Source organism: Pararge aegeria, chromosome 24 (assembly GCF_905163445.1).
Source record: "Pararge aegeria chromosome 24, ilParAegt1.1, whole genome shotgun sequence".
Lineage (NCBI taxonomy): Eukaryota > Metazoa > Arthropoda > Insecta > Lepidoptera > Nymphalidae > Pararge > Pararge aegeria.
The window spans coordinates 6,261,040-7,414,472 of record NC_053203.1 but is presented as its reverse complement, the minus strand read 5'-3'; the positions used below and the strand labels follow the sequence as shown (position 1 = coordinate 7,414,472).

At 35.6% G+C, this 1,153,433-nt stretch overlaps 24 protein-coding genes and 1 non-coding gene across 48 annotated transcripts; 11 read left to right on the top strand and 14 right to left on the bottom strand.

The window, feature by feature from the left end:
• The first annotated feature begins 156,939 nt into the window (after window positions 1-156,939).
• Window positions 156,940-159,082, top strand: LOC120634543 (tubulin beta chain). Its single transcript, XM_039905233.1, has 2 exons — window positions 156,940-157,090; window positions 157,757-159,082. Exons 1-2 carry the CDS (start codon window positions 157,034-157,036, stop codon window positions 159,041-159,043), a joined length of 1,344 nt encoding a protein of 447 aa, XP_039761167.1. The 5' UTR covers window positions 156,940-157,033; the 3' UTR covers window positions 159,044-159,082.
• A 5,715-nt stretch (window positions 159,083-164,797) lies between these two features.
• LOC120634501 lies at window positions 164,798-234,961 on the top strand. The gene is given in 15 exon segments (XM_039905159.1): window positions 164,798-164,918; window positions 183,635-183,805; window positions 188,119-188,263; window positions 192,750-192,877; window positions 210,380-210,637; window positions 214,767-215,004; window positions 215,886-216,026; window positions 229,259-229,464; window positions 230,526-230,704; window positions 231,341-231,625; window positions 231,988-232,195; window positions 232,682-232,827; window positions 233,468-233,590; window positions 234,086-234,785; window positions 234,788-234,961. Coding segments are annotated over 15 exon segments (3,096 nt in total). The 5' UTR covers window positions 164,798-164,815; the 3' UTR covers window positions 234,853-234,961.
• An 8,799-nt stretch (window positions 234,962-243,760) lies between these two features.
• LOC120634538 (protein lethal(2)essential for life-like) lies at window positions 243,761-244,601 on the bottom strand. The gene has a single exon (XM_039905227.1). It carries the CDS (start codon window positions 244,474-244,476, stop codon window positions 243,928-243,930), a length of 549 nt encoding a protein of 182 aa, XP_039761161.1. The 5' UTR covers window positions 244,477-244,601; the 3' UTR covers window positions 243,761-243,927.
• A 3,842-nt stretch (window positions 244,602-248,443) lies between these two features.
• Window positions 248,444-249,233, top strand: LOC120634539 (protein lethal(2)essential for life-like). The gene has a single exon (XM_039905229.1). The coding sequence runs from the start codon at window positions 248,585-248,587 to the stop codon at window positions 249,122-249,124; it is 540 nt and encodes a 179-aa protein (XP_039761163.1). The 5' UTR covers window positions 248,444-248,584; the 3' UTR covers window positions 249,125-249,233.
• A 2,600-nt stretch (window positions 249,234-251,833) lies between these two features.
• Window positions 251,834-252,558, top strand: LOC120634541 (protein lethal(2)essential for life-like). The gene has a single exon (XM_039905231.1). It carries the CDS (start codon window positions 251,984-251,986, stop codon window positions 252,494-252,496), a length of 513 nt encoding a protein of 170 aa, XP_039761165.1. The 5' UTR covers window positions 251,834-251,983; the 3' UTR covers window positions 252,497-252,558.
• Window positions 252,559-253,847: 1,289 nt separating this feature from the next.
• Window positions 253,848-255,443, bottom strand: LOC120634643 (facilitated trehalose transporter Tret1-like). The gene is made up of 2 exons (XM_039905374.1): window positions 255,428-255,443; window positions 253,848-255,043 (listed from the first exon to the last, which is right to left on the bottom strand). The coding sequence occupies exons 1-2, from the start codon at window positions 255,441-255,443 to the stop codon at window positions 253,848-253,850; spliced, it is 1,212 nt and encodes a 403-aa protein (XP_039761308.1).
• Window positions 255,444-256,062: 619 nt separating this feature from the next.
• Window positions 256,063-264,633, bottom strand: LOC120634642 (facilitated trehalose transporter Tret1-like). Its single transcript, XM_039905373.1, has 3 exons — window positions 264,586-264,633; window positions 259,976-260,108; window positions 256,063-257,255 (listed from the first exon to the last, which is right to left on the bottom strand). Exons 1-3 carry the CDS (start codon window positions 264,631-264,633, stop codon window positions 256,063-256,065), a joined length of 1,374 nt encoding a protein of 457 aa, XP_039761307.1.
• A 1,299-nt stretch (window positions 264,634-265,932) lies between these two features.
• On the bottom strand, window positions 265,933-266,638 carry LOC120634540 (protein lethal(2)essential for life-like). The gene has a single exon (XM_039905230.1). It carries the CDS (start codon window positions 266,499-266,501, stop codon window positions 265,965-265,967), a length of 537 nt encoding a protein of 178 aa, XP_039761164.1. The 5' UTR covers window positions 266,502-266,638; the 3' UTR covers window positions 265,933-265,964.
• Window positions 266,639-268,258: 1,620 nt separating this feature from the next.
• On the top strand, window positions 268,259-343,227 carry LOC120634665 (plastin-2). Its single transcript, XM_039905404.1, has 15 exons — window positions 268,259-268,586; window positions 319,789-319,875; window positions 320,843-320,986; window positions 326,512-326,593; window positions 327,257-327,410; window positions 327,948-328,111; window positions 328,422-328,531; window positions 329,340-329,534; window positions 330,103-330,316; window positions 330,752-330,882; window positions 331,612-331,759; window positions 332,835-332,986; window positions 333,963-334,064; window positions 334,904-335,073; window positions 342,511-343,227. Exons 1-15 carry the CDS (start codon window positions 268,524-268,526, stop codon window positions 342,845-342,847), a joined length of 2,253 nt encoding a protein of 750 aa, XP_039761338.1. The 5' UTR covers window positions 268,259-268,523; the 3' UTR covers window positions 342,848-343,227.
• A 3,778-nt stretch (window positions 343,228-347,005) lies between these two features.
• Window positions 347,006-413,486, bottom strand: LOC120634667 (transmembrane and coiled-coil domains protein 2). Of its 10 annotated transcripts, none has more exons than XM_039905405.1 (19): window positions 413,320-413,486; window positions 386,330-386,452; window positions 385,219-385,396; window positions 384,765-384,871; window positions 384,155-384,285; window positions 382,458-382,544; window positions 381,134-381,160; window positions 377,637-377,756; window positions 376,430-376,590; window positions 375,055-375,125; window positions 373,919-374,052; window positions 370,191-370,205; window positions 362,378-362,534; window positions 358,787-358,931; window positions 358,213-358,323; window positions 356,515-356,622; window positions 355,546-355,748; window positions 354,336-354,470; window positions 347,006-351,042 (listed from the first exon to the last, which is right to left on the bottom strand). In XM_039905405.1, the coding sequence occupies exons 3-19, from the start codon at window positions 385,360-385,362 to the stop codon at window positions 351,015-351,017; spliced, it is 1,884 nt and encodes a 627-aa protein (XP_039761339.1). In that variant the 5' UTR covers window positions 385,363-385,396; window positions 386,330-386,452; window positions 413,320-413,486; the 3' UTR covers window positions 347,006-351,014. The 10 variants fall into 10 exon arrangements, with proteins under 10 accessions (XP_039761339.1, XP_039761342.1, XP_039761340.1 ...); XM_039905408.1 differs by having other exon boundaries at window positions 358,787-358,913; XM_039905406.1 differs by having other exon boundaries at window positions 386,358-386,452.
• A 1,091-nt stretch (window positions 413,487-414,577) lies between these two features.
• On the top strand, window positions 414,578-628,900 carry LOC120634432 (dual specificity tyrosine-phosphorylation-regulated kinase 2). The gene is made up of 6 exons (XM_039904988.1): window positions 414,578-415,642; window positions 613,750-613,906; window positions 615,407-615,592; window positions 624,451-624,553; window positions 625,815-626,043; window positions 628,860-628,900. Exons 1-5 carry the CDS (start codon window positions 414,863-414,865, stop codon window positions 626,041-626,043), a joined length of 1,455 nt encoding a protein of 484 aa, XP_039760922.1. The 5' UTR covers window positions 414,578-414,862; the 3' UTR covers window positions 628,860-628,900.
• On the bottom strand, window positions 563,407-574,333 carry LOC120634433. Its single transcript, XM_039904989.1, has 2 exons — window positions 574,056-574,333; window positions 563,407-564,887 (listed from the first exon to the last, which is right to left on the bottom strand). The coding sequence occupies exons 1-2, from the start codon at window positions 574,122-574,124 to the stop codon at window positions 564,351-564,353; spliced, it is 606 nt and encodes a 201-aa protein (XP_039760923.1). The 5' UTR covers window positions 574,125-574,333; the 3' UTR covers window positions 563,407-564,350.
• Window positions 628,901-629,591: 691 nt separating the features above from the next.
• On the top strand, window positions 629,592-640,376 carry LOC120634641 (the record flags this gene model as incomplete). The annotated part of the gene is made up of 2 exons (XM_039905372.1): window positions 629,592-629,704; window positions 632,187-640,376. Coding segments are annotated over 2 exons (1,572 nt in total), but the record flags the coding sequence as incomplete, so codon positions are not given.
• A 4,853-nt stretch (window positions 640,377-645,229) lies between these two features.
• Window positions 645,230-758,294, top strand: LOC120634567 (probable cation-transporting ATPase 13A3). Of its 2 annotated transcripts, XM_039905268.1 has the most exons (20): window positions 645,230-645,280; window positions 723,409-723,464; window positions 733,861-734,028; window positions 736,065-736,135; window positions 736,692-736,801; window positions 738,584-738,746; window positions 739,451-739,655; window positions 740,785-740,971; window positions 741,905-742,040; window positions 742,853-743,018; window positions 744,726-744,926; window positions 745,907-746,107; window positions 747,051-747,176; window positions 749,186-749,339; window positions 749,573-749,694; window positions 749,849-749,966; window positions 751,339-751,472; window positions 751,820-751,975; window positions 752,918-753,044; window positions 754,216-758,294. In XM_039905268.1, the coding sequence occupies exons 2-20, from the start codon at window positions 723,417-723,419 to the stop codon at window positions 755,190-755,192; spliced, it is 3,570 nt and encodes a 1,189-aa protein (XP_039761202.1). In that variant the 5' UTR covers window positions 645,230-645,280; window positions 723,409-723,416; the 3' UTR covers window positions 755,193-758,294. The 2 variants fall into 2 exon arrangements, with proteins under 2 accessions (XP_039761202.1, XP_039761201.1); XM_039905267.1 differs by lacking the exons at window positions 645,230-645,280; window positions 723,409-723,464 and adding an exon at window positions 723,613-724,417.
• On the bottom strand, window positions 712,241-714,296 carry LOC120634568. Its single transcript, XM_039905269.1, has 2 exons — window positions 714,066-714,296; window positions 712,241-713,186 (listed from the first exon to the last, which is right to left on the bottom strand). The coding sequence occupies exons 1-2, from the start codon at window positions 714,254-714,256 to the stop codon at window positions 712,679-712,681; spliced, it is 699 nt and encodes a 232-aa protein (XP_039761203.1). The 5' UTR covers window positions 714,257-714,296; the 3' UTR covers window positions 712,241-712,678.
• On the bottom strand, window positions 717,148-723,235 carry LOC120634569 (DNA-directed RNA polymerases I, II, and III subunit RPABC5). Of its 2 annotated transcripts, XM_039905270.1 has the most exons (4): window positions 723,110-723,235; window positions 722,839-722,964; window positions 722,073-722,181; window positions 717,148-717,596 (listed from the first exon to the last, which is right to left on the bottom strand). In XM_039905270.1, exons 3-4 carry the CDS (start codon window positions 722,165-722,167, stop codon window positions 717,488-717,490), a joined length of 204 nt encoding a protein of 67 aa, XP_039761204.1. In that variant the 5' UTR covers window positions 722,168-722,181; window positions 722,839-722,964; window positions 723,110-723,235; the 3' UTR covers window positions 717,148-717,487. The 2 variants fall into 2 exon arrangements, with proteins under 2 accessions (XP_039761204.1, XP_039761205.1); XM_039905271.1 differs by lacking the exon at window positions 722,839-722,964.
• A 928-nt stretch (window positions 758,295-759,222) lies between the features above and the next one.
• LOC120634575 (ankyrin-3-like) lies at window positions 759,223-965,157 on the bottom strand. 6 transcript variants are annotated; one of them, XM_039905277.1, is made up of 35 exons: window positions 964,914-965,157; window positions 888,104-888,211; window positions 882,016-882,118; window positions 880,847-881,040; window positions 879,369-879,524; window positions 876,953-877,154; window positions 875,530-875,654; window positions 874,465-874,611; window positions 873,337-873,466; window positions 872,552-872,751; window positions 872,110-872,263; window positions 871,268-871,501; window positions 858,413-858,511; window positions 856,670-856,798; window positions 855,813-856,011; window positions 855,033-855,126; window positions 854,407-854,515; window positions 793,576-793,656; window positions 793,148-793,319; window positions 792,138-792,257; window positions 786,559-786,666; window positions 785,230-785,359; window positions 784,138-784,326; window positions 783,189-783,392; window positions 781,832-781,986; window positions 780,390-780,452; window positions 779,797-779,923; window positions 778,540-778,668; window positions 777,589-777,681; window positions 776,570-776,687; window positions 775,392-775,498; window positions 774,050-774,122; window positions 769,372-772,758; window positions 769,131-769,206; window positions 759,223-762,048 (listed from the first exon to the last, which is right to left on the bottom strand). In XM_039905277.1, exons 1-35 carry the CDS (start codon window positions 965,007-965,009, stop codon window positions 762,018-762,020), a joined length of 7,842 nt encoding a protein of 2,613 aa, XP_039761211.1. In that variant the 5' UTR covers window positions 965,010-965,157; the 3' UTR covers window positions 759,223-762,017. The 6 variants fall into 6 exon arrangements, with proteins under 6 accessions (XP_039761211.1, XP_039761213.1, XP_039761214.1 ...); XM_039905279.1 differs by lacking the exon at window positions 964,914-965,157 and adding an exon at window positions 892,461-892,526; XM_039905278.1 differs by lacking the exon at window positions 759,223-762,048 and adding an exon at window positions 767,783-768,219.
• A 696-nt stretch (window positions 965,158-965,853) lies between these two features.
• Trnad-guc lies at window positions 965,854-965,925 on the bottom strand. Its single transcript has one exon. It is a non-coding gene; the product is annotated as a tRNA-Asp (tRNA).
• Window positions 965,926-970,403: 4,478 nt separating this feature from the next.
• Window positions 970,404-988,883, top strand: LOC120634580 (pyrroline-5-carboxylate reductase-like). 2 transcript variants are annotated; one of them, XM_039905298.1, is made up of 7 exons: window positions 970,404-970,675; window positions 981,629-981,712; window positions 983,720-983,790; window positions 985,276-985,458; window positions 985,953-986,165; window positions 987,707-987,908; window positions 988,741-988,883. In XM_039905298.1, exons 1-7 carry the CDS (start codon window positions 970,666-970,668, stop codon window positions 988,815-988,817), a joined length of 840 nt encoding a protein of 279 aa, XP_039761232.1. In that variant the 5' UTR covers window positions 970,404-970,665; the 3' UTR covers window positions 988,818-988,883. The 2 variants fall into 2 exon arrangements, with proteins under 2 accessions (XP_039761232.1, XP_039761233.1); XM_039905299.1 differs by lacking the exon at window positions 970,404-970,675 and adding an exon at window positions 978,825-978,904.
• A 1,858-nt stretch (window positions 988,884-990,741) lies between these two features.
• Window positions 990,742-1,029,344, top strand: LOC120634570 (dual specificity protein phosphatase CDC14A-like). The gene is made up of 8 exons (XM_039905272.1): window positions 990,742-991,355; window positions 995,191-995,375; window positions 1,018,234-1,018,493; window positions 1,019,286-1,019,492; window positions 1,022,438-1,022,756; window positions 1,024,373-1,024,511; window positions 1,025,461-1,025,650; window positions 1,027,833-1,029,344. The coding sequence occupies exons 2-8, from the start codon at window positions 995,330-995,332 to the stop codon at window positions 1,028,805-1,028,807; spliced, it is 2,136 nt and encodes a 711-aa protein (XP_039761206.1). The 5' UTR covers window positions 990,742-991,355; window positions 995,191-995,329; the 3' UTR covers window positions 1,028,808-1,029,344.
• Window positions 1,029,345-1,039,391: 10,047 nt separating this feature from the next.
• LOC120634679 lies at window positions 1,039,392-1,083,508 on the bottom strand. Its single transcript, XM_039905443.1, has 30 exons — window positions 1,083,483-1,083,508; window positions 1,078,251-1,078,457; window positions 1,077,288-1,077,443; window positions 1,074,904-1,075,128; window positions 1,074,208-1,074,302; window positions 1,073,594-1,073,768; window positions 1,071,851-1,072,009; window positions 1,070,625-1,070,822; window positions 1,069,766-1,069,903; window positions 1,067,869-1,068,016; window positions 1,050,167-1,050,344; window positions 1,049,696-1,049,774; window positions 1,049,100-1,049,234; window positions 1,048,664-1,048,841; window positions 1,048,011-1,048,175; window positions 1,047,544-1,047,753; window positions 1,047,010-1,047,159; window positions 1,046,611-1,046,716; window positions 1,046,082-1,046,143; window positions 1,045,885-1,046,013; window positions 1,045,154-1,045,310; window positions 1,044,210-1,044,586; window positions 1,043,529-1,043,861; window positions 1,043,084-1,043,191; window positions 1,042,844-1,042,966; window positions 1,042,043-1,042,225; window positions 1,041,745-1,041,893; window positions 1,041,017-1,041,231; window positions 1,040,124-1,040,275; window positions 1,039,392-1,039,525 (listed from the first exon to the last, which is right to left on the bottom strand). Exons 2-30 carry the CDS (start codon window positions 1,078,440-1,078,442, stop codon window positions 1,039,392-1,039,394), a joined length of 4,809 nt encoding a protein of 1,602 aa, XP_039761377.1. The 5' UTR covers window positions 1,078,443-1,078,457; window positions 1,083,483-1,083,508.
• Window positions 1,083,509-1,090,043: 6,535 nt separating this feature from the next.
• Window positions 1,090,044-1,090,869, bottom strand: LOC120634489 (protein lethal(2)essential for life-like). Its single transcript, XM_039905132.1, has one exon. It carries the CDS (start codon window positions 1,090,647-1,090,649, stop codon window positions 1,090,233-1,090,235), a length of 417 nt encoding a protein of 138 aa, XP_039761066.1. The 5' UTR covers window positions 1,090,650-1,090,869; the 3' UTR covers window positions 1,090,044-1,090,232.
• Window positions 1,090,870-1,091,326: 457 nt separating this feature from the next.
• On the top strand, window positions 1,091,327-1,093,905 carry LOC120634663 (carbonyl reductase [NADPH] 3-like). Of its 2 annotated transcripts, XM_039905400.1 has the most exons (4): window positions 1,091,327-1,091,404; window positions 1,091,480-1,091,741; window positions 1,091,942-1,092,650; window positions 1,093,395-1,093,905. In XM_039905400.1, exons 3-4 carry the CDS (start codon window positions 1,092,014-1,092,016, stop codon window positions 1,093,601-1,093,603), a joined length of 846 nt encoding a protein of 281 aa, XP_039761334.1. In that variant the 5' UTR covers window positions 1,091,327-1,091,404; window positions 1,091,480-1,091,741; window positions 1,091,942-1,092,013; the 3' UTR covers window positions 1,093,604-1,093,905. The 2 variants fall into 2 exon arrangements, with proteins under 2 accessions (XP_039761334.1, XP_039761335.1); XM_039905401.1 differs by lacking the exon at window positions 1,091,480-1,091,741.
• A 2,481-nt stretch (window positions 1,093,906-1,096,386) lies between these two features.
• On the bottom strand, window positions 1,096,387-1,121,722 carry LOC120634468 (GATA zinc finger domain-containing protein 11). The gene is made up of 17 exons (XM_039905079.1): window positions 1,121,470-1,121,722; window positions 1,118,122-1,118,223; window positions 1,116,180-1,116,254; window positions 1,114,202-1,114,315; window positions 1,112,878-1,113,027; window positions 1,112,081-1,112,167; window positions 1,110,804-1,110,993; window positions 1,108,358-1,108,486; window positions 1,106,994-1,107,035; window positions 1,106,838-1,106,907; window positions 1,106,023-1,106,180; window positions 1,104,591-1,105,364; window positions 1,103,287-1,103,774; window positions 1,102,687-1,102,856; window positions 1,101,601-1,101,747; window positions 1,101,079-1,101,182; window positions 1,096,387-1,097,157 (listed from the first exon to the last, which is right to left on the bottom strand). The coding sequence occupies exons 2-17, from the start codon at window positions 1,118,152-1,118,154 to the stop codon at window positions 1,096,874-1,096,876; spliced, it is 3,015 nt and encodes a 1,004-aa protein (XP_039761013.1). The 5' UTR covers window positions 1,118,155-1,118,223; window positions 1,121,470-1,121,722; the 3' UTR covers window positions 1,096,387-1,096,873.
• Window positions 1,121,723-1,122,914: 1,192 nt separating this feature from the next.
• LOC120634434 (collagen alpha-1(I) chain-like) lies at window positions 1,122,915-1,152,652 on the bottom strand. Of its 6 annotated transcripts, none has more exons than XM_039904995.1 (20): window positions 1,152,435-1,152,652; window positions 1,149,065-1,149,160; window positions 1,148,464-1,148,643; window positions 1,146,378-1,146,508; window positions 1,145,517-1,145,681; window positions 1,143,841-1,143,966; window positions 1,143,130-1,143,516; window positions 1,142,517-1,142,634; window positions 1,140,509-1,141,134; window positions 1,139,847-1,139,952; window positions 1,137,765-1,137,895; window positions 1,137,160-1,137,316; window positions 1,136,378-1,136,476; window positions 1,135,717-1,135,833; window positions 1,134,301-1,134,459; window positions 1,132,518-1,132,632; window positions 1,131,858-1,131,994; window positions 1,130,410-1,130,612; window positions 1,129,297-1,129,630; window positions 1,122,915-1,128,180 (listed from the first exon to the last, which is right to left on the bottom strand). In XM_039904995.1, the coding sequence occupies exons 2-20, from the start codon at window positions 1,149,132-1,149,134 to the stop codon at window positions 1,127,408-1,127,410; spliced, it is 4,134 nt and encodes a 1,377-aa protein (XP_039760929.1). In that variant the 5' UTR covers window positions 1,149,135-1,149,160; window positions 1,152,435-1,152,652; the 3' UTR covers window positions 1,122,915-1,127,407. The 6 variants fall into 6 exon arrangements, with proteins under 6 accessions (XP_039760929.1, XP_039760930.1, XP_039760928.1 ...); XM_039904996.1 differs by having other exon boundaries at window positions 1,143,841-1,143,963; XM_039904994.1 differs by lacking the exon at window positions 1,152,435-1,152,652 and adding an exon at window positions 1,152,034-1,152,417 and having other exon boundaries at window positions 1,127,408-1,128,180.
• Between the last annotated feature and the right edge of the window lie 781 nt (window positions 1,152,653-1,153,433).

Below are 1,153,433 nucleotides of genomic sequence, written 5' to 3'. Positions count from 1 at the left end.
GAACAATTTTAGTATTTTTTCTGCGGGTTGCGTTCAAAACGACGACGAAAAAAAAGATTCCTTAGAACCTCTAACCCGTGAGTAAGTTGTGATATTGTTCACTCGAAAGTGGTTTATATTGATGATGATATTAAATATAAATGTTTTGAGAAAACAAAAAGATTTTATAGAAACTGTTACCCTTTAGTTAAGTGAAGTTCCATTCTCGCAGTTTCACTTAATGAAAATACCACTAAAGTAGAGTGTATTTTTAGACAAATGTTTACACTTCCCCATACGAAAATATGATAATGAGTGAATACGAATTACACCTTTATTACGTTCATCTCGCGGCGTAATTACCATCTCGTACACGTGGCCTAGATCCATTACAAGTGTTGCTAGGGCAAGGTTAGACTTGTGTTTTAGCTGGGAGAAAAATTCACATAGTTGTACGTACGTATTACGTATATTTGAGCAAGTGAATATTTAACGTATAGTCCATTTTTACAAACAAATTCGAGCTGCCCACTATATGGCTCGAGTCTCCTCTCATAAGAAGGGTTCGGGTTGCAGTCCACCACGCTCGTCAAGTGCGGATTGGTGGAATTCACATGCCTTTGAGAACAATATGAACTACTCTCCGGCATGCTGGTTTTCACACGATGTTTTAGCAAGTGATATTTCACAAAAGTCAGAGGTCGAACTCGGCCCATGATAGTAAAGCCGTAGCCCTGACTACTAGGCTATAGCTTTTTTCTTATCTACCGGTACTTTTTAAATATTATTTACGTTTTACGTCAGCATTATAATCCTTCAATTACGACAGGAAATTCTGATCTCAGGTGTTTTGTTTGAACAAAAAAACATTGTTTATTATGTTTGTTTAAATTTAATTATTCATTTATGATAAATAAGACGATTGAAAAATATGGCGTTTGACACCTCATACAGCACGGAGTATATATTCGAAATCTATGGTTGGAATAGCTTTTTCGCCTATGCGTTAGTCTAAGAACAATTATTTTAAGGGTCACCATTAAATTCTTGCTTATGGCTTTTCGGTGTGCCACATAGGCAAGAAAACATGGAGTATGACTGTTTTATAACACTACGGTAAGTGATGATGCAGTCTACGATCGTAGCGGGCTAACCTGTTAGGTAGTTATATTTAACCCATAGTCCTAATAAATTCCTACACGACATCATAACGGAATGCTAAATCGCACGGCACGTCTTTGCCGGTAGGGTGGTAACTGGCCTCGGCCGAAGCCTCCCAACAGACCAGACCAGAGAAAATTGGGAAATAATAAATTCTCAAATATACCCAGGTTTTTAGTTTGAGGAATCGAACCCGGAGATTGGATTCCTCCCACTTAAAACCACAGCGCTCACCACCGAGGAGGTCAACAATAAATAAATAATTAATATTAAACTACGCCGGTAAAACAGGCTACGTACGTTTATCTTAACAGGGTGAATGATTACCTAAAATGTAGATATTTAGCTGGATATAGGTACGTGGATTTTGGGCGGCGGAATATTTAGCCAACATATTTAGCTGGAAATACCTGTATATTAGCCGAGTCTTGCATTATGCAATTTTCATGCGCGAATGCTTCCAACTTCAGGCCGACAAATTATTAAGATCATGCAATGGATTTTAGATTTCAAAACCAGCAGGGCGATTACGTATCTCACAACAGCCTTGCGACGGGCGTAAATTTCGCGATCTTTACTGTCAAACGTCACTTTTGCATATAATTGAAATACTAAAGTGACGTCCATAAAAATATGACAAAATTTAAAAAGAAAATCGACTGAAGCAATATTAATATTAGAAGCAAAAATAAACTCGTTGTGCAGTTTACTAGGCTACACAAAATTGCTATTTCATTCAAGGGAAATTGTATATTATTTTATAACAAATTACCAAATAACATCTTTGATAAGTCTCTCAATAAGTTCAAAGTTTATATAAAACGTAAACTTACAGAAAAATCGTATTATAATATTAGGGATTACTTAAACGATAAAAAAGCTTGGGTGTGAATTGCTCTAGTTTCATATCTTAATATAAATAAACTGTGAGAAGGTGATAACAAAAAGAAATTTACCCGGCTAAGTTTGTTGTGGGCTCTTCTTAGACCAGGGCGCGTTTGGAACCCTCGTAGCTTTAGGTTTAAGTTGGCGAACGAAGTTATCACAGTCCTCTTAAAATTATATAAACATATATGTATGAACGCTTTATAAGTGCCTGTGATAGGCCTACATGAATAAAGAAATTTTGAATTTGAATTTGAATTGGTTTGACGGCAAGGATCGCAAGATTTACGCCTGACGCGTTCTTGGTGGCTAAGCGAGGTAAACACTTGCATCGGCCATTTGAGATAATTAAACTGATACTGAAATAATTAGTCACTAAATTTTATAGCGTGAATTTTAGGTTGGGTAATAATAAAACGCATTTTTTAAGAAAATTCAAAACATTTGCATGTGAAGTTTATTTATACTCGTATTTAACTAGAGTATATAGGTACCATTTTGTTGGAAAACTTTTTGCCATCTTGTAGGTAGGGACATAATCCCATTGCTATAGAAATTTCAGCTTAACCTGCCCAAAAAACCTTGAAGAGACCGAAACAGGTGGAAATCTGAAGGTGCAAGGTCTGAACTATACGGCGGAAGCATTAACAGCTCCCAGCCAAACTATCTTAATTTTTGCTAAGTGGCTAAAGATGTGTGAGGTCTAGGGTTATCATGATGAAAAACCACACCCCTTCTGTTGATTAATTTTGGCCGCTTTCTCTCAACTTCTTGCTTTAATCTCAATAGTTGTTCGCAGTAGAGAATCGATGTTTCTGCCTGGTGGTAACAGCTCATAATGAATAATACGCTTCCAATCCCACCACACACACAGCAGCATCTTGTTGCGAGTTAACCCGGGTTTCGCCACAGTCTGTGAAGCCTGACCGGCCATTGACAACAACCTTTTTCGCACGTTCTTGTCGTGCATGATCCACTTCTCATCACCAGTAGTATCAGCTTCTTCAAAAATGGTTCGTTTTCATTACGTCGTAATAAATAATTCCAAAAAAAACAGTAACTGGAAGATTTCTCTACATTTAATATATTTTGAAAATTTTGACCGGGGGATGCTTTATAATCGATGCTGTGTCCAACACAGATTTTTATTTAATTTTTGTCAAAAAATTCAAAAAAAAATTCAAAATTCATTTATTTCAAGTAGGCCTAATACAAGCACTTTTGAAACGTCAAGTCTGTCCGTGTGTAGTGACTCTACCACCGGTTCGGAAGGCAGATTCTACCGAGAAGAAGCCGGCAAGAAACTCAGCAGTTGCTCTTTTCCAACATCAAAAATTTACATTTTATATTTTAACATACATTTTTCTATCTTGTGAGAGATGAAAGCGGAGCCGGATGCTTCCAAGCAACCTTGTCATTAAGAAACTCATCAATTGTATAATAACCTCGCTGTAATAAATGTGTTTTAACACATTCTTTAAACTTATGCATTGGTAGGTCCAAAATTACCTTAGGAATCATATTATAAAAGCGTATACTCAATCCCACAAATGACTTCTGCACCTTTCGCAGACGATATGCAGATGTCACTAATTTATGACCATTTCTTGTAAGTCGACTGCGTCTGCTGTCTGTCTGTATGTCTGTGTGTCTGTCTGTCTGTCTGTCCGGGCATCACATTATATACTTATTTATTTACTTATTTGCATTATTTACTCACGTACATTATTTACTTACGTATATTATTAACTTATATACATTATTTGCAATATTTACTTATTATTGCTGCCGCTAAGCAGCATTGTCCCGATGTTGTGTTCCGGTGTAAAGGGCAGATAAAATTCGCATACATACATAGAATCTACCTTTCAAACCGGTGGTAGAGTCATTACAAACGGACTGACTTGACGTTTCGAAACTGTATTGAAATAAATGAATTTTGAAGAAAAAACGGATCAAGAAGCTTTTTTAAGCACTTGTCAAAAAATCAACTGTCAAAAATCTATGATCAACAGACAATATGATAAAACTTCTTTTTGCATCACAGGTAAAAAAAGGCGGTCACAAAGCTGTCATTTTCCGATCAATATAAAAGGCAGAAATGTCGAATGGATCGATCGCGTGCACTGAACTCCATGTGAACACGGCCTTGCTTCACCCCCTTGCAAGCTAGATTAGTCTTAACATGAAAACCTTGGGCAATTATTGCTGTTATTATAAAACTACTAAAAGCGGCTATAGACTAGTGATTGAGACTTCATTCTCTCTTTCGGGGGAACGAATACTACCTCCTCTAACTATCGGAGCTATGCGCGTTTTGAGCAATTAAATATCACTTACTTTAACGGTGATGGAAAACTCTGGATTGGCGTGGTGGACTACGGCCTTAACTCTTCTCATTCTAAGAAGTGTCTGTTTTGGTCGTGACAGGGCTTCAAGACTATGTTAGGGCATGGATGCAAGTAAAATAAATAAATAATTTAATTTTCTATTGGTAAAGAAATTGTTAAAATCGTTCCAGTACTTTCAGCCTAGGTATTTGGTTAAAACAAGCAAACAATAAATTTGACCTCTTTATAAAATACTAGATGTGCCCTGCGGCTTCGCTCGCGTAATTTTGGGAGGCAGCGTACTGCTACATAGTCTACACCTATAGTCATATATGAGATTTCAGTTTTTTTTTTCTTAAGTATTTTTTTTTTTCCATGAAAACTATACTTTATTATTTCTAATACCTTCAAGAATATGTATAAAAAGTTTCATGAAGATCGGTTCAGTAGTTTTCGCGTGAAAGCGTAACAAACAAACTTACATTCACATTTATAATATTAGTAGGGATAGGGAAGTAAAGGTAACGAGACTTATATTAGGTACTAGCTGTTTGTTGCCCGCGTCTTCGTCTGCGTTTGATTATGTTTTTTGATGTGGCATTCAATTTAATTGTAATTCTAAAAAAAATTAAAGTATTCAGTATCGCTAAGCCTTAAATGAGGGGTTTGCTGGTGTCCGCTGAGGAGTTCTGCCCTCTATCTCCAACTACATTCATCAGATCTACAAAAAGTGTGGCCAAAATTAAACACATATTATAACCTCCTACAAAAATAATTATTTAAATCGGTAAAAATTTGTCGGAGTTATGGTGTAAAATTGTCAAGCACTTCCATCCCCTCTCCCAAAGGAACCGAGCTTAATGTCGGGATAAAAAGAATTCTATATTACTTCTAATACTTCCAAAAATATGTGTGCAAAGTTTCATGAGGATCGGTTAAGTAGTTTTTGCGTGAAAGCGTAACAAACAAACTTACATTGACATTTATAATATTAGTAGGGATATCGCTTATACCGAAATGTCATTCAATGCATTTTAGTTGTAAAGTAGTGCTTCATACAAGCGCTATACAAGTCCTGTGTAAAACCTGCCCTAGCGTTTTAATATGGTAGAACGGTTAAATCTCTTTTGGAATTTGGCTTTTCGCGAATTTGTATTGATTATACCTCTACATTCCGAGTCCGGGCAATCCGGGTAGTCCTTTATAGGCAAAACTGTGATTATATTTTTAAAATTGGTACATATTACTTTGAACTATTTTTTTAAGTCCTTGAAATTCTTTCGGATTATATTTAATAGGGTCGGATAAAACTGGTCGCTTTCTGGACACGGGTATAAGTAACTGCGGGAAAATTTAATCTAGCAGAAATCAATATATGTTACGTGAACTTCGTCCCAGGGTACAACTAGAGTACATAATACAGTTTATTAAAAACGAATAAAGCATTACATAAAATAATATTTTCAAGACTAACGTGCGAAACGATTAATCAATTGCAAGTCTAAGAACATTAATTTTCACTCAACTAAATAGCTTTCTCTAGTTTGAAAGTAAAATATTTAAAAGAAAAGTACTAAGTAGAGAGCTCTGAATAATTCATCAGCTAAAATGTTTTTAAGATTTCAGTAGTACGTAAAACATTATACGGGAATCTATTTAGAGTTTGAGGACCTCTTAGACACAGCTGTAAAGTTTATAGTTAATATAGGCCGGTCCCGCGTATGCATTGATTTTTTTTATCACGTTACGCGTATGCAACACAATATAGTTCCACGTATGCAAGACATGCGGCTAATTATGGTATGCGTATAACGTGTTCATGAAAATCTAAATATTACTTTATACGCTTTACAGGTACGTTATTATTTACTGTCTGAGACAACTGAACCGAGACGCTAAGTGATTTAAAGTAATCCACTGACATATTTTTCTGAAAGAAATCAAATACAGCCCTAACATCACATGCGAAATTAAAATCAAGTAACTCCTGTCACTTTATTAGGTACGCGTCATAGGTAAATAAGCAATTCATTTAAAGGAAATTTTATACAATTTTACAATAAATTACCGGTTGATATCTTGGGGATGTCACTAAAGAAGTTCAAAGTTTGTATTAAGCGAAAGCTTATAGAAAAGTCCTATTATAGTATAAAGGATTACGTAAACGATAAAAAAGCTTGGGTGTAAACAATTGCTCTAACCAGGTTGCTTCTTAAATATTTTCTAATGACAATGTGAGATGGTGATAACAAAAAGAACACCCGGCTAAGTTTGTTGTGGGCTTCTTCTTAGACCAGGGCGCGATCGGAACCCTCGTAGCTTTAGTTTTAAGTTTACGATTGTAGTTATCGCCATCACTACTCACTGCTATGTACACATTTTGTATATAATAACGCATCAAAAGTGCCATCTATGTGCCTATTTGAATAAAGAAATATTTGACTTTGACTTTGACTTTGGTACGGTCGGTCTTTTATCTTCAATGGGGTTGTCATAAGTAATCACTTCGATTTTATATTTTTACAGGGTTTCCGTACAAAATAAACTTATGCACCCTTCAACAGTATATCGTATATGCAAATTATTATTATAGTTTCAAGTATGCAACACTTTCGAAACTACCATATGCCAATTGCAATTAACTAAAGTTATAAAAGCAACGTATGCAACAGATTATGAACGTACATGCAATATAATATAGTTCCACGTATGCAACATAATATAGTCCCACATATGCAAAACATGTAAATAATTATAGTTTCACGTATGCAACATAAAATAATGCTACATATGCAATACATGAAGCTGAATGTGGTTTCACGTAAGTTACTTATAAAACACAATATGAACATACGTATGCACCATATGCAACGCTAACTTTATCACGTATGCCACATAATATAGTCCCAAGCATTCAAGACATGCAAGTTATTAGAGTTTTACTTGAGCAACTAAAGCAACACATTTAGACCTACGTATACTAATGTAGCACATTATGACGCCTAAATATGCAATTGTTTTATCATGTATGCAACACAAAAAGCATTTGAAAATTTAGCCAAATGCCAGTCATATTGAATATTTTACAAAAATAACCATAACTTCTAAATGCATGAAAATATTTTGTTCATGCATTTAGAAGTTATGGTGGACTAAAAAAAATCGGATACATACTGATGATATATAGAGAGACATAGATGTATATCCTAAATATATAATGTATACAATGTTAATTAGTAATGGGGACTGTGTGGCTTATTTTATTTTCTCAGTTTTCTGTACTTTTGTGTGTTGAACAACAAAATAATTGTGTTCATGAATTTTGAATTTAAATTTAGAAGGCGCTCGCTTTTCTACCTTTTAAGAAGTAAGAACTTGTATGGAGTAATTAGCTAAAACTAACAAGATTAGCCTTACGAGAGAAGATGACATAGTTACCAGTTCAACGCAGCAAAACTTACAAACATAAGTTTATTAATTAAAACTTAAACATTTTATGAATAAGGGTGGGGTCTAGAATATTCTAGAACAGTACTCAGGTCACGTACACTAACATAATGTAATCTAAGTTGAACTGCGAGTTGTAACATGTTATCGACTTGAAGCGCTCTTGCTAGCTTTCGGAATACAAGTTTTGATCTGCTAGTTTTGATGTTAAAGATCAATAATCTTTACTGTTTTAATATAGTTGCAAAAAGTCTACCAAGGCTACATTTAATCCCTTTTCAGATATGGCATAATTATATGAAATTATTTAACAAAATTATCGTAGTATTTGGTAACAAAGTAAACTATCAGAATACTGTGTAACGCCTATTTTTCAACACTTTTTTATTGGTTCCAAACCTCTATTCAAATCCACAAAAAAATACTACAAATCGAAACGCAATTTTTTACAAATTAAAAAATATTTGGTTCAATTTTGACAGCCGGTTGGCGCAGTGTGCAGCGACCCTGCTTTCTGAGTCCAAGACCGTGCGTTCGATTCCCACAACTGAAAAGTGTTTGTGTGATGAGCATGGATGTTTTTCAGTGTCTGGGTGTTTATCTGTATATTAAAAGTATTTATGTGTATTATATTCATAAAAAAATATTCATCAGTCATCTTAGTACCCATAACACAAGCTTCGCTTACTTTGGGGCTAGATGGCGATGTGTGTATTGTCGTAGTATGTTTATTTATTTATTATTTAATAACTCTTGGATGATAAATTATTGTTTGACTAGCGGACCCCAGCGCCATCTATCGGGCTAATTTGTGAATCTAAACTATCCAGGGTGCCACCCAAACGTATTCCAAAAAATTCATTCAAATCGGTTCAGCCGTCTAGGAGGAGTTGAGTGACATACATACGCACACAAAAAATATATATATAAAGATATATATTTGATAAAAGAACGCAATATATAGACACACTTATTTATGCTTTTACTAGCTCCTTACCGCAACTTCGTCTGCGTGGACTTCAGAATTGGGTTTAAAGCATCGCCTGTTATCAATTTTTAATGCTACCACGGGAACTATTTGAGAGATCGGTATAGAAAGTACATGTCTGAGCTTGGAAATAATTTCATAATTTAATAATTTTTTGGTAGCCATGTTCTTCTTTATGTAAAAGGCTACATGCATGCCAAATTTCATCCAAATCCGTTCAGCCGTTTTTGCGTCATTGAGTAACAAACATTCACACTTTCACATTTATAATATTTATATAATATGTAATAGGATATAATAAGATTAGCATGCTGCTTTTTGTAAATTTTTTATAATTGGACGTCGTTAACGACCAAAATGTTACGCAATATATAATTAAGGTCTGTATCAGCAAACACTTTATTGATTGATGAAAAAAAAACTGTATTCTAATCTGCCGCATAAATAATTTTTAAATTATAACTCAGGAAAGATTCTATAAAAATCATCCCTCTGTCATCAAGAGTTGACCTTGAAATGTTTCGGATATTCCTAAAGCAGATTAGATAAAAAAGGATTCTGGGACGACTTGTCTACCTTCGTTTCCCTGTCAAGATTCGGAAATGAAAAATAGAAATACTGGTATGCAAAAATAGAGGGACATATTGCTTTGTTTCACGTAGACAAAGAATGATTGTGCACTGTGTTCGATATAACTGTGCCAACTCTCGGTTCCTAGTATTAGATTTAGCTACGTGTTTCGATTGACCTACGTTTACTTATTATATTGCGTGAAAGTTTAGTACGATTAGTTTCGAATCGTAAGAGCGCCATCTATTTACAAAACTGGGAAACATATTATCACTAGATAGCGATCTAAACTATTTTCTAAAGTAAACTAAATTGCAGCAGTTAAGCCTCGTTCACACTATGTCAGTAGTTTAGTCTAGTAGCAAGTAATTTAGTAGCTAAACGTGTCTGCACATCACAAATTTAGTCTAGTAGGTTAGGTTAGGTTAGTGTTAGTTTAGTAAGTGGTTTAGTTGAGTTTATCCATTTGAGTCTATTTTTTTTCGGGTGAGTGCCCTTTACACAATTTAGTCAGTTTTCAGCAACTAATGAATTCGAATAAATCGACAATCGTTGAAACAGTGGCGAGGACGAGTTGTTTGCGGGGTGCTAATCACTCGATAAAGATAGGATAAATTGGATTTACTCGACTAAAAAATTTAGTAACGTACTCGACAAATTTTTGGACTAAACTGATACTCGTAGTGTGAACTAGGCATAATAGCCTAATGTTTAGGGCTTCGGCTTTACTCATGGGAGGGCCGAGTTCATTCCCCGGCACGCACCACCAACTTTTCGTAGTTCCGTGCATTTTAAGCAACATCCATCACTACCTTAGCGATAGAGAAGAAACATCGTGAAACTAGCATGAGAGTTTTCCTGACAGTTTTCCATAATGTTCTCCGGTTTGATGATCTTAGGATATACCGAAATACTCGTAGCTCAACTAGTTTATAGTACCTAAGCTGAAGTGGTAATGTCCGGGGCACTTGGAATACCTTTGGAAAACGACGAAATAATAACAGAAATTAAAAAAAAAAAAATTAGGTCAGTACGACCTAAAATAGTCTCTGAAACTCAGCCTATAAAGCCTTTGACGTAATAATAGCAAATTTAAGTGCGGACCTAGAATAGTCTCTCAGAGTCTGTGTCGCAGGAATAGAGGAGGGATAAAAATACTACCTTCTACGAATATTTTGGTGTATATTTTCTCGGATACAAATCGGCTGTAGTGCACAAGCTCCCAGAAGTTTCCAGTGAATGTCAGCATTCGTTACAATTGGAAATAGCCTCAAACTTTCGTGTTATTGACGTGATTTCTTTATTATATTCAGTATCTTTATTTAGAAATATTGTATTGTTTACTGCAATAAGGTTCACTTTTCTTTGATAGGGTTCTTTCGACAAAAATGCGGGTTTCATCTATAACGATTTATTTGCGACTGACTAAAATTACATGCACAATTTAATAAGTGTTATAGATACTAAATTAAATTGATACCTCTTAACTTATTACATAGATACACCAGTGATAATAATAGACAGGTAGTTCTAGACAACTACTTATTAACAAATTTTATAGCCGTAAGAATTCAAGAGAATTTCAGCTTCACTTTCAGGGGTGGCTAGGACGATCTTACTTTTTGGGGTGATGCGCGTTCTAAGCAATTAATTAACATTTGTTTTAACATTGTGAAACCAGCATGAGAGTCTCCATAATGTTTCCAAGGACGTGTGAATTCTACCATTAATCTACTGGACTAGGGACTACGGCCTAAACTCTTTGCATTCTGTGAAGAGACCCATACTCTGTAATGGGATAGTATTGGGTTGATAAGACTAGCTGAAACTGGTCAAGCTTTGCTATAGCTTATATTGATATAGATTCCCACTCCCATTGGACCTTAGGCATAAAAAAACATTTTATAAATATGGAATGCCTTATCCCATATTGATATTTGTGGTCGGCTTTTCTAACCATATTTCGGAAATATATTCAATTTTCTGTCGTCGATATGTCACTTTCTGCTGTAAGACATTGCTGTGTTTTGGTCTAAGGTTGTTATTACAGGCACATGAGGTTTAACAAGTGCACCTGAGTTTGGTCCTTCAATTTCTTCTTCTTTGTGGTACACTATTGCCAGAGTCGTGGACATCACGGTGGGACATTGTTTGTGGCAGTTGTTACACGCCTCACAATCATTCGCCACTTCTCCTATTTTCCCGACAATTATTCTGATACAAAAATTATAAAGTTTTTTTTTTCCGTCGGGTGAAATTGTGACGGGATTTTTTTCTCTTCTGATCTGTCCTTTATCAGTATTTTTATAGTATGTTTTGTTTAAATAATAAAGCTTGGAGTTCGAAGCTTGACCTTCAACGCTGCAATGACATTGGTGATCTTTAACCTTTCTCATCATTTGTGGCTTAACGCGCTCTCCAAGGCAAGTGGACAGCACCAATTTTCTTAAGTTCAGTCTGGTATGAACAACAATTTTTGGTCCAGCCCGGGAATCGAGCCCAGGAACCCGTTAGCCATAGTTAGATGCTCACTACTAGACTTGTAGTATAGTATACATAGTATTGCTTAAGTTATCCCCGAATTATAGTTAGTTAGTTAACTAGTCGGAAGATAAACAAACTACGCAGTCATACTAAGTAAACTGTTTATTAAATCAAAACAACGTTTCCTTATTTGGTGAACAAACATAGTTCAGTTCATTGATTTGAATATTGTATTGTTTGTTTGAGTTAGAAAGATTATGGTGTTTAAGTAGTTGGAAAATATAAACTAGTTTGTACAGATTTTTTTTACCAAACATTTGACCTTCTTCTTTCTTTCTGAAAATTCATAGCAATTAAATTAATCAATTATTTGACCATTCTGAAAGTCATGTGAGTTTCAGCATGCGGAGAATACTAATTTTAGTAGTTTGTGTAATAAAAAAAAGTATTTTTTTCCAATTCCATTATATTCTCTTAGTCGCCTCGTACGACACCCGCGAGAAGAGGATGAGTGGTGGCAACCGTATTCTAATCTGCCGCCACCACACTGCATGGTGTAATTTATATCCATGCAAAATTCCATCGAGGTCCGGTTCATCTATTCATCAGTTCCCTGGTATATGTTAAAGATGGTATAAACATTAACTTAAACTCTTTGTAACCTATAAAAGTTAATAACAGAGGCTATGCCATTAGCTTTCCAATTTTGTCGGGAAAGTCATAACCTTGTACAAAAAATGGAGCAAAATAAGTGTTAACACTTATACGCTCCCGGAGAGGGCTAACCCTCTCGGGCGACTGATAATAGCAAAGTAATTTGTCAGGGCCTCAATATACCGTATTTGTTGCGTGCCCCGCGGCCGTTACCGTATGGTCCAATCCATTCTGCCCCTGACTTTCGCTACCGATACGGACAACTTTGATATAGGTCCGACTCCATCAATGTAAATGGATTTTTTTTCAATTCGCAACGGTTTTTGCACTCAACTTCATTTGGATGGGGTTCTATTTTTCAACTGCCAAAAAAAGAGGTGCCATGTTTTTAATGCTCATGTATTTATGTACGTGAGTTTCTTTACACCTAAACTTTTGAATACCAGAAAAAGAAGTGAGAGTGCAAGATATAACGTACCTCAAAATCTTCTGACATTTACAATTCCGTTGTTGATTTTAAATGTGTAGTTGTAAAAATAACGAAAAAAGTTATACTTATCGTTTATATTGCTATCATCTTTCATTTACTAAATATGGTAAGTATATTTAATATCATCTAACCATCATTACCGACCCATCACGAGTCTCCTCTCAGACTGAGAAGGGTTGCTCCACCATCCACCACGCTGGACAAGTGCAAATTGTTAGACTTTACACGACTTTGAGAAAATTATAAAAAGTCTCCTCACGATGTTTTCCTTAACTGTTATAGCAAGTGATATTAATTGCATAAATTAAAAACGCACATAACTCCGATAAGTAAGAAATCGGTCACTCCGTAAGGAAAGCCGACTCCTTACACACAAGGCTATAAACTTATATCGATTTCGATGAAGGGGCTGACTGAGGTTAAATTAAGAATTTTATTAAAATATTTATACATCTTTTTTTTATACTAGCTGTTGCCCGCGACTTCGCCTGCGTTTGATTTTGTTTTTTGATGTGGCATTGACATTCATTTGGCATTCAAGTATTCAGTATCGCTAAGCCTTTAATGAGGGGTTTGCTGGTGTCCGCTGAGGAGTTCTGCCCTCTATCTCAAACCATATTCATCAGATCTACGCAAAGTGTGGCCAAAATTAAACACATATTATAACCTCCTACAAAAATAATTATTTAAATCGGTAAAAATTTGTCGGAGTTATGGTGTAAAATCGTCAAACACTTTCAATCCCTCTCCTAAAGGAACCGAGCTTAATGTCGGGATAAAAAGTATCCTTTATTACTTCTAACACTTCCAAGAATATGTGTACAAAATTTCATGGGGATTAGTTAAGTAGTTTTTGCGTGAAAGCGTAACAAACAAACTTACATTGACATTTATAATATTAGTAGGGATAGGGATAGGGATAGGGATTGAAATTAGAATCTTATTAAAAGTAAGCCTCCTGCTTCTTTATTTTGTTTTATAAATACGGATCATAATGACCAGGTGTCCGTGTGATTATTTTCACGTCATTGGCGCCGGGTTAATTTAAACACAAATAAACACCGGACTGGACTTGGTTGTATAACTACGGGTAGGTTTGTACAAAGCAAAGCTACAAAGCCGCCCGCGGCCAAGTTAAACCAAATGTGGTTAGATTTAAACAGCTAAAGTTTTATAAATTCATGCTCAAAGTTTGTTCAGAACATGTTGAAACATGTTCAACATGAAATGCACTGTTCCGTTCTGAGTGATACGGGATTCGTGCTGACGACTTGTTCAGGCACTCCTACCTTTAAAACCATAATAATGGGTGCGAAATCTGCCAGGTCGCAACTTAAAAACTTAGCCGTTGAACTTTAGTTTTTTTTAGTCACAGTCAAAACTTACTTTATACAAATCCCTATTATTTACTCCCTTAGTATTACAAATCTGCAAGTGTGTTTTTTGCTTTGTTTTACAATCACGCAGCAACGGAGTAACAAATCGTCGCAAACAATGTTGTAGCTAAAGCTAGTTTAGAACTAGGACTTTTCTGCTAGTAGGTATAGCGCTTGGATTCCCGATAGGTTCCGTTTGGAAAACTATAGTTTCTAAACTGACTGAGGTTCTTTCAAGTACTTTGTAATAGGTACCTATACGTCGTCAAAAAATAACATCTTTATACAAAATTAGCGTTTGCGTTGACACAGCGTTAAACGTATGTTATAATAATATCATCCCGTGTGGTGGCGGCAGATCAAATTAAAGGTTGTTACCGGGGTGTCCACTCAAGATAGAGCATAGCATAGCATTTAGTCGACTCATGGACGTAAACTCTCGGGTGATCAGTTTACGACTATGAGTCGACGGATCTTAAACTATAATATTCACCGCAGTGATACGAATACCCAGTGCAAACCACGCGATCGGGACCATAATTTTAATACGAACATATATAATATTGTAGTTATCGCCTGCACTAAACCTTAAAAGGCTAAGGTATGTAAAGGCCAAGGTTTATTAAAATTAGGTTTTTTTGGTAACAAAATGGTCATGTTTTCATTAAAGAGTCATATTATATGCCCAATAATGACGATTGTAATCACCTTTTAACCGTCTTAAACTATGACAAAAGTCTGGCTTGACGTTGAAATGAATACAAATCCTTTTATGTAATAAATTAGTATCTTTCTGCTATACAGCTATTACGGCGTAGTGTCAAGCAATCGAATAGCCCATAGCTTGATATAGCCCAGGCTAAATCACTCTTCACTAGTGATAAAATTATTTCTAAACTTAAACGTCCGAAATATAATTTTAGGTCTTGGACAAAATTGTATGTTGGTAAGTAAGAAAAGAAGAAAATAAAGTAGTCTTTATTGCACGATAAGAAACACATACAATAACGACATAAAATGACACATTTAACGTAATTTCTACAATTGACAGATCATAATATTCTTTTCTTTAGATCATATTTTATCGCATGCAAAATCTAGCAGAAACACTGCACGCTCATTGATTATAGTTATAGTAATTTGGTAATAACAGAACTTAAATAATTAAATTTTTCACGTCAAAATTGGCACATTTAGGAAAATAATTATGGCAAAATGTTAAAAGTTTTTGTTTTAATTTAAGTTTGTTGTATAATTTTTGCTTTATACTTAATTCCTAAGCAATTGTGGTTAATGTTATCGTTTATGTATAACTAAGTTGCGGAAAATTCATTGGCTTATGTGATGTATAAACAAGGCATTACTTTTATGTTCAATAGTACTGTTTCCCTTGAAAAGATAATAATATATAAATACAATTGTCCTTGAAACCAGAACGTAAAGAAAAGGCGTAAAAGATTAAAACAAAAACCTTACTTAAAACTTTTTTTTAATAAAACTCTTCCGACAAACGTAAATTAGACGAGTTTCTTGGGAATAAAATAAGTATGTTGTAATTTAAGTTTGTTGTATAATTTTTGCTTTATACTTAATTCCTAAGCAATTATGGTTAATGTTATCGTTTATGTATAACTAAGTTGAGGAAACTTCATTAGTTTATGTGATATATAAATACGGCATTACTCTTATGTGTACTGTTCGTTGTTTCCCTTAAAAAGCGAATAAATAAAATTGTCCTTAAAACCAGAACGTAAAGCAAAAGGCGTACAAGATTAACACAAAAAAACTTACTTAAAGATTTTTTTTAATAAAACTCTTCCGACAAACGTAAATTAGACGAGTTTTTGGGGATAAAATAAATACATAAGTTATTTTTGGAAAATTTAACAGCCATTAATTTTAAAGTAGAAATCGATTTGACGCGTTAACGGTAGTTGTCTTATTGACGATCAAACGAAAAATTTTACTATAATCTTCGATGTAAAGTTTGTGGGTAATATTGATTATTAATATCGGGTTTTAGAGGAAACTGTTTACTAAACTTAAAATATAGTCTCATACCTCTTATATCTTCGTTTTTTAGATAACTCGTAAAAAGTAGAGAACTAACTATACGTAAAAGAATCTTCCTCGGGTAATGTCACGAGCTACGAATAGAACAAGGTTTAGGATTTTCCTTGTGTTACGTTACGGTCTTATAGCGTAAGAGAAAATATATGAGCTAATTAACGGGTCGAATGACTCAGAATTTTATTTTATTGTAGCAGCCTTATAAAGGTGTGCTATGTAGTCATATCTGTAGGATGGCAACATTATGCGTGCTTACAAACAAGAGTGGTATCGCATCATATTCAAATAACGTCGGCGCAGTGGATTCCAACGGCTAGCTTTTAATCGTAATGCGATACCTTTATTGCGATGCTTCCTATGGGAATAATTACAAGACCTAGTTTAGGGAGCTTGTGCCATATAATATTATAATAACGTTACTTTTAGACTAATAAATTCATATTAGTGCTAACGGTTTTTTTTCTCTGCAACCTGCTGCGTCCCTAAATATGTACAGTGTTTTTATTTTTATCTGTAATTAATGCATTACATTATTGTATTTGTTTTGTAACATAGTAGTAGTTGCACTAAGGGCAAGAATAAAGAGTTAATAGTAAGTCATCTAAATAAAAGAGACCATAAAATTATACTTATAGAGTAAGTAATTAATAATTTAAGCATCATAGCATAGCAACCCCGACGTAACGGTATCTGGTTTCAGAGAAAAAGGTTATTATTTCTCTTTATGCCAGTTGCTATTTCATATACAAGTCGGAGTGTTGTTTCAGAATATAGAGGTTTCCGCTTCATATTTGTTGTTTTTCTTATAAGCAACGACTACGATGCGAAAATGTCGTTATTTGTACAGGCAAAGAGGACAAATTTTTACGATTGGCAAAACATGCAACTTTTTACAAAATAATAAAAAAAAATTCAAAAAAAAAAAAAAATTCAAAATTCATTTATTTCAAGTAGGCCTAATAGAAGCACTTTTGAAACGTCAAGTCTGTCCGTGTGTAGTGACTCTACCACCAGTTCGGAAGGCAGATTCTACCGAGAAGAAGCCGGCAAGAAACTCAGCAGTTGCTCTTTTCCAACATCAAAAATTTACATTTTATATTTCAACATTCATTTTTCTATCTTGTGAGAGATGAAAGCGGAGCCGGATGCTTCCAAGCAACCTTGTCATTAAGAAACTCATCAATTGTATAATAACCTCGCTGTAATAAATGTGTTTTAACACATTCTTTAAACTTATGGATTGGTAGGTCCAAAATTACCTTAGGAATCATATTATAAAAGCGTATACTCAATCCCACAAATGACTTCTGCACCTTTCGCAGACGATATGCAGATGTCACTAATTTATGACCATTTCTTGTAAGTCGACTGTTTATATCCACTTTTTGTTTATAAAGACTAATATGTTGTCTTACAAATACTATATTGTTATAAATGTATTGTGAGGCTACCGTAAGTATACCAATTTCTTTAAATTTTTCACTGAGGGATTCACGTGATTTAAGTTTATATATTGACCGTACAGCTCTTTTCTGCAATATGAATATAGTTTCAATATCAGCAGCTTTGCCCCATAATAAGATCCCGTAAGACATCACACTATGAAAGTACGCGAAGTAAACAAGTCTTGCTGTTTCTACGTCAGTAATCTGTCTAATTTTCCTGACGGCGTAGGCAGCCGAGCTTAGTTTACCTGCTAGTGTACCTATATGGGTACCCCACTGAAGCTTACAATCCAAGGTCATGCCCAGAAAAACTGTGGAATCTTCCATTTTTAGTGATTCTCCATTTATTATTATATTTTTATTAACTTTCTTTACATTTGGTAAAATAAATTCCACACACTTAGTTTTTTTTTGCATTTAAAAGTAAATTATTGACAGTAAACCAGTGCGACACATGCGACATAGCACGGCTTACATCGTCAGAGTTGTCTCTACCTCTATCAGTTTTAAAAATTAGAGATGTATCATCAGCAAACAGTACAATGTCACAGGTTTCACTGACATGGTGTGGTAGATCATTTATATACACCAAAAATAGAAAGGGACCCAAGATTGAACCCTGTGGGACACCCATTGACGTAGCCGACCCCTGCGACTTAATGTCTTTTATGCAAACCCTTTGGGTTCTGTCACTGAGATAATACTATTTTATAGCGTTGCTGCTGCAGTCGGACACTGTCCTAATATTTAAAGAGGTCCGATCAAGGGCAGTAGTTCTCAGTTAGGAGGGCCTTCGCAGCAACCGCTAAGCTTCTTGAAGTTTAGACTTACTTTGACTTTTAACGGTGCTTTGAGCATCGAGTTATTACTTCTCACCAACCGTAGAACTGGGATGGTATAAAAGATTCTGTGCGAGCATATCAATTACAATTATTCAAAAAAACTACTAGACCTATTTTATTCGATTTTTACATTTGATAGTTATCTCTTTATAGTTGGTTCTCAGATTTTGGTTGAGAATAATCGAGTTGTACAGTCGAAGGTCTTTGCAATATAATAGAGGTTTACGCTGCATTTATGTAGTGCAACCAATCGAAGTAGGTACCTACTTTCTTGAGGCAAAGCTTTAAAACAATTACCAACAAAAATTGCTTATAACCATTTTTATTTATTTAACATCTAGTTAAGTAAACTCTTTTTATCATCTTCATTAACAGAACCCCCAAGATTTGATTTGTGGTAGATATATGTAATAATGGGAAGCAACCAAATATTATAGAGTCTACGCCGGTGACTAAGGGATACTTCTGTAATGCTAGTCGTAAGTTAAATAAATAAATAAACTACGACAATACACATATCGCCATCTAAGCCCAAAGTAAGCGTTGCTTGTGCTATGGGTACAAAGATGACTGATGAATATTTTTGTGAATTATATACACTAAAAAAATACATATAAAAACACCCAGCCACTGAAAAACATTCATGCTCATCACACAAACATTTTCCAGTAGTGGGAATCGAACCCTTGGGCTCAGAAAGCAGAGTCGCTGCAAACTGCGCCAATAGGCCGTCAAAGTTCATAGTAATATAAAAATTTAATCTTATAGCGTTACTGTCTGACACTTTCCTAACATATACAGAGGGGTTTGATCAAGGGCATTAGTTCTCAGTTGAGGATCTTTCGCAGGTCTCGCTAAGCCCCTTGAAGTTTTGGCTTTTTCTGACTTTTAATATTGCTTTTAAGCAATTTGTTTTTATAGGTAAAAACGCCTTTTACATCGATACAGGCTATCGATGGCTTAAGGCTATATGCCTAGGGCGTAATTTGTGTGTATGACTATTATATTTTTCTCATAACTTATAAGCTAACTTTATACTACAGTTTTTTTACATCCTATTAGTTAAAACACTTTTTATGTCCTTCATAATTGAAGTATTGATGTGGTACACCATCTATTGAAACTAATTTCCCAGTGGCAATGACAATTTTTTTTTTCGATTTAGCAGCCGTTTCTACCTATTCCTTTAGATGAACAAAACAACAAAAAAAAAAAACAAATCGGACCATTGTTCAGTTTTGCAAGGCACGACACGACAAATTATTTTTATATGTACAGATAGACAAAATTGATATACATATTTAAGAAACAGTATAAGTGGAAAAATAATTATTCTCTTTATATCGATTATATCATAATTACACTTCTTTCTATAGAAATCTGATATAGTTTCTGCTAGTATATTTCAGCAGCTCTGCTAGGGTGTTTCGAGAGTTGCAACGTTAAATAAATATAAATCAATGAAGAAGAAGAAGAAGATACACTTTATTGCACGTATAACATACAGGAAAAGAAACAGTAAGGAGTATACAGTACACAATGTAGACATGTAAAGGCGGCCTTATTGCTGCAAGCAATCTCTTACAGGCAACCTTTGTAGATAGGACTTACAGCAAGAGAACGGGATAGTGCCAAAAGTGTTGTTAGATATACATAAATACCAAAATGTAAAGATACAAATACATATATAATTTAAATAAATATACGTAATATATATAAATATATAACAAACATAATATATATAAGTAGATTTTAACACACAGTTAAAAAAAAAAAAAGAATATAAAGAATCTACTTCAAATTTCATCACTCAAAGAGAGGTAGCAGTCCTTCAGACGACTCTTAAATATCGCAAGGGAACTACTTCCACGGATTTCAGCAGGCAGATTGTTCCAGAGCATAATTGCTTGCAATGAATATACTTTCGCATTAAAATATTTCCACGACCTCCCTTGCGAAACGGTGAGCGCTGTTAAATAATTAAGTAATTTAAATAGGAGGTCCCAGCCTCGATTACCGGCAGGGGCAATGTGGGAATTTATTATTACTGAAATTTCTCTGATCTGGTCTTGTGGAAGCTTTAGCCGTGGCTGGTTACCACTCTACAGACAACGTAGAAACCGATTAGGGGTATGACTATCATACTCCCTAACAGGTTAGCCCGCTTCCATCTTAGACTGCATCATCACTTACCACCAGGTGAGATTGTAGTCAAGGGCTAACTTATAGTGGAATCATCATCAAATGAAAATATATAAAATAAATAAATAAAATAAATATACTACGACAATACACACATCGCCATCTAGCCCAAAAGTAAGCGTAGCTTGTGTTATGGGTACTGAGATAGCTGATGAATATTTTTTTATGAATATAATACACATAAATACTTATAATATACAGATAAACACCCAGACACTGGTAAACATTCGTGTTCATCACACCAACATTTTCCAGTTGTGGGAATCGAACCCACGGCCTTGACTCAGAAAGCAGGGTCACTGCCCACTGCGCCACTCGGCCGTCAATATATATATATATATTAAATATAGTAGGAAATAATAGGGATATGTCTTCCACTGTCACTGACTGACTAAATATTTAATGGGGATCTTTTATATGAAACCTTATGGAATACTAAATCAGGGGACACAAGGCAGTAGTTAAAAGCATTTAGTCCACGGTTACTATTAAAATTTAACGTTAATAGTGCTACGGTTTTAACTGCTGTTCTGTCTCGGGAGAGGAAAAGGGTAGGATTAATCCGTACTATATGTTGTATAGTCTGTTTGTTTATTTGTCACCTATGCATGCTCCAACCAATCATATCGAATTTAGCACAGAGATTCAGCTTCCAGGAGATAAATATGGAATATTTTGTTTCAGAAAATCAAAGAATTTCTGAAATGACCCCTACTGGCCGGAGTTCCTTCTCCATTTCTCAAAGGCACGTTTGTACCGCCAATCCTTATTTGGCCAGTGTGGTGGACTACAGTTTGATCCCTTTTCATCCTAATTGGAGAGTCGAGCCGAAAACCGGTAATGTGCCGGTAAAGGATGCTGATGACACAAATTTCCGCTTCCTAAGTTTTGTGTGTAAAGACAAATAGGTACTGATTTTGCGAATCATTATATCAAACGGTAGACGTCCACATCCACGTCCACGATGGACGTATATCCTTGTTCTTTGCAGGGTGATCATCATTCCACGGTTTTGTTACGCTCGTGTCCAGTTCTCCGGGCTCGCTGCGACGCGCGTCTCGTTGAGCCATGTCGGTTACTCGGGTTCTTGACGGCCGATTGGCGCAGTTTGCACGATGTTGCTTTCTGAGTCCAAGGCCGTGGGTTCGATTCCCACTACTGGAAAATGTTCGTGTGATGAGCATGACTTTTTTTTAGTGTCTGGGTGTTTATATGTGTATTCTAAGTATTTATGTATATTATTTGTAAAAAATATGCATCAGTCATCTTGGTACCCATAACACAAGCTACGCTTAAATTGGGGCTAGATGGCGATGTGTGTATTGTCGTAGTATATTTATTTATTAGAATATTTCTTCATGATCTCCTCATTTCTCATTTGATACACACTCCGAGCATATCCCTCTCCTTCGTCTGCTCTGTTGCTCTGAGCCTTCTTATTAGGCCTATAGTAACTATGTTTCGAATTTACTATAGGTACACTAAAACTGAAAAACGTAAATAATTGAGATGTCTCTCAATAAGTTCAAAGTTTACATAAAACGTAAGCTTACAGAAAAATCCTATTATAACGTTAAGGATTACTTGAACGATAAAAAAGCTTGGGTGTGAATTGCACTAACTTTATAGCTTAATATAAATTTATTTTGAGATGGTAATAACAAAAAAAAATTACCCTGCTAAGTTTGTTGTGGGCTCTTCGCGTTTGGAACCCTCGTAGCTTTAGCTTTTTTTAGTTGGCGATCGAAGTTATCACCATCCCCTTCCAATTATGTAAACATATTATATGTATAAACGCTTCATGTCCTGTGATAGGCCTACATGAATAAAGAAATTTTGAATTTGAATTTAATAAAAGAAGTCTATCAACAAACTGTGATGATATTATCAAGGCTGTTGGGGCTACCTGGATAAGGCTGGCGAGAGAGATCAATAGATGGAAAAGGATGAAGGATGCCTATGCCCAAAAATGGGCATTCTAATTGACTTAAAATACCTAATATTGAATTTAAATACCTAACATTGACATACAACGATTTTATAAATGCCAAACTAAGCAAACAAAACAAAAATCGATTTTATACAAGGTTGTAAACTTTTGACATACACACACACTGACTGAAAACTGTTATGTATAAACTCGAATACGAATGTTTTATTGTTTGAAATAAAGGCTTTATTATTATTACTAACAAACTTCGGAATTAGGACTGCCGTCATAAAATTAAAGATCTCAAAGAAGACTCATTCAAACTCGATTAGGAGCGGGATTGTAAAATAAAAGCGGCCATTTCGCGCAACTTCCAACAGCGATTTGTTACCATTTAGCCCCCAACTCGGGTAATCTCTGTAAATACTCCGTCCGTCGTACTTATCTGATAGATCTCGGTTGAAGGGTTAATTCGGCGCTGTGAATTGGAATCAATAAAGACAAAATCAAATATTTCTATATACCTACAAATATGCCCGGCCCATACGTAGTACTTTTATAATTTAGTATATTTATTATATTTTTCTTATTTGTGCGATTTTGTTTATGTATTTGTATTTAGCTATTTGAATGTAGGTTTATAATAAATTTACATCTCTGCTCTGCTCTCCCTCATCTTGTCCTAATCCAAAGGTTGCCTGGCAGAGATCGCTACTACGCGATAAGGCCGCCTTTTGTAAATTCAAATTCAAATCTTTATTTGCGTGATTGCAGGTTAACAAATTTGATCTTATACTAAAACATAATAAGTTACGTGCTACAATCTGCCATTCTATGGCATGCAAATTATAATAACACCTTAATTATAAAATTATTTTTCCAATTTATACAAAATGTCAGAATATTAAGATATCAAAAATTATGAAATTAAATTACAATGTCAACTTAAAATTAATTAATGTAAAGTAAACCAAAATATAAATCTAGAAATACAATAATTTAAGCCTTTGATTTTAGATATTCGTCTACTGAATAAAATTGATGAAGCATAAGCCATTCAATAATTTTAATCTTAAATTTAGGCAGATTTAGGTATTCTACTTCTGTCTTTGTATTTCTATTGGTTTTTTTTTCCTAACTTCATAGTGGTGTACTATTTGTACACCACTATGAAGAGTGAAATAATAATAATAATAATAATACTTTTGATGCATACAATGCATACATAAATAAAAAAATTGACACACATCGCCATCTAGCCCCAAATTAAGCGTACCTTGTGTTAAGGGTACTAAGATGACTGACGAGTATTTTAATGAATAATATACATAAATACTAATAATATTCATATAAACACCCAGACACTGAAAAACATTCATGTTCATCTCACAAATGTTTTTCACTTGTGGGAATCGAACCCACGGCCTTGGATTCAGAAAGCAGGGTCGCTGCCCACTTTGCGAATCAGCCGTCAAATTGTACTGAGATGATGCCGATACCTACACTTCGAGTAAATATCACTGTAAATTGGTAATTAATAAATTTAAAACAACCGAAATACTCAGACTAGTTAAAAAGATGGTCCTTTTTATTTTATCCCATAATTATACAAAATAACTAAGAAAAATGTTAGCCCACTAACATCTTAGGCGATGTCATAAGTTACCACCGGTTAAGATTGCAGTCAAGGTCATAATTACTAGTAGTAGAATAAAAAAAAATTATAGTATAAAATAACAAAAGTAGGTAGCTTTGACAGTATAAACCTAAAGGCCAATATAATCCTATAGTATTATTAAATTCCAGCAAAGAGACCTCTCCAGAAAATAGCCAAGCTCAAAACAAACTAATAAATCAAAACTGGGACAAATAGAGTCCAATCGAAGTCATTAACCTGTCAACAAAGGACATCTTGGGTCCTTTTTCTCTCTCCCACATATGAATGCCTCGTTACCAGACTAGTAAAGGACACTCCAGTAAAAGGCTCTATTGAATCGCCTTTCCCCACTTCAAGGCGACCTATTGTGTGATTTTAAACTTAGTTTCCAAGTTATATGGTTGTTTTTCGTCTGTACCAAATTCAGGTACTCCTTTACATTGTGGTTTAGTAGAACTTTGTTAACAATGGAGATACTAGACGTTAAGGTCGCTGTAGTTTAATAATATGTTTCTAAACTCTTCTTTAAAATTTGTCTTCAGAGAAATCCAGAGAGAAAAGCTTTAGTTGAAAATACAATGGAAGATGATCTTGTTATTTGACTTCTAGTCGAATATTTGTATAGAAATTATTTTCTAAGCCAGGCGGGCGTAAGTAATAGTCTAACAAATAGGTCTACAATAAAAATTAAACCGTTTTCTTTGTGGACGTATTTTATCTGTGATTTTTATTGTTAAGTTTACTTTTTCACAATTAATTTGGTCAAAAAGTTCATTTAAATTATAATGATTAATGGTTCTCCTCGATGAATGTAATAATGTCTGCAGACTCGAAATTTTATGAAAATCGTGTGACAAGTAAAGTACGGGACGTAAAAAAACGTATAGTCTACTACATTCCTCAATAAATCAGATACTTACCAATATTATAAGATGTGAAGTACGCATTTGGTTTAATATACGAGTATCTATCAATATTTGTATCTACTTTATTTTATATAAAAATTAATTGTTTAAGAAATTAAGTTAAATGAGTATATATTTAACTAGCTTTTAACCGCGGCTTCGCGCATTTTAAGTTAAATTTTTGAGTTGGTCAATTAAACTAAAAAGGTTAAAAAAAATGTCTTGCTGCTAAAAGAAAAATATAAACGTAAATTACTTAAAAAATCTGAAACTTTTATAGAAATTTTCATCCCCTATTTGATGCCCTTGGAGTTGGAATATTTAAAATTTGTGAAACGCGTATTACTTTTTTTTTTAATCGAAAACTTAAAATTAATGTTTCATGGATGTAACTTGAAAAATAATTTAATAAATGAAGGATTTTATACAAACTTTCATCCCCTATTTACCCTCTTAGGATTGGTATTTAAGAATCCTTTCTTAGCGGATGCCTACGTTGTAATAACAATCTGTGTGCAAAATTTCACCCTGATCCGTCAAGTGGTTAGAGCTGTGCGTTGTTAGATCAGTCAGTCAACTTTTGCCTTTTATATAAAGAAATCGTGAAAAAAAAACAAGTAAAAGACGAAAAAAACACCACCATAAGAAAATCTACGACTATATCGAAGACGGATAAAAATAAACGTATTTACAGAATCTAGATATAACGTAGAAATGAATAATGGCGTCGTCGTGTTTACCGCTTATGCAATGAATGCAAATTTTCTTTACAAGGAAACCAGTTCAGTTTATAGAATTATAATTATAGTTCTGGTGTATTAATAACTTTATGAATAAACCTTTTTTTACACGCATTTATTTTAGTAGCTCATATTTCATTTGCATGCGCATGAGCCTAAACCTACATTTTACATTCATCAACAGGCTATTAACGTCCCACTGTTGGGCACAGGCTTCGCTTTATAGCAAAGACCCACCACGTTGCTCCAATTTTAATTGGTGGGCTTTAACAACTATTACCAAAATTAAGTGGCTAACAGCTTTAGAAAAATACTCACCGGATACTTATCGGTCAGTTAATTTTTTTATATCAAATTAAGTTTACATGACGCTTTGTCAATGATATGTGCACTTGTAATTGACGTGCATATCAGTCCATGATTTTGTGTGTGTGCTATGTTTAAAAACGTGTAATGTGCATGTGTTTAGTGCTCTTAATAAATAAATAAATAACCTTTACTTTGCCACTTTTAACTCACGAAACAGATTTCGATAAAATTTGGCAAGAAGATAAGATATTCATTAGTCATTACACCGAATCTATCTATAGCACTCAAATCAGGACAGATTTTCCCCTTTTACCCCACTGCCCCAGAAAATGCAGAGTACCTACTGCTTTTTGGGATAGAACTCGTCCGGGGAAGTACTATCGCCATGCTTATTTTTGCCGCTCAGCAGCATTGTGGCGATGCTGTGTTTCGGTCTGAAGGTTTAACACCTACATCTGAAATTGATGGACACAGGACGGCATGTTGCAGGACTTGCTCTATGCATGGCCTGTGCAAGTGTTGGGGACATCTCTAGCAGAGTTCCCGCCTTCGCGGCGCTTTGAGTGCGATGTGGTCGGCCCGTTACGCCTATTAAACGACTATAAATACTGCGTCACTAGCCGCAGCCGAAATGCCTCTCCCAACTGGAGGATTTGCCCATAATCAACCACGCTGGGCAGGCGGGTTCGCGATCGCAGCACGCTACACAGAGGACACTGCTACCCGCTCTCCGTTGTATTCTCCTCTTAGTTGCCTCGTCACACACCCGCGGGAAGAAGAGGGGTGGGTGACGAGTACGAGACGAGACGAGTGGGTAACAACTGTATTCTGATCTGCCGTCACCATACAGCATACTAATGATATATCATTCATGTATTTTTATTTATAATCGAAGGGAGAATGGTATTTATTTTCAATAAATAAAACAGCAAAATCTAGAAATACGCCATGACAGGACATAATTTTGTACCGTTCTTGAAGTGCTGTTGAACTTCGAATATCTTTAGGTTAAATCAATTACCTTTTATGTGTTTTCAAACCATCATCATTGCCGAGTTTTTTGTTATCAATACCAAATGCAACAATCTTTGCTATAGCTCTAATTTGCGTTGAGCCGCCATGACACCTAGCGAGCTTTTCCGCGGGAAATATATAACGTATTCCAGTTCAAGAAGTCACTGCAGAAACAGTCGCTTAAGCACTGTATAAAAACTGGATCGTAAGATTCGGCTTGCTTCTAAGATTGACAAGCGACCAGGGAAGAAATTTCGAATCAGCCTTATTCAACGTATTGATGAAGAAATGGGGAATGGGGAATATCAAAGATTAATAATAATAATAAGGTATGGTCTTACTTACCATTAAATGATAGAAATAATAATAATATCTTTATTTTATCAAAATAAACGTATACATTTCATGAGTGTGAAGCCCTGTCTCTTGCGGTAGTTAAAACTGTGTTACAGGAGACAGTGTCTTCCCTATATCTATGGTCTTATTAACAAACGTTTGACAATTTTACAGGGAAAATTATATAAAGGAAAGAAAAGAAATAAATTAATGAAAAAAAAAAAAATAAAGAGAATTATGTAAATTTTTGAGGCGGGTGCTTAGGTAGGTACATTTGATTTGTTTGTGGGTGTGCGCGTGTTTGTATGCGTGCGTGTGTGCGTGTTTATATGCGTGTTATTATAGATTACTTTAATACAATTTACGCACAACGATAGAAGAAATGAAACTGCAGCTGTAGTAACAAAATACTTTATTAAAGCACGCTACACTCTGTTTATAGACGATTGTTTTCAACTTACCATTAGGTGCTTCATGTGCTTGGTCCGACAATTATAACCATAAAATAAATCGGTAATGTTTTTGTAGACGGAGTTTTACGACTATTGAAAAGCCTTTTCCTCCTGGAAATAGTGCTTTAATTTGTAAAACCGTAAAAAGATATCGCCAGTCTGGCATAAGGTAGGTGATCTTGATCAAGGTTGTCACAATTTGTTTAATATATTCCTTTTTACACGACTTTTGGGCAGTCATAAGGAGTGTTAATTCTCGGTATTGTGTATGTGTGTGAGTTTATTTACCATAAATTCTATATGCCGAAACATTTATATGAAAGAGGTAACGTTAGAATTTTGAAGTTTTCGTAGAGTTAACGTAGGCTGTAAATAAAAAAAATATATAATAAATCGCCATTTTTAAGGCTGAAAATTCGTGTCGTTCACGGCAGTGGTGTTTTATTCATTTATTGAAATAATAAATAAATAAATAAATATACTACGACATAACACACATCGCCATCAAGCCCCAAAGTAAGCGTAGCTTGTGTTATGGGTACTACGATGAGTGATGAATATTTTTATGAATAATATACATAAAATACTTATAATATACAGATAAACACCCAGACACTAAAAAAAAAAAAAATTCATGTTCATCACACAAACATTTTCCAGTCGTGGGAATCGAACCCACGGCCTTTGACTCAGAAAGCAGGGTCGCTGCAAACTGCGCCAATGGGCCGTCTTAAAATATTAACGTACTTTTGATATAATCCTCATTATTTTTACCCTATTAATGTCCCACTATTGGGCACAGATATCCTTTGCCATAAGAGCAAATATAGAAACTAGAGACTTGAGAATCATATTTTTTTTTTATGTGTGAGAGTCCACGCCGCTTCAATAAAGATTGGTTTTAAGAGTGTCTACAATCTGTTACGTCATCACCATTAGCCTAAATAATGCAATACTCTTGGATACTCCTTCTCTTATAGGATAGAGATATGTACAGAGCAGAACTACCGTGTTGCTTTAGACTGGCGTGCTTAACCATTTTTTTTTGTATGGAAGCGTTACTTTGTGAAAGTCCATGATATACCACGAATACCTAGCTTAATTAGCTATAATCTGCAAACAAAACTCATTAATCACATGGTAATGATAATATCCGAGACCTGTGGCTTAACGTGCTCTCCGAGGTGCGGAGGAAATGGAGGGAGTATTTGCTTTAAAACCTTAAAAGAAAAAGAACAGTCCTGTGTCCAGCAGTAGTACGTAAATAAACAGTGGATGATATTGGCGAGTCTCAGGAAAGAATTATCGATCGTTGACAGCCCTAATATTTTACCTCTGTCTCGCATTACGTATACAAGCCATCGGACAAAGGTTGTAATATTTTTATGGGTTATACAAAGCAGATATGGGTTAAATAGACATTAAAGAGTCGTATGCCTTAGATTGCTTTTGGTTAGGGTGAAACCTACTGTAAAGAATACGCTTTTAAAGTTTTATTAATAAACTAGCTGACCCGCGCAACTTCGTCTGCATCAAATCGGTTATTATCGGATTTAATATATTTTAGCATTTCTAAACCCAGACAGACAGACAGACAAAAATTCAATAAAAATCTGTTTTGGACTCAGTGTCGATTATAAAGCATCCCCCGGTCAAAATTTTCAAAATATATTAAATGTACAGAAACCTTCCAGTTACAGTTTTATTATAAGTATAAATTTGGCATAGCGTTGGAGTAGTTTTGCAATGTTTTTCGCTTCATAACAGAGGCTAGACTGCGATTTTTGTCAATAACATATAAATCTTAAAACACTGATCGCCGAACGACGGCTTCCAGCGCCAGTGGCCCCTCCACTACGCATATGCCCATGCGCTGGGAGTCATATATTTCTGTTTGTTTACAACTGGGTACACTATTTGTTGAAGAGGGTAAGAGGCAATTTAGTTTATAAATTGCAATGAATGTTGGATAGAAGCAGGCGTTACTTTGCGGAAATCCATGATGTATTATGAAAATTAAGCTTAATTTGCAATGAATAATTATTACTTGACAATAATTCATTGTAAAGAATAATGGTGTGGAGAAGAAGGATTGAAGAAATTATAAATTACACCATACAGATTCTCCTGCTTTTCGCGGAGTATAGCAAATTAAGCTTAATTTTCATAATATGCAATGAATTTGCCGACTGTTACAAATGTTTTGCTACAATTCGAGTACTCGGAGTCACGTTCGAGCGGACAAGATGACACACACACACACACACAATCTCTTGTGTCTTGTTATTGAGATTTATGTGAACACGACCACGATTTATATCGATTTATATGGCATTGCGGCAATACGGTTTTGAAAGCATCTATAGTCATCTCTCTTGACGGCCGATTGGCACAGTTTGCAACGATCCTGCTTTCTTAATCCAAGGCCGTGGGTTCGATTCCCACTACTGAAAAATGTTTGTTTGATAAGCATTAATGTTTTTCAATGTCTACTATTCAGAAAAATTTTCATCAGTAACCAAAAAACAAGCTTTGGTTACTTTGGGGCTGGATAGCGATGTGTTGTATTGTCGCAGTATATTATTTATTTATTAATATCATTCTGATTATTTTGACGTTCAATCATTAAATCTATAACAACCCACTGTTGGACTAAAGGCCGTTGGAGCAGTCGGTTTTGATTTATGCAACGTTTATTAATAAAAGCGTGGGCTCTTATGGAACAAGTAACATGTAAAAAAATAGGAAACCAGTAGACGTGAATAGTTAGGCTAAAACAAGTAGCAAATAAAAACACCTACGAATTTTCTGTAACGCTACGTATATAAAGTTGGAAGGACAAGTAATTATGTGCTACTCGTAGGTCGTAGGTGTGATCGATAACCTTTGCCGGCGCCGGTCTGCCGGCAAATATATACGTGGGTAATTATACGTAGTTAAACTATTAATAAACCAGTAAGATAATAAAAAAGTGCTACATATTTCAATTATTTTTTTATTTGACGGCCGAGTGGCCAGCGTCCCTGCTTTCTGAGTCCAAGGCCGTGGGTTCGATTCCCACAACTGGAAAATGTTTGTGCGATGAACATGAATGTTTTTCAGTGTCTGGGTGTTTATCTGTATATTATAAGTACTAGCCGTTTCCAGCCCGCTTCGCTGGGCGAATTGAAAAAGGAAATAAATTACATTTTATGTTTCATTTTTATTTATTTTTTTCATATTTTTATTATTCTCCTTTTTTTTTATTTTTGTATGAACATAAATAGGCCCCGCGGATAGAACTGTAAGCATCGTTATTGTTTAGACTTACTCAAATTCCAAATTCCATCGATTTAGCCTGTATCTTTCATCCAGGTGATTTTTCTCACTAATATTCATTGTAACTTTCAATGTGCAATCATTATAACATTTCCGTGCCTTTCTTCCAAAAATTAATAATAATTGACATGAAGAAAAAAATTTGAAATGAGCATTGAAAGTTTAAGTTAAAGTCATTGCAAGTCTCATATGTGAAGTTGAAATCTGTCTAGGTTCAAGTGCGACGAATTTTCTGCTAACTAAAATTTTCTCCGTGACATCAATTTTTTATAGAAAATTAATTGTGCATGTTTTTTATGAATTCTATTGGAATAAGTAATTAAATTTCTTTTCCACATCTCATGTGCTTGGAAATGCATTCATTTTAATCTGTTACATTTCCGCGATCCCGCAATAAAAGAATCCCCACCAAATTTGGAGTCTGTAGAAGTTACAGGTTAGAAATAAAAATTTTAGATTTTAACACCCACCCCCGCAATTCCTGTCGGAAGTAGACTTTATTGAAATCCATTTTGAGATGTTCTTTATGTGAATAATAAAAGATTCCTACCATATTTAGAATTTTTAGAAGCTATATTTCGAAATTGAATTTTTTTATTGTTAACACCCACCCCCGCGAACCTCATTGTAAAATCCGTTCGAAGATCATTTTTATATTACATATAGAACACTCTCACTAAATTTGGAGTCTATAGGAGCTATAGCTTGGAAATTGAAAATTTTCATTGTTAACGTCCCCGCAATCTTCTTTGGGGTGGGATATCGTAAAATTTGTTCATAAATCATTTTTACATCACTTATAGAAAATTCCTACAAAATTTGGAGCTTGTAGGAGCTTTAGCTGGAAAATTAAAAATATTAATTGTTAATACCCACCCCCGCAACCCCCTGTGGGGTGAGCTATCGTAAAATTCGTTCATAGCCTATTTCTACACCTCTTACAGAAGATTCCTACCAAATTTGAAGTCTATAGGAGCTATAGTTTAAAAACGGGAATTGTTCATTGTTAACGGCCCCGCAATCCCCTTTGGGGAATGAATTTCTTAAAATCTATTCATAGCTGACCTCTACATAGCAAAAGTAATATTCCTACCAAGTTTCACGTTTCTAAGTCTTATGGTTCCCGAGATTTCGTGGTGAGTGACTATATAGATGGGAATTCTTAGATTATCATCGAAATTTTTAACTTTTTATCGGGCTTTTTTAAAATTTTCTTACATACAAAACTTTCTCCTGACAATTCTGAAGATAAAAAAAAAGCCCAATTGGTCCAGCCGTTCTCCACTACCGTGAGTAGATTCTTAGCTGAATGTAAGTAACCATAATCCGTTTAATACACTCTGTTGAAATCCATGAAAACAAAAGAATCAAGAGAAAATGCTTATCTTTTGTTTTTATTAGTGGGATAAATGTTCATAAAAGTAAAACAGCAATAAAAAAATGAAGGAATGTTGGAATTCAAAAAATAGATAGCCATAAACCGTCTAGGAAAAATTTCGCATCGAATGGTGGTAGTTTCATGTCGATACGATCAGTGGTTTAGGCGTGATTGAGCCTCAAACGAAGACCATTTTCATTACATATATATAGAAGAAGATTATGTGTATTATATTCATAAAAAAATATTCATAAGCTATATATCTCAGCACCCATAACACAAGCTACGCTTACTTTGGGGCTAGATGGCGTTGTGTGTATTGTCGTAGTATATTTATTTATAATTTATTTATCACAGGATATATGAAGCCTTCATACATATAGAATGTCTCCATTATTGTGTTGCGGCTTCACCGAGAACTTACCACCCGGAAGTCCTTTTCAAGGGGGTAGACGTCTGTCTTGTGACAGTCATTCGTGGCCGAATATCCTGCGGCAGATCCGATGAGACTCAGAGCCGTCCTCTGTCAACTGCTCCGTCACCTTATCCTGAGCCGCCACATCCCGGAAAAAAAGGGCTATTGTTACTAGAAATTGGAATTACGACAAAATCTTCACTTACAGATTCAAAACACACTGAGTTTAAAGAACGAATCGTTTCTTTATTAGAAAACTAGATGTTGCCCGCGTTTTTCGTTTATTAAGGTTTCTAACAGATCCCGACGCGGTTGCTTCCCTGGACTTAAAAGTCTTAAACTCCCCGTCCCTTCAACTAGCTCTTTGCTAAAAATCAAGGTGATCGGTTGCTTAGTTACGGCGTAAAGTAAGAACAAACAAACACACTTCCGCATTCATAATATTAGTAAGGATTCACTTTATTCGCATTCAAAGCACCATACATCTTCGCAACAGAAGTTGTTCCGCCATATCAAGAGAACATCGGAACTCGTATTGAGTGCTCAGTAGATTTTCGATATCGCGGCGCCTTGGGCAATAATTTAACAAAGTTCGCCAACTCCTCGGTGTGAGTTTTTTTTAACCATTATCAAGATACGGGCATACGTCCAACTTTGCGTATCTTGTATTATGTTAATACAGATATGTATTGACTCCATCTTGAAATAAGAGTACTTTAGCTTGCTCTTTAGCCAACTTTCAAGAGGAGGAAGATTATCGATGAGCACTTTATTGTGCTACTTCCTATCGTAGTTAAATATAACCCTCGTAGCTTTAGTATTAAGTTTACGACATTGAATTAAGATCATACGGAATTCTCATTCAGCCATTTTTGTATGCAGTGCATTGTGTCCGAAAACAGTGAAAACGCCCCGCGCACGTCTTACTTTACACCCGCGAAATGTTCCTAGCTCACAAACTTGTTCTCATTTTCACATTTTATGGACGCTTAGAACATTAGAGGTAAAATAATTACTGTCAACAGCTACTATATAAGGGTATTAAGTGACTAACCGATTGTTCGAGAAACCATTCTAAAGTGGAGTGGTTTTTGATGCTTCAATGTTAGTCGTTTACACGATTTCTGTATGTTCTTAATTCTGTGGTGTACGAATATGATTATCGCCACAATCTCTCTACCATGTAACCATTTTTCATGTAATTTACGCATCAAAAGTACATTTCTAGGGGACTACGAGAGTATTTTTTGACTTGTGACTTTGACTTTGACTTCAATCCGAATAATTTATTACACGACTGATAAAAAGTATTGAAATATTTAGATATGCTATCAAATTCAAATTCAAATTCAAAATTTCTTAATTAATGTATGTCTATCACAGGCACAGGTTCAGGTCTATCTAAATGCTCCAAGTATTTAAGAACTTCCCCCCAAAAAAGATATATTATTTTTTTCTATATTAGTGTTGGTTAACCGATTTACAGATAAAGATTAATAAAGAATAATTTTAACAAAAAAGCCGAATTCGATACAAATATTATATCAACTACAATGTATATATTTTAGGGTACGAATCAAGCTTTTTATGTTATGCTACACAATGTATGCAAGTAGCTTCCAGTTGCGAAACAATAAGACAACAACTATTGTTAACTTTGATAGAAAATGTGGGTGAACTCCAATAAGTATACTGAATACATCCGCGTAACCCTTTTGAGAGTATAGGCGTGATGTCACATTGTGTGATTGCGTAAACAATGCATATTTATGCGTTAGCTGCAATCATTGGTTGATTTGCTGTCATTTTTTTAAACAGTTCCGTCACCCCCGAAGCTCATCATCAGATGAATTTGAAATGGAAATGGGACAATTTCTGAATAAGCATATTTCAAACAAAAAAATAATCTTGCAAGTCTATATATAGCGTTTTCAATATACTACGACAATACTCACATCGCCATCTAGCACCAAAGTAATCGTAGCTGTGTTATGGGCACTAAGATGAATGATGAATATTCTTATGATTAACGTACATGAATATTTATAAAATACAGATAAACGATAATACATAAAAATACCCGAATGATAACTCCCTTTATTTTGGAGCTGTTTAAAAAAATATAAAAGTTACCTGTAACGCAAATTTGAAGTACGTTTTTCTTAGTCAATTATCAACATTGATTGGTTAAAATAAATAATGATATATATAGAAACGCTACGAACCTCGAACTGCAGCACGAACCTCGAACTTAATTTATGTTTTAAGTAATTAAAATATCACTTTCTTCGATGGCGAAGGTGAGAAAACCTACAAGCCTGGCTTTCTCCATAATGTTGGAAGACATGTGGAGTCCACCAATCTACACTGGGCCAGCGTGGTGGACTACGGACTAAGGCGTTTTCATAGTGGGACCCATGCCCATCATGTGGGATATCCATGCTCTGCATGATGATGATGATGATAATATATGTGAACTTTACTGAGTCATCATTATCAATCTACTACAGAGCTCCGGTTTCATCTTAGAATGAAAATGATTTAAATGAAAAATATGAAATTCTACTTACAATGAACACGACAATGCTTAGAACGCATTAAAAAACAATACTTGTATATTGAAATCAAATCCGGTCATATCACGATCTTAACAACAAATAATAATGCTATTTCGAAAGGACATACTTTATTTGCCCGGTAGCTGGTCCAAAATACCCCAGTACTTGGTCCGGCAAACATTCGCAATCATTATGTTGTCTCAACGGGCGGAGCTCACGCGAGTCATTCGGAATTGTAAAAAAAACGTAGACTCAAGGTCGTTACATGACTGAACTCGCATGACGTATGGGGCGTGGTGCTTTTAATGTCCAAAGCGAGAGAGTAGTAAACCAATTGTGGTCCGCGCGACAAGCAACTAGCGTTTTTGGTAATACCTTTTCTTAGTCTGAGAAAGTATCTTTTTGTTTTAGTAGTAGTAGCTTTTGTTTATTTCCACCACCAAGCAATATTATCTGCTTGAGCCGACCAGTATTACTATAAAAACAAAAATAAACCTACATTTGGGTGCACCACTGCACCGAACTTGATGAAGTTAGGCTTTCAAATATATCTTGGATCTCAGAGATTTACATATGATATTGTGTACTTATAAAACTGTACACTAAATCACGCTGGAGTTGAGAAGAGATGATGATAGTGAAATAAATCAATCAATAAACTCTTATGGTGCACCACTGACCACACAAAGTTAACGGAATACAACACAATACAGCGAATACACTTTTGTAGCCCTATTGCAACTCATGGTGTAAAAAAGTTATTTGGCAAAAAATAACGCAATAAATAAATATTTCACGCTTTAAAAAAGAAAGTTTCACGATTTTTAGTTGGTAGGTTTGTAATTATATCAAATTTTTTCACTTATACTATGCCATAATATTTGCTCTTAGACCTGCTCTATCAAATAAGCTTGCAAATTGTGCCTCTTTTACGCAAACTAAGCTTCATTCGCACCTAGTTTAAAACTTGTTCGTTACATCTAGGATATTCAATTATCAATACTTTAATATTTGCTCGCTATCGCTTATACCTTGCACTGTGTCCCAATATCGCCTCGTTTGTCTGATCCTACCAAGTTAGCCAGCAGATAGCCCCTTTGGTCCCTTAACTCACTTTAATTTGTTCACAGTTTACAGCTCGTTTGTTAAATTTATTGTAACCAGCTAACACGGTTTTAAGACACTTAAAAATTGACCCACCCTCGCTTTTTCCTTGTTATTTTCCCTAACATCATCTCGTTGATCTGTTTCTATCAAATTATCTAGCAGACAGCCTCTCTGGCACACTAACTGAGCTTAATTTTTTACCAGTTTATAGCTCCGTCGGTAATTTTTTTTGTACCTTTTAAGATGGTTTTATAGATATATACACTTAGAAATAAACTGGTTGTCGCTTATACCTTGCTGTTTGCTCTGATACCCTCTCGTTGATCTATCAAATTAGCCAGCTGATAGTCGCTCTGATCAGCTATCTGAACTTAATTTGTTAATAGTTTACAGCTTGTTTGCTAAATGTGTTGAAACTAGTTCAAACTGTTACAATTCACTCAGAAATCGACTCGCTATCGCCTATGCCTTGGCCATAATATCCGCTCGTTTATCGGTTCCTATCAAATTCCAGAGGGGCAATGTTCTGCTTGCACATTGCCCCTCTGGCCCGCCAGCTGAGATTAATTTGTTTACGGTTTACAGCTCGTTCATTAAATTGCTGTAACTAGTTACAACTATTTCAATAGACTTCCTATCGCTCATGCCTTGCTCCTTGCTCTAGTACCCGCTCGTTGATCTATCAAATTAGCCGGCAGATAGCCCCTGGTCCGCTAACTAAACTTAATTTGTTTATAGTTTACAGCTCATTCGCTAAATTTATTTATTTATTTATTAAGGACACTAACAATATACATATTTACCATATACAGTAATAAACTTGTACAAAATTCTACACATTCCCTTATATGTACATCGATAACAAGTGACCATGACATTCACAAAAATTAATAATAATGACATGTCAACAGCGGAAATAATCTTAAAGATAGGAAGGAATAGGTGTTCTGTAAATTTCGTGTAGTTCAAACGTTTTCAATGCGCTCAGAAGTAGACTCGCTATCGCTTATGCCTTGTTCTTTGCTCTAATATCCGCTCGTTTGTCTGTTCCTATCAAATTAGCCAGCAGATTGCCCCTCTGGCCCGCTAACTGGGCTTAATGCGCTCGCAGTTTATAGCTCGTTCGTTAAATTTGTTTTACACGGTGCTTTTTTGCTTTTTCGGAAGGACACTTGCCGATAACCACCTAAGGGGTTGCTACGGCGTCACCGGGGGAGTGGGGCGAGCGCGAAAGCTCGCCATGAGAAGAGCCCCAGGGCTCGACGACATCGGGGGGAGTATGGGAGACGTCGACCCGAGGGTGCCTCCTGCGAGGACTCGGACCTCGGCTCGGTTCGACGTTAATCTGACTGTTGGTGGACTTTTGGACTAATCATTGTTTAGTCCGAACGCCCCCGTGACCGTGGTAAGGATCCACGTCCGGATGACGTCAGAAATCGGGGCCCTCGTCTTCGCCGGCGAAGACGCTGTGAATGTTGCGTGTGTGTGTGTTGTTGGGACACGTTGTCGGTAGTTATTTTGTCGTCAGGGTCGTCAAGGACATGCTTCGGACGTCGCCGCTTTGGTTCGACGTCGGGGACGGGGGTATAAGTGGACGCCTCGACCACTAGGGGGTTGGGGTGTCGGACTGCATTTTCAAAGTAGGTCTTTGATAATGTTTTCATGTACTGGGCTATGGTGGGAAGATCGAGGTCTCGGTGGAGATCTACGTTGCGCATGTACCACGGACTGTCCGTGGTCATACGCATAAATTTGTTCTGCAGGACTTGAAAGCTCCTGTAGGAGCTGTGAGGGCGATGGGCGAATACGACGCTGGCGTATGTCATAATGGGACGTATGCACGTTTTATACAAGGTTACCTTGTGACGGAGGGATAATTTGCTTTTGCGGCAAATCATCGGATAGAGACGACCCATCACATACGCAGCCTTGTTGCGGGCCTTGCGAATGTGTGCGGTGAAGCTCATTCTATGATCGAACGTTACTCCCAGGTATTTGGCCTTGTCTTGCCAGGGTATGGGACGCCCGTAGAGGGTGACCTCTGCGGGGTTTACCGTGAAGCGGCCTCTCGGTTTGCCCGTGAAGAGCACCGCTGCGCTCTTCTCGGGGTTAACCTCGATCCTCCAGAGGCGGAACCACTTGCCCAGCAGGTGGAGCGCCTTTTGGAGTCGACTTGCAATGTTGCTCTTTTTGGGATCGGTCGCAAAGAGAGCGGTATCGTCGGCGAATTGGGCCAGTTTGACCGTCGCCGGTAGGTCGCGGGGAATGTCGCTCGTGAAGAGCGCGTATAGAAGTGGGGAGAGCGCGGAGCCCTGAGGGACTCCCGCTCGTATGGGTCTAGGGGAAGAGAGCGTACCGTCTAGACGATAGCGAAATGTGCGATCGGTGAGATACGCTCGCAGCAAACGAACGAGACTAGCTGGCACGCCCAGATGGTGCAGCTTGTACAACAAGCCGGCGTGCCAGACCCTGTCGAAGGCCTTGGCAATGTCTAAGAACACGGCCCCAGTGGGGCTCATGTGTCTGTATCGATTGAATCCTGCCAGTATGTGCTCCGTGAGGCGGTGCGCTTGGTGGACGCAAGAGTGCTTGGCTCGAAAGCCGAATTGCTCGTCGTTAAGGAGGTTTTTCTCCTCTACGACTGCCTTCAGTCTGTGTAATATTACCCTCTCATACACCTTTGCTAAGGTGTTGAGGAGGCTTATAGGGCGATAACTGGAGGGAAGGTCGCGGGGTTTTCCCGACTTGTGGATACCTATGACTGTTGCTTCCTTCCACTGGTTGGGGAAGTAGCAGTTTGCCAAGAATACATTAAAAATTACCACAAGTAGGTTGATAATTTGTCCTGGGAGTAACTTTAGGGTTTTATTGGTAATGCCGTCGGGGCCTGGGGCTTTCTTAGAGTGGAAACCCTTGATAATAGTATGAACTTCATCGCAGGTCGTCGGGGCGAGAGGTTCACCATCGGGAGGGGTCGAGAGGATTGTTGCGAGTTCGCTTTCGACTCGCAAGACGTGGGGCCTATCAATGGATACGGTGCTCGGAGAGCATTGGGATTCGAGGCAGTCAGCCATGCATTCAGCCTTATCGATATCTTCAAAGGCGGGCGGAAGGTCGGGGCGTGCTAACGGTGGGAGGGCGGGAGCGCGGGTCATTTTGAGAGCCTTCGCCAGTTTGTAGAACGCACTACGCGATGGCGAGAGCTCCCCCAAGAACCTGTCCCATTGTCCGTGTCGGAGTGCGGTAATGATAGACACTACCTTCCTCTGGGCTCTCCAGAGTTCTAACCGATTCTGTCGTGTCGGATATTTGTCATGCTCCCTATGGGCCCTATTCTTGTTTGTGATTAGCTCTCGCGCGTCCTCCGTGAGTACCATGCGGTAAAATCCGCACGGCATCTCGCGGGAGCATTCGCTCGTAGCGTCACAAACGTGGTTGGTCAGGTGCAGTGAGGCTGCCTGGGCTTGCTCTAATGTCTCTACGACGTCAGGAATTTTAGAGAGGTGCACAGAGTCCTTCGCTTCGAGTAGCCCGGAGAGCTTCTTGAAGTCGATGACTTTACGGGTCGGGAGGATCGCGGGGCCTACGGGGCCTAGCTGTAGTTTGACAGGTCTGTGATCCGAATATAGCTCGGATAGCACTTCCACAGAGTTCACCTGAAGGGTGATATTCTTGAGGAGCGCTATGTCGAGTATGTCCGGTCGGTCGATCGAACTATCCGACATCGGGAAGCGAGTCGGCGAGTCTGGGGCAACTACGATAAAGTTGAGGTCGGGTCGTCTGACAAGTATGTTAAGTTGTCGTCCGTGCGCGTTAGTGGAGCGGGACCAGTCGGTGTGCTTAGCGTTGAAGTCGCCAGCCAAAATGACAGAGTCACCTAAGGAGAGGAGAGCGAGTAAGTCACTCTCTAAAAAGGTTTTGTTCGGTGAGAGATAAACGGATGCTAGTATGATCGACGGATGGCCGGTCATACCCACCTGACATACGGAGGCTTCCATGTTGGTAAGCTGTGGAGGATCGAGAGGAGTGCAGTGAAGAGCCCTTCTGTAATAGATCGCGGTACCACCCAACCGGTTGGTGGTCCGATCATTTCTAATTAAGTTATAATTTCCAACTTTGGGATCGCTTCTACTAGGTTTTAAGAAGGTCTCTTGCACTAGGAAGATATCGATTTGTTGTGCACATATAAATTCACGGATTTGATGCATTTGATCGATAATGCCGTTTGCATTAAAGAAGCTGACTGTCAGGGAGTGTGGTTTTACCCTACCTTTATATGTACTACCCATTAACGGATTGCTTTTTGGATAGTCCCGATGGTTGTTAGGAGGCTAGAGTGCTCACGCATAGCCTGGTTGAGGGAGACCTTTGCCTTTGCAAAGAATACTTTTACCTCGTTCATGTCAACCGCAGACACGAGGTACTGGATGAAGTCCAGGGGGTCCATATCCGGAGATAGGTGCATGGGCGAGGGCGCTGAGGCCGGGTGGGCCGCTGCCGGTGCGGTGGCCTGAGGGGCTACCGGCACCGGTGCGGGGGCGGGGGCGGAGGCGCTAGGCGCTCCGTTAAGGGGCTTGGCCCATGCGCTGGTAGCGGGTACCGGCGCTGGGACGAAGCGTTGGGCGGGCTGTGCTGCGGGTCTCCGAGCCGGCGGCGGACCCCTGCGCCGTGTAAACTGCGGCGCCTTTGGGCATCCGCGATAATTCGCGGGGTGCCCTTGGGTGTAGCAGAGTACACAGCTCGGTGGTTCGTCGACGGTCGGGTCCCGTCGGGAGCAATCGGCGGTGCCGTGGTCGCCCAGGCACTTGACGCACCTAGGGCGGGCGAAACAATGTTTTACACGGATTGCAATAGGTATCATTAATAGCGAGCCGTCCGGTTTAATAGTTTGGTTAAGTTACTTAAATGATTTGAAGCCTGCAGGTGCTGAACCTTAATTAGAGCCGGAGATACATCGCGCGTGCTTTCGTGAATGATAAGTTAATTTATATTTGGTATAGCTTTACGAGTCGCATACACGTTTACGAGTCGATTTTATATGTTACTAAAAGGAACTATCGCTCTTATATTTGTAAGCTCATTGGTCGCATACGTTGATTTAATATGTCGATAACTACTGTAGCCTTAGTACAAGAAATACTCACCCGCATCGAGGAGTCGTTTTAGAGTACTTGAATACGAGAACATCGGGAGTGAAATGGATCTTATCTCTATTAAATTAAAGCTCGAATTTGCCTGCAATTCTTTAGCGTGAGATTTTCACAGAACGTTTGCAAAATAAAAATCAGAGGCACAGGATTTGCGACTCTAAAAAAGTGTTGTTAAGTCTAATTTACTTTGACGATCAATTTGATATGCGCGAATGACTCCTCGATTGCGAGCGAGCAAATTTTGTACTAAAGCATAATCGCATTCGCATCGGTCGCATTGCTGAAGTGGAAATAGATAACTTCAAAAAAACCGGCCGAGTTGGACTCACACACGAGTAAGTGACATTATCATATAAGTATGTTGTATGGGAGCTCACTAAAATATTTACTTTATTCTGTTTTTATAGTATTTGTTGTTGTAGTGGCAACAGAAATACTTACATCATCTTTGGGCTTGGTGACAAATAGACAGACAGACAAATAGACTAACGGACAGCGGGGTCTTAGTAATACATATAATCCGTTTTACCCTTGGGGTACGAAACCCTGCTGAACCCTGACCCTGAACCCCGATGTACGCTGGGGTCTTCAAGTATTGGAACAGCGACTAATTTATAACTGTTGTATATTTAAGCCTTAGAAACAGTTAAATATTGCTGAGAGATACCCTCTGTAAATCGTACAAATATAAAAGGCTGCCAAAGGCGAAAAGTTATGTACCTTCAACACATTAATGTCCGTATTTTATTTTGCACCCTATTGTGTTATGACTTGGATGTCGTGTTAGATCTGAAAAAGGTTTTAGAAACTTTCGGCGTAGTGTAAACCCTCTCGTACTTAAGGAAATCTACAAAGGTGTTCTACAAAAACATAGCACTCTAAAACCCCCTGTGGATATGAAAACGGGTATATCATTAAGAAAACACGTCCCACCACCCTTCGGGTGTCTAGTCCCGTATTACACTGGTAATAAGTCAAAGTTCGCAAAATTTATGACCTCGTAAAGTGTTCACCCCCTTTGACCCCTTACTTCAGAGCCACGTATAAAAGGTTTTCCAAATTAATATTTGCATACGCCACTTTATTTACGTATTCCGTTTTGTATTCCAAACAGTGTTGTAAAAGACTCGAGTCCATGCGTCTTAATTATCTACGCGTATCAAGGCCGTCACTTGGAAGTTATTAATTTTATGGGGTTCGAGCTTTAAACCAGAGGTAATAAGTAAGAAATAGTTGTTATTGTTCTACAAAACCAAATGTAAAAGGTTTTTTAATTTACATGGTTTTAATATTTGATTTTTGTATATACTCATAACAAAAGCACATTCAAAGCATACAAAAAAATTACTGTAGTGCATTTCTTGCAACATCTTCATATTAGCTTTGAGCCCCTAATATCATAAATCATTGATAAAGAAGAAGAATGCTAAGAGTCACTCAGCGAGCATTGGAAACAGCATGTCAGGAGTATCTCTACGTGATTAAATCAGAAATGAGGCGATCCGTAGCGGTAGAAGAACTAAAGTTACCGACATAGCGCAAAGAGTCGCGAAGCTAAAGTGGCAATGGGCACATATTTTGGAGAAACGATGGATGTTGGGGTTCCAAGATGTTGAATTGGCAACCCCGCACCGTTAAACGTAGCGTTGGTCAACCCCCAACCCGGTGGACAGACTTCATCAAGCGAGTCGCGGGGAGCCGCTGGATACAAGCGGCCCAGAATCGTGGAGTTTAGAACACCCTACAAAAGACCTATGCCCAGCAGTCGACGTCAATCGGTTGATTTGAAGATGATGATGATTGGTAAAGAAATTGTCTCTCTCTTATATTAAGCTACTAAATTTGAAGGAGTAAAAAGAACTGGAAGAAAAACGACTGGAGCTTAAAATTCCACTATGGAAATTATAGTGCCACAAAAGCCACGCGTTATTAAACCACCTTATCAATATTAATCAAAGCCCGAAGTATCTTCGAGCGCGATCCTTTAGTGACAGCACCCAATTTACTGAGTCACCGAATGGAATTTATTATCTCGAATGCAGGCCGCCATTATCTCCCCTGAAATTAAATGCACGCTCAAAGGGCTAGCCCTAAGTAATTATAATCCCGGCGAGAGGTTTTTATGCCAACCTAGCTTATACACGTAACTTGGGTCATCATTTTTGACCTATATACGAGAGAGGGTCTCAGAGTTCACCCATCACGCTATACCAGTGTGAGTGTGTGGGCTTTAAAGTTTATTATAATTTGCTGGTGATAACAACCAACGAAACGTGCTCTCCGAAGCACGGACGGGCTGTGACTGAAATACACAATTTCGAACAACAATACATATTTTTGGAGGAAAAATTTTCAAAAAAGAGTAACCCCAGATTATGGAGCTATGGTCTCAAACTTGAATATCAGCAGGCATCGTCTAATCCTTCCAAGCACTTTATCAGCAATAGAGTTATACAAATGTGGAATACCTTGCCTGAAGATGTAGTGACTGCAGAATCACTGAATCAGTTTTAGAATAGACTGGATAAACATCAAAATGACAAAGAGCGCAAGAAATGATATAGACGCATCAGCGAAAGCTGCTTAGTCTATTATATAATAATAAAAATAATATTGAGTTTTTATAATCGGTCACGAAAAGCCTGAGTACGTAATCTGCCTGTAAGTAGAATGTAACTAAAAATTTAAAAGTCGGTTATCAAAATAAATACCTATTCATATATTTTTAACTGCTGCATTCATCATATCAACCAATTACCTGCCCAATATATGGTCTCCTCCCACAATGAGAAGGGCCGTAGTCAAACACGTTGGCCCAGAGCGGATCATTATTGAGAACTCTCAGGCAAGCACGATTCCTCACGATTTCCTTCACGTTAAAGTGATATTTAGATTGCTTAAAACGCACATAACTCAGAAAAGATAGAAGTGCGTAATGGAATTCAAACTCGGGGATCTCGAAGTATTAACCTGTCGGCAAATGCTTGAATTGATACCGCCACCGCAACGCTGCGCTGACACCCCATGCAAGATGCTTTTTACACACCACACTTTTAACATTAATTTATTTTAAAAAAAAAAACCTTTTAAAAACCATTAGACGAATTTACTAGGTTACTGTTGAACGACGAAAAATAAATCACCGCGTATATACCTATCTACTTACAACTTCTATCCCCAAAATCGAGGATAATAATTTCGTACCGCAGCAAGTATTTTAATATTTAAAAAGATGAAAGTTGATCCTAATAAGACGGCAATGACTTACATAATTTCTTAACAAGGTTGTTATTTAAATGAGTAAAATAATATTCTTTTGTTTGTGATCATAATCAAGTAAAATGTAAAGATCTTATTTCGTGCTTATAAATTGTATAGCACCATAGTAGGATACAGTTCCTATAATGCCTGCTTTTACAAAAAGAAAAAAAATATGGCAGAAAGTTTTAAAGTTTGTTTGGAAATTAACAACAGTTTTATAAGAATTTTGTCAATAGATAATTTGTTGTTGTACCTATTGTATTTTCCGACAAATAAATTCTCAGAAGTTGAAGTCTGAAGTGAGGAGTCAGGCTCCCGTAGCTCGGAGAGCATGTTAAGTCATCACTCCTGGGACCTAAGTTTGCGATTACAAATGTCTCTTGACCAATGCCTAATGATAAAGTACTAATTTAAAAAATCCCTATCCCTATCCCTATTAATATTATAAATGTCAATGTTAGTTTGTTTGTTACGCTTTCACGCAAAAACTACTTAGCCGATCCTCATAAAACTTTGCACATATATTTTTGGAAGTGTTAAAAGTGATATAGGATACTTTTTATCCAAACATTAAGCTCGGTTCCTTTGGGAGAGGGGATGAGTGCTTGACGATTTTACACCATAACTCCGACAAATTATAACCGATTTAAATAATTATTTTTGTACTATATAATATGTGTTTAATTTTGCCCAAACTGTGGTTGGAGATAGAGGACAGAAATCCTCAGCGGACAGCAGCAAACCCCTCATTTAAGGCTTAGCTATACTGAATACTTTTTTTTTTTTGATTTACAACTAAATTTAATGCCACATCAAAAAACAAAATCAAACGCAGACGAAGTCGCGGGCATCAGCTAGTAACAAAATAAGAAGGATTCTCTGACGAGCGCCTGTCACTTTATCCCAACTCCGCGGCCGACCGTCACGCGACATGCAACACACAGTCGAAAAAGTCGGACACATTGTAATAAAAGTTTCACTTTAATATTTCTGTATTAAAACTAATTAAATTTATAATAAATTAATTGTACGTACAACACAAGGCAAGCGTGACACAAGATTTTACCAATCTCTTTGTGTATTAGTAGTTTTTATTGCGATAAATAATTGTAATTCATTATTCATTCATTTTATTTATTTTATTTAAACAACTTTATTGCATAATAAAGGAAACACTTACATTAACACAAATCAATTTAACAAAGAGTCATTGTAGATACATTATGTGGTTCAAGAAATACTCAAACGTATTTAAAAAAAAACGGTACAGACTGCTGGCTCAGTACTGCTCTTCACAAAAGTTACACCAAGCTGCACCGTATTGTACTATCAAGCCATAAATCGCTCATAAATAATAAAGAAAACTTAAATCAATGGAGCGACAAAAACCAGCCAAAAAATCAAACACGCTTGTGATAAAGTCGAAATAAAATGTATAAGTTTATATAATATGTGTATACGTGTACACAAATCACTAAACTGGCGCAAACGTCATGAGCATGTCGAGGTCATTGGTGAACCATATGTTTTTCCCATACCAAAAATCGCTAGACGCGCCTAATGTAGTTTTCACTTGAAAAATGCCTCTACTTTTAGTGGGGCACCGAGGAGGTATAACATGTAGTATGTTTAGGATGTTGGCATCGTCGCAGAAGGCGAAGTGCATTGTCCTAGAGCACGGCATGTTTCTTGTAGGCATGTGTAAGGAAAGAAGAAAATAATATCGATAAAACAACACGCGAGTTATAACAATTTAACTATTCAATTCAACAGAATGAGTGTCTTCTTCGTTAACGCATTTAGTTATTTACGATACAAAGTAAGTGTGCACTTTAAGTAAGTTATTAAGGATGATTATATGATTTAATTTCATGAAAGCTTACATTGTTTGTGACGTAGATAAAGCGTAGAAAAAGCTTAGTTAGCACGTATACCATACACCGCAAACAAGATACATTCTATTTTTCTTTATATTTATTTAAATTATTTTAACAATGTAAGAATTTTTGGTGGCGATTCCGTCGTAAATAAATTTCTAATTGAATATTTCTGATTATAGTGCCGCTATTTTTCACGGAAAACAATTTGATAACATAGCACTGCTTTTAAACTTGTAATTTTATTTTAGTTTACTTTACAGATTTGTGTCTGATTAGAATCTTCAATAGTGACTTAGTCACAAAAACCATACTAATGTTATAAATACAAAAGTGTTTGTTTGTGTGTTTGTTTTTCCTCAGTGAATGGCTCAATCTTACATCCTAAATATGTCCATTACAATACTTTTATCCTAAATCTATAAGTTACCTTCTAAAAAATAAATAAATGTAAAACAGGAGTCGATAAAATGATAACATCGACACTAGAACAACACTACGCGTCTTGGAGAGGACTCAAGAGGGGTCGCGGCCTACGTACGTTTCATTTGTCTCTTGCCTGAATTGGCTCGGTCCTTCTTGCTTAATATCTAGCCTACGTGTATGCATGGAATAAGATTTTTACGATAGCTTGGTTATATTTTTGTTTTACTTAGATTCATATACAGTACTGCACACGAAATATATGTAAATGAAATTGAAATATATGTTGGTAATATCAAATAACGGCATACATGGAAATATGCATAATGCACATCACGCTTCAACCATAAAGGTCGTGAGTTACTACTACTATTTTTTTTTAAATTTTCCTACAAGTTAGCCATTGTGTGTAATTTCATCTAAGTGATAATGTAGTATAAGATGGTTATGCTTCAAATTCCCTAATTGCCCCCGCCGCAAATCGAACGTGGGACCTCCTGCTTAAAACCATATTGCTCACCGCTGCGTCACGGAGATAGTCAAACTTCTAAGTATGTTGTTGCTAAATATATATATGTTGTATATATGTATGGAATATATATTATATTTTATCTTATCTTTGTCTTTAATATGTTATTCAAATTAAAATTCATTTATTTCAAGTAGGCCTACTTTATAAGCACTTTTGAAACGTCAAGTATGTATGTTTGTAGTGACTCTACCACCGGTTCGGAAAGCAGATTCTACCGAGAAGAGCCGGCAAGAAACTCAGTAGTTGCTCTTTTCCAACATCAACATTTACAATCATTTTGCTATCTTGCGGGAGATGAGAGCGAGGCTGGCTGCTTCCAATCTACCTTGTCATTGAGGAATTCATCAAATGTATAGTAAACTCGCTGTACTAGATGCGTTTTTACACATTTTTTAAATTTATGCATTGGTAGGTCAAGAATTTCCTTAGGAATCATGCTGTAATGATTCCTAAGGAAATTCTTGTATGTTATGTTGTACTATGGTATATTTTTATTTTATGTTAATTTAGTTTAAAATTCTAATAATTCACTAATGTTGGTTGTACCACCTACTAATTTCGTATAGCATTTTCTTGTATACCTTTGGTTGCCTGGAAGAGATCGCTATCAAGGTCGCCAAGTTGTACGTTCTAACTTATTGTGCTGTTGTTTTTGTATCTCTGTAAATTTTCTCTGTGGTGTACAATAAAAGTGTATTCATTCAATCATTCATATATTAAACATAGAACACACGATTTAAAACTGAGTCCAACTCGGATTGGTACCGTTTGGGAAACTTAAAGATAAGTATATTTCTCTTACCTTCAAAATTCCCCCTTGGTTTTTTTTCATACCACTACAAGTTAGACCTTGACTGCAATCTCACCTGTTGGTAACTAATGATGCAGATGGTAACAGGCTAACCTGTTAGGTGTATGAAATTGATATTCATCTCAGCTAATCTACCTACATGAATATATAGAATTGGTATAGGTATATATTAATTATTATCACTATCTATATATTTTATTGTAAGTTTGTTATATGTACATATTATATTTGTATATATAGGTTTATGCATGTTTATTTGCAACACAGTACAGTTAAATGCACCACCTACCTCTCTTCTTGAGCTGTTTTTAGCGCCTTTGGTTGCCTGGAAGAGATCGCTATGTAGCGATAAGGCCGCCAAATTGTATACCTTTTGTTAAATTTTTACTGTTAATTTGTTATGTTTATGTGGTGTACAATAAAAGTGTATTCATTCATTCATTCATTCATTCAATTGGGTTCAATAGTTTCAAAAAAGTCAAACAGTAGGTAGTCGTGAGATTAATTTGAAGTTTTGAATGGTAATGAGAATTGAATGCTCCTTAAATGGTATTGGTTTATACTTTTAATATCTGTTTCCAAGCGTATGTGAATTTATATCAGTCTGGGCCATAGCGGAGCGTCGCGCGTCGCCGGTACCAGCTAGTTTTATATAAGTATTTAACACTAATTTTGTCGTTGAAAATTTTCTTTGTACCTTATAAGATTTTCAAAGGCCTACAACGAGGCCTTTCAGACATAAATTGTGCATTATATAAAAAACTCTTTGTATTTCTCCGGCTCAAAGCTGCTAACGAGGCAAATTTTTTCTGACCTCCCCGCTCTATTGACATAGCGAAATGAATGCTACGCTAGGGTTGGCATCACTGAGTTTTTTATTATTTACAATTAGACTTTAGATAGCATTTAATGCTCACCTTATTAACGTCCCACTCTTGTCCTTTGACCTCTTCTTGCATGGGAGAAGGGTTCAGAGCTTAGACGCTTATTTTTAATTAAATTCCAGTATTCATTTTATTTAAAATGGACATTTCATTAAAAACAAATGTAAGTATGCATTTATTCATTTGCATGTTATACGCAGAAGAAAAACAAAATGCACTAGTGAGAAAAATAATCGTTTTCCGCAAGGTCCGCACAAAAACATGGAAAAGTTTACTTATCCAGCAAATGTGTTTGCACACAGTAAGAAATTTACGATATCAACAAAAAAACAGAAATATATGGAAGAAAAAAACTGCACCGTTCTTCCAGTAATAAGTATAAAGTGATAAAACAAATAACAGATATAATATACGAATTTATCTTTTAACATACTCTAAATTCTTTAACTTTCTTCATTTTGCAAGATACTTAATTAGTCTTATCAACATGTTACGTAGGCATACCCACGGGATAGTCATAGTATGCCTGCTAACCAAGAAGCGGCCGTATCGCATCATGTTCAAATTACGTCGGCGCAGCAAATTCCGGAGGCTAGCTTTGAATCGTGATGCGATACCTTTTTTACCACACTTCCTATGTGAATTAATTGTAAGACCTAGGGTAGGTAGCTCGTGCCACAAATCGGCCGAGCATAGTTAATAAGTTTAGCTTTAATATTATAATAAATATTAATGTAGTTCTTAGACTAATAAAGTTATGTTAGTCTTAACATCTTTTTATTCTGCACCCTGCTGCTACTATAAATATAAGTGACATTTAAATAATTATATGGTTAGTGATCGAAGAAAAAACATTGAAAAATCTCTCAAAAATAAATATGCTCCGACAATATGTACGTGTAGACATGCACGTTTACCTCTTTTCCCGAAATTCTGTTAAAAGCGGCCAAACAAAATCACCAACACAGAATTTATATCAGAGTTTCCTTTTTCGCTCAAATACTGGCAACTGATTTATTTGGTGCCTTTGTTATTGCTTCCAATAAACGGGCCCTTTGCCCCGTCCTTTTTATCACAACACATTTTTGTAGTACACACTTACTTAAAATCTTCTTTGTCCTTGCATTGACGGCCGACTGGCGCAGTGGGCAGCGACACTGCTTTCTGAGTCCATGGCCGTGGGTTCGATTCCCACAACTGGAACATGTTTCTGTGATGAACATGATTGTTTTTCAGTGTCTGGGTGTTTATCTGTATATTATTTATGTATATTATTCATAAATATATTCATCAGTCATCTTAGTTCCCATAACACAAGCTACGCTTACTTTGGGGCTAGATGGCGATGTGTGTAATGTCGTAGTATATTTATTTATTTATATTTATTTATTTATTTATTTCCACGGTATTTGTCTACATGTCTCATAAAAATGCCGATAAACTGGATTTAGTGACATATTCATTATCAATATCATCAATTCAACCGATTGACGTCCACTGCTGGACATACGTCTTTTGTAGGGAGTTTCACAATCCACGATCCTGGGCCGCTTGCCTCCAGCGGCTCCCAGCGACTAGCCCGATGTTGTCTGTCCACCTCGTTGCGGGCCGACCTACGGTCCAGTGCTCCGGCAATTGCCACTTCAGCATCTTAACTTGCTGAGCTATGTCGGTAACTTTAGTTCTTCTACGGATCTCCACATTTCTGATTTGATCACGTAGCTCCTAACATAGCTCTTTCCATCGCCTGCTGAGTAATTCTGAGCCTTGTCATGAGGCCCATAGTAATCGACCATGTTTCAGATCCGTAAGTCGCCACCGGCAACACGTGTTATATTCTTATCGATGTAATAAATCTGGTGGTGGTATCGATGTTTTCAGTAATTTGTAACTAAACTTAATCTCCTAAAATAGCAAAATAATATTGACAGATTCCAAATCAACGACTCAAGTAAAAAGAAAAAGTTCACATCAAACTACGCGGCCTTGAAATAGTGAAACAACTTTACCAAACAGGTAAATATGTATTGATATGTACTCTACATGTTTTACTAAAATTTGTTGAACAGTGGCGAAATAAAATCACCTACTAGAATATATATCAGAGTTACTTTTTTACTCGAACAACTGGCAACTGATTTATTTGGTGCTTTTTTATTGCTTCCAATAAACAGACTCTTTGCCTCTTCCTTTGTATCTCACAACATTTTTGTACTCATCATAAATTCTTCTTTGTCTTTTCTCTTCCACGGAGATGTGTATATGTATCGTCTACGTGTTGCGATGCAATGAAGATGGCAGGCAAAAAAACCTTAACGAAGAACTAAGTGCCTTTGAAATTTTAAGACAAACATACTCGCAGGTTATAAGGTTAATCCGATGCTTTCATGGTTTTTAAACCACACCAAAACAACTTATATTTTTTACAATATCTATGGTTGAACAGGTAATTTATTTCGCATTATATCAAGAAAATTCTGCAAATCGCAGACTTTCTCGTTCCCCGGAATATTACTGTTCCTACATTGCCGATTGGAGCAGTGGGTAGCGATTCCCACGAAAGAAAAATGTGTGTGTGATGAACATTAATGGTTTCAGTGTCTCAGCGTTTTTTTATAATTATTATATGTATGACGGCGCGTCAAAGTTTAGAGTGAATACGGCCTGTCAAAGTCACTCTAGCGGAGCGTCGCGTTTATGGTAGCGGGGAAAAGGATCGCCATCTTGGTTTTCTCGATAGGCGGGAAGAACCAGCGCGTCGTTTTTGCGACGAATCGCTGTTTGTTTACTTAAACAAATTACTTTATGATAGTTTTTATTGAAATACTGATAATAAGTAATATAGATTGGAATAAAAATTATTGTGATATAATTTATACTAGAGGAATATAATAATTTTGTGTTTGTACTGACTTGTGTTGTTATTTTAAAAGAAGAGTTGTTAATTTAGTTCAGAAATGAGTTCAGAAGAAGGCCCTTCTGCGCTTTTATGTATATTATTGAAAAAAATAACAATAACACAAGCTACTGTCACTTTGGGGCTAGATGGCGATGTATGCATGTCACAATTTATTTATTATTTTTTTTAAATTTGGTAACACAAGTGGCCATTGATTTAATATTCTTATATTCTTTAAAATATTCTCGTAAAAGTTGTGACAGCCCTACGGTAACAGTCCAAGCGGTCACGAGGTTACGTCGTTATATTTCACTCTTAAATCTATTATTATATTAGTCAGCCTTGATTTCTACCTACTTACACTTTATTGTACTTTCCAACCAGAATGGAAGTTAATAATAAGAGTTAAAACACCATTTGTGCTGTGTTATAGCTTCAGAAGAATTTATTCATTTCACCGATAAATCTAGTTATATTTAACTCAATGTTTATTTTATTTTATTTTAATAATTAGGTTTACTTACAAACACTTACACTAATACAATCGTTTTTAAAACTTTAACTATTCTATTTAAGTTCTATTTAATAATGTTTTCTTAAAAGTAAATACAGCTCTCTCTCAGTCACTCAGGACTATATACTGAATTAATTAATTCCAGGATATTATTTAGATGGCAATGGCAAAGGGCATTGGAAACCCGCAACTAAGTTGACAGTCGATATCAAACGAGAAATAAATCAATAGGCCGATGGACAGCACTCGAAATCCATAGTATGAAATGATGATGGTATTTTATTGTAGGGTGATAGGGTTTTTTTTTATTCCACTACAAGTTATAAATAATAAATAAATACATCCATCCATAAATCTATCCTCACAAACTTTCGCATTTATAATATTAGTAAGCATGCGTACTATACGCATGCATTCGATCGTTCTCCTATATGCCTTGCTACTTGCTGTTATTTGTGAAGAGTCCGTACGTCCTTTATCTCCGACAATATTTATCAGATCTTCATTAAAGACAGAAAGACAGACAGACAGATAGACAGACAAACATTCAATAAAAATCTGTTTTAGATTCAATATCGACTACAAAGCATCCCCCGGTCAAAATGTTCAAAATTTATTAAATGTACAGACATCTTCCAGTTACAGTTTTATTATAATTATAGATTAATACGTGTCAGAATATTTTTTATCTCGCGAAAATAAATTAATCTTACAGGAAAACGGAAATTCGTCGCGAATAATGTAAAACTGAGTCGTAAGTACTGAGTCGTAAGTACTGAGTCGTAAGTACTGAGTCGTTATTTTACTTTTTAAGTAGTTACGTATGCTTATATATTACCACCAACATAACTTGTGGTAGTTTACCAAACAAACACCGTGAACAATCACTTAATGCCCGAGGTAAGGTCAGACTAAGAATGACCTGCAAACATAGGCTAGACCACACAAGACGACGGCGAGAGGGCAAATATGCTTTCTTTGAATAGACCAGTTACTCGCACATTTTGTAATTAAAATATAAAGTTTATTGTCTTGGAGATTTTCATTATCAATGTATAATTCAGATCAGATCAAAAGGCTAGCCAGATAAGAAAAAGAAACATAAGCAGTTAGAAAATGTCAGAGATACCGCAAACTGACGGCCGACTGGCGCGGTGGGCAGAACCCTGCTCTCTGATTCCAAGGCTGTGGGTTCGATTCCCACAAATGGAAAATGTTTGTGTGATAAAATGAATGATTCTCAGTATCTGGGTGTTTATCTGTACGTTATAAGTATTAATTTTTATTATTTATGAAAATATTCATCAATTGTCTTAGTACCCATAACATTGGGGTTCGATGGCGATGTTTATAGTCATAAGTAAATTATATGATTTTTTTTAATTAATAAGTTGGAAGCGGAAATTTACTATTTACTACGTTGCAACTAGCTTAGCTAGCATACTACGAAGCAAAGGTCAGACTACGAAAAACCTTCAAGTTAGTTAACCTAACCTAAACCAAACCAGACTACGGCAAGAGAGCAAATATGGTGTGTTTGAATGGTCTAGTTGCTAGTGACTAGTCCATTCAAACACAGCATAGTTTGTACTAAACCTAGCCTGTTAGGAGTCTGGCAGCTATATTAAATTCATACTCCTAATCGGTTTCTACGCAGTATCGTATCGCTAAATGCTTGGCAACACGTCTTTGTCAATCCACTAGCCACGGACAAAGCGTCCCACCAGGCTAGACTAGAGGGGCTCCGAACCCGGACCTCTTGATAGACTGCACACCACTGCGCTAGGGAAGTTGATAAACTTGTCATTGTTAAGTTTGTTAAGGCATTATTGAAGTAAAGTAACTAAACAAAGCACAGAAACCACTGTTCACTTAGTAGTGACCACGATTCTTGCTTAACTGGTCCCCCGAGAAATTAGTTGAATTTCAGAAAGCTTTATGGATTACGTGATTTACGACCGGACCGGGATAGACCTGACTCATTATTCAGTTACCCCTTTCAGATTTTGATAGGCGCGCCGATAAACGGAAATATTTACAGGCGCTAAACGATTATATATTTATTTTGTGGTGGAACAAAATCTGTTTTGTAAACTCTCATAAATTTTAATCTTTTGTGGTTTGTCTATATACAAAGCATATCTCTAGCGAATATAGTCTAGTGATATCTCTAGTGGCAATTCGTACTAGAGTACGTCTGTAGTAAAAACGTCGTATATCGAACTATTTACTTAAATCTTTGCATGAGATAAGAATCCTTTTGCGAACACATGTGTCTACACTGTACGTGTGTATGTACATGTGTTCAAATGTATCTGATAGCTCGGCTCTGCAACTACCGAATTGTTGTGTTTCGTTCAGTGTACAGGTGAAAATAAATAAAAATACTCCCTCCCCGTGACGTCGTGCTAAATATTTGAGCACCACAGTGGAAAAAAGAACAGTTTATCAATGAATATTTTATGGACCCTTTATTCTGTACTGCACTGAAAACTCAACTAGTAAACACACGAGAGTTGCGTTTTGTGATATCAACTTTTGATTCAATTTTTAATCATATTCTTTACCTCTACCATAAAACATCAGTGAGACCCTTTATTGCATATTACAATTTAGCCTATTTACTTGACTAATGAGTTACTTATTTTTACTTAACATCTACTTATAAATAATATCAACAAAGATATAGTCTAAGATTTAGCGTTAACTTTGTTCACGTGAGCTTATTGCTAATTACTTAGTTGTATTTAATGCACTGATCGACAGTGCATTTTATTAGCTCAAAGGGTTTTTTCCTTTTAAGCCATCTCACTAAATGTTTGTTATGATATCTGATATCACGGTCCTTAAAGTACCAAATTATGGTATTTTGCTTGCTGTGTACGGGATATTATCACTTTCATAACCATCCTCTTAAACTATAGTCCATTGCTGGATACAGGCCTCCTGACACATTGAAGAAAGGGATTTGATTTAGATCTTCGATGCTACTCTATTGCAGGTGGGCGGACTGTTTTATTATATGTTAGTTTTCTTTTCAAGAACACGAATGCCTATGTATTTCCGTAGATATCGTAAAGGTGCCTGAGAATTTCTCCATCGTAAAAACCAATCTCTTAAAATTTTTGGCCCAACCCAAGAAAAAACCCGTTTATGATTTGAAAAATTTGTCAAATATACAACTACTAGATACCTCATGTTCAGATAACTTTTTAGTCTATCCTTAAAAAGGTTGAAAAACCTGTATGGTAAAGTAGATTATCTTTCATTCTTTATAGCTTTTTATCAGACGCCCTACCTACTGTTTGTAAAACGAGTAATTGACCTGCTGCAAGAGCATACTGACTTGTCTACACTGTGGCACCCAGCGCTGATATATAGAGAGGGGTGACAGTAACGGTTATCTCCGCCTGTTTTTCCATTTTACGTTAATTCGGCAGTTTGTCCAAAAAATATGGACAAATTTCGCATACGAAAAGTCTAACGAGAATTGCTATCGATAAAAGTAATAGCCCCGTTTACCGATATCAATAGAATCAAGTTAACAGCTTTTAGAAAAATATAGGTTTTCTGAATCTAGGTTTACGATGAATTATAGACTTTTCATTTGTAATTATAACTTTGTTGTAATAAATAGGTTTCCCTACAAAGCCATCTGATGCTTTCGTTGCTTCATATTTATAGATTTTGTTTGATTAACTCAGTTCATTGTAAAAATTAGTTTATTACATGGTTTTCAAGTTTCAGTTAAAGATGTCTGATCAGCCATGACTAGACGCTACTACATTTCGTAAGAATCCTTCGCTAGTTCAATAGCGAGAGTCTCATAATATCATCATCTCACTAGCTGACCCGTGCAACTTCGTTGCACCAAATCGGTTATTACCGTAAAACACGAATAAAATGACATTTTCTAAAAAACAATCGTAGCTAGATCGATTTATCGCCGCCGAAACCCCCTGTATACTAAATTTCATGAAAATCGTTGGAGCCGATTCCCAGATTCCAATTATATACTTATATACAAGAATTGCTCGTTTAAAGATATAAGATATCTGCATTATATTCCACATCCATGCTTCATACTTATGTTATAAATGCGAAAGTGTTTGTTCGTTTGTTTGTCCTCACTTTACGCCCTAGCTGAGCGACCAATCAAATCGATTTTCGGCATAGAGTTACGGTTTTCATTTATTACGGTTTTTTCCGTAAATTTCCTGGGTTAGTTACTCTCCGTCTTTTCAACTTTGCCACAAAGCAAGTTGATTGGCTGTGTTTTTAGAGCGTGAAGAAGGACAGAAGAACAAACAAACATAAGCACACATATTCATATATAATATTAGTAACGATTGAATAACAGAACTACTCGTTCACATGTAGCGCTGATTTATGCATAGGAAAAGACTTAACGGAATGGAATTAACGGTCATAATCGCCTTTTTACGTTGATTCGGCGACGTTTATCCAAAAAATATGGACAATTTTTTAGGCGAAATGCCGAACGAGAATTGCTATCGATAAAAGCTATAAGGCCGTTTACGGATAACAATGGAGGCAAGTTAACAGCTATTAGAAAAAACAAAGGTATAATGAATCTGTTGCTAGCATTTTTTTTTTTTTTTGTAATTAGGAAGGGAGAATTCTCATAGACATCCCTATGGATAGTGTCGGACTTCTACCGACTAAAAACCCCTTCTGCCTTCTACACGTTAGTGAACCTGCCTTTTGGCCTACCACTAACGTCGTTGTCGTTTTACCTTCCCTCTCTTTCGTCACTAGCCTGATATTTATTAAAACAAAGTAGAAGAAGAAGAAGAAGAAGAAGGAGAAGAAGAAGTATATATTTCACATACAAATAGAAAGCCAGCTTAACAAAAAAACTATGACACACATTTGCACAAAGGCGGCCTTATTGCTTGAAGCGACCTCCTCCAGACAACCTTTGGTTAAAGAAACATATAACATAAAACGGGATAGTGCAATACCCAAATTGTGCTAATTATATACATTACATACTAATACTACATATATATATAGTTAAAACATATTTATTTATATGTATATAAATATCTGTTCAGTATTCAAACCATAGTTATCCAATTTTTGCAACTGGTAATATTGAGTTCACTCCTGCTTACTATGGTTCCGTTCCCGCGATCGCTGATTGGCCAAATGCCCGGTGGCACAAGGCACCACCAGCGCTCCTAGTGGTCGGATAACGTATAGACTATCGCCATTATTGTTCGAAACAACGTTCGTTCGTAACGACATCAAAAATCAAAACCCATTACAAAAGAATTGCTCTAGGCGTAGTTCAAGTCCTTTTCTTCATATATATATATCAATATATAAACTGAAATGCATAGTACTATTTAAACATACACATAAAATTACATAGATATTTTACTACATACTAGGGAGGAAATAGTTTTTTAACCGCGATTTAAAGATATTTAATGATTATATACTAGAAGTGGTGAAAGTATATACTAGAAGTAGTCCTAACCCACTGGGTAGGACTTCGTACACAAATCGAAATTCAGTGTGGAAGGAGACCAATGCCTTGTAGCGGGTTGATATCGTGATTATGATGGGAGTTACTCCTTGTATAACTGTTTCCATCGCCCGCTGACTCTGAGCCTTCTTAAGATGATCAAGCGACCGCGTTTCAGAGCCCTAAGTGATTATCGGTAACACGCAACATTCGGAAACTGATTTTAAGGAGCGATTCTAGACAAAAGGATGTCACGAACTTTTCCCTAGCGCTGCCCATCCTAACACAAATCAACTGTTGACCTCTTTTTCAAAATATGACTAAACTAACTCTGCATAGTGTGCTCTGAATGTATATAATTATTAATTGACAGCCAAGTGGCGCAGTGGGCAGCGACCCTGCTTTCTGAGTCCAAGGCCAATGTTAGTGTGATGAACATAAATGTTTTTCAGTGTCTGGGTGTTTATCTGTATATTATAAGTATTTATGTATATTATTCATAAAAATATTCAACAGTCATCTTAGTACCCATAACGCAAGCTACGCTTACTTTGGGGCTAGATGGCGATGTGTGCAGTGTCGTAGTATATTTATTTATTATTTTTCTTTTTTTTTAATAATTAACAATGCTTAAAAATAAATTAAAAAACAGTTTTAAAAATTAATAAAAAATAAAAAAATTAAAATTTATATATATATTATTATTCATCATCATCATCATCATCTCAACCAATTGACGTCCACTGCTGGACATAGGTCTTTTGTAGGGAGTTCCACAATGCACGGTCCTGGGCCGCTTGCCTCCAACGGCTCCCAGCTACTCGCCTGATGTCATCTGTCCACCTCGTTTGGGGCCGACCTACGCTGCGTTTACCGGTGCGGGGTCGCCATTCCAGCACCTTAAGACCCCAACGTCCATCGGTTCTCCGAGCTATGTGCCCCGCCCATTGCCACTTCAGCTTCGCAACTCGCTGAGCTATGTCGGTAACTCTAGTTCTTCTACGGATCTCCTCATTTCTGATTTGATCACGTAGAGATACTCCTAACATAGCTCTCTCCATCGCCCGCTGAGTGACTCTGAGCCTTCTTATGAGGCCCATAGTTAGCGACCATGTCTCTGATCCGTAAGTCATCACTGGCAACACGCACTGTTCGAAGACTTTAGTCTTCAGGCACTGGGGGATTTTGGACGAGAAGATGTCACGAAGTTTCCCGAACGCTGCCCATCCGAGTTGGATTCGGCGGTTTACCTCTTTCTCGAAATTGGACCTACCTAACTGGATTGTGTGTCCTAGGTATATATACTCGTCTACAATTTCGAGTGCAGAGTTCCCATAAATTATTGGGTGGAGCGGAACATGAGCGTTAGACATAATTTTCGTCTTGCTCATGTTCATACGAAGGCCCACCTGTTGAGAAACTCTGCTGAGGTCATTGAGCATCGCATTAAGGTCTTCCAGAGTCTCTGCCATTATGACTACATCGTCGGCAAACCGAAGTTGAGTGATGTACTCGCCGTTAATGTTGATGCCAAGCCCGATCCAATCCAGAAGCTTAAAAACGTCCTCCAACGCAGCGGTAAACAGCTTCGGGGAGATAACATCTCCCTGTCGCACTCCTCGCTGCAGTTGGATCGGTTTCGTAGTCTGGTCCTGTATAGCAACTATTATTATTATTATTATTATATATTTTTTATTATTATTATTATTATTTATTATTTAACTTGTCGTTTCAAAAGTTCTTATAATGTAGGCCTACTTGAAATAAATGAATTTTGATTTTTTTTTTTTTTACTTACATAGTAGTTTCACTCAGTCAAAGAGTGAGAGAGATATTATGTGCTTATCCATGTATTTTTTCTGGGAGGCTGCTCTGATCAAAACAGCCACCAAACAAAGGAGTACTAGAAACGGTTTTCTCATTTTAGTCGCCTGACGTAATCGATCGCGTCCAGGAAAATGTTGGACGACGAAAAATCTACAGTAAAATCTACGTTTCGTGTCGAAACGTGTTGTGAATGTAATCGGCTAGGCTTTTCAGATAAGTCTGTCGCTACCTCAAAATGAGAAAATTGCTGAGTAAATTACTCGTTTTTATACGTTTTCTTAGAATAACAAACAAAAGATTCCATAACATTTCATGTTTTTCTATATGTTTGCTTTCTATAATTTTATCGGGATATGTGTTAAAGTATCAGTGCCCTACTCATTGACATATTATCAATACAGTATTTTTGAATTTGAATTTATAAGGCTTTATACAAGAAACGGTGATAGCCCAATGGGTAGAACTTTGACTTCGCTTTGGGGGAAGCGAGTTCGAATCCCGGCACGCACCTGTAACTTTTCTAAGTTATGTGCGTTTTAAGGAATTAAAATATCACTTGCTTCGACGGTAAAGGAAAACATCGTGAGGAAACCTACTTACCTGGGAGTTCTCCATAATGTTCTCAAATGTTTGTGAAGTCCAACAATCCGCTTGGTAATGCCAGTCAGTCCGCCAAGCGTGTTTGTTTGTCCTTCCTTTAGCATTGCTCTCTGAGGCTTTAGGCTTTTTGAAGACCTCCCTGGCACAACGGTAAGCGCTGTGAATTTAAGTAGAAGGTCCCGGGCTCTACAGGGCCGATTTGGGAATTTATAGTTTCTGAATTTTCTCTGATCTGGTCTGGTGGGAGGCTTTGGCAATGGCTAGTTGCCACCCTACCGACAAAGACTTGCCGCTAAGCGATTAAGTGTTCTAGTGCAATGTCGCGTAGAAACAATTTAGGGGTATGACTACCATACTCCATAACAGGTTAGCCTGCTACCATCTTAGACTGCATCATCACTTACCAGAGATTGCAGTCAAGGGCTAAATTGCACTGGAATAAGGCCCTAAATAAGCAACCAGTCAACTTGAAATTTGGCATAGAGTTAGTTGAAAGGACAGAGAGTAACACAAACTACTTTTCATCTAAGGACAACAAACCGTTCCCACGGAATTAAAATAAATAATAATAAACGTAGACGAAAAAAGCGGGCAACAGCTAGTGGTTTATAAAAAACCCAATCAAGAATTGAATCCAGGGTTTAAGGTTTAGACCTAGGGTCGTAATAGTCGGAGTTAGATTCCTGATTCTTTTCACCCGAGTGAAAGGAATTTGCACTCTAGTAAGCCTTTTCATATAAATAAAGATACGTGATCTAATTATATAGCGCGACGTAATCGATTGGGTTCAGAGAAATGTGAGGCGACGAGCAATCCGCAGTTAAATCGCCAACCCATATCGACACGTGCCGAGAATGTATGAGGGTAGGCCGCTTGTATACATCGCTCGACTCGGCATCGTGTTGATGTACCGTAGTAAAGCCGCAGTGTAAATAATGACACTCGTAGATTTACAGCAATTTAACAACACAGTACATTAGTGTAACTGATATGTGTTACGCTGTGACAGTTGAATAATAAATAAATATACTAGCGTAGCTTGTGTTATGGGTACTAAGATAGCTGATGAATGTTTTAATGATTATAGCACACATAAATACGTACAATATACAGATAAAAACCCAGACACTAAAAAGATTCACGTTCATCACACAAACATTATTCCAGTTGTGGGAATAGAACCCACGGCCTTGGACGCAGAAAGCAGGGTCGCTGCCCAGTGTATCAACCGGCTGTCAATTAAAGTGTGCAAAGCTACACCTCCACCCAGAGCCGTCGTAATTTATGACGTTACTAGAGAGACTCAATCCAATTGGACACGATTAGTATACGCACGTAAATTTGTAAAGCCACAGTGCTAATAATGAAACAAGTAAGTCCACAGTAATTCAATAGCGCCCTGCGATCAACAAGCTGATATATGTTACACTGTGACAATTATAGTGTGACAGATTCGTAGAACTACGCTAGAGCCACAAGATATGGACTGCATTCATGACATCAGCAGGAAGAGCCAATCCGATTGAACACGATAATGACGTTTGGCCTTAATAAAGCCATGAAAATATTAAGTCACCGGTAACTTAACAGTGAAATTATTTGGCTGATATATTTTTGGCATAAATGGAAAAATTCTTCTCCTTTATAAGACAAACAAAAAATATAGGGCAGGCAGTGCTTTCGTGCTTGTATGAAGTGCACGCCACTGGCTACACTGTTACTATAGCAGTATGGCAGAGCTACGTGCGCTCTCTAGTTGTTCACATTCTTAAATGCAAATAAAGAAAGAGATAACTTTTTGGTATAAAACAATACTACAAAGTCATACTACCATCGCTTAAAACAAAATTTACTAAAAATGCAAGTCCATCCTGAATCCTGCATCCTGTATACACATAAGATACTTTGTAGCTCGGAAAAGCACGTTTCTGAATATTAAAATAAATTGTTACTTCACAATAGGTTACCGGTAATCCAAAAATGATTATAGAAATTGCTTAATTTGAAGACGGGGCAAATTAAAGAAATAAATGCGGACCCCCCAAGTAATCCGACACCCCATTTGAACATAAATGTAATCGCGAATCGCAGTGGAGGCTATTTCGAGAATTTATAATTTTTGGATTTTCTCTGGTCCAGTCTGGTGAGAGGTTTCGGCCGCGGCTGTCTACCAATCAACCGGAACGGACGTTTTGCTAAATATCCGTTCCGGCATTTTAGCGCCACGTAGAAACCGAAGTGAGTGCCCAATCCGAAACAGGTTAGAAATTTTAATTAATAAAAAAGTCATTAAATTTTTGAAGATATATGCACCAGTCTAAGTTCAATGCTCAAGTAACGTGTTAAGTATCTGAAAGTTAATCGCCCCAGATAGAAACTTGTATAAGCTCTGCGGCTTGTTTAGGCTGATAGCTGCATCTAGGTTAAACGCTGTTTGTGTAACTAGTTTTCATAACAAGAAGTTAAGTATAAGAATAGTAGAACGGTGAAGTAATAATTATCCAAGTAGGTTCTGCATACATACGGACCGTTTTTTTTATTATTACAATACAAGTTATTATATGTATATATTTAAGTAATGAAATATGTATTTTATGAGTATATGCACCACCTAACTTTTTTCTGTAACTGTTTTATATCTTCGCCATTCGTTGCCTGGAAGAAATCGCTATAAGGTATCGCTATAGTAGCGATAAGGCCGCCAAATTGTAAACGTTGTTTTGTTATACTTTTCTTTTTGTTCTATGAACATGTGTTTTTGTGGTGTGCAATAAAAGTATATTCATTCATTCATTCATTCATTCTAATATTCATTCAAGTTCACCATTGACTTTAATCTCACCAGCATGGCTAGCATGGGCAGGAGACAATTATCTCCCCGGTAAAAGGATAAAAATGTATCTTCTCCCACAGCTTTATAAACTCTCAGAGCACTGGCGCACAAGTGGAAATTGTATCCAAATGTCAGTTATCTTAAATCCATTCCCCTAATCTACGACATCGTACCGTAACGCAGAATCGCTCGGCAGCACGTCTTTGTTGGTAGGGCGGCCAGCGGTAACCATCGAAAATCAAAATTCATTTATTTCAAGTAGGCTTACTATAAGCACTTTTGAAACGTCAAGTCTGTCTATTTGTAGTTACTCTACCACAGTGGCGTGCACTATATACATGCACGAAAGCACGGCATACCCTAAAATGTTTGTTTGACTCATAAATGCGAATGATTTTTCCATTTTATGGCACCTTCCTTCTTTATGCATACCCTGGTCAAAAACCACGCCACTGCTCTACCACCGGTTCGGAAAGCAGATTCTATCGAGAAGAAGCCGGCAAGAAACTCAGCTGTTTCTCTTTTTCAACATCAACTGTTAACATTTTACATTTTTCATTTGAACATACATTTTTCTATCTTGTGAGAGATGAAAGCGGAGCCGGATGCTTCCAAGCAACCTTGTCAATAAGAAATTCATCAATTGTATATTGACCACGCCGTAAAAGAGCCTTATAAATAGAGGCATATAATACTTTTTAAACCGATAATAAAACGGTTCCTGAACGGGAGAGATAAGACACGGACAAAGTTGCGAGCAACAGGTACTGTTTTATAAGTGAAAGGCAAAGTAAAATATTTTTTATTCAATTAGGTCTTGTGGCCTTATCGCTACATAGCGATTTCTTCCACGCAACCAAAGGCGTAAAAGGAAAAAAATATAATAATAATAAAAAAGAGCTAGGTGGTGCAACAAATAAGATATAAACATTACACAAATTTACAAATATAATATATATATATATATATATATATATATATATATATATATATATATATATATATATATATACATAATATTATATTTGTATCTTATTTGTATTTATATGTGATGTGTAGATATAAATAAATAATAAATAAATAAATATACTACGACAATACACACAGCGCCATCAAGCCCCAAAGTAAGCGTAGTTTGAGTATGGGTACAACGATGACTGATGAATATTTTTATGAATATAATACACATAAATACTTATAATATACAGATACTGAAAAACATTCATGCTCATCACACAAACATTTTCCAGTCGTGGGAATCGAACCCACGGCCTTTGACTCAGAAAGCAGGGTCGCTGCAAACTGCGCCGATGGGCCGTCAATATATATACATCACATTTAAATACAAATACAAAATGCAAATAAAATATAAACAAACATTAAATAACGCATAATTAATATTATCTACTAAAAATATCCAAGTTATAAAAGTCGCAAGCAATGTATTGTTCTTAGAATCGTGCCGCCCTTAAACGGTTTCATAGCCCTAAAAATCCTGTAATAAAAACGCAAGGACGCGGGTGACTCTCCTACTAATTTCAAGAGGGTTTTTCCCTTTCACATAGCTATAGAAATGGCATACTGGATGGGACAATAAAACTTTACACATTTGACAGATAGGATATAATTACTTAATGTATAATAAATAATGGTTTGACCGTTATTTCATGGTAACTTTCCACAGTCATAATCATCATCCTCATCAAAAGTCCACTGATATAGGCTTATAGACAATACAGTTGCCAGCACCCATCTTCCTGCGGTTGTCGTACGAGGTGACTTAGGGAATTTAACTTTCCAACAACTTTCTTTAATTTTATAATTTTTAGTAGTGTTTTTACATACACTTGGAGGAACAATCAATTTTATAAACACTACAGTCGCTATAAGATGTAATAAGGCATATACTAATTTCGGCATCGAGGGTAGGAGAGCCGTAGCTTAATTGGAAAAAGCGCTCAGGCCACGATTGCCAGAGAGTCGTAGGTTCAAACCCTGTCGGTTCCAAAAAAAAAAAATTTATATGCTTTTTAAATTTATAAAAGTTTCTTTAAATTTCCACAGTGGCTAAATTTGGTGTCAACTGGGATACAGAATAGCCAGAACAGACCAGAAGCTGTCCCACCACATAAGATGTTTCACATAAAAATGTTGCCACATAGCTCAACTACGCTCAAGTTACATCCAGTGGCTTTAACTACGAAGCGTGGCTTTCATTCTAATGCCACTCATGCCCTGTCGCCTTTTCATTCCTCTTCCCTTATTAGAGACGTCATATTGCCTAGCTTTTATTTTTTAGTCCGCAGTCACGTTTAGGCTTATAGGGGAAATGGGTTTATTGAGAAGGGCTTTGTTACGCTCTGGGGGTTGACTTCATGTTGGGCATTAAACTCAGGTCTTGAAGAGGGGTTGCCCGATAGTGGACAATTATAAGCTAAAATAATTATCAATTTTAATGATTAGACTCTACATTTTGGTTCATAAGATTTTGATAAAAAAACACACAAAACTTATAAGATTTCTCCAAGAAAATAAGTTCTACAGTTTTAAGTGCCGTGTTGCGATTCTGTTTTTTTTCACTAAGCATAACCGCAGAATTCAGGGTTTTGGTTTAAGATTTCCTCATCGAGGTCGACATATTTATGCTATTTGTTACATACGCTTTATGAGGGGAAAAAAACCATAGGGAAATTCTAGTTATAGAGAGGTTCTAGACATCCTAATATTAAGTGTCAAAAATGGAACCTATATTGTGTTAGCGATTTGGACTGCCGCTTACGAAGTCCAGGGTTAAATTTACTATTTTTTATGTATTGGTCGTTTTGAACTGCATCGATAACAACCCAATAGCGGCCCACTACTGGACGCGAGTCTCAGTATGAAAGAGTTAGAGAAAAGGAAGGCTAAAGGGATTAGTCCATAGTCCACCACGCTGGCCAAGTGCGGATAGTTGGACTTCACATGCATTTTGAGGACAATATACTCACAGGTATGCAGGTTTCCTCAGGATGTTTTCCTGCACCATTAAAATAAGTCATATTCAATTTCTTAAACCGCACATTACTCGGAAAAGGTACAGGTGCGTGTCGGGATTTGAACCCGTCACTAACCACTCCGCTATAACCGCTTCCGAAAGTGCACCTAAACTGAATGGTAACCTGGTAGGTTACCATTTTACTGGTATTTATTTATTCTGAATTTAGTTACAGACTAAATGAAGAGCGAATAAAGAGAAAAAAAATACCAAAAGTTATACCTTTTTTTTAGTTTGAAAAACAAAATCCGTCTATTGGCATTTCCACAGACATTGCGCGTGACTTAATTACGTCGTGTGACGTAATCGATTCACTTCAGAATAATCGAGAAATCCCCAGTTAAATCGATGTCTCGTCGAAACGTGCTGTGAATGTAATCGGGTAGGCTGCACAGACAAATCGCTCGTATAAACTTAATGCTGTCCTAAACTGAGAAATTGCTGAAGTGTAACCCGTTTCCTTTGATCATTTTGCTGACAACATGTTAGGACATTTTTATATTCGACTAGTTTTGGCCCGTACAATTTTTTTTGCCGGAAATGATTTTAAAATGTGCCATTTTGGCTTAGTGCTTAAATCTGATTGACTATGAATATAAAATAAAAGTTTTGTGCAATGTAATTTATAAAATTGGGAATGTACTACATTTAATTTTAATCAGCATCGTCATCATCATCATAGTCCACCACGCTGGCCCATTTCGGATTGGTGGACTCCACACACCTTTGAGAAGATTATGTAGAACTCTCAGGCATGCAGGTTTCCTCACGATGTTTTCCTTCACCGTTGAAGCAAGTGCTATTCTAATTACTGAAAACGCACATAACTTAGCGTGCTGGGATTCGAACTCGGCTCCCCGAAAGTGAAGTCGAGCTCCTACTACTGAGCTATCACCGCTTAAATTAAATTTGAATGCATTGATTTAATATGTTACTACCAGTACAATGGTAAAACACGAAATTTATAATTGAGTATATTTAATTGTACTAATTTCATCCCAGTTCGTTAAATTGTACTCAATTGTATTTATAGGGACACAAATAGTAGGATCAAAAGAACCGCCTTCAAATGAAATATTTTATTCTATTCTATAAATTACCAGATCCTGAATTTAATACCGCAATCTGGCTAAAAGATATTATATCTTAAGTTTTAATAGTATTATCACGAACAAGTGACAAAAATCAACAAATTCCGCCAACCCATATCGGAGGTATAAATTATGCAGCGTTATTTAGAAATAGAGTTCCGTGGAACTAAGAAACATGAAGACCAATTTTTGATGCGCTTAAATTTAAAAATAACACAATAAGCATACGAACTTTCATCCCCTATTTAAGACGGTGGATTACTAGCTAGTATGCTTATAGGGTACTAAAGTTCAACCCTTATTAGCACTCGCCCAGGTTATTCAAGATTATTATTTTTAAATTATATAATTTTAAAATTTTTATTAGTGTTTTTACCAATAGTTACAATGGATCGAAAAGTAACCCCTGTATACTCCACTGTAGATTCAATGGAAGCATAATTCAATTAAATCATCGCACATGTCCCCCAACACGAAGTTTGGCACAAGCATGGTGGTCCCAAAGGATGAAATTTGTCCTGGACGGAGCCGGAACACCGGTGTTGACTCACGAACAAAACTTGTAAGATTTCCCCGCGTGAAAACTTTGCGGAATTATAACTTAGTATTAGATGAAAGTGATAGGTGTAAGCTAGTTTGTAAGTTTACATCAGATTGTCATCATGTTTTTGTTGATCATGTTTTTTGCGTTGTGAGATGTTGTTGTGATCTTCATTGTGAGTGTTGACGACCTCGTGAGCGCAACGGTGAGTGTTGTGAATTTAAGTAGGAGGTCCTGGGTTCTATCCCCAGCAGGGGCAAGGGCAATTTGGTAATTTATAATTACTGAATTTTCTCTGGTCTGGTGTGGAAGGCTTTGACCGTGGCCACCCTGCCGATAAAGACGGGCCGCTAAGCGATTTAGTGTTCCTGATGTTTTCCTTTACCATTGAAGCAAGTGATATTTTAATTGCTTAAAACTCACAAAACTTGGAGACTGGGATTCGAACTCGGCCCCCCGAATTGAAGTCGAATTCGTACCCTCAGGGCTTCGTAAGTTGTATAGGTTGCCTGAAAATAATTTTATGTTACACAGATACCTTACTCTTATCATCGCTTGTCTCGCTCTCAACTGGTAGTAGTAATAAATAACGTCCCAAATTAAAGCAGCGGTCATTCAGCATTTTAATAAAATCGTAGCCAAATTTCATATAGCAATAAAATCTCGGGCAGTTTACGTCATAGTATTTATTTCAAGTAGGCCTAATATAAGCACATTTGAAACGTCAAGTCTGTCTGTGTGTAGTGACCCTACCACCGGTTCGGGAGAAGAAGCCGGCAAGAAACTCAGCAGTTGCTCTTTTCCAATATCAACAATTTACATTTTACATTTTAAAATTCATTTTTCTATCTCGTGAGAGATGAAAGCGGAGCCGGAGCTCCCAAGCAACCTTGTCATTAAGGAATTCATCAATTGTATAATATCCTAGCTGTAATAAATGTAAACACATTATTTAAACTTATGCATTTGTAGGTCCAAAATTACCTTATTATAAAAGCAAGCATATACTTAGTGGCGTGCACTGGGTTACCAGGGTATGCATACACCAGTAAAATTGCATAAAACGGCACAAATTCTCCTTCTATACGAGTTATATCAATGCAAAGATTTTGTGCATTTATGGAGTGCACGCCACTGCGTATACTCAATCCCGCAAATGTCTTCTGCACCTTTCGCAGATGATACGACGAAACACGCTACCAAAAAGTCACAACGAGTTAAATTTGTCCCCATTCAAGCTTCATTTCCATAAAAAGTACTTCAATCCATTATTAACTCAATACGATTTATAGTTGAATTCACTCGGCTAAGTTACTTTCAGTCGGCTAGGTTGGTTTCACTTGGCTAAGTTTGTTTCAGTCGGCTAGGTTTGTTTCACTCGGCTAAGTTTGTTGTGGGTTTCTTTGGACGCGTTTAGAACCAGCGTAACTAAAGAATGTGGTAAACAACATCACGTCAACACAACAATATACGTATTTTTTATTTAAGGTCACAATCGAAAGCTGTAGCTGTAGCTGTTTTAGGGAAGAAATGGGAGAATAGGAAAACCAAAACACCACACACCCGTAATTACACCGGCAACCTAGCCCTTCAGACCGGAATACAGCATTGCAACAATTTTTGTATAATAATAATTGACAGACAATGCAGATGGCCCACCTGATGGTAAGTGGAAACCGTCGCTGAAAAACAGAGCAACATTCCGCACGGCATGCAAGCAGCGCGTCCTGCAACATGCTCGCTTGGGGCGATTTTAGGGCGGAGGTGTCAAACCTCATGTGCCTGTAATTACATCGGCAACCATACCATTAAGAACTAAACATGGCTGCTTCGCGGCAGAAATTAGCATACTGTTAGTACTTCCCCGGATGACCTCTGCCACAAAAAACTCTACTACGCTTTACTAAGGTTTAAGAGCAATGACCCACAACATTCATCCAATGTAGGTGGATTTGAACGATGATTTTCACATATTAGTGATTATATGGACAGCGACAATTCGATCTGGTAGAGAATTTCTTAACAGAAAACCTCGAACCTAACAACTTTTGTCTCGACCCAGATATCGAACCCAGAACCTCGTAATCTGCCGTCAATAATGTGATCATGCAAACAACTACTAAACTAGCTACATGAAATTCAAGATTCAAGATTAAGAGTCACTCAAATTCTAAGCTTTATTTGCATGCATAAACTAGCTATTCTATAGCACGCAAATTATTTATATTAATTATTTTTTTTTAATTACCAATATTTCGGCGTAGCGGTGAGCACTGTGTTTTTAAGTTGGAGGTCCCAAATTCGATTATACAAATGACACCTAAAACGTTTTCCCCATTTAAAGCGCCAAATGTGGCATGCGAGTGTCTTTGGAACTAATAATATGTGTTTTTAAATATAGATTTTAGTTTCTTGGACACTCGTTTAACAGCTTCACAACTAACAGCGCCAAAATGGTGCCAATCTATTGGAGAGTAAGAGTTAGGAAGTACACAGAGAATCCGCTGTCCATTGGCAAATCATTAAAATACACCGATACAACGAAATATTACTTAACTTACTTTAGAGGTACATTGTTTACTGTCTCCGGGAATGATCTGTGTAACCGAAACGCATATAGTTTTGAGTAAGCCTCTACCGTAATTTTTCCTGAAAGAAATCAGATACAGCCCTAACATCACATGCAAAATTATAATCATGTGACTCCTGTCTTTTACAAGTTACCCGTCACGTAGCGTAGGTACTATGCGCGTGTCGGTCTTTTATCTTCAATAGGGTTGTCAAAAGTAAACACTCAGAATGTTTCGAATTAGTTTGTATGGTGAAATAAATATGTTTCTTTTGATTTAATATTTTTACAGTGTGGCTCCTTATGAAATATACTTATGCACCCTGCAACAGTATTTCGTAATTCTAATAAGGTGGTGGCCGGGAGACACTCGACATCTTCAAGTCTACGATTTACTGACTGTTAAATCGTAACTAAACAGAAAATGCGGTTTGCGGCGTAACTTTTGGCACCTTTTCATACAAGAACAGTTATGTCATCACAAAATATGTTGTAACAAGTGTGTTATGTTCAGTGCCCTAGCGAAAATAATGCACATGACTCGAATCCAATGCATCCAAATACTGTAGACTTTATTTTTATTTACAGTATTGAGTAGGAGCATTAATAAAACCGAATAAAATGTCTGATAAGCACTAATTCAAAATTCAAATTCAAATTCAAAATTCATTTATTTCAAGTAGGCCTAATATAAGCACTTTTGAAACGTCAAGTCTGTCTGTTTGTAGTGACTCTACCACCGGTTCGGAAGGCAGATTCTACCGAGAAGAAGCCGGCAAGAAACTCAGCAGTTGCTCTTTTCCAACATCAACAATTTACATTTTACATTTCAACATTCATTTTTCTATCTTGTGAGAGTTTTCAGCTCTAAAAAATGTAATGTTTAAAAGTTTACTGTTTAATAGTTATAAAATTATACCGAAGTAATTTTAAAAGTATTCTTCACTCACCAATGCATATGTTTGTGTAAAACACATTTATTACGGTGAGGTTCCAAAACATTTAATTAATTTCCAGCCAGATCGGAGAAAATTCACAAATCATAGATGGCCAAATTGCGCCCTACTGGGATCACCCTGGGATCTCACACTTAAAAGAGCACAGCGCTCACCACTGAACCAGGGAGGTCGTCAAAACATCACCGAAAATTGGTAGTCACTACAAACGACGAAGACAGACTTGACGTTTCAAAAGCGCTTATATAAGGCATACTTGAAATTTGAATTCTGAATTTTTAAAATAAACACGTTCACACAGAATTGATGATTTAATTAATTAATTTTATTGAAAATGCGATGCGTGCGTTTCTCGCGCTTCTTGCATAATGTGCGGGCAACTTTACATTGGAAATTATCTAGTCATTTCTACAGGTGACCTATTTACTGAAACCAGTAATTGACACCTTTGATGTCCTAATAACCCAAATATTATGAGAGCCATACATAAAAGTCGTTTGCATTTATCCGTAAATACGTTTCACTATGGTTAATATCACTTACTTACTATTTATTTTAATAAAAAAAATATATACATTTTTATCACACCGTATAATATCGAGCTTTATGGCTAACTAGTCTTCTCTTGTCTGGTCTGGTGGGAGGCAACGGCCGTGGCTAGCGACAAAGACGTGCCACTAAGCGATTTAGCGTTCCGGTACGATGTCGCGTAGAAACCATGTTGGTTTCGATTTTTTTTAATTTATTAAAACGGTTCATTTTTGCGGGATACAAACACCTATGGCTGAATCTAAAATGTTTTTGTAATTAAAATGTTTATCACCAAAAACGCAAACTCGATTAAAAATGTCTCCAATGTCGATAAAACTGTTAAGCCCCATCCATGCATAGCCAAAAAAGTTTAGTGATTAAAAGATACCTACATATAAGATTTGCGATTCCTATGTGCTTTTTCTGAACAAAGACTAGCCTATATCTGTCTCCATGACGCTGTTCAAACATAGTTAACAAACAAGCATATCAGTTCTTGTTTTCCCCTTTTAATAAGTCGGTTGAAAACAGTTTACGTATCTACTGCTGCGTCTCTTGCGTAAATGTGCAGTAAATCTAACATGGAAAATTAGCCACATGTCCACAGGTGACCTATTTACTAAAATCACTACTCATTTAGACCTGTGAAATTCTAATGACCCGAATATTATTAGTTCTGTCACTATATTTGGAACCCTCGTAGCTTTAGTTTTAAGTTTACGAATGTGGTGATCGCCATCATCTCACTACCGTGTAATTCTTATGTACGCATCAAAAGAGCCACCTATGTGCCTACTTGAATAAAGATATTTTTGACTTTGACTTTGACTTTGACTTTAATTATATTTTAAACGATAGATGTGACTTCCATCATCATCAAAAGTCACAATTGAATTAAGAGTCAAAATCGTACTCTTAGTTTACGCGTTTGGGTTAACCAAAAAAATTACTGCCATTTTTTTATCAAGTGTAGCGGTCACGTCCTAAAATATGTGCCAAGTGTGGATGTATTAAGTAACGTTAAGTGTTGAGTTTTGTTCATCTAATCGGAAATTATTTTTTTAATTGGTTTAGACGTAACAAGATAAATTTAAAGTATAATAATAAATATAATTTATTTTTTTCATAAAATTATGAATTTAATTTTATTTTACGGTGGAAATTCGATAAAAAAGTTTAACACCTCGCCCGATGAATGCCTATTATTTGTATTTATTAACCCGGAGTAATAGTTATAAGTATAACAAGAAGAACTTTAATCTGTTTTGGGTTATCTATCAATATTAAAGCTTCACTTTTAAAATTTTCATAAAATATGAAATGTACAGGAATCGTGCAGTCATAGTTTTATAAAAAGTATGTATAAGTATATATTAAAGATATTTTATTAAATCTCTTATAATAATAAGTTTTTCCACCTTTTTTCTTGTTAATCTTTATTCCTCAATCTGAAATATCTTAGAACCCTTAAAAGAGGAAAGCAAATACCTATATAGTCAAATTTCATCAATTTAATTGAAATGAAGAACTTTTCACGTCTTCTAAAATGAAATTATTGACGCCCCTCTAGTGGAAAATTGAAAATCTGTGGACACTTAAAACCGCTTTCGGGCTAATTTGATTATTTAATCGGTAAACCCAATTAAGAGGGCACCTCTATAAGAAATCATGGTTTGTCGAAACTTACAGTGACAACGCTCTTTTCGAAATATTCTTATGTGCCTGCCCCCAGCCAAGATTCTGTACCGCATTGTCCTTTTCACCTTTTTACTCTCTGCGTACAGGTCTCTTCTCTGGAAGGAATTTGGATCTAAGAAATGTTCGTGTTCGTCGAAATTACTGGTTGAACTTTAGTAACTTACAAATTAATAAACAAACATCAAAACTTTAGCATTGATTATATTAGTTTAGATTAGTAAGTTTGATTAATTTAACGCCGTATTGAAAACGGTGGAAATTACATTGATGCTAAAAAGAGAGTTCAAATGTGCATTCTGCTTGCAACCAATCACAGGGCTGATAGATCAAACGGGCGCGTCCTGTGATTGGTTGTACACAGCTCTACACAGAGTCAATCATCCGGTACGTTTTACTTGACTGCCCCAAAAGGGATACATAGAAAAAGCATTTATTGCACACAATTATAACAAAAAAAAGGAAGAACTATGGTGCTTCCTTTTTACTGATTATATACGGAGTATACTGATTTTAAGGTTCGTGCCAATTACTTGTAATGTGTAAATTTTGAATTTTTTGAATTTTTACGAGTATGGCAGCTGTTTTTTTATAATGGTTGTAATAACGACAGCGCATTAAACTTGTCTGGCCTTTTGGGCGGCGTGGTGAGTTTATTTACATTTTTTTTATACATCTATGCTTTGAAATTTAATGTGCACTACATGTGGACAGACTTTTGCAAAATGTGACCCATATGAGTAAATGGATTGTACAAAATCTTATCCACTGTACACGAATAAATGAAATTTTCTTTACCGAAATTAAATGACAAAGTTAGCTTTAATGCACATGCGTTTTGTTAGTTATTTACTAAAAATTTGGGAGCCTATTGGCTAGTTACCGCTCAACTGGCGGAGCTTAGCTTCATCATGTGTCTGGTGAGATAGAAGTCTAGCGCCATATAAAAAAAGTCCTCCTAAAATGTATCCTTGAATATTTTATTTTGGCGGTAGCCTCTTAAGCAGTTGCTAAAATAATTGTCTCTAATAGACATTTTCGACGATTTAGTTATTAAATAATTTATTTGAAAGGGTTTAATGAATTGAGTATTGTATAAAGAAAATGAAGTTATTTCGTTTTAAAGAGTTCATTCAATTTTAACTAGTTATTGCCCGTGAATTGGCTCACGTTACGTTAAATTTTCATAAGAACTTCAAACCCCTATTTTTTCTCCTCAGGAGATGTATTTGTTGAGGAGATGACGTGTGTAATGTGTATGTCAAATTTCAGCTCAATGTGACCTATAGTTTGGGCTGTGTTAATAGGTTAGGTAGTTAATCAATCAGCAGGCAGACAGTCAGTCAGCCAGACAGTCAGTCAGTCAGCTAATCAGTGAGTCAGTAAAAAGGTTAGTTAACTTTTCCCTTTATATATAACTAGTTGTACCTTGCCACGCTTCGCTGTGGCACATTTTTATGGAATGGTTGAGAAATGGGACACAAAACAAAGAATACATTACATATGTCAGCGAGTGTTTTTCTCGCTTTCGCTTCGCTTTTCGGCAGATGGCGCGGTCACTGGTGCATCGATCGTAAAAAAAATCTGAAGTTTCGCGGTCGCGGATATGTGACTGATGCAAAAAACAGATAAAAACAATCCTTGATGCGGATTATATATCATGCTTAAATTTCAGCTCGATCGGTGCAGAGATTTAAGAGTTTTTGAAGCGTACACAAACCAAGATAACATTTATATAATTATATAGCGGTCTCGGTCTCTTCCACTAATCTACAGAATATACCTCAACGTACCTCGTCGACTCGAAATTCTTCCACTAATCTACAGAATATAACGTACCGTCTGCTATTTGGTGTAACTTGTCATTTGGTTTCTAGGGCTCGTGGCTTACGGTTATATACCCTATATACCTCCTCGGAAATTGGGTTGCTAAATGCAAAAGATTTAATTCAGAAGGAATAAAAATTGTTCCGAAATATGTGACGTCACGCCATCATCGTTTTTCACCAGGGTATTTCTCCGTTTATCATGAATGAATCATATTAAAATTTAAAGGTAGGCAGTGGGATTTGGATGTATGAACTGTAAGCTCTCTCGGACATCTTTAACATAACGGAGGTCGTGTGACGTAGTTGTAACGGCCCCTTAGAGACCAAATTTCAGGATCTTTCCAGACACACATTTTTCCTGAGACACCAAAATTACAAATCCTTTTAAGTTATGCATGCGCCACTGAAAACTAGAATAAGGTGAGCCGAGGGAAATCTTAATATTAGCCCTCATACCGCATTAAGAGTTTTATTAAGCTTAGGATACGTACAAACTGTAAGCCACGTCGGAAGAAATAGCAGGATTTATATAACAATCTATTAAATAATGTGGCCAAAGTAAGCGCAGCTTGTGTTATGGGTACTACATCATAGTACCCATAACATGATGAATATTTTTATGTATAATATTATTCACAATTTAGAGTATACATATAAACACCCAGACACTGAAAAACATTCATGCTCTTCACTCAAACATTTTCCAGTTGTGGGAATCGAACCCACGGCCTTGAACTCGCTGGGTAGCTGCAAACTGCGCCAATCGACCGTCCAAAATTTTAATTGAATTTAAACGATTAAATGACTGATTTAAGTAATTATAATATCACTTGCTTCAACGGTGAAGGAAAACATCGTGAGGAAATCTGCATGTCTGAGCGTTCTCCATAATGCTCAAAGACTTGTGAAGTCCACCAATTCCCACTGAGCCAGCGTTACTAGGGGTTAAACCCTTCGCATTGTGACAGGAGACCCGTGCCCTGTAGTGGGCCGGTAATGGGTTATATGGCGATTATGAAAAATCAAGATGTCTGACGTGCAGAGAAGATTCATAAATTATAACTTCTCATATAGGATCGGTATCAAACATGGGATCTCTGCGCTAGGGAGGTCGTCACGTTTCCTAATCTGGAATATAGCTATAGATAGCTTAGCTTCTACGAAACAAAAACTCCTGCGGAAGTTAAATATTTCTAAATACTAATAATGACAATCTTATTACTAATACAGCTGAAAAGTTCATTCGTTTGTATACTTAAACGCGGTGATACTAAGAACTACTGGTCCGATTTGACAACCAAACGAATTATGAAGAATGTTTTAAAATCAGGGGTACTTTTAGTTGAGAGCTTCCGCTGCGCGCGTTGCTAGAAGGTTAAAGTTTCGATAAAATCATGTCTGACAAAGTAGTTCCCCATTAAAATTTCTAAAATAAATTCCGCGACAGCATATATCTATCTTTTAAGGTCAACATATACGAAGATGAAGTCGCGAGGGACCGCTAGTCGTTGAATAAATCTATAAATCCCAACCTTTAACAGTTCGACGTGAACCTAACAACAAGATGTGAAAACTTTGCAAATATACTTCAAATGACATCTGGGAATGCTAATGAAAATAGAAAAACTTTGTCCTCAAGCCTTATACAGGTTTAAACTAAGCAAATTCGTGTTGGATTGCTTTATTCGCAATAAAGCAGAGAAGTTCAGTTTCGTTGGATTATTTACGTCTGCGAATTTAATAATTTACGCCAGCTTTTTAGCTCCGGACTTTTTATTACCTATTTGAGAAGTTGTTCATCATTTGGGAAGAGAGAGGTTTGATTGCGCAATGCTATCGCAATCGCATGGTCGCAGGTAGTCAGTATAATATTATTATGGGATAAAACATACATTAAAAATAAACGTGTGTGTACTTATGTACACGCGTTAAAAGTCACACTTCTTTGGAGTAACAAGTTTCGCCTTATTCTAACGTTTGTTGAAAAAAACGCACTTACAATAGATTTAGTATTTAATGCATTGAAAGTTTTATTACAAAGCATTATCTAGTTATCTCATTATCGTACAACTAATTTAACTTACATTCAAATTTGAGATTTTGGAATGAGCCCGCAGACTTTGATAATTGAAAGTGTAGGTACACTGTCTAAACTTTTTTGAAAAACTAAAATTTTGAATATAGCTAACTTCAGGGTGTCTGTTTTTCGTGACGAACAACCAAGTTTCACTCAACATTAAAGTTTGAAATTTTTGTACAATTGAATCAATTTAATCACCGGAATGAGCCCACAGATTTTGACAATTGAATGTGTAGACTGTCAAACCTTTTAACTAACTTCAGGGTGTCGGTTTTTCGTGACGGTGTGCGCGCGCATTGTAAAAATTTACTCTCATAATTTTTCACTAACGCCAAAAGAAGTATAACTTCAAAAAGTCAGTGGGGTGACTAGATAAGAATACAGTTGTCTTATCTTATGTCGTATGAGAAAACTAAGGGAATAAATATAATGGAACGGGCAGCAGCGTCCACAGTCTATAGCTACCATCTGCTGCGATCACCAACTTGTCTGCCCAGCGTGGTGATACGTGCAAGCCCTCCGTTGGGATACCGCTTTAGTCCAACAGTGGACTGAAATAGACTATTGAGTTATTATTCGGTAAACTATTTTCAGAAGTGATAATATAGAAGTGATATAATCTCCATTTAAAATAAGGCTTTTAAGCATCAACCTGATTTTACCCTGACCTCTTTTCACTGTAAAGGTTTACTACGAGCAGGTATGACTATTTCAAGGGCTTTGACCTCAGCGACCTTAAAATAAATGACATTAAGCCTAGTTATTGAAATGATGAGCTTTAACAAATCGACAAGTCTATAAAAAAAATTGCAGTTGGAACTACTTACTGCCTTTGATTTTTCAGCAAAGTATACAATTTTTGTACAAGTCATCATAGGTATAATAATGGAAAACAGGGAGGCTTTTTCCATTATATTACCATGGTTATATTACCGTAGAAAAAAAATGGGCGGTGACAACTCTAACTGAACTCACAAAGGTTGTCTGTGGTGCATTTGTTCCATTGAAAATGTTTATTAGGTCGGTTAATAAAATATACTTTATAATGTATGTAGGTAGATGCATCAGAATCTACGCTAGTGAAGTCGTAAGTTATAAAAATAAAATAAAAAATAAAATAAAACAGAACATTCATCTACCGACACCAAAATTCAAAATTTAAAATTCATTTATTTCATTTATAGGCACATTCGAAACGTCAGGTACGTATGTTTGTAGTGACTCTACCACCGGTTCGAAAAGCAGATTCTATCGAGAAGAGCCGGCAAGAAAATCAGTAGTTGCTCTTTTCCAACATCAACATTTACAATCATTTTGCTATCTTGCGGGAAATGAGAGCGAAGCTGGAAGCTTCCAATCTACGGTAGATTGGAAGCAGCCAGCTTCGCTCATCATTATTGAGGAATTCATCAAATGTATGGTAACCTCGCTGTATTATATGTGTTTTTACACATTTGTTAAATGTATGTATTGGTAGGTCAAGAATTACATTAGGACCACCACGGCAAACCTCTTTATAATTATTGTTGTTGCAGCTGTTCGGCTTCGTACGCGGTTGTTTGGTTTTTCACGAATCCTGTGAAAACCGTACCTTTTTCGGGAATAAAAAGCATCTTTTGTAGGGTATAATCTATCTCCATTCCAAAATTCAGTCGAATTGGTTCTGTAGTTTTTGCGTGAAAGAGTAACAAACATCCATTTCCATCCATCCATTCATAGGATTTTAGTGTTGTTTTTTTAATGCTTCGATATTTCAGAATATTTAAATCTTATTTTGTGTAACTTATATTTACAATGCTTGGCGATTGTATGAATAAAAAAATAAATGTGTATGATACTGACATATTTTGATGATTATCCCTCCATATGAATGGCAGATTTACACTAACGTTTATGTGATATTAGTTTTCAAGAAATTTTACAAAGGTCGATTTTACTGTGAAGACGTGCATAGGCAACAAAGGTGGCTAGTTACCACCCTACCGACAAAGAATTTAGAGTTTTACTAACAACTGAGGGATTTAGCGTTCCGGTACGATGTCGTGTTAGAAACTGATTAGGGGTATGGGTTTAATACATAACCCCTAACAGGTTAGCCCGTTACCATCTTAGACTGCATCAGCACTTACCAGCAGGTGCAATTGCAGTCAAGGACTAACTTGAAGTGGAATAAAAAGCAATTTATTTAAAATCTGTCGGGAACATTACATCCCTATCCCTACTAATATTATAAATGTCAATGTAAGTTTGTTTGTTACGCTTTCACGCAAAAACCACTTAACCGATCCTCATGAAACTTTGTACACATATTCTTGGAAGTGTTAGAAGTAATATAGGATACTTTTTATCCCATCATTAAGCTGGGTTCCTTTGGGAGAGGGGATGGAAGTGCTTGACAATTTTACACCATAACTCCGACAAATAATAACCGATTTAAATAATATTTTTTGTACTTTAGAGGTTATAATATGTGTTTAATTTTGCGCAAACTGTGGTTGGAGATAAAGAACAGAACTCCTCTACGAACTGCAGCAAACTCCTTTTTTTAAGGCTTAGCGATACTGAATACTTAATTTTTTTTTGAACTGCAGCTAAATTTAATGCCGCATGAAAAAACAAAATCAAACGCAGACGAAGTCGCGGGCACAGCTAGTATAGGTATAAATTAAATAGGCAAAATTATATACTTCGTCCACCTTCAGGGTGTTGGCTACGGATATATGTGCTAAATATCATCAAGATCGATAAAAAGGTTTAATCAAACATACATTAGACAAATAAACTAACATAAACGAATTCACATTCATAATATTAGTATGGACTAGCGGACGCGCGCGACTTCGTCCGCGAACTACTTCAAAAAATAGTCGTATGTTGTCGCGGACTGTTTTATAGAACTTTAAAGAAACAACAATTCTGACAATTCCGATATACTTACTTACATACTATACATACTTCCGTCGTTTTGCGTAACGTTTACCGTTCACGCATCGCACGGATCAGAATCTCTTAAAAATGATACTTTTTGCAGTTTTTGCAAAATTTCTCATTAATGATAGCAGCGTTGTTATATAGCCATAATTGTTACTACAAATCGATAAAAAACAAAACGAAACAGCATTTTCTGAGATAAGCGCGTTCAACCAAACAAAATTTAAAAGCTTTCTAATATTTCAACTATGCCTATCCAAAAAACCACGTCCATCTAAAACTCCGTTGCGCCGATTTTGAAAGACAAATGCGGAAAAAATAGTGATGCTATCCTGTAGAAGCTGTTTGCTTTTCCCGGATGAAAAGAAGCCTATGAGCTATTCCAGACTATATTGTAGGTATCACTGCCAGATCGGTTCATTCGTTGTGGCGGAAAGCGTAACAAATATCCATACATACATCCAACCATCCATTCATCTATCCTCGCAAACTTTCGCTTTTATAATATTAGGAGGATGGTAAGCATGCATTCGATCGTTGTCCCATATGTTTTGCGACTTGCTGTTTTCTGTGAAGAATTATGTCCTTGATCTCCGACAATATTCATCAGGTCTTCATTAAAATTAGACAATACTTGCTTGGTAGTATACTGTCAAATAAAAAAAGAATTAATAAAATCGGTGCAAATTTAACGGAGATATGAAGTAATATTGATAAAAAAAAATCATCCCATTTTGCGTAGGAAACTTATTATTTTTCGGGATAGAAAGTATCCAATATGTTGACCCGGGATATCAGCTACCACTGTACCAAATTTTATTTCAATCCGTTCAGTAGTTTTCACGTGATGCCCGGACAGACAGACAGACAGACAAAAGAAAATAAAAATTTGTTTTAAATTCAGTATCTATTATAAAGCATCCCCCGGTCAAAATTTTTAAAATATATTAAATATACAAAAATCTTCCAGTTACAGTTTTATTATAAATATAGATATAATAGATAACCTACATTTGTTAAGGTCGCAGTTGTGAAACTCGTAAGGTCCCCCGCTCCAGAGGTCAAAGTCCTCAAAAATTTGTAAGTCGTAGTAAGCTACGAAGTGAACGTAGCAACTACACTTCTCGTTACTGGGTCAGGTTAAAAGCAAGACCTGATTCTAAAATGTATTTAAATTTCAACTGGAATTTATTATTTTTAACTGAATTCAAGCAAGGAGGTTCTATGTTCGAATCTACGTATTTTTTTGTCTTTTCACCGATCTCTCCGTCAATTTTAGGGAGTGGTTTAGTAAATTCATCTACTAGTCGAAAGGGATGTTATATTAAGGAGAATATATGTATATAAGAATAATATGTATATATATACATACATATGTATACATTTGCATATAACGTATGCATTCGGAGCAGCGCCAAACCGGTCGCTCGTTCCTACTGAGCGACGCGATATTATTATTATTAATTTTTATTTGTACACCACATGGAGAATTTTACAAGAAAAAAAAACATAAAAATAGAAGTATAATAAAAAAGGCTATCGCTTGGTTGCGATAGCTCGCAGTACAGAATTACCTTCACTGGATTAATAAGTGTGATACCTGCTGTTTACTTTATTGTTTTTTTAAAGGTTGTGTATTATTTCAACTTATTAGATATTAGACAAACGAACTCATGTGAGTTTCAAGATGAGAAGAATAGTAATTTTATTGTTTTTTTATTTATTTATACTCTTTATAAGTACACATAAAAATAAAGAAGAAGAATAAAAAAATAAGTACAACATTTTTGTAGTTTGTGTAGTAAATAAATATATTTATATATACATATTGTGTCCTCTACATTCCAAATGCATTTTTATTTGCTTCTGACCTTGTCTTCCATCATCGCCAGCTTTATTGCCGCGAGCATAGATTGCTTAGGAACCAGAAAACCATAATAGAATTGCAAAGTATTGCATGGGTTACCGGGGGCACGGGGATGGCCACCAAAACAACACAATTATAAGTATATTGTTCCATGACGTGAGACAGAGAAGACAGAGAATCCTGGAGCAGTCTTTCTGCGCCAGGATTCTCTGTCGAGAAGAGCCGACCCCAAATTATGGGATAAGCCTAGGGCAAAGAAGACTGTTGTGTATCTCCGGTGGCCATCCGTGGTCTCCATCATCAGTTTCACTTGACCAAATGGTGCTTTTCGATAGCAAATTCTCAAGTTACTTTTACGAAAATCTCCAATCGCTATAGGTGTCCCTACAATATTTAAAAAGTTACCTCGATTAGTACAGGATCCTTTCAATAAATTGACCTGATGGAAGTGGGACTACATGGGAAGTATACCTTTATAAACAAAATTATATTTTTTTAAATCGGTTTATAAGTGATAGAGTTCTGAAATAACAAACAATAAATTTATAACCACTCCTTTTTGAAAGTCGATTAAAAATGTTTTTTTTTTAGTGAATTGAATTGATGTCCACCAAACCGCACTGGGCCAGCGTGGTGGACTACGCCGTGACCCCTTCTCATTGTTGGAGGAGACCCGTGCTCCGTAGTGGGCCTGGTGACCTGATTGTAATGAAAATAATTCAATAAATAATACTTAATTAATAAAACACCGATAAAAATTTTTTTATACGATTAATATTTTTGTTTATAACACCGAAAATCCCAAATTAAATGAAGTTTTCGTATTAAACCGAGATATATTATAAACTAAGTATTTTAATTAATATTATGATTAAAATGTTACGCCCAATCTGGGCATTCATTTGCTACATTGTACCTATAATGTTTAATATGGAAATTACTTTGTAAATTGGTATTAAAATTTGGTGTAGACTCGTGAAATTCAATTGTTTTCATTGTCACCAAGTCAGTATCTGATGTGGAACATTCGATGGAAATAAAATGTATGTGTTCGATGTAATGTCATATGGATCGAACAGCCTGGTCTTTGAAGTCTCTTAATTAAAATCTATTAATGATCCCAGTGTTTTGGTTAGGTTAGGTTTCAATCTTCCCGGGACGAGTTACAAGTGTTGTGCAAGGGTGGCACCTGTGCATTCCTAGAAGATCCCGGAGCCTCCCAAAATGTACTGAGTCTGGTTACCGAGTTTTAGTGGGTAGAAATCCCACATAACCCAAATCCAAAGGTTAGGTTTGAAGACACTAGTGGAAGGTCTGCCACGACCGCCGAAGCGTTCCCGTAGCCCTGCCACCAGGCGACCGAGGCGCCGTGGGGTTTTAGCCGGTACGAGTCCGAGATAACCACTGTGCCTCCCCGTGGTGCGATGGTATCCATGAGGATTTCCCCACGAAAAAAAAAGGTATAAAGACACTTATGCTAGTTGTCAATAAACCTAGGCATCGTATTAATCGAATGCCTATTGATTTAGGCAATGTTTATAGGAAAAAAGCGTTTCACTAACTCTTAGGTGTAACTATTTGGACGAAGGCGTTACTTTACGGAAATCCATGATATATTATGGAATTAAGCTTAATTTGCTATACTCCGAGAAAGGCAGGCGAATCTGTATGGTGTAATTTATAATTTCTTCAATCCTTATCAACACCAAACAGATCTTCGGCAATGTACCCTCTACGCTCGTTTCACCGAAACCGGAGCATTTTAGTAGACGTAGACGGTTTTAGAGCATAGACCCACCACGCTGCTACAATGCGGGTTGGTAGGCTTTACTATTGTCACAAATTAGTAATAATAACCGGGACCGACGGCATAACGTACTCTCTGAGGCACGGAAATTGACACCACCAATTTTCTGACTCCGTGCTGGTAAGTACTAGAAATTCTTAAACAGAAAAATTACAGCACTAAACAATTTTTGGCCAATCCCGGGAATTTCGAATCCCGGGATTCGAACACCTATAAACTCAATATATATAAACGCATTGGTATCGCATGATATTGTTGTCACCCACGTGAACACCAGCGCGGCGTGCGCGTGGATTTCCTTAGGCAGAAATAGCAGAAAATATTTATTTTTTACCAATACTTAAACTCTTCAATACGGGGCGACACATAGAATATTATCAATAATATTGGCGTGTGTATGGGCAGCCTTAGACATGCCGGTTTTAAAATATATTAGGTACGTTATATATTTTAACTCAATGGTAGACGATATAAAATGATTATAACAAACTTTGCAATGCCTTTCCTCCACAAGATATGTTTCCGAAGGAGTCCCTATTACCATAAATAAACCGGAGAAAACATGGAGCAGACACATGTTTATCCTATCATCCACATTTGTGTGCAATAACTTAAGCGCAAAACTAATACATGCCAATCTTACCCTTAACCTGTAGGGATAAACACTAAAATCGCTTTCAAAATTTTCATATGTCGTCTGAAAACCGCGCGATGTTTTCAAAGTAAACAAAATTTAACCTAATTTCGTGTACTTAAGATTCCAAATCGCATGTACATACGCTTGTCACGGGCATGCTATATCTACATCAAAGCGTGGCGTACGGTGATCCATCCGGATGCGGAAAATATTGTCATTCCATTTTACTCCTTAGGTATAGGTGATAAGAGCTATTTGTATTCCAATTCGTTGGTTCTAGATTCGGTGTACATACGTATCAGGTAGTCCCGCGGATAAATATCTCAAGAGCCAGGCTGCGCGGTACGTGCTTACCTAGCTTCACTGCAGACGTAGGGAACCGTCCACAGGGAGCGTTTTGAAAATAGAACGCTGGGTGTTCTCAGTATGAATATTTCTTTTTTTTTTAAATTTTTAATTTTACAAGCAACCTGTTGTTTCAATATTTTTTGTTATGTCGCATATTTAATTTAAATGGAGGTCTGGTCATAACTCTACACAACCTTAATATAATTCCGTATTGGCGTAATATTTGTGAGAATTAAAAGTCAGAGTTTCTTACGGCTTAAATTACCTTCTCTAAATTCGTTATGAGTTCTTGGATCAATACTTACTTTCAGTCATTAAAAGCTGGAAAGTAAGACACGAAAGTCGATTTAATGGCTTGCAGTTGCTTTCTCGCATGCTAAGTTTTTCGTTTAATACTTAAGTTAATTTAAAAATCAGATTTTTTTATTTTTTTTTTTAAGAGGCAAGCTATTGAAGGATATATTTAAAGGATGAAATCTAGATAGACGGAAATTCCGCTGGCATAGAGATTAGGCCATCGCTGCGCAAGCGCAACTTTAACCTAATAAACTATAAACTAAATGAACTATGACACTATATTAGCATCCTAATTTCTAGGCACTTTGCCGCCACATAATGTATAAGGCGAATGAATATTATGTAAAAAGTATAATAATATTAACTAATTCCAGCAATTCAAATGTTACTTTTTACTTAGTTTAGTAATTTCTGTCAGTGTCAAACACACAGTTTATAGCTCCCCAAAATTATTCCTTGACGTTCGGTTGGCCTGCTTTAACGAGCATGGACTGGCTAACTGAAAACATAGGACACAACCGTAAATGCCAAAGACGAGTGCGGCATTTGCGATGCCAATAAAGCAGCTAAATTTGTGTTAAGATCGTAAAAATATCGCATAAACTTTATAGAGGGTAACCACGGCTTAACAATGTACGCATACGGCAGTCCACAGAGCGCATGCCCGGACCTCACTCATTCCGGACTATTTGTTTTGTCGTTACACTATCAAAAACCTTTGGATTGCTCGCAAAGAAACATCTATCCGATAATTGCAGTGCATCCGGACGGATCCGTATCCGCCTGTATCTATTGTTGGTATAATAGAGACGCGCGCTCGCGTTTGACGTGAATCAATCAACTATCTGTCAAGTGTTCGCGCCAATAGTTGACGTTTGACCGCGTGTTCTACATTCAAAAGTGTTCGCGGCTCAAGACTCGAGTGCGCTCAATTCACAATATATTTGGTGATTTATTCCAACGAAGTGTGGGAATATTTTATTGAGCATAGATTTCCACTTGATTTATCTGCAATACGGTACGGTGCGCATTCATCCGCATGGTAAATCCTCAACACGCTATTGGGCGGTTTACATTGTCATATCTATCTGAATACGAACTGACTGGTGAGAATTGCTGTGATTCATATAACGAACTATATTCCCGTGGTGTTCGAAATACGAAGTCCCATTGATTAATCCGTCAAACCCCGTGAAAGGTTCTTTTCACGTCAAGATGAATATCACTTCAACGACGGATGGTAAGTATGAAAATTAATTCCTAAGCCCCTGCATTGTAAAAGAACCTAATTGCTTGAATTCCATGGATTGCTGCGGATTTTATCGCGCATTCAAAACTAACCTTTCAGTGTTACACGCAAGAATCAAATTTCACTATCCGAAATCTCTGTTTGCGGTATTGAACTTGTAACGTTAAGATAGTTACATTTAAGGTTCACTTTTGAATAGTTAGCGCATACTTGTTTAAATGTATGAAACGTTTTAGTGTCAGAAATGAATGTAGCGTGTCTTGAACATGTCTTTTCATGTTTTTAAGTTGAAAATTTCTTTTGTCAGGCGTAAGTTTCCCGTGTCTTCTTCGTTTATTTTAGGGAATAAGTTCTCTTTATATTTTCTTCTATTTATAACTTCCTTATGATAAAACTTATGAAATCGTATATCGTTATCGTAGTATAATACTAATTTGTTATGTAAGGATGATACGAACCGATATTATGCGTCATAGAAACCATTTAGAGTTAAATTAGGCTGGTATTTACAGTGGCGTGCATAGAGGGTATGCACAGGGTATGCAGACGATATTAAATAAAGAAAATCTCCGGTAAGAGTTATAAAAAACTCGAGTATAGGCATTGTAAGAGTTATAAAATGCCTTAACCTTAAGTATTTATAACTAGTACTCGAGATTTTCTTCATTTTATATCATCTGCATGCCCTCTATGCACGCCACTGGGTATTTATTCGCCATATTTATAACAAATTTACATACCATAAGTATTACCATAGCCTTAAACTAAATTTTTACATAAACTTAACTCCTCCTACGAGAGAAAGATACGACAAAAACTTGCCGCTAAGCGATTTAGTGTTCCGGTGCGATTTCGCGTAGGAACCGATTAGGGGTATAACTACGATAGTCTCTAACAGGTTAGCCCGCTACCATTTTTGGCGACTGCATCATCACTTTCAAGTATTATCATTGAGAACATCTCCATATAGGTCTGTCCATAGCTGTAAAGTGGATCAGTCCTTTTTTAAGTGTCCATGTTTCAGCGTTATAGAGGGAACAGGAAGGCCACACTGGTTAAAAATCTTCGTTGTCAGGCAACGATGACAAATGTTAAGTATATACATGTAATAATAGGAAGATGAACCAAATTTTATCTCACACTAAGTAGCTGTCGACCGCGACCTCGCCGTAAAAACCTTATATTTACCCGGGTCAAAATATAACCTATAGCCGTCTGCAGGGTGTAATTTGCAAAATTTCACCAATAAAAGTGTAGTATGCACAGATAACAAATGCCTTTTTTTAAACCTTGCGGGTACTCTTTATCAGCAGCTTTTCCAGGATTAATATTATCTATGTCTATCTCCAGAATGCATGCTTCATGTGTTAGGCACACAGATAAGAAAAGAAAAAAAACATCGCAGATAAGAAAAGTCTCCTAGTAATAGTCGCGAAGTGGTCTGTATGCAATTCGACGGACGATTGGCGCAGAATCTGTGTGTTTATTTGTATTTATGTATATTATTCATAAAAATATTCATCAGTACCCGTAACACAAGCTACGCTTACTTTGGGGCTAGAGGCGATGTGTTTTGTCGTAATGTGTTTATAATTATTTTTTTACTTCTGAGATTGCAATTGAGATTAAATTTTCCCACCTGTGTCAAGAACGTTATGCATAAAGCAATCAAGCAAGCTATTGATTGCAGTCCGGACCTCCAGGGAAATTTTGAAAGATTATTCAAATAGTTTTTTGTGGTTATAATTATCTACTTGGGTGTATTCCAAATTTTCAGTTCATGTTAAGTTTAGGCATTGCTGCGTTGGAGTTCGATTCCCGGTTCTGTCTTAAAAAAATTCTTATGGAAATTCTGATATTGCATTTTCTGAAAAAAAACACGTATGAAAATAATTGTTGTTTATTAATTATTTCTAAATATGCCAAAATGACGAAATTTATTAATTTTTCAGCTCTATCATAAAAGCTCTACTACTACTCGAAATAAGTAGTAGTTTCTTTATCTGTATCTAAAATACTTTAGTAATAAAATATTTAAAATATAACGATAGTACACCCGTCGCCATCTGGCCCCAAAGTAAGCGTAGCTTGTAATAATTTTATTTTTATTTCATTTTATTTTATTTCTTGCAATCAGTAGCTACGTAGGTATACAAAGGTGACTTAGTGTCCTGAAACTCCACTGAGTTTGTATGGACACTGCACAATCCTGTTATGTTAAACAAAATTATGAAATTTAAGCGGGTAGTTGAATAAATACACTGCCTGCAAGTCGAGATACCGCACCATATAATGCAGACAAGCGGCGCAAAGGCATGTAAAGGTTTTTCCCAGAATATTCTTCCAAATTCTAAAAATACTTTTTGAAAACATTCTTTATATTTTTTTGCGGTAATCGACTCCGTAATAGATAAAAGCAAACTATTTATAAGTCTTGGTACTAGATAGTTGGTCGATCTTTTTCCATAAAAGTTATTTGCTCTCTTGACATTAAAAAAATATAAACACAAATGCTAATAATATACAAATAAACACCCCAACACCAAAAAAACATTCATGTTTGTCACACAAACATTTTTCCAGTTGTGGGAATAGAACCCTCAACCTTCGACAAAGAAAGCATAGTCGCTGCCCACTGCGCCACTTTGCCGTCTCACTTTAGATATAGATGGAACGATGTATCATTCCAAATAACTAATCTTTTGCCCGAGCATGCGAGCGGAGTTCGACGGTCTGCGCGAACTCTTAATAATTCACATGGATTCATGTTTCCATATCGTTATATCGTAAATACAAAAGCTATTGCTACCATGCATGCGTGACAAACGTAATATCTAACGTAAAGTAACATGGTTTAACGTAACGTAGCATAGTATAGACCGTGCGCTGAAATAGATAAAAATATCATTGACTTGTTGTTGCCCACGAAATTGTTCTCATGTAACTTTTGAAATGCAAAGCAGTGATTAGGAGATTGGCTTCACTTTTGGGCGACCTAGTTTGAGTTCCAACACGTACCTCTAACTTTTCTGAGTAATAATAATAATAATAAATAGCCCCCTAAACAACCACACGTCCTGATTCAAATTCAAAAATTCAAATTCATTTATTTCAAGTAGGCCTACTTTATAAGCACTTTCGTCAAGTATGCATGTTTGTGTGACTCTACTACTGCCGGCAAGAAACTCAGTAGTTGCTCTTTTCCAACCATTGACCATTTAGTCTCGTGGAGGGCGGACACACGATGATTAACTGGCGTGGCTAACGTGGCTCTGGAAATCCATTTAATATGGAGACGCGAACAAAAATAATAATAATAAATAATAAATGCTTTTAATTCAGGTCAAATACCCATATGACAAAATGACAAAAATTAAAACAAAAATACAAAGAATACTGTGAAAATAATACAAAAAAAAAAAAAATTAAAAACAATAGTAAAATTTAAAATTTAAATAAATATCCAACTACAATTACAAATTTCAAAAACTAAAAAATTAAATAATTAAAACTAAAAAAAAAAGTTTATTTACGATTCGCACTGCGTTATTGTTTCAACCAATGGCGGAAGAAGGCGAAATCCAACTGCTCGTACATTGCCCGGAGAATCTGATTATTTGAGCGACGTAATCGTTCCCAAAAGGAAGCTATTCTTATTAATGCTAAGATGCTATTCTAAGTAATGTGCGTTCTAAGCAATTTAAATATCACTTGCTTCAACGGTGAAAGAAAACATCGTGAGGAAACCTGTAAGCCTGAGAGTTCTCCTAAATATTCTCAAAGGCGTGTGGAGTCCACCAATCCGCAGAGGGCCAGTGTGGTGGACTACCGCCTAAGACCTTCTCATTGTGAGAGGAGACCTGGGCCCCGTAGTGGGCCGGTAATGGGTTGATATTATAATGATGATGATCATAACAATAGTGAAAGAACGAAAAATCTACTAGTAATCTAATACTAAGTATTAGTCACCTGAATCCGCCGAAATCACGACGCACCAATATGCACTGCGGTTGAACAGTGCGCGCCGAATCTTTGTCCCCGGACCTCGGTCCCCGAGCACGATCACCCGCTCGGAGGAAGATCTTCCTATTGTTACGGTCGAGCGTATCACCATAGCTCCCGTACACAAGTATTAGTTACAGGTAGGCTCAGATTTCGTATCAAGTTTCTTGACTGCTTTTTTTGACGGCCGAGTGGCGCATGGGCAGCGTCCCTGGTTTCTGAGTCCAAGGCCGTGGGTTCGATTCCCACAACTGGAGAGTGTTTGTGTGATGAACATGAATGTTTTTCAGTGTCGTGGTGTTTATCTGTATATTATTATAAAAAATATTCATCAGCTATCTCAGTACCCATAACACAAGCTACGCTTACTTTGGGGCTAGATGGCGATGTGTGTATTGTCGTAGTATATTTATTTATTTATTTGTAGTAGCCAACTCCTTGCGGCATAAACTGGCGCTGCATCATTTGAGTCAACGAACGAACAAGGTCTTAACAATGACTCTGAAGATATATTGTAACTTGATTGTTGACACACAGCGGTTATGAACACGGGCCCTCCAAGAGGGAAGCCGAGCTGTAAACCACTAGGTTGCCGACGTTTTCATATTAAAGCTAAGGCTTACATATTAATGTCGTGAGAAGTCAGGGCGTTTCGGCTAGTGGGTACTAAATATTAAATAGCCTCGCTACACTCCAAGCGCCATAGATTAAGAGCTCACATAAAGAGAAATAATATTACCCACAATTCTAAAAAGGAAGAACCTCTTGTTTAGATGCTGACCCGTTTCCTGGGCGTAAATATTTGATTCCCTTTTGCCCCCTGTTTACTTCTTACGTCATAAGGGTGCCATAGAGTAGGTAAGTAATATGATAAGACGAACCGTTTCTCACCTGTACTTATGACTATTTTTTCAGTTAAGTGCTGAGTACAACTGACATGAAGTCGAAAGAATTTAAACTATTAATAAAATCCACTGATAAAATCTATTTATTTTTGCACATCTAGAAGAGATATGTTTCTTCACCATATTTTACGAACATCAAAACCGATTTAGAGGAGGGATTATATGAAAGTTGTTGAAATTGTCAAAAGTATACAAACTGTGCATAGATGCTTTAAGAGTATGGAATAGGTAACTATCTCAATAAACAACATCATAAAATTCGATAAAGCTATATTTTCTGGGCGCGGTACTAATGACGAAGCGTTTTCGTTATACCATTTAATCTCACTTCTCAAGTTCTGACATATTAAATCGTAACTTTATTATCTTAGAATCGACATTTATTATTGTCATACTTGTTCTACGAGGATTATTTTTATTTCCAGCCTTCTCACCATATTTTCTATCGAAAGTTAATTAGGAGGTTCGAGGCCTCAAAATTAACATGTTTAAGAAGTACTATCTCTGCCTGGACCTACTTGAATAAAGATATTTTTGACTTTGACTTTTGACTTTGCGAAATGTGTGCGAATGAAATAGCAAGGCATTGGCCGCTTTTTATAAATCTAATCTCTAATCGTGCGGATGATATGCGTTTTTTTACCATCTTATGCACCGAATTATTTATGTTGAGAACGTGATTTCTTATGTACCAGGAGTGCAGAAGTAGATAGTATGAATCAGTGACATATTTTGATGCAATATGGTCATGGGAATAATGAAGTATTTGTTAAGATGAATAAACAGCCAAACTCTTTTTGTAGTTAATGCGGCATCGTCACTTAAAAGAGACTTACTTACTCACTTATGTTAGATTGCTTACAACCGGCTAATTTGTCACTGCGTAAAAAATCCAGTAAGGTATTCCAGATCTTAGCGTGAAAAGCAAGGAAGTAAAACGCTTTCCAAAAGACAATAGTTTTTTAAGATCGTAGAAGAAGAAAAAGAGGAAAGACTTTATTGCACGTATAACATAAAAAGAAAAGAAACATTATGAAAATAAAGCTTATTTTGATATATTCTGCGAAAGGCAGGAGAATCTGTATGGCGTTATTTATAATTTCTTTAAGCTTTTTGGTTTTGTGTGGAGTTAACTCCACACAAAACCAATCTTCTGCAATGTACTCTCTATGCACGTTTCGCTCCGAAACCGGACCATCCTCACGAGATGTGGGCTGTACGATGAACGCGTAAAAGTAACGCCTGTTCTATCCAATATTTGGAAAATAATTGGTTAGAAGTTTACAGTAAAACACAATGTAGACATGCAAAGGCGACCTAATTAATGCAGGAGAATGGGATAGTGCCAAGATTGTATATATATAAATACCAAAATTTATAGTTAAAATAAATATACGCAATATATAATATATATAAATAAATGCACAAGTATATTTAAATACATAATTTACAAACAATAATAAAACAACAATGCCATCACTCAAAGAGAGGTAGCAGTCCTTCAGACAACTCTTAAATATAGGAAGGGAATTACTTCTCCGGATTTCAGCAGGCAGATTGTTCCAGAGCATAATAGCCTTAAAGGTGAAAGAATACCGTAATGATTATTGTAATTCCATTTAAATACAGTCCTTTTTTGTATGTCTTATGGTGTTTTTGTATTTTATGTATTGTTTGAAGGGCCGATGCAAATAAATAAATAGGCTATCACCCTACAGATCCTTACGATGCTACCGGATAAGATGGTATAAACTAAAAGATACAAAGGAATAAAACCGGTATGACTTTGAAAGATACAAGGAAAACAGCTAAAGTCATAAAGATCTACATCAGCAAACATCTCAGAATAAACAGTGTGTGCGCGTTTATAATTTTCCGCAAACTTTGCCCTTTCGGAGAGCCATAAAATATTCACTTTCCTGGAGATTGTCAACTTTGCAATTAGGTGGAATGTTTTAATACGTGCCCTGCTCCCCTTTCCCCCCTCTTTCCTCAGGCGGAAGCCCTGATATACCCTCCAATCTACTTAAGTCATAGATTAAACGATAAGAAGCGCCCTTTTTTCGTCAAACTTTCTCCATATATCATAAGAAATTGCCTGCATTAATTGGATATTGAAAAAATCTTACAGACTTCGAGTTTTAATTAGATAATGAATATAAATCGGTTTTAGGGCTAACTATTATGTTGTAAAGTGTAAAAGGACACGGTTTATAACTATGTGTTCGGACTGTAAATACGGTGTGTTTGTATGTGCGTCTGTATATTGCGTGTATTAGTAAGTGTGATTTGACTATTTGAAATATGTATGTAATTAAAAATAGCATTACATATTTTATTACCAGATTCTTAAGATTATATCATATAATTATAGAATAGTGTAAACTATAATCCTCTCTCTATCGCGGATCGCGGGAACCGCTACTTATAAATCTTAGGTATTAATCGAATCGTTACCCGTCTGCTAAATTAATTAGCTAATCTATGGCTTAGTTTGAAGATAACTCAGTTTTGATGCCGCCTACGTAATTATTAAACCCGGAGCCAGAGTAACGCGGTTAATATACTTATCACAGATTATATTAACAAAATCTATTGTAACAGACAGGTGCCTATCATTCCGTAGTTTATTATCTGGTACTCAGTTTAATATAAGATAAATAGCGACCCATTCAAGAAAGTTCTCGAATTTTATCTGAGGATATTCAAAAGCCCTACTAGCCACGACTTTCTTCACTTTCTTCTGTATTATTTACGTAGTTTACGGCGTTTATACCATGTTTATTGATTAAAGGTATGGGTATCCTCTCTTTGGGTGAGGAGATCTAACGGTTTTCTTTAATTGAAATTAAAAACTATTACTAAAATGGTTGTCAAATTTAGTCTTAAGCCGGAAAAAAAGGGTTCCTTCGTAATTTACAAACAAACATATATTGATTTTTTACCCATGTAGCTTAACGACTAAGCCAATCTGAACAAAATGTTTTTCTTCAAGTGCTTTATAAGTGAAGAACCCGAGTTCGATCCCTGACAGTGGCAATTTCGGAATTAATATTTTTTTTCTCTCTAGTCTGGTCTGGTTGAAGGCTTTGGCTGTTGCTGGTTACCACATTATCACCAAGGTCGTACCGCTAAGCAATTTAGCTACGATAAACCGATAAGGGGTTACATACAGGTTTAATATAACTGCCAAACCCCCTAACAAGATAGCACGCTACCGTTTTAGATTGTATCATAATTTACCAGGTTTGCAGTCTGAATGGAATAAAAAATGTAACGATAAAAAAGCTTGTATCCTGAAAACGGACACTAAAATAATAAATTAAATTAAAAATAAAATACTACGACAATACACACATCGCCATCTAGCCCTCAGGTAAGCGTAGCTTGTGTTCTGTGTCCTGAGATAACTGATGAATATTTGCATGAATAAAATACATAAATAATTATAATATTCAGATAAAGAACAAATAGAGAAAAACATTAAGGTCGTAACACAAACATTTTCCAGTTATGGGAATTACATCAAAAAACCCACAGCCTTGGAGTCAGAAAGCAGGGTCGCTGCCCACTGAGCCAACCGGCTGACATTAGATACTTACTTATATTAGATACTTTCATCCTGGAAAAACCAAGTCTTCTAAATTTACAAAAACATTTGTTACCTTATTGGATAGAAGCAGGCGTTACTTTGCGGAAATCCATGATATATTATCAAAATTAAGCTTAATTTGCTATACTCCGCGAAAAGCAGGAGAATCTGTGTGGTGTAATTAAAAATTTCTTCAATCCTTATACTCCACACTAAACAGATCTTCGGCAATATACCCTCTACGCACGTTTCGCTTTGAAACCGGAGCATCCGCAGGAGATGTTGACTTTACGATGGACTTAACATTTATTCATTGTAAAGTCGTACGTAGAGGGTATGTTGCCGAAGATATGTTTGGTGTGGAGTATAAGGATTGAAGAAATTATTAATTACACCACACAGATTCTCCTGCTTTTCGCGGAGTTTAGCAAATTAAGCTTAATTTTGATAATATATCATGGATTTCCGCAAAGTAACGCCTGCTTCTATCCAATAAGGTAACAAATGTTTTTGTAAATTTAGAAGACTTGGTTTTTCCAGGATGAAATATGTAATATAAGTAAGTATGTAATGTCAGCCGATTGGCTTAGTGGACAGCGACCCTGCTTTCTGACTCCAAGGCTGTGGGTTTTTTTTATTTAATTCCCACAACTGGAAAATGTTTGTGTTACGACCTTAATGTTTTTCTCAATATTTTAATTATTTATGTATATTATTCATGCAAATATTCATCAGTTATCTAGTAAGTAGTCTATCTTTATTCCGCTACCAATTATTACTTTATTCTTTTCTGACATTTTTTTAAATCATAATTACTAATTTGAAATAATTTGATAACAATTATGTAAAATTAATTTTGTGATGTCTTTTATTGTCTTATTCTTAGGTCTAATTTAAGGTAGAAGTCTCCCCAGCTGCGTAGGCCTCCCCCAAGTTTTTCCAAAGATCCCGATCCATACAATTTTCTGCGTAAAACGGAACGGACGTAGAATAGGTACTTTTTATTCCGGGAAATTACCTAGGACTCCTACGGGATTCGCTTCTCTATATTTAACTAGCGGACACCCGCAACATCATCTGCGTATAGAATTTCTAATATCCCCCGAGATTAAGAAGTTTTCAGATTGCAAGGTACATACAGCTAAAAGCCAAAATACCTAATTTTATGAATATAGGACTTTTAACCTGTTAAACCCATTGAAAATAGATGTCCTTTTTTCAACTAAAATACGACACATGGAATATAATCATATATTTATTTATTTATTACTATGTATATTACGAGTGCACATATCATTGACAAAGCGTCATGTTAACTTAATTTGACAAAAAATTTAACTCACCGGTAAGTTCGGTGAGTTTTTTTTTTCTAAAAGCTGTGTGTGTGTTTTTCCATCCTCACTTGGCCAGCGTGATAGATTACGGCCTAAATCCTTCTTATCCTAAGAGGATACCCGTGCCCTGTAGTGGGCTGATAATGAGTTGATGATGAATTATATTTCGAACCCATCTACGAAACTAATTGGCTAATCACTGCCTAAATTTTAAGTAAACTCAATTTTGTTACCACCTCATAATTATTTAAACCGAAACCCGAATTATGCTGTTAATTAGATATGGGTAGATAACGCTACAGAAACTGTTAGATAAATTTATTGATTAAACCTAAAACTTTAATAGTGTTAATTAAACCTTGACGGATTGAAGACACCTAACGTTTACGCTTCGGAAATTCAATACGTTGTTACATTAATTTGTTAAAGTGGGTAAATAATTAAAAATAACTTGATATGGGCCAAAAGTTTTAATAAATGGATTAGCATTTTAGCAAACGTGTGATAAACGACTAAGACACCGGGAGGTCTCTTTGCATCGTTTGAGTCCATACAGGACTGGAGTGTCTCGATAATGCAGTCGTATTTATATCGAAATACCCACTAACTCAATGTCATATGGACATTGGTTGTTAATGAAATACAATTTTAATTGTTTCTTAAAAACTATTTATTAATTTAATAATAATTATTAGCGTATTTCTGAAAATACCTAATCAATTTAGTAAAATATCTGGCCCATATGAATTTATAGTTATCAAAAGATAGCAAAGTGATAAAGTTAAGAATTATTTAAATTAAACAATCTTTAGATTTTTTCTGTTTTGTGAGAGATGAGAGCGGAGTGGCCTGCTTCCAAGCAGCCGTGTCGTTAAGGAATTCAGCAACTATTCTTTTCACATTACTAACTTGTGACAAGTCGTTATAGCCCAAAAACCCACATTGGAGCAGCGTGGTGGGCCTATGCTCTGAAACCGTGTCTCCTATGAAAGAGGAGGCCTGATGTTGAGATGGATGGATCTTGACGACCTCCCTTGTCTGCCCAAGTACTTGGTTCGATCCCCGACTTATACCCACTTTATAAAATTAGTGTAACACGTGCTAATAATTTTGTATTTAGTTAATGAATAGTTTTCAAGAAATAATTTATATTATATTTATATAGATGTTGTCCTCGTTCTTCGTCCGCGTATATGTAGGTGCTATAAAAATATAGTAGCTTATGTTATTCTCCATCCTTTCAACTAACTCTATGTCAAAAATCAAGTTGATCGGTTACTTAGTTAGAGCGTAAATGATGCATAAGCAAACAAACATAATTAACCAACGAGCAATGACATTGTGTCGGTGGGTATTATTATATAAATAAGGGTGCATTTTCAATACACTTCAGTGTTGTATTGAGACTCAGACTTGGGAAAGATGGTGTCTCAGCACGACTTCTCATTACGGGAGGAGATCTGGTAAATGACAATAGGTTAATACAAATAACCTAAAAGTACGAACTTCTGGCCGATGTGAAACATTGAAACTGTTTTATACAAGTTATATGCATGAAATTACGACAGAAATCAGGTATAGCGTACTGATAGAAGCATTACAAATTTGTTCCATAAAATAATGACTTTTTACTAATTATTTATTAAAAACAAATTAAAATTTCAGAATTTACATATATTCCATCATAGGCGATGCATCGCCACGCCAAAAATCAAGTTCACCCTCGCCCATAGATTTTTCACACTGTAGATTTTCACCAATTCGTGGTTGAGAACTTATATTCGAAGGTTGACAGTATATCTTGTATATTTTTATCAAATGTCTCCAGAGATCAAAATTAAAGATCATATCCCGCAAACAATATATTTGAAATTCGAATCTCACCATTGTTCAATTGCGGTATCCTGAAATTGTGTGATCTGTGAACGGTTTAACCTTGTTCTGAACATACAGAACTACTTCCTAACACTTTTACGATATTTGAACTCACTCCGATATCCTTTTATGGCTACGCGTCCTCTAACCCTCGGGATCAGACATCTCCACTATCAAATCAGCCCGCCCACATAACATTTCGCTTTTGATTGAACGAGTCTTTGATATTGAATTATTTGCTAGTAGTAGAGTTGTGATAGAACTCGTCCGGGGAAGTACTTGCCATGCTTATTTCTGCCGCTAAGCAGCAATGCTGAGTTATAACAGGCATATGAGGCTTAAACACCTACGCCTCAAATTGATGGACACAGGCAATTGTACAGTGAATTTTTTTTTTTTATTTGGAAAACAAACAGCTATAAATAAATTGTTACAATGGATAAACTTAATTATAGATCTTACACAAGCCAATAAAGTTTTCACTATTAATTAAAATTATCATAATGATACGGGAGTTTTGTTTAATTATATATAAGTAACTTATACTAAGTAAAACAAGTTACAATAAGTTAATAAAGCAAAAAAGATTACTCATTTTAAAAAATTTAAATTTTGCACTGCTGGTAGATTGTACAATAAGGCGGTAGTTTTTTTTATTCTACTGCTACTACTTTTATTTTATTCTACCAGTTAGCCCTTGACTGCAATCTCACCTGGTGGTAAACTTTAATGCTGGAGGTGGTAGCATGGTAAGAGTAAGGCAGTCATATTACAGCCATATCCTTTAATCGGTAACGCCGCGGCATCGTGCCGTAACGCTATATCCCTTAGCGGTTTATCTTTGCTGGTAGGATGGTAACTAGCCACTGCCGTATGTTCACACCAGCGTAGACAAGAATAAATAAGATCAATTCAATGATCAATTTCCCACACGTCTCTGCCAGGAATCGAACCTGGCACCTCTTCCGTGTGCGACCACAGCGCTCAACATGAGGAGTGTATTTTTAAATTATCAACAAGTAGTTGCCACTATCGCATATAAACAGCATGTACGTGTCGTAAAGGCGCAAATACACTAAATGTCGATGGATGAAGTTATCACATAGCAACAGGTGAACCATCACTGGAACTGCACTTTAAAAGTATTAAACCAGCTTAAGCTGAATATAGTTCATTTTGTTTATACGGTTTTTGTTAAGATCTCAACTTTGTAAAGAGCTATTTGTTATAAAACACTCTCTTTCTCTCTCCTCACCTCTTTTTTTCCTAATTCTATGGTTACCTGCCAGAGATCACTACTAAGCGATAAGGCCGCCTTGTATTCTGCTTCCATTTTTATGTTTCTTTTTTTCTTGTATAATTCTTTTACTTCATGTGGTGCACAAATAAAGAGTGATAATAATAAAAATAAAACTATTTGTAATCAACAAGATAAAGGTATATATATAGCAGCAGAAATAATAGATTTATTGTAGACTAAAAATTCTTCTAAGAATAATATCGTCATCAATAGCCTATAACAGTCCTCTGCTGAACTAAAGGCCTGCCAAGTGACAATAGGAGGTTTTCGCGGCTTCGTACCTGGTTTTTTGGTTTGTGTTAATTAAGGATATAATCTATCTCCATTCCAAAATTCAGTCGAATTGGCTCTGTAGCCATCCATCCATCCATCCATCCACCCATCTATTCATCCATCCATCCATCCATCAATCTATTCATCCATCCATCCATGCATACATACTTTCGCATTAATAATATTACTAGGAATTAGGATGTACTTACTAACATATAATATTGTTCTTTTGTTTTCAGGTAAGCTTAATGATGCTTGCTACACACTTAAAATTACTATTCGTAAGTATGTAACCTAAGTAGCAATACCTTCCAACTAGATTAAGCCTGTGATTTCGTCCAAATGAATCTGTAGCCCGGAATAAAACGTCTACGCAACTTGCCGGGTCGGTATAATTTTAGTGTTCCGTACCCGAAAGGTGTCAAAGGGGCCTGATTGTCGGCTGTATCTAATGAAACGTAGTAGGGAAAGAGTTAAAATTTTCACTGAATGTTAACTTCTGTTACCGCTATAACAACCAATAATAAAAATGATAAATTTTGATCTCTCTCTATTGATCGCAGCGTAGCTTTACTCAATTGATGGATTATCCAAAGAAAAAATTATTTTACAGCTGGTATAGGTACAGTACATGCAAATAGTGTGTATACGCGGGATTACAGCCGCGGGCACTTCTCATTAGGAATAATATCTAAACAGATACTTTCAACGCAACATAAGAATGAAATTAATCTAGTTTTTGCTGTGGAGCAATGAGCAAGAAAAATTAATTTGGTTACCACGCCATCATTTTCGTTCGAAAAACTTCGTGGAAATTTTTTGCCCTGGAGTCTTTAAAATTTTTAAATAAAATTTGATATTATCACATAATTAATTCAGCAAAATTATAAAATACAAAAGATTTCTTGTTAACAAAATATTGAATTCTTAGACTAGCTACGGCCAGTTACTTCGTTAGCGTTTTTTTTACATCGTACTGGACCATCACGATGGCCCGGTGCAGGTTGGCAGGTTTCCTCACAATGTTTTCCTTTACCGTTGAAGTGCGTTTTGTGCGTTTTAAGAAATTAATCTAATTTCTTAAAACGCACAAAACGTAGAAAGTAAGTAAGTAAGTAAGTAAGTGTGTGATGGGAAGCCCTAACCACTGGCTATCACCGACGCTTCGTATTGTGTTTACAACCGTGCATATATATATATATACGTATTGTGTGCGTGTGTATGTCACTGAACGCCTCCTAAACGGCTGGACCGATTTGAATGTTTTTTTTGGTATGCGTTTTGGTGGCACCCTGGATTGTTTAGATTCACAAATCAGCCCGACAGATGGCGCTGGGGTTCGCTAGTATATTATATATATGTAGATAGGAACACATATAATCAATATATGTATAAACAACGTGTAAATGAAAACCGCAATAATACTAAAGATGCTTTAGATTTAGATTATCTACTGTCTCTGAGACTTATATGTGTAACCGAAACGGTAATAGTTTTTGAGTAAACCATTGCCATAGTTTTAACTGAACTGGAGAAATCAGATACAGCCCTAATATCACATGCAAAAGAAAAATCAAGTGACGCTTGTCACTTTATTAGGAACGCGTCGCCTAGCGTAGATACTATGCATGTGTCGGTCTTTTATCTTCAATAGGGTTGTCATTAATAAAAACTTAATTTTTTTTTAATTCTATTAAACGGAGATATAAATATGCTTTTTTTGATTTAATTTGTAATTCCTTATGAAGTATACTTATGCACCTTTTAACAGTATTTTGTAATTCCGTCACACGTTGTATTATCATAACCCAATAACAGCCCACTATAGCGGCATCGGTATCCTCTTCGAATGTATCAAAGACATCCAATATGCATATTTTAATGAACAAAAAGTTTTCACTCTCGCCACTGTGTGTAGAGAATTATGACCCTGAACATATTGAAACCTTGTACCATATCTAGAAGCAGCATGACATTGCCTGACACAACACAGTATTACTGTTTACAAAATACATAAATAAATATGTTTTTCTTTTCCAATCCAACTCCCTTGACATTGGAGGAAGGTCACCCATTATGTACGGCTGAAAGCGCTGAAAAACGACCTGTGACATTTATAGCGGCCTTTCAGTTTCACTGCATTCGTGAATAGTGCAGAATTCATAATTATCTTACCGTATTTCTATTAGTCTACCATTTATGTATAGAAAAATTAATGATGTTTTTTCGTGTCATTTATTTTCTTTTTTATTTTGGAAATGAAGAAACTTCTAAACCTAACCTAAAAAGTAGGATACAAAAGGCAGCCTTATCGCTTAGTGCCGATCCCTTCCAGGCAACCTTAGAATTAGGAAAACCGAAAGAAAATCAAATGATGGGGTGTATTGTTACTACATAAATCCTTTTTTTTATGGTCGATTGGCGCACTGGCCAGCGACCCTGCTTTCTGAGTCAAAGGCCGTGGGTTCAATTCCCACAACTGTTAAATGCTTGTGTGATAAACGTAAATGGTTTTCAGTGTCTGGGTGTTTATATGTATATTATAAGTATTTAAGTATAATTTTCACAATCATATACATCATTTATCTTAGTACCCATAACACAAAATACGCTTACTTTGGGGTTTGGACACTGACCTCTATTATACTATAATATTAGAGGTCAGTGATTTAAGTATTACTACACACTAAAACTTAACATGATAATGAATGTGTGAGTGAAATAACAAAATAACTCATATGTGACCACCTTCCTGGCTCAGCGGTGATAGCTTTGGTTTTAAGCTGGAGGTACGAGGTTCGACTTCCGGCAGGGGCATTTGGGTAATTCATTATTTCCGAATTTTCTCTGGTCTGGGCTGGTAGGAGGCTTTGGCCGTGGTTAGTTACCAGTTACACTATACGCTTTTATTTTAAGCTCCTAAATTGCACCCGCCGAGTATCAAACCCAGCATCACCCACATAAAAGACCACGGCGCTCTCCACTGCTCCATAAGGGTACGTCTTCAAGCATCCGTCTTTTTATTTCAATAACCAGGTTCTAAACTTTAATATCTTTCCCCCTCTGATACGCCACTTTGTGGAAACGTTTCCGTAGCCTAGCTCTGACCTCGCTCACTTGGTAAACCGTCCTTAAAAGGCAGTAGTATTAGAAGAGCTTTTGGCGGCATAGCCCATCCGGGGGAATTCTATCACCATGCTTATTCCAGCCGTCAAGATAGCTGTGTTCCGGTTTGAAGGGAATAGTTTCCGGTGTAATTACAAGCATATGAGGCTTACAGCGGTGATGATCTAGTGGGACTACACTTCGATGGGCCGAGTTCTTTTTTATTTTTTAAACTTCGATTATTTCCGAGCGTCTAAGTTCCTTCGACGTGGTGATCGGAGCCCTTTTTCATCAAATTCTACTTTTTGTAAAATTAATAATTAAAAATCATTTTTTTTTTCAATATTACAATAATTTAATAAATATTTGTTTATATTAATAAATTTTGTTATCCAATTGTATTCTTGATTTTTATTTTTCCTATCTCACTGCGTTTCGCAGTTTAGTTTGATGCTAGAGAGTAACAGAAGGCGCTTAATTTTTAGGCAAGTAAATTGTCGTGTTCTTATAATATGATAAATACTATGCATCTTTATGATGGCCGAGTTCGAATCCCAGCACGACACCTCTAACTTTTCTAAGTTATGTGCGTTTTAGGAATTAAAATATCACTTGCTTTATGGGTGAAGGAAAACATCGTGAGACCTGCAAACCTGAGTCTCCTCCATTATATTATCAAAAGCGTGTGGATTCCACCAATCCGAACTGTGCCAGCGTGGTGGACTTCGGCCTTAACCCTTCTCATTCTGAGAGGATACTCGGGCCCTGTAGTGGGCCCTGTAATGGGTTGATTATGAAGAGGCTTAACACCTACGCCTCATGGATACACAGGGCGGAGCTTTGTAGGACATGTTTCTTTCGAGCCAATCCCGCTCGGAGAAGACAGCGCCGGAGAGCTGGTGCTGACCACGCTCGATCACCTGCTCAATAGTCCCAGAAGGGACATCAAGGTCTACCTTCGACCCTGGGAAGACAGCCGCTTTCTTAATACTAAAGCAAAGCAACTTCACAGCGACGTATCTACATGAGGTCGGGAATCATTCTTCCCGGAACGAGCTACTAGCGGTGTGCAAGGGAGGCACCGGTGCGTTCCTTGGAGATCCCGGAGCCTCCCAATATGTGCTGAGGCTGGCTACCGAGGAGGTTTTAGTGGGTAGAAATCACCACGTAACCCGAATTCTCCTGCAGAGAATCGTTTATCTTTTAGGAAGATTTCCCCCCCGTCAACAAAAAAAAGAAAAAAAGGACATGTTTCTTGCATGCCCTGTGAACTGTTGCTTGTTTTTATTGTCGATGGTTTTCGACTTGCCAAGTGGTCTATCTGCTTGGTTCAACAATTATTGTTATAAAAAAAAAGACACGGCATCAGTGCAGTGGTAAATTTTATGTTTTAAAGGTGGGCGTGATCACTGTTACGCAGTTTCATATTTTAACAGTGACCATCGTTTCATTCATTTAGCGGTTAAGTTATTTAATTGTTCACAAATAAATATAATAAATTAAAAAATAAAATTAAGCGCTATCAAGCACTATTATTTTCCGTGACACCAAAAATATATTGTACATAGTCATGTTTGGTTTATTACCTTTAATCTAAATTATATTATGGTTTGATGGCTGGAAGCACGCTAACCCGACCGTATGAACGTAAACTAATTGGTCTATAAAGTGATTTCGCCTCATATATCGCCGATAAATGAATCCAAGAGCTATGACCCGTGCACCCACCGACTTCACCGACCAGTGGGTGCTGAGGGAAATCCAGTTAACGTTGAAAAAGAATTTAAAAATACATCGTACTATCTGTTAAATTTTTTTCATAATCCGCGTATACCAGGCAAATTTGCACGGTGCAATTTATTAGGTACTTCTTTATACTCTACAAAGTTCATCATACTCGTAAGAAAGCCTGTTTGAAAATGTGTGGTGTTGAGTATAAAGAAGTTGCACTGTGCGGATGTATCTGGTGGGGGCCGATTCCAGAAAATTAGGCTTTGTGTATGTCATGGTATTGAATACTTTTTGTTAAATTTTTACTTATAATTTTACTATATGTTTATGTGTGTACAATAAAAGTGTATTCATTCATTCATTCATGGTATCCAGTAATTAAAACATGTACAGTGCTGATTTGTCTGGTATTCAGGGCTATTAGCAAACAAAGAAAACTTGTTCTTCCTTAATTTGAAATGATAAAATAAATATACTGAAATTGATGCGTAAAAACAATTACGGGTACAATAATTATTGGTCTCTCATAGAAAGGCGCCCTTTCTTTGCAAATTCAAGTAGGAGAGAGACAGATGTCGAACGCGGAGGCCGACTGTGCCTCTTTGTCGCTCGTTCCGCGCTCTCGCTTGCACTTCAAGCCTTGAATGGAACGCCTCAGAGCGAGGTAACGCCGCATAAGTCGGCTCCATCGAATTATAAGACGTTGTCACGTCAAAAAATAATGCTTTAAATGTAATCTATTCCTATAAATAATTAAACTTTAGAAACTTCATAGGTTTTTGTATTCTCTGATTTATGGTTGAAACTCTTATCATACTACGATTTACAATGCTTATTTCTCTGTGTCGGCCCATAAGGAGTACAAAAGATAACAACAAGAAGAAATTTAATTATCTGCAACCGTACACGCGATCGAATACTTATATTTTATGAAAGAATCTGATACAATGCATTTAAACGGAGTAAAAAATACCATTTACGTGGTATAGCTAGAGTCCAAATCATGATACTTTGTTTTGTGTACCTAAATATTAATATTTTTTTATATGATAATTGCGTACGTGTTGCCAGTAATGTTTTTTTTTCTTACAGAAGGTTATTACTCATAAATAAGGTATTGGTGTCCTAAAACTCCATTGAGTATTTATGGAAATTGCACATTCCTCTAATGTTTAACAATTTTTTTTATTACTTACGGCTCTGAAACGTGTCTTCCTATCTAAACGTGTAACCTATCAGCGTGGATGGTACTTTTTTTGAAAACGTTATTTGTGTGATATTTGAAAGTAAACCTTATACGGCTTAAAATTGAACTTAGCAAAACTGTTTGTTAACTGAAAATGAAAATTGCAGAGAAATACTTACAGAACGTAAGTGTGAAAATAATGAAGAAAAGATTATCGCCATAAGATAGCGTTAGTAAAATCCGCTTATGGTGAAAAATGGCGCGAATCCGTGTCGCAGTGAACCATTTGTTACGCTGGAATTTAAATTCCTTCTTGAGGTAACCGAAACGTTTTAAATGAGATATTTATGAGGAGATTGAGAGCTGGAATGTTTTATTCTTGACTAGCTTGTCTGCGGCTTTGCCCGCGTAAACTATATTTATTTATTTATTACTAGCCCACACCCGCGACTTCGTTCGCGTGGATTAAGGTGTTTTATTCCCGCGGGAACTATCTTATTTCCCGGGATAAAAGGTAGCCTATGTTCTTTTCCATGTCTACATGCATGCCAAATTTCATACAAATTCGTTCAGCAGTTTTTGCTTGATTGCGTAACAAACATTTCACATTTATAATATTAGTAGGATAATGTACCATAAACTGTGAATGTGATGATATGATAGATGAAGTGTACAAAGGAAAGCTGGTTTATATAAGAGATCTCTTCCAGCTACCCCAAAATGTGAGTAAGATGATTTTGAAATTTATGTTACTTCTACAATAAATCCTAGAAATCCTTTTGTTTTCCGAGTTTGCATTTTGGCTATCTTCAAGATGCAAGCCTGTGAGTTAGTAAACTTAATTAACAAAGATCGCTTCAGCGGGTATGTAATGCTTTATCATTATCACCACGTTACGGGCCTACTACAGAGCACGGGTCTCGTCTCAGTCTCAGAAGGAGCAGGGCTTAAGCCGTAGTTCTCCACGATGGATAAATGCGGCTTTCAAAATATTATGGAGAATATTGGATAGAAGCAGGCGTTACTTTGCGGAAATCCATGATATATTATCAAAATTAAGCTTAATTTGCTATACTCCGCGATAATTTGAAAATTTGAATAATTGTTAAGACTTAACAATTATTCATTGTAAAGTCAACATCTCCTTATGATGCTCCGGTTTCGGAGCGAAACGTGCGTAGAGGGTATATTGCCGAAGATCTGTTTGGTGTGGGGTATAAGGATTGAAGAAATTATAAATTACACCACACAGATTCTCCTGCTTTTCGCGGAGTATAGCAAATTAAGCTTAATTTTGATAATTATGGAGAATTCTCAGGCATGCAGGTTTCCTCACCATGTTTTCCATAAACGTTACAGCCTAATATATGAATAGCTTAAATTAAAATGCTCATAACTCCGAAAAGTTTAAGGTGATGTGCAAAGAAAACGGAATAAGCGATTAAAATCATACGTTTACGACTTTTATTCAAAATCCGTATGCAAAATACATGATTATCGCCATAAGATAGGGTTAGCAAAATCCGCTTACGTTGAAAAACGGTGCGAAACCCTGTCTCTATAAGCCTTGAAAGGAAGGATTTTAAATTCTTTATAAGACAACTGAAATATTAAAATGAGACTTTTTAACAAAATACTGAACCTTTCAGACAATCTCATCATCAGTGGCGTGCACTTCATATATGCATAAAAGCAGTGGTTACCCTAATATTGATATATATATATATATATAACTCTTGTAGGAGGATTTTGCCTTTTATGCAATTTTCTTACTGTATGTACACCCTGGTAAGAAACCCGATGCACGCCACTGCTTGTCAGTTGGGAAGGTTTTCGTTTAGATTTTTTCGATGATCGATATATATATATATATATTGTTTTATAACTTATATATAACGGATAAGTTGAAGAACTACAGTTACTGTCATTGCTTAACGAGTCGCGAAGCTAAAGTAGCATTGGAAAGGGCAGATGGCACAATGAACCAACGGCATCTGGGTTACAGCTCACAAGGTACTGGAATGGCGAACTGGCACTGGCAAACGCTGAGGTAGATAGACAGCATTTTTTTTTTATTTTACTATAAGTTAGCCAGTTAGTTAAAGTAAGTGATGATGAAGTCTAAGCTGGTAGCGGGCTAACCTGTTCGGTAGTCATACACCTAATCTGTTTTTACGCGAACCGGAACACTAAATGGCTTAGCGGCACGTCATTGTCGGTAGGGTAGTAACTAGATTATTTTCATTAAGATCTATACTATCAAGCATGTATTGTCTTATTTTAATAAATATTGTGAGAGACAAAGGACAAAACTCTTCACAAATAATAGCAAGTCGCAATGCATAAGGGACAACGATCGAATGCATGCGTACCGTCCTACTAATATTATAAATGAGTAAGTTTCTGAGCATGGATGTATGGATGGATGGATGTATGTATGTATCTATCTACTAAAATAAAGACAACTTACTAACTTAACATGTAACATAATAGTAGGTACATTGCTAGGCCACGATGATTGTGATGTTAGCATCAGATATTCTAGCTTCTCGATTGACGCATACGCGGACGAAGTTGCGAGGGTCCGCTAGTCAAAAGATGTAGCTGTTACTTGCCAACGAGAAAAAAGAAACTAGACCGCTCCTCGTAGCAAATTTTTCAACAAAACGGTTCCCGATCCCCGAACGATAAATCAGGATATCTACAAAATATCGACTTAATGTCCGCGGGACCTGAGTGTCAGTCCGGAGCATGCTAATAAGCCTGGTAAGGACACCTTCAGACAGGCAATTTGTCATGGCCGACAAGTTAACGGGAAATATAGGGTGAGTTTATGAGACGGGCAACTTTTGAATTAACATCTGGCTTTTTGGTTATAGCATGTGCCCTAAGATTTCAGCAGTGGCGTACATAGAGGGTATGCATAGGGTTTCCAGATGATACAAAATGAAGAATATCTCCTATCCGAGTTAAAGAAAACTTAAGGATAGACATTGTAAGAGTTATTAAAAACCTACCCTTAAGTATTTATGACTCGTACTGGAGATTTTCTTTATTTGGTATCATCTGCATAGCGTGTGCATACCCTCCATGCACGCTACTGGATTTCAGCACTCCGAAGTCTTTTAACGTTACGTAACGAAGTCTCTCATGGGAGAGGCGGTTTTAGAAGCATAAAACCACCACACTGCTCCGATGCGGGTTGGTGGGCTTAAACTACTATAACCATTGTGATGATAGATCTTATGTTCTAAAGTCTTATAGTTACTTTACCAGTTTATCTTTCTATAATCGTTGATTTAATATGTTACCGTAACGCTCACTGCAAGTACTACTTTACAATTAATTATTTTTTAAATTATTCATTGTAAAGTCAACATCTTCTGAGGATGCTCCGGTTTCGGAGCGAAATGTGCGTAGAGGGTACATTGCCGAAGATCTGTTTGGTGAGTAAAAGGATTGAAGAAATTATAAATCACGCCATTCAAATTCTCCTGCTTTTCGCGGAGTATAACAAATTAAGCTTAATTTTCATAACATATCATGGATTTCCGCAAAATAACGCCTGCTTCTATCAAATAGTACTACTTTCCATTTTGAATAGAAAAAATAAAATTAACGTACATTTTCAAGAGGTGGTAATTTCATCGTAATTTAATTGCAAGAAATTTCAAACTCATTTTCGAAATTGAACAAAAGCTTTTAAAAAATTTCAATTCATTATATACGGCACCACTACTACGCGTTCCAACACTATTATTTATTATTTATGTACCATAAATTGTGATTGTAAACATAAGATACATGAAGTGTACCAAGGAAAGCTTATCTCTATAAGAGATCTCTTCCAGCTACCCCAGGATGTGAGTAAGATGATTTAATTGTGGTATAGGTCAAATAAACACTATATCACAAATACGGATGTGTGTCCAATTTCATTATCGTCAACCTATTACCTGCCCACAACAGATTACAGGTCTCCTTTCAAAATTTAATAATAATAATAATAATAATAATACTACAACAATGCACACATCGCCATTTAGCCTCAAAGTAAGCGTAGCTTGTGTAATGGGTGCTAAGATGACTAATGAATAATTTTTTTATGTAAAACATATGATGGCGAAGTTTGTACTGTCGTAGTTTATTTAAAATAAAAACTGGCTTTGTAGATTGAAAGACTTTGAACATTGTAGACTTTTGACAAGAATTGATTAAGAAAAGAATTTATTAGATAAAAGAAAAATCAAAATAAACAAAACCTATCTCTCCCAGAAATTTCTGGTGAGAGGATTTATAGGTACGCGGACAAAGATACTGGAGACTGCTACCGATTTTACAAATGTAGGACTAAATTTAGGACCTCGATCGCAATTTAATTAAACCTCGAACTCAACTCGAAAGTGAACAGTAGGTATAAAAGACGGTTCAACAGTAGGGCCTTCCTCGCCTAGCAGGGCCCAAGCAGGAACTGTTATTTATTGAAAGTCATGAATACAAAACAGAATCGACTTTTTACTTTTCTTTTTGTTTTATTGTTTGTTTGTTTATGCTCTTCGTCGTGAGAAAGTTATTGAATATATAGATGTTGTTTCGCAGCTGTTTCTTTTCATGTTCTGGCATTAGTCAATTGTGTTTTCGATTTTCTTTCTTCGAAATAATTTTGAATGAATAATACCAATTCACTTCCTTGTTTCTACTTTAAGTTGCTCTCTGGAGATTGGAAGTACTTTATAAAGTATACGTTTGTTACGGGTTTACGTAAAATAACACACTGAGACACTTTATATATAAAACATTTAATTACAGAGACATTACAAGTTAACTACAGCTAATTACTGCAAGCTAAAACTAATTCTACGTTATGCCTATATACTAAAAGCCTAATTAGTTTGGACGCCAGGAGAGTTTTTTGATGAAGGATCGGAACTCTGCCAAAAACCAGTGGACCTCGGCTAGCTGATCTCAGGGCTTTAGTAATTTTATAGTGCCAGGGTTAAAAAGGGCATTTCTTCAGGCTACGACAATAGAAAGAATATTTTAAGCACAAAACTATGCAAAGCTAGGCAAATAGTTTAATCTACAAAACAATTTGTGCAGCTTACCCCTTTTTGGAACACAAATCTCACTCACTTAATTATCGACCGCACATTGCAAATCGATTATAAGATTTCTTGATAAAATCAAAATAGCTCAAACAACGTAATTATATCCACCAAATATCGTTCTGTCCCATTAGACAGCTGACCGCTAAATGGCCGTGACCGCACATCGTCTCCGCGATATGTGAAAACAAATTATAAAACATAAAAAGTAGAAAAAGTACAACTTTTTCAAGACTAGGATTCGAACTCGGATGCGGCGTCATACGTCTGGCCACTCGACCACTGCGCTGTCGGCTATCGCAACGACCGGCGTGAAAATAAGAAACCAGTACTACTAAGCTAATACCTACATAATATTCCCCCAACACAGAGAAGAAAGAAAATATATCCCATAAGTAAGTATATATTTTATTTCTTCTCCGGACTGTCACGCCAAAATGTCTTCAAATCTTTGGCATGCCAGATACCAATAGATTTCCCATAAACGTTGTTCAAGTGAAAAACATTATCCGATAGTTTTTTAGTTATGATGGCTCTTTCAAATTTCGGTGCTAATTTAGCCATAAATTTTGTTCCAGCTTTAGACAAATATTTCGTCCTTTTCCAAACTACATCTCCTTCTTTAAAATTTGCTACTTGACGTTTCTCGTTATAGAACTTTTGACTTTTGTCATGGGCCATTTTAAGCCTTAGTTCTACTTCTTTATACAGTTCGGGTCGTTTCTTTAGGTTCAATAGATATTCGTCAGGATCAACAAGAACTTGTTCGTCATAAGCCAAATATTGTGTGCAACCAGATTTATTGGAAATTTTGAGTGGAAATGATGCTTCACGGCCAAGAAATAAAAATGATGGCGTGTATTCCGTAGTCTCATGAACTGCTGTTCGAATGGCATGGGCGAATTCCTGTAGATGTTTATCCCATTCATTATGTTTTTTAGAACTAATATAAGCAGCTATCATAGTACCAATAACTCTGTTGACACGCTCGGTAGGATTACTCTGTGGATGATAGTGAGGGGTGTACCAAATTTGAGTGTCATATTTATTCGCAAGATCCTTAAATAAATTTGATTCAAATTGTTTTCCGTTATCACAAATGATAGCTGAAGCACGACCGAATAACAAAAACTGATTTTCTAAAATTTCACAAATTTTATCAGCTTTCCCCGTTCTCAGGGGGAATAACAGTGTAAATTTACTAAACAAACAGGTAATTACCAAAAGCATTGTGTTACAGTTTTTACTTTTTGGAAATGGTCCCATTAAATCCAAAGAAATCACCTGCCATGGGCCAGTAACTTTTCTAGGTTGCCCCATGTGACCAAAGGGTAATTTTTGTGACACTTTAACCTTCGCGCATGTTTCACATTTACCTATGTATTGCTTGACTGCCCTTAGCATGTCTGGCCAGAAGTAATATTGTTTTATCCTATATAACGTTTTCCGTACTCCCAAATGACCTGACTTGATATCATCATGACAGTATTTTAAAACATCAGCTTGCAAGGACTTTGGGATGACTACTTTCCATTCGTTTGTTTTATCAGGATATTGTTTCAACAAAATTTTCTTGTATAGTATACCATCTCTTATCTGCCAGTCATGACTACTATTTTGTCCACTTTGAATTTTTGCTATTTTACTCGTATACCACTCATCTTTATGGCTATCTAAAATCTGTAAATTAATTTCCTCTATACCTACAAGTGTATTAATAGACCTAGATAAAGCATCTGGGATTACTACATTACTCCTACCTGGTCGATGAATTATGTCAAAATTAAATTGTTGCAACTTCATGGCCCAGCGTCCCAATCTACCGTGTGGATCCTTCATGCTATGTAATGTTTTGAGAGCACTATGATCTGTGATAACAGTGAAATGTGTACCCTCTATATAAGGTCTAAATTTTTCTATAGCATGCAGTATGCTCAAAAGTTCCCGTTCCGAAGTTGAGTACAACTGTTCACGATTATTTAATTTTCTGCTTAGGTAAGCTATAGGTTGGTCAACATTTTTTATTTTTTGGCATAAAACAGCACCAATACCCTTACCTGAAGCATCACACTGTATAATAAAAGGCTTTGAAAAATCTGGGCAAGACATGACTGGTGTTGAAGTGAGTAACGTTTTAAGATTTAAAAATGCCTTTTCTGTCTCTTCTGTCCAGATGAACTTTTTAGTTCTTTTACCCTTTGTCAAGTCATGAAGTGGCGCTGCTATTAAAGAAAAATTTTTGACAAATCTTCGATACCAACTAGCAATTCCTATAAATCTTTTCAATTCCGTAATGTTCTTGGGTCTTGGAAAGTTCATAATTGCCGAAACTTTTTCAGGATCTGTGCGCAACCCCTCTTTGTCCACAATGTATCCCAAGAAACGTAAGCTAGATCTTGCAAATTTGCATTTATCAACGTTGATTGTTAGACCAGCATCCTTCAGTACATTCATTACACGTCTTAAAATTTGTAAATGTTCTTCAAAAGTCTCTGAGCAAACTATAATATCATCAAGGTAAGTCCACACTTTCCCTTCTAGTACATGGAATAAAATATCCATTAATCTCTGTTGAGTTTGAGACGCATTTACTAGACCAAATGGCATGACTTTAAAGTGAAACAGACCCCTGCCCGGTACTGCAAAAGCAGTTTTTTCCTTACTGGCTTCCTCAAGCTCTATTTGCCAAAAAGCTGATTTCAAATCAATGGTACTGAGGAACCTAGCATTGCGCAGATTGTCTAAGATGGCAGAGACTCTAGGCAGTGGATACGTGTCTCGCTTAGTGACTTTATTTAGCTGTCTACTATCAAGGCAAAGTCTATTACTGCCATTAGCTTTTTTTACCATCACGATAGGAGAACACCAGGGACTATGAGATGGTTCAACAACATCTTTTTCTAACATTTCATCTAACTCCTGCTCTATTTCTTTCTTTTTGACTGGTGAAAAATTGTACTGCTTTTGATAAATTGGTTTACTATTTCCTGTGTCTATATCATGCTTTATAATTTTAGTTCTACCCAAACCAGAACCTATACATTTTCTTATTTCATCAATAATGACTGTAAGTTTTAATTGTTCTTCCTTAGTAAGTTCCTCTTGACTTATTAAAGATGCATTTTTATCCTCAATGTAACTAACTACTGGTATGTCCTTTAACTCTTCCCCTTTAAACTTAAATGAAATACCGAACAAATCAAAAAAATCTTTACCTAATATTAATTTTTGTGACAAGTTAGGCATGAGGAGCACAGAGACGTAGTGAAACTGGTCATTGAATACCACTGGAATATCAAACCCCTCAGTTATGCAATGGCTAGCACCATCTGCAGTAGCGATGTGCATAGTATTCATTTTCTGCGTTTTCACTCCAAGACGCTTTATTGTTTCTGCAAATTCCTGATTTACTACTGTACAAGTTGCACCAGAATCCAATAACCCATTAAAAAATGAATTTAAAATATTTATTCGTATATATGGCCTACTGTCATTTTCCTTTTTAAATGTTAAGTGAGATACCACTCCCTTAGACATGAATGCACCTATGAAGAGCAACCAGTCCTGCCATTCTTTACTTTTATTATTTAGGGATGGGCTTAGTTGGCAGGTTTCGAGCCCTCCCCATTGGCGTTTCCCTTACAGGTACAATCTTTTAAAGTTATACCAAAACGGCCACAACGATAGCAAAATAGTCGCTGTTTTGGTAAAAAACATGATCGGAACAAATGACCAGTTTCACGACAATTCCAGCACCTCATATTTAAAGTGGGTTTGCTACTTGTATTTTTCATTTCATTTACGTCTTTTGTGTCAGATGCACTTTCTGGATCGGGCTTGTATGCTAAGTCCGGCTCAAGTGAGTTAACTATAGCCTTTGGTTGCTGGAAATTGTCACAATTTACCTTAGTTCTTTCGATTATACGCATAACATTAACGAGATCCGGAATAGACGTAAAATTATCCCTACATATAGCCCTTTGATAGTATGGTTGTAGATTTTTTACTATAATCATTAACTTCTCAAGTTCTGAAATTTTATTAGGTAGCCTGTTGAACATGTTTTGCATGACCGCGATGAAAATAAGCACGGGCTCATTTTTACCTTGTGTTCTAGCTTTTGCTTCAGTTAATAGCTCTTCTTGGTAATAGGGTGACTGGAAGGTTCTTTTTAATAATAAAACTAATTCATTCCAATTGCTAATAAACTCCTTATTTGCTCGGTACCAAATTAAAGCGTTTCCTTTAAAAAAATCGATAGCATGTCGCCATAGATCCTCAACGGTTGCATTTCGAGCATCTTTTAGTTCCTCTACCCTTTCTATGAAGGCGTTAACGCTAAACTTGTTATCACCATAAAAGTGCACACCCCACTGACTAATTGGCACTAATTTATGCTTACGACCAGATGTAACTTCCTCAAGAGTGGTTGAATTTAAAAAATTTGGTGGCTTTAAATTATGGAAGGTTGCCAAATCAAAATCATCTTGTGCGAAACTGACCTTTCTTTCTCCTAAATTACGTTTAACTACCTGGACCTGTTCTGTGTTTCCATTTTGCCTTGTTTTGGTAGTATCAGCTATATTATCATCTATTATATTTAATATTTTCTTGCTATCTTCGCCTATGAATTTATGTAAAGCTTCTCTCATTTCTGTAGTTATATCCTCATTGTCCTCTATTTCATCTTTACCTTCTAAATCTTTTAATAATATGACCGCATTATCAAGAAGAACATTTTTCTTATCTTTCTCCACTTCATCCAATGGTGAAATAAATTTTAATCTATTTACCACGTGAAATAAACGTGAAACTAAACGCTTATAAAGTTGTTTGTCTGGTTTCTCATTTAATTCGGACACGTAACGCCTAATATTGCCTATTTTCTCAGCACAAACATCTAACTCTGCACTTGGAGTGGTGATAGATGGGGGCGGTTTGACCTCATAAGATACTTCCATTAAGCTTTCAGCTTCCAACATTCTTTTAAGGATTTTTTTTAAAGCAGAGACTAAACCCGGCTGCGTGTAACATCGACAAGCGAGTTCGAATTCTACTTCATCTTTCAACAAGAATTGTGGATCCATGGTGGAGTTGAACCAAATATTACAAAAAAAATAAAAAGAAAATTACAGAAATATTGCTGTGGCAACGAGTCCACACTATTCTAACTTAATACCTAAGTTTACGTGCTATACAAAAAAAACCGTAACTAAACAAGTAAAATTAAGCGGTAACCAGCACTACTTTAACTATTTTAACGTACAGCTAAATTTAATTTTTTAGATAACATAGATAAAATAGTAGGTACCTAAGTATAAACTAATATATAAAATGATCTAATAAAAAAAATAAGAATAAAGTTAAATAACAATCTAAAGTTTGCCCTTTACCCCTATAACTATGATTAGCACTTAGGAAAAACACAGTACTTTACGAGTAGGTACGCAGGTATTTACATAACAAGCAAGTAAAATCTTAGTTAACTAATCTTACTTATCAATAAGTAAAATCAGACTTTAAACCAATATTGGCGTAATGTCATAACTTAACTTCACTTATAGGTATCATAAAGCTGCGAATTTAAATGATATAACATCAGAATAATTCCCATCCGATATCTATTGTATAGGTATTGGGTGCGTAATATTGCCGCGCAAGGCAAAACATCGAGTATGCGCGGGTAGGCTACTCAACGCGACGCGCAACACGGGAACTAAACTGTTGCTAAGCCTGTCTTTAAATTTATCTAAAGGTTATGAGTGCTCAGTTTAATTTTATAAACCCTTTAGTTTTAACGTTGGGCGCTATTTGTTACGGGTTTACGTAAAATAACACACTGAGACACTTTATATATAAAACATTTAATTACAGAGACATTACAAGTTAACTACAGCTAATTACTGCAAGCTAAAACTAATTCTACGTTATGCCTATATACTAAAAGCCTAATTAGTTTGGACGCCAGGAGAGTTTTTTGATGAAGGATCGGAACTCTGCCAAAAACCAGTGGACCTCGGCTAGCTGATCTCAGGGCTTTAGTAATTTTATAGTGCCAGGGTTAAAAAGGGCATTTCTTCAGGCTACGACAATAGAAAGAATATTTTAAGCACAAAACTATGCAAAGCTAGGCAAATAGTTTAATCTACAAAACAATTTGTGCAGCTTACCCCTTTTTGGAACACAAATCTCACTCACTTAATTATCGACCGCACATTGCAAATCGATTATAAGATTTCTTGATAAAATCAAAATAGCTCAAACAACGTAATTATATCCACCAAATATCGTTCTGTCCCATTAGACAGCTGACCGCTAAATGGCCGTGACCGCACATCGTCTCCGCGATATGTGAAAACAAATTATAAAACATAAAAAGTAGAAAAAGTACAACTTTTTCAAGACTAGGATTCGAACTCGGATGCGGCGTCATACGTCTGGCCACTCGACCACTGCGCTGTCGGCTATCGCAACGACCGGCGTGAAAATAAGAAACCAGTACTACTAAGCTAATACCTACATAATACGTTGATATTTTCTTTACCTGCTTTCATTTTATTTCACGTCATCATCGTCATTATCAACCCATTTCTGGCCCACTGCAGCACGGCTAGCAGGAGACAATTATATCCCCGGGGGAAGGATATAAATGTATCTTCTCCCACAGCTTCATCAACTCTCAGAGCACTGGCGCACAAGTGGAAATAATATCCAAATAATAGATGAATAATAATAAACGCGAGTTAATGTCTCCTGCTCCATGTTCCCGTGCTAAATAGCAAGTGGACACGTTAATTATATCCCCTGTCAGGGGATATAATTTTTGTCTCCTGCCTATGCTAGCCCTGCTTGGCAGGGTACGTTTTAGTCCACCACGCTGACCAAGTACAAGGCTGTAGACTACACACGCCTTTGAGGACATAATGGAGATCTCTCAGGATTGCAGGTTTCCTCACGATATTTTCCTTTACGCTTAAAGCATGTTTAATTACATACAATAAAAACGCACCTAACTCGTAAAATAGAGGTCCGTGCAACTCGATCTATCGAAAGGGAGGCCGACAGCCTGACCACTTTGGCTGACCGCTTTAGCTTGTATTATATTATATCATATTTGACGACCTCCCTGGTGCAATGGTAAGCTGTGAATTAAAGCAGGAGGTGCCGAGTTCGATTCCCAGCAGAGCCAATTTGGGAATTTATCATTTCGAAATTTTTTCTGGTCTGGTCTTCCAGAAAACTGGTGGGAGGCTTTGGTCGTGGTTACCACCCTACTGAAAAAGACGTGCCGCTAAGCGATTTAGTGTTCCGGTGCGATATAGCGTAGGGGTATGACTACCATACTCCCTAGCAGGTTAGCCCGCTACCATCTGTCCTTACGTGGTTAAAACAACGCCAAACTCCTTCAAGATTACTATTAGATAAGATTAGATAGACTCGGGAATCTCATTCAATATTTTCTGGTGACAACAGAAGTCGAACATGTTAACTATCCCTTTATGGAGCACTGGGTCATACACCAAGTGCATCAAGTACAAATGCTCAAGAGAGTGCTTACCTTAATTAGGAGACATATTATATATAATACATAGACATAGAATATTTTTAGGTTTGGCCTGAAATTTTAATTTATAAAATAGTTAACAAGATAATAGTTACAAGCTTTGGAATTTTATCCGAAATAAACGTTACTATTATTATTATTAAACATTGATAAACTTAGAGATAATATTTTTGGTTTAAATCTTGCACACTCTGTGACGTAAAAAAATTACGTCATATTTTTTCTTTGGGGGTTAATAAAGATTTTTACGACAAAGAAAATTATAGACTAGGCTGTGGTCGAAACCAGTATAATTCACAACTAACTACCCGTAAAGTGGGCTTACCCGGTCAATTCTGGATTAAAATAATAAATTGTTAAATAGTTGTGCAACGCAATCGCAATCATGGTGTCTTTAATTTTATCGTCTACTAGCCCAACCCTGCCACGTATAGTTATAGCTCAGTCTGATAATCAACTTTGGCGGTAACTTAAAGATTAAAAAAATAACGTAAACTTATAATGTAAACATTCAATCCATCGATGACCTATTCATTATTTTTTTAGATGTAGATTAAATCGCAGAACTTTGACTGACTATAGATAGTTATTTAAGATAAAACAACATTCGGGTAGTCTTTGTGGCTGTGAGTGCTCAAAGCGCTAGAAGAAGTTTACACTACTTTAACAGACACTGAAATCTTAAAAACACACGTCCCGTTTTAGAATCACAACTATAAAAACGTTTAAATTAAGCTATTCCAATATCATTTCGTTTAACGGTGAATAAAAACCTCGTGAGGAAATCTGAATACCTGAGAGTTCTCAAAGGCGTGGGAAGTCTAAATATCGGCTAAAGGCCATGGTGGGTTACGGCTTGCTCTTCAAAAAAACCCGTGCCCTGTAGTGGACCGGAAATGGGTTGATAATGAATGATAAGGATGATAATGATGGTGACCTATAATAAATAAATAAATATACTACGACAGTGTACACATCGCCATCTAGCCCCAAAGTAGGCGTAGCTTGTGTTATGGGTACTAAGATAGCTGATGAATATTTTTATGAATATAATACACATAAATGCTTATAATATACAGATAAACACCCAGACACTGAAAAACATTGACGTTCATCACACAAACATTTTTAAGTTCAGGGGATCGAACCCACGACCTTCGACTCAGAAAGCAGGGTCGCTGGTCACTGCGCCAGCAGGCCGTCAGGAGAACGTAACTACCTACCTATAGAAGTTGAATGACGAATAAGCAAGTCAGATACGCGAACTGAGTAGACTCAGTACTAGGATTGGTAATTTCTTCAAACACCTTAATCATCATCATATCAACCCCTACCGGCTCACTACAAGGCACGGGTCTCCACCCACAATAAGAAGGGTTTGGGTCCACCACGCTGGCCCAGTGGACTTGAATGGAGTGGAATGGTGGACTTACACGCCTTTGAAAACATTATGGAGAACTCTCAAGCATGAAGTCATCACAATGTTTTCCTTCACCGTTGAAGCCAGTGATATTTTAATTACTTAAAACACACAACTAAGAAAACTAAGAGGTGTTTGCAGGTATACCATAATCACTGCTGTCAAACGTCACTTTTGTTTATTTATTGAATGGAAAAGTGACGTTTGACAGCAGTTAGTTCAAGATATACGCCTGTCGCAAGCCTGTCGCGAGATACGTAATCACCCTGCCGGTTGGATCAAACAATAATTGACACCTGCATTTTGGGGCATTCTGTAAATTCATTTCATATCAAATTTTAAAATTATTAATCTAACTGAAGATCTTATTGTCCTTTACTTTCATAACATACGACCTTTCTACAGCCCTCAAAACCCCGTTTCACCTGTTTAGGGTTACCTTTCTCAACAAACGCCTTGTCCTACAAGAACACACACACGCCTGGAAAACCTACTTTATTATTTAATAAATGTTAAAACATTACGTTTTAACACTGCGAATGTGTAGTGCAATTAACCATTTCATCATGGTTAGGTGTGGTGGCTATAGGATAGATTGAGGATAAATAGCGTATTTGGATAATTAATTTTACACGTACATGCAGAGTACAGACGCATAGTAATCGCTTAATTTTAATAATAGTTACATTTGTAAGTACACGTACGTTAGTCATCATCAACATCATTACATCAGCCCGTTACCGGCCCACTACAGAGCACGGGACATCCCACAATGAGAATGGTTTAGGCTGTATTCCACCACGCTGGCCCAGTGCGGATTGGTGGACTGCACACCCTTTGAAATTCAAATTCATTACTTATCTATGTAATTGAGTATTATGTAAGTTTATAATAGCATAAATATATATCATATTTATCTATTATAGTATATAAATTTATTTCGGTATTTGTGTAGTTAATATGTAAATGTAGTATGTATGTTCACGTAAGTTTATTTATTTTTTATTTTTTTGTAGCATACTTTATGCACCATCAACTTTCCACTTTTTTATCGGCTTCGTACGCTCAGGTTGCCTTTAATTTCACTTTTAGTGATAAGGTCGCCTTTGCACCCTAGCACTAAGTACTGTTACTGATTTCCTTATATTTTTCCTATTGTGTTGTGTTGTGTTGCAATAAAGTTTTTCTATTCTATTCTATTCATTTATTTCCAGTAAGCTTACTTTATAAGCACTTTTGAAACGTCAAATATGTATGTTTGTAGTGACTCTTCCACCGGTTCGGAAAGCAGATTCTACCGAGAAGAGCCGGCAAGAAACTCAGTAGTTGCTGTTTTCCAACATCAACATTTACAATCATTTTCCTATTTTGAGATGAGAGCAAGGCTGGCTGCTTCCTACCTTGTCATTGAGGAATTCATCAAATGTTTAGTAACCTCGCTGTACTAGATGCGTTTTTACACATTTTTTAAATGTATGTAAATGAGAACATTATGTAGGACTCTCAGGCATGCAGGATTCCTCGTGATATTTTCCTTCACCGTTGAAGCAAGTGATATTTTAATTACTTAAAACGCACATAACTTAGAAAAGTTAGAAGTGCGTGATGGGATTCGAACTCGGCCCCCCGCAAGTGAAGTCGAGCTCCTACCCAACGCGCTATCTCCGCTTTACTTACATTAGTTAGGCTTTATTATATATATATTTCGGGCGGTGATAGCCCAGTGGGTAGGATTTCGACTTTGCTTGCTGTGGGCTGAGTAATTTAAATAACACTTGCTTCAACTATGAAGATAAACATCGTGAGGAAACCTGCATGCCTGAGAGTTCTCCATAGTGTTCTCAAGAGTGTGTGGAGCCCACCAATCCGCACTGGGCCAGCTTGAACGGCTTAAGGCAGTAGTCCTGACCGTGACCTGTAAAGGGCCGCTAATGGATTGATATAATGTTGATGATATAAATTTCTATAAAATTTCACCAAGATAAGTTAATCGGTCAAGCCATGCATGGATAAAAAAAAAATTATTAAAATAACTGGGATAACTTTTACAAACAACTTTTCCGTGATAAACATAAACACAAGTCCATCTCTGTCCATCAATGTGTGCCAAATAACATACAAACTGGTTCAACGGTTGAGACGCATTCGTCTCATATGTTTACATATGTAGAAACACCCTTTTGTATCTATTATATTAGTATTCCAGGATGAAAGGTAATTTTATCGAAATGTCTGTTTGTTCATTCGCTCTTTTGTTACTTATGTTCTGCTTAACGTCTAAATCGATTTTGAAGAAATTAAGCGAAGCGTAGAATAAAGAGTTCTTGTCTTGAATCCAGTCGGGGACAGTTTCTACGGAAATAAGCATTAATAATATCGAATTGTACGTATACAATAATACTAAAAAATACAAGTACCAAAATCCTCAAAAATACAAGGATTTTTCTTCACCAAACTTATATCCCAGTCTTCGTTTTTCCCGTCCCCTCAACTATTGCCAACTGATTTATTTCCTACCTTTCTTATTGGCTCCAATAAACAGACCCGTTTCGTTCTTTTATCGGGACATTTTTGTACCGTGCCAATGTACCTACAGTTCCATTTTTCTCAGCGTTCTTTTGGAGTTGGATTTTTGATCTTTATTTATTCATAGTGATAATTGACGTCTCAAGCAGATGGACCAGTTAATGATAAGTGGTAAACTATGACCTACAAACAGACATAACTTTGCAGAGCATGCAAGTAACACATCCTACAAATTGCAGCCACTATCTTCAGACACAGCGATGCTACTGAAAAAAACCAAAAGTACTTCCCCGGATGAGCTATGTCATAAAAAGCCTTGTACTACTATAATTTTCATTAAGTTTATTATTTACTAGCTGCGACTTAATTTGCGTAGAAATTTTACCAGAAGCCTCTATGCCCTTTTTCAGAAAACAATCCACAGGCAAATACGTCAACGTGTTTATCAAAGTAAAGAAAGAAAAATAGTCTTTATCGTCATACATTTGTGTCACAAATTTGTTTGAAATAAAAATGTGTGACAAAGGTGCTGGCTCTGTATAGCTTCATACTAAAAATAGCTGCACTGGTTTTTAGCCAGTCCCCTTATCTTCGTCGCCGAATCCTCAAAAGTAAAAGTCAATGTCAAATATTTTTATTCAAATAGGCACATAGATGGCACTTATGATGCGTACATTACAAATAAAATATGTACATAGTAGTGAGATCTATTCTCTGTCTATTTGTTTTTTACATATGATCAACTCAACCACTGTTAAAATCATATATATAGCCTAAACTTTTCCCAGTAGTAAGTTACTATTTACAACGGGTACATACCACGATAATATTTTTGGATTTGTCGATATTTCGACCCAGTTGCATGGATCGTGGTCACGACGGGACTGCGTAGGTACGACATGTCAAGTTGGATGTCACGGGCACAATTTGACTACCCGCTTTCGTGTTCTTTTTGTCGGTACACGATCCATGCAACTGGGTCGAAACTAATTCGAACTATATTTAAGAAATGTTGATTAACCACAAAAAATAAGTTTAAAATCTTTGATATTTGTAAAACAAATAAATAAAAAAATGTACTACGACAATACACACATCGCCATCTAGCCCCAGAGTAAGCAAAGCTTGTGTTATGGGGTGCTAAGATAGCTGATAAATATATTTATGAATATAATACACATAAATACTTATTATATACAGATGAACATCCCAAACACTGAAAAACATCCATGTTTATCACACAAAAACTTTCCAATTGTGGGAATCGAACCCACAACCTTGGACTCCGAAAGCAGGGTCGCTGCCCACTGCGCCAACCGGATGTATAAAGAAAATATTTTCTTTAAGTGGGTACTATAGAACTTTTTTCCATTTTCATACCAGTAGCAAAGCCTTGAGATGTTGTTTAAAAACGGATATCTTTTTATGTGATAGCAGCTCTTAGTTTTTCTCAAAGGCGAAAGCAAAGCGTTGCAGTTTTCCGCGATAAACTTATTAACTTCTTAACGCTGTTTTAAAATATAATCTTCTATACGAACTGTTGCACTTAAATCTTTGTTTATTCATGTTTTTATTTGACTAACGTCTACGTGAATTTGTTTTCCATGGAATAAATGAAACCTCTATTTTACCTCCTTTTTATTACGCTATAAGTTAGCTCTTAACTGCAATCTCACCTGTTGGTACATTTACCAGTAATGCTTATAACAAACTATATATTAATAGATAACAAACCTATAAAATTTGTATGGGATTGTGAATTTATTTATTTTGTACCGTTAGTAAGACTAACTTGCATCTTTGCAAATAATAAAAGCATTGCGTTGCGTTTGAGCATTTTTTTTTAGTATTTTCTTTTTCTCTTTAATAATTTTATGCAATACTAGCGTACCCAGACCGCTTCGGCGGGCTAGATTTTGCTTTGTTTTATTTAAACAATAAACTTACATCATTAAATGTTTAATTTAAGTCTCATAATATATTAAATTATTTATTTCTCTCCGTATTCATTCTCTTCTATTCTCTTCTCGAGCGGGTGAAGATCATTATCTACACCCATGTACACCCAACAATAGAATATCATCATAGTAAATAAAAGCTGTATTTGACAGTTCAAAAATAGGAGTGCTCCGATCGTCACCAAACTTGTTGTTTTTAAGGTTAGCAAGACAGACCAAAATTAAGATACCTATTGGACTTTCCCGTAGTAGCTTGACTTGAGTGAAACCATTGGTCTTGGTTAGTAACATTTATATGCGGTAGTTATTGTTAAAGACCGCCATCTTGCATTGGTACAGCGTGATGAATAAATTTTCTAATTCCCACTTTTATTAAAGAAAATCCCACGAAAATCTTAGTTTGTAATCTTTAGATAATAGCAACAGTAACTGAAATAAGCAAATCAGCCTGTAGACGCCTTATATAGTTTGAAACAGTGCGACGGTCAGTCGTTAAAAGCGGTCATATAAACGTACTAACGTTTCGCACATTGTTTTAGTTAATTAAAAGCCTTTGTGAAGCCTCTTCACGTTTGCGCGGTAACTTGGAGTTTATGACGTGTTAGCCAAATTTGAGCAGGTTGTAAAATGGCTACACCGGAAAACAATCTATTTATCATTATCATACCAACCCATTATTGGCTCATTACAGGGCACGGATCTCCTCCAACAATGAGATGGGTGTAGGCCGTAGTCCACAACGGTGGCCCAGTACGGATTAGTGGACTTCACACGCCTTTGAGAACATTATGAGAAATCTAACTCATCATTTCAAACGATGTTTTTCCTTCAATGTGATATTTTAATCGCTTAAAATGGACATAACTCAGAAGAGTTAGAGGGCGTGCTGGGATTCGAACTCGGCCCCGGAAATTGAAGCCGAGGTTCAAATAGGTTATTACCTATTTTTTTGCAGAGGATCGATTAGAGCCTCTTTGGAATTCTTTAGAATTTTTTATTTAATATAACTGCCATACCCCTAACAGGTTAGCCTGTCACCATCTTAGACTGCATCATCACTTACCAGCCTATTGCTTTGTACGCTCAAGTTCCCATTCCAACCTTTTTGGTGGACACAGTGCATCAGTAACTTGTAGTGGAATAAAAAAAAACTAATGATTTATCAGGCAATAATTCATTTAATATCTAAATAAATGTAAGTTATTTCATCAAAAAGAAAAAGGAGTATAGCAGTTACAATAAACCCATACCCGGTTAAAAACCCAATCGGCTTCTAGGCTACATCGTACCGGAACGCTAAATCGCTCGATGGCACTTGTTAGTCGGTAGGGAACAGTCCAGAGATAATTCAGAAATTATCAATCCCCAAATAGCGTTTGCCCGAGATAGAACCCGAAACATCCCACTTAAAGACGTTAGTGTTCAGCGCGCCTGTGAAGTCTACGAATGAATTTACCGTGATAAAAAAAACAAACATTTTAGAACATTGAAGTCTCTATTCATGTGGACTCAGCACAACTACTAATTACATTCACCCAAAAAAGGCCCATTAAAGTTGTCCCTAACCACTTCACTTTGCCCGACACAAAGTAGGGTGTCACCTAATCACATCGTAAAAAGCGCCCTCATAAAACGTACTAAAGGTTCACACATCGACGCAAGTAATGAAACGACCGTCTCAGCACTTCAGTCCAGCCCTTTCGTAGACTCAGTTATGTGGCTTTATGAGGCCTCTATGCGTAACTGACTCGTAGCTCGTAAGACCAGTGGTTTGCATGTTCGAATACGGATCATGAGGCCTTTTGTGACGTAAATTGTAAGGTAGTGGGTTTTCTCTGGGCACTGAGAGTTTCTTTACAGAGAGTCTCTCTGCCTGGAGTTAGGAAATTGTGCTTATCAAGTGCATTTTGAATTTTTGAATATTTTCGATTTTATAGTTATAATGGACGGATAAAACTTACGGCCCACATGATGGAAAACTAACGCCTATTATTCTTAGAGCTAGCGACGTTTTTAAGGGAAAATTTCAGGTAGGCCAGGTTTTATATATGCTCTCTCTCATTCTACCGGACGTTAAACGAGCTCTGTGGCTGGCGGTTGCATTCATCAGTGAGCATCGTACATGATTTAAAATATAATTTTTTCAAATAAGTTTAAGGTATTTTTTTTATAATTTTAATAACCTAAAATAATTCCAGCCATACATTCCAGCCATTGAAAAATAATATTTTTTTTAATTCGAAGTTACTTTTTAAAGCAAAGTCTGGCACAGTTTAACCAACAATAAAAGTGTCTGACAATAATAGATCCATTATGAAAATTAAACTTAATTTTTATATATTATGGATTTCCGTAAAGTCAAAGTAACGCCTGCTTCTATCCAATAATAATAGATCCATATTGCAAAAATTTCTATTCAAATAATGAAAAAGAAACCTTACAATTGTTTGAAAAATTGATATTTCAACTGTACCGGTGCGATACGCACTGATGAACGCAACCATTAAGATCCGTCAGCCGGATAGCCCGTATAACGTCCAGGAGATTGAGAGCCAAAGCACATCTGAAAACTGATCTACCAGAAATTCTTGTTTTCCCGACGTTGCTAGTTCTCGTACTACTCGTATATACATAGAGCGACTCAACAAGGCATGTCTGAAAAATTTTACACTGTTAACTAATACTTGTTGGAGTTATAAAATTCAAATTCAAAAATTCTTAATTCACTGTATATGCTTTTGAAATTGCTTTTACCGTTTAGGAAGACATCGTTAGAAAGCGTGTGAAGTCAACTTATCCGTACTAGGCCAGTTTGATGGACCACTACCTAAGCCGCGAGACCCGAGCCCTGTATTCGACTGGTAATAGGTTTACTATGAGGAATTATTTCCAACTTGCCACTTATATAAGAGCTAGCTATAAAGATGGTCTTCCGAAGTACACAATGCATACTGTCTCCAAGTTGTGGGGCAACCCCCCCGGTTTAAACTTTCAGATTTGTCTCCGTCCGGGGATGAAAAGATGTCGCTAACGCGAATAGTTCCACTCGAATCGTGCTTCAAAGTTTTTATTGCTTTTGTGAAACCTCCTTTTGCTATGCTTGTTTATTAGTTTTTTAATACAGTTTGTGATAAGTAAACATAGAGTAGTGACAGATTAGTTTTGACTACCCTGTCGAATAGGTGTGATTCCTAGCGCTAGTCAATTTATTTCCTACTGAGTTTCTTGCTGGATACTCTTATTCTTATTCTGGTAGTAGAGTCACTACAATCAGACATATTAGACGTTTCAAAAGTACTTTAAGATGAATCCTACTTGAATGTATTCAAAATTCAATATTCAAGTAGGCCTTGTTTAGGATCATTTTTAAAACTTCAAGTCAGTCTTTTTGTAGTGAGTCTACCACCGGTTCGGAAGGCAGATTCTACCGAGATGAGCCGGCAAGGAACTCAGCAGATAGCTCGTTTTCAACATCATTTTACCGTTTAGAATGAGAGATGACAGCGGAGCGGCCCGCTGTCAAGCAGCCTTGTCGTTAACATATTTGTAGCGGTCTCCTCATTACCAAACTGGATGGCTCCACAAAGATCCTGCATCGCGCTAACGAAATGTTCACAAAAATTTACCATACATCCAAAAATACATCAATCATATACTAACCACGATTTATTAGGTGTGTTTTAACACATTGTTTAAACTTATGCATTGGTAGGTCCAAAATTAACTTAGGAATCACATCCTAAGAGAATATACAGCTCGAATTTTAATTTTGACGTAGAACATAGTTTTGAAGGAACATAGCGATTGTTCCAGTTTTATTTTAATAACTTGTAACAGCGTGTGATTCCACTGATAACAAAGCCGCCGGCCAGTGGATTGCCTGCGTATCCTTTAGGCCACTTTAGTTTCACAGCTCGCTAAGCTATAAAGGTAGTAAGTGCAACCGTAATTTAAAATGTTACCTAACAATAAACTATTCTGCTATTATCTATAGCTTGGAATAAATCCAACTGGACAGTGGCTTAGGCAATAAGTTAAATCCAGCCTAGGTTGCCTCACTGGGTCTCGGCCAATCGCGATTACTTGAACTACCCATAATGGCTGCATGTATACCTATAGCTTGTAGGAATGGGTGTGAGCTTAATGGTAGAGTACCATGTACCATGTACAGTACCTAAGCTTCCTTTTCAGTGGCCCGTCGAACCGAGAAAGTTATAACTGTCAAAGTCTTCACTTCTTTTGACAGTTCTTTAAAGGATTCTTTAGAAGGATGAGCACTGTGGTCTTATAAGAGGAGGTCCCGGGTTCTATACTATTTGAGAAGTTATGATTTCCGAATTTTCTCTGGTGTGGTCTGGTAGGACGGGCAGGGCTTTGACCGTGGCTAGTTACCACCCTATGTACGGCAAATATGTACCACTTAGCGATTAGGCATTCCGGTACGATGCAGCGTAAAACTGGAAGCTGAATAAAAAAATAAAAAGTGGTATTAGTAGTTAGGACTTCGGCTTCTTTAAAGCTCGAGCTCGGCTCTAGCTTTTTTAAAGTTATGTTCGTTTGTAATATCACTTTCTATAACGGTGAAGGAAAATATCGTGAGGAAACATGCATGAGAGTTCTCCATTATGCTCTTAAAGGCATATAAGTCCACCAATTTGCGGCAATTATAACGGCCGATTGGCGCAGTTTGCAGCGACCCTGCTTTCTAAGTCGAAGGCCGTGGATTCGATTCCCACAACTGGAAAATGTTTGTGTGATGAGAATGAATGTTTTTCAGTGTCTGGGTGTTTTTATATTATATTCTAAGTATATTATGCATAAAAATATTCATCAGTCATCTTAGTACCCATAACACAAGCTACGCTTACTTTGGGGCTAGGCGGCGATGTGTGTATTGTCGTAGTATATTTATTTATTTATTTAATTTATATAAAAAAAAAAACAAAAATTGCATTCGGACGGCGTGGTGGTAAACGGCCTAAACCCTTCTCATCCTGGGACGAGACCCATGATCTGTAGTTGGCTGATAATAGGTTGTTAATGGTGAATATGATAAGAGGATTAAAAAAGAACATAACTTTTTGGAGTCAACATGTTTTGAAAATTTTATCGTCATTATTGTTATTCTTCTTTTCTGCATTATAAAACACCATTTTAATGACCACCAGTGGGCAACAAAGATGGGTATCTATATGGTTACAAATACAAATGAAACACCGTATAAATAACATAAAAATAAATAATAAAATAATTTTATTTCAGGTCGGGGACCCATATACAAAATTGGAAGGTTAACTAAACTAAAATATAAAAGACACTCAGATTTTAAAAAAAAAAAAAAAAAAACAGTAATTTACTAAAATCTACAATTAAAATTAGAATAAATTAAATTACTATACATTAACACTACTATAAACTATAGGGTGAAAAGTTTATGATCCGCGGATGCTATGAACGCGAACAGTCATATAATTAAGAATAAACTTTGCCCAAGGTTTATACAGCAAGGCGTATTCAAACATTAGTAAGTACGAAGTTCGTTACAAAGTTGTTATAATTGTAGTAATTAACTCCATGTCATTCTCACCGCTATTACATTATTGATAAAGAACAATTTGGTCTGCTCTTACGTCATTAGGAAAGTTAAAGCGGTAGGATAAAGTTTGGCAAGGTATTATGCCTTGCCAGTTGATGTTACGGACTTCATTCGGGTATGATTTACGTAGATTCTACTAATTAATTCTTCAATTTTAGGACTACGAAAGTGTTCTACTGGTACGCGAACTAAGATTTTGCGTTGTAAGGAATACACTTTTGCATTACGAGCGTCTTAGTTTTAATTTAATTTTATAATTAACTAGCGGACCCCAGCGCCATCTGTCGGGCTGATTTGTAAATCTAAACCATCCAGGGTGCCACCCCAAAGGAAAACCAAAAAATTATTCAAATCGGTCCAGCTGTTTAGGTGAAGGTCAGTGACATCCGCACACGAGAAATATATTTATAAGATTTGTATTTCTTAGAATTCTATATCCTAAGCGCTGAGCTCAAATACCGGCACGATAATTTTTAATCGACCGATCATAATCAAAGCCTATACCAGTTCACTGTTGGACTAAAGTCCTCTCCTGAGGGGACGGTTTGCCCATAGTCACCACGCTGTTTAGACGGATTGATGATCGCAGTAGGTAATAGAAGCACAGAGGACGCTGCTGGCCGTTCTCCGTTTTGTTCCCTTAATCGCCTCGTACGACACCCGCGGGAAGAGCAGGGTTGGTAACAACTGTCATCAGTGGTGTACGCACAACCAGCAACGTGCTTTCGAGTGGAAACTGCCCAGAGAGAAGAAGAAGAAATGTTATCTGATCTGCCGTCACCGAACCGCATCTCATTAGATGCTGTGCGGGGACGGCAGATGGCATTTCTTCTTCATCATATATATCTATTCATCTAATTTTTGTGCGTTTCAGCAATGAAATATCACTTGATTTTACGGTGATGGAAAACATCGTGAGGAAACCTGCATGCCTGTTAGTTTTCCGTAATATTCTCTAAGGAGTGTGAAGTCCACCAATCCGCAACTGTCCAGCGTAGCGACTACGGCCTGAAGTCTTTAGGCTCATCATCATCATCATCATCAGATGAATTAGTATTCTGGTTTAACTTGTTTATGCCTAGGAATTTAATCTCAGCTGATGGTTACTGATGAAGTAGTCTACAATGGCAGCGAACGAAACTATAACTTCATTTTTCCATAAAGGGTTGTCTTGAGCGGATCGCGTAAAGCGATAAGACCGCCTTTGCACCTTTTATGTATTTTTTTGTTTTTTTTTTAATTTCTTGTTTTCTCTTTTAATTTGTGCAATAAATACTTTATCTATCTATATAATCCTTATGGGCATAGTGCTTGAACGCTAAATCGCCTAACAAAGTAATGCGGTGTAAGTTGTTGTTATACGCGGTAGAGGAGCGCTTGATTAATAATGTGAGTTTAACATAACTATATTCCGCTAGTGACATACACACGAACAAGTGGACCAAATTTTATTCAAGAAAGCATAGAGTTTGCTTCGCTCTGTTAGATAACAAAGAGCAGAGAAGAGTAGGGAAAAGCGTACATAATCGATTAAAACTCGCTAAACATAATAGGTATAAAAAATCTCCCTAAGCGTCAATTTCGTAGAACCGTTGTGGCATCTACGATAAAACGTAGCTGTTTTATACACCTCTACGGTTCGATCGTAGCATTTATCTATGTTAGTGTGATCAAGAACAATAAACCTATCTCTACAAATATTAGGAGGAAAGGAAGTAGAAATGGAAAGTGGATTTTTTGTTTTCTTTGTTTGTACCTAATAGGCTCCGAACAACACAAAAATACACAACTTTAAAATATCAGTAGAACTACAGAAACGCAGACGAACTCTCGGGCAACAGCTAGTTTTGTATATTTATTTTTGACGACCGATTGACGCAGTTTGCAGCGACCCTGCTTTCTGAGTCCAAGGCCGTGGGTTCGATTCCGATTTATCTATATTATTCATAAAAATATTCATCAGTCATCTTAGTACCCATAACACAAGCTATGCTTACTTTGGGGCTAGGTGGCGATGTCTGTATTGTCGTAGTATATTTATTTATATATTTATTTATTTATTTTTATACTTAGCGGCAAGTTCGATAACGACTGTGCTAGGGACTATGTAAGCCTTCGCCGAGTTGATGATGAAGGTTATAATACTGATGATCATCATGTCAACCCATTACCAGCTTTCTCCTCCCACAATAAGAAGGAGTTAAGGCCGTAGTCCACAACGCTGGCCCAGTGCGGATTGGTTGACTCCACACACCCTTTAGAACAATTTTGGAGAACTCTCAGGCATGCGAGTTTCCTTACGATGTTCTCCTTCGCCGTGATATTTTAAGAAGCAGGAGATATTTTTATTGCTTTAAAGCTACATGACTTAGAAAAGTTGGAGGTGCGTGCTGGGATTCGAACTCGGCCCCTATCTGCTGGGCTGACAGTGATGATGACCCTGTTATTACCCTTCGGGATCAACAAACCGTTCATTGTCCGAAAATCGTTTATTACTTTAATTGGGCTCGGAAATTTAGTAATTACAGCTATAAAGTTTTTAGGGTACAAGACTAATTATATTTTTTTGAATCCATTTTATAGGGTTTCGTTACAATCACATCATGGTAACTAAAAAGTAATATTTATTTATCCGTTGAAGGTAATATAAGATCTAGCTTTAACTTAGTTAAAACAATGTATTAAAACACATTCAATTAATCTCAGTTACTTCACCATTGATGAATTCCTTAACGACAGGGCTGCTTGGATGCATGCTTCTCCGCTTTCATCTCTCACAAGATAGAAAAATCGAAAGGTTGTTGATCTTTAAGTCCCGTCTTGGTAGAATTTTCCTTCGGTCGGTGGTAGAGTCACTAAAACAGACTTGACGTTACAAAAGTGCTTATAAACTAGGCCTTTTTGACATAAATAAATTTTAGATTTTAATTATCGAAATTTCATTTATTTTAAGTTGGCCTTATAATCTTTTGAAATGTCCAGTATGTCTGTTTGTCACTAAAACAGACTGACTTGACGTTTCAAGTACTTATAAACTAGGCCTTCTTGACATAAATAACTTTTAGATTTTAACTATCGAAAGTTCATTTATTTTAAATTGGCCTTATAATCTTTTGAAATGTCAAGTATGTCTGATTGTAGTCAACGCAGATTCGGAAGGGAGGTAGAGTCAAATTTACTAACTAGTACCACAACTAGTTAAAATTTATAATAGTTGTCATCATCATCATAATATCAACCCATTGCAGGCCCAGTTTAGGTCACGGGACTCCTTTTGCAATGAGTAGGGATTAGGCTGTAGTCCATCTAGCTGGCCAAGTGCGGATTGGTGGAAGTTATTGAGAACATTATGGAGAACTCTCAGGCATGCAGGTTGACGGCCGATTGGTGCAGTGGGTAGAGACCCTGCTTTCTGAGTCCAAGGCCGTGGGTTCGATTCCCACAACTGGACAATATTTGTGTGATGAACATAAATGTTTTTCAGTGTCTGGGTGTTTATCTATATATTATAAGTATTTATGTATATTATTCATAAAAAATATGCATCAGTTATCTTAGTACCCATAACACAAGCTACGCTTACTTTGGGACTAGATGGCGATGTGTGTATTGTCGTAGTATATTTATTTATTTATTATTTATTCTTTACGACGTTTTTCCTCACCATAGAAGCAAGTGATATTTAATTGTATAACACTCGTATTTTATAAATTTAAAATGCATATAAAAAAATTCGGAACCGACAGGATTTGAACCTGCGACTCTCTGGCAATCGCGGCCTTAGCGCTTTCTCCAGTTAAGCTACGGCTCTCCTACCGTCGATACCGAAATTAGTATATGCCTTTTAAATCAGTCTTATAGCGACTGTAAATCCTGTCAATTCCTACAAGTGTAGGTAAAAACACTAATAAAAATAATAAAATTATATAACACTCGTAGCTATAGAAAATACTTATTAAACTTTATTGCAAGTGAAAATGAGATTTCTTATTATAAAATCAAAAGGGCGTCTAAGTTTTACAGTGGGACTATATCGAGTGAATTATCATGTATAGTTTTTATAATTTTTGGCTCGAGAGTCGCGGGCTTAAATGCAGATAAAAAATTTGATGTTTGAAGTGTATGAAGTGAGGTAACACTATAATAAAAATTATAGAATGGCTTCATGGTTTTTTTTTTCTTTCTTTCTCCAACCAAGCTACGGTTCTCCTACCGTCAATGCTGAAATTAGTATATGCCTTTCATAGCATTCTATCTGCATTTTAAATTTATAAAAATTGGTAATTCCATCAAGTGTAGGTAAAACCACAAATAAAAATTATAAAAATTGCGACTTTTTTGTTTTTTCTAAGATTAATTTTAATATGCATACGATTGATTTAATATTTTTTTTTACATAATCCGATAAAGCTATCGGACACTCCAAGCAACTTAGATAGGTCACGCTTCGAGTCTAGCCAAGTGTTTCATGTTTCTGATTCACGTTTAAAATGTTACATATCTTTTCATCGTTTCTCAATACTCTTACTCTTATAATGGGACTGGCTGAAAACCAGTGCTGCGCGTTTTAGTTTGCAGCTATACTGAGCCAGCTCCTTTGTCACACATTTTTTTTAAATTTTTATACTTTAACAATTATTTTATTTCACAAATGTAACATTTTAAACAAATGTGTGACAATAAATACGATTTCTCTTTCTTTCTTTTTCTTTTTACTCATCATCATCAGCCTATTAAATTCCGCTGTGTCCCGTGAGAGAACTACTTAAGGAGTGTGGATTCCAATTCTAGTTGGTAGGATTTCATGATTAGTAATGTGCTCTCCCAAGGCACGAGGCTAGACTCCAAATTACAATTTACAGAGAAGTCCTACAAATTCTTTGCCCGACCCGGGAAACGAACCCAAGACCTTGTAATCCGTGTTTAAACATGCTCACCAACATACTATAGAGGCTTCACTTTTCAGTAATAAAGAGTTCATGGTACGTTAAATTTGATTGTGCCACGCACGAAGTCAATGCACGACTGAACTACCCTCGCTATCAATATTTTTGTACAAAAGGTGTTTTCCGGATATTTATCAAAAGTCATTAGCTTCACCTTATTTTACTGAACGAACATAATCAACGTTTATTTTGTTAACGTTTCCACTTGTCTTTTATATTATTATGTTTGACGGCCGATTGGCGCAGTGGGCAGCGACCCTGCTTACTGATTCCAAGGCCGTGGGTTCGATTCCCACAACTGGAAAATGTTAGTGTGATGAACATAAAAACGTTTTCAGTGACTGGGTGTTTATCTATATATTATGAGTATTTATGTATATTATTCATAAAAAATAATAAAAAAATAGTATCCATAACACAAGCTACGCTTACTTTGGAACTAGATGACGATGTGTGTATTGTCATAGTGTATCTATTTATTTATTATCTATTTATTATATTATTATACTAACTAGCTTCGCATCGCGGTGAATAAATCGCTGGAGTGCTTCAGGATGTGAAGGACGATATTTGGTGTAAAAAAGCGAATGTTCCTGTCCCACGAATGTCCCATCCCCCTTGTAAGTTTGATATTTTTCCAGAACCAAAAATAGCCTATGTTACTTTCTGTCCTTCCAACTAACTCTGTGCCAAAAATCAAATCAAATGGTTGTTGGAACGAGAAAGAAGGTCAAACAAACAATCAAACACATCTTTACATTTATTATATAACTAGCTGTGGCCCCCTCTTCGTTTTATCTGTACAGCTAGACTGTACAGATATATCGCACAGTTAAAACTAAATATGTTTAACGCACTTAAGATAGACTAGACTAACTTGGATATGGCAATTATATTACACCAATTAAAACTTACCCCTAATCGGTTGCTAATAAGAAACTGATATACCTTTATTTAGGTATAAAGCATACACACACACAACCTATATGTAACCTTTTAGCTTTATTATAGGTATTAGAACCTATAATAAAGCTAAAAGGTATTTTTTTATCTTTTGTTTGAAGTTCGTGAATTTGAACGTAGCGATTGCTTTACATTCAGTACAACAAAAAGTATGAAATCCAGAAATACGCTAAACGAAAATTAAGTTATCAGAGGGCGCGCGATGCGACGCTGTAGGTCGGACAACGATGTGTAGTATAGAAAATAAATGTTTGTATTAAAAATTTACTTGTCAGAAGTTGAAGAATACGAAATTGCAACCGCTAGAAATGAAATCTGGAAATTAACATAAATGCTTAGCGTTCTACGCTGATGTAAGCGTGTAATGCTATTTAAGCAAGAATAACGACCAACTATTCAGTCAAACGTTAACGCCAGTGCGTGTAGTTGACATAACTTATAAGCTATATTAACAATAACACATCTTGTGTAAGCCTTCGGGTACGGGCCCCGAAGCTAGCAATTCAGTCGACGCTACTCGCTACTTCCTGTGCTGTGTGTATGAGAAAAATCTTCCAAAGTGACTCTAAAAGCCTTGTTATTAAACGTGGCATAACGTCGGAATAGTTGGAAACGGTTTTGTCACACTCCAACAGACAACAAAAGTCAAATGACAGTGGTGAAAAAAAAAATATTTCCGCCGTTATGCCTTGTATAGATTTCTTCCCGCACTGCGTACAGGCAGATGCTCAGGGACATTAAGATTGAACCAAAAGGTGGCTATTATTCCCTCAATAAAAAAAAATCCCAAGAAGGATTTGATGTCAAGCAGATGGTCTCAAATTCAAAACAACAAGTCGTTTTTGACTACGTGGATTAATGAAAGTTATATCATAAAAAAATTTAAACAAAACAATAAGTATGGCTTCAAGTTTGCAGAAGACATGCTTTAACGGTCACACATTACTTGAATAAGAGACAGAAGAAGAAGAAGAAGCAGAAGAAGATATTTAAAAAACAAGAGTCGAAACTTACACGGAAGCATATTTTTCAAGAAGTAATTTTGCAATTTCATTTGAATGATGTCCCTCAAGCTTACGTGAAATGTTTATTTGTCTACGTGTCTTGTCAGATGCAACAAAAACCGATGTACATGAGGCTAACAAAAATAGTAACGATAAGGTCAAGCTAATAGAAGGAGAGCTTTTTGTGCTACAGCTCGTCCAAATAATGAATGCCGCCATGCTTATCTGTGCAGCAAATCAGCATTCCGGTCTGACGAGCATGGTTGCTGGTATACTTACAGCGTTATGAGGCTTAACAATTAACCTTGATGAACACATGTAAGCACTTCACATGACACAGGGACACAGGGAACAGGTGTCTTTGCCGTTATATAAATATTTATATATATAAATATTTATATATATAAATATATATAGGCAATTATTACTAAGGGTCCGTAAATTTTTACGATAAAATAAATAATAAATAAATAAATATACTACGACAATACAAACATCGCCATCTAGTCCCAAAGTGAGCATAGCTTGTATATACACATAAATACACATAAATACTTATAATATACTAATAGATAAACGCATAGACACTGAAAAACAATCATGTTCATCAAACTAACATTTTCCAGATGTGGGAATCGATCCCACAACCTAGGAAAGCAGGGTCGCTGCCCACTGCGCCGGTCGGCTGTCAAACAAAAATAGGTCAACATTCTCCAGTGATATCTTAAACGCTTCCGCTTATATAACACGCTCCACCTCGCTTATCAACATTCGCTTGTTCCATAGCCTAAACTAAAGACCCGATCACGGAATCGTGCGTGACTTGACCTTTTTGTTTTTGACTTACAAAGAAAAATAACGCATTACCGTATTTACCCGTATTAACAGGGAGCTAGAGGCGGTTATTGTTTACAATGCCCACTTAAGCCGCAATGCGACGCTATTACGGCCCTTTGACAGAAAGCTTAATGGGCTAGTCGAAATAATAAGGAAACGGTCTTATCTAGATTTTGCTTATAAAATAATATAAAAATTTGTCATGGTGTAATAAGAGCTATTTGAGTACACTACTCTTAATTCAATCGCCGTTTATATGGAAAGATTTTATTACACGTTATGTGGCAAAATACAAGCGACGTGTAGTGTCGTAGGCGATATGACAGTGGTTAAGTTACCACTCTATGTAAAAAGATACGCCACCAAACGATTCGTTTAATATACTTTCTGTATATCATAGTCTGTATACTGAGTACTAGTAGTCATATTAATATAATAACACAAGCTACTTTTACTTTGGGGCTAGACGGAGATGTATGTATGTCGTATGTATTTCATTTCAAATTCAAAATTTCTTTATTCATGTAAGCCTATCACAGGCACTGATGAAGCGTTCATACGTATATGTTTACACTATTGTAAGGGATGGTGATAACTTCGTTCGTCAACTTAAACCTAAATCTACGGGGGTTCCAAACGCGCCCTGGTCTAATAGCCCACAACAAACTTAGCCGGGTATTTTTTTTGTTATCACCATCTCACAGTAAATATATATTAATCTATGAAGTTAGAGCAGTTCACACCCAAGTTTTTTTATCGTTTAAGTAATCGAATCGTGTATTTATATTTATTATCATCATCATCAGCCATTGTGCGTGTGGCCACTGCTGGACATAGGCCTCTTTCAAGCAGCACCTACTTTTCCTATTTTCGGCTTTCCTCATCCAGTCGATGCCTGCCACTTTTCGGAGGTCGTCGCTCCATCTAGTAGGGGGGCGTCCGACACTCCGTTTACCGACACGCGGTCTCCACTCGAGAACCTTTCGACTCCAACGTCCATCGGTCCTCCGACAAACGTGACCAGCCCACTGCCACTTTAGTACGCTAACACGAAAGGCTATGTCAGTTACTTTAGTTCTTTGGCGAATCACTTCGTTACGGATCTTATCCCTCAAAGAAATACCAATCATAGCTCTTTCCATGGCATTCTGAGCGACTTGAAGTTTGTGAATTAGCCTCGCTGTCAGTGTCCACGTTTCGACACCGTAAGTCATGACCGGCAGGACGCACTGATCGAAAACTTTTGTCTTCAGGCATTGCGGTATGGGTGACGAGAAGACTCGAGAAGATATTTATTATATATTATTATTAACGAAATTTACTCTCACTCCCGTGTGCAAGATTAATATCTAGTGAGCCAGAACAACATTTATATACTTACTTAGACACATATTATTATTAAACACATATTATTATTATTATTACTAATATTATTTATTTACGGTTCAGCAAACACGCATACCCAATACCGAAAATTTAAAGCAAAATCCGGAAAACAAACCTGTGATACGATTTTGGGCATGCTGCAGTAGACCAAAAGACACAAATTCATACACAAATCTGCTAAACAAAATTATAATAGAAAATAAACTTCTCATCGTACGTAAGTTAGTTTATTTGACGCACTCGATTCTAAATAATTTATGCATTGAAACGTATCTCTATTATAAACTAGTAATTTCGTATTGAGTTTTGAACTGCATTAAACTTTGCTGATTTAATTCCTACGTGAAACTATCGATTTTTATTTTTTTTAAAGACGAGCGCTTGACAGTTATCACGTTTGTTAGTAAGCGATGATGCAACCTATCGTGGAGTGCGCTTGCCTAGAAGTTGCCTATTCACTCTTGATTTGTAGGCGCTTCGCACGCGTCAGCGGTATATCGACCACGTAGTGCTGCAGATCCTTACGGTGCTTCGCGGTTCGATGGTAAAAAGGCGAGGGGGGAAATAGATCATACAGTTCTTGAGCACACTCTCCGAAATATATCCTATACAATACCGAAAAGCAGGCAACCTTGCGACGATGTTCCAAACTAAGAAGTTTTTTATAGGCTAGGTCACCTATGAGCCTTCTAGCACGGCGATCCACTGAATCCAAGGCGTCAATCTAATACTTCATAGATCCATCCCATAAATGGAAACAGTACTCCATGCACGATCAAACTTGAGCTAATATTTATATATAATAAATAAATAGGTATTCTAAGCTTTAAAAATCGATAGTTTTCGTAATTTATTTGGCATTTTCATGCGCGAGGAGATTTCGCTACTAAGTTTTCATGTGATCATTTTCTGTTAAGTAACCTTAAGTATCTAATAGGAGACTTTTATGATAATAACCATTCGTAGATTCCCTACCCACGATATAAAATAGGTCTCTTTCGCCGTCGTCAATAGCCTATAACAGTCCACTGCTCTCTTTCTCTCTTCTTTAATAGTTTTGAGTGACAGTGTGAGATGGTGATAACAAAATAAAAATAACCAGCTAAATTTGTTGTGGGATTCGTCTTAGACCAGGGCGCGTTTGGAACCCTTGTAGCTTTAGTTTTAAGTTGACGAATTTAGTTATCGCCGTCAACTCACTTCTATGTTATATTTTGCATGTAATGAACGCATCAAAAGTGCCATATACGTTAATATGCCATAATGCCTATTTGGATAAAGAAATATTTGACTTTGACATTTTATTATTATTAAACTCTTTATTTGTATACCACAACATTAACATATTTAAAATATAACAAAAAAAGAAACATCGAAAGAAGTAGTAATACAAAAGGCGGCCTTATCGCTTAATAGCGATCTCTGCCAGGCAACCTTAGAATTAGGAAAAAAAAAGAAGAGGAGAATAGACTGCTGGTGGTACAAATATTAAAATACATACATGCAAATAACTACATGCTAATACATAAACTAGTGTGCACAAATAGATAAAAAGTAAATAATATAATAAATAAATAAATATAAAAATAAAGTAATATATATAATAACAACACTTACATAATTAAATACTTTAACATACAATAAATGAGTAAGTATAAACATACTATTAAAAGTCGTTAACAATATAATGGGCCTTAACTGCTCTTTTAAATATCGCCAGTGATTTGGATCGTCGTATGCTCAATGGAAGCGCATTCCACAATTCCACAGCTCGTACTCTAAACGAACGCTTATAAAATTTTGTCCTATGATAAGGCATACACAGCGTCAGGCACACGGCACGATCTTAAACCAGATTGCTCACCAAGAAAAGTGAACTTCTCTTTTAAATACGAGGGAGTATATAGATGAAATAACACACAGTACAGAAGAGAAAGTACATGCATATCCCGGCGACTTGGATCCGGCGACGAGGAAGCCACTTGAGTTTTCACTTTCACTTTCTATATCACGGGTCTCCTCCCACAATGAGAAAAGGATAAGGCCGTAGTCCACCACGCTGGCCCAGTGCGGATTTGTGGACTCCATACACCTTTGACAACATTATGGAGAACTCCCAGGCATGCAGGTTAGGAGTTAAACAATTAAGGTTAAAACGCACATAACTTAGAAAAGTGGGAACTCGGGCCCCCGAAAGTTAAGTTGAAGTCATCGAATATAAATGTTTTATATTTACTGGTTAAAATAACGCTGAATAATAGCGTTATTTTGAATTTCGATTTCGATGTATTTATGCTGTCGGAAAATCGGATATTTACTCAAACAGAACATAATACTTTTTGCGGTAAAAGGCTTTTACGGTCATTTAGTTCATATCCGTGTATGAAAAGTGCATTTTTTATCCAAAAAAGTTATTATTTCATGTTCTATTTTGTCGTTTGTAACGCACTCCATCAGCGGGCTCCATTTAGATGTACAAGAGGGTTAAAAGTAGGTTTACTAGCAGTCACTTTTGAAACATCAACTATGTCTGATTGTAGTGACTCTACAACCGATTAGGAAGTAAGGTTCTACGAAAATGAAATCGGCACTGGGGGCTACTGAGTCATTCCGTAGAATCGCTAGGTCCGTAGGTACCAACAAAGACGTGCCGTTGGTACCATTTGTACCAACAAAGTACTTGGTTGGTCCTTAATTGGTCAAATATCACTCGCTTCAACGGTGAAGGAAAACCTGCATGCCTGGGAGTTCTCCATAATGTTGCCAAAGGTGTGTGGAGTACAGCCTTAACCTTTTCTCATTGTGGTTGGTACAAAGACGTGCCGCTATGTGATTTAGTGATCCGGTGCGATGTCGCGTAAAAACCGATTAGTGGTATGACTACCATACTCCCTACTGGCAGCCCGCTACCATATTAAACTGCATCATCACTTACGACAAATGAAGCTTAATTCTCATCGTACAAATAAATTATATTATATATAATAAGAATTAAATAATTATAATAAGTTTTGTCAGTTATACGCCATAACTCTGGTCGGTTTCAGCGCGACACTAACTGAACGCTAAATCGCTTTGTTGGCTCGTATTTCCTGGTAGGGTTGTAACTAGATATGGCCTTAGAGCCTCCCATAACCCAGAAAAACTTCTGAGATGATAAATTTCCAAATTGCCCTGCCGGAGATTGAACTTAGGATTTCCCACTTATATCGCTCACCACTACTCAACCTCATAACCAATTTTTTTCGTTGAGAATTAAAAATGGTAAAAGCAAATCTTTGTCATAAATATAAAATAGGTGTGCTGAATGCATGACTTGCTATTAATTCTCAATCAACAGTCAATCAACGTCCAGTAGCGATCGATGGGCACATGCCGATGTTCATAGCCTTTTTTTAACAGCATTTTCATTCAAATTTTACCGTAAAAAGTAAATATCCTTCATTTATATCATTTGTATCGGTCATCGGAATATATCGGTGCAATTTATTATCGACATTATTTACAAAAATTGAGAATACCTTTGGCTCTTTTTCGGCTTTTATATGTACGAAATATTGGAGATTGTCATATGCTAGTTCGATTTTAGTGAAAGCCATGTATGTGACATCGAAGACAATAAAATGTTCTTGACCGTTTGAGATACCTCTGCCCGATAATTAACATTTATTTAAAAAGTAAAACTTATCTATTACTTGTAAGCTTTAGATTAAATAAATATTCTAAAAAATCGATAGTTTAACTTGCATTTTCATGCGCAATCGATTTCGCTGCAAAATTTTCGGTAATTGACACGTATTTAGAAAGTTAGACTTATCTATAACTTTTATTCGTTAGAAATTTTTCAATGAAATCGATTATTAGTGATACGATTTTTCTACTTAGTGAGATCCATAGGTTTTTTTCTTTTTTTAATAACACATACATTGCCATCTAGCCCCAAAGTAAGCGTAGAAGAAGAAGAAGAAGAAATACTTTATTGCACACAAACATCGAAATATACATAAAATATAGAATAAGCAACAAAACAAGAATTGTAGGCATGCAAAGGCGGCCTAGCTTGTGTTATGGGTACTTAGATGACTGATGAATATACATAAATACTTATAATATACATAAAAACACCCAGACACTGAAACACATTCATGCTCATCACACGAACATTTTCGTATAGTGGGAATCGAACCTACGGCCTTGGACTCAGAAAGCAGGCTCGCTGCACACTTCGCCAATCGGCCGTCAGATTATAACTTAATATCACCAATCGTATTCATGCGCTCCATAAAAAATGCGTAAACAAAAATACGCCTTAATTACGAAAATATATGATAGGGCCGCTATTATCTTGTCTCATATTCCACTTAATTGGAAGAAATAATACACTGTTAACTTCAAAGCATGCGGTTTTATACGAAGGCTATTTACTTAATTATCATTGTGCTGGACATCGGAAAATCGTCTGCTGTTGTTTCTGTTTTTATTAATCACGCCCGCCGGAACCATTGTTGATCTCGGTAAAAGTTAACGTATCCTTTATCCCTTCTCAGTATGCAACAAATATCATTGCAATATTTCCTCAAAATCAGTTCTGGGGTTTAGTCGTAAAACATCACGGACACATGTTGGCAAGATATTTTTAAAATGTGTTGTCGATGTACAAAAAAAGAATAAAATATATATAAATACAGTTGTGTCCCAACGCAGTCTTATTGCAAAAGCAATCTCTTCAGACAATCCTTAGTGAAACTAATTGAAAACATGAAAGCAAGACAGTGCAAACAATAAAAAAAACGCAAAAAAAATGTATTCAATATTAATTTAAATAAATAAATATTATAAAACGTAAAAAAACACATACATGCTCATATACATCCAGACACATACACCCGCACAAACACACATACCTATTGTACTGGTTATGTCATCATCATCTTACCAACCGATTGACGTTCACAGCTGGACATAGGTCTTTTGTAGGGAATTCACGTACCACGGTCTCGTGCCGCTTGGGATCCAGCGGCTCCCTTTTTTTTCGTAGGTATGTGTGTTTTTTTTGTCGTGGTGGAAAAGCTTTATGGCTACCTCTGTCCTTTTGGGCAGGACAGAGGTTATGTGGGACTCGTTTACCCGAACTAAAAACCACCACGGCATGTCCCTCTCGTTGGCTTTATTGGACGTCCGGAGAACCCGTTGTACCCAGACGTCTACCAACAACCCCAACTGATTGCCAGGGCTACTACATTAAGGAGGAGGGCATCAGGACAGCTGGATCCCCCTCAGACAGTAGGGAGACTCATATAGGGACGGGTAGCTAGATCCAGCGGCTCCCTGCGTTTCGCTTGATGCCATTCTTCCACCTCATCTTTCGACCTACGCTGCGTTTACAAGTGCGGGGCCGCCATTCCACTCCCTTAGGACCCCAACGTCTATCAGTTCTCCAGGCTTTGTGCCCCGCCCATTGCTGTTTCAGCTTTGCGACTCGATAGTCATGCGTTTACCGGTGCGAGGTCGCCATTCCATCACCTTGGGACTCTAGCGACCATCGGTTTTTCGACCTACGTGCTTCGCCCATTTGCCAGTTTAGTTTCGCCACTCGTTGAGCTATGGTCCTTCTATCTTCTATAACTATATCCTAATTCCTGATTTAATCACGTAGAGATACATACACTTTCTTATGAGTCATGTATCTTATGTTCTCTTATGAGTTATGTAAAAATGTATCATGCTATTTTTTTTTTGATTTTTCCATTTCGGTGCCCATGTATGTGGGTAGAAACTGACCCTCGCGACACGGGATATCTTAGTTTAGTATTTCATGGTAATTAAGGTAAAACAGTACTTTTGATCACATAAAAATGATTATCATATTATCATACCTAATCGTGATAAGGCGTTGATAAACATTGTTCATGTATACATCTCAGAGTACGTAACATTATCCCCAAAGCTACACAAACCCTACACCGCTGCATTATGTACACAATTGTGATGAACGACTTCCGAGGATTTGTCAAACATGTATGAATTGTATGATGTATGCAGTGTACGTACGTGGGGTTTGGAACTGGAGATTTGTACGAAGTGCTGCATGTTTTTGAAGTTTGCAATTTGTGTTTATTTGTATAACAAAATTTTACTTTAAACATACTTGTAAGTTTGGCCTCGTTCGTGTAGTGGTTAGCATGTGCAGCGATGGATCAAGTCCTGTGTTCGATTCCCGGGTCGCTACAGGGTTTGTTTAGTTGTCGTTTGATTCATAACGGCTGATCACAGATCTCTACTCGAATACGGAAAATTTAAAAGCCCCCGTTTGTCAGCACTCATTACAGTACTTATAATACACAGTAATTGTAATTTTTATATAAATAAAATACTGCCTCGTAAATGCAGGTAAATAACTTGAACTATTGATTATCTATGTAGAGTGGAAAAAATATATAACGTTATTCTTGACAATATATCTGCTTAAAATCAAAATTTAAAATTTAAACTTCTAGACTTTCAACATAGTGTACAGTATTCTACTAGTCAAGCACTTTCATTTGATACCAATACTGAGGGAGATGCGAAAAAATATGTAACCCGCCATTATGGACTGATTTTCACCAAATATAGCTAAGAACAATCGCGACTTATATCAAAATCGGTTTATCCGTTCGGGAAATACGAGGCCCCAGCCCCAGACCCAAACACATACAAACACGCACACACACTAACACACAGCAATAATAGTTTCGAGATTTCATATAACAGTCGTCCAGCGAAGCGTGAGATCTTAATTCTTTTTTCAAACGTACAATAAGTCTGAAGTAAATTTGCATCAAGTCAACTCTATCTAATCCGCAGACACATCTCAGCTCAGTCCGATCTAAAGGTAAGGTCACATTCAACAAAAGAATTACGTTCTCACTATTTACATTGAAAAGAGTTCTCTTAAAAGTGAACATATATGTATACCTACCTTACGAATATTCTTTATAATATTTAACAAGTTAAGGTAATTCACCTTCTCAGTTCTCGTACCTATGTGTATAACTTGTATTCGGGTGAATATAGCTGTTATACTTTTATAGATCAATATTGGCAATATTTTAAAATGAGGATTTCGAGATCAGTAGTTTATCTGACAAATTTACAAGCGAGAAGACCGCCTTTGCATGATTTCTTAAGGATAAACTTCTTTTTTGTTCTTTTTCTGTTTAATATTTTGTGCGTGCAATTTTTTTTATACACAAATAAGTGAAGAAAGAAGTACAGGTGTCTAAATGGCGTCTAACGTTCCATTTTTAAAATCGTTTGAAAATGGAACACAAGCTATGATGTAAACCTACCCTAAACGGTTTCCATCTATTTACATAGCAAATCGACATTCGGGCCGGGCCAGATGATTGTTCTCTGTTTGCTGGAACTTCGGGGTTCACTGGATTTGCCTGATTTGTTGGACGAGGTGTGGGAAAGGGTGCGAAGGGTGTTTCACGTTAACTTCATCTTTTTCTCCTTAGATAGCCACAAGGTGAGAAGTATAACGTACTGGCCAGGAGTCAATTTTTATTTATTTATAATTGACACGTGATAAATTATCAATTACCAGCAAATAGAGGTATACAACGGGTTCCCCGGGCGTCTTACAAAGCCAACAAGAGGGGCATACCGTGGTGGTTTTTCGTTTGGGTATACCCCCTTGAGAGGGGAAGTTCCACATAACCTCAGTCCTGCCCAAGGTTCGGAGGTAGCAATTAAGCTTTTCCACCACGCCAAAAAAAGGGTTAACATCTAGAAGAACAAAAAGAGAAATAAAATCAAAAATTACTCTTAGACTCACAAAATCTACACTAGCGCGAGCAGTTCCGCCGGGCAACGCTAGTTAGGTAAATAAACTTTAAACTGTAGTATGTTTGGCGACAGATGTTCCCCAAAATACACACCATACAAGAATACAATGTCGTATATAATCAACAAACTGTATATTCCTAACACAAAACATCCAGAGTTCTGTCGACAAATACCAGGGTTTTGTCACTGTTGAAAGCACATTGATTGAAGCCTTTGGAACATTGAATAAATTAAATTGGGCTGCAGCTCAATCAAATCAAAATATAGTAGCTACCCTATCCTAACCTACTTTCATACTTGTCCGTTATATGTTTAACTTCACGATCAAGAGATCCTGGAATCGATTTCACGGGTCAAACAAAGGTTTCCCGTTGTTAAAAATATCAGTAACAACCTTGAGTTAGGAAATTTGGTGGTGTCCATCTGCCATTAAAGCCCACCGACCTGTACTGGAGCAGCGTGGTGGGTCTAAGCTCCTCTCATATAAGAGAGGAGTAGTGACACTATCGAGGCACGGGATCGTGGGAACTAACGTATAGGAATCAGTGAATACGTAATAGTGCCTACTACTTGAAAGAAACGAAGTAGTTACTCTACGTATAATTCCGCCTATTAACGTCCACTGCTGGGCACAGGTCTTCTCTCTCACAGGGCAGAATGTTTTACAGCATAAACCCACCGTTACACCAATGCAGGTTGGTGGGCTTCAGCGCCAATTGCCTAACTCCGGGCTGATAATAGTACTAAGAGTTCTGTAACATAAAAACCCAATACTTACAAGTTTTGGCCCGATCGAACCGCGATTCGAAGAATGGTACTAAGAATTCCCAATAACTTACAAGTTTTAGCAGAAAACCCAATAACGTTATGTTAAGTTAAGTTAAGTTTTGGCCCGATCCGGGATCCGAACCTTAGACCTCGTGATCTGTACTTAAACTCTAAACACGCTAACAAATAGATTAACGAGGCAGTTGGTCTTCACGTACGTCGGATATAATGTGCTGAAAATGGTTCAAATTCAAATTCAAAAATTCTTATTAATTACACATTTTGTTTCCTATCTAAGATATATATAATATACTAGCTGTTGCCCGCGACTTCGTCTGCGTTTGATTTTGTTTTTAAAGTATTCAGTATCGCTAAGCCTTAAATGAGTATAGTAGTATATATATATAACATGTGACTGTCAATTAATTATAGACAAAAAATTTGCAATAAAATAAAATTGCGACTATTATTAGAGATCTAAGCTACCCTATCTCGTAAGTCGGACCAGACTGCTCACGGTGTGCCAATTTAATTTAAAATCAGTTCAGTAGTTTAGGAGTCCATCGCGGACAAACATCGTGACAGGAGATTTATATATATTAAGATATATATAATGTGTTATATCTCATTCTCTCGCCGGCTGAATCCTATACATTTACGAGTATGTGTTTGTGTCTCTATGGACTTATTTTTTCATTTTATCGAGTTTGAATCATAACGATTGTAAAGAAGTTTCACTTCAGAAAACCCGTGGAAACCATTGGCTTCCTTGGGATTCCCTGGAAAAAGCAGTATATGTTATTCTACGTCCTTTCAACTAACTCTATGCAAAATCATGTGGATCGGTTCCTAAGTTGAGGTGTGAAGTATAAACAAACAAGCAAACACACTATCTCATTTATAATATTAATTAAGTATTATTTTACTTCATTGGCTAATTAGTATTTTAATTATTTTTTTACAGTAATTGTAAAAAACATTTATCGCAAGTGCCAACCCTATTACTTGTTTTACGATAATGAATTCACGGTGCATTCGACAGTGACGCGACCCTGCGGTCTGCGGTCACTGAAAATATACAAAAGAGCGCTAAAGCCTTCACTTGCACTCGTTAGAAAATGAGATCCATTTATTTCCTCATTATTATAATGAATTGTCCAGAAATACAATTGAATCAGCGATTCTTTATATTTATTTATATTCCACTATAAGTAAGACCTTGACTGCAATCTGCATAAAAAAAATTTGGTGGTAAGTTATGATGCAGTTTGATATAGTAACGGGCCAACCTGTTAGGAGTGCGGCAGTATTTTAAACCCCTAATCGTTTTCTACGCGACATCGTACCGGAACGCTAAATCGCTAAGCGGCACGACTTTGTCGATGGGGTGGTAACTAGCTATGGTCGAAGCCACTAGGAATTCTAAAATTTCCCACGCCGGGAATCTAGCCCGGGTCCTCCGACGCAAACCGCTGCGCCAGCGAGGTCATCAATTAAAGAATTAAAGATTTTTTTCTGTTTTAACATAATGGGATTGGATTTCAGAACGTTGCTCTATGCACTCATCCATCAATTCGAATTCATTTTTTTGAAGTAGGCCAACGTTATAAGCACTTTTGAAATTGACGTAAGTACGTTTTTAGTGACTCTACCACCGGTTCAAAAGGCACATACTACAGACAAGAAACTGACAAGAAACACTCCAACTGTCAACAATATAACTTTTATTATTTTTATTAGTGTTTTTACATACACTTGGAGGAATTATCAATTTTATAAATTTAAAATGCATATATAAAATTTCGGAACCGACGGGATTTGAACCTGCGACTCTCTGGCAATCGCGGCCTGAGCGCTTTATCTAATTAAGCTACGGCTCTCCTACCGTCGATGCCGAAATTAGTATATGCCTTTCATATCAGTCTTATAACGACTGTAGCGCCATCTAATAGGAAACGTTGCAGTTTCGATCTACTTTTTTAAAAAGGTCCACATACTGAAAGCTGAGCAGTATGCTTCCAAGAAGCCTTGTGGTTGAAATTATGACAACATCTTCATCAATAGCCTAAAACGGTCCACTGATGGACTTAAGGCCTCTCCCAAAGACAGGATTTGCCCATAATCACCTTTATAGTCCCTGAAGTGGAGGGGTGGTATATTATGTGGTATATATAATATATAACTGTATTCTGATCTGCCGTTTCTGATCATTACACCGCGGATTATGATTTAATACGCAAGAACTAAAACCTTAGTAAGGCTAAGCTACACATATTTACTATCTACAAAGAACTACACAATGATGAGTATTTCACGAGTTGCGATTCGATAACTGTAATATAAAATAAAAATACAATAAATACACTACGACAATAAACAAATCGCCATCTAGCACCAAAGTAAGCGTAGCTTGTGTTATGGGTACTACGATGACTGATGAATATTTTTATGAATAATATACATAAATACTTAGAATATAAATATAAAAACCCAGACACTAAAAAACATTCATGCTCATCACACAAACATTTTCCAGTAGTGGGTATCGAACCCACGGCCTTAGGCTCAGAAAGCAGGGTCGCTGCAAACTGCGCCAATCGGCCGTCTATATAGTTAAGCAATTTATGCTCGTCACAACATAAGAGCCGATGGTAAAGTATCGGGAAAACTCCTTAACAATTAACATCAAACGTAGCTGATGAGATTTTTTTTTACAAAAATCCTAATAGCTCACAGTTCTTGGACCGCCCTGAAATTAATCCCAGGACCCCGCGATCCGTAGTTGAACATGCTAAACACTGGACCAACGAGGTAATTTTAGCATTGGAAACTTTAAAACATCCTGTAAACTGCAATTACGGTGGATAAATGAACCAAGCTTTCATTCCAAACTTGCGTAGATATCACATCTGCTGGCATTACACGCCAAGTTAACATTAGGGAAACTAAATGTAAGTTGGAGTTCTATCAGATAAACGGTAATCACAGTTATCAATCATAATAATAACATTTCGAGGTTATTTTTAACCATTCGTTATGACATAGGTTAAATGTTAACATTAATAAAATTTATGGTCCCGTATAACGTCTGACTGAATCCATACTTACCTCGTAAGGTTTCATATTTTACACCTAAAAATTACGATCGAAGATCGCTTTTTATTTTTCCTTTTTTGATTTTAAATTAGTTATATTAATAAACCCCTATTTATAAAAGAATCGTCAATCATATGTTCTAAATTCTGTAGGTTTTACACACTTATTCAAAAAATTTAAAAATATTTGTTTTACAGTATTATACTAGAGCTATTGTCCGAGTTCTTCATCCCTCTTTTACAGATCCCGTGGGAACCGTTTATTTTCGGAAAATAAAACGTTCCATTTGTTACAGTACCAACTTTTCAACATATTCTTCGCCAAAAAGAAAATCGATCGGTTGCTTGTTTAGGGCGTAAAGTACATACAAATAAGCACACTTTCGAATATATGTTAGTATGGATTTCTGTATGACTGGCCATTTAGACAGCGCACGCGGATCAAACAGATCGCGAACGTTGTTTCTTCTTTCTTTGTTTGCAAATACTATTATTTCAGTTTGAAATCTTATTACTACTGAAATAAAATGTAGCCTACATCTGCAAAATAATAGTTACCTAATAGTGTAAAAATTATTAAAATCGTTGAGTTATTTCAGAGTTTATCAGTTACACATAAATAAACAAACTCTCTCTTTAAAATATTTGTATAGAAGTAGAAATAAACCGGGTCGGTTTCTGTTTTCAAATTATATTTATTTCCATACAAATTTTAGAAGTAGATGGATTAAACATACGAAATCATGAGCTTAACTTTGTTAATCTAAAGAATTATGTAGAGTTGTTGCAACCGAAAAAGAGTTCATAATTCGTTTTTTTTTTTAGCATAGTAACAAAAATATTAACGTTTGATACTGCAACGTAACTGTTGCTTACCGATGCCTGAAACATGCAGTTCTGGAGCTAAATCTCTCGGCCGTCCAAGAAAGCGGTTAAACATGAACGCAAATCTGAGAGCCAATAGACTCAAAAAATTGGACGCTCAAGATGAAGCCAAGTAGGATACCGTTGAGGCGTAGAAGAATCTACCTGCGAACATCTTAGACTGCATCATTACTTCCACCGCGTGAGACTACAATCAAGGGCGATCTTGTAGACGAATAAAAAAAAAATTTAATAACTCCATATCATTCCCCAATTACTCGAATGGGTAAATTTCACGACTTCAAAGTCAACGGGGCTCTTGCAAAGATAAGTCACCTGATGTGTAAATGATATTCTAAACAAACATCCAACCCTTTACACATAAAACTATGTGCATCTATCTCATATCACGGTCCCACCATTCCGCCCCAAGGTTGGGGTCGAATACGTTAAGCGACAAGCTTAGGATAAGATAAGATTTTTTTTGCCAACTTATAAAGAACTAGCGTACCCAGCATTTCGCTTTATTTTATTTAAACAATCTTACATAATATATTAAATCATTTATTTCTCTCCGTATTCATTCTCTTCTATTCTCTTCTCCAGCGGGTGAAGATCATTCATGTACACCCGACAATATCAACCATAGTAAATAACAGCTGTATTTGTCAATTCAAAAATAGGAGTGTCGTCACCGAACTTTACAGGACTACTAGCCAGGTCAATCCGGAGATTCCCTGAAAGTTTCATTGAAATCGGTCCAGCCGTTTCGGAGCCTATACGGAACATACCCACACACATTCTCTTTTATATATATAGATTATCTCCGGTTTATGTTGTTTCAGTTGTTGTTTTATATATTCCACTACAAGTTAGCCGTTGACTGCAATCTCACTTGGAATTAAGTTATGATGGTAGCGGGCTAACCTGTTAAGGAATATGGTAGTCTACCTCTAATCGGTTTATAAACGCGACATCGGACCGGACCACTAAATCGCTAAGCGGCACGTCTTTGTCAGTAGGGTGGTAACTAGACACGGCAAAAGCCTCCCACCAGACCAGACCAGAGACAAAAGGTCACAGAAAACATCAACTGTCAAAATCTCACAAAATATTAACATTTATCAGTATAATTTCCCTAAATAAATAAGTAATTGAATAATACTCTTCGAGGCCTTTTTTCCCTATCCCTTCTAGTTCTTGACCCAATGGTCTGCTATTTTGGCGTAATCTTAAAACATTGCGTATGTCGCCTCTCGAATGGGAGTAAAAGGGTCTAGTTGCTATTTTGGGTAAAGCATAATGAATTACACGAGACAGACCCTTTTGCTTTTATCTGTGGAACTTCTAATGAACTTTACAAGCTGGTTTAGCCGAATTTCAACGTTCAAATGGTAAATTTATTTCAATATGCTAATTTAAGTTTGATAAACTCCCGATAAACCATATGTAATATGTTTAGTATCTGTTTAGATTTATATTCCTAAAGGGGTTCTGGTTTTTGATTAAAGCTGAAACTTTGTACTCCACACGTAGACTAAATATGGCAAACTACAATAATTTAGCTTGGGTAGACTGATATTTCTTTGAGACATATTTATCGCCGAAGGTACTTTTACGATGTACTTTATTTTCCTTTATTTTAAAAATATTAATTCGTGACGTCCGTCCGTCCGTCCGTCCGTCTGTCTGTCTGTCTGTCTGTCTGCCTGTCTGTCTGTCTGTCTATCTGTCTGTCTGTCTGTTTGTCTGTCTGTTTTCTGACAAGGTTTTTTAAGATATTAAAACCGATGAAATGCAGACGAACTTGCGCGGGTCACCTAGTATTGAGTGATATGTCACAAGGAGCTCTTCTTCTTCTTCAACAAGCACGAAACGTTTTTTATCAACATTTCTGATACGTGCCGGTAAGATGTCGAACGCCCTCCCGGCAACTGTGTTTCCTGCCACGTATAATTTGAGTATCTTCAAGGCTAGAGTGAATTGACTATCGTTAATAAAAAAAAATATATATATAATAATATGTAAGTAGCCCGTTACACGGTGCGGTATAAGCAATTATTCTCACCAGAGTATGTTATATACTTTGAAATTTTGAGAGAATATTCTTTTAACACCCTAGGGTGTACTAAGAAAGGATTGTTTAAAATTCCATTCCCGAACGGGTTAAAGTTTATATAAAAGTCATTCATTTTTCAAATTATCTCATAAAACTTGGTAATTGGGCTTAAAATAAGAAACACGTGGTTCACAGTTTTTGCCCATCCCATATGGGTGAAATAAGGAAGTACAGTTTATATGAAAGAAAGAAGTTGATTTTTGAAGGGAAAAACCAAGTTATATTTATGAAAAATTTTGACTTTTATTTACTTTTAGTTTTGCACTTTAGTTTTTGACGGCCGAATGTCGCAGTGGGCATTGACCCTGCTTTCTAGGTCAAAGGCAGTGGGTTCACAACTCCATGTTTTTCAGTGTCTGGGTGTTTCTCTGGACATTATAGGTATCTATGTATAATATTCATAAAATTATTTATCGGTTATCTTAGTACCCATAACACAAGCTACGCTTACTTTGGGAATAGGTAACGATGTGTGTATTGTCGTGGTATAATTTTGTTTATTTATTTATTTAGCCCTTGCCTGTAGCGCAACGTTTTTTAATCTCAAATGTTACAGAAATTATAAGCAGACTGTACGAGGCTTAGTAAGTTACAAAATCGTATCAAATTTAGACTACTACCACTTAAAAAATAAGCCACACAGAAACACATACACAGTATTTTGTTTATTCCTCTACAAGATATCCCTTGACTGCAATCTCATCTGGTAGTAAGTGATGATGCAGTCTAAGATGGAAGCGGGCTAACCTGTTAGGGAGTATGATAGTCATACGTCTAATCGGTTTCAACGCGATATCGCACCGGAACACTAAATCGCTTAGCGGCACGTCTTTGTCGGTAGGCTGGTATCTAGCCACGGCCAAAGCCCAGACCAGACCAGAGAAAATTCAGAAATTATAAATTACCATATTTCCCCTGCTGGGAATCAAGCCCGGGACTTCCTACTTAAATTCACGAAGCTCACCGTTGCGCCATTAGGTTACATAATTAGGTTACAACCTAACCTTTATTTGGTTAGTTTTTCGCGTATGTGGGCGAAAGCATTCCCGTGGCCCAGCCGCCTGACGACTGCTTAGAAACACCGTGGAGTTTTAGCCGGTGCGAGTTTGACATAACCTCCGTACCTTTCCATGGTGCTGTGGTATCCGGGAGGATATCGAAACAAAAAATTTTTGGTTAGGTCAGTTTAGACACTTTCCTGTTCCAATATGTTTAGTGGGAGGCTTCCGCCGTGGCTTCTTACTACCCTGTTACCAGGTGTACGCTTAATATTCAAATAGTAAATAGCCATACTTCCTAACAGGTTGCCTGTTACCATATAACACTGCATCATGAAATTACTACCAGGTGAAATTGCTGATCACTTGTAGTGGAATAAAAAAATAATAGCTTTGTATAGCGAAAATACAGTTAGAGTAATTAATAACACATGACAAACGAATGCCGAATGAAACCTATCAAATTAATTAACTAATGTATTTCTCTTCACCTTTTAGCTGAGAGTTAATTAACGTGAATACCTCTTATTTCCTATTACGTAAGGTTCAAATTTACATAAAACTCAAATCAGAAGTTAGATTCCTACAAGAACCAGAGTCACCGACGTAACTCAACGAGTTGCTGAAGTGTTAAGGTGAGGGGCACATATCGGTACAGTTCACTCTTATTTCATTTTTACTCTACAGTTAATTTTTATTTCCTACTAGTATAGATAACGTAAGAGTCGCTTTACGACTTATAAAAACTTAAAAATATAATAACTATGGCACAGGTGGTATGAGAACCATAGCTTAAAACATACAAGCCAAGTTTGCCGGAGAGCCCTCCAGCCGATTTGAAAATGTTATATGTATTTTAAATTAATTTATTCAATGTAAACACACCGTAAGTGCTCGTAAAAAGTGTAAATAAGAAGAAGGTTTGATTATTGTAAAATAATATAAAAACTCAAACGTATATGTGTACTTTCAAAAAAATGTTTTCGAAATAAAAGAAAAATATTATAATAATAATTGGAACGTGCTATGAAAAATCGCATTTGTTTTAAGTCCATCTGTCTAGTTGGTCGTGGAAATATTCCGTTCGGTAAAAAGTGTTTATTTAAGGAAATAATATTAATAAAAGATACCTAAGTAAGATGAGAGAAATTGTTCATATACAAGCTGGACAGTGCGGAAATCAAATCGGTGCAAAGGTAAGATATCGATGGAAATCCTTAGATTTGAAGAGACCATTAGAGACTTCACCTTTTTTCCACTATCGAATGGCAAGGCGTCGCTCCGGTTCAAGAATTGAGACAGCACAATAGTTTACTTAGATGGATAGACAAACTTTCTTAGAAACTTCGTGTCCACAACGGATCTTAAATGTCTTTCGTGTTTCCTTTTTCCTATAGACATCTGCTAAGAAAGTATTCCTGTTTAAGTTGCATTATTTTTAATATCAGGTGCGATAAAATCTGTTACTTTCCATACAAAATATTTCATGCTGACATTAAATTATTTTTCAAAGCATTTTGTGTGGCAAATCGTTTATTGGACAGATGAAAGAGATCACGTAATTTTTGAAGAATAAGATAATGGGACATCGTAACTGATCTTATCCTATAAATAATTTACGGAATCAATAGCATTCAATAAACGAAGTCAATAAATATTCATGTTTGATAAAAATGTTACTGCTACAATTTCAACTATTGACCTTGGTGGAACAATAATATTATATTACTAGTTCTAGGTATACAGGTGTAGTGTATAGGTGGTTACTAGTATTTTACAACAGGAAACTACCTTAACAGAGAAAACTAAACCAGCAGGTGTTCTTGTGTAGCAATGCAGTAACATAAATCTTTCATTTCCAGTTCTGGGAGGTCATATCGGACGAGCATGGCATCGATCCAACTGGCACATACCACGGTGACTCCGACCTTCAGTTAGAGCGTATAAACGTGTATTACAACGAAGCTACTGGAGGTAAATATGTACCGAGAGCCATTCTGGTGGATCTTGAACCCGGTACTATGGACTCGGTCCGATCAGGACCATTTGGCCAAATTTTCCGCCCAGACAACTTTGTCTTCGGCCAATCAGGTGCTGGTAATAATTGGGCCAAAGGACATTATACTGAAGGAGCAGAACTTGTTGACTCTGTTCTTGATGTTGTGAGAAAAGAAGCGGAAGGGTGTGATTGTCTTCAAGGCTTTCAGCTAACGCATTCACTTGGTGGAGGTACTGGAGCAGGCTTAGGGACACTTTTGATTTCCAAGATTAGAGAAGAGTATCCTGATCGAATCATGAACACATTTAGCGTTGTCCCTTCGCCTAAAGTATCTGATACAGTGGTCGAGCCATATAATGCTACACTCTCTGTGCACCAACTTGTAGAAAACACTGACGAATCTTACTGCATTGACAATGAAGCTTTATACGATATTTGCTTCCGAACACTGAAACTGACCACACCGACGTACGGAGATCTGAACCATCTGGTGTCGGCGACAATGTCTGGCGTTACCACCTGTCTGAGATTCCCTGGACAATTGAATGCTGATTTGCGAAAACTTGCAGTGAATATGGTGCCATTCCCTCGTCTTCACTTTTTCATTCCTGGCTTTGCTCCATTAACTTCTCGTGGCAGTCAGCAGTACCGAGCTTTGACAGTACCAGAATTAACACAGCAGATGTTCGACGCCAAGAACATGATGGCGGCTTGCGATCCTCGTCACGGTCGCTACTTGACCGTAGCTGCAGTTTTCCGAGGTCGTATGTCAATGAAAGAAGTGGACGAGCAAATGATGAATATACAGAATAAAAACTCTTCCTATTTCGTCGAATGGATTCCCAATAATGTGAAAACTGCTGTGTGCGATATTCCACCTCGCGGTTTGAAGATGTCTGCTACATTCATTGGAAATTCTACCGCTATTCAAGAGTTGTTCAAGCGAATTTCGGAGCAATTTACGGCTATGTTCAGACGCAAGGCGTTCTTGCATTGGTATACCGGCGAAGGGATGGATGAAATGGAATTTACTGAAGCCGAAAGCAACATGAACGATTTAGTATCGGAGTATCAGCAATATCAGGAGGCCACGGCAGAGGAAGAAGGTGAATTTGACGAAGAGGAAGAGGGTGGTGACGAAGGAGACTAGACTTGCTTTTTGTTAAGAATTTCGTTATTATATTGTGTATTTTAATTTTGTTTTATTACAGTATATATTTTATTTTTATCATAGTTTTAATCCAATAGAAAACCTAATAATAAATATTTGATGTCCTGACAATTTTAAGTCTAATTTCACAATCTTATTTTCAAAAATAAATAGGGTTACCTCCTATAGGTATTGTTAGGAAAAATTGGCTTCTAACCATACTGTCCCTAAGGACATTTTGGTTTTACAAGATTTCTCGTGGAAACGTAAAACTTGTTGGTAAAACGTAGGCACTGCGATATCAGCACTTCAATACTTGGAGCCAAATGGCGGTGTTTTGGATGTAGTCCACCAAACAGTATATAATTCCGCCCAAAGCGTAGTACATAACGTACCAATGGTCCTATCTCGAGTTGCTTCCTCGACGAGGAATGATAATTCCTTCTAGTTCCACCAGTGGCACGAGAATGAATTCTCATTCCTCGAAGTACTACTGAATGCTGATGCTCTGCTTTATTTCCATTAGATTGTTTTTCTTCTAGCATCATAGCACCTGATTATTCCAGCTGTTGCTCGACTTCGGCCGGTCATTAACCCACATAAACTTTCATCTCATATTTTGTCTTTAAATAATTTGTAAGAATTCCATTTACTTCTTCGATTTGCTCCGATTTGGAACCAGCCCGGGGTCGGGCAAAAATATATTTGGTAGGTATTGTATTTTTTTTTTCTGTAATTTGTTACCCGTACTACGTGTAACTTCTAAACCTTTGGCATGTTGTAGTGTCAGTGAATAAATAGCAGGGATATAAAAATCACACCATGGGTTTAATAAAACCTTTTTACTATCCAGGTGTGAGACCCTTTAATTAATGAATTAATGAAATGATAATAAATCCATTTCCATCCATCTATTCGATTAACCCAGCATAAATATTCATTGAACGCGATAATTTCTGTAACTTTAAATACACGAGCTCTGCACAAAATACCAAAAACTAAATTGGTAACTCCACTAAAAGCAAATTAATGTAGCGTGGAGTTGAAACAGGCTGTATAAGTATAATTGAAGCCGACGCCGTTGAAAATATCTTCGCATTCAAAATAGCCGAGATTCGTATCGATCCGGCAATGAATGCACGGTTCGGCTTTTGAATATTCTACTACGTTTGATTTATAAACCTACGTTACGAAACGACTGTCTTACTACAACTGAAATATTAACCGAGCAATGCGAGGTCACTTATCTTTCTGTCTGTCTGTCACAAATATTTTGTAAATGTATTGACCAAAATCTAAAAAGATATTTCATAACTCTAGTCAAGTTTCTACCATAGTAACATATTAAACCAATGTTCCTATCCACAAGTCTACGAAAATTGCTTACTACTTTCACACACTCACTCACAAATATTTTGTAAATGTATGGCCCAAATCCTAAAAAGATATTTCATATGAACCTCGTGAACCATCTTACAATCAATTTTTAAGCTACTAGCTGTTAGCCATATTCATCACATCAACCCATTACCGGTCCACTACAGAGCACGGGCCTTCTCTTACAATAAGAAGGGATTAAGGCCGTATTCCACCAAACTGGCTCAATGCGGATTGGTGGAGTCCACACACCTTGGAGAACATTATGTAGAACTCTCAGGTATGCAGGTTCCCTCACGACGTTTTCCTTCACCATTGAAGCAAGTGATATTTTAATTACTTAAAACGCACGCAATCTAGAAACGATTCGAGCTCGGCCATCCGAAAGTGAAGTCGAGCTCCTACCCAATGCCCTATCACCGTTTCCTGTAAATATACGAATGGAACACAGAAATGCTGCTTGACGGCAGAAATAAGCACGGCAGTAGTACTTCTCGTATGGGCTCTGCCACAAAAAGCTCTACTGCTACTAAATATCCGCAGGTATTTGTCGTGTAGCAATTTTTTTTCTTTGCACACAGTCGCAATCTTGCTGGCAGCACCCTTCAGGACATACCGTCTTCAGAAATCTCAAAGCTCCTTATTATTATTAAATTATTAAAACTCTTTATTTGTATACCACAACATTAACATATTTAAAATATAACAAAAACAGAAACATATCGAAAGAAGTAGTAATACAAAATGCGGCCTTATCGCTTAATAGCGATCTCTGCCAGGCAACCTTAGAATTAGGAAAAAAAAAGAATAAGGAGAATAGACTGCTGGTGGTACTAATAATAAAATACATACATGCGAATAACTACATGCTAATACATAAACTAGTGTACACAAAAAGATAAAAAGTAAATAATATAATTAATAAATAAATATAAAAACAACACTTACATATTTAAATACTATAACATACAATAAATGAGTAAGTATATACATACTATTAATAGTCGTTAACAATATAATGGGCCTTAACTGCTCTTTTAAATATCGCCAGTGATCCTTAATTAAATAAAAGGCTTTAATAGGCTGATAATGATCCAGAAGATGAAAGCCTCAGCTAGTTTCTCTATTATTTTTATTATTATATTCAAATTTCTTGTTATTTCAAGCTTGTTGCTGGTTTTTGCAACAGTTACGGGCGTTAGCCCTAATGCAGCGAGTGGTGCATATTTAGGTTGAAACCTCATTTTCCTCCACCTGCAAGAACTTCCTAACTGCATGTGTTTAAAATGGCAGCTTTGTAATTATTTACTTATAGAACGTGTAAATGAAGACCGAAATAATACTTCAGAGGCTTTAGAGGTACATTATTGACTGACTCTGAGACTTATCCTATTTTACCGTCATAAGTAAACACTTATGTTAACTTAGAATGTTCGAATTACTTTGTATGGAAAATAGATATGCTTCGTTTGATTTAATATTTTTACAGGGTGATTCCTTATGAAATGATCTTATGCACCCTATTTTAACATTTATACTTAAGCCTTATCCTAACTTATATTTTTAAAGTATGTCTGTTTGTTTTTTTGTCCTTCCTACACGCCTTAACTGAGCATTCTATCAACTTTATTTTTGTCATAGAGTTTAGTAGAAAAGACGAAGAATGTCATAGGTTACTTATTATACCGTAAACATAAACGGTTACTACGGAATTTGTAATAACCGTAATAAACGTTTACGAATAACGCGGGCCCCGTTTTTGTTTCTGGTATAATATGAAGCCTGGGGTCACTCGCCGTCATTTGAACCTCGTTAACCATTTTACGTCCATCAATCCGCACTGGGCCAGCGTGGTGGACTACGGCCTTAAACCCTTCTCATTGTGGGAGGTGACCCATGTAGTGGGTCGGTAATGGGTCGATGTGATGATGATAATCTTACAATCAATTTATAAACTACTAGCTGCTAGCTTTAACTTTTAGAATTAGCTCAAATATGTTAAGTAAGATGGTTCTGTGTTGTATGATCGATATTTGATAAGGATCCTTTACTGGGTCATAGGCCTCAGCTGGTTTATAATATACAGAATGTACTTTAAACTGATCAGACTGACAGCGGTATTTCAAATTCCATATTTCCTCCAACGAGCAAACAGAAAACGGTTATTTGGAGTAAATATATAGCCAGTGCACACTAGCGACTATATAATTTCAACCAATATCGAAATCTGTTTGCAAATCCGGTATCGTCGACATTCGGGTGCTCCATATACCCTTTGGTAGAGAATAGAGTTATGATAATTAGATAGATTATTGCTTGCTCAGTCCATCACTATAAAAAAAAATTAAACAAAAGATAGGCTCTACCCGTAGTGACATGTAGGCTCAACTATTATAACAGCGATCGATTTCACGCAGAACGCAGCAATCGATTGCAAAGATTATCTGCTACAAAACCTTTTTTTTTTACATCAAAAAAATTACGTAACCGTCCTTTTGGAAGTCGATCGCACATTCAGTAGTATCAGTACAAAAGGGCCGCGGGCGACGCGTTCATGAATAATGAAATAGCGCGCTTGTTTACAGATCAATTTGATTTATTAGGATAATGTTTTTGAACCGTTTATATTAATTATTTTAATTTCGGACGAACGTGCGTGGGGTTCACATTTATAATTTCACGAATATGTATACCTAATACCTCATTTTGTATGGAAACGTTTTGTATTGTTTCCGCTATTTTTGTGTTACATTATTTATTGTTATTGATTTCTAGTGATTTATTTGTAAATGCTATTTGATCAAATTCTTGAATTACGAGTGGTTGTTATTTGAGTAAATCCATTATCTTTTATTAAAACGTTTATTTTTTTGTTACATTATTTATTAATATTGATTTCTAGTGATCTATTTGTAACCGTTATATAATCAATTTGTATTCTTGAATTAGATTTCGACACTACGGGCTAACCTTTGCCACTGAACATTATGCCGTTTATTAAACTTTAGCCCGCCAACCTGAATTGGAGCAGCTTGGCAGCGTGAAGCGCACAAGGCTTGTGTAAATAAACTTACTTACTTTAATGCTTAAGATTTTAAAACCCATTGACGTTGCATTTATTAAATTAACACGTTTATCAAACCTGATGATTTTTTGAACGCCGATCTATGAAAAAATAATGTTTTGTATAGAATTGCTAGCTCTTTATCTGCTTTCCACTGCATGCGGTTCTTGGGTTTTAAATAGTTACCGTGACGAGCAAGTTATTTGGTAGTATGACACATAGAGTGATGATAGCCTAGTAGTTAATACTTTGGCCTCCCTTTCGGTTGGCAAGTTTTTTTTTAACTACAAGTTAGCCCTTGACTGAAATCTCATCTGCAGTCTTAGATGCGGGCTAGACTGTTAGTGAATATGGCTGTTATATTAAAGCCAAAATCCTAATGGGTTTCTACGCGACTACGTAGGGTGGTAACTAGACGCGGCCGATGCTTCCCTCCAGAAGTTCTATCCCTGGCACACGTGTGTAACTTTTTGGATTTTAGTGCGTTTTAAATTAAAGCAAATAAATATTACATGCTTCAATGGTGAAGCAAAACATCGTGAGGCACTAGATAACTGAGAGGTCTTTACAATGTTCTCAAAGGTAAAGGTTCTGGAAGAGATAGCTTTAGGGATAAGATCGCCTATGCACGCAACATTTTCTAGTGTTAGTTTCTTCTGTGTATGTATTTACAATATAAAGCTGTGATAGCCCAGTGGGTAGGACTTCGACTTCACGTTCGGGGGTGGCGAGTTCGAATCCCAGCACGCACCTCTAGCTTTTCTAAATTATTTGCGTTTTAAGCAAAATATAACTTGCTTCAACGGTTTAGGAAACCATCGTGAAGAAACCTGAATAACTGAGAGTTTTCCACAATGTTCTTAAAGGTGTGTGAAGTCCACCAATCCGCACCGGGCCAGCGTGGTGGCCTAAGGCCTTAACCCCTTCTTACTGTGGGAGGAGACCCGTGCTGTGTAGTAGGCTGATAATGGATTGATATGATGATGTACTTACTATGTATAATATTATAATGTATATGTGTGTATAACAAAGTTAAACAAAGACAAGCAAACAAAAGGTTGTAAAGTGTAATGATCCGCACTTGGCAAGCGTAGTAGATAGTCTAGGGTTATTCAAGGGGCGGATAAACAAATTCCTTAAGAGCCGGCAACTGCTCGGCACTTGCTCGTTTGCCTATTAATATAAAAAAAAAAAAAGATAACCGTCTCTTGTCCTTCTGAGAGAAGACTCGTGCCCTGTAGTGAGCCTAATCGGTTAATGAAGATTACACATAGCGATTAAAAATATTAAACTGACTCTCCTTTTTTTCAGGACCGGGTATAAAAGGAACGATGGCCATCCTGAATTGCCTGCTCGCGAGGCAGCTTTGCTTCGAAGACGCTTCCTGTTCCGCCATCTTGGAAATCATACCGCGCGTCTGTGGATCCGAACTTGGTAAGCTTTTCTATAGGAGACTTTCTACATTAACAATTTTTGTCTTTTTAGATGAATTAATAAATGAGTACACTTTAATTGTGTACCAAAGAAAAAGTAGTTATAGAGTTGTTGGACGGCCGATCTACACAGTGGGCAGCGACCCACCCTGCTATCTGAGTCCTAGGCCGTGGGTTCGATTCCCGCAACTGTAAAATGTTTGTGTGATGAACATTAGTGTGTTTTAGTATCCGGGTGTTTATCTATATATTATAAGGATTGACTGTATATAATACTTTATGATTTATATAAAAATATTCATCAGTCATCTTAGTTCCTATAGCACAAGCTACGCTTACTTTGGGGCTAGACTGCGATGTGTGTATATTTGTGTCGTAGTATTTATAACTACTTAGCTGTTGATAGAGTTATTCGTCCACGTTAATTACGGTGCTTTACGAAACCCGTAGGAACCGTTTGTATTCGTGGAAAAGAGAGTAGCCTATGTTACTCTCCGACTTTTCAACTAACTCTATGCCAAAAATCACGTTGATAGGTTGCTTAGAGCGTTAATGAACGACAAACAAAGACACGTTCATAATTATAATATTATAGGAAATAAGGATTAAGGATTAGGGATTAATTTATTTAGAGTAATAAACACAATAGAGCCAGATGATAGAGAGAAAGCGAGCAGCGAGCAGGGCAGCGAAAGGAGCAGGCGCACGAAACGTTTTTTATCCACGTTTCTGATACGTGCCGCTAAGATCTGGAACGCCCTCCCGGCAACTGTGTTTCCTGCCACGTATAATTTGAGTACCTTAAAGGCTAGAGTGAATAGACTTTTTCTAGGCAAGCGTGCTCCAACCTAGACCTCATCATTGCTAACGGGCATGATTGTCGTCAAACGCTGGCCTATCGTTAATAAAAAAAAAGGTTGTTTTGTATATATTGAGGTGACGCTTGCTACGCCAGACTGGTGATCTGTCCCATATAGGGACCATTCCACTCTATTTCCCATAAAGCGAGTAGGTTGGACACCCTGATGTGTACTGATCTGATACATCTTCAGTACCTGAGAAACTGTCATAAAATTCTTGTTTCATCATTTAAACAAACGTTATATTTTAGGATTTACTTTAATTTTCAATTCACACGATCACATGTTTTTCTATTGACAATTACTCGTGAATTGATCCAAGATAAGACATCATAGATGTCTACTAACTTTATGAACGCAAAAGTTTGGATGGATGGATTTTACTCAATCGCGCCAGCACATAGGCTTTACATCCCCGAAAAAAATTACTGAAAATGAAATCTAATCTAGGTAAGATTAGATTTCATTTTCAAAGAGCAAGAGTTTGACATGTTTTTTTGCACAGTGGCAGTTCAGGAAGCAGATAATAACGTAGCCCTCTGGGCTGGACTTTGACTGCATTTCCGGGGGTCGTGTTCGAATCCCAGCACGAACCTCTCACTTTTCTAAGTGTATTTCAAGCTATTAAAAATAGGCATATATATCCAAATTTCCACGCGAACAAAGTCGCCGGCAATAACTAGTTAAATCTTAATTCCTACCAACACATACATATAAACAATTTATTAAAACACATTTAATAAATCGTGGTTGCTATAAGTACGATTGGTGAATTTTCTTTACGACAAGGCTGCTTGCAGGCCGCTCAGCTCTCATCTCTCATAAGATAGAAATTTTTTATGATTGTAAACTGTAAAATAATGGGGGAAAAGAGCAAACTGCTGAGTTTATTGCGGGCTCTTCTCAGTAGAGCCTGCCTTTCGAACCGGTGGTAAAGTCCCTACAAACAGACTGACTTGACGTTTTAAAAGTGCTTATGAACTAAGCCTACTTGAAATAGGGGATTTTTGAATTTTGAATAGTTTGAGTATCCCATATCGAAACTTAGTTTGTTTTGTTTTTAAATTATCTTTATTAATTAAATAATTGTATTACAATTCATATCCTAGTGACTAGCCTAGGTTAAACAAATAAATAATATATTACTTACAGTTTAGCAGGTTACAACGCCTTTTTAAAACTTTACTGCATATAAACTAAACATTTTTAAACTCGAAACTTAGTGAAAACATCGCAGTTGGAACCTGGTTCCAAAATTTGGACGAACGTGGATTTTTTTTCAGTCAAGTTTAAGCTCTCGCTAGACCAGAAGTTTCTTGATATCACTCATGTTTTAATTCATCACATATCCCAACACAGTTTCTCACATAATAGATCAAGTGGTAATCTCTTAATCTCGTCCCGACATGTACATGGCTTGTACCTACATGCAACTTGGCCAATTGCCTAACCGAACAGAATAATTGACTTGTGTATGCTTATGTCTGCACAGATATAGGATGACACTTTCTGATATCAGCTTCTACTCGTGATATGCTAATCTGAGCCAGGTTAATTTATTTATTTATATCCTTACAGCTAGCCAAATCGTATACTAAGTCAGTTAAAAATGTACATTGCAAAAAACTGGTTGTCTGTAAAGTCGGCTTACTGACGATAGTTGAACGTGACAACGTCGTAAGCAAATAGTGATGGAATGGTTGCATTTTTCAAAAGAAAATTTTAATTGTATTTGTTTGATAGATATTATCGTTGCTATAAACAATTGACACCACATTCACTTTTCACTGCACTTTATCCGTACCAAAAACATGTAAATGTATTATTGTATAGGAGCTGTCCACGCGGACGCATCGCTCACTCAAGTAGGAGAGAGACAGATGTCGAACACGGAGGCCGACTGTGCCTCTTTGTCGCTCGTTCCACGCGTTCACTTGCACTTCAAGCCTTGGAACGTTGGAACGCCTCAGAGCGAGGTAACGCCGCATGCGTCATGTTTTTTCGTGCGTGCAGCCGGCATCATCGAATTATAAGACGTTGTCACGTCAAAAATATTATTTATCGTATTACTTAATTTAACTGAATATAATTTATGAACTTAGCTAAACTTATATCAAATATGTCATTTTGTTAATGCAACCAGATTATTAAGCTGAGGTATTATTATAAGTTTAAGGTACTGTTTCCGACACACTATTTAAAACAATGAAGCATAATCAGTTAACTTTAAGAATATTGAAACATAAATATTAAAACATGGAATACGCACTTTATGTATTTTATGTTTTCCTTGACATTTAATTTATATCATCATTAATATTATCAACCCACTATCAACACGGGTCTCCTTTCGTAATAATAAAAAAAAAAAGAAAAAGCAGACTGACCAAGTGCGGCAGTGTTTCTTCACACGCCCTTCAGATCATTATGGAGAAAGCTTAGCACGTTAAAACACGTGATATTTAGCTTAACTCCGAAAAGTCAGAGGTACGTGTCGGGATCGAACTTGGTCACACTGCAAAGCAGGCCGAAACTAACCACTAGGCTATCAGCATTTTTATTATTGAATAAATATAATTTTCTCACAAAACGAAAGTTATTTCTATGTGCAACGTATGAAGTTATAACTTTTTCAGAGAAGTTTATACAATAGCTTGTTATTTTTAATAATGTAGCTCGTACACTTGATATTATACTCGAAAGCTTGTATTGACATGCTCACGAAATAATTACTTAACTTCACTTCAATGTGTTACTCTTAATATAAGATTTTCTCGCAACCATCGTGTTGTTTTGGAGTATTAAAAATGAGAGATCGGAGTGAAATAAATAAATATACTACGACAATACACGCATCTATCCCCAAAGTAAGCGTAGATTGTGTTAGAGGTACTAAGATGACTGATGAATATTTTTATGCATAATAAACATAAATAGTTATAACTTACAGATAAACATCCAGACTGAATAACATTCATGTTCATCACACAAACATTTTTTAGTTGTGGGACTCGTAAACCATAGTCTTGGACTCAGACAGCAGGGTCGTTGACCTATATGCCAATAGGCTGTCAAAAAAAAACTATTACCGATAGCAAACATTGCAATGATGCTTCTAATTTTGGTGGCTTTTATCAACGTAGTTTCCAACGGCCTGAGTCTTCTTACTGCTCTGCGAGAAGACCCGTGCCCTGTAATGCGCCGATAATGGCTTCATAACGATGCTCATCATCCGCAGCCTATTAACGTCCCATTGCTTGGGGAGACGGTTTGAGAGCATAGACCCACCACGCTGCTCTAATGCGGGTTGATGGGCTTTAACGAAATTTATCACAATAAGTGATAATAACCGGGACCGACGTCTTTACGTACTCTCCGAGGCAAGGGGGCTGACATCGCCAACTTCTCAACGCTGTGCTGGCACCGAAAAATATTTAATAGGAAATACACAATACCTTATTTAATTTGGCCCGACCCGGGATTCGAACTCAGGACCTCGCGATCAGTCCAGATAGTGATGATAATGAGGAATATTTTGCATAGGTAATTTTCTTTTCATTCTTCTCATAAGAAGGCTCATTCTGTAGGCAATGGATAGAGCTTTCTCAGATCATCTCTACGTGATAAAACCAGTATGAAGAGATCTGTAGGAGAACCACAGTTATCGTCATAGCTGAACAAGTTGTAAAGCTAAATTGGCAATAGGTGATGGACGTATTACGGATGACCGATAAACCCGTCGCGTTTCCAAGGTGCTAGAGTAGCAACCCGTACTGAAATGAGCACTTTTGGTAGTACCCTCAGTAGTTTGACATGGTCACTAACTATGGGCCTTATAAGAAGACTCTCAAAATATAGCTATGCTCGGAGTATCTCTACGTAATTTAATTAGTAATGAGGAGATCCGTAGAAGAACCAGAGTTACTGTTGTAGCTGAACAAGTTGCGAAGCTAAAGTGGCAACGGCACGGAGTGTGAGAGTGATCCCCCACTAGGTCGACATACAACATCAAGCGAGGCAAGACCATGGTGTGTGAAAGTGCTTAAAGATATATGTCCAAAATATATAACCGGACCGGTTCACTGCTGGATATATATATATATATTGTCTGTGTTGAAATGATAATATTATTTTTATTTTATTTCTTGAACTTAAATATTAATTACTTAAATATTAACTACTGAGTTCCTTGCCGGCTCTTTTCGGTAGGATCTGCTTTACAAACCGGTGGTAGAGTCACTACAAACAGACATACTTGACGATTCAAAAGTGCTTATAAAGTAGGCCTACTTGAAATAAATGAATTTGAATTTTATTAAAAATAAAAATTAGTCAGTATCGTATTAAATGGATAACAATCCGTAACCCATTTTTAGCACGGCGTAAAACCATAATAAACACTTTGCTAACATATGCAAAATATTTAGTTCCACTACTCAATATCATAATTCATTATTTCTAATGGTTTTCCAAATAGAAGACTTAAATGTATAGCACATTGCACTCGTATTTAAACAATATTGATGCGGTAAAGTATTACAGATAAAACTTGTAAATATTCACGGCTCCCTACTAATATTGTTAATGTCAATGTAAGTTTGTTTGTTATGCTTTCACGCAAAAACTACTTAACCGATCCTCATGAAACTTTGTACACATAATTTTGGAAGTAATATAGGATACTTTTTATCCTGACATTAAACTCGGTTCCTTTGGGAGAGGGGATGAAAGTCTTTGAAGATTTTACACCTTAACTCCGACAAATTATAACCGATTATATAATTATTTTTGTACTATAGAGGTTATAATATGTATTTAATTTTGCCCAAACTGTGGTTGGAGATAGAGGACAGAACTCCTCAGCGGACAGCAGCAAACGCCTCATTTAAGGCTTAGCGTTACTGAATACTTTAATTTCTTTTAGAACTACAACTAAATTTAATGCCACATAAAAAAACAAAATCAAACGCAGACGAAGTCGCGGGCAACAGCTAGTAGAATATAATAGTAAATGTTTTATTGTTGAAATGAATACTTATCCTTTAAATAAAAAAGGTTATTATCTGCTCAATCTTTGAAAATGTTGAAAAGTGTGAAAATATCAAACAAAATAAAAATTCACAAAGAAATTCTACCTAAGTCGTTGTTGCGTACAGAATAGCAAGTAACTATCCACCAACGAACATGATAAATAGAATTCAACGCCTTCCAAGAAAAAGAGCGTAGAATATAGAAACTAAAGAATAGTGTACGAATATGTTATCACAAGTGTAGCACTAGTAACAAAAGGCTTTACAACAATAGGTGGCCGATATCACAGGTGCCATGGCAATTTTGAACGCTATCACAAAGCAATACAGCTTAGAATAAAGTAATACACAACTACAACAATACGGTAGAAGGAGGTCAGGGGAGCAATAAGTTTATTCAATGAAACTCGAAATCAAATATCGATTTTACTCTTTATTTTTGGAACGTTACAAAACTCTTGAGAGGTTTTCTTACTTGGCGTAGCTAAAGGCTACGGGCGCAATGTTCAGTAGGAACTGTTACAAAAAGATTATTTTTTTTATTCCACTACAAGTTAGCCCTTGACTCAAATCTTACCTGCTGGTTAGGAATGATGCAGTCTAAGATGGTAACGGGCTAATCTTTAAGGGAAATAAATAATAAATAAATATACTACGACAATACACACATCGCCATCTAGCCCCAAAGTTAGCGTAGCTTGTGTTATGGGTACTGAGATAGCTAATGAATATTTTTTTATGAATATATTACACATAAATACTTAGAATATATAGATAAACACCAAGACACGGGAAAACATTTATGTTCATCACACAAACATTTTCCAGTTGTGGAACCCACGACCTTGGACTCTGAAAGCAGGGTCGCTGCCCACTGCGCCACTCGGCCTTCGAAATGCCAGTTATATTGAACTCATACCCCTAATCGACGTCATACCGGAACGCTGAATAGAGTAGCGGCACGTCTTCGTCGGTAGGGTGGTAACTAGGCACGGCCGAAACATAGCCATACCATATCAGAGAAAATTCAAAAAATATTTATTCCACCTTTGTAGTATTTCATATATTAATTAAAATTTTCAAAGATAAAGCAGATAATAAGATGTTTTTAATTTAATGCATACTTGAACAAGAAATATTTAGAATTATATTCTATCCATGAATATTTATTTACAAGTTTTATCGGCAATATTTTACTGTGTCAATATTGTTTAAATATGTGTGCAATGTGCAACACATTTTAATCTTCTCTCTGGAAAAATATCAGATAATTTCTGTCTTGTATTTTGAGTATTAGAAATAAATATTTTCCATATGTTATGATAGTGTTATGTATATTTATCCAAACCCCTGCCAGGGATCGAACCTAGGACCTCCCATAATCCATGCCATAAAATAGAGCAATTCTACTTTTCCCGATCTTAACGCTTCCTCGCCCTTTACGACCCTGATGATCAGATAACTGACAATGCCACCTCTTAACATGTAGAATGAAACAACCAACAACCTCAAGAAAGCGTCTTTGCCAGCGAAGTCATGTTAGACCTAACCTAAGCCTCGGTGGAAGAATTCTTATTTTACGAGCCTTTTTGGTTCAAATTTGTAACGCAGCCATAATAGTTATAGGCAACATTTCTACTAATTGTCTAGTGTTTTACTCATGACAGATATTGTCATTGTTTTCAAATGTGACTCTGACTACAAATTAAAACGCTTGCTATTTTCGAGTACCCTCAAAAATTTTAGTTTTTCAAAAATGTATCGTTTGATTTGTGGACAAGTTACCATACTAAAGGATTTTACTAGAGGGTCACTGCAATAAAAGAATCTAAGAGTAAAGATGTGATAGCAGCGTCATAGTAGGTGTATTTGGAACTCTTATCGATTGTATTTTGTCCGGTGGGAGGCTTCGGCCATGGCTAGTTACCACCCTACCGACAAAGACGTGCCGCAAAGCGATTTAGCGTTTCGGTACGATGTTGAGGAGATAGTACCGATTGGGAGTATGGGTTTAATATAACTGCCATACTCCCTAACAGGTAAAAAAATCAAGAGAGAAAATCCTATTATAATATTAAGGATTTATTAAACGATAAAAAAAGCTTGGGTGTGAATTGCTCTAGCTTAATAGCTTAATATAAATTTACTGTTAGATGGTGAAAACGAAAAAAAAAATACCCGGCTAAGTTTGTTGTGGGCTCTTCTTAGACCAGGGTGCGTTTAGATCCCTCGTAGCTTTAGGTTTAATTTGGCGAACGATGTTATCACCATCCCCTTACAATTATGTAAATATATATGTATGAACGCTTCATAAGTGATAGGCCTACGCCCTACGTGAATAAAGAAATTTTTAATTTGAATTTGAATTGTGACGAATCAAAAGTGACTTCTATAGAATGAATAAAGAATTGATTTGATCATAGCACCAAACTGATTTACAACTTTATCAAAGCAAAATCGGTGTAGATAGGTAAGTAATAAACGACAATACCCATTATAACATTCCTACTTCGTAAAAAAGGTTGTACTACGCATTCTTTGCGGGATAAATCTGGCTTGAGGGCTCTTTAGCGGGACCACAGCGTCAAGTGCCCTCAGACTCGCCCCAAAACCCTCCGAGTAGTAAAGATTGCGAGATAAAATGAGGGCGCCAGAACAGAAAACTTGATTTGGTTTGGATAATACTGTGTGCGGAACAAATAATAATAGGCAATCTTAGCTCGGGCATTTGGATTTCATCAGCCTATTAAGCCCCTCTTATAGGCACAACTGACGACCTCACTGACGCAACGGTGAGCGCTGTGAATTTAAGTTGGAAGTCCTGGGTCTTTGGGAATTTATAATTTGAGCTAACCTGTTCGGGAGTACGGTATCCCCAACCGAGGTAACCGAGTACCGGAATACTAAATCGCTTAGCGGCACGCCACGGCCAAAGCCTCCCTCCAGACCAGACCAGAATCGGAATCACAAATTCCAAATTGTCCTTGTCAGAGATCAAACCCGGATCTCCCATTTATTAGATTACAGCGATCACCGCTGCACCAGAATGGACGCAAATTTCCTTACTATCACCACTTCAGTTCTTATTTTATTAACTAAGTTAAATTAATTTATACCTATTATCCATGACGGCCGATTGGCGCAGTGGACAACGACCCTACTTTCTGAGTCCAAGGCCGTGGGTTCAATTCCCACGACTGGAAAATGTGGGATGAATATGAATGATTTTCAGTGTCCGGGTGTTTATATGTATATTATAAGTATTTATGCGTTTTATTCATAAAATTATTCATCAGTCATCTTAGTACCCATAACACAAGCTACGCTAACTTTGGGGCTGGATGGCGATGTATGTATTGTTGTAGTATATTTATTAATTTATTTCATCCCTTAAACCCCGTCGATGTATGATGATCAGTTATAAATCGTCTAATTACAGTGCCCCGCCTTGACAATGACAAGTCGTTTGAAACGTGGCTAATTGAGACGGATGCTGAGGACAAAATCGTTGTTCCCACAAGCGAAGATCCGTTACAGATGAAAAATGAGATTGAGCGTCCTTTACTAATTGTTTATGGGGAAAGCGGGCGCGTAACTTTCACTATTTTCCAAAAATTTAAATCTCTTGTTTTCTCTTGAAGCTCTATATAGTACTTAAGAATGCAACATTTTTGACTACGATTCGCGAGTCGGGCCAAAAGTAGCTAAGTAAGTATTTGGTAGCCTGACTTCTGCGAAGACGTCATTCCTCAGAAGGAAGCCGCGGTGCGGATGCGTGAAGATGCTCCAGATGGTCTGGCGTAACCGAGTTGCAAGAAGAAAGCGGCAATTTGCCGCTCGCCAGCTTCTCTACCATCTACTGCGATCACCAATCATTGCTCAGCGTGGTGATTATGGACATACCCTTCCGTTGAGAAGCCTATAGTCCAGCAGTGGTGGACTGTGATAGGCTAGCTTGGTTTGTCAATTATAACTTCAAAAAAATTGTGAGCCGTCACGGGACGCCTGGCAGATGTGAAACATCGAAATTATTCTGTACAAGTAATAGGCACAAAAGTACAGATTATGACAGGAACTAATATGACATGATAAAATAAAAAAAACGTGTGAGCCGTCACGGGATGCCTGGCAGATGTGAAACATTGAAATTGTTTTCTGTAAGTTATTGCAGATATTGCATAACGAAAAGATAAAGCAATACAAATTTGTTCCACAAATTAAAAAAAAAAATACAACCAAATGGATAACTACTCCTTACTGTAAGTCGGTTAATAATGCCTGTTTTATCACAAAATTCAAATTTAAAAATGAATTTTAATTTTGTGATAAAACAGGCATTACATACGACATACAAAAATTCAATCCTATATACGGCCTGTATCGCCACGCTAAAACTCAGTTTACGAATTTTCTCCAAAAAATGATGACTGTTTATTTAATATACATTTATTTTCTTGTATATCAAAATGTTTTAATTCAAAAACTTCTTTTAAATGGTGACAACTCAAGTATTTTCATCAGCGTGAAGCTTTGGATTCGGTGGATGGTCGCGCCAGGAGAATTATAGGCGACAATTCGTTAACGCAGGCGAAACTTCATAGTCTCCAGCACCGACGCAATGTTGCCTGTTTATCGGTTTTTTACCGTATATACTTCGGTGAGTGTGCTCAGGAACTTCACAATCTTGTTCCCCCTTCCCCGTTCTACCACAGAACAGCGAGACACCGAGAGCGGTGGCATCCTTATGTGGTTGATATCCCATCAACACGCAATGGGCCTATTCAAGGGTTATTTTTATATTATTTTTGTTTCACATAAAAAATAATATAAAAATAACCCTTGAGACGCCTTTGTAATATAATTACTCAAAGTCCTTTACAATACCATATTGTCAAAAGAGTGACAGCGACAAAATCGTTGCCATTCGCCCCTAAAACGACAAAGAAGAAAAAGTAGATGCCATTTTTCAAATACCCTTTCAAGACTCAGTATCACATATCAAACACCACATTAATGCCCGAGTGAAGAGGCCTGTCACCCGCGCACAATAGTAAAGAGTCTGACAAGGGACCGCCATTTTGTCATGGGTAATGCTCTCAAAAATTTGAACATTAATACAAGGAGTTTGCTGAAGAATCACCACTTTTATTATTTTTGCTTCACCACTTATATTTTTAAAAACGCTTTCGCATCAGTATCCCGTGCATTATTCCAAAATCGATCACCTGTCATCATGGCAGAGATAGCCTAGTGGTTTAGGGGTGTCCGAGATGATCCCCGGCACGCACCTCTAACTTTTCGGAGTTATGTGCGTTTCATACAATTAAATAAATATACTACGACAGTATACACATCGCCATCTAGCACCAAAGTAAGCATAGCTTGTTTTATGGAACTAAGATGACCGATGAATATTTTTATGAATAACGTACATGTAAGCAAATCTGCCTTTGTATGTACATTTGGTTAAACATAATTATGTATAATCTGTGGTCGGTATAAGTTGGGGTAGGAATTCAAAATGGCAGGAACCCTGTATCACTACTTCACCACTTATATTTTTAAAAACGCTTTCGCATCAGTATCCAGTGCATTATTCCAAAATCGATGACCTGTTATCATAACAGAGATAGCCTAGTGGTTTAGGGGTGCCCGAGTTAATCCCAGGCACGCACCTCTAACTTTTCGGAGCTATGTGCGTTTCATACAATTAAATAAATATACTACGACAGTATACACATCGCCATCTAGCCCCAAACTAAGCATAGCTTGTGTTATGGAACTAAGATGACTGATGAATATTTTTATGAATAATATACGTGTTAGCAAATCTGCCTTTGTATGTACATTTGGTTAAAGATAAAAAGGTATCTTTTTTCAGACTGGTCAAAATTATGTATAATCTGTGGTCGGTATAAGATGGGGTAGGAATTCAAAATGGCAGGAACCCAGATCGAAAAAGAAAGGTCATATAAAATGGCGGGAATAATAGACGTACGGAGGAGTACGGACAGAAGTGTCAATGGAAGATTGAAGAAGTTATCTCTTTGCAGTTAATTAAAAGTGTGCTATAAGTTTAGATAGATTGATGTTTGAGTTTATTTTGTGCTATGTTGTAATTAGAGATACTAAAACGATTAAACGTTGTAAGATTTGAATATGGGGTTTATTTTATACATAAACACTTATAATAATCAGATAAACACCCGGACAATGAAAAACCATTCATGTCTATCACACAAACATTTTCCAATCGAACCCACGGCCTTGGACGTAGAAATCAGGGTCTCTGCCCACTGCGCCAATCGGCTGTCACTTGATTAAACATTGAAGAAATACATCGTAAGGAAACTGCATGCCTGAGAGTTCTACGTAAAGTTCTCTACGGCGTCTGAAGTGTTCCAATCCATAGTTGTGGACTATGGCCTCAAACAATCTCATTCTGAGCGGAGATCCATGCCTTAGTGACCCGGTAATACGAGTAGGTCCATAATGTTGATATGTACCAAACTTCATGAATACCAGTTTAGTTATTGCGTTTTAGATCTATACCAGAGGACAGGACTATACATTTTGCTGGGATATAAAGCAGCCTTTTTCTGCGCTCTTACTCCCGCATAGTTTTCAATAGGGTGTAAGTACTTATGTACACGCGTTAGAAGTTATACTTCTTTGGCGTAATTTTTATCTTTGAAACGCCACTAACAATAGAAAAAAGGTATTAAATACGTTGAAAGTTTTTTCATAACACATAATCTAGTTATCTCACTATCGGAAAACCAAGTTTCACTCAACATTAAAATTTTGAGATTTTTGTACAATTGCATCATTACAATAAACGAAAAGTCCTTTCGGTCGATGCAGGTAAAAATAACTTCCATAATATTGCATTAGCATTTGGCTTTTACTTCGTTACCGCAGTGAAAAGTAATTAGCTTAATAAAGCGTACACGCGAGTAAAATAGTTTATCGCTCCTCTGGGAAGGGAAATGTAAGCCATTGCACAAATACACATCGAAATAGCATGTATTTTGGATATTTTCACGTCTGTTTGCAGTTGGCCAGCTCATTTTAAGGGTTACGTTCCAAAATGATCAAAGGCAACTCACAATCCAACACAGAACCTTATTGTATCACAAGGAAAGTTTTCTTTTCTACCCGACTACAGCAGGGCTAGAACAGGCAGGAGACAACAAATTATATCCCCCGATTATATCTCCTGACAGGGGATATAATTAACGTGTCCACCTACTAAAGCACGGGAACATGGAATAGGAGAAGTTTACCCCCGTTTATTATTACACATATATTATTTGGACATTATTTCCACTAATGCGCCAATGCTCTGAAAGTTGCTAAAGCCGTGGGAGAACATCTTCCCAGTTTCCCTGGGGATATAAGTGTCCCCTGCCCATGCTAGCCGTGAAGGAGGGTACAAAACTTTCAAGTTCTGTGAAGCCAATATAAGCCAATTTTAATCATTTGGGTGTTGTTGGCTTCCTCTCACCAACTCGTGGCTATGTAATAAATTCAATATGACAGTCCAAAATATAGAAGTAGGGACACCAATGTTCAGCTCAATCATTGCACCTCTTCCAGGAGATGGGTATAAGACACGTTTAGGCTCCCTTGGGAGAAAGGAATTGAAAGCAAAAACCTTCCAAGATTTTCCTGGTACGGGATTGGACATTTCAAATAACCAATCTCCAGTCTCTCCCAAAACAGCCAGGCCGGGAATTAGATTCCTGACCTTTGTGATCCATAGTCAATCATACTAACCTCTAGCCACAGATTTTTATTTTTAATCATAGCCTCGTTATCTTATAGTTCTTTCTTCGTAGTCGTGCACTCTTGATAGAGTGGAAGGGACTGCCGTGATGAAATACATGGCTTTAGGCTTCATTATATGGCATGGATGGCATGGAGCCCCCGCGAGGCTTCTCAACTTTTCATTCGACTACAGTTGCCTGGGTCAACGTATCTGTCCATCGTGTAGGTGACCGCCCTTGTCCTTTTTCCTTTAACCTGACCTTGCACCACCAATCGTTTAATCGACCTCACGTTCCTTAAGATGTGGCCAAATAACTTCAATATTCGTAACTGCACCGTCGACAAGTCTTTCCTTTTCATAGTTTATTTTAAAATGGGATTGTTTTTGCTGAATGCAGTCCAAAGGATCTTTATAGGCGTCTCCAGAACCACATCTCTAAGGCATCGTTTTTAAATGGTCTTATGACCAGCAGTGGCGTGCATAGAGGGATCCAGTACGAGTTATAAAATCGAAAGGGTAGGATTTTTATAACTCTTACAATGCCTATCCTTAAGTCTTTTATAACTCGTAGTGCAGATTTTTTAACTCGTTTAATTCGGTCACCAGTATGAGTTATAAAATAGCAGTGGCGTGCGTACCCTGTTTGCACGCCACTGATGACCAGGTCTCCGCATGAATAAAAATATTGGATCGACAAGGCACCTCATGAGTCGAACCTTAGAGGTTTTGGTACTGCTCGTATCATTCCATATCCTATTCAGTGTCCCCATCGCAGATCATCTTATTGCACAAGTTACTTTTAACATCGATTCACTGACTCGCTCGTCAGAAGTAATATATTTTCAATTAACTTCTTCCTTATACCTACTGAGTACCGAAGTTCTTCCAACTTTTTCACATTTATATTTTAGGTGAGAATTTTCCTTTTCTCTTTTCAAATATTTATTAGCTTTCTTACTTAGTCTCAGAATCAATGAAAAAGATAGACTGGATATGGGCTGCAAAAACGGTGTGTAGAATAATTTGGCGATGACTAAAGTTCGAACAAAATATCGAGGAAATGAGCCTAAACTGCAAAACGTTCGCCGCTGTATTAAATAAGTCACATCAATAACGATATATTGTTTTGTCGATACATCGATAAGTTTTCACATTCTTGTTCCTCTGACAAGATTCTACCTCAAAACGAGACGCCGTGAATTGTGGCATCCTTTTAGCGATATCTAATCAATAAGTGCGAAGCTTTTTTCATCCATGTTTCCGATGAACGAGTGGAACCCTTTTCGTCATCGGTGTTCCTGTCACCTTAAACTAGTACTTTGAAAGCCAAAGTGAATAGGAATTTACTAGACAAGCCAAACTTTTCATCTGGCATGATTATCTTCAAGCGTAAGCGTAAAAATGGTATCCGATTTGAAGTACCAAATATAATTTTTTATTGTTTATTGTTTAATATTTATTAATTGCTTTTATGTACATACATAAGAGTTTACATGACGCCCCGCCGGTACATTGCAATAAACTTATCGAAATTATTACAATTTCGTTACTGAACCTAAATTATTAGCATCAAATTGAATAATTATTATTCATCAACTTTAAATATAAAAATCATTTCAATTTACAATTAAATTAATAGGTTAATTAATCAATAAGAAGCATTAACTTTAAAAAAGATTAAAAAAAAAAATATATTTACAAAATAAAGATTTTAAACTAAAGTTTTATTGGTTAATCAACATTTTCATAAAAATTTCAACGGGTACCATGATGATAATATGGGATTTGTCGATATTCCCGCCGATTATTCCCATGATCCATGCAACTGGGTCGAAATATAGACTAGTTTAAAATTTCAATGGGTACGCCGAATATTAACTTTAAAGATTATTAGATTAGAAGGTTTCGTGGAGCCTTTTTCTTTAGTCCACGATTTAAGCTAGAAACGCTATTAATAATGCAATAAAAACAATCATAGTATCTACAAACTTGATAAAGGCCTACGCAGAAACAATTTTAGCGGCGTATACTCTAAAAACAATTTGAAACTAAATTTCTTCGGTCTAAAATTTACAGCTGCTATATTAGCCATTATTGTTCTAACCCAGACTTTATGTCCACGAATTTGACTTCGCAAATGAGGTTGAAACTGATTAATATATTGAATATTGAAATAAAGGACTTTTAAAGTCTTTATTTGTATACCAGAATATAAACATTAAATATATAGAAAAAAATAAAGAAAGAATTAGAATATAAGAGCTGGCCTTATCGCTTAATAGTAATCTCTGCCAGGCAACTTTTGAATCAGGAAAAAAAAGACATACTAATACAAAAACTAGTGTACACCAATAAGACTTTGCTTAGTGCCCATTCAAGAGTCGCCCAGTCTTAAAAAAACTATTTGTTACCTATTCAATAAATAGGTGTATATAACCTTTATATTTGGAGTTCGACTCCCAGCAGGCATCTCCAGCTTTCTAAGTTATGTACGTTTTGAGTATTCATATTTTGGAAAACATCGTAAGGATTCCTGCATGTCTGAGAGTTCTCCATAATGTTCTCAAAGGTGTGTGAGGACCACGTGCTTGGTTGTCTACGGCCTTAACCCCTTCTCATTGTGGGAGGAGACCCGTGCCCTGTAGAGGGCCGGTAATAAGTTGATATGATGATGATGATGATGATGATAATGGTTTGGGTTACTAGATGGCAGCTTTCCAAAGTGGCTAGCTAAATTTGGTGTCAACTAAGATAAGAAATAGCCCTGCAGCACGGGTTTACTAAGCTAGTTTAAATACGCAAAAGTATGACGAAGGTTTCCGCCTAAACATATTAAGACAATCTATACAAAATAAGGAACCAACTAAAATCGAATGACTCGTAACAAAACTTCTTTAGACAATGCTACCTGTTCTCATCTAGATTAGGTCCTAATAAAGATACCTCTATCCCGCCTTACACGAGATAATCTGAAGCATTAGTACAGTTTTTGTCATTAGGGACTCGGAATGTCCGAATTACTATTACTTTTTCCCCTCCTTCCGATAGCGAAGCCTTCCGTATTAGAAGGGACATTGGTAATGACTTACTTGATTAAATTAATGTAACATCTTTAGCAGTATCAACTGACTTCTCAGTACTAAACAGATTACAAATCCCTGATCTGGGGGAGGAAAGCTGATGTTCATTGTTTTAAATATAGGACTGAAATCTCACTTTCTCGTAACCTCGTCGTTGACGACCTCCATGGCGCAACGGTGGGCGCTTGAAATTAAGTAGGAGTCCCGGATTAGCTTTCTGGCCATTTGGAAATTAATTTCTGAATTTTCTCTCGTCTCGTCTGGTGGGATGCTTTGACCGTGGCTAGTTAAGCACCCTAACGACAAAGACGTGACGCTAAGCGATTTATTGTTCCGGTGCGATGTTGCATAGACACTGATTTGGGGTATGGCTACTATAATCCCGAAAAGGTTAGCCCGCTACGATCTTAGACTGCATCGTTTCTTACCACCAGGTGCAGATTGAAGTAAAGGGCAAACTTGTAGTAAATAAAAAAATATTATAACAAACTATAAAGTGATGTTGCAGTGTAAGATGGTAGGTAGCTGACTAGCCCGTTAGAGTTATTTATGGTATATTATACAACACCTCTAATCGATACATACGTATCGTACCGGAACGTTGAATGACTTGTCAGCACGTCTTTATCGGTAACCTGTCCTGGCTGAATCATTCCCCCAGACCAGACCTAAAATAAGCTGAAATTAAGACGCGCGGGTGCGTGTCAGCCAATGTTCCAGCCAAGTAAAGCAGCTACCTTCTTATTATCAAACCTCCCCTATCAGAACCCTATTTCCAACGTATTGAACTTGGCTTGTATATCAAATCGCAATATAAGATAAGTATGGTAGTAGGTACATAACATACAGATTAAAAAAAACAACAATTATTCACTGTAAAGTCAACATCTCCTGAGGATGCTCCGGTTTCGGAGCGAAACGTGCGTAGAGCCATTGCCGAGGATCTGTATGGTGTAGAGTATACGGATTGTAGTAATTATAAATTACACGATACAGATTCTCCTGCTGTTCGCGGAGTATAGCAAGTTAAGCTTAATTTCCATAATACAGATTTAATATTTAATGCTGCATGAGCCTTTTATTTTCCCGGGATAAAATGTGTCTTATTGCTATCTCCAGGAGCTATCATAGTATTAAGGATTACGTGTATGATAAAAAAGCTTGGGTATGAATTGCTCTGACTTCATAGCTCAACATTAACTCGACTGTGAGATGGTGATAACAAAAAAAACCTGGCTAAGTTTGTTGTAGGCTCTTCTTAGACCAGAGCGCATTTGGAACCCTCCTAGCTTTAGTTTTAAGTTAACGAATGCAGTTATCACATTAGTGTAACATGTTAAATGTATGAACGCTTCATAAGTACCTGTGATAAGGTCTAAATTAATAAAACATTTTTGAATGTTTGGATGCAAACTATTTGAACAAAATTTTACGAAGATAAGTTTAGCGGCTAAGCCACGAATAGGTAAAGTGCAACTCTTTTAATTCCATTGGTAGCTTTTACCAGCAGCTTTTCCAGGATTCCCTGTCCATCTCCAGTCTGCAAGTTACATGTATGCCAAATTTGATAAAGTTGGATTCAACGGTTAATCGGAACATGGGTAGCAAAAAAACAGACATACACAATTTTGATATAATAAAATAAATAAATAATAAATAAATATACTACGACAATACACACATCGCCATCTAGCTCAAAGTAAGCGTAGCTTGTGTTATGGGTACTAAGATGACTGATGAATATTTTAATGAATAATATACATAAATACTTATAATATACAGATAAACAACCAGACACTGAAAAACGTTCATGTTCATCACACAAACATTATCCAGTTGTGGGAATCGAACCCACGACCTTGGACTCAGATAGCAGGGTCGCTGCCCACTGCGCCACTCGGCCATCAATATATATAGATATATTTTAGTAAGGATTGGTTATCTCGCTTGTTATAAGTCCTGTTTATTTGTTCCAGTGGCTTGCTCAACAGTGACCGTGACCAAATGCCAGGCAGCCCTTCGTACTCTGCAAGCATTCCCGTTCTTTAAACCGACCTGCCTCTGCCGGGAACCGAACGTTGACCCCGAATGCAACTCGTTCCGCGACTTTCTGTTCGATCATCCCTGCGTGTTCGTCATGAAGAAGGGTAAGATATTATTTTAAAAAACTTGTTATATATATCTTTCTTTATTCTGTGGCTAATTTTTAAGACTCTTACACGATTATTTATGAATCGTTTTAAATATTAAAAAGATTTCAAACACGCCTATCTTAGTATGGAAACCGTATCCGTACAGCGAACAGCAACGTAACAAAGAGTTTATACAGAAATAGAAAAAATATCCACCCCAAAATAACATGGAGTGAAATCGAGTATCCATTTGTCTAAATGAATTGCACTGAGATTTATTTAAATCTTTGATTGCTGATACATTTTTAACTGCAGTAGTAAGAGGTTAAAGGTGTATCTTTATAGACATTTAATCTAATAAAGTATCCACTCACCGTCAAAGCGCGCAAGACTTTAAACATATAATATAGTTTTAATGGCAAGGAAATTTTATAACCAGCATTGGGACAATAATTTGACTGATGACGACGACGAAGATTAAGCCGCGAATGTGAAATCTATAATATAAAAGCCACCAAAACATTTGTGGTAACAAATTTATCCGATCAATGGGTTTACATTTCTATGAATTAAAGCAAGTACATATATTAGAATAACAGTAACGTATACCATAAAGCCAAGACAGAATAATCTAGAAGATTTTGCATTTCAATCGCGAAGTAAGCCTCAAAATGGCTATGGATTAGCATAATTGATATTAACATGTCTATCTCTGCCTTGCTCAGCGAAGCACGTTATCTAATGGTCGTAACATCTTAATTAAATTCAAATATATATTTCTGTTTGTTAAACTACAACTTTGATGGGTTGGGTGGCTAACGGGTTAGAAATTAACTTACTTACCAAGATTCATCATCAACTATTCCTCACCGCTATTCATTAAACTGTTTGGATCTTTTGATTTCTAAATTACTTATTATACTCAGACTAACTCTTGCCCTGAGGGGTTTTTATCATCTTTCGAAACCCGTAATTTGGAGTTCAAATAATTACAGGTTAAAAGGAATCGTGATTTTGAAATCACAATCAAAGATTTTCCTTATCTTCTTCAGAATCTTGCCTTCAAGAATATCTCCAATTAGTTTTCCTTATAAAAAGCATTCAATCATTAAATCATGATACATTAAAAAGCGGGTAAATAATCGTACAAGTCGAATTAAGAATCTCTTTTTTAGATATAGGCTGTTAAGCAAATAGCACCAAAAGTAGTCCATTCAAATTCAAAACCTCTAATCCAAAGTAAGGAAAAAATGGCTGAAAAAGATTTGTAGAGCCGGTAATACAAATCTGTTGCATAACCGTGGTTTTCTATTTGGCATAGGTCCAGAAATAAAGAACCACCTGAGAGGCCGTGAAGTTTATAAAATTAGAAACGGTATCGATTTTGCTCGCCCTACATCGGGTCTGAAGTTATACCCAATTACTATTACTGGTTAAATCTGTTAGTAAGTATACATTATGCTGCAGTAGTTTAGTCGTAAAATTGTGATTAGGATTTTTTTGCGCTAAACCACATTGTACAACGTGTAACTGAATTACTAATTACTGTTGATCGGTGCATAATGAATCACTCTGTAAAAATATTGAATAAATAAATATGCTTCTTGCATATTAATTTTTCATACAAAGTAATTCAATATATTCTAAGCAACCATATTGAAGATAAAAGACCGAAACGCGCATAGTACCTACGCTAGGCGCACTTGATTTTTATATTGCATGGTATGTTAGGGCCCTATCTAATTTCTATCAGTAAAATGTTCTGTTACACAGATAAGTCTCAGAGACAGTACCTAAATAACATACCTGTAATACATGTGAAGTTATATTTCGGTTTTCATTTACACGTTGTAGATATATGAATAATATGAATTTATGAATAGATATCTCACAGAATGAGTAGGGACGGTGGATTGGTAGACTTCACAGCCCTTTGAGAATTATGGAGAAATCCCAGGCGTGCAGGTTTTCTGACGATGCCTCCAATAGCATAATTTAAAACGCTACGCATAACTTTTAAAAGTTAGAGATTCATGCCAGGTGTCGAACTCAGTCACCCCGAAAGGATTTCCGAAGCCTTTGTAGGCCCTCACCGCTATTCTAAATAATAATAAAAAAATAAAAAAAAATAGTTTATTTCGGTAAGAAACAAAGTGGCATCAATATATCGCTGAAGCTTTCTTTTAAGAGTAGTATTACTACCCCTGTGTCAGAAGACTCCGCTCTTCCATTACAATTAAAATAAACTTAACAAAATACATTAAAATGAAGGTAGGTAAACAAACAAAACAAGAGATACAATGATATACAAAAGGACAGACATGTTATAAAGAAATTTAAATGATAATAAAAAAATAACAACCTATAATATACAAAATAAGTATGCGTGTTTCTGTGTATGTTTGTGTGTGTGTGTGTGTATATGTATGTGTATGTATTCTGACATTTTTGTAAAGAAATATATTTTGAATTTGAATTTTTGAAAAACCTTTGCCTATAAACCGGTATCCAACAACCTGAGGCGTAGGTGTTAAGACTCATATACCTGTAATCACACCAGCAAACACGCCCTTCAGACCAGCTCAAAGCAATGCTGCTTTGAGCTGGTCTGAAGGGCCATCAAAAACCACTCCACTTTAGTAGTGTTTCCCGACCAGGCGGTTCTTTTACCTCTAATGTTTGCCATAAAATGGGGGAAATGGGAAAAGCTTGACAGCTAGCAGCATTGCTAGCTGTCAAGCTTTTCCCACTGACTGACAAATTCCACTTGCATGTGCAAGTGGAATTTGTCAGTCAGTATATTGCTTGTACGAGTAACTTGTATGATTAGCTTGCACCAGTAACATTTTCAATATCGTTAATCGCGCGAGTGAAATTACCAAAATTTTCGGTACACACTTAACATGCAATCTTACCATGCAAAAATCTAGTGGGTATTAAACTCATCAATATTGTTAAGAAAACTCTTAATTTTTTACATTATCCACAGGTTTATCAAGCGATAATTGCTTGTAGTTATATAATGTATCAGAGCAGCTTATTGTACCTCCTAAAGACTATGCTAATTTAACTTCAACGGTATTGTTAGCTAATCGATGATATAATAATGGATCTGTAAACGTTATAGCAAGAAACTCTTGCAAGACTTACGCAAATGAGCTTGCAAGTGAGAACGCTCCAGATTGCATGCGATCTTCAAGATCGCCTGCGATTTATTTATTTATTTATACTCTTTATTTGTACACCACTCAGAAAAATTAGACAAAAAACAGAACAAACACATTAAGAATGAAGCAGGATACAAAAGGCGGCCTTATCGCTAAGTAGCGATCTCTGCCAGGCAATCTTAGGATTAGGAAAACTAAAAAGAAAACAAATAGGTGGGGTACACTATTTAGTACATACATACGAATATCTACATACTAATACATAAACCAGACTACACAAATACAATAATACTATTGATAAATATAAAAAATAAATATACTAATACTATTTAAGTATTTATGGTATATTAAGATATGTATTATGTGGTTTAGATTTAGTTAGGTGGACACAGGTATAATCCGTCGCTTGCAACGGATTGCTAACTCCAATCGATTTCCTAGTGTATGGATTTCAGTAGCAGCATTGCTAGCTGTCAAGCTTTTCCCATTTCCCCCATTTTATGGCAAACATTAGAGGTAAAAGAACCGCCTGTTCGGGAAACACTACTAAAGTGGAGTGGTTTTTGATGCTTCAATATTATGTTCTTAATTCTGTGGCCTCTAGCTTATCGTGATAGATATCACTCGCTTCAACGGTGAAGAATAACAACGTGAGGAAACCTGAATGGATAAGAATTCTCTACAATGTTCGCAAAAGTTGACTACGGCTTAAACCCTTCTAATTCTAAGATAGAAATATTAAAAATAATAATTATCTTTCCACGACCACTATAAATTCTTACTACAACATACAACTAAATATAAAAAAAAGATATAAATAAATAAATATAAATAAAACACAATAATTAAAGCGAGCCAGTGGATAGGACCCAGCACGCACCTCTTACTTTTCTTAGTTATGTGCATTTAGAAATTAAAATATCACCTGCTTCAGCGTTGAAGGGAAACCTTTTGAGGAAACCTGCATGCCTGAGAGTTCTCTATAATATTATCATAGGTGCGTGGAGTCAACCAATCCGCACTGGGCCAGCGTGGTGGACTACGGCCTCCTCCTTCCCCCCGCCCCCCCCCCCCCCCCCCCCATTATAGGAGGAGACCGGTGCCCTGTCGTGGGCCGGTAATTGGTTGATATGATGATGACGATGTACTCTTTATTTACAGAAAAGGACCCGTACCCAGTTGAGACCCTGCCAACCTGCACGTATGCCCTCAGCGTTTGCCACAACGAGAAAGCCTGCTCGGTGCTATTCGAACGCTTCAAGAACTCTTGCAAGGCACGCGAAGGCGAATGCCGTATGGAAGACAGGTACTGAAAATCACATCCCCACCAACCCGCAATGGAGCAGCGTGGTGGGTTTATGCTCGAACCCGTAATTAGTCTAGCGGTTGGTGTATTAAAATACGGACTAAGTCGTGCCAAGAATTGTAAAATATTTGGTTTTCTGTTCAAAAACATTCTTAGAACCAGCTTAGAGTTAGGAAATTTTCGGTGTCCACCCTAGTGCTTGGAGATCTCGTGCAAAGCACGCGAAGGCGAATGCCGAATAGAAGACAGGTACTGAAATTCAAATCCCCAAACTCGCAATCAAGCAGCTTGGTGGGTTTATGCTCCACAACCCTCCCATCCATTAAATAGGAGGTATGTGGATAGCAGTGGAATATTAGATAGCCTGATGATTATAACCCTGGAGTTAGGAAAAGGAGGTTTCCATCCCAGTACCTTACTCAAAGAGCACGCTCAGCCTCAGTATCGGCCCGGAATATTTTACGAGTATATAATGGTATGAGTATGGGTGATAAAATATTCGGTGTTCTTTTATGTTTTAGTATATTTACTGTATAATGCATCTGCAGTTTTTTCTTAGTATGCCTTTGGTTGCCTTTAGTTGCCTTTAGTACGCCTTATATATCTTCCAGGCAACTAATTTTGGTTGCCCGGAAGGTAAAACTATGTCGTCCTCTCTGGCGCAGCGGTGATCACTGTGGTTTTAAGTGGATGTCCACCATCTACAGAAAAGACCACAGCGTTCTCTGTGCCAAAGAGGTCATAAACTTAACATAGCTTTTAACGTGTATTTTTTCAAACGTTTCCATGACAAACGAGCCAGTTACTTTATTACAGTTAACTGAAATAAGCACGAGTTAAAATCGTCCGATGCATTAATAAATATGAAACTGGGTGACCTAAAAGTACACAATGGACATCCATTAGGAGATTACATTGGGGATTTCGCACATTGGCCGCCAGGCTTGGTGCCCGAACAATAATATGGTTATAAAGCGTTGATTATAAAGCGGTTTCACAGTACCTATTAAATAATTAACTAGGATAGTGTAATAAAGTGAGAAATTTAAAGAAGAAGTTGTAAAAGAAACACTTTATTACGTGCAATACAGGAAAAGAAACAGTAAGGAGTATACAGTACACAATGTAGACATGCAAAGTCGGCCTTATTGCTGCAAGCAATCTCTTGCAGGCAACCTTTTTAGATAGGACTTACAGCAAAAGAAATATCAACACTCCAGGCACTATCCCGTGCCTGGAGTGTTGATATTTAAACATGAAAACCAAAATGTATAGATACAAATACATACTTAGATAATTTAAATAAATATACATAATATATGAATATAAATTTACATTTTATATATAAATATATGTAATATACGTAATATATATAAGTAGATGAAAATAACCCAGTATAAAACTAAGAACTGGTTTAGCTATCTGGTTTCGTTGTGGATGTTTTTTTCTTTAAATTTCATTACTGGTTTAATTTACATAATTTTAATTCAGAAAATAAATATATAATAAAATCAAAATCCATCAAGTGTTAGGTAAGTGTTTAAAATTTTTGAAGAAACATTTTGAGTATTTGCAGTGTTTTTTCCGAAATATTAAATGAACAAAATGCCAACGAGCACTTTTCCAAATTCGAACAGAATTTTCAAGTTGGGACAAATTGCTCCCAAATGTTTTCCGATTCGATTCGACTGTAAACTTTTACCTTTTGAGGGAAAAATAATAGTTTGGTTTGTTCAACTGTTATTTAGTTTTTTCAGCTTGACAAAGCAAAAGTTTCGCTGTAAATTTGTACGATAACTTTGTATTGTATTGAACAATAAGCTTAGTCTGTAGCAACTTTAAAAGAGAAAGCTTCTTACAATAGACACCTATTGTATGGATATTTTTGAACTTAAATTTTCGGTTAATGTATATAGATATAGGTATTCAGATTATCATCTCTACCTCAGGCATCCACGGCTTATTTATTTATTGTTTAATATATTAAGTCCACTTTCAACCATTCAGCATAAGATCCAAGCACTCGATGATACAATACTGGTGTCTTGCAAGATACAATTTTTTTACTAGCCTATAGCAGTCCACTTATGGATTAAAGGCCTCTCTCAAAGGGAAGGTTTGCCTATAATCACCAGGCTGGGCCGTAGGGTTTATTTGACATTTATCTTTAAAAATCCCTATCCCTATCTCTAATCCCTACTAATATCATAAATGTCAATGTAAGTTTGTTTGTTATGCTTTCACGCAAAAACTTCTGAACCGATCCTCATGAAACTTTGTACACATATTCTTAGAAGTGTAAGAAGTAATATAGGATACTTTTTATCCCGACATTAAGCGGTTCCTTTGGGAGAGGGGATGAGTGTTTGACGATTTTACACCATAACTCCGACAAATTATAACCGATTTAAATAATTATTTTTGTACTATAGAGGTTATAATATGTGTTTTATTTTGCCCTGACTGTGGTTGGAGATAGAGGACAGAACTCCTCAGCGGACAGCAGCAAACCCCTCATTTAAGGCTTAGCGATACTGAATACTTTAGTTTTTTTTAGATCTACTACAAATTTAATGCCACATCAAAATCAAAATCAAACGCAGACGAAGTCGCGGGCAACAGCTAGTATATAATATAAGGTTTTTGACCAGGATAGACATTAAGCAGAAAGATGACATAAAACAGGAAACCTTTCTACTTTATGAGTTCTATACAGGTTTAGGTAGGCACTTCTTTTGTGTGTGTATGAAGCGCACGCTGGTGGTATTGGCTCGACGTGTAAGGATGTTATATGTATTGACTGATGATATCTATATATTTGTATTTATTTATCTTCACTGTTGTATTTATATATTTATTGAAGTAATTAAATATTTTTCTACTAGTATGTGTCTATATGCTACGCTATTGGCTGCGTGGAAGATATTGCTATGTAGCAATAAAGCCAGCAAATTGTATACGCTGTTTTATGTACTGTTTGTGTTCTACAATAAAAGTATATTCATAATGTTTTGATTTCACTCCTATTGACGGAGAAAGCTGATGGCTCACCTTAAAACAATCGTCTATACACAAGCAATACTTCGCAGAGCAACCAAGAAACACAGACCGCAACGTGCCACCCTGTATACATCAACCAGTTCATCGGTAATTCTTTCATCTTTAAGGCAATTATGCTCTGGAACAATCTGCCTGCTGAAGTCCGTGGAAGTAATTCCCTTCCGATATTTAAGAGTCGTCTGAAGGACTACTACCTCTCTTTGGGTGTTGGCAGTTGAAGTTGTTGCTTTATTACTGTCTGTAAATTATGTATTAAAATCTACTTTTATATAATATTATGTATATTATATATATTTATATATCTTCTTCTCAGTCGGTTCGCTCTTGTCAGAGCGGTCGTGGTCGTCACTTAAGGGTTGTGGCGCGCTTGACTATTCGTCGCCACTCCTCTCTGGCAACTGCCTTTAGCACACTCATGTATTTATATATATTATATATATTTTATACTTATATATTACGTATATTTATTTAAATTATCTATGTATTAGTATCTATACATTTTAGTATTTATGTAAATATTACAACACTCTTGGCACTATCCCGTTCTCTTGCTGTAAGTCCTGTCTACAAAGGTTGCCTGTAAGAGATTGCTTGCAGCTATAAGGCTGCCTTTGCATGTATACATTGTTTACTGTTTCATTAATGTTTCTTTTCCTATGTGTATGTTTACGTGCAATAAAGTGTTTCTTCTTCTTCAATCTGATGCCTAGATTTTAAGCGTCAAGCACATTTAATGAGACCGGTAGCCTTTATATTTTTTTCTTTCTCATTATATTTTCTCTGTGGGAGAATTTGGGTTATGTGGGATTTCTACCCACTAAAACCCCCTCGGTAGCCAGCCTCAGTACATAATGGGAGGCTCCGGGATCTCTTAGGAACGCACCGGTGCCTCCCTTGCACAACGCTTATAGCTCGTCCCGGGAAGATTTACGATTCCCGATTTCCTGTAGGTACGTCACTTTGTAGAGGTGATGGTGTCAGACCGTTCTCGACCCTGATGTTTCTTCGTCTGGAACTATTGAGCAGGTGAACGAGCGTTGTTAGCACCAGCTCTCGGGCGCTGTCTTCTCCGAGCAGGATTGGCTCGCTCTCGATCTCGCTCAGCAGCCTCCTTCTTGGTGACATTTTTGTGTCGCCTCACAACCAATCCGACACAGGTACTCCCCGAAACAACCATGCCCGGTGAGTACCTGAGTCAGTCTAAAGGTTACATTTCCACTTTTCCTTGACAACCAGACCTCGAAGTTTGGTATGGCACCAACAGCGCGAGACCGGCAGCCTAGCCTTTCAGAGCGAAACACAGCATTGCAACAATGCTGCTTGGCCGCAGAAATAAGCATGGCGTTATCATTTCCCCGGATGAGCTCTGTTACATAAAGCTCTACAACTAACTGAAGGATGTCAATCTCGTGCCTGTTTGTTCCAGGGAATCTTGCCGCGAAGCCTGGGCCGGACTCCGCCTGTCCCCACTCTTCGGCTGTATCTGCCCCAACACACACATGAAGAAACGCTGCGACCGTATCTTCGCCGTAGTCAACCACAACCCCTGTGTCGGTAAGTGCTACCTACCGCTACATGTGCTAAGGGTTTTGAGCGAGAAACTGTTTTTATTTCACCACTATCCCTACTAATATTATAAATGTCAATGTAAGTTTGTTTGTTATGCTTTAACGCAAAAACTACGAAACCGATCTCCATGAAACTTTTTATACATATTCTAGGAGGTATTTATTAGAAATAATATAGTATAATTTTCATTAAAAAAAAAATTACCTAAGATTAAAAAATGTTTGTGAAAAAATCTCAAAATCTCATATATAACTAAGTACGCTGCCTCCCAAAATTACGCGGGCGAAGCCGCGTGGCACATCTAGTATTATATTTACATACGAGTACGTGAGTAGCAGCATTTCGATTAATTTTATTGTTTACTAGCTCTCACGGCGTACTTCGTACCGCGGATCTTTTTTTTTTGATGAATGTTATATTTAAATATTTATTATCCTATTCCGAACTAACAGAAATCCAAAAAATCAAATATCATAAAAATTGGTCCAGCCGTTCTTGAGTTATAAATGGTGTAACTAACACAACTTTCATTTATATATATAAATTAGAACTTCGAATACAAACATAAGTAGGTACCAGGCGTTTTTTTGTATTACTCGTTTATGAAAAGTAAAACATTAATTAATTAAATACAAGGATATAAATGTATAGATGCATTCCTGCAAAAACATGTTTTTATAATTCGAGACAAAAAAAAAACAGCGCCATCTGTATGAGTATTCACGAACTATTACGGACCAATAATATTGTTCAATTAAATAAATAAGGCGTACTTCAACTGACACCAACTTTTAAATCTCAGAACGTAAAAACACTCCATAAGTAATCTGACGTTATGCCACGATTATTAATAAGATTCAGTAGGTTAGTTCCCTGGATGTTTTATACCGACAGGTGCAAATATTAATTATTGCAAGTTCAAAAACAGAATTTACAGAACCTATGCTGACTTTCTTGGCGCAATGGTCAGCGCTGTGGTCTTATAAGTGAGAAGACCCAGGTTCGATGTCCGGTAGGGGTTATTTGGGAATTTATAAGTTCCGAATTTTTTCTGGTCTGGTCAGATGGAAGGCTTTGGCCCACAATCGTTCCGGTACGCTGCCGCATAGAAACCGAAACAAACAAGGTCAACCGATGTGTTAATGGATTATGGTTTGATTACAACTGCCATACCCTAACATGTTAGCCCGCTATCTTAGACTGCATCATCAGTATCATAAATAGACCAGCGGATATATTTTTGTGTCTATAGAATTCTTTTCACGTCCACTCCAATATAAAGTCAGTGGCAAAGTAGGTAATATCGCATCCAATAAAGCAAGTTGATTCAATATAGAGGAAAGTTTGATTCATGGTGAGAAATCCCGCTGAGACCGTATATTAATTAATAAGGCTGCCGATATCGGATAATTAACTATATGTACCTACAATTAGGTACTTTATTACAGAAACTAGGTTTGTTTTCAACTTTAATTGCTCACCGCTTAATTCCTATTTATTTATCAATATCATTTCCCTGGCTGATTTGATTTGATTGGATCATCATCCTGAACCAATTAATAACTGCTGGGCATTGGCCTCCGCTCTCATCTAGAGTATCCACCACGCTAGTTCTTTGTGGGTTGGTGGGCTTTAACAATTATTATCAAATCCCATAATCCCAGATTTGGATCATACAGCAAACATCATACATATTTATAGGATCGGTGATCGCAGTAGATGGTAGGACTAGAACAGAAGACGCTGCTGCCCGTTTTCAGTTATATTCACTTGATCGATCGTTGGTGACATCTGTATTCTGCTCTGCCCTCACCGTACGGCATGGTTTATTAATGCCGAGAACTGAGATTTTTTATCATCATTTTTATATTTTAACTAGCTCTTGCCCGCGGCTTCGCTTACGTTAAGTTAAAATTTTGTTTTGGTAAATTTTAACTACAAGAGTTTAAAAAAATGTCTTGCCGCTAATAGAAATAGATGAACGCAAATTACATAAAAAAATCAGAAACTTTCATATAAATTTTCATCCCTTATTTGAAGCCTTTGGCAATTTTTAAAATATGTGAAACGAGATTTTTTTTTTTTAAACGTAAACCTAAAATCAAAGTTTCATGAAATTACCTTGAAAAATAAATGAAGGATTTTATACAAATTTTCATCCCCCATTTAGGTCCGATATTTTATATTTTCCGTCACCGTTAGCACCGCAAGTTCGATTCTTATTGCTTAAATAAAAAAATACTTAACATAGCTGCGAAAAGTTAGAGATTACGGGGATAGAATTCGCTTCCCGGTTAGGCTGTAGCCGCAAACACTAGGCTATGAAGGCTTGTTATTTGCGTTATATACATCGTTCAAATCACTAGAACAGATTGTCAAGGGGCAATCATTTCAAAATCACAGAGAACCACTTCAGTTTTATTTATTTGTACAGATCAAAGACATTATGAATGCACTCAACCTTACCATCGCTGAGAAAAAGCTGAGAATTTAATTAGCTCTTATGACTTTATGAATCATATATAAAAAGTAGTAACCTACTTTGTTTTATATAGTTTTAGTATATTTGTAAATATTTCTTTCCATTCATATTTTTTTTTACTTTACTTCCTAAAGTTTTTGGCCACACCCTCACTCGTTTTTCTCTCACGTCCTAAGGTAGACTGGTAAAAAAATTACTAAGGATTAAGTCCGCGTTTTGTGAACCGTTTATTTTCGGTTGTGCAATGAAGTTAATTCAAATTATATTATAGCCATACATATAACTATTTGCTCGTAATTTCATCCGCATTTTTTGTCGAATTTATAAAAATCCCTTAAGTACTGTGATTTAAAAAATTACGAGTGTATAAAGTATTCTATGTCGAGAAATTATTTTTAAAATTGGTTTATAACTGGTGTAGTAAACTTCTATTATTTTGAATATTGCTTCGAGTTAGAGTAGATCGGATAGATTAAAGTGGCTTACGATGTTCAACGATAATAAAATGCCACGGACACACAAACACACATACACACACACACACACAAAACACGTCAAGCTTATAACAGTCCGTTGTTTTTGCGTCGGGGGTTAAAAAAACAATTAAATGAAAAAGTTAGTTATATTGCCCCAGATTAATTCGCTAACTACGACACTAATATGATAAAACAGATTTTACGTGCTGCAAAAAGTATCTGACTTTTCCGCTGACCACAAATTTAATATTTCATTTAACGTGACCGCTTTTCCAGTAAACTTTTGACCACAAATTTTATGTTTTCCTTAGGGTTGCCACTCATGCAAAAAAATATTGATTAGATTTTCCTAAAAAATATTTAATAGTAGGTATAGCCGATTATGTATACGTTAAAAAAATCGTGAGTATATGATTTTAAATAGTTTTAATTAGACACAATGCTTTTTTTTGGTTAGGTCTTGATTGCAATCTCACCTGGTGGTAAGTGATGATGCAGTCTAAGATGTTAGCGGGCTTACCTGTCAGGGAGTACGCCAATAATCGAGTACTACGTGACATCGCACCGGAACACTAAATCGGTAACTAGCCACGGACAAAGCCTCCCACCAGACCAACAATATAAATTACCAAATTGGCCCTGCCGGAAATCAAACCCGGGACCTCCTATTTAATTCACAACCAGTCATCGTTGCGCCAGGGAGGTTGTCAAGAAATGAAATGGTGATAACAAAAACAACATTGGACTAAGTTTATAGTGGCATAGACGAGAGTGTGTTTAGAATCGTCGTACAGTTTATTGTAAAGAAATAAATTTTGATTGTTTTAGTACAATTCAAGTCTTTATTTTACTTGAATAAAGTTAAAAATATATTTCTAAGCAATGAAACAAAAAAAAACTTTTAATTCCTACCAAAAATGGCCGTAACCCATAATTTCGCCTGCATGTCCTACCTCCATATCGAAGTATCGAGCCAATTAAAATATGTAAGGTGGCGTGACCTAAGTAAATTTTTCTTCAGTAACATGTAACTTAGCATGCTCACAGCTGTTCGGTGTTAAATACCTTTAAGTGGATAAATGCGGTCATAACATTTAATTGCATATGAGTGCGTGCAATAAGTTTTAACCAAGTTCTGGACACTAGTACAAATACGTACCATACCTAGTACTTTTTTATTTTCTAATGCTACATCATTCAAGTATTTCTTGACGGCTGAGTGGCGCAGTGGGCAGCGACCCTGCTGAGCCCAAGTTCGTGGGTTCGATTCCCACAACTGGAAAATGTTTGATATTGAACATAATTTATTTCAGTGTCTGGGTGTTTATCTGTATATTATAAGTATTTATGTGTAAATAATAATATTCATCAGCTATCTTAGTACCCATAACACAAGCTACGCTTACTTTGGGGCTAGGTGACAATGTGTGTATTGTCGTAGTATATTTGTTTATTCATTTATTATTAATTCTCCTTTCTTATATTAGAGATTAGTTATTAGAGACTCTTAAATTGAATAGTAACTTTACATCGGCTTATGTCTTCGTCAGCTATTTCGAACGTTCAAAATTCAAAATTCATTTATTTCAAGTAGGCCTACTTTATAAGCACTTTTGATACGGAGAGTGTCTATTTGTAGTGACTCTTCTTGTAGGTCACGAAGTCTCACAATTCGAATTAAGACCGTAGTGAATAAATCAGCTGAGCATATAATTAAATTAAATAAATAAATACGACAATACACACATCGCCATGTAGCCCCAAAGAAACCGCAGCTTTTGTTAAGGGTACTAAGATGACTGTAGATGGCTGATACCTATCAGCCAGGTAGACAACCTATTTATTGATACAATATATATCGACGTTTTTTATCCCTATGTGACGTGGTGACCGTCTCACATAACCGCAATCCTTTCTTAAATAAAATACGAGTACAAAATAATTGAATAAACTTGCGACTTTATTACTAAAGATCCAATATCCAACCCTAAGAAAGTAGAGAGGTCCTAATCCGCTACGTTCGATATGATGCCGAACCCAATAACATCTTAATGCTGCAAATCCATTTAAGCTTACCTACTTCTTATTTTAACTTTTGCTTTATGAACCTTCTTTAGTTAAGATAATAGATTAATAGTTTGACGAACTCCATGGCGCGGTGGTCATCGTTTTGGTCTTATAAGAGGCAGGTTGCAGGTTCAATCCCCGGAAAGGTCAATTTGCGGAATCTATAATTTCAGAATTTTCTCCTCTGTTCTGGGAGGCTGCTGCCGTGGTTGTTACAAACCTAGATTAAGGGTTCCAGTAAGATGCCGCGGCCGGGTACGGGTTAAATAAAACTGGCATACCCATAAAAGAAAGAAAGAAAAATCGTATTTATTGTCACACATTTGTGTAAAATGTTACATTTGTGATAACAAAGTCGCTAACATAACAGGTTAAACCGTTACAATCTAAGACGGAACCATCACTTAATACCAGGTGAGATTGCAGTCAAGTGTTAAATAAATTGAGATTGCTAACAAATCTTAGTTCGATCATGTAAAATTTATTGTTGGGAAAATCTCATAAGTATAAAAAAAAACACTGAATCAAATAAGATGTTATAATAACAAAAAAATCTATTATCTTCTTAGATTAGTTATTAGAGACTCTTAAATTGAATAGTAACTTTACATCGGCTTATGTCTTCGTCAGCTATTTCGAACGTTCAAAAATTCAAAATTCATTTATTTCAAGTAGGCCTACTTTATAAGCACTTTTGATACGGAGAGTGTCTATTTGTAGTGACTCTTCTTGTAGGTCACGAAGTCTCACAATTCGAATTAAGACCGTAGTGAATAAATCAGCTGAGCATATAATTAAATTAAATAAATAAATACGACATACACACATCGCCATGTAGCCCCAAAGAAACCGCAGCTTTTGTTAAGGGTACTAAGATGACTCATGAAAATTTTTAAGAATTATACACATAAATACTCATAATATATAGATAAACACCCAGACACTGAAAAACATTAATTTTCATCATGCAATCATTTTGCATTCAGAAAGCAGGATCGCTGCCCATATTGCCAATCGGCCTTTAATTAGAATACAAGAAAACAACAATAAATTCGTCTAGAATTCGAATTCTTAATATACACAATCAAAAAGACGATTTTCTAAAAATAGATTAATCAACCCTAAGAAAGAGAAGACCTTATCTGCCTCTATCGAGATGAGCCTGACCGCAATAAGACCGTAATTCTCGAAATCTATCTCTAACCTTTCTTCTCATCCCTTGTCATGTTTTCTCCTATTGCGTTATGAACTGCCTTCTAAGAAGAGCAATAAATTACTCTTCAGATACTGTATTAGCTGAATAATTGAAGTAGAAAATATCATGACAGTATCTATAAAAAGAAAAAATTTAATTTGAAAAAAAACCGTGTGTGTTCTTATGTACACGTGTTAGAACTTATACTTCTTTGGCGTAACAAGATAAAAATCTTTTCAAATTTTTTTATTCTATGTTTGTAGAAAAAAACCACAAACAATAGAAAAAAGGTATTTAATACATTGAAAGTTTTATTATAACGCATTATCTACTTATTTTAAGTTTATTTAAATATCACAAAAAAATTGACAAAGTAAACGTAATTAAATTTGGAACACTAATAGAATCGTTATCGGATAACAAAGTTTCACTCAACATTACAATTTTTGTACAATTGAATCAATTAAATCACCGGAATGAGCCCGTAGACTTTAACAATTGAAAGTGTACTGTGTACACTGTCAAACCTTACAGCTAACTTCAGGGTGTAGATTTTTGTGACGGTGTGCGCGCGCATCGCAGAAATTTACCCTCATCATTTTTCCCTAACGCGCCAAAAGAAGTATAACTTCAATAACTGAATAAAAGGTCGACTTTGTAACAATAGATCCATCAACCCGAATAAAATTGAGAAGACCTTCTCCGCCTCGTTTTATCAACCCGAATAAAGTTGAGAAGACCTTCTCCGCCTCGTTCGAAATGAGCCTGACCCCAATAATACCGTAATGGTCTAAATCTATCCGAAATCTTCCTTCTCATCCCTTGCCATGTTTTCTCTCATTGTGTTATGAACTGACCTCTAAAATAAAGCAATAATTTACACTACAAATACTGAATTAGCTAAATAACTAAGTCTAAAATAAATAAATATACTACGACAATACGCACATCGCCATCTAGTCCCCAAAGTACGCGTAACTTGTGTTATGGATACTAGGATAACTAATGAATAATTTTATGAATAACTAGCTGTACCCTGCCACGCTTCGCTGTTGCACATTGTTATTGAATAAATAAATAAATAAATAGATAATCCTTGAAAATAAATCAATTCTTGATGCGTATTAAATATCATGCTAAAATTTCAGCCTGATTGGTGCAGAACTTTTTGAGTTTTCGAAGCGTACACAAACCAACATAACATTTTTATATATATAGATATACATTAATACTTATAATATACATATAAACACCCAGACACTGAAAAACATTCATGGCCATCACAAAAACATTTTCCATTCGTGGGAATCGACCCCACCTTGGACGTTGGCCTTGGACTCAGAAAGCAGGCTCGCTGCTCACTATGCCATTCGGCTGTCAAGTTGAGAGTTGAAAATATCATTACAATATAAAAATAAATAATTGATTTTAAAAATAAGCAAGCGAAAAAGCGACTTTGTAACAATAGATCCATCAACCCTAAGAAAGTTGAGAAGGCCTAATCCGCCTCGTTCGAGATGAGCCTGACCCCAATAAGACCGTAATGCTGTAAATCTATCCTAAGCCTTCCTACTTATCCCTTGCCTTATTTTTACCCTTTGCGTTATGAACTGACTACAAAAATAAAGTAATAATTTACTCAACTTTGTTAGGGTTGATTTTACCCGTGACTTTGCACGCTTGTAACTTGTGTCCAGCTGATTTTCACTGATGTGGATTGGCAGCATTATGGCTTTTAGTTCTGTTTATAGATCGTATGCCCGTTATCAATTAATCTAAGAATCGCTTTAATCGGATGCCTAGTGATTTAGTTGATTCTTAGTAAAAAAACGTTTCACGAATTCTTATGTGATGTCTAACAATGTTAGGCGCTGTCTAAGTTACGACACCGATTCGGAGGATCTTGACAGGAACTTGACATTTGAAAAAATAAAAAATAGTTTTTTTTTTAATAACCTTAAATCCATGACCACGAAAAACTCAAATTATGATAATACAATACAAATACAACACCTTGTGGCAAGAACCATAGACCATAGTTAGGTTATACGAGTTACCTAGTTAAAATCTAAAATCAAAATACTAACAAATGCTTTTATTTTAGGCCAAATACCCATATTACAAAAATTAAAACAAAGATACTGTAACTACTTATAAAATTGCCTTTAAATAAAAATTTATAAATAATATCTATCAAATAAAAATGGCAATTGAATAAGAAATAGAAAAAAGGTATTGTTTGAATTATTGAAAGTTAACCGTCAAACCTTTTTTTTTGAACTAAAATGTTGACTATAGCTAACTTCATGGTGTCGGTGTTTTGAGGCGGTGTGCGCGCGCATCGTAAAAATTTACTCTTACCGTTTTTCCCTAATTCGCCAAAAGAATATAACTTCAAAAACTTCCTTTGACGTCTCTTTCTTTTTTCTTGACGCAATTAATAAACTGCTCAAAACTTAGTTCTGTTGTCGGTGAATATTACATTCAGGAAATAAAAAAACAAAATCCAAATAGAATTTTATCTCAACTTCACGTTAGGTGTTGCGTCGAGTGTCACCTAGGTGCCTAGGCTGCCTCTTTACGCCTCTTTTTAGGTTAAGTGTCGTCGACATAAACTTTGACTTGAGTATAAGATTTGATGTAGCCTGTACATGTAGATACTATGTTATACGAGACTTCTCAATAAGTAGGAACGGTTTAGCAAGTTAAATGTATCCAGCCCTGGGGCAAGCCATGGTACCTGACGAAGACATTTTGACGACCTTCCTGGCATAATCTTATACTGATATATAAAGCTGAAGAGTTTGTCTGAAGAATTTGTTGTTTGTTAACTAAAACGCGATGATCTCAGAAACTACTGGTCCGATTTGTTCACAAAGTTGTCTCTCTTCAAGACGATGTCGCGAGGCAATTTGGAAATTAAAAATTTCTGAATTTTTTCTGGTCTGGTCTGATGGGAGGAATTAGCCGGCTAAGCGATTACCTTTGGTATTATGTCATGTAGGAACCGATGAGGGCTTATAATGCCATGCCCCTAACAGGTTAACCCGCTACCATCTTCATATAAGATGGTAGCGGGTGAGATTACAGTTACGGGCTAACGTGTAGAGGAATAAAAAAAACCGATACAGGAAGTTTATTAAGCGCTCTAAGTAAGTCATCAAGTATTTGAAAAAAGAAAACTTTATTTTTTACCGCTTTTGTTTTTCTTTCTCTCTTATCTTTCTCTTTATTTGTGACAAAACATAACATGTAATAATATTACATTTAATTAAATATTCATTCAGATTGTTTGTTTAACAAACGCGTTCACAAATAAATGGTACGACTCTAGAATAATGTTAAATTTCAATTAATTCGAACGTGCTCAATTGAATGAAAATTAAATTGAAAGATTTCATTACCTTCATCCATACATAATACATACCCATTAGTCTAATGGTTAACAGTTCAACGACGTATCGTAAAGGGTTCAATTCCTAATGAAATATAAAATATACGAGAAAAAGAGTTGAGACGGAATGCTCGGTAGACATGAATCTTTAAAGTTAATAGTTGGCTTAATAAAACATATGGAGTAAAAATACATAAAAAATTCTTTCGTAAATAATAAATTATCATCTACATTTTTATTATCATTTTAATAATACTTATAATTAAAATATAAATACTTACAAAGTATTTAATATGCGGTGGTGTAGACCGTCTACAAGCCATTTTCCGTGTCGACAAACGGGTCGATTTTATTAATAAGTTCTTAGTAATTGCTTAGTAGTTGCTTTTAGTAATTATTTCACATCAAATACGTGTTTAAAAAGGTCTTGTAATACGCATGGACCGAAAGTTAAGTAATCCTTTATTAATCATTCAAATAGAAAAAGTAAGAACGATACTTGCGAATCTGAGCTTAACGAGAAAGATAAATGTTTGAGTTTGTGTTAAAGTATGTAAAATTTTGTTTCCAGTTAAAGACTGCCAAGCCCCAACGCTAAAACCAAAATCCGTTATATTTCGTACATCATATTACAAATTCCAACTCAAATATTTAAAAAGCGCACAGTCCCGTAACCCTGTGCAAATGAGCTTTACAACCGCTCAAGTTCAACAAATAACAAATTGTTTTATGTGTAACCTATTTATGAAATAGTGGAGTCGAATGTTTGTGTTATCAACTCTTTAGTTTATCGGTAGTAAAAATGGATTACTAAACAAAAGAACGTCCACATCCATATAAGTTCGTGATCGGTTCCACTGATAGACTAGTGGTTCACCCTCAACTAAAACTTCGCGCTGTAAAAACAAAGTTCTGAGCCGAAAACCTAAATACGAATTTTAGTAAATATAAAAGAATTTCATTCCATATTTCACGAGTTTGGGAGCAGTATTTGCAATAGCTGTGAAAAACTTGTCTTTTCTATTTTTTAATTAGAAGCCCAAATATCAAATATCATACATATGATATGTATGCAATCGAATAATAATTTAAAAGTCAAGAGTCGATACAGCAAAGAAACAAAAGGAATCTATTCACTTTCCTTGCCCTTTGTGGTGAGGGTACTTTCTACTATAGAAGGAAAAACCTTTTTGAAGATTTCTTTTTCGCCTTTGACACACAGTTACTTCGTCTTTTCTTACCGTGATTATGTTGATAGGATTTTCGAAGGGCAATTTCGCTAACAACTTTTTGAAAATTCAGCGAATTGTATTTCTTTTATTTCATTAGTGGGTAATATAAATAAACAAGCCCGCCGACCCAGACTTTGCGCGGTTTGATTGACCACTCTCGTTATTACAACGACGATATTTATTAAATAACCAAGTATAACTTTTTTTTTAAATATGCTAATTTACTGCGTGATACATAATGATGTAGTTCACAATAGGTTTACACAAAGAAACTGCTATTTAAGCTATAACACTTGAAAACATTGTACATTTGGTACAAAAAGCTCATAGAAAATTCAACAATAGCCCTAGTTGTAAACACATCTAGTCTACACTACATTAGTTTTAACAAAGCCATACAGAACATTGGCCATACAATGAGTCCGGTTCAGGGCCGCTTTGGAAACGTGGGAAAGCGCACAACTGTTCAAATTGCTCCTAACTTACCAGCGAAAAATATTCCCGCTTGAAAAATACCCATTAAACTCTACCTTCGCTCGCCTTTTTGAATTTTCAATTAAGATTGGAGCCAAATATCGGCCTTCATTTACTACGAAGTAAGACTTATTTCTGATATCCAATTGAAGTTTTATTTTAGATGGAGGTACCCTTTATGTAACTAAATGAGACGGAGTTAAGTAGTTAAAGAAAAAAAAATGGGACGGACTCATGAAATGACGATGATCTTTAAAACAAAAGTGTGTGCGTGTAACCTTTACACGCACACACTTTTAAAACTTTTATTATCATTTATTGATGAAAGAGTAAAATGTTCCTGGGACTCCGCCATTTCATTTAATATTCACTATTTCATTTATATTCTATTTAAAATTAATTAATATCAGTTTCACATTTTATAAATGTTTTCATTTGTTAAATAGAATAATTGAGACTTGAGAGTAGAAAACTGAAGGTTAGATCAGCACATGTCAATAAAACCTTGAATATTATAGAATGTCGCAATCGTCAGAAAATGTATAAATAATTTATTTATTACAAAAGAAATAAATAAACAAGTATAATTAGGGATATTCAAAAAAGTTTGCCATTTAAAATATTTTTTTTGAAACTGTTGAGTTTTTATTCACTTTGCTATTCACAATTGATCCGTCTGAAAATATTGGAAACAAATAATCGTAATTGATTATGATATTTGCCACTCGCTAGCTTATAAGTGAAGAAGCGTGGAATATATGTCATAAACTTACGACAAATCCAAATTTTTATTTTTAAATAGCGGAAACTACACAGACGTTACTTCCGTCAGAGGTAAAATCTGAGTTACTCCGTCGCGCCTAAAGAAGTTTTACTTAAAAAATACAGATAACATATTTTTACTATCTGAAAATTTACATATTAGTACTCATCATTTGTGAGACATAGAAAGTTAAAGGCATTAACTTGAAAACAGGATAAAACAAAGAATTAAGATACAAAAGGCGGCCTTAACACTTAGTGGCGTTCACTACAGCCTTAGGATAAGGAAAACTGGAGGTAGCGTTGCTACGTTATGGAACAAAACAGCTTGAGTATGGTACTTTCAAACTGCGATAGTTAATATATTTAAATAATATCGGTCTCAGTCGTATTTAGTATAACCGAAAGCTGGCGTTTTATATAAAGTTCTTCTAAATAATTAAAAATATTTACTTTTCACGTCACTACGAGTACAACGCAAGTTTTTGGTTGTTAGGATTAGAAATATAAAATTTTATACAATAAAATATGGAGAAACAGCTCTTTCTGTTACTTAAATGTTGAAATTAGGTTTACTGCAGTGGTGATATTTAAAAACTCTAATAATATATTATATGTGTTTCATTCCTTTGTTACTATGTAATAAACTGTTCAGTTTCTCGCTCAAAATCTTAATTTATTAATTTATTGGATATTATTTAGCTTTAAGTGTTTACGCTTAGGTACATATAACTTGATGTGACACCTTAAAAATGTTAGAATCGTCCAATATCTATTATTATGAATATTGTACCTATAATTGTGCCTTGTGGGACACCATATATACAAACACCTAGATCTAGTGTTTTCATTATTTTACTTAACATTAAAACCTACAGTGATTGATAACAAATAACACAAAATATCCTGCTACCATGTCAACTAACGTTATTGATGAAAAAACAAAATGTTCAACACCTCACTGATAAAACGCTTTGAAGAGTACTAGACTCAGTACAAAATAGCCGTCAACGTGTTCAATTAGTTATGTTCCGTATCTTTTATTTTTCATGTTCCTTTCGTATACGTGCCTTTTATTATTTCAACACAAATTAGATGCCTAGGCCTTAGGATTGAATTAGATCACAGATTAACTACACAAGGCTGTAATCCTTTATGTTTCACGGACACTGAGCTTTTTTTTAGTGTACTCCTGACCTCACACACCGTACATATGCCCGCAGTTACCTCAACTCTTGGCTTCACACCTTCGGCCTTCGGTGAATGGTCTGCGACTGCTACTAATAGAGCATAGTCAGCGGCGTACATTACCCTAATTCTTACGTTCTACTTCGTCTTTGAAGGAATACTCTTAAGGGACGTTTGCATCGACTGTGTCACTATCTAATCGACAACCACTGTAAGCGTAAGACAACGTTTAATATTTTGACTCCTGTATTTCTGTGACATACACGTCAAAACAAATTTGAGATTTTGTTTAGTCTACTTTGACTACTGCATTATTTTATTCTTTATATCATTTTCTAACCTGATTACGATTTATGTTGCATTGTTTGTCGATTGTTACATTAGCATGACCTAAAACATTAGCGGCTGTATTGTGAAACTTGAGATTATACTGCGATGTGATCATCGCAATTTTTGTTATTAGCTGAATTTATGGTACCCTCGTATTTCTTAGTCCAGTTTCGTTTGAAGAGTCATTTGCTAAAGCGTGTAAAACAACAGTTCTGCAGAAGAACTTTATGAACATTTATTTGTTTACTGTACTCTAGTTGAAGCGCAGCTACAGACCTTCGATTAGCATAATCTAGATGTGCTGATAACTATTTGTGAAGATCTCATCTATTGTTGTTAGTCTAAAAGAAATGAAATATCTTATTTTTAAAAATAATGCACCTACACACCTGTTGGATGTAAGTAGGTGTTACTTCGCCAAAAATCATGTTATACGATGAATAGTTTTCCTATATGGGCCTCAAACAGTTTGTAATTTTTTTTTTAATTTACGCCTTAATGGGACTTCTATAGACTTATTTGAAGTATCTATCTGATGTTCACTTCTAGACTTATCCAATTGTCAAAAATAAACTTATCAAAGCAAACTAAGATTGTACGTATAAAAAACTGGACACCTTTTGTGTTTGATCTTCAAGAATGGTATGGTACAAATCTAGTATATTATACTAGATTTGTACCATACCTATATATAGCTCGAATATTATAACCAATCGTGGATGAGCGGAGATAACAGTCAAATAGGAACGGTTCGATTATACCATGGATTTTAATCGAAAAGTACAGTATGGGTCGGATGTAGTAGGTATATTATTGATTTGATATTAAAGCCAATAGGAGACGAGTGTTTGAGATAACAGCCAATGGGAACGGTTGCGATCGTAGCATGGGTTAGATTGAAAAGTTTGGCAATAGCAGTACAGATGAGTCCATTAAGTGTGTTCCGAATTCGCGGCTCGGCACGGGGGCGGCAGTTGTTGGTAACGTGGTTGTGGGGCAGCGGCGGCGTGGGGCGAATGTCCGCCAGCGGTCCGCGCGCTGTTCGAGCCCCGCAGACCCGCGGCACGGGCGCCCCCCCTCACCCGGTACGCCGCGCCCGACGGTACGATCCTGCTGCTCACCGAGAACGGGACTCGGCTGATGACCCGTGCGGCCGCCGCCAGCCTGCTCCGCGCCGCCCTCCTCTCCCCGCGCCCCCCTCGGCCCCGTCCTGGTGAGCCGCCCCCGCACCTCTCTATGTGTCTATCGGATTCCGTCGCCTCTAGCACTGCACGCTTCGCTATGCTTCGTAAGGTAGGAGCGTTATTCTAAACAGCGGCACACACGGATACCACCGTTTTCCCTATCGCCCAAAATAATTAATCTAATCCAAAAACTTCAGATCGAAGATAAAATTTATTTGTGTTATCCCTTTCTTCATCTTTCCTATTGATAAGGATGGCTCTACTAAACTTCATTCTCTGATCTAAAGATTTTAGATTGCATAGATTACTAATATTAGATAAGTATGCCGACATACATCCGAATTTAATAATCAATATAATCCAACATCTTCAGATTTTAGATTGAATTCGTTAGAGCTATCCGTATCTATAGTGAAGAGTATAGAAAGCTCTTCTCTAGAATGAGAAGGACTAAGGCCCTCCGCGAAGAAAGTTTGGCTTGCCCGCTGGCGAAGTGAAAAACTCTCAGGCTTTGTTTTATCGTTAAAACAATTTAGGTATATTTAATTACTTACAACGCACATAACTCTGAAAAGATAGAAGAATTCGCCGAATTCGATGGATTATTAATTTCGGACTATAAATTATAACATTTTCGCGTTCGAGGACGATTGGTTTTCGAGTATCGAAGCATTGTAAGGCCAAAGTAAAATAGACCTTATCTGAATACAATTTAATTAATTTCTCTACTAAAATATGAAAATATTGTACACTCCATTTTTTCTAACTTGTCTTATAATGAAAACAATCTTTTCATAACATTTAGGGCAAAGCATGTTTGAATAATATAAAAAACAAGTGTTTTAAAATATAAAAAAACAAATTAAATGAAAGGAGAAACATTCCTATAGTGTGTGTTTATTATTTTCTTAACTATTTAAGTAGAAACGTTTAAATAACGAAAAGGCTACGACGCCTGGACTACGGCCTTTACCCCTTCTCAACGTGAGAGAAGACCCGAGCCTGTAGAGGGCACGAGAGGGAGAGTAATGGGTTGATATTATGAACGAAAAGATTGTGCGCATTATAAGACAGGTAAGGAAAAATAGACTTTAGACGTGAACATGTAACATTTAGTCATAATGTAACACAGTGTTACATAGCCGTCAAATTAAATATCTCCATGCGAGCAATGCTATGAGAACATTGTAAGACTTTAATTTGTACGGCATGTATTCCCGCAACGCGGCCCGTGTGATATACCTATACACCTCAAAAGTTTGCGAACTGCGTTAGCATAAAACTATACTATTATAAATGTGAAAGTGGCGGAAAGTTTGAAAGTGGAGTGGAGTGGATGTTTGTTACTCAATCACGCCAAAACAGCTGAACAGATTTGCATGAAATTTGGCATTTATGTAGCCTTTGACATGGAAAAGGCTACCTTTTATCCCGGGAAATACGAGAGTTCCCGCGGGAGTAAATATCTTATTTCACGCGAACGAAGTCGCGGGTATCAGCTAGTCTGAACTAAAATTTAAAACAAACATATTTCAAGCAGGCTTTATGAGCACTTTTGAAACAACAAATCTGTATGTAGTGACTCTATCGGTTCAGAATGCAGACTCTATTGCAGCAGTTGTTCTTTACCAAAGAGAAGCAACCTTGTCATTAAGAAAATCATTAAGTGTTATTAACTACTTCGCTCAAAAATTACTTTCGGATTCAATTTATAAAACAATGTACTCAATCCTACAAATGACTTCTGCACCTTATACAGAAAATATGCAGACTAATTAATATCCATTAACAATATCAATTTTGATGTACACAACATAACAAGCATGTGTTTGAATAAGTTAGTTACTTTTATCAGAGATGAAATATATGCTTCAAAGTAAAGGTAGATAAGTTTCTGTTTTACTCTGATAATACAGTGTTTCGATACGACTCAACGGTGAAAATCATAAACTCATAAACAATAAACAGCTTCTTCGCAACCAGTACAATGAGAGATTTAAAAAAGACAGACGCTCCGTAACAATACAAAGGATAAGTACTAAGTCCTTAAATATATAGGTTTTCACTACATTTTTTGTATGTTGTGAGAACACAACGTTAAGTATTTTATTATATTTTAAAGTAGGTTATAAACGAAGGTTATCCTTTAGATAGATGCATCTGTATTAAACCTTCATAATTAGGTATGAGTACAAGTAATAATATGCTCCTACTTTATGCCCGCATGCTTTTAATTCTGCTATGTATTTTCCTTTATTCCTTAAATTAAACCACTCTAGATTTTCAATGGAGGGATTTAAGCCAATTAGGCCGGCTAAAGCCCGCTTTGAAAGTCTAAAATGGATTTCCACTTAATACGAGCATGATTGCATGTTTTCTTTCTGCATCTTCTATTTCTACGATCTCTATGGTTACTGCGCGGCATAGACTTGGCTTTGACGATAGTTCAGCAAAGTTGCCTAACGGGAAGACTTTGCAAATAATATTACCAGAGACCAAACTCAATTTCGATACGCAAATTTTACTTTTGCCCGTTGTATGTCGTGATTTTGTCGATATCGTTGTTTTTTTGTCGTTTTAAACTTAGTAGGGTTTTTGATTATTGTTGTACCGAGCCGGCCTTGCGCGACCGCCTGTATCAGACCTTCGCGGTTTGGTCCGGCAGTCGCTTCCCACAGCTAAGAGATACGGATGCCATTCCAGTAAAGCTGATGTCGGATGGACGCACGGCGAATCGGAACGCCACTGGGGTGTCATCATGGATTGGCGGTATGTCGATAACGCAGGACGGCAACCTTATCGCCCCGGACAAAATAATGACGCACGTACACCGATACGCGAGTCCGCACTACAAACCCCACGGGCATCACTATCATCGCTGGAATCACGAACCGGGGGGGAGTGAAGACCCGTTATATGCGACCAAGACCGTCTACGGCCCCGGATACATTGATGAGAAACGTACGTATCACAAGTTTAATAATGTTTAGTGACAAAAAAAATAGAACAGAAGGTACTTTATGACCCAATTTTTAAAATAAGAACATTAGTTTTACAAAGTGTATTTATTTAAAATCACATAGGTACACTTTCAACAGACAATTTAACCATAGATATCGTATTCGACACTACAGCTTCAAAATTGTACATTACTAGAAGCTCCCTTTAACAAAGTCATCGGAACCCTGTGGTTTCATTTTCATAGCACTTCCCGAGAGCCCGAATCTCATTTCACCCCTTTGTTTTAACCATTTCAACCCCAGTAAAACACTAGTAGACGTTTCACAACTGGATTTAGTCTAGTAGATATTAAAGCCCAGAGGGGCTATATTAACTGAGAAATGAGTAAAGCTTTGCGTAGTGAAACACTTAGAGAGGTTAATTTAGAGCTTTAGAAACATCTCGAAATCTGCTTCCCTCTCCCTCCTCCGACGTAAGGTAAAAGAATTAGTTCCAAAGAAGCGATTTACGGAAGACGCTTAAACACATAAATCTTCGCGAAGCTTTGCAATTTGCGCTAAAAATTCAAACATTCATCCGCCATGGTTTATTTTGTGTTCCAACGACGGATTTTGTGCGATTAATATTATATTCGATAGGATCTGGCGTTCGTTACGGAAGTCCATGGTACATAATGAAAACTAAAGTTTAATTCCTTGTTATCCGCAATACCTTACAAATCTGTGTGTATTCCATACAAACCATTATGTAAGACGATCAAACAACAAATCGCTTTTATGCAACCAGACAAAATAATCTCTATCTGAGCATATTTACGAAATGTTGCATCCGGAACACAGGAATAGTTTAGTATGCGTGCCTTTCATGTTTGGTGCAATAGCATGTGCTATTGTCACATATGGTACCACACAGATTTGTATGGTTTCACCACACAGGTTTGTATGGTTTTAAGATTTCATTGGTTAATTATTGTGGTTTCATTCCAAACGGTAAGTTAACTCCCACCACCATGAAGTATAAACAGTATTTATTCGTATACTTAAATTGAAATGGCCGTTATTTAAACACATAAAAATACCTATACCATATTTATCACTAGCATGATATATTTCTAATATTGCTTGGTAATGGAAAATCGTGTTCATCATTCCTCATGTATCACTCATCGGTAAACCTTTGAGTTCTTTGAAAACACCAACAAATTTTTCCTCAGGTATGATTATCATATTTAAGTACTACTACGTATGTCATTGTTTTCACGATGTAATTTATACTTTACTTCTTAAGCATGAGTATATAAGAGTATTTACCCCCACACTACTATATATTTATTTTTTTTATATATCTAAATCTGTGTTTTATTTCAATACTATATTTTTTTATTTATTTTTTTCTTATTTTATGGAAGTTTTCAACTTTAAATTGATTATAATAAATTTTATTGAGAGCAATATTTTTTATCATACACGTTTTTTTATGTATCACAATTGAACACTGACGTTAAGTTTTGTTACTACGTAGGTATATTAAAATGTTATTTTTAAGTATTTAAAACAGGATTTTATAAGGTATATTGAATTATTAAAGGGTAGGCAATAGTTCAAATAGCTAAGGTGAAATTCAAGAATATCCATTTCTTTATTAGGAACTTTAACATCTTAAACAAAAATCAAATTATTCCGCATCGTTTATTCTAATGTACCTATGTTAAGAGGCAATCCTTTGAAGTAGGTACGAATTTGTCTAATATATAATGTTTTAAGCAATTTCATAGTCATCAAATTGCCGTCCAAACTTATATTAGACGTTGGCAGAAGGCTTTGCGACGCCATGCGTGTTGAGTCAAATCGAATTATAGGTTTTTCTGTGTCCAGGTAAACCTTAGCAATTTTTTCGAGTGTATGTTATGTTATGTGTAAGTTACGTGGTGTCGCGTGCCCGGAGTAAAGCATATTGCATAGAAAAAGCTTCGTTATAGTCGGTCTAAGTTGTACTTAACACGGTATCTCGTGAGAATATATTTTATTTATTTACCTGAATAATTGATACTGAAATGTTGATCAACCTTTTAGCGTTGGGGCTTTCTACTATATTACCTAAAACCCTCACGCGATTAAAGGATGGCCTCAGAAAAGGCATGATGGTCGGCAGGCGCATACAACAATCTTTCATGAAAAAAGAGCAATTTCGATACTCTCACGCTAGTTTGAGACTAAAGCCCGGAAAGTGCAGCAAAATTACCACCTAAGCTATTTTTGTGCCAAGTTGAAACTTGATCGATCTAAAAATGTTGACAGTAGCTGTAGTACAAGATTTGCTCACTCGCAATCGAGAAGTCGTTTTCGAGTATTGGATACTTGAACATCGGAGTGGAATGGATCTTATATGCATTAATTTATAGCTCAAATTTGCCCACAATTCTGTAGCTTAAGACTTTTGATAGAACGTTTGTAAAACAAAAAACAGAAGAACAGCGTATACAACTCTAAACATTAAGTCCACATAACTTTGACGATACAGAGTTTAATACTCGAAAACAACTCGTCGATTGCGAGCGAGAAAATCTTGTACTAAGGCTACAGTAGTCACCGTTAAATTAAGTTACGTAATACAGTTGGAACTCAAGAACATTTTCGTTTCGTGATTTTGTTCTAAGAAATAATGTTTTGAACTGAAAACTGATTTAAACTTCGAAATAATTTAAGTACTTTTAAATGAACACTTTGAATATTCCACTAGCCTTTCAGCCATTACGAAATTAATACCTTATCGAAAAACTTTTTTTTAATAGTTGTTTATTTTACTGGTATAAGTGCAGTTTAAAACTTTTTTAGGGTCCAAGTAGGCGACTCAGTGTCCAATGACTACTATTTTATGTTAACACTGTATACTGCAATACCACAAAAAGGGATAAAAGAACAGATACAAAATTAAACTCAATAGACGTAGGTACAAAAAGGTGGTCTTATCGCTGTAGCGATCTCTTCCAGACAACCTTAAGACTATGGAGATATTTCAAGCGCGGACAACGGTAGGCCGTGCATAGTTTTTATAAACTTACGCTATTATTATCTAGGAAATATAATTCTAACGATAACTCAATCAAAATATGAATGTTAAAGAGAGTAAAAACCCGATAAAGAGAGTAAAAATGCGATGCCAAATAAAGAGGCTCGATGGCAGTATGAATAAATTGAATACGGCCCTTAGTACGGACATATTAAAGTGCATATACAAATATATAACGCATTAAATGTCGCATGTATAAACAAAATGTGATATACCTTTTATCAGTTTTAAGAAAATAATAATTAACGTATAGACTGTAACTGCAGAGCTCAACTGAAAATGTTCTTTTTACGTGTAACCTACTATGAATTTCAATTACAATCTTTAAATTACCTAGGTTTAGGTAACTAGTTAGAAAGATATTTTTAGAAAAAAAAATAACTTACGTAGCAAGAAATTTAAATGTTATGATATTTGACTATCATTACATTTAAATGTAACCTACCTACTATAAGTTTATAATTTTAACGTTAGAACACAGTACACCAAAGTTAAAGGTGCAAACAATGTCTACGAGGTATCTGATAACTATCACAGTCAGTGAGGCAAGTTGTGTAACTGTCATAACCTGACACGCACGGGAATTTTCTTCGGAGTTTCCACCCAACCGTCTGGTCGAGTAAGGTGGCGCGAAGAAAACGACTTGGGCCCCAGACAAAATTCCCGTGAATTACAGCGCTATTTAAAATTTTTTGTAACCGTTTAACTGATCCACTTGAAAAAACAATTTCTAATAACACATTTCAAAAGGCAAGGCCAAACTGCAGCGTCATTAGCAGCGTTAAGTTTGCGTCCTACATTCCATCTACATATAAGACGCGTTTGAGCAAAACTGTTGTGATTGGTCGCAAACTTGAATGCCGCTATAAGGACCTGCGTGACCTTCGCTTAAGTATCCAATAAAATATTTTATTTAGGATTATACATGCTGCAATCATGGAAATTTTGGAATATGATTTGATTTTAATTTACTACACTATTGTAATTTACATCAAATTAAAGTCAACAAACAGCCACAAACATAGAACATATTTAACACAAAAAACCCACAAACCAACAGAAAGGATTGCCAAGGAAAACGGTAAAGCAGGTGACGACAAGGTGGCGCTTCAGTCCACGTGCCACACGGCGCTCGACACCTGCATCAAGGACAAGGAGTGCGTGACGTCACTGACGCCCGTGCTGCAGAAGTGTCACTCAACCGACTGCGACCGCGAGGGATGTATGGCGGCATTGCGAGGTTTTTATAGGAAGCCCGGCGTGCCGTGGAACACTGAGATCGCCTTCTGTCTTTGCAAGTAAGTTAAACTCAAGGATCATTTAACAGGCGTGAACAATCTAAAATTTCATATGTAAATTGTAAATCTGATGAAAGGAATCGACGTCGTTTGTATCGTTCGCTTATATTACTAATTGAATTAAATTAATTTGGATTTGAGTGCGGGCGAGGAAAAGAACCTTCTTATTGGCTTCAATAGTGAGGCGAAGGCAACATCGATGCGTCCACTCCCCACCACTCCCCAATCATAAAACTCATGCTCATATGCACGCTTCCTGATTGGTCGCAAAGTTGAACGCCACCCAAGACGCAGATTGGACGCCGCGATTTGTTCTTACCTTAAGGGGCCTACATAGGATCCGTACACGATTTTGTATAGCGTGATGTCGGCATTTACCGCGATATCAAAGGCAAAGAACTATATACTGCCTTAATTAATTTTACATACTAAGATAAGATTTTTTTATATATATAATTGCGATTTCCCGTCTCTCATTGCCTTATTCCAATAGTTAAGGTAGCCTGGAAGAGATTACTGTTAGTGATAAGGCCGCCTTTTGCATATGATTTATGTTAATGTAAGTGTTCCTGTTTGTGTTTCCTTTATTATGCAATAAAGTTGTTTAAATAAAATAAGGCCTACCCACTGGAGAATGTGATTTAAAGCTAAGACCACAATGATCCAATGTGGAACAGTTATTCTCACGTAAACGCTACGGTAATATGTGTGGGAGATATCCGGTTCGATCCCTGGATGTAATCATCCCATTTGGATATGAGTTTTCATATACCGGTAAGCCACTTCTTAACACCAGGTGAAGTTGCAGTCAAGAGACAGTGGAATAAAAATAAAGATTACAGACTCGGTAGTCAAAAACTTTAACGAATCTATGTTAACAGGAAAACGGACAACAAAGAAGATTCATGCATGAACGCACAAGAGAGGCTGCATCCGGCCTGCGCCCAGCGACCCCCTGTCGGTTCACCCCTCCCCGCCTGCCACACCCTGGCGCACGCCTGCCGAGAAGAGCCTGAATGCAGGTAAGTTCACTAGAGTATATTTGTGGTCTTACATGCAAGGACTTCTTCTTTTAATGTCCCCATTAAAATATACTCCCACACCCGTGCTCAGGATACAGAAAAAAAGCAAAATCGTAACACACATTTTGTGAATCATTATAATATAAAATACTAGAGGTTCCTCGCGACTTCGTCCGCGTATAAGTCAATCTTAAAATAAAGACATATGCTGTCACGGATTTTTTTGATGTGAAACATATATAGGCGGAGGGTAAACCTGATATATGATTGAATTTTTATGAATTTTAATTTTGTAATAAACAGTTATTATTAACCAACTTACAGAAAGGAGAGGTTATAAATAAATAAATAATGTATATACTAAAACGACGCACACATCGCCATCTAGCCCCAAAGTAAGCGTAGTTTGTGGTATGGGTACTCAGATGACTGATGAATATTTTTATGAATAATATACATAAATACTTATTATATACATACAAAAACCAAGACACTGAAAAACATTCATGCTCATCACACAAACATTTTCCAATTGGAATCGAACCCACGGCCTTGGACTCAGAAAGCAGGGTTGCTGCAAACTACGCCAATCGGCTGTCAAATATATACACAAATATTTACACACATATTTGAAAAATTAGAACATTTTGTCCAATGATTTGAACAATCAGTATTCTATTTTTTTTTATCAGTATTCTATAATTTTTTTTTTTTTGTTGTCCCGTGTCACCTGGTACAAGGTGCCAACTGAAAATCAGCGCTATATGCACCCACTGGCGCATGCAGCACAATGCTGAGCTGGCACCTTTTTTCTAGGTTGTGCCACACATAACATATGTGGTGTCGTGAATATTGTTATGTGTGGCGCAATGTAAAAAACTAAAATTTTTCTTTCTATAAAATACTAGAGGTCCATCGCGACGTCAACCTTAAAAGATAGACATATGCTGGCGGGGACTTTTTTTTAGAACTTTTAAAGGGGAACAACTTAATTATACATGATTTAATCGAAACTTTAACCGTAACAGCGGAAGCTCTCAAAACTAAAAAAAATCCCTATTTTGAAACATTCTTCATAGGTGCTTTGCTCCTATTCGTCTTAGCGTAATTATATATAGCCTTCTTCGATAAATGGGTTATTAGACACTGATTTTTTTTTTTAAATTGGACCAGTAGTTCCTGAGATTGCGTTCAAATAAACAAACAAACAAACTCTTCAGCTTTATATAATAGTATAAGATATATTATGAAAATTAAGAATATAAAAATAAATATTTGTTGCGTTAACTAACAATTAACTAACAATAAGTTACTTAACAATTAATTCATTGTAAAGTCAACATCTCCTGAGGATGCTCCGGTTTCGGAGCGAAACGTGCGTAGAGGGTACATTGCCGAGGATCTGTTTGGTGTGGAGTATACGTATTGAAGAAATTATAAATTGCACCATACAGATTCTCAGTGGCGTGCACAGGGTGTTTTGACCAGGGTATGCATAAAGAAGGAAGATGGCATGAAATGGAAAAAATCTTCTTGTTTATGAGCCATACAAAAATTCTAGGGTAGGCAGTGCTTTTCAAAGTCAAAGTCAAAGTCAAAAATATCTTTATCCAAGTAGGCCCACAGGTGGCACTTTTGATGCGTACATAAGAACACGGTAGTGAGATGATGGCGATGGCGATTGCGATTTTGTGGTTGTATGAAGTGAACGCCACTGCAGATTCTCACTGGAGCATAGCAAATTAAGCTTAATTTTCATAATATATTATGGATTTGCGCAAAGTAACGCCTGCTAGTATCCAATATTTACTATAAGATATATTTAGCATTTATGCGTTATGTGCGTTTTTAATTTAAGCAATTAAAATATTTTGTTTGCTTGGTGTGACGGCGAAGGAAGGTTGATACCAAATAATAATCCTAGGGAGGATTCTAGGATATTCCTAAATTAAAAACTTGGTTTTGGTTCATCAGCTTGTTGTCATTTTTTGTAGGCCGGAGGTGTTCCTCCTGTCTCTATGTTCCTTTTTGCATAGAGACAGCTATACCAGACAAAGACATGGGCTATTTGTCATGCCGGAAAAACAAGTCCCGGTGGTATAGACTACGGGGCTAGTTTGAGTAAATACAAGCTGAGATAAAACAATATTAAGGGCCAAATACCACCCTCCATTTTTTTTTATTACTACAAGTTAGCCCTTGTCTGCAATCTGGTAGCGGGCTAACCTATAAGCGGGAACTCTAATATATATACTAATTATTGTGTTCGTTTTTTAAATGTTATTATTTTTTTTTAATTTATTAGCTTTTAGTCATAAAAATGACGCGATGGGTGACGTGACGTGTTACTGGAAGTTGGAACAGACTGAGCGCTGAGCATTGTTGCCAAAACCCTTCATAAGGCCGAGTTTGCGGACATTTGCCATATTGTAATATAAACTACAGGCACGGGTCTCCCCCAAAAATGAAAAGGGGTTAAGGCCGTAGTAGACACAGTCCACGCAGTGCAGATTGGCGGACTCCACACACCTTTGAGTACATTTTGGAGATCTTTTAGGTATGCAGGTTTCCTGTCGATGTTTTCCTTGACCGTTAAAGAAAGTGATATTTTAATTGCTTAAAACGCACATAACTTGGAAACGTTAGAGGTGTGTGTTGGGATTCGAACTCGCCCCCGAAAGTGAAGTCGAAGTCCTACCCACTGAGCTATCACTGCTTCTGCATTATTATTATTTTTTATTATTATATCGGTGCGGAACGCTCAATCGCTTGAAGGCACTCTTTGGGGTTAGGGTGACAATCGATCAATCTCATGCCAGACCAGAGAAGATTCGAAAATTGGAAATACCCCATCCAGGATCGAAGCCGAGACCGATTACATATAAGACCATAGCAATATCCGCTTCGTCTTGTAGGTTGTCAAGGCCAGTTTGAGCAAATACCGGTTGAGAGAAAACAGTAAAAGCAAAATATCTAGATTTTATTTTGTATACCCTTGTTGTTATTGATAAAGGATAAAGCTTGAGTTAGTAAATTGAAAGATTGCTCACTCGCTTTACTCCATCAATGGATTGGATTACGATGGTTCAACAAACAATGTTCAGAATGCGTGCTATACTACGATGTATTGGAAAAATAAAACTTAACTTTTTATTTACTTCACACACGTAAAATATTTTTTTTTATTCTTCTTTTCTAAGTTATGTGCGTTTTTAAGCAATTAAAATATCACTTGCTTCAACTGTGATGGAAAACATCATGAGGAAACCTGCATGCCTGTGAGTTCTCCATAATGTTCTCCAAGGTGTAAGAAGTCCACCAATCCGCAATGGGTGGTGGTCAAACCCAAAAAATTATAATAGAATCCCGGAACATGCAAAAGCAAAATAGCAGCAAAAAAGCAAATATTCTTATAAAATAACTTGCCCAAGAAAGCTTATTATAATAGCAGATTATAAACCAAGTTTCGTACCTTTGAATTTTACAGTCGAGGCGGTATTAGGTGCATGAGCTAATAACGAATGCGCTAAGAAAGCAGAGAGTCTGATAAGTAATGTACCAAACGCCGCTCATACAACGATTTACATCACACTTGCGAGGTTTAAACAGGATAAACTAAAATACGTTCTCAGAAAATAACTGACCATTTTTAGCGGTTTTTCCACCGTATGAAAGTTACCTTGGCCGCTCTCTAGACTTTGGTCGAATTTACTCGCGATACTAATCGCGAATGAATAATCTATTTCCAACAGAATTTAGTTTCATAGGCCGCACGGCCTATGAAACTTTCATGCGCCTAATATCGCCTCGGCTGTAAAATGCAATGCTACCAAACTGGATGCATAAACTACCATTATTTTGGTAGTTTATACATCCAGTTTGGTTTGGTTTACCTTCCAATTATAAGACCACAGCACTCGCCACTTCACCAGGGTGATCGTTAAACTTGCAATCATATCTCTAAATGTAATTTGTATTAAAATTTTTGACAATTTTCTAGCACTTTTTAAAATTGACTTGTATACCTGAAATAGCTTTATAGGAACAAAGCACACACTCAACCTAATTCAAATTCAAAATGTCTTTATTCATGTAGGCCTATCATAGGCACTTGTGAAGCGTTCATACATAAATGTTTACATAATTGTAAGGGGATGGTGATAACTTCGTTCGCCAACTTAAACCTAAAGCTACGAGGGTTCCAAACGCGCCCTGGTCTAAGAAGAGCCCACACCAAACTTAGCCGGAAAGATTAGCCTATTGACCCATGTTAAAAGGCTGGTGGGCTCACCACGCTGCTCCAATGCGGGTTTGTGGGCTTTAACGAAAATTTCCACAAGCTAGCTAAACCAGGATCGACAGTTTTATCACTGAGGTAGGGAAACTTAAGAAAATAAAATAAATATAAATTCCATTCTTTACTTGAAAAGTTACTTTACAATTAAATTAACTATGCTGTGGTTCAATTACGAAATAGGTTGTTAAATAAATTAAACGGGAATGCAAATATGAAACACACACACGCGGAATATTTTGCTTTCGTCGCCACGTGTTTTCGGAAAGTTAATTTAGCCCATGGCTATATTTATTCTGTAACCAACAACGAATCTAGCTCCGTTGTGATACGAACGCAATTTGAATAACGTTCATTTAAATATTTCCCTTATTATGTACCGTGTTCAAATAATTATTATTATTACAAATATAATTAATGACATTTACATTATATTACATCGTAAATTGACTTCGCGTTCGTAAAAATTATGTGTAAGCCCGATGGGTGTCTAGCTTTAGATTTAGCTAATGCCTTAAAATCTATATATAATAAGTTACCTCCTCGGTTTTTATTTTTCGGAGTAAAAGGTCGTTCCATTTTTAAATTACACGTCAGATATGACTTTACTTTGTAATTTTATACGGATTTTCATACAACTGTTTTTGTGTTTTTAACCAGTAAAACAATATATATATATATATACAATAATATATAACAATATATCTTGAAGGAGGTTGTCAAAATAATGTTTGAAAAAAGTGTCAGAAGTTCAAATTCAGAAGTTATATAGATAAGGTATAGCCCCTCAATCCCCCGTTGACCCCTCAGGTGGTTATCGGCAAGTGTCCACCCGAAAATCGAATCGAAATCGAATTTATATTTGCCTAAACCCAAAATTAGAAGACTAAAAATTGTAGTAATAAAAGTTCTTTAATCCATATACCCGATATTACCAATTGGGTGCCAATTATATTAATAGTTCTCTTTATTTTATTTATTTATTTATTGTGTACACTACCAATATACATATATATCATATTACAGCTAATAGACCTGATATAGTGCTAGTCGATCGATCAGTGCGCCGTGCAATAATTGTTGACATTACTATTCCACATGACGATAATCTGGTGAAAGCTGAAAAGGAAAAAGTATCTAAATACCTGCTCACGGGATTACCGCCAAGTGGAATGTTGAGTCGACAGTTATTGTTCCGATAGTCGTTTCAGTCAATGGTCTTCTCGCGAAAAGCTACGACCAACATCTTAAGAAGCTTTCGCTTGGTTCTTGGATCAAGGGTCGTATACAGAAGGCAGTAGTCCTTGAAACGGCGCGTATTGTGAGGAGGTTCCTCACTCTGGAGCCCTGACCGCCGGTTGCTTGGGCATCCAAAAGCCCCGCAAGCGAAGGGTGGATTTTTTTTTTCTCTTATAAATTGTTAATAGTGTTTTTTTTGTTTTTGTAATCATTGTTAAGAATTTAAAAAAAAATGAAAATCAATAAATGATAGAATAGTATATTAAATATATATAATATATACCATACACAGTAAAAAACTTGTTCTATATTTTACACATTCACTTATATGAATATCGATAACAAGTGACCATGGAATTAACAAAAAAAAAATAGAAATGTAAACACTCTTGATTTATTGTAAACCATTGGTGCAAAATACGTGTTAAATTAATTTAAAAATGGGTCGAACCATAAAACTAAGCTAAAATCTTGCGATTTTGTGTTTTGTCTTGCGATACTGTGATTATGCTTTTGAAACTCTTCCTGATAAACGATTTTACGCCTATAAGATGGGCAGTATCCTTCAAGCTTCCATTGTGTTGAAATAACAGTTCCACTATCCCGCTAAAGGCCATATTGGCAGGTCATTGCAAACGGTTTTCCATCGACCGCACTTGCATAATTGATTCCTGGACCTACGTAACGTATCTCGTTAGCGTCCATTCACACAGGGTGGCGGCTGGACGCGACGTGACGGAACGAGTGAATGTATCAAGACTACATGTTGCCCGCAGATTCACCTACTTGTTTGTATCCTCAGCACGGCTAGCATGGGCAGGAGACAATTATATCCCCGGGCTTAGGATATAAATTTATCTTCTCCCAGAGCTTTATCAACTCTCAGAGCACTGGCGCACAAGTGGAAATAATATCCATATAACATACGTGTATTAATAAACGGGGGTAAACTTTTCATGTTTCAGTGATTTAACAGGTGGGCACCTTCATTGTATCCCTCGTGGGGATATAATCGGGGGATATAATTTTTATCTCCCGCCCATGCTAGCCCTGCAGGAGATGTTGACTTTACAATGAATAAGTAACATAATTTACTTACATACATTATATACTTACGTACATTATATACTTATGTATATTATTTACTTAAGTACATTATTTACAAATAAATAAAATAGAGTATCACTTTGTCCATTAGGAGATTTCTGCTGTATACACTTTTATATATGAAATAAATAAATTATTATTATTATTATTATTTATTATTTACTAAAGTGCATTATTTACTTCAGTACATTATTTACTTATTTACATTATATGCTTAAATATATTATATACTTAAGTACATAATTTACTTATATACATTATTTACTTGAGTACATTATTTACTTACGTACATTATTTACTTAAGTACATTACTTACTTACGTACATTATTTACTTAAGTACATTATTTACTTAAGTAAATTATATACTTAAATACATTATATACTTAAAAACATTATATACCGAAATACATTATATACTTACTTACATTATATACTTAAGTACATTATCTACTTAAGTACATCATTTACTTAAGTACATCATTTACTTAAGTACATTATTTACTTAAGTACATAATTTACTTATTTACATTATTTACTTAAATACATTATTTACTTAAGTACATTACTTACTTACGTACATTATTTACTTAAGTACATTATTTACTTAAGTAAATTATATACTTAAATACATTATATACTCAAGTACATTATTTACTTAAGTACATAATATGCTTAAATACATTATTTATTTAAGTACATTTCTTACTTATTTACATTATAAACTTAAATATATTATATTCTTCTTTATATTATATATTTACTTACATGTACATGTACTTAAGTACATTATTCAATTAAATACATAATTTACTCATTTAGATTATATCTTTAAATACATTATTTACTTGTGTACATTATATACTTAAATATATTATGTACTTAAATACATTATTTACTTGTGTACATTATATACTTAAATACATTATTTACTTATTACCACTATTTTATAAGGATGAATTATTTACTTAAGTACATTATTTACTTAAATACATCATTTACTTAAGTACATTATTTACTTAAGTACATTATTTAATTAAGTACATTATATACTTAAATACATTATTTACTTAAGTACATTATATACGTAAATACATTATATACTTAAATACATTATATACTTAAGTACATTATTTACATAAGTAAATTATATACTTAAGTACATTATTTACTTAAGTACATTATATGCTTAAATATATTATTTACTTATTTACTAAAGTGCATTATTTACTTAAGTACATTATTTAATTAAATATATTACTTACTTATGTACATTATATACTTAAATACATAATATACTTAAATATATTATATACTTAAATATATTATATACTTAACTGCATTATTTACTTAAGTACATTATGAGCAGGGTGCGATTGGCGGTACCAAAGCATAATGCAAGGTCGCATATTATGAATAAGCTAACGTTCAGACCTAGAATCGCTACATCATATCTGGGCAGATCCGCTTCATTGTGTAGAATAGTTGTTACCTACAACAAATTGGTTGGAAGTGCTGGCTTGGATATTTATCGTCACTCCGCCTCGTGTTCAAAAATGAAGTCAAAAAACTTTTAAAAGTACGGCAAGATTGTTATTCATTTATTTATTTTTCAATTTATTTTTTTCTTTGTTATGTAAGTACCTATTTTAGGTATATTTTTTTTTTTTCTCTTTTTCATTTTAAATTTCTTTTGTTTAGCGGATAAATATCACAAAACTTGGTGGTAAACAAAGAGTCTTTTGTGTTATGCTTGCTGAGTTAGCATTTAAATGGGGTGTACAGCATTATAAAACAATTGTTAAATGTGTTCTTATATTAAGATAGCTTAGGTTAGGTTGGCTTTCTAATAAATAATTAATATATTCATATATAAATAATATCAGAAAATTTATTACTTTTTTAATAAATAAACATATTACAAAAGTTATAAATAAACAAGTATATTTAGAGATTTTCAAAAATCTTTGCAAATTTTTTTTTTTTAAACTGTTGAATTTTTATTCACTTTGCTATTCACAATTGATCCGTTTGAAAATATTGGAAATAAATAATCCTTATTGATTACCATATTTGCCTCTAGCTGGCGTATAAGTCACGAAGCGTGGAGTATATGACATATCCTTACGACCAATCCAAATTATAATTTTTGAATAGCGGAAACTACACAGACGTCTGACGTAAGCGTTACTTCGCCAGAAAAAAAACTGAATTTCTCCCTAGTAATTCGTTTAAAGGAAATTGCATACAATTCTACAATAAACTACCAATTGACATCTTGGAGATGTCTCTTAAAAAGTTCAAAGTTTGTATTAAACGTAAGCTTATAGAAAAGTCCTATTATAGTATAAAGGACTACGTTATCGATAAAAAAGCTTGGGTGTAAATTATTGCTCTAACCAGGTTGCTCTTCTAATAATTTTAAATTACATTGTGAGATGGTGATAACAAAAAACACCCGGCTAAGTTTGTTGTGGGCTTCTTCTTAGACCAGGACGCGTTTGGAACCCTCGTAGCTTTAGTTCTAAGTTTACGAATGTGGTTATCGCCATCATCTCACTACAGTGTAATTCTTATGTACGCATCAAAACTGCGACCTATGGGCTTACTTGAGTAAAGATATTTTTGACTTTGACTTTGACTTTGAAAAGAAGTTTTACTTCAAAAAAAAGGTTTCCTCACGATATTTTCGGTAAAACATCGCCAGTAAACCTGTATGCCTGAGAGTTCTCTGTAATGTTCTAAAAGGCATGACAATTCTACCGACTCCCACTTGGTTGCCTGGTGGAATACGGGTTAAACCCTTCAAATTCCGAGAGGATACTCGTGACGACATGTCAAAAGCCCAGTTCAGATACTCGGCTCTTAATGGGTCGATGATGAATACGTGAGTAACATAAATATATTTTTATTACACTACAAGTTAGCTCTTAACTGCACTGTCACCTAGTAAGTGATGATGCAGTCTAATATGGTAGCGGGCTAACCTGTTAGGGAGTATGCCAGTTATATTTAAACCATACCCCTAATCAGTTTCTACGCGACATCTTACCGGAACGCTATCCTTAGCGGCACGTGTTTGTCGGTAGGGTGGTAACTAGCCACGGCCGTAGCCTCCTACCCAGTGGCGTGCACTTCATACATGGACAAAATCACTGCTTGCCCAAATTATTTTATATAGCTCGCATTGTAGGGGATTTTTTTTATTTTATGCCTTGTGTTTATGCATACCCTGGCCAAAGACCCTGTGCACGCCACTGCTCCTACCGGACAAATATAATTTTAAATAAATAAATAACTAAATATACTACGACAATACACACACCGCCATCTAGTCCCAAAGTAAGCGTAGCTTGTGATATGGGTACTAAGATAACTGATGAATATTTTTATGTATAATATAAATACTTATAATATACATATAAACACCCAGACACTGAGAAACATTCATGTTCTTCACACAAACATTTTCCATTTGTGGGAATCGAACCCACGGCCTTGGACTCAGAAAGCAGTGTCGTTGCCCACTGCGCCAATCGGCCGTCGAATTACCTTAGTGCCACCTTAAATGTACGAATGAATGAATGTATGAATGAATGAATGAATGAATGCACGAATAAATGAATGAGTTAATTAATTAATATTAATAAATACATTTTTATTGTATACCACATAATCAAACAGAATTTTTATTTGCAATTTAAAGCAAACAACGCTTAATCTTATAATGGATTGCAAATTGCAGCAGCAGTTCCGATGTGCCGCCATATAGTCAGGTCGTTCCAAACAATTTGCCGTCGACCACACTTGCATAATTGAATCCCGGGTGTATAGCTCTTATGTATGACCACACACTATGTATAATGTAGACTAGATACTCGATAACCACAAACAGTTAAAGCTCTATTAAAGCTGTTCATTGGCTCTATTAATGCTGTTCAATGGCTGTACAATACTGCAAACGTCATACCAACTAAATAGCATTTAAACAAATATTATCGCAGAATAGCATAGAGCAAGGTTCATGGTCATAAGAATTTCTTTATATTAAAGACTTTTTTGTAAGGATTAATATTTTTTTATTTACGACGTATATTATTGTTATGTGATTTATTTTAAAATTAACATATGGGTCCGCATGGCTTTTTATAGATCTAGCCCAATATTTTTACACAGCGTGTAAATGAAAACCAAAATAATTCTTTACACGCTTTAGAGCTACACTACTTGGTCGCTGTTTTTGAGACTTATCTGTGAAACCACTGCCATAGTTTCACTGAAAAAAATCAGATACAGCCCAATCATAACATGTGAAATTAAAATCAAATGATTCCGTCACTATAATAGGTACGCGTCGCGTAGCGTAGGTCCTAAGCGCGTGTCGGTCTTTTATTTTCAATAGCATTGGATAAGTCAACTTTTTCTTCTTCTTCTTCTTTAATACTTGGAATGTTTTGAATAAGTTTGCATGGAAAAATAAATATGCTTCTTTTGATCTATTATTTTTACAAAATGATTCCTTTTGAAAGATACTTATGCATCCTTCAACAGTATTTCGTAATTTGGTTACACGTTATAGAATAAACGCAAGACTGTAAATTTACTCAGCGCACGCGGATAAAGCTGGTAGCATTTTTCTCCTGAATATCCATTTTTTCAGGCCGAAATTATATTTTACTGATATTTAATATGTCTGTGTTACTTCTGGATAAAAAACTTTAAATATGTAAAAATAATATTCTCTACAGCCTTCCTCGATATGTGCTGTCCAACACTAGAGAGATCATCCCGTTTAAGTTGACAAACAAACTCTTCAGCTTCATATATTAGTAAAAGACTTTCATTATTAAGTGCATTTAATATATCATCTGTTGCTAAAAGCAAACTCCGTATAATCTTATAATGGATTGCAAATTGCAGCAGCAGTTCCGATGTGCCGCCATATTGGCAGGTTACAAACAATTTCCTGTCGAGCACAGTTGCATAATTGATTCCCAGGCGTACAGCTCTTGGCTATAACCACTAATTTAGTCGACGTTGTACCAACCTAGCTCGAAGAACAAAATGCTTTATTAAAGCTATACAATTTCTTTAAAAGCACTTCATAGTGTCATAATTAATTTAATTTATTAATTAAAAAATAGCATCTAAGAAACTATAATATTGATATAGACTCCTAATTTTTTAATATAGGCGAATAGCCTAGAGGGCAAGCCTGCAGTTTCCCTCTCGGAGTTATGAATGAATAAACTTTTATTACACACCACAGACAAAAGAAAAATCATAAAATTTAAATAAATATAATCTATACATATAATAAAACTGTAACTGGAAGATTTCTGTACATTTAATATATTTTGAAAATTTTTACCGGGGGATGCTAATAGACACTAAGTCCAAAACAGATTTTTATTTAATTTTTTTCTGTCTGTCTGTCTGTCCGGGCATCACGTGAAAACTACTGAACGGATTTAAATAAAATTTGGTATAGTGGTAGCTGATATACCGGGTCAATTCATTTTATGCAATTTTCCTGCTGTATGCAGCATACCCTGGTAAGAAACCCAATGCATGCCACTGTTGCTAAGCCGTCTTTAGTCATGAGTTTGTTCAGGTGACTTCGCCCAAACTGTTTATTCTCGCCGGAGCGATATTCGGCAATTATTTCAAAACCATTCCGCTATTCGACAACTAAAATTCCCGTAGAGCCCTTTAATTAATTTTCATTAAAAGATGCTTGGAAATTTGGCCAAAGTGACGGCCAAAATGTTAATTCAGATAAAAGTGAGAATTTTCTTCATCCAAAATCCCCGTTAGGTAACGTTTGACACGACCCCGAGGGACAAAATGGCCGAATTTTGGCGAATTTTCGCCGACACAACTAACTGACAGGCGTCCAATCAATTAACGGGTCACCGGAATGAGACTTTCTGCACCCGTTGTTTAGGCTTTTCGTATAGTTTGTACTTATGGCACGGTTTTTTTTTATAATAATTAGTTTTTATTTGAACGGCTGATTGGCGCAGTGGGCTTAAATACACTGAGCGATTAAACGTTCCGGGTACGATGTCGCGTAGAAACCGATTAGAAAGAAAGAAAAGAAAGAAAATACATTCATTTATGTTAAGTGTTACAAACAGTACATCTTATAAAAATACAGTAACAACATAGGAGCAATGTCTGTGTCTAACACCAGACAGAAAGGGTGTACAGCTCAGCATTTGCCATGCATTTTAGGTACGATGAGTGATGATACGGCAAATTAAATAGATAAATAAAAATAATGAAATAAATAAATAAAGTGAAGCATGGGTTATTCCCATTAAAGTAATAAAAGTGATAAAACCAGCAAAATAATGATTATATTAAAAAATAATAAAAAATCAGAAATACTGTTAATTACATATTGCAATTCGTGTTAATATAGTATAAAATAATATACTATATTAACACTGATTGGAGGCATGAGCTTAATATAAATGCCATACCCCTAACAGGTTAGCCCGTTACCCTCTTAGAATGCATCATCACTGCAAATAATGGACTAACTTGTAGTGGAATATAAAAAAAAAAGTTTTATTCAAACCGTTCCAGAATCCGTCTGGAGAACTACGAGCAGTGGTGCGCTGTTGACGCAGTCACCCAAGGCTGTGCTGGGTCCCCTGCCTCATGCCGCGCTGCTGTGGTGGCTGTACTGGGCACCCAGCTAAGAGCTGCCTGCGCTTGTAGGGGCACAGATTTCGCTCAGCTGTACGATTGCCTCGGCTGGCAGAGGCTTTTGTGGCTTAACCCTTGCGTTGGTGAGTTATTTCAAATTCAAATTCAAATTCAAATTCATTCAAATTCATGATATAAGTAGGCCTACTTTATAAGCACTTTTGAAACGTCAAGTATGTTTGTTTGTAGTGACTACCACCACCGGTTCGGAAAGAGACCGAGAAGTTCTACCGAGAAGAGCCGGCAAGAAACTCAGTAGTTGCTCTTTTCCAACATCAACATTTACAATCATTTTGCTATCTTGCGGGACATGAGAGCGAGGCTGGCTGCTTCCAATCTATCTTGTCATTTATTTATTTATTTCATACAGTTTGCTATTATGTAGGTACATGAGAACCTGTCAGGGCATTGCAGACATGATTATTTACTTTTCTTTATTCATGGTTACAGCATTCCAAATTTTGAGGAAATACTTCCAAAAATGAGTAACCCAAAATTAAGAGGCTATGGTCTCAAACTCGTATTTCAGCAAGTATCGTCTAATCCTTTCAAGTACTTTATCAGCAATAGAGTTATACAAATGTGGAATGACTTGCCTGAAGATTTAGTGACTGCTATATCACTGAAACAGTTTAAGAATAGACTGGACGAACATTAAAGTGAAATAAACATCAAAAATACGAAGAGCACAAGAAATGACATAGACGCATCAGCAAAAGCTGTTTAGTTTTATATAGTAATAATAATGGTTACACTAAAAGATTATAATATTAAATAATTACGTGTTATACAAAATAGAATTATTTGAGATAGGTATGTCAAAAGTTTTTATTAATCGTCAGATTGTAAGTATTTAATTTTAATATAACGATTTTGATTTTATGATTTGAACCCATTTTATGATTTTTATGATTTAGCCATCTTGAAATACATAACAGATCTTCGTAGAGCACGTTTTTATGGTGTTGGCAGCATCATTTTTTTTGATGTGCAACATATAGTGGCACGCCTTGGCAGTAAAATCTGCACACGACCTCGCAAACTAAACTATGTGTTTGAAGGTGGTCCTATTGCTTAAGCATCTCATATACACCTCTAAAAGATGAGGTTTACCAGAACACTAAAATATTTGTTTTATTTTCAGTGGAATCCCAAAGTGACTACCACGTGAAAACCTACGGCTCCTTGCTCATGACTACTCCTTTCGACAACGGTATCCGGTATATCACTGTCGCGCCAGAACCGCCCATACATCACCGCACCACCACCCATCACCACCGTCACACCACTCAACATGGCACTTCCCAAGTTGATGTCATGCAGGTAAACAAAAGTTTTATGTTTATATCTAAAACTACATCGAGGGGATACTCTAGGTCCTGCACTATTCATAATCTATACAGACAGTAACACTATAATTATCAAAGCCGAAAATATAAATACCAAAGTTAAATATAAATAGCACAACATTAATACCGAAGTTTTCATAGTTGAAATTTACACCACAAGTTATCTTTTCCCATTTTTATATTCAAATGAATATGTGCTTCACGAACATTCCAAGATTCCCTGACTATGAGCCTCTAGAGAAAACACCGAGTCACTCAACGAGCGCTGTAGAGTACTATTCTCAGAATGTTTCTTCGTAATCCAATCCGAAATAGGGAGTCGAAGGGGGTCGTTGGACAAAAACTGCAAAAGATCGCAAAATGTGGACCTTTGTCCAGCGTTGGAAGCCTATTTCTATTGAATTGATGATCCGTCTACAGAAAATTATTTAAGTTACTACCTATTCTACAGTTATCGATAGCAAAATTCGAGGACGCCGTTTTCTATACACCAGCAGTACAGGCTGTACTACTGCTGTACATTTGGAAACTATAACATTAGTATAAGGGACTCCATATACTACTGTTATAGTTTCCAAATATCAATATTTCAAAAATCGGTCTTTTAAAGGAAAACCGCGAAGAGCTAAGCCCAATTACGACAATGTCAGAACAAACGGTTGGACCGAATGAAATCGCGCAAATATCAGAGCCTGTGATTGAAACGAGCACTGAAACAACAACTGTAGCGACAACGACCACTTCGACAACAACCAGCACAACAACAACGACGACGACGACCACGACAACAACACCGAGGCCGACAACAACTATGGAACCAGCAAAGTATTGTATCGTGAAGAAGCCGGAGAGTGATGACCAGGCGCAGTACATCAAAATGGGAGAAACGAGACGTGTGAGTTTGTATCGCTATTTGCTATCAAATAGCCTTTCTTCTTCCTCTAATTCTATAATTCATTTAATTTTACATTTAAATATACAATTGGCAAAACCATGCCTAAATCTAAAACTATCGGACAAATTCTTTTTTGGTATCTAATAAAAGCTATTTGTCGATCAACAGTATTTTGTGGATTATTTTGATGTGATAGTGATAGTAAACTTCGTGAATTGAAAGCCACGAGGCCACTGCGTGAATTTTTTAATCGCTGTGAGACCCTAAATATCTTATTAGTTGAATAATGTACACGATATTGAAGGTTTCTTAAATTTTTAATTCACATATTAAAAATAACTTGTCTCGTATCTTTCCCACAGCTTTACCGTTCGGCTGAATTAGCCGAGTGCACTGACCTGTGTGTATGTGAAGTGTCATTGCAAGTGTCGTGCAAGGTGGCCTGTGTTCCCCGTGCTCCTTGCTCGTCTCGACTCGCACACTACTCGCACGCGGCGCCGGCCTACCAAGCCTACCGCGGGCGTTGCTACTGCTATTCTGGCTCCTTCATCTGCATGAGGCCTAATCCTGGTAAATAAATCTTAGGCTATAAAACTTCTGATATAATGACTAGCAGACAACTTTTTTGAATCGGCGATAGCGCAGTGTGTGGGAGCTCGACTTCACTTTCGGGGAGCGGAGTTCGAACTCCAGCACGCACCGCTAACTTTTCTAAGTTATAACTGAGAAAAGTTAGCGGTGCGTGCTAGCGTTTTAAGTTATTAAAATATCACTTGCTTCAACGGTGACGGAAGAGATCGAGTGGAAACCTGCATACCTGAGAGTTCGATAATGTTCTCAGGTGTAGAGTCCACCGATGCGCACCGATGCTGCTGATTCTTCACGCAAAAAAAAGCCAGTCTGTGTCACCAGACGAGGGATTAAGCCGCAGTGTTATGTCCCATGTATCACTACGGCAAACGGAACAAATCTGACGCTCTCTATTAAAGACAAATGAACTATCATCCAATAAGAAAACTAAGAAAAAGGTCGCTTAAATATTACCTTTTTTTTCAGGAGAATACAAGCTTCCGGAGGGCGTTTATCTATTGCTCGGCTTCAGCGCTGTAGACGAGGCACTTCTCAGACCTCACACGGGATTGGGCGCAGAAGATGCGGTCCGACTACTACAGCAGTACTTGCACGTCGTCCATCATGGAGAAGTATGGAAAACCCCTTTTCAGATTATAGCTTTTTGTGACAGTGTGTGTGTGAGTGTGTGTGTGTGTGTGTGTGTGTAACGCGATCGCGATGACGCACTTTGAAGACGTGATCTTTGCATTTTCCACAAAGTGTTACTCTGTTTGCAAGTGTTACAAATTGAACCAAACTGTTAGTCCTACATTCTCTTAACACAACATCGGATTGATTTATTTCGTAAGGAACAAGTACAGTAATTATTGCCCTATCACTGAACTGGAAGCGTGTCGCAATTATATAGCTTTGTGCGGTTCACTAATCCAACACGTCATCTGACATTTGCTTCTGTTTTATATTATTTGTACGTGCATACAAACGTAAATCAGATCCATCAATTTATCTGGTTAATTCTGTGTTAAAAAAAACTTACGTTACCTATATTTTAAACATTTCGACATTGTAGTAACATTGAAGCCATAATACCTAGTGGGTAAGGCTTCGGCTTTTCGTTCGGGAGACCGAATTAGAACGAGGTGAAGTCCACCAATCTGCACTTGGCCAGCATGGTGGACTACGGCGACGAGCCTTTTCATGCTGAGTCCCGTGCCCTATAGTAGGCCGTTAAAGGGTGCATGATGATTAACATTGGCCATTACGTTCCAGATGAATTGCACCCTAACTCTCTTCAATATCAGCAATGAAAATGTCATCATATCAGCAAGCGTTCCTCCAAAGGAACAAGAAGCGCTTAAGGAGGCAGGGGAAGCGTTGCTGGATAAAGAAAAGGTGAACCTCATTAAAAATACAGTTAGATAATTAACGCTTTCATAAAAATAATAAATAAAAATTGGTGTAACAATATCACTCATTCAAAATTAATTTATCCCAAGGAGACTAACGATAGGAAGGAGATAACTTTTGTTTGATAGGCACATGAAATCTGCCTATTAGTAGTAAATCTAGTTCGGAAAGCAGATTCTAGATCTCGGGAAAGACTCGGCAAGAAACTTTGCAGTTGCTCTTTTTCAACATCAATATTATACAGTTTTCTAAATTCATTATTCTATATTAGTAGAGATCATAGCATAGCTGGCGGCTTCCAAGTAACCTTGTAAAAAATAAATTCATCAATTGTAACGCAATCCTATTTGTTCCGTTTAACAGACGTAATAAAGATGTCAATAATTTGTGTTAATTTCTTGTAAGTTGTGTTTTTATATTTCGTTTTTGTGTTGAAGAGACTAATAATTTACCATACAAATTCTTTCTATTTCTTTTCAGGAGGCATGTATCGATGTTCTCAAGGTTGTGAAGAGCCGAATCAACTCACAACATGAAGATATTTCTTCCCATCTCCTTCTGTCTATATTTAAAATTGCTGAAGTAGACGTCGTATATCCTACACCGCCCAGTTCCGCCATCACTTCTAACAGACCCGACATCAAATTGTATATTATAATCTCCCTTATTACCCTTATCTATTATTTCAAAGAATTTACCTCTTTGTTTCTAGTGACCGCCTCTTTTAATATAACTATCGTCAATTTTATATCGAATTTATCCGATATCGATAGATATAACGTGGAACCTAAATTATCTTCAAATTGGTTAGAGATTGTTTTTTTCAAAAAGAGATTTATTGTAAATGTTTTTCTATCTATTTTAAAATGTTACGAAGAATTTATTGAATATTATAATGTAGTTGTTGTAAATTATATTGATAATTCGCACAATGCACTCGCTTTAGGTAACGCACAAACAACACATATCACAGAAGACATAGACATAAGTAAATTAGGTATAAATAAATTTAAGGAAACGAAACATATCATAAAAGCTGTGAGTATTACAATATATACTAATTTAAAAGAACTTGTTGCTAATGCAATTATACCTAAATATTTTTCTAGAGATGTGTATTACGAAATTGGATGTACTATTATTAATTCGGAGAAGCTTTATGGTGAATTCTGTTTTGAAAAATCGCGTCCTCTTCTTATGGGATCGTTAAATCCGTTAGCTTAGGACTGACTCTAGTAGTAGTATGAAGACTGAGATGATAACTAAACATATCATAGTTAAGTGTATTTCGTTTTATTTCCGACTTAGAACTGGTGCTTGTAGGTCGATCTTAAAGGCTGGGTTTTGTAAATAAGTGTATTACGCCTTTTCCACTCTTAGTATTATTTTCGTATTCTGTTAACTCTATAGACAGATCTTCTAGTTTCTTTTCCTTTATACCTATTTTCATCGACATCTTCTTAATCTTTTTTCACTTGATAGCTTTTGCCATTTATTGGTACTTTCACCTTTGGTGTAATTATTGATTCTAATTAATGATACAATTGTTTATATGTGCAGAAATTTTTTGTGCTGTCTGTAACGATAATGTCGGATCTCATATTTAGGAGTAGTCTGTTGTAGAAAATGCGCCTTTCTGTTAGATAAGTGTAACTAGAGATTATAATCATCGATGTGAGTGCACGTTTAGGTCACACGGACGGGCAAAATTGTTAGCAAACGTTTAAAAGTTACTTATATAATGTTCAAAACGCTGATGCAATAATAAAGTAAAATACAATAGCGCTATACAACCAAATAAGTTATGCACTTTACCGATATGATAAGAATAGAATGTCTTTTTGTTAAACTGTAATGCATCATGATATTTTTAATTACCGTTCCATTCAATCTGCAGCTGTAGATTTTTAAAAGGTTTTCAACCATTCTACTACAAATGCACAGACAGCGGCGGATGTACACTCGTCACATTTTGAATCACGATGATCAGTCGCCACTGTATATTCTAACCAAAATTTTATGAAAGCTGACATATCCGAATAGCTTTCAGTTTAACAACTATATCGGTTTCTTCCAATATGGTTTTAACAAAGATTTGCTGAATTTTGTCCGTCACATTAGCTACATAAGTAGGCAACATTTAGACAAAATGTATATCAGGTACATTACTTTGGTAATGCGTTGTTGGTAAAAAGAGAAGCTTTAATTTGAAGTAGACATAGATTCTTGTGTTCTAAAGAGTTTTAACAATGTTAGTGACGTCTTTAGAAGAAGTGTACAGTAACTAAAAACTAAATAACTATTTGATGTACAAACTCTTATAGATTATATTGCTGGCTAACTGACTAAACTATTCGCAGTCTTAATTCAGTTTTCCTTCTTTACTCTACTATTTGTTTCTTCTACTCTAGCCTTGACTGAAGTTATTTAATCGTTACTGATCTTATTAATAAAAATTGCTTATTCGGAGCAAACACCGAGGTTATACTTGGAATTTTTAAAACCTTCAGTAACCAAGCTTTGTTTAAAAATATGTTATTTATAACCATGGAAATACAATCCTTGCGTTGCTGTTAATTTTACTCTTTGAGCAGATTCGAATTACCTACCGCCTTACTGTGTTTATGATTACTGAATTGACTTATTACCGACATAAAACTTGCAATAAAGTATGGAGGGTAGAGGTAAGGAGAGTCATCTTATATGGGAGAAAAGTTGAAAAAGTGTCCAGTTGTATGCGCTAAATAACAGTTCAAAAATCCTCCACAATGGCGCTGGTATGGTATGAATGTAGCAATCATAGATTTTTTTTTTTTTTTTCGGATTGTGTGTAACTGATTAACCCTAATGATTTTAACAGCGTAACGCGGGCTTGTTGGCGAGCCTCGGAATGGGGCTCTGCCAGGAAGAGTTTGAACCCTAGGGCTCGAAGAAGCGAAGGGATCGTCGGCCTGAGGGCGCCTCATGTGAGGCCGAACCTCGGCTCAGGCGACGATTGGAGTGAAAGGGTTACGGACGGTGATTAATCCGCACGCTTCCGAGAACGTGGTGCGAGCCCACGTCCGGTTGACGTTAGAAGTCGGGGACCTCGTCTTCGCCGGCGAAGACGCTGTGCATAGGTTGATTGTGTGTTCTGATAGGGAGCATTGTCAGTAGTAATCTGATCGTCAGGGTCGTGAAGGATATGTTTAGGCCTCCTCTTGTTGAGAGTGGCGCTAAGGTTGGGTGAGTAAAAAGAAGCCGCAACTATGAGAGGGTTGGGATGTCGGATAGACTTCTCAAAGTAGATTTTCACATGATACATGATGTAGATGACATGATGGGGCGGACACAGGTTTTATAGAGTGTCACTTTATGACGAAGTGACAACTTGCTACGTCTGTTTAACATGGGGTAGAGTCTACCGAGAACGAAGGCAGCCTTGTTACGGGCTGCGTTAATGCGATCTGCGAAGTTAAAGCGACTGTCAAAAGTTACACCCAAGTACTTGGCTGTCTTTTGCCACGGTATAGGACGGTTGAATAAGTTAAGGTCCCTTTTGTCCCTGAGGTCAGGGCGGGCTCGTCCAGTGAAAAGCACTGCTGTGCTTTTATCCGGATTCACCTCTATCATCCATTGGCGAAACCAAGCGCCTAAGCGCTCGATGGCCTTTTGGAGGCGGGATATGATGCGAGGTATGGTTCGGTATGTTGTATAGAGGGCGGTGTCATCCGCAAATTGGGCTAGCTCTACGTAGGGGCTCTTTGGTATGTCGCTAGTGTAAAGCGCGTATAGGAGGGGTGATAGAACAGAGCCCTGAGGGACTCCGGCTCGTATGGGTCTGGTAGATGACAGAGTGCCATCTATCCGGTAACGGAAGGTGCGATCGCTCAGATAGTCTCTTAGCAGTTGCAAGATTCTATCTGGGATGCCCTGGTCGTGAAGCTTATATATTAAGCCCGCATGCCAAACCTTGTCGAAAGCTTTGGCTACGTCGAAGAACACTGCTCCTGTGAGCAGCGGGTATCTTTTTTCAAAGAGACCTCTGGATATGTGCTCCGTCAGGCGGTGCACTTGGTGGATGCTTGAGTGTTTGGCTCGAAAGCCGAATTGCTCGTCGTTGAGAAATTTTTTTGCTTCTACGATGGCTTTGAGTCGGGCCAGCAATCGTAGATGAATTGAAGTATGCCGAGTTACAAAATTTAATGTCATTATCGACTAAAGTAGTTAATTATTGAGAATTTCAACAACTTACGTTGTACAAAATATTGTGGTAAATATAACCTTACTTCCTTGTTTATTTTTCAAGCCTACTCTAACAATATTTGTAATTGGCGCTTCTTTTAAGAGTTACCTTGATGCAAATGTGGCGCCATCCTAATTTAATACATTTTGACGACACTTTTTCATATACACAGATGATCCTCCTTACCTCTACCCTCCATACAATAAAGTTAATCTCACTCTAGTCTATGTTTAATAATATGTGTTTTTTCGTATATAGCATTTTAACCACTTATTTATTTATTTATACAGTTACAATTACATCGCAATGTCACATATATTATAATATAAAAATGGAACCCTGTGAGGCCCCTGTAACTATGGAGAGGCGGACTTAGTCATTAATTTTATAATAAGCTTTCTCTAGTCAAGTAATTTTTTCAATAATTTTCCAAATATGTTTGTATGTTCTTTTTCTTTAACTATTTCCGGGATTTTATTATAAATGTTTGTGCACTTGACACCTTAACTTTATTAGATAAAATTAAAAAGGGCTACATACAACCAGCAATCCTTAATTCCTTAATAATATTATAAATGCGATAGTGTGTTTGTTTAATTGTCCTTCTTTTACGCCCTAACTAAGCATAGATAGTCCTGAACTTACACATTCGGGCGCACTGAGGTGATATGGGTGACATCTATTGTAAACAGTGGGTAGATATCAAGATGATCATTTGTAATTTTTATTACAAAGGTTGTGCTTTACACATACGCTGATCGGCATAAATCGGTGCTGATTGACGTTATGATTTATTAATGTGTAGATGAATGTTCGAGACAAGGCTGCTTTTCGTGTGAGCCCAAATGACTAAACCCTGAAGATTTTTTAGATTCGTTGTACACTAAATTAATCCGAATCTTTCTTTCCGAATGATGATCTTTATTTTAAGAAATTGCATCCCTTGTGTTATAAAAATCTCACTGTTAACTCGATCTTGCAAAATTGATCTAACGATACATATCAATAAAGCTCAATTTTATATTTATATTTCTAGCGTTAGATGTTGCAAAGCAAAGTGTCGTAACTTAGAAAATAGAAAAAAATGGTACTTAGATACTTATATTAAAAATAGATAAAATGTTTCTAAATTTAAATGTTCTTATTTCGTTTTAGATGTTAATTGATTCCTTGTTATTTCATATGAGAATTCTTGATATTATAATATATGGATTTTATTTATTCTAATATTATTTTCCAAGCAGAGGTATTTTTAAATTAAACATACCTATTAATCAAAATGCACGCCTCATGCCTTCCATGTAAATAGAAAAAATATATAGATAAAAAATATTTACGGATACAAAAATCTGAAATATTTAATTTAAATAAACTTAAAAAAAATTGCTAATTATTTACACAAAGCACTGCACTCTACATAAATCAATTTAGATATTTATAGTAACAAATATTGAAACATACAAACAATTCTTCACAGTGAAATAATAAGCTATGTTATATTATTATATATTATATATTTGTATGTTAATATAAGCACGTAAAAATTTGACAACGATTTATACATACAGTACATTAATTTAACCCTCAAGACTTTAAAAGGAAGCTTAAATGAAGAACTCATAAAAAATTCTGCCTTTATGTGTTTTAATATAGTAAATATGCACAAAACTACTAATTATTATGACGTCAATTTGCATACTTGTACTCATAGACACATCTTTTGCTGGAAATACCATTTCAATAAGAGCTGAACTTATAATTTATTGTATGAGAAGAAATTATAAAAGGTATTTTGGGCGTAATAATTACGACTTACTATTTTTACATGCAATATGTGCATGTAACTTCAAATGCAATTGACGTCATCCATGCAGGTCAAAAGCTACGTAGAAACATGACGATAAATTATCATGACACATTCAATATGACATATATATAACAGACAAAAATAAGTCAAGAAAAACAAAAAGGGCATAAAATTCCGTATATTTTTTTCGTTAATACATTTGAACATTTATTATATTTAAAAAATAACTGTTTTTACGTGGCATAATTTAAATGTTAACAAAAATTATTTAAAAAAAATTAAATGTTGATAATTGATACGCTTTATGATTTTAAAACGCTTCACGTAATGTATGTCTGTTAATAATTAAATAATTAAAATGAATTTTATTAAACTATTTGTGGTTTTGACTACCATGGTAAATTGTGTAGATATAATTTTAATAAAATATTATTTAGGAATTTAACCTACTCTCAGATAATAATGCTGGCAAAATATATGTATTTTATTCATTTGTTTTGGTATAATTTACCTAATGTTAGTAATTAACACATATCAAAAATGAATTTAAACAAGAATATATTATAGTTATGATGTTTTATATTATTCGTATTAATACTATTCGTATAATGCCTATTTTTATGTTACAAATAGGCATTTTTGTATTTATATTTTTATTATTTTACCTGTCGCTATAAACTTGTGTGTGAGCTCACTACGCTATTAAATAATTAATAAATTACCTATAGAAGAAAATTATATATTTCATAGCTCCACACTATCGTTCAGTAGTTATTCGTAAAGACACTGCTGACCTAAGCTATAAAATATGTAAGATATAGCGCTTTATAGAAATATTGTGCTAGTGCAATTGTACACTTTCTAAACTTACCTTAGCATGCTATTTTACTAAAATATTGTGAATGGATGACATTCATTACCTAGACTTGTCATTGTAGACTTAGCGTTATACAGGCTTTTGCAGTGTACGCTTAAACGTTACAAACAATCTCAAGACACCGCCATGCCAGTTTTGACAAGATACTTGTTATAATTGGTCGCAAATAGGACGCAAAGCAAGCCAATTCTGACGCGAGGTAAATGCACTGGTTTAACCATACCTTAAATCTTATTTAGAAAGTGTAAGATCACATTAGCACCACCTTATATTTCTTGTTTTATTAGAATTGTACGATCTGTCCATTACAGACGAAATAGAAATAAAAACCATTGCAAATACGGAGTGCATTAGTGATTCCTTATTTTTTCCTAACTTTTTCAGTATTTATCTAATTGATGTTGACCCAGATCATATACGTTTTGTATTTCTTAATAATCATAGAATTTATGTAATCTAGTGCAACAATGTGACAAAATTTAAAAGCAATAAGTTAAGAACATTCAAATATTTAAGATTTTAAGCAAAATATCATTTAACTGGATAAAAATATTTTTATTAAATTGATGGACAAATTATTTTCAAAGCCCAATAGTTAAATAACAATTAATTGTTAGTTTCTTTCTATTTCATAATAATACGGCAGATCGAACTTTTCATATTGTAGTATTAGTTCATACTGATGTAAAGTTACGTGTAGTTTCAATGTATAGCAATCATAATACATTTTACTTATTGTAGAAAAATTTAATATCGGCTTGGAAAAGTGATCTACACGTCTAAATATATCTGCGTTGAAAAATTATATCTATAGCATCAAAAAATGTGTAACCACGAAAGATTTTTTGTGACGTCGTCAAAGTCAAAAGCCTACGAACTGTCATGGATGTTATGACGTCGTGAATTTCAATAAAGTGAAAATATGTCAGAACGCACTGTTATAGAAAATGTCAGAACTCTAGACTGACGAGGTACAGACAAACAAATCTTTCTAGTTCCGAAACCTACATGATAAAATCGGTGCCTCCGACAACAATAATACTTTGTAACCAGCTGAAATTATCGAATAACATTATTTTTGAGTTAGGTCACTTTTTAATGGCTGACTTCGAAGCATCTAATTGATAGTGCGGCTTAAAACCTTCTCCACAAAACCAGTAAATCTCGACCAAGTAAATTGGTGATACCGAGGTTTCTTAGGGGCTATTTTGATTTAACAAAATCGAAAATCTAACCAGGAAGACTGTGCGTTTAAAGCTGAGAATGCGTTGAAGATTCAAATGTACTGTAAAATATATTAAATTGAGACATCTAAAACTACCCACATATATATTACATGAACGAGCTCCATAAGCGACCTTCCAGCGTACCGTTTAAGAAATTTGCTAATTTAAATATGGAACGCATTTCTTTTACAAACTGTGATGGGCACTTGATTAGTAAGATTACTTATGCTGAGGCCTAACTTCTGCTCTTCTGCTAGGATATTCGTCGACTTACTTTCTTTGAAGCTTTTGTGTTCCAACTTCCAGTCTGGAATACGTTATTACATTTTAACTTTGTTTATGACCATTTGGATGTCAATTGGATCTTCGTGAATACATTATACAAATTAAATGTTTGAAAAACGAAATAGTGATCGAATTTGGCAAGAAAACGTTAACCCTTTATAACGCATAAGAATACAACAGTTATTACCTACGCATGAGATCATGACCGTGAGGGATGGTGCCAAGAATGATGGCTGCGTTTCAGCTCTGAACAGCCGGGGTGATCCTTGCACAAAATGAGCCAGCCAGCCTTTCTGTCAAAAGATGAGGCGATCAACCGCGGTATAATTTCTTGTATAAATTTTCTGAAATTAACAATAAAAAAATTCACATCAAGTCAAGTATCAAGTCACTTTACCGGGAAGTTTAGTATACCTAAGACTTTCACTGTTATATTGCCATAACAAAAAAAAATGCTACCATTTTTGTTTTAGCAAATTCGTAATGGTAGAAATAACCCCTTACGAATTGTTGAGAATTAAATTCCGACGGAGGCATCGGTTAGTAAAAACTCTCTGTTTTTATATTTTAGGGAAAAAGGCGTGTAGATTATAAAAATTCGAAGCCGACATTGAAGAAAAGGAAAAATGTGAACACAGCACTGTAGTGATATGCAATAACTGAGCTTCTAAAGTAAAACTGTTTTATACACATTATTACATACGAGTACGTAAAATCATAATATTATTATATTGTATTATTTACCCACCTACAAGGTTCTGTAATTTTGTTGTAGCTAATAAAATGTTTTGTATATAAAAAAAAATGGTTGTGTTATTTAATGTACAGACAGCAACATAGATAGGTTTGTAGGGTACGTTAGGGGTTGAAGGGGCAAACCTCCCTGCAGGGCTAGCTCAGGCAGGAGACAAAAATTATATCCCCCGACTATATCCCCTGACAGGGGATATAATTAACGTTAAAGCACCTGCTAAAGCACGGGAACTCGGAATAGGAGAAGTTTACCCCTGTTTATTAATACACATATTATTGGATATTATTTCCACTTGTGCGCCAGTGCTCCAAGATTTGATACACCTGTGGGAGAAGATACATTTACATCCTGTCCGGGGAAACTACTGTCTCCTGCTGAGCAATCTGATTGAATGAGCATTGGTCTTATAAGTGTGAGGTCCCGGGTTCTAACAGGCAGATTGGAAGATATATAGGCAATTATTGAGGCAATTTGGAAATGTAAAAATTCTGAATTTTCTCTGGTCTGGTCTTATGGGTCAAGCCGTTACGAACTTACTGACAAAGTGACTCCAAGCGATTTAACGTTACGATGCCGCATATAAACCGAACTTACTGTTGTACTGTTGTTGTTGTCTGACGTGGGCCACCATAAAATACCTAGTAGGTAAGCAAGCTAAATGCAGTTATATTATAAACCGATGAAGTTTCTACGCGACATCCTACTTGCCTTTTTTCTGTAGGATGGTAGCCACGGCCGAAGCCTTCCAGTCACACCAGACTATACCAGAGAAAATTCAGAAATTTTAAATACCCGAATAGCCCCCTTGCCGGGATCGGACCCGGGACCTTTTACTTAAGGACACAGCGGTCTCCACTACGCCAGGGAGACAATCTCGTACTGTGGGTCAGTACTCAGTTTAAAACAGTAACCCACTAGGTAGTAGTTGCAACTTTGCACCACTGCAACTTCAAGTCTTTAACGTAAAAAAAAAACAACAGCTTAAGTATGAATTAATAACCTTTATTAAACATATAACTTTAAATTACAATACTTAAAGTTGCATAACGTAACATAAACATGAAAGTTACACAGTATCACAAAAAAAAAATCAGTCTCAAAATGGCACTGCCAAATCTTTGGATATTTAAAACTTAAAAGTTCACTGTTTATTGAGGATTCCCATTGGTACCTTCTTGTTGATCTTTAATTTCCTTCCGCACCGGCCCAGTCTGCGCGATAGGAACTTGTCTCTCGCCTTTAACAGATTCTGGAACGTTCCGTGGCGCGGTGATCGTCAGTACTCCATCTGAAGAGAGCTTCGATTCAACCGTTTCGGGCAAAGTGCCCTCCGGCAGTGCGTACCTCCTCACAAACTGGCGGGAAATAAGACCGTGCTTGTCTTGCTTTTCTTCGTGTTTCCCCTCCACCACAACGTATCCGTCGACGGTTTTAACGTTGATATCCTCTGGTGCGAAATGCTGGACGTCGAGGTTGACTTGAAATTTTTTTGCATCAGTCTTAATGCTCGACCCTAGATCTCTGGCTGCCGCTTGAACGTGACGCCATGGGCGGTAGTATTCCGCGTTAAGCATAGGTCCAGCAGCAACAGCGGTTAAAAGATCATCAGGTGTTAACCCCAGGCCGAAATGCTGGTCCCTGAGTCGGCGGGGACGTACAAAAGGTAGCTCTTCGAACATAAACGGAATGAGAGACATATTGAATTCTTGAGGTGACTCTTCTCAGTGATTTTGTCACGTAGTAAATACAAGTAGGGTTTGCTAGTAGCAGCGTATCACACCAATATTATAGTTAACGACTCGAAATTCAATTCAGAACTGACGCTGCCTTACATTGCGTTCGTTTTATATGGTTAGCTCAGCGCCATCTAGTAGCAAGTAGAAAATTCCAGAGCGTATTGAGCCGACATGGCCAGGGGTTCTCAAGTATTAGTTCGCATTGAAAAATAATATTTGTTATGATCGTTTAAATTTTTTTTTTAACTTCAGATAAAAGCTAAAAAGTAATAAGGAATCTTAAAATCAATATTAAAGTTAAGTAGTTAAGTAATATATTGATTGTAGGGTATAAATTGAGACCATAAGCATCTACTGTGGCATTAGAATTGTTTGTGGTGCACTAAAGTGTTAACAGTAGTCAATGGTGTCACGATCACCACTGACTGGATTTTTCAAACGGCAGTAATAATAATAATAATAATAATTGTTTAATTCAGGTAAAACCCATCTCAATATACACGTAAAAAAGTAGCATAGTATTTTAAAAGATCTAAAAAATAATAAATGAAATGAAAAACATTAAAAGAAAAATACAAATAAAATATAATAAATTACCCCAAAAGAGGGTTCGTACCCGTATAACCTACTATTTACGGTTTCCGTCGCGATGCACGGCAAGCCAGCTCTTTACAATAGGATTCTCCGGGTACTCGTAGCATACACCAAGGATTCCGTTCTTGGAATTGCGTATACGGAACCAGAAGGCTGCAACTCGAGATCTAATAAGCGCGAAATAGTCTGGTATTCTGGCATCGGCAAACATGTTCGACGCACTTCAGAATTTAGGCAGTTTCATCAGAATTCGGTATGCGTTATTATACTGTACTCTGATACTGCTACGTGCATTTTTATTGTAGTTAAACCAAAGCTGACACGTATAGAGGCATTGACAGTAAGCCCTAAACAGTGTCAGCTTCGCCTCTTCACTACACTTTGCAAAACGGCGTGCGAGCATGTTACACCGAACAGCCAGAGCCCTACGTTCACGTTCAATGTCGAGGTTGTCACATAAATCTTCAGTGAGAATATGCCCCAAGTACCTGAATCTATCTACCTTTTCTATAGGAATTCCATCCAAGAAAACCAACGGGATATTCTCCGGACCTTTACCTGCACGAAAAACCATCATCTGTGTCTTTTTACCACTGTTTTCATGAGGTTTCTTGGCAGATATTCTGAGTTTACACAAATAGTAAATAATTCTGCCAACACACAAAAAATTGTATCACCTGCGTACAGAATGTGCTCCACACTCAGTCCGTCGTGTCCAGAGGCTTTAGCCATTTTCATTTTGATGACCACATTGGCCACATATCAGTATACATATTCAATAGTTTCCGTGTATCCGAAAGTCTTAATTATTTTGACGTTCTGAGTGTACCATGATAGCCTATAGGTACATGCTGCGTGCAGATGTGACTTATTTTTTCTTTATTCACTTAGATAACTTAACTTTTCCTCACAGTAAAGGTTATTAGACTTTCTTTTTTAAAATTTTCCACTTATTGCTGTGTTTATAAGATTTATTGGACTTGGATCGTAAGATTCAGACTATTGAAGTTGTTGAAATTTGCTATTCAATACGTGGAGTCGCATTTTTTTGGTGTCCCGTTTTTATTTCTCTCGCTTTTTATCTGATCCTTAAACACCTAAACGATTGTAAACACATGCAGTGGACCTCCAGTAATGTGGCTCCTGTCTAATACGGCGCCCCTGTCAACTTCAAAAGTACTACAATCTTCTGCAAAACTTTTCATCATCGTCATCTATACTATCTTTATTACTTTATTGCAGTGCAAAGGAAAGATAAACGAACACATTTTGATTTGAAAATAAAGCTTAAATAATGTAACTAAATATTAAGCTTTTTATGTTAGCCATCAATGCAGAAGCTGTTGGAATGGTAATGCATATTGAACGTAAAATTGAATTGAACTTTCATTTGATTATTTCTGCATAAAATTTAAACCTTTGTTTTTATAATTCCACATTTTTTTATTGTGCCTTATTAGTTTCCCTGTATTGCTTGTCCCTTCAGGCGTAAGCAGTTAACACTTGTGAGCCTTCCTATGATTGCTTAATTTTTTATTCGTTACGTAACGTAGCAACAGAAGAATATAGGTTATTCAGTATAAGTATTATTTTAACAAAATTATAAAATGTTCAAATTACAAAGCTACGCGTTAGTTGAGAACCCCTGCAAGGACAAAGTCATCGACCCGTCGCGTCGCGTCGGTTCTAGAATTTCGTATCGCTGTCGCACACAGCTGACTGCGCGCGTTTTTCTCGAGCTTTCGCCTTGGGGTAGGTCAGTATACATAATGAAGGTTATATTTGTACATACTCGAGTTTTATGATTGGAACCATTTAGTTTTTATAAGTATCAGAAAACTAGAATACATTAGGTAAATATTTTATAAACACTATAGTGTGTTTATCTAGACCTATTTCTATTAGCCCACTATGGTAGGTGTACCGACAACAAAATAAACGTTAAACTATGGCCATATTATCACTTACCAGTTTGCTCTTTTGACTGTTTAACTGTCATTGCAATGTGTCGTAATTAAATAGGTACAACTACTAAATTACGAACTCGTAAGCAGGTACCTACGTACCTACTTTAATTGATGTGGCTTAGTATTTAAGTACATACCTAGGTAGGTTAGAAATCCTTAAAAAGAAAGAAAATAAAATCTTTACTCTCACAATTTGTTGTAAAAAGAAAAGATTTGCAGATATGCATATGTACATTCACAGAATTAAGAAAATACAGAAACCGTGTACAGGCTGTTAGTTAAATCACTCCATTTACCAGGTGACATTAATTATTTTACTACTTTCTTCGTTTACTAGGTATATATAATAATTGAGTAACATTACGCGGATGTGAAGTGTGACGTGCGCGGGACGTTTACACTGTTTTTGGAGAGTTTAAGCACGCAATAATAGCTGATTCAGGGTTCTGTATGTTTTTAATTTTGTGGGTACAGTGATAAGCGCTCTCTCATAAGCGAAGGTCCCAGGTCCTATCTCCTGAAGGAGTAACCAAATTCTGGTCTGGTCTGGTAGAATACTTGGGCCGTGGCTTTCGCAGTTCTTTTACAATGCCGCGTATAACTACCTATATAGATTTCACTTAAGACTAGGTACTTTTTATTTACATGTATTTTAGTTTTTATGTTGGTACCTACGTAGGTAATATTTTATTAAAATATCTGTAACCATATTAAATAAATTAATAAGGAAATAAATAATAAAAACACCTATTGTAATTTGTAAGGAGTTGCAGGTCCAACAGGTAAGTTTAAGTAGGAACCACCTAGGTACCTCTGTTTCTAGAAGCAAAAATATTGTATTGTGGTTCCTTCATCTACCTATCTGTCCGAAGGAGTTTTTAAGTGTAAACAATAATAGGTAGGTACCTCGTACCTAGTTCGTTTATAGACATATTCGACGGCCATCGGCCATAACATGCTACCAATAAATTATTAATAATGCTAATTAGACTTTTTTATAAGTCTCGTTATTTATAGGTAGGTACCTACCTAGCTATAACACAAAAAGCTAGGCCGGTATGCTACATTAATACGAGTATATTTTTCATACATTGACATACCTACAAATAAACTGCAGAAAGATCTCGAGTAATCGTAAAACAGTTGCATTTATAGATAAAAACAACAAAGCCGGTAAATAATGCCATTGTATATCAGTATACAAATAACATCAGATAACGCCGGCCGGCAAAATTCGGGAACTTTCTTATTGATTATTATGTTGCTAAGCGACACGGCGCGCATGCGCTCTCTAAACTTTTCGAGAAACTTCTACTGCCTACTCCTCAATAGATGGCGCGACGGGTATAAAAAGGCTAGCGGCTGTGCGCGAGTCATGTATTTGAATTGAAACAAACGAAGCGTTCACTTGCGAAGCGACAAGAGTCCCAGTTTAAAAACTATTGAACTTAAGACTAAAAAGTTAGTTTTCGTGCTTTATTCTGAATATCTGTGAATTAACGGAGAATATGTCTCTTCTGCCATACGTCTTCCGTTCCAACTGGCCGGGTTACCGATCGAATCCACTGCTATATCAAGATTTTGGACTACCCATGACTCCAAACGACATGTTGACCGTTGCGACCGTACCTATGCTCCCCAAAAACTATTTCAAACCGTGGCAACAGCTGGCCAGAGCTGCACGCGAACTTGAATCCAATATCAAGACGGATGAAGACAAAATCCAAGTCAATTTGGACGTCCAACATTTTGCTCCCGAGGAAATCAGTGTGAAGACAGCCGATGGATATATAATCGTTGAAGGAAAGCATGAAGAGAAAAAGGACGACCACGGGTACATTTCTAGGCAATTTGTGAGGAGATATGCTCTGCCTGAGAACTGCGATCCGGATACGGTTGAATCTAAGCTTTCTTCGGACGGTGTGCTAACAGTGACTGCTCCAAGAAAACCATCTGCTCTGAAGAATGAAAGAAAAGTCCCCATCCAGCAAACTGGTCCCGTGCAAAAAGAAATCAAGGATAACAATGATGTTGAAGACCAGAAATAAATTCCTTATAATTTTAAGAAGCCTCACTGCTATACAACTGTCAGACTGATTTTTATTTTATTTTATTAGTATTAAACTGGTATTAAATAAATTTTTATTTAAGTATTTAGCTAGTAAATAGTTTTATTTTTTAGCATTTAGTCTGCCTGTGCAATTTTTTTTACATTTTCATAGAAAATCGAAACTTTATTTTATTAAAATTGTTTATGGCTTTTCAGAATATAAATGTGGCTTAACATCGCAATAGTCTATCATCATCATCATCATCATTACCGGCCCTCTACAGCGCACGGTTCTCATTTCAAAAAAGGCCGTAGTTGGCAAAGTGTGGATTATTGGATAGAAGCAGGCGTTACTTTGCGGAAATCCATGATATATTATCAAAATTTAGCTTAATTTGCTATACTCTGCGAAAAGCAGGAGAATCTGTGTGGTGTAATTTATAATTTCTTCAATCGTTATACTCCACACCAAACAGATCTTCGGCAATATACCCTCTACGCACGTTTCGCTCCGAAACCGGAGCCTCCTCAGGAGATGTTGACCTTACAATGAATAATTGTTCTTAAATCTATATTTTTAATATATCAAGTGGGACACGGAAGCATGTTAATGCCGTCGATCTCTTTTATTATTACTAACCGTATAATAATACTGGAGGTATTATTACCTCCGATATTACCGGTAAACCCACATAGGAGGGGCGTGGTGACTCTAATTTCTAGTCCACAAGTCCTATCAAGCATGTACCAACTGCCCAGCAGTGAAATAGAAAAATTATATATAACAATAGTTATTCCTAAGCAATTGTGGTTAATGATATCGTATTATATGTATAACCAAGTTGTGGAAACTTCATCGGTTTATGTGATACAAAAATACGGCATTACTTTTATGTGTAATAATACTGTTTGTTTCCCTTGAATAGCTAATAAATAAAATAAAATAAATAAATATTTCAACTACGAGATGCTTGTATACTCATTGGGCCACGGTTTCAAAATCTGGTTGAAACCTTTTCTTTATTCAGACATCCAGATGAGCTCGTTTCGATTGTCTTAATAATTTATCTTGAACCATAGAGGTTCTCAACCTCCTCAACCTCTATGCTAAATCTAAAAAAAATGATTCTGCTAAATCGAGTAAGACAACAAATATAACATAACCGTAATATACATCATACTAAATTGTATCTGTTTGCCAACTTCCTTGCGCATTTTAAATAATATATTTAATAATAATATCCTACACAATACATCCCTACTAGCGAATCACCTCAACTCGCCCGCCTGCCTTGTGGTTGGCCTCAAGAAATTGGCTCCAAAATGCATGCATGCATTTTTGATCGGATTGTTATCTCATGAATTTCGTATTCTTTCACCAATATACTTTCATCCCACATTTAACTCTAAATGAGTGTTTCATAAAACACTCATTTACCCGAGATAAAAACGAGCCTATGTCACTCTCCGGCCTTTGCTAAAATTCAAATCAGTTCGATGCCCTCTTGCTGCGTGTAAGAAGAACTACCAAATCTTGCATCTAGACTCTAAAAAAGGTTCAATATCCTTTTTATACATATGACAAGTTCAGCATGACATTCAAGGCAATTTAATATCGACGCTGCTCTTACATTTGTCATTTGCATTTTATTTACATAACAACAGCGATCGAAAACAAAACTATAATTTATAATGAAAATTAGAAACATAAAGTTTTAATAACACCTGATAATGATACTTAGTCCTTTACTTAATATAAGTCTCCGGCCAAAACTGTATTCCTGGATAAAACAATCTAGGAACATTAGACCAATAATAAAGCTTGGTAAAGAAAAGTTCCAGCTATGTTTAGATGTACATCAGTTTACAAAAGATGAGTTAAGAGTTAAGGCGCGTTCGGAATACGTAATCATAGAAGGAAAACAAGAAAGGAATACCAAGAAGGGGTGTTTTGTTAGGCAATTTGTAAGAAAATTTAGACTCCCAGATGGATGCAGTGCTGAAAAGATTGAGTCAAAGTTATCTCCCGACGGATATTTAACTATAACGGCACATAGAAACACTTGCAAACAGAGCTGGCCTTGCGAAACTATGATACCCATTTCCTACTCCTCTAAAAAGGCCGAATCAGATGAAACTACATGCTCCATAGAAGACAAACCTTCAAATCCACCATCTGATAAGTAATGGCTTTAACTATTTTACGCATTTAATTATCATTCGTATTCCAAGAAAAAATTACAGTGTCATGCAGAAAATAAATACTTGCTAATGATTTGTGCCGTTTTTGCTGTTATGAAAATAAGACATTATATTTTATACTCAAAAATAAAAACCAACAATAATTTCATATTTAATACTTTGAGTTTGATGTGGTGTTTTAAAATTTTTGGGGACAAGATGGTTACAAAGAAAATAAGGTTAGATAAGTCAAAGCCGTATATTAAGTAATCAAAGCCTTATTTAGTAATCAAAGCCTTATTACAGTTACAAAAATATCAAGGTTGCCTAACGATACAAGCAGCTGTCTATTTTAAGCGTGATGGCAAAATATAAACACGCCAATGAACTGTATGCTAATTTGTAATTATCTAACTATTTTTCCAAGTTTCATTATACGAAATCTATTTTTAGACGACCTATGTGCCCAGTTTAGAGAATGATAAACACACGAAATGATTCATTATTATGTATGGTAGATTTGGTCTGCAGCGAGAATTTTCTCGATTGCACGCACGTAAACGTAGAGCGTCAACGTCACATCAGTGCGCGGTCTATATAAATAGGACTGTGCAACGAAGCTGTTTCAAACTAAAACTAGGAGCGTTGAGCATTCGTTTCGTAATTTTCGCCGAAAATGTCGCTTGCACCTTACTTCTTCGACTACGACCTCCCAAGATGGCCGCGTCGGCTCCTTGACCAGAACTTCGGCCTGGCTTTAACACCAGAAGACCTCCTCACTGCAACCGCCAGCCCGGTCGTACCGAGATACAGATTTTTCTGGCCGAAAGACGCGGGCTCCTCAATCAAACTCGAGAAAGATAAATGGCAGATAAGCGTTGACGTTCAGCATTTTGCACCTGACGAGATAACTGTGAAGACAGCAGCTGGTTTTATAGTTGTGGAAGGAAAGCACGAAGAGAAGCAGGATGATCATGGATTTGTATCCAGGCATTTTGTGAGGAAGTTTAAAATCCCGGATGATACGAATGCTGATGCTATAGAATCAAGGCTTTCATCTGATGGTGTACTCACCGTATTGGCGCCAAGAAAAGAGGATACTCTTAAAGGTGAAAGGAATGTTCCTATAACCCACACGGGTCCGATCAGGAAGGAAGTTCCGGAAGATACTCTGCCAGAGAAGAAGTAATAAGTGCGGTAAAGTTTGTGATTGTGTTTTATTTATTTAAAATTATTATAATATAACTGATCCAAGACTGTGATTTGTTTTTCTAAATTTTTTGATTAAAAAATTATATTTTATAGCAAGGTGTTTTCTTTCAAATAAAAGTGTAGGATTTAGTGAGGTAAAAGTGAATATAGGTATTGGAAATATGGAGAGGAGACATGTTTACTGACAAAAGCTTTGGAAAGTATTGTCGATATTCTCTTTATTTATTTTCAAATTTTTTTCTATAAGTACTTAAGTCTATCTTAACAATTATACAACCCTAAAATAACTTTATAAGATGACCTTCGTGGCGCAGTAGTATGCGCTGTAGATTTATGAGTGGAGGCCCCGGGTTCGAGCCCCAGCAGGTGCAATTTGGGAACTTATAACTTCTCAATGTTCTCTGGGTTGGCTTTGGCGGTACTCTCAAGTCGTGCCGCTAGATTTACACAACATAGCTCATTATCATCTTAGATCGCATCATCACTTACCATCAGCTGGAAATGTAGTTATGTGCTAACTTGTATATAAAAAAAAAGTAGCCCGCGTTTTCGATTGCTTCTCCTGCGGCATCTGAACGCAAGCTCCGTAGACTTAGATCAGCTTAGAAATCTTTGTTGGATTCATTTGATTCTGTACTGAATTTTTTTATTTGTTTTTTTTTTTTCATTTGGAGGTAAGCGTTGATAGCCTTATGGGTATCGGTTTTCCTTTCGTGGGGGTTGAGTGCGATCCCTGATCTCTACTTTTGGAGCTATGCGCGTTTTTAATTGTGAAGGCAAACATCGTGAGGAAACATGCATGTCTGAGAGTTTTCCATAGTGCTCTCAAAGTTTATCAATCTGCACATGGCCAGCTTGGTGGACTACGGCCTAAAACCTTCTCATTCTGCGAGGAGACCCGTGCCCTGTGGTGGGCCGGTGATGGGTTGATAATGATCATTATGGTGATAAAACTAGGTACAAATGAAGTCAGTCAGTTACCTGCTCAGTGCGGAGTAAACAAGTTCTTATGCGTAAGCATAGAATATTATTCCTTACGAAAAAAAGTTACATTTTTCTTTTGCTTTTAATAAAAATTGATAATTATCAAGACCATATTTATTACATCATGTTATTCGGACAGAATAAATTCATATTATATATTTGGAGCTCGATCGCGGTTTTTGCGCAGGATATCAATGACCTCGAGTGGTGAGTTTACGTCTATGAGTACCCGGATCTTAAACTATAATATTATGACATTACATTGCGATATTTACTTACTCACTTAACATGGGTAAATATGTGGGGAACAGCTTTGTAAATAATTAATCAAAAAATAATATTGCTTACAAAGCAGTTGATAAAGTTGTATTACTTTTAGTGTAACTATCTTCTATATCCTGCAATGTACGACCATTCGTTTCAGGCAATACAAAACACAATATAATAGCATTAATTAATGTTATCAAACCATACGTGGCATACATCGCCGCTTCTCCATATGTCGCCATAAACCCTGGAGAGATTTTAATACAAACAAACAACACAAAGTACGACATAGCCGCACCAATTCCTGATCCTAATCCCCTTAAATTAGCAGAAAATAATTCGGGAACAAACGACCATGCTAAAGTTATTGCACATCCACCAAATGATATAAATAAAACTGTTATAGATATAGACAACCATACGTACCCAATGCGTTCTAAATGCAATAAGTAACCGACTAAAATAAATAAGGCTAAAGCACAGCCAAAATTGACGACAATGAAGAAAATCTTGCGCGGTATAAATTTGTTACAAGCAAAAATGAAGAATATGATTACGAATCTTAAACCATCAATGCCGAGCATAAATGTGAAAGGATCGATATTACCCTTAAATGTATCCTCAATCATTTCTAATGCGTAAAAACTGTAAACATTCACTCCGGTAAACTGAATTAAAGAAAATAGAAAAACAGTCAACAGTGGCTTCATAAATGATATGCTCATGATGTCATTATAAAAGTATCGGTTAGATTTTTCATTCTGTCGAAGTAAAACCAACTGCAACTCCTTTTGAGAGTCAATGCCGTCACCTCTAAACCATTTAAAAGCTTGGATACCTTCATCGATCTTCCCTTTCGATATAAGCCAGAGAGGGCTCTCTCTCAAGATTAACAATAATAAGATACTGATAAAAATTATTGACGCATAAATGTAGCTACATAGTCTCCATGAAACATATCCACCCAGAAGATGGCTGATAAATATCCCAACACAAAGCATTGTAGATGGACCTAGAAGTGTGAAACTTCTGTATTTTGGATCTGTTATTTCTCCAATGTATACCAAAGATACTGGTCTATTGGAGCCAACAGATAATCCCGCTACAAATCTTCCAAGAAGCATATACGTGTTGTTTGTAGCGAATGCTATAATAATCCAGCTTATTAAGGATATCACAGCGACCACTATATGTCCGGTTTTTCTTCCCACAATGTCGATGAGATAGCCCGCACCAAGACATCCAAACACCATCGATAGCGGTGCAATTGAAGCTGAAAAACAAATATTAACTACAGTTAACATTACATTTGTTTATTTCTTTGCGAATTTGGGTTAGTTATGTCTAAAATATTATGGTTAGCACTTTACCAAATTCTACTTAACAGCATGCAAATCATATTTGTATAATAGTAAAAATTATGTAAAATTAATGTCCTTATCTATGAGATAGTCATTAATTGCATATAACTTTTATTCATTAAGAATTCCTTCAATTTCCGCTTAAGCATAGGAAATTCGAGCGTTTCAATTATGTGTTTAGGTAAATGATTATATAAAACTATTACATTATTAGTCGATCAACAAGTTACGAACTAATTTCATTCTTAATAACTATTATAAATTACAATAGCACTACATCACAATGGAATTGGTACCTTTTCTATTGTGCATTCTCTAAATTACACAAAATTTACAGGTCTGAAAATAATGCTATCCTTTATAAAATCATTGCTGTAAAAAGATAACACTTTTTGTAGACTGATTATTTTAGAATAGCTTAGAATTGGCACAACAGTTAGCTGAAGTAAATAAGCTATTTGCTAAATGATCTATGGGCAAAACAGGGAGTTGATGATTCCTGAAGAATTAAATTAAGAGTTATTTGATTCATCAGCAATCAACAATCCGCTTGACAACAGATACATAGATAGTCAATTTTAACTAAGCTGCATAAAAAGTATCAAATTGTAAGTGAAAAGTCGAGTAATTTTAAAAATCATCAATAGAAACTGAAGAAATTAAAATTGATATTTTTATTGAAATTATTAACTAGTCATTGATGAGATGAGAACATTCCTATACTGTAACTAAATTGATAAATTTTTGATTTCCATAAAGATTTCCATGAGGATCAGGGTGAGGATTTGGAAATAAGGAGGCCTTAAATTACAATACAATAGTTTATTCAAATTAGCTTTTTTAATCATTAATGGACATTAAATTACTAAATTCCGTTAAGAAAAATTTCTTACCTTGAATACAAAATAAAATTGAAGGTTATGAGTAATAATTATGAATTTGATACAGTATTATTACTTTTCTTATAACTATCTTCAATGTCCTGCAAAGTACGACCACTCGTTTCAGGTAATACAAAACACAATATTATCGTATTAATTAATGTAATAATACCATACGCAGCATACATAGCCGCTTCTCCATATGCTACCATAATCCCGGGAGAGATTTTAACACAAACAAACAATACAAAGTACGACATAGATGCACCAATCCCAGATCCCAAGCCTCTTAAATTCGCTGAAAACAATTCAGGTACAAATGACCATGCTAATGCAACTACACATCCACCAAATGATATAAATAAAACTGTGATAGATATAGATAGCCATACGCACTCGTAGGTTTCTAAATTTAACAAGTAACCTACTAAAATAAACAAGGAAATAGCGCAGCCAAAATTAACGACAATGAAGAATATCTTACGCGAAATAAATTTGTTACAAGTGAAAATGAAAAATATGATTCCGAATCTTAAACCATCAATGCCGAGCATAAATGAAAAAGGATCAATGGTGCCCTTAAATGTAGCCTTAATCAGTTGTAACGCGTAAAAACTATAAACATTCACCCCGTTAAACTGTACAAAAGACAATAAGAAAACAATTAACAGTGGCTTAACAAATGATATGGTCATAAAATCTTTATAAAAGTGTTGGCTAGATTTTTCAAATTGCCGCAGTAATACCAACTGCAACTCCTTGTGCGACTCCATACCTTCGCCCCTAAACCATTTGAAGGCTTGAACTCCTTCATCAACCCTCCCTTTTGATATTAACCATAGAGGGCTTTCTTGCAAAAATAACAACAATATAACACACGATAAATTTACTGCAGCATAAATATAGCAACAGTGTCTCCATGGAACATATCCACCGAGAAGATGGCTGAGCAATATCCCTAAACCAAGCATTATAGACGGCCCTATAAGTGTGAAACTTCTGTATTTTGGATCTGAAATTTCCCCTATGTATACTAAAGATACTGGTCTATTGGAGCCAACAGATAAACCAGCTACAGATCTTCCCAGTAGCATATACGTGTTGTTTGTTGCGAACGCTATAATAAGCCAACTCATTAGAGATATAACTGCTAATACCATATGTCCGGTTTTTCTTCCTACACTGTCGATAAGATAACCCGCACCCAGACATCCGAACACCATAGATAGAGGGGTTATTGATGCTGAAAAAACAAACATTCGTTTTAGTTACTGTATTAATTTGAAAGCGTTAATAAAAAACTTATTTTTAACATCTACAGTCGTTTAACTGGTTAAGTTCGTATGTATTATATGAGGATAATAATGTCTTGAGGCCTTACTACCATCGCTTAATTCGTATTATTTTAAAATTGTTGACGTTTGGTTGAAGAATTACAAAATAATATCTGGGTTTGCTGAGTTTCAAGCGATTATATAACCTGACCATGGATTACTATTTTAATATTAATCAAGTATTAATAAGTAAAACATCGTGAGGAAACCTGCATGCCTGAGATAGACATAAAGTTCTGAAACGCGTATGAAGTCCACCAATCCGGACTTGGCCAGCGTGGTGGGCTACGGCCTAAACCCTTCTCATTGCAGGAGGAGACCTGTGCCCTGTAGTTGATATAATGATGATGATAACTAAGTAACAAAGCTAAATCGACTGCCGACTGCCGCAGTGGGCAGCGACCCTGCTTTCTAATTCTTAGTCTTAGGCCGTGGGTTCGATTCCCACAACTGGAAAATGTTTGTGTGATGAACATGATTGTTCTTCAGTGTCTGGGTGTTTATCTGTATATAAGTATTGATGTTAATTATATTCATAAAAATATTCAACAGCTATTTTAGTTAACACAAGCTACGCTTACTTTGGAGCTAGATGGCGAGGTGTGTATTGTCGTAGTATATACATATATATATCTATATATATAAAAATGTTATGTTGGTTTGTGTACGCTTCAAAAACTCAAAAAGTTCTGCACCGATCGAGCTGAAATTTTAGCATGATATATAATCCGCATCAAGGATTGTTTTTATCTATTTTTTGCATCAGTCACATATCCGCGCCCGCGAAACGACGTTTTGATTGATCACCTTGATTGAAACCTCACCATTGTTAACATGATAGGCCCAACACCGAAGGTGTAGGTATAGTCTGATAGTATAGCAGATGGCCCCGGCCCCCCGTAATGAAAAGAATCAGCCTATAACAGAGCAACACTAAGCAGGGCATGCCAGGAAAACGCCCTACAAACTGGTGCCCTGGTGAAATAAACATAGCAGTAGCACTTCCCCGGACAATCTCTGTCGCAAAAGTTCTTTTTTTTTTTTTAATAGACGAGCGCTTGACTGCAATCACACCGGATGGTAAACGATGATGCAGCCTTAGGTGGAGAGCGCTTGCCTATTCACTCTTGATTTGAAGGTGCTCAGGAAAGTGGAAGCTGGAATGGCATTCCAGATCCTAGCGGTACGGATCAGAAACGAAGATGCGAAGCGCTTCGTACGCGTAAGCGGTATATCGACCACGTACCTACTACTTATTATAAATTAACTAATTAACTATCTGTCTGCGTTCTTCGTCTGCATTTCGTTATATTAACCCATTACCGGTACAATAGTACAATAGTACAATACGACAGGCGTATTACGTATCTCGCGACAGGCTTGCAACCGGCGTAAATCTTGCAATCACTGCTGTCAAACGTCACTTTTGTTTATTTATTGTATGGAAAAGTGACGTTTGACAGCAGTGTTTGCAAGATTTACGCCAGTCGCAAGATACATAATAACCCTGCGGGTCCTCTCCTACAATGAAAAAGGGTTAGGGCCATAGTCCACCACGCTGGCGCAGTGCGGATTGGTGGACTCCACACACCTTTGAGAAAATTATGGAGAACTCTCAGGCATACAGGTTTTCCTCACGATGTTTTCCTTCGCCGTTGAAGCAAGTGATATTTTTAATTGCTTAAAAACGCACATAACTTAGGAGTTAGAGGTTCGTGCTAGGATTCAAACTCGTCCACCCGAAAGGGAAGTTAACCTTCCCACGGCTATCTTCGTTTACGCCAGCTCTGCGTTTGTTACGGTTTTTACAAATCCCGTGGGAACCCGTTTTTTCCTGACTTAAAAGTAACGTAGTCGTATGGTTCCTTAGTTAGAGCCATTAAATAAAGAACCTACAGAATCCTCACTCAGCCATTATTGTATGCAATGCATTGTGTTCAATAACAGTGAAAACGCACCGCGCACGTCTCACTGTTCACCTGCGAATTGTTGCTAGCTCACGGTTTTTTTCCCATTTCCCCATTTTATGGCGAACGCTTGGAACATTAGAGGTAAAATAATTACTATCAACTTAATAGTTGACTCGAATACAAATTAAATACTATCGAATAACTGTTATCATAACATTACTTTATATTATATTCATCCTTGCAGTGGCGTGCACAGGGTTTTTGACCAGTGTATGCATAAAGAAGGAAGGTGCCATAAAATTGGAAAAATCCTTCGCATTTATGAGTTATACAAACATTTTAGGGTATGCAGTGCTTTTGTGCATGTATGAAGTGCACGCCACTGCATCCTTGTATATTTTTTCTTGGGGAAAGGGCCTGGTTGCTTGAGACAACAAACAGCCCATAAGTAACATTATATTGTACTCATATCAGTTATGTAAAGAAATAAATAAATCATTTATTCATTCGTAACTACCATATGAAGTGACTAAACGTTTGTTAGAGAAACCATTCTAAAGTGGAGTGGTTTTTGATGCTTCAATATTAGTCGTGTACACGGTTTCTGTATGCTCTTAATTCTGTGGTTACAGCGTAAAGCAACGAAAAACAAACACACTTTCGCCTTCATAATATTAGTATGGTGCAAACTACGTAAATAAATAAATTGAATCTCTTACCGATCCAAGAAGCCATATTGGCATCGTAAGGGAATTGCTCATCCTTTTCCAGCTCCGGTAGGAGGACTGCACTGAACCCGAATGCAAATCCCGCTGTCAGTGTCAACCATCCAGATGTCGCTGTTGCGAAGAACTGGAATTTTATAAGACAGAAATGCGCGTCAATTTTTTTGTGAAACATATATTGGCTTAAAGAGTTGAATCGACGAATTATGCGTCACGGAAAATGGTGGTGACGGCAGATAAGAATACCTCTGCTTGTGTGTCGTGCGACGCGACTAAGGCTGCCAGTCCACCGGAGCGGAGCGTGGCAGCGAAGCCGAGAAACGGAGAAATATTAGCAAATAGGATTGCACAAAATCTCCGCTTTTCTTAAGTGGACAGGTTCTTGCTAGCTAGTTTAAAAATTCATACAAAACCGGTAAGCGGAGCGGGTACTTGCTGCCGAGCTCCGCATATTGAAAAACAGAGCAACTCCGCTCCGTATTACTTTCTCTTTTCGCTCCGCAGCCTCGCTCCGCTCCGGCGCGGCGCGGTGGACAGACTCAGAACGCAACTCCGCTCTACTACTATCTGGGGTCTCAAAACCGTCTGCCAAGCGTACGGATAGTGGGAAACCCTCCTGTTGGGAGAGGCCTTTAGTCCAACAGTAGTCTGTTATATTGGTGCTTAAATCCTGTACTCCTTTTGATTTGGACCTTTTTGACAAAGAATATGTTTTCTAGAATTCACGTCTTGATTCAATCGGAGGATCTAAAGAGTTTTTAGTGTAGTGGATTTTGGGAGTTTGAACTATGTACTTTTTTATAACAAATGATTCCCTGCGAGATTGTTCTAAATTTAAACAGTACATGCGATATAGTACAAATAATTCCGTAACGCAACCTTTATGAAAGTTAAACGGCTTGTTCTTTAAAATCATACTATTATATTCCTATTTTTTATATTCGAAGAGATTAATATTTAATTCCAATAAATAAAACTGTCAAATCTAACGATCCGCCATGACAGTTCAAATGACGAATTCAAAATTATGACATCACGTCTATATAAAACTATTTTTGCACTTCTTAAACTACGAAAATCACTGCGTATATCAAGTATTTCGTGATTTCAAACTATCAGTTGCTAAGTTTTTTGCTTTCAGTACAAAAAACAATAATCTTTGGCTATGGAGCAAGGACTCTAATTTGCGGAGCGGTCATGACAACCGGCGAGCGTTTTCGCGGGAAATAATTCATTTAATTAAATAGATTTTGCAATTTATATCAACAAATCCTTTAATTTTTGATAAAATATGATATATTTTGGACATAGTAGACTCTTCCGAATAACAAAGGGCAGTTTTCATAATTAGTCATCATGTATAATAGACATAAAATTTTATAATCTACAATTTAGTTTATTATTACCCACTAGGTATCATAATAAAATTATCGTACTCTTTATTTATGTCTCACGATATTTATTTTTTAATTCACACAAACTGCCAATTAGTGAAACGATGGAACAATTTATGTATTGAATATTGATGTTAGGACTTTGTAACTACTGTAATTAGTAATTACACTTTTGGCATTATTATCGATACGGGCTTAAACAACCTGTTTCCAATAATTTATAAAGGATTGACAAGGCATGCACCTTTTTTTCATTGATCCAATATTTATAGTAACATATTATGAAATCAATGGATATTTCATTAGTATTAACCATTCAAATGAGTTACATATCTTTCGTCTATTGTTATAATATTATAAGGTAGATATTATTGAAGTGAAAATTTGAAACTCTATGAAACGAAAGTTCGTTATATAGAACTATTAAAATTGTGAGTATGAACTATGAGATAAAATACATTACACATTTTGTTTTACCATTAATCTGAATAAAAGGTATGTAATATAATATTTTACATAAAAATATTAAATAGCTTTTATGATTGGTAAACAATAATATACATAATTGCTCATAATATACAGATAAACAGTCAGACACTGAAAAACATTCACCACACTAACATTTTCCAGTTGTGGGAATCGAACCCATAGCCTTGGACTCAAAAAGCAGGGTCGCTGCAAACTGGGCCAATCGGCCGTCAAACTCTGTCCATCCAAGATCCATCCATCCATCCAAATCATCCAATCTATCTCAATCTTTTGTAGAATCTCAGATTTTTTCTAGAATCTGCCGAGTTTAAGATTGTTTAAAACGATTATCGTCGTCGATATAGAATTTTGTGCCTAGAAGTTCTAGGTAGGCTAGGAACCAGTTGGATAGTCAGGAGTTAAGAGGTTGGATGGCGTTGTCCACAACACACGTGGTCACGATCATCATCAGCGACTTATTTTAAAATTTACTAGCATTCCCTCGCGATTTATGTTGTCGCGGACTGTTTTTAAGAATTTTAAAAGGGAAAAATTCTGTCAGACTTACTAAATACTTCCGTCGTTTTGGCGTAACGTTTACCGTTTAAGCGTCACGCGCATCGTAATCTATCAAAAAGGATTTTTTTCAGTTTTTGCAACATTTCTCAGTTACGATCGTGGCGTGGTCGTGGTAGCTATTGGTAATAGCGTAATGTTATATAGCCTCAAGCCGAAAGATCCAAGACAAAATAAACCAATTCGAACCGGCAGTTCCTGAGATTAGCGCGTTCAACCAAACTAACTCAAATGCTTTATAATGTTATAGCTGACCCGAGCCCACTCCATTGGGCGTTGAAACATTTTTACTCTTGATGAAATTATAAATGTGGTTCGGTTTGTACAGAGTTCTTTATTTCCAGACTTCCAAAAGGAGGGTTATATTTTTACTACATATACATGCAAATTTGGCTATATTACCAGGTTTCAAATGAGGGAATGAAATGATTATGATTGCATAAATAATTTTAATTTTTATTGACCCAAAGAACAATGGCAAACTCCAAAACAAATTGATGTAGATTTTTTATTCTTGCTTTTGTCTACGAATGAAAAACTTTTTACTTTTAAATAGTCAGAAAAAAAATATTGCGTTTTGGTTTTAAACGTAGTGTTTGTATCCTCTTTGGTTTCAAAGGTTTTTAATACGAACCAATGAGTAGATATCGAATAAATTGTCAAAAATACACTGTTAAGGTAGGTACTATAAATTAAATAAAAAAAATTGAATGAATTTTTAGACTTAATAGTAATAAAAATAAATTTTATTTCAACAACAACAATTGCATTCATATAATAAACTTGTACCAGGAGGTCTTGTTCTTCTAACAAAATGTGTACATAATTTGTTTCTGTTTTTTTTAATCCGTCTATATTTAATCCATCATAAATTAATTATATGCGGACTTCGTAAATATAATTAATATTAAAGACAAAAGTTCATAATATTTTCATGTATGATCTCATAAGCCATGCATATGTTTAAACCTCATATAAACTCATTGGCATTCTTATTAAAAACATCTACAAATCGCGGTTTTATTTACTTAAAAAGATGTTTGTGGTTCACTTGATGTTTACATACTCTTTGGTTTTATTTTATTATAAAAAAAAATATTACACGGTCCTAGGAGTTCTAACGCGATATAAGTAAACATAGATTATTTATAAATATAATGACATGTTAAACATAAAAAAAAACGCTCTCATAGAATTAATATCACTTAAAAGGTTACAACATCGCAGCGGTTCCGTACCTATCTTGTATTATCTCTACATTCTTTAAGCTGTCCTGCAGTTATATGCAGCAAAAGGGAAAAGTCTTTTGTTTTAAATACTCAAGATGTTATATTTACTTATTTTGATAAGAATTGATAATTTTTGATACTATGATCAATAAACATGATACAAAGGTTTAATATATTTTTTAAATATAAAAACTACTTTTTATTACTTAAATATAAAAGTTATAGATATGCCTTTTCGTGGCTGCCTTTTTTGTGTAAGCATTAACAGGCTCCATAACTTTTCTTTAGAATTCAATAATATATCTCTCATCTTTTAAATCAGTGTTTGTAATAAACAATTTCATTTGACCATTTTTTTTCCAGACTTCCATTGCAAATTTGACTACCACGATTCACGAAGGCACTCACCAATAATTTTGCTTTATATTGGTGAAAGAATTTAACGGCATAGTATCGATCCTAAAATTACACAGCAAACTCACAAAACTCACAAACTTTTGCTTTTTGAAATTTGAAAGTAACAGAGCGTTAATCTCATCAACCCCCATGGAAGCTCTAAATCCTTCCTCCATGGAAGTTCTAAACTAAATTACTTAAAGAAGATAATACACCGAGGATGTCAATAAATAGCGATAACAATCAGTGGCTTTAAAAGCTTTAAATTTTGAATTAGACTAACTAAAAATCGAATCCTTTCATATGGTAAAATAATAGACACTGGAAAATCACTAACTGCTTCCCGATCGAGTATTTTCCCAACAAGTTGCGAACCGTTCGTCTTAATACAAAACACTAATTTGACAGTGATAGTTTATACCTAGGTACCTAAGATTTTCTCAATTGTTATTTTTAATTTTGTATAGAAATGAAACCTACCGGTTAACACAAACGGTCATAAAGAAGTAAGAAAAGCCCACAAAGGCTGATCGTCTATTACCTGTTTAAAAATACATGGCACTTCAAACTGTCCAAATACACATTTCATTTTTAACAATATATTTTGCACATTTAACAACGACGTGGTTTCCACCCTGCATGCGTATCCAACAATAACTAAATAACCATACTGATGGTATGGGTAATAAATTCTCGTTCTAAAACTCGAATTTTTATCACAACATTAAGGCATGCGAAATACATTAAATACAAAATAATCGAGGCGTGAAAAACATTGTTTTGTCACAGTGTAAAGTACCTATCTAACTTTGGTCGGTACCAAATTTAAAAGAGTAGGTATTTGCACAGTTGTTGAATGAATATTAATATTATATTACTATAAATATATAGTATATTTTGTTTTGCAAGAGGACATGCTTTGTATCCCGTACATTATCTTATATCTTTAAACGAGCAATTCTTGTATATACCTAGGTATATATAATTGGAATCTCGGAATCGGCTCCAACGATTTTAGTATACAGGGGGTTTCGGGGGCCATAAATTGCTGCAACGAATTTGCACGGGTCAGCTAGTATTATTTATTTGAAGCTTTTTCGGTAAAAGTTTCAATGAAAAACGGATTTAATCTTAATGAAGCCGCTGGCGTTTTAATTAAAGGTAGGTAGGTATATTTAGGATTACAATTTTTGCTCGACGAATCTGTAGCGTTAAAAAATAAATATGATTAAAACTAATCTTTTAATTGATACCGCGGTGAGTTATTATTCCCATATCCTGTTTTAATGTATCGAACTGAAAACCGTGGATGAAGATAATATGAAAAAATATTATTCCAGATAGGTATTTAGGAAACATAACAAGCATCAGCATTTAAATGTACAACAGAATCGTGGCACTATAAGCCAATTCTGGTTTACACAAGTCAGTCTTTGAACAAATTTACAGGTCTTGTATAGGTATGTATACTTAATGAGTAATTATCTAGTGCCGTCCTTAAGGGCCGTTTACACCCAGTAGGTATACAACGTAATAACTTAGTGCTAGTGCAGTAGATAATTATTAGGTAATAGGTACACTAAATAAAAATATTAAAAAACTAACTTCACTGCACACATTGTGCATTGGTGGCGATTCTGTTGTGCCTACACAAATACAACACTAAATTGACAGTTCAATAAAATCTAGAACATACCTAGGGAAAAGGAGTTACGACGGTGGCACTAAGTTACATTTCAATTTAGTTATGATTTGTGTAAGTACTACAGAAATTATACTATGAATTAAAAAAAAATCAAACTATTTAATTAGCACGAAGTCTTTATTATGAATAAAGAAATAAAACTATCAGTCTTAAAAACAAAATCACTGGAATGAAAATAAAAAATAACACGCTGGTTGACTGAATTAAAATAACCTTTAAGCTTTATCGCCGTTCGATTGATCGGTGACCTCCTTACGCACGGGACCAGTCTGAGCTATGGGTACCTTCCTCTCACCCTGCACTGCTAGTGGAACCTGCCTAGGTGCCGTCACCGTCAACACCCCATCCGAAGACAGTCTTGATTCCACAGTTTCCGGCGTGCAACCTTCCGGCAACGCGTACCTTCTAGTAAATTGACGGGAGATATAACCATGTTTGTCCTGCTTTTCTTCATGTTTACCCTCAACCACGATGTATCCGTCGACGGTTTTCACATTGATATCCTCAGGGGCAAAGTGCTGCACGTCAAGATTAACTTGGAACATGTCCTTGTCGTTTTTGATGCTTGAACCGAGGTCTCTCGAAGCGGCAGCAAGGTGTCTCCATGGTCTGTAGTAGTCTCGGCTGACGACGGGTCCGCCAGCGATGGCGCTTAGCAAATCGTCTGGGGTTAAGCCAAGCCCGAAATGTTGGTCCAGCAAACGGCGGGGGCGCTCTACTTCGTAGTCAATGAAGAACGGTAGAAGAGACATTTTTCTTGATAGCTTCTCAATTTACGACGTATAACAATAGATATAGTACTTAATTCTTTGAGAATTACGGTGAAATGGACGCTTGCGAAATGCAATGTTTCACTCACAGTCGCTTGTTTTCAACTGACGGCGAGTAGCGCAAACTCCGCGTATTTAAACCGGCCAGTGTTTCCAGACAGGGGTAGAATGTTCGAGATGTCAGGGGTTCCCAGCTACGGGTCGCTTTAGTTTATTTCGATAACGTGAATTTGTTATTGCATTTTGTTTCAACGAATTTGAAAGAATTTTTCTTATTGTTAGTTATAACTTTGGATTTTTATTGATTTGAATGAAGTTATTTGTGGAACAATGAACTACCTATAATTCAAAGAAATGAGACGTAAAAGGTACTGTAAATTAAATTGCTCAGATTTTCTTTACAAATGACGGCGTGGTTAGAAATATCCGTGTTTGTAATGTATTCTAAACTAAGGACTTTTATCCAATAATATCGACAATATAAAACTCTAAAGAAAAAAAATAGAACAAAAAAATATGTCACTAAAATTTATTGCTGTTATATTTTAAAATTTTATGTTTTTTATAGTACATAGCAGTTGCCTGTGATTGCAACCGTTTAATCATCATCATCATAATCATCCAACAAATTTGTCCAAAGTCGTCGTGAAGTACCAGGTTTCCAAGATAAAAGCTGTCAAGTTGATTCTGTTCATTTGAATTAAGTTTAGTAGGAATATATAAATAAAATAAATAAATAAATAAATATTTTATGGGACGAAGAGATCCGAAGATTAACTATTAATTATTATGACGTATTAGATAAAATTTAATTATAGTCATTATGACTACTATGACTTTAGTCAGCTTCGTTCGTTTCTAGCAATACAATCCTATAAAACATAGTTTGTTTTTCCATTACAAGTATGACTAGCTACAATGTTGTAAGTAGGTACCTACATTAAATATTTAAAGTAAGGTGTAAGTAAGGTGCTTGTGTAATGGGTACAAAGATGACTGAAGAATATTTTTATGCAAAATGTAAATACTCATAATATAAAGATAAACACCCAGGCACTGAAAAACAATCATGTTCATGACACAAACATCATTCAGTTGTCCCACGGCCTCGAATTCAGAACGCAAGGTCGCTACCCACTCCGCCAGTCAGCCGTCCATTGTAATTACTTAATTGATCCTTTTCAAAGCGAATTGAATTTGAATTATCCTTCCTGTCAATTAGCCGTCTATATTATCCATATTCATATTCTTGTATATGCATATCCGCGCACTCAAGCAGTTATCACTGTTACAAATATTGATGCGGACCACTGATTTGAGAATCCCTGACATGTCTGTTAATACTGAAATTTCGAGATAAATCTAGAAAAGAATAGCGTCATCTGTTGGTGAGTAGCATATAAAATGTTTGAATAGTTTATTCCTTTTAATATAGATGGCGCTAAGTATGGTTTTGTTGAGCGCCATCTAGTAAAAAGTAAGTGTTAACCAGAATATTGCCAGTAGTTAATCTACAGACTGACATCTGTCAGTTACCAGTAAAAATAATAAAATGATTGTAAAATAACACAAAAATTAAATAGAACTTACATTTTAAACTACTTATTATATATATAATATATTATTATTTTACTATTTTATCGTTTTCATAAATTCATTAATATTTATCTCTTGTTTTAATAAATATTGTAGTCTGTGGAAGCTACTTAAGTTCTCAAGGTAGCTGTTCATTGGTCGTCGACTCCAGTCGACTTGTCGGCAAGTTTTCGATCGTAGTTCATACTTCATAGTTCTAGTTAAAGCGTTAACGCCAAGCAATAAAGACTTGAGATTGTGATAATTTCCGTGCGTTTCTGAATAAAGTTGCTAGGTGTGCAGTGATTTTTTATTCCATTTTTAAATAAACATATTAGTGTAAGCAAGAAGTGTTACGCTGTCTTTTACACCTGCATTACTTTTTGTAGATGTTGTGAATTTTGTTTTTGTGATAAAACTTGTGCGACAATGGCAGACAATTCAAAATTGACCGATGAGGAGTTAGTAGACATCAGGGAACAGTTTTCTCAGGTATGTAATACATAAATTTCTTGCCGGCATGGACGAAAGTCAATACGCAAGTTTCTGTATGGAATGTGCCGGAGCCCACATGCTGAGTTTCGCATTAATAAGAAATAATTATGTACCTATGCCGTTAAAGGAGTGCGAGTTTACTAAAGCCCAGCCTTGAGACTGCGTGTGGTCATATTTTAATATTAAGTTATTCACAATATATCGCTAAGCTGATATAGAGCGTTTAAATTATGAATTCAATTCTATTTTAAAATAATATCGTTTGTATAGTCCTACTTAAAACCTCACTTAAATATTCAATCAAGATTTCAAACTTACTGCTTCAAAACTATTTGTTATTATTGCTTTTAGTTTAAATAGATAAACAGAAAACATATATTTCTTTTTTTTTTTATAAATGATCATTCCAATAATCACAGTCATTTTGCATCTAGCAAAGTTAACAGATATTAATATGTTTTGTATGCAATTATTTATGTTTATATTTCTTAATGATAAGGTATCAGATATTTCTGCTTTCATCTCACACTAGATAGAAAACTGAATGTTAACTTGTAAAATGTATGTTTTGGAAATGGGCCACTGCTGAGTTTCTTGCCAGTTTCTTTTCAGTAGAATCCGCCATTGGTACCATAAGTAGTCACTACAAACAGAGAAACTGGACTTTTTCAAAGTTTTTAAGAAGCAGGCATACATGAAATACTTGAATTCTGATTTTTTTAATAGGACTCAGTTCAAAATATAAAATCATTATATATCATCAATATAATTCAGGAAGTTCCAAATTGCTAAATCTTGTGTAAGCATCTCAACGTTAGGATGTTTGTCATATCAGCACAGCTACCATCTTAGACTGTATCATCACTTACCCCCAGATGAGATTTCAGTCAAGGGCTAACTTGTAGAGGAATGAAAAAAAAACACATACCTATATTGCACCAACGCACACATCGCCATCTAGCCCCAAAGTAAGATGACTGATGAATATTTTTATAAATAATATACATAAATACTTAGAATATACTATAAACACCCAGACACTGAAAAATATTCATGCTCATCACACAAACATTTTCCAGTTGTGGAAATCGAATTCACAGCCTTTGACTCAGAAAGCAGGATCGCTGCAAACAGCGCCAATCGGCTGTCAAAAGTCTAACTGTTCACTTATGGGCATGGTAACCAAAAAGCTGGTGCTATTGCCCCTTTGAATTGCTAGACTTAGCCATTGGAATAAATAAGCGGTAGCTCTTGGGTCACAAAGACATCAAGACCAATTTCAAACCAATATCTTACCAAATATTTAATTTCAATTATCGCTGTAACATTTTATCTTATCTATAATCTCCCATTTATCTACATTACAGTTGTACCATAATAATTGGTACACATACTTTTATATATGAGATCATACTTAATTTAGTAGTAATATAGTTGATGGATTAATATTAAAATTGTTATTCAGTTAGGTACATACAAAATTTGATGACAATGATATTGCAAAATGTTTGAATTCTTATTTTATATTTGATTATGAATAATAATAATGTTTAATTCAGATAAGAATCCATAGCTACAACAATAACAATTATCTTATTTACTATATTCTAAACTAAAATTTGCCAAACCTATAAATAATAAAAAATTAGGAATCTCCTCCTGTGTGTACCAACCCAGTGCTCCATAAAGGGATTTTCCCATTTATTTTTTTACATTAAGAGTTATTTAATTACACACCGTTGCCGCTGTCTCCGCAGTCTGAGGAGCGTGGTTGCCTTTGTGCTTAAAAAAGATGTATCGCCTAAACGCTATTCCTTGTGGCCACATAGTTTCATCCATAAACACTGATAACTTACTATTAGGGATATCAAATTTATAAGCTTCATATTGTTTTGCCTGTTTCATTCTTATCTTAGATAATTGAACACTTACATTCTTCTCTCTTTTCTGTCTTTTCAAAGATATATTTCGAAATATCCTCTGTTGTTTAATGTATCAGCTTTATTCTCTATAAATTATCATCTTCATCATGAACCTATTTTCAGCACACTACAGGGCATAGGTCTCATCCCAGAATGAGTAAGGTTTAGGCTGTTGGAGCAGCATTTCAAATTGCTGCCTATTCTAGAACCAAAAGGATACTTTAAGAGGCCAGGGGCCCAAAGCGTTTATGTAAAACTGTTGAACAAACATGACTCAATAGTCAATCGTGACCAGAGTATAGTCTGCTCACTTAGAAACTTCCAACTATGTAAACAAACCTGTTTTATCTATTTACAATCTCGGATAAACGCAGTAAGCACTAAACGCCTTTAGGCTACAAAAAAAATCGTCTGTTGCACAGGTTTTGCTTATACTAATAAATTGAAATTAATAAAATTTTAAATTCATTTCTTTCAACTAGGCCTTCTTGATAAGCACTTTTGAAAATCAAGTATAGTCTGTCACTTTTTAGAAATTGTACCAACTATTCCCAAAGAGGGCCAGAGGTCCACCAGAAACTCTCAATAAGTTCAAAGTTTTTATAAAACGGAAACTTATAGATAAATCCTGTTATAATTAATAATATTAAGGATTACTTAAACGATAAAAAAGCTTGGGTGTGAATTGCTCTAGCTTCATATCTTAATATAAATTTACTGGAAGATGGTGGTAACAAAAAAAATTTACCCGGCTAAGTTTGTTGTGGGCTCTTCTTAGATCAGGGCGCGTTTGGAACCCTCATAGCTTTAGATTTAAGTTGGCGAACGAAGTTATCACCATCCCCTTACTATTATGGAAACAAATATTTATGAACGCTTCATAAGTGCCTGTGATAGGCCTGTGACACGACAAGTCAAATTCAAATTCAAAATTTCTTTATTCATAAAGAAATTTTTCGTAATTTTCGTAGTAAAAAATAAAACTTATTGCTTGGGAAACTCTGTACCATAACATAGGTTTGAATGGCAGATTCTACCGAGCTGGCAAGAAATGTTAGATGGAGATAAATGTAGAAATCTTATTTAAAGAACTGTAAATCTAATTTGAACGCGACTTTTCAACTTAATATTATAGTTGAAAGCATTTAAACGCGTCGCCTCAGCATTCACAACATGTGCCTCTTTGGGTCCAAGTCTTTTAAAATTGGTCACCATTTTTATGACTGTGAAATGGTTATACGCTTATTAAGGTTATCTAATTCTAACGCAATGTGAGGTTTTCTTTGCAAATGTATAGATTAGCGTTTACTGATTATTTTAGGTCGCGTTTTAGTTTGCAACGTTGCCAAATCAGATCCTTTCATGTCACGCTCTTCAGAAGTAAATAGAGGAATAGAAATCATAAAAATGTATTACTTTCTTGCCTTACGATTTCAAATTAATAAATTTAAAATATCACAGTTAAGGAACTGAGGAAATAATGCTAATGAAGGCTGAGAGTTCTCCATTTCGTTCTCAAAGCTGTGTGAAGTCTACCTATCCGCACTTGGTTTGGCCTGAACCTTGTCAGGAGACGAGTGCAATATAGGCCGGCAATCGGTTGATCAAGATGATGCCTTACGCGATTCGACTTCACGACGACGGTGACGTGATAACAAACAGACAAACTAGAAATTCTAAAATGTTTTATTTGTTTTTAAATTTGGGCGGCCGTTTAATTTGAGTGGGTTATTTCTAAACCACTGGCCCTTCACCATATATTCTGTATGCGTCATACGTTATCCATTACCCAAGAGAATTTCGCGTTACCCAGCGTTACCACACAAATGCTTTGTATTCGAACCTCGTACCCGTCTTGCCTTGACACGGTGTCGTACAGGAACGCGACGCTTCAGTCACAAAATCGATACTTTAAAAAACGATGCGGCGATTATTTAATGTCGAAACAGACATCTAGTTATGTAATTCAAATCTAAACATTCTTCAAACGAGGTTAGATTGTAGTCAAGAGCTAACTTGTAGTACCGAAAAACTTATTACTGACTTAACGCCTATTTTAAGTAAGCATCGGCAGAACACGCCAGCAATACCACAATAATAGAAATTACTTGATAGCCTTTGTTAGTGGACTAGGAGTGAACCGTCAGTTTTCCTGAGTTAGAAAGTATCAAAGTAAGTTAGGTAGAAGGACCTATAGCATGCCAAATTTCATCAATGTCGGTGCAGCGGTTGAGCCGAAAATGAGTTACAAACAAATATACACTTTGGCTTGTATATGTGAATAGTATGAATAAGTTTTTTTTTATAAAAACAATTTCGTTTTCCAATTTGGAGCTGATTTTATGAAAAGGTCCAGACAGAAATTCGAGATAAGCAAAAAGTAGGACTGCAATCTAACTTTATGTCAACGCTCTATGCTGTCTGGCTTTTATTGATTGGTTCAATGTACTTGCGGCTAGGATAGGTGCATGTGTGAAGTAACAAATCAATCTGTGGCCGTCTGGAGCGGACATCGCCGAAAGCAATTTGCCATAGGCAAACATTTCTACATTTTATCGCGTAGTTAGGTACTTACCGTCATGTTGCTTTTCAAGACGTGAAAAAATGCAGTGTAAACTGTAAAAAATATACATAAACATGGCCTGAATTCTTGGTACTGCTGGCACGCACTTAGCGTTGTTTATGTTAACTATACGCAGCTTCACTCTAATTTATTTGTACCAGCAATTATTTTGTTGTAGTTTGTATGAGTTATATTTTCAAATCCTAAAAACCTCTGGTTACTTCGTCTTTCTTCGAACTGCACGGGTAGCGTAGGGAGGAGACAATTATATACCCGAGGAAAGGATAAAAATGTATCTTCTCCCACAGCTTTATCAAATCTCAGAGCAATGGAGCACAAGTCGAAATAATATCCAAAATATATTTGCGTGTATAAACGGAGGTAAACTTCTCGTATTACATGTTCCCGGGTTTAGTTAGGGGATATAATTGAAAATTTAATGTACGAGTAGGTTCACAAAAATATATCTACATTTAAGAGAAAATGTGACGGCAATGGTTTGAACATTAGAAGCAAAAATAAACTTGCAGTGCAATATAATAGACTACATAAAATAAGTAATTCATTTAAAGGAAATTGTATACTATTTTACAATAAATTACCAGTTGATATCTTGGAGATGTCTCTGAAAAAGTTCAAAGTATGTATTAAACGTAAGCTTATAGAAAAGTCCTATTAAGGACTACGTTAACGATAAAAATGCTTGGGTGTAGATTATTGCTCTAACCAGGTTGCTTCTTTAATAGTTTTTAAATGACAATGTGAGATGGTGATAACGAAAAAAAAATATCAACCCGCTAAGTTTGTTGTGGGCTTCTTCTTAGACCTTAGACGTTTGGAACCCTCGTAGCTTTAGTTTTAACTTGACGTATTTATTTATTATATTGCCATCAACTCACTCCTATGTCATATTTTACATGTAATGTACGCATCAAAAGGGCCATCTAGTTGCCTTTTTGAATAAAGAAATATTTGACTTTGAATTTTTATCTCCTCCTTTTTATATTTTTATGATAATCAGGTTTACTTATTTATTACACTAACATTATAAATTAACAGAGAGAGTGGTTACTACTTCGATCTCACTTTCGGGACGAGAAGGTATTGTCATTTCTCGTCTTACAACAGAATCCGGATGATGCTCTCAATAAGTTCAAAGTTTATATAAAACATAAGCTTATAGAAAAATTCTATTATAATATTGAGGATTACATGTATGATAAAAAAGCTTGGGTATGAATTGCCCTGACTTTATAGCTCACCAATAACTAGACTGTAAGATGGTGATAACAAAAAAAAACCTGGCAAATTTTACTGTTTTGGAACCCTTCTAGCTGCATTTGTCAGCATCACTAACATCAGTGTAACATGTCAAATGTATGAACGCTTCATAACTGCCTGTGATAAGTTCTATATGAATAAAACATTTTTGAATTTGAATTTGAATTTGTTCTACTTAACTTCCCTTTACATATAATATTTTACTAAATAAAACCTTTTGGGTTTGTATCAACAAAGAATGCGGTCACCAGAGTTCAATACGACTCTTCGTGGTTAAAGCTTTTCCGGTATGTGACTCACAGAGTTAAAGGGAACGGGTAAGATCGTTTACAATGATTTTACGATGTCGAACAACTCACGGAAGTGAACTGATACAGGAATATTTAAGCCTATACCCATTGGCGTGCGCAGTAATTTGAACCAGGTTAAGCATAAGGCATTAAAGTGGCATAAAATGTCAAAGTTCTCTGTTGCCAGTTATATGAAAATTTAGGGTAGGCAGTGCTTTTGTGCTTGGATGAAGTGCCCGCCACTGCCTATACCCACAATTACCCAAAAAAAAATCTTACATTTCACCCAACAAACTCCGTATAACTTTTTATTATTATATATGTTCCAGAATAGTGAAAACAAAGACTAATATGAGGAATGCAAAGGACAGTGGTAAAAGTCCGAAAACATACTTATGATGACTGAATTTGTAATCAGCGCCTTCTTAAAATAGCTCAAGTTTTAAATTATTTAAAAAACAATACTAAATGTGTTATTTGTCGTTGAAGCCCACAAACGCTCATTAAAGCAGCCTTGAAGGTTTAAACTCTGAACCCCTTTCTCATTAGAGACGAGGCCTGAACCTACTGAAGACCCTTTAATGAACATAGCTTAGCAGCATAATGTGGATTGTTTCTTTATCTTTACATAGTATGAAACAAAGTCACTACCGCTGTTCGTACGCTTATATCTTTTAAACTACGCAACAGATTTTAATGCAGCTTTTAGCAATACATAGTGAATCATGAGGAAGGTTTATGTGTAGTATACATGCATATAGAAGTGGCCGGGGGCGAGTTCGAATCCCGACACGCACCTCTTACTTTTTTTTTAAAAATTAAATAAATAAATAAATATACACACATCGCCGAAAGTAAGCGTAGCTTGTGTTATGGGAACTAAGATAGCTGATGAATATTTTTATGAAGATAATACACATAAATACTTATAATATACAGATAAACACCCAGACACTGAAAAACTTTCATGTTCATCACACAAGCATTTTCCAGTTGTGGGATTCGAAACCACGGCCTTGGACTCAGAAAGCAGGGTCGCTGCCCACTGCGCCAATCGGCTGTCACTTTCTAAGTTATGTGCGTTTTTTTAAGCAATTAAAATATCACTTGCTTCAACGGTGAAGAAAAACATCGAGAGGAAATCATGCATAGCTCCATAATGTTCTCAAAAGTGTGTGAAGTCCACCAATCCGCACTGGGCCACCGTGGTTGACAACGGCCTTAACCCCGTATCATCAGTGGCGTGCACAGGGTTTTTAACCAGGGTATGCATAAAGAAGGAAAATGGCATAAAATTGAAAAATCCTTCCCCTTTATGAGTAATACAAAATTTTTAGGGTATGCAGTGCTTTTGTGCATTTACGAAGTGCACGCCACTGCGTATCATTGTGTGAGGAAACCCGTGTGGACCGGTAATGGGTTGGTATGATGTTGATGATACAATGCATATTACGGATTTGTAATGTGATGTTTCAACAAACTAATTTTTGTGCACTAACATTGCAAACGTCGATTTAATTACGGAATATATATATTATTATATACTACGAAATTGTATTTTTAATCACGCCAAACTGTCCCACAATAGGATATACATTGCAACCGTGCGAAGCCAGGGCGGGTCGCTAGTCGTATATAAATCGTTCTCATAATCTTTAAATCTCAAAAAAAATGAAAAATATTTTTATTCGAGTTGCGTCGCTAATGGAATCGAATTAGTCTCGAACGTTATCGTCGTTATATATCTCAAAGTATCTCTATCTGTCGCGCGATGTGCATCGACCTTGGCGGCTCGCAAGGAATGCGCCCGAACAAGCCTTTGTCCTACCTTATGACGCAACTCCGTGGCTTAGGGCCTACTATATGAGGTAGTGAGTATTACTACCTCATACTCGATCACATTATTCTAATAAGTTGATTCGAGCGGAAAATGGGAGTCCAAACATAATTGCTTTAGCACTCCAGCACGGCTAGGATATACCTCATACTCACTCACATTATTGTACTAAAAAGTTGATTCCAGCAGTAGATAAGATCATCATCACCATCACCATCACCATCACGTCAACCAATCGACGTCCTCTGCTGGACATAGGTCTTTTGTAGGGAGGTCAACAAAACACGGTCCTGCGCCGCTTGCCTCCAGCGGCTCCCAGCGACTCGCCTAATGTCATTTGTTCACCTCGTTGGGGGCCGACCTACGCTGAGCTTACCGGTGCGGGGTCCCCATTCCAGCGCCTTAAGACCTCAACGTCCATCGGTTCTCCGAGCTATATGCCCTGCCCATTGCCACTTCAGCTTCGCGACTAGCTGAGCTATGTCGGTAAATCTAGTTCTTCTACGGATCTCCTCATTTCTGAGTAGGATACCAAACATTGCTTTAGCACTCCAGCATGGTTAGGACATACCTCATACTCACTCCGATTATTCTAATAATAAGTTGATTCCAGCGGTAGATAGGATGCCAAACATTGCTTTAGCACTCTAGCACGGCTAGGAAACATGGGAGAGCATGGGTAGGAGACATTTTTCTCCCCAGCACGGCTAACATGGGCAGGAGACAATTATCTCCCCGGGGAAAGGATAAAAATGTATCTTGCCCCACAGCTCTCAGAGTACTGGCGTACAAGTGGAAATAATATCCAAATAATGTATGTGTAGTAATAAACGGTGGTAAACCGTACTCCCGTGCTTTAGCAGTTGGACAAGTTAATTATATGCCTTTTCAGGGGAAACAATCGGGGGATATAATTTTTGTCTCCTGCCCGTGCTAGCCCTGCTGGGAAAGAACACAATTATATCTTCTCTCACAGCTTTATCAAATCTCCAGGCGCACAGGTGAACATAATCCTTTATATCCTTTATATATATATATATATTATAAATCCTATAGTGTGTTTATTTGTCCTTCCTTTATGCCCTTACTAAACAACCAATCGACTTGAATTTGCATAGAATTAGTTGAAACAACGCAGACGCAACGTAACATAGGCTATTATACATACCAGGAAAGCAAACAGTTCCCAGGGGACATGTAAAAAACTGTAAGAAACGTGGGCGAAGGACGAGGGCCACAGCTAGTATACAAATAATAAAAGGGGGATAGACTTCTCCTATTCCCTGTTTCCATGCTTTTGTAGCTTGACATGTTAATTTCATCCCCTGTCAGGGGATATAATTTTTGTCTCCTCCCTATCTATGCTAGCCTTGCTGCGCTCGATTGGATCACTGGACTGACTGACTATTGAACTTGATATAAAATTATTTTTGATTGGGAAAATAATTGTGAAACTAATGTCATTGGTAGTTATGTTAGCGTATATGCATTTGAGATGCGATAAATTACTGAAATGATTGCCAATCAAAATGAAACATCGATGTATGAATAACATTGGTCTTTATGAGTGATAAGGAATTATGTCTTCTATCAGATTCTATAGTAGCAAGCGTTACTTTGCGGAATTCTATGATGTACTTTGAAAATCAAGCTTCATTTGCAATAAGAAAAGCATTTTTCTTAACTTCAACATCTCCTGAGGATGCTCCGGTATCGGAGCGTTCGTAGAGAGCACAATGTCGAAGTTCTGTTTGGTGTGGAGTATAAAGATTGTAAAAATTATAAATTACAACGTAAAAATTCTCCTGCTTTTCGCAGAGTAGGTTACATAGCAAATTAAGCTTGGTTTTTGATCACGAGAGACTAGAAGAAAATATTTAAATTTTTTTTCTGTTACTATTTAACTAATAAAATAAATTTTGTCTGAGTAGCAGAAATGGCACCATAGAACACTGTGGACGATTTGAACAACAGCCTAGTGGAAACTGTCCAAAAAGTCGGGTCCAAGTTCTAAAAGACCCACCGTAGAAACAAAGCCAATAGGTTCTCAACCAATACATTGCTCAGCTTATGACTGAGATGAGAGTACAGTCTACAGCAGAGGCGTCCGCTTACCGGCGCGGCGGATTAATAGGCAGATATCTAAATCGTAGTTGCACACTTCATGCCTTCGGGGCACGTAGTCGATGGTCCCGATTATTATCACTAACATGGGATAATAAAAAATATTAAAGCCCGCATTAAACTCGGTATAAAACGTTAAAAAACGGTAGTTTTTTGTGAGAGAACTGAAAGACGAGGAGACAGGTCTATGCTCTACACTGGGATATTAATAAAGGTAAAAAATGTATGACAAATTGTTTGTAATAATTTGCAAGCAAAGCTTTAACGTTGTTATTGTACCTAATGCGCGTGGAACATATTTCACGTACCGAACACGTCCGAAGTTAAATGAATCCAAACAACCGTTACGGGTAATGAAATAAGATGAGCCGCAGAGCGAATCGCGTCACGACTGTAGCCTTAGTGCAAGATTAAGTTTTTGCGTATCAAAACTCTGTATCGTCAATTTAAAATTGACCTAATGTTACTTGCTTTAGAGTCGCAAATCCTTCTGATTTTTGTTTTACACAGGTTGTCAATAACACAGAGCTTCAAAAAATTTAGGCAAATTTGAGATTTAACTAAGTGATAATAAAATCCATTTTACTCCGAAGTTTCAATATTTTCATACTCGAAAACGACTCTTCGATTGCGAGCGATCGAATCTTGCACTAAGGCTACTGTTGAATTATCATGCACCTAGCTAGATGCACGTGGCTTCGCTTGCACCTTGCACGTGAATCCGTCAGTTAGTTATTAATCTACCATCAGTTCGCTAAGTTTCAAGGCTGACTATATTTTTCCTAACGACGGTAGTTTTGTCTCAATCGATCTATTGTTAAATTATGTGTAATCCCCTTCATTATCATCCCATGATCGAACCAATACAGAGCACGAAGTTACTCTCAGAATGAGAAGGGTTTGTCCGTACCTAGTCTACCACCACCACGTATCTCTAATCTTACACATTGCACGCAACGGGAGCTCTAAAAAGATTTTTTTCCCCGTTTAGGTATCATTTTTCATTGTTGATCCGCTCCTATTGGTCGTAGCGTGATGTTATAAGTATTTCCTGAGATTAGCGCGTTCAATCTAACAAACTCTTTAGCTTCATAATGTTAATATCATCATATCGACCCATTACCGGTCCACTACATGGCACGGGTCTCCTCCCACAACGAGAAGGGTTTAAGGCCGTAGTGCACCAAGCAGGCCCACTGCTTATTGGTGGACTCCACACACCTTTGAGATCATTACAGAGAACTCTAAGGCATGCAGGTTTCCTCGCGATGTTTTCCTTCACCGCTGAAACTAGTGCGCAAAAACGCACATATCTTAGAAAAGTTAGTGGTTCGTGCTACGATTCGACCTCGGCCCCCCGAAAGTGAAGTCGTAGTCCTAACCACTGGGCTATCACTGTTCCAATACAATGTTAGTATAGGTGAACAAAATCACAAGAAAAATCAAGTATGTCTCCTCTTAGTGTGTAGTAGAGTGTAGTGTGAAGTAGTGGAGAAATCGTGAAATAGCAAAAATGTATATGCAATGAAAAAAATACAACATATAAATGAAACGGTAGTAGCGAATGGATTGGTAACTCGATATGTCACGAACACGCTTGACCTCTTCTCGGTACGGTTTTGAATGGCAATGACCGCGAATGTATCCGAGTCTAACGTTACAGCGCACTCCGCAATATACTTAAAAGCAATTCAAGTATTTTGGATCATCATCATTATAGACCCATAAACGGCCCAATGCAGCGCACGGGCATCCTCTCAGAATGGAAAGGGTTTAGGCCGTAGTCCACCACGCTGGCCAAGTGCGCATTGGTGGACTTCTCACGCCTTTGAGAACGATTTTTCTTCAAGATGTTTTCCTTCACCGTTGATGCGGGTGAATGAATGATTGAATGAATACACTTGTATTGTACACCACAGAGAAAATTTACAGAGATACAAATACAACAGCACAATAAGGTAGAACACAGGTAGGTGTGGTAGCACAGTAAGGTAAGGGTGATATTTTAATTAAAAAAAAAATAACATATGCTTTAACGGTGAAGGAAAACAACAAATTCCCAAGGCTGGTTTATAAGAACATTATTTTTACATAAAATATCATAGGTGATTCCTTCAGGTCTAAAAATGCAACCAATCGAATTATCCACCGCGGTTAAAACCGCAGGGCACAGCTAGTGATTAAGTAATGTATGCCTTTGTATTTCGCCATGCTCGTTTTTAGGGTCAACGTATTCTGAATATTGTAAATCAAAAGCAATTTATTTATCGTATAACCGCTAACTACCAACTTAGTTACCACAAACTTTCACAAATCCCAAGACAATATTGAGATGCGGTTAAGAAAGTAATGACAATAATGATTTATCTGAAATGCTTAACTTTTTGTTGATGTAATGTATGCACTCTATACAAGCTATAAAAACTTGGAAATATCAACTTATTCTTATTATGTATTGGATGGATACTCATTAAATCCAGAAAAGCTAAGCGAAACTGGATGAAATTCAGCATCATCATATATAATGCTGGTCTAAAGGCTTTTCTCAACGCGATGCGAGGGTTTGCCCATAATCACCAGGCTTAGCTGACATCTGTTGCCCTTTCTCCATTATATTCCTTTATACGCCTCGGACGACACCCGATGGAAGAGAAGGTAGGTAGGAAGGTGACAATTGTATTCTGATCTGCCGTCACTACATGGCACATAAAAATTCCGCATAGAGATATCAGTTATTTTGACGGCCGATTGGCGCAGTGGGCAACGACCCTGCTTTCTGAGTCCAAGGCCGTAGGTTCGATTCCCGTAACTGGAAAATGTTTGTGATGAATGTTTTTCAGTGTCTGGGTGTTCATATGTATATTATAAGTATTTATGTATATTGTTCATAAAAATATTTATCAGTCATCTTAGTACCCAAGCTACGCTTAATTTGGGACTAGATGGCGATGTGTGTATTGTCGTAGTATATTTATAGTCTGGAAAGCACGTAGCCTACGTTTTATCCCGGAAAACTGTACGGTTCCCGTGGGAGAGTTGTTTTTGTTTACACAGAGCATGTTAATGGTAGTTCAGCTCAGGGAATAATATTGGCCATATATGTCAAAATTTCCACGCCAACGTTGTCGTGGTGGGCAACAACTAATATTTGATAAGTCAAAAAAAGTATTGGAAATCGACGTTTTCTATGCATCACCCAAGTAGTTTTTTGAAGCAACTGTTGTTTGAAATACCAGGAAAGTATAAATCGACGAAGATGTTACATACAGAAGTAAGGTCCGTATTAAATTCGTCGTACATCGATGACTCAGCAGCCGTGCTCTGATTTCTCTAACGACGCTCAATTGGTGACGACAGTGATTAAGCTCATGCATATTCTTAGAACAATTGTTCGATACTGGCGATCCTGCTCTCCTAGTAGTTTCATCGCAATTCATCATCCTTCCTTCCATCCTTTCGAGGGAATCCCCCCTAATCGGTAACTAATCTAAGAGTTGCTAGAACGCGTCGTGTGTAAAAACAACCGTTTGGCAACTTGTTGGAAAAGTTCTTAATAACTCAGTGGATATGCAGAGATCCGTAGTAGAGCTAGAGTCACCGATAACTCAAAGAGCTAAGACACAGTAAATATATCAAAGCAGTATGGAAACTACGTTCGAAACTCACACAAATGCACGCACCGACGAGGCCCCAAACTAAAATCCTGCGACAATAGCTACCGCTTTAATATATTTATTGTGGCTAAGTGGCGATTAGTAGGAAAAATAGATCGGGAGACCAAAGGAAGTCTGGGTCCCGATTCTAAGGTGGTAATCCGCACTGAAAATCATACCTTTGGTAGAGACCTCAACATAGCGGTTCCTGACTTCAAGCAAGTTGAAAGGATTTGCTGAACACAACCACCATTGTGCTTAGAACCAGCAGTGGACGTTTATCGGTTGGGAATATGATATTATAGAAAATGTTTGTTTACCAGAACAAAACATACAGACTTACATACGGAGTAACTGACGTATTTACGTATGCAGTCGGTTTAGTTTTTAATGGAACATATATTTGAGGGTTACCAGACATATTTTTTTTATGTATGGTACGGAACCAATCATGCGCGTGGCCGACTCGCACTTGGCCGGTTTTATTTTTTTATGTGTAATCCAACCTTTACAGACATGTATACTTTCTACATCATTGTGCTCTAACGGTCCACCAGAAATACGTCATTGATAACTGTGCAACATAATGATAAGATTATCTACGTACTGGCCAATATCGATGGTTTATGAACCTTTTTTATTACAAAACAAATTTGACAATAAATAATTATAATTGACGCCGACACTACCATTTCTTGGTATCATGATTATTATCGCTTAGATAAGATATTTACGATAGCCTTAATGATACGACGTGAATATTTCGGGTCAAAAAATGCAATATCATCTTTATATATTACGACTCCCGCATAGTTTTTACTATGGTACGTTCTTAAAATTGGATGTGTACTTTTTTTAGAACACTGATCCGAGATTTCTGGATTCACTCTTTTTATGTTCTAAAAAGAGAAAAATAAGTTATCATTTTAACTCATCATAACAATTAAGGTACGGCACCTAGATAACTGATATTAGCCATCGTGTTTTCCTACCGTTAAAGCAAGTGATAAATAATAAATTGTTTAAAACGCACATAACTTAGAAAAGTTATAGATGCGTGCCGGGATTCGAACTCGGCCCACCCGAAAGTGATGCCAAGAATCTTAATCACTGGACTATCACCGCTTAAGATATATACATACATATATCTACTAATGCGAAGCCGGGTGGGCCGCAAGTAACTCACAATATAGTTCAAAATATTTTGTAGCTTACTTTGCATAATCAGACCACAATGGGTGAGTCACATGCAGCCTTTCTAACAAGTTTGTAAATAGCACGCGTTGCCCCACAGTCCATTCTGACCGGTTGGCTGTCCAATTGGAACAGAGATTACAGACGAAAGGGTTGAAAACTGGCTAAAATCAATAGTTCGTCATGCAAAAGGGTGGTATCCCCTTTTAATTAAATGGACGTCAAACTCCACAGATAGGAGTTAGTTTTTTGTTAAAAATAGTTTTTGCTACCTATTTTCGAACTGTACAATTTTATTTAGTGAGAAATTTGCTTGAACAGCCTCGTAGTGGTTAGCATGTTAAAGTACGGATCACGAGGTCCCGGGTTCGAATCTCGGGTCTGGCCAATAATTGTTAAGTATTGTGTATTTTCTGTTTAAGAATTTTTAGTACGAGCCCGGAGTTAGGCAATTGGCTTGATATTCAATTGGTATCATCTACTGGCAGTGGCGTGCTCTTCGTATATGCACAAAAGCACTGCCTACTCTAAAATTAATGTATAACTCGAATAGGAGGAGGATTTATGGCATTTGTTGCAATCATTCCACTGCATGCATACCCTGGTAAGAAACCCAGTGCACGCCACTGTCTCCTGGGCTACGGAGAGCACGTTAAGCCGTCGGTCCTGGTTATTATAACTGACTTTGTAATTATAGTCGTTAAAGCCCATCCACCCGCATTTGAGCGGCGTGGTGTGGCTATCCTCCATCTAGCTAAACCATCTTTCCTGTGTGAGGCATGTGCCAAGCAGTGGGACATTAACATGCTCCGGATGATGATAATGATTCCTTGAAATAGTAACATAGCTTTGTCAATCATAAACATGTTAAAATTATAAGCACACAGTCAAAGTATTTTGTATAAAGAAAGGTTCTTCTTCTTCTTCTTAGTCGTTTCAGTCTTGACAGACTGGTCGTGGTCGTCATCTCGGTGTTGTGGCTCGCTTGACAATACTTCGCCACTCTTCTCTAACGGTTGCCTTTCTTGCGCATTCATGTAGAGGAGCCTCGATTGTAGCCTTCACTTGGTCCGTCCATCTCATCGAGTTCAAAATCTCAAAGAAAGGTTAATGAATAGCAAACCGCTGGAAGCAAGATGTTTGTTAATCAATTGACCGGCCGTAGATCAAGTACCGTAGAATTTATGCTTCTAACGAATAGCTGTTATTAATGCCGAGCAGATGAGCGTGTCCCGACAAAGGCATACCTTCATAAACTTCAAGCCAAGCTCCAACAGTTTTTACTTGTCTAGACTGCATAATTGAACGTCTCATCCCATGGATATCAAAGGAGTATTTTAACCAGATAATTATTAAATCCTTTTAATCGCCATGAGCTTAAAAGTACCAGGCGCGCATAACTCTAAAGGCGGTGTATGCACTATCACAAAGAAGGTCTGTCCTGAGCATACACATTAGTATCGTTTGTTCGGTACGCTTTACGGACTGTGCTTGGTGAGTCATCACTGAGCATTCGCCGAAAGGTGAGTCTTTAATACGCGTTGACATACGGTTTAAATAACATCTTCATAGCGTTTCTTGTTATGAAGATGTTATTTATACTGTGTTTATGTTTATGTTATAAAATCTGTGACCTCTAGAAATGAAAGGCGTATGCTCGTTAAGGGGTGACAAATTGACTTTAACATGACAAACAAAGTAGACACAAAAGACAAAGACGTGTGCGCAGTTAATCGTTTGGTTATTTCAAAGCATGGAGGCGAATTCAATATGAATCATAGCGAAACAATGGTCTGAACTTCCTAATTTGTACACAGTAGTATTTGTGGAGATATCAATGAATAATCAATCATGATTTCTCTCAAAAACATGCCATTGAAACAAAACTTCCTGATGCAATGAGAGAATAATATATAAACTATTTTTAAATTAAAAAAAAACGACTTCAACATACGCCAATAAACTAAAAAGCATAAAAATTTGCTTTGGGTAACATTATTGTTGATCTTTTAATAACAGCTCGACCGATTTCGATAAAATTTAAATGGGACCACCTTGAAATTATGCCCTTTAAAACAAAAAAAGAAGATTTTTTCAAATCGGTTAGGCGTCTCCAATAATCGAGTAACATACGTAAAAAAAAAAAAGATTGCGACGAATTGAGAACCGCCCCCTTTTTGAAGTCTGTTAAAAAACAAATTCACTAACTCACTTTGATATCACTCACTTATTGTAACGAAGTTTTTATATATTCTTATATAGTTTGGAAGTATGTATATAGATAAAATAAAATATTCATTCAATTCAAACAGGTGTTTATTACTAAGTGTTTATTTGTTAGTAAGTACGTCATTCGTACGAATTATATAAACAACGTGCTCATGAAACAACATAAAAGTACCTTAACCGAAAGTATCAAATATACAATCGATTTAATCGGTTTTTGGCTTTGCGTATTATGTGGTCTAGAAAGGGGAGTGAAGCATTGGCTGTTGAACACATGGCAGGATCATAGAATAGGCAAAATATTATACCAACATTCCCTACTTTATGATTTGCACCTGGGCATCTTTACGGGCACACTCGTCATCATCATCATCACATCAACCCACTACCGGCTCACTACCGAGCACGGGTCTCCTCAAACAATGAGAAGGGGTTAAGCTACGGCCTTAACCCCTTCTCATTGTTGGACTCCACACACCTTATGAACAGAGAACACCTTGAGAACATTATGTAGAACTCTCAGGCATGCAGGTTACAGATGTTTTCCTTCACCGTTGAAGCCAGTGATATCTTAATTACCTAAAACGCACATAACTTATAAAAGTTAGAGGTGCGAGCTTGGATTCGAACTCGGCACCTGAAGTCGAGCTCCTGCCCAATGCGCTATCACCGCTTCGCGCCTAATCTTCACGGGCACCGTAGTTTATATGAAATATTCTTTCTAAATTTTAAAACCAGCTCTCTTTAGCTGTCTTCCTGCCATAGAGTTATTACTACGCCATATTTCTCAAAAGTTCTGGCAACTTTTGAAACGTTCTTCTGATACTGCAAATGTTCTTAGCTGTAGAAGCTCGCATTTTTATTTATATAAAACGATATTGTATAGCAGCATTTCTACTATAGGTATTTATGTCAGTATTATTTGCGTATCTCACAGGTTTGCTTTGTCAATAGCTGATTCAACTGTACGTACATTGTACACGTGTGACATTTTACGAGTGAATTTTGTTTCTAGTTTAACAATATATTTAAACTAAGTCAGTGTCTAAATATAATAATATAGTGTCTATTTAATGCTAAATATAAAAAGTTAAGATCTCTAATAGGATTTAGGAACACTGCTAGTAGGATTGTACTACCAGCAAAGTCCAGTCGGTTTGAAAAAAAAATCGCTCAGGGAAAAGGTTTAACAAAATCGAAGTGAGATAATATAGTAGTAGTGTAGAAACTTTGATATCCACTAAACCACATGTATTGGGATTATCTATTATCTACATTTGAAACATTGACTTCAAATTTCGCTGTCAACATTCTTAACATAAAATCTTAAAAACTGGTTTTAAAAAGCAAGAATTCAAATTATAAGAACAGAGGGCAGAAATGTTCCTGAACTAGAACTCAGCACCAGCTCAAACCTCATTTCCTTCTCAAACTTGTTAACTTCTCACCCTTATACGGTTCTACGGTTCATAGCTATAGTTAAGTTTTTATTTCACTACAACTACCCTTGACTGCAATCTCACCTGCTTGTAAGTGATGATGCAGTCGAAGATGTATCTATCAGGGGTATCGCAGTTTTATTAAAACGCTAAGCTTTTTCTACGTGACGTTCCGGAACGCTTTATCGCTAAGCTGCACGTTTATGTTGGTAGAGTCGTAATTAGGCCAAGCCGAAGCCTCCCACAAATAAAAATTATAAATTTGTGATGATCAAACCCAGGTCCTTCACCTTCAAACCTAAGCTCTCGCTGCTGCGCTATGGAGGTCGTCAAAATAGTAAGTATTGAATTCCGCACCATTGCCTTGGTATACCCATTGGATCAGTATGGAAACATTGCACGTGCTCGGGCTTCGCTCCACAAATAGCTAGCTGGCAGTACTCGGCCCGTACATACGTGTTTGTTTATTACCACTCCGTAACCGGCGGTTCCGTTAATTGCTTTTCGGGCTAATTCTAAGTTGATCTGTGATCAGTGGGTGCCTTTCGAAAGTTGTTTTAAGTTCATTATGTTTTTTAATAATCTATTTTTAAAATTTCACGCTCCTCATCTTTGATGCTTTCCTGGTATCTAGAAAGTGTCTTTCTTTGTCTATTAGTTTTATAATATTTTATTCTATACTAGCTAGATAGATATATCTGCGGACCGCAGATATATCTATCTAGCTAGAATAAGTCTATACCTACACGTAATTTCTTTTAAAAAAATACGTTTGTACTAACAATTCACCATGGGTAACACGTAGCATAGAAGAAATAACGATTTTGTGTTAAAATACGAATATTCCTGTAAAACAAACTTGGGAAATTGATGTTTTTAAAGGGCCAAAAGTATTCCCAAAATCAATCAAGGTTACTTTAGGTAGGGCGTGATCGAAGGACAAAAAAACAAAAGAACACACGTTGGCGTTTATATACACAGTTGCTTTTTTGGATTAGATGACTCTTTTGTCACATAGAAAATAATTAAAATCTTATATCTTTAAACGAGCAATTCTTGTATATAAATGGAATCTCAAAATCGGTTCCAACGATTTTCAAAATTTAGCATACAGGGAGTTTCGGGGGCCATAAATCGATCTAGCTAGGATTCATTTTTAGAAAATGTCATTTCGTGTTTTCCGGTAAAAACCGACGAAGCAGACGAAGTTGCACGGGTCAGCTAGTTTTCATAATGTAAGAAGATTCGCAATTGTGTAAGAATAAAAATCAATTATGCTAACATCTTTAGTAAGCATCAGCGTCTACCTCAGTTTATTAATGTTTTACTGCGCAGCAGTACACCTTCTTTTTCCATTGGAGACATTTCTTTGTTTCTATATTAAATATGTGTTATTTTGTATATTATAAGTAATTGTGTATATTATTCTTAAAATATTCATCAGTCATCTTAGTACCCATAACACAAGCTACGCTTACTTTGGGGCTAGATGGCGATGTGTGTATTGCCGTAGTATATTGATTTATTATGTGTCGTATGGAAAAGGTGACGGTTGTTTTTAAAGCCTTCAGTTGTTCCTATGCGGTTTGCGAGCTTACTTATGAATGTAAACTGTTTCTCAAATATCTACTTCGTTTGTTTGACAGTTTTTAATTTTTTGCTTTCGTCTCGAATATGTACAGTTAGTTACTAAAAGTTTAGTAAGACCTCTCAATTCGTTGAAGTTCTCATGACTTTCATTATACCGTTATTAATTTTTCTTTATGCTTACACTCCAATTATTGCTTTATTTTTTGTTAAATTTACTTACCTCGAGTCATGTTTACTTCAAAGTTACATACTTTCACTATGAATGTTAATCAATTGTTCGTTTTTTTTTTCGGAAAGATTTTCTTGCAATTCAATTGGGACAGCGTAACAAACAAGATCATATCTTAGATATCCAATCATGAAAGATAATAGCAGTAAAATAATAATTAATTGATTGTATTCACGTTCAAATCTTCAATCTTGATATATAACTAAACGGGACGTCGCTTTTCTCAACACACTGTATTAATTAACTTCGCGTGTATTTATCTCATTAATTAATATAAGCGTTACCATTGTTTACATGCAAGGTCAAACAACCAAGCAATAACACCCTCTAACTTCAAGGCAATAGAGACTAGAGTCGATGCAAATTCTCATTTATTTGTGCCAGATGAAAACGAAAAGAAAATAACTCGTGAGGATGTCAAAACTAAATGATGTACAGAATATATGTGTTGTCAATTGTAACATCGACTCTGATAATTAACGTGACTTTGAGGAATGATAAAGAGAAATTATAATAACTAAAGTGGCAGCTGGTTCAAGTATAAAAGTACCAACGTTAACGATGATAAATAATAATTGGTTCTTGATACATACATATTTACATAAGGGTATTACCAAATAATTGTTACCTAGCTTTCGTCCGCGTAACCGGTGAGCCGTTTATATTTTAATTGGTTGCCGTCCATGATATGATGATTATCTTATTTTATTAAAATTATTGTTTTTTAAATTTAGTGATCGTAATAGGTAGAAGTAGGTATATTTAAACAAAAGTATAGAAGTAGAAGTCTTTATTGCACATACAAATAGAAAGCCAGGGTTACCAAAAAAAAACTATAAGGGCGGCCTTATAGCTTGAAGCTATCTCCTCCAGACAACCTTTGGTTGAAGAAACATTTCATAAAACTCCCTGATAATTCCCCGAAGAAAAATGTTGTCGTAAGGAAGTCTCAACTTTATATCGCTGTTACTCGCAGCTCAGGTGAAAATACTCTACTTACTCACATGGTTGATGATCAATAAGTAATTTCTTGACGGGCAAAAACCCAATGTAATTTTTTTCAATCGATTCGGGAATCAAAACCTGACGTGAAACGAACATCTTTACAATTGATCAGTTCCTGTTTAGCCTACCTCATCATTCATCAGCATCATCATCATCATCATCATCATCATCAATCATTATCAACCCATTAACGGTCCCCTACAGGCCACGGCTCTCAGAATGAGAAGGGTTTAGTCCACTACGCTGGCCAATTGGTGGACTTCACACGTCATGGAGAACTCTCAGGCATGCAGGTTTCCTCACGATGTTTCCCTTCACAGTTAAAACAAGTGACAGGGTAATTGCTTAAAAATAAAAACGCTCATAACTTCTAACTTCTTCTAACTCAGAAAGTGTAGATGTGCGTGCGGGGGATCAAACTTCGGTCTTCGGTCTTTCGGTCCCACCGAAAGGGAGTCGAAACCCCAATCACTAGGCTAACACCGCTTTTTAGCTACCCGTCCCTATATGAGTTACCCTGCTGTCTGAGGGGGGGTCAAGCTGTCCTGATGCCCTCCTCCTTAGCGTAGTAGCCCTGGCAATCAGTTGGGGTTGTTCGTAGACGTCTGGGAAGTATACAACGGGTTGCCCGGACGTCCAATAAAGCCAACGAGAGGGACATGCTGTGGTGGTTTTTAGTTCGGGTAAATGAGTCCCACATAACCTCTGTCCTGCCCAAAAGGACAGAGGTAGCCATAAAGCTTTTCCACCACGAGAAAAAAAAAAAAAAAGGCTCACACCGCTTTTAGGCTACCGCTTAACTAAAATAAATAACAGTAATATACAACGTTAATTACCATTTCAATTACGATACTTGAAATCCTTATTGTTATTGTTCAGTACTCCCTCTTTTATACAACTCATAAAGGACTGTATGAGACAGTTCAAGTGGACGCGGTTCCCATAGAAATAATCAAAGGGGCACATTGATTAAGTGTCTAACTCTCTTTTGTAAGTCGGTGGCCAAAGAGCACACGAGACATGGAATTAGCATAACTAGATCAAAAATATAAAATAAAAAAACTTAGAAATTGCTGCGGAAGATAAGTACGAACCTTCTATAAATTTTAGAGAGGAACTACACACCTTGGCAATCTCCGTTTAGTCTAAGTCAGGCATAATTCAGTCTTCAACTCCAGAAAGATACGCGATTAAAAAAAACTAACAAAAAACAGTACCTATTCCATGAATTTTTAAATCAAACTCGGAAGGAAGAAATACTCGAAGTTCGCTCCAGATGAAGGTGTATTTGAATAAAATTAAAACAATTGCATAAAATGTGATGTTCAGTTGTTTTCTAAATTTGAAAATATTTCTTTTTAAATTAAATGACGTCTAAACCAGCCAGCAACCTTGTATGATCCTGATGTGAAACCTTTTCTTAGTGTTCCGCTAAATATGCCGGTGTGTATATTTTGTCGTACATTCGTTTGGTTTGGTAATTGTTATGTGTCAACACGAATGCGAATGTTTTACAGTTGGAAATAAAGGCTTTATTATTATTATTATTACATTAGTTTGGTGTTACTTTTTACGCATCCCATGCATCGGGAGCTCTCAAAGGTACTAATTTTTCGCGTCTGCACCGCTCCTATTGATTGTAGCGTGAGGTTTTTTTTATTGTAATTGATCAAAAAGGCAATAGGCTGGTAAAGACTTGGCTTTTTCGATAAATGGACTATCTAACACAAAAAGATGTATCCAATTCGTACCAGTAGTTCCTGAGATAAACGCGTTCAACCAAACTAATAATAAACTAACTCTTTTATCATTGTCATCATCATCATATCAACCCATTACCGGTCCACTACAGGGCCCGGCTAAGTTTCTTGTGGGCTTTTCGCGCGTTTGGAACCCTCGTAGCTCTAGGTTTAAGTTGATGAACGATGTTATCACCATCCCCTTACAATTATGTAAACATATATGTTTGAACGCTCATAACTGCCTGTGATAGGCCTACATGAATAAAGAAATTTTGAATTTCAATTTGAATTTGGGGTCGGGTCTCCCACAATGAGAAGGGGTTAAGGCCGCTGGCCCAGTGTGGTGGACTTCACACACCTTATGGAGAACTCAGGCATGCAGGTTTCCACTCGACGTTTTCCTTCACCGTCTTTCCTTCAACTAACTTTCTCCACTAACATATCTCCATCGGTGTTAGAATGGTTTCGGAGTTACCTCAATGGTCGTCAACAGCGCATTCGGATTGAAGAGTCCTCATCGTCCTGGTGTGATGTTGCGGCTGGGGTACCTCAGGGTGGCGTGTTGTCTCCTCTACTCTTTGCTATTTTCATTAACTCAATTACTCATCGTATTTCTTCTCTCTATCACATGTATGCAGATGATATTCAAATATATCGTCACTCTACCCTTGGAAATCTTGGTCCTACTGTTTCTGCAGTTAATAGTAATTTATCTAACATTTCTGAGTGGAGCAGGCAGTATGGACTTAAGGTTAACCCTGTAAAATCTCAGGCTATCATTATTGGCAGCCCGGGATTGGGTGTTAGAGTTGATTGGCAGAATCTCCCTCCTGTTGTATACAACGGTGTCACTATTCCCTACTGTGATACTGTTAAAGATCTAGGCTTACATCTTGATAAACAACTATCATGGTCTGTGCATGTCAACGTATTGAGTAGGAGGATGTTTGCGACTATTAGGTCATTGCGTCGCCTGCGTTCTGTTCTTCCAATTCCGACCAAAGTTATGTTGGCACATTCTCTTATTCTCTCTATTCTTGATTATGCGGACGCAAGCTATCTTAACCTCACCGAGGACCAACTGAACAAACTTGAGCGACTTCAAAATCTCGCTATTCGGTTCATATTTGGCTTACGCAAATATGATCATGTATCTGAATTTAGACTAAAGCTTAAGTGGCTCCCTATTCGTCGTCGCCGGGATCTGCATGTTCTGTCGCTTCTGTACTGTGTGTTATTTAACCCTAAAACTCCCTCTTACCTAAAGGAGAAATTTAATTTTCTTGGAGTGCAGTCAGATATGCGTTCTTGTCGTACGCTGACTTTGAGCATGCCGTTTCATAAAACTAAGTTTTATAAGCATTCATTCATTGTTCAAGCTACTGAACTGTGGAATGCACTCCCAATAAGCATACGACAGTCAAGGTCACTAGACATATTCAAAAATGCTGTTAAAGCCCATTATCTTGACAATAAAGACGACAGTGATTAACTCTTACTCATATTTAAGTATGTTTTAGTATATATTAGTTTATTATTTTTTTATATTTATTATTATTAATATTTTATGTGTGTAATCTTGATAAGTATTAGTGTGTAATTGTTCGTAAGTATGTATATAATAATAATACACCCCACCAATCGGTTTCCCTTGGTTTTCCTAATCCTAAGGTTGCCTGGAAGAGATCGCTACTAAGCGATAAGGCCGCCCTTTGTATCCTACTTTTTAAGTTTATTTTTGTTGTGTGCATTGTTTTTTTTTTTACTATTTGTAGTTTACAAATAAAGTGTATAAATAAATAAATAAAAAATAACTTTTTAGCTATAAAATATTAGTTTAGATTTGTAACATAAATAAAATGATTGAATATAATCTTTGATTGATAAACTTGTTATATGTCCTTTTGTTAGTTTGTTACTCGCGACCAGATCAAAAGCACTTAGGCTTTGCATGATGACGTCATGTGTTAAAGTCGTCCTTACTTGATATCTAGATAGTTGTCTGTTAAGTATATTCAACTGCCACCATTTAATTTGCATTTCAATGCCCTAACATATTTCCTAGCAAATCCGTTGCAACCGTCAGATTCCACATTAATTTAAATACCGTGCGAACTTTCCATGCGCCGGCGCACATTCGCCATACATAGCTGGTGTAGGGTTACCAGGTATAAGGTAGAAACAGGTTCCAACATATTCTTTGATTGTTCAAGAACGAGGCTGATTTAATGTTATCAAAATAAATATTATAAAAAACGCTGTAAAGTTCACGCTGGCCAAGTGCGGATTGGTAGACTTCACGCAACTTTGAGAACAAACACTATGGGGAACTCGCAGGCATGCAGGTTTTCCTTCACCGAGAAAGTAAATTATTATGGGCGTTTTTAAGTACGAGTAATAATAATTTTGTTACTTAAAAACGCCCATAACTCTCATAAAAATTAGTGGTGATGGCCGGGAATCGTACCCACGAAAGAAAGGCCGAAGCCCTAGCCACTAGGCTATTACTACTTACCTGAATGATAAAATGAATTAATTAATTAAATGATATGTACCTACACCACAAAAATATATAATATACTAGCTGTTGCCCGCGACTTCTTCCGCTTTTGTTTTTCGAAAGACATGTGCCTCATAAATGTGGCAGCACTTTATGTATTTAGGATAGCTAAGCCTGGTGTAAAATCGTCAAATACCTTCGTCCCCTCTCCCAAGAGAACTGAGCTTAATTTCGGGGATAAAAAGCATCCTATATTACTTCGAATACCTTCAGGAATATGTGTAAAAAGTTTCGTGATGATCGGTCTACTAGTTTTTGCATGAAAGCGTAACAAACAAACTTACATTCACATTTATAATATTAGTAGGGATTAGTAGGCATTACAGAAAATAAGAATACATAAAGTAAGTTAGACAGAGAGTGCAAATTGGTGGCCATATCGCTACATAGTAAAAGTACCTTTTAGACTTTTTGTAACAGAGCTTGTCCAGGAAAGTAATACCGCCATTTTTCTTTCTGCCGCAAAGCAGCATTGTTGTAATGCTGTGTTCCGGTCTGAAGGACAAAACTTCGCAAAGCATGCAGGACGTATTCCTTGCATGCTTTGCGAAGTTTCGTCCTAGTTATAGGCGATGGTGGGCGATCTGCTTGGTCAGTCCTTTATTACTACGAAAATAGTTTATTTAATAATACATTAGCTACATATCTGGTAACCCTGTATACATGCAGTTTGTAGTTACGGTGTACCGCTCACTTCCCATGCTCTGTTTCTCAGCACCGCGTTATTGTACGTTAATCATCGTGACCTGACCTTTGATGGATGTATCATGTATGGAAGTCTAGTTCTGCAATCTATAATTTAGTAATAAATCGAAATTTCTACGACCTCTTGACCTGGCGCTGCGGTCAAGCTTTTAAGTTTGCTTTGCTTTGCTTTGCTGCTTTTAAGTTATGCTAGAGAACTTAATGCGTCTAGTAAGGTTTGTCTGGATAAGATCTCTTCAAGCGATAAGACCGCCTTTGCGTATTTTTCTCTTAGTATTATATTTTATTATATTTTTTTGCAATATTAAGAGTTTATCTTAACTTAAGCTCAGCCTAAATTAAGACCTCACGTTGTTATATTTTTTTTAATGTGCATTATATTTTTATTACAACGAGCCTAAGTTGCCTATAGCGCCCTTTATCGACTCAAGCGTGTAAGCATTCACATGGAAAAAACTTTTACGAGGAATAAAATATATGTAAAGGAAAAATATATTGGTCCATAAAAAATTTACTTCTATTAGCTTGTACGAGTCCCCTTCAAATATTTTTACTACTTTTGATATCATTTTCGACATTTGAGTTACACATGTTTGTGAATTTAATATTACTCTGTTATTAAAAAAGGTAGAATGTTCTGTCAGAGGCACAGATAGAGAAACGAGCGTTGTAATTTGAATGCATGATTTGTTATAATTTCACATGTAATCTTTTCTTCGCACTAATCGATAAGGCCGCTTTTGTACATTCATTCTGATATGTCATGTACCTATTAAAAGTACCCATATGGATATATAAATAAATAAATAAATAAATATACTACGACAATTCACGCATCGTCATCTAGTCCCAAAGTAAGCGTAGCTTGTATTATGGGTACTAAGATGACTGAATATTTTTATGAATAATATACAGATAAACACACCACCAACAATTATAAATTACACCATTCAGATTTTCCTGTTATACGCGGAGTATAGCAGTTTAAGCTTCATTTTTCATAATATATCTTGGAATTCCCCAAAGTAAAGCCTATTATTGTTTTATATTATTTTTATTTATAATAACTTACAAGCAAGGCCATTAATTAATTTGAATATTGCTGGCATAATATACCTATCAAAAGATTATACACTTTTAACGAAATAATAAAAGTATAGTTAACGCGACCTCGAAAGTTAAAAGACCTTCGAAACAATGCCCAATTTAAGACATCTCACTAATATATCGCCACTTACGAGAAAATAATTTACATATAACAAGATACAATATTTACGATACATGCCCATTGTAGCCCGTCCTGTCGAGAGTCGAGGATCTGAAGGCTGTGAGATAATTATCTTTTAAGTGCTTCGCGAGGTGACACAATGCGCTGATAATACGCGCAGATATGAGAAAACACCTGTGGCGTGTTCCTCATTAACATCATTATAATTTCAGTTAATTAACACAATGTACTCGTTGGTCTATTCGTTTGGATGTTCAATATGGCTCAAGGTTTGGTATAAGGTTTTTTTCTGTATATCCAGTACCAGCCTGGAGACTGGAAATGTTTAGCAGCACGGCTAGCATGTTCTCCCACAGCTTTATCAACACTCCGAGCACTGTGCGCGGAAATAATATTCAAATAATATATATGTGTAACAATAAACGGGGGTAAACTTCTTCTATTCCATGTACCCGTGATTTATTAGGTGGCCACGTTAATATATCCCCTGTGATGATATAGGGGGTATAATTTTTATCTCCCGCCCGGTTATAATGGTCATCAACAGCCTATTACAGTCCAATGCTGGACTAAAGGCTCCCAACTTGAGGATTTGCCTATAATCACCACGCTGGGCAGGCGGGTTGTTGATGGCAGTATATGGTTGAGTAGCATAGAGCACGCTGCTGCCCGCTCTGCGTTATATTCCTTAGTCGCCTCGTACGACACCCGCGGGAAGATGACAACTGTACTACTGATATGTCGTCACCACACGCCGCTAAGACTCGTCATTACAGTTGTTAAAGCCCACCAACCCGCATTGGAGCAGTGTGGTGGGTCTATGCTCTCCGTAAACTACCGCTAACACGTGATAGTAACTTTTAAAAATCCGCCAATCCGTATTGGAGCAGGCGTGTGTAATCCCTCTTTACTTGATAAAGGTTATTTAAATACTTTTTATTCTGGTGCCTATATATAAATTATTAGAACTCAATCTCAACTCAATCGTGTTTATGTGTCAAACTATACTTTTCTCTCTCCTGTTTAATTTATAGTATTTTTACGTTAGAGATGACCAGTGGCGTGCACAGAGTTACGAGTATTTACCAGGGTATGCATACAGCAAAAAGATTGCATCAAATTGTAAAAATACTCCCCCTATACGAGTTATATATCAATTTTAGGGTAGGCAGTGCTTTTGTGCATGTACGAAGTGCACGCCACTTGAGATGACCTGAAAATAGAGTAAAAAATTCTTTAGAGAATATTATTTGCTCTTATTAAGTTTAGGTCGGAGTTAAAACTTCTTTACTTCTTCCGTAGTACTTTTTGCGTCGAGCTTCGTCTTGCAAACAATAATAAAAACAAACTCCAGTTAGAAATGTATTTAATTAACCCCTTTTATACTACCGCCGGCGGTTCAGTGCAAAGGGTATTTATCTCCGCATCTATTATGAGCGATCTCATTAGAGCATCATAAGTCATGACTTATAAAGTTATCACGCAATACCAATTCTCGACGCTTCTTGGAAACTTCGCAGTTAGTAGCTCGTTCAGACATATAGGCGTTCAGACAGCTCATCACACTATATGTGCCATTAGAGATAATTTTATTTGACACGTAGAAAGTCTTTATTAACATCGTGTCCCAAAAATTGGTCTTGACGTCTGGTGACCCAAGAGCTGGCAATTCAAAGGGGTAATAGCGCCAGCATTTTGGGTACCATGCCCATAAGTGACTTGTTGACGGCTTATATTTTTTGTAAATATTAAGGTTAATTTTATTTTTGTCAAAATATTTTTCAGAGAGGCAGGATTTTAACACGTGATAGATTCGATTAAAAAATTCTTTATTCATGTTGGCGTTATGAAGCGTTCATACATGATATATGTTTACATAATTGTGAGGTGATGGTGATAACTAAGTTACGTTCGTCAACTTGAACCTAAAGCTATAAGGGGAATGGAATAGAATAGAATTACTTTATTTGCTAGAATGTGGTACATGTTTTGGTGTTACAATAATTATTTGTGACTCCTAAACACTCAATCAGTTTAATAGTATTCAAAAATTCAAATGGATACAAACTACTTGATAATGATAAAAAAAAGTAGTAAGGAAAAGAAAATAATTATCACAATTAATTAATATACGTGCATGTCAAATTATAAAGTTAAGTAAAAAATATTTTAATGTCATAATATTGTACAAACCTTTAGTCCAAACTTTCAATGACAGTAACTTTATAAATTTTTGGTACACTTTAATTAATAGTTAATTGCAAAAAGTGATAAATATATCATAAAAAGTTTTTCAATCAGCCAGCGCTTTGATTTTATCTTAAAAGTTTGGAGAGATACGTCCCTATTCACTCGTCACAAGTTCCTGGTGCAGTGGAGAGCGCGGTCTTATAAGTGGGAGGTTTCGGGTTCTATCTCCTGCGGGAAAAATCTGTGGATTCATATATATGTATATGTCTCTGGTCTGGTATGATGTAAGGCTTTGGCCGTGGCTAGCCAGTAACAGTAGTTTTTTGTGACAGCTCGTCCGGAGAAATAATATAATGCTTATTTCTGCCGCTAAGCAGCACTGAACCTCAGGTTTATGGACACAGGGCGGCACTGTGTTTCTTGCATTAGTGTTGCCCTGTATATAGGCGATGGTTTTTCACACATTGCTTACTAGCCCTACCCAGAAGTTTTTTTGCCCGAAAACATTGCATTGCAAATGTACGTATTGTCCTTTTTTGGCATGTAATTACCCTCATCCTACAAAACGAAACAGTTCGTTTTCTATTTCCTCGCAGTTACACAATGTTGAATTTGAAGGATGAGAATCTGAGGATGGCCGTTATTACAATGTGTGGGCCTCTGTTGTTGTTGCACATACGTCCGTCCGTACTTACATAACCGTATAAACCAAACCATAGGTAGGTGCTTGTAACACTCCGACGTCAAAGGTACCCACTCAAAGGCAATCTCTCGCAGCAATAGGTTGATTCGAAACTTCCGCGAATCGTTCGTTTGCGTCGCAGAAAGCTCGTGCAGTTATCATTTACTAGCGCCGCGCCCCGGCTTCGCACGGCTGCAATGTAGAGACTAAAACGAAGCAGTTGGGAGTAATAAATAATAAATAATATTCGAGTTCATTTTCAATCGCTTCAACGGTGAAGGAAAACTTCATGAGGAAACCGGCATGCCTGAAAGTTCTCGAAAATGTTCTCAAAGGTATGTGGAGTCCACCAATGGCACTGGGCCAGCGTGGTGGACTACGGCCTTAACCCCGTCTCATTGTGGCAGGAACCCTGTGCCCTGTAGTGGGTTGATATGATGATGATGATGATGATGATGATGATGATAATGTTGATGGTGAATAATAATACTTTTTCCATGTCAATCTTAGTAAAAGTGTCTTATTATTGAGATTTCTATGGCGCTTCCGTAGTACATTAATTAAGTCTGTCATGTAAGGTAATACAAAACAGTGAGTGAGTATTTGCTTTTCTCTGCTATCATATGTATGTTTACTACATATAAACCTTGCTCTTGAATCTCTCTATCTATTGCTGAAAACTGCATTGAAATCCATTGCAAAGTTTAAAAGATTTTAGCGTATTAACAACCGGTGCAGCATTAATTTATACTATGGAACTTGTGCAAATAGTACGTAAGTAGGTGCTTGTAACACTCTTTCGTTAAGGGTACCCATTCACAGGGAATTAGTTGCAGCGATCATTGCACACAGACCACAGCGGTAGATCGCTTAAAAACTTTCGATCACATAAATGCTGATTGCATTTATGTGATCAAAAGTTTTTAAGCGATCTACCGCTTTGGTCTGTAAGCGTCGCTACAATTGATCTTTCCATAATGCTCATGCAATTAGACTACCCCACTCAATAAAGTTCTAACACACGAATTGTAACCTATTTTCACTAGTGAGAAAGCCAATGGGACGACTGTATGGTACTGCCCGGTGTACCGGCGTCAGTAAACCGATGACGTAGTGGTAAAGTCGAAAGGATGTGAATAATATTAGAGGCCATCACGTCAGTGCGTGATCCACTTACAGGCGTCCGGTGTCACAGGTACCCAATGTCCGGTTGTGTGGTTAACCTACGACCTACATCTGGCGACTCGTTCACTAGAGATTGTGCTTGAGAAATTTACGTTACGGGCTGTATATACATATAGGTACCGCCCGCGCTAACAGTTACCTATTAGTAGTTGTAGCAATGCAGACAGTTTGGGTGGATAGTATAACAATATTATAGTGCGGCAAACTCATCCGCAACCAAATGTAAACACAAAAAATTACAGGTCGTTTGCCTAGTGGAGGGGTATAAAAATTGAAATGTTGTTTACCCCTGAAATTTTAAATCTGAAATGTTAACGACCTGTAATTTGTTTGTTTACATTTGGTCCGCGAAATAATTGTCCGCGGATACTCGAAAACGTCTCCTCGATTCATCATCAACATCATCATCGTCATATCAACCAATTACCGGCCCACTACTGGGAACGGGTGTCCCCCACAGTGAGAAGGGTTTAGGCCATGGTCCACCACGCTGGCCAAGTGCAGATTGGTGGACTTCCCACGCCTTTTAGAACATTACCCTATTTATAAAGATCGTTATGTTCTTGACCGACGAATGCAGGTTATGTTATATAATATAACTTAGAAAAGTTAGAGGTACATCCTAAGATTTAAACTCGGCCCTCCGATATGTAAGTCGAAGCACTAGGCTTTCACCGCTTCTCTCCTCGATTGCGTGCGAGCAAATCTTGTGCTAAAGGTACTGGACACTGGTCCATATGCGTATATCTTACTCATAAACCGCGTCTGTGATTAACTTATACTTTAATGCTGTTATAAGGTTTCCTTGTCACTTTGGGCCCCTTCCGTGATATTGTATCTGGTGAGTCATGGTGTAGCTACAAAGTTTCATGAAGCTAACGTTATGGAATTAATTTAAATTGGTTATGTCTCATATAATATGACCACTTCCATTATAACCGGTCTTTGTGAATAAATAAATAAATTGTATCTTTGTTTCAATCAAATACGTCACGGTTTGGGTATTGGGCATTTGGGCTAATATGTTGGTATTTTTTATCTTTCAGAATTTAAAATCCAATCCTAATTTGGGTAAATTATCTAACCCCGCATTCATGAATGAATGAATACACTTTTATTGTACAACAAAGAAAAGAAGTAGTTACAGATAAATACATATCAAGAGAGTACAATTTGGTGGCCTTATCGCTACATAGCGATATTTATTAATATTTATGTTTACTCAAAAACTATTAGCGTTTCGGTTTCACAGATATGTCTCGAGGGACAATGAATAATGTACCTCTAAAGCTGTCACGTTGTATAAATAAGTAGTAATAAAATTTTTGGTTTGAGTGACTGTTATATCGGTCGTTTATTTATTCCCTCTATTATTCTACATTCCACAATCTATTTAATCAAGTGTGTAACTAAGACAGCATAAACAACTTAGTAAATACCTATTTGTATGTAATTTACAATTAGTTTTACACATTTATTTCTCCATTCATTCACAAAGTTGTTTTTTTGTGACATAAAATATCTCCGTTAATACTGTATCAAAATTAGTGTTTGATACTCGAATGCCAAAAAATAAAATGACATTTGTAAAAAAGAAACATTTAGTCACCTCATGGTAGGTCTGTAATAGAAGTAAGCTCTTATCTGCAACCTATATCAGAGTACGATATATCTTAATATATATAAATCTCCAGTCACGATGTTTGTCCGCGATGGACTCCTAAACTACTTAACCGATTTTAAATTAAATTGGCACACCGTGAGCAGTCTGGTCCAACTTAAGAGATAGGATAGCTTAGATCTTTAATTATAGTCGCAATTTTATTTTATTGCAAATTATTTGTCTATAATTAATTGGCAGTCACATGTTGGTTAAGTTACATACTACTATACTCATTTAAGGCTTAGCGATACTGAATACTTTAAAAACAAAATCAAACGCAGACGAAGTCGCGGGCAACAGCTAGTTATAAATAAATTAAATAAATATACTACGACAATACGTAACGTAAGCGTAGCTTGTGTTATGGGTACTAAGATGACTGATGACATTTTTTTTTTATGAATAATATACATAAATAATTATAAATACATATAAACACCCAGACACTAAAAAAAAATCCTGTTCATAACACAAACATTTTCCAGTTGTGGGAATCGAACCCACGGCCTTGGACTCAGAAAGCAGGGTCGCTGCCCACTGCGCCGGCCGTCAAATTATAAAAGCATTGTTCAGTCAATTATATCTAATTCAAATTAATAAAGCTAAAATATACTTAATTAGTTGGTAACTTAGTTACAGTTGCGTGCCGGGGAATGAACTCGGTCCCCCGCATGGGAAGCCGAATCCTCAGCACTTGGCTATCACCTCTTTCAAACCTATTTAGTAACTAGTTGTAATTATTCATGCACTTGTGGTTATTTTATGAAAAAGTTATTATTCATTCTACTTAGTAAAACTAGCGGTTCTTTTAATGGGATGACTAAAAATCTTTATTTACGTCAATTGCGACGTTTTAATATGGACAATTAAACAATAGGTTTATTCTAAGATTTCTAATTAATCTACGTAGGTTTCAGTATAATTTATTTGTATGCCATTAAGTTGTTAAATCAAGTAATACGTTTGAAAAACGTAAATGAAAAACGTTTGATGTAAAAAAAAAAGTATTTTAGTTGTAGTCATTTATATATGTATGTTTCTAACAGGTACGCCCCGCCGCGCCCCACCTTATCGTTTTCTTTTTAGTTTCCCTAATCCTAAGGTTGCCTGGCAGAGATAGCGGTGAGGCCGCCTTTTGTATCCTACTACGTACTTCAAGTTCCTGTTCTTTTTTGATTTTCTAAAAAGTTGTGTGGAGTACAAATAAAGAGTGTAAATAAATAAAAAATAAATATATTCTTGCCAATATGTTGCACACAAATCCCTGAACTCAATTCATGTATTGAAATAATAATAACCTTTTGCGGGTTATAGTGTTAAAAAGGCCAGCGCTACTATTAAAACTATAAGTTTTGTTTAGATATCTGTGTACTTACGGACACTCAACATAAACTCTTTTTTTAATTTATATAACTTAATTGTCTTATGTATCGGATATGTATTAAATCAAAGCCGTCAACATCGACTGGGTCAACAATCCTCTAATCGAATCAACGGCGCGGGGTAGGTCCTTGACCTCAAGGTACGGTGACTATGTAATTTCAAAATAAGAGACTGAAACTGTTGTCATATTTTTTTCTTACCAAGTCCACTTTTACACGTACAATGCACAGTTAAATACTCCTAGTTTTTTGAGCCAGTAATCTTTTACACGTGCAAGTCATAGTTAAATACTCGGTAGTTTTCTTGAACTAGTAATCCCAAAGAAGTAAATGAGATTTGTTTTCGTTATCCCACTACAAGGTAGCCTTTGAATGTAATCTCACTTATTGTTATGTGATGATGCAGTCTTTAATCATGTTTTCAGCGGACTCGACTCAGACTCAGTTCCCAGATCAGTAATTTTTATATGAATGCAGTTTGGAAGTGGTAGAACGGTTTGGTTTCGTACTACGAAGGATCGGAATGATAAAGCCCAAATTCGGGCCTGTGAAGTCAATCAACCGTTGCTCACCAGCGCATTGGCTGGGAGGCTTCGATCGTGGCTACACTCTAAGCAACGGCGATAATATAAATAAAACAAAAACACAAAATTTTCTATATGTAAGTGTGTTTTTATTATTTTCTTCATCACTTCAACCGATTGACGTTCACTGCTGGACCGGAGAGCTTATTGAGCTGAGCTATGTCGCCGGTAACAGTTCTTTTACGGATCTCCTCATTTCTGGTTTGATCACGTAGTTAAACACCCAACATAGCTCCCTCCTTCGCCCGCTGAGTGACTCTGAGAATCTCTAAGACTCTTTTGAGGCTCGTAGTTAGCGACCACATTTCAGACCCATAGGTCATCACTGGCAAAACACGCACTGTTCAAGACTTAGGTCTTCAGGCACTGAGGGATTATTTTCTTAACATATAAAAACAAACTTTACACTAAAAAGTAACAAAAAGATTGTTGTATTATTAGACAAGTAATAAAAAACTTACTTTGTTACAAGCGTACCGACAAATACGTACCGCCATGCGATTTAGGGATCCGGTATGTTGGCGCATAGAAACCGATTAGCGGTATGGGTTTAATATAACTGCCGAGTCACACATTTTCTTTTTCGTTTTTATTCATTATAAATTGAATGATCCACATTAGACAACCATTAGGCCTCTCCGCTCTGCGCCAGTCAGCAATGTTATTTAATTTCATAACGTTAGGACAATATCCGGAATAAACGAGACAAATGGTAAATCTACCAACGTGTATATGACACTTCGCGTACGTAAACTTTGTACACATTATATTGTATGCTACTAAATAGGAACGCTAAAATTAGCAAGCAACTACATAATAATATTATATTTGCATTGACATGACTAAAAATAACGCATATTTTGCAGTTCAGTTTAGCTCGTGTTACAAAAATTAAACGTTTTGTTTTAAAAGCACGACATGCCAGTAAAGACACGTAATATAAGTAACGATGGGGAATATATGCTTTTCATATAATCGATTTTATTGTTCACCGATAATGATAACTATAAACAAGGGTTTATAAATCCGTCTCGTCTAAGAGCGAGGAGGGTGGGAACATTTAATCATAAATGCCAGTCTAGTCACCCCTCTTTCTTATCGACCTAACGTTGTTTAACTGATGCAATCGGCTTACCAACTATAATATTGTAATAAATTATGCCTAAATTATGTTAGGCAACTATGCCTTTTGGATTTATTAAAATTTATTTATTGATTTAATTTTTTCCTTCATTTTGTTCCTTGTCAGGGGATACCCCTGCCAAATCACAGTAACAGGAAATAGGAAAAGTTTACCTTCGTTTATTATAACTCGTTTATTATTTCAACTTATGCGCCAATGCTCGGAGAGTTGATTGTCTGTCACTGTCTTCTTTTTTTAGGGTGTTTGGCAATCATTAGGGCTATCTATCTCAACCTTGGAGACCGCTGCTCGATTTTGTGCTTTTTCTAAACCATTTTTATAGGTTTTGGAGCCATGATATTGTTCTGCGCCCAAGAACTCGTCTGCCTCCCTTACCTTGTATAGTAAATGGTTGCGCCAAGTTATAATTAAGTCTTAAATAATAATTTAAAATTTAATTGGTGTTCCTATTCTCCCATTTCCAACCTAAAACAGCACTGAACGATTCTTCGCAAAGATACTGGCGCCCTCATACGCCTCAAAAACACTAGAACGCAGAGCTGTACGCACTTAAATTAACGGAAGCAAACGATTAAGACATTTGCGGATGACTTGCTTTCCGATTGCGAAAAGTAACGGGCAATACGAGTTTACTGGCTGCCTGAAAATAGACTATAAAATATCATAATATACCTTAGAAGTTTCAGTGAGATCCTTTTAAGCATAATTCTTCATTTATTTGTGTGCCAAAACTATAACATAAGTTGGTGTGTTCGAGAAAAGAGGACTTTGTGAGGAATATTTGGATCAACGGACGGCGTGCTCCTACCGGATACCCATGAAAATAAGGTCAAGTAAGTGCTGTCTTCCTTGTGCTCTGATTCCTTTGCACCTTTCTTTTGTACACCAATTTACCGCAAAAAATTGGTTGTCTGTAAAGTCGGCTTACTGACGATATTAGTTGAACGTGACAACGTAGTAAGAAAATACTGATGGAATGGTTGCATTTTTCAAAAGAAAATTTTAATTTTATTTGTTTGATAGATATTATCGTTGCTATAAACAATTGACACCACATTCACTTTTCACTGCACTTCATCCTTGCCGAAAACATGTAAATTGTATAGAAGCTGTCCACGCGGACGCATCGCTCACTCAAGTACGAGAGAGATAGATGTCGAACGCCGAGGCCGACTGTGCCTCTTTGTTGCTCGTTCCGCGCTCCCGCTTGCACTTCAAGCCTTGAATGGAACGCCTCAGAGCGAGGTAACGCCGCATACGTCATGTTTTTTCGTGCGTGCAGCCGGCTCCATCGAATTATAAGACGTTGTCACGTCAAAAATACAGTCCACTCATTCGAAATAAAAATCTTAAATAACTTAATATACGAGTAACTTGGCGCACACAGTAAGTAAAAGAAGTTCATAATTTTTGGTGTTCCGCAAAACATGTGCACAATGCTCTTATTTTCTTTTACGCCACGCTTATGTCTTTTGCTAAGCATCATTGTTGTAATGCTGTGTTCCGGTCTTAAGGACGGTCTAACTACAGGCACACTTAACACCTACGTCTCAAATTGATGGATACGGGGCGGCATGTTGCAGAACGTGGTCCTGGCATGCTTTTGTCATGCTTTCCACTAACCATCAGGTGGGCCTGGTCGGTCAATTATTAATGTATATAAAAAAAACAGTAATGATACACTTTGCAGCTATATTAAGAAATGGTAAATTTTATTTTATGACTGTAGTCTTGTACTGTATGATATGACCACTGTCTTATCATTGTATGATCGCAATGGTCTATGAAAGTGCGATTACAAGACAATTTTATGTCGATTTCGTGGTTATCAAGAAACCAAAAATGGAAGTAACTTGCCCGTATCGTATAAACCACATAATGCCAGTGTTATGTAAACACTTTTTTGCCCCGGGTGAGTCATTTGTTAACAATGACTCAGTCACTACGTCCAGCATGATAATATCGTAATAATGTGGTACTGTTGTAAATAGACATAATATATCACTAGCGGCTCCCCTCGACTTCTTTCGCATAAAACTCTACGTTAGTGTTTGTGAAAAGAAAATAGCGTTAGAAACTAATACAAAAAAAGAGCGTCGTCGCCGGTGATACGGGCACATGAGGCTTAACACCTTTGACGGCCGATTGGCGCAGTGGGTAGCGACCCTGCTTTCAGAGTCCAAGGCCGTGGGTTCGATTCCCACAACTGGACAATATTTGTGTGATGAACATGAATGTTTTTCAGTGTCTGGGTGTTTATCTATATATTATAAATATTTATGTATATTATTCATAAAAAATATTCATCAGTTATCTTAGTACCCATAACACAAGCTACGCTTACTTTGGGACTAGATGGCGATATGTGTATTGTCGTAGTATATTTATTTATTTTTATTTATTTATTTTCTCTTTCTAGGATATGTTCCTTACTTGCCCTGCTAAGTGTTGCTCTGTATAAAGAAAGAGCTTGTTTTACTATAAAAAGTACTCTTAATCTCTGTGGTAATACAGTAATCCAAAACGGATAAATAATTTGTCATATATAGCATAGCACACTTATTGAATTTGATATTACAACTTTTATGACACATGTACATGTACATAATATGGAAAGAACGCGGCTGTATGTCGCCGGTGCAGCATAATATATTTTTATTTCCATTTTAGGTTTCATTACTGATTATTCATCAATATTATCAATGCGAGAGTGCGGTCTGTACGTTTGTTACCAATGTTGGAGTTCTCCAATCTGCAAGTCCACACATCCGCACTGGGCTAGCGTGGTGGACTTAAACCCTTAAACCCTTTTCATCGTGGGAGGAGACCTGTGCTCTATCATCACATCAACCGATAGACGTCCACTGCTGGACATAGGTCTTTTGTAGGGAGTTCCAAGTTCCACGATTCTGAGCCGCTTGGATCCAACGGCTACCTGCGACGCGCTTAATGTCGTCTGTCCACCTCGTTGGGGGTCGAACAACGCTGCGCTTACCAGTACGGGGCTGCCATTCCAGCACCTTGGGACCCCAACGTCCATCCTTTCTCCGAACTATGTGCCCGGCCCATTGCCACTTAAGCTTCGCGACTCGTTGAGCTATGTCGGTAACTTTGGTTCTTCTACGAATCTCCACATTTCTGATTCGATCGCGTAGAGATACTCCGAGCATAGCTCTCTCCATCGCCCGCTGAGTGACTCTAAGCCTTCTTATGAGGCCCATAGTTAACGACCATGTTTCAGAGCCATAGGTCATCACTGGCAACACGCACTGTTCGAAGACTTTCGTCTTCAGGCACTGAGGGATTTCTGACGAAAAGATGGCACGGAGTTTCCCGAACGCTGCCCATCCGAGTTGGATTCGGCGGTTCACCTCCTTCTCGAAATTGGACCTACCTAACTGGATCGTGTGTCCTAGGTATACGTATTCGTCAACAATTTCGAGTGCAGTGTTCTCAACGATTACTGGTTGAAGCGGAACATGAGCATTAGACATAATCTTCGTCTTGCTCATGTTCATTCGTAGGCCAACCTGTTGAGAAGCTCTGCTGAGGCCATCGAGCATCGTATTTAGGTCTCCCAGAGTCTCTGCCATTATGACTACATCGTCGGCAAACCGAAGTTGAGTGATGTACTCGCCGTTAATGTTGATGCCAAGTCCGTTCCATTCCAGAAGCTTAAAGACGTCCTCCAACGCAGCGGTAAATAGTTTCGGGGAGATAACATCTCCCTGTCGCACGCCTCGCTGCAATTGGATTGGTCTCGTAGTCTGATCCTGTATACGAACTGACATAGTGGCGTTTTTGTACAAACACTGCAACACTTGGATATACCGGTAGTCAATTCGGCATCTCTGCAGTGACCTAAACACAGCCCAAGTTTCCACCGAATCAAAGGCTTTTTCATAGTCCACAAACGCTAAGCAAAGTGGCCGGTTATACTCTTCAGTCTTCTGTATAACCTGCCGCAGCGTATGAATGTGGTCTATGGTACTAAAGCCCTTACGGAAACCGGCTTGTTCGGGAGGCTGGAAGTCATCAAACCTACGAGCGAGACGATTCGTAATGACTCTCGAAAACAGCTTGTAGATATGACTCAGCAGCGAGATGGGTCTGTAATTCTTCAACAAGGTATTATCACCTTTTTTGAAGAACAGAACCACCACACTCCTGTGCCATGCCTCTGGCGTTGTGCCTTGGTGAATAACGGAATCAAACAATCGCTGAAGGACTTTCAGTATCGGTTTTCCACCTGCCTTCAGGAGTTCTGCCGTTATTCCGTCATCACCCGGCGCCTTTCCATTTTTAAGCTGCTTGAGAGCCACACTAATCTCGTATAGGCTGACGTCTGGGATATCTTCGGTATAATGTCGAGTTAATTTGGCTCTAGGATCCTTAGCCAAATCTTCAACAGGCGTCTGTACTGTGGTGTACAACTGTCCATAAAAGTTCTCAACCTCACCCAAGATCTCAGGTTTGGAAGAGACAAGACTACCATTATTGGTCTTCAGTCGCATCAACTGGCTCTGACCGATAGACAGATCTCTAGCGAACACTTTAGAGCCTCTGTTTTGCTCGATGGCATTTTTAATACGCTCTGTATTGAAGTGCCGCATATCACGAGTCTGTGATTTAGAGATCTGCCTATTAATCCGCCGGTAAGCGGACGCGTCTGCTATAGACTGTAGTCTCATCTCTTGCCTCTCCGTCATAAGCTTGAGTGTATTGGTTGAGAACCTATTGGCCTTGTTTCTACGGTGGGCCTTGTAGAATTTGGACCCGACTGTTTGGACAGTTTCCACCAGCCTGTTGTTCAAATCGTCCACAGTGTCGCAATCTGCTAGGCAACCGAACCGGTTCTGTAGTTCTAGTTGAAAGCTCTCGGGGTTTTGAATATGGGCACGAGTAGGCCGGAGTGTAGACTTCACCAGTCTGACTCTTTCAAGTTGAACGTTTATACTCAATGTGCCTCTTACCATACGGTGATCACTTCCGGTTTTAACCCTGTTGATCACAGAGACATCATTGAATACATGCCAATGTGCTCTATAGTGGGCCGGTAATGGGTTGATATAATTAATGTTCGACTCATACATTGCACGGATCTTTATGAAATTTAGCACGTTGTTAGCTTGAATCCTGGAGACGGACATGAGATACTTTGTATCTCAGAAACGCACCAGGGTAGCTTTCCAGGGGGATTTAAAAAAAAACAAAATTTTATTCAGACACCGCGTCAGAGCTAATCGCTATCCTAAACCAGCTTACCTGGCTCTATAAAGCTCAGAGGAGAGGTAAAGGAAAAGTTGGAACCATCGTAGTCGTACACGCATCAACATCGAACCACGTTGCTTTCTTTGCGGAAAAAGTGACTGGAAAATATCCCGCACGGAACGTGCAATGATAGACCTGATGATTATGATGATGAAAGAATGGCTTATTTAGTCCATTTATATTTTTTTTTTCTAAACCTTAGCTTTATTCTCAAAGGGAATATAGATTCCTAAAATAATAAACGCAGTGCTCATGTCAGCAAAACTTTATGGTAGATCATGTTTATGTATACAACGAATAATAATACCTTGCGGTTAATTGAACCTAAAGTAGGTCATCCATAAATATTGACTAAATATGACAAAACAGCGCTCTCAAAACGAATGGGTTAGTAGATATATTGCAAACAAATCCCACAACCTTTGAGGGTAATACTTTTAATAATGTGATTCATGATGACGATGCGTGTTTCCCATTCTGAAATAAGGTTTACCCCCTTAGTATGTACATGAATATGTGAATAAAGAGGTCCTGGTTTCGATATCCGTTAAGCTTAAGCATGCTAATCCCTAGACCAACGAGGCATTTGACAGTTCAACCATCGAAAACATACAATTTATGACATGCCCCTGTGCTACCCTTCAAATAAAAGGGCTCCGAAGACATATTAATAAAAAAAAAACATCATAAAAACGCCCACACATCAAATTCATTGCTATAAGCTTCGCGGTATAAAAAAAACGACTGTTCAAGTTCTCCACAAGGTGATCCGTGTGTTTATCATAAAACAATGGATGTGATCAAAAATTACGATTGAATCGGATATCTCAAAGTATGACTAATGTAGAGGTAAATAAATTTTAAAATGTCAGTGTTTATCATTTATCATACTACTAGCGGTCCCCCGTGACTTGGCCCAGTTAAGAGTCCACCTTAAAAGATAGGACTTTTTTTGAACTTTTAAAGAGCAAAAATTCCGTTATACATTATTTTGGTGTAATTTTACCCGTAGCGGTAATAGCCCAGTGGGTAGTAATCCGACTTCACTTTCGGATGGCGAGTTCGAATCCCAGCACGCACGCAAAAGTTAGAACTTTTCTAAGTAATGTGAGTTTTAAGCAATTATAATATCACTTGATTTAACGGTTTAGGAAAACATCGTGAGGAAACCTCCCATACCTGAGAGTTCTCTATAATGTTCTCAAAGGTGTGTGAAGTCCACCAATCCGCACTCGGCCAGCGTGGTGGCCGTAACACCTGATTGTAGGAGGACAGCCGTGCCCTGTAGTGGGGTGATAATGGGTTTGTATGATGATGATGACAATTACGCATCATACGCATCGGAAGCTGTAGCAAGAGGCCTTGATTACATTCTGATAAAGGCTTTTTACGACAAACGAGGCATTCGATAGTTTAGCCATCAAAAACCTAGTTTATGTTTTATCCCCTTAAAGCAAAAGGACTCCGAAGGCTTATTAAAAAAACTCTTTACTAAAAACTCCCAGACGTCAAATTAAATTGCTACGAGTACCTCTTAGCTACGGAGCATAAAAGTAACAACTCTTTAAGTTCTTCCCAGGGTGATCCGTGTGTCTATCATAAAACAATGGAAACAAGAAGAAAAGCAGAATACAAAAATCACTAGTACCTAAAACTACTAACTAGGTACCTAGTCATGAAAAGAGGATTTTTGTATGTCACAAGTGGCTTGCGACAAACGTAAATATTGCAATCTTTGCCATCAAACGTCACTTTTGTAAAAAAAAAAAAAAGTGACGTCTGACAGCAACGATTGCAAGATTTGCGCCTCTCGCCTGTCGAATACGTAATTACCCTGCCGGTCACTTTTCCTTTTGGATTTTGTATGGAACTGTACATTATCTGATACGATGGTGATCCGAATTTGTGTAAAGTTTGCTTGGTGCCAGATATAATATTAATGACGTAGTTTTGATAATGAAAGTAATACCTACTCGGTTACAGGAAATGTTGATATCCGGACAAAGCCGTGTTATCATTTCGCGGAGTTATATTTTAAGCTGATAGCTGGAATCGAATGAATGAGGCAGAGTTTTGTATCATATATTATAGAGAACGATCCCAGGGCTCGCAATTGTAACTTATTTTCTTACAGACAAAATATGAGGAATAGAGTATAGATATAATATTTCCAATATTATGTATTCTCCGTGTTAATGAAGCGGTGATAGCCTTTGGACTGATTTTTGAGGGATCGATTTCCATCACGCATCTCTATCTTTCAGAGTTATGTGCGTTTTAATGTATCCAATTAATGTTCATAATGTACTAATTCATAATGTTCTCAAAGGCGTGCAAAGTCCACCAATACGCACTTGGCCAGCGTGATGGAATACGACCTAACCCCTTCTCATTTTGATATAGCACCCGTGCTGATGATGATGAATGATGATAAATCATTTATTTACCGACATTCTAATTGGGGTGTTAAATCTTTTGCAAATATCTAGTTCCAGGAATTATTGTGTACAAACAAACAAATATACAATCGAAAATCGTTTGTTTATTTGAAATTTTATGATAAACTTGTGTTCTTAAAATAAGTCGCTAGACTTAGTTTAGTAAGATAGTGGCTTTGACCTTTAAAAGTAAATGCTTGTAAACATTAACGTCCGGCCATTTTAATGGGTCACCGCTCTTCTCAATTAAGCTGATGTAGCGCGGAGGTTATCAGTTATATAGGTACAGAACGAATTGCGGTCGATTATTTTGTTTGGCCATACATCATTAATATGGAATTAATATTCTTAATCTATATTTTTTTCCTTTTATGTGTAAATGTAGATTAAATAAATTGAAATAATTATTTCTTATTGACATGAATAACCTACTTTTCAATGTAAACGTATTTCTAGACTCAATCATAGCAAATATGTCGTGGATTAAATCTTGGATACATTATTGACCTCGTGATTCATGCCAGACCGCATCATCACTTATAATAATCCATTATTTATTTACACCAACGTACGTTATTTTTAAAAATAAACAAAAAGTCATTTCGCATATATAACTGTTTCTTTGCCCAGCACAGAAGTCAGAACTCAGAAATAGCGTGGTCAGAAAACACTTTCTCCACGGGACAATATTTTTATCTTATTCACTCTCCAAACATAGGCTCACGGGTGCAAATAATATCCAAATAATAAACGGTGTAATAAAATAAATAAATAAAATAAATAAATAAATATACTACGACAATACACACATCGCAATCTAGCCCCAAAGTAAGCGCAGCTTGTGTTATGGGTACTAAGATAACTGATGAATATTTTTATAAATAATATACATAAAATACTTATAATATACAGATAAACACCCAGACACTGAAAAACTTTCATGTTCATCACACAAACACTTTCCAGTCGTGGGAATCGAACCCACGGCCTTTGACTCAGAAAGCAGGGCCGCTGCAAACTGCGCCAATGGGCCGTCAACAAAAATAAAAAAATAGGGATATTTTTCCTTTCGCTGATGGCGTGCTCTTTTGGACAGGTAAATTTTATCCTTTGTCAGTTGCTATGATTGGTGGAGTGGGCTCATGGCTGCTGTCCATACTATAAGCGCTGGTCTTACATTCCCTAGTTTTCCATTCCGCCGGCTTTTACGTCTTGTTTGTCTCAATCCTGCTCGACCTAAGTCTACCATTCACTCTATAAATCATTCTTATTCTATTATTAATCTCATTGCACTTCAACCTAATGTGAGTCTGAGCCTTCTCTAGACTTCATACGCCGGAGAGAGAGAGAGACATTATAGAGAACTTTCAGGCATATCTCTTTAGAGGTGCGAGCCGGGGAAAGAACTAGGTCCCCCCCGAAAGGTACACCTACCTTAACTACAAGGCTATCGACGATCTCATCCAGTGTGGCAAGTTAAATTAAAAAAAAAAAAACTTATGATAGAACGGTAACATTAAATGTTTTTTTCTAAATTCCTATCCGATGTTGCACCCATTATGCAACATTTCATGGTAATTATAACAAATGTTTCAATTATGTGTGTTTAGCTAGATACATATGGATGACCTTGTTACCACATTTCGGCGCTAACGGACCGTGGCCATGTTAAAAAAAAATTCATTTCAGTGTTTCACTTTCGTATACGTTTGTTTCGTTCATGTTTCGGCTCATTAATACAGAGCGGTAACTTAGTTTAACCAGACTACAGTGCGACCGGGCTTAAGTTGAGTTCACACAAAGAAGACCAGTAACGCCAGTTTATATATGCCAGTAACGCCAGGCCAGTCAGTGGGTGGTTTAAGAAAAGAAGTGGTTTTTGTTTCACAACAAAAAACAAGTTTTCGACCGCTACGAATCCCTTAAAATCTTGTATCAAAATTATTAATGCAAATCCATTACATATTAAAGGCTATTTATGATATCTACTGACGGGTCTCACAGTAGGCACTTTCAACGAAATGAGCAGTTCTTACAAACTTCATACAACCTTCCGTTTTGCAAGAAAGGCACATAAAAAAAATCTATAAACTCTTAATTTTTTATGAGATCATCATAAAAACTTAAGTGTTTGAAATACTTATTACCGGCAAAACTTATTATATAAGGTGTATAATAAGTTTTGCCGGTAATGGGTTGATATGATGATATATCAACCACCACGCTGGCCCGGTGCGGATTGGTGGAGTCCACATACCTTTGAGAACATTATGTAAAACTCTCAGACATGGAGATTTCATCACGATGTTTTCCTTCACCATTGAAGCAAGTAATATTTAATTACTTAAAACGCATTTAACTTAAAAAAGTCAGAGGTGCGTGCTGGGTTTCGAACTCGGCCCCCCGAAAGTGAAATCGAGCTCCTACCCACTGCGCTATCACCGCTTCCAGCTTTATGAGATAGGTATATTTATTTTTCCTAAATTGAATTTTAATTTATTCCTAATTTAAAAATAACGTTTACGTTAATGACACTTAAAATCGTTGCTCGACAGCTATTATAATATACGTTCAAGAATTTGTAAACATGTTAATAACTTCTAGAATTTACGATTACTACTAATGATTTATGGTTTACTAAATAGCGGTATCACACTTATATCATCGGTGATTTATTTGATTACGGTCAAAACAATGTTAGATAAATAAGTCATTGTCCACGCCACAGTAGGACAATCGATGGTTTATGTCACGAATGTTTGTTTAAATTCAACTGCAATTCTCTTTATTCGGAAGGTTTATAACTGATCACCACCAGTACGGCTACCACAGACAAAAAGTATATTCTCCGTTGATATCCTCTGGGATAAAATTAACGTGTCTACCTGACAAAGCACGGTAATAGGGAATAGAAGAAGTTTACTCCCGTTTCTTTCGTTTGGATCCAGCGGTGATAGCCCATTCGTTAGGACTTTAGCTTCACTTCAGGGGGGCCGAGTTCGAATTCCAATTTGAACCTCTTAGTTTTTTTAAGTTACGTGTGGTATAAGTAATTAATAAATCGCTATGTAGCGATAAGGCCACCAAATTGTATTCTCTTGCTATGTTTTTATATTTCTGTAATTACTTTTTTTCTTTGGTGTACAATAAAAGTGTATTCATTCATTCACTTGCTTCAATGGGTCAGGAAACCTGCATGCTTGAGAGCTCTCCATAATGTTCTCAAAGGTGTGTGGAGTCCACCAATCCGCACTGGGCCAGCGTGGTGTACTTTGGCTTAAACCCTTCTCATTGTAGGAGGGGACTTGTGCCCTGTAGTTGAACTTGTGGCAGTGATCACTTGTGAGAGTTGATAAAGTTGTGGGAAAAGATACATTTAACGTAAAGATACTTTTCCCCGGGTAGAAAAATGTCTTCTGACCATTTCAGCCATGGGGAAAATTACATAATTCAATTTTACTTTGTATGTATTAACTAGTTGATTCTGATCGGATAGATTTGATTCTTGCTTTTAAGTGCAATTTGACAATTGACTTTCATTGCTTCAAGTAAAACTTTTGACAATAATTAACAGAACTTCAAGGAAACTATTTTATAGAAGTAAATACTTTAAAATGGACCTAATGCGCGCATACAAATCTCTAACTATACGCTAGGTACACAACCGTGACCATATATAGTAATCCTGTTAACCTTAAAGGAAGGCTTACCCGTTGCCAAAATAAAGTGCATTGAAATACTTCATTACCATGTAACCTTCAAGTGATCTTGATCTGCCGGCATCGGATATAAACAAGGTTTTAATATAAAATTGTATGTTTTATTTATCTCACTGCAATATGATTAAACTGCATGTGTTTAAATCTCGTGCCATTATTTATATAGGCTTAATCGTGGAAAAAATTGACGATTTGTTATTTTTCAGGTAGAGTTCAGGTAGCTACAAAATGAAAATAAAATATTTACAATAGCTTTGTAAATATTATCTTGATAACTATTTTACGTGATTTTGTTTTATTGTAAATTTTTCAACCTATTAAGTTGAAAGGTCGGAGAGTAATATAGGCTACTTTTTATCACTGGAAAACAAACAGTTTCTACAGGATCCTATTATAGTATTAAGGACTACTACGTCAACGATAAAAACGGGGTGTAAATTATTGCTCTAAATGACTATGTGAGATGGTGATAACAAAAAAAAACAACCGGCTAAGTTTGTTGTGGGGTTCTTCTTAGACCAGGGCGCGTTTGGAACCCTCGTAGCTTTAGTTTTAACTTCACAAATTTAGTAATCGCCATCAACTCACTTCTATGTCATATTTTACATGTAATGAACGCATCAAAAGTGCCATCTATGTGCCTATTTGAATAAAGATATATTTTAAATATTTACTTTGACTTAAACCCGTAATAAACGCGGGCAAGAACAGCCAGTAAAAAATAATTTACACTTTTTATTTCCGAACGTTAAGGTACAAATGTGCATAAAACATTCATAATATCGATTTCCTTTATTCCTCGCGTTACGTAGGCATCCACAATACATTATTTATGACCTGCATCGTATGAAAAACAATTTATCGTTACATGCTTGTTTACCTGTTAAAGCGAGTGGAACGAATCGTGCCCTATATTATGTAAAAACCTCATTTCATAGTTCTAACTCTTTAAATCCATTTTTACCGAGTTCGAACCACTTCACGCAACTATAACTTTTGGAAGTTATGTGCGTTTCAAGCAATCGAATATAACTTGCTTTGAAGGTGAAGGAAAACATCGTGAAAACTCTTCATCTTCTTAAAGGCATGTGAAGTCCACTAATGTACACTTGGTGATGGCGGTGGCCTAACTCCTAAGCCATTCTCATTCTGGGAGCAGACCCGTGCCCTGTAGAGGGCCGAGGTAATAGGTTAATCGTGATTGTGTCCAAATATATTGGTACACGTTGAACCAGAGTTTGGACCAATTAGTTGGTCCATAGTTCTTAAATACCAAAGTGTAACCCAATTACGAAATACTGTTTATGGTTGTATAAGTATATACTAGCGGAACCGCGCGACTTTGTCCGCGAATGAGTCGACTTAAAAAAAAAATGTCGTATGTAAATGATTCCGAGATTCCAAGATTCCAATATAAATAAATCCTAGCTAGATCGATTTATCGCCCCCGAAACCCCTGAAAACTAAATTTCATGAAAACCGCTGTTGTTTATATACAAGAATTGCTCATTTAATGATTTAAGATTGTAAGGAATCACCTGCAAAAATATTAAATCCAAAGAAGCATATTTATTTTCCGATACAAACTAATTCAAAACATTTTAAGTGTTTAATTATGCTATCCCTTTTGAAGATACACAGACATAGTACCTGCGCTACGCGACGCGTACCTTTATAAAAGATTAAATAAGTGACAAGAGTCACTTGATTTTAATTCTCCATGTGATATTCCGGCTACATCTAATTTTCAGTAAATACTATGGCAGTGGTTTACTCAAAAATTATTAGCGTTTCGGTTTTACTTTAAATCTCAGTCACAGAAAATATAGTGCCTCTAAAACCTGTGAACTTGGAATATTTCGGTTTTCATTTACACGTTCTATAAAAACGAACAGAGTGAGTGGAATAAAAAATTGCATTCGCTGTCATTCCATATCATGGACACTTTATCACATAGCGATTTGTTATATTATAAGTGTTAAGTTACCGAAAGAAAATAAGCGACCGCGCACCGCCAGTAAATAATAACTTTGTTTTTTTTCTAAGAAATTCTATTTTTATGCAAAGGGGAAAAAATACTTCGTTAAGTTCAAAGCTAGAAGATTAACATGAAAGAAAATTCAAAGAAAAGAAAGGCGTTTCTTTTGTCATGTTAACCCAGTTTTTCTTTTTATCTTCCACTTTTGTTTTATTGCTTTGTTACTGGTTTAGACAGCATAAAACAATTTTCTATTACTAACTGAATCAATATGTTCAATTGTATATAATGTAAGCAGTAGTAGATATTATTTAAGTTATCATTGACTGAGTACACGGAATTGTCATACCTCAAGACATCCAAAGAACCTTTTAAATCAATTACCTACTCAAGATAATATATAGAAAAATCCTATCATATTACCTACATAAACGATAAAAAAGCTTGGGTATGAAATGTTCTAACTTCGTACCTAATTAATTAATTGATTGTGAGATGGTGATAAAAAATACCCACCTAAGTTTATTGTGGGCTCTTACTTTTTTGTGTACTCTTCGTCCGTTGGAAAGCTCTGTAAAGCGGAAGGTACCTCCGTACGAAAGGCCATTGCTTTCGTAAAACAACTGCAGACCAGCCCATCGTAGGTACCCAACCTAAGGGCCCTTTTTCCAGCCCTGCGGATTTATACCAGCGTGCGGATCTAGTCAGCATGGGGGCCGCCCGTGCCCTATCATTTCATATACCTTTTTCTATCACGGGCTGCACTTATGCGGGACGCAGATCCGTACGCGGGATTGCAGGCGCGCTATCAAACTCACGCGGACGCAGATCCGCACTCGGGCCGAAAACAGCATGACAGGATCCCTTATACAAATTAATCTAATTAAACAAAAAAAAACATACACTTCTCCGCTTGTGAGGCTTTTGAATGCCCAACCGGCGCGGCGGTTAGGGCTCCAGAGTAAGGAACCTCCTCACACTACGCGCCGTTTCAAGTAACTTCTGTATCCGACCCTTGATCCAACAACCAAGCGAAAACTTCTTAACATGTTGGTCGAAGCTTTTCGCGAGAAGTCCATTGACTGATACGACTATCGGAACAATAACGGTCGACTCAACATAGCGGTAATCTCGTTAGCAAGGTCCAAGTTTTTAGATACTTTAATGAGTAAAACAAATTATATATATCTAAAACAAACTGCACGAATCGATGGAATCTGGCCTTATTAGTTGTGAAACAAGGCAACGTGCAACATTTTCAGATTTAAAGTGTCAAATAAGTGATTCCTAACTATGTCATTACGAGCACATTCCATCAGAAAATGATGCACATAATGGCCTAAGAATTGCTAACTTTATATTTATCTTGTTACAGCTGGATACAAGCGGCAACGGGTTCATTGATTTGAAGGAGCTCAAAGACGCACTCGACGGCGTTGGCTACAAAATTCCACAATGGAAGGTGAGGGAAAATCAGATTATTAGTTGCAATGCTCTTGATATAAGTATCTTTATGTCACGTGGCTCGTTAGCATGTTGGATTATGGTTCCCAAGATTCGATTCGATTTTGTCTTTTTAGAAAATTGGATTTTTCTGGAAAGACAAAATTCTCGCTAGCAACTTAAGTTAGGAAATTTACGATTTAGGGAAGGCACTACAGAGAGCATCGTTATCAACAAATCGTCATCATATTAGAATGGATTAAGGCAGAAGTCTATCTGGCTAGCCCAAAATGTATTTTATTGTACACAATACACAAAGCAATCATATACACAATTTAAGGAAAGTAAACGGTAAACGTACAATATGCAGCCTTTTCGCCCCACACACCTTTGGGAACGTTATGTAGAACTCTGGGGCATGCAGGTTTCTTCATGACGTTTTCCTTCATCGTTCAAGCAAGCGATATTTAAATTGCTTAAAACGTACATAACTTGAGTCGCTCTCTAAGTACTGAGGATCATGGACTTTTATTATTATTTTTCCTTTATTTATATATTTATAATGAGAATGCTATAAGTAGAAGTAAACATGGTGATAGTACTTCCCCGGACAGCTCGTCCAGGGGTCACAAAAAACTCTTTTACTGCTAAACACTTTAGTACCCTTTAGGTTTAACATATCGCCATTCCCCTAACAGGTTAGCCCGCTACGACTGCATCATCATTAACAACCGAGTGAGATAGAAGCAGAAGTAAACATGGTGAATGTACTTCCCCGGAAAGCTCGTCCAGGGGTCACAAAAAACTCTTTTAATGCTAAACACTTTACTTTACCCTTTAGGTTTAACATATCGCCATTCCCCTAACAGTTTAGCCCGCTACGACTGCATCAACATTAACAATCGAGTGAGATTTTTAATCAAGTAGCTTGAAGTGAAATGAAGAAAAAAAGTGAAATGAAGAAAAAATATCTTTTGTTTCTTCAGGTGCGGTGCATGATCGACGAATACAACGACAACGGCAGGAAGGCAGGGCGGGGAGTCAATGGCAGCATGAATGGAGACACGAGAAAGAACGGCATCTCCTTAACAGAGTTTGAGGAGCTTTGCGCAAATCTTAAAGCACAACAGGTTAGTGTTCTTAATCGCGATGTTTCATGGATTGGAATGACAATTCAGAAATCTAAGACTGGTACATTTATTACCACGTATGCTTCGCTTAACAGTTTCTAGACGTCAGAATAGTTACGTAAAAAATCCTAACGTAAAGTCCGTGAATATCATCTTTGCGCAAATCTAGAATATTTGTACCCAAAGAATGCGATACACTATTCTAACTTTGACGGATTGCTAGAAACGAGGTGTGACGAGGTATGGACAAAATTACACAAAAATAAGGACTAGGTACACCTAAAAAATACAGTTATTTTTATAGCTAAACTGAATTGATATACTAATTATATTTAAAACCCCGATTTTTACACTACACTTGAAAACTCTAAACGTCTCTAAACCTTCATATATATATATATATATATATATATCCATTTACTGACTCCAGTTAATATTGCTTACCCAGCGCAATCTACTTATTTTTGGTGCTGTTTTAAAAACAAAAACAAACGCGGACAAAGTCTCGAGCAACAGCTAGTAAAATATAAAATCAGGGCCGACAATTAGACAAGTAAGTCGTAATCCCATTTATTTCAATTGTAACATACGTAGTACGTAATGTAATCTCTTTAACGTATTACCATTCGTCGGTAGCAATAACCGAAGCTCGTCAAGTCAAGAAAATGTTTGTCTGTGCTTATAATTATAACTGCAGACGGGCGATTTACGTGGGAATGCGAGGTTTATGTTATACTAGCTGCCTCGCCGCGGCTTCGCACGGGTAAAATTATAAAAAAAAATGTGAAGCTACTGCAATGTAAATTTATTTTTCGACGACTTAGTTTCTTAATATTATTTTTTTTCAATAGGTTTAAGTTTATTAGATACTAGCTGTTGACCTACTATAGTCGGAAAAATGTAATAGGCCCGTTTTGACATTTGTAAAAGACCATAGAATGTAACTTGGAACGAAACTGAAAGAAACAAAAAAATAAAAATCAATTACATACAGTGTTTTAAAAAATACGTAAATTTTTTTGGGACGTTAAATAATATGAAAGAATATATCGCGAGTATTCTTTTTGCGCTTACTTCATAGTAGCATGCAATTTATAATTGTTGCGAAACGTTCCGAAAACAGTTACGTTCTCAGTCTTTTTTTTTTTTTATACTAGAGCTGTAACCATTTTTTTACTGAATATCGAAATTAAATATTGTGTAGTTATCTTTACTGCAAAGAATGTGCTTGGTTCTTAAAATTGGTTCTAAATAATGAGTCTGAGATGATGTATCTGACCAAGCGGCACATGACTGAAGCGTCCCCGCGCGCACTGCGCAGTTTTTCGTTCCTCATCTTGTAAAGTTGACTGTGCGCTCGTTTAAGTTTGATATATATTGTTTACTATTACGTTAACTATGGCTCTTCTATTTTGGACATTAATTTAAACATAGTGATTTGACTCGATTTTTGTGTTTGTCGTTATATAGTACTAACTCTGTTTCAACATGTTGAAAAGTGGACGTATAATCAACAGCCAGTCACGCGTATTGGTTGTGAAGTTAAAGGAATACTTTGAACGAACGAACACTTTACAATACATAATAATATCAGTCAAGTACTGATACAAACTTGAATTGATTTATCGTGAGTATCGAGTACAGAGTCTCATGGTTACATAACTAGTTACGTCGCGATGACAAATGTCAAAACGGGCCTATTACATTTTTACGACTATAGCTGTTTATTTTTTTTATTTTTTACAAATCCCGTGGGAACCGTTAGTTTTCATGGGATAAAGTAGGCTATGTTATTCTCCGTACTTTTTAAACAATAATCTATATACAAAGTCAAGTTAATTAGGTAGGGCATGGAGGAAAAACAAGTAAACAAATATACTAGTAAATGAATAAATAAATAAATAAATATACTACGACAATACACACATCGCCATCTAGCCCCAAAGTAAGCGTAGCTTGTGTTATGGGTACTAAGATGACTGATGCATATTTTTTATTAATAATATACATAAATACTTATAATATACATATAAACACCCAGACACTGAAAAACATTCATGCTCATCACACAAACATTTTCCAGTTGTGGGAATCGAACCCACGGCCTTGGACACAGAAAGCAGGGTCGCTGCAAACTGCGCCAATCGGCCGTCAAGAATGAATGAATATAATTTAATTGCACACCACACAAAATGTACATAAAAAAGAAAAGTATAACAAAGCACCGTTTACAATATTGCGGCCTCATCGCTTAATAGCGATATATCTTTATATATATACTAGCTGTTGCCCGCGACTTCGTCTGCGTTTGATTTTGTTTTTAAAGTATTCAGTATCGCTAAGCCTTAAATGAGTATAGTAGTATGTAACTTAACCAACATGTGACTGTCAATTAATTATAGACAAATAATTTGCAATAAAATAAAATTGCGACTATAATTAAAGATCTAAGCTATCCTATCTCTTAAGTTGGACCAGACTGCTCACGGTGTGCCAATTTAATTCAAAATCGGTTAAGTAGTTTAGGAGTCTATCGCGGACAAACATCGTGACAGGAGATTTATGTATATTAAGATTAAGATATTTCTTGAGTGCGTGTGTATGTCACTGAACTCCTCCTACACGGCTGAAACGATTTGAATGAATTTTTCGGTATGCGTTTGGGTGGCACCCTGGACGGTTTAGATTCACAAATCCGCCCGACAGATGGCGCTGTGGTCAGCTAGTAATATATAAACCATCTGCAAAAAACTAGCTATTGTACATACCCCATAAACAATCTGTGAACAATTATCTAAACGAATGGTGAGAACGGCATCAAAATCCGTAGCGTGCTTTAATAGGAGTTAACGGATAAACAGACAGGCACAGAAAGCGATTTTGTTGTATACTATGTAAAAATGTGAGATGTGAATTAAAGCAAACTTTTTAATATGTTTGTGCCACCAGTATTAAACCAAAGGAATTCACAAATTTCTATCAACATAATTCGACAAATAACCTACTTTTATACCCTGATTTAGGGTACAATTTTGAAAATTTATATCACCATCATCCCATTACCGGCACATGTCGAGAAGGGGTGAGGGGATGAGAAGGGGTTAAGGCCGTATTCCACCAAATTGGCCCAGTTTTTGGCATATTTGTGGACTCCACACACCTTTGCAAACATTATGTAGATCTCTCAGTCATGCACGTTTCCTAACGATGTTTTCCTTCACCGTTAAAGCAATTGATATTTAAAACTACTACTACTTAAAACGCACATTACTTAGAAAAGTGAGGTGTGTGCTGGGATTCGAACTCGCCCCTCCGAAAGTGAAGTCCTACCCACTGCGCTATCACCGCTTTAAAAGTTATACACTTATAGCTTTTCTCAAGAATTGGGTAGTTCTAGAGATTATCGTGTTCAAACAAACAAACAAAGACACGAACACTTAAGTTTTATTATGAGTTTAGATCGGAGCTAACAAAGGCGGTGAATGAAGCGGTTAAGCGTGTTAATCGATTACTGAGTTAATATGAACCAAACTAAAAGGCTTTCCAATCAAAGGCCCATAACAAGTCTAATAGGGTCTATTTAAGACGCGTTAAAGGGACATTACTATTAATTCTCCATGATGCGTGACCCTATTCAACAATTTATTGTCTTTATTGACTTGCATAGCTTTGTTTATTGGTCGTTAAAGATGATTTTTTTTGTTTATGATATACTGTATTTTTCTTTCATTCCACTACAATTCATAATGCAGTTTAAGATGGTAGCTGGCTTACAAATGTTAACAACTACAGGCCGAGAGCTTTCTCGTATTTCTTATTTAAACCTGTATAGGTTGTGATTCAAATGATGTATATGTCTTTCACCTTAAGCTTGGAGTAGCATAGTGGCTTGCACAAAAAATATTGTTTTTTTATTAGATACCTCGTTATATTTGGACGATATTTATTATACCAGAACAACGATAAATCTGGAGTTCTAATTCGATGGGAATCGAGTAAGAATATCTAGTTTTAGATAGGTATTTTATAACCGATATTTTTTAATATAGATACTTTTTAGCACTTCGTTCCTACTTTATCACAATTTAGGCTACAGTCTGGGTATGCGCCCTAGAATGTAGCCTAAACTATGAAATCCCCATCCAATCCACCTCTTAAGTCATCGTCGTGTGGGGGAAAAGTAACCACAAAACTTTCATATTTATAATATGAAAGTAAGATCCGACAGCTTTTATGTGAATTATTAGCTTGCAATGGCAATTTCGGGAAACTACGACAGATTTTGAACGAAAATGACATATTTTCGTTCAAAATCCCTGAAAACCAGTCTTTGAACAGTGCGTGTTGCCAGTGATGACCTATGGTTCCGAAACATGGTCGCTCACTATGGGCCTCATTAGAAGGCTCAGAGTCACTCAGCGGGCGATGGAGAGAGCTTTGCTCGGAGTATCTCTACGTGATCAAATCTGAATTGAGGAGATCCATAGAAGAACCAGAGTTACAGACATTGCTCGAGTCGCGAATCTGAAGTGGCAATGGGGAGGGCACATAGCTCGGAGAAAGGATGGACGCTGGGTTCCCAAGGTGCTGGAATGGCAGCCCCGCACAGTAAGCGCAGCGTTGGTCGAACCCCAACGAATTGGACAGACGACATTAAGCGCGTCGCAGGTAGCCGCTGGACCCAAGCGGTACTAAACCGTGGAATTTCGAACTCCTTACAAAAGACCTATGTCCAGCAGTGGACGTCTATCGTTTGATATGATGATGACAATGGCAATTTGGAAAGGCAAATTGTTTGCATGAATGTGCATTTTAAACCGGTTTTTTAGATTTATTATAGCCTGCTCTTTAAACTTAATCATTTTAGCACAATACTTTTTATAATGGTCGTTTCATCTGTGCTCGAAGCTTGAGATGATAAATCGTGACTAGAGTTCAAAGGGTTAAACGCTTGCTGGGAATTAAAAGTAATGACCGTTTAATGCGTCTTAAATGGGAGCCTTATTAAGTAATAAATTGTACTATAATTCAACTTGCTTTTTTATATTGTTTATTGTAATGAATAAAAATAAACTTTAGTCCAATTCTGTAGATTGAAAATATCCTTAAAAGTGTGCTTAAAGTAACAAAAATTAAAAGTTTGCAAGCGAAGTCAATCTGTATTTTCATTTATTTTTTTATAGCAATTAATGAGGGGCCCGTACCATCGCCTCTACACAGAGCAAGCGTTCGCAGGGCATGTAAGGTCGTCAAAACACGTCCTACAAAGTGCCGCCCTGGGTCAATGAACTGTAATTACACCAGCAACCACGCCATTCAGACCCGGAGCATAGGAACTGTCGGAAATAAGCATGGCGGTAGCCAGTACTCCGGACTGTCACAAATAGCTCTACTACCAAGTCATATTAACTGCTACATTCTCTAATCTAGAGAATTTTTAGCATGCCTGCAAGTTTTCTGTATTAACTAGTTAAATGGAGAAAACCTGGCGGAACATGTTTTAATGAATATAATTTTAATTCCAGGTCTCAAGCACATTTAAACAAGCTGTCAGTAAAAAGGAGAATCTTGAACATTTGGGTGGTATGAGCGAGGCGTCTAGCGATGGCAAGTTTGATAAGTTCTATTCATAAAAGTCTTTACTTCTCATTTTCTTAAACTCCTTATTCTAAATTCAGAAGTGGGATATTTTTTCGTTTATGTATTGGAGCTTTGGACTTTTTAAATCTGTTTTTTTAACAGGTGTCTACGTTACCCAAACGGTTAACATCGATCTATAAGGTCCAAGTGTCAATTATACACTAGTGAGAAATTCGTTACATGGAAATTACTTTTTATTAGATTTATGTTTAAAATTTTCTTACTTGCACTAGAGGTATCTTTAAAAGATAAACGATACTACAGTGCTTAAATCCCGTCCGATCTAAAATTTTTAATTCACCATAAGATTTCCTAATAGCACTTTAAACTATTATTTATTATTAAACAACGTGCAACCGAATTATGAAAAACTATTGCAGGTTGCATAAGTATATTTCATAAGGAATCATCCTGTAATAATAATAAATAAAAAGAAACATATTTATTTTTCCGTACAAACTAACTCAAAACATTCTAAGTGACTTCTTTCAGTTAAAACTATGGCAGTGACTCAAAAACTATTAGGTTCAGTTTTACAGATAAGTCTCAGAGACAAACATAATGTACCTCTAAACCCTGTGAAGTAATATTTCGAGTTTCATTTACATGTTTACCAATTTTTTGTTACAGGCACAACTCATTCAGTGCGCCTGGAGGAACAGATGGCCTTCTCGGGCTGGATCAACAGTAATCTGGAGCACGATCCAGATTTAAAGCACCTGTTGCCCATAGACCCAGAAGGCAAACAGCTGTATGAGAAACTTAAAGACGGACTTATTTTGTGGTAAGTTGTGCAAGCAAGCTGAGAGTCACTCTATGTGACCAAACTGGTAGGAAATCCGTAGAGGAACCAGAATCCCTGATACAGTTTCACGAGATGCAATGCCAAATTGGAAATGAGCGTTGTACATTACAGAGAAGGTGCTGGAATAGTGACCCCTGCACCAGTAAATGCAAAAAGAACCCGAACTAGATGGACAGACAACATCACGGCCGACTGGCGCAGTGGGCAGCGACCCTGCTTTCTGAGTCCAAGGCCGTGGGTTCGATTCCCACAGCTGGAAAATGTTTGTGTGATGAAGTGTTTTTCAGTGGCTGGGTGTTTATCTGTATATTATAAGTATTTATGTCCATTATTCATAAAAATTATTCATGGGTCATCTTAGTACCCATAACAAAAGCTACGTATACTTTGGGGCTAGATGGCGATGTTTGTATTGTCATAGTAAAACCTACTATGACAATACAAACATCGCCATTTATTTTTATTTATTTATTAAATCTAATAATTAGGTAATGTTATATATGTTTCTCCTTCCAGCAAAGTCATAAACCACTCCTGCCCGGACACGATAGACGAGCGTGCGATCAACAAAAAGAACCTTACGCTGTATACCAAACATGAGAACCTCACGCTAGCATTGGTGTCCTCACAGGCGATCGGTTGCAACATCGTCAACATAGACGCACATGATTTGGCTAAAGGTAAATAATAATAAGGGTAATCAACAGTCATTGTTTCGATAGTCTATTGTCTTCTCGCGAAAAGCTTCGACGAATATCTCAAGGAGCTTTCGTTCTTGGTTGTTGGATCAAAAGTCGTAAACAGAAGGCAGTAGTTCTTGAAACGGCACGTATTGTGAGGAGGTTCCTCACTCTGGAGCCCTGACCGCCGGTTGCTTGGGTACTCAAAAGCCCTGCAAGCGAAAGAGGGTTTTTTTTATAAATTTTTAATAGTGTTTTTTTGTTTTTCTTTTGTATCACCGTTAATTTATTTATTTTTTTCTACTTATAGGCAAACCTCACTTGGTGCTGGGACTTCTCTGGCAGATTATCCGTATCGGTCTCTTCAACCAGATCACCCTAGAACACTGTCCAGGACTCACAGAGCTGCTTAACGATCAGGTGAGAAACATCTTTACCAGCCGGAAATTCTAATCACTTAATATTGGACATAGTAACCAGATTAAAATACATAGACAAAGTAATTATTCTCTTATTTTCAATATGCAAGAGTTTTTTTTTTTATATAAAACTTTGGTTGGATGTAATATTTTTAGTCACATGGTTGTGAAAAAATTCAAGAAATATTTCAAAACTACAAACTAATTATGCCTTTTTCATCAATTACCTATAACAGTCCACTGATGGACTAAAGGCCAGTGGCGTGCACTTTATACATGCAAAAAGCTCTACTCTAAAATTTGCGTCTAACTAATAAATGCGAAGGATTTTTCAATTTCATGGCATCTGCCTTCTTTATGCATACCCTGGTCACAAACCCTTTGCACGCCACTGCTAAAGGCCTCACAACCAACAGGGAGATTTGCCCATAATCTTAGTGCATGGTAGTAGTAGTAGTACAGAGAATGCTGCTGCCTGAAGGAGTGGTGACAACTGTATTCTGATATACCACGGACAACCATTATTTGGTTTCCCTTTTTTACTATACTTCGCCTGTATAGCTAAATATTAATTCCACTGTGAGATGGTGATAACAAAAAAAAACTCGGCTAAGATTGTGGTGGGCTCCTCTCAGACCAGGACGCGTTTGGAATCCTCCTAGCTTTAGTTTTAAGTGAACGAATGTGTTTATCACCATCACCTAACAATACTGGTAATGTATTTGTATGAACGCTTAATAAGTGTCTGTGATAGGTCTGCATGAAAAAAATATTTTAGAATTTTGAATGTTCGTAATTTGCTTTTTCAGGAGAGAATCGAAGATCTATTGGCTTTGTCACCCGAGGCGATCCTGCTCCGCTGGGTCAATCATCAACTGCAGAGCGCGGGAGTTACCCGCCGCTGCACGAACTTCCAGCAAGACGTGTCGGACTCAGAGATCTACTCGTACCTGCTTAAGCAGATCGCACCTGACGATGCGGGCGTTACTCTTGACGCGTTACGGGTAAGGCAATAAAACTATATGCGAGCAGGTACGTTCTAAACCTGCGAACTGTTTATGAGTTATGCAATCCTGGTACCGCTAAGGGTCGAACCAAATTCTATGGTGTCAAAACCTACATGGTTGTATGGTAAGTGGTATTACGTCATCTACTCGTGTTTGACGTCATATCGTCGTATGACGTCATCAATACGAATATTGTTTGACGTCATATCGTCGTGTCGTACCTGTTTAGGCAGCATCACTATATAATCCATAAGTCTGCTACGACACGAAACATGCAAAATGTCTATGAGATATATTCTGATACTAACTCAGGTCGCAACTCTTAGTAAATTTTAGAGAAATTTTGCATTATTGTCGAGGCCGGAAATGCAGGCAATAGTTGGATGAGGAGAGTTTGCAGTCTGAAACGAAGGCGAGCACTTTAGTTATAGAGTCACAAAAACAAACCTTGCAGTAAAAAAAAAACGTAAAATATAATAGGAACGCTGATTTCCATACAACAGCATTTTGGCGATACATTTAATAATAAAAAAAATATTTGACAACATTTCATAAAATATAACAGGAGACCGACCTCATCCGCCGTGCCGAAGTTATGCTCCAACAAGCTGCCAAGCTCAGGTGTCGTGCTTTCGTCACTCCAGCTGATGTCGTCGGTGGAGTCTACAAACTCAACTTGGCCTTCGTTGCCAACCTCTTTAACCAACACCCTGGCTTGCAAAGAGCTGATACCGGCGATGATACCTATCACCAGTTGGACGAAACCCGGGAGGAAAAGAGTAAGTTCTAATTATCTTTATGAGAATATAAATTCATATAGTTAGCAATAAATACAAGAACGTAGGAGTCGACATAGATAAACTTGGTCTTCGCTGCCAATCGATAATAAAAGCACTGTTTATGACAATTTCCATTAGTTTATTGGACATGGCAGGAAAAGAGCCACAGGATCACAGTTCGTCTTGTATCAATCTCAGTGTTTTATTTAGTTTGGTCAAGACCAAATAAACAAAGTTAATCCGGAGCTAGTCACAATATTATTTAATGTATTGAGAGGAATTGACCAAGTTTAACTTGGCCTTCATTGTCAATCCTTTCAAAGGTTAAATAAACATTGTGACTAGATCCGGTTTATTCGGTCTTAGTATGTAAAAGTAAAATTTGTCGTACTATGTAAAAGCTTGGCGTATAATGCTACCAATATTTTTTACCAGCATACCGCAACTGGATGAACTCTATGGGTGTTGCGCCTCACGTCAACTGGCTGTACTCTGATCTTACGGACGGACTCGTCATCTTCCAGCTATATGATATCATCAAACCAGGCATCGTCAACTGGAAGAAGGTAGTTATTTAATGCTATTATCAGATCATCTACGATTTCGGCGTCTCTTTCCGATCAAGGCTTAACTGCCATCGCTTAGAGCAATATTATTTTTATAACTAAAGATTTTAAACTAAGCTATTCGTGGTTAATCAACATTTCTTAAAAATAGCTCGTCGTGACCACGATCCATGCAACTGAGTCAAAATATACAAATTCCAGAATATTATCGTGGTATGTAGCCAGCCGTTGAACATTTTTTAAAGAAATGCTATTTTAATAAGTAGTAATATATTACATAGTTATCAAAAACTTGGCATCGAGGTTGCAAGAAGATGCAAGCAGTAAGGTGAACTCATAACGTAGCTTACGTCTGCCTAGAATATCTAAGAATATAATCTTCTTCTTCTTCTTCTGCTTGCGGCTCAGGTTCGTCTGGTACCTGGTGTCACGTCGACCGGCTACGATCTATTATGACGCCGCTGTCTAGATCTCCCAGCAAGCGTTGGTCGCCTTCAGGAAAAGCAGCACTTTCCTTGCTGGAAGAAGTTTAGCATCCTCTGGTTGCAAAGAATATAATATATACAAAAACTATCTGTGACCAAGTGAATGCTGTGAACACTATGATCAAAATCAAAAGACTGAGATAAGGAATGTTTGCACCATTTTTAGTCACTACGCAGTAGTACTGATCGTGACCTTGAATGTGGTAGCCCCCATTTTCGGCTAGTAATATAATTTTTGTGTCAGGTACACCGTCAATTCTCAAAGCTGCGCAAATTCATGGAACGCCTCGAGAACTGCAACTACGCTGTGGAACTTGGCAGACAACTTGGCTTCTCACTTGTGGGCATCGCTGGGGCGGATATCAATGAAGGAAACGCCACGCTGACATTAGGTAAGCGGCGTTGCGAATAAAAATGCAAACGCTGACTGGCTTGACCGTAACGATAGGAACGATGTTTACTGTTATTAATATACTAATAATATATTATACTACGACAATAGACACATCGCCATCTAGTCCCAAAGTAAGCGTAGCTTGGGTTATGGGTACTAAGATAACTGATGAATAATTTTTATGAATAATATACATAAATACTTATAATATATAGATAAACACCCAGACACTGAAAAACATTAATGTTCAGCACACAAATATTGTCCAGTTGTGGGAATCGAACCCACGGCCTTGGACTCAGAAAGCAGGGTCGCTGCCCACTGCGCCAAACGGCCGTCAATCAATGTATTTATGATATGGTTTAGTATATACGTATTAGTTTATTATTTTTTTTATATTTATTATATTATATATTATTTTATTGGTGTAATCTAGTTCATGTATTAGTATTGAGTTATAAGTATGTATTTTTTATTTAATTATGCACAATCTGCAGTCTGTTATCCTTTTGTTTTCCTTCCTTCTACACGAGTTTTATAGCAATTTTAGGGTAGGCAGTGCTTTTGTGCATGTATGAAGTGCGCGCCACTGATGTCGCTCCTTCTTTACACTGTAAGGTTTTCCAGTAATGTTAATAGATGTCCTTCCTTCTTTAACCTGGTCGGTAAAAAAAAAACAACAGTACCAGGCCCGCGAAGTCGGCGGTGTCTTGGAGAGCTAATATCATACATGTCGAGCCTGTACCGCCTTAGTGTGACCGGCAACACACAAAAAGGTTAATTTAAATCATTTTAAACAGACAGGAGACAAAAATTATATCCCCCGATTTTATCCCCTGACAAGGTATATAATTAATGTGCCGTCGTGCTAAAGCATCGGAGCATAGAATAGTAGACTCGTAGTCAACTCCCTTTTATTATAACACATATATTATTTGGATATTATTTCCACTTGTGTGTCAATGCTCTGTGGATAAAGCTGTGGGAGATGATAAATTTTTATCCTTTCCCCGGGGATATAATTGTCTCCTGCCGATCAATGCAGATGTTTCATTAAATTTGTTGTATTCCAGCTCTAATATGGCAGTTGATGCGCGCATACACGTTGTCAGTGCTGACGCGCCTAGCCAACACCGGCAATCCGATAATCGAGAAAGAGATCGTGCAATGGGTCAACAACAAACTCCAGTCAGCCGGCAAGACATCCTCTATCAAGAGCTTCCAGGTACCTATCACTCTTGTGCCATTTAGCTGCTGGAAACCTCTAGGGCTATGGAAAAATCCTAACCAACGAAACAATATATTAAAACACATTTAAGAAATCGTGGGTACTACACGATTGATGAATTCCTTAACGACAAGGCTGCTTGGAAGCAGGCCACTTCGCTCTCATCTCTCACAAAACAGAAAAATTCTAAAGATTGTTAAACTTTAAAATGATGTTGGAAAAGAGCAATCTGCTGAGTTTCTTGCCGGCTCTTCTCAGTGGAATCTGCCTTCCGAACCGGTGGTAGAGTCTCTACAAACAGATCTGGGAACCAAGGTGTTCGTGTAGGTTTATCCTGTGACTATCCGACACTCATCATCGACATCCCATTACCGGCCCAATACAGGGCTCGTGTCTCTGAGAACGACTTAGGCCGTAGTCCACGACGCTGGCCAAGTGCGTATTGGTAGACTTCTCACACCTTTTGAGAACGTCTTAGAGAACTCTATGGCATGCTGATACGTTTGCGATTTTTTCCTTCACCGTTAACGCATGTGATATTTTAATTGCTAAAATTAAGAACGCGCATAACTCCGAAAAGTTAGAGGAGCGTGCCGGGGTTCGAACTCGGTTCCTCAGAAAGGGAGCCGAGGCTCTAACCACAAGGCTATAAACTCTCCATGGAAAATGAGATATTGAAACTCCTACTAAAAACCAGCAGTAGACGTCCATTTAACCATTTGTTATGAGGCTTTTAAGTTTAGCAAATGTATCAAACTAATTCCTGCCGGCGAAAATTAGCAGCGTTTAATCGCTCCATGTGGCCGGCTTTACAGTAATGAAAATACGCAAAATTGACGTCATATGCATTTCTTCCGTAAATTATATGCACTGTTTTTTGCTTGTTTTATGCACTTTAGTCAATACATAAAATTTGTTTTAAGTTGTTTTTTTTTACATATTCTATAATTCGATGTTTTGAAAATAATTTCAGGATGAAGTTTTGGCAGACGGCAAAGTAGTACTTGATCTGATCGACTCCATCAAGCCCGGCGCCATCAACTACGATCTCGTTTTGCCTGGTGGCAACCAAGAGGTCAGTTATGTAGCTATATATACCTTCTTGCTGCTTTACAAATCAGCTTGGTTTTGATAATTTCAATTTAACCAAAATAATAATTTTAACCAAAATTATTAAAACGTTTGGCACTTCGCTAGAGGGTGACTCGTAATCTGATAAATAGGTACCTCAACTTTGTTTTCTAAGTTCCTAAAATATTAACATTGGTAATGTAAGTTTCTATTTCAAATTCAAATTCAAAATTTCTTTATTCATGTAGGCACTTATGAAGCTTTCTGTTTAAATTTTATTATTATAAATTTACATATCTTTTAATAATGCTTGTATAAAATTGTGTTATCGTACATACTAACCAGTGCATGCTGTGACTACCTATAAGTGAAATTATGTGTCATTTGTAACCTAAGGCTAGCTTTATTCATAACATAATAATACATGTAATTTTGTTGGTAGTCCTAATAAAAATAAATAAAATAAATAAATAATAATTGAGCTCGTAAGACATATTATAATTACATTGTAAAATATAATGTAATAGAAAAAGACCACTATTCTTTTAGTACATTTTTTCTCAGAAAGAAAAAATGTTCTTTCGTAAGAAAAAATGTACTGAAATAATATTTATAGTGTAAATATTATAAATAATATTTCAGTAATTCTAACATGTATGATAATTTTCAAAAATTTCTCAAGTGAGTAAAAAAGAAGAGGTAAAAAACAATTTTGAATGATACATGTTTTTTTAGTGCACTTATTATTTTTTATAATATTAATTACTTTAAGATTGTTTACATAATAAGACAAGTTAGAAAAATTAACTATTAGAAGTACTTAATAATATATTGATTCCACAGGAGAACCTAGCAAACGCGAAATACGCGGTATCAATGGCCCGACGTTGCGGCGCGAGGGTTTATGCCCTTCCCGAAGACATCACTGAGAGGAAGCCAAAGATGATCATGACCGTGTTCGCGTGCCTCATGGCCCTCGACTACATCCCTACTATGGACGCACCCACACACCCGTAAGACAAAACTAACCTCGATATATAACACACCCCTACTTTCTTATCCCGTAAGCTAATCGCACATTACTAGCTCTCTCTATTTAAGCCTTGGTCATACGGAGCTAATTAAAGCTGCGAATATTAGCAGTTATAAGACGCCAAATGAAGGCTAACTTAGACAAATCACCACGCGAAGTTCTAAGACAACTTAGCCCTGTTTCTATCTATAGAATTAAAATATTAACATTTTGTCACGTAAATTTTAACACTTCTTCATAAAAGAGCTGAACATTCTTTGGACACAAATTTTGGTTGGAGAGTGGATAATAACGTGTTATAACGTGATAGAAAATCACTTGATTCGGTTATCTAATTCTTCATATTACACCATTTTCTACTTCGTATTCATTTTATTGTAAAAACAAAGAATTATTATTAACAAAACATATGGCAAACAGCTGTAATAATTAAATAATACCCTCGTAACTTTGACGACATCACCAGTCGATGTAAGGCGGACACGCCCTTGCCATTGCTACTCATAGAGAGGCTAAGCAAGTGCACTGTTTCTCTAAGCTAATTTCTGCCGGCGGAAATAAGCAGCGTTTATTCGCTTCGTGTGGCCGAGGCTTTATGGTAATGGAAATGCGTGCTGATGACGCCAACTTCATTTAAAAGCCGAAATTGAATTTCGAATTCGCTGTGACTCGCTTTGAGAGCGATCGGCATTAAAAATATCGCTGCGCTTAAAAAATCTCTTTTATCTATAACCATCTCTAAAAAAGAAACAATATCTAATAAAATTTAGAAAAATCGATTTTAGTTTGGAGAAAATCGATTTTAAACATCATTTATAAGGAAATTATGTTTATTTACTCATACCAAACATGCATATTTTAAATGTATCCTTTGATATTTAAAAAAAAAACAATAAAAGCGCGGCGGTATCAGTATCAATATATTGATTTGAGCTTATTTTGTGATTGTGGAAGCCATAATGATTATATAACTATGATTTATATATTATTATATACCTACTATATACATAATTATTTATAAGAATAATAGATAACAGAACACATTGCCTAAAATCTTAATTATTATATTTTGTACTTTATATTATTGTACAAAATATTTATATTAATTGTTATTTTGTAGAAATTTGTGTTTGCTCTCGTAAATTATCTCTACGGGAGACGTATTTACCTTGGAATTAAAATCTACAACTTAAGTATTGTTTTGAAATATATTTTTTTTATAATTGAAATTAAGCAAGTAAGCTTCCCAAAAACATAGAGCGGCTTGCTTTTAGTTAATTAAGTTAACACTTTAGAAACAAATTGTGTTTCTAAAGTGTTCCTAGTTTCCGAGATCAAACACACTCCTAATTTTATGTATAATTAAAAAGCTACTTTTGAGAGGCCAATAAAAAAAGACAGACAGATTTTAAACCCACCTAACATTTTTTTTAATTAATACTTATAAAAAGGTTTTAAATTAAATGGCCTAAAGTTTTACTTTTTTTTTTAAATTACAGACTGTCCGTACATTCCGTAAAATCGAGTACCTTTTTATACATATAAAATATATTACTATGTGAACGGGTGTTGGTCACAGTATGACAAACTAGCGTGTCACCCGAAAGGCTTTTAACTCACTTGCGTCATTAGGCATACAATGCTAAATTAAGCTTATACACACGGATATTTAGACTAAGATATATTTGCACGCTTATACCGCTATAATACTGGGGTTTGACCTTGATTTGCATTTCACATTGACCATATTTTTCAATGTGGCCAGTGTTGCTTGCAATTTTTGAAATGGTAACAATGACGAATTTTTGTGACGTGAATCCATTTTTGTTCAAGAACTAAAGTTAGACGACACAAAACGAGATAAATTTTCGTTCGTTACGATTTCTTAGCGAAGAAGATCCCCAGTATCGTACAAAAAATATATGTGTGCATATCTTACCATTTTGCACACCAAAATAATCTTACTGCATTTTTTATACTGTGTAAATAATTAATCATATTATCCTTTCGGCTGATATACTGGCTTCTCTTATACTGTGGTCCGGTGATGGAATTGTTCTTGTATTGTGATGTCCCGATGTGAACATAAAATATATGTCGCTAGCCGGGTGGGAATACTAGTTAAGATTGTAATAAATAATTGTGTACGTAACACGTTAGTTTTAAGGATAACTTATTTAAGTGCTGAAAAACACACGCGACAATATGAATACGTCGCGACAGTCGCGTTTGTATTTTAGCCCTTTCAAGTGAGGATGAGACCTGCATGCATAATTGTATGCTACTGCATATCTGAACATGGCAAAATACCAGATTCGAAAACTAGGTTTTAAAAAACTTGGTAGCTCTCAGAATTCGGTCTAGGGCGTACAGTGCCGTAATATTGTGGATTATTGAGTATTTCAATAGCCGTCAAAACTCCACTGCTGGACTAAAGGCCATTTGCCCATAATCAATTTGGGCAAGGTAGTAGTAGCAGAGAGGACTCTGCTACCCGTACTCCGTCATATTCCCTTTGTCGCATCGTACGACACCCGAGAGAAAAGGAGAGGTTGTGTCAAAATTGTAGTTATTAGGTACTTTATCCAAATTAGTACCCCCTCCCCCCACCAAGGTACTGGATCGTAGGTACCGAAGGTATTTACGATACCAGGTCTTACATACCTGTTACAGGTAACCAAACGTCTCATCCCTACTAACAAGCCTGAATATTGGTAACGTAATAATAAATTAATCCAGGCTTATTTAGTACTTATCGAGATAGTATTAAAAAAGTGTCAATGTTTTTTATAAATTTTTACAACGAATCAAATAAATAATCGCTCGGTAAGCCAATTGGAATGTTTGTGGATGTTGTTCTGAATAGCTTTTATGAGGCTATCCATTTAATTACGTTACACGTGTCACAGTGTTTAGGAAGTTTAACTCTCTCCAAGTAAAATAACATTACCTTGAAACTGAAAAAAAAGAAAAATATTTCCTAACAAACTACTGATTCTATGTTATCTGAAACAAGATTTTTTTTATTAAATTCATGCTTATTTGTATAATAACACTAACCTTTCAAACAGGCCCTGTTTTGAGAAGAAACCCAAAGAAAACTCAGCAGGGTTTTCATTTGATCTCATGGCCTTGATGAAATTTTGCATAAAGTAATCTTGCATCCTGGAGATATTTTTTCAATCCGGGAAAGCTAGGTATTTCTGCCAAACCCCGAAGTAGACGCAAGCAATAACTTGTCTTTGTTGATAAACGTTCTTTTCAAAAAGTATATAAAAATATAGTTTTAACTCCCTTTTTCTTAACCTGTGACATAATGGATAGTCTTCTATTGTTATAGTGCGTTAGGTAAGATTTGGTACTTAAATAAAAATGATTGCGAATATTAAATCATGAGAAATGATTTTAAACACAGCTATACAAAATCTCATGAACTTTATTATTGCCTTCGATAGTATTCTATCGCTGAACAAGCTATGATTAAAAAAATGCAGCGTTTCATACTTTTATATAGAAGGAATAGTTCCATTTATTGGTGCTTATTTCAGTTGTATTCAAATCTCAACATAATTGACTTTTAAAATTGATGTCAATTTCCTCCATATAGTATGTATATTTCTGACTAAATTTGACCTAATATTTTTGAATATTAAAAATGACAAAACTAGAAATTGGCGTTGAACAGTTAGTCCCGGTATTTTCATGAATTATTATTTAGTTAACTAAAAGTTTATGTACGTTAAGCTGAGCTCAGCCCGCGAAGTCTCATTGAAGCAGCGTGGTGGGTCTAAGCTTTTCGTCCTTCTCTCCTATGAGAGCGGATGCCTATGGTCAATTGAGGTTGTTCAGGGCGTATAAGAGCAATAGAATAATTTTCATAGACGTAAAGCCTTATTTAGTCTTTGAGTTAAGCGTATTATAGACAATACAACTGCAAGATTTTCAGTTTCACTAAAAATTCAAATTAAAACACACTACAAATGAAACAAAGTTTTTCCTATATGAAGTTGTGTTTTGAATTACATACATGCAATCTCTCAATTGAGTTAAGAGATTTGTTTACAACGGAGCATCTATATAAATCACGCGCGTGTCATTTAAAATAGTGAAATCGTCTCATTAAAATATATTTAATATATCCCACATTCCTCGAATATTTCATTCCAAATCAGCATTTATGAACTTGGGGTTGTCTATGCCATTTATATAGTGATGCGTGAAATTAATTTTTTGACGTAATTTATGGCATTGACGTCATAAAATGCGGCTAAGTGTGCATTCAAATTTATATAGCATAGCAAAAAGAACCCCGATTATGGTGAAAGAAATTTCCGTAGAAAAGTTACGAATTGTATATTTCTTATGATAAGTTAATATTCTTTGGTCTTTTATCGTTATTGATATTATGTGACATTCCCGTGGGATACAACGATTTTTTTCTAAATATACTTAAAGTAATATTTTAATTTTAAATGTAAATTTTTATTTTGTTAAAACATTTTATGTTGTTTAGTACGTCTATATTTTTTTATCGATTTTAGATTTATTTTTTAACATATAAATAAATTAATGAACGCTAATACAGTCCTAACCTTCATAACATAGCGTAAGATATACGAATCAAAGTAATAGTATGATTTATATTATCCCTATACTATACATACACTATATAGCGATATGCTAGCCGTCATTTATGTTTATAATAATTATGTAAGCATATAAATAAATAAATCGGAATTGAAACTTATTTTTCATTTTATATTTAAACCTGTACGTAAATTTATAGTTCATTCACGTTAAAAAATAACTGTTCTTATAAAATAACTGTTGCTGATGGCCTAAACACGCCCGACCAATCAGGAAGCCAGAAATATTTAAATAACGTTTAAAGTTACGTTTACAAGTTTACAGTAACCAGTGAGTTTGAAAGCGCGTCAAACGAAAATGCTGTCGTCGCGCGATTTATTTCAGCTGTTTTTCGCGGTCTTTAATAAAAAAAAAATTGAGACAGCACAACACTTGCATTGCTATTCTGGGAAAATTCTGTTAATATATCTTTAACCTGTAGTTGTATTAATGTCTTTTTATTTTCTTAACGCGAGTGGACTGTTTTTTTTTGTTTTTGAAGCAATGAACTAAAGCGTACACTGGCAAGAACAGATAAACTAACTAACGTTATAGAAGCTACTGACAGTGACGTGCATAGAGGGTATGCACAGGGTATGCAAATGATATAAAATGAAGAAAGTCTCCAGTGAGAGTTATACAAATCTTAAGGATAGGCGTTGTAAGAGTAATAAAAAGCCTACCCCTAAGTATTTATAGCTCGTACTGGAGATTTACTTCATTTTATATCATCTGCATACACTGTGCATACCCTCTATGCACGCCTGGCTACTGACCTCTATTTATAACATTGGACTGGCTGTCCATGTATGACAGCTGAAATGTACCCATTTGAAGTGTCAATTATTGGATAGAAACAGGCGTTACTTTGCGGAAATCCATGATATATTATGAAAATAAAGCTTAATTTGCTATAGTCCGCGAGAAGCACGAGAATCTGTATGGTGTAATTTATGATTTCTTCAATCCTTATACTCCACACCAAACAGATCATTGGCAATGTACCCTCTACGCGCGATATTCTTAACAATTATTCATGCCGGCCGATTGGCGCAGTGGGCAGCGACCCTGCTTTCTGAATCCAAGGCCGTGGGTTCGATTCCCACAACTGGAAAATGTTTGTGTGATGAACATGAATGTTTTTCAGTGTCTGGGTGTATATATGTATATTATAATTATTTTATGTATATTACCTATTCATAAAAATATTCATCAGTCATCTTAGTACCCATAACACAAGCTACGCTTACTTTTGGGCTAGATGGCGATGTGTGTATTGTCGTAGTATATTCTACTAGACAACTCATATAACCTTACTTGTCTATAATTCATGTAAAGTAAACATCTGATGATGCTCCGGGACTATAGCAAATTAAGCTTAATTTATAAAAATATGAAGTGCCAAATGTGAAATGCGAGTGTCACTGAAACTAATAGGGTTCTGATTTATTCGAATTTTAGTACCTTGTACAGTGAGACAAAAAAAAGTCCAGTCCAGTCTCAAATTGTGGTTCAGAGTGAGTTAATATAGTGAAAATAACAATCAAACCACAATTTTTGACGATAAAATTGACAAAATTTACGTAACGCATCCTTCTCAAAACACATTTTCTTTTCAGCTGAGTTATTGCACACTGTATGTTTTATGTGGCATTTGGGTGCTTTTTTCATCGATTCTATACTACGTGTTTTATTCTACGAATGCCTATGTATAGTCCATGTTTTTCTTACTTGTCTTGTGAAGCAATGGTTTTATAAATTTTTAGTGGAAAAGATATTTTTATTATAATAAAACATACACAAATACCAAAAAAAAATTTTTTTTTGGTTAATAACTAGTTTTTTCTACTTTTAAAAAGTCACGCTATAAAGTAAAACCATTCTGCTCTACACAAATCTCTAAAACTAAAACAGGTCATAAAGTAGGTATTGCTGTCCGTTTCACATTGTATCCCGTGAAAAAAGGATAGCAGTATTTTTAAACTAGTCAACTTAGTTTAGTGTTAATTTGTGTGTAACAGAATTGACGCCAATTAAGACAGGTTAGAAAAATATGTAGCTTAAATACTTCGATGCTTTTTTCATACGTGTTCCAAAGTGTTTCTTGTGTCTGGTGTCAGAATGCTTTTTATTGGTTGAAGGAAAAACAGTTAAGGTATGTTTATATACATCAATTACTTTGAATTTATTAAGTACATATCATATTATTGTGAATAAGTGTTTAGGTAACACCCATTTATGAGATGTAAAATATGGTATTATATTTTACATCACACGTGCTCGTAACGTGGACCTCCTAATCCAAGATATTATACACGCGTGTTTTATTTAATTACCTATTACCATTTGTACTTGTATTTGTACTCACTGCAAGTTACATTATGTATGAAGAAGGACCATTTTAATTTAACTGGGATTATATTTTTGATACCGGTATCTTTATGAGTATATATAAAGATACCGGTATCAAAAATAATAGAGCTAAGAAACTTTCATACAATGAAAACATAGTAAAAATGGTCAATAATTTTCTGAGAACGTATCTGAAAGTTTAGCGTGTTTCATTCCTCGAAGTGTAATGAAAAGCGTCTTATGAAACTTGAATGCTTTGTTTTTCATAAGGTTTATTTTCAATTTACCACACTTGTTTCATAATGTACTATAAAATCAAAATCCTTAGTAAATAATAATAAAATGATATAGGAGGCCTTTGCTCACCAGTGAGACATTATCTTATAAAAGTAATGATTACCATAGTTTTTGTGATGTTTACATATACCTTACTTACCAGGTTGGACAGCACAGCAGTTCAAGTGGTAGAGAACAGCGATTACGACGCACCTATCACTGTGGATGGTATTATGCAACAGCACGAATTCGAATCCCCTGTATTCGAGCAAGATAATTTAGCACAGGGTGAACTAGATTCGGTATACGTTCAAAGTGAATTGCACTCGCCCGTATTCGTAAACGACAATTACGTATTCGGAGTGAACGAGCCCACTGACGAGAATACTGATCCTAATATGGTATCGGAACCCATTATTTTAGAAAAACCTGCGTTGCCTCCGAAACCCGAAAATTTGACGCCCGTGCGTTCTAACTCCATAACTGCTACGGAAAAATAGAGTTTTTTTTTTTAAATTTCAATGACAATCAGTAATTTTTATGAATTTATCAGATAAATATTTATTTTATTGTAAATAGGTATAATACAATAATTATATGTAATTTGAAGGGGATTAAGCAGGCGAATACTGAAAAGCATTGGTATTTTTATTACAAAGTTATTAATTTTTTATTTTTTTACGTCCTCCAACCGATTTGAAAATCATGGTAGCACCGATGAGAAAACCATGGTAGCTAAGTGACATAATTCAATATAAATTTGGAAATTGTGTATACATGTACACAAGCTGCTATGCTACGCTTCGTTAGTCTTGCGTCACATTACGGCCAAGAGGTTATTGGTTGCCTGGCAGAGATTGCTACTAAGCGATAAGGCCGCCTTTTGTATGCTGCTTCTATGTCTTTTTTAAATAACTTTTAGTATGAAAATAAAGAGTATAAATAAATAAATGGTTGGTTATGCGAATTTTTTAAGTTTTTCTCAATAAAAATGGCTCATCGTGACTAAAGAATATACTTAATCTCTTTTTATATAATTTATAAATAGTTACTTTTTTAGTCGTACAACAATGACCTAGTTAATCTGTATTATGTCTACTTTTCATTGGTAAAAAAGTAACAAAATTAAATTAATAGTTTGGTGTATAAGATATATCCAATATCGAGTGTCAGCGGCACGGTGCAACAGCAGTATCAATTCAATCAATTGCTGCCGTTAACTGCAGCAGAAAGAATATTTGAATAGGTACTAGAATGCCCAAGGTTACAACTGGGAATAACTCGCAAATTGGAAGATACTTGAAGGTATGTTATAGCATAAGCTATGATAAAACAGTTGTCAGTGGCAACATTTACGTTTGTATACTCCTAGTATACTCATTGTGATTAAGACATGTAAGGAGTCTGTGGAAGAGAGTACATGTAACCTGCTTGGACGTAGAACTTGTGATGTGAACTTAACACTAAAGTGAATATTTATTTATTTATTTATTTAATATAAAATTATTATGGGTTTAATTAATAAAGTACTACAATGACAATAATGTAGCGTCTTCTACCCGCCGTCAGATGCCCGCGAGAGTTTACCACTTCAAGATACCATGATTATAATTTCGACTATTTATTTCAGTATTCGACCATTAGTCATTATTAACCTATGGGATTTTATTTTTGTATGAATTTATTTTTTTGTATATTGTGTTCACATTAAACGTGTTTACCAAACAACTCTTAGTTTTCTTTATCTGTTACAGATTGTAAGTATCTAAGGATCGGGGGCCTTTAGTTACTATAAGAGACATTGCGGTATCTCACCCATTGGATTCTTTAAAAGTATACAACGCATAACAGAATTACGAAATAATATAAACGGATACATAAGTATATTTCATAAGGAATCAACCTGTATAATATTAAATCAAAAGAAACATATTTATTCTTCCATACAAGCGAATTCAAAACATCCTAAGTGTTTACTTATAACAACCATATTGAAGATAAAAGACCGACACGCGTATTGTACCTTCGCTACGCGTCACGTACCGAATAAAGTGACGGGAATCACATTATTTTAATTTACTCGTAGCATGTGATGTTAGGGCTGCACCTAATTTCTTTCAGTAAAAACTATAGCAGTGGTTTACTCAAAAACTATAAGGTTTTCGGTTTCACACATAAGTCTCAGAGACAGGACATAATGTACCTCTGAAGCCTGGGAAGTATTATTTCGGTTTTCATTTGCACGTTGTATAAATATTATGTCCGGCCAAAATAGGTCACGCGTAGGTAATGTAACTCAAGATTAAATAGAGATGAGACTAGTCGTTATCACCAACACCTGATAAACCAAAACTATGTCTAAAGATCGGTACGTTTACCTGCCAATCCACGTTTGAATAGAGTTGTAGTCGGTGCGGATACATCTGAAAGTAATCCATGGCCGCATCCAAAGCTCAATTCGCCGCGGGCTCTACCTTCTATCATATTAACCCTGCAGGCCATTTTATCCCGTGATTATTTCCTCGGACAAGGCATAAAATTTACTAATCCACCTCCAGAAACACGGCAACAAGGAAAATTTACCCCCGTTTGAGATATTTAGGGTCAGTGAGCAGTATTTTAATTTATATAATTTTTTCTATCACACTTGCTCGTAACGTCCTTTTTTACATCGCAACACGTTGACTGCTGCCTAACATTAACAAATACGGTACACGAGTGCGGCAGGATTACACGCTAGGCGTGTTTTCAGCACTGTTGAAGCGTATTCGAAACAGGCGCTACGAGCATGCGGCCCCACGCCTGGCGTGTTTAAACTTATCGCGACAGCTATGCGGCCTTTACGCAACAGGTGTGTTATTACATCACTCGTATTTGCTCATTTATTTATTGAACAACATGAAAACCCAACACTTGTCGCATTTGAATAGCAATTTGTATTTTTTTGTTGGATAAAATAGAATAAAACTTTAATGTAGTCAACACAGATTTCCTTTTTTTTTAAAATAATCATTTTCTAAAGAGCTTTAAATATAGTGGCTTTACATCTGGTAGGTACACTATTTTACTATATTCAAAATCGCGGCAACGTCAACCTGTGTGTAACTTGTGAATGTCATTTACGAATCATGATAAATAAATAAGTAAAAAAACAGTATTAAATACCTACTTACATACGAATGCTATAAATAAAATAATATGCATTTTAAATATAATAATCCTTCCAGTAAATATACAGAACCATTGTTAAATTTACTTTTAAATTCGAAACAATAGTAACTCATTCCTGAGTAGTTTATTGGTACCGCTGGCCGCACCGATAACGTTTATTTAAGACGATAAGAAAAAATAAGGATGCGGATGCATCGTTTTGTAATTCTGTCGGTATAATGGAATGCAAACCGATATTTATAAAATAAATTATTGACGATACCGATACCAATGAAAATAGTGCAGGCGAACTCAGGCGTACAAATATTAAAAAATATACAAATAGACGTCAAACTTATGTTGCGGATTCCTTTATTGCAGAAAAACATTGTAGAGTATGCTAAAATATAGGACGACGATCCTATATCGATATCAATATCTATTTCGCGTCCCTATAAAATATTTTAAAACAATGCAATTATCTAGGTGGGTATTATTTAGTGATCGATGGTATTATACTATTGTTGCAAATATTTGGTCGAAAACATGTTTTTTATATGAACTTGTTAGTTATACGTGTGTTGGTCGATTCTCTCGATGGCATGGGAATTATTAAGAAAAACACTCATGTATAATGATTAGATAACTCACAAAACAACGAATTTTAAGTAGGTATACTGTCTAATATATAATAAAACTTAATTGCGTTAACGTCTAACTAATATTTAATAAAACGTACTTGCGGTAACGTATAACACACTTGTTGCGTAAAGGCCGCTCTAACAGTATATTTAAACAACACAGCGTTTGTGTTTGCCGCACTCACAGAACGCCGGAAAAACACGCCCAGCGTGTTCGGCCGCATCCTTGTAGGTACATTTATTTTAACACGCCTAGCGTGTTCGAGACGCACACGCGTTACGTAGTTTTCAAACACAAACGTTGTGTTTTCAGCAGCCAACGTGTTAAGGATCATAATCCAAGATGCACGTGTTTTTAACTTAACTCGTTTTATATATTTTACCCAATTAAGTTAAGTTTGTACATCAACTGTGCATTATCTAGGTGAATTATTTTTCAAAGCGGTGAGGGCCCAGTGGTTAGGCCTTCGGCTATATCGGTATTCAAGTTCTAATCCCAGCAAGCACCTTTAACTTTTCCAAGTTGTGTGCGTGTTAAGCAATTCAAATATCACTTGTTCAACGGTGAAGGGAAACATCGTGAGGAAACCGGCCTGCCTGAGAGCTGTCCACAATGTTATCAAAGGTGTGTAGAGTCCATCAACCCGCACTGGGCCAGCGTTGTTAACTACGGCCTTAACGCCTTCCCATAGTGGGAGGCGAACCATGCCTTTCATGATGAATCACTTTTATCATCCATGTAATACAGGATTTTTATAGCAAATAAAAGTCAGTTTTGAATAAAATTGTGATGATTTAATTCAATCCATAGCCGGCAACAGAAAATGTAATATAGTAGGTACACATCATACACTACACAGTACATACATACACTTATAGTGTAGAGCTCCAAAGAAATATCAATATTTCGTTAGCTTTAAAATACTTTTTTGATCTTTTTGCTATGTTGGGTGAGTCGTAAGTTTGCGAACGTTAAATAAAGGCCCTACTAACCGAACTCCTATTGTATATTGAAAACAAATTATTATCTCTATAATAATTAGTTATGATCGGCAAATAAAACCAACCATTGCTAAAGCTGAGTAGTTCAAAAAATTCAAAATTCAAAATTCATTTCAAAATTGTGGTATCAGTATGAGAAATGTCGTACTTACTAAATCATAAGCTCTTCAAGATCTTAACGATTACAGTATGAACATTTGATTTACCTTCTCTTAAGATATTAATCACACGTGTTTTTAACTTAACTCGAGTTTTATTATCTTATTAAGCTAAGTTTGCACATCAACTGTGCACTGTATCTAGGTGAATTATTATTATTTTCAAAGCGGTGATTCTTATTGGAGGAGAGTAATGTGAAAACTCCGCGCAACATAGCAAAAATCCGTTAAACAGTACTATAGATAAAACATTTTAAAAGTAAAATATATTGTGATATGCTTACTCAAAATAAAATAGAAATCGCCGATTCGTCTACATCCTACACAGAACACCCAGTTCAGGCGTTAAAATCTTTTAGTATTGAAATACCCATGACGATTGCCTTCTGTGTGTATTCTCATAGGATTAGCGTTTAATTTATTAAGGCATTTAAGCTGAGCGATGGCACGGCGGCTGAAATACTCAAGGTCATACCATTATAAGCTTTTGGAATGCCGCAATGTTGCCGCTCAGTCTAATGCAACTAATTTGAATACACATTTATATAAAAAAAAATACAATGACGAAATAATTACAGCACTTAGTAAAAAAAAAAATATTTACACAATATACAGATCACATAACACAATTTTAGAAAGATAATTTTGTACATCATACCATCGTGGAGGGTAGAATGTCTAGAATAATTTAAGATGCGTCCGAATAACTATTCGACCAGTGAGAAATTTGGAATGTTTACATTACATCAATATTATTAGAAAATGATTTCACCTAAATAAACTTGGTAGTTTCAAAATTCGTAGCGGAAGTAACTGTTTTAACACAAAAATATGTTTCCAGGAGAAAATTTTATATTTTGACTTTGTTTAAAAAAAGCAGTTATCTATTAACTTCTATAGAGGACATGTTTTTATTCGAAGCTATCTTGTGCTCGTTATTGTGTCGCGTGAAATTTAAATAAAAACTTTTTCTAGGATAAAAAGGGCGTACGTCATTCTCCGCGCTTGATCCATAAAACACGTTGATCCGTCGCTGCGTGAAAGAACGTCATACCAAAAAAAGCAAGGGCACATTAGCAATATAAAATTAAATTAAATCTTATTTATAAATTTATATTTGAACCAATAAATAAAGTTAAGTGAAAAACAGTTACCGCCGTTATATTTAAACAGCTTTTAACGTCACTAGAATTTTTTCCTGACTAATTTATATAACATCAATATAAAAAAGAAGTTTTAATGAATATAAAAACATAATGGCCTCATCCAAAAAGGATTACTCACAAATCAATTTGTATTAGTTATTTGGTTGTTTCCGGTGAGCTGTAGTTTGATATCAGGGGAACGTTAACGTATGGTGGCCACGGATCTCAACTTACGGTGAGCTCAGGTAGCCGTGTTAATTGGCAGTTCTTATTGTGACACACAAAAAAAAACTATTATTCTGACACCCCTTCATCAAACTAAACTTAAGTTTAAGTTTTTAAGCCAACAATGAAATGAAAAAAATATATGAAAAAATAAGATTTGCGACGCTTCTATTCTACGTTTATTAACAGAGGTGAGTATTTTAATATTGTTTTGTTCCCGAAGCCAAAATATCAAAACACTCATTTTTCCTATAAAATAATATATCAATCGAATTTTAATAAATAAAATATTTTAACAATATTCTAGATTGCATTCGTACATAAATTTCACTATGGACACCTAATAAAAAAATAAAGTCCGAACTACTGTAATGTTACCCTAGAAAGAGTTTGGACGTTACGAAATCTGTTTTCGGTTTGGTAAGTTTCGATACCATAACGCCACTGTAAAATGGAATTAAATCCTCTACAAGTAACAAACGTTTGCGACTGTAATAAAAAAAGTATAAAATAGGAACAAAAATAATGAGTTCTATTATATGCCTACGTTCCATTATTTAAAATAACTAAAACCATTTGAAGATGACCAATTAATTCGTAGCTCGCAATCCACTCTGAGATGCTGCCACTGTTCCAGTATTGGCTAAAGTACGTAATTTGAATTACAATAACCAATTGCAAGCCAATAACAACAATTGCGTTAGTCGCTATGTGCTAACCGAACCACGGATTTAAGATATGACGTTATAAAAAGTATTAAAAATTTACATAAGGGATCCAGCCCTATCTAATGAATTCATTAACATTATCAAAAGTTTAGCAGGTTTTTAATCGCGTTTGCGATTACCGAAACTCAGAAACGATGAAGTAAAATTGATCGAATGTTTCTCTTATTTCTGTGCAAATTATTTTCATTTTAGAAATGTTGACACTGACATTGACAGGCTAATTGTTTCGATATTCCAAAACGATAACGATTACAAGTGAGCAAAACTCATGCTAAGGTTGGTTTTGAAAAGCACATTCAAATTGGAAAGCAATATTTCCCATTTTATTATTTATTGAAATCTAAACGCAAAATAGAAGTATAAATTGAAATGTCACATATAAACAAACTGCGATCCATATATATATTTTGACGTAAATTTTGACACGTCTTCATATATGGAGTGCCAATTCTTGCATTTCCAAGTTAAGAGTGTAAGAATGAATGATAGAATCTGGATTCTAGTACAAATGAGGTTTTAAGCAGTCTTACCCGGACATAAAAAAATGGTACGTAGACATTTAAAGTTGCCATAGACTCAATCCCTTGCAAGCAACAATTTGAATCACCAGCGTGTTTCAACAAAATAATATGTCGTGACAAAACAATTTTCGAAAAATTATACTTGAGTGGATACAGCTTACATTGTGTCAGCATTTAGAATTACAGAAAAAAGCGGGGTTAAAAAATGTTTCCAGACAAAAGGAGATTTTTTTAAAGTAATTTACACAATATTTGTTTATATAATTTTATGACAATTTCAGGTAAAACCTACACTTTAAATAAATTTTTTTGAAATACAAATCGGTTCGGTTCGGATCGGTTTCATCTTCAACGGAGATGTTATGTTAGGGGTAAGTGTGTCGTGAAATTATTAAAAAAAAAAACTTTTAAATTGAAAACCAATGCAGGACTGCTCAAACCTTTACATCGTATTGAATATTAACTGTTTAGCAAGATAAATAAGTATAATTAAAAATTAAACTCATAAAAAATTAAAATAATATTCTTAATTCCTTTTACCCTTAATAAACATACAGTTACATATAATCACAGCATAATATTCCTCTTACATACAACTTTGAGAATAGGAGATCTACAATTTAAATTAAATAGTCCCAAATTTATCTAAAAAAACATACCATCTCATGCCTGAAATTAATAATATCTTCTAAGTAATCCAAGATTCCGGATTCAAGGAAGCAAATATAATGCAGAAATTGGATAAATTATTCCACATGTTAAAAATACTTTTACATATTTTTTTAATAATATCTTAGACAGGTGACGAAAACAAATATTTAAGTGACCGGCTTTCTGTAACTATCTGAGATAGATTCTGGATATTTTTATCGTTATTAACTGCTGGCGTAAATTATTATTGCTATATATTGTCTACTTGTCTAGGTTTTACACTTATTTATCTTGTCATGACATTTATTGCTTTCTCAAAGACGCCAAACATATTTATTAATACCTTAACAACTGAGGCGGTTTCAGTCTTCGACTGAATAAAATTAAGAAAAAACGTCAGGGCAAAATTGAAATATCACTGTTTCCACCAAAACGCCCATTAGTAATCAACCACACAATGACTTGCATTCATACCTGAATTAAGGAAAAAAAAAAATGAAAATTAAAACAAAATATCAAATTGAAATAAAAGAAGGAACCTTTTATAAAAATAAATATATATTATACTGAGAAATACAATAAATTACAACAGTCCATAAATTATAAAATAATACTATGTTTTCATTCAAATAAAAATTATGTCACAGCTAGAATCCAACCGTCTCAAAGAAGCAAGATTAAATCCAGCGAGGTAACTTTGGTACTTGTTATATTGAATTATTTTTTCACTTTACTTGTACACCGTAAAAAGTTAAGTACACTGACAGGAAAACAAGAAACTAAAAAATGTTTTTTGATATAAATATCCAATCGCTTAGTAGCAATCTCTGCCAATCAACCTTCATATTATTTAAGGCATTTGTGACAAACGATTTTGTGAATATAATTATTATTAAAATCACGCAACTTGAAAATTGAAGATTTTCCTTTGCGATATTTGTAGGCTATTTAATATAACACACAAATAATTTAAAAAAAACCCACATATAATTAGTGTACGTCTGATTTCAAGTCGTTTTTTTTTATTATTTCCAAATCCAATCACTATGTTAATGAATAAAACTTTAAATCATGAACTTTAATAGTAAACCGCAGATACGTGAACGTAACGTACAGAACTATGCTTAGGATCCACTCGTGCGCACAATAAGTCAAGCACTACTAGTCTTTTTGTTGTTTATTTACCCGACTGCCGCAATTCTCAATGCCCATTTAGTATTATACAATGCTTTATTATTTTTATTTCATCCAACGATTGTTTTTTTTTTATTGTTTATAAAAATTCGTCTTTAAGAACTTAGTAGCATAGTAATGATTCGAAAATTTCAGTACCACAATATTATTTCAAAAACGCAAATTTTTTTTTTTTATTCTATTACTCATCAATCATAAAAACATATCAGTTATTTTGAAGAACCAATAAAATCTTTTTGAGCTACTCCAGTTTTGTAATACTTAGCAAATTCACAAATCAGTAGGGTTTTAGCCGTGACATTATTTATGTATAAGTTGATCGTTCAAAATGAGTTGCAGTACCCTTATATAAATACAATTATTTTAATACATATAATATCATGTTATATGATCCAGCTATCCCACTGATATGATTCATGTTGGCTATACAATACAATACATACATTGTACTACTGTACATAACAAAGCGTGTTATTACAAATATAAATAATACATAGATTTTGTTAATATATAATAAATAAAATTACTTATGCTATTTTTTTTTTATTATTTTAATATGAAGGCTGGATAGTCAAAGAATTGACAAGTTTGAATCTGACATGCTTAAATTGATAAATTGATAAGAACTAATCCTTGAAAAAATTTACTGAGCCTATTTTGATAAGTATCTTTGCATAAAATTTACTAGATTTAAAGATTTGTAGGGGGCGTGGGAATAACTTTTTCACAGTAGTTTTTGTTACCTATCGAGGTGGTAGAGAGGCGTGGTTGGTTTTTCACCTATGAAAGTTAACAAAATGGGAAGCCATCCTCCGTTATTTTTTTTTGACCTAGCAACTTAAGTTATGTGCGCTTACCATATAAAAAACCAGCTGCAACACCAAAAGATTTATAATTAAAGACATATTTTTATCAAAAACATAAATTTTTCATATCACACTCAAAAATTGTATAAATTCTTTGTCTACCAACCCGACAATTATTGCAATAAGACACCATATATTGTTAGTATTAAGGTACACATTTGATTGATTATCCTAGTAGTGGTAAGTTAGGGTGAAAATGAACATTGAGCAGAAGTGGTATTACTTTATAAAAAACTAATGTTAGTTATATTTTTTTTGAACAATTTGTTTGTTTGTTAATCCAAGATTAAAAGCAATTTAATTTTAAACTAGGAGCACGGAAAAAGGTAGACGGAGTACATGATGATAATTTAGATTGATAAACCTTTTGAAAATTCTAATATTACATATAGTTTTAGTACATCTTAATACAAAAATATGCAATATGATTTTTTTAGTGTAACCTATGTTAAGAAACATGGCGGCTTTTAAAGTAACTTCCGTTTATGTCCAATGGTTAAAATTTTATTTTAACCTTAAAAAACGTAAATTCTCTTCTCATCACATAATTTCTAATTAAAAAAAATTAGAAGTTTGTTCACTAAAATTAGAAAATTAATCTGTAGACAAGTGAGGATTTTCGTGAGGTTCTATACATTATTAGACAAGTTTTTATTTTTTATTATGTCTAATATGATTGCAGATGTTGCGGCTGACAATCATTCTAGTCTAGTTTTAGTTTTGGTAAAGGAGACTGTCTCCGTTATCTTTAGTTGTAATATCCGCCATATAGGAAGCAAGATTGACGTAATATAGTCAATTAATGAAGACAAAGCTAATGATAGAGTCGGGTTTTGGGTTAAAAAATACGAGTATAAAATTATTTGAAGTAATATGCTACGTCTACCTTATTCCAACATCATCGTTGGTAGTCCCATACTGCGTTACTAACATTTTTGAGTAATTACTGAAACACCTAGATATTAATTTGTCTTGTTTCTGTTGATTTTGTGCAACCAATACCTAACCAAAATAATCTAGTTTTTTTATTCCAACGAATTACTATTAATATTGTAAGTTTAAGGTGATACAATGGTCCCAAACTTTAGTTTAGATTAGAAATCGGTTTTCTGATCCTCTTTTTTTTTATTCAACTACAAATTATCTGCAACCTCACCTTTTGGTAACTGATGAAGCAGTCCAAGTATCGTGCTATCATTTTAGGGGTATTGCAATAATAAGGCTTATCGCAGCTAATCAGTTTTGACACGACAACGTGCCGGAACGCTAAATCTGTATGGTGGTAACTAGGCTAATAGCCTTCCAGATATAAGCACGAGTAGTAGGACATTTACATTTTTAGGGGTTTACACCCACCCTGGGTGTACACCCCTAAAAATGTTTTGTTATTACTAAGCCTCAATGTCCGTCTGTCTGACCGTGATTCCGTCAAAACTATGTTAAATAATTCTTGAGCACGGTCTCGAAAATATAAATTATAGAATTACCTAATATATTAGGGGACACTATAACTTAGCTAGATCAAAAAGTTTGGTCACAAAATATTTTCTAGAATAATCTGTGTTAGTAAACAGTGTGGGTCTCACAACGAATATGTCTCCCTTATAAGATTTTGTATCAGTCCATAATCCAATCCACCCATTATAATAACACAGGATAGAATATAATTATTAATTATTATAATATATTGGTGGCGTTGTGCATTACCTCTCGTGGTGTTTGTCGAGGAGGTACTCTTTGAGGCGTCGCAGCAGGTGTTCGGACAATTGGGTCACTTCGGGCCACTGCTTCAGGACCATGACGGCGACCATAAGAGCTAAACTCGTTGTCAGTACTCGGACTCTGGATGAGGAATCATTTATTTATTCATGTGTAATCTGCGACTTTAAGAGCGACCGCACAAAGGTGCCCGGGCGTTATACCGTTTATACACCCTATAACTTTTATCCTAGGGTGTATACTCGGAAAGTGTATTTCACCCTGGATCTACATCCACGTAATTCCATTCCGATTCTTATTCACACACCATGGCCAAAATATACAATCAAAACATGAAATGTATCAATCGATAAAACAACCCACCACGCTGGCTCACTGTGGATTGGTGGACTCCCCACACCTTTGAGAACATTATGGAGAACTCTCAGGCGCGCCCGTTTCCTCACGATATGTTTTACCGTTGAAGCAAGTTATATTTTAATTGCGTAAAACGTGCGTGACGGTCTTCGACCTCGCCCCCCGAAAGTGAAGATGAAGTTCTACTCACTGGGGCTATCACCGCTTTTAAAGCTTATAGGGTTTAATTATTTCCATTCGAGTGTTTTTTTTTTCAAGGAATATCAACGGACAGACATCAACCCATTGCCGGCCCAGTAACGGACACGGGTCTCAGAATGAGAAGGGCTCAGGGCGTAGCCAAGTGCGTAGTAGGAGACTTCACACGCCGTTGAGAATATAATAGATTGCTTTTAGGCATACAGGTTTCCTCACGATGTTTTCCTTTCACCGTTTAAAGGAAGGAATGAAGGTTTAAAGGGCGGAATATTTAAATTCATCAACATCATCGTATCAACCGTTACCGGCCATTTACAGGGCATGGCAGGGTGTCGTAAATCTTGCAATCACTGCTGTCAGTTTTCCGTACATAAAATAAACAAAAGATACGTAACAACCCAGCGGGTCTCCTGCCATAATGGGAAGGCGTTAAGGCCGTAATTCACCACGCTGGCCCAGTGCGTATTGGTGGACTATATATGATAAAAAGTTCAGTTTTTTATTTTTATTTAAATGCTTAAATGAAAACGCAGATAGCTCCGAAAAGTCAGTGGTGCGTGAACTCTGTCTCCACGAAAGCAAAGCCGTATCCGTATCCACTAGGCTATCACCGCATCACTGATCTACAAGGTACATTACTAACCTAGTGCGTAGAAAAGGCATGGCGACTCCAGCGACCGTGGCTACGAGCAGCAAGGCTAACTGCAGTAACGTGATGGCCACGTTGAGGAGTTTAACCAGTAACAACCGTGGGGGGAGAGCCGCCGCCCCTCCCGTGTCTCCGCCCGCGCCCCCCGCTCCCCCTCCACCACCACCACCCGCCATCCATTGCTCTAATTTGCTAATCTGTAAGTTTATTCACACACTAGTTATATATAACCCGCCGGAACCAAGGTTTAAATAAATAAATATACTACGACAATACACACATCGCCACCTAGCCCCAAAGTAAGCTTAGCTTGTGTTATGGGTGCTAAGATGACTGACAGTGGTGTGCATCGAGGGTATACAGACGATTTAAAATGAAGAAAATCTCCAGTACGAATGGTAAATACTTAAGGATAGGCTTTTTATAACTCTTACAATGCTTATCCTTAAGTTTTTTATAACTCGTATTGGAGATTTTCTCAATTTTATATCATCTGCATGCATATACAGAAGGTTCTGTGCACGCCACTGATGACTGATGATTATTTTTATGAGTAATATACATAAATACTTAGAATATACATATAAACACCCAGACACTGAAAAATATTCGCGCTCATCACACAAACATTTTCCAGTACTGGGAATCGAACCCACGGCCTTGGACTCAGAAAGCAGGGTCGCTGCCCACTGCGCCACTCGGCCGTCAGAGCATATGACATTTTTCTTTTTGTCATAGTAATTATTGAAAGAGCCCTGTTGGTATCTCATGGTAAGTTGAAAGTTATCGCCTTTAATTAGAGCGGCAACCACGCCCTTCAGGCCGGAACACAGCAGAAATTGCTGGCGGCAGAAATAAGCATAGCTGTATTACTTCCCCGGACGAGCTGTGTCACAAAAAGCACTAACATACACGTAATGTTATTTATTCCCATTACAAACAAAATAACAGACATCAACTCACTTTAGTTTGACATAAATCTAACGCCTCATGTATGTCTCGTATTCGCTCTTCACTTTGATATTGTACTTTTTCTTCAACATCCGTTAGTGCTTGTTTTAAATTTTCTACCTGTGGACAAATTAATATGTTTTAAATTATTTATATTTACATTTGGTGGCCGATTGGCGCAGTTTGCAGCGACCCTGCTTTCAGAGCCCAAGGCCGTGGGTTCGATTCCCACTACTGGAAAATGTATGTGTGATGAGCATGAATGTTTGTCAGTGTCTGTATGTATATTATTCATAAAAATATTCAGCAGTCATCTTAGTACCCATAACACAAGCTACGCTTTCTTTGGGGCTAGATAGCGATGTGTGTATTGCACGCCTCATAAGCGAAGCGTTGAGGTTGTGCTCTACTCTCGACATTTCAAAAAAAGCAGTTTTCTCGAAACTTTTATTGATTTTTTGTTATTTATATTGCACTTACAGGTTAATTTGAGTACACTAATATCAAGTCAAATAATTTGTCAGGCACATAAAATACATTTCAATAACAATTTTTTTGTTTAACATAGTAAATAATAACATTAAACATAATCTTTTCTGGACGTCCGTGTATGGACGGGTGTATGTGGCATCAAAATTGGTCGAAAAAATGATCATATCGGAATAATTTTTTTTTAATTATCTAAAGTAACACACGGCATAATTTCTTAGTTAATATGAGCGTTCAATTCACTGTCGTTAAATTTCCATGTAATTATTCTAGCTAACATTAATTGTAACTTTCAATGTGCAATCATTATTACATTCCCGTGTCTTGTTTACAAAAAATGAATAATAATTAATATGAATAAAAAAAAATTGTAATGAGCATTGAAAGTTTCAGTTAAAAAAATTCAATTTTATTGTGAAAAAAATGAGATTATGAGGCGTGCACTTTTGGATTTTCCAAATTTTCGTAGTATATTCATTTATTTTATAATTAGCGCTGTGGTTGAAGAGGGAGGTTCCAGGTTCGATTTAAGGCAGGGGAAATTTATGTGAAATTATATTATTTATAATTTCTGAATTTTCTCCGTTCTGGTCTTGTGGAAGGCTTTGGCCATGACTCGTTACCACAAACTTGCGATTGATTGCACAAGAATTCCATTTAGAAACTCGTATCAAACTCTGTGCTTGCCATTGTATGGGGCCAGTGGTGTGCTACCTGCACCATGTTTTTTTTGCCACGTCAGACAGGTAGATGGCGATAAGAAATCCCTGATAGAGATCTCATAAAGATATAAGTGTTTTATAGTCCAAATCTCTTCTTGTTTAATATTATGTCAGTTCTTTTAGTACTTAATAATATATATATTTATATATATATATATATATATATATATATATATATATACTACGAAAATATACACATCGCCATCCAGCCCCAAAGTAAGCGTAGCTTGGGTACTAAGATGACTGATGAATATTTTTGTGAATAACTTATAATATTCAGATAAACAGGCAGACACTGAAAAATACTCATGTTCATCACACAAACATTATCCAGTTGTGGGAATCGAACCCATGGCCTTTGAATCAGAAAGCAGGGTCGCTACCCACTGCACCAATCGACCGCAGAAAATTATAAATATAATTTTTTAAGGATAGGGAGTGTTTGTGCGCACGTATGAAGTGCACACCACTGGATGGTATGTCCGCAATCATTACTGACCTCGTTTTGATGCAGTTCAGTGAGATCATTAATTTGTTCCTCCAGCCGCTCCGTCTTGAAGCGCTCCTCTTGTAACGCCGCCGACAAAAACGACACCTCCTGTGATAGGTTCTGAAATCACAATCATTTCGTTTCATATTATACTATTTCATAGAAAGATGCTAAACAAACGAAAAAAAAAATTACTTTCGGTCAACATACAGGATACGGATTATCATTAGGTGTATTATTTACAATTTATCTTTACTAATATTATAAAGAAGAAATCATTTATTATAATCCCAGCAAAAAATCTGCTATCTTTCTTTTCGTAAATACTGAAATACGACGAGAGGTTTCTGATTTAGTATACTAGGGTTATATTCGTCTAGTAAAGTATTCTAGTCTAATAAAAGGTGTATGTATGTATGTTTTTACACCAAAATGTATGCAAAGAAATAATTATAATAGACTATAGTGTGTTCATAAAAGCGGTTATCTTATCTTGTATTACGAGTAGAAACTGACATCAGAAGTGGGATCCTAATATCTGACCTGACATATCTGTACATCAGTACTAATCAAGGTATCCTACCTTGAGCGTATCCATTTTCTCGGCTAACCGTTCGTAGTCTTCCCGTCGCTCGCGCAATTCGTTCAGGATCGGTTTAATGCTGAACGTCGCCTCCGACATGTTGTTGGAACCCGACTGTGTTGGGTACCTGTTGCATAGTAAAAATCTTCTCTTTTATGTTAAATTATGTCTGCAATCACAACTTTAAATACAACTTTCAATATTTTTATGAACTTTAAAATGCATATGTAATTTCAGAACCGACAAGATTTGAATCTGCGACTTTCTGGCAATCGCGGCCTGAGCCAGCAGTGGGTGTGTCAGCTTTTAATATATGTACGCTATAAGTTTTGGTTGCCCTACAATAATTTCGGTAGCCGTAAAACAATTGATTAATAATTATGATACATCTAGAAACAGTTTTTTTTTTTAATGTTGATTTATTTTGTGTTGGTCTCGACGGGGAGTGTCAGTGGGAGTGGGCAGTGGCAGTACTAGTGGCTGTGGCAGTGGGAGCTTGGAGTGGCTGTGGGTGTGGCAGCGGGAGTGGGGCGTAACTGTGGGTGTGTTAACGGGGAGTGGCTGTGGGAGCTGGGAGTAGCTGTGAGTATGGCAGAGAGAGTGGGAGTGTGAGTGGGTAGTGGTTGTGGGTGTGGTAGTGGGCGCGGAAGTGGGGGTACTCTGTCCCTTAATGACATCGTCACCTATGATAGATAGATCTTAGTTCGTCAATTAAACTCGTCTACCTATGTTGGAGCATCTTGCTCTTGATAAACTTTTACTGGTAGCCATGATGATATAGTTAGAAGAGAGCTTAGAAAGTGAGAACGGTGACTAGATATAGTGGGTTGATATTAGAAGTTAGTTAATGGATTGGGTAGGTTAATTATCGATTCATCATAAACTATTACTTCTAGCCATGATGATATAATTAGAAACAAGATTGGATAGTGGGAACAGTGACTAGATATAGTGGGTTGATGTTAGAAGATAGACAATAGTATTAGTTGGATAGGTTGGGTAGGTTATTTTTCGATGCGTCATAAACTTTTATTGGTAGGCATGATTATTTAGTTAGAAGAAAGATTAGAAAGTGGGAACGGTGACTAGATATAGTGGGTTGATATTAGAAGATAGACAGTAGTATAAGTTGGATAGGTTGGGTAGGTTTATTATCGACTCGTTATAAACTTGTACTGGTAGCCATGATGATATAGTTAGAAACAAGATTGGATAGTGGAAACGGTGACTAGATATAATGGGTTGATATTAGAAGTTAGTTGATGGATTGGATAGGTTGGGTAGATTAATTATCGATGCGTCATAAACTTTTATTGGTAGCCATGATTATATAGTTAGAAGAAAAATTAGAAAGTGGGAACGGTGGGTAGGTTTATTATCGACTCGTTATAAACTTGTACTGGTAGCCATGATGATATAGTTAGAAACAAGATTGGATAGTGGGAACGGTGACTAGATATAGTGGGTTGATATTAGAAGTTAGTTAATGGGTTGGATAGGTTGGGTAGGTTAATTATCAATGCGTCATAAACTTTTATTGGTAGCCATGATTATATATTTGAAGAAAGATTAGAAAGTGGGAACGGTGACTAGATATAGTGGGTTGATATTAGAAGTTAGTTAATGGGTTGGATAGGTTGGGTAGGTTAATTATCGATTCGTCATAAACTTTTATTGGTAGCCATGATGATATAGTTAGTAACAAGATTGGATAGTGGGAACGGTGACTAGATATAGTGGGTTGATATTAAAAAGTGGGTTGGATAGATTATTATATATATGAAGTTTTCTGGTTACATGGTACCTTTGAACGCCGTGCTCTTTATTCCTCGCTCCTTTGAAAGAGGAGGCCTGTGGGCTGTGGGGCATTAATAAAGCTGATGGTGATGAAAGGAATTCATAAAAACTGCTACATTAAAAGGGATAGTATGGACATAATGCACAACTATTATGCAATGTTTATGTAATAAATGGTATGCATATAAGTTATGATAATAAATATTTGAGCTACCAAAAAAGAGCGGGTTTTTTTTACGATAAGTTTATGGCTTACTTAGGAGATCACTTATTAAACCAAGAACTAAATCTACCTATATAATTGACTATATAAATGGAGGCTATTTATTTATTAAAAAAGCCAGTTTTTTTTTTTGAATGAATTTAAATGTTACAATGTTCTAAATGACTAGTCTAAGTCATACAGTTCTAAATTAAATCTACCTTGTCAATTAAAGATTTGAGGGGCTATCGAACATTATTTCAATCATTTCTTGCTCTACAAATTTGACAGACTTGATTATATAAACATAAAATGGTTCTATTTTGTGATCTACAACAACACTATAGATGACGTCATAAAAGGTCAACATTTTTTACCTTACAGCTCGAGCGTGTGTGTGGTCTTAATAATTTCGAGCGAACTACGAACTTACGCGTACAATGAAACAGAGCAACAGAGGTTATAGCCATTAAACGTGTCGATTCGAATCGTGAGATATTACAGCCAGGTTTTGGAAACCGGATAAAAATTTAAACCCGGTTTCGTTTATCTACCGGTTCCTACATCTTTAACCGGTTAAACAAACGAAAACGAATTCGATCCCCGGGTGGTACAATTTGGGAAATAGTATTTTCTAAATATAATCTTCTGCGGTTTGCTCTGATGGGAGACATCCGCCGTGGAGAGTTACCGACAAAGACGTGCCACCGAGCGATGGAGCTTACGACACGATGCCGTGTAGAAACCATAGGGATGTGGGTATAAAATAATTGCCATTTTAGCCAGCCACCATTTTAAACGTCATCATGACTTAGCATCAAGGATGATCGCAGTCAAGGGCTAACTTGTATTTTAACCTTTAACACAGGGGTCCCCAACCTTATAAAGCCCGCGGCGCACTTACAAGCAAAGAAATTTGACATAGCTAGTTAATAGGTACTTTAATTTCGAAAGCGGGGAATTCCAGTGCTTTTATTCTCTCAACGCATAACGTATCAGTTTAGCATTTGCGGCAATGAAATAACCTTACTTTACGAATATACTTACTACCTATTTGTCAACTGCATGACCCAGGGGTCGTTCCCTAGCAGGGATAATTTTGATTTAAAATTTCAGAATTTTCTCTGGTCTAGTCACAAAGACATGCCTCTTAGCGGTTAAGCGTTCCGGTACGCTGATGCGTCCGGTAATATGCGAGCGGGCTTTCCTATTACGGGTAAGGAAGATATATTAAACCTATACCCCTAATGGTTTCTAACGCGGCATCGTGCCGGAATAGAAAAGGCAAAAAATAAAATATCCTCATTTTGAAACTAATAGAACCGTAATAAAAAATAAGTTTTAACAAAGTAACCGAAATAATAAGTTTTAACAAACAAACAAATAAATAAAAATAAAACTACCCGCAACATTGGGATGGCTGGTGGGGAGCTTGCTGATCTCCACGCAATTTATTATTTATTATTATCTACTTTCTTCGCCGCCCAGGTTGGGAAGCCCTGCTCTAATAGGTCTCTACCTACAAGAATGTAAGAAAGGGTATTTTTTCCGGTTTTCAAACCCTGCTTTGCTATATGCCAATTTGTACTTACGGCGCTCCTTCACTCGTCACTGATGAAGAAGGCGAAGCGTCGGGTGAGTATTTGTGCGCGGGCGAAGCGGCGCTGGTGGCTGCGCGGGGAAGCGTGGAGCCCCGGCCTCCGCCCTCGCCTGCTTCCGAAGCACGAGAGCCTTCCGACGACGCGTTCGCTGCACGTTGTAGCAACACTCAATACACATAAACCAACTGTAGGTACGTAACTATTTAATAAGACTTTCCGTTGACATATTCAATACTGCTTTGGGCCTCAAAAGCACTAACTTTGCATACCTATTGAATTGTATGTACATTGTACAATGTAGTGACATTAATGCAACAATGCTGTGCATAACTATTAAATAACTCTTTCGTTGAAAAAACAGTACATTTCATAGCATAAACTGGTCCATAATATTTTAGGATCAATCCTAATGAATGGTATGTAACTATTTTATAAGACTTTCCAGTGAACAGTAACACTTTTGCACCAAATTTGACCTTAAACGCTTAGTGCGTCTACTTGCTTAATTATTTAATAACTGTTTCAGAAAAAAAAAAAAAAAAAAAACAGTAATTCATTTCATAGCTCAGGTCCATAAAATTTTTAACTACTAATAAACAACGTCTAAGTTCTGCTGATTAATAAGTTTTTTTTTAAAAGGTCTCGTTTTTAATTAAAGAGCCAAACTATAGCTTTGCATAAATTATAAAAAATTTCAACTAACAATCATGAAGAAAATCGATACCTTAATACTATTAATTCCTTCATGCACATTTTTCTTTCATCTTTTTTTTTAGGCAATAATGCGCATTGTATTGCCATGCATTTATAGAGCAAAACCTGTTCTAACTTTATTTGAAATTTCTATTAAAATTAAATTAAAATGCAATGATTGAGGATTTAACTAGAATTTAAGAGTTTTCTACGTTAAATTTCTTGTCGATGATAAAAAAAACCTTTAAATATGGCTAAGATTTATGCGTGAAATATCAACTCTTTTTAATTTAATAATAGGTAACAGGAGATACGTCTGTATTACACCGGAAGTAAAACCTTCTTTGAATACAGTCAGGCAAAAATAGACAAGCTTCGTTACAGACGTTTTTTTACAAAAACACCTTAAATAAAGATATTAAATCTTATATTCATGATTTGCATGCCAAGATGGGATAAGTGGCCTTGCATAAAAAGCTTCGGTGACTCACCTACTGGCTCCTTAGCGAACAATTTTAATGTGCAAAAGACAATTGCAAGCTAAATTAAAAATATGCACATACAGCATTAGAAAATCTTAAACATCGTGCGATAGAATTCAAATAAGATAACAAACTATACAATCAACTCTTTACTTTATAAATATGTAAATAAATAACACAAATATAGGCATTTATAGTCGGTGTCACGTAAAAAGAGCACTGATGGTCTCAAGTCAAAAGTCTCGATTTATATTATTATCTATTCTAAAATTACAACCTAGTTACTTAATGGATCTTACAGTCGCTGAAATCTCCGTTAAGTAGTACAGTTCAGTACGGGCAAGTAGATCAGTACTTCAGTTGTAAATTGCTTGAAATCATATAACCAAAACTAGAAATAATATGTGCCGCAAGACTTCAATGAACTAAAGAGGGTCAAAGCTTTTCTCGTGTAATAAATAAATTATAATGAAATCGACGTGACAAATATATCAGTAATACGAATACAAACCACCCAAAGCGATAGTCAGCGCGCTTTTTACGTGATACAACTATCTTTAAAAAAAAAAAGTATGTACAGTAGATAAAGGAAATAATAAGAACTAGCATTTTATTTACCTCTCAACTCCGCGTGTTGTGGGGCTGGCGTGCAAGAATGAGACGGATGATAAGCATACACGTTAGATTGCGAGACATGTGAATGAATATTAGAACTTAATGCTACAAATAACTATCCAACACACGACCCGACACCACGTGGTGACACGACGCGTGTAAATTGCATATTTTACAACACTCACCGCCACGCAACTACGCACTACGCCAGCAAGGAACAGACAATTTTATGTCCAGAAAACATTGGATTAGGGGGCTCTGTGTTGTACATAGGGCATACAAAACACAAGGATTTTATTGGAGTCAGGACATGAAACCGGATTTGTTATCTTACCACTCATTAACCAAAGAGATCAAGCACGAGCGGTTAATCAACTCAGTAAACCAACAAAAATAAAAACGCTCATTAATTTTTTTTTTTTAAATATTAATCGGTTAAAACAAATCCATTATTATCAACTTTATTCTCATAACTAACTACCATTACGAAAAATAAAACTGTTTGCAAGCCCTGCTTTGAGTTAACAAGCGTTGCATCACGTAAGCTGGAATGGGGTGTTGCTAACGTGTTTCCGCCAAATAGCTAAACGTACACTGGCTAAAACTAAATAAATTAGCAACACATTTCTGAGAATATGCCGGTGAACGTCTAGCACAAAACTTCGTCGATATAGCAAAAATGAATATGTAAATATGAAAATGAAGTACCAATTTGCAGAAGTTGTAAAGAATTTTACTAGAAGTATGACTACAGATTATTGTATAAGAAAGTTATAAATCATATATATAGTCTTAATAAAGTAAAAAGTATTTTAGCCCTAGGAATAATATAGATAATTGTTTTCGCAGGATAAAAGAAAAAAAACCGAAACAAACGCGAATCTCCGTCCGTCAGCATCCTCAATCTATTAATGTCCCACTACTGGGTACAGGTCTTCGCTCGTATTATATTGAGGGGGATTAGAGCATTGACACACCACGCTCTTCCAACGCGGGTTGGTGGGCTTTGGCGGTAACAAAATGTTGGCCATAATTATCGGAACAGACGCAACGGCGTTAAGTAACGGTACTCTCGGGGGCACGGAATTGGGCAACGCTTATTTCCAAACTCTGGAAATTCCTTAAGAGAAAACTACCTAGCAAACCACTTAAAGGCCCGACCAGGATTCGAATCCAGGACTTCGTGATCCATTGCTAAACACGATAATTTATTTTTTGTCTTTAAAGTTACTCGAGTCAGCAATCAAAATAAAAAAAAAATAAGTCATCATCATCATATAAACACATTACCGGCCTAATACAGTACGTACTAACTCAATGTATTTATGTCTTTGTTTTGTTCCTTTGCGTTTTGTTGCAATAAAGTTATTCTATCTATCTATCCATCTATCTAAGCACCGAGGTTTTCTCGTATCATATAACAATATGAATTATGTTTAATGCGATGACGCAACGTCCACGTAGATGCAGAACAATGCACCTTTAGAAAACGATGAACACTTGCTTGACAAGGCTGAATGCGACACGTTAAACTAACCTGCATACACGTAATGTACAATTACTTTGTAACTGATTGTTTAAGTATAGGCTAAGCATATTTAAGCGTATTATGCAAGATTCTATTGTTTCTTTGTTTTTTGTTGGTAACAAAATTATTCTATCTATCTGTTATGTCTATCTTGATCTGTATGTCTCTGCGATACATGCAGGACAACCCACCCATGTATTGCAAAGTGACGAATTTAAGAAAAGATCTTTTCATCTCTCATGCTCTCAAGGTCGTAATTTAAGTTATGTGTTGGCGGACTAAAACTCAATTATTGGCCTTTGGCTATTAGAGAGGCAAAATCTATCCAAATCTTTAGAAAACTGGTGATAGATCACTTTTTGTCTCAATCAACTAATGTCCCGGGATTGTTCACTGCTCCCTTTCTTCTCTTTTTTTTAATTTTTTATTATTTTTATTTGAGGATAATTATTTATTTTATATATTTTGTTTTATATTTAATCTATTATATTATTTTTAAGTAAATATCATTTTTATATATAATTGTAGTTACTTATTAATTTATTTGTCTTTACAAATATTGTTTATTATATATTATATGTATATATTTAAGTATTAAAATATTTATTTTACAGGTATATGTATATATGCACCACCTATTTTCTGTACCTGTTTTTTATCTTCGCCCTTGGTTGCCTGGAAGAAATCGCTATGAAGCGATAAGGCCGCTAAATCGTATACGTTATTTTGTTATACTTTTCTTTTTTTTTCTATGTACTTTTTGTGGTGTGCAATAAAAGTATATTCATTCATTCATTCAATTGTATGCACTTGTGCATAATGTAAATAGTTATATTTCTGGCCCTGGGTTCTTGCACCTTTTGGTAAGAATTTATTTTTCCGATGCAGGTATATAAACACGTGCCACGTGGTGACGGCAGATCATAATCGTACGACGCGACTAAGGGAATATAACGGAGAGCGAGCATCAAGGACCTGTGTGCTACTACTACTATCTCCTGCGATCACCAACCCGCCAGCCCAGCGTGGTGGCCCATTATGGGCATTTACTCCAGTTAGGAGAGCCCAGCAGTGGACTGTGATAGGCTGGTGATGATGATGAAGATGATATGCACACTACGTTGTTAGGTACATTTTTTTTTCCTAGTTTATTAAATATAGACGTATTATTAATGGTTAAAAGTACATTTAAAAAAAAAAAAAAAAATTATCTAAATTTTTCTTATTCTTTAAAATATTTGTTTTATAAGTATAACATAAAATAAATTTATTAAAAACTATATAAAATCTAAAAATTCTTCGAAACCACCGCAGCAAGGCACAGTTAATTAAAACATTTTCGTCAATATTCATTTATTCCTTGTATTGTAAATGTAAACTCCTTGTATTTGAAAATTTGAATGAAAATATTACACCAACTGTAATAATATAATCATCACTTGACTCGTGCTCTATTCATGTAGTCAAGTGTGTTCAAGGGAATAAGTAGAAATTACGAAACTAATACGTATGTATATATATATTTTTTAAATCTATTCTATTTTTTATTTTGTTTTATGGTATATTTAGTCTTTTTTAGAAATCATTTTCAAGTTTATTTCTTCGCAATCGAAATAAAAGTCGGTGCAAAATTCGGACATAAAACCCATTTTTTCGTTCATTTAAATATTAACTTCTGATCTGACCCGGGAATCGAAACTTAGACCTCGAAAAAATCCTCGAAATCGAAGTGATAAGCTTACTGTGTTACAACAGTCGAAGGGGTCGAACCCGGGAGCATCCATTTATGGTTTTCCACAGCGCTAACCATTGCGCCAGGGAGACAATTGATAAGAAATTCTCAGTATAAGTCCGGAGTTAGGAAATTGATTTTGTCTACCACCGTGCCCTGCAGAACACGCTAAGTTACCCGTTTTTCATTGACTACTAAAAAACTATCCCTCGTTCCCTCAATAATTTCTCAATCGTTTGAAGTCCTATTTGATTAAGTAGCACCAATAAAGTATGATACACTACAGATGAGCCTAATAAATTTAATTAAGAAAAAAAAAGAATCAGTTACATACATTTCCGTCGGCATTTCCTGCACTTTTTAAAGAACATAATAGCGCATATTTAATTCCCACGCTAACATTTTATAATCTCTCGCACCACACGCAACTACGACACATATCTGTAAACATTAAAGACTACAATTGCTTGCATGTATGCTTTAAGTTAATAAAACAATGTAGCCTCTTTGGAGGACTCGATACAACTAAGTCGTAAGTAGGTGTGTTCGAGGCTTGTCTATGATCTTGACATCGGGTCTTTTATCTTTGGACTATCTACACTACAGAACTGCGAGATAACCTTGAAATTTTTGTTGCGTGATTATAACACAAAATAGTGTATTTATTTACCGAAAAACTACGTTGATTTACTGGCTAGAAAAACAAGGAGTATCGTACTTGGACCAATGTTGAGATTTTGTCGAGATTCACACATATCTTTTGCACGCTATATAGGCATACGAAATACAAAATTTAATTGGGTGTGGTGGCAAGTTGCCAATTTATACCCTGCTTTATGAGGCGAACGAAGTAAATGAAAGATATTTATTTAATTTATAGGCTCTGTGATAATATTTGGAGATGCGGAAGTATCTCGATAGCATCACTGCATAAGTAATATTTTTTTAAAGTTACTTTTTATTTTCGACTAAGGGTCACGAAGTCCTGAGTTGATTACCGTGTCAGGCCTTCTTAATACTTAGGTTAAGAAATTATCAGTTACCATCAGAGTATCAGAGTGTGGAAACAACAATCTGTGTAAATAATAATTAGAAAACGTATAAAGTTCAATGAAAAATAAGGGTCACCGGATACTGAGCAACCAACCGCGAGAGCATGCTCGAGTTCTTACGGATAAAGTGATTAGAACTATTTACTTTCTTTTGAAATGAGTGTTGGTACTTTAAAAATTACTTTTAGTTTTGATTTATTGTTTTTAATAATAATCACTACACATACACGTTATATTTAATGTTAGTATGTTATAAAAATACATCATACTATGAATCAATGATTTAATTTAAATCATCTTTAAACTATTTTAATCAATTAACTTAAAGTATGAAAAATACGTAGGTATAAAAATAATAAGTTTTCAAATTTAATAAACTGCACAATTATACTATAAGCTTAAATTTATCTAATTAAATTAAAATTCAACGGAATCTCTACCAAAGACTAGTGGGTAAAAAGATAGTGAGCAGGATCTTATGAAGATCTTCGAAAAAAAAATGTAGAATTATTAAATTATTTGTAATTATTTTTGATTTTTATTTTATTAACGTCTTTAGAACGCACCACTAATGTCAGATTATAGGATGTGGTGAATGACAACTGACAATAGAACTTGCAATATAATTCTAGTTTGTCGATTTTTTCTATTACTTATACAAAATATTTTATTAACGCAAATGCAATTTGAAGAGGATAAGGAAGATATTTATATTCGTGGGAAATCTACACCAGCATGCGAGCGGCGAAAAACATTTGGTCTGCGCTGACCCTACAGAACGAGAGCCAACGAGACAAGATAAAGAATGTAACGTGCGAAAAAAGACAAAGATATTTTGAGATTTCAATAATTACGTCGTGGAGTTTATCGTATGGTGACGGAATAGTTGTTGCCGTCCTTTTTCTTCCCACGGGAGTGAGAGGAAGTGACTAAGGGAATAGAACAGGTAGCAGCATCCTCTGTGCTACTATTACCGTCTACAGCCATCACCAACCCGTCCGCCCAGCGTGGTGGTTATGGGCAAACCCTGCCGTTGGGTGGGGCCTTTAGTGCAGTAGTGGAATTTTACAGGCTTTTGATGTTTCCCTCTGAGGATATGCCAGTATTATCAGATACTGGCATATCATAGTGTGTGTGCATTTTGTGTTTGTGTGTGTGTGTTCGTAAATATGGCGTTGAGTATTATTTCCCACTCCTGCACTATTCCATTGAACGGTGCATAGAAAAAGGACGTAAGAAGTTGCATAAATATACGTATATATTACATGTTACACCACAGAGGTACTATCTGAGTGTGTGAGTAAGAGACATACTAATTGTAGTAGTGTGTAGTTTGGAGTATTATGAGGATGTGTCGGTGTCTGGCAAGTGTGTGTGCATAATTTGTTTGTGTGTTCGTATAGGTGGCGTTTAGTATTGTTTCCCACTCCTGCGGAATAGTCGAAGGGCGGACGGTGCGTAGTATAAGGGGGTAAGAAGGTGCATATATATATACATTACATGTCCCACCACAGAGATATACCTGGTTTAGTTAAACTTACAGTTCTCCGGGTACAGAGATGCTCACTCTGCTTCACTGGTCGCAATCAATGACAAACTTATATGTTCTTTATTAAGTCTCGTTGGCCTTACATTATTAAGTTAAGATGGAAGTGACAGATGGTAGAGTTAGGCACATAATGATTCTACGCGACATACTTACAGGGACCCGTGTTTTCTGCGAGACAAAACACGAATATTAACACATGTCACACTTCAATACGATAAATGGTAACTAGCTGCATCTGATCATATGAAAATGACATATGGTCGTGTCAAAACCTACATCATACAGGGTGCTATTTTAACAGCGATAAAAATAGAATGATAGAGGTTTAAATTAACTTTTATTTTAATAAGTTTAAGAAAAAAAAACTATCTACAAACTGCACACGAAGATTTTTTTTTAAGAAGATCTTTGTATGCTCTTTTATTTTATTTTCTTAAAATTCTTTTATTGCAACTGGCTTTACCTAGGAAACGGTTGTAAGTAATAAATGTTTAAAAAAAGCTCATTATCAAAATAAAAAGGATGCGCTAATATAACAACGCGACGTCAAAAGATCCATCTCCTCGCCTAATCTAATTACAAACACAAATCGGTACTACAATAACACCCTATATAATTTTTATAATAAACTTTCAATAGAAATAAAAAACTCCCCATAAGAGTTGATGCAACCAACATAAGCCCGAATTTATATTGCTATCCCTCATTCGCTGTTTTCCACTTTCGGATAATGTACACAAGTCTATTCACTAACGAGATAAATCAATCCAAGTGACATTGCGATCGTCGCACGTTGGCTGAATTTATTATGAAAGTCTACGTCTAACGCCGACGAAAACGATTTTAAACATGAACGAAATATAATAAGTGTAATTACTTTACGTATACAGGCAATTGAATTGAGCAATCACCACGAAGTTTATTTATTTATTTATTAGGTTTACTTACAAACACTTACACTAATACAACCGTTTTTTAAATTTTAACTATTCTATTTAAGTGTAACACACATACATAGCACAATTTTGTTGTTGCACTATGAATGGCTAAAATATTTTAGTTTTTGAGATTTAAAATAGCGGGTACTGGGAGCAAGAGTAATATAATTTTTGCCAATGAAATGCGATGATCTCAATATAACGTAGATTGATTTTCAGACTTGTTACGAATGATAGGATAAACATATCAGCTTAAGCCCGAAAGCATATACCCAAAGCTTCAGGGCGACTGCAATAAAATATATTAAAGTAAGACAAAACGAACATATAAAGCTTAATTTCCCTTTAAATGTTTCACACAGATATATATAACAGAAGACCTAGTTTACGTTATTATTGTCTTAATTTTATCTGCGACACCAGAATATCATGGGAGGAGGTCGATCTTACCATCCCCGGTATGTGGTTCTGAATGAAGATTCCCACACGAAAAAGGGAGGCAATCCGCGATGACATTAATAACGTACACTACTATTTTTGACGTTAAGTTATGAAGTGTCAAATTATACGTCACCATTTCTTTGCGATTAAAATGCCTTATGCCCGTTTTCACCAAACCTAGAATCCCCTTACACGGATGCCAAGTAATTTACACTAGAGTTTTACGAACTCTTATGTCATATGACGTTAGTAAACCGAATCGGCTCATCGTTCAGTCAGGGGACTCGTAAACTGACATTTTTTTTTTTTTTTATAATCTTATTTTCTTACGATACATGAAAAATATGACAATACTAACACAAAACCACACCTTGTGTTTAGAAAATCGAATGGTGAAAGGTAAATTATGCCTAGGAATCTTCTATGATCAGCTGTTACTTACTTAGGCATTGCATTGTTCGTCGTTAGTGAAAACGGGCATTAGAGAATCAGGCTTGAACCGAACATTTCGCTGATAAGGCTTCGATGCAACCCAGATCACTTTAATGCGAGAAGACCAAGGACCAGCGTAAATTGGCGCTGTAGCGGGGTTTACATTAATGTTTAAAGATGGACCAAATGCCGATTTGTTAGCCAAATGCCGATTACAATATCAATTGAAAGTTAACTTTCATTGCTTCTACATAAGACTGAAATTGGTATAACTTAGGATTACACACGTAAAAGGGTACATACAGACCGGCGAGTTGAGCAATATTGTTCGTTGGAGCGCTTGAGTACGTGCATCCCGCATGTACTCAAGCGGCAGAGACGTCACGGTGCCGCTCGACTGCTATTGCCGTTGCGAAAATGCTGCTCATGTTACATTAAACGCCTAGATGTTGTGTAAATGTGATGGTGTAAATATGGAATATACAGACCGGCGAGGTGTGCAATGTTTTTCTTTGAAGTGCAATAAGAGATGCGATGTAACGCTGCTCGAATAGGTACTGCCCATTATTCCTAAATCGTTCCTGTTAAGATTTAATAGGAATGGCAATGGATAGGATATACAGACCGTCGAGGTGTGCGATGTTGTCCGTTTAATCGCAATCAGAGATGCGATAACGTCACGCTATCGAGTTGGTATTGCTGTGGCGAATGATGTCGCAAGATTTTTAAAAAGTTCCCATTAGGTTGTGACAGTATGAATTGTGTATGCCAATCTATAGCTGATACAGACTGGGAAGTTGTGTGATGTTGTTCGTTGAAGCTCAATAAGAGATGCGGTAACGTCACGATGCCGCTGGGTGCCTTTGTTGAGAATGGCGCCACTCATCTTTCATACAACGTCCCTTTAAAGTGTTAATAGTATGAGTTGTGTATGACAATGTTTGTAGATACAGACCGGTAAGTTGTGCGATGTTGTTCGTTAAAGCCCAATAAGAGATGCGATAACTTTACGATGCCGTTAGATGCTGTTGTTGAGAATGGCGCCACTCATGTTTCATACAACGTCCCTTTAAAGTGTTAATAGTATGAGTTGTGTATGACAATGTTTGTAGATACAGACCGGTAAGTTGTGCGATGTTGTTCGTTAAAGCCCAATAAGAGATGCGATAACTTTACGATGCCGTTAGATGCTGTTGTTGAGAATGGCGCCACTCATGTTTCATACAACGTCCCTTTAAAGTGTTAATAGTATGAGTTGTGTATGACAATGTTTGTAGATACAGACCGGTAAGTTGTGCGATGTTGTTCGTTAAAGCCCAATAAGAGATGCGATAACTTCACGATGCCGTTAGATGCTGTTGTTGAGAATGGCGCCACTCATGTTTCATACAACGTCCCTTTAAAGTGTTAATAGTATGAGTTGTGTATGACAATGTTTGTAGATACAGACCGGTAAGTTGTGCGATGTTGTTCGTTAAAGCCCAATAAGAGATGCGATAACTTCACGATGCCGTTAGATGCTGTTGTTGAGAATGGCGCCACTCATGTTTCATACAACGTCCCTTTAAAGTGTTAATAGTATGAGTTGTGTATGACAATGTTTGTAGATACAGACCGGTAAGTTGTGCGATGTTGTTCGTTAAAGCCCAATAAGAGATGCGATAACTTCACGATGCCGTTAGATGCTGTTGTTGAGAATGGCGCCACTCATGTTTCATACAACGTCCCTTTAATGTTTTAATAGTATGTGTTGTGTATGGATGCCATGTTGTACGTTAAAGCGGAATAAAAGATGCGATTCATTCTGCCGCTCTAGCCGGTACTGCTGATGTGAGCTGACTTTGAATAAGAAGTCAACTGGAATGTGTTTAAATTAAGGGTAGACGTACGCAACATACAAACCGGGGATTTACGCGATTTTGGTCTTTGGAGAGCGGGGAAAAATTTACAAATTCTCAGCACCGACGTGACGCTGCCGCTGGAATGTTACTAATGATGCCGCTCATATTACGTTGCTATAAGGTTATAAAGGTGTGATTGATGAATATCTGTCAGATAGCAGATACAGACCGGCGAGTTGTGCGATGTTGTCTGCGGACCCGAAGCGGTTTGACCGCGAAAAGAGATGCGCGAACTCGCGCGGCGCAGACATCACGCTTCCGCCGAGACCGGTAATGCCGTCGCGAATGTTGCCACCAACGTTCCTGAGAAATAAGTTAGTTAAAAAATGAAAATTCAAGGCACGCCTGGCCGACGTGTCACATCGAAATTATTTTGTATAAGTTATACGCATTAAAGAACAGATTACAACAGGAGTCAGATATGGCATACTGAAAAGATAAAGCATTACAATCAGTGGCGTGCATAGAGGGTATGCACAGGGTATGGAGATGATATAAAATGTACAAAATCTCCAGTACGAGTAATAAAAAATCTAAGGATAGGCATTGTGAGAGTTGTAAAAAGCCTACCCTTAAGTATTTATAACTCGTACTGGAGATTTTCTACATTTTATATCATCTGTTTACCCTGTGCATACCTTCTATGCACGCCACTAGTGAATTATTGCTGTCAGACATATTTTATTGCACGACTCATGATGCGAAGCATCAGAAAGTGCTTTACGATCGAAACATTTTTGTTAAAAATATTTTTATAAGCAAAACACAGGTTAACCGTACATGTTTGGTATCCGTACTACTACGTATGGACTACTTGTAATATATGTAGCGTGGTGATGCGTCGCCACGGCCTGTATCGCCACGCCAAAGCAATAGGTTCATGGCAACTAAAATAGGAAATAAACAATTTTGATTCGAAGTTAAATATCTCATCGATACCACATCAGTTTTACTTTTATAGCTCGTTGTCTCGTAACGGTGTCGCGAGTCCAGAGATTTTATCTCATCTAAAAATGCGTAGCGAGCTAAAAGAAGAATTGACGAAAAAAAAATTTAAGCATTTCAAAGCTAGCTACAAAGACGCCATTGGGGCATGTCTCTTGGAACACAATCGAGACAATCTGATATCGGATGCTCACCTGAACGAGAAGAGAGGTCGGTTAAGCAAAACACCCCTTCATGGCGAAAATACTACTGTATGCACGCTTGAATAAAAGTTAACAAACGTGACGTCAGTTACGAGGTGTATTTGTGTGAAGTTGACAAACCATGGAGATTGGTCAGAGTGACTATTATGACACTTACTTTAAACCTTGTCCCATGTCCCGCAAAACTTCTCTAGGTTGTCTATGCGACTGTCCACTCGTGCCATGTTGCTAAAAGAACAAGAAAAAAGTTTAGCTATCGTTATATAAATATACTAATAGTAAAATTGTCTCTGTTTGTTTGTGACTTATTTTCGTCTCAACCGCTACAACGATCTTTACGAAATCCAGCACAAAAGATAATCGGTTTTAAACGATAGTAATGCTTTACTTTAGGCCGCCCTGAAGTCCCACCTAACTTCGGAGTGGCCAAAAGGTATACAGAATGCTCTTTGAACGCCCTGAACAACGATCAAGTTAAACCAATCAAGTTCAACGATCAAGTTGAACGCCCTGAACAACGATAAAGTTCAAGACTATATATTTTTTTAAGTTTAATTTTTTGAGGCACTTATTCCATGGCGCCTTATTTGTAAGTTACAATGGAAGTCTTTTTTTTCATTTTGGCTGAATAAATGATATTTTATTTATTATTGATGTAAAACTTCTTTATAGACGAATGGGAGAAATTATAAAGCAATTCTGTTACGCGCCATCTTGTAACGTTTTCTTATTACGCGCCGTCTTCATTTCTTTCTAATACATTCAACACGTGGGTGTGATTTTTTTTTCATGAAAACTAGCAATTATTATTAATACGGCTGTTAATGTTAATCTAGTAAACATCAATAATTTGTAATAACGAAATTTAAAAAAATATTTTGTCATAAAGAAGTTTCACTTTTTACGTGTATACACTGAATACAATTCAACTTTTCTAGAATATGTAAGTTATTAAAAATATCACTTGCTTCGACGGTGATGGAAAACATCGTGAGGAACATGCCTAGGAAAGTTCTACATAATGTTTCAAAGGTATGTGGAGTCCACCAATCCGCAGCGTGGTGGACTACCGCCTTAATCCCTTCTCATTGTCTTATCCATTAATAAATACGAATAAGCGGTTTAAATTATTGATATAATCTACAAATTCAAAACAAGTCAATGTCCAGATTCTCCAACCATGTGACGGTCCGAGCAGGGATATTAAAAAGATAATTGGGCAATCCCTGGTATGAAAAGATGGGGTAGAGCTGGATAATGTGCTCCATCGTCTGATGGCACATTCTCCCAAGGCACATGTAGCAGATGGTTTCCAACCACAATAATGCAAAAGATAGTTGCAGCGCTCATGCCCTGTTCTTAGCCGGTTTAGTCGAGACCCCAGGTTACGAGGCAGATGGAAACCCTTGGGTTTCATTGTGGGATTGAAGAGATCTGTTGTCGGTCCCCGGGTAGCTTTCCATTCTTCTCTCCATACATAATAAAAACCTAGTTAAAACTATAGTAACGAACGACTATATCCTCATTCATACCTCCCAGCTCTTGATACGTTTGTTATAACCATCGAGCTTCTTCTGTAACTGCACGATACATAGCGCGCTCTTCTGATTCTTCTTCTCGAACACCGCCTTGATACGTTGCAGCTGTTGTTTGTCCGCGTTCGCAGCCAGCTTCAGGTATTCATTCACGTTGTCTGGGAACAAAGTAATAAATATATAAAACTAGCTGTTGCCCGCGACTTCGTCTGCGTTTGATTTTGTTTTTAAAGTATTCAGTATTGCTAAGCCTTAAATGAGTATAGTAGTATATATATAACATGTGACAGTCAATTAATTATAGACAAATAATTTGCAATAAAATAAAATTGCGACTATAATTAAAGATTTAAGCTATCCTATCTCTTAAGTTGGACCAGACTGCTCACGGTGTGCCAATTTAATTCAAAATCTGTTAAGTAGTTTAGGAGTCTATCGCGGACAAACATCGTGACAGGAGATTTATATATATTAAGATAAATGAATATACTACGACAATACACACATCGCCATCTAGCCCCAAAGTAGGCGTAACTTGTGTTAAGGGTACTGCGACTAAATCGGGCTAAACTAAGGACAAAGTCAAAGTCAAATTCAAATATTTCTTTATTCAAATAGGCGCATTCTAAGTGTTTACTTACGACAATCCTGTTGAAGATAAAAGACCGACACGTGCATAGTACCTACGCTACGCGACGCGTGCCTAATAAAGTGAGGGTAGTCACTTGATTTTAATTTTGCATGTGATGTTAGGGCTGTGTCTTATTTCTTTCAGTAAAAAATATTAGCGTTTTGGTATCACAGATGAGTCTCAGAGACAGCACAAAATGTACTTCTAAAGCATGTGAAGTAACATTTCGGTTTTCATTTACACGTTGTATATGCATTAATGTACATACTATATATGTATATATATTTATTCTATTCATTACTGCATCACTACAGCGGCCAGCAAAAAAGAGAAAAGAAAGTCCATCAATGCCTAGTACTAGCCAAGGGTCGTAAAGTACTTTTCTCAAATAATGTGCTACAGATACATGTTTACTATGCAATTTATTGGGCCGCTAAACCACGACAGATACGCATTTTCATACAACTTTTGCCGGCCGCTGCTAGCGTCTATTTGGCTAGTACTATCTCGACGAAGGTTATTAAAATAATGCTCAAATTTCCAAGTATGGTTGTGCAAAAAAAATATTCATACCGTCACGTATAGTCTGTTCCAAGCGGATGAGTTCCTTGGTGCGCTCGATCTTACTGTTGAGGTGAGCTATGGCGGCCTGCGCCTTAGCTGACGTCACATTCCCGCTGCCATCTCCATCATCTGAAATTATCATTATACTGGTTAATCATAGCATAACAACAGTCAACCTAGGCGGCCTTATAGGCTTCTGGAATGAGTTTGGATGCGCGTGATAGCGAGAACAAACGAAAAGCTTATGGAAAACGGCCCAGAGGAGAGCAGACGATCGCAATGAACTCATATCCTCAAATTATCATCATTACTTCAACAGATTGACTTGCGATCTTTTCTCTATTTCAAAATCTGCGGTCCTAGGCTTCCAGCGACCGCTGCGTTTATCGGTGGGGGGTCGCCATTCCAGCACCTAGAGACCACAAAGTGCGTAGGGTCTTCTTGCTGTGTCCTCCCCATTCCCACTTCAGGTTTGGGCCTCGTTGAGCTAAGTTCTTAAAGACATAAGTCTCAAAAACTTGTCTTCAGACACACTGAGCGATGTTAGTGATAAGAAAGATCTAAGCCACTCAGCGGAAATGCAGAGAGCTATACAACTAGATAACATCAGAACAGTGGAAAGTAGAAGAGCCGACATAGCTCAATAAGTTGCGAGGAAAGAATAGACGGGGCACATTACTCGCAGAACCGAAGGTCTTCAAGGTCACTGTTAAAACCCCAAGAGTTTGTACACCCCCAAGTATAGATGAAATGACAAAGTAAAACGGGATGCAGATGCGGGATGTACGCAAGCGGCACATGCCATTGAAGAAACTTGCAACATAATATAGGCATGTTGGAACCAACATAATATCAGTTTCGATTTTTTATGTCAAGAAGAAGAAGTGCATCGGTTCGGAATGATGATGATATAGACAAGAGCGGAAAATACTGACTATACATGGTCTAAATAATTTGTTGTTAAAATGCTAAATAATTTTATTTATTATTTATTTATTGAACTCTTTATTTGTACACGACTATGAAGTTAGGAAAATTAAAAAAAAAATCAATAGAAATACAAAGACAGAAGTAGAATACAAAAGGCGGCCTTATCGCTTAGTAGCGATCTCTGCCAGGCAACCTTTGGATTAAGACAAGATGAGCGGGAGCGGACATGAGGTGTAAAATTATTATAAACCTACATTCAAATAGCTAAATACAAATACATAAACAAAATTGCACAAATAAGAAAAATATAATAAATAAATATAAAATAATAAACTAATAATAAAGAAGTAACACATCCCAGGAAACACAAACCTTTTAATGTTCATAACCTTGATTCATATAGACAAAAGAAAAAAGTGTGTGTCAGCTCCGACGCACGACTGGAGTTTACTCCTTAAGTACGATTGTCGAAACATAAGCAAAGAGAGTTTATTTAACTGAATAAAGATTAATACCATATGAAAGGGTAAATTAAAAATCCTGTGCAATTTATTCACACACAGCGGAAGTGTAACTTCTTAAAAGTAGCCTACGGGAGATTGAGGTGGATGTAGAGTATCAGAACTAATTAGATAAATGTAATGTTTATTATTTAGTTTCCATGGTAACAAGAATAGGAAAAAAAACTCACTCTGTCCCATAAATTTATGTGTTTGTTTCTTTATCTAGATATTATTCGGTTTCCCTGGTAACTTAAATGGGAAAAATAAGTTAATTAAACGAAAGCTACGTTGCATGTTTGCGCATCACGGTTGCCGGGCATGCAACGTCGCAAAGCGAAAACGTAACGAAGTCATTCATTAGTAGATTTTACTCCTCACATTTTTCTCATACCGGGCGCCTTATATATGAACATCGATTCTTAACGAGTAAACTCGAAAAAGTATATTCATTCAAACATAAATGTAATGATGTTATATTAATGAACCTCATGGGAATTTTGGGATTTATTATTTTCGGATAAATTCTAACTCATCGGGTTAATATTATTGAGTTTTTTTCTGGCAGTTTTAGTCGTGTGACATAGTTGATTATTAGAAACAGTCACGAAAGGTTAAACATTGTCAAATGTGCGATAAGATATAATAAATGCTTACCTAAATATATGTTCTTAATTTTACGTGCGGACATTGACTGTTTCTGTTAGTAAATGTGTTTCCTAACCACGTGAATACAACACATTCATATCAATGATAACAACATGTGGAGTGGGTTGGGAGGAAAAAAATTAAAATTAGTACAATTATATACGTGTTTAGGTATTGTATTCTATATTCTTTAATAATCTAACCAAGGTTATTTTGAATGGTGTACTAGGAAACCAGCATGTCTGAAAGTTTTCCATGGTGTTCTTTATGGCGGGTCAAGTCTACCAATCCGCGATTGGCCAGCATGGTGGACTTCAACCTTAACCCATCTCATTCTGAGGGGAGATATTTATTTATATTTTATATTTGCCCACAACATCGCTTACAATTGTATGCAAAAAATATATTTAGCAAAAAGCATGTGGACAAATAGGGTTCCGCCTCAGCACGAAGCCGCAGCGAGCTGCGGCGCTGGTTTTCAGAGGGGGAGAGGGAGATAGAGGAGGGAGATAGAGGAGGTGATCGGTTAATAATTATGATGATGGTGATGACGACGAATAGATCACCGCCACTAAAACTGTTACCAATACTCAGTTTAGAGTAATGATTTTAGTGTATTTTGTAGTAGTGACCCCATTTTACCTTCACCCGATTGTAAACACAGCTGATGTTATGGTCACTGCGTATATTTCATGACGCTCTGTACAGTTATTTCTCTAAAAGTTTGGAACTCAGGAAAACGTCGTGCGACTTTTATTTTTTATTACCATTATTTTCCAGATAGCCTTGAATGAATGATCGAATTAATGAATACACTTTTATTGTACACCACAGATAATAAGAATACATAGAATAAGTAAGATAGAAGGATAGTCTTGCATATTAAAAACATGAATTCCCATCCTAAAGCCCATGTCATGCACGAATGATTATCAAAGGAGAATGCCGGATGTAGTATGGGATTTGGTTTCACATAGTACTTATAAGGTGCCTTCTTGGAATTTATCTTATTTTGAAAGGTTTAATAATTACAATACATTACCAAAAACATTAAAACTCTAGTTCGCCGGATTTCAGAGTTACCTACATGCAAATGAAGTTCTTGAACTAAGATTATTTTTGACACATGCGATTATTGTACCTACCTATTGATGGTACTGTTCACAATATATTAGAACCAATAATGTATTTCATTAATAGATTTTTTTAACCGTCGAAGTTAAGGCTAGGTATTTGAGAGGTTTTTTTTTTTTAAATAAAAACTTAATTTTTGATACTAGTTTAAATGAGGCACCAAACGAAACCGTGTTCAGGCATTCTCCTTTAGCATAGTTAAAGTTAATATGGAGAAGAAGTGCAGAAAGCAAATTTACATGTGATAAAATGTAATTGGTAAAATTTTGACTACTTGGTTTATTGTTACTGTACCTTGATTATTATAGTCCCCATCCTGACCTGGAAAAAAACGAAAATACATCAAGCGTAGAAACTTTTCTACAAAAATAAATCAAAGTCAGTGGCGTGCACATGGTTTGCAACCAAGTTACGTATTAAGCAGGCAGACAATATAAAATAACAATAGGAAGTGTCTAACCAGCCACCTACGTGTAAGCTAGGAAATGATATCGCAATATATTAAATTCGTAGTCATCTCAATAATCCCGGGCCTTATTACTGAACTTGACATAACGTCGTTATAATTAAACAGTGCATTATCACGTGTTCGTGACCATTTTTTTTTATAAATATAACGACTGTAACCACCTCATACGATGCCACTTTTCTTTTAAATATAAATAAATAAATCTACTAGAACAATACACACATCGGTATCTAGCCCCAAAGTAAGCGTAGCTTGTGCTATTGGTACTAAGATGACTGATGAATATTTTTGTGAATAATAAACATAAATACTTATAATATACATATAAACACCCAGACCCTGAAAAACATTCATGTTCATCACACAAACATTTTCCAGTTGTGGGAATCGAACCCACGGCCTTGGACCCAGAAAGCAGGGTCGCTGCCCACTGCGCCAATCGGCCGTCAATATATAAGTGACGGACCAAGTAGATGGCCCACCTGATGGTAAGTGAAATGTCATCGTTTATAAACAGAGCAACACCCAAAGCATGCAAAGAACATGCCTTACAAAGCACCGTCCAGTTTCTATAAACCTGAGGCGCGATGTTAAGTCTTAGATGCCTTTAATTACACCGGAAATCACGCCTTTCAGACCGGTACGCAGGAATGCTGCTTAGCGGCAGTAATTTCTCCTACGACCAGGGTATGCATAACGTAGGTACATGGCATAAAATGGAAAAAATCCCCTCCAATACGAGTTATATAAAACAATTTGGGTATGCAGTGCTTTTGTGCATACATGAAGTGCACGCCCCTGCCTACGACTGCCTATAAAGGTCACTTTGAGTGATAAGGCTACCCTTGCACCCTTAAAACTAATTATAACATCTGTTTTCTTACTGTTATTGTTCCATTACATATTTTCTGAACAATAATAGTCGTCCGGTGACTGGCAAGACAGTTTCTTATAAAAATATTCCTCCGTTTCTTATAAAATTTAGGGTAGGCGGTGTTTTAAGCATGTATGAGGTGCACACCACTGTTTTTTTTTAAATAATCTATCTTAAAATAAGATCCCATCATTCTGCGTCCCATTTCATCTACACTCTAACTACTCAATCAAGCGCGGTCTATCCAGACCAATGATAACAAACTTATTTTATACCTCTATATCTCGGCGAGTCGTACTCGTCGAAGGAGAGTGTGTACGACACCTTAGGTCTGACCACGGCGTTCGCGTATTCACTCGGAGCTAGAATTTTTGACAGGCTATTTTTTGTAGAGGGTACTCTTTAGGCGCGAGTCCGAGCAAAAATGTTTTATTTACAACTTTTTCGACATTGTATACACGAAATTTTCAAATTTAAAAACATATTACTTCAATTAAATGAATAATGTGAAAAAATATGTGGTATCTATATGCTTCATAATAATGAATAAACTTTGAAACAAAAGTCCGTAAAGATCATGCTAACCACTAGACTAGCATTTCCAACTACGGATCATAAGGTCCTGGGATCGAATCCCGGGTCAGGCCAAAAATTGTTAGGTATTGCGGTTTAAAGAATTTTCCAGTACCAACCCGCGTTGTCAACTCCTGCGCCTGAGCACGTTAAGCCGTCCCGGTTATTATCACTTACTTGCTATAATAATCGTTAAATCCCACCAACCCGCATTGGAGCAGTACTGTGACGTTAATGGGCTGCTACATACCGAAATATATAGCAGCTTTCATTAACCGTTACTACAACGTGTAAATGAAAACCGAAATAATACTAAACAGGCTTTAGAGGTACATTATGTACTTTCTTGAGAGAGACTTATGAATTAGTTTCTGATTATACACTACCATAGTTTTTACTGAAAAGGTACTATGCGCGTGTCGGGATCTTGATCTTCAATAGGGTTGTCAAAACGCTTAGAATGTTTTGAACTAGTTTGTATGGAAAAATAAATATGCTTCTTTCGATTTAATATTTTTACACAGCGATTGCTTGTGTGATATACTTATGCACCCTTCAATATTATTCCGTAATTCTGTTACACGTTGTATAAGTCTTTATAACTTCTATTCTGTAACAGATGCGCGCGAGTGATGAAATTACCCGCAGTTACCCGCTCATTAACCTGTTCTTTAAATGTCAAATACTTAAATAGATCAAACTTGCTCATAATAGAAATTCACGATATATAATGATTCGGTTGAAATGATTCTGATAGAGATGTTAGTACGGTAACTTATTTGAAACTTCTTTCATAGAGCGAGAGCGAGAGATCAATTGTTTGCGAGCGAGACAAACCGAACAAAACTCTAGCAGTAAGACTCAAATGATAACTACTAATATTATAAACGTGAAACTTATAAGGTTTAATAGATATTAATAGATCTATGAATGTATGGATGTACGAATGTTCATCACGCAAAAACTTCTTAATGGATTTGACTGAAATTTGTCTGATTGGATATAGATTATGGCCTAGATTGACACATAAGCTACTTTTTACCCCGAAAAATCAATGGTACCCGAGAGGTATGTGAAAAACTTAATTTCACGCCGAGGAGCTAGAACTGTAGACTTTAGTATTTTTCTTAAATGTATATAGACGAGCGGTTGACTGCAATCACACCTGATGGTAAGTGATGATGCAGGCACTGTTGTAAATGGAAGCTGGAAGGGCATTTTCCAGATCCTTGCGTTATAATTCATTTAGTGTTGAGTCTACAGTTATATAACATTTATACTAACTGCGCTCCGCGATGAACAATTGTGTACACGTAATTGCAATATAAAAAGAACCATAACTTTTTCACTGTGGGTAACACCGCGGGACGCAGTTAGTAGTGGAACTCAAGATGTATACCTCTGTAAGCCGGAGAACCGTATTCGTCAGTGGAGAGTGCGTATGATACGTTAGGACTGACTACAGCGTACGCGTAGTCGCTCGGACTTAGAATGTTGGACATGCTCTTCTTTTGTGGCGAGTCCTCCAAACTGAAAGTAATGGATCTATTGAGAGGTCAGTTTCGATCAATAATACATTTAAGTTTGACGGCCAATTGGCGCAGTGGGCAGCGACCCTGCTGAGTCCAAGGCAAGGCAAGGTTCGATTCCCAAGAGTAGGAAATGTTGGTTCCATCCGTTCGTAACTGAACATTCCCAACCAGTTACGAACATGGAATTTTTTTCATCCGTCGATAACCAGCTACGAACAGAATTAATTTGTGATAACATGAATGTTTTTCTGTGTCTGTTTTCAATAAAATTCTAGCCTGAAATTATGGCATTTCTAAACCAAGCCAGAATAAAAAACGTTCGCCATCTGATTTACCTGAGACCGCTTTCTAAATGTCCAGTCTTAAAGAAATAGGAAAAAACTAATTGATGATTTAACAGTATTAGTTTCAAATATAGGAACATTTCAATGATTTTTTTTAAGAATCCCATTGACAGAGACATTACAAATAACTTACTCTCTAGAGCTGTTAACAGTTGTGTTCCCGGAAAGCGGGCTGTTGCCCAGATCTCTGGAATGCGACTTGACGTGGTGGGCGCGGGACTCCGCATGGCGCGATGACTCCTGGAAAATAAACCATATACAAAGTGTAAATGAAAACCGAAATATTACTTAACATGCTTAAGAGGTACATTATTTACTGTCTCTAAGACTTATCTGTGAAACCGAAACGCTGATAGTTTTTGAGTAAACTACTGCCATAGTTTTGACTAAAAGAAATTAGAAACAGCTCTGACATCACATGCAATATTAAAATCCAGTGACTTCTGACACTTTATTACGTAAGCTTCGCCTAGCGAAGGTACTATGCGCATGTCTTTTATCTTTAATAGTATAGTAGTATACCTAAGTCTTCGAACAGTGCGTGTTGCTTACGATCCATAATAGTTTCTTTAAAACAATTTACTTACATGGTGAGCAGTAGATGGTGACTGGACCCTCGATCTGATGACGTCATCAGTCACCACCGCCGGGTCTCGCAAGTCCACGGCAGATGGTGACTGACTTCTACTCGATCCCTTGCTATGCCCATGCCCTATTTGCAAGGTATCCATTTCGGACTAAACGTATCGAACTTCCAATGGAAACCTGTAAAAAAAAAATCATATTGAGAAATATTTTTATCGTGTAGGAAAACCTTTAGTACAAAGTTTGCAAGCTCGTTATGGTCCAGGCATTTTCGAGTATCGTATCGAGTAAAACGACAAAGTAAAATGAAATTAACATAAAAAACGCATTTTTTTTACTAACGTTTCGATTAGGGACTATGTACGGATATAGATTTATGGACGAATTTGAGATTTAAAATAATGCAGATTATTTCTATTTTACTTTGAAATGACGCAAAAAAGGGACCCCGATTCCCGGCGTCGCGTCGGTACTAATCTTATACTGACCGTTATAATACAAATTTGTGATTAACATATGTCTGTGTTTTAGATGTAAGCTCAAGAAGGCGGATGTAGTTACGGTATGGTTTAAGATCTTTATTTCTCAGATTCGCTTGGAATTACAAAAATTCGCTTCGTAGAGAAAACATTGAACTTAAAAACTATATCTCATGAAATAAATTTATTTCACTTTCGCTATCGCTGGTAGAAATCGTCATGAAGCGATAAGGCCGCCAAATTGTATACGTTGTTTTGTTATACTTTTCTTTTTTTTCTATGTACTTTTTGTGGTGTGCAATAAAAGTATATTCATTCATTCATTCATGAAACACCAACGCTGGTTCTATAGTATATAGGAAATAACCCTGCATTCATACCAGGCTTCATTCAGGGTTTTAGAATTACCAATCTGTACCTACTATGTATTTTAGTTTATTTTTAGGATTTTAAGCTTTTAGCCCCATGTTATTGAAACTTTCAAGCGTTTCGATACTCGAAATCGACTCTTAGATAACGCGCGTACTAATCTCGTACTGAGGTACAGGCGTTATCGCGTACCGTATCAGAGCGGCGCGGCGTGTCGGGATGTAGATATAGATAAATCCGGACCTGGTTTTAACTATAGACTTACATGGACTTAACACAATGCGATTATTCACCTCGCGATCACAGACATAGGAACTAGTTAAAAGCTCTCACTGCTTCTTCGTTGTAAGGCGGGGTGTTCTGATTTGTGCCCCCATTCCTCCGAGTTCTGAAAATAAGGAAACAACTGTTTATTAAAGAATAGCTTTTTGTGGCGGAGCTCGTCCGGGGAAGTACTGCCGCGATGTTCATTTCAGCCGCCAAGCAGCATTGTTCCAATGCTGTGTTTCGGTCTGAAGGGCCGATTGGCGCAGTGGGCAGCGACCCTGCTTTCTGAGTCCAAGGCCGTGGGTTCGAATCCCACAACTGGAAAATGTTTGTGTGATGAACATGAATGTTTTTCAGTGGCTGGGTGTATATCTATATATTATAAGTATTAATGTGTATTATACTCATAAAAAATATTCATCAGCTATCTTAGTACCCATAACACAAGCTACGCTTACTTTGGGGCTACATGGCGATATGTGTATTGTCGTAGTATATTTATTTTATATTATTTATTATTTGCCTAGTTACACCCTTTCGGGCTAACCTTGTATGGAATAGCTAGTTACAAGATTTAGTTATAAAGTCGTGGCTTCCTCATTAGTCATTATTATTATTGTTTATCAATGTATTGTATAATAAAATAATAATACTCGTAGGTATATACTACAGAAACACTGACCGTTGCGTTGATAAGGCTCGATTACACAATCGAATTAATTAGCTATTAAAGTTATCGCAATATTATTTCCACAGGTTTAAATGCCAAAAATTAACAACGAAATCTGCTTTGAATTTTACAATACTGCATATATATAGCTATGCTCCACACAAATTGGACTGCAATCATCATAAAGCTATTAATTATTAACATACTATGTTATGGTATTGCTGCGCAAATCGTTCGCCTGTCATTAGGCAATCAAGCCGCGTATGTAATGCATACTAAAATATGTACTGCATGGCTATTCTGAAATCTGAATGCCAGCTCGATATCGAAGCTCACTCAAGTGAGAAAGATCACTTCGAAAGCGATCTTTATATGATATTCTCTAAACACCTGGCACGTACTTGCGAAGTGAAGTGAGTTTCGAATTCGAAGCTCGAACAAATATAGATGGCCTTAGTTGTAATAAACGAATCGGTAAAATATTATATCCTTATTTTACAAAATCATTTTCCTATTAATTCTATGATTTACTGTTTTATTAGTTTGAAATGTAGGCTATATAAAATAAATCAGAATTTTTGATGATTAAAATACTGAAATAACATTTATATAGGCTGTATGACATAATATATTTGCCTTAAATTAAAAAATGTACAAGTTACAGTTAATGTGAATTCGAGATTGAAGTTTTTTTAGGAAATAAACAAACAAATTTTAAATAAACGAAGTAACTAAAGCGGTGTTAGCCCAGTGGGAGCTCGACTTCACTTTAGCGGGCCGAGTTCGAATCCCAGCACGCACCTCTAACGTATATTTATAATTTTTTAACACTGACTTACTTTAGCATAAGGAAAGATCGTCGCATCCCTCTCGTGCTAAAGTAGAGTTTTTAGCGAAAAACCCAATCATGGTAAAAGGTTTCTGAAAAGTGCCTAGTGCCATAGCCGCAGCCCGAAGATCCTGGGAGACACTGGCAATGCAACTTAATAAATAGCCTGGGAGGCTGTGTGAAGACGTGGAAGCAGTGGGCAAAGGTTTTTATCATATTTTACATATTATGCTAATAATATTAATAAATGTTTATGCTTTGCTTAAGCTTTGCGTTTTATTTGAAGAACCTCAAATTTTATTAAGTTCAATGTTTCAATTACACTTTTAATACTACTTCAACTGATTCGACCACTGCATGTATACAACGGGAAGCCGAAGGCTGCGACATAAAGAATTAATATTCTTCCCACATATCCTTTGACCACTTTCACTGGCAAAGAAAGAGAGGGCACGTAATAACTGTTTAGGTAGGTACCTACCTAATTTAAAATTACATTTATCAGAAAGTACGAAAGGTTAGGTAATAAAAAAAAAACTAATTACTTACCTTTACTTTGGCTAATGCGCTTCGGTGTCGCCGAGGTGCTATATGTATTCATCAACTCTTTCAACAACCGGTAATTAAAAACAAAGACTCTGTGCATATGAAAATTACGTATCTCATTTGCTTGGCGTTGACTTTCAATACAATCTAATGAGTACGCTTTTTCTTATAAATAATTGAATATGAATAAACGAGCCATGGTTTTAATAATAGCTATAACTAACTAAAATGTAACAAAAATAACTAATTTTTAATTAAATGTAATATAAAATACGCTTTAAATATTTTAATTCACTAGAGAACTCTATTGCTCTTGATTAACTTTTTGTTTGACAACTTGACACGAGTTTCGACGATCGAGGATTAATGTCAAATTAGCCCAAACATGCAGTTTATCTTCCCGCCACATCCGACAGTGCGGCGCCACCTTTACTATCGAGTTTTAGAGAATACGAATTTGCAAACTCATCGCGAATTTAGCTGTCGAGTTACAAAAACGTCCTTCCAGAATAGCCCTACAGGTCGTTTAACTTTCCCAATGTCAAACGCCCTATAACGTGCGTGGCCGAGAAGATTTAGAATTGATTTCTTTACGTATGTGCGGAAAGAAAACTGGTACGTGACTGTTATGCCTACTGATTTTTCTTGCTTGGCAATAGACGTTGTAATGCATGCATTATTTATTTATCGCCTATTTTTCCTGAACCATTTAAAAGATAAACAAACCGTTCAAACAGTGATACTATCAGTTTGTTTATGTACGTTGGTTACCTTCAGTACGTCACTAAATTAGCGACTAAAGGTATTTTTGCCTTTAGTTATCGATCACTATTAGTGAAGTAAAGGCAACACCTTAAGTTACTCCGATCAATAGCCTAAATCAGCCCACTATTCGAAAAAGAGAAAAAGAGCAACTACTGAGTTTCTTGCCGGTTCTCCTCTGTAGAATCTGCTTTCTGAACCGGTGGTAGAGTCACTACAAACGGACATTCTTGACGTTTCAAAAGTGCTTATACCCAGGCCTACTTGAAATAAATGAATTTTGAATTGAATTTTATTCAATTTAACTTCTTTCCCAAAGAAACGGTTTGCTCACTGCACAGACCAAAAAAAAACAAATGTTTCTGTAAAGATAGAAAATAGATACAGAAACATAAATTAATATATATACGAAAATAGGGATTCCACGAATGCGATAGTATCGAGACCATCAACCGAACTGTCGTGTTACATAAATTGGAATGGTAATACTAAGAATTGAATTCAATGAAGGATAGAACACAACACCCGTCCTCGTAAGCATTACTTAGAAGCAGTTCGTCCAACATAGACAATGTAAGTTCCTCTAATCAGTTCTGCAATCGCAACCTTAGTCAGAGTCCGTCGATTTCGAGTATCGAAACCTTTGATGTCAGCTATCAGAAAGTCTCTTAACTTCCGAAAAAATACAAAAGTAACGGAATATCTTATTTTAGGTAAGTACGAGGTGTTTGTATGTTACCGTTCTTGATGATACTTGGTACATAATACATATATATAGCTTGCATGCAGTGGCGTGCATTAGGTCTCTTACTAAGGTATGCATACAGCAGGAAAATTGCATAAAATGGCAAAAATCCTCCTATACGAGCTATATATCAATTTTAGGGTAGGCAGTGCTTCTGCGCACGTATGCAGTGCATGCCACTACTTGCATGTGGTTTGATGACGGCAGATCAGAATACAGTTGTCGCTACCCCTCCTCTCCCCACGCATGTCGTAAGAGGCGACAAAGGGCATTATTAGTATCTTATGAGTGTAATCTGGATAAGTATTAGTGTGTAAATCTTCGTAAGGATGTATATAATAATAATACACCCCACCAATGGGTTTCCCTTGGTTTTCCTAATCCTAAGGTTGCCTGAAAGAGATCACCACTAAGCGTTAAGGCCGCCCTTTGTATCCTACTTTTTAAGTTTTTTCTTGTTGTGTCCATTGTTTTTTTTTTTTTAGTACAAATACTTTATTTGTATACCACAAATGGAAACTTTAGTACAATACTTTGTATAAATTAAAAAAAATAAAGGGAGTATAACGAAGAACGGGCAGCAGCGCCCTCTGTACTACTACGATGAACAACCAGTTTGCCCAGCGTGGTAATTATTGGCAAACCTTACGAAAAAAGCCCATCAGTGGAGTATTTATAAGCAATATATTAATAGCTTTTCCTTATATTAATAGCTATAGCTTAGCGGATCCCTTTACTGTATTACCTATGAATGGAATTACAGACCAGCCAACATTGCCAAATTTGGCACAGAGATAGCGCCACCTCAACATGGAGACAGACATAGGACACTTTTTAGCCCGCGAAATTAAACTGTTCCCGCGCGTTGGTCAAAAAACCAGGAAAACGCGCACGAAGACGGGGGCATATTTTCAATATCCCTACTAAATTAAATTAATATTAAATCCTTATTAAATTGATATTATAAATGTGAATGTAAGTTTGTTAGGTACGCTTTCACGCAAAGACTACTGAACCGATCATCATAAAACTTTGGAAACATATTCTTGGAGGTAATAGAAGTAATATAGGATACTTTTTATTCCGAAATTCCTTTGGGAGAGGTGATGAAAAAGTTTGACGATTTTACACAAGGACTATATAAAAATGATAGAAATGTTCTTCGTTAACCTTTAGCATATAAATCAACTAACAATACGATTTCGATTCGTCCTATAACGATTACTATTTTTTGTAAGTGATAGGAGGAGCTAAGACTGGTCAGGAAGTTCTTTTGAGATATTGTTTTGCGAATGGTTTCTTTTTTTTTTATAAGAATACACAACTTAAAAATTTCAGTACAACTTCACCTAAATTTAATGTCCATGTGTCTCAAAAAACAAAAGAAGACAAAGTCGCGGGCAACAACTAGTATTAAATAAGTCTTAGTAGAATTAGATAGACTTGCGCTTGACTACTATAATGCCTGGTTTAAAGCAATAATGCGGTCTAACTTGAGGCACGTTTGCCTAGAAAATGCCTATTCACTCTTGCCTTGAAGGCATTCAAGTTGTATGAATCAGGAAACACCGAAGCCGGAAGAGCGTTCCAAGCTTAAGCGGTACGTATCAGAAACGTAGACGAAAAGCGCAAAAGTCACAGATTAATTATATGTGATGTATTCAGAATATAAAGAAAAGTCGAATACTTTTTGCCTTATAGTTTTATAATGGTTGGCACACCTAGTACATAAATAAAACTATATGATAACTATATGATACTGTATGATCGTATGAGCGCAGATTTCACACTAAGGGTGCTTGAAGGCATTCAAGTTGTATGAATCAGGAAACACCGAAGCCAGAAACGTAGACGAAAAGTGCTAAGTCACAGATTAATAACATGCGATGTATCAAAAGTATAAAAAAGTAGAATACTTTTTGCCTTCGATTTTTTAAAGGTATGGCACACCTTGTACATAAATAAAACTATATGATCGTATAAGCGCAGATTTTACACTAAGGATGCTTAGATTTTTTTAAGGGATGGCACACCTAGTACATACATAAATAAAACTATATGATCGTATGAGCGCAGATTTCATACTAATGGTGTTTATCCATTATTTAACACGTTTGAAATATGAGCGTTCAGATGTACTATGGAACTTATTAGTAGTGTAACTATGTATACAGTTGTAAATGGATGTAAATGGGAAAATTACTAATTAGGTTGCTCTTGTTCGTGCGTGCGAACTTATTACAACATTTTTCGGATTCCATACAGATTCTAGGTTGATAACCAAATACGGAATAAAGAAGCTATAAAAGTCGATAGTACTATCGGTGACAAAATAGCGTTTACCGATATGAATTATCGCTTAGATCCCATTCGCCAAGATGAATAAAACTTAATAAAAGACAATTTTCTATTATTTTACACTGCTATTCTATAAACTTATGAATTACCTACGAGTTTTTACGAAAGCTATGCTCTTTTTGCACTGCATTTATATTTCTGCGAAATATATAATTCGTCTGCGAAAGGTACAGTAGTCATTTGTGGGATTGAGTATATGCTTTTATAACATGATTCCTAAAGTTATTTTGGACCTACCATTGCAAAAGTTTAAAGAATGTGTTAAAACACATTTATTACAGCGAGGTTACTATACAATTGATGAATTTCTTAATGACAAGGTTGCTTGGAAGCATCCTGCTCCGCTTTCATCTCTCACAAGATAGAAAAATGAATTTTAAAATGTAAAATGTAAATTGTTGATATTGAAAAAGAGCAACTGCTGAGTTTCTTGCCGGCTTCTTCTCGGTAGAATCTGCCTTCCGAACCGGTGGTAGAGTCACTACACACAGACAGACTTGACGTTTCAAAAGTGCTTATATTAGGTCTACTTGAAATAAATGTATTTTGAGTTTAAAATAACATGGGTGCAATGGGTAGGTTCAGTTTTTTTTCTTTTTCTTTGAAAAAAGTTTGAGTTCGAACTCAAAGTAGGTACTATACGGATATTAAACATAATATTATATACCGCGAAAACATGACGACCTCGTTGGCGCAGTGGTGGGCACTGTGAACCCACTTTGTTAATAGCAAAGGTCCCGGGTTCAACCCCAGCAAGAGCAATTTGGGAACTTATAATTTCTGAATTATTGTCTGGTCTGGTTGGCGTACCGCCAAGCGATTCAGCGTTGCGGTACGATGCCGCGTAGAAACCGAACCGACCCATACCCTTAGGTTTAATAGGCATCATTACTTACTACCATGTGAGAATGCAGTCAAAGGCAAAATTTAAGTGAAATACTTATCATATTATAAATGTGAAAGTGTGGACGTTTGTTACTCAATCACGCAAAAACGGCTGATCGGATTTGGATGAAATTTGTCATGCATGTAGCCTCTGAAAGGGAAAATAACATAGGCTACCTTTTATACCGATCTTTTAAGTAGTTCCTAAAGGAACCTTGACAATTGTTTACGAAAAATTTGGTATGCATGTCCCCTATGTCATTAAAAGGACATGTGCTACCTTTACCGTACTCTTAAATAGTTCCCGTGGTAAAATTAAAAATTGTTAACGAGCTCAACGTTAGACCCAATTCTGAAGTCCACGCACACGAAGTCGCGGGCAGAAGCTAGTTATACATATAAGATACCGTTATATAAGCCTACTCTGACAAAAGTAGAGAAGCTTATAATTCAGAATATCGATTAACGCTGACAAAACATCCACTTACCCTAGCTGTTACAAGATGTAAATGGCAATGAATAGATTAGTAGTTTCCCCGGATGACTAGAAATCTAGTGCGCATAATACGCGCCGTAGGGTAATAAATTCTGCAGTTGACACACCCACCTTACCTTCACAGTAAGAAAGTTCTAGAAACGATTTAGTTCAACTTAGTCTAGATAGTCGACAGGCATTGGAAATAACAATAATTTCTAGGTTGTAATGGGAAAACTGTATTCCACCGCTATTCCACACAATATAACCCGACCCACCGCGTCGCTCCACCCGCCTTGAGATAGTAGCGTGGTACTTTAAAGCCTATAACCTTCCTTAAGAGGAAAATGAAATTCCTTCTTCCTTCTATGAAAATAAAATAAGCTCTCTTAAATCGGTTCCCAAGTATAGCGCGTTCTGACAAATAAACTCTAATTGCCAATTTAATCCCGCTAGAGGTAGAATTTTCAATAATCCATAAACATATAATTCACTGTTTTATTTGTCTTTTCATGAATATAACGTAAAAATAGGTAACCTTTCATTTTAATTTTCATTAACTGAAAGAAATTACGCTTAGGTTTCCTTTAAAATATCACTTTAAGTCATAAGGCCGCCTTTGCAACTTAACACTATGTTCTTATGTCTCTGTTTTTCTTTGTATTGTTTCTTTGAGTTTTGTTGCAATAAAGTTATAATTTATTACTCTATCTATATATTTATTCACAGAATTAAAAGCATACAAAACCCTTATTCAACCATTGTTGAATGCAGTGCATTGTGTCCAAAAAAAGGGAAAACGCCCCGCGTGTTGCCCGCAAAAACATATATTGGATAGAAGCAGGCGTTACTACTATGCGGAAATCCATAATATATTATGTAAATTAAGCTTTATTTGCTAATAATTGTTAAGTAACAATTATTTATTGTAAAGTCAACATCTCCTAAGGATGCTCCGGTTTCGGAGCGAAACGTGCGTAGAGGGTACATTGCCGAGGTTCTGTTTGGTGTGGGGTATACGGATTGAAGAAATTGGAAATTACAACAGTCTGCTGCTGTTCGCGGATTATAGAGAATTAAGCTTAATTTTATTAAAAAAAATCATACCATTTTATGGTAAACCTTTTAGAACATTAGAGGTAAAATAATGACTGTCAACTGTTAAATGGTATGAAGTGGCTAACCGCCTGTTCGAGAAACACTACTAAAGTGGAGTGGTTTTTGATGCTTGAATATCAGACGTGTGCCCTGTTTCTGAAAGTTCTTAATTCTGTATACATAAGTGCCGGAGATAGCTCGATCCTCCGATAGGGAGACGACTGAATCACTAACCACTGACTAGCACCGCTTCATATCCCTACTAATCCCTACTTAACGTATAATATTATAAATGTGAATGTAAGTTTGTTTGTTACGCTTTCACGCAAAAACTACTTAACCATTCCTCATGCAACTTTGTACACATATTTTTGGAAGTGTTAGAAGTAATATTGGGTACCTTTTATCCCGACATTAAGCTCGGTTCCTTTGGGAGAGGGGATTAGTGTTTGACGATTTTACACCATAACTCCGACAAATTATAACCGATTTTAATAATTATTTTTGTACTAAAGAGGTTATAATATGTGTTTAATTTTGCCCAAACTGTGGTTGGAGATAGAGGACAGAACTCCCAGGGGGCAGCAGCAAACCCCTCATTTAATGCTTAGCGGTACTACATACTTAAACTTTTCTTAGATCTACTACTTAATTGAATGCCACATCATGAAACATAATCAAACGCATACGAAATCGCGGGCAACAGCTAGTATTTATATATATTCTTCCTTCGGTGAATTCAAAAGAGTGGAGTTTTTTTTGAAAAAGAGCTTTGCTTGCACCTCGAGACAATGCGAGAGTACAGAGAGTTAAATTCTATATTACATTGTCACAATATTTGCGTATTGCGTTACGTATGCGCTTTGGCATATGACCAAGTTGTAGTAAACGAGATAGCTGGGGAGCTGGTGGGATTTTTTTTTAGATCGTTCATTCCGTCGTTTCCTACAGGCGCCAACTTCAAATTGTTTATAAATGTATAACTATTTTTATAATATTTATTGAGGGACTAATATGCCTGTAATTACACCGAAAACCACGCCCTTCAGACCGGAACATAGTAATGCGGTGATAGCCTAGTGGAAGCGGTGATCACCTATGATAGCGGCTTCGGTGTTTTTAATTTAATAACTTGCTTAACGGCGAAGGGAAACGACGTGAGGAAACCTGCATGCCTGAGAGTTCTTTAAAACGTTCTCAAAGGCATGTGAAGTCTTCCAGCCCGCACTTGGACAGCGTTGTAGACTACGGTCTACCATCTCATTCTGAGAGCAGACCCGTGCGCAGAGTATTTGGTTTATAATGATATTGAGACATCTATGGAGTTAAGCGGCGTGAGGAAACCTACATGCCTGAGAGTTCTCTATCACGATCTCAAAGGCATGTGAAGTCTTCCAGTCCGCAAGAGTTGTAGACAACGGTCGACCGCCTCATTCTGAGAGGATCCCCGTACCACCTAGTGGGCCAAAATTGGGTTTATAATAATGAGACATTTGTGGAGTTAAACGACAAGCTTAGTGATTAAAATTTTTCCTCGAACACTATCAGAAGTTTTACAAGTTTTTTCTCATGGCAAGAATCAACAACAATGGATTTCGCCACCTCGTTTCCTTGACCATGAGCTCCAATACCATTACATTTTACTCCGGGCAACGATGAGAGGATGAACTAATCATGACCCAATACAGCCACTGACTCCCTATATTTGAGACGCATATAGTTTCCTGCACTATGTGATAACGTTGGATTGACGTATAACATATCTCACAACTATTGCTTTGCTTACTGCACGATAATATTTGTGTGTTATAAATTTGCTGCTTGGCGGCAGAAATAAGCATGGCGCCAGTACTTCCCCGGCTGAGCTCTCTACTACTAACATTAAGTAATATTCTGTGAACATACCCACAAATACGCACGTAGACACACATACGCACGCACGCACGCACGCACGCAAGCACGCACGAACATACAAATATGTGCATTTTCACATGCTGCGACAAATACATTTTTATCACACAAATACATTATTATATCATTTGATTGTTTCTGATCTATTAGACTTAATAGTTTTCTTTGTTTCTTTACGTCTTGTTCACACTTTTATGTTATTAACTCTTTTACATATTTATTAATTCAAATTACCTAATTATTTTTATGTTAAATCCGAGACCGTACTATTACAAAATGTTATGTTTTTGTAATCTTTGTGGCCTTAGATTTCAGTGAAACTATTTATAAATATATATTTTATTGTAACGCTGTTGATTAAGAATCAATAAATAAATAAATAAATGTATCTAGGCGTAGCTTAAGATGCTCAACATAGATCAACTTTACCCGGCTAAGTTTGTTGTGGGAACTTCTAAGACCATGGCGCGTTTGAAAACCTCGTAGCTTTAGGTTTAAGTTGGCGAACGAAGTTATCACCATCCCTTTACAATATATGTATGAACGCTTCATAACTGTGATAGGCATACATGAATAAAGCAATTTGAATTTGAATCAGATTATTATTGTATCCATCTCCACATCGAAAAAAGGTGTGTCATGGATAACTTTAAAAAGGGCAATTGTGAAATTTGATAAAAGATCTCTTCACGGACATAAGTTGCCATGTCAAAGGTCACTTAGCTCTCGACCTAAGGGCTAGGGTGCGGAGGTGCTTATCACACCGTACATTTCGTCCCTTTTACCTTTTTAACTTACACTTGAGTAGATACATACATGCCGCCAACTTGGCCTGAGTTTTAGTTGGAACGTAAAAATATACTAATTTCGATACTGCGAAGTTTTAAATATCATCATTTCAATAATCCACAGATGCGGTGATAGCCCAGTGAGTAGAAGCTAGACTTCACTTTCGAGGGGGCCGAGTTCGAACCCCAGCACGTACCCCTAACTTTTGTAAGTTTTGTGCGTTTTAAGTAATTAAAATATCACTTGCTTCAACGGTGAAGGTAAACATCGTGAGGAAAAATGCATGGCTGTGATTTCTCGATAATGTTCTCAAAGAGGTGTGGAGTCCACCAATCGGCACTGGGCCAGTAAAATTGCTTGCAGCAATTTGGCCGCCTTTGCATGTCTACATTGTTTACTGTTTCTTTTCCTGTATGTTATACGTGCAATAAAGTGTTTCTTCCTCTTCTTCAATCAAGTTCATACATTGCAAGTTGCACCGAGATGCCCCAACCCATTGTACCATGTAAAGATTTAATTGGTATCCACAGGAAATTATTATCAACGGGCAATGACTCATTCCCTGCAGCCGTCTGAACGATGCATTAACTCATATCATTCATTCGCCGAGTGTCAAAGTTTAATCATTCATCTTTTTAATGATCACAAGTACACCGTTGTTATTTCATATCGAGGATTGCAATATATACGTTGTTTATACTGTTATGTAACGTGTATATGTCGTAAGTTACACAACATGTAATTATTATAATTATTATTGTTCTTTTAATTAGTATATTTTCTTATTTTCGTTGGCTTAGTACAGATATATTTATTTCATTTATTTTTATTATTTATGTACCAAAAACCCTATAAAAGATCTCTTCCTACCACCCTAAAGTGGTTTTAAAAATTGAGGTTTTAAGTACCCCGATTTATTGAAACGTTAAAGTAAGGTTACTATAAAAGTGAGATATTATTCTAATTACAGGTTTTTATTTCATTTTAAGGCGCACGGTTTTTCACTTATCATTAAGAAAAGACAACCATATGAACAATTTTCTTCAAAGTCTACTGGTCTCTACAGGACACGGGTCAACACCCACAATGAGAAGGGGTTGAGGTCGGAGTCCACCACGCTAGCCCAGTGCTGATTGGTGGACTCCACACACCTTTGAGAACATTATCGAGAACTTGCAGGCATGCAACCCTTACGATTTTTCTTTACCGTTATAGAAAGTGATATTATAATTACTTAGAACGCACATAACTTTAGAAAGATGAAAGTAAGTGCTGGGATTCGAACACGGCCCCCCCAAAGAGAGGTCGAGCTCCTACCCACTGGGCTATCAGCGCTTTAAACTGTACAGTTGACAAACAACTAGTACTAGGACTTCATAGCCGTATTAATAAATAATTCGTTACCTCTAGTCTAATACCGACATTACATCGTTCTATTTTTACCTCCATACAGATATCTGTGATAAACATACCAATATTTTATTTAAAGAGAATATAACAATGTAGCACTTATGCGAGAACTGCTAGAGTATATTTTCCTTTAAACGGTACCACTTAGTGTTCTCACATCAGATATAGTATTATAGCACGTATGTTACTACACATTACGTATTATTTTCCTTCTATCGGTTAACAATCGTTTAGAGGTTGTTATACGGTTCACGGCAGAAGGTTGGGGTCAGAATGGCAACAGACAATGTGGGTCATACCCAAAGAGATTTAGTTTAACGGTAAAGCGGCTATTGCTCGATTGGCAAACTTACGCGCTATCAATTAATTGTTAAACCGAAAAATTCTGAAACACTTATTTTTAAGTTGAGCGATCATCAATGTCTTATTCGACTAAGTGGCTGCGTAAACTGCTAACACAAAGACAATGTTGAATAATCGATCGTCTGTAGAGACGCCAGAATTACACTGGAAAAGCTGTGATAGCCTGTATCCTTTATGTTGGAACAGACTTCTATGTTCGGCACGCTTTCCTAAATTTCCGGAGTTAAGTGCGTTTTAAGCATTGCTTTAAAGGTACAGGAAAATCATGACGAAATCCGCATGCCCGAGAGTTCTTTATCTCTTCTCAAAGGCGTGTAATGACTACTAATCCGTACTTTAAACGTTTGATATTAGACAAAACATCGTCATTTTCCTCAGGCTATTGATGTACCACTGCTTGACAGAGGCCTCATAGGAGAGAGGCATTAATGGCCCGTCAAGGCGCTCCGAGCGGTTTGACCAGCTGTAATGATTCATATCGTGTAAACTCGTTATTTAAAATTGAACCTGTATTTTTAAGTGGCGTGCAATAAAAGTGTATCCATTCATTAATTAGAGAAAATAATCAGGGCAGACGCCTTTACATGCCACGATTATGGCATATTATATTGGATTAACTAGTCATTAAACATATATTTATTTAAGTATTGATATATTAATTTTATGAGTATATGTGCACCACCAAACAATGTTCTGTATTTGTTTTCTTCGCCATTGGTTGCCTGGAAGAAATCGCTGTGAAGCGATAAGGCCGCCAAATTGTATACATTGTTTTGTTATACTTTTCTGTTTTTTACGTACTTTTTGTAGTGTGCAATAAGAGTATATTCATTCAGTCAAACCCAGGACCTCGTTATACGTTGTCAACAAGCTAACTTAAAGGCCACAGAGGCCCTTACAATAAAATACAGCCAGTTAAAAAAAGGTTAGACAGCACGCGTGATCGAAATACGAGATAAACTATTCTGTATACAATAGTAGCTCTACTTTCAGATTCATCTCTATGGTCGGACCCAAATATTCATTCTCGTGGGAAATTGTTTTGTAATGCCTATAAGCCCTTACGGAGGGACATAATCAGTTTCATTACAATGAATTGTATCCTTGTATTTTCGCATTAAATCTATGTGATTTCCTAAGCGCTTGAATCTAAGTCTGGACGACCTCGCTGGCGAAGCGGTGAGCGCAGTTGTTTTAAATTGTAGTCCCGGGTTCAATTCCCGTCAGGAGCAATTTGGGAATTTATAATTTCAGAATATTCTCAGTTCTGGTCTAGTGGAAGGCTTCTGCTGTGGCTCGTTACCACCGTACCGAAAAAATACGTGCCGCTAAGCGATTAAGTGTTCCGGTACGATGTCGCGTAGAAATAATAGGTTAGCCCGCTGACATCTTAGACACCATCATCACTTGCCACCAGGAGAGATTGCAGTCAAGGGCTTACTTGTGTGGAATCATCAACATTATCATATCAACCCATTAACGACCCACTACAGAGCACGGGTATCCTCCCACAATGAGAAAGGGATAAGGCCGTTTTCCACCACGCAGGCCCAGTGCGCATTGGTGGACTCCGCACACCATTAAGAACATTATGTAGTTCTCTCAGACATGCAGGTTTCTTCACGATGTTTCCCTTCACCGCTGAAGCAAGTGACATTTTAATTATTTAAAACGCATATAACTTAGAAAAGTTAGAGTGCGTGCTGGGATTCGAACTCGGCCTCCCGAAAGTAAAGTCGAACTCCTACCCAATGCGCTATCACCACTTCTTGCAGTTGAATAAAAAAAATTAACACACAAACAAACTCGCTACAAACATACAGACTTGACGTTTTCAACTGCTAAATTTTAATTTAGACGTACTTTTTGATTTCTTGACCTTTCTCCGTAGCTCGTAGGTACAACTATATCTCCCTTCATTTTTCAAAGTCGGTTTAGAGACTTAACTTTAACAGATGCCCCCCCATTACAGCGTTAACGACATCGCAAGCGCCAGAAGCTGTTCAACGGAAATATATATGAAGTTATGCCTTGAGTACGAATGGCAATAAAGATTTGGCACGAGTATTATAATGACATTTTGCGAAATTTCATATTCATAGCTGCGCTTTCAGTTCGTGTGGACAAAACATTGTGTATATGTTAAATATTTCTTTTTGTGGGGAATCTTGCATAAGGAAGTCCTTAATGAGTTTTTTACAGGTTACCCGAGTTGATTGCTAGTGGTTAACCATTTTTTTTTTTATTTATTTATTCAGAATATTGGTAAGGGTACAGAATTGACACAACAAACATGGTGCCGCGATAACTGTTGCAGTAGTATAAACTTTGTCGCAACGATTAACGCCCACCTCCAACAATAAATGTATATCTATATATATAAAAGAGAAAGTGTGTGGGTATGTTCCGTATAGGCTCCGGGAATAACTTTCAGGGAATCTCCGGATTGACCTGGCGAGTAATCCTGTAAAGTTTGGTGACGATCGGAGCACTCCTATTTTTGAACTGTCAAACTGTCAAATACAGCTTTTATTTACTATGATGATATTCTACTGTTGGGTGTACATGGTGTAGATAATGATCTTCACCCGCTTGACAAGAGAATAAGAAATAAATGATTTAATATATTATGAAACTGAAATAAAAAAAATTAATGATGTAAGTTTATTGTTTTAATTAAAATAAAGCAAAATCTAGCCCGGCGAAGCGGGCTGGGTACGCTAGTTACCAATTAAACAAAAGTAGTCGAAACAGAGTAAGACCTCGCAGGGCTTGCAAGGATAACGTCCTGCGAAGTGCCGTCGTGTGTCCATCGGTGTAGGTGTGAAGCCTCATGTGCCTGTAATAACACCGGCAACCACTCCGCTCAGACCGGCACAATAATGCTGCTCGGATGCAGTGACGAGCATGAGCTGTCGCTCACGGGATATCCTGTCGGATATCCCGTGCGAACTCTGAGAGACTGTGTGCTCGTCAATCTTTTCTTTTTCGGATGGACACTCGCCGATTACCACCTGAGGGGTTGCTACGGCGTCACCGGGGGAGCGAGGCGAGCGCGAGAGCTCGCCATGAGAAGAGCCCCAGGGCTCGACGACATCAGGGGAAGGTGGGAGACGTCGACCCGAGGATGCCTCCTCTTCCTTGGCTCGGTTCGACGTAAATTTGACTGTCCCTGCTCGTCAATGCCCAACCCTTATCTTATATAGTGGTTCACTTTCTATTATAGACAAGGAGAAAATGCCAGATTTTCAGATACAAGGCCTTTAGGAATTCACTAGGATGTGCAGTGGCGTGCATTGAGGGTAAGCACAGGGTATGCACTGAGTGAGCAGATGATATACATTTAATATATATAAGATATAGGATTAAAAAACGTCGCTTTAAGTGTTACATTCAGTACTGTTGAGTAAAACTTAGAATCTCATGATTACCAGAAAAAAAATCGCAGACGAATAATCCAGACTTCCATACTTACTGATATTATTAAAGTGTTTTTGTTTGTTTGTCCTATCTTAACGCCCTAACTAACCAATCGACCAGATTTTTGGAATAGAGTTAGTTGAAAACACCAAGAGTAACATAGTTTACTTGTTATCCCAAGTGGTTCCCACGGGATATGTAAAATACCGTTTTAATCGCGGACGTCTTAAAAAGGCTGGCAACAGGTAGTATAACTATATACCTATCGCGAATTGCTAGTTAATTATACGACATTAAGTAAATTTTTTCTTCAAAAAATATTCAAATCAGGTTAACATCGACACCGTGTCTAAAGTAGTTGACGCAGTGTTACATGTAGTTGTGACACAGAAATTTAATCGTTCGTAACTAAGGATATGAGTTTACACCTGATCGCATGACACATTGTTATGATTTATTTAAACAAACTACTCTACTTTGACCCTCTTTAGTAATAAACGACACATATTAGTGGGCGGTATCTATAGCCTAGTCTCCCTTTCGGGGACTAAGTTTGAACTCCGGCACGCAGATATAACTTTTCGGAGTTATGTGCATTTTAAAACGCTTTTAAAAATCACTTGCTAAAACGGTGAAGGAAAACATGTGAACGGAAACTGCATGCTTGAGAATGCCTCCATAATGTTAACATAGGCGTGCGAAATCAACCATGCCAAACATGGCCAGCGCGGTACCCCTTCTGATTCTGAGAGACGAAAAAGATCGCTATATATATACACATATATATGTGACCTTTTTTTGGAAAACCAATGGTAACAGCTATCGAAGTGAGATAGATCATAAATATGAATGAATACACTTTTATTGTACACGACATAGAAAAATTATAAATAAAAATTTAACAAAAAGTATACAATTTGGCGGCTCTATCGCTACATAGCGATCTCTAAATAATGAAATATAATTATTAAATGTATACCAAAACATATATTAAATATATATCAATCTTACAACGAATAATTTACTAAGAATTTACTTTTCGGCAGGCAATCGCCATCCAATTGGCCATATTCACACACTTATGTCTTTCTCTGGATAGACGTATCAAATGCCCACTGGCTATACTTATAAATATGGAACTTTTATAAGGCTATAACCCAATTAGTTAATAGATAAGACCCGGTTCGGCTAGACAGGAGTGACGAAATAGATTAGTGATTAGAATTGAAGACGATGAGGACGCGGGTATATGGTAAAGTTAGCTATATATCAATACTCTTTAGAGAAATATCTGTAAAAATAAAAAAGTGACAACAATGTCTCGCTGTTTTAGCTGTAAATTCAATACACTGAATTTTTATCTAACGAACGTTCCGCTAGCAGCAGTGTCTGAAATGGTGTTGACGAATTTAAACTTTAGACAATGTTGTTATACTCTGTCTGTACCGTTGTCAAAAATTAATTTGGGCGTATAAATCTCAAAACATAATTAGGCAAAATTACACGCTCTTTTCAATAGTTTATAGATGTTTTTTTTTTAATTTTGGTGATGAATTATATTCGTTAACTTTAAGCCAAAGCTGTGAAGGTTCCAAACGCACCCGCCTCGGACAAAGAAGCTCAATATAGCAGAGTATTTTGCCACCATCATTAATATATATCCTATAACAGTCTGCTGGACTAAACATCTCTGCGACGGAAGTGTTTGTTTTTTTTTATATTCCTCTACAAGTTTGACCTTGACTGCAATCTCATCTGGTGGTAAGTGATGATGCAGTTTAAGCTGGTAGCGGGCTAACCTGTTAGGGAGTATAGTAGTTATACCCCTAATCGGTTTGTACGCGACATCGCACCGAAACACTTAATCGCTTAGCGGTTCGCCTTTGTCGGTAGGGTGGTAATTAGGCACGGCCAAAGCCTCCTACCATAATCACCACGCTGCTGGACAGACGGGTTGGTGAACGCAGTAGATGATAGAAGTAGCATAGAGGACGATGCTGTCTGATATCCGTTCCATTCGCTTAGCCGCGTCACCCGCGGAAAGATTGTCAGTCAATGTACCAATATTTGAAGTTGTGTTTAACAACCTTAATTTGATCGTTTAAAGTTAAATGATTTAAGCTACGATAAGAGAAGTAGGAAGTATTAATTTTTGTAAAGGGAACGATGGGGCTGATATTCTTATTGTTAAGAAAAGTCCCGAATAAATGAATGACCACCTAAGAACGCTAGCAACATTAGTCACCTTACACATTGCAATTTTGCGCACTAAATCTTGCGCAGTCACACAAATTAATAGGTCTGCTATTGCGTTATTCAACCGCCCCAGGTGGTTTATTCACTTGGATATTGAACGAACAAAGAATGAACTGTAAACCGGAACAGTAATAGTCTGTTCGTTTAGAAATTTCCTAATTACTGCGCCTGTCATCATGAAAGATGGAAGGGAACGTATGCAGATTTTGCGGAGATGGACTTTGTGAACTTTCGTCATACATGGCTATCATTAGCACGACTTTTACATATTATCCTACAGTTTTAAACGCCGCACGGTACTTAATGCCAAACGGGTTTAAATGACTCCTTTCCACTGACTTGCTTTGGTTTAATCGGGGTATAAAATTTTTGTTTTCTGTTTTTGCTGTGCTAATTGTAAAGGACACTGGAAAGGCATCAGTGTGTTCTTATTCCTGACTTCCGGGAGTAATACATGATGAAAATGGATTGTAGTTCTCAATATGTGACGAAGATGGATTTTTGTAGTTCCCCATATGCCAGGAAGACTGAAGTTACCAATATGTGGAGGAGATAGATTTTCTATTTTCCAATGCGTGATTAAGATGGATTTTTATTATTCTCAGCGTGTTATGCATTATTGAAGTTCGAATTCCGAATACCTAGGAGATTTCTGAGAACGCGGGTATCTTGAGATTTTCCCATTGAATTGACATTACTTTACTCTCTCACTCGCACTCAGTGCGTTATGCACAAAGTGAATCGTTCCCGGAACTTCCCAATACGCACTGATGGTGGCGCAGATAGAGTTTCGTGTAAGAATCCCACGTAACGCTCTCTCCCGAGGAAGTCGTGTAAAACCAAGACATTTCCCTTGTTAAAAGTACTGGGCAATTAAGGCCAATTGCCCGGTACTTTCTTGCGTTGTGTCTGTTAATATTTACTAAAGCTTACGACTATAAGTTCACGCGACACTTAGGGCGTTATCATCACATCAACCCTTGACCGGCCCACTACATGCCACGCACAACATAGTGCGGTATGCGCAAAGTGAGTAACCTTCATCATCACCAGCCTATTATCCAGTGTTGGACTAAAGGCCTCTCCCAACTGGAGGATATGCCCATAATCACCAAGCTGGGCTGGCGGACTGGTGATCGCAGTAGTTGGTAGTAGTAGAATAGAGGAAGCTGCTGCCCGCTCTCCGTTATATTCTCATAGTCGCCTCGTACGACACCCGCGGGAAGTCGATAATTCTGGTCTGCCATCACCACACGGCAATAGAGTAACCTTACCTTTAAATGATCTACCGTACCATGTCAGTTGAACATGCGACATTGTATTGTTTGCAGATTATACATCTCTAATTTTTAAGACTGATAGGAGTAAAGATAACTCTGACGAAGTAAACCGTGTTATGTCGCATGTGTCGCACTGGTTTACAGTTAACAACTTACTTTTAAATGCAAAAAAAACAAAGTGTGTCGAATTTATCTTACCAAATGTAAAGAAAATTGATAAAAATATAATGATAAATGGTGAATCACTAAAAATAGAGACTTCCACAGTTTTTCTGGGCGTGACCTTGGATAATAAGCTACAGTGGGGTGCCCATATAGATTCACTAGCGGGTAAACTAAGCTCGGCTGCCTACGCAGTCAGAAAAATTAGACAGATTACTGACGTTGAAATAGCTAGGCTAGTTTATTTTGCGTACTTTCATAGTGTTATGTCCTATGGAATCTTGTTATGGGGTAAAGCAGCTGATATCGAAACTATATTTATATTGCAGAAAAGAGCTGTACGGTCAATATATAAACTTAAATCACGCGAATCCCTCCGTGAGAAGTTTAAAGAAATAGGCATACTTACTGTAGCTTCACAATATATTTATAACAATATAGTATTTGTAAGACAACATATTAGTCTTTATACACAAAAAGTGGACATAAACAGTCGACTTACAAGAAATGGTCATAAATTAGTGTCATCTGCATATCGTCTGCGTAAGGTACAGGGATCATTTGTGGGATTGAGTATACGCTTTTATAATATGATTCCTAAGGTGATTTTGGACCTGCCAATGCACAAGTTTAAAGAATTTGTTAAAACACATTTATTAGAGCGAGGTTACTATACAATTGATGAATTTTTTAATGACAAGGTTGCTTGGAAGCATCCGGCTCCGCTTTCAGCTCTCACAAGATAGAAAAATGAATGTTAAAATACAAAATGTAAATTGTTGATGTTGGAAAAGAGCAACTGCTGAGTTTCTTGCCGGCTTCTTCTCGGTAGAATCTGCCTTCCGAACCGGTGGTAGAATCACTACAAACAGACAGACTTGACGTTTCAAAAGTGCTTATATTAGGCCTACTTGAAATAAATGAATTTTGAATTACATTGTGTCTATTTGTAATTTTTTTTCTTGTAATTTTCAGAAGGCACAAATTGCAGGGACAGTAAGTTCACGCACTACTTAATGCGTCACTTACATTGTGCCCGTGGTTATTAGTTGCACTGTTAACATAATTGCGTTCTTCCTGCGAACGCGAGTTCCGGAGTAAACACGATTATAATTTAGACAGTTGTAATTTAGATTTATCTCGCTAGCGAATGTAGAACATGTCCGCTTAATGCTATTTTGGATCTATTATAAAGCGTTACTGCATTAGTTATGAATGAATGAATGAATATACTTTTATTGAACACAACACAGAAAAAAAATGCAAAAAAGATTAGCAAACTCTTCCGGGCTAAAGGCATATTAAGAAAAAGCTGTAGATGCATATATAGGTGGTACATTAAATAAATATACTAAAAATAAATATTTACATACATATTTATTAATAATATTATTATATATTACAACTATTAGTGATCCGCCTTAGCACTTTAGCACTAACTACTATTACTGTTCTCTTTGTGTCTTTTCTTTCAGTGCTTTATTGCAATAAAGTTTTTTTCTATTCTACATAGATATAATTCTTCAAATGTGGAAAAGCCGTGATAGCTAAGGCTTCGGTCTCCCTTTGCGGGGACCGGGTTCGATCCCGACAAGCAACCTTAAATGGAGTTTCCGGAGTTACATTTAATTAAAGCAATTAAAATATAACTTTCTTTAACGGGTCTCTTCTTCCCACAATGAGGGTTCAGGCCGTGATCCATGGAGAACTCTCACGCATGCATTTCCTCACGATGTTAAAATCGCACATAACTTAGAAAAATTAGGGGTGCGTGCTGGGATTCGAACTCTGCTCTTCAAAAGGTATTTCGGGCTTCTACCCACTGTGCTTTCACCGCTTCCTTATTGTATTAGTAAAGGTATATATTTATAGATTGTTTTGTTTGTAAATTCATTTTTGATAAGTATAATTATTTGTTGGCAGCAAGAACGTCTTAAGCGCCACGAATACGCACATTGATTACGTGATTATACGAGAAAAACCTGCTATTGCCCTTTGTATTATAACTAGCTAAGGAAAAATATATTATGTGCCTAAAAGGAATAGAAATCCATTGATTGCACGATATTAGTTCTAAAGTATCTCGTTTGATATAATTTAAAGTAATTAATTCACTTTCAAATATTTCATGAGGTGGCACTTTTGATGCGTACATTACACAAAAAATGTTTACATGGTAGAGAGAACTTAAAACTGAAGCGACGAAAGATCCGAATGCGCAAAGATCTAAGGTCTAAGAGGCCATCCCCACACTGCTAATCCAAACTATTTAAAAAGCAACCAGATCATACATATTACATACTATGTTCATCAAATTAAAAAATGCATCGATGAATTACGATCCATTGCCGAAAGACGTAACAAAGTCACGCTGTATAAACTTTAAAAAAAATCTACCATTTCTTTCCGTTTAAAATCCTGAACGAATTTTTATTGAATAGTAGCGATTGTTTGGTGAGCAAGGAAGTCAACTAGTACTTCTTGGTCTAGGTGTAAATACAAATTTGGTGCAAGCGGTTGTAAAATTCAAGGCTAACTTAAGTTCCACTTCTCAAGAGCTAAAGCTAATTATAGAAAATCGATACTGTGTATGGATACAGCAGATAAATGGATTTTGTAACATTTGAAATAATTCTATGTAGTTTCAATAGCTAGTTATACTGGTAGTTCAATTGAGTGTATTCGAACGCAATATACATATATGCTTATAAGACTGTCTCGCTGGTTTAGTGGTGAGGTTTTTAGTCTGTAGAACTCGAGGTTTTGGGTTTGATCCCCGGGTCGGGGCAATGAAGAGTTTTGGGTTTTTCTATCAAAAATGTTATTACCAGCCCGGAGTTTGGTAATTCATTCGCGTGCCTTGAGGAGCACGTTTAGCTGTCGGTCCTGATCTCTCTCCGGTCATGCCGGAGCTGCCGGCCCATCTGACTATGAGAGTGAAGGAATAAAACTCCTGCGGACACCTTTTGTTTTCTCAGACTATAAAGTATAGCAAAATTACCATTTCCAATCATATCAAATAGCTTGCAAAGCGAAAAAACGGAATTGAACGCTGTGATGAGGGCTTATGTAATCTTACCAGAATAAATAATAACGTCTCTATGTAGTATAGTTTTTTTAAAAACAGCCAATAACTCTTTACTTAGATGAGCGCTTCGCTTTTTGAATGTTGTCGAATAATAATTATAATTATTTCACCAGATCTTTACGTTTGCTTCCAAGGCACGAAAAAAAAAAGAACAGAACCATGTCTCTAAGAAGAAGTTTCTCGAAAATTGGCAATAAATGTTTTCAATCAAACTTAGTCGGGTAAGAGGTTAGCTTTTTAAGGGATTAATTATTTTACCAAATAACTATTTGAATGCATTTTCTTACGAGATCGCCGAAACTGACTCGGAATGCCGGTTTTGATTTAATTATTAAAGCTTTTAGAACATAACATATTTAAGAAACCTTTTCCCTTGAAATCGTGAAACTGGGGAGTGGCTATGGCATAAGTCCAATGGGGAAGTTTCCGAAGTGAGACCATTAAGTTTTCAGTTCTCATGCCAAGAGACATAAAACATCTGGTACAAAGAGTTAACTTAGTTAATAATTTAATCCCCTGCATATATGAATGCGCAAAGTACCTATAGTTTGAGTGGATCTATGTTTATTTTTAGAATACAACATTGTAAGTATATTGGATTAGAGTAGAAATGAAACGCGGATAAGTTCTACTTAATCATTTTCATTTGGTGATAAATAAAGAATGATTATTAAAATGTGGAGTACACCACCAAACCGCATTGGAGCAGCATGGTCTGTGCTTAAAATCTCTTCAATGAGCGATGAGGGATTTCACATTAAAAAAATTACAACTATACTGTCCTAAATAAACAGTGACCTTTTTTCGCTGTAGAATACTGAACCAGGTAATGTCCCAGATAAACTGTCAAAATAATACCATAAATTGGTAAAAAATTATAAAAAAAAACTATTAAGATAAACAAATCAATAGATTAATGTCAGATAGTTAAAATTATTAAATCAATGTTTGGTGTATAAGAAGCATTGTCTGCACAGCGCGGTGCGGATGCATCAACTCAATAAAAGCGGTCGTTTATGGCAGCAGAAAATTTTGACTATGCCCTTCAAATCTCTAAATGCAGAAATTAATTTTATAATTTTTTATGAGTGGTGAAGTAAATTTTAATTAGTTAGATCGGATAGATTAAAGGGGGCTGTTATATATTCAACGATAAAAAAAAAACTGTTTATAATATATCAAATAAAACAACCAGACTGCTCATCCAGAAATACCATAGACAAATAACTCATGTCATAAAAATTCCAGGTTGATTGACTCATACATTATCAAGCACGGCATAACTTCAATAAACTGATAATTTCTATCTTATCTAATTTCCCAATACCAATACAATTCCCACTATTTTAGTGGTAGGCCTTATCTATAATATTATGATACAACCAGCTTTCGCCCGGCGACGTCAGTCATGTTCGTTTTGATTTTTTTTTACTCCTGTGTGAACTTTCATTTTTCATGTTCCTCATCACGATGCTACACATACAATGGTGTGCACTTCGTACACGAAAGCACTGCCTACTTTACAATTTGGATATAACTTGTATAGGTAGGAGGAGGATTTTGCTATTTATGCAATCGTCCGGTTTATGCCTTTGCTGGTCAAAGTTATCATGAATGGTTTCTGAAATTTAAGCTGTCAAAGTTGAACTAATAGCGCCATCGATGAATAACTTAAACTAAAATTAAACATACAAATTAGCTTTTTACTTAAGTCCACATATACCTAAAAAAGCAGTACACCTTAAATATAGGTGGTAGGGCAAAAAAACTGTACCTAAAGAATCACATAAATACTGCGAAATCACCTGACTTAGATGGTTTATATCCTATTGTCTTCCAGACTTTGGTTGGTTTATTCATGAATTAGATCATTAGTTAATCAAACAGCTTATACATCAGGAACCTGGTGACGTACAACATTCTATCCCTTAATACTTATTATCGGTAATTGTAGCTGATTAATACAGGATTTATGTGTTGACTCTATTTTATTAAAAAAAAAAAAAAATTCCATTGTAATTTCTTTAAGCCCCTTTCAAAGTATTGCTTTATAATGTATTATCATCACCATCATTATCTCTTTAGCCAAATTCTAGAAATATTAATATTCTGTCCTAGGCAAAGGCCTCCGCTGTTATAGGAGAGAGGTATTATGAATTAAGGTTAATTGCACTGTATCGTTGATAGCAGGGTTTGGACTCAAAGTTCACTTTAGGGGGGCCTAGTTCAAATCCCAACATGCACCTCTAACTTTTGAAGTTATGTTGCTTTTTAAACCATTAAAATAAAATTTTCTTTAACAATGCAGAAAAACTAGCTGGAAACATACAGTACACACAACAGGAAACATAAACAATATTAACACACAAACAACACATTGAATTAGTTATAAAGTGACACTTTATAAGATGGCATGGCAAGCTCAGTAGGGAAGAGTTTGTTGTATAATGAGGAAAGAAACAAAGTGAAAATACCCCAGTGACAAAGATAAAACCTCACTTTGTTAAGCTTAGATTTTGTACACCCGAAGAAGTTTCTACTAGAAATGTCTATAAACTTAGAATGAAGATGTTCATAATCACTTTACTATAGTTTATACAGTGCATATAAAACTGGTTTTGCTTATATAACCTTAAGATTATCCCTTGGATGACTAATAACAATACAATTTCAGTTTTTATGTACTCTCCAGCACTACTGGGTGACTCAGCAGTGGATTATAAACAAAGGAGATGTTTTTTTAACATAATAATGTATGTGCTATGATAATTACTTGAATTTTTAGACATTTTAATTGGCATTAAGTTTGTTGTCTATCTATCTACCTTCTGGTTCTTTTTTGGAAGCTATTTTGTGTATTGTTCCACACTGCACTGAAAATGTCACATTTTAATTTTGATATTGTACTTGGTTTTTATTGAAAGTCTTTGTGCTGATTTTGATGATGATCGACAATTTTGATATCTTAATAATAATTAATATTGAAAATACTTTGTGTTTCAATTTTTCTATAGCTTATTTAAACCTAACAAGCACTAGGTTAAATGCATTGTGTTGGTTTGGAACTATTAATACTGTTAATAGTTCCAAACCAACACAAGTAATCAGCAATGCAGGTTGGCGGGTAGCTGTTAATATCATGTGAAAGAGATATTAACCAGCACATATGGCTAAACATATTCTATAAGAAGTTGGGTGGACACCAACAATTTCCAGGCTCTGTGCTAAACAGAAAACCAATACTGCACAGTTCTTTCTCCAACCCCCAGAATCAAAACAAGGTCTTTGTCATTCCTAGTGGGGCATACTAACCAATACACCAAAAAGGCGGTAGATTGTTTTATGCTTAATTATAATTGTATAAACTCATTGTACCGTTTTTCTTACACAAATTATATAAAATTCATTTAACTACCGGGTAACATGTATCTGTTTCAAAATGTAGTACTATAATTGTCATGTTCAGGAATATCGCTTCAAGAGGGAATAAAGAAATGCAGTGTTACTGAAAACCTGATGCTATATGCACAACAATAATATTTTCACTAGCACTACAATACCTACTGGCTAGAGTCCAAACATTATAAACTTATAAGCATGTGCATATAAGTTACATGGTGACAAAATATAACTGCATATTATATCGATGCCTAATTACCTTGAGTATTTCACGTTTTTACGCTCTTATATTTGAACTTTAGACGGGTTTAATCAATATTATAAGCAGATATGGACAAAAAAAATATTTCGAACCGAAAATAATTGTACATTTACGAATTCATGTTTATGATTATAAATTACGTGAGACATGTAGTTTTAACGTAAATCTTAGTTAAATAAATACGTATACCGGAAATACAAAGATTCGATTCCTTCGCATCAAAGTAGTTAGGCATGACAAAAAGAAATCACTGCAATACAATAATTATAAGTAAACTTACATGTTCTTATCACCAAAAATTATCTTTATAACTTTTCAATACACTGGTTGGTTACACAATAGTCTCTGTACATGTTTTTTCGCGAAAATAAATTATTATAGTTACGATTCTAAAATGACAGAAAACAAGGGAGTGAAAAAAGACGTCTACATTGGATGGATGATGCACTATTCTTTACCGAAGTACAATGACTACTCAACAGATGGCGACACCATCCAAATAAACCATAAACAATGAACATCCTGGCGTGAGACCTAAATTAATAGATAAAAAATATTATTAAAAGTAACATTATTCTGTTCTTGTAAATAACTATCAAGGTGTGTGCTTTCTTCAAACATACTTCATTAGGTAATTTGACTAAAATTTTGTTGTTAACATATTAAATCACTATGGAATGTAAAAATAATTCTAAAGTATGTAAGATTTGAATAAGTACTGCTCTTTTAACAATTTTTCATTACAGTCGAAGTCTAAAAGTAGTTCAATAATTTTAACTATGTTTCTTCCTGGAAAAGGCGCATGACATTTTAATTCTGTGTCATCTAGAAATTAATTTACAACAAAATAAATGGAATAGGTATTAAAGATAATTTTGAAAAATTTTATTTTAAAATTTGATGTGATAGATGATGAACTTCGTCATCTTACTATTAACCAAATGGCCGTAGTTGGTATTTAAACATATTGAGAACCTAGGAAAGAGATACCTTTCTTAGGTCCTATAACGAGCTGATCTTTTCTACTATTAAGTGTAACTAATATTTATATTGAATAAAATAAGGAAGTTATGTCATGTAGGATATTCTTTTTCAAACTATTCCAAATAATAGAGCCTAGCTTAAATTTTTTTCAATTTGAAGTTTTTTACGAGTAACATCTTCATAAGATATTAATAAATTCAATTAAGTTTAAAACAATTTCAATTATACTTTTTTCTAGTACTAAGTTTCCTAGGTATTGGAATAGAAAATAAAAAGAAAAGATAAATTAAAATAGTTTATTTGTATTTATTAATTATCTTAAATAGCGTTCTTTAGATACAATAATAGTATAAAATATAGCTTGGCAACACCGTCTTTTTTATTTTTAGGTCTATCAAAATGACTTACAAAATTTTTAAGGCGCCCTCTGGGAATCGACGTGGAAACCGCTGAAATGTATTTCCCTCTCCTTCGCACTCGCATACTTTTGCCAGCCGAACGGTTCAATGACTCTGGCGACCAGTTTCTATTTAGTCTCTGGTTCTGTCGTCGGGTCGACCCGCAAGGAAGGGTTCTTTGTTTGCGTTTCACGTTCGCGTCGCACGGTATCATCTGTGACGGTTCCATCGTATCGTGTCCGAGACGGAATGTGTCTTAAGTGGAAGCGTGCTTGTTTGTCCCGCTCCACGTGAAATGTCGCGCAGCGCCCTGAGGTGGAGTGCAGCGGTGCGAGTGCAGTGAGGTGAGGTTCAGTGCGGTGCAGTGTGTAGGGTGTGTACGGAGCGTGGGTCGGCACGGCCACGGCGAGCGAAGCGCGCGGCGCTGGCGGCCGCCCGGCCATGACCGGCGACATGCCCCTGGGGAGCGCGCACGCGTTCGGACGCGCGCTGCTGCGGGATGCCCTGCCGCCGCTGGAGCCCGGGGCGCCCGCGCCGCCGGCCGCCGCACAGCCGCCGGACAAGCGCCCGCCGGCGGCCGCCGCCGCCAGCCCCGAGCAGGTCATGAAGCTCTATATGAACAAGCTCACTCCCTACGAACACCGCGAGATCTTCGACTATCCGCAGGTGTACTTCATCGGCGCCAACGCCAAGAAGCGCCCGGGGCTGGTGGGCTTCCCCAACAACTGCGAGTACGACAACGACCAGGGCTCGTATATCCATATCCCTCACGACCACATCGCGTACCGGTACGAGGTTCTCAAAGTGATCGGCAAGGGCAGTTTTGGCCAGGTGGTAAAGGCTTACGACCATAAGAAGCGCGAGAACGTGGCGCTTAAAATGGTGCGCAATGAAAAGCGCTTCCACCGCCAGGCGCAAGAAGAGATCCGCATCCTGGAGCACCTACGTGAGCAGGACAAGGATAACTCTATGAACGTCATCCACATGTTCGACTCGTTCACGTTCCGCAGCCATACGTGCATCACGTTCGAGCTGCTGTCCATCAACCTGTACGAGCTCATCAAGAAGAACAAGTTCCAGGGGTTCTCGCTGCAGCTGGTGCGCAAGTTCTCGCACAGTTTGCTGCAGTGCCTGCACGCGCTCAACAAGAACCGCATCATCCACTGTGACATGAAGCCAGAGAACGTGCTGCTCAAACAGCAGGGACGCTCCGGCATTAAGGTCAGTCCACTACTTGTGTAATACAAGCGCCTATAGTCTATAATTCCAGTAACCTTACCCTGTTGCTCGGCTAGCATAGGCAGGAGAAATTTTTCTACCCTAGCATAGGGTCCAGGGGAAAGGATAAGATTTTATCTTGTCCAACAGCTTTAAAACTCTCCGTGCATTTGTACGCAGTTGGTAATAATATAACGTGGAATAATAAATAATATCTCCTGCGTAAGCTAGTCAGAAATGGTATCCCCCGATTAATTCCATTCACAAGGGATACAATTTCCTTGTTCAGCTCCTAAAGCCAGGGCATTGGAAAAGTTTACTCCCGCTTTATATTACACGTTTATAATTTCCACCCATGCTCGGAGAGTGGATATAACTCATTGGATAGAAGCAGGCGTTACTTTGCGGAAATCCATAATAGGTATATTATGAAAATTAAGCTTAATTTGCTATACTCCGCGAACTACTTACACTATACTTTTTTCATGGATATAACTCCTTTCCCCGTGGAGAAAAGTCTTGCCTTTGGCTCTTAAATGAATAACTAGCACGTATATCTGCTAGTACTAAATTAAAAAATACGCAGGCTTTGCGGAGATCCATAATACCCTAAGCCTCACTAAAAAGGAAGATGATAACATAATAATGTGCCAAAAACAAATAGGTATGCTTTAATATAACTAGGCCTACATTACGGGCTCTTTCAAACTTAAGTTTGCCAGCCGCTAATTAAATAAGTACCTAAGCGGCGCCACTTTGCGGAAGTCCATAAATACATTGATAATACACAATGAGCTTCACAGCCTTATTCAAACGTAGACAAGTATGTGCTTAGTAAAGATTGGTAATGTTTTGTTTTAAATGTTTTTAAAACGTTTCAGTCTTATCTGCCACTAATTCGTAATGTAAGACACTAAGTAGAGACGAAAACATTAAAATTCTTACTTAGGTATATTGTAGATTTGAAAGTGTGTTCGTTTGTTTGTTTGTACTTTCTTTGCGCCCTAACTAAGCAACTTATCAACTTAATTAATATTCAGCTAGAGTTAGTTGAGAGGACGTTGAGTACCAAAAGCTACTTTTTATCCCAGAAAAAAAGACTGTGTTATCAAACAGTAATAAACGCGGACGAAAAACGCGGGCAACAGCTAGTCTTAAATAAAGAACTTCTCCCCGAGGTAATTACATATTTTTTTTAATACGGCGGTTCGCATTTCATGAATATTAATTAACACATATCTTGGCGACTGTGTTAATTATTTATATGAAATATTTGACTAATAGCACCTGTATATAGGTGGGCGTACGGAATGTTGTCAATTGTATTAAGTTTAGGGATATTATATTGAGAATATATATATATTACTAGATGTAGGCGACACCAGTCATTTTGAGATTTTTTTCACAATTTTTTAATTTTTTTTTTTTTCAATGAAAACTATGTACTATATTATTTCTAGTACCTCCAAGATTATGTTTACAAAGTTTCATGAGGATCGGTTCTGTAGTTTTCGTGAGAAAGCGTAACAAACAAACTTACATTCACATATAAATGTGTTAGTAGGGATATACATACTTATGATATTCATAATCATCGTCATCATCAACCCATTACCGGGCCCTCTACAGGGCACGGACCTTGTCCACAACTGGCCAAATGCGGATTGGTAGATTTCACATTATGGAGAACTCTCAAGCATGTTTTACAGGTTTTTACTCGCGATGTTTTTGCTTCACCGTTGAAGCAAGTGATAATTGAATGCTTAAAATGCACATAACTCCGAAATGTTAGAGTTGCGTGCGTAAAACTGAGCACTTATTTTATATTAAAATATATATAAAAAAAAACCATCGATAAATTTAACTAAAACTTATTGCACTATATGAAATTCTATTAAATGTTTTTTTTTTCTACTCGACTTAATTCTAGCGGATTTTATACCTGATATTTTACATCGATATAACTAATATCACACAATAATAGGTACCTAATTCAGTTATTAGGTTCTCGAATAGCCCAAACACCTGTTTCGTTTACGAGATCGGCAGTGTCGGACAAAATCGATAGCACCGTTTGTTGTGAACAGCTGCCGGGCTTATCGATATCAGCTGGCCACACCCGTCCACTCACTCTCCCGCACAAGCCTGTCTCCGTCCACGTATCTTACTTGGTCAGTTAGATTTACAAGTTTTAATTCAATATAGGCGTAATATTACCCAACTAAGTGCATTCATTATTACGATATAAAAAAAAACAATATGTTTTCTTTTACGAATATTATATAATTATTTATACAGGAAACCTCATATTCGATTCCATACGTATCAAGTTTTAAAGCCCACCAACCCAAATGAAAGCAGTGCGGTAGGTATGTGCTCCAAAACCACCTTACCTATTAGAGGGGCACAGGGCCCAGTTGTGGGACGCTAATAGGCTAATGGAAAAAACGATTGTACTACTATTGTATATATATTAAAACCAGTAACATCTCGGCAACGTTAAATACAAATAGTTACACACATACGCACAAACGCGGTTCTTGTTGCGTGTGCGTACAGTAATGATAAACGTTATCTGAACGGGTTATAAAGACACTGCGACGTGCCAGCCACGCATCTAGTTCTATTTTAGAGCTTCCCGATTACGTTTTAGTAACACACGCCTTGTTGTTAAAGCTGAGAGCGCACTGTGGTTTCAAAATTCAAGTAGTTGCTTCAGTTGTTTAATTTTGTCTTTGTTCATAATAATGGTTTAATTTGTTCGTTTTTGTTTACGCAAATAAAATATTAATTATTTTAACGGGGAAGGAAAACATCGCGAGGAAACCTGCATGCCGAAGAGTTCTCCATATCATTACCAAAGGCGTTTGAAGTCTACCAATTTGCACTAGGCTAAAGTGATGGCCTAACCCTCATTCCGAGGGTAGTCCCGTGCCCTGTAAAATTAGTTTTTGATGATTATAATGAATTCATTCTAATGAAATATATTAGATATTACACTTTGACCATTGCATGGGTTGATTAATGAAACAATAATGGTTGATTTCATGTTAAAATAAATATTTTGTAATAATTAATAGATTCATTTATATGAAATGGAATCAATACTTCATCTAAATATTAATCTGTGGGTCCGATTCCCGCAACTGGAAAATGTTTGTGCGATTGTCATGGATGTTTTTCAGTGTCTGAGTGTTCTGTGAATCTCAAATTTTATATATTTATTGTACATATATTATTCATAAAAATATTCATCTCATCGTCTGATGTGTCTATTCTCGTAGTGTATTTATTAATTTATTAAATCAATTAATAAAACAACACACACTACCATGTATTTGACATATGTATATAAACGCAAAATCTAGTATTTTTTAATTTTTTTTTTTGGATTATAATTTGCTTTGACAAATTGACAGTGCAGCCTTAGCGAAATCGAATCGTCGATTAAACAAGTATAGTCCTTGAGAATAGAATCTTAATAATGTTAATTAAATAACTAAAACCTTAAATTAGGGTTGAATTTAGATTAATAAGCCAACCAGTAGTTTATTTAAATAAGCCTGCGGAGGAATAATTTTGTTCCATGAAAAATAAAAGCAATGGGCGTTCGGTTTAATACAGTTATTTACGTCAGAACTCGGAACGCATCCGTGCGGTTTCGAAACTCGAATCTAAACCGTTGGGAGATTAAAAAAGAGTCAATGTCAGTGGTTGGTTGCAGGCAGACAAAAAGGTAAAAATAATACAATTTGCGCGAACCTTCCACCATTCACTATGCAACCGAAGTTTGACCTACAAGTCGATGATTTAGTTAACATAGCGACTGAAGTGATTTGTGTAACAGTAGCTGCAGCCCGCGACTTCGTCCGCGTTTGTTGCAATATTTTTTTTGTTTTCCCCGACTCAAAATATACTATGTCCGGTCTCGAGGGTGAGAAATTTTATAAAGATCGAAAGAGAATCTAATTTAGTTAGACCTATGTTTTCGATTATATTCGAGTGGTCATTATATATAAAGTTGTTACACCTATCTTTTTACTTATTTTAAATTGTTAGCATACATTTTTCAGAAATCTTATCACAGTGGACTTTTTAAATTATATAATTTGATTATCTGAGAGTACCTCCCAAATGTCAGTGCGTTGACAAAAATACCACTGCATAACTATTCCGACGTTATGCCACGATTAGTAAACTGGTCCTTGAGTGATTTCACAGTATTATTAGTTAATACTTAAGAATAAATTCAAACACAGCGTAATGTTCACAAATTTCGCAGCCACTTGCAACGCATAACCCTGACACGAAAATGCAGTTATAACAATATTAACCTAAAATCGATGAAATTGTTATAAAATAACACGTTTACCCAATTTGACTGAAATTTAAACAACTGCGCGTAATATTTGAACAGGTGAGACCTACTTCGATGGCACCTACCCAACAGATATACCAGATAAGATTAGGGTTGGCGCCTGGTGTACGTTTTTGATAAGAGTTATTGGTACTTTTAACCGACTATGGGAGGATAATTTGCTTATAAGTGTATGAATTTATATTTAGATGTCCAAACTTTTTTGGTATCAAGAAATAGGCCTAGTCGGTGGCCACATTAAACTCAAACGCCCTTGATTCTATTCCACGGTCACAATTGGCGGTGTTTCAGAGCCACCGTGTAATCAAGACCACTACGATGGCCACCGACTAAGCCTATTTGTTAGACATAACATCTTTGTTATTCACCAGGATTCACAACATTTTATAGTTTTAGCTTACTTGTTTCAGCTTAACAAAGCTTAGTTATAGATTTTTATATAAATTGAGGATGTTATATGTTATATATTTATATCGGTATTTATGTTATATATTTTATTTGTATTTATATGTAAAATATTTATATATATATATATATATTTTATTTATATATTTGTATAATTTTAAATCTTATTTATTGCACCACCTACCTCTTTTCTAGGTTTTTTGCTTTTACGCCATTGGTTGCCTGGAAGGAATCGCTATGTAGCGATAAGGCCACCAAATTGTACTCTCTTGATATGTATTTATATCTCTGTAACTACTTTTTTTTTTCTTTGGTGTACAATAAAAGTGTATTCATTCATTCATAGGTTTATACGTGACGCCATTATAAATTAATCAATCTCTTTAAGGTTATTATTGCACTTTATTGTGCATTACTGTATCGTTGCCCTAGCGGAATTGGCATTTTCAACAACGGATCTCAGGTTGGTGGCAATTTTATCAAAATCGGTTGAGTAGTTTGCGTTTTAGGTCAATAATAACTAGAAAAAATATGCCAAACCTCGTATTTTATTATTTGTATAGATGAATAGCATTACTTAATTACAATTTAGTCGGTTTCATATACTGTCAAAATTTGTTTTTAAATAATAATTAGTTATCTTTTTTTTTCTGGTATGAATATAGACTGATTTAGTGTGCTTTTCTTGTGTTGTTAGGTTATAGATTTTACTATAAATCTATGATAGATCTAGCCACGGCTCATGCGAAACACGTAGCGGTAATTTCTTCTACAACCGGTCTCGCAACACGTTTGATAGTTTGTTATTTAGTATAATTTTAAAAACTAGAAAATTAAGTATAAAATAATTTTGTCTAGTATTTAAAAATATTTGCACTGTTATATATTCCCGTCACCACTTGTATTATGTTTGCATTCTGCAGTTATGAGTTGAAGGAGTAAAAGAAAATTAAAATTGAAAAAAGGGAAAAAATTAAGATATTTTTGAAATCTACTATGGCGAAGTGTACTAAGTAGTTTTAGAGTCTTTTATGGGAATAAGGCTTGTTTTCACTAAATCTAGGCATCGCCTAAATAGAATGTCGAATAATAGAATTTATGCGATGTCTATAGAAAAAACGTTTCACCAACTAAAAGCGATAATTGGTGATTGATGTATGTCTAGAAATCTCCTTAGGTTACGTGTTACTTTTTTAGGCATTGCCTTGTTCTTCGTTAGTGAAAACGGGCAATAATATCTTTTAACCTAAACCTACATGTACAACATTTCATCCAAATCCGTTCAGCCGTTTCTGTTACAAATATCAGCATATATTCAAAAAGTTTAACACTTTTGAGTTTGATACAGTTCTATACAATAATAAATTACAAACGTGAGTAGGTATTGATAACATTGATAGCGCAGATAAGCGGATTAAATGTGTTCTAAATGATAAAGTCTACTTATGTCATTCTGTCATTTCATTATATACAGTAAAATTCAAGTGTCTGTTTGTTGTGTCAAATTAACGGCTGATTAATACTCAATCACACATTGAATTTAGTAGTGCTATCTTAGTCCAAATCTGCGATGAAATGAAAATAAAAAAATATTAATTTTTTTTCTCAATTTCATTAAAAAAAAAATAACAAAGGATAGCAATACTTAACTTAATCTGCTGTTTTAAAATATTGGATAACATCATAATTATCTTCGTTATTATTTTTAACTTCGTTCGTTACAAAGACACACTTAATTTAATTTAACAACTAAAAACCCTCGAATACAAAGTCTACTTTCTAGATACTTGTTGGCTCAGGTTCAACGGTTTTAATAACTTCCTACTTTTTGTCATCTCATCTGTCCACCTATCAGCCAGCAGGGGGTGTGCAAAGTTGTTGGGAAGAAATACATTTGAATGATTTTTGTTTACAACTTTAACTACCTTCACAGATCATAGCACCGTGAAGGTTTTACGTAGAAACCAAGGTTAAAAATCCCTTAAAACTTTTTGTTACATACGGTTAATACCTTTTTATGTCCGTACAATAGCCTTAGTACAAGATTTGCTCACTGGCAATCGGGTAGTCGTTTTCGAATATCGCAATACTTGAACATCCGATTAAAATGGATCTAAATTAGATCCAATTGCATTAAAGCTCAAATTTGCCTACAATTCTTCAGCTCGGGCTTTTGTCACAACGTTTGTATAACAAAAACGGAGATACCGGATTTGCGATATGTAACATTTTTTTAAACTACTTAGATAAGGTCCATTTTACTTTTACGATACGTTTGTAATGCGAAAACTCGTTGATAGCGAGCGAGCAAATCTTGCACTAAGGCTAGTCTTTTGTGCGGGAGTTGATCTGGAGTTCGGCGTACTGCAGTTTTTTCAACTTTTCTCCGAAATGTGCGTCCAATTTTCGAGCGCAGGATAGTTTTTTACAAACGCTTCGCGAATTCGCCCCGCGCGCTCTGCAGTTTCGCTTTGCCGAAAACTATTACCAGATTCCGCTTCACATTCCGCCTTGACGTTTCTCGTCACGTCTATAACGTGAACTAATCCTTCCAATTTGGCAAATGACAAAGCAAACTGCAAATGCAAGCGTAGCCTGAATAAATTTTTTGGGTCGCAAACTATTCGGTGAAAATACCAGAACCTGAGGTCTGTCTCGTCGCTTTTTTGTCTCCGAAACATGACAATGCTAAATATTAACAATTTTTGTTTTTTTTTTTTAGTTTAGCTCTTTTTTTTTGGTCTAGGAGTATGAACCATGAAGTATGAATCTTGCCAAACTATAAAGGAAACCAAGGTTTTTTACGAGATGCACCGAAGGCTTCCCAGAATATTTATCCACTAGCCGGGGCCATATTAATAAACTTCGCATAACGTCGGAATAACTGTGCAGTGTTTTTCGCTCTGCAATTTTTAGTCCGTCCTGACTGCTGAAGTGCATATCTGTTCAGACGTTATGTCCCGATCATTAATTTAAAGCCCACCGTTTGTAAGAAGAAAGTGACTTTCCGTTGAATTACTTTCGCTCGGTAGGTAATAAAAATGAGATTTTCAATTATAAAGTTACGTTTAATGTACCTCTTAAATTTTAAATGTTCTAAATTACTTTGGCATCTCATTCTTGTTTTGCCGCTTTATTATGATTGTTTACATAGCTGTAAAACCAGAGTAAATAAATAGATAAAGAAATGTATACTACGATACATACTCGTAGTTCCATAGCCTCAAAGTAAGTGTAGCTTGTGTTATGGTTACTAAAATGACTGATAAATATTCTTATGATTAATATACATAATATACAGACAAACACCCAGACACTGAAAAACATCCGTAATCAACACAAAAACATTTTCCAGCTGTGGAAATCGAACCCACGACCTTGGACTCAGAAAGCAGGGTCTCTGCCCACTGCGCCAATCGGCCGTCAAAGTGTTAGTCAGAGTTGGTAATATTTTGTCATCATACTCGGCGTAATAAACGGCACTGCCAAAAGTCCACTTTCTTGGGTGTGAAGGATTTCAAGCTTATCCCATCAGCATTGGATCAGCATAATGGAGTATGCTGACCCAATGCTGGTGCGAGACTATGTTAATAAGACTAATTTCTATCAAGTTTTGCCCAAGTAAGGAATAAAACCCAAGAGCTCGTGATACGTATTCTGACATTCTAACCACTAGACCACATAGGCAGCCACTGAGGAGGGGTAGTATCTACTTTAAATATATTATATGAAACGAGTAAGTATCTGTTTCATTAAAATTGGATACGATGCCTTTGTCTCTATGGGTGGCTGGATTTGAATTGAATAAATTTTCAATAGTTAATTATTTATGTCTATTCTATAGAACAATGACCTTAATAAAGGTTTTCTTGTCCAAAGTATAAATTAATATTATCAACGTAGCATAACTAGAGTTTCTATGGAAGGAAGCAAAAAGCGTATGGTAGAAATTAAGTCGTCGATCGCATCCAATGAGATGTTACTCTTAGAGCCGGCACTGTCTTAGAGATTACAGTTAATATGTTTCAACTCCAATGACAAATATGTCCAAATTTTTGGAATGAATCCCGAGTTCAATGATAATGAAGAATAATGTTTACAAGGCAACTACTCTCGCGGAGAGTATTACGACTTAAACAACCATTTTCCTAAATTGAGTATAACTGATACTAAGTGGCGTGCACTGGCTTCCTTACCAAGGTATGCATACAGCAGGAAAATTGCATAGAATGGCGAAAATCCTCCTCCTATACGACCTATATATAAATTATAGTGTAGGCCGTGCTTTTGTGCATGTATGAAATGCACGCCACTGCTGATACTTTATTGTAGTAGAAAAGCTTTTTCTAACAGCGTTCTTCTGAGGAAGTACTATCGCCATGTTTATTACGGACGCTAAGAATCATTGCTGTGTTCTGGTCTGAAGGGCGATGGCTCCTAGTGTTATTGCAGGCACACAAGGCTAAGCACCCACGCCTTAGGTTGATGGACACTACCCGGCATTTTGTAGGACATGTTTATTGCATGCTCTGCGAAGTGATGCGCTGTTTATACGCGATGATTTCATATTCACCATCGGGGGGCCAATCTGCTTTGTCAGTCAATTATGCCAACTTTTTAAGAGCGGTGTCTAGTATTTCCGTTCAAATGACCTTGTATATTGTGCCATTCTATTTGTCATAACATCTCGGTGATCGCAATGGAGTATTCGGCACAAATTTATAGTTGCAAATATTTGCTCTCGGGTTCCGCGCGCCCGCAATGAAATTAAGCGTTCGGACGCAAATTGATGTGTCAATAAAATGCTGACGCGGAATTCCAAATTATAGTAGTAGGTGTGTTGTTTGCTCAATATTATTAGTCTAAATATCTATTAATCTATATTTCTATACTAATAAAACTAGTATTGCTTGTTTACTTGTAATGAATAAACATTGGAACGACTGAACGGATTAAAATAATCCTTTGACTATTAGCAAACTATATTATCCAGACGTAGCGTAGCGTTGAATTTAAGTAAGGATATGATTTCAGCCTGAAATAATGGTAGGTATTTGTTAGCTAAGATCAGTAGGAGCCCTTGCGAGCAGTGGCGTGCACTTCATACATTCACAAAACCACTGCCTACGCTAAAATTTATATATATATAACTCTTATAGGAGGAGAATTTTATGCAATTTTCGTGCCGTACCCTGGTAAAAAAAACCCAGTGTACGCCACTGCTTACGAGGCTAACGGTTATTTGCGCGATAATTGATTTATTATATATTTATTTAAAGATCGGTTAGTTACTTTAATATTAAATACATGCACGTTAATTCATATTGGAACAGCGTGGAGGGAGTTAGCACTCAATCTCTATTGCAGGAGAAGATGATGTATGTTTTAATTATGAAAATAAGGCTTAATTTGCTATACTTAATTTATAATATCTGCAATCTTTATACTCCACAATGAACAGTTCTTCGGCAACGTACTTTCTACGCACGTTGCACGTAGAAGTTGACTTTACAATAAATTTTTGTTGTAAAGTCATAATTTAAAGATGTAAGAATGCTCCAATGTCGGAGCGAAACGTGCGTAGAGAGTACATTGCCCAAGATCTGTTTGGTGAGGAGTATAAAGATAGAAGAAATTACACTATATGGGTTCTCATGCTTTTCGCGGAGTAAAGCAAATTCAAGTTAGTTTTTATATAAATCATGGGATTTCTATAAAAATGCCTAATGCCTTAAATCTTATGTTAGGTATATTCCCCATTAAGATCGAGGTACGAAAATCTATAAACTTTTAACATCTTCATAAAATAGTTATAAACGAAAGAAAAAGTTGTAGCTAAACTTGTAAACATATGTTTATTCGAAATATTGTTCCAAGCTAAGACATGACATTCTTAATTTCGTACAAACTGACCTGCTAACACAAAAAAAAATGTTTTCAAAGATGGCCGCAGGAAAAGTTGCCCGTACACCTGTACAAAGCCAGGTAGCGTTTATAAATAAACCTAAAAACAGGTTCTATTCCGTACAGAGAGGAAGGGATGCTCTCCCTATTCGAGATTTAACCGAAAATAAACTCTATTTCTTCCTCTATGAATCTCCAAATAGGTTGGAATGATTTTGCATTGTTACAGCGAAAATAATTGCAATGCACGTTCAAGAATAACTGGTTTTCGCTTTTGTTCAGTCTAATAGACTAATGGCTAATATTTATAGCTTTTGTGATACATTTTTCCCTAGGCCGTAGTACTTGAATCCCAATTATCGTTATCAGCCTAGGGCACCTGTCCGTTCTCATAGGAAAGTGGAATTTACGAGAAGATTTAAGTGTCATTTCGCATGGAAACCGATAAGGGGTATCGATTTAATTTAACTGCTATACCCCTTAAAGGTAAACTCGCTAACATCTTTGGCGCCGTCATGGCTTACCACAAGCTGTGATTGCAGTCAAGGGTTATCTAGTAGTAGAAAAATAAAAATTGAGCAGTTGTGAATAAACTATACCACCCACTTCTTCTTCTTCTGGGCCTTGTACCGTACTTAGTTGGCCGGGACCTTCCGTTGTACGTGACGGACACCACCCCAAGGCAATTCACCCACACAGGCAAGGGGTTGGATTGAAAAAATAAAGAAAAGTTCAATGTTTTCAACACTACGTTGCGTGTCTGCATTTAGTCAGGTCGTTAATCTAAAAACGGAAATTTCTTTGGTTCAATACAAGTTTAGATATTATTATGATTTGTTCAATAACTTCAGGTCATAACCTTTTGACCCTTTTTGTTTCCACGTTTCTCAAAAGCATTTACAACTTTTTATTTTTTCTGACTAGCTATGCTCGCTTCGCCTGTATGTATCGTGTAATGTAACCGTAACTTTAATGATAGAAAATCGTAAGAAAGTACAATATAACTCAGGTAATAAAAGAATACATTTATATATGGCGGAAGACATCGCGTCGTGCTGTCTTATTCGCACAACCGTGTACATTTTCACTTACTATTTAACTAAATTGATAAACGGTTTACTAAATCCCGTAGGAATGGTTTACATTCTCAGGAAAAAAGTTCTATCTGTCCATAGGATGCACAAGGATTGCAAAATAATATTGAAGGATGAAGGAGAAATCTCCCTGTAAAAAAATTGATTGCCTGTAAAGTCGGTATACGGGCGAAAGTTTTACGTGACAACGACTTTGAGTGGTAAAATAATTTTAATGTGAATATTCATTCGTATAGTAGGAAGAAGGATGAAATAATAGTAACATTTTAAAACATTTATTTATACAAAGAATTATATTTAAAACATTAATTTATACAAAGAATCTCGCACTGAATTTCATATTAACAAAATTTTATTTTTACCTTTACACATACATACGTATTTATATACAAATATACATACAATGACTTGCAATACATTTGCGTACAATGAAACAGCGTTTACTACAAAGGGACGCGTGCCTTTCACTTTTTATGTCTGTCTCTCTCGCTCTTAGGCGGGCTAACCATGCCCGAGTGGAAGGGACGCGTGCCTCTCACTCGCTCTCATTGTGAGCGCATAACGTGAGCGGAGCGTAACGCAGTTTCTTGAAGTGTCACCCGGCAAACCAATTTATAAGACGTTGTCACGTCAAAATATAAAATCAAGAGAAGCATATTTATGTTTCCATACAAACAAATTCAAATTATTGTAAAGTAAAGCTGTGGAAGGAGATAAACATTTTGTCATTTCCTTGTATGCATTTCCAGATGAAATGCATGTATATCCTTACTCCGCAGGGGATAATAACTTATAAAAACTCTTTATTAGAATAACGGATCATATTTGCGGGTGTACTTAGGCCTACGTTCAATCATTTAAACTAATGGCCGTTTATTGGTATATAAGCCTGACATTTATGAGCACTTTATTAATTTCTATCTTGATGGCCATTGCTGAGCTAAATTAAAGTGTAAGTTATAAAAACTGGTGTCACACTAAAGAGCAACGTGTACAAAGCTAAACATTTAAACATACACTAAGCCCATCCGTCCTTAGTCGTTGGGCGGAGAGTATGATTTCTCTTACTACATTTTACGTGGAGTCACCCACTTATGGGAAATGATCCAAAGCCCTTTATAAAATTGATTCCCTTACTCTCTTTATTTAAATTGTTTAGTTTATCTGTAGTGGGTTCTTGTGCTATATCGTTTGATAGCATTTCTTTATCGGAAATGTGGTAATAAGCCAAGACCGTAAACTCCCAATAGACGAGACCAGAGTAAATTCAGTAATTCTATGTTCCCAAGGAGCCCCTACCGCGGATTGAACTCGGTTCTTTCCACTTAATACTAAGACCACAGCGTAACCACTGCGCTACAAATGTCATCAAACTAAGGACATCGTCTTATGCAAATACAGATTCCACCTGAACGTAGATAAAACCTATTGCGTAGATGTAAATCACTTGTGTATGCCATCTTGTTATTATGACCTAATTGTCACATTGATACCGCTTATCATTTTTTTAAAATTCATACTACGTAATTCTGTCTGCGTAGGTTAATACTATATCTAAACACTAGCTGGTGACAGCGATTTCGGCCGTTTTATTTTTTGTTTTTAATACATCCCGTAGGTAATATTGAGTGCTTTAATCATATAGTACCTATATAATTTTTGGGGGGTACCAGAGAACATAAAACGAGTCGATTTTGTTTCGGTTTTTTAAATCTTTTCGAAATGACCTAACTCGCGTATTAGACGATGCGCAAATAGAAACTTTTTGAAGAGAAGCTTCTTTTTATTCACTTGTCTTGGTCATGACCTGTGATTACTTTATACAATCAATACCAGAAGAAGGTAATATTGGTGTTAGTGTAAAGAGAAAGCTACTGACAGATGCTTCCTCTTTACAAGGATTAGCCGGATACAGCGACAGCAGCTATCTGCGAAGTCCTGACAAAATCGATCTAGCCGTTTAGGAGATTAGTCTGAGCAAACAAATAAATAGACAAAATTTAAAAATAGGTTTTTGTTGTTGTATTTTTTATATTATACTTTCATATGCAATAAATAAAAAAATGTTCTTTTGACATTGAAAACCGACTCTTCAATTTAATTTATACAAAAACAGACTTTAACAGAAACAGACGTATGAATACTGCGCTAACACCTTAATTACAACATTAATACCATCGGTACTGATATCACGGTCTGATCTTTCGACCCGTAGCCGAAATCCGCGTCGAGATAGCTTGACATTCGCAGTCCTTGTCAGATAAATTGGGTCATACGGTCGCGACGGCTCCTATCGATTTTACCATCTTACGCAAATTGTGCCTGCGTTGCAAGGCATAGGCGTACAGCTAGTCTACACTTACATTATAAATGCAAAAGTGTGTTTGTGCGTTTGTTAAATATGTTCGGCTTAACCAACCTCGGCGATATATCTTAAATCCTGGAGACGGATTATGTTATATACTTATAAAATACAGTTTATTACGTAATACTTGTAAAATACAGTATTGTGCGAACGTTGTAAAGAAATTACGAAACACGTCTCACAAACTGCCACCCTGTGTCCATTGACCTGAGACGGTGGTGTTAAGCCTCATGTGCCTATGATTACATCTCATCTAATCTTGAAGGGTTGCAGATAGTTATTTGGTTGCATTCAACCATCTGCAACCCTTCAAGACCGGAACAACCATGAACAAACTACCATGGCGGCAGTGGCGTGCATAGGGGGTTATGCACAGGGTATGCAGATGATACAAAACTAAGGAAATCTCCAGTACCAGTTATAAATACTCAGGGGTAAGCTTTTTGTAACTCTTACAATGCCTATCTTTAAGTTTTTTATAACTCGTACTGGAGATTTTCTTCAATTTATATAATCTGCATACCCTGTGCACACCCTCCATGCACGCCACTGCATGACGATAGTAATTCCCCGAACAAGCTGTCACAAACAGCTCTACTCCAATTATCATACTTATGTTACCCACTACTTAGTTCTTTGTAGAAAAGAATAGCGCTATTTTTGGACTTGACAGCTACGTATAGAAATTTGTGTTCATCAACAATGGCACCAACGTAAATTTGGGTCTACACAAGAAACAGCTTTATTTAAATGTGCTTATAGAAGAAAAACGCTTATCGCTTATCGCTTTTACCATAAATACACCAATGCTTTGTGGCAACGTAAACTGCTTTCAAACGATGACGTGGCGCACGTGCGTTTAGCGACAGCAAAAGTTACGGCTATTATGTTAAAATTGTAAATCAAATCTATAAACAGATGTTTGTTAGTAAATCGCCGATAAAGTAACTGGCTTTTGTAAAGCAGCAAGCTATGACTTGTACTAGTGTTAACTTAGGCGGATCGAATTGCGTTGTACTTTTAAATCCGGGTGTACTTATTAAATGTTTCGGCAGAATAAAGTTGACTGAGCGAAGCGAGGTCATAGTTAACTTTGGTGAAACTAATATTAGCTATCTATTGACCATAACAAAGAATTAACTAGTTATAGCTTGCAAATTTGTTCGCGTGTTTTGTTGGTTCTTTAAAGAGCCGGTATAAAAAGGTTACTATTTGCATGTTTCATTGAATGTAAGTTAAGTACATTTTTACGTGCACATAACATACTTTGGACAATAGCTCTCTCCCAACAGGTGACGTACGGAGATGCACATCCAAACATTCCAAATTCCGGGTTGTTATGAAATATTTGAACAGAACAAACCCAATTTCTATATAAATTTTACGAAACTAGTAAGCACAGTAAAGAAGGGTGACGCCTTTGATGTCGTGCTGAATGCCGACATTGTCTAGACCGGTAATATTGCTCTGTCTAGACCGATTCGTCGGTCCTGTATCCTCGCTCCGGGATAATAGAGGTGATCTAAATTCACACGTGGCGATTACGTACGTAATAAGGTCACAGAGTGAGCCGCTATCGAGCAACAATGTCTAACAGCCGGGGTAATTAGCCTAACGAGCTTCGAAATAGACTCGCTAAGGTATGCTAATGAAGGGTTAGGTAACGTGAAACACTAATAGATACAAAATCTGTGGTGTGATCTTAAATATCTTAACAGACTCTATCTATATGCAGCTTTGATATGTTTTGTCTGGTGGTGCCGAAGTGCCGCCAAGCAATTTAGCGTTCCGTTACAATGTTGCGTAGAACGGCTCATCGCTGTCGGTAGGGGCCTGTGGTCAGTTAAATATAACTACCGTACCTCTAACATATTAGCCCGTTAGCATGTTAGACTTCATCTTCACTAACTACCAGGTGCGATTGCTATCATGGAAACTTACTTTTATTGGAAAACATAAGCCTTAGCAACTATTCTAATAGTAAAATGTTTCCGTCCCAGCCAGAGACCAGTCTCACTCTTAGGCAAAGTACTTTAACTGATCTTTTCGCAAATTCATACCTACTTTGTGCGAAACGATAAAGACAAAGAAGATATCTTAAGATACAGAACGCTTTATTATCATCAGATGCCATCTGCAAATTGATGTTTGAACGTTTGTTGTTGAAAACTGTACTGTTGTGTGCAATCTTCTTGATTTCCGAGTATGTTTATCCGGTCCTCTCTTATTATCATCAAACTGTATCTTTCGCAGTCTTCCATGTGTTCTTTTTCTCGTAATTTTGCCTTCTAGGATCGATCTCGAAACAGGCATCTACTATTTAAAAAATTCTTACATGTGACCAAATAATATTACTCTTTTATTTCGTATTTTTAAGACGAAAGAACTATTTAGTCGTTGTCGGGTGTTAGGCAGTGGCGTGTATAGAGGGTATGCACAGGGTATGAAGATGATATAAGATGAAGAAAATCTCCAATACGAGTTATAAAAAACTTAAGAATAGCCATTGTAAGAGTTAAAAAAAGCCTACCCTTAAGTATTTATAACTCGCACTGGAGATTTTCTTCATTTTATATTATCTGCATACCCTGTGCATACCCTCTGTGCACGCTACTGGCGTTAGGTAGGTTCATTAATCCCTTTTCAGAATAACAGTTTGCTTACTTTGATGCTTCTAGTATGAAACTGGTTGATAGCACCCTAATTTACCGCTTTGGGTGTTCTTAATTGAGATATATATAAGTATCATATTTTACACGATGCCAAGGTTCCCAGACCCTTGCTTATAATCCTTGTTGATAATTACTTTTGCTTACGCTGAATAATGTGATACAAATCATAAAGCCACTTGGGATTAAAAGCTTGATCGGACTACGCTATTATTTTTGTCATGTAGCGATAAATTAGTCACATAACGTGTCAACACCAAAAATTTAGGCCATTATATTAATAATTTACTAAGTCCAGTTGATCCAAATTTTCGACGTTTTCCTTCACCGTTAAAGCAAGAGATTTTAAATTCTTCAAATTAAAACGCACATTACTCCGTAAATTTACAGGTGGATCAAACTCGGACACCCAGAAAGGGAGGCCATAGCTCTAACCACTAGCCTATCACCGCCCCAAAGCAGTGCAATACAACATTGTTCAATTTTCACGTCTACAATTGGTCGGTTTCAAGTTCTGCAGTACTCTTCACGATATTACAAATATTAATAACATATAAGTTACTACAACAAAATATACAACATGTTTTATTAACATCATAATATCTCTATTAATAAATTTGGTTCATAACATGTTTTAGCTTAAGCTACATCACAGACACACGCTTAGTACTTCATCTGCATGTAGCTATAGATTCAAGTGATATCGTACTGGTCTGGTGAGACTAAAAATAACTTAGAAATTGTCTCCGTAGATATTTTTATCTAGAACACCGAAGGCTTTGTTGCAGTGAAAAAAGTACGAAAGCAAGTTCAGGTTAAATTTGCAACTAGCTCCATCTAGTTGGGGAGACTGTAAAGTGGACTTGACATAAGTCCCCGCGGGCTTACTAGTTTTTAGCCTGTGATTTCCGACTTTGCGATCTCTTTTTTTCCAAGTTAAGTACTTCTTTTAGTGCGACGGTTCCTTTACAAACTAAAAGTGGAGACTACCCAGCAAAGTTTTTGATTAAGAGAGTTTCTGCTTTTGTCATGTTTTACGAGTGTAGTAACGTTAATGCAGAACAAAGCATTAACGTTTTACTTTAAAGTGTATGATTCTAACTTGCTGTGTCCCGCTGTGTTGTTTGTTACAAATGAATTTTCGCGCATCGTCTAATTATTTTTTTTACCATCATAGACTAGCGCTTGACCTCAATCTCTCATGATAGATGTGGCCTTAGATGGGACACGCTTGCCTAGAAGATGCCTAATCACTTTTGTTTTAAAGATACCCAGGTTTTAAGAATTAGGAAACAAATAACTCGGAAGGGGTGTTCCGTCTATCTATATAACGCAATCTATATGCTAAATTGCATCAGTAATGGCTCACTACATTGTTTTTTATAAAGAAATACGGGTAGGTAAATAGCCCGATTATAATATGAGATTGCCGATATTGGGTCCCGTCGTGACTATGTCAGCATCATCACCATAATATCCACCAATTGTCTTCCACTACTGGACGTAGGTCTCTTGTAGGGAGTTCTAAAATCCGCGATCCTGGGCGGCTATTTCCAGCGGCTCCCAGCAACTCTCTTGATGTCAGCTTGTTGGAGGTCGACCACGCCAGCTCCTTGGGACACAAACTTCCACCTATCAATTCAATGATATATTATATGTATATACCCATACAACATATTGTCCATTTCCATAAAATAAAAATGTTGATTGACAAGTTTTCAGTAAAAAAAGAGGCTGAAATTTCTTTTTGTTTTACTACAAGTAAGTAGCTAAGGGCTACCTTGTCTGAAATCTCACCTGGTGGTAAGTGATGATGCAGTAGAAGTGGTTACGGGCTTTTCTATTAGGGATTATGGCTCTAATCAGTTCCCACGCGTCATATGTCGTACCGGAACGATAAATTACTTTGCGGCACGTCTTTGTCAGTTGGTTCGATACTAGCCGCGGCCAAACCTCTCCTTCGAAATTATAAATTCAAAAATTCCCCTGCCGGTAATAAAAACCGGGAATCCAACTTAAACCATAGCTCACCGCTGCCCAGAAGTAAATAATACAGCTCAACTATTACGACGTTACGCCATGTTAATAATAAAGCCCTCGAAGCTTTAGTTTATCGCATCCTCTTCGTATAACCTTGAATACCAAATAGTTTTATTACCTTTGTTACTTGATGTCTATTATATCTTCTATTTATCGTACACGACCTATGCTGTGTGGAATATTCATTGTACTCAATGAAAATGTAAGACATTGTAATACCTTATGTTAATCACATCATACATTTTCATGATGATAATTACCTACTAATATTAGGTACAAGCGGCGATAGCTGAGTGGTTAGGACTTCGTCTTCCCTTTCGGCGGGATCGAGTTCTATCCCCAGCACGCAACTCATACTTTTCGGAGTTCGTTTTAAGCTTCTGTTATTTCATTTTGATTTGATTTAATTTAATTTATTGATTATATAAAATAAATATTCTACGACAATTGAATACACACGTCGCTTTCCAGCCCCAAAGTAAGCGTAGCTTGTGTTATGGGTACTAAGATGACGTTTAAATATTTTTATGAATAATATATACATAAATACTTATAATCTATATATATACAAGAGAAAGTGTATAGGCTCCGAAACGGCTGGACCGATTTCAATGAAACTTTCAGGGAATCTCCGGATTGACCTGGCGAGTAATCCTGTAAAGTTTAGTGACACATTGTGATTCTAACACAAAAGTACACACACGTTTTTTTATTCTCTGATCTATAAAATACATCTATGCAAAAACTCACGAATAAAACGTTGCTGCTTGGAAGAGGGTCAAACTTCAAAATCAAATAGGTACACTTTTGCATAAATAATATTAGCCGGGATTTCATATTTCGTTAATTATTAAAATTGGAATGAAGTATTTTTTTTTAATTCGTTTAAATTTTTCATTTCATATTTGTAATGATTGTGCGTACGCAATACAAATTGAATTTTGAACAAATTGAATTCCGTTCACATTAAATTCTCAGAACCGAAATGTATTTCGTTTAACTTAATTTACTTTATGTAATCACATTATTTTATTTATAAAGTTTGATAATTAATTTATTATTTGGTTTTAAGCCTTTAACTAGTTTAGTTAAGGTTTATTATACGCTGTTTACAGTGTTTTGATGTTTGAAACCGACGCTATGGTTTGTAAATCACTGTGTTTTATTTCTCAGGGCTGTTTTTATGTAGTTGAGAAATATATATTTTTAAGATCCCGCTGTCCGAAGGAGGTAAATAGGTAAAAAAGTACGTGATTGTGAGATCGAACGTATTTATACAATTAATCAACAAAATTAATGTTTAATATGCCATTTTGAAGATAATTATTGTACCTCTAGTGACTAAAAGTAAAAATTATACTGTTGTTACAATTAACAGGTCAAGCGTTTACCCTAACTGATAAAAAAAAAAAAGTGTGTTTGTATGTCCGTCCTTTTTAATCGACTTTATTATTGGTATTTTAGTATATATAGAGTTAGTATATAGTGATATAAGCATAGGCTACTTTTCATCCCGGTAAAACAAAAGGTTCCTACGGGGTTTTTAAAAAACCGTAGTAAACGCGGACAACAGCAAATTTTCAAATATATATTTTTTTTTATAAAGACTATGAGCTCTCGATTCAGCGTTTCGGTACGATGTCGCGTAAAAACCGAACCTTTTGGGTTTGATATAATATCTGTTATAACCCTAACATGTTAGCCCGTTACCATCCTAGACTGCGACATCACTTAACAACAGGCGAGATTCAAGGGCTAACTCGAAGTGGAATAAAAAAAGAAACGAAAAGATGACCTTTCAATAGATGAGTGTATTACAAATTACAATACGGATTACAGTTTTTAAGGACTTGATACTTAACCTTTGAAACTTTGAACAGCTTCTTGAACTTTATGAACCTTGCAGATTAACCTTCCTTTGAGCCAGTATATTTGCGTTATATTCTTTATACTATCGTTAAGTATTTATCTACTTAACGTAACGCACCTGACAGGTTTTAATAATTGACCAACATAAAAGTAGGAGGTTCACAATTCGAATGTATTATTCTTTTGTTTGTAAGACACTCGATATCGCCCTTAGTTGAGAACTTGGTGATTTTAATTATTTTTCCCTTTATGAGTAGGTGACCTGATACGGGAAAATCTTAAACTATGATATTCTCATAAACTATTCGAGGTATAAGCTTAAGACTATATACTTATTTCCGCAGAACCTGGTCTGTCGGGTATTCTATGTGTCCTCCAGGATGTATTCAAAATTTTGTCCATCTGCCATGCCACCATGCCATCAAAATTTCATGCCATCTGAATTGAAAATTTTGTCCTAATCTGTTTTGCTTAAAAAAAAATTCTATGGTGCAATGGTTGAGTAAAATAAATTTATCAAACAAACGAATACACTTTTGCGGTTATAATAATAGAAATTGATTTTTTTCATTGTTCATTATATTCCTTAAAAAGTTAGTCATTATAATACATTTAAATGTATTTGTAAAGATATTGTACAGTTACTGTAATCTGATCTGCCGTCACGGGAAGAGAAGGGGCGGTGAAAACAACACCCATCCTCTTTCCGCGGGTTTCTTACGAAGTGACTAAGGTAATATAACGGAAAAAGTGCAGCAGCGTCCTCCATTCTACTACTACCATATACTATGGGCAAACCCCCCAGTAGGGTACCCTTTAGTCCAGCAGTGGACTGTTATATAGGCTATTGAGTTGAATTGAGTTATGTATCAAACGGTGACGCCGTTATGAATAACCTTAAGGGATGTCATATACAGTAGCTTTCAAATGATATTCTTATTGAACTGCAGCGTTATTTTAATGACAAGCCAAGTTCTTGGCCAGCGCTTACATTGAAGGTATCTTAAGGAAGGTAACGCACACTCGGACGTGATAGTAATACTTAAAACAAAGGGTCCATACGCACTAGCGATATGTGAGCGGTTTTATAGCGGCGACTCGTGTTGACACTCCGCTTTGAATAATGGTACAAATTTCACTACCAGCGGAATCTACAAAACGCATCTTTCCGACAAACGCCAGAGCGCTTGGCTAAATAAGCAACGGTAACAAAGCCAAGCATTTAAATAAAAGTTTTTAGCCAAGCATTTAATTCCTTATAATTTCATTAATTTATGTAATTTAAAACTACCAAAACTAATATATCGAATGTGAAATTGTGTTTGTTTTTTCTAAGTTATGTTCGGCTCAACTACTGCGCTATATGGTGAAATTTGGCGGCTAACGAATAAAAATGCTAACTTTTTTCAAAAAAACTTCGGTCACCTATGCACCTATGCAGGCTTTACAGCGAAACATCCTGGTAAAATTTTGAGCATCATCAGCAATGAGTCCTGAAGACGGTAAAAAAAACCGTAACCGTGGGATTTTTGAAATTTAAAACTTAAAACTGTAACATAGTGTTTCGCTACTCGAAATCTCAAAAAAAAAATCTAAACAAGGGGTGCTAATGTCGCTGCGTTCAATCCCGCGAACCGCTAGCGTGTAAAGGCCCTTACGGTAAAGGTCTTTGTACCTACTGTCGGTCGATAATGGATGAATATTTTTAATGCGGGATTATGAAAACAAATTTGGCTTTTCGGAGTTCCTTAGCTTTGTGAGCCAATGATCTGTCGGTGGCGGTTGTAAATTGGAATACAAACGGTACAACAACCTTTTGTAGGGTTGTCAATTATACGAATACTTTTAAACGAACGAGTATATATATATATATCTTAATATTTATAAATCTTCTGTCACGATCTTTGTCCGCGATGGACTCTAAACTACTGAACCGATTTTAAATTAAATTGGCACACCGTGAGCAGTCTGGTCCAACTTAAGAGATAGGATAGCTTAGATCTTTAAGTAAAGTCGCAATTTTATTTTATTGCAAATTTTTTGTCTATAATTAATTGACAGTCACATGTTATATATATATATACTACTGTACTCATTTAAGGCTTAGCGATACTGAATACTTTAAAAACAAAATCAAACGTAGACGAAGTCGCGGGCAACAGCTAGTATATATATATATATATATATATAATCTGAATCTCGGAAACGCCTTTAACGATTTTTATGAAATTTAGTATTGAATGAATGAATGAATGAATGAATGAATGAATGAATGAATACACTTTTATTGTACACCACATAAACATAACAAATTAACAGTAAAAATTTAACAAAAGGTATACAATTTGGCGGCCTTATCGCTACATAGCGATCTCTTCCAGGCAACCAAAGGCGACAAATATAATATGTACATATAACAAACTTACAATAAAATATATAGATAGTGATAATAATTAATATAAACCTATATAATTAATATCAATAATAAATAAATATATACAATATTGTCAAACCACAAATAAAACAGAAGGGAATAGGCAAGTTAAAGATCCGCAGATGCAGACAGAAAATGATCTTTGACAAGTTTTTTAAAAATGGTAATAGACTGTGCCTCTCGGATTTCAAGAGGCAAGGCATTCCAAAGCTTAACAGCCTGAACAGTGAAAGATCGGTGGAACAAAGATGAATTATGTGAAGGCACCCTTAAGATCAATTTCCTTGCAGTACGGAGAACTTCACCAGGGCGACCAACGAATTCAAATTTTTCCTTTAAATAAGGTGGAGAAGAAGGAAAAAACAACACACAGTAGAGAATAGAAAGAATGTGCAAATTCCGGCGAAGTCGAATAGGTAACCACTTGAGACGAGAGCGAAATTGTGATACATGGTCATATTTACGTAACCCAAATATGAACCGAATGCTAATGTTTTGAAGTCTCTCAAGTTTATTTAACTGATCGTCAGTTAGGTTAACAAAGCTTGCGTCAGCGTAATCCAGAATAGGAAGAAGGAGAGTCTGTGCTAACATAATCTTGGTAGGAATCGGAAGGAAAAATTGAAGGCGACGCAAAGAACCAAGAGATGCAAAAGTTTTCCTGCTGACTTCCTTTAAGTGATTAGTCCAACTTAGAGTGGAATCCATAGTTACACCCAGATTTCTAACGCTGTCAGAGTACGGAACTATGAAGCTATTGAATTCTATGGGCGGCAAGGAAAACCAGTCAACTCTTGAGATTAGGTTCCGACTACCGATAATAATCACCTGAGATTTTTTAGGATTTACAGTGAGGCCATAGGATCTACTCCATTCCAGGATAACACTTAAATCTTTATTCATCCTTGAAACGGCTGTCGGAAGATTCTCAAGAGATGTTTGAGTATAAATTTGAACATCATCCGCATACATGTGATAGAGAGAAGAGAGTTTTTGAGTAATAGAATTAATGAAAACAGAAAAGAGTAATGGTGACAACACGCCCCCTTGAGGCACGCCGGCAGAGATATCACACCAAGATGAATAAGTCTCTTCAACGCGAATACGCTGCCGACGTCCCTGAAGGTAACTACGAAACCAGTCAATCACAGATGGAGATATGTTAAGAGAACGTAAAATAGCCAACAGTACATCGAAATCTACAGTGTTAAAAGCATTGCTAAAATCCAGCAAGGTCAACACAGTTAGTTGTTTATTATCCATGCCCCAACGAATGTCGTCAGTAACTTTCATCAGAGCAGTAGCCGTACTATGACCGGAACGGAAACCAGATTGGAGAGGATTAAGTAAGCACTGCCTATTAAGGAAAAGGTTTAGTTGTTGGTAAGTAAGTTTTTCAAGGACTTTAGAAAGAAACGGTAAGATAGAGATAGGACGGAAATCGCAGAACTTAGTAGGATTAGCCTTTTTAGGGAGAGGAACAACATGCGCACTCTTCCAAGCTTCAGGAAACTTGCAAGAAGAGATGGACTCATTTAAAATGTGAGTGATAATAGGCGAAATAATACTTATGAGAGGAATAATCATATTACGGCTAACGTCGTCGCTACCAACTGCATTCGAAGAGACTGACAATATGCTCTTCTTAACATCACATTCAGAGAATTGACTAAAAGTGAACGGAGGATAAGCGGGAGTTGGAGTTACGGAAAGAGAATGAAGAGTATTAGCTTTATCTGAACTATTAAAAGAGTTAAGAGGAGATGAGAAATATTGATTCAAATGTTCAATATCAACACTAGAAGGGGATGAATTATGGGATGATTTACCAACTCCAACAGTTTCAAGAAATTTCCAGACCCGGGATGAGTCGCCGTCCTCGACTGAAGTATGAATATGGCGTCGTTGTGCATCTCTACACAATGTATTGCAGCGATTCCTGATTTTAATATACTTTCTCTGGTTTTCATCAGATTGCTTTGCCTTGAGTCTGGACTTTGCAACGTTTTTCTTTAATATAAGACTTTTCAGGTCGTCAGTTAGCCAGGGAGCAGGCAAATGTTTTAGCTTTACTATCTTTATGGGTGCATGAGTATCATAAAGTTGAGTTAAAAAAGAGTTAAAAACAGCAACCTTATCTTCAATGCATGGTGCATTTTCAACCACTGACCAGTCTATTTTGCAAGCATCATCACACAATCGATCGATATCCATTCCACCAAAATTACGCCGCAGAAGTGTTTTAGGTTTAATTTTAGGAGGACGTAGTTTATATGAAAGAAAAATCAAGTCATGATAAGAAAAAGCATCGGCAGAACACTGGCCATACTTTGAAATAAGATCCGGAGACGAGACTATTATTAAGTCAAGAAGAGAAGGAGAACAGTTCGGAAGTTTGTGAGTAGCTGATAAAGGAAGAATATGCATATTACTAGATTCGATAATGGAGACAAATTTTCTAGCTCGACTATCGCCTTTAAGCAGACAAGTATTAAAATCGCCCATTATAATAGTCTGGCTATAATTCGGCACAAATGATTCAAGTAAAGCTTCGAAAGAAGAGAAATAATTTATTAAGAGAGAAGGGCTATAGAAAACCCCTAACAGGGTTTTAGTCTTGGCTAATGATATTTCTACCAGAAGATGCTCAGCAGAATCAATAGGCGGCGGCTGGCATGACGAACTAATAATTTTAAAAGGAATATAAGATCTAAGATAGATCGCCACACCACCACCACCCTTGCTCATGCGATCATTGCGAATCAGATGAAACCCAGGCAATGAATATGACGTCGAAGGCAAACAGGGTTTCAACCAGGACTCCGAAATTAAAACGGCATGAATATTTTGGGACTCAATTGACGCAAGCAAATCAAGATAATGAGCCGGAATGCTTTGGGCATTAATGTGAATAACATTAAAGTTTTTCACACAGTCAGAGAAATGGGAATTTAGAGTGACATTGAGTGGAAATGAGGCTGCTGTAGCACTGTGGAAACTTGAACCACTTAGTGACTCATCAACGGAGGACAATGACAGAAATAGATCACTATCTGCATTAGTATCTGAGGATGACATATAAATAAGAGATAAATACCTTGTAAAAATAAGAATAATAACAATAATATATATATACTAAATTATATAATACAATAATAAATATAAACTTACCTATATATATACTTATATAAATAGTAAAAAAACAAAAAAAAAAAAAAAAAAAAGTACCAAAATATAAAATATGCAAAATGTACCCAAACATCAAACCACCAGCTTCTTTAAAAAATAACAAATAAAAGAACTGAGACACAAAAGTAAAATAATTGTTTACAACAAGATATAACCAAATTTTTACATTCCTTGCTAAAAAAAAAAAAAAAAAAAACAAGGCTCAAAATATATTACGAAGCTTAAGCAATACTATGAGAATGCAAACACGACGCACACACACACTTTGACTACAATATCCAACGGAGCGCTCGTATGTATCGTAGGAGCGCTCGTATATGCTAGGTCGATTACAAAGAGGACAGAAACACAACGCTAAAAATAGAAATATAATAATAATAAAATAAAAATAAATAAATAAATAAAAGCAAAGAGCGCTGTCTTTGGATTTATTTATTTTTGCATTCTCAATAACTTTTACAGATTTACAAAAACCAAACAATTTAAATTCCAATTGACAGAACACATAACATAGTCAATAAAGTAAGTGACGCGTCAGATACCAATTGTCATTTGTCTGTCAGATAAATCCGACAGAACTAAATTAAATAACCTTACTGAAAAACTACCTGCTTAAGTATTAGCAAGCGCAAGTACTGTATACAAATAGAAATATAAAGCTGTTATAAACATATATGAAGACGGCGAAATAACAAACTAAGTGCGACACAAGTGAAATTAACAGAAAACTTTAACAGAGTTATTTCCTAATAGGCTTTCGGGCTCTAACTGTTACATGGGGCTTCGGGGTTGCTGCGGAGGTCGGCATAGGCAGAGTTGGCCCCGTTGCCGCAGTAGACGCCGTCACAGAGGTTCCAGCTGCACCGCCAACGGGGGCAGGAATAGCGCTTACCTCAGCCACGGATACCAACCGGTGCCGGGTTCCGTCCGCACCAAGCACCACAACACAGCCGTCCCTTGTCCAACACCGAGTCACCCCAAATCGCTTCCTAGCCTCAACAAATGCCTCATGTCGACCTTTAGTCAAAAACTCAGACAGAGTAATACCACTGCCTTTAAGACTGGTTTTGGCAAACCACACTTTATCCCGTAGGCCATGGTCCTTAAACTTCACAAGTATTGCCCGAGGCTTGTCACTAACAGGGCGACCCAATCGATGACACCGGCTTATGGAACTCCCAGTAGCATCAGGCATATCAAGCCGCTCAGACAGTAATTGGACAATCCTCTGCGCTGGATCCTCATTGCGGACTTCAGGCATCCCATGTACAAGAAGCATTTTACGCCTGGACCTAACCTCCATTGCTTCCTGCTGTCTACAGAGTAGTTGGAGTTGAAGCTGTAGATTTTCCAAAGCTGTCATTACAAATGACCGGAACACACTAAACTGCGAATTAATATTGGAGGAAGGACTTGCCGCGGGGATAGATGTCCTGACTTCCCTCTGGAACTCATCCATCCTTGCAGTGAAAGTTACAGCTAGCTCCTCCACTGACTTCTTCAGTAATTCCATGGTTTAATTGTGCAATTTAAAGTAGGTTTATGTGTAGTCAGTGACAGAAAGGCAATGATGTGGCAAAAGTTTAAATTGAGAAGAGTGTTATAAAACAATTACTGGAGTCAATGCTGGTGGTTCTTAAGTTCTTACAGGTACATTTGTAATAGTATATTTAAGATTTTTACTATTATTAAACAAATAAAACAAGAGCTAGGTTTTAATATGTCACAACACTTATGCGCCTACCCACCAAAAAAAGTATATTAGTATTAGTATTATTAGTATTAGGGGGCGATAAATCGATATAGCCATTAAAACGTCTTATTATCCGTGTTTTGAGGCAGTGAAAAACTTTAAACTCTTTATAAAACAAACAATAAGACCCCGGTTCGAAACCAGATAATTATTATTTCTCTTTTTTTTGCTCGGTATTTTTTTATTTAATTATTATTTAACAATATCAATACTTTTTACTTAAATTAATAAATATTATATGGGTTCGTGTGCCCCACGGTTTGAAGTGATATTTTTTCAAATAAATAAATACATAAGGAGACTCAGCTTAATTATATTATTATTGTAAAAGCCAGTAAAAAAATTACTGATACTATGTATAGTACATTATTGATTGCTGTTATTGGTATCTGAGGTGGTATCTTGGTCGAGCACCTTACGAGCGTAACCAATGTTTTGCGCTGTTTAAGTTCCAACAACTGAAAAAAACTGTTCGCTTTTGACAACCCTAATCATTCCGTATCTCATTGCATGATTCGATCGATCCCAATGACCCAATTTACGCAAGTTACCCATTCTACGAGTAAGTAGGTAGGTATATACGCACTGATGCCATCCATAATGGAAACTGAAGTAGCAAGTAGAGTAAATGTCCACGTGTTCCAACCTATATCCGTTACTAGACCGTCAACGCTTTTCCTATGTATCATCATCATCGTCATCAGCTCATTGAACGTTCCAATGTCAGCTCCACATGTGTTGTATAAGACAAATAACGTGTTAAATTATAAGTACGTACTTAGGCAGTTGCAATACATTCCTAAGTATTCATAGTTTTATTTTAATGGAATCTTTGTTTTGGGTTCTGTAAGGTATTTTTTACATATAAAACTGTCCGTCTCAAATAATACTGCTTTGAGCGATAGTAGTTAATCTCTACTGGTATTTTTGTTAAGGGATATTGACATACATGTTCCTTTGGTGTAATAAAGTATATCTGCTTCCTTTATTTCTTGACCATTGGCATACGCCCTCTACCATCTTATACTGCATCGTCAAAGTCAGGGGCTAACCTGCAGTGAAATAAAACGTACAAAGAAAAATCGCTGCAGTAAACTCTTTAGACCTCGCTAAGATAGGTTAATAATTTAAGGTATAAGATACTCTTGGATTCGTTCTAATCTCCTGAGTGCTATTGGGCATACGAATTTGTTTGAAAACCGTATAGCCTATTTATTTTGGTAGGTACGGTTTCCAGTTTACTCAATTTCGACGAGGTAAATCGATAGAGTAAACTACATGCCAATGATGCTTCCAATCTGTACACATTCCGTGTAAGGAAATGCTATTAGGAGGTTCTGAATACTATTAATTAATTAATTTCGTATGCGTTTGTTTTATATTTTTAACAGACTTTGAAAAAAGGAGGAGGCTATCAATTCCGTTTTTTTTATCCTTGTTACCTCAGTAGGTACTTGTCATTTATAAACCGATTTGAAAAAATCTTTTGTATGAGAGGGTGTACTTCCTATGTGGTCCCATTTTCATCTTTTTAAATATCTTGAGCATTTGCTTTCGAAAAGCACCATTTAGTCCAGACAAACGGATGATGAAGACGGATGGCTACCGGAACAACACATTAATATTAGATTATGGCATACAAACAGTAGCGTGCACAGGGTTTTTGACCAGGGTATGCATAAAGAAGGAAGATGCCATAAAATTGAAAAATCCTTCGTAGTTATGAGGTCATACCAAAATTTTAGGGTAGGCAGAGCTTTTGTGCATGTTTAACTTTAAATTCGGTGAATGGTCGCTTTTGTTGCAAGTTAACGACTTCAGTTATCACCATTACTTCATCATTGAAAATTTGTTATGTAACGTGAAACGGACCGCAGCGTCCTTTGTGCTACTACTACCATCTGCGATCACCAATCCGTGTGGCCGGCATGGTGATTGTGGGCAAACCACTCTTGCCTTTTGCCCAGCAGTGGACTTTTATTGGCTATTGATAAATGAAATATACTGGTAACTATTAGGTTACAAGTGTAAGTAGAACTACTATTAAATAATAATATTATCTAATAACCACCAACGCAAACTAATGCATTAGTGCTTGTGATTTCTTGTTATCACAGCATATAAACTTTATCTTGCGCGATAACCTATTTTCCCTTGCGAATTTCGAAATCGGCGCAGTGTCCAAATATTTGTACCGAGTTACAAGTTACTGATTCAACAAATATTCCTGATAAGAATTTTGATAAAATTGATAATCCATTATCTTTGAAGTTTGGAAAGCAAAGAATCTGAAATGGTTCACAGAAGTCTACGTGAATATTACAGAATGAAAAACTATAATGTGCATCTGTTAGTTAACTAACTACCAACCATTACCGACCCGCTACTTCATCAGCGTTATGTGCGTTTTAATTAATTAAAATATCACTCGCTTCAACGGTGAAGGAAAACCTGTATGCCTGAGAGTTCTCAATAAAGTTCTCAAAGGCGTTTGGAGTCCACCAATCCGCACTGGACCAGCGTGGTGGCCTTAACCCCTTCTCATTGTGGGAGGAGACCCGTGCCCTGTAGTGATACGGTACTGGGTTGATATGATGATGATAATGATGACATGGTATATCAGGAAGGCATTGTAAATACGAAATTGTGAAGTTACTTTTCGGCTTGACGTAAATTACAGCTGAAAATAGTAAGGGGTACGAATAGGTATCCGTATACCTATCACATTGTACTCAAGTCACTAACTAACACGCGATGATACCTCGCACCGCAATCTGGACTCTATTTCACTGGCGCACAGTTCATATTGCCTTAAGTGAATGTGTCTTTCATGACGGAGAATAGGAGAGAATTTGTTAAACGCCATCGATATAGTTTTCACTGAAAATCCAGGTCGGGTTAACGTTATATTTTACTAACCTAACCTACTTTTGTTACCTATTGTCTTCCGCAGAGAGAATAGAACTGAGGTATAAATTATACTCATTTATATAATTCAAAAGTGGCATTGCTAAAGCTTATGTTTGAAGACTCTGTACAGATTAGAAAATAGCTGGTTGAACTGGCAGCGTCATCCTATGACACAACTTCCTAACAAAAGAATTTTAGGTGCTGAGTGCTTCTAAATGAGCTTGACAAAACTTAAACTATTATTAATATATGTAAGAGTTTCCTTACAAAAAATAACTGACATTCTTGACTGGTTTTATGTTGTGTTAAACGATTCAGCAAAATTATTTGGGTGATCTCTATCGAAAATTTGAAGTTAAAACATTTTTGTTAATTAATAATATTTTGGGATAAAATAAATAATTGCTTTATATATAAGTAGACATTGCTGAGTATTTTGATTGTTTTTAATATTTTTTAAACGCCTAGAATCCATCCAAAATTACAAAAAATAATTGCAAACTAAAAATAAGCAAATTGCTTTTAATTTCAACACTGCAAGTGTTGTTGCAGTCTAAGATGGTAACGAACTAACCTGAGGTTATGACAGTTACCGGAACGTTAAATCGCTTAGCGATTCGCCTTTGTCGGCAGGGTGGTAACTAGCCACGGCCGAAACCAGAGAAAATTCTCTAATTATAAATTCCCAAAAAGCCCCTGCCCGGGACTCGCAACTTAAAACCACAACGCTCCTCGCTGTGCAAAGGAGGTTGTCATGATCTTAAAATATTGGCATTCCTTAACAGTAACCTATTAAATAACGTACTCCGATTATATCAATAATGATGAGACCAAAAGTCAATTCAAGTATTCGTCTCATTTGTACTGAGATGACTTCAACATTGTGACAGCTCAATTTAGCAATTTAGATATGAAGATCTGTGTCAATCAGTGCGAGTATTTAGGACATACATGCCCGCTGCATTTTCAGCCCACGCCACTGACTATTGCTATTGTTATCAGTTGTGTATAGTCAGCCAGTCAAACTATCGCGTTTAGTGTACTCAATGGCGCGTATTATTGTTCGCCTGTCTGTAAAGCTTCGTTTACACTGTATGATATGAACATCAAGCTCAGTGGTTTGCGATTGGATGCAGCTAAACGAAAATGATGCATTGAGGTTTGAGCCATTTAGGGCGTCAGAAATAAATGTGTTGTTTTGTTCATCTTTAAATAAGTAAATAAATATACTACGACAATACACACATCGCCATCTAGCCCCAACGTAAGCGTAGCTTGTGTTATAGGTACCAAGATGACTGACGAATATTTTCATGAATAATATACATAAATCCGCACTAGACCAGCGTGGTGGACTAGGGCCATAACTTCTCTCATTGTGGGAGGAGACCCGTGCCCTGTAGTGGAACGATAATGCGTTGATATGATGATGATAATGACTACATGGTATATCAGGAAAACATTGTAAATAAATATACTACGACAATACACACATCGCCATCTAGCCCGACCGTAAGCGTAGCTTGTGTTATAGGTACCAAGATGACTGACGAATATTTTCATGAATAATATACATAAATACTTATAATATACAAATAAACACTCAGCACTGAAAAACATTCATGTTCATCACACAAACATTTTCCATCGAACCCACAGCCTTGACTCAGAAAGCATACTCAGAAAAGCTTTAATTTAAGGAATAATAAAATATCACTTGCTTTAAATGTGAAGGAAATCTGAAAGAGCCTGAAGGTATGCCAGATAGTTCCCAAAATAATGTTTTCAAACGTGTGTGAAGTTTAGGGTGTGTGGTCTAAGGCCTAATGCCTAAACCATTCTCATCCTAAGAGGAGACACGTGCCTTGCAGTGGTCCTGTACTTAATGGTTTGATGATGATCATGTGGTTTGATAATGATGATTCGTAACGTCGCATTAGTTGCGCACCATCCCAATGTTAGAGTATGAACAAAGCAGAACCATTCCGACTTTAAGTCAATCAAAACTACGTCAATGAACACCAAGTCTTTTCCCTGAGTCTGACCTTTTTTCACAGCATGTGCACAAAGCCAAGGCTTAAATAAACTGCGTTTGCGATTTGCACACATAATACGCGCGCCTACAAATCAACGCATGTAAATGCAGCTTTAGATTTCGCTGTGTACTCTGTGCAAATAAATACACGTTGGCGTATTTTTTTCTTATTTTAAATTTAGAACGGCCTCCCACGAGTTCCCGAAAGTGGGTTAATGCCAAACCCACACGACCTGTGCCCCTCGGTTTGACTGACATGTCTGTTTGTCCTTTTATCATCTTTTGTGCGGGACCTTTTTAAACACTGGCTTAAGCTGTGGGTGCAGAATTAAATAATATGAGTTGATAGATAATGCTCTGCAGTTAATTATGTTTCTGGCAGTGGAAGGTCTCTGTGAGACCTTTATCTTGGGAATATGATGTTATATTATGATTTAATATAACACTAGGTAAATAAATAAATAAATAAATATACTACGACAATACACACATCGCCATCTAGCCCCAAAGTAAGCGTAGCTTGTGTTATGGGTACTAAGATGACTGATGAATATTTTTATGAATAGGACACATAAATACTTATAAAATACATATAAACACCCAGACACTGAAAAACATTCATGATCATCACACAAACATTTTCCAGTCGTGGGAATCGAACCCACGCCCTTGGACTCAGAAAGCAGGGTCGCTGCCCACTGCGCCAATCGGCCGTCAATCGGCTAGGTTGCACTTTGCATACAAAAAAACTGTATATCAAGGAAGTTTTGTATATCAAGGAAGCCTTCTAAGTAACAAGCTTTACTTAGCTTATACTAAAAGTTAAAGTAATTGATTTTAACTTTAAAGGTTTAATTTTCGCTTACTTCCAGTTCCACTTACTGGCACAATTTTGAAAATAACGTTTATTTTATTTAGGTAGATACATACTTTATTGGCGGTAAACGTTTAGTAACCATTCGAGATTCAGTTTCACGCCAATCTAATTTTATTTAAGATAGGTAAACCAATCTATAACATGTGTACTATGTGTTGCCTGCGGCTTCGTCTGGGTTTTTTGTTTTTCATAAATCTCGCGGAAACCCTACATTATTCTGAGATAGAAAAATTGCTTATGTGTCTAGGGTAATAATCTTTCCACATTCCAAATCTCACTCAAATTAGTTCAGGAGTTTATGCGTAAGAGATTAAAAAACATCCATCCATCCATCTTATCCCAAACAAACTTTCGCATTAATAATATACTAGGATAGGATAGGATACGATTTGCGGTAAGCATTTTAACATACGTTTGTGTAAGAACATTATTTATACATCAGACGCCTTGAAAGTATTTTCGTTCAATGCGTTTAGAAAATGAAAGAGCATGCAACGTTGATTCAAAGCGTTCCACAAAAGTGTGTGCGCTGTGCACACCTTAATGTCACTCAGGCCGCTGAAAAGGTCCCCCGAGACTTGTTTTTCTGCCTTTTATCGCGTACCTTAACCTTCCGTAGAGGTGTGCATTACGGTACGGTATTGCAACCGATACGTTTCGTCTCGTTTGCTTTGTAGGTCAGTCTTCATTGCTACGTCACCAATGTCAGTATTATTGAAATCGTTTGACTTTTTTTTTTTTTTTTTAAAAAGCAGGTTTGCGCTGTCATTACACCTGTTGGTAAATGATGCGGCAATAAATCGAGCGCGCTTGCTTAGGATATGCCTATTTGCTCTTAATTTGTTTACCTAAACTCATATTATAGCTATCGGGGAAGACGAAAGCCGACCTTCTGAAAACCTCCCTGGTGCAACGGTGCGCGCTGCGGTTTTATATATGGGGTCCCTGGTTCGATTCCAGCAGTGGCAGAGGTGTGGTCTAGATGAAGGCTTAGGCCGTGGCCGGTGCGATGTCGCACAGATCTTCCGAACCGGTGGTAGAGTCACTAAATACAGACTGACCTGAAGTTTCAAAAATGCTTATTTGGGTTTAATATAACCGCCATACCCTCCAACCGGTTGGTACGTTACCATCTTTGAATGCATCGTCACTTAACACTAGATGAGATTGCCGTCAGCGGTTAACTTGTTGAGAAAAAAAAAACACGGCTTTCTAGATATTTCCGGCTCGAATAAGAAACGACTTGTACATTTATTATAAGGAAATAAACGTACGTTGATATTAAATTTTTAACAAGAATATCTCGACGTGATAGGTTAATCGTCATAAATTGATTAAAAAGGACAGCGAATCAATGAACGAATGAGTACCAACGTAAATAAAACTACACTCGCCAAATCCTCTTAACCCCATTACGATGACCCCATCGTAAAAGTATTAACCCGTGATTAATGCTCGGTTTAGTTGTTCACGACTGGCTTTAATCCATAGATACGTGGGTGCATTAGGAATAGTGGTCAAAGAGCTAGTGGATTCAAGGATTGAATGTTCCTTCAACTACGTTAACTGAAACTTATATAAATCAAAACTTGGTGACGATTGTTAGCAAATTGGGGGTGTCCAAACCCGTGCCTCATGGGCCGTTATGCTTTTGGTCATGGTTAATATCACTAGACGTTAAGCGATTCTGGGTTAGATTAGGGGTATGGGTTTAATATAACTGCCATTCCCGTAACAGGTTAAACCGTTACCCTTTTAGACTGCATCATCACTGACCAGCAGGTGTGATTGCACTCAAGGTCTAAGTTTAAGTGGTATGAAAAAAAATGGAAGAGCTACGTACTATGCTACAAACTATGTGGTTTATCCCTTGTTTTATAATCTCAAAACTTCCTTAAACCTACCCCGACAATAGATATATGTTCTGCAACCTTAAAGTCGCATATCTTCCTCTCAACTATTAGTTAGTTTAGAGTTACAGTGTAACACAAACGTTCAGCTTCAAAATGTAGAAATGAAAAAAGCTAACGAATTGTTTAGGACCTAAGGTAGTTCAAAACGTTAACACAGAGATCATTATAATATAAATTAGAATGAAGATGTTACTGACCTTAGCATATAGCTGTCAATCAAATCCGAATGCTGCAGGTATCCTGCCGAAGTTAAGTGAAACGCGCAAACTTACGGTCATCAAATTCTTTAAACTTACTTTTCTGAGGAAAGTGATTTGCAAACCGTGAAGCTATCCGTCCAAATTGAGCACAAACTAAGTCGCAAAAAATTATCTCATCTAGCAAGTAGTTCGCAAACGTAAGGAGTCCGAAACGACATTAACTTTACGATAAGTTTTTGAGATTAATTTTAAACGTGGCAACTGAAATAAACAAAAGTACTGATATATAATTTACTAGCGGATCCCAGCGCCATCTGTCGGACTGATTTGTGAATCTAAACCATCCAGGGTGCCACCCAAACCCATACCGAAAAATTCATTCAAATCGGTCCAGCCATCTAGGAGGAGTTCAGTGACATACTCACGCACACAAGAAAAACATATATAAAGATTATCTCTGAATTGTCCATCTGCTCTCCGACTATGATATGTAGTGTACCTATCATAATTATAAAGAACGTATGAACGAAAAGCCGTTAATTGGCCTGATCTCGTTCGCTCGCTTTTTTTTGGATCGTGTAACGCGATTGTGAACGGCTCTATCGATTGATTTTAACGTGGACTTAATGGCGGATTTAAATGAACTTACATTTTTTATCGGTCCGACATCTTAAATCAAAAATTCGAAGTTCTATAGGTATATGTGTGTGGGTATTCTTTGATGTTGATAATGAGACCGATTACTCTTAGGTAGGGTACCGCGAACGTTTAAAATTTTTTTTTTCTTTTTATAATCAAAAGGAATGATTCTCCAGTTACAACCATGCAATTTATGATTTCCTAGTTTCTGTGTGCACGACAGAATCGAGTTTAAGCATTAAAACATATCCTTATAGCAGTCCAATGTGAATGTTATTTTTAGTGATTAACATCCGAACATAATATTATAAATGAGAAAGTGTGTTTGCTTGTTTGTCGTACCTTAAAGTCTTAACCAAGCAACCAATCCACATGATTTTCGGACGGAGAGTAACATGTACTGTTTATCCTAGGTAAAACAGGAGAAAAGCTAGTTGGCTATATTGTATTTCAATAAAATAATATTTCAGCCGGAAATAATAAAAATTGTAAATCAAGCCAGAAGGAAAAATGTATCAGAGCTGATTTATCCGCGCTGACAAAATGGTAGATTGTTATTAAATAATTAGTTCAAATACTATATACTAGTCTACAAATATTTGATAGAATTATATGTTTGAAAATGTTGTATTTTTTTTTATTAAGTTCTTTATCTGAAGGTCTAATTTTATTATTAGTAATTCGAGTAACATGTAGCACGAATGTCTGTATTATAACGTGCATTAGACAATCGAAGGTTGCAATGGTAATAATCATTACGATAACCTTGGCGTACTTATTGTTAACACAGACAGTCTGGCGAACGATGGGCGTATTCGGAAATAGGCGAAATGCATTAGTCAAGAAACCGTAATGATGGGTGGAAGGATAATTTAAAATTGGCAGTGTTTTATATATACTTGTATACGCGTACTTTAATTATATAGTTGACTAGCGACTCGTCCAGGCTCCGATCTGTTATATATTATTTTTTTCGGGGACTTATCTAGTCTACTAACAAAAGAACTTAAGAAGACTTTATTATATTATAAGACTAGCGGAACCGGCAGTAGTCGTCTTGCCCGGTAAAGCAGCGCCACCTACCGGGCCAAATTTTATTTTCAATTCATCCAGGAGCCTATTGAAATACACACACAAAATTTCATCAAAATCGGTCCAGCTGCGTAAGATGAATTGGGTGACAAGCATACAGAATATTGTAGTCGTTTTGAGTATTTTTCAGACCGTTTAAACCGTTCTCGAGTTTTAGAGAGACTAACGAAAAGCATTTTATTTTTATATATTTGCCATGGTGATAACCGCATCAAAATCTGTTGCGTGAAGGGGATAGCGGATAAACAGACAGACGTGGAAAGCTACTTTGTTTTACATTACATACATAAAATACTTTAAATTTACAACTTATCTGTTGCATTCCTAACATATTCTGGATGCATTTATTTATTCTGCTAAACACTGTTACTCATAATATGTAATTTGAATAAATTGTTCACTACTTAAACGGACCGTAAACAGACCTCTGGTAGTTCTACAGGTATGTTTACTTGACGCAGCCTATACCTTCTACTAATAACATCTTTTGGGACCTAGATCATCAGTAGCCTGAGTATAAGACTTGCTCGCTCGCAATCGAGGCGTCGTGCCATACTCTGCATCGTCAAAGTCAAATGGACCTAATGTCTCTCGTCTAAGAGTCGCATATCCTGTATTTCTTATTCATGTTTTACGAACGTTCCATCAGAAGCCCGACCTAACGAATTGTAGGCAAATTTTAGCCATAATTCAATCCTTTTAAGATCCATTTTACTCCAATTTTCAAGTATTTCCATACTGAAAAACGAATCCTCGATTGCGAGCAAATTATTCTTTGTTCTAAAGCTACTGATCCCGCAGCTGTGTTTGTGCGTCTAATATTAAAATTGCATTCAAGGCTCAATAATTGAAAACCGCAATTATAATGGCCCTAGCCGACTCCATCCGTTCAGTCACGAAGGCACGACTCTAGCGAGACCTAGCTACGTAATTGCTTATAGTTAGGTGAGATCGCAAAAAAATACTGATTCGAACTAACATTTTGAATTTAATATTATTCAACTTAGGATAGAATTGCTTCATTGGTTAGTATTTGCGAATACGGCACGCGAAATTCTAGGTTCGATTGCAGTATTGAGCCAAATTTTAACCGAATACTGGCTTATAAAATCAAAATAAACCTTCTCGCATAAAATAGTTACGATAATTTTTTTTAAATGCATTACAAGCGAGCTTAGAGGGTGAGAGTGCATATGATACAGAATGATAAAAAATCTCCAGTACGATACATAAAATACTTAAGAATAGGCATTGCAAGAGTAAAAAGCCTACCCTTAAGTTTTAACTCGTACTGGATTAATATAACTCATTTTATATGATCTGCATGCCCTCTATGCACGAACCGGGGACCTCCCGCAAAAATCCACAGCGCTCACCAGCCATGAAGGTCGTACAAAACACTGATGTACTTAATGTTAACTTTAACCGAGATAAAAGCCGAAAGCAGTGATAGCCTAGAGAGGTCAGGACTTGACTTTGCCTTTCGGAGGACCGAATTCGATCCCAGGCCACTCGCTTTAAATAACATTTTCTGAGTAACGTGCATTTTTAATTATAGCAATTTAATATCACTTGCTGTAACGGTGATATCAGAAAGCTACATGCGTGAGAGCTATCTTCTCAAAGGCGTGTGAAGGCTACGGACTGTCACATGGCCAGCGAGGTGGACTACGAAATTAATATTTGGTTTTAACCGCAAATCGAATCCAGGACCTTGTAATCCGTAGTCGGTCAAGCTAATCACTAGACAAACCAGCCTCACTTAAATTAAAATCACTGATGCATTATTCCCATTGAAGTAGTCAAGTGTGTTCTTCCAATTGATTGTTGGGTCTGTCGCTTTGAATCAGTCTATACTCATTCTAGTGTCATTAATTTATACAGTGGCCAAGCGATTTTAGCTCGTAATGCCTATTATTAAGAGTGATAATAAAGCACGCCCTTGCATCTTGTTCATTTGTATGACCGCAATAGGACGTTAGGAAACTAAAGCTTCCCTTCCACAAAGGATGAGCGAGGCTCGAGTAGTAAGCTATACTTTAGAGCAATTTTAAGTTGTGATCAAAATAGTCCTTAATAAAGGAATGATCCGTCTTTATTCCTAGCTTTTTTGGTCAGCTTATTTGTGACTACTTTCGAATCTGAGATGTCAATTTTAAGATTGATTTCGACATGTTCTCCACCAAAACTACGCTATGAAAATGAAGAAATCGGCTTAAGATTTGTTCTGTTATTTCGCTACATTGATTAAGTTTAGTTTATCAATATTTAAACTTAATTTGTTTAAAATGTTAGAAATGTTAAACAAATCTGTGTGGTGTATTTAATTTCAGTTCTTATTACAATACCCTTCAAAAAAAATACTCTCTACGTAAGTTTTTATTATTTATCTATTTTTAAATAACTACGCTATGAAATTTAAGAAATCGCCTTAAGATTTGTTCAGTTCTTTCTCTACATTGATTAAGTTTAGTTTATGAATATTTTAACTTAATTTGTTAAAATCAAATGTTACACTAATCTGCGTGGTGTATTACTTTCTGTTCTTATTACAATATCCTTCAAGAAAATATTCTCTACATAAGTTATTATTATTTATTTATTTTTAAATAAACCATTAAAAATAGAAAATTTTTAGTTATTACATTCCGCAAAGTTCGTTCTATAAGTTCTATCCAAAAAAAAATGCTTGTCTGAACTCCTTTCCATCAAGCACTACGCAAGAATGAACTAGGAAAATAAAGTAAACCAATTTAGTAGGTTTTCGTTTAGTTCTTTTCACATCGCTTCACATACTGGTGGAAAAACAGTCTAAAATTTTTAAATATGCTAAATGAAGGGAATTTATATGACGTGTTAAGCTGTAACGGTATAATTAATTATATATGATGACTTTTAAGAACTGAACCTCACTCGTGAGCTTGTATTAAAAAAATATTTTAAATGGTCCTATATACCTGGATGGACATCCAGAACGATACGTTTATCCATTGTGAAGTTCGGAACCATTTAAAATCACTTTACTTATTTAAAACCTATTTTATTGTATGTTGGATTTTAAGATAAGGAGCGTAAAAGTGTTTGGCATAAAAAATAATATTGCAATAATTACACAAATCGGTCCCAAACTCTTGGAAACATTAGTGTACAATACGCAGATAAACATAGAATTGAGAATCTCCACATCCTTTTTTTTAGTTGGTATTTAAAATACATCTTTCACATAGACATCGTCAGAGCTGGGTCTAGTGTTCAAATGTAAATGTCCTTTCCGTCCATTGTTTCGTCCGGTTCAAAGACAATCGCCGGAATTGTTCACGATTGATTAAACTATCGCTTTTGTTTGGACAATTTATATGTTTGCTACGTTTTGTACGTTTTTTATGGAAATCTAATGTCTATCCATCTTATATGTACCCGAGCAGATAGATTTGATGATTGACTGAATAATTTAACTACGATTAACTTAAATGGCTGAGAAAACAATAAAGATGACTTGACTAACACGTCGATGGTAATGGTCAATAGTAAACAACTTTAATTTCTACTTTGATTTTAGAGCTCGATGGGGCGTAAACGCAAGAATCTGCTTGATTCTTTAAAGTGAGACCTATTTAAACCTTTTATTCCAGTGAGTATTTTTGTTGCTGTTTTTTTTTTGCGAATTATGAGACAGGCTTCTTGGACATCGAATATATCACCTTGAATCGAATATTTTTCGAGGTGAAGTTTAAAAACGGTGTTTCCTTAGGTTTATAATGGTTCTTGGTTTGGACTTCGTTAGTATTATCCAACTTTAATTCCTGATTCTGGACTCAGTTCTTAGGATTTATAGAAGAAAACTTTTTTTATTATTCTTCCGATAGAAAAAATCATCCGAAAATTATTTGAACGTTGACATAGGCGCTTGACTCTGTACACAAGGGTTCGTATTTTAATAAAACCTGTTTGTGGATGTGATAGGAAAATAAATGTGACAATTTTATATGGCTGCATCGGTCTTTATACATCGGTATGTTAAGATGGAAGTTAGGTGTAACCAGAATGGATATTATTACATTTAAAAGTAGTATCAGTGACAGATAAGATGATAAAAAAGGAGCTTATACGTATAGTAGGGAATGTAATGCGGTGGAAATGTATATATGTCAAAGTAAAAGTATATTCGGAAGGCCAATTAAACAGATATGGGATTGATTGAAATAGGTGTAGATAGTGAGCTGACGTGAGAAATAAATCAGTGAGTGGAAGAAAAAGTTATATTGTTTGACCCAGAAAGTATGGTCATAATAAATAACCAAAAATATGTTCTTTAGACCTGTTATCTTCATTGACACGTGCGTCATATTATCGGAAACGGATATCATGTCTCTCTATACTCGAAGCCGTATCAATCATGGACATGATCGATTGTTTGTTTACCGAGTAATGCTGGTGCGTGTCCGAACATAGAGACCTTTTGTGTATGAGTCTTGTACATATTTTATATTAATCGTTTTCATGTTGGAAGAGGTGTGTCCATAATATTTTTTAGCTATCCCACTTCTGAAAATCGACGTGTCTTTATGAGTCATCAATTTTATTCGCTATAATTGCCGTTTATCTTGAATATGTAATGAACATAGCTTTTTAAAAACTGGCAATTGCAGAAGTTTTGTCTCTTTATGGAAAAATTATAAACGTTATGCTTTAACCAGGTCCGAACCCGGGAGTTGGGTGAAACAAATTTACGCTTCCCTTCATCAAGGTAGGTCATTAATAAATAAAATCAGACAGGTGACAATTTTGTCGACGTTTGATCTTTCGTGTGCACAAGTTTTATAAATTTTTCGATACGTATCAATAAAAAATAAAATACTCACCGATTTCCAAATTTCTCTACATTGCCAAAGTGTCTTGAACGTACAGTGAAAAAGTTAACTAGTTTGTGATTGATTTTGGTCCATCATTAGTCCGTTCCGCTTCGCATGCTATTTCGGTTAACGTCGTTGGTTCCAACGTTTGCTCCAATTTGGGACTTGCTTCCAATAGCTTTTCTTGTGTGACACTAAAATGTGCCAATTTGAGCCAAGATTTGATAATGTCGTACGTAGGTTTTGTCCGCTCTCCGTCAGTGATAAATTGAGTTTTTATAGACTGGTTTAGTTAGTAAATGCAATGGTAAAAAACCCCTATTGTATTTTAAACCGATTTCAAATAAACGAACAGGTTCTCAATTCTAGCCACACCTGTAGGCTTGTTCTATAATTAATATAAAAGAAAACAAGTGTGATAAAAAAAGAAAAATAAACATAGGTTTTTTATGTTCATCATCATCACATCAACCCATTACCGGGCCACAAAGAGATGAGGGGTTAAGGCCGTAGTCTATCACGCTGGCCCTGCGCGGATTAGTGGATTCCACACACCTTTGAGAACAATATGAAGGACTCTCGGGCATGCAGGTTTTCTCACGATGTTTACCTTCACCGCTGAAGCAAGATATATTTTAATTACTTAAAACGCACATAACTTAGAAAAGTAAGAGGTGCGTGCTGGGATTCGAAATCGGCCGCCCGAAAGTGAAGTCGAGCTCCTGCCCAATGCACTATCACTACCGATTTTTTGTTATGTTAGTGTGTTTTTTTTTATTTTCGTAACAATTTAAAATCAAATGTACACAAAAAGTAACGAAAAGATTGTTCACATTATAAGAAAGGCAAGAAAAAAATGACTATACCTTTACTTCCTGTATTGGTTTGACCAATTTGAAACAATTTCGCTTAGCTATATGTGAAAGTATTTCTATTGCACTGACTACACATTCTGCTCGTGGAGCTGAGATTATCTAAATAGAATCTAAGACACGCTCTAAGGGAATCTTCATTATTCCATGCTTTATTAATATGCGTGGGAGCTCTGAATGGGGATTCATAATAAAGAATTATCTAACATCTACGCACATCGTTTTAAAAATAAACTACCTACATGTAGTATGTAATATCGTTACGAACTTCTTCATTTTTATTATTTCCTGGTATAATAGTATTCCAATGTTTGCTGACTTTTTGCAAAAAAATTGTTTTAGGTTAAAGTAGTTAGTTAGTGTTTTGACATTTTTAAAGTATTTTTAAATGACTAATATTATAAATAATACGCGAATCAGTAAATGTTTTATTAACTTTTTTTTTTATACCTTCATTGTAATTAAGGTGTTATATTCCACTGTTTGTTATTCCAATTTGCAAGTTATCTGAAGTTTAAGAATAAAATATTGCTTTTTATAATATAAAGTATTTTTAATTATTAAATGTTTTTTTTTCTCACCTTAAGGTAAGCAAAAAAACACTAACACTCGCAATAAAAATTTCAATAAAAAGTTTCAGTTCAGGTGCAACGTTCTGTTACAGAAATTAGTAACCACACTGTGAAGGAGACTTTTACCCAGCCGTGGGACAGTTTTAGCAAAAGTTAACTGTTTGGTAAAGTGTTGAATTGATTGTTTATTTTCTTTGTTACAGGTAATTTAAATTAAACAACTCTAACAGTGAAACCTTGGTGGAAATTAAAGGGAAATGAAGCGAAACGAAAAAACAAGGTAAAAAATAATTAATGTAGAAAGTTTACCGAATTTGTGTTGAAATACTTCTCGTTCTTTAGATTGATTCAGTTGAAGAATTTCGTTTTATAAATCAAACAGTAAGTGACTTTGAACTTAGTCTGCGTTGTTTAAAGAGCTTCGCCTTTTCGTACTTTAATTAAACATTGATTCATTTAGCTACTGTAAATAACCTTTGATCTTAGGGACCTGAGTAATTTTTAGTGTCATCTTGTAGTTCTTCGCGGTAGAGGATTGATTGAAAGTTAGTGTGTGTTTCGCCCTAAATGGTAATGTAAAAAGTACGTTTTGTTTAAGTTAATATATAAAATTTTGGGATAAAATGAGAAAATGCATAGGAATATGCTTTTTATTTAAATGCCGCGATCGTCTAGTGGTGTGGATGTTCAAAAACATGTCACGAGATACTAGGTTCCAAACCCGGATCGGGCCAAAAAATGTAAGGTATTCTGTATTTTCTGTTAAAGAATTTGCAGTATTACTCTGGAGTTGGCGTTGTTAACTTCCGTCCCTCATAGAGTACTTTGAGGCGTCGCTCCCGGTTATTATCACATGTAATAATATAGTTAAAACTCACCAATCCGTACTGCAGCAGCGTGGTGGGTCTAAGCTGTTAAACCGTCTCACCTATGAGAGACTAGCGGGCTAACCTATGAGGGGTAGTCATAATCACCTAATCGGGTTTTTACGCGTAATCGCACCGGAACACTAAATCGCTTAGCGGCACGTCTTTGTCGGTAGGGTGGTAACTAGCTAAAAACCTCCCACCAGACCGGAGAAAATTCTGTAAAGTTATAAATTCACAAATTGCCCCTTCAGAGAACCGAATCCGGGACCTCCTACTTAAAATCACAGCGATCACCGTTGCGCCAGGGAGGACGTCGAATAGTACTGCATAAATGATATGCAACGTTTATTAATGGTGTCATTAAGGTATACCGGTTTGGTTGCTTAATGCCAGCTCATTTTTCGCCCTAACAAAGCAAGATCAAGGCCGCATGCCTGCAGTGCACTTTAGCACAGACGAGGGCATAATCATCTAGGTTCCATCTCATCTCCACTCGAGCGTCTAAAGTCTAGACTGACGCGTCTACATTCTTCACTCTGCACTTTAAATGTTGCCGATTTTATCTCTTATCTCCGCAGTCTCATGTACGAGACATACCTAACTTCATTAGGTACCTACCTACTTTGCGAATAGTTATCAAAAAAAATATTATTTTGAAGAGTGGTTAATTTTATCATCATCAATATCTTCAGGGCTATTTTAGGGCTAAATTTCTCACTGCCATAAAATAATATTCTAATAGAAGACATGTTGAATCATTTTCTTTATTAATGTACCTATTAATGTCTCGCGAGCCAGCAAATCCCTTCCCATGAGAGAGAGGGAGTTTTATTGACCCACCACGTTGCTCCAATGGGTTTGCGTGCTTTATTGAATATTATTACATGTAAGTGATAATAACTGGGTCTGACGACGGCTTTTCTAGAGAATCCCGTATTAACATTTCTATAACTAACGTAATATCTATAACTTTGCCGGTTGGCGCAGTAGGCACCGACCCTGCTTTCTGCGTCCAAGGCCGTGGGTTCGATTCCCACAACTTGAAAATGATATTGTCGTTAATATATAATTTATTATTTATTTCATTCTAAGCTGTTCATTGCGGTTCACCCGCAGTATTTAAACGTCATAACGTAATGTTATATTAACTAACCATCATCAACGACTTGTAGTCATATTTTTTTTCTTAATTTTGCTACAAATTAGCCATGGAATGCCATAACAATTAATTATATTAATATTATAGCATTCGCTATAAAGACTGATATAAATACATTAAAACTAATTTCGGCATCGGCAGATAGAGAGTCGTAGCTTAGTGGTCAAAGCGCCCAGGCCGCGATGGCCAGAGAGTCGCAGGTTCAAATTCTGTCGGTTCCGAAATTTATGAAATGCATTTTAAATGTATAAAACTTGATAGTAAGTAATGCTGTAGTCTAAGATAATAACGGGCTTATCTTTTACTGTAACTGAGGCAATGGTAAAACCCATAAATAGTTTCTACGCGGCATCATACTGAAACACTGAATGGCTTGGATGCACGTCCCCGTCGCGACGGTAGGTGGGTAGGTGGGTTTTAGCCATGGCTCAAGCCTCTCACCAGACAAAAATGATGATGATGAAGTAAGTTAATACCAACTTTCATTAACTGCTTAATATCGCACTCAATGCCCCAATAATATGCCCTGGAAAAATCACGCGTCACCCCAATGTCGATAACAGATGCTATCCTCTTTGGTAGCAGCACAGTTTTTTAGCACACTTCATTTGTGTCGTAACCGCAGCCGGCCCAGTGCCTTTGCGCAACCGTGGCATGACATTTTGACGGACAGAAATAGTAGAACGGCCTAATTCTACGCCCCTTGAATAAACCGTGTACTGTAATTTACTATTAGATAGGTTGCGCTAACTGTTTATAGTGCACTAAAATATAATTGAAATATAATTAAAATATCACTCGCTTTAACCCTCGAGGAAACATGAAAGCCTGAGAGTTCTCCATAATGGTCTCAAAGGTGTGTGAAGTCTACCAATCCGCAATAGAGCAGGAAGGTGGACTACGGCCTGAACCTTCTTATTCCGAGAGGAGACATGTCTCCTTTAGTGGGCCGGTAATGTAAACCTAGGCCCTGATTATATTCTTCCTACATCGCAACACTTTAATTTCAGACGTTCAAATGTAGGTCATTCATAAAGAAGTGCTAAAATTCAATCATTCAATTTAGAAATGGGTAGTTACTTTATCAATGAATTATGTTGATTTTGCGGATGGACGGTTATTAATAACCACAGCGCGGCTAGCATGGGTAAGAGATATATCATCTCCCCGGGAAAAGAATAAAAAATTTAATCGTCTCCCAAAGCTGTAACAACTCTCAGAGCACTGGCGCACAAGTGGAAATAATATCCAAGTAATATACTCGTATGTGTAATAAAAAATGGGAAAAAACTTCTCCTATTCCAGGTTCCCGTGCTTTAGTAGGTGGACACGTTAACTATATCCCTTGTCAGGGGAAATATTTTTTGCCTTCTGCCTGTACTAGCCCTGGAGGAGAGGCTACCCTAAAGATTTTAACGTCCATTGATGATCAGACTAATTCAGTCTGCCATCTGAAGATTTTGGCGTAAATTTTACTTAAGCAAACTCTAAAACTTAACTTCGCTCTATCGTGCCATGCTAGTTTTGCTATATTGTAAGTCCCTTGTATAAAATTAATTAAGTTTTAGTAAACACCGTATCTTAGGAGAGCTATCAACGTAAAACGGAATATTAATATACTCGTAATTCATATGTGCTAGTGAAATGTTTATGCTTGTAAACAAATACCGCATATCTCCAAGGTCGCTTCGGTTCACTATCCTCCTTAATAACGTACAATTGACCCTAATGTATGTTTAATATAATAGCGTATATGTATGTTATCGTACATGCTAATAAAAGTGTCATTATCTTTCTGCGTTTAGCTGTTGCTCGGGACTTCGTCCGCGTTTGGTTTTGTTTTTAAAGTATATTGTAAGTTGTGTATTCTTGTAAAAATATTCGGGTGTAGTTTTTGAAAAGAACTCGTGCAATTGACTGTATCTCTAAAAATAACTGTTCTGTTTTAGGTTTAGTCCATAATTTTTTTAAACTCGCGATAACATCGACATTAAATGTCCGATTGGTATGAATCAAAGAGTATTTTACTGCTATATTTAAATAAATACCCTTGATGGTAAAATGGGCCAGTAATGGGTTTATAATAATGAGTACAGAATTCGCAACTCTAAATCAAGTTTAACTAGGTCCATTTTATTTTGACGAAAACATTTTCGTACTTCATAAACAGTTATACTCTGGGTACAGTCAGACAGATATCTTAATAGTATAATTCTCAACCGTCTGTATGCAATTGCACATTCAAGTCGGTTTTGTATTTTTTACAAATCCCATTATTTTTAAAAGGTTTCCAGGCTCTATCTTCTTTGCTGTTATTAAACATGAAAGTTTTTCTTTTCAAAGAACTCTTATATTATGTGCAATTTATCCTGCGAGGTCGATGTAGACTGAATGACTCGTTCATTTGTTTTAAGGACAACGTACACTTATACATATCAAAAGGGGTCTTTTTTAATACTATTTATGAAATGGATTTTGTGTTTAGTAAAGATTGACTGGTAATAAAGTAATAAAAGGTACGAATTGGCAGCACGCACTAATTTGAGCGAATTGACAACCCGGTACTTGATTTGTCCGTCTGATCAAAGGGGGGTTTTTAAATACTTTTAATGAAAATCAAGGTAGCTATCAAGTGTGTCTGTGGAAACATTATTGAGAGCTTCATCTATAGAGTTAAAAGACTTTGGAGGGATGTTTGTGATACTCATAATCACGCTCGGCTTAATAGTGTCGCACTGCTGGCCATAGGGATATTCTATCATAGTCATTATCAACGATAATAGCTATTACGAAAGAACTCTAGTTCTAGCAGAAGAAGAAGTGAGTCAGTACTAAAGTGACCCACTTCAGAGCACGGGTCTCTCTCAGAATGAGACTGGTTTAGACCGTAGTCCACCACTCTGGCTAAGTGCGGATTCGTAGACTTAACATTATGGAGAACTCTCAAACATGCAAGTTTTTTGACGATGTTTTCCTTCAACGTTAAAAAGCAAGTGATGAGGTGCGTGCCGGGCATCGAACTGGGTCCCCAAGAAAGAGCGCCGAAGTTCTAACAGCTACGCTATCACCGCTCTTTTCCCTTTGTAGTTGGCATCACCAATTTTATGACTCCGGCCTAAATGTATTATGCAACGTGCACTTGCATATTTACACCGCCTACCAAAAAAACTAGAGTTCGAATTTTAAAAAGGATTTCTCCATTTCAGAAGTAGGTATGCCTGTACAATATGCCCATCCAGGTCTGCCTTTGCTCGCATCTACGATTCAAAATAGGCGATGTGATCTGACCTGCTTTCATCTCTAATGAGGCTTCAATCTGAGCTTATTTTTAACACAGACTGTGACATTTTCCACTTGCCATTTTTTTTCCACTTTGCACATTGGTTTCGCTTTCTGGGGTGACCTTACTTATAAAAACGAGAAAAGTTTCTCTCGTTTAAAAAATGAGCATAAGCGTACAGAAATGAAGGCTTTGAGGAAAACCATTTATTTTAAGTAGACCAAACTTTTGAACTAATCTGTCTGCTGTATATTGTCGGTTTGGAGCGCTGACTCTACCAATAAACTGAGAGAAACTCAGCAGTCGCTCTTTTCCGAAATTAACTTTTTTCAATTCGACGATCATTTTGGCGACCTCATCCAATGCTGTGGTCTTTCAAGTGGGCGGTCGCGGGTTTGTTCTAACTTCTATAATCTATAATTTCTTTTTTTTTCTGGTCTGGTGTGGGTTCTTAGACCGTGGCTAGTTACCAGTCTACCGACAACGGACTATTTAGCCTTCCGGTATTGCTTATACCTAAGTGCCATACTCTTTAGCCTGCTGCTACCTTAGATAAAACGCTCCATTGTAAACTTGTATTGTTTTAGAAAATCGGCTTGCGGTCTTGTGAAAGTTTACTTACGGACTATGAAAATAAAATACTTACCGCAAGATTTCTAGTGTCTTTACTAGAATGAAATTACTCGATTACACGTCGACTGTTGAAAGTAGGGGTTTCCATTAAGACGTTTTAAGGGGGTAAGAATTGACAGGCCTGCGTATGAGCAAAGAAGATGCAAATCGCTTTGACATAAGCCGCCAGCCCGCAATGATGATGACGATGATGATCCTGGATGATGATGGACTCGCATATAAAATAAGCGTGATATGTCTCAAGCTTTGTATTTTCTGATGTATAGATAAATATATAGATAAAATTCTATATTGCACTTAAAAAAATAACGTTGAGGACACGTAGTTAATAGTTACAAGACTAGACCAAAGAAAAATGTGAAATTAATATTGCCAAAGTTCCCTTGCCATGGGATCGAACAAGGATCCCCCATTTACAACATCACAGCGCTTACTACTGCGCCAGGGTGGTCGTTAAAGGAAGGAAAGGACGGTTTCGGCTAGACACACTTACACTGCACTGATGAGAATTTCGTTCGAAAGACCCGAACGTGCATTAAAAAGGTCCGCTTGAGAAATATCAGTAGAAGCGAATCCAAATGTCGGTAGTCAACACAAATAAAGTCACAATGACTGGCTATTTGTTATTTGAACAAGTTCTTTCGCAAATCCTTGACAGTGTTAAGAAGTCCGTTGTCTACGATTAGAAGTGGTACGTATATCTACAATACACGTATAAGAGCTATCTTGATTGCCTTAGGTTGAACGACCTATTGATACGGATTATGGAGTGTATGCCAAAAAAGTTTGTAGTTAATAATAGCGTATCTCTATGATCAAAGAGTTTCGTATTCGACCTTAAAAGTTCAAATTGTGATGTGACCTCAGTCTGGTCGTGTACTGTATTCAACGTTTCAGTGAGGTGTGGGTGTACGTATTTAGGGCCACAAGACATTCATGGACATATTAAGAAATAATTAATTAGTTTTAGACTTAACCAAGTTGTGTAACTTTGATATTTAAATAACTTTATTTATGGTCAATGGGAAATAAATACAGTTATGGATATCATTGTCAATGTTACTAATTTGCCATTGTTAGCAACGGGGACCGAAGGCACGTGCGCCACGAGGCATGAGAGTATAGAAAAAAAAACAGTTTCCGGGACCGATTTCGAGAGAGATTTTCAAACTACGCGGGAGATGTTATAGTTCACAAGTGTGTCCGCAAACTCAGGTGCACGATGGGAGAGCAGATCCGACAAGACTTAGAAGAGATCAGCCCTACTACAAGATTTGCTCCCACGCAATCGAGGAGTCGTTTTCGATTGTTCTGGAATACTTGTACATCAGATTAAAATATACCATATTGTTTTTAATTTAAAGCTCCAAATTGCCTAAAAACAGAACATGTTAACTGAACATAAGAGTACCTAGGAATCGAGCCCAGAACCTCGTGATCTGCAGTCGAACATATATACCACTGCACAAAAGAGGCCGTCATAATATTCAAACATACAAGTTATATTATTGAACAAAATCATTTTATAACAGATACTTTCATTATGCATGAATCATTAATTTTTTTGCAATATATACCTACCAGCCTGTTATTTATTACATAGTTACATCATTTTATACAAGCAGGTAATCACTGCAGAAACGAGTATATGCATACTTTAATCGATCGTGGATCTATGGAAAATTTACCATGAAATTGTAAATTTCTAATGTAGGTTGTAAATTATCCGAAGGTTGGTACGGCGTTGGTGTATAGCTTACAAAATGCCGAATCAATTAATTTATAGATAACTTTATAACTATACTTATATAGAAGTGGCAGGCACATCAGATAAGCACAAAAGTATTGCATACCCTAAAATGTTTATATGTAACTCGTACAGGAGGGTTTTTTACCGTTACTTTGAGGGTCTAACTCGTACGCACAATTTGTTATACCGGGATAAAAATCCCCTGGCCCATATACTGTATCGGTCCAAAAATCTGGTCAATCTGTGGATCCGTTACTGTGTGAATGAAGTTCAACGGAAACTAATATAATTGGGTAGGGTTTGACATTTTTTTACTATTCAATTGACAAATGTATATATATATATAGATGAGTATAGAACTCGAACATATAATCTATTATTTACACATTGAAGTTTTATATATAGGTATACCCTTAATATAGATTACAAATAATTGTGATGATGATTACAAAAAAATAAATCACAACACAATCTAAGCTTCTTTCTTTCTTTGGCCTAAATAGCAACAGCATTTTCTAAAAAAAGAAACCTTTTCTTTTCTCGCCCATAGAGTCACGGTGGAAGGTCAGCCTCATAAATATGGAAACACCGGAGCAAAAACAGAAACGTAAAAATTTATTGACTGATAACTTAGTAATCGCTCCGACACGCTGAACTTATACATGCAAAATTGTTTTTACAATGTCATAAAATCTAATCTGCTATAATTATACCTAACCCTGTGATAAGGCACCGAGTTCGATCCCCGACACGCAGGTCTTACTTTTACGGTAAAGGATTACATCGTGAAGATACTAGCATGCCTGAGAGTTCTCCATATTGTTCTCGAAGTCGTGTCAAGTCTACCAAAACGCACTTGGCCAGCGTGGTGGACTACCACGCCCTAAACCCTTCTTATTTGAGTAGTGGACGTGCAATGCCTGGTAGAAAGTCGCGGAAGATATCTAGTGTCGCTAGTTAAGTACAATGTACAAAAAGTATACGAACCATGCCTTGGATCGTGATCAGTGGCGTGCATAGAGGGTATGCGCAGGGTATGCAGATGATAATAAATGAAGAAAATCTCTGGTATGTACGAGTTATAAAAACTTAAGGGTCGGCATAACTCGTACTATAGTTTTTTTCATTTTATATAATCTATCCGCTTAGTGCATATCCTGTGCATACCAGTGGCGTGCATAGAGGGTATGCACAAGGTATGCAGATGATATAAAATGAAGTAAATCTCCCGTATGAGTTATAAATACTGAAGGGTAGATTTTTAAAACTCTTACAAAGCCTCTTCTCAAGTTTTTTTATAACTCGTACTAGAGACTTTCTTCATTTTATATCATCTGCATACCTTGTGCATACCCTCTATGCACGCCACTGGTGCATACCCATGTAATTTACCCACGCATGCGCGCCACCGATCGTGATTATTTAATCAACACATCCTAAGAACAAGGTGCTACAGTCATTATCGTAAAGCAAAACTATTTCCGTTAGTTACTGCCTACCGACAACAAATGATTATTTAAAACTCTTTCATAATCAAAGTGTGTAAAGTGTTTATAATAAATCAGCGTTGAATAAAACAATTGTGTGCTCATTGAATAATTGTTTTCGTGTCGGCAGCTGCACGCCGCGCCGGGCCGGTAGACCGATTTATGTGCATTGTCTTGTTGCTATGTTCATTACTCTTATAGTTAGGTACTAAAAATATGCTTATCAAAGAGTTTTTAATGCCCGTTTTAACTAACGACGAACAAGGCAATGCCTAAGTACCTAAGTAACGTCCATTCAAAGGATATTTATTCCTAGGCATACATTTAACTTTCACCAATCGATTTTCACTGGGCAACTCATATAACCTAACTTGTCTATGATTCTTGCCAGAAGGTGTTGTATTTTGTGTTTGTATTGTCATATTTATCAATTTTCGTATAAATTGAAGGTAATTAAAAAAAAAAAAAGATTATTTTTTTCATCTTTTACGAGTTACGGCACCTGAAGTCGTTTGTCATCTTTTAAGAGTTCGTGGAACGGTTTTTTTTTCTAGGCATCACCTAAATAATTAGGAATCCGATTTAAGCGTTTCCTCCGTGGGACTTTGACAGGGTGAGGGTGGTGTAGTGGCAACAAAAAGTGGGTTAATTTTTTTTTAAGCCGGTGCTCCAAAGCCTCCAATTGAGAACATACAGGAAGTATTAATTTTTGAAACCTGTTTCTGACGACTCTCGAGCTTTGACGACATTGCTACTGAACTTGTCTGTTGGTACTCGTACTAACTCGACTTACACGTAGGTACGTGTGTTTTTATCAGACAACCACATATTTCTCAAGCGTATAATATATCCATCCTATATCCTACGCAGCATTCCATGTCTGTTTGGTTGTCCGTGTGTCAGAGACGCAACGTATGTCATTATCACCTTCCACCATTGAAAGCAATACGTATGTAGGTGCCTTCAGTAGATCTATTTCAAAAAAGAAATAGTTGGAACAAAGATTTTGATAGTCTATTTTCTCTTTATTCCTTGAAGGAAGAGGTATATATAGTTAAAGAGCTAGCTGAAATAATAACGTAAATAAAATTTGGAAAATTTAAAAATCAAAAGAAACTTTTGTCACCTAATAAACGTCCACTGGTAGACATACATCTTTATAATTTCCACGCTCCAACTCTTGTGTCGCTTCTACCTAAAAACCATAAAAGTGTGAAAGTAAAAAAAAAAAGTATAACGTATCCAACTACAGCCAATTTTATTATGAAGGTGGCATAACGTCGGAATAGTTATGCAGTGCGTTCTCACACTTCAATTGATAGCACCTTAATGTCCGAGCGTAAAACACTGAAAAAAATTCCATCGTTTTCCTCGTTTCTTAATAAGGTTCAATCGAAATAGTTTATACATTAGATCCGCCAGCACCAATTCAAACAAACTACATTATCAATTTCGACACAATTCCATCATTACGGTGCAATATTGTACCAACTTTCAAAATTGAACAAAACGCATCCGGTTTGCGCAAACATAGGTGCCACTCGTATGTCGCGAGATGATCCGCGCATTGTGGTATAGAAAGTGGGCGGGGTTAGCCTTTCATTTTTTTTTACCTTTCGATCTTTAATTCGATAACGATGGACGTGATGGATTTCTTTTATACTTTGTCGTTATCCGCTAAGTAAAGGTTACAAATTACCTTCCACAAACAACATTGACATTGGTGACATTTGAGATTGTATGAAGGTCGGCATAGTTTTAAAAAAATACTTCTTGAGGACGCGTTTCCAAAATTGATAGTTAACAATTATCAAAACGCACTTCTACTTTTTATTATCTGTTCCCACTTACACACCCATACAGTTCAGGTGCATTCAAATTTAAAAAATCAACCTTCTTTGATACTTTATAATATTATTTTTACGTCTCAATCTTATTTTATATTTGGTGTTTTATTTTTGTGTCTTGGAAGTTGCAATATCGATAAAATGTTTTTGGACAAGGATTTGATGCTGACAAGAATCATTTATTTGTCGTTATTTTTAATTGTATTTTATTTGGTTTAATTTAGCCAGGAAACGAAACCAAAAACGCCCATATTTAAACGAATTTGCAAAAGCGTCCTTAAGGTTCTTCTTTTAATTATGCTCACTACAAAAAGGGATACAAATGATACGCGTTCGAAGTTGCAAGCCCCATAAAAAATATATAACAACTGTCGCCGTGAAAAATAATAACAGTCACAATTTCAGTGCTAAGATTTGAGATAAAATAATATATAATTTTGTTTTCAATACCAATATTAGCTTAAGTTAAAAGAACACTCAAGTCTAGACTTCCAGGTCAGACGTATTGAAAGCATCTCGAACGAATGCAATCAGCTTTCCCTGAGATGAAATCATATTCCACGGTGCGGCGTGAAAAGTAGACGATATAGTGCCACAACTCGGAACTATATTCACACTTCTGTATAATGAAATAAGGTTTTAAATTGAGTAACAGGATTAAATTTGCTACGCGACGGTGAGTGCTCAAAACTCAAATGTGAGCTGTGATTTGCGATGTTCCGTTTTAAGAGTGCTAGGCAATTGTGTCTGCATTCAGTTTTTATTGTCTCTATAGATGACTAGCTGTGCCCCGCAGTCTCCATTATATTTGTCTATTATATATACCTAATGCCTGCATAAACTTGACGTTTCTCGTAATAAACATGTAATTTTAATGACCTACTTACATCTTTCGAAAACGATCCTTACGAATAAAGGAAATAAAATAGCGAAAACAACTTTATCGCGAAACCCCGCACGGAATTCAGAACATTCTCAGGAAATATTAAAGTGAAATTTTATGGCTTTGTTTTTATTGCCCGTGTGGGCCTTAATGTTATGATATATTTACCCAAAAGCGAACTGTAGCTGTAGGTATGATTGTCAGATATTTAATTAAATTTGAAAAGTATTTTTACATATGTGATTGTTAATAAATTCAGAGGTGGTGTGTGAAGTGGTCAGAGTCACGTGTTTTTTGGCCATTTACCGATTATTTATTTCAATAATTTGAGTTTCCCTTGTGGCCGCATGAGGTAGATAGTTCTAATAGATATACAAACAAATTAAGCCCGACTTTAATATAACAACTGTTATCCAAAATCTTTAGAAGGCATATTGAATTTAGTAGTGAAACAAGAAATATGTATTTGCACAAAAATAAAGGTTCAATAGGCGGCCTTATCGCTGAAAGTGATCTCTAACAGGTATTCTGCCAGAGAAAAATCTATTAAGAAGTAAAGTGTACAAATTAAGTATTTATAGCTGCAATCCTTTTCTTACCCTTGACTATAGATAACGATACCTTTACTAAATTTAATCTGATTTTGCATTAACTTCGGGTGTAAGAACACACTGTGAAATTTACTTAAAAACTCCACTGTCACAGTAATACCAGAAAGAAATTCGTTAAACTTCAAAAAAAAAAAAGACTAATATTATGGATAGGTGTTTAGAAGGATCATCTAAGATTGTAACACAAGTGCCATGTCAGTTATCAGTCAAAACTAAAGACGCGTGATGTAAAACACAATATTATTTAAAAGATAGCCGTTTGTGCAATCTTATCATACGTCTGCCCTTACTAAGGGTAAACAATTTACTACGTATGTCTCTATTATCATTTTAATTTAACTAGCTGTATTGCTCCATTATCCTTCACCGCAGTGTTAGGTGTCATGTCATACAGCGGGTAGAATCTTCCTCAATAACATTCATCACACGAAAAAATATTTTCAAGATTAGATCCTAAGGATAGTGCGTTAGTATTACCGGCCCACTACAGGGCACGGGTCTCATCCCAAAATGAGAAGGGGTTATTTCCACCACGCTAAACCAGTGCGCATTGGTGGACTCCACACACCTTTGAGGACATTATGGAGAACTCTCAGACATGCAGATTTCCTCTTGATAGTTTCGTTCACCGATAAAGCAAGTAATATATTAATCGCCTAAATTAAAAACGCACATAACTCTGAAATGTTAGAGGTGCGTGCCGGGCATCGTACTCGGTCCTCCCGAGAGGGAGGCCGAAGCCTTACCCACTAGGCTATCACCGCAATTCTGCATAATGCCATATAATTACTAAACATTTCCATATTGAACATATGTCTATCGTTATTACTGTGAATTTCACAAAGTTCCGACAGCACGGCGGATTTGATAACTGCGGGTTTCATAGATAAGTCACGTGCATACAGCTCGGCGCGCACGAGTCGATTGCAACACCAAAATGTTAATCATGTTACATGAGTCATGCAGAAGGTTTGAAACGTTTTAAATGACCAAAAGACTTGGTCTAACCTGAACTTACCTTTGTGCTGTTTTCTTTCGTGGAGTCAGCATTTCCTTAAGACGTTCCGGTGTCGAAATGAATCGTGTCCGAATGTTTCAGAAAATCAATGCCTGTTGCACTGCATAACCTGGAAGGGACGTTGCACAACAAATGTTGCATTGATTTATTTAGCTCTTCTCTCTCGAGAATTCCACAAATTACCTGCTTTTATCCTAGATGTAATAATGAAAAGAGCATTGTCGTTTTCAAATTATTGTTCAGTGACGTAAGATTTTGTTTGGATTTTGGATTGGCCTCAACTATGAACTGATTGTGAAGTCTCTCTTCTCAATCCGGAATAAAATGTATGGCCTTGCCCGAGTTCTTGAAATGTAGACCAGAAATATAACACGACTTTGGTTTGTGTAGTAAAGGAGAATGCCGGATGTAATATGGGATTTGGTTTCACAAAGTACTTATAAGGTGCCTTCTTGGTATTTGTCTCATTTTGAAGGGTTTAATAATAACAATACATTACAAAAAACATTAAAACTCTAGTTCGCCGGATTTCATAGTTACATGCAAATGAAGTTCGTGCATTAAGGTTATTTTTGACACATGCGATTATTGTACCTACCTATTGATGGTACTGTTCACAAAATATTAGAACCACTAATTTATTTCATCAAAAGATTTTTAACCGTCGAAGTTAGGCTTAGGATTTGAGAGGTTTTTTAAAAAAATAAAAACCTTAATTTTTGATGCCAATTTAAATGAGGCACCAAACGAAACCGTGTTCCGGCATTCTCCTTTGGTATTTACCAATCCTTCAGAGTTCCGCCCCGTTCAGAATTCCAGACACTTGGCGAGTTAAAATATAAGAATGTCATATAAAAAGTGGCACATTTTTTAAGTAACACGAAGGATCAAGCGGTGGGCACACCTGATGGCAAGAAATGAACGCCTTTAAACAGAGCAATACTACGCGGATCACTTCCTACAAAGTGCCGATCTGTGTCTTACTAACCTAACGTAGGGTCTAAGCCGCACATGCCTGTAATTACACCGGCAAAAACGCCCATAAAACCGTAACGCATCATCATCATCAGTACCTAATGCTATTTAGCGGCAGAAATAAGCTTTAATACATCCCCGGACGAGTTTTACCAAGAAATCTCTATTACTACAAAAAAACTGAAACCTGGGCCAGATATGTAACATGATTTTATTGTTTGGTGTGTGTGTGTGTGTTATACAAGTCAGTGTTACCTACTCCTTCCGGCATAGGTGTCAGCCACTTGGCGGGGACCTCGCTTCTAATCTTTCACCTTGGGAGTTTTTATTAGTTAATAACAGTCGGTTACGCCTTTACTTTTCAGTGTCACTTTTATCTATTAAACGTTCCGTGAAACATCTCACGCTCTATGCATATTATACTTTATTAAATTTTTGTTGCCCGCGTTATTCGTTCGCTTTCCTAATAGTTTTTTGAAGATCCCGTGGGAACCACGGTTGGTTGTTTTCCTGGGATCCTGGGAAAAAGTATCCTATTTTACTATGCGTCCTTTTAACTAACTCTAAGTCGCGGCCATCTGAGATTTTAATTGTCATAGTGTTTTTATTCTACTAATCAGGCCGTTTTATTAAATATCCATAATGATTGAGTTTTTAAAAAAATATGTTATTCCTCGTTTTATGGCGGCGGCTATCTTGGATCGATTTTCATAAAACATAGCTAAGAACACTCACCTTTCAAATAAAAAAAATCAAAAACACAAAAACACGCACACACACACACATACACACACATGTATACAAAAACACACACACATGCATACAAACACACACTACACCCATCAAACACGGGAAATTTATAGCTCCCCGTCGTAAATACCTACAGATTTGCAGAAAACTTACTCATACTAGTAATCGAGTTTCTCACAGGGTATTAAATGACAGTTATATCTCGGAATCATAAGTGAAGTGCATTGCGGAAATGCATTTTAAATAACTCGTTCGAGTGAGTCAGTTATTATTGAAGTCAGTTATCATTATGGAAATTGATTATATTTATTTTTCTGCTTGTAGTTAACCGCAACTTCGTCATTACTGAATATCTGTTTCACCGTTTCCTGCGATTTAGATTAACATAGAAAACTCCCAAGAAGTAGCGTAATTAGGCACTCTGGTATAATATGTTCAGCTCCAAGCAAACAAACGGACTGATAAATAAATTAAGAAATGAGTTTGAATAAACCAATCAATAGGCAAAGACTTTAAATCATTTCTAGCGTTAATGCCATCGTCAGCAGTATTTTAGCATCATATGCCATCGTTCTAATAGCCTAATGGGAGATATTTACACGTATATAGAAATGCCAGACGGACTGACACCACAATAAATATATTTATTTGTATTTGTAGATTAAGTTTAATGCGTCCGTTGCTTTGTGCGTAGGTAATTGATGTTAATGCCGCATTGGATGTTAATGCCGCATTGGATATTTATGGCATTACGTTGGTATAAATAAAATAATGCCAAGAAAGATTAGTGTCAAGTTGACAGACATTAAAACACCGAACTTGCATAATTTGACGACAGCCCTGACGCATCGGTGAGCGGTTTTTTTAAGTTGAGGTCCCAGGTTCGAATCACGGCTGAAGAATTTTCCCAGGCCCAGGTTTCAGTTTTTTTTGTAGTAATAGAGATTTTTGCGGTAAAACTCGTCCGGGGATGTATTAAAACTTATTTCTGCCGCTAAATAGCATTAGGTACTGATGATGATGATGCGTTACGGTTTTATGGGCGTTTTTGCCGGTGTAATTACAGGCATGTGCAGCTTAGACCCTACGCCTAGGTTAGTAAGACACAGATCGGCACTTTGTAGGAAGTGATCCGCGTAGTATTGCTCTGTTTAAAGGCGATGATTTCTTACCATCAGGTATGCCCTCCGCTTGATCCGCCGTGTTACTTTAAAAAATGTCCCACTTTTTATATGACACTCTTATATTTTAACTCGCCAAGTGTCTGGCATCTGTACCGGAACTCTGAATTTTCAATTTTTGAACTTTCTCTGTTCTGGTCTGGTTGGAGGATTCGGCCGTGGCTAGTTGCAACCCTACCAACAATGGCGTGACGCAAGCGATATAGCGGTTCGGTACGATTTCGCGTAGAAACCGATTAGGGGTATAGGTTTAATATACTTCCATAATCGCTAACAGGTAAACCCGCTACCATCTTAGACTGCATCATCACTTACCACCACGTGAAATTGCAGTCCAGGACTAGCTTGTAGTGGAATACAAAATAAATAAAATTCTCAGCACCAGCCCGGTATGCGGAAATTGACTTTGTCCAACCCAATACATAATCTTTAAAGCCCGCGTACCCAAGTTGGAGAAGCGTCGTGGGTATATGAGTGTGTGATAGATGAGGTCTACGCCTAGCTGGCTGATGATGTTGATGATGGTGATAAAATTAATTAGCATGAATTATCAACACTGGTGTTCAGCCTTTGTTAACAAGGCAGGAATATACTACAGTTATGTTTAACTAATTACCTAGATTTATGATGTGTGACTAACAATGAACATATCCTTTGGGGCTTAGTTAGTAGCTGTTTTTTTTTTGTGTTTTGGCGTAATTTCGTAATTACTCTTCCGCGTTAACGCTATTACGCTCATAACGGATTCAACGCCAGCTTTTTATTGCTCTGTCTTTTGTATACCTACGCATTGTTCATCAGAAGTGGGATAGGGTTTTGTGCAATACCTGTAGTTGTTGTTTGTAAATGAACTGTTAGTGCACAGCTATATATTAATTTATTTATTTAAACAACTTTATTGCGTTCAAATGAAAGATACAGTGCATCTGGGATACGTCGAAAAATTAAATGTATGATTCGACCTTATCTTTAAAAGTGATCTCTTCCAGGCTAAGAGGCCTGAAAGATCTGTAATAATATAAAATAAGGTAAATTAACATATACATTAAGTACTAGGATAGTACTCTTTGTTCATTTAATTCGTTAATTATTATGTCTATTTGTCTACCCCTTTTTCTGGGTTATGTCACGATTAGACAGCCGATTGGCCCAGTGGGCAGCGACCCTGCTTTCTGTCTCCAAGGCCGTGGGTTCGACTCCCACAACTGGAAAATGATTGTGTGATGAACATGAATGTTTTTGAGTGTCTGGGTGTTTATATGCATATTATAAGTTTTTATGTCTCCTATTCATAAAAATATTCATCAGTCACCTTAGTACCCATAACACAAGCTACGCTTACTTTGGGGCTAGATGGCGATGTGTGTATTGTCATCTGTCGTAGTATATTAATTTATTAGACTAAAATGGTGACGCGTGAGTTAGCCCTAAACGAGACAGAAGACTTGAGTTGAAAACTGGTGATTCTAAGAGCTTACTTAAGCCCTTGAGAAAGGAGGCCTGTGCCCATCAGTGCTATATAAATCCGATCGATCTCGCAATGTGCATTTTCGTGTTCATGTTGCCCTACGTACTGGGGCATCTGAGAGTTTAGGCTGGGGATAACATGGCGATGTATTCGTTTCTGCACTCGAGTATTGTGGAAATGCTCAGTATCGGTACTGTATCAATTTCAATGCCATTTTTTCTATAGCAATATTTGACGGACCATGCAGATGCCCCACCTGATGGTAAGTGGAAAACCATCGCTTGTAAACAGAGAAACACGACACAGGGCATGCAAGGAGCACGTCCTGCAACATGCCGCCCTGTGACCATCAATTTGAGGCGTAGGAGTTAAGCCACATGAGCATGTAATTACACGCCCTTCAGACCGAAACACATACGAACGGACAGACAAAGATTCTAAATTTCATCCAACTTTAACCAATTAATCCAGACAAAAGATCCAGCATGTTTGATGGCTCATGAAGTTCCTGGCAATAATACGCACAACGAGATAATTATGTCTTTGCATTTTCTCGCCTTCCATGAGATAATAGAAATAAAACACAATAGAAATGTGCACAGAACGAAATATTCATGTCTACGAGAAAATGGTAGACGTAAACAATTTGTGCTGTGCATGTTATCCCTAGTGGATTTCATTTCCGGGTCGAGCCAATAATTGTTAGGTATTGCCAGCTCTGAGTCAGGTAATTGGGATGAGACCCGTTCCTGTGCAGCGGTACATTAACAGGCAACAGTGATGATACAATCTCGGACACAAAAAAATGCTTTATGTGATTTAATTCTAATCTTCTTTACACATTACCAAATATGGTGCGCATCACTCGCGAACTGGGCCAAAGACAACGGTCCCCATCATTAACCTGAACACCCACTTACAAATCACCGTCCCCAATTCCGAATGTTGGCCCAATCAATTCGTCATTATAATCGCAACAACGTGTGTCGTGCGAAATAAAGCCATGTACACATGTGCCAACTAATCGGCGTTGACTACGCGTCCTCGGTTTTTTTTTTGTGCGAAATCTTCTAAATATACCTTCTTGTTAGAGAGGTAGAGAGAACTCTGCACCTTATTCCTACGAGATTAAGAATGAATGTAGGTGCCGCCCATTTGCGCTCCTTCTAAAGTTTGGTCCGTAGTTGAAGTGACCGTATCATATGATATTCTATCAAAGAGTTCATACAATTTTGCACTACCTGCAGCTAATTAATTATGCTCATATGATTATTTGAACTCAAACGACATTTATATATTTTCTATTTTAGCTAACCTCCGAAACGGCTGGAAAGCTTCTAACGACAGTCATACGTAAAGTTTTGATCACAGGTAGATAGAGACTCGCAACAACTAATCTTAACTACTATTTAGCTCGCCAAAGACCCAACCGATTTCTTTCAAAATTAGTAGGGAATATTTAATGATATTTTGCGGCTTGAAATTAATATAAGAAAAAAACGGCTGTTAGTTGGCATTTTTATAGATGTCAAAACTTTGATACAATCAATCAATCATACGATGATGTTGGTAGTTGACATGTCTGTGGATGTCAAAATGTTGGCCCAATCAATCCGTCATTGTATTCGCAACACTGTGCGAATAAACGACACCCACGCGCTGTCGCCAAATTTGGTGAGAACAAAAAACACAATGGCGCCCGTTATTCGGGCAGTGTGGATCGGCGGGAAATGAAATATGTGTCAGTGTTATTCAATGTAGGAACGAAGCAGCGGACAGTGTCATTCGATGTACCTATACATACTTTAATGTTTGAATCGTTTATAAAAGACATTTTAGTTAGTTTATAACTTCCACAACAACATGCCTTCTTGATCTAGTGATCCACCACAGAGAACGAACGGGTCTCAGCCCAATACAGAGAACGGGTCTCCTCTCAGAATCAGCACGGGTAAGCAGTGGCGTGCACTTCATACATGCACGAAAGCACTGCATACCCAAATTATCTTATATAACACGTATTTGAGGGGAATTTTTCCATTTTATGCCATGTACCTGCTTTATGCATACCCTGGTCACAAACCCTGTGCACGCCACTGTGTGTAAGACCTACCATCTTTCAGAACATTACAGAGAACTCAAGCATGCAGATTGCAAACGCACGCGATAACTTAAAAAAGTTAGAGGCGCGTGTGCCGATCATAGAACTCGATCTCTCTGAAAAGGAAGCCTCAGTCCTAACCACTGGGCTATCGCCGCTTAGCACGAGGCTGAAAGTTTGCAAAAGCAAACGAAGTAGCAACCTCTAGTGGTGAATATGTAACTAGAGCTCGTTGAATGCGATTAAAGAGTTTCGCCTGGACAACAGAAACTGGGGCAAAATGTGTTACGCAGATTTATAGTGTTGCGTTACAGGCCTCAGACGCAGGATAGTTGAATACAATTGGACTCAATAGTGGAGTGAAGTGGAGCAATGACTCTCAGGTTTCAGTTTTGGTACGCATTTCGAATTACATCGTTCGTCTACGAACCTTGTACTAATGCGTAAAGACTGAAGTTAATAATGGATCTTATCCAAAATCTTAAGATATGTTGCGAGCTTGGTGATAGACTTTTTTCAAATTCAAAAAATCTTTATTCATATAGGCCTATCCGAGCCTCGGATGAATAAAGATTTTTTGAAGGCACATATGCTAAGTTCATACTTGATAACTAAGTTCATGAACTACAACCTATATATATATATATATATGTATATATATATATATATGTATATATATATATATATATAGTTAAGAGGGTTCCAAGCGCGGTATTTTTTTTGTTATCACCATCTCACACACGATCAATATTTAGCAATGAAGTTTCAAGAGCTATTCATACCCAAGCTTTTGTGTCGTTTAAAATACTCATTGCCACTTATTACTATTATTGTATATTCTGGGAGAGTTTCCTCCTTTAAATATGTTTTAGTAGTAGGTATAGTACTTAGAGCATTTTTGTGACAGAGATTTTCCGGGGAAGCGCTACCGCCATGCTTATATTTGCCGTACAAATTGCTGTATTTCTAAAGCGTCTGTTTGCTGGGTTTCTGATGCTTAACACGTACGCCTTTGGTTGATCGACACAGGGCTCTAGCGGCACTTGCTCCTCGTATGCAGTACAATGGAATGCAATAGAACTTGTTACAAAATATATGTTCGTCGTTCGACAATGCAATGCTCAAAATATGGCTCAAATACCGTGCACCCAAGCTCTGCTTCTATTAATTTATCCCGGATATGAGTGTAGGTACTTAGCTACCGGTTAATATAAGAGTCTTCCATGTTTTTTTATCGCCGATCTCAACGGCCGCTGGACATCCTGTTTACCATCGTTCCGTCTTATCCTCGGGCGTTTAGTGATTAAATAAATTAGCATCGGTTTCCTCTCGCATCGTAACTTTGGACGCATTTGTTTATCTAATATATTTAATTTATAGTCGTTCGATTTTATGTATTTGCATGAACCAATAAGAACCAGGTTTACCGTCATAGCTCGAATGAGTTGCGTAGCTGAAGTGGTAATTGGCTGGGCACATTGCATTGAGACCCGATGGACGATCGGGTCCCAATAGGCTGGAATGGCGATCCCTAACTGGAAAGCGCAGTATTTGTAGGCCCTAAAGTGGGGGGGCGACATTAAATGAATCACAGGTAGACGCTAGATTCAAGCGGCACAAAATCTAGTGGAAAATGCAAAAAAACAGTGTCCAGGAGTGAGCGTTCTGTGGTTGAAATGGTGTAATGATGAAGACTTCATGGTACTACGATCATGATGACTTCATAATTGTTAACCCATAACCGGTCGAATACAGGGCACGGGTCAGGGCAGGGTGTGGATTGGTAGACTTCCAACGCCCTTTAGAACTTTATGGAGAACTCTCAGGTTAGCAGGTTGCCTCCACCGCTGAAACAAATAGATATTAACTTGATTAAAACGCACATAGCTCCGAAAAGTTAAAGATGCGTGCCGGGGTTCGAACTCGGTCACCCAGGAAGGAAACCCGAAACTTTGTCCTTTACACTAACGCCGCTTTAATGACTGTAAACTATGCTAATAAGCTCATAAATGTACGGTTTTCAGTCACTAGTAAATGAGTCACACAAACGTACCGACGACGTCTGTGTAGTAACGTGCGCATTTGCGTGCTCACCGTATTTTGACCTTTGTCCGCCGAATTTAGCGATTTTGTGTTAACGAACGGCCGTGATACCCAACTCGCAGCTGGCCGATAAAATGAACCGGACGGTTCGTATTTTAATGATATTTATCTTATATTTGTTCGGCGAAAAGCTAGCGGGTTAACTGCGATATTATCTAGGGTTTGTTTTAATCCACTTGATTCGACTGCAATCTCACTAGGTGGTAAGAGATTATGCAGTCTAAGATCGTAGCGGGCTAACCTGTTTGGAAGCGTGGGAACAAAACATCACTATATTCAATTTTATTAAATTTTTTTAAGGTTCCCATTGATATGTTTTTGTGTAGCGTGTACATTAAATGTATGTAGTTTTTTTATGTATTATTTTTTCTCAAATAAAAGATTTATTATTATTATTATTATTATTAAATTATAAACAACGTCGGGCAGTAATTTTGTCACCTGCTTTCTCGTAGCAAAGGAAATTGAGCAAAACTTTCACTGTATTCGAAAAAGTAGCCTTCGAAGAAGCATTCCACCGAACGCAGGTGATTCGCTAAAACTAGAATACTCGTAGAAAGAATATCGTTGACCGGGTGCCTTTGTGCGTCTGCACGTAGTTCGGAGCGATGCCAAATAAACAGGAAAGAATCCACACTTGTCGAAGTGGCATTTTATACGCCCGGTGCGATGACCGCCCCGATCACACTGTTGTGCAACACTACTGAATGTAGGTAGCTAGTTTTTATGGTATACATTACCAATGTGCATACTGATAGTATCTAATATCTATATAAACTACCCCGCTGACCCGTAGATAGCATGTACTGCTGCGGATTGCTAGATCATGAGTTTGATTACCGAATCTTGACATGGGACAAAATTTCCTAGTTACAAACGAGAATGTGGAAATAGGAGTTGTATACTCGCCTGCTCAATTGAGTAGGGGTAATAGTAACTGTCGTTTTCGCACGCCATCCCGCATTAATGTAACGTTGTGGGTCTATTCAATAAATCTTGCACTACTATTAGTGCGGAAGACAATGCCCAGCAGTGGGGAATGAATTGGCTGAGGATGGTGTTTATTTATATCTGCATATAAAAAAAAAATGTCTTTACTTATTCTATATTGTCATGCATCGACAAGGTAATTGAGAAGTACCTAGGTGATAGTATAAAACAATTCTTGCAAAAACATAACATTATAAACACAAAACAATTCGGCTTCCAAAAAAATCGAAGCACTTCTCAATTACTATGTCAGTTTACAAATGAAGTAAACGAGTACTTGAATGACAAAAAGCATGTACTCGTTGTCTTTATTGATTTTAGTAAAGCTTTTGACTTGTTAGTGTATGATAAGCTATATAAAAGTATGACTAATTGCGGAATACAGGGACCCCTCCTGGAATGGTTCAAGGATTATCATAGAAACAGAGTTACATGTGTAAAAATCGATAACATCATTAGTAACAAGATAAAAACGACTAAAGGAACAGCCCAGGGCTCGATACTAGGACCTACCGAATATCTTATGTACGTAAATGACATGTGTAACCTATTTCAGGAGGGATCTGTGTATCAATACGCAGATGATACATGTATCATTGTCGCTAATCGGGACGTGCGGGCGGCCGAGCGCATGATGCAAGCCAACTTCGACACCCTATGCAAATGGGCGCATGATTTAGGGCTGGTGATAAATATTAAAAAAACGAAGGCCATGCATATTCATTCTGCTCACAATAAAGCAGAATATAAAGCTCATATAGTTGCGCATGCGCACGACTGCTTGCACGGCAGGATACAACATTGCATTTGTACCCATATAGATATGGTGGAGGAGCATATGTATATTGGTCTCAAAATTGACTTTCGTTTTAATTGGCAACCCCATATAAACTATATTTGCGAAAGGCTGAGAGCTATATTAAGTAGGTTATACATACTCAAATATAAACTTCCTTACAAGACGCTGAGATTACTATACTTGGCACTAGCAGACTCAATAATTGGATACGGTCTGAGTAGTTATGGTAGAACATATAAAACATATATTACCCGAATATACAACCTACAACTAAAAATGTTAAAAACCATAGTACCTAAAAAAATCAAACTAAAATACTCAAAGGAATGCCATGAATTATTCACATATTGTAAATTATTGCCAGTGCAGAGCAAAGTTACGTTAGCTGTACTTAAGGAAGAATTTGGTAATATACAACATCTTAGACGTAAAGGGCGAGATGGTAATTTTCGGAAACTGCCTAGTTATAAAAAGTTTATTCTACCGAAAACATATAATGTGTACGGAAGAAGGAATTATAAATACATATTACCCAAAATATTTGAAGATCTCCCACCTGCTTTGCAATGTGTAAATGGAAAAAAACATATATTTTTAAGAAATTGTAAAAGACATTTTTTAGCTAATAGTTCAAAAATGCCACTGTTTGATTAAGATTGTTTAAATATTTTTACATTAAGATTAAGTAGTTGAATAAATTTTTTCTTTTTTTTTTTTTAGATATACACTTGCGAACCTGCCATCCCCACCATAAACGCATAGTTTCTAAGGGGATGGATAATTATGTTGGAAAAATATTTGTAACTTTTTATTTTGAACAATAAATTAAAAAAAAAAAAAAAAAAAAAAAATATATACATTAAATTAAAGTGTCTATCTGTGATTTCTGAGTAAATGCTTTATAATGAGCGTTTCGATAGCATAATTCGAACTCAGGTTTTAATGTTTGTCTGTCTTAGGACTGACTATAAGTGGCAGGCAGGCATGTATATCCAAAAAAAAAGAAACTAAATGATTCAGAGTAAAAATAAGACAAAAATCTTTAAAATGTTGCCCAATCATTGGGTGGGTCACTTTGCATTCGTGAGCCGATATGAGAATACCGTTACTTACTGCATTCGCCTTCTCGGAATCACTCGGTATAACGGCGCCTCGGTTTTTACGCACTAGTACAATTAAAGGACACCAAAGATGTTACGGTATGTGTGAATCACAAAATAATTGACCTACTAGTCGAGTGGAATTTAATCTCCGGTTTTGAAATTTTTCCGCCGCGCCTTTGTCAAAAGTTGCATTTTGACCTAGCATCTATTGATGTAACGCGTACATTTTATTAGCGATGTTCGGTACAACAACAAGTATCTGTATTTTTTATTCGATTTGACGGCCGATTGGCGCAGTGGGCAGCGACCATGCTTTCTGAGTCCAAGGCTGTAGTTTCGATTACCATAACTCGAAAATGTTTGTGTGATAACATGACTGTTTTTTATTTGGCTATCATAAGTATATAATTATTTGTGTATATTATTCATATAAATATTCAACTTTCATCTTAGTACCCAAAACACTAGCTACGCTTACTTTGGGGCTAGATGGCGATGTGTGTCATGTCGTAGTATATATTTATTATTATTTATTTAAAAATATATTTTAGTAGGTCCATCTTACAACGAACTGATGAAATCTTCAAGGGAATAAATAAAATAAATATATAATTAAATTTGAATCAAATTTTTTACAGCATAAACAAGATAGTAAGTTTGCAAACTTCTTTTAGATGTAGTAGGACTAAACCTGTATCGATACGGTTATACAAGAGCGGAGTCTATATTTGCGAAATATATATGTAGCATTTTAAAATAAATATATGTACAATGAAAAAGGTACATGAGATATATAATATATATTAAAAGCGTCATCCAGCTAGTCCGGGTTATAAATACGGACCTAAGAGTCTGCTACCTTAATCCGCTGATCGGATTTTGTGCACTCCTATAAGAGAAAAGGCCCGTGCGCAGCATGAACTCCTAATTTCCGACAAGTCTGTGTGTGGTTTGTTTTCCAGAATAAAGCACGTGTGTACGGCGGCGTCTAGGTATTTATGGGCCCGGCGGGAGTCCGTCCTCAGACACACTTGTAAGTTGTGACAAACCGACTGCATAGCTAAAGAGCTAGTGACAGACGTTTTAAATTCATAAGATCATGTGGCTTTTCTGATTTAATAAAACTGATATAGTCAACTTTTAGCATGACATTTATTTTAAAAAAAAGGTTGATTTCAGTGAATCTGGAGAGTCCAAGCACCGGAATCGTTAATCCATTATAAATTAAGATTTGAGAGAGTTATAGTAGGCATTCTATTTTAATGGGAATTATTAGCATCTAGCCTTTTAGTAAATGTCTGTCGTAAGTTTTACGGTTCGTTTATTTTGTATGCATATACGTTGATGTATAAAATTCAATGAAGAATTTCTTATAATTATAGTAACTAAATTATACCATCTATAATTCGAAATGTTTTCTCATTTTTTTGCAATTATAGTCGTTCAAACAGTATAGGAATTATCGAGTTTTCGAATTTTCTGAATCGGTCCTTTGTTGCCCGAGGCATCGGTGAAGAAAGAACTTTTTTTTAAATATCCCATGATTGGTCGTCCGGACGCCAGATATTGACCATTTCATCGGCTACATGTGGATCAACTTGTTAAATATACCTAAGATTAGTTTGAACACTAATACCCGAGTTTGTCCTTAAAAAAGTATCATGACTTTTAGTCGTTCTTAATACAAAAATAAGAAGGACAAAAAGTCATAAAAAATATTGGCCCACGATTAATAGTATTTCATTATATTTAAATTTTGTTAACATTTTTACCCTACAAGAGCTTTAAGTCTAATTAAGTAGCACACATAACGTCGAATTAATCATTTGCCAAAATTACCACTAGCTCCTAGCTATTGTGACAAGGCGACTAACGGCGTGCGTGGTTGACTCAACATTTTGTAATCCGAAAATGATTGACTGCTGTAATGACTATTGGATGCGCAAGTTTTAACATTACTTGTGTGTTAAAATTTGAATATTAAACGGTATATTTTTTTTTTTTATAGTGCCTACCAATGTTATAAATGCAAAAGTGTATTTGTCTGTTTGTTTGTCCTACCTTTTCAGCAGTTACTAAATAACCGATCAACTTGATTTTTGGCATACTATTAGTCGAAAGTATTGAATTAACATTGGCTACTTTTTATCCAAGATTCTGGAATAAAAAGTGCGGTATGTAGTTTCACAGGATTTGTAAAAATCCGTACTAAACGCGAACTAAGAACCGATAGTAGTAAATCATAATAATAATAAATTTGTACTGCTGTTTCAAGTCTTTTTATGGATCCTAAATAATGAGTTATTTTTTTATTGCAAGCTTATAATTAACTTTCTTTGTTCGTATTTGTTTGTTTGTCGACCTCACTGTTGCAGTGGTTGACGCTGTGGTATTTATAAGTGGGAGGTCCCGGTTTCGATCCTCTCATTAGCAATTTGGATTTTTTTAATTTCTTGTTTTCCTCTGGTCTGGTGGCTTCCAACCATAGTTGGTTCAAATAGCAAGCAATTCAGCGTTCCAAATAGTAGGTACTCGTACCTACATTAGCTTAAAGTGAAAATGTGATGATGTTGATCACAAAAATAAAATCCCGCTATACGGCGAAGAGTACGAATAAACATACAATTTTTAATTTTCTGTAATTTTATTATTTGTTGTTCTAGCTGCAATAGAAGTACATACATTCTTAGAAAATTAAAACTCTACTTATTACACATCATAAGATACAGCTCGCGGACATACACACGGACAGTGGAGGTTTAGTAATAAGTTCCTATTGGCATCCTTCACATAAGGAACCCTTACAAATACAGATCGTATGCACTTAAATAATTTATCTCCATTTATTAAAAAACATAGTTTTATTACCAAAGTATATTTTTTATTAAATGGAGATAACGACCCATAACACACCTGGCTGCTTTTAGCCATAAAAATATTTTCCATCTTGCACGATTTTATTGCTTCCCTGAAATAAACTGTGGATTACCCCATAGAGGTGCACTGATCCTATCTTCGAAAAAATTCTTTCTAGTTTTTAGTTTTATTAGTATTTTTATCTTTATTTACGACGCCATCCACATAATAATTAAAATCGATCATCTATATAATTTAATCTACTATGTATTTAATTGGTGTTAACTACATAATTGAATTAAAATAAATAACAAAAATATAATGCGATATCTCTTATTCAAAGAAGAAGACCATTTTTTTTTATATACCTATATAATTCTTTTATACGGATGTATGATCATTGAACTCAGTAATATTAATAAAACGATAAAACGACACCGCCTTAAAAAAAATGGTAGAAAATATTTATTTCTTGCTTGCGTAAGAATGTCGGTTTTTCTTGTCAAATATTTCTTTGCACGTTTATTAATGGGTAGTTGCAATTATCTAAGTTATAATATCGAAATCAGCAAATTAAAAGTTATGAGAGTAAACTGATCATAACCGGCTACAAGTTATTGCTTTTCCGAGGCCGGGGCGTTAATGGTTGATAGTTCTCCCACTACTTCACCATCAGCTTTTTAATGCGAGCATAAATTGCTTAGCAGCCAAATACCCCACTGTCATACTAAAAATAGTAGAACAGTGGGTTACTGAAATATTTTGTTTATGTCAAAAGATTAGATCTATCAGATCGGATTTCAGGATATATATTTATGAAATCTAGCGGCTACGCTAGTAAAATGTATAAATTTTGCTTAAGCAGGTACAGGTGTCTGATGACTACAAAACCATAGTTTATGTCCTTGTAGGTAATTTGAATGTCAGAAGAAAAAATATCTTCCACCTAGATAAATCTCAAATTGGAATGTCCACACTGTAAATTATTATTAGCATATTAATTATTTTACTGAACACAATATCTATCATTTAACTAGACATTTTATACCGTATGTATTTAACTCTCCGTAATTCATAACAGTATTTACTAATTGACCAATTAAAATCGAGATTTGTACCAACACTATCAATTTACAATATCAAGCAAAGTATAAACATAGATTAAAGTAAAAAGATTAATAAGATAAGGAAAATCTTTAGTCGTCGTTATAGCTCTGTATCACTTCACAGTTTATGGGGTTATACCTACAGCGATTTTTACACCATCTGTGTTAAAGGCTTCGTATTCATTTGTTTTATTCTCTGCTCAGTTGTTTGACACTTTAATAATTAAATAATTTGTATTGCGAGCACATAGTCAGGGCGGTTCGTTAAATGGTGCAAGCAGCGTTTCGCTCGAAGCAAGCCTTAAACACATGTAGTGAAACTGCGGTGTGATACCACCCTTACGGTATGCTTGTACGGTTGAATTTGGCTTGCGCTATCGTAGTTTAGGTAAAAATACCGTGATGCGCCCATTACTGCTGCTAGCGAATTTCATCTTTTATTGTATTGTACCTTCACTGGGCCTATGCAAATTCATCTCACTCTCATCGAAAAGTGGTTCGAAAAACACACTGAAGGATTTTTTTTTCGCTTTCATACTTTTTTTTCATAGACATAAACTTTTATTTGTTAACTTCATATGCTACTAGTTACCATAATTCTGGTACGTCTACGTACTTACTATGTTCTAAACGCGTAAGTGCGTTTCTTTGTTATCTAAATTTGACTCAACCACTGCAACGAGCTTGGTGCAATTTTGCATAAATATAGCTTACGACCTGATACTTATTTCTACCTTTTTCTCATCCTATTCGTATAAAGTAAGACGAGATAATGGGTTGAAATAATTATCTCCGAGCGCTTAGCGTCTTAGCCCTATAGGATACTTTGTATCTCTATTAAAACCGATACAATAGCGGTCAAAGTCTCCGGTAACTAAATATTAAAAATAAAAATCATTACCTAGTCTGTGTTAGTCTTGTCTGAGCGTATAAATTGCAGCATTGAGCGTGGAACAAGAGTCTGTTATCACCCAGTATCTACATTGCGAAACTAATCACTGTTTTAACCGGTTTCTGTTGCAGTTTCCGTAATGCGAACGTGAAATTAGCATTCATTAAGTATGAGCAACGTTGCAAGTAGTTTTGAAGCAAATATTAATTCTTCGGTCGACCTCTGCTGCAACGGTGAGAATGCTCACCTCGAACATCATATTCCGGGATGAACAGATTTAATAAACGATTTAATAGCAGTAACAGACGGTCCGGTGTATATCAGTAATGTACTGAGTCCGGCATTCAACACCTGAGATATATAGAGTCCAACTTTTCTGTATACTTATCATCATCATCATTATACCGGCAGGATATTGGTCTCCACTCAGTATTAGAAGGGTTTAGACCGTAGTGCACATTGGTAGACTACAAACGCCTTCTAGGTCATAATGGAATTCTCTCAGGGGAGCAGGTTTCCTTACGACGAGCCTTTACTGTTTATGCAATAGATGTTTAATGGCTTAAGAGCAGTGACTTCACGAATACAAGTAACATATATAAATTATATCAATGCTTAAGCCGCACATCGCTCCGAAAAGTTAAAGGTACGTGCCGGAGGTCCCGAGACGATGGCCGAATCATTATGTCAATCCATGTAAGTCTATTGCTGTATATAGGTATTTTTATTGAGTTCCAGAGCTTGGGTACAGCGGCTCTCTGCAACTCGTTTGATGTCAGTCCACCTCGTCGAGGGTCTACCAACGCTGCGTTTATCTGAACACCAGTGAATATATATATATATATATTTATGTATATATAATAAATATAAACAGGTATCTAATACAGTCCAATGGACTTACATCAAACAAAAGAATGAAAAAGTTGAAATCGTAACTATTGTGATATTAATAAAAGCTGTCAGTCAAATGTGATTTCGCCGCGGACTCGAGACTTTAATGAGCCATAAATTTTGAGTATATTTTCCTGTACAAGACGCAGCTGTCAAGCCGCTAAGTTTTATATCAGTTGGTCCCCCGCTGGAACACAATTATTCACAGAATAAGGTTAGAGAAATACAAGTATTTATTTTCGAAATTAGCTTGAAAATCGATACTGCTATTACCCAGAAGAGCTGTGTCTTGGAGAGCTGATCATGTTCTTACAAACCAAAAGTAGTACTAGCTTAATATCAAGGGCTAACTTAAAAAAGAATACAAATATTTTTTTCTGTGTAGTCGGCATAACTCAAAACTGCAAACACGGTTGTCGTTCAGTTCTAATGCAGACCGTCTGTCTAGACCCTCACAGTCTAGAGTGTTTTGAGTGCCCTTGCGAGTGCAATCAAAACATTATCGAACCACGCTTACAAACTACTGCTAATAGGTGCGAGTACTTACATGCTACCTATTTGTGCTGTTTCCTATTGCGTTTTGCGGCCGACCTTAACCGCGGTGCGTGCTTTATATCGCAAAAACACGCTCGTTTATCACTTTGTTATTGTTATAATGAACCGAATTTACATTTAAAATAAGCAAACAATTTCCAGAAAAGTACCTAGTGACGTTATAAATTCTACACGCATTTTTTTGGCGACCTTAATACTCCAAATACTTGCCATCTTAAGAGAATTGAACCAAGATATCAAAGTTTAATGCATTCGCTCGAGAAGTACCCTTTTTGAGCAAGAATTTTTCACGTTTTTAAACTAACTAAAATTGTTCAGTTTAAAGAATATCTCGGTGAAATCTAAACTGAAATATAAAAAAACTATAGCTGCTTTAAAAGAACAGCGACTGTACTAAACTGTGAAGTATTGGTTAAACTTCCTTCAGATTTTAAGGATTGGGAGGAGCCAAAATAAATGTTTTGAAAGCTTTTAAGTCGGTAAATAAGACCAAAGTTAGCACTCGATATATAATGCATTTGTTTAATGCGCCAAAAAGTTCGTCTAACAATATACTTTTAAGTTTCAGTTCCAATTTCGCAAAATCAATTAATGTAATTACTAATATACAAACACCATCAATAAAGTTTATAGCCCTCCTGAACTATGCACTTTGCATTTATGTAAACCCCAGGTGCACGGTAATAACTCTTTATTACTCTATAGTTACTGTTATAGTCGAAGAGCTTGCAAACAATTGACATTTCTTTAATACATAAAAGAAAAGTCAATTGTACAAGTAAGTAAATATAATATAACTTTCATATCACATTATCGCTTTGCATGGTAGGAAAATATAAATGGTCTTTAACAGACAGGAATGCGTCTGTGACAGACAGGTCGTGATCAAATGTGTAATGTTACTGCGAAATAACGTTGAATTTTATAACAAAAATATTTTTCCTGTTTACTAGCTCTAATAATGAATGACAGTAATTAAAAACGCTATCATTATAAACTTTAAAAAAAAGATATTATTTTGCACAAAATTATTATTAATCTACTAAATGCGAAAGTTAGTAACGATGGATGGATGAATGGATTGATGGATGTTACTCTTTTCACGCAAAAAGTACTAAACCAATATGACCGAAATTTGGAATTTTTTTATCTCACATAAATACACGGTTTCCGCGGAATTTATGTAAAAACGGCACAAACCAGGCAAAAGCTAGTACTATAAATTTGGAAATTTTGATAGAATAAAATAAATATCAAATGAATATAAATTAAAAGAAATGATAATGAAACCAATTCATCTGTGCTATATATACAAACGTCTTTCCTGCGAGCACTTAACTTAAACTTAACAACCGCAAGCTCTTGGTCTAACAAAACTAGTTTATTGTAATAAATCTAATTGTATGTTTATTACAATGTACTCATAATAAACTTCAGGACAGCAGCTGTTCAATCTTCATGTTTGAATAAATGAATTGAACGTTCAATTGGTCGTGATTTTGGTCATTGTGCGGGAATGATTTATGATTGTGTTACTCGATTGTATTTGAAACCTCAATTCTTCAAATATGCATGTTTATAAAACGTTCCTTATTTTGTTTCAGGTAATAAAAGTGACAATTGTAAATTTCATGGTGATCATTCAACGCTATGCAAAGTAAAGCAACGATACTTAAATAAGTAAGTGTCTATGGTCTGTATATAACTGCCGTGTCAATGTAGCATCTATAAGCAATGTAGATTTTATACCCGTCATGCTGATGTACCGCAGGTCGGCAAAATAGAAAGATTAAAAGGATTCTTTATTCGTAGCATATCCACGTATTCGAGTCATTTTGGGAATCGAAACGTCATTTAGCAATTTTTTTATTTTTTATTTTTAGCATTTAACCAGACACAGTACGCAACTGCGTACTGTGTCTGGTTCACTTAAGAGCAGCGGAGATTTTGTGAAATCCTATTGGTTAATATTTCACCGTTTCTCCGGTGGACTGGCAGCCTTAGCACGTGCTCCAGATATCCAGAGCTCCCAACTTTCCTGACCTTGATGGTTGACGCGTCGTAGAACTTCCACACTGGATATTAACGCGGATAAACAAACTCCTTAAAAGCCGGCAACGTATCGGTGGCTCCTTTGGTGCTGCAGATGTTTATGGGCGGCGGTGACCACTTATCATCAGGTGACCTACTTGCTCGTTTGCCCGCTATTAATATTAAAAAAAAAAAAATCTGTGAGTTCAACTTATGACCAACATGCGTTTGAATGTCCACGTCTCAAATGCTTCAATACGTTTCCTGAGGGCTTCTTTTATAGTCCAAGCCTCGCATCCGTAAGGACCAGATGTGACAACGCAGAAGTCAAATGCTCAAAGGGATCTTAAGTCTGTCGTTGCATGGTACTTTTTTTCAATCGGATAAAGGTACTTCTAGGTGCTTTTCAGTCCCGAGTCTAAATTTCCTGATCCACCAACCAATAGGCCACCGCGGGTTATATAAACAATGCGAACAATGTACAATGATTCAACATACAAAACCGCATATACCGCGGTGGGCAATCACAAAAATCACGGGGACCGTTACGCGATGAATGATATACAGTACAATGGTTTAATATGAATTGGGGGCAGGTTTTCACATCGGATACTTGCTCCTGGCGCATAGCGCGTAGCGGAAAGCGAATAATGCTCAGAAGGCTTACTGCCATAGCTTAAAACAGTATTATTTTAATATAGTTGTTATTTTTATTTTTGATTTATAATCCTTACACAACAAAACGTATCCTATTTCGTTCTCCTGGATACGATTTCGATGCAAATTTTTAGCAAGGTAAGCGGTCAAGCCATGCATAGGTAATAATTGCTATTTTTGTCAATTCTTGTCTTTTTGTCAAATTTGGCTGCTAGCCAAATTTCCGGTATGAATATTATCCTATGTTCATCTCCAGGATACAGGCTACATGTATGCCAAATTTCATCATGAACGGTTTAACGGTTAAGCTGCACAACAAACAAAGCAACAAACAGACAGACGCACTTTACTGCACGTACTTCTAAAAGGAATGAACAGTTTTCAATGTTTTTATTTTAATTGGCACAGAAAAGATATAGTACTAACTGTTACTCCCATTTAAGTAAGGTATCAAATGAGATACAAAGATGAGAATCTGACGAAAAAAAGACCAGACAAAAAAAACCATAGAGCCAAGTCGGCCGCTCCTCTTTAGTCACTGTGTCCCCAGTGCGAAATCACACACGATCTGTATGTCAATCGACTACCGTTAGAGTGTAGCTGAAAAACCATACAATACGATTACCATATCCATTGTGGGCAGGCACTACAGTTCGCTCTAGATTTGTGATGGTAAAAAATTGTAACACACTCCATTTGACACTAATAGTAATGGTACATATTAAGCACACACGTTTATAAGCTTGACAATATCTATACTTCAAATCCTTGTAAGAAATAATTTAACTTTGATTTTATTTAATCCATGTACGATATAATGTAAAACATTGATTTAATTTCATACACGGATTTTAAACAGTGCTTCCTGCACAGTATATAAAATATAGTGTTCAGGAAACAATTCCTTATCTTGTTTCGTAATAAGAGTTGTAGAACTAACTCAGACTCACCGACAATAATTGACAAAGGCGATACATATTACAAGTTCACCAGTGTATTCTTTATTAACGTGACATTGGCGAAAAATTCGTGCTCTGTGCACGTATAAAGCCATTCTCCTAAGAAAAGAAGAAACTTGACTATGATTTTGACTTGTAAGATTCATAAGACTAACACTCATCCGCATTTTTTTTAACGAAAAATTCACAATACCTAACAGCCTTTGGCACGACCAGGGATTCGAACCCAGGAACTCGTGATCTGGAGTTGAACATGCTAAGCACTAGACCAACGAGGCAGTTTTAGGGAAATGAAACTCATTAATTTATTTTAATCGATTTTAACATAGGAGTGCTTTGTTTAACTACAATTTTGGCATAGAGTTAGTTGAAAAGATAGAGGGTAACACAGGCTACTTTTCATCTCAGGAAAACAAACGGTTCCCCAAAATTTGTATAAAACCCTTATAAACGCAGGTTAAAAACGCTGACAAAACCAAAAAAAACAAAAAGTGAAAAGACAACTTTAAATTTTAAAAATACTTTTTTTTATCTGAACACGATGGTTTAACAATTACATTTTGCCGCTATAATATTCATAGGAATTACAAATTAGGCCCGATATTTACTATGGGGCCATACTACGTATAGAGTGGGCGTGTGCTCTCTGACGTCATGACCTATATCGGGCGGTCGACGGCCGCAACGTCTGCGACCTGCGTTGCTACACGCTTGCATTGGCGATAAACGCAAAATCACACTGGGGACTTTTTGTCTCGCAATTTTTTAACGTGAGAGCATTGATGTTTTTTTTTATTTTACTACAAGTTAGCCCTTGACTGCAATCTCACTAAGTAAGTAAGTGATGATGCGGTCTAAGATGGTAGCGGCCTAAACTTTTAAGGAGTATACTATTATGGAGTAATTTTAACAGCACGCTATATCGCTTAGCGGCATATTTTTGTCCGCACGTGCTACTACACAGCCGAACTAGCCACGGCCGAAGCCTCGCACCAGACATAGTTTTTTATTATGTGATTGTGAAGCCCGGTGGGTGAACAAATCGATGCATTGCATGCAAAACCTTATCATTGTTATCAAGCTAAAGTCTAACACGCACGCTGGCCATATTGGTAAACACACGGACTTCATGGAGAACTCAGGCATGAAGGTTTTCTATCGAAATTTTTCTTTCACCAATAAAGCAAGTGATATGAAATTGCCATAAACGCACCTCTGACGTTTCGGAACTTACTCGTTAACTTTTAGAACTCTTAGAGGTCGGATTCTTCTCCACCAGGTTTTCAATAAATGCGTCAGCGACAAAGGAAAATAAAACCAAAATCGAAACAAATGCGATTGAAATTTCAGAAAACAGCTTAATTTTTTGGTATAAAGGCTACTTTTGACAATTTGGATTGTCTTTCGTTTGTCTACAACCTGCTTTCTTTGGGCCGAACGACCCAGTAAAGAAATAAGAATTAATTATTCTGGGCTTTATTTGGCTCTTAATGGCCTAATTAGGAGATTAATTAAGATGTTCCAGGTATTACGAAATTTTACGGTACGTCGAGTCCCGAGGCACTTTTTCCGGGCGGGTAGGTAACTAGGTACTGACGGTCCCTTGACTCCCTTGACAAATACATTTAGAAATTACGAGCACGTAGCATAATTAAAGAATAGCTTGATGATAGGCGGCCGATAAATGTTACAGTTTATTACAGCGAGGTTACTATGAATTTGATGAATTTCTTAATGACGATGTCTGAAAGCATGCGACACCGCTTTCATTTCTCACAAGATGGGAAAATTAATCTAAAATTGCAAATTTTACATAATGGAACAGAGCAACAGCAGATTTTCTTGCCGGCTGGTTCTCAGTAGAGCCTTCCGAACCGGTGGTAGAGTCACTACATACAGACAGATTTGATGTTTCCAAAGTGCTTATGTAGTAAGTCTGCTTAAAATAAAGGAATTTGGAGATTAGAAGTTTTTGAATGTTTTTGTTGTGTTTTCCCATGCAGTCTAAAATGGTAACGGGCTAACTATGTAAATGTTACCTTTTGTAACCATGGCAGTCATATTAAACTGATAAACCTTATCGGTTTTATGCGACATTGTGGCGCATAAACGGCGCATCATTGTCGTCAGGGTACCACCCTAACCACGGCCGAAGCCTCCCACCAGGCCAGATCAGAGTAAGTTCGGGAATTATAAATTCCCAAACTGCACCTGCCGGGAATCGAACCCGGGGCCACCTCTCACTTAAAACCCACAGCGATCACCGCTGTTCCCAAAAATATTTCCCCACCTTGCCTTTCGGTTCCGTTGCACCCAGTTCCGAGAATTACCTTGTTCATTTATATGTATATGTATGCGTAAAACACTGAATCACAGACGACGGTGACTTTTTTGACCGATCTTTTTACCTCAAAATATACGGTTGCCTCCTTTTTAAATCGTTTATTTACATAGGTCTATGTTATAAAACTTATTACATTTATATATTATGCTAGCTGTGCTGTGCCCCGCGGTGAATAAATCTGTACACGTATTTTTTTTAAATGCAATTATACATGTTACGTAATATATGCTGTTGTTAGCTAGTATAAATATGCATACAAAGGTACAAACCTTCACCTTTATATTAATAGTGTGATCAAACATTTATTTATATATTTGTAAATCTACTTAAATCTATCTGCCAAGTATTTTATTTTTATTTTAAATAACTTTAATGCATATAAACGGATAAAAAGTACAGGACAAAACATAATTTAAAAGCAAAAGGCGATCTTATTACTAATAGTGATCTCTTCCAGGTTACCTCTTCGAACGGGGCCAGCGAGACACTTGATATGCGGGAGATAGCAATAATACAAACATATACACAATAACACAAAAATATGTTCACACTAATATCTACATGCTAGATAATATATAAAATAATAAAGATAAACATAATACATATCTTTATATCCAATATACATACATAATAGTAACAGCAAGAAGAAAAAAATAAATAAAAATTAGACAAAAATTTATAGCGACAGATTATATTTCCGTACACGGGATTCAATTATGCATTATAATAGAAGTAAAACCCTTGTAATGCGACAGACAAGCTAACTAACTACCGCACACTATAAAGTACTTAGTGAAATTACAACAATATTATAGCATAATAAACATCAACGATAGTACTTTTCTTGTTCAGACACTGTATCATCAATCAATAGGCTCAAATAAAAGTGATGATAAGGCTTGACTGACTTATTAACTTTAACTTACTTTCTGGAGAAGGACATCGCGGGAAGATTTCCTAATCTTACGAAATGTCATAAATGCCACACAAACTAAATTGCGGGCATCCGCTACAATAATCTACTGCATTTAGACTAAAACAATGTGACGTGTAAATAAATTCGTGATCATAATTTATATAGCTTCTAAAAAATGGGCATATCGTAGAAAGAAAAGTTTCAAGTATAATTGTAAAAAGAGAAATAAAGATCAGAAAAAAGAAACGGTAATGTATCCAAGTGACAACCTTGAAATTAACAAAACATTTGTATGTTTGCCTTTTTAATTTGCAGAAACGCAGATCAAAGGAACGGTAATTAGATATAATATTATGCTTTTTTTTTTAAGAATGGTGTGTGACTGTGCCAAGATTCTTTGACTTTGTAACTGTGGAGTGTATAATTATTGTTAGTTTCCCGAATGCTTACAGGAAATTGTAAAAGCGTTGAGTGTACCTACGTACGTAAATGATTCGTGAATACAAACACAAAACAATGTAATACAATCTAGTTCAGATAATATTATATGTGTTGGAAAATATACTTAAAATTTGTAGTTTAGTTTTCATACAAATTTAGTACAAGTTTTAATACTATATAATATCCTATCGAGAACCGAATCTGGAAAATACTTGCTTGCAAACAAAGTAATGAAAATGAAATAAATAAAAAAATAAATAATGAGTGATATACTTATACTTTATTCTACACCAAATACAAGGAAATTATAAAAAAACAAAAACACAATATATAACACGCAGGTACAATGGGCAGCCTTATCGCTAAAAGTTATTTCTGCCAGTCTACAAAAACAGACAGACAAAGTAGCACGAAAAATATAAAGAAGGTGTACGCGGAGAAGTCGGGGGAACAGTTGCTTTGGAATAAATGAAAAGTAGCAAGTGTCACTTAATGATACAAACTCTGAGCTTAATGATACAAACTTTGAGCCATTAGCTACCTGCCAGTCACAGTGTAAACAGACTATTAAAGGTAATGAGTAAACGGCGATACGTACAGTGCACGGGATGGGTCAACGTACCGCGACACTGACATGACTGACCTAACTACGCCGCCCACACATCCATACGTCACAGTATGTTTTCCACTTGAGGTGTACTCGACTAATCACTGGCTAATGAATAAAATAACTGGATATGGCGAAAAAAGTTCCATTATAATATACCTATAATGTTGACATGACTAAAAGTAAACTGACATATTTTGAGTTGGGCCATGCTAGGTCAACGTACAGCGGTACTGACTTAATTGACCTAACTACGTTCGCCCACACATTCATACGTCACAGAATGGTTTCACTTGAGATGTGCTTGACTAATCAGTGACTAATTGATAAAATCACTGAAGAGAGCATAAAAATCATTTATCGATAATGTTGACGTCACTAATAGTGAACTGACATATTTTTAGTTGTGACATGCTAGGTCAACATACAGCGGACTTCATTGACCTGACTATGGCCGCCCACGCAATTCATACGCATTTGACTAATCACTGGCTAATGGATGGCCTGGAGCATAAAAAAATAATATATCAACGGTACTAAAAGTAAAATGACATGTTTGTAGTAACATGCTAGGTTAACGTACAACGAACTTCACTATTCACTGGGTAATGGATAAAATTCCTGGCTATTGCGATAATATATCATATATGTAAAAGTGACTACAGACAGATAAACTGACATATTTTGAGTTGTAACACGCTAGTTCAACGTAATGACTACATTGACACAATTTTTCAAAGTCAACGTACAAGGACACAGCTATTTCCATAAGTCACAGCATGGTTTCCATATACGAAACTTAAAAAAAACGGCTAGTATTTAAACAAGCGAATATGAACGTGTATTAAATATATCTTTATTACTGAATATGGCTTATTAAATACTAAGTGCGCGAAGATATTGTTGCGACTACAATCTTGAAAACAGTTACTAGGCCAGAAACGTGAATATTTATGTTCTAACCTAACCTTACTTTAGACTACGTTATTACGATACTACGCATTTCTGTCGCAGTTTTTTTTTACTTACTTGGTCTGAAATCTCAGTGTTTCTATTCGCACGCTTAGTTATTTTTTTTTCAAACATAATTTAATGCTGCTTGGTTAAGTATTAAAATATCTCGTTAGCGTAATTTATAAATTTTCTTATTGCAATATTACTTTTGTTTAATTTTTTTTTATTATATTTTGTAGTGTTAATATCGGTAATTTTGTAGTAAATGCTGTGAACACCTTTAAGTGGCTAGTCTCACTGTTTAGAAACCAAATATTTGTAATTTTACTTTACTATATATTGTGAACAAGCTGTTGGTGTCCTTTTGATTAATAAATAAATAAAAAATAAAAAGGAAAAGTGACATTTGTTGAGTTGTGACAAGCTAGGTCATTGTACCGCGGTACTGACATGAATGCCCTAACTGCCACAAACGTTTCCGTACGCAAAATAGCTGACTTTACTAATCACAGTCTAATGGATGGCGTGTAGAGCATAAAAAATTCCATCATTTATTGATAATGTTGACGTAGCACGTGGCTAAAGGAAAAGTGTTTGTGACAAGCTTGTCGTGTATTTTTTTTTTACCAAATAATTTTAAAGTGACACTAGATCGTCATAGACAACTAACGGTTTTTATTATCGAACGATGGCTTTAAAGATTAGCTCGTTTACGATAGAGTATTTTCGGAATCAGGAGACTCGGCAACGTCAGACTAAAGTGACACTGATTTCGGGCAAAGAATTTTCATGTATTGGGGTTTTCTGTTAAATATGTCTCTTTTTTGAATTCCACTAAAAAAACCTTGGACAGCAATTTCACCTGATAGTAAGTAATGATAAGATTTTAGCTGATAGCGGGCCAAACTATAACTGGTAAGGCAGTTATAAGCCATATCCCTAATCGGTTTCTGCCACCACAGCGCAACATCCTACCGATCTAAGCGCCTCCCACCAGACCAGAACAGAAATAATTCAGAAATTATCACTGCCTCGGAACTGACCCGGGATCTCCTGTTTAAAACGACAGCGCCCACCGCTGCGCCAGGAAGGTCGACAGGCTGGTGGGCTCTATTAATAGTAGTATCAAATCATCGTCGTACTAACAGGACAGAATTCGTTCAACTATGTATCAACAAAGACGGCCGAGTGGCGCAGTGGGCAGCGATCCTGCTTTCTGAGTCCAAGGCCGTGGGTTCGATTCCCACAACTGGAGAGTGTTTGTGTGATGAACATGAATGTTTTTCAATGTCTGGGTGTTTATCTGTATATTATAAGTATTTATTTGTATTATATTCATCAGCTATCTCAGTACCCATAACACAAGCTACGCTTACTTTGGGGCTAGATGGCGATGTGTGTATTGTCGTAGTATATTTATTATTATTATTAAAGTACCGGCCCACTACAAGGCACGGGTGTCCTCTAAGGATGAAAAGGGTTTAGGCCATAGTCTACCGCGCTGGCCAAATGCGGATTGGTAGACTTCAGACGCCCTTGAGACCGTTATCGAGAACTCTCAGGCTTGCAGGTTTCCTCCCGACGTTTTCCTTCACCGTTTAAAATAAGTGATAATTAAATTGCTCATATTAAAAACGCACATAGCTCCGTAAAGTCAGTTGTACCTGCCGGGGCTTGAACTCGCTATATATAGTGCAAAATATTACATTATGTTTTATACTACGTTAATTAATAAACACAATGTTGTTTGTTTTGATATGAGTAAAGCAAACAGTTCGCGTTATCTATTGACGTTATTTATGTACACGATATTTTTGCGTTAGGTATGTATCAGATTGACCTGTACGTGTGCGATATCTAGAGCTGTCAGATATACCTCCTACGTAGGAAGAATTATTGTGTACTAGAATTATTGTTTACTAGCGTATCCCCGCGACTTCGTTCTGCATATAACTTTTGCTAAGACTGTTTACCTAAGATACTCCCGGACCCTCACGAACGAAGTATGGGAACAATTTTCTTCTCCTGTTTTACACAACATACCGCGAACGTAGCATGATGCTGTATGCCCTATAAGCTTGTTCATTTTAAATATAAACAAATATCAAGCATAAGTATTTGACCTTTTTTTATTTCTCAAAATATTGACAACTGATAAAACGTATTGGTGCGAATAATATAAAACTAAAATAGTACTAAAGTATTATAGGTGGCCGCTATTTTGGAATTAAATTAAAACCGCAATCATGCAATAGGTAATTCAGGCTCCATACTAAGAGATTAAATTCCGCTTCAAGTTAATCCATCGACTAACTAAGACTAACAGTTATAATAAGATAAAATTGTTTTTCTTTACAGTTGTATGTATTGCTGAGTTTCTTGCGCTTATCGCTTCGTCTTAGTAGTAGAGCCTTCCGTCGGGGTGGTAGAGTCACTTAAAATGGACGGACTTGTCGTTTCAAAAGTGCATTTATATTAAGGCCTATTCGAAATACATATTATTTTAAATATAGAATGAGATATTTGTTTATTTATATCTAATCTTTATTTGCACACCGCTTTACACGTTCATAAAAAAAGTATAGAAACACAAAAACAGAAGCAGAAATCAACCTTAGGCAGCCGTACTAAGCCAAGTAGCGATCTATGCCAGAGTCTTGTTTGTTTTAAAGTAATAAATATTATTACATTGCAAGAGTTAGATGCATCCATTAGGGTCGTCGACCAAATCATCACGATGTGTCGCGCAAACTGCAATGGCGTCTAGACTGTGCGGTCCATTGTGGATATTGTTATGATGCGCTCGATTGATTCACCACCACTTTATACCCTTTCTCGCGCTCCTTTGTTGTTGTATGTTGACTTGTGCGTTGGTGGCGTTCGAATTAACGACCTTTTGTTATTACAATGCACACAAAGCTTACTCCGCTATACTCCGCGAGAAGCAAGAGAAGCTGTACGGTGCAATTTATAATTTCTTCAATCTTTATGATTTACTACTACTAACTGCTAATTCTTAGCAATTGTTCGTATAGAGTACACTTCGGAAGATCTGTTTGGTATGGAGTATAAAGATTCAAGGCGTTTAAAATTACAACTTACTGATTCTCCTGCTTTTCGCGGAGTAGGTATAGCAAACTAAGCTTAATGTTCCTTGTATACCACCCATCATGAAATTCCGCTAAGTAACGCCTGCTTCTATCCGATCTTTTGAATTTCTTTATCTCTGGTACCTCTGATATTAATTGTATAGGGTATTTTTAAATATATGATTTAATGAAATGAATATATAGTTTATATCGAGATTTTCAGTTCCTACTGGTTATTGCTTTTTATTTAGTTAGTAATACACAAGTTGGGATGGTTTAACTATGATAACATTACGTACAGACAGACATGCACTATATTATATTGGTAGGATAGTTGATTAAACGCCATTCTTGCTCCACTTTAGATTGCTTTTACTTCTAAAAAAGTGAGATAAAAATGACAAAAAATATTGAGGCCCTTGAAATTCTGGACTGTTATATTTCTTCTACGTGTTCAGGAATTATAACCGCGATGCTGACAAGGTTTGGTTTACCACTGGTTGCCTGTTTTTTTTACAAATCCCCTAGGAATCGTTTTTGTTTTTGTTTTCCTGAGATAAAAAGCCTATCTTACTCTCCGCCTTTTTAACTTGTTTAGTTAGGGCGTGAAGGAAGGAGAAAAAAAAAACACACTTTTCGCTTTTAAAATAAGTAGTGACGACGAGATCTGCATTCTCACTTAAAACTATGAGCTAAACGTTATCATTATTAAAATAGCAGATTGTTAAATAATTACATAGAGATTCAATTCGGGACGCATATCCAGTTGAAGTCGAGGGTATTTAGATATTTAAGTCGAAAAAAGTTTATTATAAGTTAGAAGGAGAAGGACGCTCTGCTTTTCATTTCGATTGCGAGAGTATTAAAGGAATCCAAATTAAATGTGAAGTTCGTTATAGTTTTAGTAATGTTTTGATATTCCTTTAATAAAAGTACTGGTTCAATCGGTACCTACTGTTGAGAGAAGAGGTCGGCGACCACCAGACGAGGAAACTGTGATGGCGTCTAGACTGTGCGACTCATTGTGGAAATTGCTGTGATATGCTCGATCGCTTCAATGCTACTCTGGGAGTTCTCATCATTTGTGGGAAGCATAAGTTTATGTAACTTGATTATTAAGTTTATCGCACCAACTAAAAATGTATTTTTGGATCTGAATTTTCTATCTATTAATGGCGTCTTCCCATTTTCTTTGGCAAATACTGAACTTCAAATGCAATTTAAAATGTCATCGTCTCCATCATAAGGCTTTGCAGTAATTATTATCCACCTCTGGGTTCAACACCAGTGGGAGATCCTGAGTTTGGCTTTGGGTCTTTCTTGGCAGCGTGAGTGAATCGCTATGCTTTCTGTTACTTTTAATTTTCTAGTTACAGCTTTACAAATGTTTTTTTTGTTATTTTAACAAAATATTTTTATACGTTTTGTCATTTCTGGAAGAATTCCTCAGTAGAGCATTATTTCAAATAAATTGTCATATATGTTATGTTTTACAATGCATAAATGTTTAGTGCCAACGTAGATGTACCCTCTCTTTCTTTGTTCGGTAGAGCGTCTAGTCCCAACAAAATTTATCGCTTCCTTGGGTCATTAGACACCACTGAGTTTTGGTTAGTCAGAACACGCTAAACTCTAAAATCGTAATTCGGATTAGAAAAATCTTCTGTTCCACTCGATCGCCCAATTCTTTCAAGATTGGCTCTATGGAATCGGGTATCAAAAAAAAAAGAAAGAATATCTTACCAAACGGAACAGCTCGAGCGGGCTTGAGAAGAATAGCATATGAAAGTTTCTAGAATAGTGAAACGTAAAAAAGTTGTAAATTGTTGCGGCCGAAGTCACATTGAACCGCTAGAATAAAAATAATTCTCTAAATGTTCGGCTTTTCAACGGTACGGTCCGACCATATAAGGAATCATACCTTAATGTGCCAGACGCGCATTTATATAAACGGATAATTTTATGGGCAAAAAAACACATTATAATAATGATCCGTGATTTTTTTATGTCTTTTATATTAGCTAAATGCCCTTTTCAAACGGGTCTTTGTTATAGTGTCTACTCTCGATTGATTTATACCTTTCTTGATGCACAGTTTATCGTTTTTTATGATTTTTACTGTCTTTCTTCGTTGAGCGCGTTGGCGGTAGGCTATTTTACGTTTATAAGACCATCAGACCAGGTCAAAGAATTTTCATGCTACTTGAGATTGGTATAATATTAAAACTTTTTAAATGATTATATATATATATATTTACATACGTAAATGATGCCCAAATAATATTTTGAAAATCGTATGCCAGAACCAAAAAACAATTAAAGAGATTTATTGGCACCATTATCAGTTTAATTTTAAAATCAAAAAGTATTCAATGATAACGCGAATAAAATGTAATTCAGTTTTTGTTCAATGTTTTAATTTAAACCTCTTCCTTAACATACAATCGGCCTTAGAACTCGGCCAAACTAGTTAAAATTACTGTGCTATAGTATTTTAAACCTAATTCTAAATATAAATAGGACTTAAAATATTTTGTTCTATTGTGACATTATATAGTAGCAATATTTACTGGTCATTCCCATTGTGTTTCATGTTTTTGATCATGTTATTTTTTGTTGCAGGTAATTGACCCTAGCCAGTGGCATTGAGCGGATAATAAAACGTCAGCGCGTAAAACATACAATTATTTATATTAATCACCAGCTTTTTCCTGCTCGCCCCGCTTGCGCTGTTAGTAAAATCTTTACATAGTATAAAATAAAGTCGCTCCAGCTATCTGTTCGCTTAGATCTTTCAAACTTTGACACGGATTTAAATGCAGTTTTCAGTAATAGATAGAGTGATTCAAGAGGAATGTTTATATGCAGTAAACATGCATATATTAGCAGAGAAAAGCAAAGAAATTCAAAGTATCATGATTCTACTAACAGACATATATTTGTTCGCTTGCATTGCAAACGCTACGCTAAATAAGAGTACCTACTTTGGAATTGTATTACTATTCATTCAAAATGCTGCACATAACTATTTAGGTCGTAGGTAACCAAACGAGTCGCAAGTAGTTTTTTTTATTCCTCTAAGTTAGCTCTTGTAATCTCTTCTGGTAGTAAGTGAGAATGCAGTCTAAGATGATAGCGGGCTAACCTGTTAGGGAGTATGGTAGTCATACCTACCCCTAATCGGTTTCAACGCGACACCGCACCGGAACACTTAATCGCTTAGGTCGGTAACTAGCCACGACCTGAGCCAGAAATTATAAATTCACAAATTCCCCTGCCGGGAATCGAACCCGGGGCATCCGCCTTGAATTCACACCGTTCACCATTGCGCCAGAGAGGTCTTGAAAGTTACGGCACAATTCTTGAAATTATGATGATCCGATTTGGCAGGTTCTCTTGTTAATCCTATGGACTCGTTTTATATCATATCATACTATTTTGTCCAACATAATCAAGTCAGAATGCAAGCTATTTATTTGCGATATTTCACCCGCATCGGTTTGTACGTGAAACGCAGAAATAAGCATAAGGGGGCGTCCATAAATTACGTGAGGTGTTTTTTTTTTTTTTCTTTTTCTTTTTCTTTCCCTCCCTCCACCCCTGGAGAGATGTCGTGAGATTTTATTCAACCCCCTCCCCCATCCCCCAAACTCACGTGAGATTTTTCAAAATGTGGGTTTCTTACGTTAACGTGTTGGATTGTTATTGCAAAACGACCAATGTACCAAAATGGTATATATTTTTGTTTCAATCAGAAAAAAAATTGCGTGCTATTTGCCGAGACCCCCTCCCCCCCTTAAAAATCCCACGTATTTTATGAACGCCCCCTAAGAACTGGACGGAACGCAATAGTGATGCGTACTGTCTTGTCTATTAATATAACTCAATGGTAACATTCGCAGACAAGTTATACATACAGTAATGGAAAAAAACTTGATTAGACAAAGTGCCTGAACTTAGGTTCTACAAATGTCTGTTATGTCAGTTATTAATAGTTGCTATTTTACTTGAGGGGTTTGCCTGACTCCACCATTAATCAATGCGAAATAAAAGGTTACTTGGAAAGGGTAAATTATAAAGATTTACCACTCAATTCACAGAATAACCTATTAATATAATATGGTTAGTCCCAAGCAATTATTTGTAAACTAGCTTTTGATTTTTTTCAATTTATGATTTGGTAAATTTTAACTACAATGGTTTAAAAAAATGTCTCGCTGCTAATAGAAAAATATGAACGTAAATTACTTAACAAATACTATTCGATGCCTTTGGGAGATGAAATTTTTAAAAATATGTGAAACACGTTTTTTTTTTTATGGAAAATCAAAGTTTCATGGAATTAACTTGAAAGTGAATTGATAGATTAAGGATTTTATACAAACTTTCATCTCCCATTTAATTGAATTTTCAAAAATCCTTTCTTAACAGATGCCTACATTGTAATAACTATCTGTGTGCAAAATATTAGCCCGATCCGTCAAGTGGTTAGAGCTGTACGTTGATAGATAATTGAATTATATTCGTTATCTTCAAAATTTCTATAACATTTTTTTTTTATTTTTTGAAAGTTCTAGATTTAGACTTAAATTTAAGTGTTTGAGTCTCACTGCCTTGTTGGTCTACTTAGGATATTAAACTACGAACGATCTCCTGCGTTCGATTCCCGGCTTAATGCGTGCAGATATAGATATCCAGGTTGTATCAAGAAATACTGCGCTTGGAAAATGCTTCCAAAACGAAAAAAAGATTTGAGCGAGTATTGAGTATAATATAGGAGCAGGCCCTATGTCTTGCAGTGCGACAGCAAAATGGTGAAGGAGTTACAAGATGAATTGTTCCTGAGATCACTCTCCAAAGTGTCTCGTAAAAGAACTTTATAGGGATTTCCATATTCTAATAAAACAAACATTCGACAGCCGGTTTGCGCAGTGGGCAGCGACCCTGCTTTCTGAGTCCAAGGCCGTGTATTCGATTCCCACATCTAGAATTGTTCTGTGGGACCATGAACGTTTTTCAGGGGTTGTTATCTGTATATTAGAAGTATTTATGTGTATTATATTCATATTAATATTCATCAGCTGTCTTAGATCCCACAATACAAGCTGCGCTTACGATGTGTGTAATGTCGTAGTATATATATTTTTTTATATAAAATCTTGGTGCTTGTAGTGACCCTATCACCGTTAACACGAAGGTGGTTGCCAAACCAGCTTATCATTGCTAATTTTAATTTCAATAAGCGTATCGTAACAGTTGCATCATCATCATCATTATATTCCTATCACCGGTCCACTACAGGGAATTGGTCCTCTCTTAGAATGAGAAGGGTTAATGCCTTAGTCCACCACGCCTGGCCAAGTCCGGTTAATCTACCATGTTTTACTTCACCGTTTAATCAAGTGATATTTTGCTTAAATTAAATCAAAAACAGTTGCATATTGATAATGATCGATATGAATCGACATTGCAATTTTAATAAGACAAATGATTGATAAAACTTAATCGATACAATTCGACGGCATTAATCAACAATCGAGATCCATGCAATTGAAACAGTTTGTGAAGGTTAATTGTGCAGTCAATTTGGTATAAAAAAAACTTTGATTTGGAATCTGAAAAACCGTGATTCACAAAAGAAATAAAAGGGACTGTCGAGGAAGATAAATTAAATAAATATAATGCCCGTTTTCACTAACGACGAACTAGGTAATGCCTTTATAAGTAACGCCTAATCTAAGGATATGCCTAGACATACATCTTCCTTTGACCAATAGCTATCACCTGAGAGTTGGTGAATTTTTTTTTCTATGCGGGTAGCAACTGTTCAATTCCCCCGAAATTTCTCATTCTCTCGTCCAAAAAAAAATCAAAACCCGGACCCTTTTTCTACCATGTATTTTGAATTAGATTGCTTCATAGTGGAATATTATTAATTGATCGAACCTTCAAACATATCGCATATATCTATTATAAAAATCAATAATAACAAAGCAAAATAAATTTACAATCGACTTACATGTTGCATGGAATGAAAATTGCATATCGTGATTAACAGTAATCTGTACGATGAGCATCACGTGGAATAATGAATCTGTATAAAAAGTTCGAACATGATCAAGACCTATATATGGTATCTTGTACTATTTTTTCTACTGACACTCTTTTATTTAGTAGAACACGGCAACATTTTTTTTTTAATTCCATTACATTTTAGTATTTTTTTTTTAAATCTCTTTTAAAGAGTGATTTTAGACATACATACATTACACTTACATACATACATACATACTTACATTAGCTACATAGTAACTATGTAGCTAATGTAATTCTACAATTACTACCTTACAAACTAACTAATTCTACGTCTACCTACATTAATGTTAAATCTATTATATAAATATTTCGCGGCCTCAGAATAGGGGTTCGACAAACTTGTGTTAACATAAGCAAACATTTTATTCTGAACCTCGCTACGGACACAACAATTTAGTTGTTGACTGCAATCTTACCTAGTGGTAAGTTAGGATGTTTTCTAAAGTGGTAGCAGGCTGGGTTAGTATGGCAATTATATTAAACCGAATAACAAAGTTTGGGCATTAATTGCTCTTACAGTGAGATGGTGATAACAAAAAAAGTACCCGGCTAAGTTTTTGGCTCTTAGAGGGCGCGTTTGGAACTTTCGTAGCTTTCGTAGGTTTAAGTTGGCGAATGTAGTTATCGCAAAATTATTAAAACGTATACGCTACGTCTTATACGTACATTTATACGGTCTATGGGCGATGGGTAACCACTTACTATCAGGTGCGAAAACTGCTTGGTCCGTCAATCAAAAAAATCGTAAATAATTTCTTGGCGTTCGTGTGGTAAATAGTCACGGCTGAAGCCTCCCTCAAAGCCAGATCAGAAAAATGGGGTTTGTATGCGGGAGGTCCCTCTTAAAAGACACAGCGCTTACCGTTGCGCCAGGGAGGTCGCCTCATTGAAAATAGGTGGCGAATTGAACATTAAATCGATATAATCAAACAATAACTAGTATTCAGGCAATCGCATGCGAGACTCGCACGTGAAGTATACTCTTGACCGCATTACTTGGTTTCATATTATATTGTAGGTAGTAGGTTCTAGGTGAATAAAGTTTCATATAATAATAATAATATTACACATTATATTGTATACTATGTTCATCGTCATCGTCAGACTGTTAATGTTCCACTGCTGGACAAAAACCTCTTTTGACATAAGAGATAAGGACGCCTTGGAACATAGTGCCCCAATAAGCGTTCACGGGTTATTCGACTTCGCAGGCTTTAGAAGTTCGTTATACATAACTGCCACTGAGACTTATTTGGGAAACTGAAAACCTAATAGTTTTTTAGTTAACTACTGCTATAGTTTTTCCGAAAAGAAATCAGGTACAGCCCTAACATCACATGCAAAATTAAAACCATGTGACCCCTGTCACTTTATTAGGTACCTAGGCGTCGCGTAGCGTAGATACTCTCGTGTCGGTCTTTTATCTTTAATAGGGTTGTCATAAGTAAACACTTAGAATGTTTTGAATTCGTTTGTATGGAAAAATAAATGTACTTCTGATTCTGATTAATACAGGGCGATTCCTTATGAAATATACTTATGCATCCTTCAATATTATTTTATAATTCGGTTACACGTTGTAAAAATGTAAAAGCTACGATAACCGGAATTTACGGCTCATTGTGCTCCCCGACGCAAGAGTTTGGAGAACGCCATTTTTCTTACTCCAGGCTGGAAGTTTTCTAGATAGAAAAACATACAGTACAATAACTGGTCCGATACGGAATCGAACCGTGCTCCGTAACTCGTGATCCGTATTCGAGCGTAAGAACATATGTTTAGAACTGGGCGAATTGAATTGATTGAAAAATCTACTTTAAATTTTATTAAAGTTGTTAATTTGGCAAAAAAAAAAAAAAAGAAATGTTTTCATTCTTCTTTCCTTCGATCGTTTCCTTCAGACTACGTACATAAGTTCCGTCATAGAACAAATAATTTATGAATAGTCTATTTAGCCACACAAATCAATCTTCGGAAAATCATATATAAGTAGGGGAAAGTTTTGTGTACTATTCGCTTTCTACTCGTACGTGTTCTCGCTTATTTCACGGGACAAGTTTTGAGTGCTTTTTGATGGGTGTATTTCGCCTTGAGATCTAAATTGCCTTAATGCAACTTATTAAACTTTTGAAGCTACGGTGGACCGTTACTAGAAAGTGCCTTAGACATAGCTGTGCAATACTTCATCATAATACACCCATAATCATTCCCTGCCCACAACCCAGGGTACGCCAGAATGAGGAGGGTTAAGGCTGTTGTCCACTGGCCAAGTACGGATTGGTAGACTTTTGAAACACTATGGAAAACTCTTAAACATAAAAAGCACGGAAAGTGCCCAACAGCAACAAACGCCTGATGATGATTTGTTTGAAGAAGTAATTATATATTTATAGTTTGTCTAAATTCCTTTAAACGAGATCAAATAGCTACTAATAACTGAATAAATTATTTATTATATATATCAATTTTGACACCTGGACTACTTGAAATGTTTCTATAAAATTTGGCAAGATAGATTGTATCATCAGAAAAACATCGGATAGGATTAAGCTCGGGCAAACAAAATCCATGGGGGTTCAAGAATCAACCAAACTAACTACTTACTTCGCCGAAAGCGAGGAAAAGATTTAGTACCAAAAGGCAAGGATTGATTTGAAAACCTCCTTCATTTTTTAATTATTCAGTTTTTGACCTCTGAAGTTCGGAATACATTATTTATTATTCTTTACTTTGTCATTTTACAAGAACATACTCGTAACTATAAAAACGTTATACCGACACATTATATAATACATCACATGTTCAGTTTACGAACCAGCGAAATCAAAGCTATCTTAATTAACCCTGAAACTTACCCCTATAAAATGTAACCCCACTGAGCCCGAGCGAAGACTCGTAAACGAACCGAATACACCCCGCTCCATAAAATTTAAACTTTTAAGCTATTTGTGGATTTTCCGGAGCGGATTTTTTAAATGATATTTTCGCAAGAGCAGATACCGACTGGTTGGAAAAAAATCTTAGTTAATTGCTAACAAACTCATTTATTTAATTTTATTAAAAAACCCCTACCTGATATAGTAAATGCCAGTTTATTTTTCGGTTTGTCCTGTTTCACGCAGCAACACTGCAAAAGATTGACGTGTTTGCTTTGGCGAAGGGGCCCGAGAGTGACAATAGGGTTTTTGAAGTAAAACTTCTTTAGGCGCGACTAGGGAGTTACTCAGATATTTTTCGCTTACGTCAGACGCTTACGTCAGACGTCTGTGTAGTTTGCACTATTTAAAAATAATAATTTGTATTTTTCGTAAGTATATGTCATATAAACCACGCTTCTTATACGCTGACTTATACGCCAGCCATTATGATATTTGCCACAGTATTATTTATTTCCAATATTTTCAAACGGATCAATCAATTGTGTGTATAGCAAAGTGAATAAAAATTCAACAGCTTGAAAAAAAATATTTTAAATTGTAAACATTTTTGAAAATGTCTAATTATACTTGTTAATTTTTTCCCTATGGATTCAGTCCAAAGTGGAATTAAGTCTGTAATCTATTTCTAATGGCTAAATCGTATAGTAGAACTTGTGTGATAGAGCTCGTCCGGGAAGTAATTCTGCCAGTAATATTTCACAGGCCAAGCAGCATTGATGTGTTCTTGTATGAAGGGCGTTGTTGCCGATGTTATAGGGACATGAGGCTTAACACCTTCGACTCGGGTTGATGGTCACAAAGCGGTAGTTAAATGGACGTTTTCCTTGCATTCCCTGCGTAGTTTTGCTAGGTTTATAGGCGATGGTTTTCCAAATATACAATCAGGTAAGCTATATGATTGGTCGGTAAATAATTCCTATACACACACACAATAAATGATTAATTATTTATTTACTCAAAAAAAAAATTAAAAATTAAGCACAATATTGTAAAGAATGAGTCTGTGATTTCCGCACTAGGATTCGATTGCGTTGTGAAAATCTTTCGTCAAGTGTTGTGATTAAGGTCACCATGACTTTCAATATGACATGTTAGGGTAAGTTTTATTTGATTTCTAAATGAGAAAAAAATAATTTTGTTAGCTTTTTATTGTAACATAGAATAAAGTTCTTTTTCAAATTGTTAGTAACTAACAAAAACACACTTACATAATAAAATGTCTTCTTATTGTAGTTGCATTTTTTATTTTTTATTCGCACTTATTAAATAACATACTTCAATTTAAAAATTAAGAAAAAATAAACTTTACGCGGCATCAAACTGTAATGATAAAACGTTTAGCGGCAAGTTTATGTCAAGATTCAGTGTAGCTTAGTTTAAAGTGTTTAGAAGTCTCGTTTTCTAAGTTTACATGAGATACATATCGTACACAAACTGGTCTCATTCTTCCGTATCAGTATCATCAAAACCGGTAGCGTTTTCTCTAAGCTTATTACCGAGAAGTTCATTATGAACAAGCAGTTGTATGCCAGTTTCGCTACATGTCGTACGATCGATAAACCATGATATCGGCCGTACTCGATATAGCCCCGGACCAGTGGGAACGCCCTTTCTTGACCTCAGTTCGCGCCGACTTGGCATCAGACTCGCTGAGATGTCTCTGAACTTTTGGAACTCCTATAGTGATATGCTGCAATCACACTGTCATTACAAACTAGCGGTACTTGTAATGCTTACGTGAAATGTTCCCGTACGAGCTGTTATTCCGTTGAGGGTTTCAATCGGTCCAGCCGTTTCAAAGTTTAGACCGAAAAAAAAATCATAAATGCATTTAGTAAAACTGTTTCCATGCAGAGGTAGCAGTAAGTGGAGACGTATAAGTAGAGGCTTGCCGGTTATATCCCGTCAGAGGCAACTTGGGAATTTATAATTTCTGAATTTCTCTGGTCTGGTCTGGTGGGAGGTTTCGGCCGAGGCTGTCTACCACCATACCGAGAAAGATGTTCCGCCTAGCGATTGAGCGTTCTGGTGATATATTCCGTATAAACCGATTAGGCGGACAAGTCTTTCAAGGGGTCAGTCAAGGGCTATCTTGTAGTGGAATAAAATACTTAGCTGTACTTGTAATACGTGAAATTTCTTCTGCACACACTTCTAGCCCCTTGTGGGTAAAATCATAATCTATAATAGGTCCAGCCGTTTTGAAGATTAACCGTAACAAACAGACAGACAAGCAAAACTCTTAACCTTTTTTTTATATAAGTAGCGTACCGTATATACTTCCATGTTTAAAGCCCAAATTAAATGCGGACCAAGTCGGGGGCAACAGATACTATTATTCAAATATAAATACTCTGAAAGTACTTTGCCATTTCATAGAACGTTTGTTTAATCAATCGAACTGCCATGAACTGCACTTTGTCACACAACACGACCTCAGAACTTGAGAGTTTGAATCAGAAAATAAGGAAAAAGGCCATTTGTAACATAATATCTGCCGCATTACAGACAAGATTCGTGTCAACGCCCTATAATTCCTGTTCTCCTGGTACCTGTTTGTTAGAACGCTTTCAATATAAACCTTATGACCTGCCGATTGAATATTAAGTACTTACCAACCCTACCTATTCCCATAAATGGCTTTTTAACCACCATTGCCTTAAAGACATACCTCAAATATTTTGTTGGAACAGCCAAAAATAAATAGATTTCCTGAATTGTTTTGCTAAAGTCTAGCATTTTTTCACTTACTGGTCTTTTAGAAATCAAAACAAAAAAATTGTAGCCAGACGTCGACGTTACCGCATTAATTAATGAGTAATTAATCTTTGTTTTTGGTTTATAAAATTTCCAAATTAATTTCTACTCAGATGTACTCAAAAAGCTTAATTATTAAATTTAATTATGCTATATTTGAAACATTTTTTCACTTCGTTTTTTTAATCTAATGCCGCCATGCAATGAATCTGGTAGATTTTCGGGTTCTAGAGCTTTCGAATGAGTGTTAAGTCAAATCCATTCCCTACTTATGGGGATTGTAGAACTTTAAGACGAGGAAGTGCCAAATTTTAGTACCTATTAGAACGATCAATACCTACGCCATGAAATCGCCTGTGCTTAAAATAGACAGCCGCAGGTTAGCAACGCCCCGTCTGTCCTGTTCTCCTAGTACCTATGCCTTTATGTTAATAACGTACCAGTAGTGCTTAGGATTGTGAATTGACTGGATCCGATTTCAGATCCTTGCAAACTATTAAACACGACCTAACATGCTACGTTGCCGCTCTAAGCAATTTTCTGTTTAAATTTTATTTCCAATATTTTGTTGACGAAATAAAAGTAATCAGTAATCCCTTTTTATTTTATCCCAAAGTTTTAATAAACAAGTAAAGAAACGTCTTGCTGAGCATTAAAGGGAATATGTTAATGTTTTCTGTCGATAAATTTCACTTTGTACTTTAGTCAGAAATATACATTACATGTCATTTTCATAATCTATGTTATTTATTTAAAAGAGATCTTTAATCTATATTTTAAATGAAAGCATTTTGTTATTGTAAATTTTGTTAATCTTTAATGTGTTATCGTACTCCTTGAACAGCACCCTTTTCTATCTGATTAGAGTAGGCTGGTTTTCCTTTATGAGTAGCAAAAACATGAAAGCGAAACATAACTAGAGCTGAAAGATTAATCGTCGGAATTCTGCAACAATTATAGCGGTTGCGATGTGAAATCTAGTGGTTTAAGGGGCATATCGTGCAAGTCAATCAAAACATAGTAGGAGGTAGCATAGGTCATAATTCAAACATAGGTTTAATTGAATTGATCATTTTGAAACGTCAAAACAATTATAAATAAAGAGATGATAGTTTATAAAAAATAAATTAGCAAGAATATTTGTATATTTTATCCTTAGGCTATTTATTTTTCAAATAAATATATATATATATATATACTCTATGGTATTCAAATTCATAACTATTAATGCATATTCCTCGTATAGCACGGTAGAAAGAGTCCTGATTTCAGCCATTAAAACAATGAAGGGCCATTGTAAGGTTGCTCAAAGTTCTCTCTGAAACTGTGCGTAATCCATGCACATCGACGATTTTGGATTCGATCGATTAGAGATTATTTATTTCGGGCTGTTTGTAGTGACTTTACCAGACTAACAGACTCGCACGCTGCCCGTCTACACGCTTTTTAATGACCTTTACTCCGTCTTTAGTTAAAATTAACGTCGAAATCACGTGGCTATCGTTACAAGATATATCTGAGTATTTATTACTGGGAACCGCAAGGCTTGCCAAATAATGGAACATGCATTATAAGTTTCGTAACATCGTTTTAACGAATGGAAATTCGCAGTTCACGAAATTCATCCCCGTTACTAGCATCACTTAAACCAGTATTATTTTAACGTGATGTTTCAGAAATATTATACTCCTTATTTTTGGGACTTCAAGGTCTGTTATTAAAACTATCATTTTAAAATAATGTTCCTTCGATGATGGTAGTTAAGCCTAAGCCCCAGGACGTCCGAACTCGAGCCAGATACGACTCTTACTGAAAGCTAAATTTAAAACGCAGAGATGTCTGCTAATCGATTTGTAGATTTATCGATGAAAGCAGTATACGATAATATTTTAAAACACTTTGCTGATTTTTTAATATAGCCGGATTCACGTTAGTACCGCGTCGCCGTTATGCAATTATGGTGAGTACTCAAGCCTTCATAAAAATGTATGGCTTCAATCAGCCTTGGTGCATCACGAAACAATACTGTAATTTTAATACTGCGTAATGATTATATCCTAATTCTATGAAGTACTAGTATATGTATTTGAGATTTTTATTAGCAATGTTATCTTATTAAAAATGTGAAGTAAGGAAATACACAATACGTACGTAAATGTTTAATACGTGTCTTAAAAATACACGAATCAAATATTTGTTTTGCGTTAATCACCAATGAATTCCGAGGTAGCGATCCAAAACTGACATCTGAAATAAATACTCAATAATAATAATAATTCAATAAAATAATCGTTAAAGAAGTACGTTAAGCCTTCATCGTGTTACATCTGACTTAGAGCTTTTATACTTTAATACAGACAGTAACTCTAAGCTGTAATAACGGAGGCTATGAGAGAAAAAGGGCCAAAATATGAAACTGGTAGTGCCAGAGATAAGAGTGATTAGTATCAATTTTCGTAATTGAAGATTCAGAGATTCCATTTCTACACTGTAAAGAGGAGGAGTTTGTGAATACGTTAGATGGTTAGATGTACAATCGATTCTGCCGAGTTGAACTTATCGATGAGAAATTACGCACATCACTTAAGATGTTCTCGCCAATCGCGAACACTGCGCCCGCGCAGTTACAGAGTATAAATAGAGCGTGTTAAACATCACATGTTTCCGTTGTTACACGCCAATGGCCCAGTCTCACACGTGAATGCAACTACAACACACGATTTACTTTGGAAATGTATGATTTTCACGATACTAATCCACTATAAAGGTCACGTACAGTGAAACAGATACATCTGAATCTGAAATCTGAATAAGTAGTTTAAAATAACTAAACATCTTACTAACCAACATCGGCTACTAATTTTCATATGAAATCGGCAGGGTCTTAAGTTTTACTAAGTAAAAATTTAAAATAAGAGTAACTGGATACTCTAAAAAGAAAAGTATAAAATCAATATCCATCACCCTCCGAAAGCATTCCCCATCACCAATACCAAATGGGGTCCTTAATATCTAACTGGGGTGACCGCTGTCTAGCCCTTGGAAGGGTCTTAATTGAACTTTATCGATCTCGAAGCCCTTCCAAAAGTAGTGTTAGGGTTAGGTACAGAGGGTTAACAGTTGGTAAAGATTCCTGTAATTTATGCTGAGCTGGAATTTTGATTCAAGGGTTATATGGGGTCCGTAAAGGGGTGACTAATTCATAAATGATTTCCGCATCTAAGAACCTTTCGTTTCATTCCCTGATTTCTATGATATTTTAATATTTTGTGATTTCTTAGATTTTTTTTTATTCTCCTACAATTTAGCCAAGTGTATGGCAGTTAAATTAAACCCATACCAATAATCGGTGACTAGGCGACATGTACCGAAACGCTAAATCGCTTACGTCTTTGTCAAAAGAGTAGTCACTAGCTTCCTCCGACCAGATATTAGTATTGTAAGATCAATAATATAGTAGATATGTCAGTCAGTCGTCAAAAAGTGTCCGTGAAAGTTGGCTGTCAAAAATGACAGAACATTGAGTGAATACGAATGAACTTATTTTTACACGCTTTATATTAGCTTCACTTGTATGTATGTTTGTAACCGACTTCTTTGGGCGCGATTTGGACCCACTTTAAACGGTCAGATTTCTTTCAAACTTTGTAGACATATCGAGGACCGATGACAATACACTAATCTGAAAAGATTATTCCAATTTTCACTAAAAAAAATTGGATTTTTTACTAATTACTACAGCGCCATCTAGACCCAAATGTAAAAAACCTATGGCGTTCGCGTACCTAACAAATTCCACAGAAAACATTAAGCTACTAGATGGTAGAGGGCGTTAGCTGTTACTTTTTAATGGCCTGTTTTAAATAATAATTAGAACTTGCATTTCGAGAGACGGGCACACTGAATAAAAAAAAAAAATTTTATCTATGGTGGATGGGTTACCGATTAATTTTGCTCTAATAACAATAATAGATCAAGAAAAACTAAAAGAAATCGCTATTATGAATAAACTAAAAGAAAGAAATTAGTTTAGTTTTTTATACCAAGCGTGTTTTTGTAAGTTTGTTTGAACTATTTAATTATTATAAAGGAACTATCAGGTGTGACGAAATAAATTTTAATAAATAGTTTGTGCCAAGTTTACACACCCGATAGCTCTTATCATTGATAGCAATCGTTTTGAAAAGTTAACTAAAAAAAAACTTAAAAGTATAAATAAATAAATATATATACTACGACAATACACACATCGCCACCTAGCCCCAAAGTAAGCGTAGCTTGTGTTATGGGTACTAAGATGACTGATGAATATTTTTATGAATTATATATAAATAAATACTTAGAAAATACATATAAACACCCAGACACTGAAAAACACTTAATGCTCATCACACAAACATTTTCCAGTTGTGGGAATCGAACCCACGGCCTTGGACTCAGAAAGCAGCAGCCCACTGCGCCAGCCGGCCGTCGAATGGATTTACTTTTGCATTAGCATTTATTCATGTAAAACCTCGCTCGCTTCGTAGTATTAATTTGATCCAGACAGATCCTTTTAAATTTCAGCTTTATTCGAAGAAACTCCGTTCATAAAGTCGAGAGTTTAGTGCGCCGTTCCGTTGGACTCTAATTGCTTCCCCGGGACTAAATAATGATGGGTCCGAGTCGAGATAACGGAATATGCTTATCATGAGCGCCTCGGAACAAATTACCTCCGTCTACAGTTCAAAAGAACACGTTCACCTTTCTTCCAAAAAAAGCCTTGAAGATACAAAATCTGTAACAAAAGAACCGCTTCTTTTTTTGTTTACGTGGCAACGTTCTTGAAGCATATCATCAAAATCCCAGTCACTTCTCTTTCTACCCCAAGGACAACGTATAGCACTCTCTCTGTCCCCAATCTAATTTCACGTTTTCAAAGTGCACAAATCGATTTGTCTCGCCTCCGCTCGTTAAGATCCTATCGCTGAAGATACTCCGTCTCGCTCTCTCAAACCTGTCCCTGCACTGTCGGATTAAGTTCGCCTTTTTTGCGGGTGAAATGTGACGGTTTCGAGCCTGGAACAATGAGACCAGTTTAGAACTTCGGTCGAAGTTAATATAGCTCGCAACGGCAGGAAATATTTATGCAGTATCAAGTCTAGAGCCCCCTGATGTCAGGCTTTTAAGTTATAGCGTAGGCACTATTACTACTGCAGTATAGGTATTGTAGTTAGATGGGGATTTTGTTATAGGAAAGAGCAACTGCCGGGTTCCTTGCCGGCTTCTTCTCAATACTAAAGGCGTTATAAAGAGACCGACGTGACGTGCTTATAGTAAGCCTTCTTGAAATGAATTAATTTTGGTGCTGGCTTCGGCTGTGGCTAGTTACCAACCGACTGTCAAGCGGCAGATGTCGCTTAAAAATCGTTTAGGGGTACTGGTTTAGTATAACTGCCAAATCCCTAATAGATTAGCCTGTTACCATATTAGTCTGCATCATCACTTACCGCCGGGTGAGATTGCAGTTGAAGTTGAATAAAAAAACCACCAAGGATATGCGTGGTGGAAAACCGCTATTGCAAATCAAAGTTTTAAATACCTAATGGTACCTTGTCTTGTCTTTATCCACCACAGCATATTATTTGATCACTGCTGGGCTGAGGCATCCTTTCTCATAGGAAACAAAAACCGTCTTTAACTCTTCAAATTGCTGTGATTCAAAGCAGTTTACCAAGCGAAAACAATTATTTTCATGTTTACTAACAGATGATAATAACCAAGACCTTACTCATGGGAGAAAAAGCGAATTCCTTAACTCCGTGCTACTGCACTCAAAATTTCTTGATAGAATATCATTTCATCATCATTGGTCTGCACAGCGTTTCCACCCAAAGTAGGCATAAAACAAGAAGATTGCATGAAATGGATAAATCCTCTTCTATTTAATATCCTCTAAAAAATTTTTAGGGTAGGCATTGCTTATGTGCATAAAGTGCACGCCACTGATAATCATCATATCAACCCTTTACGGGCACGGGTCTCTTGCGACAATGAGTTGGGCTTAAGGCTGTAGTTCACCACGCTGGCCCAGTGCGGATTAGTGGACTCCACACACCTATGAAAACATTATGGAGAACTCTCAGGCATGCAGGTCACCTTTGATGCTAGTGATATTTTAATTGCTTAGCAAAAATAATGGAAGCGGAATATCCATTAACTAACAATTTTTATATCGTCGGGCACTGGCCTCCTCTAATAGGACAGATGTTCTTATTCACATTATCACAATAACAATTCAAGTCGTATAAGCTTTTTTTATTTGCTTTGCGATTCTTGCGCAAACGATGTATGGACGTTGTGTTGTGGCTCGTTTATCGAGTTTATTGCTCACTAAGCCTCTAAGGCTAAGTAAGCAATGCTATCCGTTGAATACTTTCTAATACCATTATAATTTTACTGCATACTTATTTTAAGCGTTTGTTATTTAAAGGTGGAATGCCATGGTGCTTGTTTTCGAGAACTGATCGTGTAATACGGTCGCGTTGCTCTACATAAAACTTAAAAATTTAAAATAGAATAGATATGAATTTGTAATTTATAACCTACCTTCAATATATATGGTATATTTGTTATGATTTCGCGTTCAAAGAAATAAGCATCACTCTCTTATTAGTTAGTATAGATTAAAAATAAATCCACCATATTATGGAAATAATGCTTCTTACATACTGAACTACGTAGGACTACCAAGCGCTACGGAAAAATCATGTGTACCCATTTTCTCGCAAAATCTCATAGAAAACGTGAGAGAAAATGACATTTTAGATGTCTTGCCTGGCTTCCAACAAAGCCAAGCGATAAAGCGTTCCGTTACGATGCCGCGTAGTAATCGAATAGGGGTATGGGTTTTTTATCTAACAGGTTAACCCACTACAATCTAGGTGAGATTGCAGTTTAGTGCTAACTTGTTAGGTACGAGTAGTTGCGCGTATTAGCCACACGACATACTGCTTAGACTGCCACTCTCGCAGTATCACGCACCGTGGGAGGCAACCATTACGAGTCTGGTTGCTGATAGTTTAATCGCGAGCGACACTTTCGCGTGTGATGTATGTACGTTGGCATTTGTTTAATGTGTGAAAGTTTTTTTTATTATGTTAGTAATTTTATTAATGTACTTTAATACATGTATTATGAACTCATTTATATGAAAATTGTTTAAAATAACATATTTACAATGAACATTTTGATGAAGGCCGACTGGCGCAGTGGGCAGCGACCCTGCTGCCTGAGTTCAAGGCCGCGGGTTCGATTCCCACTACTGGAAAATATTTGTGTGATGAGCATGGATGTTTTTCAGTGTTTATATGTATTTTCTAAGTATTTATGTATTTTATTCATAAAAAATATTCATCAGTCATTTTAGTACCCATAACACAAGCTACGCTTACTTTGGGGCTAGATGGCGATGTATATTTATTTATTATTTATTTATTTTTTTATTATTTTCCTTAATTTGCTATATTTTATTGCGCCGCGCGGTGACGGCAGTTCAGAATACAGCTGTCACCAACCCTCTTGTTCCCGCGGATGTCTTACGAGATGACTAAGGAAACATAACGGAGAACGGTAGCAGCGTCATCAGAATTACTACCATCTACTGCTATCACTTGCCCGTCGGCCCAGTGGTAATTATGGGCAAACCCTCCCCTTGGGAGAGGCCCTTAGTCAAACTAAATATATAAAGGCAGTATGGAAACAATGCCACTAACGACGTCGGAGAAGCTAAATCGCTTGGCGGCATGTTTAGTTGTAGGATGGTAACTTTCTATTGCCGAAGGGTCCCACCAGACCAGACCTGAGTTAAAACTGACACATCATCATCATTTCCACCACGCTGGCCAAATTCGGTTAGACTTCACACGCCTTTGAGAAATTTCAGGCGTGCAGGCTTCACGACGTATTCCTTCACCGTTTAAGCAAATTATCGTTAAATGTATAAATTTAAAACGCACATAACTCTGAAAAGTTAGAGGTGCGTGCCGGGGATCAACTCGGTCCCACTAAAAAGGAAGCTGAAGCCCGTAGGCTAATGCCGATAAAAATTGCCCCAGCCCCAGACCTCTCTCTACTCATAGGACCACAGTACTATGTACCAAAGATCCTCACCATAAAATACCTCGTGTAATTTCTGATTATTGACCTCAAAGCGAATTGTCATCCGCTCACCTAAGGACATCAGTCCGTATGTCTACCACGGCACTAATCAGCATGTTTCGCCGTACCAGACCATGTAATTAGTAATGTTTCTCTTTCCCGGAAACGCATTATCATGGTTGGAACGTTTGCACGCTCGTGCGCGGCGTCGCGTGGCGTCACTAGCTCGTGCATCCGTTTGCGGGAGACTATCGGTTACCCGTGACTTGGCCTCTGTTTTGATTTTCATGGAAAACTCAATGTGCTTATTCCAAATAACTAAAGCAATAATAAAAAAAAGAAAATTAACTGAAATTCAAAATTGGATTAACCCTCCCCATTAAAACGATATTTTGAATACGAAAGTTTATTCAAAATAGCGTATTTACTGAATATAAGCCATATTCACAAAAGTACTAAAGTACTAAAAACTGCCACTAGGCCAGGGACAAGAATATTTATGTTCTAAGTTAACTTACCTTAACTAGATAGTAGTAGCATGGAGACAACGAGACTACATATTTTATAGACGCTCACTAGGTATACCATTCGCTCACACAGTATTTTTATTCGCCCTTTAAATTAGTTTTTCGGAAATATGTAGTTATGTTTCTTAGTTAAGTTTTACAGTAACTAATTAGTGTTTGGAAAATAATTTTGTTTACGCTTTGCGCCAATTTATAATATCTCACCCTCCAGTACAGGGTTCAATTGTTCAGTACTTAATGTAACTTAGTAGTACAGACATTTTTAATATCGTAGTTTCCATTGCAATATCAAAATGAAATGTCTTTATGAATTTAAGCTTCAATTTAACTGCACTAATTAAATAAAAACTATAGATACCATGTTTTCAAACAGGGCTTATCCCGGATTTCTTTTACCTATCATCACCACTCATACTGTCACCTATTTATAGTTATCATTAAATAGTAAGTTGTCGTTATAATATCTATTATAACGATCTAGATATCCAAGCTTCGTTATCGTTAATATTATAATAGGATTTCTATATACTCTTACGTTGTAACTTTACTCTCCTCTTTCTACAATACCTCCGCCGAATGGCCTTCATTTTAACCAGCAGTAAAACCATAAGTCTCGTTAAAATCGCACGTTAAAAAAATAGTGAATATTAAAAACTGGTGTTGATTTTACGCTTTAAAATCGCATCAATTCGAAACAACTAACATACGCTTTTATTTATTTGCATAGATGTGTAGGATAATGACACTTGGGATGTAAACAAGTTACTTATTACTTGCGTACTTGTACGGTGTGTCATAGCATAGTCTGAATACGATACGTAAGATAACTAGATGGACGAGGAATAAGAAAACCTGTTAGCAGATATTTTATTATAATCTTCACCCTATTCATGCCGCACTGTTGGCTACAGGCCTCTCTAATAGAAGAGTGGGTGTTTACAGCTTAGACTCACCACGCGGTTGTAGTGTGGGTTGGTGGGCTTTAACGATTATCATCACTTTAGTGTCAGTAACCGCGTTCATGGATCGGTAAAAGGTAAAAAAGGGCAATGGGGAGTATCTCTCATGATTTAATTTATTTATTTATATAACACTTTATTTGTACACCACTATGAATAAAGGAAAATAAAAAAAAAACAATTGAAATACAAAGACAGAAGTAGAATACAAAAGCTCTGCCAGGCAACCTTTGGATTAGGACAAGACGAGCGAGAGCGGACAGGTGGTGTAAAATTATTATAAACCTACATTCAAATAGCTAAATACAAATACATAAACAAAATTGTACAAATAAGAAAAATATAATAAATAAATAAAAAAGTATAAACTAATATATTCTCAATCATACATAAATACTTAAGAACAAATAGATAATAAAAATAAACATAAACAAGGTACTAAAAGTCGTCATTACAGTGCAAGATAATATGCTTTCACCGCGTTTTTAATGTTACAAGCGATTTTGCCTCACGTATATTTAGTGGGAGCGCATTCCACAATTCAATAGCTAATAATAAGAAATGAATGAGGTCTAGTTGCAAAATTCTACTACTTCATATATAACTTTGTTTCGTTTTAACTACAGCATGGCTAGCATACGCAGATGACAATTTTCTCCCCGGGGAAAGGGTAAAAAAAATTTGGAAAATCCAAAAGTGCACGCCTCATAATCTCATTTTTTTCACAATAAAATTGATTTTTTTTAACTGAAACTTTCAATGCTCATTACAATTTTTTTTTTCATATTAATTATTATTCATTTTTTGTAAACAATACACGGGAATGTCATAATGATTGCACATTGAAAGTTACAATTAATATTAGCTAGAATAATTACATGGAAATTTAACGACAGTGAATTGAACGTTCATATTAACTAAGAAATTATGTCGTGTGTTACTTTAGATAATTAAAAAAAAAAAAATTCCGATACGATAATTTTTTCGACCAATTTTGATGCCACATACACCCGTCCATACACGGACGTCCAGAAAAGATTATGTGTAATGTTATTATTTACTATGTTAAACAAAAAAATTGTTATTGAAATGTATTCTATGTGCCTGACAAATTATTTGCCTTGATATTAGTGTACTCAAATTAACCTGTAAGTGCAATATAAATAACAAAAAATCAATTTCAGTTTCGAAAAAACTGCTTTTTTTGAAATGTCGAGAGTAGAGCACAACCTCAACGCTTCGCTTATGAGGCGTGCAATATCTTTCTTCCACAGCTTTATCAACTCTCATAGCACTCACGCACAAGTGGAAATAGTATCCAAATAATATATTTTTATTTTATTTATTTATTTCATTATACCAACGATAAATACAGTGTGTATTATCATTAATAATTTTACATTATAGTTTATTGTCCGAGTACAGTTATCACTTACAAGGTATACACAACATTGAAGTAAGTCCAGTAAAAATAATTAAATTAAGTCAAAAGCAAAAATAGTAAGAATAAAAGAATTAATATTAAACAAATGAAAATAATGATTCAAATTAAAATAAAAAAAAAATTTAAAACAATTAAAAAAAAAATTAAAATTATTACTCTTAAGTTTAATTAAAGTGTCATGAAAAATGTCAATGTCAGGGCTTTTTAAGTTGTTAAAAAGATTAGTCATTCGGTTAATAGGTGAGAATTGTACTAGGTTGGTATTGGAAATATCTGTGTAAACGGTGGTAAAATTCTCCTATTCCCTGTTCCTTTGCTTTGGCAGGTTGACACGTTAATTACATCCCTTGTCAGGGGATATTAGTTTTGTCTCCTGCCTGTACTAGCCAAATCAAAATATTTGTATTCGAAAAGTTTCTAGTGCAACTGAATTGACACCATTATTTTATTGTAGGGGAATGGTGGAGGAATCTATCCATTAGCTTCGATCGTTATCGTGCACTTGTAAAAACCATCATGCAATTTCTGTGTTCGCGGAGTATGTCAGGCAAGGGTCAAGGGTATAATGGTATGAGTACTTTGTCTTTTTAACCAATATTTAAAGCTTTATTATTCGATTTTTTTTGGTAGGTGGAAAACCATCGCCTTTAAAAAGAGCAGCACTTCCCTCCTGCAACAGGCCGCCCCTGTGTACGTCAATTAGAGGCGTAGGTGTTAAACCTAATGTGCCTGTAGTTACACCGGCAACGAAACCCTTCAAACCGGAACACAGCATTGCAACAATGCTGCTTAGCCGCAGAAATATGAATGGCGATAGCACATCCCCGGACGATCTCCGTCATAAAAAGCTCTACAACTGCTTATAAAGAAACAATGTGAAGAATTAAAATTTCTGAATTTAATCTGGTCTGGAAGGAGGATTCGGCCCATTCGTTTAGGAGTTTCGATGCCACAAACCGGTATACTTATACACTCATTTTACTTATTAAACCCTCGCATTCGCGTCAGTAGTAAAAAAATACTTATAGTACTTACAGTAGGATTCAAACTTAAGTGCGTCTGCGTGAAGTTAGCAGACGTGTGCTGGTACCCTCTCCGCTACACCGGACATCCAAAACTTGTGTGGTGCGCAACGTCGTGCGCAAACTTCATGGTCGCATTTACGTTTGAATCGTACTGTACGTTCTATTTGATTTCATAAAATTAGTTTAATGTCCTTCTAATAAATATATAGGAAGTATGGATACTCCAATCCTAAAATTACTGAATAGATAGCCTTAGGTCTGAACAGACTACTTCCTTGTAGGGAGGATAGTCATATAGAAGTCCGACGGCGGGGTAATGAAGGCCCAAGACTGATTGCGAGAAGTAAGCGACCTATGTCCAGGATACCAGGATATCAAAGGCGTTTAATTAATTCATTTCTACAGTGCTACTTCACAATAATTACAAATAAGTATGAAAGCCCTATTAGAGGTATGTGCTCTGCAGTGGGAACTTTAATAGGTTGAGGATGATTTTATTTTCCTGTCCCTTCGTAAATATTACGAACCTACCTTTCGGAGCTAAGTAATTTTTACTTACGTATCGTATGTGGGTTTTGCTAGACTGCAAAATTATTTGCTTTTCCTTGTTATTTAATTATGACACTTATTGTGATAATACATTTCCAACTTAAAGTGTTTAACTAGCACAAACTAAAATAATTACAATTGCTGTCATGCCAATGTTACTTTACAAAGTTTTTAAAGTAATGACCTGTAAATGTCCTTTACAATACCAAGGCACAGTGTAATCAAAGCAGTGTGAACGCTTTAGACATTCATTAAAAACAGAGAGGAAGACACACCGTAAGGAAAGGCTCATCAAAGCAACATCAATTAAGTTGATTATGTTAATATATAGATTATACCTAGAACTAACCTGTACTGTATAAATTTTTATGAACATACAAACTACTACATACAAACATACAAACTATTTGTAGAGTGTACGTTCAGCGAATAGTTATAAGATTTTATATTTTCTAGTATTTGACTATTACCCAAACAACTAAAGCTTCTACTTACGCGTGCTCGTAAATTTTTTAAATTTTACTATAGTTTAGGTAGTAGGTCGCAACTCGCTGGAAATATTAAAGATTGAAGTATTGTGCAGGAAATCAACATGAATTAAAAGGGTACCTAAAGTGAATAATATGGAATAACAATGACCACTGTAGACAACCATACATTATCCCCGACTATTGCCCCAAGACTTGTATTTTTGTAATAATCCAACATAATTAGTCATAAAAAAACCGTGAATTTACTACACCTAGTTTTTGCACTGTGGCGAGGGTATCCATTAGTATGAATACTAAGCATTGTACAGTGAGGGTTGCTAGCGGTTAGATGAAGATTATTTTAGGTTTGTACCTGAAGGGCTTACAATGGAAGATTTTAGATATGATGTCTGCATTTAAATGTTCCCAAAACATTCGTGTCCATTATAAATAGATATTACCATTCAGTGCACCCACTTGTGCTTTATTTAAGTGTTTTAAATCACATTTTGTACACATCTTCGGATACATGCATTTGATCCTATCTTCAATGTGTCCCATACTTTGCGGGTAATGATATTAAATCTCAAACACTAGCGATGAATATTAACTAAGCTTTTACGTGTGGTTTGTTTGTTTGTTTAGTTTTTTTTATGTTACCCTTTATGGTTATACCGACTACTATTTATTTTCTGATTTTTAAGTTTTTAAATAATTAAAATTTGGACAACTTTAATTTGATTTATGCCAGATATTTTATTATTTTTTTTAGCATTTTAACAAATGTGCTGATAATTCTTATTTAATTAATAAATAGTTTCGAAGAAATAGTTAAAATTATATTTGATCCAAAGACAATGTTCATGATATTGTCTCGGTGGGTAGGTATTTTGAAATAAATACGAGTGCACTTCCGATACAATTCAGTCCCGCGTGGATTCGAACGATGCAAATATACCTCCCGGTGTCTTAAGTCGTTATCAGTAGGGCATTCTAGGAACACATCCTGCAACGTGCCTCATGTGCCAATTACATGTTGCTTAGCGGCTTAAATAGCCATGGCAGTAGTACGAGCGACGCAAGCGGATGAGCTCTGTCACTCAAAGCTACTACTAATCCACCAAAATTGCCTTAAAAGTTTTGTGTTGTTGTTTGTCTTAATAGCATAATTAAATTTCCTTAAATCAACAACTTTATCATCAGTTCCGTAGGCGTCAAACGATAGAAGGATTTTAATGAAATATAAATAAACAGTTAATGATTTGTATTGGGCGTTATAATTGTCCACCGTATCCGTCAAAAAGATAACTGGACGCGGTTCCGAACGTGTTTCCCACCGACCAATGTATTTTATAGATCAATTAACTCGATACCATTAATAGAATGTCATCGACATCCGAAGGTCAATGAACTTTTCAGCTGATCGCTTGATTTATTGACATTATATAAAAACGTTTTATGGGTATAAAGAATTTCCTTATAAAGGATTATGCTTAAGTAAACATAGTTAAGACAAAAATGAATAGTTAACGGGACGTGTCCATCATGATGTGAGTTTTGGAGGTTGTCTAATTTTTTGACGACCTTCCTGGTGCAGCGGTGAGCGCTTTTGTTTTGAAATGGGAGGTCCCGGTCCCGGGTTTGAGCCCCAGCAGGTACAATTTGGGAATACATAATTTCTGAATTTTCACTAGTCTGGCGGGGTGAGAGGCTTCGGTCGTGGCTATTTAAAACCGTACCGACATTAAACAGTCGTGTAGAAACCAAAATGTAACTGCTATGCCTCAAACATTTCCAACACGTAGCAAATTTAGGGTTATCTATACTCCCTAATCCTACTCTAATAATATATAAATATGAAAGTGATGTTTGTTACTCAATCACGCAAAACCGCTGAACGGATTTGGATAAAATTTGACATGCATGTAGCCTTTGACATGGTAAAGTACATAGGCTCTTTATCCCGGGAAATAGAGTTCCCGCGGGAATTAAAAACCTTAATACACGCGAAAAAAGTCGCGGGTATCAGCTAGTATAGTATAAAGTATTATGGAAAACATACCCTAAGGCTAGGCTTGGATAAAACCTCCGCGTTTTTTTTTATTTTCGCAATTCTGTAACACATGGATGGATGGCTGGAGTGCTATTAACCATTTACACGCACCGGCAATTTAATATTCGAGCGGGAAAAAAAGCTGTGGTTTAATGGACAGTGTAGGCGATACAGATTTATTTTCGATGATTTAAAATGATTGTAACTGGATTAGCTGTTTGGACTTTTTTTATGAAAACCGAAATAATTTTCACAGGCTTTAGAAGCATATTATGTACTGTCTCTTGAGACTTATCTGGTGAAACCGAAACACCAATAGTTTTTGAGTTAACCACTGCCATAGTTTATACTGAAAGAAAATAAAAATAATTGACTCTTGTCACTTAATTAATCTATTATAAAAGTACGCGTGGCGTAGCGTAGGTACGTCTATGTCTGTGCATCTTCAATATGGTTATCATAAGTATTGTTTTAAACTTAACTAATTAGTTTGTAATTTGTATGAAAAAATAATTACGCTTCCTTTGATTTAATATACTTATGCACACGGTTTTTGGCCAGGGTATGCATAAAGAAGGAAGATGCCATAAGATGGAAAAATCCTTTGCATTTATGAATTATACAAACATTTTAGGGTAGGCAGTGCTTTCGTGCATGTATGAAGTGCACGCCACTGCTTATGCACCCTTCAACAGTATTTCGTTCTCGACTCTCATAGGAAAGACGGTTCTACAGCATAGACCCACCACGCTGCTCCAATGCGGGTTGGTCAGTCTGAAGAATTACAAGTGGTAATAACCGGGACCCTCGGCTTTACGTGTTGGCAACAGTAGTAATTTCTTAACCACCTTAATATAATATTAAGGTTAATAACACATCTTGTAGGTTACTAATACGGTGCCACCGCAAGTACCGTCTGCATAAACATGCCTCCGTCCGTAGCTTAATAAGCAATTAGAAAACGATTTTCATCAGATACGTCCATACGTTATTGCCAGTAGGGCGCCGGTCAAAGCGGGCTAATGTCCCGTAATGAACTATGTAGTCGCAACATTGTTGCTGATGAGCCTACTCCATACATTACGTGCTTTCATACTAAATTGATATTGTGCAGCTACCTGACCACCAACGTATCCATATCATTCCATACTTAATATTATAAATTCTATATCTGTTTATTTTTTACCTAAGTTCCGTTCAACCGCAGCATCGATCTCTATGAAGTGTGGCACATATATAGCTGGCAATCTGGTAGAGGACATAGGACATAGGACCAGAAAACATTAACGGTTTCCGCTGGAATTAAAAAGTAACCTAAACCGCGTGTGTTAAGGTTGTTGCGATCAACAGCTAGAAAGTCATGAGTAAATAAATGAAGGTAATAAACACTATAATAAATGTAACCTTTACTAACCGTAATTCGTTTTCCAACAGATAACAAATGTGTAATTAAATTAAAAAAGAAATGGAAAACAAACAAAAAACTTAGGCAAGAAACACGAACTAAACTTACTAATACAAATAAACTTATTAATAAAAAACCAGAACAAAAACCGGTCGTGTTTATCGCGCAAGATAATAAGATTAACCGCGTTCTTAAATAAATCAAGCGATTTGCCTTTCGTAGAGTATTCCACAATTCGATAGCTTGCACCGTGAAACTTATAAAACTTCGTCTTATGGAATGGCATGCTCAGTGTCAGTATACGACATGATCTCAGTTCAGATGGCATTCTTACAAAGTTAAACTTTTCCTTCAAGTAAATAAGTGTTTTGGGTTTTAATAACACACATTAGAGAAGCGAAAGTACATGCAATCACCTTAAATTAGGTGTAACTTATTTAGGGTATTGCCTTGTTTCTCGTTAGTGAAAACGAGCATGGCATTAGTCTCAAATAGGTCTCGCTTCATAAATGTTGATTCGCGTTAAGCTCTTTCTAGCTTCATACGAGTACGTTATTGCCAGCAAGGCGCCGCAGTTCATAGCGGCATAATGTCCTGTAATGAAGCAGCTGCGAGTTGCAACCTGCAACAGTGTTGCTGATGAGATTCACCTATTGGATACAGTACGTGATCTCATACATGTTTAACAAGCTTCTACCTTTCAAAGGTTTATGCCCGCCAAATGTCTACAACATCTACAATTTATAATTGTGCGAGGCGTTTTTCTGGTTTACTTGGTCGAAATTGCATTTTGTCCGCACAACTCTTCTCTCGTATCTTTTTCGGAAAACAAAACTTTGTTGCTTATGTAAATAAGCACAAATATAAGATGTTATACTTCTGAGTTTAAAATAATTTGCTTTCGCTGTCTTACCTAAGCTTTTACAAACCCTTGGCTTTGTATCGATTGCGTAAGATAACCGGAACTTAGGCGTGTCTGATTCGTTAAAAATCCTGCGGGAACCTTTTGTTTTGTCAGGCTTAAAACATGTTTATGACCAGGATGCAAGCTCTGTACAAAATTTCGTCAGGATCAGTATATTTATAATATTCATCATTATCATAATATCAACTCATTACCGGCCGCTACAGGGCACGGGTCTCCTTCCACAATGAGAAGGGTATACCGTATAGGCTGTCCTACACATTGGTCCAGTGCGGAGAGCTCTCAGGCATGCAGGTTTCCTCACGATGAGTTCCTTCACCGTTGAAGTGATATTTGAAATGCTTAGAACTCACATACCTCAGAAGAGTTAGATGTGCGTGCTGGAATTTGAACTCTGCACCCAAAAGTGAATTCCAAGTCCTAACCACTGAGCTATTTATAATATTAGAATGATTAAACGTGAAGAATCAAATCAGACATACATTAAAAAACCCAAAGCCTTAGCAATTTTTTCTATTGTAACATGAATTAAAATCGAAACTCGCATTACAAGATAAAAAAAAAATCTTAAAAGATAATAGAGTTACACAACATAAAGAGTATGATCGTTTAAAAAAATCGTGTCCAGCTGTGAATAAAGCAGAATCGTGACCGTTTATCTAGATCCTAGGCTATGATCAAGTATAGACCTATCTATTGTTCTACAGCCCAACCCAATTACTGTGGGCCAACGACCCGTTTTGTGGTCTCTTGCACTTAGTGTGTAACCACATCGGATGATTTTGCTGACGGTACTTTATGACTATCCAGCATTGAACTTTAATGTGAAACACTTACGGTCCAATTTACATTGAAGTTGTGCGCGGCGTTTTTAATTACAAACTAAATTGAACATTTAGGTTGTTAATAGTTTTTGTGGACTTAACGATGGCATAAAACGCGTAGCATATGAGTTTTTAAACTATCTATATATTTAATGGGATTCGTTAAACTATACAATTTGTATGTGGATATCTAGTTTATAATTCTATTTAAACCACCCACAGCCTTTTAACGTCCCATTGGTTTCTATGCCTTCCTACCGTATAATGCATGTTGGGCATTTACTACTATTATCAGAAGTTACTAAGATTGTGATTATAACCGGGACCGAAGGATTAACGTGCTCTCTGTAGCAACCCCGATGGTTGCCAGCGCCAATTTACTCGCTCAGGGCTGGTACTGAGAATCCTTCAACAGAAAAACTCAATACCCTATGTTTGGAAAGATCCGGGATACGAGCCCAGGACCTCGTAATTTGTAGTTAGACATGCCTAGCTACTAGAGCAAGGTGGATTAAATAAACTTCTTTAAATAATTAAAGTTCAAAAACTAAAAACTAAACTCTACACAAAAATTTATTTGTTAATGAAATCTGAAACTTAGCTACGTAAATGCTTAAAATTCACAAATTCCAAATTAATTTATTTCAATTAGGCCCAGTTTATAAGCAATTTTGAAACGTCTAGTCAGTCTGCTTGTAGTGACTCTACCACCGGATCGAAAGGCAGATTCCACTGAGAAGAGCGAGCAAGAAACTCAGCATATTGTTTTTTTTAAATATAATTTTACAGTTTACAGTGAAAAAATATATATAATAATTTTTCCATCTTGTGAGAGGTAAATAGTAAGGCTTAAAACAAGTAGGTACCCAAAAAAACCCTAATCGAACAACAAAGATTTTTTTATTTATTTGTTTGAATAACTTATTGCATAAAAACGGATAAAGAGTATAGGATAAAATAAAAGGTGTAATATTTAAGAAATAGGCGTAGTCGGTGGCCCCCTCATAGTGGTGCTACTTTCCACTGTCTATATCAACAACATTGTGACCGCGTAAAATCACCAATGTCGTTTGATCTTTTGGAACATACATACATGTGGCTGTCAAGCACATGACCTTCCTGAAAGAAGAATATAAACCTTTTGTCAATTATATCGATGGACGTGCAATCCTTTGAAATATGTCACAAACTGTGACACATATCAGAGGAGTTTATCTCAAATGACAAAGACAACATATTATGTGAATAAGCTATCGGACACTTATTAGAAGGTCCTACCCAATGAAACAGGCCCTAAAGTTAATTCTAGCAATCTTATTTTGAATTTTTTTCGTCACCAACTGATTTATATATGCATTTCATCAACAATACAGTTCGTTAATTTAAAACTTCCTTATGTCCTTTTATCTTCGAGGATATAAAACTAATAAGTACGCACCGACCACCGATCCCTTTATTTGTTTATCTGAACGATAAAACTTTTATTGCTTACCGATTTTATGTACGCCCTAAAAAGCGCTTTTAAAGTAAATTAGGTCGGATTACGGGGGCTTATTACTGTGGGGGTTGAATTCCTTTTAAGCTTTTAAACCACATTAGTTCTGCTGCTTGGAATACCTTTCTAAGTTAAGGAAATGTGACTTGTTCAATGACTTGTAGGCAGTTTGTAGGTATACAAACAAGTTAATTATTAATTGCAAAAAGGTTTACTAAGTCGTCGTCCGTGTTTATTACGGTTTTTTTTCACAAATCACCTGAAAACTGTTAGTTAGCCCGGGATAAAAAGTAGCCTATGTTACTGACCGTCCTTTCAGCTAATTCTATACCTCTATGAAAATCTTTTTGGTGGGTTGCTAAGTGAATGCTGAACAAACAAACAGTGAAGCAACAAACAAACAAACACACTTTCGCATTTATAACATTAGTTAGGAGATACGGTGGTTTTATTTAGGACAGTGAAAATGTAGATCTGCGAGCCAGGGATCGAACGCGGGCCCCCCGAAAAAAAATGAGGGCTTAATCGCCATCGACGCTTCGAATACAATACAATAGTTCACCAATTGTCAGTGGTGTAATAGCATATTGAAGTCAGGCTTTTTATTCATCCAGATCATAGCCGGAGAAAGGCCGTACGAAATAATTCCGCTTATTCGCATACGAGACAACAAAGAGCTGATCTAAATCGAATTAAACGTCTGACCCCGGCTTACAATGCGGATAGCTTTAATCATAATCATCAACTTAATGATCGCGATTGTCATCATGATCGCAATCGCTGTGATTAATTATATAAAGAGAGTGAAAGTGCACTTTAAATTGAGTAATGCGCGTTTTGGAATTGACCGTTGACCATTAACAGCTGTAAAAAGGAAACAAAAGTTTAAGCATACTACCTATTATGTGCTGAGATTAAATAAACGTCATCTATTAAAAATAGCTACCGGTAAAATAATCTCATTACAAATCAAGGTTACGTTCAATTCAATTTAGTTTAACAATTTTCATATAATGGTTACGAAATGTTTTGTCAATGTTTCCTTTGTATAGGCAAGGCCAAACCAATAGGTTTGCGCAAAGCGTACTACTAGCGACCAATAAGAAGTCTTGATTAAACCATCGCTCCTTGTAATTGGTCGTAAAATTCAACGCGGACGCGGTCTGTTCGCAAAATTTAGGCCTTAGCTCAAACTGCACCAAAGAATTAAAATTATCTACTTCAAAATTAAAATTGTGCGTCGTAAATACTTTACCTGCGGACGACGATCCAGTATCTATGTAACGGTGGTGTTGTGTATGAAAAATACATATTAAATAAATTAAAATATACTAAGAATATATTTAAAAATACATAACAGACGAAAATAAACTGTTTATTTGTACTGTTTTCGGCAACTAAACACTAAAATAAATAATCCTAGTAATACGATTTTGTGTCCAAGTACCCACACTTAGATTGTTAAGAATGTTAATTGTGGGTACTTTTAAATTTTGTGATAGTGATGTTATCGGAAATCTTTCATCAGGCTAGGACCTAGTGTGGTTGCATATACATAAAATCTAATAACATTCGGGATGTCCTGATTATCGCCAGACAATGTCACAACTTGGGTGGCTGCACTTAGGTAACCGAAGATTATGTCTGTTGCAATGACCAACGGAAGGGCTGACCCACGCGCGTCCTTATTTCTAATGTGGTAACCAAGGATTATAAATGTATGTACATACCTATATTATATGTTGATCCGTTCCTTACACTCATATTTTATGTAGTTGTGGGGGCGATGCATATTTCATGTGCTTCATTATATTTTCTCTTTCTTCCGGATTAATTAAAACTACTTAAGCTTCTTATATTCCGTATTGTTTATAGCTTTACTTTATGCACCATCCGCTGTCTGTTTTACTGATAGCTTCATACGCTTAGGTTGCCTGTAAAAGATCACTTTTGGTGATAAGGTCACATTTGAACCCTAACACTATGTATTTTTGTCTTTGTTTTTCTTTGTGTTTTGTTGCTGTAAAGTTTTCTATCTACTTATCTATCCATTAATGGCTAACTGCGTTATATCATCATAAGCCTTTTAATATCCTATTGCTAGGTCAGATCCAACATTTAGAAGACGAAGTTTAAAAGATCTTAGTTTACTAACAGCAAGAGCGACTTTATTTCAAACTACGTTAAGAATAAAGATATTGTATTTAGTGATTCCCTAAAATCATCCGTGCTTCGAATAAAATCAATGTGTATCATTACCGGCCCACTACAGAGCATGTGTCTCCTCATAGGATAAGATTGGTTTAGGCCGCTGTCCATCACGCTGGACAAGTGCGGATTGGAGACTTGAAACGCTATCGAGAACAATCATTTTCAAAACTCACAGGACTGCAGGGTTTCTCAATAAAATCACACTAACTTCGAAAGTATCCACCAAGCAATCGCCGCTTTGCAATTACTCATATACATTTTTATACGACATTTTCCTAACCCAGCATATAAATATTAATGGGATAAATATTCCCACCCAGTCTCCTAAAAAACCATTGTAATAAATCACATTACCGAGGCGCGATCAAATAGGTTGAGTGAATTAAAATCAATACCGGGGAGAATATTGTGTTTGCTCAACCCCCAAATGGTTATTGTGTTTGTGAAGTGATATAATATTTTGCGGGGCAAAATCGTCCCGCTATGTGTTAATGTTTATTATGTTTTATACTCTTAACTCGCTTTTGCCTGCTGATGCCAGTACCTACCGGGGCCTTACTGCCAGTGTCAGTATTTTTTTAAAACCACAGCATAGTTTGACTTACTAAAAATAAAGATATAATACAGAAAAGAATAATACAGTCTGTATCATTATAATATTGTTGGCGTTTTATTCCAGAATGACTAGATTTATCTTTATTTTTAGGACGTCAAATACAGTGTATTTGACGTCCTAAAAATAAAGATAAGAGTTTTAAAATAATATTGTTTTTTGTACCATGACAGTAAGGCTGTCTTTTTAGGTTAAGTCATACTCGCGAGATAGTCATGAAGTCGCGGGGACCGTTAGTCTAATATATTTAATCATAGAAATTTAGAGAAGTCACTTTTTAGTTTTAGTACTGCATCTCGTGTAGAACTATTTTCGTATGCTGTTCTCGTGGGGCATTATAATTATGTTTCGCGCGACAAAAGCTCTTAATGAGATCGCAGCGTCCCGTTGCAGTCTTTGTTCATTTGCTGCGATGTCCTTTTTTTAGCATGAATAAAGCAAAATCATTTAGCATTAAACATAAAACAGGGAGCAGATTCAAGATTCATTTGTTTTGTTTTTCTTTTTTTTAAATATGGGAGTAAGTTCTAAATTTGACCCGTATTTAGCTAAATGGGTTTTTTTTTTAAGAAAGTTCATACAATTTGAATTACTGTAAAAGCTGTTACCTAAGCACAATTCAATTTTGTGTGTTGGTTAAATCACGTTAAACCAGGTCGGTAAATGAATGGGCATACGTGTTAATTTTACTAAATAGATATAAAAAACCTAATAATATTATTAAAGTATATACATCTATCTGTTTGTAAAGTATTATATATACTTTAATAAATTACTTGTGCACATATTCCATTATGTTTCTGAGGAGTTTCCGAAGGCAGTCGTGCACTCTGTACAAGCATAAAAGCAGTGCATACCTTAATATATTTTGTAACACCCGTATTGGTGAAGGTTTATTTTACACCATTCAATATCACTATCAACCTAGGTAACCAGCCCACTACAAATCACGGCTCTCCTCCCAGAATGAAAAAGGTTTAAGCCGTAGTCCGTCCGTTGGCCAAATTCAGATTGGTAAACTAAACAAGCACATTACGAAGAACTCTGAGGCATACAGATCTCCTCACGATGCTTTCCATCACCGTTGAAGCAAGTGATATTAAATAACTCTAAAATGCACGCACGGACATCGCAATTAAAAAATATCGAGGTTTACTTCGTCACAAAGAATACAATAACACGTTAGTTTTCATAAAATTACGCATTATCATAATGCGGTTGTAATTCTACAAAGGTTTCCATTTATTGCGACGCACTAACGATAATACAGACTTCCTGTATTGGAACTCACATGATTCACAGACCACAGTGCAGCGGGTCCAAGCCTTAAGTGTGAGAGCATACTAGCGACATGTAGCTCGACAAAATGTTGCATTGTTAATTAAATCGCATCGTGTTTATAATTCGAACGAGAGTTCCTTTCTGTTTGAATTTGATTATTATATCACCATCTATGTCTGCCAAAAAGGCAGGAACATGAGGTATGAGAGGTTTTTGGCGTAAAGGGGTTTTGTCTGGTGGGAGGCTTCTGCCGTGGCTAGTTACCGACAAGGCGATAGGTGCCTTAAAGCGAAGTCGTAGGCACCAGACAGAGGCCGATTAGGGGTACGGGTTTAAAATAATTGTCATAACTCTAACAGGTTTGCCTATTACCATCTTAGGGCATTTTGCATCATCATCAAGGGCTTACTTGAAATAAAAAAAGGGATTTTATCATCTACCATTGCTTATTTCTAAAATAATTTTATATTATAAAATAACAGTAGCATATCAATCGGTCAAGATTTTCTAAATATAGGTGTAAAGTTTCTCATTTTGAATGCGCTTTGCTTCAGACAAGGCGGATATAATAACGGCATACAGAAAATATTAAGAAATACTTTGAAACCGACGATTGTGCTTTTCAACTTTTACAAAAAACAAATCCCTAGTCTTTCACTTCAAGTGTTTAATATAAAGATTTAAATGCGAACACATGCAGGAAAGTTAAACGCTTTAAAACAGAAAGTCGCTAGTTTAAACTTGCCTTCGGCACTAGTGCTATAACAGTCACGTGTTCGGATAACAAAGGCAATAACATTAGTTAATATCGAACGTTTGTTACGTGTTGTAAGTATAACATAACATAACATTGCGCGAGATGAAAATCTTAAGGTTATTCGATACGTGTTGCGTTTTATAAGCAATCAGTATGATATAAGTTGATCAAACACGTGGCATTATCAAAATATGTATTGCATTACTAAACAAAGGAAATTCAATCATTGATGTTTGACATAACTATTTACTTCTGGTACCCCTATAAACTTTTAGGCTAAATTTAGTGTTGAAGTCAATGATTGTAGGTAAACAGAAAGTATCGTTAATAACGTTTTAACGTTGACTCTCCGTCTGGTAAAGCCGATTCCTTCGATACACATCTTCAACAACAAAGAAATACGTCGAATATTTTACAAGCCAACACCAAGAAAATATTAAGTGCGTCGGTACGGCCTTCATCCTGGCAGTACTTGCAAGTAAAAAGTGCGATTACAGGGAAAACGGTAATTGAACCAGTTTTTATTGGAAACCTTTCATCGAAACGTTGGTTCAAGGCGTCACAACCTGTTCTCTCAGATCAAGGTTGGTTCAAGGCACTAGAAACTCGACCTCACGTAAAAACTGGCGATGCCATGTAAATAATCGACAACTCTTGCGAGACTCTCACTAAACCATTAAGTGGGTGGTGCCATCTATGAAATATTCCGTCCATACTTCTGAACTTAATATTGTAAATGTGCAAGCTCGGATGGGTGTTTGTAATTCAATGACTGAACGGATCGGGATTAAAATTTGGCTCTGAAAGAGATTATAGTCTGGAAGATTTCCCTGTTATGTGGTATCAAGGCATCAACATTTTCATGTTAAAGACGCCGTGGTAAACAATTGGTAACTACAAATTTAAACAAAACTACTTTTTACTATAAATATACTTTTTACTTTACTATAAATTCACTTTTCACTTAAACGGAACTTTAATATAAATTCGCTATAAAACCTACGATACCCAACAAAATCAAAGTGCTGTTTTTGAGTTTTTTTTTTATTTTTTTTTTATTAATTAGATTATTAACAATTAGGAAATGAATGCTACTTATTCGAATTAAAAGTTTTTATTATTATTACATTTAGGAACTTGATAGAACTTTTTAAATATTAAAAACACTTAATATGTTTCTATGTAAAAATAAAATGTGGCTAGTAAGAATTGTTTTGTTTAAGTTGCTAATAAACTTGTTCCATCAAAAGAGATCGTTTAATCTGCACACTGACTTTTTTATTTCGTTAAGCGTTAGCAGTGAAAAAAATCAAGTAAGTCAAGTTAAGCAGAAGTGATGTTATAAGGTTAATATTTTTTGGCAGTTGCTGATCTTATCGGGGATTCTGTGAAGCGTGGTGTTACATCACGAGTGCACCGGCGAGAATATTGTGCCGCGCCTCGGGAATGTTTTTATGAGATGTACCTACTCCATTTTGAATTTAATATTTCCCAGTTGATGTGACCTTTGAGCAAAATTATTGTACTTTTGTACTAGGGACGAAATATCAGTCGGAAATGACGTCGTTGCGATACGATTTGTGACGGACTACAAATTCAAAAAATCCAAATTTTTTTTATTTCTAGTACGTGTTTATTTTTAAGAAGTGTTAAAGTGCAGTCTTGAATTGAGATACCTTATATATACGGCGCAAAGATACCTTAGGGTGTCTAAGTCGTTATCAGAAGAGAATGTGAGCAATATATAAGGGGCTACTTGTTTGTCTATACATAGTCAAGTCATGATGCAGCCTAAGGTGAAGCGGGGTTACCTAAGAGATTCCTCTTCTCTTTTATTAATGGTTGGTACTCATATTATAGGTAGAGGGGAAAAAGACAATAAAGATGGATGTGGAAAAGACGTAGTTAAATTCATAATTACACACACTTTACGCATTTGCGGAATGCGATTTCAGCGATTCAGTTTTGTTTAGCTTTAGTGCATTTAGATTTCAATGTTTATTACTCATACATTAACAACGCGGACGGTTCAATTACCAAAATAGACATTTTCTGTAGCCTTACATTGTCAGCTGCTTAAACCGATGGGCATTTAACGGCTAAGTTTGTTGTGGGCTTCTTCTTAGACCAGAACGCCATCCATCCATCCATTCTAGACGAATTTTTTGACGAGCTCCCTGGCGCAGCGGCGTTGAGCGCTTGTGGTTTTAAGTGACTTCGATCGACGGCAGGGGCAATTTAGAAATTTAAAATTTCATAATTTTCTCTGGTCTGGTCTGTTTGAAGGCAACGAAACCAACGATATTATAACCGATATTGTAATCGATATCATAATCGATATCGTAATCTATATAATAATCAATATTATAATCGATATCGTAATCTATATAATAATCAATATTATAATCGATATTGTAATCGATAATGGCAGTTATTTGAAACCAATACCACTAGGTTTCTACGCGATGTCGTACCAGAATACTAAATCGCTTAGCGGTACTTCTTTATCGGTGGGGTGGTAACTAGCTACGGCCGAATAAAATTTCAGAATTTTCTCTGGCCTAGTCATAATGTCTGCTGAGTCAATGTGGAATTGCTTGGCTGCAGACGATCTGCACCGACACTTGGCAGCCTCCGGGCAATATCGTCGAGTGGATGAGGGCCTACGCAACGCTTTTGTCTTCACTGCCCTTTTATGTCACAAATTTGGATTCGCAGGCATTCAACTATGAGTTATGACTCTTTACAAATTTATGACTGCGGCTTTCGTTGACCTTAAAGTTGAAAGCTATCATCATCGTCTTATCAACCCGTTACCGACATTCAACAGGGCACGGGTCTCCACCCACACCACTACTGACAGTTGACATATCTTTTAGAACATTATGCAGATCTCTCCAGCATGCAGGTTTCTCACGATCTTTTCGTAATTATTATTTAAATAGGTATGCTCTGGTACGCAGTCACAGCTAAGTCCATACTGTTACTTTGCTGATATTTTGTTGATGCGATACGGAATAAGAATACATTTTTATCACGGAAATAAGAATGGTTCCCGTGGAATTTTCGAAAACCAAAATATACGCAGAGCACTTGTATTATGAACAGCAAGCCACGGTGCAGGCCATTAGTGACATACGTCGTCCCGTGGGAACCCCGATCCTCGGTATCTATGTTTCTGACACATTGCAAGCGCGATCGGCTTCCGTCCCGCAATTACTTGTACACCATAGAGTCACAGAAGGGGCTTGTTACCCATAAATTCTGTTTCGTATTCATTTAAGTGGTCGTTTAGTGCTCGGTTCTAAATCAAGCCCCTATGGTACTCACCATTATCATTTTGTTATTGTTACTTTTTTTGTGAGACTTTTTAGTGCATGCATTCAGTGTTGTCTATGGTAAGACATTTAAAATACGTTTTCCTCGTTCATTTTTAGAATAAAAAATCAAGTCAAACAAAAAGTCAGTCAAAATATTTTTTTTTTAGATTTCTATGCCAACTTTAAACAGCTCAATAAAACTTTTTTTAACAGTATTATTTTGAGGCAGAAAGCTCCTCGAAATAATCCTAAAATTTGCAATAGAAATACAATCTTAACTACACCTTCTACCTCGTTTGATTAGTGGTTCGTTGACATTGGCATTCTCCTACTTTCAGAGAGCACGCGAAACCGTTGTTCCTGACTCCTGGTTATTATCACTAACATGTGATAATCCATAACTATGAAAGGTTGTGTACTGAGTAACTGACAGACAAGCTACAGAGCCCAAAAGGTTAAACGTATCAATTTTAAATTTTGAAAGGATAAGTTCTCTAGATTGCTAAAAGATTTCTTTGACCACTCTAGAGAATCAGCGGAAGAAATTTAGTTTGAAAGTTGTATCCGTGAAAATTGCTTTCTGGAGCTATAACGAGGCCCTAAATTCCTTAATCTAACTGGACATCAGATAATCTGCAGACGAAGTTGGGCATCCGCTAGAAATAAACAGTCTCTTAAACCCACTGCAGTTTTCCCAGGACTTAAAGAAGCCAATGTTACTCTCCGTGCTCTGAACTAACTCCATGAAAAAAACAAGTTTATTTATTGCTTAGATAGGGCGTGAAGAAAGAACAAACAAACACACTTTCGTAGTTATAATAGTAGTTAGGATTAGGATATAATGGCGGAATATGTAAAGTTACGTTAAAAACACAATCATACAAATAAAATGATACTTTTTTGTATTGATGTTCGTTCGTCTATTTCAAAACTCTATTTCGAAATAGTGCAATAGGTTTTCAACTGTCTGCAACAAAAATTTATGAGTCTATTGGAACTAGATAGAGTTCTAAGAGTGCTTTTGTGTTTTTTGGTTCTGTCTCATCCCCAATATTTCATTGGGTGTGTCCTATAGTTTTCTTTCTCATCGTAACACCTCCTGTAATATCATGTTTTCGGTTCTATGGTTGCCGGGTGTTCGAATTTAGTAAATTCCTTGTTACTTTATTTCAATATTTTACCTCCAGCAGCAGCAGTATGTTCGACTACGGATCACGAGGTCCAGGATTGGTCTGGGTTCCCCTGAGGTCTTCTGACCAATAATGATAACTTAAGTAGGGTTCTGAATCTATGCCAATGTCTGAAAAAAATATATGAAAAAGCACTCGTTCCTTATTCAGAGCCACGGAATCAAAGATTCAAGTGGCCTTAGGATCGAAAGAAGATGGCATTTCAAGAAGAAGGGGTTTCCTCTAAAGAAATTTTCAGTGCAACTCGTAGATTATCGTTATTATCGGGAGATGAGGACTGGGCCAAAATGTATCAATCGTAAGAGTTTCTCTTAAACAAATGTCAGTTACCAGCAATCTTTTAAGAAATTTGCGTGCCTCTGAAAGCACGTTATACTGTCGATCCCGACTTAACTTGTAATAATAATCGTTTAAGCCCACCAACCGGCATTAGTGTACTCTTGCTCCTGTGATGACTTATTTGAGGTCTGTACCCAGTAGCGATACCTTGAGAAGCTGAAATTGATACTGACCATTTTTGGACGGTCATTGATTAATACATAAAATCCCTGCCATTAGCGTTGCTAGGCGTCCTGATAAAGCCGGACATTGTTAGGCTTTTTGATTGCGTGTCCGGCCATAAAAACGGGTTCTGGTTTGTTAGGTTTTTAAAATTTCGCAAAAGAGCGAGCACCGAGCGCCGACACGCGCAGTCGAGTCGAATGTGAAGGGTAGTAATCAAAAAAAGCTTCATTTTGTAAACAATTTCCTTGTTGAGTCACCATATCCTCAGTACCTCTTTACCCAAATGTCCGAACTGGCTGGCTTGTCCGGCTATTAGGTTTGGCGACCTGGCAACCCTTCTTGCCGTGATAGACATCGTGACGTGGCTGGGTCCGAATACCATTTGTTCTGCAATTTTGATATTCATTTTAAAACGCACATTAAAGAATATTTTAATGCACATCGAAGGTTCTTTAAAGGGGCGCTTACAGCAATGATTACTAAGTACCCGTTTGATGACGCGCTCATGTTCTAAATGCTCTTGGCATACATCCAAGGACCGCACATCGGGGGCCTTTGTCTGTCTGTCTGCCTCTTTGTCTACTACAGCTTACTGCCATAACAGCGTGCTTTGTTTCAATACAAGGGCTGCATCATGGATTATTTATGAACGCAGCATTAGATCGCAAGCTATGCTGTATTACATATAAAGTTACCACCCAGTGTTGGTGATCTTATTGTTTTATTTTTCTTTCATTGTCTCAGTATAGTTTTTTTTTTTTAAATAAGAACCCTTTAAATATCGATGTATGTAAAGGTTCGCTTGCTCAAGCAATTTCTTGCAGAGACAAACTATAGTGAAAGAATTAACTAAACTTTATTGACAAAAAAGGTGGATAGTCGAAACACGATCAAAGCTGGTCTATTCATAGATATAATGAAACTACAACAGGTCTAATTCTGTAAGAAGATATTTTGAAATATATGTATAGAGGGCACTTTACAATCAAAACTGATGCATTGTTGTTCGTCTGTCTATCTATCTGTGTGTCTGTAACTACAGATAACATACGAAATGAATTTTTGAGGCCGGTGTATATATGTAAACAACTTGACTATTACAAAAAATACAATAGTTCCCGGCTGGTAATGGGAATTTTTAATTTTAGTGAGTTTTTTTTATCTAGATACCACTATCATGGTAACGCCGGTACCGTCAAGCGATTAAGCGTTCCGGTACGATGCCGCTTAGGGACTGTTCATGGGTATGGGTTCAATGAACTGGCGTACACCTTCCAGCGCAGGTATGCGCACTTCTATCTCAGCCTATATCGTTAAAAGTAATGTATTGCCTAACTTATTACTACCTAATTTATAAGAACTTTTGAATCGTCACTTTCTGTTTGTAGTGACTCTACCACCGGTTCGAAGGGAGGTTCTACAGAGAAGAAGCCAGCAGAAACTCAACAGTTGCTAAGTTCGTTCATTATGTATACTGTGTTATGAGTGCAGTCATTACCTCTTCATTTAAACCAACATTGCCAGAAATATTGGAAGGAAGGGATGGCGAAACTTCTTAACATTTTACAATTTAACAATTTATCTTTCTCTTAAGAGATAAAACCCCGCTTTCAAGAAACCTTGACAAAGGTAACTTCTTCATATCTCGACGTATTGAGTGTGTTTTAATACACATTTTATACTTAAACATAAGATAAATATAATATTACCTCCGCTATGAAGTTATTAAAACTTAAGCCAATAAACAATATAAGAGTAAAATTCAATCCCATCCATCCCCATTATGGAGATCTTAATACCTTGCATCCCATTAAGTAGTTAATTTCGAATAAATCTATTAACTTCCTCGGATGTAAAGATGCAGTAATTACTTGGACCTCCCATAACTAACTTATTGTATAAACTGTCAAGAGATTCGCTTTCGGTGTCTAAAGTCATACATTTATTAATTCAAATAGGCCCATAGCATATAGACAGCATTTGATGCATACATTACACGATTTTTTTTTAAATTACATGGCAGTGAGATGATGGCGATAACTACATTCGAAGCCCACAACAAACTTATCCGTGTTTAAACTGCACTATTACTTCAAGTAACGGATGAGTTTTTTTATGGATTCAAGATGATGTGCACTGGCAAGTGTGAAAACATTTGGTAGGTACAATAATAATAAACAGATGAATATAATTACGAAAGTAAAAGCACGCTCGGTTCACACTATAATGATAGAGGGGAAAAGGCAATAAACATCTGAGTAAAATATATCGCCGGAAATCGCGGGGCAATATTGAAACCCCTCACGCTTTCGGACAAAGAGTGGATTATCTGACCCCATCTAAACATGGTGGCTACCAGGGGTGCAATTGTATGGATATTTTGGTTTTTTATATCTCGACTAGCTATAAAGCTTTTCCATCAGTTGGTTATTTTTTTTATAAAGAGGCATTATGCTTGACGTTTATGGTAACTGTATTGTAAGGCAGATCAGAATAAATAAAATAAAGGTTCTAAATTAGATGGGATTTCCAAAAAAGAAACGTGATATTTCTTGCCCGATCTTATAATGTAGTACTATCTGTTGTCCGCGTTCTTCGACCCTTTTTCCTTGGGAAAAGTAGTCCATTTTAACCTCTTTTAGGGCCTTAAACGTAAGGAAATATTCTGTAGCGTTTCATATTACACCATAATGCGGAATCATTCGGGGCATTTAGCCGGCTTCGTGGAGCTTTATGTCACACAAATACATTTCTTCATAATTCACAATTTCGTATGCCCTCGATATTGTTTGATATTCGTTCCCTACGCAACAAGTGCGGCTCAAGGTTCAGAGCAATCGGTTTACCAATAGCTGTAGCGGTGCGCTTTGCATCTATGGGCCCTGAACGGCACCCTCATACTGAGGGCTGCGTTCGAGCGTAAAAGCCTTCAGTTCATAACTCTATAAGTACTTTAAAGCAGTAGCCCCTTTGTTAACCTTCCTGGCGCATTGGAAAGCGCTGTGGTTTTAAAAGTGAAAGGTTCTCGGTTGAATCTCCGGCAGGGCGATTTAGGGGTTTGTAATATCTAAATTTTCTATGATTTCGTTTTTAAGTTACTACCCGACACTAATTACAAAGATGTGCCGCTCGCCGCATGCAGGGTAAGGTGGTATAGCCGCGATCAAAACCTTCCGTAAAACCGGGGACAATTAACGATCAAAGATTTCCAAAACTAGCCCTTTGTTAATCAAACCAAAGTACTCCCCTTTATAAGGCCGCCATAGCGCACAGCTACGCCTTCGGTAAGCTTGTCAAACGTTTAACATTTATATAGGAACCCAACTGTCTCTCTGCCATGCTTACATTAGATCACAAAGGCCTCCAGTGGTCGCCCGTGAGCACGGAACACCTTTGTGATGTTAATGTATGTAATCTGTTTGTTCAATTGGGTAATTCACCTGTTGATTTTCATTTGAGGCGCACACTCTAGCATCACATTGCGTTGATCTTTCATCCTAATATTCCTCCCTCGAAAAGATTTTATTTAAAAAAAAACGAATTGATAAATTCCAGTTTGTTTTATGGAAGGCATAACTCCGTAATATAGAACAGGATGTGCACACACACATTGTCCACCATAGTTAATAGTAGTTGCACATTCTTTTGCGACTGGAAGCTATTTGTATTCAAGCTTGATTCATTCAAAAGTTTATTTACTATTTAGTCGGTATAAAAATTTTTTCAGACGTTACTTTTTTTTGTAAAATTTATTCCACCTTGTAAAAATACCCTACTTACGCCTCTCGACGAAAATAATCTTCAAGCCTTAAGTCATAAGTTGTTTCATTATTTTCTTAACGGAAAAAATACGCTTTGTGTTAGTACTAATGCCATTTTCTGGGCATTATTCCAGTAACCTATAACATATATTGTAAAAACTTTATTTACTTTGTAGTAAATATGATTAGGCAAAAAATACCTTGCGCTCATGAATTTTGTATCGAAAAGTTGAGTGTGTTAATTTAATTTACCTCTCCGGTATAGCATGTTTACCTTATTATTTTGCTGACATATTTCCGATATTCGTCAGCTCTTTGGTGGCAATTTTGTAAAGTGTTAACTAAGCGAAGTTTTATGTTAGTTAGTAAAATAACTACAATTAGAAAGTAGCAATTTGGTTATAAGTATAATGATATTATGTTTTTCAAAAATAAGTAACCGAAGCGGTGATAACGCATTGGGTAGGAGCTCGACTTCACTTTTGAGGGGGCCGAGAATTTTCTAATTTCTGTGCGTTTTAAGTAATTAAATATCACTTGCTTCAACGGTGAAGGAAAACATCGTGAGGAAACCTGCATTCCTGAGAGTTGTGCATAATGTTCTCAAAGGTGTGTGGAGTCCACCAATCCGCACTGGGCCAGCGTGGTGGACTATGGCCTTAACCCTTCCCCATTGTGGGAGGAGACCCGTGCCCTGTAGTGCGCCGGTAAAGGTAAGGTATGATGATTATGATGATGAAAATAACGAACATTTATAAGGCATTGTTTTTATACACGATAGATCAGTGACACATGTAAAGTACATATTGCGTTGCAGCAAAAAACTGCATGAAAATAGATGTGTGATGATGATTTTGATGCAGTTTTTTGCATCAGTATCTCCGCGGAACAGGTCTTTAGATAAATATTATTTTAAAATGTTCCTACTTAAACCTATGAGTGCATTCAAACAAATGGCTTTGTAATTAGTGGAGTCATTACTTGTAGTGCGTTTTATTGATTATTCCTGGAAAGCTACAAACATTAGTCACCCGCTCGAAGCCACTGAGAGCACAAAGATAGACGGAACACTTAAAAAAAATATTATAAAAAAATAAATATACTACGACAATACACACATCGCCATCTAGCCCTAAAGTAAGCGTAGCTTGTGTTATGGGTACTAAGATGACTAATGAATATTTTAATGATAATATACACATAAACACCCAGACACTGAAAAACATTCATGTTCATCACACGAATATTTTCCGGTTGTGGGAATCGAACCCACGGCCATGGACTCAGGGAGCAGGGTTGCTGCCCACTGCGCCAATCAGCCGTCTATGTTTGTTTTTCTTCAATATAAGGGGAGTTCAGTTTTGTAGTTTGGTCATTCAAAGAGCCAAGGGGTACTCTATGCCTCGCTGTGGTGGTTTCAAACACGTTTTAGATTTCATTTCGTTTTAGTTTGGTACATAGGTTATTGTAGGTTATTTTTGTTTAAGTGTAATAAGTGAAAAGCAATCCAATTGAGGCATACTGGTGGCTTTCACATTACTCTTTGTCGTCTTAGTTTTAGTTTGGTACATAGGTTATCGTAGGTTATTTTTGTTTAAGTTTAATAAGTGAAAAGCAATCCAATTGAGGCATACTGGTGGCTTTCACATTACTCTTTGTCGTCTTAGTTTTAGTTTGGTACATAGGTTATTTTAGGTTATTATTGTTTAAGCTTAATTAGTGAAACACAATTCATTTATTCATTGACAACTGAACTGGTATACTAGATCCTTACTCTGTAGGCATACTGGTGGCTTTCACATTACTCTTTGTCGTCTGTCTTATTTTAGTTTTAGCTTGGTACATAGGTTATTTTAGGTTATTATTGTTTAAATTTAATTAGTGAAAAACAATTCAATTGTTCATTGACAACTGAACTGGTATACGAGTACCTAACTCTATAGGCATACTGGTGGCTTTTAAATTACTCTTTGTCGTCTATCTCATTCCATTAGTTTGGGCTCTAGACAGCTAGTTTACGGGAATACTGATAGCTCGTTTCCAGACTTGGCTATTTAGTAGTCTAGACTCCAACCGCACAGAGTTCGAAGGATGAACTTTTACTTTAAAATAAATTAACATGAAATAATAAAAAATTTAAAGACTTTATATTTTAGTATAAGATAGATTCAAATTGTGGCATATGTATACTATATTTTTCCATTATAGTGTAAAATAAAATAGAGATATTCTCTATGAATGTACGGTTTTATTATTTTTAAAATAAAAAGTAATTGAAACATTGTTTACATAGGACAAGAAAAAATGGAGTGCATCAATCGTAGAATGAAATAAAATGCTTTGAAGTTACTACATCATCATCATCAGCATCATATCAACCCATTACCGGCCAGCTACGAGGCACAGGTCTCATCCCATAACCTGAAGGGGTTAAGGCCCTAGCCCCCCACGCTGGTCCACTGCGGATTGGTGGACTTTACACACCTTGGAGAACATTATGTAGAACGCTCAGGCATGCAGGTTTCCTCACGATGTTTTTCTTTAGCGTTTAAGCAAGTGATAATTTTATTGCTTAAAAACGCACATAAATTAGAAAAGTTAGAGATGCGTGCTGGGATTCGAACTCGGCCTCCGGAAAGACTATTCGAGCTCCTACTCACTGGGCCATCAGTTAAATGTGTTAATAATTGTTAAAGCCCGCTAAACCGCAATAGGGTAGTGTTTTTACGGTAGATTAGGCTTGTGCGAATCCGTGGGCATGTCCAGCAGTGGAGGTCTATCACTGGAAATTATGATAATGGTGTTTCAGTCACCGACTTAGCTAAACTGTTCTCCATTCAGCACAATAGATTGATTTATGCTGTCGCACATACATCCCTACTATCCGTAGAGCCGCATTACTCTAGCGTCTATTGTATAAGTACCTACTACCTTATTCTCTAATGGAGTGAGTATAAATAATTCTAGTGTACCTATTCCGGGCACTGCGGGCAAGGCCAGGGTCGATGTCGTGCGATTGAGAATATCTGAGATGCCCCTATTACTTAGAGTAGGTACTTATTACCTCTATACTCATGTTATAAATGCGTTCCAGGTTGCATGTTGCCTTGACACCAATGTTTGGCTTAACCACTGCACCCATCTTAATTAAGGGTCACAGAAGTATTTTTTTTAAGATGTAAGAGGACACTTTTTGTCCGAAAAATTAAAAAAAAAATGTTTGCAACTTTGACCGCTTTTATCAAGGCTTTTTATAAATCCCGTTAGCCGTTGGTTTTCTTGTAAAAATTAGCTTACGTTACTTTTCGTCCTTACTCTGACTGACAAAAAACTTCAAGTGCTGGGTTCGGGTTGCTGAGTTGAGGTGTGAATGAAGAACAAACAAACACTCATTCGAATTTATGATATCAGTAAGTTCTATTATAAGATATAGAATAAAGGATTTAATTGAATAGAGATATTAAAATGCTATACCTACAATATATTAACTTTATAGTTTTATTAGTTGCTATTTTAAATACGACATCAATATGAAACAGTTTTTATAGGTGCTAACTCTTAATTTGCATAGCGGTTTAACTTACATGTTATTGTAGAGGTGTTAAGAAATTTATATTGACTGCTACTGGTTTTCCCTTTTAGTAAAAGTTAGATGATTACAAATATAACTAACGGTTGCCCGTTATCGTTCACGTTTATAACGGGTTTTTTACCCTTTTGTTGTTTAGGTTGTGGAAACGGTCTGTTTTCCTGGGATAAAAAGTATCTGTTGATCTCCGTACTTATAACTAATTCTATTCCAAAAATTAAGTTGATTGGTTGCTCAGTTGGGGCGTAAAGGAAGGACAAACAGACAGACACACTTTCGCATTTACTATATTAGTAAGGATATTCAAAGCTTTTAATTGAATTATTGACATCGGTACGCCTCGTCTATTAAAGTTTAATCTCCATTTGATAACCAGCTTTACGCGCTTACCAATATGTGCTTAGAATGAGCTTGATAAGGTACAGGCGTTCTGAAATCTTAGACAGATAGTTCTTGTAAATTTTTTTAAAGGAAAGTTTTCATCATCGTCATTGTCAATCATTTACCGTCCCACTACAGGGCACGGTTCTCTTCTCAGAAAGAGAAAGACTTAGGCCAAGAGCGGATTTCGACACTTCACGTTGTCACGCCTTTGAGAACCATTACGGAGAACTCTCAGGCATACAGGTTAACTCAGGATTGTCCCTTCTTGGTGATATTTCATTGCTTGAAACGGGTTTAAAAACACGGGTAAAAGGGTTCCCACTGGTGGCTTTCCCCGCAAGAGAAGTCGGAGTCCTAACCACTAGGCTATCAACGCTTCCAGTACCTAATCACATCATCGTAAATAATAATTTCCTTTTTTGTCCACAGGTAAATAAATCAGCATTTCTCCTGACGTGACGAGTTTTGGACGGTAAGGGTACTTATTCTTAAATCGGAACATTACCACCCACTCCCAGTAATAATTTAACCAACGCATGTAAAAAGTTTTGGTACCAATTTGGATAGCACTTAACGTTACCTAGGCACCAGACTTTGTTAGTAAAGTTTTTGGTTACCACCAATTTCGATAGTTTAACTTGACTGGTTAATTACGTGATATGCAAAATGTACTACTAATGTTTTTTGATTATTAGAGTTCATTCAATTTACTCAATAAGATATTATAAATTACACCATACAGATTCTCCTGCTGTTCGCGGAGTATAGCAAATTAAGCTCAATTTTCATAATAGGTTTAAAATTGGTTTAAGACTATGAAGACTACACCGATGTATAGCGGTCCCAAGAAGTTGTAATTAAAAGTAGAATCGATCTTTGAAAAATTTTGGCAATTCAATAGGACAATCACTCTGATCATAACAAGGTTTTTGACCAATACCAGGATATATTTTTTTTTTCATTTTCCACCACTCCTTGATTGTCACTTCGCCACAGATAATTACCAAAAAGACAGGATGAGGTCATCCATCGACCTCCATTGTTGCTAATCAACCAATTAATTGCATCTAACAAAGCGACCCTCCATTTGCAGATTTCATAATTTATTATTTATCTATGATAAAATCTATATAGACTGCGTTGTTAATCTGTCTCGAGAACGGGCTTGTGTAATCTGTCAATCAAGTTATTGAAACTAAATGTCAAGTACATTGTATGCACATTTAATTAATTAATAGGCTATTCTTTCAAGCTAAATATAAATAAATAAATATACTACGACAATACACACATCGTCATTCAGCCCCAAAGTAAGCGTAGCTTGTGCTATGGGTACTAAGATGACTGATGATTATAAAATAGAGATAAACATCCAGACACTGAAAAACATTCATGTTCATCACAGAAACATTATCCAGTTGTGGGAATCGAACCCACGGCCTTGGACTCAGAAAGCAGGGTCACTGCCCACTGCGCCAATCGGCCGTCAATATAGTTTTTAGAGTACAATCATCATCATCATCAACCTATTACCGACTCACTATCTCCTTTCAGAATAATCAATGAGAAAAGTTTAGGCCGTTGTCTACGACGCCGATCAAGTGCGGATTAGTAGACTTCACAAGCCTTTGAGAAAATTTATGAGAAAAATTATGCAGAACTCTCAGGAATGCAGGTTTCCTCACGATGTTTTCCTTCACGGTTTTAAAACAAGTGATATTTAAATTGCTTAAATTGTTTTTACATAACTCCGAAAAGTCAGTGGTGAGTGCCAGGGCTCGAACTCAGTGGCGTGCCTAGGGTTTTGAATTTGAGCAAGCCCAGGTACCTAAAGGACGAATTTAACTCGCCATGATCTCTAAGTCACCATTCTTGTTGTGCTAAATGTCAAACAATATCAACAAATCTTTGAAAAATACTAAGATTAAGGGTAGCACGCGAATTATGATACAGAAGTTTCTATGCAATGTTTGCCAACATAAAAAAGTAATCATAGAAATCCCAAGTGTTTCTTTGAGTTCTCTTCTCTTTAACTCTTATGATGCCTGGTAATTTATGTCGTAGCCAGCCGTGTTCCAACCATTCTTTTCATTAGAAAAAAAATATGCAAAGCAAACGAACAATTTTTAAATTAAAAAAAATTACCTGTTGTTCGCCAATTTTTTGATTTCGCCACAGAAACAATTTGCACACAATTTGAGCTCATATTTAACAATATTTACTATAATTTGTAAGGAAACAAACCAGTAAAATTCACAATTCAACTCAAATTCACCTCAAAGAAAAACAATAATAAACTCCTAACTACGAGTAGTTACTAATCAATAATAATGAATCTGTCAAGTGTTAACTAGTTGTAACGCAAATAATAACACGCGTGAAGTTGTTTCAATTCGCTCGCTGGTCATCTTCACTAACTTCAACTCGCAATCTGGCATTTGATCTCCATACTAAATTATTAAATAATCTAGATTGTCTCTGCTAAATACATTGAAATTTCTATGAGAGAGAGCAGTAAAATAAAAGCCCCATATAAGCAAATGAGTGTGAGCGAGACAAAGCGGGACCTCCGATCGCGTACGAAGACACGCGAAGAGCGCGATAGTGATAGTTCGGCGCGGCGCCGCGCCGTTTGGCCGGTTGCTACCACAGAGTCTACCTGCCAGAGTAACGTAGTGCTTGCAGTAAAATAGACAAAGAGTATAAACATTATTGAGCAAAAGTTAAAACATTGTATTGATATCCTCATTGTTATCAAGTTTTAATTATTTTGTTAATTTCATTTCGGAATAGTCGAGAAAAATTTAAAAGAGATATTTATTGTAACGCAAGCCCGGCTTTTCGGCTTGTATGGTAGTAGCGCCACTCGACCGAGTTCGAATCGAACTCGGTATCCACGAAAGGAAAGCTGAAACATTACCCACTAGGCTATTACCGCTTCAAAAATGGTATAGTGACTATGTAACTTAAATAACGAAATGCAATAGTTTTTCGCTGAAACAATAACTAATAATTGAAGTAGGCAGGTAATTAGCGTTTGATACGCTATTACTTAAGCAAATAGGTCATTGTGCGCTAATACTGATAATTGATTACCTCGTATTACGACTTGTTACGGGCCAGTTTTGCGTCAGCTCGCGTAACTTGCGAATTTACGTTATTTGCTAGCATACTTAGGCCTAATTGAAAATAACGAGTACTTTCCCATAGCATTTAAAAAAAAACAGGTTCTGTACGATATATTTAATATGTACGTATGCCATATCGTTTTTAACGTTTTAAAAAAACAATCACATCAGTCTTACAGCGACTGTAGCGTCATCTTACAATAAGACCCAGGTCCGGCATCGACGGTAGGAGAGCCGTAGCTTAATTGGAGAAAGCGCTCAGGCAGCGATTGCCCGAGAGTCGCTGGTTCAAATCCTATCGGTTCCGAAAATTTTTGCATTTTAAAATTTAGAAAAATTGATAGTTCTTCCAAGTGTAGACAATACACACATCGCCATCTAGCCCCAAAGTAAGCGTAGCTTGTGCTATGGGTACTAAGATGAATATTTTTATACAATAATATACATAAATACTTATAATATTCAGATAAACACCCAGACTCTGAGAAACATTCATATGCATCACACAAACATTTTCCAGTGGTACGAATCGAACCCACGGCCTTGGATTCAGAAAGCATGGTCGCTGCCCACTGTGCAAGTCGGCCGTTATGCAAGGAACATGTCCCATAAAGTGTCGCCCTGTGTCCATGGGGCGATTACACTGATAACCACTGACATCAGAACGAAACTCATCAATTCTGCTTGGCGGCTGAGATAAGGATCTGTGTGGATTTAGTGTCGGGCGGCACTGTACTCCTGCGGCCGTAATGAACACTGCAACAAATCGGGCTGGGTTAAACGTGCGGTCGCTAATATTTCTGGACGTTGTCCAATAAGTTCCCCAGTAAGAAGTTTACGTAGATCCCGCTAGGTGGCATTAGGTGTTGTTGCGAAATTATTGGAACATTTTCATATTTTTCTTACGAAATATCTTTATTCTCGTTTATGTGGTAAGCCGATATGTGACCAGCTGTCATTCGGCGGTGTAATAACACATAAAATATGGTGGTTTGTTGACGTCATAGCTTAGACGAGATTTATTTATTTTCATGAAGTTCAGTGTAATGTGTATAGAGGGCAGCTGTTGGTTTGTAGCTGCCTCATGACTGAAATCTTACAACCAAAGTTAATGATAAATCGTTTCAATCCTCGTCGTAACTGATACAAACAAAAATAAAAGCCTATAACAGAACATTGCTGGACTAGAGGCCTCTCTCGACGGAAGGGTTCGCTCGTAATAACCGAGCTGGGCAGACGGGTTGGTGATCGCAGTATATGGTGAGCTGACGCCCGCTCTCTGTTTTATTACCTTATTCGCCTCGTATAACACCCCCGGGCAGAGGAGGGTTGGTGACAACAATTATTTTCCAACTAGCTGTTGCCCGCGACTTCGTGTGCTTTTGATTTTGCTTTTTGATGTGGCATTAAATTTAGTTGTAGTTCTAAAAAAAATTTAAGTACTCAGTATCGCTATGCCTTAAATGGGGTTTTTGCTGCTGTCCGCTGAGGAGTTCTGTCCTCTATCTCCAACCACAGTTTGGAAAAAAATGAAACACATATTATAACCGCTATAGTACAAAAATCTTTAAATCGGTTATAATTTGTCGAAGTTATGGTGTAAAATCATCAAACACTTTCATCCCCTCTCCCAAAGGAACCGAGCTTAATTTCTGGATAAAAAGTATCCTATATTACTTCTAACACTTCCAAGAATATGTGTACAATGTTTCATGAGGATCGGTTAAGTAGTTTTTGCGTGAAAGCGAAACAAACAAACTTACATTGATATTAGCAGGGATCTGCCGTAACCACTAGGCATACCCATTTGCATTTAAAAATAATAAAAAAAAACACGCGGATCCTGCCCAGCTAAAACTATTATATAAAACTATAAAGGCGAAACTTACTGCGACATATATTGAATTTCCAAAATCCACGTATTAGATACTAGGAGAAGTAGCGACATCGTACGTATAATTTTTGATAATAATTATTAAAGTTTTCCTTTTTCATTACTCTAATTCCATGTCAAGTTTTTTATTTTCAAAAACATTGCAGTGACACTCAATCTCACAAGCCATCCATTTCACCCATTTAGTGCGGATTTTAGTAAAAGTCTTAATGGTTTTTTCAATACCTAAATGTCTCCTGCCGTTGGTAAACTGCCTGCATGTAAAAGTTCCGTCGGAATAGGTTTATTCTTTCGTTTGCGATTAGCCCAGACAAATAGACATACTGTCGTTGAAATAATCATATTATGAGCTTAATATAAAGACAGTTTTGTCGAAATCGCAGACGCTACACATCAATATTATTTTTGTGTATCGATTTACTGCGTGCGCAATTATTCCACAAAAAACTTTTGACATTGATCATATTATAGTCGACATTGGCCTTGAACTGAATATATGCCTAATAGATGCGAATAGAAATCAAATCAAATAGCAAATCTAGTAGTGGCGATAGCCGTGGGTGGAACTTCGGCTTTACTTTCGGGAGGCTGTGTTCGACTCCGGCACGCACCTCTAACTTTTCTTACTTATATGTGATTTGAGAATTACTTTACTTGGTTTAACGGCGAAGGTAAACATCGTGAGGAAACGCCTGATAGTTCTCAATAGTGTCTGTTTTCAAACTAGACTACGACCGTTCTCGTTGTGAGACGAGTTCCATGATCGGTAACGGGTTGATCAAATCTAAGACTAGGTTCAAACCGGACCTATCGGTCTAGCTTACTATATTTGCGCCGACATGCAAATAGATTATAAAAATTGTACCGACCCCTCTGGCGCAGTGGTGAGAGTGAGATAGCAGGCAAGTCTAAAATGTTAAAATGGTTGAATTTAAAGTTTCAGTAAAACTACAATGGTTTTGAATATGGCAAACTTAACAACGTTTTTACCTATGAAAATGGAATAATGGAAAATGGGCAAGGTGTAGACATACTCGTAGTGTGTACCGTTAGTGAACATCGACTCAGTAAAACACTTATGTTTCTCCACACTCGCACGCGACCCCTGTTTTCAATGTTGCCTACAATTGATTCATATTTGGTCGGTCCGTGCCTGGCACTGTTCGTGGGAACGACACGCTCCACGGTCAAGGGAAACGATCTAATACATTATATTTATTGTCGGAATAGGCACTAAAATATACTAAAACCGTTTCATGTGTTATTATTATGGCGGTATGTTCTAACGTTTTGCATTACCATAAACTAATAATAAAAGGTACATACATACAAACGTTTTATCATCATATCAACCTATTACCGGCCCACTACAGGGCACGGGTCTCCTCCCATAATGGGAAAGGTTTAGGCTGTAAGTCTTAGTACACCACGCTGGTCCAGTGTGGATTACGGACATTATGGAGAACTCTAAGGCATGCAGGTTTCCTCAAGATGTTTTACTTCACCGTTGAAGTAAGTGATATTTTAATTGCTTAAAACGCACATAACTTAGGAAAGTTAAAGGTGCTTGCTGGGATAAGAACTCGGCCCCCTAAAACTAAAGCTGAATTCTTTACCACTGGGCAATCACCGCTTCAATACAAACGTTTGGTTTATACAAAAGCGTCTTAGAAGCAATAAACTCATGCTCAACATTAATATATTTAAAAGTAGGTTTTTTGCAACTTCAAGTCTTGTTATTTGTAGAGACCGAAATGATATCAGTTCGAAAGGGAGATTCTACCGAGAAGAAGCCAGAAAGACCCCCATTTGAACAGAATTCGTAATATTCTGTTCAAATGGGGAATGGGGGAATATGCATAAATGTCAATTCCCCATATGCCTATGGGGAATTGACATTTATGCATATTCGTATCATATGAGAGTTACTCGTTACTTATACACTCTTTCAACCGGTATTCTACCCAATATACCCCGACACGACGCGTCTTATCTCCTGCCCGCGCTACTTCCTGACTCCAGACTGATACTTAGAATTTCTGGACAAACAAATCTAACAACATTTAGCCCGACTCAGGAATCGAAACATCACCACAAGCGTCCGAAATCATTGTAGTCTATGCAAAATGAATGAATGAAGCGCAGAATTTTATTTCGGCATATTCTACCTAATTCCGCAACGTATATCGTTGTATCGATTTCCCATCAGCGTCCGATTCGAAGGCTATAGGTAAATATAAAATGTTGCTTTGATAGCGTAATGCCGGAATATTGATACACCGGATTTATTAAAGGAATGTTTGACATTGAAAACTTCTGGATTGTCTTCAAGGCTTCCATAGACGAAATGGGAGAGAAAAATAATTCGATCAAAAATGTGTTACACATGTCCCATACAAAATACTACTACAGTGCAACCTCAATATAACGATTTCCTCTTTAACAAATTCTTCGTAATCCCCTTAAATTGTCCATTAGAGTCAATATAAAATATACCTTTACATTGCGAACATTCTTTGCGTACAACCTCTTTATAACGAATTTTGAACTATCAAGAAAAAGTATTCGTACCTCTAATTAACGAATTTTGCCAACCCAAAACCTTTATATAAAGTTTCCACCATTAATATAACTCTTAATCTTATAATGTGATTCATGTCTCGACATGTTTCGACACGCTTTTGTTTGTACAGTAATCATTGTTGTTTTGATGGAAAGTAATGTAAACACCTCTGCTCGTCACTATTGTTAAAGATTTAAGTTAAAATGGCTCAGAAACGTAAAAGTTCTTTTACCTCTTTATAACGAATTTTAGACCAATCTAACCTCAACATAACAAACCTCAGTTCAACGAATTACTTGATATTACGAATATTTTCTTGTTCCCCTCCGATTTGTTATATCGAGGTTGCACTGTATTATTATTTAAACTAGACGATATTCGGCTTCAGTTATCCTTTTCGGAGGAACTGAGTTCGATTTCCGGCACGCACCTCCTACTTTTCGAAGCTATGCGTGTTTTAATATAAGCAATTTACATCTTTTAATTAACGAATGTTGTTATTACCATCACCTCCCGATAATAGTAATAATATATGTATGAACGCTTCAGAAGTGCCCGTGATAGGTCCACATGAATAAAACCTTTTTGAATTTATCACTTTTCTTAAACGGTGCAGGAAACCATCGAGATGCAAATGCCCGGGAGAGTTCTCTATTTTCTCAAATTCTTGTGACGTCTACCAACTCACTCAGCGTACTATTACCTTAACTCTTTTAAATCTTAGAGCAGACCTGTGCCCATTCATGGGCCCATTCATGGGCCGACAATGATGAATTCATAACATAGTAAGCTAACATTACGTTAAGCGGTGATAGCTTTGTAGTAGTAGCAGCCTGCTTCACTTTTGGGGGGACTGAGTTCTGTTACCAACACCTAACTTTTCTAAGCCTTGTGTTTTAAGGCAATAATATTCTTAAAATGACATATAATATTCTTCACCTGCTAAGGAATATTTCACAAGGTAACTGAAAGTTCCTCATTATGTTTTCAAAGGCGTATGAAGTGCACCAATCTGCACATGGCCAGGGTGGTTGACTACGGCCTGAACCTTTCATTATCTGAAAGGAGACCAGTGCCCCAGAGTGGGCACATAAGGTTTTGATAATGATCATGTTGATGTTGACAGTTAAGTGCATAAATAGAAAAGAAAACATTAAAACTGAAATCAGTTCACCTGCAGATAATTTATATTTCCCTATTTTATGTACGGTGGTGAATATAAAACAGGGAAATTTAAATTACCTCTCGGGGTAGTGACGCATATCATTACCCCAATTCCCGAACCGTGTTTACCTAGCGTTAACCCTTTAAAAGGGTAAATAAATGTGACGTGCTTTCATCCATTGCATGCATGCATGTTGCATGTCGACCTATAGTACTGGTTAGTGAAGTTAATATTCGGAAGTTTAATGTGAAAGTTTGTTTGTTATTTTGTCTGTCCTTCTAAATATTGGATAGAAGCAGGCGTTACTTTGCGGAAATCCTTAATATATTATGAAAATTAAGCTTAATTTGCTTTACTCCGCGAACAGCAGCAGAATCGGTATGGTGTAATTTATAATTTCTTCAATCCGTATACCCCACACCAAACAGAAACTCGGCAATGTACCCTCTACGCACGTTTCGCTCCGAAACCGGAGCATCCTCAGGAGATGTTGACTATACAATGAATAATTGTTAACAATTATTCATTGTAAAGTCAACATCTTCTGAGTATACGAATACAGATTCCTGAGCGCTGTGAATTTCTCTGGTCTGGCTTCTTACCACGCAACCGACAAAGACGTGCCGCTTAGCGATTTTGTGTTCCGGTTCGATGTCGCGTAGAAACCGATTAGGAGTACCTATGACTACCATACTCCCTAACAGGTTAGCCCGCTACCATCTTAGACTGCATCATCACTACCTGGTTGTACCGGGCAAGATTGCAATTAAAGGCTTATTAGGGCTAGTAATTAGGGCTTAAATACTGGAATAAAAAATAATAATAACATTTTTATTACTTTTTGGTGTATATGTTTAGAATGTGTATACTTAGTATAAAAATTTGTATGAAAATGTCATAAAATTAAGTTTTTCTAGTATGTTTTTATAGTATGTTTTCATTGTCATGTATCATGTATTAGTATGTGTATCTATTCATTTTTTAAATACACTTCATCCGCGTTTATTAGGGTTTTTTTTATAAATCCGTCAGATCCGTGGTTTGTTAGGATAAAAAGCCTATCTTAATCTCTACGTTCTTGAACTAACTCAATGCCAAAAATCAAGTAAATTGGTGATTTAGTTAGGGGCGTAAAGAAAGGACCAACAAACTTTCGCATTTATAACGATTTCGCTGATAACTGTGAAGAAGCTATTTGTTAATTCTTAAAGCTAGCGATGTCTGCAAATATAAAAAAAAAAAACTATATACTTTACATAACATATTTATTTTATTCGTGTGAACCTTTACATAATCTTTTAACAGTTAACTAAAAGTCAAATTATATAAATATGGTGATACGATACGTTCGTCTTAAATATTATACTGAAGTAATTATACATCAAATCTTTGTTATAATATTATTTTGAAATGTATTATTACCAAATTTTTTATTGTGTGACATTTAACACTAAGCGTCATGAGCGTGCATACAGGGTATCTTCAGGGTATGCACTAAGCGGTCAGGTGATATAAAACGGGAAAAAAAATCCAGTTATAAAAACATAACTTTTTACAACTCTTACAGTGCTGTTTAGTTTTAATAGCTGCTACTGGAGATTTTGTCAATTTTATATCACCTGACCGCTTAGTGCATAACTTGTGCATACCCATCTGAATTATGCGTGCATACCATGTAAGTACAACACCAACACTGCTTAACGTAGCATTACTTAAATAAATAACATCAAGTTTAATTTGCTATTAGAGACAACCAGACAAAAATACAATAAAATCAGATGGGAACTCTTTCCCGGAATACAAAGTAATCTTATTTCCTTCCCTCAGGATACAATACTATCTCCTCGACAAATTTGATTGACAAATTTGCTCCATTCAAGTGATTCAGGGGTTCAGGGGGAAACATCTCACAGCTACATTCTAATTTATAATTTTAAGATTTTTTTATTATATGAAGAGTACTCTGGATTTCCCCAGGATACCAGTACCTACATTTTAATCTGATGAAAATGAGACCACCTTTCCCAAAGAAAATGAAATGTTCAAATCGGGTAATAAATGATGGAGTTTTGATCGGTAACAAACATTAAAAACATTCCTGAATTGAGTACCTCCTTCTTTTATTAAAGTAAATGAAGTCAAAAAGTACATAATTATTATAGGTTTCGCGACACAGAGTTGTCTGGTTGTCTTCTTTAAATTCTAGAACGTCTGCTTATTTTATATCCAGAGAGAGTAAATATTTCCATTATTTTAAACTTATACATTTATTTTTTAATTTAATATTATTTGTTGATTACACACTTACAAGTTTTTATACAAAATTATTTTCAAAAACTTACGCTTTAATTAATAGGAATGAACATAATAAATAAAAAATACTTCACTAAGTCTAGCAATTTATTGTAATACCGTTTATATTCCATAAAATATAAAGAATTACAGAATTAATTTTGTCCTTTAAGTTATAAAAATCTATGTGTTAGATGAGATGTGATAAGAATCAGAAATTTTCAATGACTATTTTATGCGGACCTTTCATTATGGAACTTCACAAAATGCATTATTTGATTTTACGAGTATATAATAAAATTTATGCTGATGATAGTTTACCTAGAATTTACTGTTACTGGAACCGATTTTTTTTTTATAATTTTGTAATTAAGTATAAAATAACAACATTTTTGAAACAACCATTTGAAAATTTATGATTAAGACACAGACTTGGAGGATTATTTGTTTTACTTTCAATCTTTATAAGCGTTTTACTTATAAAGACGAAGTCACACTTAGCTTAATCACAACACACAAATATATCACAAAATTCTAAAATTAATTATAAAATATGGCTAGTTTAACTGGCGTAATATAAACAAGTATCCTTTAAATTGGTTATACAACATCTAATTCTAGAGAGCTTATATTTTTCTGAAGTAAATTACAAAAGTATTAACGTTGAGGTAATTTAAATATCATTGCATCATTGATTGTTTTAGATCCTTTTATCAGATGGTTATATTTGCGCGTCACATGGATAACCGATTCAAAAATCTACGCAAACCAAGCCGCATTAAAATATCATCGAAATAGGACACGTTTCTCATATACGGACGTATATAAGAAACAGGTTTGGATTGAATTAACATACACGCTCTCTCTCATTTCACTTACACGAAATGTCAAGTACATTAATTAACACGCCATCATTACTTACGGATGCATAATTAATACGTTAAAACTATCAGTATACATTATACATAACTACACAAGCGCTATCCACTTCATACCAAATGAAATTTATTAACGCTTACTTAACCTAAAGGAAAATGCATTAAATTGAGCAACTAAACCCCACAGATTCACTTCTGTAAACCCATTAACTCTTCGGTGAGAAAATGTTAAGGATTTTCGTCTTGATGTTCAGAAGGGTTGTGATGGATCTCTTAACTTTCTTCTTGGGTATCCTCTCGGGTCCCAAAAAGGGTTCAGAGAACGATTTCTGCATTGAGTTCATTGTCGGCTCAGGCTCTTTAGTCGGTTGGTACTTGTACTCCTTTACGACCTTCTCCTCATTCGGGTCGTAGCGGTACAGCACTGAGTATGTACGTTTAACCTTTTTAAGAATGCGTGGCGTACTTGCCGTTCTTTCGCTCTTGCAACGCTTTACTTTGTTCCTTCCGTAGTAATCTTCATAATTGTCCGGGTCGACGTAAATTATCCGCTTGCCAAGAGCTTGCTCTCTCTCCTTCTTTAGGTTTTTCCACGAGGCAATTACCGATTCTCGACGGAAGGTCTTGTTAGGATTGTGCCGGCTGATCAGATAAGGCTGATCGTCCTGGATGTTTGACGTATCCTTCAACGGAGAACCCCTCGGGCTCGGGCTATAGTCGATCTCGTAATCATCGCGCGAGATCTGGAATAGAGACGAATTCACAATCAGCAACAGCTTAGCTATATCAAATTAATGAGTTACATAAATAACAAGGTGTTTGAGAATCTTTAATCGCTGTCTCGTAAACTACGTTGGATGAGAGATCTTGGGAATTATTCAAAGTAACTGATATCATAAATATCGTACGTGACTGAGGGCTTCAAGACGCACGTCGTATGGGCCGGATCGCCGTCCCTTTCTGTTATTTTAGTAATATTCATCTATCTTTGTCTGTTTTCGTCATCGGAGCCCTTCACCCGGTGCCCACATGTCTGACACCACCTGTTAGAAGAGCCATATGCTCGCGAGATGTTGGGACTGTTGGCAAAGTTCGTAAACTAATGCGGTTCGACAGTGAACTGTCTAGGAAGTAAACAGAATAATAGTTCGTAATAAATATAGTTTACTCCAAACCCTTTTTCTTCAAAGCCGAGGTTACGCCGAGACAGCGATATCAATAATAAAAATAGTTTAACATCGGCAAAGACTGAGCCGGATTCTTAACTGGGGATGCCCTTCAATCCTATGTTGTTTTACATTATTTTACTACATCTTGGTGTTTCTTAATAAAAGCTTTCATGTAATAAATAACAGTAACAGTTAAATTAAAAAGACTTTCAACATAATAGTTAAATTTATTTGCTATGGTGCAACTGGGTTTTTTATAGCTTTCTTGAAATTCTACAATATTATGGAGCAAGCATATTGGTCAAAGAATAGGTCAAATAAAAATAGATGTTTTACTAGCCGTATTCCTCAGAATATGGTTTATTTTGAACGCTAGAATTATGTGGCTACTCCTCTATTGAAATATAGAACAGAAGTAATAGATCTATCTAAGTAATAGGTCTATAAATAAAAGCTTAGTTTTTCTACTTAATTATATTCTCTTCGGTAAAATCTTCAATAACATAAGACTCTTAAGTTGAAGTTAATTAATTTAACCGGATCGAGTTGTTGTGAAAATGAATTTACGCAACTTTGCGAAAAGATACTTCGAATGAGTATGCGTATAATCTTACGTATTTCTGTTCGACGTCGAAACAATGTTTGAAATTTTCTATTTGATATTTAAATTCGTTATCTACATTCCGAGTGATTTTTATTTATCACCGAAACCAGGTTACCGTTGTAGACGTTTTAAGGCTTAGCCTGATTTCACAATAAATTGATACACCTTGGCTCTAAGAGAATACATATTTCAACGTCCGCCAATCTTGACACGGCCAATGTTTCTCCAATCTTTTGACAGGTGGTGTTTTGCAATTTAATTTTAATGGTTCATGTAAAAAAACACGCATTGCACTGTCGCGAATTTGGGTCGCAAGAAAAAAATGGGTCACGTTATAAATACTGTTACCGGTGTTAGTTAACACGGTCTAATTATTACGCGTGATTATCTCATTTAATGATTTACAGAAGGTTGTGTGATTTAACTGTTACATCTTATCCCAATCATAGCAATCGCTTTAATTGGACACGTAATATATCACTTAAGTATTTATTAAACATGAGGTGAACAGATCACCAAAAAAAATAAAATGTCAAGTTTAAGTAAACTTTTCATTTAATGATCATCAAATTTCGCCCCCACGTTACCGATGTTTTTATAAAGTAATAAAAAACTTTTTTATTTTGTTTCAGGTAAAGGCCGAAAGTCGAATTTTGTTCGTCCGTAAGTGGCTGTATCTATACTATTCTCGCAAATGCCGCGTGTCCCATTTCATATGCGCTGTTTTGTAATACTAAAATACGTATAGTATTTCTGTCCCGGCGTGCATAGTTGGATGTTATTTGTGGCTGTTATTAAAAGCCGAAGGTGATAATACTAAAAGGTACACAGATATATTTGTCACGAGCTATTTTAGACAATAGATATACTTGGAGGCGTTCAATGCAACGATGGTCGAACTTTTAATAGATTCAATTGAATTCCTAAGTGCGTGTAACGACACTTACTAAATCTATCGCAGTATTTAGGATACTGTTTAAGTCTTTCAAAGAATTAATACTTTAGAACTTTAAAACAATCACAATGGCTTATGCACTTTTATTTGTTTGAAGAGTTGTTTATCAATTTAACCGATTTTAATGGACTTACTATTGATGGGTTCCACACTTTAACACAGCAAATCTTAGTCGAATTATATCAATATTTCAATTCATTAACTAGTCTAGGCTCTGAGAAAGATAGAATTTTCCGTTTACTCTACAAAAAGTCTCTCTTCTACACTGCACATCAAGGGACCTTTTGACTTTTGCTAGCTCATTAGTATGGGACTGTTATTCCACGTCATGGGATCCTTTTGTAGGTCTATAAATAAGGGTTTTGTATATATCCATATATGTGCTACTTTGAAAGTCAAAGTTAGACATTTCTTTATCCAGTTATTAGATTGATTTGATGCATATATTACATAAAAATTGTACATGGTAGTGAGATGATTACGATAACGACAAGATGGTTAGTTAACTTAAAACTAAAGCTTAAAATCGCCTATAGAAAAATAAGCGAGTGTTTACTGCTAAATGCGATATGAAGGAATTTTTTATGATCTAAAAATTAGAAATACCTACTTTTCTCTCGATTATGATTAGTCAGAAATTAACTGGCCTTTTTGGAACTGGAATCAGGGAATTTGTCAAATGGATTTCTAATAAGATATTGAATGTACAGTCTAGAAAGAATACCAAGTTAATACATGTACCTACTATTGAAAGAAACTGGGTTGTCCAGCAAACGATTATTCTCAGTATACTCGAACGACTCTATTTGATTGTAGATTTATTCATAGCTATCGCACAAGGGGCAGACTCATATCGTACTAAATGTTAAAGAGAAAAGAAAATATTTATTTATGAGCACTGGGTCAGTGTTATCACACAAAACGAGAGGACAGCTCGTTATTAGTGACTGGCTGTAGCCCGCGACTTTGTTTGTGTTTTTTGATTTTTTTTTTAATCCTGCGCGATTCCAAAGGTTGTTTGTTTTCCCGTGTTGTAAATAATCATATCCTCCATAACGCGAGCTATGAAGTCCTTTAAGTATAATAATAAGTCCATTAAAAGTTTTTTGTAAATCCTGCAGCAATCCTTTAATTTCTCGGGAAAGAATCCTTCAGGATATAAACTATCTTTGTGCCGGAAGTTATTAACGTTCGGCTTATTAGACCCTATTTTTTCTCTATATACTTGGATCAACGGGATCGGAGTAATGAACGGTGCAGCTGAAAATAGATAAACAAACAAACAAACATACAAACAGAAACACTTCAGCTTTTATTATATCAGTTTTAATATTCAACGTTGTGTATGTATGCGATGTATATTGTACTTTTATATTCTGTCGCAAAAGCGATCCTCTCCCGTGGTATATTAAAGTCATTTTCGGTGATCGCGAAGGAAAACCTACTTTAAAGTACCGTTAGCTCATATGTGCGAACATTCGCAAAAAACATTACTTTAACAGGGTTGTCAGTATCAAACTTATACGATAAATTTACTAGATTAAATAACTGGATGATTGGTTAGTTGCAATGGCCACCTCGCACCAGTAAACGCAGCGTTGGTAGACCTCGGACGATGTGGGCAGATGACATTTAACGAGTCGCGGAGAACCGCTGTATCCAAACGGCCCAAGACCATGGTATTTGAAACTCCCTACAGTAGACATATGGACAGCTGTGGATGTCCATTAGTTGACGTGGTAATGGTGTTGAAAAATTGTTTAAAAACATTGTATTCGCGCTTTTGTTCAGTGAGTTTCTGAAGGTAGACATGATATTGAAGGAAATACTAAGATGGGCTTGTAAGATCAGGCAGTGCTTAAGAACGCAGACAAATGTTAAACAAATTATTTAAATTTATAATTTTCGGAGAGACAGAGAGTAACATCGGCTACTTTTTATCCCAGGAAAACAAAACGTACTCCCAACGTAAACGTACATTCCCATGAATTGTAAAAAACCGCAACAAATGCGGACTATGAACGCGGGCAAAAGCTAGTTCTAAATAATTATTGCACTTCGCTTTATTATAAAGTGACAACCCTACTTGGATACGTTTTTGCCCAATTTACAGCTATATGCACACGTTCTTTCATTTAGCTATGCATGAGATTCAACAGAATTGGTAATGTTATTTAGATTTAACGGTTATTCTTTGATAATTAGGATTTATTTTGGGATCTCAATTGTATAACATACACATTAATTTTATTATCTTCGAACATCGATAGCCCCTTAATCTATCTGATCTACAGTAACTAAAGGAGTAATTGAATACTTAATACACCAGTGATAATTTATTTATGAATCGACAGCAATTGATTGAATCGATACCGCCACCGCACCGCGCCACTACACTTTATATAGGATGCTTCTTGCATTTTGCATTTTGTAATTAATTTTTCTGTTTATTTTTTTACCAATGCATAGCAGATATTGGACTCTGTGATTGACTCGAGATTAACAGGATAACTTTTGTACGACGAAAAAAGTCACCTTATATAACTAAACTTTATGATAATGAAGATTTTCAAATCTTTTTTCCTTATATAAATATTATACATTTGAAAGCGCAGACAGATTAAAGTACTGTAGATGCTATTAAAATTGATAAACCGCTTTTATGTTCTTGCACTAAACATATAAATGGTTTCGAATGCCAGAGCTATATCGGATAATTTGCTATTGATGATCCCTCTATTACCGTCGTATTACGAGTAGTTCAAGTACAGAATATATTTAGCTCACGCGACTTGAACGAAGGTTATTAACCGAATAGGCGACGAGACAATTAAAAAGCTTATTATCGAAAATAGTTATGACGCCCCTGTAAATATTCACTGACTAACTGTTTTAAACCCACGCTGTGTCTTCTCCTACACCAAATATTTTGATGAGTAATATAAGTATTGTTTTAAACGTTAAGTGTTTTCTCATCTTTAAATTTAATGGTCTTATAACTGTTAAATTATTGCCCGCCAAACCACATTGGAGCAGCGTGGTAGCTCTATGATCTATATCACTTCTATGGCGAAAGAGGCTTTTGTTTAACTCACAGATCATTCATTACTCTTAGTATCAGTCCACCATGATGGTGAATTGATTCATAAATTAAATAAATTAAAAAAAAAATATTCCTTTACATCTAATGTTGGTTATGTAAAAATATTGTTACTGTATACTTTAATGCCAGCCTAACCGCATTGGGGAAGCATGGTGGGTCTGTACTTTATAACCGTCTCCTGTATGGGAGAAGAGGCCTGTCCCCAATCGAACATTGATCGAGTTGGTGGTGAAGGCACTTAAGCACTTCAATAAAACTTACAAGTAAGGTAAGTTGAACAGACTAAGATGATTGTGTTCATACTTTATATTTTATTTATTTAATATCGATATAAAACGGTATACATTATGCTTAGTGCAATAGAAGTCACAGGCTATATGTTAGTCATATATAAAGGTTGCTGATGTTAAATGTATGACCTTTATTTTAAAACACTTAATGTGTAAATTTTTTTTTGCGTACAGAGCTGATAGGAATCTATTTTAATGCATTGTACTTTGGTGACTAATCGTAACACGTACCTACCTAAAATTGTGCAAGAAAAAAATTTAGACACGTTTAACTTTTTGTGTCCACGTTGAGTTTCACGCATTCCTTGTTTCACCTGGTTCTTAAAGTGGATACTATATTTATTACAATGATAAATTCTTTTATCGCTTTTTATATTACACACACACTTCTTTTACTTATTAGGACGTATAGTTTGAAAGTTATCAACGTCGACCTTTCGCCGATTAAAAAAGAGTACGGCGTTGAGCAGAGTTAGACAAGAAAAAAACACAAACACAAAGAAATAAGAAATCCAACGCTTTTTATTTAATTATAAAAGCTAGCTTCTTAAATCCTTCTTCTTGCCACTAAAACTGTGCTAAGGTATTAAGTTACGATAGATAGGTTTGACATACATGCCTCGCTTTGCATCCTCGCACATCCGTTGCTAGCATTCTAACATAGATTGACACAAATAGCGACGCTCAACAAAGAGCGACACAAATATCGATATATCGATGATATAATCCATCAGCGTTGTGCTACGGGTTTAATTTTTATACTGTCATCCATCACTATCTGATCGGCGCCCTCGACTTTCGAAACTGAAAACCGGAATAACCAGCGGAGCAGTGACAGTTATTAGAGATTGTTACAGCACTAAACCATCTTTATACGGTAGGGCTGTTGAACGATCTAATTCTTATTTATCTATGTCTGCTATTTATCACAACTTCTTCAGTGCATGTAGACCAAAGTTTTCGAATATTGCGTGTTGACCATAATGACTTATGGCTCTGAAACATGAGCGTCTTGGAGTATCTCTATGTGGTGTAATCAGAAATGAGGAGATCCGTTGAAAGACCAGAGTTAACGTTAAAGTTGTACGTGTTAGCATTAAGCCGTAGCGAGTGAAAATCCCTACACAGACCTGTGTTCAGTGGACGTCCTGTGGCTGAGACGACGTAGTAGTATTTCTAGCGATAAAATACCCTTGATATGTATTTTTAATCCGCCCTTTGTTATCAGGGCAAAACGTAGACAGCCCTAGTAAGTAAGTGTAGGTATGTCAAGTTTAAATTTAGCGGTGAAAGTAAACATTTTCGCCACAACATGAAATACGACGTTCGCAAAAACCCGATTGTAACTTACTAACGATGTTTTTGACAGTGAATGTCAATTGACAACTGTACGCTTTCTAAACTCAGAAGTGGCGAAAAAGTGTTTGTGCAAAGTCTCCTTTGATGCGATTTGCGGAATATTCGAAAGTTTCTTGATAGAGTGGCAAGTAAAATAAGATGTTTAATCGTGAGTTCAATAGACAAGTTTCTTTATTTTATTTATGGTCTTACGCGATTACGGTCTTTTTCGGACTAGAAATTGCAAATTGCATGAAATTGTGCATCTTTTTGCTCAGACTATAAGTTATTGTTTTCATTTGGTCGTGACTATAAAATAACTTTATTTTTTACCTGATTTATTAACTGCTTCTCTGGAATAACCTCCCCTGTTCGAAAATGTCAAACTAATTAAAAGTACTAAATTAATTTTGTTGAAGTTATTAACAAACGTTTAAACGGGTGTACCTAACGTAAAAATAATATTTCAAATCAAGTTAGTAGTTTCTGAGTAAAGCTAGTTTTAACGTAGTCTTTATAATATTAGAAGAAATGTACCTATAGAATCTACTAATACTAATAAAATCATTTATCCCTTTTAGCATTCCGATTTAGCACAATAGAACATAAAAATAATTTAGGAAAGAATTACCAATTTAACAACCAACGAAGATTTATAGAACTGTAAAACTAAGTGAATACTAAAGCTGTCAAGTTGCTTACGAGAAGTAGATCTCGGAACGATCTCTATCAAACCGTTAAATCCGAACTTACGGCTGGAGCTAATCTAACCGAAAAATATGATATGATGTCGTAATCCGTCAAGACTCATGACACAGGTGTTATTCTGTACGCTGTGCTAGTTGTTGAGCTCGCCGAAGATGTTCCGACAGCTAGGCTAAGATGATTCTCAATGCCCAAATTGCTTGTTATGTTTGCTCAAAAATAATCATGTTATTTTTTCCGCAGATATTACAAGTCTTAACTAAAAGCATTAACGTAGTATTAGTTTATTAAACTTTCGCCTCGGATTATGTAAATGTAATTTTTTTTAAAGATCCGTGTAGCACTTTCGATAATTCTTTTTCTTTTCTGTATTGATTTAAAAAAATTAACTAGCAGTTTTGCGTTTTGCGAACTGGCAATAACAATTCTTCGCAATTAATAGCTTTATTCTTCGTGAACAACACCTCTGGTACAATTTCCTGCAATCTATATTATATCTATTTGAATAGATTCCAAATAGACGTAAATCCAGCGCACTATTAAAATGCAAAACTTCATTTCGTTACTGCATCAACGTAGGCGATGCTGTAATATTACAAAATAGCGCCTCCGATTAAATCTCTCTCATCTTTGATAGATATCTCTATAGAATTCGATCTAGTAACCGTGAAACCGGCGCGGCAATGTCAAGAGCTTAACCACAAAAAGAACTTAATTCCACATTCAAGCGTCGAGCGAGCACGCACGATTTGTGGTTCAATGACAGCGGGCATAGACAAGCCAGTTGTGCCTTTTAAGCGCATTTAAACCGGCTGCAGTTTACGCAACTCTGACAGACCGCAGGCTGTTCCGTAATCCGTATATATCACCTCATTAATCTATGGTATACCTACATACGTATAAAGGTATAGCTCAAAGAGCATAGCAACTCTATTGTGCAGTTCAGGGTTAACAAAACAATAAAATATTTTTAGTTAGTGGTTGGTGATGCAAATAAAATATTTTTATATATGGTCTATCTAAATAATAATCATCTTTTGATTAATTCTAGTTTTTTTATTGGGTTTTTTTTTTTAATTAAGCTAAGTTATACCTTTATTATGACCTATCGCCGAAAAAAGTTTTCTTTTAGTTACTATTTTTTTTGTTTTAATAAGTTGTTGTTTTTAAAATTACATAGGCCGTAGCTTTATTTCACAATGATGTTAAAATATTGAATTTAAGTAAATCAGCTCAGTGGGCAAATCGTACAACTGAGCTAAGTTTACATACTAAACAAACTAATCGCAAGTTAAGTCTTTAAGAAAGAAAATGGCTTACAAATACCTGATTATGAGTTATACTGAGTTCTAAGTAACAATATGAAAGTTGGTTACGGGTTTCCAAGATCCAGCGCGCGTTTGCAACCTTGTGGCTTGTTTTAAGTCGAGGAACGTAGTTATGACCACAAGATATTGATGATATGATAGACGTGAAGCTCTTAAAAAAAGAGAAAAAAAAGATAAGAGAGAACCTAATAATGAAATTTAAATAAAATGTGAACCAGTTATAAGTGACTGTGGTAGGTCTGAAGGCTCGAATGAAGAAGTTTTGATTTGTTTTTGTTATTTCATGGGAACGCACACATGGGGTAGCCCTAACTTCGACAAAGGGAGACTCATCCATCACGGCGACTTCACACGATAATTAACGAGCGCGTACCGAAAACGTTCCGAGTTTTCAATTTATTAGTCTGATGTGAACTCACCACACTCTCCCAACTGCCACCCAAGATGGACTTGTCCAACATTGTTGCACTTAGTTCCTTCACCAACATCAAAGCAAGAATAATAAAAATTAAACACTGACAAGTCTTTTTTATGTCACGATAATATTACGAAACGGGATGCAGTAACTTTAGAAATGTTGCAATGTTTATATTACGGTGTCGCTCGCGATCTTAGTCACGTTTTAACACGGGAACGTCGGGATTTGGCACGGGTATTCACTGTCTGAGCTTTCCTGTACGACTGAAGCAGAAACTGTTTCAGCGTCATATTTATAGGACGGAAAGCCGGGAGAGGGCGGGTTTCAGGAAGACGATGCGTTGTATTCCACTTAGCACGTAGTCACACCTCCGTGTTTTAGACACGTTACAGTACGTAGTTCGGGGAAGCCCGTCTAAATACGTACCGACAGGTAGGTTACAAGCTTCACTTACCTCGTTTTACACTTGATTAATTACCTTTTTTTTCCGCTAAGGTGGCAAAGGGGAATAGGTTGCCTAAATGCCCAGTTTTATCTTTGGGCGACCATATTAGCGTTAAATACGTGCGCCAGTTTCGAAAATTCTTTGAAACCTATTTGTCAAGCGATTTGTTGAAAAAACTGTGTTGATTATCTATAAACTAAAAGCCTCTAGGAGTAGCCTTCATATTTAAGCACTTTTAAAAGGTCATTTACTGTCTGTTTCTAGTAACTCTACCATCGGTTTAGAAGACAGATTCTGCCGAGAAGAAACCGTCTAAATGAATATTGCTCCTTTTTGATATCAATATTTCACAATTTCAAAATCATTGTTCCACTTGAAGTCACGTGGAAACTGAGATTCGTGTCCTCGTGGCTCGGAAAAACGGATAGCTGTCGATCTCGGTTATTATAAATATCAAAATATGATAAAAACGTTAAATCCGCATCAGACGCAGCGAGCAGCTTGGAGGATTGAAGCTCTAATCCCAGCCTCCCAGGATATAGGAGACCTGTAATACAAAAAGGAGGTACCACACAGTAATACAAAAAATAAAAGGTCTATTTGAATTTAAATTATATTCGATAAAATTGATTGATTGACGCACTTGTTTTGCTAACGAGGCGATTATTCAAACCACTGCACCAGGGGTCGCCAATCAATCAAAATAATGAGGGGCGACGTCATATCGGTACGTACGGATTGTGTCAGTGAACATACAAACGTATGTGCTCATAACACTTTGTTGTGAGTCCATATATATCCAAGATGCGTTTGGAACCCTTGTGAACTAGTAACTACGCAGTAGTAACTGCACCAGGGGTCGCCAATCAATCAAATTAATGAGGAGCGGCTTCACGAAGGTACTAAAGGATTCGTGATTGTCCACCAATCCACACTAGGCCAGCTTGGTGGCCTTAACGCCTTCCCATTGTGGGAGGAGACCCGTGCTCTGTAGTGGGACAATAATGGGTTAATTTGATGATGATGATGATGAGACATACCCTATTCTATGCTCTAAAACGGTATCTCCTACGAAAAACGTTATTAGGCTGCGGATGAGACACATAGGTACTTTTACGTGGGTACTCCTAAACGTTTGTTGTGAGCCTTTTATCAGACCAGGATGCGATTGGAGCACGTGTGACCTTGTTACTACAAACTCTAATGCAGTTTTCATGATTGCTTTCTAGTAAAACAAGAAGGTATTTATCCACTTCTTTTAGACCTGGGAGACTAATACATCGCTTAAGTAGTATTATTTTAAAAGATTATTTGACATGTACCTTGATGTCCTTAAAATTTGGATTTTAATTCTGAAACAAAACGTCAACAATATTATAATAGTAGGTACTGCTTTACGCGATGGTAGTCAGGGGCTAATCGCTTCAAAATAATATGTCATAGCCCAAATAGGCCTATTTAAAGATAAGCAAGTTTCTATCGTTCAATTGATTGACGCACTTGCTTTGCTAACCCAAGCACCATGAGTAGTCAATCAATCAAATTAATGAGGATCAGCGTCATGACATGACGGTACTTAAGGATTCGTTATTATTGGGTCAGTGGACACACATACTTGTACGTATTTGGAGCATCGACCCGCCGCCAAATTGTGTCACATTCGAGTATTGAGTCACACGTAACACGCCGGATATTGTAATGACAGCCTTCGATATTGTTTACGTTCCTTTTGTTTTTATATTATTGTAATCTTAAGTTGATTGCAGACGGTTACATATAATACGTGATTAGCGTCTGCGGCTTCGTCTCTACTTTATCCCTACTCACATTCTTATTTAAGAATGCGAATGTTGCTGCGTGAAAAAGGACAAAAACAGTACCAGTAACAGTTTAACAGGATAAAATTTTAACGAATTTTACTAATACCAATATTTTACATTACATCCTTGCTGACCTTCTCAACATTAACGAACCGTATCAACCGGTATGCTGGATGAGCCACTCCGATATGCTGGATGGACATAGGTGCCATGAACAGACATCAGTTTTGGTCTTCAGATATGTTGTAATGTTCCACTATGTGGAATACGAATATTTGCGGGATAAAAAGTAGCCTATGACAACGATGCATGTTATATACGTTTGTGTTATTGAGGTAATAAAACTAATTGATCTGATTGACCGATCATTTTTCCTGGATTAAAGTGTCCTAAACCGTCTCACGGATGCAAGTTACCTCTGAGCTGACAGCAAGAATAATGCAGTGATTGAGCCTAAAATAGAACAACAAACAAAGAAACAAATAGATACACTTTCGAATTTATAATTTTACTTGTAGTATGAATGAAATTTGCAGTATTTATATATTCGTACCTACTATTTATGATCATTGTGTAACAGGAAACCTTGTGCCAACCTTACCTAGCTTTTCATTTAAAAACTTATTTTTTGACTGTAGTAGATATATTTCACATGTCCTAGATCGCTGGACGTGTACCGTAAACAAATAGATTAAAAGTTTCAACTGAAACCGGCTTTGAACTACAATAACATAACTTTTCGCAATGTTTATGTAACGTTTGCGTGTGTTATGTAAACAACCATCATATTTATACTTTTGCTATAATTATAATCTGATCCAAATAGAAGGCCTATTTGGAGCAACTTTTGAAATGTACACACTTGTGTAGATTGGAGGAGTGTATGCGATAGGGGTTATATTATGTGCCTGTTTTTTTTTTTTTATATTGCCATTATCCTGGGAAACGGAAATAGTATCCATCAATGCTGTTTTTTTTGGTATCGTTGCATGAAATGGTACTTTTTTGTTCTACGATTTGATAACGATTCCAGAAAAATTCCTAAATGTGGACATATATGAAGACATGAATGGAATTATTTGACAGAGCATTAGATATTGAGTTAACGTGATCGAAGTGATAATAAGAAGGAAGAAGACATGTCGATCCGACCAGCTTAGGGTCCAAGAAAGAGAAATTTAGTGTTGTCTAAATCACATAAATAACTCAAAACAGTCCTCTGCGGTATTAACCTGTCGAAGCTTAGAGATACAATGAGAGCGCAACTAGGTGTTACTGGATAATGCATTTTAACCACAAGACATAGAGTTCAAAATACATAAAGCCAGGATAGGATAGGTAGACGAAACGGTTAAAGGCCTCTTCCAACGCGAGGGCTTGCCCATAAACACCATGCTGGGCAGATGGATTTGTGAACGCAATGGATGGAAGTAGTAGCACAGAGAAAGCTGCTGCCCGGTCTCCGTTTTATTCACTTAGTGGTCATGTACGACACCAACGGGAAGACGAGAAGTGGGGACAGCTGTACTCTGATATTCCGTCACCACACGGTAACAAATTAAATTAATTAGTCTCAAATCTCATCTGACTTCGACGATATAGTGGAAATTCTGTAGCCGAGATAGTGTCCACCTTGTTAATAGTTTTAGTAACAAAATTTATATTCTACTTTGTAGTTGTTTTTAATGCTAGAACTCTAGTAGGTCTCCTTTAGTAAAACAAACGTTTAATAATCGCAACTACGTATAAAAGCAGTGTAGTTAGTTTAAGTCCAATATACTTCTTTCCTATGCCCTCCTATCCTATATATATATAGGAGTGGAGACTTGTGTCCAGCAGTGGGACTTTTGATATTCAGAGGAGTTGAGGCCCGAAACTAAGAGGTTGTCCTTTATAAGCTTGATGATGATAATCAGTGTTGTGTGTGGAGTTTTAATTTGCTTTCCATTTTTTCGGTCCCGGCTAGAAGAACAGATATGATATGTATTGCAAACCCGCATTGGCACGGTGTGGAGGGTCCATGCTCTTAATCCGTCACTCCTATCGGAGTGAAGACCTGTGCTCAGAAATAGGACTTTGACAGTATGAGGAATTGAGGCCTGAACCTAACAGTGAGACTTTAACAGGCTGATGAAAATAATTGTGTGTGTAATTCTTAATTTGGTTTCCATTCGAATTAAATCACAACATGCCAGACGTGCGCTAAGCAGCTTCGCTTCAAGAAATATTCTTGTTACGCAACGCAGGGTGTCCCCTGGCTTACATCGTGTTAACCGTATGCCAGCTGACGCGGGGCACTGCGTCAAACTGTCGTCAGACACGCCACACAGACCTTGCAGCGAGACCTAAATACATTTCGTACCTATTTAAAGATAACTGCAACAATTAGGAAGCGTTTAATTACTTTGACACCTCCTATTATAGGTACACGGCGATTTGTCATCGTTTTGCGTCTATATTAAAGTCTTCAACTACTAGACATAGGTATTTTGTAGAATACACAGTGATCTATCTCGCTTGATGTCGTCTTTTTACCTAGTTGGGGTTACTAGAGCTAAATTTTCCGGTGCAAGGTCGCCACTCTTATACAATATGCTATTGCAACTGTGGCTTAGTTATTAAACTATAACATAGTCCTATGCAAGAAAAAAAAAAAGGAACAAACTTTTTTTAAATTAATAAACTAGTTTCTTTTTCTCTTTATTTAAAGAGCTTAGTCACATAATGTGACTAAGTTTACTGTTTGTTATGTACAGATATTTATTCTCTAAATCTAAAATATGTTCTAAATAATTTATATATCAGTTTTGATTCCGATCTAAGAGGAAACGCTAAAAAGCTAATTACATCTACAATACTTACATAATTATTTTGATGGCCGATTGGCGCAGTGGGCAGCGACCCTGCTGCGAGTCCAAGGCCGTGGGTTCGATTCCCACAACTGGACAATATTTGTGTGATGAACGTGAATGTTTTTCAGTGTCTGGGTGTTTATCTATATATTATAAGTATTTATGTATATTATTCAAAAAAATATATACTCATCAGTTGTCTTACCATAACACAAGCTACGCTTACTTTGGTACTAGATATCGATGTGTGTATTGCAGTAGTATGTTTTTTTATTTATTTATTAACTATCTAGTAAACTTATTCTAAGTTGTTCATTCCGAAATAAACTAGTTTGTGCTAAAAATAGTAAAAGATGTTTGTTTGCTATGTGCTTAAATAATTAATTTAAAACAACTTATGGTATCCGAGCGGAAAGAAAACACAGCTTGATGGTTATGCAAGGAGCACATAAAATGTCCTGTGTCCATAAATTAACGGCGTATGTGTTAAGCCTGTAATTACACCGGCAACCACCCTTTGCAGAGTGGATCACAGCATTGCAACAATGCTGCTTAGCGGAAGAAATACTTCCCCGGACGAGCTCTGTCACAAAAACTACTACTACTACTACTACTACGAAAATATTCAATTTAAATAGTTATTTGAAAATAAATATAATTTCATATCTTTATTATTTCACTGTAGGCTTACAAAGTCTCGAATAACTTGTTTGTACAATAATAAGAAGCCTTTGTTGTGTTCATCGATGATTCACAAACCCTTCGCCGGCGCTCACAAAAGGGATGATTCGCTCAAAATAAAAGTAAGTTTCAGCCTATTTATGTCCCCTTTTCAGTACAAAGGTCCCCTTCTGCCCTAATAAGATGAAATGTGTACAAGGTCGCGATTCAAACGACTTGTAAAGATTTTATGTCTTTTTGTTTGAATTCCTTCTTAGTATTTTAGTTTCAAAGGAATAACAATGTTGAAAGATCTGTTATGAGTTATCTCTAAAATCATAAACGATTTAACTAATGTTTATCTTAAATTGTGGTGAGTAATTATAGATGAAACCCACCACGTTGGTTCAATTTCGGTAAGGATTATTTTTATTTCCTTATCACCGGAACCGATTAATGGCAGTGAAGGCTAAATTTGTACGAAGATGGATTAAACAATACAAGTAGACTCGTTGCAATAGATACAAGGCTTATTAACATCGCTTAAAACGGTTTTATTTTAATACTGTGAGAGTTTTTGTTACAAAAATAATCCTTATTTTAAAAACGTATGTGACATTGAACTGTTTTTTATAACAATACATTCACAAGCGGTTGTAGTACACTCGGAACATATACATAAACAAAAGAAAAGTATTTTTTTATGGTTAAATTAATAAAATCAATATAAAAGGTATAATTATAACAGAAATGAGAATACTATGATGAATATTTGCATGTTTGAACAAAGAATTCATTGTATTGTGATTGAAAACAGAAACAGAAATTAGGATAACCTAACATCCATCGTTTTTATTTGAACAAGCTTTCTAGACGTAATAAAGCTGAAGATATTAACTAGCAAAGCAAATACAGAAGTTTTTAATGTAGGTGACTTCAGAGCAAAGAATGTTAGAGAGAGGATAAGCAGACGCATAGATAGCGACAGTTTTATGCCCAGTGAGCTTACATTGACGCCAATCGGCTGCTACTAGTTGCGTCTTCATAAGTCATTGATGTAATATCAATACTTTATATAAATAAAATAAATATACTACGACAACACACACCGCCATCTTACTCATTCTTCATCTTACTTACTCATACATAAGTACCATCATATGAGTAAGTTTTTTTCTAAATAATAGAGATATGTTTATAATATATGATAACTAACAAAAATATATGATAACTAGCAAAAATGTGTGCTTTTAATTTCCTTTTGCTCGGTACATCATAGTACTTTCATATAACTTTCTAAACTCTACCTACTAAGGACTAAAAAGATAAATAAATTCCTGTAATAACTACCTCCACATAATTGCAATATTCTCGTCAAAATCGGTTCAGCCGTCCGAAAACTTTTTAAAACCTGAGTTTGAGATTCGCACGCATAATACAATAGTATTATAGCTTATAATAAATAACAAGGGTAAAAGCAGTTACATATTACTCAAAAACAGATTCTTTAATTTTACTTATTTGTTACGATGGAAAACACTATAAAAATTTCACCGCTTAGTTTGTAAAGTCGGGACCGGGTTCATCGATTCTCAAACAAAACGCTCTCTAATTATTTTTTTTTTCTTTGTAGGTGACGTTATGGTTTACTTTTACCAAAGTATTGTTGTACGTTATAAATTTGACGCGGTTAATAACGTGTTGAATGGAATCGCTTTAGCAGTTACTAGAGCTTGAATAATGTTCGCTCTAGCCTCTTTTCTTTGTCTTTGATGATGTTCCTTGTATAATGTTTATGAGCCTATAACTCCTATTAAGTTTTTAATACGTTTTTTTTTCTTTTAACAATTTGTTCTAATTGATATTATATTTAACACCCTCGAATTTAATAGCTATTAAATGTCGGTGCATAGACAACTTCCTCGTTGGTCTAGTGGTTACTACAGAAAACTAGGAACGGCGCGGCGTTCGAATACACATGCATTAAAAAAAAACAGCCCGTAATCATGAAATTGACAGTTGCTTCGGAGGGCACGTTTAAGCCGTCGGTCCCTTATTATAATAGTCGTGAAAGCCCACCAACCCCCACTGGAAAAACGTAGTGGGTTTATGCTCTAAAACTCTCTCTCTCTCTCTGAAAATGGACTGCTGTGCTTAGCAGTGGGACGTTAATTTACAGACTTAAGAATGATGATCATGTGGACCAAAAGTCGTTAAATTTGGTTCAGTAGTTTAGCAAATTTTTTTTTAGATAGTTGATCATTGATTCCGTTGACTTCAAAATACTTGATATAAAGCTATCTACAAATCACATCGATTTAGGTTTTACTGCCTACTTTAGGGCTCCTGTTCATGCTCTGTTTTAGATGCACTCCACTTGAATGCATTTGACGTCATTGCGATATACAATTTGAAGCTTTGTACAGTCCACCCATCGCAGCCTGCGCTGGAATTTGACCCTTACTGCTTTATTTATATGAGGTTTATTATCTAGCAAATAGCTCATTGCGTGATAGACTGTAAGTCAATGACATCATATAAATTTGAGGTCGGCGGTTTATGACGGCCCATGCTATGGCCTGCTAACAATGTTAATGAAGATACATTATTTAGGTGTAATTGCGGGATACAGTTGTGTATTATAATTACTAGCTGTTTGTTATGTACCTACTAAGATCTCGCGTTAGTAGGTATTATGTAGATACAACCAAGAAGGGGGGAATTTTCTTTTTTTGTGTACAAAACACTCAGAGAACTTAGTTCGCTCAGTTAAGCCATTATACATATAATAAAATCTGAGTGTTAGTTTGTAATAATGAAACGGTACATACACCTAAATTTTTTTTTTTTTCATTTTTTGTCTGTCTGTCTGTTTGTTCTCTCTCTGAAATGGCTGCACCGATTTTGACGGATCTTTTATTGGCAGGTAGCTGATGTAATAAGGAGTAACTTAGGCTACGTTTATTTTAGCAAAATTATTTTATATCATCGTGATATTCAAATCAATAAGGACACCAAAACAAAACTTAATTGTAAAAGTTCTATTTAAAAATGACACCTGATTTTTTTTTCCAAGAATACACAACTTAAAAACCTGATTTGAAAACAAAAACAAACGCGGATGAAGTCGTGGGCAACAGCTAGTTAATAAATAAACCTAAACGGTCAGGTCATTTTTAACTTGCTAAGTGAATTTAAAAAAAGTTTCAATAATTTTTCATACAATCCTCAATTCTTGAAATCCCAAACTTATGCAAAGAATAATTGATTAGCTCTCGCCCGCGTTTATTACGGTTTTTTTACAAACCTCGCGAGAACTATTAGTTTTTCCGTAGTTACAACCGATAGTTAAGCTTTCTATAGGTTATATGTTTAAAATTGATCCAATAGTTTAGGAGCCTATTGGGTACAAACAAATAAATAAATAAATAAATTAAATAAATATACTACGACAATACACACGTCGCCATCTAGCCCCAAAGTAAGCGTAGCTTGTGTTATCGGTACTAAGATAGCTGATGAATATTTTTATGAATATAATACACATAAATACTTATAATATACATATAAACACCCAGACACTGAAAAACAATCATGTTCAAGACAGAAACATTTTCCAGCTGTGGGAATCGAACCCACGGCCTAGGACTCAGAAAGCAGGGTCGCTGCCCACTGCGCCAGTCGGCCGTCATAGAAACACATATACAACAAAAACAACAAAGAAATATTTTTTTCCTATTCATCATATTCTAGGATAGAATACTGATGACGATATTATGACGATTACATATCTGCCTGTCGGCGAAATGATGCGTGGTTCACACAGTATTAATAATTTCACAGTCATCGGAGATATCAAGGGAGGCGTGTCTGTAGACACGTCGACACAACAATACTCATTAATCCGACTCAGAGGCTACCAATCTTTTCTAGACCATCGACTTAATTTCCTGTGGTCGATATATATTTATATGAAATCCATACTAATATGAATTTTGAAAAGTTCTTATAATGATAAATAAGAAAATAAACTAACAGACAAATTTAACAATTTTGACGATCTACCTGGAGCAGCGGTGAGCGCTGCGGTTTTTAAGTGGGATGCCCCGGTTTCAATTCCCCGTTGGAAATTTACAATTTTAGAATTTTCTCTGGTGTAGTCTGGTCTCGAGGCTTCGGCGGTAGCTAGTTACCACCCTAACGACAGAGACGTGGCGTTAAGCGATTTAGCGTGCCGGTAAGATGTCGCGTAGAAAACAAATTAGTGACGTATCTCTTACCCGGTAGGTTAGCCCGTTATCATCTTAGACTGCATCATCACTGACAAGCAGATGAGACTGCAGTCAAAGCTAACTTGAATTTCAATAAAAAAAAAACAAGAATAATCCCACAGTCATCGGAGATATACAATAATTGCAACTCAGAGGCTCCCAACCTTTTCTAGCTCACCGACTAAACCCCGCTAGTCCTAGTCAATAATCGCTGAATTTTATGGAATCCATACTGAAAACTATAACTATTGTATCTCTTAGTTTATGTCCTACACATCCCCAAGATGGTCTGACCTATATGACGTTTTATTCCGCAAAAAAATGCGGGAACCGTTCCCGGGAGATTAAAAGTGAAAACTTACATTGCTTATGTACGGCTTTATAGCTTAACCAATCTACACAAAATTTTACAGAGAAGACAGTTCATATTCTGGCAACAGCTTATTCCTAAAGATTTAAAGTGTGACGTGCAGCTTTCATTTTTCTTTAGGTTTTTTTTCTTTTGGTATTCGAATGCATTTTTTTTTTAAATATAAATAGTGAATGTGCGCATAACTCCTTAACTGGAAAAATGAAATATATATTTTTTACTGACTGCTTATTTCAAGTCATGTCTGTTTGTTTGTAGTGTCACTGACAATCGGTTCGTAAGGCTGATTCTACCAAAGAGAGCTTCTCTTTGGTAGAATCTGATACCAAGAAACCCAATATATGCTCTTTTCCAACATAATTTCTTAATTAAACAATATTTCGGAAACTCCAGTCTAAAGCGCTATTCTAATATTTGTGTCAAAGACTGACACTTTTTCGCACAATTATGTTTGTATCCCAATTGCCTACCACTTAGGACCAGTGTGATGTATCTCTTGTCGACTTAGTGTATAGAAAATATACCGTATTTAATACGTTTCTTATTTCTCAGAAAACACTTCATATAATTAGCCCACGTTCAGAAATATTTTTATTTGAATAGTCATTTTATACAGTGACTAAGCATGTTTCGAATGTTTGCAATGATCCCAACTTTCGCTTAAAGTAGCTTTTTGCGTTGGTTTAAAATGTATTAAAATCCCGTTAAATATAATTTGATAGCCTTGTTTTTAGGATCTGAGTTGTTACGGATTTTATTAAAATTTCAATAGTAGGTTTCAACGAAACATATTTTATGCATTTCAAATGTTTATTCCAGCTTTTTTTTTATTTGAAGCATTTTGTTGATTTTCTGACATTCTAATTTCAGGGAATGTATTAAAAAAGCACGTTTCTCCGTTTTGCTTTGAGTGAAATAATGGATTTTATCCTATATCGAATTATCTTAATTATTAGATCAATTAATTGTTTTTGTGTTCTTTGGTTTTGGTAACATTGATTCATCCTATTTTTAATAGTAAAACTTCACAGTTCTTGATATTATTAAAAGTACCAAATAAGATGACGTCTATTTAGTTGTGACACTATCAAAGTATGTAAGTGCTTTTCATCTTAATCAGTATATGCAAAGTTAATGCATTCCCTTTTATTCATCATTCATTCATCATGGAAAATCATTCATGCATAACGAGCGATTATTTAACAAAAGCTCAAAAGTAAATAAACGCATTGTATTTGCCAAATGCCCCGTAGAGCAGAGCGAACTAGTAATTCGGGGTAACGTAATTACGAAATATTAACCGAAGTTGGAACGAATCCAGAGCCTTAGCATCAAGATGTGTGCGAACATTTAAATCATTTGTGCAAAATTTAATTGTGCTTGATTTACATGGTCGTAAACTTGCAGTTACACGGGCTAGTATTTGAGCGATAATTGATCTGCAACTGTTGCTAATAGTGGAGTTGTCACATGCTGTTTAGGCGATATTTCTCCTGATTGCTATTTTGACATTTAATAACAATCCTAACGCAGTGGGTGTACGGGTAAATACGAATTCTTTTTGCACCCTTTGGTGGGAAAGGCCGGTGGGTGCACGGGTCACTTCTCATCTATTTTATTTTGCTGAAACATGCCGGCGATAATAATTAAACGAAAGATAAAGCTGCAAAAATTCCATTTAAGTTCCTTTACTGCATATATAGATTACAATTGCTCTCATTTATTTTTATGATGTACGTAATATCAAAAAAATATATATTTATACCAAGTAAATAGGATCAAGAAATCACAGTGACGCTTCTGCATAGAGATGAAATAAATCGATCGAACCCGATCGTAATCGATTCTTTAATTATTGAAAATAATCTTAAATTAATTAATTAATTTATGTTACAACATTTTGTATGTCCCGATGCCGGTAGCGTGATTTAAAATGGCAATAATATTGATATAAATCGACCATGTCATTAGCTATTAATCAACTGGATTACTATGCTAATGTATAAATGTATGGGTACATTTACTTATGTTGTCTATATCTCTAATCATGGTATATCGTTATGATCGCGCGTTAATCTACAATCTAAGTTCACATGCGCCATTATGTACTCGCAACAGTATTGCCTAGATATGAGCAATTTAACTTGCCTGTGTACTTGCACTCAGTCGTAACTAGTTTTATGATGCCCATTAAATAGAGTAAATGACAAACAATGGTTCAATATAATTTTGAGTTATGACTGTTAATATTTTATTTTTTAAAGTTATTTGGTATTATGATTTTATAGGGATAACCTTGCATCCGAGATACGGATATAGGGATATAAATACTCCTAGTTCTGGAAGGACACTGTTCTTTCGAGTTTTTCAAAACGAAATTTTATACAGATAGCTTGAATTGGTGACCGACATAGGATAACTCAGTTTACTCATACCTTTTATATAGTTCATAGTGATGACGATTTCAGTTAGTTTGTTAAAGTAAACAATGTCTGTTGAGTACGTTTTTGTTTATTAAACAAACTAGCGGATCAAAGCTATCAGAATTATGCACTGACCTGTGAATTATCACAGATAGTTAACATTAAAATATGGTGGAATATTACTTGATAGTCTTTAGCAAATTCTCTATTAATAAATTGGTTTATCGTCTGTGATTTTGTTCTATAATTAGTTTAAGGTCATAGCTAGACTTTTTGTTTCACTGTCTGACAGGTTTCAGCACAGTTTCAAGAAAACGATAAATGTTTTTACAGTTAACCAGTTTTCTTCAGTTTTCAAAAACAAAACCAAAGAGAAAATTTTACCAATGTTAATCCGGAACGTGGACTAACATGTGGGATAAATTTCCAGTTAATCTTAAACATGCAAGAATTTTCACTATTTTTCACATTTATAATATTAATGTAATAAGAGGACTGGTCTGTGCTCCATCATTAAGCGTTCCCAGCCTCAATTCATTCTGATTATAAATTTCATTTTCTAAAGCACATTATATTATAAGATTATTTAAACCCTTTTGTTATGTGAAATTCTGTTTCAAACTATAAAAAAAGAATATCGTATTTATCAACTTTTGCATGTTAGACTAGGTTAGTTTCCATCAACTTTAATAAGCAACTTATTGGCGTTAAATTTCTTTGATAATATTAAAAAATATTGGTCTATCGTCAACTTAAAGACTTTTTGTCGACTTTTATAACTACTTTAGCGTCTTTTTGTCGCGCTGCATGTCGCTAGTGTATCGTTACTGTGGCTGCAGAACAGAACGTTGCGTTTACGGGCAATCGGTTCCCGAGCGATGCAGATTGTCTGCTGTGCTGACGTGCGAACTATAAATAATGTATTGACCTACTTGCTTAGATCGACTGTGACGTGCATGTACGAAATGTGGAGTGGGTGCTTCGAGGGTTCTCACGTCACACGCTAATGTAGTAACGCGCTCTTCTTTTCTAATGTACCTGTGTGCATTGTGAAATTTTACTAATTTTACCAACATATTATTCGTATTTTGATTTTTACTTAAGGTTTGTATATTGTCACTCTGTTTTTATTGAGCTGGCTTTTACGCCAGTCGATGTGTTTTTTTAGGTATAATCACATTTCACTGTTAAAGTTTTTTATTTAATTGAAGAAATTTTAAATTTGATGTAGACCGAAACCGGTCGTAGACCGCGTGTTTCAGCCCTGATATTGAATATCTTTATAAAATTGAATTGCGTATCTATTTTATTGCCTCCTCGATAAGTTAATAGGAATAGGATATCGAAACCATTAAAATATTAATTTTCATAGTAGTACCGCATCCACAATATTATGTGGTTTTCAACATCCCGTATAATTTCTCGTAGCGTCCATTTCTATGAAATCCCCGTGGCTTAGAGCAAGTGTCACAAATCACATGAGACCACGGGCGGTCTATGACCCATATCGCTTCGCTAACGTCTCGCCTGTGAACTTCCCCAATAAGTTCGCGGAACCGCGGCATGATGATGCGTCCCTAGCGGGAATCGCGAGTGATTAAGATATAATTACCGTGTTCATTAGACTGTACTACGAAGCGTAAATGTTAATATTAGCTTACTAGCTGTTGCGTTTTGCGTTCTTCGTCCGAGTTTGTAAAAGTTTTTTTGAAGTTATACTTCTTTTGGCACGTTAGGGAAAAACGGTGAGAGTAAATTTTTACGATGCGCGCGCACACCAAATACCGACACCATGAAGTTAGCTATAGTAAAAATTTAATTAGGATTCGCTTAAGCGTGTTCTAGCTAAGTTATTCAATACCAATGCTTTAATCGATTAACCACAAACGTAAGCAAAACCCGTAAAGAACGTACCTACTCTAACGAACCTGCTCGAGGTAGTGATGGTGGTGATGTGTTAAACTAGCACAATTAAAGTTCATCACAATATTAACTTTCCACTAAATCTGCGGATGTAGCCACCATTTTAATTTTTCCATTGGGAAGATAATAGGTTTTCACTTAATTATATTCAGTTTATCCGCTGCTTAGCGGTAGGGTGGTAACTAGCCACTACCGAAGCCACTCACTGGACCAGAGAAAATTCTGAAATAAATAATTCCCAAATGGCCCCTATCGGATCGAAATCGAATCTGAGCCGTCTCACTCACAAGACCACAGCGATCACCAATGTGCCAGGGAGGTCACAAAAAATATATAATTTATATAGTTTTTCATTATTATAAAAATACACATTCTTGGAACACTAAAACACTGTTATATGACGGTTCATGACATACAGCCCGATGACAGACACACAGGCAAACGGAAAGACAGACGGAGGCTTAGTAATAAAGTCCCGTTGGCATCTTTCGGGTACGGAACCCTCAAAACTGTGTAGATTAATACCATTTAAAAACAATTTCAGACTATAAACAAATCACTCTTCAGTTTTACATTAGCCAGTGACACGGCGGTATCTGAAAGGGATTATTATATGAAAGGCTTTTTTTGATACGCACTAACTACGTACCCACTAGACCCCGAGTGGGAACACGTGCGGGATAAATGGGAATTGCGTTTAAACTACGTAATAGAAGTACCTGCTCACTTTTTGCATACTAATATATAAAACACTATAGTCGGAAAAATGTAATAGGCCCGTTTTGACATTTGTGCAAGACCATAGAATGTAACTTGGAACGAATCTGAAAGAAACAAAAAAATAAAAATCAATAACATACAGTGTTTTAAAAAATACGTAATTTTTTTTGGGACGTTAAATAATATGAAAGAATATATCGCGAGTATTCTTTTTGCGCTTACTTCATAGTAGCATGCAATTTATAATTGTTGCGAAACGTTCCGAAAACAGTTACGTTCTCAGTCTTTTTTTTTTTATACTAGAGCTGTAACCATTTTTTTACTGAATATCGAAATTAAATATTGTGTAGTTATCTTTACTGCAAAGAATAAGCTTGGTTCTCAAAATGGGTTCTAAATAATGAGTCTGAGTTGATGTGTCTGACCAAGCGGCACATGACTGAAGCGTCCCCGCGCGCACTGCGCAGTTTTTCGTTCTTGTAAAGTTGACTGTGCGCCCGTTTACTATTACGTTAACTATGGCTTTTCTATTTTGGACATTAATTTAAACATAGTGATTTGACTCGATTTTTGTGTTTGTTGTTATATAGTACTAACTCTGTTTCAACATGTTGAAAAGTCGACGTATAATCAACAGCCAGTCACGCGTATTGGTTGTGGAGTTAAAGGAATACTTTGAACGAACGAACACTTTACAATACATATAATATCAATCAAGTACTGATACAAACTTGAATTGATTTATCGTGAGTATCGAGTACAGAGTCTTATGGTTCCATAACTAGTTACGTCGCGATGACAAATGTCAAAACGGGCCTATTATATTTTTACGACTATAATAGAAAGTGTGTCAGTTTGTTTCTTACCTATGTTTGGCTCAAAAACTCACTTTTTATCTTGGAAGAGCTCCAGGGTTACGTTCTAAATAAATTTGTAATCAAATAGATTGCAAATTATGTATTATGAAATCCATATATGGTTATTTGTTAACAGACAACGCAATAGGTATTCTATTAAATAGGTAGTTACTGACCCGGGAATTGAACCCTGATGATAGATAAAGAAGAGAAAACAATAATTATACTGACAGATTAATATTTCATCCCATCTGCCAATAATCGGGTTGGTTTGCAATCATCCGTCATGCGACACAGTTGATAGAATAAAAAAAAGCGAAGCGATATAAAATAAAAATGAAAGTTTTTTTTATTAAAAAAAAAAAAAAAACTTGTGAAGTGTGGATAATATTACCACTTAGCGGTGGTTGCAAATGGTGTTTACGTACGTATCCTATAGCGATAGTCACCGCTGCGTCCGGACTTTCAGTTAGGGTGACCAACTATTATAATAATTGACCGACAAGCAGATTGCCCACCTGCTAGTAAAAAAGATGAAATACATAGGTACTGTGAAATACGAAGCGTAGTGTAAAAACTTATTGATCATCATCATCGTCATCATCATATAAACCCATTACCAGCCAACTACAGGGCACGGGTCTCCTCCAACAGTGAGGAGGGGTTAAGGCCGTAGTCCACCACGTGTCCAGTGCGGATTGGTGGACTTAACACGTATCTTCGAGAACATTATGGAGTAGGCAACAATAACAGATTGTATCTGTTACATTTCTCTTATAGTAGGTATTAATATAATAATTCAGTTTTTTGTTACCTAGTTACTTAAGGGATGATGGGGCTGGCATATCCGTGTTGGATAAAAGTCCCAAATAAATAAAGATTACAAAAAAAGAAAAAGAAACGTTATGGAGAGAACTCTCAGGTTAGGAAACCTGCATAAGGTTTCCTAACGATGTTTTCCTTCGCCGTTAAAGCAAGTGCTGTAAACGTACATAACCTTGTAAATTTAGAGGTGCTTGCTCGAACTCCTATTTACTAGGCTATCAACGCTTTCTAAGTCCATGAATTTGCTCTAATCCCTGACAACATTGCTAATATACTCGATTTATAATGCTTGTGCGGTTCTGGGCTGTATAAACCTCGACGACTCTTCGTATAGCGCGTGTAAGTCGTTAGAAAAGCCGAATGCCTGAGAGTTCTCCATAGTATTTTCGAAGGCGTGCTAAATCCACCAATCCGCACTTGGCCAGCGTTGAGGACTGCGGCCTGCATCCTTCTCATTCTGAGAGAAGGCCCGTGCCAGCACGGCTAGCATGGCTAAGATGCCGCCTGCTTATATATAGAGTCCTTGATGACTTTTATTTATGGTGTCCCTACACGGAGCGCAATCTCGTGCCATAGTCACGCTCTCTTCTCGCCAGTCGCCAATTAACGTGTTTAATGGTAATGGTGGGCCACGCTTGTTTCTGAATACTACACTTTTTCTTTTTTTAACCCCCTGTGCAAAAGAGTGGTGTTATAAGCTGTCGCTGGTCTGTCTGTGTGTAAACCAGCATTTGAGGCGGCGTGGTTAGTTTCATTAATGAAGCTAAAATATATATAAATATGTGAATATATATATATATTTATATATATATTCTATATTAATCAATAATTGACGGACCAGGTAGATTTCCCCAAAATAAGTGGAAACCACTGTAAGTGTAAAATCATCACCTATAAACCGGGCAACAGTTCACAAAGCTTCATGCAGGAAGTCATCCTACAACGTGCCGCCCGGTGTCCATCAACCATTTTTGTTAAGACTCACTTGCTTATAATTTCACCGGTTGCAGTGAAATAGAAAAAAAACATAATGAATATAAAATACATGAAAATCATGGTATGATTTGTAGAGACGGTAGGTACGAATTTATGTAACGTAATATAAATTTTGCTTTCTACCTAATCTAGTGGTTTTTTTTTTTTAATTTATGTTATTATTCTCTGTGGTGTTTAATAAAAGAATATTTATTCAATTATTCATTCGTTCACTTTTAACGATCACAATTGACGTGATAATTCCTTCCTACCTACTAGGCAAAAATGCACAATAAATAGCTTAGTTAAGTCACGCCTTCTACCCATTTATCGATTTATTTTAATGTAGCTGCGTTAAAATAAAATAATGTCACAGAATGGAAATTGAATCAAATTTTTATGCATACTCGGCCAATACACAAAAAACCACTTAGTTAAACCACACTTCGTACCGTCACTGTATGGCGACTAAGCAATACAAAAGCCTTGAGTTCTGTATTAAAGATTTTGAGTGACTGATTTTTTTTTTTAAACAGCGGCAATAGCCAGATCGGTAAGAAGTAGCTATTGCATAACGTTCAAAAGGAAATTTTTCCCAGAAGCTTTTATACAAAAGCGAAATTTCATACAAGACGGCTTCTTTGGCAGGAGTTTTTGTTGAGCTGCCCGTTCATCGGGTGCGTTTATTATAAAAAAAATTAAAATTTGTTAAAACAAGCCTATAGAAGGAGAGAGTACAGTAAACAGAACACAAAAAAAAACACACAGGCGAAAATAGATTTTCTTTCTTTTTTAAATTTGCTTAAAATGTTGCTGCTGATTCATTTTATTGGAAAAAATCAATAACAACAACGAATGCTCAGACCTTGGCCACCTAATCTTATAAACTAAAACGTATTCAAACAAAAAGTTATATTTAGTAAAACGTCAGCAATGTTCTAAGATCTAGAAAGAAAGAAAAAAAGTCTAAGTCTATTGCATATACAATTAGAAAGCTAGCTTATGAACTAACTAATGTTATTCCTATTTCTTACTATTATTACTTACATGGTAATTATTTTTATGTAATAATATTATCCACCAATACGCACTGGGCCAGCGTGGCGGCCTTAACCACTCTCATTCTGGGAGGAGACCCGTGCTCTGTAGTGGGCCGAAAATGGGTTGATGATCAATAAATATATATACCGTAACTTGGAAATCATTGGCTAAAGTCATAGTCAATGTCAAATTTGTTTTTATTTAGCTAGGTTTTAGTAACTAGGTAGACAAAAGTATGAACACATAAGTTCAATTTGCATCGTCATCATGGTAAGTAAGCTATCATCAATTCAAATCAATTTGACAACCGGTTGGCGCAGTGGGCAGCGACTCTGCTATCTGCAACATAGGCCGTGGGTTCGATTCCCACAACTAAAAAAAAAATGTGTTGTGTGATGAACATGAATGTTTTTCAGTGTCTGGGTGTTTATCTGCATATAATAAGTATTTATGTGTATTATATTCGTACAAAAATATTCATGAGCTATCTTAGTACCCATAACACAAGCTATTATTTATTATCAATAAATAGCCTTTAACCGCTGGACCAAAGGCCTGCCAAGGGTTCGCCCATAATCTCTGGGCCTACGGATTGATGATCGCAGTAGAATGTAGTAGTAGCATGGAGTACGCAGTTGCCCGTTCTCCTACTAATTCCCTTAGTCGCCTCGTATGATACTCGCAGAAAGAGAAGGGAGAGTCCCAACTGTACTCTGATCTGCCGTTACCACACGGCACGTGAGCTAAACCCCAATTTAAAAAATATTTATCAACATAAGCATTCTTGATAATTGGAAATTTACAAAGAAAACAGTGTATGCCCAGCTTTATGTCGAGCTACCTTTACTAATGTTGTACGAAAAATTGAACAGGAAAATCGTTTTTCCAGCGTTTGTCACGTGTATTTTAAAAATATTAAAAGAAATCCAAAGCTCACGCCCCGAAAGTGAACAGTTGCCGATGTTTTACCGGCTTCATTTGAAACGTGTACCTACTGTCAGACGGTTCTATTTACATTTGAAGAGCTTCTGCCATGAGAGAGATGGATGGATGTTTGTTACTCTTTCGCGCAAAAACTACTGAACCAATTAGACTTAATTTTGGAATGAAGTTAGATTGTACCCTGAATTAACACATGGGCTGCTTTTATCCCGGGAAAATATACGGTTCCCGCAGGATTCATGACAAATCCAAAAACCGCGTACGAAGCCGCGGGCAACAGCTGGTTCGATATAAATTAGTTTCGATTCTCACATCTGCCAGGCTTTCTGTGACGGAAATTTTTTTTTTGTACAAAGACAATGTGATCCAATTAAACCAATAACTAAAAAAAATTAAAAGCTCGATGATCTCACGCAACATCAGTAGCTAGCTACCTTTAGCAAGAGATATTTGCTCGCACTCATTAATCGTCCAAGTAAAATTAACCTTAATGTTACTCATTTTAGAGCCGCAAATTCTATACTTCCGATTTTTGTTTTAAAAACTTTCCGTCATGTGGTACCTGAATACAGTTGTCACCAACCCTCCTCTTCTCCTGTGTGGTACGAGCCGACTCAGGGATTATAACAGAGAACGGGCAGCGTCCTCTGTATTACTATTAGTCCTTCCACCAACTGCGATAACCGACCCCTTGCCAACTGCGATCACCGACCAACTGCGATCACCGTTGGAACAGACCTATAGTTCAGCTGTGGACTTATTATAGGCACTTGATGAAGATCCATTTTACTTCGAAGTTCAAATATTTCCATACTCGAAACTCGACTCTTCGATTACAAGCGAGCAAACCTTGTGCAAGGCTACAGAGTGATAAAAGTTTGCATATTCGAGTAAAAATGCAAATTTGATATCAATTTCATCAATATTGGATTTTATTTGACCCTCGTCTGCGTTGTCTGGTTGGCTTTATCGGCGGGCTCGTTTCCTGCAGGTGTTAATATGAATTTCGAATATAAAAACAGCTTTTTTCGTTAACTGACAGCGGCAAAGTATATTTTTTGTTTATTTAGGGAAGTTTCTCGATGTTTTTAGGGTTCCGATGCGGAAAATATAACACCCACAGAATAGCTTTTATATCATTTGATCAATGCCACAACTGGCTACAAAGGAGTGTTATGTTATCAGGATGTATGTATATTCATGTATGTATTCCACCAAAACTTCTAAATGCCATGATGACTTTATGGCGACTTTTTCAGATGTGTGTGTCAAATTAAATTTAAAAATTATAGAAATCTCTTTAAAACAATCTTTTTAAAATATTCTAAAGAAATTTGTAGTTACAAGGTAAACATATTATGTTGGGATAGTTGAAGGGTTTCCAAATATAATTGCAGAGGGTAGTTGTATTGAATAGAAAAATCCCCCTCCACAACGATTCATAAAAAGAAGCTTAAATAAAATACCAACCTGTTTCACAAACACCAGGAAAATGTAATCACTTATTTTCTGTAAAATATGTATTTAGAGAATTTCTCGCAAGCATGCGATCTTTGCGAAATATTACGTCGTCAAAAAATGTCTAATGTTGTTCTTCCACGGAATGAAGATGTTCTCGGTAACCCTACTCCGCATCGCCTCAATCCGCGGAGCGCGCCCCCATTCTATCACATTACGTTTATAACGACGCGCACTTCATAACGTTACGTCGCATTTTTACCACATTCTTGCATTGAATCACTAAGCGTTTCTGTACCAAACACCGCCGCCCAGATGGTAAGTGGGAAACCAACGTGTAAAAAAACAGAGGACCACTTCTCAGGGCGTTCTATTAAGTGCCGCGCTGTGTTTATCAATCTGGAGCGTAGGTTTAAGATTCCACGCGTCGTCGTAGCGATGTTGTGAACTTGTAACCTACAGAGATTTGATGATTCAATAGAACTTGTAAGGGCTTGTAAGGCTTAATTCGAAACTCCTAACCTACAATATTCAAAATTCAAAATTAATTTATTTCAAGTAGGCCCAGTTTATAAGCACTTTTGAAACGTCCATTCAGTCTGTTCGTAGTTACTCTGCTGTGGGCAGCAACCCTCCTTTCGGAGTCTAGGACCGTGGGTTTGATTTCCGCAACTGGAAAATGTTTGTGAAATTATGCACATATGGTTTTTCAGTGTTTGTGTGTTTATCGATTAAGTATTTATGTACAATATTCATAAAAATATTCATCAGTCATCGTAGTACCCATAACACAAGCTAGGTACGCTTACTTTGGGGCTATATGGCGATGTGTACTGTTGGAGTAAAAAATGATGGAACCATCTCTGCGTCTATATCAACCCTAGGGACGGACGACCCTTCCGTCCCTTTGATGTAAATAGTGGAACTCAATTAAGCAGGTCTTGACTTTAATTCCGATACTGAGAAATACTCCATTATTATTTCACCATTACGGAAAGCAAATAAAGGCAACGAAAATAATATCTTTCATTTTACCGAAATCTGAAATATTTTTTAGCTTATTTTAAAAGGATGCCCGATGTAATTCTGTTTTGTTAAATAAACTGTTAGGTATTATGTTTGTATTTCTCATTTCGCACTCGATTGAAACTCGAGATTCGGTATTTCGAGGCTAAGTGTTTCTGATTTTTTTTTATTCTTCATTATTTATATTTACATTTGTTTATTTTCACCGTTTCTTTATTTACACTGGCCCAATTCTTTCCTTACAACCTCAATTGGTAATTTACGGAAGTAAGTTATTCTGTTTGAAAAAAAGTTAAGGGTCTTGCGAATGCCGCAGCCGCTGCATCTTTTCATTTTCTTTTTATTTATTTTTTAAGTTACTGTGTCAGCGAAGTATTTTTAGATGACCCGGAATAATTTCACTGCGAAAACCAGACTTACTACGCAAATTGACGTCTGCTGCTGCTTATTGGTCTATTGTAAAAATGTCTCCACTCTCCCTTTTTGTTTCATCATGTGAATCTCAAAACCTATGATTGCCGTTTCGGTGTCACAATTACGGTACCTAGGAAATCAGAAGTCCATCAGTCCTCTGAGTTACTCGTATTATGTGCCTCGTCTTACTTAAGTTTCGCATCTCTGTTATTGATTTCACAATTTCCGATGTTTTTAGTAGAACTCTGAACCTCGCTGAGTCACTCCTAAGCTTTCTTAATACTAGCTTGCTTAAGCATGTTTAAGCAAGTTAAAGACGCGTGCCCGGGATCGAGCTCGGATGATACAAAAATTTAAATATTTTTTCCTGGCTAAATTCTTTATTTAATACCTTTTCGATGCGACTGACATAGTTTAATTAAGGAATATTAACGACCGGTTATCTTTCGGAAAATCAATAAACCTCGATAACGAGGTGCGTAAAATATGAACATATACCAATGTTTTTTTTTTATGTTTTACACTCAATGTTTAAACGGGCTGAGGATGCGGTGTTCGCGGAAACATTTCATCGGTCGAAATTGAGGTTTCGTATATGAAACAAGACAGCAGGGGAATCGAGCGTTCTCGATGTTTTTTTAGTGTATAATGACTTATACTACTAATATTATAAATGTGAATGTTTGTTTGGATGGATTGATTGATTTTTGTAACCCTTACACGGCAAAAATACTGAACCAATTTGAATAAATTTTTGAATGGAGTTAGAAATCAAAAACTTTTTATCCCTAGATAATGTACGGTTCTCGCAGGATTCATGAAAAACCAAAAAAAAAACACGTACGAAGCCGCGGGAAACAGCTGGTTAATAATATTTATGCCTCTAAAAATGGATGCTGTTGCTTAAGGCTTCACCATTAACAAACCATTAACGACACAGGCCGAACACCGCGCTGGACAAGTGAGGAATGGTGGACTTCTACGGTGAGCTCTCAGGCAGGCATTCACCGTTAAAGCAATATATTGATATTTAAACTTCTTAAATTAAAAACGCACGTATCCTGAAAAGTTACAAGTACGTGCCGGGGATCAAACTCGGTCTCTTCAAAAGGAATTAAAAATTCTCTCTTCAGAATATTGGATGAAAGTTTTTATAACCTAAACTTATCAACCCAAATAAATTAATAAATAACTTTTGATAAGTTCCCTAAACAAACGCGGACAAAGTCACAGGACACCGCTAGTCATATATAATGATTGTTGACGACAAATGAAAATGCGCGCAGTAATCATTTTACTAACACGCACACAAGTAAATAGAACTGCTGTTACAAATATATCTTCATGTTCCTGTTTTTCTCCAAACTATAAGAGAGACTCCAGAGTTGTTTTGGTTATGGCCCGTTGACGCCCGGTCAACCCTGCTTGGGAATATAAAATAGTGTAGTAACAACTGTAACTACTCGAATACGAAATAGGTCTAACTTTCTAAACTTCAGTAGACTCCCGCGTGTCAAGTCGTGAATGGGGATTTAACTATCAAAAAACAGAGCTACCAACCTGAAATAACAACTGCAATACACTAACACGTCACCATAAACTTCAATGTATGAGTGCAGCCAACTTTGAAAAAAATAATTAGATTTACCGATGTCGGTGCAATGACAAATATTTTTTTTTTGAAGAAACTTTATCAACTTGTTTTACGAGTTTAAGTTTCATACAGACACATTAAAACCTAATTTAACGGCTACTTAGTCGCTCGAATTTCCCGAGAAATATCTCTCCTACATGAAAAGGGGAGATAAATCGCCCTTTTCACAATCCGGGGCAATTACAACCGGGCGCCATTCCAAATTGAGTTTTCGACTAGATTTTAACACTCCATTTTTCCAAAAGTCGACCTGATGGCCGTATTTTTCTCCGAATGTAGTTGTAGACAGTCATTACTCAAACACTTCAATTGAAATATTTCTCCACGGCTATTTGCTTTTTATCCTATTTTGAAACCTACTTACTCGTAATTACTTTTTAACTACAACTACAACAGCCTCTTGCACGTGTGATTAAGACAAAGTCTCACCATTATTTTCAGGTCCTAAAATTGGTTTTCGAAACAACGCCAAAACACAATTTAGCCATTAAGCCACACATATTATACAAATCGTACAACTTACACATATTATTTAATAATTCCAGCTAACAAGTATGTTTAATAAATAAATAGTAAAGACATAAACACTAAAATTTGTGTATTGTATCTGCGCAGTGCATACCAAGCATAGCCATTCAATTTAAATCATTTTAAATATGCAATTAAGTCTTGTCAAAGATCATACGTATTTTCTTTAAAACTATCCACGACCTGCAAGCAAAAATCTACCTTTTAACATGACCCATAAGTTTTTGTTGTTATTCATCCGATGAATCTCCCAGATCTCTAATTTTAGGAACTATATCTCTTTTTCACAAGATTTTTGTAGTAAAGCTTTCTATGGCAGAGCTCGTCCGGAGAAGTACCAGTACCACCATGCTTCTTTCTGCCGCCAAGCAGCATTGTTGCAATGCTGTGGTCCGGTCTAAAGGGCGTGGTTGGTGTAGTTACAGGCTTAACACCTACGCCTCAGGTTCGTAGACACAGGACAGCGCGTTACAGGATGTGTTTCTTGCATGGCCTTCTTAGTGTTGCCCTGTATATAGGCGATGGTTTTCCACTTACCATCAAGTGGACCATCGGCTTGATCCATCAATTCATCATAATCATCATCATCATCATCAAATCAACTGAGTTACATAGGTGTTTTGTATGACGTTCCAAAATCCACGATTTTGGGCCGCTTGTATCCAATGGCTCCCCGTGACTCGTTTGATGTCGTCTGTCCACCTAGTTGAGGGTTGACCAACGCTGCGCTTACCGGTGCGGGGTTCCACTCCAACTTGAAACCCCAACGCCCATCGGTTCTCCATTGCCACTTCAGCTTCGCGACTCGTTGAGCTACGTCGGTAACTCTAGTTTTTCTACGGATCTCCTCATTTCTGATTTGATCACGTAGAGATCCGTCAATTATTATTATTAAAATAACCACTCGTACGTGTGTGTTATCCGCTAGCCAAACAATAATAAAAACCATTTTGGAAATTCGATTTAAGACAAGTTCTATTGAATCGTCAAATCTCTGTAGGTTACAAGTTCACCACATCGTTTCGCGGCGTTGAATCTTTAAAGTAATTCGCGAAAGAATTAGTAGGTTCGTGAAAATGTTTCTCATATTTATTATTTTTTAATCTAATGACACCAATCTCGTCCCGGGAAGCTTCTTAATTACAAGTCGTTTGGTTACAACTCGGTAACGGGGTCACCCACATCTGTCCGATTACGGACGTTACGTGTTATGCTGGCGACACACTATTGTTGTGATTCGTCATATAATGATCTATTTCAACTGGTTCCACTTGTGGGTAAAGGTCTTTCTCATCATCTCAACGATAAGACGTCCACTGCTGGACATACTCGTAGGTCTTTTGTAGGGATTTCCACTCGCTGCGGTTTTGTTGCGCTTGTATCCAGCGACTCCCTGCGACTTCTTTTAAGTCGTTTATCAACCTCGTGGGGGGTCTGCCAACACTATACAGTGCAGGGTACGATTATAATAATAAGGCAAGGCTTTTAATGTAGTTTTAGAAATTTAACCCAGTTTAACGTAATTGTCATAAGTTAGAGATAGAAATGTACTTGGATTTACAACGCCAGTGTCCTCACTCCTAGCTGGCACTTAGAATTTCTTAGCAGATACATAAAACCTAATAACTTTGGCCTGACCTTTGAAATTGACCCTAGGACCGTTTGTATGCGTAGTAGAAAATGCTAACCACTAGATAAGAGGCAGTTACCTAACATAGAAAAAAATCTTAAATTTAACAAAGTCGTTCCACATTCACAAATCAATCGAAAATATTGAGATAGAAGAGAAAAGTAACTTGTCTAAACTGTTTTAAAAATATGATAATACATCATATTTTTCATTTTGGCTTAAGGTCATTAAAAAAACAACAATTTTTTTGTCAGTTACAAGTTGCATGAACATTACGCACCGCCGAATCGGTGTTGTACCTGTAGATGGCGCCAAACATCGTTAGTGATCATCTATGAGTTGGTGAAACGTTTTTTCTGTATGTATCACCCAAATCATTAAGCATCCGATTTAAGTGTTTCCTGGGTTTAGTGAATACGGGCAAATGCTGTTTAGCGTTAATTACACTTTTGTTGAAATTTAACAATTATTTGGATGTCCTGTAAAGCATTTTAAAAAAAGAACGTTAATAAAACCTCATTCTTTCTATAATAGTTATTGCATCTCCGACCAACTATACGATCGTGTGGAGTAAGTTCCGCTCAAACGACTGTTAACTGTACAAATAAAAGCGAAGAGTTGAACTAGTTTTGGCTCTCTTCAAATACGTTTTGGGTTCGCCGTCAATATGTGGAGACGCAGTTTGTTTTCAATTCAGTTGGCTTCAGTTGGCTCCAATGTTTGCTAGCTCATCGGTCGATAGTGTGGGTCTAGCATTAAACGTTTTACCATACACACAATTTCAGTCTCTTTTGTTCAAGTTGGTACCTCATAGATGTTAGGCACTGCACACATGTGGACACTTTTTGTTTTCGTCACTGGCCACATTTAACAGTTAATATTGTCGTTTCGTAACATCGTCAACACCAGTCGTATCTAATGTAGACAGTGATTTGCTATCCATGTGCATCATAGACGCAAGGTATATGCGGACACTTTTTGTTTTAGACACTGGGCATACTTACCGTCATTATCTGCTTAATTTATGGAAAGTCACTTTAGTATTCCACTTATCCAGTTATTAACTTCCATTTGTTAAACTATTAACCATTCAACGTCAGTGTACTGTTTATTTAACTATTGTACTGATTGCAAGTGTTTTACTGTTGTCTTTAAGGTGATTTTCATAAAATCCGCATTTAAATGGAAGCAATCAAACAGAAAAGAAACATCGGAAATACGTCCAACAGCATTATTTTAATGACCTTTTTCTGAAATGCATTATAAACGTTGCACAAACGTCTCCTAAAAGCTTTTGACACTACTGCCTGTGACTCAGTCTACCATGTCTGAACCAAGTGTCCACACGTTTGCACAGCGCCTAAGCTCTATTTCTATGCACGTCATTCACCATTTTGCTGCTTGTTTTTTTTTTTTCGCGAGATCACTTTTCGCGTCTCCGCGAAGGTTACATAGCACTTTCTGTTGCGGTTTTGATTTTCTTGACCTGGTTTCCAGTTTAAATAAACTAACGCAACGGATGGATTAGCATCGGGCATGCGTAAATTAGAGGGTAATGGGCTGGTGTGAAAAATAAACGTCTCATTGTGTATTCGATTTGTTCGATCTTTTAACACCGATATGTTGAGGCATAAACGTCTGTGTAAATCGAGGTATATCCAGTGATCTGTCAATACAATCGCGAAGTTGGGTGGGAACTGTATAGGAAGGTCGAGCTCTTTTGTTTTGTTTTCTCTGCAGTATGAAGAGTAGTCACGTAGTGAGATACGTAACGTGCTGATGTGTACTATTTTATCTTGTTTCCGACATGGAGATGATACTATTTTTTATTAATAATGTATGTTATGATAGTTCATTATATCAGAACTATCATAACAAAAAAAAAAAAAAAAAAAACTATTACAAACATTGATGTTTCTTAGGTGAAATCAAATAAAGAGTAGGTACTTAATCTGAATTTAAACTAACTTAGATAGTAAACGTACATTACTGAACGTGTAATAGTTTCATGAATCAATCTTATAACGCACTTTTGATTTCTAAAAATATCTTTTTCCATTGTAGTAAGAGTATACTGATATCTACAGCTATATACACTCTGGTCTGAGCTAACAATAAACAGTGAAGTAAAGTACATTTTGAATATTGCCCAGAGGTGTTGTAGCTCGGATGGATTAAAGGGACTGTATATTAATGCCCAAAATTCATTATCAATCTTATCCGAAATCTTCAGATCGAAGATTAAAGATTTATTGTTGCTATCTCTTTTTAAATCTTCCCTGTTGTTAAGGATGACACTACTAACTTTATTGTGTGATCTGAAGACCTTGAGTTCAAAAAACTAGTAGTAGCCAAGCTTTTTGTGACACATCTCGTCCGGGCAAGTATTACCGGCAAGCTTATTTCATTGCAGGACGTGTTCCTTGGATGTCCTGCGAAGTGTTGTTCCGTTTATAGGCAATAGTTTTCCATTAAGCCTATTCTATAATTCCAGGTGGCCTATTCCATCAATTATTTATTAGTATAAAAAAACAGGGAGCGCCAAATGGCGTGGTACCCACTGGCGATAAATTTTATTTATTTATGTATATATTTGAATTTAATCAATCTTATATCCCCAAAAGTATATTGACATGACGACGCCCGTTATATTTATTGTTTTAAGAGCGCGCTATTAATCTTTTACGAGCTTTCCAATTTCCATATTAATGACCAAAGAGCCCCGTCTTTACCGCTTGTCTTCCTTTTATCGTATGAATTAATTAATAACTCCATTAGCATAAAAGGCGCCTTGCATGAATTCTTAATTTTTCACTTCACGCATACCGTCTTATATAAAAAGTAACGAAATTACTTACCATTTTATTGCCACTAAATGTAATTAATTTTCAAAATGCGGTCTGAAATGTTATGGCTATAACGAACGAAATGGATATTATTTTACGTCTATTCGTAGTAAGTACAACATCATTTACGTACTTTATGTGCTGTAGCATTACGGTCTCTGGGAATTTTAACAATATAATTTTCTTTACGATAATGTCGGGTTTTTCGAAACTGGAAATAGGTGAAGTCCATATTAAAGCTAAATTTATGAATAGCAACACAGTCGTAAACATGAATTTTAATGATTTAATTTAAGTAAGTATTCCTGAAAGTGTGTTTTTTTTAACTACATATGTATTTACATTGACAAAAGGGACGCTTAAGTAAAATTGTCGTTTCATAAAAGTGTCCACAGTATTGAAGTTAGATTCAAGTGGAGTTCATCAAGCCAAGTGCAGGCCAAGTTCATAGCGCTATGAAGGGGAGGTCAGAAAGAAGGAATTCGAATTCGAAGGCGTTAGCACCTAGCATCCTAATGCTTACATAAAATGGTATGTTTGCGGAGAACAGAGTTGATGGCTTCTTCGCAGTTATTAAGAAGAAAACCGCGTCCCTCAAAAGTAGGATCGAAAGTAGCTCCAATATTGTTTAGAAGGTTTTAGCTGACAGGCGGGATTGTATACTTACAGCACACTGGATGTCAGCTTTAGTATGTAGTAACATTAATTATATTAACAACCATAAGGTTAGTTAAGTTTATTCTGAATTACTAACACATGGACCTTTGTAGTCTGAAATAAATGCAATAGAATGTAAAATTCATGTACCAAGGTCGGTCATATTATGCCGATTTCAGGAAAGGGTTTGGGTTGTGAGTTATGCGCGTTTTTAGTTTATTTCCACTTGCCATCAGGTAGGCCGTCTGCTTCCGTCAATATTTTTCCTCCTTCTTCCGTAAATTTTCCTCTGACAACCGAGGAAGCCCTGTCATCGGAAGTACTACTGATTATTTCATTACAAAATATTTATATTGTGCAGTAAACGATTGCTAGAGACTGTGCTAAAAATGTTACCGATGAGGACTTATTTTTATGTGTTGGGTTATATGAGCGTTCTACTATAGCAACCCCTAAATATTCGGAGCGCCGTATCTTGACATACCTAATATATCTATGACAGGTTAAGATACTGGAAAGCATCTTGACTCCGGCAATCTCGTATATATCTGAATAGATCTTAAGACTATTCAGCGTATAGGTATCGTTACTAGAGCGTTATGTGTTTTTTTTGATAACTTATTGCTTTGTCTGAACTATAGTCACAATATTTTATTAGTTACTAGCGTACCCAGCCCGCTTCGCCGGGCTAGATTTTGCTTTATTTTATTTAAACAATAAACTTACATCATTAAATTTCTAATTAAAATCTCATAATATATTAAATCATTTATTTCTATTCTATTCTATTCTCTTCTCGAGTGGGTGACGATCATTATCTACACCCATGTACACCCAACAATAGAATATCATCATAGTAAATAAAAGCTGTATTTGACAGTTTGACAGTTCAAAAATAGGAGTGCTCCGATTTTTATAATCGAACTTTACAGGATTACTCGCCAGGTCAATCCTTAGATTCCCTGGAAGTTTCATTGAAATCGGTCTAGCCGTTTCGGAGCCTATACTGAACATACCAACACACTTTCTCTTTTATATATATAGATTCTTTTTTTTCCACCGGATTGTAAACTATGCTGTAGTCTATGACAGTAGCGGGTTAAACTGTTAATGGTATATTATCAGTTTTATTAAAACGATAATTCTACCACTAGATAAAACAATTTTAATTACGGGCACATGAGGCACGGCTCAGATTGATAAATAAATTAATAAATATATATTATAAATAAATAATTAAATCAATAAATTGATGGGCACAGCGCTTCACTTTTCAGGACATGTTCCTTGCACACCCAGCTAATTGTTACTCTGTTTATGGGCAATGGGTTTCCACTTACCACGAGCTGGACCATCTGCTCGGTCCGTCACTTACATACACATAAATAATAAATATAAAGGAAACTACATAATTTTATTTTATATTCGTAACTCTAGTAAATAAGCATATATACTAAGACAATCAGAATATATCAGAATCACCTGTTAATTATACATAACTGCCAAAAAACGCATCATCATTGATAAACAATCAACGAAAGTCGTTGCAATCGCTAGTCCGTCTGATATGACGCCTTATGTTCTTAGAAGTGACATATCCGTCATGAGCATCACTCTTTACAGGTGGCTGCCAACGCTGACATAATGCAGCAAGGTCTAGTTCTTGGTAATTGATAAAAAAAAATATTGCGCATATACTTAGTAGAAGAGCCAAAAACATCGAAAACTATTTGTTAAGAAAATTTTTTGCAAACTCTTTCCACCCTGTATGTCTATATACTTATATTGATACTAGCTGACCCCAGCGCCATCTTTCGGGCTGATTTGTGAATCTAAACCATCCAGGGTGTCCACCCAAACGCATACCGAAAAATTCATTCAAATCGGTCCAGCCGTCTAGGAGGGGTTCAGTGACATACAAATGCACACAAGAAATATATATATAAAGATATAAATAAAGCATATATTTATATATTTAGCGGTCATCAGTACGTTCAAACCGTGTTACTTTTGAGTTATAAAAATAAGAATTTTCACTTATGTTATTGTTAGTAGGTACTTTTGTACCAAGTAACAAATAACACAGTCTACTCGCAAATGAAACAAAGACGATTTCTACGTACAGTATTGCATTGGTTCTGCAATCCGCTAAATTTCTCGTCGAAAATTCGGCGATGTGCTTCAGGTTTGATCGTGACCGAATATTCGGCGAAATCATTATTTGTGAAACCTCTACTTAATATATTAGATGTGAAAGTTTGTAAAGATGTTAAATGTTTATTACTCAATCATTGGAGCGAATACAATTATGCACTACAGGAATAAGCCTTCTTTTAGAATGTGAAAGGTGTCAAAGGACTTCTCACTTCTGCGATAAAACCAAAAGTTCATGCTGCACAGTTTCTTAGAACTTTGTTTAATTTTTATATAATCATCATCATCACCTCGGAAACGAGTCTCCTCTCTCAGAATGTGGAAGATAGACTTCACAAGCCTTTGAGAACATGTAAAATTCTGAGGCATGCAGGTTTCCTTACGATGTTTTCCTTTCCAAAGTTATATTTTAATTGTTGAAAATGAAAAACGTATATAACTCCGAAAAGTAAGAGGTGAGTGCCGAAATCCTGACCACTGTGGCTAAGCGATCACCGCTCATGTTTTTTTATATGTAACTTTGTAGTTACTTTAATAATCGATCATTTATTTATGTGTAAAGTGCAATCTACGCTAATCATAGTAATATCGTGGTATTGTCTACGCCGCTCACGGCTGGCATTTCGCCAAACGCCGGCGCTTCCGAGAAGACGGTGAATTGGGGACGTACAATATTATCGTCGTTAACAATTTTCTAAGGAACTTGCAGTTCCTGTAGGGTTCCGACAATTATACGAGTGTATCACAGTTCATTGACTCCATTTCCAATTTTGGCCGGGTACTCGTCCTGTAATTTTCTAGCTCATTTCTCTATTCAGCCAAATTAGATTCTGAGAATTTCTGTCCCGAATGATCTATGAAAATGTATCAAATTACTAACGTTTTACATACAAGTATGTTTCATTTCAAAGTACTAATTGCAATTTTAATAAAGTTCCTATTTCTCTTTATTTATCTTAAATTGGTTTTTGTATTTTTTTGCGACTCCATTTTCAAAGATCATTCTTAGTTAAGTATTCCATTGATTCTGTAATTTCAAAGTCAGTCAGATTTGGGCATATTCCACTTAAAGATTAATATTTTTTTATTCCACTACAAAATAGCCTTTGACTGCAATCTCACCCGCTAGTAAGTGATGATGCAGTCTTAGATAGTAGCGTGCTAACCAGCTAACCTGTTAAGCTATGACAGTTAAATTAAACCCATATACGAATTTCTACACGGCATCGTACCGGAACTCAGAATTGTTTCGCGGCATTTCTTTATTGGTAGGGACTCGAATAGATCTGTGAAAATTCTGAATGTATAAATTTCCAAATTACCTCTGCCTGGGAATTAAACCCGATCAACACTTAATGAACCTCAGCGATCACCACTGCGCTAGAGAAATCGTCACAAAACTACAAACACACACTACACTCTCCATAAGTTGATGATTTCAACAAGACGGACTAATCAAACCGTCAAACGAGATCACAAAATGTTCCATTAGGTACTTAGTGTTTTCGCAATGTCGGTAATAGAAGTCGTTGATAGATTGCAATTAAAAGTTTCCTAACCACTATGATAAATGTTTACGGTTAAAACTCGGAATAAATTCGTAGTAGGGCTAGTTTGCAAAATACACAAGATTATTTTTTTTCAATCAGCAAAAGATTATTTTTTTCATACAGTTATATCTGGGCTTTTGCCCGCATCTATTTACATTTCATAGAAACAGTTTGTTTTTCAAGGATAAAAGATACCTTATGATACTCTTCGTCGTTTCAACTAACTCTATGCCAAAAATCGAATTGATTGGTTGCAAAGTTAGGGCGCTAAGCGAGAACAAATAAATAAATAAACAATCATATTCAAGCATTTATATATTTTATATTAGTAAGGATTGACGGACCTTTGACGAGTGGAAGACTCTTAACAGGGCATACATGGAACACGTCCTGCAACTATAGGTGTTAAGCCACATGTACGTGTCATTACACCGGTAACCTCACCATTCAGGCCAGAATTCACCCTCACCCTTCAGGTCAGAACAATGCTGCTTAACGGCAGAAATACGCATGGCACGGTTTGATGTTCTTGCATCGAGGAGAGCGAAGAGGCGAATCGTCAGTGGTCGTCAGTTTTTGCCGTAGCAAGTGTGATTGAAATTGTCACTCACGAATTTGTCTGTAAAGTCAAAGGAGAAAATGCCTCCAAGACAATGTTCGAATCGTCTAACATAAAAAAAAGAGGTCTGATTAGATGTACCTATTTACTATATACATTATAATCGGTGTTATTTCACTGTCTTTCATAAAAACTTATGAATGAAATTCTACGTAAGAGTGAATTTATTTTAATGTAACGTTGTTGTTTCAGTTTGCAAAATTTCGTTTGTTTATGATCCCGAAATATTCACGTAGTAGAAACACGTTTTGTTTATCATCAAATTCTTGGCGCTGGATGTGATGAGAATCGCTTTCCACTATAATTGTGATAATAATTTGTTGTAATCACTGAATTAAAAACATAGAGAAACCGTGTACTCTAATTGTTAAGTACTTAACAATTATTCATTGTTTCATGCATAGAGGGTACATTGCCGAAGATCGGTTTGGTGTGGAGTACAAGGATTAAAGAAATTATAAATACAGATTCTCCTGCTTTTCACGTAGTATAGCAAATAAAGCTTAATTTTCATAATATATTGATTAAATATTAATAAACAACATTGTTACATCTTTCTCTACAACTTTAAAACTTCAAAACTGGTTTAATCATCAGCTTTCAAACTAATCTCCTTGTTCTAAAACAACGTTAAAACATAACCTTAAAGAACCTATGATTAAGAGGTGGTTGCTGTCTACTTGTACTAGCTGTAGTTTATTACGTTTTTTTTTAACAAAATCCGTGGGAACGTGTTACTCTCCGCCCTCTCAACTAACTGTATGCCAAAAATCGAGTTGTACTGTGGCTTATTTTAGGGCGTAAAAGAAGGAAAACCAAACTTACATGAATTGGCATTTATAACACTAGTTAGGATATTCCTCACTTTCAAAACTATAAATCGAGCTACAAGAACACTCTTCTTGTAATTAGTAATACGCACAATAGGTTATAACGATCGCCTCGTGCGCCACCGTGCGTCAGTGATCTACGTAAACGCGTGTTTATTTTAACCGGAGTACGATCGGAAAATGTAACTGCAAGCTGGTTCCAGGACATGGTTTAATTAGCTTCGGCTTTGTTACAACACAACCGAGAATTATTACAGGCTTGCTGAAGTTCTACGAACACTAGATAATATTGTTATAGACAACATAGAGAGACGTGAGCTCGTTGTTATAGGCATGAAATTATTAACTAAAGTTATTAACTAAAATTAGAGGAACGGAGGCAAAAAGTTGAGACTTTAAGACTAAATTTTTTTCGGAATGTTTAGGTTTAAAAAAATGGTGCTGTCTATTAATATAGAAATTAACTATGTTAACGGCTTAAAGGCGAATTCCTATGTTGCTATACTCAAGCTCAACGGCTAAGCTTAACTTTACGGAAACGAAGTTTAAACAAGTATTATTCTGTTTGCTAAGTAATGTTGAGGCTTACTCCTAAATATGTAAATGCATCGGTCGTAACTAGTTCCACCATATTGATAGACAATGTGGTACCGCCGATCATTTTAGCAGTCATGGGCTTTTATTAGTAGTAGAGTTTTTTGTAACATAGCTCGTTCCATAGGGAAGTACCTACTATCGCCATGCTTATTTCTGCCGCTAAGCAGCATTGTTGCAATGCTGTGTGCTGGTCTGGGCAGGATTGCCGGTGTAATTACAGGCGCATGAGACTTAACACCGACGCCTCAAATTGATGGACACAGGGCGGCATGTCGCAGGACGTGCTCCGTGCGACTCGCTACGGTTTTCAGCCAACCATCTGCTTGGTCTGTCAATTATTACTACAAAAAAAATTATAAAAAAAAAACTTTATTGTAATAAAAAAAATATATAATCTTTTGCCTGCAATTATGCTTGAAATTTGACCGATATTTCAGTCGATCACAATGAATCCGGTTACCGTAAACGATGTTTTACCATGTGCTATAAATAACACCGGTATTGCAAGTTAAATTACAAACAAGGCGAAATGGGGAACAATACGTTCTAATTTCATTTTTGGTAACGTAAACATTATTGAAGAAAACAGTGAACAGAAATAGCATGCGCCAAAGCGGAATCACTCGGATGCAAATTCTGCTCCAGTCAGCTTTGATTCTTTGATATATGCCTATTTCATATACTCCTTCTGTCTGTACTAAATCGGTATCGTAGTTTTATTTGTTGTATTTCAAGGTTGAACTCGCGTGTATTGTTTGACATCAAGGTCTACGCTTTTTTTTCTTCTGTTGTTTTTACCCGTTGTTTAACATAGTCTGTTTACTATTTTGGTGAACGTTAACGTTATACCAGTGATGGTATCTTACGAAGGAAAAATTTGATGCAGAGGACAGGTCTGAACTCTTATCCATCAAGATATTTGAATTTTAAAACTGTCAGTAAAGTTTGACGTCACAAACTTTACGGATCTTGTATGAAAAAACACTATTAATTTTACATTGGAACCAACATAAGGTTAGGCATTGTAAGAGTTATAAAAAGCCTATCCTTAAGTATTTATAATGCGTACTGGAGATTTTCTTCATTTTGTATCATCTGCATACCCTGTGCATACTCTCTATGCACGCCACTGCTGATAGTTAGGAGCTAAATAAGAGACAAGTATTGTGAAATAACAGATAGACATTTGAATTGTATTTATTCGCATAGTCTGAACTCTACAGAGTTGTTCAACGAACACGTTATTGTAGGTTACTGTAGTTGTTGCAATATTTGATCTAGATACAAGTCAACCTATCAACCATATTTACATTTACGTAGGCATGTCTGAGACATTTGAGATATCGCACATAAATTTTGATATAATTATGATACATACTAATATTGTTAATGTATACGTTTGTCTGGTGGTTTGGTTGATCTACTTGTAGTCTTACGAAACTTGTCACACGTTTATTCTTGTTTATTGTTCTTTGACGAAGTTTGTCAAACTGGAAGATGGGCATAGGATACTTTTTAAGGAATATTATGTGGAAAACGTTCAACTAATTAATTGGCTTGAATATTCATACAACACTCCAATATATACATAGTTACAGCATCATTCGGCTCAACTGACCTTAGTGCTCCCTTCCTCTAGAGTAGGCCTTACATCAAAATTCAAAAATTTTAAATTTATTTATTTCAAGTAGGCCCAGTATATAAGCACTTTTGAAACGTCAAGTCAGTCTGTTTGTAGTGACGCTACCACCGGTTCGGAAGGCAGATTCCACCCAGAAGAGCCGGAAGCCGGCCATCTTGTACGACACTGACTATTAGATTACTGCTGACAATGCCTCCTATCACGACGCTGTTACAACCTCTGCGTTACTTGAAGCGTCGCTGCCGGCAAAGCCGATGTGCCGCTTTGGGGTGCGGACTAATTACCGTCACACTCTCAATCACCCCGATCGTCGCCTGAGCCGAGGTTCGGCCCCTCATGAGCTGCCCTTTTAGGCTGGTAATCCCTTAGCTTCTTCGAGCTATAGGATTCAAACTCACTGCTCAAACTGGCTGTTCTTCATTCTGAGGAATGCTAAACCGCCTGGTTACGCTGTTAAGATCCATATGGTTTTCAGCTAACCTCAGTCTGATAAAAGCGATTTAATAATACCTTTGCTGTTCGTGACTTAAGCATAGAGGTAGCTTGCATCCTTCTTGTCCAGGAACACAAGCGTTATCCAAAGGATTTTTAAGAAAACAATAAGACGAAGGCGCGTGAAACAGCTAGTGCATACTTATATTATAAATACGAAACTGCTTGCTTGTTACCTATTTTCGCCTCAATAACTGCACCGATGTTGATGAAATTTTGAACGTACAGAGCAAGCATCCAGATGGAATCTTTATCTCCGAACAGTAACAGGTTAATGTACCCTATATGAAACAGAAACAAACGCAGACGTGGTCGCGGGGAAAAGCTAGTTTCATAATATAAGTAGGCTGTAAAATGTGGGATAATATCAAAAGTTGCAGTAAAATACTGAGGAGTGGGTGTCTGATGGGGTGATACAGTTTAGAGTTGCGACAGCGTGTATCCAAGATTACGTTCATTGAGCAATGTTTTTCTAAATCCGTAACGTCTATATCCACATTCCACTCCGTTCCGTGCAGTGCCAGGGACGTGCCAGGGCCGTGATCTGTCAATACGCAAAATATTTTTGAGTTGAATTAATTCTCTTTGTGAGGATTTTTTTTGTGGCATTCATCAATGACTAACCGAGCGAGTAGTGAGCATAATTTATTTAATGCTAAAAAAAGCCGTTATCGTGTAGTACATAATAAGGTGGCATTTCCGCCAGAGCTGTGCGATATAGCTAAGCAGTGGGAGAGGTCAAATGTTACTGAGCCCTTAAGTGATAAGTACTATTACGCATATTTAGCACCTCTCTAAACAAAAACATATTTTCGTTGCTACCAGTTCTTGCCTCAGCTATGTAAATAAAAGTTCCTCATCGGTAGGTATCTTTCCAGATTTCTAGTGGAAAATCATACGAAGACTTGCAATACTCACCCCTAACCGACCTCCCGTATGTGCACGACAAGAAATGGATGCGGGTTTTTTATATTAATAATTGACGGGCCAATCAGATGGTCTAACTTTAGATAGCAAGTAAGGAACACAAAGACCTCATGTACTTTTAAATAAACCAGCAACCACACCCTTCAATGCTGCTTAGCGGCAGAATTAAGCGTCAGGGAGGTACTTCCCCGAACGAGCTCTCTCACGAACAACTCAACTACTTCTAACTTCTTCTTTGTCGGCCGACCGGCCCAGTGGGCAGCGACCCTGCTTTCTGTGTCCTAGGCCGTGGGTTCGATTCCCACAACTGGAAAATGATTGCATGATTGTTTTTTCAGCGACTGGGTGTTTATTTTTATATTATAAGAATTTATGTGGATTATATTCATAAAAATATTCAACAGCTATCTTAGTACCCATAACACAAGCTACGCTTACTTTGGGGCTAGATGGCGATGTGTGTATATATTTTATTTTATTAATTCTTCTTAATTGAGATTTTCATATGTGTTGAATTCTATTAATATTATCCTTTGTATCTTTCCAGGTGATAGACTTCGGCAGCTCGTGTTACGAGCACCAACGGGTGTATACGTACATCCAGTCGAGGTTCTACCGCGCGCCCGAGGTGATGATGGGTGCCAAATACGGCATGCCCATTGACATGTGGTCGCTGGGATGCATATTAGCGGAACTGCTCACAGGTGATTATAGTTTACAGTACACAAAATCGATTTCGGCCCAGATGATTTGTCATAGTAAACCCAATTTTATTTCCTTCGCATATTATCACTGACTCAACACTGACTCGACTGAAACTAAAACATTGGAATGTGTTTTGTGATAAAAAGCAATCTTTTTAAACTTAAGAATTAAGCTTTTGTCGACGTAGCCTTTTCCAACCTTCTCTATCCATGACACATTCTTATACCTCTTTATAAGTCCCTATACCTTTTGTTTTATTTGTAACACAAAAGCCAGCCTTGGACGTAAGCAATATTTTCAATATTTTTGTGCCAGTAGATTTGGGAACGAAGTGATTACAATGAGTCTGACGCTAATGGAATACCTCCAGAAGGAATGGGAATGATATCATGCGAATGGTTGGGTGACTCGATTTAAAAGATATTATGATCTTTCTCCTTTGGACGTTTTACTTTTTTATCATACCTTTTCTTTGTATAGTATTGCAGGTATTCAGTTTTCAATTTTGCTTTGTTAGCTGATTAGCTTTTAGATTATTTTATTAAAGCATGCCGTGGTCTTCTATGCTTCAATCTCCTGTCTTTCTCATTTATTTATGTTATTCTCATGATAATATCATTGATAGTTACCAGTTTAATGATCCAATAAAATAAAATAAAAACAAATACGTCCCAAGGAGATTCTATGATTCTATGTCTATACTGCAGAAAGTTTGTATGTTCAAACTAAGTTTCACCTTATGAGAAGTTGCTGCGCGCGGATGAAGTCGCGGACAAACCGCTATTGTCTATAATATACTTTTTGACGACCTCCGGCAGCGGTGATCTCGGTGGTTTTAATTTGGCGGTCCCGGGTTCGATCCCCAGCAGCGGCAATTATTGAAAAAGATAATGAAAAAGTTTATTTGAACATCAACATTACAACTCGTTTTTTACATACAAACGAGTAGGTAGGTATTATTATTAGACACAACAGAATTAAATCTCTAGCGAACGCACTAAGCTGAGCTTAATTTGGGAATATAATTTCTAAATATTCTCTGGTATGGTCTGGTGGGAGGCTTCGGTCGTGGCTAGTTACCACTCTACCGATAAAGACGTGCCGCTAAGCGATTTAGCGTTCCGGTACGATATCGCGTAGAAACCTATTAGGGATATGGGTTTAACTTGCCATACTCCCTAACAGGTAAGCCCGCTACCATCTTAGACTGCAGTAGTTGCGTAGTGGATTAAAAAAATAGTAAGATAAAATTATTATTATTATTATTAAACTCTTTTTTTGTATACCACCACATTAACATATATAAAATATAATAAAAACAGAAACATATCGAAAGAAGTAGAATACAAAAGGCGGCCTTATCGCTTAATAGCGATCTTTGCCAGGCAACCTTTGAATTAGGAAAAAAGCAGAGGAGAACAGACTGCTGGTGGTACAAATTTTAAAATACATACATGCGAATAACTATTTACTAAAATTCTCCCCGCAAACGTTTCCAGGTTTCCCCCTCCTCCCCGGCGAAGACGAAGCGGACCAAATGGCGTGTATAATCGAACTCCTGGGCATGCCGCCGCAGAGGCTCATCGAGCAGGGCAAGCGGTCCAAGAACTTCATCAGCAGCAAGGGCTTGCCGCGGTACTGCACCGCTACCATGCTACCTGATGGCACGACGCTCTTAAGTAGCGGTAAGTTCAATAACTATAGCTGTACTCAAAAAATCCAGCCCTGAAATCGAAGGTGTTTGAACAGTGCGTGTTGCCAGACTTACGACACCGAAACATGGACGCTCACAGTGAGCTCATACTGTGTATCAGTTCATAGTGAACATAATTCACATAAATACTTTTAATACACAGATAAACATCCATCTACTGAAAAACGTTCATATTCATCACACAATCATTTTCCAGTTGTGGGAATCGAACCCACGACCTTGGACTCAGAAAGCAGAGTCGCTGGCCACTGCGCCACTCAGCCGTCAAATGGGTTTGCAAAGTATTGGAATAGCGACCTCGCACCGGAAAACGCCGTTGGTCACCCCTAACGAGGTGGGCAGACGAAATCAAACGAATCGCTGGCAGTCGGTGGAAACAAGCGGCCCAGGTCCGTGGATTTTGTCGAACTCCCTACAAAATATTTATGTCAAGCAGTCCATGATGTCGAGTCACGTTAGGAAATTAATAAATGCAACGTGAACTTCAATTAGCCATTCGGTAATATGTATAATTGTGAGATAATATTCTTTTTATTAATAACGACTCAATTTTAAATGAAATCAAATTGGTTATCCTGAATAATTTAAATTATTCAATCAAGGTTAAATCTATTTCACCGGTTATCCTACATATTTAATTAAATCTATCTAAAGAAAACCAACACGTGTATGTTAACTTATACAATAATAAAACAAGCATTGAATTACGTAACCGGAAACAAGTCATATTTTATTCTGCCTTAAACATAATATAAAAGCTGCTATTAAAAAATAGAGCATCCAAAGCCCGAAATAATATTAATATTTTTTATAAACGATCAACGGAAACATCAGCGTATACTCTCGCGTTTCATCGCAACGTAACATTAATTTAATCGCTGAGTCAAACATAAGCTGAGTCTATAACTTATCATAGAGTTTTTAAGCATCACCACATCATTTGAATCACATCTATTTATACTTGAACTGTCACCGCGAACATTCCTCAGCCGACCTTTCTCGTGAACGTCATCATTGCAGCAAGTGATTCACAAATACCGATGCCACTACAAAATATCTGTAATTTTTTGTAATACCTTTACCTTTAGACGGCCGATTGGCGCAGTGGGCAGCGACCCTGCTTTCTGAGTCAAAGGCCGTGGGTTCGATTCCCACTACTGGAAAATGTTTGTGTGATGAGCATGAATGTTTTTCAGTGTCTGGGTGTTTATATGTATATTATAAGTATTTATTTATATTATTAGATAATAAAAATATTAATCAGTCATCTCAGTACCCATAACTCAAGCTAACGCTTACTTTGGGGCTAGATGGCGATGTGTGTATTGTCGTAGTATATTTATTTATTTATTTATTATTTTACTATGCAGTGTTTCACAAACTGTGCAACGTGATTCTCTTGCCGACGGCGTGTGGTAGAAGATAGGGGAAACTTGTACCTACCAAAAGGTCATGTAATGTAACGATACTTATCACTGTTCGATTTTAACAGAAAAAGCCGTGTGGTTTAAATGTTTTCTTAAAAGTTCGTAACATTAGCACTGATGATAATTGATTGACGAATATAATAACCAAAATACTTGTTTATGGATTTATAAAAAATTCTACCGCCTAAGGGGTTAAACAGAATATTTATCAATACGCTCTTAACTCAGGCAATGTTAGTCCGATTCATATTTTTTTTTGCATTTGGTAAACCAATTCTAGAATAGGTATCTAATAAATATGTGATTTTTTTCCGCTACATTGATTTCAATTTCGCCTGGTGACAAGACGGTGATCATGCAATCTAAAATAGTAAAGGGCTAACCTGTTAGGGATATGGCCGTTACGGGTTCCTACGCGGCACGTCTTTACTGGTAGGTTAGTTATCACAGCCGCAGCGTCACACCAGACAAGACCGGAGAAAAATCAGAAAATATAAATTTAGAGATTCGGGATCTCCCTTTAATAAGATAACAGCGCTAACCATTGCGCTCAAAAACTTTTAAGGACCTTTTCTATTCGAACCTACATTTAGCACAAATTTGCATACTAAAAGTGTAACGGAAAGTAGTCATGAATTTAAAAAAAAGTTTGAAAGACGCTATTCCAGTGAGTGTCGAGTATATTATAAAACCAATGACAACTACATGTCTGCGCTGCACGTGCGATGAGTCAGCGCAGACGGGAAACAATACTGTTGCTGGTTACTTGTACACGTTTTTCAAGTAAAGGGTTGTCTCGATACTTCTTGCGTAGGGATACCATGCGGCTAGGTTTCATACGGATTTTCCTAAATATAAATAGAAGTTTTTTTACTGAATGGATTTTACCCCCAGTTTCACCGCAATGAACTGCGAGACGTAACGTGACGTTAATTTTATCATTACATAATATAAAACACAGTCGACCCGCCGCCGCGCTGTGTGTATGCTTGGATCTTTTAACGGATTTTGATGCAGTTTTTATCAATAGATAGAGTGATTGAAGAGGAATGTTAATATGTAAAAAACTTATTTTTTTGCGTTTACATTGGGGACGCTGGCTAAAGCTTACGAGATAGGCTAAATAAATGTACTATTAAGTTGTATTAATAATCATTCAAAACTGCTCCACATTAGTATCTTTATTGCAGCCATGCATAGCCGGGGCGGGTCGGTAGTAATATTATAGTACAAGAATCGCGTTCGCGTAGTAGCTTTTGCCCGCGTTCATTACGGTTTCTTTGAAATACCGTGGGAACTGTTTGTTTCAAGAGTAACAAGGATTTGAAAACAAAAAATCTTGTTACTCGTCGTCCTTCCAACTAACTATAAGTCAAAAAGCAAAGCAAATATTGGTGTTTTTTTTTTAAATATATTGTTCAAAATTAAAGTTACAAATATTTTCCAACATAATTATCCATCCCCTTAGAAACTATGCGTTTATGGTGGGCATTACCGTGCGTTAAATTGGTTGCGTAGTTAACGTGAAGGAAGGACAAAAAACACTTTCAAGTAAGGATTACAAATTACATGCGATTCCTTTATTGTCCTAGCTCACCTATAAGACCTTTTCTGTCATGTCCCGGTTTAATAAGTTTATTGATAGGCACCTATTTACGCCCCCACCCTTGACTCGGGTTACCGTCGCCCCAAAACACGTCACTTAATTGAGAGTACATTCATCCATTGCGCCGTTATCAAGGGAAGGGGGTTATGATTCGATTACAATTTACATTTAGCGGAACATTGCGCTAGCAGGAAATGGCCTAATTCCAGTTTATTGATTGAATTTGGATTTAGATTGCGTTTATTTTGGGTTAACCCGAAGAGGAATATTTGTGTGGGCGAATATTTCCAAGTTAATATTATTTTAAGCCGATAAACGACTAAGACACCGGGAGGTATCTCTGCATCGTTCGAGTCCATGTAGGACTGAAGTGCATCGATAATGCAGTCCTATTTATATCCAAACTAGCTGACCCGCGCAACTTCGTCTGCACCAAACCGTTTTAATATCGTTGCAGCTCTTCCTACCAGGTCCAGTTTCATTATAGATACCCACCAACTCAATGTCATGAACATTGGTTATTAATCAAATATAATAATAATTGTTTTTTGATTAACTAATTAATAATTATTGGGGTATTTGTAAAATTCTAATCAAATATCTGGCAAATATGAATTCATATTTATAGTTATCAAAGGTTTGGTTATTTAACCACTTTATAAACTTACTGTAACAGAGTACCGAGTACTGGCGTAGTGTCTGTGGTGTCGCACGGTTGAACCCAAAATTGACCAGCCACATGAGAACAAATCAGCCATCGCCTACTTAGCATTGCAAGTAACAGTGCCCTTCAGGCTACATAGCGGCGCCCTGTGTCCATAAACCTGAGTCGGAGGTGTTAAGCGCAAGCAGAAGTGGGTCTTTTTGTAGCAGAACTCGTTAGGGGAAGTAATTCGGCCGATTGGCGCAGTGGGCAGCGAACCTGCTTTCTGAGCCAAGGCTGTGGGTTCGATTCCCACATCTGGACAATGTTTGTGTGATGAACATGGATGTTTTTCAGTGTCTGGGTGTTTATCAAAAAATTATAAGTATTTACGTATATTATTCATATAATTATTCATCAGTTATCTTAGTACCCATAACACAAGCTATGCGTACTTTGGGGCTAGATGGCGATGTGTGTATTGTCGTAGTATATTTATTTATTTATTATTATTATTCTACGGTTCTTATTTCTGCCGCCGAGCAGCATTATTGTAATATGTTTTTATGGTCTGGTCTGGTCTGGTCTGAAGGGCGTGGTTGACGGTGTTATTACAGGCACGTGATGCTTAACATATACACCCCAGGTTGATGGCTACAGCAGGGCACTTTGCAGAACGTGTCCCTGCGAAATGTTGCTCTGTTTGTAGGCGATAGTTTTCCACTTACTTACCATCAGGTGTTCTATCTACTTTGTCCTTTGTTACTTGAACGATAAAAATCTTGGGTGTGAATTGCCCTGGCTTCATAGCTTAATATAAATAAACTATGAGACGGTGATAACAAAAAAAAAAATTACCCGTCTTAGTATGTCGTGGGCTCTTCTTAGACCAGGGCGCGTTTGGAACCCTCGTAGCTTTAGGTTTAAGTTGGAGTACGAAGTTATCACCATCCCCTTACAATTATGTAAACATATGTATGAACGCTTCATAAGTGCCTGTGATAGGCCTACATGAATAAAGAAAATTTGAATTTGTCCGTCAGTTAATACTTAAAAAAAACCCATTCAGACCGGAATGCAGCAATGCTTCAGGTGGTAAAAATAAGCTTGCTTGAGTTCTTCATAAAGATCTCGGGGGCATGTGAAGTCTACCAATACGCACTCGGCCATCCGCACGTGGTGGACTATTGTCTAGAACCTTCTCATCCTGTGAGAGGACCCGTGCCCTGTAGTGGGTCGGTAATTGTTTGATAATGATGATAATAAGTCCACCAATCCGCACTGGGCCAGCGTGGTGGACTGCGGAGACCCGTGCCCTGTGGTGGGCTAGTAATGGGTTGACATGACGATGACGATGTTGATACCATTTATCTAATAACAGGTTCTTAAGTTCAAACCACGAATAAAACCTAAGTTGAGAACCTGTTGTTAGCTTGATTTCGGTTCAATAAGGTACTTTGTCTGCATCAATAAGTGAGATCTCAGATCTCAGTCAAGCGCTAACTTGTCATCGAATAAGAAAAAGGCCGAAAGAATAAGATAGATGTCTCGAGCACCTAGACAAGCCGTGGGCGATAGTGGGAAAACACCTTGTAATTGAGCTATTTGGATGCATTCCAATTGCTCCCATTTCTTTTTTAGGGTTCCGTACTCTTTTACTCTTAATTGTTTCGTATGTCATTAGATTCTCGGTGCGGGCCAAAATTGTAATTGGGTTGTCAAGAAGTTCTCAGTATCGGTCTAGAGTTAGGAATTCACTTTAGGTAGGGAAGGGTAGGTAGGAGAGAAGTTTACTTTTTCTACCTCCTTGCTTTACAGAGTAAGTTAAGGCGTTCGGTGCCGGTTATTATCACTGATGTGATTTTATTGGTTCTTTTCGGCTTGATAATAAGCATTGAGGTACCTTAAAAGATTTGAATAATTCTACGAGATAAGCCCAGCAGTGGGACGTTAATTGATCGTGCTTTTATAGGATCATTCGTATGACTTTCTGTCTTTCCGTCCGTTTTAGACAGCCTTTTTTGGTTCGAAAATTTTGGAAGGAGAAAGTTGAAATTCGATCCAAAAGAAACACCAAGTCTACTAAATTATACACATATATTTTTTTATGAAACCAAGTTCTCAAAGTTCTGATTTTTTTTATAAAACTATTGGCTATAAATGTATACATTTTAACTAGGGCTAAAATTTTCAAATTAATTGAGATGTACCGGGCTTCGTGTTACCGAAGTCTCACAAAAAACCGACTCACACTTGTCCACATCTTTATTATTGAAATATTAACTATATAATATAAGAATGTCGAAATAAGTGCCACGGTGCGATTATTTCTCGCTTCATACAAAAATTTTAAGTGTGACCGATTGATGCGCCATTTGCATTTTATATAAATTAAAGAGCACATGACGACTCTTAAGGCTACGTTTAAACAGCTCTGCAAAATACGGCGCTATGCTTACAACTTTTTCTTGACAACTGTCTATACTGCTCATCAATCGCGACTTGCCTACCAATTCAGCAAAATTTTCAACGGGTTGCAAACTGTTAATCTTTATACACTTTACTTGCATAATTTGGCAGGGTACGTTGTATACTCTTAACAGGCTTTGTACGAATGTGACAGGTCGCTATTGGTTAGCATCCGTCTGATATGTTACAGAATACCCGAGGAATTTGTCATCATCGTCATCAATCTTAAGAATCCCTTTAAAAGACAAAGAAAGAAAGATATATGCATCGTAAAAATATATTAATAAAGATAGAGCAATAAATAAAACTATTCATGAGTAGTTACTAAACTAATAACATAATGAAAATGATCTATTTTAATTAAAAGGTAAAACCAAAATTATATACAATGTTAGCTACAATCTCATATATATATTTTTTAGACTGACTGACTTAGAATATATTCTTAAATATTGAAATAGCTTAGCACTGCCTTTGTTGATCTTAACGAAAAAAGAGATTTAAGATTGTTTACAATTCAATTTAATTGGTAAGTACATAAAATTTTGCCGCGGAACTCCAAAAATATTATTCTTATGTGCGGAATTATTTACGGCTGAATACGTCCACGAAAAAGACATACTTTATGATGCATGTAAATATTTGTATCATATATCGATTTGTTTGGACAGTGGTTGAATTTATCTTAAACACAGCCCACCTTTGATAAAAAAACGTCAGATTTATTTGGTCAAGCGCCAAGAGGTATGCGTAATGTGTATGCTTAATCCAATATATTTGTAACTTGTAGCGATTGGTTATTATTAATATTATTTTTCGTAAGTTGCGAATTATCAAGACTTAGCCCGTTATTGCTATTTGCTAATCGATTAAAATATAAAAGAGAACGCACACTGCCAAGGCACTTAAGGCTAACATGATTATCACATTTAATTTTTCAACTAAATTGGTTGAATTCGTATATGCTAAATGTTAATTTTAAAACTATGAATTTAAATAAATTTTGCGAGTAAGTATTATAAATCACATTTACTTTTCATAACTACATTCAATTTGTAAATGCTAAATTTAATTTACGATCTATGGTTTAATATTAGAAAAAAACTCTGCAAGGTTATCTACTGTACTAAGTGAAAAAAACTGTAAGTGAAGTGCCTACCCTTATTATTTGATTTTCATAAATTTCTTTAACTCTGAAATGTATGTATTCAGAATAGAATAAGTATAATAGACTATTTATTTGCTAAACATGGTTAATAACTACATAGACAATAGTAATAAATGTACATGTTTTACATGAGAAGAAGAAGAAGGCGTGTAAATATGGTAATAACAATATTTATTATATTGTTACTAATTATTAAATATCGAAATTATAGAAACAAAAAATAGTAAACTCTGACATTATATTCGGAGTAAAATGAAATTTATGGACTTGGTTTTGAAGTTCAATTTTTCACGTCTACAGTCATTGCTTATGGCGAAAAGTTGTTTAAATAAAAATCAGTAGTAAATCATTACGGACTCTAAAACGATTGCTGTTTGGTCCATTTTGCTTTGAACATGTCCCCATGCTCGAAGTCGAAGACGTGATGGGTAATGTTGCGAGTGATTCTTCTTTAAGTGTCCGAACCTCTTACTTAGCCTTAAAAAAAGTGGATAAACACTTAGGTATCCAGAGCTTTCCTTATATTTGTGGATTTAGTAATTCCCATTACATGCAAGACTAGAAATAATTCCTATAACCAGGCTCAGTTTACTAGTTAAACAATGAGGTCATATCAAACTTCCGATAGGAAAGAGTGATTAAATTGAAATTATCTTTTAGTTCAAAGTTTTAAATAACCCTTCTTCCTTAGTAAGCGATAAGTGCTCTTCAACTTTAGTATTAATAAAGTTTTATAAAGTGGAAAATTTTATAGAGTATCTACTATGAAGCGTTCGCACGACATTAAAAAAAAAAAACTCTTTTGTTGAGGTAGGTACCTCCTCATTCTAGTGTTCTGCATAAAATGACTAGGAAGGTTAAACTGAGGAGTCCGAGTAAGCCTGCGTTTGTTTTGTAAGATGCGGTTGGTCCAAAAATCGTTCTAAGTATAATAAGTTTTTCTGAAAATAAATTCTGACTAAAAACTTTCTGCATTGCAATAGCGTGGAGGCTTTCAGCTCTATTTCCCTGTCTCCTATGAGATCAAGCGAATGTGCCTAGAAGTGGGATACCAATTCCACTTAACTCCAACCGTCTTAAAATTTAAGCACTGAATTGTGAGCCTTATATCATATACCCTAAAGTGTTGATGGAATTGCACGAAGCGTGGCCGACCCGTGGCGAACGCTATTGTACTCGTTTACAGTTATTTAATCACTTATAAGGAACCTCGTTCTTTTACAATAATTACAATTATTATGAAACAAAAGAAAATATTAAATACTTTATTAAATATTAGTCAGCGAATTCTCTACATTATAAGTATAGTACATGCCGAGTCTTTGAAGTAGCCGACGCATGTCTCTGCATGAGCCGAAGCGTAGCAACTAGCAGCCCTTCAAGAACGCTAACTGAATCCACCAAATTTAGCAAAAACTTCTTTATGCCACATTCTGTAAAGCTCACGTTTGATTTATATATAATAAATCATATTTTTACCAGTTATATTGATTTATGTTTTCTGTGTACATTGCAGGTATGTCAAGAAGAGGCAAGCCTCGTGGTCTGCCCGGTTCTAAAAGTTTTGTCACAGCGCTCAAGGGATGCCAAGACAAATATTTTATTGATTTTATTAGAAGGTGAGTAATACTTTCAGGCACTATACCCTAAGCTAAAAATCATTATCGCCTCGATTGTAAATACCAACTTGGGTTGGATATTAATGAACGTATTAAGGACTACGTCAAACGAAAAAAAACTTGGGTGTAAATTATTGCCCTAACTAGGTTGCTTAATCAATAGTTTTAATTGACAATGTGAGATAACAAAAAAAACAACCGGCTAAATTTTTGTGGGCAGAAGACCACGGCGCGCTTGGAACCCGCTCCCGCTACCCGTCGTAGCTTTAGTTTTAAGTTGACGAATTGAGTTATAACCATTAACTCATTTCTATGTCATATTTTACATGTACCTAATGTACGCATCAAAACTGCCATCTATGTGCCTATTTGACTAAAGAAATATTTGACTTTGACTTTGCATAGATTCTGACACCGTCCGCAACTAAATATGTTGCCAGTGTTGCAAATTGCAATCAATGGCCAACACAAGAAATTAGTTTTAAGTGTTTATAATTAAAGTCGGCGATACCGACCTCGAAGTTTGTTTAATAGTGAACATGTCACCCTCATAGGTTTACAGTTTATCTTCTGTATATTTCATGAACAGTTCTTGACATAGCATATAACATGTCGCTCATTCTGTTTGTTCACTTAGATCTTTTATACTTCCCAACGGATTTTAATGCAGAATCCCGCAAAAGATTGATGCACGAGAGAGTTTTATATGTAGTTAATATGCAAAGGCAAGTAAATTAAAAGATTTGTAATGTGATGTCGTAACAAATATATTTGTGTGTGCTCAAGTTGCAAACGCGGGCCTTAACCTTACTATACAGATTTAATAAATCACCCAAAACAATTTAGTCTTTGCATGACGTGCATTCCGCACCAATTCAATTTTAAAAGAACTGAATATCAAGGAACGACTTTCGTCTACGGTGCAGTTACGCATATTTAAGTTTTTTGGCCACATCTCAAGGAATGAGGGGTCGATTGAACGATTGGTGGTGCAAGGACAGGTTGAAGGAAAAAGGGCAAGAGGGCGGTCACCTACTCGTTGGATAGGTACGGTGAAATCGCTGACCCAGACAACTGTGGTAGAATGTTTTCGACACGCTACCAACCGCCAAATGTGGAGAAGACTCGCGCGGGAAGCCGTGCAATCCAATTATGCCTAGCGCCATAAAATTCATCTCAGCAGTCACTCTGCCAAGAGTGCACGACTAAGAAGAAAGAATTTCTAGCTCTAGTAATAAAAATTTCAAATGTTCGTCTCCAGATGTCTAGAATGGGAGCCAGAGAAGCGTCTCACACCGGCCGCGGCGTTGCGGCACGCGTGGTTGCGGCGACGCCTGCCCCGCCCGCCGCACGACGACGAGCCCACCCCCGCGCCCCCCGCCAACGTTAGTATCCACCAGCCGCACCAGCCGCACCAGCCGCACCAGGCCCCGCAGCCGCACCACAACCACGCCAAGCGCCTCGCGCAGACCAAGTGCACTGACAAATAGGTTTGTTTTGAGTTCCGCTTCCCACGAAACCTTGGCAATGGTTGGCGCGGCGATTTGTAACTGGCTTGATTACTTGGTTGAGGGCATATCAGAGTGCCAAGTGTGATCTTTTCTACCTACGTTTACTTGATGTGAAACCACTATAGGCGGAGGGTAAACCTGATTCTTGGCGTGGCGAAACAGGCCGTGGCGAGGCTTCGCCACGCTATAACAATAAAAATAAATATTAGTTTTGTAATAAAACAGTCATTATTAACCGACTTACAAGAAGGAGAGGTTATCCATTCGTTGTATTTGAACAAATTTGTAACGCTTTATCGTTTCATTATGTCGTAACCTGTTCATATAACTTATAGAAAACAATTTGGACGTTTCACATCTGCCAGGCGTCCCGTGACGACTCACACATATTTTTTTTTCAGTTACAATTACTACAGTAAGATATTTTACAAAAATTCCGCCAAACTGTAGAACAGTTCGTTGACGGGATCGGCTTTCTTCTAATAACGTAGTAATATGTTTAGATGCTAAAACTATTTCGATTTATAAATAGGTATAAAACAAAAAAAAATGTATATAGTATAAAAACAAATGATCTTTTATCAACGGTTTCAAGATGGAGCTGCAAATGGTTACTATAATAGTATTTACAGGTCCCTCACAAAAACATCTCTAAGCCTATTTTTAGGACCCTTTTTTTCGTTACTTATTCGATCCGGTGTAAGTTAACTACGATTTATATGATATCGGAGGAGCGCTAGTGTCACTAGATGGCGCATATAAATCGAAGAATATCTCAAACTAGGCACTCTGAATTCGGTTTTCCACCACCGGGGGTGTCACACGAGGCGACTTAGGGAATATAATTGAGAAAAGGCAGCAGTGTCCTCCAGTGTCAGATTTGGTATTCGTATATACAATGCCCTAAGTACATGCTCCAAATAAGCATTTTTTTTTTGTTTTTTTTTACCGGTTTCCAAAGTTCCCGCTGACTCGTCATTGGTAACAATTAATAGTAGTATAATTTTTTGTGACAGAGCTCGTCACGGGAAGTACTACTGCTAAACAGTATCGCTGTGCTGTTACAGGCTTGACAAGAGTAACGTTACAATTGAAAAAAATAAAATACACTTAACAACTTAAAAACTAGGATATAAAAGTATAGGCTTCATTTTTTTATAAGACTGATATAATTATCAATTTTATGAAACTTTCGCTTTAGAATATATTACCATATATAATGTATATATACAACAATACTTGTAACTAAATACAAATAAATAAATATTCAACCACCAATATGTATTTAAAAATAATATAATAAATAAGTATGAAAATAATGAAATAATAAATATATTTTATCGATGGTATAATTAATATATTTGTTGTATGAATCTAACCTAAAATAAACTATGTAAAACTAAAAATAAAATCTAAAACGTCTTCGAAACCACCGCAGCGATAGTTGTAGAGAGATGTTGTTAGTTGTTGTAGAGAGTTGTCATCATTGCGCCTTTGGATGGCCAAACTAATTCGTTGGCCAACGTAACTGCCCGCTCTAGGATCACCGGTAGACTCGACTTTAGAATTACATATTGTTATAGAAAACTTTATGAAATATCAACCAGTTATACATCGGCCAACATTGTTTGTGTTTCAGTGTTTCTTGTGGTTTTGAGTTTTTTTTTATTTATTAGAAGCTCATAGATAGTATACTTAAACAACTAGTTTTGTTTTTGAGTTGACTAGTGTGATTTCTTTGCCAAGGCCCAAATTTTCAATCGTTAAGTAACATAAGTGTGAGACAGATGTATCATCGAAATCCTGTAAGGAAATACTTAGTACGTATTTGACGATTGAAAATTAAAATTAAAATCTATTATTATTATTATAATTTAAAACCACAAGCATAAGTTTAATTATTATTTTTTTTTAAGTTGTTATTATTATTTATTTGCATTTTTTTTTATTTGTGTATTTTTAGCGGGACTTACAAGTGTGCAAGGGGAGTACGTTCTATTTTTTATTTTTTATTACGTCAGTGCATTTGTAAATTATTAAGAGTGTTACCTGTAAGGGAAGCTTACATGTAAAAAAAAAACGCAATTATTCCCGATTTTAGCAATGTATGATTATATTAAAACTGTATTCTCAACCAATCACAATGCGTGCCGTTTTGAACAGGTCTTGTCACTGGTTGCAAACATTTGTACGCCATCGCGATCTTTGCTAAAAAATAAAGGTTTCGTGGGACACCAGATAGTTTAGAACGAAGTTCTTTATTACATATCAATATTAATTTCAATTTCTAGTCGAGGTAAAATTACATTAATTATTAGGGTATACATTTTTTTACTAGGATTTTTTTATCGATATAAATCAGCATCTACTTAACAAAACACCTTTATTTTATATACAATTAATGATTCATTAAAATATACCAAATTAATATACAAAGAAAAAGCTATTTACGTGAATAATAATTAAAAATAATGTTTTTATCGCTCACTGATTGCCATAAATTTTCGTTACGGACGTTTTTTGCCGGCTAGATTATAAGAAACTTCGTTCTAATTTGTTCCAAAAAAAAAAACCTCAGTCTATTATTAACTAACTCTGGTGGCTTAGTCGTTATCACACTGCATAACTATTCTGATGTTATGCCGACTTCCTTCAGAAACGCAGGTCATCAATTCGGTTGTTTTTTTATACATAATATGTTCGGGTATAAATCTGTGATTTGAAAGAGGTTTATTTTTAGGATAAGGTTGGCTTGACAACCGAAATAATGTGAGCCCGCTATTATGATGTTGCAGTCCAGTGGCGGGTCGGGGTGCACGGGCGGGGGAGGTGCGGGGGCGGGGGCGCGCGGGGGCTCTCTGCGCACGCCGCTCGCGCGCACACCCGTCACCTCCAACGCGGCGCAAGTCGCCAGTGAGTGATCAGCTTTAGTTCTTGCTTTTATTTTATTCGAAACTTTATGGAAAATTATTAAAACTTTGTTTGTGTGTTAAACGCTTTATTGCAAAAACAACAACGGGTACATACCACGATAATATTTTGGATTTGTCGATATTTCGACCCAGTTGCATGGATCGCGACCACGACCTCGTTGAACTATATCTAAGAATCATATACAACTTAAATGAAAACCTACACTGAAGAAACTTATTCCAGGTAAAGCTGATCCAGACCTTCCTTCTTTTAGCGTAAGGAAAGTAATAGGAACGGGTTGGTTAGGTAACGACATCAAGCGAGTCGCTGGGAGCCACTAGAAACAAGCGATATAGGACCGCGGGTTGGAACTCCCTAAAAGGACCTATGCGATAATAATTTAAAACCCAATGTAATTTTTTTTTGACATTCCCAATATTTATTTTACTCTCCCCTCAAGCAGTGACGGAAACCAGGTAGCGTGTTTTGTAACTTTCTAGTGCTACTAGAAATACTAGGATATCATAACTTATCAGGAAATCGTTCCACAGTAGCGAAACTGCATGCGGCACTGTCGGAGGAGAGCAGCGGATTGGGTGGTCTGAGTGGACTGAGTGGGTCGGTGGGAAGCGTGGGCGCAGCGGGCGCGCGCTTTTGGACGGCCAGCAAATTGCCCCATTTGCCCGCGCCCTCCTAGCGCCCGCCCGAAGCGCGCCGCCTCGCCAAGGTAATAGACACACCTCCTCTTTAGCGATGTAATCCTAGTACTATTACGACACTGCATTAAATAATTTCTCTTGTTTTCCACTTCTTCTCCCGTCAGCTCCTTCTTCTCCTGTTATCTCCTTCCTCCTTGTCCTGGACACTCCTGATGAATTGCTTCAGCCAGTAGGCCGGTCAGATCACAAGGTTCTTCAGAGTATGTTGTTGAGGAGCCAGGATAGGCTTCGCGTTGTTCTGATACTCCGTTGCGGCAACGCAACATTACATCTTTTGGACTCTCGTTCATCATGATGCGTGCTCCGCATTGTAAACACGTTTATTCGTTCTGCAACATTAAACACAAGTACAAAAAGAAAAATAGTTGGAACTAAGAGATTAACAAATACTGTAGGTTACAGCTGAACCTTTCAATTGCACCCATACTTAACTTACTCCGTCTACTTCCATTATCTCCCTCCTCCTCTTCTTCTGCTAAATCAATCCAGCCGGTCCAACAGACCTTTTTGGTCACCGAGTTTGTCAGGGTATGGTCCTGAGGAGCCAAGGTAGGATGCGCGTTTTCTAGTCGTTACTAAGTTGCATCGCAGTATTACTTCTATCGGACTTTCCTGCATCGTCATACGTGCATTGAGGGATGTCTTTTTCACCAGGACTGTAAGAGTATGATGGGTCTCATAGCTAATGTATGTTAGATAGACCTATACATCGTGTAACGGAATTACAAAATACTGTTGAAGGGTGCATAAGTTTATTTCATAAGGAATTACCTGTGAAAATATTATATCAAAAGAAGCATATTTATTTTTCCATAAAAACTAATTCAAAAAAAGTGTTTACTTATGACAACCCTATTGAAGATGAAAGACCGACACGTGCATCATACCTACGCTACGCGACGCGTACCTAATATCGGATCGGATGACAGGAGTCACTTGATTTTACTTTTGCATATGATGTTAGGGCTGTATCTGATTTCTTTCAGTAAAAACTATGGCAGTGTTTTACTCAAACACTATTATCGGTTCGGTTACACAGATAAATCTCAGATACAGTAAAAAATCTACCTCTTAAGCCTGTGAGGTATTATTTCGGTTTTCATTTACATGTTGTATACAAGCAACTGTCCCATAGCGTTGCTCCTAAACTCAACACTTAGGTTATTAGAGAGAGAGGCGAGAAACCTTGTCGAATGAGTTTTTAGTCAGAATTATCTTGTTTTTATATATAAAATAGCCCGCCGCCGTTGGGGATCCTATCGGTATATTATATCATAATGTATAATAATACTTTACTAAATGTTTGTTTTTGTTTATACTTTTTGACTGATTAAGCCATGTTTTGTCTTTGTCTGTTCAGCATATATTGTTTGTAAATGTCTTGAATGCATAATATGAAAGGCAAATATTCTATAAAAATAAAATAAAACTTGTAACTAATTTTGTGTAAATGTAAACTTATTTAAAAATAGTTTTTGCCCGCAGTTTCGCCTGCAACAATTCATTAGGTATGGCGATAAAAAAATTAATATAATTAAATATATAACTTTACCCCCGCATAACATAATAGCGTACCTATACTAGATCGCTTGATATAACAATTCAATTAGCTGAATATATTACATGATATTTCATTATAGGCTAGTGACAATATTATATATATGATATTATTATAATAATGACGCCTTTCCTTAGTTTTTAATTATAAACACTTAAAATTTGCAATGCGTTGTTCCATAGCTTTTTAATTAGCCATACACAAGAGTTCCCAAATTGAGGGGCCATGCATGCATCACGATAAAATATACAGGCAGGTTATGTTCAAAAAAGTATTATTCTTACTGAGGAATCCAAGGACTGATGGGGGTAGTAAAATATATGGCTTTTTTTTATTGTATGATACATGAGTGGCCCCTAATATGATCTCGTAGTACATATATACTATTTAAGCTTGCATTAGTGATTTATGCTTAAAAATTTAATTAGATTACAGCACATTAAGGCCCTTTCGAACTACACGAGTCCATTTCAACTTCCATCTCCGAATATTATTATTTGAAAGTGTGTATTTGACACTTTAGAAACTGCAGTTTTTTCCAGACAGTACATAAAACAGAAACGGAGTCGTGTAGTCCGAATCCAAAGTGAACATACACACTTCTCGGTCTTTTTCGATACTGTTGGCTGAATTAAAGTTAAACACGTGTCTTTGTGGCTTATAGCAGTTTATGCTGTTGGACTAGTCAGCGGACCACGGGGTGATAATGTATATCGAGGTTCTCGCCACATTTCATAGAAATAGCACGAGAAAATTTGACACATGATTATCCTAATGGTCTCCCATCGGCTAGCCGTGCAGTTGTATTCCGCAGTGTGTGTTTAGTTGATGATTGGTTCGACTGTACGGCTGGTTACGCCGTAGACCGAGTAGTGCGTATGGACACGTATTGTTGTACGTGGGTGCGTGCTAAAGGTAACGTTATATTTCAGGTGTCGTCCTTGGAGGCGCCTCGACGCGCAGGCGTGGGCGGCGCGCGCCTCGAGCTCGAGCGGCGCAGCCTCGACCTCGAGCGCGAGTTGCGCGCCGACCGTGACTCCGACGCCTCGCTCGACGACCGCGACCACCTCGTCTGATCGTGCGAACGCCTCCGACGCTGCCCCGCGGCAGACTGACTTCAACTCCGCCCTCAGCTGGAAGCGACCCTGCTGTGACGTCACCACCGCAACCACCGAACTTCGTAAGGCCAGTTGGGTCTGTGCTCACAGTGACGTTGCGAGCGGAGTCGCGACCTCCCGCGTCAGTGGCTCCCGCGCGTCTACCCTCAGTGCCGCCTCCAGCTGGAACGGCGCTCATGCTAGTGACGTCACTAACGGAGTGAAGACCGCCTGTGATGGCGGCTCCCGTGCTTCTGATACCAGTTGGAACATTCCCGAAGTTCACAGCGCTTCGGACTCCGTTTGCGGTCGTCGTACGACTGCGTGCGTACAAACTGTGTCTGCGTCGCACCGTGCGAACGTTTCCGCGAGTGACGTCAAAAGCTTGAGCGTGCCCGGTATGCGCCCACCACTGCCCGTTAACGCCCACCACCACAGAAATGACTTTTTTAATCATCCTCATAAAGCGAATTTGACCAATATTGTGCCTAATATGCCCGCTCATTCTTTAAGTGCTCAAAACCATGTACCTCATAACGGGGGTAGGATCAACTTTAATTCACACGCTTGTAACAATGTGCCTAATTGGAGTCGCAGTGTAGACATATTAAAAGCTCTACACCACGCTGTTCCACATAATTCATCTAGTCATGTCGACGATAGATCCGCTTATGCTGAAGTAAGACAACCTTCGAGTGCAAGAAGACCAATATTTGATATTTACGCTGTACCTGGTGAAGCGAAGGAACCCTGTCACCAAAACAGAGATGTTGTGAACCAGAACTCTAATCCAATATACTATCGAAGCAAACCTAAAGAAGCCAACTCGAGTTGTACTTGCGTACCTATTTCGATACCTCGTGTATCCAGCTGGAGTTTTACGAAGAAGAGTGTCGCATCGACACCGATTGCTACCAATCAAGCTATGAACAATATGATCAAGATCCAATCAGCTGATAACATTAGACGGCTGCAGTTCATTAACGCAAGCATTCCATCCACTTCTGGCCAGTTGGATTTCGATAGAACAATCTACCCTCCGAATAATAATGAGAACAGCGCCATCTATCGCCACCAAACCATGCCACAAGAAGTCGTCTGTCATCAACCGCGAGAAAATAAGAATGTTCCACAAATCCCAATACCCCTGCCGATGCCGAGCAATAAAACTCATGTTCATCCTAATTCAGCCAAAAACAGCGTTGTTCATTGGACAAATTCCGTGGAAAACCGAGTATGCTGTCCGGAAACCGTTTTGTACGGCGCTGTCTATGGTCTCAAGTGCTTAAAATAAATAGTAATATTGGTCAAAGGAAGGGTTACAAGATTTTGTGGTTGTGGGGCTAATTTTTTTTTTTGGTGGGTACGAAAGTGCGTGAAGTGAACGTAAGTGTCTGCGGCGAATGTTGAGTGGGACAATAATACCATATCGTTGCTTTACACCGCCTCTTTAGTCTTTCAGTGTCGATGAATATCGCTTAGTACAGATTATACCCTACACTGCCTAGCGCCTGTATCTAAGAAGCGATTTAGATATTATAGTCTTTATATCGTACGCTTTAAGATCGAGTGTTGCATTTAAACTTTTTGTAATAAAAAACATAGTGTATATGTAGGTAATTATACTTGGGTTATGTAAACGAGCATTAAGCTTTCACATCGAACGATTGTTATGTGTATTTTGCCATTATATAAAGAATTATAGTTGCACCGATTCTCTACTTTCGACACAGTTAATGATCAAATTGTGTCTTATGGACAGAATCGACAAACCTGGCGTGCATGTAACATATTTGTAGGATTCATTTGATTATAAATCGGCCCCTTTCACTTGTTATTAACATCACAATAACAAAAGTACGTGTATGATTTTTTTAAAGCAACTCTGTCGATGAGCAATACATATGAGTGGACAACAAATCCGTTACATGCGCATCAAAACTATGTGTTATTCCTTATGTTCTATGAATAAAGGCTCATGTTCCTACGAGTTTATTAAATTTTTATACAGCAGTGTAAGGCAACGATGGGGTTTTTCATAGAAAAATTTCGCTTGGCGGCAAGCGTCCAAATGAATCTAGTGCATAGAGGCAAAATTGATCTCAATAAATAAATAAAGACTACAAAAATCGTATATAATATACGGACATCTAGTGGAATTGTGCGAGTAACGTGTTTTACTGTTTTCTATGTATTATACATGTAACGTAAGGACGTTTATGAGTCGATTGTGTCGATGTTAGTGCCTGCTAAGTCCGGTTTAGTATTAGAAACCTCGACCACTGTTTAAGGGAACTCTTTGATCATTTTACCGAGAAACGACTAGCAATTTCGAGAGGTGAATTTTTTTTTTGCCGCTCCCGTATACGTACGCTGGGCGCGTACGTGCAAAGTGAAAATTCGTAGAATCTTGTAAACGTTCAAACGCAAGATTTTAACTGAATTTTCTCGAATTGTTACGCATAATTAATTCTTAAGTTTCGGTTGTGCCGGAACCGTGGTCACATCAGTGATTTTATTAATCTAGTATAGTAGTTAATTTGTTTGGAAAAATTCTCTCTCGAAACCCGTAGTTATTAAGCTTTATTATGTGTGTGACTAAAATGTTTTTCTACGAAAACAATTGACATTTCTTTTTCGTTTTAATTATATTTTATAATTCGACATAAGCGTATTCGTTGGATAAGTTGACGTCCTAAAAGTGATAAAGTGATGTTGCGTTCTTAAATGGATAACAATTTATGCGGAATTTAATTAAAGGATTTAAAGGGCCTTTTTTTAGCTAATTAAGTTAAGCTGTGCGATTTATTTCGGTGGATAATAGTTTACATAGTGTATGTGATGGGTTGATATGATTTTATTTATGTATACTGACGATCGCACATTTAATACAACTATTTGTATGGTCGACGATACCTATAGCCATTTTATTATAAAAATGGAATTAAATAGTTACATAGCGATACAGCGCATATATAAACGAACTGCATCGCAAATATATATTTGAATTTTTCTTCAAACTCCTTTACGATACTTGCTTGATACTTGACATTTTAAGAATACTTCCAGTCCTACAAATAAATTTAGGTAACTATGTTTATCTAAAAAAATATTAAATCCAAAACTATTTGTTTTAAGTGATACCTATGTATCGGGTTTTTTTCAGTTAAAGTATTAAATACTATACAATTAAATGAATCATTTAAGAATGTCTTATTACTTAAGATTAACGGATCTTAACTTTTTATTAGACCTGTTTTTGACATTTCTTTTTTTTAATAAATATACAAAAGCAAATACCTTCCATTTAAGAACGTCTTAACAATTCATTGACTTTTGGCTGTAGATGAGAGAATACTATAAATCGATATGATTTATTAATAATTATTTACAAATTATAAATGCAAGTAATAAGTATCTTAAATGTAGTTTTTTTTTGCATGAAAAATGCAAGTCGATTTTCTGTATGAGAAAAAAGTTTAAGCTGTCATTATTACAAGAATTGTATCAATATACAATAGCCGATTTTTTTTGTATGAAAGGATCTAGGACGGCAATTTTCGCCGATCATCCTGTGATGCAGTTGGTTTATATGTGCGCGAACTTTTATAGTACATATTATTCAGTAGACCGTTTTATTTTAAAACAGAGGTAGTTACTTTTTTTTTACTATAGTTCTCAAACATATCAGTCCATACAACATGCGCTCGCAACCACTGCTTTATGTATGTCAGTAGCGTGCAATTTAATTTAGCAGAGTTATATCGACCTTCTATGGTAAAAATTCGTACGTCCTTTTTACATTGAGGGCTCACTACAATCGACGTTTCACCCATAGAATCCGATTTACATGATGAAACTTCTTTCATACATTTTTGTAAGTAATTTAAACGCGCGAGAAAGTTTTTTCTCTAATCTATATTTTTAACATTTTACATGGTACATAATAATGCTAAAGGCTTATATTGTTCTACAACACACGTATGATTTAAAAATGGGGCTTTAAGCTGTCCCAAGATATTTTTCATACAATTATTCTTTTTTTTAAACTAAGCGTCCTGTTTGTGTTATTTTGAAACAAATGTTGAAAAACTCCGTTCCCTAAAGGACTACATAGAATCCGGCTTAAATAATAAACAAAGTGTAATAGATTAAATTACCCAATAATCACCCCGGTTCTGTTATTACATATTTCTTATTAAAAATGTTAAAATATATCATAATAATATGCTTGTGATACCCTCAATGTTAAAAAAGACTTGTAGTTTCTTCAATTCAATATGTGAGGCGTCATTTAAGAAATATTATAGATACCTATGTAATATGTGCCTAAGCTATGTGTGCCTATGCAACAATTAATTATTACATATTTATCCCTACACTATTTATGGGGTAGCTTATACTGTAATAAGGGGTAATTCAAAGGGTGGATAAGGAAATGTCTAGAAGCTGACGACTCCTGGGCTTTACTGGTTTGCAGATGGTCAAGGAATGCGGTAATCACACCACCAGGTGACCCGCCTGCCGTCCGTTGTGTATATAAATAACTTTCTTTGAATTTTTTATTATTACCAAAAAAAAACGAATCATCTACCTATATCTTAATAGTATCATATTACTAGCATATTGAAGTAAGGGGTCTCGAAAGTCGGTAGATTTATTTAAATCTATCTCAAAAATAGTTCGAAAAAAATCCTAATTCTAATTCTGTACATCGGAGCCGATTTAGATTTAGAAATAGGTAGAACCGAGACCTCAAAAGCATTGAATACCGTATAAAGGTAAATAATTTTCATATATGACACCTTCCGAATTGAAAAACAAGAATTTTACCATTTAAGTGACAAAGTTGTTAACACTAAAACAGTGCAATAAGTTTGACACGTTTTCAACAATGAAACATTTTTTTGTCTTCCTGAATATATTTGTAACGACGTTTTATTACAAAGGCCTATATTGTCTCTGTATTAATAATCGACTAATGCATTTTTATTTTTGAAATATCTAGCTAGTGTTTTAGTTTATTTCGCTATATGTATGTATACTCATAGGAAAATTAATGATGATTTCAATGAAATGTACATTTTGAATTATTGACATCCGACTGGTCGCCTAAAAACTAGCGAGTGTAATGTTAACTGGCGCAAATATAGAAAATGAAACATTAAATTAATAAAAGAGGTGCAAATAAATGCTTTTTGTTTAGATAAATTGTGATAGATATGTAGATTTCATGTTGTGTAAATGTTTAAGGATATAAATTTTCTCGATTTGTGCAGTACCATGAGAATAACTAAGTATAGGACGGAATTTCCTTTCTGCCTGCCCTAAACGCCGCTACATAAATACTTACTTTTTCCTGAGATAGGACTGCTAGTTACGAAGGGCTGAAAACTGACAGAGGGCGCTGTGTGTTTGTAACTCTGTGTGCTAGTCTGAGGTTATGGGTATAGTATATACCAAAAAAAACTTATTGATATGTGTGAATTAATCGATTGCATTTGATTTTTTTTGTTTCATAAATAAGTTACAAAACCTTTTTTTGTGAGGTACATATTAATCCACTATGTTATATATCAAAAGAAAGTAACGAAAAGTACAAATTGTAAGGGAATTGAAAGTTTGTTTGTAAGAAATATTTGGCGCCCTCTAGGCGGAATTAATTGACAGTAGTCTTTCCCGTTATAACATATTTTTTTTGGTTGTAATAAAATCAAAAACGATTGTTGCAGTGAATGTTTTGCTAAATAAAGGCGATTACGAAGAGGTGTGGCACGAGAGTTTTGTTCCTATACTCGTATTATAAGTTATTCTTATGGCAATACATTAAATTCGTTAATTTTGAAAGTGCTGTTTAGTTTAAAATTATTCGAAAATAGAAGTACACAAAACAAAGTTGATTAAAATATTTTACATCAAATAATTTTGTGTCCCGTTGATTTTTCATACTTTGTTGACAGTATACTCAAAGTAGCATTTTTTTTATTTGGCTTATAATTTTATTAAGTTGACTGCCTTTCGTTTATTATGCTCAATAGTTTTATATTTAGTCTGGACACATCAGTGGTGACATTAGTTTATTTTTTTTAATCCGTATAGCGGTTTAAGGTATTTAGTCAATTATTGTATAGCTTCCTTTTTTCGTGAGGGCGTACGGCTGAGAGTCAACACACAGCCTTAAGAGTCTTTTCACATCGACCGTGTCTGTATAAATAGCGACGAACAATAATAACACTTTTTATATTGCCCATCGCATGTGAAACTTGTATCCCTAATTATACAGAGGCGATCTAGGAAAGTAAATTTATAATAAAGAAAAATTGTGATAGCTTATGATTTCTATTTAAAATAATTCATTGTCATTGACATTCGCTGTGAGGTTACGTACAATGTGTTTGTGTACGAGTTTGAATTGCGTGCGTTATGCGTGCGAGTTGCGTGCGTAATGCGTGCGGATTGCGTGCGTTTTGCGTGCGCACGTGTGAGTGGTTCAAACGCGCACAAAGGATATACCTATGTTAACGAATGGAAGTGCAGGATTTTGTATACTAATTACAATAATACATGTAAAAACCACATCACCTTTATGATATACAGGGTGTTACTTATAAAATGAGCCGTTCGTGTATGTTTTCAAGTTAACAAACGTAATGCATGAATTACGTATATACGTCAACTAGTAGAAGATGTCAACGCATAACGCAATGTAAATGCAATACTAAATGTCAAAATATGACAGTTGTACCATAGCTCCAATGTCACGTTAGTTTACTAGAAAACGCATTTCGAGCTCGCAGCCCCGATTCTAAATGACATTGAAATCGTAACTATCCGCGTTATAAATTAAATGACGTCAATTTTAACACATTTTGTACCACAGATGTAAAGTTTCACGTCACAAATTATGTTAACGCCTAGTTAAGATCTGAATATCATAGCGGATAAGGCTCTCTGCCTTGAGTGTATGCTTTTTAAGTAAAGAAAACTCGTAAGCGGAATTGGCGTTATTCAAATTGTCCGATAGGTGGCGGTAAGTTTTCATACATACCTATTGAGGTTTAACGCCAACTCAAATGAACTAGTTTTTTTTCAGGAGATATACACTCAAGGCTATACCCCCAGCACCAAACATCTGATCCTATTATTGCAATCTTGGTTATCATTAACTTTATTGCCTAAATTAATGATACTGTTGCTAAAAATATACTTCTGTACCTTAAAGGTAAACTGGCGCGCACGTACCGGGCGAACGTCTTTCCCCAGTTTCTTCGTCTCCTTATTCTTCTGTAAATCAGACCTGTCAAAGTGTGACATTTAACTTTAATAAGTATTATTGAAAAACGGTTCCAAGTTTAACAGTGATCGTTTTGAGTTTCTATTTAAAGCAGGATAAATGTGAAAATGGGAGCCAAGTTCAATATATTAGAATATACGTAGTTGTTGACTTCGCCGACAAATGGATTGACATTGAAATGCGTGCCAAGTTCTGTAATGATAATCTCTCTGTAATCATAAAATCAATATTAAACCTAATTTCTTGCACAAAGAAGGAGGTAAATTAGGATAAATTATAGCTTAAGGTTTTTTTTTTATGTTTTATGTTCTTACTTAAGGTGCATAAAAAGTAAAAACTTATTATAAATTCTATCGATAACAATGATTTGCGACGGATGCAATGATAGCATTTATGTTTGGTGCTAGGGTACTGATCTAAAACCTCACAGTTTCATAAGCTATCGGCTTGGCAATGATCAGTATTAAATCATTTTAAATCATTGAGTCTCCAATTCAACTGCCAAGTACATTTTATTGTAAGTATAATTTGCTATATCCCAATGTTATGTATAGCGGACCCTAGTAACTATTATAGCTTTCGTTGAATGCTGCATTTCTCTATACCTAGTTATTTTTTTTTTGTGAAAGATTGTGTTCTCATTTTGTATGTAAAAGCTGGTGTTTCACGTCTTGAAACACGTAGCGACAATGTGAATACTATACAATTTAAATAAATGAATTATATAAATATGGTATCTCGTCTAATTTACAATGAGCTTTATATATTATACACTTGAACCTAAGGTGCTGTGGTTAACTGGAGAGTATTTCTATTATAACCAATGGGGGCTTTAACTTCTCACGACGACGACGACGCGATGGTGATATTTTTCAAATGGTGTTTAAAACTTGCGTAGTGAAATACCACGTTGTGTCGAAATTAAAAAGAAATCGATAGTTATGGTAGAAGAGTTTAAAGATGTGGGTAGATACTAAGGAATATATGCAGAGAGTGTACGTGATGACGCCGTGCGGCGGGGCCCGGAACGCAAAAAGGCTGATGTATAAAGGAGAATTTACACCAGCGTAAGCGCACGAACCAAAAGTGAAGCCGAAATCGTAAGCTATCACCGCTACATATGTAGGTGTACGTATATTAAATGTTAGCACACACATTATTATCACGATCATGTGCCACCAGTCTTGATACCTACAGCTATTTCTTTTTCCACAATAGTTCCAATTTGTTTTTACTAAGTTTATTCAGCTCGAGCATCTACGAGCATCATGCTCGTTTATTTTTTCATGTGCTAAATCGTGTGTCAAGAAATAAAAGAAACCTAACAAGTACGAGACGCATCGCAAACCGCACGGCAATTGGCATTTATGAGAAACCCGGTGCGGTGCCGTGCTATTCTGATGCGGTCCGGTGTAATGTGTGATAACCTTTTCTGAAATCGTAGTATCAAAAAGTTGCAAGTAATACTCATTTGGAGTTTTTTATTGTATGAAATAAAGTTTATTGTGTTACATCGTAATGCATGAAATTATGTTTATGATGCTATAACTTAATAAAGTTTATACCGGAAATCTGGTAATAGCTTAGGCTGGGATCACACTAGAAAGTTTCTAGATGTACTGGTGAGTTCCACTCGCCGGGTCGCCACTATTTAACATTTCTTAAATATAGTTCAATGGGTATATACCATGATAATATTTTTGGATATGTCATTATTTCGACCCAGTTGCATCGTGCACGGACCGTGGTCACGACGGGACTGCGTAGGTACGAGATGTCAATGTTCATCTTTCGTGTTTATTTTTGTCGGTACTTCAAGAACTGTTCGACACACTACACTGACAAGGTCACTTTTAAACTGAGAAGCTGTGCTCAAGTAAGTATGTAGTGATTTTTAATATTTATTTATTTATTTTTATTTGGTAACTATGCCCCATCTACACTATTACATAACAGAATAATTAAAAACTAAACTAAATAAAAAAAAAACTTACATGTAATATTAATATGAAATATACAAGCTTTCGTGTTCTTTTTGTCGGTATTTCACGAACCGTTCGACACACTACACTGACAAGGTCACTTTTAAACAGAGAAGCTGTGCTCAAGTAAGTATGTGATATTTATTTATTTATTTTTATTTGGTAACTATGACCCATCTACACTATTACATAACAGAATAATTAAAAACTAAACTAAATCAAAAAAAAACTTAATGTAATATTAATATGAAATATACAAGCTTTCGTGTTCTTTTTGGCGGTATTTCACGAACCGTTCGACACACTACACTGACAACGTCACTTAATTGAAAAGCTTTACGATGAGAAAGCATCGTACAGCTATCGTGGTATGTACCCCTTGAACTATATTTAAAAAATGTTGATTACCCAGGAAAGTCTTAGTTTAAAATCTTTAAGCACTTTTTAAATTCGAGAAGGTACCTACTGCAACCAATAGTATTTTTTTATAGTCATCCCTGACCGGTCATGCAGATGGCCAGTGGCGTGCACTCCATACATGCACAAAAGCACTGCATACCCTAACATTGATATATAACTCGAATAGGAGAACAATTTGTGCCGTTTTATACAATTTTCCTGGTGTATGCATACCCTGGTAAGAAACCCAATGCACGCCACTGCAGATGGCGTACCTGATGGTAAGTGGAAAACCATTGGCTATAAACAGAAACACCGCAACAGCAACACTTCACAGGGGCATTCAAGGAGCACGTCCTACAACATGCCGCCCTGTTACCATCAACCGATATACATCATGTGCCTATAACTACAGCGGCACCCACGCCCTTGAGACCGGAACAAAGCATTGCAAATTACGTATCTCGCGACAGCAATGCGACAGGCGTAAATTTTGCAATAACTGCTGTCAAACGTCACTTTTGTTTATTTATTGTATGGAAACGGTACAGACTAGAGGTTATGGGTTTATAATATCAAGCAAACTCTTAACAGGATAGCCCGTTACCATCTTAGAGTGCATCATCACTTACAAACAGATGAGATTGCAGTCAAGGGCTAACTCGTAGCAGAATAAAAACAAAACAAAAAACTAGAAATTTAATATCAAAGCACGCTTAATGTAAACGATTTAAGTTCTATTTGACTCATAATATTACGCGTTGGTGTCGCTTAATCTTTAGTGTGCCCCCCGCCTAACTTTTCACATCACTAATTTTAACGTGACTTACAGAAAACATAATGTTAAGTATTTAAAAGGAACTAAGTGCCTCCTATTAACCTACTTCTTTATACGACGATTTATCTTTTTGGTATAGTCACTTTGGATCGGAACTTAATCAAATCAAATCAAAATCAAATCAAAATTCATTTATTTCGAGAGGCCTACTGTATAAGCACTTTTGAAACGTAGTATGTTTGTAGTGACTCTACCACCGGTTCGGAAAGCATATTCTACCGAGAAGAGCCGGCAAGAAACTCAGTAGTTGCTCTTTTCCAACATGAACATTTACAATCATTTTTCTTACCTGTCGGGAGATGAGTACGCTTCGAAGGCTGGCTGCTTCCAATCTACCTTGTCATTAAGGAATTCATCAAATTTATAGTAACCTCGCTGTATTGTGTTTTGTTGTGTGTTTTTACACTTTTTTTAAATGTATGTATTGGTAGGTCAAGAATTACCTTAGGAATCATGTTGTAAAAGCGTATACTCAACCCCACAAAGGAGTTCTGCACCTTTCGCAGATGATATGTCTGCGAAATATCTATATCACTAATTTACGTCCGTTTCTGGTAAGTCGATTGATAATATCAGCTTTTTGTTTATAAAGAGTAATATTTTGTTTCACAAAGACTATATTATTATAAATATATCGCAATATATTTATAATAATATATTTAGGAACTGAAGTAAGTATGTAGTTATGTTTAATATTTATTGATTTATTTTTATTTGGTAACAATGACCCATCTACACTATTAAACTTACATGAACTAAATCTAAAAAAACTTACATGAAATATTAATATGCAATTTACAAAAAGTTACAAATTAGAATTTCTGCGTCCAGGCAGCCCTACGTGGAGTTTAATATACATCTTGTAAATCGGAGAGTCGTATCGATTTATTCATTTCAAAATGCCGTTACTGCTTACCCACGTTCTTATCATCAAGGATGCTATTCGTTTTCTTCTAATTTCAAAAAAGTCATCATTATGTGCCCTCGAGCTATATTTTAGGTACTTTGAGCTAACAACTCATCAGCTGCCAGAATTTTTCATCAATCTGAAATAAAATTTGGTATAGTGGTAGCTGATATTCCGGGTCAACATATAGGATACTTTTTATTCCGAGAATTAATATGGTTCCTCCGGGAAGTGGGATAAAAATATTTATCAATTATAATTTATAACTCCGTTAAATTTGAACCGATTTTAATACATTTTTTTTTTTATTTAATAGGGCATACTATCAAGCATGTATTGTCTAATTTTATGGTCACTCTTCACAGACACCAGGCAGTCGCAAAGCATATGGGATAACGATCGTACTAATATTATAAATGCGAAATATTGTGAGGATGGATATAGGAACAAATGAAAGGATACATGGATGGATTTTTGTTACGTTTTAACGCCATAACGAATGTTCTAAATAACAGTCCGCGACAACATAAGACTATTTCTTGAAGTTGATTCATTAGCGGACGAAGTCGCGAGGGTCGCTAGTATATACTATATAGTATATACTTAATCATTTTAGGCAGACCCATAAAACGAAGCAAGGATCCCGTCTTGCGAACTCGAGCATGCTAAACTATATACAAGTGTCTCAGTTTGCGACCGTGGCGCGTGGAAGGGAAAAAAGAGAAACCGACTGTCGTGTTTTTGCATGGGTATAAATAAATTTACTATGACAATACACTCATCGTCATCTAGTCCTAAAGTAAGCATAGCTTGTGCTTGGGCTACTTAGATAACTGATGAATAATTTTATAAATAATTAACATAAATACTTATAATATACAGATAAACACCCAGACACTGAAAAACATTCATGTTCGTCACACAAACATTGTCAAGTTGTGGAAATCCAGCCCACAGCCTTGGACACAGAAAGCAGGGTCGCTGCCCACTGTGCTTGTCGGCGGCGGTCGGTATAGATAGTTTGGGAACCTAATGTTGACATGGGTTACTTTCTCCTCTTCATTTCTTTTCTTTCATGCGCTTTTTATCCAGGAAAAGTCAGGATGCGTTTGGGATCTAAAGCGTAATTTAGGAATTTCATGCAATTTATTAATAATTTAGATCAATATGTTTTAGTTCTTGGAAAAGGATCCTTTTTTATTCCGAAAACCCGATGAAATATATACCTACCTAATTACAAATGCGATAGTGACTTATTTGTACTATGTTTAACTTACAGTTTATCTTTCCGATACTTATTGCAACAGAACTCTCGTGAATTGTTTGTACTTTGCATTACACTTCAGTACCACGCTGTCCGTCATACAGTGCTGTCTCTGTTAAACTGTTTAAATTTCGAACAGGTGAACTGTTTTCGGCGCGAGTTTTTTTTTTTTGGTACACTTTGAAAAAGCAAAGGTGAAAAGTTTTTTGAAGTGAGTGTTTACCTTTTTAAAACCCAATTATAATGTAAGTATATTTTATTAACACTAAGTTTTTAAAATCAACTGAATTGAGTCGACTCTATTGAAATGAAAATGTTTTATTAAATCAATAATCATGCAACGAAAACTATGTAGTTAGATATTTATGTTAAATATTTTGCGACAACTTTTTTGTGTTTACAGAAAAACTAGATCACTAAGTTAATGACAGCTGATAACAAAACAATTATTGTGAAACTGGATCATATTAACCTATTTCAACGTGGCAAAGTGGTAGTGAAAAGTCCTAAGTTTGATTCCTGACTGTAATTATTGTTATTTTTTTGGGGTACGATTTATCTCAAGGTTAAAGTTATGTCTTAAAATGAATACTAAACACAATGATTGTTCTTGTTTTAAGAAAGCCAAGTATAATTAAAGTCTATAAAAAGGCTTCGAGATCTGTTTTTTTATAATCAAAGTTCAACTGATTGGTTGCCATCAAAATCTACTAGATTACCTAATTCCCGATAATCTTAAAATTTTACTTTAAGCTAGAATAAGATAGTTTGTAGCGGGCTTACCTGTTACTGTCGCAGTGATATTAAACCCATACTCCTCATCGGTTTCAAAGCGACATCGTACCGGAACGCTAAATCGCTTAGCGGCACGTCTTTGTAGGGTGGTAACTAGCCACGGCCGAAGCCTCCCACCAGGCAAAAGTATTCTAAAATATCTTTTCTCCTCGCATTTAATTAGTTACTGCTCGATGAAAAGTTGACTAGTGACATCAAAGGTCGTATACTAATTACTGAATAAGTACTAAGTTTTTATAATAAACGTAATTGGCTAAAGGTTATTGAAAAGTAAGGTTATCTTGCAATATCTTGAAGTTTCTTTAAGGAAGATTTAATCATGAGTAATATCTATAAAAGAAAACGTGAAGTGTCTGCGCGTGTCGTTAGAACCGGCGGCGTCAAGAGACACAGTTCTTATTATTGTCAGATAATAATGATTCATCAGCGGCCCACTACAGGGCACGGGTCTCCTCCCACAATGAGAAAGGGTTTAGGCCGTAGTCCACCTCGCTGGCACATTACGGACTCAATCGAAGTAAACTCTCTCAATATGGGTATCTAAATGAAAGGGATTGACTTGTAAAATAATGTACACTAGTTAGAAACCGGGACTTTTAAATTTTAAATTTATGTATTTTTTCTAATTTTTGTTACCCCTTTCCAAACACTGAAAGAAATAAAGAAATTAAAATATCTTTGTAAATAAATTTTTGTTAGGTATATAACCTACCATGTCCAATTGTGATTGCTAACACAATTGGACGACCCATTCAAATGTACACACCAAATTTCAAACAAATTGGTTTAGCCGTTTCGGAGGAGTTAGGTGGCAAACACATGTACAGAAGAATTAAATATATTAAGGAGAATAAATATAGCAGCCAGGTTTGTCTCATTGTTGGGCGAAGCTGACTACCTTATTCCACTTATCCTGGGCTTTTGTTATTTGGGACCAGTATTCTAAATGGCCATCGAGTTTCGAGGTCAGCCTCGAAATATTTTTATTCAGAAGGGTTATATCAATACAAAGATTTACAGCTCTTTCCTATCTGGTACCTGCATATCTACACTGACGTCAATAATTTCACGCCTAAGCTACAGCAATCGTTTAGGATTTCTTATCTCGCCTCTCGAGCAGGCAATAAAACGGAGGGAATTCAATGTTATGTACACATGAGAATTTTTTTCGCACAATCCTGCTAATTTATCTAGTTTAACATGTGCTTCTAGTTTCGACCAGTTTTTATTCAACTTATGCGTTCGAATGTTTTTCCGATTCAGTTTTAGGTTATTTTGTTATTATATGAATAAATATTGAGAGATCAGATGACCCACCTGAAGAAATACCTAAGTGTAAAATCATCGCTTATAAACATATTGTGTCCATCAACTTGAGGTGCAGGTGTTAAGACTGATGCGGTGGTAATTGCAACCACGCTTTCCAGACCGGAACACAGCAATGCAACAATGCTGCTTAGCGACTGATAAGCATGACGGTAGTGATACCCCGGTCGAGCTCTGTCACAAAAAGACAGACACACTGATCCGTCCGACTTAACTAAAATGTATCTTACATTAAGGATTTTGGCACTTTCCTCTCGTTCTCTTCTGATAAGTATCGCGTTCTTATTAAAACAGATTTTCTTTCTCATAAACCTCATAAAATCAACCAACAACGTTCGCAGCTATACATAGGACTTTAACGGATTTCGAATTACTTGTACCACCTGGCCTCAGTTACATTCAGCAACTCTTTTAATGATCCACGAAGTTGGTGACTACCAATGCTTTCCGGTGCGGAATTGCCTCTCCAGCATCCTTCGAGCTATGTGCCGCCCAATACCATTTCAGCCCTGCAGCTCGGTGATGTTACATTGGTTCCTCAGAAATTAGTAGGTTTCCTACGCCTTTGAGAACATTATGGTGTCGTGCAGTTTCCTCACGATGTTTTCCTTCACTGTTATATAATTGCATAGATTTACAACATATAGAACTCTACAAATTTAGAGGTGCGTACCAGGGATCGATTCCAACTAAAGGGATGCAGAAAACCTAACCACCAGGCTATTATCCGCTTATCAAACTTAGTAATGGGTACCCGGAATTAAAAAGTGTAATATTAAAGGCAGTGGTATTCAACCTTTTTTAAACCATCAAATGCAATAATTTACTTTTAGACCTATAAGGTGGATTATCAAAATTAAGCTTAATTTGCTATACTCCGCGAAAAGCAGGAGAATCTGTGTGGTGTAATTTATAATTTCTTCAATCCTTATACTCCACACCAAACAGATCTTCGGCAATATACTATAAAATAGATGTTGAATTTACAATGAATAGTTAAGTCTTAACAATTATTCATTGTAAAGTCAACATCTCCTGAGGATGCTCCGGTTTCGGAGCGAAACGTGCGTAGAGGGTATATTGCCGAAGATCTGTTTGGTGTGGAGTATAAGGATTGAAGAAATTATAAATTACACCACACAGATTCTCCTGCTTTTCGCGGAGTATAGCAAATTAAGCTTAATTTTGATAATATATCATGGATTTCCGCAAAGTAACGCCTGCTTCTATCCAATACTATAAGGTGGAGTTGTAAAATCATGTCTGTAAAACTCGCGTCGTCTGTTCTGAGAAAGTATACCGTTTGCATGGGATTTAAACGCAATTGTGTCACCACTCGGCTCATTATAATAATTTTGCACGGAATCTTATCTATTCAAAAGATTTACGTGGATGATGACGTAGTCCAGTCTATTGTTTATTTTAATGGGCATCATCAGGGGGCTTATTATACCGTCACTTAAAGCAGTATTATTTTAATATTGTCGACGATGTTGTTAAAGGATGATAGTCTTTATTATAAAAAGGGACAAAGTTTTCTCCCTATAGTAGCTTATTTTAACATTGCTCTTGTTTGAGAATACTTCTTTGTGTCCTTATCCGAAGTTATGTGGGTTCGGCACTAATCATCATCAACACTTTACCGGCTTGATGAGTAGGGTTTAGGCCGATAGAGTCCACCACGCTAGTTTACTACCATCAGTGGCGTGCACTTCATACATGCACAAAAGCACTGCATACCCTAAAAATTTTGTATTACTCATAAAGGGGAAGGATTTTTCCATTTTATGCCATTTTCCTCCTTTATGCATACCCTGGTCAAAAACCATGTGCACGCCACTGTCTACCATGCCAAGTGCGGAATGGCAGACTTCACACGTCTTTTAGTACATTGTGGAGAACTCTCAGGCATGCAGGTTTTCTTCACGACTTTTTCTTTCACCGTTAAAACAAGTGATATTTTATTGCTTTGAATTAACAACACACACGACTCCGAGAAGTTAGAAATGCGTTCCAACTCTGTCTTCCCGAAGAGAAGCCGAAACCTTAACTTGCCTAGTGATAAGGCGTAAGTTTGAAATTCCCTTTTAGTAACAAAGTATTTCCGCAGCATCAGTATGGTATGTTTCAATTTCAGGACTACAACCGTTATTTTAGACAGTGTTACATACAATAATATATAAGAGTAGGTTATTTTATTCTAAAATAGGTATATGTATCTTAGTGTATTAGAAACGTGGAAGCAATGTGTTTCGTGCGTGTCCATGGGATATCTAAATTACATAATGGTGCCGCCAATTACCTCATGTACACTTTCCAAACCATATAAATGACGTTTCATATAAAATGTACTACAGTCGCTTGAAGACTGTACATTTCTGATTTCTGTGAGTTGGTTATAGTAATTATATCAGTTTTGGGCACCGTGCTATTTGGATGACTTTTTATTGCGTAGATGTTTATTAAATATTTTGTAGTAACTTGTAGTAACTCTTATAAAAACATTTACCTACCTTTTAATTTTTGAATTTGTACTCAAAGTTATATAAAACTGGGATAAAAGTGAACAGTATTTATGATAAATATCAGGCGAAAAGTGTGGGACAAGCCGTGACACGCCTGCAAAAAAGCTATCATAAAATTATTTTGAGAGAGTAAGTTCAGAAGTAGCCACCTCTCAGCGCATCTCTGTACTTTTTGCGGCGCGGTGCCTTGCTTGGGAAGCCCTGACTTTGAGGTTTCTGTAGTATATATCTTTCAAATTTCTGTGAATTTTACCGCAACATAAAACAATATTATAGACGTTTTCGAGGTTGGAAAAGAGCAACTGCTGAGTTTCTTGCCGGCTTCTTCTCGGTAGAATCTGCCTTCCGAACCGGTGGTAGAGTCACTAGAAACAGACAGACTTGACGTTCCAAAAGTGCTTATATTAGGCCTACTTGAAATAAATGAATTTTGAATTTTTTAGACCTCCCTGGCGCAGAGGCATCAAATGGTGGTCTAAATGCCAGGTAGGGAAGATTTGGGGGAGTTATACATACTTAGTTTTCTTTATCTCGTCTGGTGGGGGCTTCAGACTCCCTACTCACAAAGTCTCGCCGCCAAGAAACTTATTGATAAACACAACTAACTGCAGGTCATACTTGTTATGGTAATTTTATAAAGTGGGTAAATAATTAATCTTATGTTCATGACATTGAGTTGGTGGGTATTTTGATATAAATACGGGTGCATTTTCTATACAATTCAGTCCTACATGGACTCGAACGATGCAAAGATACCTCCCGGTGTCTTAGTCGTTTATCACACTATAAAGAGCAAAATAAGTCACGAAAATCAATCATTACTTTCAAATATTGCTACATTCTCTTGCAACATGAATAACTATAACAAAGTGGGTGAGTTCGTTATTTTTTCTAACAACAACTTTCTCATTTATAGCATACGTAAGGTAATAAGTGTTACGGTAACTTTATAAAGTGCGTAAATAATTTAACTTTTGATAACTATAAATTCATATTTGCCGGATATTTATGTTCATGACATTGAGTTGGTGGGTATTTTGATATAAAAACGACTGTACTATCGCTGCACCGCAGTCCTACATGGACTCGAACGATGCAAAGATACCTCCCGGTGTCTAAGTCGTTTATCATAAGGTAAGGCATTAGGATGACCGCCAGCCCAATGGGCCAGTGACCTTAAAAATGTGGCAGTAAATGGCTGGATATGGAACGTGGAATATCTTTTGTGGGAGCTGTCGGAAAGCCTTGAAGCAAGGTTCAGCAGTAACACACAAGGATGTTTATTTAACATCATGATGATCCCACTGGCCCACTACAGGCCACGAGTCTCCTCTCGAATGAACAGAGTTTAGGCCGTTGGTCAGCACCATGCAGCCTGCAGGTTTCCTCAAGATGTTTTCCAAACTCCCTTTCGAGTGGACGCACCACGAGGGCGGCCTTATCGCTTAGTAGCGATCTCTTCCAGGCAACCTTAGGATTAGGAAAACCAAGGGAAACCGATTGGTGGGGTGTATTATTATTATATACATACATACTTACGAACAATTACACACTAATACTTATCAAGATTACACACATAAAATACTAATAATAATAAATATAAATCGTAACTAAATAAAGTGAAAAGAGTTGCTTGTAACTATATAAATAGTAGTGTAAGCGGTGATACATTTCTGGTAGTGAGCCCAGAAGGTCGGACTTCGAATGGACTATCGGGAGGCCGAGTTCGAATCCCAGCACGTACCTCTAACTTGTCTAAGTTATGTGCGTTTGAAGCATTAAAAGATCACTTGCTTGGCCGCTGAAGGAATACATCGTGACCTAAAGTCTAGTGGGACCTAGTGAATGCTAAAAGTTCTCCATAATGTTTTTAAAAGGTGTGTGGAGTTCACCAATGGGGTTCACTGGGCCAGCGCGGTGGACTACGGCCTTAACCTCTTCTCATTGCGGGAGGAGATCCGTGACGTGTAGTAATGATGTGTAGTTTTATATTATAATGATACAAATATTCGTTCAAAGCACAGGTTGATTGGCAACGCTCTTTTTTCGTGACACCTACAAGGCTACGATACTATAATGGTGCTGCAAACGAGCAGTGTGTTATTATTTTGTCATTTTAGTCATTTGTACCTAGCGGGTACTCGCTTGACCTCTAAATGAATAAAAATAATAATACATATAAAAAAGATGCATTTATGCTCAAAATAAACGAGCAATTAAGTATTTCTGAATGCTGAGGTAACTTCCTACGAATCCTAAATTCTTTACAAATGTATGTTTTGCTACAAACAGGTTGGGCTGAATATAGGTAATAAATAAACAAATAGACAAAATACGTATATAGCTTATGTTCATATAGCTCAAAATAAAAACCGAGCAATTTATAGGGAAAATACCGCAAGTTTTGCTTTTAAGCGATAAGGCCGCCTTTTTTATTCTACTCCAGTCTTTATGTTTCTCTCTATTCGTACTTTATTTTCCTAAACGTGTAGTGGTGTAAGAATAAAAAGTTTACATAAATAAATAAAAAATGGTGTACCGATACTTTGGTAAATATTTTCGCTGTACCTATTTAAAATATTTATTCTGTAATTATTGTTATCATTTAAGTAAGTGTACTTAATGACATTAGTATGGAAACGTGTTCTTAAAGCTGAATAAAAAAAAGTTTGACCTCTCTGACGCAATTATTATGCACTGGTGCCTTCTGACTAGTGGTTCGCCCTGAACGAAACCGTTGTAAGCAAAAAAATATTTTACATGTATTACTTTTATCTCTTAGATTTTAGATTTTTATAACCATGGACGACAGCTTGAAAATCTCTGCCTTCTTTACAAGTTGTAATAAATATAATAATCATTAACATTAGCATCGTCGATTTCCCTAAAGACACTTTTAATATTTTCCTGTCCAGTGATATCAGGGGCTCTACCTAAATCAGGGGTTCTCCCTAAATCAGTTCTTCACCTAAATGAGGGGCTCTACCTAAATCAGGGGTTCTCCCTAAATCAGTTCTTCACCTAAATGAAGATCTCTACCTGGGCTGGAGAAGTACCTATAAAAATTGCTAAAGCACAAGCGAAGTAGTCATGTTAAACTTCACAACATGGAAGACTGATGGACGTTGAAGTCCCACGTTGTTGGAGAGCTGTAGTGGTGACATGGTCGCATAGGCAAGTGCAGTGTTGGTAGGCCCTTAGATGGATAGGCGTCATCAAAGGAGTCGAAAGACACAGTTGGCAAACAACCGTGGACTGTGGAAATCTACACCATACTTGTAATGTTTACGGTCCAGGAATGTACTTCTATAGGTTGTAATTATGTGATCTTCAGCATAACGAGCAATGGACGTCCACTGCTGGACCTGAGTTTTTTGTAGAGAGTCGTTTTGGAGAGCCGCTTGCATCGAGCGATTCAGTTCGATTCAGGTAGTCAGAAGTCTGCCAACGCTGCGTTGACCAGACGCCATTCCAGCACCTCCGGACCCTAAGGTCCATTGGTTTCCCGAGCTACTCCGAGAGCATTACTCGACTGACTGACTCGTTAAGTAAAATTGGTAACTTTAGTTGCTGCGATTCGTTTGCTGTCACCGGTTCAACTTTTCGGGGGTCTACCAACCCTGCGTTCACCAGTGCGAGTTCACCATTCCAACACATTGGGACCCCAACGACCTTCCAATGGCTAGTTAAATATACTAAACTTAAAAAATAGGGCATCTATCAAACATGCTTTTCACATTTTCAAGCCAGTCTTGCTAAAAATAAGCTCAAAAATATTGTCATAGAAGAGAAGACTTACAGACTTACTAGTCTGAAACGTGGTTGCTTACTATGGGCCTCAAAAGAAGGCTCAGAATCACTCAGCGGACGATGTGGAGAGCGCAATGTTGGGAGTATCTCAACGTAATCAAATAAGGAATGAGGAGATTCGTAAAAGAACCAGAATTACCGACATAGCTCAGCAAGTCACAAAGCTAAAGTGGAAATGGGTGGGGCACATAGCTCGGAGAACGAGTTGGGCAGACGACATCAAGCAAGTCGCTGGGAGCCGCTGAAAGCAAGCGGCCCAGGACCGTGGATTTTGGAACTTCTACAAAAGGCCTATGTCCCGCAGTGGACTTCAATCGGTTGAAGTGATGATGATGATGATGATGATGATGAAGAGTGGGTTTTAGAGCATATAGACCCATTATACTGCTCTAGCGAAGATAAATAAATAATAATAAATATACTACGACAATACACACATCGACATCTAGCCCCAAAGTAAGCTTAGCTTGTGTTATGGGTACTAAGATGACTGATGAATATTTTTATGAATTATATATACATAAATACTTAGAAAATACATATAAACACCCAGACTCTGAAAAACACTTATGCTCATCACACAAACATTTTCCAGTCGTGGGAATCGAACCCACGGCCTTGGACTCAGAAAGCAGGGTCGCTGCCCACTGCGCCAGTCGGCCGAGCCGAAGATGATTGTCTTTAAAGATTATTATCACGTGCTGGAAATAATAACCAGGACTGGTTTCTCAACGTTATCTGTAAGCCACGGGGGGTTTAAACGCAGTTCCAAACTCGAGGCTGGCAATGAAAATTGCATGCCCGAAGAACTAAACAACTATCAATTGTCCAAACCGGGAATCGAACCCATTGATGATCGGTAGTTGATCACGCTAACCACTAGTCCAATGAGGCGATTGAAAATGTATGCCACATGGAATATACGCGAACATCCTCACCGGATAGTAATAGTTTAGCGAGATTGATATTCGGAGTGTCATTACGGGTGAGATCCCGGTATTTATAGGCCAAGTTCAGTAGTGTGAGTACAAGATTTGCGCGCTCGCATAGAGGAGGAGTGAAATGGATCTTATTATTTATTTATTTTTATTAATACTCTTTATTTGTACACCGCTCAGAAAAAAGAGACAAAAAAAAAGAACAAACACATGAAGAATGAAGCAGAATACAAAAGGCGGCCTTATCGCTAAGTAGCGATCTCTGCCAGGCAACCTTAGGATTAGGAAAACTAAAAAGAAAACGAATAGGTGGATACACTATTTAGTACATACATACGAATATACTACATACTAATACAGAAATACTATTGCTAAATATAAAAAATAATACCATAAATACTTAAATATGAGTTTGAGTAGATAAATAAATAATAATAGTCTTCTTTACTGAGCGATATAATGAGCCTTAACAGCATTATTAAATATGCCCAATGACTTCGACTGTCTTATTTTCAATGGGAGTGCATTCCACAATTCAGTAGCTTTGACAGTGAACGAATGCTTATAAAACTTCGTTTTGTGGAACGGCATGCTCAAAGTCAGCGATTATTATGATATTCAAGGTATCTCAGATGATCAATTTAAAACCAGAAATGGAAAATCTACGGTAGAGGAAAATCTTACAGCATGTGACTATAAGCAAATGAACGAATCCATAACTAATTTCATGCGATAACGAATTGTGTCATTAAAGAAGATTGCAAATATGGTGTAGCCAATTTGAATGACTAACTGTAGCTACATGTTTTAAGAACCATCCGATGACAAATTACCTTAAGTGTTTTTTGTACTAGCTGTTGCCTGCGTCTTTTGAGGGTTTTTACAAATCCTGTGGGAACCGTGTGTTAGATTGCAAATATGGTGTAGCCAATTTGAATGACTAACTGTAGCTACATGTTTTAAGAACCACTCGATGACAAATTACCTTAAGTGTTTTTTGTACTAGCTGTTACCTGCGTCTTTAAGTGTTTTTACAAATCCTGTGGGAACCGTGTGTTTTGAATAAATAGTATCTTATGATACTCGGCGTCCAATCAACTAACTCTTTCCAAATCAAATCGATTTGTTCCTTGCTATGTGTCGTGGTTTACTGTCAATAATTTACTGTTTTAAGTGTAAAAAAAAACTAATTGTGTATAATTTATTTTACCAAAGTTAACAAAAATATAATAATAAATGGAGAATCACTAAAAATAGAAGATTGCACAGTTTTTCTGACCTTAGATTGTAAGCTTCAGTGGGGTGCCCATATAGATACACTAGCAGGTAAACTCAGCTCGGCTGCCTACGCTCAGGAAAATAAGACACATTACTGACGTAGAAACGGCAAGACTTGTTTACTTTGCGTATTTTTATAGTGTGATGTCTTACGGGATATTATTATGATATGATCTATGCATCGTTCGAGTCCATGTAGCACTGAGGTGCATCGATAATGCAGTCGTATTTCATCAAAATACCCACCAAATCATTGTCGTGAACATTAGTTGTTAACCAAATATAATTTTAATTGTTTCTTGAAAATATCTCTTAACTATTTAATAAAATATCTGGCAAATATGAATTTATTGTTATCAAAAGTTTGATTATTTATCCACTTTATAAATTTACTGTAATACATGTCATCAACGTGTCTAATGCCGAGCACCTACTAGCCGTCACGGAAATGTAATATCCACATAGGTACAATGCGATTAGTAAGCTCATTGTGTATGTTAATCTTCATTTGAACTTGACTGCGTTTTGTAGAACCTTCGTTTACTTTATCAATGTTAAACAGTGTATTTACATTTTCTTCTCAACTGAAGGTTGACGCGCACAATTGGTCATAAATAATTTATGAAAATTTCTTGAAGTTTATAGAGAAGCAATTTGCCCTCAACTTTGTCCTCATGCAGTTTGAATTCGTATTCCATGGGATCGCGAGATTTTCTTGATAGATAACCAAAGTTATCTCTAACAAATTATTATTGACGTGACAATGTCTTATAATTCGATGGAGCCGGCTGCACGCACGAAAAAACATGACGTATGCGGCGTTACCTCGCTCTGAGGCGTTCCATTCAAGGCCGACAACTCCAGGCAAATAAAAAATGCGTTATTCTACGTTGCATACTGAAAACGACTCCTGTCACGATTTAAAGGTAAAGCCAAACCGTTATGTTTAACCTCCTTTCTGAAAGCGAACCGGCAGACCGAAACCAGGTCCGTAGATGGGTGGCAGTTCGACTGGAGGATAAGAACTGACTGGATTTGGCGAAAAGTATCGATTTAATAGGTCCAAGTCAGAAATATGCGGCCAGTACCTAGGGTGGTAACAGCGCATTCGACAAAAAAAATTGTGATTAGTTGCACGCAGTACGCTAATTTGAACGCCGCTCCGCTCCGCTAAGAACGCCGGTTGTTCGTGGTCGGATTGTCTCGCTTCAGCTTTATCACTAGTGTAGATAGATTTATATTAAAATCTGTACGGTAACGACTATTGTTAGTATTCCACCGTCATCTTTCGTAGCGATGTTCACATTCCAATTTCCACTGTCTTGCAGTTCCTGTGTCCAGCGACTCTCTAAAAAACAAAATAAAACCTAAAATAAATGTGATAAAGAAACCTGAATATCATATTATTACTGGTACTGGTAGGTACTTTACCTAGACATTGTAAAGAAATAAAAACAAAAGACAGATTAAGCGATTGCCCAATAAAGTAAGATAAAAGTTCAACTTTATGGTAATTGGTTAGATTTGCGCGTGTCACTGTATCTTAATTTAGGCATATCGTAAATATAAAAATTTTTACGACAATTTGGAATCATACTAAAAGACGTTTAACTAAATGTGCCGCCAGTCATTTCTTAAGACTAAAACATTACGTACATAAACTTAAGGGGTCAATTTAAGGACTTCGGCTTTATTTTCACTGATGTCGAATCCCGGAACGCATTTCTTACAGGGTACCCAGTAATAGGTTAATATTATGGGATTATCATATATTTTACACCAAAATACACAAACAAGTTAAACATGCAGGTGATAAAAGCGGGAAAGTAGATACACCGATAATTCATATAGATGTTTCAAGCAGTCCTTTCATACAAATTTCACACACGTCCTTATAAGGCCCAATCAACTCTTTATTTCCAATACGAAAATTGTAGTTATCTCTACATACTTATACGAGTAGGTGTTGGGGGTGCGAGATTCATATTTAGATATGCATCAATATGTCAAAGTCAAAGTCAAATATTTCTTTATTCAAATAGGCACATAGATGGCACTTTAGATGATGCGTTATTATATACAAAATGTGTACATAGCAGTGAGTAGTGATGGCGATAACTACAATCGTAAACTTAAAACTAAAGCTACGAGGGTTCCAATCGCGCCCTGGTCTATGATTGTTTGCAGTCTTGAATTCTGGATACGTGAAGATTTGTACTGTAAATCGATCAGAAATTGGATCAACGGTTAGTCAAGACGGCCGACTGGCACAGTGGGCAGCGTCACTGCTTTCTGAGTCCGAAGCCGTGAGTTCGATTCTCACAACTGGAATTTTTTTTTGTGATGAACATAAATGTTTTTCAGTGTCTGGGTGTATATCTGTATATTATAAGTATTTATGTATATTATTCATATAAATATTCATTAGTCATCTTAGTACCCATAACACAAGCTACGCTTACTTTGGGGCTAGATGGCGATGTGTCTATTGCCGTATTATATTAATTTATTTTATTTAAATGTTAGTAATGAGGTCAAAGACTGCGTTGAGTGACGATCCGTCACGGTAGCAACAGGTAGTGATAATAAATGAGCAATAAATCAGCTAAACAGTTGCGAGGGCGCGCAAGGTCTCGGGATCCCCCCAATTTAGCCGTCTGCCTCTCACCTCGCGACTGTGCGTGCTATGAGACCGGGATTGTGGAACTTTCCGGTACAGTGACTTGCGTGCATACAGGGTATGCACAGGGTATGCACTAAGCGGGCAGATGATATAAAATTTAAAAAAAAGTACGAGTTATAATAACCTTTTTTATTTATTATTAATGTACCATTTTAATTTTTATTATAGTTGTAGTATCTTTTGCATTTTTTTGTTTAAATTTATCTCTTTAGTTTTAGGTTCTGTATATTGAAGAACGTCTATATTTCATGATGCATGCAGAGTTAGCCTGTAAGTGGGGTATACAATGTAAAATTCAGAATATTTATAATAATTTTAAGGCATTGTATATAACGTTAGCTTCCTAAATAAATAAATAAATACCATAAATGGTAAATGTGAATATATGATACATGAAGTTTACGTAGGGAAACTTATCTTTGTAAGAGATCTCTTCCAGCTACCACGGGATGTGAGTAAGATGATTTGTAACGATGTGAGTAAGGAGGATGGCTACCCTCCTACCTCCTACCAACTACCATCATAGCTGGATATAATAATATAGCACATAGTGGCGTTCACAGGGTCTTCGGCCAGGGTATGTATAAAGCAGATACATGGCATAAAATAGAAAAATTCCCCTTCAATACGAGCTATATAAAATCATTTGGGTAGGTAGTGCTTTTGTACATGTACAGTGTGCACGCCACTGCACACCCCTTGCCTTGTTTGAGGTTGATCAGAGAGGGTTTTTTACGGTGGATCTACCAACCTGCTTTCCGAACCGGTGGTAGAGTCACTACATACGGACTTACCTTGATACAAAGCTGCAAGGAAAAACCAGCCTTCGCCCGCGTAATTTAGGGAGGCAGCGTACTTTTAATTTGAAGATTTTTTCACAAACATTTTTTTATCTTAAGTATTATTTTTCAATGAAACTTATACTATATTATTTCTTATACCTCCAAGAATATGTATAAAGAGTTTCATGAAGATTGGTTAGGTAGTTTTCGCGTGAAAGCGTAACAAACAAACTTACATTCACATTTATAATTTTTGAAAATATTACAGTAAAATTTAATAAAATATACATAATAAATATACTACGACAGTACACACATCGCCACCTAGCCCCAAAGTAAGCGTAGCTTGTGTTATGGGTACTAAGATAGCTGATGAATATTTTTTTATGAATATAATACACATAAATACTTATAATATACAGATAAACACCCAGACACTGAAAAACATTCATGTTCATCACACAAACATTTTACAGTTGTGGGAATGGAACCCACGACCTTGGACTCAGAAAGCAGGGTCGCTGCCCACTGCGCCAGCCGGCCGATTTATAACTTTAACTAATTAAGCTACAAAGCTGTGATAGCCTAGTGGGTAAGACTTTGGCTTTCCTTTAGTGGAAACCGAGTTCGATCCCCGGCATCCACCACTGACTTTTCAGAGTTAAGTGCATTTTTTTAATTCAAAATTATTTTATTTCAAGTAGGCAGATTCGGAGAGCAGAGCTGGCAAGAAACTCAGGTTCATCCAGACCATTCCTACAAATTCCATTAATTAACATTATAGAAATATTTCTTTTGTTTTTTTTCCTTACATTAAATATTAATTAATATATATTTGTGCAACCCTCTCGAGCGCAAAAATCTTTCACAATGAAGATTAGCGTAATGTAATCGAGATTTAAACAATAATGTATTTTTTATTTATAATAAACAGGTTTAATTTTTTTTTTTTAATTGCTTGTTTTTTTAAGTAATTTTCCTCACATCTTGAGGAAACCCGCATGCCTTAGAATTCTCTATATATTTCTCAACGTGTGTGATGTCTACCAATCTGCAATGGGCCTGCATGGTAGATTACTGCTTAAACCCTTCTCTTTCTGAGTTTTCCGTCATGTAGTGGGCTGTTTGATGATGATGTATTTATATGATTACTAAACTAATCATACCCATATGAAATAGGGTCATCTGAAAAGCTGAGCTTTTAGCAATAACTGAGCCTTTCTGACACCAGAAGAGGATAATCAGCCGCAATTAATGGAAGTAGAAATATCTATCGTGGCAAGAGCCCTTTTGATTGCAATGTGTTGATACCATGTCGAATAGAAACAATATAGGTTTTGTGTGTCATCAACTTCATATGTTTATTTTTATTCCTCAAGTCGCATTCTTGCAGTGTCCTCCACACTGTCTTAGCACAAATATTATTAGAAGTTTTTTTTAATAGCCCAAACATGCTCGTTGGTGGATTTTACATGGGCTTGCGTTATTTCCCTACCCCATGGCCGTCGTACGGTACGGTACAATACGGTACTGTTAGTGTTGTAGATATTTTAAGGGTTCCACTAACTTTGGTTTTAAGGGTTGCATATTTCACACAAACGTCCATCGAGACTCCAATCTTTGCGCTCCGCCTATAATAGACACATCAGTCAGGCATACTGATTCTGCCATCAACATGGCAATCGCTAATCTGGAGGTTGTTTGGCCACCATTACAAACACCGAGTCCTCTCAGAATGAGAAGGGTTGATGCCGTTGTCTAACACGCTGGCCAAATGCGAATTTATAGACTTCACACGCCTTTGATTTTTAACTACTTTAAAAACAGAAAACTCCGGAAAGTCAGAGTTGCGTGCCGGGGTCAAACTCGCTTCCCCCGTATCCCATATCCCCCTATAGGCTATCACAGTTCAAGCACATATCACCATAAGCATTAATGTGACTGCCTGTCTCGAGATAACACGACAGAAGGTATCTTACTAGTATCTGTAGCTATTATAACTCACTGTAATTCTGTCTTGGTGGAGGAGGAGCTATTATCTCAGACAGGAACTAGCTGGTAATCTAGATAAATTTAGATACGTATGCTGAATGTAGGAAACGATTTACAGATGCATGCGGTGGGATTTACCGTGCTCATAACTATTTCCTTGCATTCCTATTTACGAGCTACCTACATATTCCTGTGGTGTACTGCGGGAGCGACAACATTCAGAAAAAAGTAATTCATAGTCAAAGTCAAATATTTCCTTATACAAGTACAAGGCAAAGATCGCACCTTTGATGAACAATCAAACACTACTATGTACATATTTTGTATGTAATGAACGCATTCAATACAAAATATGTTCATAGTAGTGAGTAGTGAGTAGTGAGTAGTGAGTAGTGAGTAGTGATGGCGATAACTACTTTCGTGAACCTAAGACTAAAGTTACAAGGGTTCGAAAGTCGCTGTGGTCTCTGACCCATTCTTCTAGAACACGCAATTAGTGCCAATATCAGCAGCAATACACCATAGTAACCAGGGGTTCCCAACCTAAAGTCAGCGGTCCATAAAATTTTTCCTTGCTCCCACGCCCTAACCTAGCTAGTTAAAATCGATACGTACTTGTTAGTCAGGCAGAGAGCCGCAGAAAATCAAACATCCTCATTATGAAACTAATGAAACTGTAATAAATAATAAATTTTAACAAAGAAAAATAGAACTGTCAACACAACACACACAACAACTGTGGGACAAGCCCGTGAAATCGTTTAAAAAAACTATAAAAAGTCTTGATTTTTTTTAAGTGCAGGAGCGCGAAGTACTTCTGTACTTTCTACGGCTCTAAGGTTGGCCAGCCCTGTCCGAAACTATACCTCCTAATTATTGAGCAAGGTTTGCATCTATATTTTTGAACTAAGTACCTTTACGTATGACGAACCGGATGCATTAAAAGCAACTCCTTAGCGGGTTTTCATATGGCTGGACCTTATAGATACTGTTATTTAAGCCTGAAATATGTTTTTAATTAAAATAAATACAGCCAGCATTACTTCAGCACAACGTTTTAAAGACGGAAGAATGATTAAAATAGGTTTAGTTGTTTTAAGTTTCGATTACAAACGAACCTTTCCTTTTAAGCTTAAATTTGTTGATTTTTGAAATAAAACGTTTATACCTATAATCTTATTGTATATAAAGATTATAAAGAGCTATTTAAAGGCGGTTTATTTACAACGTCACCCAACATTTCATTGACGCCGTAAAGTTATATGGCAGTATCGTTTTTCAGCCAGTTTATTTTGGTTATCGTAAAATAATATCCTCTTTACTTAAGGTTTTAATACTTGGAAGTAATAAGTCATTCAATCGGGTCCATAAATACCAATTGGCTAAACATATGCGACCTGTATATAAAGCGGACTAAATTTGCGTAAAAGACTCTTGCGACCTATATACGAGACATACAAAACTTGCATAAGACTCTTGCGGCTTGTATACGAGACGTACTTATTTTGCGTAAAAGACACTTTTGACTTCTATGTGAATCGTATTAAACTGGAATTAAAGACGCTTGCGACCTGTACACGAGACGTACTAAACTTGCATAAACGACACTTGCGACCTGTGTACAAGACTTACTAAACTTGCATAAACTACACTTGCTACCTATAGGTATATAACGCATATGCAACGATATGTACCTAAATACAAGACGCACTAAACTTGAATAAAAAAAAATTGCGACCTATAAACGAGACGTACTAAACTTGCATAAAAGATACTAGTGACCTATTTATGAGACGTACTAAAATTGCATAAAAGATGCTTGCGACCTGTATATGAGACATACTAAACTTGCCTAAAAGACACTTGCGACCTGTATACGAGACGTACTAAACTTGCATTAACGACACGTATGACCCGTATGCGAGACGTACCAAACTTGCATAAAATACACTTGCGATCTGTATACGATACGTACTAAGTTTGCGTTAAAGACACTTGTGACCTATATACGAGACGTACTGAGCCTGCATAAAAGATGCTTGCGACCTGTATATGTGACGTACTAAACTTACGTAAAAGACACACGCTTCCTGTATACGAAACGTACTAAACTTGTATTAAAGACACTTTCGACCTGCATGCGAGACTACTAAGCTTGCATAAGCGACATTTGCGAACTGTGTACTAAACTTGCGTAAAAGACACTTACTTCTTGTATACGGGACGTACTAAACTTGCATGAAAGACACTCGAAGTGGGAGCAGAGTGCCCGCTCGTTTGCTTTATCGTGCATGTCACGTTTTTTCGCCTTGAAACTAAACACCGAGCCTGTATTTACACGACAATCACGTCCTTAAGACCGAAACAGGAATTCTGCTTGGCGGCAAAAATAAGCATAGCGGTAATGATTTATTTATTTATTTAGCAACGCACCCCGTGAAGACATTACAGTTGCACAATTCTTCTCCCCGGGGCTGTTAAAATTATATAATTATATATAATTTATATATAATTAAATGAAAACAATAATAACATACATATATGAACATATAGATAATAAAAATCTTTATTATCTATATGTTCATATATGTATGATTGAGTATATATTAGTTTATTATTTTTTATTTATTTATTATATTTTTCTTATTTGTGCAATTTAAGTATTTGTATTTAGCTATTTGAATGTACGTTTATAATAATTTTACACCACCTGTCCGCTCTGTCTCATCTTGTCCTAATCCAAAGGTTGCCTGGCAGAGATCGCTACTTAGCGATAAGGCCGCCTTTTGTATTCTACTTCTGTCTTTGTATTTCTTTTGTTTTTTTATTTTCCTAACTTCATTGTGGTGTACAAATAAAGAGTTAAATAAATAAATAACAAATAAATAACAATAACCAAAAATTCAAATTCAAAATAATAATAATAACAAAACATTCAAACATATAATTAATATCTTATAATAATAATAAATATACTACGACAATACACGCATCACCATCTAGCAAAGTAAGCGTAGCTTGTGATATGGGTACTAAGATAGCTGTTGAATATTTTTATGAATATAATACATATAAATACTTATAATATACAGATAAATACCCAGACACTGAAAAACAATCATGTTCATCACACAAACATTTTCCAGTTGTGGGAATCGAACCCACGGCCTAGGACTCAGAAAGCAGGGTCTGGTCAGGCTGCCCACTGCGCCAGTCGGCCGTCAATCTTAGATTATATATTACATAGTCTCCAATTACATTTTAATTTGCTTTTGGAGCTGAAGCGGATGATATCTCCGGGCGAGCTCCGTCTCAACAAGCTCTACCGAAAGTACTAAAAATCCCCAAATATAGGCGGAAGACTAGCATACAGATTTTGTCTCCCGCCTATGCCAGCTTTGTTGCCTACCTACCGCTATAATGGGCGTGCTTCTTGTTCTGATTACAAGGCAAACATTTCCTGTCCCTCCACGACTTTGTGCTGAGTCAGTAGAGCGTAACACCATCAATTGAGTAGGCAGGTACTGACCTATACAATTATCTATTCACAACTTGATTTGTGGTTTCGTAATGCCTGCTTAGGGCCGGTGCACATTGGTAGTTATTTGGTAATGTAAGTAGGTGCTGATTCTGTTGTAAATTGTTTTGATGAACTCCATAGCGCAGGTGACCGCTGTGGTTCAAAGTGGGAAGTACCGAGTTCGAACCCTGGCGAGGGCTATTTGGGAATATATATTTCCTGAATTTTCTCTAGTCTGGACTAGTGCTCCAAACAGACTAGGCCCAGTGCCGTTGGTGGATTCCACACGCCTTCGAGAACATTCAAGAAAACCCTAAGGCATGCAGGTTTCAAGTGATATTTTAATTGATTAAAACGCACATAACTTAGAAAAGTTAGTAGTGCGTGGGATTTGAACTCGGCCTCCTGATAGTAAAGCCGAAGACCTAATCACTCGGCTATAACCGCTTCGTAACGTCCAACAATTATTACTATAAAACTACGTATATATACACTTTTTGAACGTTTCCCCTTTTTACACTAGATGCAACAACGAGAGCACAAATAGCCCACTAACATCTTAGACTGCATCCTAACTTACCACCAGGTGAGATAAAAGTTCAGGGCCGATCGGCGCAGTGGGCAGCGACCCTGCTTTCTGAGTCGAAGTTTGTGGGTTCGATTCCCAAAATGTTTGTGTGATGAACTAGAACGTTTTTCAATGGCTGGCTGTTTATCTCTATTTATGCATATTATTCGTAAAATGGTTCATGAGTCATCTTAGTACCCATAACACGAGCAACGCTTACTTTAGGGCTAGATGGCGATGTGTGTAGTCTCTAAGCATATTTATTTATTTATAACTTATTAAGGAATAAAAAAAAACAAGATTAGCACGATTAGATTTAGATTTAGCAAGGGGATTTGTTTTTTTGTGTAAGTGCAATGACCTTATGCATCTCTTAAATGCGCAATCAATGAGTATGCAAATTAAAATTATGCATCTCACAAGGATGTGCAACAACGCAGCGTCAAGTTTATTACATATTTAGGTTACGACCGCTGACACTAAACCGGCTCGCGAACCCTTGGAGGTTGTTTATCGAGCCGCATAAAGACTTACCTTTGCCAATAATAATAATAAATAAATATACTACAACAACACACACATCGCCATCTAGTCCCAAAGTAAGCGTAGCTTGTGTTATGGGTACTAAGGAATATTTTTTATGAATAATATACATAAATACTTATAATAAATAGATAAACACCCAGACACTGAAAAACATTCATGTTCATCACACAAATATTGTCCAGTTGTGGGAATCGAACCCAGGGCCCTGGACTCAGATAGCAGGGTAGCTGCCCACTGCGCCAATCGGCCGTCATACAAGTCAATTCAATTGAAGTGTCTGTCATTGATTTCGAAATCGCCTCTTCATAATTTATCATCATATCAATCCATTACCGGACCACTTCAAGGCAGAGGTCTTCTCCCACACGAGAAGGGTTCAGGCAATAATCTAATCACCACGCGGGCCCAGTGCAGTTTGGCGGACTCCACACGCCTTTATAGGAGAATATTGTGGAGATGGAGAACTCGCAGCAACGTAGGTTTCCTCACGATGTTTTCCTTCACCGTTGAAGCTTCATTAAAGGCTTCATTTTTTCTGTAAATTATTCTTACCTAAAAGGGTAAATCCGTATTTGGAATGTTGTATGAAATACCAATACTTTTCAAAGTTAGAAAAATTTAAAAAAAGTGTTAAAATTATCATTTATGAGGTAAGTTTTCGAATTCAAATTCAAATTCAAATTAATTTATTTCAAGTAGGCCTACTTTATAAGCACTTTTGAAACGTCAAGTATGTATGTTTGTAGTGACTCTACCACCGGTTCGGAAAGCAGATTCTACCGAGAAGAGCCGGTAAGAAACTCAGTAGTTGCTCTTTTCCAACATCAACATTTACAATCATTTTTCTATCTTGCGGGAGATGAGAGCGAGGCTGCTTCCAATCTACCTTGTCATTGAGGAATTCATCAAATGTATACTAACCTCGCTGTACTAGATGCGTTTTTACACATTTTTTAAATGTATGCATTGGTAGGTCAAAGATTTCCTTAGGAATCATGTTGTAAAAGCGTATACTCAACCCCACAAAGGAGTTCTGCACCTTTCGCAGACGATATGCGATATCACTAATTTATGACCGTTTCTGGTAAGTCGATTGTTAATTTCAGCTTTTGATTTATAAAGAGTAATATTTTGCCTCACAAAGACTATATTATTATAAATGTATTGCGAAGCTACTTTCGGTTTGAGGTTTCGAAAATTGAGGAAAACAAAAAGATTTTAATGAACCTTTTTTTTCTCAAATAAAATCTTTCAAGAATAGCAACTATATATATTCAGATATAGTTTTGTATATTACCAAAAAATTCAAAATTCATTTTTTTTAAATATGCCAACTTTTGAAAAAGAAACTAGTCATAGTCAAAAAAGTTTATAGTCACTCTACCACTGGTTCGTAAGGCAGATTTTACCGAGAAGAGCCGGCAAAAAACTCAGAAGTTTTCTCTTCAACATCATATTACAATTTACAATCTTTAGAAGTTTTCTATGTTGTGAGAGCTAAGTCCGAAACCATCTGATTCAAAGCACCCTTGTCGTCAAGAAATTCGTCAACCGTTTAATTGGTGGGTAGGTAATCATATTAACCTAAGTTTATTTTTACCTACGTGTACCTATACGTTTGTATGGCAATACTACCTCGGTAAATAACTTACTGATTACATTGACTTTATACCCCAAAATATTACTATTTATTTATCTATTTATTTTTATTAGGACTACCAACAAAATTACATGTATTATAGTTATGAATAAAGCTAGCCTTAGGTTACTAATGACACATAATTTCACTAAAAGGTAGTCACAGCATGCACTGGTTAGTATGTACGATAACTCAATTTTATACAAGCATTATTTAAAAGATATGTATATATATAATAATAAAATTTAAACAGAAATAGAAACTTACATTACCAATGTTAATATTTAAGGAAACAAAGTTACTAGAAAAGCATCGTTAATTTTTTTTCGTTTATCCTTTTATGTATCTCACTTTGAGGTATTATTTGTATTTTTATTCGACAAAGGTTCAATAGAGGTCAATGTCTTCTCGTCACGGCAAGTAACATGTTACGAGGCTGCTTATTTACCTTAGGGTTTGTTATTGTTGATGTAATTTTATGTACTGGTAAGTTTAAGGTATCACTTAAACTTACCAGTACATAAAACTTGAAGTGGAATAAGAATAAAATTAGAAAAGCATTTTAATCTTTCCATCATCATCAGCCTATCTCAGTCCATTGCTGGATTAAGACCTCTTCATTTGCACGCCATCTCGGTCTTTAGCTGGTTAGCTGCATCCAGTTCTTCCGTACTGCCTTTACGATATAATCTCTCCATCGAGCTGGTGGTCGGCCGATGCTTCTGTTCCCAGTGTGCGGTTGCCAATCCAGAATCACTCGGCTCCACCGCCCGACCGCCTTTCGACATATGTGGCCCTTCATTTCAGGGCCGCTGCTTTTTGAACGATGTCAGTGATTCCAGTTCGGTGTCTGATCTCTACGTTGGGAATTCTATCTAATAGAGACAATCCTAACATCGCTCTTTCCATTGCACGCTGAGCCACTTTGAGCCGATGCACCACCTTCTTTGTAAGGGCCCATGTCTCTGCTCCATATGTCATTGTGGGGACACATTGGTCGAATAATTTGCGATTTAAGCATAAAGGAATGTCTCCCTAAATTACGACTGAGTTTCCTAAAGGCTACCCACCCGAGTTGTTGTTTAATCTTTCCACCTTTTACAAATTGTGGTTAAGAGTACATGAAGATTAGAATGGAATACAGAATTAGGGTCAGGGCGAGTGCTAAGAAGTGTGCAATTCGAATAGCAGTTGAGGTTTTCAGGTTTGCAATTCATGCTAATTCGTACTTACTACATTTATAATGTTTAATAATAATGGTCACGATGATAGTAACAACGAATCGCTACAATATTATAATAAACTAATGATGATTCATTATATATTATGAAAAACGTATTTTTGTTTAATCGTAGTACAAATGAAACTGCAAAATCCAACGATCCGCCATGACAGGTGGAACGCTGAATTCAAAGTTATGACGTCACGTCTATACAAACACAATTTTGTACCGCTCGAACTTCGAAAATCTCTTCGTATATAAAGTATTTTGTGATTTCCAACTATCAGTTGTAAGTTTTTTGTTATCAATTTACTTACTTACTTACACAAGCTCAAATTTGCCTATGACATCGCGAGTGCGGCCATGAGCGAGCGTTTTCGTGTGATTTTTTTTTTTAAATATACTTTTGCAATTTATATCAACAAACCTTATAATTTCTCCAAAAATAAGATGTTTTGGGTTACTTCCAAACATGTTAGGGCCGCTTTAAAAATTACCTTTTTTTAACATTTAATTTCAAATTAGCCCTTGACTGCAATCTCACCTGGTGGTAAGTGATGATGCAGTCGAAGATGATAGCGGGTTAACTTGTTGGCAATATAGTACCGAGTCATACCCCTAATAGGTTTCTACGAGACAGCACACCGGAACACTAAATCGCTTAGCGGCACGTCTTTGTCGGTAGGGTGGTACTAGCCACGGCGAAAGCCTCCCTCCCACCAGACCAGACTAGAGAAAATTTAGAAATTATAAATTCATAACCTAGTCATCATACTTAGTATTTCCTGGAGGACGTGTTCTTTGTACCTACGCCCTGTTGCTCTTGTTTATAGGTTATAGTTTTCCACTCACCACCAGGCGAGCTATCTGTTTGGCCCGTCAATTTACTTTAAAAAAAACTACTGTCACTGTCAAATTCCTTAATAGGGCCGCTGTTCCACTTTTATTAGGCGCCGGTTCTAAATAGCGAAGTGAATTTTTCTCTTTCTGAAGTATAATCGTAATTCAAATACAATTGAGTACTAGATAAGATATAAGTCAATTTCTTTGCTTATCTCTGCAAATGTATACGGGCAAACCGACATTGTAATACTTTCCAGTTTTCAAGTTTTCAAGACCAAGAAATTATGGTAAATCACTGATAAGGGTCAAGTAAGAAATAAACATTAAGCGAAAACCCTTTTTAAATTGCGAAAATGGAAAATATTTTGAAATATGAGTAATTGATTGAAGAATGATAACACTAATGACAGAACAAGTGTCCTGCTTTTTATGTCTTTCAATGATATAGTCCCAAAGTCAAAGTCAAAGTCAATAATATCTTTATTCAAGTAGGCCCATAGTTGGCACTTTTGATGCGTACATAAGAATTACACGCTAGTGAGATGATGGCGATAACCACATTCGTAAACTTAAAACTAAAGCTACGAGGGTTCCAAACGCGTTCTGGTCTAAGAAGAAGCCCACAACAAAATGAGCAGGGTGTTTTTTTTTTTTTTTTCCATTGACCGCGTTGAGTCCCGTTAGTTATCCTCGTAAACGGGGACAGTGGGATTTGAGTAAAATTATAATCCCGTCGTCCCCATTTGTTATCCTGGTGAACGGCGAAATTGGTATTTGAATAAAATTTTAAAAATATAGTCCCGTCGTCCCCGTTAGCTATCCCAGTGAACGGGGACACTGGAATTTGAATGAAATTATACTTAAAATTACCCTGACGACGTCCCCGATAATGTACTTAAGTAAATAATGTTCTTAAGTAAATAATATACTTAACTCAATTATGTACTTAAGTAAATAATGTATTAAGTATATAATGTACTTAAGTAAATAATATACTTAAATATATAATGTACTTAAGTAAATAATGTGCTTAAGTATATAATGTATTTTAAGTATATAAGTAAATAATGTATTTAAGTACATAATGTTCTTAAGTAAATAATGTACTCAATTATATAATGTACTTAAGTATATAATGAAAGAAAGTATATAATGTATTTAATCATATAATATAAATAAGTAAATAATGTACTAAAGTAAATGATATACTTAAGTTAATGATGTACTTAAGTATATAATGTATTTAAGTAAATAATGCACTTAAGTAAATAATGTACTTAAGTATATAATGTAATTACGTAAAAAACGTACTTAAGTATATAATGTAAGTAAGTTTATAATGTATTTAAGTATAAAATGTAAATAATTAAATAATGTACTGAAGTAAATAATGAACTTAAGTAAATAATGTACGTAAGTAAATAGGTAAATAATGTACTTGAGTATATAATGTATTTAAGTAAATAATGTACTTAAGTATAAAATGTACTCAAGTATTTAATGTACTTAAATATATAATGTACTTAAGTAAATAATATACTTTAGTATATAATGTATTTAAGTAAATAATGTTTTTAAGTATATAATGTATTTACGTACATAATGTACATAAGTAAATTAAGTACTAAAGTATATAATGTACTTAAGTATATAATGTATTAAAGTACATAATGTACTTAAGCATATGATGTATTTAAGTATATTATGTATTAAAGTACATAATGTACATAAGTAAATAATATACTTAAGTATATAATGTACTTAAGTAAATAATAACTTAAGTATACAATGTATTAAGTAAATAATAAACTTAAGTATGTAATGTACTCAAGTATATAATGTACTTAAGTAAACAATGTAATTATGTATATAATGGACTTAAGTAAATAATGTACTGAAGTATATAATGTATATAAATATAAATGTATTTAAGTATATAATGTAATTAAGTCAAAAATGTACTTAAGTATATAATGTTTCAAGTATATAATGTATTTCAGTACAAAATGTAAATCAGTAAATAATGTACTTAAGTATATAATGTACTTAAGTAAATAATGTACTTAAGTATATAAGGTATTTATGTATATAATGTATTTAAGTACATAATGTTCATAAGTAAATTATGTACTTAAGTAAATAATGTACTGAAGTATATGATATATTTAAATATATTATGTATTTAAGTATATAATGTAAATAAGTAAATAATGTACTAAAGTAAATAATGTAATCAAGTATATAATATACTTAGGTAAATAATGTACTTAAGTATATAATTTATTTAAGTATATAATGTACTCAAGTATATAATGTACTTAAATAAATAATGATATTAAGTATATAATGTATTTAAGTATATAATGTACTTAAGTATATAAGGTATTTAAGTATATAATGTATTTAAGTACATAATGTACTTAAGTAAATAATGTACTTAAGTATATAATGTATTTAAGTAAATAATGTACTGAAGTATATGATATATTTAAATAATTATGTATTTTAGTATATCATGTAAAAAAGTAAATAATGTACTTAAGTAAATAATGTATTTAAGTATATAATGTACTTAAGTAAACAATGTAATTATGTATATAATGTACTTAAGTAAATACTGTACTGAAGTATATAATGTATATAAATATAAATGTATTTAAGTATATAATGTAAATAAGTCAAAAATGTACTTAAGTATATAATGTTTCAAGTATATAATGAACTTAAGTATATAATTTACTTAAGTAAATAATGTACTTAAGTATATAATGTATTTCAGTACAAAATGTAAATCAGTAAATAATGTACTTAAGTATATAATGTACTTAAGTTAATAATGTACTTAAGTAAATGATGTACTTAAGTATATAAGGTATTTATGTATATAATGTATTTAAGTACATAATGTTCATAAGTAAATTATGTACTTAAGTATATAATGTACTTAAGTAAATAATGTACTGAAGTATATGATATATTTAAATATATTATGTATTTAAGTATATAATGTAAATAAGTAAATAATGTACTAAAGTAAATAATGTAATCAAGTATATAATATACTTAGGTAAATAATGTACTTAAGTATATAATTTATTTAAGTATATAATGTACTCAAGTATATAATGTACTTAAATAAATAATGATATTAAGTATATAATGTATTTAAGTATATAATGTACTTAAGTATATAAGGTATTTAAGTATATAATGTATTTAAGTACATAATGTTCATAAGTAAATTATGTACTTAAGTATATAATGTACTTAAGTAAATAATGTACTGAAGTATATGATATATTTAAATATATTATGTATTTAAGTATATAATGTAAATAAGTAAATAATGTACTAAAGTAAATAATGTAATCAAGTATATAATATACTTAGGTAAATAATGTACTTAAGTATATAATTTATTTAAGTATATAATGTACTCAAGTATATAATGTACTTAAATAAATAATGATATTAAGTATATAATGTATTTAAGTATATAATGTACTTAAGTATATAAGGTATTTAAGTATATAATGTATTTAAGTACATAATGTACTTAAGTAAATAATGTACTTAAGTATATAATGTATTTAAGTAAATAATGTACTGAAGTATATGATATATTTAAATAATTATGTATTTAAGTATATCATGTAAAAAAGTAAATAATGTACTTAAGTAAATAATGTATTTAAGTATATAATGTACTTAAGTAAACAATGTAATTATGTATATAATGTACTTAAGTAAATACTGTACTGAAGTATATAATGTATATAAATATAAATGTATTTAAGTATATAATGTAAATAAGTCAAAAATGTACTTAAGTATATAATGTTTCAAGTATATAATGAACTTAAGTATATAATTTACTTAAGTAAATAATGTACTTAAGTATATAATGTATTTCAGTACAAAATGTAAATCAGTAAATAATGTACTTAAGTATATAATGTACTTAAGTTAATAATGTACTTAAGTAAATGATGTACTTAAGTATATAAGGTATTTATGTATATAATGTATTTAAGTACATAATGTTCATAAGTAAATTATGTACTTAAGTATATAATGTACTTAAGTAAATAATGTACTGAAGTATATGATATATTTAAATATATTATGTATTTAAGTATATAATGTAAATAAGTAAATAATGTACTAAAGTAAATAATGTAATCAAGTATTTAATATACTTAAGTAAATAATGTACTTAAGTATATAATTTATTTAAGTATATAATGTACTCAAGTATATAATGTATTTAAGTATATAATGTACTTAAGTATATAAGGTATTTAAGTATATAATGTATTTAAGTACATAATGTACTTTAGTAAATAATGTACTTAAGTATATAATGTATTTAAGTACATAATGTACTTTAGTAAATAATGTACTTAAGTATATAATGTATTTAAGTAAATAATGTACTGAAGTATATGATATATTTAAATATATTATGTATTTAAGTATATAATGTAAAAAAGTAAATAATGTACTTAAGTAAATAATGTATTTACGTATATAATGTACTTAAGTATATAATGTAATTAAGTATATAATGTACTTAAGTATATAAGGTATTTAAGTATATAATGTATTTAAGTATATAATGTACTTAAGTATATAATGTAATTAAGAACATAATGTACATAAGTAAATAATGTACTTAAGTATATAAGGTATTTAAGTATATAATGTATTAAAATATAAATGTATTTATGTAAATAATGTACTTAAGTATATAATGTATTTAGGTAAATAATGTACTGAAGTATATAATGTATTTAAATATATAATGTATTTAAGTTACACTTACAAGTTATAATATTTACATTATTTAATTAAATACATTATTCAGGTTTGCAATTCTTGCTAATTCGTACTTACTACATTTATAATGTTTAATAATAATGGTCACGATGATAGTAACAACGAATCGCTACAATATTATAATAAACTAATGATAATTCATCATATATTATGAAAAACGTATTTTTGTTTAATCGTAGTACAAATGAAACTGCAAAATCCAACGATCCACCATGACAGGTGGAACGCTGAATTCTAAGTTATGACGTCACGTCTATACAAACACAATTTTGTACCGCTCGAACTTCGAAAATCTCTGCGTATATAAAGTATTTTGTGATTTCCAACTATCAGTTGCTAAGTTTTTTGTTATCAATTTACTTACTTACTTACACAAGCTCAAATTTGCCTATGACATCGCGAGTGCAGCCATGAGCGAGCGTTTTCGTGTGAATTTTTTTTTTAAATATACTTTTGCAATTTATATCAACAAACCTTATAATTTCTCCAAAAATAAGATGGTTTGGGTTACTTCCAAACATGTTAGGGCCGCTTTAAAAATTACCTTTTTTTAACATTTAATTTCAAATTAGCCCTTGACTGCAATCTCACCTGGTGGTAAGTGATGATGCAGTCGAAGATGATAGCGGGCTAACTTGTTGGGAATATGGCACCAAGTCATACCATTAATAGGTTTCTACGAGACAGCACACCGGAACACTAAATCGCTTAGCGGCACGTCTTTGTCGGTAGGGTGGTAACTAGCCACGGCGAAAGCCTCCCTCCCACCAGACCAGACCAGAGAAAATTTAGAAATTATAAATTCATAACCTACTCATCATACCTAGAAGATGTAGATGTACTTAAGTTAATAATGTACTTAAGTATATAAGGTATTTCAGTATATTATTTATTTAAGTACATTATTTACTTATTTACATTATATACTAATACATGAGTACATTATATACTAAAATACATTATATATTTAAATACATTAGATACTTCAGTACATTATTTACTTAAGTTCATTATATACTTAAGTACATTATTTACTTAAATACATTTTATACTTAAATTATACACTTAAGTACATTATGTACTTAAATACATTATATACTTAAATACCTTATATACTTAGGTACATTATTTACTTAAATACATTATATACTTACTTACATTATATACTTAAGTACATTATTTACTAAAGTTCATTATTTACTTATACTTAAGAACATTATATACTTAAGTACATAATTTACTTATGTACATTGTTCTTTAATACATTATATACTATAAAACATAATATACTTAAGTACATTATTAACTTAAGTACATTATATACTTAAGTACATTATTTACCTATGTACATTATGTACTTAAATACATTATATACTTAAGTACATAATTTACTTATGTACATTGTTCTTTAAAACATTATATACTATAAAACATAATATACTTAAGTATATGATTTACTTAAGTACATTCTTTACTTATTTACATTATATACTTCAGTACATTATTTACTTAAATACATTATATACTTACATTATATACTTAAGTACATAATGTACTTAAATACATTATATATTTAAATACCTTATATACTTAAGTACATTATTTACCTATGTACATTATGTACTTAAATACATTATACACTTAAGTACATTATATACTTGAGAACATTATATACTTAAGTATATTATTTATTTAAGTACATTATTTACTTATTTACATTATATACTAATACTTGAGTACATTATATACTAAAATACATTATATATTTAAATACATTAGATACTTCAGTACATAATTTACTTAAGTTCATTATATACTTAAATACATTATACACTTAAGTACATTATGTACTTAAATACATTATATACTGAAATACCTTATATACTGAAATACCTTATATACTTAAGAACATTATATACTTAAGTACATTATTTACCTATGTACATTATGTACTTAAATACATTATATACTTAAGTACATTATTTACTTATGTACATTATGTACTTAAATACATTATATACTTAAATACATTATTTACTTATGTACATTATGTACTTAAATATATTATATACTTTAGTAAATTATTTACTTAAGTACATTATATACTTAAGTACATTATTTTCTTTAGTACATTATATACTTAAGTACATTATTTACTTAAGAACATAATTTACTTATATAGATTATGTACTTAAATACATTATATACTTAAATACATTATTTACTTAAGAAAAATATTTACTTAATTACATTATTTACTTAAGTACATTATATACTTGAGAACATTATATACTTAAGTATATTATTTACTTAAGTACATAATTAACTTATATAGATTATGTACTTAAATACATTATATACTGAAATATATTATATACGTAAGTACATAATTTACTTAAGTACATTAAATACTTAAATACATTATTTACTGAAGTACATAATTTACTTATGTACCTTATGTACTTTAATACATTATATACTTAGGTATAAGATTTACTTAAGTACATTATGTACTAAAATACATTATATACTTAAATATATTATTTACTTATGTACATTATGTACTTAAATACATTATATACTTAAATACATTATTTACTTTAGTAAATTATTTACTTAAGTACATTATGTACTTAAATACATTATATACTTAAATACCTTATATACTTAAGTACATTATTTACTAAAGTACATTTTGTACTTAAATACATTATATACTTAAATACCTTATATACTTAGGTACATTATTTACTGAAATACATTATATACTTACTTACATTATATACTTAAGTACATTATTTACTAAAAATCATTATTTACTTAAATACATTGTATACTTAAGAACATTATATACTTAAGTACATAATTTACTTATGTACATTGTTCTTTAATACATTATATACTAAAAAACATAATATACTTAAGTATATGATTTACTTAAGTACATTCTTTACTTATTTACATTATATACTTCAGTACATTATTTACTTAAATACATTATATACTTACATTATATACTTAAGTACATTATGTACTTAAATACATTATATATTTAAATACCTTATATACTAAAGTACATTATTTACCTATGTACATTATGTACTTAAATACATTATATATTTAAATACATTAGATACTTCAGTACATTATTTACTTAAGTTCATTATATACTTAAGTACATTATTTACTTAAATACATTATACACTTAAGTACATTATGTACTTAAATACATTATATACTGAAATACCTTATATACTGAAGTACATTATTAACTTAAGTACATTATATACTTAAGTACATTATTTACCTATGTACATTATGTACTTAAATACATTATATACTTAAGTACATTATTAACTTATGTACATTATGTACTTAAATAGATTATAGATTATATACTTAAATACATTATTTACTTATGAACATTATGTACTTAAATACATTATATACTTAAATACATTATATACTTTAGTAAATTATTTACTTAAGTACATAATTTACTTATATGGATTATGTACTTAAATACATTATATACTGAAATATATTATATACGTAAGTACATAATTTACATAAGTACATTAAATACTTAAATACATTATTTACTGAAGTACATAATTTCCTTACGTACCTTAATACATTATATACTTAAGTATATGATTTACTTAAGTACATTATTTACTTATTTACATTATATACTTAAGTACATTATGTACTAAAATACATTATATACTTAAATACCTTATATACTTAAGTACATTATGTACTTAAATACATTATATACTTAAGTATATTATTTACTTATGTACATTATGTACTTAAATACATTATATAACTTAAATACATTATTTACTTAAGTAAATTATTTACTTAAGTACATTATGTACTTAAATACATTATATACTTAAATACCTTATATACTTAAGTACATTATTTACATAAGTACATTTTGTACTTAAATACATTATATACTTAAATACCTTATATACTTAGGTACATTATTTACTTAAATACATTATATACTTACTTACATTATATAATTAAGTACATTATTTACTAAAGTTCATTATTTACTTAATACTTAAGAATATTATATACTTAAGTACATAATTTACTTATGTACATCGTTCTTTAATACATTATATACTATAAAACATAATAAACTTAAGTACATTCTTTACTAATTTACATTATATACTTCAGTACATTATTTACCTATGTACATTATGTACTAAAATACATTATACACTTAAGTACATTATATACTTGAGAACATTATATACTTAAGTATATTATTTATTTTAGTACATTATTTACTTATTTACATTATATACTAATACTTGAGTACATTATATACTAAAATACATTATATATTTAAATACATTAGATACTTCAGTACAATATTTACTTAAGTTCATTATATACTTAAGTACATTATTTACTTAAATACATTATACACTTAAGTACATTATGTACTTAAATACATTATATACTGAAATACCTTAAATACTTAAGTACATTATTAACTTAAGTACATTATATACTTAAGTACATTATTTACCTATGTACATTATGTACTTAAATACATTATATACTTAAGTACATTATTTACTTAAGTACTTTAAGTACTTAAATACATTATATACTTAAAAACATTATTTACTTAAGTACACTATATACTTGAGAACATTATATACTTAAGTATATTATTTACTTAAGTACATAATTAACTTATATAGATTATGTACTTAAATACATTATATACTGAAATATATTATATACGTAAGTACATAATTTACTTAAGTACATTAAATACTTAAATACATTATTTACTGAAGTACATAATTTACTTATGTACCTTATGTACTTTAATACATTATATACTTAAGTATATGATTTACTTAAGTACATTATTTACTTATTTACATTATATACTTAAGTACATTATGTACTAAAATACATTATATACTTAAATACCTTATATACTTAAGTACATTATGTACTTAAATACATTATATACTTAAGTATATTATTTACTTATGTACATTATGTACTTAAATACATTATATACTTAAATACATTATTTACTTTAGTAAATTATTTTTTTAAGTACATTAAATACTTAAATACATTATTTACTGAAGTACATAATTTACTTATGTACCTTATGTACTTTAATACATTATATACTTAAGTATATGATTTACTTAAGTACATTATTACTAAAATACATTATATACTTAAATACCTTATATACTTAAGTACATTATGTACTTAAATACATTATATACTTAAGTATATTATTTACTTATGTACATTATGTACTTAAATACATTATATACTTAAATACATTATTTACTTTAGTAAATTATTTACTTAAGTACATTATGTACTTAAATACATTATATACTTAAATACCTTATATACTTAAGTACATTATTTACCTATGTACATTATGTACTTAAATACATTATATACTTAAGTACATTATTTACTTAATTACATTATTTACTAAAGTACATTATATACTTGAGAACATTATATACTTAAGTATATTATTTAATTGAAGTACATTATTAACTTATTTACATTATATACTAATACTTGAGTACATTATATACTTAAGTATATTATTTATTTAAGTACATTATTTACTTATTTACATTATATACTAAAATACATTATATATTGAAATACATAAGATACTTCAGTACATTATTTACTTAAGTTCATTATATACTTAAGTACATTATTTACTTAAATACATTATATACTTACAATATACACTTAAGTACATTATGTACTTAAATACATTATATACTGAAATACCTTATATACTTAAGTACATTATTAACTTAAGTACATTATTTACCTATGTACATTATGTACTTAAATACATTATATACTTAAGTACATTATATACTTAAGTACATTATTTACTTATGTACATTATGTACTTAAATTAATTATATACTTAAATACATTATTTACTTATGTACATTATGTACTTAAATACATTATATACTTTAGTACATTATTTACTTAAGTACATAATTTACTTATATAGATTATGTACTTAAATACATTATATACTGAAATATTTTATATACGTAAGTACATAATTTACTAAAGTACATTAAATAGTTAAATTCATTATTTACTGAAGTACATAATTTACTTATGTACCTTATGTACTTTAATACATTATATACTATAATACATAATTTACTTAAGTATATGATTTACTTAAGTACATTATTTACTTATTTACATTATATACTTCAGTACATTAAATACTTAAGTACATTATGTACTTAAATACATTATATACTTAAATACCTTATATACTTAAGTACATTATTAACTTAAGTACATTATATACTTAAGTACATTATATACTTAAGTACATTATTTACCTATGTACATTATGTATTTAAATACATAGTATACTTAAGTATATTGTTTACTTTAGTAAAATATTTACTACATTATATACTTACATTATATACTTAAGAACATTATGTACTTAAATACATTATATATTTAAATACCTTATATACTTAAGTACATTATTTACCTATGTACATTATGTACTTAAATACATTATATACTTAAGTACATTATTTACTTAAGTACATTATATACTTGAGAACATTATATACTTAAGTATATTATTTAATTGAAGTACATTATTTACTTATTTACATTATATACTAATACTTGAGTACATTATATACTTAAGTATATTATTTATTTAAGTACATTATTTACTTATTAACATTATATACTAAAATACATTATATATTGAAATACATTAGATACTTCACTACATTATTTACTTAAGTTCATTATATACTTAAGTACATTATTTACTTAAATACAATATATACTTACATTATACACTTAAGAACATGATGTACTTACATACATTATATACTGAAATACCTTATATACTTAAGTACATTATTTACCTATGTACATTATGTACTTATATATATTATATACTTAAGAACATTATTTACTTATGTACATTATGTACTTAAATACATTATTTACTTTTGTCCATTATGTACTTGAATACATTATATACTTAAATACATTATATACTTTAGTAATTTATTTACTTAAATACATTATATACTTAAGTACATTATGTACTTAAGTACATTATTTACTTAAGTACATAATTTACTTATATAGATTATGTACTTAAATACATTATATACTGAAATATATTATATACGTAAGTACATAATTTACTTAAGTACATTAAATACTTAAATACATTATTTACTGAAGTACATAATTTACTTATGTACCTTATGTACTTTAATACATTATATACTTAAGTATATGATTTACTTAAGTACATTATTTACTTATTTACATTATATACTTAAGTAAATTATGAACTAAAATACATTATATACTTAAATACCTTATATACTTAAGTACATTATGTACTTAAATACATTATATACTTAAGTACATTATTTACTTATTTACATTATATACTAAAATACATTATATATTGAAATACATTAGATACTTCAGTACATTATTTACGTAAGTTCATTATATACTTAAGTACATTATTTACTTAAATACATTATATACTTACATTATACACTTAAGTACATTATTTACCTATGTACATTATGTACTTAAATACATTATATACTTAAGTACATTATTTACTTATGTACATTATGTACTTAAATACATTATATACTTAAATAAATTATATACTTTAGTAAATTATTTACTTAAGTACATTATATACTTAAGTACATTATATACTTAAGTACATTATTTACTTAAGTACATAATTTACTTATATAGATTATGTACTTAAATACATTATAAACTAAAATATATTATATACGTAAGTACATTATGTACTTAAATACATTATATACTTAAGTACATTATTTACTTATGTACATTATGTACTTAAATACATTATATACTTAAATACATTATTTACTTATGTACATTATGTACTTAAATATATTATATACTTTAGTAAATTATTTACTGAAGTACATAATTTACTTATGTACCTTATGTACTTTAATACATTATATACTTAAGTATATGATTTACTTAAGTACATTATTTACTTATTTACATTATATACTTAAATACATTATATACTTTAGTAAATTATTTACTTAAGTACATTATATACTTAAGTACATTATTTACTTAAGTACATAATTTACTTATATAGATTATGTACTTAAATACATTATATACTGAAATATATTATATACGTAAGTACATAATTTACTTAAGTACATTAAATACTTAAATACATTATTTACTGAAGTACATAATTTACTTATGTACCTAATGTACTTTAATACATTATATTCTTAAGTATATGATTTACTTAAGTACATTATTACTAAAATACATTATATACTTAAATACCTTATATACTTAAGTACATTATGTACTTAAATACATTATATACTTAAAAATATTATTTACTTATGAACATTATGTACTTAAATACATTATATACTTAAATACTTTATATACTTAAGCACATTATTTACCTATGTACATTATGTACTTAAATACATTATACACTTAAGTACATTATATACTTGAGAACATTATATACTTAAGTATATTATTTATTTAAGTACATTATTTACTTATTTACATTATATACTAAAATACATTATATATTTAAATACATCAGATACTTCAGTATATTATTTACTTAAGTTCATTATATACTTAAGTACATTATTTACTTAAATACATTATACACTTAAGTACATTATGTACTTAAATACATTATATACTGAAATACCTTATATACTTAAGTACATTATTAACTTAAGTACATTAAATACTTAAGTACATTTTTTACCTATGTACATTATGTACTTAAATACATTATATACTTAAGTACATTATTTACTTATGTACATTATGTACTTAAATACATTATTTACTTATGTACATTATGTACTTAAATATATTATATACTTTAGTAAATTATTTACTTAAGTACATTATATACTTAAGTACATTATTTTCTTTAGTACATTATATACTTAAGTACATTATTTACTTAAGTACATAATTAACTTATATAGATTATGTACTTAAATACATTATATACTTAAGTATATTGTTTACTTATGTACATTATGTACTTAAATACATTATATACTTAAATACATTATTTACTTAAGAACATTATATACTTGAGAACATTATATACTTAAGTATATTATTTACTTAAGTACATAATTTACTTAAGTACATTAAATACTTAAATACATTATTTACTGAAGTACATAATTTACTTATGTACCTTATGTACTTTAATACATTATATACTTAAGTATATGATTTACTTAAGTACATTATTTACTTATTTACTTTATATACTTAAGTACATTATGTACTAAAATACATTATATACTTAAATACCTTATATACTTAAGTACATTATGTACTTAAATACATTATATACTTAAGTATATTATTTACTTATGTACATTATGTACTTAAATACATTATATACTTAAATACATTATTTACTTTAGTAAATTATTTACTTAAGTACATTATGTACTTAAATACATTATATACTTAAATACCTTATATACTTAAGTACATTATTTACTAAAGTAAATTTTGTACTTAAATACATTATATACTTAAATACCTTATATACTTAGGTACATTATTTATTTAAATACATTATATACTTACTTACATTATATACTTAAGTACATTATTTACTAAAGTTCATTATTTACTTAAATACATTGTATACTTAAGAACATTATATACTTAAGTACATAATTTACTTATGTACATTGTACTTAAATACATTATATACTATAAAACATAATATTCTTAAGTACATTCTTTACTTATTTACATTATATACTTCAGTACATTATGTACTTAAATACATTATACACTTAAGTACATTATTTACTTATTTACATTATATACTAATACTTGAGTACATTATATACTAAAATACATTATATATTTAAATACATTAGATACTTCAGTACAATATTTACTTAAGTTCATTATATACTAAAGTACATTATTTACTTAAATACATTATACACTTAAGTACATTATGTACTTAAATACATTATATACTGAAATACCTTATATACTTAAGTACATTATTAACTTAAGTACATTATATACTTATGTACATTATTTACCTATGTACATTATGTACTTAAATACATTATATACTTAAGTACATTATTTACTTAAGTACTTTAAGTACTTAAATACATTATATACTTAAATACATTATTTACTTATGTACATTATGTACTTAAATATTTTTTTTATTTTATTTTATTTTATTTTATTTTATTTATTAGGTTTACTTACAAACACTTACACTAATACAACCGTTTTTAAAATTTATCTATTCTATTTAAGTGTAATGTTTTCTTAAAATACATTATATACTTTAGGAAATTATTTACTAAAGTACATTAAATACTTAAATACATTATTTACTGAAGTACATAATTTACTTATGTACCTTATGTACTTTAATACATTATATACTATAATACATAATATACTTAAGTATATGATTTACTTAAGTACATTATTAACTTATTTACATTATATACTTCAGTACATTATTTACTTAAATACATTAAATACTTAAGTACATTATGTACTTAAATACATTATATACTTAAATACCTTATATACTTAAGTACATTATTAACTTATGTACATTATGTACTTAAATACATTATATACTTAAATACATTATATACTTTAGTAAATTATTTACTTAAGTACATTATATACTTAAGTAAATTATTTACTTAAGTACATAATTTACTTATATAGATTATGTACTTAAATACATTATATACTGAAATATATTATATACGTAAGTACATAATTTACTTAAGTACATTAAATACTTAAATACATTACTAACTGAAGTACATAATTTACTTATGTACCTTATGTACTTTAATACATTATATACTTAAGTATATGATTTACTTAAGTACATTATTTACTTATTTACATTATATACTTAAGTACATTATGTACTAAAATACATTATATACTTAAATACCTTATATACTTAAGTACATTATGTAGTTATATACATTATATACTTAAGTATATTATTAACTTATGTACATTATGTACTTAAATACATTATATACTTAAATACATTATTTACTTTAGTAAATTATTTACTTAGGTACATTATTAACTTAAATACATTATATACTTACTTACATTATATACTTTAGTACATTATTTACTAAAGTTCATTATGTACTTAAATACATTGTATAATTAAGTACATAATTTACTTATGTACATTGTTCTTTAATACATTATATACTATAAAACATAATATACTTAAGTATATGATTTACTTAAGTACATTCTTTACTTATTTACATTAAATACTTCAGTACATTATTTACTTAAATACATTATATACTTACATTATATACTTAAGTACATTATGTACTTAAATACATTATATATTTAAATACCTTATATACTTAAGTACATTATTTACCTATGTACATTATGTACTTAAATACATTATACACTTAAGTACATTATATACTTGAGAACATTATATACTTAAGTATATTATTTATTTAAGTACATTATTTACTTATTTACATTATATACTAATACATGAGTACATTATATACTAAAATACATTATATATTTAAATATATTAGATACTTTAGTACATTATTTACTTAAGTTCATTTTATACTTAAGTACATTATTTACTTAAATACATTATACACTTAAGTACATTATGTACTTAAATACATTATATACTGAAATACCTTATATACTTAAGTACATTATTAACTTAAGTACATTATATACTTAAGTACATTATTTACCTATGTACATTATGTACTTAAATACATTATATACTTAAGTACATTATTAACTTATGTACATTATGTACTTAAATAGATTATAGATTATATACTTAAATACATTATTTACTTATGAACATTATGTACTTAAATACATTATATACTTAAATACATTATATACTTTAGTAAATTATTTACTTAAGTACATAATTTACTTATATGGATTATGTACTTAAATACATTATATACTGAAATATATTATATACGTAAGTACATAATTTACATAAGTACATTAAATACTTACTTACATACATACATACTTAAATACATTACTAACTGAAGTACATAATTTACTTATGTACCTTATGTACTTTAATACATTATATACTTAAGTATATGATTTACTTAAGTACATTATTTACTTATTTACATTATATACTTAAGTACATTATGTACTAAAATACATTATATACTTAAATACCTTATATACTTAAGTACATTATGTAGTTATATACATTATATACTTAAGTATATTATTAACTTATGTACATTATGTACTTAAATACATTATATACTTAAATACATTATTTACTTTAGTAAATTATTTACTTAGGTACATTATTAACTTAAATACATTATATACTTACTTACATTATATACTTTAGTACATTATTTACTAAAGTTCATTATGTACTTAAATACATTGTATAATTAAGTACATAATTTACTTATGTACATTGTTCTTTAATACATTATATACTATAAAACATAATATACTTAAGTATATGATTTACTTAAGTACATTCTTTACTTATTTACATTAAATACTTCAGTACATTATTTACTTAAATACATTATATACTTACATTATATACTTAAGTACATTATGTACTTAAATACATTATATATTTAAATACCTTATATACTTAAGTACATTATTTACCTATGTACATTATGTACTTAAATACATTATACACTTAAGTACATTATATACTTGAGAACATTATATACTTAAGTATATTATTTATTTAAGTACATTATTTACTTATTTACATTATATACTAATACATGAGTACATTATATACTAAAATACATTATATATTTAAATATATTAGATACTTTAGTACATTATTTACTTAAGTTCATTTTATACTTAAGTACATTATTTACTTAAATACATTATACACTTAAGTACATTATGTACTTAAATACATTATATACTGAAATACCTTATATACTTAAGTACATTATTAACTTAAGTACATTATATACTTAAGTACATTATTTACCTATGTACATTATGTACTTAAATACATTATATACTTAAGTACATTATTAACTTATGTACATTATGTACTTAAATAGATTATAGATTATATACTTAAATACATTATTTACTTATGAACATTATGTACTTAAATACATTATATACTTAAATACATTATATACTTTAGTAAATTATTTACTTAAGTACATAATTTACTTATATGGATTATGTACTTAAATACATTATATACTGAAATACATTATATACTTAAATACCTTATATACTTAAGTACATTATGTAGTTATATACATTATATACTTAAGTATATTATTAACTTATGTACATTATGTACTTAAATACATTATATACTTAAATACATTATTTACTTTAGTAAATTATTTACTTAGGTACATTATTAACTTAAATACATTATATACTTACTTACATTATATACTTTAGTACATTATTTACTAAAGTTCATTATGTACTTAAATACATTGTATAATTAAGTACATAATTTACTTATGTACATTGTTCTTTAATACATTATATACTATAAAACATAATATACTTAAGTATATGATTTACTTAAGTACATTCTTTACTTATTTACATTAAATACTTCAGTACATTATTTACTTAAATACATTATATACTTACATTATATACTTAAGTACATTATGTACTTAAATACATTATATATTTAAATACCTTATATACTTAAGTACATTATTTACCTATGTACATTATGTACTTAAATACATTATACACTTAAGTACATTATATACTTGAGAACATTATATACTTAAGTATATTATTTATTTAAGTACATTATTTACTTATTTACATTATATACTAATACATGAGTACATTATATACTAAAATACATTATATATTTAAATATATTAGATACTTTAGTACATTATTTACTTAAGTTCATTTTATACTTAAGTACATTATTTACTTAAATACATTATACACTTAAGTACATTATGTACTTAAATACATTATATACTGAAATACCTTATATACTTAAGTACATTATTAACTTAAGTACATTATATACTTAAGTACATTATTTACCTATGTACATTATGTACTTAAATACATTATATACTTAAGTACATTATTAACTTATGTACATTATGTACTTAAATAGATTATAGATTATATACTTAAATACATTATTTACTTATGAACATTATGTACTTAAATACATTATATACTTAAATACATTATATACTTTAGTAAATTATTTACTTAAGTACATAATTTACTTATATGGATTATGTACTTAAATACATTATATACTGAAATATATTATATACGTAAGTACATAATTTACATAAGTACATTAAATACTTACTTACATACATACATACTTAAATACATTACTAACTGAAGTACATAATTTACTTATGTACCTTATGTACTTTAATACATTATATACTTAAGTATATGATTTACTTAAGTACATTATTTACTTATTTACATTATATACTTAAGTACATTATGTACTAAAATACATTATATACTTAAATACCTTATATACTTAAGTACATTATGTAGTTATATACATTATATACTTAAGTATATTATTAACTTATGTACATTATGTACTTAAATACATTATATACTTAAATACATTATTTACTTTAGTAAATTATTTACTTAGGTACATTATTAACTTAAATACATTATATACTTACTTACATTATATACTTTAGTACATTATTTACTAAAGTTCATTATGTACTTAAATACATTGTATAATTAAGTACATAATTTACTTATGTACATTGTTCTTTAATACATTATATACTATAAAACATAATATACTTAAGTATATGATTTACTTAAGTACATTCTTTACTTATTTACATTAAATACTTCAGTACATTATTTACTTAAATACATTATATACTTACATTATATACTTAAGTACATTATGTACTTAAATACATTATATATTTAAATACCTTATATACTTAAGTACATTATTTACCTATGTACATTATGTACTTAAATACATTATACACTTAAGTACATTATATACTTGAGAACATTATATACTTAAGTATATTATTTATTTAAGTACATTATTTACTTATTTACATTATATACTAATACATGAGTACATTATATACTAAAATACATTATATATTTAAATATATTAGATACTTTAGTACATTATTTACTTAAGTTCATTTTATACTTAAGTACATTATTTACTTAAATACATTATACACTTAAGTACATTATGTACTTAAATACATTATATACTGAAATACCTTATATACTTAAGTACATTATTAACTTAAGTACATTATATACTTAAGTACATTATTTACCTATGTACATTATGTACTTAAATACATTATATACTTAAGTACATTATTAACTTATGTACATTATGTACTTAAATAGATTATAGATTATATACTTAAATACATTATTTACTTATGAACATTATGTACTTAAATACATTATATACTTAAATACATTATATACTTTAGTAAATTATTTACTTAAGTACATAATTTACTTATATGGATTATGTACTTAAATACATTATATACTGAAATATATTATATACGTAAGTACATAATTTACATAAGTACATTAAATACTTAAATACATTATTTACTGAAGTACATAATTTCCTTACGTACCTTAATACATTATATACTTAAGTATATGATTTACTTAAGTACATTATTTACTTATTTACATTATATACTTAAGTACATTATGTACTAAAATACATTATATACTTAAATACCTTATATACTTAAGTACATTATGTACTTAAATACATTATATACTTAAGTATATTATTTACTTATGTACATTATGTACTTAAATACATTATATAACTTAAATACATTATTTACTTAAGTAAATTATTTACTTAAGTACATTATGTACTTAAATACATTATATACTTAAATACCTTATATACTTAAGTACATTATTTACTAAAGTACATTTTGTACTTAAATACATTATATACTTAAATACCTTATATACTTAGGTACATTATTTACTTAAATACATTATATACTTACTTACATTATATAATTAAGTACATTATTTACTAAAGTTCATTATTTACTTAATACTTAAGAACATTATATACTTAAGTACATAATTTACTTATGTACATCGTTCTTTAATACATTATATACTATAAAACATAATAAACTTAAGTACATTCTTTACTAATTTACATTATATACTTCAGTACATTATTTACCTATGTACATTATGTACTTAAATACATTATACACTTAAGTACATTATATACTTGAGAACATTATATACTTAAGTATATTATTTATTTAAGTACATTATTTACTTATTTACATTATATACTAATACTTGAGTACATTATATACTAAAATACATTATATATTTAAATACATTAGATACTTCAGTACAATATTTACTTAAGTTCATTATATACTTAAGTACATTATTTACTTAAATACATTATACACTTAAGTACATTATGTACTTAAATACATTATATACTGAAATACCTTAAATACTTAAGTACATTATTAACTTAAGTACATTATATACTTAAGTACATTATTTACCTATGTACATTATGTACTTAAATACATTATATACTTAAGTACATTATTTACTTAAGTACTTTAAGTACTTAAGTACATTATGTACTTAAATACATTATATACTGAAATACCTTAAATACTTAAGTACATTATTAACTTAAGTACATTATATACTTAAGTACATTATTTACCTATGTACATTATGTACTTAAATACATTATATACTTAAGTACATTATTTACTTAAGTACTTTAAGTACTTAAATACATTATATACTTAAAAACATTATTTACTTAAGTACACTATATACTTGAGAACATTATATACTTAAGTATATTATTTACTTAAGTACATAATTAACTTATATAGATTATGTACTTAAATACATTATATACTGAAATATATTATATACGTAAGTACATAATTTACTTAAGTACATTAAATACTTAAATACATTATTTACTGAAGTACATAATTTACTTATGTACCTTATGTACTTTAATACATTATATACTTAAGTATATGATTTACTTAAGTACATTATTTACTTATTTACATTATATACTTAAGTACATTATGTACTAAAATACATTATATACTTAAATACCTTATATACTTAAGTACATTATGTACTTAAATACATTATATACTTAAGTATATTATTTACTTATGTACATTATGTACTTAAATACATTATATACTTAAATACATTATTTACTTTAGTAAATTATTTTTATAAGTACATTAAATACTTAAATACATTATTTACTGAAGTACATAATTTACTTATGTACCTTATGTACTTTAATACATTATATACTTAAGTATATGATTTACTTAAGTACATTATTACTAAAATACATTATATACTTAAATACCTTATATACTTAAGTACATTATGTACTTAAATACATTATATACTTAAGTATATTATTTACTTATGTACATTATGTACTTAAATACATTATATACTTAAATACATTATTTACTTTAGTAAATTATTTACTTAAGTACATTATGTACTTAAATACATTATATACTTAAATACCTTATATACTTAAGTACATTATTTACCTATGTACATTATGTACTTAAATACATTATATACTTAAGTACATTATTTACTTAATTACATTATTTACTAAAGTACATTATATACTTGAGAACATTATATACTTAAGTATATTATTTAATTGAAGTACATTATTAACTTATTTACATTATATACTAATACTTGAGTACATTATATACTTAAGTATATTATTTATTTAAGTACATTATTTACTTATTTACATTATATACTAAAATACATTATATATTGAAATACATAAGATACTTCAGTACATTATTTACTTAAGTTCATTATATACTTAAGTACATTATTTACTTAAATACATTATATACTTACATTATACACTTAAGTACATTATGTACTTAAATACATTATATACTGAAATACCTTATATACTTAAGTACATTATTAACTTAAGTACATTATTTACCTATGTACATTATGTACTTAAATACATTATATACTTAAGTACATTATTTACTTATGTACATTATGTACTTAAATTAATTATATACTTAAATACATTATTTACTTATGTACATTATGTACTTAAATACATTATATACTTTAGTACATTATTTACTTAAGTACATAATTTACTTATATAGATTATGTACTTAAATACATTATATACTGAAATATTTTATATACGTAAGTACATAATTTACTAAAGTACATTAAATAGTTAAATACATTATTTACTGAAGTACATAATTTACTTATGTACCTTATGTACTTTAATACATTATATACTATAATACATAATTTACTTAAGTATATGATTTACTTAAGTACATTATTTACTTATTTACATTATATACTTCAGTACATTAAATACTTAAGTACATTATGTACTTAAATACATTATATACTTAAATACCTTATATACTTAAGTACATTATTAACTTAAGTACATTATATACTTAAGTACATTATATACTTAAGTACATTATTTACCTATGTACATTATGTACTTAAATACATAGTATACTTAAGTATATTGTTTACTTTAGTAAATTATTTACTACATTATATACTTACATTATATACTTAAGAACATTATGTACTTAAATACATTATATATTTAAATACCTTATATACTTAAGTACATTATTTACCTATGTACATTATGTACTTAAATACATTATATACTTAAGTACATTATTTACTTAAGTACATTATATACTTGAGAACATTATATACTTAAGTATATTATTTAATTGAAGTACATTATTTACTTATTTACATTATATACTAATACTTGAGTACATTATATACTTAAGTATATTATTTATTTAAGTACATTATTTACTTATTAACATTATATACTAAAATACATTATATATTGAAATACATTAGATACTTCACTACATTATTTACTTAAGTTCATTATATACTTAAGTACATTATTTACTTAAATATAATATATACTTACATTATACACTTAAGAACATGATGTACTTACATACATTATATACTGAAATACCTTATATACTTAAGTACATTATTTACCTATGTACATTATGTACTTATATATATTATATACTTAAGAACATTATTTACTTATGTACATTATGTACTTAAATACATTATTTACTTTTGTACATTATGTACTTGAATACATTATATACTTAAATACATTATATACTTTAGTAATTTATTTACTTAAGTACATTATATACTTAAGTACATTATGTACTTAAGTACATTATTTACTTAAGTACATAATTTACTTATATAGATTATGTACTTAAATACATTATATACTGAAATATATTATATACGTAAGTACATAATTTACTTAAGTACATTAAATACTTAAATACATTATTTACTGAAGTACATAATTTACTTATGTACCTTATGTACTTTAATACATTATATACTTAAGTATATGATTTACTTAAGTACATTATTTACTTATTTACATTATATACTTAAGTAAATTATGAACTAAAATACATTATATACTTAAATACCTTATATACTTAAGTACATTATGTACTTAAATACATTATATACTTAAGTACATTATTTACTTATTTACATTATATACTAAAATACATTATATATTGAAATACATTAGATACTTCAGTACATTATTTACGTAAGTTCATTATATACTTAAGTACATTATTTACTTAAATACATTATATACTTACATTATACACTTAAGTACATTATTTACCTATGTACATTATGTACTTAAATACATTATATACTTAAGTACATTATTTACTTATGTACATTATGTACTTAAATACATTATATACTTAAATAAATTATATACTTTAGTAAATTATTTACTTAAGTACATTATATACTTAAGTACATTATATACTTAAGTACATTATTTACTTAAGTACATAATTTACTTATATAGATTATGTACTTAAATACATTATATACTGAAATATATTATATACGTAAGTACATAATTTACTTAAGTACATTAAATACTTAAATACATTATTTACTGAAGTACATAATTTACTTATGTACCTAATGTACTTTAATACATTATATTCTTAAGTATATGATTTACTTAAGTACATTATTACTAAAATACATTATATACTTAAATACCTTATATACTTAAGTACATTATGTACTTAAATACATTATATACTTAAAAATATTATTTACTTATGAACATTATGTACTTAAATACATTATATACTTAAATACTTTATATACTTAAGCACATTATTTACCTATGTACATTATGTACTTAAATACATTATACACTTAAGTACATTATATACTTGAGAACATTATATACTTAAGTATATTATTTATTTAAGTACATTATTTACTTATTTACATTATATACTAAAATACATTATATATTTAAATACATAAGGTACTTCAGTATATTATTTACTTAAGTTCATTATATACTTAAGTACATTATTTACTTAAATACATTATACACTTAAGTACATTATGTACTTAAATACATTATATACTGAAATACCTTATATACTTAAGTACATTATTAACTTAAGTACATTAAATACTTAAGTACATTTTTTACCTATGTACATTATGTACTTAAATACATTATATACTTAAGTACATTATTTACTTATGTACATTATGTACTTAAATACATTATTTACTTATGTACATTATGTACTTAAATATATTATATACTTTAGTAAATTATTTACTTAAGTACATTATATACTTAAGTACATTATTTTCTTTAGTACATTATATACTTAAGTACATTATTTACTTAAGTACATAATTAACTTATATAGATTATGTACTTAAATACATTATATACTTAAGTATATTGTTTACTTATGTACATTATGTACTTAAATACATTATATACTTAAATACATTATTTACTTAAGAACATTATATACTTGAGAACATTATATACTTAAGTATATTATTTACTTAAGTACATAATTTACTTAAGTACATTAAATACTTAAATACATTATTTACTGAAGTACATAATTTACTTATGTACCTTATGTACTTTAATACATTATATACTTAAGTATATGATTTACTTAAGTACATTATTTTCTTATTTACTTTATATACTTAAGTACATTATGTACTAAAATACATTATATACTTAAATACCTTATATACTTAAGTACATTATGTACTTAAATACATTATATACTTAAGTATATTATTTACTTATGTACATTATGTACTTAAATACATTATATACTTAAATACATTATTTACTTTAGTAAATTATTTACTTAAGTACATTATGTACTTAAATACATTATATACTTAAATACCTTATATACTTAAGTACATTATTTACTAAAGTAAATTTTGTACTTAAATACATTATATACTTAGATACCTTATATACTTAGGTACATTATTTATTTAAATACATTATATACTTACTTACATTATATACTTAAGTACATTATTTACTAAAGTTCATTATTTACTTTAATACATTGTATACTTAAGAACATTATATACTTAAGTACATAATTTACTTATGTACATTGTACTTAAATACATTATATACTATAAAACATCATATTCTTAAGTACATTCTTTACTTATTTACATTATATACTTCAGTACATTATGTACTTAAATACATTATACACTTAAGTACATTATATACTTGAGAACATTATATACTTAAGTATATTATTTATTTAAGTACATTATTTACTTATTTACATTATATACTAATACTTGAGTACATTATATACTAAAATACATTATATATTTAAATACATTAGATACTTCAGTACAATATTTACTTAAGTTCATTATATACTTAAGTACATTATTTACTTAAATACATTATACACTTAAGTACATTATGTACTTAAATACATTATATACTGAAATACCTTATATACTTAAGTACATTATTAACTTAAGTACATTATATACTTATGTACATTATTTACCTATGTACATTATGTACTTAAATACATTATATACTTAAGTACATTATTTACTTAAGTACTTTAAGTACTTAAATACATTATATACTTAAATACATTATTTACTTATGTACATTATGTACTTAAATATTTTTTTTATTTTATTTTATTTTATTTTATTTTATTTTATTTATTAGGTTTACTTACAAACACTTACACTAATACAACCGTTTTTAAAATTTAACTATTCTATTTAAGTGTAATGTTTTCTTAAAATACATTATATACTTTAGGAAATTATTTACTAAAGTACATTAAATACTTAAATACATTATTTACTGAAGTACATAATTTACTTATGTACCTTATGTACTTTAATACATTATATACTATAATACTATAATACATAAAGTATATGATTTACTTAAGTACATTATTAACTTATTTACATTATATACTTCAGTACATTATTTACTTAGATACATTAAATACTTAAGTACATTATGTACTTAAATACATTATATACTTAAATACCTTATATACTTAAGTACATTATTAACTTAAGTACATTATATACTTAAGTACATTATTTACCTATGTACATTATGTACTTAAATACATAGTATACTTAAGTATATTGTTTACTTTAGTAAATTATTTACTACATTATATACTTACATTATATTCTTAAGAACATTATGTACTTAAATACATTATATATTTAAATACCTTATATACTTAAGTACATTATTTACTACATTATAAACTTACATTATATACTTAAGAACATTATGTACTTAAATACATTATATATTTAAATACCTTATATACTTAAGTACATTATTTACCTATGTACATTATTTACTTAAATACATTATATACTTAAGTACATTATTTACCAAAGTACATTTTGTACTTAAATACATTATATACTTAAATACATTATATACTTAAATACCTTATATACTTAAGTACATTATTTACTTATTTACATTATATACTTAAGTACATTATGTACTAAAATACATTATATACATAAGTACATTATTTACCTATGTACATTATGTACTGAAATACCTTATATACTTAAGTACATTATTAACTTAAGTACATTATATACTTAAGTACATTATATACTTAAATACCTTATATACTTAAGTACATTATTAACTTAAGTACATTATTTACTTATGTACATTATGTACTTAAATACATTATATACTTAAGTATATTGTTTACTTATGTACATTATGTACTTAAATACATTATATACTTAAATACATTATTTACTTAAGTAAATTATTTACTACATTATATACTTACATTATATACTTAAGAACATTATGTACTTAAATACATTATATAATTTAATTACAAGTTGATGCTGTATATACTGACTATAGCAAAGCTTTTGACAGGATTGACCACATCTTGCTTCTAAAAAAACTGGCCTCCCTTGGGATCAGAGGAGATTTGTTTCGCTGGTTTTCTTCTTATATTAATAACAGACTTCAAACAGTTGTGTTAAATGGTTTTAAATCAAATTGGATGGCAGTACCGTCGGGTGTGCCCCAAGGGTCCTTGTTGGGACCCTTTTTATTCACTATTTTTATTCATGATATCGATCTCTGCTTTATACATTCAAAATTTTTACTTTTTGCTGATGACTTGAAGGTATTTCGTACAGTCAATAATGTTAAAGATGCGGAACTTTTACAAGCTGACTTGTTTAGATTAGATGATTACTGCATTCAAAATAAACTTGATCTTAATGTCTTAAAGTGTAACTCTATATCTTTTACTAGGAAAAGGGAACCTTTTCTCTATGACTACATTTTAAAACATCAAAACCTTAACAGAACTGATATTATAAGAGATCTCGGGGTACTCCTCGACACTAAACTAATTTTTGATTATCATATAGATGCTATTGTGACCAAAGCATTTAAAGCTTTAGGTTTTATTATACGTGTTAGTAAACCATTCAAAAAAATGAAAACCATCAAAATCCTCTACTGTTCACTGGTCCGTAGTCAACTAGAGTATGCTTGCCAAATATGGAATCCTGCGTATCACATTTATATCAATAAATTAGAAAGTATTCAAAAGAAATTCATTAGATTCCTTAAGCACAAATTTCACCTTCCTAAAACTTCCTACGAAATATCATGTTCGGATTTACACCTTGTACCCCTTCATACACGTAGAAACATTGCCGACGTTTGTCTCTTACTTAACATTGTTAGAGGGTCAATAGATAGTCCGGAATTACTTACTAAGTTAGATTTATTTGTACCCTCGCGATTACCTAGGCATAAAAAGATTCTGCACGTACCCTTAACTAAAACTAAGAATAGATTTAATTACTTTTTAATCCGTGTCTCTCGCCTTCTTAATTCTGTTTACAATGACCCCGAAATTGACCTATTTTATGGTAATATGAATAGTGTACGTCGCAAATTAGTAGATAAACTGTTGCATGCTAGGTAAACTTAACACTTTGTTTTAGTTTGCTGCGTTTCTGCTGGGTTCTATCAGGTACCCTTGTTTATATAAGACTTATCTGTGGAAACCTGTTATTAGTTTTAAGTCAATCAATCTGTTAACTAGTTAGTATCTACAACTGTTGGTTTTCCAATTAAAGAAAAAAAAATAAATAAAATAATTAAATACCTTATATACTTAAGTACATTATTTACCTATGTACATTATGTACTTAAATACATTATATACTTAAGTACATTATTTACTTATTTACATTATATACTTAAGTACATTATGTACTAAAATACATTATATACTTAAGTATATTATTTACTTATGTACATTATGTACTTAAATACATTATATACTTAAATACATTATTTACTTTAGTAAATTATATAATTAAGTATATTGTTTACTTATGTACATTATATACTTAAGTATATGATTTACTTAAGTACATTATTTACTTATTTACATTATATACTTAAGTACATTATGTACTTAAATACATTATATACATAAGTACATTATTTACCTATGTACATTATGTACTTAAATACATTATATACTTAAGTACATTATTTACTTATCTACATTATGTACTTAAATACATTATATACTTAAATACATTATTAACTTATGTACATTATGTACTTAAATACATTATATACTTAAATACATTATATACTTTAGTAAATTATTTACTTAAGTACATTATATACTTAAGTACATTATTTACTTAAGTACATAATTTACTTATATAGATTATGTACTTAAATACATTATATACTGAAATATATTATATACGTAAGTACATAATTTACTAAAGTACATTAAATACTTAAATACATTACTAACTGAAGTACATAATTTACTTATGTACCTTATGTACTTTAATACATTATATACTAAAGTATATGATTTACTTAAGTACATTATTTACTTATTTACATTATATACTTAAGTACATTATGTACTAAAATACATTATATACTTAAATACCTTATATACTTAAGTACATTATGTACTTAAATACATTATATACTTAAGTATATTATTTACTTATGTACATTATGTACTTAAATACATTATATACTTAAATACATTATTTACTTTAGTAAATAATTTACTTAAATACCTTATATACTTAGGTACATTATTAACTTAAATACATTATATACTTAAGTACAAAATTTACGTATGTACATTGTTCTTTAATACATTATATACTATAAAACATAATATACTTAAGTATATGATTTACTTAAGTACATTCTTTACTTATTTACATTATATACTAATACATGAGTACATTATATACCAAAATACATTATATAAAAACATTAGATACTTCAGTACATTATTTACTTAAGTTCATTATATACTTAAGTACATTATTTACTTAAATACATTATACACTTAAGTACATTATGTACTTAAATACATTATATACTGAAATACCTTATATACTTAAGTACATTATTAACTTAAGTACATTATATACTTAAGTACATTATTTACCTATGTACATTATGTACATAAATACATTATATACTTAAGTATATTATTTACTTTTGTACATTAAATACTTAAATACATTATTTACTGAAGTACATAATTTACTTATGTACCTTATGTACTTTAATACATTATATACTTAAGTATATGATTTACTTAAGTACATTATATACTTAAGTACATTATATACTTAAATACCTTATATACTTAAGTACATTATTAACTTAAGTACATTATTTACCTATGTACATTATGTACTTAAATAAATTATTTACTTAAGTACATTATTTACTTATGTACATTATGTACTTAAATACATTATATACTTTAGTAAATTATTTACTTAAGTACATTATTTTCTTTAGTACATTATATACTTAAGTACATTATTTACTTATGTACATTATGTACTTAAATACATTATATACTTAAGTATATTGTTTACTTATGTGCATTATGTACTTAAATACATTATATACTTAAATACATTATTTACTTAAGTAAATTATTTACTACATTATATACTTACATTATATACTTAAGAACATTATGAACTTAAATACATTATATAATTAAATACCTTATATACTTAAGTACATTATTTACCTATGTACATTATGTACTTAAATACATTATATACTTAAGTACATTATTTACTTAATTACATTATTTACTTAAGTACATTATTTACTTATTTACATTATATACTTAAGTACATTATGTACTAAAATACATTATATACTTAAGTATATTATTTACTTATGTACATTATGTACTTAAATACATTATATACTTAAATACATTATTTACTTTAGTAAATTATATACTTAAGTATATTGTTTACTTATGTACATTATATACTTAAGTATATGATTTACTTAAGTACATTATTTACTAATTTACATTATATACTTAAGTACATTATGTACTAAAATACATTATATACATAAGTACATTATTTACCTATGTACATTATGTACTGAAATACCTTATATACTTAAGTACATTATTAACTTAAGTACATTATATACTTAAGTACATTATATACTTAAATACCTTATATACTTAAGTACATTATTAACTTAAGTACATTATTTACTTATGTACATTATGTACTTAAATACATTATATACTTAAGTATATTGTTTACTTATGTACATTATGTACTTAAATACATTATATACTTAAATACATTATTTACTTAAGTAAATTATTTACTTCATTATATACTTACATTATATACTTAAGAACATTATGTACTTAAATACATTATATAATTAAATACCTTATATACTTAAGTACATTATTTACCTATGTACATTATGTACTTAAATACATTATATACTTAAGTACATTATTTACTTAATTACATTATTTACTTAAGTACATTATTTACTTATTTACATTATATACTTAAGTACATTATGTACTAAAATACATTATATACTTAAGTATATTATTTACTTATGTACATTATGTACTTAAATACATTATATACTTAAATACATTATTTACTTTAGTAAATTATATACTTAAGTATATTGTTTACTTATGTACATTATATACTTAAGTATATGATTTACTTAAGTACATTATTTACTTATATACATTATATACTTAAGTACATTATGTACTAAAATACATTATATACATAAGTACATTATTTACCTATGTACATTATGTACTTAAATACATTATATACTTAAGTACATTATTTACTTATCTACATTATGTACTTAAATACATTATATACTTAAATACATTATTTACTTATGTACATTATGTACTTAAATACATTATATACTTAAATACATTATATACTTTAGTAAATTATTTACTTAAGTACATTATATACTTAAGTACATTATTTACTTAAGTACATAATTTACTTATATAGATTATGTACTTAAATACATTATATACTGAAATATATTATATACGTAAGTACATAATTTACTTAAGTACATTAAATACTTAAATACATTACTAACTGAAGTACATAATTTACTTATGTACCTTATGTACTTTAATACATTATATACTTAAGTATATGATTTACTTAAGTACATTATTTACTTATTTACATTATATACTTAAGTACATTATGTACTAAAATACATTATATACTTAAATACCTTATATACTTAAGTACATTATGTAGTTATATACATTATATACTTAAGTATATTATTAACTTATGTACATTATGTACTTAAATACATTATATACTTAAATACATTATTTACTTTAGTAAATTATTTACTTAAATACCTTATATACTTAGGTACATTATTAACTTAAATACATTATATACTTACTTACATTATATACTTAAGTACATTATTTACTAAAGTTCATTATGTACTTAAATACATTGTATAATTAAGTACATAATTTACTTATGTACATTGTTCTTTAATACATTATATACTATAAAACATAATATACTTAAGTATATGATTTACTTAAGTACATTCTTTACTTATTTACATTAAATACTTCAGTACATTATGTACTTAAATACATTATATACTTACATTATATACTTAAGTACATTATGTACTTAAATACATTATAAATTTAAATACCTTATATACTTAAGTACATTATTTACCTATGTACATTATGTACTTAAATACATTATACACTTAAGTACATTATATACTTGAGAACATTATATACTTAAGTATATTATTTATTTAAGTACATTATTTACTTATTTACATTATATACTAATACATGAGTACATTATATACTAAAATACATTATATATTTAAATATATTAGATACTTTAGTACATTATTTACTTAAGTTCATTTTATACTTAAGTACATTATTTACTCAAATACATTATACACTTAAGTACATTATGTACTTAAATACATTATATACTGAAATACCTTATATACTTAAGTACATTATTAACTTAAGTACATTATATACTTAAGTACATTATTTACCTATGTACATTATGTACTTAAATACATTATATACTTAAGTATATTGTTTACTTAAGTACATTATATACTTAAGTACATTATAAATTTAAATACCTTATATACTTAAGTACATTATTTACCTATGTACATTATGTACTTAAATACATTATACACTTAAGTACATTATATACTTGAGAACATTATATACTTAAGTATATTATTTATTTAAGTACATTATTTACTTATTTACATTATATACTAATACATGAGTACATTATATACTAAAATACATTATATATTTAAATATATTAGATACTTTAGTACATTATTTACTTAAGTTCATTTTATACTTAAGTACATTATTTACTCAAATACATTATACACTTAAGTACATTATGTACTTAAATACATTATATACTGAAATACCTTATATACTTAAGTACATTATTAACTTAAGTACATTATATACTTAAGTACATTATTTACCTATGTACATTATGTACTTAAATACATTATATACTTAAGTATATTGTTTACTTATGTACATTATGTACTTAAATACATTATTTACTAAAGTACATAATTTACTTATATAGATTATGTACTTAAATACATTATATACTGAAATATGTTATATACGTAAGTACATAATTTACTAAAGTACATTAAATACTTAAATACATTATATACTTAAGTACATTATTAACTTAAGTACATTATATACTTAGGTACATTATTTACCTATGTACATTATGTACTTAAATACACTATATACTTAAGTATATTGTTTACTTTAGTAAATTATTTACTACATTATATACTTACATTATATACTTAAGAACATTATGTACTTAAATACATTATATATTTAAATACCTTATATACTTTAGTACATTATTTACCTATGTACATTATGTACTTAAATACATTATATACTTAAGTACATTATTTACTTAATTACATTATTTACTTATTTACATTATATACTAATACTTGAGTACATTATATACTGAAGTATATTATTTATTTAAGTACATTATTTACTTATTTACATTATATACTAAAATACATTATATATTGAAATACATTAGATACTTCACTACATTATTTACTTAAGTTCATTATATACTTAAGTACATTATTTACTTAAATACATTATATACTTACATTATACACTTAAGTACATGATGTACTTAAATACATTATATACTGAAATACCTTATATACTTAAGTACATTATTTACTTATGTACATTATGTACTTAAATACATTATATACTTTAGTAATTTATTTACTTAAGTACATTATATACTTAAGTACATTATTTACTTAAGTACATTAAATACATTATTTACTGAAGTACATAATTTACTTATGTACCTTATGTACTTTAATACATTATATACTTAAGTATATGATTTACTTATGTACATTAAATACTTAAATACATTATTTACTGAAGTACATAATTTACTTATGTACCTTATGTACTTTAATACATTATATACTTAAGTATATGATTTACTTAAGTACATTATTTACTTATTTACATTATATACTTAAGTACATTATGTACTAAAATACATTATATACATAAGTACATTATTTACCTATGTACATTATGTACTTAAATACATTATATACTTAAGTACATTATTTACTTATCTACATTATGTACTTAAATACATTATATACTTAAATACATTATTTACTTATGTACATTATGTACTTAAATACATTATATACTTTAGTAAATTATTTACTTAAGTACATAATATACTTAAGTACATTATTTACTTAAGTACATAATTTACTTATATAGATTATGTACTTAAATACATTATATACTGAAATATATTATATACGTAAGTACATAATTTACTTAAGTACATTAAATACTTAAATACATTACTAACTGAAGTACATAATTTACTTATGTACCTTATGTACTTTAATACATTATATACTAAAGTATATGATTTACTTAAGTACATTATTTACTTATTTACATTATATACTTAAGTACATTATGTACTAAAATACATTATATACTTAAATACCTTATATACTTAAGTACATTATGTAGTTATATACATTATATACTTAAGTATATTATTAACTTATGTACATTATGTACTTAAATACATTATATACTTAAATATATTATTTACTTTAGTAAATTATTTACTTAAATACCTTATATACTTAGGTACATTATTAACTTAAATACATTATATACTTAAGTACAAAATTTACGTATGTACATTGTTCTTTAATACATTATATACTATAAAACATAATATACTTAAGTATATGATTTACTTAAGTACATTCATTACTTATTTACATTATATACTAATACATGAGTACATTATATACCAAAATACATTATATAAAAACATTAGATACTTCAGTACATTATTTACTTAAGTTCATTATATACTTAAGTACATTATTTACTTAAATACATTATACACTTAAGTACATTATGTACTTAAATACATTATATACTGAAATACCTTATATACTTAAGTACATTATTAACTTAAGTACATTATATACTTAAGTACATTATTTACCTATGTACATTATGTACTTAAATACATTATATACTTAAGTATATTATTTACTTTTGTACATTAAATACTTAAATACATTATTTACTGAAGTACATAATTTACTTATGTACCTTATGTACTTTAATACATTATATACTTAAGTATATGATTTACTTAAGTACATTATATACTTAAGTACATTATATACTTAAATACCTTATATACTTAAGTACATTATTAACTTAAGTACATTATTTACCTATGTACATTATGTACTTAAATAAATTATTTACTTAAGTACATTATTTACTTATGTACATTATGTACTTAAATACATTATATACTTTAGTAAATTATTTACTTAAGTACATTACATACTTAAGTACATTATTTTCTGTAGTACATTATATACTTAAGTACATTATTTACTTATGTACATTATGTACTTAAATACATTATATACTTAAGTATATTGTTTACTTATGTACATTATGTACTTAAATACATTATATACTTAAATACATTATTTACTTAAGTAAATTATTTACTACATTATATACTTACATTATATACTTAAGAACATTATGAACTTAAATACATTATATAATTAAATACCTTATATACTTAAGTACATTATTTACCTATGTACATTATGTACTTAAATACATTATATACTTAAGTACATTATTTACTTAATTACATTATTTACTTAAGTACATTATTTACTTATTTACATTATATACTTAAGTACATTATGTACTAAAATACATTATATACTTAAGTATATTATTTACTTATGTACATTATGTACTTAAATACATTATATACTTAAATACATTATTTACTTTAGTAAATTATATACTTAAGTATATTGTTTACTTATGTACATTATATACTTAAGTATATGATTTACTTAAGTACATTATTTACTAATTTACATTATATACTTAAGTACATTATGTACTAAAATACATTATATACATAAGTACATTATTTACCTATGTACATTATGTACTGAAATACCTTATATACTTAAGTACATTATTAACTTAAGTACATTATATACTTAAGTACATTATATACTTATATACCTTATATACTTAAGTACATTATTAACTTAAGTACATTATTTACTTATGTACATTATGTACTTAAATACATTATATACTTAAGTATATTGTTTACTTATGTACATTATGTACTTAAATACATTATATACTTAAATACATTATTTACTTAAGTAAATTATTTACTACATTATATACTTACATTATATACTTAAGAACATTATGTACTTAAATACATTATATAATTAAATACCTTATATACTTAAGTACATTATTTACCTATGTACATTATGTACTTAAATACATTATATACTTAAGTACATTATTTACTTAATTACATTATTTACTTAAGTACATTATTTACTTATTTACATTATATACTTAAGTACATTATGTACTAAAATACATTATATACTTAAGTATATTATTTACTTATGTACATTATGTACTTAAATACATTATATACTTAAATACATTATTTACTTTAGTAAATTATATACTTAAGTATATTGTTTACTTATGTACATTATATACTTAAGTATATGATTTACTTAAGTACATTATTTACTTATATACATTATATACTTAAGTACATTATGTACTAAAATACATTATATACATAAGTACATTATTTACCTATGTACATTATGTACTTAAATACATTATATACTTAAGTACATTATTTACTTATCTACATTATGTACTTAAATACATTATATACTTAAATACATTATTTACTTATGTACATTATGTACTTAAATACATTATATACTTAAATACATTATATACTTTAGTAAATTATTTACTTAAGTACATTATATACTTAAGTACATTATTTACTTAAGTACATAATTTACTTATATAGATTATGTACTTAAATACATTATATACTGAAATATATTATATACGTAAGTACATAATTTACTTAAGTACATTAAATACTTAAATACATTACTAACTGAAGTACATAATTTACTTATGTACCTTATGTACTTTAATATATTATATACTTAAGTATATGATTTACTTAAGTACATTATTTACTTATTTACATTATATACTTAAGTACATTATGTACTAAAATACATTATATACTTAAATACCTTATATACTTAAGTACATTATGTAGTTATATACATTATATACTTAAGTATATTATTAACTTATGTACATTATGTACTTAAATACATTATATACTTAAATACATTATTTACTTTAGTAAATTATTTACTTAAATACCTTATATACTTAGGTACATTATTAACTTAAATACATTATATACTTACTTACATTATATACTTAAGTACATTATTTACTAAAGTTCATTATGTACTTAAATACATTGTATAATTAAGTACATAATTTACTTATGTACATTGTTCTTTAATACATTATATACTATAAAACATAATATACTTAAGTATATGATTTACTTAAGTACATTCTTTACTTATTTACATTAAATACTTCAGTACATTATTTACTTAAATACATTATATACTTACATTATATACTTAAGTACATTATGTACTTAAATACATTATATATTTAAATACCTTATATACTTAAGTACATTATTTACTTATGTACATTATGTACTTAAATACATTATACACTTAAGTACATTATATACTTGAGAACATTATATACTTAAGTATATTATTTATTTAAGTACATTATTTACTTATTTACATTATATACTAATACATGAGTACATTATATACTAAAATACATTATATATTTAAATATATTAGATACTTTAGTACATTATTTACTTAAGTTCATTTTATACTTAAGTACATTATTTACTTAAATACATTATACACTTAAGTACATTATGTACTTAAATACATTATATACTGAAATACCTTATATACTTAAGTACATTATTAACTTAAGTACATTATATACTTAAGTACATTATTTACTTATGTACATTATGTACTTAAATACATTATTTACTTTAGTAAATTATTTACTTAAGTACATTATGTACTTAAATACATTATATACTTAAATACCTTATATACTTAAGTACATTATTAACTTAAGTACATTATTTACCTATGTACATTATGTACTTAAATACATTATATACTTAAGTACATTATTTACTTAAGTACATTAAATACTTAAATACATTACTAACTGAAGTACATAATTTACTTATGTACCTTATGTACTTTAATATATTATATACTTAAGTATATGATTTACTTAAGTACATTATTTACTTATTTACATTATATACTTAAGTACATTATGTACTAAAATACATTATATACTTAAATACCTTATATACTTAAGTACATTATGTAGTTATATACATTATATACTTAAGTATATTATTAACTTATGTACATTATGTACTTAAATACATTATATACTTAAATACATTATTTACTTTAGTAAATTATTTACTTAAATACCTTATATACTTAGGTACATTATTAACTTAAATACATTATATACTTACTTACATTATATACTTAAGTACATTATTTACTAAAGTTCATTATGTACTTAAATACATTGTATAATTAAGTACATAATTTACTTATGTACATTGTTCTTTAATACATTATATACTATAAAACATAATATACTTAAGTATATGATTTACTTAAGTACATTCTTTACTTATTTACATTAAATACTTCAGTACATTATTTACTTAAATACATTATATACTTACATTATATACTTAAGTACATTATGTACTTAAATACATTATATATTTAAATACCTTATATACTTAAGTACATTATTTACCTATGTACATTATGTACTTAAATACATTATACACTTAAGTACATTATATACTTGAGAACATTATATACTTAAGTATATTATTTATTTAAGTACATTATTTACTTATTTACATTATATACTAATACATGAGTACATTATATACTAAAATACATTATATATTTAAATATATTAGATACTTTAGTACATTATTTACTTAAGTTCATTTTATACTTAAGTACATTATTTACTTAAATACATTATACACTTAAGTACATTATGTACTTAAATACATTATATACTGAAATACCTTATATACTTAAGTACATTATTAACTTAAGTACATTATATACTTAAGTACATTATTTACCTATGTACATTATGTACTTAAATACATTATATACTTAAGTATATTGTTTACTTATGTACATTATGTACTTAAATACATTATTTACTAAAGTACATAATTTACTTATATAGATTATGTACTTAAATACATTATATACTGAAATATGTTATATACGTAAGTACATAATTTACTAAAGTACATTAAATACTTAAATACATTATATACTTAAGTACATTATTAACTTAAGTACATTATATACTTAGGTCATTATTTACCTATGTACATTATGTACTTAAATACACTATATACTTAAGTATATTGTTTACTTTAGTAAATTATTTACTACATTATATACTTACATTATATACTTAAGAACATTATGTACTTAAATACATTATATATTTAAATACCTTATATACTTTAGTACATTATTTACCTATGTACATTATGTACTTAAATACATTATATACTTAAGTACATTATTTACTTAATTACATTATTTACTTATTTACATTATATACTAATACTTGAGTACATTATATACTGAAGTATATTATTTATTTAAGTACATTATTTACTTATTTACATTATATACTAAAATACATTATATATTGAAATACATTAGATACTTCACTACATTATTTACTTAAGTTCATTATATACTTAAGTACATTATTTACTTAAATACATTATATACTTACATTATACACTTAAGTACATGATGTACTTAAATACATTATATACTGAAATACCTTATATACTTAAGTACATTATTTACTTATGTACATTATGTACTTAAGTACATTAAATACATTATTTACTGAAGTACATAATTTACTTATGTACCTTATGTACTTTAATACATTACATACTTAAGTATATGATTTACTTATGTACATTAAATACTTAAATACATTATTTACTGAAGTACATAATTTACTTATGTACCTTATGTACTTTAATACATTATATACTTAAGTATATGATTTACTTAAGTACATTATTTACTTATTTACATTATATACTTAAGTACATTATGTACTAAAATACATTATATACTTAAATACCTTATATACTTAAGTACATTATGTACTTAAATACATTATATACTTAAGTATATTATTTACTTATGTACATTATGTACTTAAATACATTATTTACTTTAGTAAATTATTTACTTAAGTACATTATGTACTTAAATACATTATATACTTAAATACCTTATATACTTAAGTACATTATTAACTTAAGTACATTATTTACCTATGTACATTATGTACTTAAATACATTATATACTTAAGTACATTATTTACTTATGTACATTATGTACTTAAATACATTATATACTTTAGTAAATTATTTACTTAAGTACATTACATACTTAAGTACATTATTTTCTTTAGTACATTATATACTTAAGTACATTATATACTTAAATACATTATATACTTTAGTAAATTATTTACTTAAGTACATTATATACTTAAGTACATTATTTTCTTTAGTACATTATATACTTAAGTACATTATTTACTGAAGTACATAATTTACTTATGTACCTTATGTACTTTAATACATTATATACTATAATACATAATATACTTAAGTATATGATTTACTTAAGTACATTATTTACTTATTTACATTATATACTTCAGTACATTATTTACTTAAATACATTATATACTTAAGTACATTATGTACTTAAATACATTATATACTTAAATACCTTATATACTTAAGTACATTATGTACTTAAATACATTTACTTAAGTATATTATTTACTTATGTACTTAAATACATTATATACTTAAATAGATTATTTACTTAAGTACATTATGTACTTAAATACATTATTTACCTATGTACATTATGTACTTAAATACATTATATACTTAAGTACATTATTTACTTATGTACATTATGTACTTAAATACATTATATACTTAAGTACATTATTTACTTAAGTTCATTTTATACTTAATTACATTATTTTATTTTAGTGTTGAAAGGCGCACGAGAGAAAGATGGGCGCGTAGCATTAGCAGGTCACGTCGATGAGTCAGCATAGGCTGGGCTGGTGCCGCTACGAGTGACAGAAGTAGGCTGGCGCGAGGTATCGGACATGGTTGTGAGACGTGCACTGTGCTTAGCAGCGGACATCACCTCTAAGGCTGCTAACTCCTTCTCAAGGAAGTCCAAAATCACTAACAAGCGGAATGTCACTTGAAGATTTTAAACATAATTCGAAACGTCTGCGAATACTAGGAGTTATTTTACGAAGTAAAATATTTAAAAGTGGAAAACTCCACTGTTGAACTGGTAAATCTAGCGATTTTAAGGCAGTTAAATTATCGTGGCATAAATTGATCATGTCTCTTAGACTATGTTCTAATTTTTATCGTTAAATGGATTGGCATCGAATATTCTGTCGAAGTGTTTCGTTGCAATAATCCTCTTATTGTCGTAACGATTTATTAACATTTTGATAATTCGAATCGGTTACGGGAAAAGATTTTATTAGATTTAACGGTTCATCACGTAATGACAACAATAAATAACGAAAACGTTGCACATCAGATAATTCTTCATAATCGTGAACTAAAGACTTGAACAAGTCGTAGAATACATTCCGTTCAGTAACATTGCCGCTAAAAGTAGGCAGTGAAATAGTAGGTAGTTTTATCTTCGTTGGATGACGATGAAATAAAGGAGGTGTTGTTACATGAACCGAACTATTTTTTCTGATATTAATTTTTGAATTGTCTAATACAATTTGAACAACATAACATAAGTTATCAAATTTATCGCGAATGGCTAATTGGTCTTCATGGTTAAACTCACCCTTTTTTGCTAAGTGTTTTTCTATTTTACTTTGAACTGAGTGAAACTGTTTCTTAATATTATTCAATTCCCTCGATCGAAACTCTGCTTCATTGTCAATGCAATCAGCCATGCGTTGAATACTATTAAGAGAAAGATCTCTTTCGAAGATTAATTGAATTAACTCCATATTGAAAATAATATATGTAACTCGCTAATACGGCTATAATTCTATTTATTATATCAGTATTGTGTATATAGCACGAAGATGCTTAAATATTACATATATTAGGACGAAAACAAAAATATAATTTTATGATAGGTATGAAAAGTATGAAATCGGCATGTAGTGCCTGGGTATGATAGTAGTATTGTGAATGTAAAAAAAATGTAAATTACGTGTACAGTACGATGATACTGCTTGCTTTGTTCGAAGAAACAAAAACAAAACGTAAGTTATGGTGTAGTATGGAAATGTAATGATATTTATTGTCCTGTTCGAAAAAAACAAAGACAAAGTATGGAATACGGGTTATAGCACGAAAATGCTACTTGTCTTGTTCGAAAAAACAAAGACAAGCCGTAAATGTAAAAATGTATTGTTAGTTGAATTATGATTGCTATGTCTAAGTGAATGTACCTTTATAACACGGCTGTTGCGGACGGAACGCGTTGCATTCAACGTTTTAAAAAAATTAATGTAAATTGCAAAATACGTAATATGTTGAAATATCAATTGGATTAGTTAGATTATGATAAAATAACACTGTACGCATAAGTATTATCGAAAAATAATACGTGTTTTTTGAGAAATAACGATGTAATGCAATCGGTATGTGGGTAGTTTTGTCACTTGTGAACAAAGGAATATTACGAAATAAGCTAAATAGTGCAAGCACTAATACTTTAAGTATTAGTGCTTGCCTTGGTAATAAAAGATTCGGCTCGTAGGAAAAGTTTGTATGGAATATTTGTAACGTATTAAAGTTCTAACACTGAAAGTATGCACGTATGCCACTTACCGGTCGATGCAGGATTCTCCTATTTGGGGTACCCCGCTCCTGGCTCCATAGGTCTTATCGGCGGTTTCAAGTATAGATGCTGGCAGCGATAGTCGAAGATAGTGGATGATAAGAAAGTGTTGAAGTCCCGAATTAACAAGGACGCGCGCGCCTTTGTACGTTAGCGAGAATAGTCCGAAAGCGAATGACATTTGAAAGTTGATAGGTAGGTGGCGCTAGCGAACGTTTGGAATCGTGACATTTACATTCCTTTTCAGTGTTAGATAATAAGATAGAAAATAATAAATTATTATAAATAAAATAAAAATAAAGTATTTATGCTGCACTTTGCAAACGTTTGATATACGGAACATGTACTTAAGTAAATAATTCATTTAAGTATAATGTACTTCAGTATATAATGTAAATAAGTATATTATGTATTTAAGTAAATAATGTAAGTATATAATGTATTTAAGTAAATAATGTTCTTAAGTAAATAAGGTACTTAAGTAAATCATGTAAATAAGTATATAATGTATTTAAGTACATAATGCACTTAAGTAAATAATGTACTTAAGTAAATAATGTAAATAAGTAAATCATGTACTTAAGTAAATAATATACTTAAGTATATAATGTAAGTAAGAATATAATGTATTTAAGTATATAATGTTTTTACGTGAATAATGTACTTAAATAAATTATTTACTTAAGTACATTATTCACTTAAATCATTATATACTTAAGTAAATAATGTACTTAAGTATATAATATAAATAAGTATATAATGTATTTAAGTAAATAACGTAAATAAGTAAATAAATAAATAATGTACTTAAGTGTATAATGTTATTAAGTAAATAATGTGTTTAATTAAATAACGTACTTAAGTATATAATGTAAGTAAGTTTATAATGTACTTAAGTATATAATGTAAATAATGTATTGATTAAATAATGTCCTTAAGTACATTATAAACTTACTTACATTATATACTTAAGTACATAATGTTCTTAAGTAAATAACGTACTTAAGTATATAATGTAAGTAAGTTTATAATGTACTTAAGTATATCATGTAAATAAGTATATAATGTATTTAAGTACATAATGCACTTAAGTAAATAATGTTCTTAAGTAAATAAGTAAATAATGTACTTAAGTATATAATGTAAATAAGTAAATCATGTACTTAAGTAAATAATATACTTAAGTATATAATGTATTTAAGTACATAATGCACTTAAGTAAATAATGTACTTAAGTAAATAAGTAAATAATGTACTTAAGTATATAATGTAAATAAGTAAATAATGTAAATAAGTAAATCATGTACTTAAGTAAATAATATACTTAAGTATATAATGTAAGTAAGTATATAATGTATTTAAGTATATAATGTTTTTAAGTGAATAATGTACTTAAATAAATTATTTACTTAAGTACATTATTCACTTAAATCATTATATACTTAAGTAAATAATGTACTTAAGTAAATATTGTACTTAAGTATATAATGTACCTACTTAAGTATATAATGTTATTAAGTAAATAATGTATTTAAGTATATAATGTACATAAGTAAATAATGTATTTAATTAAATAATGTACTTAAGTAAATAATTAAATAATAGATTTAAGTAAATTATGTACGTAAAGCTTGAAAATATTTCAACTATGCCTATCTAAAAAAACACGTCAATCTAAAACTCCGTTGCGCGGATTTTGAAAGACAAATGCGGAAAAAATAGCGATGTTTTCCTGTAGGAGCTGCTGGCTTTTTTTTTTATTTTGGGATAAAAATAAGCCTATTAGCTATTCCAGTATACGCATGCATTCGATCATTGTCCCATATGCCTAGCGACGTGCTGTTATCTGTGAAGAGTTTTGTCCATTATCTCCGACAATATTCATCAGATCTTCATTAAAATTAGACAATACATGCTTAATAGCACACACTTTCACATAAAAAAAGAATTATTAAAATCGATTCAAATTTAACGGAGCTATGAAGTAAAATTGATAAAAAATTTCATCGTATTTCCCGGAGTAAACTTACTGTTTATCGGGATAAAAAGTATCCTATACCCGGATTCCGGTTGACCCGGAATATCAGGTACAACTTCACCAAATTTTATTTAAAACCGTTCAGTAGTTTTCACGTGATGCCCGAACAGACATAGGCAGACAGACAGACGGACAAAAATTCAATAAAAATCTGTTTTGTCAAAATTTTCATAATATATTAAATGTACAGAAATCTTCCAGTTACGTTAAGTTGAGACAAAATAATATTCTCTTTATAAACAAAAAGCTGATATTAAGAATCAACTTAACAGAAACGGATATAAATTAGTGATATCTGCATATCGTCTGCGAAACGCGCAGAACTTCTTCGTGGGGTTGAGTATACGCTTTTACAACATGATTCTTAAGGTAACTCTAGACCTACCGATGCATAATTTTAAAAATGTGTAAAACACATCAACATCATCATCAATACCGCGAGGTTACATTTGATGAATTTCTTATTGAAAGCATATTAATAACAATTTACTTTAATCGAAGCATGACCAAAATTAAATAACCGCATGAATGACATAACATGCTGATACAGTCAACACTGAAAAAAGTTCAAATTTGACAGCACAATCCCCATCTGCAATTTAAATTTGTCAATTTTCCCCCATTAACAAAATGATCCGCCATTTATTGAATATATTAGTTGCAAAAAATGTGTTAAATGAAGAACCGCTCAACCGATTTGTGCAAACTTCAAATAAACCATCTATTTAATAGTCCGAACAAAACCTAGATTTTTATATATATAGATATACATGCATTTAGTATAGTTACATATGCAGTGACGTATAGTGACCGCAGATCAGAATAAATTTGTCACCCTCCTTTTCCCTGTCCTCTGTTCTATTACTACCATGTACCAATGCATGATTACCAATCCGTTCGCCCGGCGTGGTGATGGTGAGAAACTCTCCGTTTGGAGAGGCCTTTGGTCCAACATAGACTTTCATAGGCTATTGAGGATGACATTATAAGCAAGATGGATTTCTGGAAACATTTCTAATAAAGTAACTCAAAAATCTATAAAAAAATAAAATATTTAGGTTTTAGGGTTTATTTAAAGTACTTTAAACTCTTACACTTTTACTTATCACAATAGAATATCTTAAACTATACATCATATAAAACCGGCTATGTCTCACCCTATTAAATCGGTTGTTTCTATTGTATCTGTTCGGTTAGGCCAAGTAACAAAATAGTTATGGTTAGAAGGAAACTTTTTTTATTTATTTCTTTCCCCTTAACGATTTCTCTGATTTCGTATTTTTTCGTTACTCAGATATTAAGATAAACTTGAATGCAAGGCGCATGTTTTATACGATGTTACATAATCTATACATAAACGGAACGACAGCAGAATTATTTCTCCAGCGGCGCGTAGTTAAGCAGTTTCTCAATCAGATCTACGTGACCGAGCAACATGCGTCGACAACAATACCTCTTCAAGCCGAGTGCGTCGAGCGCGTCTCTGGAACAATTACAAAAAAATTTATACATGCGGCGATAGATTGATGGAAGATATGGAGATGAGTGCCCACTTTAACTATTCAATCTATCCGTTATCTATAGATTACTTTATTAAAGCGAAACTTTTATTACATCACCTCAAACTACTTCGGCTGTGTGTTTCATGTCGCGTGACGGTCGGCCGCGTAGTAGGGATGAAGTGACAGATGCTCGTCTAGCAGCCGAGACCAATATGGCGGCGCATATAGTTCGCACCGGCTGACCGTGTAGTGTATATTTTATTACTTGTATACCAAGCTTTAATTTTTTCGGAAATGAAATGGATTCCGGAATTCGGAAATTCCGGAAGCTCCGAAAAATTTACATATGCATTTTATATTTATAAAAATTGATTGATAATTCCTCCAAGTGTAGGTAAAAACACTAATAAACATTATGAAACTAGCTTTCGGTCTAGAAAAAAATGTGTAACTTCTAAGTACTAGCTTTCATGGAGAATGTGGGTGTGCTCAATATACAAAATGCATCTGCGTGACCCTTTCGAGTATACAGGCATTATGTGTGATTAAATAATGCATATAATTGTAACTATATGCATTATTTAATCACACATAATGCCTGCAGCAATCGCGGTAGATTTGTCATCATCGAATCTATGGATATTAAATTTAATTGGGACCATTTCGAAATAAACCTCTTTCGAATAAAAAAAGAACTTTGCAAATCTGTCTATACATAAGGAATTATGCCCGAATACATATCCTTACTTTTTTTTTACAACTCATATTAGTGTCTTTACCTACACTTGGAGGAATTATTAATTTTAATTTGTATATGCATTTTAAATTTATACAATATCCTTACTTTCGTACTGATATTATAAATGGGAAAGTGAGTTCGTTTGTCCTCCCTTCACGCCCTAACTAAGCGACAAATCAAGTTGATTTTTTGATATAGAGTTAGTTTTCAACTAGGACGGAGAGTAACATCGGCTTGTTATTAATAGGAAAACAAAAGGTTCCAGCGGTAACGTAATTTGTACAAAACCGTAATGAACGCTTACGAAGAACGTGCGCTACAGCTAGTTCTTCTATAAGTGCACCATAAAGTGTCTTTACAATGTTTGCTAAAGAAACGACACGGACGTGAAACTTAGAAAACAATTGTACTTACGTAAATGGCCGCCATAAAGATTACAGACATTCATTTACTATGGTTGAAAGCATTGATGGAAGTTATTTTTAAACTCTCAACAATATAGTGACTTCATGTACTTGACAATAGAAGTATTACGTAGAAACGAAGTAAACATGGGTTTAAAAATTAAATATACATCAATAGCCTATCGGAGGCCGGAGGGTTTGCCCATAATCACCACGCGGGGCAGACGGTTTGGTGATCGCAGTAGATGGTAGTAGTAGCACAGAGAGCGAACTATGCCGGTTCAGCGTTATGATCCCTTAGTCGCCTCGTACGACACCCGCTGAGAGGAAGGGTGGTGGTGACGGCAAATCAGAATCAGAATATAAATAATATACAGTGAATTTTCGAGATGGGCACAGTATGGCAGAGTATTACTATAGTAAATAAATAATTTATATATATTTCTTGTGTGCGTGTGTATGTCACTGAACTCCTCCTTAACGGATGGACCAATTTGAATAAACTTTTTGGTATGCGTTTGGGTGGCACCCTGGATGGTTTATATTCACAAATTAGCCCGACAGAAGGCCGTGGGGTTTCGCTAGTAATTTATATACTACGACAACGCACACATCGCCATCTAGCCCCAAAGTAAGCGTAGCTTGTGTTATGGGTAGATGGCTGATAATTATTTTTTTGAATAATATAGATAAATACTTATAATATACGTTTAAACACCCAGACACTGAAAAACACATGCTCATCACACAAACATTTTCCAGTTATGGGAATCGGACCCACGGCCTTGGACTCAGAAAGCAGGTTCGCTGCAAACTGCGCCAATCGGCTGTCCGACACATATTATCCCTACTCATATTATAAATGCCAATGTAAGTTTGATTGTTACGCTTTCACGCAAAAACTACTTAACCGATCCTCATGAAACTTTGTACACATATTCTTGGAAGTGTTATAAGTAATATAGGATACTTTTTATCCCGACATTAAGGTCTTATCCTTTGGGAGGGGGATGACAGTGTTTGACTATTTTACACCATAACTCCAACAAATTATAACCGATTTAAATAATTATTTTTGTACCATAGAGGTTATAAGATGTGTTTAATTTTGCCCAAACTTTGTGTTGATCTGATGAATGTGGTCGGAGATAGAGGACAGAACTCCTCAGCGGACAGCAGCAAACCCCTCATTTAAGGCTTAGCAATACTGAATACTTTAGAACTACTAATTAATTGAATGCCACATCAAAAAACAAAATCAAACGAAGACGAAGTCGCGGGCAACAGCTAGTTATAGTATATTAATATCATGTCTTTTATAATGTTTAATGTAATTTTTCATCCATTTGTCTTATAGTTATCCATAAATTATGTAGTTATATCTAGTTAGTGTAAGTGGCACTGCGGTGCTTACAAGATGTAAAATTAATAAATAAATAAATAATAAATTGCAATCTAATCCAAGTTAAGGTACCCTAACTTAGGGGACTTTTCAACACTATGCGTGTAGCTAACTAGTTTGTCCAGTTGTTAGCGAGTTCTGACAATGATCATAAAGACCTGGTATCGCTTTCCAGGCCCATAGCTGGTTATGTATGTATTGAATTTCACTGTCAAGGAGTTTTCCATGCCAGCACAGTATCATGAATCTTCTGTTCATGATACTGTGCTGGGACTGCGCATTTTGTCCATGTGGAAATTAATCAACTGTACCTACCTACTTTTTTACATTATAACAATTGAATATTAGCACATTGTTTACGCTTATACATTGGTAGATCTAAGGTCTAAGATGACCTTAGGAATCATATTACAAATGCACTAGCTGCGCCCCGCGATGTTACCCGAGAGAATAAGGCTCGCGGGCAACGGTTCGGGGCTTAGCTAGCATGAATCTAATTTTGAGGAAGTTGTTGAATTCATGTTACTGTCTGGTTTGCTATGGTAAATTATAGACTTTATATATGGATTTGCCCTCGGTAAGGGGGTAAGCGTATGGGTTAATCCAGGGTATGATCTATCTAAATTCTAAATTTCATTCAAATCTGTACAGTAGTTTTTGTGTGAAATACTAACAAACATCCGTATATCCATACATCCTAGGATATACTCAATCCTCATACTATGAAAGCTAAATTAAACAATAAAGAATATTTCTATTTACCTACCATGAATAATTTCAATGGATTAATAGTTAGGAGGCAAACAACACATTGCCTAGAGAATATAAAACCAAACCAAGGTTTCTACCGATTATGAATAAAGACTAATAACATCTTGTTTCCTCTGTGTTAATAAGATTAAGAGCAATTCATATTATTTGTTGACCCTGGTGGAGTGGTGAGCACCGACAATGGTCTACATAAGTAGGATGTCCTAGCTGTGATCACTAGAAAAGGCAATTCGGGATTTTTTTTATTTTAGATTTATGTCTGGTCTGGTGGCACCCTGTGCTTAGTTACCACCCTACCAACAAATATGTACCGCCGAAATGTTTCAGCTTTCCAGTGCGATGCTGGATAGAAAACAGTTAGGGATATTGTTTAACATAACTGCAATACCTCTGACATCTTGTACTGCATCATCACCAGGCAAGATTGCACTCAAGGGTAAACTTCCAGAGGAATAGAAACTTGTGGTTTGCCTCAAACTCAAATCTCACTTCTTACATCTTTAAATATTCAAAAATATGATCCAGAATAACAAATCTTTTTATAGCTGTGATGAACTACATAGATTATTAATAGTTTAAGTTTTCACAAGTAAGAAACAACACCCATAATTTTCTAAACAGAAGTTGTACCTACCTACCATGAAATACCATTATAAATAAATTATATGTATAATACAGAATGAATTAAATAAAGCTTTATTATTATTAATATAGATTGACTTTGAAAGTTGATCTCTTAACACTCTCTCTTATTCTCTCTTTGATTATATATTTTGACGGCCGGGTTTGATTCCCACAACTAGAAAAATGTTTGTGTGATGAACATGAGTGTTTTTCGGTGTCTGGGGTGTTTATTTGTATATTATACATATTTTTGTATATTATTCATAAAAATATTCAGTCATCTTAGTACCCATAACACAAGCTACGCTTACTTTGGGGCTAGATGGCAATGTGTGTATTGTCATAGTATATTTATTTATTTATTTATTACCTGTATACATTGCCTAAACTAGTTTTTTTTTTTAATTTTCCTGTATTTTTATGTGGTATGCAACAAGAGTGTGTTTATTCATTACTTGGGTTACCATATAAGAATATTTCAGAACCTTAAGTCTATATAGTAAGGAAGTTTATTTACCCCTCAGTATACTCTGCTTGTAATAGTCCAAGGTATGCTTCCCATTTGTTGCCAATTACCTTCCCACAGGTGAAGCAGCGTACAGGAATGATCATGATTGGTTATTATGCTAGAAAAAAACAAAGTATTTAAGAAATGCTGTATACTATTCTCCAATAACACTTCTAAGTTATTTCTTGGTCTAATGTTTCACAAACACAGATCACTTGACTCCCTGGATTAATGACAAAACTTGGGCAAGAAGTTAGCTATTCAGTTAAGTAATTCACAGTACAAGCCTGAAGATACCGGTTTTGTCCACCCTCTGATCACAGTGCTAGATGCATTTAGGCTACGAGCTAAGTTGAAAAATGGGTAGACATAATTAGTATACAAAATTATGTCCGGTTTGATAGATGGGTATGATTCTATATTTTTTAGTTTGAAAAAAATGTAAAATGGCCAGGGAAAATGTATGGGCTGATCACCGGGCTGATCACCGGGCTGATCACTGGGCTATCAAGAGATTTAACATTGAATTCTCTGAATTTCACAATAAGCTATACAAAAAAATCGGCAGGTAAATTGTTACATACGTACAATTTTAAATAAATAAATAATTAGTATCATTACTACTGTTAAAATACCTAAAAAGATAATATTGAAGATATAAAGAGTATATGATTTTTTATAGGTTGGTTCTTGAAAAATATTGGGTAAAAAATTGAATTTGTAGGTTATATGCATTTCACGTTTGATGTAAGGTGGCTCATTTGAAATTACTTACGGGCTTTGTAAGAGTTGCAGTTTTATATCTGTATAAAGAAGGTGTTCATGCGATAGCTTAATATTTTAAGAAGAACCAACAAATTTCGCTAATTCCCACCAGCACTCGTTTGCATTTGTTGTGAATCTAAAATGACATTTCACATTGAAAGACATTTGACAGACAAGATTTTTTATAGGTTGATTCTTGAAAAATATTGGGTAAAAAATTGAATTTGTAGGTTATATGCATTTCACGTTTGATGTAAGGTGGCTCATTTGAAATTACTTACGGGCTTTGTAAGAGTTGCAGTTTTATATCTGTATAAAGAAGGTGTTCATGCGATAGCTTAATATTTTAAGAAGAACCAACAAATTTCGCTAATTCCCACCAGCACTCGTTTGCATTTGTTGTGAATCTAAAATGACATTTCACATTGAAAGACATTTGACAGACAACATTGATTATTGCCCACAGTCAAATTGAATAGTAAAACGGTATTCCAATTATCCGGTATTTTAATTGAAATATGTTATAAGTTTTCAATAATTTATATTTTTTTATATTCATATATATATTATTTTGTTTCAGATATCAATATGACGCTCAGCGTGGAACAACAGATCACCTTCGTTGACAGTGAAATGGTAGGTTTAATTATTTTTGTATATAGTAACATCGAAATTTGATTGTCACTTTGTCATTTGATTTGAATTAAATTTGACATTTTAATTCTAGTTTTGAATGGGAGAAGTTTGTATTATTATTGTGTTGTTATTGTAATTGTTTATTTAATTAGTTTAGTAATTATGTGACACATTTTTGTATATAAATAATGAGGCTAAACTTTTAGGTGTGTGTTGTGATAAGATAGAACAACCTATGACTGTGTAGTCATAAATTTCTTTGAATAGATTGAGCCTCAGATTTAGCCTCAATAAAAGTGCTTAATTCAGCAATTTTTCTTTTGTTGCGTGGCTGTTAAATAGTATCAAATGACGTACTGCGTAACAGACGATATAAAAGATACGTACACTATATTTTTATAAATAAAAATGCTACTAAAATAAATCCAAGGTCGTAGCGAAAACTATTTCGACGAGTCACAAATCACAATAAAACTTGTTTCCGTTTAAACATTATATTATCTTAATTCCTTTGTTGAATGTACATCTGTGATGTAATAAGTGATGATTAGCATAGTATCAAATTGCATTTATTGTGTGAGAATTTTTTAACAAGTTATTAATTAACTGAATATGGAACAAAAGATGCTTCTCCTAATTAAAGAAGACTGGTTAGTCAACTTTCAACTTTAGGAGTGTGGAAAGTGACTCTTAATATTAAGTAACAAGATGACAACATTGATACTAAGAGGAAAAGAGGAAATTAACATAACATAGGCATTAAAGATGATTTCATTAAGAACCAAAGCATAAGCATATATTTTATATTGTGATAAATATAATTGATAAAGAAAATCATAATGTCTTCGGAAGAAGAAAATCAACCCCTTATTGAATATAGCTCTTTTGCAAGCAGCGAGAACCTACATGATGTAATTTCAATTAATATAAATACTGATCCAGATTTCGAACAGGTAAAATTTGATTTTTATCATTATAAAGTTTTATATAAAGAAGGCTGTGCCAAACTTGTAATTTCCACATGATACCTGCTCTGGTGTACTGGCCTTAACATGAGAAATACTATCAAACAAATTAGCTTAAATATTTATCATTCTGGTATGATGCAGTATAATAAGCTAACTTAGAATATTATCATCGGCTTAGACAATGTCACAAGCTTCTCATTGTGTAGCGGAGAATAATATAGTGCTAAGACTCATGTATGTATGAGATATGTTGCATCACATCAAAAGCCCTGTGACACAACAAGTGAGTAGGTTATACAAATTGTATATAATCTTTTTAGTACAACATCCAGTGTAGGCACAGTGGTGAGCTTTGTTGTCTTATAAGTGAATATCCTCCTAGTTAGCAGGGGAGCCCCAGCAATCACTTGGGGTAGATGGTAGATGTCCGTGGAGTATACTTTGGGTTCCCCGGACGTCTAATGAAGCCAAAAAGAGGGCATGCAGTGGTTAGTTTTAGTTTAGGTTCAGTCGTTCATAACCTCCGTCCTGCCCAAGGGTTGGAGGTAGCAATAAAGCTTTCCGACCATGCCAAAAAAAAGGTTAAATCCCAGGTAGAGCGACTTAGCATTCAGGTATGATCTGCATCAAAACTAATCAGGGGTATGCAATTAATTTTACTTTTCTAACTCTGTTTCCCACTACTACTTAAGACTCTATGACTACTACTATATAGTGAAATTGTGTACACCCGCTAACATGTAAATAAATAAATAAATAAACAAAAATAGCGTTTATTCTCTGACTAAATAAATTTTTGCTTATACGCTACTAGTTACTAAATCTATTATTTAATTATGTGATATATATTCCTAAAAAAAAATTGTTTTCTAACACCAGCACGCTTAGTCAGGCTGCCCTTGGACATAGGCCTCCTCTAGAATTCTCCAGTGTGCTCTGTCTCTGGCTATTCTGCGCCATCCTTTTGGCAGGTCATCTCCCACCTTTTTTGTGGCCATCCATTTTCCTCTTACCATCTCTAGGGTACCAAGGTATAATTTCTTTAGCCCATTTTTCTTCTAATCTAATTCATTTTTGATATAACCACTTGGCCATTCCAGCGTTAGTCCGTTACTCCTGTGGCCTTCCTAATTTTCCTTAGACTCCACATGTCTTTCAGCTTAATATTCAACAAGCTCCTTTCCATTCTATGTTGGCATACTTTGAGCTTCTGTTGGTGAGCTTTCGTCAATCCCCAGGTTTGACATCTGTTATATACAGTCAAGTGTATACATTTAAGAAGAACTTATGTGGTACTTTTTTACTTTGTTTGTTTAATAAAGTGAATTAAGTGGGTATGTTGAAATATTGTATGACAAAGTCAGTTCGAGTCAAGCTACCTAGCTAATACATGTTGTTATTGCGAACTCTCTAGTTTTATTTATGTTCTTAAACATATTAGTGGCGACGTGTGGAGAAAATTATACAAAATGGATAAAAAAGCAATAAGATTTGAAGAATACAACCCGGACTCGTCAAATTGGGACAGTTATATAGATCGATTGAAGTTTTGTTTCGAGGCGAATGGCGTCATTGTAGATAATGTTAAACGCGCTAACTTTTTTACAGTTTGTGGTTCGCGGGTGTACGACACTTTACTTGCTTTAATTACGCCGAGAAAGGCTACTGAAGTGACTTTTGGGAAATAGAAACTCTTCTCGGTAAACACTATAGCCCGAAGCCTAACGAAATATCGATGTCGTTTAAGTTTTACAAACGCGATCAAAAACGTAGTGAGTCTGTATCGGACTTTATAGCTGATGTGAGAAAACTTAGTTCGAAATGTAACTTTACCGATTTAGAAAGAATGTTGCGCGACAAACTCGTGTGCGGGATGAGTGATAGTAGATTACAATACGAACTTTTGAAAAAGGACAACTTAAGATATCAAGACGTGGTGGACGCTATGTTGGCATCCGAGAGCGCGGGGGGCGACGTGCGCATGATTCACGCCACCGCCAGCACCAGCAGCGGCGCGACCGCCGACGCAGCTACGCCCGCTCCAGCAGGGCTAGCACGGGCAGGAGATATAAATTATATCCCCCGATTATATCCTCTATCAAGGGATATAATTATCTTTTCCCCTTGCCAGAGCACGGCAACAGGGGAGAGGATAAATTTATCCCCGTTTGACATTTCTCGTGGATATATATCCCCCGCCCATAGCATGGGAAGAAATGAAAGGGGAAAGACTATCCTTTTTTGACATTTGAAAGAGACAATTTTATCCCCGTCCTTAGACGTGGGTTTAAAATCCTGTTAACGAATTAAAGTCGAAAAAAACATGTCTCGTGCTTTCTGGGGCTCTTATTATTCAAGTGAAATGGAGAAATCTGAACGAAAATTACACCGGCGATCTATACGTGACGCCAGTAATCCGTTCGAATTTCCCGATGCAGAGTTCCAACACTTGTTTCGGATGGGTAAAAATTATGTGCTGTACTCGTGCGAGGACCTTAAAGAGGCACTAACCACTAAATGCTGTCGATGGACTACCAGTGCACATAAAAGTAAGTTGTTATTAAGTACCTAAAATCACCTTGTGCAAAGACATCATCTATATATGAACATAGGTTTAAAAAAAAGCATGGCTAATCACTTTTTGTCTAGGTTCTCACATCTTTAAGGCTTTTAGCGGACGGTAGTTATCAGCGGGGACAGGTCAAGACCATGGCTGTTGCTCAAACCACAGTCAGCAAATAACTGACCCAAATTACTGGAGCTATTGTCAGTATGTGAGTATATATAGGTACTTACTTCCTAATAATTCTCATTAGTAAATATAAATCCCATCCTGTTCAAAGTGCAGTGATGTGATAACTAGTTTTCACTTTATAGCCGAGTGCCCCTTGTACGTGTTGGTAAGATGGGAACTACAAGGTAAGGATAGAATAAGTGAAGAAGACCTAGCAAACCTCACCTTAGGGGATATTGTTAGGTTCACCACAGAGACTGGTAGGTTTCAGGGGGGACCCTGCCTGGACACCAGTAAAACCTGTGTCTCAAACATGGGGAATAGGGTGGAATGGTCCTTACATAGGACTGATCACCCGTCTGGCAATGCCAGACATCCCCTCATCAAATATAGATATACTTACTTTAATAATAAAATTATTAGTCAGTACTTAGTACTTCAGTATAAGTACATAGCAAAGATATTCAATGCTAGGTACTTTAATTATTTTTCATTTCATTTTAGACCAAAGTAGATATTATTCCCGGGAACAGACTCTGGAGATCCACGATAGATGTTCAACTGGTAAAGACAAATTATTTAGATCTAGAGTTTATCAAAAACTTAAACAATCAAGTAAGTTAATAATTTTAAAATATGTTTTACAGATTGTGGTGTGTGTCCATGACCAATTCATATTTATTAACTCTAAAGTAAAATATGAAAAGATACAGCTGTATGAAAGTAGAATCGGACAGTACTACATCTTATGTATGTTTTAAATAAAATGTGCAAACTTTCAAAACTTTACTTATTGTTGCCATTTACTAGTATAAAAGGGAAACAATGCAAATCAAAAAAAGTTACACACCTACCTATATCATTATATTATACTCCTCATAATTACCTAGAAATTACATGCCTAGGATTCTGGTGCATATGTTGTATACGACTAGTCTGGTAAATTATTTATATGAATATACAAAAAACAATGTCTCATTATAATAAAATTGTTTATTTGAGGAATTAGTACAAAAACTTGGCAGTAGATACTGTATTTAGTAATGAAATATAAGAAAATACAAAAAAAAATGTCTGATAAATTATTTAACATGGGCATGGGTTAATCATCACGTCGAAATTACAATGTAGGATTGTGCATATATTTCTATTCAACATTTTATTAAAATCTTGGAGAAAATCTGAAAAAGCAAAACAAGTAGGAATTAATTTACATGTTTAAATAACAAAGTAGAATTTTATTGGGGACTCAGGCTATGCTCTAGGGCCTTGGATGATGACTCCGGATTTAGAAGCTGCACCAAATAGTTCTGCAGAGAAGTACACAAACTGGCACTGCCAAGTAAGAAACTGTGTGGAAAGGGCCAATAGGTACCTCAAAGACACATTTCGCAGCTTGGGGATTGCCTGGGTGCTTCATTACAGTCCCGAAAAAGCATCTCCACTTATATATGCCTGCATAACACTTTATAATATTATGCATCATTATAGGCGTGTATTGTAAATATATACTTTAAATAATATTTAAGTTCCCATAACTTATTATTATTGGGCACATTAATGTTTGGTAATATTATAAAATTATATCTTATAATAATGGTTCCTTATAAATCATTGATCCTGCATTTTCACATACAATTTGCCCTACTAATTTGGGTCAACAGTATTGAGCATAATATAATTTGTATATTTCAGAACTCTAATGGAGCAAATGACAGTAAATTTTGTAAATACGAGCGAAGAACGACATCAGACATCAAATATGGATCAAACAAGATTGTTAACAGTTGCTCGACAAAAAAGAGAAAGATTTATAAATACATATTTTAATTAATAAAATTTCTAAATTAACCTTTTCATCCTTTTTAATTTATTTTTGTGTGATAAATGAGCATCCTGCATTCTTCCATCTATACCTACTCTGGAAAATAAATAAATTCTTCACTTGGTTGACTTTACAGCAACATGTATACTATGTATATGTTGCCTGTGGTGCTGCGTCCCCGTGCTGTTGCAGCTTTTTTAATGTCCTGCCACGTCTGCAAATAAAAGAAAAATTATGCAAGACTTGTTTGATGCCAACAACACTAATAAATAATTTAAATTTTTTGCACTTGCTTACTTTACCGCAAAATTGACTTAACTGTTTCCACTGATTGACCGTCCCGTCTGGCCCATGCTCCTTCAGTAATGACTAAGATTTGCCACTGGGAGTCTGCCCTTTTGGCTCCTAAGAGTTCCTGTGAATTCCCCAGTGGCAAGGTGGTTGTGGGTTGGCATGAAATCTACCAACATTTGCAATTGTATTTTATTACTTCTTGATCTGAATAAACACAAATTTGTCAACTAATGGGCCATAGAAAAAGGCAAGCACAACTTTAAATAAAATAGTACAAGATCAATAATTTGATATGTAAACAGGATTGGATCTTGATGATTAACGTCTCTGTTTACTTTCACTGTAAAACATTCATTCATTAGGTACGCTTCTAAATCAATAGGTAGTCACTTTTTCAAACATTTTATAATAGAAGACTTACATTTTTGCACTCATTTTATTTTCTCGAAAGGTAGGTTTTATACCACTTTGAAAAATCCAGAATAAATAATATAAACAAACAGCCGCAGACGAGGAACATTTATAGATAAAAAAAACAATAAAAAACTTAGACAACTAAAACAAAACAGAAAACGAAATATTTATTTGTCAAAACCATGAGCACAGATTAGAATAATTAATTTGTGACATTTACCGGGGGTTCGTCTTTCCCCTATTATATCCACCGTGGATATATTGTCCACCCGTGTGCCCATGCTCGGGGGGTGGATATAAATGCGTGAGGGGATAAACGTTATATCCTTTCCCCGTGGAGAAGTGTCCCCCGCCCATGCTAGCCCTGCAGAAGCTGGCGAGCCGATGGACGTTAACGCGGTGCAACCAACGCCGTCGCGCATGTGCTATCGATGTGGAAGCCGGCATCCCGGGGAGTGCCGATTTTTAAACGCGATTTGCCGATTTTGCAAGAAACGCGGTCACATTGAAAAAATTTGTATAAAGAAAAATAAGACGAATAACAAGAGAGACATCAACTTAACAGAGGAAGATGATCATTTAAACGGTATATATAGCATACGGAGTACAGCACGGGTCCCTCCCTACGAAGTGGAGGTTATAATGGCAGACGTGTGCGTTCGTATGCAAGTAGATACAGGTGCCAGTTTTTCTCTTGTCAACGAGCGCACATGGAACGTGCTCGACAAACGCCTCCCGCGCGACTCTCTACAACCGGTGCAGTTGTCTCTGCGTACGTGGAACGAGACTCCAGTCAAACTTCTAGGACAGGCTACTGTATCGGTCCGTTTTAAGGATATCGTTCAAGTTCTGAACGTCATAGTGGCTAAAGGCACCGGGCCAAACTTGCTTGGCCGAGATTGGTTATCACCACTCAAAATAACTATGAATATAAATTTTGTTGCTAATGGTGATCTTGTACAGATGGAAAAAGTAATAGCCAATCACGGAGAAGTGTTCAGGGATGGCCTTGGTACTTACAAAGGTAATCCAGTAGCTATTCATGTTAAATCAGGCGCAAACCCAAGATTTCTTAAGGCTCGCCCAGTGCCATATGCGCTTCGAGAACGAGTGGAGAAGGAAATAGACCGGCTAGAGCGAGAAGGAGTATTGCGAGCAGTTTCGTTTTCGGAATGGGCTACCCCGGTGGTTCCTATAGTAAAAAAGTCTGGGGAAATAAGATTGTGCGGAGACTACCGCAGTACAGTCAATGAGGCAACTGAGTCCGATACATATCCAATGCCAACGGCTAATGAAGTTTTTGCAACGGTGGCCGGTGGAAAATTCTTTACAACTCTTGACTTAGATCGAGCTTATACACAAGTCATTGTAGACGACAATACATCAAAGTTGCTCACTTTAAATACATGTAAGGGTCTGTACACTGTGCACAGATTGGAATTTGGTGTAAAGGCATGCCCAGGAATTTTCCAACGATTAATGACGTCGTTACTAGCTGGTATACCAGGAGTTGCAGTTTTGATCGACGATATTATCATCTGTGGGCGTACAATGTTAGAAATGCACGAGAGGCTAGACGTCGTACTTGAAAGAATCGAAAAAGCTGGACTTCGTTAAAACAAAAATAAATGCAAGTTCGCTAAAGAGAGGGTGGAATTTTTAGGATTTGTTATTGATTCAGAAGCATACATCCGGCACCGAGTAAGGTGGAATCAATAGTAAACACTCCAGCCCCTAAAAACAAAAAAGAGTTACAAGCATTTCTTGGGCTTTATAACTTCTATGAGCGATTCATACAAAACAAAGCGACTATACTTGAGCCTTTACATCGATTATTGGATACTGAACAGGCTTGGAAATGGACGAAGGTAGAACAAAATGCATTTGAGACAGCGAAAAGGTTACTTACATTTGACGTGACTTTGATACATTACGACGTAAACAAGCCCGTAATACTCACGTGTGATAGTTCTGAGTACGGAGTGGGAGCTGTATTGTCTCATGAGATGGAAGATGGTACAGATCGCCCAGTTGCAATGGCATCTAGAACGTTACATTCGCATGAAAGGCGTTACTCTCAACTTGATAAAGAGGCCGCGTCGATTATGTTTGGGATTACCAAATTTCATAACTACCTGATGGCGAGACGTTTTCGTATAATCACGGATCACAAGCCACTGCTCGGGATTTTTGACCCCAAAAAACCTATGCCCAACATGCTCTCACCTCGGTTGACTAGAATTGCTATTGCACTTACTTCACATAACTATGATATAACATACAAACCTGGACCAAAGATTGGTAGTGCGGATAGCCTAAGTAGATGGCCACAACCGGTTCCAGAACAGCCTGAACAGCAATTATGCGACATTTTGCTAATGGCTGAAACACCTGAAGACTTTCCCTATGATGCAGAACATATAGCTTCAGCGACAAGACAAGACAAAACCTTGTGTCAAGTGGTACACTATATTCAGCGCGGGTGGCCTGCAAAAGTAAAAGATAGAGAATTACGACCGTTTTGGTTACACCGGTTAGAGTTGTCGTTGCAAAATGACTGTATACTCCTTGGTTGCAGGGTAGTAGTGCCAAGATCCTTTAGACAACAGGTATTACAAGTTTTACACAAATCACATACAGGAATAGTACAAACAAAAGCAGTAGCGCGAAGCTATGTGTGGTGGCCAGGGTTCAATGAAGATGTCGAATCGTTAATCGGCAGTTGCACAAAGTGCTTAGAAAACCGACATATGCCGCCAAAGACGAGTCATGATTGGATTACACCAGCAAGACCATGGTCAATACTCCACATTGATTTTGCTGGACCGTTTCATAGCAAGTATTTTTTAATAATTGTTGACGCACACTCAAGATGGCCTGAACTATATATGGTTAACAACACAACGTCAGCTACAGTGATAAGACTTTTGAGATCAGCTTTTGCAACACACGGGTTGTGTGAAATGTTGGTGTCTGATAACGGCACTTCTTTTGTATCGAGCGAAATGCAGAAGTTCTTGAAGGCTAATAATATTCGGCATGTGACTACTGCACCCTACCACCCCGCTACTAATGGGTTAGCGGAGCGGATGGTACAGACAATAAAAGATAAGCTAAAGAAAATGGACTCTTTATCATGGGAGGTTAGAATTCCTAATTTATTGTTGGCGCTTAGAAGTACGCCATGCACAACAACCAACAAAAGCCCTGCCGAATTGTTAATGAAGAGGCGTCTACGAACACTTTTAGATACTCTGCATCCAGATAACCTGCAAAATAAGAAGACAGAAACAGATAAACAACAATATCCAAAAGAAGCCACGACAGACTAATGTAAGTCAACAGATAATGTACAGAAATTATAGCAATATGGGGCCAAGATGGCTACCAGGTATCATAAACGAAAAAATAGGTCCATCGAGCTACAAGATTGAAACCAATGATGGTGTGATTGTTAATCGACATATTGATCAATTAATTAAAAAAACAGCGGCAACAACTCAGACAGAAAAAGAGGAAAATAATGGAACTCCAGTGCCCAACCAAGGAACTGAAGAAACTGATGAGAACATGAATGAGGACTTAAATGAGGGAAAAGAAGGAAGTAGTCAAGGATCTGAGGCAATAATTACCATACCAGATTCATCTCAATGGGCTGAAATGTTAGGGATTCCTTCTACCTCGGAAAGGACAGGCAAAATCAAAAATAAATGTAGTATGCGTTCTAAGTCACCGTACCAGAGACCTTAAGTGACTAAATAATTATCAAAATTGGGGATTATACTTGAATTAGTTATTTGATTTATATTCGCTTTAAGTTTGGTTTGTATTCTGTTGGTTGATTAGATTTGGTTTATTTTTAGAAGTATATAATATATTCTTTGGTTATTGTAAAATCATTCTTTTTGCGGAGGTATGTTATATACAGTCAAGTGTATACATTTAAGAAGAACTTATGTGGTACTTTTTTACTTTGTTGTTTAATAAAGTGAATTAAGTGGGTATGTTGAAATATTGTATGACAAAGTCAGTTCGAGTCAAGCTACCTAGCTAATACATGTTGTTATTGCGAACTCTCTAGTTTTATTTATGTTCTTAAACATATTAACATCCATAGTGCATGTAGCACAGTAAAAAAAAATACAATGTGTTATGTTTCAGATGGTATATGGCTACCGCAAGTGCAGGTGGCGGAACATACTGACTTACGCTGTGTCTACTCTGATGTGTGGTATACCTTTTCTACTGTTCCACTGGTGCCCAAGATTCCTACTGTACATTACCTCAATAAGGTGTTGCTTTCAACTAGCGGACCAGGTTTTGGTTATTGTAAGTTGAAATATATCACTTTGTAATCACATATGTATGAACGCTTCATAAGTGCCTGTGTTCATAGGCCTACAAGAATAAAGAAAATTTGAATATACCAAACTAAAAATCTAAGAGAACTCTATATTTTTCCAAGATAAAATGTATCCTTTAATAAAATATATTCTCCAGGAAACAAAAACTATTTCCGTGCAAATTTCAACAAGATATGTTAAGTGTAATGATACTTTTTCGAATTCCGTAAGTATTTTATACCAGCAGCTATTCCAGGATAAATATATTCCTATGTCCATCTCCAGGTTGCACGTTACATGCATGCCAAATTTCATCAAGATCGGTTAAATGGTGGAACTGAACATTTGTAACAAACAAACAAACATTTACGCACTTTTAATTCGCATTTCTGAATATAGAGATCTCATGTTAATTATAAACGGCTTAGCACTCAGAAACGATTGAGCGCAATCTATTTAGTTACTATACTGGGAAACAGTATTCGATTCCATAAAAATCGTAGCTAACTTTGACATCGAATAAGTAAACGTGGATAGAAAATCTCACACTAGACACCCGGTTGCAAAACGTTGTCAATTTAAGGGTTTTAAAGACTCAAAAAGCAAACTGGTAATTAATTGACTCTTATTCTTTTGACGACCTTCCCTGGCGCAGTGGTGAGCGCTGTGGTTTTATGTGGGAGGTTCCGGGCTCGACCCCCGGCAGGGGCGTTTCGTTAAATAGTTTCTGAATTTTATCTGGCCGTAGTACAAGATTTGCTCGCTCGCAATCGTTGAGTCGTTTATAATTCTTATACTTTTAAAGTAAAATAGGACTAATATTCCTTGTTTTAGAATTGCAAATCTTGTCTGTTTTTTATTTCACGGCCAAACGATTAAGCTTTGTGGATGCCGCTTAGAAACCGATTAGAGGTATGGGTTTATTGTAACTCCCATACCCCTAACAGCAACCAAGCAGTTATCTTAGACTGCAACATCGCCACGGTTGATTGTAGTCAAGGGCTAATTTGTTGTAAAAATGAAATTTATACTTGGGGCGTCCATAAATTACGTGGTGTTTTTTTTTTTTAATTTTCTGTCCCTGCCTCCCCTGGTGAGATTTTGTGAGATTTTATTCAACCCCATGCTACAATTTCACGTGAGATTTTCAAAATGTGGGATTCTTACTAAAACGCGTTGTATTGTTATTTATTCTAAGAAAAAAAAAATTGCTTCGCACTTTTACTTAACGACTAGTTAAGTCTAGTAATCAATATTGCTGAGAGTTTAATTTTAAGTGTAAAAATTGTTTAACAAAAAAATTGCGACATATTTGCCGAGATCCCGCTCTCTCTCCAACGTGAGATTAGATATGGCTCGACCCCCTCCCGCCGTATTTAACGTATTTTACGAACGGCCCCACTATGTTAGTTTTATTTGAAACCAATTGCATAAGAAATTAACTTAATTCAAATTCAAAATTTATTCATAAGTGCCTATCACAGGCACTTATGAAGCGTTCATAAATATTTGTTTACATAATTGTAAGGGGATGGTGATAACTTCGTTCGCCCACTTAAATCTAAAGCTACGAGGGTTCCAAACGCGCCCTGGTCAAAGAAGAGCCCACAACAAACTTAGCCGGATTTTTTTTTGTTATCACCATCACAAAGTAAATTTATATTAAGCTATGAAGCTAGAGCAATTCACGCACGAGGTTTTTTATCGTTTATGTAATCCTTAATATTATAATAGGATTTTTCTGTAAGCTTAGGTTTACTATTATAAAAATATACATTTTTACATTCCTATAGCCATACTTTTATTCGACCGCACAGATTAAACAGCAGTTTGTCATTATTTAAAAAAAATCTGAATTAAAAACCAAGTGGTTTTATAAATGCATAATATAGTGTGCATTTGGTTACGAACAGTAAAAAGTATTTAATTAAATGAAAAGTCTCCTAAATTGAAATAAATATAACATCATAGAGGTCCTTTACAGATAATATACTTACTAAATTATCGTAATATTTTTTCCAGGAAACATATCAAAAGAAGTGCAAGAGTTTCTATATTCATAAGATTATAGATAAGCATATTGCAGATGCGAGGTGAGAATACATTAATCATGTGCATTGACTTTCATGAAATTTCTTCATAGATATATTTAAATTATAATTTTTTATTTGGGACCTTTATCCAACACGGATATGCCAGCCCCATCATCCCTTAAGTAACTAGGTAACAAAAAACTTAGTTATTATAATTAATACCTACTATAAGAGAAATGTAACAGATACAATCTGTTATTGCTGCCTACGCAAAAATACTCTACAACAGACAGTGACGTGCATAGAGGGTATGCACAGGGTATGCAGATGATATAAAATAAAGAAAATCTCCAGTACTAGTTAAAATACTTAAGGCTTTGTTTTATGTAACTCTTACAATGCCTATCCTTAAGTTTTTTATAACTCGTACTGGAGATTTTCTTCATTTAAATCATCTGCATACCCTGTGCATACCCTCTATGCACGCCACTGACAACCGACACCTTCTGTGGTCGGTTGAGAGAGAAGGCTCGTTAGAGCACCCACGTCAAATCTGTTGATGTTGTACCGCCGCATAACATCTAGTCGCTCCAAATTGTATCATAATTTATTTCAGTGGACTTTTGAATCAAGGCTTTGAAGACGAGTTCGGTGGCGAGAAAGGCCCCATTGACAGTGCCGATGATTTATATACTCCATTATATTTGGATGATGGGACCAAGTTGAGTAAGTGGATGAATTTTGTATCATCTTATAATTTATAGTATAGTTTAAAACACTTAAAAAAATTGGTTATTTTTAATACGCGTGCCAATTTTCACAGTATTCAGACATCTCGCAGGGAGTGAGAATAAACTAAAAAGATTCCATTACATAAATACGTAAGTCAGGCAAACACACACAGTAACAAATTAGAAGAAATATTAACTCAACTTTCTTTTTCCTTTCGATGTGCTATAATTTTTTTTGTAATCATTACAAATTAGATTACAAAAAAAGAATTACACTAAATAAGTCTTAGATGACCAGATTGCGTTTGGAAACATCGTAGGTTTAGATTTATTTGTCTGACTTCCGAAATTGATGGTCACAACCCTACTTCTTAAGATAAACAGTGAACTGAAGTCCAAAATACATACTTATCAACTAAGATTACAGAACAAACTCTGTATTCCGTTCTTATTAATTAAATAGTATATTCTAATAAATAAGCTTACTGTGAGATGGTGAAAACAAAAAAAATTACTCGACTAAGTTTGTTGTGGGCTCTTAGACCAGGGCGCGTTTGGGACCCTCGGGGCCTCGTAGCTGTAGGTTTACGTCGGCGAACGAAGTAATCACCATCCAGCTCATTATATGTTACAACTATGTAAATATATTAGTATGAACGCTTCATAAGTGCCTGTTATAGGCCTACATGAATAAAGAAATTTTGAATTTGAATTTGAAAGCCGTAATAAGCGCGGTCAAAGAACGCAAGCAACAATGTTATGCAACTTTGTAATAAGTTTGTGTCATTATCATCTGTTACTATTATCTCTCAATTGAAGCTAACATTAATTCTGCATTGCAATGTTTTTTTATTCCCCAACTTCCGTCGCGATAAACTCGATAACAGATTTTTTTTATTGAATCGTGCCTATTATAGCAAAGGATAATCCAGAATTGGGACGTCGATCTTGTGTAGAGATGACTCCTGACGCTTGCCGAGGGATTTTACGAATACCTTTCCAGTTTTTTAAATTATTTTTCGCATTACGAGTTTGTGGAAGTACGGTTCGCGGTTCGCGTCTTTGTCATTAGGTTCGGCGTTGGCAGAAGCCTCCTATCACTAGACCAGAGACAATTAAATAATTCCTAAACAAAACCTCTTTTTATAATCGGGAGGGGAAAATCCTCACGTAATTTCGTACTGGATATTCAAAGTCAAAGTCAAATATTTCTTTATTCAAATAGGCACATAGATGGTATATTACAAGTAAAATATGACATAGAAGTTGAGTTCAACTTAAAATTTAAGCTACGAGAGTTCGAAACGCGCCCAGGTCTAAGAAGAAAGAAGCCCACAACAAACTTAGTCGGTTGTTTTTTGTTATCACCATCTCACATTGTACCCATAGCACGGGTCGCCTGCCCCTTCCCTGTTTCTAAATTTTAGTGTGCTGTTCGGCCTGGCACCGTCTTTTGCAATACCTTCCCACTCTTTCAACTTTTTCGTTCTCTTGTACTCCTTTCGTATACTTTTGTAAAGACTACCACTACTTGCCTCCAGCATTATGGTGGTTAAGTTCTCGACCTTCTTTTCTTTCTAAACCTACTTCCCTTCGTTTTCCTTTTGTTCTGTGGCTTGCTGCCAACAGTTTGTGTTCGGCATTGTGCTAAATTGACCAAGCTGTAGATTGAACTTATGATTACCGCTTTAAAGAATCCGCCACAGCGGTTACCTTTGCGCCAGGGAGCTCATCGCAAAGTATACCTCGGATTCGATCTTTTTGTTTTTGACCATAGACGTTCAACAATTTCGGCTCTTCCGTCACAAGAAGCAGTATCTGATATGGGACACGGGGCGTGCTCAGTGGATCCGACTGGCGGGCGTCGAGCGAGGTGCGACGTGCGCTCAACTTCACGCTTTAGCCGCCCGACCGCCTTGCTCCGAGCGAAGACTGAGAATGTCAGTAAGCCATATTCCTAAGACTTCTCGTTCACATCATCATCACGTATTTACATCACCACGGTATTTACATCACCACGTATTCAAATGATCAGCTCAATAGTTGCAGCATTGGTGGATCTCCGACGAGTTGAGTTGGGTTGGAAAAATGACATATAACGAGTCCTGACGTAGACCGTGGTATTTGGAACTCCCTACAAAAGACCTATGTCTAGCAGTGGACGTCCATTGGTTTACATACACGCATTGAACAGTAAGAAATTGGCTGTATGTGTGAAATCCTTTGCGCAGAAAGTATCGAAAAACAAAGAAGTGTTATAATGAAAAACAAAGAGCATCTGCCTAATTTCACGTTGTTGTAATGGGTCCGAAGGAAGGTGGCGACACTCGTAACACAAGTTACCTTAGTGCGAGTGTTTAAGCACTCCTTTGTGCACAAATAAATAAAATAGAGTATCACTGTGTCCATTAGGAGATTTCTGCTGTATACACTTTTATATATGAAATAAATAAATTATTATTATTATTATTATTATAAAGATGAAATTCAGTACAACATTATAACATGCGTTTGGATGATTTAATGTTGACAATAAGCTAATTGTTTCAGAATCTTTCATAGAGAATTAAAAGCATGGGTGACGATAAAATATATTTTATTTCCCGAGGTTTTTCGTCTTTGATTCTTAATTTTTATTCAACAGACTAAATATCTACGGCCTGAACGAGATAAAAGTGCCCGTGCAGACGATCATGACCTTGATCCTTCTGGAAGTGTTCAACCCATTCTACATGTTCCAAGTGTTCACCATCGCGGTGTGGATCGCTGAACGTTACTATTACTACTGTATAGCTATAGTGCTAATGTCGACTTTTGGTGTCGCCACATCCGTTATACAGACTAAAAAGGTATGTGATCTATTTTTATTAAAGAATGGATTTAAAAAAGAAAAGAAAGGCTACTGACGTCTCATTCGCACAATAACGCACGCTCGCATATTGTGTGAAAGAGACAACATAATTCAATACATCTTTATTAATCGCGCGTAATAATACACTGGTATTGTCACTATCTGGTCCTTATGGACCTTATGGACCTTATTAATAAACGTTGCATAACGGCGAGATAGTTATGCACTTTTAAATGTTAAAACATTCCGTAACTATTCCAACGTTATGCCTGTATAAGACAACTTTGTTTTGATAATATTGACAATCATACAATAGGGATGAGAGTGAACATAAATTAGTAAACCTATTCGATTTTCGATCATTATTCTTATTGCATTGAATCGATACAATAAGCACTAAAATAACTCCCGCGTAGTTAGAAAATTTTTCTGGAGATTGACCACCGTGGCTAATCGGTCTGGGAAACAGTCTGGGAAACGGTCTGGTTGTACAAGTCGCACCAGACTGTCTTATTCTGAGCTGTCTTAGCCATTCTGACCTAGTAAGCTAAACTACTAAATAAATAAATATACTACGACAGTAAATGCACACATCGCCATCTGGCCACATTATCGCAGCTTGTGCTATGGGCACTAAGATGACTGATGAATATTTTTATGAATAATATACAAAAATACTTATAACATACATATAAACGACCAGACACTGAAAAGCATTCATGTTCATCACAACATTTTTCCAGTGTGGGAATCGAACCCACGGCCTTGGACTCAGGGTAGCTACCCACTGCACCAATTGGCCGTCAAATCCTTATAACATAGATTATATATATAAATCTCCTGTCACGATGTTTGTCCGCGATGGACTCCTAAACTACTTAACCGATTTTAAATTAAATTGGCACACCGTGAGCAGTCTGGTCCAACTTAAGAGATAGGATAGCTTAGATATTTCATTATAGTCGCAATTTTATTTTATTGCAAATTATTTGTCTATAATTAATTGACAGTCACATGTACTCATTTAAGGCTTAGCGATACTGAATATGATAAAAACAAAATCAAACGCAGACGAAGTCGCGGGTAACAGCTAGTAGATTATATAAAAGGAGGGTAAATATTATTAGAATCAGGAGAGTCTCCGAGCGACTGTAGAAGCGTACGCCACCGTGGAACTATGGGGCGGTAGGAGAGTGGACAGTCGTGCTCTTTGCCCGGGAGATGTTTTGGTGCTACCGCCACATGGCTGCACTATGCTTTGCGACGCGGCGTTGCTCACGGGATCCGCTATAGTGAACGAGAGTATGCTTACTGGTGAGCGTATTTGTATTCTAAAGTTTCAAAAATGTTTTCGTCAAGGGATAACTTTGACTGGAAATGTTATGATGTGGAATGCTAAGATGGTAGCAGCAACGTATCAAAGTGGCATGCTTCGTACCGAAAAGCTAACTTGCTTGGCGGCAGGGCTTTATCTGAAAGGTACTCGTAACATCGGCCCTGCCACCAGACCATACCAATCGAAATTAAGAAATTATAATTTATCTAATTACATCAACCGGGGATCGATCCCGGGAATTCCCACATATAAGACAACAGTGCTCACTACTGCGCTAGGGAGGTCGACAAAATTTTACAAAGGGATAAGAAAATTTTGTTTTCTTCAAAACATAAATTTGTTGTTGTTTATATAATAAAATATTTCTTTTTCTATCTACGATCGAACTACATTTACCGTTGTGTATCGGAGATCGAACTACAATGTTTTCAGTTACAGTTGTGTGTCGGGGATCGAACTATAATGTTTTTATTCAGCGTTGTGTGTCGGTGATCGAACTACAAGCTTTTCATTCACAGTGGTGTGTCCGGGATCGAACTACAATGTTTTCATTTACCGTTGTATGTCGGGGATCGAACTAAATCCTTCTCATTCGCTGTTGTGTGTAGGGGATTGAAGTACATTGTTTTCAGTTACCGTTTTATGTCGGAGATCGAACTACAATGTTTTCATTTACAGTTGGGTGTTGGGGATCGAACTACAATGTTTTCATTTACAGTTGGGTGTTGGGGATCGAACTACAATGTTTTCATTCATAGTTGGGTGTTGGGGATCGAACTACAATGTTTTCATTCGCTGTTGTGTGTCGGGGATCGAACTATAATGTTTATATTTACCGTTTTGTATCGGGGATCGAACTACAATGTTTTCATACACCGATTAAAAATTAAATTTGTTAATATGTAATACAGGTGAGTCAGTGCCGGTAACGAAGACGGCGTTGCAACGTATCGACAAAGAGTTTAATCTAAAAGAGCACAGCTCTAGCGTTCTGTTCTGTGGCACGAAGGTTATTCAAACACGGTACTACAGCAACGAACCTGTTAAGTGAGTTTTTGTTTATTTCTTTCTCATTTCACTACAAGTTTGGCCTTCCCTGCAATCTCACCTGATCATATTCATTATCAGTATCAGTAAACATGCTAACCTTTTAGAGGTATGGCAGTTATAAGCCATATTCTTATTTCTACGCGATATCGTACTGGATCGCTCAATGGCTTGGCGGCACAGTCAGATAATATGATTTAATTGCGTGGGTCTTTAGAACATCAAACCTCAGGCTTTTATTTAAAAACCTGCAGAAGCTGAGTCGCGACCATTTTGTTTGTGCGGTATAGAGGTGCAATTCCTAGTTTTAGTTGGGACTTAATTAAATGTGTGTGTGTGTACATATTTGTCATACATGTTTTTGTTATTTGAAAGGGGAAATAGTCGGGAGTGTTTTTAGCTACGATACGATGATATTGAAATGAGATTTAAAATACATATATATAAATAACATATATATATATATATATATATATATGTTATATATATATATATATATATGTTATTTATATATTTTAATTATAAATCTTATTTATTGCACCACCTACCTCTTTTCTATGTTTTTTCCTTTTACGCCATTGGTTGCCTGGAAGAAATCGCTATGTAGCGATAAGGCCACCAAATTGTACTCTCTTGATATGTATTTATATCTCTGTAACTACTTTTTTTCTTTGGTGTACAATAAAGTGTATTCATTCATACATTCATTCTTTCATTATTTTCACAGCCTTTTATACGAAATGATTTTCGACATAAGCAAAATTTTTATGTTTTCGTTGACCTTCGTTCAATAAAAACTTGGAATATTTTAGGGCAGTTGTCCTCCGTACGGGGTATAACACGAGTAAAGGTGAACTGGTCCGAAGCATCTTGTACCCGGTTCCAGCGGACTTCAAGTTTGACCGGGACTCTTACAAGTTCATATTTATCCTGGCCTGCATTGCGCTTGTTGGTTTAGGATATACCATTGCTTTGAAGGTTAGTTTACGGAACTTATTCATAAGGTTCTTTTTATCCCACTGCTGGGCAAGTATTTGCAGCATCCTAATTAGTCATTTTTTTTTGCTTCTGAGTCTTTTTTCTGTGTTGTAGGCTTATACTTTGTATCATATAATATTTGATATATATACAGTCAAACCTTGATAAGCGAGAGTTCAATGGAGCACAATCTAATTCTCGCTTACAGAGGTGTCACACTAACCCGAGGTTCTCGCTAATGCGGTACATGGGTGGCGTTATTCTCTTATGCAGCAATAACAAGTCACAGCAAGTACGAATGTAGTAAATATGGGGTAGGCATAATGGGATCTTGCTGTGGGGAAAAGCTGCAGATATTGAAAGTATATTTATACTACAGAAAAGAGCCGTACGATCGATATATAAACTTGGATCACGCGAATCGCTTCGTGAAAAATTTAAACAAATAGGTATTCTTACAGTAGCTTCGCAATACATTTATAATAATATAGTCTTTGTGAGGCAAAATATTACTCTTTATAAATCAAAAGCTGAAATTAACAATCGACTTACCAGAAACGGTCATAAATTAGTGATATCTGCATATCGTCTGCGAAAGGTGCAGAACTCCTTTGTGGGGTTGAGTATACGCTTTTACAACATGATTCCTAAGGAAATTCTTGACCTACCAATGCATACATTTAAAAAATGTGTAAAAACGCATCTAGTACAGCGAGGTTACTATACATTTGATGAATTCCTCAATGACAAGGTAGAATGGAAGCAGCCAGCCTCGCTCTCATCTCCCGCAAGATAGCAAAATGATTGTAAATGTTGATGTTGGAAAAGAGCAACTACTGAGTTTCTTGCCGGCTCTTCTCGGTAGAATCTGCTTTCCGAACCGGTGGTAGAGTCACACAAACATGCATACTTGACGTTTCAAAAGTGCTTATAAAGTAGGCCTACTTAAAATAAATGAATTTGAATTTGAATTTGAATTTGAATTATGTTATATGATAAAATTATATGCATGATATGCACAACATCACTTAATGACAGTTTTTAATTTTCCGTTTTGACATGATGCTTCCTTCGCAATTGATAACTATAAACCGAGTAAGTCCGACAAACAGGACGGTAAGTACACAGGCACACATGTCCATTCGAAAAGAATGCGATAAAATAACATTATGTAGTTCCACGAAATAGAATAGGTACAATATTAACGAGTAAACAATACAAAATGGTAGAAAGTTCCACGAAAGTTAAAAATGAGTCATAAAATAGTTAATATTTAATATTGTTAAATCTTTACTTATAATAAAACTGTAACTGGAAGATTTCTGCACATTTAATATATTATGAAAATTTTGACCGGGGGATGCTGAGTCCAACACCGATTTTTATTTAATTTTTGTCTGTCTGTCCGGGCATCACGTGAAAACTACTGAACGGATTTAAATAAAATTTGATATAGTGGTAGCTGATATCCCGGGTCAACATATAGGATACATAGTTGAAATATTATAAAGTTTTGAAATTTTGTTTGGTGGAACGCGCTAATTTCAGTAAATTCTGTGTCGATTTTTTTTTTATTGGTAGTAATAATTATGGCTATATAACATCACGCTACGACCAATGGCTAATATCATTAATGAGAAATGTTACCAAAGCTCAAACACCCATAGTCAGCAACCAAGTGTATAGTAAAGTGGTATTTAATTCCAGGCCGCCAGAGCTCTGACAGCCGGTGACATAGTTCTCAAAGCGCTGGACATAATAACAATTGTGGTGCCACCGGCGTTGCCCGCCGCCATGACAGTGGGCAAACTGTACGCAGTTTCCAGACTGAAAAGGGCAAGGATATCGTGTCTTAATACTAGAGCTGTGAATGTCAGCGGTTCTCTTGACTGTATATGCTTTGATAAGGTAAGTTATTTACTTCAAATCTTTATATTGTCACAGTTATATATCATTTTTTTTTGTTATCCCCAGTCACTTTCTTTGTCAGTTTTTACTATAAAAAAGCACAGAGAACACTTTTTTCTGTTCTTCGTTATATTCCCTAAGCAGTGGCGTGCACCGGGTTTTACCAGGGTATACCTTCAGCAGGTGAATTGCATGAAAAGAGCCAAAATTCTCCTTCTATACGAGCTATACATCAGTTTTAAGGTAGGCAGTGATTTTGCGCATGAAGTGCCCGCCCCTAAGTCGCCTCGTACGACAACCGCGAAAAGAGGCGGGATGGTGACAATTGTTTTCTGATCTGCCTTCACCACATGGCTGTCCTTATTAAGGGGAAAGTGTACTCATTTTGATGATATAATACAGATGGCAGAAAAAAGCATGTGTAGGAGCAGCTATGGACAGAAAGTCCTGGCTACTCATGAAAGAGGCGTTTACCGCCAAAGACGGTCCTTACAACTAATATTGAATCTAACATAGTTTACAGCTTAATGAATTTCATTTCTCAAAAAGAATAGTGTTCTTTTGTTTCACTTTCATCGACTATACAATAATATTTTAAAATTATTAAATGCAAAATCTCAAAGTGTGCACCAAATTACAAATGTACCAAATTATTTAAAAGTAAAAATTTTTGCGGGTGGTTAAAGAAAAAGTCAGCGAAGAGGTCAAATTAACTTAACTGAACGGTATTTTAGTACATGTTCAAAAACAAGTTTTTTAATATTGGTAAAGTTTTAGTGTTAACGATTATCTTAGGTATATTATTGTACAGCAGCAACAACAGTTTTAAGTAAAATCACTAACCCAACCAGTAGTTTATTGTATTTAAAATGGAATTATGTAAATTAAGAATCTAATTAAAACTATATGTAAAACGTTGTAAGGAACAATAATGCAATTTTTATTATTATTATATACTAATTTTATATCCCTTTCTCCAGACAGGAACACTAACGGAAGACGGTCTGGACATGTGGGGGGTAGTAGCGGTCAGTACAGCGGTATCCCCACCTATATTGGGACGACCACAAAGAGATCCTCGAAATATGAATGACCTTCACGATCTGAAGATAGGAATGGCTTGCTGCCACAGCCTAACGTTGCTTAATGGGGAGTTGGCTGGAGATCCCCTGGACTTGAAGGTAACTTTTCAACCTGTTGTCTTTACTCTTGGATTTCGCTATTTGCCATGGTCTCATAAGTGGTAGGACCCGGGATTTTATAATTTCTGAAATGTTTCTTCTCTGGTGGAAATCTACAAACCTTTGTACATTATGTACCTTAGTCTTTGGTACATTGTAATATGTATGCTATGATTGCACTCTGTAGTCGTTGCTCTATGTAGCTTCCCTTCCGGCCTTGAACTGCGCGCGCGCAACATCTGTCTGTACCTATTGTAATAAATAAATAAATAAATATACTACGACAATACACACATCGCCATCTAGTCCCAAAGTAAGCGTAGCTTGTGTTATGAGTACTAATATAACTTAGGAAAAATAGGAAGGAATAAACTTAGGAATAAATTGTATGTAAATTAAATATAAATGATCTCAATTATAAATTTTAATTTTATATTACTTATCAATCTGTTATAATAGCTTAATTCATATTTCCATTATTATTTTTATTAATCTTTAGTTAAATACTTATTTAAGTTTTTAATTTTTTTTTTAAATTGTGACCGGAGATAACAACGATAATGCTGTATAAACCTATAATTGATTATTGTAATGGTATTAGACAGAATTTGTAATACTAACACATTTTTTTTTTTTTATGAATGTTGTTACAATTAATTGCTGGTGTGTCTTATTAATAAATAGATAAAAATAATGTACTTGTGCTCCGTATAGGTATATTGTATATAATATAATATATATATATAACTAAGTAAGTTAAATAAGTAAGAGTAGAATAAGTTTGTGATTTAATTGATAAGTACTAACATTGGGGAAATTATATATATATATATATATTTTTTTTTTCCCCCAATGTAAGTACTTATCAATTAAATCACAAACTTATTCTACTTACTTAAAAAGAAACCTTTAAGTTAAACCTTTATAATTGCTTTGTTGCCAGATGTTTGAATCGACCGCATGGAAGTTAGAAGAGCCGGAAGTACCGGAGCGAGCGCACTACGAAATGCTGACACCCACCGTTGTTAGACCAAAAGGAGCCGCCAATATCAACGTCGATGATTTACACGTAAGCATTTACAGTCATCATCATATCGCACGGGTCACGCTGGCCCAGTGCGGATTGGTGGACTCCACACACCTTTGAGAACATTATGTAAAACTCTCAGGCATGCAGGTCTCTTCACGATGGTTTCCTTCGTCGTTGAAGCAAGTGATATTTTAATTACTTAAAACGCACATAACTTGAAAAGTTTGAGGCGCGTGGTTAGATTCGAACTCGGCTCCCCGACACTGAAGTCGAGTTCCTACCCACTGGGCTATCATCGCTTCTAATATTATAAAGCTTCGCAGGCATCGTATTTCCTTGAACGGATCAACCGATTTTTTTTAAAGAGCATAATCATATATATCAAGCATATATTTATATGCATGTGTTTCAGCTATGTCAAATAAAAATCTGTCTGAAATGGTCAATCAAATATCGGGGTTTTTTAATTCATAAATAATATATGCCTTTGATCTTTAAAATGGGGCTGAAGCCGTCGCTAAACACAACTTGTGGTGGTGGGTTCTTTTGGGGTATTGACAGTGTGGGGTGTCAAATATGCCTGCGTTGACAGGCGCAATTGAGCGCCATCTCGTGGCAATACAGTTTGTCAGTATTATAACTAGATGGCGCTCTCACACTAATATCTCACACTAGACACCTGGAATCTCACATTAGACACCTGGAATCTCACACTAGACACCTGGAATACAGCAATGAATGAATGAATACAATTTTATTGTTTCACCACACACAGAAAATTCACAAAATACAAATAAAATAGAGCGTTATGGAAGAAGGTAACAATATGGCGACCTTATCGCTATATAGCGATCTCTTCCAGGAGACCAAAGCTGTACTTAACTGTACCACTGTACAAATTTTACAAAGCTTAACATATTAACATTTCCATCATTATATATTTATGAGGTAGTCTTATTTGAGGCCACCAACAAAAGCATGTTTATCGAATTTGAAAATAAACCTTATACAAATAGATTAAGATATCCCGCACATAAAACCGCTCTGTATAACAATAGTTTTTATATTATGGCGATAAAAATATTCAATAAATTACCTGACGAAATTAAGCCACTAATAAATGACATGAAATGTTTGAAAGATAAGTTATTTCAATATTTAAATAGACATTCTTTTTATACTATTGATGAATATTTAAAATGACATTTGTTAGTGATTATTAATTTATTTGTATTTCTTTGACATGTGCCCATATAAACTTAATTGTAATTTATTATTTTATTAATTGTATTGTGTTATTATAAACATTGTAGTTGCCAATATTTTAATTGTACCTAGTAGTAACAATTTAAAATTTTAAACACTACCCTGAAAATATTTTGCATGCCAATTTGGCGTGGTACAGTTAAGATCTGCATATATATTTTTTCTTGTAACACCTATTTACCTGTATCAGCAAATAAATAAAATTGAATTGAATTGAATTGAAATACTTTTACCTAACTCCATGTGTAACAGTGCACATTTGAAAACTCTCTTTCTTATATATTATGTTAACTAGCCTATCTTTTTCTCTTAAGATCTTTTGAAAGAATTTGTGTATTTAATTATGTATGTATATATGTCTGTATATACCTGTATATTCCTCTTAAAATCTTTTGTAAGAATTTGTGTATATATAGACACTTATATGTGTCATAAAATTTATTTATTTCAAGTAGGCCTAATATAAGCACTTTTGAAACGTCAAGTCTGTCTGTTTGTAGTGACTTTATCACCGGTTCGGAAGGCAGATTCTACCGAGAAGAAGCCGGCAAGAAACTCAGCAGTTGCTCTTTTCCAACATCAACAATTTACATTTTATGTCTGTATAAGTGTGTAATATACACACTTATACAGACATATAATATATTATTGCTACACCAATTGCTACGCCAATTGTACAACATAATTGTTATGTTCGTTGTGTTATGTCGTTTTTGTATGTGTTACTTGGTGTGCAATTAAGTATAACTACTTACTTAAATAAATTTGGTTCTGACCCACAGGTGCCCTTAGAAGTGGGTATAGTGTCTCAGTACCAGTTTGTGTCGACGCTGCAACGCTCGTCAGTAGCGGTTCGACTCCTCGGCGAGGACGTCATACGGGTCTACTGCAAGGGTGCGCCGGAAATGCTACGCACACTCTGCCGACCGGATACAGGTAACTCAAACAATAGATAGATATAATATTACTAATATACACACATTGCCATCTAGCCCCAAAGTAAGAGTAGTTGTATGTTGTGGGTACTAAGATAACTTATGTATACTTTTATTAATAATATACATAAATACTTATAATATACAGATAAACAACCAGACACTGAAAAAAAATCACGTTGAACTATTTTGCCACTTTAATGCTGATGTCGCATTTTTAATCTATCGTCGCAGTGCCTACAAATCTGAACGAGGTGCTGAGTTCATACGCGGAGAAGGGATATCGAGTGATAGCGATGTCGACCCGCATCATGGAGGTTACCTTCAAGCAACTGCAAAAAATGAAAAGGGAGGAGGTAAGTTTAACTAGGGGTCCAAACCATTCTCATTCTTAGACCCGTGCCCTTTAGTATGTCGGTAAAGGGTGGATGTAAGGATGATGATGATTATATATACCACTGCCAGTTAAACCATTAAAGCCTTTCATATTAAAAAAATGATCATTGGCAGGTGGAATGCGACTTGGAGTTTCTGGGTCTGGTTATTCTGGAGAACCGTCTGAAAGCGGCCACTACGGGTATCATTCAGGAGCTAAAGGAGGCCAATATACACGTCGTAATGATTACCGGTAAGAAATTACTGACTTTTCTTTGGCAGATTTTAGAAGCAGGTTGTCTTTGGAAGTACTACCGCTATTCTTATTCCAACGCAAATCAGCTGTTCAGAGTGCCCAGTGTCAAATTTTCTAGAGCGATACTGGAACTGTAAGAGCGCAATCTAGTTTCAATACTGGGAAACTGTTTTCTCACTTTAAGAGGTCCATCTAGTTTGAATATTGGGAAACTGTTTTCCCACTGTAAGAGCGCCATCTAGTTTAAATACTGGGAAACTGTTTTCCCAGTGTAAGAGCGCCATCTAGTTACGCTACTGGGAAACTGTTGCGCACTGTAAGAGTGCCATCTAGTTTCAACATTGGGAAACTGTTTTCAACTTTAAGAGTTCCATCTAGTTTGAACATTGCGAAACTGTTTTCCCACTGTAATCTAGTTTCAGTACTGGGAAACTTTTTTCCCATTGTAAGTGCGCCATCTAGTTTCAACATTGGGAAACTGTTTTCCCACTTTAAAAGTTCCATCTAGTTTGAATTTTGGGAAACTGTTTTCCCACTGTAAGAGCGCCATATAGTTAAACTACTGGGAAACTGTTTTCCCACTGTAAGAGCGCCATCTAGTTAAACTACTGGGAAACTGGTTTCCCACTGTAAGAGCGCCATTTTGTTTCATTACTGGGAAACTGGTTTCCCACTGTAAGAGCGGTACAACCACGGTTGGTGGTTACTGCTATAATTACAGAAACAAGCTTAATACCTACACCTCAGGTTGTTACTCTTTTGGACATATTCCTTGCATTCCCTGCAAAGTGTTGCTATGTTTATATGCGATAGTTTTCCACTTACCATCAGTACTGTTCCGTCAATTGTTACTGTAAACAAAAGATAATGTATTTGATATCCCGTGAACAAAAAAAAGCGTTTTGCTTTCATGTTTCTAATATCGCATTGATCTGGAATATGCTATTCCGGAATTTATTTTACAACACAATTACTGTCAGTTTACTGCAGTCTATACTATCATTTATTCTTTTTCATTTTTTTTTTTTTATCTTAACAATGCTTAAAAAAATAAAAAACACTAATAGTGTTTTTTAAATTATAAAAAAAAAATTATAAAAAAAAACATCCATGCTCCGCTTGCGGGGCTTTTGAATGCCCAAGTAACCGGCGGTCAGGGCTCCAGAGTGAGGAACCTCCTCACAATACGCGCCGTTTCAAGGACTACTGCCTTCCGTATCTGACCCTTGATCCAACAACCAAGCGAAAGCTTCTTAAGATGTTGGTCGAAGCTTTTCGCGAGAAGACCATTGACTGAAACGACTGAAACGACTACAGTTTATTATTATTATAAGTATTTTTTTTAATTTGTTAATATTTCTCTATACAGGCGACAATATCCACACAGCCGTGAGCGTGGCCAAGGAATGCGGTATCCTAATGAGCGGTGAAAGAGTTGTTCACATAAATGTGGAATACGGAACGGGGTTGCCACACCTCTACTGCGAGAGTACTATGCACGGGGTGAGATTTTTTATAAAAACAATATTTTAATATTACTATTATTTTATATATATTTTTAAAAACCTTTACCTTCTGTGCCTTTGCCTTTGGCGCAGGTTGCAGCGATCCTGCTTTCTGAGTCCAAGGCCGTGGGTTCGATTCCCACTGAAAAATGTGACAAATGTTTGTGTTTGTGTGACGAGCATAAATGTTTTTCAGTGTCTGGGTGTTTATATGAATATTCTATTTATGTATATTATTCATAAAAATATTCACCGTTCATCTTAGTACCCAGAACATTATATATCAGTATATTTATTTATTTATTTATAATAAAAAAAACACGATAAATTACTAGTTGTGTTTAGGTGGGTGTTGGCGGTCGCGTGTCTTTCGAGAGAGAGTGGCGCAGTATCGACAGCGGGCACGGTTCGTGGCGTTCTACTTCCAACCACCCAGCCGACACGGAGGATCCGCCACGACACCCGCGGTATAAGATCGTCATGAATGGCGACACGTGGAAGGTATGGAATTGGCATATGATTGCCTGCGTTTGAAGCTAACTTAGATCAAAAATATTAAACTTACGCCCTTGAGAACATTATGGAGAATTAACTCACAGCTCATGCACGAGTAGTAATAGTCAGGTTTAAAAGTAATGGTGTCTCTGTCATACTACCATACTAGAAAAGGATAGCTCTATATTTAGACATCCCAATTCAGTTTAGTTGAGTGATGTATAACCCGCGCCATTAAATATTAGTTTTATAATAAGTGGCAGATGTGCTATCTCTTTCGCATAATATACAGACGTCCATGTATAGTCGTGCTATACATGGACTAGATTGTGCGTCAGCAGTGCGTTGAATTGCGTCGTCTCAACGGATCAACGCACTGTAGTCTCACCTGCGCTTTAACGACGCAACGTTTTGATGTCGCATGTCGTTTTAAGCATATGGAAAATTACGCAGATTCGACGCTTCAATGACGCAACGCAACGCAACGGCACGCACTAATGAGGCAGAGATTTATCTTTTGCGCACTATACACGGACGTCGTATATTGTCGTGCTATCAGCGATACCTCATTATTGCGTGCGTTGCGTCGCCGCAAAGGATCAACGCAACCACACCTACGTTGCAACCAAGCAACGTTTTAATGTTGTCTGCCATTTTTAACAACTACGCAATGCACTATTCGTAGTTGTTAAAAATGGCACGCAACATCCGTCCGTCCAGACGTCCGTTTATTGTGTTAAAGAGAATCTATTCTTTAATGGCGCGGGTTATACGATGATATAGTCCGAATCAAATTTTTATACTTCTCGAATTTGGTGCGTTTCGATACGCAGAATTCGGTATCAGCCATTCAGCGGCACGGTACAGATGACTACCTACACTCGCATCTAACTTCCGTGGTGACATAAAGTTTAAATCGGGCTATATCTGTCTAATAATCATTGACAGGCACTCCGCGAACAATACCCGAGCGCGGTGGGTCGCGTGATCGAGCGAGGCGCGGTTTTCGCGCGGATGTCCCCGGACCAGAAACAACAGCTCGTGCTGGAATACCAAGCGCTCGGATACTACGTTGGTGAGTGACATTTAAAGAGCTAGAAAACTTAGACTTTTGTTAGGCTTGGTCTTGATCAGTGGCGTGCATAGAGGGTATGCACAGGGTATGCAGATGATATAAAATGAAGAAAATCTCCAGTACGAGTTATAAATACTTAAGGATAGGCCATTGTAAGACTTATAAAAAGCCTTTTATAACTATAACTCGACTACTAAGTCTAAGACTAAGACTTTTTATAACTCGTACTGGAGATTTTCTTCATTTTATATCATCTGCATACCTTGTGCATACCCTCTATGCACGCCACTGGTCTTGATGTCTGGTGACCCGAGGGCTGGCGCTTATTTAGCCCAACAGCTTAGTCTAGAAATGCAAAGGGACAATAGCGCCAGCATTTTGGGTACCATGCCCACAACTTGTATTTTTTGTAAATATTAATGTCTATGGTTATTTTTATTTTTGTCAAATTATTTTTCATAGAGAGACCTACTTGTTACTACATAGCAAATGATAGGCTGTACTAAAGTTAATGAAATTAGACTTTTTATTTACTAACTTTTTCTAACCATTTAAGCCAAAACCCACCTTTGCTAGTAAATAATTTACACTGACATGAAATCTGCCACACGACCCTTTTTATAACAACAACTGAAACCTCGAAAGGGACTTATTAATAAACTTGGCATTACGTCGGACTAGTTATGCAGTGTTTTCACGGGCTTAAAAGTTGATAGGTTAAGCTGTAAAGCTGTGCATATGTAACAAAGGTTATTGTTTTGAACCTCGCATCGTATCGGTTCTCGGGTGCTATTCTATCTTCTTACTACTGACAAACAGACAAAATTTCTTTGATTTTTATTTACAGTAGTAATTGACGAATCAAACCAATGGCCTACCATAAGTAAGTACCATAAGTAAGTGGAAAATCATCGCCTATAAACAGAATACTTCGCAGGACATGCAAGGAATTTGTCCTACAAATTCCATTCATTTATCAACCTATAAGGCGTAGGTGTTAAGCTTCGTGTATCTGCGATTACACCGGCAACCATCCCCTTCGGACTGGAACACAGAGATGCCACTTGGCGGCAGAAATAAGCGTGGCAATAATACTCTTCCGTACGCGCTCTGTCACAAAAACTTTACCACTACTGAATTATATAAATACATTTTAAATACAATTTTTCAGGCATGTGCGGTGACGGCGCAAACGATTGCGGTGCCTTAAGGGCAGCGCACACTGGAATATCTCTCTCGGAGCTAGAGAGTAGTGTGGCCGCACCCTTCACCTCCACACAACCCGACATCGTCTGCGTAGCTCGGGTACTGCGAGAGGGTCGAGCCGCACTATCAACGAGCTTCGGCGTTTTCAAATTCATGATCGCCTACTCCCTCAACGAGTTTTTCTCTGTAGCCTTCCTCTATTACTTTGACGCGAATCTCACCGACTTTGAATTCCTATACATAGACGTAGTTTTAATCGTCAACTTCGCGTTTTTCTTCGGCATGACAGAAGCGTACAGGGGTAAGCTGTGTAACATCCCCCCGCTAACATCTCTGCTAGGCGTCGTCCCATTGGTGTCGATAACGGGACAGATGGTTCTGTTTGCTGTCGCGCAGTATTTGGCATATCTGGCTTTAACTTACTTCCCCTGGTACGTAAGGCATACTTACGCGGGCGCGGAAGCGAATGAATGCTGGGAGAATTACGCCATCTTCGCGATATCCATGTTCCAGTATATCATAATGACGGTAGTTTTCAGCCACGGCTCTCCGTACAGGCGGTCGGTTATCACGAACAAACATTTGATGATAAGCGTGATTGTGATGACGGGACTCTGTGTTTATATAACTGTCGCCCCACCGGATTGGTTGGCGAGCTTTTTCGAACTGAAAATGCCGAAAGATAGACTAATGGCTTACATTGTGATCGCTTTGGCGTCGTTCAACTTTGTGCTTGCGTTGTTCTTCGAGCGTTGTATCGTAGAATACCTGATGGAAGGCAAACAAATGATTCCGAAGTTCGTGAAGGAGAGACACGTGAGGAAAACTCCGCATTTGATGATCAAACGACAGTTGACGGATGTAGACTATTTGAACTGTGATAGCGTTGTTAAGTTTGACAAAGAGACGAAAAGCGATATGTTTTGCTCGGGCTCGGAATGAAATCGATTATGTTTTAGGCAGTAATTCTGCGTGGAAATCAAATGTTACCGCTGAATCATAAAGTTTGATTTAAATACTTAAAGTTACAAAGGAAACCACACTGGATTCACTAGAGATACGAATCGGTCTTAAATAAAATTATGCTCCAGAAATCTAAGATATCATCTGATCTGGTAAAGCACAAAGTGCTTATTTATTTTTTGAATAGGTTTTTAATCTTTTTCTATACAGGGCTCTGGAATTTTAAGGGCTAAGGCATTTACATCTTAACTGCAGAATGCATTTCTTGGCCATAATTTTGACACTTCTTTATAAATGGCCAAACGTCACAACTTCTGGTTAGGTGTGTTTAACGATTCGCATTAGAATCCCTGATATTTCTTTGTACCATATTTTGATTGCTTTCTTGGCATATTTATTTACAATAATAGTTACATACATTATATTATATTTAAAAAAGACTAAAGATATTACAAATATACCAAATGGTGCTTTTTACATTGTGACATTTGTGTGCTATTAATTTGTGAATATCTTTACGCACAAACACATATTTTTTTCTTAAGTTTTTACGTGTATTATGAATGTATACAACAAACTGTACAAAGGTTCTTTAGGTCAAATTTACACTAAGATGGCAGCTTTTAGCAGCGATTTAACGTAGTTCAAAAAGACCTCGTTGAAAAAATATTGAGAAATCGATATGCTGTATTAGATCTATCTATATTTGATGTTTGTTTCATGATTTCGATTCGGTAACGTATAAAACGATACCTATTACAAAAGAAACTGCTTTTTAGTAATTTTACCTTATCTAAATATTCAGAAAGGTGAAAAGTTGTTGCTTCTGTAATAAATATCGTATCGTTTAATATGTTTTCGATCACTGAAACTTTATTTCAGTGAAGGTTACAAGCGATATGGGGTTATAATTATGAAGATAAAGTTTAAATGCTGGGTACATTTCAGCACTTATTTCTTGCCTATTATTATTATTCCACTGCCAGCCGCTGCTATTTTTGTATAACTGTTATATAAATAATGTAAGCAGACGCGTAATAAATAGTACTTTATTCAGACATATCACACCAGAGAAGAGAGCGCGGCAATTAAATGGTGTCAGGAGCGTTTTGCACCATACAGTTCTAAACGAGGACTGTCAGTATGTCCATAATTCAGAAAGCTTATACGGTTCCGAACCTATGTGTCGTAACATAGGTTCAAAACCGTGTGAGCAAAATTTAACTTTACGCCCCGTTAAATTAGAGATTTCATTAAAGAATTGAACCTTAAAAACGTTACCTTAAGTAAAATTCCGATATAAATGAACACAAATAGTTAAAAGGCTTTTTCCTTCTATAAAACGGAGACTAGAACTAGCGTGCTAATTTCGATGTCTCAAATCCTAAACGAATCTTAATAATTCAGTCCTAAAAGCTGGGAATAGTAGTAGATACTATTTTTTCAACAGTATCTAACAAACATCCAAAGTCGGTTTAAGTGTAGCTGATATCCCGCACTACTATTTTCAGGCTTCATCATCTGACTTAGTAAAAGACAAAGCATATGATGATTTGGAGCTGCCGTATCATCATAGGTATGCTTTGTCTTTAACTAAGAGGATATAAACAGGTGAAAAGGTTGCCAATATGTTTGACCTTGTCAGTTAAGTTTAGAATTTGTGTATAACTAAATAAGCTATATGTTCACTAATTTATTAGATAAATAAATCATATCTTACGTTAAGATCAAATTTACTTATTATTAAGATTGTGATAGCTATCCACGTTCACGTACGTGCCTTGTTATTTATTTGTTCGATACATTCCAATGTATTTATTTTGTGCTGTGTTTTTATATTATGTTTAAATATCCTCGCGTGATAAAAAATATAATGACAACAAAGTACTACTTTGAGGATACATACCAATTAAATTTTCTCTGGTTGCTATTTTTTATTCTCATTTTTGATATTCAAAATATCAAATGTGTATATTTGAGAAGCATCAACTAATTATAAAGCCGCGTTTTCAGTGGGCAAGTTGTAAAAGTGTGTATTCATATTACATGAAGCTTGTGTTGTGGAAACGTTAACATGCATGTAGGTTGTCAATTGCCGGGTGCAAATAAACGCGATCTAATCTGACGTTAGTAAATTACCAATGTTTTCAGGACAAAAAAAAAACAATCTTTCACCGTATTAACCAAAAGTCTTATAGGTAATAAATAAAACTCATCAACATTGTTTAGAAAACTCTTATTTATAAATATCATAGATAAACTTTATCATCACACATCACATATTTTATCTTTATCATTTTACATCTCCTGAGGATGCTCCGGTTTCGGAGCAAAACGTGCGTAGAGGGTACATTACCGAAGATCTGTGTGGAGTATAAGGATTGAAGAAATTATAAATTACACCATACAGATTATCCTGCTTTTCGTAGAGCGTAGCAAATCTTAATTTTCATAATATATCATGGATCTTTCGCCAAGCAGCAGTGTTGTGTTATAGTCCGAAGAGTATCGAGTATCGTACCGGTGTAGTTAAAGGCCCACGAGGCTTAACATCTTCGCCTCGGTTTGATGGGCACAGGTCACTTTGCATACCCTGTTTATTGCGATAGGTTTCCACTTACCGTCATACATACATTTTGGTATATATAATATATTACAAATCCCGTTCTCTTGCTGTAAGTCCTGTCTACAAAGGTTGCCTGTAAGAGATTGCTTGCAGCAATTAGGCCGCCTTTGCATGTGTTTTACTGTAAACTTCTATTTATTTTCCTGTATCTGTACCTGGTCAGTCAATTACGACTATAAAAAGGAATTATAATTTTTTTTGAAGGGTGTTCAGTTTAAAATTAGTTGACCTCTAATACCTACATGTAGTTTAAGCTCTTATAACAACATGCAGGAACTTGCAGAGTGGAAACGCGGCTTTACAAACGGATTTCGGTACAAAGCTATGTGAATTATATTATTATAGTAGTTTTTTTTAATAAGCTTTTAATAGGATAAGATAAGAGTATTACTAATAAGATTTAACTAAGTTATGTGATGTATGTATGTTTAAGTAGATAAAAATATTTGACAATACATTTGTTTTTTTGTTTTGGATTTTACTTTTTAAAAACACTCTTGCCTGCGTCTGCGTTCAGTAAGCTTATTTGAAAAACCCGTAGAAACCGTTTGTTCTATCATCGGCTAGCATGGGAGATATTTTTCTCACCGGGGAAAGAGACTTAATTTTATCTTCTACCACGATTTTATAAACTCTCCGAGCATCAGCGCACGAGTGGAAATAATATACGTGTAATTGTAAACGATGGTAAACTTTTTGCATAAAAAAGCTTGTATCCAGGAGATTGTTGCCCTAACTATCTAAGGTCTGAAGCGGTGACAGCCCAGTGGGCAGGACTTCGACTTCACTTTCGGGGGGCCAAGTTCGAAACCCAGCATGCACCTCTCACTTTTCTATGCCAGCCGCCTCGTTTTCCTTGGTTTGCTAATATAAGATTAAGTAGAAAATGTATAGTATAGGGATGATGGGGCTGGCATATCCGTGTTGGATAAAAGTCCCAAACAAATAAAGATTTAAAAAAAATGTTTCGTAAAACACATCGTGGCGCCGCCAATCTATCCAAGTTTCATTCTCCTCGGCTAGATGATTATAGGTATTCTAAATAGTATTTTAGAGTTTGAAAATAAGGACTTAAGAGTAAAACTCTTAAAGAAGTAAGCAAGAAAACTGAATGTTATTTTACAGCTATTAACGAATTTATGTATCTAATGGGTTTATAAGCACAACGTTTACGGAAGCCATTTTTATTGATACAAATAATATTATTTACAAGTGTTCAAATAAATTTTTAATATACATAAAATTACTTTGTTTTATTTCAGTTTGTTTTTGTAAGAAATATTTAAAACTCTATCGGTAAATGTGGAGTAAATAGTACTACTGAATAAAACGCATATTTTTTGCAATAAAATTTATTACTAAAAGCAATAAATAAGGTGACAATAGACTTTAATAATAAATTAACAAAAGTTTAACTTTATACATAAATCTTCTTTATATTTTGGCATCACAGTACATTCAGAACTTTTTGTGGGCTTTTTTAGACGTTTGTATCCTTAATACAAAGTCCCATTAATCAGGTTTAATAATATAATATTAGTAACTATCTCAATTTTTAACAATTTAAAGAATTTCAAATAAGTTTTTGAACAACAGCGTTTATTGTTGAATCAATACCATCTATAATAGCTAAAATAATTATAACACCGAAATATAGAGATATCATAAAAGTGCAAATACACATTATGTTTTTGTAAAGTGACCATATAATGCGAAGGATAGTTAGATTTTAAAAATCAATCTTTTCTCGAATTACATTCAATATTTATAACTAACAATAACGTTTAGACTTATTCTTTGAAGAAACTGCGTAAATTAGAACATATTCTGTTTTCGACACAGGTCACTGTAATATATATCTGTGTTAAGTGCACGCTTGTGTAGTAGCATGACCTTTTTATACTTATAAATTTTATGTGAAATAAATTTGGTCTTCCGCCACTTTATTTAGTTACTACACTACAAATAGTTATAATTGTTACCGCTGTATTGTGTCTTGTCTCGGCTTTGAAATGATGAATTATTTATATTGACCAAAACTGCATAAATAGATGATGAATATCTGTAAGTCAAATTAATAAACTTAAACTCACATTATTAGCTACAAATTTTACTATATTTTCATTATTAAAATACGTTTGCATTCTCTGGTAATAAGTATAATTTACAAGACCCAAGAGTTGTTCTATGTCGAAAACAAAAAGTGTCCAAAGTTTGTGCAACGAATCGTTGCATTTTGAAGTTCATAACTTCTGTTCAAAGCCTATAAAATATTCAAGGAAATACATTACAAACGCCCAATACAGAAACCGTATCATCATATATTCTCAACGCCATTACACTGTAGAGCACCTCTGTCAACAAATTATTATTTATATAATTTTATATTTTGATGAATAACATGAAAACATTATAAATACAAAAAAAAACAGTAAAAAATGCTACTTAACCACTCAGGTGGGCAAAATCAGTTATTATCTACAATCATATAGATCTTACTTTATGGAACGACAACAGCAGGTTTTCTAAATTTTAGCAAAATAATAGTCATCCCTTCTACATATAAATCCAATTAAAAAGTCGCCAAATCTGGTAGATATAAAAGTCTATTTGATTAACTTAAGTGATATTTATTAGACATAAATTAAATATCTAAAAATAAATTTGTAATTTCTAGACGAACTTAATAGATTTGGCGAATTTCACATTTTACACACATATGAAAACTACAGGAGCAAAATGGGGAAAAGATGGAATATCACCAGGACACAATCTAGTTTTTTTATATTAGAAATTTGATAATTTTTCTGTTTGTAGACATTTAAATACAGGAACTTTATTTTTCCTTTCAAACCATGTGTTATGCATTTGAAGTTCTAGAAGTATCCTGCCAATTTTAGTACCTATATCTGCAGTTATACAAAATAATGGACTATTATACTTTTCACGCTTCCTGCTCAATGTTTCCTTAAACAATTTTGTATTCGATTCCATCCGTAAATTTTTTTTATACCCATGTAACCTTTGTTTTTGTGGTGACTGAGTCTATAAATACGTATATACTACTCATCTAAGGTCAATGAAACTCTAAAAAAAAGATGTTGTAATCTAATGGACTCATAAATCGTTCATAAACGATGCAAGAACCAAATACATTCAGGTACATTCAGGTACATGTATATCATTGCTAATTCGATGGTACCAAAATCTTAAATTTTACAGGCCAAGTAGTGATATCCTTGACACGATATTCTCTGCAGAATATAACGGCCTTGACAGCCAGTGGAAAGAAAATAAAAATGTTTCGCTCAATAAAGTCACACTTTTAATCCAGTTATGTTACGTTTTGCAAATCAGAACAAGCCATGACCACATGACCCATGTTGTCCACTGCGATGTTGCGACTAATTTCGCAACACACTTTCTATCTCGTTTACCTCTTAGTAGCCAGATTATAAATAACCTAGAGACCTATTTGAAACAGCAGCGAATAAAGGAACAGTTCATGTTCTGAAACGAAGTAGGTAGACAGGCTAACTAACCATGTTTGATGACACTAGATGGCGCTACTTTTAGGCCTACAAATTATTGTTGGTGTACAATCGATCGGCAGTTATGTATCGTGACCTCTCTCACTAACACGTTCTAGGTATATTAATAAATATATGCAAAGTTTAGCTTACATAACGCCTTGAACGGCATGGACATTGGACAGTTTTCCACCAAACAATCTATTATTTTTAGGTATAATTTTCTACTAAAGGAGGATGCCCACTAGAACTGCATGGGTTATATAATTTGAGAAGTAAATTTGGGCACCTCTTTATACGAGTAGGTACTATTGATTTTTTACGTCACAAAATTACATGTTATTTGATTTGTAATAGGCATTACAAATTCAAATTTAACCCGGATTTGACATGCATTGCGCATAAGTTAGGTACATTACGGTACATTTGTCAATTATTACCAACTATACTAGAAATTTTAGAATTGCTGGAGAATCAAAAATCTTCCAAGAAAACTACGATTGTTTGGTGTGAAAACGCCAATAATCAATCTTGTATTATATAAATTTACTCCATTCTTAAGCTATTTCAAATAGTTAGTAGAATGTCGCTTACATCTAAATATAATATCGCTCCATGAAAGACGAGGCCCGAAGACACCGTCAGTTTTCACGGATTGCGGCGAAGTTTGGAGAAAAAACTGTAAAACATAGAATATAATTTAATAAACAAAATTAAAGAACATACCTAACCAATATAATTGTATCCATCGATCTAATCTAATGATATCCATCTATTACAATGGGTATGCGAATCTGAACCCTTGAAATATCAACTTATTTAAAATGTAAACCTACGGAATTTATGTATTCTACCAGTTTCTTATAAATTCTACAGCCAATTTAATTTTTACCAACAAATCAATTTGTTATTAGCCCAACAACAACTAGATTTGAATAAGTAATAAATGAAGTTGCAAGTAAGCATTCGCACACCCCAACTATTTATCAATCTAAGCTAAAGGAATAACATATATATTAGTTTTTTCGATAGTTACGACGGCTCCAAATGAGCAACTATTTTACTTTACAAGCTAGGATACTAATTATAGTCTGAGTATGTAAATTCAATTTAGTTTTACGCGGATGAAGTCGCGGGGAACTGCTACTAACAAATTTTGTTGTACGCTCGCAATCGCAGTCGTTTTCGTGAATTGATAAACAATAATTTCAAAATAAAATGTTTTTTTTCCACATACGCTCCGGCAAGAGAGCTCTTGAAATTTGTGTGTCTGTGAATTCGATCATTAAATAAGGCCCATTCTACTGAACACTGTTACAAGTAGTAGTGAAGCTTTTTGGGTATAAGTTCGTCCGGGAAGTACTACCGCCAAGCTTATTTCTGTTGCTAACCAGCATTGCTGTGTTTCGGCCTGAAGGTTGTGCTACTCCCCAGGTTCTGGACACAGGGCGGTACTACAGGATGTGTGGCTTAAATTCCCTGCGACATGTTTTTCTGTTTATAGGCGATAGTTTTCCATTCAACATCAGCTGAGCCGTCAATTGTTACTATACAAAAAAACAAAGATTTTGAATTTCTATATAGAGTTTTAAAAAGCTATGACGGCCATTGGGAGCGTGCTAATCTTACACTTACTGTTAGGTAGCTAGTAACGCTTAAAGCAATATTATTTACGTGATAAAGTCTTATTAATGGAGTAACGCCGGCTGCACGCACGAAAAAGCATGACTCATTGTCACGTTCCGCCTGAGCCGAGCGTGCAAGCGAGAGCGCCGAACCAAACGAGAGAGAGACACGATCGGCCTTAACGTTTGGCTTGTGAGCTGTGACGCATCTATCTCTCATAGATGCGAGATATTTACATTCTATTCGGTCGCACGTAAAATATCGTTCGTGAACAGACTTCTATCAAACACACAATAATTGTTTTTAAATGTCTCTTGCTCTTATTAAAGAAACCTTATCTAGCTACGTCAAACTAATACACCTTTAAGCGACTGTATTATAAAAAAGGCTCATACCGTGTTTCTTGCATAAAATAAAGTTTCGAACAAACCCAAAGTGTACCTTAGTGCAATATGCATGCTTCTGATTGCGCGTGCAATGGAGTGGTGCCAGCTTTGGTTTCGTGCTAGATATCTACTACTAAAATTATTGGCCTTAGTAATAAACGTCGCGTAACGTTGGAATAGATAGTGGTTTTTAACACCCTGCCTATTGAAAGGTGCTGTAGTTATATAGCTATTCCGAGGTTATGTGACGTTTATTAATAACGGACAATTTGTTTCGATGACGATAACTTCCTTAATAGACGTAACTAAAAGAGAGTTATTTCGCCCTAATGCTTCATACTCCATCAGGCATTACATTTAACTTTAACATGAATATCATAATAAGTATTTATGAAATGTGAAATGTCAAAACGTGTGCCTCCATCACCTTCGAACTAAACTCGAAGGTTCTAAACTAAACAAGAGAACAGGCTAACGTATCTATTCACTTTGTTGTCTTCTGCTATCAGTTTAAATTAAAAGATACAGCCCTACCGTAGCTTGATTAACTAAAAGTCCCAATAACTAACTGACTCATTTAAAGAGTACCAAGTAGAGTAGAGTACCTACCAGTTTCCCGATGAAAAAATACAATTTGGCTTTACGCTCTAGAGAAATTAAAGAAAAAAAAGAAGAGAAGATTTTAATTCTTAAAAATGTTGTTGAAAATTTTCACATATTGTAGAAAATTTACTGCATAAATAAGTTTGTATATTTAATCTCGATTCTCTATGGCATTTTGTGAAATCAATTATAGTAAGGTATATTTTATCTTTACTAATATTATAAAGGCGTTTGGAGTGCACCAATCCGCACTGGGCCAGCGTGGTGGAGCTAACCCCTCCCCATTTCCCCCCTCTTGTATTAATATGATAGCATAGCGGACAGACACTCCTTGTATAAAGTGCTGTCATAAAATGCATTCCACAGTAAAAATTTCAATGTCATTAATATTAGGGCGCCCTAGTCGTATAAGCTCAAATCAAAATGGAATCTAATATAATTTCTACGACACACATAAATAAAATGAATGGCGCAAAATAACTTACCGGAAGCTCGCGTGCTTAAGATGCAGTGACGCAATGCTGAGTGCGTGACGTGAGATGTGCCCTTAACAACTCCAAATGAATGCTTCGTATTAAATCGTCGAAAATACATCAATGGTGTTTACTTAGACCTTATGTTAGAATATTTGGTCTTATATGTAGACAATAAGTTAATGGAAAGTTACAATTCCATTGGCAATTATTCGATGTTTTGTGAAATTTAAATACCAAATTATGTACCAGCAAAATAGTACGGAATAATTACTGTTATCCATTGAGTATCTGGTAGATTTAAATGTTACTCTAATTTCAAAAATATTCCTTCAGAAATTTGGATTTATCTCTTGGATATTGATTCCGTATGGAATATGAATGCTTTTCTTTCAAAGCAAAAATATTAAGTCCTGGTATTAACTATTACCAAGAAACTTCAACTCTCATGGCCTTATTAATAAACTTGGCATAACGTTGGAAAATTCACGCAGTGTTTTATCACGCTCAGACATTTAAAAAGTCTGTCAGTTAGTGTTAAAACACTGCGTGAATATTCCAACGTTATGCCACGACCATGTAATAATGGTTTTAGGATCTAATAAATCAATTTCTTGCAACTGTCAAAGCCTCAGCTAAGCCAATTAAAATAAAATAAACACTAAGAACAGACAGACACAATAAATAAAAAGCCATAATGATCCAGAACATTTTCGTATAATATCTTACATTAACATCTAACAGAGAGACACAAGCAAAGCAGGCGCTACTCTCGCAAGTGAGTTACGATTAACTCTTAAACATCGACGGCCTTACTTATAAACGTTAATTAATAATTAATTAACTACTGATTTATTAACAGCACAATTAATCTAAGTAATTAATTAACAGTATTTTTTTTAATTAAAGATTATAAGTAAGAACGTAATTTTGAACCCTCGCAAACAACAAACTCTTGATCGCCGGTAGATGTCACATTTTTACCGTATTTAAATTTAGAGTTCTGTGGAGAAGTAAAGTAGAAGGTACTAAATTTTCAGTAGAAAGACTTTGCCATAATAAGTGTTTATTTTTTTTGTTTGTAGTAATAATTGACGCCCTAATCCATCTATGACCAGAAGTGTCCATCAACCTGTAACGTAGAACGCTCTACAGACCGCACACATCGAGTACGTACGCACATATTCCTTAGAGAAAGTTCTAGTAAAATCGGTGTTTAAATCACTGATTAAATAATCCAGTACCTGACTAGTTAAAATATATCAGCAACTTAAAAGTCTGTGGTTTGCAAGGGTGTTACACTTGTGCAAGATTCTTACAGTTAGAGAAAACACTTCGACATAAGAGACGGACAAATTTGCGGACTTAAAAATGGCCGCTTTGTGACCTTTAAATATATTAAAATTAATTAAAAAATACTATACTTTTATAGTGTTGAAACTACACTTGAAAGGAAATATTAAATAAATTAACAATACACGTCAATATCAACAACACGTAAACCCAACGTTAGCATATTTCGGTTCGATTTTTTTTGCTTTTTACAGCATAGAATATCTTAGACATGTATTACCAATTTATTGGTTTAAAAATATATTAATTCGTAAGTATATAAAAATAAATAACCTAGCAGATCTATGATAAAGCTATGGACTCGATGATCCACAGAACGAATTGGATGCTGCGTATGCTTAACACTGACTAAATACTGTACAAAAAAGCACGTGTAGACTTTAAAAAGAAAACACACTTAAAATACAATAAATTATGCAACATAACACTGATATTCGCTTCTATAATACATAGAATACTTAAAATTAATATTCGGAAATGCAAAATTATCTGATTTACCGTCACATCGATAAAATTTCGCATCTACTTAATTAAGGGATTCCCCATTTTGATTGACTTTTAAATATTTAGAAAATGATAAATATATAAGACGCAACAGTATAAAATCTAAGTCGTAATAAAATGACTTGTTTTATAATAAATTAATAATAATTATATCGATGTATAAAATTGCAATATGATTTTAAATATACTTTACAGTAAAAAAATTATACAAAATCAGAATCAGAAAGACAGGCAAGAATAAAGACACGATTCAACTTTTATAAATCTGTATAAATTATTAAAAATAAAAAATATAAAAAACATTAAATTAATTTGCATTAAAAATAAGAACCTATTGCTTAATAGACATGATTTCTATGAAATCGATTAGTGCAAATAATATTTGCCATTATATAAATTTACTCAATAGTACTTTATAATGGAAGCTGTTTTATTTATAGCATTTTATCTTCACTGGATAGTGTTAAGTTATATTTTTCGTCATATAATACAAAGAAAAAAATCATTTTATAAAGCCAATCATGCATATATTTAAATTTAAGAATCCTTACACACGTTTACTTTTCACGCTGCGATTAATAGCTTCCTAAACCGCAACCAATGTATAAGTATCAAAGTAAACATTTGGTTAAAAATATATAAAAACAAAGTGGTTTAAACACTACTCCATTGACCCGCATTTCGTATTGGGAAACTCACGATTGTAAACTTTACAGCAACCATGATTACTTACTTTGCATTGCAACGTCACGCGCCAGCGTCAATGCATCACATTTTTCAACTTGATACTTATGTTATTTTAATATTCATCGTCTAAGTAGTATAAACCCAGCGATTGAATTTACCTGATCTCGATATAAGATTTACAAAGTTAAAATATCAGTTATTTAAATGATCTTTATATTCAAAAATAATAAAACGCGCGCGTTGGTTTTACCAACGCAGCAGGATAAGAAACCGTGTGTAAGTGCTCTTATACATTAGCTTTTAATATATATATAATTATATTAAAAGCAAAATGTTCAATATAATATTCAACTGATGACAGTTCCCACTGTTGGTTGTACAATCGAGTAAGAAATAACTAATCTCTTTAACCGACATTCAAAACTGTAGCATACAATTATCGTATAGACATCCACCGAGACGAGAATAATACACAATGCTTTCTACAACACACTACTACTGTTTCACAGAGTATCAACGAGATACATGACAATTTTATACACAGATCCCGTAAACAAATGTCTCTTAAATCAGCAAATTTGATAACGTCTTTAAAAAGTTCAAAGTTCTTTTCTACGAATTATGGTAATGCAATTTTTTTTTATTCTCCATTTTCTTTTTATGCCACGCTGATGTGACAAGAAATGCTTTTATTATATCCGCATGATATTGTGACGTGAGTGAATTTGTCGACGGACATTAGGGCCTATTTCTGACCCATCGTTCAGGACGGACCCCTATTTCAGGACCCTGCGGGGCCTCGTTTGGCTAAATCAATATTACGATACTTTATCTCTTTAGCAGCTGTGAAACAATAGTACTAGACAGTATATTAACAGTAACAAATAAATATTAGGTCTAATACACACACCAAATGAAAAAGGGTGCTTTTAATATCGGAGTTGTACGTGCGAGAATATACCAGATTATTGACAGATATAATGATATATTTAATAACACATTTATCTTCCAATAATAAAAATGGTTTGATTCTGCTCATTTTCGTTTCACTTCATCGAAAAATCTCAAAACGGGGACGTGATTTGACTTTTACGGACACGTTTGCTATCGACACGCGTTTTTCATTTAGTGCGTGGGTCTAAGCTAGGCTATTTATACCATACATCGTTCGCCGCTTGTCGCTCGTTCGCTTATTTCTTCCGCTTAAGCTTCGGTATTCTGTAATGCGGTGCGCGTGAGGTTAGATGCAGGAATAGTGTAAGAAATATCATTTATTGAAATAAGATCCTACCACGAAACATTTTACTTATTTTAAAAGGCGTCCTACTTTTATACAATAGAATAATTAAAATTACTGTAAGTGCAATTACTATATGATAATTGTTTTTTTTACCGTCGAACCAGAAAACTGCCAGTTATATTTTACAACAACAATGATGAAAATAGTGATGCTTGTTTAAATAAAGAACCGGTTGTAGAGTCACAACAAACAGACTGACTTGACGTTTCATAACTGCTTATAAACTAGGACTACTTGAAATAAATGAATTTTAAATTTCAATTTGTGATTTTTTTTTTATGTTTTTAATGTATCTCGTAATGATCTTGGTCATTACGTGTAAATGATGTCCCACTCTAGTCCCGATTTATTGGTCTACCTTTCGACACCCATCTAACGAACCACAACTCTGTGTCATAGGATCTCCGTTAACTTTTACGGAGATCCTATGACACTGTTTCGACTGGATCAACAACAACAGATAGATATTAAATAAAAATTTCATCGAGTGTATATACATGTATCGAATATATGCGAATCCACTAACCTGTTTAAATATTTCTCGCCAGTCTGGCGACAACCGTAAACCACTTACTTGTTCATAAAAGTATGACAACAAAAAAGCTTGTGAAAAGTAATAACCCTTGATCAGTCTTTGTAAAATGTTTCGTAGTAAAGTACCTTCTCAGCTTTGTAAATAAGATTGTGAATTAAATGGGGTGTATAAAGTTGGATTTTTCATTTTGAAAATAAATATTTCCTCTGTGAATTAGTTTAGTGCTCAATGGCGTGAAGTGTTTTATATACATTATGATTTAACACGGTTTGTGTTTACTATAAGAAAACTCACCCCGAACTTTTCTTGTGTGGTGAAGACTGTGTTTTTTCTGATTCAAGCAGTTTCGTGCTGGAATCCTTCAGTAATCCTGGAATAACAAGAATGCAAACATATTACTGTCAATTTCGATACGCGTGTTGTATGGTCACAGCAATAATAAAATAGGGATTCATTAGCGATGCATATGAGACAAATACCCATGGGATCTAATAAATATTTCAAAGGCAAGATTTATGAGAAATTTTTAATTTACCTTTGCCGGATCGCCCGAAGACAGAATTTCCCAAATCATTAAGACTGCTCGTGAACTTGTCAGCTTCATTCGCGAGTGTATCAGCCACAGCCTCATCAGTTTCTCTCACACCCTCTTTAACATTTTCTTTAGTTTTTTCCAACCTTTCATCAGCCTCTTCTAATCTATCTTTTACTGATCCTTTTATATCCTCTAGTTTATTACCAGCCGCTAGTTGGAAACCTTCAAAAGTGTCTTGCGCATTTCCGAACAATTGTTTAGCATTTTCCTCCGTTTTCGAAGCAGTGTTTTGCGTACCACCCATGAACTCACGCACTGATTCATCTAGACTGTCGAACGTGTTACCCGCTGAACTCTGAAAACTATGCAGTGTGTCCTGAGCAGAGCTTTCTAATCCTTGAACGTCATCTCGAAAATCGGCAAATGTATCTCGAGCGGAACTGTGCAAATCTTCATACGTATATTTAGCTTCGTTCACTTTATCCGTCGCGGCACTTTCAACCTGATCGAAAGCGCTGGAGGCTGAATCCTGAACATGGACAAACGATTCCTTTGCTGACTTTTGTAATTCATTTGCTTTCTCGCTTGCAACATTTTTTACCCTCTCTATTTTTTCTTTTCCGCAATCTTTTATATCATTTACTTTGTTAGCCATTTTAGCTTCCACTTTAATTTTTTTATCCGCTGCGGCATTTATAGTATCTTCAGCCGTTCTTTTTATTTCATCCGTAGTCTGTTCAGCTTCTTGAATTATTCTACTTAATCTGTCTTCAGCTTCGAACTGTACTGCATTTTTGGCATTTGTCAATTTATTTTTCTTATCTAAGATCGCAGTTTCTATACCGGCTTTAGTATCTCTAAGCGCTTCATCAGCCCCAGCGATTTTGTGATGTAAAGCTGTTTCAAATTCATTTTTCTCATTAGATAGAAAATCTTCTAATTGTTTTTTCGTATTCTGTACACTTTGTGTCACTTCATTCTGTTTATCTTCAACATTCTTAACGACGTCTCCTGCTTTATCTTTAATACTTTCAGTACATTCTTCACTTTTATTTTCTGCGCTTTTTGCTAGCTTCTCTTGTTGGCCCGTTACTAATTGGACAATATCCTCAGTTTGAGCTTGCGCTTTTTGCTTCATTTCACCTTTTTTTTCATACACACTACCTATAACTTTTTCAGTTACACTTTCTGCAGTTTGAATTAGTTCATCTTTCTTATCTTGCCCATTTTTAACAATATCTTGTGTATTTTTTAACAATATATCTTTCTCATGTTGTACATCATTTAAAATGCCATCCTTTTTATCTCTACCACTTTCTAATAATTCGTTTGTTTTTTCTTGTGCAAAATGAACGGTGTGTTTTGCGTTTTGTATCAATTCGTTCTTCTTATCTTTAACACAATTGACAGCATTTTCAGTGGTATCTTTTGCACTCTTTACTAATTCATCTTTGTTATTTTGTATGTCAGTGATCGCATTTTCGGTGGCATCTTTTGTACTTTCCACTAAGTGCTCTTTTTTACTTTCAACGTTTTTAATAATTTCATCCGTCTTGTCTTGGACATGGCATTTTAATTCGTCTGTTTTATCTTGCACACCTGTCACACCTTTTTGTGCAATGCTATGAGCGTCTTGTACTAAATTATTGCTTTTATCTTCCACGTTTTTAATAAATTCTTCTGTTTTTCCTTGTCCACTGTGAATCAGTTCATCTTTTTTGTTTTGTATACCATTGGCAATTTCTTCTGACTTTTCCTGGGCAATCTGTATAACATCATCTTTTTTTTCTTGAACGGTTTTAACAAATACGTCTTTTTCATCTTTTGCGCTCTGCAAAAATGTCTCTGTCTCTTGTCGAATTCTTTCATTTTCTCTAGCAATATTGTCTTCTAAATTATCTTTAGCCTCGGAAGCTTGTCTAGCTGCTTCTTTTGCTGACTTTTTGCCCTCGGCTACTTTCCCTTTAACTTCATCCTCAATTTTGTCTTTCTCACCAAAAATATTATGAACTAAACCAGTAAAGAAGTTTTTACCATCTTTAGATTTTTTCTCTGCTTTTGACTTGGCTTTCTTTCCCTTTTCTTTAACAACTTCAATAGATTCATTTACTTCATTAATTTTTTCGTTAGTTGCAAGTTTGGCTTTCTCTATTATTTCTTCAGTTTCTTTTTTTACATTGTTCACATTGTTTTTAATATTTTCTTTAGCATCACTTGCTTTTTCATTCAAAGAGTTTTTAATACTTTCAACTTCACGTTCTGCTTCCAGCTTTAAATCATTAATATTATTTGAATCAGAATTTGTCTTATCTTGTGCTTGGGTATGTACATCATCTACTGCATATTCAAATGATTTTCCCATCTGTGATATCTTCTCTTGACCACTAAGTTTCATTTGTTCGCCTCTTTCTATTGCGGCAAAATCAACTAAATGAACTTTATCGGTTAACTTTTTTTTAGAGTCATCAAGAGACATATGAGCAGTGTCAAGAAAATCATAGTCTTTATCATTCAGATCATCTTGCACTTTTATTACTGTTTTTGAAACGTCATCTAACTTATTATAGAATGCATCATTTAGTCTCACTTCATCGTCCTGGACATTTGACTTTAATTTTTCTTCCTTACTAATAAGATCGTTTTTAATATTTTCAGACTTTACTATAATATTTTCTTGTATTTCGTTGGTTTGCTGTTGGACATTGCCATTTTCATTTTTGGCTTTATTTAAGGCGTCTTGCAACTCACGTTGAGGACCATCGGCAATTTCTTGTAACGTTTCATGCGTAGTGAACTTTACTTGTTCTATTCTGTCGGCTAAGTTAGAGGTCTCCTCGTGACTATGTTTTTCTCCTTTCTTGAATTTACCTTTACAGCAGTCGTCATAGAACTGAAATGGGTCGGTGGTCTTGCAATGCAAAGGTGTCTCTACAGGCTGCATATGCTGATACTGGTGGTAAACTTCTTCGGTAGTAATGCGTGTATCTTTAGGGTCTTCTTCATCTACTATCAATTTAGTTGAATAAACTTGGCTGTTAATGTCATCGTCGTCTTTGATATGTGGTTTTTGACGTACATCCTTAAACATATCTTCAACTTTTTCAAGTATATCTTCATTTATGATTCTTGGGGCTGGTTTCGGTGGGGTCTTTTCCTTAGATTCACGTGGTTTAGGTTGAGGTTTGGGAGAAGATTCCTTGCTGTCATTATCTTTATCGTCACTGTGACTGAACACATTCTTAACTTTATCAGCAAGCCCACCAAGAAAAGATCCTCCTTCAGGCTTCTTTTTACCCTTCTCAAGAGTGTTCATTGGCGTCTTGTCTTCGTCGGAATCAAAAGTAGCTTTTGTTTTATTGGAATCAACGTGCAGGGTGTCACCATTTACTGAAATGAATGATCGATTACTCTACATGCTCTATATACTTACACTAAAATCGGCGAAGGGTAGCGTCTGTACAAGGGGAAAACATTATAAATAACTCTTCTCTTGCCTTTATTATCTACATATAACATTTGTCCGGGCTGTGGTGAGTTATCGGCAATGGAAATTTGTATCAAGTTATGTTATGAAAACAAACAAGTATCTTTATTTATTATAAGACACATTATGTCTTAAACTTATTTACTTTATTAGACACCGTTTAATGATGAAAGCATCTAAAAGTCTACTACGCAAGTGAACCCAAGAGCAAATGGTATGGGATGAGTGCTTTTCTGAATATTCTTATTTTACCCATTAAAACTTAAAAGAGCTTACTATTATGAATATAAGAGACCTTACTATTATGAATTATACTTGCAGTATAAAAATAAAGTTTTCAATATTTTTAAACAAGGAAACATATCATATGTTACTCCCAACTTTGCTGCAGAGCTTGAAACTGCGTTACAATCGAATCTCGGATATAATAGAGTTTAGTTTAGTTCGCGACCTTCAACTCTATAGCTCAGCTGGACGATTACCAGACCAGTATTGCTATAGAATACCATGTATTTTTAGGCGGTATTTTATATTTTTACATATAGGTGTATTATATAGACAAACTATATATTTCCTCGATCAATAATATCAGTAAAAATTGTCAGTGAAAAATAAGTTTTCTCTCACGTATTAGATGCTTATTTTCGTTATCTAATATAGCTATAAACGCGACGGAATACATAATTTTAAGTAAAGCCATACGTTTTGTAAGTTATTCGAACTAATATTATAACTTAATGCAAAAATTACTACAAAGTAAGATTAAACAAACAAACAGTTGCATGTTTATTTGTTTTTTCTTGCTTTACGCCCTAACTGTACTCCTAATCGACTGGATTTTTGGATTTTTGGCTGGATTAGACTTAGTTTAAAGGACGAAGAGTGACATATGATACTTTTCATCCCAGAAAAACAACCGGATCCGCGGGATTTGTCATAAACGTGAACGAAGAATTCATTAGTAAAAAATACCGGTACTTTTACAGACCCAAATAGCCAACCAATACGCATTGAAGCAACGTGGTGGGTATACATGCCCAGCAGTGGGCCGTTAATAGTATTTGAAACGCATACAAAATGTACGATCATTATCGTGCTGAGAACATTATTGATAGATAAATATAATATAGTTAAGTCTTCGGATAGTATACAATTATAAAGTTTAAAGTCGTCTATCGAATAGCAAATCCTTACCGTGCGGCTTTGTGTCCTTTTCCTCTGTATCCTTTGTGGGATACTTGACATCGCCGTTAGCGATAGTTTTATCCTGGCAAAGTGAAATGAGTGATTAGCTTACATGAAGTACAAGGCACTACGCTTTGGGGTTCCATAGCAACTTTACACGTACAGCGGAATTGATCTAAAAGAAGGCTTTCTTTGTCTTAAAATCTTGCCAGAATCACACATCGAAACATTATACAGTAGGTCGCGGTAACGTTTGATTAATAAAACAAACACATTTTGATCGAACTTTGTACCAATTGATTTAAATAAAAGGCAACTAAAAACTTCTGTCGTCATTTTATTTCCTTCTTTCCTTTCGTCAAGAGAGATAATTGTAAACACAGACACGGAACTGATTTCCGAAATGAACAATACGGACTGGAAAACACGTTTTGAAGTCTTAGGATATTGAAAAACAGTTTGTCCCTGGCGCAGAGTTAAGCGCTGTGGTTTTAAGTGGGAGGTCCCGGGATCGAAGCCGGGATATATACCCGAGTTATCCCAATTAGGGAGTCTCTAAATTAAGAATTTTCTCTGGTCTGGTCTGGAGGCTTCAGTCATGGTGTAGTTACCATCCTACCGGCAAAGACGTGCCGCTAAGCGATGGAGCGTTCCGGTACGATGTCGCATAGAAATCTTTTAGGGTTTAATATAACTACGTTACACCTGAAATCTTACGTTGCATCATCACTAAGTGAGATTTCAGTCAAGGGGTAACTTGGAGTGGAATAAAAAAAAAAAAACTGCGAAACTGTGATAGCATGGGTAACACTTCGGCTTACCTTTCGTGGGACCGAGTTTGATCACTCGTATCATTTTTTTTTTTAAATATATATTTTTATATGCATTTTCAATTTATAAAATTCGTAAAATTTTTCTGCTATTTGCATTTATAGCATTTAAATATCACTTGAATTGACGATGAAAGAAAACATCGAGAGGAACGTGCGGGAGAAGTTCTCCATAATGTCCGTAAAGGTGTGTCTATCAATCCGGATTTGCCCGAACACTTTTCATTCGGAGACGAGACCCATAGTCTACAGTGGCGTGCACACAGGGTATGCACAGGGTATGCAGATGATATAAAATGAAGAAAATCTCCAGTACGAGTTATAAAAAACTTAAGGATAGACATTGTAAGAGTTATAAAAAGCTTTACCCTTAAGTAATTATAACTTGTATTGGAGATTTTCTTCATTTTATATCTGCATACCCTGTGCATACCCTCTATGCACGCCACTGATGGACTATAATGGGCCGAAAATAGGTTGATAATGGATGGAAGCTGATAAAATTACTAAAAAATACTAACATGCCCGTTGAGTTGTAGCGGCTCATCTTCAGGGATGGCTGGCGGATTGATGCTGTGGTTGTGATCTCCCCAGTGGAAGCTCAACTCGTCCTTGAGGGCATCGAATCCTGAGAATTCCAAAATTTTCCTTGGATTATCAATTCTTTAAAACTATATACACATACAGTTTAGTAGACTGGTTATTCTGTTATGATAATAGTGTAGATGGGTCATAGTAACCAAATAAAGAATTATTATTATACATATATATGTATACAAACATACAAACGCATTTATAAAATTTATTGGTTTTTCGGTAACGTATTCGTGATGCACGTAATATAATATATATGTATATTACGTGCATTGTATGTTTGTTCTTCAATCGCGCAGCAACTTCCACATCTATATAATTTAAAGAGCAGTAACAGTAGCGTGCACGTTCTTGACCTGGGTAGCCATAAGCAGGAAGATGACACTCAATGGTAAAAAAATCTTTCTATACGAGTAATTTTATTATTACGACGGCCGATTGGCGCAGTATGCAGCGATCCTGCTTTCTGAGCCCCAGGCCGTGGGTTCGATTCCTACTAAAAAAAAATGGAATGGAAAATGTCTGTGTGATGAGCATGAATATTTTTCAGTGTCTGGGTGTTTATATCTATATTTTTAAGTATTTATGTTAGTTATTCATAAAAATATTCATCAGTGATCTTAGTACCCATAACACAAGCAACGCTTACTTTGGGGCTAGATGGCGATGTGTGTATTGTCGTAGTATATTTATTTATAATTTTTTTGGGATAGGCAGTGCTTTTGTGCGTGTATGAAGTGGACGTCACTGGTAAGTAGGGATACAGTATACAAAGGAGAAGTTGCGAGTATAGTAAGTAAAGAATTTGGTGTGACCATTTGCTCTAACCACGTTGCTCCTTAAATATTTTCTAATGGCAATGTGAGATGGTGATAACAAAAAGAACACCCTTCTATATTTGTTTTGGGCTTCTTGTTAGACCGGGGCGAGTTTGGAACCCTCGTAGCTTTAGTTTAAAGTTTACAATTGTAGTTATCGCCATCAATGCTCACTGCTATGTACACATTTTTTTTTATAATCAACGCATCAAAAGTGCCATCTATGTGCCTATTTGAATAAAGAAATATTTGACTTTTGACTTTTGAATTACAGGAGCTGTACTTACCAGACTGGTCTAAATTGAGGCAGTCGAGGTGGCTCTTTGCGGCCCTTGGGGCGATGCGTTCAGGCAGAGACACGTCCAACACACACGCGGGATTTGGAGACTGTTCGCCTTTCGCAACCTTTAAAATGTACACTCTTTTCAATAACAATATCATTAAAACTAAGAACATTTATTCAGTATAAATTTATTTCGTACAAAAATAATAAAAAAAACATGTTATTTCTGTTAACTGGCATAACACTGTGAAACCAAATACCTACATATCCCGTTTGCCAAACCGCTGCGCGCACGCACGATAGAGTTGTTCGCGAGCGGTTGCCGATTTTACAATTACAGAGTAGTTACAACTAGAGTATCTATGTAAGATATCGAATAGTTTATAAACTATAGAGTTATAAAAACATCGTAGAACAAAAGTTGTTAGCTTTAATGTAAACAACTAAAAGCCGAGAGATTTCTGTTGTTATATAATTAACGATTAAGCTACATTAGCATCCTCAGGAGTATTAATGAGGTTTCTTGCTTCTTCTCAGTAGAATCTGCATTCAAAACCGTTAGTACAACCTTTGTTAAAAACACTTGAAATTCAAAAATTACCTACCTATAAGGTGACCTATCTGTAATATGGACTTTTTAACTCTATAACGAGTAAGGAGGGAGGGAAGAAAGATTGTCAAAAAAAAAAACGTGTGAGCCGTCACGAGACGCCTGACAGATGTGAAACATCGAAATTGTTTTCTGTAAGTTATTGCAGATATTGCATAATGAAGAGATACATATACATAATCAAGTTTGCTCCACAAATAAAAAACAAAATACAACCAAATGGATAACCATTCCTTTTTGTAAGTCGGTTAATAATGACTGTTTTATTACAAAATTAATATTCATTTTTATTGCTACACGAAACGAACTACGAAATACAAAAATTCAATCATATAGCGTGGCGATGCGTCGCCACGCCAAAAATCAGGGTTACCCTCCGCCTACAGATGTTTCACATCAATAAGTTGACTCACCTTAGGTTCATTCATGAAGTAAATTCTGCCAGACGGGTTCTCCTCGTGATGTTTGACGCGTACGGTGAATTCCACACGGTTGTCCTTGAAGGCCTATAAATGGGGAAAATGGTTTTAAATATGAAAAAAAGTTTAACGAGAATTTAAAACAAGAAATTAGCAAGCCAAAAGTAACGACAATAAACGAAAACAACGTATTAAGGGCGGAATATGCAACGCCGTGTGTCGGGGAATGAATGCGGTTTATAGTCAGATTTATTTTAAATTCGACTGCGGGGCACAACAGCTAATCTAGCGCATGACTTGCGAGTACGGCTTTTGTTGGTTTTTATTTTTTTTATTCACTACAGGTTAGCCCTCGACTGCAATCTCACCTGGTGAAGTCTAAGATGGTAGCGGGCTAACCTGTTCGGGAGTATGGTAGTCATACCCCGTAATCGGTCTCTACACGACTTAACAACGCGGGACAATTAATCGCTTAGCGGCACGTCTTTGTCTGTAGGGTAACTAGCAACGGCCAAAGCCTCCCACAAGACCACCACCAGACAAAATTATTTTTATATGCATTTTAAATTTATAAAATTGATATTTCCTCCAAGGTTAGGTAAAAACACTTTAATAATTATTAAATTATAGATTAGAGAAAATTCAGAAATAATCAATTCCCAAATTGTCTGTACCGGGAATCGAACCCGGGACCTCCCACTCAGTGGCGTGCACTTCATACATGCACAAAAGCACTGCATACCCAAATTATTTTATACAACCCGTAGTGGAGGGGAATTTTTCCATTTTATGCCATGTACTTGCTTTATGCATACCCTGATCAAAAACCTTGAGCACGCCGCTGCTCCCACTTCAATTCACAGCGCTTACCGTTCCGCCAAGTTGGGATATAGATAGATTTACTACGGCTAAATTCAAATTTTCGTGACGAGATTTAATACGCACCTCAAAGATGAAGTTGGGTTGCGTGCCCGACTTGGTAACGGGTACGAGATTTCCGGAGAACTCTAGGTACACAGGTTTGCTGTCCAGGAACCGAACGGAGGTCGAGTGTGCCACTTCTGTGTAATGCTCCTGTGGGAAACGGCGTAAAGATAAATACAACGCTCAAATATGGTTCGCTAAAACAAGCTTTATTTGCTCATCAGTACGGTGTACTTTATATACATTTTTATAAAAAACACCACAAAACGTCTGCTTCTATACAATATTTAAAACTTATAAAGTAAAAATATCAATCAGATTTAAAGCACTTAAATTATAGTTTTTTTTTTGTGTTTCCATGAAGAAGTATTACCATAATTATCAAAAAATACAGAAAACAAAAAAATATTATTGAAAACGAGATAATATTACTGAAAACGAGATTTAGTAGAGTATGTTTTATGACTGGAAATAAATTTATCAAATACACGATTTTTGGAGTAAAGTGAGTGAGTTAAAGTTCCAGAAATACTTTTTTTATGAACAAGTAACCCTCGACTGAGTTCAACCCTTGACAGTTTACTAGATTAAGACGAAGATATTGTTTGAAAATTTCCATATCCTTAATTTCTAAAAACCTTACATAAATTTGTAAGTATGTTTGTTTTAATTTTTGTTTACATAATGGCACTGTTGGATAGAAGCAGGCGTTACTTTGCGGAAATCCATGATATATTATCAAAATGAAGCTTAATTTGCTATACTCCGCGAAAAGCAGGAGAATCTGTGTGGTGTAATTTATAATTTCATCAATCCTTATACTCCACACCAAACAGATCTTCGGCAATATACCCTCTTCGCACGTTTCGCTCCGAAACCGGAGCATCCACAGGAGATGTTGACTTTACAATGAATAATTGTTAAGTCACTCTTAACAATTATTCATTGTAAAGGGTTAAGTCACTCTTAACAATTATTCATTGTAAAGTCAACATCTCCTGAGGATGCTCCGGTTTCGGAGCGAAACGTGCGTAGAGGGTATATTGCCGAAGATCTGTTTGGTGTGGAGTACAAGGATTGATGAAATTATAAATTACACCACACAGATTCTCCTGCTTTTCGCGGAGTATAGCAAATTAAGCTTCATTTTGATAATATAATGGCACTGTTTAACCGCATCATATACAATCGAAAATAGCATAAATTTCATCGCAGAGAATCAAAGAAACCAATGACTTATAATATAAGCGAAAAGTTATAAGAAAAAAGTAATTATACCTGATGCAGTAGGGTATCGTAAGCATATCTATCGGTGATGTAGAGTACGAGTAACCGTCCTTCTAATGCGTCGAGTCTTTTGCCCAACACCACGATTCGCACTTCAAATGGCACCAAGAGCATCTCTCTATAAAATTTATAAAAAATAATAACAGACTACAAAATCCACAAAAAAGGTTTGGAAAAGACCATAGGAATCTTCTTCGGACCGAAGCGAGGGGAGATTTTAATAAAATGATACATTTACATGAGTTACTTTAACAACAGTGGTTAAACCAAGTCTTTTAACAACCTCTTCTTATATTACCATTCTTAATTTTTATTAAACAAATCTGAAAGACATCTGTTCTATTCACCATAAAAAACAAAACCTAACTTTATTGATATCGAATATCAAAATCATAAGAATTCCTCATTTCTCATTCATGCCTAAGTTAACGTTAATACACAACATGTATTTTCCTTCCACTCACTTTCATTAGCCGTCATCTCACTCTCCACTCACTTTCACTCTTTTACACAACCCATCCATCTCTTTTTTGGTCGTCCTCGACTTTTTTTATACATACGCATAAGAAACAAACGTCAACTACCTGTATAATTCCGTTGCTAGTTTTGTTGCGTCGCTAACATTTTGACAATTCATCAACCAGAATCTGTAAATACAAAAAAATTACTACACAACCAAAAAAAATTGTGGAAGTATGGTTTAGACGACTTTTCAATCGTAATATTTTCACTAGTAAAACAACGACGATGTGAATATTTACAATTCTTTCTAAATGGCTGAATTGTTTCACTATTGGATTTCGTACCTAGGATGAATATTTGTAGCATGAACCAACGTTTTCAGGTAAATAATGCTTAGCATATTTTTTTTTTCATTTGTACTTTGTATGATATAATAATTGATATATATATATATTTATTTTTAATTTGTTAACTGCTCTGCTCTTGTGTACAACCTAACCCTTAAGTCTGTGATTTTTTTTTCCTTTCCTTGATTGGGTTGCCTGGCAGAGATCGCTTTTTAGCGATAAGGCCACCCATTGTACCTGTGTTTTATCGTGTTGTTTTTGTTTATAATTTAATTTCTGTTAGGTGTACAATAAAGTGTATTTTCATTTCTTTTCATTTCATTAATTTTAATTGATTTAGTACGGTTAACACCAATTACACTAATTGCATGATAGCCCAGTGATTATAAAAATATATACCTTTCGGATGGAACCGAGATTTTCTGAAGAACTGGTGAAGGAGGATCACGACCACTAGGGTCAGCCTCTCGTTCGTCAGTTTCTGATTGCTCGGACATTTCCACAAACAAAACTTCAGAATTTGAGTTGAAAGTACTTTATTATACTAAACTGATTAAGTAAACAATAGTAATTAAACAATAGATCACGTGTGAACCGTGTCACAATTCGGAGGTGTTTACGGAACGACGACCTGGATAAAAATGCCGGCAACGATTCGATTTTCGATTTTGCCGCTAACCACCTGAGGGATTGCTACGGCGTCACCGGGGGAGTGGGGCGAGCGCGAAAGCTCGCCATGAGAAGAGCCCCAGGGCTCGATGACATTGGGGGGAGAGTGGGAGACGTCGACCCGAGGGTGCCTCCTGCGAGGGCTCGGATCTCGGCTCGGTTCGACGTTAACCTGAGTGTTGGTCGACTTTTGGACTAATTATTGTTTACTCCGAATGCCCCCGTGACCGTGGTAAGGATCCACGTCCGGATGACGTCAGAAATCGGGGCCCTCGTCTTCGCCGGTGAAGACGCTGTGTTGGTTGTTTGTTTGTGTGCTGTTGGGACACATTGTCGGTATTTATTTGATCGTCATGGTCGTGAAGGACATGTTTCGGACGTCGCCGCCTAGGCTCAACGTCGGGGGGCGGGGGTATAAGTGGACGCCTATACACTGCGCATGTTTTTATATCGTCCACCTCGATCCCACCTCGCGTGAATCATGGAAGGGCACAATTTTGTTTAAGTGTGTACGAATAAACAACTTTGCTTATTCACCGCCGACATACCTGGCTGAAACGGTGGTGGTGAAGGAAGCGCAATCGTCCGTGATGGTAAGAGGCGTGGATCCAGTGACGTCTTCCCATACAGCGCGCGCTTGCCCGCCCATTATGGAGCATAGCAGCCGAAGGTTTGCCGTAGATTGCTTATCGTGACTGTTGATCTGATGGGACCAAATATACGGTCTTAACTTATTATGTTATGTGGTGCTAGCAGTTGCATACACGTCCTCCTTATTAATTCCGCGGGAACCGTACATTTAAGCCGAATACAATTATCTGATATTATATGATAGATGAAGCAGCAATTCAACATTTCAGTTAAATCCGTTCAGTAGTTTCTACGTGAAAGAGTAACAAACATCCAAACATGCAAAAGAAATCGCACAGCAACACAAGCCACCGATTTGATTTTAAGAGAACCTCACTGGCGCATAGCACCCTCGTAGTTCCATAAAACTTATTTATTTATCCTCCTTTCTTGCACACCATTACAATTAAAAAAAGAATAGAACAACAAAGGCAGAAGCGGGAAAGGTAAGAACCTTTAATGAAATATCTGCAACTATTGTAAGTCTAAATAATCTATTCAATAAATTATTCTAAATTGAATAAATTGTTCTAAATTGTTCTACAGTTGGACGCAATATTCGTAACAAAGACTTTACAAATAAAATTTAACTTTAAGATTTTTTTTATCACACTACAAGTTAGCCTTTGACTGCAATCTCACCTGGTGGTAAGTGATGATGCAGCCTGAGATAATAGCGGACTAACCTGTTAGGTAGTATAGCAGTTATATTTAACCTGTACTCCTAATCGGCTAAGGAAGAAAAACTAGTTTTCTTTTTTAGTATGACTAACTACATTTAAATCTGGTGTCTTGCAGAAGATGATGGCTTGCATTAATTTCTGGCCGAATATGAACTTGTTAAGTTTTCTATATCTCCTGTGGGAGGAGACCCGTGCTCTGTGGTAGTAATAGTACTCAGACAGCAATATGTCTCTCTATAAGTTCAAAGTCTATATACAACGTAAGTTTATAGAAAAATCGTATTATAATATTAAGGATTACATGTATGATAAAAAAGCTTGGGTATGAATTGCTGTAACTTCATAGCTCAACATTAACTCGACTGTGAGATGGTGATAACAAAAAAAGTTTTTTGTGGGCTCTTCTTAGACCAGGGCGCGTTTGGAACCCTCCTGGCTTTAGTTTAAGGTTAAAGAATGCAGTTATCACCATCACTAACATTAGTGTTACATGTTAAATTTATGAACGCTTCATAAGTCATAAGGTAAGTTCTACATGAATAAAAAAAATTTGAATTTGAATTTACTGGGCCGGTTGATGTGATGATGATACCTTTTGATCAGCAGGATGTGGTAGAGGCGCGGTGAGGGTGATGCTGCGGTGGAATTTCCTCCTGCGCGGTTCGACGGTCAGCACGGGTGAGACCGCCGCGTGTCTGGGCAGCACCCGTCGGCAGAGCGTGTTGTTGGCTCCGTGCGCTTGGAGGCCTACGCGGATGCGTTTGGTGAGCGCTTGCGGTGGGAACAGCGCTTGAACCTAGCAAAAGATTTTTTTGACTTAGAATCGTTGTTATTTGAAACTCGATGAATCGAAAATGCTTTACGTTAAATCAAGAAACACATAAATGTATGAGATAGAATAAATAACACATTTTGTTTCCTATTTTAGTTACCATATAAACTGAATTATATGTAGATAGAGAAAAAACACATAAATGTGTAGGAGAGAGTGAGATAGAATCCCACACATTTTGTTTCCTATTTTAGTTACCATGAAAACGGAATAGTATGTAGATAGAAAAACAAACTCATAAATGTGTAGGAGAGAGTAAGATAGAATGCATTACACATTTAGTTTCCTATTTTAGTTACCATGTTAACTGAATAGTATGAAGATCGAGAACAAAACACGTAAATGTTTAGGAGAGAGTGAGATAGAATTCATTACATGCAGATTACATAAAATGATAATAATCTCCAGTGCGAGTTATATAAAACTTACGGGTAGGCATTGTAAGAGTTATAAAAAGCCTACCCTTAAGTTTTTACAACTCGTACAGGATTAATATAGCTCATTTTATATCATCTGCGTACCCTGTGCATACCCTCTAAACACCTACATATTTTACTAAATCATTTACAAGCTTGGTAATAAATAATAAACCTTTATTTTATTCTAATACTGTATATCCATCTCAATATTGTGTGAATTAATTGAACAGGATTTTTTTATACTTTAACATCACATGACTGCCTCATTGGTTTACTGCTTTATCATTTACCTGTGGTATATGTGCAGACGATATGGTGCCTCCTTCTGGCCCGATGATGTGCACTTCTTGCCGCACCCTGGACACCACGGCCAGGTAGTGTGGGAAGTCGCATGTGATAATACGTGTTACCCTCTCTCCAGCCTCCCCGAGACTTTCGCCGCTGTTTCCGTGATCTTGCCTTTCGCGAGTTAACGCTTCCTTGAACCAAAAAAATGACACTTTAATTCCAGTACATGCAAAAGTAACTGAGAGGCGACTGTAACAACAATCAGTTGTCCTTTTTCGTAAGGAATTGTGTCAAAAACTTCTAGAGTAAATTTGATTCATGTTGGAGCGCTTAGGGTCCCATGGTCCCCATTTCGCACTAGCATTAGCATTCTCCAAGCATCCTTCGGACAGATCTCCCACCTTGTTGTGTAAGGAAAGGTAGAAAGCGCTTAACTGCCCGGTAGGTCACCCATGCTATGGACCGATGAAATCAAATGGGTGGTCCGTTGCATAAATAGGTAGAAATGACGAATGATCGCAAGGTAAGTAACAAGAGCCACAAACAGAGTCTGTTCTACGAGTTCTTGAAGTTTGAGAACTGGTTATACAAAGAATTGGTTATACCAATTCAGCAATTTTTGAAATAAAATTAAATTTCATTGCCATATTCCATGAAGGTGTCATAAACTATCTAAGTCTATTGAACTCTCAAGATTGACCATTTACGTAACAAGCAATAAGGTCGGGAAGTTGTCTTCATGTTTATAGGCAACCTCTATTAAAAGGGCTTAATATAAAAATTGGAAATTAAACCAAATTCCTTGTATCATAGGATTGTCATTGTTGTGCAGGTAGTGTTAATGGAGAATTTTTGAGCAATTTTTGAAATAAAATTAATTTTCATTGCAATATTCCTAAAGATGGTTCATGAAGGTGTCATGAACTAAATTGAGGAATTAATTATTTATTGAACTATCAAGATTGACCATTTATGCATGTATTAAATAATTGTAAATCGGAGAAAACAAGCAATAAGGTCTGAAAATTGTTTTCATGTTTACAACCTCTAATGAAAGGGCTTAATATAAAAATGCAAAGAATAAACCAAATTACTTGTATCATAGGGTTGTCATTGTTGTGCAGGTAGTGGTCCTGCCATGTCTCGCCGGTGTCAGACCTCAGTATCACGATCTCTCTTTCGGGGCACGACGCCGTGAAGATTGGCACCTCGATGATTACGGGTCTGGAGAGAAACAAAACATTTATTTCACTGCTATTAGCTTAACTTATTCCTCTATTGATTATACACCGACTTAAACAAACCGCTAAGGATTTAAAAATACTCTGACGCTTGCTGGATTAATTTTTGCACAGTGCGTTAGTCCCCAAACTTTTTACCCAGCTACTGCGCTAGTGCGAACTTCAGGACTGCCGAAATAAGTTGTCTGTTAACTTTTTTACTGCCCGTAATAGCGAGGTTCAGGGAGGGAATTACCGTATAAGAAATTAGCTGATACCCACGTCTTCATCCGCGTTTGTTTCGGTTTTCCAAAATACCGAGGAAACCATATATTTTCCTGGGCGTAAGAGTATCCCATCAATTTCCAAGATGCAAGCTATCTTTGTGCAAAAATATTGTCATTATTGATTAAGCTTTAAATTGCTATCAGAACACTGTAACAAACAAAATGGAACTTATCTGCCTCGATTTAAACATCAACTTCGTCTACACTTCCAAGCCCAATGTTTTTAGTTAGAGTTATTAAATTAGAGCGGCGTTAAGACCATTTTAATTTAATGCGACAGTATGCAAACCCAAAACCACCTCAAGCGTAAAAACCTTTTAATAAAGGTAATCATCACATGATCAGTGCATAGCTTATAGATTGGTTGGCTGAAAACCAATGCTGCGTCTTTTAGTGTGCAGCTACACTGAGCCAGCTCCTTTGTCTCGCATTTTTATTTTATTTACAACAAATGATAAAATTGTTACAATTTTACACAAATTTGAGACAATAAAGACGATTTATGTTTTTCTTAAATATATTTTTAAGATTAAGGTAAAACAATTTCTCTTAGTGCGAGCGCTTACGGAGCACTGTGGGCTTAACAGACACATGTTCAACCTATAGCTGCAGGACACAGATCAATGTAGACTCTGTATCCTTACAGAGCTGCTGCGGAGACGCCGCTGCATTTGATCTGTTCCTGCCCCGCGCTGATGCATAAACGCAGCACTCTTTTGGGGAAACACAATTCAACCAGAGGATGCTAAACTTCTTCCAGCAAGGAAAGTGCTGCTTTTCCTGAAGGCGAACAACGCTTGCTGGGAGATCTAGACAGCGGCGTCACAATAGATCGTAGCCGTTTGACGTGACACCAGGGACCAGACGAACCTGAGCCGCAAGCAGAAGAAGAAGAAGGTAAAACCAAATTAGTTACCCTAAGAATTTGGCTCCCTGTGGTTGTAATTCCAGCAATCTTGAAGCCAGGGCTTCGCCTTCCATTAACGGCGGCGGCGCTGCTACAGGAGCACGGCGTGTGGCTGCTCTGTTGGCAAATTAAGATATTCAAAATAACTAGGAATATTTGAAAAAAATATAGAAAAATGTGTTTATCAGTGGGCTATAACCACTGTTTGATTCCTCCCCACCCCGAGGGTTTGCCTTATGGGACGCTGCTGCCCGTTTCGTTATATTCCATTATTTATTTAATTGACGTAAAACTTCTTTAGGCGCGATTAGGGAGTAACCCAGATTTTAGTTTATGTCATATACTTAACGCTTCTTGACTTTTACTTCAGCTAGCAGCTGGCAAATATCAATATTTTGAAACGGATCAATTGTGGATAGCAAAGTGAATAAAAATTCTTAAGTTTTTAAAAAATATTTTAAATTGCAAAGTTTTTTGAAAATATCTAAATATACTCGTATAATACTTGTTTATTTATTACTTCTTTACTAAGAAATTTTCTGACGATTGCGACATTCTATAATATTAAATGACAAGGTTATGATATGACATGTGCTGATGTAACCTTCAATTTACTACTCTCAATTATTCTATTAAAACAAATGAAAATATTTTTAAAATGTGAAAGTGTTATTAATGAATTTCAAATAGAAACGAAATAGTGAATATTAAATGAAATGGCGGAGTCCCAGGAACATTTTACTCTTTCATCAATAAATAATAATAATAGTTTTACTTCAATCGCGCTTCTGTTTTTTTTTTTAAAATCGTATACACACAAACCTGAACTCTGAAAGCAAAACTCTTTTTTTTTGTTAGTCTTGTAATTAAATGTCATCATAAACAAACACGGACTGAAAGGAAAACTGTGTGTCATTTTTAAAAATACGATGATCTCTTATTCGGCAATCGCAATAGAATGACGCACAAAGCACCTACTATATTACCTACATTCAATGTAAATATATACACTCGACCTACTTGTTTGCGGTCATCAACATTTTTGAATATCATCTCAAGAACCCGTTCAAGGACTTGATATTTGAATACGTTTCCTTTATCGATTATTTATATTGTTTTTGCGGAAAACATAATATGCGGAATCTTTTATGACGACCTCACTGGCGCAATGTTCTTATAAATGGGAGGTCGCAGGTTAAATTTTTTTTCGATTTTGACGGCCGATTGGCGCAGTGAACAGCGACCCTGCTTTCTGAGTCCAAGGTCGTGGGTTCGATTCCCACAACTGCAAAATGTTTGAGTGATGAATATGAACATTTTTCAGTGTCTGGGTGTTTATCTGTATTTTATAAGTATTAATGTATATTATTCGTAAAATCTTTATCATTCATCTTAGTACCTATAACACAAGCTACGCTTACTTTGGGGCTAGATGGCGATGTGTTATTTATTTAAAAATATCTGGTAGGGAATTTATGAGTCCTGTTTTTTTTTTTTTGCTACGTAGGCATTCGCCGTGGCTAGTTTATATAAAACGTAAACGTAAGCTTTACAGAAAAGTCCTATTATAATATTTAGGATTACTTAAACGATAAAAAAGCTTGGGTGTGAATTGCTCTAGCTTCATAGCCTAATATAAATTTACTGTGAGATGGTGATAACAAAAAAAAAATACCCTGCTAAGTTTGTTGTGGGCTCTTCGTAGACCAGGGCGTGTTTGGAATTCTCGTAGCTTTAGGTTTAAGTTAACAATTATGTATAAACGCTTCATAAGGGCCTGTGATAGGCCTACATGAATAAAGAAATTTTGAATTTTGAATTTGAATTTAGTTAATAGTAGTGTGACGCGAGGCTATTCAGCGTTCTGGTTCTGGTTGGAAACTGATAACGGGTCCCATACCCGTTATCAGTTTCTGCCACAGTTAAAATAATTGCCATATCCCTAAAAGGTTAGCCTGATATCATCAAAAAAAAAGGAATTCCAAGAAAAATTTTGCGATTTAAAGTTAATTGATCTTTCCCTAGAATAATTTATCCTGAACTTTCTGGAAGAGCATTATATCCCGACAAAGTAATTTTGTAACAAAATTCACCGAATAATAGTGTATACTTACTTAGGCGATATACAGGTTAAATAAAATATACCAGAAAGCTCTCGGCCTGTAGTTGTTTCTATTAAAAATAACAACTTTTATTTTACGACATTTTTTTAACTAAGTTTTTTTTTTTAGTTTGTGAAATATTCCATATTTAACATATAACTTAACATATCTACTTTGTAATTTAACATCGACAACAATTGGCCGAACCAGGCCCCTATTGAGCGTTCTTGCAGCGGTTCGGCTATAGAGACATTGGACTATGGTGACTGTTTCGCTGATCTCATGTATTTGGTTTTTACAGTGTAATGTACTTTTACAGAAATAACATGATTTATTAATTTATTTGTATGAAATAAATTAGTACTGTATTTTAAAAAGTCGTAAAACTAAATTTGTTTGTTTTAATGAAAGGAACTACAAGGCCGAGAGTTTCTGGTATTTTTTATTTAACCCTGTATTTTTAGCACTTTTTTTCAATTCAAAATTAATTGGTTATAGATAGTAGATACGACATAATATTCGTTATTTTTGTTCCTAGCGTCACTCTTATAAACTTGCATGCGCAAGATAATAAGTAATAACCTTAATATTAGCGTCTCGTTTAGTAGCCTAAAATTAGGCAATTTCGGCTGAATGGATCGAAAATAGAAGTATGTCACGCGATAGAGCCATTTATCCATTCATAAAAGTTGAAACAATAGCCCATTACTCAAAGTCAAAACCACCCTAAGAATCGTAAGTATGATTTTAGTTAAATATATATTACTAGCGTAATAATAGTGGCTTTTAGTTATTGTGTATTGATTGAGCCGCTGGTAACAAGCGGCCCAGGACCGTGGATTTTGGAACTCCCTACAAAAGACCTATGTCCAGCAGTGGACTTCAATCGGTGTCAAAAGTTATGACGATGATGATTGATTGTCATCATAAGCTCAGGATGTTTCTTATCATTCCAGGCTGCGATATCAATTCAGAAATAACACCAGATACTTCCGATGGCTGATGGCGTAGTACTTCACTTTGCGTAGCGTATTAGCGACTTTGCTATATTTCATTAAAATGCCAATGTGTAGAGGACATTTGCTATATTTGCTTTATTTGAACAAATCAGACAAATAATGCAAAAATCAAAATAAAATCCAAATCCAAACAATTAAATTTAAAAATATTATTCGTGCAGTGTGATGCTGTTGAATAATTTGGAAAACTGTATTCTAATGACCTTGGCACTGAGATTATGTGCCCTCGATCTTTTTACTAATGATTTATTACTCGTCTTAACGTCTCTTGATGTTGTTGTAAACATATAAAGCCGTGAGAATTATAGCGCTGTGGCAACGTCCCAAAAAACTGAGGACATTTATGTTTATGACTCAGTTCTTATCGACCTGAGACTATTGTTGGGTTATTACCACTTGTATTACTTCATTCCCGCGTATCTATTCGAGGCAATACAGTAAGCGGTGATATACAAAGAAAGTTCTCTCGCTAATGTTTCATGTTATAACGCGTGTACTGTTTTTATGTTTCATTGTTCACGATTTTATCTGTGAAACAATTCACTATGCATAGGCTATAACTTATGATATCAAAGTTCTATACGCTTGATAAAGCACCATTTAAAAAGTAAAGAAAAAAACGCTATTTTCGGATCTTGTCGGTGGAGCTTCTTCCAAACTGTTCTAGGAGTATTAAAGTTGTTTATTTATATGTTGTTCACGTTATGTTACACGTTCAGTTGTTATTATTTAGACTAGTGGTCACCTAGAGGTCGATATTCAATAGTGTTGCCCAAATTCAGTCTTGGTCTTGCAGTCTTGGTCTTGTTCTTGCGTTTTTGCAAGACCAAGACCAAGAACAAGACCGCGTATTTTTAGCAAGACCAAGACCAAGACTGACCGTGCAAGACTTGAGCAAGAACAAGACATAGCCTGCAAGACTCTTGCGTCTTGCAGCTAGGACTTAGCGCTATTTCACGGAGTAGTTAGGTGTAACAGTTCGGTGTATAGGTAGGTAGGTACGCTTAGGAATTCTATGAGACGCAAAAAACTATATCAAAGAATATGAAAAACTGGACCTATGCGCATTACGACTAATACCATAAACATAGCGAATAAAAAAATATCTATTAAAATCAAACTGAGTGCATGCATAGTTATGTTTTAACCATCGGCACTTTGATAATGCGGCATCAAAGGTTTTGTACTTACTTCTCAAAGAAATTTGCCGCTTTTCGGAAGTACATGGTTATGATACACGCGCCGGCGGCTTCTTTTGAAATCTAAAACAATCGTTGCCGCCGCGCCGAAATCATAACATTTGACACTATTCATGCAAAATAATTTCGAATTTTAAGAGTACCTACAGGTGTTCCAAAGAATAAATAAGTTTCAGATTGGTGATTTTAGATTGGTGGAGGACGCATGAGACAGAGTATCTGATTTTATCGAAAATGGCCCGTGATTTTCTCTCAATACCTGCAACTTCAGTACCTGCTGAGAGGTTATTTTCTAAAGCATCATTAGTAATTAGAAAACATAGAAATAGGTTAAGTGATGAGTCAGCCAGATGGTTACTTTGTATTAATTCTTGGTCAAAAGAATTGATATAAAGTATCATAACCTAATGATAAAGCTGTTGATTTGTGTTGTATTTTATTTTTTATTCAAATAAATGATAAATCGTAAAACTCTTTTATTAAATTTCTTATAAGTTGAGGGTTCAATCTCTTTCTAGACAGATAAGTATTGTTCTTTAAAATACAGTCAAGTTATTGTAATTAATTTGTTTTTTTACATGTTTTAGCAAATGTAAGCTTATAAATCATAAATGTTTATTAAGAAACAGTTACTTCCATGGAAAACGACATATAGGTCAGTTGATTTTTCTAATTTCTTATCAAATCTTCAGTTATTTATTAATCTGCTTGATCTTTACTATGGCTATGTTAATTCAAGCTCACAATGTTCCAATTCTAATACGTTTTTCTAAGATTTAAAGTAAACTTTAATAAATAGTAATAGACTAATAGGTAATTGCAAGACTTGCAAGACTCTTGCTGCAAGACCAAGACCAAGACCAAGACTGGGAGCGCAAGACCAAGACCAAGACCAAGACCAGGTGTATTGGCGCAAGACCAAGACCAAGACTGGCTAAGTCTCGTCTTGTTCTTGCATTTGGGCAACACTAATATTCAACCATAATTAATTTTAAATTATAATATTGAACATTATTAGTTCTGTTATCAAAAAATACACCTTCTTTAATCACAGATTTGACCAAGGTTGCATTGTTAATTTGTCTTATGTCTATACTGAAAAGGTTTTCCTACGTGTGTGTCAAATACATGGTAGTGTGACTTATGTTGTCTTTATTGGTTTAATGTATTTTAAAGTATAATTTAAAAAAATTGCATTCTTAGGCATTGCCTTGTCCGCCGTTAGTGAAAACGAGCTTAAATCCCATAAAGAAGATTTATTTACTCACCTGCATGTAACTCTGGTAGGTGCGGCGCAAGCTGCGGGCGGAACGATGATGCGAACTCCGCCGCGCCGCTTTGCCTTCATGGCACCACCTCGCGCGTCCACCACGAATGACACCAGAAATCTGTGGACAAATTGACGTTAATAAAGAAAAAAGTATATAAATACGTTAGGCTTGGGACCAGTTGTGGTGGCCGTCATTGGTTAAGGTATTGTCCAGCGGACTTCCAGAAACTGTTATCATGATAAATAAGGCAAACAAAGTTATTAGTTCAGACTTGGTTACCAAAAATCTCGGAAGAATTAGATACGATATCAAGAAATTCAGTAGTGAAAATCCTTTCTTCGTTAAGATTATCTCAGACGTTTTGGAAATATGGCAATGCCAATGTAGAAATGTTTCATCAAGCAACCTGGTTGTAGGTAGCTGGCTGGCTTATAAAAGGCGTTTTTAATTTACGTACCTATTATTCTACTGGTACTATGTTAGCTGCCCAGTACCATGACAATTGGGCCGAGAGCTCACCATTAAATTCCATGAATACAAAAGAAAAATAAATTATAGCAAGTGTGCATGCAATGTTAAAACCTTTACTGCATATACCACAGCCTATCGACTCTATTTTGCTAATGTAACGCTACAGTTGATGGTGTTTGGTATCAACGGTAGCGCAACTCCGCTGGGCCATAACCACAGGTTTCCGCCTGTAACTGCTGTCCTCCAAAACTAGCTCGCGATTCCACGTAAACTCCACGATGTTTATGTACCGGTACTGCTGTTGCAGCTGGGTTGCTTAGTATCTACAGTATATATATATAACGCAACTCACCCGATGACGAGCGGCTGTCGTTAGTTGGTGGCGACGCGGCTGTCTTTGTTGCTGGACCAGAAGTGTCAATCCGTGACGCTGTCCTCCGGCGGCCGCGCGCGGTTTAAAGAGCCCGCTTCGCTGTTCATATCACTGTACCGCTGTTGCTGCTGAGTTTCTTAGTATCTACAGTCGTGAAACTCACCCGATGTCGAGCGGCTGTCGTTCGATGGTGGCGACGCGGCTGTCATTGTTGCTGGGCCAGAGGTGTCCATCCGTGACGCTGTCCTCCAGCGGCCGTGCGCGGTTCAACGTGCCCGCTTCGCTGTTCATGTAACGGTATTGCTGTTGCTGTTGGATAGGACACTCCACTTCTCCTGTAATATTACATAAAATAGACTTTAGTTTTTGAATTTAAAAAAATAAAGAGGAATTTGATTAGTAAACGCAGTATCTAAACTACACTTAACATATGAATTAAACAGTAAAATATATCATTGAAGGATTATAGAGGATTCCCCTCTTAAAGGTGATTTATCACGCGAGGCTATTGTGTGGATTATGAACGAAAATAGGTAATTTGCGACAATGTTCTCTAATTAAAGGTATGAATTGGTGTGTTTGGACACTTACCGCCCTCGTCCTCGGAGTCGCTCATGAATGTGTCCTGCATGAGCTCAGGCGCCGCGACCCTGTATTTGCCTTCTAAGCCACCTAAAACAATGAAATAGTTCACAGTCAATACATTGATAATTATAAGAAACATTAAAATTAGACATGCACCGAGTCAGCAAATATATTTCGTACAACCTAATTAACCATATACTGGAGGTAAAAAAACTGCGGAACGTAGCGGCTAGGGCAATATATCGGGGCAATCGAGTTCGATCCCCGGCAGCACCTTTTGGAACTTTGTGTCTTCACCGGTAAAGCATAAAAATATCATTTGGTTTACCGGTGAAGGAAAACATCGCTAGAAAACCTGCATGCCTGAGAGTGTTGCATAATATTCTCAAAGGCGTGTGAATTGTTCCTATCCGCACTGGGCCAGCGTGATAGACTGCTGCCTTCTCATTCTGAGAGAAGACCGTAGTGAGCCGGTAATAGTATGATATGATCATGATAATCATAATTGTAAGTGAACTAAAGTAATGGAAACTCTCATACAAAACAACCAATGTATATTATTTAGATTTTTCGGTTATCGCTCATTTTATTTTTCCTATACCACCAAGAAAGTATTGAGGAACACAAGTCGCAAAACAAATGTTTTTAAAATCCGTCAAGCAAGTTTCATGTTTTTCGAGACACACGCAAGACAATTGCTTTTTATTAACATACACTCATATATAAAGATAGATAAAAGTTTATTTTCTGGTGTCAAGTTTGTTTAGTTGATTATTGAAATAAATGTTTTTCTTTTATGCCACTACAAGTTAGCAAGACTGTTATCTGACCTGCTGGTAACTGATGAAGCAGTCTAAGTTAGTAACGGGCTAAGCAATTAGGGGTTTGGCAGTTATATTAAACCTAAATCATGAAATGAAGAAGGCTTATCTCTATATGATATATCTTCCAGCTACCCCAGGATTTGAGTAAGATGAGTTTTTTGTCGTATAGGTCAAATAAAGGTACCATAGACAAAATGATACTTACTACTACTGCAATATGTATATCTAAATATTAACAAGATTCTACATACCTACTAATACAGAATAAAATTTTAATATGTTATTATACTAAATACAAAAAAATAGTATAATGAATATTTCTATATAGGTTTATTATATATCTAAATAAGTAAGTCTTTAACTTTCATTATGAATAAAAATTCAAAGAATCACTACAACCATGGAGAATGAGTTCTGCTTACCCACTCAAATAATACAAGGCGATGCACTCAGATTAAAAATCAATTGGATTCGGAAAAATGGATACGTTCTATTTGAAAATCAATTCGCAAATACAGATTGATGCCATTTCTTATCAGAAATGAGCAATGTGTGTTGTTCCAGATAATTATTGATACAATGAGCGGTTGCAACACATGCACACATAAAACACAGAACACACAGAAGGCGGGGCGTAAATTATTGTATCTATAGCTAGATTTCATATAAAACCTATAAAAATTCAGCAGAAACATAATCGAAAGTTAAACATCATAGTTTTTGTAGCATAGGTATGTCATATGTAATATGTATGTATACATGGGTCAGCTTTACGGTAATATCATCAGCATTATAAACCAACTACCCACCTACTGCAATCTAAAGGGTATGAGTCTCGTCTCAGAATGAGGTTTAGGTTAGTCCACTACGCTGATCAAGGGTGGATTGATGGAATTCACACGCCTTTGAAAACATTATATAAAAATGTTGTATATTAGGTTTCCTCAAAATGGTTGTCTTCACCGTTTAAGCAATGGATATTTGTTTGCTTATATTAAAAACGCACATAGCTCCGAAAAGTTACGAGTTAACTCCGAGGTACCTACGTGTGGAATATCGGACTCAGTCACCACGAAAGGGCGAAATATTAGCCACTAAGTCATAAACATCACCGCTTTATAGCAACTAGGATAAAGATATAAAATTTGACCGGATATCCTATGTCACATTTGGAATAATTCGCTTACGTTCACACAACATTTTAATAACGCGTCAAAAGAAGTACAAATGGGTTCAATATTATGGGTTGGTCGGATCACTCCAAACCTACGCCCCGGCTTCTGTGTGTTACACGCTACAATACATTGTTGTATATTATATTTCTAATACCAATTAACGTGCAATGTTTTCGTAATACCTAATTAATAATAATAACGGACAGTGCGTCTATGATTTATGGAAAATATAATACGTATGAACCTTCAGTAAGTTTAATCATGTTCTACAGTACATAACGTTACGTGGCTTATGGAGTTTATGCTTACCACACTGTTACAGTGTGGGTTGATAGATTACTTTTTTCAAATTTGTTCCAAAGATTGTACCTTTACGTATGTTTCGCGCCGAAACCGGAGCATCCTTAGGAGATGATGTTTCTTAAGTGTATAATTGTATTTTTTTTTGTTTTTTTTTTCACTTAATAATTATTAAAGTTCTTCTATCCAATAATTCTGCGTTATTAATTCGGAGTAGACACTCCTGTCTAATTTGGTGGAATTACTTAATCATGGGCTGCTTCACGTGAAGTTATACGCGTAAAGTTGACTTTTGGAATAATACTCAATATTAAGTTTAATTAGAAAATTAGACAACTTTATACAAAAATAAACAGTCCATAGAAAGTGTACGAGTAGACAAGGTAAGGAAGTCCCTATTTGTTTGTGGAAGTATGCTCCTGCTTCCTTGCATGCATAAACAATTGAAACTCATCGTCGATTAATAATATAAGAAAGGTAAGCCAATATGAAATAAACAGCTCTCTCATTTCGGTACTTAGGAAACAGTAGTCTTCAGCAAAATATAAGCTATTGATTATTCTTTGAAGATATATTGCTTCTAAGTTCTAGACCTGCAAAGATTAGGCGATAAAATCGTCTTTGTACGCCTTAATATTTACATTTAGTTTATTTAGTGTTTGTGTCTCCCATAAGATAATTTTTGTCGATGTAAACAAGGTGACAGTACGGTTAGTAAAACTTGAATTTTTAAATACTGTTTTGGTGATATTATTATTATTTTTTCTTTTTTTTTATATACTACGACAATACACACATCGCCACCTAGCCCCAATTTAAGCGTAGCTTGTGTTATAGGTACTAAGATGACTGATCAATATTTTTTATAAATAATATACATAAATACTTAGAATATACATATAAACACCCAGACACTGAAAAACATTCATGCTCATGACACAAACATTTTCCAGTAGTGGTAATCGAACCTACAGCCTTGGACTCAGAAAGCAGGGTCACTGCAAACTGCGCCAATCGGCCGTCATTAATACTACACTATATTATTATACTATATTATATTATTATACTACATACTAAATGATTATACTACACTCTATATATATATATTATACCACACTACATTATATACTACACTATCGCATTAGGTTTAATGCGATAGTGTAGCTATAGATTATGCTATAGTGTAGCTGTGTATTATAGAGTGCTATTAGTTGTATTGGCTCTAAGACAACTATACCTACCGGTCATCTCGCATTCTTTGGGTTTGGATCCACAGATACTTAGTGCGCCAAGAGCAATCCAAATTACAGTTTACATTAAAATAATTGAAGGCAAGCAAGAAGTTAAATGATTGCAATAAAGTATTCTAACAAATAACAAAGATCTAGTAGGAAAGAATCGGGTGAATACGATATTAAAATTCGTGTTTTTATGTGCCGTGGATTGAACCCTGTGTCCAGAAAAGGAAGCTGAAGCCTTACCGACTATCACCAGTTTTTACAGTAATTGCACAAGAATATAATATGAGACACTTATTTATATTACGACTTTGAATAGGAAGTTCAAAGCGGACTTTATAGGCTTCATTAAGCCAATTAGCTTCTTTTAATTAATTCACCGCAAAAAAAATAAGAGATAGATTAGATAATTCATTTTCACTTGTCCAAATGCGATAAAACTTACATTATGAGGACGCGACGTCCGTGTAATTGGCAGTTTTATTACTTTACTCTTAATTATTCATCATCATCATCATCATCATCCTCATCATTTCCACCTATCGACGTCCATTGCCGGACATACGTCTTTGGTTAGGAGTCCTACAATACACGGCCCTGGGCTGCTTGCCTCCATCGGCTCTCAGCGACTCGCCTGATGTCATCTGTCCACCTCGTTGGGGGCTGACCTACGCTGCGTTTAACGGTGCGGGTTTGCCATTGGAATGGCGACCACGGAACGGATGTCGGGGTGCTGGTGAGGTGAAGTTCTCCAGCACCTTAAGACCCCAACATCCGTCGGTTCTCCGAGCTATGTGCCCTGCCCATTGCCACTTCAGCTACTCGACTCGCTGAGCTATGTCGGTAACTCTAGTTCTTCTAAGGATCTCTTCATTTCTGATTTGATCACGTAGAGATAATCCTAGCTATCTCCATCGCCCGCTGAGTGACTTAGTTAGCGACCATGTTTCAGATCCATCTCTTGATTATAAGTAATAAGAAAATGACCTGATGGTAACAGTAAAACAATCTCCTTTAACCAGATCGACACTTCGCAGGGCATGCAAAGAAAACTCCTTGCAAATTGCGGCCCTGTGGCCCATAAACCTGAGGCGTAGGTATTAAACCTCATGTGCCTGTAATCACACCGGCAACCGCACCTTTCAGACAGGTACACAGCAACGTTGTTTGGCGGCAGAATTTAGCATGGCGGTAGTACTTCCTCGGAGCTCTTTCACAAAAGTTACAAACTTGCAACCAATCACAAAATATGCCTTTGAGCAAGAGTTTTGTGATTTCTTGTGATTGGACGCAAGCAGGACGCCAATTTGGAAGTGCTGTAGGGCAAGCATACGCACCACGAGATCCCGTCACGAGATATCTCTAACTCTCTAGTCGGTTTTTATTTTTTATTTAATATAATAATAAAAAATAAAAACCGAAACTATAATATATGTATATATTTATACATATATTATAGTTATATTTATATATATATATATATATATTTTATTTATATTTATATATTTGTATAATTTTTAAATCTTATTTATTGCACCACCTACCTCTTTTCTACGTTTTTTCCTTTTACGCCATTGGTTGCCTGGAAGAAATCGCTATGTAGCGATAAGGCCACCAAATTGTACTCTCTTGATTGTATTTAAATCTTTGTAACTACTTTTTGTTTCTTTGGTGTACAATAAAAGTGTATTCATTCATTCATTCATAATAATCATTTATTTCATAATATTAAAAGTATGGAAGAAAAATATTTACATACTAAAATTAAATTTTAAAATAAATATAAACCGTCTAAATGTTCACTTATGGCCATGGTACCCAAAATGCAGATATTGTCCCTTTGAATAGCTAGACTTAGCCGCTGGGCTAAATAAGCGCCAGCTCTTGGGTCACCAGACGTAAGGACCAATTTTTGTGACACTATGTTAATAAAATTAACACTTTACTCTCTCCTCTCTACTCGTATTTCTGCTATTGAGATTGACGAGATAATTGCTAGACGTAACTCTCTCGTGGCGCGCATCCTAGCACTACAGGGCGTGTTGGTTTGACCTCCGCTGCTTCCACGGAAAGTGTATTTGCTTCTATTTGCATATTCTCAATACATACATAATTAGCAGATAAGAAAAAAAAATACAACATGTGTTGTATCACAAGGTGACATGGCGTAGTGAAATAAATCTATTATTATGCTTATTCACGGAACTATAACGTAGGATGTAGCGCAATACTACTACGTAGATGAATTGATGATAGATCTCTCAAGTCTTGGAACATTGCCCGGGTAAGATTCATTGACAAAATTTTATTTAACTTTTGACACTTTCTTTAAGTCGAGTTGGTTGTCACGTGCCGTGTCGTGATGGCATATCAGAATACAGTTTTAACCACCGCCTCCTCTTCTCGCGGGTGTCGTACGAGGCGACTATGGGAGTATAACGGAGAACGGCCTGTGGCCATCTGTGCTACTACTACCCAGTGGCGTGCACATAGAGTGTATGCACAGGGTATGCAGATGATATAAAATGAAGAAAATCTCCAGTACGAGTTACACTTAAACTTAAGGATAGGCATTGTAAGAGTTATAAAAGCTTACCGTTAACTACTTATAACTCTTACAGGAGATTTTCTTCATTTTATATTATCTGCATACCCTTTATGCACGCCACTGCTACTACCATCGGCTGCGATCACCAACCCGTCTGCCCAGCGTGGTGATTATAGGTTAACGAGCGCGTTGGGAGAGGCCTTTAGTCCATCAGTGGACTGTTTTAGGCTATTGATGATGATGATGGTTGATATGAAACAACGTGATGCGTTACAATGTTCCACAAAGTTGGTGGGGTAAAACCACAATTATTGTGTAAGAGTTTTCGGACTTAAGTCTCACCTAGTATCCCGACAGTCCGGAATCCGCTTTATTAAACCCATATACCTAATTTTATCGCTAAAACGCTTGGTTGCACGTCTTTGCGAATGCGGGTCATCTCCAAGAAGCCTCCTTGCCCGGGTCATATTCGCAGGGCAGCTATGCTCCCCTGGTATTTTTTGATTTAGCCCCTTTCTAGGGGCTAGGGCTTGCCATCATAGGCTTTGAGCCTGTTGGTTTGTCGTGTCCCTGAAATTGACCCCGCGTCACTGTCAGCAAAGTCGCGCGCGGGGATGTTGTCAATTATTATGGGTCTCACGACATCGATGTCACCATTTGTCCCTCCGCATTTGTGTTGCACGTCTTTGCCGGTAAGGTAACTAGCCGCGGCCGTAACCTACCACCAGAGCTCGAACTCTGGCCGGAACGCTCCCACTGACTACTGTGGAGGGTTACCCTGCACTTAATCTTTCTCTCCTATGAGAGCGGAGCTGCTTATGAGAGCTGAGTATCTAGTGTGATATTTTCTATTTGATCGCTTAAAAGTTAATGACAGTTTGTATGGAATCGAAAGAGCGCCATCCAGTGACAGTCCATCTTAGTCGGACATCATACGCTGACTGTTATGGCGATAATGACTCGAAAAAACGCTAGGTCATGATATTAAGTCATTGACAATAATTCATTTGATAATCGCGGATCGCAAAAAATAGAATCTCGACCAACGTAGGTATAATTCCCCATGCCAAGACGTAATTAAATCTACATATGACTAACACAATAGTACGATACGCAGATAATAAAAAAATGCTACTATATAGCTTATATTTTCATTGCATATAGGTATGTATTACATAAGAGAGTGAGGTCACCGCGTGGGAGGATCAATTGACTTCGTGTGATAATTAACTTCACGCCATCACCTGACTTATGACACAGTCAATTGTGTGGTGAAATCTTTGGAATACCTCAGTTGGGTTACTGGGTCGATTTTATTAGGGCCATGCTAGGCTACCTGTCCGCGATTTTTTTATTAATAGCATTATTATGCAACTAGACGTTCAACTACGGAATACGGGTAAGACTCCATGCTTACTTTTTTTGTATGCCATTTCAAGCCCTCGTATGCAATCCCAAGCCCGCTATAATCTTAGACTGCATCATCACTGGTGATAATGCAGTCTAAGATGTTGGAAAAGAGCAACTGCTGAGTTTCTTGCCGGCTTCTTCTCGGTAGAATCTGCCTTCCTTCACTACACACGGACAGACTTGACGTTTCAAAAGTGCTTGTATTAGGCCTACTTGACATAAATGAATTTTGAATTTTGAATTTTGAATTTTGAAATTTTGATAAGAAATGATGTGGTCTTAGACCTATACCCATAATCGGTTCTACTACGATGCTGTTTAGAAATCCAGTAGGTAGGAATCGGTTTGTACGCGGAACCGTAGCGGCCAAAACGCTTGGCGTCACGTGTCTGTCAGTAAGGTGGTTACTAGCCAGTTTTGAGGCCTTCCCCCTGACGAGGCAAGAGAAAATGCAAAAATAATTAATTGTCGCTATCAATTCAAGTCGTCTTTTTCGTGATTGGTTTTACAATGTTTGGTAGATAAAATATAAGGAAAAACAATCCGCCTTAGATTGCATGCAAAAAATAATAATATTTGTTCTTACATTAATTCCTACTTTCTATAATAATACTATCTTAATTCAATCGACATTAATAAAATAAGAAACAAATTTTAAGACTGACATCAACATCAATACAATATAATCTATTACGAATGTCAAATTATAATATCAATATAATACTAGGATCGGTCCGTACGCTGCACCAATGAGGAAGAAAGAACTTCGTGAAATGATTCCTACATTCGAATGTTTGCCTTACGACTTCTGATTAAACATTTTTATCAGAAGATGTGGCGAGTCCTTAAGCGTCACTCTCTTTGTGTAAAGGCAGCCTTATACTGTATTGTCAAAAGTCTTTCAACGGCTATTGTAAATAGCCGCTGATAAATGAACGCATCCTATGGACAGAGCGCGTGGTTAGCTATTTCCTACGTTTAGGAAAGTTTGATTTCATATGACTCATTATATTGTTTATAGATTAGATGGATTGGAAGTTTGTTTTCATATAGTTTAGGGTACGGTTCGTAGATAAGGTTTTCTTTAATTTATGGTAGGTTTAAACTTGAGCATAATGCATAACTTAATTACATTTTATGGCTTCGTGTATAAGAATATATAAATTTAACATTCAAAAAATACCGACTTTCACTATAGTGTACATTATTGTACTAGTAATACGCTTTCATTTGAAACCCAAATGAAATAATATTGAGGGAGTAATATTGAGGAGATAAGTATTGAGGGAGTTGTGAAAAAAATATATAATCCGCCATTTTGTGGTGGCGGCCATCTTGAACCGATTTTCATCAAACATGGCAAGAACAATTCCGACTAATTTACTCTCCAATCACAGACACAAACACACACACCCACACACACACTTTCTAATCACAGACACAAACACACACACTTTCCAATCACAGACACAAACACACACACGTCAAACTTTTAACACCCCGTCGTTTTTATGTCAATTTTATGGCTGTTAAATGTTTCAACAAATGTCACTGTAACATTTTAACTCGATTTTTCACTTTCATCGAAGGAATTTTTAAAAAAAGTTTTGTTGTGCCAGAACTTACAAAAAGCCAATAGGCTAAAGTTTTCCGGGATTCTGACTTTTAGGGCTACACTTTTGAAACAGATTCCGCGCTTGCGATACCGAAGGCGACAAATATATTTTGATTATGAATGAGTCTCGGATGTCAGAAGTGGGAACAGCCTTGAAAGGCATTCTCGGACAAAAAATTAGGACAATACCATGGCTAAGTAAAGATCATTCGAATCTACTTTTATTAGTCCAGTTCATCTGTAATTAATATATTCGATAACCTAATTAACATTGATTGGTGACTGTAAATTATATAGCCATCAATAAATCAAATACGAAGATAAACAGATACTATTAAGCTCAATTAATCGCGGGATTCCGGTCAGCTTTCAGCGTTAAGTATCAGATTTATTGGAAATTGTTAGTACTTTTCGGAACTAGGTTTTCAGTACTTGCCCGGTTTTTGTGATGTGGACAACACACTGCCCTTATTCCGATGCAAAGGCTTACATACACTATACATGCATGAACACGTATGTATGTATTTACGACGCAATTACACGTAAATGTTGCTGTCGTGTTCACTTTTTATTTATCAGATCTATTTATAGATTGCTCTTAGAGTATTTATTTCTATTCATATTTTTAAATCACGCAGGCCAAATGATCAACTTACAAACGTATATATGGCCTAATATCAGCACTTTTTTTTTATTCCACCACAGGTTAGCCTATGACTGCAATCTTACCTGGTTGTAAGTGGTGATGAACGCTAAGATGTTAGCGGGTTAACCTGTTTAACTTTTAAAACATGAAGACCATTTTTTGTAATGACTCTACAACAAGTTCAGAAGGCAGATTCTACCAAGAAGAAACTGGAAGGACTATACATTTTCCGGGATAAAATAAATCTATGTGTTAACACAGGGAAGTGAAGTGCACTTCATACATGTACAAAAGCACTGCATACCCAAATTATTTTATATACGTCGTATTGGAGGGGAAATTTTGCCGTTTCATGCAATTTTCCTTCTGTATGCATACACTGGTATAATCTATCTCCAGATAAAATTTCAGTGAAATTGGTTTTGCGTGAAAGAGTAACAAACCATCCATCCATACAAACTTTCGCATTTGTGATATTAGTAGAAAGGAATTAGGATAATTGGACTGCTGATATTTTTTATAGATAGTGCCCTAGTACCCCATATCCAAATGACCTTGTGACCACATACAGTATCCATTAAAAAGCACAACGGGCAAACATGCCTCCATCAGGTGACCTCACAGGCAGATGATGTCAACGCGACGCTCCTACTCGCAGCAAATACCTGCCCACACCGCAGCGCTACCCACTTACCCGTACTAGACGAGCACTGGTAATTTTTACAACAATGAATTTCCCAATGACCCAAGTAGTAAAACGGACTCGATTTTTTGTTCGGCTTCCATTATTTACCAGAAACTGAATTGTTGCGTTTATTGTTATGTGAATACATACTTAAATTATAAATGCAAGAGTGTATGCACATGGTGCAGCGGATGAGCTTAGCGTAATGAATGATAGCTCGCATCCTCGAGACCGATATCGAACACCTTTATTTTCCGAAAAGGATAACCTAACCTAACTTCTGCTACCAATGACTTATTTTTAACCGACTTCAAGAAGGAGGAGGTTCTCAATTCGTCGGAATCTTAATTTTTTTTTTCCGTATGTTACCCGATCATCGAAATCGGTCGAGGTGTTATTAAAAAATCAACAATAATGTAACCCAAACTATAAAGTTCATTATTTGGCGTGCGCTGAGAAAAGTATTGATGGTACACAAAAAATTAGTATTAGATGATTAAAGTACTCATTATTACCTACAAAAAAAGTCCCCGAGGGATTATATCTAACTACATACTCATATTTAGGTCACAATAGTAGCGTTAGATCGCCGGAAGCTATTTAGTTCTTGGGAATATATTGAAGTCGTATATTTTTTTTTATTCATTAACTTACAATTAGTAGTTAGGTATACATAAGGTTACTTGATGTCCTCAAATACCACTGAGTTTGTACGGACATTGGATATACGGCGCAGGAACTATACCGAGATTGAAGAGTCCCGTCATTAACCTAAAATTTTTCGGATTATGTCCATTTAAGGAATAAAATATCAGTTGCTTTAATGGTGAAGAAAAGCATTGAGGAAACCTGCATGCCTTTTCTCCAAAACGTTCTTAAAGGCGTGTAAACTAAAGCAATCCGCATTTGGCCAGCTTTGTGGACTACGGCCTACGACCTTTTTCATTCCGAGTGGACACTGTAGTGAGCCAGCAATCTTAATATATATAAATCTCCTGTCACGATGTTTGTCCGCGATGGACTCCTAAACTACTTAACCGATTTTAAATTAAATTGGCACACCGTGAGCAGTCTGGTCCAACTTAAGAGATAGGATAGCTTAGATCTTTAATTATAGTTGCAATTTTATTTTATTGCAAATTATTTGTCTATAATTAATTGACAGTCACATGTTACATATTTATATATATATATATATATACTTATATACTCATTTAAGGCTTAGCGGTACTGAATACTTTAAAAACAAAATCAAACGCAGACGAAGTCGCGGGCCACAGCTAGTAGGTCTATAAAATGATCATATATATATTCATATAATGTTGAACGTCATATTGAGTTGAATTAAAAATGTTAGTCAACCTTCCATTGGCTTACAACGCTCCAATAAATATGAATGCAAATCTTAGAAAAGAAGCCATCTAAGTGTTTAGTTCTAACCATGTAGTTGTAATGTAATGATTTGTATTGTACTTGCTGTTGTGAGTTAACAATATGTCAACACACGAGTTAATGGAGAATAATTAACGCTTTTGAATACAAATTAGTGTCAGTCCTTGGTGATAATTACTCATTATTTACATGGGTTTTATTGATTCTTCTCCGTCTAACATAAAAATAAAATTAGAATACCTGTATCCCGTACATTCATGATAGAGCTTAGAAAAATATTATAAGTGTATCGCCATGAAACTCGCATATTAAGTAAAAATATTGTTTTGTGTAACATAGTAGGTATTATAATTAAGATTAACCTAACATGGTAAAGATAATTAAATTAAGTTATCAAATTTGTAATTTAAATCAATGTTGGAAAACGATTTTACAACATTGATAATCTATTTCTAAAGTAATGTTTTTTTTTGTAAAATTATTGTGCTATGGATAAAAAGTTAATTTTAAAGATAGATTCTTAAATCCAATGATCACCATTTGAGGATAATCTTGATATTGGCAAAAGTAGCACATAGCGGAAATGGAGAGATTAAACTTTACCGACATAACAAAGTGTAATTAGAGATGGACCCTCGGTTTTCAAAATGGCGTGATGTGACTTCGGAGATTAAAGGACTAATAGTTTTTACGAGTCTCAGCTTCGTGCGAGACTCTACATTAGTTACTAAAGTTAGACCCATTTTACTTTTATTCGACAGCCGATCGGCGCAGTGGGCAGCGACTCTACTTTCTGAGTCCAAGGCTGTGGGTTGAATTCCCAAAACTGGACATGTTTGTATGGTGGATGTGCATGTTTTGCAGGTATTTATGTTTATTATAATTATAAAATATTCATCAGATAACTTAGTACCCATAACACAAGTTATGCTTACTTTGAGGCTAGATGGCGACGTGTAAATTGTCATAATATATTTATTTTTAGTCCTTTAAGTACAGTAGGTACTCAAGGTACCTGCATAATATCAAACATATTAATATAAGAGAGTTATATTACGAAATATGAAATATATTAATAGTGATTTATTTGGAATAGTTTTAGCATCAAGAGGAATAATTCAAAAAAATCAAACTACACAAGATAAAACAATAAAATTACGACACTATCCAGAAGCCATACATAAACGACTTTAATGTCATTCATTCATAGTGCAACGGTTAATTAATGTATCCTTTAACCCGAATAGCGCTACAATTCAAGTCTCCTTGGTTTTATTTCAGCAAATTATCATCCCGTACTGGGTACTATGTTTTTATCGTTACTGACTGTTAGACACCATCAATTACGATGGTAATTATAGACCTTCATAATATATAACAGTTATATTTTTAGCCGTATAAGAGAAGTTGTGTTTGAAACTAAGATTTTTGTGGTTATTTAGTTTTTCTTAAAAATAGTTCAACGGGTACATTGCCGTTTCACGGGGTCATGTATCGTGGTCTCGTCGTGACCATGCATGCAAGTGGGTCGAAATATCGACAAATCCTATAATATTATCGTGGTATGTACCCTTTGAACTATTTTTGAAGAAAAGTTTTGTTTGAAGTTTGAATAAAAACTTTTATCATCTCTCTCATGGGAAAAATGGTTAGAAAAATTTACAACTTCATTACTAAGCTAATGGAAAAGATTAAATGTGATTATTTATTAAAATAAATGTATCGAATAATGAAAATTTAAGAACATGGAGATGTACTGGTTTCTTTTTTTTTTTCTAGAAATTGCGTCTTAGAAGTTAAGCATTTCACTAAACATTTCTATGTTTTATACTTACACAAGGCGAGGAACTTCGAAAGATTATAAAAATACTAAATGAAAAATTGCTTCGCTCGGGTGAAATGTGACAGAATTCTTTGCGAAAGTGCGTAACGCTATTATCGAAACAATAAATGTAATTGGTAAATCTAAAACGCGATGAGTCAATGTGAACCTAAAATGATTTAACCCTAATGGATTGTGGAGGTCAGATAACAATCGTTAAAAAAAATAATACACATCTAGGTACAAAATGTCTGTAGAAATTTCTGTAGTTATCGGTTCTCAAGGAATATTAACAAAACGCAGGGCAATAGATTCTTATTAATCATGATCTTGTAATAAAAGAACGAAGAGACTGAAATTCTCACTGTAAAAAAAAGTCCGAAAGCAATCGTAACTAATATTATACATGTGAAAGTGTCTTTGTGTGTTTGTTTGTTTGTTTGTGCCACGCTCTAACTAAGCAACAACTCATGGCTTTAGCTTAAAGGAAATATACTATTCCAAGAAAAAAACTGTTCCCACAGGATATGGAAAAACCGTAATAAACACATGCAGAACCGATCAAGAACTCAGGCAACAGAATAAAAATAAAATGTACCATTAAAACCGGGAATATCAGCCGCGTTACCTTTATATCTCTCTTGCTTCAACGTAAAAGCTTTTACTATTCCATCAGAGCTGAGGTGCCGAGGTTAAGTTTACTACCGGAAGCTAAATTAAACCACTCTACTCAACTAAATATTAAATGGATACGCCTTGTTGGTGCAGTGATCAGCATGTTCATCATTTCTTAAATATAGTTTAACGGGTATACTCGTACCTACGCAGTCCCGTCGTGACCACGATCCATGCAACTGGGTCGAAATATCGACAAATCCAAAATATTATCGTTGTATGTACCCGTTGAACTATATTTAAGAAATGTTGATTGATTAACCACATTAATCTTTATTAAAGGTTGCCTGGGAGAGATCGATTTAGCGATAAGAACGCCTTTGCACACGTTTCTTCTCTGTTTTTGATTTTGATGTTTTGTGTGTGCAATAAAGAATTCAAACAAACAAACAAAAGTAGTTGGCAATATTCCTCTGAGCACTTTAGCCCGTCGGTTTTTATCACTAAAATTATTATTGTCCAAGCCCAACAACCAGTCTTAGAGCAGCGTAGTGGGTCGGTATAGAAGGTAAAAGGTTTACAGCTCTGATTGCCATCCTTGTACTCTAAAGACTGCGTTCCAATCTAAAGAGCTCATGACTTATTCAAATTATATTGACAGTAATTTTTTTTAACGATTGTTATCTGACCTCCACAATCCATTAGGGTTAAATCATTTTAGGTTCACATTATTGACTCATCGCGTTTTTTATTTACCAATTACATTGATTGTATCGATGATAGCGTTACGCACATTCTCAAAGATTTATGTCTTCGTTACGCCACGCTTTGTGGCATCAATATTAGGTCACGTTTTATGGCATCAATGTTAAGTTTTTGCTAGCAAGTGACTATATAGCGCGACAATTACGCAACAATTTACGATGCAAGCGCGCTAACCTATAAGAATAAGATAAGTGCCACGATGCATTTATGTCAATAATTTTCTCGTCCTGTTTGTAGACATACAAAAAAACAAAAAAACGCAACTAAAAAAAAACCCTAAATTGGTCCTCGGGAATCGTAGCTGCAGTATCCTACCAGACATAACCCAATTTGGTCCAACCGTTCTTTGGTATAAAACCACAGCACAAAACAGGTCGTCATTTATAGTTAAAAAAATAATCATATAGCAATACTCTTCGAAACTTCACGTTATTAAAAGTACTCCAACTCCAAAAATAGACCTTCCTATTTCCTTCTAGAATTAATATACCATCTTCACAAAACTCGACTTTGAACTGCCTGAAGTATACAGCTACCCATTGCTAACCTGACCTTTAATACTTGCAATAGGGGCAAACATAATAATTGACGCTCGTCTAAGGGTAAACTCGTAATATAAAATGGCAAAGAAATGTCAGAGGCAAATGAATACAGCTATGTATCGTTTGACTGTAGGATAGACACTGAATTCTGAAAACTGCTATATTAACGTATTGTGTGCATAACATCATTTGAACCAATGTGGCCGATTGGCGCAGTGGGCAGCGACCCTGCTCTCTGAGCCAAGGCCGTGGGTTCGATTCCCGCAACTGGACAATGTTTGTGTGATGAACATAAATGTTTTTCAGTGTCTGGGTGTTTATCTATATATTATAAGTATTTATGTATATAATTCATATAATTATTCATCAGTCATCTTAGTACCCATAACACATGCTATGCTTACTTTGGGGCTAGATGGCGATGTGTGTATTGTCGTAGTATATTTATTTTATTTATATGTTTATCATTTGAACCTTTAAGGTTAAAACCCGCTTAGATTTAAGAATGCATCGAGACTAAACCCTAGTTGTTTTTTTTAAATTATAAGGTTTGGTGTTTTTTTTTTAAATTATAGTATTAGGGCAGACAGCCCAGTCTTCTATCGCCTATAGAAAGAGCGAGACTTCGCAAAGCATGCAGTCCTGTGCCCATGATACCTGACGCGTAGGTGCTAAGCCAGTGGCATGCATAGAGGGTATGCACAGGGTATGCAGATGGTATAAAATAAAGAAAATATCCAGTACGAGTTATAAGAAAGTTAGGGAAAGACATTAGAACTCATACTGGATATTTTCTTAATCTTATATCATCTGCCCTCTATGCACGCCACTGGCACAGGGTATGCAGATGATATAAAATGAAGAAAATCTCCGGGAAACGTAGGAGTAAGTAAGGCGGCATCCACTTGTCCACTAGGTTATCATGGCTTTATAATTAGCGTGTTATGGGTACTTAAGATGACTTTGATTTTTTTTATGAATAATATACTTGTATATAAATACGTATAATATACATATAAACACCCAGAAAATCTTCATGTTCATCGCACAAAAAAAAAATCAATTTCTGGGAATCGAACCCACGGACTTGGACTCAGTAAGCTGGGTGGCCCACTGCGCCAAACGGCCCTCAATAATTGCTATATGAAACCGACGATCTCTATGGAAATAATGTAGCATGCAGAATCTACACTAAATATTTACACCATTAAACACATCTGGCAGGTTGATTGACGTGCGCAGTGATTGTCATGTCACCATCACCGCATGAGATACACGTCTTATTGACCTTGAGATGTAGGGCGGAAACATACTTATATCACGCAAAACGATGCTACGCGTTTTGAGTCAAATTAAATCGTATTCTATTATATCGTTATTCCGATTAATCATCAATAGCGTTTAGCACTCAACTGCTGGACTAACGGTCTCCTACGACCGGAAGGTTTGCTCATAATCAACAGCCTAGGTAGACAGGTTGGATAGCGGAGTAGATGGTAACAGTATACAGAGGAAGTTACTGCCCGTTCTTGGTTATAATTCCTTATCTGTCCCATACGACACTGTCTTCTGTGAGACTGTACTTTTTTTTCTTTTTCGGATGGCCAGTCGCCGATAACTACCTGAGGGGTTTCTACGGCGTCACGGGGGGAGCGGGGCGAGCGCGAGAGCTCACCATGAGAAGAGCCCTAGGGTTCGACGAAATCGGGAGGGAAGTGTATGACATCGACCCGACATCGTGCCTCCTTCGAGGACTCGGACCTCGACTCGGTTCGACGTTAATCTGACTGTTCCGATCTCCCCAGTGACAGTGGTAAGGGTCATGTCCGGATGACGTTCGAAACTATACTGTGTGTTCTGAACCCTTAGTGCAAGGTTTGCTCGCTCGCAATCGAGTTGTTTTTCAGTTTAAAACTCTGTATCGTCAAAGTAAAATGAACACATGCGTTCTGTCAAAAGCCCGACCTTAATATTTGTAGACAATTTTACCTGATTTTCAAGTGCTCCATACTCAAAAGCGACTCGATTGCCAGCCCGCAAGTCTTGTACTATGGCTACTGATCTACCGTCACACGGCACACCAGTAATTAGTAATTTACATTTGTTGACCAAAGATGGTCAGGCCTAACCTTTTTAAATAAACCGATCAATCTCCAAATCACCTTTAGTGTTTATAGTATAATTCTGGTCAAAGGAAATACTTTCATATGATTTGACTCCAGCTTAACATACAACGCGTGTTGTCGTTTCGAATAGTTTGTTATAAAGTGTGCCGGCCGTGGTGTTCATTAGTATTTTGGTTTGTCAACTCACACTGTTATGTCATGCTTTCAAAAAAGTTGTTTTTTCTGGTAGCATTACTAAATGGCGATGAAAATCTATGCTCTTCCTCAAATTATGTATTGAGTGATGGACGGCAGATTGCTAAAACGTTGCTTTAAATCCGTGTGATCCCGCAGTATACATTTTAAGTTGTAACGTACATTTTTCCTAAGAGTTCTCTTAAAATGTAAGAATCCAAAAGTACTTGAGATATCTTCACAACAACAAACTGTCGATTCTCCAAATATTACATCTTTAAGTATACTGATATTAAGATTGTTAAATGCGATAGTTCTTAATACATTAAGCATCCCCTTCTCATTATTATCAACTCACGGGTCTCCTCTCAGAATGAGAAGGGTTAAGGCCATAGTCCACCACGCTGGCCAGTGCGCATTGGTAGATTTCACACGCCCTTGAGAGAATATAAAGGAGAACTCTCTGGCATGCAAGTTTACTCACGATATTTTCTTTCACCGTTAAAGCAAGTGATATTTTAATTGCTTAAATTAAAAGCGCACAGAACTCCGAAAAGGTTACCGAGGATCGAACTCTGTCAAAGGGAGGGAGGTCGAAGTAACCTCTAGGCTACTACAATAATCGACGAAAGTGATAAAAGACTAAGACACCGGGAGGTATCTTTACATCGTACGAGTCCATGTAGAACTGCAGTATATCGATAATGCAGTCTTATTTATATCAAAATACCCACAAATTCCATGTCATGAACATTGATTATTTATTAATAAAATGTTTCATGATTTACCCACTATATAAAAATTACTGTAACAAAAGTTAGCAATAAAGCAAGGCAAATAATGCAAATCGAATCTTTTACAAAATTAGAAGGCTTAGGATTTTATTGCATTTACTTGAAAACATCTACACAAATGGCTAATTTTAACTCGAATGAATAAAAATCGGATCATTAGTATCGCGAGGTGTGGCGTATCGTTTTGAAAATTATAATATTAAAAAAATAGTAGTAAAAATTGTTTCCAGAATAAATTTCTGTGCCTGTTAAGTTAAGAAATATTTTTAGCACAAATATATTCTTTCATTAAGTTTTTGTTTTTAACTTTTAATTAAGGAAGCCGATTGTCTATACACAATTTCGAGCTCAAAGCGTGTCAAATATTGTCCTTCAAACTACTGTTTACCGAATATTTTAGGCAACTTAGTTACAATGAGGTGAGCAAATATGGTTAGAGTAGGTAGTATTTTAAAAGGTGTGCTGAGGTCATTACTTTAGCTGAAGTTGCAACACAGCATACAAATGTATTTTTATTACTCTTTAACAGTACCCTGGATATCACAACTATCACTGTAGACACTCGAAACGTTTAGCCGTGGAAATGAACAAAAAAGAAGATAGTTGTAAATCTCATTCATTACAATAAAATTGAGATTATTGGTACATAATAATTAAACTACATCTAATTATACCGTGAAAAGTAACATGCTTCTATTCCTTAAAATACTGAAGCCTATAAACTCAGCATTTTTCTATTTATATTCACTTATAAAAGAAATAAAGAATAAAAAAAGTGTCATTTTTAGTTTGAGAATCACTCAGTGTGCGTAAACTGACAGTAATACCCACCTCAACGCTTCGCTTCTGAAGCGTGCAATAAATAACAGACAAGCGCAGACAAATATTAAATGCGTCGATCATTATAACGGCAATAGTAAAAAATGTGTAGGTTACGTATGTGTTGCAACGTGTCAAAAAATTCGTTAGTTAAAGAAATACTACGCTACGTAAAATCGGTCCACTTTTTTTAAGCCGGTTCCACACCTTAAGTTTTTAACATCTCCTTAAACAAGGACCTAATTGACACAAGTCATAAATTGTTATTAAGATTACATTACGATTATATTTATATAGAAAAACAGTGTCTGCGGTTGTACAAGGTGTTGTTACTTAGCTAGACAGAATGTGCGTAGGCCTCGGGCGATACTCACTTAGGTGCTGCGTAAACGTAGACAATTTTTGGTATCAACACAGGAAATTTAGCCTGAGATCTATACAGCGTAATTTGTCTTTCCTGCTACTTAAAGAGTGTCAACGTATCAGAGGTATATGTCCGATAGACCTTTGCCTCGTTTTAACAATAAGTAACAAATTGAGCAAATCCAAAATACACACCGGCTAAGTATCTAGTAGCTTAGACCGTACCCTTTTTTATTGGAAATCAGTGTCTGCAAGGACAACGGAACACCAAAAAGGCCTACATCTGATTTCATATGGTTAACATAAAAAATTAAATTCAAATGTATCCGACGTAAGACGAAAAGCGTCTCTTTACCAAGTGTCTCAAACTTTAGCTTTAGCGTACAATATACGCTAGATGCGTACCCGGCTAATAAAGATTACCTCACACAGCCTTTTTGTTTGTAGTTAAAGCCTAATTTTCAGCATCAGTAACACCATCGCGTTAATATCTCTGTTTACCGATACAATAATATCATTGTACAAGTATGTAGCTGTGTGTATGATCTCATACCAGTAACATGAATGCAAATTGACTTAAACTCAACATCCTCACTGTATACCTACAGTGATCTTTAACAAACGTGTGCCTTTGCTACGTAGAATTGTAGATACCTATTTATTGTTTAAACCAACACCTTGCTTTAAACTAAAGACACCTTCGTTTCGACTACGGTAAGGTATTCCTATCGATTGGTTTCTATGAGGCACCAATTTTGGTTAAAATAAATATCAAATAGGTTAAAAACCTTTCAATCAATAGCGTCTTTAACTAATAACCATGGTTATTTACGCCGTCCATATTTTTTTTACTCCAAATACTGTGACAAACTTTTTGGTTAGTACAATATAATATGTTAACTAACGGACACCCATGCGTCTAGAAAAATTTTGACACCCCAAAAATACTATTGCAAATGCGAATCGAGTTTTGGTTTGTCATTCTGCGGTTAAAAATTCAACATAGGTTCACGGTCACCCATGTGTATCGAAAAAAAATCGGAACCGTAAAAATGTTAATTTGAAAAGCGGCGAAGATTTTGGGTGCTTTCAATACAGTGCAGGTTCACGGTCACCCATGTGTAGCCATGTGAGGTACCGATGATGCAAGCCGAAACATTTGTACAGCCTTGACTCGCCTGCCTCTGAATTACGTGCATTGTTAGACGTCAATTTACATTTTCCTACGCTTCTTATTTACCCCAATTGAATTCATTGAGGGGATACTATTTCAACTTTAGACCAAGGTCTTGCATAATGACAATAATATAGAGTAGGTATATGGAACCATTACTTAATTTTACGTTTTTTTAAGGATCGAATTTGTTTACGAAAAGTACATAAAATACGCAGAACCGTATGAAGATAAGCTGCTATTTCGTTCAGATTTAAAGCAAATATTAAGATTTTAAAATGTTATTAGACACGCGTCTTTTTAAGAAAATAGTAAAACTTTATATTTCAGCTTTATTAGAGTTGTAAAAATGTATGTTTTAAAAGATAATATACTTATGTATGGTATATTCCCGGGCTGGTCATTACGAAACTGAGTTCAGTTTTATTTGGGACATAAACATGGGATGTAGGTCGCCGTTGGTAAGAGCAATACGAAGATCTGTTTTTGCAGACCACCATTAAAATGTATATCAGAATTTCACCCAATTCTTATGTAAACTGAACTAAATTGACAGGCCTAAAAGGAATGCCTAACATTTCATAATTTTTCGTGATCTCAGAGTTAGAAATAGTTTTTGTAGGGTTCCGTAAACGTAACAATTGTATGTATGTTCGCCTTAACGTTAATAATTTCTAGCTCGAAGACGCAGTAACTTACGTAGTACGTACGTAGTGTAGAATGTTGACTCAAGAACGTTTATTTAAATAATAAAAAAAAAAAAATCGAGTGACGTGAGAGGAATATCGAATTATTTTTCCATACATTATGGCAATGGCTGTAGACTGGAAAAAAAACTTCTACAGCCAGAAGGCAAGGAAGGAAGTGTAAAATTTTCAGCTCTAGACCATTATTGATCATTGGTTGGCAGGAAGAGATCGCTATGTAGCGATAAGGCCGCCAAATTGTATATGCATTGTTGTGTTGTTTTTCTAGATTTTCAGTACCTTTTTTGGTATGCGATAAAAGTGTATTCATTCATTCATTCATTATTTTTACAGGGTGTTAAGATATCTAGTTAGTAGTTATAAGTTAGTGAACCTATACACTCCGTACATGCATATATTGCTGTTTTCTTTGGTAAACAACAAGTAATACTGAAAAACCAGCTTTGTAGGTTGCGAAGAGTGACGAAAACAAATAAGCATTTTTTGTTTATGAAACGGTCGAATAATTCAACGTCTTCTTAGATGCGCCGCGGCTGAATTTTCTTTATACAATGAGAAAATTGATAAAATCTTATTTCCATTGTTTTCGTTCAGGTTCAGGACAAGGTAGGTAGTATAAACAAGACAGATGTTTAGACCTGATTGTGTTGCCTTTGACAACAATACCTAACATAATTATTAATATTGTAAAGGATTCGTAAACACTTACGAAGTATGAGTATATAGTCCCTATATAGATTTAACAGTGACGTGGCCACTTTGTTCGTCCCCACAGAAGTAGACCTTCCGGCATGTTCAGGGTCGAAGGCAAGAGGCAAAAAATGATGACAATTTTATCGTTCGTCGTGTACAGAGTTTGTTTTTGAATGAGATTCATCTTACGTTGATACTTACGGCTATAGTACGCTATCATATTATGGGAAAAAAGTTTTGATCATCGGGCACCAAACATGTATCAGCTTATTCTTAGATTACCCATAAACAAATAATATTCATTTTTTCTCTATCGTATAATAGACAGGAGAATTGTGTGATGATGTGTGGATATTCTAATATATTCAAACATTTAAAGCTTTTAATAAATTTGGCATTCGATGTCCCGAAAATGCAATAACTTATTTCGGCCTCACGGGAAAATCGCACTAGCAACTACTACACTTAGATACTTATCTAAGGGCCGGTTTCCTATCATGTAATACTTAGTCATTATTCGAAAATGAACATTTGGCGTTTTGAACGTTATAGAGAATCTGCCAAAGAGTTAGGTTATAATGTTTGATAATCAAAAAAAAGTCGGTAATTCAATTGTAATGAACTAACTAGGTAGATGACAGCTGTAGCTGTTTATCATGCCACATCGGTACAACAAAGCAGTTTCCCGATGAATTCAGCGATTGTTAAAACATTCACTATATTGTTTTGTTTGTTCGTAGCAAAAAGAGGCAATCTACATCATTGCTGACAAACTACGGTTACGCGTAATTACCACTGTTATACCACTTCCGATGTCGTTCTTTTTGCGTGTTTATTGTACCATAATTGATGTAACAGTTTAACTGATAATCTAAGATTGGGGATACACAATAATGAGGACTAATTTGGGATTATCGTAGACAGCGTTTCCAGCCCCATAACTTTAGTAATACCAATTCAGGCTAATTCAGATTAATACGATGCAAAAGGGTGTGTATTTTATTTGTTATGGACTTCTTTTCAGATCAGCATTTAAAACTTTCGTGGCACTCTAGTTTTAAAGTTGGCGACGGAGAGCCAGAGGCATTTCTTTTAAAAGTGTTTTGAAATGCGCCAAACTTAACAATAAATCATTTTAATTACTGGGAAGGCGTTTAACCTAACTTATCAGAAATTTATTCTTGATTGATCTGACTTGATCTTTATACAACTTCTATGTCACAGTGTGTAGGAATAATTCAAAATATCGTATTAATATTTACCCGTTGCTTCAGATGATAGTTAAGAATGAAATCAAAACTACTTGATATAAAAAGGGTTTTTATCTTATATTGTTCGTTTATAAATATCTTAATGCATTCCTGTGAGGTGACGTTAATAACTACACTCTAAAAAAAGAAAGCCAACTAAGAAAGATTTTCTCCTAGTTGACGTTATATAAATTATAACAATTATGATAATAAACATAACAACAAAAGCTGTTTAGTTATAGCAGCAAGTTCATTATAGATTGAGCTAACAATGTAGGTATGTTCATTGATTCTAACAAATAAATACGTTGTTTCTATTATTATTTACTTCTTTGTATGATTAGATCATTTTTAATTATTTAGCTTAAACAAGTACGTAAATTGAATCAGTTAAGAATATGCCTTAGTTAAGTAACAATAATAGGAGCAATACAGTTGCCCAGTCCATTGAATTATGATAAACAATCATTATCATCTTATTTGATGTATCTATGTTCTTGTTAGGCTCGTATGGAATCAAGATGCTTGATCACAACAATCACTATCTTGTTAGGAATAACCAATTTTTTTTTGAGTGTATACTTGTTAAGTTATGAGGTTTTGATGAATTCTACTCGTACCATCGTCTGGTGACTTGAAGCATTGTAAACACGACACTCTCTTCTTCTTTTTCACTTTCCCCTCATCCTTCTCCTGTTTTGCGTCAAGATCCTTTTTGACGTCCTTCGCTTTGTTTTTCTTGTTTTGATTTTTCACCACACCCATTTTGGTCACAACACGGAAAGTGCGCGAAACTTTGTGTCAAATTTGTTTTGTTTGTTGCGGCTGGCAAGGGCAGGAACCCAGAGCCGCAGAGTATATTAAAGAAAGAAAAGTTTTTTTTTTTTTCAGTTTACGCGGGCAACAGCGCGCGCTGCAGATGTTCGGAAACTAGCGCGGGACTAGCCACGATAACTGCATTCGCGTGCGATCAACGAGGCACTGGCACCACTGCCAGTGGCGTGCCACAGTGAGGCTCGCTAATGGACTCACGTCTACGAGGCGCGGCGTTAGGCGTGAGCTCACTCGTCCGCCATCGGGAAGCCCGTTTGGGAATCAAGGCCAATAGCTGGATTAATATTCCGTCTGCGGTCACTTCCTAAATATGTTGGTACTTGGTAACTTCTCCTAATTATTATTTAGGGAAGGTGCACCAATGTGAAATTACGTACACAGTTATATGAATATTGTCAGAATGCGTGACTATTGTGAATATCACGGATGATTTTTTTAAGTCAACTACAAGTTAGCCCATGAATACAATTTCACTTGGTTGTGAGTTATGATGCAGTATAAGATAATGAAGATGTTAGGGGGCTAATCTGTTAGAGGTATGACAGTTTGACAGCCGGTTACCGCAGGCAGCGAACCTGCTTTCTGACTCCAAGGCCGTGGGTTCGTTTCCCACGTCTGGAAAATGTTAGTGTGATGAATATTATTGTTTTTCAGTGTCTGGGTGTTTATCTGTATATTATAAGTATTTATGTGAAGAATATAATATCATTTAAATATTCATAACACAAGCTAGCTATGCACACTAGTTAAATTTGGGACTAGATGGCAATGTGTGTATTGTCTGTCGTAGTATATATATTTTTATTATTTTAGTTATATGAAACTCATAAACCCTATGGTTTCTTCAAGGCATCGTACCGGAGCGCTAAATCCCTAGACGGTACGTTTTTCTCGGTAGGGTGGTGGCTACCCATGGCCGAAGCCTCCTACGTAACAAAATCTACCTTAAAGCTACCAAGCCTCGAAGGGTTAGGTTAGGTATATATCTTTCAAATAGACAATTTTAGCGGGGAAACTTTGTGCAAGACATCAAAAGTACTTATAATATAACAGTTGAATGGAAATATTGTAAACATGTGTGATGCGCATAGTATCGAACGCCAAAGGAACTAATGTCATCGCACCCAAACGGTTGTTGGAGTATTGATCGGCCTCATGTTCCTTGAATGGATGGGGTTAACCAAGGCATTAAACTAATTGGTTCAAGATGTTGAAAAATCTAGCTTTAACCATAGAGATTATAAACGGGGGAATCCGTTGGAGCAGGCCGGACCCATTAGGGGCGGTAGCGTTATTGATGACTAGCTTTGGCCCGCGGCTTCGTTTTTGTTTCACAAATGTCACTTGTGTTGTCAATCAATTCAGGTTGCCCTTTTCTCAATATTAGTTATGTCATCATATCAAACCACAATGAGAAGGGGTTAAGGCGGTAGTCCACCACGCTGGCTCGGTGCGGACTGGTGGACTCTACGCACTTTGAGAACATTATGAATAACTCTTAGGCATGCAGGTTTTTTCACGATGTTTTCCTTCACCGTTGCAGCAAGTTATATTTTAATTGCTTAAACTTTTGTAAATCATGATTTTTTAGCAAGCGCATGACTTACAAAAGTTAGAGGTGCGTGCTTGGAACTCTGCCCCCCGAAAGCGAAATCGAAGTTGTACCCATTGGGCTATCACCCCCTTCCATTCTGCTCCATTATTAGTTACTTATGTACCTACCTAGGATGAAACTGTCAAAATATTATTTAACCTAATACCTACCTGTAATTTAATTAGTTTTCTATTAAATCAGACTTATGATTTTTTTTTCTATTAGTCGTATTCCTTTGGGAGTAAGATAACCAAAGTTCATCAAATGACCACGCGAAAACGCGGTTCAAAGCTAGTTATTGATAAACAAAAACATGATCCAGAGACAATCGCGGTCATTTATAATTACTTATGTCGTTAAACCACAGTCATTTAGTACCATTTACGAGATTAGTTTCGCGTGGTAGCTAGGTACCTACTTGTTTTACTGTAGAAATAAATCAATTTAAGAACAAAACATTTTCACTTTCGCGTTATTAAAAAAAAGTGTTTCATCCGCCCCGTTAGTCTACTTCTAAACATGATTTACTACTGATCACGAGGCCTTGATTTCGATTACGGGGTAAAATTGGGCGAAAATTTGTTAGGTAATGGATTTTTCTTCTAAGCTTTTCGCAGACCAAGCCCGGAGTGCTATAAGGTAGGATCGGATATTGGACTTGACTCCTCCCGTGCCTCGAAGAGCACGTGAAACAGTCACGCGTCGGACCCGGTTATTGACGGGCTTCATTTTCAAAATGAACGTGAACTTGCATTTTGACAAAGATACGTGTATGCTACAAGTTAGATACGCGTATGCTACAAAAATAACCAAGCAGTTTAGGCTCTAGGGCGTGTTAAAGAAACATGCATACATACATGCACTCATAACCAACAAAAACATAACCCCCCTTCCTTCGCAGTCTGGCAAAAATCCATTGTGTTCGGGCTTAACTTATCTAGTACATTATCGATCTAAGATTCTAAGGTGATTAATGATTATGCTCGCAGGCATAGGTTAGTGAAGCACAGTCGGAAGGAAACTGCGATACAATCGCAATTGCAATCACAATCACAAACACAGTCATTATTAGCAGCGGGTCACGCATTTTGAATGTTAAGCGTAGCAAAACGTAACTATTTTGTGAAGCACATTAACGGGTTTACAATCGAAGGTTTGTTTTTATTCGCTCTAACTACGCAGCGATATGGAATAACACTGTTCTGACATTTGGTAAACAGGAACTGGGGTGTTATTTGAATTCAATCTCGACACTGGTGTTAGGGAGAAATCAGAATTATCCAGTTATTGTGTCACGAATAAATAATGTAATACAAATGATTCGGAAATTGCACCTGGGAATAACATAACAGAAACACCCTTAGATAAAGGTGCTGATGACCGAGAATCCATAGGAATTTGATGAATTCAGCGAATTTCAATATATTGCTGTTGAGAATATTTTTTTTAATCGATGATAGGCTAGTACCATTTGGTGTACGATGTTAATCTTATTAAATCAAGCGGTCTTGGAAAAAATGCAGTTCTACGCAGCATCGTACCGGAACGCTGAATCAGTCGCCGGTACGTCTTTGTCGGTAGGGTGGTAACTAGCCACGGCCGGATGGGCATCAGAGCAGGTCGCAGAAAATCCAGAATTTATAAGTTCCCTTTCTATTTCCCTGCTAGGTTCGCTGCTTGAGGGGGTGCTGCTTTAATATCTTAAATTATTTTCCACAAGAATTGTTTGGAAGAGATCGCTTTAGCAATAATAGCGCCTTTGGATAAATCTATAAAGTAAAAATATTTTTTTTAGTTTCTGACGAATTTCTGTGATAAAAAAATTTAAAATTAATTTATTTCAAGTAGGCCTAATATAAGACTTTTAAAACATTCAGTCTGTTTATTTGTAGTAACTCTACCACCGGTTCGGAAGACAGATTCTACCCAGAAAATTCTTCTGCTATACCATAAAGGTTAAATCCATCCTTTTTGGAGAGATCGAAATGTAAGTGTAAGATACGTTTTGTCCTTGAAAAAATTTACAATATTAAGAAAAAAAAATAACCACAGCTGGTGGAGAGATGGATGCGATCGGATAACCTTTTAAGGGTCAAATGCAGGAGTGATACAGGTAGGTCTTAAAACATTTCCAACATAAAAACTATAACACCAAGGTTGGTGCCAAGTTTCGAATATAATACAAATTGCCTGAAAAGAGAAACGATTGCTTCTTTCCTACTTCTTAAACTTGGCAAGGGGACAAACCCAAGTCATGTTGTTGTTTATCACATTAATATATCTACTGCACAGAATTAAGAACATACAGAAACCTGGCACACGACTAATATTGAAGCATCAAAAACCACTCCACTTTAGTAGTGTTAATGGGTAGTAGTAATAATGGGTGGATGAGGGTTCTGTACGCTGTTAATTCTGAGATCTAATGCTATAAAAATTATAAAGGCACGTGGTTTACCTACTCTGATCTTTTGGGTTTTTTTTTATTTTATACTTGATAGACTTGCGCTTTTAATTATTGATATTTTATTTTATTTGATTTATAACACAAAGCTTGTATTCAATCGGTTTATCAGAACCCAAGATACAAAGAGGCTCCAAAAATTTAATTACGCAGAGGGTAGGGGTTCAATCGTATAATGAGAACCCTGAGCCTGAAAATTACAGTGCTTTTGTGCATGTATGAAATGCACGCCACTGTGTGTATTGAGGCGAAGGATTTTTCCATTTTATCCCATCTTCCTTCTTTATGAATACCCTGGTCGAGAACCCTTTGCACGCCACTGAGTAGACATAGGCTTAAACATCATTCCTTAAAAAACCGGCCATTTGTATTCCAATTGGGCATCGATACAGACTCAATCCTGTATCGGCCCTGTTTTGCATCGATTAATTTATTGGCGTCAAAAAAACATAATATTTCTTGACTTAAGTTACGTGGTACTAAAGTAGATATATATATAAACTTGTCCAATGTTGTAATGACAATGAACCACCCTAAAAATCCAAGGTCGACTACCCATATCTATATCCCATATGTAGTTTCATTGTTAGAGGGTCATTCATAAAGGAGTCAAGGGAAATCGTGACGGGCCACAATTTTCCATGTTAATACACTAGTATTGTCACAGAGTAAGGATAGTCGTAGAGGTTCACGAAGAGTGTTCAGAAGAGTTGTTTGCATTAATACCTACGTCCCTGTTCTCCACACCACACCGCACGCCGTGAAAATAAATTCCATTCTCAACATTTGGATGCCGGGTGTTCTTCTCTGTGGTTATTGATCCAATGTAATGTGATCATATAAAAGTATATTTTTTTATATATTCGCAATACCAGATACCGCATGGAGATTTTCTTCATTTTATATCATGTGCATACCCTGTGCATACCCTCTATGCACGCCACTGGCTAGTAGGTTCTATAAATTACCCTATCGATAACTCATCGAATGAAAACTATCTTGTAGTATACTTTTACTTTTCGTTTTAATCTTATTCGGAATCAGTGGCAGCGTTCAGCTGAGGTTTCCTCGGCCATAAATACCACAGTTATAAATAACTCATAATATACGCACGAACATGTAATACAACCTTGCTATATAGCGTTATGTTGTTTGTAAACAACTGGCTATATGGGTCGAGGGAGTTTCCTAAATTTTGGCTAATTTTAAATACTTAACAAATTCATCGTTGCTCTAACTAATATTCCTGTTTTCCATCCAATCTTATATAAACACTAATCTATATATATAAAAGAGAAAGTGTGTGGGTATGTTCCGTATAGGCTCCGAAACGGCTGGATCGATTTCAATGAAACTTTCAGGGAATCTCCGGATTGACCTGGCGAGTAATCCTGTAAAGTTTGGTGACGATAGGAGCACTCCTATTTTTGAACTGTCAAATACACCTTTTATTTACTATGATGATATTCTATTGTTGAGTGTAGATAATGATCCTCACCCGCTCGAGAAGAGAATGAATACGGAGAGAAATAAATGACTTAATATATTATGAGACTTAAATTAAGAATTTAATGATGTAAGTTTATTGTTCAAATAAAATAAAACAAAATCTAGCCCGGCGAAGCGGGCTGGGTACGCTAGTATACTATAAAGCGGAAGAGTTTGTTCGTTTGTTTAGTTGCATATGATGATCTCAGGCATTACAGGTCCGATTTGAAATATTACCTATTTCAGTGTTCGATAGTCTATTTATGAGGAAGGCAATAGGGCATATTATCAACACGCTAAGGCCAATAGGAGCATAGCACCAATGAAGAATGCTTCAAAATTGAGGGTTTTTTTTTTCCTTTTGAGAGATTCCTTTGCGTGCGCTGCAAAACTGTTAAAGTTTGTGTACTTGTTTAGTTGTGTATTGTAGAAACCATGGGTGTATGGATTTAATTATGACTGACTGTAATGACCCCTAACAGGTTTGCCCTCTACCATCACATACTCTATCATCATGAGATTTCAGTCAAGGGCTCACTTGTAATGGGATAAAAAAATATGTGTTTATAAAGTTAGACCTATATATATACCTTGTGCATGAAGAAGTAACACTACATCTATATACTTTTGTGAACATTCATGTCAGTCAAGGACTGGTATAGTAGCTCAATACACCATCCGGTATCGTCGCCAAGTTGTCGTAGTGAAATCTAAGTCTGCCAGAAGAACCATTATTTAAATGTAAACGTTCACATCTACGCAGCAGTAGATTCGGTTTCAAACACACAACATTTGCAAACACTACGTAACACGTATTCACGCATTAGCCACGGCTGATTTGGCTTCGGTACGTTTCGCTTCCGTGCCATTTCAATGTCAAGGCAATAGGTCATGTTTAATTTATTACAAGTGTATGCATACCAGATAGCTTAGAGACACCCAGCGGGTGATGGAGAGAGCTATGCTAGGAGTTACCGACAAAGCTCAACAAATCGCAAAGCTTAAGTGGCATACGCATTGCTCGGAGGGTTCAAACTCTTCCTGGCAGAGCCACATTCCAAGGATTGCCAACAAGCCCGCGTTTTATTTAACTCAAATATAAAGTCTATTAGACTATGACTCAATGAACTACAGACAAGATAATTACACTCGATAATTACCAAAAAGTTAAAAATATTCCTCAAACACAGCTTACAACCATCGCAATTAATCAGTATTAAAAATAACATATTGCAAATCGAAAATACGGTTAGAGCGTCAAATAAACCTGTCTGCATAATTGATGGGCGCGATTTATATCCTACACCTAGCGCCATCTAGTAAGAAGTGATGGAACTTTCATGGCTTAGTTCTTAGCGCGGCACGGAGATGGAGTCACGATAGATGCGCCTCCTAAAACTGTTGTGGTAATAGATGGAACTATTAGGAATTATAAAATCTCTGTAACATTTGGGAAACTTCGTCTTATTTACGCTCAAAATTAGCGAATGTTTGAAGACGAGTCTTTCTTTTTTATTCCACAGTGCAGTGAGACTTAGAGTGAGACACTCTCAGAGACTCACCGGCTAGTAAGTCTGATGATGCAGTCTAAGATGGTAACCGGTTATCCTGTTCGGGGTATGGCAGTTATATTAAACCCATACTTCTAGTATCTGACGGATATACCTACCTACCACCTAGAGACCTAACAAATAAAAGAGGTGATTGGTTAGGTATTCGGCTTATGAAGCGTATGAAGTCTACGAATCAGTAATCAACGAGATTGGTTGACTGTGTCCTAAACCCTTGTGGTTCTGAGAGGACCCCCGCGCCCTGTATTGGGCCGGTAAATGTGATGATGACGATTATGGATGTAATAAATAAGTGCATCAGCCTTAATTACTTAGTACCTAGTCTTAGTATTAAATGTAAATAATAATAAAACCGCTTTTAAATCTGTCCTCTCCTATGAAACTTTGCATAGAATAGGTACCTTTTATTCTGGGAAATGTAATTGTTACCTCGGAATTTACAAAAAGTTCTTAACAATCAACGGGCGATGCCATGGATTTTTTTTGAGACTTTTAGTTGAAAACAGTTTTATTTCTGTCGCGATTTACTATCAATCAGATTTACTCTTTACACGTAGACTGTGTGTAAGTGGGTTGACGGGTTTCTTAGAAGAGGTAAGGTGTAAAATGCGGAACTGGTGTAAGTTATTTTGACCTAGAATACCGGTATTGGGGACATTTAGGACCGTTGCGACTTCATCTGCACCAATAACTTTGTTTGTGTACTTTGTGTACTAGCTTTTACTTCGGCATCGCCAAGAAACATACAGAATAAATTTTAAATTTAAAGGCCCTTGAAAATTTAATTTGGCCCTTTAATTTGATATCTAAATTGAGGAATTGTAAAAAAAAAGGGAATTTGACATTTTTTGCTACCGGATATCTTGGATTTGAATTTTGTCATAGCGCATAGTATTCTACTAGTCAAACTCTTTCATTTGATACCTATATTGAGAGACTTGTGAAAATATAGTTAGTCCACCATTTTTTGGCGGCAGACATCTTGGACCGATTTTCATCAAACATAGCTCCCGATTAATTCACCTCTCAAACAAATAAAATGTATATACACACACGTGTAAAACTTATAACCCCCTTCATAGAAATTATTTGACGGCCGATTGGCGCAGTTTGCAGCGATCCTGCTTTCTGAGCCCCAGGCCGTGGGTTCGATTCCCACTACTGGAAAATGTCTGTGTGATGAGCATGTATATTTTTCAGTGTCTGGGTGTTTATATGTATATATTAAGTATTTATGTATGTTATTCATAAAAATATTCATAAGTTGTCTTAATACCCATAACACAAGCTACGCTTACTTTGGGGCTAGATGGCGATGTGTGTATTGTCCTAGTATATTTATTATCTTTGTCCGTTAAGACCAGATCCAGGAAAAGAACCCAGGCCGCCGTGATCCGCTGTCGTACCACTAAACCAACAAGGCAGTTATAGGTACCTTATATTAGTGTATAAGGCAAGGAACTCTATAATTGGTGGCTAGTGGAATATATAAATGGGAAGGTCAACTATCTGAATTCCATAAACAAGTAATTTGCAAAGTTGCGCTGCATAGGTGTACGCCGTATAACTTAATGTAGGCTTCGGTCATATTCATAAAATACTGGTAGGTAGGTACGTAAACTTTATATATTATAGTTCATTAAGCACAATGATTGCGTTTTCAGTTTATATACTAAGATTTCTAACTTATACATTATTAATATTCCTTGTTTTGCATTCATATAATACCTACATGTTCGATACTAAGTTTAGAACATGATTCTTGATAATTGGTTTTTTGTTATTGCAACCAAACTAGAAAAGAAAATCGTGCTATAAAATAGGAATCACTTACATACTGAGACTCCCCTCTCTTATATAATGAGAGTAATTTAAAACAAGATTTTACTTAGAAACCTAAGTAAACGCTACTAAAACACTTGTCCCGATGTATTTCATAGTATAGTGTGATACATCTTGCAGGTTCAATTACAAAACTTTATCTCAGGATCAATACTTTTAGAAAAAACTAGACAAAGTTGTCATACAAAATACGCAGTGTCAACCAAAACATCAGCTCTGTGTATATTTAAGTTTAAGATGGATTATAACATCACAAAAAGTTACGATCCTAGATAATATGAATGATTTATAATAATTTCTGTAAATCAAGTATTAATAATAGTTATTCCGCGTGGTAAATGCACTTCATAAATGCTCAAAAGCACTGCCTCCCGTTCAATACTCTCAGAAGTGTAGTCATAAATAATATAGAAATTGACCGTCTAATTGCCCCCTAACTTTGTGCACGGGTGGTCAAACGTAACCCGCATAGGTAGAGAAACCTATTCTGGTAGATGAATTCTATTAGCAGTAGTAATCATTGAACTGTCGGCAATTAAAGATGCGATTATAGTTATTAACAATAGGTATTCGGCGGTCGCAAAAGATTAGTCATGGGACCAGTCAAAGAAACAAAATTTGACTTTTATTCGATGTTACCTCGTATCTGAATCGATATTAACGAGGATTTTTTTTTTTTCAAATTGTACGTTTTGTACATAAAATTTACGTTATCGGTAACTAGGTAATTTTTTGTATCGAAAATATTTACCGAAACATTAAGTTAGAGACATGGTCAAAAATAACATATTTTTCGACGTGAAGATAGATTTTTATTAATCGCTAAATTTCTTTCAAACTCATTTACCAGTACTCAGCACCTTAACAATGACCTCTTAACCGCATCAAATATTAGTAGTGTTATATTAAAAAACATATATTTAACCTTAACAATACATGAGTCACGTAGAACACAAACAAAACAACACTTCCTCGTGAGGGCATAATGATGATGTCATCATTATGCCATTGCGATTGACCAATCGGCACGGTTTGCCATAACATTTATATATCTTGGTAACCTTCGGCCAGTAGCGATTTTGGCTGAGGGATAAAAGCCCACTTAACATTTGGCTGAATCATTGTCATCGACATTCAAAGCCTTCTAGCTTTTGCCCGTGGCTTCGCTCGCGTTTACATAGAGTTTGAAGATTAATGTAGAGCAAAGTAACATTAGTCGTACTCAAGAAAGAATTTAATTATAAATAAATAAATAAATCCAGTAACCCAGTGTCTGGGTGTTTATACGTATATTCTAATTATTTATGTATATTATTCATAAAGATATTCATCAGTCATCTTAGTACCCATAACACAAGCACAATACTACAATATAATATACACAAATACTTATAACATACAAATATACGACCAGTGACTGAAAAACATTCATGTTCATCGCACAAATATTTTTCCCGTTGTGGGAATCGAACCCATAGCCTTGGGCTCAGAAAGCAGGGTCTCTGCCCACTGAACCAATCGGCCGTCAAATAAACAACATAAGAGCGAGATGGTAATTTTTGTAAACTGTCTAATTATAAAACGATTATTTTACCGAAAAACTATCTGACAGTGGGGTACTAACTAGCTACTGCATAACCTCACCAGACCAGAAAAACAGTAGTTATGAAATTCCAAATTGTCTCTGCGGGGATCTAACTCAAGACTTATACCATAGCGCTCACCACTGCGCCAGGGAGGTCGTCAGACGTGTGTCCGAAAGTGTGTGTGTTTGTTTGTTTATCTAATCTAATATGCATCAGTTATCTTAGCACCCATAACACAAGCTACGCTTACTTTGGGGCTAGGTGGCTATGTGTGTATTGTCATAGTATATTTATTTATTTATTCATCTCAGGAAAACAAATGGTTCCCACGGGATTTGTAAAATACCGTAATAAACACCGATGAAGAACACGGGCTTTTGTCTATTTGTATTATATGTGTAAGTTCGTACACTGTGTACAGTTTATACCTTAAACATAAGTAAATCACAAGCCAGATGCGGTCAATGGAATTTGATACCCATAAGTAACTATACGTAAGTTGCGGACGCGAAAAGGAAATGCGGTGAAACTGACGCAGGATCTGAAATCGATCTGTCGTCTCGTGTTAAACTTAACGTACAACGTACCTACTGTTTGCTTATTTTAACTGGAAACTTGAAATAACGGCCTATTACTAAACCATGTACCTCCAGTAACATACCTAGGAGAAGACGTTTCTGCGTACGACTAGTACAATCAAGTTCTGGCATTTTAAATTAGTAGTAGGAAAGCTATTTGATGGACGTTGGGGTCTTAAGGTGTTGGAATGGTGACCCCGCACCGGTAAACGCAGCGAAGGTCGGCCCCCAACGAGGTGGACAGATGACATCAAGCGAGTTGCTGGGAGCCGCTGGTGGCAAGCGGCCCAGGACCGTGTATCGTGGGACTCCCTACAAAAGACCAATGTCCAGCAGTGGACGTCGATTGGTTGACATGATGTTGATTATGAAAGCTTTTTGTGGAAGTACTACCACAATGCTTATATTTTGCTGTGTTCCGGTTAGAAAGGCTTGGTTGGCAATGCAATGTAAGGCTTGGTTGCGTGTTTATAGATACAAACTTTAGGACAAACTGTGCACTTTGCAGGCCGTGTTCCGTACATATCCTGTAAAGTTATGCTCAGTTTATAGGCGATGGTTTACCACAAACCATAAAGTGCATCTTCACTTGGTTTGTCAATTAAAACCATATAAAAAGACTGCTCAATAGAAGCGCTGTAGTATAGTATCCGCACTATAGTAAAGATTGACGGAAATTGACGGAAAATATGAAGGTTTACATTAGAGGCTTATAAGAATATTTCTCTTTTGGTTTAATTTTCTTCACCATTTTCAATCAATAAACATAAACAATTGATGCACACTTTCATGACAAATCCATATGCGACCAAGTGGTCTGGTACTTTGGAAAAGTGGAATTTTGCCTACAGTGGTCGTGTTGCTTTTAACCTTGTCCAGGGCAAAGGTAAAACCACTATATTGCTGAAATGGAAATTTCACTAATTCTCAGAAATCATTTACTGTTCATAAAAATTAAAAAAATAATAAGTTAGATAAATCATGCGGCAGTGGTTACGCATTGGCAACGTTGACCTGTTATTTTTTTTTCCTAGAGTAGGTAGTAATAATGATTTCAAGGCATTTATAGAGTAACGCCGAGTGACATACTACACCATTCGAAAGCGGCTTGAAAAGGTCAAAGTTCAAAAGTAGGTTTAATTAAATCCACGGTGAAGAAGAAAATTAGCCATAACATTAGCGTTGTACCGTGAATTGATTAAAGTGCCGACGGTCCATGTGACGTCACACTACTTAAACCTTGCACATAATGTGTCGGCTCAGTTATAATTAAGCCATTTAGCAAATGGCCGCACCTAGTACCTAACCTAGTAGAGATTAGATGGGAATTAATAACTAATCCAACCTAATTATTAGGCAGCCTCTGTGATGGTTTTATCCGGAGGAAAGTGGAGTAATATAATATTTTCGTATTTTTTCTAATTAGATGCACTCTAGATATTTCTTTTAAGTTTCCATTACAAATGAAGGAAACCTAGTGGCCATTTCATTACTGGGTGATGTGGCTACATTCACTAGGTACCTACTAAGATAGGTCTCTTCTGAAAATTTTCACTCGCTCGATGTCTTCTGTCGAAAATTTCGATTTCCAAAAACAAACAATTTTAATGTAGTTTTCTATGACAAAATTTTCAATACCATTCCGAAGTTGGGAAATTGGCGTGGCTTACCCGTGCCTCGCAGAGCAAGAGATAACTAACATTTGGCAGTATTTGTAAAAGTCCGTCAAACTCAATTGCAGCACGGAGGGCTTTAGACAGTAATCACTTTCTTTTATGAGAGGAAGGATTAAGCAGATGGCCAGATGGCACTTTGCGGGGCAAGCAAGCAACTCGTACTCCAAGGTTTCGACCTGTTCCAATCAAGCTGAGGTGTAAAACCTCATGTGCCTGTAATTACATCGAAAACTACGCCCTAAAAATCGGAACACAATCCGAGGACAAGTCTCACCTATTAACCGAATGACTAATCCTTTTTAACAACTTAAAAAACCCTGACATTGACATTTTTCATGACACTTTAATTAGCTTTAAGGCGAAATTAAACTTAGAGTAATATTTTTCAAATTTTTTTTTTAATTGTTTTAAATTTTTTTTTTTTTTTAATTTGAATCATTAATTTCATTCGTTTAATATTAATTCTTTTATTCTTACTATTTTTGCTTTTGACTTAATTTAATTATTTTTAACCGGACTTACTTCAATGTTGTGCATACCTGTAAGTGATAACTGTACTCGGACAATAACCTACAATGTAAAATGATTAATGATAATACAGTGTATCGTTGGTATATCTAATGAAATTAATGCTGCTTGGCGTCAAGAATAACGGCAGTAGTAAATTCTGGACGAGCTCTATAACACAAAGCTCTACCACATCTTAGACAGTATACTAGGATATCAGTAGACGGAGGATGATGACTGTAAAATTCTCGGTCAAAGAGGACTCGTTTTATTTATAAACACACGTTCGACTAAGCGTAACTATCTGTTAGAAACTTGCAACCTACATACAACAAAACAGGTTCCAGTATCGAGAGATAACACACGCACGCCCATCGGACCTATCTACGCGATCTATCACGCTATAATGTCATCTGTGATTGAGGTGTTACGGGGGATAATCGCGTGTGTTGAATGTGTGTTTTGGTGCGTTGTAAGTGAATAAAATCACGCGTAAAAGAGTGAGGTCGATTATCTTAAAGCTCGTATGTAACGAGGCGGAGAACCGCAACGAATTGCGAGAAATATGTCGATTATCGTTCTCATACAATCAAAATTCTGTTTTAGCACGAGTAAGTGCATCTCAAAATCTTTTATGGTTTTCGGGACTGATGTTATGTTAACGTTGTACAGGCTCGACAATTATAACAAAAATCAATCTAGTCTTGAAGATTAAAAGTAATGCAGTCCTTTTATCCTTATCCTACCCTACAATATCGATAAGGATAGCTCTACTATATTTTGATCTGAAGTTTTTGGTTTAGATTGATTAACCACTTTTGTCTTAACTTCGCCCATAGCTACGAAGGGGTAGTCCTGTTTTGTCGTGTTAAAATATTTGAATCACGATCCAGACTTAATACACATAAATATTCATTAGGATTTTCACTCCAGAAACTTGGAATATCAGCCTAGACTTTGTTTCTTAAATATAGTTCAAAGGATACATACAACGATAATATTTTGGATTTGTCGATATTTTACCCAGTTGCATGGATCGTGGTCACGATGGGAGCACGATCGGCAACTGGGTCAAAATATCGACAAATCCAAAATATTACCGTGGTATGTACCCGTTGAACTATATTTAAGAAATGTTGATTAACCACGACAATCTTAGTTGAATATCAAGACTTTGTTATTGAAATTTATGATTCTCTAACATCCCTTTTCTGACGTAGGTAGGTTGATATTTAATCAACACGCGCGAAATGTTTTCTATATTCTTTTTTTTTTTTCTTATTTCATCATTTGTATGGTGTAGAACTATTTATTACTAGCTTTGCCCACGGCTTCGCTTACGTTAAGTTCAATTTGTGATTTCGTAAATTTTAACTAAAAAGCGTCAAAAAAAAGTCTTGCTTCTTATAGAAAAATATTAACGTAAATAACTTAAAAAATAAGAAAATTTGATTTAAATTTTCATCCCCTATCTTTCGATGCCTTTGGAGCTGGAATTTTTGAAATTCGTGAAACACGTATTTCTTTATTTTTCATCGATAACCTAAAATCAAAGTTTCATGGATGTAACTTGATAAATGAAGGTTTTTATACAAACTATAATCCCCCATTTAACCCTCTTAGGGATGGAATTTTCAAAAATCCTTTATTAGCGGATGCCTACGTTGTAATAACTATCTGTGTGCAACATTTCAGCCCGATCCGTCAAGTGGTTAGAGCCGTGCGTTGATAGATCAGTCAGTCAGTCAGTCACCTTTGCCTTTTATATACATACATAGATTATCTAAGTCTTTGATACTTACGACTACGGTGAGGAACGCCTTACAGAGTTTCTAAAGTTTGCGTTATTTCACTAATGCCTCGGGAGGCTTGTTAAGATGTTAGTCATTGTCATAATGTATCGGCCATATGATGAGAATAATGTAAGAAAGTAAAGTTAAGTTCAAATTGTATATTGCTTTCTATTCCTCCTATTTTGTAATTTTTAAAATTTATGGGCTATGCTTGAAATAAAGAGATTATAGTTATTATTATTAAAGACGGGAGAGAAGGTCGAGGATCACGATCTTCTACTATCAACACCATATAATATCTTCTCCAGACTTCAAGACAAACAGATTCTTATTGCCGATCCGCTATAACTTATACTGTGTCGAGGATGACTATAATCTTTCAAAATCAACGCCATTAAATATTAAATAGCTCCTGACATAACAATATGTGTTGAGGTCATGCCACAGAATTAAGAACATACGGAATAGGTGTACACGACTTATATTGCAGCATCAAAAACCACTCCAACTTAGTAGTGTTTCTCGAATAGGCGGTTAGACACTTCATTCATTTAGCAGTTGACAGTAATAACATCTTATTTTGTAAACGTTTAGCATAAAATGAGGTAAATGGGAAAAGTTTGTAAGCTACGAAACGAGCTACGAAAACGAAACGTTATCGTATACAAAAACGAAAACGTCATCGAATACGAAAACGAAACGTTATCGTACACGTAAACGAAAACGAAAACGTTATCGAATACAAAAACGAAAACATTATGGTATACGTAAACGAAAATGAAAACGAAACGTTATCGTATACGAAAACGAAAACGTCATCGTACACGTAAACGAAAACGAAACGTTATCGTATACGTAAACGAAAACGAAAACGTCTTCGTACACGTAAACGAAAACGAAATGTTATCGTACACGTAAACGAAACGTCATCGTACACGTAAACGAAAACGAAAACATAGCGTTATCATAGACGTTAACGAAAACGTTAACCTCATCGTATACGTAAACGAAAACGAATACATCATCGGATACAAAAACGAAAACGTCATCGAATACGAAAACTTAAACGTTATCATATACAAAACGAAAACGTCATCGAACACGAAAACGAAACGTTATCGTACACGTAAACGAAAACGAAAACGTTATCGAATACAAAAACGAAAACATTATGGTATACGTAAACGAAAATGAAAACGAAACGTTATCGTATACGAAAACGAAAACGTCATCGTACACGTAAACGAAAACGAAACGTTATCGTATACGTAAACGAAAACGTCTTCGTACACGTAAACGTAAACGAAATGTTATCGTACACGTAAACGAAACGTCATCGTACACGTAAACGAAAACGAAAACATAGCGTTATCATAGACGTTAACGAAAACGTTAACCTCATCGTATACGTAAACGAAAACGAATACATCATCGGATACAAAAACGAAAACGTCATCGAATACGAAAACTAAAACGTTATCATATACAAAACGAAAACGTCATCGAATACGAAAACGAAACGTTATCGTACACGTAAACGAAAACGAAAAAGAAAACGTTATCGAATACAAAAACGAAAACATTATGGTATACGTAAACGAAAATGAAAACGAAACGTTATCGTAAACGTAAACGAAAACGAAACGGTATCGTTCACGAAAACGCCATCGAAAACGAAAACGAAACGTTATCGTATACGAAAACGAAAACGTCATCGTACACGTAAACGAAATCAAAATCGAAACGTTATCGTTCACGAAAACGAAAATGAAAACATCATCGAATACAAAAACGAAAACGTTAACGAATACGAAAACGAAAACGTTATCGTATACGAAAACGGAAACGTCATCGTACACGTAAACGAAAACGAAAACGAAACGTTATCGTACACGTAAATGAAAACGAAAACGAAAACGTCATCGTATACGTAAACAAAAACGTTTACTTCATCGTATACGTTAACCAAAACGAAAACGTCATCGAATACAAAAACGAAAACGTCATCGAATACGAAAACGAAAACGTTATCGTATACAAAAACGAAAACTTCATCGTATACGTATACGAAAACAAAAACGTCATCGTATACGTATAAGAAAACAAACACGTCATCGTACACGTTAACGAAAACGTTAACTTCATCGTATACGTAAACGAAAACGAAAACATCATCGAATACGAAAACGAAAACGTCATCGTATACGTAAACTAAATCGAAAACGAAACGTTATCAGACAAGTAAACGAAAACTAAAACGAATAGTCATCGTACACGTTAACGAAAACGTTAACTTCATCGTATACGGAAACGAAAACGAAAAGATCATAGAATACAAAAACGAAAACGTCATCGAATACGAAAACCAAAACGTGATCGTATACGTAAACGAAAACGAAAACGAAACGGTATCGTACACGTAAACGAAAATGAAAACATCATCGAATACAAAAACGAAAACGTTAACGAATACGAAAACGAAAACGTTATCGTATACGAAAACGGAAACGTCATCGTACACGTAAACGAAAACGAAAACGAAACGTTATCGTACACGTAAACGAAAACGAAAACGAAAACTTCATCGTATACGTTTACGAAAACAAAAACGTCATCGTATACGTATAAGAAAACAAACACGTCATCGTACACGTTAACGAAAACGTTAACTTCATCGTATACGTAAACGAAAACGAAAACATCATCGAATACGAAAACGAAAACGTCATCGTATACGTAAACGAAATCGAAAACGAAACGTTATCAGGTAACATTCCTCGGGCTTAGGGCGTCTTCTTTGTTTTTGGACACAATGCACTGCATGCAATATAATGGCTGACTGAGGATTCTGTATGTTTTTAATTCTGTGGGTCATACAATATTTTGGCACGCGTTTTTCATACATATACATGACCTATTCCTAATGTAATCGTGTTTATGACTTCAGCAAACGTGTCACACATTGCATGACTTATAGAATCATACTTATTTAACCGACTTTATAAAAAAGGAGCAGGGTAAGAATTCAGAATTCAAACCGTATGTAGATGTGGTTATATGGTAGTGATACATAAAACAGGTACGTTTAAAGATATATGTGTCTGAGGTAAGTACTTAGTAAACAATTGATTCGTGATCTTACGATCCAGTACTTACACAGTCTAAAACAATGTGCTTAGAATCTGCTGCGGCCATTCTAAGGAAGTAACTCATACCTGAACACAATATCATTAAAATCACTAAAAAAGTTGAGCTGAAACATCACTAAAACATTTTTTTATTGAGTGTTAAATGTAGATGCAAAATGCAAATGAATTTTTTTGACAGCCGGTTGGCGCAGTGGGCAGAGACCCTGCTTTCTGCGTCCAAGGCGGTGGGTTCGATTTCCACAACTGAAAAATGATTTTGTGATGAGCATGAATGTTTTTCAGTGTCTCGGTGTTTATCTGTATATTATCAGTATTTATGTGTATTATATTCATAAAAATATTCATCTGCCATCTTAGTTCCCATAACACAAGCTACGCTTACTCTGGGGCTAGATGGCGATGTGTGTATTCACGTAGAAGTATATAGTAGGTATATATATTTCACCGAACTGGACACCCAGTTTTATAATACACCGACATTATTACATCAAGAACCTCCTTCGCTAATAATAAGTATGTATAACGAGTGATTTCAGTTATCATTTACACGAAAAAACCTAGTGGCAGTGACCTCGTATTGAGGTCGTCTCAAAAACGGTGCGAAATGTCAATGTTATCGCAAATACCACGATAGTTCTCTGGCAGTATTCATAAAAAAACGCAGATAAACAGACAGACAGTAATCAATTGATAATATAGACGTTCATAAAACTATTATAGAGTTAGTATATTATTATTATAGCGTTGACGATTCATGACTTTTTGTAAAAAAATGTGATATATGTGATTTTTCAAAAAAAATTGTGATTGATGATCACTGTTAGACTTTTTTTCCAGGGTTCTTGTAGATATCGACACAACGATATTTTGCCAGAAGCGGCGATAGCCCAGTGGTTAGGAGCTCTACTTCACTTTCGGGGGGCCAAGATCGAATCCCAGCACGCACCTCTAAGTTTTCTAAGTGCGTTTTAAGTAATTAAAATATCACTCGCTTCAACGGTAAAGGAAAACATCGTGAGGAACTGCGCGCCTGAGAGTTCTCGATAATGTTCTCAAAGGTGTGTGGAGTCCACCGATCCGAACTGGGCCAGCGTGGTGGACTATGGCCTTAACCCTTTCTCATCGTGGGAGAAGACCTGTGCCTTGTATTGGGCCGGTAATGGATTGATATATCGATATTTTGCCACTTGTGTAGGTGTTTTTCGTGGGATCTTCTTCAACCTCTAGGGTACATTCGGCATTAGTTACAAGTTTACGAAAGTAGTTATCACTATCATCAGTGGGAAGATATCGCATTATATTTTGGGGGAATTCTACAGATAAAGAGGCTGCATTTAAAGCACAGAAAAAATGTATGAGAGCAATATTTCAGCTAAAAACTACTGACAGCTGGAAGCCAAAGTTATTAAAATACAAATTTTGGCAATTCGCAGTGAAGAATTTTGAATTTGAATTTGAATGAGATGTAAATAACTGTGACGTCAAAAAAAATCCTTCTTTAACACCAGAAATATGGTCGTTTCGACATTCCAACCCACAAGAACTTCCCTTGTTACTTTTGTGTACCTCCCTAAGTAAGTTTTTCTTATGCCTTCCAGTATTAAACCACGGCCTACGAAGTAATTACTATCTGAACCCCTCGTATTACTAAATGTCAGGTTCAGTCTTGGGAGAACTCCCAAGGCTCGCCAAACTTGCTATAGGTAATTGCCAATAATTAGCACAGGGTCGCCTTTCCAGCACCATTGAGTTTTGCAAACAAAACTAAGTTAACAGGTCCACACTAAAGTCCGTCCATTGTGATACACAATTGGTACAACCGAATGCACATTTTAAACTTATTTCTGAAGACTTATTTAGGAACTGTGCCTCGCTGCGGTGGTTTCGAGGAGGTTTTAGATTTTATTTAGTTTTAAACAGTTTATTTTAGGTTATATTTATAAAACAATTATTTTAAAGAATAAACACGAAATATTTTACACAGTTTCGGCTAGAAATAAGTATCCTTTTTAAGTCACCTCTCAAAAAATTACAAGTTATGAATTGATAACCACTTTTTCTGAAGACAGAAATCTATTTAAACTGTTTCTGAAGTTAAATTTGACAAAGCTAAAACTTAATTCTTAATTCAAATAAACAATTTTGTTAAATAGTCATAACGTAACTTTCGCAGAGACTAAAAGTTTTTTTTATGCAAATCGTATCTACAGATATTATAGAAATATATAGAACAATTTGCAATGTCGGGGGAAAAAGTAGCTGTATTAATAAAATAAAAAGCCGTGAGCTATACAATGTACCTAAATCAATTACTTAGGTATCTGCCTACACGTAGGTAGGTATAATTTAATTAATACCTACTGCTATTTTCACATTGCCGGATAGGTTTTAACGTAGAGACACGCCGCGCCCGCCGGCCGGTTCCATTCGTTATGCAGATAACTTTTAAACCTAACTACATTACATTAAAATTAGCTTGAAATATTTGATACTTGTACGAATACTGAAGAGTGATTAAGTTAGGTGTTTTCCAAAATCATTTTGCAGGTAATATACTAATAAGTGCATCAAATACCGGGCTTCGTTTTTGGTGGACGTCTTACATGACTAAGAGCGAGCTAATCCTTTTGTATGTTAAATTGACAACAACGGATGAAAATTCACGAGGAAAGCCTATTTATATTAAAATTGGCAAAAAAAAGTGGTTATAAATTAAATTGTGCAAGTTAATGTCACTCGTCTAGGTAGAGTTATTATTGTTCGGAGTGATCCAAAACTCTCCATTGAAACGAAATCGACAACGCGTCGCTAGCGAAAATAACCTTCATTGGCCGTTTATACAGAGAGCAAACCTTAAATTCCTGCCAATAATACACTTTTGGCTGCCGGCCGAGGCAAACAAACTTAGAAAAAACATTAAAGTCGTATTGCACCTTACCTGAACGAAAATGTTCAACCGAAGATTTCCGTGTCTTCTATATGTACAGGATTTTCACAAAGCACTGTTTCGTATCACTGTGGCAACAAAGAAACCATTTACCGAATCCCAAGTTACATCACCTTTTCGCAGAAACTACAGAGTTTACAACACTTCGAAACAATTAGCGATCGAGTTCAAATCGTAAGAGGAATTCGCAAATTAGTTACACTGTTTAACACTTCCGAACTTTTCGCATCCAATTTCCTGTATTGAATTAATTAATATATTAATTGTATTATTGTGTGATTTACTGTTAAATGTATTTTAATTTAATGGTTGCCGTGGTAAACGTTAAGAGGTCGCGCGTCGACTGGCCTGACGCTGTATCATTCACGCGGTCTCACGTGCGTATACATGCAAAAACTTTTACATAGAGCTCGAAATTCTATTAGAATACTAATACGTAAAACTGTGCTACAGTGTTAGTCATGTTTTGATAAATAGGTACACGTGCGTCGAAGGCTATAGCTTTGTTGCGAGCGACGTGTTTAGATGCTACGGTGTTACTAGAAGATCGCGATTTTTAATAGAATTCCTCTGACATGGAATTATCATCCTCCAGTACTCAAAGCTTATTTATTTATCTTATTTTTGACGGCCGATTGGCGCAGTTTGCAGCGACCCTGCTCTCTGAGCCCAAGGTCGTGGGTTCGATTCCCACTACTGGAAAATATCTGTGTGATGAGCATGAATGTTTTTCATTGTCTGGGTGTTTATATGTATATTCTAAGTATTTATTTATGTTATTCATAAAAAAATATTCGTCAGTCATCTTATTACCCATAACACAAGCTACGCTTACTGTGGGGCTAGATGGCGATGTGTGTATTGTCGTAGTATATTTATTTATTTATCCTATTACGGAGAAATTTCTTGAAAATTGATAATTATTATCTGCTTCTTCTCTAGGACGGTAAGAGGAGGGGGGAAGACCATTCCGAGGGTTAGAAGGCGACCTAAGAGCAACACAAGCAAGAGTACTGTGAAGAAGGAAGACCCATGATCGCAAAGCATGGAAGAACCTAGGGGCGGTCTAAACTAAAGAGCAATACAATCAAGCGAAACGGGCAGTCTAGATATTTAAATACTCATTAAGTTAAGATTGTTGTAAAGGCTATAAATAAATAATCAATTCTGGTTCTTATTTTGGTAAACGGTGATTTGTAATGCCGGCAATTTTCTCGAGACAAATACCTACATATCTTTTACAAATAAGTAATTAATTAAATATAGTTACGGATTTAAAGGGGAAAAATGAATCCTATTTATTCCTTATCTCCTAGTCATTACAAAAAATCCTTATGAACATTATAAAAGGAACCTTAATGCGAAATATAACTTAGGTCAATATATATATAATTGGTCAATGATGGCAAATACTGAGTCAGAGAATGAGACAGGATTTCTTTTTATAACATTTAAAAATGTATGTCTCAATCTTGTTTAATTAAGCCAAGCCCATAAACTAGTCAAGTTGCGTTCAGACTGGTAAAACAACTTTTACACGTACAATAAAGTTAATTCGATTGAACACATCCTAAACCAAATAAAGAGCTCTAGAAGGATCGCCAACCATTTCAAGAGAATAAGGGTAAGGAACGAGAATTATTTTCAGAACGGGCAATTTAAATAGAAAGATAGGAACGTAAAATAAACACTTTTCTATCGCTCGAAGTGATATATTAGTCTGCGATGCTGTTTTAAAAAGTGTCACATTAGGATGTGTGTAACCGTGGATCGATTAACGCACTTGTGATTATCGCATTGCGCCTATAAAATTTGATGTTATTAGGTGTTTTTATGGTACCCTTACTGAGATTGCGTGTCTTGGCCAGCGAAATCCTGTCCGCCAATCAAAAATCATTGCAATCGTCACACAGAAATACTACGAAAATGGAGCTCTTGAATTACAAAATTATTATTGAAAATGTAAAAAACTACCAAGTATAGACTACAGAATTATAATGCTGTGTTACGAGAGATATGATTACGGCTTATCTGCAAACGCCATGAGGATACGATAAGATAAATGCTTATTAGGTAATTTATACACACTTTGATTAAAGAAAAAAACTAGAAACACCGAAAAAACTGTGGGTAATACGAGCATAAATGGGACCATAATAGAGAATTAAGGAAACACGCTTTACTTTCAATAAAATCTTTATTTAATGTGCATCTGTTCGAATATCATAAATACGAAAGTTTAGATGGATGTAAGTTTGTTACTAAACCACGCCAGAACGGCTTTTTAGTATAGCATATACTTGGATATTCAAAAGATATCCTTATCCTTTGTTGCCAATTCTAACTGTTAACGGCTCTACGAAATAAATATAAAAAAGCAATATTACTGGCCGATCCGCTAAATTCAGCATGAATGACGTCAGCCCACCTAACAAACACTCGGGATGCCTCGTAAGCCATTATTTATAAACTACAAACACACGTGCGTCGAAATGTATCAAAAATGAGCCATTGTTGGGGAATTCGGCTCACGGAATTCGAACTTGACTTCCAGCCATTCCTTTGTGACCTTGACGGAATTCTTTCGACGCTAATGATCAACTGAATCCCTACTTATATTTAAATGTGGTTTTGTTTGTTGGTTCCTTCTTACTGCGTGAAAAAAGGAATTCTTTGAAAGAGCAAGAGAGTAAATGATTTTTTGCATATAGCTAGCTAGTTTCTCTTACAAAGTAAGGCTCAACGTCCCACTGTTCTATTTTTACAGTGAACGCTTGAGTAGCTTCCCTCCTTTGACCTCTTCTTTGAAGGCGTCAAAGGTACGCAAAAATATTTAAATTTTTCTGTAGAAGCTTTTTTTAATTCCTCTACAGCTAGCCCTTGACTGTAATCAATGCAGTGGAAGATGGTAGCGGGCTAACCTGTTTGGGGTATGGCATTCCGATCAGCTTCCACCAGCACCGGAACGCTAGGCGTTAGGGTGCTAACTAGCCACGGCCGAAGATTTCTACCACCAGACCAGAACAGAGAAAATTCTGAAATGAATTCTGTTGTGTAATGGAGTTCTTTTTTAGGAGTGCCATAAACCTGCACTTTGCACTTCATATTCTTGACATCGTTTCTGACACTAAAATTGACATATCTGATGTGAGAGTAGATGTCACAATTTACGTAACGAAATGCACTCCGTGCGCAAAGATTTCAATGCCATAAATAATCATGGCCACGTAGTGATTACTGACGTAACGCTAGTTGAAGAAGAATGACTTTAAAGGTTAAGGTTTACTACGTTAGCCATATTGTTCTCATTATTATGGTATTTAGTATATTTATGTCCTCGGGTTCTTCTAAAGGAGAGAGGATCCTAAAATTTAGACTAAGGTTTTCGAAATTTTCTAATATTTATAGGAATTTAACACATTCAATTTATTTATTGTAATTCAGTACATGATTTTATTTCAGTGTCTGTGTCTTATATTAGTGCCCGTAAAAAAAGCTACGCTTACTATGGGGCTAGATGGCGATGTGTGTATGGTCGTAAGAAAATATATTTATAATTATATAGGTATATTTTTATAATTCAAAGGAGAATGACCAATTTTTTATGAGGAAAGTTGGGCCCCTCTTGCGTCTTCATGAAAACAACGATAAAATATAAGAAAAGTACTAAATAAGCTTACTATATTCAAACAAATAAATTCTTATTCTAAAAATGGCTAATGATAAAATCGAGAGATAAGTACAACGACCGGATTTTATTCTTTAGTTCTATAGTGGGAAGCACTCAATAATAGTCCCCGGTGGGTGCTGGACTGTTGTAAGGAATGAATCTCAAGTGCTTAATTGCACTCTATCTAAAGGTATATACGGTGCTGCGTAGTAGATAAATATTGCTACAAGCGAAACGAAGAAAAAGTCGAGAAATGGTAAATCTACCTTTCTATGCTTGTATTTTCGAAACAATTTTCAATAAACAAACGCATTCTTGGCACCATATTACGAAAGCGTGACTTGCATAGTAATAAGTTTATGTTATATTTTAAGTTAGTTATGAGTTCTAAGAAACATTTTCTGTAAACAAGACTTCCAAACGTCCTTGCCAGTGGCAGATTTCTGACGAATATACAACAACAATCACGACAATTAATTGAGCAAAGGAAAGTTAACAATTTAACCGAGATAAAAGTACCGTAGTCCATTTGCAGGATGAAAGCAATATATGTGCCAAATTTCATTAGAATCGGTGAAGTGATTAAGTTGAACATAAGTAAGACACAAACAGACAATTAGCCAAACAAACAGGCACACTTTCGTATTTTTATTATTAAATCATTGTTAGATAGAAAGATTGAGAATCCATGTTGGTTAACAAAAACGTGCAACACGGTAAGACAGGCGTGGTTCGTGACTGAATCAACCTCGCCTGCTCTTGGCATTATGCCATTGTTTGCTTACGAAAACACAAGCGACGGGAAAATTGTATCTACTTACGCTTACTATATGAAAAGTGAAAAGACCCGTAACAAAAGCGAATATAATTTTAACTAGACTCGATTAATGAAGTTGCAGATGCTCATGATTGGAAAGAAAGATGAAAGAAGACGAAAAAGTGCAGTCAGTGAGGCAAAATATGTGGGCCCATGGGCGAAGAAATTAATTGTTCGGACAATTCTTTCTGAATGACTGATACTTCCACTACAGGCAGGCCAAAATTATCATAAATACAGTCAAAAACAAACATTGAGCACAATTTCGTAATCGATTTGCTAAAACTTTTGGACATAGATTGACAACTTGTTTAACTGTGATCGCCATCATTAAGTGTTTGGCAAGACTAAATTAGAAGTAAGCATGATACTTTATTCCTATTCCCATTCAGGTTTGGATAGCCAGTTCAACCCCGCCTTATACTTTTAACCATTTCCTTTTTGTCGACTACCTAATACTCTTGTCAAGAACTAGACTCTCCGAAGACTAGCGCCTTTCAGAATGTATAAAAAAACAAAGTTTCTTTGATCTATTGTCGCCGGGTCTCCTACCGCAGTGAAAAGGGGTCATGGCCGTAGTCTACCACGCTATCCTAGAAGGGATTGGTCCACACCCCTTTGAGAACATTATGGAGAACTTTGAGTCATGCAGGTTTCGTCACGCTGTTTTCCTTCACCGTTGAAACTAGTGATATTTAAATTGCTTAAATCGCACATAACTTTAATAAGTTAGTGGTGCACGCTGGGATTCAAACTCGGCCCTCCGAAAGTGTAGTCGAAGTCCTACCCACTGGGCTATAACCATTTACTTTTTACTTTGATTATACTATACTATACTGCGAAAGTATATTTATGTTATGTGCGCACAATCAACAAATACAAAAAAGACTACCAAAATTATAGAGATTTGTTGGTAAAATAAAGCTAACAATATAGTGAATGTCTTTGAATGCTGAATATTAAATCAATGCTGGTATATTAAATCAATGCTAAGACCTCTCTTTACGTAAAAACAGAAATAAGACTATCTTCCTAGGTAATTTCACAGAGACTGAGCTACAGCTATAAATATAAAATAGACGATATAAAAATTAAATTGAATGAAGTAATTAACATTCATAGCGTTGTGCTCTAGGCATGCAATTAGATCCATATAGATGGAATAATGAATCGTTATTGGTCTCGTAACAAGTAGGTACTAATAATAATAGGTCTGATAATCAAGCGCGAAGGGAACATGATGAAAAACAACCTTGGAATACTATGTTCTCGTGTATTTTTATAGGTATGTTATGTATTCAAGTGGCGAAAGAATAATATTGTAGCGATGAAAATTTTGCAGCTGCTTTTTTCAATAAACTGACGATGCTCGGGTGCTTGGATGTAAGAGAAGAACTTTACTGTTGGATTATGTTACATTTAATTACAAAATAACTAATATATTGGTATAAAATATATATTAATGGTCATGTTTCAAGTGTGCTAGGACACTGACGTATTACTTTCCTTGTATAAGTTAATTTGGCTAATATCTTTATGCTATCCGTTCGTATCAAGTACTCAAGCCCACAAGTCGTTTCACTCTTCCACACTAAACTCCTATATTTACGAAGAGAATAAAGCCCCGTACTGACTGCATGAGGTTGTTAAATTTTGAGGGTCGGTCCTTCATATGAAGTTACATATTTAGTATTAACGCTGACTGTAGGTTTATACGAAATCGCCAGATTTTAAAGGAAATCGGGATCTCTATATTTTCGCTCCAATCAAATCAGAAAATTAACGATATAAAATGCAAGGAAAGAGAAAGCCTGAGCTAGGGCAGTAGGTCTGACGATCTCCTGCTTACTTTACGTTAACAATCTCTTTCCAGAATTTAATCGACTTGTGTATTAAACAGCTGTCTTTACTAAGCGGCTAAGCGAATATAATTTAGGACGGGTAGCAGCGTCACCCGTCGGCAGAGGTCTTAGTCCAGCAGTGGCCGGTCATAGACTTTTGATGGTGATGATTACAGCATACTAGAAAACCTGTAAGTGACTGTTAATTTTACCAAATATGCTAGTGACAGTTCTTGATAACTCCAGTTGCGAGATTTCACGCAATTATATTATAAATCGAAGCTCTAGAAGTGGGTGGGCGGATACAGGCCGATTATATTATGCTGCCAAAATACGCGTAAGTGTATTGGACTTGTGTAATAACTATGTAGGGCACCTCAGAAATGATTGGCATAACTCGAGTTGTAGATTTGTGATAGCAGCGAGATCGGAGGTTAAGTTCGCTAATTCGTAATTAGGTTATCTGTATCAATCGTTTCAATAAGAAAGATATAATGTGTTACGATTTATGCTCGAACGTCGCGTGGATGTGGATGATTTGTACTATAAAGCTTTTTTATAAGAAAACATAGTTCTAGTCGACATCTGACTTAGACATTATACTATAATTAGAAAACTAGTATATACCTAGATTATTATTTAATTTGCGTCATAGCTATTGATTTGGTAATACCAGACTGAGTCGTTTAATTATCAATCGTTTGTAGAAAGAAGTATGACTATTATTAAATCTTTACGACTTAAAACATACATATTATGAAACATTATAGGATTGCCACTACCATATTAAAAATGGAAAAAAAAAATTTTTTCTTTAAAATACTCAGAAACTCCCAGATAATTTATTATAAAAGATACTTTCGAGTTGAAGATTCTATGAGACGTCATTAAGCCATAAATCAGAAGAAGAAGAGACGTCATTACTTTATCGTTATTTAGGTTAGGTTAGGTTTCAGTAATGGGCTTGTCGGGTGTATCATACTTCTATCTAAACGTCCAATTCTTCTTCAAGAATAGTCCTTTCGTCAATACTCAGTATCGGTTTATAAAGCGCCCCACACAAGCATGGCTGGATAGGAACGTTCTGACTTTACCAGAGCTGGCCTGATTGTCATAGCAAGCGAATTAAGAACAACTAGATAATCCATTTCTCGATCTTATTCCGCTTGTTTATACGAGATATGGACGAGACACGGATCCAAGTTTCCACGACGTTTAATATGATGCGCCAAGTTTTATTGTAGGAGGTACGGCCGAGCCTTGTTCGAAGCACGAACGGCACACGGTATAGCATAATCTGCTTAGTATTAAATGTTCTTGATAGCACGGCACCGCCACGGTCTCGCATAAATCAAGCTTTAATAGTGGCAAAAAAAATAACGTTCATCCCAAAAAAAATTGATCCGCTATGATTATTAAGGAAAATAGATATATTCAAATGCCATGAAACTGTCATCGTCATCCACAGTCTATTAACATCACACTGCTGGGAACAGGCCAATAAACTACAACGATAAAATATAAGACTCCATAAAAATTTTTTTGGATATGCGACTACAGCATAGAATAAGAAGGAGACGATAACCTTTATTGCACATGCTTTAGTTCGGAATAAAGGTTTTCGTCTCCTTTATGTAGCCTTAATACAAAATTTGCTCGTACGCGATCTATTCGTTTTCGCATGTCAAAATATGTATCGTCAAAGTAAAATGGACCGAATCTCACTCGATTTAGAGTCGCAAATCCTGAACTTCTGCTTTTTGTTTAACAAACGTTCAATCAAAAGTCAAAGCTAAATAATTGTAGGCAAATTTGAACTTTAAAGAAAATACAAGTAAGATTCATTTTATTCCGACGTTCAAGTATTTCCATACCCGAAAACGACTCTTCGATAACAAGCGAGAACAACTTGTAATAAGGCTACCGTACAGAAAACATACAAAGACTGTGTGCTTCACCAACCTTTTAGTATTTTAAGAAATATTAGCGAAAGTGGTTAGTACAAAGGTGCCAATGTGAAACGTATAAATAAAAAAACGTCATCATAAACAAAATGTGTCAGTGTTTTTTTAAACCTCTAAAATCTAAAAGGTTATCATATTCAAGAGAAGCCTAAAACCGTAAGGTAGAGTTTCACCATCCAGAGAAAATAAAACTTTGATAAAGCAAACGAAGGTATAGAAAACTATAACACAAGTTGTTGCAATAAAAATAAAAATATTGAAATATAAAAATACAGCTAGCTTTAAAACGTAATAATAGTTCTTTATGATCTACTGAGATTTAATCTTTACGCTACACAGTAGGTACATCAAACTAAACGCTTTCTATAGGTTTATTACAGAATGGCAGCAGGGCGTATGATGAAAAAGTTACTAGGACGGAAAATACAGGACACGCAACATTTTACACCCATCTTATTTTTAATTAAACCAAGTATATTGCATACATAAATAGATTCTTTGTAATAGAATATTAGTAGAGTTTGTGACAGAGCTCGTCCGGGAAACTACTACCGCAATTCTTATTTCTGCCGCTAAGCAGCATTGTTGCAATACTGTGCTCCGGTGTGATTGATGAGGTGTAATTACAGGCGCATGAGGCTTACCACCTACGCTTTAGGTTAATGCAGTGGCGTGCATCTCTATGCATCCCTGGTATGCACAGGGTATGCAGATGATATAAAATGAAGAGTTTCCAGTACGAGTTATAAATACTTAAGGGTAGGCTTCTAACTCTTGCAATGCCTATCCTTAAGTTTTTTATAACTCGTACTGGAGATTTTCTTTATTTTATATGATCTGCATACCCTGTGCATACCCTTTGTGCTCGCCACTGGGTTGATGGACACAGAGCGGCACTTAATAAAACGAGTTTCTAGCATGCCCTGTGTAGCGTTGCCCTATTTATAGACGATGGTTCTCCACCTAACATCAGGTGGGCCATCTGTTTGGTCCGTCAATTATTACTATAAAGAAAGAGCTGAATTCAGCAATTTTTAGTTTTTTTTCACCCATTTAAAGAAAGTTCTTTAGAATGTACTGTAAAATAAAACTCGCGATTTTAATCCGAAATACGTTTAGTAACAGTAAATAACAAAGCACATTAATCTGTTCTAAAACATCGGAGAACCATCACATCTACATCTTTTGTTATATACAAAAGTAATATGTAAAGGCTACATTTTTGCATTAAGACAACCTTGACTTGTAATGACATCTAAAAAGCTTGAGAAAATAAAACAGTTTACAGTGCTGATTAATAAATCCTTCCGAAAGCAATGAGTAATAATAGAAGTTACCTCAGGAATGTGTGCTGATAAAGAATTTCTTTGCCTCTATATTCAAACCGGGTTTCCGATTCCGGTTACTACTTAAAACTAACTTGTCTCATTACATAAGCAATTTTTGAATTTTTTGTAGTAAAGTATAATTTAAAAAAAAAAGGAAAAAAAAAATGTTGTAAAACATAAAAATAAAAGTTTTAAAAAATTATGCTTTTACAATTTTTGATGTTATTTTAAAACGATCTTTTAACTTTAATTGAACGATTGTTTACATATTAAGACATGTAAGTAAAAATAGAGTTTACATTAATTTTATTTACTCACCAACACAAGTTCACAATCACAATTTATGGTACATAAATAATAAATAAATAAATAAATAAAAAGCAAGACCTCTGATGTCACAACACACATATATTTATCACACAATATTTTTTTACAAATCGCGTAGTAGATGTTCACAGAATGAAGCTTAGAACGCATATGCATCCAGTTGCATCTTTATGACTTCCATTGAGGAATAGATTAGATAATGACTAGTCGATCGGAGATGCATGGAAATGCGACTCGCGCTGATGTAGGCAGAACTAGAGTGTCCATGTATCAGAGGAAATTCAACAAAATGTTTAAAACCATTCTTATCACCATAAATTTTCATTGATTTTCTCTTAAATAAAAATGGCAGTATTTTTTTTTACGTGACAATATGACAACAATAAAAGTTTTATGATTTTTGTATAAAAAAAATAATTTTAGAATAAGATCCGCTCTAGTTGAATATACTTACCTTACTATATCTTAGATATCATTAAGGAAGTAGTTTGTATGAATCTGAATTCATATGATGCTTCGATTAACTACTGCGATTACTAGATAAAACTGTACGATTATATTGAACTATTGAGCGACTGGTACAAAAGTATTGTCCTCATCAACAGTTGAAAAAAATTAGACTAGTAGGGCTTTCAAATTAGTTAATCGAAGGATTCTAGTACAACGGATTTTAATTCAATAACCATTGTTTGATTTACTTATAAAACATATTTCCTAATTAGTGTGCGTATAAAATTTGTTTGATTTCTGTGGAATAATAAATTACCTCAATTATTTGTGACTAATTAAGCGCCTGTCATAACATTCTGGGGCGTTTACACGAATTGTGTTTGTTTATTAACCTATTAAATACCTGTACTGTGGAAGGAAAATATTATATGTCGTCTTGAATAATTAGCGTGACTAATAATATAGTTTTTTGTTAATGTAATATAGTTTATAGTTTTTTTGTTTACTAATTGAGACCTTTACAAATCGACGTTGGGGTTCTAAGGTAGAGTGGTGACCCCGCGCTGGAAAGTGCAATGTTGATAGACGATATAATTTTGTCTCTTGCCCATGCTCGCCGTGCACGGAATTGCTGGACACAACCGGCACAAAACCGAAGCGAGTGGAAATCCCTACAAAAGACCTGATGTCCAGCAGTTGGCGAGATGATAATGAATTGAGATCTACTTTTATGAGTGGTGGAAAAAAATTGTTTCTAGTGAAATAAAACTGAATTTAATTAAGACTTTAAAAATAAATACAAAATATGGTCACCCTTCCCAATTTAAATGATTGAAAAAGAACAATTTGTAGTCAATTTAACGAGTATCTAACAAACATATGGTGTTTACAATGGGCAATACGCATGCATTATGCATGCTATTGTGGTTATGGGCATCAAATGATTTGCCTACAATACATATTGGATAAGCAGGTTACGCTCGCTTCGTTATTCCGATTGAGAACAGACTATCAATGGCCCCACAAGTGGGTCAGAGTTGAATGTATTGTTTTTATTATATTATTTCTATGAATTAAACATTACTATTCGGTATACGGTACACCGCCTACAGAGCACATAAATCATAATTAAGTTTTTTTTACTGAAATGATTTATAGGACCTGCGTTGTTATTATTATTATTCTTATTATATTACTAAGTTATGTCTAAGTTTTTTACCCGTAAATTGCTTGTAATAAATAAATTACGCACGCATAGGTGCGTACTAGACGCATAGGTGAAGCCTTATGAAGAATAATTCCAATTCTCCGAAGTCCAGTCTGCCACGTTATAGAGATTCGTTAGACTTTTACTACCAAAAATAATATGAATCGTTCTCTATCTCTTCCGTTGTTTTTTCCCGAAAAATCTACTACCGGCCAACTGCAGGGCAAGGGTCTCCGCCTACAATGCGAAGGGCTTTAGCTATAGACCACCACACTGGACCAGTGCGGACTGGTGGGCAACATTATGGATAACTCTCAGGCATTCAGGTTTCCTTACGATGTTTTCCTTCATCGTTAATAAAGCGAAGTGAATATTATTGAAGTGATATTTTAATTGATTAAAATATTCCAAATTTTGTCACATTAAATTTCTGAAAGTCTTTATTCTTACTCGGTCACAAAGCATTTCATTTGCCCTAGAAATAGGCAGAATGAGATGTTTATTTATAACGCCGATTTATCGAACAAGTGTCAATTATTGATTAGAATTACAAATCAGCGCCAAGTGGCAAAAGGCTGCGTTTTATACTCTTACGTAATACGGAGAGATAAAATAAATAGTCACTGGGAAATACTTATTGACACACATATCTGGTGTCAATCAACAAGCATATGTGCTAATTTGGATGATACACAAATGGTAAAATAAATTAACGAAACCATTTTAGTTCTGTTATCTTTTAGCGTAGCGATTTTTCTTGTTCTTTTGTTTTACTAATATTTTAAATGCAAGTGTGTCAGTTTGTTTGCTTACTACCTATTTTCGGCTTAACCGTTAATACTTTTCATCGCGGAGAAGCAACTTAACGTTCCAGCTCGGCTAGCATGGATAGGAGACAAATTACCTACCTCCCCGGGAAAAGGATATAAATCTTTTTTCACAGCTTTATTTAACTCTCAGAGCATTGGCGCACAAGTGGTAATAATATCCAAATAATAAATGTGTAATAAATAATAAACGGGTTATACTTCTCCTATTCCTTGTTCCCGTGCTTTAGCAGGTGGACACGTTAATTATACTGTGCTAGCCCTGCAGGGGATTTAAAAAATGAAACATTTATTACCTAGCACAGCTTAGCAGCTTAACAGACTTACTACAAAAATTTGAATAGAGAGAGATTTTATTCAGAAATCCATGTAAGTATCCTATTCTCAGCAAGCTCCACTCCATAGCATTCCTTATATTTTGCATGAGATCTATCGTGTGGCACTATTAAACCATGCATTCATCACCGAAATTATTAAGAAAAACATTAGTTTTATTTTTCTTTAGTACTTATGTGTCATAAGTTTACAAACACATTACTTAAGCACGCAGTGCATAAATGCATAATTTTTACTGGAAATTCGGATCAAATAGGTACGTCTAATATATGAATTATAAAATTTGTGTTGCTCAATAAATAAATGAACAGGGCATCCACATAAATAGTCAGTAAAGGAACAAGGTTTTTTAAATTACGAACCCTAATGCGTTATCTCTACTCGTGAACTTCCGTATTTCTATTTACATGCTTTATATTTGGAGTTAATGGGGCAATGATATACACTCTAGTTAGGACCAGTTAACGTCTGTAACACGTCAACACAGCTAAACAGCGACTAAAATAACAAGACTGGACAACAATATGACTTACGAAAATGACAGATTCGGTAAATCCATCACACTCGTAACCCACTCAGGATGTAACTTAACCTAACACTACCAAAATTGCATTTTAGATATTTTTGTCTAAACAATAAGGTCGACTATTGTGCGGCTTTATATTATTCTTTGGTGTATACTGTGCGGCTGTTATTTTCCAGTTGGCAATTGTCCAGTTTTCAATTTATGCACGGTTGGCGGATATCATTAAATATAGCGGTGTGCGGATTTAGATCAAAGTTTGCGCACGCGCAGTTGTTTTTCACTTCTTGAATAAAGGCACTTTTGCATCGGTAATTGTGGGTGATAATCATACATGAGCGATTTTGATCTTATTGTGCATCATTCACACATAAGAATCACCGTAGACTGAGCGGCAATCTCGACTTCCCTTGTGCAGTGGCAAGCAATTTTTTTTTTTTACAAGTTGGACGTCGTGGATTCAAGGAAATTTGGGCATTTCTCAATGAATTTCCTCTAGTGTAGTTTGGGAGAAGGCTACGGCAGGGACAAGTTACCACGCTAGTGACAAAAGCGATTTAGTATTTCGTTCCAATTCCGCTTAGAAACCGAGTATGGACTTCATGTAACCGTAGTCCACCACGCTGGCTCAGTGCAGATTGGTGGACTCTACACGCCTTTGAGAACATTATAGAGAACTCTCAGGCATGCAGGTTTCCTAACGACGTTTGCTTTCACCGTTGAAGCAAATTATATTTTAACTGCTTAAAAAGTTAAAACGCACATAACTCAGAAAAGTTAGAAGGTGAAACCGAAGTCCTAACCACAAGGCTGTCGTCGCTCCTTGACTTTTTTTTTAAATACTATCATGCATATCATTTAAAACTCTCATTGAATGTTATTGAAACGGTGGGAAAGGGGAAAAAAGTTACTCATGACTCAAATAAGGAAATTTGAAATGCCGCACAATTTCCATTGAAGGTTCAGTATGCAAAACGTGTTTAATTTCCAAGCCCATAAACGATACATCACACTGCAGCTAGATTCATTTTCAACACGATATTTCATTTAAACTTAAGGTCCATAAGTTACTTAGAAATAGCTTTCCCGATATTAGTTATCGGGAATTGGCTTGCCCGAGAGTCGTTAGCCGGAGTAGGATATGATTGGCAAACAAAATTGTAGCAGTTAGCGTTCAAACGAACATCAAGGTAAAAATTACTTCGATATTAATCAGTAGATAATAGTAAAATTGAATTTAGTTTAGTCTAATGGCGAAGTGTATTAATTTATTATAGAAAACTAAGTTTCCTATGTAAGTGACTTAGGTCATTTTATGGGAATAAATGTCTTTAAACCTAAACCTAAATATAATGAGCTCATTAACAGTTTTTTTGTGTGTTGCCTTGCCCATGTTATTTGATCGCATAATATAAGAGATAATAGATATATTTGATAAGATATAAAAGCAGGTTGTTCTACTCATTGAAGTCACCAAATTAACATGCACCTTGGAGTCCCTGTAAGCTCACTTTGTGTGCTCTAACGACTTTATAACATAGTTTTCTGAAGAGTTGTTTTCTATACTACCTTCCCTGTTCGATGACCGAAACTCCACTGGACTTCTGAATGCCTGGTATTCCGGTACTACTTGCAATGCCAGATTAGTTCTACCGGGCACTTCTAGTTTGAGAAAAAATATCCCACATCCCTCAAAACTACAGCTAGGGGTAATAGGGTGCAAGGGGCAAAAACAATACTCTACTTATATGATATATAAAACTGCAATGACTACGAATACCTGTAAGTATTTTTAATAATCGTCGATGTAGACCTAGAAATTCAATTAAGAGGGTACTCACCAGTATCACCAACTGCCTGGCTCAGAGTGTTTTCAGTGAGCGGCCTTAAGGCTTCCACTGCGCTGATGTAGCCCAGGCGGTCTGCTATCGCACACGCTGTCTGACCGTTCTGTTACAAACATAACAATCTTACTGTTTGACTTTACAGCAGTTACTAATTAGGTCTCAGCTTAAAATCAGCATCATCAATTCTGTGGGCATATGAATCAACGAAAGAACAAAAAAATGCTTACAATTTGGCGGCTATTATCGCTACTCAGCGATCACTTTAAGGCAACAAATAGCGTTATAGACAGATAAAGATGTGAGGTAGGCAATTTAAATACATCTTGAAATCTAACCCGCTGATAGAAAGACAGACGGACGGAGGCTTAGTAATGGGGTTTCGTTAGCAGTTTTTGGGGTATAGAACTCCCGCGGGTGTCGTACGAGGGGACTAAGGAATATAACGAGAACGGGCAGCCTATGTGCTAATACTTGCATCTACTGCGACACAACCCGCCTGTCCAGGTGATTCTGGGCAAACCCTACTATTGAGAGAGTCCAGCAGTGGGCTGTCGCAGGCTATTGGTGAAGATGATGATGATGGAAGTATAGAACAGGAAGGAATAAATAAATCAACTTACCGCCGATAGCGCATTGGGGTCAGCATTGCTCTTCAAAAGAAGTTGTATGATAAGCGTGTGACCTTGCTGTGCGGCCTGATGGAGTGGAGTGAATCTGTTTAAGGAAACATCCATTTTTAGCCGCGAAAACGTTCAATGTAACCACAAATGGTCATGTTCATTCGTAATTCAGAGAATCATGATGTAGAAGGATATATTTTAAAACCAAGTGTTTTATAGCGGGCTAAGCGAGTAATGCACATTTCTCGGGGTCGAGTCTGTCACGCACAGACCAACCGCGCCTTTAAGTGAATCCTCTGATGCAGTCTAAAAAGATTTGGGGGTATGACTGTTGTATTACAGGGACGCTTTCATCTCACTCACGTCTCGATCGGTACAAGCTACGGTCGCCGCGAACTTCCCAGGAGACCAAAGCCCCCATCAGCCACGAAGCTTCCCGCCAAACACTTTGAGAACCTATGTACCACCTTCCACTAACATAAGTCTTACCGTGGGTACCGACATAGATCCCTAGCACGCAACAATGGTAATCTCAAACTTTTCTGAGTTGTGTGCGCTTAAGACATACAATATCTTACTACTTGCTTTAACTTTTATCTACTGAAAAACATTTATGGACTCAGAAAGCAGGATCACTGCCCACTACGCGGCGCCAATCGGCCGTCAACATGATTGACGAAAAAATACTCCTTTTAGTTTAAACATAGTTTGTTGCCGGTCGCTGTGTCCCAAGTCTGTGTCTCGAAGTGTCTTATCTGAAAGGAGGCTGTAAAGTCTTACCCGTGAGCGGCTTTAGCGGTGACGTCAGCGCCAGCCTCCAGCAATGTTTTTGCGGCCGCGTGGTGTCCGTGATGCGCCGCTGCGTGCAGAGGCGTGTACCCATCGCGAGTCCGCACCCCGCACCTCCCCCCCGCGCCTAAAAGCGCTTTCAGAACTGCTGTGCGACCTTCCGCTGCCGCTAAGTGGACTGGAGTCAGACCTGCATCAGGAATTATGGTACTTTAAGGTTAAGGCTTTGGCCTCTCATTCGGAGTTGTGCGCTTTTAATTGAGGAAATTAAAATATCACTTGGTTGCAACGGTGCACGTCAAACTTTTCGGAGTTATTTGAGTATTCCATTTAAGCAAAGAAAAAAAAAATTATAGAGTATATACTACGACAATAAACACATAGCCATCTAGCCCTAGTAAGCGTAGCTAGTGTTGCGGGTACTAGGGTGACTAATGAATATTTTTATGAATAATATACATTAATTCTTATAATATACAGATAACAACCAGACAATCGACCTCCATCTGAGGCTGCATCATCTTACCATCTTGAGTGATTGCAGACTAGTGCTAAACAGAACAAAGATAAAACCTTTTCTTTTCAAGTGGCACCAACCAGGACTGGCCCGAAAAACACTGCCTATGAACTCCAGTCTAGAGAGCGTTTGGAACTAGAATAGTGTCCACATTTTTTTTTTACCGTGTGTGTTAATTAATAATATCAAAAGTAATTGTAACGTTTGTATTTGTTAGATCCAGAAGAATCTATTTTATAATTCAAACAAACTCCTAAGCCCCAGATGTGTTGGACCATCCATGTCTAGCTCAGGGACACCGTTTCATAAATGCACTGTTAAACTTGATTACCATTGTTGGCTGGTACATTGACGTCGGCACCTCGTTCGATCAACATCTCAACACAATCCTCGTGGCCCTCCTGAGCTGCCATGTGAAGTGGTGTGAATCCGGCTTTTGACTTTACGCTGGGGTCTGCATCTGATAACGACAAAGCATAATAAAATAAACATATTAAGTGGGCAGACCTTATAAAAGGTGAAATTCTGCAACTGGGGTGCCACAGATTTTTAAGGATCGACGAGCACGATCTCTCTAGATGTGATCTCATAAAGATGTAAGCATTTACAGTTTTTCCGCGTAGGTGTAATGACCGGATTTGAAATACTAAATTGCATTGCAATTTTTACAAATTAAAAGTAACCTAATCTACCAAAATGACAGGAACTAGGCGCAACCTATAAAAAACTCATATTTATAGTCGGAAAAATGTAATAGGCCAGTTTTGACATTTGTGCAAGATCATAGAATGTAACTTGGAACGAAACTGAAAGAAACAAAAAAATAAAAATCAATTACATACAGTGTTTTAAAAAATACGTAAATTTTTTTGGGACGTTAAATAATATGAAAGAATATATCGCGAGTATTCTTTTGGCGCTTACTTCATAGTAGCATGCAATTTATAATTGTTGCGAAACGTTCCGAAAACAGTTACGTTCTCAGTCTTTTTTTTTTTTATACTAGAGCTGTAACCATTTTTTTACTGAATATCGAAATTAAATATTGTGTAGTTATCTTTACTGCAAAGAATAAGCTTGGTTCTCAAAATGGGTTCTAAATAATGAGTCTGAGATGATGTATCTGACCAAGCGGCACATGACTGAAGCGTCCCCGCGCGCACTGCGCAGTTTTTCGTTCCTCATCTTGTAAAGTTGACTGTGCGCTCGTTTAAGTTTGATATATATTGTTTACTATTACGTTAACTATGGCTCTTCTATTTTGGACATTAATTTAAACATAGTGATTTGACTCGATTTTTGTGTTTGTTGTTATATAGTACTAACTCTGTTTCAACATGTTGAAAAGTGGACGTATAATCAACAGCCAGTCACGCGTATTGGTTGTGAAGTTAAAGGAATACTTTGAACGAACGAACACTTTACAATACATAATAATATCAATCAAGTACTGATACAAACTTGAATTGATTTATCGTGAGTATCGAGTACAGAGTCTTATGGTTCCATAACTAGTTACGTCGCGATGACAAATGTCAAAACGGGCCTATTACATTTTTACGACTATAATCGTCTTAATATAACTAAAATCAAACTTCAAACGTTTTGCGTGTTTTATTTTGACAATGCAAAATATAAGGATATGACGTATCACAAGGTGGAGTGTCATACGTCTTCCGAGTTCTTAAGTGGCATAGCGTCGGTAAGTTAAGTACGGTCTTACAAGTAAATGATAGGTGTTTTGTCATGCTCTGTTTGACATTTAAAAGGTGCTCTCAGTTGATGTGAGACAAAACGCAGCGTAACTATTTTGGCGTTATACCATCTTTGCTTGGACCTATTCCCCTTCCGACTTCATTTCTCACACTGCCTAAGGTCACTAGTAGAGAGATCTTGATCTCTCTCTCTCTTTACATCTTTTCTTGTTTATGTTTGTGACAACTTGTGGTACTAAATAAATAAAAAATGTTCAGAGCGTGACAAAACACAGCATAACTAAGACAGAATTGTGTGTGATTAATAGGAGTTTAAAGGGTTTAAATAATGTTTAAAGTGGAACCAAAACTATACATACCATGTTCCAATAACGCAAACGCTATATCGGGATGATTGTGCCGACATGCGATGTGTAGTGCCGAGTGTCCGTTCTTCGCCAAAGAATGGGGGGAGGCACCTGTACAAAACATGTTCTAGCTTATTACACACTAGCGGATTTTGGCAAATACTCTAGCGTAACATGAGGTTTTGGATGTAGTGCAATAGATTGAATCAGATCAGAGTGAACGACGGATAAGTGAGGTTTCTATGCTACCTACTAACTTTTGCTTCTCCTTTAAACATAAAAAAGCTCCCATTCTGTAAAATAATCAGTAAATACAATCGCTCTTGACGTGTATTTTAGTACCTAAGGTATTCTATATTTTTTAGAAAGTGACTCAGATAAATTAGGTTTTTATTCAATACATAGTAGGCACTATATTATTTCCAGTAAGCTCCGTTGCTAACGTTTTTCATAAACACGGATACACACCTGTGCTCTTGACGGGTAGTCTACTAGAGTTCAGAATGTGCTTTTGGAATTTCAAAGGGCTGTTTATGATATGTTCTAGCTTATCTAGCTTAAAAGTCACTTTTTTATGAGCAATGGGACTTCGTATGAGACTATGAACAGTAGAATAAATCAAATCGGAGAGTCAGTTCTACGGAGAGATTTATATACAATACGTAGTTGTATATATATTAATATGATTAAGCTCACCCGTTTACATTTTTCACATATATGGAAAAGCTTCCGTTTCTTAAAAAATGATTACAGATACACGCCGCTCGTGACGTGTAGTTTAGTATTATAATTATCTAGCGTACCCAGCCCGCTTCGCCGGGCTAGATTTTCCTTTATTTTATTTAAACTGTTGGAATATACCAAAAACACAAGTGCAATAGCTATGATTCATTCCAACACTCACTCCTACCTTTTACGTCATTCATTTTTTTCTCATTGTTTTTTCTGTTCGTTTCTTGTACAATGTTTTTCTGAATATATTTCAATATAAAGTAGACAGTCGAACAGTGCACACGTCTTTTCTTTTCACTGCGACCCATATATATACCAACAGGTTATGGGCCCAGGCTACGTTGTTAAAAAGTTCTTAGTTTAAAACATTGAAATATTAAAATCAGTGACAAGTGATTATTTTTAAATATGGAGTCGCGAATGATAAGAAATATTCAACCATTCAATGGAGATCGTTATGGCACGTGGAAGTTTCGCATAAGATCTCTTTTGGGTGAACTGCAAGTACTAAATGTTATTGACGGAGAAACTCCACTCGATCCAGACGAAGAGTGGACGAAGAAAAACCTTATAGCTAAAGGCACAATAGTGGAATATTTAAGCGATGCATTTTTAAATTTTGCTAAAGATTCTGCCACTGCAAAATCCATCGTGGAGGACCTAGACAGAATTTATGAGAGAAGAAGCTTGGCAACACAATTGGCACTCCGTAAACAATTACTTAATTTAAAATTGCAACCGGATGTTACTTTATTCCAACATTTTAATCATTTCGATAACATTATTACCGAATTGATTTCCGCGGGTGCAAAATTAGACGAGATGGATAAAATATCGCATTTATTATTAACACTGCCCACATCTTATGATGGTGTAATCACGGCGTTAGAAACACTCGGAGAAGAACATTTAAATTTAGCATTTGTCAAGACCCGTCTTTTAGATCAAGAAGTCAAAATAAAAACCGCTACAACAACCGAATTGAAAATTTTACATCTACATAACAAGGAAAACATCAACAAGGAAATTTTCACGACGACCTGGATTTGATAAGAAATCTTATTATAATACACAACCTAACAAAAAATCATACCCTGGAATTTCTACACACAAAATCTCGAAGTTATATTGTGATCATTGCGGGCGGAGAAATCACGAAATAAAAGACTGTATTTTCTACAAAAGAATTAAAAAATGTGGTAACAGCGACGGTAGTAATCAGACTAATGCAAACACAATGATGAACGACAATAATAATACCGAGGACAGTTTCGCTTTTATGTTTTCAAATTGTAAGTTTCTTAACTCTCATACGAACTCAATGACTAATTACATCTATTTTCTTTTAGATTCGGGTGCAACTGATCATATAGTGAATACCAAGGATTACTTCTCATCATATTCAGAATTTAATACTCCATTGAAGATAGGTGTAGCTAAAAACAGTACCAATGTTCCTGCATTTGGTAAAGGGAAAATAAATGTTACTACTAATTCAGGTTATCAAGGTACAATCGAAAATATTTTGTATTCACCGGATGTTCCGTATAATTTGCTATCGGTAAATCGTATTCAAGAAGCAGGTATGACTATTATTTTTGAAAATGATCAAACACACATTTCTAAAAATAACAAAATTTTAATATCTGGTCTGCGAGATAACAATCTTTTTAAACTATATTTCCAAGTTAATAAACCTCAGTCCTTATTACATGTAACTAAGAGCTCCAACTCGTATAACTTATGGCATAAACGACTTGGACACATTAACATACAGAAATTTCATATTCTTAAAAAGTTTATTGACGACTATCATATAATTGATAATATTATTCCCAATAATGAACTCTGTGAAGCCTGTGTTCTTAGTAAACAGTCACGACTACCCTTTGCTAAGTCAAAAGACAAATCGATCCGAAATAGACCCCTTTTCATTGTACATTCCGATGTTTGTGGCCCGATAACGCCAGCTACCTTCGATGATAAAAATTATTTTGTTACTTTTATCGATGATTATACCCACTATGCGGTCATTTATTTAATGCATTCTAAATCGGAAGTATTTAAATGTTTTAAGGATTATGTTGCAAAAAGTGAGAATTTTCTGAACTCTAAAGTAGTTAGTATATACTGCGATAATGGCCGAGAATATCTTTCAAATGAGTTCAAGGAATTTTGTGTTGACAATGGAATTATGTATCATTTAACGGTACCTCACACCCCACAGCAAAATGGTGTATCAGAGCGCATGAATCGTACGTTAACCGAAATGGCTAAAACCCTGGTTACAAGTGCGAAATTAGATAAAATATTTTGGGGAGAAGCTGTTTTAACAGCCAGCTATTTTACAAATCTGCTACCCACTAAAGCTTTGACAAATAAAACACCATACGAAATGTGGCATGGTAAAAGGCCGAAAATTAATCATTTAAAAATGTTTGGTGCTACTGCTTACGTACATAATAAAAGTCGTAAAAGTAAATTTGACGAAAAATCATTTAAATCAATATTAGTTGGTTACAATCCAAACGGATATAAATTATTTAACGTTAATACTAAAGAGGTTTTTATTGCTCGCGATGTTACATTTGATGAGTTAAATTTTGAACAAACTCGACCTGTACGAAGCATTAGTGAAGACATTGAAATTCCCACAAAAATTAGTAAACCTGACTTTGAATCAGTAAAGTGTTAGGATTTAAATTTAAATAGCATTATAATTTCCACTTCTTTGTTATTTTTTTAATTTAATCTTATTTTTGAACGAGACGATCGGTTGTCATTCTCCGATTGGTTAACGCCGGTAGACGCATAACGGCGGGAACCAATCAAATTGCTTGGATTCTACCTGGACGCTAGGAGTTTTGGCGGGAAATGGGGTCTTTTTCTTGGCGGGTTGGATCGTTCTTTGAGAGAGTTATGAAGTGAATTGCGAGGTTGTAAAACGATAAGTTCATATTGTCATAGTTTATAAAGTAAATTAATAAAGTGATATTTGTATGGTATGTTTATTTGCATCTTTTCGTGGCCTCATCGCTATCCTACTAAAGTTTATAATAATTCAGAAGTGACAAGACAGCGTTACCTTTTCAACGCGTAAGTACACGCCCAATTATATAATTTTATTAGCTGTTTAATTAATTTATAATAATATTTAGCTACGCGAAATGTTACTAACAATCATTATGGTTATGTCATAATAACATGTACGATTAATATTTATGTTGTTAACCTAATTGAGTGTGCACGGACTCAGTGCCTATTTTGCAATATTTTTTCAGTGAGTTTTAATTTCATTTGTAACAGTATATTTACATACTTATATTGTAGGTTATATAAAAATAAGATCCCATAAATTACCGAGCTCTGGATCTGATATTATTTTTCCGATAGACATTATTTTCAAATGTACCAAACGTAGGTTTAACTTATTATGGCATTCAGGCTATCGCAAATATGATAAAAATTTAATATTAACAGTCACTTTCTACGTAACGGTGATTTGAGAATTTGTGACATGTTTCTAAATCTTACAAAAAAAAACAAAAACAATGGAATCGAATTCTTTATTTTTCATTTGTATTTATTTGTTACGCGCAGATGTCTACACCCCTTGTTAAGTTTATTTAAAAAAAAAATTCAAACTTAAACTTTGTTTTCTTGTATCTGACCCTACCCGTGGAATATCGAAGCCGGAGCCGACTGAGGGAGCGGAGCCGTAGCTGGCTATGTGCACGCAGATCTTCTCGGGTCCTGAGTCGGGAGCTAGAGCCAAGCCGTGAGCGGGTGAAGATTTAGGAGAGGCTGTTACTGCAACTGCGAGAGCAACAATAGAAGTCGCAGCCGCTACACCGCGCCAGCTATGACTTCGCACCGGGCTACTCCGCGGCAACATTCAAGTCGCAGTCAACGCAGCGACCACGTGTCCTGAGATCAGCGGGCGGCGCGGCGGGCAGAGCCTGGGGCCGGTGCAGTGCATGCTGCCGGGCGGCGCGTCGTGGCGTCGCGAGATATGATAAAAGGTCACGTCGTCTTTCCGATTCTAAGAAATGTTTTGAAATGTCTTAAGGACAGTTTGACGTCTCAACCGTGTAGGTACTGAAGTTCTTTCCAAACAGTTGAACCCAAATATAGTTTCAATTTCGACTCCCTCCACCAAACCAAAGGATAGATGTTTGGCTAAAAAGAAAACAATGATTTTGCTTATGTATACGGTTGGAAAAAAATAAATAAAACTGTCACTCATTTTGCTATAAAGAAACTCCAAGGCCTTGACAAAATATGGTAGGAAGACCTAAATTCAGTTTTGTTACCGGGCCGAAATGGCAAGAGAAATTAGTAAATGTTTTTCCTTGCGAGCAAAATTAGGGCCAGGCTTTAAGGGATATACTTAAAAGGAAGAGCAGGTATAATACCTATAGAAATTTAATTTTATGAAAAGCGATATAGTTGATAGGCGTGCAGTTATTCATGATATCAGTGAAAGGAGTTTAAAATCCGGTGCTCTAGTGTTTCGTTCCTGATTAGTTATTGCAATTTTTGATAAGCAGCAAGAACTCGTACCAAAACTATTTGTCTCAGGAAAAGAATTCCCTCTCTCTTTTTATTTGAAAATTAATGGAAAATGGGCAAATAAACGGCACGTCACGTCAAACATTTGTCGTTTTCGGCAGTGAGATTAGGCTGGTGAAGGAATCCTTAGTTAAGGAGTTAGGTGTGGCTCATGACTACGAGTATATACCGTCTTTATTACGGGGATTCGGCAATGTAAAATGATTATAGAATTAGTGTTAATGGAGTATACGCTCGTGTTCTATGTTAAGTTATATTTGGCAATTTGCTAAAAGATCTATATCTATCCTCAAAGATCAGCCATACCCGAAACAGCCCCATATTATCGTTTCTAAAGTTGCAACTAAGCTCCAGTTCATGGATATCGGCAGGAAGATGTCACTTTTGATACAAGAATCTTTGATTGGAATTAGTACGGCATGAGTGGTAGAGATCCATGGCGCAGTATCGGTAAGGGCAAGACTTGAACATAATTTTAAGGGAAACGGCATCGTAAGAAAAAGTCTTGAGGGTAAGCCGACCATGCAATATTTCATTTGTGGTGGTCTCTATCGCTCTGAAAGTTGACATGTCAGTATAACAGTTCCCTTGTTGCGAACCTTGCTGGATTTCAGGTAGTTCATTTTTGTGCAGGGCAAAACGAGTAGACGTTGAAGTAAAAACATCAAACCACTTATGATTATGGTTATTTAAGATAATTTTGATTTAAAATAGAAGCCTGTCAGTTATAAATACCAGGAATAGATAAGCAGAGAATGTAAGAGTTGCTCGATCGTTACAAACATTCTTTTGCATCTTCAATTAAAGAAAGAAAGAAGAAAAATGTTACATACATTTGTTAAAGAATAAAAAAAAAAAAAAAGTGTGTGACAAAGGAGCTGGCTCAGTATAACTGCATACCAAAAAGCGCAGCACTGGTTTTCAGCCAGCCCCGTTGTCTTCGTCGTCACTGAATCCTCACGACTAAACAATAACAAAATAATCAAAAAAAAAGGACAATAACATAGAATATAATATATAAACAAACGAAGGATATTTTTACATTAACATAAGCTTTATTAACCCCTGAAGGACATCATGAAATACAAAATCATCTAAGAGGTAAATCATAAACAAAATCAAAAAGTATGACACTAATAAACATGAAAAACTAAAATCTATAATCAAATGTAAAGTCAAATGTAATGTGAGTGTCTTTAGTGTGCATAAAGGAAAAATTATATAAAAGTAGGTAGGTAAAAGGTGCTTCACACCTTTTAGTAATAATTTGTTATTTATTTATTAATTTTTTTATTTACTAGTGGTCATTGAGATTTTTGTACAATAATTTGAAGTATTTTTTTAACTTTATTTGTAGACGTAAAGATCTAGGTTGTACTAACGCGACCACGATGGATATAGAGTTGATATTGAGTTAAACAGCCAATGTACTCTCTTCTATCGACCTTAAAGGTTTATTTATCTAGGAACAATAGAAATACAAAGACGGAAGTAGAATACAATAGTTGGAAAATCCAAAAGTCCACGCCTCATAATCTTATTCATTACAATAAAATTGAGATTATTTGTAAATAATAATTAAACTACATCTAATTATACCGTAAACAGTAATAGGCTTTTATTCCTCAAATACTAAAGCCTATAAAAAAAAAAACCAACTCGATAAGTGAAGTATTTCGCTAGTTATCGTGACCACAAGATACGGGACCCGCACATACAGACACACGGACGTCCAAGACAGAACTTTTTTTTTTTTTTTTTTTAATAATGTTTTAATTAGTTTAAAAAAAAAAACAAAAAGAGATTTTAAAATATTACGAGTGTTATTTAAAAATATTAATATCTTCTCGGCTTGTATGGTAGTACCGCCACTGGTTCTGGCGGCTTCCTTTCCAAGTTTCGTAGACTTAATAGTTTCTTTGATTCCGTGATTACTTAGCCAATAGTATTTTGTTTTTTAATAAAGAGAGACTTCAACGACACTACACAAGATATAAGCTATTTTAACCAACTTTTGAAATAAATATTATACCAAAATAAATTTTTGTATAAATCGAGTTTGACTAAGTGCAACAAAAAGCTTCCAACAAACATAAAACTAACTTTATAGTTGAAAATGTAGGCAAACCTCGATATATCTACTGAATACATCTGCGTCACCTTTTCGATTTTAGAAAATTTTCTTTTTCTCAATATTTGTCTGTTTATATTCACTTATAAAAGCAATAAAGAAAAAAAAATCTGGTGGTGGTGTAAAATTATTATAAACCTACATTCAATTAGCTAAATACAAATACATAAACAAAATTGCACAAGTAAGAATGATATAATAAAAAAAATATATATATATTAAACTAATATCTACTCAATCGTACATAACTAAGAACTATAACTAACAAACTAAGAATACTTAAGAACATGTAAATAAGATAGGTTGTCACACCGTGAGAGAGAAGAAGTACGTGTCAAGGTAAAATAAATGTTGTAATGCTGGAATAGCTTGTAGAGTATTCTAGTATGATTGAGTCTACGTTAAAAGGATAGCTTATTGAGAATGTGCGTCGAATACCAATATGATTATATTGCTAAAATTAATTAGAGTTAAAGGGAACTATTCTATGCCCATCCTAGACGATGTGATAGCTCGACTCATAGGCTAAACTTGTTTGTTTTCACTCGATTTGACTTCAGGGTCTACTACCAAGTCCCTACTTCAGTGCTTAGTATACACCTAACTTCGTTTGTCTTTCATATGGTCAATACAATCATGATACCATTTGACTAGCACCGGCTGTCTTTCAGTGAATGATAAATATAATCTTAGGGTCAGATTGTTTCGGTTAGGTTAATTAATAGTGAGGATTGGCTGCATACACTGCAGCTTTGTACAGACTACAGAGCTTTGTAGGACCTTAACAGGGCTTAAAAGATAACTTATTAATAAAAGATAATAAGTTGTTTCGTTACCTTAAGTCAGATAAAAGAAACCCCGTAGGTAAGCATGTGTTAAAAGCGTTCAAAGCGTTATGAAGGTCTTCCCTACCCTATTGCTAAAGCAGATATGCCATTCCTTACCATTCATGTACCCTTCGTAAAGTCAATTGGCACATGCTCGTTTTTGTAGAGGGTTGCACAAAGTTTTGTTTTACTAAGCCCGATAGCAATACCAACCTCTTAAATGGGATAAGAGCTCTAAGGCAGTATTATGAGTGACGAAGGTAACCATTTCACTTCTCACACATTAACTCTATTTTGCTTGAATAGGGGCACAAAGCATACCCTTATCGCAGTAGGAAGTTCTAGGTTGAATGGCAAAGTAGGTACAGGGGTACAATCTTACCATTCTCGACTCCTTAGAGGCAATGACGGCGAAATATGGTGTAAAGAATTGGGAAATTATTAGGATTAACATTCTGGAAATATTCAGTGGGGACTGAATAACACCATCCAGATAACGACCGCCCGCGCCGGCCGGTAGGACACCATCAGAGGTACTGTCTCAATGCTGTTTCCAAAGGCGCTGATGAAATGATGATGAAAGAACAAACGACTTTATGCAAAAGGGTTAACTTATTAAGATAACTCAATCGTGTATAATGCTATGGATACATATTGCTTATGCCTTTGAGGTGAATGGATCGGATACCAGTAGTAACTTATAATGAGGATTGATTAAAATATAGCAAAAAAAAAAAAAAAAATTGGATAAAAGTTGGTTCTATTTGGTTTTAGTTTACAATGTTTTATGTTCAAGTTTTGTTTTGTGTGTTTTATAAGCGCTTGATGCATAAAACTACAGACAACCATTTTTCTATTGTTGCAGATTAGACACGAGAATCGATCGGATCGTGTCTTGATGTAGCTGGAATCAGGGACGAGAATCGATCGGATCGTGCCCTGATACAGCAAAAACACTAGAGCCAGGCACGAGAATCGATCGGATCGTGTCCTGGAACTTAAATAGAGAGAGAGAGAGTATGATGCCCACTGACTGCCACAAGTAAATCGATCGTCTTGTTGGCATGTCTGTAGGGTTTCCCCTGATAAATCGATCGTTCAGGGGATGAGTCGTAATGGGTTATTCGATTAATTGATCGTTCGGATCCCAAATATAATGAATACATTTATGATGAAAAACATTTATCGATCGTTGTTTTTCTTATCAAGTCGATTTATATAATGTTTATGAAGTAGTATGAATAATATTATATTTATATAATTATAAAGGTATAATAGGTGTAGAAAATAATCTTTACCTATATTATTTACTAAAATATTGATGGTTGTGGTTGTTTTGTTAGTTATATTAAACTCCAATGTATATGTAAATATATAGTAAGATGATAATGGATGTTTATAACATATTTTGGTACTCAATTGTTAAAATTATGTCAAGATTGAAACAACTGGCCAAGTTCCGATTGTTAGGATGCCTCCTGGCGACATGTGCGAGGGCGCACACGTTGTCAGGACGGTCGATTGTTAGGATTTAAATTTAAATAGCATTATAATTTCCACTTCTTTGTTATTTTTTTAATTTAATCTTATTTTTGAACGAGACGATCGGTTGTCATTCTCCGATTGGTTAACGCCGGTAGACGCATAACGGCGGGAACCAATCAAATTGCTTGGATTCTACCTGGACGCTAGGAGTTTTGGCGGGAAATGGGGTCTTTTTCTTGGCGGGTTGGATCGTTCTTTGAGAGAGTTATGAAGTGAATTGCGAGGTTGTAAAACGATAAGTTCATATTGTCATAGTTTATAAAGTAAATTAATAAAGTGATATTTGTATGGTATGTTTATTTGCATCTTTTCGTGGCCTCATCGCTATCCTACTAAAGTTTATAATAAAAGCTAATAGAAATTCAACAACAAGATTCTTTGAACGAAAATTCTGAAAACCCCACAATAGATAGTTAATCAAATAGTAATCTAAGACGTAGCGAAAGAATTAAAAAACTACCGTCTAAAGATTATATGCATATGAATGACCCAGATTCATTTTTATCGCTCGTATCTGCAAACTTATTACCATCGTCATTCAAAAATTTTTTTAACAGAACTGATACAGATAAATGGTTAAAAGCCATACAGAGTGAAATTGAGTCACTTCGAAACAATAAAACATGGGATCTTGTTGAAATCCCTAATAATGTTAATATTGTTAGTTGTAAGTGGGTATTTACTATTAAAAACAATGAATCGGGTGAACCTACACGGTATAAGGCCCGTTTAGTAGCTCGAGGTTTTACTCAAGAGTACTTACAGGATTATGACGAAACGTTCGCACCAGTTGCTCGGATGACTACATTTAGATTTATTTTGGCTTTAGCTAATCAATTTGATTTACTTTTACATCACATGGATGTTAAAACTGCGTTCCTCAATGGTATATTAAAAGAAGATATTTACATGGAAGCACCAGAAGGAATTATTGCTAAAGATAACAAGGTATGTAAATTAAATAAAGCATTATATGGTTTAAAACAATCATCCAGATGTTGGTTCGAACGCTTCGATCATGTTCTTAAAAATATGGGATTCAAAAACTCTGAAGTTGATCCGTGTTTATATATTTTAGATCAACAATGTACGGATAAAAATGTTTATATACTTTTGTACGTTGATGGTTTAATAATTGCAACTAAGAATATGGAAGTTATACAATTTCATAAAAACAGTTTAATGCAAAAATTTGAAATGTCTGATTTAAAAGATATTAAGCTGTTTCTAGGCATTAGAATTCAAAGATCAAGCAATAAAATATCTTTAGATCAATGCACATATTTACAAAATGTTTTAAATAGATTTTCTATGAACGAATGTAATCCTTCGAAATCACCGTTTCCTTGTAAATTAGACTTTTTAGCATTAAACTCTGACATTCAATGCAATGCACCATGCAAAAATGTAATAGGTTGCCTTATGTATGCAATGTTGTGTACTCGACCAGACATCTGTGCCGCAATTAGTATATTGAGCAGATTTCAATCTAAAATCAATATAGAATTATGGAAATGTTTAAAATATCTTTTACGTTACATTAAAGGTACAATTGACTTAAAATTAGTGTACCAAAAATGTGATTATAAGCAGGTAATTACTGGCTATGCGGATTCCGATTGGGGAGGCGATGAAACAGATAGAAAGAGTACAAGTGGCTATGTATTTAAAGCCTTTGATAATTGTACTATTTCGTGGAACACACGAAAACAAAACTCTGTAGCTGTCTCTTCAACGGAAGCTGAATATATGGCTTTGTTTGAGGCTGTTAAAGAAGCAGTCTGGATAAGGTCACTAATAAGCAGCATCTCTTTTAAAGTGAAGGGATCAGTAGTAATATATGAAGACAACAACAGTTGTATCCGCATTGCTAATAACCCTGCAAATCATAAAAGGTCTAAACACATAGACGTTAAGTATCATTTTATAAGGGAAAAAATCACTAATGAAATAATAAAGCTAGAATCTATTTCCACAGGAACCCAACTAGCTGACTTGTTTACAAAAGCGATACCTTTCAAGAAATTTATTGATTTAAGAGAAGATCTAAATTTAAGTTAAATAAATCATTGTTATTATTAATAACTAGAATGATAAGTTTGATTACTTGTATTTTTGAGGGGGACTGTTGGAATATACCAAAAACACAAGTGCAATAGTCTGTGGCTATGATTCATTCCAACACTCACTCCTACCTTTTACGTCATTCATTTTTTTCTCATTGTTTTTTCTGTTCGTTTCTTGTACAATGTTTTTCTGAATATATTTCAATATAAAGTAGACAGTCGAACAGTGCACACGTCTTTTCTTTTCACTGCGACCCATATATATACCAACATAAACAATAAACTAACATCATTAAATTTAAATAAATCAATTATTTCTCTCCGAATTAATTCTCTTCTATTCACTTCTCGAGCAGGTGAAAATCATTATCTACACCCATGTACATACACCCAACAATAGAATATCATCACAGTAAATAAAAGCTGTATTTGACGGTTCAAAAATAGGAGTGCTCCGATCGTCACCAAACTTTACAGGATTACTCGCCAGGTCAATCCGGAGATTCCCTGAAGGTTTTATTGAAATCGGTCTAGCCGTTTCGCAGCCTATACGGAACATACCCACACACTTTCTCTTTTATATATATATATAGATTTATGATACTCGAAACCCCAGATTGAATGACCGATCCAGTCGGTATAGTCTTAATTAAAATCCAACATAAAAATATTTTAGAGAGGAGTTGACGTAGCTTTGGAAGAAAACATGACCAAGTAACAAATAAGTATTAGGGTAGAATCTAATAAAAAGAGAAATTTAGCAGATCAGGACTATTTTACTTTCAATACTACTAGACTACTTAGTCAGTGCAGAATATACACCATGTGCACCTTACAAAAGGTGGGAATCTAATGTTTTAGTACACTTGTTTTAGTGACCTTGAAAAATTTTTTTTTTTAACTTGGAGGGGAAACTAAGTTTTTACAGAATAACTCAGCATAAACTACAATATACTATACTATCTAAATAGAATTCCCTAACGTTTAATATTACCTTTGTCTAATAGCAGTAAAGCGATGTCCGGGTGTCCATAATAAGTGGCCATATGGAGGGGTGTGATATGACTTTTCCCCGGGGCATCCGGTTGAGCCCCTCTTGCTAGGAGTAGTCTCGCTACGCCTATATCTCCATACTTTGCCGCTAGGTGGAGTGGCGTGAATCCTTTGCGTGTTTCCGCTTCTATGGGAGCGTTGTTGTCGAGGAGGATGGATGCTACTTCTTCTTTGCCTGTTTGAAATTACTTGATAAGAACTCGCTTAAAGACGCAGTAGTACATAAAAAATAACATTTTAATTAATAGAATATTAATAAGTTAACAGATAACAATCACAAAATACAACAGCTAAACTCTAAAATTAATTGCGACATATCGACCTTTTTTAAATCGTACAATTCTCATGAACTAAATAAGAAGACATTCAAACTTTCTTGCTGAGCAATTTTTATAAAGTCAGATAGGAGATCTGAGAAGTTAAGACGTTATTGGTTTTGTGCGACATAATTTCCTGTCATATTCATTTCATAAACTGAATGTAAATTGTCAAATGAACTTCTAAATATTGGATAAAAGCAACCTTTACTTTGCGGAATTCCATGATATACAGTAAACATTAAGTTCGTTACAATCCGCAGAAACTAGTAACAAATTGTTAATTTATAATTTCTTAAATTTTTCTTATGAGCTCTTTCAAAATTTCCTCTTAAAAGAGTACACTTTGAAAGATGCGATTGGTGTGAACACTTATTATATGAATGACACCTTACACAACGTGACACCGCCTTTCCTTGTTTTCACGGATTATAAAAAAATTAAGCTTAATTTTCATTCCACTTACCTTCCTTAGCAGCGATGTGTAAAGGCGTGTATCTGTCTTTGGTGGTGGCAGCGACTTGTGCTCCGTGTTGTAACAATAGCGCCGCAATGTCGCCGTGACCGAGTCGAGCGGCCACGTGCAATGGAGTTTGTTCTTCACGGGCTCGAGCTTCCACCTGAAACCCATCATTTACATGACATATTGGTCAGATACTCGTCCTGAGACGGTTCTGTTCCAAACTGAATCAGAAAATAATCATGTCTGAAAAAGTGAAGTTAAAGTAGAATTAGAATTAAGGGATTGACATTGAATTGATTACACAACCACAACCCTTACTTTGATCGCGTCTTTGTCCGCGCGCGCACCCACTAGCACGTGCGCGATGTTCATGCACCCACTAGCACGAGCGCGATGTTCTTGCAACCAACGAACATAAGCATTGTTGTCAGCCCTGTTGTCTTACCTTGGCATTGTTCCTCAGCAACACTCGAACAAGGTCGGTCTGATGCGCCCTCGCTGCCAGATGGAGGGGAGTCTCCCCCCGCGCTGTGGCAGCGTCTGCGTCCGCACCCGCACCCACTAGCACGAGCGCGATGTTCATGCAACCCATGAAAGACGCTACGTGCAGTGGTGTCAACCCTGATTCTGTTGTTGCCGATTTACCTAGAAGAAAAATATGTAGGTTTAAGACCGCGTACCTATTTTAGCACATTGTTACGATACATTGACATAGTATGTGCTATTAGAGGCACATGAGGCTTCACATCTACGCCTCAAGTTCACGGACACAGGGCAGAAGTTTTCAGGACATGTTCTTTGCATGCCCTACGAAGTGTGACTCCGTTAATAGGTGAAAGGTTGGCCATCTGCGTGGTCTATCAATTAAAGCTATAGAAAAATAATTATAATAGAATTTTTAGCCTTCGATTCAGATAAGTGCATGATGATAGCGCCGGGAGCATTGTTGCAAGACGCAAAGTTGGGTAAGAGTAAATATGTACAGCCTTCAGCCTCAGTATTGAATATATTATTTACAGGCAAATATAATAATCGAACCTTCTGGGCCAATGATGGGCAATGCACCATATGTGTATTTTTATGAAAGATATCTGTGGATCTCAATCTGTCACTTTGAACCTGTGTTACCAGAATCTCCAAGTTAAATCTACCGAATAAAATCAAACCATACTTAATTTTATCGTTTGGACATGCCTCATTGCAAATAGTAAGGATGTATTTGATACTCACTCGCACCATATTTGAGCAGTAACTCAACCACTTTGAGCCTGTTCTTCTTGCATGCAATGTGCAGTGGTGTGAAGCCGTTCAGTGCTCGGGCGTTAGCGTCAGCGTTTCTGTCTAAAAGAAGCTTTGCTACCTGTAAATAGAGCATATTTTTCTTCACATATTTCCGGAAAACTACCTGGTAAAAGATGAAGAGAAGACAGGTCGGGTAACGTCCCATGGATTCCCATGGATTGCGCCTACAATTGTCTTGTACAATTTTAATTAACCGGCTGCATCGGGCCAAAGTACTAACATTGTGGAAAATTTGTAACACACTCTCTACACATATACAAACATAAAGGCATATCCCTTATATGTTTTTTCTTGTTTTAACACTTTATATCAGAAAATGTAGGCATATACCATCTGAAGTGAATATGATTAACGTTCAAACAAACTTTAGTAAACAGTGAAATTTTTTACCGTCCTTTATTGCAATACACTTTGATCTTCTTCATACTCATCGGACCAATTTAAACTAAACTATCAGTTCCAAGATTGCGAATACCGATGCAAATATATCTACAATCCCGATAATACCAAACATTCCAATTCGTTAAATCATTCCAATCTAGCTTAAATCAAATTGTCCTAAGATGAGGAGGCCAGCTTTACTATGATGTGCATGAAAATATTATACTATATCTTGTCATTTTCACCATTGTCAAACAGCGCAAAATTAGCGCATGAAAGCTATTCCCATTTTTAGAGAGCATCTTAAGCCGTCGATTCCGGTGACTCTAACAAACATATCACGAGAGTCCTTAAAGCCATAATCCTCTATGAGAGATGTGACCTGTGTTCTATCAACCCGAGTCCTTAAAGCCATAATCCTCTATAAGAGATATGACCTGTGTTCTATCAAGCAATTACCGGTCCCACTACGGGTCACAGACCTTCTCTAAATTTGGGAAGGATTAAGGCCGTGGTCTACCACGCACACACCTTTGAGAACATTACGGATAACACTCTCAAGCATCTAGTTTTCCTCACGATGAACTCCCTGCAAAAGACCTATGTCCAGCAGTGGACTTCCATTGGTTGGCATAATGATCTTGTTAACGAATACATGGTTAGACACTCTCGTACCTTGACGTGACCACAATGCGCCGCGACGTGCAGGGCTGTGAGGTAGTCTACGGTGACGTCATCGATGGGGGCACCCTCCGACAGGAGAACCTTCGCCGTCTCCACGTGTTCGCCTTGAACGGACATGTGGAGAGGGGTAAGACCGTTCTGTAAACAAAACCATTAACGATTTAACGAGGCAAATGTTTTTTTTTTAAATAATATTACTGGCTATTGCCCAAGACTTCATCCGTGTTTATTTTAGTTTTCTTTAATCCTACAGGAACCCTTTATGTCCGGGAACGGTATGTCCGTCTAGTGGCCGTCTGCAGGATGCAAAGGATGTCTGATTTGTATTACCTAAAGATGGGTTCAGTGGTTGAGTTAAACAGTAGTTTAATAGGCTACATAACATTGGTAATTCATTCAATGGATATTGTATATTATTTTATAACAATTACCAAATGAACTCTTTGAGATGTCCCTCCAAAGTTTATATGCAACGTAAGGTAATAGAAAAATCCTATAAGAATTTTAAGGATTAATTAGACGATAATAAAGCTTTGGTATGAATTGCTCGAACTTCATACCGACGTAAACAAATATGTATGAACGCTTGAATAAGTGCTTACAAGAATTTTTATTTTGAATTTTGACGACCTCCTTGGCGCATCGGTGAGCGCTGTGAATTCAAGTAGGAGGTCCCGGGTTCGATGCTCGGGATGGGCAATTTGGGATTAAATATTATATATACATAATTTCTGAATTTTCTCTGGTCAGGACTGGTGGCTTTGGCTGTGGCTAGTTACCACCCTACCGACATAGACTTGCCGCTAAGCGATTTAGCGTTCCGGTGCTATGTCGCTTGGAAACCATTAGGGATATGACTACCATACTGTCTAACAGGTTAGCCCGCTCCGCTTTAGATTGCATCATCACCCACCACCAGGTGACGTTGCAGTCAAGGGCTAACTCGTAGTGGAATTAAAAAAAAAAAACATAGGTAACATACTAACAAACATACTTTCGTATTTATGATATCAGTACGGATTCTTTAATGGCATGGGTTATGCAACAGATTCCCACCTTAGTCTTGCTCGTAATGGGAGCTCCGTGGTGTAAGAGCCGCGACACAACGTTGCTGTGACCCGACCGCGCCGCGCAGTGTAACGGCGTCAACCCATCGCGCGTCATTGCTGCTATATTTGCACCTGAAAAAAAAAATGTGTGACCTTAAACCGTGTAACCTTAACGCGCGATTGAACTAAACCTTTTTGTATTTCTATCATTTATTCTTTTTCATTTTTTTTTTATTCTTAGCAATGCTTTGAAAAAAATCTATAAAACAACTATAAACATCCACCCTCCGCTTGCGGGGCCTTTGAATGCCCAAGCAACCGGCGTTCAGGGCTCCAGAGTGAGGAACCTCCTCACAATACGCGCCGTTTCAAGGACTAATGCCTTCTGTATCTGACCCTTGATCCAACAACCAAGCGAAAGCTTCTTAAGATGTTGGTCGAAGCTTTTCGCGAGAAGACCATTGACTGAAACGACAATCGGAACAACAACGGTCGACTCAACATTCCACATGGCGGTAATCTCGTGAGCAAGGTCCAAGTATTTAGATACTTTTTCCTTTTCAGCTTTCACCAGATTATCGTCATGTGGAATAGTAATGTCTACAATTTTTGCACGGCGCACTGATCGATCGACTAGCACTATATCAGGTTTATTAGCTGTAATATACCTGTCAGTGTTAATCGTTCGATCCACGTGGAGCAATTCACTGCTATTTTTAAGAACTGACGCCGGTTCGTACCTATAGTAAGGCATCTCAAAATCGAAAGAGTAAAATGTTCCTGGGACTCCGCCATTTCATTTAATATTCACTTTTTCATTTTATATTCAATTTAAAATTCATTAATATCACTTTCACATTTTATAAATATTTTCATTTGTTTAGTAGAATAATTGAGAGTAGAAAATTTAAGGTTAGATCAGCACATATCATTATAACCTTGTCATTGAATATTATAGAACGTCGCAATAGTCAGAAAATTTCAATATAACAAGTATATATTGAGATTTTAGAAAAACTTTTTTTTTTCAAACTGTTGAATATTGGAAATAAATAATCCTAATTGATTTTGATATTTGCAACTAGCTGGCGTATTAGTCAAGAAGCGTGGAGTATATAACATATACTTACGAACATTATTTTTAAATAGCGGAAACTACACAGACGTCTGACGTCAGCGTTACTTCTACATCGATCTCTTCCAGGCAAGCAATGACGTATAACACAGCTCAATAAGAGAGGTAGGTGGTGCATAAAAATAAACATATATATTTGCATATATACCTATATATACACAAATACTTTTGATGTAATAAAGAATGATTTGATGTTATGTTTGGCAGCCCTACCGAGGTCCACGCTTGCTTGTAGTCTTTTTGCAAAGATTGGCAATGCAATTGGTATATAATCCTGGAATGAAAGAATGCTCACCGTTTTCCACCAATAAGTCGACCATAGTCAACTGCCCCCACTTGCTGGCCACGTGTAGCGGAGTGATGTTGTGTTTGGCGGCCCTGCCGGGGTCCGCGCCCGCTTGCAGCAGAGCCTTGGCCACTCCCACGTTCCCATAGTGCGCTGCGATATGGAGGGGAGTGAAGCCCGACTTTGAACATGCATCTGGGTTGTGTTCGTTCTGAAATTTAATTTTAAAACACTCAAATTTATTCATTGCCCACGATCTTCGTCCGCTTTTACATATAAACCATAACGGTTTTACACAAAATCCCGTGGGAACCGTTTGCTTTCCTAGGATAAAAGGTAGCCTATATTCCTCTCCAATATCCGCACTTTGAACTAGCTCTATGCAAAAAAATAAGTTCATTGATGGCTTAGTAACGTCAAGGACACACAAACAAACAAACTTTCACATTTATAATTTTGGTAAGGATTAAATCATCATCAACATCATCATTATTATTATCATCAGCCTTTTAATGTCCTTATTATGGAAATTAAGCTTAATTTGCTATACTCCGCGAAAAGCAGGAGAATCTGTTTGGTGTAATTTATAATTTCTTCTATCCTTATACTCCACATCAAACAGAAAAAGAAGAAGAAGAAAAAGTCTTTATTGCACATACAAATATAAAACCAGATTGACAAAAAAAAAACTATAATATACATATGCATAAAGGCGGCCTAATCGCTTGAAGCGATCTCCTCCAGACAACCTTTGGTTGAAGAAACATATTAGAGAAAACGGGATAGTGCAAACAGATTGGCAAATTGTTAAGATAATTCTTAACAATTCTTAACAATGATTCATTGTAAAGTCAACATCTTTTAAGGATGCTCCGGTTTCGGAGCGAAACACTACGCTTGCTGGGCACAGACTTGCTGGGTAAAGGAAAATATTGGGGGAAATCTGCATGTCTGAGAGTTCTCCATAACGCTCCCAAGGTCGTGTGAAGTCTAACGCACTTGGCCAGCGTGGTGAACAACAGCCTAAGCCCTTCTGAAATAGAACTCGTGCCCTTTAGTGGACCGCTTATGGGTTCATGATGATGGTATTTACCAAACCCGTTTAATCGAGTACGAATAATGACCACTGGTTCAAGTATAAAAATCGCCTGAACAGTTTCATTACATATGCTTTGAATAGAGAACAAAAATATTTCTTTCATGAGTAAAATTGTATTGATTAAGCTTGGATTTCCTGCATAAAAATATTTTTGGCGATTTGCCAGAGGGGCTTTCAAAGACAAGCGCTAAGGGTTATTTTATTGGGGTTACGTTGGCGATCAATCAATGGGCGCTAAATGTGGAAACTTCGACTACTGCCCTTAAATCTTCTCCGAAAGATTTTTTTTTTCTATATTCTCTTCCCGCTTAGTGCATACCCTGTTTGCACGCCACCGACTCTTTCTCTTTCGTGAAATTACCTTTTTTTAACTCTCGTCACTTTTCAGAGAAAAAAAAATCGTTTAATAAAATCCAGACCACTTCGGGTCTGGGTTCTGTAAACGGCATTGACTTTCTTATTAATTGATCTTCTTGAAAGATTGATTTACATTAAAAAAAACATCAAGAATGCATCTACAATGGTAACACAAACTATCATGAGGTACTTCTGTATACAGGATGTATTCCTTGCATGCCCTGCGACGTGTTGCTCTGTTTATACGCGATAGTTTTGCACTTACCATCAGGTGGGCTATCAGTGGCGTGCATAGAGGGTATGCACAGGGTATGCAGATAATATAAAATGAAGAAAATCTCCAGTACGAGTTATAAATACTAGGGTAGGCTTTCTATAACTCTTACAATGCCTATCCTTATTTTTTTTATAACTCGTAGTGGAGATTTTCTTCCATCTGCATACCATGTATAGGGAATTACAGCATTTTATCTATGTTAAACACGATGATTATATTAAATACATCAACAAATCATAGTTTTTATCCTCATTGATAGGTTATTAATAGTGTCTTGAAAATAGAATAATGGCCTTTACTAGACTATCAAAGAAGTTAATACCTGGCCATAATCTCCCTATTTTTTTAGCACACGCAACTGTGGGCTATCTTTTAGGTCCATCAATTATCTTCTATCTTTATATATACAAGAGAAAGTGTGTGGGTATGTTGCGTATAGGCTCCGAAACGGCCGGACCGATTTCAATGAAACTTTCAGGGAATATCCGGATTGACCTGACAAGTAATCCTGTAAAGTTTGGTGACGATCGGAGCACTCCTATTGTTGAACTGTCAAATACAGCTTTTATTATAAATTTAATGATGTCAGTTTATTGTTTAAATAAAATAAAGCAAAATGTAGCCCGGCGAAGCGGGCTGGGTACGCTAGTAAACTATGAAAAAAAACTTAAAAAAGAAAATAAAGTACTTACTTCGAGTAACAGTGTAGCAGCTTTAACATCGTTCTTCTTAGCTGCAATGTGTAGCGCCGGTAACCGCACCTTGCCCCTCGTGTCTGACTCCAGTAGTTCGGCCACCACTCGGTCGTGACCTTGTTGCATCGCCACCGCTAAGGGTGTGAAGCCATCCTGCAAATATACGTTCATGATGAATTATGATTTAAATAATAAATAAATATACTAGGACAATATACACACATCCGATTGGCGTAGTGGGCAGCGACCCTGTTTTCTGAGTCAAGGCCGTGGGTAAGATTCCCACAACTGGAAAATGTTTGTTTGATGAGCATGAATGTTTTTCAGTGTCTGGGTGATTATTTGTGTTATAAGTATTTATGTTGATTACCCATAACACAAGCTACGCTTACTTTGGGGCTAGATGGCGATAAATAAATAAATAATAAATATATTACGACAATACACGCATCGCCATCTAGCCCCAAAGTAAGCGTAGCTTGTGTTATGGGTACTAAGATAACTGATAAATATTTTTATGAATAACATACATAAATACTTAAAATATGCATATAAACAACCAGACACTGAAAAATATTCATGCTCATCACACAGATATTTTCCAGTAGTGGGAATCGAACCCACGGCCAATTTAATCAATTCTTTGTGAAATTGCAGAAAGGCAAAATTTATAGCGATTGCGATTATTCAACATCAAATCAGTAATAATTACCATTGCTGTTATTATTCAGTTATCTCGACTCCAATGTGTTTATGAAATTCTGACTGGCTCTCTTAAAATTATTACCAAACGTTAGTCACAATATAAGTTTATTAACTATTTCAGTTAGATGTAAGTTTTAATGTATACAACATTTAATTATAGATTTCTTTGTATTGTCCCTATATTAAAGCTGATATATGGGTTTATACGCCTCGATCTCGACCGAAACTAAGACCTTAACGAGGTCATGGGAAATGACAAGCAAAAACTCGGTTTAACGCTGAAGGAAATCCTCGTGACGAAATCTGTATGCCTGAGAGATCTACACAATTAAAAAAAGTGAATAATGGCGTGCACTAGATTTCTTGCCAGGGTATGCATACAGCAGGAAAATTGTATAATTGCAATTTTAGGGTAGGCAGTGCTTTTGTGCATGTATGAAGTGCACGTCACTGTATGTGAAGTCTACCAATCCGCGATTGGCGAATGTAGTGGACTAAGGGCTAAGCCTTTGTACGGGAGCTATGGTGGGGTGCTCGACCGTAACAATAGGAAGATCTACCTCCGAGCGGGTGATCGTGCACGGGACCGAGGGCCATCCATTCATCTTTTCAAGTGGTATATATGGTCCATTTTTGTGAACACTTCGTTAGCGCGATCCGGGATGTTTATGACGCCATCTAGTTTAGTAATGTGGAGACCGCTGCACCCTTCTTTATTTGGGAGACCTGTGCCGTGTGGATTGATAATAATGAAGGTAGGCAATGCTTACCTCAGTGGCGAGGGTCTGGCTGGCCCCCGCTGCTAGTAGCATTTTGACACATCCCGCGTGGTTTTCCTGCGCGGCCATGTACAGAGGGGTGAATCCCGCCGCGGATTGCGCGTCCGCCTTTGCGCCTGCGCCAAGCAGCGCCTGCGCTACGGATTCTTGGCCGGCGAGACATGCTATGTGAAGCGCTGTGTTTCCTGCGAGTAACGAAGTTCAATTATTATACCATCCACGCACTGTTATTGCGCGACTTCGGGATTCCTTTAACAATTTGTATGTAACTGCATCGCCTAATTAATTATATGTGTGACGTACAATTTTGACTGGAATTTCGACGAGATTTTCATATTGCATTTGGAGTTTTAATAGGTACTATTTAGGTACATTTTATCTGTGTAAGCCAACCTGAGATCAAAATGGCTGGTGTATCAGTTTCTTCACTTATTATTCAATTGCTCTAGGTACTTATTAATTTCTATATAGGCACTGTTTAGTTCAATTAAGGTCTGATGATCACAATAATTAGAATGTAAAAAACAATAGGGGACAAACTACCTACCAGGTGGTCTACTGTTTAGCATGCTTAACTATGGATCGAGAGATCCTAGGCTCGAATTCCGGGTCGATTCAAGAATTGCTTAGTATTGTTTCTGTTAAAGAATTCAGCACCAGCCCGGAGTAGGGGAAATAGCGCTGTTAACCGGCGTGCCTCAGATATCACGCTGAGCCGTCGTCGATCCCGGTTATTATCACTTGCTTGTGATAAAAGATGTTAAAGCCCACCAACCCGCATTGGAACAGCGTGTGGGTCTATGCTCAAAAACTAAAGTTATGAGAGGCGAGGCCTGTTACCAGCAGTCGGACGTTAAAACGCTGCAGATGAGTCACTCGAGATTTGGGTGCTTATAAAAGGTTAAAACTGATTTCCGCCCGTGTATATTAATTTATTTATTTTATTAGGCAACTAAAACAACTTACAATTGTAACTTAGTCTAGTATTATAATTATTATAAGTATAGACTTATATATATAGCCGCGCAGCTTGAATTAAGTATATTATATATTGATATACTTTTATGTTAGAAGGCTATGACTACTCATTCCTATAGATGGGACTATGGTAGGTAGGTGGTTCTATGAACCATAATGAAACGGAATGAATGAAAGATTACCTTTTTTTGTGGCCGCGTCGACGACCGCGCCGCGCTTTATTAGCTCTTCTACAACTGCAATGTGACCATCTTTGGCAGCTAAGTGTAAAGCGTTGAGTCCGTTCTGTAAACAAGGAATCAGAGTTGATTTAAAAATATATTTATTTCTACGAACTATATGGCGCAGTGGTGAGCGCTGTGGTTTTAAGTTGCAGGTCCCGGGTTCGATTCCCGGTAGGGAATTTTTTATTTTTGAATTTTCTCTGTTCAGGTCTGGCTTCCGCCGCCGCTAGTTACAACCTTGCTGACAAATGCGTGCCGCTAAGCGATTTAGCATACCGGTACGATGTCGCGTGGTAACCGATAAGGGGGTATGGGTTTATAATAAATGCTATATTCCCTACATCAGGTTGGGGCCCACTACCTACTTAGACGGCATCATCACTTACCGCCATTTGTTGATGGATTATTGGGATAGAGTTATTCAAAATTAATTTTATTGTTTTTACCATTATTATAAGTATTTCTCTCTTTTCTACCCTAATTTTAAATACATAAGTACATATTGTTTATGTAGTTTATAAGTATGATAAGAATAATAACGAAATCGTTAATTAGTGTAGGTGGATTTGTCCGTACTAATTAATCAATAAATAAAAGGACGGACAGTAACATAGGCTGCTTTTTATACCAAGAAAACAAACGGTTCCCACGGGATTTTAAACAACCGTAATAACTTATTATGTTAGGTTTAGGATCTGGACCTGATGTCCAAGGACCGGAGGTAGCCATAAAGCTTTTCCAAAAAAAACAAAATGGGGTATTATAACCTGATTGCTGTATGTTTATTTTCGGTAACACTGTACGTTAAAGTTTTCAACCCAGAGCCTGTTTACGTTGGATGTCATATCCATATTATGAAATAAGACTCTTAAATGCGAAATTGCTACGTGAAAAAAAAAACCAACAAACACACAAAAAAACATAGGTATTTTGTGGTCCGAAAATGGCTTAGAGCAAATGGTTCTCGACACTCAGTGCAGTGTCGTCACCCGGATAGGTATTTCGCCGCGTTACCTATATACGCAAGTCATGTAACTTGAAAAAATATCCTCTGCATTAAGCACTGGACCGTACCATATCATTCCACTGAAGGTCACTTGTAATAATAAAGTGTAACAAGTAGATATAGTTTAGTATTGCAAATAAGAATCTATTTTACATAATAGATAATTCCAGTATCACGATGTTTGTCCGGGGTAAACTCCGAAACTACTGAACCGATTTTAGCTTTTTTTTATTAACTAGCTGCTGCTGGCATAGGGTCATAGATATATTATGAAACATAAAGCTTAATTTGCTTTACTCTGCGAAAAGCAGGAGAATCTGTATGGTGAAATTATTAATTTCTTCAATTTATATATTGTCTTTGTAAAGTCAACATCTCCTGAGGATGCTCCGGTTTCGGAGCAAAACGTGCGTGCAGGGTACATTGCCGAAGATCTGTTTGGTGTGGAGTATAAGTATTGAAGAAATGATTAATTACACCATACAGATTCTCCTGCTTTTGCGGAGTATGGCAAATTAAGCTTAATTTTCATAATATATCATGGAATTCCGCAAAGTAATGCCTGCTTCTATCCAATGGTATCATAGACATGAGGTAAATGATAGACGCGTACACTGTACATCATTGCGAAACTAAGAAAAATAGATTATTATAACGCCAATCGGATCGAGTTTTGAAAAGCTTGAACGCAAAGTTTATATGTAAATACTCGCACATTGTTATTAAGATGACGTCATCAGCACGCATTTTCATTGTAATCGATGAAACGCTTTTGCGGCGTTTACTGTAAAGTACGATAAGCTTCATGACCTGCTAACGCAAAGGAGTTCTTAGATGCACGCCTGCGGGCTGCGCTAATCGTCCGTCGATTTAAATTGATCGTCATCTGATATTAAATTGCTTACAACGCACATAACTAAAAGAAACGTTAAGAGGTGCGTGCTGGGGATCGAAATCAGTCACCAGAAAGGAGGGTCGAAGTCTTACCCTCTAGCCTAGAGGGTAAGACTTCGGCTTCCTTATATCACCATTTCAAAAGAAAGCTTATGTTATTTAATTATATGCCTCAAGTTGATTTTTCATTCAGCATTAGGAATGCGTAACAAACAAGCAGCTAGCTGCAGTCAACGTGCCGTCGCGTCGTTCGAAATGGATGTGCATTTCGAACGACGGCAAGCGGCATTGTGGCGGCAAACGGACTGCGCAGTCGGTTTGCGGTTTTGATGCAGTTATGCCAACCGCACAAAAATTGCATCCAAACAGCAAATTTTCAGCTGATGTGCTGTTCTAATGCAGTCCGTGTCTTAAGCCTTTATTTAAAGGAGTTTATAAAAAAACTTGTTCATTCCCAATAGCTCCGTCTACATGTTTCTTTTAATCTGTGCATAGAATATACAAAAATTAATTTCACAGCTTCTCACATTAGATCAATTACTGCTACATGCAAAAAGTAACTTCGATTAAATAACATCAATGAAGAGTTTTTGCGTGGATTTCTTTCGTTCGTCTAATAGTAAACTAATTTAGTTTACAATGGCAGTTTGAAATTATTTGGGAAGAAATAACTGTAGCTATTTATTGCAAAAAGTGTTTGCTTATGTAATGTAACTATGAGGTTACATAATGATAATGATGACATCATCTTTACCGTAGGACGTACAAAGCTGGACCTAGATTTCTCGTCAGGATTTACTTTAATACCCAATTCCTAACGATGTTTGAAATACCCGGGAAATCAGGATCTCGTAAACGTTATTCTAACCACTCAACCAACGAGCTAGATAGAAGGACATATGCAAACGTAAAAATCTTCCATACAAACTGAAGAACAATAAACCGGCGAATGCACAATGTTTATTGTGCAGCACATGTGTGATTTTCGATACGGCACACAAAACACAACCGTGACACAGATGTAGCGTACAACGCAGGACGATACGGATCTGTGTGACACTGAATGTCTGAATTACTGAACACACGCGGACGTAGTTTATTATCCAATGAAAATGGAAATAGTGCAGTAGAGTGCTGTAAACAAAGTGCGCGCAATCATTCGTTTTATTTAATAGCTTTAATGTATGCAATATCCTTCCTTTGGTATCCCATCGATACGTAAGATGCGGCGTATCGCTTCTGAAGAGATCTGTACTTTTCAGAAGCTCGACTTAGAGACGTTTCCTAGTATCGCAACTCAGTAATGACAGAGTAAAAGTTAACCTAACCGCCAAGTGCGTTCACAACTCTCCAGGCAGTTGTCTGGGCTAGCAGTTGTTTTTTGTTGTTTGTTTGTTTATATATTATATTCTATGTCATTGTCCTTTTTCATGATTTTTTTTTTTTTTTTTTATTTATTTTATTTCGTGAACAATAACATATCTTAACCACTAATGAATGAAACGAAGATCACTGTAAAAAATATTAATTAAAATAAAATAAGATACAAAAAAAGGGATACATTTTGTTATTGTTTAGTCGCGAGGATTCAGTGACGACGAAGATAATGGGGCTGGCTGAAAACCAGTGCTGCGCGTTTTAGTATGCAGCTATACTGATCCAGCTCCTTTGTCACACATTTTTTTTTTATACTTTAACAATTTTATGACACAAATGTAACATTTTACACAAAAATGTGACAAAAATACAACTTTTCTTTCCGTCTTTCTTTCAATTAGCGCTGAGCTTTAACGGTCTTCAGTAGAGCTTTTGGAGATAGAGCTCGTCCGGAGAAATACTACCGCCATGTTTATTTCTGCCGTCATTGTTGTTTTCCGATCCAATGAGTGTGGTTGCAGCCGAATTTCAGGCACCTACGCCTCAGGTTCAAGGACACAAGACGGCACTTTTTAGGACTTGATCCTTGCATGCCGTCCGAACTGTTGTTCTGTTTATACGCGATTATTTTCGACTTACCATCCGGGGGGCCATCTGCTTGGCCTTACAATATGCCATAATGCCATATCAATTGCCATTAGCCCGCTACCATCTTAGACTGTTTTATCAGTTACCACCTGCACGGCTAGCATGGGCAGTAGGCAATTGACTCCCCAGGAAAAAGATAAAAAAAAATATATATTCCCACAGCTTTATCAACTCTTAGCTAGCAGGTACCTTAATTATCGCCTTATTTATATCACCTTAATTATATCCTCTGCCGGGCTAGCACGGGCAGGAAACAAAAATTAAATCCCCCGACAAGGGAAATCAATAACGTGTCAACCTGCTTAATGCACATGGAAAATGGATTAGGAAAAGTTTACACCTGATTATTATGAAACATATTATTTGAATATTATTTCCACTTCAGCGCCGATGCTCAGAGTGTTGATAGAGCTGTGAGAGAAAATCAACTTGTATCCTTTCCCCGGGAAGATAATTGTCCCCTGGCCATGCTAACCGTGCTGTCAGGGAATATAATCGGGGTATGTAATTTTTGTCTCCTGCCTGTGCAAGCCCTGCAACTAAGGGCTTACAGGAGATAAAAAAAACTGTATTTAAGTCGAATCGTTCAGATCCGAAGAGACAAGACTGAGTTAATACGTGACCCAGTTCTATTTGGTATTCATAGCGACTGCTAGCTGTTAGTCCGGCAACTAGAACATCGCATGCGAGTAAGTACTTATGGTGACAGGCTACTTGAATATTGCATATATATTATATTGGATATATTGCAAAATTGCGTACGGAGAAATGTGATACTCACAGAATTAGATCAAGTAGTTTCACGTGCATAATGTTCTTCAAAAGCGGTGACAGCCTTGCGGCTAGGACTTCGGCTTCACTTTCGGGAGACCGAGTCGAACCCTGGCACGCACCTCTTAACTTTTCTAAGTTACGTGCGTTCTAAGCAATATAATATCAATTGCTGTAACGGTGAAGGAAAACATCGTGAGGAAAACTGCACGCCTGAGAGTTCTCTATTATTTTCTCAAAGGTTGTGTTCTAATTCAAACTCTTGATGAGAACTGATTAATTGTTTTAATTATTGGCATACCCACATAAAAATTACCAGCGTGGTAGACTACGGCCTAAACCCTTTTCAGTCTGGGAGGAGATCCGTGCCTTGTGATAATACTCATAACGAACCTCGTCGGGTTCACCCGAGTTTTTTTTTAAACAGCTTAGTAGCAAAACTGATCTTGGGAATTATTGCATAGATTCTTTAAAAAGCTAAACAAACGCGGGCATACGCTAGTAGTAAATATACCTGATTATTACTAGATACACTTTAACAGACCAAAGTACCTATTAATTTCAATAGACGCACTCCTGCGTACAATAATATTGTTGAAACCGTTCCCAAGAGACGAGACTGAGTTAATAGGTGACCCGTTTCTACTTAGTATTCGCATCGACTACTAGCTGCTACTCTAGCAACTAGACGGAATACTCATGGTGACTGGCTAACGGAGTATTGCATACGAGTTAGAATTGGATATTCGCAATATTGCCTGCCCGGAAATATGATATTTGTAATATTGATCGTAATTTATTGAGCAAGCCTGACGAGATATATCTACTGTTGGCAATTTATAGGATATGAGTCTTTTTAGTATTCCAAACGTCTTTAAAGGAATTCGGGAATGCTGCTTGGAGGAAGAAATATAGGTAGTACTACATGGTCCGGAATCATAAAGAGCTAAAGTCTTGCATACAATATATGTTCCTTCAAATTAAAAGTGAAAAGGCAACTGAAACAACTGAACAAAGCGGCACAAGACCTTGTCCACAGTCCAGAAGAAGAAAAAGAAGAAGAATTGGTTGACATGATGACGATGATGTGGCAACTTTTAGGCAAACGTACTCCACCTTAGACTGAACCATCATCTACTTATCCTTACGTAATATTATAAATGTGAAAGTGTGTTTGTTTGCCCTCACTAAGCAACCAACTGTATTTTTGGCATAGCAAAAGGATGGGAAGCAATAAAGGCAATTTCCCAGGAAAATAAACGGTTCCCGCGAAATTTATAAAATACCGTAATAAACGCGGGTAATATGTAGTCATCTTTATATTTAAAAGAAATAAGAGAAACAACTCACCGAATTACATGTGTTAATGTCTTTGACAGCTCCGGAGTCGAGCAAATCGACGACTGTGTCAAGTTGGCCGCCGCGGGCCGCGCGCAGAAATGCTGTGTTGGGGTCTATCTGTGGACAAAGAGGACATTTTTAATATACAAAGTTAGTTATATCTTTGTAAAAGATGAAACTTGATGGTTTTTTATTTGGTTCAGTTCGGTTCTCGAAAACAGACCAGTCGATACGACACCTTTTATTTTTTGGCGTACCGGAAAAGCTTTACGGCTACCTTTAGCTTTACGTCCTTGTGGGTATTACCAGAACTAAAAGCTTGCTAGTTTGTGTATACTTCCCGGACGTCTACCAAAACCCCAGCAGCTTGCCGGGGCGCTAAAGAGAATTTTCATTTTGTTTATGTTTGTATTGCATCGGGTTTTAGAGCCCAGAACAGTCGACAAGACACCCTAGTACAATCACTAGTAAAAGCGGTTGACTCAGCGTTTTTTTCATCGAAACACGTTTCGTAACGTTATATTTATATTTTGCACATACCAACTTACTTTTTAAAACCTAGATACACCTACACAACCTAAGACATTTTCTTATAAAAATCTGGTGCTAAAACCAAAAGATAAAAGAAAAAACTCTCGTGCTCTGTTCGCTTTATTATAAATTCAAAATAGCACGGATGGCTTTCAAACTGTCTTTTACAAGTGGTCATAAAAATACGGTATGAGTTGAATTTTTAAATGTATGTTACGCGACGCCGTCGTAAAAAAAATGCGGTAAAAAACTGAATTTTTAACACGCAATCAAGTCTGATTGCCTCCATAATTTCTCAATTGTAGAGTCAATACAGAGTAGAGATTAGAGACCCTTTAGATATCCGAAACTACATCTACTTAAACGAATGTATGTTAAAATAGGGGCAGTCAGGGTTTTTTTCCCTCTACCATTAAGCATCAGTGAGATGCTTTATTGTCTATTGCAATCCTTTATAAGCCTATTTACTTGCCTAAAGAAGGGCAGTCAGTAAATGATTTCTTTTATAATAGTTTAATTTGACGAAATAAGCAGTTTTTATTTCTAAAACAACGGTAACTCACCTCGTCTTAAACCATACAGGGTTTATGTGACAAGGTATAGGTATTACTATAATATGCTTTGCTTGTCTACCCTACCAAAAATCTCAAGGTATTTCATCGAGTTACGATCTTATGTTATCAATGTCTAAACCAGTGTAATAAGCCAGTTTAGCTACACCACGCAATCGCTAGCCGTCATCACAATTCCCCTATTAACACCCTTCCTTGTTGATTCACTTAACGAAATTGACTGCGATTCACTTGGTTCCTCAATAAAAATGATTTATGTGTCAATTAAACAATTTACAGTAAATACGAGATTGGAATTTCAACAAATATAATTTATGTTGGAAGTGCCACGCAATTTACGATTCATTTTCGAAGTAAGAGTCATGAAGGAGTTGTTACGCATGTAAATTAATAGATCGATTAGCAATGCATCACTTGTTCACACATTCCTAGTGTCTACTGGTTTCTTAAACTGCTTTTTTTCAACAAATTGTATCGATTGTCTGAATAGGATACAGTATACGTGAATTATATAAAGACCACCTCTTAAGAGAGTCTAACGATTCACTGCAACTTTTGTTTGATATACCTCAAACTACCGCGTTGCGTAGCCCGCCTGCGCTTTAACTACCCCTGAACTGGCTCCCAAATGCGAAAAAGATTTTTAAAATCGTACTTGTATTTCCTGAGTAAAATTTAATCCCCTATTTAACCGCTCTGGGAGTGGATTTATAACTTCTGAAATATTCTTTAAACTATATCATTGGCACCCTTAATACATATATTCATCGATATAGATCGAAAAATTACAGACTCGCACAAAATTTCAGAGCCTATTTTTACTCTCTTAGGGATGAAAGTTTCAAAGTCTTAGCCTTTAAAATACAGGTAAAAAACATTAGTTACAAACAATAAACCAAATATCTATATCAATTTATTTTCTAGTGCGAATTTTTTTATTCGTTCTGTATCCTTAATGTTTCCATTAACAGTTCCTTAATTTTTTTTTTAATTGGCTGAGCATAAAATAAGCAAATCGTGGCTATTCCTAATAGGTACACAATAAATAACATCAAAGTGGTCATATTACGATGTGTTCCGCGCGCGGCGTGGTCCTATGGTTTACTACAGCGGTTCCTAAAGTAAAACAAAAAAATAACAAATGTGTTTATTAAACTCCATTTATGTATAACACTTGAAAAGAAGCCCACTAAAAGAAAATCCTGTTTATATATATATATAGACGGTATAGTATAGTAATATTAGAATACCATAGAATAGTAATATAACAGCAATTTCGAATCCTAAGGGCGTCTCATAGCAAAACTAAGATGAACAACAACACGTAAAGAGATAAACAGTTACCAATTTAAGCCGGAGTCAATCGATTTCCTCTAAGATAACCAGGTCGGCGCCACAAGTACAACTACCTTCGAATTGCCAAGGCGTACTGCCTAACGCAGTTTCTAGTTAAGTACTTCCAATAACAAGAAGATGAAAAAATCCTATTATTGTAGAACGAGATTAAACTTATTGAGTTAGGCATTCTAAGAATCTCACACTTGATTATAGTTGAATACATATTATATATCATTCTAATGGCGTAGTTAAAAGGCAAAAGTAGCCAAAGGAAAATCATCATCGACAACCCGTTAGCGGCCCACTACTGGGCACGGGTCTCCATTAAAAGTCAGATTTTTCTGTTTTTTATATTACTACAACTAATATATTTTTTTGACAAAGCTTGGATCGTCCTAGAAAATATATAGTAAGTATTACATTAAATTTGGACAGGATCTCTTGCTACCGATCCAGCCAGCTGTATTAGAAGTACAACTCTTTGGTTTGGAGGGGTGAGATGGCTAGAGACCTGATGGTATGAAGCTCGTTCCTTGGAAGTTGGGAAGGTCACTTGTTTGATATGCCACGTATGTCGATACCCTAGCTGCATCACATATTCAGGCGACGGAGCAGTCCAAGAGGCACTTACATAAAAACCTTGATAGCAGTTTCATTTCAGTGTATTTTGAGTAGGCACTTTGGGACTGTGGGGATCGGGGTCTCGAACTTTTTCTACGGAATTCTCAAAACAGGGCTGACGAGTCCACTGGTGAACCTAGAGCTGTCTCGGCCAAAGAGTTTGTTTAGACATTCAAACAGCTAATACCGCTAGGGTCTTAGGCATATATTCTTAGTTTTATTTAGTACATGAATTATTCTACGTTATCTTTGTTAATAAATAGCATAAAAATGAATTTCAGTCACGACCTATAAACATTAAGATGTTGACATCTGTCATAAATGAAATTAAGTAGGTATTGCTGAAATTATAATTTTCTTTGCTGACATACACATATTAAACCGCCTAATCTAAAAGCATGACATGAGAGATACGCTCGTGTTTCTAGCATAAATGGGTACTTTAAAGGAATTTCGGTAATTCATCATTTGACCTACATTCGTCTTTTCGAATCCAATTAATGAATCAAAAACATAAACTCGTGTCTTTCGTATAATGAAAAAAAAAATTGATCGAATATCAAAGTATACGAAGCGAAGCATGTTATGAAACAAGAGAATTTATCGCGTTAACTCCCGTGGGAAATCTTATTAAATTTTATCAGAGCATTTCATATTATATAGAGTTCATAACTCAAATAACGCCGACAATATCTCGTCTCTTTGTTATATGATGATCATTTTACTACTCTGTATCGTGTATTTTTTTAATACATGGTATAGAGTAACTATTTGTTATGGAGTATTAGCCGCCTTTTCTGGCACAGTGCGGGACCGCTTTGGTCTTATAAATGAAAGATATAAGAATTTATGATTTTGAATTAACGCTGGCCCGGCTTGGTCAGGGGTTTCTGCTTTGTCTAGTTTCCACACTACCGACAAAGACGTGCCGTCAAATAATTTAGAGTTCCGGTAAGAAGTAGCGAAAAACCGATTTTACTATAACTGCCACACCCCTAACAGATTAGCCTGCTCTTATCCCTGTATATAGCCTGATCAACTAACCACTAGATAAGATTGCAGTCAAGGGCTAACTTGTAGTAGAATAAAACAAAAATGCTAAACTCTTAACAAAGTAGGTAAGCAGATTGAGGAAACAACTTATCGATGGAAAACAATCCAATCCAAATCCGTCACACGAAAAAATTGCACCGGCGAATTAAACACAGCATTTTACACATGATACATTCCAGATCACACATTGACACTAGATGTGCACACCCAAACAATTATAAAACTATATGGTATGATCAAAGGGAACCAACCACGAGGGTGATGGAGTAGACGCGACGTTCGAGTGGTAGAATACGCGCACCGCACCAGACCGCCATTGCGGCACTGGTCTCTGGAACTGCGCCGGCGCAAGTCACGCTCAAGCGACCACAGCCGACAACAATGCTCTAATCGTGCAGTAGGATTTGATCTACAGCAAAGGGCCTTTCATTAGTAACTCATATCCTCTTCCAAGTTCCAATAGCTGTCCAAATAATTTGTTTAGAGTTTTTTTAAATAACCGGGAAAATATAATAAGGTTCTTTTTTTAAAAAGAAGCGGCCATTCTTAGTTGTGTGGAATTGGGCTTTCAATTTGAATTTCAACTTTTTTATTTAGCACAATACATAATGCACAATACATTACATACAAGGTTCCCTTTAAGATATATACTAAGTTCGCTCTGCGGGACGCTTTCCTAATTTTCAGAGTTATGTGCGTTTTAAGCAATTAAATATTCCTTGCTTTAACGGTGAAGGAAAACATTGTGAGTAAACCTGCATGCCTGAGAGTTCTCTGTAATGTTCTCAATCCACGGCCTAAACCCTTGTCATTCTGAAAGGATTCATTCATTCATTTATTAAAGCAGGGCTACTATACAATTGATGAATTTTCTTAATGATAATTTTGCTTAGAAGCATCACCACTTCACCTCTCAGAAGGTAGAATAATGATTGTAAATTTGTATTTGCTAATGCTGGGAGAGAGCAACTGCTGAGTTTCTTGACGGCTTCTTTACGGTAGAACACAGCAAACATGCATATATTAAGGCCTTCTTGAAATAAATGAAAAACTTCAGTAGTTTCAGGACACCAAATTCAAAATTCATTCGATAAGCGAAGCACTGAAGAAGCGTCCAGGACCGTAAGTGACTAACATAAGTCATGTGTATGTCAGGCGGAACCGGAGCAAGTGTGAAAGATTTCATACATCTCTATAATTGACACGACACTTACGGGATCCTGAACTTGATTACGTCTAAGATGTAGATAAGATATCGAAGGTATAATATTTGATATTACATATCAAAATTTGGAGATTCGGCCGTTATCTCGCACATCTAGAATCTTGATAACATAAAACTCAAATGGAAAGTACTGCAATTTGCAAAGGTCAGTTTAGAATGACAGTTAGAAACCCGGTACATAAATGTTGAATAAATAGGGGGAATATCAGATCATTATTCAATTACTTTGTAACAACTTTGAATGGGATAAGGAAATTGCTTTCAGTATGTCATCTCATTACCCAAAAATTGCCTCAATCACAAATTCTTAGCTTCATTACAGTAAATCACATGAACACTATACAAAAAGCAAGGCAATGAGTATCATTATTGACATAATACTGTTCACAGTTAGAAAGTGCATCGGATGAGGCAAATTGATAAGTACATGCTCATTGGAACGGAATTAGGTTATTACTGGGATATTAAGTCAATACATTTTATAGGCTGTTCATGTTAGAACTTTCGAATCGAATTCCGTCAGGATAATTATTTATTGAGAAATTTCTAACGCAAAACGCTTTAATAAAATCGAATCAGTTTTCTTTGTACCTTTACACCGATTTGTTTGTGGTTTCTTGACGGATTTGCGTGGTTCTTAAACATAGTTAGTTTCAAGTAGTTTTTCAATCATTTCAAATTGTTCGAGCAAATTAATATATTATAAACACAGACGTTTTATATTACAGTAATGGTATTAATATTCACTAAAAAAAAATTGGTTGTCTGTAAAGTCGGCTTACTGACGATAGTTGAACGTGACAACGTCGTAAGAAAATACTGATGGAATGGTTGCATTTTTCAATAGAAAATTTTAATTTTTTTTGTTTGATAGATATTATCGTTGCTATAAACAATTGACACCACATTCATTTTTCACTGCACTTCATCGTTGCCGATAACATGTAAATGTATTATTGTATAGAAGCTGTCCACGCGAACGCTTCGCTCACTCAAGTAGGAGAGAGACAGATGTCGAACGCGGAGGCCGACTGTGCCTCTTTGTCGTTCCAGGCTCTCGCTTGCACTTCAAGCCTTAAATGAAACGCCTCAGAGCGAGGTAACGCCGCATACGTCATGTTTTTACGTGCGTGCAGCCTGCTCCATCGAATTATAAGACGTTGTCACGTCAAAAACCCAACAAGATAAAACTGACGGGATTTAAAAAAAAAAAAAAATAATAATAATTTTATTTAACGAATGATCCAAAGATACAGAAAGAGCATGTCTAAATCATAATATACTTCTTATGTTTAATTCAATGGTTTGATTTTCTAGGTCGCAACGAAAGTTCGACCTAAAGTATATCACAAGTTATACTCATTTTTTTAATCCAGCACTCGATTCAAGCCAACCATATTATTTCGTGATTGCATTATAAAAGGCACCGTGGAGCTTGATCTAGTTCAAAATCAGTTACACAGCGCTGACCGTTACTTTCGATGAGAAAAAAGCGGCCCTTATTTGTGGGGCAGAGACGATTGATGCTTCAGTTACGGCAATATGGCGAACTCAATTCCTTTGACGCACCATCAAAGGTTTCTCTATCGAACTGTGCGCTGTGTTCTTTTTATAGAATAGGGGGGTTAGAGGAACGACAGAATAGGTATATTGGGTATATATATGCAGCGTAATACAAGTTATCTTACATTTTTTGTCTACTTTGAGGCTTCCGTTACCACCCTGAGAACGAGCCTTGCCTCGTACGAGATACGGACGAGACGCGAAATCTTTAAATCACGAAAATTGATATGAGGTTTATAAACAGAATTAAGATCATACAGAAACCGTGTACAAGACTAATATTGAAGCATCAAAAACAACTCCACTTTAGAATGGTTTCTTGAACAAACGGTTAGACATTCCATTCCATACCATTTAGCCGTTGACAGTAATTACCTCAAATGTTCGAAACGTTCACCATAAAATGGGAAAATGTTTGTGTGCGTTTTCAGTGTTATTGGACACAATACACTGCATACAATAGTGGCTCAATGAGGATTCTGTATGTTGTGTTAATTCAATGGGTGTATAGTAGTGGCGTCCATGCGTACAATAAAACTTCATATGAAACGTAAATGATGTTCAGGTTCAGGTTCATTTTTTTTCTGATGAAAAGTTCCCCTGTACGTGTCTTGTACTCGAACTCGAACTCGAACTTATCATCAGAAAAAAAATTATGAACGTCGAGCTCTTTTAGCATAACCAATCATATTTACATTTGTTTCGAATTTGTGATACGTATACGAAAAACTTATTGAATCGTGTAAATTGGGTAACCAGAAATATGGTCAACATTAACATAAATGTATACTTTTTACTTTTAAAGGACTACAGAGATTAATTATGAACAGTTTAATTTATTTCAACCTCATTTAGCACCTTAAAGAGTAATCTTAAATTAATCATCAGCATTCTAGAGAATTTTCCTACTTGAGCTTTCTTTACGGTAACGCTAAAACGGTACGACGACGCTAATGCCATAATTAATCATTACACAGGACGCCGTCGGAAATGAGGTAAAATCAATTATTCAAAGTATCTTTATAAAGAGGTAATAACGGAAGACAAGACCGGTGTAGAGTCGCGTACCCAAGAAGACATAAAGGTTTCAAGTCTTAAATCACAAATTGAATTTACCGAGCCAATGAATGGTGTTTCTATAAACAAACTCTTAGTTTATGCCGGTGTACGTTGAGCTTTCGGTACTGCGTCTGTTCTCTTTCCGGATTTGAATCGGACTATGAGAGTGAGGAATGAGAGAGTGCACCTGTGACTATTCTCACCATGGTGGAAATTGAGCAGGGAAATTGTGAGTGTGATTATAACAATTTAGTTAGGAAGTTAGAACGGGATTCAAATTCTCAATAACATTGTTATAATAACACTCTTAATCACAATTTCTAGTATTCTTTGTGGTAGATCATAAACATACAGCATAATTTGCTGTCATCCACGACAAACATCTCACGCGATAATAATTCAGCTGATTTACCTATCTGATCCGATAAACACGATGCCCTATGGAAACCAATTAGGAGTACGCAGGGTTTATATACTTACTTTATATACTTTACTTACTTACGTAACTTCCATGACAAAAAAGGTTATGGAAGTTAGCCCCCTGTCATTTTATACTGCAACATCACTGAATTACAACCACGTGTGACACTTGAGATGAGTAGTTAGCCAGTACAATTTGGCGCTCTGCGCTACATAGGCGTTAAAAGAAAATGCTACATATATTTTTCTCTCCCGAGGTTGCTCCGGTATGGAAACGCGTGATAATGGAGGCTCTGTGTGGCACAAACATAACACCAAGGGGTGTCATGTTTGTGTCATATAGCCTCTCAATAATAAACGTTGCATTACGTTGGAATCATTAAGCAATGCGTTATAACATTTTAGCGATGCTGTCAGTACAAATGTGACAAAACACTGCATTCTATTTATTATGCCACGTTTATCATAAGCCCTACGGAACGGAATTGAGTAGGTAAAAACAGATCCCACCTTCAGCTATTATTGCATACAGTGCATTGTGTCCAAAAAAAAGTGAAAACACCCCGCGCACATCTCACTTCACACCCGCCGAATGATGCTAGCTCACAAACTTTTAACATTTTCCCAATTTATGGTAAGCGTTTAGAATATTAGAGGTAAAATAATTACTGGCAACTGTTAAATGGAATGAAGTGACTAACCGCCTGCTCTCTCTAACACTACTACTACTACTAAAGTGTAGTGGTTTTTAATGCTTAAATATTAGTCGTGGACACGGTGTCTGTATATTGTTAATTCTGTATTGACAAGGTTGCTTAGAACATCCGGCTCCGCTTTCATCTCTTACAAGATAGAAAAATGAATGTTAAAATGTAAATTGTTGATGTTGGAAAAGAGCAACTGCTGAGTTTCTTGCCGGCTTCTTATCGGTAGAATCCGCTTTTTCGAACCGGTGGTAGAGTCACTACAAACAGACAGACTTGACGTTTCAAAAGTGCTTATGTTAGGCCTACTTGAAAATGAATAAATTAATTTTGAATTTGAATTTGTGCCTTACGGTATAATGTCCGCCATTTTTCTTTTTAACATTTTGAAGGGCAAAATCTACTGCAATGTTGCACAAACTACCAGGAAAACATAAAGCCACAGAGTAAACAAATATGTACTCCTTATAGTGTTTAGTGAGTATAAGTTACCATTACAAGTGTTCGAAAGTGAAATGGAGCGATAATATCTAGACTTACATCTTGCCTACTAGAGCGTTTATGAGGCCTATTTACGTCCAACGATAAGAATGTTATTAAACTTATCTTACTTTACAGCGGTACACCTTTTGTTAGGCACAGTGGGTAGGCTGTTTCACAAAATACAAATAGAGAACATTTAATAGACACGAGATAAAATGGCTGAATAAATGTTGAATCGAAAGTAGGCAAGTACCTACTACGTACCAACTTGAGCGTTTAATCTATAAATCTATTGTAAAACGATAGTGCAGTGGAATTGGATTCGTTGGTGGAAATAAATATTGGAAAGCGGGAGTTGATTCCAATCTCTTTATTTGCCGTAAAATAAGAAACCCTAAGTAAGTATACGTCGACACTTACGTAAGCTTTTCTTTACATAGCATAAAACAATGGCTGAACGCTTAGATCTTTTAAACTAAGAAACAAATTGTAATCAGTATTTCGCAATAGATAGAGCGATTCAAGAGGAAGGTTTATATGCAGTAGGTATACGTGCATACAGTGGCGTGCACTTCATACATGCACAAAAGCACTGCATACCCTAAAAATTTTGTATACCCATAAAGGAGAAAGATTTTTCAATGTCATGCCATCTTCCTTCTTTATGCATACCCTGGTCAAAAACTCTATGCACGCCACTGCATGCATATTATAGAGAAAAGCTAAGAAATTAAAAGATTTTCAATAGGATGACTTAACAAACGAATCTTAGTGCGGTTACATTGCAATCGCTGGCTAAACATTATTAGATAGATAGTGGTTAAAGACGTTTATTTTCTCAAAAGAAATTACAATTTCACTCAATGAAAATATTAAATCAATGTACTATGGAATTGTATTATTAATAACTCCAAACTGCCCTACACTAGTATTTCCATTGCAATGTCTATATAAAGTATTCTTCATCAGAATCAGCCGAAGATATGGGACATGTCAGTTTTAATAACAACGAATGTCATAATAGCGCGACGTTAGCGTAAAATTAGCATGTATGGAAAATAGTGGATGATGGACTACTGAAATTGATAATACTAGTTTAGTAGTCAGAACAATTGGATTGTTTTTCCCTCATTCCTACACACAGTGGCGTGCACAGGTTTTTTGACCAGGGTATGCATAAAGCAGGTACATGGCATAAAATGGAAAAACTCCCATCCAATACGGGTTATATAAAATAATTTGGGTATGCAGTGCTTTTGTGCATGTATGAAGTGCACGCCACTGCCTACACATAGGTACCATGCCAACATATCCTATAGTATATCTCTAGCTGCTGGCACAGGGTTTTTGACAAAGTTAGGCTTGAAGCAGGAAAATGGCATAAAATGGGAAATCCTCCACATTAACATCAAATATGTAACACTTTTAGGGTAGGCAGTGCGTTTGTGCTTGTATGAATTGCATGCCAATGCGAACAAAAAGCTATGCGGATACTAATAAAGCTACTAAAATTGTGACTCTGTTTGTGTACGCAATCACTGGTTTGAACTGAAAAAATTCAAAAGTCTAATCAGTCTTAAACTACGCTAAGTTTGACCCAATTTGGCGGAATAAAACCCGTGATGTATACATCACAAGTAATGACAAGTATTTCACGTGGACGTCGTAAGCGGTAAAATCAGGCTCCAAAATACTTTTAAAACTTTTGCAAAAGATTAAAGTGTTTAACATTTCCAAGTTTACTACTTAATCCGCGTTAAATTAGTCATCAATCTGAAGCTGCGGCATTACGAAGAAATTCTCAGCAAAGTTGATGAGTTTTTGTTTTACTTCGTAAGAAATAGGGAGCAAAATAAAAAACTTTTGCTTTTGTTACGCTTAGTTCATCATAACAATGCAAAACAAAAGTTTCGCTCTTTTTTAGGTCATTAAAAGTTATACTTAAAAGGAAAGGGTGTGAATAAGGATATTTCTTTGATTATGAAGAGAAGACAATTAAGCGTCTTAACGCGCGTCAGTCGGTATTTGTCCGACTAAAATGCTGACTTATGAAGTCAAAATAATTAAAGTATCGGTAATGTAAATGTGTACCTACTTACATATGAGTTCGTACTACATTTATAGCATTGGTTTATTACGGTTCATCAGATTATTTACGGGCCTCCTCTGTCATGGGAGAGTGGGAATTAGACAGTATGGTGACACTGTATGAGCATACATTAACGCGTCTAAAAATAGGAACTAATTCTGAAACAGGAGCGTCCAAAATTGACATTATTTTGTTTCATACGACGGTAGTTAACAATCAAGAACAGTTACCAGATCAGATTCGGTAGCCTGTAAAGCTATGGTTTATCTGAATAGACCTTTATTGAGTGAAGTATCTCTTTGGCTCTTAATGAAAACCGACTGCTCCAGTTTCGATTGACGTGGAAAAGTCTGTCAAACGGCTGGAATTGTAGTCTTCATTTCTAACCTACTTTGGATGCTTTTTGCTGCTCTGTGTGTAAAAGCATTGAGTCATAAAATAGGTCAAACCACAATGTTATCCTTTATAAAGTAACGTTTATTTTTTGCGGACATTTCATCGTACGTATATGAACAAAGATGGCAAAAGCAAAACAAGCTCGTGTAGTTTCAACCTATTTTATAAAAAACAAAACTGCTAATCTGACCACAAACATGACCACGTCGTAAAACTAAAGCGGCCAGTGCATGTTTGCATAATCGACCACGTCGTATCCCGGATACGATGTAGTCCAAAAATTTAAGGTACCTATTGTATTCTCAGTTCAGGCTCCTTACTACGATATCCCTTTAGTATTGTTGACGTTTTGTTCCAGAATAATAATTTTTAATTTTAGAATATCAAGGTTTGTCAAATAGTTGTCTATGTTAAAATAATACTGTTCTAAGCTATTATAGTAAAACTAGATAATTGGTGGGTTGGCCTTTGTGGAAGAGTAGGTTTTAAGTCATTGATTCCGTTTATTATTACCATCGTGTTATAATAATCATTTAAAACATCCCAAAACCCACGTTGAAGTAACGGAGTGGATTTTAATTAATTTTCTCTCTACTATACAAAAGAATGCCCGAGCCCAGCAACGTAAAGAAGATGATTATAAGATTGATTGAAAGTATTCCACCAATTAATAATTAATGAGATGTGGGAGTTCTACACGAAAACCATCAGAGTCATTAGTGGAGTATACACTTGGGTGATAATCCTTTCATTAAAGTGTAATAATCGATTCATCAAATTGTGATAAATGATGAATAATGGAATTTTAATATCTAGCATCATTGGTTATGGGATTAACACTGATTAGTAAGAACATCTTACTTTTACGGGAGCTATTTCTCTAAAGGATATCCTACTTTCTTGGAGACTCCTTAGTTTATTTGCGTTTGGATAGGGCCCTTCTTCTACTGTTTTTGGGGTATCCACCACAGGCAACACCTACAAAAACCGATTCGGCACTAGATCGTATTCTACTGCGCCCTTGTAAAAATAATTAACAGCTAAAACGACTCCCACGCATCCAATCAGAGATCCTGACAATAGATTCAGAGAGCGTAGTTCAAGGAAACAATCAAGCAATTGAGAGAACACGTGAAGCGACGATTGGGCAGTTAGATGAATCTGGAAGTTGGGGAAGCCATTACTCGTTCGATATTAGCCTTTTCCCGTACTATCGTATAATTATGTGTCCACGATTCGTTATTTTAGGATCTAGAGCAATTCTACCTAATAAAAAATACTGGCCCCAAGGGGATCGATGGCAAACATGAAAAACAAATTGAGGCTCTACCGATGTAAATGAGGTCAAAGACATTGTACTTCGTTTATGCAAGCTGTGGCTTTAAATCTGGCTTTCCATAAAATTCGAAATTAAAAATTTAAAGTAGGCCTAATTTATAAGCACTTTTGAAACGTCAAGTATGTTTAATAGTGGCTCTACCACCAGTTCAGAAAGCAGATTCATAAATACAACGTTTAGAAAATATCTGAGTACGTACTAGGATAAGGTAGGCATCACGTCTATCTAAAAACAAAAAACTTTGTGGTCTTCGAGACCAAAAAGTTTGAGAAACTTTGATATAGAGGAGGAAAGTGGTTCTATGACCTAAGCCTCAAGGAAAACCGATAAATTAACAGGCAGGATTGCGTCAAAGGAGCAGTTCGTTTTAAAGTTGTAATTTCCTAATTGCGAATATATTCCAGAAAATAATATTCCATTTCCTTTTTAATTAGAATTTTCTTGATTTTCTACTCTCAGGCTCAATGATCTTATGCCGATCCCGGCACTCACCAAGGATCACTCAGCTCGGAACTAAATAGACTCTTGCCAATAGTTATCCCCGAGAGCTGGGTAATAAATATAAAAACAGACACCAGGCCTTTCAATACGCCGACAACTTAAGACATTCCTTGTGGTAATGCATAGCTAATTCTTTACTTACACAAAGCCGTTACTGCACCATCGGCATTCTCAGAGGGAGTGGACCGTAATACGGCGGCTTCCGGCTATTATCTAACGTTTAGCCGTAATAAAACTACTGTTATTAAATACCTTATATTTACTAGGCGTGCTTTGAACGTTACGAAGAACTATAAACCAATATTGTGCCGTGACGGCAGATCAGAATACAGTTGTCTTCGAGAAGACCCGCAATCGGGGAAGCAGTAACAGCAGTCTGCGCATGATACCATATAGGATGGATGGAGTTCCCTGCCGAGGAAACTCGTTCAGAGAAGCAATCCCTTTTAGAAATAAAAAACTGACAAAGTTTGTTTTTTTCACGTAAGTATTTCAATATGATAAATAAATTAATAATACCAAGTAAGGTTTAATTTGTAATAGTGACTTTTACAACTGTGTAGATGCTCCGGAAGCAAGACAACCGGAAAAAGAATGCCTGGATAAAAGAGTAAGACGAATTAAGGAAATTATAAGAGTGACCTAGCCAAATAAATTACAAATCAAGAAAATTGCAGGCGATCTGACGTTTCTTTTACGCGAACGCCTTTGAAAATGATGATGATAACAATCACTCTTATAATTTCAAAGCCTAGGTGTACCATGACCATATCTATAACCAAATGAAACATTTAACACAACTTACCATTTTGCCAAGCACAAAATCAAGTCAGACTCAAATAAAATTAAGTCCATAGCAATTAGTAACGTCGTATCAGAGATGCCTCAAATTGATAAAGTGCTTTTACAAACAACACAATGGAGTAAAAAAATCCCCGATGACCACTGATTTATGGCATCGTAAGATTATCTAGAAATACTTTACAAAGCGACATTCTGTTTTCAACTCTATAACGTAACATTTAGGATCGAAAACCCAATGTTTTTTGTTTTAATAAGTAGGAGTTAAGACATGGACGGCTAGACAGGCTAGCGTTACAGTGTCCAGTTACATCCCATGAGTATCGAAGGACACCTGCAGTATCCAATAACCTAGAATACAAAATACAACTGTTTGCGATGTAAGTTATCGGTTACCGTTATGGGCTCGTCGTAAAGTAGGCGTGCAATAAAATATTGTTGATGCGTTAGGAGATATGTGTTAAAGGGATTTCCGATATTACCTCAAGTTTCATAATGTAAACAAATCGATATATCTAAACTATAATAATCATCGTTATAAATTCATTACTGACTCACTACGGGTTGCCGCTCAGAAAGAGTCAACGCAGTCCAGTCAGGACCGGGTGGAATGAACTGCGTGGACCCTTCTCTGGCCCTGGTTAAATGCGGAATGGTAGACTTCACACGCCATTAAGAATTTGTTCTTTCGCCGTACGCACGTAACTCAGAAAATTTGGAGGGTTGTAACAGGATCAAACACGGTTCCCGCGATATAACCTACCTATCTCCACGTGGAGATAGGTAGGTTATATCCTCCTTTACACTTAGTTGCGATATTAGAGGCGTACTAAAACGTCTTCTCATAGAAGTCTTAATGAGCGTAATATTTTAATGAATTTTAATCTCATGGACTTTATGTAAAAAATAATCTTTAGTTTAATTTTAGTAACGTTTTAGTTAATAAGTATAAGGTATAAACGGGTTTACCAGTTAAATTAACTGTTATTAGTTGTACATGTTACGTTTTTACTATCAATTAAGTAACTATTAAACTAAGCATATCTTTAAAGCATAGCGCCTGTAATAAAACTACTAGCATAAAGCAGCGGATGTGAAATTGCCCACTAAATTATTACAGGCGATACAGGTATTTACAAATACTAGTCCTCAACACCTCGTTATACGCCACTTTCACCCGTTTCAATTTATTCCACCTACCTAACTTAATAGTTAGAACCCTCATAAATAAATTTCATCGAAGTTGCGCAACTAATAATCAAAGTTATAAATAAATTGACTTCACGAAACAGACAGGCAATTTCCCTCGATCGCGTTTTATCAACAGTTTATCGGACGATACGCGACACTTGTATAGATAAACATTGGCAAGGCTGTAGCAAAGGGTTCGCAGGTAAATATTATGAAAGGTAGGGGCGACGAACTGGCAAGGTCAACCTATGATAATATTGCGACTTTAGCACCAATGTTTAGCTAACTCGCACAAGTGCACGATAACATTTGTTTTAGCAAATTATTAAACCACTGCCTACCCTTGAAATTTTACCCTTAAAACTTTGAATTTAGATTCTTTGGAGATTTATAGCGTCTAATATTGCGCTGACATTTGAGCATTATGATGGACTTAAGCTCACTGCTCAAAGGCGAGCGTCTTTCCCTTAACTTTTGCCATCATTATAAGTTACAGAAGCCCATTTCTGATATACCTATGCACATGACCCAGATAAGCAACTGTTTTTCTTTTTGCCGGTTTCACAAAGCTCGCGCTGACAACCAACTCGATGCGAGACTTCCTCATTGTTGACATTTGGGGTCCAGCTGGTTTTTAACATGCGTCGATAGAACGTTTCACGAGATCCTCTTTGATCGTCCAGGATTCGTATCCGTGAAGAAGTATCGAACCATAAGTTAGTGATTTACTATCGTCTCTTAAAGCAGCAAGTTATGCAATGAAGAAAGCTAACCCTGACACAAAAATATCTAATTAATTGAAGATTTAAGGGGAGTTATTAAGTGACAGCGTCCAAAATAAATCAAGTCGATTTAATATACTTCCCTCGTTTAGGGGTAGTAAGTCAATGGGTTAGGCATCCATGACCGGGGAAATTGGGGCAATAAAGTAGGTACCTACTATATAGGCGAATTAGAGAGAATCAATATTTTGGGCTATCGAGTTATTTGATCGGTGGAAATCGGAAGTAACCGTCAATCTAACAAATAGCTTTTTCGAACGACTTAAAAATTACTTTTGTTCAACAATTTCACTTTATTGATAAGTATCTATGATAAGTGATTACCTACGCGAAGTATAGTAAGTATTTATGTGTACGTATGACAGTTTCTTGTTTTTTCGTCTGGGAGAAGTGAGCTCAATAACTGGAGATTATTTTTATCCACTAAAAGTTATCCCTTGACTGCAATCTCACCTGCGAGATAGTGAAGAGATGTCGCGTGAAAACCTATGAGGGGTATCCCTAATTTCACGTGACATCTCACCGGAACACTAAATTGCATAGCGGCAAGTCTTTTGTAATAGGGTGGTAACTAGACATGGCCAAAACCTAACAGACAAAACAAGTATAAAGTTAGGAGAGAGGAAATTAAACCATAAAGATTCTCCTGCTTTTCGCGGTGTATAGCAAATTAAGCTTAATTTTCATAATACACACTACAACTTAAGGCAGCGAACGGGTTTGGATCGATGCAACGTGAAAGTTTCATTGAAATGGCGTCGCAGTGGCGCTTGCACTAAAGTTGTTTGCACATGCACACAAACAAACTCTATAAGCTTATCTGACTCTGAAATGACGTAAAGGTCGCTTAACGAAAGCCTAGACCACAGAATTAAAAAAATATTATGTTCTCAACTCTGTGGCCAAGCCTTAATAGCTGTTTCCCGCGTTATTTCCCGCGGAAACCGTTTGTTTTACAGGAATTAAAATATTCAGTAGCCTATGTTACTCTCCGTCCTTTCAATTAACTCTATGCCAAAAATTAACTTGATTGGTTGCTTAGTTGAGGCTCTAAGTAAGGACAAACAAACAACATTTCGCATTTATAATATTAGTTAATCACCGTAGCCTGAAGAATATTTATTAAATTAATAATAAATAAATAAATATACTACGACTATACACACATTGCTATCTAGCCCCAAGTAAGCGTATCTAATGTTATGGGTACTAAGTTACTAATGCATATTTTTTATGACTCTGAAAACACATTCATGCTCATCACACGAATATTTTACAGTTGTAGGAATCTAACCCACAGTGCGCCAATCGGCCGTCGAATTGCAGTAGGTAGAGCTTTTTGTGACAGAGCTCATTCTGAGGAGGTTCTACCGCCGTGCTTATTTCTGCCGAAAAGCAGCATAGCTGTGTTCCGGTCTGAATAGACACGTGAAGCTTACCACCTACGCTTCAGATTTGGCACTTTGTAAAACGTGTTCCTTACATACCCTGCGAAATGTTGCGTGTGTGTTTATTGATGTAATGGGACGTGTGCTTGGGTCTTCAATGATTACTATAAAACAGTTAAAAAATGATTTGACTACATATATCTGACAAAAAGATTATAATATGCGAAAAAGGGCCCAGTGACAATAAGTTTGCATTTACCATAATTAGGTAATGCTTGGATGACCTGACACACAGTATGGGACACGCCTCTTTTCAGAGTTATTTGTGTTTCAAGCATTACAATACTATCATTTTGAGATGAGACAGTATTTGGTCGATGATGAACCATAGTTTGTTTAAAAAAAAATCTAAATCTTTTTTTTGATGATCTTTGTAAACGTATGAAACTGTGTAACAGTGATCAAAACTTAAAATTTACCACTGTTCACTAGATATTCAAGACATCTGAATACATTCAAAAATATGAATTAAAATAAAACGAGATACAAAAAAAAAACCGATCAAAGGGGATACATGCAACATGTGTGTAAGCGAGTTAGTGTCTGTGTGCGTGTGTGTAAAATATAAGCATTAATATAAGCATTTTTAAAACGTCAAGTCAGTCTATTTTTTTAAGAGACTATCACCGATTCGGAAGTAAGATTTCACCGAGAGAAGCCGGCAAGAAACTCAGCAGATTGCTCTTTTTTTTTTCAATATAATTTTACAGTTCAACAGTAATAAGTTTACAGTTCTTTATCAATATAATTTTACAGTATCTTTGAAATTTTCTATCTTGTGAGAGATTAGAGCGGAGCCTGCTTCCAAGCAGCCTTGTCGTCAAGAAATTCATTAATCGTATAGCAACCACGATTTATTAAATGTATTTTAACGCATTGTTTGAACTTATGCATTGGTAGGTTCAAAATTACCTTGGGAATCATATTATAAAAGCATATGCTCAATCCCACAAATGACTTCTGCACCTTTCGCAAACGATATGCAGATATCACTAACTAATGTCCATTTCGGTAAGTAAGTTTAGTTTAGAATACTTTAAACGAGCATAAATGAAATCCTAGGCTCTATGAATCTCGGTTGCTCAGGACTTAAAAACATTTAAGTAGACATTGTTTACCTAACACAATTTACCCGTTTAAACAACGTGAAGTTAAATTGCCCAAGTCGTTCCAAGTACAAATGATACGCTACAACAATGGAACTCTGAACTTTCGGAGCTGCGATTCCATACTCTACTTGCCAGCAGTTGTAAAAGACAATGGGGTCCTAGCAACAACTCTTGACCAACTTGACACTATTTTAACTTCAACATGGACGAGCCTTAGGTCGTCTGAATGAATGGCGTAATTAGGTCAAACGGGTCACGTTGCCTGCTTGCTGACGGGAATTATTGGATACTTCAATTATAATTTTCAAAAACCAATCAAGACCAATATGCCTATGAGTGACGGTACATCAGAATACAGTTGTCACCACCCCCCCCTATCCACGGGTGTAGTACGAGACGACTATGGTAGTAAGGGAATATAACGGAGCACATGCTGTACGTCCTCCATGCTACTACAACTAGTGGCGTGCATAGAGGGTATGCACAGGGTCTAATCTCTAGTACACGTTCATAAAAACCTAAGGATAGGCATTGTAAGAGTTATAGGAAGCCTACCCGTAAGTATTTATAACTCGTACTGGAGATTTCCTTCATTTTATATCATCTGCATACCCTGTGCATACCCACTATGCACGCCACTCACTACAACTGTACTGCGATCACCAACCCGTCTGCCCAGCGTGGTGATTTCGTGGTGAACCCTCCCTTTGGGAGAGGCGACCAGTCCAGCAGTGTGCTATTGATTGAATCGAGACCAATTGTCATTTTCAGTTGTGTGAGGATGAATTTGTTTAGACAAAGCTTTTTTTTTCCTTCCACTACCCCCTTAGGCTGCAATCTCACGTGGTCAAGATTCAAAATTCATTTATTTCGAGTAGGCCTAATAAATAAGCAATTTTGAAACCTCAAGTTATCGCAACGTTAGTCTTTTATAGTGAGTCTTCTACTGTTTTGAAAGGCAAATTATACAGAGAATAAACTGGCAAGAGCTCTTTTTCAACATATCCGCACCGCTAGGATCTGGAATGCCCTTCCAGCTTCCATTTTCCCCAGTGCCTACAATATCAATAACCTTCAAATCAAGAGTGAATAGGCATCTTCTAGGCAAGCGTGCTTCACCTTAGGCTGCATCATCGCTTACCATCAGGTGTGATTGCAGTCAAGCGCTCGTCTATAAATATAATTTAAAAAAAAATCACTTTCTCATAGGTTTTAGAGCATAGCTTAATTATCCTTACCTACCCTATGAAGCCTTTAAGCCGAAACACAGCAATGCTACTTGCGAGCAGAAATAATCAAAGTACTTCCCCGGTCGAGCTCTGTTACTAACTACTGAACTACTACTTATTTATTGAATTGAAGGTTAATGACTGAAAATCATTTAATAGATGACGGCGTCACACAGCCTAAATATTAAAACCTACTCACATATGTTTTTTTTTTAAGTAACTCTAATTTCAGGACGCATACAAATAAGTGGAAACAAATGGGAACTAGGTTTAACCACTTTTACCATACTTACGTGCCCTACTATTGAACGTATTTTATTTCGGACATTGCACAAAATTTGCTAGAAATAAAGAATATAGGTTGATATTATAAACATCAGACATCCTACACTTTTATTAAATATTAAATTTAGGGAAGCGTCCCACAGGCTTCTCTCAACATTGTTATACAGGGTCAAATAATCAGCTATATTTAAGTTAAAAGTATAACTTAAGTTTTCAACTTTAAATTAAAAATCTAAGTAATAATTCACGGAACTTAAATTTTTAACTTTAGACCAACATTTTCATAACTTTCATCAAAGCTACAAAGCTGACTATTTTATGCATAAAAGTACAACTCATGAGAATTCTTTTGCAAAAAAAAAACTCAAATAAAGTATTAGGCATTTTTTTTAGAATTTTTTTAAGATGGTCATGTCGAAAATCCTCAAAAAATCTAAAAACAAATCATAACTCCAAAACTATAAAAAATCACGGAACATACATGCGGATGATTCGGGTACCCCACAACATAACAGACCTAAATTTTTTTTGTGACGTCAACTGACCGGCCATCCTGTATATGGCAAGGGGAAATCGTACTTACACGTACAGCCACTGCGTTAGGGTACGAATGAAATGAAACCGATTCACAAATTCTAATTAAAATAAGCTCTTCAACAATTCTAAGAAGTGAAATTAGCATGAATTCCACTAAACATTTAAATGAAGAAAATTCGTTACTTCTAATTAATTTTACGCGCGATGGATTTCACAAAAGCCTTCTGCGTCGAGTGGATCTTAATTCTAAAACGCTTATTCGTAAAGGTCAAGCATCTGACCAAAGTTGGGATTGTATACCCAAGATCTTATCCAATCAATGTTCAATTAATTACGGTTGAGTGTTCTCTTAACAAGTTTATTTAAATGTAAAGTGTTATTTACACTTCACAAGATTTCAGTTTCACTTTGAACCCATAATAAAAGATCCATAATGTATAGTAGCAAAATTAACATCAGAAGTAAAAGAATTCCAAATTTTTCAATATTATATACCAAAAGAACTAAATGTAATAGAATATAATATATTATACTAGCTCCTACCCGCGACTAGGTCTGCGTGGACTTCAGAATTGTATCTAAAGCTCCGTTCTTTAACAATTTTGTAATCTTACCACGGAAACTCTTTGAGAGATCGGTATAGAAAGTATATGTGCTTTCTGATGGCATAGGTGGCATGCATACCAAATTTCAAAGCTGCCCGCGGCTTAGCTCGTAAACAATTTACCCCCGGAAACTACTTAAGGAATCGGAATAAAAGGTAGTTTATGTTCTTTTCCATGTCAAAGGTTACATGCATGCCAAATTTCATCCAAATCCGTTCAGCCGTTTTTGCGTGATTGAGTAACAAACATCCACACTTTCACATTTATAATATTAGTGGGATTATCTTCATTAAGTTTTATGATGGCTGAAAACTTAACATTCGTCGAGAAAATAAATGTAAGTAAGTAAATCGGAGGTTTTTTTTTAAATAAACAGATAGAAGATAGACCCTCTGAAAAATATGATAATCTTGGGATTCGATAGAGTTTGTTTGTTTGTTCGTTTGAACACGTGTATCTCTCGAACTACCATCAGATATGTTTTTTTTAATATTTAGCCCGTATGTTGTGGCAATTATAGGCTATATAACATATTGCCAGTACAAAAAAGGTACACAGCCAGTAAAAACAAACATTTACACCGTTTTAACTGAAAAGAGGTATGGATTAAGATCACCAGCACGAACACGCCTCAAAATGAAAACCTTCTATATTTTGATGAGTCCAATACACAAATTACTTGTAGAAGCGTCCAAAATCCTATTTCAAAAAGTAACCACTAAAATTCCGAAGAAGCAATTACCGCACAGGAATGCGTTACAGATAACGATTAATAAATCGTTATTTATGTCCGTGCTTCGTGATCGGGAATAGAACTAAGCCCTTGAAAGGGTTAAGCCGCACGAAACATTAATTCATAAAACTGTTATGAATACAGAACAGCTGTGGATGATATAAATGGCGGCGGTAAAGCATCGAATGGAAATAGATCGTTTGATACAGACATTTCGAAGGAAAGCACGCGCGGTCTATTTGATGAAAACTGATATTAGTAGGTATAGCCTACAAGAATGGAACCCGTCTTCCAAAGGCCGATGGAAGCATAGACTAATTGGGGATATAAAGGGATGGGTACATAGGCAACATGGAAATATAACGTTTCGGATGACACAGTGCTTTACAGGTCATGGGGTTTTTATGCAATACATAGCACGCATAAAGAAAAGAGTGAGTAGTGATTGCATGTATAGTGAACACCCATGTGATGATGCAGAATATACCCTGTTTCATTGCACACGATTTGAAAAAGAAAGGGAGAATGTGAAGAAGAAAATAGGAAGTGAAATAAAGACAGAAAACCTAACCTCCTCCTAAGGTAAAAGGACAGCGACGTTAGTGGTAAGCCCAACCTGCCAAATGGCAGGTACACTAACGTTTAGAAGGCAGGAGGGGTTTTTAGTCGGTAGGAGTCCGGCACTATCCATAGGGATGTCCATGAGGATTTTCCCGTCCTAATTATAAAAAAAAATATATAGCCTAGTGGCTTCAGCTTCCCTTTCGGGAGGACTGATTGACTCCCTCTAAATATGCGTTCTCAAGGTAGTGTGAAGTCTACCAATCCGCACTTGGCCAGCGTGGTAAACTACGGCCTAAATCCTTGTCATTTATATAGGAAACCGTGCCCTGTTGATTGGATTGATGATTAAGACTAATAAATAATAAATAAATATAAATATACTACGACAATGCACACATTGCCAACTAGCCCCAAAGTAAGCGTAGCTTATGTTATGGGTACTAAGATGACTGATGAATATTTTTATGAATAATATACATAAATACTTATAATATACATATAAACACCCAGACACTGAAAAACATTCATGCTCATCACACAAACATTTTCTAGTTGTAGGAATCGAACCCACGGCCTTGGACTCAGAAAGCAGGGTCGCTGCAAACTGCGTCAATCGGCCGTCAGAAGATGATTATCGGTGGAACCACAGAATTATGTGTTAGCATGAAACGTCGTTCCCCTTTAAAATAGCAAGTTTATATTCGAAACGCGACATTTAGCTCGCATTTATATTAGGTGCTTAAAAATTCTGCACGCGCTTCGGGAAGGAAAACTTCGCAAGAACACCTGCTTTTCTAAATAGAAATCCTAAGAAACGTATGTAGATGGAAGTAGGAGGATAGTGTTAGTAAAGTTCTGAAGGTATATATTTAAATGGCATTGCGAACATAAAAACGTGCTACAAGTCGAGTTTCACTGCATATATATCTCTAATGCAAAAAGGATTTTAGGTGCACTCAATAAAATTTATATGTACACACATTTACCAGTACATATGGGAATTTTCTATCTGATTTTCAACGACTACATGCAAAGGAAATCCCGCCGGGGATTGAACCTAGGAACTCCCACATACAAACAGCAGCCCTCAGCACGGGGCCAGAGAGGTCGTCAATGAATTACTTCTACTGATATCCCATTACATGACTATTCATGTCAGTGCACATAAAACTAATGAAATACAGTTGAGTCACGTATGTGACACTACTGACAAGGTGAAGTGCAATAAGTCGGTAATCCACTTCCATAATATCGAGACCTTGATCTAATAAGGAGATTATAAATTAAGCAAATCAAAAACTATATGGCACTTTTGTGCGATACTTAATCTGGCAGCATACAATTAGGTTTGTGAGAAATGTAGATACTAAGCGGGCGAATGGAAATACTGAGTGAGATGGAATTATAAGTCGTTCGCTCTTAGTATAATTATTTTTATACTATAACTCGAAATTATTTTATGCTCCTTTTTACTAACTACGAATGATACAGTATTTTTTTATCCTGACGAACACAAAATATGAAACTTATGAAAAGTAAAAAAACCTGTTTTAGAACAATTTTAAAATAATTGTAGAATACTTTAAAAAAAATCGACTATATTGCATTGCCCTGACGGAGCTTATTTTCATATACCTATCTACCTACTAACAGTATTGTGTGAATATGTATGTGTATAAAACCCATAAATAAATATCTACATCTAAAATCCGAAGCTTTATATATTTTCTTCGTGCTATCTTCTGAAGAATTTCGGAAACGGACAACCGACCTAAAAAAAATTCAGTTTATTTACCCAATCTACACATAATATTTAAGTTTGATTTATACAAAAATTGATTTACTTTTGAGTTGGTTTAACATTTATTCGATGGTCATTATTTCGAAAACGGTTTTTTTTTGCTAGATTATTGTCTATATTGTAGATCTGCCAATTTCGTTAAGCTTAGCACCATATAGAGACGCATTTAATAAAGCCAATCGTAATGCAAACTGCAAATGAAGATAGCTCACATCCTCCTCATAGCACTATATCAAGTACTGAGCGATTACCTACCTGCTAGATAATGATCTGTAATGACACATAGCGATTGCACTGTTGTAAAGCTAATCCGTACATTGGTTAGTATTACACAATGAGTAAGAGGACCTGTTATACAGTGGCGTGCACAGGGTTTTTGACCAGGGTATGCATAAAGAAGGGAGATGCCATAAATCGGAAATATCCTTCGCATTTTTGAGTTATACAAATAGTTTAGGGTAAGCAGTGCTTTTGTGCATGTATTGAGTGCACGTCACTGCTGTTGTAACTACGAAAAAAGCGTTCCAATCTAAATTTGAATTCCATACTAAAATTGCGACTTTCGTTAGTGCTTTATTGTTTCAAATTGTTTTAATAAAACGTCTTCGCAAGATCGAAAATATTTTAACAAAAAAACCGACCTACCAAAAAGTGTAGGCACTACTTAACTTTCGAGTGTACAGCCGTGGTGTTATGTTCTATCACCTATTCTAAGAAGATTCCTAGTCTTACATTTACCTACATTACCAATCTATTTCCAATAGGCAACTCATATAACCTAACTTGTCTATGAATCTTGCCACGAGATTTCGTATTTTGTGTTTGTATTCTCCTTTATTTAGTTTTTCGTATGGATTTAAGGTATATAAAAAAAACTATTTTGTTTATATTTTTCATCTGTTAAATGTCAGTTTAAGATTTCCTTAAACATTACGCACCGGCAAATCGGTGTCATAACTTTAGATGGCGCCTCATGTAGCTATTATATAAGAGTTGGTGGAACGTTCGTTTTCTCCAAGCATCACCTCAATCTTAAGGCATCCGATTTAAGCTTTTCCTAGGTTTAGTGAAAACGGGCACGTAAAGTCACCAGTGTGCGTAATGCTAACCTTTGCCTATTATGAAGTTACGTATGCTCATTGATCATCAAGGCTGTCCATTACGTAAACAAACCTTGACAATGGCATGTAGGCGTGAAGTAGCACTTTAAATTTTATTTTTGGGAAGAATAGCTGGGTAATTTGCGTCTGTTATGGCATACCATAACTTAAAAAAACAGATAAGTAATTTGTAATTTGCTTTAATTATAAATCTATTCTTGGTTGTGATCCACAATATTTCTAGTTAAAATTTACTTATATTTTTTCCGAATGATTTTCAATCTCCAAAGAGGTCTCTGGAGATTGACTTCCGTCCAACTACGCGGGAGATATTATAGTGCACAAAATATGTGTGCGCAAACACAGGTGCACTCTCTGAGGGTACTCAACCTCAAAGTCCGATTGGACAGCAGCTCCGACACGACCGAAAAGATATCAGGCGCAGGACAGACATACAGCTTACAGCTTTTTATTTTATGTTAAAGTATGAATGAATGAATACACTTTTATTATACACCAAAGAAAAAAAGTAGTTAAAGAGATATAAATACATATCAAGAGAGTACAATTTGGTCGCTTTCAGGCAACCAATGGCGTAAAAGGAAACAACATAGAAAAGCGGTAGGTGCTGCAATAAATAAGATTTAAAATTATACAAATATATAAATATAACTATAATTTGTATATATATATTAGGGTGGCGCAAAAAAAACGACTATTTTTTTTTTTGAGTCTCGGATGAAAAAATGTTAGTTTTTGATGTTTTAAGAGCCCTCTCCAAAGGACAGCTCAAAAAAAAATTTTTAAGAGGTCACTCCAAATTTTTTTAAATTTCGAAAATCGTCGAAAATCGTTTTTTTTTTTTTTTATTTTTTTTCTCGTTACGGTATAATTTTATAGACCAATAAAAAATAAGTTTCTGAAAGTTTCAGTTAAAAATTTTAATTTTGAAAGGTCGCTCATAATTTTTTTTAATTTATTAGTAAATGACTTTAGATTTTTTCGAGTGACCTTTTAATATTAAAATTAAAATTCCGGCCATTTTTTTTCCTTTATTTAGTACAATAATCTATAAAAATACACCACGAGATGAACTAAAAAATCAAGGATAACAAAAAAAAACACAATTTTTTTCTAATTTTATCATTTTCTTTAATCAACTACAACATTTTAACAGTATTTTAATGAACTTTGTTATTAATTCTGAAACTAAATTTTAAATTATAACCGATTTTAACTTTATTTTGATCGATATCATATATTATTTATTATTTATTATTTATATATATATTATATATATATATAAATAATTACAAACAAAGTTCATTAAAATACTGTTAAAATGTTGTAGTTGATTAAATAAATTGTGTTTTTTTTGTTATCCTTGATTTTTAGTTGTTTGAGGGTGAGTTTGCGAGTTATTAATTATACTACGAATGATGTATTTATGTCAATTAGTTTATGTATTAGAATGTAGTTATTTGCATGCGTTTTAACATTTTGGTACCACTTGCAGTTTGTTCTCCTCTCTTTTTTCCTAATCCTTAGGTTGCCTGGCAGAAATCGCTATTAAGCTATAAGGCTGCCTTTTGTATTCTATTTCTTTCTTTATGTTTATTTTTATTGTTTCTAATAAAGTGTTTCTTCAAATAAAGTGTTATAAAAGTACCCGTACTCTATGTGCCACTTCCCAAACTCGAAGCTGTCACAAGAGATTTATTGATAGAAAAACCCAATACTATTCTTTGGTCTGACACGGGGATCGAACTCAGGACCTCGTGATCTGCAGTTTAACATTCTTACCACTAGAACAACGCGGGAGTTAATCTTACATAATGTGCATAGTCTGTATCCGCAATACGTGTGAAATTAAAAAGTTTAATTTTAATTTAATGCCACAATGTGTATATTCGTACTTTGCCCGAGACACTTAAGTCAACGGAATCTAAGAGTTCTACAGGTTTAAACAACTTAATCTAAAAAAACCCAAATAATAGACAGAATAAAAAAAACAATTAATTATGCCAATGAATGCAAAAGTAACGATGAAAACACAACTGCTGAATGACTGGCGTGTTTCTTCTTCGGCGATATTTTAAGAAAAAAAAAACAATTAAATAAAATGTTGGTAAAGCATTCAGCCCTTGACTCAATTTTAAATGTTAGATTTTGAGGATCTGTTCATCTCTCAGATATGAGTTCCAGTGTTAAAAATAAAATTATCATATTGGATTTTGCTTTTCCCGAGTCGTCAGACGGAAAGCCTGCTCGGGATTTAGTTTCAGCACATCGCGACTTAGTTGAAATGTGAGCAATGTTTTTAGTTTTTCTAGAACCGTAGCCTAGTTCGTGGTCTGCGTACTAAACCTAAAACAGCTTTAGCGGATTCCACTTTTTACGCTCAGAGTCAGTGACCAACTGTCCTCTACGTGCCCCCATTTAATAAAGCTTTTAACGCGGATGTCTTGCGAGTTTATTAATAAATTTTGCACCTGACATATAGGCGATTGCTAGCTCGAAGTAATTGACTTTTAATTTAACTAAAGTTGAATTCAACTGCTTTTCTCTAGGTCCACATATATAGTTGGCGAGACCCTGGGTGTACGAATCCAAGGTCGGATTAAGGTTTTTTTCATGTAAAATGTTGCTAAGAAGGGACGATATGATTCGCACTGTGAAAAAGTTATTAGATTCCATCTCATGTAGAGCTTTTCTAACTCTACACGACCTAACAAGGCCTAACAGAATATGTGGCTTGGCCGTTAAGTTATATTGCATAAAAGAAAAAAAAAGTGAACAGTGCAAGGATTTTCACCTTACACCCAAGCCTCATGACATGCCTCATCAAGAAAAACAAGTCAAGTGAAGGTAGGAAGTAGGAAGTACTGTATCCGAGGGATGGAAAAGTATACAATTGATTGACAAAATTTACATTAACCTGAGCATATCCGCGGACAGAAGCTAGCCTATTGATCTAGTGATCGAGAAGGGATCAAATCTATTTTAAAAATCGGACATCTATTTTGGTACCATCACAAATTGAATATTTAGGTCGATGTAGATGTTACAATAAATGATTGGTTATTTTACTAAGATTTTAATTTCCATATTAGATATTCACTTTGCTCTCGCGTTCGTTTTATCTAAGCCGAACATGTTTAGATTCCATTGTTTCGGCGCGGCGACTGGTTAAAAGGGCCCCATGTAAACGTACAAAAGTGCCCCGGGGTGCATTCTTTTTCTTTTGTTTCGCTTAAAAGCTATTCCGACCCACGCCTGTGTTGGAACAATATGAGTAGGCTTCAGGCTTCTAAAAGCTCCGCCTAATTGGATCACGGAAAATATCAATACAATAAAAGTGGAAACAGTGTGACAAACCCTAGAGGGTTTCTCTCTAGCAGAGTATTGGACCACTTGGTCCAAGAATAAGCAAATCCTAACTAATATTATAAATCCGAAAGTGTATTGGTTCGTTTGTCGGTTTGTTTGTTTGTCCTTTATTCACGGCTTAACTCAGCAACTTGATGTATGACAAAGAGTTAGTTTAAAGAAGGGAAAGTAGCATGGACAACTTTTTATCCCACGAAAACAAACGGTTCCCACGGGATTTGTAAAAATAAAATATAATTCCGTTAAATAAATAATAACCGGGAAACAGCTAAATAAATAATAGAAAAATCCTATAGTCGTACGATTACGTTAACGATAAAAAGCATGGATATTAAATTACCTTGCTAATCTATATATATTAAAAGAAAGATCTGTTAGTTACACCATTTATAACTGAAGAACGGCTGGACCAATTTTTATGATATTTGATTTTTTGAACTATTCCTAGTCCGGAATAGGATAAAAAGTATTAAAATATAGCATTTATAAAAATAACTGTTTAGCAGTACGAAGTTCGCCGGGACAGCTAGTTGTTTATAACAATTTTTTTGAAAAGTTTGCTGTTCTTCTCTAAGTTCAACAATGTATCCTACTTTGTCGAAATAGGGTTACGGAATACGGTATGTATCCATAGTGACTTGTGCATGATTATCAGAACTGACTATAAATTTATAAGAACTGTCCTTTTAGTAACGATATATATGCAAACCCGAAATCAGAAATCGCAGTACGAAGTCTTAATTTATTCTAACGGCAAGCGCGTAATCTTTTTTAGACGTGTCGCTTGATGAAAAGTGCGGAACATAAAAGCTTCACATTTTTTCGTATATTCTTGAACGGGTGCAGCCATGGCGAATATGTTGACGTTTTGTGAATACTAGCTAGTACCATAAAAGCGCGGGAATAATCAACGACTGCAGTGCAAAGCAAAGGAGCAACGAACTGGTACAAAAACTGACGTGTGCCTGCGCGTATATCTTTAATCTCAAAAACAGACGAGTTTCGGATGGGCTGAGGCGATGTGGTCCAAGTCCCAATCTCCTGATATCATCACATTGTTTTTTTATGACGGCCGTCTGACGCAGAGGGCAGCAACCCTGCTTTCTGAGTTCTAGGCCGTGGGTTCGATTCCAAAAATTGGAAAATGTTGAATAGAAGCAGGCGTTACTTTGCGGAAATCCATAATATATTATGAAAATTAAGCTTAATTTGCTATACTACGCGAACAGCAGGAGAATCTGTATGGTGTAATTTATAATTACTCCACACCAAACTCGGCAATGTACCTACGCACGTTTCGCTCCGAAACCGGAGCATCCTCACGAGATGTTGACTTTACAATGAATAATTGTAAAGTCAACATCTCCTGAGGATAGCCTATAGCAAATTAAGCTTAATTTTCATAATAATTGGAAAATGTTTGTGTGATGAACATTTTTCAGTGTCTGGGTGTTTATCTGTATAGGATAACTATTTATGTGTATTATATTCATAAAAAAAAATATTCAAACGCCATCTTAGTATATTATAACACAAGTTATGGGTACTAAGATGGCTACGCTTACTTTCGGGCTAGATGGCGATTTGTGTATTGTCGTAGTATATTTTTTTTTTTTTGCAGATGGAAAGTAGAAAACCGATAAAGATAGCACACAACACAACGACCAACAAGAGAAACACTTCGCAGGGCATGCAAGGAACATGTCCTGCAACATGCCGCCCTGTGTCCATCAATCTGAGACGTAGGTGTTAAGCCTCATGTTGTTCTGTAACTACACTAGCAAGTACGCTCTTTAAACCGGAACACAGCATGGAACAACGCTGCTATTCGCTAGAAATAAGCATTAGTAACACTTCCCCGGACGAGATCTGTCACAAAACGCTCTTGGACCAGGTTTCAAGCATAAAGCATCTAAGTGGAATAAAATATCAAAATCCTCCTCTGTTGCCAGTTATGAAAATGGGGTGGGTAGGTAGTGCTTTTGTGCATGTATGAAGTGCACGCCACTGCTAATACCGTATCGTAGTAATTCAATTCAATATTCATTTATTCAAACCAGGCCTACTTTATAAGCACTTTTGAAAGGTCAAGTATATCTGTATGTAGTAAATCTACCACCGGTTTGGAAAGCAGATTCACCGAGAAGAAGCCGGGAAGAAACTCAGTAGTTGCTCTTTTCCAACATCAACATTTACAATATTTCGTTGAAGTATATTGCGAAAGATGAGAGCGGAGCAAACAGTTTCTAAGCTACCTTGTCATTTAAAAATTCGTTAAATGATGAAATTCAATTATGTGATATACAAAACCATGGCAATATTAGAAATGTGATGCGTGTTTCAGTTTGTTTGTAATCTACTCGTATGTGTAACTGAAAATAGGAAACAAACAAGTTATTGAGCCCAACAGCTGAACTATATTATTGGTAGGATTTGGCACTGACATTGCTGTAGGTCTAACATCCCTGTAGGTCTTAACATGCGCGATGCATATAATTATGTCTACCATTTTTTCGTCCTATTGCTCTAAGATGAAAAAAGGAAATGGTTCGACATAGTTAGCTCGTGGTATTTCGATATATACAAAAACATTTGTATTGTATTGTGATTCTGGGGCGCTAGAGAGTGAGTAAGAGATATAAGTGATATTTTATATATATATATATATATATATATACATATACATTTAGCTGGATTTAATAAAAAAAAATTAAAAAATTATGGAAGAAGCGGGGTGGTGACAACTGTATTCTGATCTGCCGTCACCACACCGCACCGCATGCTTTGTCATTGACAGCATTCTATTACGTGCGTTTATTTTATTTTATAAAGCGCAGATTATACACACCATCTGTAAAATCTGCAAATATCAAAATATGAACGAAATATTTACAAAATACCCAACCGCCATCTCTTGTCCTTTGAAACGAACATCTAAAGGTGTCATTAATGTTTTCTTTGCATTTTTTTTTGTCTTAGAGCATGATTATGTGGACCTCTTGTTGTACGTCACAAAATCTGACATAATATATACCAACTTATACTAAACCTGTAACTGGACGATTCCTGCACAGTTAATTTTTTTTTTTTAATAGATTCGGGGAAAGCTTTTATTTTGATAAAGAAACCACAATGGATTTCTATATAGTTTTTGCTGTATGTCGGTCTGTAATTTCAAATACTGATAGTTGATATTCCGGATAAACATTTCACAATCATGTTAACCGATGGGCCTTCTAGTCGTAGGCCTTTGTAGAGTTCCAAACACCACGCGCAGTCTTGTGCCAACGGCTTCCTACGACTCGTTTGATGTCATCTTTGCACCTCGTCGGGGGTCTACCAAAGCTGCGTTCACCGGTGCTCGGTTCCTATTCCAGCACTTTGGGACCCCGACGTCCATCCATTTCTACGTGCCCACCCATTGCCCCTTCAACTTCGAGATTCGTTGAGCTGTCGGTAAGTCTGGTTCTTCTACGGATCTCCTCATTCCTGATTTGATCACGTAGGGATACGAGCATAGCTCTCTTCATTGCCCGCTGAATGACTCTGGGCCTTCTTATGAGACCAATAGTCAACGAGCATGTTACGGTTTTACATTTATACTATTAAAATTTAGATATTTTTTTTAACGTCAATCGAGACCGTGTTTTTCCAACTGGTTATAATATAATAATTCCCAATATCACATAATCTTCTTAGTAGGTTAATTGTCCACGTCGGATATGCGAGCAACGGCAGGTGTCAGAAACCTTAAGAAGTGTTAATATGCAAAATCCGTTAATGTAATGTTATCCGCCGTCTTTTACTTTCGAAACATGACAATAATAAATAATTGATGGAAAAGACACGCGGCACGTGTTGAGTCTCGCTAATCTAAGTATTTGTTGTGTCTATTAATCTAATCTACAATTTTGTATGAAGATCACCAGTGGAAAAAGCTGTCAGAAATTACTGATAATGCGCAATCAAAAGTCACTAGAAAGGTTGGCCAAGATTTGATTTTATTGAGGAGTTGGTACCGTTGATGATTTTCTTGTACCAATTTTTACTAACTAAGAACGAGGCAATGCCTAGGTAAGTAACGCTTAATCAAGGCGATTCCTAGGTAAACATTTACCTTTAACCAATCGACTTTCATTAGGCATCTCACATAACCTAACTTGTCTATTGTTCTTGCCAAAAGGTGTGATATTATGTGTTTGTATTATCATATTATTCATTCTTGTATACCTAAATGGTTATAAAAAAAGTAATTTTTTTTTACTGAATTAATTTTTTTTTCATCTGTCATGTGTCAGTTTTTCAACTTTACGATCCGCCGAATCGGTATCTTCACGCTATCTGTCTTCTAAAGTTAGCCATCACAGTAGGGTTCGCGATTTTTTTTTCTCTAATAATCACCTAAATAACTAGGCATCCGATTAAGGTATTCCTAGGTTTAGTAAAACCAGACATTAGTGAGTTTGTGGAAGCTAAAGCCTTACCCATTAGGCTATCACCGCCAGTGGCGTGCATGGAGGGTATGCAGATGATATAAAATGAAGAAAATCTTCAGTACGAGTTATAAATGCTTAAGGATAGCATTTCTATAGCCCTTAAAAAATCTAACTTTTTTATAACTCGTAATAGTGATTTTCTTCATTTTCTTCATACCCTCTATGCACGCCACTGATCATCGCTTTTAGTTGTTTTTACCTACGCACGAAATTCATCGGTATATTAGACTCTCTCGTAAATTTCTTGTAAAATGGTTAACTGTGGACTCTGAATCGCTACAACTTAAATCTCACTTTAAACCGAGCAGGACACCGCGCGGACGGACGTGCGATCCAGGACCGGTTCCCTCACAACAACCAGTCCGCCTACATACACCGACGCGAAATTCTGTAAATGATTTATGGAAGAGACTCTGATGCTCGAGTTCCGGTACGAAGGGTTAAAGTTCGTGACATTTTAGATATTCAAATTCATTTATTTCAAGTAGGCCTACTTTATAAGCACTTTTGGAACGTCAAGTATGTATGTAGTGACTCTACCACCGGTTCGGAAAGCAGATTCTACCGAGAAGAGCCGGCAAGAAACTCAGTAGTTGCTCTTTACCAACATCAACATTTACAATCATTTTTCTATCTTGCGGGAGATGAGAGCGAGGCTGGCTGCTTCCAATCCACCTTGTTATTGAGGAATTCATCAAATGTATAGTAACCTCATTGTACTAGATGCGTTTTTACACATTTTTTAAATGTATGCATTGGTAGGTCAAGAATTTCCCTAGGAATCATCTTGTAAAAGCGTGTTCAACCCCACAAAGGAGTTCTGCACCTTTCGCAGACGATATGCAGATATCACTAATTTATGACCGTTTCTGGTAAGTCGATTGTTAATTTCAGCTTTTTGTTTATAAAGAGTAATATTTTGTCTCAAAAAGACTATTTATAAATTATAAATATTTTGCGAAGCTACTGTGAGCTACCTATTTGTTTAAATTTTTCACGAAGCGCGTAATCCAAGTTTATATATTGCGCGTACAGCTCTTTTCTGTAGTATTACGAACGATCACCGAAGTAGGAACATACAGAAACCTAATACAGCCATTAATGAATGCAATGCACTGTGTCCAAATACAGTGAAAACGCCCCGCGCACGACTTCCTTCACAACCGCGGAGTGTTGCCAGCTCAAAAACATTTTCCATTTTCCCCATTCAATGGTAAACGTTTAGAACATTAGAGGTAAAGTAATTACTGTCAACTGCTTAATATATTGTAGTGACTTACCGCCTCTTCGAGAAACACTACTGAAGTGGAATGGTTTTTGATGCTTCGATGTTAGTCGTGTACACGGTGTCTGTATATTCTTAAGTATGTGCATATCATACGCAATTATATATTATCATATTGTTGCCAATTCCACTACGAGTTAGGTCTTGCTGCACGCTAACTTGGTGGTTAGTAATGATGCAGTCTTAGATGGTACCGGGCTAACCTCTTAGGCGTATGACAGCCCATACTCCTCTGTTTTCTTCTATGACACACATCAAACATCCCACACATACAGAAAAACACCATGACACCCGCAGAATACCTATACCGTTAGCGCTGGGATGCCATGTTACTCTTACAAGCAACTTTGGTTGCCAGGGTATTACATAAGAGGAGGCCCACATGCCGCACTGTCCTTAGTGATGCGTTAATGCATTCCCCAGTGGCTTAAAGAAAAAACGATTCCATGAGGAATTGTGCTGTAACGCTAAATCGCTTAACGACTTTCATAATTTCCCAACTACTCTGGTTTGGTTTGGTATGGATCCTGCGGGAAAACCGTTTGGGTGTACGTATTTAATATAACTGCCACACTTTTAACAGATTGGCGCGCTACCATCTTTATCATCACCAGAGAAAATTCAGAAATTGACCCCGCCGTCGTTCGAACCCGGGAACCCCCTCTTACAACACCACAGCTTACCGCTGCACCAGGGAATCCGTCAGAATATAAAATAAGATTGTGAGATGCTGATAAAAAGCCGTGTGCAAAATTTTAACCTGTAATAAAGGTTGAAGTGCTAATTTCAATTGTCCGCAACCGGTTGCCAGCAATTAATAAGCATTCAATAGGTCCATGCATTGAGCAAAAAGTGTGCGAAGTTACTAAGCATAGCATTGCCCATAATTAATTCTACCGCAATAAACATTCCTTGTTTTCCACAATGGGTAAGACCACTGTCAATTAGTTCCGCCTAGAGGGCGCCAAATATTTGTTGAATAAGATGTCATTAAAATTTGTATTTACCGTAATTTTTGTCAATTTATAACGCAGTGAATCGTCGTGTACATCACATGTAAGAATCACAGCATATTTTAATAAATTATTCAATAAGTAAATAAAAATTAGATAAAACAGTTGACACATGTATAGAAATTAGTTTTTGTTTTGATACATACTAAGTGATAGCCGGTGATAGCCCAGTGGGTAGGACTTCGCCTGCACTTTCGAGGGGCCGAGTTCGAATCCCAGCACGCACCTCTAAATGTTTTAAGTTATGTGTAACAAACACACAGCCTAAAAGCTTTCAGTAACTCTCCACATTGCTTTGTGGTTACCGGATTAATTAAACATACTATTTTGTGATTTCTGATATGCAGATCAGAATACAGTTGTCTCTTCTTCGCGTGGATGTAGTAGGCGACTGAGGGAATATAACAGAAATAGACTAAGGAAAGAACGGGCGGCAGCGTCTTCTGTTCTACTACTACGATAATGGCCAAACCATCGCGTCCCGTTGGAAGCGGCGTTTAGTCCAGCAATGGACTGTTATAATGATGATGAAAATAATACTAACGTGTATAATTAATACAAATATGTTTGTTTATGTTTGATTATGACCGCCGAAACACTTTAGATACGTATTTTTTTAAGTTATACTTCTTTTGGCGCGTTAGGGAAAATGCGCGCGCACACCGTCACAAAAAACCGACACCATGAAGTTAGCTATAATCAACATTTTAGTTTTTCTAAAAAAGGTTTGACAGTTGACTTTCAATAATTCAAACAATACCTTTTTTCTATTGTTAGTATCGTTTTCTCTACAAACGTAGAATAAGGCGTAAGGTACAAATTTAAAAAACATTTTTATCTTGTTACGCCAAATAAATATAACTTCTAACACACACGTTTTTTTTTACATTGTAATGAGATGACGATGATACTGTGTTTACTCTACCGACAGTGCTGCCAAGCGATTTATCGTTCCGGTACGATCCCACGTAGAAACCGAGAACATATTATTAGCCCGCTACCATCTTAGACTGCATCATCGCTTACGACCAGATGACATTGCTATTTGTAAAGCAAAAATCATTGAAATTTCCAAACGCATCCTGGTCTAAGAAAAACCCCACGACAAACATAGCTGAGTATTAATTTTGATATAAACATCTCACATTGCCACTTAAGACTATTTAGTGTACCTATTTAGTTAAAAGACTATAGATTTGATATAAATGGAAAGTTAGGGAGTTTATAATAATAATAAATAATAAATATACTACGACAATACACACATCGCCATCTAGCCCCAAAGTAAGCGTAGCTTGTGTTATGGGTACTAAGATGCCTTTTAAATATTTTTTTATGAATTATATACATAAATACTAAGAAAATACACATAAACACCTAGACACTGAAAAAAAAAGCTCATCACACAAACAATTTCCAGTAGTGGGAATCGAACCCACGGCCTTGGGCTCAGAAAGCAGGGTTTCTGCAAACTGCACCAATCGGCCGTCGTATAGATTTAGAGTAAGTAATAGGAGAGCAAAACACCCTAATTTTTATACTCTTACTCTACTTAATACATGAAAGACCGTGATGAAGATGATCTTATGCGCTTGTCTGCGCATTAGATCATGTCAACGGCAATAATATAATAGGGCTCAAAATAGCATCAGATATAGTAACATTTTATTAAGGCAAATCATATTTCCAAGTGAAGCCGACATAAATTGACCCATTACAGCTAGACATGGTAAGGCCGGCTAGCTGACTCACGACCGGGTTCGGTGTGTCGACCTGACTGCCCACGGCTCAGCCAAAGTTACACTATTTGTCATGAGCTCGTTAAAATTTTAAGTAAACAACAAGTTTAACCGAGTCTTGAAAATCTGTGTGATGTCACGGAGCTTTGTTTGAACTTTCGTAATCCATTAAGCTGAATTGTTTGAAGTTTAATTATTCATTTGGTTGGATATACTCGTAATTGAGCTGTGACGACACATTCCAAAGCGGTGATAGCCTAGTGGGTAAGGCTTCGGCCTTCCTATTCGAGGAGCCCAATTCAATCTCCGGTACGCATCACTAACTTTTTGGGATACGTGCGTTTTAAGTTCAAGCAATTGAATATCACTTGTTTTAACGTTGAAGGGAGTTTGTTACTCCGTTACGCAAAAACTACTGAACGGATTTTACTGAAATTTGGAATTGAGGAATAGGCTAAAATTTCGGAATAAGACACTATGTCCAGAAGTGGACGTCGATCGATTGACATGATGATTTATTCTGGAAAAGTAAATCTACTCATTCCCAAATATATCTTAGCTCAACCATTGTATAGATAGCGAGTCAAATCAAATTACAGTGAGTAAAAATCCTTTCCTGGAAGGTTGTTCGGAGTTATATTTTAGTAAAATGAAATTTTCATTTTCATTAAATTAAAAGGTAGTAAAAAAATATTCATCCCAATATAGCAAGGGAATAAGTATTTTAGAGTCAGTATTTTAATAATTTATTAGACACGAGTTCGAGCTGAAAGTAATTAATCCATTTTAATTATTCTGGTTTTAATACATGTTTCAATGTAAAAAAGAATTAATTAAGATAAAAGGTTGAGTGCCACTGAAACCAATATTGGAGAGATTGAGATAATTGAGATGAATACTCATAACATGTACTTTGAAGTCTTGAACTGCATTCTATGCATAAGTGTGCCAAGCTGTCTGCCAGTAGGGAGAAGTGGCGAAGGCTCGATAGGATATATTTTTTTTTAGTGCCAGTTTCTGATGACCACGACCACTCTGACAAGTATTTAAGCACGAAAAGACACTACGACACATCCCAGGCTCATCTTAGCACTGAAAAACGTTGAAGTCTTAGTTAGACTTATTATATTCCGGCGCACGGACTGGTTCATGCACAAAGAAAATAGCATCGGCGCATTGGTGCTAAAAAGCACCAGGCGGGCAAAGGTAACCTTATAACGCAGACTTGGCAACTAATACCTAAATGTTATTTCTTTTTGTTCAGTAATGTTTGTCCAACTATACTCCTCTCCAAACCTCTTTGACATATCCTTATTTTTTTTTAATGTCCTGATTGAGAGAGGCCAGGACTGGCATGCAAAGGTTAGACATGGTAATATACTAGCGCGTTTGTTTAAATTTTATATTATTATTTTTAATTATATATTGGTATATTTCTTTTAAAAATTTCCTCCATGCTCCAGGCCATTAAAAAGGTGGGAGAGCGACATCGCTAAAATTGCGGGTAAGACACGGAGTACTCTAGCAAGGGGCAGGTACAAATGGAAAAATATGGAGGAGGATTTTACCGCCGCTGGCGGTCCTAACATAAATATTGTAAATTAGATAGTGTAAATACAATAAGGGCCATATATAACTTAGTTAAGAAAACATTATAAATAGAAAGTAAGAAAATACGTTTAAGAAAAATTATATTTAACTCTATTATATTTAGCCAGTAAGTTACTTAAGTTGTAGGAATGTAAATAAAGCTTACCAAGACCAAGCAGACGGCCGACCTGATGGTAAGTGGAAAACTATCGCCTTAACCAGAGCAACACTTCGCAGGGCACGCATAGAACGCAGTTCTGCAAAATGCGCAACGTGTCCATCAACCTGAGACGTAGGTGTTAAACCTCATTTGCCTGTAATTACACTGGCAATTTCGTCATTCAGATCGGAGAACAGCATTGCAGTAATACTGCTTTGTGGCAGAATGAAGCATGGCGGTATACAGTGGCGTGCACAGGGTTTTTGACCAGGGTATGCACAGAGAAGGCAGATGCCATAAAATGGAACAATCCTTCGCATTAATGAGTTATACAAAAATTTTAGGGTATGCAGAGTTTTTGTGCATGTATGAAGTGCCACTGGCGGTAGAACTTTCCGGACGTGCAAAAAGCTCTACTACTACTAAAAGTATTTATAACTGTCCCACCAAGGTTATGCGTTCCTAGTTCATTCGTGGTCCGTTGAGTTCATGAGTAACATTGCCTTAATATAATGTATTGTCAAGTCGAATTTAGTTTAAAACAACCATAGACTTTTCCGAGCTGAAAAACGTGTTAAACCAGGATTACCTACTTATCTCTATTCCGAAATTAAGTCAAATTGGTCCAGTAGTGAAGGAGTAACAAACTATCGCCTTTGACATGATTGTGATATATTGATATATGTACATAAATATCAATTGCTTCTATAACTAGTCATTATAAAAAAAAACTGTTTACTTCTATCCTGCCACATAACAATGATCTCACTGAACGCGATTACGAAACAAATTAACCTTAACCCATTTATACGGGGTACTTCATTTATATTGCGATCGTGAGTCAAGCCTTTTCTTTAACAAGTGTGAATGAATACGATACATCCTATTTCTAATTCATGGCGCATACATTTTAACAAGGTAATAAAACTATCTACAATAATGAGTTAATGTCAACATTAAAGTTTCCAGATAATTAAGCTATCTTTTGTTGAAGGAATGGTTAAAAACGATGAAGTAATTTCGGTGCCTATTCGGTACGAACAAACAAAATTAATAATAAATAAATAAATATACTACGACAATACACACATCGCCATCTAGCCCCAAAGTAAGCGTAGCTTGTGTTATGGGTACTAAGATAGCTGTTGATTAATTTTATGAATATAATACACATAAATACTTATTATATACAGATAAACACCCAGACACTGAATAACAATCATGTTCATCACACAAACATTTTCCAGTTGTGGGAATCGAACCCACGGCCAAGGACTCAGAAAGCAGGGTCGGTGCCCACTGCGCCATTCGGCCGTCAAACAAACAAATAAATCTTTCTTCTTATTAATATTAGTAGATATAAATAACATTAATTTTTTTTTAAATCAACCTTCAATGCATAGAACAGGGGCTAAAAAGGGAAAATTTTACATCTTAAAAATTGTACAAGGAAGTAGTACATAGGTCATAAACCAATAACATTTCTAAAATATGTCTATTTTATTTTCAAATATGAAGAAAGAAATGGAAGAAATCTCTTTATACTTAATGTAACTTAAACAAATTGATGTATAAATGGATAGAAAAAGGCTTTACTTTCCGAAGTTCTACGATATGTAAAAAAACATGAAGCTTAATTGGCTAAATGCCGCGAAAGCTACAAAAATATGTACATATGCATAACTTCTTTAATATATATATATATATATATGCTCCATACCAAACAGGTTTTCCAAAATGTACTCTCTACGCACGTTTTGCTCCGGCATCGGAGCATCCTCAGGAGATGTTAACTTAACTTTACAATGAGTATTTAAATAATAAATAAGAATTAAATAATAATCATTAATAAATAAATCGTCTTTTCATTACCGGTAGATGCGTCCTTGTAGACCAGACCAGTGAAGAGAAGAAAAATCAGATTATTGAGAGATGTTTCAATACTCCATATAACATTAATATTTCGTTTGACCTATTTCGGTGTAAAACCATCGACAGCTAACGAAAAACTTTCTGTTTCTCTCTTTGCACGGAAATATATCTGAGAAAAGTGCTCGTAAATAATCAAAAGATAAACGACAAAGCGTAAGTAATTGACAACGAAATGTGTCTTCGCTATCCTAAAAGTGTGTTTTGTCTTAGGCACGTCACAGCGCAAAGTGTAGAACTCTACACGTTCTGATGGATTGTGATGCCTTATGCCTCAATTAGATTTTAATGTGGTAGTGATTACATATGGTTCAGTGGTAATGAACTGACACCTAACAAAGGACGAGAATTCATTCATTCGCTCCGCTTCATTCTTCGCAATATCTGAGAAAAGTGTAAGTTAATAATCAATGACAGGAGCTCAAAGCTAATACTAGAATCGCTCAGAGAAATCATTTCATTAAAAGGCAATTATAATGAAACCGCAACATGACAAAACAAAACTCATCAATATAAAAAAAAGATTAAAGATCACAACAATGGCTGAGACTTTATTAGATGTAACCTTTTAATCAACACTTTCTCTCTATGGCCTTAATTTATCACAAACAAAATAGATTAACCAAGCTGTCAGCACACCAAAACATTATGGTGAACCTAATTGAGACATGCGTCAAAACAATAATGGCTAATTTATGAGCATGAAGAGAATATTTGTAGATAGTAGGGTTGATAATAACTTGGTTGCATCGTCATCATATCAAACCATTACCGGCCCACTACAGGGCACGGGTTAAGGACGTAGACCACGCTGGCCCTGGATTCGTAAAGATCCTATAATAAACGCGCTCGAAGAACGCGGGCAACAACTAGTAAATAGATGAGAAAATTCAGCCAGTCCTTCCTTAAAAAATAGGCACGAATTGAATAGTAAAACAGCTACTGTTCTGATTTTACCAATGCCGTGGATATATAGAAAAGGAAGTGTCCAGTCACTGGAGGGGTCTCAATTGATACAGCAATTCAGGCCACCCTACGGTTCTGTCATCGCTCGTCACTTTGGCGCCTAACTGTACTTAATGGATTGCCATTTCTTCACCAGTTGGTTTTAATCGTTTGTCAATTATAACGTTTATGGAAGACAAGATACTGCAACGCGTGAGTGAGGTGCGTGAGATGAAGCTGAATTGAATTATGTATGAAGTGACAATAAGCGAAATACCTATAAACATGTCTGGGGACGTGTATCGTACTTTCATTCCTCGTCTTACAAGATGAAATATTTAAAGGGTTTAAAATGTAAAATAGATGTAGATATTTCAAAACACATTCACGCGTTATATAAAGGTAGGCAAGATAAGTTACCGAATGCAATATTTGAAGCGATGTAGACGTATTTATTTCTTGCAAAGGAAGTTAAACTGTAAATGGAAAACTTATTGTCATAGTAAATCGAACTTTTACGGCCGACGTAGCATAAATGACAAAAAACAAAGTTTAAGTTATCTAGTTACTTTTAATACTTTGGCAGATTAATGTAATGTTAAATTGAAAAAAAAATGATTTTATAATAAATTCTGTAAAAATATTTAAATAACGTTCTCCTGTAAAATTTGTATTTTGGTGGTTACGCTAAGTCCCGGAAAGGATAGCTTAGCTAAATACAGCTATAGAGCTAAAATATGTCATATGGTAATACAATATGATTTAGGCACCCTTTAGGTTGGTACAGAAGACATACATAGAGCAGCAAGACTAGTCAGAAGACCATTGAACGAAATTTTATTACATGCGTGTCCAATCAAGCGAGTCAGTCTGTTATTATCCGCTGAAATGAAGGCGAAAGTGTTCGGACAGGGAAAGTTTCCGTTTCTACAAGACAATACACCGAGCGTACTTCTAATCTTTTCGGCTGTTTAGATAAAAAAAAAACTAGTTTGTAAAAGTAAAGCATAACACTCAAGGTCTCAACTTCTATAATTCAAGTTTGGCTTTGAAGATGATACCCAGTTAGGTAATGCATATAAATTTCTGAACGTCCGATGAGTATCTTTGTAGTTTTATTGCCACGGTTAGCTACATTAGATGTTTATTTTGGTAGGAACTGTAATGTTTAGCAGTATAAAATAGAAAGACAAATACTCGAAAACTAACAAACGTCTATAACTTGAATCTACTTGGCAGAGAAAGAGGCACATATAGAAAGTAGGATATAGATATATAAAAATGGTTAAAAGTAACCTTCTAATAGTTTATATACAAATTATTTCAATGGGATTTAAAAATATTCCATATCACATATGAAAAAAACCTTTACAAAATTAAAGTACGTGGCGGATTTGAAAGCTCGATAGATACTTAAGAAACAATGCTCGCAAATTAATGATACTGTCAGAATAGATATTCGCGATGTCGATATGAATACAGACGAAAGTATATTACAGATAATGGTTTTAGATTGTTTAGTATAGTAAAAGCTAATTAGCAAATTCGTAGGAACGACTCCAAAATAATAAAGGTGTGTTTTATTTTGCCAAAATAAAGCATGTACATCTATGAAACATTTTATTTACAATCTAGCTCTAACTCGAGATTTCATACGCGCAGGGATGTATTTTCTAAGCACGTTAAAACTTATAACATATCTTGTTTTATTTGGCAAACAAAATAAAGACAGGAACGTCCGCAAACAGACAATATTTCTTTTGTTCAAATGTCAATTTGCATTCGGAACGCAAGGGAGGTGCAAATTGCAGATTTGATGCGCACGTAAGAGGCCTGCAATCCATATAGAACCGTAATTTTTGGCGAAGCAAATAATACTAATCACAACAGTACTTAAACAAGTTACGCATAGTATTACTATTCACTTAGCGTACAATAACAAACTAGTTTGCATATGGATACTAAAGCATTCTAGTCAATGACACTTCATCTAAACAAATGCATTTTCAACCTGTTACATTTGCATAAGTATCTTGTACTACAAACATAACGCATTCGTTTGCATAATTCATCAAGACATGCAACTCAGTTTTGACGTAATTTGACGACAGTTTGACTTAATAGCTTTAACAACACCTTATTAAAAAGAAACAAGTTTAACCCAAGTCCTATTGATTAATTTTAGAAAAAGAGTCATTTTGAACCTGCTCAGATACGCACCGTGCACTCAAGATAAGATTTATGTGACACATAGTTATATTGATATTTACGAAAAAAATCACAGAAGCTTTGCTCAACATGTAACGCTTCATCAAATTGCTAAACATCCAAGTTTAGCAAATAGCTTTTTTATTGTCTGGCCACAATTGTTTTCATATATGGAGAAAAAACGTAGGATGCTGAGAGAGGAAACATAAAAAAACCACACTAAAGAACCGAACTCTAAGAGCCAACTAGCTATAAATGAGTTTTCTTCAAAAGGAAACCAACAAATAAAAACAATACATAAAGAAGTCGTAAAACATAATAAATAGGGAAAATTTCTCAAGCAACGAGGTCTGTAGACGCGTTAACCTACATAGCAGAAAACATCATAAAGCTGCGCGTTAAGACATATAGGTATACTAAAATATTTATTACCAATCATAGCCAAAAACCCAAGATTAGTTTAGATAACTTCCAAATAGGGGGTTAAACTCTGACCATTATTTACTTTATAACCTTAATAAATGAGAACATTTAAGCTGAGCACGCAGCATAAGTGCTTTTTATTGAGCTGTGATAGTGTCACCAGAGTTATACGGAAGCGTACTAGAATGGTATTTCGATATAATCAATATCTAAACATAACTTAAGAAGAAGAAGGCAGTTAGCAGTATGCAACAGCACCGATGGTAGCGGGTATTTAAAGCCAAACGGCAATGATGATTATCCGGAAAACCAAACTAGAATATTCAAGTACCAAGTCTAGTTATCCCAAGTTTTTGTTTCAACCTGATTAACCTGTTCACACCGGCAAAAGAAATTCAATACCAGATAGATGGAAACGGAACATGTGCAAAAACAGTGACGCTCTCCAAGACAGTAATAGTAGCTTTCGTGTCTGAGTTTGAGTGTCGTGAAACACCAATGATCCTGTTGAATAAATTGATCTTTGATCAATCCATCTAAAAGTGAGGTTTTTAAGAAATCACAATAACCTATACAAAAAAACGTTTGTGTAATTACACGCGTTAGAAGTAGTACTTCTTTGGCGTAACAAGATAAAAATCTTTTCGAAACTTTTATCTTTCGCCTTATTCCAAGTTTGTAGGAAAAACGACAGTAACAAAAGGTATTTAATACATTGAAAATTTTATTATACCGCATTATCTAGTTTGAGTGAAATTTATTATATTTAATACATTTAAATTTGATATTTTTGTACAATAGAATCAATTAAATCACCGGAATGAGCCCGCAGACTTTGACAATTCAAAGTGTACACTGCCGAACCTTATATAGAAGAACTAAAATGTTGACTATAGCTAACTTCAAGTCGTCCGGTTTTTGTGACGCCGCGTGCGCGCATCGTAAAAATTTAATCTAATATTTTTTCCGTAACGCGCTAAAAGAAGTATAACTTCAAAAATGTACATATGCAGATTAATATATAAGCATATTAGATAAGGAGCGCACCAACTCGCATTGGAGCAGTGTGGTGGGTTCTAAAACCCTCTCCCCTATGAGAGACAAGACTTGTGCGCAGCTGTGGGATGTTAATAGGCTGAGGATGGTGATGAAATAGTGCCTAATATTAGGACCTCGACTTCAAGCACCCATCTTTCCAATTATTAAAGCAATTTAATGATCACTTGCTTTAACAGTAAGAAAACACCGTGAGGAAACCTATGCCTAAAAATTATCCATAGTGTTTGGTAAGTCTTGTGAAGTCTACCAATCCGCACTTGGCCAGCATAGTGGACTGATGCCTGAACCCTTTACGTTCTTAAGAAGAACCTTGCCATGTAATGTTCGATCAAGAGTTGATTATGATTAATATAAAAAATATTTGGGACTGTCCCAAATTAATACCGGATCATTACTGAGTTAAATTTCCACGAAATCGATTTTACGTCACAGGCGGCTGACATCAGCGGCCACGAACTAATATAATACGTAATCTAATCACACCAAGCTAAAATAAAAATTAAATTTGAATACAATAAAATTATATATATTTTACAAGAAGCTTTTATAAAAGTTTTATCTCTCAAACTCAATCAATCACTGTCAACAAGTAAACTACCTCTGGAGGAGTACAGATCCATTAGGTTTTGTGGAAGAATAGAAAGTTTGCGTTATCTAGGCTACGGGGATTTGAGAGTGCCTAATGCTATTCTTGTAGAGCTTTAACTTGAAACGGGTCAAGTGATTTTATAATGCATTAATGAGGCTGGATATAAGCTTGTGTTGTTGTTGTCAAAAAATGGCATGGTATTGAAGGAGTTTTCATTTATATGCTTTTGAAAAGTGTAGTTTATCTTTTCGTAGTGACATATTTGAACGTGGGAAAATTCTACAGAGAGGAAGCATTTGCAGTTTTCCGAAGAGCATAGTAACATGAGATGACCATGAGTAAAGTTGAGTAAGTCACCAGCCTGGTGAGGTACCGTATAAAACAATTCAGAGTATTTTTATTCCACTGAATCTGAAAATTTATTTCCAAACGGTAGACTAAATAAAACAGCGTGTTAGTTGATTGTCCAAAACAAATTGGAACCGGCCCCAACAGCAACGGGGGATTCTTTTGTTTCATTTTAATAAAACACGTGGCAACTAATAGCCAGTTGTGAGTAGTGACGTAATCATGACGAGCCCAACGCAAGGCATTTCCTCCAAGTGTGGGAAATATAAATAGAAGAAAACTACCACTCTTTGTACGTTTAACGATGCACATATTATATCTTTCAAGTGCTAACCTATAAATTGATCAACGACCTCTAAAATAAGAATATTATAACACCTTTAGAAAAGAAAACATATTTTTTTCTCTAGTTTGTTTTTGTGTGCGTATTTTTATTTCAGAAACTCCAAGTCTTATGAGTATACTATTGAAATATTCTACTTAACACGTTGCCCATGGAAATATAAATGGAAATGTTTAGAATATAAAAGAATGAACCTCATGGTTTAACTTTTTAGCTTTATAACTCTTCAAGATGACTTTTTATAACCTTTGCAATTAAGCAATAAATGACTATAAATAATTTGTGTATAAAGTACGTAAATAACTGGATGTCGACTACAATTTTAGAGTACGTTAAATAAAATTTTAGTCATTAGCTATTGGATGATCGCATGCAAAACTATTTTTAGCCTCCAGCTGCTCTAACAAATGCGCATAAGATTTTGCAATCTATATAAATAAAACGTTCTAATGTAAACATTTACAGTTACAAATTCAGACGTATAACCTAAAATTATACTAAAAGCTTTAAAAAAATGTAAAATGAGGTTTATTTTGTGGAATATCTAATTTAAAATTGTGATTGCAGATTATTATAATACTAACGACACGTATATTCGTATAATAGTAAAACCATAACTATAATAAAATAGTCTAAATGGGTTGATAAGACATTAATTGTAGACTTTATCAGAACAGGATGTAGGTACCTTAAGAAAATAACGACAGTTTTATATTAATTCTAAGAAATGACCGATCAGGCCACAATCCTAGCCTCGTAAGAATCTTTGACGCCATGTTGTTTTTAATCATATGACGACATTGCCTAGAGGTAGCAAAGCTATTGCTTTTACTACTTACTACAAATAAATTTTCAAGTTTAAATCAAATTAGAAAACAACTAGGCCGAATAAAATTGATATTAAGAAATTTCTTTACATCTGGATCTCATTTGTATCAAGCGGAGAATAGTTACAAAAAAATTATTGAATTAGTTACACCAATTTAGAAATACGATATTCCGGACAATTTCAAGTGTATAGAAACAATAAGCATCAAGAAACGAAAAAGAATTAACTCTTGATCCTTCGTATAACGTGAGTTGGGTAAGTTTAAACCTAGTTTCTACACGAAATTTTAATTGGCTTCAGATACGAACTAGACGTAATATTAGAAAATAATTATTAGATGCTTTTAATGCGCACACACAGCTTATTATTTCATATTCATCATACCTGCCCACATGTTATATACCTCCATTGTGGTGAGATGTAGGTTAGAGATTTCTAACCAACTACACTGCAAGAAGCAGTTGTGGTTCAACGCTCACTAAACAATAAACGGAATCTTCCCACGACCCATCTGGACTACGATTACCTACCACAAAGTACATAGTTACCAACCCGAGACATTGACCATAAAAATACGTACAACGTTATTAAATTACTTATATTTTGAACTCCACCATTTACAGTTTCGTCTAATGTTTTAACGTAGAATGATTATTGTTCATGTAATTGGATAGTTTGTTTTTTTAATGGAAAAGGTACCGTACCCTTATCATTTATAACATAGAAGTTCTGCTACTAGTTGTTTCATTTTTGTACCTGCAAACAAAAAACACAATTATGATTTTTCTGATTTATGATAACTTTCATAAACTACATTCGACAATTTTTCAATTTGTTAATAATTTACTAAAACATTTTTTAAATTGGCTAATTACTCGGTTAGTACGTTAATTATCTATTTAATTAAATTCCTGACATTTTCACTAGCTTCTTTAGAATTAATAACGCTGTATTTATATTTACAGCTCTTATGTATGTATGTGTTTTCTGGTGTGCAATCTCATTATATAAGTAACATATTCCAATACTACGTATACAATTCATTTTAAATGTACTCGTAAGTCTGCAAAAAACGGAACTCCCGCGCCATTAAGGCTTTTATGTGCGTAATGATTTCCCGCAAGTAAATTGCCCCATTATTAATATTGAACACTTAGATCAGCTAGCTCGGAGTTCTTTTCGATTCTTTTCTTGTACACTTCGCTATGGTATAGTTTCTGAAACCAAATGAACTCTGCCATTTTAACAATCAACTTTAGGTCTTTTTTCATTTTGTTTTTGTGACGGGAAGCATATTTTTAACGTAAGAGCAAATATTGTTTTATACTGCAGGCACGCATTATTTATTCTTACGGACTGGAAATGCAGATGGCGACATTAAGTGTCGTAGCGGTGTGGTGGTAGTCTCTACAAACAGACATACTTGACGTTTCAAATGTGCCTATAGGGTAAGTCTACTTGTAATAAATGAATTTTGTTTTCTATTGCAGTGGGCACGGCGACGCGTTTTTGAAAATATGAATGTGCAGCATGTATCCCCGTTGATGGTTTATGTAACCCGTTGAGCACCGGTGGCAATGGCAAAGAATGGGGGCAGCTTCCGCTATTACGAAAAAAAACGGAGGCTATTAATTGGTTGGCTATGTGATTTCTTATTTTCTAAGTTATCTATTATCTAGGAGCTAAATGAATATTTTGTTATTTAATAGGGTCTGAAAACCTCTTTATCCAGTATGTGATAAAGTTATTCAGGGATAGAGAAAATAACTTTCAAATTAGAACAACTGCAAGCTGCTGCAACTGCATTATTATTGTTATACTTTCCCATATAAATAACGTACTTAGGGCAGTTTTAAATAAATGAAATTATTTTATATGTTTGATCAGCTGAATACGGCACAGTTCTTACAGGACGATACCTTACGCCAGGACAAGTTCGCAGTTAATGCAAATCGGATTTTTATCTAATGCAATTTACTGACGCATCAAAGTTACTTCTACGGCATCTGATAACAAGAAATTCCAACAACGCTCCATCAGTTAAATCTGCATAATCTATTTAACGCAGAAATTTATGTGAAATAGCTTAAACTTTAAGTCTGTTTACTTATACTTATATCTTGAGAAGATGCACATTTCTATTCAGAACATTTTTCTTATCCGTACCTACATGGAATACTGCATTCGCTTATGTAAATCAATTGAGTACATTCTTGCTTAAAACAATATATTTCTTGAATTTATTTATTACAATAATTGTAAGTTACATTAAATTGTCTACCAATCCGCATTTGGCTAACGTGGTGGACTACGGCCTAAACCCTTCTCACTCTGGGGGGAATTCCGTGCTCTATAGTGGGCTGGTAATGGATTAATAACGATGATGACGATGTTGATGATGTTGTTGATGATGATGATGATGATTCATCTTAGAATTCACGACTTGACCTATTTTTTTAGATATTGGATAGAAGCAGGCGTCACTTTGCGGAAATCCATGATATATCATGAAAATTAAGCCCAATTCGCTATACTCCGCGAAAACTTACTGATGACTTAACAATTATTCATTGTAAGGTCAACATCTCCTGAGGATGCTCCGGTTTCGGAGCGAAACGTGCGTGGAGGGTACACTGCCGAAGATTTGTTTGGCGTGGAGTATAAGGATCGAAGAAGTTATAAATTACACCATACCGATTCTGCTTTTCGCAGAGTATAGCGAATTGGGCTTAATTTATCATGCTATTTGTTTAGGTAACTGCTAAGACGGTAATTTTGTCAAAGTTTTTAGTAGATTTGGTAGAACACTAACATGAGACCTTATAATAGGCAACTTTTTTGTGGACGCTTTAAGATAAAAGCCAATGCCAATATTTGTAAAGAACGTTGAGCATTAATAAGTAAAACTATTTTTTTATTGTAATAAATGACAGAATAAGTAAGATGACCCAGCCGATGGTGCTTCAATTGAAAACCATCATAGATAAACAGAGCAACACCTTATGGGGCATATAATGTACACATCTTTCAAAGTGGTTTTTTTTCCCTTGCTCTTTTTTGTATTAGTTTAGCTAATTTTGTTCTTTAGTATATACTGTCAACATTTTCAATATTATTTTATATATAAATTAAGTCCTGATTTTTAATTTATTCTAAAATGTATGTTTTTGTCCGCGCTAGATTCGTCAAGTTTATGTCACAGCCTGATGGATCTTACAGCTTATACTCTCATGTCTCTCTTAATCGTTTTTTCTCCTTCTAACTGACAATCTAGTTTTTTTTTTTCGCAAGTTGTGGCAGTGGGTCTACAATATTAAATTTATATGTTTTTTCGTGTTTTGTTTAGTTTTATAAGAGTTATTGTAACTTGTTGAATATCCATTAAATAAATAAATAAAGTGCCGCCCTGTTTCGATGAACCTGAGATTCTGATATTAGACCTCATATACTCGTAAAGATGCAAGTAATATTCCTTGGCAGCAAAAATAAGCATTAAGGGTTTACTTCCCCGGACGAACTGTTACTAAAACTTCACAAATACAAAACACATAGTTGTTTTAACGACAGAAAACTCGCTCAACAAGTTCAAGGACAGACTTTAACACAAATAAAACAACAATCGATTAACCCCCACGGTTTATAAATACAACAAGTAGGTTTGACCTTTTACAATACTGTTTGAAATTATAACACGGTTGCCCGTTCACGCTAAATGTAGCGCTAATCCAACTGCGCTATGGCAGTGACCGCAAGAGGAAACCGGTTATACAAATTAGTTTACATCACTCGCCAATAATACATAACCTCTGTGTCCAACAGCGACAGGTTACGCAAAATGAGTGTAACGAAAATAAAAAAAGTTGGTGTGTTCAAGGTGGTAAGTTTAGTTTTTGTGCGCAAATCTCTAAGCTAAATAATTAAGTCCTAAAATAGTACTTTATTTTAGAAATAGGATAGCACTATTTTTATGTTGTTATTAAAGTTAACTTTAGTGATTTTTTTATGTGTAATTCAAAATTATATTATTGATATGCCCTAAAAACACATTTTTATAATATTATCACTAAATTGTGCTAATAATTTTAAAAGCTACGCAAGTTCTTTTCTCACACGAAAGAGGTCTAAGCATAACAGTGGGATATTAATTGGCTAAGAAAGAGCGTGCTAACAGAGCCTACTTCTATGGGCTTAGTAACATCATTTAAACCTGTATTATTTTAAAAACACAGTTTTATATTCCATTTCTAACGTACCGAAAAAAACTGTCGTTATAAGCGACGGCCGTAACTTTGAAATAACAGAATTGACAATCAAGCCGTGCTTTTTCGCAGGAAACAGTATTAAAAAAGAAAGAACTATTTTAGTATTTAGCTTTGAGTTCATCCAAGTACCGAATCAAAACATTTTGCTTAAACACTCTGAACACATCGTCGGTCATGTTAAGCACAAGAGCTTATTACCTTAAGATGGCGTAGCGATAGTTTATGTCATCACAGTGAAGCCGACCTTGCGACTGATCTTAAATTATTTAAATCTCCATAGCTGTCTGACAAGACGATATAGGTATATACAATTTTTAAGTGCAATATAGACTTCAAATATTGTAAAATCATCTTAATATTGTCCTGCTCTCCTGGTATTTTCTGGTTTCTTTGTCTTTAACTCGGGAAGGCTTCGGCCACCCTACCGACAAAGGTATGAATTAAAGAAATTTGGCGATACGGCTCCTTGCCGTGTACTAAACTATTACGGATTTTGGTATGATATAACTGCTATACCCCCTAACAGATTAGCCCATTACCATCTTAGACCGCATCATCATTTACCACCAGATGAGATTGCAGAAATAACTCTCTCCACTAATTGACTATATATGGCAAATCTGATGAACGCAAAGCTTTTACGCGTAGAAGAGCATCATTGAAAGTTCCCAGCCCATAAAGAGTAATTGCTTGAAAGCGTGGCTCATGATGAACTTTGAAAAGTCATGTTGCGACCTACATTGGTAAAATGACATTTAAACGTCTTAGACGCTTAAACAGACATGGACTTTTAAACGATAGTTGCATCACAAGTTTATTTGCAGACTTGACACGGCCGAAATACGGCTCACGGTGATTCGGACGAGCCAGTGCCGAGTGTGACGTCACCTCAAGCGTACAAAGAAATAAACAAACATATGCTTAAAGACTAAAACTGGAATGGGCGACTCAAGGTGATCGCGACCAACTTTTTGATGTCGGTCCTTGAATGTTGAACAGAAATCAACAAAATGTATTCGAAGTGTTTAGAGGCACTGCTTAATGGATATTTTGAATTTTGGATCGAGACACATAGTGATGGATAAAATAGATTGGAAGATTTCGATATAGAATCTCAAAGTTTATATAATATGACTAATAATCATGACCGAGTGGTCAACAAAGCACTTAAACAATAAAGCAGTGCCCGATATAATAACATAAATGATAAAATTGTACAAACGTAAATTGGACAGGATGGCATTACTGGTCACACATTGGTCAATTCTCCCAACGTTTTTTGTCAGTTTCCGGCTGAATTTAAAGCGGTATCAGACATGCCTCTCTGGCTGGCTCTATGGCTTATCCAACTGAATGCATCCATTGTGATTTGCTTCGGTTGCCGCAGGTTTTGAAATTGAAATGGTGCTCATTGAAATGCAAATTTTTAACCAATCCATACATATTTAGACAAGTATTGAAACTTACCTGAGATATTCATGAATCGTTCCTTATATATTTTCTTATGGAATATAAGATTTTAAGGCTGATTAAATACATATATCTACAGACAGTGAGAAATAAAACATTATCTGCATATATGGATAAAGATGTATTGTTACGTCATAATATATTAGATAATAAGTTTGAATAGAAAATATTAGTAACGAAAAAGTGAGTTTTAAAACCATTGAAAAGATAAGACTTTATAAACACCACAAAAGTGAGTAAAGGATAATGTACTATTTTATTTTATAACAAAAATGGCTCATTATCCTCAACACAAAGCATCTATTCATGAGCCATTTATCACAATCAAACGAAAGAGAACAAAAAATTTTATTATATGAAACATAGTGAACTAAAGAAAACACAATTCTCTTTCACGAGCCACTAAATAATAACAGTCAGATTAACATTTATAATAAGCATACCCTTTATCCTGAGTCAGGAGTCAGAAAGACAAAATAAACAATCTTTAAATAATATATATACCTATTTAGTACTTCGTTAAACAATTTATTTTGTTTTATTTTGTAGAGCCAAGGATACATTTGCCTTGTGATAACCATTCTTAACACGCCCGATGTTTGATAAGATCAATTTGACTGATTTAAAACTGGCACCACTTACAGCTGCTCGCTACATACATTTACTGAATATTGAGCAGGATTCAATTAATAAATAAGGTGTAACAATATGTCCTAAGATGTTTTTATAAGAGTTTGACGACCTCCCTGGCGCAGCAGGAGGCACCGGCAGGGCAATTTGGGAATTTATAATTTTTGTTTTTTTTTGCTCTGGTCTAGTGGGAGTGTTCTGCCGTGGCTAGTAACCAACCAAGAAAGTTATCAACAATGTCGTGCCGCTAAGCGATATAGCGTTCCAGAAGATCTCGCGTCGAAACCGATTATTGGTATGGGTTTAATATAACTGCCATAATCTTTAACAGGCCTACATAGCCCGCTACCATCTTAGGCTGCATCACTACTTAACACCAGGTGTGATTTGCACATAAGGGCCAACTTTATACCCATTATATATCTATAAAATCTTCTTTAGGCACTCAGAGATAGATTTACGCCAAAATTAGTAGCTGGAGTTGTTATGTAACTATTTGCTAAATTGATTAACGAACATTTACTCAAGACTTGTGTCAAAAGTCATCTAAATCAGCGAATTGCGTAATTTCGCAATTTTCGGGCGAATAATTAAACACAATCAGGACTTTTGGCTCGTTGAGCGTCGCACGCAAAGGGCGTGTTGTGCGAACTGCGAATCATACCGCAATTAGTGTGATTAAATGAAATGAGACAGTTGGCTTTACGCCGGAACAACTGCTCTACTTACAGTGCGTAACAAGCAAATTGTTTCAAGATTGCGGGGAAATTCGTGTTTTTGGGTGAAATTATTATTGCCTGGGTTTACATCTTTTCAAGATTTGTACAGAACACATAAAGAAATTGTAACAAGTACATTCAATGTACATTTATTACATGTTTGCATTATTCTTATAATGTGTTTAACGAATAAATTCAAGCGCTGGATTTGTTACTGAAGGAATATTCCAGATCTGGCATTATTAAATAATTGAACCGGAAAAACTTTACTTCCAAATTTCAACAACTAGCTATTGCCCGCGACTTCGTCTGCGTTTGTTTTTGTTTATTTATGTGGCATTAAATTTAGTTGCAGTTCTAAAAAATTTAAGTATTCAGTACCGCTAAGCCTTCAACCACTTTCATAAGATCTACACAAAATTAAACACATATTATAACCTGTATAGTACAAACATAATTATTTCAATTGGTTATAATTTGTCGGAGTTATGGTGTAAAATCGTCAAACATTTTCATCCCCTCTCTCAACGGAACCGAGCCTAATGTCGGATAAAAAGTATCCTATATTACTTCTAAAACTTCCAAGAATATGTGTACAAAGTTTCATGAGGATCGGTTGAGTAGTTTTTGCGTAAAAGCATAACAAACAAACTTACATTGACATTTATAATATTAGTAGGGATAGGAATAGGGAAGTACAGATAGGGATAGGGATAGGGATACGGATAAGGATAAGGATGTTCAATTACTTAAATTAAAATATATCGCTAATTTAGCTAGAAAAAGTAACAAGAGAAGTAGTCTCTATCTAAGAGAACATATCAAATACGGATAGATAAAGACAGTAAATGCTCTAAAAAAATTATGATATCATAAATAAATAACTAAAAACAACGTTATTGATACAAGCCATAAAACCATTAAGAATTCCTTTGCTCCGCAGATTGTCAGTAGTGAAATATAAACACCAACAAATACAGCTAATCCCATACTCCAAAGCCCAGAGGAGCCAGCACGTCAGTGCAACGGTAAAGTTCTATTAGAGGCAACCGGAAGCCGTAACGACTCTCGACTCCCAGGCTGCGCGATATTACACACTTGAGAACTTGCAGTGAACTTGTTCTGACAAGTGTAGTCTACAACTACAGCCACCGTGAAATAGCTCCCTAAACTAACCATAGTGTCAACACTAGACTAAAACACTTCGTTACAGACGCATTTAAATTAAGTTAAAGTTGTCTTCTCTTGGTGCAAATTACATTAAGGTTTTTAAATTTTTTAATTCCATCAATGACTAAATTTCAAAAGAAACAAAAAGAAGTAGAAAAAATTAAAGAAAAGATTTATGGATTGTGTGCTACATGACATACGTATAAAGGGAACGGATAGTGAGAAGATGGCAAAAAAAAAATAAGTGGAAGAAGGAGAAAAGTACTGGGAAAAACCAACACAAAGAAGTAGAGGAAGACTTAAGAAGAGAAGTATTGCGTAATAAAATTGAGTTGAAGGAGAAAGAAAAAAAGAAAGAAATGTAAGATTGATTGTGTAAAAGGATATGTGTGTAAAAACAATGCATAGTGAAAAGAAGAAGTCTAAGGATAAGAAATGTACTGCTGACGTCACTTAGAGTGGCTGAGAGAACAAATTATACGTGGTCTCGAGCCTATGATGTATTGTTTCCACCTCGTTACCACCATCAGATGACTACACGCACCGCCTGCGTCCAACGCAACGAGTGACCGACGCCGCACAAAGACCCTGGTGTAACGGAAGTAAGGAAATTAAATCTTGACTGCATTGTTGATACAGGAATCATCCAAGTGTTAATTTTAGTAGAAGACAAACTTATAAATAGTTGTTCGATAAAATAATAGTACTACCGATAAAATTGTATTATATCCATACTAAATTATAAATGCGAAAATGTTACTGTTTATTACTTATGTTCGATTTGAGTACTGGTACATTCAAGAAGTTCTTTATTTCATTAAAACGTGTTATAAAATTGCTAAATGTGAACGCCCTCATTAAAAGAAAATTACAAGTACGGCGCGTTAGCAAAATTAAGATTATTATCCCCAAATACCGTAAAACATCTTAATAGTAAGACCAGTTTTTTATAGCTTGAAATGCACATAACTTCGTAAAGATAGATGCGAATGCAGCGAAAGTTAAGCCGAAGTCTAACCACTAGGACATTACGGCTTCATGCAGTAATTACCTTTAAGTAATAAAATAAAATATAAAATGGATTCATTTACGGCAACGTATGTAATTTACGCAACGGCAGACATACTGACCCAAAAACGCAACGATACTATTTTTTCCCAGGAGAAATGTAAACAAAATGGTCGTAAATTTACGAAATTAGCCAAACGCCTTCGCTGAGGAAAACTAATTAGTTAAAACACGAGACCTCACTGGTAAAACAAACGCAAAATAGAATAACAACCGTAAGCATGTAATTTATGAGAAACTAGCGACTGCTCACTGCTTATATCCCCTACTCTAAACCCCCGAAAACAATCAGTTTTCAAAAGCGATAACGCTAATAAGGTACTTTATTTAAAAATATGCTGATTTTAATGCCTTAACTTAAAACATATGGAACTTCCATACAATCTTCCAATCGGCATTTCATTTCTTTAGGTCTGAAATAAAGAAACTTCTTCTTAAGAAATCAACTAACCCTTTTTTGAAACCTAGCAAATAAACTTTAAATAAGATGGGATAATATTTTCTATGTTATCAGTACGTTTGAAGACCTCCCTGGCACTATGTTGAGCGCTCTGGTAGTAAAATTGGGAGGTTACGGGATCGAACCCGTGGAATATTAGTAATATATCAGGGCACAGAGTGTAGTCTCGGATGCTCTACAACCAAGGTCTTAAAACTAAATTCTAAATGTCATAGCTTCTAATTTAGCATATTGAATCAAAATGTTTATAAATTAAACAAAGGGAGATCCCCGAAATGGTTTTGGAAGGAATGGAATTCGTCGTTCATAGAACGCGCCAAGTAGGTCAACACGGAGACAAATTACGGCTAAAGATCTTGTCTCTTCGTCCATCAGCGTTAATATTTTTTCCGTCGCCTGAATGCTCCACCCACAACTCGCGTTGTTGTGGTCACGCTCGCCACATGACACGCGACATGATCTTACATAAATTAGATATCGTATAATTAACGCTTTAAAGGCATTTAATTATGTATTTCTAGGTAGTCCAACCCATCAAGGGACATTTGAGCATATTGCCTTATTTGTCATCGTTTTTTAATGCACATAAAAAATAGATGTAGGTCAAACGCAGTGTGGTGGTAGGATTTTTAGAATTCTGTTTTAAGACCTTGAGCTTTGAGCATCCGGCACTACACTTTGGTACATCACTAATATTCTAAGGAACCGAGCCCGGAACTTCCCAATCCCACGTCGAACTCTCGAGAAAGTTAATAGGTAGAAACAAAATATACGATCAAAAATATAATAATGGGGAATTTAAGAAATGCATATTGTGCAATGTCGTGACATGTTACGGTTAATTGAACACGAGTTCGTGTAAATCTCTCAGGTGTGAAATATCCGACAAGTTCAAAGCACAACTACGTTCTTGCGAATATTGCTTGAACCACATAAGAAGGAAATGAGCATCATACATTGATTGTTTATCTTAAAAACAATAAACCTTAATCGCTATACGAGGAAAATGTCGGTGAAAAAAATATCAGACTTTGCATCGCCTGCCTACTTATATCCAGAGCAAGCAAATAATACTCATCGCCAATACGTAACGCCGGTTTACACCATCTATCAGTAACTTTTCTGCCAGTAACTAATCGATGACGGCCAGTTATCTCCATACAAAATTAGCTATGCGGATACAATCGGTTCTGATTGAACTTTCTCTCATTCTCAGAAAATACACACTTTACACAAATTATCTCCCAACACCTGATCATCCTTAAATTCTCATCCATTATGCAATTGTAAAGACATAATTTGCAAACCTCTGAAAAAAGAAAGGACATTCCTTATCATCGTTCAGTTAGCAAAAAATGTATTTTATGGGTACGAGTATCATAAAACAGTTTTATTATGACACATATCGAAGCTAGTTTATCTTATTTATCATTTATCTTATCTAGTTGCGCTGAGATGATAGTTTCAGTTGCGGATAGGGTATAAGCTTTAATACTTGATTGCCGTGTGTATTATTATAACATTTTCTCCGAATCGTACTTTGCTTTAACCTTGGTTTATTTTGGATCGGATATGTTTACAATATACATCTCTGGATTTCCAAACGGAACATTCCTCTTAAAATTTGAAAGTAATTCAAATTAAGACACATTATCTGCGATCACCAGTCAAATCTGCACGGGGAATATATAATTTCTTTGATCACTATACACTTCTTTACACAGATCTTCCTAAATACGCTTTCGACATTTGTCGAAACACAACACAACACACAGTACATATTTATGTACTGTGTATTTTTTAATTTTTTTAATATTTTTTCACCGTACCACACATTCGGTAATACGTACATAAGTTTAATGTTAATTGTACAACATGGACTTCCATATAATGACACTTATTCCTATACAATAATATATTTCAATCTTTCTATGAAATTTCAATTCGGGTTGGCTATTATAAAAACATGTTAATGATAGTAGCAACTGAGCTTTAAAGAAATTTTAAATTAAATTTATGGTCCGGGAACTCTTATTGCCACCACACTGCAAGAAACTCGCGACTAAGGAACTCAGAGAAATACGAAAACAACGAGATGGGTTAATGTTACTGGACCTCTTGACATATGTCATTTCATTTTCACCATTTATATATCAAGGGCTGATGAGGTGGACTTAAATCCGAAGTTGGTTCTAATTTCCCCCGTGGAACTATTTTTATATGAACTCTTAACACAAATGATACACTTAAAGGAATGGAGAAATAAACTAACATACTCATGGCTATGAATATTCTTGATAAAAAAAACCTTGTTTACAGTAATTATAAGAAACATAATATATGTAGATAGGTAATAAGTAGGAACATCTGGGTTAATAAGAATGAAATAGGACAATAAATAACAAAAACTTTTAAATTTGCGAGTGTTTTCCTTTTCTTTTAGCCTTTTTATCTTTTGTCCTCAGCGTGTCCTTCATCCATTTCCTTTTTATGTTAAATAACTTTACCAACAATCTATACTAAACCGGTTTTACTAACAATCTACGAGTATATAATAAGTATACAAACCGATTAGTAAAACACATCAAGATAGAGCCCACCTGTACCTGCATGAAATGTTAATCTATGGATTGATGACTGATCGATGTTTTAATTTACATTTTAGAAATCAGCAGCACAGGTTAACAGAAATAGGTTAGTAGTTTGGAACATCGCAAATTATGACTAGGTACTTAAGGTTTTCAAGGCATTAGTTCTAATATATCCAGACAGACTTGTAACCAATTGCTTATTAGATACGTTACGTACGTGCACTTGCACGTGAAACTTTAGACTATAGTATTCACATTTTTTGATATTTCTTCCTTTCGTCACAATTAGCTATAGCGGTTAAGAATATCGTGTAGTGACCGTAAGTGAATGAATATAGCAACTGTTTTTGTTTTTCTAATCCTAGAGAAGCGAGAAAAACAAGGCAGAGATATAGTAGGTCGTGTTCCGTGAACTGGCTGCTGCCTTGTTTAGTGAAGAGCAGAAAGAAATCTCAATATGTATTTAAATATTTTTTAGAAGACTTAATGTTCGCATAGGGCTCGAAATTCTACCGTATTTTACTATCACATAACTTTAGCTTTCTGCGGTCTACCTCTGTATTTATAAACGTCTATGCCAAATCGAACATTCCTCTCCTCACGTATTTAATTATAGATATTTATAAAAGTAATTTATATTGTACGTAATGCTGGCGGAATTACTCTTTGATATTAAGATCCCTATTTGTAAGCCGTTCACTTTCATCACAACTATAAGTATCTATCTTCAAACAAAAGCGGAAGGTCAAACTTTCACTGAAGCTTATTATGTGTAATAGAAAATCAACAAAAAGTGTCTGAACAGTTAGCGCTTCAAATGCATTCATAGTAATTAATTTGCTACATTGCAAAATAAATTCAAAAACTTTCATAAGTGCTAGTTGCACTTGCCCGCGTTCCTGGGACAAAAAGCCTATGTTACTCTCAGTCCTTCCAACTATCTCTCTGCCGAAATCAAGTTGAATGATTAATCAGTTAACAAAGATACAGACACACATTCGCATTTATAATATTAAGGTAAGAACAGAAGAAAGAATGAATTCAGATATAAATGGAGGGATTAAAACGGTTAATCTAAATGTAAAATATAAGAAATATTTCTTCCCCAATCACCTAAATGGCAAAGCAGTAATGCCAAAAGATCATATTCCAATGCAAATAAGTAAACAAATTAAGAAACATAACAAGCGTTAAAGTTCGCTACTTTAACGCGTGTTGAGGAGGATTTTATAAGAATTATCTTATCTAATGTCTGTAACTAGTAAAAAAAATAATGTTTAGCACAGTTAACAACATTTGTTATTAAAGATTTGATACAAAGCAAGCTTATCTAGTTTACAAATTGTAGCGCCCAGATCGATAACGAAGTGACATGACATGACATATCGTACGCTCGTCCGTACGTAGCTACAATCGTCACGGGCACAATGGCCCTCATATTGATTAGTCCGCGTTTACTTCTCGTTTCGACTCCAATGGGTCAATTGAAAAGATTGATTCATTCAAGCAAATTGTCTGTTAAGTATTTCCTCAGAAGAATTTAGATAGTATACGTTCAGATTGCCATCTATTCATTGGTTGCTGATTTATACTCTTCGGTATATAAATGAATATTTGCTCTTTCTTAAAACAATGGATCTATTTACAAAATTGGACAAATATTTATTAATTTTTTCAATTTTTGTTCCCACTGAAGACATACGAAGTGCAGGCAAATCAGCAAATAGGTCATGCTAATTTATTACCATGGAAATGTGCAGTACCGATGTCATTGCCAATATAAAACATAATTGTATGGCAAATACGTTACAACCTATAAGGGATTCTTTTATTCACAGACTTTATGAAAAATCCAATATCGTCTACTTTCAGCAAAGTTTATGCAGTTTCTTTTTTTTTCAACTTTAGAATCACAACCAATTATAGAGTTTATATTTGGATCTCCGGTATGTAATACGAGTTTAGCCGGAAACTCGCGTTCACTGCCCACAACAACATTACGTGATATTGCACGGTTCGAATGTGTATAGTCAAAATTGGCCGGAAGTCATCAGGTCTATTCTATTAACTCTTAATTTACTGTACATTTTCAGCTTCACATAAGTTTAGTAGCACTGATTTTGGCTTGATAATTAATTTTTCGAACAATATATCGATATAATATACCTTTACAAGATACACAGAAGAAATGGAGGAAAAAATGGAGGACAGAAAACCTTAAAACCCGGATTAAGGCTAGAAGAAGTTTAGATTAAACAGTAACGTACTGTTACCAATGTCGTCTAATAGGTTAGGTTAAGTTGAGTGCAGGAATTCTGATCTTAAATGACGCTATACACTGATTGTTAAACTACTGCAACGCGTTCCAGTTAATTGCAGCCGTATATATGATTTATGATGCGGTCTGTGATATTAATGGACAACGATTATAAATAAGCATTTCTAACGGACGACTTGCTATGCAAAGCCGTGGAATTAAAGAGTCGAATGCCAGTGTCCCCTAGTGTATGCAAAATCTATTTAATCCCCCTTAAGAGATTATGGAACCAATTTGCATTGCCTGCGCCATGCAGATTGCACTGAAACCCACTGGGTTGGAGAAGCGTAACGGAATATTAATACACTAACTGTTATGATTGTGATCCATTTTTGTCGACTCAGTGATACTCCATTTTGGAAAATTACCATCCTTCAGATTCAGATGTTCAAGTTAAAAAATAATTTATTGTTATAGATAACTTTAACCACTGTTTCTTTGTCGTTACATTTTCCTTATAGTCATGCAGGGAAGATTGAATACAAAATTTTCCTCAAAACCTAGATCAAATGATTAAAAGTTAAATGCATAGGTACCTTTTATATTATTTTTATTGACAATTTGAGATTTTCATTAGGGCGAAATATTATAAATGCGAAAGTGACCTTGTTTGATTTTCCTTCCTACACGCAACTTGATTTAGTTAAAAGTACGGAGAGTAACAAAGGCTACTTTTTATCCCGGGAAAACAGACGTTTCCCACGGGATTTGGAAAAACCGTAATAAATGCGGAAGAACAACGTGGGCAACAGCAATGGCTATTTGTATAAAGAATCGTTTAGCAATCGTTAGCCAGGGTATGACCAAATTTCTTGCCTTTAGAAACTATTGTCAATCTCAAATATAACTAATATTAGATAAATTCGATCGTCATTTAATTTGTATCGGCACTAAAAATCTATTTATGTTGCTAATATTTTATTTATAACTTCTCGGAGTCTATTGGATAAATGTATATATACACAATGATCAAAAATCGTCGAATCTTTTCCTTTAGGTTATTTGCAGTCAAATATAAATGATCAAGATCACATTCTTAAATAGATTTTTCCGAATAAAAAGTATCTTATGTCCGTATCTGGGATGCAAGCTGTCAATCCAGGAGCATGAATTTCATACATGGACAAAAGCAATGCCCATCCGAATTTTGTAGAAGTTGTGGGACAAGGAATTTTCTTTCAATAAATAAACAGGCAAATCTACTTAGCATTTATAGTAAAAGTATGAATGTTAAACGAGACACTGTGATGTTCTTTATTCCGAGCTGTTCTTAATGACCGAATCCAAGGACTAGTTAGTCTTATGTCCAAGCATAATGTACTAAAACAAATAAGTTCAAATATTGTAGCTGTCATGGTGTCTTACAAAAGTCACCTCACAAAAAAAAATACTTTTTGCGCAGTCAGCAATAGAACGGTAATTAGCATACTTGGAAGGCATGAGGTGCCGTCCCACGCGGGCATAACTAATGAGAATATGAACCTAGTCTCAAATAAATTGAGGTAGATAAATAAGTATTAAAACTTTTAATGGCAAATGGCATTTTTAATGACGTAACCAGGAAACATAACCAGAAATACTGGCTGCACTGAAAAGATTGAATCAGTAACTTGGCCTGCAAACATTAGCTTAGGCAATTCATGAGTCTGCGTATATGTGTTACCCTTTCAACCAAATCGAATCTCTATATAACCTTCTCATCGTAAACCAAAACACTTAGGATCTTTGAACACTTTAGCCCCTGAGCTAAGCTTAAGTATGAAATAGAGCAAGTAATTTGGATAAATTTTGCAATAACATCCCGCTACTCGTCAACGTAGTTAACATCTGATTGAAAGACAACCTTATCACCCGGAATAAAAATTGAAGACTCAACATTTCTGCATTGATCTCTTGTCTCCATTTGTTGTAAATTTAACTCATCTTTCACATGAAGTTACTTTTTGTATTGCGGATATTTAGTTATAAACAAATGTACGATAAATCAAGGTCATAACTGCGCATACCATGACCGAATTACGCGGTGTATTCCATCACAAGGCGTGGCCGACCCACCTTGTGGTTTATTCACTGGAAAAATCGTTATCTCGACCCATTCTTCCAATGTACCTACTTTATGTAGTGGCAAATAGCAAGACCTAATACACTAAAATAATTAAATAATCGTGCACGAAAAAGTTTTTAAACTATTACTAGTCTATTCATTTGAAATTATAATAATAAAATTGTTGATCAATGAGGAATATTTACAGTATAGTTCGCATAGGAATCTTCGGAGTTGTGCTTCGCATCTTAAAATAATACTGATGTACTATCGAGTGTTTTACCAGAAAGTATTGCACTTTCTGGTAAAACACTCGATAGTACATCTGTGCTACTCAGTTAATTTTAATTTTAAAATTAGATTGCATGTTCATTGTATCAGTGAACTAAATGAATATGTCAATAATATAAGGAATTTCAAAAGAACAGAATTTTTATTTAATAGTGGAAGTCTTCTTTCTGTATAAAGATTTCCTTTAGGTGTACGATACTACTAAATAGTCTAAATCGCACTGGACTTATTATGTTACTACATACGCTGGAAACTAAATATTCCTTGACGACGTAAAGTTGGAATTGACTAATTACGATTTTAGCAATACTTCTTTGCTAATCTACCTTATATTTAAATAACGTTTAAATGATAGGTCAACATATTTTTATCGGAATCTACAAAATCATACCTATCCATCGAGCTGGGTACATTTTAGTATTCAACATTATCAAATTTCAACGGTTTAGTAATGGCCGAAAGAATCTGTAAAGGTACATTTTGAAACACAAACAGAACTGCTAAAATTAAAGCACACAGATGGCGTAAAAAAACAAGGCGTGAACACAAACTCGAAACTTTAACACGCAAATCGTGTCCACGATTGTTTGACCCACCCGTGACTCTGTTCACAATCCATTAGTTTAAAGAGGGTTGTTGAACGCCTTTTCAGCACCCTCCCCGAAGAGGCTGACGTTACTTTATGGAAGGCGTTCAGTGCCGCACGGATTATGTCGCAATAAGATTCCCTCGAGCTTACAAAAAAACAAAGTACCTTTACTTTCTGTTAAACATACTTCGGGTATTATAAGATTTTTTCTGAGCAGTGATAGCCCAGATGGTAAGTCTTCGGTTTCTCTTTCGGGATACCGAGTTTGAGCCCCGGCGTGCACCTCTTACTTTTCGAATTATGTTCGTTTTACACGACATTTATATGCGTTAGCAATAAAATATCGCTTCAACGGTAAACGAAAACATCGTAAGGTAACCTGCATGCCTGAGAGTTATTCATAATGTTGGGCATATCTACCAATCCGCCCTTGGTCAGCGTGAATTGTGGCCCAAGCCCTTCTTGTTCAGAAACTTGAGGAAACCTGTGCACTGTGAGACATTCGTTAAGACGCGCGGTGATTCTTAAGTGAGGAAGTACGTATTAGATATATCAGGTATTCTTCTTCCGTGGCAGTTTCTTTATTTAATTGGTTAAAGCTTGCGTTTTTTATCAAGAACCATGTGTCTAAGCTAATGAAGCTTTCAGAGAGAACTTAAAATGAAAGAAATGGCTGATTTTTGATCCTTTATTCCACATAATCTGCAGAGCTGGAATTTTTTTTGTTTATCCGTGGAAAACAAACCGCGCAGAAAACCCCGCGAGCAATGACTAGATAAATATAAAGCGATACAACACAGCCATTCGTAATCTGTTCATTTAGAGGGCTGCTAGCACCCTCTTCCAAAGCGTTACGTCACTTTGTGGAAAGCTCGCAAAACCACCGGCGCGCCCTCAATAAGATTCCCTCGACCTTGCGAAATCCTTATAAAAGTACTCTTTATAGAGCAAAACACATTTTTAATTGGCTTTAGTACAGTACCGTTCTACACATTTCTCTTTAGGAAACTTTTTAAATAGATGTAAACCTTTTCCTTGGTAAACCCCAAAGTAGCAATACTAATTGGAATTTGATAAATGAGGTACGAGAATGCAAGCAGCTCTTCCAAAATGGTATTTATAAAGTTACATTTGTCTTATTTTATACTAGCTGTTGCCCGCGACTTCGTCTGCGTTTGTTTTTGTTTTTCGAAAGACATGTGGGATTCAATTTAGGTGTAATTCTACTGAAATGTAAAAGTTGTGTATTGTTATATAAAAAACAACTGGTGTAGTTTTTAAAAATATAATTTTCAATTCACATAATAAACAATATCTAAAAAGTCTAATAGACTTATCAGTCTCAGCTCTTCCTATAACTTAAAAAGAGTATTTATCGTTAAAGGAGGAATCGAAATCGCATTAGTAGTTTATTCATATGCTTGAGGTAACGAAGAACATTTTTGACAACTTTTATTTAGTCCTAGCACTGCACTGTCCTCTATCTCCAATCACATTCATCAGATCTACACGACATTTGGTCAAAATTAAACAGATATTATAACCTCTAAAGTACAAAAGTAATATATAAATTGGTTACGCGTGTAAAATCGTCTAACACTTTCGTCCCCTCTCCCAAAAGAACTGAGCTTAATTTCGGGATAAAAAGCATCCTATATTACTTCTCATACCTTCAGGAATATGTGTACAAAGTTTCGTGATGATCGGTTAAGTAGTTTTTGCGTGAAAGCGTAACAAACAAACTTAAACACACCTTTATAATATTAGTAGGGAAGTAGGGATAGGGATTTTCATATTGTACTCGCAGTTATGTGAAATAAGTTTAGTCGTGAGTCAAGAAAAACAAAACTATAAAAATGATAGATATCTTTAACGATGAATATAGATAAATCATAAGGAAAAGAAAAATTCGTGGATAGGGAGGACCAAGATAGTAATTAAGGTAGGTCGAGTTGATGTCATATACAATAGAAAATGAAGTATGTGGGATTAAGTATATCGGAGGGGAGATAAAGTTATAAGAACAGAGCTCTTAAATTCAAAAGTAAGATTCTGTGACTATGTTAAATGTATAAGAACTAGTTTGTAGTTAAATAATTTTTAACTCAGGGACATATAAATGACGTATTCAAAGGTTTTGTAAGCGAAATCGGCCTAAGTTTATTCCTTACTTAAAAAGCTGTAACGTAAAATATTACATCACTAACTGCTTGATTACCTGTTTTGATTCCACAATCGCAGAGCACAATAATAAATAATTATCTTATTTACTACGAAAATAAAAATATCGCCATCTAGCCCCAAAGTAAGTGTAGCTTATTTTATGATAATATAACGTATATTTACTAAAACCTTGTGCATAGTTAACGTCTATTAATAGGCTCTTCTTTTCAGTAAACTTTAACATCATTATCATATTGGTATATTTTACTTACTAAAGCGGTGGTGACTCAGTGGGTAGGACTTCAGCCTCACTTTCGGGGGGCGAGTTCGAATCCCAGCAGTTCAAAACCTCTAACTTTTCTAAGTTATGTGCGTTTTAATCAATTAAAATAACACTTGCTTCAATGGTGAAGGATAACATAGTGAGGAAACCAGCATACCTGAATGTTCTCCATAATGTTCTCAGAGAAGTGTGAAGTCCACCAATCCGCACTGGGCCAGCGTGGTGGACTACGGCCTTAACCCCTTCTCATTGCGGGAGGAGACCCGTGCCCTATAGTAGGCCGGTAATAGCTTGATATGATAAATCCGATCCCTATGATCCAATTATTCTTTGAATTTTGCTAATACCCAACTGACAACGCTTGTTACCTCAGATTCTAAAAGATGGTTCTAAAATTATATACGCTATTTATTGTTCTTGAAAAATTTCTTCGCGAGAGGTGTGATTAGTCCTTGAAATTCGTGAATCGCAGACTCAGTGTTTCAGAGAGGGCTTGTAGATGCCCTTAGGTGAATGGGTCCTTCGCCAGATGACGTCAGCTGTTTTTTTCTTAGAGATCGTTGAGGAACATGGTTTACGTAACAGAGCAAAAGCTAGAACTCCTTCAATATTTATGATTGTATTTGGTCATGAGTAAACACGCAAAAAAAAAACAGAAGTGCCCGCTTTCGATTTTTTATTAAATCTGAGGGAATAGTTTTGCACGCCTCATAAGCGAAGCGTTGAGGTTGTGCTCTAATCTCGACATTTCAAAAAAAGCAGTTTTTTGTTTTCTATGGACAAAAAGTATGCTTTTTCCGACTCTAAGACGCAATATATCAATCACCCTGAAAAGTTTTATCAAGATCGATATGGCTCTTACGCCGTGCATAGGTTAAACATGTTAATTATTTTAATTCCGAGGGAACTATTTTTTTCTGCTCTTCCGGGATAATAAAGCGTTCCTTTGGCCCAGTCACTAGGCGACGAGTCAGAACATCGTAGAGTTCTAGTCGGTAGAAGAACGACATAACCACCTCGGCTCCCCGTAGCGAGAGGTATATCAATGCGGGTTTGGAAGACGAGCGAATGGGATAGCCCAGGAAATAATATAGTGAAGCATAAAGCGGTTTCGCCCAAACATGAAATACCGTAGCAAATTAAATTCCATATTGTGTTCTTAGACTCGGAACACGACAGGATTCTTTCCTGTAACTCGATACGTAAATGAGCCGAAGCCCTTCGGCACACGTCGAAGCTCGAACCGCCGATAGTCCAATGATATTTAAGATGCAGATAAAATAAAGCGACTAACTTTCTTGCATGCGTCATTAAAAGAAGACAGTTGGCTACAACTTCAATGAATAGAGTCAATGATAAAATCAAGTACAATAATTTTAAACACACTACAAGTAGAGGTAAACACGCGTCTCTAAGTCGAATTAGAGTCGCCTGTAGGGTTATGCTAAGATCTTAATCCCTTTGCCCCAAGAGACGAGGCCTATGCCTAGCAGCATGATATTAATAGGCTGATGATTCTAATGATAGTGTCAATATTTGTGTGTGTTTGTCAAACATTCATGTCTGTGTGTGTGCTATTTCTTTGGCAGACTAAAATAAAAAAATGTTAAAACATAAGAAAGAGTAATGTAAAAGTTTTCTCGATTATTTTTTACTTGGAAGAAGTTAACAGTTTTTACTTGGAAGTAGTAACAGAAGAGAAGATTAAAAGGATTTGAAAGAACCGCTTTAGTAATTATTATAGTGACCACGGAACGTTTTGAAAGGGTAGATGTTTAGATTGTACGAATAGAACTTTTTGCGCACTCTACTGAACGTTACGAACTAAGTTCATCTACATTGCAAAATGGTTCAACTCACATTGTTGGTAAAACGAAAAATGTGTAAACTGTAATAAAATGTTCGCAATATCCGCTCTACTATCAAGGTGAATTTCTTTGTGTTCCAACCAAGGTGAACATGACATAATTCTGTGTGCTGACATCATGCCCGCACCGAGCATGTTGCCTTGCATTTTGTTATGACTTTTTGAGGAGCTTTATAACTTGCACACGAGCCGATCAGATTTCGAATCAATACTAGTATTATAAGTGTATTTTTTGGTTTGTTTGTCAATACTTAATGACCTTGCTAAGCAACCACTTCACTTGATTTTTGGCATAGTTAGTTGAAAGGACGAAAAAAGGCTAATCTTGGTCTCGGAAAAACATCAATGTTTACAGGAACATTCGTATATTTAGACCAACTATCGTTCTTCCTTCACGTCCTAAAAAGACCCAGACACAGACCAAGCTAGACCCAGGATATTCTGATTGAAAAATGTCAAGCACTAAGCCAATGAAGCAGTTTTTATAGATTACGTCATACATCTAGTGATCAAAAGCTTATTTAAAATTGACCTTTGACTACAAATTTCGCAATCTTAGGATTGACTAAAGTCACGTTAGGCCAAGGACCAGTCTGACCTTTACTTGAAGCGTCTAGTGAACCACAAAGATTGTCCAGGCAAACTTAGGTAAGCCAGCGGCTTTCACATATTAAATAAATATATTTCCAGCGTATCGATGTGTGTCCGGGATCAACTTCTGAACCGATTTTAACTTTTCATTCTGTTTATTTGTGTTTTGTTCCATTTAATGAGGTAGTTTATATCTCAATTTATAACTGCCGCGGTTAGCACATGTTCAGTGGCGTGCACAGAGGGTATGCACAGGGTATGCAGATGATATAAAATGAAGGAAATCACCAGTACGAGTTATAAATACTCAAGGGTAGGATTTTTATAACTCTTAAAATGCCAATCCTTAAGTTGTTTATAACTTGTACTGGAGATTTTCTTCATTTTATATCATTTGCATACCCTGTGCATACCCTCTATGCACGCCACTGCACATGTTATATAAAGCACATCTACAACAGCTTTAAGCTTCAAGAGTAAAAACAAACGAATTATTCAAACGTAGTTCTTACAGGGTAATAAATAACTAAACTTTACTAACAAAAACATTATCCTTTTGTATCTTGGATACTACGCAACTATCTTGCAGAATCACCAAGATCGATATTCAAAACAGATAACAAATATCAAGGGCACCTGCGCACCACCCAACTTACGGAGATTCCTAACTATGTTATGAATGATTTAGTTTTACTTAATATTACTGTTAAAATTCGAATTTAAGGCGTTCCTAATGCAAACAAAACATCTTGGCTGTTATAATGACTGAAAATCAGCGCTGAATGCTTTTATATTTGGTATTAAGCACGTTGCTGAGCTGGTACCTTTTACCAGGTTGTGCCAGACATTCATAATTCTGGCTATTCTGTTATTTATGCATAAGAAGCTCAGCAGTGATAGCACAGCGGGTAGGACTTCGACTTCACTTTCTTGGGGCCGAGATCGGATCCCAGCACGCACCTCTAACTTTCCGGCCTCCACCAATCCGGCCCTAACCCCTCCTCATTGTGGGAGAAGATCCGTGCCGTTAGCGGGCCGGTAATGGGTTGAAATGATGATGCTTGAGAAGTGGAAGCGTAATTATTAGCAAATATTTTATTGTGTGACATAACCTATTAATGAAGATTCTATCTTTCGTATAATATGAAAAGATGACCCGACTGCGGTGATGTGGTTTCAACTTACCCCCGTGCCTTCAATAGCACATGGAGTTGTCGCCTATCGTTCTCCTATCATTAACACTCAGGTGTTAGTCAGAAACTTCAATTTAGGTAACGATTGTAATAAGGTTATTGCAAGCGTTAACTTAAAACTAGAAGAGTTGAAGATCGTTGCCATAGTGCCACGATCGTGGCCACTAAGCCATAAGCCATTAGGTCAGATTTAAAACTCTCACCGATAATAGATAATGCAATAAAGAAGTAAACATTCATCATCAATATTTCAACTGATTGACGCATCATCATCATCATCATCACAGGTTGGCATGAGTCTTCTTCAGGATTTTCCACACACGCTGCGTTTACCGATACTCTAGCTCTAGTATATTTGGACTTCAACGTCCATCGGTCCTCCTAGTTAGGTACACAACACGCATTAAAGCTTCTAAGATACAGTTGTTGAAGAACATAAGGGCGGGGCCAAAACACTATATGTTTATATGAATACGTGTTCATCGTAACCCTCTGAACACACGACGTAAATGGGGCATTGACTGAAGCCTTACATGTTTCAGCCAGTATTAAGTCTGTATGGACATTTGATAGCAATCGCATTTAATTGAATAACGCATGATCGGGGTGACACAAATATTATGGAAAACACTTTTTTAGGGTTTCGTCGTCAAACAACCCTTTTGCCCTGTTTTGTATATGTCTATATGACACGGTCGTTGTATTTATAAAGTATTAAAACTGTAAAATTTTAATTTAGACAGCTTCATAGGTGCAGCGTAGTGGGTTTATGCTCTATATTTTTCCTCCTATGATAGAGTAGTGCTCAGCAGTGGGAAAGGAACGATGATGACTATGTGTACCTATTACAATTTAATACTAAAACGTCTAATCAAAGTAGGTATTTTGAAATAAGGGTTACGGATGGTATCCGGTGGATTAACATTTTCGATAATCTCTTTGAAATATAAGATCCTTTAATGAGAGAGAGGAGTTATGCTTAGCAATAGGATTTCCAGCTTACCAGGGAGTATAAACATTATGAGAGTACGACGCTCAAAACAGTGTAGCTTGAAGTAGTTTTATAACCGCTTTAACAGAGTTATAAATTATCAACTTTTTGCGCTCGATGGGCTGTAAGGTTAAAACTGCTTACTTTGCAGGTCGTACTTCTGAATAATTTACATGTTTAGGTGAGCACGAGCAGGCACGTGAGACAAAAAAAACTGTAAAAATTAAGGCTCGCTATTCTACTGCTACTCTCCCGTTACACAAAACGTATAATTATTGCATACACGCCCAACATTGCACGTAATATACGTACGGTGTGGTAGGGCTGTCACATTTTCATTAAATTGCTATATTTTGTACATTGAAGGCCAAGTGCGACATAATTGAATTCTCTTTTAATTTTTCAGCACGTAAATTTAACCAATAATTTCGAGTGCGCAACGGCAATTTTTCTTCCAGTTTTCATTTATGCTGACCTACTTTCCAAGTATCTATTGATTATGTATATTGTATACGATCAGATGCCCATGAATTCGTTACACATTACGTTACGCTCGCAATAAATTGACTACTATGGTATCATACTTTATGCTCTGTATCGATAAGGTAACTTTACCAAAGCATGATCATCCATCATCATTTCAACCGATTGACGTCCACTGCTGGACATAGGCCTTTTGTAGCGAGTTCCACAATACACGGTCCTGGGCTTGCCTCCAGCAGCTCCCAGCGACTCGCCAAAAGCTATACCAAAGCATGGCCATAGTATATTCAAAGATCGCAGCAAAATTTTCTCACGTTAGCACCTATTTATAAAAGCGATCCCTTCCCAAGGCAAATTTTACCATAATTTTAATGGTACGCAGGTGTATGGAACGTGTGCCAGCCCTACATTAAGAGCGTGCTATTGTAAATACACTGCAACAATGCAGCAGATGTTTACGTACCCCGACTACGCTTGCAACTAGGATGAAATGTGAGGGGAATACAATGATAAAAGCTAGGATAGTGTGAGGGTAACATTATACTGATTTATTTTTGATATGAATGCGTTTTTAGATTAATCTCTAGATTTTATTTAGATTATAAGATGAACTTATGTGATTTATTCTTAGTTGGATTGAAATAAGCAATTTCTAAAGCGGAGAGCCGGAGCTACTTCGATGGACCTCTAACATTTTGGAGTTATGTGTGCTTTAATCAACCCCTTTGCCTAGGCAGCTACCCTACAAAGTTGTTGAAGAACATGCTAAGCCATGGGTCCTAATTGTTAATCCCTTCTAATATTATAAATGTCCATGTAAGTTTGTTTGGTAACGCTTTCACGCTAAAACTACTTATCCGATCCTCATGAAACTTTGTACACATATTCTTGGAAGTGTTAGAAGTAATATAGGATACTTTTTATCCCGACATTAAGCTCGGTTCCTTGAGAGAGGGAGGAGGTGATTGACGATTTTACACCATAACTCCGACAATCATAATTATTTTTGTACTATAGAGGTTGTTATATGTTTTTAATTTTGCCCAAACTGTGGTTGGAGATAGAGGACAGAACCCCTCAGCGGACAGCAGCAAACCCCTCATTTAAGGCTTAGCGATACTGAATACTTCAATTTTTTTTAGATCTACAACTAAATTTAATGCCACATAAAAAAAAACAAAATCAAACGCAGACGAAGTCGCGGGCAACAGCTAGTGCTAACATATTATAATAATCAACCTTACTATCTGCATTGAAGCAACATGGAACGCCTAATCAATGACAGAAAAAGAAGACCTGTGCCTAGTTTTTGGGCATTAATAGGCAGTGAATGAAACTGAAGATAAACAGTTTATCAAGAGTTGATGCTATTTAGTACCAAAATGATATATATTGTGTATACTGCTGATTCCTATAGCATGTGAATGAATTCTGCAGATTCTGTCAACAAAGAGTAGCTGTGAGAGTTGGCTTGCAACGATTATCATCGCTTGTCTACTATTATTGAAGTTAATGTATCCAAACCTTCGTCCTTAAAGAGGAGTTGTGATTGTCGGAGATAAGACTTAAACTGTCCTAGGCATTGTAATAGTTTAATAAATAGTATACTATCAAAACATCAGAAATTTGTAACATCCATGCCAAGGAATAGCTTTTTGCTAAATGCATTTGCAATGCTGAAAATTTAATGCATGCTGATAATATGAAATATAAGCTAGTGAATATTGCTGATTCTTGTAGCGTGTGAATAAATTCTGCAGATCCTTTTGACATAGAGTAGCTCTGAGAGATGGGTTGCAACAATGGGTTTCTTGTTCTTATTTAATTTTACTAGTTTCTAGTACGCCTATAGGTATTTCTCACATGTAGTATGTAGTATAAAGTCATATAATTTAAAATAGAAATCATAATCATCATGGCAACTAATGGATGTCCACTGCTGTCCATGGGTCTTATGTAGGGAGTTTCAAATAAAATGTACAAAAAAACAGAAGGTACTTACGTACTTTTCCCTTAAAATCAACAGAACTTTTTAATCACTATTAATAATATTAAATGCTACCTAGGCATACAGAGGGTTAACAGTTAACATGTATATAATATCTTAAAAAGATTTTTGAACTTCTGTACTGCGTCGGTATTCAAAGTACAGAATGCTAATGTCACATTTATGTGTTACAATTACTTAATTGGGCCACTAAACCAGGTCAATAAATGTGGCCTTATTAACACTTGCCTGGGAAATATGTTTACACCAAGTCCTTGAATAAACATCTTGCAACAAATTTTGCTATATCATTATTTATTAAGATCTTGCTTTTCTTGTGCACCTTCATTAACTTAATTGAATTTATAATATTAGAAGAAGACACATACAAACTTAATTCAAATAAGTATTATGTGATAGGAATTAGGAATATGGCTACAGCCAATGAAATGATTGAGAAAGTTTAACAAACTGAAGAAAGGGTTTAATCATTACTTTTTTACAAACCGTTTATGTATTTGAACAATATCAATTATGAATTCAACGTAGGTTTATTTTTTTTAAACTAGGCAACAAAGTGTTCCTAACATAGAAATTTACTCATTTACTCAGATTTATGCTGACAAATGTAATGACCTACGTCACAATAAAACGATAAGAATCTTTAAAGTTATGATTGGTGAGATATCTTAGATGTTTGAATACGTTTAAAAACCGAAACATCGATTTTAATTAAAAACGCAATACATGTACATATAAGTTTCATTTTTCTATATTACATAACAGTGGACCCAATACTCTCAAACTCTGGTATATTTACTTATGGTTAGAATGCGCTATATTTTCCGAAACTAATTTAGCATGTAGTGCTACAACTGCTCGGTAGTAAGACTACGAGTAAACAGAGCCGAATTTTATATTTAGTAAGCTCGCAATAAGCTCGAAATACATAAAATAGGTCATATCCGTGTGCATAGAGACACCTATATAGAGGTGGCTCAGCCGAAACCCGCAGTAGCCGAGTGCTGCGCAAAAATTATGCCGTTTCGCCTCAGTTTCGGCGACTCGAATTTATTAACCACTTTCTGAGTTACTTCTTCGCGAAAAACACATATTACAAACATAGAAAAATACTAAACATCTCTTAGGTGTTCCTTTTATTTAAAATTAATAATTATGTTGTTTATAAACACTAGAAAATAAAGAAATCCTATACGATTCTTACCTGTTTACTTTTGTTGTCAATCCCGTTCGCCTTGCCGTCCGGTACGTTACCGTTGTTTTCCTCACTTTTTTCACTTTTCACACCCTCCAAAGCCATATTCAAATAGTTATTTTATTCACTCTCATACATAGATATAAATTAATTCCTCTTAATTCACTGATCATAAAATGAGAAGCCACTAAATCTTGCGACCGAGAACTCCCATAGACAACCGGCCGTCAACGCAGCATAACGCGTCACAGTAGCCGACGCATCGAGCGCGAATGAAACGAAAAATGTCAAATGTGTGAAACGAAAACTTTCTTCGACATCCGCCTGACATTTCCATAGTTCTACTTAAAATCCACAGATAACAAATAATTATGTGTAATGATTTTTCAAATTTACCACAGAAAACAAAAGAATTCTGTGCAGAATTTCAAATACTCAATATCAGATGTATAAAAAAAACATAGTGAAACATAGTATCAGTTGTAACTAATAACAAAAGATGCAAAGGGGGATAAAATATATCAGGTATTTTAAAAAAATATATATAATATCAAGCCCAATGTCCACATGTCAGATATGCAATATGAGAGCATTCAATTTTAATTTATAAAGAGTATAATTTCTCAACTATTTCAAAATTTAAGTCAGTGTAAACCGTAGGTGTAAACGTACTAATTTGTAATAACTATAATTCAAAAATATAATTAATTTTAGGTCATTAATGAAGACCTAAAATATTTCCATGTCTATGATAAATATAATTGTAGAGTGTAGTAGTCTGAGTATTCAGGCATAGATGGCGCTGTTTTATAATATTAGTTCAAGTTTCTATAGACGGGCGCTTCTAGCAATAATTATTGAAACATTTTCTTCGATTATATAATATAAATAGGCACTGTGTAATATTTTTATATAATAAAGGAAAGAAAAAAATGCAAAAAAAACTTAACTCCACGGCGGGGAATCGAACCCCGGTCTCCCGCGTGACAGGCGGGGATACTTACCACTATACTACCGAGGATTATACGTATTGTGCAAATTTGTCATTTCAAATAAACTTCTCGAGTAATCTCAGTTATTTTAGGATACCGTAAAAGTAGATAAGAAAGAATTTATGTGAAAAGGAGATTCGATAACATGGACTACACTCGCGCTAATCCAATACATTCAACTCTATTTATTAAACAAATTTGACTCGGAATAAATTAAGCAACCTTAATTACCTAGTCGTTGTAGTGTTTATGTTCTCAAATTTTCCGTTGTCATTCATTACATATATGGAATTTCATAATCACAAATGTGAACACAGTTTTCCTTTCTACGATTCAACACGTTATAATTTACATACCAAGTGAATATACCCACCTACGAGGAAAAAGGAGAATATTCGTAACCTATGGCGATTCAGATGTTTTAAAAAGTATCACGATATTTGTATATAATGAGTTGAAAAAACAATGAACGGTTGAACCCGATTTATCTCTCCTGTAGTTTGTAAAAAAAGGATAAGTTGAATGACTGACTGATCTTCCAAAGCACAGCTCATTGAACAGTAGCATTCCACCGATTAAGATGAGATTTAGCATGAAAATAGCTATTATAACATTCTTCAATGTTGCTAATATTTTCTACGAAAAAGAATTTACTCATTTTCATTTGAAAATCAAATAAAAATTTAATAAAAAAAATATATACTTTGTGCTACTTTTTTTTGTAACTATGTAATAAACTTATCAAAAGTAAAACTAAATTATGATCTATTTAAATTTTGTAAACATAACCAGTCAGCGCTAGAAAAGTACAAAGGATTTTCTTTATCTAAATGTTTGTCAGTCATATCTCCGAAACACCGTCTTATTTATATCACTCTCCTGTAAATATTTATATATTATGTACATATTTACTCACATACACGGGGGCCACCGTCGTTATACCTACTGTGTGGTAATAGAAATGTTGCTCGTCGGAATTCTTTGAACCTGTTGACGCATAACAACATCATCAATATGAACTCATTATAAATAAATAAATAATAATAAATAAATATATTACGAGAATACACACATCGCCATCTAGCCCCAAAGTAAGCAAAGCTTGTGTTATGGGTACTAAGATGACTGATGAATAATTATAATATGAATAATATACATAAATACTTTATAGACCTCAAAATCACGACATGCATTATCTAATCGGGTGTATATTTTAAAAGTAGATAATAGGAAATAATAAATGTATACTAATACTATGTTATATAATATTGTATAATCGTCTTATTTCAATTTATTTCATGACATACCACAGTAATTTTTAACATAATTTTATGACAAAACAATTGGCTGAGCAATTATTTAATATTAAAATAGATTTATTAACCTGACGATCTTTAATAGTAACTAATTATTCTGACACCTAATATATATTTCTACTAACACTAATTAGAATCCTGAAATCGTGTATTTGTAATAGTTATAAGGGTCAAACCGTTTGTTATTGCTATGCCCTGACAGGGCCTCAAGACTATGTGAAGGCATGGATGCAAAAAATAAATAAATATATATAGATAAACACCCAGACAGTGAAAAACATTCATGTTCATCACACAAACATTGTCCAATTGTGGGAATCGAACCCACGGCCTTGGCTCAGAAAGCAGGGTCGCTGCCCACTGCGCCAATCGGCCGTCAACTCATTACCGTTCCACTACACTGCACGGGTCTCCTCTCAGATGGAAAAGGGTTTTGAGTGACGATTGTCGATTGGTAGACTTTACACGTCTATAGTTATGGAAAACTCTCAGGCATACAAATTTCCATACGATGTTTTTCTTCACTGTTAAAGCAAGTGATATAATAGTGTACCTTATTCGACTAGTCGAGCCCTTTCATTCGATACCCACCCACATTGAGGGTGTCGTAAAAAATATACATATTCGCTATTTTGTAGTGTCGGCCATCTTGGACCGATTTTTATGAATCAAAACTAAGAACACCTACGACTAATTAAGAAAAAAAACCCAATTAAAATCGGTTAATCCGTTCGGGAAATACAATGACACAGACAGACACACACATACGTCAAACTTATAAAATCCCTTCGTTTTAGCGTCGGGGCTCAAAACTCACATAACTCGTTAAAGAAGAAGAAGAATAAGTTTTTATTGCACATACAAATATAAAGCTAGGTTAACAAAACAAACGATAATACAAAATATATGCGCAAAGGCAGCCTAATAAAGCGTTCCTGTGGCCCAGTAACCAGGCGATTGAGTTTAAACACCGTACAACATGAAAATTATGTTGTAAGTAAATAAATAATTAAGATAAAGAATTTACTCCAAATTTTACAGGATTGGAAAATTGTGTATATCCACGAGTCTTTGAAGTAGCCGACGCCTACGTTTCACAAACTGTTTGAACGAACTGAAAACAGTTCTTATATAGCGCTGTAATAGGGCTGCCAATGGATCTGTAAAGGGGAATATGCTTATCGTAGGTTAGTAAACAGAAACACAAGGGTTGTGTTAACAGGACGAGTGCGTGGCTGCGTGCACTCACGTTCCCATTATACATAGGAGCCACTGCAACTAAGGGGAAATGTGCACTGCGTATTAAGGCCGAGTCTTTGAAGTAGCCGACGCCTGCGTTTCACAAACTGTTTGAACGATCTGAATGCAGTTCTAATAATGCGCTTTAATAGGGCTGCCAATGATTCTGTAAAGGGGAATATGCTTATCAATTAAAGGTTAGTAAACAGGGGTTGTGTAAATAGGTACACTCTAATGTCAATACTAATGATGACCGTAACAGACCGGGTGCGTGCACTAACGTTCAGATAGATAACGAGCTTTATCATGTACCATATACATTAATATCATGTACAGTCAGAGACAAACTACGTATCAAAGTTTTATACGCAGCGGTATTCCGAATGCCTTTTTTTTATTTTATTCCACTACACAGCACTGACTGCAATCTCACCTAAGATTGTAGCGGGCTAACCTGTCACGGAGTATGGTAGCCATACCCCTGTTCTTGCTACGCGACATCGCACCGGAACATTAAATCGCTTAGCGGCACGTCTTTATCGGCAGGGTGGTAACTAGCCACGGCCAAAGCTTCCCAGACAAAAATCTGTTTTTTTTAAGCTATGAGTGTGTGTGTGTGGTCGAAATTTCATAGTTAGTTGATTCGTATGCGTGCGAGGGTTAACCAAGAAAATTTCCAATATTCTTTATTAAGTCCTAGTAGAAATCCTCATAATGTGGCTACACTTTATATTAGGCTTAAGTTTGTATGTGTGTATGTGTGTATGTGCGTAATAAACTAAACTGATACTCCAACCTATCCAGTACAAAAATATTTATTTAAACAGGTTTACAATTGACGGAGTCATGATGTAAAATCAACAAACACTTTAATTCCCTCTCTCAATTAAACTGAGCTGAATTTCAAAATAAATTGTATCCCATGTCCTACCTCGTAGTATTAACTCAAATGACGCTATGTTTAATTAAAATTAATTCTGTAGTTTAGCGTGATGCGCGACCATGATACAGACAGACAGACAGACAAAAATGAAAAAAATACAGTTTTCATTCATCTCCAAAAATGAATTTTAAAATATCATAAATGTACAGAAATCAACCCGCTACAGTTTTATTTGAAGTTATTATAAGTATAGATATAGAAGTAAAAAAACTACTGTTATTAGTGGCATAAGAACATAGAGGCAACTACGCCGTTTGAGTCTCAATGTAGGACTAAAGTGTAACGCCTAATGCACCCTTATTCGATTATACCTACAATTAGTTAGCGATAAGTTAGCAGTGATAGCCAGTCGTTAAGGCTTCGGCTTATTTTCAGGGGGACCGAGTTCGCTCAAAATTTTCAGCGTTATGAGGGTTTTTAATTTCATCAACATAATGTCCACCAATGGACGTCCACTGATGTACATAGGTCTTTTGGAGGGATTCAGCGGCTCCCTGCGACTCGCTGGATGTCGCCCGTTCAACTCCTCGGGGTCTACCAACACTGCGTTTATCGGTGACTCTGGCTCTTCTACGGATCTCCTCATTTCTAAATTGAACCCGTAGCAATACTCCAATCATAGCTTTCTCCATTGCCTGCTGAGTGACCTAATTCAAGCAATTAAAATATCACTTGCTGCAACGGTAAAGGAAATCGTAACGTAATCGTAAACTAAATGCATGCCTGAGAGTTCTCTATAACGTTCTCAAGGCGTGTGAAGTCTACCAATCCGCATTTGGCCAGCGAAGGGCTACGGGCTAATTTTGTAAGGATCGTGCCCTGTATTGGGCCGGTAAACGCTTGATAATAATGTTGATGATGACTCTCCTACTAAAATTTTTATTATCATACCCACTTTTTTATTAACAGAAATTGTATGTGGACAAAGTCGCGGGCAATAGCTAGTATAAAAATAAATAGTCAACTTTGCACCTATCACACGTTTTCCCTATCTGTACTCACTCAATGAGGACACACCACGGACTTGTTCCACAGTGCACAATGTTCTATTACCCGATACGCATTTGAACAACAATTATGAAATGTCTCACTCTCAATGAACGATTGAGAATAAAACAAGAGCGTAAATTTAAATAAAAAAAAAAAACAGTGACAACTTTGACAAGTCTCGACAAGTGAATTGAGTTTAGTGCAACTTAGATCTCATTTATGACAATTTTTGGATTTATTAATTTTATTTATTAGTTTTTATTCACTGATAGACCATCAAAATGCTTACTGGTAAGTTTGTCTTAATTTAATTTTTATTATTAACTTTATTTTCTTAACAACTTTTTTTTTATAATAAATTTCAATTTGCTCTCAACTTTATGTCAAAAGAAATTGGAAATATATTCTTTGTTAAGTTTCTTAGAAACCATTTCTACTGACTCTTAAAATTTGTTTATTTGTTCCATAGGTATTTTAAGTATAAAAATCACTTTTTTCATCATCATTTTTTATCTTTTTTTTATGAAATGAAATGAGATCATATATTATTTAATTTAATCAGGCTTTTTCAAAGTTTTATATTGTAATGAGATCATGGTTACAACTGCAATAGTATAATTAAACTCGGAGGTTTGAGTGTACAATTTGTAGTTTGAACCTTTTCAAGAGCACCGATTCTATATTCACATATACATAATATATTATATCACATTCGCTTAGTTAGATAAACATCTTCCACTGCAAAAGGTTCAGGTAGATAAAAAAAAAAATTCTATGTTATTTAACTTTTTTGGTACTTTGATAGAGATATCAAATATACAAACCATTTTAATAAGTCGTAGAGCTTTTTCTGACAGAGCCCGTCCAGGGCAGTACCTACTACCGCCGTCTTTATTTACTCCTTGCTTGTCCTGCCAAAGTTTTGCTAAATTTATAGTCGATGGTTTTGCCACCATACCATTATCATTACCGAAAAAAAGGTAAGTGTTTGTAATAAAATTGAATTAAAAAGAAACTGAATCCTGTAAAACACCATGCCATCCGGTATTTACAAAAAATCCTTTCATATAAAGCACAGGACTGCCCTTCTTCCAAGGATAACGTCTTTTCTAAAACTGTTCAAGTATTCTTCGTCGGTCGAATTTCTCTTTTAAATTATGATTGTTAACGTACCTTATAAGAACACCGAAACATATCTTATTTACATAAATTGCGTACAATAAGAATTTTATCAGTAGATAATAATTGCTTATCATTTAGGTAAAATCAATATTTTCATATAAAGTGTAGGTATACATAGTGCTAGGACGAAAATCGTATTCTTATGGAAACTTTGTACGTCGATAAATTTAAAGAATACAATCCTTATGGGCCTTAAAAATTACTGTAAAAAAAAGTTAAAATAGTTACTGATTCAGCGTTTACTCACAATTTACCTGAGAGCAACTTTTAAACTGCAAATGAATAAATGAACACTTACACTTCTAATGGTACCACCATTAGAAGTGTTTATGTATATTACCACAGAAATAAAAGTAACAGGAAATAATAAAATATATTAAAATATATAAATTATAATAAAAAGAGCAATGTTAGATAGAGAGAAAAATTTGGTGGGGCCCTATCGCTACATAGAGACTCTACACAAGATGTTTTGAAGCGGCTTCTTTCATGTTTAGAACGCAAGAACGTGGTAGAGTCACTACAAACATACTGACTTGACGTTTCTAAAGTGCTTATAAATTAGGCCTACTTGAAATAAATGAATTTTTTAATTTGAATTTGCAAAATATTTGATACGAGCACTTTAATCGTGTGTTTAGTACTTGCACGCCAAGTAATGAATTTAATAGGCTTAATTGTCCTACTTGGGTTACATTATTGCAATTTTCTTAAGTATCTCCAATTCTATTGAAAATAAATTATAGCTTATATATCTTACAATAATTTAGCTTTCTGTTGGTAAATAAATTGTTATAATCGGTCCAGTACTTTCAGAGCTTATTCAGTACAAACGAATTAATAAACAAAAATAAAAAAGACGTGTGTGTACTTATGTACACGCGTTAGAAGTATACGTTAGAAGTATTAATTTGGCGTAACAAGATATAAATCTTTTAAAAAATTTATCTTTCGCCTTATTCTACGTTTGTAGAAAAAACGACAACAAAAGTTATTGTTTGAATTATTTCAAACCTTTTTTAGAAAAACTAAATTGTTGACTATAGCTAACTTCATGGTGTCGGTTTTTTGTAACGGTGTGCGCGCGCATCGTAAAATTTACTTAAACCATTTTTCCCTAACGCGCCAAAAGAAGTATAACTTCAAAAACTTTTTTTTTTATGATATAGAATTATAAGAATTATAGAAGTATATTAACCAAGTTCTGCGGTAACTCTACCACTTTTAAGGCTATTGTGCTTTGGAATAATTTGCCTGCTGACATCCCTAAAAGTCAATCCCTTCCCATATTTAAGTGTAGTGATTTGAACAAATATTCTTATATCCTTAAACGAGCAATTCTTGTATATATATAATTGGAATCACGGAATCGGCTCCAACGATTTTCATGAAATTTAGTATACAGGGGGTTTCGGGGGCGATAAATCGATCTAGCTAGGACTAATTTTAGAAAATGTCATTTTATTTGTGTTTTCCGGTATTAACCGATTTGGTGCAGACGAAGTTGCACGGGTCAGCTAGTCGTAATTAATGTGTTATATTTGTATTTTTCTTCATTCATTATATAATTATATATATATAAATATATGTGTATTTATTTTATATCTATGTTTATGTGTCGTGTCTATTTATTTTCGAATTTATATGTGTATATAATTGCACTATCCCGCTCTCTTGCTAGCTTTTTCTTCTGCCAGAGGTTGCCTGTAAGAGATTGCTTGCATCAATAAGGTCGCCTTTGCATGCTCTTCTTTGCACAATTCTTGTTCTTTTGCTTATTCTATATTTTATGTATATTTTGATTTTTGTGTGCAATATAAAAACATCTATACCACTTATTGCATTAACTGCAGAGGACTAAATTATTCCAGATAAATATCATCAAAGCCTAAAATAGTCCACTGATGGGCTAAAGGACATTCTCAACGGGGGGCTTGCCCATAATCACCACGTTTGGCAGACGGATTGGTGAAAGCAAAAGATGGTAATAGAAGCTCTGAGGACGTTCTCCGTTGTTATCTTTTCGTCGCACGACACCCGCGGGAAGAGAAGGAGTGGTGACAAACGTATCCTGATATGCCTTTACCACACGGCTTATTTATTATTTAACGAGTGGTTAACAATAACAAAGTACCCGGAAGTTATTCCTGGTGCATCATAAACATGCAAATCAATAATGGACTTTGCATCTAATGCATAGCACGTCATTAGATCAAACACGATGGCCTTGTAAATAATACTACTAGAATGAACACACAGCTATCTATATTTACAAAACAATATATAAATACTAATTATATTTAACTGCCGTGTCGGTACGTCGCGTCTGTGTCACGTGTCATGTGGTGACGGAGGAATACAGGTGTCACCACTCGCCACCCCTTTTCGTCCCGCGGATATCGTACGAGGCGATAAGGAAATATAACCGAACACGGGCAGCAGCGTTCTCTGTGCTTCTAGTACCTTCTACTGCGATCACCATTACGTCTGACAAGCGTTATGGACAAACCCTCCCGTTGGGAGAGACCCAAGTCCCTTTAGTCCACAAGTGGTCTGCTACGCTTGATGATATTTAAGACCTGTTAAAGGCTTTGATGAAATTTAACTGACATAATTTATATCTATACATCTGTAGGTCTGCGATGTTGATATAACTGCCTTTTAAGATGTAAACGATAAAATAAATGTACAAACGTTTTTTGAAATCTTTGTTCAGGCTGATCTTAGAAGGCTAATCAGGTTTGACTTTTTATGTAATTCATAACGTTGTGTGATGAAATCCTGGAGTTTTGGAGTCTAGATACTTAACTTGAAATATTATCAAAACAATTTTGTACTAAATATTAGATACATAAAAATAAATTGAATAAATTACATATCACCAAATATATTTCAGGGTCCTTGCTTCGAAAATAAATGTATACTTACGAGTAGTTATTTTGATAAATAAAATCAACAAATTCCAAAACACCAAACCGCATAACTGAGTTTGTTGTTTGTTAAGTAATTTCTGTTTTCTAGAAAAACTGTACTAAGTTTGAAAAAAAAAACCAGGTAATGACGATGTTTTAAACGTTACTCGTTTCAGTATTTTGGAAAATAAGCGAATGGATTTTTTTCATTTTAACGATGATTTAGAAATTGTTGGCAAACTTTGGTCACATGTGGACTAAATAGGAACAAGGGTTTGTTTTAACAATTTGATAATAATAAAATAATAATATTCTGATGCACAAAATTTATATTTTAAGGTAAGGTCCGTAAAAATAACACTGGTACTATGAAATTGGTTTTTTTCGTTAAATTATGATATTGTTGATTTATCTGTGTCGTTTGTTGGCTAACTTGGTCTGAATTTGGTCTGCATTAATGAATCACAAAAAAGAATGTGTTGTCAGCTAGACTGGAAATCTCGAGCCAATCTTGAATATACTGGAAAATATATTAGTAAGGGTGGGGTCGAATGAAAAAGAACGGGGAATGAAGGGACATTCTTATTTCTTTGGTTTACTCCGAGCTAACTGGTTACAGAAAAGTATTTGTAAAGTTGACGAAGAATAAAGCTTTAATTGAAAATAATAGTTTTTTATTTGATAGTATTGTATAGTTTCTAATGTGTCAATCTAAACAGATTGACAAATTCGCCTTTATTAAAGTAGAAGGTGAAATTCATAGCACACGCAGTAGTATAAAATACAAATCGTTCAATGCCATAACAATTATGCCAATGGCGACCTACCTGGCGCAACGGTGAGCGCTGTGAATTTAAGAAGGAAGTCCTGGGGTCGATTCCCGCAGAGGATTTGTATTGCTTATTTTTGATGACATGGGGGTGGGGGAGATGTATATAGGACAATCCAAGTCATTAGTAATTATTTACTACTAAATTCCAAAATCGGAAGACAGTGAGCAGACACACAACTTGAGCAGCAAACATCCAATGTCATCGAAGACTTAGAATCATGAATTCGGTTGTCAAGAATTAATGTTTATAAATCAACAATTTAAAAGAATTTGTATTTGTAACTTACTCTATGTTGAATACCGTGTCAGTAAACTTTATTAAAATGAATATTAGGTATGTGACACTCAAAACTTATTCTTTATTTCTAGACTTATATTATTACTGCTCATAAATCGACTCTTCAATTATTGAAGAATTGAAGAATCGAAATCGAATTGTTAATAAATTCGTATGCTAAATCAAGAAAATTTCTAATATTTTTTATTTAGTCCTAGCACTGAAGTCACTATAAAAGTCTGAAGTGAGGGGTTTGCTGTAACCTTTTTCCAATCATATTTATCAGATTTTCAAGAAATTAAACTGATAGTATAACCTATCCAAATAAATATATACTACGACAATACACACATCGCCATCTAGCCCCAAAGTAAGCGTAGCTTGTGTTGTGCGTACTGAGATGTACATCTTCTTCTTCTTCTTCTGTTCCTGGGCCTTTTCCGCACTTGGTTGGTCTGGGACCGTCCGTTGTACGTATGGCCACTGATGCGGCTCCCCGCTGGATCACTCCAGCCAGCCGAGCTCGCTCCAAAAGCTTAGCAGGCCGCCCAGGTCGCCGAGTGCTTCATGGAGTGTTGCTGAGGAGCCAAGGTGTGCTGCGCGTTGTTCTGCTACTCCGTTGCATTAGAGCATTACGTGTATCGGTGTTTCCTCCGTCTCCATGCATGCTCTGCAGAGAGGGCTGTCAGTTATACCTAAAATGGAAAGGTGTTTGTTTAGTGGGCAGTGCCCTGTTATCAAAACTACAACTGTCCTTAGTTTAGGTCGATTCAGTTGCAGTAATTTTGTTGTTAGTCGTGGGTTGAGAACTGGTACGGCCTCCTTCGTGTGTTTGCACTCTTTTGTTTTAGACCATAGCACCGAGTGTGATGTTTGCGTCTGGTTGTGGAGCCATGTTTTGTATTCAGTGAAGGGTATGGGTATGATGGGTTCCGGTCCAGCTACCCTTAGTGATGCTGCCTGCCGCGCTAATTCGTCGGCTGCGTCGTTTCCTCTGTTTCCGTTGTGACCTCGTATCCATTTTAGGGTTACTCTGTTGGATTTTGATAGGGCTTGTAGGGCCTTCTGACAGTCAAGTATGAGTTTTGAAGTTGTTGTATGTTTGGTTAAGGCTTTTAGTACAGCTTGACTGTCACTGTTTATGTTGATGCTGAAGCCTTTTACTTTTCTGTTTAGCATGGCTATGACTGCTGTTGTTATGCCCACGCACTCTGCTTGGAAGACGGAGTTGTTCTTACCAAGCGGCTGGGCAATGTTTATGTTAAGCTCCGGGCAGTATATCCCTGCTCCAGTGCCTGAGTTTGCTTTGATCCGTCGGTGTAGACCTCTATTGCGACGGTGTCAGCTTTGTCTGTTTTTCCTCCTTCAGCGGCTACTTTATAGTGCCTGTCTAGCACATAGTGTGAACAATACACATAAATACTCATAACATATAGTCACCCAGACACTGAAAAACATTCGTATTCATCATACAAACATTCTCCATTTGTGTGACTCGAACCCACGGCCATGGACTTAGAAAGCAGGGTCGCTGCACACTGCGCCAATCAGCCGTCAATTGACGTTTGACGATTTGGTGTAAAATCAAGAAACACTTTCTTCCCCTCTCCCAAACGAACTAAAGTGAATATCGGGATAAAAAGTACCATATGTCCTCGTTTGTTTCATATTTTCTTAGTATTGTCACTCGCAGTAGTTTGCAAAGTAAATTGACGGCAAGGTTGATTAAAATAAATTGATTCTAACAATATGCATAGTACTTACGCTATTTATTTAAAATGTGTAAACAATCTACATGATTGTATAAACAATTAGTACGTAGTCTACCTTTGGATGAATAAATGCATAAACTATTATGAGGTAGGTAGGAATTAAGTTGAAAGTTAGATACAGCTTTGACGGCCGTTTGGCGCAGTGGGCAGCGACCCTGCTTTCTGAGTCCAAGGCCGTGGGTTCGATTCCCACAATGTCTGTGTGATGAACATGAGTGTTTTTCAGTGCTGGGTGTTTATCTATATATTACTAGCGGACCCCAGCCACACCTGTCGGGCTGATTTGTGAATCTAAACCATTCAGGGTGCCACCCAAACGCATACAAAAAAATTCATTCAAATCGGTCCAGTCGTTTAGGAGGAGTTCAGTGACATACACACGCACACAAGAAATATCAGTTATCTTAGTACCCGTAACACAAGCTACGCTTACTTTGGGACTAGATGGCGATGTGTGTATTGTCGTAGTACATTTATTTATTTATTTACTAGCTACTGTGTAAACAATATAAAAGTAGGTACATTAATAAATACGACATAAAAGTTCAAGAAAATGCAGCGACAACGTAAAATTTAGAGGCTTTATCGCTAAATAGCGATTAGCGATCTCTACAAGGCACCAATGACCTTTGTACAATTAACTCAAAATAGTATTTTTGAGTTCGTTGCATCTAGCATTGAAGATAGAACAAGTAAAAACATTGGACATATTCTGTGCCAAAAATGAGAATAATAAAATATAAAATCTGTAGAACTAAGATAAAGTTTTATAAAAATCAGCAGGATCGTTGTAATCATAAATATTCAGTCTCGAAGCACCTTTTTATGTATACCTATATGCTTATTTCATGTAATATAAAAATGTATACAGCTTCACTCTATTGTTTTGTGCACAAAGGAGTGCTTGAACACTCGCACTAAGGTAACTTGTGTTACGAGTGTCGCCACCTTCCTTCGGTGTTCGGACCCATTACAACAACGTTAAATTATTCAAATACAATCATCGCAATAAATAAAAGATAAAACAAAAATAGATATATTAAATTAATTACAATGATTAGATTTTTTTTAATACATTGTAGTGTGTGTGTGTGTGTGTGTGTGTGTGTATGTGTGTGTTTGAAAAGTCCGTAACATACTAACAACGACGTAAGTATTTGCTTGCATTGATTCCGTGGCTTGGAACTTATATTATTATGAATTTTGTTAATTTTATTATATATTCGAGCACCAAGAACACAACTGTGCCGAATGGCAAAAGCTATATAATCGTAATAATGAAACCAAAAATTATGTAGGTGTCCAAAAATGTTTTGTTTTTGATGAGATCGTTATATTATGTTGCCCAATATTATGTAGGGTTCAACAAAATTCAAACTTACCTACAGATATTTCGTTTAGTTTTTTTTCTTGTTTATCTAAGACAAGTTCATCTTAAGTGTATAGCAAAATTATACAACTGATAACTGATAACCTCATAGCCTAGTCTGCGAGCAAACTCTGTTGGAAGAGCACGGCTCTAACACATTTAGTGCAAAACGTGATGTAAGTAACTTCCTATATTTTACTAGTTTGAGATTTTTGGGATTGGCAAAAGAAAAAAAATGAACAAAAAGCGGTGATAGCCTAGTAGTTTGGGATCGGTAGAAATATTAAAATTTTTGGTATTCGTTATGTTTGTAACAATTATTTTAATTGCAAGTAATTTTAAAAATTATAAAATATCAATTAGGTACCTAACTGAAGATTAGTTGGTAAGTTTCTTGAAATATCTACAAAATATTGTAAGAAATCCAGCCTGTGCACCTTTTTCTGTTTATTTATCTGTTTGTGTAGTAGTTTGGGATCGGTAAAAAATATTAAAAATTGAGTGCCTACCTTTAGATTAGTTAGTAAGTTTATTGAACCATCTGGAAAATATTGTAAGAAATCCAGTCTATGTACATTTTTCTGTTTATTTTTCTAGAGTATGTACAATGTTCAGAAAATTAAGGCTTTATTATTATAAAAAAGATTTCTAACGAAGCGAGCGTACGAGAAGCGGCGATTACAGAATTAAGAAAATACAGAACCTTCATTCAGCCATTATTGCATGCAGTGCATTGTGTCCAAAAAACAGTGAAAACGCCCTCAGCACGTCTCACTTCACACCCGCGGAATGTTGCGAGCTCACAAACTTTTCCCATTTTCCCCATTTTATGGTAAACGTATAAAACATTAGAGGTAAAATAATAACTGACAACTGCTAAGTGGAATGAAGTTACTAACCAACTTTTCCGGAATCACTACATAATCAACTACACAACACATATTAGTCATGTACTTAGGGTTCTGTATGTTATTAATTCTGAATTCTAAATATGACTTTATCGGTGTAGTTACCTCATGAGAAAACTTGCATGCGTGAGAGTTCTCCATAATGTTTTCAAAGGTGTGTGAAGTTTACCAATACCTACTTTGTTTCTTTTTTTAGAAATTATTTTAACCAGTACCAAAAATATCAATGCACTTCAAAACGTATTTATTAATTTTCATAGAACAAATATATAAAAATAAAACCTAAAACTCAGCATGAATTAAAAAGCTAACAAATCCAACTCCTTTTTTAAGGTCCAAACTCTGGCTACATTCTCAAAAAAGTTCATAAAATAAATAAAAGTCATTTATTTCGACCGACTGGGGTCATTAATGGTTAGTAAATACAAAATTAAATATTAAAAACAAATCTCCGACAGCTCTTGCAACGAAACATGAAAAATTTTAGCTGTAGCTTTTATCACTACTTTCTCTGACTTAGTACCTAACGGAAGGTTCTATGGAATTTTCTAAATAACTGGCATCCATTTTAAAGTTCATTTTCTAATATAAACAACTTATATATTGATGATACTAATCAAAACGCGAAGTGCCATGTTCTCCGAGGACTGGAATACGCCAAACTCCTGACATTTTCTGATTTTCAACCCAATAATCTTATTTATTTGCACCAGGAATATCTTGGTGAGTCGGACATGCAAACCTCTAAACCAATCCGGCGACCAGTTGCTCTCCGGATAGGTTTAATCAGTAACTTGTTTAAAAAGTACGTACTTAATGTTGTTTTTTAGATAACGTAATCTCGTCATACCTACCGACTACGATAATAAGAAACCGCTAAATATCCATTCAATGTCGAAAATGACGAATCATTGTATCTTTAGTCGATCTAAAAAGAAGTTTAGGTTAATAGCTAATGTTGAAATAGTTTTAGTTGTTGTAAGTATATATGCACCGAGTGAGGTATAAAACTATGCTCCTCCAGTCAGTCCGCTGAACTGTTCAGATCACGCTTTAAGGCAAACTAGGTAACTTACAGTGGTGCCAATTCTGTTGTATATATAACTCTAAATAGGAAACGGATAGGATTAAAAAAGAGCTGTCCTTTTTTAACTTACCCTTTTACTATGTTCTTTGTGGAATGGGTATTTACACGTGTAAATTTCATTGTGTTTATAGATTTTTGTACGATGAAATTACACTGTTTAGTTCTACTTTCAATCAATATTCAATAGTCATTAGTTACATGGTGTTTTTCCGCTCTCGAAAAGCGGATAGGATTATAAAACGCATTGTTTTGTACATTATCTATAAGACTATAAGCCCTGCGTGTAACTGCGTAAAATATGTATTGCGTACCTATATTACCAACACTTGAAGAAAAATAACATACTCGTAACCACTCCATAGGGCTTTAGTTAATTTATGTTAATCCTCACAACGTCATGTAATTACTCAGAACATGGTAGGTACTTAATTAACCTCAAACTTATTCACGTACAAAAAAAGGAAGAGAAAAACAAAAATTAAAAAGACAGATACCACAGATCAGATCTACCGGTGATCCTAGAGCGGGCAGTTACCTTGGCCAACGAATTAGTTTGGCCCTCCAAAGGGGCAATGCTGACAGCATCTTAGGAACTGTGCCTCGCTGCGGTGGTATCGAGGACGTTTTAGATTTTTATTTAGTTTTAAATAGTTTTAGGTTATATTTATAAAACAATTAATTTTAAGAATAAATAAATAGTAAAAAAATAAAGACAGATAAATTTTCCTCGGTTCCTTCTAAAATCGGTGTGCCCAACATGCTAATATTATTTTGGGCACATTGTCCAAAGTTCTTGGGGTGTTTCAAGCACAGTGCTCGAGTTCTGGATAGCTCACTTCTCATTTTCCACTTTTTTATAATAAGTACTTTAGTAATTGAAAATTTTCTCGTTCTATTTGTTTCAGTATCATTAAAAGAAGCGATGAAGATCGGTTTTATCGGCGGTGGGAAACTGGCGTATGCCTTGGCAAGTGGATTCATATCAGCTGGTTAGTGTATATAATAATTTTAGGTACTTTATTTTCCTCTTAAACAGAAATATTTGGGATTACAAAGTATGTATTATGTGGTTGGATGGGAACCTACTTTGAATAAATCGTCATCTTTTGAAGTATTTTTATTACAAGAACACAAGAGAGTATATTAGAAACTTACCATGGGGTTTCTAATATATTTCTAATAAGGTTGGGCGTAAAGTCAAATATATGCCACGTTCTGAGACATGAGCGATACCAACTGCTCCAGCTCATAATGATGGGCAAAGTAGAGGGCAAACGACGTGTTGGAAGGAGGAAGAAGTCATGGTTGCGCAACATCCGCGAATGGACCAATAACGTAAGCGTGGAAACATTGTTTTGATTGGTGCAAGACCGCGAGAAGTTCGCATAGCTGACGGCCAACCTCCTGTAGTGGAGAGGCACAAAAAGAGAGAAAGATGGGGTTTCTAACTTTTAAAATTCCAAAAAATATATAATTAGACGTATACGTAAGTTAAGTCGTATACGTAAGTTCTATTATTAAAATTTCATTGCAAAATTAAGCATTAATTTAAAACAAAGTAAATACCTTGTTATTACTTGTACCAGGTACTTTGCCAAAAATGTATCAGAATATCGAACTGAATTGACCCATATCTATACTATTGTTTGGCATTTGGAGACCTTGAATTAGCATGAGGAATCTTATCTTAATCAATGTTAAGTGTTTAATGTTTGTAAACGCAATCAGCTGGATATAATTAGGTATATAGATAATAACAATGACGAAATTATACGTAGGTACCTCTATAGATGACACGTGCTTATTCATATTCTTAAATGCATAAGACATTACTGACTATTACAAATAGCTGAATGTATACAGTTTACCAAGAAGGCTAATTGAGGAAATACTTGTCTAGATTTTCATTTACTTTTAAAGTAGTGTCCAACTCATTTTTTCACAAAAAAAAGAATACAGTAATGTTTGTCATTTAAACATGTGAATCAAAAATTTTATTCTAATTAACTGTTGCTTATTTCCTTTAAATGACATGCAGAATGTATGTTATGTACCTAGTGCTTTATCGTACATTTATTAAAATTTTATTTTATTTTACTCGTTATTTTATTAAAATTTTAGCAGTATTCAATAGTTGAACGCAGAATAAGTTGCAGATATTGTGGTGTTCTAGGCTTAAAAGCTAAAATATTTCTAGATTAATTCTTTTCCTCACTTATATAAATGACTAGCTTTTGCCCGCGGCTTCGCTCACGTTAAGTTAAATTTTTGATGTGGTAAATTTTAACTACAAAGGTTTAAAAAAATGCCTTGCTGCTGATAGAAAAATATGAACGTAAATTACTTAAAAAATCAGAAACTGACATAAAAGTTTTTATCCCCTATGGAGTTGGAATTTTTAAAATATGTGAAAGACGTATTTTTTTATTTTTAATCGAAAACCTTAAATCAAAGTTTCATGGAATTAACTTGAAAAATTAATTGATAAAGAAAGAATTTTATACAAACTTTTAACCCCCATTTAACCCTCTTAGGGTTGGAATTTTTAAAAATCCTTTCTTAGCGGATTTCTACATTGTAATAACTATCTGTGTGCAAAATTTCAGCCCGATCTGACGAGTGGTAAGAGAGAGTCAGTCAGTCAAATTTGCCTTTTATACAGTTTATTACTTTCATTATATAGGAAAATTTAGAATTTGTTTGTCATGCGGATCATGTCATGTTTGTCAAAAGCGGATAAAATCATATCACTCAATATTTTTAGATTAGTTCTTTTCCTCACTTATATGAATGATGACTTTTAAAAATTACTTCGTTAAAATTGTTTATTACTTCAATTATACAGGAAAATTAGGATTTTTTTGTCATACTGGTTTAGCAAAAGCAGATGAAATCACAGCGCACAATATTTTCTGATTTTTTAATTATCACTTTTAAAAATAGGTTACTACTTTAGTTACTCAAACAGGAAAATTAAGAAATTGTTTGTCGTACAGGTTTGGCAAAAGCAGATGAAATCACAGCGAGCTGTCACCCAGCCGATTTAGTCTCCGCTGAGGCATTCAAGGTAAACCGCAAAACTATCACTGATTAAAAATAAATATATATAATATAATATATGGTAAAATAGGTATTAGTCTATTTAGAAAATAAGCGGTGTTTTTCTTCCGCAGTGCCCGTTGTATTTTTTCTTAAAGCACCACTTGGATACAGGGTATTCAAGGAATATTTCATCTGAATTTTAAATATCTAAGTCACAGTATTAACAACATTCAGAAACCGTGTACAATGTACATGACTAATATTGAAGCATCAAAAACCACTTAACCTTTGAGTTCTTTTTCGAACAAACGGTTAGTCACTTTATAGCATACTAGCTGTTGCCCGCGACTTCTTCTGCGTTTGATTTTGTTTTTTGATGTGGCAATCAATATAGTTCTAGTTCTAAAAAAATTCCATGTATTCAGTATCGCTAAGCCTTAAATGAGGGGTTTGCTGCTGTCCGCTGAGGAGTTCTGTCCTCTATTTCCAACCACATTCATCAGATCTACACAAAGTTTGGGCAAAATAAAACACATATTACAACCACTATAGTACAAAAATAATTATTTAAATCGGTTATAATTTGTCGGAGTTATGGTTTAAAATCATCAAACACTTTCATCCCCTCTTCCAAAGGAACCGAGCTTAGTGTCGGGATAAAAAGTATTCTAACACTTCCAAGAATATGTACACAAAGTTTCATGAGGATCGGTTAAGTGGTTTTTGCGTGAAAGCGTAACAAACAAACTTACATTGACATTTATAATATTAGTAGGGATAGGGATTAGTAGGGATAGGGATAAGGATTATTTTACCCTTTACAATTCTATACGTTTACCATAAAATGGGAAAAAGTTTAAGTGCTAGCAACATTCCGCGGGTTTAAAGTGAGTTGTGTACGGGTCGTTTTCACTGTTTTTGGACACACACTGCATACAATAATGAAATAATGAGGATTCTGTATGTTCCTAATTCTGTGCTCTAGGTCTACCATGTCAGTCTACTACGGTTCTTTTTTAATTAATGGAAGTTTAATCATATTATGACCCGCATATTTAATATTTAATAAATTATTCAACTTACGAGTAAGTAGATATGAGTAAACCGTGCAAATTGTGTGCTTTATTTAAAAATTCAAATATTAATATCTTGCGCGTCACTATTGCTTGACTTTGTAAACAGTGCTTACTTTGCAACTTTACAATAATGATATAGTTGGGAATGAATAAAGATAATGACGTTGGAAATGTACCTACACTCTGGCGCTATTAACCTCTGGTTGGGCTAAAAAGGGGAGCTCTTGGGCCACCAGAAGTGTGGTTAAATTTTTGGGACACGATCAGTGGCGTGCACTTTATACATGCACAAAAGCACTGCTTACCCTAAAATTTATGAGGATTTTTGCCATTTATGCAATTTTCCTGCTGTATGCACACCCTGGTAACAAACCCAGTGCACGCCACTGGACACGTATTAATTTATTTGCACTGTGTCAATATGTTTCTTTTAGAAATTGGGAGCAACTACACTGTTTGAAAACCAGCCAGTAGTTGAAAGGTCCGAAGTTGTGATTGTGTCAGTCAAGCCTGATGTAGTGGTGCCAGCTCTTCAAGATGTTAAAGAATTGGCCGCGTCAAAAAATAAGCTGTTCATATCGGTAGCTATGGGTGTTTCGACTGGGACTATCGAAAAGGTACTTATTTTATATGCTTGTTTTTATGCAACTAATTAAATATATATCTATAGTTTTACTTTTTTATATTATAAAGAAGAAAATCTTGGGAACGTTCTTGTCGTGATATAAGCGATGTCAAAGCTAAACAATACAAATGGGTTTTAAATAAGTTTGGCATGACATAGATACTCTTGCTCTTATGCTCTAAATGTTAATGTCTTGCGTGTTTCATATCTCTGGAACTACTTTTTTTTGGGGTACAATTGAAGTGTAAACATTCATTGATATTCCGACTACAATCTACTTGAGTTTAAAGCCTTTATACTATGTCACATTCTTTGATTTTTTTGCTTCTCTCTATACTATAAAATTAATGTGTATTACCTTCCTCTTGAATCGCCCTATTTATTGCTATAACAGCATTAAAATATCTAAGGATACAAACGGTAGTGACTTTGTTTTGTAATATGTAAAGATTATTACATTCAATGTTGACTATATTCACGTTTCAGGTGCTCCCAAAAGAAGCACGCGTGATCCGTGTTATGCCAAACACACCGGCTCTAGTCAATGAAGGTGCTGCAGCTTTGAGCAGAGGGTCCAGGGCGACAGCTGATGATGCCAAGGTGGCTGCACAGCTCTTCCGCGCCGTTGGCACTTGCGAGGAAGTGCCTGAGTACCAGATGGATGCGGTTACCGCACTAAGTGGCAGCGGGCCGGCTTATGTGAGTGCTATAAACCCCAATAGATTAAGTCCGTAGTAGCGACCAAACTCGTGCGGGGAAGTACCTTCTAACTAGATAGTAGATACACCTATGCCAAAATTTTGTGTTTATCTAGTTAAGTCTGCTAAGTAGTCTGACGTCAGTGATTAGGCATGCTTGAAACTTTATCAACAGCCCACAAGCGTCCACTGCTGGACATTGCCTTTCCAAGAGCGCGCCAGCACACACGGTCCTCCGCTATTCTCATCCAGCCGCTTCCAGCCTCCTTTTTAAGGTCATCCGTCCAGCGGGCTGGAGGTCGTCCCACTGTGCTTACCGATTCGCGGTATCAACTCCAGAACACGTCTGCCCCAACGGCCATCGGTCATACGATAGACATGCCCGCCTACTGCCACTTCAACTTGCTTATCAATTTAGTCGGTGACCTTGGTTCTTCTACGGATTTCGTCGTTGCGAATTCTATCCCGAGGAGAGACTCCCAACATAGCTCGCTCCAAAGCGCGTTGCGCGACTTGAGATTTGTGGATCACGACTGTGAGTGTCCACGACTCGGCTCCATATGTCATTACAGGCAGGACACACTCGTTAAAGACTTTCGTCTTGAGGCATTGGGGTATTGGCGAATCGGAGACTTGACGCAGTTTACCAAAAGCTGCCCAGCCCAACTGAATTCTTCTGTCAGCTTGCTTGTCGAAGTTCTTTCCACCAAGTACAGTACAGTTCTTAGCTTGAAACTTGGAAGTGGTTAATTAGTAGTAGCTTTTTGTGACAGCTCGTCAGGGAACTACAACCGCCATGCTTATTTCTGCCGCCAAGCTGCATTGCTCCAATGCTGTGTTTCGGCTTGAAAGGCTACCAGCGGCAAGACACGCGTTAGAAGTTATACTTCTTTAGGCGCGTTAAGGAAAAATGGTGATATTAAATTGTTACGATGCGCGCGCACACCGTTACAAAAAACCGACACCATGGAGTCAGCTGTAGTCAACATTTTAGTTTTAAAAAAAAAGGTTTGACAGTTGACTTTTAATAATTCAAACAATACCTTTTTAGTGTCTACTCTGTCTGTCACTAACAATAGAGTTAGTGTCGTTCTTACTACAATCGTAGGCGAAAGATAAAATATTTGAAAACATTTTAATCTTGTTACGCCAAAGAAGTATAACTTCTAACGCGTGTACATAAGTACACATACGTTTTTTTCATCCCCATGTCGTCAATAATTTATGAACTACTTAGCTAGAATTGTCTTTGCTAGGCAAGCACTACATCGTGAAATGTGTTGCCATAATTATTAAAAGCACGTCCGTCTTCTTCAATATTGATTTGATACAAGTTATATTTTTTTTGGTAATTTTTTTATTTCATTGAAAGACTTTATTTGTACACAAAAATAACCTAAAAAAACAATGTTAAACTAAAAAAAATCTACAACGTCTTCGTAACCCCGCAGCGAGACAGTTCCTAAGATGCTGGCAGCATTGCCCCTTTCGATGGCTTAACTAATTGTTTGACCAAGGTAACAGGTTATTATATATTTACAGGTATATATGCTAATAGAATCACTAGCCGACGGTGGGGTCCGTTGCGGTCTACCTCGTGACCTAGCCCTGCGTTTGGCCACACAGACAACATTGGGCTCCGCGGCCATGTTACGTAATGGTGGACATCCGGCTGCTATGAAGGACAATGTCACATCTCCTGGGGGATCCACAGCGGAAGGAACCTATCACTTAGAGAAAAACGGTATGGCACAAATCACTTCCCAATAAACCAATCACTTTCCAATAAACCTTAAGATTAACTTGGGCAAGAAGACAAACAAAGCTTTTAAACAATAGGTTACTTATAGGATAGATTCTGCTTTCTGAGTCCAAGGGCGTGGGTTCGATTCCCACAACTGAAAAATATTTGTGTGATGAACATGAATGTTTTTCAGTGTCTGGGTGTTTATCTTTATATTATAAGTATTTATGTGTATTATTCATAAACATATTCATCAGTCCTCGTAGTAGGTACCCATAACACAAGCTACGCTTACTTTGGGGCTAGATGGCGATGTGTGTATTGTCGTAGTATATTTATTTATTTATTTAGATGCAGTCGTTTCTGCAGATCTCCATGATATATAAGTAAATATTAGGCTTAATTTGCTATAATCCGCGAAAACAAGGCAAATCTTCAGGAGATAACAACTCCTGAAGATGTGAGCTCCCAAGAATGAATAAATGTATGAGTTAATATACTTTTATTCATTCATAAAATTAAGCGAAAGCGAAAGTTGGAGCGAAATGTACATAAAATGGTACATAGCAGATAGTTTTAAATGTGTAGTTATGCAAAAAGGCGGTCTTATCGCTAAAGAGCGATCTGTTCCAGACAACCTTAAGGCTACGGAGATCATTTTGAATAAACTGTTTGATGGTGTATAACAATTGAAAAAATTAAGTATACATTGCCGAGAAGGGAGTTACTTTATGGCGAAGCGAAACAAACGCTACGGAGCCTTGGGCTTTGGGTAGAAGCTACTTTTGTGATAAAATTAAATGAAGTTAACACGACACCTATCGTTTTACAGGTTTCAGGTCGGCTGTTATTGGCGCAGTTATGGCGGCGACGGAAAGATGCAAAGTTGTCAATAAATTATATCAATAGGTGTAAGATAAATAACAAGAATAAATTAAAATTAACATTGAGTCTCCTAAATACATATTTTGTAAACAAAATAAAAAAGCTGTACCAATCAACGTACTTTTGATAACCTTGATACCTTTTTCAAGACGAATTTTATCGTACAACCCTGGTGGTAAAGCGTTTTGACAGCTGTAATATTTTAAAGAAAGTGGACTGTGATGTAAAAATGTAGTGTACTGTGTTTTGATAGGCGAAAAAGAAAGATGCATAAAGATTAGGAAAAACACGTGGAGGACAATTCATCTGGAAAAGGAATTAACTCACGGTACCTACCCCTTCTTGAATTCAACGTGTCACTTATTTCACTCACACACAATAAAGTTCACCACCAATAAGGCGTTATGCGAAACGATATTAATTTATATTATTTTTGTAATTTATACGGCCATGTTTTTTGTTCTCACGAATAGTACGTGCGCGCGCGACGGTAGTCGGAGGTCGAGTTTTTTTTTTTTTTTTAACCCAGAGCACGGGTAGGAAGGAAATAAAGATGTAGTTTTTAATGACAGGGAAAGAGAGAGTTTTCAATTTGTTATTTTTAATATTATAATTGTCATATTAAAATTGTGGTTCCTATTATTACCAAACCCTGTAAGTTATAAAAGCGTGAGAGGTTTTTTTTATAGTAGATATTAAATACTTGACAGAGCAATCAGATGATAGTAAGTGGAAAGCCATCGCCTACAGCGCAACACTTCGCAGGGCGTGCAAGTAACACGTCCTGCAATGTGCTGTTCCGTGCCCATCAATCTGAGACATAGGTGCTAAGCCTCATGTGCCTCTAATTGGTCATGCCCGTAATCTGTGGTAGAGTCACTACACACAGACAGACTTGACGTTTGAAAAGTGCTTATATTAGGCCTACTTGAAATAAATGAATTTTGAATTTCACCGAGACCCACGCCCTTTGGACCGGAAAACAACATTGCAAAGTTGCTGCTTAGCGGCAGAAATAATTATAGTGGTTGAACTTTCCCGGACGAGCTGTCACAAAAAGCTACTACCTACTAATTAACTTTCTATTTTATTTATTTATTATTATTTATTATTATATTATAGTACAAAATATAAAATAAATACATACAAAGAAATAAATACTAATAAGTACATAAACTAATATACACAAATGCATCTAACATAATATTAAAAAATAAACTAATAATATACTACGAGTATATTATATACCATAAAATAAGTAGGTACTTAATTAAGTAAGTTAAAGTTTCAAGTAGGTATGCCTATTCAGTGATGCCAGACTACTAAGTAGCAGACAAATCTGGCTCAACACAAAATTTTGGCGTTAGGTTTACTACCTAGTTAGTACCTACCTACCTACTTACCTACCTTACGTACTAATTCTGTTGGCCTGTTCTGGCAAGTGGGTATTTAGCATTTTGGGCTAATAATTTCGCAATAGCCTATAGAGCTTAGGTACCTACCTACTTAATACCCAACGCCCTACATCTATGCAACGACTTCAATTTATATTGATGATTTTATGACTCATTTATTACTGGTTTATGTAATTTAAAGAAGTACAAAGAACTAAGCTAACTTCGTCTTCTTCTTTCTAGTAAGAGATTTACAGTTATGCTAAGGAGTAAACTAGCATAAATTTGGAATTTAAACAAAATTTATTTTGAAATCTCAAATACTGAACCAATTTGAGATGATTTTGGAAAGCGCCATCTAAAAGCCATTTGTGAAAATGATGAAGGGCACACTTGAAACATAGACAATTCGGTATTTCGTCATGCCCAGTTTGACATATTCCACTGTAGATGTCGCTGAAATTTTTTAAAACTCGGTTGACAACAAGTTGACAAGTAAAAAAAATTGAAAATTGAAATGTCTTGTTGCATTTCGCTGTAACGACTATTCGACAGCGACTTCGTATCGGAACTATATTGAATAAATAAAAAATGTACATACGTCACACGTTAAATGGAGATCATATAAATTGCATTTAGGCTGAACGAAAATTCGCGACCTTTTGTAATAACGAGTACATTAATTACTTTTGCGATTTGTTGTTAAGCCCGGCACTTGTTTACTATATTACGTTGAATTAAATTAGTTTTTAAAGCTGTATGGTGTGGTTTTGTTTCATGAAATCGGAAACAAAACTGCCAATATCAGTCGAAGTGCTTTGAAGGTTTCGCGGATCGAGTATAGAGTTGTTATGACCTTACATTTGAGTGAGGAATCTGCCCACGCTGTGATCCGTATATTAGAGACTCCTACGCTGTGGTGATGGACGGAACTGCGACGTGTTAAAGCATGAGAATTAAACTAGACGTATCACGTTTATAACTTCTTAGTTCTAGTTGTGTTAGTGTTGATTTCTAAAGTTACAATCCGTTACAGTGTTACAATTAGTTGTGAAGTTTGAAATAGTGATAAATGTGTGAGTTTTTATCTTACATCTGTTGTATTTTGTCAACAATCAAGGCTACCACTAAACGCCGGTAGCACCTGCCCTGACCAGTTTTAGAACAAGTATGTATTAAGTGTTGATAAAATTCAATGTTGTGCACCTTTTTCATGCATTTCTCATCTGGTTAAGTTCAGATAATAATTGCAGTGTTCTTATTCGATATACTGGGGCTTAATTTCAGATTCAACTTTAAAAATCAGCAAAATAAAATTTTAATATTCCTTACAATAATTCTGTTCACTTCTCAGATCCTATTGTCCAAAGTACATGTAAAAATTTACACCTATATTTAAACATAATAATGGTGGGATTGGAGATATTAAATTAGCCTTACCTACTACATTTATTAAATCTATTTCAAACTAGCTGCACCCCTCAGATCTACGTGCAGTGAATAAGTTAATATTCAAAGATTTTTTAAATAACAATTACTGTGGGTAACACAGTGCCCAGCTGTAAAAAATCTAAATTTGCAGAAATTTGATAAGCAAAACTATAGCTATAATCATCAATGTGAAATTCAGTTATTCACAAATTGCCAGGTAATCATGGATTTTTACCCAACCTATTTGTAGTGTAGTTGCCTTTGTGTTAAACCAGGGTATAATGTGTGTATATTCCAATTTTAGTTTAGTAGTGTACCAGTTACAAACATACGGCCGATTGGCGCAGTGGGCAGTGACCCTGCTTTCTGGGTCCAAGGCCTATCCTAGGTGGGTTTGATTCCCACAACTGGAAAATGTTTATGTGATGAATTATCATAGATACCAAATAAATAAATAAAAATAAATTTGGGACTAGATGGCGATGTGTGTATTGTTGTAGTATATTTATTTATTTATTTATATTTATACAGTAAAAATACACAAAAAGTCACCCTGTTAGTTTTTTATATAACTTATTTCAAAAACCCACTACAACTTGAAATGGGTACTCTTTGAGATTTAGAACATATTGGACAGTGATTAGTCTTATTTGAAACCTATTCAGTTGACTAAACTACTTTATAGGTTTGAGATAGGATCCAAGAGGGTTTATGCTGTGCAGTTTTGTTAGGGCGGTATTGATTACAACGCCTCCCTCCCTCCAGACCAACTTAGAGAAAATTCTGAAATTAGTAATTGTTGTAACTGGGAGTTCTACACAGGACCCACAAAGAAAACTTAAAATAAATAAATTGAGCACTTAGCGGTAAATTCAATAAGTGTTACTTTCTATCACATATTCATATAAATAAATACAATTCATTTCATTTTTGAATTTCATTTAATTTCTTGTGTGTTGTTAATTTATCACTAAATGAAGAATCCACTAAATGATTGTCTTTTCTTTTTTGTATTATATATACCAGTTTAACAGAACAGAGCTCCCATTCATCTAATTACGTAAAATGTAAAACGTGATAATTATTTGACCCGTAGAGCTAGCATGAGCACCATGAGAAAATAATGTATCTCTATCCACTTTTTATCACCAGTGAGATTATGCGGTGCTAGCCTAGAGGTCAGGACTTCAGCTTCACTTTCAGGGGCTGAGTTTAAGTCCCAGCAGGCACATCTAACTTTTCTAAGTTATGTGCGTTTTAACCAATTAAATGCTCACTTGCTTGAATGGCGAAGGAAAACATTGGAAACCTGAATGCGTGAGAGTTCTCCATAGCCTTGTAAAGTCTACCAATACACACTTGGCCAGCGTGGTAGACTAAGGCCTAATAAACCCTACTCATTTTAAGAGGAGACCTGTGCCCAGTTGATACGATGATTATCTATCACTATAGAAAAAAAACAGATTAACAAGTAGAGATAATCTTGTGGTATGCATGCTTGCCAGATTGCCACTTTTTTTAAGTGTTTCGACATATTAGCTGAGCTTCCCATTTTGTTATACTGACTTGTATAATATGTTGGTTACTTTATTTTTGACTGTATATTGCCATGCTGGAACATGTCTGCTATATTATTTAACTGCTTTATAAGTATGAGACTTATGTTGACTATTGAAAGTGAAAATTAAGAAAAGGTTATAAATAAAATGGGTTTAGTTGGAGCTGTGACATGTTCAATTCACAAGCATTTTTCTCTATATATGGGGGTCAATATGATCTGAGAGGAGAATAAGATTTATAATAAAGTGTGCTTTGACATTGGTTAGTCAAAGTTAGTGTTAAAATGCAACAGATTATTATGTCAGTCACATATGTTAGTCTCATTTTAACTGTTGTCTTGCCTGTCTGAGCAAAGTCTGAGCGAGATTAACACATTCAGTCAAACAAACATGATAGACGGAATTGACTCTGTACCCATATTTTAGTGAATCACTACACAGTTAAATGTTATTTTATAATATATTAGTTAATTAGTTATTTAACAAGTTGTTGAACAAGTATTATGGACTACTTTCTAACTGGTTCCTCTAATAAGAATACTTGCACCTGTTTGCCAATGTTTAATGGTAAATACAAATAGTTTGTGGAATTCCAAAACAAATACGATTTTGTTATCATCATCATCAAAAGTAGTAAAGTTTTACAGCTCAGCACAGATTTCACACTTATGTGAAGATATTTATGGTACTAATTGTTCAACTCAATAAATAACTAAACTTATTTGAGTAAAGCACACACATATTCCCCAAGTATCTAATGACAAAATAGAAATAAATGTTTAATCTGGGGACTTCATGCTGGCGTTTTTTTTTGTTCATTTTATTGTACTACAAGTCTGCAGTTAACCAGTTGTCTTTAAGTTATGATGCTGTCTAAGATGTTAGCGGGTGTTTGTTCAAGCAATTATACCATTACCCCTACTTCAACGCTAAATCAGTTGGCGGCACGTCTTTGGCTGCAGGGTGACAAGACTATTCACAGCCACAGCCTTCCACGAAAACAGACTAAAAGCGTATGTGTAAGCTGTCGAGAATACAATTGACTCCAGCTGTTGATACCACAACTTAGCCGGCCCCAATGAACCTAAGCTTGAGAAAATTGAAGGGTTAATCGTTGCTCATTCCACTCCTATACTCCTATCAACCCAACAGCGGGGCTAGCATGGGCAGGAGACAAATTATATCCCCCGTTTGTATCACCTGCTGGGCTGGCACGGGCATGAGATAAAAATTATATCCCCCGATTATGTCCCCTAATAAGGGATATAATTGAAGTGTTCACTTGCTAAAGCACGGAAACATGGAATAGGAGAAGTTTACCCCCATTTATTATTACACATATAATATTTGGATATTATTTCTACTTGTGCGTCAGTACTCTGAGTTTTGATAAAGCTGTGGGAGAAGATCATATAATATCCTTTCCCCAGGGATATAATCGTCTCCTGCCCATGCTAGCCGTGCTGACAGCGGATATAATTAACGTGTCTACCTTCTAAAGCACAAGAACAGGGGAAAGGAGAAGTTTATCCTCATATATATCAACACATATCTTATTAGGATAAGATTTCCACGTGTGCGCCAATGCTCCGAGAGTTGATAAAGCTGTGTGAAAAGATAAATTTTTATCTTTTCCCCGAGGAGAAAATTGTCTTCTGTCCATGCTAGCCGTGCAGGTGGAAAGTGATGATGCAGTCGGCGATGGTAGCGGGCTAACCCGTTAGGGAGTATGGTAGTCAGCCCTAATCGGTTTTAACGCGACAGTGAACCGGAATACTAAAACACTTACACGGCACGTTTGTCGTTACTGGAAAAATGGCAAATTCCAAATAAATTACTTTATACGCGAAAAATAATCCTTCATTCACATCGTAACAAAATAAATCAAAAGAATTTATTTTTGGCATAGCGATAGTTGAAAGGACGGAAAGTAACATAGGCTATTTTTAGACCTTTTCATCGTTTAGTTAAAGTTGAATCGAAAAATCCTTGTTTAAAAGATTATCTTTTCAGGTACACCCAAATCCTATACTGCAAAATGGATTCCAACAAGCAGCTGTTTACATAGATGCCGGAGTCACCACTGGGAGTGGGGCGTGTGTAATCGGTCAAGATAAATATATCAGCCACCCTGTTGTGCTACAAAGCGAGAATGGACGAAAATGACGTCATCATATCTTCCACAGAAATTATTAAAGGTAATAAATAATTCTTGTTGATTATGTAGTTTATATCTTTCTAGCGCTGTTGGCCACGACTTTCGCGTAAAATTTCTGTTCAAATATGTAAAAATTTCCAGTAAGAAGTTTTACCCCATAGTCTAAACCTAGAGGGTTGTTTAAAAATATCGCGTTTCCATGAAAAATATGCAGCATTTCAAGTATATACTTGTTCAGGTTTCTTTATGAAAAAGATATTTAGATAAATTATATTATCACATGCCAGACATTGGAACACCATCGAAGCCTAATCATCCCACTGCTGGTCACAGACCTCCTCTCTGATAGGTTTTCCTTGTCTCATTCATATATTCATAGACTCGCAGCTTTTTTTTTTTGTGGGATGGTGCCTGAGATGCTCATGGATCTCATTGTTCTTGATAAACCAAGGAGAGTTCGTTATTTGTTTGAGAATCGAGTCTTCAGCTCTTTGGATTTTTTTGATGTAGGAATCGAAGGCGGAGCCCCAGAGCTGTGATCCGTATCTCGTATCGTTTGAGTGCTGTTTTGATTATTGGATTATCATAATTAAATGCAAAATTTTACTGAACCTTCTGGTCAAATTTTAACTCCGTGGAATAAGATGAAGAGGATCTTATTCGGCTTGCTTTTCACCTTAACAAAGTAAAAAACATTGCAAGCTTATTATTAATAAGTAAAAACGCACGTATCAATCCTATACTTCTGATCTTTTTTTCACAAACGTTCGTTCAAAAGCCTGAGGTGAAGAATTTTAGGCAAATTTGAGCTTTGAATCTATAAGGATAAAATCTATTTTAATGCGAGTATCAATAATTTTGATACTCGAAAGTGACTCCTCGATTGCGAGCGAGCAAATCTTGTAGAAGGCATAGTTTACTGAAATTCACCTACTTCTACGAATAATAACAATAAAATTGAACATGTGTGCGTGATCTTATGAATGAGTTCGTATTGACCCTCTATACCATCAAAGGCAATCTAATGTAATGAATTACTTACAAACTAATAAATAACGATTGTAGTTCTTACACTGACCAGTAACTAACTGTATGACATCAATGTCTACAGTGCAGGTTACATCACTGCATCCTTAGGGTTTGTTCAGAAAGACTGTTATACCTTAAGTAATGTTTGTTTTTATTTATTAGATATGTATTTTAATATTAATAGGTGTTTTGAATATTTGTTTATTTCTCATTTAAATTTAGTATATTATGGGTTCGATTCCCACAACTGGAAAATGTTTGTGTGATGAGCGTGAATATTTTTCAGTGTCTGGGTGTTCATATGTATATTCTAAGTATTTATGTTTATTATTCATAAGAATATTCATCAATCGTCTTAGTACCCATAACACAAGCTACGCTTACTTTGGTGCTAGATGACGATGTGTGTATTGTCATAGTATATTTATTTATTTATTATTATTTATTTATTTATTATTCGAAGATTACGCTATACTGAAATACCCGGTTTTTTTTAATTTAAAATTGTTATTTTATAGACTATACAAATTGTGCGCGTAATTACAAAATTACCATCTTTGAATCTCTTTGGCCAAAGTTGCGGGTTTCGCCAAGTATACACATAGCGACTATTTTATTGATAGTGATGAACAATTTTTATTGCTATCGAAAAAACAATTAACGTTAAGCTTAATTTGCTGTACTCCGCGAAAAGCAGGAGTAATTTCTTTAATCGCTAAACTTTACACCAAATTGATCTTCCGCATTGTACTCTTTTTTGAGATTGCTTGCAGCAATAAGGCCCCCTTTGCATGTCTACATAGTGTACTGCAGTGGCGTGCATAGAGTGTATGCACAGGGTATGCAGATGATATAAAATAAAGAAATTCTCCAGTACGAGTTATAAAAAACTTAAGGATATACATAGTGAGAGTTATAAAAAGCCTACCCGTTAAGTATATTATAAGTCTTAACTGGATATTTTATATCATCTGCATACCCTGTGCATACCCTCTATGCACGCCACTGGTGTACTGTATACTCCTTACTGTTTCTTTTCCTGTATGTTATACGTGCAATAAAGTCTTTCTTCTTCTTCTTTACGCGCGTTTCGTTCCGACACCGTAGCGTCCTCAGGAAGCGTGACTTATAATGAACAATTGCTGGGACACATATAACAAAAACTCTATTTCCAGCGAAATAAAAACTGTGTCACGTGAACGCAGCTTTATAATCAATCTCCAGTTGAGTTAACTCTTTTATGTGGATGACCTTCACAGATTCATATGTAGGTAGTTGGATTAACTAATCCAATATGGGAAATTGTACTATGAGTAAATGTAAAACACGGTCAAATCTGAAATAAAAATAAATTTTATGTTTTAACAACACTTATCACGAGGATGCAGTGGAATAATTTTTTTTTTGATTTTTTAGAAGATAGAACATTTCACTCGATTTCTCCAATAAATCTTTACCAAACTAAAATAGGACCACATCAGCTGAGGTAAAACATACCAAACAAAAAAAATAATCGTAATAGAGTAAAAATATACAAAGAAAAATAAACATACAGTCGAACTGAACCTCCTCCTTTTTTTTCAGTCGGTTAAAAGAGTCAGTCTGTTTGTAGTGGTAGAGTCAGTACAAACAGACTGACTTGACGTTTCAAAAGTGCTTATAAATTAGGCCTACTTAAAATAAATGATTATTTTTTATCGATTTTCTTCATCCTTGTGAATACAACCTTATAATCTCCAGTAGCTCTTTATGTGGCTGACCTTCACGGATTCACACTGCGCTCCTAGTTGGCCCGGCGTGGAATTGTCCACATTATTGCCTTACATTTGCCTGTCCATTTCAAATGATTAATTGCTTTGGACATTAACATAGGTAATTGACTGTACTAATGTATTACAAGTACCCGCTTTTTGCAGCTCTGGACTCACTTCAGAAGTGACTATTTCTAGTTTTGATACAAAAAATTGAATTGTATTAAAATTACTCGGAGTATTAGGAGTTTCGCGCAATCAGACTTTTTCATTTTAATATTCTACGATAATCCACAAATCCCCATGTAAGCGTAGCTTAGTACCCATAATGTGTTAAGATGACTGCTGAATATTTTTTGTACATAAATACTGATTATATACAGATAAACACCCATACACTGAAAAACCTTCATGTTCATCACACAGAAATTTTCCAGTTGTTGGAATCGGCCTTGGACTCAGAAAGAAGTGTCGCTGCCCACTCTGCCAATCAACCGTCGATTTATTATTGTTCTACTACAAAGTACAAACGAACATTTCGGCCACGGTAGTCAATCTCCAGAGAGATTTTTCTAGCTACGTGAAATAGTGTGCACAAGTGTATGCGGAAACAGGTGCACTCTCAATACCCTCACACATTTACTCATCCCTCACTCACTTAAGCTGTCTGTCTGAAAGGACTTCGTAGACAAAGTTATTAAAAAAGATGTCCATGAAAACAGGCTTCAGCCTCGTTTACATGATGCTGAAACCTCGAGACCATCCGGCCCTTTGACAATATGGACAAGAAGACTCAAAGGAGTAATGCCCATTTTCAGTTACGACGGACAAGGCAATGCCTTAGAAAGTAACGCCTAATTAAAGAAGATTTCACCAACTCATATAACCTAACTTGTCTGTCTTTGGTTCTTGCCACTGGGTGTGGTATTTTGTGTTCATATTTTTCATTTTTGTTTACCTATAGGTATGGTAACTGAATTAAACATTTTTCATGTGTCAAGTGTCAGTTTACGAGTCCCCTAAACTTAGCGATTCCGCCGAATCGGCGTCGTAACTTTAGACGACGCCTAACGTCGTTAGACATAACATAAGAGTTACATACCTTAATTACTTACGTACCTACATCGTATACGGTACATATCTTATTTATTATACTTATTTTCGTACCTGCATCGGATGCACTGTGTTACTTCACAGTCATATTTTTCCATGTGTTTTCCATTTTATTAGGAAATCAATGAAAGTTTATAACAGTGTGCAATGATCTATTTTTTTGCGTTTCACAGCGCCGCAAAAAATTATGCTCCGGAAATAGAGATAGTTTAATAAGATTTTGTGAGTAGAAAGTCGACTCACAAAGAAGTCATTTGTATGGCTAGCGAAACTGTTTTACTAACTGAAACTAACTCAGTGATATAAATTTGCACGGAGTAACAGTCGTGTAGTCGGCACAGAGTTGCCGGATTAAAATCAGAATCCGTAGTTTAAAAAACTGGGAATATTTGTTTACTTTGATTAATGGTAGCGGAGCATTTCAATTCATCGAAAAATGGAACAGTTTTTTTCTCGCTCCTGCACGGCTAGCGTAGGAGTAATTTCTCAACGGGGAAAGGACAGAATGTTATCTTTTCCCACAGTTTTATCAACTCTCCGAGCATTGGCGCACGTATGGAAATAACATCCAAATAATATACGTATAATAATAAAAGGAGGTAAACTTCGCGTATTCCTTTTGCCGTGCTTTGGCAGCCTGCTGCTAAGATATATTCTCTGCCGGTACCAGCTCTACATGCGTTTTATAAGAGAGGCACCGTTACGTTCGTAGGAGATCCCGGAGCCTCCCAAATATGTGCCGAGGGGGTTATTACTAAGCAACGATATGTTATACAATACTAAAAGGAAAAAAAAAAACATTTGTTTGAAAATATCACCGCTGCTAGCTGTAGAACGGTTATATTGATTTGCTATTAAAATTATTTGTACAATGGCAATACCTGCATTAATTAGAAATTACGCGAAGACCTCTGAAAGCTAGAAATCCTCCCAGAATGTATGATGAGTTTTTATTTCTTAATACATTAGTGTTCAAACGTATGAATCGGCGCTTATTCTAACAGAAAGGGTATAGACGCGTGAAATTAAATTGCCCTTCTCTCTTAATAGTTCTTTAATAAATGTATACACGGAGGACCCTCTTTCTGATTATATCGAAATGAAATATGCGTGTTCATAAAGTAGTTAATAAGTTAAGCTATGTCGCACCTATACAAGCGTGCCTTACTCCCTGAGGCACTGTGTTCAAACTTCTGCCATTAGTTAAGAGGCAGCTCTTCCGAATTTGATCCAAAAAGTTTAAAACAACAACACAACCCTCCCTGGTGGCGCAGTAGTCTTATGAACGCGAATCCGAGTTTCGATCTTCGTCAAGCGCAATTTGGAAATTTTTAATTTCTGATCCTTCCTCTGGGCCGGTCAGGTGGCTTCAACGTGGCTAATTAGGTACCACTGACAAAGACGTGCCGCTAAGCGATATTTATAAAAAAAAATATCTCTTTTACCCCTAACAGGTTAGCCGGCTACGCTTTTAGTCTCCATCATCATATCAAGGTGTAACTAACGTGGAACAAAAAAAAAATTAAACATACGCGTTTCTTATTAAAGAAGATCTTGAGTCTTTACCTCTAGACTCTAGTATACACCTCGCTCGCTCGCTGCCGTAAAATTGCTTTCGAGGGTTGAAAAACTGAACCGTCAAAGATAAAGCGACCTGATTTTCCTCTTTATAAAGTACAGTGACACTGCGAATAAATCTGTACTCGTATTTTTTTATTGCAATCATTCAAAATTCAATAAATAAATATACTACGACAATACACACATAGCCACCTAGGCCCAACGTAGGCAAAGCTTGTAATATGGGTACTATTTTATGAATATAATATTCATAAATAGTTATAATATACAGATAAACAACCAGACACAGAAAGATATTAATGTTCATCACACAAACATTTACCAGTAGTGAGAATCGAACACACGGCCTTGGAGTCGGAAAATAGGGTCGCTGTTCACTGTGCCATTCGGCTGACATAGGACTATACATCGCGGATCGCGCTTGAACCCCTAAGTTTCTCTGATGCATTTCGGCCAATCAATCAGTCAAGCCCAGGTCAACCTCCAGAGAGGTTTTTCAACTACGCGGGAGATATCATAGTGCGCAAACACAGGTACACTCTCTATTCTCTCTTCTACAGGAGAACTCTCAGGTTTCCTCACGATGTTTCCTTCCTCGTTGAAGCAAGTGATTCTTTTAAACGCACAAACTCGGCCCCGCTATCACTGCATCGGTTTTACATTTTCGGGGACTCCAAATAACCGCCACTTAACTAGGTAATAGCTTTCCTTTGATACAAAATATTTCACCCCAAGTCCATGGCTTTGAAGTTCAGAAGTTCTTAAATTGTTTATCGAAAGTTTCTTTTTTAAAGCCCTAAAGTTAACAAAGTAATGGAGGTTACTCTACACACATATCGTTGTTTCAAAACTTTTCTGAAACTAGGGTAAAATACGGGTTCTTGTTTTGAAGCGACTTCGTAAAAGGAGTTCTCATTTATTTCATCCTTGATGATGTTGAATCGAATTCGATTGATTATATCATAATTTTTTGCGCATCGCGCTTTCTCTGGGCTTCGGTCTTCAAGTGAAGTCTTCCCGCCAATTATTATTATTTCCGCAGCTTTATTTTAATTCCAATGAAGGTAGCCCTTGACTTATCGTCTTAGTAGTAGCGAACTAATCTGTTAAGGAAACGGGAGGTTTCTACGCGGCATCGTATTAGAACGCGAAATCGCTTAGTGGCATGTCTTTGTCGTTAGGGTAACTAGCTACGGCCAAAGCCACTCACCAGACCACACCATTTGTCCCTTCTGGGGATCGAACCAGTGACCTCCTACCATACAATATCACAGTGCTGACCACTGCGCTTTATTTACATTTCATTTCATTTTAACCATTAAGAGGTAGTGTACCTAGTAGTAGTACCTTCAACAAAAGTCGGATTTCTATCTTCTGAATTCAATAAAGGAATCGCGAAATTCGAGCGTATAAATGTAGATACGCAAATCGTCTGATAGTTTTTCCGTTTAGTTCGATCGATTTTTTATATAATATAGAAGCTTGCAAACCGAGAAGCAGTATAGTTTATCAATCAATAGGAATACACTAAAGGCCTCTCCCAACGGGAGGGTTTTCCATTATCACCACTCTTGCAGTAGTAGCACAGAGGATGCTGCTGCCCGTTCTCTTTTATATTCCCTTAGTCGCCTCGTAAGACACCCGCGGAAAGAGGTGAGGTGGTGAAAACTATATACCTACCGACAGGATTTGAACCTGCGACTCTCGGGCAATCGCGGCCTGAGCGCTTTCACCAATTAAGCTACGTGTTCTCCTACCGCGTATTAATTTATTAAATTTATAATTCCTCCAAGTGTAGGTAAAAACACTAATAAAAATTATAAAAATATAAAAAAGCAATGTGTCATCTCTAGATTCAAACGTGTCTCATTGTTATATGGACCTTTGAAAAAGTAGATCGAAACTGCAACGTTTCCTACTAGATGACGCTACAGTCGCTATAAGACTGATGTGAAAGGCATATACTAATTTCGGCATCGACGGTAGGAGAGCCGTAGCTTAATTGGTGAAAGCGCTCAGGTCGCGATTGCCCGAGAGTCGCAGATTCAAATCCTGTCGGTTCCGAAAATTTTTATATGCATTTTAAATTTATAAAACTACTGCTTCTTGTGAGGAATATACCATATTCCGGTTAGTTTAGTGTGCTGTTCGGTATGGTATTAAAGTTCGATTTGGCTCACACTGTTGTAGCGTGATTTAGTAATATACCAAGTCTACAGCGTGGCTGCAAAGACATTTAAACTATTAGTTACCCAATACCACCCTTTAGTTAGTGTAGTTATTTCATTAACAGTTTTGACAAAACGTATGGACTGTTATAAGACAGTCTGTTACAAGTCATTACGTACAAGTTTACAGTCACTAGTGTGTGGGCGATTGATAGATATTAGATAACAATCTATTGTGTAGGATGTAGGTTTAATGTTACTCCTTTTTTGTCATTTATGTTGCCCGTAAATCTGAATTAGCAATTTACTTTATAGTATCAATAGGGTTTTAGAAGTTTTGAGAGGCCCACAATATTGCTCCAAGAAATATTGCCATATACAGCCTTATCATTATCTGGGATTACCAGTAACTGGTTAGTATTGTGCAAATTGCTGTAAACTTAAAGCTAAAGCGAAGCGAAGTTAGACTCAATTTAGAAATATAAAGCGAAAAAAGTTGTCACATGTCATGGGTTATTGGTTTTGCGAAACTAATAGATGAATCCATTCTTATCAACTTAAACGTGATTTAAGGAATAGAATATTGAAAGGTTTTCATAAGAGCATTGCATCCCTTGGACTAGATAAAAGCAAGGAGATGCAATCGCACCTTGTTGTACACCCGCTTTCTCGTTGTATCATTATTGTCAAATATTTTAGAAACGGGAACGGACTGAACTGGAATATATGTTATACTTCACAAAACCTGACGCAAAATTCAAGGGCTTTCCCGGAAAACACAGACATAGGCTTCAGGTTGGAGACAGCATATTGCGTGGTTTGCCTCTCAAGATGGGCAGATTTCTTCACATGATAATTTGTACATAAAGATATATACTTTAAAACGGATTTCTACCAGGCATGTCCAGTGATGCATATGAAGGTATGACTGTGATGCGTCCACCGACCCAGCATAAGCGTCGCTTAGTTTCCAACCGATAAAAATATATTAATGATTGGTCAAAATAACTTCTTTTTATATTTTTATAATTATAATATATTTTTTTATACGATTTTTAGTAGATTAGTTATGTGTAATGTTATTTAATGTATGTTTATATATTATTTATTGCACCACCTCTACCTCTTATCTATGTTTTTTTCCTTTCAGGCCTTTGGTTGTCTGGAGGAAATCGCTATGTAGCGATAAGGCAACCAAGTTGTAACGTCTTTCTCTAGGTTTTGTATGTTGACATCTCTGTTACTACTTTTTTCCTTGGTCTACAGAAAAAGTGTATTCTATTCAATCATTCATTCATTCATATTTTATTTATCAAAAAACGTATACAATTTAATAGTGTGAAGCCCAGTCTCCTGCAATAGCTTAAACTGTGTTACTAAAGTCTCTGATCTAATAGAGATCATCAATAATAGAGTTCAAAATTCTACAAAAGACTGAAAGTCCGAATTACCAGTTTCCTTTGTACACATTAAAGTCTATTAAAAATCAAAATATTTAACAGAAAATTCGAATAATCAAACCCACGCGATCTTGCCACAAAGTCGTTAAGAGTCTGTATTTTTAACTTAAAACGTTACAATCCTACGCGAAAACGCTACCTACAAAATGCCATTCTTTCCTTTTATAGGGCTTACCACGAGGCCGTAGAGTAGCCTAAAGTTATTCAATATATTATAATTGGGTGACCTTAATATTACCTGCTTACTTTACTTGAAAATATGCCGTCTGTACACAGCTGCCCTAATTCAAACCAAGTATGTATGTCTTTATAAATATACAAGTGAGTAGCGACCCGCCCTGGCTTCGCACGGGCGCAACGTAGATATTTATTTGGGGCGGTTGGGAGTTATTCATAATTCAATTTCGTGGTACATTAATTTAAAATATCTCGTTTAGTTAGTTTGCAATGTAAGCGCACAAAAATATTATGCTTGTTACGATATCAAATTACAAATCTTTGATTTTTTTTGCTTTTCTCTGATATAACGTGCATTGCGTCAAGCGGTGATAGCCCAGTGGGCAGGACTTCGACTTCGCTTTCGGAGGGCCCTGTTCGAATCCCAGCACGCACCTCTAACTTTTTATGTGGGTTTTAAGCAATAAAATTTCACTAACTTCAACGGAGAAGGAAAACATCGTGAGGTAACCTGCATGCCTGAGAGTTCTCCATAATGTTCTCAAAAGGTGTGTGGAGTCTACCAATCCGCCAGTGTGGTAGACTAAGGCCTTAAACCCTACTCATTTTGGGAAGAGACCCGTGCTCCCCACTGCGCCAGGGAGGATAACACTAGGCGTAATAGGAATCTACAATTGTATAGAAAGTTAGACCTTGTAAGTAGGTCGGTAATGGGTTGAATGATGATGATGAATGTGCATTTCTACATAAATTAACCTGCCACTTGAATCACCCTTATCTTTTGTTGAAAACTGCATAAGAATCCGCTGCGTGGTTTAAAAGATCTAAGCGTACAAACAACGGGATAGACTTAAATTATCTAAATATTTAAAACCCACTTCCAAAACGAGCTATCCATTTATTTACTTTTAGTCAATATTGACTTCCTCAGCTTATTATTTGCTTGACTCTTATTTTAGAACCTAGACCTTCGAGGCGCAGCATTGTGGATTTGAGTGGGAGGTCCAGAGTTCGATCCCTGCCGGGTAATTTTTTAGTTTGAATTTTATAATTTCTGAAATTGCTCTGGTCTGGTCTGGTGGGAGGCTTCTGCCAAGGTTAGTTACCACCGCTAAGTGATTCAACGTTACGGTACGATGTCGCGTAGAAAATTATTAGAGTTAGCCCGTTAAAATCTTAGACTGCATCATCACTTACCAGCAGGTGAGATTGCATTAAAGGCTAACTTGTGGTGGAATAAAAAAATCCTCGGAGAAACAGGCCAAAACTCCTCAATAGCTAGTTGTCTGAACCGCGTCTAATTTCTTTTGTATGACGTAAAAGCAGGTAGCCTAGCCGTGTAATCAAATGTCACGAAAGCTAGACTTTGTTTCGTCCAAGGGCTATCGCGTTAAACTTTGGCCTTAGCCCGTGTACTGAAATAGCTGTAATTTCCTATTCTAACAAAACACATGCACTACGTAACTAATGTATGGTGAAGTGTCGTGACCTTGGCTACGTAATTTATGCAAAGACGTGTGGTCCAAGGACAAGCGATCGGAAAGATTCATTAACATAAACCTGCTATAAAAAAACGGTCCTTTTTAACAATTGTTATGCATATTGAATCGATCATGGTCTTCCGTTCGTTTTTGTTACGTAAATTTACTCAATGGAATTCATTTCAACGGAATCAACGGAGTTCGTTTTCGAATTAAAACGCAAATTATAAATCTAGTAAAAAAACAAACGTTTGCAAGGAATAATAATAATCTTATTTTTTATTTTTATTTGTTAAAACGATTAATAAATATAAACAAAAAGGAATTAATATAAAAAAATTAATGTTCTAAGTTTAACTACAGCATACTAATAATGATACAAGTATTTTTTTGACAAAAGTGTAAAGTGACGAAGGAATATGGTTGACGTATGTTTGCCAGGTAATTAAAAAAAATACCACGGTAATATACACAGCAACATACAAAACCAAAAGAATAATGCCTCTCTTCCTTCTAATACTTTCGGTTGTCTACTCAGTTCTGTTTTGCAGCACCATGGTCCATGGCCACTGTATGTATCTTCTTAGGAAGATTGCGGAGCTGACATAGTGCTTGTATACTCATTGTATAATCGTAGTTTCATAGATCAATTAATATTGATGGACCATGATTCTACAAAACTTACAAAGTTTAACAAACTATTTATAAACAATGGTTGAATAAACTGTTCTCAAGACTAATGAATAAATCATTCATATTCATTCACTTGCGCTGCTGTGTTTATGTTAAACTTAAACGTAACAACAGATTTTAATGTAAACAGTGTATTTAATGAACTTTTCCATTATGGAAATTTTGAAAGTTTACAAGGATCCTTTCACTTTTCTGTAATATAGTTTTAAAAATCTCTGGATTTCGTTTTAGTCTCACACACTGATACAATTGAATTTTGCACAATTGCTCGACAATTACGCTAGTATTTGTAAACGATCAGATTAAACGATTGGCTGATAGTTAGGTCAACCTTTTAATTGTTTGGGAATGGACTATACATCGGTAAGTCATCAAAGGTTTTAACTATCGCAATGTACCTTTACTCGGTCTTTAAATGTTTTGAATTTATTTGAAAAGTGTAATATCATGTTTACTAAAACCATCTTCGCAAATAATGCATTCATTTAGAAGACATTTAATTAACATTCACGCAGCGCACGCAACGGAATCACTCAAAAGGAACAATTTTTTCCCGATTTTGCGACTGTTTTTATTGCTGCACCGCTACTATTTGTCGTAGCGTCATGTCACTCTGCATACAATGAAGATCTGACCGTTTTTTGGAGTCCTTTAGTTTCCCGGTATAAAAAGTATTCCATGGCCATTCCCTGGATGCAAACTACTTCTTTGTTAAATTAAACGATTCCGCTAACCATTGCTGAAAAATGCTTTTTTTTTAATCCCGCAGGTAACTTTTACCAGCAGGTCTTCCGTAGTGTGTAACATTTCATCTAGATCTGTTCAACATACGTAACAAAAAAACAAACAGACACTTTAGCGTGTAATACCCCGCTTTACGCGAGGGATATGTTCCGGAAAAAATCGCGTTAACTGAAAATCGCGTATATCGAGGTTTATGATTAAACATCAAAATTTTATGCAATACATACTATAAATTATTTTTTACGGAAAAATACATATTGTCTTTTGTCTTTTGGGTAGCGATTTTTTTACGTTCTCGTAAAATACGTTCACGTTCAAATAACACCAAACACTGTTTTCTAATTGTTTGACACATGGTCAAGACACCATAGAGAAGTTGATGACTACATTATGTTTAAACATACTCTTTCGCGCAATGCGAGGCATTTTAGCGCGAAATTTGAAATACGCGTTATAGTGAAACCATAACGTGTATTTCAAAGTGCATAACGGGGTCGCGTTATGACATGGACCACACAATATAAAAGTCCGATGCAGGTAAAAGCACAACGGAACTATGTAAGGTCTCTATGCAATTATTGCCACTAAACACGATCAGCCCGTCAAGAACTTGAGGCGAGCCAGTGTTTTCTTTGCAGCTTTTTAATTACCTATCGCCCATTAGCTCGAGGAAAATATTGTTGCTCGCGGTTATATTGGCCTACTTTTACAAAGTTCTACAGCTTAGGTATTAGGTCGTAAATTCGTATCGACTGAGCGCAAAGCGAAGTCGGGCGTTGCATTGAGCATGCATTGTTAATTTTTGCAGTGACACCTCGGGTCCAAGATACCTGCAGATATATTGATCTAATCGATCTTCTCTTAACAATCAGGGGGACGCGACAGTGGCAAAGTCGAGCAAAAATGCGTCACGGACGTACCATCCTTTAACTTCTGCCTTAAGTTATTACGTAACCTAACCTAAAAACGTCGTATAATGATGGTCACTATATCAATATCTAAAATCTTTTATGTTTTAAACAAAATTGATTGACTATAAGTTTTTGTTAGGTTACTAAACAGATAAATAATCGAGTAACCGACTTGGTGTTACATGGATCTCGCTTTTTACGATAGAAGAACTGAGTTGCAAGAGTTGGTTTTTTTAGTGTAGTTTTTGCTGGCATTATCTTTTCCATGACATGTATATCAGCAGGGCTCGGACTGGTTTTATTCATCATCATCATCATCACGTCAACCCATTACCGGTCCACTACAGGGCACGGGTTTCCTCCCACATTGAGGAGGGGTTAATGCCGTAGTCCACCACGCTGGCCCAGTCCGGTTTGTTGGTTTAACCCGAGAAATTTTAGTCAGTATAATCCGGTTATAATATAATATCGTTATTATTTAAGCGATTTTGTATATAGATTTTGTATATAGATAATAGATTTCTAAGATAATATTGGTGAGTTTATACCGCGATTTAGCAAATAACGTTATGTATGAGATGATGTGTGTATCGATTAATGTCTGTTAATTGAGCAAAATCTATATATAAACTGTTTACCTGTTTGCAAGTCCAGCCTAGCAGTGCAATCTGCAATCTTCTATGAAAGATCAAAAGATATGTGTGGAGTTGAGGTTATGGTGTTATAACATAAGACCTAACAATGCGTATGTTTAAACAATGCATGTTAAAACTCATTTATTACATAGCGGTACATATTCATACAGTAATACACTTATTACTTGATGCCCGCAAAAAATCATAATTCTATATGCACTGCGAAAATGCGAAACCTCATGCGTTTTAAACGGACATTTCCTTTTTAGTAACATGTTTTCTATTTGCTAATAAAATATCATAGTACTACATATTAAAATATCTATGTACAAAAACTCAAACTTGAAACGTCAGACACCCACACATGCCTCATACAAATGCCCAAAATAAAAGGATTGAGAGACCAAAGTTCCCATTAAATGACGAAAATAACTGCAATAGAGTTCTTTGTCAAAGGAATTGTATTATCCTTACTCTTCAGGCGAACTGTAATTAAAATAAAGGAAGGATTCTTCTAATTTTAAACGTGACTGCTCGCTGAGTACCTAACAGTGATACGCGTAGAAATGTTGACGCATTCAGCTGTAGCCTGCACAATAGAAATAAATGCTACGCGTTAGGACAAAGAAGGACTGTTTCAGGCCGTGCGGTTTTTCGACAAAGCCAGATTAAAAGTAGCTTACAATCGTTTAGTAAGTATTACGGATGGCTTCATACTGAATTTTTCTTTTCTAATGTTTATTGATCTAAGTCTGAAGTATTAAGTTACGTGAACAGAGTGAACTTTAAGAAATACGATTAAGTTTGAACAGTTAAGCCTGGTAGTTTATCTTCGTTGAAACTAAATATAACGACACAGCTGCAATAAGGCAAAATATAAGGGCAAGCTAGAAGGCACTAGAGCGCGCGGTAGGGCATCCATGCGATGGACCGATCAGATCATATCTTCAGTGGTAGGTCCCTTCCATGAGTGTACCAGACTGTCTGCAATTAGGGAGAAGTGGCGAATGACCGTGGGGCGAGTAACAACTGCCACAAATAATGTCCCACCGTAAAGACCAGGACTACTGGCAAGAGTGTTACGACAAAGAAGAAATATAACTAGAAGTATTTGATAGTAGCAAGCGTTACTTTGCGGAAGTTAGTTGTTCAATATTGTAGTTTTTATGTTAAAATTTTATGTTTCTTGGTGTATTTTCTTTCTCTTATTGAAAGTTCACAAGCACGATCTTTTTTTAAAAATATACGAAGTTGCTTGCCCCCTTTAAATCGAAAGGATAATTTAGAGTTTGAGAATTAATTATTGTTCTAATTATGATACTCTTTAAATAGCTTTCTGACAAAAAATTAAATGTTTATAACAACAAACACCTGGCTTAGTTTTTTCGGGTTTTTTTTTTTTAACCAAGGGCCCGTTTGGAAACCTTTAAGCTTTAGTTTTTATTTTTCGAATATATTATCACCCTCATATTATAAATACCATGTAAAAAAAATTTACTCATTAACTAGAAGTTTAAGCCATGTCTTTAATAATTAAGCCATGTCATTAACCATGTAAATAGGCTAGATCGTTAAAGGTAAAAAAAAGAGTACGTGATTTAAATCATTTGAACTCACAAACACGATACTTTGTATAGGCCATCGAAGCGTTAAGAATTGAAGAAGAAAACATGTTATTCCCACGTCACATAGTGCGGGATAAGGGAAGGTAGAACATGAGCCAAAACGTGCGTCGAAATATCGACGCATTTAGCTGTAGATTAGAAGTAGTCGGTACTCACAAGGACGGAGAACGCGATAGTTTCGGGGAGTCTGGTTTTCGACAAAGCCAGATTAAAAATCCCTTACAATCAATATTCCACGATAAAAACCTCACTCCTTGAAACCTTTTTGTCCTTGTGTGTACCAATTATTGTACTGTACTGCTGAATGCGTCGATATTTCGACGCATGTCGACGCTGTTCGACGCTTCTATTTTAGCCTGGAGTTTTGAAGACTAAGGAGTGCCTACATATCTTTCGCTCAATCCCTCTTTTCCATTGTTAAAAAAACATAGCCATTAGTGAGTGAATGGAAAAAAATTGATTTAACAATGTCCATTTCCATACGCTTATAGCGACCCGATCCCACTTCTGCCATTTTTTAATTACAACTACGGTATTACAAAACGGAAACTTTACTGCAATTTGAAAATAAAAAATAAACTAGTACCTATAAAGACTTCCACTCATATATTTCTCTGAAGTTTGTTTGTCAGAGATCCTTCTTTAACGACAAGGCCGCCAATTTACAGCTAGTAGTTCAATATTGTAGTTTTTTTGTTAAAATTGTATGTGTTTCTGGGTGTACCATTTCATACTTTCTTTCTCTCTAAATAAAAGTTCACAAGCCCGATCTTATTTTAAAAATATACGAAGGTGACAACACCTTTAAATCAAAAGGATAATTAAAAGTTTGAGAATAAACTTACCTGTAGGTCTAATTATGTTACTCTTTTAATAGTACTCTGGCAAAAAATTAATGTTTTTAACAAAAACAACACCTGGCTTAGTTTTTTGGGGTTTTTTTGTAAACCAAGGGCCCTTTTGCAAACCTGGAAGCTTTAGTTTTTATTTTTCGAATATATTATCACCGTTATATTATAACTACCATGTAAAAAAAAATATTTACTCATCAAGCGCAGTTTTGAATAAGGAAATATTTCTTTGGTCTCAAGTCAAAGTCAATTTTTTTATAGGCCTTTTCCCAGTTTTTTTCGACCCAGTTTAAGTTATTTCCCCATAATCGGACTTAGTTTACTTTTATTTTATTTATCTCTATTTCTGGCTACCTACCCCAGTAATAGATATCATGTTAGGCGTAGTACATATGAAGGTTTACTGGCATAAATGCCTGCGTGCAGTCTGAGTTCTGACGTCTTTTCATTTATAATGCATGGATATGGTGTTGGATTAGACGGTATAGGGTGGGAAGGCTATTCTTAGAACTCTCGGTGTTGGTATAATTATTGTCTAAGTTTCTACACGTTTACAATCACCATATTGCTCGTTCCCATGAAAGCTATTAGTCATACACCGTGTTCGCATTTTATATTCCCTGTTGGCCCTTGGTGGGTTTTCTGCGGCCCCTTTTGACATAAATCGATAACTAACCTTTCTGTATACCATAAGTCCTGGTTATAACATCAGTAATAGTACTCATGGTGGTAAATACCATGTATTTTAGTGTCCTACTGTCCTACAATCCTACTAATATTGTAAATGTGAAAGTGTGGATATTGGATAGAAGCGGATTGGTTACTTTGCGGAAATCCATGAAAAAAAACAATTAAGCTTATTTAAGCAAATTAAGCTTGATTTTCATAATATGTTATGAATTTCCGCAAGTAACGCCTGCTTCTATCCAATATTTAAAAACGGTGAGCTTGACTGTGCAGGCAAGCCTTTACATAAAGTTAACTAAATTACATCGAGTCGCAGTTCAAAATATTTGGTTCAATCAGCAATGTAAGCAGTTAAATGTCATTCCAAATTATTATTAATATCAGATCCAACACTCAAAGTCGAGCATGTAATATTGCAATAACCGAAGCCCAACGTATTTGGTTACATTGCCAAAGATCTGTTTGGTGTGTAGTATAAGGATTGAAGAAATTATAAATTATACAATACAGATTCTCCTGCTTTTCGCGGACGTGGATGTTTGTTACTTAATCACGCAAAAACGGCTGAACGGATTTGGATGAAGCTATGTTAGTTATATAATAAAAAAAATTGAAAAAGTTTGTGTGATGAACGCAAATGTTTTTGAGTTTCTGGGTGTTTATCTGTGTATATTAAGTATTTATAAATTATTCATCAGTTATCTCAGTACCCATAAAACAAGCTACGTTTATATTTATTGATCTAGCGCTAGAGAGTAGTAGGTATATTTATATTTTATTATTCATTTATAAATACAAACCAGGCCTAGTTGTCTACACAATGTTTTAGATTTTTCATATCGATTTACTCTTTAAAGTTACGTCACTCTTCATCAACATCCAGTGATCTGATACTCTGATAAAACATAATACCTACACTTCACTGAATAGTCTTTATGCACTAATTGCCATGCAAAACTCTTGACACAAATAATTTCGTATTCGGGCTATTTATTCAGAGCCTCATACACTTTCAACCGACTTCGTATAAGGATGTCCCCAATTCGCTGCTTTTACGTGGATTAACTGAAGCGACAGGCTAATGGGTAAAATTTGGGCTTCCCTTTCGGGAAACCGAGTTCGATTCCCGGTACGCATTCTCGGCAAGTTATGTACGTTTTTAATGCAAGCAATTAAGTTGCAGTAGGGAAGAACTGGATGCCGCTAACCAGCAATAGACCGAGATGGCGTGCAAATGAAGAGGCCTTAGTCAAGCAGTGGAATGAGATAGGCTGATGATGATAATGAATCAAATATCACTTGCTTTGACGGTGCAGGAAAATGTCGTGAGGAAACCAACATGCCTGAGAATTCACCATAATGTTCTTCTTCTAAATCTACCAATCCGCACTTGGCCAGCGTGGTGGTCTACGGCATACACCCTTCTCATTCTGAGAGGAGACCCGTGCTCTATCATCATCATCATATCAACCGATAGACGTCCACTGCTGGACAAAGGTCTTTTGTAGGTAGTTCCAAATTCCACGGTTCTGTGACGCTTTGATCCAGCGGCTGCCTGCGACGCGCTTAATGTCGTCTGTCCACCTCGTTCGGGGTCGACCAACGCTGCGCTTACCAGTTCGGGGCTGTCATTCTAGCACCTTGGGACCCAAACGTCCATTCTTTTTCTGAACTATGTGCCCGGCCCATTGCCACTTCAGCTTCGCGACTCGTTGAGCTATGTCGGTAACTCTGGTTCTTCTACGAATCTCCACATTTCTGATTCGATTGTGTAGAGATACTTCGGGCATAGCTGAGTGACTCTGAGCGTTCTAACGAGGCCCATAGTTAACGACCATGATTCAGAACCATAGGTCATCACTGGCAACACGCACTGTTCGAAAACTTTGATGTGCTCTATAGTGGGCCGTCAATGGGTTTATGACGATGTTGATGATGATTTTTTTACCTACGTTTACTTATTCGATCGAGTGGAAGTTACGTTTAACATGGCATCTAATGAGCGCCATCTAGTGAAATTACTGCTTCCCAGTATTGGAAATAGATGGCACTCTTTCGATTCCATACAAATCGTAGAGTTCTACGCGTTTCGTAGCGATCGAAAAAGTGGAGGTATTAGGTAGAGAATATTATTTCTAGGGGAATATTCCTATCTGTCACACTGCTCTGTGCCCCCAGGGAAAAAATTGGAATATAAAGTGCGGTCTGTCCCTGCTCCCGACGATGGGACACATCAAACTAATTATTTCCGTTTCTTCCTACCGCTATTTTCTTAGGAGAACGGAAAGGAATAAGAAGTTGGATCTGTCCTCACGACGAAAACAGAGGTACAGATCCAACTAATCATTTCCGATCCGTCCCGCGACCAGCACACATCAGTGAGTGGAATAAATCAAATTAATCGTTAAAGATGAAGCTTTGAGCTTAAATTACCTTAGTATTTGTTATCACTAATTGTACCCTTCTTGTCAACTACCTTCTCGTTTGCGTGTGACGTAATTTATGGATGGCCCTACCATCCATAAATGAATAGTAGATAATTCAGAGGAGTTTAACTAGTCATACCAATGACAATTTTCCTATCTGCGACGCATTTACCTATCACAATTACCATAAAGCTTCGCAACAAATACCTTTCTATTCGAAAATTCATTGGAGTTTTGAATTCATCATAAAATTCCGATATCAAATTCCTTTTCATGATAAACAAATATTATTTTTTTATACTCTGTAATTGTACACTAAAACAAGTTAAAGATATCGAAAGGTAAAGAAGATACCTCAAGTATAAGGCGACCTTAGCGCTTAGTAGAGATCTCCGCCTTAGGAAATCAAAAAGGTGAGGGGAAAAAGAGATACGAATTATCTCATCATCATCATTATTAATACATGAACTAAAATATTTTCTAGGCAAGCGTGAGGGCAAAAAGAGTTATAGGTGACTGCCCCCAGGTATATAGTCTATATTATTTTTAAATTAAAAAAAATAATAGGGTAAACCAAGAAAGCCTTTTTAACACGCTTTTATTAGCTTCACCTGTATGTATGTATGTTTGTAACCGACTCCTTTGAGCTCGATTTTGTCCCACTTTGAACGGTCAGATTTCTTTCAAACTTTGTAGACATATCGAGGACCGATGACAACACACTAATCTGAGAAGATTATTCCAATTTTCAATATAAAAAAGAAGATTTTTTAGTTTTTTCGAACTATTAATTACAATTACTACAGCGCCATCTAGACCCAAATGTAAAAAAACCTATGGCGTTATGACTTTTTAATGGGTTAAACCAAACTAAAAAGTAGAAAATAAATAATAGTAAAAAAAAATAACTAAAAAACACGCTTTTTATAGAAAACCGAACTAAAAAATAGAAAATAAATATTTATAAATTTAAATTAAGAATAGTGTTAAAACTTTCAATATATAAATAAAAAGCGTGTTTTTTAGTTATTTTTCATAAAAAGATTTTCCCCCCTATTAAAGATTCTACAAAGGTCTGTGCGTAACGCTCGATTCACAATAGTGTTGTGTTTTATTGTGTTGCATTTAGTCTAATTATTTAAAATGTTATTTTATTAAGAGTTGTTGCACAACACAGCCGGTTAAGCCGGTATTATTTTTTTAAGCTTGTAGCCTCTAAAATGTTTATGCTATACAAGAGGTTACCCGCGACGTCTTTTGCGTTCCGATTGTTATAATAATAACTTTTTTCAAAACTTGAAAACAGCATATGAAACCTTTTGAGGTAAAGAAGGCTATTTTTCCGCGCTGTATGAACATTCCATGACCAGACACTTCAGAGATTAGCCAGAAAAGACAATAAAAATGTTTTATGGAACCGCAAGCGCATAGATGAGTTTTATTGAAAAGTTAATTTTTTATAAGGCATATATGAATTGAATGATTTAGTTTAGTAGTCATCATATCAACTTATTACCGATCCACTACAGGGCATTGGTCTCCTCCACGGTAGTCCACCACGCTGGTCCAGTGCGGATTGGTGCACTTCACACACCTTTGAGAACATTATGGAAAACTCTCAGGCATGCAGGTTTTCTCACGATGTTTTCCTTCACCGTTGAAACAAGTGATATTAAAATTACTTACATAACTTAGAAAAGTTAGAGTTGAGTGCTGGGATTCGACCTCGGCCCCCCGAAAGTGAAGTCAAGCTCCTACCCACTGGGCCGCTTAGATTATTAAGTAATAAAGTATAATTTAGTAACAACAATCCAAAACTACCCTCCACTACCAGGTACTGAAGGCAAAAAAGAAATATCTCAAAAAGGCCTATGCCTTGTTAAGATATTTCTTACCTATAAATAAAATTCTTACCTAGAAAAAATATTACCACACGGATTTAGTGCGGAACCCTATGGTCTTTACACTAAGTACGTGTGGTAATCTTTTTTTTGCTCAGTCTGTCGCTGCACTTTAAAGTTTGACTTGACTAACTTGAGATATGCCACTTAATCAGAACATTTAGCGTTTTATATTAATAGCGCAGAAATGATAGTAAATGTAGCATTGTTAAAAAACATAGACGACGCCGTTGAAATCAGTCTAGTCCTGCGACGATCAATCCGCCTGCGAGTTGCGACGATCAATCCGCCTGCCCAGCGTGGTCATTCAAAATCGGGAAAATCTTGGTATGGATAAAAAATAAAGCGTTACGTTGGAATACTTATGCAGTGTTGTGTCACACTGTCTTAGAAAGGTTTAACCAGTTGAAGTTTACACTATATAACTGTTCCGACGTTATGCCACGTTAATTAATAAAAACCTATGCGGCTCGCCTTGAAATGAACAAATAAAACAATTGCTCTACAACATGCAAAGTACGCGTATTCTATTACATTAAGTATAATTTTTCATTGTATTTAAAAGAGCTAGTAACAAGGCAATATCGTTGGATAAACGTGAGTTTATGCGAATTACTCGTGCGTGAGACGTAAGTGCCGTAATCTGTTTAAACTATCTCAGTAAACCCTATTTACGTAGCCGTGTGTTGTTATTTAATATTATTTATAAACTTATTAAAATCGCGTATCCACAATAGTTATCTAGGTCACATAAAAATGAATGTTTGAGAGAATTTAAGCATCCTTTTTTGTATTGAACCCGATTTAAAAAATGATTCTTGGAGGTTATAGGATATTAAACATCAAGCTATCACCGTTAGGAGCTCAGTCAACGTCGTAAAAGCGCTTGAGGGTGAGAAGACGCGGTGGGGTATATTGTGAATATGAATAAAGAACAGCGGAAGAAAGTTTATATGGAAATGTTAACAGAAATGTTCTAGAAACAGTTCTTAGGTATAAACATAATGAAAAATAAAAACAACGACAGACCGACATTTTGTATCAGACTTTTGTAATTTTTTCAGACATACACTAAAATTATAAGTAAAAAGAATTAAAGGAAATAAAAAATTCTAAAATTTGCCAAATATGTTATCAAAATCATTCAAAGAAATCTATACAAAACTCTATTTAAAATCAAAAATTCGTTTCAATTTTTTTAATGACATAAAAAACAGCAAAACAACAAAGAAATACTTCTGCTATTAAAATTATCACACAAAACAAATAGCAACACAAACAGCAGAAACTGCATTGTATATGTGTGTACAGTCGTAGTATATTTATATTGAGTCAAAGAGACTAAATCTATATGTTGCGCGGGCCAGCTAGTATAAATATATATCTAAAAAAGAATAAATCATATATCTTTAAACGAAAAATTCTTGTAAATATATATATGTTTACAGTTGGAATCTCGGAATCGGCTCCAACGAATTTCATGAAATTAAGTATACAGGGGGTTTCGGGGGCGTTAAATCGATCTAGGAATAGGAAAATTGGAATCTCGAAATCATTTATATTTTGGACATACCACTATTTTTTTAAGTCGACTCTTTCGCGGACGAAGTCGCGCGGGTCCGCTAGTATATTATAATCTTAATCTTAATCTTTGTATCTTTTCAGACAGATTATACTTCGCGACACTCAAAACGGGATACAAGCCTAAACCAACGCGCAACAGCAAGTACTTCCACATTGAAGATGATATCGTCTACGAGAACTTCTACTTCGACTTTGGACCCTATCACCTGTGCCATTTGTATCAGTTTTGCAACAAGCTCAACGAAGAACTGGACAGGAATCCGAAGAAGAAAATCGTTTTCTACACAAGTAACAATGAGACGCTTAGACTCAACGCGGCATACCTTATCGGAAGCTTTCAGGTAATTGTTGACAAGTTCTTTTTGAAGTTATACTTCTTTTGGCGCGTTAGGAAAAAATAATGAGAGTAAATTTTTACGATGCGCGCGCACATCGTCTCAAAAAACCGACACCCTGAAGATAGCTATAGGTAAGGTTTGACAGTGAACACTCATATTCCGGTGATTTAATTGATTCAATTGTACAAAATTCTCAAATTTGAATGATGAGTGAAACTTGGTTGTCCGGTATGTCAATTTCTTTAATTATGTAGAAATATTATTTGATCTATTTACATAAACTTTATTTAACTAGATAATGCGCTATAATAAAACTTTCAGTGTATCAAATACCTTTATTCTATTCCTAGTGTCATTTTTCTACAAACGTAGAATAAGATGAAAGATAAAATTTTGAAAAGATTTTATCTTGTTACGCCAAAGAAGTATAACTTCTGACGCGTGTACATAAGTACACACACGTTTTTTTTTATTTCACTTCATGTTAAGCCTTGACTACAATCTCACGGAAATTTCTCACCACGGTTAAAGCATTTAGCCTCATTCAGCCATTATTGCATGCAGTGCATTGTGGCCAAAAACAGTGATAACGCCCCGCGCACATCTCACTTCACATCCGCGGAATTTTGCTATAGCTCACTAACTTTTTAAAACAAACACCATTTCAAATTAAAATCCTGCAGCTCCCGAACGGATAAACCGATTCTGATTTCGGTTTTTCTGTTTGAAAGGTTATAAGTCGGGAGTATTCTTAGCGGTTTTTTAAAATTTTAATTTATATTTTTTTTATCCCAGATAATATACCTGGGCGGGTCCCCGGCAACGGTCTTCAAGCAGCTGACTGAGGGCTCTTGGTCACTCCTGAGCTTCCGAGACGCGTCGGGTGGACCTCCGCTATTCGATATATCTCTCCTGGACGTGCTGCACGGCATCAAGGTCGCCCACGATGCCAAGTTCTTTGATTTCGAGCATTTCGATGCTGAACAGTATTTGTTTTACGAGGTAAGCCGTAGTTGAATGAATGAATGAATGAATACAATTTTATTTACAGAAATACAAATACAATACACGAAAATTTGTAAGTCAAGTCAAGTCAAGTCAAAAATATCTTTATTCATGTAGGCCCACAGGTGGCACTTTTGATGCGTACATAAGAACCACGCGGTAGTGAGATGATGGCGATAACCACATTCGTAAACTTAAAACTAAAGCTACGAGGGTTCCAAACGCGTCCTGGTCTAAGAAGAAGCCCACAACAAACTTAGCCGGGTGTTTTTTTTTTTTTTTGTTATCACCATCTCACAATGTAATTTTAAATTATTAGAAGAGCAACCTGGTTAGAGCAATAATTTACACCCAAGCTTTTTTATCGTTTACGTAGTCTTTTATTCTATAATCGGACTTTTCTATAAGCTTACGTTTAATACAAACTTTGAACTTTTTAAGAGACATCTCCAAGATGACAATTGGTAGTTTATTGTAGAATTGTATGCAATTTCCTTTAAACGAATTATGAATTTTATGTAACCTAGTATATTGCACTGTAAGTTTATTCTTACTTCTAATGTTTAAATTTGCAGTCACATTTTTTCTTAAATTTAGAAATGTTTTTATGAACGTACATTAAATTTTCAAATATGTACTGACTATACACTGTCATTATTTTAAAATCTTTAAATTTATCTCTCAATGACTCTCTCGGACCCATTTTGTTGATAGAATGCAGCACGAAAATAGTGCTAATATCAGCAGCATTACCCCAAAGTAAAATTCCATATGACATAATGCTTTCACAGCATTATGTCATATGTAACTAAAATATACCAGTTTCGCAGTTTCTACGTCGGTCATATGGCGTATCTTCTTTACCGCATAGGCAGCAGAACTAAGCCTGTTCGATAAATTATTTACATGAGGGCCCCATTGAAGTTTAAAATCTAACGTTATTCCTAGAAAAACTGTCGTATCCGCCAGTTTCAGTTCCTCATTATTAAGTAGTACAGTGGTTTTCACGTGTTTAACATTAGGTAAAGTGAATTTTATACACTTGGTTTTTTTTCCGTTAAGAACCAAATTATTAGCTTCAAACCACTGTACCACTTTAGCGAGAGAGTTGTTTACGTCGTCAAAAGCTAGTTCACGTCGATTTATTTTAAAAGTCAGTGATGTATCATCGGCAAACAGAACTATCCCGTGTTTGTCCTTGGCAAGGTAAGGAAGGTCATTAATGTAAATAAGGAACAGAAATGGTCCTAATAGACCCCTGTGGGACACCTATTTTCATAACTGATCCATTAGACCGTTTTCCATTCACGTCGACTTTCTGAATTCTATCGCGTAGATAGTTACTCATTAAGTCTAGAGCTACACCCTGAATTCCATAGTGGTGTAGTTTCCTAACTAACGTTTCGTGTTGAACACAATCAAACGCCTTAGATAAGTCACAGAACACACCAAGTGCATCACGTGACTCCTCCCAGGCTTCAAATATGTTTTGTATTAGCTCAACACCTGCGTCGATTGTTGAGCGACCCCGTGTGAAACCAAATTGCTTAATATGAAGTAAATTATACTTATGAAAATGGTAAAGTAATTGATTTAAAATGAGTTTTTCAAAGATTTTACTGAAAGTGGGTAGTACGGATACTGGTCTAAAGTTAGTGGGGTCAGAAGTACTACCCGATTTAAACAATGGAACTATTTTACTAAGTTTCATTAAGTCAGGAAACACACCACAATCTATACAATTATTAAATATTAAGGCTAAATCGGGTGCAACAATATCAATTAATGATTTGACAACGTTTACGGAAATTCCCCACAGATCATTTGTTTTTTTATTAATTAATAATTTAAAGGCTTTAATAACGTCAGAGCCACTAACATGCGTGAATTTAAAATAATGGTTACACTCAGGCACATTTTCCTTTAATAGAGAGAGAGCCATATCTGGTGAAGAGTTTAATGATTCTGTTGTGGAGACGGGAATGTTTGTAAAGAAGGTTTTATTAACATCGTGTCCCAAAAATTGGTCATGACGTCTGGTGACCCAAGAGCTGGCGCTTATTTAGCCCAACGGCTAAGTCTAGCAATTCAAAGGTGCAATAGCGCCAGCATTTTGGGTACCATGTCCATAAGTGAACATATAGACGGCTTATATTTTTTGTAAATATTTATGTTTGTTTGTAATTATTATTATGTGTTTACTAATAAGAATTATTTTTAGGCTTTTAAATTGCAACAAAAAAAAATACAATAGGGCATTAAGGTTAAAAGGTACAATTCGGCGGCATCATCTCTTTCAGGTAACCAAAAGAATCTGAAAAGTAAGGTATATTATACAACGTGTAAATGAAATCTTAAAAAATACCTTACAGGCGTTACTGTGAAACTGAAAACCTAATAGTTTTTCAGTAAAACACTGCCATAGTTTTTACTGAAAGAAATCAGATACAGCCCTAACAAAACATGCAAGATTAAAATCATGTGACTGCTGTCACTTTATTGGGTACGCGTCTCGTAACGTAGGTACTATGCGCGTGTCGATCTTTTATCTCCAATAAGGTTGTTTGTATGGGAAAATAAATATGCCTCTTTTGATTTAATATTTTTACAGGGTGATTCCTTATGAAATATACTTATGGTTCCTTCAATAACATTTCGTTATTTTATTTCACATGGTAGATGGTGGTAGGTGGTGGTTCTCATTTGGAAGGAGGCCCGTGTCCTGTAGTGGGTTCGATATATATATTTTTTTTATCATTGACATCAACATTTCCTATAAGTAGATTTCTTGTATTTCTTTTTGAATTAAGCAGATATGAGGGCCATTGTCCTCAAGTCTGTACAATTTGATGATGATGATGATGATGATTTTGATGAATGAACGCATCAAAAGTGCCTCTTTGAATGAAGAAATATTTGACTTTGACTTTGACTTTTCACAGAAAGTGGAGAACGGCGACTTAAACTGGATCGTACCTGGAAAAATGCTGGCATTTTCGGGACCCCACCACCGTTCGAGGCTGGACCGCGGCTACCCCCTCCACAGCCCGGAGCACTACCACGAGTACTTCAGGAAGTACCACGTGACAACCATAGTGCGGCTCAACAAGAAGTCGTATGACGCCAAGCAGTTTACCACCCACGGGTTTGAGCATAGGGAGCTGTTCTTCGTTGATGGGTCAGTGCCGACTGAGCTGATCGTCAGTCGGTTTATACGTATCGCCGAAGCCGCCAAGGGTGCTGTGGCTGTGCATTGTAAAGGTGAGATTTTTCAATTCCACTACACGTTAGCCCTTGACTGCTATCTCACCGGCAGGGCTAGCACGGGCAGGGGACAAAAATTACTGGGGATATATCCCCGGATTCAGTGGCGTGCATAGAGGGTATGCACAGGGTATGCAGATGATATCAAATGAAGAAAATCTCCAGTACGAGTTATAAACTCCGTTTGTTTTCCTTATCCTAAGGTTGCCTGGAAGAGATCGCTACAAAGCGATAAGGCCGCCTTTTGTATACTTCTTCTGTCTGTGTTTTCTTTTATTCTTCTTCTGTATTTTGATTTGTGTGCAAATAAAGAGTATAAATAAAAATAAATAAATAAATACTTAAGGGTAGGCTTTTAATAACTCTTACAATGCCTATAGTATGCCATAAGTTTTTTACACCCCACTGCCCGGATTATATCCGCTAACAGGGGATATTATTAACGCGTCCACCTTGCACAGGAACATGGAATAGGGAAGTTTACACCCTTTTATTATTACACACATATTACACTTTGGATATTTTTTCCACTCCACTCTGAGAGTCGATAAAGCTGTGGGAGAAGATACATTTTTATCCTTTCCCCGGGGAGATAATTGTCTCCTGCCCATAGTAGCCGTGCTGGTGGTGTCAGCATTTAACATTAATGAGACTGATGGTAAAACACTACTTATATTAATCTCCAGTGCGCTAGATAGAGAAAATCAGTATTAAAAATATAACTCCAGGTTAGCATGTCTGTTCTCAGTGATGTTTGGCAATCGACTGACTACCATAACCTCTGCAGGTTAATTCATCCACTACACTTATTGTTATACTAACTGTTACCAACCTTAAAATATTGACATAATACTGTCGTCAGAAACGTGCACTTCATACGTGCACAAAAGCACTGCCTACCCTAACATTTTTGTATAACTCATATTATTTCTTCTTTATGCATACCCTGGTCAAAAACCCTGTGCATGCTACTGACTGTCGTGTACTTTTTTATTGAAACTTTAAAGAAGAACAATTCCGTCAGACATTATTTTGGCGCAACTTTAACCGGTTGCGCATCAAACGCATCGAAAGCTCTCAAAAGGAATATTTTTCCCGTTTTGGAACATTTTTCATTGATCCACTTCTTTCGGTCGTAGCGTGATGTTATATAGCCTATAGCCTTGCTTTGTAAATAGACAATCAAACACAAAAAGAACTTTCAAAATCGGTTAATAACTTCCAGAGATTACCTACTACAACCTCACAAACTTTACCTCTTTATAATATCAAGTCATCATCATCCAGCAATGAGAAGCGGTTAAGGCCGTAGTCCACCACGCTGGCCCAGTGCGGGTTGGTGGAATCCACAAGCCGTTAAGAACATTATGAAGGACTCTCAGGCATGCAGGTTTCCACACGATGTTTCCCTTTACCGTTGAAGCAAGTGATATTTTTATTACTTAAAACGCACATAACTTTGGGGTATGCGCTGGGATCCGAACTCGGCCCCCAAAAAGCGAAGTCGAGCTCCTACCCACTGGGCTATCACTATCACATCATAATAATATTAAGTGTAGAAAAACTCAAAATTCAAGTGTTCGTAATGACATGCGTATTATTAAACTTCACAGCGGGCTTAGGTCGGACGGGTACGTTGATAGCGTGCTACATGATGAAGCACCACGGGTTCACGGCGCGGGAAGCGATCGCCTGGCTCCGAGTCTGTCGACCCGGCTCCGTCATAGGCCACCAGCAGTGGTTCCTTGAGAAGTAAGTATAGATTCCGTTCAGTCAAGTTCACAAACAGCTTCGTAAAGGTCGCATTACAGTTCGCACAATCTCACTTGGCCGGACTACTGAAGTAGGCTCTCCGAGTCGTCTAAATTCTTTGAAACAGCTAACTTACATCGTGGACACATTCGAGGCGCTTTGCTTGTGAGGAGGAATCACATGCGGGAAACGATCGCCTGGTACCCAGTGTGTCGACCCAGCTCGGTCATAGGTCATCAGCAGTGGTTCCTTGAGAAGTAAGTATGCAATCCTTTCAATCAAGACGTCAAACAACATCGTTAATGGTCTGTACTTGCAGATCACAATCTTGGCCGGACTGAGGAATAATTTCAAAAAAAAAAATTCTACTCTGTCTGTTTGTAGTGAGAGTCACTACTAGACTTTCTGTCTGTCAGATTCTATCGAGAAGAGCCGCCAAGAAATTCAGCAGATTGCTCTTTTTCAACATCATTTTACAGTTTTGTCAGACTTACTACCTATGTTAAATTTTCAAATGTGAAACTGTGTTTATTTGTTGCCTATTATACACTCCCTAGCAGCGAAAATTTGCATAGAGACAGCTTGTATCCTGGAGAGGACATATTCAATTTTTAAAAAAATGCATCCCCAGGATATTTTTAAATTAAAAAAAATACGGATGATTTCAAGGAAAAGCTTGAAAATAAAGGACTCTCCACACAAAAGCGTTTTTGGTATTTAAACTCCTTTACGCTAACGGTTCTCATTAGCGGCGAAGGAAAACGTCGTGAAGAACTGCATGCCTGAGAGTTTTCCGTAATGTTCTCAGCGCGTGTGGAGCCGACCAATCCGCACTGGGCCAGCGTGTTGGACTACGGCCTAAACCCTTCCTCATTGTGGGAGGAGGTCTGTGCAGTAGGCCGATAATGGATTACTTGATTCATCAGTGTTTACTCTCCTTTTTTCCCAGTATCCAGCCCCGTATGCACGCAATGGGCGAGGCGTACCGACGTCGCTTCAACATAACGTCGTTCCCCGTCTTCACTCGAGGTATATACAGTGATCTGCCGCCCGAACCACTCCCCGTCAGAGATATCGAAGACAATAACAAGCCGGTGTCACTCCAAACCATATTAAATAGCAGCAAGAATGCTAATAAGGTAAATATATAAATATAAATATTTCTACCTAGAGTACATTACGGCACCCGGATTTCTAACAGGATTGCCAAAAATTAAAAATAAATTTATTACGTAATAAAATTTAAGTGTTATAAAAACCGGTAATAGCCCAGTGGATAGGAATTCGACATCAATTTCGAGAGGGCGAATTCGAATCCCAGCACGCACCTCTAACTTTTCTAAGTTATGTGCGTTTCAGCAAAATATCACTTGTTTCAACCGTGAAGGAAAACTTCGTGAGCAAACCTGCACGCCTGAGAGTTCTCCATAATGTTCTCGAAGGTGTGTGAAGTCCACCAATCCGCCCTGGGCCAGCGTGGTGGACTACGGCCTTAACCCCTTTTCATTGTGGGAGGAGATCCGTGGTCTTTATTGGGTCGGTAATGGGTTGATACGATGATGATTATTAAAGTATTATTAAAGTATAAAGTACAGACGAATCAAAAGTACATAGAAAGTGTCTTCAAGTGCCGAGTTCGTTTGGTTGACTTTTACAACAGTAGCTTTGCCGTGTGGTTCTCACCAGCCAGGGAAAATAACGAAGAACGGACAGCAGCTTCCTCTGTGCCACTACTACCATCTACTGCGATCACCCATGTGTGGATTACGGGCAAACCCTCCCGACTCAGTCCATCAGTGGACTGCTACAGACTAATGATGTTGACTTATGATATATAGCAGAAACGATCTGCCTACCACCTACCGATATAGACGTGCCGGCATTTTGGTGTTCTGGTAAGATGTCGCGTAGAAAGCGATTAAGAGTTTACCAATGCCCCTATCGGGGTGTCTTAATGAAACACTTCATAGCACTGGTATTGAGACAGCCGATTGGCGCAGTTTGCAGCATCCCTGTTTTCTGAGCCCAGGGCCGTGGGTTCGATTCCCACAACTGCAAAATGTTTGTGTGATGAGCATGAATGTTTGTCAGTGTCTGGGTGTTTATATGTATATTATTCATAAAAATACTCATTAGTCGTCTTAGTATCCATAACACAAGCTACGTTTACTTTGGGGCTAGATGGCGGTGTGTGTATTGTCGTAGTATATTTATTTATTTAATATTATTGTTTATTGTGCGCACAAACACGACTGCCAATGGTGGCGAGAACGGGCGGACTCCCCTTGTGTCGTCGTGCAATACATTTTGTAGTAATCAGCAAAATGCACTGCACGCACACATATGTGTCGCTACAAGAGTATATTCTTAATCGCGTTCTACGCTTAAGCTTAACTAGCATACCCTAGCAACCCTTAACAAGTGAGCCCGCTACCATCTTAGACTGCATTATCACTTACCACTAGTTGCTATCGCAGTCAAGGTCTTACTTTTAAGAGAACAAAAAAGGTGTTATACCACAGATTAAGCTTAATATATCGTCGCAAGGTCGCTTGTCTATAGGTATGTGTAGTATAAATGCGACCATCCCATAGGGTTTAACAGACATCATGTGATAAAACCATTTCAGGTTTCTCGTACACTGGTGTATTGCTCCCAATCGTCGCACTTCAAACTATATCCATACCGATATTTATTTATTTATATCCAATAGCGTCTCTTACTTAACACAACATTCATACATTCTATAAAATAATCCAATGCACATAATGTAAACATAACATACACGTCGTTTCAATTTTCACACACAAGTCTTATTTCCCAAAGTTAAACTAATAAAGTTTATAATAAACACAAACTAAAATAGTTTTTGAATCTTAATTAGTTTACGCTATTATTTTATCTAAAAAAATGGTAAGAATCGGAAAATAAAAACACAGACTACTAACCTATGTAGAGTTTGACATATAGAAATAGAATGAAACCTCTGTGCTGGGAAGAACTATAGAGTGAATGATAGAAACAAGCTTAGTCAATTGTAAAATCTTTAAAATTATGTAATTTTTAGATCAATTTACACACTATTTGTAGCTGTTTAATGTATCCATTAAATCAGATATTTAACAAAATTATCAAGAAAGTAATGAATATTTATAATGATATGATCTAAATAATATTACTTATAATATAACAAAGGTTTTAATCGTTGTATTTGGTAATCGATTTTAGAATGCATTCATAAAATAGTCCATTCATAACTACTCAATTCAATGCATTGGCTTATGGTATGGAATGTATGTAAATGGGCATATCTTGTTACAGTTGGACAACTCGAACGTACTGAACGCCAACGAAACTGACTCGGAGAACAACGTCACATCCGTCATCGGAAAATACAAGACCACGGCCACGCCAATGTTGCCAACAAAAACGGTGTTCACGCCAAAAATTAACTACATGATGCCCACAAACAACATCAGGAACGCCAATAACACCAACCTAAAGCCCCAACCAAGGCTCATGAATGCCACGTTAAAGTCCCACTACGCGGCCAAAACTTCAACATTCCCGCCAACACGAAGTGCCAACTCCCAAGCCAAGCTCGCCGGTGCCAAGGCGCCCTTCACAGGTAAGAACAGCTTCCACGGCCAACGCGCCAACCTCGCACGGCCAATACTCCCCTACTCACATGGCAGCAGCCCCATCAAAACCTTCACGAGAAAAGCCAACTCCGTGTCAAAGCAATCGGATACCAGCGTGGTCACCACGCTCACCAACGTTACTTCAACACTTTCAGCTCTCACCGAAAACTGCCATTTGAACGGCAAAAATCGTCTGCCATCCGAACCGAATCTCAAGGCTGTCGCTCAAGCGAAGGCCACAGCTGCAAACGCTAACTCTAGGAAGAAACTAGTTCGATCGAACTCTAATTCGCGCAAAAAGCTTCCGAAAAGCCTCCCCAAAAGCGGCCTAGAATCATCCCAGGATCTGTCTTCCAGCGACACGAACATAACTAATATATCCGCGGACTCGTTAGAGACACCATTCCGCTTCAGACGAAAACGGGACAAGTCCAAAACTCCCGAGCCGATGGACTGCATATCTAATTCGGTGATCACGGCCGATGTTACACCGGACAATTATGAGGAAACTAGTAATTCCCAAGGCAACAAGCTTTATAAAATCAAGGCGTTGAGGAAAAAATGTCCCGCGTTTGGGGTCGGTCTATTAAAAAAGGATGGCATCCAAACTCGTTCGAGTAGTTGCGCAAGTAGCTCGACTGTTAAGAAGAAATGATCTCCGTCGAAACGGGATATTAGGCTACTGTTCGCACGTTATAGAGTTTATTATAGGTGTTTAGAGTGCATAGCACATGTTGTATAACCAGTTGATGGATTTGTTTAGGTGCTAACTAACGTCTGACTGGACTGAATTAATTTACACTGAACTCATATCAAACCCTGGTAACATATTATTCTCTGTATACTTAGATGTCTAAACAAATTGATCAACTTTTGTGATGTATAGGTGTTTTTCTTAGACCCCACGGTGAGCCTAATTCTTCATAGTTTTAAATCGTTTAAATATAATAAAGTGATCGGTTATTTAAAAAAAAAAAACCTAGAAATTATATTGTAATTATGTTGTAATTATGATTTTATAATGCTATTACAAAAAATCGTAATAGTACAGTGAAATAAAGAAGTGTTGAGGGGATTAATTTCACAAAAGTATCGACCACCTTTAGTGACGTAAGAAGAATATTTTTGTAAATTTTAAATTACTATGAAACTATTAAATGCCATTTTAGTTTAGCTTTTATTGAGCTTCCTGTTGTTTATATTATATTGGGTTATATTTTCCATATTATAATAGAATTATAAAACAATTGTATTATATATTTTGTTTGCAATAACGATGCATAGATAAAAATATGATATGACTATATTACAAAAGTTGCTCAGATTTTGAATGTTTTCTCTTTTTATTGCGTTTATTCACATTTTATTCATTAACATATTAATTATCTTGAAGCATTGAAACATACTGAAAAGTTATTCTTTATTATATTATTTTTTGTCACATTAAATATAAAACAACACATTATATTTAGGATACAGTTTGAATTAAATACTTTTTGGTATGTATCATGTTCTTCAATAAATAACCAAGTGTCACAAAAAATGCTAGTTTTTTTTTATGTTTTAAGGCAAAATGCAATTTAGTTTAATTTTATTATTATTGTCTAACTGTTTATTTGTTATAATTTTTGTATACTTATGACATGAGATTTCTTTTCAAGTTACTCTGTGATGTTAAATCAAGGTTAAAAGTTAAGAATTAAAAACTATTTGTTACACCAATATTTAATTAAATAATAAACATAATTTAATTATAATAAACGTTTAGCTATTATGTTTCGTATGAAGATTTGCGCGATATCACAACCGAATTTCAAAACATTATGTCTAAGTAAGTACTTTTAAAAGTACTTTTTATTATTTAACAAAGTTAAGATTTCCCTTTTAAATGATACCGTCTTTACTTACAGCTATAATTTTCTCCGAAATCGGAAGTGGAATATTCACATACGCTTAAAAATAACATTATGCTTCGTTTTATTATAAATTGATGTATTTGTATTAAAAAAAAACCTTGACTTTACTGATCAAATGTAACGTTTTCTTTATAGTGATGTTGAATAAAACACGAATTTATAGCGTCATATCAAATTGTACATTCAGTGATTCCGACTTGCCTCAACTATTATGTACATATTATAAAATTTTAGACTCCGCTAATTGTTGTGAAAGACTGTTGTCTATGCCATTTTTAAAATAATATTGTATAATCGTTGTTTACGCGACTGTACTTGCAATTTTATCTTATAAACCTGTCTCATCAGTATCTTATCTAAATTTTCCTTATGAAAGATTGAATTTAGTATTGCTATCTTTTTTCTACTCTTCCTTATAAATAAATAAAGTACTACTTAATCGAATCTGCGGTCTGAATATTTTAAAATAGATTCATTATATTAACATCGGGATTATATGTAAAACGAAGTAACTAAAACAGTACTATTATGCAGAAAATTGTTTAATATCAACACGATCAGCCTTATCACTCGAGAATGAAGTTTAATTACGACTGCAAAGTATTTATTTTTAAAACCTGCCATCAAAATAAGTATAAAAGGAACTAAATTGAAAGTATCAGCATGGAAAATAATCGAGAGTGATTTTTGTACTTTTGTACACTGCTGAAAATCGGTCTTTTGTAGAGAGTTCCAAAAACCACGGTCCTACCTCAACTTTTTCGGAGTTATGTGCGTTTTTAATTTAAGCAATTAATTACCACTTGCTTTAACGGTGAAGGGTAACATCGTGGGGAAACCTGCTAGTTCTCCATGATGTTCTTAAAGGCGTGTGAAAACCACCAAGCCGCACTTGGGCAGCGTGGTGTACAAGGTCCTAAACTCTTCTCATGCTGAGAGTCTTCTCTTCTCTTCTCTTCTCATACCGGGCCCTGGTAATGGGTCGGTAATGAGTTGCTTATGATGAACCGGGAATCTACTAATATTATTGTTCATATTATAAAACGGATTTTTGTTTTTTTTTTTTTAACAGTCGCTATTCAATTCTATATATGTATTACAAAAAAAATATTTACCTGTTAACTTTGTGTTTTAAGAATTATTGATGTTTAATACATACATGATCCGCTAAGTTCCTATATTTATACGTTATTGAACGTACAATACACATTTGTTATAAAGTTGTAAGTACAGTTTGGTTGCCTTCAGAATTACTCAAGTTACATAAAAGTATAAACTATAAATTATTTACGTTGATATTGTTTACTTGCCTAATGCTGTATCGTTTATAGTTGTTTCAGTACCGCTCAGTTAATTACAAAGGTGGCGACGGAATTGGTTTTATGACTAATAATCTTATAGTTAATATACCAGTTAGTTTATGTACAGAATAACTTACGCGGTATTATTTCAATCGTTTCACAGTATTTATTCAAAAATGTTAATTACGCCATATGATACGAATTGATTGATTGATTGATACGACGGTAAAATATATTCTTCAATATATTTTGTACTAAGTGAATAGTAATCAAAAATAAATAATTACCTCAAGGTTATGAGTGTTTCGTTAGTGTTAGTTAGTGTACTTTGCTCAGAGAGATACAATAAAAACGGGCGAAGTCATGGGTCAGAGTATGTATTCATAATTTAATAAATACTCTGTTTTAATTTAATATAATATGTATTATTTAGTATATACATTGTATTTTAAAATGTTTTCATTTCTTATTATTTAGATCTTTTAAAGTACTTTACTACTTTTTTAACGTGTATATTGAGATGGTTTTTACCTGAATTAAATAAATATTGTTACACAATAGATCTCCGCTTGAACCCACGAAAACAATGTGACTGCAGCCGTCGGTGCATGATTGCAAGATGTAGTTTCTTAGTTTCTGATTACTTTCACTTACAAATGTATTGAAAAACAGAATTATGCACTTGTGCTGTAAACAATGTAAATGGGAGCTGAATTAGAAACCCGAGCAATAGATGAGGGTTTTAATAGCGTCAATTCAAGAGTTTACCAGATTATTTAAGATAAACTATTAAATCCTAAAAACTTTCGTTTAAATGGTAAAAATACAGAGTAATGCGAAGGCAACCATGAATATAAAACTAAGCTTAGAAGCAGCTGTTCAATATAAGATTGTTTTATTCATAATTTTACTAGTTAATGCTTGGGTTTGTTAAGGAGAATGTTGGGTAAGGATTGAATCTGCATTTCGCTGCATTTAGTTAGGTATTTTTTAGATTTTCTATAGTCAAATTATCCGGATCGAAGTTCCTGAATAAAATGAAGTAAAGCATGATCCCCTCTGATCAAGTAAAGCGTGTTGTGGCTTTACAAGTTGACAGCTTATTGGCGCAGAAGGCAGTGACCCTGCTTTCTGTATGTTTGTGTTATGACAATTTTTCAGTGGCAGGGGTTTTCATATGTATATTACTAAAATTTTATGTATATTATCTATAAATATTCATCAGTTACCGTTACCCATAACACAGTGGCGTGCATTACATACAAGCACAAAAGCACTGCATACCCAAATTATTTTACATAGCTCGTATTGGAAGGGAATGTTTCTATTTTATGCTATTATATATCTCCTTTATGCATACCCTGGCCGAAGAACCTGTGCACGCCACTGCCATAACACAAGCTACGGATACTAGATGGCGATGTGTGTATTGTCGTAATATATTTTAAAAAGTAACGATTCAATCTCCTTTGGATTACTTTAAAATTAAGAACTTTTCTGATTCCGGATTTGAAGAGACTAGATACCTTAAGATACGGTGCGGTACTAGGCTTTCAGCCTCGGCTCAATACAGCAGTAACCCCTCACAATTTTTTTTATTTACAAAGTTTCAAGTCTCCTTTTATTACAGATTTAGAAGTCATTTCCATTATTCCTGTTAAAAAAAAAATTGGTTGTCTGTAAAGTCTGCTTACTGACGATAGTTGAACGTGACAACGTCGTAAGAAAATACTGATGGAATGGTTGCATTTTTCAAAAGAAAATTTTAATTTTATTTGTTAGATAGATATTATCGTTGCTATAAACAATTGACACCACATTCACTTTTCACTGCACTTCATCCTTGCCGAAAACATGTAAATGTACTATTGTATAGAAGCTGTCCACACGGACGCATCGCTCACTGGAGTAGGAGAGAGACAGATGTCGAACGCGGAGGCCGACTGTGCCCCTTTGTCGCTCGTTCCGCCTCGAACGCCTGAGAGCGAGGTAACGCCGCATACGTCATGTTTTTTCGTGCGTGCAGCCGGCTCCATCGAATTATAAGACGTTGTCACGTCAAAATAAAGTTAACGTAAAGCCATCACCATCGTTTTAGTTTAGGCATTTACAAGGCATTGAAGACCTTGTGCCCAGTTGGCACAAATTATTGTCCTTTATTAAATTGATCTAGATTACAGAAATATCTTACTAAATGCAGCCATTAATGGGTTGTTATTAACATTCTATTATTTAATATTTGTATAGACATTTTATCGTATTTTTATCGTGTTTAGCACACAGAGACATTTTTATTTGTATACATTATTTCATAAATATTTTGTGCTGATATATTTTTTTTACTTGAGACAATGGCACTAGCCGTAATTATTGCAAAACGCATTTCAGATTGTGAATTGTTGTTTCGAACGATTACGGCCGTTGCTTACTATTTAATAGAAACCTTCATTCATAAAATAATGAAGCCAGTTGCGTTAAATACTGAGAGAGTCGGATCGGTGTAAAATGCGCGATCTTTCTTTCTGGACCGTAAGTCGCTTGTTGAACGTCAAACTACCCTGCTGTTATTGCACACTACTCCAGCCTCCCAAGCATATTCCAAAAGACTATGAGCCCGCCCGAAGACTTCCGGGAATGTCACTGGGGATTTTGGTAGACTTTGGTTTTTTGTCAGTCAATTTATTAGTGCCATTTCTGCAATAAAAGAAGTTCAGGGCTAGGCCATAATATTTTTACCCTGCTGGCAGGCGCGGTTATATATCGCCATATTTGAATGCTCTTTTTTTTATGAATGAGAGGTTAAAAGTTTTACGAATCATTTTGTAAGTGCTGAATCTGTTGTACACAAATCTTTATACAAGACAAAATTGACATGATAAAAATACGGTCATCTTATTTCACAACGCTGCTAATTTTTTTTTGCAGCACTTTGGAACTAATAGGGCTAAAAAGAATGCTATTCTTTCCAATATTGAATATAATATCGTAGCACTACTGTTACACCTATCAATTTAGATATTGATATGACATTTACGTTAGTTATTTCGTAACTATAATTGTTAAATATCATGTATTAGTACACGTTTGCTAAATGTTCAGGGTGCATAACATATATGTATGGTAGCAGAACTTTATATATTTTGCAAATAATTACGAAGCATGAGACCGCAAAAGCACCGATAACATGTAGAACCGAATCAGCAAATATATGTTGTCTGTGGAAAATTATAACACTACTATGACACCTGTAAAAATAGTTTTGAATATTTGTGTACAATTGGATGAGCATTTTTGTTTCTTTACGTCTATATAATTTGGTGCGATGCGGAGCGTAAGGATAAGGGACCAGTACCTATGTTAACTGCGAGGAAGATTTCATGCGTTGTGTAGATAATATAATTTTAAATTTATATTTCGTTGTGATCTTGAGATCTATTCGGTTACTAATGTTAATACATAATTACCTAAGGTATGTGTATGTAGGAAATTAAGCGACACCGTTTTAAAGGTTTGTCCATTCTTGTGCGCTCACATTTTCATATCGCGCCTTAAACTGTCACGACAACGCGCAGAAACCGATAAGAGGTTTAAGATAACTAGAAGGTCACATTTGCACCTTAGACTGCCTGTTGATTTACTTATAGGTGATATTGCAGTGGAAAGGGTTAACTTGTAGTGTATGCATAACTGCAACGCCATTATATTTCAAATGTCGTCTTATTGTTTGACGTAAGTGTCAGATTTAAATGCGAATTCGAAAGTTAGAATGCAAGCGTACAAGTGTGGACACACCTAATAAAAGCTACTTTGGCGTATTAGCGATTCAAGCTGAAGATATAATAAAATATAAACGACCAGGTACATCGATTTCTTAAAATTGCTATGTATATGACCTGAAATCGATCGCGCTCATTTTGAAGTCAGCGTTAGACTGTATGCTTCAGGAGTTAACTCGTGTGATTTAATCGTAATAATGTGTAATTTTCTCAACGTGAGTACTATTACGCTGAGATACATACATTATATCGAGATTAAGCAATGTTCGTTGTTGCCTCAAAGCAGCTTTTAATAACACGGTGTAACAAAACGCTTGTGCTTAATAAAAGAAACTATATTGCGATTATTTCATTTGTTTCATTTTGGAGCTACGCAAGGAAGTCTCCTAATTCACCATGTATTCCTCGTTTACATTCATGACAAAAGCAAACGCGGTAAATATAGGTACAAATTTATTTCAACATCACAATAAATATTATATTACATTTGATATAAAAGCATTCTCAAACAATCATTGTTTCAGAAAGGTGCACTTATATTATTTTATTAAATGAACTTAAAATTAAAACTATTCTTACGAAAGTACTTTGTACATTTTTGTTGATATAGACTCAAGAATTACATTTCCTTTAAATATAACAAAACTACCTAAAGTAGATATTAGGAGCACACCGTACACATCAGAAGACTTGTCAGTTTTTTATACAAACAATATTTGCATTCCTGCCTTAGTGCTCGCGGTTTAAGTGATTATAGTTTAATTTTGTTCTTATATGCACATTAACTCCGGAGATGTTTGATCTTTACGGTTCTTTTATAGTACTACCAAGACAACATGAAAACAAGAATCGTCTGAATCTGTTCTCCCAATAAAAATATATGTGTCAAGGTCGACGATACTTAGTAACACTGTTGTGCTTATATACGGATCCATTAGACAGGTAAAATATCTTACTGTGTATTTTAAAATATACCATGTTTAAAATGGTCAGACGAGAGAATGCAGGAAGCATCTATATTAGACTTTTTTACTTTGTGTAAGCTAATTAAAAAATATTATTAAGTAGATATATAATTCATAATTGGCTGCTATTCATTCGTTCACACTCAATTGTTTTTCCATTGTAAATATATTTCTATGTAGATTTATGAAGCGGATTCTTTACGAAGCTCGGAAAATGCTTCCCTTTTTGTAACCTTATTTTATTAAGGTCGTGATTACATATTTGGTCTTCCCTAAGATTCTTAGGGATTCTTAGGCTAAGAACCATTCTTTCTAAGGTCGTTCATATTGACGCTAACGTTATTGTGACGTTAGTTTACATGAAAATTACACTGTGGGAAAAAGGCCAAACAAAAGTAAAGGGTAAAGTAGTAAATAGTTGTTATAACTCAACCGAAAACATCTCTTTTTAACTAGCATTTGCTCGCGACTCTGTATTTGTTTCGGTTTGTTTTTTTTTAATTTAGAGGGGTCATTTTCAAAAATATCCAGCTTGTTGTTGGTACTCCTCACATTTAGAATTCGTATTCGGAGACTATGACGACGAGGCGGGCAACCGCGCTGCCCGCGAACTGAGAGCGCTGGTATAGCGACATTGTGAGCTCCAACTCTGCCACTTGTGGCCCGTCGAGGGAACACTGCAGAGACACCACACAGACGTGACCCGTGGGACGCATGCTGCCACAGACAAATAATAAAAATATAACAACATAATCTTAATGCAAATTAGAAGAATATAATTCTTCTACGCAGCTTTTTTTTTATTAACATATTAACTATTAACTTTAATGTATTAACACTGCACCGATGTCATTGAAATTTTGCAGAGATGCATCATGGTGACGCACATCTCAAGATTCTTTTTATACCGGAAAAAAGCAGTTCCCGCTGTAGTTTTGTACGTCGCAGGTAACAGCTATCTTTGCGAGTCCACCATATTAGATTTTGAATTAGGTATGTAACTTGACTTTTGCATGGTCACCCAAACAAATTTTTACGCAAAGCTTCAGCTCATACTGTTCGGAATAACTGATACTTACTGGACAACCCAAACAGGTTTACTCAGGTGGTGAATTTAGCTACTCGCTCACTTGTGGGTACCAAGAGATGTTCTTGTATTAATATGACCTATACATTGTTATATAAAAAAGTTTACTAAAATTGTGAGCCATGAAACTGAGCTTGCATTGGAACGGTCTATTGTTCCGGGAAAGATAATCTATGTAAATTTATGGCACAAGAATCCCGCCAAGGGTGACTAGTTTGTTATTTGGCCAGACTAGTATATAGTAGTAGTGTCCCCACCCGAAGCAACTGATGTCGGCAGGCTGCACGCCTGGCGACGCCTGTACACTGAGCATCCTCATCTCGAAGTGCACCACCGAGTCCCGCCACGCTGGCCCTTGCATCGAGAACAGATCCACCTACAATGGATAGATAAACTGGTAAAATATTTCCTATGACTAAGGCATAATGATGAGTTCATGGTGAGTTGGCTTTTCTTGCGCGCCGTTACTGTCAATGAGTATACAAAGAAGATGACGCACTATAATATAAGAACTACACATGTGACTATGGTAACTGCAAGTTAAATATAAAATATATACGATACGATAATTAGTTACTGGCGTACAGAAGTGAGTGAATGTAGAAGACATATTTGCGACCCTGCATAGTTTTTCATGAGGACTAATAGTTAGGATTATGAGCGCGGAATACGCAAGTTTATCCCGTTCTGTTCATAGGTTCATCGAGAAACAGTGTTTTAGTGAGTACAAGTCCCACATAAATACTCCTTTTCCTTAAATAGAGTAGCATGCGATATGTATTTTCCTTGTAGATAAAAAAATAAAAGGTATGTAATAGAGCAGTTTATATGGCCACCTTCAAGATCCATGAAATTACTTAGGTTAGATTTTATTTTATTTTATAGGCAAATAAAATGATTGTAACAATTGTCCTAAACATCAGCAGAGTACTAAGTCAAATTCGGAAAAGATAGCAGTAGGTATTTATTAGGTACGTATTCATCCTGACGTCGATATATAAAAATGGTATCTTTAAAACAACTGGCGCCGTTATACTCACACTGCCCATTGGCAGGAAGAGATGTGAGACGAAAGTGATGAAGTTGTAGCTATAGGCGCTGGGCTGGTGCAGGCATGTCCAGTCCGACATTGGGCATGAGCGCTGGATACGAGTGCACTTGCTGCAAACATTTTATTAGTGTTACCACCTACAGAGTAAGTGTTGATATAAGTTAGACATAGCATCCGTGCGGCAAGTGCGGGGTGAGGAAAGGACTCATACCACGGATGCCAGTAAGTCAATGTCAAATATTTCTTTATTCAAATAGGCGCATAGATGGCACTTTTGATGCGTACATTACATGTAAAATATGACATAGAAGTGAGTTGATGGCGATAAATAAATTCGTCAACTTAAAACTAAAGCTACGAGGGTTCCAAACGCGCCCTGGTCTAAGAAGAAGCCCACAACAAACTTAGCCGATTGTTATTTTTTTTTTGTTATCACCATCTCACATTGTCCTTTAAAATCTATTAAAGAAGCAACCTGGTTAGAGCAATAATTTAAACCCAAGCATTTTTATCGTTGACGTAGTCCTTTATACTTACTATATAAGGGTCTTCCTTGCCCCTAAAATAGAACAGGCCGGGCAGGGCCTGTTGGCAACTACCCTTTACGGCATGGGGCTCCAGGGCAGCAGCCGTCCCAACTACGAGGAGCGAGTTTCGTAATCGACACTGTCGACATTTATCACGAGAGCAAAGGCGTCTGACTACCGTATTTCTTCTTTATGTTATGGTGTTAGTAAACAATAACATAGTTAAGGATTTAGCCCTAAGGACCTATCATCATCATAATATAAACCGATGGAGGTCCACTGTTTTTTGAATCAGCATCCTAATTTACCAACCTCACCGGCCCGTGTTGCATCTTGTCTTCTTGCCAAGCGACGAAGTTATTGCAAATAAAAAGTGGCGATATTTGACCTTTTTGAACCCTCTAGTCTTCACAGCGTGGAAAACCCAGAAAACTATAGATAATACCTAGTCACTGTAAATATGATCATGCATACTTTTTTCCATTGCAGTAAAATTAGATAAAGTTTTTATTAAAGAGTTCTAAATGTGCTTGTATTGGACAAAGCCCTCAACAAACTCAGCTTGGTTCCCATGATAGGGAATGTATAGATTGTCTGTTTGGATGTTTAACAAAACTTACTGTTTTCCTTCAAGGCGGTAACCGATTGGGCAGTCGATGCGATGGCAATGGTACCCGCCCTGAGTATTCTGGCATACTTGACCCTCCTCTTGACTGCACTTCGCTTCACCGTTTTCACACTCGTCAATATCTGCACAGATTATTTTATATAAATCATCTGGCAATAGGCCAATGGCAAAGGTTTTTCGCCAATGATGTTAAGGTTGATACCGATGGCTCGGTTATGGACAGGGGGCTAGTTGCACATAGTTCGAAGGACCAACGAATTTTAGAGTCCCAAAAGTTCGTAGTTCCTTCGACCAAGTGAGAAGTTTCCAGTGGTGTCTAAAGCAGACTAGGTAGACAAACGATATCAAACGATTCAGGGTTCCGCTTGACATATGCGGCACAGAAGTAATACACGTTTAATTTCTTACAAAAGCCCACCAAGAATTGGGGGTTCATTGGACTATGACAGTCATTAACATCACCTCAAAAAAATAGATTTCTTCTAACTGTTTGGTCTCTTCCAATCTGGCTTTCATTTTATTCATAGCTTACCGTCCGAATTTTCTAGAACATATGTACCTAGTCCAATTATTTGACATACAGTATTTAAGGAAACTAGCAGTACACGCTAAAAATTCTTGAGTATAATGAAACTGTATGTCTAATGATTCGTTAAAATGTTGCAATAATTCGAAGCACATCAGTGACTTATTCCGCACTTAGTCCACGGTTCTCCTCACCTATGCAAGTCCGCTTATCGTCAGCAAGACGGTACCCAGCCGGGCACGAGCAGCGGTAGGAGCCCGCCACGTTCACGCAGCGACCGCCGCACAGCCGCCCGCGGGACCTGGACCGACTGAACTCCTCACACTCATCTATGTCAACACATGTCCTGTAAACAATATGAATTGCATCTGAGCCACTGACCTAATATATCTGAGCTTAGAATCGCATTGACAGACTTCAAAAAGATCGGTAACAAACGAGGACGCTTAGATCGCATTCAATTTAATACAGCTTGTTGTGAAAACCGTTTAAGGTTTGCAAGGCTACGCTTGGATCGGTATGTACAGGACTGGGCTGCAGTGCTCTTTACTGATTTGAATGAAGAATTTACTTTTGTAACGATGATCAACGCATTAGAGCGTAGAATTTACACATATCTTTTTGACATAAATTTCTCAGTGCCAGCTCCGAGTCAGGAAATGAACGTAGAAAAGAACGTAACCATCGATTCTGATTTCGCCAGCACGCACTGTAGTACTGCAGCCTGCTATGAAGGAGGCATTTGTCGACCTCTGTGCCCCAGAGGTAATTTGAGCGTCTGGTGGGGTCTTGGCTATTACGACTCTACCGAGAAAGACGTTCTACCAAGCGATTTAACGTTCTGGCGAACAAACCTGTAGGGCATATATGACATACGTAACAGTTCGCACCAGATGAGATTGCACTCAAAAATGTTTGGTGGAAAAGAACAAAAGTGTGCCTAGCATGGGTTGAACAAAGGTCCACTCCTACACTAACCCAATGGATAAACAAAGGCTTAGAGAACAGTTTTGCAGTAGCATTTGAAATGTTTTCGCTTCATGTTTGTACTCTGACGAACAGATACCATGGGACTAATTTTACCTACCTGCTATTGTTGTGTAGTCGGAATCCCTTGTCGCAATAACATCGGTACCCTCCCCAAGCGTTGGCGCACTTCTGTTCACACAGCGTCGGCGTCTCAGTACACTCGTCCACATCAACGCACACCTTGTCATTGGACGGTGCGTTACGAAAACCTTCCGAGCACTCGCATTTGAATGATCCAACTGTGTTCACGCATCGCGCGTTATACGAACACGTCTGGAAGGATATAAAACATTTTTGATGAATAAGTACTTGGGCATATATCAATGTCTGTTTAGGATGTTCTATGAAAATGTGACAGTTCCTTCTTCAACTCAAACGAAATGCAAGAAGCAATAGCTTCAATTAATAATAGCTGCATGGTAAACCAGTGGCGAATATCGCTATCGCTATCGCTAACGAATTACTTATTAGAATTCAAGAAAACTCTCACACCACCTCGGAGTTAGGAAATTTACGTAAACCGCCCCGTGGCTTGAATCCCACGCTAAGTCTTCGGTCGTGGTTAATATAACATTTGTAAAACCTAGTGGTTAAAAAACCCATCCACCAAAAATAAGTGGATATTCCACCAACAAAAACAATCCCAACGAGATTTGAAGTCAGGCCCTTTCGAACAATATGCCGAACTCACAACTTGTCTGTGACACATCCTGTGGTCAAAAGACCCCGTGCCTGCTGTATGGCCAAAACAAGATTCGCTTTCACTCCTGACTCATCTTTTCTTACATTTCCATAACTACATTCGTCAATGTCTTCGCAGTCCTTGCCAATGTTCCGGTGTCCTGGCGGGCACTGGCACGAGTAGCCGCCGTAGAAGTTCTCACAACGCTGCTGAGGCCCGCATTCGGACACATTGCGTTCGCATTCATCGATATCTGAAAGACCAAGCAAAAAGGATTGCAAATCAGGTGATTATATTCCAAGTAAGGTCTACCCCCGCAATCAGTAACTTTTTTGAATCTTGATTCTTTTCGAAACATCACACATAGGTAGAACACAGCCAATATGTTTTCAGTAGACTTACCTAAGCAAACTCTTTCTGGAGTTAGTTTATATCCCCAAGGGCATGTTGTAACAACCGCTCCGGAGTCATGCAGACGTGAGTACGTCGGTCTTAAGTATCGTGGCCCAGTTTGGCCATACTGCGCGCCTACTGTTATTACGGTTGAGTCTGGGCTTACAGACGGTGGTGATGATTCGCGATTATCTAGAAGGAAAACGGGAGCCATTAACAGCAGTACCTACATCAAATATCTTTTTTGCTAATTTAGATTTTTATACGTCCAGCAATAGTATGAAGTTCTACGTATTCATAAATGTATCAACCTATTATAGGTCCACTGCAGGGCCCCGGTCTCCTCCCACAATGAGAAGGGTTCAGGTCCACCACTGACCCAGTGTGAACAGCGGATTCGTGGACTCAAAACGCTTTTAACAATATTATAGAGAACTTTTAAAAAAGTGTTATTTTAATGGTTCAATAACACATAACTTTAGAAAAGAAAAGTTAGATGTGTGTGCTGAGGTTCGAACTCGGCTCCTGCGAAAGTGAAGCGCAACCAGTAGGGTATCACCACTTCTCTACGTATCACAGTTAAGGAAAACATGTCGAAGAAGTGGGGAGTTTTTATAGGCTCTAAAGATTAATGGTCCAACAATGCTGAAGAAAAACCAAAATAATAATTGTTTTATTCCGTAGTAAATTGTAAAAAAAAAAATTATTGTATAATTTTTTTTTCTTAGTAATCACAGCTAAAAGAAGCTTATGTATGAATAACTGTGTCTATGAATGTTGAGTAACTATGGCTCTAAAGATATGTCTTACTGTAGGTGGGCGTGACGGCTTCCTGACACCTCTGACCACACACACATCGGTATCCTCCTTCTGTATTGACACAGTCTTCTTTAGCACCGCAGCTGGCTCTCATTGTAGCACACTCGTCAATATCTAAAATATTTATTTGCTAAAGGTATGAAGATTTTAAACGTTCTAAGACAGAGCTCAAAAGAAACAAACTTAGATATATTTCAATTAACATCAGGATTACGCTGTAAAATCACTCACCTATACACTTCCTACGGCTTTGACTATAAATGTAACCTAGTTCGCAATTCGGTGGGGGACTGTAGTGGCCACGACTTGGATGATGCCACCAGTCCGGAGTCGTTGATGCTATAAGGAAGAAAGAATAACTTTTGGCATTATTTATTATATATATTCATAATATTTTGTTTGCAGTTGATCTTTTGATATTCTTTAGGGCTAATATTGGATTCGTCAGATGTGAGAAATAAATTTTATATACTTCCTATACTACAACTGTCAAAACGTTCTTATTCTTCGACCTTGCAATCATTCATCTAAGATAAGATTGGATATTATTATTTTTTATCTAAAAACATAAAATCGCTAAATAACTTCGAAGTTTGCTTAGTCGGTTCACTATCATACTCGTATATCTCTTCTTATTTGGATTTAAATTTGGTTATACTAAATCGATCAAACTAACCTGCAGTTGTAACTTCTGTATACGTCACTCGGGGAGTGGTTGTGGATGTTGCTGATACAGCAGTTGTCATTCTTGGCGTAGGTCTAGGTGTTGTAGTTCTAGTGGTTGTAGGCCTCAGGGTTGTTGTCGTAGGCGTTGTAGGCCTAGGGGGTGTTGTAGGCCTAGGCGTAGTGGGCTTTGGCCTCGGAGTAGTGGAAGTGGTGGCCACCACGCACCAACCTGATGGATCTCTCGTGAAGCCGGCCATACAATCGCATTCATAACCTCCTGCCCGGTTTTTACATACTTCTAGTGCGCTACAAATGTGCCTGTTCTCCAAGCATTCGTTTACATCTAGAAAAACAGGAAAATACAATATTGTCACAAAACTTGGTATAGTACTTAAATAAATCCACTGTTGAATAAAAAAATCAACCATTTGTGAGTCGGGCTTGCGCTAGAAATTTTAATATAAGCCAATTGTTCAAAACTATACAACAAGTTTTTAAGATATTGAAAATATATATGTCTTTGAATAAAAAATAAATTATAAGTTCGTCGAGTTTCCTCGATTAGGCTCAGTCTACAGAGTAATGACCGAAAATATACAATTTGGCGAAGAAAATACATACAAAAGACTTAAAAAAATGCTTTGAATCACCTTGGAAAAACGAACTTCTCGATTAAAAAATGAAATCTTACCAACGCATTCCCCGCGTTCATTCCTCTCGTATCCGTACAGGCAGTGGAGCTCGTTGGGATTAAAATCAATGTCTTTATCCACCGTATTTGATTCTGTTGTACTTGTTACTTCTGTAAAAGTACCCGGTTCTGGTCTTCTTGGATAATATTCCGGAAACGGTCGTCTGGACGGCGCTGGAGGTGTTGTTGTAGAAGTTGTTCTTTGTTGGAACGTTGGTCTGAAGTAAGGGTATCTTCGCGTAGGTTGGTGAGGTTTAGGGGTTGTGCTCGAGGTGGTGGTTGGTCGTGGTGTGGTAGTAGTTGAAGTTGTTGAAGTCGTAGTCGAGGTGGTAGTCGAAGTTGTTTGTGGCTCTGGAACGACCGTGTTTTCTTCCTCGCTGATGGTTGGAAAAAATTCAATAAGCTAAGGATGGAAAAACTGGTGGTACGCTTATTAAAAACCTCTATAGCCCTAGCTGCAATTGCTTACAAAGCCTGATCGGCTGCTACCTATCGCTGCTGCAGCACGTACTGCTGTTGCCCTACGATCTCCTTCCCTACGTCAAACTAGTGCCTAGGTGCTGGAATGGCAGCCCCGCACTGGTAAGCGCAGCGTTGGTCGACCCCAAACGAGGTGGACAGACGACATCAAGCGCGGCGCAGAGAGTCTCTGGACGCAAGCGGCACGAAACCGTGGCATTTGAAACACCCTCCAACTCATGTCGAGCAGTGGACGTCTATCGGTTGATATGATGAAGATGGTGGTAGATTAAATTTGTGTTGTAGTTACAAACATTGCAGAACCATAGCAATCGAGCCACAGCAGCGTTTCTTTACGCCTATAATTTCAAGGTGCCCGAAAGACAAACTAAGAAATCTAAATAGCTGCTGCCATTTACGTCAGAAAGTATTTTGTCAGTCTGTGCATAAGAATTAGAAAAGATTAGTGAACAAAGTTAAAGTACCCAGAATCATAGTACTCGTATTCATAAACGGGTACTACCGCCGTAGTAGAAGTGGTGCTACTAGATGTACGTCGTGTGCAAGTGAACGACCCTAATACATTTAGACACTGGCGTCCTGCCTGGCAGTTGTCCAGCTTCAAGGCACATTCGTCGACATCTGGAAAAGGAAAAAGATGATGCGATACCACTTGTCCAAAATGCAGAAGTTTCGTTTAAATAACTAAATAGTCAATGTGACGAAACAACGGCTTCAAAACTTAAAGTCTACCAAAGCTATTGATAGAAAAAACTATGACAGGATTCCTCTTATTACTGATCAGATTGATTAAGAAAATCTATTTAAAGTATTAAAACTATAAACTGGCGAGCTTTGGGCACACTCCGGTGACACTATCACAACCTTTAGTGCAGTTTTCAGCTACTGTTTATCCGCAGATTTGTTTGCGAACATCTGCAATCGCAGAAGAAAATAAAAATTGATAATTTATGTCCGGTTACATTGCTTCGAAAAATTTCTTAAAATGCTATTAAAGTCTACCCATGAAAGATTTATCTTGTCAACAATTGGAGGATACAAATATTAAGTGTTTATTTCAAGAAGGCTTATCTTACAGGCACTTTTCAAATTTTAAATCTGTCTGGTTAAACTAACACTTTGGGATAGAGATTCTAATGAGAACAAGAAGTTGGTATTTCTAAAATCTTATTTAAATGTATATATATCTACTAACCTACACAAGATCCAGATGTGGAATCCAATTCAAATCCATTTTTACATCGACACTCGTGCCCACCAAATGTATTAATGCAGTTCTGGAACTGATCACACAAGTGACTACCTTCACGACACTCGTCGATATCTGGAAGGAACTATTTCTGTTAGATTTCCTATACTTTGCAATTAATGTTTGTTACAGTACTGTTTTACCTTCGCAAATAGTGCCTCCTGGTCTTACTCGAGTTCCTTCTTGACACTTTCTTGTTGTTAATCTGCAACATAGACATTTTATATAGTATGACCCGGAATTGCTCTGTGAATTCTTCAATATTGCTGTAGTGCTTAATTTAAAATGACTATCAACGATGCAGTCAAACTAGTACTTCGTTGATACCAGTTTGAATACAGAACACAAACGCCTGAACTTCATTTACTATAGGGGTTTTATATTCAGAAAATCTCAGTACTTACTAGGACGGTATCTAGAAACAATTTTCTAGACACCGATGGCGATGGTGATTTACATCATGATAATTATCACTAACAATTGATTTGATTTAATATAAAAGTACAGTGTAAATGAGTTGAGAATGTAGTTTCTGATGATAATTTAGTTTCTGTCGAACAGATCGATCCCGATGTCTTTTTAACTGGGAGCTTGCTTGTTTGTAGCGTTGTTTTCAGGATTAATCATGGAAAATTAGTAATTAACTAAACACAAAATTTAAGTTATTATTACTTTGGTAGGGTGCTAATCTTTGACTTGCAGTTGTAGGCTCCTGGCAGATTGATGCACACTTCGTTCCGCTTGCAAACCTCTGAACTCTCTTCACATTCATCAATATCTAGAAATATATATCACTAAATCAATAACGATCGTATTCGGTTCAGTGAAATTGTGATAATTTAAAAAATTAAGAATACGTATTTCGAAGTAGAAGCTAAAGTACCCTTTCGTATAATATGTTTTAATCTATTATCGGTAGGACCAGATTACCGTACTGGGCAGTTACTTAACATGTTTAACCTTTTCTGATGCTGTTTTTTATGAAACCTAAGTATATAGTTAAGAAATATTAAAATACATGTTGGGTTTATTTACAAGAATTAGTAAAAGTGCAACACAAAGAGGAAATACCTTCGCAAATTCCAGTACCAACATTGACCTTGAAACCAGGAGCACACCGCTTCGAGACGTGATCCTGACAGAAATAGTTGCCATGCGTGTTGATGCAGTGCTGTGAAAGTCGCTGGCAATCGTCCAACCGTTCTTCGCACTCGTCAATGTCTGTAAGTAAAATCCAGCGTTGATCGATATTGTCATCGAAAAATTAATTGCCTAATTTTAATATTAGAGCAAATTGTGTCGATTGCGCTTAAAACTGGTAAGATAAGACTGACAACTGTAGAGTTTCTGTCTTAGATCCCTTGCGAAGCCACTCTTGATATGATTAACGATATAACCTTAAGGTGGAGAATACTTACCCAAAAGATATCTACTGACCATTATTTGCAAACCCATATTATAGTTAACCGAAAAGATAAAAGCCAAAATGGTATCCAGATTTTTGGGCGGTGCATATTTAAATGAGTAAAGTAAAGTACTTCAGCCTAGTTGATCTTTTTTAATTTTCCAGTTTGTTACTTTACAGAATGTAAGTGTTAAGTTTACCGAGGCATTCATCATCTGGTCCAGCTCGGAATCCCGGAGGGCAAATATCGTTCTTCGCAGTAGGTACAGTGATACTGGACTCCGTAGTGGGTGCTCCATCGTCCTCAGTATATGGTTTGCCAGGTTTACCACCACATTTGTAACCACCGATAGTGTTCTCACATAGATACTTCGGGCATGGTGGTCGTGGAGAGCGGCATTCGTTGATATCTGGAATAGTGTAAAGGATATTCATAGTCAATATTTTTATTTGGATTTCTTTATTTGCGTATCATGAATTGCCTGGTTTGGAATGCTAAATTCCTACTAAAGCAATTTTTGTACCAATTTTATAATAATTGCGGATAAATTAAGTTTTCTTTTTTAGTTCATATTGAAACCTGATTTTTTTTTTATTTCCAAAGGTACAATATAAAATTTCTACCTTGATAAGTTACAAACTTTTATGGATAAGAGACAAATCATACCGTCACAGACTTGATTTATGAGGTTTCGTTTAAATCCGGGTGGGCAGCTTAGACTGACATCCCTCTTTTTGAGTGGAACACATTTGAAGGAACCCTCTGTGTTATGACAAACGGTATCTTCTTTCGTGCAGAGATCATCTAAGGATTCTGCACATTCATTTATATCTGAAAAAGGTACAGTTAAAACATTTAACCTAGTGTTCATCGTCTTACCTCAGAAACCGAGTTTGTTAATTTCACCTGAATAAACATTAAGTCGCACCCACCGTTATTCTTAAATACTAAATCGTTTATGTTTTATTTATTTCGAATACTGTTATGGCCTAAATATTTCTATTTCATCTGTTAATTAATGTGGAAAAGATTTCAGATATTTCTCCTTCAATTTACAGAATTGTAATGAGTATGTATGTTATTATTATATATATATATATATATATATATATATATTACATTAACATATTGATATATATAAGTATCAATCTGTTAATCTAATGTATGGCCTTTAAAGTAAGTTATGAATGAATGGCATAGATTTAAAATTTTCTCGTAACGTTTTGATTTGGCTCCACCAAAACCAAATTGTTAGTACCACACTTACCTTCTTTTGTCAGTCAAATTATTGGACCCATAATACTGATTATAAAAGATACCTTTACAAGACTTATGATCTGCTTGCAGCTTAAAACCTGTCCGGCACTGGCATTGGACCTTGCCATCTTCGTCTGTACAAATATGCTCACAAGAATTCGCCTTACATTTTTCTCTCGGCTTCTCTGTCGTTGTTGTTTCAGCTTTTATTTCTGTCGTTGTTTCTGTTTCTGCAGCATCCTGAGAAAAATAAGCGTCTTTAGCTTCTGGATATTTTTACACGCTGGTTTGGGTTGTACTATAAGTAGTAACATGAAATAAATTAATGTTTATTAGCTGGTTTCCTTTTTATGTTTGATTTTTAATCAAAATTGGTCTGTGGTATTGTGATTTGAATTAGCTGATATGTGTCCAAAGATAATGATGAATGTATTTCAGAATTTTTAAGATTATGCGTACTCTCGATCATAATATTGAAAAATATATGTTATATCATACCTTACAGCACTGGTAATACGCATTTTTCCTTAACGCACTGTCGGGACTGTAGTAGTCTTCTGATGGACTTCCACATCCAGCCAAGCCCTGGGACTCACCAGCTATTCGCCCAAACGTGCATTCATCGCAACACATCTAAAATTATGGTTGAGGTATATATCGTCGTTAGAGGTAAATCGTCGTCTTGATTTGAAACTCGCGCGGTAGAAGTACCAGGCATCCAGATGATAGGGGTAGAATTTATTTCTAAGGCGTGAGGTGCGGTCAGAGAACAGGAAACCCCTGGGGTATCAATGCAAACAACTCTTCAGAACACTCTCAACTATAGAGTCAGCAAGATTATCTAGTCTAGCTGTAAATTGCGTTAAACATCACTAAGAACTGATAATAACCCCAACAAGTAAAAGGCGTGTGAAGTCTACCAATCCGCACTTTCTGGACTACGGCCTTAGCCTTTTTCATTCTAAGAGGAGACCCGAGCTTTTTGGTGGGTCGGTAGGCGGTAAAAGGTTAAACCAAGTATTGGATCTAACTATCTTACATAAAATATTTATCTAATAATGATTTATAGATATTTTTAAAACATTAAATCCTACCTTTCCAATCTCGCTGTTTGGTGACATGCATCGTTTGAGGAGGGCCAACGTCATACCAGTAGCGCATTCTTCTTTCTGCCTCATAAATACAGACAAATTACTGAAGATACTCCAGTCGGAATATATATATACATATATAAGTACTTTAACATTTTAATATAAAAGTAAGAATTTAAAACTCCAAATCCAAGGAAAATCAACGAAACCTTGGCTATGTCACAAAATTATTAGTGGGAGCAGACACGACTCAAAAACAACGCCTTGATTGTTGGCAGGATTCCACATAGAACTTCAATAAGAAAAACGCTGGGAGTCTAGTCAATTGTCATGGCCTGAACAACATCATAAATTTAACCAATTGACGTCCACTGTCGCCATGGTACCACAATCTACGGTGCTTGGCTGGTTTCCTCCAGTGGCTCCCAGCGACTCGCCTGATTGTCTTGAACTACGAGATCCGTAAATACTTACTCCATTTGCTTCTGGCAACAGCTCTTCCCCGCAGACAGGCATATATCTGTCTCTTCCGGCTCGGTGTCATCGGGCACATCGATGTTGGAGCAGGACTTTGAGGTGGACGCAACCGCAAAGGATTCCCCGTGCCTGCAGCAAGTTTCTGTGATATCTGCTATTTCGTCCGACGATAAACCTGGATATGTAGAAACAGACTTCCATTTAGATTATGTACTTAAAGAAGGGCCTTGATTCTCTATTCCAATATAATCGAAACACATTCTTAACCACAATTTGTGAGTCGGAAATTTGTAATTCCTTTTATGAAGCGGTATTAAAACGTACTCCACAATATGCGTCTATTGGACTTTTCTGTTATATTTTCACTATTCGCTTTGTGTATAAAATAAAGTGTTATTTCAATTCACCGATTTCGTGCTGCCTGTCTCCTTCCAAAAAAAGGGCTCAGCGTCCTTACAATAAAACCACAGCTTTAACGCGTCTGTTTTGTACGTGCCGACATAGACAATTTGTCACGTGCCGTTCATCATCATCATCATCATCATCGCATTAACTAGTGGACCACGGCTGGAAATAAGGATGTCCTTTGATGGAATTTTATCGATTTCCAAATTTCAGAGTCCGCCGTTGCATAGCGATGCTACTCGTTTCAAGTCGTCTGCTTACCAGTTGAAGGTTCGGACCACCATTCAACAACCTGGGGCATCATCACCTACTTCACGATAAATTAAAGATGTGACGACGTGTTTGCATTTTTATAGATAGAAAATTCCGGCATTGTTAAAAACTCGATTCGATTGATTTTCAGATGGACTCTTGCCGCAGGCGCATCATATTACAATATATAAATGTAATAGTTATTATTTGTAGATTCGTCATTAATTAGATCAATGCGTATAGTGGAACACAGCTGTTACCACAAACATTTGTATGTAAATAGAAATAATTTCGTCTTAACTAGGCCAACATACCGCTGCAAAGAGAACCATACCCAGAATACGTTCATTTTTACTTTATTTCATTTTGTTTCAAGTCGCAGCAACCACGCTGGCCCAGCGTAGATAGGTGGACTCCACACGACTTTAAGAACATTATGGACAACTCTCAGGCACGCAGGTTTCCCCGTTAAAGCAAGTGATATTTTAATTGCTTGAATAAGAAACTCAGACGCAAAAACCTCAGACGCACATAGAGGTGTTTGCCAGGTATCGAACTCGCAAAAAGAAGGCCGAAGCTTTAAACACTAGGCTAAATTTAATCTCTTAGATTCGAAATTACGGGCTTCTACAGCCCGTAATATGTCAACTTAGTTTAGTGTCAATATTTGTGTACTAAAGTATTGCACCATTGTTAAGCATAATATGGATGTAGGAGGGAAAAGACTTCTAGTTTAGATTATTAGCTGTGTACATTAGAGCTAAAGTTATTCTTGTTGAGGTAGGTGAGCTAATATTATCCAATTTAAAGTACTTTATATTGCGTGAGCTGTAATGATATTCGAATCATGTTACTTATGCAGTATGAAAGGATTTTATTTTGTCGGAGAATAGATAAAATTGAGATTTATATATATATATTTTTAATAATAGGTTTTCTGGGCTTCCTTTTGTAAAAGTCGTAATTTGTTGAAAAGATCAGACAATCATTTTAAAATTTATAGTATAAATTAAAACGGAAGTGGTTTTTACTTGATCCCTTTTATTGAAGGCTTTTTTTTTCCAATGCATCATCGATTTTATCAGCCATCATTATAGTTTACGAGAGGAAAGAAGAATTATTTACTTACTATGTTTTAAATAGGCAATAAAAAAACGAAGAAATTGATAAATTTTAATTTAATTTGCTATCGATTCACCCATCTTCGTTAGTGCGCTTTATTCAGGGACACACTATACAAATCAAGAAAGCTATCTCAATAGGTAGGTACTTATTATTTTTATTATTAGCAGGTATATTATAGCCATCCCGCGGTTTGGCCTACGTAGCACATTAGAAAACAATCTGTAATTGTTGTTTATCCTACCCTGATACGGACGGGCGCCAGTGCATCATCATACCTACATAATGTGTGGAGAGGTCGTCGAGATTATCTCGCTGTGTCAACAGATTGATAGCGAGGCCTCTATGGTTTGGTATGTGCCAGATTATTTTCACATCAACGAACAGCGGATGGACAGGATATCAATTACCTAGCTAAACTTAATTTTACGTAGGTACACAATGCGTAAATATACGTGTTACGTAGATAACAAAATAATAAATAACATCACTAGGGATGGACCCAGGACTATGAACATTGTTTCGGTATGAATGATTTTTTTATTGCACATCACAAAAGGTACATAATGAAAGAAAAGTATAACAAAACAACGTATACAATTTGGTATTAGAATAGTCGGTTTTTTTTTAATCACTCGTACTTATTCTCTATCTTATTACCTGCAAAGCAAATTATTAGCCTCAATGGGTTCGTACGAGTACATGCGTTACTATGCCTGGCAGTTGGATGGTGGAAACTACTTAGTGGTGAAGGAGAAATAAGTCGTTTGAAACTTTTATCCGTTTTACAATAAGTACTTGAATCACAGATTAATTCGAAAATACAGATTACCCATTCATGTTTTCCAGTGTATGAGTGTTTATTTTTATATAATCAGTATTTATGTATTGTTATTATTAATAATAATATTCATGAATCATCTTACTACCTATAACATAAGCTACGCCTACTTTGGGCCTAGATTGCGATGTATGTATTGTCGAAGGTAGTATATTAATTATTCTTATTCCTGAGAGGCGTTTCAGTAATTTAGTTTTAAGGCCTGAGATTAAAAGACTGCAGTTTTAGACTTATGACTAAAAGCTTAAAGGTTAAAGCTTATAGGGCCTTATTGATGTGAGGTGGCATAACGTTTGAACACTTACGCAGTGTTTGTTCATGCTCTGACATTTTAAAGAAGCCATAAGTTAAAAAGTGACATAACATTGCATAACTACATATTCCGACATTCATCATTATAACCACCAAATACCAGCCCACCACAGAGCACGGGGATCCTCCCACAATGAAAAGGGCTTAAGGCCGTGATCATCGACGATCGATCGCGATTGCCCAGTGCGGATTGATGGACTCCACAGACTTATGTAGAACTCTCAGGCATGCAGGTTTCCTCACGATGTTTTCCTTCACCGTTGAAGCAAGTGATATTTTAATTGCTTAAAAAACGCACATAACTTAGAATAAGTAGTTACAGGTGCTGGGATTCAAACTCGGCCCTCCGAAAGTTAAGTCGGAGTTCTACCCACTGGGCTAGTTCTCATCAATGGCCTGTACGTCTTGAGAGACGGTTCAAACACTGTCTAAGCGACACTCCTTTGTATGGCTAAATAAGCCGATGCGCGAGCGACATTAACGGCCGCAAATATGGCAGTTAATCCCTTCGGCTTAATCTGAAGATCCCATGGTATGCCTGCGTATCCTTTTTTGTGCAAGAACACCAAGCCAAGCTTCGTCATAGATACGGCATCCCTCATTAATGCTCTTGCGCCATTCATCTCTTCCTTCCGCAAGCCTCTCCCAATGTCTACGGTCGATGCCACTGGCCACTGGGCTATCATCGCTACATTATTCCGACACAATGCCACGTTTATGTATAAGGAACTAAATTAACAAGGCTTACGACTACAACTTGGTCGACAGGCGTCCAAAATTACTAGTTTTTTTAATTTAATAGAAGGCATTCAATGGGCGAAGTTATATCATCTCTACTTGAAACAGTGGCATTTATAGAAGTAACTACTCAGGGGGGATTGTATTGGCAAACTTGCACTATCAAACAGGGTGGTCTGACCTGACAGAAATTGTAATCCATATATATGTCAGCGTAACGTGACACCTAGCTGAATGAAATGTAACTAATCTATAATCTTATCGAGGAAATTCAATATACTCCTTTGCTAGTATGGATTCGCGACACCGCGATGCTATAGAAAGATGTAAATGAATAAAAACTAAAGGATTTCTTCATTATTTACCCATTGAATTAACTTACGTAGAAACTGGCAGTTTTTTTATTTTTATCATAGTATACTATGTATACTGTATACTATGTATACTGTATACTATGTATACTGTATACTATGTATACTGTATACTATGTATACTGTATACTATGTATACTGTATACTATGTATACTGTATACTATGTATACTGTATACTATGTATACTGTATACTATGTATACTGTATACTATGTATACTGTCAGTGTGTTGAAGCGGTGATGGCACAGTGTGTGCGACTTCGGCTTCGCTTTCAGGAGTCGAATTTTATTCCCGGCACGCACTTTTTGCGTTTCAAGTTATGTGCGTTTTAAGAACTAAATATCACTTACTTTAATGGTGAAGTAAAACATCGTTGTGATACCTGCACGCTGGGGAGTTCTCTATTATGTTGTGAAGACTTGTGAAGTCCACCAATCCGCACTTGGCCAGCGTGGTGGACTAGGGCCTATATTCTAATTCTATTTCGGGTCCTTCTCTTTCTGAGACGATAGGAAAGTGGGATTACAGTCAGGTTCATCTAAAAGCTAACCGACTAAATAGAAGATCTTTTTACTACCGCTTGGCACCAATCACACCTGATGGTATGACTATACAGCCTAATCAAAGCCTTTATTCTGCAAACTCTTCTATCACATGTCTAGGAAATCTTATATAAAATGTTTGAAGATTGAATTACTTTTCTACTTTCACTATTAGCAATTCAGGCAGTTGATCAGCCAACACAAACAAAATGGTGGATATAAAACTGGACTGAAATGACATATAAGTGTGGAGTGTGAACCACACGAAATAAAAACATAATTTAAATTCATTTGAATCGTCCCCACTCATCAAATTGCAACGAAGATGCCAAATTTACTATTATTTTGTTTTGAAAATATTAAAGCGTGTCAACGTAAACACACCCGAACGCTCCCGAACGCACAGTTAAAAAAAAATCTGATTACAAATTATTCACAATCGAACCGAAAAATATTTGTGTCATACGTACAAGTACTTAATTAAAAAAACTAGTGCTGTAATAAAAAATTACGACATAATGATCGACTCATTGAGTCTAAATAGGATACAGTCTCTATAGGAACTGTATACAAAGGAAATGCACAAGTACGTGGGTAGGTACCTACATTATTACGCTGACTTCCATATAATTAGATCGCGACTGTAGACAGCAAGAAAATTTGCGTTTTTATTAACACAGACGGAAAATATAAGACTTACATAATGAGAGAAAGTCTCTTGACTCTTTCAGCTCATGATAAAAAGATAGTTGACTGTTGATAATTGAGTGCAGATATCTGTATCTACCCATACTAATTTTATAAAGAGGATAGATTTGTTTGTTTGTTTATCATCCAGGGTATTTATAGAGCAGTAAAATACTTTTTAATTCACTGTAATCGGACATTCAATTTAGAATTTATCGCGAGTAAAAATTTAAGGAGTGCTAATTTAAACAAAACAATAATTTTTAGGTATTTCTCAGCGCAACCGACTTTTTTTGCTACTACTACTGCCACATATCACATTCTTTAAAAATAAATGCGGACAAACTCGCGGGCAACAGGTAGTCATCATATACAACAGTAAATTAAATATAATGAGCATAATTAAGGTAAAGTAAATAGTAATAAGTTTAAGAGATAGTTGGTATGTAGACAAGATCTTGATACCGAAGCGGAGCAAGAAAATTGGTGGGGTATTGGGACTGATGGTGATGAAATGGAATACTTTACCGGATTAAACAACTTAAACCTTAAAAATTAAAAATTTGTGATTTAAATTCGAGCCACCCGATATTTTTTTGCTTAAGGATCAAAAATAAGGTTGCCTGGATGGAACGCGAAAGATCGCAAAGCGATAAGGCCGACTTTTGTATACTTCTTCTGTTTGTGTTTTTTTTATTCTTCTTCTAATTTTCATTTGTGTGCAAATAAAGAGTATAAATAAAATAAAATAAATAAAAAGCTATAGGAACCTAACTGTATAACATTTAAGGCCTCACTTAGACGAAGGTATCAATGAGGGTGATGGGCTCCCTGAGCTTAAGACCCATGAGTACTAGCGCTAGAGCAGTTACGCCACTGAACCCTCAGCAGTCTACACCTCGGTCTGACCCGCAACGTTCATATGCGTGGGTCAGCGGGATCTGAGGGTTAGAAACCCACTGCCGGACACATGCGCTACTCTCTCAAGGGAGAGAGAGGTTTAGAGCTTGGACTTGAAGGATGCGGTGTCCAGCTCTTCTAAGAGAGGCTAATACACATAATCACGGGGTGCCTCGAGAAAATAATGTCGTTCGTTAGTCAATTTAGATCTTCACTCATAATCACTTCGTGCCTTGTGGTGACGGTAGATCATAATACAGTAGTCACCAAACCTCGTCCCGCGGGTCTTGAACGAGGTGACTCAGGGAAAACATACAATATAATGGAAAATGGGCTGCAGCGTATTCTGTTGTACTAGTACCATCTACTGTGAACACCAAGCCATCTTTTTTGCCTTTGGGAGAGTTAGTTCAGCAGTGGACTGATTAGGTTAATGATGAAATGAGAGTGGTGGAATGAAAGTTAATAGAATGTTTTAATACTAAGCTGTCTACAAGTCCCATTCGCTTGAAGATTCTTGCTCCAATGGGGTAACTCCAGTTCCTAGTCTGGATCTCCCCAAATCTGATTTGAGCTAGGCATTTCTGCTATAAGTATTCTCGTGCTTTCTTCTTTAGCTATCTTTATTAAGCGACCATTTTTGGAAGCAGCCAAGAAAATTCTGCCTAACATAAGCTTCCAGGATTTTCTAGCATGCAAACATTGATTACAGCAATTTTCACACCATTATCTGGTGACAGAAGAGCTGGCCCATTTGTTTTGCATACGCAATCAGAATTGCTGTCTAGTACGAAAAAGCAACCTGCTTTCTTGGCACCACTCCACGTGGGAATTACTTGTGAATTCATTACAACTTTCAGTTATACTTGGAGTAAGTTTAATTCTAATGTTGGTGCCGATGCAACGGTACGCAAATCTCTCAACTTAACTTAATTTACAATTAAATGTATATAAGTAGGCTGCTTATCTTTTCACAAAGTTTCCTTTAGATTTTAAAATTTATTATTTAGTTTAATTTAGAGGTATGTAATGAACAGAATAGTACCATTTTTAATAGATAAGTACATTTGCTATAAAAATAATAGTTTCTTAAAATAAAGATCTGTGATATTCAATGTTCAGAATGTATATCAAAGTATAATATTGAGTTGTTAAAGCGTAATGATTAATTATTTATCTCACGTAAGAAGTTATCAACAATTTCGTCCTCAGTTCCAAAGTTAAAATTTATTACATAACATTTTGTATATCTTCCTTGCAATACTAATATTATTATTATTCATTGTATTATATACCTTGTACATATAACTCTACTGACCAATATGGCGTGCACTTCATACATGCACAAAAGCGCTGCCTACCCAAATTTGTTAATAACTCGTATAGGATGGGGTTTTTTTCCTTTTTATGATAAAAACCCAGTACTGTATATACGCGTAACAACCACTGCTGGGCGCCACTGCTCGGCGCAGGCCTCCTCGTTGGTATGAGTGTGAGCATAGACCCGTCACGATGCTCTAATGCGGGTTGGCGGGTTTTTACAATTATTTTTAAGTATTAGCGTTTTTTAAAGAAAAACACAATAAGTGTAATTTTTGGGCCAACCCAGGAATCGAAATCAGGACTTCTTGATCCGCTGTTGGACACGCTAACCACTAGACGAATGAGACAGTATTGAACTTTATATTTCCTACTTCTAAATGTACCTAATTTACACAGTTGGTTCAAACAATTTTGAAATAGCCACTTACCGTTGACGAAATTCTTCGAAAACAGACACAACACTAATTCCAACACTATTAAAAGCTTCATTTTTAATTATTTTTCAATTTGTTCAACTTATTTTCAAAAGTACACAATAAAGTTAGCACTTGCACAAAATTCCGAGTGTTGCAAAACAGGAATTAAGTTTCGAAATCATTTTAAACTTAAACATTTGTTGATGTCAAATGCGCGCTGTCTTCTTGGAACCTAAGACGGTTGTGATGGCACTCGGGTCAAGTAATGTACTGATAACGTTCTGCGCATGTCATCTAAGTGCGACTCGGGTCACACTATGACACTATTGGGTATATTTTTAATTGTACATCGGTGGAATAAATTTGTGACACGTAATACTAGCGGTTCCTCGCAACTTCGTACGCGTACAAGTCTACCTTAAAAGATAGACATGCTGTCCCGGACTTTGTTTTTGAACTTTTAAAAGGGAACGACTTTGTGATACACGATTTTATCGAGACTTTAACCGTTTACGCAGCGTACGCAGCGTAAGCTCTCTAAAGGGAAAATCATTCTTCATTCATTCATTTTGGTCTTAGCCTGATGATAAAACCTTCATCGATAAATGGGCTATCAAACACTGAAAGCATTTTTCAAATCGGACTGGTAATACATGAGATCATCGCGTTCAAGTAAACAAACAAACAAACTCTTCAGTTAGTATAAGATTTGTGCCGTGTAGTGGCAGTTAAGAATACAGTTGTCACTACCCTCCTCTACCAAGTACAAGGCTAAAGGATATTATTTAGGAAATATTCATGATCTCCCTACCCGATAACCGCTGTGGTTAAGTGGGAGGTCCCGGTTTCTTGTATTTTCTACTACAAATCCCGAGATCGTGGGTAAGTTTCCCGAGCCGGACCAGGACTGGTAATTGGGTTGTATTAACGAGGAACTGGCAGAACTATTCCAGGGTTAGGGCACCGGTATTTTTTTCGCCTATAAGTCCCGAGGAGTACATCAAGGTTTTCAAAACTAACATAATAAAATACCGAGCTCACCGAGATTTATTATTATTATTATCAAATAAGATTTAAATCACATTATTTAATGGTTAAAAAAATATACAATGTCAATTTTTCATAATTCTTAGAGGATAACGCTATAAGTATTTGAAGATTATAAAAAACCCTTATTTTCAACTAACCTAGGTCTTTTAATAAAAAAATAAAAAATAAATAAACACTTTTCACTTTTAACCTGTAGCCATGTCAAAATCTAAATGTCAGTTTTAAAAAAGTTCATATTTGGAAGCTGTTCTTTTTTTAAAATTTTCATTTACGACACTTTTTGGGGAAATGCGTATAAAAAATATCCATCCCACCTTTCATGATTCTGTAAACGGCATTGGCTTCCTAAATAATTTATCTTTATCATAGTGCTATTTATAGAAGTATAAGTCTTCAATGAAATATATAAAAATCGTAAAGAATGCGTCAACAATCGCTATTTTTTTAGAAGCTTATATCCACAATAAATCTTTTACCATTTTTATTCATATTTATCAGCTCACGCCTTCACGGCTTAGAGCGTAATCGAGCCAATTGTAATTTGCATCCAGCTCGACCGACAGAGTTATTTTTTCCTAATGACCAATTTATAATTCCTCGTTTAGTTTTGTTATTTGTAATAATGTTTACTTTTTGATGATGATATGAATGAATGATACGCTATGAATGAATGAATGAATGAATACGCTAATTATACTTATAATGTTACTTACTAATACTTGGTAAACTTGATCATCCAAATCACCACCACAAGGTATACCCTTGGCTGGCAGCGTATCCTCTTTTAGCCATACTGATATGCTGGCCACAGGTAGAGTTACCAACTTTTAAAAAAAAGAATAGAGAAGGTAATTCTGATTAAGCATTAGGTACGGTGAAGGAAAACACCGTGAGTAAACCTGCATGCCTGAGAGTTCTCCATAATGTTCTTAAAGGCGTGTGAAGTCCACCAATCCGCACTGAGCCAGCGTAGTGGACTACAGCTTTAACCCTTCTCAGTGTGGAGGAGACCCGTGCCGTATAGTGGCCGGTAATGGGTTGATATGATGATGATGATGATTAGGTAAACAATAAAGGGTCCCGACATTTATTTTTACTTTTGAAAAGATTTTTTTTTTGAAAAGATTATGTTCTTAATTCTGTGGTTAAGTCCACAGAATTAAGAACATACAGAAGCCGTGTACGCGATTAATATTGAAGCATCAAAAACCACTCCACGTTAGAATGGTTTCTCGACCAAACGGTTAGTCACTTCATACCATTTAGTAGGTAGAACAGTAATTATTTTACCTCTAATGTTCTAAATGCGCGGAATGTGTTATGGCTGAATGAGGATTATGTATGTTAAAAGAGACCTACTGTGAAAATTCCAAGTTTTTAACCCAGTGGTTTTGGGTGTGCGTTGATCATCATCAGTTAGTACGGACTTTGAATTTTATATGTACAATTTTGATTATGTATTCTTATGTAGGTATATTATCAGAATGTGGGTTTATAATAATTTTACTACACTTTTTTGTTCTCAATTATCTTGTGCTTATTCTGGCTGAAATAGCTCCTGGCTGCCTGACAGAGATCGCTATGAAACGTTACGTCAGCTTTATTAATTCTACTTCCATCTTTGTGTTTCTATTGTTCTATTTCGCTAACTATGTAAAAAATAATAAATTCCCTAACTCCTAAGGCCCCTACCAAGATCGAAAGAGACCTACCATTTATAAGAACACAAAACTCACGCTAGGGGGGTCGACAAACGTATTAATCAGTAAGTGACATCTGCATATCGTTTGCGAAAGGTGCAGAAGTAATTTGTGGGATTGATATGCTTTTATAAGGATAATATTTTGGACCTGCCTATGCATAAGTTTAAACAATGTGTTAAAACACATTTAATAAATCGTGGTTACTACACGATTGAATTTCTTTACGACAAGGCTGCTTAGAAGCAGGCTTCGCTCTCATCTCTCACAAGACAGAAAAATTATTATACATGCATATTTTTTTTATTGTAAGCTTTTAAAATTATGTTGAAAAAGAGCAATCTGCTGAGTTTCTTGCCTGCTCTTCTCGGTAGAATCTACCTTCCGAACCGGTGGTAGAGTGGCTTCAAACAGACTTGACGCTTCAAACGTGCTTATAAACTGGGCCTACTTAGAATAAATAATTTTGTTTTTTTTTTATTTCACTAAAAGTCCGCCCTTGACTGCAATCTCACCAGTTATGAAGCAGCCTAACCTGTTTGGAGCCCCCCAATCCGTTTCCACGCAGTACCGTACCGGAACGCTAAATCACTTGCGTAGATAACAATTTTCATAACAATCCAAAACATTACCAAATGGAAAGAGAACATCAAGTTTTACGACTCTCCTGGCATTTCCAACAACTTCGCGACAACATTTGGTATGGAAATTGTGTCTCCATAAACATTACCATTCCATTGCTATGATAATTTGCTTGTTAGACGCAGGTCTAGGTTTTCCCGAGGCAGTCTGCATCATATATGGCGGGCCATGATGTCATAATGTCATTTGTAACGCAATCGATGATTATAATTTTATATAATTTTTCCTTTAGTTCACATTAAAGACACTCACATTACATTTAATTTTTGATTCTAGTTTTTACTTTTTTTAGTTTTTCATGTTTATTAATTTCATAATTTTTGATTTTGTTTATTATTTACCTCTTTGATGATTTTGTATTTCTCGATGTAAATAAGTTTGTTTTAATGAAAAATATCTTTTGTTTGTTTATATATTATATCCTATGTTATTGTTCTTTTTTATGATTATTTTGTTATTGTTTAGTCGCGAGGATTCAGTGACGACGAAGATAATGGGGCTGGCTGAAAACCAGTGCTGCGCGTTTTAGTTTGCAGCTATACTGAGCCAGCTCCTTTGTCACACATTTTTTTTTTAATTGTTATACTTTAACAATCATTTTATTTCACAAATGTAACATTTTACACAACTGTGTGACAATAAATACGATTTTTCTTTCTATCTTTCTTTCTTTCTTTATTTAATTAAAACATGACAATCAGTGTTATTAGGACTCAGTGTTCAAAACTGGAAATACAGAAATATTCATTATTCTGCGGTGATAGCCATTTTTTTTTTGTTTTCAGTGAGGAATTCTCCTGAAAGCAAGATGCCCGGGTGGAAATCAGGTTATTTGGGGTTCCTACACTCTAAAACCCCCTCGGTGACCCCCCCCCCCCCCCCATTGGTTCAAAAGTTCACCAATTGCTCTATTATCTTTTTATATCATCATCATCATCATCATCTCAACCAATTGACGTCCACTGCTGGACATAGGTCTTTTGTAGGGAGTTCCACAATGCACGGTCCTGGGCCGCTTGCCTCCAACGGCTCCCAGCTACTCTCCTGATGTCATCTGTCCACCTCGTTTGGGGCCGACCTACGCTGCGTTTACCGGTGCGGGGTCGCCATTCCAGCACCTTAAGACCCCAACGTCCATCGGTTCTCCGAGCTATGTGCCCCGCCCATTGCCACTTCAGCTTCGCAACTCGCTGAGCTATGTCGGTAACTCTAGTTCTTCTACGGATCTCCTCATTTCTGATTTGATCACGTAGAGACACTCCTAACATAGCTCTCTCCATCGCCCGCTGAGTGACTCTGAGCCTTCTTATGAGGCCCATAGTTAGCGACCATGTCTCTGATCCGTAAGTCATCACTGGCAACACGCACTGTTCGAAGACTTTAGTCTTCAGGCACTGAGGGATTTTGGACGAGAAGATGTCACGAAGTTTCCCGAACGCTGCCCATGCGAGTTGGATTCGGCGGTTTACCTCTTTCTCGAAATTGGACCTACCTAACTGGATCGTGTGTCCTAGGTATATATACTCGTCAACAATTTCGAGTGCAGAGCTCCCAACAGTAATTGGGTGGAGCGGAACATGAGCGTTAGACATAATTTTCGTCTTGCTCATGTTCATACGAAGGCCCACCTGTTGAGAAACTCTGCTGAGGTCATTGAGCATCGCATTAAGGTCTTCCAGAGTCTCTGCCATTATGACTACATCGTCGGCAAACCGAAGTTGCGTGATGTACTCGCCGTTAATGTTGATGCCAAGCCCGTTCCAATCCAGAAGCTTAAAAACGTCCTCCAACGCAGCGGTAAACAGCTTCGGGGAGATAACATCTCCCTGTCGCACTCCTCGCTGCAGTTGGATCGGTTTCGTAGTCTGGTCCTGTATACGGACTGACATAGTGGCGTTTTTGTACAAACACTTCAAAACTTCGATGTACCGGTAGTCAATTTGGCATCTCTGCAGTGACCTTAACACAGCCCAGGTTTCCACCGAATAAAAGGCTTTCTCATAGTCCACAAACGCTAAGCAAAGTGGCCGGTTATACTCTTGAGTCTTCTGTATAACCTGCCGCAGCGTATGTATGTGGTCTATGGTACTGAAGCCCTTTCGGAAACCGGCTTGTTCAGGAGGCTGGAAGTCGTCGAACCTATTCGCGAGACGATTCGTAATGACTCTTGAGAACAACTTGTAGACATGGCTCAACAGCGAGATAGGTCTGTAGTTCTTCAGCAAGGTATTATCACCTTTTTTGAAGAACAGAACAACCACGCTCCTGTGCCATTCCTCTGGCGTTGTGCCTTGATGAATGACGGAATTGAACAACCGCTGAAGGACTTTAAGTATCGGTTTTCCACCCGCTTTCAGGAGTTCTGCTGTGATTCCGTCATCACCCGGTGCCTTGTTGTTCTTAAGTTGTTTGAGAGCCATACTAATCTCGTAAAGGCTGACGTCCGGGATATCTTCAGTGAAGTGTCGGGTCAATTTGGCTCTAGGGTCTTTAGCCAAACTTTCAACAGGCTTTTGTGTTGAGGTGTATAACTGTCCATAGAATTTCTCAACCTCACTTAGGATCTCTGGTGTAGAAGAAATGAGACTACCATTGTCAGTCTTCAGGCGAGTCAACAGGCTCTGTCCGATAGACAGATCTCTTGCGAACACTTTCGAGCCTTTGTTGCGCTCAATGGCGACTTTAATTTTCTCAGTGTTAAAGTGTCGCAAGTCTTTCGTCTGCAACTTCGAGATCTGTCTATTAATACGCCGATATTCAGACGCATCTTTTGAAGACTCTAGTCTCATTTCTTGTCTCTTCTCCATAAGCCCGAGTGTATGGGCTGAGAACTTTTTGGTTCTATGTTTACGGTGGGTCTTAAAGAACTTGGACCCAAACGTATGGACAGTTTCCACAAGCCTGTTGTTAAGATCGTCCACAGAATCGCAGTCCAGGCAATCAAACCGGTTTTGCAGCTCCAGTTGAAAGCTCTCGGGGTTTTGGATATGAGCACGAGTAGGCCGGAGCGTAGACTTTACCAGTCTGACCCTTTCCAGCTTTACATTTATATTCAATGTGCCTCTTACCATACGGTGATCGCTCCCGGTTTTCACCCTGTTGATCACAGAGACATCATTGAATATATGCCGTTTGGTCGACATGATAAAGTCGATCTCATTTCTCGTCGAACCATCGGGGCTCAGCCAGGTCCATTTCCTGTGCGGCCGCTTTTCGAAGAAGGAGTTCATCATAAAGAGGCCCTCCTTCTCCATAAAGTCGGCCAGCATTTGGCCCCGTTCGTTCCGTTGCCCATATCCAAATTGCCCCACTCTCAGCTCTGCACCGCTTCGCTTGCCCAGCCTCGCGTTGAAATCCCCCATCACAACACTGTAGTAGGTTTTCGAGGCATGTATGGCTTTCGAAATATCCTCATACAATGCCTCTACTTCCTCGTCGGAGTGCGCAGTTGTGGGTGCGTAGACCTGTATAACCTTCAGGGAATACCGTTTGGTTATTCTGAGTACAAGGTACGCTACCCTGCTCGACACGCTTTCGACTCGAACAATGTTGTTGACAAGGGATTTGTGGACGATGAATCCGACACCACCTTGGGACTGTTGTTCGCCCTCCCGGTAGTAGAACAAGTTGCCGGATTTTAGGATTATCGTGTCCTCCCCCTCTCTACGGACTTCAGATAAACCCATGATACTCCAGCGCAACTTGCTCACTGCTTCTTCCAGCTCGACTAACTTCTCATCGGTCCTCAACGTGCGTGCGTTATACGTTGCCAGGTCCAGTCGTCGGGTTTGGCAGCGGAATCTCTTCCGGAGATTCTTGACACCCCTTGCCCCGCCGTTACCATAACCGCTGCCAGAGCCAGGAATAGCGGGGCTGCCGGGGACTAGGGGCTGTGGCTCTCTTTTCTCCATTTACAAAGATTTGCCCGGTAATGACCACGCTGGGCAGGCGGGTTGGTCATCGCAGGGCTAGACTGATCGCACCGGCGTCGCTGCTGCGGTCGCCAGAGCCTCGTCGGTTAGACGGCAGGGTGCACCACGTGCAGGTGAGGTTGGCATTTTGGGAGGCTGACTGGTACTAGCCTCCCCCTTACACCCCTCTTTTTATATATATATATATATATATATATATATATAAAGATAATATATATATATATATATATATATATATATATAATACATAATATATATATATAGAGAGAGATTGCTATAATATTATATTATATATACCTTTAATAAAAAATATATAAGTGAGCTTATTGTTTCCCTAAATAAAGCATTACATCAAATTATATTATACTAGATGTTGCCCGCGACTATTCGCTATTGTTAGACAATAGAAGCATTTCTGAACGACAGCGACGAAATACAATAAAATGGATATATTAATTGGAGATGTTAGCGCGAGTCGGCCTAGCTGTTATCACCGCACTTGACCTACTGCCCCTTCACTAGGTACCTAGTACTAGCGACTATATCCCAGCACTCTATTATATTGGACAGAAGCAGGCGTTACTTTGCGAAAATCCATGATATATTATGAAAATTAAGCTTAATTTGGTATAATCTGTATGGTGTAATTTACAATTTCTTCAATCCACTATACACCAAACAGATCTTCGGCAATGTACCCCCTACGCACGTTTCGCTCCGAAACCGGAGCATCCTCAGAAGATGTTGACTTAACAATTATAAATAAATAAATAAAAAAATAAATATACTACGACAATGCACACATCGCCATCTTGCCCGAAAGTAAGCGTAGCTTGTGTTATGGGTACTTAGATGACTGTTGAATATTTCTATGAATAATTTACATAAATACAGATAAATAATATTATTAAGAAGATACAGTGGGCAGCGACCTGGCTTTCTGAGTCCAAGGCCGTGGGTTCGATTCCCACAACTGGAAAATGTTTGTGTGAAAAACATTTATTATAAGGCTTTTTATAACTCTGTAAGAGTTATAACTCAGTGAGATGCCTATCCTTAAGTTTTTTATAACTCGTACTGGAGATTTTCTCCATTTTATATCATCTGCATACCCTGTGCATACCCTCTATGCACGCCACTGACTGCACAGGACGTAAGTGTCTTTATGCAAGTTTAGTTCATCTCGTATGAGGTTCGCAAGTAACTTATATGCAAGTTTAGTACGTCACGTTTACAGGTCGCGTAGTGTTTTTTATGTAATTTAAGTAGCTTCACTTCACAAAGACACTTTAATAACTTTTATGCAAGTTTAGAAAGTCTTGTGTACAGGTCGGAAGTGCAATTTACAGTACAGATATATTTTGTGATATGGTAAGGTGATTCCTTACGTACGCACATAATTGATTAAGATTAGAAGGATAAAATAGTAATAAGGTAATTAAACAAATATATTAAAGTAGGAAAATATTTTATAAGAACAATTATTATTCTGAGCGAACAAAAATTATATTACCAATTTTATTTACCATATAAAAAAATAAATAGAAATATATTTTAATATCTTACATTTGACTTATTAGTGGCAATTGGATTTAAAAGAAATCCTACACTAAATTGAGATGTTTAAAAACTGTGACATCCTTTACTACATTCAACAAAGTCTTTGAGGTTGATAATAGTGAAGATGACCGACACACCAATTCTTTTGTGATGGGCAGGTTCTTTACACCTTGTTTCTTATCCCGTAACAGGGATGCTAATTCTTTTATACACAACATAGTAATCCATTCAAATCTAAATAAATTGTCTTATCTGTATGTTACAATGTCCTTTATAAAAATAATAGTAGATACAACTACTAGATACTTATGTTTAAGACTGTACGCCAATTGAAAAATGAGCCCATAGACCTTTTAATTTATTTTACTTTAGTTTAGTTTGCTACTTTGTGTACAACAGAATTAGCACCGATTTAAAAGAAAGTCGTGACTTTGTCTTAACTTGTATGTCTACTTTGTTGAAATAAGAATTAGCACTATTTGTTTAATCTTACAAAAAACCTTACAAATAAACGTGGGATAACGTTGGAATAATAAAAAATAAATAAACTAAGACAATAAACACATCGCCATCTAGCCCCAAAATTAAGCATTTTACTTAAAATATACATATAAACACCCAGACACTGAAAAACATTCATGTTCATCACACAAACTTTCCAGTTTTGGGAATCGAACCCACGGCCTTGGACTGAGAAAGCAGGGTCTCTCAGTCTGCCCATTTCACCAAATTGCCGTCAAAGCAGAATGGTTATGCAGTGTTCTTTTTCACACTAGGTATATGCAGTATGACAAAACACTGCAAACTATTCCAACGTTATGCAAGTTTATATGAAAGGGCTTCAAAACTCTATTTTCTAACATTTCTGTTTACTTTCCCATATATTTCAGGAAAGGCTTCCTTGCAGTAAGGCAACGTCTCCCTCAGTTTGTCGTAGAGAGTATGGTCAAACATATTTCTGAACTCTTCCTGAGTCGTGTATGTATCCGCGTACAGCATTTGGAAGCCGTGCGTTTCTGTTACAAACTTCTCTATCCGTCGAGTCGATGGTTCCTGCGAATATAAAGAAACTCTTGAGTTATACAACTTCCGGTTCGTAGCCACGGAGTTTATGATGAATACTGATATGAAAAGAAAAAGCAGGATGTTGTCAGTCCGAGGTAATATGTTGTAAGTAAACTGACGTACATAAATATAGAAGTTAAATTGACAATTCTCAAAATTGTGCTAACCTTTAATTGTATTTGAATACAATCAAATGACAATTTTGGCATGACGGATAAAAACGGCATCACTATTGAAGAGAGTTAAGGCATTCTGCACAAAGCTAAGTAGCGGAATATGGGTTTGTTGTCAAAGGGAATGATGTCCTGAAATATAAGATTTTAACGTTTCTTGCTACACACATCCACGCACACATATTATACGCTCACACACCCATCCATGCACTTTAAGCTCGTTAAATTCAGTCTTCACGATCAGCTCCTGGCGCGACATCAAATTTAGGGCGCCTCGGGAAGACTTCAACATTAGAGCATTTGAGGCGCGGAATCCGACTTAAGTCTACTACCGTGGATAAAACGCACTTCCTGATAACGTCATAAATCGGGAAACTAGTCTTATCCAGCGAAACCACTGTGCAGTGCAGCTACCAGTGCACAGTGATTTCAGTGTCCTACTGCGCATACGTTGTCCTTAGTTAGTTGATCGCGTGGGTCGTAAAGGACGTGTTTTGGGCGCATCCTGGTGAGTTCGGCTTTAGGGCGGGAGTGCCAGAAGAGGCCTCGCCAATTAGTAAGTTGGGGTGTCAGATACATATTATATCATAATAAAATATTATAAATGCGAAAATTTGTAAGTATGGATAGATGGATGGATGTTTGTTACTCTTTTACACAAAAACTACTGAACCAATTTGATTGTTTTTTGGAATGGAGATAGATTATACCCTGGATTAACACATAGGCTGCTTTTTATCCCGGGAAAATGCCCGGTTCCCGCAGGGTTCATGAAAAACCACAAACCGGGTACGAAGCCGCGAGCAACGGCGGTTATTCGAATAAAACAATCACTTGCTTTCACGGTGAACATCGTGAAGAAATCTGCATGCCTGAAAGTTGTCCATAACGTTATTCACAACGTTCTCAAAGATGTTTGAAGTGTAATCAGCACTTGGCCAGCGTGGTGTCATTCGCATTCTGAGAGGAGACCGTAAATCTTGCAATCACTGCTGTCAAACGTCACTTTTCATACAATAAATAAACAAAAGTGACGTTTGACAGCAGTGATTGCAAGATTTACGCCTGTCGCAAACCTGTCGCGAGATACGTAATTACCCTGCGGTACTGCAGTGGCGTGCGTAGAAGGTATGCACAGGATATGCAGTTGATATAAAATGAAGAAAACCTCCAGTACGAGTTGTAAAAAAGTTAAGGATAGGCATTGTAAGAGTTACAAAAAAGCCGACCATTAAGTATTTATAACTGGTATTGGAGATTTTCTTCATTTCATATCATCTGCATACAGTGGCGTGCACTGGGTTTGTTACCAGGGTATGCATACAGCAGGAAAATTCCATAAAACGGAAAAAATCCTCCTCTTTTACGAATTGTACATAAATATTAGAGTAGGCAGTGCTTTTGTGCATGTATGAAGTGCACGCCACTGTCTGCATACCGTACTGTAATGGGCTGGTAAAGGGTTTATAATGATGATAATATAATATATTATATAATATTATCACTAAATATTAACAAAAACAACAACAAAAATTACACAAGAATAGATTAGGTAGGCGCTTACCGTTTCGAATCCCTTGGCTTTGGGAACACCATAAACGCCGATGTCCACGAACATCTGCCATTTTTTAGACTCATCTTGAACTTTTAGCTGGCCGGGGTTGTTGAAGACTTTGAAAGGACACAACCATATAGGATACACCTGTAAATAAACGATATTACAGTAATAATAATTTATTTTATGTGATGACATTTAAATCTGTCACTTTGTCCACAGATGTGTAAGTACATCGGATCTGCACCAAACTAAATCAAATCAAATGTGAGAGTGAGTAAATTGAAAGTGAAAAAAAGGAGAAAGTGGTCAAGAACTATTTTATCTTGTTCCCCCCTCGCCTTTTTACCATCGAACCGCGAGGCACCGTAAAGATCTGCATTCCTACGTGGTCGATATGCCGCGGACGCGTACGAAGCGCTTCGCATCTTCGTTTCTGATCCGCACCGCTAGGATCTGGAATGCCCTTCCAGCTTCCATTTTCCCCAGTGCCTACAATATGAGTACCTTCAATTCAAAAGTGAATAGGCATCTTCTAGGCAAGCGCGCTCCACCTTAGGCTACATCATAGCTTACCATCAGGTGTGATTGCAGTCAAGCGCTCGTCTATAAACAAAAAAAAAAAAAGATTACCTTAACAAATTATATCTACGTGAAATTTCTTTGTTGTAGCTTGGTGCGGATAATGTATGTACGCCTTTCGTTAAAGACCGACGAATGCGCCAAGCAGTTTAGCCGCGAAACCAATTTTGGGTGTATGGGTTTAACCCACTCCTAACACGTTATGCTGTTATTTCAGCTTGCATCATAACTTACCCGTAATTGAGGTTGCAGCCAAAATTTACCTTGTATTGCACTAAAAATGTACCTCAAACTCCTTATGGAAAGTCTGAACAGCTTCTTCCAAAGTTTCGATGGGCACCAACATGTCTTGGATGACGTGCGCCTTGTTGTACAAGTTAGTAACAGCCTCAGGTTGCGTCAGTTTGAGCAGGGAGATCTCGGGTGGCATCAGCCATCCGAACAGGTAGCGGAATATGGGGTTGTTGCCAAAGGGAATAATGTCCTGAAATATAAGATTTTAAAGTTTCTTGCTACACACACACACACACACGCACATATACGCTCAAACACACACACACATGCAAATCTATATGTGGTCTTGGTGCCTAATAAAATAAAAGTCTCTCTGGAAAGTGATTTCCTTACAAGTAAGCGTTTACTAGTCCTTACTGATATTATAAATGCGAAAGTGAAACCTTTACGCCCTAACTACGCAACCAGTAAACTTGATTTCACGCATTGAGTTAGTTGAAAGTACAAAGAGTAACATTGGCTACTCTTTATATCAGGAAAACACAATATTCCCACGGGATTTGTAAAAAAATCGTAATAAAAGTGGACAAGGAATGTGGGCAACAGCTTGTAAGTAATATGTTATCCGATCGAAACATCACAACCGAACTTACGAGTACGTTACGAACATAATGTTGTCATAAAAATTAAACTTATCAGTCCTGCAAAAACGATTAAGATTGAATCGACGATTGATCTGTGTAATATCGTTTGAAAATGCCATAAACAGATCATTTGAAAGCTTAAATAAATATATATATGTAGCTATATCTCGCTTAATAAATATATATAGATATTATCTCGCTCTCTCTAAGCTTGTATAAATATATATAGCTTATATCTTGGATATAAATTTTATAATCATACGAAACGCTATGAATTACTGTAACTTCATAGCTAAGATTAACTCGACTGTGAGATGGTGATGGTGGCTAAGTTTGTTGTGGGCTCTTCTTAGACCAGGGCGCGTTTGGAACCCACTTACTCGTAGCTTTAGTTTTAAGTTAACGAATGCAGTTATCACCAATACGTGACACTAATGATAATATCTACATGAATAAAACATTTTTGAATTTTGAATTTTAAATATTTAGGTCATAGTAGAACGTGTATTGCTGAGTATTGAATGCAGTTTGTATGCTGAAAATAAAATATTTGATGAAAATTAAAATTTAGGACAACTGTTAAGTAAACCAGGCTAATTAATAACTAAGCGCCAAAATGCAGAACTATTTTTACCTGGAGTTCCCAAAAGAAGCTACGCGTGTGTCTGTGGTAGTAATCCCTCAATGGTATGTACTCTACGGGAGTCTTCTGACTTCCGCTTCTATATCTATTGAGGTATCTCTCCACTTGCTTAAAAAACCATTCGGAATACCACTTGCCGATGCGGTTCAACTGAAAATAATGAAGCAAATATAAACACTTTTTTTATATACATACTTATATATACTACGACAATACACAAATCGCCATCTAGCCCCAAAGTAAGCGTAGCTTGTGTTATGGGTACTCAGGTGAGTGGTGACTGATGAATATACATAAATCTTACATCTTTAAACGAACAATTCTCGTATATATATAATTGGAATCTCAGAATCGCCTCCAACGATTTTAATGAAATTTAGTATACAGGGGTTTCGGGGGCGATAAATCGATCTAGCTAGGATTAACTTTTAGGTTCCGGTAATAATCGATTTGGTGCAACGAAGTTGAGATTCCACCAGGTGAGATTGCAGTCAAGGGTTAACTTGTAGTGGAGTGGAAGATTAGTTAGGTAGTGGTTGTCAAGGTTTGTCATTTAATAAATAAACCACTACCTAACTAATCTTTCATTCCGCTACAAGTTAACCCTTGACTGCAATCTCACCTAATTTAACAGCGATTTAGTGTTCCGGTACGATGTCGCGTAGAAACTGATTAGGGGTATGACTACCATAGTCCCTAACAGGTTAGCCAGGTTAGGTTAGTCAAGGACTGCAATCTTACCACCAGGTGACCACCCCTAATCAGTTTCTACGCGACAGCGTACCGGAACACTAAATCGCTTAGCAGCACGTATTTGTACTTAGCATGGAACAGTCATGGCCACAGCCTCCCACCAGTACAGGCCAGAGAAAATTCAGCCCATATTGCCCCTGTCGGGAATCGAACTAGGGACCTCCTAATTAAATTCACAGCGCTCACCGTTGCGCCAGGGAGGTCGTCAATAAGCAACCAATTAACGTCATTTTAGTTGAAAGGATGTAGAGTAACAAAGGCTTTTTACAAAAGAATCAAACAGGGAATTGATAAAAAACCGTAATAGTCTATAATATTCCGATTAGGAATTATTAATATTCAAAAAAATAACGTCAGTAATATCAAAATAATAATGGTTGGTAGTAGGCTTCCAAAACCAACATATTTGTCGCAATCCGACCTCTTATGACGACACTGTACCTAAGCCATGTCGAGCAACGTTTTATTACGTTGTCAAATATTCTAAAGAAGTTATTCCAAAAATATAAAACCACCTAAATTATAGGCTATATCCTATCAAACACAAAACAAATATCACACGTTGATGTGATATTATATGCTTGATCTCCACCAACAGTTATAGACAACATATACATACGAGTATCTACCTAATGTTTATAAACTGACTACTTGTTTGACCTTCTACGCAGGACAACTTACGTTTCTATTAAGTGTCATACATATATTTTTATTAACCAAAGAAGCTAGATTTTTCCGACTTTGAAACATTCTAAAAGTATAAATTTTATTGCAGTACGGTCTCGTGATTTGGGGGCTAAAAAACATCAGGCCTGTTCTTAAGGTTAGCCGTACTGAATCATAATCTGGTATTTTTACCGTATCTACGACATTAGTAATACGCAAAGTTCTTTAGATTTCTTTTCACCTTGTATACAACCCAACTTTTTGGCATTATTACAATACGCGTATTTTTGGTCTAAATTAAAGTGTGATAATCACCTTTCCGTCATCACCCACTTCTTCAACCATGTCACCCGTCATCACAACACCAGTGTCTCTAGTAAACAGCAATGCTTCGACGAACTGATGTGGATCTTGTTTAAGCGACTCCTCTCTGAACCGATTCCCTAGCTCTGGTAAACTCGTATATGGATGGTATTCTAGACGTACGTATCTGAAAAATTACAACACGAGTTTATGAATAAAATGGTATATTTTGATGTTAGACATATATGTTAATTAATCGCAGTTTACCTAGCTCGCAAAACATAAATTGACACTGAGCCTAGGTCTCCAAGCTACGGAGAAATATGTTGTTCTCTCAATAGAAGCATTTTTATGCGTATTTAGTCAATTCAGCTACAGATCTTATTGTCGAACTTATTATTTAAGGGTGCACCTTATAAATGAGAAGCTTTATAAATGTTTGTTTTGATGCAGGTATCAGGCTGCATTATTTCTGATATATTGCAGAAAATGCTATCGCGTTGATTTTTTTTTCTTACGAACAGTTTACCTTTACTGAACGAATAGAATCATAAGTCTCGGAAGTCCATCATGGAATTAAACCATTACTCAGAATTAGTAGGTACACTTTATATTAATAAACTTACTTTTTAGCTGGCACGACTTTAATCAGCACAGATGTCAAAAATCCCAACGTACCGTATGACCATGGTATAGCGTAAAAAAGACCAGGGTTCAAAACCTGAAAAATATGAATTTAAGTGTCAAACAAAAGATTTTTTCCTCCTACTCCGGTATCGATCCAGGAATATACCAGACCCATTTAGCAATAACTATTCATTATCATTATTATATAATATTTTATTAATCTATTTTCCTCAAACATCGCTTAAAAAATTATTACGTATCTATTACATAGATTGTGTTAGTTTATGTATCATAAATATCTATCATACGTTTATACCCGCGGCGTAGAGGTGTTATCATCCCAAACATACATACGCAAAGTCACAAGGCCTCCATGGGATAAAGCCTATATATGGGATATGCCTTTCACATCAGTCAATGTATCATCTCTTGTTTCAAACGTGTCTCATTGTAATATGGACCTTTGAAAAGGTAGATCGAAACTGCAACGTTTCCTACTAGATGACGCTACAGTCGCTATAAGACTGATGTGAAAGGCATATACTAATTTCGGCATCGACGGTAGGAGAACCGTAGCTTAATTGGTGAAAGCGCTCAGGCCGCGATTGCCCGAGAGTCACAGGTTCAAATCCTGTCGGTTCCGAAAATTTTTATATGCATTTTAAATTTATAAAATTAAAACATTATATGCTTACATCGTTGCATGTCACAAGAGAGCCATCAGCCAGCACCAGTTCGTATTGCAGGCAGATGTGCTGGAAGAGGCCGTAGACGTGCGAGGAGGTCTCCACCCCCGTGCCCATCACTAGCCCCCCGACCGTGAGCTGGTCCAATTCAGGCACTACTGCAGGTGCCAAGCCGAATGTCGCCAGGGTTCTTGACAACTGGCCCATGGTGACTAGCGGCTCACAGCGGACTGTCTGAAAAGAATTTTGGTATGTTTGAAGCGGTTCTTCTTATACTGCATGGGTATTAAAAGAACCGGCATGTGTCGGCACAAAATGTCTTCTTCAAAAAGAAGAGAGACTTGTTTAGGTTTAGGCATATTTTTTAAGGTAAGGAATTTAGTACCTATACGTATTTTTGGAGGTAATATGATTAGGTTATTTTTATACGCGACACTGTGGTGTTTTTCTGTTTCTCTGTATAAATGCCTATGATAATATCGTCATGCGTAGTTAGACCGTATATATATCGTAGATAGACCGGACCGATTTTAATCCGTTTTTAGCGGTACTTTTAGGCAATGGTTACTGTTTATTGATCCCACATCAACTGGTTCGCGGTGTCTAGGCCAATTTGCGTTCGGAAGGAAATAATTTAAAAAATCTGCCATAAAATTTTTCCTACGCTTAATAATTAATATAAAAATAATAAATAATTTTTTTTTTTTACCGGCATGTGTCGGCACAAAATGTCTTCTTCAAAAAGAAGAGAGACTTGTTTGGGTTTAGGCATATTTTTAAGGGAAAGGAATTTAGTACCTGTACTTATTTTTGGAGGTAATATGATTAGGTTATTTTTATACGCGACATTATGGTGTTTTTATGTTTCTCTGTATAAATGCCTATGATAATATCGTCATGCGTAGTTAGACCGTATATATATCATAGATAGACCGGACCGATTTTAATCCGTTTTTAGCGGTACTTTTAGGCAATGGTTACTGTTTATTGATCCCACATCAACTGGTTCGCGGTGTCTAGGCCAATTTGCGTTCGGAAGGAAATAATTTAAAAAATCTGCCACAAAATTTTTCCTACTCTCAATAATTAATATAAAAATAATAAATAATTTTTTTTTTTACTATGACACTACTATAAAACAGAATAATTAAAAACTAAACTAAACATATGTAGGTAGCTTACTATTAAATTAAATAATAATAAAAGTAAGGATTTTAAATATCTATTTTTCATTGAATACAGAAACTGGGATTATGTTTTGACGTATCTACATTACGAAGTAGGTACGTATTTAGCTATCTTATATCTTTTAACACATATTAAATCTTTCAAAATGAACTCTTTAAGGTAAATATCTTTTATTAAATGATAAGATTTGTATTTCGTAATTCTCATGATAATATGTAAGTTACGTGGTGATTGGATTCGTTGGTATTTTAGTTAACAGGTGTTTATCATTAACTCGGTTCATTATCTTTTATCTAGGTACTTACGGAATACCGAGCGGCTGAACGGATCTGAATGAATTTTATCACAGAGATAGAATTTATTTCTGGAGGACTTTTTATCCCAGGAAAAATATACATTTTCCCGGTTGGTAGATTTGTTTTTGCTTTCCATAGAGCAAACATTTTTTTTTTTGCATCGTAATAGTTCAGTCAGTGAATGACATAGGCATAAACATACAAAGGAATTCGCGGGCAATTACTAGTATACTACAGTACTATCTAATAAAAAAGTTGAAGAGTTTTTTTTTATGTCAGAACGTGCTAATCTGCACTGGAACTAAAAGATGGAGTTACAAAAATAAATAAATATATACTACGACAATACACACATTGCCATCTAGCCCCAAAGTATGCGTAGCTTGAGTTGTGGGTACACAGATGACTGATGAATATTTTCATGAATAATACATATAAATACATATATGATATAATATACAGATAAATACCCAGACACTGAAAAACATTCATGTACATCACACAAACATTTTCCAGTTGTGGGAATCGAACCCACGGCTTTGAACTCAGAAAGCAGGGTCGCTGCCTACGTAGTCGGCCGTCGTTATGTAATAAAAGACAAAATTTCGGCATCTGTGGTATGAGATTGCGGTGAAATGCAGATTTAGGTAAAACATGCCGATTCCGAAATGATTTATTTATTAATTTATTTATTTAACATTTTATTTGTACACCACTATGAAGTTAGGAAAATAAAAAAATAAACAAAAGAAATACAAAGACAGAAGTAGAATACAAAAAGCGGCCTTATCGCTTAGTAGCGATCTCTGTCAGACAAATGAAAAATGTTAACAAGTATTTGAAATTTATAAATTGTAAATTTCCTGAAAGTGTAGTTTTAATAAAAATATAAAATATTCTTGATTTTACCATACTCTCCTTATTAACTTCCAGCACATCGACCAGGTTGATGTCAATGTTGGTAAAGTTCCTCTTGTAGATACCCTGACGGAAAGATATGGTCTGCCACGTAGGCCGTGCGGTGCAAAGATGCGTGGTACGATCGCCCGCCAGCCATTCTTTTATCTGGAAAAATATAATTAAACAAGTTACAGCAATCTAAATGTGTATTATTTTAAGTTACCCACGATAACCATCTCATATACACTTCAAGTGCCAAAAGGTGATGGCTTAGTGGCGTGCACTTAAAACATGCAAAAGAGCACTGCCTACCCTAAAATTGATAAATAACTCGTATAAGAGAAGAATTTTACCCGTTTTATGCAATTTTCCTGCTGTATGCATACTCTGGTGAGAAACCCAGTGCACGCCACTGCTTAGTAGTTAGAACCTCACTTTCGGGGGGACCGAGTTCGATCCGCGGACCTCACCACCAATTTTTTTTTAAATCGATTGACTAGCGCTTGACCGCAATCACACCCGAAGAGAAGTGATGATGCGGCCTAGATGAATCTTGATCGTGTTCACTGTTGATTTGAAGTAACCAGTTGCGTGCACAGTTGTATGCATAAAGAAGGAATATGTATAAAATGGAAAAATCCTTCCCCCTTTATGAGTCATGTACAAAAGTTTTAGGGTAGGCAGTGCTTTTGTGCTTGTACGAAGTGCACGCAACTGGATAGTATAGGAACTGATACTATCTATCTGTGCGGTGCGAATTAGTAACGAGGAAGCAAAACGCTTTACGATGCCTTGCAATTCGATGGTAGAACGGTGATGATAGAACTTGGAAGGATGGACTCCGGCGGTACATCCGCTTGGTTCGTCAATTATTACAAAAAAAATGGCATAAAAAGACATGTGATTACGATAACGATAATGATTTTTAATCAAAGTAATCAGCTAACAACTTTAACGATAAAAAATGTCTACCTGTCTTTGAATCTCCTTGACTTTCCGCTCGTGAGCCTTCGGAGCGCTGTTTAATCTGAACACTACGTAGTTTCTGACGGTCGACCAGATCTTCCAGGCGAAGGAGAGCGGCATCAACGTGGTGATGACCACAAGCCAGCGGTACTCTATTAAAACATACTCCAAGAGGGACTCCGGCTGAACGGCGTCCATCTTGAATATGGGAATCTATAAAATAAATCATTTATTATAATTTAAAAATACCCTACTTTACGGAAAATATTATTTTATATTATAGTAATAATATATACAATATATACCTACATGTCATAAAGAAGCCAGAAAGGAAAAGAAGAATAAAAAAATAAATGAACGGTACTGTTTAAAAACAAGCTTAAAAAGGGGGAAAAAAGTCAAATAAAAAAAAAGGAAATGCTAATAAATGCACATACTACTAAGGGGGTAAAAGGTGTTTTTTAGTAGCTGTTTAAAAATCGAACAGCTTCAATTGAGAAATTGAAGCTGTTCTGAATTGGAAAGGAATGATGTATTATGATCATCATCATCATCATCATATCAACCCATCCTCTCACAATAAAAAGGGGCCATTAGTTATTATATTATATTTTTTATATTATAAAGTCAAAGTCAAAGTCAAAGTCAAAAATATCTTTATTCAAGTAGGTGGCACTTTTGATGCGTACATAAGAATTACACGGTAGTGTCTAGTGAGGTGATGGCGATAACCACATTCGTAAACTTAAAAACTAAAGCTACGAGGGTTCCAAACGCGTCCTGGTCTAAGAAGAAGCCAACAACAAACTTAGCGGATGTTTTTTTTTTGTTATCACCATCTCACAATGTCATTTTAGTTATTAGAAGAGCAACCTGGTTAGAGCAATAATTTACACCCAAGCTTTTTTATCGATTACGTAGTCCTTTATACTGTAAGTGTAAGTATATTTTATTTTATTTATTATTATTAATTTTTTATTTTTTTAATTTATGCTTCTTATTTAAGTATTATTTTGTGTACACGATAAGCTTCTTCTTAGCTTCATGTAGAGATCGCTTTTAAGCGATAAGGCCGCCTATTTAACTTTTCTCCTTTATTTTATTTGTGTATATTTTTTAATGCTTGTTTTTTTAATTTGGTGTACAATAAAGTGTATTTGATTTGATTTGATGATAAGAGTAAAATTTACCTGACGTATTTATAATATATAATACATACGTTACGGTTATGTTTGATATGTGACGGTTCATGAGATATAGCCCGCTGGAAGATATACAGAGGGACGAGAAGATGGACAGCGGAGCAACAAGGAGTTTTTCTTTCATATTAACAGCAACAGTAGTAGTAGTAGAAAGAATAAGTAGTTCATGGCAACTCATGAAACACATTTTGTTGAACATCGAATAAATCCTTACGGATTTAGAATTCGTGATTAAATTTGGCTCCAAAATAATTGGCATTGATGCACATAATTCCGGAATAACATTATAATGCACATTTCCGAACCGTTTGGAAAATGTTTTATTTACTGCACTATTATTTCTAAATTAAAGGTCGGCAATCACACTAATAAAATAACTAAGTATACATCACCGGTAATTAGGTCTAGTGGCCGCGACGTACATCAGTCAACTGAATTAAAAACAGCGAACGACCATTGAAGGTCCGAACTTGGCCATTTATCTTGATTCCCTATTTGAGATAGTAGGTATCATTTAAAGAAAAGGTTGTAAGAACCATTATTCTCAGTAAAAAATCATAAGTAGCAACAAAAGTGCTGATGGTAATCGCGATATCAAAAGATACAAACCATGTTTTTTAAATTTAAATAAATCATTTAGGTAGGTTTTATTGCTAGTTTTAGGTTTTGTTTTGCGTTATAATATTAAAAGCAATCCAGCTTTGTTTATTTTATAATTTAAAGGAAATGAAAAGTGGGTAGTTAAAAACAAATGTGGAAAAGTCAGTTCGAGTCAGCGCTGGCATCAAGAACGGGTGTGTGTCGTGATGAGAAAAGAAAAGGAATTAAAAGATTGAATTGTGGATGCAAACAACGGAGTTTTATTGATCTATATAATATTCTCCTTACACTGGGCATTTACCAGTGCTTGCATAATAATTATATATGACGGCCGATTGACGCAGTTTGCAGCGACCCTGCTTTCTGAGTCCAAGGCCGTGGGTTCGATTCCCACAACTGGAGAATGTTTTTGTGATGAGCATGAATGTTTTTCAGTGTGTGGGTGTTTATATGTATATTCTAAGTATTTATGTATATTATTCATAAAAATATTCATCAGTCATCTTAGTACCCACCCATAACACAAGCTACGCTTACTTTGGGGCTAGGTGGCGATGTGTGTATTGTCGTAGTATATTTATTTATTTTATTTATATTGATTTATTGACCACATTAGTTCTTACAGTAACAAACAAAGTGTGATGACATCCCTAGCGCAGCGGTGAGTGTGCTTTTAAGATGGAGGTTCCCGGTTTGATCTCCAGCAGGGGCAATTTGGGAATTTTGAATTTCTGAATTTTTTCTCGTGTGGTCCGGTGGGAGGCTACGGCTGTGGCTAGTTACTCTTCTTTGTCGTAACACTCTTGCCAGAGTGGTCGTGGCCATCACGGTGGGACAATTTAAATATCACTTGCTTTAAACGGTGAAGGAAAACATCTTGAGGAATGCTGCATGCCAGAGAGTTGTCCATAACGTTTTCAAGGGTGTGTGAAGTCTAACAATCCACACATCGCGTGATAGACGACGGCCCCGTGCCCTGGAGTGACGTGAGGGCGTCCGCGATTTGACATCACACAGGTTATTAGTACCTAGGTGTAATTATTCGGTTGTTACGAACGTACGTAACCTTCGCACTAACTTGGTATTCTCTGGCATTGCTGTTTAAAAATACTTAATCTTTTCAAACATCATAAAAAGGACTATTTACTTTTAGGACTGTTATACAATAATTGGATTGGTGTAATTAAAAAAAAAAGTCTAACATTTCCTGTCCCGAGGACGGGTTACGTACGCTTTTGCTAATTTTACATTAAGAGGATATTTTTAAATTTTTTAATTATTTAATTTTATTATTTAAGAGATTATTTCTAAGTTTTCACATTTACCTATGACGGTACATGACACTACAGTGAGATATGACACACTCACATACCTATGACGGTACTCGAGCTGGTAGTGGTACCACCCACTCACAGACAGAGCCCTAAAAATAATTATGGGCACCCTTTACTTGTTGATATACCCGCTCCATAAAGATACATAAACGATATTGTTTCAACGGTTCTGGGTCAAGCAGAACATATAACAACGTATGATAATATCAACGACGATATTGACCAAGGCCTTAATGGAAGGAAACCACGGTCGAAACTATTTATAGCTGGAAGTTAGAACTACCTAGACCTCGCGACCTAGATAGGTCTATTTTTACAGAGCACACAATCAAAATTGGTGAGATTAGCTTATTTAAATTCGAAATAAAAAATTCAAGATTTATTTATTTCAAGTAGGCCTAATATATCGACTTTTGAAACGTCAAGTACGTCTGTTTGTAATGATTCTAGCACCGATTCGCAAGGCAGAAACTCTGCTACTAATAGTTCTCCTACAAAGAGAATACAATAATATTTTAAAATTAGTAGATACTCAAAGTGCTTCACAAATGTACCATATTATTTAAAAGTAAAAATGTTTGCGTTAAAGAAAAAGTTAGCGAGCGATAATACACGTTTTATAAGAAAGAGCTTACATTAACTTAACTGAACGGTATTTTGTACATGTTCAATAACAAGTTTTTTAAATATTGGTAAACTTTTAGTGTTAACCATTATCTCAGGTTAATTATTGTACAACAGCACCCCCTCACACAGTATGCTTTTATTTCCATAATTGGTTCTAGTTTTAGATAGTAAAAATGTTGTATTACGTTTTCTTAGATAGTTTGCGTATGTTTTCGTTTGAGATCGTAATTGCGAGAGTATATTATCTGTGCTTATTTTTCTTATTAAGGTGCAGGTTTTTAATGCGTATACTTAATTGATTAATATTAAGAATTTTCGTCTCCGTACACAATTTTTTTGTAGAAGTTAAATAGTAATACTTATAAAGAGCTTTAATAATTTTATTTTGAATAATTTGCATTTACTTAGGTATATATTTAAAGCAATAATTGACGGGCCAAGAAAATGGCCAAACTGACGGTAAACTAAAAACCATAGCCAACCATAGCCTAAAAACAGAGTAACATTTAGCGAACATGTTCTATGTTCATGTCCTACAAAGTGTCGCCTTGTGTCCATAAATCTGAAGCGTAGGTGTTAACCCTCATGTGGTAACCACCTTTTAATTACCGGTAATGTACCTACCCCTTATGTGGCTGTAATTACCGGTAACGTACCTACCTGTAACCACTCTCTTTAGAGCTTAGGTACGTCAATGTATGTTTAAAAGATGCAATCAATTATACAACGTGTAAATGAAAACCGAAATATTACATCACAGGTTTAAGATTTACATTATTTACTGTCTTTGAGACTTATCCGTGAAACCGAAACGCTAATAGATTTTGAGTAAGCCACTGCCATAGTTTTTACAGAAAGAAATCAGATACAGCCCCTAAAATCACATAACATCACGTAAAATTAAAATGAAATGATTCCTGTCACTTTATTAGTTACGTGACGCGTAGCGTAGGTACTGTGCGCGTTTCGGTCTTTGATCTTCAATAGGTTTGTTATGAGTAGAAACTTAGAATGCTATGAATTAGTTTGTAAGGAAAAAAAAATATGCTCCTTTTGATTTAATATTTTTACAATGTGTAATTCCTTACGAAATATACTTAGGCACCCTTCAACAGTATTTCGTAATTCGGTTACACGCTTTTTTTTCACCATAAACCATAATCATCTGCTTAGCTTACGTTCTAAGCAATTGACTTATCACTCGTTTAAACGGTGAAAGAAGAACACAATGAGGAAACATGCATGCCTTAGAGTTCTCAAAATTTTCTCAAAAGGCGTTCGAAGTCCACCAATCCGCACTGGGTCCGCGTGGTGAACCGTTCACCGTTCAACACGCACCATTCTAAATTTGGGAAGATACCCGTCGCCTATAGTGGGCCGGTAATGGATTGATATGATGATAAAGGCTTATTATATCACCATGCACTTCCGCAAAGTTATTTAAACGAATTCACAGAGCCTAGCGAGGTACGTACCTGTACAACTGTTCGCGTCTTGGATAGCCGCTCGCCGCGTACAAACTGCTTAGCAATTTTATCACACTCGAGTTCACGGTCACTTATCGATCCATTATTGATAGATAATTCATACGAACAGAAGTCTCGTAGCTTTGGAAATGATTTTTTACGCAAGTGTAATGTTATCGCTTTGACCGCTAGGGATGTATATCTATGTATTCTATAACTATAAAACTCTTCGTCCTGACTGACAGACAACCTAAAGCTGCACGTAGTAAATTGAATTTCTCAAAGAATATTCTTTGAGCGTATGTTAATTAAATTATCACTTGCTTTAACGGTGAAGATAAACGTCAGGAGTAAACATGCATGCCTGGATACAATTTTCCATTATTCCAAAGTCCTAATACTATTTCCAAAGTCTACCTATCCGCATTTATCAGGCAGGCAACGACCAAAACCCTTCTCATTCCGAGAGGAGACCTATGGGTACAGGGTATGCCCTGTAGTGGGCAGCACAGCTAACATGGGTAAGAGACAATTATCTCCCCGGGAAAAGAATAAACAATTATCTCCTCCCATAGCTTTATCAAATAGGCAAACAAGTGGAAATAATATCTTAATAATATACTCGTATGTGTAATAATAAACGGGGATAAACTTCTCATATTGCATGTTCCCTTGCTTTAGCAGGTGGACAAGTTAATTATATCCCTTATCAGAGGATATAATCGGGGGATATAATTTTTGTGTGCTAGCCCTGTAGGATGGAGGCATTTTCATGACAGGCTCTTTAAATGTTTTGTTTTTTTTTTCCATGTCTTTTCCATTTTCGCTTGGTAGTTGATCCCTAAACATTTTGTGGTCAATGTTAAAAATACGGCATTTCTCTAATGTGTAATAGAACCGTTTGTTTTCCTGGAAAAGCTAATAAACAAATATAGAAAAATAGATAGTAGACCCGAAATAGGCAACAAACAGATACACTTTTGCATTTATTACTAGTCCAAAAAACGTTAAAAACTGAAAAATACCCAAGCGACGTCGCGGACAACAACTTGTAGAAAATATATCAATACTTACGTTATTGAAAGATAGCGTACTCGTAACGTATAAAAATGGTGTTTACAAAGTATTTGATTTGGAAATAACTGGATCATACAATTATTTTTGCGAGAGCATTTCCTTACCACAACTTACTTTACAGGCAATTTTCCTAATTCTGGGATAGATACTTAATATTATTTCCTCTGTAGCCATTTGTGTGGGTCTACACAAATGGCTACAGCCTAGGGCAATATGCTATGGCATTCAAGCGGAAACGCTAGCAATAAATACCAGGGTACAGGTGATGCTAGACCGGAATTTTGCTGGGAAAGATATACTGATTTGCAGTGACAGTCAGGCGGCACTAAAGTCGATGGACTGCACCAAAATCACCTCTGGAATAGTGTTGACTTCAAAACTATTCCAGAGGTGATTTTGGTCTAAACTAGGCCTAAATAGCCTAGTTGAGAACATTAAGGAGAAATCTCAGGCATTCATTACTTACGATGTTTTCCTTCAACATTTTAAGCAAGTGATATTTAAATTGCTTAAATTAAAACGCACATAACTCCGAAAAGACAGTGGTGCGTGCCGCACGAAAGGAAAGCAGAAACCTTACCCACTAGGCGCCGCGTCGCTTTGGGTCCTCCATTTCGAGGGAAGCCAAGCCAAGGTCCAAGCTGGTCTAAATTGGCGGCCTCAATCAGATGAGACTCGTGAAAATTTACTATCTCCATGCTGAGTCTAATCGCACTTAAATAATTAATACTAAATAAATATTGTTAGTTGCTGGGTTAAAACTTGATGATGATAATGATATATTAATACTAAATCAAACAGCGCCTTTCTTCTGCAGTTCAAGTGCGAATTCTTAGTTTCTTCGTCACGTGTCCAGGCGTAATGATGACGTGTCCATTGAGCGACTTGTGGTTCAAGGTAAAGTAGAAGGTACCAGAGCACGCGGAAGATCACCGATGAGATGGACGGACCAAGTGAAGGCCACAATCGAGGCTCCTCTACATGAATGCGCAAGAAAGGCATCCGTTAGAGAAGAGTGGCGAAGTATTGTCAAGCGAGCCACAAAACCCAGATGACGACCACGACCAGTCTGTCAAGACTGAAACGACTAAGAAGAAGAAGAAGAATACTAAATAGGTATCGTATGTACAAATTATATTATATTTATTTTTCAATAACTGCTGATTGAGCTATCTCAATATAGACAGAAGCATCCAATCTATTGAGAGCCCTCTACAAAAATTTCACGTGTGCCTACACAATTTGTCACCGCTATACCAGAAGTTGGGTACGCCCAAGTAGACGGGTACGGAACTGGTGGGTGAAAGCAGAGCGGTTGGCGCGATTTTCGTCGGCGATGGACGGTCGCTAGTTGGAGCGTCTTTCTCGTCTCGTCCTGATATTGGCTAGAGTGCTGTTCCGACACGCCTCTGGCTGTCTTCTTTGTCACGTATCTTCTGGCGGAGTCGCGGTTGTGTTTTGTATTTTTGATGACCTCGCAGCGCAGCGGTAAGCGCTGTGTTTTAAATTAGAGGTCCTAGCCCCTGCAGGAGATTTGGGAATTCATTATTTCCTAATTTTCTGTTCTAGTGGGAGGCTTCGGCCGTGGCCAGTTACCACCCTACCGGCAAAGACGTGCCGCTAAGCTAATTAGCGTTCCGATCGTGTAGGAACCGATTAGAGATGTAGGGTTAAATATCGCGTACAAAGCGCTTCGCATCTTCGTTTCTGACGAGTGAATAGGCATCTTCTAGGCAAGCGCGCTCCACCTTAGCCTGCATCATCGCTTACCATCAGGTGTGATTGCAGTCAAGCGCTCGTCTATAAACCTAAATATATATAACTGCGATACTTGCTAACAGGTTAGCCCGCTAGCATCTTAACATCACTTACCACCGGTTAGGATTGCAGTCAAGGGTTAACTTGTAATGAAAAAAAAGTGTTGGAGCAGCGAGTGGTTTGACTCAAACAAAACTTGCGCGTCCACGTGTCGTGGGGGCTATGTCGATTTTCCCAAGAAAAAAAAAGAGTTATGAAGACACGTAAACAATGTAGAGGTTAAGGTCTTTATAATGCATTTTTATAAGACAAAATGGCGGTTAAACGAAAAACTGACGTCGATGAATAACAATCACGTTGACTTATTCATAAGAATCATTGGTTAGATATTATTTTAAAATATATTACTCTAGCTATTGCCCGCGTTCGTCTGCGTTTATTACTCTTTTTTACAAATCCCGTGGGTAGGTACGGTTTGTTTTCTTAGGTTAAAAGGTTAAAAATCAAGTTGATTGGTTGTTTTTAAAAGGAAAGACAAACAAGCAAAAAACACACTTTCGCACTTATAATATTAGTAAGGATTGGTCTTCTTGAAAAAAGAACCAAACTAACCTAAGTAGCTTTTCGAAAAAATTGAGATCAACTGACTGTGGAGCTTCCAAAGTGGTGAGCAGAATGATCTTATAAGTGGGAAGTCCCGGATTAGATCCCTCAAGCATTTTTAGAGTTCCGTACCAGAACAGTGCCAAAGAGACCAAGTACCGTTACTAAGCCTCCGCTGCGCTTTCTGTCCGTCCGGTCCGTCCGTCTGTATGAACAGTAAAAGAAAGAGTTGAAATTTCCGTGGAATGTTTTATTGTTAATATTGTAGCTAGCACAGAAATAAAAAAAAAAAATGGTCATCATACTAGACACGTATTTTTATATTAATAATGTTAGTACTATATTTGTATCGAAGTTTTTGCCAGTGCCATTTATGGCGCAGTGGTGAGCGCTGTGTCTTATAAGTCGGATGTCCCGAGTTCGGTCCCCGACAGGGCTTTATCGCAGTGGGCAGCTTTTGTGCTTTCTGAGTCCAAGTCCGTGGGTTCGATTCCCACAACTGTAAAATGTAATGTTTTTTTCAGTGTCTGGGTGTATATCTGTATTTTATAAGTAAATTATGCATAAAAATATTCATCACTTATCTTAGTACCCATAACTCAAGCTGCTCTTTGTTTGAAGCTCGATGGCGATGCATATAATTTGTTGAAAGCTAATTCAACAAATTATATGCATCATCGGTAGTTTATGGGGTCTAAAACAAATAGCCTATGGGTAGATTATGGTCTAAATGATTGCGGACTATGGCATTGTATAGAAGTTTTTGAGAAAATGAGTGGGAACCCCACACCCCTGATAAAGACCGGAGGATATTGATATTATTTTCGCATTTTTTGAGAATGTAGTCTATGTGAGCAATTCCGTTTAATCTACTGTCCAAAAATACACTCAGGAATGTGAATTTGCAAGCAAGTGGATTCTGTTGATCTTCATAAACAATAATGGGCTGGGGTATTTGCCTGCCTTTCCCTTAGCTATTGACAATGAGAGCCCATGATCTGATAACCATTGGCCTTAATAATATAAAGCAGTGTTTTAAGAAACAGAAATTTCATCCATGGAGTTTGAACTAGAACAAATGGCAATATCGTCAGCATACTGTAAAATGTTGCAGAATCTGTTGACAGACAATTCGTGGTCATAAGTGTAAATGATACAAAGAAGGTGCTAAGGACAGAGCCCTGAGGAAGGCCTTTCCAGGTAATTCTGGGGGGTTGGTTGAGTTAGTTCTTACAATAATAGACCTTACTGAAAGAAGATTGAAAATTATTTGTGTCAGTGTCGGCGGAATGCTCAGCTGTTTCAATTTTTCACTGAGAACCGGAAGAAGAACGTAATCATACGCCGCTGCTACATCTAAGAAGACAGCCATAAGGTTAGTCTAGTTAGTCCCGTCATTTAAGACACAGATATTCAATTTATCTAAAAGATTGACAAAAAGAGTTGCAAACCCATCAAAGGAATGGGAGCCCATAGATGTATGGTTGGCATTAAAATCCTCTAACATCAGAACTGGTGAAGTATAGAGGATAAAATATTTGAGCAACGTTGGACGGTAATGGGTTTAGACCAGAATTTCAATAATAGTAGTGAGAGATTTGGTAAGAGTAGGGATCAGATTATCATTAGAGGAAAGATATGTGTATATATATGTGTGATCATTGTTCAGAGAATACCCATTGCCCAGGGAGGATCCACTGCGAGTGATATCATTGTGTGCCTGTCTATCGAACCCCTTTCTCATTGGAGCTCTTGGACTGGGAGGACGAAAAACAGTTTGTTTATATGACTTGGTTGGCACATGAGGTAAAAAAGTGTATTTTGGAATGGTTCTGTTGGAAAATGAAGTAGGACAAAACATTCCTTTTGCTATATCAGCATTAGAAAGGCGAACTGGTGGAAACAGGGATGAAGCATCTTGGTAGGACAGGTTCTCATCCGACATCACTATTTTAATTGACTGTTGATTGAGTGCTCTGGACAATTTCTATCAGTTGCTAGGTGTTTACCGGAACATAACATACACACTGCCTGATCGAGGAGAACACTGCATGACTCACCAAAATGGGATTGGGAGCATTTAAAGCATCTTGGACTGAAATTGCACTGGGCCTTAACATGTCCAAAGCGGCAGCAGTTAACACATTGAACTGTCGGTAAACGTAGGTCTCAACGGGTAAAGATGTATGGTATGAATATATTTTGACTGGGAGAACTTTGTAACAACTACTGATTGCGTTGGGACCCAGGTCTCACTGCTTTCATTTTCTTGTTTTCTATTTTACCTGCTGAAGGGTCGGACACTTCAGGGGAAATCAACACAATAAATGTGGTCGTCACTTACATATTTTTTGGAGCCTCTGACAGAGAGGGATGTATATATTGACTTTGAATGGAGGGGGACGCTAACGTAGGATCACTAATTAATTTTTTCAGATTAGATTCTACAGTCTTGTATTCCCCAACAGGTTTGCGAGAGGAAGAGGGTTGCGCTGTTTGAGGGCATTGAGAGTCATATTGTGAAATGGTTATAGTCTCTCCCGGATCGAGAGGCTTATCCACGACCATCTTTACTTACCACGACCAACACATTAACCTTAAATCCAACCATTTTTAAATTAGAGCGCCATTGCCGCCATTTTTTTTTTACCAGCTGTTAGCTGAGACACTAAAGTGTACACAGATGATGATAATAATAATAATAAATAGACGATATACCACAGGACTATAATTTGGGGAAAGCTGAAAAGGAAAAAGTATCTAAAGACTTGGTCGTCGCTCACGAGATTACCGCCATTTGGAGTGTTGAGTCGGCCGGTATTTTTCCGATCGTAGTTTCAGTCAATGGTCTTCTCGCAAAAAGCTTCGACCGACCTCTTAAGAAGCTTTCGCTTGGTTGTTGGATCAAGGGTCGGATGCAGAAGGCAGTAATCCTTGAAACGGCGCGTATTGTGAAGAGGTTCCTCACTCTGAAGCCCTTGCCGCTGTTTGCTTGGGCATCCAAAAGCCCGGAGGGTGGATTTTTTTTTTCTTAAATTAAGCATTGTTAAGAATTTAAACAAAATTGAAAATCAATAAATGATAAAAATAAATATACTATAAAAAAAGTAGTTTTTTTAATTACAGCTTGTTTACAAATAATCAAGAAGATATTTTAATTATAGGTATTATTATTTATTATCCATAGCCATCATACTGTTAGCTGTAAATTGACACTAAATATATTTTTTATTCACATAAAATAAAAATTATATTTAGGTAGGTATTATAACAATATGTTTATCACAATAATTGTTGGAGTTTGGACTACTTTTACACTGTTTACAATTTGGATATAACATTGGAAACTTCGTGAGAAACTGGTATGACGGTACCCCGACGGGCGACCGGTTTTCTAGGCGCTGTGATAGTTAAAATCCCATCCGACGACAAACTCGATTCCACAGATTCCGGTGGACAGCCCTCCGGCAAGGCGTACCTCCTCACAAAGTGCCGGGAAATATAACCATCCTCATCCCTTTTCTCTTCATGTTTTCCCTCCACTATAATAAACCCATCCACAGTTTTTACAGTAATCTGTTGGGGTGAGAAATCTTTAGCTTGCAAACTTATCCGATACTTGTCCTTTTCTTTCTTTATCGTTGATTCGTTCCTCCATGTAAAATTCTCCAGCCAATCGATAGAACGTAGAACTACTTCGTCTCCAAATATAGGTTTTGTAGTCTGCCACAATGACATCGTTGTTTAGGTAGCAACTTATTTATTTATCACTTATGATATAATCAATTAATAACTGATATTACTCAGATAACACTTCGTGTTTAAAAGGTCAATAAATAACTTTGAAAAGTAAGAAGGTTACTAAATTTAATAATTCTAGAACGTTCCAACAATGTTAATAATGTAATGTAAATAAACAAACCGCAGGCCACACTTTACTATACACAGCTGATAAAAAATGAATGAAATAATCTGGATTCTGAATGAACGAGCAGTCAGCTGCTAGCACAGATAAAAGAAACGCAGGGTTGCCAACACTTACCATTATACTCAATAGTTTGAAACCAGCGCGAAATGACAGGAATATATTATTATTATATTTTTTGTACAGCAAAAGATTTTTGATTCCTTTGCGTATATTGTATAAAATTAGAAATCAGAAATTTTATGATTCGCAGATTAATGTATCTGTGGCTTTATTTTCATACCGGATCTATGGAGGGTAGAGGTACCTCTACTCTAACAATATTTATATTTGGCACTTCTTTTAAGAGTTACCCTGATGCAAATGTGGCGCCATCCTAATTTAATACATTTTGACGACACTTTTTCATATACACAGATGACTCTCCTTACCTCTACCCTCCATTCTTAAAATGAACTTTTTTACCAGTGGATTGTACTTCTTTGTTTGTGTTTATTTTATTTGAATACCAATATAACCTTAGTTATATACTTATTTTCTTAGTTATTAACCTGAATACTCATTATAGGTATTTATAGTTTTATAGAACTTGGTTTATTATTAACAGTTACTACAACTTTTGCATAACATGTTATGGTTTTAGAGACCGCACTGTGCTTGCAGAAGTGATATCTATCTGCGTGCACCTATGAAACTCCACGAGCTAGGATACAGGCCTTAGGACTGGGATAATGACGGATGTTACTTAGCGTTACTCAGGAGGCAACTAGATACCTTGGTTTTAAAATGTCTAAGTTACTTGTTTGATTGGAGTTCCATTGGGACTAACATAGCAAGTTGCATAAAATATTGAGCTATACGAAGGATTTATCACTTACAAGAAGTAAAACTCGAAAAAAACATTTGTAAGCATCTAAGTTTCCACCTTCTTTATTGATGTGTTGAATAATTTTTTTTTTTTAATTTTTGCTTTGACAAAACCTGACTCTGAGCATAGCCTAGTTTCTATGGATGCGCTCACTTGCCAGATTTCAAAGCCAGATGTAGGTATGAGTTTTATCTTTAGAAGTAATAATATCTCACTTCGCACTCAATAATATTATAGGTCAATGGTACGAAGATAATATTGATGACGTCCCCAAACGATGTTCGATATCATTCATGAGTAGTCATTATCATGCCCGAGAAAATAGCAGTTGTTACTGGAGCCAATAAAGGACTCGGCTTTGCCATAGTTAAAGGCCTTTGCAAAGAATTCAAAGGTCCAGTTTATTTAACATCTCGAGACGCGGAACGCGGCAATAAAGCCTGCAATGAGCTGCAGAAGCAAGGTTACAATCCTAAATATCACCAGCTTGATGTGACTAACGAAAAAAGTATATCTACTTTCTGTTCTTTTTTTCGTTCTCAAAATAAAAAGATTGATTTGTTGATAAATAATGCTGGCGTACTGTTTCTGAACGACTCGAAAGAACCGAAAGCTTCTCAGGCAGAACAAACTTTACTCGTAAACTTTTTCGCTTTAGTAAACTTTACCGAAGCAATTTTGCCGTTGGTTAACGAAAATGGGAGCATACTCAATATAACGAGCTCCTCTGGACACTTATCGAGAATACCATCAGAAGAGTTAAGGAAAAAATTCATTGATCCAAATTTAAATTTGGAACAATTGACTGTTTTAATGGAAAGTTACCTGGAATCGGTGAAGTTAAACAGAGATGGCGCTGACGGATGGGGTGATTCTCCCTATGTAGTTTCGAAAGTGGGTGTGAATGCATATACCTTTATGTTAAATCGCCAACTATCTGATCAAGGTACGTATCTATTTATATTTAATTTATTACAAATGAAACCCTTTACAAAATAACGTGCAACAGCGATTTTCGAAATATAACTCAGTAGGTATCCTTCCCGGCAATTGCTTACTCTAATGGTGACCATATGGAGTGTCATCAACATACAAAAAATTCTATAGACAGGTCGATGAGTATAGACACTGTAAAATTATGCGTTTTGTATGAGGACGATTGGTAACGAAGGGCTGAAGTCAAAAGCAATACTTGCGCCCTAGTTTTAAGGCCTCAATATCTATACGTATCATTACAAAAAAATGTTGTGATACTAATCGAATCTATATCCGATTAAACTTCGGTTAGCAGAAGCGACGGGCATTTTTCAACCCGTTTCCTGCAAAGACATCCACTAGACAGAAATTGTTATTACTGGCTGAATTTATGGTAGTCCAGCTCACAGATAATACAATAATAACTGCTAGTTAGTTGCTGCTGCTTGGATACGTATTTCAGCTATGCTTAAACAAAAAGCAAATTATTAAAAAATAAAGAAACAATAGCCCCAAATTAATAATAATTATTTCAATAGAATCTGAAAAATTCAGATTACAGATTGATTGAGTATAGGTAGTGCTATTCTTTCCCTACTCTTTCCTACAGATAATGCTGATACAAACTTCAAGGCTTTTGCTCAAGATTTTAGATTGGACAGATTAACAATTTTGAAAGAAAGAAAAACCATTTTGTAACAGCAATATTTTTCAGGTATTCTCGTAAACTGCTTTCATCCCGGCTACGTGATGTCCGATATGACCCGAGGGGCCGGCTCCGTGACCCCTGAAAAGGCAGCTGAAGGGGCTCTGGAGTGTGCATTGCAACCAGCGGGCGGGGGGTTGTACGTGTGGCATAATGGGGCTATAGTGGAGTGGGACGGACCGGATCCTCGCGGGTTTATTGATGGGAAGAGCGTGTGATGATGGCGAAAAGGGGGCGGGTTGACGAGGCATTTTTCGCGCGTCACACATTAATTAAACAAAAAGTTTGGATTTCAGACTATTTTCAAATGCATTTTTATAGCTCCAGTCATATTTTTTATTATTGTTATGATGTAGTTGTACTATTGAATAAAATTACTTAATATTAAGCAACCGATGCCGATAGTGAAAAATTGCCCTTACCAACCCTCTTCCTTTGTTATGTTAGATGTCATCTATACATATAATAAAACTGTAACTGGAAGATTTCTGTACATTTAATATATTTTTAAAATTTTAATCGGGGGATGCTTATCGATACTGAGTCCAAAACAGATTTTTATTTAACTTTTGTCTGTCTGTCTGTCCGGGCATCACGTGAAAACTACTGAACGGATTTAAATTAAATTTGGTATAGCGGTAGCTGGTATCCCAGGTCAAAATATAGGATACTTTTCATCCCGATAAATAATAAGTATCCTCTGGGAAACGGGATGAAAATTTTTATCAATTTTACTTCATAGCTCCGTTAAATTTGGACCAATTTTAATCATTCTTTTTTTTGAAAGTGTATACTAACAAGCATGCTTTGTCTAATTTTAGTGAAGATCTGATAAATATTGTCCGAGATAAAAGGACATAACTCTTCACAGATACAAGCAAGTCGTATAGTTTCATAAATATTAATTTTGAATATATTCCTGCAAATTCCTTTTTATACTTATAATTCAAATTAAACCTATCGCTTAGAAGTTGCGAAGGGTATAGAAACGCAATAAGCAAGAAAAATGCAGCGGGCCGCCCGGCCGCGAATAACATAGTTTTGAAATCAAATCGGACCTGGTAGGTAGCGCTGCAATTCACTTCTAGGTTTTTTTTAAGATATTAAAACCTCTAATAACCGATTCGGTGCAGACGAAGTTTCGCGGGTCAGCTAGTTTAATAATATAAAGTTATAAAAATACTGCTATCCTTTTTAGAAAGAAAATAGTAAAATGGATTGCTTTTACACCTGTCAATTCCGTTGTACACAAATCCTGTACTTCCGGTCCGATTGACCGGTCTCATTTTAGACTGGTAAATTTTTTACATGTTAGAGATTTGTGTCGAACAATTATTCTATTATAAACTCCGATAAACTCAGGACAAATATTATTGTTCTTTTCAAACTGAGTCACATACCCCGCTGGACGGAAGACGTTCGTGCGGATCGTGTCATGCAACTAAAACTTTCTATCTGACCTGAACTTGAATCTTGGGTTTCTTCTTTTGCTACTTATAAATTTAAATACAAGTTATTTATTTCAAGTTGGCCTGTAATGAATATGATTTGCAACGTCAAGTCTGTTTGTTTCTAGTGAATCAAAACGCAGATTCTGTCAAGTGGCCGATTCTGGCAAGAAACTCAACAGTAACTTTTAAGTTGATACAAACTTTACTTCGTCGTAAAAATTAAGAGACATATTACTCCGATGAATAACCAAGAACGACGTCTTCTGCACAGTTTGATCAGACTTTAACCGAGTGTGGAATAGAAGGATAATCAAATCGCGAATTGTTGCAATGTGAAGCTTACGGCTTTCTCTAAGAATTTCACAAGCATGATAATCCTTCCAAACACTTTATCAGCAATAGAATTTGTATGACACAAATGTGGAATGCCTTGCCTGAAGATGTACTGACTGTATTACTGAATCAGTTTAAGTATAGACTGGACAAACATCAAAAATACAATGAGGACAAGAAATGATACTCTATAGCATCAGTAACAGCTCCTATGTCTATTATATAACAATAATAATGCTTTATCTCATAAAACATTACATTACACTTTAGGGGCCAGAATTAGTGTTGCGACGCGTTAAAACGCTCCCGTGACCCAGCCACCAGACGACGAGTTGGCATACCGTGGGGTTCATCCGGTAAAAGTCCGACATAACTACTACAAATCCTTGGGTGGGGTAATATCCATGAGGATTCCCAAGGGCCCTGATCTAGTGGTATATTTATAGTTTAGTCTAATCGCGACTCAGCGCGAAATTGACAACTTCTTAAAAATTCATGATACTCGTATATAGATAGATAGATAGATAAATTCTTTATTGCAACAGAGATAAAGATGATAAATATCCCTATCCCTATCGGCCCTATATTAATACCCGCCATTCAATCCGCATTGCTTATTTGACAAGGTGCTTCTTACTAGAACCGAGGTGAAGAGACAGTGCATTGACCACACCTCGTTTCGTGGATGGATGGAGGGTTTAGGTTTTAGTTATATGTGTAACTCATTTTAAAATATATTGCTTTCGCGTCCTTCTATTCCACGCATGCACGCACTTGTGATAGTAGAAACAAATTCTTTTTTATTTACTTAATGTTCGTATACTCTTATGGTCCAATTGTTTATCTGAAAAATTTATTACATCGGACCTTTCTGCCTATTGAGAAAGGCGTTGCGTGCGTCAATGTGTGACTCGGACTACTTTATAAAAAGTTACTGTATGAATATATTTGTCAGGGTAATTTTTTTTTATGTAGTTACGAGATTGAAAAGTTAATGATATTTTTTGTGTTTTGTATACTTACCTATACTGTGTTAAGATCATCTTCGATGTTTAAGTTTTACTGTCTTTTAGTACAAACGTAAAGATAATAGTTTTTTTTATTAAAGATTTAAAAAAAAAACAACATCTTTTATCGCTCCTCATTCCATATTTTTCCTTTTAATTCAGACAATTAGCAGGTAGTTTTAATTCAGGTGTGTGTATTAAAAGAATCAGTAATAATACTTCAATTTAATGATCTCATCAATGGATAATGGCTCAATAAGGTACAAAACTGAACCGTGTAATTGGCATCTCATTTTAATATAGAAAATAATAATTTGATGTAACAGCTTTATGATTCTATTAAATATATAAATATATAACGAATATACATATATCTTCAGTCGAACAAAAACAACTAATAGAAACGAAATCTAAGAAATATGATACGTGGGGACAACGAGCCGAGACTGAGTGAATGAAAATAGAGAATAATAAAAACCAAAGAGAAATATATAATAATAATCTTTTTTTTCTTTTAAATAAAACAAATAGGTTAATTCATTTTACAAATCCTTTGTTATCATATTTCTCTCGTTAAAATATGCTCTCTTAATACAAAGATTTTTCGATCACATCACCAACGGAAAGAGACAATAATAGAAAATATATTATCCGCTGAATGTGTTTCCGGTTTTTGAAGATTGCACATGTTGTTTGTTTACTTAGCGTCGATGCATTCGGCTGGGTTCTTGGGTGGTGCGAAGCCAGGGGGTAGGGGGATGGCGTTATAGGCCGCGCTGTGCTGGAGGGGCCAGGACAGCTTCTGCTGGGGCCATTGCTGGGGCATTTTGACCCCGTTGGGCTGGACCTGCATGTGGTTGAACCGCGCGAAGAGCTCCTGTTGCTGTTGACTCAGGGTGCCCGCCTGTTCCTGGCGGAGCGGTTGGTTCTTGCCGAAGTTGACGGAGGTTGACATGATGGCTGGGTCCATCTGGGTCCAATCTGAGAACATTGCGTTTCGGATTGTAGCCTGAGCTGATCATATTTAAATATTCTTTAGTCATATAGGCCTATCACAGGATCTTATGAAGCGTTCATACATATATGTTTACATAATTGTGTAACTTCGTTCGCAAACTTAAACCTTAAGCTGTCTGCCCTTTTTGTACTCCAGTGAGCAAGGAACCGATTAACGAATGGCATCGCTCCAAAATCAAATTTTTCGAACGAAATTGTTTCAACCTAAAAAATATCGAATATTCCGAAAACATATTAGCCCTGTCCTACACGCAGCAGTAAAAGACATCGTACCTTTTTTGGTGCCCCCGGTGGGCAACAATCCCGGTTTATGGTAGGGGAGCCCAGGCGGGGATTTCGGGATTTACTAAAGCGCGGCAGATTAATATACAGGTAGATACCTTGTACCCGGTTAAGTACCTTCACAAAACATGAGGCCCATATATACCCCGCCCGATTAGTAAAAAAAATTGACCATCAGAAATTCTCGAGCGCGTCAGATTAAGGTAGGGTGAGTTAATTACATCCTAAAAAGGGTATATTCCACTAATCTGACAATTTAAGAGTGACGTAAAAAAAGGGAAGGGCAACAAGTTGTAAAAAAAAACGTTATCTCGACATTCTGAGCGTAGCTAATTTTTATTTTGAAGGAAATAATTCAAGAATAATGAAAAATATATAATCTGATGATTTCCGCAAGCCAAAATAACAAAAATTCGTCGATAAGTTAAATGCGTGCAGTTGCGTGAAGCCTATATTTCCTTCTCCACGTTACTATTCCTACACTTATTTATTTGCATGCTATTTCCTGAGCTTTTCAATTAATTAAGTTCAATGATTTAAAAAAAAAAAAAAAATTTTGACTTCCCGCTAAGAAAAATTAAAAATTTTAAACAATTCGGGAAGTTATTGGTTTTACCCCGTTTTGCGAAAATCGAGTTTTCATCAGATCTTGACGTTTTAAGGTCATAGGAAGTTAAAACGAATCCGCCTTTGAGCTTGAATAACCTCGTCGATCGCCACCAAGCTGGTCAAAATCGGTTGATTCGTTCGAGAGATATAGTGAACGAAAGAAACCCGAAAAAGTGCTTTTTCGGGATTACTCCGAAATTTGTGGTTCGGTCAATTAAAATTGCAAAATTACTTATGAGGATGATAAAACTGCGTCGCCAACCGCGAGAAAATTGCTTGATCCATTCAAAATTTATTGCGGTTTGAAAATTTCAAAAATAGTGTTCTTTGAAACTTCTGTCAGACGTTCGAGCTGGGAGAGCTCAAAGGATGCAGGGATGGCCTTTAAGGTGAACCGTTTTTCTAATTTTTTTTTGTGAGATCAGGCGAATCCCTCTAGATAATAGGTTTAGAATATAAAGATGAACCATATATATTTTAATCTGACGCGCTTGAGTATTTCAAAATGGCGATTTTTTTTTGCACATTATTAAAATGGCCGCTGACGCGCTCGAGGATGTCCATGCAACAGTTTTTTTTACATATTTAAAAATCTAGAGCCGCTTCCCCTACCGATGTAAAGGTCAGTGGCGTGCATTGCATATATGCAAATAAGCAGTGCATACCCTACCCTCAGGGTCTTAAAGAACCTTCAGATAGGACCATTAAAGTTTTGTAATTAAAAAAACACTAAGTAAAAAATATATGAAAGCGCCATCTAGTAATGAGCGGCCAAACTTCTAGGGCAGTTGTCGCTAGACAGGCGACAGCGCAACCAGCGCGCGCGAGGCGTAGGTATAGCTTATAAAATAAAATTTTCTACTTCGTATTTTAATTTTTAACCGTAAATGCTAAACATTTACCTTTTAAAACACGTAAAAATACCTATATTATCATTGAAATCTCATGTTATCGATTGCAGGGTAAATCAATTATTATGAATCACTCGACATATGACGCCATCTACTGTTGCATAGAAATATCAAATAAAATAAGCACGCCCAAAGAAAGAATCGTTCTGCTAGATGTGTGCGTGCAAGTTAGTAGTGTGTGTCGTGTAATGTTATAATCGTGCGCTTGTACTTACAAGATTAGCATCGGTCTTGTGTGAACAGTTTCATTCATAAATTCTCTATGTATGGGTGTCTATAAGCACTGCTTACGGAAGTGGATAATCAATTACGTGTTTGATTTTTTTATGAAAAGTATTCCAGGAATTATTGGAAAGTGAGAAAGTTAACAATAAATATTGTTTCTATTTATTGTTGACATATCAAAATAAAATAGCGTTCGTACCCATACTTACAAAAAAATTAAAGACATATTTTGACTAATTTCGATTGCAATATTATCATTAGCATATTCAATCGCCATTATTGTTTACCTTCGAACAATGCTCTATGGCGTTGGTGATAAATAAACGGTTAAAGTGCATAAATTCAGCAACTTATAAAAGTTTGAGTAGTGATAGTTTAATGTGTTAACGTTATTTTATAGTTTATTCATTCATTTTATAATGAAAGCATATTCGTGCGGTCTTTGTTTGGGTTCAGTGTGCCTGGAAAAAGTACTTAGAGACAACTTTAATTTCTATCCCTTTATCGTAAAATTAGAAATCATTCGCAAAGGAAGGAGTGTACCAATGTTACAAATATCCCAAAAAAAGGTGATAAAGTATATTTAATAATAAATATTACGAAAACTATTCTTGACTAAGCGGCTTTGTACACACCAATCGATTATTTTGCTTTCCTTTTGTTTTATTGTCCAATATACGTAAAGTTTGAAATTATTAAGGATATTGTGATATTAATAATTTTCATCAAGACGTTGGAAAAAAATATTATCATCTTCAGTGTGCTTAGAAAATGCTGCCGAATGGTGTGTCATAATTTTGTGACGTAAATCAGGGTATGTACTTTTATTCAATTAGCAGTAGATAGACGATAGTATTAAATCAATCAAAAATATAACTTTCGTAAAGTAATTTGATTATAAACCGACATATCTAAAATATAAATTTTACTTTATGTTTGTGCTGAACACCTTGTGCATACCCTGGGTCCAAGGGCTATGCACGCCACTGGTAAAGGTATATATCATCTAACATTTTTTTCTTGTTATCATCTAAGCTTTGCATCCCAATAGGTCTCTACGACGCTCGAGTAAATCCCCATTTACCATCGTGGGCATACTATAAAGAATAGTTTGATATATCATTCTAAAATTGATCCAAACTAAAAAAAAGAGCCGTCACGGGACGCCTGGCAGATGTGTAACATTGAAACTGTTTTATATAAGTTATATGCATAAAAGAACAAATTACAACAGGAATCTTATATAGCGTACTGAGAAGATAAAGCATTACAAATTTGTCCCATAAAATAATTACTATTTACATTTATATTGAAAACAAAAAATATATACAATAATAATACTCAAACTAACTCATCAAGTTAAAAGTTTAACTATAATTTTCAACTTTAAATTAAAAATCTAAGTAATAATTCACGGACCTTAAATTTTTTACTTTAGACCAACATTTTCGTAACTTTCACCAAAGCTACGAAGCTGATTGTACGATTTGCATAGAAGTACAACTCATGAGTTGCAAAAAAAAGTATTATGTTTTTTTTAGAAAAATTTTAAAATGGTCATGTCGAAATTCCTCAAAAAATCTAAAAAAAAATCATACGAGTAACTCCAAAACTATAAAATATCGCGGAACATACATGGGGGTGATTCGGGTACCCCACAACATACCGGACCTAATTTTTTTTTTTTATGACATCAACTGACCGGCCACCATATATACACCATGTTTATCATATATACGCCAACGCCAACAATCAAGTTTACCCTCTCCCATAGACACGTTTCGCATAAAAAACATCGAATATTTATCGAAATTGACGCCCTCTGTCTTACACGCAGCAGTAACAGAAGTCATCTTACCTTGTTGATGCCCCTGGTGCCTTGGCATGGCGAGGCCGAACGTGTTCATGTGACTGAAGCCGGGCGGTGGCAGTCTAGATCTGCGTACGCGCTCCATATTGTCGCTGCAATCATACACATCACAGTTTAGCATACTCATGCCCGTTTCCACTAAACCTAGGAGTCACTTTAATAATAATAATAATTTCTTTATTTCAGGCAAAGTCCATATTAATACTTTTAAAACAACAATTAGTCAACAATATTAATTAGATAACAATATCGAATTAAAAATTAAAAAATTAAATTAATGGGGTGTCTAGTGATTTTTGTGATTTCCGGAGGCGCAATGAATGAATTAATTAATGAATGACCGAACGAACGAATGAATGAATACGAATTTATTGCACACCACAGAGCTAATTCAATAAAGCGACAAGGAAGAAGTTACTATTTGGTGGAATTATCGCTACGTACACATATCTTCCAGGCAACAATCCATACTCGAGTGCACCGGAAACAACTGAATTTTGATGGACTCACCCATTTGAGATAGAGTTGAGCATGACTTCCGTTTCCATCATTTCTGCGAGTGCTTTCTGTGTTTCCTTGAATGGATCAAAGTCAAGGTCATCGTCGCCGTCGCCGGCCGCGCGACCTCCTGCCTCTGCCGCTCTTAAGTTACTCATTCTGTGAAGCGGAATACATGAAATTAACAAAAATAAGTTCTCAATACCAGTCGATACGGCTAGTTTAAAAGCCACAAAAAAAATTATCCCCCGATTATATCCACTAACACATTGTCCTCTTGCCGGAACACGGCACCACGGGAAAGGAGGTTTATTCCCGCTCGACATTACATATATTACGTCACCACATGCTCGGAGATTGGATAAAACTGTGGGAGGATATTATATATTTTTTTCCTTTTCCTGTGGGGAAAATTTTGCCTACTACCAGAATGGAGTTAAAAAGTTAAAGATTTTCGATAATTTTACGGTCCTAAATAATCCTAAAATTATTTTCTTACCTTATAATCTGGATTGAATTTCTACAGATGTATTGTTAGTTGGTTTATATTAGAATATTAAATTTTATTGTCAAGAACATTAGACACATTTCTCACCGACGACGTTGCAGTATTTTGATACAAGAAATCCATTTCCATCCATCCACGGCAGTTTTGTAAAACGAAAATTCTTTGACACTTATGCATATGCATAATATACAACCACAAATGTTCTAAACCGTTGAACCTATCTTGACAAAATTTGGCAACATGGATAACCGATGGAACCGAGAACCATTTCTGCAGACTTTTGTTATTATGCACGACCTAAAAGGTAATCCGGGTGAGGAAATCGCGCATAGAGACCGCTTGCATCTTTGATATGCTTTATCCTAAAAACAAACGGTTCGGGCGAATTTAAATATCCCAAACGAAATGTGGAGCAAAGTCACGAGCAAAACCTTGTTACTTATATTCAATCTAATACCGTATGCGCAGAAACATAGAAACGGTTTTTCTTCTTTATAATTCGATAACTGTGTTTTATTCCTTGAGCTATTTACGCCACTGAAAAGCCGCTTGCTAGATTTTAATGTGTCGGTCCTTATGAGAGCTCTCACCTCTGTTTGTGCTCCATTTCTAACCGTTCCGCGCTCAGCATGCTGTGTGCGTGGGGCATGTGGTCGTGGCGACGCTCTTCACCGCGCGACAGTAACAACCGCATCTGTTGCGCTTTATGGAAGTCAGTGAAGAACTTGTCCATATTTTCCGCCTGATACCGACCTTCGCCCTGCACAGAGTTTTTATTAATTATTTTTCACCTACGCTTCAGAAGAAATATCTAACTTTTAACTTGCATCTAAAAAAATCATAACCTTTGGAATCTGATGGCTGTAAAATAGGTTAATATTGTTCAGATCAAGCAATCAATGTACCTACATACTTAAAAAATAATCAAAGTAAGAACTTTTTTAAACTACCAAAAAATCATTACCAAGGTATGCTGGAATTTTGATAGCTTGGTGTAACCAAAGGTTCTAATCATCTTAAATACAACCATAATTAGTCACAGTTCTATTACTCAAGACAATTTTGCTCGCTTTAAAAATGTACCCTTTTGTGTTTTTGCAATGTAACAGACTTTATTGAAGGATATTTAACCAGATCAATCAAACAGAAAAATCAATAAAACAACCTAAAATTAAAAAAGCTAAACTTACCGCAGACTGTGGTGTGTCGAATCCATTGAGGAGCATTTGTGATTGATTCTGCATGCCCATTTGTTGATTGTGCATCAGGTATCCCATCGCATTCCCCATGGAATTTGCCATAGAACTGCCCATGGAATTTGCCATAGAACTGCCCATGGAATTTCCCATTGAGTTGCCCATGGAATTTCCCATTGAGTTGCCCATGGAATTTCCCATTGAGTTGCCCATGGAATTTCCCATTGAGTTGCCAATCGAATTTCCCATTGAGTTGACCATGGAGTTACCCATTGAACTGCCCATGGAATTTCCCATAGAATTCGCCGACAAACTGTTTGAACCCATCGAATTTGCCATTGTGTTTGCGGAAAGTGAATTTGCAGTAATATTTGACATTGAGTTTGCCGACATTGTGTTACCTAAAGAGCTTGTGCCCATTGAATTGTCTACTCTCATACCGAACGGTGGAAGCATATTGTGATTTGGATGATAATTAGCACCTGAAAAAACACAGGTCACATATACTGTTTTATTCAACAAGAATATTAAGGATAAACTGTAGATTTTTTTGGGGAATTTCGCTGGAAGGGAGCAAGGATGTGTCTGTGACTTTACACAGTGACTTTTTATCGTGATACATTCGTGGCAATTCAGGATGAAAAGCAGTGCGTTTTAACTGTCTCTTGTGGAAAACGATAGCACTACTTTAAGGCAAGCTTTTAGTTTAGAGATTTATGTACAACAGAATTGGCCTCACTAGCGACCTCTTTAGCCTGGAGATATTATATTTTTTATATTAGATTATGATGACACAGTGTCTCAAGGCAATATTCGGAATAGATACAAGAACCAATAAAATATACCGCGGTATAATGTACACCGAATTATTGATTTTGTAACAATGATTTATAATTAGCACATCTGGTCGCCGACGGACAAAAGTCACCGTGTATAATTTTAATTGAAATAAATATAATGAGCTGATATGGCAAAGTATCTTGTCTGAGACTGTTCCTTGTTATAAAGCAGCCACTTATTGATTTTAAGTAAAGAAAAGAAAAAATAGAAAAAAAAAATTGTACAATAATATATAATGTTGTAAAAAATATAGGAACAAATCCTCAAAGCTCATCATTAAGGATAAATAAAATGTTTCAGTGAGACAAGTTTAATCAGTTTTAATAGTAACAATCACATTACCAAAAGTGTATAGAATGTTAGAGTAAAGAAAATAAAGAAAATTAATATGAAGATAGGTGTTCTAAAGATCTTTAGTTTTAGGTTAGTCAACAAGCGATTTTGGTAAAATCCCTTACCTAATAATTCACTAGCAGCAGAGTCAAGTCCTATACTGGAGGTGGGCATATTGTAATGTTTGGGTTCCACCATCACATTATGTTGGCGGGCCATCATTTCGTTCTGTCTGAGAAGCATGTTTGTCCTACTGCGATCCCTTAGTAACATCTCCTTTTGGTCCATGAGACTGTGGTTAATTTGACTAATCTGCCTATCATTGCCTAGATACATTGAATCCCTGTCTAACAACCCGTATCCATTCACTAATGGGCTCTTCATTTGAGGCATGAGATGGTTGTTGTCTACGAGCCCTGCCAGCATCTCTCTATGCCTCTGCATCATCATAACTTCATTATTTGCATCGTTCAATAAATTGTGTGTGTTGTCGTCTTCCAATAAACTGTGATCACTGTTGTTTAACAAATCGTGGTTTTCTAATAGGCTGTGTCTATCTGATTCTAATTCATCAAGGTCATTAGATAAATAACTCTGTGTGTCGTTTTCGAAGACTGAATTGTTCTGCGTTTGAGTGATATTCGTGCTCTGTTCTTCTTCTGTTTTACTCTCGAATGTCTGTGGTTCGCTGGTTTCGTTTGTGATACTATTGCTACTTTTCTGTTTGGATTTGCTATCTGATTTGCTCTTCTTGCTACTCTGTCCATTTGTGTTGCTAGTGTTACTTCTGCTTGGTTTACTGTCGATGTGATTCTCTTTGCTATTTTTCGTTTGAGACTGTGATTGGAGCTGTGTTGGACTGGATGGTGGTTCTGATGTGCCGTTTTCTTGTGACTTAACTGGAACGATATTTTGTTACCTCTAAAACTCGGCGACTATATTTCTTTTAGTTTAGATAATATATCAATCCTCAAGCAATACGAGCCTCGATAACAATAATAATTTTTCGCGGAATTTTACAAATTGTTTCAAAGATTTGTATAATGAAATGTCATTTCTGGGCAACTTTATTTCAGAGCAGGCTATTTTCTTATTCGCATAAACATAATAAATCACTCCTTGTTTTCGATAGGGTTGCAGCTCAATACGAAACTCATAAAAATAGCTAGAATTAATAAAATTTTCTATATTTGGGCAATCTAGAAAATTGTATTAATTCTAGCTATTTTTAAGAAGTTGTAGTAGGGAGGGAAAGCTTAAGTCAACTCTTTTATAACTTGGCATTAAGTTAGAACTCCGGCCTCCCTTTCGGGAAAACTAGTTCGATCCCCAGATTTTCGGAGTAATTTAAGCAATGAAAATATCACTTGCTTTAAAGGTAATGTAATTACATCGCGAGGAAACCTGCGTACCTGAGAGTTCTTGACAACACTCTTTTGAGCTTGTGAAGTCTACTAATCGGCATTAGGCCAGTGTGGCGGACTAAATCCTAAAGTATTCTTATTTCGAGGGAGACAGGTCCTTAAACATAATCTATGTTACCTAAAGAATACTTACCCGTCTGCTGTGGTTTGGGGCTGGACTGTTTTCTGGCGGGGCTTTCTGAGGGTGGTGAGGAACCGAGGCTAGGCCACGCTTCCTTTCCATTACTATTGCTGATTCCGTTACTACTATTTCCATTACTATTGCTACCATTGCCCGAATCTTTCTTTGATCTGCAAGGGGATATTTTCCAGTTAAATAATTGGGCTGATCAATGGAATCAGATGCAGAAGTAAAGAATACACTTCTTCTTCACTTCCATTAAAAAAAAATTTCAACTGCATTATGCATTTTTTTTTTGCATAGAAGCAGATGTTCCTTCACGGAATTTCATGATATACGGTGAACATTAAGCTTAATGTACTTTCATTTATTTAGACTGTAAAGAGTATTCAAAATCAAAATTCATTTTATTCAAAAGCCGATTCTACAGAGAACCCGGGCAGTTGCAAAAAGCAATAGTCCATTTAAGTACATTTTTGAAGGTCTGTTTGGGTCTGTTTGGTGTGGAATAAGCTACTAATTGCACCGTACAGATTCTCCTGTACAGTTTTCGTTGATCATAGCAAGTTAAGCTTAATATTCGTTGTAAATATTCCGTGCTTTTATGAATACTGGGTTTTATGTCTTTGATAAAAACTTAACTATTGTGTTTTTAAGATAAAAATAGAAATTAAGGCCCATAGTTCAATAAAAGCACGATACACAAGCATGTGTGAACATGTGTATGTGTGGCTTTGCTGCAAAAGCTCAATAGTTAGCAGTAGCTTTAATTATGTAAGATAACATTTTTAAATATATTTCCAATCTTAAAATAAAGATAAACTTACTTAGATGTGCTGACTACATTAACTTGAGACGACGTAACCACTGTTGTTGGTATAAAGTTCGATTGATTACCTGAAAACGAATATTGCCCAAAATTCAAAACGGCCCATTTGTGGAGGGATAAGCCCACTTGATATTTGTATGAAAAATTAACTTACCATCTTTAGAACTACTCTTTTCTGCATTCGTACTAGAACTACCTGCAGACCAAAAAAAAAAGGTAATCTTCAAAGATAAAATTAAGCACAGAATTGTTCATATAACAATTAAGAATCAGTCAAGTGAGATGTGTCCCTCATTAAAACTGAAACTTTCCAATACAATATCCAAAAATGCAAGGGTGTACTGGGTGTAAAAAAACGTGTGAGCCGTCACGGGACGCTTGGCAGATGTGAAACATCGAAATTGTTTCTGAAAGATATTGCAGATATTGCATAATGAAAAGAAGCATTACAAAATTTGTTCCAAAAATAAAAATAAATATCACTTAATGGATAACCACTCCTTTTTGTAAGTCGGTTAATAATGACTGTTTTATTACAAAATAATATGCATTTTTATTGTTACAAAAATAACGAAATACAAAAATTCAATCATATATCGTGGCGATGCGTCGCCACGGCCCGTGTTGCCACGCCAAAAATCATGTTTACCCTCCGCTTATAGATGTTTCACATCAAAAATTAAATTTAAATGAGAAATGAATATAGTTTCCAGTAACTTGTATATGAGTTTTTTTCTATCATCGATATACCAATTTGCATCGGTGAACGAGACCTTCAGATCATCTGTTCACCAGGTAAGCACCCCTAACCCGAACCCTGGAAACGTGCTATCGGTTGCCTGATTTCAACGAGGTGGACCCGCTGCACCTACATGCGCCACTCTTTCACCTAATTCAGCATGTGGATCGGTGAACGAGATCTTGGTTATATCTGTTACCTCGGTAAGCCCCCGCTTGTCGAAAGGCCGTCCCGCATCATCAGCATGCCACTCTTACACCTAGTACATCCTAAGGGACTCGGTTTAAGAGACCTTGATTCATCTGTTACCCTGGTAAGTCTCCGCTAGCCTAAGGCGTTAAGCCCTGGTGATTTACCTACGATAGGATGCCTGCTATTCTTCTAGGCCGTCCCGCTGCATCTGCATCCGCCACTGTTGCACCTAGTTCAGCACATGTGTAAAGGTGAAACAGCTCTCTTGTTCATCTGTTACCCTGATAAGCCCTGGTGAAGTGCCATCGGGTGCCTGCTTGTCGACGGGCCGTTCCTCTGCATCAGCATACCACTCTAACACGTATTACGTCCCAACGGCCACTGTTTAAGATACCTTGGTTCATCTGTTACCCTGGTAAACCCCCTGCAGCCCAAGCCTCGGTGACGTGCCATCGGTTGCCTGCTCGTCGACGGGCCGTTCCACTGCATCAGCATACCACTCTAACACGTATTACATACCAACGGCCTCGGTTTAAGAGACCCTGGTACATCTGTTACCCTGGTAAGCCCAAGCCCTGGTGACGTACCATCGGTTGCCTGCTTGTCGTCGGGGCGGTCCCGCTGCATCTGCAACAGTTGCTGGTGCAAGCGCCGCTCGTACACCTGGTGCAACCCGGCATGCATTTCCTCTTTCGTGAAGGACGCCTTCGGATCACCTGCATAAAATTATTTAATTTACAAAAATGGCTGCGCCAAAACTAATGTACATAGGTTACATTATAAATTTATTTTAAATCTCCTGTCACGATGTTTGTCTGCGATGGACTCCTAAACTACTTAACCGATTTTAAATTAAATTGGCACACCGTGAGCGGTCTGGTCCAACTTAAGAGATAGTATAGCTTAGATCTTTAATTATAGTCGCAATTTTATTTTATTGCCAATTATTTGTCTATAATTAATTGACAGTCACATATACTACTCATTTAAGGCTTAGCGATACTGAATTCTTTAAAAAACAAAATAAAACGCAGACGAGGTCGCGGGCAACAGCTAGTTGTATTATAAATGTAACATAATGTATTGTGCTGAATAAATAAACAGCAGTATAGCTGGGGTGTAATGATTCGTTCTATACAATTTTATTTTGTACCAATTAATTAATTGTTGTTGAAGCGGTTATAGTTAAGTAATCAAAATATCACTCGCTTCAAAAGTGTTAGGATTCCACTAATTCCACCAAAGAAGGCCAGCGTGGTGGACTGACTACGGTCTTTAACCCTTCTCAATATGAGAGGAGACAGATGGCCTGAAGTGGGCCAGTAATAGGTTGATATGATGATGACTTAATTATCGAAGTAAGATTTGTAATCTAGATTTGGTCTTATTTTAGTATTAAATTTTTTTGATTTGTAATCTAGATTTGGCCTTATTTTAGTATTAAATTTTTACTGTGGTGCTGTGCTGCGGTGATCTGCTCGACCGTATTAATAGGAAGAGCTCTCTATAAGCGGGTGTTCATGCTTATAGACTGAGATCCAACGATTTATACTTGGGAGAAGGGTATATAGCTTTTATATGTGAAAACTTCGATAGCGCTTTGTAGGATCTGGTGGCGCCATCTACTTAGGTAACATATGCTACATGAAGTTTACATTAGATGGTAACGCCATGTGCTGTAAACTTCATGTATCATATGTTCTCATTCACAATTTACTTTTATTGTACACCAAAGAAAAAAGTAGTTACAGAGATATAAACATAGAGTACAATTTGGTGGCCTTATCGTTACATTGCGATTTCTTCCTGAAGAAAATTCTGTGAAGAAATCGTAAAAGGAAAAAACATAGAACAGAGGTAGGGAGTGCAATAAATAAGATTTAAACATTACACAAATATATAAATAATAATAATAATAATAATATATAACACATATAAATACAAATAAGATATAAACATACATGAAATAACATTACCCATAATTAATGTAACCAACTAAAAATCATATGCAATGTACAGGATAATTTTTTTTTTCAGTGCGGATATTTAATTATGTCATACATGAACCAAATTTATGAACACATATTTATATGTTTTACTTAACGATACATAAATTAACGGTTACAAAAGTTTAGTCCCCGGAAATGATAATTATGCACCCTATAATAGCTCTCAGCTGTTAACTTGCGACCAACGTTCTCGCAGCGGTAATTCCATAAAATAAAGCATAATAATAGCTTAAACAATTACCCATTACTTACATATGCATGCCACACATTACGATGTATTTTTTTTAATCCACTAAAAGTTAGCCCATGACTGCAATCTCACCTGGTGGTAAGTAATTATGCAGCCTAAGATGGTAGTGGGCTATTATTAATTTAGGTAATTACCTATTACGAGTAGCCATGATTTGATTATTTTATGCTCAGCCACGGTAAAAAAAAATAAAAAAAAATTAAGTGGAAATATGTTCTATTACCGATAGCGAATGACCAAAAAAAATATATGCAGCGGTTTCAAAATTATCCTGTATAATGGTACATAAATAATAATAACGTTGAGGCGGTCACAATTCAAACCCGTAACAAAAATAATTGCACTCCTCATAAGCTTAGCGTTGAGGTGTGTATTACTGTCAGTTTACGCGACTTACACCGAGTGATTGTCCAACTTAAAATGTCACTTTTTTTATTCTTTATTGCTTTTATAAGTGAATATAAATAGACAAATGTTGAGAAAAAACACTATTTTTAACACTCATGATATTTTTAAATCTCTTATTATTACGCGAACGCTTATTAGCGAAATACTTCACTTATCCGAGTCGGTTTTTTTTTATAGGCTTCATTTCATTCATTTTGAGAAATAGAAGCGTATTACATTTCACGGTATAATTAGATGTATTTTAATTATTATTTACAAATAATCTCAATTTTATTGTAATGAATGAGATAACGAGGCGTGCACTTTTGGATTTTCCAACTATTTCTAACTCTGTTGGATTACTTGATAATGAATATATATATATACCTAGCTCGTGCAGGTACATGCAGTCGGACTTGGGGCACGGCTGGTTCTTCATAAAGTTGGCGCAGTACTTGGTGGTGCCCAGCGAGCCTTTGAGTACGCGGCCGTCCAGCGTCACATTGTTGACGCCCTGTATTGCCCGCAACGCGTCCGCTGACATCACGTATGTCACGTACGCCGATGCGGATGGACCCTGGGGGAGCAAAACAGAAAATCTCACTTAATATGTTTATGATTGTACGGGAGCTATTGTGATACGCTCGACTGTAACAATACGTAAGGCTTTTTGTGACATAGGTCGTCCGAAAAAGTACTAACGCCACGCTTTTCTTTTTGCTTTAAAGCAGCCGAGATGTAGTTCTGTGTTCGGAAATTTAATTAAAGTATTGAATATATATTTTTTTAATATAAAATAAAATATTTAAAACAAATAATGGTGTTCTCTGAACACTATAAATAATTTATTCCCGTTGGAAATTTTACTTAAAGTAAATTTTTCAAGTTAAACAATTGTTAACTAACAAATTTTTCTCGAACTTCCGTCTTAATTGTAAGTAAAAAAAATGTTTAAATATTAGTTGTAAAAAATGTTCGCTTCGTAGAGCCTTTCTTACATGCATACTTAACAAGATCGTGCCTAAAAAAGTTCATACACTCTCTTGGCACATTTTTTCTAGGCGTCATTCCGGATCAAATGAGCTAACGCACATAACTTTAAGAGCAGTCTATCTCTATTTTGTACCATTTTCAACTTGTCGACTAGACTAGGGGTCTAAGGGGATAAGAGAGGATTACCTATCTTGCGACAGTTTCGCGGTAGGCGTAAATCTTGCGAACGATTAGTTAAACGTGTTGTTATAGTTAAAATCTAAAAAGTAAATAAACTAGTACTATGGATAAAAAAGAAGCGATGATAGCCTAGTTGTACTTCGACTTCACTTTCGGTGGGTCCGAGTCCCAGAACTCACCCGTAACTTTGCAAAGTAGTGCGTTTTAAGCAATTAAAATATCACTTGCCCCAAAGGTGAAGGTGAAAACATAGTTAGGAAATCTGCATGCCTGCGAGTTCTCCATAATGATCTCAAAGGTGTGTGAAGTCCACCAGTCCACACTGGGCCAGCGAGGTGGACTACGACCTTAACCCCTTTTCATTGTGGGAGGAGACCCGTGCCAAGTGGGCAAACAATCACATCATCATTCTATCTGAGTGTTTAGCAATCTTTGTAGTATTAAAACAAACATTAATAAGTTATAAAAAAAGCAATTAATTGTGTTATTACCTGTGTCCCTGCGTATGAAGTACTTTGGTTTATAACTACTTTGTGTATTTTGCCATATTTCCCAAAATACTCTTGTCGTTTTAGAATCTGTAAAGTAACAAATAAAATTAAAAACAAAGTTACTTACAATGATATTATTACCTTATACTTAATTTAATAATATTTTTTGTAACACTTGACATTTGACGAGTAAAAAAATAATCGTAGATTTTTTTATGGGTACTAAGATGACTGTTGAATATTTTTATGTATAATATACAATATACATAAATACTTATAATATACAAATAAACATCCGGACACTGATATTTATGTTCATCACACAAACTTTTTCTAATTGTGAGAATCGAACATTCGACATTTGTATTTTATTTTGACATTGAACACGAATTTTCAATTAATGTTTCTGATTTTATATACTTTTATATGTTTCTGATTATATATATATATATATATATATATTTACTCTAATTATTATAACCGCAATTGTATTGTATTAAAATTGCATGCTTTTAAATTGATTCTGTGTTAATTGCAACCAATGGCTTGTAATATTTGCACGCCAGCTAATGGCAATACACTGTGACTTCGCAATTGATATTGAAATTACATCTGATCTATCTATCTGAACCCACAGCCTTTGACTCGGAAAGCATAGTCGCTGCCCACTGGACTTATAATTTATTTTATTTATTTATTTATTTATTTATTTATCATAGGTAAGTAAAGTAACGTAAATAATTATACAAACAAATGCGTACCTCACAACTTATATTGGTGTGTATGCAATAACTCACCTCTGGGTCGGCGAGACGAACGGGCAGCCCTACGACGAAAACGAGGTTGTTCTGGACAACGCGTACGTTCGCAAGCGCGCGACGGGACTCCAAGGTCTTGTTGCGACGCTTTTGCTCGCGGGCCTTCTTCTCCGTCTTTATTGCGGCCACCTGCGAGAAATTGAACCTATCTGAGACATTGTGGACCGGTTTCATGAGCTACCCAACCTTCGGTGACGCTGCAGTGTTTAAAAGCACCAAAAAAAATCCCTCTGCTATTTACTCTCTAATCTCTGCTAATCTTTTTTTTGATGCCACTCCGACTAGCGAAGTTTGGCAGTCAGCTTATTAAGTTCTTGTCTATTTTTCGTAAGGCGAAATAATTTATTAATTGTTAGACCATGGAATGGATTTAGAATGCAGAGTAAAATACCCAGGTGTATATTTCAAATACTTTTTATAATAAAAAAACTAGCTGTCCCGGCGAACTTCGTACTGCCAAACAATTTTTTTTTATAAATACAATATTTTAATACTTTTTAGTTTTTATCCTGACTAAGAATGATCCAAATAATCAAATATCATAGAAATTGGTCCAGCCGTTCTTGAGTTATAAATGGTGTAACTAACACAACTTTCTTTTATGTATATAGATAACTAGCTGTCCCGGCGAATTTCGTACCGCGGATAATTCTTTTTAATGAATGTTATATTTTAATAGTTATTATCCTATTCCGGTCTAAGAGGAATCAAAAAAATCAAATTTCATAAAAATTGGTCGAGCCGTTCTTCAGTTATAAATGGTGTATCTAACACAACTTTCTTTTACATATATAGATGTTACTATCTTAACTAGATAAACAATGTCAGGCAACGATGCGTAACCTCGTCTTATACGCCTGCAGGCATATAGGGTAGTTACGTGTCTGTCTGTCAGTCTAAAAACTTATTTAAAACATATGAAACGTTACAATTTTACACCGTTATCAACATCACAAGGTCTTGAGTGTTGAGGTTTTTAGTACCAGTTTGAATAAATAGGTGATGATCATTTCTACGGCGCACTTGCAAATTATGTAACAATCTCCCATATGATGTGTTTCCTCAAAAATACAATCTAAGGTTATTCAAGGATATATATTCCTTAAGCCGGCAACGCATCGGTGACTGCTCTGGTGCTGCAGATGTTTATGGGCGGTTATCACTTAGCATCGAGTGACCCACTTGCACGTTTGCCCGCTATTAATATTTTTTTTTTTAAAACAGAGTCTTGTAAACCCCGCGTAGTTGGAAAATCTCTCCGGAGATGGACAACCTTAAAAGAGTTCCTAAAGTTCACGCTTACCTGCTCTTGACTGAGAGGAGTGAAGTCTGCCGGGTTCTCCGGGTAGGCCTTCCGACACGCTGGACAGAGGCCGTTCTCGCCCTCCCGAATACGATTCCAGCAAAACCTGCATATCTGGAGATAGGTTTAAATTAAATTTTCAACAAGTTCAACTCCATACGGTTTAAATAGTAGTAGAGGGATTATTTGTACGCAGCTCGATCCGGAAAGTACTACCGCCATGCTCATTTCTGCTTTAAAGCAGCATTGCTTTAAGCAGCGTCACTGTGTCTGTAGTTACCGGTGTAATTAAAGGCATATAGGCCCTAGGCAGTGGCGTGCAATGGGTTTCCTACCAGGGTATGCATACACCAGGAAAATTGCATAAAACGGCACAAATTCTCCTCCTATTCGAGTTATATATCAATGTTAGGGTATGCAGTGCTTTTCTGCATGTATGGAGTGTACGCCGCTGGCCCTAGGGGTACACCTACGCCTCAGATTAATGGAAACAGGGCGGCAGTTTGCAGGACGTGTCCCTCGTGTACGCTGTTAAGTGTTGCTCTGTTTATGAGGATGGGTTTCCACTTACCATCAGGTGGGCCATGTAGGTTAGTCAAAAAAAAAACACGTTGACTTTTGTTCGTCGAAAAATAGTGACCGATTTAATCTGTCTACTCTACCGTTCATTGGTAAAAAAAAAATATTAAGAAAATTAAATTAATAGTTTGGTATACAAGAAGCATCCTTTTTCGAGTGTCAGCGGCGCGGTGATAAAAAGATATTCGAATAACTTAATTTGATCTACTGCTTCCGAATTTTTAAATGCAGAAATTCATGTTACAATTTTTTTTTACTACACATACAAAACTTTTACCCCCTCATTAATATCAGAGGTGTAGCGTTAAAGTAGCTACGCAGTTTTAAGTCACGCTCTGACATTTAAAAGATGCCGTAAGTTGAACTGGGATCAAGAAATAACTACAAAGTTTTTATAAAAAAAAAAAAAAAAAATGTTTCGACAACAATACCATCAGCTGTGTTTTCATTTATAACCAAATTATATTGCAACAAAAAATAAAAGGCTTTGAAATTTTAAATATAATCTTAAATAATATAAATATATTATTTAATAGTATATTGTGCAACAAGTGCGACAAGTTGTCGATTGCCCACGAAAGCGAAGTTGAACGCACGAGAGAAGCGAGTGCGGTCACTCGCTTGAGTGGGTTATCGACAACGTCGCACTAGTCGCACATACTATTTTGTATTACTCATGCGGGGAAAGTTTTTAAACTAATTTTTTTAATTTAATTACAATTTTATTTATTAAATTAAACTGTCAGACGCGTCAACCTCAATTCAGTTTTAATATGTCGATTTTTTTTTTTCTGTTATTATTTTTTTTTTTTTAGCAATTTTATCTAAATTTGCGTGTGCCAAGAATAATTTATGTGCGACAAATAAACTTGTCGCACTCAAATAACAGTTTTATTTATGAAAAATCTCACGCGTAATTTTAAAATGGGCAAACGGTTCTTTTTCAACCGCAACAGCGAGCGTCAAGATACTACTTTCCCCGCATGAGTAATACAAAATAATATATTTATATTATTTTCATCACACTTGCTAGTAACGAGAACCTTATGACATCGAGATAAGGCTTATAATCTACGATATTAGACACGCGTGTTTTATTTTAACATTACCGTACTTGTGCTTTATTTATGACGACCCGATTAAGTTTAGTTTTCACCTCACTTAAATGTTGTTGAATTTTAATAATATACATAAATACTCATAAAATACAAATAAACAATCAGACACGGAAAAACATTCATGTTTATCGCACAAACATTTTCAAGAAGTGGGAATCGAACCCTTGCCTTGGTCTCAGAAATCAGGGTCGCTGCCCACTGCGCCAACCGGCCTTCAAAATTCTAGAGTGTTTCCATTGCTCCTTAAGGATATAGTGTTTTGATAATATAAAATATCTCACTTGATAGCCACATGTGCACGGGTAGAAATGGAGATCGTCTACCTCCAAGGGTTCCATACAAAGGGGACATTCCACCTGAAATCAAAATATTAATGTCAAAAAATAAATCCAGGATGGATCGTTTGGTCGTGCATATAGGGTATGACCAGAGTATGCACTAGGCAGGCAAATTAAATAAAACAAAAAAGTCTCCAGTATGAGTTATAAAAAACTTAAGGGTTAGCAAAGTTATACAAAGCCTACCATTAGTTTTTTGTAACTAGTAATCGAGATGTTCTCTATTTTATATCATCTGCCCCTTAAGGCATATTATTGTCCATTTTTTTGGGTACCATACATAAACACTTTATTGCCCAAAGTTGTAACAAAACAGATGAGTAGACCTTCCCTCGTCTTTTTTGATTACTCAAACATTCCCAACGTGCCTGATGGTTAAGCCTTACGCAATATGAATAACTTTTAAATATTAATCTGGTGCTATCCAATTATGTGTTAAGGTTAAACGGTTGACAACCTGAATAAAGTATTACAGACCAAGAAATATATATGAGGTGGCACTTTTTTTTTTATTCGACTAAAAGTTAGCCCTTGACTGGTAATCTCACTTATGAAAATTAAGCTTAATTTGCTATACTCCGCGAACAGCAGCAGAATCTGTATGGTGTAATTTATAATTACTTCAATCTGTATACTCCACAACAAACAGATCCTCAGCAATAGGGTACATTGCGCACGCTTCGCTCCGAAACCGGAGCATCCTCAGGAGATGTTGACTTTACAATGAATAATTGTTAAAGTTGTTAATTGTTTGTTGTTATTGTTGCTGTTTGATGTGGAGTATACTGATTAAAGTAATTATAAATTACACCATACAGATTCTGCTGCTGTTCGCCGAGTATAGCAAATTAAGCTTAATTTTCATAATGTATAATGGATATCCGCAAAGTAACGCCTGCTTCTATCCAATATATTGTAATCTCACCTCGTAAGTAACCTGTTAAGGAGTTTGGTAGTCATTTCTCTAATAGGTTTCTATGCGCCATCGCACCGGAACACTGAATAACTTAGCGGCACGTCTTTGTCGGTAGGGTGGTAAATAGCCACGGCGAAAGCCTCCAACCAGACCAGACCAGAGAAAATTCAGTTATTATACATTTCCGTATTGCGCCTGCCGGGAATCGAACCAGGGACCTCCTACTTAAATACACAGCGCTCACCATTGCGCCAGAGAGGTCGCCAAAAATGACATGTGTTATCAGACTAACAGTGGTGTGCATACAGGGAAAGCATTAAACAAGCAAATGATATAAATTGGTGAAACCAATTCCAGTTATATAAACCTACGGGTAAACTTTTTAATAAATAAAACTGGAGATTTTAATATCATCCTGTCCATTTGCAATGTTTGCATGCACACAAACATTGCATTGAAATCATCTCAGTAGTTTTTCAGGAAAGGGTAATTCCATTCTTACAACATTCCCTTTGCACTGATATCCATTGTTTCATCTAACTTTATCCAGCCGATCCCATGCGTACACAAACAGGATCAACGGATTGCATGCCCAACAATCCACTGGGCAATATCAACATAGAAAGATCATTGTAGAATAATGGCCGATCTGGATTATGAAATTTTTTACAGTATATATCTATTATAGTCAGTATAAATAAGTACTAACGTTTTTTTCATAATGTAATTAGAATTTATGTTACAAAACATGCAGTTATGTTATCCGCTTAAGATTTTCAAAAAATGGTACTAAAATCTTTTCAAATTATTTAAATTACATAAAAATAAATAAAAAACAGTAAAACTGTCAGTCTTCTATGATCCTGACTATTATTATCTTTGTATAACAAAAATAAAAAGATTTCCTTGAATGTACTTACCTAAACAAGGGAGTCGCAAAATCTTAAAGAGTTTAGAAGTTTGGTTTACCTGCTCTTCCCCACTCTGATTCAGCACTGACATCCTAGCCCTTAGAGCTAATTGTTCTGTACTTTTCAGGAAATACGAAACAAATACCGCCACACCCTCAACCTGGAAGTAATTTTATACTTGTTATAGTGTCATTTTCATCATTTCAGCCAGAGGACTTCAACTGCCTGTCTTTTGTAGGGATTTCAACATGCTATGGTTTAATGAGAGAGAAAAATGGAATCAAGATATACCAGAACATTGAGAATAAAAAACACTAATATATGAGGTATACAATGGAAAACTAATATAGTCCAGTATAATTTGATTAAGATGACATAATGTAGAAACAAACAAATTAATAGCAAGAATTTGAAAATAAATTAATGATTAGGATTGATATAATGTTTTCTTCTGTTTTCATATAGTATTTTAATGGTCTCTGTTTAGAAAGGCATAGTTTCCTAAACAAAAAAAAAACACCATCTTAAGGCAAAATAAAATAGTTCCAGAAAACAGCTTTGGAAATGTACTACTAGAATGTGTGGTATTTGATGAGATGAGATGTTTGCAATCATTGCATCTCCAATAAATTATGTAATGTGATATTAGAAAGGCATCTGATACATAGCAGAGGTCAGCATTTGCTGTTTTTTTCACATACCTACTAGGTGAAATCAAGTATTAGTAGTAAGATAAAATGACAAACTCAACTGTCCTCTAATGCCTAACAAATAATGTTTTGTATGCAAACAAACTGTGTTCTTTTATTATTTTGGTTTATATTTTAAAAAATTATGTTATTTGATGATATAGCTTACGTTTCATAATGTTTGATACAACCTCTGATGATTGTGTTTTGAAAGTAGTTTAAGAATTGAAGTTACTATCAATATTATACACTTATCCCTAAGGTTATAAGGGAATTAATGTCAGACAGAACTTTAGCAATGTTTGGCCAGATTTAGCTGGTTATACAATTAAATTAGAAGTAGATATTTCTGATAATTATCTAATATTATAGTTAGTTGTCTACGGCTAAATACCCAAATGCCATCTAAGTTAAAATATTAAGCATCTGTTTGTGATATGAGCAAAACACTAAATTATTAAATAAAACACAGTTAAATATAAAAACACCATTAGAATTAAGACACACAAGTTTTCCTCCATAAAATTTAGTTTAATAATATTCCCATACTTTCTTTGTTCTCTTTTGTCCCTATACTGCCCAGTCTTAAGTGCACTTTATAGTTTCTAATTAGATAAAATCCCTAAATTGGTTTCAAATTACAGTCACTATCTTAAGAATCATTTAACTGTTTACAGATAAAACTTATAACCGCTATACAAAATGTATTCATCAACCTTTCAAATCAATTTTGAATAAAAATTATACCAATTTTGTTTAAAATTGGTGATTTGATAATGAAAGCGAATAATATATCAAGCAATTATTCTAGAGCATGAGGAAAGTTGCTTTTCTTTTTATTCACTTTACAGATGTGGATTATCAAAGTGATTATCCTAATTGTGATTATTTATATATTTTAGAGCACTAACAACATGCATATTAACCGTTTTTTAAACATAGCACACACCCAAAAACATGGACTGATATGCACGTCAATGACGAGTACACATAGCATTGAAAGCGTCATGTAAACTTAATTTGCAAAAAAAATTACACAAAATTTAACTAACCAGTTCGGTGAGTTTTTTTCTAAAAGCTGTTTTGTGCTGATGAGATTGTCATATTTGTTAGTGCAAAAATACCTTAATGGCTTTAGTTTTAAGTTTATGAATGTGGTTATCACCATCATCTCACTACAGTGTAATTCTTATGTACGCATCAAAAGTGCTACCTATATGGCATGAGGTAATGGGCCTACTTGTATAAAGATATTTTTGACTTTGACTTTATGGTTTTTTGCAATATACAAACATGTTTTGTCATTTACAGTTGTAAAAAAACAATAATAGAAAATTTCCATATTTGTATCTTATCTATAGCTACAAACTGAATATTTATGTTTATTATTTGAATTTATTTTTTTAAAAGTGCTACAACTTTTCAAAAAATCAAAATTTGAAAGTAGTTTATGAATTTAAGTTACTTTTCAATATAAGAGACTTTTTATGCACATATCTAAGGTTCTATGGGAACTTGAAATTCAATATTTAAATAATATTGTCCACAGCTTTTTCCAGCTATGAAGGAATTCATATTTTAGCACATATTTAAAGTATTTGCCAAACCTTATTTGTTTATTTGCTTTCAAAAACAATTAGCAAACTTTCTGTCACATAATTTCAAAAGGTTCTAAACATCTGTTTCATATCAATTACAAGTACTAATAGAAAATGTGTCTGTTTAGCTCTTTCCTAGTTGGAAACCTTTATCTTGCACAATAAGGCATTGCATACATAATGTTGTGTAAACATCAAGAATTCTCTTGTATTAATTTTATTTTGTAACAGTAAAATGAAGCTAGCCAATATTTTATATTGGAGTTTTTAGTAGAGTTGAAACATTTAGATATTAAATGAAACTTGATATAATAGTGATGAAATAAAAAAACAATATAATTATATTGTATTGTTTTGACTACAAGACCATAACTATATATTGTTTCTTAATATTTTCAATTTAGCTGTATAAGTTACATCTCTTATTAGTATTGTTTTTAAGTTTGAAGATAAGTAAATAGTAGTATCTTGGAATACCAGATAATGGTTTTAGAAAAGAATCAAGCAATAAATCAAGGGTATTGATATTTTTATAGCATGTCTTTTGTTTTGTGATGAATCACAAATATTGTTTCTCTGAACAATAACTTAGGTACATTAAAGCTTAAACTGTCTTAGCTCTAAGCAATAGTTGTGACTATTGCATACAGAAAAAAAAAGAAATACAAGGATGAAAATATTTACAACAAAGAGTTATTGTCAAATTGGCTGGAGTTCTTTAGTCTCTATTATAACTTGAGAGCAACTGTGACTCAACCAAGGTTTGACAAGTTCATAATTTGTCATTTTATTGTGGAAAAAACAAGTCAATCCACCATCAATTCTTAGAGTCTGCAAATATTGTGAAAACATTCAATCACTGATAGAAACATCAAAATAACACTATAGAGCACTCTACCGTTTACGTAGCGTTTTACATATGTACCTACTACTACGTTAAAAGTACATAGGCCAGCTGCCATCCGAAGAATATGTGGCATTAGTCAAACTTTCATTTCGTACAAGGATGCACTAAAAATAATTATAAACACTCGAGGCACAACATATTACATCTAGAAACCTGTACACTTTAATATCGTCGACTGATTCCATTTTTGGAGAAAATAAATCGATGTTTACCTTACGTCTTCTCTCAATGCAAATCTTTTTCTCTTGCAGAATCTAGACTGCTAACCCTTCCGCTAGAGACGAAGATGAATCCTCTACAATGGGCCTACAATGCTGATCACGATTCAATTTAAATTAAAATGCAAAGCTGAAATAAATACAACTGTCTCGAAGATAATTTCTGCGAGTTACTATACATTTGTTTTATGAAATGGCCTAATCTTTTACAAGATTCCGTTCTGTGATTCCATAGACAAGTCCATTTTACTTTTAATTTCGAAAACTGAATGAGTCGTTTTCCATTTTGGGTGAAGTGTGAAAATATTTTTTTCATAAGGTTAGGTTGATAATTTTAAATTTATAATGAATTTTATTAATGCATTTGATTATAATATTTACGTTATTATTTGAGGTAATATTTATTTACACCATATTGCAACGGTGTAGTCTGTGCTGAATATTAAAATTTAAATAATGGCAACTCCAAATGTATAGCAGATAAATTATACAGTAAAGCTGCAAATGCACTAGCAGTTTATTCTAGTTTCCTAATGTTTGTATACTTTTTGGTCGAAAAGCACAGAGTGCATACCATCTTAGTCTGACAGACAACAAGAGTTTGGTCAACAGATTAAAATCACTTTTGAAAACATAAATGACGTTCAACGTAACTTGACGTTTGAGTTATTGGTAGCATTAATTCCTTTAGTCGCCATGTTGTTTGTTGTCGCTATTTCTGTGTTTTTTGCCATAATAACTTATTGAGTGCTAAATTGCTGAAACTAGAAGTCAGCTAAAAGACTTTAATTTTTAACTATTTTCTGAAATAGAAAATGCTGAAAATCAGCTTATTTTGAACTGCCGCCAAAACCAGGATTTAACAAAGAGTGACCCGTTCAAATGAATTATTTCTAAGACTCTGTATGATACTAAAATATACTAGGCCAGCGATTTCCTCTGCCTTTGTTTCACTTAAAAAATTACTCGGGTACCTCGGTTACAAAGATGAATTTTAAATCTGGCGGAGAAACAAGGTTCTTTTCCGAAAAAAATTATCACAAGTCTCCAGGAAAACAGCTGTCTCTGTATGAAATTATATCAAGTTTCGAGAGCGATTATGCCGATCAAACAGAATTTTTTAAAAATATACTGGTACTTCGTAGAGCTTCCCCCACAGGTCGGTCTGGTAATTAACTAGCATTAACTGTAGTCACAGTACTCCATGCTAGTTAAGACTTGGGACTGATAGTGGTAATTATAAAAAACTTATCGGTCACCAGTGGCAAGAGCCCCACGAAATCATCGGTACATCCTTTTAAGCAAAAAGGATGTACCGTCACAGGCAAGTTCCAAAATTGCCGAGGCTGACGGATACTAGCCTCCCCTTATTTATATGGAGTAGGGGATTAGTATTTACGTTTTATTAAATAAAACATGAGTGTACAAGCATATTATATATTTTTTTTATAATAATTAAGAATAAATTCTTACATCACGAGTTATAAAATAAATACATTTATTGCCTTAAATTAAGTCCAAAAGTACTCTGTACAATTATTGTTAGCGATGTACAAACGAGAACGACAAGTAAAAAAAACGTCCAAAAAAAAATAAAAAAGGGCCTTATCATGAAGTAAGTTAAGTTCGCACATTACTCTGTGACATATCTAAGAACAACTTAACAAATTGTGTCAGAATCACAACCAATAGTTTGCATCTTAATTTCATCTCTTATTTTATTTAATATTACACAAACTATTTTATATCATTGCTCTTCACTTAATCCTAAAACAAGAACCATTGTTTACCTTACAATTATAATTACAATTAAATTAAGACTATCTAATTTCTAGCGGGTGTTTCTTACTGGACTGTTGTGCTGTTTCTCACAAGATTGCCACGCCCTTATAACTTAAGGTGAATTCTCACAGTAGTTATTCCATCAAAAAAAAACCTCGGAATATGAAATAGATTTATTGCATGTTTGAATGCTCATTATCTACAAAACATCATTAATTTTCCTACTAAAATTACTTTTATAAATAAGGCAAATATCCATTAAAACAAAGGATATTGAAAGGGTCAAGGTTGTATATACGGTATAAATCGAGATATGTTTGCATGTGTTTTGGAACACCTCACTCAGGACACCATATGAACCTTAGAATATAGTGTTTTAAAGATCTTAAAATGTTCCGAATATTGTCATCATGATATAACTACTATGTAAATATTCACCTTATACTAACTATAGACACGCCATACAACTTGACATGCCATTCAATTTGTGCGCGTGTGAATGAAAGATCCGGTATCGTATCTCTTTCTAACTTATGTTATAGTAAGTTGGTATATCGCTCGGGAAAGGTGTTAAACGACTTTAGAGAAACCATAATTATTAGAAACTCAAAGGCATTCGGCATGCTGTTTTAAGCAAGTTATTAATGTAACTCCGTTCATAAAGCCTTGGGATCCATGAAATTAGTTTGTACACACACAGGATGCAGGGTCCAAAGAAAATGTCGGTTGTCTATATTGTACGCATTGTACGCATGGACTTTACCTGTTCGCAAGCATATAAAGCAGTATTGGAAATGCGTTCTGATGACGTCATTAAATTTTTATAATTCCAAACTTTGGTTTCATTGTAATCGTAAATCCGCATAAAAATTGGATGGATAAAATATATGACTGACGGCTGTTCAATTTAAATAAATGTTTATTACAGAAGTATTAATAATCATGTTGAAGTTTATCCAATTATGTATTAAAGAAAAAACTGAGAAGATTCATTTATAGTTAAATAAATTTGCCAAATATCAGTCTCTTTTCATGCTCATATGATTATAGTTAAGTAATTTCTGTCGGTCTGTTTTTCGGAACTAATCTTAGAAACGGCAAAGACTACTTTAATTTGGACATATCAATAAATAATCTGTTATATTTACCAAGCAATGTCTAAACATTTTTCGCCCTATTACTTTTTCAGTTAGGCAGATTTTTTTCTAGGCTACTTTATCAAGACGAAAACTGGAAATTTAAAAATCTGTCGTTATAAAGTACTCGCTTGTTGCTTGTTGTAAATAAATAAAAGGAACTGTTTTAATAATAAAACCTAAAATAATAATATTCAAGCACTGTAATAAGGAAGTACTAGGCGTAGTACAGAAAATGGCACGCCAAAAGCATGGTATGTCTATAAAATGTTCCTATATTTTAATCTCATAAGGATCTCAGATTTGGTGAGCAAACTATACGCGTGTGCCCGGGGTTCATCGCTTCGTAAAAAAGGCATTTAAAAGGCCACTGTGACAACCACAATGTGCTAACTAGCCTAGCGTTATTATATTGCCCTACATACTATAAAAAGATGTATGTATAATGGTGATATCCGAACGCAGTTTAATATCGCTACGACTTTCCGAACGTATGAATTCTTATCTCATTACTTTTCTCGCTTACATTTACAGACGTGCTCCGTAAAACCTACGTCTATTATGAATCCTACAGCATTGTCGGGTGACGGGGAATTGTTCACTATTGTTCAAGAAATCGTTAATTACTCTGGATAATCTCCAAAAAATCTTTTCGTAGTCCGATTTTGATAATGATGTTTTCGTTTACCGTTGAAGCAAGTGATATTTTAATTGCTTAAAACGCACATTACTTAAAAAAGTTAGAGGTGCGTGCTGGGATTCGAACTCGGCCCCTCGAAAGTGAAGTCGAAGTTCTACCCACTGGGCTATCACCGCTTCATTATAATTTGGGTTGCCCTGATGTAATTTACGAAAATTTATTACTTTACTTTGCCCGTAATCCAGTGAAATTGCAATCATATCTTATAATGTACACATTCTTTACGATAGTATTACAGATGAAATAAATATGGCAAATACAAAATATTAACTTAAAATAATCCTCATTGAAACATTTTATGAAAGGAAAGCTAGATTTTATATCCTCTGTGCGTCGCCACGCCAGCAGCCGTTCTGCCGTGTTAGATGGTTCACATTAAAAATAGACTAAGTTACCCGTCAGTCGGTACTCGGTAGGTTTAAGAGAGCGCCATTTTATGTGCAAGCGATTGAGGTGGTGTGCAAACGTTCGGAAAGTTGCAGCGTTATAAAATTGCGTTCGGATACCACCGCTTCACACATAGCGTAAGAAAAATATTGGCATTGATCAAAGTCATAAATAAATTAAATAGACAGTTCAAAATATCACGAAAACTAAATTCATGTGGCAAATAATATGGCATCAGATTTTAAGTACTTTCGTTTAAAAGTGAGGCGAACTCTTAACTCATACTGCCGTTTTCAGTTTTGTGTCATTCTTTAGAAAGGGATGACCTCTTACACTCTTATAATACACTTGAGTTTAAAGGTCTATCCAGACATATCAGTGTTAAATCAGGGACAGAGAAAATAATAACTTGCATAAAGTTTGTATAAACTTTACAATAATAATTGTCTTAAATTAAGATTTCTCGGAACATTTCAGGTTTCGGGTAAAGTTTTGAGAGAGTTTAATACACATTTCATTTATTTCCAATCAACTCAATAATTGACTTTAATTCTCTAATAAAATTTTTGACACGAGGATTTTAATATGTTTTAAAAATGATAACTCTACTGCAATAGTTAAATGTTGTTCTCCTTGTTAAATTAAAGTGGGTTTAAAAAGTGGTTTTACTTATAAAAGTCTTCAAAACATAAACCAGACAAAAAAATAAAATATAGTTTAGCAAATATTGAGCTTATTTAGGTAAGGTCATATAGCCTAGATTTTAGAAAGGCATATACGCATTTGTTCTAGACTTTAGAACAATGGTGTAGATACTCCCGATATGGCCCATTTGTATGCAAGCTGCTTTTCTCAGTCCCTGACGTAACACTGACAATGATATGTCTGGATAGAGCTTAAAGGTATGGAAGACAGAAAACATTGCTATATCAGATCAAAACGAATACAAAAAAAAACATTAAAATACTAGTAAATTAATTCCAGGAGCTATACTGGCCGGTTAGCCAAAATAAATGATACCAATTTCCCTAAAAAAAGAATAAATCTAAACCCTAAGATGATGGACAGTAATAAATTGTACGTGTTGTGTACTTATGTATTCCTGGTACCAAACTGTGGACTGTTTCATTCGCTTTAACACAGGATCGGACATTAATTTCACAATTGACTAGATATCTGTGTGCATAGGAATCATATATATATTTAAAAAAAAATAGCTAAGTAAAGGAACCGATACACTGAAAATCTGGCATGTTTTGCGTATAAAAAAAAAATGATAAAAACTATATATATTATTGCCATAGCAAAATACGCTTACGACCGTAAAGTACTGTACTTTAAATTATGTAGACTACGAGACGATAACACATCTAAATTTGTACAATTTGTACAAACTTTTACGCATTCGCTAAAATAATAAACACGCACGGCTTAGGGGCCTAGTGCGTGTCGAAACTGAGCGAATTCAACTAGTGCGCGAAACTCGACGGCGTTTGAATCTCACATTTAATACACGGACTAACTAAAAACACTAACAAAAATATTTTGATCTCTCGTTTTTTCACTGGTTTATAATTAATACATTAAGTACGTTCGCGAATACGCTTCCGGCTGGTTCCAGAGTCTTATAGAAACCTCTCGGGGTCGAGTGGCCGGTACGAGGATAACCTGGGTGTCAAGTGTGCGATTTTCTACCAGCGTTAACTTATTCGCGTGAAAGTTGGCTGCGATTTATATGGTATCGAAGGAGCGCCATCTATTTACAATACTGGGAAACAGTACTGTCACTAGATGGCTCTTTATCGATACCATATAAATCGCAGTTAACTTACACGCGATCGAATAAGTAAACGCAGGTCGAAAACCTCACACTAGGCAGTCTGGTCGGAGGCGTGGGGAGTCCGCAAGTCACGGCAGCGCGCTGTCATCACTTGGACTGCTGGTAGGGGGGGTAGCCGGCATGGGGTTGCGCCCCACGACTGCCGGTCGCGTACAGCTGCTGCTGGAAGTTGTGGAACTGCGCCGCGTAGTTGGGGTCAGCTGTGGATGGCATGGCGAACCCTTGCCCCTTGAAACCTGGCCCCGGTCCCCCCATGGAAGGCGGTAAAGGTTGTGCCGCACCCATTCTCACTCCAGGACCCATCCCACCTTTTACTCCTCGGAAATTAGGCCCGCACATCGGATTGGGGCCGGGTCCGCCGTATGGATCACCTGCCATTTTGGGTGGGGAGTTGAACCCTGCGGGGTAGTGCGGCATCCTGAGCATTCCCCCCGGCGCTCTCATTACCCCTCGCATACCTCCCTCCATGTCCATTCCTCTCGCGCCAGGGAAGTATTGCACGCCGCCTTTACTGCTGTCCATTTGCATGGGATTCGTGACTCGTTGTAAGAAGTCGAGACTGGGTGGGCCTCTGGGACCCGTGTTGCAAGGCATTTGAGGCCTAGTGGGTAAATACTGTATCGTGTTTGGCGCGCTCGCTTTGACTTGGACGTTAGCCCCGTTAAATGGAGGCATTTTTCCCGGACCGCCCATCCTCGGACCCATCATGGACGCATCGGGTCCCATTGGCCCCATGGGCCCGCCCATAGGGCCACCGCCCATTTTTGGGCTTAGGTTCATGTCGGGAGGGAAGTCGTTACCGCTCATCATACCTTCCAGTGGCCCGCCCATACCTGGTCCCATATTATCCATGTGGCAACCTGAGAATCAAACACTTGGCATCAATAAAAATACACCTAAACCTATATTAACACGTACAGCCCGTTCCATTAAATAATGTATTTATAAAAGGCACTTCGCATGTCTATCTCTTTCGCACAATATACGTGCGTGCGTATTTTCTGCGAATGAGGTAACAAACCATATTCTTTAATGGCACACACTATACATACATACAACCACGATGCAGAGCCCCTAGTTTAGTTTAGTTTGTGCTATAGTACTAAATTAGTATGGAGTTGTTTAATCATGCTGTTAGATGATCCATATAAAACTATTTATATATAGATTACCGCTGATGGTCACGTGTGTCTCCTAGCAAACTTAACTAAAAGCACGGATTCTTGATTTAAGGTTGAACGGCACTGGACGGAACTGCTAAGCTAGCTGCTGCTGCTAGATTATTTTTATGAAATGGTAATGCACCATGCATGCAATGCATTGAAACTACACTAGCGCGCAGTTTCGTCCAGGGTGATTAAACCTTAAATAAACTAAGGCCGAGCTAGGTATAGAACTAGTCTCGTGCGAAAATGCAAAGCTAAGCTATTCTAACAAAAGAAGGAATAAGGTGTGCGAGGTAGTACCGTGCTAGGAAATTGTGCGAGGTAGATAAGCTTTGCTGCTCGTTAGACAATGTTTTGCATCGATTTTCTTGATTATTTAGGCTTTAATTTGACTTTCTATGATTTTAGATTTATTTTAAGTATTTTTTACAAGTCTTTATATGTAAGCGCTTCATTTTATTAAACCTAAGCCGAGGAATAAAAAATATACAACTGCAAATATTCTCATGTCATCCTTTTGCTCAATTTTGTATGGACCGACGAACCGCACCGGACCGCAAAAATTGCATTGCAACTGTGCGTTGCGGCGTTGCATATTACCCCTGCGTATCGATTGACTTTAATATGGTTTGGCATCCAAAGAACCAGGACTCATGATATAAGAAACATGGATTTTTCCGGGATAAAGCCTTTTAGAGTATATCTAACACCATTCCGAATTTCAGCCGAATTGGTTCAGTAGATGTTACACTTACATACAAACTTTCGCCTTTTTTATATAAGTATTATGAAAACTTTAAAGGTACGTACCTAAGTCATTCATCATCATGTGCGGATGTCCATGCGGGTGCATGGAGTGGTGGTGCTGCATATGGTGGGGGCCCGAGCTGAAGGGTCCCATCCCGCCGCCGTTCGGCCCCATGGGTCCCCCCGGGCCGGGGCCCCCGCCGCCCACCGTGTTGGTCAGCTGTTGTGACATCTGCGCCAGTGACGAGATGGGGTCGAATGAGGACGTGGAGGTTCCCATGGGGCCGTTGGGGCCCTGGTTGGGGTTGATCGGGATGTTGTCCGGCCTGTTCATACTGCACGGTCCCGGGAAGGGGCCTGGTAGGCTTGTGCTGTTAGGACCACCGGATAATGTCGTCTGAAAATGTAATTAAGTAATTATAAATTTTTTTTTTTTTTTTACCTTCAGAATTTGTACCTGAGACTCTCTGGCAAGCCTCAGGCCTTCAATTCCTATCGGTGCGGATTTTTTTAATATGCATTTTAAATTTACAAAAAGACATTAAGTAGTTAAGTAGGTTTTTGGGGGCCGATTAGCGCTGTGGGCAGCGACCCTGCTTTCTGAGTCCAAGGCTGTGGGTTTGATAATCACAACTGGAAAATGTTTGTGTCATAAACATGTTTGCGTATATTATGTTTATGTACATATTATAGGTATTAATGAATATAACTCATAAAAATATTCATCTGTCATCTTAGAACCCATATCACAACGTAAGCTTTGGAAAAGATGGTAGTATATTTATTTATTTTATTTATTTATTTATAAAGTTTTTGGTAATCCTTGCTCTCTCTTCCACAAGGGATAGATTCTGCCCAACAGTGAGATATTATTTAGGTCGATCTATGCTTTTATAAGAAAATGATATTATATAGATCAAATTATTAACATCTCATCAAATATGTTGGCCAGGAGGGGTAGGATGCGAGTTCGAGAGATTTATGTCTTCCCATTATCTCGTCAATCTCTACAGAAAAAATACGAGTAAAAAGTAGAGAAAATTATCTCGTGGTGCGCATGCTAGCTCTACTGGTATCAGTATCGCCAAGACGATGGCGATTGTCCTACGGCACTTTAGGAGCATTTCCAGACTAGCCCAAAGATAAATTGCATGATATGCCTATTCACTAACTTACCTCAGTGTTAGATGCCATGGTGTCGTCAGGGTGTGATGGGGTGGACACTACACTGCAGCTGCTCTTGGCGGTGGAGGAGGGTGCGTAGGGCCCTTGACTGAGTGATTGCCCTTCCCGCCCCTCTCTACCCTCTCGTTGTGGTGTTTTCGACGCGCTGTCCTGACTCGACCTATTCGATGACGGGCTCGGCCGGGATTTCTCGTCTATTTCATGAGAAAAAAAAAATTACTGGGACATACTATTACTGGCGAACCGCCCCGGCTTCGCTAGGGTGCTATGCAGATATTTATGTGGGGCAGTATGGAGTGATCAGTAATACAATTCCATACAATTACATTCCCTCTAACTACCGTGTAATGTAATGAACGCGTCAAAAGTGCCACCTATGGGCCTAATAAAGATATTTTTGATCTTGACTTTGACTTTGACATAGTATTCTATCTTGTTAGGTTTATCCGGCCTAGCGAGCAAAATATGTTTTTTTTACGATATCACAAAACATATCTCAGAATTTCTTTCCTTTTCTCGGCTATAATATTTACTACATATAAAACTTTCTTCTTGAATCACTCTATCTGTTGCCGAAAACTGAATTAAAATCCGTTGCGAAGTTTAAAAGATCTAAGCGTACAAACAGCGGGACTTTATTTTATACTATGTAAAGAAGATATAGTATTACTACTACTCTAATTGTACTCTCTTTATATGTATTCATATCTTTGTAACTACTTTTTTTTCTTTGGTGTAAAATAAAAGTGTATTCATTCATTCATACTATTCGCTACTGTCAGCGACTTTGTCCGAGTTTCTTTCGGTTTTTTTAAATCCCACTGGGAATCGTTTATTTTCCGACGAAAAAGTTATTAACGTCTATCTCCAGGATGTGTTTACGGTATGAAAACCTTAGTTTCATCGGTTTTGCTTTTAAGCCTCGCATAAGAAGCAATGTTTTATTATGAATGTTGCTTAATAAATGAATATTGAATTAAAATTTAAAAAATTCAAAACTCAAAAATTCAAAATTCATTTATTTCAAGTAGGCCTAATATAAGCACTTTTGAAACGTCAAGTCTGTCTGTTTGTAGTGATTCTACCACCGGTTCGGAAGGCAAATTCTACCGAGAAGAAGCCGGCAAGAAACTCAGCAGTTGCTCTTTTCCAACATCAACAATTTACATTTTGCATTTTAACATTCATTTTTCTATCTTGTGAGAGATGAAAGCGGAGCCGGATGCTTCCAAGCAACCTTGTCATTAAGAAATTCATCAATTGTATGTATAATAACCTCGCTGAAATAAATGTGTTTTAACACATTCTTTAAACTTATGCATTGGTAGGTCCAAAGTTACCTTAGGAATCATATTATAAAAGCGTATACTCAATCCCAGAAATGACTTCTGCACCTTTGAGAAAAGCCTAATGTTAATAATGATATATTCTAGACATACCTTGCTTGGTACTAGAGGTGGAAGCTGCAGATGTTGGAGTCTGTGGATTGATGAACCCGGGACTCTGTTCCATCGAAAACCGCCCCGAGCGCTGTTCCGACAACGACGAGTGCGGCTCTGGGGTCCCCGGCATCATTCTGGTGTACAAAAACATACATTACTAGTTAATGATCACGAGTTCCTCCGCGTTCTTTTCGGGGTTTTTTTTAAAAAATCTAAGGAAAATTATATATTTGCCGATCGTACAATCAATTCCATTAAACAAGATAGAAAAAATGGAGTATATATACCAAACTACCGGCAGAGTTAGGAATATTTAACTGAGATATCATCATCAAATCCACAATAAGAAGGGGTTAATAAGGCTGTCCACCACGCTGGCCCAGTGCGGATTGGATAATGTTCTCAAAGGACTCACCTTTGAGAACATTATGGAGAACTCTCAGGCATGCATTTCCTTACGATTTTTTCCTTCACAGTTGAAGCAAGTGATATTTAATAACTTAAAACGCACATAACTTAGAAAAGTTAGAGGTTCTTCCTGGGATTCGAACTCGGTCCCCCGAAAGGTAGGTCGAGCTCCTACCCACTGGGCTAGCACCGCTTTAACTGAGATATAATTAATCGGAATATGTAATAGTTAATAAAGCGATAACTTACCCTGCAGGTGATTTCTGATTGGAATTTGATTGCGGCGTCTGCCCTCCATTATTGGAAGGTGGTCCGTTGTCCTTTAACGATGTGTTTGGTTGCTTTTGTATCGTTAACTCTTGACCTGACACAAACAAACAATAGTCAATTAAACCCATTCGAATATAAACTTTATCAATTTGGTACAACGTTGAAATTGCAATGGATACTTTAGCGTAGAGAGTGTACGTAGTAAATACAAACAGAGAGAACGAATTAGCCATAGAGTATGAAAGTATGTTAGCACATTTTCACCAACCACCACCAAAATGAAACGAAAGTTACAGGTCACAGTGCAATAATATACAAATACTGTGAAAAGCGACTCCTAAAACATATTTTAGTTTGAGCAGTCGAGCAAAAAACTATGAATTTGAAAGATTTCCAAAATACGGCTGAATTATCAATAATTAGCATTTTGTTGTTGAGAGTCGTGTTTTAATTAGGAAACAGGGTATACGCGTGGCTTTTTCTTTATTTTTACAATAATGTAACACAATAGCATAAAAATTGAATGTAACATTCATGGAATCGCATATATATTTAAACCCCATAAATAACATAAAACGATTTAAGTAAAAATATTTTATTAAATAACTCATTCAGCTCTAGCACAGATTCCGGTCTGCGGGGAAATCAAATAGCAAATCTTTTATCAATTAAAATAATGTAAAATACTTTTCTTTCATAATAAATAAAAAATAAATAAAGATCTTAACCGCCCGGCAGAAGTGAAAACAATAAGTGTTTTATAATCTTTTACGTTTATGATGTTTTTTCAATACCTATATAATTTTAGCAAGATAAACCGCTAGCTACAAACACTAACGTTACAGCTTAAATTAAATAATCGTTAAAATAATTATTACGTACCAAAGACTTTTTGGAGATTTCCTGAAGGCAAAGACTTATGTTGACAAAATATAAACATCACGCGTATACCCAACATGTATTAAATAAAAAAACTAAATTTGGTTAGATAATTTGGCCATATTTCTTTGAAAAACACACTCACACACTCAAAAAGCGATTTTACATAGCACAATTTTTTTGCCCTGAGCGGAAATAATTCGAGGGAGACAAAAAAATGTAGCCCCTTGCTATTGTAAAATTGTTTGGAAAATTAGAAAATATATTAATGTTGCACAACGTAACGAACGTAATACATTTCACTGTATAACTGAATTTGACACTACAATAATCAACTTAAGCAAGATGATTAAACTTTAATATATATATTGAACTATAATTAAGCTTTTTTAGTTAGTTCATATTCCATACCATGTTTTAGATAATTTAATTACCCTGATGCATATATAAATAAATATATGTTGACTTTTTTTTCATCTTTCAACAATGACTTAGTCTGTCGTTACCCACTAAGTAAATAAAATTTTAATAAATAGTATTAAAGAATATAATGATCAATTAAGAGCACCCTATAGAGGATGCGAGCGACGCGATGCGACGGCGGTAAGAATCACTGTTTGGATATGTTGTGTTATTAATTTGAGCGATTTTATTTGAACTGTATTAATTTTTACTATACACTTGTTTTGGGTACAAAGTTACTAGGAATAATAATTACATAAAGAAATGCCCACTTCTTTAGAGATATATGAGCCGTCAATGGGCCACCGAGCATGTTAAAAACATATTACTTTTTTGTTTTTCGATCCTAATTTAGAAAAACCTCATAAAACCCACTAGACCGTAATTAAAAATTATTTCCGCCACGACAAAAGCTAGTTACCTTCGAACTGGTTGAGATACGATATTTGTTGCGGGGATGGCACGGGCATCAAACTCGGTTCCTTAGAATGATTGCCGCCTTGTTGGTTCTTCTGTTGCTGCGCCGCCAAACATTGGAGCGTGCGGACGAACACGCCTTCGTCCAACTTCTCTAGTATCTCTTTATTTGGCCAACATTTGATCCAAAGGTTTCGTTGAGGCCATTTATTGGCGTTTTTTTAAATGATTTGTCGTTGTTATTTCACCACGCGGTGGGATTCAAGCGGTCAAGCGATTTGCGGGGGAGGGGGGGAAAACAAAAAATACGCATTACAACTACAGAAAAAAAAAATTAAAAATCAAGTGTGCAAACTTCAAACCAAACTAAAACAATAACCTATCTAATTGAGTAAAAAAAAAAAGTTTTATTAAAATGATTGTGGTTGGGAAAATGTCTAACACAGACAAAATAAAAACATGCATTTCTACATCTATGGCTTCTACTTTTTTCTATAAGTACTAGTGCACATAAAATAGGCCAGTATCATTGCAACACTGTCATAAGAATCATACTTTTCTTTCGTTACAATTAACTGACCGATATGTAATGCAAATAATTCAAAACTATGTGATGCAATGCGACTAGCCTGAATGTAAACTAGTGTTTATTTTAGTGGCGCTTTTGGGTATGACAGAATTTAGACCTTCTACAATATTTTTAAAGACAATAAACAAATTTTGTTTTTTTAATCGGTAACATGTTGGGCTAAAATGTTGTCACTTCACATACGTTCTTCAGCATTAAGAATATATAATGGCTTTTGACTTGGCCCACATACGAACTGTGCGTATATAAAAATAATCACATTACTATGCTTAAATACTTTTTTAAACGAAAAACTAATGATAAGGAATTCAGGATTTGTTAGTTATTTTTGAAATTATCGTCAAACAAATGATATTTTTTTTTTAGTTTTCTTGAAATATTATTAAGAAAGTTATACACATATAAATTCATTACTATAGCATTAATTTGAAATGAAAATGATCTCATCTTCTAAAGTAAAGTATTAGTCCTAATCTCGCCTCATTCTTTGATGCCAAGTCTAATTTCGTAAGGCAACGTACCGTTGCTTTTTTTATCTCTGCAAGTTAGCCTCTTACTGCAATCTCACCTGGTGGTAAGTGAGGATGCAATCTAAGATGGTAGCGGGCTACAGCTAATGGTATAGCTGTCATATTAAGCCCTATATGTAATGTAACCTGACCAAACCTAAACAATTTGTCTGTGAATTTATACATAACGTGCGTGCGTACTCTACCATCGTGCGTACATTTTGCGTGTGTGTACGCACGCCTTATATACGAGTGTTTTAGTACGTGCCTTTTATTTGTTGTATGTATGTGTGTGTATTAAGATATATAATCGTATACAGACCTGGTGCGTCGTTTTTCTGTTTGCAGTGTGCAGGGCTGCTAAGAGCGGATCCAGCTCTGGAAGCTTCCGCTGACATAGGCATTTGGACACCGCCGCCATGTGAGGGCGATTGTGTTGCTGTGGAGATTTTGGAATATAAATAATATATTTTTATGAAAGTATTTACCTACACTTCCAAGGTAACATGCAATGTTTCTTCTAGAAGGCGCAAGTCGTTAGGGGACTGATAAAAGGCATGTACCGGCATACCGGTTGCCAACTACGCTACGGTTCTCATACATTAGTATATTTAGTTCTCATACTGTATGAAAACCGTAGCTTAGTTGGCAAAGTAGGATTTAAAACAGGCCGCGACGGCCGGAAAGAGTTAGTTTAAAATATTGCCGGTTACGAAAGGTTTACATCTTAAAATGCATATCTCATTTGAAGTTTAGATATTTCCATAATAGCTTGCTGAACATTAGATCATTAAATCAACCAATTGAGCTACATATTGCACGGTATTGGGCCCGCGTATTCCAGCGACTCGCTCGACCTCGTAGGGGGTCGGGCCTACGAGGACCCCACATCCGTCTGTTCTCCGACCTAAGAACCCCACCCATTGCCACTTCAGTTCATCGTTCAATGACTAGTAACTTTAAGAAATGTTAAGTAATTTTACCAATAGGCACGGAGGCAGATCGGTGTAAGGGCGAAGCACCGTAAGGCGGTGGTGGAAGACATCCACCCCTTTCTGAACAAGGTGACTTTACTTGCGTACCTGAGGACAAGTAAGATTATATCATTTATAGCTAGATGTTGTCCGCGTGTAAAAAAAAAAAAAACCTCGCAAGAAGCGTTCATTTTCCCGGGATAAAATTTTTTCTATCCAGAATCAGCAATCTCCAGAATGCAAACTATTTCTATGCAAAATTTCATTAATTTAGGTCAATCCCTGAATAGGTAACAAATGTTATTATTGCATAATGTTTTCATCATCACCATCATCATATCAACCCATTACCGGCCACTACAGGACACGGGTCTCGTCTTACAATGAGAAGGGTTAAGGCCGTAGTCCACCAAGCTGACCCAGTGCGGATTGGTGGACTCAACACACCTTTGAGAACATTATGGAGAACTCTCAAGCATGCAGGTTTCCTGCGGTTTTTTCTTCACCGTTGAAGCAAGTGATATTATAATAAGTTCAAACGTACATAACTTGCTGGCATTCGAACTCGCCCCCCCGAAAGTGAAGTCGAAATCCTACCTACTGGGCTATCACCGAATAGATCGACATAATGTTCTATATCTATGAAATTCAGCAAATACGTATGTAGCTTACTGGAGGTAGGCGATTGTTTAGCCCGGGAGAATATCTCGAGTTCTAGAGGAAATCGGAAATTTTGCGAAGACGAAAAATTACATGTAATGTATAACTAGTTTAAACAAACATTTTCTTACTTAGATCGGTGTCCATATTCTTGTTCTCGTCAAAGAAGTGGTGATGTAACTTCTGCCAGTCGATATCTGATGGGGGTGATTTGGGGCTACGCGATGACTTGTGACCTAAACCCGGACCCAGCCCGGGACCCAACCCGCCTGGATCACCCGGCCCCATCTGTAAAAGATGAAATATGAATAAATAAATATATAGAATAGAATCAAGCAGCAATTTACGAAAGTCAGTCATAAACAATAAAACATTAAGGACCTGTTTAGCCCCCATTTTATAGGTGTTGGATAGCTTATTCATAAATTTTGTTAATATCTACGTAGAATAAAACAAATTCGCTGTGTGCGTCTGTCTTTTATCCGGTAAATCCTATGAAATCACACAACAGATTTTGATGAAGTTTTCAGCATCAAATAGATAATTTTTCACAGACGATTAGTAATAAATCAAGAACGTTATTATTTTTTGTGAGTAGATTTTTTTTTTCCGATTAATGAATTTACAGAGCAGTTAATTCATTCTTGTTCGCTTATTCATACGCCTGCGCAGCTGTGGTGCTAGATAATTGTAAAGAATAGTTTTAAATAAAATATATGTTAGGTAATGTACTTACGCTCCTCCCGCGTCCGTACTCGTCACACATGGGGCCGTTCATGGGCATTCCATGGTGCTGGTGCTGATGTTCCGGACCGCAGTCTCCGTGCACCATTGCGCTCATCATACCGCCCTCCATCATTATACCACCTGGGGACAATAACTTTGGGTTTAAAACATCACCATCATCCTCAAGTTAATATGATTTTTTAAGCGACCTAATTTAACATTTGTATACATTAATTAAGTTAAGTTGTTAGTTTTATTGTTGTATGCAATAAAGTGTTTATCCATCTATCTGTATATCTAATCAATGCAAGGGCTTTGATGATGCATTCCTTAAACCTTAAACCTATTAACTCGTTGGATAGGCGACATCAAGCGAGAAACGAGCGGCAAGAGATTGTGGAATTTACAACTCTGTACAATCGACTTATGTACAGATGTAGACGCCCATCGAATTATACGATAACGATGATTAGGTTTATTATTATTCTAATTTGTACGCCACATTCAGTAAAGGACGTGTAGTTGAAAACCGAAATAATACTTCACAGACTTTAGAGGTACATTATTTACTGTCTTATCTATGAAACCGAAACGCAAATATTATGAAAATTAAGCTTAATTTGCTATACTCCGCGAAAAGCAGGAGAATCTGTATGGTGTAATTTATAATTCCTTCAATCGATATACTCCACACCAAACAGATTTTCAGCAATGTACCCTCTACGAACGTTTCGCTCCAAAACCGGAGCAACCTCAGGAGATGTTGACTTTACAATGAATAATTGTTAAGTCAAACACTTAACAATTATTTCAATCAGTTATTAACAGTATAGCAAATTAAGCATAATTTTCATAATATATCACAGATTTCCGCAAAGTAACGCCTGCTTCTATCCAATATTCGAAACGCTAATAGTTTTTAAGTAAACCATTGTCATCGTTTTTGCTGAAAGAAATCAGATGCAGCCCTAACATCACATGCAAAATTAAAATCAAGTGACTCCTGTCACTTTATCAGTTACGCGTCGCGTAGCGTAGGTACTATGCGCGTGTTGTTATTTTATCTTCAATAGGGTTGTCAAAAACTCCATGTAGGGCTGCCTGGAGGCACAAATTCTAATTTGTAATTATTTTGTATATTTAATATTAATATCTCACGTAAGGTTTTTTGATTTAGTTTTTTTTATTATTACTGTTTTTAATTATTCTGTTGTAGCGTGAATGGGTCATAGTTACCAAATAAATAATTTTGATTATAATAAGGAAACAGAACGTTTTGAATTCGTTTGTATGGAAAAATAAAGATGGTTCTTTGTATTTAATATTTTTATAGGGTGATTCCTAATGTGATCCGGGCGTCTAGAATAGCCAAAAAGAGGGACATGTCGTGGTGGATTTAAGTTTGGGTTTTACCCTTTAGAGGAGGGAGTCCCACTTAACCTCCGTCCTTCCGAAGAGTCGGGAGGTAGCTTAAAGTTTTCCAAAAAAAAGGGTATCTCGTTATTCGGTTACATGTTGTATACGAGAACAAAAACCTGTTGTATACAAGATGATGATGATGATGATGATTATATGACGATAGTGATAATGATAAGGTCCTCTGCCATAGGTTTCAGGAATGAAGAGTTCACCCCCCATGTTGTTTCAGTGCGGGGTGAAGGACTTTAACGAATGTTATAGCATACTAGCAGTTCCTAGGCTTGCGTAAAAGTAAATTTTTTAATAGTATCTCTATCCCTACTAATATTATAAATGTCAATGTAAGTTTGTTTGTTACGCTTTCACGCAAAAACTACTTAACCAATGCTCATGAAACTTTGTACACATATTCTTGGAAGTGTTAGAAGTAATATAGGATATTTTTTACCCCGACATTAAGCTCGGTTCCTTTGGGAGAGGGGATGAAAGTGTTTGACAATTTTACACCATAACTCCGGCAAATTATAACCGATTTAAATAATTGTTTTTGTACTATAGAGGTTATAATATGTGTTTAATTTTGCCCAAACTGGGGTTGGAGTTAGAGAAAAAACGCAGACGAAGTCGCGGGCAACAGCTAGTATTTATATAATGTGTTTCCAATGCTACTTACCATTCATAGTGTTGAGGTTCGGTCCTGGCATCATTCTCGGTCCCATGTGTGGACCCATCATGCACGGTTTAGGCCCTCCCATACCTCCCATGGGATTGGGCATACGCTGAAAATAATAATTTCGATATTAGTACAACAAAACTTTGTTTACTCATTTTTAACACAGTTAATATCTTAAAGCAGTATAGAAACTACGAATAAACGCCTCTACGAGACCCCAAAGCTATTATCGAAGGATTTTAATCGGGGTTACGGTGTCGAGACGAGTGGTCGCTTGCGTTCTGTAGTGTAGGTAGGTCGCGTGGAGTAATAAGTTTATCAATCGGGTCTAGTTTCCATACTGCTTTAGCTTATACATTTACTACCGGTCCACTCCAGGGCAGTGCTGCTGGACTCCACGAACCTTTGAGAACATTATGTAGAACTCTCAGGCATGCAGGTTTCCTCACGATGTTTTATTTCACCGTTGATGAAAGTGATATATTAATTTCTTAAAACGCACATAACTTAGAATAGTTCGAGGTGCGTGCTGGGATTCGAACTCGGTCCCCGAAAGTGAAGTCCAGATCCTATCTACTGGGCTATCACCGCTTCGAGTTATTACTAAGAAGAAAATAAATAAATGCTTTTCTTAGATATTAAAAAAAAAATTATATACTCACTCCCATAGGTCCGCCGCAACCTCTACCCATGTGCATATCTGTGCACATTCCCGACTTCATATCCGGCCCTCCGCATGGCCCTCTAATTCCCTTCATGCCACAGGGCCCCATCGGCCCCATGGGTCCATTGGGCCCCATTCCCGACATCATTGGACCGTTTGGCCCCATCATCCCATTAGGCCCCATAGAGCCGTGCCCACCCATGCCCATTCCCGGCCCACCCATATTACCCATCGGACCGCCCATTGGGCCGTTTGGTCCCATCGGGCCGCCTGGACCCATTGGCCCTCCGCCCATTGGTCCATTAGGACCCATCGGACCGGACATAGTGCAACTTGGTCCGCTATTCATGCTACTGGACATTGAAACCATTGGTCCGTTTGGTCCGGAACCCATCGGTCCATGCGCTGACATGGGAGGGAAGGACATATTCATGTTGGCGCTGGAATTTGGGGGATTGATGTCCGAGGGCGGTTGCGATCCATCCCCAGGTTGATTAGGGTTAGATCCACTCTCCGGGAATAGAATTTGCTGCATTTTCCGTATTGTGGCCAGTTGTTCTTCTCTGTGAGCTCTCTGTTGCGGCGTGAGGTTCTCGTCAGGTATTTTCACACCTGCGGAGGAAACTGAAAGGAAACTCGTTAGAATAATCCTTTTAACACTAACTGCAATCAGGGTTGTAAAAAGCATAGAGGGTATGCACAGGGTATGCAGATGATATAAATGAAGGAAATATCCAGTACGAGTATTAAAAAACTTAAGGAAAGACATTGCAAGAGTTATAAACAAAGTATTAGAATTTAGAACAAGATCAAGTATTTAGAACTCTCGAATATTATCTTCATTGTTTATCATCTGCATACCCGCTATGCACGCCAATGGCGATAAGGCCACTAAATTGCACTCTCTTGCTCTATATATTTATATCTCTGTAGCTACCTTTTTTCTTTGGTGTACAATAAAAGTGTATTCATTCATTCATTCACTCCCCTTATTTGACCAGGATCATATACTATTATCAGGTCATATACTTAAGGGGTTTGGAAAGGCTACAAGTATTATAAGCGACTTAATAAATATACTGCGACAATACACACATCGCTACTAGTCCCAAAGTAAGCGTAGCTTGTGTTACTAAGATGACAGATGAATATTTTAATGAATAATACACATAAATACTTATAATATACAGATAAACACCCAGACACTGTAAAACATTCGTGTTCATCACACGAACATTATCCAGTTGTGGGAATCAAACCCACGGCCGTGAACTCAGAAAGCAGGATCACTGCGCCAATCAGCCGTCAAAAATAAACTTTATAATTCCTTCTGCAACCCGTTTAGGATAAACGAGGAAAGAAATGTAGTTCAATTAAAAATAGTTCGTATTACAACCGAGAAGCCCAGCAATTTAGTCAGCAAGCTGTTAAGTTTGAAGCTATATTTTTTGGGAGCATGGTATGACTTTTATCAGGTAAGTAAAGTCGGCGGAAAATAGTATCAAAAATATCGTAATCATAACTGTTGACACAGGTGTTTAGTTAGTATCAAAACTACGCAGCGGGCTTATGCAGCTTAAACGATTCTCTGCGGCTTAATATTTAAAAAAAAATGTCGATTAACTTTTTTCAAGTTTCATCACATCAACCCATTACCGGCCCACTACAGAGCGAGGGGTTAAGGCCATAGTCCACCACGCTGGCCCAGTGCGGTTTGGTGGACTCCACACACCTTTGAGAACATTATGTGAAACTCACGATGCTTCACCTTCACCGTTGAAGCAAGTGTTAATTCTAGAAACGCACATAACAAAGAAAATTTAGAGGTGCGTGCTGGTATTCGAACTTTAAACCCCCCCCCCCCCTAAAGTGAAGTCGACCTCCTACCAAATGCGCTATCACCGATTCAATGTTAAGGTTAAGTTAACTAAAAGCCTCAAATTGATATATTGACACGGTGGGAGATGTATACCTTCTTATTCTTAACAAGATAAACACATAGTCACCTTTAGGTCCGGGCTGACAGGGCATATTGCTGTCACCGGAATTGTCTCCCGCCTCAGAGCATGGCGGCATTTGAGAAGGACCGTTTGCCATGCCATTCGACATTACGGAGGGGTTTTTCTGTGATAAAATTATCATATTATGTATCATGATAAAGATTTAAGAATTCTAGATGTTATTAAAATTTGATAAAAGACTTTATTTTAATTCACGTTCAATATAACGTCTAAAACTTTAGGCGATTTTTTATCCAATAAGAAAAATTATACTGAATTTCTACTAATAGTATTGTGTATTGTGTTATGTTTATTTTTTGGTATAAAATTTTAAACTTCTTAAATAAATTTCAATTTAATTATCACATTACACTTCTGCGTCTGATGATGATGACGACTATTTGTATGCGACATATTATAAACTTTTTCACCTTGCGGGATAATAACTTTATAGCATACGAATCTTCTTAGTTCTCTTCACATCTTTGTTGTTTTAATTTAACTAAATGTGCTTAAACGTGACCTTGTAAATTCTTTTTCAATTGTCGCCCAATAAAAACAACAACAAAAATCAATACATACAAGTAAAATCAATAAATCCTTTGCAATAGGTACTCACGGTGTCCCAGGGCATTTCACCATCAGCACCGAGGCCGTCCATGACACCACAGGACGGGGTGCCCCCTGGAAACCCATCCATCGGACCCATGCCCGGACCCATTTGCCCCATCGGGCCAGGCCCGCCTTTCATCATCATCATTTGATTGCCGGGTCCACCCATGCGGTTAGGGCCCATCATGTTGGGTCCCATGTGCCCCATGCCGCCGTGGCCCATCGGCCCCATGTTGGGTCCCATTGGTCCACCCATCATGTGACCCATTTGGTTAGGCCCGCCCATCATATTAGGCCCGCCGCGCATTCCTGCTCGGCTTTTCGCCATGGCAAGATTGTTGAGCCATTGGGCGGGATTCTGTTTATTGAACTGGCCTATTTTTAAGGGATGTTTCTGCAAGGAAATCATTTAAATTTGAACACATTCGATTATAACATCCTGTTTTGCCATCTTCAAGTTTTCTGCATTTGATGACGAGTGGAAGGCAATTTAGGATCACTTTTTTCTTTTTAAAACCTGCTTTACTTCGAAAGCATTGATCTTACATATTGTGTTAATAGAAGTGAATTTTCAATCGATTTAAGTAAACCAAATAGAATGTGGTTAGATACAAAAAAAGACTATGCATCTTAAACTCATTCCAAGAATCATTGTAAAGTTTTACTAATGTAAAGTTTTGACTTTTGCCATCTAGTTTTAGTATATATAAAACCTTACCTCGAGATACTTCTTCGTAGCAGGCTGGGCACAGTGATACGCAATGATGGAATGATGCTGCCCAGAGATAACAGATTCAGCCCCTTTGTTTGCCAACATGGTGGAGAAAACGAAAATCTGACTCTGCTGTAGGGACAAACGGAGAAAATCTCTATGAAAACAAATGAAACTCAAAACAGTTCACAAAAAAAAAACTACCGATAAAATAGGTCATTTTTAAATAGGAATAGAAATACCTAAAATTATGGTGTATGGAATAGTGGTGCTATTTAGAAATATGTTTACTTTCGCGTGTTTGTTGGACCTACACCGACCAAAAACAGACTGAATTATATCTGGATTAGTTGTTCTTTAAAACGTTCGCGTGTGTTCGTACCGATGCGGCGCACTGGTGTTATCCCATATAAACTTGAGAATCAAATTTACTGTGTAAATTACAAGAATCTTCCCTATTGAGGCGCAAAAAAGACTTGACACAGGAAATTGTTCTTATAGCAGACGTTCTAAGGTCTTCCGCCGTAATAGGAAGGAATGTTTAAAGGACCGTTGCACCGTTTCAAATTTAAATGAAAAACGACGTCGTATTCCGTAGCTAACTCGAACGTGTTAAAGACAGTACAAATAATTAAATATAACCATAAAGTATGAAAGTATAGAAAAAACTGTTTTCTCATACCTCTTCTGTCGTATAATTCGAAACCTTCATCACAGTTTTAACATGTCGTAAAAAACAATAAAAGAATCAGAACAGAAAACTTGTACAACTTAGCGAACATAGTCAAGTAAAGTAGTCGATAAGTTCGAGAAAAAGCTTTTGCTTGGAGAAATCAAAAGGACAAAACCTACGCTAATACCAATGACCTCATTTACTAAATACAGCAATTGGAACATGTGTTTATTGTCTCGCTTGGATTATTCGACTTTTATGCCTATATTCGGGGTTGGAGAAGGGCCGTATGTAATTTAAACATCATGAAATTTTACTTATACGAGTAAGTTATATCGTCATTATCAACTCATTACCAACCCACTCTGGGCGCGGGTGTCCTGTCACATAAATAAGGGTATAGGCCCTACGGCCTATATACTACGCTGGCCAAGTGCGGAGTGGTATTTGGTATTCTACAGGGCCGTACACAGGGACGGTAAACATGGGCCTCATAAGAAGGCTCAGAGTCACTGAGCGGGCGATGGAGAGAACTATGCTAGGAGTTTCTCTACGTGATCTCTCCTCAGAAATGAGGAGATCCGTAGAAGAATTAGAGTTAAAGACATAGCTCAGCGAGTCGCGAAGCTGAAGTGGCAATGGGCAGGACAAATAGCTCGGAGAACCCATGGACGTTGGGGTCTTAAGGCGCTAGAATGGCGATCCGTCACCGGTAAACGCAGCGTAGGTGCGGCCCCCAACGAGGTGGAGAGCACTGGGTTTGTAGCATTATATAGAACTCTCAGGCATGCAGGTTTCCTCGCGATGTTCTCCTTCACCGTTGAAGCAAGTGATATTTTAATTACTTAAAACGCACAAAACTTAGAAAAGTTGGAGGTGCGTGGTGGGATTCGAACTCGGCCCCCCGAAAGTGCAGTCGAGCTCCTACACAATGCGCTATAATCGCTTCAAATGCGAATTTTGGTGTGAATTTTAAAAATTAATATATTTTTAATGAGCTATACTTTACCTCCATGCTGCCAGATTGCTTGCTGATGACATTAGACGGCAAGGTCTGCGCTTCGCTGGACATGGGTCCCATAGACACACCGGGGCCCATTGGTCCTGAATTGCCCATACGGCACGATCCCATATTCTCTGGTCCGTTCGGGTTACGGCAGTTTGGGTTACCATCCTGTGAATAATAAATTTTTTATTAATTTATTTTATATTTATTTATTCTCAACTTACGACTAGCATATTTTGTTGCATCCACTCGTTGCCCCAAATATTTTTTTATTTTCGATTCTTTTTTTTTCGTTAGTGTTGTTTTGTTTTTCTTTTATGTAAGTAATATTGTTTTTTTTTCGTTTCATATTAGGGTATCAGCGGAGTGTGTAATTTTAAGTTATATTTAATACCTCATAACGCAAGTTGAGTTAGACTTTAAGTGAGTGTACAATGTTACTCCTTAGTTTAGTTTCCTTTTATGAATGTGATTTCATTTATAAATAAATTTTCCGACCGAGTTCGTATTATAAATAAATTCGAACTCGGCCCCCCAAAAGTGAAGTCGAAGTTCTACCCACTGAGCTAGTAGTAACGTTTAAACCTATGCTTTTATTTTTTTTCAACATTTTTAGAAAGATTACGTTTATACATAAGATATCATATCTAAGTAATTGAAATATTTTTTACATATTAATATCTCATGTAATTTTTTGATTTCGGTTTTCATTATTACTGTATTTTAATTATTTTGTTCTTTAATAGAGCAGATGGGTCATAGTTAGAAAATAAATAAATAAATATTGAGACATGTAAGAAAAAAATACTAAAACAATGCTGGGTCGGTTTAAATATTGAGATAAAAGCGAATGTAGATAATTACCTGGATATTCCCAGTGGAACCTCTAAGCCCAGTCTGTGGGTCAATAATGTCATTGGAGTCGGAGGAAAGACGCTCCGATTTCAGAGAACCTGGACCCCCGAGCTCGCACTGAGGAGATTTAGTGGGGTCACCTGGAACAAGGCAACAATTTTAAACAACTCAGTCAGATTTTTTGTAGTAATAATTGATGGACCAAATATTTTTGCCCACCTGATGGTAGGTGGAAACCCATCACCTATAAACAGAGCAAAACTTCGAAGGGCGTGTTTCTAACATAGAAACACGGCCTGTGCCCATCAACTCCGCAAATTATTATAGTGCAGGTCATTCTTACCTACCTTACTCAAAGCCGTAAACTCCCCTCCCGGAACGGCGCGATATTTTAATTTTACATTATCTCCTAAACTATGTGTACAAATAACATCCAAAATTATACTACTACCATTTATCCAGGGAAAATGTTAAAAAGGATTTTTTTTAAATGAATCAAAAGCGGCCAGCTTCACGGGCAACAGCTTGTTTAACAGCTTAATAAATAAAATAAGTAATTCAACAAAAAAAAAAAATTTACTACAAGCCCTAAATTCTTTTCAATATATTATTGCCCTATATAGCATAATAATTAATGGGATTTATTAAGAAATATGTTAACTATAATATTCTATTAAGGTTTTAAACAAATTAGGAAAATGAACTGTAATTATAAAGAGTCGTTATTGACCATTTTTGGTCGGAGGTCAACCTTTAAACCATTATAAGGTACTTATGCGTCCGTTAGACGATCATTCCGGCGTCATTCCAATCAATGACCTTGGATTTAAGCGACAAGTAACTAGATTTGACGACCTCTTCCGTGCTGCGGTATATTGTCTTATCAATTGTTGATGTTAAATTGGATCACATGAGCGTAAAAAACGTAAAATGTGCCTTGTAAATAGGCTCTTATAGTAATTATTTATCCGTTAAACAAGACAATGAGGTTTTTCTCTTTTTATAAAAAGATTTTTTATGCTGATAAAAAAATAATTTTAATTTTTTTTTTAATAGGTTTTCAAGCATATCTAAGTTTAAGACCAAACGTTAGACATTGTTCCCGTCTCGATTTTGAGAGGGTTTGCCAGTTTTTAAATCCATACCTTAGTCAGTCAGTTTCATCTTGATTCGCTCAAGAAAATAAATGAATAATATGAAGCTTATATTCTTTAATTTTAAATATTTATTTTAAATGATAGCCTTTTTATCAACCTTATTTACTTAAGATTGATTTATTAGTATTATGAGAGCAAGGTCACAAATTGACTTAATGCTAAATTGATCATCTAACGGGCGCTTAATAGCAAATGCCGTTCAGTGTTGCGTTCTTATTCCGTTATAAATAAGGCATAATATAGTATTTATCAATGTAGCATGTGTCCCATTTTATTTTATCTAATATCTTAATGATAAATGATCACTCTTGAGTTCTCCTGTTACTATAATGATCATTATTTATTAAGCAGTCAGGATGGGAACTTTACTCACTAAAATTGAAACGAGCGAGCGAACGGTTTAATGTCATGGCAAGGTACGATGAATAAATGACCTGTCATACTAATACAAATGCTATGTACTATAAAAATACTGGTTCTTAGTAAATATAAGTTAAAGTAACGTATTTTATTTAGGCGAAAAGACAATTAGTACAATTAAAAAGTTCTATTGTAAGTTTCAAAATAATAGTAAAGTAATTAACAAGATAATCCTATGTAGATAAACCACGCCCGTTTTTGGGGCGCAAAGTTCATGTGATAGTGAAAAAATAATATTACGGGACGTTCTTGTGGGGTTGACATCTAGGAGTACGTTAGGTTAGGGTCTGAGGGTCAGTTAGCACCTAGGAACACCTAGTATATTTTTGATTTATTTTTTCCTTTTGAAACAAAGCTTTGATACATCCTTTATACTTTTCAACTGAACAGTTTATGTAAGGATATCAGGTTCACAAATAGTAAGGACTAATAAACTAATCATTGCACAAAAAAAAAAATAGTAGGAATGTAATAGTATATAAAAAAACGTAATAAGTTTGTTTAAGATTTTAACTCACCGTCACTATCCATGAGGCCGTCAATTTCAGTCTTAATACCGTCTACTCCGAGGTCAGCGTTTGAGTCCTCTCCCCCTTGGCTATGGGGTTCCATCTTAACTCTGTGGGCCGGCTCGTCGGGTTCCTTCTTTAACGCCGCCGGGGTCGGTAAAGAGGCCGATGGCGGACGAGAACCGTGCCCTACAATTTAAGATGTGTGTAATAACTAGAAGGTACTGGTGCATTCAAATTTCTCACTACAAAATGTGTTTTACTTCAATTATTTGTCTGGTTTTTGTGCATAGATTATAATAGACAAGAGGTTTAATTTAATAACTAAGCTAATATCTAATCTACACTTAGATTTGGAATATGAATATAGATATCAAAGTTTATTTGAAACATAGGTTTTTCATAAAAACCACTAAATCTCATTTCACCCCTGCTGGGATAGATTTCCGGAATTGTATAAATATGTGTTTTGTATCTAAATATAAGAATTTTGCCAAAATTGTTTCAGCTGTTCCAAAGCTTAACATAGACAAAAAAAACAAAGAAAAAAAATTTAAAAACAAGTGGTTGGTTAGTAGAGCTCTTTGAGAGGCAGATAATTTGAACTCACCTGGTTCAGCAGGGTCATTGGGTTCATCTTTGAGACGGGCACCCCCGCCCTTCTCCTTCTCCTTGATCATACCCCTACGTGCCTTCGCCAACTTGACTGCACAAAATAAAATAAATTTCAGAATAAATCACAAGTCTTAAAGATTCACCTTAGAACGATAATACAATAAAACTGGACAAGTGTGTGTCTGAAGTAGTCAATGTGCAAAACTGAAAGGAGCTTATTGTTTGATGCTCTGTACATATTCCTACTTTAACTCCAATGTTATTTGCATTCTTGAAATAAACCTTGTTAACCTTGTTAATTATTCTTTGTAATAATAGTTGTTTTAGATAACTAATCACATCAATTTCATTTTTAGTTAAATTTATAGAAGACTTTGAGACCTACATTTAACTTGACTATTACTTGTTAACTTGTAAAAACAATGTTCCCATCATCTTCATAATTACCAGCCTTACTAATCCCACTATTTGGCACTTCTTTGTTTTATTTTATAGGAGAGAACCAAGCACCCCAACCCAATAAATAAGCTGGTAATGCTGCGCCAACCCAGGTTCTCAGGTTAAGGTATATACATCGTAGGTAGTACACATCTTAGTTCACAATAATTATTAGATTTTTGGGATAATGAACAACAACAACAGGGTTAACATGTACTCTAAGACTCTGGTAGAGGGACAAAACAAAATTTAAATCTCCTAATTTTTCCAGTAACTCTCTTGGGTCAATGATTCTTAGCCAATACTGACCATTGATTGGAGCTGTTACAGCTGAAGTGAAGCCAATGTTCATTTATGTTTAACAACATTGAAATTATTTGCTTTGGAAAAAGACAGTATGTGTCCTTTTTTATTTTAGTCCCCTACAAGTTTGACTGCAGTCAAGGGATCTTACCTGATTTAGCAGTGATTATACAGTCTAAGATGATGGCGGGCTATCATTTTAGGGGTATGGCAGTCATATTAAACCTATAACCCTAATCGGTTTTAACCCAAAATCATACCGGAACGCTAGATCGCTTAGCAGCACATCTTTGTTGGTAGGGTGGTAACTAGCCACAGTGAAAGCCTCCCACCTGACAAATCCTATTCTTTTGAATGCAAAAATCATCATACTTTAAACCTTTGGTCGCCATAAGAATGTTTCCACAAGTTTTATGAAATAACATTTTATGAAATTTGTGTTTTTTGTAATTTTGATATTTTATACCTAAAGATACACATTTTATAATATTTAAGATAGAACAACTTTTTTAATACTATGAGAACTTTATGCACAGCTGAGATCTCAACTGATTGTAAGTGGCAATGCGGTTAAAGTTTACTGACCTGACGGTCCTACTATTGTACAGATATCCCTTATATCTTCATACCTAGCATTAGACAGGTATATAGGTATATAGGTTAGTTAGGTCCTAGTGTAGCTTAGTCAGTAGGTAAAGATTCAATCCTTCTGAGCAGAGCAGAACTTAGTTATATTAGAAATAATTAATTAGAAATTTGATTTTGATTAATATTGACTTCCGCAGTGTATATAATGTAGACAGAACAAGGGGTTCTCAAAAAGTGTCCTCCGTAGCTAATTAAATCCCAATTGATCGATTTGGAAACCTGCCAGTACGAACCAGTACTATATCATATTCACAGATATAATTAATATGTTGATTAAAATATAGTTTATTACAAGTATTAAGCTAACTTAAGTATTACAGTTTGGGGATTATTTTATTTCATTTGTCTAACCATCAAATCAAGGCTTTCTTATTTAAATAGGCAGGGAAAAAAAGGCACTTAGGCAAGAGATAGACATTATATGTTGTTTAACAATACATAATATAAGGATAAGAGAGACCTTGCCTTTGCTTTACATCTCTTAGCAAGCTGTCTTAGCTTTTGTTAATGATGCTTCCTCATGGTCAATTGTTAGAGACTCTTTGATTGTTAGTAAGGTGGTTTAATTTTTAATTTTTAAATACAAACAAAAATATACAGATTACTAATGTATATCAATACCTTATATAAACTTATGTTTAGTTCAAAGAAACACTGGACAAGGATTTTTGATTCTTTCTGTGCGAATATTATGCACAGATAAATATTTTTAATTATACACATATATGTAACATCTGACCCCCCGGACCATTCTTCCTATTCTCGTAGAAGCTCCTATACACAGATAGAACTCAGTGTCTCATTATCACACCACAATTGGTCTAATAAAATCCATACTTGGCTTTGTAGTTTAGTTCAATAGCTAATCTTAATATAAGCTTTTAGAATATTAATCTTTTTTTTACCTCTCCAAGGAAGAATTATGTATTAACACTCTTTGTTTATACTTTTTCACATAAGATTATGGGTCATATAACAGACACTGTTGTGGTAATAAATGATATCCTAACATGGAGCAATACTATTCAGTAAGCACCTTATAAAACAATTTTTCTGTGTAAAACATGAGCAAATATTATATTCTGAAAGTTTGTGTATTGACAAAATGTTTTGTGTACTGGAAAATTGGAGTAAAACAATTAATCTTTCACAAGCATTGGGAAAAGTGTTACAAAACAGGTTTACTTACATCTTGGACGGACTAAATCGTCACTCAAATTTCATGAGTTGATTTAAAATTGCCTCACAATCCTGAGTGTGTGTATAATTAGTTATTTTTATAATAGGCAATTGGTGCAACCCAGATCCAATGTAATTCATATTTTTGTTAACATTACACTTTGTAATCTGTCTCAGTGGATGCAACATAGGTTAAATAACAATCAATGCTGCCTCCTAAGCACAAGTAAACACTGTATTTTGTATACATACAAGTACGTAATGATCCGATCCTTTCGTCACGGGCGTAATAATTGGCACATGTCCCACAAATTCACTGCACGGCACTTCATAACGAGAATGTCATTATGCTGCAGTAAACTATCGGGATTCGTATAAATAGAGATCCTAAAGAACCTTGGACTAAGACGCGCGCTACCTTCTTGCACACACCGGCCCTCGTCTACGATTCGATCCAGATAAACAATTAAAACTAAATTATTTCTCGAAACGCTATAAAAATTCCAGGTTCAGTATTCCATACATAAACAATAAGATAGATCGGGTGTAGACAGGCGCGAAGCATACAAAACGCACGTTTATTATGGCCGCAGGCCGATTTAATGCCAAACACACGCCGTTTCGACTAGACGACACCTTCGGAGAAAGCGTCTAACAATAATTTATATCATTCGTGTGATCTAATTAAGGTTTAACGAGGAGTATGCAGTGAGAAACAAAAAATCGGGATCGCTGACATTTTTGTTTATGGTACATCGAGTCGAGATCCAGAATCCACAAATAGCGAATAAACGTACATGATTACCGCCTCCTGACGGATTCTAGCACTTGATATCACAAAACACGGTGATTCTTCACATTTAGGTAAACATCGTCAGATTGTACACATTTAATTAATTTCTTTCTATGAGCTTAGAACACAAATCACCACGCACACACAACATACATAATATATATATACACTAATACACATGGGATGGATACTTCTCACTCACAAAATTTCCTTTTCTACACAAAAACAACAAAAGTCCGAGAATTGTGAGATATCCGTTCGATTACGCGCACCATAATATTAGGTTAGTCGACGTTTCATATCGATATTTCTATTTTCGGTACCAACCTAACTGGCTTTGTCTGTAAGTCTGGTGAGCATTGAAGTTACAAAAAATTAAAGTACGAAGCAGGTACTTGTAGTTTCTCAGAATTATTCATAGTTTTTTATTTAAATATCAAGCCATTAGCGTCATAGAACGTCATAGAACGCTGGTAGATGTGAAAAATCGCTCGACTTGCGGTAGTAGTTACAGGGGTTACAAGGCAGTGCCAGGGTAGGCGACTTTATTTCCGGCGCCCCATATACCTTTTTATAATAATAATATTTCATTTGTTGTAAGGAAAGGGCTGAAATACTGAGACTGAATAATGCAACACATAAATATTACTAATTTTCATTTTTAACAAAAAAACTTCGGTCTTTTCCTAGGATTGATATTTTTTTATAGGAATGATTTTTAATCGGGTTTTAACATATTAGTAAAGCCAGTTTTGTTTAATTTTATCCTGTGTAATCGAGTAACCGTCCGCTACAATCTGCTTGGCCTATATGGCCATATTTACTAATCCTGGACTGGTACAGGGGTACAGAGTTGGTCTTAGTTCGTCCTTTCCAATAGTTAGAAAGGGCGCAATAAGAACCATCAACCAATGGGGTCCTAGTATTCATATTAATGAATAACTTTTTTCCACAATTTTTTTTTTTTGTGAGATGAATAACGATTACTGAATACTTTTTTAGG

Bases quoted from the DNA above. Each gene is read 5' to 3' on its own strand.
- LOC120634543 (XM_039905233.1), top strand. From the start codon at position 157,034: ATGAGAGAAATTGTTCATATACAAGCTGGACAGTGCGGAAATCAAATC. The intron at 157,091-157,756 runs GTAAGATATCGA...TTTCATTTCCAG, and splicing joins GAAATCAAATCGGTGCAAAG to TTCTGGGAGGTCATATCGGA.
- LOC120634538 (XM_039905227.1), bottom strand. From the start codon at position 244,476: ATGTCTCTCATTCCGTTTATGTTCGAAGAGCTACCTTTTGTACGTCCC.
- LOC120634539 (XM_039905229.1), top strand. From the start codon at position 248,585: ATGTCTCTTCTGCCATACGTCTTCCGTTCCAACTGGCCGGGTTACCGA.
- LOC120634541 (XM_039905231.1), top strand. From the start codon at position 251,984: ATGTCGCTTGCACCTTACTTCTTCGACTACGACCTCCCAAGATGGCCG.
- LOC120634642 (XM_039905373.1), bottom strand. From the start codon at position 264,633: ATGAAATGTGTATTTGGACAGTTTGAAGTGCCATGTATTTTTAAACAG. The intron at 260,109-264,585 runs GTAATAGACGAT...ATAAAATTCCAG, and splicing joins TGCCATGTATTTTTAAACAG to TTCTTCGCAACAGCGACATC. The intron at 257,256-259,975 runs GTAAGAGATTCA...TTGTTTTTTCAG, and splicing joins CAATATGGCTTCTTGGATCG to CATCAATAACCCCTCTATCT.
- LOC120634540 (XM_039905230.1), bottom strand. From the start codon at position 266,501: ATGTCTCTTCTACCGTTCTTCATTGACTACGAAGTAGAGCGCCCCCGC.
- LOC120634665 (XM_039905404.1), top strand. From the start codon at position 268,524: ATGGCAGACAATTCAAAATTGACCGATGAGGAGTTAGTAGACATCAGG. The intron at 332,987-333,962 runs GTACCTATCACT...AAATAATTTCAG, and splicing joins CCTCTATCAAGAGCTTCCAG to GATGAAGTTTTGGCAGACGG. The intron at 335,074-342,510 runs GTAAGACAAAAC...CTTACTTACCAG, and splicing joins ATGGACGCACCCACACACCC to GTTGGACAGCACAGCAGTTC.
- LOC120634667 (XM_039905405.1), bottom strand. From the start codon at position 385,362: ATGGATACCTTGCAAATAGGGCATGGGCATAGCAAGGGATCGAGTAGA. The intron at 377,757-381,133 runs GTACAGTAACAA...TGATAATTTCAG, and splicing joins TGGGGACTATAATAATCAAG to ATGATGGAGATGGCAGCGGG. The intron at 351,043-354,335 runs GTAATGCACAAC...TCCTTAATTCAG, and splicing joins CTCGACAAACACCACGAGAG to GTATGAATGCAAGTCATTGT.
- LOC120634432 (XM_039904988.1), top strand. From the start codon at position 414,863: ATGACCGGCGACATGCCCCTGGGGAGCGCGCACGCGTTCGGACGCGCG. The intron at 615,593-624,450 runs GTAAGTTCAATA...TGTACATTGCAG, and splicing joins CACGACGCTCTTAAGTAGCG to GTATGTCAAGAAGAGGCAAG. The intron at 624,554-625,814 runs GTGAGTAATACT...GTTCGTCTCCAG, and splicing joins TTTATTGATTTTATTAGAAG to ATGTCTAGAATGGGAGCCAG.
- LOC120634433 (XM_039904989.1), bottom strand. From the start codon at position 574,124: ATGTTGGTGAAGGAACTAAGTGCAACAATGTTGGACAAGTCCATCTTG. The intron at 564,888-574,055 runs GTGAGTTCACAT...TCTCTATTCCAG, and splicing joins GTGGCAGTTGGGAGAGTGTG to ATCTCGCGCGATGATTACGA.
- LOC120634568 (XM_039905269.1), bottom strand. From the start codon at position 714,256: ATGTCATTCGCTTTCGGACTATTCTCGCTAACGTACAAAGGCGCGCGC. The intron at 713,187-714,065 runs GTAAGTGGCATA...TTCTCTTAATAG, and splicing joins GGAGAATCCTGCATCGACCG to TATTCAACGCATGGCTGATT.
- LOC120634569 (XM_039905270.1), bottom strand. From the start codon at position 722,167: ATGATCATTCCTGTACGCTGCTTCACCTGTGGGAAGGTAATTGGCAAC. The intron at 717,597-722,072 runs GTAAATAAACTT...TAATTGTTCCAG, and splicing joins CAAGCAGAGTATACTGAGGG to AGACGCGCTCGACGCACTCG.
- LOC120634567 (XM_039905267.1), top strand. From the start codon at position 724,304: ATGTCTTCGGAAGAAGAAAATCAACCCCTTATTGAATATAGCTCTTTT. The intron at 736,802-738,583 runs GTAAGTGGATGA...TTTTGACCATAG, and splicing joins GGATGATGGGACCAAGTTGA to ACGTTCAACAATTTCGGCTC. The intron at 746,108-747,050 runs GTAACTTTTCAA...CTTTGTTGCCAG, and splicing joins GAGATCCCCTGGACTTGAAG to ATGTTTGAATCGACCGCATG.
- LOC120634575 (XM_039905277.1), bottom strand. From the start codon at position 965,009: ATGGCTTTGGAGGGTGTGAAAAGTGAAAAAAGTGAGGAAAACAACGGT. The intron at 855,127-855,812 runs GTAAGACTTTAC...TTCCTTAAACAG, and splicing joins ACCGCTAAAGCCGCTCACGG to ATTCACTCCACTCCATCAGG. The intron at 854,516-855,032 runs GTAAGTTGATTT...TGTTTGTAACAG, and splicing joins ACCCCAATGCGCTATCGGCG to AACGGTCAGACAGCGTGTGC.
- LOC120634580 (XM_039905298.1), top strand. The intron at 981,713-983,719 runs GTTAGTGTATAT...TTTGTCGTACAG, and splicing joins AAGTGGATTCATATCAGCTG to GTTTGGCAAAAGCAGATGAA. The intron at 985,459-985,952 runs GTACTTATTTTA...TTCACGTTTCAG, and splicing joins CGACTGGGACTATCGAAAAG to GTGCTCCCAAAAGAAGCACG.
- LOC120634570 (XM_039905272.1), top strand. From the start codon at position 995,330: ATGGACGAAAATGACGTCATCATATCTTCCACAGAAATTATTAAAG. The intron at 1,018,494-1,019,285 runs GTAATTGTTGAC...TTTTTATCCCAG, and splicing joins ACCTTATCGGAAGCTTTCAG to ATAATATACCTGGGCGGGTC. The intron at 1,019,493-1,022,437 runs GTAAGCCGTAGT...GACTTTTCACAG, and splicing joins AACAGTATTTGTTTTACGAG to AAAGTGGAGAACGGCGACTT.
- LOC120634679 (XM_039905443.1), bottom strand. From the start codon at position 1,078,442: ATGGACGCCGTTCAGCCGGAGTCCCTCTTGGAGTATGTTTTAATAGAG. The intron at 1,046,717-1,047,009 runs GTATTTCCTCTT...ATATATTTCTAG, and splicing joins TGGTACTGGAATTTGCGAAG to ATATTGATGAATGTGAAGAG. The intron at 1,045,311-1,045,884 runs GTTAGTAGATAT...TTCCTTTTCCAG, and splicing joins CACATCTGGATCTTGTGTAG to ATGTCGACGAATGTGCCTTG.
- LOC120634489 (XM_039905132.1), bottom strand. From the start codon at position 1,090,649: ATGTCATTGTGGCAGACTACAAAACCTATATTTGGAGACGAAGTAGTT.
- LOC120634663 (XM_039905401.1), top strand. From the start codon at position 1,092,014: ATGCCCGAGAAAATAGCAGTTGTTACTGGAGCCAATAAAGGACTCGGC. The intron at 1,092,651-1,093,394 runs GTACGTATCTAT...AATATTTTTCAG, and splicing joins TCGCCAACTATCTGATCAAG to GTATTCTCGTAAACTGCTTT.
- LOC120634468 (XM_039905079.1), bottom strand. From the start codon at position 1,118,154: ATGTCAGTGCTGAATCAGAGTGGGGAAGAGCAG. The intron at 1,114,316-1,116,179 runs GTGAGATATTTT...ACCTATCTCCAG, and splicing joins CGTGCACATGTGGCTATCAA to ATATGCAGGTTTTGCTGGAA. The intron at 1,110,994-1,112,080 runs GTAATAACACAA...TTGCTCCCCCAG, and splicing joins CTTCATACGCAGGGACACAG to GGTCCATCCGCATCGGCGTA.
- LOC120634434 (XM_039904995.1), bottom strand. From the start codon at position 1,149,134: ATGATCAAGGAGAAGGAGAAGGGCGGGGGTGCCCGTCTCAAAGATGAA. The intron at 1,146,509-1,148,463 runs GTGAGTTAAAAT...GCCTTGTTCCAG, and splicing joins CGGCCTCATGGATAGTGACG to GTGACCCCACTAAATCTCCT. The intron at 1,128,181-1,129,296 runs GTACGTACCTTT...TTTGATTCTCAG, and splicing joins CATGATGATGAATGACTTAG to GTTGCCACATGGATAATATG.